General features: G+C 42.2%; 12 protein-coding genes, 1 non-coding gene and 4 pseudogenes across 36 annotated transcripts; 10 read left to right on the top strand and 7 right to left on the bottom strand.

The window, feature by feature from the left end:
- Positions 1-34,724: 34,724 nt before the first annotated feature.
- ENOX2 (ecto-NOX disulfide-thiol exchanger 2) lies at positions 34,725-331,277 on the top strand. Of its 4 annotated transcripts, XM_050777526.1 has the most exons (16): positions 34,725-34,993; positions 36,302-36,349; positions 134,120-134,210; positions 165,029-165,172; positions 249,286-249,420; positions 263,375-263,530; positions 273,188-273,394; positions 281,983-282,216; positions 284,456-284,668; positions 286,760-286,866; positions 296,161-296,275; positions 317,368-317,549; positions 320,019-320,126; positions 323,513-323,621; positions 327,037-327,122; positions 329,728-331,277. In XM_050777526.1, the coding sequence occupies exons 2-16, from the start codon at positions 36,347-36,349 to the stop codon at positions 329,857-329,859; spliced, it is 2,022 nt and encodes a 673-aa protein (XP_050633483.1). In that variant the 5' UTR covers positions 34,725-34,993; positions 36,302-36,346; the 3' UTR covers positions 329,860-331,277. The 4 variants fall into 4 exon arrangements, with proteins under 4 accessions (XP_050633483.1, XP_050633484.1, XP_050633486.1 ...); XM_050777527.1 differs by lacking the exon at positions 134,120-134,210; XM_050777529.1 differs by lacking the exons at positions 134,120-134,210; positions 165,029-165,172.
- LOC126946839 (SREBP regulating gene protein-like) lies at positions 306,579-307,184 on the bottom strand (annotated as a pseudogene).
- A 75,028-nt stretch (positions 331,278-406,305) lies between the features above and the next one.
- LOC126945962 (argininosuccinate synthase-like) lies at positions 406,306-407,807 on the top strand (annotated as a pseudogene). Its single transcript, XR_007722564.1, has one exon. The product of XR_007722564.1 is annotated as an argininosuccinate synthase-like (transcript).
- A 12,212-nt stretch (positions 407,808-420,019) lies between these two features.
- On the top strand, positions 420,020-829,132 carry AIFM1 (apoptosis inducing factor mitochondria associated 1). Of its 3 annotated transcripts, XM_050777463.1 has the most exons (17): positions 420,020-420,024; positions 792,232-792,389; positions 801,628-801,770; positions 808,002-808,101; positions 809,694-809,818; positions 809,950-810,080; positions 812,040-812,130; positions 817,565-817,649; positions 818,304-818,380; positions 819,785-819,893; positions 821,328-821,435; positions 821,782-821,870; positions 822,328-822,468; positions 825,030-825,172; positions 826,705-826,829; positions 828,339-828,535; positions 828,874-829,132. In XM_050777463.1, the coding sequence occupies exons 2-17, from the start codon at positions 792,284-792,286 to the stop codon at positions 828,943-828,945; spliced, it is 1,842 nt and encodes a 613-aa protein (XP_050633420.1). In that variant the 5' UTR covers positions 420,020-420,024; positions 792,232-792,283; the 3' UTR covers positions 828,946-829,132. The 3 variants fall into 3 exon arrangements, with proteins under 3 accessions (XP_050633420.1, XP_050633419.1, XP_050633421.1); XM_050777462.1 differs by lacking the exon at positions 420,020-420,024 and having other exon boundaries at positions 792,053-792,389; XM_050777464.1 differs by lacking the exons at positions 420,020-420,024; positions 801,628-801,770 and adding an exon at positions 802,949-803,079 and having other exon boundaries at positions 792,061-792,389.
- Positions 515,678-517,619, top strand: LOC126946786 (eukaryotic translation initiation factor 4B-like; annotated as a pseudogene). Its single transcript, XR_007722754.1, has one exon. The product of XR_007722754.1 is annotated as a eukaryotic translation initiation factor 4B-like (transcript).
- On the bottom strand, positions 538,245-549,426 carry RBMX2 (RNA binding motif protein X-linked 2). Its single transcript, XM_050777476.1, has 6 exons — positions 549,330-549,426; positions 549,003-549,118; positions 547,509-547,560; positions 542,264-542,393; positions 540,095-540,272; positions 538,245-539,228 (listed from the first exon to the last, which is right to left on the bottom strand). Exons 1-6 carry the CDS (start codon positions 549,332-549,334, stop codon positions 538,741-538,743), a joined length of 969 nt encoding a protein of 322 aa, XP_050633433.1. The 5' UTR covers positions 549,335-549,426; the 3' UTR covers positions 538,245-538,740.
- On the top strand, positions 566,010-567,190 carry GPR119 (G protein-coupled receptor 119). The gene has a single exon (XM_050777470.1). It carries the CDS (start codon positions 566,094-566,096, stop codon positions 567,099-567,101), a length of 1,008 nt encoding a protein of 335 aa, XP_050633427.1. The 5' UTR covers positions 566,010-566,093; the 3' UTR covers positions 567,102-567,190.
- On the bottom strand, positions 578,774-612,779 carry SLC25A14 (solute carrier family 25 member 14). 5 transcript variants are annotated; one of them, XM_050777475.1, is made up of 12 exons: positions 612,696-612,766; positions 612,319-612,565; positions 607,402-607,495; positions 605,988-606,135; positions 603,327-603,421; positions 601,655-601,740; positions 593,571-593,666; positions 593,164-593,256; positions 587,042-587,166; positions 586,124-586,259; positions 580,156-580,236; positions 578,774-579,222 (listed from the first exon to the last, which is right to left on the bottom strand). In XM_050777475.1, exons 2-12 carry the CDS (start codon positions 612,391-612,393, stop codon positions 579,181-579,183), a joined length of 1,071 nt encoding a protein of 356 aa, XP_050633432.1. In that variant the 5' UTR covers positions 612,394-612,565; positions 612,696-612,766; the 3' UTR covers positions 578,774-579,180. The 5 variants fall into 5 exon arrangements, with proteins under 5 accessions (XP_050633432.1, XP_050633428.1, XP_050633429.1 ...); XM_050777471.1 differs by lacking the exon at positions 593,164-593,256 and having other exon boundaries at positions 612,696-612,779; XM_050777472.1 differs by lacking the exons at positions 593,164-593,256; positions 612,319-612,565 and having other exon boundaries at positions 612,696-612,778.
- LOC126946949 (U6 spliceosomal RNA) lies at positions 644,749-644,855 on the top strand. The gene has a single exon (XR_007722813.1). It is a non-coding gene; the product is annotated as a U6 spliceosomal RNA (small nuclear RNA).
- On the top strand, positions 686,970-754,678 carry ZNF280C (zinc finger protein 280C). Of its 2 annotated transcripts, XM_050777455.1 has the most exons (19): positions 686,970-687,150; positions 695,725-695,771; positions 708,599-708,745; positions 711,865-711,930; positions 712,031-712,167; positions 716,180-716,291; positions 719,200-719,370; positions 719,516-719,622; positions 725,726-725,949; positions 727,294-727,451; positions 728,654-728,754; positions 729,522-729,668; positions 735,911-736,042; positions 740,935-741,245; positions 742,019-742,159; positions 747,630-747,692; positions 751,969-752,087; positions 752,231-752,267; positions 752,388-754,678. In XM_050777455.1, the coding sequence occupies exons 2-19, from the start codon at positions 695,741-695,743 to the stop codon at positions 752,401-752,403; spliced, it is 2,220 nt and encodes a 739-aa protein (XP_050633412.1). In that variant the 5' UTR covers positions 686,970-687,150; positions 695,725-695,740; the 3' UTR covers positions 752,404-754,678. The 2 variants fall into 2 exon arrangements, with proteins under 2 accessions (XP_050633412.1, XP_050633413.1); XM_050777456.1 differs by lacking the exon at positions 729,522-729,668 and having other exon boundaries at positions 686,980-687,150.
- RAB33A (RAB33A, member RAS oncogene family) lies at positions 773,102-1,000,524 on the bottom strand. Its single transcript, XM_050777478.1, has 3 exons — positions 1,000,521-1,000,524; positions 785,961-786,275; positions 773,102-773,686 (listed from the first exon to the last, which is right to left on the bottom strand). Exons 2-3 carry the CDS (start codon positions 786,216-786,218, stop codon positions 773,231-773,233), a joined length of 714 nt encoding a protein of 237 aa, XP_050633435.1. The 5' UTR covers positions 786,219-786,275; positions 1,000,521-1,000,524; the 3' UTR covers positions 773,102-773,230.
- On the top strand, positions 794,456-794,942 carry LOC126946805 (putative uncharacterized protein CCDC28A-AS1). Its single transcript, XM_050777482.1, has one exon. The coding sequence runs from the start codon at positions 794,538-794,540 to the stop codon at positions 794,841-794,843; it is 306 nt and encodes a 101-aa protein (XP_050633439.1). The 5' UTR covers positions 794,456-794,537; the 3' UTR covers positions 794,844-794,942.
- Positions 847,223-894,704, top strand: ELF4 (E74 like ETS transcription factor 4). Of its 4 annotated transcripts, none has more exons than XM_050777459.1 (9): positions 847,223-847,492; positions 877,753-878,036; positions 884,915-885,083; positions 885,522-885,614; positions 887,245-887,436; positions 888,240-888,323; positions 888,427-888,619; positions 889,980-890,357; positions 892,109-894,704. In XM_050777459.1, the coding sequence occupies exons 2-9, from the start codon at positions 877,962-877,964 to the stop codon at positions 892,911-892,913; spliced, it is 1,989 nt and encodes a 662-aa protein (XP_050633416.1). In that variant the 5' UTR covers positions 847,223-847,492; positions 877,753-877,961; the 3' UTR covers positions 892,914-894,704. The 4 variants fall into 4 exon arrangements, with proteins under 4 accessions (XP_050633416.1, XP_050633415.1, XP_050633418.1 ...); XM_050777458.1 differs by lacking the exon at positions 847,223-847,492 and adding an exon at positions 847,618-847,788; XM_050777460.1 differs by lacking the exon at positions 847,223-847,492 and adding an exon at positions 869,909-872,885.
- Positions 901,442-978,176, bottom strand: BCORL1 (BCL6 corepressor like 1). Of its 8 annotated transcripts, XM_050777440.1 has the most exons (15): positions 977,845-978,176; positions 977,395-977,505; positions 954,361-954,490; positions 947,047-947,137; positions 943,500-946,763; positions 938,241-938,406; positions 936,388-936,468; positions 933,992-934,381; positions 930,513-930,739; positions 924,739-924,960; positions 921,859-922,025; positions 920,111-920,256; positions 908,857-908,934; positions 907,635-907,791; positions 901,442-903,704 (listed from the first exon to the last, which is right to left on the bottom strand). In XM_050777440.1, the coding sequence occupies exons 3-15, from the start codon at positions 954,444-954,446 to the stop codon at positions 903,422-903,424; spliced, it is 5,358 nt and encodes a 1,785-aa protein (XP_050633397.1). In that variant the 5' UTR covers positions 954,447-954,490; positions 977,395-977,505; positions 977,845-978,176; the 3' UTR covers positions 901,442-903,421. The 8 variants fall into 8 exon arrangements, with proteins under 8 accessions (XP_050633397.1, XP_050633393.1, XP_050633390.1 ...); XM_050777436.1 differs by lacking the exons at positions 901,442-903,704; positions 907,635-907,791; positions 908,857-908,934; positions 920,111-920,256 and having other exon boundaries at positions 920,450-922,025; positions 930,519-930,739; XM_050777433.1 differs by lacking the exons at positions 901,442-903,704; positions 907,635-907,791; positions 908,857-908,934; positions 920,111-920,256 and having other exon boundaries at positions 920,450-922,025; positions 977,426-977,505.
- A 26,602-nt stretch (positions 1,000,525-1,027,126) lies between the features above and the next one.
- UTP14A (UTP14A small subunit processome component) lies at positions 1,027,127-1,051,658 on the bottom strand. Of its 2 annotated transcripts, XM_050777452.1 has the most exons (15): positions 1,051,520-1,051,658; positions 1,050,330-1,050,405; positions 1,048,573-1,048,643; positions 1,047,974-1,048,038; positions 1,045,864-1,046,006; positions 1,045,108-1,045,263; positions 1,037,937-1,038,056; positions 1,037,745-1,037,839; positions 1,036,638-1,036,761; positions 1,036,466-1,036,543; positions 1,035,631-1,036,027; positions 1,031,407-1,031,804; positions 1,030,490-1,030,683; positions 1,030,261-1,030,360; positions 1,027,127-1,027,543 (listed from the first exon to the last, which is right to left on the bottom strand). In XM_050777452.1, exons 1-15 carry the CDS (start codon positions 1,051,543-1,051,545, stop codon positions 1,027,271-1,027,273), a joined length of 2,316 nt encoding a protein of 771 aa, XP_050633409.1. In that variant the 5' UTR covers positions 1,051,546-1,051,658; the 3' UTR covers positions 1,027,127-1,027,270. The 2 variants fall into 2 exon arrangements, with proteins under 2 accessions (XP_050633409.1, XP_050633410.1); XM_050777453.1 differs by lacking the exons at positions 1,027,127-1,027,543; positions 1,030,261-1,030,360; positions 1,030,490-1,030,683 and adding an exon at positions 1,030,699-1,031,254.
- Positions 1,051,659-1,081,212: 29,554 nt separating this feature from the next.
- Positions 1,081,213-1,107,163, bottom strand: LOC126945897 (sal-like protein 4; annotated as a pseudogene).
- A 229-nt stretch (positions 1,107,164-1,107,392) lies between these two features.
- On the top strand, positions 1,107,393-1,146,135 carry ZDHHC9 (zinc finger DHHC-type palmitoyltransferase 9). The gene is made up of 11 exons (XM_050777469.1): positions 1,107,393-1,107,631; positions 1,108,001-1,108,068; positions 1,109,258-1,109,559; positions 1,122,292-1,122,452; positions 1,127,628-1,127,786; positions 1,136,406-1,136,543; positions 1,137,475-1,137,516; positions 1,138,382-1,138,491; positions 1,139,881-1,139,984; positions 1,140,388-1,140,484; positions 1,144,589-1,146,135. Exons 3-11 carry the CDS (start codon positions 1,109,393-1,109,395, stop codon positions 1,144,703-1,144,705), a joined length of 1,095 nt encoding a protein of 364 aa, XP_050633426.1. The 5' UTR covers positions 1,107,393-1,107,631; positions 1,108,001-1,108,068; positions 1,109,258-1,109,392; the 3' UTR covers positions 1,144,706-1,146,135.
- Positions 1,146,136-1,153,433: the final 7,298 nt, after the last annotated feature.

Below are 1,153,433 nucleotides of genomic sequence, written 5' to 3'. Positions count from 1 at the left end.
ATGCTTGCCTTATAAAACAAGTTGCTAAATGTACCCTGCTTTTCTTCCCTCAGAAGCAGTTTGTGTGAGATATTCTCCTTAAATATTTAGAAGAATTCACCAATCTTGTCATCTGGACTGGCTGTTTTATTTCCTGTGGCATGGTTTTTAATCATGGTTTTGTATTTCTTTAGTATAATAGATACAGGGCTCTTCACATTTTCAGTTGTTCTAGTGTTGGTTTTGGTAAAAATTTTAAATGAGTTTGTCTGCTTTATCCAAAGTTTAAAGTTTTTGGCATAAAGTTCTTCATAATAACTTACTATCATTTTAGTATCTGTAGGATATTAAATGAAATTCATGAAATTGGTACATTCTGGTTTTTCTCTTTTATTTGCTTGATCAGTCTTGCCACAGAATCTATCAATTCTTTATCTTCTTGAGTTAGACATGTAGATTGTTGACTTTTTTTTTGAGACAGAGTCTTGCTCTGTTGCCCAGGCTGGGGTGCAGTGGTGCAATCTTGGCTCACTGCAACCCAGCCTCCATCCCCTGGGTTCAAGCGCTTCTCCTGCCTCAGCCTCCTGAGGATTTTAAAATCTTTCTTCTTTAAATATATACTATATATTTTACATTTGTATATTTAACTATATATTTCTCTGTAAACACTGCTTTAATAACATGCATTTTAATATTAATTTTGTTTAGATATAGTTACAGTTGGTAAAATGAACAGATCTTAAGTGTGCAGGTTGATCAGAGTTTTAACAAATGAACACACCTGTGTAATTAAAACCAATATAAAGGCACAGAATATTGCTAGCAGTTTAGAAAGCTCCCCATGCCACTTTCAAGTTAACTATCCCCCTTTCACCTAGAGGCAGCCACTATTATGAGTGTTATTTAATCATGTAAATGTATCACACTTTACTTATGCATTCTCCTTTTGATGCACAAATTGTTACCAATGTTTTGCTATTCTGAACAAAGCTGCAATGAGCATGTTTATTTAAGACTTTTTCTAGATATATGGTCTTTCTTTCTTTTAATAATTATCTAGGAGTAGAATTGTTGGATTATAAGGTAGATATATGTGATGGTTAATTTTATGCGTCGATTTGGCTAGATCACAAACTGCCCAGATATTTGACTAAACATTATTTCTGGGCATGTATATGAAAGTATTTCCAGATTACATTAGCATTTGAATCAGTAGCTTGAGTAAAAAAGATCCACTCTCACCAGTGCGGGCTGGTATCATCCAGTCAATTAGGGCCCAAATAGAACATAAAGGTAAAAGAGTGAATTCCCTCTTCTCTCTCTTCTGGAACTAGGACATCCATTTCTCCTACCCTGGGACATTAGAGCTGCTAGTTTTCAGGCTTTGGGACTCTGGACTTTACACCAGCAGACCCCTTCTTCACTCCCACCCCCAACTATTCTCAGGCCTTCAGCCTCAGACTAAATTACATCACCTACTTTCCTAATTCTACAGTTTGCAGATGGCAGATTGTGGAGCTTTGTTAGCCTCCACAATCGCATAAGCCAATTCTCATAATATATCTATACACGTCCTATTGGTTCTGTTTCTCTGAAGAACCCTAACACATAGTATATGTTTGGAGTTACAAGAGTTTTGAAATGTGGTTATACCATTTTCCACTTCTACCAGCAGTGTACAAGAGATTCAGATGCTCTTCAACCTCTGCAACATCTGATATTGAAAATCATCCTAACTGTAACCATTTTGGTGTGTGTGTAGTAGTAGTACATAGCTATGGCTTTAACTCAATGACTAATGTTGTTGAGCATCTTTACTGGCCATTGGTAGATACTCTTCTGTGAAATGTCTAAGTATTAAGTCCATTTGTATTGGGTTGCTTATTTTTATCATTGAGTTGTAAGATTTCTTCACATGTTCTGTGTGTGAGTTGTTTGTCAGTTATATGTTTTGCAAATATATTTTTCAGTACAATGGCTTGTCTTCTCATTTTCTTAAGGTTGTTTTTTGATGAATAGATATTTTTGTTTTTTGTGAAATACAGATATTTTTTATTTCATCATTTTTTCCTTGTATCATTTCTCTTATGCATTTTAGTGTATAATACTCTTGTATTTACTTATTTCTAAGACAGACTTGATTTTTTGTAAAAATTATTTTTAATTGGCACATAATAATTGAGCATATTTATGGAGTACAGTGTGATATTTCAATACCTGTATACAATGTGTAATGATCAAATCAGGGTAATTAGCATATTTATAATTTCAAATGTTTATTTATCATTTCTTTATATTGGGAACATTCAAAATCCTCTCTGCTAACTCTTTGAAAACAGAATAAATTACTGCTAACTTAGTCACCTTACAGTTCTATAGAACACCAGAACATATTCCTCCTATCTAGCTTTAATTTTGTATCCATTAACCAATCTTTGGCTATCCCTTTCCCTCCACTCTTCCCAACCTCTAGTTATCACTATTCTACTCTACTTTTATGAGATCAACTTAAGTGCCTTATATATTTTTAAAAAACTTTGCCTAGCCTCCAGTTCATAAAGATAATCTCTTATGACTTCTAAGAGTTTTAAAGTTTTAGTTTTTATATTTATGATTCATTTTGAGTTCATTTTTGTATATGGTATAAGGTACGAAACAAGGTTCATTTCCTTCAATATTGATATTTAGTTGTTTTGATGCCTTGGTGTCATTGTCAAAAATCATTTGGTAATATGTGAGTTGGTCTATTTCCTGACTTTATTTCTGTTCCATGGATTTATTTTCATATGTGAATACCATATTATCTTGATTACCATAGCTTTATTTTAGATATTAAAATCAGTGTAAATACTCCTACTTTAATCTTTTTCTCAAGAATATTTTCGCCCATTCTAGCCAAGATGCATGGCCATAGAAATTTCAGAAATATCCTGACAATTTATATGAAAAAAATCCAGCTGGAATTTTTAACAGAATCCTGTTGAAAGCAAGAATTAATGTGTGATAACTTCAGCTCTTAAAATATTGAGTCTTCTAAGCCATGAACACTTTATATGAAAACATTCCCTAGTTTATTTAGGTCTTTAATGTTTTGAGTGTTCTGTGTAGAAAGCCTACATATTTTTTAATAAATATGAATATTGTATTTTGAGTTTTTGTAAATTTTTAAATTTCATATTCCAATTATTTGTTGCTTGCATATACAAATACAATTGGTTTTTATATATTGACCTTTTGTCTTATAAATTTTTAATTTTTTGAATATTTCTTAGGGTTTATATGTAAATAATCATGTTGGGTATGAAAAAAAGAAAACTAGTTCAACTTTTCTCCTTTTCAATATTTGTGCTCTTTATTTCTTTTACCATATTGCACTTACCAGGGCCTCTAGTACAATGTTGAATACAAATAGTGAAAGCAGACATTTTTGTCTTGTTTCTAACCTTGACGGAAAGCATTTAATATTTCATAATTAAATGTTATATTAGCTGTTGGTTTTTCTAGATACCCTTTTCAGGTTGATGAAGTTCCCTAATTTGCTGAATTTTTTCTTTTCATTCTGAATTGATATTGAATTTTGTAAGATTTTCCTGCCTTTGTTGTGATCATATGGTTTTTAAAAATCTTTGTTCTCTTAATATTATTAAGTTGATAGATTTTTGAACATTAAATAGAACTTTGATTCTTGAAATAAACACTAGTTGTTCATAATGTATTATTCCCTTATATTATATATATATAATATTATATTATATTATATTTATTTATTTATTTATTTTTCCGAGATGGAGTTTTGCTTTTGCTCCGTCACCCAAGCTGGAGTGCATTGGCGTGATCTCGCTCCCTGCAACTTCCGCCTCCAGGGTTCAAGCAATTCTCCTGCCCCAGTCTCCTGAGTAACTAGGATTACAGGCACCCGTCACCCCACCCAGCTAATTTTTGTACTTTTAGTAGAGACGGGGTTTCACCATGTTGGCCAGGCTGGTCTCGAATTCCTGACCTCGTGATCCACCGGCTTTGGCCTCCCAAAGTGCTAGGATTATAGGTGTGAGCAACTGCGCCCAGCCTGAATTGCCAATATTTTTAACAGATTTTTGCATATATGTTCATGAGGGATGTTAGTTTGTAATTTGCTTTTTTTGTAATGTTCTTTTCGGGTCAAAGCTGGGGGTACATAATTTGTGGAACCCAGTGCAAATGAAATGGAGGGCCCCTTGTTCATAAAGCTTTTTAAAAGTGTTAAAGGTACTAAAATATCAACATTTTTCCTTAAAATATTTTATTATATATAAAATGTAATATAGATAACAATGATACATGTATGTTTCTTACAGAAACTTCAACCCTGCTTTTAAAACTTCCTAATTGATTTAGTCAGGCCCACTCAGATTGTCCAGGATAATATCCCTTACTTAAAAATCAGTGGATCAGGGGCTTTAATTGCACATGCTATGATACATGATACCTGAATGATACATAAACATATAAATTGCGAAAATGGTGTCAAAATTTTATGTAATTTGTAATTATATAAATTTTATATAATACAATGAATAATATTTTATTAACGTGATATTTTGATTTTTCTGGCTCACTTTTGTGAAAATTATTTATTAGATCCTCAAAATTTTTAATTTTAGTAACTGCATTTTTTTTTTTTTTTTGAGACGGAATCTCACTCTGTCACCCAGGCTGGAGTGCAGTGGCATGACCATGGCTGACTGCAAGCTCCGCCTCCCAGGTTCACGCCATTCTCCTGCCTCAGCCTCCCGAGTAGTTGGGACTACAAGCGCCTGCCACCACACCTGGCTAATTTTTTGTATTTTTAGTAGAGATGCAGTTTCACCATAGCCAGGATGGTCTTGATCCCCTGACCTTGTGATCCACCCGCCTCAGCCTCCCAACATGCTGGGATTACAGGTGTGAGCCACTGCACCCAGCAAGTAACCTCATTTTTAATTGACATAATGAAAGCAACATGCATTTTTAGGTTGTGATAACAATGGAATAAATTTCCAATAAATTGTATTACAATTAGAGCTGATGATTCTTGAAGAACAATTTCTCCAAAAAAAAAAAAACAAAAACAAAAAACCCAAAAAACTCTTCATACAAATGCAGTTTTCTGTAAGTGTGATTTAATTTAATTATTTTATTTATTTATTTTTGAGACAGAGTCTTGCTGTTTTGCCCAGGCTGGAGGGCTCACCATATGTCCGCCTCCCAGGTTCAAGTGATTCTTCTGCCTCAGCCTCCCTAGTAGCTGGGATTATAGACATGCACCACCATGCCCAGCTAATTTTTGTATTTTTAGTAGAGATGGGGTTTTACCATGTTGGTCAGGCTGGTCTCGAACTCCTGGCCTCATGTGATTCACCTGCCTTGGCCTCCCAAAGTGATGAGATTACAGGCAAGAGCCACCGCACCCAACTATTAATTTTAAATGTATATTTATATGACGGTGTGTTAAGCAGAATTCTTAAAATGGCCCCTAAAATGTCATACCCTAATCTCTGGAACCTGTATAGATATATTAATATATGATGAGATACTTCTCATGATTGTTACACAGCATGGTTGACCTCAAAAAAAGGAAGATTATTCAGGTGAGCCTAGTCAAATCACATGCGCACTTTTAAATGCAGATTTTTCTCCAGCTAGTAGCAAAAGGGAAATCAAAGGGATTTAAAGCATATGGGGGAGTCACATGAGGGATCCTGATGCCAGCTGTGATAGTTTCTCTACTGTAAAGTTGATTTTTTTCCTCATTTGGGGAGAAGTCACTAAGTCTTACCCAAACTCAAGGAGTGGTGGTGGTGATAATAATTACATGTCATCTCCAGGAGGGGAGAATCTTTAGAAATTTCTGATAAATTTCTGATAAACATGGAATTATTTTGTAAGAAAATGTCTTATTTCCCTCATTTATTTATTTATTCAATCATTTATTTATACTACTAAGGATTCAAATATTTTTATTTTGTACTTTGGGTAATAATCCAGTAGTACATGATTTACTTTGTTGTTCAGATTTTTCCATCTTTGCTCATTGGGAGCTCTTTCACATTGCCTTCTGTGTCACTTTGACATGCCCTAACTTTTTTCAGAAAAACTATTTCCTTATTTTATGGTAGTACAAGATGCTCCAGACTCACCTTGTATTTCCTCTGAATCATTTTCTCTAAATAGTGAATTAAGCCCATTCACATTTATTAATATCACTGATATGTTTAATTTCAACTCTGTCATACTATTTTATTCTATTACTGTGTGTGTCAGTCAGGTTGAATCAGAGAAGTAGAACATGTAGAGTGTACGTTTGTTACATGAATTGGCTTATGCAATTGTAGGGCCTAGCTAAAAAAGCCTGAAATCCTTAGGGCAAGCAGTCACAACAGGAAGTTCACTGGCAGGCTCAAACTCCACAGGCACAGGCCAAAGCTGTTGTCCACAGGAAGAATTTTTTCTGTCTCTTCAGGAAACTTCAGCCCTGCTTTTAAGACTACCTAATTGATTCAGTCAGGCCCACTCAGATTATCCAGGATAATCTCCCTTACTTAAAATCAATGAATTAGGGGCTTTAATTGCATCAGCAAGAACATTCAACAGCAATACCTAGATTAGTGCTTGATCGAATAACTGGGGGCTATAGTCCAGCCAAACTGACATCTTATGGGAGCCATCACACTGTGCGTATTATGTTGTACTTACTGTCTGTCTATGTGGGTTCTTTTCCTGCCTTGGTAATTAGGCAGGTTTGTCATTTTGTTCTAGTGATTACCTTTATACTATTGGCTTTTATAATATTCTTACTTTCCTTTTCCTTACTTAACCTTCTACTACCTGGTTTGTCAGATTTAATCTGATAATTTGATATCCTTTTACATCCATGTATTCCCTGTGTAACAATAAAACAGAACTAATGTTTAGAAGTATACTTAAAAGAAAAAACTTTCCAGAAATAAAAGAAAACCTGAATTGTCATACTAGATACAGTCGGTCATGTAGATCCAGAATGGTTAACACCAGTAAAAATCTCAGTGCCAAATCTTAGACTTCAAATGTAAATAAATAATGCTCAGGGCCTCTTGGCAAAAAGTTGAAGTAACTTTAAAAGAATGAAAATAAGTTTAGCACCAAACTTCCCAACAATAACATAGAAAGCAAGACAACAATGGAGTAGCATGTTCAAGAAACTCAAGGAAATACAGTGTGAGCCAAGTTGTCTCTCAATTATTGATTACAATTTAGTCCGCATTTCTATGATGATTTTGATGTCAATTACTTTCTTGAATTCAGCCAACTCTTATTTTACATACATTTGTTTTTATGTCCACTTCTGCTATGAGCTTTGACTTTCTAATTTAAAGTATTTTTACTGGTTTGTGAAGACTCACAATTTCCTTTTGCTTCATGCTTGACTTGGGAAGAAATTTTTATCACCAAAATGTTTTGATTCTAATTTTCTGATTTTGTTCACACTACCTATGTATGAATATTGACAGCCACTTTCAGTTCATTTTTAAATAAAATATTTTCCTGCACTGCAAGAACAGTTGCATTGGGATGTAGAGGTGAATTAAGCTTTTTTTGTTTCAAGAGTGCCCTTTACTATGGTGTAACAAAGTTGGGGTTTCTGGCGGTGGTCATGGTGATGATGGTGGTGATTAATGGTCATGGTGTGTTTTCTGATTCTGATATTCTGTTTTTGTTGTTTCTGCAAGAATTTTAATTTCCCTTCTTGAATCCTTCTTTCCTTCATCAAGTCTCTAAGGGGTGCTGCCTTTCCAACGTTTCACTTTTCCCCAAAAGTGCTAGCTTCCTGAGACTTCCTCCTATGATCTCAGAAAATGTTTTGATTAAATTTTTATTTTGAGATTATTTTAGATCCATCTGCATTTGCAAGAAATGAACAGAAAGTTCATGTGTACCATTTGTCCAGTTTTTCTCAACAGTAACATCTTGAAACAGTATAGAGGCTGGGCGCGGTGGCTCACGCCTTTAATCCCAGCGCTTTGGGAGGCCGAGGTGGGCAGATCACTTCAGGTCAGGAGTTCGAGACCAGCCTGGCTAACATGGTGAAACCCCATCTCTACTAAAAATACAAAAAATTAGCCGGGCGTGGTGGCAAGTGCCTGTAATCCTAGTTACTCTGGAGGCTGAGGTGGGAGAATCGCTGGAACCCAGGAGGCGGAGGTTGCAGTGAGCTGAGATCGCGCCATTGCACTCCAGCCTGGGGGAAACAGAGTGAGACTCCATCTCAAAAAAAGAAAAGAAAAAAAAAAGTATAGAAAAATACCACAGTTAGAATACTGATATATATACAGTCAAGATACAAAACATTTCCATCACCACAATGATCATTTATGTGTTTCTTTTATATTCACCTCCATTTCCTTTCCATCTCCCTCTTTCATCCCTGCCAACCATTAATCTGTTTGCAGTCTTTATAATTTTGTCATGTCAAGAATGTTACATAGATGGAATTATACAGCATGTAACTTTTGGAGATTGGCTTTTTCCACTCAGCATAATTCTCTGGCAATTCAGGCAGGTTGCTGTGTATAGCAATAGTTTGTTTCTTTTTAATTGTATGCATGTTACAACAGTTTACAAATTCACTCATTGACGGGTATCTGGGTTGTTTCCAATTTTTGACTGTCATAAATATAGGTACTATGAATATTTGTGTATGTGTCTTTGTGTGGACATAAGCTTTTATTTCTTAGGAATAAAAGCTCAGGAGTATGACTGCTGGTTATATGGCAAGCATACGTTTTGTTTTGTTTTGAGGAAACTGTCAATCTGTTTCCTAGAGAGGCTATACATACCCACCAGCAAGGTAAGAAAGATTCCATTTTCCCACATTCTCGACTGCATTAGGTACTGTCATTTTTAAATTGTTGCTGTTCTGATATGTGTATAGTGGTATCTCATTGTAATTTTAATGTGCATTACACTAATGATGTTAAATATTTTTTCGTGCATAATATTAGCTGTAGGTGCTTTGTACATGCCTTTTATCAAGTTTAGGAAATTACCCTCTATTCCTATTTTTCTGAGAGTTTTTATAATGAATGAGTGTTAAAATTTGACAAATGCTTTTAATGCATTCATATGATAATTTTCTTCGTTAGCCTGTTAATATAGTGGATTACATTGATTAATTTTCAAATATTGAACTGGCCTCATAGCCCTGGAGTAAACTCCACTTGGTCATGGCATATAATTTGTAAAATACATTACTGAATTATATTTGCTAAAATATTTTTGAGGAGTTTTCTGTCTGTATTCGTGAGAAATTATTTGTATGTAGTTTTCTTTTTGGTACAGATATTTTCTGGTTTTGGTATCAGCGTAGTACTAGCTTCATAAAAAGAATATTCCCTAGTCTTGTATTTTCTTGAATTGATTGTATAGAATTGTTGTTCATTTTTCTTTAAAAGTTTGGTAGAATTTTCCAGTGAAGTCATGAAAGCTTGGAAATTTCTTTTTCTGGGAAATTTTTAAGTTATGATTTCATTTCCTTTATTGTTATAGGGTTATTCAATAATCTATTTCATATTTGGTGAGTTGTGGTTGTTTATGCTTTCTAATTAATGGGTCTATTTCATCTAAGTTTTCAAGTTTATGTGTGTAGAGTTGTTCATGTAATTCTCTATCATACTTCCGATGTCTGCGTAGTCTCAAGTGATATCCCTTGTTTCATTTCTAATATTGGTAATATGGGATTTTTTCCCCTTATTATTTTTAAGACAGGGTCTCACTCTGTTGCCCAGGCTGGAATGCCGTGGTGCGATCATGGCTTACTATAGCCTTGACCTCCTGGGCTCAGGTGATTCTCCCACCTTAGCTTCCTGAATAGCTGGGACTACAGCCATGCTCCACCATGTCTGACTAATGTTTTGTACTTTTTGTAGAGATGGGTTTTTGCCATGTTGCCCAGGCTGGTCTCGAACCCCTGGGCTCAAGTGATCCACCCACCCCAGCCTCCCAAAGTGCTAGGATTACAGGCGTGAGCCACCGAGCCCGGCCTGTTTTTTCTTATTTTGTTTTTGCCAGTATTGCTAAAGGTTTGTCACTATTACTGATCTTTTAAAAGAGCAAGCTCTTTGTTTCATCGATTTTTATTATTGCTTTTCTGTTTTCAATATCACTTGCTTCTGTCCTTGTCTTTATTATTTCCTTTATTCCACTTGTTTTAGGTACATTTTGCTCTCCTTTATTATTTGAGGTGACAATTTAGGTTATTGATTTGCAATATTTCCTCTTTTCTAATGCATGCATTTAGTGCTATATATTTCACTCTCAGACCTGTTTTAGCTGTTCTCCACACATTTTCATATGGTGTATTTTCATTTTAGATCAATTCAATGTATTTTTTGTATTTTGCATTTTTATAAAATGTTGTTTGCAACTTTCCCTTTGGCTCATGGATGATTTAAGTGTGTTGTTTACTTTCCTAGAGTTTAGAGAGTTTCCTGTTATTGCTACTAATTTCTATGTTTTTTTTTCATTATAGTTGTAAGACATGGTCTGTAATGATTTCAACTTTAAAATTTTGTTGAGGTTTTTCTTATGACACAGAATATTGTCTATCTTGGTGTACATTCTATGAACACTTGAAAAGAATGTGTATTCTGCTTTTGGATGGGATGCTCTATAAATACCAATTAGATCCAACTAACAGGCTATGGTGCTGCTGAGCTACTCTATATCCTTATGGATTTTCTGTCTAACTGTTCTACAGTTACTGAGAAAGGGATGTTGAAATCTCCAACTATAATTGTGGATTTGTCTGCTTCTCCTTTCAGTTCTACCAGTTTTTGCTTCATGTATTTTGCAGCTTTGTTGTTTCATGCAGGCACATTTAGGATTGCTTTGCCATCTTGGTGTATTAGCTATTTTATCATTATATGTCTCCCTTTGGTATTTGTTTTTGCTTTGAAGCGTACTTTATCTAATATGTGTAGGGTGTGAAAATATTGAGTTGTCCACCTGTTTCCAGCTGAGGTTGAGCAACATAATGCTCCACCCTTTTGTCTCATCTGTTGTAAAGAGATGATCAGAGGATGGAGATAGTAGGGGGCAGTGTCATGTAGTGCAAGAGTTCTGGGGCCATTTGGATGGATGGGGTTTGAATACCAACTCTGGTACCTGTGGGTGCAGCCTCAAGCAAGTCACTTAATACTTCTTTTTTAAAAATCAGGCCATTCTTAACATTGCTAACAAGTCGCTTAATACTTCTGAACCGTGTTTTCCCTTTAGTAAAATGAAGAAAATAGACTCTATCAGGATGAGTGGTTTTAGGATATAAGGTTATAATTTATGTCAGATATTTACAGATATGTACTAAGAGCAATACATATGTAGTTGTTCCTAGTACAATAAATTGGACTTTCAGAAAATTATTTTCTATTTGAAAGGAACTAAAAACATTGGGCCAACAAATATATGAAAAAATCCTCAACATCACTAATCATCATAGAAATGCAAATCGAAACCACAATGAGGTATCATCTCATACCAGTTAGGATGGCTATCATCAAAGAGACAAAAAATAACAAATGCTGGTGAGAATGTAGAGGAAAGGGAACTCTTATATACTGTTGGTGGGAGTGTAAACTAGTACAGCCACTTTGAAGAATATGATAGAGGTTCCTCAAAAAAGGGCAAATAGAATTACCATATGATCCAGCAATCTCACTACTGGGAATTTATCCAAAAGAAAATAAATCAGTATATTCAGAGATATCTGCACTCCTGTGTTTATTATAACACTATTCATAATAGCCAAGGTATGGAATCGACCTAGGTGTCTAACGACAGATGAATAGATAAAGAAAATGTGGTATATATATGCAATGGAATATTCGGCCATTAAAAAGAATTCTATCATTCACAGCAGCATGGATGGAACTGGAGGACATTATGTTAAGTGAAATAAGCCAGGAACACAAAGGTCAATACCACATGTTCTTACTCATATGGGGAAGCTAAAAAAAATTGATCTCATAGAAGTAAAAAGTAGAACAAAGGGTACTAGAAGCTGAGAGGGGTAGGGGAAATGGCAAGATGGGGAGAGACTGTTAAGGAATACGAAATTATAGCTAGATAGAAAGAGTAAGTTTTAGTGTTCTATACTGCTATAGCATGACTGCAGTTACCAACAGCATATTATATAGTGTCAAACTATTATATAGTTTCAAATAGCTAGAAGAAAGTTATTGAATGTTCCCAACACAAAGAAATGATAAATGTTGGAGATGATAGATATGCTAATTACCATGAATTGATCACGATATACTATATTTATCCCAACATGACTATGTACCACATAAATATGTACAATTACTATTTGTCAGTTACAAATAAAATTAAATGAAATGAAAAAAGAAAGTTAAATGGCAAACCACAGATTAGGAGCAAGTATATAAAAGACAAATATCTCATTAAGGAATTGTATACAAAATACATAAAGATCTCTTATAACAATAAAATAGGCAAAATATTTTAACAGACACATCACAAAAAGATAATTTGGATGGTAAATAAACATGAAAAAATGCTCAATGCTCACAAAAATTAAAAGATTGCTAGTTGGCTGGGCGTGGTGGCTCACGCCTGTAATCCTAGCACTTTGGGAGGCTGAGGCAGGTGGATTGCCTGAGCTCAGGAGTTCGAGACCAGCCTGGGTGACAACAGTGAAACCCCGTCTCTACTAAATAAAAAAAATTAGCCAGGCATGGAGGCGTACACCTGTAGTCCCAGTTACTCGGGAGGCTGAGGCAGGAGAATCGCTTGAACACGAGAGGTGGAGGTTGTAGCAAGCCAAGGTCATGCCACTGCACTCCAGCCTGGGCAACAGAGCGAGACTCCATCTCCAAAAAAAAAAAAAAAAAAAAAAGACTGCTAGTGACAAGGATATGAAAAAACAAGTAATCTCATCAATAAAGGGAATGTTAAGTAGTATAACTACTTTGGAAAAGAGTTTGAGAACGTTTTACAAAGTTAAACATACACTTATGATATAACTCAGCAATTAAACCCCAACATATTTATCCAAAAGAAATGGAAGCATATGTATGTATGTGCATATATATGTATATATATGGAAGCATACATATATATATACACATTGTTTATTCATTTACCTGTTGATAAACATTTTGGTTGTTTCTAGTTTTTTACTGATATGAATAAAGGTGCGATGATATTTACATGCAAGTATTTGTGTATATATATACACATATATATGCTTCCATTTATATATATTTTCCATATATATTTCCATTTTCCATATATGTTTCCATCTTCCATATATATTTTCCATATATTTTCCATTTTCTGTGTAAATATTTCATTTATATATGGAAGCATATATATATACATATATATATATAAATGGAAGCATATATATAGATACACAAATACTTGTATGTCAATGTCATAGGACCTTTATTCATAACAGTAAAAAACTAGAAACAACCCAAATGTTTATCAACAGGTGAATGAATAAACAATATTCTGTACATCCATGCAACGGAATGCTATTCAGCAATTAAAAGGAATGTACTACTGGAAAATGCAACAAAATGGATAAATCTCAAAAATACTCTGCTGAGTGAAAGAAGAAACAAAGGGGTGCATACTATATCATTTCATTTATATGCAATTCTAGAAAAAGAAAGGTATAATAAAAATAACAGGTCTATGATTGTCTGGAGTTAGGGTGAAAGAACTGACTGCACAGGGGCACAAGGAAATTTGGGGTGAGGTAGTGATGGAAATGTCCTATATTTTAATTGTGTTGGTTACATAGGTGAATAAATTTGTCAAAATTAATCAAACTGTACACTGTAACTTAGTGCATTTTATTTTATGTAACTTATAACGCAATAAACTTGAATTTTTAACAGTGAGCTAAATACTTGAAAGGCATTTCTCAAAAAAAAAAAAAAAAAAATATCCAAATGACCAATAGGACATGTGAAAAAGTGCTCAACATCAATGATTATTAGGTAAATTTAAGTTAAGCCCACCAATGAGTTACAACCACATGACCATAAGAATGACTTAAATTAAAAACACCGACAATAGTTAAGTGTCAACATGGAAGTGGTGCACCTGGAACTTTTATATATTGCTGGTGTGAGTAAAATTTTAACTATGTTGGAAAACCATTTGACGGAATACTTAAATAACCCATATGCCTGCCCTATGATGCAATAATAGATATATTTTGCTATATATCTAGATATATTTTCCAAGATAAATGAGTAAATGTATAGAAAAAATGATATGTACAGAATGTTCCCATTGATTTTACTCATAATAGTCTCAAACTGAAAACAACAAAAATTCCATTAACAGTAGATGGGATAAATGTTAAATTCATATAATGGAATACTACACAAAAATTAAAAATAGACTACGAGCACATGCAACAACATGGATGAATCTAACCGAAATATATTGAATGAAAGAAGCAGAACTAAAGAGTACATACTGTGTCATTCCATGAGTATTACACTAAAAATAGGCAAAACTAATTTATGATGATAGAAGTCAGAACAGTAGTCTTCTATGAGGATAACTGGGAAGGGGCAAAATGAGCCTGCTAGATGCTGAAAATATTCTATATCTTGGTTTGGCCGTGGTTACAAGGTGTTTACATGTATAAGCATTCATCAAGCTGCACACTTAAGACTTGTGCACTTTATTATATATAAGTTATATTCAACACATTTAGAAATACAAATGGAATAAGCAATTTAGTAAAAAGACAAAGATTTTCACATTAGATTTTAAAAACACAACTCTGTGCTCTTTAAAAGAGACACTTTGCCTAAAGCATGGAAGAAAGTCAAATATAAAAGAGTGGAAAAGATACACACCATGTAAGCAGTAACTAGAAGAAACTTGATATAGCTATATTATTATGACTCAAAGTATACTTAAGGAAAGAAGGATATTTCATAATGGCAAAGGAATTCAACAACAGAATTCAAAGATTTAAAAAGAATTAAATGGAAGATATAAAAATCATTAGTTTGTAGGGGCATAATACAACTTCAACAGGGAGATGTAAAAATCATAAATGTTTGTGCACACAATTTCACATTTTTAAATACATAACACATATGTTCATGTAACAAAGCAGAAATAGACAAATCTACAACTGTAGTATGATAAATTAACACATTTCTCAAAGTAAATCAGAAAATGCAGAAAGTCAATACTTATATAAAGATATTACTGGGTATATACCCAAAGGATTATAAATCATGCTGCTATAAAGACACATGCACACGTATGTTTATTGTGGCACTATTCACAATAGCAAAGACTTGGAATCAACCCAAATGTCCATCAGTGACAGACTGGATTTAGAAAATGTGGCACATATACACCATGGAATACTATGCAGCCATAAAAAAGGATGAGTTTGTGTCCTTCGTAGGGACATGGATGCAGCTGGAAACCATCATTCTTAGCAAACTATCACAAGAACAGAAAACCAAACACTGCATGTTCTCACTCATAGGTGGGAACTGAACAATGAGATCACTTGGACTCGGGAAGGGGAACATCACACACCGGGGCCTATCATGGGGAGGGGGGAGGGGGGGAGGGATTGCATTGGGAGTTATACCTGATGTAAATGACGAGTTGATGGGTGCTGACGAGTTGATGGGTGCAGCACAGCAACATGGCACAAGTATACATATGTAACAAACCTGTACGTTATGCACATGTACCCTAGAACTTAAAGTGTAATAATAATAAAAAAAAAGAAAATAGTATAAATTGTTTATGAAACATATATTTTGTTCAATGAAACTGTTATGTTTTTAAATTAATGTTTTTATATAAGGGAAAGTTTTTCAATTTAAATAGGAAGCCATCTGATTTTAAGGGTAATATGTACTTCCTGTATAAAATCTCACAGCAGTTAAACTCCAATTGTTAAATTGTTTATTTTTATGTATAACTTATGCTCATGATGGAAAATAACATAGGCAGTACAATAAATATATAATAAAAATGTGGATGTGCTGAACTGTGATCAAAAAAAAAAAAAGATATAAACAACACAACAGATGAAGTTGACCTAATTGACATACATAGAATACCATTTGCAAAAATAGCAGAAAACACACTATATTCGAGAGCTCACAGAACATTTCCCAAAAGAGACCATATGTTGAGTGATGAAGCAAGTTTCAACAAATCGTTAAGACTGAAATAATATAGGAGAGGCTCTGTAACCAAAATGGAAATTAACTAGAAACCAATATCAAATAAATATCCCCAAATCCTCAATTGTTTGAAAATGAAGCAATACCTTATAAATAATTGATAGGTCAAAAAATTACAGTGGAAAGCTGAAAATATTTTGAACTGAATAATGTATTTTGGCATAAACTATCAAAGTGTAAGATTCAGCTAAATCGGTTATCAGTAGGAAGATTATAGTTTGAAATGCATCAGCAAAAATGAAAAAAATTGAACATCAACGATCTAATCTTCCTGTTCAAAGAGCTAGTAAAACAAATTAATCTAAAGAAAGTGTAAGAAAGGAAATGATAACAAGGATAGAAAACATTGCAATAGAAAGCTTATGTACAAGCCAGACACTTTTTCCACTATTTTATATTTGACTTTCCTCTGTGCTTTAGGCAAAGTGTCTCTTTTAAAGAGCACAGAGTTGTGTTTTTAAAATCTAATTTGAAAATCTTTGTCTTTTTACTAAAGGCTCACACCGGTATTCACAGCACTTTGGGAGGCTGAGGTAGGCGGATCACTTGAGCCCAGGAGTTCAAGACAGCATGGGCAACATGGTGAAATCCCACCTCTACAAAAAATACATCTGTATATATGCTGATACATATTCAGAACATATATAATAAACTTCTACATATCAATAAGAATAGATTGACAAAGTTTTAAAATAATAGGCATACAAAATGGACATCCAAATGAGGCACCCATCATTATTCACTGGATAAATATAAGGCTACAAAGAGATACAGCTAACCTACCCTTCTCCCCCACCAATCAGAATGACTAAAATTTAAAGTACTGACCATACTGTTGCTGTGGATATGAAGTAACTTAAATTTTGATACACTGTTGGCAAGAGAATAAATTTGGTGCAGCTACTTTGGAATATACTTTAGTTATACAGACATATACCTGATAAAAATTTGTCAAGGTGTACATGAGATTGGTACATTTTACCATATATGTTACATCTCAATAAACAAGAAAGAATCAGAAATATGAGTGATATGGTTTGGCTGTGTTCCCACCCAAATCTCATCTTGAATTTCCATGTGTTGTGGGAGGGACCCAGTGGGAGGCAATTGAATCATGGGACCAAGCCTTTCCTGTGCTGTTCTCATGATAGTGAATAAGCCTCACAAGATCTGATGGTTTTAAAAAGAGGAGTTCTCCTGCACAAGCTCTGTCTCTTTGCCTGCTGCCATCCATGTAAGACATGACTTTCTCCTCCTTGCCTTCCTCCATGATTGTGAGGCTTCCCCAGCCACATGGAACTGTAAGTCCAATGAAACCTCTTTCTTTTGTAAAATGCCCAGCCTCAGGCATGTCTTTATCAGCAGCATGAAAAAGGACTAATGCCACATTCCCAAAAATGTGGAAGCAACTTTGGAACTGGTAACTTTGGAGGCTGGAACAGTGTGGAGGGCTCAGAAGAAGACATGAAAATGTGATAAAGTTTGGAACCTTCTAGAAGCTTGTTGAATGGCTTTGACAAAAATGCTGATAGTGATATGAACAATAAGGTCTAGGCTGAGGTGGTCTCAGATGGAGATGAGGAACTTGTTGGGAACTGAAGCAAAGGTGATTCTTGTTATATTTTAGCAAAGAGACTGGCAGCATTTTCCTAGAGATTTGTGGAACTTTGAACTTGACAGAGATGATTTCGGGTATCTGGTGAAATAAATTTCTAAGCAGCAAAGCATTCAGGATGTGACTTGGGTGCTGTTAAAAACGTTCAGTTTCATAAGGGAAGTAGAGCATAAAAGTTTGGAAAATTTGCAGCCTGACAATGAGATAGAAAAGAAAATCCCATTTTCTGAGGAGAAATTCAAGCCAGCTGCAGAAATTTGCGTAACTAATGAGGAGCCGAAGGTTAATCCCCAAGACAATGGGGAAAATGTCTCCAGGGCATGACAGAGGTCTTCATGGCAGCCCCTCTCATCACAGGCCTGAAGCCTAGGAAGAAAAAGTAACTTTGTGGGCCAGGCTCAGGGTCCTTGTACTGTGTGCAGCCTAGGGACTTGGTGCCCTGCATCCCAGCCGCTCCAGCTGTGGCTGAAAGGGGCCAACACAGAGCTCATGCCGTGGCTTTAGAGTGTGCAAGCTTCAAGCCTTGGCAGCTTCCACGGGTGTTGAGCCTGCCAGTGTAGAGAAGTCAAGAATGGAGGTTTGGGAACCTCCACCTAGATTTCAGAAGATCTATGGAAATGCTTGGATGTCCAGGCAGAAGTTTGCTGCAGGAGCAGAGCTCTCATGGAGAACCTCTGCTAGAGCAGTGCAGAAGGCAAATGTGGGGTTGGAGTCTGCACACAGAGTCCCTACTGGGGCACTCTCTAGTGGAGCCGTAAGAAGAGGGACACCATCCTCCAGACCCCGGAATGGTAGATCCACTGACAGCTTGCACCGTGAGCCTGAAAAAGCTGCAGACACTCAATGTCAGTCCATGAAAGCAGCCGGGAGGGAGGCTATACCGTGCAAAGCCACAGGGGCAGAGTTGCCCAAGAACATGGGAACCCACCTCTTGCATCAGTGTGACCTGGATGTGAAACATGGAGTCAAAGGAGATCATTTTGGAGCTTTAAGATTTGACTGCCCTCTTGGATTTTGGACTTGCATGGGGCCTGTAGCCCCTTTGTTTTGGCCAATTTCTCCCATTTGGAATGGCTGTATTTACCCAATGCCTGTACCCCTACTGTATCGAGGAAGTAACTAACCTGCTTTTGATTTTACAGGCTCATAGGCAGAAGGGACTTGCCTTGTCTCAGAGGAGACTTTGGGCTGTGGACTTTTGAGTTAATGCTGAAATGAGTTAAGACTTTGGGGGACTGTTGGGAAGGCATGATTGATTTTAAAATGTGAGGATGTGAGATTTGGAAGGGGCCAGTGGTGGAATTATATGGTTTGGCTGTGTCCCCACCCAAATCTCATCTTGAATTTCCACATGCTGTGGGAAGGACCCGCTGGGAGGTAATTGAATCATGGGAGCAAGTCTTTCCTGTGCTGTTCTCACGATAGTGAATAAGTCTCATGAGATCTGATGGTTTTAAAAAGAAAAGTTCCCCTGCACAAGCTCTCTCTCTCTTTGCCTGCTGCTATCCATATGAGACATGACTTGCTCCTTCTTGCTTTCCTCCATGATTGTGAGGCTTCCCCAGCCACGTGGAAATGTGAGTCCAATTAAACCTCCTTCTTTTGTAAATTGCCCAGTCTTGGGGATGTCTTTATCAGCAGTGTGAAAATGGACTAATATAATGAGAAAAGACATGAGATGATAGGAGGAATTTAAACACAAAATATATATTTGATCATATGAAAGAATTAGTATTAATTTTACAGGTGTGATAACAGTATTGTAGTCATGTTTTGTTAAAAGTCCATATCTTTTAGAGATGCAATCTGAAAATGTTGTGGATAAAATAAAATGATGTGTGGAATTTACTTATAATAATCCAGTTTTGTGGGAGGGGGTGAATGGGAGAACAGATGAAATAAGACTGACTATGTGCTAACTGTAATTGAAACTAGGTAATGGGTAAAACGGATTTCATTATACTATTACTTCCGTTTTTCATTTGATTGAACTTTTCCACAATAAAAAGGAAAAATAAATACTCTCTTCCCTTCATTCTAAAAGAGCACAGATTTTGCAGCCATCAGTTCCCCTACTGATGAGCTGTGTGACTATAGAGAGGTTGCCTAACCTCCTTGATCCTCAGTTATCCTCATTTTCAAATGGTGAGATTTAGAGACCCTGCCTCACAAAAGTTGGGAGGATTAGATAAAATTCCGTTGTCAAGCACTCAGCATAGGGCCTAGCTAGCATACAGCAGGTGTTCAATGCTTTCTGATTCCTTTTGCTTCTCCTTTTTTTTTTCTAACCAAGATATTTCCTAATTCCTCAATCAACATAGATGGAATTTATTTTTTGTCTTTTATTCCCTATGGGACAGTGTTTTCTAAAAAACACAGCAACATGCTCCCCACCTGAGGACTTTAGAATACCTGGAGAGAGGGGTGGGGAGAAACAAGTAATGCTGACATATCAGGACTCCTGGGGGCAAATGCCATTTTGTCCCACAAAGCCCTGGATAGAATAGGTGCCTAAAATGTGCTTACTGGCTGAGACAGTGGGTAGGTGGATTCTAGATTGCTTTTGTTTTGTTTCCCCATATTTGAAGGTGGATATGGTAAAGATGGTGGTGTATATGACACTTCTCCTTCCCTTTTCCCTTACTGGCATCAAAGCCTACTTGACTCACATTTGAAGTACTTAAGGTTCCTCCTTCATATCTCTAATTTCACATCATATCACTACTACTGGCAACAACTACAATTCATGGCATAATGATTAAAAGCTTGAACATTGTCTCTGCCACTAACGCTGAGCCTCACTTTCGCTTGTCTGAAAAATGGGGATGCTACAAAGGGTGGCTGGAAGAATTAAATTTTTTAAAAAATTCATGAAAAAGTTAATAACACAGTCTGCCATGTGGTAAGTAGTAAACACTGCCTTTTGATGCTGTTACAGTTGGCCTGCAGATCAGGGTCTTTACATATATTATATCTAATGGTCTACACTCCTTGACTCCATCAGCCTCACCAGGAAACCAATTTTCCTGTGGGTGCACTGGGTCCCCTCAGTGCCTGCCCACTACAGCACTAATCATCTGGTCCAGCTTCACTTCCTCTCTCTCCTCCCTTCCAAACTGAACTGCCCAATATCCTAGATCCCATCTCATTACCTCTCGTTGTCCACCAGGTGGCACCAGAGAATGCAAAAAGCCCACGAGCTCTGCACCAAACTTCCCAGAGGCGTTTGAATTCTGCGGGGGGCTTCCTGGACAACCAAACAAGACTTTCTTATGGGAGGAGAGTTTTTATTTTTTATTTAAGGCCTACCCCAAACCACCCTGCATGGGCCATCCTAGCCCATTAAGTAAGGTTACAGCCCTGCCTATACTTTCATCCACGTGTTTCCACCTTCCCTCATCCTTCCTTTCCAGCACTTGGGCCAGGAAGCTCTTCTTTAAGACAAAGTATCCCATTGACACACTTTCAAAAGGCTCTGTAAGTCCTCTTAATTTTTTTTGCTCAGGAGTAGTTGTTCCCCTTGCACTTCTAACCATCTCTCCCTATTTCCCCAAAGCCACTCCTTGGTGCTTCCTGGAAGATGTCCACCTGAGGACATGTCTATGAGACTGATAGGGGCAGGAAGGAAGATTTGTTGGCTATGGTTGGCTAGATTTCCAAGGTACCTTGACTCCAGAATTACATACTAGAACATTATTGAAATAAAATGTTATTCCCAGGCAAGGCAGATCAAGGTGAGGTTCAGGGTACAGGGAAAGAATGAAGACAAGAAAAAAAAAAAAAAAAAAAAAAAAAAAAACTCTGGCCAGGTGCAGTGGCTCACACCTGTAATCCCAGCACTTTGGGAGGCCAGGAGAGGTGGATCACCTGAGGTCAGGAGTTCGAGACCAGCCTGGCCAACATGTTGAAATCCCGTCTCTACTAAAAATACAAAAAATTAGGCGGGCGTGGTGCAGGTGCCTGTAATCCCAGCTACACGAAAGGGTGAGGCAGGAGAATCGCTTGAACCTTGGAGGCAGAGGTTACAGTGAGCTGAGATCGTACCACTGCAACAGAGTGAGACTCCATCTCAAACCAACCAACAAACAAAACCAAAACCTCTGAGAAAAAGTGGTGGCTGGAGAGTGCTTAATATGCTTCAGTTTCCACAACTTTAAAAGAAAACAATAATACTTGCTATCATAATAAGGTTATAATAAGGCAAAAAAGAGTTATTCCTTGTAAAGCGCTTAGAACAGCACCTAGCATGTAGTAAGTGCTATCTTTAATTTTATAGCTGTAGTACTACACTTATTGTATTAGCAGCCCTTAGCCACAGTGAAGTCCTCCAGACAGGGTGTTTTAGGAGGCTAACCCTGTCCTGGCTCTCAGTCACTTCAGTCTCCAGTTTCCTACTTAATCCTGAATTCATTCTGGCATGCTACAGGATCTGCGACATCCTCCTCCAAGATGTCCTTGTTGATTAATCCCCACTTTCAGCTAAAATCAGTGAGCAGCAAGGGGGCTACAAGAGTATCACCAAAAGCCAACATGTGGCATATCTGTTGTATATCTGGCTCAAGGTGGGTATCAAACTGAGCAATTTTTGGCACCAACAAGAGAGCTAAGGCCTTTGACCCAACCCCATTTCCCCTCTTCCTGGCAGTAGCTCTAGCCATTGCACCCTATGGCAGCTTTGCAAGCTGGCTGGAGTGATATCGCCTCACTCCACCACACTGTGTCATCATCATGCACTCCTTTTTGTGAGTTAATGCTTGTTTATTTCTAGGAGGGTGAGAAATGTAACATGTTCAAAGTTTTAAGTACAAACCACCATTTTACAGACAAAGCTTCAACACAGAGAGTGGATGGGAGTTGCTTAAAGTAACAATGCTGGCATGTTTGTTTCTTCCAAAGACTCTAGGCTCCTTGAGGTCAGGCACCACGATTTCTACTTGATTAGTATTTCTCTTTTTATAGCATCTTAATGGTGGAAGGCCAATGAGCAGCACTCCACCTCAAGTTTTCCTCGAATACAGGATTCGTTGTTCTTCCAGTCTTAAATGCCAGCTGGGGGCCAGATTGTGAATACAGTGGTGCATGACCAGTTGCCCTAAAGGCCTGAAGTGGGCTGAGCACTCCCAAGCCTACCATCTGCAAACCCTTCCACCATTTTGCTTCCTGCGTTCTTTAAATCCTTTTCAAGGAGTGAGGCTGTGGGTTACAACCAACATTCCTGGTCCTTGCAACCCCTCAGGAATTGGCCTCTTCGCACCACTTCACTATTCCCTAGCATGCACTCAGGGCATCCACACTGCATAATTCTGGGACGGGGGTAGGAATGGGAAGCACCATTATGGTTGCCAATTGGTTGCCAATATCCTTGTGGTCTATGTGAATAGTGTAGCTACTATTCACTGATCACTTATGATGGGTTAGGCACATCAAATGAGACACGCTTTAAATAAATGTATGTCATTTAGTCCTCACAGCAACCTCATGAGGCAGGTAGTATTATTATCAATTTTCAAAAATGAGTAAAGTGGTATCAACAGAGCCAAGTTGACTTGCCTAAACCTAAAATTAAACCACTTACTAGCAGCCTGGCTCCAGAGCCTACTCTAAAGCATGATCCTATTGTTCTTGAAATGTAGTCTGCACAGACCACCTGTATTAGAATCACCTCAGGTGCAAGTAACAGACTATGGTGTCCCACCCCACCTGAACTGAATCAGAATCTCTGAGCACAGGACCCAGGAATATTTGTGGTTTTACCCAGGTATCTGAAATTAGACTAAAGCTTGAGAACCAATGCACTATACTTAACACATACATGCTGGCTGACACAGAATCATGCATGTAAATGTATGCCCATGCATGCATATAAAAAACATACTCATCAACACATAATATTTTACATCAGAGTAGTCCTTAGAGATAAGTGGGGGAACGTTTCCATAGTATCTGCTTTTCCAGCCAAATCATCACATCAAGAAATTTGCATAATGAATTCCACATTCCAGCCTCCATAGAAAAAAATGGATATGAAAATACCTTAGCCTCGTTGGATCCTGGCAGGGGATGATGGGTGGTTGGCTTCCCAGACCTATAGCCCATGATACTTCTCCCCCTGTCTACAAGTCCATTAGGTTATGCCATAAGTCAATTTCAAAAGAAAGTGAAGATGCAAAGGAAGCACAAGATACATCAAAATCCTTGTCTGGCTAATTCTTAGCTGTATGAATTTGAATACATGACTTCATCTCTCTTGCTTCCGTTTTTTTCATTTGTAAAATCTGGATGGTAATTATAATAGTATCCGTTTCATAAGATTGTTACGATGATTAAATGAGCCAATATATTGAAAGAGCTTGGATTCTAAGCCCTAGAATAAGAACTTGGCAAGTTGTACTCAATGTTAGTATAGTAGTACAAGTAATAGTAGTAGTAGTAGTAGTAGTAGTAGTAGTAGTAGTGGTAGTGGTAGCAGTAGTAATAATCAGGTTTTGAGGTTAACATCCAGCCTCTGTCTGTTTTCAGCTGGATTACAAATGGATCTTTAGGTGGAGAACCTTGGAGAGTTTGTCAATATGCTATGGGAGTATATGTTTTTGGATCTGAACCTATGATGGAAGAAAAACATGAAGATATTTTTCTTAGCACTTCCTCCTCTGTCATACTAATTTAACTCATCATTATTTATGTTATGATATGAAGCTTTATTGCAAAAGCATTCAGTGTTCCCATTCCCTGGCCGTGGCAGATGTTGCCAGGTGTGGGATAAAGTGAGGAAGGTGACATTAGAATGAGACAGCAAGGAGAGAAAATACATATCCAAAATTCCTCATACAAAACCCTTAGGGGCCGATGTTTTCTGAAACTCATTATTTGAGAGATTTTAGAAAGGTAATATGGTATATATACATGGTCTATAATATGCTTGGTAGGTGTTACAAACATATTAATATTTCTATATCAAAATGAATATTCATATAAATAGGTTGAAGACTATAAATAGCCTTATGTTGATTCAGGTCAAGTTTTGCTACCTAATGAGTTTTGGTGGTAAACTTATGAAAACTTTTGGTTTTTGAGATTATTGGATTTACAGATAATGGGTCATGGCCCATGGTCTGGTAGCTTAAGACTGAAAGCAAAGAAAAATAGTTGAGACCCACTAATGAGACCCTGATGAAGGCTCCTTGGTTGTGAATTGGAGGCCCAGTCTTCACTTTTCTCCAGCCAGAGTTTATAGCCTTCTTCCAGCCTGAAGTCCCAAAAGTGCCTATCACTTTGAGTGGAAGGTTGTGGATCACGTAAAGCAAAGTTGTATCTACTATAGATGCAGAAAACATGATCTTGAGATTTCAGATTTGCATATACCAGGGTCAAGTTTTGACCATGAGTCGCATCAGGAAGTAAAGGACTGGAACAGAGCATTCTGATTTGCTCTTTCCATGTACTGAGATTATGCACAAGATTTTAACTAGAGAAAGGCTACACTATAACCAAAGAATGTGCATCAACCATAGCATCAGAAAATAGGTCTCTTTGAGTTTATCTATTTGGATTTTGTTGAGTTCTCAGATATGTAGATTCATATATTCCATCATGTTTGGGATACTTTTGGCCATTCAGATATTCTTTGTGCCCCTTTCTCTCTCTCTTATCCTGCTGGAGCTTCCATTTATGATGATGTTGGTCTGCTTAATAGTGTCCCACAGGCCCAGCAGGAGCTTATTTAGCCATACTGAAGGCAGGAACATAATCAATCCCTCTTGTCCAGAGCATATAAACTCCCTGGGGGAAGATGTAGATGCCAGATACAATGTAGATAAGCCAAGCCAAGAGCAGACAGTAGAAATCATGGAAAGTTGGCTGTACAGTCCCTTGGAAATACTGTTGGCAAGGCTGGTATTTGGGTGTAGAGAAAAGCATGGAGGCCTACCTCAGTGGTCATCAACATTTTTGCTGCCTCCATGCTCTTCATACACACAACACACTATCACGATCTTACATTTTACACTCAGTGACTCTCATAGAGAGGGTGCCTTAGAAGCTATATGTATCCTCACAGAGATGATGGTATGCCCCCTCTGTACACTCTCTTAGTTCCTCACAGGTTCAAATCACTGTAGTAAATGACATAGTGGAAACCTAACATACTCTTCCCACTAAATCCTTCCCTATGTCACTCTGCAGCAAAGCCCAAAATGTCCATCCAAAGCCATTCCTGGAGGCTGAGGTATTCGGAAGCAGCCTGAGAAACCAGCAAAAGCCTTCAGCTGAGAGTTGGACATACCTGGATTCTACTCTTCACTCTGCTACCTACTAGCTGTGTGATATTGAGAAAATAAATTCTCTCAACATGTTTTTTCAACTGCAAAAAGGGCATCATAATAATAATATGAACCTAACGAATCCAAGTTCTTTCAATGTATTGGCTCATTTAATCGTCATAACAACCTTAAGAAATGGGTACTATTGGCAGGGCGCAGTAGCTCACACCTGTAATCCTAGCACTTTGGGAGGCTAAGGCAGGCGGATTGCCTGAGCTCAGGAGTTTGAGACCAGCCTGGACAACATGGTAAAATCCCGTCTCTACTAAAATAAAAAAAAAAAAATTAGCCAGGCATGGTGGCATGCGCCTGTAGTCCTAGCTACTCGAGAGGCTGAGGCAGGAGAACTGCTAGAACCTGGGAGGCGGAGGTTGCAGTGAGCCAAGATTGCGCCACTGCATTCCAGCCTGGGCGACAGAGTGAGACTCCATCTCCAAAAAAAAGAAAAAAGAAATGGGTATTAATATTATTGTCATCCCAATTTTCCAGATGAAAAATTAGAGTTGCTGTAAGAATTAAGACAAAGTTGACAAAGTCAAGGGTCAAGGTAAGATGTAAATCTCACACATGTTATACAGGCCAAGTGGTGTATGCAAAAAGCATAGTAGATGGGGTCAGATAAAACCGGATTTCAAACCTGGCTCTGCATTTACTAGCTGTGTGGCTCTTTTGAATCTCTTAATTAGCTTAACTGCTTTTTAAAATCTGTATAATGAGGATAACAACACTTATCATATTGGACTGTCATGATGCCTCCATGGGAGAATGTAAGTAAAAACAAACATGCATTCCATAGATATTTATTGAACATATAGTGAGTGAGATATAATGGAGATCAGTGTAGCCTGGGGGAAGATGAGGAATAAGGTTTACAAAGGATGCTCAGGAAAACCAGTACTGGCAAAAAGAACATGATGGAAGAGCTTAACAAATGGGACTTTCCTGCTGGGTGTGGTGGTTCATGCCTGTAATCCCAACACTTTGGGAGGCCAAGATGGGTGGAACACCTGAGGTCAGGAGTTTGAGACCAGCCTGGCCAACATGGTGAAGTGCCGTCTCTGCTAAAAATACAAAACAATTAGCTGGGCATGGTGGCGGGTGCCTGTAATCCCAGCTACTTGGGAGGCTGAGGCAGGAGAATTGCTTGAACTCAGGAGGTAGAAGTTGCAGTGAGCCAAGCCTGCTCCATTGCACACCAGCCTGGGCAATAAGAACAAAACTCCGTCTCAAACAAAACAAAACAAAACAAAAAAAACAAACAAGACAAAACAAACAAAAAACCAAATGGGACTTTCCATTTTTTGCAAGGTTTTCCAGCTTGCATTAATTCCACAACTTATAAAAATATCTGTCTTTCAAGAAGCACATATCTACTTCCCTGTGTTACCAGCTCCCTATTCACTAGTTCTTTCCTTTCTCCTCAATCTCATGTGCTTGCCCTGTCTTTCTTAAGCAAAAATTCTGAGACACCAAGGACATTGCTGGTCCTGATTCAGTAACCAGTCTCTCTTTTTGGTTTCTTCCCTGCATCATTCCTACCATTTCACTTGTATGAACCCACTTTTTTTTAACCTTTTATGACAACTTTATTGAGGTATAATTACCATCACTAACACCACAGGCTGAGAAACAAGTCTCTTAAGCTTGGTCATAGAGCAAGCTGCCAACACTGAATGCAGGTCCTGTGTTTAACCCTGACCACCAGCCAAACACCTAACCCAAGACATAGCCTAAACTCCTAACTCTGGACTTGGAGACTTAACCCCAATTTCACACCAAGCCTTTAACCCTGGCCACAAATGAAGACCTTAATTCCATCCACAAACTGAGCCACTTTCTGGCCACACTCCAAGACATTAATCCTGATTAAATCAAGTCCCTAGGCCTAGTCACATACTGACTGTCTATGTCTGGCCCAAGAGTAAGTACTTAAGACTGGTCCCAACCTGAGTCTCTAACCCTGATCCCCTATTGAACTGTAACTATGGCTATTGTATAAGTCCTTAATTCATGATACAGGGATCAAAAATAACATCAGACATAGCCCCTAAGTCTGTCCCTAGGCTGAGTCTCTAAACTAGGCTACAGACTGCATGACCTAACTCTGGGATATACTTAACATCCTGAACTGACCACAAAATGAGTGCTCAGCATAGATACTAACTGAGCTCTAGCCCTGACCACAGACTGAGGCTCTAACTTGGTCACAGCCTGAGATCTGATCTTGGAAACCAATCCAGCTACAATTTCCACGGACTTAGCACTAACCAGAAAATGACCCCAACATTGGCAACAGAATGACTACTAAACTTGGCCTCATACAGAGATGAAAACATGTACAGAGAGCAGACTCTAAACTCAGCCCAACTCTGTGCCTTAATCATGGCCAAGAAGTGAAACCAAATCTTCCACAAAACTTGAGGATATTTTGACCACTGCATATGCCCTAATCCTGACTACAAACAGAACCCTGAACATGGCCACAAACTGAGTCTTAAACATGTTCAAAGCCCAAGTGCTAAACCTGGACAAAGACTGGGTTCATAAATCTGACCATGAAATAATCTATTGATCCTGGGATAGACTGAGCCCTATCACTGGCCACTGTCTAACTGGTTATAGACAGCATCTCTAACCCTAGCCATAGACTGAATTCCTAACCCTCATCACAGACTGAGCCCATAAACCTAACCTCTGACCTGAGTTTTCAACCTGAGAATAAATCTGATTTCTCCAAATGGCTAATGACTGATCCTGAATCTTTGAGATAGACTGAATCCTATCTCTGGCTAAATGTTCACCCCAGACTGGATCCCAATTTCAACCACAACTTTAACTTTAACCCTGGCTACAGACTAATTCCTAATACCAGAAATTAAGCTGCTCACCAGCACTGGGCAGAGACTGAACCCAAACCTTGAAGATGAATGAAGGACGAACTAGACAAAGACAAAACAAATACTTTTCATCTTTTTGGCCTAAAACCCAGCAACAGATTTAATTCTAACCCTGAGCACAGACTGAACTCATCATGGCTAAGATCTAAGCCTTCTTTCTGGTCACATTCTGAATACTGAGCTGGGATAAAGACTGTAAGCCCCGCCACAGTCTGAAACCTAAAGGCCAAGCCCTAAGCCTGGTTAGAGAAGTGATTCCTGACCCTACAAGACTAAATCAAAACCCTCCTCATACTATCAGATCTAACAACAGGCTGAGACTAAGTACTAACCTTTGTCACATATGAAGTCTTAAACCCATAAACACAGTTCACTCCATTAGTGGCCACAAACTGAGTCCTAGCACTAGCTGGAGGTCGAGCAATCAGTCTGGTCACAAACTTAGCCCTCAATTGGGAATAGATGTACCCATGGCACTGAGCACATTATGGTCACTAACAATTAGCAAAGACTGAACTCTACTACTGATACCCAAATGCCTGCTACACTAAGCCAGAGTCTAAATGCCAGACTGACAACAGGAAATGAACACTCTGAACTCAAACCCTGGCAACATCCTGATCCCAAAACCCTGATTACAGCCTGACCTCTAAAGCTTTCAAGCTGGATTTTATGTGTTGTTTGTTCTCACCTCAACTCTATCCACAGACTGACAAATAACATCAACAGCTAATCCAAAAAACCTGTTTACACTCTTAGCCATAAAACCTTCTTCATAGTAAGTCTTACCTTGGTCATTGGTAACTCCCAAACTCTGGTACAAGTTTAATCAGATAGCACTATCACCAATACTCAGTGAACACAAATGCTACATAAAGTCATAGTGGAACTACTCCGTCCAGACTCAACTCTGATAGTGGCCAAATTGAAATGGCTAACACAAGTCACTGACTGAGCCCTGCTCTGGCCACAGAATGAGGGCCAACACAGGCCACTGTGAGTTAGCTCCATAGAACATTCCTGATATGAGCTATGGACAAAGACAGAATCCTCACACTGGCTAAAGTCAGAAATCACACCTTGAACTTACTCTAGCCAAATATGCATCCCAAATCCTGTTCATATTCATCATTGAAATCTTGGCCACAAACTGTACCATAATTTTGTCCATATATGAAATGCTAACTCTCGTTTGAGACAAGGCTCTAGGGCACATGACAGATAATGTCCTAACATGGCAACAGACAATATTAGACATTGACTGTGCCTTACCATTGGCCACAGACTGAGACTTAATTATTGGACCCAGAATAAACTCTAACCATGAATACAAATTGAAACTTAACCTGATGAAAGATTGAACATAAATCCTGTTCATATTCTTACTTCATTTTTCCCTAGGCAACATCATCAGCATGAAGACTAATCCCAGGCAGAGTCATGGTCCTGGCCTTTATTGACTTTCAAGCCTAGAAATAAAAGTGATTCCAACACTGACCAAAAACTAAAGTCAAACATTGAGTTGAGCCCTAACCTTGGGTGTGGTCTAAGTCTGGTCCACAGACTGAGCCCTAACTCTATTTTAGAAGAGGCCTCTTTCTACACACAGACTAAATCCTAATTCTGGCCAAAATTTGAACCCAAATCTTACATCTTGACTTCATAAACCAGGCCATTCTAGACTTACAGCAGCCTCAGAGTGAGATTTAACACCCTGAGGCTGCTGTTAGTCCAGAGTGGTCAGAGATGCACTTTAATCTGTGACACAGACTGAACCATGGCTATAAATCTGGGGCCTAACATTGCTATCAGGCTGAACCCTGAACTTGGTTTGATGGTCTTCTGATCATGAATCCACATTGGCCTGTAAAAACAGCTACAGACTTACTAAACCTTAACCTGAGAAAAGATTGAAGCTAAATACATTCTACATTATACACATAAACCCTGGCCTTGACCTGGGCTCTATAATGGCTTTGGATACAGCTCTAACCTTGACCTCCTAATTGATCTCTGAATCCAGCCAGACTGTTTGACCCTGGGCCACTATTTCACAAATTCATCTTATTATATAACAACAGATCAAAGAGTATCACCTTTGTATATACACATAGAAATATATGTATACATTTGTGCTCATATATAATATACATTATATATAAAATTTCTATATGGCTTATTGGAGATATAGATATGTTTTATATATTATATATAAAATTTCCATATGGCTTATTGGAGAAATGTATATATGTGTGTGTATATATATCACCATACAGAAATAGCCATATACAGCTATGACATACACAGTAAGAAATATTACTTATCACAGCTATGTATTTTAATTATTTATCTTGTTTGTTGATGGTTTCTCCCTAATAGAATATAACCTCCAAAAGGAAGGGATGTTGTGTGTGTTTTCCACTTCTCTATTCCCAGCATCTAGAATAATGTCTGTCACATTACAGGTACTCAATAAAAACTTGTTAAATTGATGAAAGAGTAATTTCTTCTTACTCTTCTGTCCTGCTACTTGACCTCTCTGTAATATATGCCAGTAATTCTACTTTGTTTTCTCTTGGTTCATCTATTTGGCCATTCCCTCTCAGCTTCCTTGGAAGGCATCTCTTTTTCTACCTGCTACTTGAATATCATTATTTTCCAGGATTCCATAATCTTTGTCTTTTTAAAAACTATTATTCTAAATACTCTCTAAGTTGCTGAGTGCAGTGGCTCACGCCTGTAATCCCAGAACTTTGGGAGGCCAAGGCAGGTGGATCACTTGAGGTCAGGAGTTCTAGACCAGCCTGGGCAACACAGTGAAGCCCCATCACTACTAAAAATACAAAAAGAAAAAAAAAAATAGCTGGCCGTGGTGGCAGGTACCTGTAATCCCAGCTACTTGGGAGGCTGAGGCAGGAGAATCGCTTAAACCCCGGAGGCAGAGGTTGCAGTGAGCCGAGATCATGCCACTGCACTCCAGCCTGGGCGACAGGGTGAGAATCTGTCTCAAAAAAAAAATACTCTCTAAGTAAAGTGTAAACAATTTTTCACTTATTTAATTGCCATCTATATTATACTAATGTCTCCCAAATGTTTAATTCCAACCAAGACCTCTCTCCCAAGCTTCCGACCGGCATTTCTCAGCAGCCTATCAGGCATCTCCAACCAAAAGTTCCACAGACTCTTCAAATTTTAAATGTCCAAAACTGATTTCCTCCTATTCTTCACAAAACTTGTTATTCTTTCTAGGTTCAATATCTCAGTGAATGCTACTACCATACACTTAGTCTTCCAAGTCAAAACTTGGCAGTCATAATGGACTCCTCCCCTTCTCTCACTTTCCACATCCACCAACTCCATCTGATTATTCCATTTCCTGCTAGAACTACTTTGATGAACAGGAACCCATGTTTTAACTCACCATTAAAACCCAAAACCTGTCACAGTGTATGGAACATAGTAGATGCTCTGCAAATACTTTGAAATCAGTGATCAAATCAAAGTAAAGAGTCATGAAAAAAAGATAAAAAGAAAGGAGACAAAGTTGAGAAAAGAAATTCTGCATTTGATTCACATAATGTTTTTCTGGTGTCCATAATACTGAAAATGCCTTGTTTCTCTCCTTTTTATGGCTGAAATGAGGTGATTTTTCTTTTTCTCTTTTCTTTCTTTCTTTAACAAAAATTTTTTTTGAGACAAGGTCTTGCTCTGTCACCCACTACACTCGAGTGTAGTGGTATGATATTGGCTCACTGCAGTCCTAACTTCCCGAGCTCAAGGGATCCTCCTGCTTCAGCTTCCTGAGTAGCTGGGACTACAGGCATATGCCACCATGCCTGGCTAATTTTCTTGATTTTTTGTAGAGACAAGTCTCATTATGTTGCCCAAGCTGATCTCGAACTCCTGGGCTCAAGCAATCCTCCCAACTTGGTGTCCCAAAGTGCTAGGGTTACAGGCATGAGCCCCACGCCCAGCCTATTTTTCTTTTTTTAAAAAAGCAAATTATTTTCCTGAGGGAATTTAAAAGTATAAAAAGTATTAAAACATAATACAGCAATTCAATTACCATCTTCCAGGACGATTCCCCATAATATCCTAGCATATGTGTTCCCAGTATGTTCTATGTGTATATGCTTTAAAAAATAAACACTATATAAGCTCAAAAATTCCTCTGATGGTTCTCTCCCACTTTCAAGTTAAATTATGGACTAATTGATATGACCCCTTGTTGCTGCCTGATCTAGTCTCTGCAATATGGAACTTTTGTTATTGTTCTCTGCACTCTTTCATGCCTTTATGCCTTTGCACATGCTTTGTATAGAATATGGTTGACCTCCCTGCCCCAAATCTGACAAATATTTTACTGGTTCTTCAACCAGTTTTCCAGAAGTAGAATGAGTTCTTCCTCCTCTATGTTCCTATAGAACTCTATGTAGACCTCTTTACAGCATTTTTCACATTGTATACTCATCTATTCCTCCCCCCAGATTCTCCTCCACTATAACTCCCCTCACCTGGATTGTGAGCTACTCAAGGGCAGGGACTATTTTTCCAATTCTGTGGCAACAGTGCCTAGCGCAGAGCTTTGTACAAAGCAGTATGCTGAATAAATGTTTGAATTTATTAAATCATCTTCCTCCTTCACTTATCTTTTTAAAATATTGAGCAATTACCTTAGCAAAATGCAATTCCTCTGTCTTTCCCTTCATTTTACTTGTGAGTCCAAAAGTTGTCCTCATCAAGAAGTTGTAGTAATTCAACTGTAACAATCCATAAAGCTATAAGGATTCATCTCTAACAGAGACAAAAAGAGGTCAAAAGTTAGGAGTGAAATTAGCCCTAATAAACAACCATTTTCCTCAACCTTTAAGTCACTTGAAAGTGCTTGGCATTGCCCACCTATGTCCAGCTCTTGTTACATAGTTTTACTCAAAAGATAAAGTTTCTTAAAGACACATATAGTTACTCGTTTGTACTTAAGTTGTATTGTCTATCTGTTCTAAACTGTTATTTATAGCAGTTTATGTGGCCACTGTTTTTCATGGCAACAACATAGTTTCATTGTGGATTAAATAGGCTTCTTCTGGGCTGCTGTAGATCACATTTCTATGCCTATTTATGACACTGTTCCTAGGGGGAGCTATAATTCCCAATTAGAAAAACTATATACATTCTTCTGTACCTTTCAAGTGATTTTGATGCAGGTGGTTCACAAAGAACACACTTTAACAGTTTTAAAGGACTACAACTCTCAATTAAAATTCTAAGCTTATCAAAGAATAAACATCATCTTTTGAAAAACACTTAAAACTCAATAACAATTTCAAATGACGATTGAAAGTGCTTCCCGCAAAATGCTAAGAGCTTAACCGACATGAAAATAAATCTAGAGCCTTCCTCTGTCCCCACAAGCACAAAGCCATTACCCCAAGAGAGATTCTCTAAGACAGTGCATTCTAAACTACAATACCCAGAATGCCCTTCCCCGTCTGAACGCTGGGGACAATCGGAAGGGGAGGGGAAGCATTGTGTGTTTAGAGAAGTAAGTGTCCCGCGACTCCATCTCCCATAATTCTCGGTCTTCACTTGCGTCTCTCCGCCAATGTCTATACGGGATACTCTCAGGAAGAACAGCCTTCAGCGACCTCAAACTACATTTCCCATGAAGCCATGGGCTCGGGCCTCCGGCTTCCCCGGTGACCAGTAGCCAATGGGAGACGCCGCAGTGGGCACCTTGTGGGTGAGAGTCCAGCCTTGGGTCGGAGTGCCGGGTCTAGGCCTGGAGGCGCGAGGCGGGCATTTCGGACGAGAGTGGCGCGGCGTGGGGCGCAGCGAGGGCACTACGCGCCCAGGAGCTGCCGCGCCAACCTGATTTTCCGCAGCTGTTTAAGGACTAGCGCTTCGGTAGCCGGGGAGCTGGAGGTCAGAGAGGCAGAAAGCCCCAGTGGCCGTGGCTGGGGACTGTGGGACTGAGGGGGCCTAGGGAGGAGGGTGCTTCCGGGGCCGCGGTCCTCAGCGCCTAACTCCGCCCAGCTCCGCCTCTGCAGGGGAGGGGGTGTAGGGACTGGGAGTCCGGGGTGGGCTTTTCAGCTCTAGGCGCCAGTTCTCATGAGCCCGGGAGCGCGCTCTCTTTGCTCTTTTTTTTTTTTTTTCTTCCAACTCGCCCGCCCCTTTTCTTTTCCCACAACGCCGCCCGCCTGCCCCTGGCGCTGTGCCTCCTCAGAGGTCCGAAGTTGGGGTTCGAGTCCAGGGTTTTGCCTAGGCGGTGACTGGACTTTAATTCTTACCGGAGGAGTTGGGTGATCTCTTTCCTCTTTTCCCTCAATTTGTATTTCAGGTTTGGGCACATAACCCTCCCTGCGCTACACTCCCCATTTCCTCTGGGGCATGGGAATTCCTGGCCATGCCCAGGGCGTGACTTTTTTTCAAACTTTCTCTTTTTGCCTCCTTAATTGCTCGCCATCTCTTTACTGGCCCCTCAGCCACCTGCCACTTCCCCCACCAGGTCTTTGGAGTGGGAAGGGTTTCCCCTCAATTTCTAGAAGGGATGGGAAGCAAAAGAGGGAAGGAATCTCGCTTTTGAGAAATGTGTGTTTAAGGTTCAGTACAGGGTTCGGATGAGAGTAAAAGGCAAGTTAGACTGGTTATAAAAACCCAGCGCTTTAGGGGTTTCTAGCAAAGACGGACAGCACTAATGTTGACAAACATTTAGGGGGCACACCTTTATTCTACAGAATAAAGTAGACCCTGTGAAACAGACCGTATTAATCATTGTATTATTACAAACGCGTGCAAAAAATGCTAAGGGGGTCAGTGGAAGAGCATACTGATGGGGGTGGTGAGTTCATCTATGGAAGTTCAAGCCTAACCCGGGAAGTGCTGAAGCCCTCATCCTGCTTTCAGGCTTTGTGAAGGAGGTGAATTTTAATTTGGGCTCCAGCGGAGTACAGGGGATTTGAAGTTGTCAAAGAGGAGGGAGAAAATGCTTCCTGCTACTGAGATTGGACTTTGAGAAGGGTAAACAGAAGAGGGAGCACTGTGAGACAGGTGGGCTTGCCTGATTGGAATAAAAGAGATCAGCACAAATATACTGGGAAATAAATAGGGTGAAGAAGATTGGGGTCATAATAACATGACACTTTGAAACATACACATAGTTTGGATATTATTCTGTATCAAATAAAATTGAAGGCAAAAATTAAGATTGGATGATTTTTCTTTTCATCCTAGGGAACCTGATTTGAGATCAATTCTTGGAGAACACAAAGAAGTGTGATGGTATGTTCCAGGTGTGAGTTTAAATCCAAGAAGAAGCTTGTCTTGCAGATGTTTTGTTTGTAGCTATTCTTAGCTACAGTCTGTAGCTGTCAACTTTAAAGCCTAGAGACATCAATTTATTTTCTTAAGAAATGCATTTGCTGTCCCCGTGCATCACATTATCTGAATTGTAGTCATCTCATTGGGTGACAATAATGACTGCTATTTATTGAACACACATAATGTCCTAGTCATCATCATAAATACTTTGTTGCATTATCTTAAGAGAGTTATGAAGTAGATACTATTATTCCTGTTTTTTTTTTCTAGAAGAAAACAGTAAAATGCACAGAAGTTAAACAATCTACTTAAGTCACATAGATTATAAGTTGAGGTTTGAGTATACAGATTTCTGACTCCAAAGCCCATACTCTGTTCAACATGGTTTGCTGCTCCCAATGTTCATTCTTGTTTTTGACTTTCCAGTTGTGGTAAGGAGAGATAGGTATAGTTGATCATCCTGATCAAAACCCAAATGATTCACTTCAGATTTCTATGTCAGAATGTATTTGCTGTAAAGTAGCTGCCAAAACCAAATTAACTGTCATTGCAACTGTAGCTAATTGTGTCTGCCAAAACCATAGTTAGTATGGCTGTTTCTGAATTAGATGATTCTCTTTATGACACATATCATACCTCTAAGCTATTTGAACCTTGATAATACTTTGGATTTATCTTATTTTAGCATTTTAACAAGTTACCTGGGACACTAGATCTCTTTCATGACCTCTGCCCACGTGAAGTATTGGAGAAACAATTAAGTACAAGGTGTGAACTCTTCCTGGGATCTAGTTGGGGAGTTAGATGTCCACAGTTCTGAGATACTGTAGTGTGTTGTATAACAGAGACAGGTACAAAGTGCTATGGAGGGATAAAGGAAGGTGTGACTTACTGTAAGGGAGACTCAGGGAGAAGGCTTCCTTGCAGAGGTGACATGACAGATAAGTCTTAAAGGATAGTGAGTTTGCCCCAGGCAGGGAAGGAGTGGAGGGGAGGCATTCCAGGTAGAGGAGTCAGTCTGTGAAAGATGTGTGGCTGTGTAAGAGTAGGGCATGTTCATTCAATGTGGAAGAATTCAGCATGGCTGGAGTGCAGATTGTTGAGGAAAAGGGAAGTGTAATGGGTAGGAGAAGAGTCTGGAAAGAGGTTGGGGCTGAGTTGTGAAGAATCTTGATTGCAATCCTAAGTTGGAATGCGCCCCCATAGGTCAGTGGTTATTAAAACGTAGGGCATCTGCCAGTGGTAGTTACATTGTGCTCCCACAAACATTTTAATTTTACTAGTTACATATTCAAATATGTCTTAAAAAACATAAAACTGAACTAAGCCGTCACATCTAAGATTACTTTAGATTTTACTTCATAAAAATAGAAAGTGAACCAGTTTTCAGTTCATTTAAAGACAAATGTTAAGTAATAATAGAACACGTTGTGTGTGAATATGGTAAAAATCACTAAGTAATACTCAAATGACTGAAATTTGAGAAGTGCTGCTTGTAGGCCATAAGAAACCATTAACATGTTTCAGAAGAGCACCATGATCAGATTTTTACTTTAAGGACAATGACAGTGGGAAGGATACAGTGGAGGTGGACATGATGAGGCTGCTACTCAGTTCCACAGAGAGACAATAAAGACCCAAGAGTGTTAGGTGAGAGGAGGGAACAGATTCGAGAAACATTTAGGAGGTAAAATTATTAGGACTTGGTGGATGTTAATATTATTATGTCAGTGTTACCAGAATTGTTTTAAAAGTCTGCATGCCTCCCTTGCCTTTTGTCCTTTATATTCTGTGGGGAGCGATAATATTGCCAAAACATGCTATGTTTCTGTGTTCATTAAGATGACAGTGGAAGCTATAGTTACCACTCGAATGGATTTGGATTACACACAAACATCCTTCCCACCTTACTCGGTGTCTTTGAGAGCAGTAGCACAAATATTCAAGGCACTGATTAGGAATATGACTATGATCTGTGACCCTTAGACATGCAAGAAATTCCTCAGCCTTTAAGACTCAGCTCGTATGTCAATACCTCTGTGAAGCCTTCCCAACAGCCCTCGCCCAACATACATGAATGCACGCACAAAGCAATGTTAGGCCTCTGGCTTCCACAGGACCCTGCACTTACCTCTGTCCTAGCCTGTACCACACTGTAGGGTGTCGGTCTGTGGATGTTTCTGTCTTCCCCACTACTAGACTGTAAGCTCCTTGAGGGCAGGGACGAGGTTTCATTCATCTCCATACCCATAGCATCCAGAACAGCACTTGACACATGGTAGTCACCTAATAAATGATTATTGGGTGAAAAGAATTGGTAAACAGATTTGCATGAATATAACTGGGGACCTTGGTAGCACAAAGTGCCAAATGCTGTGAAAAGACTAGCTGTTTGCTACATTTGCTACTTTTGCTGAAGAAAGCAGTAAATTAAAGTGCCCATAATTTCACTAAAGACCTACTTTTCCCCTCTTTTCTTCACTGTCCCCTGGTTATCTTACCTTTTTCTTTCTTATCATTTACCTATCCAGACACCTATTCCTTAGCCCTGCCTATTACTTTGCTGCTCTTGACAGAGTTCACCTTCCTTCTGCCCTGATACTTTGCCAGGAAACATCCCTTCTACCCACCCAAGTCCAGTGCACTCCGTCCTTGACATCACTCTCAAGTTCATCTCCTACTCATAGACTCTGCTACTGGGACTATAAATTGATACAGCTTTTCTGGAGAGCAGTTCATCAATATGTATCAGAAACCTTAATGGAATACAGCTTTTAACCTACCACTTCAACTTCTAGGGCTCTGTGCTGAGGAAACAATCATGATGTTTTGAAAAATTTAATACTCAGTACATCTATCCCAGAGTTGTTTATACTAATAGCAAAAACAACAAAAAAAGAAAAAAAGAACATCTTAAATGTACAGTACTAGCGGTTTGAATGAAATCAATTGTGCATTTATAGAATGGATTACTAAGTAGTCTTGTAAGTTGATTTTACCAAACAATATTTAATGATCTGGAAAATTGTTTATGATATATTAAGAGAAAATCACATCATAAAACTTTCAGTACAGAGTGGCAGATCCCGGTTTAAAAACGTATACATAACACAGACACACACACACACACACACACACACACACACACACACATCTGTGTAGGCATACATAGGAAAAATCCTGTAATGGTAAACACACAAAAAATATTAATAGGGGTTTGCTACAAATAGTAAGTTTGCATATGACTTCTACTTTTAACCTTTTGCATATTTTTATTTTCTAATCTACAGTATATTTGTTAATTTTTAAAAAGTTATGTTGGCCAGGCACAGTGGCTTACACCTTTAATCCCAGCACTTTGGGAGGCCAGGGCGGGCGGATCACCTTAGGTCAAACATGGGGAAACCCCGTCTCTACTAAAAATACAAAAATGAGCCGGGCATGATGGCATGCGCCTGTAATCCCAGCTACTCGGGAGACTGAGGCAGGAGAATTGCTTCAACCCAAGAGGCGGAGGTTGTAGTGAGCCGAGATTGCACCACCACACTCCAGCCTGGGAGACAGAGTGAGACTCTGTCTCAAAAAAAAAAAGTTATTTAAAAATGTTTTCCCGGTGTCCACCATTGTCTTAGTTGGGGGCATACCTTCCACCCCCCAACACACATGCATCACTTCTAGCCTGGATTACTGCTGCCTCTAGCCTGCTTCTCTTCTAGTCCACTCTTTACCAATGCTGACAGAATGATTTTTGTAAGTCACAAATCTAAAGCTATCCAGCCTCTCTATAAAATAGTTCGAAGGCTGTCCTTTGTTTTCAGGATAATATCCAAACTTCTTAGACTGGCTGATAAAAACTTTGAAAATCAGCTCCCTGCTTGCTCCTCTAGTATCAGTTTTACCTTCTATGATTTACCTTTTTGGGGGGTCTTTTGCCAGTACCAGGCACATAATAGGTGTTTAATTAATGTTAGCCAATGTTGATGTGGACTGTGTGGATTAGCTATTGTATGCCAGGCAATCTACTGGTATTTAATTCTCAGCAAAAATATTAAATACATAAAATAGTTATTCCTATTTTACAGATGAGGAAAACTAAATACACCAAAGCGAGAAGAAAAGTTATAATAAAGAGCATTTTTTAAAGAGAAAATTTAAAACCTCCTGCCATAACTCTGTTCTCTTTACTTTCCAGCAATCCCTGCTGGTCCTTGTCAGGAAGAAAACAGGCTTTGTACACTCCCTTGGGCAACTTATATGTGACCACAGCATAACAAGAACAGCCGCAAACTGACATGATCTCACCCTGTCGTGGTTCACACTGTGCTCATGTACAGAAATCTTTCCTTTGTGTACCTAACACTTCATACAGGAGAGATGGAATAGCTCCAGTTGCTCTGTTTTTCTTTATTTTTTGAAATTCTATGTCATTTGGGATGGGGATGTCAGCAGAGAGGTACAGAAAACTGTGAAATAATTGAATGTACAAGAAACAATGTGTCTCATGGGAGCCAATGTCATTGGTTAATTTATTTTTTTAAATGTCATGTAGATGTATTTTCCAGCAATCTGTCCCCAGGGAAGACCTTGGTTGAATTCAATAGTTAATCCTACTTACAGAATGCAGCCCATGTGTGCACTATATTCTTGCATTGTTAAGTGATTTTAGACATATGTAGTGCATTACCATAATGACATACAATCGAGTGTATGTAGGATATCTGATTTTCTCTACAATAATGTATCAGTGGTCATTCAGAATCCTGAAGTGTAGTCTTCCCTTCGTTTTCCTTACAAATAATACCCGTTGTGCAAAAATGGATGATTTTTAAGGAACAGAAGTCCTAAGCATGAGTCATCTGAATAAAATATTTCTTTATAAGGAATTGTTACTTTTAAATACTCCAGGAAAAAAATCTATGGTTTTCCTGCTACATGATCAAATAAGTTGAACGTAGAAATTACGGGTAGGGTTTCACTTCATTCGATGAATTATTGTAGGCTTACTATGTGAAAGCACTTCGTTAGGCACTGCACTAGATACTCATAAATACCCCTTTTAATGCCTTCTGAACAAAAAGACAAAGAGGGAGAGAGAGAGCAAGCAAGCACACAAGAGTAAGAGCATTCAAGAGCAAATAAAAGAAAAATTTTCACAAGCGGGCCCATCTTATAAATGAAAATTCACCCAGCTGAAAATTGAGATATGTACCCGTGGGGATGTGTTCTTTTTTTTTTTTTTTTTTTTTCCTCGGTGAGATATCTAGGCAAAAATGAGCTACCAGATAGCTGATAAGCAAATGATCTACTTCTCTGTTTACAAACAGTGTAAGAGAAGGAACAGTGACTTTCTGTGCTTCCCAACCCTGCACAAGCCTGCTGGTGATGTGAGAGTTATGATTGTGTCAGCTTTTCCAGGGTTTCTGTCTCTGCTGCAGAGATTTGGCAGACACCTCAGACAAATTTTATGTCTCTTAAATCTTCCTCAAGCTAGGCTTGGCTCTTAGATTTATATGTACAAAAAAAAAGTGTTTACCAGTTTGACATTTTTGAAGATCAAAACAGACTTAGTTTAAAAAAAGAAATTAGCATACACCTCAGTTTAGTCAGAAAGACCTAATTGCTTTTTGCTATTTGTTTAAAACAGTCCAGATGTGTACTTTTCAGAAATGGCTACTGATCATATGTCTAAAGATTTATGTTCTATTCCTCAATATTGCTTCCTTTTTTTCTTTCCAACAAAGTGTAAAGTTTTGCTGAAGTCTTAATTTTCCTTTTATTTTATTTTATTTTATTTTATTTTTTTGCCTTTACTGAAACATAGTATAAAACACTGTAGGATGGAAACATAGTGAAATACATTGGCAATCTAGGAGGAGAAAAAAGATAGTTTTTATTAGCTCTGCTTCACTCCCCTTTTTGGTGCTCTGTTTTTCAGTGGTCTCTTACTCACAAAACGTTCCTTGGCATGATAATGATAGGTGAGTGGAAGAATCGAAGAGCTTTCAGTGACCACACTTTAACAAAGCTGGTCTAAATGCCGTGGTAGGCAGAGCACAAACGAATATGGCAGTCATTCAGGAGAATTGAGACACTGTGGAAAATGTTACTTCAGAGAACAACATTGCTTTAGTGGTGAACTGTGAAAGATAAGGATGGAGAAATCCCTAGTAAGGGCCCTTGTCATCTGCTCCAGCTGCTCTTCATTTTTAGCCAGCAACAACTGCTAGTGAGTGTTTCCTGGGATAGAAACTGCCGCACAATAAGCCCCCATAAGGTGTCCTCCTATCAGCTTTTCTTCAGTCAGGTCCTCAAACATACTTCACTAGGATTATTCTGGTCACATACCATTCTAATTTTCACCTTTCAAGAGATTCTGAGTTTGACTTCAAGGAGTACTTTATGTTCAGACTCATTCATTCAATAGACATTTGAGCATATATACAGGACCAGACCCTATGCTAAGCACCAGGACTATAATAATGAATTTGATGTGATGTAATCCCTGCCCTTAAGGAGCTCACAGTCTAATAGGGGAGATAGACACTCAAACCAGTGATTATATTCTGATGTGAAAGGTACCCAAAAGAGAGAGAAGGTGTTCTGGGAATATAGTGGAGGGAATTACAGCTGGGGGTGGACAGCTTAGAGATCAGAGTCTAACTGTGTTGAATCATAAAGGATGCGGGGCATTGCCTAGTCTCTATGTGGACAAAGAGGTGATGGGCAAGGATTCCAGGCAGAGGGACCACCAACACACGCAAGGCAGTCAAATGTGTAAAACTGGATAGTTCAGAAAAAGGTAAGATATTGTGTGTGAACCAATGAAAGTGGGAAAGGGGAACGGGATAAGAGTCTGGGAAGGTATCCTGTGGCTGGTTGGGTGAAGTAAGTCAGCTTGCTAAGAAGTATGGCCATTGTCCTATATGTAGGGATGAGTGAACACAGGGTTTTAAATGGGGGGAGTAACATGATTGCACTGGAGGATGGACTTCGTGGGGTGAAAAACTGAAGACAAACTCCACTTTCTTTTTTTAAAATTTTATTATTTTTATTTTGAAATACTTTCAATTTAGAGAAAAGTTAAAAGAATGGTATAAGGAATATTCTTTAAATAACCATTTGAGAATAAAATTTTAACATGATACTTCATCATTTCTGAATATTTTATTTGAATCTCCTAGAAAAAAAAGAATATTCCATATATAACTACAATACAATCATAGACATCAGGAAATTTTTTTTTAATTTTTCCTTTTTTTAAAATTTTACTTTAAGTTTTAGGATACATGTGCAGAACGTGCAGGTTTGTTACATACGTATACATGTGCCATGGTCAAAGATCTAGAACCAGAAATACCATTTGACCCAAGCAATCCCATTACTGGGTATATATCCAAAGGATTATAAAGTCCACTTTCTAATTTGGCAGTCTTTGAGAGGTTTTACCCTAATCACTTGCCACTATTCAGCAATGCCGTCTCTGTTAGGGTTTCTTTCCATATACAGAGATCACTTTGAACAATTGTTTCCTTCTGCACACAGGACATAACTTCCTGCACTCCTTCACATGTTACTTAGATGAATATTCATTCTTTCCAACTCAAATCAGTGATTCCAGCAGTAATTGAGGTTTGATTATCATGAAGGAAAGAAATCAGTTTTGAAGCACAGCAGCTTCATTTCAAAAACATTCTATGAGGCTTAGTTATTGCTTGCTGAGTCAGCAGGGCTGAGGCACGTGCTGGTCCGCTGCCCTTGGGATTTGGGGGAGGAAAAAGGAAAGAGGCTGAAGAGATGTCAGGGAGTGGCTGTTTGAAAAATAAGCAGCAACCAGCATGTTGGAAATCCCTAAACGTCACATCCAGATATGGGAAGTAGATACACGTACCAGATGTACATGAATATAAAACAAATGCATGTTGAAGGGTACCTGTGCCCAAACAAATTGTACCATCTAGCTGGTCAGTTTTAGATCATGTTCTTTCCCTGACTCAGATACTGTAAATGGCTTCCCATTATCCATAGGATGACGTCCAAACTCTTCAGCCTGACCTTTAGTACTGTCTGCAATCTGGCTCCAACCTACCTTTCTAATCTTTATACTTCTGTCTTACAGAACTCTGCTCCAGTCAGTTACCCTTTCAGACACTGCTTTGGCATTCCTTTGCTTACCCTGGGAGCCCTCTCAGGGAACGGACTATGTTTTTTTACTTCTTTGAATCCCCCAAAGTGCCTAGCACAGTGTCTTGCATATAGTAGGCCCCCAAGATATATCTGTGACTGTTATTTTTACCCGCCCTTCCACCATTGTTTCCAATATCTCTACTATTAACCTAATGCCCTCACTACTGAAGATGGCAACTGAGACACTAGGTAAAAGAGGTTGGTGCTCAACAAATTATCTTTTAACTTTTTAGTTTGAAGTACTTTTAAATATAGAAAAATTGCAAGCATCATACAAGAATTCTTATATACCATTTGCTCAGATTCACCAATTGTTATTATTTTGCCCTATTTGCTTTATACTTTTCTATATAATTATAATTATTTTGTTCTGAAACACTTGTGGTTGAATAAGCCATATCCCTTTCCCCCTCTCCTTTTTCTCAACCATTTATTGTGAAAATATTCAAATATAGAGAAAAGTTAAACGAATTATACAGTGAACACCCAGATATTCACCATTTAGATTCTATAATGAACATTTTGTTGTATTTGCTTTATCACCTATTCATCTATCCATTCCTTTATGCATTTCAGATTAAGTTGCAGACATTAGTACAGTTTGTAAAAATTTTTCAGTATGCATGTCATTAACTAGATGAACAAACCCTTTTGTGCTCTGAAATCAACCAAGTCATCCTGCATTATACCTGCATTTACTGTGTTGCCAAAACTCTAGTCTACCTGTGTATCTTAGATCTGTTTGGCCATGGATCACATGTCTTTTTCATTAACTCTTGGATGACTTTCTATTTCACCTAGTGTCGTGCCAGGTGCACATTCCATAGACACTACTTGATGCTGATGAGCAGAAACAGAGCTAGTGCCAGAGGAAGAATCCTGGTAAAACCAGAATAAACTGGGGAAGGACAGAAGGGAATCTGAGAAGAGGACTACAGATGAATGGGAAAGAAGCCAGGGCTTGAAGAATTGGGGGGAAGCAGGATGCCTTCACTTGCCTGGTACTTCCAGCAGTGCTATATGCTACTTATGAGCTTTTTCTTTAAAAGAATGGGTTCCAGGAAACTAGGGACAACTGCTGCTAAGCAGAGCACATGACAAGTTTCCTTGCTACTCTTTAGGAAACCCCAATTAACGTATTCATGTTGCTTCATGAATATGCTGATTTGCCATAAGATGCAGGTTAGTTTTGGAGAATGTGGGTGGACCACTGAAAACCTTCCAAACTATATCTGTGCTATAACCAAAGAGCACTTAAATTCAGTGAATCCCAGTTTCATTTTTCTTTATAACCTTTCCTTTCTTGTATTGCTTATGAATACAAGGATAGCTCTCATCTATCTTTACTGAGTTGTCATTTTGTGCCAAGTACTATGCGAGATGCTATCAGGTCATTGACACTTTCCAACAGCCCGACAAGGTAGGGACTACTTCCTCCCCATTTTTCAGATAAGAAAACTTGAGACACAGCATGGTTAAGTATCTTGTCCATAAGACAGAATTCAAGAAATTCAGGTCTGCCTGACTCCAGAGCCCAGTTGTCCTAACCATTATACCAAACTGTCAAATGAAATTAAAAAAAAAAGTCAACCTAGTATAAATGCAAGGAAATTTACTTTCACTGTTTTGAATCAGCATGTAATTTATTCACTAAGCAAACCCAATCGAATCAGTGAATTAAGAATTATTCCTTTAATTCTTATGATATTGTCATAGTAATGGATTCAAATTGCCTGAGTTCGAATCCCAGTACCAGTCAAGTACTGTAAGCAAGTCACTTAGCATCAGTAAGCCTTAGTTTCCTTGCCTATAAAGTGAGGATAAAAGTGTCTACTATAGGAGGATTACTTGAGCCCAGGAGTTCAAGTTTACAGTGAGCTATGATTGTGTCACTGCACTCCAGCCTGCATGACAGAGCAAGACCCTGTCTCAAAACAAAAAAACAAAACAACAACAACCACAAAAACCATATAGCGTTGTATTGTGAAGATTGATTAAGAAAATTATGTAAAATTTGCCATGTCTCACATGCAATAGAGGCTCAGCCTATACTAGATCACTGTCATTTCTTTCCTCTTCCTTTTATTGGATGACACAACTCATCTGTAGCTTTCACTTGAGGAAAACAAACTATTCCTGAAACATTTTTTTCAGGAGAGACATTCTGAAAAAGAGTATTAGGTTATTTCTGAGGCTGAACAGGGACAGTTACCAACTCTTAAGTGTATTTCTTTAAAAAAAAAACTTTTTAAATTTTTATTTATTTATTTATTTATTTATTTATTTATTTAAGAGGTGGGGTCTCACTATCTTGCCCAGGCTAGTCTTGAACTCCTGAGGTTAAGTGATCCTCCCACCTGGGCCTCGCAAAGTGCTAGGATTATTGGTGTGAGCCACCATGCCTGGCCAAGTATATTTCAAAATAAGCTAGAAACATGAATCCTTAAGAGAGTTGGGATGGTCCATCTCTCTGCCTCCTGCAGATTAAGGCTAAATTGTGACTTTATCTGTTTCATCACTAGACTAAATTCCACAATTGGCATAGACTATTAAACCTGGGATATTGGCGATCCCAGCCTGGTAATTTCATGGCAAGCAAGCTGAGGCTAAGAGAGTAGAAGTGACTTAACCAACATCAAACAGTGAAGAAAATTAGGAGACGTCAGTTCTTCTGACTCCTTATCCAGTGTTCATTCTGTGGTTCCCTTGTCGGCTTTCAGACAGGTGAAACCAAGCCTTGCTGTGTGTTCTTTGCAGGAGCTTGAACTGATTAGACTCTTAGGGTTTGGTGCAAGTTTGATCGATTCAGAAAACATGAAACTTTGTTCTGGTTCAAATCAGCTTGCTAGTTTTTGTTGCTTTCAAACTGTTACCATTTCTGTTTTATTTGGAGGTTAGCAAATTAGTGTTGTCTCTTCCCGTTTAAGTTCATGGTTTAGTTCAAGTTCTTGGTTCTTTGAAATCTTCCACTGGGACTTTTGTTTTTGACAAAAATACTCAGAATCTGGGGTGGCTAGTAACGGAAATTCGTTTGAAAAGATCAATCAGGCTTGGTGACGGCTGCCGAGGAGGAGCTTGGGTGGTTTAGGGAACCATTAGTGCTTACATTCTGGAACTTGAAATCGGGATAATGGAAACAGTGCAATGGTTTTTGGTGTGCTTGTTTGTTTTTATAAGGATGCTCTGATGCTTTCATTGCCCTTCTTGCTAATCTGGGTTGAAACTGCTGCCTCCCACCTCATTGCCTTTTGGGACACTCTGTCAGTCATGTTCCTCATTTTTTGACTGTGAGAAAGAAGCTAACAAAAAAAAAATTCATCTTTCCTGTTCCTTTCCCTTTACTTTGAATGGCCCTTCTGAGGAACTTGAGGGATATGAATTTCAAGCTTAAATTTGTGGAGTTTAGTTGCAATGCCCAAAGGCAGAACAGTCCGATTCTGAAATACAGCCTTTGTTCCTTTCTTACCAATGTGGTTTTTGAAGTCTCAGGCAAGCCTCCTTTGCTGAACCTGAAATTGGACTGACACCTTCCTTAGTGGCCAGCCATGCTGCCAGTGAGGCTGTGGTGGAGGGTAACAGGGATGAGGCCTCTGGAGAATTGTATCCCACCTGCCTGACTTTCCGAATGGCAGAGGAAAGTGAGATCTGGTGCTAGGGCTGTCAGTACCTTTTCAGGCTCTTGACTGTTTCTCTAAGCAGTTGGAAGGCTAGGATTGCAGCTTTGATGGTCAGGGGGCCACTCCCAATACCTCAAAAGACAAGCACTTTTTATTATAGTAGGTGAGATTTCGGATGATTTCAGCAAGTATGTTTCTGATTAGAAAGCTCTCACTTTAGATTCATTTTCTCTTTTCTCCACCCCTCCCCTCTTTTTCCCTCCTTCTCCTCTCTTGTCTTTTTCTCCTCCCCTTCCCCCTTTCAGCGGCTCACTTGCTCTTAGCTACCAATTACCTGTTATGTGATTATTAATATTATCATTTTTCCAATTGGTTTAACATAGATTTTGGATATGTATTATGCTGGCATCTTCAGTAGTAGCAATGACGTTTACAGGGGCAATTAGAAAAAGTTTTCTTTCTTCTTACAAGAAGTATGATGGGCACTTGTTTGAGGGCACAGATAGCACTGGATGGGCCAAGAGGAGCTGACATCTGATATCTCTGCTCTATCCCCCACCTTTCTTTTGGCCGCTTCAGATTTGGTTCATGTGGACAAACACACATTTGGGAACCACCATACAGATGGAAATCAGGACATGTGGGATTTGGCCGAACCAAAGATCCCCAAACATTGCCTGGATCATTTAGTGCCCCAGGTGTGGCCACCCCAGGACTTTATGTGCTAAAATTGTGTCCCAGCTGAAGCCAGCTGGTCACTGTATATATAGTATCAAGGCAGCTTGGAGCCTCATAAGGCATGACTTTGGATTTTTACCTTGTGGATTTAGATTTAATCACCTTGAATCCTACCCCAACACACTGGGCAATGATGAGGATATAACAGGCAAATAGAAAGCTTGAACAAAAAGAGATGCTCATTATCTAGTAGTTTGCATTCTAGATGGGACATAATACTAGACCATATGAAGAAAAATGAACTGACTTTCCAGAAAGGAAAAAGAGAATTTAGAGGGATCCAGTCTCTTTAATAAACTTTTGATGTATTATTTTAAAATTTCCTGAAAAAAGTTCCCTGCTGTGGAATTTTAAGAGCAAACAACGATTCCGTCTAATTTAAAAATTGTGAGAATTGAACAGTGTTTTATGAAATTATATTGGTTCTTTCTTTTTATTTGCCTTATGTGATAGAGGTACCTCACTTCAATCATTAGGGCAAGATTTGTTTAGGGCATGGTAGTAATAATCCCATACAATTGTATAGCCCTTTACAATTTACAAAAGGGTTTTCATACCTATTATCTCATTAGCTCTTCACAGCAATCCTGTGAAACAGTCAGGATAGGTACTATTCTCTTCAGTTAACAAATAAAGGGAACTTAGGCTCAAAGAAATTAAGTGACTTGTCCAGAGTCACATAGTTAGAAAGCTGTAGAACCGGAAGCTGAACCCAGGTTTCCTGATACCCGACCCCAGTGCTCCTTTGGTTGTATCATGTTTCCTCCCAGAGACACTGTCTCCTTTTTGTTCCTACCTGTGATTAATTTTAAAATTTGTCTAAAAATGAGCTTTAGTTTAGTGGATGAGCAAAACTGAAGCACTTACATGTAAAGTCCTTTCTTAAGTCACCTATGAAGTGGGTCCTGCACATAGCTCTTGGCATTTCACCTTCATTTTAACTGAACTATTTTTAGGTAGACGTAGATTTGTTTTTCAGTGTTAAATATATGGACAAAAGTTGTGTGATCCACTGATTGTAAGTGTGAAAGCTGCACTTGGGGAATGGGACTAGGGATGAAAAGTTGGCTTAAAATAATTAGCTTCTTGCCTTTGTGTTAAGATATGTCATGTTCAATAGAATTTAATTTCTTTATACTTCCTTTCCTTCCAGCCTTTTAAATACAATTCTTTAGGGAAAATTAGCAAATATTCATTCTGAATGTTGATTTCTCAGGAATAAGGGTAGCCAGAGGAAAGAAAAAGCGAAGGGGTGACTTTCTGTGCCCTATAAGAGTGGGCAAACATTATTTTGTTCGGAGCTGTGAGCTAAGATTTCTTCCAAGGCATGCAAATCGTAAAGTTCTGATTTGTCAACTGCATGCTGTTTCTTTAGGCACTGATGTATGAAATCCCGAACGAATTCTCCAATGAACATACTGCTAATTGCTTCTCCACCTGCTCTCCAACCTCCTCCACCCCACCCCCTCCACTCCCAATTCAGCCTATAAGTGTCCGTCATTGGAGATGGATGGTGACACATGCAGTAATAGCAATTCATAAAAGCCAGTTCCAGCCCTTGTCTTCAAGGCTCCTGGATTTTCCACTGCCTGCTTTTGTGTAAGTGAAGTGGATGGAAGTGCTACTGGCATCAGAGTCCTCCTCCCTATGCTCCGTTGCTAAAGCTCAGTTGCTCGGCTGGAGCTGAGCTAAACAGAAGCGTCGGATCTAAGCTGAATTATAGCTATTTTTCTTTTCCCTCAATGGGGTGGGTGGGTTAGGGATAGGGTGTAGTGGGGATTTGGGGTGCTTTGGCTTTTCTTCTTGTGGAGAGAAGAGGGTAAGGAGAGAATAACTCACGATAGGATACAACGTGAAACAGTTCCCTGAAGAGTGTCACAATGTTCCTGGTACAATATACAGGTATAGTATGTTTTGTTTTATCTGAATTTCCCCTTTGTTTCAAAGTGCATTTCTTTCTTTTATTTTTCCTTCAGTTCAACTGTACTGAAGGACAAATAGGGTTCTAATGAGCTAAACAAAATAGCTGCATAAAATATGCCTGCCCCTAGCTATAATGTTTGTAGCAGATTGCTGTATAAGATCTGCGTTTTCTGTTAAACTGGTAGTCCCGATCCCTTAATTGTGCACGCTTCTCTGCTGTATTCTTGTATTGAATTTCTCAAGTCTTATGTCTGCAACTGGTAGTATGTGATATAGCTTAGAGTGTTTGCACAGAGACGGTGCTTTGGAAGCAAAAAGCAATTTTTAAACACTTAGTGTGTTATGTTTCTCTTGAGTTTATTAACTCCTGTATTTGTTAATTGGTTGTATAGATTTGGGATATACTTAAGAGTAGGGAAACTTCAAATAGGAAGCATTCCAGGACACATCTGTTTGGTAAATTTAGTTATGTTTCATTACTGAACTCAAGTTGATGAACATTATATATTATTGTTGTTTGTTTATTCTCCTGATAGAAAAAAAAAGTGCTGGAAACAGCAAACCTACAAATATGAGCCCCAAACCATCTGTATTGTAAAATATCTTTGGATCAAAAGTGTTTCTTAAGTATTCTCTTAAGCTTTCAGAAACATAATGGTCCATAATGATGAAGAAGATTCTGATCAGGTATGGGCGAATGTTTTTTGAAAGGCTTCTTACACAGCAGTTAGACAGAAAGGTCCCTTGCAAATGAAAAACCCTGAGAAAGTTTCACTTTCTTGCTGCACAAAACAGAAGCTTAGTTCCTACAACCACGTTGTTTTGATAAGTTTGAATATCATTTGTTGTCAAGGACTTTCATCTCCATTGTTGCTTTATTATTCTTAAAATATTGTGCTCCTGCGCTTAACAGCTAAAAGATCATGTTCTATTTTGATGCGTGGTTTGACAGTTGATTTCGCTCCTCATTAATTGGACAGCATGCAGATGATGTGGAGAAGTGAGTGAGTGACAATATTTCAAGGTTACGTTGAAGAGCATACAGTGAACCTTAGTGCCTGGACCAACAGCTGCTGAATTGAATTGTCTGCAATTAAAGCAACAGCAGGTTTGTGTAGTCTCCCTGCAGCCCATTTATTTGAATTTATAGCTTCAGTTTCTTCTTTGAGTATTGGTTGGTTTGTTCTGCTAAGTGTTGGAAACTTGTGCTTGCTGGATGTTTTCTCTACACTCCAATGCATGCTTGACTCTAGAAGAGCCATCTCTGTACATTTTAATTTGAGAAGTTGTTGAGGTTTTTTTCTTATGGTTAAAATCAGAGACTGTCTTATTTTCTCCACTACAAAATTAAATAGATTTAAATGGAAAATATTGCTTTATTCAATAAATAGAGGTTTCTCATGGACCAGTGTTACTGGTTTAAGTTTCTGGCAATGAAAAATGCTGGACTTTGTTATGCTACTGAAATTACTATATCTGGGAAGAACTCTTTGCTAATAAAAATGTTTACATTTTAAAAATGACATTATCTCCTTGCCAGCTCTCAATTCCACAGTGACCTAATGAATAACTTCAAATCTAACTAGGTGGCTTTTATGACTGTATTTTATTTGTATGCTAATAGTGAATACATGTTTAATTCCTTAATGGTTTTACTCTATTAAAAATTACAATTGCAGTATAGTTGTTGGTTACTGAATCAGAGTGGATGTGGTATAAAACATTTAGACAGTGATTTACTATATACTTTCTTAGTTCATTCTCAGTAAGTGTGAGGTCAGTGATGATATGATCTCCATTTTATAGGTAAGAAAACTGAGACTCAGAATGAGTAACTGGCCTGAGGTCTCCATCTAAGTGCAGCCTAAACTTACAGGTTACATTATCTGATTAAAGAATCTGTGCTTTTTCCTCTCTGATATCAGGCTGCCTCTCGGTTGATGGGTGCCAGGTAAATGTGACTTATGCTACTAGAGAAGGAGGATAAATTTGGTCATTTACTAAAAAATGTATTCTTGGATAGGACGCTAGAGATGTTTTCAAAACTATTTTTAATCCAGCATTTATCTGAATATGTGTGTGACTTCAAGATTAATTTTACAGATGTATAAAAAACACTAGTGTTTTGATTAATGTGTACATCAATATGAATGAAAGTAGAGCTTTGTGAAATTTTAGGGAAGCAAAATGTTGTCTATTCCAAAAGGTTAGTATGGAGTATTTTCTTTTTTAAACAAGCTGGTTTGTTTTTATTGTTGTACTGGATGAACTTAAAAGATAAAATGTTGTCTATTCCAAAAGGTTAGTAGGGAGTATTTTCTCTTCTAAACAAGCTAGTTTGTTTTTATTCTTATACTGGATGAACTTACAAGATTGTTTCCATGCAAGTATGTATATTTTAAGATATACTGGCTATGAATGTGAAGTGCTGTATGTTTTTGAAATTTGAGTATTTTGTCCAGATCAGCAGAAAAAATATACAGCTAATTCAGGTTCACACTTTTCTTTCTTTCCGTCTCTGTCTCTGTGTCTCTCTGTCTCTCTGTCTCTCTCTCTCTCTCTCTCTCTTGTAGATAAGCATTCTTATCTTTTAAAATTTCCAAATGGTTTCTCAATTTTAAATTCATTAGTTTTAAGGGAAAAAATGCCTTTTGTCCCACTGAAGAAGGAATACTATTTAAAGCCGCATTATCAATTCAGCAAATGAACCCAAATACTTGAATAGCTCATATAAGCTCTCTGGTAAAACTTTCTTTAAAACCCCTTCAGTAAACATTCTTGAAAGGGCAATTTTTATATTTGAATTTATTAGAGACTGTCCCATGTACTAGATTAATGACTGGATGTTCATGCCATAGACAACTCTTCTTCAGCATTTGACAATGAACATTTGAGAATGTTGATAAGAAAATGGGCCAGAGATAGAGCAAGTATTGTTATAATCTGTTTATGAGACTTTAAGATGGTAATGAATATATTATCTCAGATACCATTTGATTGAAATTTACCCTTATCTAAGATGATATCTTTATATTTTAACATATCTTAAAGTAAATCTGTCCTTGTAATATTTCCTTCTGGCAAAAAAGAAAGGAGGATGATATAAAGCCCTTTTATCATTCTTTAAAATTAAATGAATTTGACACTTAAAAAATACAGGTGGGAACTTCGGGGAACAGATCAGGATTAGAGGAAGGAGAACTGGGCAAACTAGGCATTAAATTGGAAGTTCCATATTAAAGTTGGTTTCAGGTGGCAAATGTCCTGTGTAGTTGGAAGCTCTGGCTAACATCCCTCACTCTGTTTCTTTTTCTAGGAATAGGCACTCTGAATATAAATGAAAAAGAATTTATTAGGGCTTTTAAAGAAATGACATTTTCTTATGGGCAAAAGAAAAAGTCTTTCATCTACAAAATAGTTACTTTTTCCCTGTCTTGTTTGAGGCCAAGAAAAATTCAAGAGGAAGATTTGTAGGTTCTGGTTGTTCGGGGAGCTGAAGTTGAGTCGTCTGATGGATTTTCCTCTTTGGTACACCTATGAGCATGTTTTAGAGGAGTGAAGGGCAGGTCTCATGGACAGGAATATAAAGGTTAATATAAACCAGTCCATGGTGTGCTAGAGCCAGCTTGCACTAGCTTATTTAAGGGGATCACCAAGAATATTAACAAATTTGAAAATTTCTTCATATTTGCCTTTTTCCAAAAAGGACTTAATATGCTTATTATGAATAATACAATAATTAAGGCATGCTATTTATGTAGGATAGTGTACTGCAAATGCCCCTTGGGCTGCTAAACTATACTGATTGACATTATTGAGCATAGTACAGTTGAATGTGTGTCTCCCCAGCCATATATAAACATAATAGTAAGAATAGCTAACATTTGGCCAGGTGCAGTGGCTCATGCCTGTAATCCCAGCACTTTGGGAGGCTGAGGGGGCTGGATAACTTGAGGTCAGGAGTTCGAGTCCAGTGTGGCCAATGTGGCAAAACCCTGTCTCTACTAGAAATACAAAAATTAGCCGGGCACGGTGGTGGGTGCCTGTAATTCCAGGTACTCGGGAGCCTGAAGCAGGAGAAACGCTTGAACTCGGGAGGTGGAGGTTGCAGTGAGCCGAGACCATGCCATTGCACTCCATCCTGGGCAACAAGAGCGAAACTCCATCTCAAAAAAAAAAAAAAGCTAACATTTATTGAAAGCTTACTCTGTGCCAGGTCATGTTATAAATACCTTATATGTATGAACCCATCAACCCTCACAGCAATGCAATTAGGTAGGCAGTAGTGCTTCCATTTTAAGGTTAGAAAAACAGATACAGAGTTTAAGTATCCAGCCTACCACGTCACACAATTACTAAGTAGCAAGAATCAATATAGGATGGCAAGTTTGTCTTCAGAGCCAATGCTCTTAACCACTGTGGAATATGCTGTATGTCTTTAGGGACTCTTTATTAAAGAAGCTGTTTGCCCACCTGTGTGCTACCTGGAGCAGATAACCCATTGTTCATGACTTCAAAAGTCCTAGACAGTGTAGAGCTGTCTGCTGACCAGACTATTAAAAATTTTTACTTTCTTTCTGACCCCCATCGTTGGTAGTCTTTACTGACAGAGTCAAGGGGAACATTGTATCCCCAGGAATTTCTAAACATTGCTGCTACTCATGTTCTTTCTTCAGATTTTCAGCTTTGTTTTTAAGATCTCTTTCATAATCTGTTGCTTCTCTCTCCATTCTCAGCTTTTTGCAACAAGAAACATTGACAGCCAAAGTGTAATTTTTCTTCTATGCAGCCAAATGGCCAAACATCGCACATCTCTGTGTCTACTCTCTCCCGACTCCATTTTATGCCTAACTGTTAGAATGTTCTTCCTAAATGCAGATCTTATCCTATCACTCCTCTCCTTAAAAATCCTCTAAAGGATTTTGCCTTTTTTTTTTTTTTTTTCCAAATAGACATTCAGGGCCATCCATAGCCTTGTCCCAGGCACTCGGAATTCCCTTACACTCTTATCTTCCACTACACAACACTCTCTATATCTTATTTACCTGCCACTCTAGACCACTTCTGGGTCATAGGTACACCCCAAATTTTCAAGCTCCTGTGCCTTTCCATACTGTTCTCTACATTTCAATTGCCATCCTTCCTTATCTCCAGCAATCCTAGAGCTGCTCAGTATTTAAGATTCCACTCAAATTACACCTGCTACTGTATTTAATATTTATTTTTGGTCTGTCTTCCCCCAATAGACTGAGTTCTTGAAGTCATGACCATATTTTACTTGTCTCTTAGCACATAGCCTGGTTCTTGCACACAGTTAGCACTGGCATGCAGTATTCAGACCTTCAGCAGCTGCACCACCAGAGGTTTTTCTCCTCTTCTGCTAGCTAAAAGTTTGGAGCTGTTCCGAAGCCTGAGTTTCTGAAGCTGAATGGCTAGATTGCTTCTGCTTTGCGTAGGTATTCTGGAATATTCCATTCAAAAGTTTTTTTTTTTTTTTCTAGTGCAAGTACCTTCTTAATTTTTTATTTTCTATACTCATCGTTGCTCAGATCTACTATACTTTGAAAGCTGTCTTTTGCCTTTGTGGAACATTTTGCACTTTTGTATAGCAATAAGGGCTTGCCTACATATTTAATACCATTCAAGAAAATAAATTGGTATATGTAAAGTGATAATTGGAATTTTTGATGCATAATCACAGTGTTTCTCAAAATGTGGTTAAGGAATTACCTGTGACAGCGTTACCTAAGATATGTGTAAAATGTAGATTTCTGAATCCCCATCCCAGACCTACTGAATCACTCTGAGTGATCTGCATTTAGCAGACTCCCCAGATAATTCTTCTGTATGAATGACTTTTGAGAACCACTGTTCAAAGGCAAAAATGAAATGCTAAATTCTGATCCATATTCTCTATGGATATTCATATTAATTACATTGTGGAAAAACTATTCTTAAAATGGTTTGAATATTTTGTTCGAACACTGAAAGTCTTAGTTTCCTGGTATCTAACCCAGTGCTGCCTGATAGAACTGTGTAAGATGATGAAGTATTCTGTATCTTTACTATCTAACACAGTATCCACTAGCCACATGTGGCTATTGAGCATTGAAATGTGGCTATTTCAACTGAGGAACTGATTTTTTTTTGTTTTATTAAGTTTAATTAAATTGATATTTAAATAATCACATGTGGCTACTGGATGTAGTACCGTCAGTGCTGCTCAAGAAGGTTTGGCTATCCAGAAGTAGTAATTCTCTTACAGGTCTAGATGGCCACAGTGATAATTGTATCAACAGGAAATCAAACTGGAATGTTGTTTCCTTTTACATATAGGACAAGCATTTCGTTTTATGGATAATTTAAATTTTAAAAACAGCCTAAAGTGGGTTATCCTCAGAAGGGATTTGACAAATTATGATCTCAACTAAATTTAAATGCGAGCTACACTCTTCATTTCTCATCAGTACTGTTTTTCTCATATTGGCTTGCTGTTGAGGGGTGGCTGTTAAGTCTTGATTTCTGAGCTAGGAATAAGAAAATTGAGTTAATCAGAAGAAAGAGCTCCTACCTTCAACGTTTATGTCATAGACACTTTTATACATTTTAGCTCTCATAGTCCCTTTCACTCTTTTCTTTTGGATTGTTCAACCCCTTAGCCACTCATGACTCACAACTTTTCAGCTTCCATTTCTTCCTTGAATAAATCTTTTTTGAACCAGTAGTATATTCCTTTCAGGACTATTTTGTTATTTAAAATAGCATTAACACTTTGGAAGAATTTGATCAGAAATGGAATGTAGTCTGTACATAAAGAGATATACGTTTAGGTCCTTTTATGTTTTATTATTGTGTGGAGTTCATCAAGTATATTAGTTGTACTTGGTGGCTTTAAATAGAACCCAGTGTCAGAATCTAAAGTATTGGGGGAAAAAATACATGGATGGAGTAAAGTCCTTGACTATTGTTGTCTGTGGAAACTATATGGTAAGTAATTATGCCTGTTGGACCTGCCCTCTGTTGCCTAGATCCCAGTTCTTTGTATACTTTTCAATTGTTAAAATTTTTAGCACATCCTGAAATTCCCTTCTTTCTCTTTCCATTCTTCACTTTCTTTGGCTCTGTGGCTCTGTTTTCTGTTTTTAATGGACAGCAGGCATCCTCCCCTGCTTTTTTGTACCATTCAAACTCACTCCCAGAATTCATTGTTGTATCCAACCTCACTGAACTGCCTAGAGGAGTTCAAAACGGGTGTTTCAAAGTGCCTCTCAGGGCCACCCTGGAACACTCTGCAAATAGGTTCTTTTGTTTTGAGGACTAAAGAGACAGTATCGCAGCTACAGTTTTGAGAAATGTGTAAAAAGAAAACCCATTTGGATCTAAAGGAAAATTTTAACCTCTTGCCCCTCCCTTCCCCCAGACTACATCTATAATTTTCAGTGACATTTTTACTTTGTTTAGGAAACCAGATATTTCTGCTTTCAGTAAAAAAAGTTCACTCTGATCAGGATCCTTCCTAATTTAAACCAGAGTAGAGAAGAAGGGAAATATGTTTTAAAGGTATGCTATAGGACTATGCTAAGATATTTACATAAATTATTTTATTTAATCCTTGTTAGTACTCTCAATAAATGATAAAGAAGTTGTTCTTCTTAGCCAAAACTATATATACACCACTAACTTGTCTAAAGCTCTGTCTCCAGAAACACTGCTCTTAGAAAGTCTGCATTGCTGTTGCTTTTTACTTATACACATAATTATGAATGGTTACCTATTCTCTTACTCTATTTCTCTGTGGATATGGGTGTTGAAGAGATAAGATGGGAGGGAGGGAGGGAGGGAGAGAAAGGGAGAAGGGAAAAGAGAAGAGAGGTTATCAGTGCTAGGATGTTCCCTCATAAAAATCCCAGATCTGCATAAAATGGGAAAATGTAAAGGAAACACTTCCTGTGCTAGCTGTCTATCAAACAGGAATTGGGATGTGTTTTAAGAGAGCTTCTGACTAAGAGGTTGTAAAGAAAGCCTTCTTTAGTTTCTTTATGCACTCTACTTATTGCCACTCCCTTGCCCTGCAGTCTAAGAGACTGCTGACTCTTGCTGCCAAACATGGTTGACATTTTCCCAAACCTTGCCCATGGATTTGGAGGTGGAACAGGAACTGCAAAGGACCACAAGCCTTACACACTCTGCTGAGTCATGGAAATTTGCCCAGCTTATTCATTGGAAGTTGTACAATCTGCATTCACCTCAATTTGTGGTAAGGAATATGAGGAATGTAAAATAATTGTGACAATCCATATTTAATAAAAATGGCAATAAGCTGCAACTAAGTCAGACTATCCTGGAAAGGTTTTTTGGGTGGCATTTTACATTTTGTCTTGGTTATAAATATCAAACAAATAAATATAAAATATCATCAAAAGTAATTTTGATTCATGCTTTTATACATCTGCAAGTGACAGGGGATAGTAAACTATATTAAGAGTATGCAATGTGATACAGCATTTTAAAAGCCAGTATGGTTTTGAGTAACTGACATGGATATGGACAAATATCTTAGAGCATAGTAGTGAGAATCCCTTTTTAATTGGTAGTAAGACTATGCCCAAGTTTCCATTCTCTGGAACTGAGATGCTTGAAATGGAAAAGGGCAATTGAAATGCTTAAGGAATCTAGGGAGAGTGGTTTATGATGGTAGAACACAAAGTAAATATGATAAAGACCGCTTGAGTAGTTCGTGAATATTGGCACTCACGGCTCTTTTGAGTGGAGTGAGCAATAAAGAGCATAGTCTCAAGGAAAAAGGTATAAGCACAGGCAGAAATATGACCACTGGAGGGATAAGCCTGGAATTCCAGTAGTATCTCTCTCCATCTCAACTAGTATTCCCTGAGTGCCCTACCCATGGGCTTTGTGAGGCATTTAACAAGAAGGGAAAGAAATGGTCTGAGAAGAAATGGTTTGAAGGAATCAAAGTGAGAAGGACATAATTGTTTTGTCAAATATTAACAGCTAGTTAAAATAAAAGGAAACCCCACCCAGAAGCAAACTCTCCAGAACATTTATTTGGCTGGCCTCACATTAAGGCCAGATGAAGCACAAGCTGTAGAGAAGAACCTCACTCTAACATGGAATATGATCTAAGGCAATGCCCTTCTTGGACCATCTCCACGTGGATTTATTACTGGAAGTAACAGAAGGGCTATGTTAGAACATTAGAACACAGTTCCAAGGCATGAACACCGAGGTTGGGATTTATAGTAAGGCTCTGGTGTACTAGCTGGACAATGAGTACAATTTCATTGCAGATGTTTTCCATTGGAGATTTTTGACATGTCAGTGAGCCGGGATAAGTCAGCCAGCACTACTTAGCTAGCACCTACTATATTGTGTTGCCTGTACTTGACCAATCCAGTGAGGGAGGTATTTGAAGCTGTTTAGCCATTTCTGAGGGGGCCTCAGGGCACTATTGATAAGCTGCCCCTCCCAGGATAGTAAACTGCCCCTTGCTGTTGTGAAACAGGTAATGGATAAACAGCTTTTCTCATAGTATCTGTACTTCTCTCTTTTCAGTATCAAATCATTCCCAGTAAAGTGTAAAATAGAGTAGACGACTCCCCACGAGGTTTTAAATCTAGATCATAATGGACCACCTGCCAAATGCTTTCCCTTTATGATCCCAAGTTAAAGTTATTGACAGAGAGAAAAGCATTGCAAAATGGAGTGCCAGTTTCTTATGGCATTCGTGGACTTAAGCCAAAATATTTAAAACCCTCAGCCAAATGGTTCATTCAGGAGCTTTGGAAGCAACTTGTAAAAATCAACAGCCTGCCTATTCCATATCTGGGGAAAGGACAGAAGAGGGAGGAAGGAGATAAAAGAGTACAGAATGGTTTGTATTCATGAACTATTATCAGTGTTAAGTACAATGTAGGATGTTGGTCTTACTAACATTTATGAAATGCTACCCTTAAAGCTGCAGACTAAGGAAAGAGCAATCCAGTAGTTGTGCCCATTGCTAAATGATTGAGCCAGAAACAGCATATAAATACTAGAAATGGCTTAAACCACAGCATCAAGTTTTATTATTTCATAAGGAAGTCACTACTGGGACTTATGACTGTAGTAGGAATAGGTAAGTACTCATTTATTTCTAGCTAATGAGAAAATTACTAAGAAGGAGAAAAGGGAAGTTTACAGATAAAAGTTCAGAAGGATTTTGTAATATAAGCATTTTAAAAGAATTTTATGGTTGTAAGAAACCTTAAAGGTTACCAAGTCATTTTCCCTCACTCCCTTTCATACATAATCTATTACCTATATCTACTCCATCCTCAAGTGGTCAATCCAATTTATGCTTAGATACTTCCAATAATTTGACACTCTCTATTATATGGTAGGAAATCTGATTTTTGAATAGCTCCAGTTATTGAATGTTTGCATAAATAAGCCAAAATCTCTCTCTTTTCAGCCTCTATTCAGCTCCTACTCTTAGACCTAGTACCATCCACACAACCTACAAAATAAATTGAGGAGTTATGTAGTGTGGTGACCCTGATTCTACTTACCCCTTGCTGCTATGCTAAGCAACTGGTAGCCCTTCAAATGTTAGAAAACAATCATCATGTGCTCCCTGAGTGACTGTTGTTATTAACAGCTTCATTGATGTATGGCTTACATATCATACAATTTACTCATTTTAAGTATATAATTTAGTGATCTTTAGTATATTCACAGGGTCTTGCAACCCTCACCAAAAATCTAATTTTAGAACATTTTTGTTACCCCCAAAATAAGTAAACCCAGATCTCCTTAGCCATTAACTCCCAATTTCCTATACTCCCTTCCTCCAACTCCCAGCGCTGGGCAACTACTAATCTACTCTCTCTATATAGATTTGCCTATTCTGGACATTCTATATGAATGGAATCATGAAATATGTGGCCTTTTTCATCTGGCTTCTTTCACTTAGCATAATGATTTCAAGGTTAATCTGTGTTAATTTCACTAATCAGTATTTCACTCCATTTTATGTTTGGGTAATATTCCACTGTATGGACATAGCACATTTTGTTTATCTAGTCATCATTTGGGTTATTTCCATTTTTGACTATTGTCATTAATGCTGCTATGAGCATTAATGTGTAAGTTTTCATGTGGACATATGTGTTCATTACTCTTGGGTATATATATATACCTAGGCATATATACCTGGGTCATATGATAACTCTATGTTTAACTTTTTGAGGAGGTGGCAAAAACGTTTTCTAAAATGGCTACACAATATTACAGTCCTACCAGCATTAAATAAGGGTTCCAGTTTGTCCACAATCTTGTGAACACTTATTATTTTCTGCCTTTCTTTTTATTTTATACTAATAGGTGTGAAATGGTGTCTTATTGTGGTTTTGAAAATACTTTCTACCATTCTGTAGGCCTTCTTTTCACTTTTATGATGATACCATTTGTCTGAAAACATTTCTAATTTTGATAAAGCCCAGTTATCCATTTTTTTCTTTTGTGGCTTCTGTTTGGGTATCATATATAAGAAACCATTGCTTAATTCAAGGTCATGAAGATTAACTCTCATGTTTTCTTCTAAGAATTTTAAAGTTTAGCTCTTACGTATAGGCCTATGATCCAATTTTAGTTCATTGTTGTATATGACGTGAGGCAGGGATCCAACTGTATTATTTATATAGATATCCAAATGTCCCAGCATCATTTGTTTGCAAAACCACTTTTCTCTTTGCATGGTCTTGGCACGCTTGTCAAAAATTAATTGAAGGTAAATATAAGTGTTTATTTTTGAACACTCAATTTTATTCCTTTTATCTATATGCCTGCCCTTACATCGGTACCACACTGTTTTGTCTATATGCCTGCCCTTGTGTCAGTACCACACTCTTTTGATCTCAGAAAATGAGAGTCCTCCAACTTTGCTCTTCTTTAAGATTGTTTTGGTTATTCTGGGTTTCTTGTATTTGTATATGTATTTTGGAATCAGTGTGTCAATTTCTGCAAAAAAAAAAAAAGAAGGCCAGCTTAGATTTCAAAAGGAATTACTTTGAATTTATAGAGAGTGACTGATTTTTAAAAGGCATACACCTCACTTAGAATAAGATCCCATGAGAAGTGACTCTGTACATAGTTTTCCTATACCCTTTCTCACCAGTAACACCACTTCAGAACCAAACCTATACCGTTGAAAACTACTTTTTAAAAAGGAGCCAGAATCTCCATGGTATAAATATGTAATATAAGACAACCAAAATTAAGTGCCCTGTTTAGTGACTCACACACTTCTTGCATTTGATTGGGATTATTCCTGAGTGAAGAAGCCAAGAACAACAAGTTGAAGGAGAAAATTATCTAGGTCAGAGATGGTTTCTTTTTACTCAGACCCATCCTGGAGTGAGCATACTTGCGTATGTTTGTGTGTGTGTGTTGAGGGGGGCATGCATGTGTTGGTGTTAGTGTCTGTGTGGGTGGGGAGTGGCTGTGTGTATGTCTCTGCATGTTTCTGTTTTAATCCTTGCATGCAGATATGTGCATATGCATGTAGGTACACAAGTATGTGTGTATATGTGTTGTTTTTGTGTTTTTTTGTTTTTTCTTTTGGATCCTAGTAAGATACCTTTTGATAATGGAATAGAATATTACAAATAGGCTTTGTGGCATTTCATCCTTTTAGATGAACTTATTGAGATTTTGGAGTTACAGATGAATTTGGCCTTCCTACCTGAAAAGGATATTAACTTTTATTTCATTGCTTTCCTTCTTCTGTATCTCATTCCCTTGCTTGGCACTAGTTTCTGCATTTGCTTCTTCTTGGTTATCAAACTGTAGTTCCACATGATTTCCATAGTTGACCCATACCCCTCCACTGTTGTGATCATCTATGCTGCCAACCCTGCAATGATGGCTTATTAGCTTTTTCCCTTTCTTCACACTCTTTACTACCAAGGAGTCAATTGTTCTGCAGAACCTTTCTAATTCCCTCATGCTCTATCCCCCAGATGGTGTCAAAAGTGTCAGGTCACGTGTTTTCCAATTACAGATGGAACAAAGTATTTACCCACTGGTTTTCTAGAACATGACAAACACAGCCTAGCACACTTATTAGTTAGAGTATGGAGAATAGAAAGCTAGTCCTTAAGAATGAAGAGCATTCAATCAGGATTTGAAATCTTAGTCAAGTAGAAAGCTGGTACTGTATGTGCCTCTAGCTTTTAAAAAATTCTCCTCACCTTTCTTCTTTTTTTTTTTTTTTTGTTTATTATAATTTAAGTTCTGGGATACATGTGCAGAACGTGCAGGCTTGTTACATAGGTATATACGTGCCATGGTGGCTTGCTGTAGCCATCAATCTGTCATCTACATTAGGTATTTCTCCTAATGCTGTTCCTCCCCTAGCCCCCCACCCCCTGACAGGTCCCAGTGTGTGATGTTCCCCTTCCTGTGTCCATGTGTTCTTACTGTTCAATTCTCACTTATGAGTGAGAACATGTGGTGTTTGGTTTTCTGTTCTTGTATTAGTTTGCTGAGAAGGATGGTTTCCAGCTTCATCCATGTCCCTGCAAAAGACATGAACTCATCTTTTTTATGGCTGCATAGTATTCCATGGTGTATATCTGCCACATTTTCTTTATCCAGTCTATCATTGATGGGCATTTGTGTTGGTTCCAAGTCTTTGGTATTGTGAATGGTGCCACAATTAACATATGTGTGCATGTGTCTTTATAGTAGAATGATTTATAATCCTTTGGGTATATACACAGTAATGGGATTGCTGGGTCAAATGGTATTTCTAGTTCTAGATCCTTGAGGAATCACCACACTGTCTTCCACAATGATTGAACTAATTTACACTCCCACCAGCAGTGTAAAAGCGTTCCTGTTTCTCCACATCCTCTCCAGCATTTGTTCTTTCCCGACTTTTTAATGATTGCCATTCTAACTGGTGTGAGATGTTATCTCATTGTGGTTTTCATTTGGCTTTTTCTAATGACCAGTGATATTGAGCTTTCTTTCTTATGTTTGTTGGCCGCATAAATGTCTTCTTTTGAGAAGTGTCTGTTCGTAAACTTCACCCACTTTTTGATGGGGTTTTTTTTTCTTGTAAATTTGTTTAAGTTCCTTGTAGATTCTGGATATTAGCCCTTTGTCAGATGGATAGATTGCAAAAATTTTCCCCCATTCTGTAGGTTGCCTGTTCACTCTGATGATAGTTTTTTTTTTTGCTGCGCAAAAGCTCTTTAGTTTTATTAGATCCCATTTGTCAATTTTGGCTTTTGTTGCCATTGCTTTTGGTGTTTTAGTCATGAAGTATTTCCCCATGCCTGTGTCCTGAATGGTGTTGCCTAGGTTTTCTTCTAGGGTTTTTATGGTTTTAGGTCTTACCTTTAAGTCTTTAGTCTATCTTGAGTTAATTTTTGTATAAGGTGTAAGGAAGGGGTCCAGTTTCAGTTTTCTGCATATGGCTAGCCAGTTTTCCCAACACCGTTTATTAAATAGGGAATCCTTTCCCCATGGCTTGTTTTTGTCAGGTTTGTCAAAGATCAGATGGTTATAGATGTGTGGTGTTATTTTTGAGGCCTCTGTTCTGTTCCATTGGTGTATATATCTGTTTTGGTACCAGTGCCATGCTGTTTTGGTTAGTGTAGCCTTGTAGTATAGTTTGATGTCAGGTAGCATTATGCCTCCAGCTTTGTTCCTTTTGCTTAGGATTGTCTTTCTTGCTTCCTTCTTTTTCTTTCCTTTCTTCATTGCTTCCATTAGGTTGATGATCTGCCATGCAGGGGTAGATTAGGAATGAAGGTAAGTAATACTTTGTAAGTATTAAATATAGGCTGATGCTGAAATCGAGTAGAGAAGAGAGATGCCATTGTGCAGAAACATACAATATTAGAGATAGGGAGACATAGTTTGAAAAGGACTTCTCGAAGATTCTGATATGATCTTCAGTGGGTGCTATACCAGCCTAGCTGAAAATCACTGAGATAAATAAAAATGACTACTGTTTCATCCATGAGGATTTTTTAAGCAACCTTAAATGAGTTCCTATACCTTAATAAGTGCTTTTGCCTTACAAAATAAAACAGAACAAAACTAATGCTGAAGAAAATAGAAACTTACTTAGAACAACTTCTCAGATGGTTTCTAGTATTAGCAGTTTGCTGTGTCCATCAACTGTGAGGAGCCCAATGAGGTAAAGTAGTTTTTGCACATAAAGGGAAAGGCATGTGCTACCCCCAGTGATCCTGCATATTGTAAGCTCTAGCAGATTGGGTGGGGAAGGAACACCATTGTCTAAAATGGACAAGTAGAACAAGTTTCTAAGAGGTTTGCCCAGCTTTAAAAATACTGTTTCCACATAATTAAACTAAGTAGAGAGTCTGTATTGGTTCATGACCTCCTCTTTTAAGATACACATGGTGAGGTTAACCCTCAACCATATTTTAGCATCAATTACTTGAATCAGATACCCACATCGATTCCCAACTGAGGTTTCTGTTCCTCGGTGGCTTAGAAAAGAAGGTGTAAGGGAGATGTGTACATCTCCTTATCTCTTTCCTTACCTGTTTGATGGTATTATGGGGAGGGACTTTCAAAATGCTTTTGTGGGAAAGAACTCTAGTGTTGGGATAGGATAAAGGCACATAATACTAATTAATTTGATTGTTTGTCCTCGCCCTTCACCTTTCTAAATTGTATTCAACTCACCTGACTCAAATCCTATACATCACAGAAAGCCTCCTCTTCTTTTACTAGCCTACATTGATTTTCCCCTTCTTTGAACTGCAGCAGTATTTATTGTCTATACTACCCAATCTAATGTTTGATTGGACATTATATATTCTCCTGTTGTTTAGTGAGTTTGTATGTGCCAAACTTGTTCCCCCTTATACAAGACTAGTGATTTATATGTACTACAAATGACTGTTGGGAGGAAAGATTGCAAGTTCTTTAAGGCAAGGACTGTGAGTTTCATATTCCTTATTTTATTATTCTCCATGGCATATAGAACAATATATTTAGATTTAGGGAAAAATCACCTTTAGCTGCTGTTATAATTAAGATTGGTACTGGTACCAAAACAGAGATATAGACCAATGGAACAGAACAGAGTCCTCAGAAATAATACCACACATCTACAGCCATCTGATCTTTGACAAACCTGAGAGAAACAAGAAATGGGGAAAGGATTCCCTATTTAATAAATGGTGCTGGGAAAATTGGCTAGCCATAAGTAGAAAGCTGAAACTGGATCCTTTCCTTACTCCTTATACGAAAATTAATTCAAGATGGATTAGAGACTTAAATGTTAGACCTAATACCATAAAAATCCTAGAGGAAAACCTAGGTAGTACCATTCAGGACATAGGCATGGGCAAAGACTTCATGTCTAAAACACCAAAAGCAACGGCAACAAAAGCCAAAATTGACAAATGGGATCTCATTAAACTAAAGAGCTTCTGCACAGCAAAAGAAACTACCATCAGAGTGAACAGGCAACCTACAGAATGGGAGAAAATTTTTGCAATCTACTCATCTGACAAAGGGCTAATATCCAGAACCTACAAAGAACTCAAACAAATTTACAAGAAAAAAACAAACAACCCCATCAAAAAGTGGGCAAAGGATATGAACAGACATTTCTCAAAAGAAGACATTCATACAGCCAACAGACACATGAAAAAAATGCTCATCATCACTGGCCATCAGAGAAATGCAAATCAAAACCACAATGAGATACCATCTCACACCAGTTAGAATGGCGATCATTAAAAAGTCAGGAAACAACAGGTGCTGGAGAGGATGTGGAGAAATAGGAACACTTTTACACTGTTGGTGGGATTGTAAACTAGTTCAACCATTATGGAAAACAGTATGGCGATTCCTCAAGGATCTAGAACTGGATGTACCATATGACCCAGCCATCCCATTACTGGGTATATACCCAAAGGATTATAAATCATGCTGCTATAAAGACACATGCACACGTATGTTTATTGCAGCACTATTCACAATAGCAAAGACTTGGAACCAACCCAAATGTCCATCAGTGACAGACTGGATTTAGAAAATGTGGCACATATACACCATGGAATACTATGCAGCCATAAAAAAGGATGAGTTTGTGTCCTTCGTAGGGACATGGATGCAGCTGGAAACCATCATTCTTAGCAAACTATCACAAGAACAGAAAACCAAACACCGCATGTTCTCACTCATAGGTGGGAACTGAACAATGAGATCACTTGGACTCTGGAAGGGGAACATCACACACCAGGGCCTATCATGGGGAGGGGTGGGGGGAGGGATTGCACTGGGAGTTATACCTGATGTAAATGACGAGTTGATGGGTGCTGACGAGTTGATGGGTGCAGCACAGCAACATGGCACAAGTATACATATGTAACAAACCTGCACATTATGCACATGTACCCTAGAACTTAAAGTATAATAATAATTAAAAAAAAAAAGAAAAAAAAACAAAAAAGATTTCACTCAATATTGCTATCTAACTTAAAACATGCAAAATTTACAAGTAGATACTATGACGCGTATGTTATACGGAAATGACTTTAGTCACTTGGACTAAATTGGCAGCATTCTTTCCCTTCTTTGCACTAGCCTTAGCTCATGGTACTGGTGGTCATTCCTGATGGCCTTGATACTGGCTCTTTCTCATAATGACTAGTGGAAGCATATAGAAATGCTATTTGATGACTTCATGAAATAGAATAGAAACATTGAAGAAAATATAGCAACTCTCTCTCTCTCTCTCTCTCTCTCTCTCTCTCTCTCTCTCTCCCCCCCGTCCCCCTCCCTCCTTCCTTCCCTCCTTCTCTCTTGTTTCCTAGATATTCAAAGATCTATAACTGGTAAGCCAAATAGTTGTTTCTCTCTTAAAACACACAGAAAAAGGGCAAAATGGGCTTAAGAGGGCAAAATAAGAATGTCCTTCTAGAAAGATAGAGTGGCTTTTAAATCTCAGCAGTTGCTGGAACAGTAAAACAAGTAGCAGTTGGCAAGGTGTGTGTTAAAGGGATTTATATATTTAATCATTTCCCCTCTGCACTTCCTCACCTTTGTACTTCTTCCTTGTAACATCAGGTAGAATACCGTCCCGACAATTGCTTCTCTTCCCCCTGGTTGATGTTTAAAATTATGAACGCTGTGTAATGAAATGGTGATTTTTATTCTGTCCCGGTGGTAAAATGGGATTTGCTGATGTGTAAAATGAGACAAAGATAAATAACAAACAGATGTTCCCACAAAATGTTCATTAAATCCCTGCCTAGCAGAAGATGCCGGATTACATGTGTTCAAACTCTAAATGTGTTAGAGAATAAGGAGCTTTTATACCTTAATGCTCAATTTACGAAAGACGATACAGCTTTCTCTGTAAAAATCATAGTAATCAGTGACTTACAGTCACTTCTTCATTTCAGAGTGGCTTGTCATGACTGTTTTTAAACTTTTCTTATTGATTTTGACAGTTCCAATTATCCAAACAGGCATCACCTTATTGAGGGATTATGAAGTGGGTTTAAGCCTCATAGATTTTAAGACCCCAGATAGGGGTTATTCAACATGTGGAAGTTATGGCTTTTACTTGGATCATCTCTAAAGGACTATCTGCCAAAGGGATGTGATGGTGATTTGGGGTGAGTGGGGTTAGAAAGGGAAAGCAAGAACAGACTCACCATCACCTTCTTCCTCTGGCTCTTTCATAAAAAGTAGAATTTGTACTTCTTGATACAGTATATTGCTTACAGCAAGGCCTACATACTACTAATAAACCACTGTTATGCTGCGCTAAGTTTTAGGCAGGTGCCTATTTCTGGTAAGTTTTAACATGTACTTTATGCTCTAAATGTGGAAAGGAATACCTACCTTTCTTTACCTTGGGAAGGAGGTAGCCAGAGAAGGTAGCTGAAGAATGATATTTGATCTGAGTCTTGAAGGATGGTGGAAGTTTGTTAGAAAAGAGAACAAAAAGGATTTCAGTCAGAGGGAATAGCATTTGCAAAGATACAGAATCCTGAATCAGGAAAAACTGTCAGTGACCCCCCAATGACCCCCCAATGGCTTTGTGTCTGAGTCTCCTCATCTGTAAAAAGGACTTAGAAATGATACCTACCATATATGGTTGTGAAGATTAAATGAGTTGATATATGTAATTTAGAACAGTGCCTGACACATGAGAATTATTAAGAAGTCTGGCCTCCACTCGTGAGTTTGGTGGCTGGAGTTTGGTGTGTGGATAGGAAAGCGGAGAAAAGCCAAGGTGATGTAATAAGTTGGGAGGTGCAGATTATACACTTACACTGTGCTAAGGAATGTGGATTTTTAAATAGGTGATTAGGAACTATTTTGGAATTTTAAGCTGGTATTTCAAATATGTGACCAGATTTGCATTTTAGAAAGACTACTTCGTTTGCCTCCTGAAAGATAAATCTGGATGGGGTGGAAAGGGGAAAGGATTTGTGAAAAATGGAGGCAGAGAGATCAGTTATAAGGCTATTTGCAATAGTCCAAGCAAGATGATGGCGGATCTAAATTAGGAGAGTGGCACTAAAAATGAAAAAAAAAGGTACAAATTAAACAGGTATTTTAGTTACTAAATGTCACAGACTGGCAACTAATAAATGTGTTTTGTTTGGCCCACACGGTATTTGAATCTGAATGCTCTTAGATGGAACATACATTCTCCTATTTGACTTAGGCTCTGCAACACCCTATTGTATTATATCACATATTGATGTTGCCTGGGTTGACCATTTTATGAGTAGGAAGAGGAAGGAGTTCAGGCTGATCCCTAAATTTCTAGGTTCAGTGACTGGATGAATAGAGGTATCAATACCCTAGATGAGAAGGTCAGGAGTAAATTTGGGAGAAAAAATTAATTACATTGTGGGCATATTAATTTGGAGGTATCTAGGATATCAGTAAGAAATAAAGATCTGTGGGTCAGGAGATAAGTCTGCACTAGAGATATAGATTTGGGAGCATTATTAGTTTATAGGTGGTAGCTGAAACCATTTATGTGGATTATATCACTCGTATAGTATATTTACAATGCAAAGACAAACGGTCTGAGCCCAATAAGAAACCAGTGAAGTGACCAAAGATAATGGTAAAAGAGGAAAGAGTTTCAGGCATAGTGTAGACCAGTGATTCTAAGTGTGGTCATGAGCACCGGGGGCTCCCCAAGATTCTTCCAGGGAGTCTGAGAGGTCAAAACAATTTAATTCTAATATGTTATTTGTCTTTTTCACCATGTTGACATTTTCACTGATGGAGCAAAAGTAATTGTGGGTAAAACCCCTGGTACCTTGGCAGAAATTAAGAGAGTGGCACCAAATTATATTTGTTAGTAATTATATTCTTTATTTTGTTTAGATATGCCATATTTTGTTTATTCATTTATTGATTGATATATATTGGGAATTTTTCATCTTTTAGCTATTATGAATAATTCTACTATGAAATTTATGTGGGCATAAGTTTTTATTTCTCTTAAGAATATACCTAGGAGTGGAAATGCTGGATCATATGTAACTCTATGTTTAGTCATCTGAGGAAATGCCAGACTCTTCCAAGTAATTGTATTCTTTACTGCTGCACACTCACAGTTAAGAAAAAAAGCCATTCTTGGTGATGTCTTTTATAAGTCAGTAACTATTATTAGTTTATTACATTTTGATCTTTATGTACATTTTTAAATGTTCTGTGTACCAAATGGGAAGAACACATAAAGCACTTCTGATGCATACTGAAGGATAATGGTATTCATCCTTCAATAAGCCTTGCATCCTCCTATGCAAGTCTTAAGGTAAAGCATTTGCATGGTTGAGTTGCAAACTGAACTAGCAGCTTTTTACATAGGATTCCAATTTTACTTGAAGGAACACTGACAAACTATGGCTATTCTGTGTCACTGAGTATTTGGCAGTGATTTTCTCAAAAATAAAGTGAGCCTGTGACTTTAAGGAAAACAACTGGTATTTCTTGCCAGTGTTAAAATTTAGAATTAGAATTTTGGAACATGTATCTGCCACCATGAGCTTGAGAGTTTACCAATACTAATAGACTTCTATGATGAAGCCAGTCATGATGTTAACTAATTTTAGAATATTGTGTAATGAAATGTGTAACAATTTGGAAGATTTGCATAACTCAGTGAACCAATATTTGTCAAACGATCAATGAATAATGTTGTGAAATCATGCCTGGGGAAAAATCCATTTAAAGTACAAGACTGACCAGTGATTTTAATATAACAAAGCCCCAAAAGTTCATTAGTAAAGATTCAGATTTCCCCTTGCACTAAAGAAACTGCCACTGTTAAATTTTGGTATAGTATCAAAGAATAATATCTACAATTATCTTAAAAGACTATTCAAATGTTCTTCCATTTTCCAACTATATATTTACCTGAGCCTAGATTTTCTTCATATATTTTAACCAAAAACATATCACAAGGAATTGAATGCAGAAGTAAACATTAGAATCCACCTGTCTTCTAATATGCTGTCCTCCATAAAAATCATTTGCAAAATTATAAAACAGTGCCATTATTCTCATTGATTTTACTTTGTTTTAGAAAATAGTTATTTTTATAAACATGTTATTTCTGTTTACATGTATTTGATTTATTGTTGTTATATTTACATGAATAATTACTTTTACAAGTCATAGTTGTAATTTATAATATAGTAAATATTAAGAAATATAACCTACAAAAACCAAAGTCTCTTTGTGGTCCTCAATATTTTTCAAAGTTATAAAGGGGTTCCAATACCAAAGAGTTTCAGAACTGTTGTGGTAGACTACTAAAAAAATGGGGTTAACAAATGAAGAAACTTGTCTTACTGTTAAGTAGCCTAGAATTCTATTAAATATAAGAAAACTGAGACAATGAAAAAGCAAAATATGGAAAAATATGACTAAGAGCCAAATTGAGTGACATAGACAGTAGATAATAACCAAGTTTCTAAAAACATAGAATGTGGGACAAAAGTTGTAAGGATTTGTCAGAAAGAGAGACTTGACCATATATAGGATTTTGTAGAACAAAAAAGTGAACAGGATGCTTGCCAAGCTTTCCAAGCATGATGACCATCCTGAGCCAAGTCCTAGTGGCTAACATAAGCATCATGTGCTTTAGAAACAGTAAGGAAATCATCCCATCTGGAGTAAATAGTTTGCACTGGTGAATAGCAAGAGATTAGTTGGATAAATAAGTTAAAGCCAGATTATGGAGAGCCATAAATGTCAAGATGAGGGACTTAGATTTTATTGACAATGGGAAACTATTAAATATTCATGATTCAGGATGATAACATAATGAAAGTGATGGAAATTAACCTAGAAGTAGTATGAATGAGAGGTTGGAAATAGAAAGACTAGAAATCAATTAGGACAATGTTATCCATATATGAAGTGGTGAGGAACTAGTTGCAGGAATGGAATGCAAGTAAAGGATATGAGAGATATTTTAATGGTATAATGAATAGGACTTGATTATTAGGAAAAGAGGATTGATATTGAGACTAGATGACTGAGAGAATGGTGATGCCATTGATAGAAAATGAAAGAACATAGGGAAACCCATTTTAAGTAGTTGATGATAACTAGGTTATTAACTTGTTTGTTGAAAGTGTGAGATTGCATAATAGAAATATGTATGCATAGGGAGTCACTATACGGGGGGTTGAATGAGAAATTAAAATCAAGAGGCCACATATAGAAAGGTGATCATTGGGTTTTAGGAAATGAATGAGTTTTTTGAGGAATGAATTATATAAAGCAGGAGCCCAGGAGCCAAATCTTAGGATCTACGACTATTAGGGTATGATAGGAGGAGCCCCTGAAGAAGGCTGAAAAAACAATTGGAGACTATTAGAACAGAATCCTATCAGATTGCAGAAGGCAATGGAACACATAGTTTCAAGAAGGAGATATAAATCAGCCACGTCAAATTCCACAGAGAATAGAAGATTTAATGTATAACGTAAGCTCTGTGGAAGTTCTCTTAAATGATCTCTGTATATTTTACTCAATGATGTTTCCTAAGTGTCTAGAATTGTACTTGGCACATAGTAGGTAGTGAATCAATACATGAGTATAATTGGCTAATGATGCTGAAAGTGTTGTGCAAAACTTTTAAATATAAGCATTTTGAAGAAAAATAACTAATGAGTAACATCTTCAGATACAAACCTCTGTAAACATATTGATTCTCTCTATTTGCTTATCAGGCAGTATTATTGGAAGCAAGCACAGTGTTGTTAAAATGCACAGTGAAGATGGAGGTAGATCGTTTAGCCTTGCTGACTCACATATGAGGCAGCCAGAGGGAGGCAGATGATATGTCTGTTTGTATAATTCTACAGACCAAAACCCTGCTGGTAGCCTTACCTTCTAGTCTTTAGTTTGTGCTCTTCATCTGAATCAGATATATTCTTTTGCTGCTGGTGCATGGCGCAAGCAGTATCAGCCTCAAAATGAATAACTGCTTTAGAATTTAAATAGTTATAATCACAGTCATTAAGAAATATGATTTTTGTTTAAACTTATTTTGGTATTGGCTCATAAATTTTAGTTGCAAGTTTTTCAGAAGACCAGTGTATTCGTTAGGTTCAAAAGTCTGGGTCCAATTTTTGTTGTAGTTTTTCAAGGCAGAGTCTTGCTCTGTCACCCAGGCTGCAGTGCAGTGGCGTGATCTCAGCTCATTGCAACCTCTGCCTCCCGGATTCAAGCAATTCTCATGCCTCAGCCTCCCAAGTAGCTGGGATTATAGGCACACACCACCATGCCTGGATTTGTTTTGTATTTTAACAGAAATGGGGTTTCACCGTGTTGGCCAGGCTGGTCTCAAACTCCTGGCCTCAAGTGATCCACCCACTTTGGCCTCCCAAAGTGCTGGGATTACAAGTGTGAGCTACCATGCCCAGCCAAAAGATTATGTCCAATTTGATTGTTAAAGTAGATTTGTTTATTTCAGTTTTGACATGAGTAGCATAATGGATACAACAGGAAAATAGGTGATTTTACTGGAGGAAACAGTATGGATTCCCTCATAAACTACTGATATAGCAATGACTATGTTTTGAGCTTGGACTTTGTATTAGTTATCAACTGCCCTGTAACAAATTACCCTCAAACTTAGCACATTAAAGCAGCAAGCATTATCTTACAGTTTTTGTGTGTCAGGAATCTAGAAATGCTTTAGCTGAATGCCTCTGCCTTAAGATCTCTTGTGAGCTTGCAGTTAAGCTGCAACTGAGCCTGTGGTTGAATCCGAAGGCTTGACTGAATTGGGGAGAGGATCCACTTTCAAGCTCACTTGGGTGGTTCTTGGCAGACCTCAGACCCTGGCCACACGGGCTTTTCTATAGGGCCAACCCATGAAATGTCAGTGGCTACCCCAGAGAGGGTGATTCAGGAAAGACTGCCCAAGACAGAAGCCAGAGTCATTTTATAATGTAATCTCAAAAATGATAGCCCATATATATTTAATTATATATAGATACATAATCACATACATGATTATAATTATATATAAATATATATACACTCATACATATATGATTTTTAAAGACACATATTTACTAAAACACAGTCTAAGAAACCGAAAAGCCAAATGAGAAAAAGAGGTTCACATGAAGAGATAATTGATCTTCAAGTGACTCTTACAATTACAAAACCACCCAGAAGGACAGAAGAAAATGTTTGACATTAACAACTCCACTTAAATTTCAATACTGTTCTTCAATTTATGTAAGTTAATGTGAAATAAGATACTAACTACAGTTAAATGTAGCTCCTGTATATGGGTTTTAGTGCATGTTTGAAGACAGAAATAGAAAAAAGTAGACTAAACTGGTAAGAAATTGAATTTTAAAAACAGGTATTCTATATATACCTCATAGTTCATATTTCCTCTTACCTTTACTTCTATTACATTTTAGTTTAGTAACTGAAATTATAAGAATCCGCATTTTCATAAAATGGTAATTTAGTAGGAAGCGGAACAATGCTGTCTTGCAGCAGATCTTTAAATTCAATTTTTAACTAAATTAATTTCATGAGGTCTGGGTTGTTCTATCTAAATCCAAAAATTATAGGTATTCATTTAGATTCATAAACCATATCTCATTTACTCAAAATAAAAGGTATAACCCTATCTTGTCTACAGAGAGTAAAAAAGGATTAAGGCAAGAGAGAAAAGGCTTTATTCATCATAACAACACAAGATGCCTATTTGAAACTGAGGGAGGAGAAGATATGTATAATATTTAAAAGGAGTGTATTTGTGTATGTACATTTCAAAACGGATACACTTCTGAAATAGTCATTTCTCATTTGGAAAGACAGACATCTTTGTACTCAAAAAGGAAACTAATAAGTGAAAAAGGAAGAGTTTGGATTAACTGATGTGAGGTCCCGCCTAGCTTTAACATTCTGAGTCCATGTTTAGATTAGACATTGGAGGTATAAGTCTTATTTTTGTTACACACCCATCCACATACACTCACCCTTCTCACACACATACTCAGAGTCTTAAGTGATTTTATATAGCTGGAAGGTGATAAGTGATTATGTATGTGTATGTATGTATGTATACCTACATAGGCAATTAGTGATATGGAAGAAATAGGGCAGGTTTAGGAGAATTGAAAGCATTGGTGGGAAACAAGGTTGCAATTTTAAACGGGATGCTCATGCTCGGTGTAACCTCATTGAGAAGGGACATTTAAGCAATTATTTGGAGGAATTTGGAGGAGAGTGACTATCTGGGGGAAGAGCATTCAAGCAGAGAAAAGAACCAGCACAAAGACCTTCAGACAAGAGAGTGTCTGGATTGGTCAAGGAACTAACGTTCAAGGAGCTAGTGTGACTAGAGCAGAGTGAATGAACAAGGGGAGTACTAGGAGATTAATTCACAAGGGTATAACAGAGGGAGGGAGCAGATCTTGTAGGGTCCTAAGTAAATACCTTGTAATTACCATCGTAATTTACCTTGTAAATGCCTTGGCTTTTACTTTGAGTAAAATGAGGAGTCCTTGGAGGGTTTTGAGCAGAAGAGTGATATAATGTGGCTTTTAAAAGGATTATGCTGGCTACTGTCTTTTTTGTTGTTTAAACTACTTTATTAGTATAAACCACTTTACTGGTATGTGATTGACCTATGAAAAGCTGTATGTATTTAATGTGTACAACTTGGTAAGTTTGGAGATAAGTATATACCACAAAACCATCACCTCAATCTATGTCATTAACCTATCCATCACCTCCAAAACTCTCCTCCTACCCTCTTAGTTATTATTTGTGTGTATGACAAGAACACTTAACATAAGATCTACCCCATTAGCAATTTTAAAAATATACAATACAGTATTGTTAACTTATAGGCACTATACTGTACAATAGATGTAGGCCTTACTCATCTGGTGCAAGCAAAACTTTGTACCCTTTGACTAATACCTCCCCATTTCAGTCTCCTCCCAGGCCCTGAAAACCCTGGTATTCTACTTTCTGCTTCTATGAGTTTGATTACTTTATATTCATCATATAGTGCTGTCATGTAGTATTTTTCCTTCTGTGTCTGGCTTATTTCATTATTTCACTTAGCTTGACATTCTCCAGGTTCATCCATTTTGCTGCAAATGCCAGGATTCCCTTCTTTTTAAGGCTAAATAATGGTTCTAGAGCATGGTTGGGGTTTGTGTTTGTGTGTGTGTGTGTGTGTACACCACCTTTTCTTTACCCATTCATCTATAGATGGACATTTAGGTTGCTTGGCTATTATGAATTATGCTGCAGTGAACATGGCAGTGTAGATATCTCTTCAAGATAATGATTTCAGATCCTTTGGATTTATACCCAGAAGTGGGATTGCTGGATCTTATGGTAGCTATATTTTTAATTTTTTAAGGAGCCTCCATATTGTGTTTCAATATACATTTTCACTAACAGTGTACAAGAGTTGCATTTTTTCCACATCCTTGCCACCATTTATCTTTTGTTTTTATTGTTGTTGTTTTGATAAATGGTCACCCAAGCAAGTGTGAGGTGATACCTCATTGTGGTTTTGATTTGCATTTCTCTGATGATTAGTGATGTTGGGTACCTTTTCACATACCTCCTGGTCGTTTGTATAGATGTCTGTTTAGGTATTTTGCTCACTTATTTAATCAAGCTCTGTGTGTGTGTGTGTGTGTGTGTGTGTGTGTGTGTGTTTTGCTATTGCATTGTAGGAGTTCCTTATTTATTTGTGATAATAACCTTTTATCAAATATAGTGTTTGTAAATATTTTCTCCCATTCTGTAGGTTGCCTTTTCATTTTGTTGTTTTCTTCCCTGTGCAGAAGCTGTGGCTATCTTATAAAGAGATTACAGGTGTATGAGCAAGGTGGAAGCAGGGAGACCAGATAGGAAGCTGCTTCAGTAATCTAAGCAAGAGATGGTAGTAGATGGAAGCAGGGTGGAAACTGTTCAATGGAAAGAAGTGGTTAGATTCAGGATACGTTATGAGGGTACAATGAACAGGATATGCTAATAGATTGGATATGATGTGTGAAAGGGGGAAGTCAAGGATGAACCCAAGATTTTTTCTTCTGAGGAAGGAGGTGACATTTACTGAGATGGGAAGGACTGTAGGTGGAGTAAGCTTGGCATGTAAGAGTTCAGTTTTAGACATGATGGTTTGAGATGCTTACTAGACATCGAAGTAGAAATGTCAAGCAGTTAGGTGAGAATACAGACCTGGAGCACAGAGGAAAGGTCTGGACTAGAGCTATGCATTTGGGAACATTCAGCACATACATAGTATTGAAATCCAAAGAAATCCACAGGAGTGAAGACAGAGAAGAGATCTAAGAACTCAGCCCTGGATTAATCCAATGTTAAAAAGTTGGAGAGAAGCTGGGCACTGTGGCTCATGCCTGTAATCCCAGCACTTTCAGAGGCCAAGGTGGGTGGATCACCTGAGGTCAGGAGTTTGAGAGCAGCCTGGCCAACATGGTGCAACCCCATCTCTACTAAAAATACAAAAATTAGGCCAGGTGTGGTGGCTCGCACCTGTAATCCCAGCTACTCAGGTGGCTGATGCAGTAGAATCGCTTGATCCCAAGAGGTGGAGGTTGCAGTGAGCCGAGATAGTGCCACTGCACTCTAGCCTGGGTGACAGAACGAGACTCCATAAAAAAAAAAAAAAAGAAGAAGTTTTGGAGAAGACAAGAAACTGGCAAATAAAGCTGAGAAGGAATGGCCAGTGAGCAGAAGTAGGAGGAAAATCAAAAGACTGTGGTATCTTAAAATTAAGTAAATCGACCATTGACCACAATCTCTTCTGTCCTCTCTGTTGCCATTGCCTTATCCCTAGTTCAGCACCACATCATTACTTGTCTAAACCGCAATGGTGTCTTAATTGTCTTCTTGCCTCCCTTATTTCCTCTAATGCATCCCCCACCCTGTTGGACATTTCTGTTTCAAACACAAATTGGATCCTGTCACTCCCTTACTCAAAACACTTAATCTATTTATAGTTTATGCACACACTGCTGCTTTTGTCTTCCATGCCTTTGCCTTTGCTTGTGTAGTCTATTGTGCCTGAAGTATACCCTCTACATTTCTCATCACCAGGTGAACTCCTACTTATTCTGCAAGACTCAATTCAGGTACTATCTCGTTCAGGAAGTTGTCCCTGATTTTTCCTCTAGACTTATAAGTTTGCCTTATGCATATTTTTATTTTTGCTTTAAACATTTTAAAAAATAATTTTATGTTTATTTATCTGTTTATCCCATTTAGGCTATTTTTTGTTGTTGTTGTTGTTTGTTTGTTTTTGAGAAAGAGTCTTGCTCTGTCACCCATGCTGGAGTGCAATGGCACGATCTCAGCTCACTGCAACCTCTGCCTCCTGGGTTCAAGCAATTCTTCTGCATCAGTCTCTTAAGTAGCTGGGATTACGGGCACGCACCACCACACCTGGCTAATTTTTGTATTTTTAGTAGAGACTGGGTTTCACCATGTTGATCAGGCTGGTCTCAAACTGCTGACCTTGTGATCCGCCCACCTCAGCCTCCCAGCGTGCTGGGATTACAGGTGTGAGCCACCGCACCCAGCCAGGCTGTTATTTCTTAAAGGACAGTGATCGTATCTTGCCCATCTTTAAATGTTTGACAGCTAACATAGGGTTTGACACATAGTAGGCAGTAAATAAGTGTTTAATGAATGAATGAATAAATGAGGGGTCACTTTTTCTCCTTGCTCTGGATATGTCAGTTTCAGTTTAGAGGGTTATAAATTTTTCTCTACAGCTTGGAATTGTTTCCAATTCTTCAATTTAAAATTCTAATATAACCAGTTATGGGACAGAATAACTGATTTGCATCTCAGATGCAGGAGAAGCATGCAGAATAACAATATGCTATGGGTTTGATAGCACTCAAATATCATATCTCTCAGTGTAATCAATATACATCTGAGTTACTGTAATACAGCCAATACTCACAAGTTGAATTTGTTAGGTTACTGCATTTACCTCTCTAGGATACCAACACCATGCAAAATAAGTTCTTATGGGAAGGCTCATGTTTGCTTGTATCTTTGGGGAGAAAGAAGATAGTGTCATCCTGGACCTTTAAAAAAGTATTTAATATGCATTTATCAAATCTAAAAGAATAAAGCTTGACTTTTTTTCCTGGTGCGCTTTATTTCACAGGTAGAAATGTAAAAATACCCGTGATTGGCTGGGTGCAGTGGCTCACATCTGTAATCTCAGCACTTTGGGAGGCCGAGGCAGGCGGATCACCTGAGGTCAGGAGTTCAAAACCAGCCTGGCCAAAGCATGGTGAATCCCTATCTCTACTAAAAATACAAAAATTAGCTGGGTGTGCTGGCATGCATCTGTAATCTCAGCTACTTGGGAGGCTGAGGCAGGAGAATCGCTTGAACCTGGGGAGGCGGAGGTTGCAGTGAGCCGAAATCGTGCCATTGCACTCCAGCCTGGGAGACAGAGCAAGACTCTGTCTTAAAAAAAAAAAAAAAAAAAAGCCCATAATTAGGCATACCTGTCATCTAGCCAATCCAGCATTCTGTTTCTGAGAGGACTTTATTAGGAAATCATCATATGTCCCACTAATAGTCCCACCAATACCAACCTCAAATGGGTAGTAGTATTTCTGGGAGGAAAAACATTCTAATTTCTTTCAGTAGTCCCTATGGAGCTATTGTCAGTGATTTTATCTAACATATATTTAAATTTGTTCATTTGTAATTTAAAAATTCTATATTTGAGACAAAAGAGTTGTCTAATTATATTTTGCTGTTTAAAGGAATACTTCATCAAATTCAGCATTCTTTTTTACTTAATATTTTTGACATACATAAAACTATACAGAATGAATATATACAACTTGATGAGTTTTGAGATAAGTATATGCACCATGAAACCATCCTCTATCTTTGTCATAAATATGTCCGTTACCTCCTAAATTTTCTCCTGCTCTCTTATTTATTATTTATGTGTATGTGGGGATAAGAACACATAACATAAGATCTACCCTCTTAGGAATGTTTAAAGCATACAGTGAGTGTTGTTAACTATAGGCGCTATGCTGTACAGTAGATCTCTAGGACTTGTATAACCGAAACGGTATACCCTTTAACTAATACTTCTTCGTTCCACTTTCCTCACAGCCCCTGGAACCCTTGGCATTCCATTCTCTGCTTGTGTGAGTTTGACTACTTTAGAGATGACTTTAAACAAGTGCATACACCTTTGTAGTTAACACCATAATGAAGACATAAACTATTTTCATCTCACCAAGAAGTTTCTCTATATGACTCTTTCCAGTTAATCTCCAATCTGCATAGGCAACCACTCTTTTGACTTCTATCATCATAAATTAGTTGTCTGTTACTAAGTTTCAAATACATGGGATCATACACTCTATACTTTCTGGTGTCTGACTTTTCTCCCTTAGCATTTTTATTTTTTAGATTAACCCATGTTGTTGGATGTTACCAGTAGTATGTTCATTTTTATTTTTGAGTATTATGCCATTATATGAATTAACTACAGTTGGCTTATCCACTTACCAGTTAATACACATTTGTGTTTTTTCCAATTTTTGCCTGTATTATGAATAAGTCTGCTATGAACATATAAGCCCTTATTGCTATATATTCCACTCTAAGCCCTGCTTTGCCTCATCTCACAAATTTAGATATGGTCTGTTTTCATGTTAATTCAGTTGAGTACTTTTACATATCCTGTGGAGTTTCTTCTTTGACCCAAGGATTATTTGTATTTTTTAGATATCTCTCTGTTATTGATTTATTATTTAATTCTATTGTGCCGAAGAAGATGTTCTATATGATTTAAATAGTTTCAAATTTACTGTGATTTGTTTTATGCACTTGAATAGAGCATATCATGAAGAATGTTCCAGGGACTGTAACCTTAGTTCCTTTTGGAACTAAGACCTCTAGACCAGTAGAGCCTAAAGTCACAGTGACAGAAAGCACAAAATTTGCTTGTGAATCACTAGGAGTAATAGTGAATCAAGCCACTCCCATTTTTACCTCTAATACTTATTACAGAATCCATGAATCCTGGCTATTGGAGAAATAACACCATATGTTGGACATTATTTTAGATCATCCTGAAAGACATTACCTCTGGAAGACATTGTCACCTACCTGGTACCGTAGCTCAATCTTCAAAAAGCCATTCCACCATTGTAGCAAACCTGCTTCTTCAGCATGATGGGAAACATGGCAAAACTAGTGAGTTCCACAAGCAAGGGCTCATTACCATTCTTCATTTGCTATGAAATGACTTTCTTGATCAAAAATGGTGCTATGTGTAATACCGTCATGGTGGATAAGGCATTCTGTACTTTTTAAAATGATACTGACAAACTACTTTCTAGAGTAGCTGAGACATTTTACATTGCCACCAGTAATATAAATGATACAGTTTCTCAGCATTCTTGCCAGGATATGGTGTTGTCACTGTTTTTACTTTAGGTATTCTGATAGGTGAGAGTGATATCTACTTGTGATCTTAATTTGCATTTCCCTAAGGGCTAGTAATGTTGAGTATCTTTTCATCTGTTTATGTGCCATCTGTATATTTTCCTTGTGAAATCTCTCTTAATGTCCTTTGACCTTTCTTTCTAATTGGTTATATTTTTACTGTTCAGTTCTGAGAGCTTTTTATATAATCTAGGTATATGAGTTTTTTGGTCAGATACGTGCTTTACAAATATATTTTTGCCAATCTGTGGCTTGTCTTTTCATCTACTTATTAGTCTCTGACAAAGCAAAAGTTTAAAACTTTGATGAATAATATTGTATCTTTTTTTTTCTTTTATGGATTGGACTTTGGTGTCATGTCTAGAGCAAGCCCTAGATCCCAAAGATTTTTCTTTAATTATGCATATACATTTTAGAATAAGCTTATCTAGCATATACATTTTAGAATAAACTTTTCTATATATGAAAAAAAATCTTGCTGGGATTTTGATGGATATTACATTTAACCAATACATCATTTTGAGGGAGAACTGCCCTCTTTCCTATGTTCTGTCTTCCAATCCTTGAGTGCACTATGTGTCTCTGTTTATTGATGTCTTCTTTTATTTTTTCATCATTGTTGTAGTTTTCAACATATAAATTATGTACACATTTCGTTAGATTTATACCGAAGTATTTATACTGAAGATTTATACTTAAGTACCTAAGATTTATGCCTACGTATTTCTCTTTTTTGAACAATTGTAAATGGTATGTTATTTTTAATTTTGGTGTCCACATGTTCACTGCTAGTATATAGAAATATAATTGATTTTTGTGGTTGGTATTAATTATAGCCTCTCACCTTGCTGAATTCCAAATTAGTTCTAGGAGAATTTTTACATAGACCCTCATGTCATCTGCAAATAGAGTGAACTTTATTTCTTCCTTTCCAATTTGTATGCCTTTTGTTTCCTTTTCTTGTCTTAGTGCACTGGCTAGAATTCCCAGTACTGTATTGAATAAGAATGGTGACAGGATATGTCTTCGCCTTATTACCAATAATAGGAAAGAGTATTCAGTGTTTCACCAAGATGTTGTTAGCTATAGATTTTTTTGTAGATACTTTTAACCAAGTTGAGGAAGTTCCCCCTCTGTTCCTAAGTTTTCCAAGACATTTTATTGTGAATCACTGCTGAATTTTTAAAATGCCTTTCTGTATCAATTAATATGATAATGTGATTTTTCTTCTTTATTCTGTTAATGTGGTGAATTCCATTGATTGATTTTTGAATATTGATCCAGCCTTGCATCCCTATAATAAACCTCGATTTCACATGATGTATGATTATTCTTATGTATCTGCTATCATTCTGTTTTTTTCTTTTTTCTTTTTTTTTTTTTTTTTTTTTTTTTTTTTTTTTGTTTTTTTTTGAGACGGAGTCTCACTCTGCCGCCCAGGCTGTAGTGCAGTGGCTGGATCTCAGCTCACTGCAAGCTCCACCTCCTGGGTTTATGCCATTCTCCTGCCTCAGCCTCCCGAGTAGCTGGGACTATAGGCGCCTGCCATGTCGCCTGGCTAGTTTTTTGTATTTTTTTTTTTAGTAGAGACGGGGTTTCACCGTGTTAGCCAGGATGGTCCTGATCTCCTGACCTCGTGATCCACCCATCTCGGCCTCCCAAAGCGCTGGGATTACAGGCTTGAGCCACCGTGCCCGGCCTGTTTTTTTCTTATAGGTAAATGTGTTGTTTCTCTCTTGCTGCTTTCAATATTTTTTCATTGTCTTCAATTTTCAGTAGTTTAATTATGTGTGTTGGTACAGATTTGTGTGTATGTGTTCTATTTGGGGTTAGTTCAGCTTTTGGATTCTGTAGGTTTATGTCTTTGGCAAAATTTCAGAAATTTTTACCCATTATTTCTTTGAATACCCATTCTTCTTCTCTTGTTCTGAGAATTCAGTCATACAAATGTTAGATCTGTTGTTATTGTGCTACATGTCCTTGAGACTCTGTTTACTATTTTTCACTGTATTTTCTCTTTATTGTTCATATTAGGTAATTTCTATTGTTCTATCTTCAAGTCCACTGATTCTTTCCTCTGTCATCTATATTCTACTATTGAGCTCATCCAGTGATTTTTAAATTTTTGTTTATTGTATTTTTAGTGTTAATTTTTTCATTTGGTTTTTGTTTACATCTTTTATTACTTTACTGAAACTTTCTATTTTTAAATTTAACTATGTTCATAGTTGTTCATTTAAGCATTTTTGTAACAGCTGGCCTAAAATACTTGTCAGATAATTTCAACGTCTGTGTCATCTTGGTGTTTGTGTCCTCTGTTAAATTGATATTTCCCTGGTTTTTGATGTAAGTGATTTTTATTTAATTCTTGACATTTTGGGTATCATATAAGACTCTGGATCTTATTTATTTATTTATTTATTATTTTATAGTTTAATGTTTTATTTTTCCAGTTTTCTGCCAGTGGGTATACTTTTTTTCTTTTTTTAAATCTTTTTCTTTTTCTTTTTTTTATTTTTTAATTTATTATTATTATTATTATTATTATTATTATTATACTTTAAGTTCTAGGGTACATGTGCATAATGTGCAGGTTTGTTACATATGTATACTTGTGCCATGTTGGTGTGCTGCACCCATCAACTCGTCATCACCCATCAACTCGTCATTTCCATCAGGTATAACTCCCAATGCAATCCCTCCCCCCTCCCCCCCCTCCCCATGATAGGCCCCAGTGTGTGATGTTCCCCTTCCCGAGTCCAAGTGATCTCATTGTTGTTTTACTTGGTTTCTTCTGACATCATGCTGGCAGGGGAAGTGGTCATTACCTTATTACTGCCATGTGGAAGTAGAAATACAGACTCTCCTCTCAGCCTCCATTGAAACTCTAGGAAATGGGGGTGGAGGAACCTCATTACTGCTGGTTGGGAGTGGAAGTTGAAGCTCCCCTTTAGGCCTTTGCTGACATCACCCTGGTTGATAGAGAGGAGCACTTGATTCCTGCCTACCACATGGTCTCCACTGACGTTGCTGATTGGGTATTTAAAAAAACAGCTCTCTACTTGGCCTTCTTTGATACACCACCCCAGTAGGTTGGTTGAGACACCTCATTAGATCCTGGAGAAGGTGGAAATCCCGTTTCCTCACTCAGTGCTTGCTCATAAGAATGAGGTTAGGGGTGCAGTTTCTTGTGTTGTTTGGCTATTGTTTAAGAGTTTTCTGTCTTGCTATACTCCCCCTTCTTGGTCCTTTGACTAGAGAAAGCTGGCTTTCTTGAAGCTTTTCTTTTTTCCCTCTGCCCATTGGCATTTCCAGGTTGCTGATTTTACCAATACATGGTCTGGGATATATATAGTAAAAAAATACCCAGGGAATTCACCACTTTGTCATTCCCTGGGTCTCAAAGTCCCTAGTAAGTCTGCCTTTTTTCTCTATCTTTGAAAATGTTCTTATGTTTCTCTTATATATAATGTCCAAGTTTTTAGTTGTACTTAATGGGAGAAATAGAGAGATGTACAACTACACTGTCTTGTCTTGGAACTAGAGACTCAGACATACTTTTTATTGTTGTAATTTACCATTTTAAAGAGGTAGTTGTCCTATTATATTCTCCCATACATAATGTTCATAATGGTCATTGAAATGATATATTTCAATTATGTCTCTTCTCAGCCATTTTTCATCCCTTCAATCATTTAGTTGACATTAGTAGATGATCTTCAGCCTGATTATGACATCCTTAAATATCTTGATGGTATTTCTCAAATGTCTCAACTCCATAACTGTTTTTACTTCCAACTCAGGACACAGCAATTTTAGGGACCTCCTGGGTTTCCTTTGAATACAAAGAAAAATCAAGACAAGTCTTCATTTCATTTAAAGCCATACTCAAATTTCACCTCTTCAGAATGGCCTTTATGACCATTCTGGATATATTTGCCCTGCTTTGTTTTCTTTATATCACTTATTACTATGTGATATTTTATTTTTCATGTGACTAATGACTCTCTATTTTGTATCTATGGGTTTGTTCATTGTCTCTCTCCTCCAAAAGTGTCAGAGCTCTATAAGGGCATAGGCTGTGTTTTGTTCCCTTTTGTATTCCCATTGCCTAGAAAAGTCATTGGCATATAGTAGGCTCTAAGTAAATATTTTGGCCAATTGAATGAATAAATACGTCACAAGAGATTTGGGTGGAAGAGAGAAGAAAGAATAGAAAATTCTGGGTACTTAGTGTAAAGAATTTTAACCAACCCGTATGCTACTAGATAATGACATTAGATTAGATATATACACCAAATTTAGGCCAAAATGTGTGAAAGGAAGAAAATAACTTCTATTTTCTTTCTTTACTTGTTCTTTTTTTTTTTTTTCCTCATCTAAGCCACATTTCTTGTCGTATAAAAATAATTTAGGATAGGGGCAAGGTCTTTCTAAAAACAGCAGTTGCAGCCCTGTGATGAGAAGATGGTAAATTGAAAATTGGAAAAGTCTTGACTAGAAATTTCCACATTTTGCTTAGACGATAGAAGCAAGTGACAGTTTGGCTAGCTGCCCCAGGTGCATTAAAATTCATGTGGCCCCTGGACTAATTGGATCCATTCCAAATGTAGATCTTCCAAATGAAACTAAAGACATTGAATTGAATCGAGATTTTATAGGGGAATAGCTAAAATGAACAGAAGAAAGCAGTGATGTCATACTGTGTAGTCAGAACCCTGCCATATTATCCTCCTCAGTATAACTTTTGTTGTAGCTATCTGTGGAGCTACACATTGACTGGGCTGTCTACATTAGTTAAAGCAGAGAAAAGGATGCTACCTTTTCCCTAAGATGTCTTTGTATCTTGGAGGAAGGCCAGAATGGGATAAGATATTTCTCATTTCATCTATTAGTTTGATATCTCTCTAAGCAACTCAGGTATCAGGCACCATAGATTGAAAAAAGAAAAATGTTTTATAAAAATACATCCATTTATCCCAGCCTGAGCAATGTGGTGAAACCTCATCTCTACAAAAAATACAAAAATTAGCAGGGCATGGTGACACACGCCTATACTCCCAGCTACTTGGGAGGCTGAGGCAGGAGAATCACTTGAACCTAAAAAATATATATCCATTTATAAGGCATATTCAAAAAGGAATAGTATATAGTATACCATAATAAAAATTAGGGCTAGGCTAAAACAAAAATGGGATTTAAGTCCACCTTAATGTCCTTTTAAATGAAATAGCCTTCTGGGGAAATACAATTCTGGTTTGAGATTATTAGTCACGTACAGCACTTGTCCTGGATAACTGATATCACCTGAGCCATAAAATTACAGAGCCACCGGGCCCTTTCCAGAAAGATTTCCTTCAGAAATTATATTGTTTCTTGAACAGGCAAAGCTTTTACTCAAATGAACTGTCTCCAATAAGCTCTCCATCAAATTATCTGCCATTGGTGCAGTTCTTCTTAATTTCACTTAAGTGCCTGCTGGCTGACTTTGAGTGCAAAAAGACAAAACATATCTTATTGGATGGAATTTAAGTTTGGGGTGAAAAAGAAAAGCAGCTGCTGCCTTCTTGACCTCCCTGTTCTCTTCCCACTAGTAGTGGAGTAGGAGGCAGAGAAAATAGCCTTCATTTTTAACTTGATTTACCTACTTTGGAGACTTTCTTGCTTGCAGCATGTGAACGTAAACATATAAACCATGTTCGTTGAAAGAAAAATTTCCTGGCAAAGCAAAATTCAATCTGCTGATTTGCTCCCACAAAAATTTGTTTCATAAGGTTGGGTAGAATTTTGCCTTTATTTGTTCTGCTGATTCAAGGAGGATGCTAACTTAATGGGTATACCTTTTTGCTTTGTTTTTATTCTAATATCACCATTTGTTATTGTGGGTAGTAAATAATAAAATGAATAATGGAGAAATTTGGTGGCTTTTCTTATAACCCTGTACATATAAGAAAAACATTCTATAAAATATGGAAAGTACTTTATACCTATTTGCTCAATTGCAGTGAACATGAGTAATAATTACTTCATCCATCCATCCATAAATTCATTTATTTATTCAATATCTATTTGGTTTTTTAAAATTTTTTTTATTATTATACTTTAAGTTCTAGGGTACATGTGCTCAACGTGCAGGTTTGTTATATATGTATACATGTGCCATGTTGGTGTGCTGTACCCATTAACTCGTCATTTACATTAAGTATATCTCCTAATGCTATCCCTCTCCCCTGTTCCCTCCCCACAATAGGACCCAGTGTGTGATGTTCCCCTTCCTGTGTCCAAGTAATCTCATTGTCTAATTCCCACCTATGAGTGAGAACATGCGGTATTTGGTTTTCTGTTCTTGCGATAGTTTGCTGAGAATGATGGTTTCTAGCTGCATCCATGTCCCAACAAAGGACACGAACTCATCCTTTTTTATGGCTGCATAGTATTCCATGGTGTATATGTGCCACATTTTCTTAATTCAGTCTGTCACTGATGGACATTTGGGTTGATTCCAAGTCTTTGCTATTGTGAATAGTGCTGCAATAAACATACGTGTGCATGTGTCTTTATAGCAGCATGATTTATAATCCTTTGGGTATATCCCCAGTAATGGGATGGCTGGGTCAAATGGTATTTCTAGTTCTAGATCCTTGAGGAATCGCCACACTGTTTTCCACAATGGTTGAACTAGTTTACAGTCCCACCAACAGTGTAAAAGTGTTCCTATTTCTCCACATCCTCTCCAGCACGTGTTGTTTCCTGACTTTTTAATGATTGCCATTCTAACTGGTGTGAGATGGTATCTCATTGTGGTTTTGATTTGCATTTCTCTGATGGCGAGTGATGATGAGCATTTTTTCATGTGTCTGTTGGCTGTATGAATGTCTTCTTTTGAGAAATGTCTGTTCATATCCTTTGCCCACTTTTTGATGGGGTTGTTTGCTTTTGTCTTGTAAATTTGTTTGAGTTCTTTGTAAGTTCTGGATATTAGCCCTTTGTCAGATGAGTAGATTGCGAAAATTTTCTCCCATTCTGTAGGTTGCCTGTTCACTCTGATGGTAGTTTCTTTTGCTGTGCAGAAGCTCTTTAGTTTAATGAGATCCCATTTGTCAATTTTGGCTTTTGTTGCCGTTGCTTTTGGTGTTTTAGACATGAAGTCCTTGCCCATGCCTATGTCCTGAATGGTATTCCCTAGGTTTTCTTCTAGGGTTTTGATGGTTTTAGGTCTAACATTTAAGTCTCTAATCCATCTTGAATTAATTTTCGTATAAGGAGTAAGGAAAGGATCCAGTTTCAGCTTTCTGCTTATGGCTAGCCAATTTTCCCAGCACCATTTATTAAATAGGGAATCCTTTCTCCATTTCTTGTTTCTCTCAGGTTTGTCAAAGATCAGATGGCTGCAGATGTGTGGTATTATTTCTGAGGACTCTGTTCTGTTCCATTGGTCTATGTCTGTTTTGGTACCAGTACCGTGCTATTTTGGTTACTGTAGCCTTGTAGTATAGTTTGAAGTCAGGTAGCGTGATGCCTCCACCTTTGTTCTTTTGACTTAGGATTGTCTTGGCAATGCGGGGTCTTTTTTGGTTCCATATGAACTTTAAAGCAGTTTTTTTCCAATTCTGTGAAGAAACTCATTGGTAGCTTAATGGGGATGGCATTGAATCTATAAATTACCTTGGGCAGTATGGCCATTTTCACAATATTGATTCTTCCTATCCATGAGCATGGTATGTTCTTCGATTTGTTTGTGTCCTCTTTTGTTTCACTGAGCAGTGGTTTGTAGTTCTCCTTGAAGAGGTCCTTTACATCCCTTGTAAGTTGGATTCCAAGGTATTTTATTCTCTTTGAAGCTATTGTGAATGGGAGTTCATTCATGATTTGGCTCTCTGTTTGTCTGTTACTGGTGTATAAGAATGCTTGTGATTTTTGCACATTGATTTTGTATCCTGAGACTTTGCTGAATTTGCTTATCAGCTTAAGGAGATTTTGGGCTGAGATGATGGGGTTTTCTAAATATACAATCATGTCATCTGCAAACAGGGATAATTTGACTTCTTCTCTTCCTAACTGAATACCCCTGATTTCTTTCTCTTGCCTGATTGCCCTAGCCAGAACTTCCAACACTATGTTGAATAGGAGTGGTGAGAGAGGGCATCCCTGACTTGTGCCAGTTTTCAGAGGGAATGCTTCCAGTTTTTGCCCATTCAGTATGATATTGGCTGTGGGTTTGTCATAAATAGCTCTTATTATTTTGAGATACATTCCATCAATACCGAATTTATTGAGAGTTTTTAGCATGAAGAGCTGTTGAATTTTGTCAAAGGCCTTTTCTGCATCTATTGAGATAATCATGTGGTTTTTGTCTTAGGTTCTGTTTATATGCTGGATTACATTTATTGATTTGCGTATGTTGAACCAGCCTTGCATCCCAGGGATGAAGCCCACTTGATCATGGTGGATAAGCTTTTTGATGTGTTGCTGGATTCGGTTTGCCAATATTTTATTGAGGATTTTTGCATCAATGTTCATCAGGGATATTGGTCTAAAATTCTCTTTTTTTGTTGTGTGTCTGTCAGGCTTTGGTATCAGGATGATGTTGGCCTCATAAAATGAGTTAGGGAGGATTCCTTCTTTTTCTATTGATTGGAATAGTTTCAGAATGAATGGTACCAGCTCCTCATTGTACCTCTGGTAGAATTCGGCTGTGAATCCGTCTGGTCCTGGACTTTTTTTGGTTGGTAGGCTATTAATTATTGCCTCAATTTCAGAGCCTGTTATTGGTCTATTCAGGGATTCAACTTCTTCCTGGTTTAGTCTTGGGAGAGTGTAAGTGTCCAGGAAATTATCCATTTCTTCGAGGTTTTCTAGTTTATTTGTGTAGAGGTGTTTATAGTATTCTCTGATGGCAGTTTGTATTTCTGTGGGGTCGGTGGTGATATCCCCTTTATCATTTTTTATTGCATCTATTTGATTCCTCTCTCTTTTCTAGTTTATTAGTCTTGCTAGCGGTCTATCAATTTTGTTGATCTTTTCAAAAAACCAGATCCTGGATTCACTGATTTTTTTGGAGGGTTTTTTGTGTCTCTGTCTCCTTCAGTTCTGCTCTGATCTTAGTTATTTCTTGCCTTCTGCTAGCTTTTGAATGTGTTTGCTCTTGCTTCTCTAGTTCTTTTAATTGTGATGTTAGGGTGTCAATTTTAGATGTTTCCTGCTTTCTCTTGTGGGCATTTAGTGCTATAAATTTCCCTCTACACACTGCTTTAAATGTGTCCCAGAGATTCTGGTATGTTGTATGTTTGTTCTCATTGGTTTCAAAGAACATCTTTATTTCTGCCTTCATTTCGTTATGTACCCAGTAGTCATTCAGGAGCAGGTTGTTCAGTTTCCATGTAGTTGAATGGTTTTGATTGAGTTTCTTAGTCCTGAGTTCTAGTTTGATTGCACTGTGGTCTGAGAGATAGTTTGTTATAATTTCTGTTCTTTTACTTTTGCTGAGGAGTGCTTTACTTCCAACTATGTGGTCAATTTTGGAATAAGTGCGATGCGGTGCTGAGAAGAATGTATATTCTGTTGATTTGGGGTGGAGAGTTCCGTAGATGTCTATTAAGTCTGCTTGGTGCAGAGTTGAGTTCAATTCCTGGATATCCTTGTTAAATTTCTGTCTCGTTGATCTGTCTAATGTTGACAGTGGGGTGTTGAAGTCTCCCATTATTATTGTATGGGAGTCTAAGTCTCTTTGTAAGTCTCTAAGGACTTGCTTTATGAATCTGGGTGCTCCTGTATTGTATGTATATATATTTAGGATAGTTAGCTCTTCCTGATGAATTGATCCCTTTACCATTATGTAATGGCCTTCTTTGTCTCTTTTGATCTTTGATGGTTTAAAGTCTGTTTTATCAGAGACTAGGATTGCAACTCCTGCTTTTTTTTGTTTTCCATTTGCTTGGTAGATCTTCCTCCATCCCTTTATTTTGAGCCTATGTGTGTCTCTGCATGTGAGATGGGTCTCCTGAGTACAACAAACTGATGGGTCTTGACTCTTTATCCAATTTGCCAGTCTGTGTCTTTTAATTGGACCATTTAGTCCATTTACATTTAAGGTTAATATTATGTTTGAACTTGATCCTGTCATTATGATATTAGCTCGTTATTTTGCTCGCTAGTTGATGCAGTTTCTTCCTAGCATCGATGGACTTTACATTTTGGCATGTTTTTGCAATGGCTGGTACCAGTTGTTCCTTTCCATGTTTAGTGCTTCCTTCAGGATCTCATGTAGGGCAGGCCTGGTGGTGACAAAATCTCTAAGCATTTGCTTGTCTGTAAAGGATTTTATTTCTCCTTCACTTATGAAACCTAGTTTGGCTGTATATGAAATTCTCGGTTGAAAATTCTTTTCTTTAAGAATGTTGAGTATTGGCCCCTACTCTCTTCTGGCTTGTAGAGTTTCTGCCGAGAGATCTGCTGTTAGTCTGATGGGCTTCCCTTTGTGTGTAACCTGACCTTTCTCTCTGGCTGCCCTTACCATTTTCTCCTTCATTTCAACTTTGGTGAATCTGGCAATTATGTGTCTTGGAGTTGCTCTTCTCGAGAAGTGTCTTTGTGGCATTCTCTGAATTTGAATGTTGGCCTGCCTTACTAGGTTGGGGAAGTTCTCCTGGATGATATCCTGAAGAGTGTTTTCCAGCTTGGTTCCATTTTCCCCGTCACTTTCAGGCACGCCAATCAGATGTAGATTTGGTCTTTTCACATAATCCCATATTTCTTGGAGGCTTTGTTCATTTCTTTTTACTCTTTTTTCTCTACATTTCTCTTCTTGCTTCATTTCATTCATTTGATCTTCAATCAGTGATAATCTTTCTTCCAGTTGATTGAGTCGGTTACTGAAACTTGTGCATTTGTCACATAGTTCTCGTGTCAGGTTTTCATCTCTATCAGTTCTTTTAAGGTCTTCTCTGCATTGATTATTCTAGTTATCCATTCATCCATTCTTTTTTCAAGGTTTTTAGTTTCTTTTCGCTGGTTACGTAGTTCTTCCTTTAGCTCTGAGAAGTTTGATCAACTGAAGCCTTCTTCTCTCAACTTGTCAAAGTCATTCTCCATCCAGCTTTGTTCCGTTGCTAGCGATGAGCTGCGTTCCTTTGGACGGGGAGATGTGCTCTGATTTTTTGAATTTCTAGCTTTTCTGCACTACTTTTTCCCCATCTTTGTGGTTTTAGCTGCCTTTGGTCTTTGATGATGGTGACATACTGATGGGGTTTTGGTGTGTGTGTCCTTTCTGTTTGTTAGTTTTCCTTCTAACAGTCAGGACCCTCAGCTGCAGGTCTGTTGGCGTTTGCTTGAAGGCCACTCCAGACCCTGTTTGCCTGGGTATCAGAAGCGCAGGCTGCAGAAGGTAGAATATTGGTGAGCAGCAAGTGTTGCTGTCTGATTCTTGCTCTGGAAGCTTCGTCTTAGGGTGTACCCAGCTGTGTGAGGTATGATGTGTCGGTCTGCACCTAGTGGAGGATGTTTCCCAGTTAGGCTACTCAGGGGTCAGGGACCCACTTGAGCAGGCAGTCTGTCCATTCTCAGATCTCAACCTCTGTGCTGGGAGAACCACTGCTCTCTTCAAGCTGTCACACAGGGACTTTTACATCTGCAGAGGTTTCTGCTGCTTTTGGTTTAGCTATGCCCTGTCCCCAGAGGTGGAGTCTACAGAGCCAGGCAGGCCTCCTTGAGCTGAGGTGGACTCCACCCAATTTGAGCTTCCCGGTGTCTTTGTTTATCTACTTAAGCCTCAGCAATGACAGACACCCCTCCCCCATCCTGGCTGCTGCCTTGCAGTTAGATCTCTGACTGCTGTGCTAGCAATGAGGGAGGCTCCGTGGGCATGGGACCCTCCAGGCCAGGTGTGGGATATAATCTCGTGGTGTGTCGTTTGCTAAGACCCTTGGTAAAGCACAGTATTAGGGTGGGAGTTACCCGATTTTCCAGTTGTTGTGTGTCTCAATTTCCCTTGGCTAGGAAAAGGAATTGCCTTCCCCCTTGTGCTTCCCAGGTGAGGCGATGCCTCGCCCTGCTTCAGCTCTCGCTGATTGGGCTGTACCCACGGACCAGCATCATCTGTCTAACACACCCCAGTGAGATGAACCTGGTACCTCAGTTGAAAATGCAAAAATCACCCATCTTCTGTGTCGCTCACGCTGGGAGCTGGAGGCTGGAGCTGTTCCTATTGGGCCATCTTGGGCGCCACCTCATTATTTATTCGAATGCTTGTTGCCCCAGGCACTGATGATACACCCATAAAAAAGATACAGAAGTGGACTTTCTATTCCAATAGGCCCTTGATGGTGTCCTGCTCCTTAAAGCCCTCCTTCCCCTGAAGTGCATTCCCATTTTATTTATTTTGTTTTCCCCAACAAGGTAGTGAGCTCTTCTGTGGTAGAAATCCTATCTTGTGCTTTCTGTGATTCTAGACATTCAACACGTTGGACTGAATTGAAGAAAGATTTTTGAAGATGTAGGTGTGGAAAATTTCACAGTCATAGGATATTAGATCTAGAAGGAATGTTAAAGATGATTTAGCCCATAGATTTCCAAACTGTGTTCACAGGATCCATGAAGGCATCTGTATGACTGGTTCAGGGAGAAGGAGAGGCCCAGCAGAAAGTTTATGAGCCTACTATGACCTTCCCTGTGCTTCAAGCATAAGATTTCTACTTTCAGGTCTTTTATGCATAGTATAGTCCTGTAAGATGTCTTTTGAATAAACGATTGGCTGCTAAAAAAAAAAAAAAAAAAAAGGAATCTGCTGACAGGTCCAACATCTCTATCATAAGATAAACCTAAAAAGGTTGAGTGACTTGTTCAAGGTCATACATACAGTTAATAATGCTCTTAGAACTAAAACCTAAATCTTCTAACTTCCAACCTGGGGTTCTTTCCATGATATTCTGCTGTTTCCTGGTTCACAGCTGTTGTAGGACCAGCCCAATGCTTGACACATAGGGAACATAACTGAAAGAAAGAATGTTAAAATCCACTTTGACAACACTTCTTCTCTTCTTGGATATAATTCAGTATCTCAGCACTTAGCAAAGTGACTGTCACACAGTAGGTGCTTAATGGTGATGGCTGTACAGTGGTGGTTATTCTTGATTATCTTTCCAGATTAAAGCACTCTAATCCTTTTATTCTATTCTCATGGTCTCACCTCCACCCCACCATCGCTTCAAACATCTTTCTTGTCTTTAGTCTCTGACTACAGTCCTTGGGATGGACTGGGTGTGAAAACTGGAACATATATTGGCAGTTCTAACTTACAGCTTAACTAACTTAACTGGCTAGCTTAAGCTGCCACTTAAATCTCTTTACCTTATATCTTTAATTATGTAACAACAGTTGTTTATTGTTAAGATTAAGAAAATAAATAACTGTGAAATATAAGTTGTACTTAAAATGGTTTTGAAAGTTCAGTTGGGTTTTTTGTTTCAAAAAACTGATGGCTTTAAAAGTATAATTAAGTCATTAGTTGATTTTTCCTTCTCACTGCATCTCATCAGATTCGAGTTTCATTTTAACTAGTGCTTTCCGCTTCTTGCTATGGTTTCTTTGGGCTTAGTTGGTTTCCTTTTCCTTTTCCTCACCTGTTGCCTACTCACTGTTTTGCAGTTGGACATCATCTCCAGCCCAGATTACCTAATATTACTGACAAGGATTTTCATCTTTCCTCAAGGAGAGATCATTTAGGATTGCAGGGTTTTTTTTGTTTTTTGTTTTTTTTTTTTTTGTCAGAGTCTCATTCTGTCGCCCAGGCTGGAGTACAGTGGCACAGTCTTGGCTCACTGGGATTGCAGTTTTTTACATCTTGCAGACAGATCTTCTAGGACCAATTTGGCCAGAATGTTCTCTCTGGTGCAAATAAAAGAGTGCTTTAGGAAGGGTCTGCTGCCATCAGCCACTACTGCTACTGCTGTTGCCAGTGCAATGGGAGGGAGAATATTGGCTTTGTGGCCAGATAGAATTAGATTTTGTTTGTTTTTCCGGTTTATTTTTACTTTGGGTTGATTTTAGTTGTGTCTTATTAGCACCCTATTAATAGAGAAAAGTATTACAAAAAGAGTTTAGAACTCAAAGGTAGAAATCCAGTCTCCAGTTGGTAAAAATATAGGAACTCCACTTTAAAAGTTTATACTAGATTTACAATATTTAATTTAAGGTTACTTGCACAGTTTTCTTTTGCTCTCTACTTTTTTTCCTTCAGAGATGACTTTTTCTTGAGTAGTGCATTTATTGTGGTGTAGATTTTGGCATTATGTATTGAGAGTCTGTAATTCAGTCTTTTCAGGTGTTCATCTTTATTTAATGACATTGATAAATAGAACTATGGCTCTTTATATGCATAAGATCTTCTAACTATATGTAATCACAATTATTGTACAGTTTTTTTAAAACCTAGAGGTTTGTGCAGTCAGCTGAGATCGTGCCACAGCACTCCAGCCTGGGTGACAGAGTGAGACTTCGTCTCAAAAAACAAAAAATAAACAAACAAACAAAAAAACCCTAGAGGTTTGGAGAAACCAGGACCAGTTTCATCATTTTCCAGGTAGTAGATGACCAGGCTATTTTTAGAGAGCTTTGAAACTGGGGTTATTAGATAATTTGTGGTCATGAGACTGTAACTAAAACTTGTCTGAAGTTATCAGACTGAAAGCTGATCTTCTAGCCTAGAATAATACTGGAACTAGGATTTAAATACTTAGAGTGACTTTTATCTTTAACACAATAGAATCATTGAACATTATATAATGTACAGCGATAGTTTGTATGTATCATAGTCAGTCAACAAACATTTATTGACTACAATCATTCACTGTAGGAGTGCAGATATTAGTTTCACAACAGCTGGTTTAAATTTGTTCTGTTACTGAGTGAAAGTTTTATACTGTTGACGTACATAGATTCTTCTTTACAATGCGTGTCTGGGTTAGGCAGAAGAATAGACAACTGTCTGGGTTTTAGTCCTGATTTTTCTATGGATCCTTTGTCATCTGGCTTTTTTTTCTTAGAGGTCAGCTAATAGATACCACTCTGCTAATATAGCAGCTTAATTGTTTTTTATAATTGGATTCAAGGCAACATCAATCACAAGTGAAATTAATAACTAGGTGCTCTATGCAGTAGAATAATGTATTTTTACAAATTTGGGACATTTTTCTAAAAATATAATGTACAGATAGATGCCACTAGTAGCACAACTAGAAATTATGCTTATATATTAACATGAATAGACAACCACAGACAGTCTCAGGAGTTCCTTAAAACAATCCTATTTATATTTATTTATTCATAGGTCTTAAGTATATCTGACCAATACTTAAATATAGTGTAAAAAAAAAAAAAACTTCATCCTCCATTAAACTAGACCTCAGTGCTTACCTCACACTGAGCTTACCCCAGAGATTCATCTTTAACAGAAACATGAAAACACATTTCATTACAAATATAAATAATACAATTCCACCTTTTCAGGAGATTTCTGGGGACTTCCTACTTCTCACTTATTACAGCCTTCTGAATTTGGCCTTAGGCCTTTAAAATGTTTCAAGAATGTTTCCCCATTCACTTTTGTGAGACAAACTCTACTTCCTCAATAGGGACTGCTTGGGCATAGTTTCAGCTTTCTGGTTATGAAGTATGGATTTTTTCTCTACCTATTTCCCACAGTACAGGCATTCTAAGTTTTAAGGAGACAGTATGCTAAAATTCAGATTTATAAAAGAAAAATCAAAAGCAAGTCCACATGAAGCTTGGTGGCAGATGGATACCTCACTTTGTACCAAAAATGTGTTTCTAATAAACTAAACATATAAATTCCATATTTGTAGAAACAAATCTTACTTACATGTACAATGTTAGCTTAGCATTGTAAAAGATTGCCAGCTGGGCGCAGTGGCTCATGCCTGTAATCCCAGCACTTTGGGAGGCTGATGCAGGCGTATCACCTGAGGTCAGGAGTTCGAGACCAACCTGACCAACATGGAAAAACCCTGTCTCTACTAAAAATACAAAATTAGCCGGGTGTGGTGGCACATGCCTGTAATCCCAGCTACTCAGGAGGCTGAGGCAGGAGAACTGCTTGAACCCGGGAGGCGGAGGTTGCGGTGAGCTGAGATCGTGCCATTGCACTCCAGCCTGGGCAACAAGAACAAAACTCCATCTCAAAAACAAACAAACAAAAAAATGCCATATGGAATGCTTATGTAATACACATAAGCACTCTTACTTCTCTGGTTTGTGGATTGGATAAGGGAGCAGTGGATTTTCTTAAAGTAGGGCACAACTATACTCTGTATTCCCATATAAAGTTTTTAATTTCAAAGACTGATCCCTTTGTTAGACCCTGATTTCTCAACCTGATCTTCTGTAGTCTTTTGTGGTTTCTTCCTACTTCATTAGTCTAGTGACTCAGGTGAGCTTTCCTGACCCCTGATCTCTGCCTGGCTATCATATATTATACTATATCAAAATATAATGATATATTTGTATATTTATAAGTGAGATATAGCAGGAATTTATATAGGAGCCCTACAAATATATGTGTTTTTCTATCAAAGTTTTATGATATTCAAGACCAGCAAGCACAATGCACATTGTAAAAGTTTTCTTTTTTTCTATACATTACTCCTTATTTTAAATATTCTTGTTTTGTTTCTTAACCTTTTACGTGATATACTAACTCTATCCATTACCGAAGCATAACCACTTCTGAAGTGAAATGACATCTATCTAACCATGTTAAAAATACTATTGGTTGGCCAGGCGTGGTAGCTCACACCTGTAATCCCAGCACTTTGGGAGGCCAAGGCAGGCGGATCCCCTAAGGTCAGGAGTTCAAGACCAGCCTGACCAACATGGAGAAACCCCATCTCTACTAAAAATACAAAATTAGCCAGGCGTGGTGGTGCATGCCTGTAACCCCAGCTATGCCTGTAACCCCAGCTACTCAGGAGACTGAGGCAGGAGAATTGCTTGAGCCCAGGAGGCGGAGGTTGCGGTGAGCCGAGATCGCGCCATTGTACTCCAGCCTGGGCAACAGGAGCAAAACTCTGTCTCTAAATAAATAAATAAATAAATAAAAGAACTATTGGTTTTGTTTACAATAGAAAGAAGACACTCTTCTTTGCACTGAAAGAGGTTAACCCGTCTTCAATGTTGGCAAGGATGATGGTTCTTTTGATTTGTTTTTAAAAGGGTATGTACTAGTAATCTCATTTTAGCCTTTCATTTTCTTTCTTACTACCCCATCCTTTGGCTTCGTTTGCCTCTTTATGGGAAAGAATGCATCTGAGACTTTCTTTGCTTCTACTCTTACCATGATATGTAGACTAGTTTATGGAAAAATACATTGGCTGCCTGCTGTGCATTTAAATTCCCCACTTCCCTGCTGCATTTGTGTGCAGCAACTGAAAGACAAATAAATGCATGCAGGGCCATTTTTGTCAGCGAAAGTTTTTGGACACATGCATTACGAAGCACACGTATTATTAAATATGAGTTTAATATCTGGAAGCAAAAGTGATAGTACATCAACTTTGTCCACAGAGGAGAAAAGGAGTCACTGTTTATGAGAACTAAATGGAAGTATATCCTTCCTTATCAATCAAAGAAATTAAGAGATGAGGATTGGTCTTTTATGCCATCTGGTTCTTCCCTTGGGGACCAGCAGACAATTGGTCCTTGCATTATTATGTTCTTAGTGCTGGTTATTATTGTTACATGTTTCCATAGCTTTGCAGTAACTTCAAATGCTTCTGGAACCACAGTTCCTCCACCTCCCTTGACCAGGAAGTTCAGGCTGTATTTCCTTTCAAATAAGATGTCTCCCTTCTTTTTCAATGTTTAGTAAGCCTTATTCCAGCAAACTATGTCAAGTTACCGGGATTCAGCTTTTTCAGGATAATTTATGTCTACTTGGTTATCCTTAACTTTTATCTTACTTTTGTTTTTCTGTTCTGACTGATCTTAAACAATTTTAGGAATTTTGTTATCATGTAACAATTTAACATCATGAACATTTTGAAACTGGACCTCTAAGACCAACTATTTTCTTTACAAAGGATAGAAATGGGAAGGGAAGGATGATTGCCTCAATATCTCTTTCTTCCCTCCCTTCCTCCTTCTCTTTCTCTTTCCCTCTCTCTCTCATGCACATGACACATGCACAAAATATAGTGGCCTTTACCCAACCAGTCTCCAAATGCCTCAACCAGATCATCACAGTGCCATCTGGATGACAGGCAAGCGAGAAGTAGGGAAGTGGGTGGAGGGACTAAGTGAGGTTTGGGAGCTGAGAAATAGATATGTTAAGGAAGCAGCAAATTACAGAATTGCCAAGCCGTAAGGGATTATAGAGAACTTTTTCTTAGTTATACAGTGAGGAAAGTGAGGCTCATAGAGTTAATGTCTAAGGCAGCTGACCTCTCTGGAGTCCACTGTTGTGTTTCCTGTGCCAGGCTGAAGGCGAAGATTGTGGAGATTAACAGTACTGGGTCAAAATTCTGAAAATTCTTTCTTCCCATTAATTCATTCAGTTTATCAACATATATTTATTGACCAACTATGATGTACCAGGCACTGTGCTAAGTGCCAAGGACACCAAATGGTCCCTGACCTCAAGGAACTTACAGTTTATTCATCAAACTCTAGTGGGAAATAGAGAAGCAGAGAAATAGAGAATCACATATAGAAGGATATGTGATTACACGTGTAGGATGCTATCAGAGCATATATGAGGTACCCCCTAACTCTCTTTTAGGTAGCTAGAGAGAGCTTTCTGGCAGAAGTTGCCCAGGCCAAGGTGGTACAAGTATTCCAGGCTGATGTGATGTTAAAGTATATATAAATCCCTGAAGCTAGAACTTAAAAATAGTTTTGTATGACTAGAGATTATAAACTAGTCAAGGATTGGGCCAGGGTGGGGGTGAGGTTAAAGGGGTTGTTGAGCAATAGAGTGTGGACGAGACTATAGAGATATGCAGGAACCAAGTCATAAAGGACCTTATATACCATGCCAGGAAGTTTGAAGTTCTGCAGTCTGTGAACAATAAAGAAGTCACCGAAAAGTTTTTAGGTCAGGGAGTGACATGATCATATTTGTCTTTTGGAAGGATTACTCTGTCTGCAACTAGAGAGTTGGTTGGAGGCAGGAAGACATGTGAGGAGGTTTTTACAATAATCTTCCTGGACTGAGATGATTATGTTTGTTATTGAGAGAAGGTTCACATGTGAGATAGGAGGTAGAGTCCATAGGGCTTGGTTACTGGATATGGAGAATGGGAGAGAGGGAAGAATATGGATAACTCCCAGGTTTCTGGCTTGGGAAGCTAGGTGGGGTGTGAGCCATTTACTGACTTGGAGAACATGAGAGGAAGATCAGGATTGTTGAGTAAACGTATTTATGGGGTGCCCACACTGAGAAAAATCTCAATTGCAAATATAGATTTGAAAGTTATCAGCATAATGAGAGATACAATTTGAAGTTGCAGGACTACCTAGAGCTAATCTGAGGATTAGTTGCCCTTAGACTTTATTTTGCCTAAAACTCCTTTAGAAATGTGAAAACTATAGACCTTCTCTCCATAAAATTTACATATACTATTCTGCATACAATTTTAGGAAGGTCCACAGACCTCTTGAAGTGTATCTATGGACCCTCATGATGTACACATGATGTACAGATTAAGAGTCCCTGATTTTAGAGAAAGAATAAACAAGGCATAAAGATGGAATGCTAGAAAACACTGACATTTAAGAAATGGGTAAAGGAGAAGTTCATGAAAAAAAAAAAAAAACCGAGAAAGATAAACCCAAGAGTTAGGGGGTATCACAGAAGGCAAGGGAAGAGAGAGTTTCAAGAAAGTAGGAATAATCAGCAGAGTTTAGTGCTGCAGAGAGAACGAATAAGATAAGGGCTGAAAAGTGATCCTTGGCTTTAGCAACAAAGAGTGTTAGTGACCTATGAAAGGGTTGTGGTAAAATACTGTGGACAGAATTCAGAATGCAATGATTAAGGAGTGGATGAGAGGAGAGGAAGTGGAACAGCAAATGCAGGCCACATTCTTCCAAGGGTGTAGAGCAGCTGAGGGAGGTGTCTTTGGTTCATTCAAGGATGGATAGGGCATTAAGAGTTTCTTTTGGTATTTTCTTTGAATTAATCATCTCATTTTCTGATTTCTTATCATAAAAAGAATAAATAAACCAAAGGAATCAGCTACATAAGAAATGAAGTCTTGCATATTTTCAGTGTTTCTGTCTGATATTAATAAATGATGAATTGTGGTTTTAAGTCCCTATAGTTCTATACCTTTTCCTCGGCTTTGCTTAAAGTATCTGTCTACCCAGAATCCACATTGCCTCAGGCAGTACTAAATTAGCACTATAGGTGTATTCAGGCCAGCCTGGCTGGGGTGAGCACAACATTACGGCTGGCTTTAGACCCTTGGTTGAGGAGCCAGCTTTGTAATACCCAGCTTAGTAATTATGGGGGCTTTATGTTTGCATGTGTGAACCTTAGTTAAGCTTTGTCATAGATTTTTCAAAACAGCTGGGGCTTTTGGTCTATGAAGACATTAATTTGCATCTCCAGGGGCTATGCATAAATCAAATTGGAAAAGAGGGGAGGAGGAGCGAATTTCTTTTTTTGTGTGAATCCCAGCTCCCTGTTAACTGTTTAATTGAGGAGAAGGAAAGAGTCCTGTGACAATTACTGAATTAGTGATGCACTATTATCTTCTGCTTGATGTATTCTTGCTTGATGTATTTATGTTAAAAAAGACAGTAAACGCTGCCTCCCTTGGAAGGCCCTGCTTTGTTGCCCTTCAACAGAAACGTAGACTCAGATTTCACAGTTCCTGTTGTTTCAAAGAGAGGCTTAATGTTGGTTGGTGATGGTTGTTAATTTAAACTTTAGCCCTCTTTTCCTAACCATCTGCTGTGTAGTGGCTCTCAGTCACAGCTGAGGGACAGCAGCAAGGATCCCACCTGGGGAAAGCAGAGTAATAACATAGACCTTTGGAAATTCTGCTGTTTATTCCTCTCTAGCTCTGTAAAGGATTATTGGGAAATCTGTCATCATGGAAGCAATTGCCATGTTGGAGTGAATTAAGGGTGGGAAGTGAGCCTGGTCCTAAATTCTTCTGACCTTTGGAAATATCAGTATAAATGATGCTGTGGTAATCCAAGGTTACCCCCTCCTCCACTATTTTGTATTATCTTTTAGCCACTGCTGAATCTAACTGAAGAATGCCAGAATGTAGAAAAATGGGGCTTCTTTGTGGTTTTCTTATTTTCATATTTGCTACCTTTTTAGTCCATTAGAAAAATAGATGATAGCAAACAGAATATACTGTGCAAAATAATACAGTAACTCCCACCCTGCAAATGTGTGTGTGTGTGTGTTTGTGTGTTTTACTAAATATTCTTAACATTCAAGAGCATACTCATAGAGAAAAAAGGACCGTGTTCTCCTCTAAAACAATCCTGTGATGCCACTGTCAGAATCCAGAACATGGCCCATGACTCAGTATGACGTTTCTCCAATTAGAAGCCAAAAAGAAACAGATTCTATCACTGTCTTATAAAACAGTTTTTATTAATAAGAATAACCAATGTTGATTCTTAAGATTTCAGTTGGGCTGTGTATCTGTAGGTCTCATTGCGCAAAGTAAGAGGTTGTTTGTTTGTTTTTTGAGATGAGGTCTTGCTCTGTCACCCAGGCTAGAGTACAGTCATGTGATTATGGCTCACCACAGTCTTGACTTCCTGGGCTCAAGCAATCCTTCTACCTCAGCTTTCCGAGTAGCGGAGACTACAGGCATGCACTGCCATGCCTGACTAATTTTTGTATTTTTTTTAGAGAGAAGTTTTCACCATGTTGCCCAGGCTGGTCTTGAACCCCTAGACTCAAGCAATCCACATGCCTTGCCCTCTCAAAGTGCTGGGATTACAGGCATGAGCCACCATGTGCGGCCAAGGGTTTTAATAGACTGTTTTCTTTCTTTCTGTCTTTCTTTCTGTCTTTCTTTCTTTCTTTCTTTCTTTCTTTCTTTCTTTCTTTCTTTCTTTCTTTCGAGAGGAAATCTTTTATTATAAGTGTGCATTGAGTTGGTTGTTGCTTTTAGTTGCTCCTACTCTAGCTTTTAATGATTAATATTGGTTTCTTCATGTTGATTTAATTGGTTGTGAGTTGTTTAACCATAGAATGTATAAAATGCATTTTAATTTTGACAGTATTTTTGGCCCGTAATTGTCTAATAATTCGAACGTAAGGCATAATGGTGTTATAGCTCAAATGTAAATAATCTGTATATTTTTCTTAAAAATTGTATCTGTACTTCATCTAAAATTCGCTTGCACTGATACTTCATTGGTGATATGCTCTCTATAAATCTATGCTACTTGAAACATACATTAAATAGTTATAAGATAATAAGATGACCAGGATATTTTTAATTTATAGGACATTTAAAATACATATCACCTTATTTAATGCTTACTGTGATTTTGAGAGAAAAAAATTCCTCCATTTTATAGAAATGGAGAGACAGAGGTAGGATGAAATATAGACTGTTTTCTTAGAGGATTGTAAAAAAAGAGTAGAGCCTATCCAAGATGTGAGCCCATACATTGAAATTCTCTCATAAACCAATAGTTTCACATGCACTAGAGGCAAAAAGGCATTACCTGACAGTAGTTTTGATGACTACATTAAGATTTAAATTAATAACAAAAATTTTAAACATACTTATTGTATGATTAGTGATCCAAAGTCATGGGTAATATATGTTCTCAGACTTTCTTAAAACATATTACTAGGTCTTGAGCTGTGAGGAGTATAGTGTCTACTAAAGTTCAGGTTCCATTTCTTATAGTTAATGCATTATAAATGGTCTTGCTCAATGCAGCCCTCTGTTGTAACTCAATTGTAAATGTTGAACTTTCCCCTTCAGCTTGGATATATAATGATAGTCTTTGTGAAGCATAATTTAATTAACTGTTTTAAAATTATTTAAGCAAGAGGTTAGGAAGAGAAATATTCAACTATTTTAGTTCTCTATTAAAATTATAAAAGTTGTTTAAAACTCCCATTTTGCCCGGGCTATTCCTCAGCAATAACCTGATTTAAAAAGCAATTAAGTATGGTGTGGGAAAATATAATACCTTAACCATAAGGCTACAGAATAGAACTATACATTATTGGACCCAGAAGAGATATTAAAATTTAAGTAGTGCAACACCCTCATTTTATGAATGAGGAAACCATGATCCAAATAGGTTAAATGACTGATCCAGGTTCATACACTAGGTTAGTGGCATAGATAGGGCTTGATCTCAAGTTCCTTGACTCAATTAGTGATCTTCTCAGTGTTCTTTACTGCCTCCAGAAAATCAGAAAGGTGAAAACTGAACTCCAGTCTTACACTTTCAAAGCATGAACTCTACCTCTCTACAGGACTTGAAATGCTTAATCAGTACTAACCAACAAGATTAAATTTATTATCTTTTAAATTCAGTAAGTTGCCTTGGAAAGCAGCCACATAAAATGGATTGCAAGAGACAGTTTGGCAGCAATGCCCCTTAGTGTATGTGGCAGTAATTAGATTCACTGCATTGTGTATGTATCTCAACCTGCTAAGAAAGCAGAGTCCTAGGAAAGAGCTACAGGAGCAGGCCAGTGCAACTGCTCTGATTTAGTAAGTAACTTGAATTTCTGATGGAATTGATCGCTTATTAGCCTATGGGCCAGGAAAAAAGGAAATCAATGAACAAAAATAATCATAGTGATAAGAGACTATGCGTGACCCCTATCTTGACCACGTGTGCCTTGAGTTGAGCTTTATCTTCCCGAGATTAAGGAACAGTCTACTCTGCATGGCATACTTGGACCATACCTGAAATCATGCTTTCCATCATGCTGGGAACTACTTCTTAAGAAAGACACTTGACAGACTAGAATGAAACAAAGATGGCCAGGGGCTGGAAAACCCTATCATGTAAAGAAAGGTTAGATATTGGGCTTTTAGCGTCTAGAAAAGAAAAAGCTTAGAAATGGAGAAGCAGAAGGGATCTGACATATTTCTAAGTACCTCTTTTGTGCCAGGCACTTTGCATATATTATCTCTTCTTATTCTCACAGCCATCCTGTACAGTAGGAGTTATCTTCTTTTTTTTGGTTGTTGTTGTTTTGTTTTTTGAGACAGAGTTTCGCTCTTGTCCCCCAGGACAGAATGCAATGGCGCGATCTCAGCCCACTACAACCTCTGCTTCCCAAGATCAAGCGGTTCTCCTGCCTCAGCTTCCCGAGTAGCTGGGATTACAGGCATACACCACTACACCCGGCTAATGTTTGTATTTTTAGTAGAGATGGGGTTTCACCGTGTTGGCCAGGCTGGTCTCATAACTCCTTACCTCAAGTGATCCGCCCACTTCGGCCTCCCAAAGTGCTGGGATTACAGGCATGAGCCATCGTGCCGGGATAGTAGGTGTTATCTGCTTTCAAAGTGTCTGATTTGAAGGTATCAGATAACTTGCCCGATATAGAGTTAATATGAAGCAGAGAGATGCATACCTTTGAAGCTCATGCTTTGGATAGGAGTCTTCAAATATTTGAAGAGCTGATATGAAGAAGAGGATTGAGGATTGATATGTGTCACTCCAGAGGGTATCCTTAGTAGTGATAGTAGCAGTTGTAACAGTAATATTAGCAGTAAGATCAAGAGCTGATATTTACTAAGCACTTATTTTGTACCAGGGACTGTGCTAAGTACTTGATTTGTATTAACTTGCAATCCTATGAGGTCAGTACTATTGTTATCTCCATTTTACATATAAAGAAACTGAAGCACAGAGATTAAGTGATCTACCCAAGATCATATAAGTGAGGGAACCTGGATATGAACCCAGGTAGCCATAGGAAGGCAGATTTTAGCCTAGCATATAGGGGGAAACCTTTCTATTCAAACTGTCTGGCAGTGGAATGGGTGTTCTTATGAAACAAGGACTTTTCCAGTCCTGAACATGTTTAAGTATGTCTAGATGCCACTGTTAGGCATGCTGTGAATGAGATTCTTTTACTGGGATCAAGGTCAAAAGTAAGATAACCTCAAAGGACCATTTCAACTCTAAAATTATATGAATCTGATTTGACATATCTACTGGTTAGTGAGCAGCTATGACCTTTCTAGTCCATTTGTGGACTTAGTTGAGTACTCAGAGCTTATAGTAGAAAGGCTTCACTTTTGTTACTGTAGATGAGCTGTTGGCACAGGAGAAGTATAAGTTAATGCACTGGGCCACCAAATGGAGAAAAGCCATTCCAAGGGTCTATTGCAAGAACCAATTTAGAAACCACTGGACAAGGTCAAAAGAAATCCATTAATGAAAATTGATTAGTCTTTAGGGTTCTGGTTTCTAATTGTAATAATTTATAATCCAAATGAATTTAGTACCCACTTTCAAATTCCAACACTTTCAGTTTTATCTTAATAATTCCTTGTATCAACCTGCCATATGCTTCTTCCCTTTCCAACCCTGTGATAATGTCAGTTATCTATTCATTCAGACACCTTTGTATTTCTAATATTGGCCAATTAAAAAAAGCCATCTGTAGGTTCATATAAAATGCTCACCTAGAGGATAAAAGGTTTCATTGAATTTAAAAACACAAAGTACTATGCCACGAGGAAAATAACCCACAGATATAGCTAAATAGCTTACTCTCTCCCTCTCCGTCAGCCTTTCTTTGCCTTTCTTTGGCTACCTTTATAAAATAAAATATTTCATGAGAAAAATTAGCTCTCTAGGAATTCCATCACTGTCAGTAGTAAAAGTGAGAAGACACTATCATTAACCTCTTTTGCCCAATGCCTCTTGAGAGCTTTGGAAAGGCAGCTAGGAACGTAGCTTATCGCTACTTGTTGGGTCAGATAACAGTGGTTAGTCACCTGGGAAGTCAGCGGAGCAGAGAGAAGCTAGCTAAGAACTGCTCTGGAGAAATACAAACATAAAAGCTTAAGACTCTTCAATCAGTTGCTCCTCAGACTGCTGAAAACCCCCTGTAGAAGGCCAATTGAGTCTTTGAATGTGCTCATTTTTTTCTGGAGACTCACTGATCAATTTGGTATTGTGCATTGTACAAAGGATCAAAAATCAGAGTCTGCCTACATTGATTGTGATTCCATGTGTCTTGCTAAGGTTACATGACATTTTTCCCATATGCTCACTCCCTAGAGAAGGGAATTCTCTAACAGTGGCCTAGTTATGTTTCATAGCTAGCCTTTCTCTCAATTCAACTTTACTTAAAGCACCAGTGATATTTCAGAAACAATGTCTGAAGCTTATATTATTAGAAGCATTTTTATTGACCTAACTGAGCCCTTTGATTTAGTCAACCATATACAGTTTCTTCAGAAATCCCGTGATTCTGGGCTTAGCAGCGACCCTGTAAAACGGTTTTCTCTCCATTTAGTTCTTGCCAACTTAGCCTCGACCTGGAGGTCCAAAATACTTGCAGACTGTCATTTTTAGTGAAGATTAACTGAAGCCTTTTGTTGGCTGATGGTGAAGGAGAGTTCAAAGACTATGCTGGCAGTTCCATTTGCTATCACAGAAAGGTTCTCCTTCTGAAATCATCTCCCTCTTTCTAGCAGATCTGCTATGTCAAGGGTGTGCTTTTTAGCAGAATTTATTCCTTGAGTTGCTCTCAGTGTAAGTTGTCCGCAAAGGCAAAACATTCATGGTAATTTATGTGACATAACTTATTTCAGTAGAGTAATAGAATGGTAGAGCTAAAGGGGATGTTATGGAAGCTTCTGCTTGATATCCTTGTTTTATAGATGGGGAAACTGAGGCCCAGAGGTGTTAAATTACTCACCTGAAGCCATACAAACTAGTTAGTATCAGAGCCTAGAGTACAAACCCAGGCCTCCAGACTCCTAATCAAGTGTTTTTTTCTAATATGTTATGCTGCTTTCTGCCTAGCTAATTCGTGTAGAATTTACCTATCATAAATATACATACATATTACATGTAAATAAATGTATTACATGTAAATAAATATTAGATAGACAGATACACATGTTATTTATTCTATTGGTGGCAACATAGTCTAGCAGTTAAGAGCAGACATAGATCTGAATTCTACCCCTTACTATTGGTGTGAATTTATACATCTAACTTAATCTCGAGCCTTAGTTGCCTCATCTGTAAAACTGAGACAATAAGAGTACTCACTCACCTGTTAAAATTATGAGAATGAAATAAGAAAATGCATGTAAAGTACTTTGTAAACTGCCTTGAATGGTAGCTATTTTTGCTATTTAACTTTTTTCTACATAGCCCCTCCTGCCTCCCCTCCCCAGGATGAGAATTCCCTTGGAAATCTTAATTTTATTAAGCTAGCATGCAAATGTGTTGTAATGCAACAACATTCTTCTAGCTAGACTGAGTCTAGTGTATCCGTTTTTTTTCTAAGTTAATTGCAGCCTGATTTGGCTCTGTTCAGTATCATATCTATTTCCACAAACAGGAAATTGTCTTTTCTATATTTTGATTGGCAGGGATGGTTTTATAAACTATATTGAATTATGTTAGTGTTTCTCTATGGTGGAGGAGACACTTTCATTATAAGCCTCTGTTCCTAGGTGCTTATCTCTTTCATAAAATTACCCTTTGGACTGATGTATTTTCAACTTGTTTTCTATTTCAGATGGGGTGGAAAAATTGGAGGGTGTGAAAAATGGAGAAATTTCTTATAACATTTTATTTGACTACCAAGTAATCACATTTAAAGATTTTCCTGTTTGCCCCTGCAGTTTCAAAATGTTAAAATCCCATAAGAACCCAGAAACACACAGCATAATTATTTTAAAGAACAGCTTGCAGAAATTCCACAGGAAGCAACGATGTATATATGAGATCAGAGTCTTATGAAGACACGGTACCTGGTCCCAGAAGGTTTCTTTTTCAAATCATCTTTGACAATCGAGATTTAAAAAAAAAAAAGACAAATAGATTTCTTTAAATTGGATCCTGCTTTGTTATATTCCCAGCTATCTTCCTTTCTCAACATGGTTGAAAAATGTTTATCTGGGAAAAAAAAAAGAGGAACAAAATAAACAGGAAGTAAAGGTTAAAGAGCAGTTAAGAAAAACAAGAATTTGTAAATGCCCAAGCCGAGTGCCCTGGGGATTTAGGTCAAATTGCTGTCAACAGGATCTGAAAGAGATGGAGTACCATTGTAAGGAGAGTGCCATTAGGGCTAATCCCAACTAAAGGGGATATGCCTGAGTACCTGAGAGGAGGATAAAGTCAGTTGAAAGAGAATATAAAGGTTGTGTCTAGGAGTAGTATAGAAACTTCAAAAGCAACAAGAAGACATGGGCTGAAAGGTTGGGCTCTATAGTGGAAGCTAGATAATGGAGGAACAAGAAGGGATTGTTTAACCACTTAAACTAGTATTAAGTAATGTGGTTATTACAAAATTGCCTGTAAATTATCTGAGAAACCCCCATTTAAAATGTAAGCTCCATGAGATGAGGGCTTATTGTCTGTTTGTTTACTGTTATTAATATATCTCCAGCACCAAGAGCAATTTCTGGCCCATAGTAGGTGCTCAGTGAACATTTGTTGAATGAGTGAATGATAGAAATTTACTTTGAGGTTTCCTCCTATAAAATAAAGTTAATTTATTTCCCTGAACTGCCTCTAATTGCTGCTTTGGAGTGATGGGAGTAAAAGGTAAAGAAGGACCTTAAACCCAAGATGTAAATCAAAGTAACAGTGGAAACCTGGGCTCAGGGCAAGAATGGTTTGAGGGCTGCCTTTAAAAAGTGTTCCATTCATCTTAGTTGGCAGCAAAATTGGCTTCATTTTCAGACATCCTTTCCCTGAATCCTTAGATATACTATGCTGGCATTAGAAGGGAAGCTAAAGTCAGGCATCCGCAAAGACAAGACTCCCTATTTGACATTTCACCTGCTACTGACAGCCTATGGCAGTTGCTGCTCCATTGCTTGATTCAAAAAAAAAAAAAAACAGCCTCACACATCAGAAATTCTTCCCTCCTTGTTACTCTCTTAAGCTGATTTGAACCTGTGTAAGCTCTGTGTGGGCTCATCATGCCAGCTCCTAGCAAGCACTCAATAAATATTTATTGAACGAAACAACCCTGTCTGGTCTCACAGTTTGAAAGACTACCTGTTTTGTTGGGCCCCTTTCTGTAGTCCCCCAAAGAAGATAGAGATATAGCAGGAAGAGCAATTATGGGGAAATTGAAGAAAAGGAATGGAAAGTAATTGCAATTTCATGTGTGCCCAAATTCCAGTGCACTTTGGAAAATCCCCTACATATCTCAGATGAGCTGCAACTCCAAATCAACATGTAAAGCAGTTATTTTAAATGTGCAATGCTAAGACTCAAGAAAGTTTAGTACCTGCTTTCCTTCTAGGGTGAAAAGAAAATTCAGTGGGGTGTGTGTGTGTGTGTGTGTGTGTGTGTGTGTGTCATTATACATGAATACTTATACTTGAGATGACATTATTAAAACATATGTGTCTTTCTTATGTTTCTCTGGCCCACCAGTTAGGGAGTTATATTTAGGTATGTAATTCAAGACTTCCTCACACCTAATCCCAAAGCATTTGAGCATAACCAACATTTTGCTAAAAGGGGGTGGTGTGTGAAGGCAGATACGCTTTCTACAGGATGAAAGTTGGAATTTGAGTCCCTAAAGGTTTATAGGCAGGCCTGGGAGACTCCTGCTTTCAAAGCCAGGAAGTAAAATATCATGGACAGTATTTTTAATACTGGGCTAGATGTGTAGGATGTGAAACTAATACAGGAAATGTAGAACATGAACATTTGGCAACCTTGTGCTTCCTGTCTAAAATAACTATTATGGAACATCAGTGGGAGGTGGTAGGCTATAGTAAATTTTAACATTTTTTGTATTAGACTGCCATACTACTGAATTTTTGTATGTTATAGATTTTTTTTCTGTTTTATTTTTGCTTTTTGTTCTTAGAAAAGTCAGTTCCCAAGTGGGGTGTGTGTGTGCATGTGTGCACGTGTGTGTGCATGTGTGTGTGTGTGTGTGTAAGGGAATATCTATATTTAGCATTTACTTTTAGGTGTATTTGTTTCCAGAGTTACTTTAACAACTAACATGGTATTGTTTGGGCAAGTCATTTATTTTGAGCACTGTAAGATTTCTGATGGGAGTGCTGTAAACTCCAGCTCTAAATTGATGTTGAAGAATCGATAAACTACTTAGCAGAGGAATAAATGGCTTGAGGAAAAAAATAACCAAGTAAAATACGTCTCTCTTTCTGTCCAAGCATGTACAGTGAGAGGGAGCGTATTTGACAAAGAAAGCCTTAAACGGCTGTCACCCTCAGGGTCCTGTCTCTCATCTGGTTTAATTTTGTATATATTTTTTAAAAAATTCAGACAGAGATCACCACAAAAGGAGATCAGAACCTGCTGATTAAAGGTTGGCAAAAGGTTTGGGATCATGAAAGTAACCAGATTATTTTCCTAAAGAAGTAAGAATTATTTTCCCCTGTTTAGAATATCCTTATTAAATAGCATTGTCCCAAATATTATTCAGGGCAATCCAGGAATTAACTTTTTAGTTCAGCAAAAATTTATTGAGCACCTTCTTGGTACCAGATATTCTGCTAGATATTGTAAAAACAACAGTGAAAAAATATATACAAAGGTCTCTGCCCTCATTGAGCTTTACAACAGACAAACGTGGAAATACATAAATATATGCATAAAATATTTATCAATTATAGGAAGTGCTAAGATAGCTATGGACGAGGAAAAATATTAGAGGACCTACTTCGATATCATGGAAAAAAGGTTTCTATGAGAAAGTGAATTTTAGGCTGAGACCTGATAATTGAGGAGGTACTTGTCATGCAAAGAGCCTGAGGAACAGCAAGTCTCTGAGGCCTCTGTGGGAACAGAGGGAAGGCCAGCATAGTTGAATGAGAGGGAACGTAGCATGAGACGAAGTTGGGAGAGGTAAACATCATACTGGGGTTATAGGTCCAAACAAGTTTGGATTTTTATTCTAAGAGCAGTGAGAATCCATAGAAAGATTTTTAAGCACAGGAGTGATAATGAATTGTTTTACACTTTTCTAAAGACTACTTTGACTGCAACCGTGGTTTGAATGTCTCCTCCAAAACTCATGTTGAAATTTAATTGCCAATGTTAAGAGTATTGGGAGATGGGACCTGTAAGGAATGGTTAGGTCATTGCCAATGTTAACAGTGTTGGGAAATGGGACCTGTAAGAGATGATTAGGTTATGAGAGCTCTGTCCTCATGAATGAGTTAGTGCCACAGGACTGGATTAGTTATTGCAGGAGTGGGTTCCTGATAAAAAGATAGAAGTTTGGCCCTCATTTCCTCTGTTTTGCGTGCTTGCTTGCCCTTCTGCCCTTCAGCCGTGTTATGATGTAGCATGAAGGCCCTTGCCAGATGTAGCCCCTTAACATTGGTCTTCCCAGCCTTCAGAGCCATAGGCCAAATAAACTTCTTTTCTTTATAAATTACCCAGTTTGTGTTATTCTGGTATAGCAACAGAAAATATACTAGAGATAGCTGCTCAGCAGCGAATGAGTTAAAGATGGGCAAGAGTGGAAGCATGACACAGCCAGTTAGGAGGCTATTTACTTACTGCAGGAGCCTAGATAAGAGAACATGGTGACTTGGATGATGTTAGCAATGGTGATGAAAAATGTATTCAAGATGTATTTTAGAATTATAATCAAAAGATAAGATTTAACTGATGGTTGGAATATATGGAATGTTGAAAGAGTAGGAGCCAAGGCCAGCTTCCAGTAGAAAGACGGAAATGATGTTGCGGAAGAAAAAGGAACATCTGCAGTCTAAGCAGCAAGAAAGGATGGGATTTAGCGACACTTGTTCCATTTTAACAACACAGAATATAGATAGAGACGTAGACAGGTTTGCAGATTTGGTGGTAGGAAGATGAAAGAGCTACTTCTTCTGATACCTTTTTCTTCTCCATGAAGTATGAGACAAGATCATTAGTTAATGGCAGGAAGTGGAGTGGAGTGGGGGAAAATATAGAAGGATTGAAGATAGCAATGAAGATATAGTCACTTTAAAGAGTGGGAAAGCAAGTTTACTACAGAAATAGCATTGTTAGGCAGAGATGAGTGCTTAGTTGAGGCTTGTGATCATGAATCCTTTAAATGAAAGAGAAGCCCATTTGCTCAGCTATGTGCATTTTTCGCCAGTCAAATTTATACCTCAGGTGTGGGTCCAGAAAGGCAGTTTAATTGAATTCAACTCACATTTTGTTACATGAGTGCATCAGGGAGAGTATAATATGATATAATGGAATGGGCACATGACTAGGGGTCAGAAGGCCTAGATTGTGATGCAAGCTCAGCTGATTACAAGCCATGTGACCTCAGGCAAGTTGCTTAATACTGCTCTGCCTCTCTTCTCATTAGGAACATAAGAAGGTTGGACTAAATAATCTTTAAGGTTCTTCTTAGCTCTACAACTTGTGATTATTTACTTTTTCCTCTTGTGACAATTCTTGATTTCAACCAATTTCTCATTAGTAAAATGTTTTCATTAAATATGTAGACTCTGAAGCCAGACTGCTTAAATTTGAATTCTAACTCCACCAGTTCCAAGCTGTGCAATCTTGATTAAGTCATTTCACCTTTTAATGCCAGAGTTGCTTCATCATTGCCATGGGAATCATAATAGCATATACCTTAAGAGGGTTATTGTAAAGATTGAATGATTCAATGTGTGTAAAGCTCCTAGAAAACAGTGCCTGAAATGTACTGTACCCTCAAAAAATGTTAGCCATTATTATTACCCAAAGTTCTGTATCATTTCGTGGGCCAGAAAATGTCTGAAAGCTTGGAATTCCTTATGCTTACAGGCATGCATACCTCTAACACCCTATTTAGAGCACCTCAGTTTGCTTCAGGGTGATAGTGTGGTATAGAAAATGTATTTTGGAACCAGAGGAACCTTGGTTTGAATCCTGAGTGCCATTTACTTAGCTGTGAGACCTAGGGTAAATAAATTAACCAGTTGATATTCAAATTCCCCTTCTATAAAATGAGGATAGCAGTAATATTTATCTGATAGTTTGTGGGGAAAATTAAATGAGATAGTGCATGTAAAATACCTGACTGTATAGGGCTTGGCATGTAATGGACATTTAATAACAGCAGTTATTGCTGTTATAGTATCCTGCCCTAATATATGACTTCTTATGCCAGCTATTGAGGAATAGGTGAGTTTTGTTCTTACTGCTTCTTATTCTCATGGAGCACAGAAGAGCAACAGGTAGCCCATCAAGGAGAAAGATCTGAAAGTAGAAGCAGGATCAGCCAGTAAATTGAAGATGGGGTGAGGCTAGAAGGGCTAAATAAAGGAGTGCACATTTGTTATATGTTGTAATAAACACTATAAACACATAGATTACTTTTAACAGTGAAATCTTCCTTTTGAGTTTAATGCCATATCAGTGATAGTGGGTTAATAGAACCAGAGACAATCATATGACTGATCTGCTCTGTTCTCAGTCTAGGAAGGTCACCATTGCCTTTCACTTCTGCACAAAGACACCATTGACAGCTTAATTCTCCTGATCCCAGGACATTGGCCATTCCTGAGAAATCCTTGAGCTCCTTGATGAAAAGGCATCATATGAGGCTGAAAAACGTAATTTCATTTATAGCTGACCCTCAGAACTGCTTTGGGAGCAGCGCCTATTTTGCTTCCTGGGTTTGAAAAACATCCTACTGAGTTGTATTGATTATTATTATTATTATTATTTTTTTTTTACAGAAAGGAAACATGGGGACAAGCCCCTCATTTAAATGCTTTTGTGTAACAATCAAAATGGATCATATAGGGCTAAAAAAGAGCTCAATGAGTATAGATGTTTTAATCCCAATGTTACTTTCCATATGGTATTAATTACAAAGATAAATTGGACCAAAAGTTTTTGTTTTCTTATCAATGTCATTTAAGAAAAATATTAGATTTGATTATCCTAGCTAAAATCTTGGTCTTTCTTGTTAAGTGTATTTCATCTTATTAGCCTGTTAATTTCTTCTGTTAAGCTGAGTGACTAATATTAGTGCAAAATTTTATCAACTGAAAACAGAAAGTAAACTTGTGTCATAGCCCTAATTTCCCCTTGTATGTGCTAGTTAAGTAAGTAATTTGAACCCAGAAGCTAAATTACCTTTACTAGAGATCACAAAGCAGATTAGTTAGTATGAATTATGGGCTTTCTTTCTGCCTCAGATATTTGCTCATATCTATTTTTCTCGCTCTAAAAAGATTGTGATAATAATTGTGATCTTACCAGGTTACACCGTTCTAGTGGCTGGAGCATCAACTCGGATATTGGGATACCATTTGCAGTTGAGCAAGTTCACTTCACTTCTCAATCCATTTCCTCTTGAGAAAAATGACAGTGATAATATCTGTCCTTATCTCTTTTGCTTGGAGGTTGTAAGAATAAATGAAACATGGATGGAAACAGTTTGAGCATAAATACATAAATCCAAGAAATTACGACTCTTCAGGAATTATTTATGTATACCAGTATTTGTGTGTTTAGAAAGCCCTTCCCTTACCCATAAAGACATGCACATTTCACCATCATCATCAAACTGAAAGAGACATGCACACATAAATCCTCATGTTTTCAAACATGTTTTTTTTTCTTCAATGGCTTTTAAAAAATGGTTACTTTGAACTGTGTAGAATTGGATGGACATTCATATATTCATATCTGGCTATCTATGTATCCATTTATTTATTCATTAATGTAGTCAGCAGATACTTATCAAATTCTATATGCCAGATCCTATAATATGCTGGGGGAAAAATATAATAATCAAGACAGGAATGACTATTGGCTCATGAGCTTATGGCCAAATAAGGAAGACAATAGACTGTTTAAAAAGTTTCAGTACTGTAATGGGGGATTGTCAGAGCATAGTAGAGTACCTAGCAGAACCTGAGATGTAGAGGGTAGAAAAGGTAGAAATGCTTCCCACAGAAGTGATGTTCAGGCTGAAGCTTTTAGAGAATGAGTAATTGCAACCTAGCAAAGAGTAGTGGGGAAGAGCATTCCAGTCAGAGGGGGCAGAATCACTGCAAAGTTGTGCAGTAATTTAGTGTGTATATCTATCTACACTTAGATATCAACCCTTAGATATTACAGGTAGCTGTGCCTCTGCCTAAACTTGGAGGAACTGCATGGCTTTTCAGACCTTGTGGATTGTTGGCTCTGTCCCTGAATACACTGTATGGATGAAACCCTGGCCTGGCATGAACTGCTTTTGCTCATTGATTACTTTTCTAACTCATAAAAGTCAAGTTCTCAATCTTGAATGTTTTTTAGAACCTTCTTATGGTTCTGAGTGTTGTTTATTTTGGTTATCCCGACTGCAGATAATTGTGTATTTGCACTTAACATGAATTTAGATGCTTTTAAAAAGTTTCTGCATTTTGTCTGGGTTAATTACTCTATTTAGTAGAGTTGTGTCCATCAACACACAGGCTGTTTTATCTATCCAAGCCCCAACAAGTGAGTATAATTTCCTGATATTAACATAGACTCATAAACCACTGGTCTATGTGATTTGAATAATGACCCTTTATTTTTAAACCATTTTAAGACCATACAAATCACTTTCTAAAATTAGTTGAAGTCATTTCCTTCCCAAACTTTCTAGGATTTTCTTCCTTCACTGAGCTCTAGCTACTAACAAACTTTCAGTTGTGTATGTTTGAACTATCTCTTGTTCACTTTTAACAATTTTCCTACACCGTTTACAAAGCAACAAACCACTGCCTTGTTTTTTCTTCAACCTAAAAGCACTTTACCCCCCAAATTAATGTCTGGACCCAAGCCAAGCACAGCACTCTTCACAAGGTAAGTAGAGAATGTTGTGTATAATTAACAGAGGGCCATGGTAACTCATTTCACTGGCTTGAATATGGATCTAATGTCTGCAGATGCTAGCACTTCTGAGGCACAGAAAATGGTTTTAAATGTGATCCTGGTATGAACTTGACAATACATATGGTGAACAACTATAATGTGTAATTACATATGCTTATCTCTTTGTGGGACTTTTATTTATTTATTTACAAAAAGGGCACCAAAGCCCAACTCTGTCTCTCTGTTTGGACTGTGTAAGTTGATGGCTGACAAAACAGGGTTCAGAGTTGACATAATGTCTACCACACGGTTAACTTTAGTTTTTGAATGTGACCATCAATAGTTGTAAAGAAAACACACTTCTCTATTCTTTCATAAAACATCATATTATGAAAATTTTTAAATATAGAGAAAACGTGCTATCCAGGAGTCTTTTTATCTGCAGGGAATATGATCCAAGACTCCGGTGGAAGCCTAAAACCATGGATGGTGCTGAACCTTATATAATGCTATATTTTTTCCTATACCTACCTATGATAAAGCTTAATATATAAATTAGGTACAGTAAGAGATTAACAACAATAACCAATAATAAAATAGAATAACTATAACACTATACTGTAATAAGTTATATTAATATGGTCCTTCTCTTCCTCCCTCTCTCTCTTTTTCTCTCTCATAGTATCTTATGCACTGTACTCAGCCTCCTCCTTCTTCTTCTTCTTGTAATCTATTGATATGATAACTGAGAGGTCTACTAAGCGACTGATGGGTGGGTAGTGTATACAGCATGGCTACTCTGAATGAGGGCATAAATCATCCATGCCTTGGATGAAATGGAGTGGAATGAGTGAGATTCCATTGTGCTACTCAGAATGGTGCACAATTTAAAACTTAGGAATTGTTTATTTCTGGAATTTTCCGTTTAACATTTCCAGACTGTGCTTGACCACAGATAACTGAAACTGTGGAAAGCAAAAGTGCAGTTAAGGGAGAACTACTGTACAGTTATACCCACCATACAGATTTACCAAACATTTTTTCTGTATTTGTTTCCAACCAATTAAGAATACAGATATGGTTGACCAGTTGAAGTTTACTTTGTCCCCTTCCCTAATGAAATTTCCCTCCCTTCATACCCAGAGGAAGTACCCCCACTGAAGTTGGTGTGGCCCTTTACCAGCCATGTGTTTGTACACATGTATGAATTTAGGAACAGCATTTGGCATAGTTTAAATGTTTGTAAAATTTGTATAATACTGTATGTATCATAAAGTAACTTTCTTTTTTTTTCATTCAATGTATTTTTGAGATTTATCTATATTGCTATACATATCCATTCATTTTAACAGCTGTAGAATATTTCATTTTATGAATGATGATTTCTTAATGTATTTGTCAATTTCTTTGTTGATGGAATTCTTAGATTGCTTCTCATTTTTTACTATTACAAAAAGCATTCCAATACACATAATTTTTTCATGTCATCTTGTGCATGTGTGTGAGATGTTTTTCACCTTAAAGTCGTTTTGCTGGGTTGTGGAAGGTATTCATCTTCAACTTTACTAGATATTGCCAAATTGTTCTCCAAAGTTGTTGTACCACTTTATACTTCCACAGATAGTTCATGGGGGTTCCACATCTCCAGCCCTCAGTATTGTCAGTCTTAAAAATTTCATCAGTTTCATAGGTATGAAATAATGTCTCACTGTGTTTTAATGCGCATTTTCCCATTTATTAGTGAGGTTTATTAGCTTTCCATGTGTTTATTGGCCATGTGGGTTTCCTCTTCTGATAATTGCCTATTCATATCATTGCTCATTATTCTATTTGGTTGTTAGTCTTTTTGTTACTGATTTGAAGGAGATTATTCTGGATACTATTCCCTCATGCTTTGTAAATATCCTTTCCCAGCCTGCAGCTTGTCTTTTAACTTTACTTACTGCCTTTGCTGAACAAGACCTTTTAATTTTACTGGAATAAAATATATCAAGGTCCTATTCTTTAAATATAAAACTGTGTAAAAGAGAGTATCATTCTCACACAACCTGGAATACTCCTCATTATATTAAAATGAAGCAACTTGAAGTAAGACACCAGATTATATTGATATGACTTCATATAAAATAAGCTTTGGACGTTACCTGCAAATGTATGAGAGTTGCTATCACTAAAAATGTAACTTCAATAGACCCTTGAAGAAAAATTAACTAAAGTTATGGAAGATGAAAAAGATCTAGACATCTGCTGTACAACAATGTGCATATAGTTAGCAATACTCTATTGTACATTTAAAATTTTGTTAAAAGGGTAGATGTCATGTTATTTGTGATTTTTTTCCCACAATAGAAAGGAAGCTAGGTAAATAATTCGGTACATTTCTTTCAACCTAGAAAAAAGCCATTTCCTAAGAAATCTGTCAGTTACTTTATCAACAGCTATTTGCCTTGGACAAATAATTTCACCTCTCTTCTCATTTTTCCCAAATATAAAGCAAAGAAATTGTTTTATGGTCTCTAAGGCCCATTCCAGCTCTAAAAGTTTTATGACATGAGAAATAATGTGTTAAATGTATTCTAATGATTTCAAATGTTCATTAAGAATTTTTACAATTCCAGATCATGCAGATTTTTTAAGGAATTCTACTAATGTCTCTTGGAGGGCTTTTCGTATACATCTGTAGTCTCTTTCAAACCTTGAGTGTCATTGATAGTGCCCCAAATAATTCCCATAGATGCTCTTGGAAGACCTAAGCCAAGAGAAGAAAAAATAATGAAGAAGGAAGATAAGTTGTAAAAGATCAGAGAGGGAAGATGGAGTGAGGATAGTGAGGTATATTTGGAGAGGAAGCTTCAAGACCATTCTGTAACACCAAAGTTGGTGACCTGTGTTCCAAAAAGTCAGAAAAATATATTATTTTAATAAAGAACAGAAGGTCTAATATGTGGATGTGGGCTGGTCAAATATGTGAATCTTGGTCAAATGCATACATCAGCAGCATCTGACTTATAAATCATTGCCCTTTGCATTTAAAGATGACCTGTATCATGACTATTGGTCTCTATTGGCAAATGGCTGTATTTTGTATGCTGCCTCCATGTGAAAGCTCTGATTTCGCAGTGAAAGCCACTACTAGAAGATTTTTTAAGATTTTTTTTTTCATGTAAGACTGTGCTGCTGGTATTCTCGGCTCGAATCCTTGTCAGAAACAGCCATCCTATCCCCTAAGGTCTGCTGCCACTCACCAACACTGTCTCAGGTGTGTTTGAGGTGAGCAACCTTTAAAAATCATTTCTCTACTTTTCATTGTCCCATTTATTTTCCTGATTATCTTTCATTTTGCAGATATTCTGCCCCTCTATATATCTGCCAGTAGCCTGGTTTTGTTAGAGGATTTTAGTGTGGGTGTTCTTCTGTTGACTTCTAGGTGAGGCTGATTAAACTACGCAAGAAGACAGATAGCATCCAAGTCTGATAGTAAAATAAAAGGATAGGCATGGTCACTCTGCCCATCAGCACCCTTTTACATTACAGATGCTCCTTGACTTACAATGGGGTTACATCCCAATAAACCCATTATAAGTTGAAAATATTATAAGTTAAAAATGCATTTAATATACCTAACCTAGCAAACATCACAGCTTAGTCTAGCATAGTACTTTAAATGTGCTCAGAACGCTTACATTAGCCTATAGTTGGGCAAAATCACCTAACACAAAACCTTTTTTATAATAAAGTATTGAATATCTTATGCAATTTATTGAACACTGTACTGAAAGTGAAAAACAGAATGGCTCTCTGCTGCTGACATGTCAAGAAAGTATTGTACCACATATTGCTAGCCTCAGAAAAGATCAAAATTCAAAATTTGAAGTAATATTTCTATTGAATGATGTTGCTTTCGCACCATTGTGAAGTTGAAAAATCATAAGTCAAACCATCATAAGTCAAGGACCATCTGGATATTCAAGCCCTACAGGAACACTAACTTTTCCTTGAATTTACTTTTGCACTCTGTGCACTTTGTGCCTTTGCTCCAGCAATCCCTTTTGCCTAAATGCTCTCCTCTCTTTTCACTTCCCGTCCTCTGTGTTCTACTTATTCTCTCTCTCTCTCTCTCTCTTTTTTTTTTGAGATGGAGTCTCACTCTGTTGCCCAGGCTGGAGTGCAGTGGTGCGATCTCGGCTCACTGCAACCTCTGCCTCCTGAGCTCAAGCAATTTCTCCTGCCTCAGCTGCCTGAGTAGCTGGGACTACAGACAGTTGCCGCTACGCCTGTCTAATTTTGTTTATTTTTTGTAAAGACGGGGTTTCGCCATTTTGCCCAGGCTGCTCTCAAACCCCTGGACTTAAGTGATCCACCTGCCTCGGCCTCCCAAAGTGCTGGGATTACCTGCATGAGCCACTGCGCCTGGCGTGCCCTACTTATTCTTTAAGAATGAGCTCAAACATAACTTACTAAAGAGGTCACCCCTCCCCAGAGAATTAGTCATTTCTTTTCTTTTTTAAAAAATAAAAAATTATTTTTAATTAACAGATAAAAGTTGTATATATTTAATGACATGATGTTTTGAAATATGCATAAATTGTGGAATAACTAAATTGAGCTAATTAACATGTGTTACATCACATACTTAACATATTTTGTGGTGAGAACACTTAAAATATACTCTCAGTGATTTTCAAGAATACAATACATTGTTATTAACTGTAGTCACCATGTTGTACAATAGATCTCTTGAATTTAGTCCTCCTTTCTAATTGAAATTTTGAACCCTTTTACCATAATATCCTCAACTCCTCATCCCCCAACCACTTCCTGGTAACCACCATTCTACTCTGCTTCTGTGAGTTTAATTTTTTTAGATTCCACATATAAGTGAGATTATGTGGTATTTGTCTTTCTGTGCCTGGCTTATTTCACTTAACATAATGTTCTTCACTTTCATCCATATTGTTGGCAAAAGACAAGATTTCTTTCCTTTTAAATGCCGAATATAATTCTTTTGTATATATTTTCCTAATTTTCTTTATTCATCTGTTGATGGAAACTTAGGTTGATTCCACAAATGGCTATTATGAATAGTGCTTCAGTGAACGTGGAAGTGCAGATACCTCTTTGGACATACTGAATTTATTTCCTTTGGATGTACACCTAAAAGTGGGATTACTAGGTCATATGGTAGTTCTATTTTTAATTTTATGAGGAACCTCCATACTCTTTTTTTCCATAATGGCTATACTAATTTATATTCCCACCAACAATGTGCAAGCACTCCCTTTTCTCCAAATTCTCACTAACACATGTTATCTTCCATCTTTTTGATAATATCCATTCTGTCAGGTGTGGAGTGATAACTCATTGTGTTTTTATTTGCATTTCCCTGATAATTAGTAACATTGAGCATCTTTTCACATACCTGTTGGCTATCAGTATGTCTTCTTTTGAGAAATGTCTATTCAGGTCCTTTGTCCATTTTAAAAATCGGGTTCTTTTCCTGCTATTGAATTGAGTTCCTTACATATTTTGGATAGTAATTCCTTATCAGATAAATGGTTTGCAAAGGTTTTCTCCCATTCTGTAGGTTGTCTCTTCAGTCTGTTGTTTCCTTTGCTATGCAGAAGCTTTTTAGATTGATGTATAATCCTATTTGTCTATTTTTGTTTTTGTTGCCTGTGCTTTTGGGGTCCTATCCTTAAAATCATTGCCCAGACCAATGTCATGGTGCCTTTTTTCTTTGTTTTCTTTTCTTTTTAAATTATACTTTAAGTTCTGGGATACATGTGCAGAACATGCAGGTTTGTTACATGGGTATACACGTGCCATGGTGGTTTGCTGCACCCATCAACCTGTCATCTGCATCTCCTCCTCTACCCTTCCACCACCTGACAGGTGTGTGATGTTCCCCTCCCTGTGTCCATGTGTTCTCATTGTTCAACTCCCACTTATGAGTGAGAACATGCAGTGTTTGGTTTTTCTGTTCCTGTGTTAGTTTGCTGAGAAGGATGCTTTCCAGCTTCATCCATGTCCCTGCAAAAGACATGAACTCATCCTTTTTTATGGCTGCATAGTATTCCATGATATTTATGTGCCACATTTTCTTTATCTAGTCTATCATTGATGGGCATTTGGATTGGTTCCAAGTCTTTGCTATTGTGAATAGTGCTGCAATAAACATATGTGTGCATGTGTTTTATATTAGAGTGATTTATAATCCTTTGGGTATATATCCAGTAATGAGATTGCCGGGTCAAATGGTATTTCTATTCCTAGATCCTTGAGGAATTGCCACACTGTCTTCCACAATAGTTGAACTAATTTACATTCCCATCAGCAGTGTAAAAGTGTTCCTATTTCTCCACATCCTCTCCAGCGTCTTTTGTTTCCTGACTTTTTAATGATCGCCATTTTAACTGGCATGAGATGATATCTCATTGTGGTTTTGATTTGCATTTCTCTAATGACTGGTGATGATGAGCTTTTTTTCATATGTTTGCTGGCTGCATAAATGTCTTCTTTTGAGAAGTGTCTGTTCATATCCTTTGCCCATTTTTTGATGGAGTTGTTTTCATTCTTATAAATTTGTTTAAGTTCCTTATAGATTCTGCATATTAGACCTTTGTCAGATGGATTGATTGCAAAAATGTTGTCTCATTCTGTAGGTTGCCTGTTCACCCTGATGATAGCTTCTTTTGCTGTGCAAAAGCTCTTATAGTTTAATTAGATCCCATTTGTCAATTTTGGCTTTTGTTGCCATTGTTTTTGGTGTTTTAGTCATGAATGGTATTGCCTACGTTTTCTTCTAGGGTTTTTATGGTTTTAGTTCTTACATTTAAGTCTTTAATCCATCTTGAGTTGATTTTTGTATTAGGTGTAAGGAAGCGGTCCAGGTTCAGTTTTCTGCATGTGGCTAGCCGGTTTTTCCAATACCATTTATTAAATAGGGAATCCTTTCCCCATTGCTTGTTTTTGTCAGGTTTGTCAATGATCAGATGGTTGTAGATATGTGGTGTTATTTCTGAGGTCTCTGTTCTGTTCCATTGGTCTGTATATCTGTTTTTGTACCAGTACCATGCTGTTTTGGTTACCGTAGCCTTGTTGTGTAGTTTGACGTCAGGTAGCGTGATGCCTCCAGCTTTGTTCTTTTTGCTTAGGATTGTCTTGGCTATGTGGGCTCTTTTTTTTGTTCCATATGAAATTTTAAGTAGTTTTTTCTAATTCCATGAAGAAAGTCAATGGTAGCTTGATGGGAATAATATTAAATCTATAAATTACTTTGGGCATTATGGCCATTTTCATGATATTGATTCCTCCTATACATGAGCATGGGATGTTTTTCCATTTGTTTGTGTCCTCTCTTATTTGCTTGAGCAGTGTGGTTTGTAGTTCTTGAAGAGTTCCTTCACATCCCTTGTAAGTTGTATTCCTAGGTATTTTATTCTCTTTGTAGCAGTTGTGAATGGGAGTTCACTCATGATTTGGCTGTCTATTATTGTGTATAGGAATTCTTGTGATTTTTGCACGTTAATTTTGTATCCTGAGACCTTGCGGAAATTGCTTATCAGCTGAAGGAGATTTTGGGCTGAGATGATGGGGTTTTCTAAATATACAGTCATGTCATCTGCAAACAGAGACAATTTGATTTCCTCTTTTCCTATTTGAATACCCTTTATTCCTTTCTCTTGCCTGATTGCCCTGGCCAGAACTTCCAATACTATGTTGAATAGGAGTGGTGAGAGAGGGCATCCTTGTCTTGTGCCGGTTTTCAAAGGGAATGCTTCCAGCTTCTGCCCATTCAGTATGATATTGGCTGTGGGTTTGTCATAAATAGCTCTTACTATAGTTTTTAGCATGAAGGGGTGTTGAATTTTATGGAAGACCTTTTCTGCATCTATTGAGATAATCATGTGGTTTTTGTCATTGGTTCCGTTTATGTGATGGATTATGTTTATTGATTTGCGTGTATTGAACCAGCCTTGCATGCCAAGGATGAAGCTGACTTGATCGTGGTGGGTAAGCTTTTTGATGTGCTGCTGGATTCAGTTGGCCAGTATTTTATTGAGGATTTTCATATCGATGTTCATCAGTGATATTGGCCTGAAATTTTCTTTTATTTGTTGTGTCTTTGCCAGGTTTTGGTATAAGGATGATGCTGGCCTCATAAAATTAGTTAGGGAGGAGTCCCTTTCTTTCTATTGTTTGGAATAGTTTCAGAAGGAATGGTACCAACTCCTCTTTGTACCTCTGGTAGAATTTGGCTGTGAATCTGTCTAGTCCTGGGCTTTTTTTTGGTTGGTAGGCTATTAATTACTGCCTCAATTTCAGAACTTGTTATTGGTCTATTCAGGGACTTGACTTCTTCCTGGTTTAGTGTTGGGAGGGTTTATGTGTCCAGGAATTTATCCATTTCTTCTAGAGTTTCCACTTTATTTGTGTAGAGGTGTTTATACTATTCTCTGATGGTAGTTTGTATTTCTGTGGGATCAGGGGTGATCTCGCCTGTATCATTTTTATTGTGTCTATATGATTCTTTTTTCTTCTTTATTAGCCTGGATAGTGGTCTATTTTGTTAATCTTTTCAAAAAATCAGCTCCTGGATTCATTGTTTTTTGTTTTTTGAAGTGTTTTTTCATGTCTTATCTCCTTCAGTTCTGCTCTGATCTTAGTTATTTCTTGTCTTCTGCTAGCTTTTGAATTTGTTTGCTCTTGCTTCTTTAGTTCTTTTAATTGTGATGTTAGGGTTTCGATTTTACATCTTTCCCACTTTCTCCTGTGGGCATTTAGTGCTGTAAATTTCTCTATAAACACTGCTTTAGCTATGTCCCAGAGATTCTGGTATGTTGTATCTTTGTTCTCATTGGTTTCAGAGAACTTATTTATTTCTGCCTTAATTTCGTTACTTACCCAGTAGTCATTCAGGAGCAGGTTGTTCAGTTTCCATGTAAATGTGTGGTTTTCAGTGAGTTTCTTAATCCTGAGTTCTAATTTGATTGCAGTGTTGTCTGAGAGACTGTTATGATTTCCGTTCTTTTGCATTTGCTGAGGAGTGTTTTACTTCCAATCATGTGGTCAATTTTAGAGTAAGTATGATGTGGTATTGAGAAGAATGTATATTCTGCTGATTTGAGCTGGAGAGTTCTGTAGATGTCTAATAGGTCCGTTTGGTCCAGAGCTGAGTTCAAGTCCTGTCTATCCTTGTTGATTTTCTGTCTCGTTGATCTTTCTAATATTGACAGTGGGTTGTTAGAATCTCCCACTATTATTGTGTGGGAGTCTAAGTCTCTTTGTAGGTATCTAAGAACTTGCTTTATGAATCTGGGTGCTCCTGTATTGGGTGCATATATATTTAGGATAGTTAGCTCTTCTTGTTGCATTGATCCCTTTACCATCATGTAATGGTCTTCTTTGTCTTTTTTGGTCTTTGTTGGTTTAAAGTCTGTTTTATCAGAGACTAGGATTGCAACCCCTGCTTTTTTTGTTTGTTTGTTTGCTTTTGTTTTTGTTTTTTTGCTTTCCATTTGCTTGGTAAATATTCATCCATCCCTTTATTTTGAGCCTCTGTGTGTCTTGGGTCTCCTGATTACAGCACACCAATGGGTCTTGACTCTATCCAATTTGCCAGTCTGTGTCTTTTAATTGGGACATTTAGCCCATTTATATTTAAGATTAATAGTGTTATGTGTGAATTTGATCCTGTTATGATTATGCTGGCTGGTTATTTTGCCTGTTAGTTGATGCAGTGTCTTCATAGTGTTGATGGTCTTTACAATTTGGTATGTTTTTACAGTGGCTGGTACCGGATTTTCCTTTCCATATTTAGTGCTTCCTTCAGGGACTCTTGTAAGGCAGCCCTGGTGGTGACCAAACCTCTCAGTATTTGCTTGTCTGTAAAGGATTTTATTTCTCCTTCACTTATGAAGCTTAGTTTGAGTGGATATGAAATTCTGAGATGAAAATTATTTTGTTTAAAAATGTTGAATATTGGCCCCCCACTCTCTTCTGGCTTATAGGGTTTCTGCAGAGATCTGCTCTTAGTCTGATGGGCTTCTCTTTTTGGGTAACCTGACCTTTCTCTCTGGCTACCCTTAACATTTTTTCCTTCATTTCAACCTTGGTGAATTTGATGATTATATGTCTTAGTGTTGCTCTTCTCAAGGAATATCTTTGTGGTGTTCTCTGTATTTCCTGAATTTAAGTGTTAGCCTGTCTTGCTAGGTTGGAGAAGTTCTCCTGGATAATATCCTGAAAAGTGTTTTGCAACTTGGTTCCATTCTCCCCGTCACTTTCAGGTACACCAATCAAACATAGGTTTGGTCTTTTTCACATAGTCCCATATTTTTTGGAAGCTTTGTTCATTGCTTTTCATTCTTTCTTCTGTAATCTTGTCTTCGTGCTTTATTTCATTAAGTTGATCTTCGATCTCTGATGTCCTTTCTTCCTTTTGATTGATTTGGCTATGGATACTTGTGTATGCTTCACGAAGTTCTTGTGCTGTGTTTTTCAGCTCCCTCAGGTCATTTATGTTCTTCTCTAAACTGGTTATTCTAGTTAGCAATTCCTCTAACCTTTTTTCAAGGTTCTTAGCTTCCTTGCATTGGGTTAGAACATGCTCCTTTAGCTCGGTGGAGTTTGTTATTACCCACCTTGTGAAGCCTACTTCTGTCAGTTCATCAAATTCATTCTCTATCCAGCTTTGTTCTCTTGCTGGCGAGGAGTTGTGATCCTTTGAAGGAGAAGAGGCGTTCTGGTTTTTGGAATTTTCAGACTTTTTGCGCTGGTTTTTCCTCATCTTTGTGGATTTGTCTACCTTTGATCTTTGATGTTGGTGACTATCAGATGGGGTTTCTGTGTGGTGGTCCTTTTTGTTGATGTTGATGCTATTCCTTTCTTGGGCTGTGCCCACTGTCTAACCAGTCCCAATGAGATGAACCAGATACCTCATTGGAAATGAAGAAATCACCCGCCTTCTGCGTTGATCTCGCTGGGAGCTGCAGACTGGAGCTGTTCCTATTCAGCCATCTTTCCAGCCACCCCCTTTCTTCATTTTCTTATAGTGGTGTTACAGCTTTAGCTCTTACATTTAAGTCCCTAATCCATATTGCGCTGATTTTTGTATGTGTGTAAAATAAAGTTTAATGTCATTCTTCTGAATGTGCATATACAGTTTTCCTAGCACCATTTATTGAAGAGGCTGTCCTTTTTCCTTGCGTGTTCTTGGCACCTTTGTTGAAAATCAATTTACTTTAAAGGAATGGATTTATTTCTAAGCTCTCTATTTTGTTCCATCAGTGTATGTGTCTGTTGTTATACCAGTGTAGGTTGAGTGTCCCTTACCTAAAATGCTTGGGACCAGAAGTGTTTCAGATTTTGGAATTTTTCAGATTTTGGAATATTTGCATTATACCTGCTGGTTAAGCATTCATAATTCAAAAATCTAAAGTCTGAAATGCTCCAATGCGCATTTTCTTTTAGCATTATGTCACTGCTCAAAAAATTTTGGATTTTGGAGTGTTTTAGATTTCAGATTTTCAGATTAGGGATACTCAACGTATGCTCTTTTAGTTACTATAGCTTTGTAGTATATTTTGAAGTCAGGTAGTATGCTTCCCCTAACTTTGTTCTTTTTGCTCAGGATGCTTTATTTGGGGTCTTTTGTGATTCCACACAAATTTCAGGATTGATTTTTCATTTTTGTGAAAAGTGTCAGTGAAATTTTGATAGGGATTGCGTTTACTCTGTAGATTGCCTTGGTAATATGAACATTTTAAGAATGTTAATTATTTTAATCCACAAACATGGAATATCTTTCCATTTATTTGTTTCTTCATGTCTTCCATTTACATTCATGGTAATTATTGGTAAGTAAGAATTAACTACTGCCATTTTGTTCATTGTCTTCTGGTTGTTTTGAAGATCTGTTGTTCCTTTCTTCCTCTCTTGCCATCTTCTTTTGTGATGAAGTGATTTCCTTTAGTGATATGCTTTGAATCTCATTTCTGAAAGACAGCTTTGCTGTGTAAAGTTTATTCTTAGTTGCTAGGTTTCTTTTTTCTTTAACTCTTTAAATATATTGTGCTGCTCTCTCCTGGCCTGTAATGTTTCTGCTGAGAAATCCACTGCTAGACTTATTGAATTTCCCTTATATGTGATTTGTCTCTTTTCTCTTGTTGCTTTCAGAATACCCTCTTTGTCTTGGCTTTTTGACAGTTTGATTATATGTCTGAGTATAGTCTTTTTTGGATTGAATCTGATTTGAGACTTTTGATCTTCTTTTACCTGGCTATTTATATCTTTTCCCAGATTTGGAAAGTTTTCTGCTATTTTTCTTTAAAAATAAGCTTTATACCCCTTTGTCATCTCTCTCTTCTACTTTAATTCTTATACCTCTAATTTTTGCTCTATTGATGCTACCCCATAAATCATGTGAGCTCGCATCCTTTGTTTTCATTCTTTTTTTTCTCTTACTGTATATTTTCAAATAACCTGCCTTCAAGTTCACACATTCTTTCTCCTGCCTGATCAAGCCTGCTGTTGACACTCTGTATTGTATTTTTCATTTAATTCATTGTGTTTTTCAGCTCCAGAATTTCTGTTTGTTTGATTTTTAAAATAATTTCAATCTCTGTTAAATGTTTTAGTTTCTCATTTTGATCATTTATTTTTTTTTTATTTCAATGAATTGTTTCTCTGTATGTTTTGTAAGTGTGCTAAGCCTTCTTAAAACAATTTGACTTATTTGTCAGGCATATTATAAGTCTTCATATCTTTAGAGTTGGTTACTGGAGCTTTATTTTGTTCTTTTGGTGGGATTGTATTTCCCTGATCGTTACTGACATTTGTGGATTGGTATCTGCACATTTTAAAAAGTATAGGCTTATTCTAGCTTTGTAAACTGGCTTCGTCTCCCAAAGCCCTTCACTAGTCAGTCCATTTAGAGATTCTGGGAAGACCATTTGGTGTGGTCCACAGGCAGGCTTGCTTTTGGAGTCTTTGAGCAGGCTGGCCTGGTGCCTGGATCAGCAGATGGATGGACCTAGTGCCTGGCTGGTTGGGGTTGAGCCTGGAGTCTGGATTTACTGTGGCGTACCTGTTGATTGAGTCTACTTGAAAAAACCTGGAGCCTAAGTCCTTTAGGGTGGAACTGGAAACTGTATCCTTGGAGGCTGGCCTAAAGCCTGAGTCCTAGGGGCTGGCTTGGTGCTGGACTGGGCCTTGCACCTGAGTCTGCAGGGGTAGCCAGGTGCTGGGATGGGCCTGGCATCTGGGTCCACTGGGATGAGCCTGAAGCCTGAGTCTTTGAGGGCTGGTCTGGCACTGCAGTGAGCCTAGTACCTGAGACCACTCATGTGGGCAGATAGCCTGAATCCACAGGGACTGGCCTAGAGCCTGAGTCTGCAGGGGTGGTTCTAGAGCCTTGGTCCATTGGGGGCTGTCCTAGAACCGGGGTCTACTGGGGTGGGCATGTACCCTGGGTTTTCTGAAGCAGGCTGATCCCTAAGGCCGCTGAAACCTTGGGTAACAGAGACTAGCCTTGAACCTGAGGCTAGTCTGGTGCTGGGGCAGTCGTAGAGCTTAGGTGTGCATGGGCCAGCCTGGTTCCTGGTAGCTCCTGGAGATGGTTTGCAATGTGGGACTATGGGACTGGCCTGGAGCCTGGGTCTGTCAGGGCTGGCCCAGTGCTTGGGTCTACTGGGATAGGCCTGAACCCTTCGTCTGTTGGGACAGGTCTGGACCATGGGTTTGCTGAAGAAGCAGTGGGCCACAGGGACAGGCCTGGATGGTGGGCCCACAGGGACTTGGCCTGGCACTGGGCAGGCCTGAAGCCTATGTTCATGGGGTCCAGCCTGGTGCCTGAGGCCGGGGTGCTGATCTGACATTGGGACAGGCATGAAACCTAAGACTACATGGGCCTACTCAGCTGTGGGTTAGTCTGAAGCCTGGAGTAGGCCTGGAGTCTGAGGCTTCAGGGGCTGGCCTGGCACTGGGCAGTCCTAGAGGCTATATCCAGGAGTGTTGGCCTGATGAATAGGACTGTGGGGGCTGACCTAGTGCTATGGTGGGCCTGAAGCCTAGGGCCATCGTGGCCAGCCTGGTGCTGGGGGAAGTCTGAAGTCTGGAGCAACTGAGCCTGGCTTAGCCCTGGGGTGGACCTGGAGACTGAGTCTGCATGTCGTGGTTGGATATTGAGTCTGTGGGAGCTATCCTGATGCCGTGGTGGGCTTAGAGGTTCAGTCTGTGAGTACCAGCCTAACGTCTGGGTCCATGGGAGCCTGCCCAGCAGTGGAATTTACTGAGACAGCCTGGTGTTGGGGTCCAAGGTAAAATCTGGTGCGCACTTCCCTCCTCTTCTACGAAGCAGAGGGTATCTTTCCATACCGTGCTGCCTGGGGTTGGGAGTGGGATTGACGTGGATAGTATAAAACTGTCTTACACTCTTCAGTGTATCATTTCTTATTTCTGTGCTCCGCCAAAGTGCTGTAGTCTCTCACCTGGTTTCCTTCACTCTTGTGTAGGTATTTTTGCGTGTAGGTAGTTGTTCAAATTGATGTTTCTGTGGGGAGAGGAGTGCGAGAAGCTCTATTCCACCATTTTGCTCAGGTCTTTCCACTTTCAATCATCTCGCTCCATTTTTTGGTGCTTTTTAAGTATGTATCACATTGTGTTATTGCTCCTTGTCTGCATCTGTTCTGCAGATACACACACACACACACACAAAACACACATTTTGTAACCTTCTTGGGGGTGAAGACTTAACTTAAACTTGTAATAAAAATGTACCCCTTTCCTAATTGTAACCATTACTAAATTGTTCTACTCACAATTTAATACATAAAGAATGAGAAGAGGGAGACACATCTAAGGAGGGACTTAATTGTGGACAATAAAACAAACTTTGCTTTTTTCCCAGTCCAAGTGGTATAAAGCTTACTTTGGGGAGAATAAAAAAAACATCGATCTTGGACATATGCTTTGGCCTTGTTTAGAGAACCATGAAAGAGTGAATTTTCATTGTCACCCCAGTAGAATCCAGTACTATAGTAGTGACACCAATTTTGGCAAATGTGGAACTAGCATCATTACTTTAGGTAGCATACTGTAAACTTTCTTCATGACAGTGTTATAGATGCTATCTGAAGTGGATATGCCAGCATCAACACTTGTTAAAATTGTGGTGACTGGTTCATTGTATTTTCAACAGCTGCACGTAAATCAACTCCTCCTCTGTAATGGAATAGCTAGTGCAGCTACCAACAAAGATGAAACAAATTGTAATTTTCTGATATCTTCAGGTAACTAAAGCAGTATGTCTCTGTTAATAAACTTAATAAAACTCTCATGAACATTGTCATTTCCTGCATTTATCACCTTTATCACTATTTCTTGTTGGTCAATAGGAACATAACAGAAACTCACTTCCAGGCTAGAGGATCTTGAAGAAAATATTGACCAGACTTTGTAATTAAAAATAACTAAAAACTTATTGGCCTTTATATCACATACAAGGGCAATTAGTAGCCTACCATAAATATGCATTCTATGGTGTACTAAGAGAGATATAAAATTAGTAGTTTAGTCTCTAGTTCTGTGAAGTGAGAAACAATATACAAAATGGACATCTATACATTTCATAGCTCAATAAGGTGATAGAGACTGAAAGTGCTTGGAGAATATAAATTAAAGAGAGGTCCTTACGATATAGGGTTATTCCAAAAAGGATTTTTTAGTCTTGCTAGGCTATTTGCTACCCTACCCAAATCACATTTGCCAGAGTTTGGGATCTACCCCTTCCTGCTACAATCAGTAACAATCTCTGCTAGCTTTACAGATATTACAGATTTTGAAATTTCTTTCCAACGCTGCATATGCCCTCCTTTGTACCTAATTGGTGGTCCTTTTGTATACATTTTTAATTCCAGTTTTATGGCTAAATATCGGAATTTGCTTTCTGAATAATTCAATTACCAAAAATACCTTTTGACCTATTCACATATACAATTCACCTATCCATATTTTATGCCAATTACTTTTATATCCCAAGATTAGAAGGGGCTATGTAAAGAAGTCTTAGTTTTTGTTGTCTTAGCTCTTTAAGAAAACAGGTGAGGAAGGTAAGAGACACCAAATGTTTCCTAGAAAATGAGGTCACAGCTTTTGCTAACATACCTAATGTACTTCCTGTATTTGGACAAAGCGCTTAATCACCAACATACTATATAATTTACCTATTTATTTGGTTTATTTTCTGTGTCTGCTACCAGAATGTGAGCTCCACAAAGGCCTGAATTTTCGTCTGTTTTGTTCACTGTTGTATTTCAAGAACCTAGCATGTAGTAATTACTCAATAAATGTTAATTGAATAAAAGGAAAGTCATCCAAGGTATATTTGATCAATTTAAGCTCAGGTATCTAGGGCGACTACAAGTAAGGAAGAATGAGTAAAAGGCAACTCATTTTTACTGAGTATTTTTGCTCTGTATCAGATTATCTGTTGACTATGCTTTGCTTGAATTGCTCCATATAAGTACCACAAAGCTCTGTGAAGTAGATAATATCCCCATTTACGGACAAAGAAATCAATGTTCGACGAATTAATTATCTTCCAAAGATGCACAGTCAGCAAATGGCAGGGCAGGACTGTCATGCTAGACAGTTTGACTCCAGAGCCCTTCTTACGCTACTATTCTGGTTGTTTGAAAAGGCCAGAGAAGCATTTAACCATAACATAACCTATTGCCACTTAAGCTGTACTGTAAGGGAATCCTATATTTTCAAGTAGGGCTATATAGTACTCACCTTGGTTAAGGAAGGACTTTAGACTAAAATGAATAATTTTAGATGGCACCTATAGAGAGGATATGAGTCCCCAACTGCTTCCATGAGGAGTCCTGCCAGTAAGGAGACTGGAGTCTAGTGCTGGATCTGCTATTAATTAGCTGTGACTTCTAGTAAAATGGCAGCAGTGGTGGGGAGGAAGAGACAGCAGTTAGACTAGGCCCCTGCCAACTCTGAAACTTCTTTTTCTCTGTCTGTGAATGAATGAAAGGCATAACAAGAGGCATTGTTGATTTTCATGTTGGGAACTCAAATACCTTTCCAAATTTTAATCTGCTTTTCCACTCAACCTTACTGAAAGGTCCCTCCCCAACAAAATAATAATGATATGTAGTTCATCAATTTAAAGCAACCCTACAAATTTTTTACCAACTTTTTTCCAAACTTTATAACAGCTGGACATTGAATATCCTATTCTTTCAGCTCATGGGCCTTATGTCACCAAAATAGATGGCTGAATTTATTTTCACAATGGCATTTTGCTTCCTTATTGGAAAGTAAACGACCTTATCAGCTACTGTGGAATGCAGCTATAGGGCTGTTTGCAAATGAGTAAAATTAGGTCAAGTGTAGTTAGGAGAAGTAGCATGCGATATTCCTTCACTCAATTCAACAAATACTAATTGAGTACCCATATGTGTTAGGCACTGTACTATGTGCTAGAACACTAAAATTGGAGACCTGAGACCAGTTTAACACTTAATAAACTCTGTCAGGCCAGTTAACCTTTTTAAACCTCAGTTTTCTCATTTTTAAAAAAAGTAATAATAATACCTATTTTAACCCCCAGAGTTATAAAAATTCAACATGAAATGATATGAAATACCTTTGTAAAAATGAAATGATATGAAACATCTTTGTAACTGTAGAGTGCTATTTGGTGTTGATAGTTTTCATCTTGGACTCCATGTGAGGGAATCTAATTAATGAGGTTATTTTAGTCCTTGAGCCCCATTAGGCTGTTTCAGAATAAATATCATGAATGTGAAATCTGATTGAATGATTAGCACAAAGCCCTTAGTGAGTCAGTGGTAATTCTAGAAGGAGAACTTAAGCTCTAATAATGATAAAAGTTACATTTTAGTACATCTTGCTGATTTGGAAAAAAATTTTTTTTTAAATTCTTATGATGCATTGTTAATATTTTAGCATTCTATTGTCCACTCATCCTTCTTTTGTGTCAGAATTTATGTAAATATTTATGCAGTTATGCAGTCCTTATTCATTTGCTTTTAACTACTTCTGCTAGTACATAGTATTAAATTTATTTGAATTTGTTAAGTAGAAGATGCTTTTTCAGTAAGTCAGAGGCAGAAATACTCAGTCACACATGGCAGTATTAACAGTAATAATGTTCTGTAACAGTAAAAGGTTTGAATGTAGTTTAAAAAAGTGCTCTAGGCTGCCGGTGTGGCAGGTTGCAATTTTTTCCTTTTCCCCTAGCAAAGGTTAAGTATCAGCCAAATTTCGTACACTAGAGCAAGCGTTTTTCTGGTTCTGTCATCTGTGATTCATAGCATCCTTTGTTTAAATGATAATGCACTCTGAGACCATACCTTGCTCAGTCTGGTAGAAGCAATCTCCTACAAACAGATGCAAGTATTTCTATGTGAACTCTACTAGTTGAGCATATCACTGCAGTTGATGTACAGCAAATCATGGATTATTTGTTTCTGATAAAATTACTTGTTTCCTATAGTAAAGCCTTGGGAATAAATACTTCCAATCTGGGTTTCCTCTCATCCTTTTCAACTGCGAGCAGGAACAATCATTGCCATCACAGAGTTGAACTTTGCTTTTGACATTGACATTGTTTCCTAAATGAAGGAGACGGTAACTCCATTCACTATGTCTGCCTCAGTTCCATGCCTCTAATGAAGTGAGAATAAGTGATAGAAAGAGATCAAGTTGATACCAGGGCGAGGTAGCCAGAGGACCATTGTAAAATGTGTCACCAGGCATGTGTTGAGTGTCTATGGATATGACATATGGTGGTGTGTAAATGTGCATGTGTACCTATGATTGTGCCAGGGGTGAGGATGAGTGTTGAGCAGACAATATGCCATTAGCTTAGGAAAAAGAAACTGTACTTACACATGGCTTGAAAGCAATTTTTAAAACAAAAAGGAACACAGGTAGAGCATAGAATGGGCAGCCAGTGTGGCATGGTCACAGGGAATACTTTGTTGCTGATACTATCTTAGACGTTTTCCCTAGGAAGTTATTTCTCTAATTTAGGAATCCTGGACTGTTATTCCCTGCCATTCCACCACATTCAGCTTAAATGTTCCTCCAGACTTGGTAACCGTTTTTCCTTTATTTTTGGCATTATTTGTTGAAAGAACATTTCTGAAAATATGGAAAAGCAGTTTTGAAGTCCAAAAGCTGCCTTGAAACCATCTCTGAGTTGGTGTTTTAGTCTGTTCGGGCTTCTGTAACAAAATACTGAGTAATTTATAAACAGAAATTTATTGCATACAGTTTAGAAGTTGAGAAGTCCAAGATGAAAGTGCCAGCACATCTGGTATCTGGTGAGGGCTGCTTCATATATGGTACCTTGTATGTGTCCTCACATGGTAGAAGGGACAAACTCCCTCAGGGCCCTTTTATAAGGACACTAATCCCCTTCATGGGGGATGTCAGCCTAATCACCCCTCAAACACCCCATGTCTTAATAACATCACCCTTGGGGGTTAGGTTTCAACCTATGAATTTTGGGTAACAGGGAACACAAACATTCAGACCATAGTTAAGCAGAATGGGCACAGTTTTACCGGGAAGTGTGAGATCTCTGCGAATTGAGATATTAATGGCTTATGCACCAAGGAAGATACCAGGATTCAGAAAATTTAGTTGAGAAATGAATCTGGATCTGGATAAGATAGCTATAACAGGAAGCTTGTTAAAAATTGACATGAATTCTAAAGGTGAGATCACCTTTTTAGTGGTAGGGGACAAAGAGTATTTTTGTGCAGTGGCCCCACTACATTAAGTAATGGGAAGGAAGAGAAGGAAGAAAGCTTTAAAGAAAAACCAGAGAGAAGCCTTTTTGGTGAATGCGATGGAGCAGCTGAAGTCTGGTATCTGCATTGAGAAGGAAGAAGAGATACTAGTGCGTTTGTCAACTACCTCTTATAATGTTCAGGACTCCTACAAAGGTTAATAACATCTTTGGGTGCCCAAGACAAGGGAAATAATGGAGTGTCAAGAAAGGCTACTAACAGTGTTCCAAGTGCCAAAGTTTAGACATCACTTCTTGCCCTCATTTCCTATAAACAAGGACTTAGAGACAAACTGCAATTCTGTGGCAGTTCTGTGTTTAAGACACTAAATATAAGTATAGAATGATGGGTCTAAGCAAGAAGGTTAGAGGTTTGAGGTTTAAGTCAAGTCTTGATTATTCAGGAGCTCATTATCTGGTTTGTAGGTTACCCATACCCTTGGTATTCTTTATTCTCCATTCTGCTGCCTCACTTTTGGTAATTTTACTGCTCATTAATTCTTTTACCAGAGGGTGTACAGGGAAGGAATAGGAGAATGATGCTTCTATCAGCCAATTTTGCTACCTATTAGTGCTCTGGTGGAGATTCTGATAGGGAAGGAAGCAGAAACTATGGGCCAAAATGAGAGGTTTGGGGTCCATATGAATTTCACTTTTCTTCATGATCTCTATCCTCTGTGAAAAGGTGAATTCATTGTATAGCTTTTGGAAAAAATACAATTCATTTCTTTTTATTTTCAGATCCTTTTATCACAACATTATGCTAGAAAATACACTATACCAAGCAAACTTCTGGCCGTCCCTAGGGAGGGGTATGCTAAAGTATTTGATGTGGCAGTTTCAGTAATATGCTGTGGAATTTTTTCGGTAGTAGTCAGCATTTTTCTTTTTCTTTTGAATTACCTATAACAACTTTTTAATTCATTAACCCTCTTATATATGTTTGACTTCTCCCAAAGTTATTCCAGCTCCTATCTGTAATCCCTTTTGCTAGGATGACTGGGCTGTGTTCCATTTAATTCATTTTTTTTGCTCCAACACTAATTATTTGGGATTGGTAATTAAGCCACATATGTCACTTTCTGGCTTATTTACAAAGTACAGATCTAATACATGTTTTTGAAATGTAAAAGGTTTTAAATATGGGTGAATTGACTTGAATCACTAAGGGCTTTCTTTTGTAGTGGTCCAGGAAGCAATGGAAGTGACATGTATTTTAACAAAACATATGTGTGTAATATAGCCTGTCGTTTACTTACAATGAGGAAGAAAGAAGCCAGAGGCTTAGAAAAATCAGTTAATAAAATCCCAGGTAATCTTGAAGATGAGGCCTAGAAAGATGAAGAAATGCAATTGTGTTTAATAAACTATTTTCAAAACAAAGTATTTAATTCTGTTTTGTAGAATTAAATATTAAATGATAATAAAAATCAGAAGACCCTCTAGGATTTTATAAATTATTCACTTTTAAAAATATTACATGATCCAACAAATATTTTGTACCAAATATGCATAAAGCCCATTTTCTTATATTTTAGAAGGAGTCTAGAAACCACAGAAATGTTCCATAAGTAATACCCATTCATGCCTTCATTCTTTGTGAATAAAAAATGTATCATGGCATAACTGGCTCCATCCTTGCAGAACTACAAGGAATTCTAGTACAGACAAAATATTTTTACCATTGCTTTTGTTTATTTAAATACTAACTTTTTGAGCTTAATCAATGTGCAGTTTGGAAGGATTACAGTAAGGCCCAGTTTGCTTGAAAGAAGTCTCCAGAATTGCCTGCTTAGTATGATGGTTTCCTCACTTCTTGTTTTTAATAAATCATTTCTAAATAATTAACTAGGCAATAGTACAAACTGAAACAATGGACTTCATGGCTCTTAGTAATTCTTAAAAATGCAACTCTCCTGTTGACTAGGACCCCTAATAAAGAAACCTGATCCCTGGAGTGTGAGTTGGGAGACCAGACTCTGCCACTGGCTTGCTGAGGAACTTTAAACAAGTCACTTTAGCATCTCTGAGCTTTAGAATTCCGTATTTTAACTTTATAATAATGCCTTCTCTGGTCACCTCACAAGGTAGCTGTGAGGTGGATGTGAAGGAGAGTTGAAAAGATAATAGCAGTCTCCGAATACAAATTATTGTTCTTAAAATAATAAAGTCAAGCATTTGTTTAGTCATAGCACTAAATGAATGTTTCTTCTTTTGCAGCTGCTTCATGTTTATCTGCATCTTTTCTGTAAACCCCAACTTCTCACTGTATCAAGTAAGACAATACATTTGGTGATACAGTTCACCTCTATGCCGAAGGGCAGAGGCAACCATTAAAAAAAATAATAATGTAGCTTCCTAGAGGATATCTGGGAAACAGCAACAGATAAATTGCCATTTTGAGCCAAATCATTTTGTTGACCACAAGGCAGAACAGCAGCAAGCTCAGATGGGAGAACTGTAGTCATTATCCAAAGGTCAGACTTGATAAGCAGACTCTGCTATTTCTTCCTCTAGCTCCCATATGTCTGGAGGGGCATGTGGGCGGCAGGGGGAGCCAGAAATCTCACTGTCAAAAAAGTATTTAAGTGATTTTCTGCAAATAGAACTGATTATATCCCGTGTAGAATAACAGTATCCCTGTCTTCAAGGAGTTCATAGTCTAGGGAAGTAAAGCAGCAGCAGGAGCTTCGGGTAGAGTCTACCTTTGACTTGTTGCTTGCCTCAAAGTAGGCATTCTGTAAATGTCATTTGGATGATTGGATGAATGAATGAATGAATGGGTGGACAGATGTGTAATGAATGAACAATGAAATCTGAAAGGTAATTCTTGCAGTTTCTGTTTGGAAAATCAGAGGTGATAACTTAAAAACATTTGACAATGTATCTACTTCCATTAGAAATTTACCTGAAATTCAGATCATCGGTGAGGAATAAGTTTGTTATTTTTATTAATTTGTGTAGAAAATAAAACTGAAAATTAAGAATTTCATCTCTTTTATGTAAGGTCATGCTCCAAACGAATTATGATATTAGGAAGTTATGTTATATTGAATAATTTATCATAATATATTTTAAATTAATTTTATTTGTTCCTTATCAAGACATCTTAAAGGTAACATTTACACTTTTTCTTTAATCAGTGGTGAGCCATGGATCAGTAAAAACATTTATCCCAACACAACCCTGCAGGCAACATGGTACAGGAGGAAAGATTTATAGCCCAAAAATCCAGATTCCAGCTCCTCCACATATTCACATTATAACCTTTTGGAAATACAGAAACTTCTCTGAGCTACAGTTTCCTTATTTCCTAACCAACAACATTAATACCTTTCCCCACCATAGGGATATTGTGGAAGCACTTGCTAAGCCATGTTATTCTAGGATGATGTCAGATATTGTTAAGGCAGTAGTTAGAAATAATGTGCTAGCACACCAAGACTTTGGTTTCTGGCATTCTGGTGTAGAGGGTGGTGTGCAGTCCCTGACCATTGGCCACCACCATAAGAATATTCAACTTAGAAGGGCGGAGCAAGATGGCCGCATAGGAACAGCTCCAGTCTCCAACTCCCAGCGCAAGCGACACAGAAGACCGGTGATTTCTGCATTTTCAACTGAGGTACTGGGTTCATCTCACTGGGGAGTGCCGGACGATCAGTGCTGGTCAGCTGCTGCAGCCCGACCAGCGAGAGCTGAAGCAGGGCGAGGTATTGCCTCACCTGGGAAGCGCAAGGGGGAAGGGAATCCCTTTTCCTAGCCAGGGGAACTGAGACACACAACACGTGGAAAATCGAGTAACTCCCACCCCAATACGGCGCTTTAAGCAAACAGGCACACCAGGAGATCATATCCCACACCTGGCCGGGAGGGTCCCACACCCACGGAGCCTCCCTCATTGCTAGCACAGCAGTCTGTGATCTACCGGCAAGGCAGCAGTGAGGCTGGGGGAGGGGCGCCCGCCATTGCTGAGGCTTAAGTAGGTAAACAAAGCTGCTGGGAAGCTCGAACTGGGTGGAGCTCACAGCAGCTCAAGGAAACCTGCCTGTCTCTGTAGACTCCACCTCTGGGGACAGGGCAATAACAAACACAGCCGAAACCTCTGCAGAAGGAAACGACTCTGTCTGACAGCTTTGAAGAGAGCAGTGGATCTCCCAACACGGAGGTTGAGATCTGAGAAGGGACAGACTCCCTGCTCAAGTGGGTCCCTGACCCCTGAGTAGCCTAACTGGGAGACATCCCCCACTAGGGGCAGTCTGACACCCCACACCTCACAGGGTGGAGTACACCCCTGAGAGGAAGCTTCCAAAGCAAGAATCAGACAGGTACACTCGCTGTTCAGAAATATTCTATCTTCTGCAGCCTCTGCTGCTGATACCCAGGCAAACAGGGTCTGGAGTGGACCTCAAGCAATCTCCAACAGACCTACAGCTGAGGGTCCTGACTGTTAGAAGGAAAACTATCAAACAGGAAGGACACCTACACCAAAACCCCATCAGTACATCACCATCATCAAAGACCAGAGGCAGATAAAACCACAAAGATGGGGAAAAAGCAGGGCAGAAAAGCTGGAAATTCAAAAACTAAGAGCGCATCTCCCCCGGCAAAGGAGCGCAGCTCATTGCCAGCAACGGATCAAAGCTGGACGGAGAATGACTTTGACGAGATGAGAGAAGAAGGCTTCAGTCCATCAAATTTCTCAGAGCTAAAGGAGGAATTACGTACCCAGCGCAAAGAAACTAAAAATCTTGAAAAAAAAGTGGAAGAATTGATGGCTAGAGTAATTAATGCAGAGAAGGTCATAAACGAAATGAAAGAGATGAAAACCATGACACGAGAAATACGTGACAAATGCACAAACTTCAGTAACCGACTCGATCAACTGGAAGAAAGAGTATCTGCGATTGAGGATCAAATGAATGAAATGAAGCGAGAAGAGAAACCAAAAGAAAAAAGAAGAAAAAGAAATGAACAAAGCCTGCAAGAAGTATGGGATTATGTAAAAAGACCAAATCTACGTCTGATTGGGGTGCCTGAAAGTGAGGGGGAAAATGGAACCAAGTTGGAAAACACTCTTCAGGATATCATCCAGGAGAACTTCCCCAACCTAGTAGGGCAGGCCAACATTCAAATCCAGGAAATACAGAGAACGCCACAAAGATACTCCTCGAGAAGAGCAACTCCAAGACACATAATTGCCAGATTCACCAAAGTTGAAATGAAGGAAAAAATCTTAAGGGCAGCCAGAGAGAAAGGTCGGGTTACCCACAAAGGGAAGCCTATCAGACTAACAGCAGATCTCTCGGCAGAAACTCTCCAAGCCAGAAGAGAGTGGGGGCCAATATTCAACATTCTTAAAGAAAAGAATTTTAAACCGAGAATTTCATATACAGCCAAACTAAGTTTCATAAGTGAAGGAGAAATAAAATCCTTTACAGATAAGCAAATGCTTAGAGATTTTGTCACCACTAGGCCTGCCTTACAAGAGACCCTGAAGGAAGCACTAAACATGGAAAGGAACAACCAGTACCAGCCATTGCAAAAACATGCCAAAATGTAAAGACCATCGAGGCTAGGAAGAAACTGCATCAACTAACGAGCAAAATAACCAGTTAATATCATAATGGCAGGATCAAGTTCACACATAACAATCTTAGCCTTAAATGTAAATGGACTAAATGCTCCAATTAAAAGACACAGACTGGCAAACTGGATAAAGAGTCAAGACCCATCAGTCTGCTGTATTCAGGAGACCCATCTCACACACAGAGACATACATAGGCTCAAAATAAAGGGATGGAGGAAGATTTACCAAGCAAATGGAGACCAAAAAAAAGCGGGGGGGGGGGTTGCAATACTAGTCTCTGATAAAACAGACTTTAAGCCATCAAAGATCAAAAGAGACAAAGAAGGCCATTACATAATGGTAAAGGGATCAATTCAACAGGAAGAGCTAACTATCCTAAATATATATGCACCCAATACAGGAGCACCCAGATTCATCAAGCAAGTCCTTAGAGACTTACAAAGAGACTTAGACTCCCATACAATAATAATGGGAGACTTCAACACTCCACTGTCAACATTAGACAGATCAATGAGACAGAAAGTTAACAAGGATATCCAGGAATTGAACTCATCTCTGCAGCAAGCAGACCTAATAGACATCTATAGAACTCTCCACCCCAAATCAACAGAATATACATTCTTCTCAGCACCACATCGTACTTACTCCAAAATCGACCACGTAATTGGAAGTAAAGCACTCCTCAGCAAATGTACAACAACAGAAATTATAACAAACTGTCTCTCAGACCACAGTGCAATCAAACTAGAACTCAGGACTAAGAAACTCAATCAAAACCGCTCAACTACATGGAAACTGAACAACCTGCTCCTGAATGACTACTGGGTACATAACGAAATGAAGGCAGAAATAAAGATGTTCTTTGAAACCAATGAGAACAAACATACAACATACCAGAATCTCTGGGACACATTTAAAGCAGTGTGTAGAGGGAAATTTATAGCACTAAATGCCCACAAGAGAAAGCAGGAAAGATCTAAAATTGACACTCTAACATCACAATTAAAAGAACTAGAGAAGCAAGAGCAAACACATTCGAAAGCTAGGAGAAGGCTAGAAATAACTAAGATCAGAGCAGAACTGAAGGAGATAGAGACACAAAAAACTCTCCAAAAAATCAATGAATCCAGGAGTTGGTTTTTTGAAAAGATCAACAAAATTGATAGACCACTAGCAAGACTAATAAAGAAGAAAAGAGAGAAGAATCAAATCGACGCAATAAAAAATGATAAAGGGGATATCACCACCGACCCCACAGAAATACAAAGTACCATCAGAGAATACTATAAACACCTCTACGCAAATAAACTGGAAAATCTAGAAGAAATGGATAATTTCCTGGACACTTACACTCTTCCAAGACTAAACCAGGAAGAAGTTGAATCCCTGAATAGACCAATAGCAGGCTCTGAAATTGAGGCAATAATAAATAGCCTACCAACCAAAAAAAGTCCAGGACCAGATGGATTCACAGCTGAATTCTACCAGAGGTACAAGGAGGAGTTGGTACCATTCCTTCTGAAACTATTCCAATCAATAGCAAAAGAGGGAATCCTCCCTAACTCATTTTATGAGGCCAACATCATCCTGATACCAAAGCCTGGCAGAGACACAACAAAAAAAGAGAATTTTAGACCAATATCCCTGATGAACATCGATGCAAAAATCCTCAATAAAATACTGGCAAACCGGATTCAGCAACACATCAAAAAGCTTATCCACCATGATCAAGTGGGCTTCATCCCTGGGATGCAAGGCTGGTTCAACATTCGCAAATCAATAAACATAATCCAGCATATAAACAGAAGCAAAGACAAGAACCACATGATTATCTCAATAGATGCAGAAAAGGCTTTTGACAAAATTCAACAGCCCTTCATGCTAAAAACGCTCAATAAATTCGGTATTGATGGAACGTACCTCAAAATAATAAGAGCTATTTATGACAAACCCACAGCCAATATCATACTGAATGGGCAAAAACTGGAAAAATTCCCTTTGAAAACTGGCACAAGACAGGGATGCCCTCTCTCACCACTCCTATTCAACATAGTGTTGGAAGTTCTGGCTAGGGCAATTAGGCAAGAGAAAGAAATCAAGGGTATTCAGTTAGGAAAAGAAGAAGTCAAACTGTCCCTGTTTGCAGATGACATGATTGTATATTTAGAAAACCCCATTGTCTCAGCCCAAAATCTCCTTAAGCTGATAAGCAACTTCAGCAAAGTCTCAGGATACAAAATTAATGTGCAAAAATCACAAGCATTCTTATACACCAGTAACAGACAAACAGAGAGCCAAATCAGGAATGAACTTCCATTCACAATTGCTTCAAAGAGAATAAAATACCTAGGAATCCAACTTACAAGGGATGTAAAGGACCTCTTCAAGGAGAACTACAAACCACTGCTCAGTGAGATAAAAGAGGACACAAACAAATGGAAGAACATACCATGCTCATGGATAGGAAGAATCAATATCGTGAAAATGGCCATACTGCCCAAGGTAATTTATAGATTCAATGCCATCCCCATCAAGCTACCAATGAGTTTCTTCACAGAATTGGAAAAAAAACTGCTTTAAAGTTCATATGGAACCAAAAAAGAGCCCGCATCTCCAAGACAATCCTAAGTCAAAAGAACAAAGCTGGAGGCATCACGCTACCTGACTTCAAACTATACTACAAGGCTACAGTAACCAAAACAGCATGGTACTGGTACCAAAACAGAGATATAGACCAATGGAACAGAACAGAGTCCTCAGAAATAATACCACACATCTACAGCCATCTGATCTTTGACAAACCTGAGAGAAACAAGAAATGGGGAAAGGATTCCCTATTTAATAAATGGTGCTGGGAAAATTGGCTAGCCATAAGTAGAAAGCTGAAACTGGATCCTTTCTTTACTCCTTATACGAAAATTAATTCAAGATGGATTAGAGACTTAAATGTTAGACCTAATACCATAAAAATCCTAGAGGAAAACCTAGGTAGTACCATTCAGGACATAGGCATGGGCAAAGACTTCATGTCTAAAACACCAAAAGCAACGGCAGCAAAAGCCAAAATTGACAAATGGGATCTCATTAAACTAAAGAGCTTCTGCACAGCAAAAGAAACTACCATCAGAGTGAACAGGCAACCTACAGAATGGGAGAAAATTTTTGCAATCTACTCATCTGACAAAGGGCTAATATCCAGAACCTACAAAGAACTCAAACAAATTTACAAGAAAAAAAAACAAACAACCCCATCAAAAAGTGGGCAAAGGATATGAACAGACATTTCTCAAAAGAAGACATTCATACAGCCAACAGACACATGAAAAAATGCTCATCATCACTGGCCATCAGAGAAATGCAAATCAAAACCACAATGAGATACCATCTCACACCAGTTAGAATGGCGATCATTAAAAAGTCAGGAAACAACAGGTGCTGGAGAGGATGTGGAGAAATAGGAACACTTTTACACTGTTGGTGGGATTGTAAACTAGTTCAACCATTATGGAAAACAGTATGGCGATTCCTCAAGGATCTAGAACTAGATGTACCATATGACCCAGCCATCCCATTACTGGGTATATACCCAAAGGATTATAAATCATGCTGCTATAAAGACACATGCACACGTATGTTTATTGCAGCACTATTCACAATAGCAAAGACTTGGAATCAACCCAAATGTCCATCAGTGACAGATTGGATTAAGAAAATGTGGCACATATACACCATGGAATACTATGCAGCCATAAAAAAGGATGAGTTTGCGTCCTTTGTAGGGACATGGATGCAGCTGGAATCCATCATTCTTAGCAAACTATCACAAGAACAGAAAACCAAACACCGCATGTTCTCACTCATAGCTGGGAACTGAACAATAAGATCACTTGGACTCAGGAAGGGGAACATCACACACAGGGGCCTATCATGGGGAGGGGGGATGGGGGAGGGATTGCATTGGGAGTTATACCTGATGTAAATGATGAGTTGATGGGTGCAGCACACCAACATGGCACAAGTATACATATGTAACAAACCTGCACGTTATGCACATGTACCCTACAACTTAAAGTATAATAATAATAAATAAATTTAAAAAAAAAAAAGAATATTCAACTTAAAGATAGTTATGTGAAAGATTCCTCAAAGTTGCCATTAAACAAAATGTATTGAACATAGTGGTTGGATAGATTGTAAAGAACCATTTTAGACGCCATTTTGATTGTACTATTCATTTGAAGACATCTCCAGACTTCACTTACATTTGCCAATCCAAATGGTATGTACTATACATTGCTCTGGTTTACAAGAACCGGAATGGAGTTGTTTCACTGATAGGCCCTCATAGCATTTGACAAGCACCAAAGTTATTAGAAGCTTTTCTTTACTGTAATTGTCACTCTTACTAAATTGCAAAATGACCATTTCAATTTGGAGGATTATTATACTACTAAACACAAATCAATTCACTATCCTCTAAAATGTAACTATGTTTAAGAACAATAGGCAAGCCACAGCTATTCCCTGTGTGCTGGATGAGGTTGTAAATGTGTCACCAAATGTACAAATCAGGTTGTCAGTGAAGCACAATTCTATCTCCAAGAGGGAAGACAATTATTAAGACGGAGCTTTAAAAAAAAGACATTTTGTAGATATATTAAAATAGAAAACATAAGCTGATTAGGCAAAGTTCCAAAGATTCATTAGTTTATTAAAGTAGATTGAAATGAATGTTGAAGAGATTTAAATAAATTAACCTTTAATGAGTACCCAGGGGCCAAGGAAAAAGAATGACAGAGGATTAGGAGTATTTTGTCTGATTGTTGCATAATGCACGCTGATTAGTTTTTTTTTTTTTTTGGAATACTCATTGCTGTATAACAATACTAATAAATAAAGAAGCTTAAATTTAAAAACCTCTAGATTGTAATTGTTGCTTGCTCTTATGTGTACACAAATACCATGCTTGGCTTTAATAACAATTCCTATAACATTGGCAGAGAGAGACAGGAATTTTTGTCATTACATCACTGTGTTTTGAAGTGTCTCACATGTGAACGTAGCTTTGGTCAATTAGGGTAATTTATTCCTACCATACTGGGCATACTTTTAGCATTTCAGCATTAGACTCTTATTCTGAGTTGCATAATGCTTGTTCTGTAAATAATGTTAATTGATGGCAAGTTACTTAGAAGATATATTGGTATTTCAATATCATTAAAAAAAAAACTGTTCTGTGCTTCCTTACATGTTCTGGTTTATAATTAGCAAACTTCTTAAGGAGGCTTTGTTTTTGTAGCAGTGTCGGAAGTACTTTAATTTTTTGGGGGCGTGCCTTAACTGTACTACTATTAAATCATTTACTGCCTGCTAAATAAGTTTTGTGTAGGTGGTACTAGGAAATCATCCTTCCAAGGTTCTCTCTGCTCTCCCTCTTCTCCTTTTCTGCCCCTATTAATTACTGATTTTATTTCATGCTTTTATGGATGTCTTCCATCTAAGCTTTTCTTTCTTTATCTTAAAGTCAGAGCTGGGAGATCACATGGTTCAACTCATTTTTCAGTTGAGGAAATTGACAAAGAATTACTCACCCAAGGTTACCCTATTATTTGATGGAAGAGCGGAGACCAGAGCCTGTGTTTTTATGGCCTGTTCTTCCACTACATTTGTATTAGTCAGGGTTCTCTAAAGGGAAAGAACTAATAGGGTAAATGTATATATAAAGGGGAGTTTATTAAGGAGTATGGACTCACATGGTCACAAGGTGAAGTCCCACAATGGGCCGTCTGCAAGCTAAGGAGCAGGGAAGCCGCTCTGAGTCCCAAAACCTGAAAAGTTAGGGAAGTCGACAGTGCAGCCTTCAGTCTGTGGCCAAAGGCCTGAGAGCCCCTGGCCAACCACTGATATGAATCCAAGAGTTTAAAAGCTGAAGAACTTGGAATCTGACATTCAAGGACAGGAAGCATCCAGCACGGGAGAAAGATGAAAAGCAGAAGACTCAGCCAGTCTGCTCCTTCCATGTTCTTTCGCCTGCTTTATTCTAGGTCCACTGGCAGCTAATTAGATGGTACCCACCCAGATCGAGGGTGGGTCTGCCTCTCCCAGTCCACTAACTCAAATGTTAATCTCCTTTGGCAACGCCCTCATAGACACACCCAGGAACAATACTTGGTATCCTTCAATCTATTCAAGTTGACACTCAACCATCACAATATTTAACTGTGCCTTTGCATTTTTTATATTTTACCAGATCCTTTCTGAAGTTCAGTGGAATCACTGAGGTGACAGGTGACATCAGCAAACCACATTCAGTGTGATTTTTATCCAGTGGTGTTACAGTTGCAGTGCTTTCTGATATTCTTCATGACATTGTACACATACTGGTATAAATGAATGATTACTTGAGGACAGGGGTGAGTGGCCTGGAGTCCCAAGGGTTATAAGATTCAAAGCCAGTCCCCAAGGGCAACTTGGAATTTTTCTCCTGGAGATTAATAAGAAAACAGACACAATATTTCTGAAGTATTTTATCTGGTTCTTCTAGAAGTAAGGAAAGGAACTTAATCCTGGAATTATACTCTAAGTTTGTTTCCAATATTTCAGTTCTTTGTTTTTCCAGTAACCCTTCTAATACTCCTTTCCAAAAGAGAATCTCATTTTTCATAAAAGTATCATAAACTGGACAGGTTGAAGTCTAACATATTTATACCACACAACCAATACATTTCCCTACAGATTGCAGGTACAGAGTAAATTAACTTACCTTATAAGTGTTACCTGCTTTTAACTTTAAAAAATAAAAATAAACTTTGGGCAGTGAATACTCATTTTCTGGCCTTAAATTAGAAAACTATTTAGAACTGTGTTTCTCAATTCTGGCTGCACATTAGAATCACCTGGTGGCTTTTTAAATTTTTTTTTTTTTTTTTTTTTAACTTTTTGTAGAGATGGACATCTTGCTATGTTGCCCAGGCCAGTCTGGAACTCCTGGACTCAAGGGATCATCTTGCTGTGGCTTCCCAAAGTGCTGTTACCACAGGTGTGAGCCACCATGCCTGGCCACCTGGTGGCTTTTAAAAACTAGATGCTTAGCTTCCACCCTGACAAATTTAATGAGAATTTCTGGTGGTGGAGTCCAGGCATTTTTTTAATGTTTCTTTTGCTTTTTGTTTTTTTGTTTTTTGTTTGTTTTCAATGCTCCAGGTGAATTTAATATGTAGCCAGGGATAAGACACACTGCCTTAAAGTCTTGATCTCCTCCAGGGACACTCCTGACAAATATATTATGTTGGACACTGGGTTGAGGCAAGCAAGTAGGCTGATTAAAAAACAACAACAACACACACACAGAGAACATGGGAGCCCTTTTCTGCCTCTCTTTGCTTTGTAGAAAACCAGATTTGGGTCACATGTGTGCCAAAGAAAACAGTTGCCTTTTAAAAGCCCAAAGAAAGGACATTTAAGTACAATTGTTTTTCTGCACTGCTGCTATGTGGTCATCATTGCATCTGCTCAGGAGGCCAAGCTGCTCGGTCAGGTTTTCAAGAGCCTTAGTTCACCTGCTCTTCCATTTTCTCCTTCCCCCATCATCTCAGGCAAGTGGCCAATTTCCAGGAAATTCTGAGCCTGTAAATTTGTCAAGCCTGTAAATTTACTAATCCAAATCTGTCTCCAAAGGACGAGTTTCCCCAAGCCTAACATCGGGGCGAGGCAGGAGAGTCTAAAAAATAATAATGGAACAAACACAATGGAAGATGGAGACAGATTCGATTAGGAAGGGAGTGAAAGTGGAAATGATCTTCCAAATAAGACTAATACCTTGGCATTGAGACCCATTCCAAGATCCTAGTGACATCAATTGGATTGAGAGAATGTTTTGGTCTTTTCTGATCTCAACTTCTTAAAGGCATTTTTTGGAAAGTTACTATGCTTTTACAGTCTGATTTTGCCTGGTACAATAGTTTCCTCTATTTTTTAATCAGAGAAATTGGCTTGTACTTTTGCTGCCTCTGGAGTGCCTAGAACTCTTAGGTGTTAAGAATCTGTGCAGTGTTTAAGTCCTGCCTCCCACAATGTAATGTAACATGATTTTAACTCTTATACAGTGCTATTTTGTTGCAGAGACACTCTTAAGTTGAAAATGTTCATGGAATTGAATTCGGCTGTGGTGTTCTCTTCAACTCAATCCATCACTTTGCAATCTCCTAGGAGCCCTGATTTGCCCTGTCAATTGTTTGTCACAGAGCATCTTCCTGAAATGAATTTACTTTAAAGTTAAAGATGATTAGAGTGCTTCTTCTCCAGGAGACAATTACATTGCTATATTATTTGGCAGGGAGAAAAACAACATAGCATTAATTTTTGAAACCTTTCTTTGAGTATTGTTAAAAGGAGAATTGTTAGCTTAATCCAACAGACTATAATAACAAAAAGAATACTGTTATTAAAATGTTAATATTTTCTAATAAAAATTTAAGGAGTTGTTTGGGAGGAGGGAAGGGAGAAGGATGAAAGGAGAAAGCAAAGGAATCTATTAAGTATTCCTGACCTTCAAAAACACTTTTGTCTTTTGTCAGTGAATGCTATAGACAAAATAAACCAAGTCTGAGACCTATTTTGAAAATGCTGTTCCCCATCTTTATCCCAATACTGTGTTATTCTGCCTCTTAGACAATTATACTCTTTTTCTGAATGAATTGATATCTTTTGACAAGTTTTGTTAAGAATGCCTAGTAAAGGTCAAGTGTAAGCCATTTACTGCTGTTTCCTGGCAGCCTTTATGCCATGGTAAATAGAGATTGGAAGCAGTTTTATTTTTGAGCATGGATTTATGGATATGCTTCCATTGGATTGTGTTTTTTCTCATACTGAAACCCACAAATGTTGCAGGATTTTCGGGACTCTGGCTTAAGAATTTTTTCGTGGAGTCATCTCGGACTCTTCTCTTCTCCTCAACTCCAAGATCCAATTATACATGAAATCCAGATGATTATATTTCCTGAATATCTCTGAAATCCATTCATTTCTTTTCATCCCACTGCCACTGTCTGAGTTCATGTGCCTGTCATCTCTTCATTGTATCATTATGGTTTTCTTCTAACTGGTCTCTCTGCCTCCGGTGTCTTCTCACCTCCAGTGCATCCTTCATCATGCCATATGAGTGATCTTTCTAAGGCACAAATCAGATGGTGACAGCCCCCTACCCAGAACACACACACACACATGCACACACACACAAATATTAGAATGAACTCTAAGATCCTACAATAAGTGGTCTGATAAGGCTCTGTGTACTCCTGTGAAGAAAGCTTTTGGGAGTTAGGTAAAACTTCACAGAAGAGGTGACATTTGAGCAGAGTTTTTGAAGGATGAATAAAAGTTCTCCAGGTGGAAAAAGGAAAAGTTATATATCAATCTGAGGAGATGGTATGTACAGAAGCACACAGACACGACAGGGCTTAGCATGTTTGAGAAATTTTGAGAATTTTGGCATGAATGAAGCAAAGGGTACTTAGGGGAATTGGCAAGAGCTGAAGCTGGTACAATAATTTGGGTCAGATTTTCTTTGTATGTATCTGCCTTTCTTTCTGCTTGTTGTCTTCTTGAGGAAAAAAGACTATCTTATTAAGTCCTAAAATTCTCAAGCCTTACATACTGTCAAGGCACCCAGAACTGTTTGAATGAATTGGACAAATAAAGAGAGAGACTATCAGTAATATTAATTTATTGGTTTGTTTATTCCTATATGTATTGAATGCCTCAATTGAAATCCAGACTGGAGCAAAATTAAGATTCTACTTATTTTTTTATACAATAGCAATGGTAGGAGTTGTTTCAGACACAGATTAGTTATTTTTTGCAGGCTTTCTCCTTTACAGTCATGTCTTCTCAAGGAGCAGATTGTAGTTTTCCTAGTAGTAGGTTTGACTTCAGCTTAGGCAGGGACTTCTCTAAAGGAGTTAATCACTTGTCAACACCTTGTATTGATACTCCTAGGAGGAACTGTTATAGGAAAAATATGGATCTTTAAAGATGCATTAACATATTACAAGAACCTCTGTTTGCTCCTGTGTGTTTAATTTCATAGCCAACAGCAAGGGTTATTTCTCATACATTCTTGAAAAAATAGCCCAAATGGGGCTAAAAGATTAGGAATGCAGAAAGCGTAATTCCAGAACATTAGTGACACAGCATAGCAAAATTAACAGGGTGGGAGCAAGGAGGGAGGATAAAAATTTTGAATATGTAAATTAAGATTGACCACATTTATGTAGTTCTATCTTTAGGGAATGCTAAATCACAAACTCATCATTGGTTAATTAGAAGGTAATTAAAATTGTAGCATAGTGATTGGATAAATAGTTAATGAAGGCTGAATAAACAAAGAAAGGAAATCTGGTGAAATTAGTGTGTACATTTTGGGAAAAGCAAAGATACAAATGTTATTCATGCAGTGCATCAGTCTTAAAGGATACCAATATCCTTCTAGCATTAATTGATAAAATTAACTCTCCAAAGACCAAAAGACCAGCTCTCACTCTCTCCTTCAAAACATCTTACACTAAAATACAGATTTATTTGACAGCAACTTCAATTTTCATTCACTCACAGCATGTGAAATTATTTTGCTGAACCTTGTTTACAACTTATTTACAGGCATCTTAATAATCTATTAGCAGAAATTCGTGTTCTCTGTATGTAGTAACTGTTCCTACTGAAAGAGCTGGCGCAGCCTAGGCTCCTGACCAGATCTGGCTGACAAGCTAGTTTTCAAAACCAGTGGAGTGGTTTCTGCAGGGAGAACTGTGCTTGCTTTTGATAATTGCCTCAGCTTTATGAAATCAATCAGCCTGAAGGGAAGACCTCATTACAGATCTGACAAGATAGACTCCAATTTCAATACTAGAACAACTCTCTGTCCTCAGGCTCTGAAATCTGCAATTATTTATTTTATTTAGACAGAGACAACCATAATAGAGTACCTCTGGGCACATTCTCAGGGAAGTACTCAACAGATAACCTAATGGTCAGTGTGTTAGGAACCTGCCCTTTTCCTGTCACTCAGGTGGAAAATTGGTCAACAGGAATTACAGCATAGCCTAGAGCCAGCTCAAAGCAGGCACTGATGAATCACTATCTTTCCAATCCCCTACCCCCAAAGATGCGGAGAGAAAGGGTAGCTGCTGTAACTGTTCCCAGGGCTAAACTACAGCAAAATAAGGCTTTCTCTTCTCAGTTCCTCTGAAGACTGCCAGACAGACTTTATTCTAAGGAAAATGATAGATCACCCATCTACCATCTGTCACTTTGAACTGTTCTATCAAATCAACATTTTTTTGAACTTTGTTTTCAATGAGGAATGTGATTTTGCTGTTTCCCAAGCCTTAAATTGGACAGGGGAAAAAAGTCCTGAAGTGTTCTTCTTCTTGAAGTTGGATATATGTATTTTGCTTTTCTGCTCACGGAACACAAACACCTTAACAGATATAGTTCAAACTTTTCTCGAATAATTCACCCTTTACCAGGCCTGGGAGATGTCAACCCCACAGGAAAAACACAGAGAACATTCCGAGTATAGGAAAATATGGATTTAGAGAGAAATGATACTTCTCTAGTCCAGCTGTAGTGTCACTGCTAGAGTGTTCTGATAGTACCAGATGGAACAGAGCATTCCTGAAAGATTTGGGAGGAAACATTTCCATTGTTAGGGGAAAATGTGGTTCTTTCATGTTGGAAAGTTCAAGGTAGTGATGAATATGGTCTCCTAACAGAGTCCAAGCAAAGAACAATCACTGACTACTCCCAGCATTATTTATTCATGATTTACTTTAATGGCTTTGTGTTATTAAGAAAAAGTAGGTTAGAAGAGGAATGCAAAGCTAACATCTTCCAAGCTGTAAATAGACTGTAGCCTGGAGGCCAAAGGATCCACACTACTCAAATGTTCTTATTCCATTTTTGAGGCAAATTTATATAAACCCCCCATTGGGTTAGAAGGGTGTTAACATTTGTTTAGTGTCCAACATGTGCTAGACCTTAAACAAACAATCCCTTATTTAATTTTCCTCACTTTGCTGTAAGGGGGGCATTATCATCCCCATTTTACAATGCAGAAACAGTCTGAGAGAGATCAAGTGACCTGTTTTATACACCTTGTAAGTGGCACACTTAGTAAGTGGCACACCTAGTAAGTTGCAGATGTGGCTTTGAATGCAGATCTAACTCTAGAGCAGCACTGTCCAGCAGAAGTTTCTGGGATGATTGAAATGTTCTATAGCTATGCTGTCCAATACAGCAGCCACTACCTACATGTAACTATTGAGCACTTGAAATGTGACTAGTGCAACTGAGCAACTGAACTTTTCATTTTTTTCTTTCTTTTTTTTTTCTTTCTTTTTTTTTTCTTTTTTTCCTGAGATGGAGCCTTGCTCTGTCAGCCCAGGCTGGAATGCAGTGGTGCAATCTCAGCTCACTGCAACCTCCGCCACCCGGGTTCAAGTGATTCTCCTGCCTCAGCCTCCTAAGTAGCTGGGATTACAGGCGCCCGCCACCACGCCCGGCTATTTTTTGTATTTTTAGTACAGACAGGGTTTCACCATGTTGGTCAGGGTAGTCTTGAATTCCCGACCTCATGATCCACCCACCTTGGCCTCCCAAAGTGTTGGAATTACAGGCATGAGCCACCACACCCGGCCTGAACTTTTCATTTTATTCCATTTTAATTAATTTAAAGAGCTACATATGGCTAGCGGCTACTGTATTGGATAGTTCATCTCAAGAGATTGCCTTTTCTTTTTTTAAAATGTTTAAGTTTAGCAGTACATGTGTAGGTTTGTTACAGGGGTAAACATGTCATGGGAGTTTGTTGTACAGATTATTTCATTACTCAAGTATTAAGCATAGTACCCTTTAGTTGTTTGTCTTGATTCTCTCCCTCCTTCTATCCTCCACCCTCAAGTAAGCCCCATTATCTGTTGTTCCCCTCTATGTATCCATGCGTTCTCATCATTTAGCTTCCACTTATAACTGAGAACATACAATATTTGGTTTTCTGTTCCTGTGTGAGTTTGCTAAGGATAATGGCCTCTAGCTCCATCCATGTTCCTGCAAAGGACATGATCTCATTATTTTTTATGACTGCATAGTATTCCATGGTGTATGTGTACCACATATCAAAGACATGGAATCAACTTAAATGCCCATCAGTGGTAGACTGGGTAGAGATTGCCTTTTCTTAACTGTAGTTTGTAAAATGGGACATGTAACCTGATGTACATTGAACAATTAACAGAAGATCCATTTATGGGATCTCTTTTAAGGGTCTTAGTCAGTGGAAGGTCTGTTTTGCCCCTCAGAAAGAGAATGAAATTATGCAGATACAAGATTGGGAGTGGAGCGTGTGATTGTCTACCACTACTCCCCAGGCTTCAGGAATCCTAACATGAAGAAGATACCAGGAATGCTGAAGGAACCCATAAACCTTACTTCCTTCTTCCTTTCATGACAGCTCCAGCAGCAGGTCAGCTGGTGCCTGGGATGGGAAACACAACTACAGATACACCTTGACTTATTATGTAGTTACATCCCAATAAACCCATTGAAAATTGAAAATATCATAAGTCAAAAATTTGTGACTGACTGGGAGCTGCAGCTGACTGCTACTGCTCAGCATGGTAAGAGAAGTATGGTTTCTACTGAATGTCTATCACTTTCACATCATAAAGTTGAAAAATCATAAGTTGAACCATCGTAAGTCAGAGACCATCCATGCTATATCCCAAATTGTAGCTGAGTTCAGTTCAATACTCATTTCTGGAGTGCTTACCATATAGTACAAGGCACTGTGCCACATCTTGGTGGAGGAGAGACTAAAAAATGACTGAGGCATAAAGTCTGTCCTCAAGGAGTTTACCACTAAGTGGGAGTGGGGTAAGGCAGGAGGAAAGGTAGGCTAAGACAGAATACCCAAAGAACTGTAACACAAGGCATGTTCTAAAAGGCTCAGGAAAAGTATAGGCTAACATTCAAGGAGAGTCAGAATAGTATTTTATAATTGAAAAAGCCTGAGGCCAGGCACTGCGGCTCATGCCTGTAATCCCAGCACTTAGGGAGACAGAGGCAGAAGGATAGCTTGAGCCCAGGAATTACCTGCCTAGGCAACATAGTGAGACCCTATTCACCACAAAAAGCAAAAACAAAAAGCCTGAATTCCTTGTGTGACCTTGGGAAATTTACTTCAACTCTGTAAGTTTCCCATTCCTTGTTGTAAAATAAGAATAATAATTAGAAAATAAAATAAAGGGATAATGTTTGTAAACAAACACATTCTAAACAACCAATGAATAGTAGTTCCCCTGATGGGTAGTTCCCCTCTCTGTTGCTGTGTATGTATTGGTTTGGGTAGAGGTAAATAAGGAAAGATACCATGAAGGAAATAGCATCTGAGATAAACCCTAAAGGAAGGACGATATTTTAAACATTGAAAATTAAGAAGCAGGTGGAGGAGCAGTGTGAGCCAAAGGTGTGGAGGTAGGAAAGTACTGGATGGATTCAGTGAATGCTGTAGTCCCATTTTGCTTGAGTGCCAGCCCTTTTGACTCAAAGTGTGATTCCCACACCAGCAGGATTAGCATCATCTGGGAACTTATAAAAGCAGACCACAACTCAGATTTACTAAATTAGAATCTGCACTTTTACAAGCTCCTCAGGGAACACATGTCCACATTAAAAAGTTTGAGAAGTATTGGGGTAGAGTATAAGCTGGGGCATAGTGGGAGACAAGGCCTGAAATGGATGCGGCCTTGTTATGAGAGACTTTAGTGCCGTGATCAAGTAGTTTGGGGAGTCATTAAAAGTTGCTGAAGGATCACTGCCAATGAAAATTGGTCTATGACCTGTATCCCACCTTGAAAATGGCGACTTAAAGGTAAATTAGGCTTTGAAAGTTTGTGTACCACCATTCAAGCAAGCCCCTTAGTGCTTCCAAAAAGGACTTTTCCCTTTTCTTTCTCACTTCTTCCTCATTACCTTTACTTACCCATTAATTGTAACTCATACAATTACCCTTGCTTCAGCTAAACCGGTTAGAATATTGAATTCATGAAATTGACAAAGTAGGTTTCATTTGTTTGACATCAGTTAAGACCTGGCACTGTTCAGTTGTTTTGGCTGCTAAGCCCTGTGGCTGAAGAGTAATATTGCAGTCCAGCTCCTTTGGACATTGTAAATATTTCCTCAGAAGTAGCAGGTGGAATGGCTGGGTAGTGAGAGCTACAAATGTGGAGTCAGAGGTTTTGAGGCCTAGACTGAGGAAGCAGGAAGGGTGAATGAAAGTGAGGAGGAGCCTCCAGAGATGGATAAATCCTACAAAGCACCTGGCAGAACATTAAGGGCCTGGCCATTATCTTAATCCCTTATTTCTCCAAAAGTTTTGAATTGAAAACTAATTTGGAGACCCTCATCTCCCAACATGGAGTCCCATATCCGATTTGAAATTGAAGTCATTTGGAAAATAAGAATTAGGTTATAGAAATTTGTTTTATAGACAAATTAGCTAGACTGTTCTTATTGCCGAGTACTGATATTTATTTATTCAACATCAATTTCTGTGTTGAGATTGTTGCCTTAATTTGAATTTATCAGATTTCTCAAGATTTTAGCCATTTTCTTTTAAAGCAAACTAATCCAGGGTGGAATTGTGTTTCTTTTTGCTAGGGTTATACAGTCTCTGAGCCACAGCTGCCGATAAAAAGTAGCATACACTCACAGGGTCACATTTTGGTATTACAACCTGGGGCAATCATTAAAAGTGTTACATTGCATCATGAAGGCTGGTCCTAATTTGACCTGATAGTGGACAGCTATGTAAAGTGAATTGTGACAGTAACTGTTACAGCAGCTGGGCACAAAGAGATTATTGATCTTCTCACACAAGAATCATGAAAATTCTTTAGTGCTTTCCTCAAAGCCCACGAATCATTTGCATCTGTATGGCAGACATAACATTGCGTGTGAACTCCTTGACCTGCAGATTGGAGTATTCACTGAGAATCACACTTCATTCTGAGATGTTTAACCCCCTAGTTCCATTAGATGAGAAGTGTCATTCTCTAAGGAACCCCACCCCCACCCTTTCCCAATATACATACTTTCTAAAGCAGCCTTATATGTGTTATGGAGTCAGATAATCAGCATTTCAACATGACATGAAATAACAGCTGGTCAGCTGTCTACACCAGTCACCTTGGTTTTAGATGAGATTATGTTACCACATGGATTTGTTTATTGTGAACATAAGATACAGAAATGGTAGAAATCTGTAACACCCGTGTTTATTACCTGTTTGTCTTTATTTTAACAATTTGTGCTTCCCTTTGGACAAACCGTAAATTTTGTGGGCTGGAGGAATGAGGAGATGTGAGGAAAACAAATGAACGAAGTAAGAGGTTTTATTAAATTTATCCTCAGAAATAAAAGGGCAAGGACTGTGAGGAATGCATAAGACTTTGAACAATTTCTGACTTTGTTAGTTATCTGTTACTCTCTCATTTGTTTTTCTTACAGTGATTATCAGTAGAAACCTTTAAAAGTTAGACATCTTATGTCTTCATTTTAGGTAAGATAAGCAAGAAGCTGTTTTAGGGAAATAAAAGGAACTCCCAAAATAGAGTAGGTCGTAGTTTTTAAAAGCAAGCTGAATGCCTAGAAGCCCAGCAAGGAATGGGTCCCAGGCTAAGAAGTGCCCCTGGATTTAGGCCTGTCAGGAATTCTATTGATAAAATTCCTGTCTTGCATAGAAGAATGAACTAGATAACCTCAAAACTTTCTTCCAAATCTGATATTTTTCAGTTTCATCATATCTAGAAAAAATGGTAGAAATTGCTTCCATAAGAGATTTAAAGATAAATTCTGTAGTTTGGGTGAGGATTACAATATGGTAATTGCCAATATTTTTACATTTATGTCGTAATTGAAATTTCAGCAATAAGAATTCTTGGAATTAAAGTGGTGGTTTTCTTTTTTAATATTTAATCATTTTAATGGGGCTAGTTTACTTAAAATGGCATGTGACCTGGGTCATGTATACATGACACAAAAAAGACCCTTTAAGTACCTGTTGGTTTATTTGGTGCTGTCTTATGGAAGGAATGAAGCAAAACAGTAAAAGTAGCTAGGAAGCACTGGTGTTGTAGGATTTTGCTGTCTCTATCATCCTTGCTCTTGAACTACAGATCTTTGGAGACTGTGTTGGGTATTGGATTATATAAAATATGGGTTTGTGTTCAGCGAGTCAGCTTACTGAGTGAGATGTCCCCCCTCCATATGAGATCTTTCTCTATAAAAAAATGAGGCCTGAAATGTTGTACTGAATTGTCATGATTTTCACATATCTGGATCATATATGAGGTGGATACACAGGAAGTACTTGAAATCTCAGTCTTATTTGGTGCCAGAAATCTGTACATTAGTGTGATTAATAAAATGCCTATATCCCTAAGGTTACCATATGGGTCTAAAGAAAGGGCAAGCATAATTATAATAAGATGTCTATGACTGAACACCTTTAACTCATTAGATTTTTTTCCCCTGGATTCCTTCAACTTTTAGAAAAAGGTACAAACAGGAATGAAAAGGTTCAATGAAGAAAGCAGGGTATATCCTTGGATCAGGGCAGATTCAGAACAATCTCCTCACATTGCACATCAGTAACTAGAAATTAAAAATGGAAATTCAATATTATAATAGTAGTAGTTACTACTTATTGAACATCTACTGTGTGCCAGATGTTATGTTGAATGTTCTACATATATAATCTCATTTAATATTTTTAGCAGTTTTGTGAGTTAGGTACTCTTATTAACATCCTTTTGCAAATTGTGGCTCCGAAGATCTGGAAAATCCTCAGTCATCTACTTAATAAGTCAGGGAAATGGACTAATATATTATTCTGTACATTTATCAAATGCAAAACAAAAATAAGAAGTTTTTCTCATTAACCATCATTAATCGGAACCTCCTAATTCCTGAACATTCCTTTTCATCAGCATTTTACCATTCTGCAGTATAGTACTGAAATGACGGAGATGCATTTAGAATCTAATTATTTTAAGTAATGTTTATATAATCAGCATCAGAACTTTTAAGTTGTAGCATTAATTCTTGATTATCAGCTGTCAGGTCTTTGATTACATGGGTTAAAAGAATGAGTCATCTACCCCCATCCAATTAAGGATTAATTCATTTGGGTGCTCAAGGTATGGTGCTAGGCACCAAGAATACAATTATGGGAGGGAGGGAGAGAGGGAAGTTTCCTTTTTAGAAGAGCTTTCAAGTTTATAGGGGAAAAGTTTGTTTTAATTCACTTCGAATAATGTAATTCTCATAAATATGTATTTGTTTATCTTTGCCACAGCCTTGGTTGTGTTATCACTCTCCGTTAGACATTATGAAACCAAGACTAAGAGAGACTACATGACTTGCCAAAAGCTATCACTTAGTAAAGGATAACCAGGATTTGAATCTCTGTCTGTCAGGATCTTTCTACTATGCCATTCTATCTTCCATGGAACTTGTTTTGATCAGTATATTGCAGAAATTCCAAGAAAAGTTTTGGACTAGTATATTAATCATATTTGACTCTGAGACTAATTAGGTACAAGAAGAATCTTCATTTGTAAATGGAATAAATATCCAGTCTTCTTTTTAAATAGTCTTGGTCATGATCTCAATTTTTTTTTAGTACATAGCAACTGATGTTTGTTTCTTTAGTTCTAGTCATTGTAGGGATTTAATAGAACATGTATATGATGCAGTGAACAGTTCACTGAAGATCCAGAAGCAAGTTTTATTCTTTCACTTAGTTACTCACATGATGTAAGGAAGAATGTTTGACAAGTCCCAGAAGACATTTAATGGAGGTGATCCAAGTGGAGTCTGATTGCTGAAAAACAGTACTTGTTATGTGGGCTGAAAACATTAACAAGAGGATACTCTGTATTATAAATAATAATGTATGTCATTTCTTTTTTTTTTTTTTTTTTTGAGATGGAGTTTCGCTCTTGTTGCCCAGGCTGGAGCACAATGGCGCGATCTCAGCTCACCGCAACCTCCGCCTACTGGGTGCAAGCGATTCTCCTGCCTCAGCCTCCCAAGTAGCTGGGATTACAGGCATGCGCCACCACGCCCAGCTCATTTTGTATTTTTAATAGAGATGGGGTTTCTCCATGTTGGTCAGGCTGGTCTCGAACTCCCGACCTCAGGTGATCTGCCTGCCTCGGCCTCCCAAAGTGCTGGGATTACAGACGTGAGCCACCATGCCAGCTCATTAGAATCTTAGCATTCATTTTATTGAAACTTGATTGACCTTTAGCTGACTGGATTTCAAGGTTTTTTTTTTTTTTTTTTTTTTTTTTTTACAATTTACAACATTACCTCAAGAATTGTACAGCTATGGGCCATAGAAAATTTGGGAGTTAAAGCATGAGCTATGGGCTGGGCATGGTGGTTCACGCTTGTAATCCCAGCACTTTGGGAGGCCGAGGTGGGTGGATCACCTGAGGTAAGGAGTTTGAGACCAGCCTGGCCAACATGGCAAAACCTCGTCTGTACTAAAAATACAAAAATTAGCCATGCATGGTGGCACATGCCTGTAATCCCAGCTACTAGGGGGGCTGAGGCAGGATGATCGCTTGAACCCGGTAGGCAGAGGTTGCAGTGAGCCAAGATCGGCACACCACTACACTCCAGCAAGAGACCATCTCCAAAAAAAAAAAAAAAAAGAGTTCGCTCTTTCAGGCCAACTTGATTTCCCCCTCTTTGATAGGATTAGAGAACCAGTGGAGAAAAGGCTTACAGGAGATGTCTTAACTTTGGGCTTTAAAAAAGCTTTTGATTTCACATTTCATGAAGTTTAATTGAAACACTTGAAATTCCAGGTGCTGCTGCCAGAGGAGTAAGAACTGTCTCTGCTTGCCCCTGATTGAACCGTGTAAGACTTGGAGAGTAGAAAATACCTTTCGCCATTTTATATGGTGCAGCAGTGACGAGTAAAGTGACCATGCTTCTAATATTATTTGAAGAGAACGAGATTAACGTTACTGAAATCTAGGTCATAACTCCCCATTGCTCCAGCTACTAAATAACCCCCTTGCAATTTCTATATATCTGTTTCCTTTTCTCATTTGCCATGGAGTTATGGTTTTCTGATTTTAGAGACCCCTGTATTACTGTCAGAAGTGACTTTGACACAGGATAGTCTGATGATTATATCTGCATCAGTTCAACATACCTTGTAATGAAAGAATGGTAAAATGTCAGGAGATAATCCAAGGAATGCAAAGCCAAGCTTTTTACAAGGAACAGTGGGTCCAACCATAGTCACATTTAATGAGGGTCCTATCTCCTTAAGGGAGGAAGTAGAAGACAGTTGCTAGCTTATGGCTAAAAATGTTAAGTTGCCACAGAAACAGGAGGGATCTTACAAATGACAGAGCCACAGTCTTATATTTTAATTCCGTACTTACCAAAAAGATCTGTAAAAATTACAGAAGGTCTTTAAGGAATTCACCTGTTTCTCCTACGCTCTTAAGATTTAAAAGGTTTTCCACTAGTGGCTCATATAATAAAAATCTGGAGACGATCCCAGTCCTTAATGGAGTCTGGACTTTGGCTTTCTTTTTCTTCTTTAGGATTGAACCAGCTGCCCTTTGACCCTGCCAACAACAACGAGCCCCTGCAGTTTGGTAGTGCCAGTGGCCCTCTGGTCACAGAAGGCCTCATTGAGAATGGAGGGGAATCAAGCAAGAAAAGAAAGAGAACAAATACTCCTTCAGGTAAGCTAGGTGATAATGCACTGTCTTAAGCCAGTGCCAGAGTCAACATTTTCCCAGAGCCTAGTATGTGGCAGGTCACATACTATGCTAGGGTTTGTAGGAACTAAAGAAATGAGAAAGAGTCCCCTGTCCTCATGGAATTCATTATGGGATTGAAGGAGGGAAAAGCACATACACGAATAACTCTGATAATTAGATAGAGTATCATCAGTGCTGTGGCAAATGTGTAAAGGGCGAAAAACCGATGAGAGCATAAATGAGGAAGAGTTTAATTCTGCCTTAGGGATTATAGAATACTTCATCGCGGAAGTGCCATTTTTAGCTCATCCTTGAAGAATGGGTAGGCTTGAGACAAGAGATGAGTAAGGAGCATCGATTTAGGTAGAAAGAATTGCGTGAGTGAATGGTTTCACTGTGCATTCGTCTTTGTATGTACATGTGGCAGGCCATCCTCACTTTTGCTTCTAATACAGATAACTGCATATATTTGCATCTGCCCACCTCTACCCCTGTTCCCCTCAATACCCACTATGCCTACATATGTTTTATGCCGTTATAATTCTCTTAGAACAGTTGGCAAACAGATTCTTCTAAACCCTCTATAACAGCCCAACTGAGCTTTTAGCCTCCCTTGCAATTTCTCCTACCCCAATCCCTCATGTCCCATTGGCCTATTCTCATCTTAATGTTTCTTTTCTTTTTTTTTCCAAAAGGAGTGAGGAAACAATAGGGGAGCCAGATCTTAACTGACCATTTAATATTTTATAATTTTATCTCTTTGCATGGTTATTCATTTGGAAGTAGAATCTGTAGTATACAGAAACATCTGAGATTTGGGGATGGGCATAACAGACATGTTCATCATTTTCTTTGTTTTGTTTTTTATTATTACTTTTTACTTTCAGCTTATGAAATGGAGCATGTTTACAAATGTATCATTTCTGACTCTTAGATCATAGATCGCTGCTTATAAATAATTTGTTAAATATGAGTTTGGAAAATAAAAATACAGTAAAACATTAGTTATATGTAGCCCTCAAGAAATAAGTGATTCTTAGAGAGCTCTATTTTCTGGAGCATGGAATGGCATGGTGTATAGCCAAGGAACTGGCCTGAGTTCTAATCCTGGTTTTATCTCTTTCTGTGGCCTGGAGTTATTTGCTTAACCTCTCTGAGTTTCACTTTCTTCAACTGTAAAGTAAAAGTGATACTAAAGCCTATGTCTTAGGATTTGTTATGACAGTTAGTCGAAATGATGTAGGTAAAGTGCTTAGCATGGTGTCTGCAAACAGTAATCACTTAATAAATGTTGCTATTTTATTAGCATTATTATATGATATTATAAATTTCATGTTTTAAATCATCAATGTGTTTCACATTTTTAGGCTCAGCATTATGAGTATAAACCACATGTGTGTATGTGTATAAACTCATTTGTCTTTTAAAGACATGTATTCAATATAATTTAAACTTTGCTTGATCATTTAGGGGCATAATTCCAGTCATTAGTTATTGTACTGCACTCTAATACTTTTAAATTTTTAAGGATTTACTAAAGAATATAGGTTTTTTACCTCTACACTAAATTGTTCTACGCCACGGTGGTCTTTTAGTTATTATAGCCACGTTTTACACATGTCCTGTCTCCTTTCTGCAGCCTACAGTCACTTTTTATTCCTCTCAGTGTCCCTTCATGTAGCAGCCCTTTTTCTCCTTCTACTGAATTAAGAACAACAACAACAACAAAACCCAGCCAGCTCTCCAAGCTGATGTGCCAGATTAGTATAAGTAAAAGTTAAATCAGCTCTAAGTGGAACCTGCCACGGATAGAGTGCACAGGATTTAGAACATCAACTTTAAGACGTGTCTTTTGGCTCTGAGACCTTTATGATCACCTACTAGTTTTTCCATTGTATTCATGTTAAGTGATGTGCGAGTTTAGGGTAATACCTCCTGAACTGCAGTTAACTCATGAGGGTGGGGAAAGGGAGTATGTATTAATCTGAATTGTGAATTAACTTTAAAGAATTGCAGTTTTATTTCTAATGAGCATATTCAGTGAGAGCAAAGTAACTTTCAGATATAGGATTTTAACAGTAGATTATGCTAATCTATAATTAGCAGAACAATTTGCATTCAAATAATGAATATGCTGAAGTTCTTAAAAAACGGTATGTTCTTTAAAATAGGTGAAATAAGCCCCTGGCAGGCTAAATTAGCTCCCTTGAAATCTTGTTCACACTATTTGCTTAGAGAACCTTTTCTTTGTTAGTAGGACAAAGGTAACTCCAACCCAGGTTAAATTACCACAAATTCCAAATTAACCTAGTCCAAATTAATGAGATTTTAGTATACAAGGAGTCTTTTATAATTGTTCAGCAGCAATCTTGTGATATTGTAAATAGGCAGATAGCTTTATAATATTATTTTCTTCCTCTGCAGTACTAGACAAAAGGAAGAGGGAAGATATTTCATGAGTAGCAACTTCCCTCTTCCTTTGTCATCATTCCCTGCACTGTAGCAAAGAGGAAAGCTAGGGTTGGAAGTTCCCACAGGAGCTACCAACCATTTCATTTCCAAGCTACATGTCCAGTCATTGCATCACTTGGCCCTGTAGCTCCACTGAGTCAAAGCCATCTCTCTCCTTCTCCATCCCTGCAGATGAGGGAGGGATATTCGCTTGCAGATCCAGTTCCACACTACACATACTTTTTTCCTTCCTTTCCCATCCCTCCTACCTTTCCCATTTTCTATAAACTGCCTCTTTCCTTTTGTACTAAAACTGATTTCTTAAAGGTCACCTGTGACCTTCAGATTCTCAAAGTCAGTGGACTTTTGGCAGGTCACAGCCACCTTGAACTCTTTGTTTCATTTGATGCTATTAACAGTGCCCTCTTCTTTGTATTTTCTCTACTTTTGCTTTTCTTGGTAATATACTTTGCAGATTCTTCTTCCTTTACTGTCACCTTCAAGCCTTCTTTCTCATTTTCTTCATCCCTTGACTGTGAGTATACTATTACCTACATTTCTAGATGAAGAAATAAAGGATAAACTTACCCAAAGTTGAATGTCTAGCAAGTGGTTTACCAGGCCTCTAACTCCAAAGTCTATTTCTAACTACTATGCTGAAGTTACTGTGTCTAAAGTTATTAGGAATCTAGAACCACTACTAAAATGTATGTTAAACATTGGTGCAGACTAGGGAAAGCTGTGTTTGTGTGAAAATAATTAGGTAAGAATAAGAGGAGCAGGCCTTGGATATGATAATCTTGAGGATCCCTTCACACTCAGATCTCATGGTTCCTCTTTCCAGCTTTCTATTTTGTGCTACTCCCCAAAACAAGTCTTCTATTTCAGCCACATTGATCCACTACCTTTCTCTGAAGACTCTGTGCTTACCTACCTCACCACCATGCTCATACCATTCATTTCCCTTTCCCAGCATGCTCCCCTTCTTCTTTCACTTGTCAAAGTCTTATCCAACTGTCAGTGCCTACCTAGTACAAGTCCTACCCTCTGTAAGAAGCTTTCTGGATCATCTTAATTAGAAATGTTCTCTTGTACCTCTGAAATATATTGGTCATTAAACTCATATCAATCACTTGACACTGATTGTGGACCACCTTGAACTATTGTGTATGAGTTTGTGTGTGTGTGTCTATATATATAGATATGTATGTGTGTGTACATGTATGTGTGTGTGTGTGTGTGTGTATGTATGTATGTGTATATATATATATATAATGTTTTAGCTTTTCAACTCAGTTATAACTCCTCTGTTGGAAGGGCCCCAACTCTCTTAGCAGAGACATGGTGTCTTACACAAAATAGATGCTCAGGAAATATTTGTTGCTTGATCACATATTTGATTGAATAATTGCTTTCTCTATGCCTTTATATTCCCTATTATTTTCTTGTCATTTTCAAGGTAGAGCTTTGCACGAAACTGTGCCTTTGTATCTGAATTTGACCAACTGACAGCTTCACTTGTCCCTAAAGGCTACTCAGACATTTGTGAGATTACACACTTAGAGCAGGCACAAATCAAATCTGGGTGCTTGTGGGAAAAAAAAAAAAAAAAAAACCTGACCCTAATGGAAACCTTGCCTTATTACAGCTGAGATTTCTTAAGTGCCCAAGGGAAACTGATAGGTAGAGTTTAAGTGTCCTGCCTCAACTATGAAGTAGACCAGTAATCAGGATTAGACATTACTGCCATATTTGACCACATAATCTTTCTTTGTGGATCTGGTTGCTTTGTAGCTTTTATAAAAGATGAGCTCAGAATTCTTCAGAGTGTGTTTCTTCTTAAATTTTACCTTTTCCCCATGGAAATGTTTCCTTGGTGATGCTATAGTTGTACAAATTGTCTAAGATGGCAGCAAATCCATTTATTCAGATGGTACTCTATAACAAAAGAGTAGAAGATTGTTAAACCCATGTAAAATCACAATGCCAAGTTCTTTTCCCAAAGTTGCCAACTGCCTCCTGGTTTGAGAGCCATCTGGATTTGTAGAAGCAGAAATACCAACTCTTTCATGAAATACTTCCACTAAAGTAGAAAAAACCATGAGTCAACAAGGCCAACTGGATGATGACTAAAATCAAATGCATTGTTTTAAGCAACATCATGGTACAATAATATTCAAAGAAGGTGTCAGCTCTCTGAAAGAGTGGGAAACTACCCAGGAATAATTACGATACCAAAGTGAGCATCCAGGTTTGGGCAGAGTCCTATTTCCATTGTCTTTTCTCTATAAGCCTGTGTTGAAAGATAGATTAATGCTTAAATATGCCATTCCCAGTACTAAGTAGTACTGCCGAAGTTCATGTGAATAATGAATGACAGTATGAAAAGAGGGATCTTCAGTCAGTTTTCATTTGCAATAATGATTTAATCACAAAATTCAAGATCTCCAGAAAGACGCTTCAAAATCAATAATAATTTGTATTTGTATGGTGATTATTTCTTTCTCTTAATGTATTCTCATAGTCATTGCATTTTACACATGAGGTGCTAATCACTAGAGAGGAGAAATAACTTTGTCTAAGGTAGACTAGCATCACCAGGAGTGTTATAATTAGATAAGGACCTCCGGAGAGTATCCAGTCTTGATCATAGACCTCCCAACTCCATTCTCAGCTTTCCTTTAGAAATTCTGGAAATCAAAATGATACTTGACAATATAAAGACAGTGAACAATTACAGCGCTACAAGGCTAGATTAATAGGAGAAAGTGGGCCTGTAGAGCAGCAAGAAGAAATTTGGTCAGCCATAAAGAAGAACTATTATCAGAATGGGTTATCAGAAAACTTGTTCAGGCTCATTGGAAGAGAAATATAAAAAGGAGATGAACACTCATCTGCTTGAGAGTACTTTTGATTCCTTTCTTACCTGATAGGAGGGCTACGAACCAGGAAACTTTTCTGTGACACTTACAGCCTTTTGATTTACCTCAGACTCACAGGGCTGAGACTTTTTATTTCATGTGTACTTTGAAGTCCACAAATAAAAGCATTGATTGTTTTTAAAGAAAGAAAATGCCACCATTTTATATCTTGGTGTGTGATATTTCTAGCATGTCAGCTGAATTATTATATTGCCAAAGGCAAGAAGAGCCTATTGTTCCCTCAGATATAATTAAAATAAGAAAAAGGGTAGACTAATGGCCCTACTCAGTTTCTTTAGTCCTTTGGACATTTTTATCTGATCACAGTTTCAAGAAATAAAGCCATTATCTTGAAAACTGGAGGATCAAAAAAGTAAGCCTACTTGCTTTCTCAGGTCTGATAGAAGAAATCCAGTGTGAAGTTTTCATTTTCAAGGACTGTCCAGGGGAGGGCAGACAGGGTGGCACAAAAGAGGCAGGATAGACAAATGGAAATACATCTCTCTTAAGTTGCCCTAACCATTGAAATAGCTCTGGAATGATTTTGTGACTTTATTGTACTTAAGTCATTAGGAATTCTCTCAGCAGACATGAAGTGTAAGTGGCCTGATATGTTGGTAATATAGAGGCTAGTGGTAGATGTTTAAGTCTAGTATTTTAGAGTTGGAGACAACCTCAACTAACTCCATCATTTTTTTTTTTTTTTTTTTTTTTTGAGAGAGGGTCTCACTCAGTCACCCAGGCTGGAGTGTAGTGGCCCTATCACAGCTCACCTCCCAAGACTCAGGTGATTCTCTTGCCTCAGTCCCCCAAGTAGCTGGGACTACAAATGTGTGCCACCACACCTGGATAATTTTGGTATTTTTAATAGAGACAGGGTTTCTCCATGTTGCCCAGGCTGGTCTTGAACTCCTGGGCTCAAAGGATCCACCTGCCCCAGCCTCCCAAAGTGCTGGGATTATAGGCATGAGCCACCATGCCTAGCCAAACTCCATCATTTTTATAAATGAAGAAACTGAGACCCAGAGATGGGATTTGTGTAACGTCACATGGCTAATTCATGGCAGAATGAGAACTACTTATTACCAGACCCATATAATCATTTGAAATTGGCTAGGACTGTGGCATGTAATTGATTCATTTTTACTGTGAAAGTGTATTTGTAACCTGGAAATGCTAACTTCCCTCATGCTAATAGTATTACGTGATTTGTCACAAGCTCACCTGATGGTATGGGAGGCCCCATATCTGTTTTGGCTGTTGCACAGGTGAAGGCACTTTGTTCTCAAGACAGAAAAGAGTTTGAGACTGGGAAGTACCTATGAAGGTATTGCTTTTTTAGAGCAGATCTCGGGCAACTCAGCAAATTACAGAAGAATCTTTTTGTGACACCTGATTACTTGTTAAGGGACAGTTTGTGTCCGCCATCCCAGCCTACCCTTAGTAAGGCCACTCCATTCAAGCAGGAAAGCATTTTATACTTATGTTTTGTTTGTGGTTGTGTTAGGCCATCCTTTCTTCATTGCTATAAAGAAATACCTGAGACTGGGTAATTTATAAAGAAAAGAGGTTTAATTGTCTCACGGTTCGGCAGACTTTATAGGAAGCATGGTGTTGGCGTCTACTCAGCTTCTGGGGAGGCCTTAGGAAGCTTTTACTCATGGCAGAACTCGAAGGGGAAGCAGGCATGTCACATGGTGAAAGCAGGAGCAAGAGAAAGAATGGAGGGAGAGATGCCACACTTTACAACAACCAGATCTCAAAAGAACTCACTATCACAAGGACAGCATGAAGCCATGAGGGATCTTCCCCCGTGACCCAAACACCTCTCACCAGGCCCCACCTCCAACATTGGGGATTATAATTCAACATGAGATTTGGGCAGGAACAAATACCTAAACTATATCAGTGATTTAAACTTTGTTGTATAACTTCGTCTAGAGAATCTCTTTTAATTTCTTGATTATTGGGCAAAGATTTGTCTGGAAAAAAAAATCAGTTTTAGGTGAGTAAAACTGAATTTCAGAGTAAGAGGATTCTTGCATTTTGAGAGGTTGTTTTCATCTCTTCCTAGCTTAGTAAAGTGCAGAAAGCAAATGTCATTTTTGTCCTTGGGACCTGTACGGTCTTCCCTAGCCTTGATAAAGGAAAGGAGCACTCTCAGACATGTAGTGAAAACTATACTGAAGTCTGTGCTTTTTAGTACTGAATTTGACAGTTATTATTAGACTTTTGGCCTTAGGTAAACCATAGAAGCCATTTCTAAGCCTCAGTTTCCAAATTTGTTTAATGGAGAAAGCGACTTAAAAGCAGTCAGATAATACTTTTATGGTTACTGCTCTGCTTGTTATGGTGTAAGAGCATGAAATAACCACACTGGTTTTCTTTTTCCAGTTCTGAATCAAACTGAGAAAAAACACACACAAAAAAAACACCTCAGGAGGAACAAAATATGGCATCGACTTTATTATAGATAAAACTATGTTGAAGAACATGGCTTATAGGCCTAATGAGACTTCCTACAACTTCTAGCTTCAAATGTATTCCTTGATACTCACCTGTGGAGATGACTGAGCCTTCAGAGCAGACCATTTACCGTCCCAGCGCCCTTGAGAATGATGGCTTGTGTCACACTTCAGTGGAAGCTAGAAATGAAGAGCAAAATGGGCCTGTAGGTCTACCTCTAGAAGATGGTGCCTGTGCCCTGACTAAGCTCTACTCACTCTATAAAAGAAAGAGAGTCATTCCAGTTGGAGGGCATTTAGACCTGAGAGCTAGAATGCACAGGATAGGCCATGAATAAGTACTTATTTTTATTTTTATTATAATATTAGTTTTTTGTTTGTTTGTTTGTTTGTTTTGAGACAAGGTCTCCCTCTGTCACCCAGGCTGGAGCAGTGGTGCTGTCTCGGGTCACTGCAGCCTCAAACTTCAGATCTCAAGCAATCTTCCCGCCCCAGCCCTCCAAAGTAGCTGGGACTACAGGCCATGCCTCTATTCTGGCTAGTTTTTGTGTTTTTTTGTAGAGACGGGGTTTCACCAGGTTGCCCAGTCTGGTCTGGAACTCCTAGGCTCAAGCCATCCACGTTCCTTGTCCTCCCAAAGTGCTGGGATTACAGGCGTGATAATCAGATAAGTCGATCTTGCTCCTGTGCCAAAGAACAAGCAGGGGTGAAAGCCCAGAGAAGTTTTTATGATATTCTCTGTCCCCCTTCACAAACACAATGGAAATTTCTTCTTCCCCACAGAATGGCGACAAGTGGGGACAAGAACCAAACCCCTACAGCCCCCAATGTCGCTGTTTAAGATTAGCATGACTTTGATTTTTCAAAGTCTTTTCCTTAGGATTTTTTTATACCATGGGAAACTGGCAATGACAGTCCATTGTGTGGTATAGGTAAATAGGGTTGTTGTAGTACACGTGTGTTACATTTATATTTTTACTTCTTCATGTACAAAATTGAGACAAATTCCAAGTGGAATCAAACTCATATCCTCTATTGTAGCCTTGAAGTGGTACCTTACAATGAAGAGATTTCATTTTTATAAATTTGAAACACAGAATACTTCTGCTGCCATTTCAGCACTGTCAGTTACATGTGGTTGCAAACTCTACAAGCTTTCCCTTCTCTTCCACAACACCAAAGTATAACAATTAAAATACTGTTTTACTATTACTACTAATAGCTAATACCTATGGAACACCTACTGTGTGCCTGACACTACGTATTTCAAATATATTATTTGATTTTCACAGCAACCCTATGAGGTAAGTACAGTTATTATCCTCACTTTACAGATAAGGAAACAAACAGAGACTAATTTGTCCAAATAGTAATGTGTCCCAATAGTAAGTAGAGGAGATGAGATTCAAACCCAGGCAATATAGGTCCAAAATCAGTGTCTGGAATCAATTAAATCAAAATGAAAATGGGGCCAGGTGTCTATGTTATTTAAGAGCACCCCAGATGATTCCAATATGCAACCATGCTTGAGAAGCAGTGCAGCTAATTATACTGTATCAAAGGAACTATTATACATGTACCTAGGCCACTGTCATTCAGAATGCTGGACATTTGTAGTATTCTGTGACACAGTGTGTCCAGAGTCCTCTATTAGGAACTGAAATGACAGACGTGACAGTAACAGAGTAGACCAAAAGGTAGTAAAGTAGTTGTGTAAATGTTGACTTCTCTAGGTATCTCAGCACAGAAAGAAGAGACCACCTAATTTGCAATTTTCTCTTTCTCTGCTTTCTCTACTCTATTTCCTGTTGTCCATTGATTATCTACTGAAATAAAAATCCATAATGTTGAAATTCCCTATTTTTGTGTGCTAAGGGGACAGTCTTGATTTTTTTCTAATCTTCCATATCCTCCATAATGTGAGCTATTCAATTTAAGTCTTGTAGATTGTAGCATTTCACATTGAGCAATTGCTTGTGTAATATAATTAATTTTAAAATATTTTGCTTATTCTACATTTGAATTTTAAGCAAAAGTATCTTTAGTGTTCAAGCTGTTTTGTAGAATATGGTGAGAGGTGATGAAAGTGGTACACAAAACCATTAGAGCGATACTCAACTGCAGAAACAGAGTGTACTAATTTTGGAGAGGGGGCAGGTTTCAGCAGGTGGCATTCCCTATCTCCAGCCACATTCTTCTGCATATTTGATTCAATAGCAACTATAACAGCAGCAGTAGCTTTTATTAAATATTGATTGTATGCCAACTGCTATGACCAAGTGCTTTACATGTATAAACTCAAGCAAACTTCCCAAGAAATCTATAAGATAGACACCATTCCCCCCTTGTTTACAGATTTTTTAAAAACCTGAGGCTTGGAAAACATAGGAAATTTTTCCAGGCGACAACTAATAAATAGTATAACTAGATTTGAAAGAGGGAGGCAGAGTAACAGTTGTTAAGAGCACGTGTTCAGAATCCTGGCTCTGACTTTAGGCAAGTTATTGCAGCTCTTGGAGCCTGGTTTCCTTACCTACAAAATAGAGATGATAATACCAAGTGTACAGGGTTGTTTTAGGATTCAGTGAGAAAACGAATAAATAGTGCTTAGTGCCTGATTTTCTTTTATTCAGTGAATATTTATTTAGTCTTAATAAGTGTGAGGCATAGTGGTAGGCATTAAGTTATCAGAATAAACTGTGAATAAGACAGATTCCAATTCTGGCCTTGAGATGCTAACAGTCTAGTAAAGAAGACAGTCATTAAGCAAATAACTACACAAACAATTATTTGCAATTATGCTGAATGCTATGAAAGAGTGACAGGTCATAGTGAACACTCAGTAAATAAGAGCAAATATTTACTGAGTGTCTTTTATGTATTAGGCACTATGCCAGGTAGAAGATTGAGTGCAAGTGCACAATTGGGATGAAGAGTGGAGGCATTTTCATGAAATTTTATGTGAAATTAGAGTGCTTTCTTCTGGTCAGTCAAGGAAGCTTTGGGGGAGGAGGTAAAACGTAAAAGATGCTTGGTGTAGTTTATTGGAAAGATAAGAGATCAAGTTGAAAACATCCCATCTTTGCCCAAGATTAGTTCCTGGAGACTGTGTAAATCTTGTAATGTGAGAGGCATTCCCAGCATGAGTGGCCTTTGTATCTGGCAAGAGGCTTGTGTGACAAACCACAGAGACGAACACTAAGTGCTGAATTTGCTTCAGAACTTGACATAAAGTCTGAGCAGGCAACAAGTCATAACTACATACTGTTTTCAGATGCTGATTCACATATCACCTCATACAAATACAGTGGTTCTGCTGGCAAGCTATTTTCTAATCTGGCCTTATTTATTCCCCTCCATAATTACCCTGATCTAGGACGAACAGCCTGAGAAACATTGACTAATGCATCCTAAATTACGTCAGCAAGGCAACCACAAGCTTTCAGCTTCTCTTGATTTTGTGTCAGGTCTCTGTTAAGCAGTTCTTACCACATTAGGTGTGTGCAGAGAGGACTACAGATCTTCCAGGCTGGAGCTTGCCATTAATTAAGACTGTCGTCCTTTGCTACAAAGCACCACACTCTCAGTGGCATAACCTACAAAGAGGGAGATGCCTTTCACTTTTTGCCCTCCTGTCAAATAGCCAGTCAGTCGATTAGAAAGCTTTGTCTTGCAGCTCAGACTGCCCAGAAGTATTTTCTGCCTTGATTGGAGCAAGTGAAGAAGTGGTAGTTAAGGAAATTTACTCTGCCTTCCTTCTGGGCCCCTAACTGATGTTTACTGTGACTTAGGACTTGGCACACCAGTAAGTGAAAGTCTTTTCATCATAACTCTGTGAAGAAGGTCCTATTAGTACCCTCATCTTACATATGAGGTAAGTAAGATTCAGAGGCTCACTGGATTGCACAAGATTAGACAGCCAGTAAGCTCTTCAAATGCAGGTTTTTAAATGACAGTGAGACCTGTGTACTTTGCATTGTGCCCCACTGCTTTCTAAGGTTTCTGAAGAAGGAAGTGATTTGATCTGAGCTAGACTTTCAGAAGATACTCTAACCAAAGGGTTATCATGGATTATAAAAAGGCAGAACTAGAACTGGGGAGACCAGGTTGGAGACTTTTGAAATAGCCCAGGGAAGTGATATATGGGCCTGAGTCAGTGTTATGGAAATAGGGATGGAGAAGAGGGGATAGATCCAAAAAACTTACTGGTAGTTTATCATTCGGAACTCATAGGGCTTGAAGAGTTGTGGAGTCAGGAAACAAAAACAAACTATATTAAAATCATCTGGCCCACTTACCTATGTAGAATATAATTATGCCCACTTTTACAGGTGAGTCATCTCAACTGTGATTCAGCCTAAATGACTTGTTCAAGGTCCCAAGCTAGTTTAGGCCAAAAGGAGCTGGAACTCAGAACTCCTTCCTAGTATAATCCTCTTTCCACTAAACCATGGGATCTCCCAAATCTGTGTTTTGTTTGTTATTTTAAGATGTTATTATTGAAGTACGTAAAAGTACACAAATTATATATGTACACCAATGAACTTTCACAAACAGCATACTCGTGTAACAGTCACCTGAAAGATGGCACAGAGATTTCTGGCACCTCAGAAGACTCCTGTGCCCTTTTCCAGTCTCTTCCCCACAAAGATAATCTCTACACTTACTTTCTCTGCCTCTTTTTAATAACTGCCTGCTGGGCCATATGAGATTGGGAAATTTACTATTGAGATCCTCCTGTTGATGGATACTTAAGCTATTCCTGTCTTTTGGCTGCCACCACAAACAGTGCTGCAATGAACAGCCATGATCGTGCTGCTTTGTACACGTGAACAAGTATTACTCTAAAATAGACTCCAAGAAGTAAGTTTGCTAGGTTGAAGGGTTAAGGGACTTCTGCATTTTGATGACTAATACTACCACGGTGGCTTCTGCAAAGGCTTCACCAAGTCAGAATCTCAACCCTGGTATTTGAGTGATTTCCTGTCTTCTTGCCAGTGCATATCATTGATCCTATGAATTTTTGCCAATTTGACAGGTCAGGAATGATAGCTCCTTACTGCTTTATTTGCATTTTTGTGATGAATAGTAAATTTGAGCATAGTTTTCAAATGTTTACTAGTCCTTTGTGTTTCTTTTATCAATCATTTGTGATATCCTTTGCCCATTTTTCTTTTTTTTAAATTATGGACTTGTAAGTGTTCTTTTTATGTCGTGGAAATTAATGCTTTCTCTGTTAAATGTGTTATAAATGTTTTCTCATGTATTTTAACACTGTTTATGCTGTGTACTTTCACATTGTCTGTTTTATAAAGTTACTTCCCTTTTGTAGATTCTCTAGTCATTCCTTTAAGCATGGAAATTCACACTTTCTGGAGTTTTCAGAGCAGCCCCAGTGTCACATGTTCTATCCCATTGCCCCTAAAAGTACAAGTGCATATGTCAAATTACGTTTTCCTAATTCTGTAATTAGAAAATTTAGTCATCCCACCTACAGTAGTTGGCAGTAAAGCTCTTGGTCTGTTTTCTAGACAGGCTCCAGGTGCTCTTTGAGGGAAAAATAGGGTAGCAGAACACACCTGTCTTAGAGCTGTGGAATCTGGTATGTGCTAAAGGGAGTGTGAATATGGTAACTCTGGTCATTCTAACATCGTATCCCCAGCTGTCTTTTGCTGTGACATTCAGACAGCTTAGGCACGTTGGAATGTGTGGTTACCACTTGAAAGTGTTTGATTACACAGAATGAGCTCTGGAAGAGTTCTGTCTCATGTCTATAAAGGGAAATGGAACGTCGTCTTCTTTTGGCACATGGAAAACATCTTAAATTTCTATCCATATTATTTAGGACTATAAAAATTAGTCATCTCTAAGAAATAAAAGATTTGCTAATCACATTTTAAAAAATGCTCTCAGGACAATATTTAGCCTATTTATGCAACCCATTTGGAAGCATTCTCAACAGTAGACAATTGCAAACATAATGTGCTAATATGTTTACTCGGCAAACATGTATTGGATGCCTACTGTGTGTCAGCTGATGTTGGATGGAAGGGTAGATGAATATGCTAATTTCTAGCAGACACTGAGACTTGAGTAAGACCTAGCTCCAGTCTTCAGAATGCATACATTTGGTAACTAGAAATTATTTCCTTCCACTGATGAAAAACGCTTTCCTAGGAATTCTAAAGGGACCACATTTGTTAGTTTTTAGTTAGAATTACTGAGTTTACATGAAAGTAATAAAACTGAATTTACTCTCATTTAATCAGTACCACTGCCTGTTTCCTGCATTTTCCCCTCAGGAGCCCCATTATTATACTCTGATTTCAGGAAAAGCCAATGTGGGCATTCAAGTAAGCAAAAAAGATACCTTGTCCCTTTCCAAAATTTTCCTTGTCCAAATGTTAGTGACATCTTTAGGTTATGTAAATGGAATTGATCTTGGTTTGGATTGATGGGTATTTAGATGGTAAAAATAAGAAAACACTGTGAGATGGGGGCTTAAGCCTGCTTAAGCCTTAATTGTCCTAAGAAGGAATGACACATTTTTCCTGAGAAATGTTCTGGGGTGATAATTGGCTTCCTGTTGCAGGCTGAACATGACTTGAGAAGAAAATACTTCCCCTAGATTATGAAACAGGCAACATTGGTATTGTATGTCTAAAATTAATTCAGTAAACATTTGCTCCAATAATTAGGCTCCATAGAGCATCATGTGGAGGGTGTATTTTCCTTTGTGTGCAATTTAAAACTTTCTTAAGAGTAAGTCAGCTTAAAAAAAAAGACTGCGAATCTTAGACTGATCATCTTCTTCCCCTTTCTACCCTACCCTGTCACTCCCATCCAAACTATATTTGAGAACATTCTAAAGAATCAGGCCTTGAAGGATAGCTCTATAATTTAGAATTCTATCACTCTGTTCTCTGCCCTCGAGTGCACACATACTCACATAATTTCTCACAATTGTTCTTTGAAAGGATCAGGCTGCTTTTGCATCCACGAGAGCCCCCGAGTTATTTTTGCAAGTTGGTGGGCAGCCCAGTAATTTTATCCCCTTCCCTGCCTGTGGAGCAGGTGCTCAAGTCTTTCAGTTTTCTGTGGCCACTCATGGTTAGTTTTCCTCCAGGACAAGAATCTGTAGCCCTGTGTACCTCCAGGAAGGCCAAGCAATCCTCATATACAAGTCTACTGTTAGACTGAAAGCTTAGTTGGGAATCAGAAAAGAATCAGAACATGTGGCAAGGTTCTGGACAGCAGGCTGGGGTGGTTGGGAAGAGGGGGCACTTAGAGATCATTTTGTTCAGTGATTCTCAACCAACATGCCTAAGGGGTGCATTCACATTTGTATTTATCTGACACTATAGCAGTGATCCTTGTGAGAGGGTGATAGCTGCTAGAAGCAGGTATTCCTTTTGGAGCAGCTAATAAAAAACATTTACAGGGAGAAGGGCATATGTATAGTTTTAGAAAACTGCCTCCCAGGCAGCTTTAATTGAATTAAGTTTCCAAACATACAGCAGTTCAGTAGCAGAACTATGCCTTGATTCTGTATCTTCAGACTCCCTATCCTCTCTTCTTTTCCATTACATTCTGCTATGGGAAAAAGAAAAGAGAAAGGAAGTAACACAACATGGTAGAAAAAAAGAGAAAAGAAAGTAACTGCCTGTTATGACCTGCCTGCCTCCTCCACTGTCACTTAGTCCTTTAAAAGTGTCAAATAGCCTGAACCCTTACTTCAAATCCCAGCTACCCTGTCTCCCTTGAGCCCAGTTACAGCAACATTGGACTCCTTGCTAAAACATGCCCTGTGCTTTCAATCCATTCCCTCTACCTGAAATATCCTCCTCCTCTTAACCAGGCAAAATCCAGTATGCTCCCCCAAATGAAAATGTTTTACCACTGTGTGGGTTACTTTATGCAAAGATATCTGTAAGTAGTAACTTTTGGCTAAATAAGTATGCAGTGCACTTCCACAATTTTCATCTTATTTGAAGGAAAAACATTGTCAAGGCCAGGCTCCAAACATGGTGACTTCTACCATTAAGGCTACCCAGATCTCCCAGTCTGAATTAAATTCTCCTGTGTTCAAATTAGCATTTTTCTCTTGTAGCACTTACTATTTCTTGTTGTGTATTATAGGAATTTATATGCACATGTAGATTCTGCTAGCTTGTAAGTTCATGAAGTCAAGGATCATGTCTTACTCATCTTTGCATCTCTTCTATCAGTACTCATCACAGTGCTACATGCATAGTAGGTACCCAGTACATGTATTGAGTGAATGAGTACATTTTTCCTACTTTCATAGGATTTTTTTTAACTCAACATATTTTCTGTGATATTGTCCATATTCCAATGACAGAAGCATTATCATGTTTATTCATTTATACATTCATTCATTCCGCAAATACTTATCATATGCCTACTCCGTGCTGGGTACTGTTTTAGTTGATAGGTATACAGTAGTAAATAAAACAATATATGTTCCTGCCCTCATGTAGCATTTAGTGAATGGGACAGATAATATACAGATATATAAGTTCTGGTACTTAATTACCTCAAAAAGAAATAATAATAAAGCAGGTTAAGGGTACACAAAATGAACAAGGGCTACAATTTTGTCTTTCCTTTACGACACTATCCTTGACCCTACCTCACCCCACCCAGTAACTAATACAGAGCAAAACATATAGTTTACTGCCTGTGATATTTACTGACTTTTGCAACATTCTTATGAAATAGTAGAGTAAGAGCCAGTATTGATCGTGGCTTGAAAGCTTGGGCTCTAGAAACTTTGGCTTAGAGCTGACATCCATAGATTAGTTTGTGATCTTACCAGTAATTAGTGTCTCTAAGCTTTCATTTTCTAAATCTGTGAAATGGAGAAAATAGCAGCTACCTCATAAGGTGATTTTGCAGATTACATGAAATAATGTCAAATTACTTATTGTGAAGACTACATGAAATAATGAATGTAAAATTCTTCAGAATATAATAACCCAGAAATAGACCCATGTACATATGGAGGTCTGATATATGACAGAGGTAGTGTGTCAGATCAGTGGGAAATGTGGAGACTATTTGACAAATGGAGCTGGAAAAATGGTTATCCAATGAAGAAAGATGAAAATAAAACCTACCTCCCACCATATATAGAAGATCAATTACAAGAATATACATTTCAAAAACTGAATTCCAAAACTTTTGATAGAAAATATCATAGACTATCTTCCTAACCTTGAAATAGTGAAAGATATGTTAAGGCACAAAAAGAATCGACTATAAAATAAAAGACTGATACATCTAACTGTATTAAAATTTAAAACTTTTTTCATCAAAATACACCTTAGAGAATGAGAAAAGACAAGTTACAAACTGAGAGAAAATAAAATACAACTGGCAAAGAAATAATATCAAGAATACATAAAGAAGTTGGAAAAATTATTAAGAAAACATAAGCAATCCCATAGAAAAAATGGACAAAGGACATGAACAGACATTTCAGAAAATTGTACACACATTTGGCCAGTTAACTTGTTGAGAGATAAAACATCATTATGAATCAGGAAAATGCAAATCAAATCACAGTAAGATATCTTTTATACCCAGTTGGTTGACAAAAAATAAAAAGTGACAATACCAAGCAGTCTTTCTAAATTGGGGTTCCTGGAAAGAACAAAGTACTAATGCCTTAAGACATCTGTTGCATATAAAGAATTGATTTCTCTCTTATGTAACTAGATTGATACTAGATATATACCATCTGTTAGAGAATTGAGAATATAGATAGTCACTCAAATAATTTTCTATGTTCTGTGGTTCAGATGAGGAACCCATGCTAAGAAAGGAAAGTGTTAGACATATAAAATTCTTCAAAATGTAATAAAAAACCCAGAAATGTAGAAGCACATGATTTCTTACGTGTTATTTGTAGGAATATATACAAATTGCTGCAAGCAATTTTGGCATTATCTCTAAAAGTTGAACATGCATATACCCTGTGACCCCAAAATTGTACTCTTAGGTAAATACTCAAGAGAATCTTTTATTCATTCATAGATAACAGGAGACACATGCAAGCATATTTAAAGCAGCACAGTTCACAATACAAAAATCTAGAAACAATCTAAATTCTCATCAGCATTAATAATAGATTAATAAAATGTGATATATTCATGCAGTGGCATATTATACAGCATTCAGAACAAATGAACTACAGCCACACACAAAATATGGATTAATCTTAGCAATATAAAATTAGATGAAAAAGGAAGGCCTAAAAGATTACATAGAGCATGTTATTTTTTATGAAGTTAAAAATTAAATTAAAACATATAATTTTGAGATTGCATATAGGTATAATAAAACTATATAAAAAGAAAAGCAAGTGGATAATGAACACAGGATTTAGGAGATGGTTACCTTGGCTAGGAGGAGGGAGGGAGGTAGGATGGGGATAAAGAACTCTTATATTTAGTTGTAGATTATTATCAAGATCTTAGCTTTTATTTTGGGTTGTAGGTTTACAGGTGCTTATTACATTACTTAAAATAACTGGCTAAATAACTAGAGGACCACTACTGAGAGTGTGTCATGAACCGAGTGTCATGATTGGTCCAATTAATGTACCTGAGACCCTATAATAAATACATAAATCATAAAGTATGTAGCCCAATGCTTTTAATATAAAATAAAGCTGGGTAAATGACAGTTGTCATTGCTAGCATTACTTATTCCTCCTACTCCTCATTTTTCTTTCTGTCAAGCAATCATTGTCTTCCTGTTGTGTCTGAGAATTAATAATTTTGATAAATATTAATTTGCATGAGATCACCCCAAATGACTAAGCAAACTAGTTTAAAATTTAATACTGAAATTTCAACCTTTTATAAATCCATTAAACATCTTTCATTAAATTGTACTTTTTTGTTAATTATGAAATTACTCTATAGATGTACTTTTAGGATGTTACCAACAACAAAAGCTTTAAGCTCTGCATATTATGACTTTGGTACTCAAAATCATAATAGTATGTTAATCTAATAGTGGCAGATGGAACTGAATTAGGGCAATGTGCTAGAAGACTAAGGTGCATGATGAATCAGTGGTTAGAGAAAAAATTGTGCTCCTAGCCTGGATCTGTAAGTCTGTTAGCTGTGATTGATTGATGGATCGATTGATAGGACCTTACCTAGTACCTTTTCTTCATTCTTTGCTACAGACACTCTTCTTTTCTCACCATCAAAAAACAAACAAACAAACAAAAAAACTGTACTATACCTTTTTAGGAAACAATTTTTTAGTGTCTCAATGGAGAAAAAATGACTTGGAGCTGGTTATAGTATTTCAGTGTTCTTTTGTGGTTGGAGATTCAATGCGTAATGGGAAAAAAATGTAAAAGACTAGCAGAAGATGAAATCATATGAAGAAATTAGACTATATATGTCCCTTTAACCATGGGCATCTTAAAATTTAAGACAAATCAGGAAACTTCCACTTCCAGAAGAATGGATTAGATATGCTTTTTCCTATTCCTCCCACTAAGTACAACTAAAACCCATGGATATCATATATTTTAAAAATCCTAAGAAGGCTGAAAGCTGCAGAGAAGGCAGATAGTCTAGGGACATCAGAACTTGAGGAATGACATAGTCATTCTCAAATTTTTTGGATTTTGTTTTTGCCTCATATCTCATACTTGGAGATTTTGTTTTTGCCTCTTATATCTCGTACTTGGAGTTGAAAAAAACTGGTAACTCAGAAACACCAGTGGGTACAGACAAAATAAAAGCCCCAACAAAAGCCTATGCTCTTTAGCCAAAGGACTAGGAAGCCTAAATATGCAAAACTTGTAAACAATAACTAAGCTCTCTACTCTAGCCAGACACCAGACACACACACAAATTGTGGCCCTACTCCTACCCACTCCCAACCAAGTAGGGAATGTAGATTTCTACCCTCGTGAAGCTCTAACGAGGTACATCAACACTTCTGCCAGGGGCCTCCACCAAGATGATATCGGAGGAGGCAAAGTACCAAGCTGGAACTTTTTTTTTTTTTTAATTTTATTTTTATAGAGATGAGGTCTCACTATGTTGCCCAGGTTGGTCTCAAACTCCTGAGCTCAAGTGATCCTCCTGCCTTGGCCTCCCAAAGTGCTAGGATTACAGCTGTGAGCCGCCATGCCCAGGCTGAAGCTGGAACTTTCATCCCCACTGGCCATAATGATCCAACCCACTCCTATCCCACTGTAAGAGGAAAGGTCATCTGGGGAGCCTGGACTTCTGTTTTTACCTGACAGTTAACAGTTATGGAGTCACTCCTACCACTACTCCACTAAAGTGGTATCAGAGGAGACCTTCAGGAGATTCATGACTGTATTTATCATGCAGAAGTAAAAATCCACTCCTGCAAAGTGTCATTGGAGACTTCTGGGGAGCTGGAACTCCCACCCCTGCCCATCAGTAACAAGGAGACTACCTCCCTCAGAGATCACTGGAAGGTGAGTAGGGAACCCGGACTTCTACATCCATTTGGCAATAATGAGGCAATAACACCCCCTCTCCCCTGCCTGAAACAATGCCAACAAAGAAGAAGATTTAGATAAGACCCAGATACTCATAATAACCGAAATGTCCATGTCTCCACTGAAAATATCTCATCATGCCAAGAACCCAGAAGATTTCAAACAGAATGAAAAATAACTATCAATAGATGCCAACACAAAGATGACAGAGATGTTAGAATTTTCTGACAAAAATTCCTAAGCAACCATGATAAAAAAATCATTCAATGACCTATTACAAACAAATGAAAAAATAGAAAGCTTCAGCCAAGAAATGGAAAGTCTCAGCAAAGATATAGAAGACATAAAGAAGAACCCAATGGAAAATTTAGACCTGAAAAATATAGTAATAACCAAAATGTAAAGCTCCATGAATAGGAGCAACAGCAAAATGGAGAGGACAAAGCAAAGAGGTAGTAAACTGGAAGATAGGACAATAGAAATTACCCAAGCTGAACAATAAAGAGAAAGTATACTAAACTATAATGGATTAAGCCTAAAGGACCTGTGGTACTATAACGAAAGATCTAACATTTATGTCATCAGAGTCCAGGAAGGGGAGAAGGAAGAGAATGGGGCTAAAAAAGTACATCAAAAAAGAATGTTTGTAAACCTCCCCAATTTGGCACAAGGTATAAACTTACAGATTTAATAAGGTAAGTAAGTCTCTAAATAGCATAAACCCAAAGAAATTAACACCAAGAGACTTCATAATGAAACTTCTGGAAACTAAAGACAAAGGATATAGACAGAAGACAGACAAAAACAACATCTTACCTACAGAGGGAAAACAATTAAAATGACAGCAAATTTCTCATCACAAATCATGGAGGTAAGAAAGAAGTGGCACAATCCAATACCCACTGAAAATATTCTTCAGAAATGGAGGGGAAATCAATACTTTCTCGGATAGAGCAAAACTAAGAATTTTTTTGCCAGCAGACCTACTGTAAAGAGTAGCTAAAGAAGTTCTCTAAGCAAAAAAGAAATGATAAAGGAATAAACCTCGGAACATCAGAAAGGAAGAAAGAACACATTAAGCAAAACTATGGGAAAACAATCAAAAGAAAGCAAGAGTGGCTACTTTAATATAAGATAAAGTAGACTACATTGCAAAGAAAATTCTTAGGGATAAAGAGGAAGATTATATAATGATAAAAGTATCAGTTCACCAAGAACACATAGCAATCCTAAATGCATATGGACCAAAGTACTGCAAAATGGGTGAAACAAAAACCAATATAACTGAAAGGAGGAATAGACAAATTCGTAACTATAGTTAAGTACTTCAACATCCCCCTCTCAATAATTGATATAACAACTAGATGGAAAATTCACAAGGGTATCAGGACTCAGCAAAATAATCAAAGAATAGGATCTAACAACAGCAAAATGCACATTCTTTTTAAACACAGAACGCATACCAAGATAGACCATATCCTGGGTCATTAAACAAACCTCAAAAAAATTATAAAAAATTTCAATCATACAGAGCATGCCCTCCAACCACAATGGAATAAAATGAGAATTCAGTAGCAGAAAAGTAATAGGAAAATCTCCAAACACTTGAAAACTAAACAACACAGTGCTGGATAAACCATGGGTCAAAGCAAAAGTCTCAAGCAATTTTTTTTTGAGACAGCATCTTGCTTTCTCACCCAGGGTGGAGTGCAGTGGCGTGAGCACAACTCATTGCAGCCTCGACCTCCTGAGCTCAGGGAATCCTCCCACTTCAGCCTCCCCAGTAGCTGGGACTATGGGCATGCACCACCATACCCAGCTAATTTTTAAATTTTTTTTTGTAGTGACAGGGTCTTGCTATGTTACCTACCCAGGCTGGTCTCAAAGTCCTGGCCTCAAGTGATCCTCCCACCTTGGCCTCCCAAAGTGCTGGGATTACAGGAGTGAGCCCAACCAAGTAAAAAATTTAAAAAACACATTGAACTGAATGAAAATGAAAATACAACATATCAAAATCTATGAGAAGCAGCTAAAGCAGTGCTGAGGAGGAAGTTTGTAGTTGCAAATATATACATTAGAAAAGAAGGAAAGTCTCAAATCAATTAATCTAAGTTCCCACCTTAAAAGTGTGGAGAAATAAGAACAAAATAAACTAAAATCAAGAAGGAGGAAGAAATACTAAAGAAGAGAAATCAATGAAATTGAAAACAGAAAAACAATGAAACAAGTAACTGAATCTTTGAAAAATATCAATAAAATTGACAATCCTTTAGCAAGACTGACAGAGAAAAAAGAAGACATACAGTACCAACATGAGAAATAAAACACAGGCTAGCAGTACAAACTATCAATAATGATATAGCTTGTATATTTGTCCCCACTCAAATGTTGTGTTGAAATGTAATCCCCAGTGTTGGAAGTGGGGCCTGTTGGGAGGTGATTGGGTCATGGGGGCAGAACCCTCATGAATGACTTAGTGCTGTCCTCATGATAGTGAGTTCTTAGGAGATCTGACCATTTTAAAGTGTGTGGCACCTCCCCCGCCCCAGCCTCTTGCTTGCACCTGCTTTCACCATGTGACATGCCTGTCCCCCACTTTGCCTTTGTCCATGAGTAAAAGCTCACTAAGGCCTCCCCAGAGGCAAAGCAGATGCCAGCACCATGCTTTCTGTAAAGTTTGCAGTATGATGAGTCAATTAAACTTCTTTCCTTTATGAATTACCAGTCTGAGCTATTTCTTTATAGCAATACAAGAACGACTTAACACAGATACTAAGGGACTACTATGAACAATTCTACCTACATAAATTTGACAACATATATGAAATGGACCACTTCCTTGAGAAATATAAACTACCACAATTCATCCAAGTTTAAATAGATAATTTGAATAGCCATATAACTATTAAGGAAGTTGAATTCATCATTTAAAATCTCCCAAAATCAAATCTCTGGGGCTAGATCGTTTCACTGGAGAATATTACCAAACTTATAAAGAAGAATTACCAGAAATTCTATAAAATCTCTTCCAGGAAATAGAAGAGGAGAGAACAATTTCCAATTGATTCTATGAAATGAATATTACGCAAATACTAAAAATGAGATAAAAACAGCCCAAAGTGAAAAGTGCAGACCAGTATTCCTCATGAATACAGACGTAAAAATCTTTAACAAACTATTAGTAAGCCAAATTCAGGAATATATTGAAAGAATTACACAGCATGGCGAAGTAGGGTTTATTCCAGGGCTACAAGGGTAGCTGAATATTTGAAAATCAATCAATGTAATCTACCATATTAACAGGCTAAAGATGAAAAATCATGTAATCATGTCAAACAATACAGAAAAAGAATTTGAAAAACTTAGACATCATTCATGATTAAAAAAAAAAACAACTCTCAGAAGTAGGAATGGAGGATGACTTCCTCAATTTTTTTTCTTTTTCTTTTCTTTCTTTCTTTCTTCTTTTTTTTTTTTTTTTTTTTTTTTTTTTTTTGAGATGGAGTCTTGCTCTGTCACCCAGGCTGGAGTGCAGAGACGAGGTTTCACCATATTGGCCAGGATGGTCTCGAACTCCTCACCTCATGAGCCATCATGCCCAGCCACTTCCTCAATTTGATAGAGAATTCACAAAGCACCTACAGCTAATATTGTATGTACCTGTGAAAAACTGAGTTGCTTTTCTCCTAAGATCAGAAAGAAGGCAAGGATATACATACTTTTTCAATATAATGTGTTAGTTTTAGCCAATGAAATAAGGTGGTAAGAATAAATAAAAGGCTTATAGATCAGAAAAATGAGGGAAGAAGAAATAAAAGTCTTACAGATCAGAAAAGTGAAAATGTCCTTATTTGCAGATGACATCACCTGCATAGAAAATCCCAAGAAATCTACAAAAGGAATAAAGAAACAAAAAAGCTCCTAGAACTAATAAGTGAGTCCATTAAGGTTGTAGGATACATGATAAACATACAAAAATCAATTGTCTTAGCCTATATTAGAAATGAACACATGGACACTGAAATTAAAAAGACAATACCATTTGAAGTAATCCAAAGAAAATGAAATAATTAAATATAAATTTACTGAAACGTGTACAGGAGCTGTATACTGCAAATCACAAAACACTAATGAAAGAAATCAAATGAAACCTAAATGAATGGAGTAACACATTATGTTCATGTAGAAATCACAATATAGTAAATATGTCGCTACTCATGAAATCGATCTTTAGATTCAATGCAATCGCTATCAAAATTTTAGCAAAGTATTTCTGAAGATATAGGCAAGATTATCCTAACATTTATATAGAAAGTCACAAGCCCTGTAATAGCTAAATCAATCTCAAAAAAATAAAAATAAAGTAGGAAGAATCAGTCTACACAATATTCAATTTTGCTATGTAAGCTACAGTAATCAAGACTGTGTGGTGTTTGTGAACAGATACATAGATCAGTGGAACAGAATAGAGAACATAGAAATCTACCCACATAAATGCACCCAACTGATTTTTTTATTTTTTTATTTATTTTTATTTTTTTTTATTTATTTTTTTGACACAGAGTCTCGCTCTGTCACCCAGGCTGGAGTGCAGTGGCGCTATCTGGGCTTACTGCTGGTTCCAGCGTTTCTCCTGCCCCAGCCTTCTGGGTAGCTGGGATTACAGGCATGTGCCACTACACCTGGCTAATTTTTGTATTTTTAGTAGACTCGGGGTTTCACCATATTGGCCAGGCTGGTCTCAAACTCCTGACCTCAGCTGATCCACCCACCTCGGCCTCCCAAAATTAATTTTTCAAATGTGCAAAAACAATTCAGTAGAGGGCGTCTGACCTTTTAAGTGATACTGGAGAAATTGGGCATCCATGGGTAAAATTAATGAACCTCAGTCTAAACCTTACTCCTATAAAAAGGTACTCAAAATGGGTCATGGACTTACATTTAAAATATAAAATTATAAAACTTTTAGAAAAAAAATAGAAGAAAATTTTCAGCACCTAAGGTTAGACAAATAATTCTTAGGCTTGACACCAAAAACACAGTCCATAAAAGAAAAAAATTGATAAATTAGACTTTATCAAAATTACATTTTTATTCTGGGAAAGACCTTGTTAGGAGGATAACAGACGAACTACAGAATGGGAGAAAACATTTGTAAACCACATATCCAACAAAGAATTAGTATCTAGGATATATAAAGAACTCTCAAATTCAACAGTAAAAAATAATTCAATTAGAAAATTGAAAAAAGACATGAACAGACATTTCATGTAAAGTATATACAGGTGGCAAATAAGTGTTTTAAAAGATGGTCAATATCATGAACCATTAAGGAAATGAAAATTAAAGTCACAATGGGATATCACCTTTCAGAATGGCTAAAATAAAAACTAATGACAGCACCAAATTCTGGCCAGGATTCAGAGAAACTAGATCACTCAATACATTGCTGGTGGAAATGTAAAATGGTATAGCCACGGGGAGAAAGTTTGGCTGTTTCTTAAAATGCCTAAGAACTCTTTCTCATTGATCCCAAATAAATGAAGACTTCATACATAAATGTTTATAGCTTTTTATTTATAATAGCCAAAAAGTACAAACAACCCAGATGTCCTTCAGTGGGTGAATAGTTATATTGTGGTATATTTTTTACCTTGAAATACTAATTAAGTATAATGAAGATCAAAGTGTCAACACATGCAACAACATGGATGAATTTCCAGAGAATTATGCTGAGTGAAAAGCCAAGCCTGAAAGGTTACATGCTGTATGATTCCATTTATATAACGTTCTTGAAATGACAAAATTATAAAATGGAGAACAGACTGGTGGTTGTCAGGGGTTAAGAAGATAGTATGTGGGAGAGAGAAGCAGGTATGACTATAAAAGTTGGGCAACATGAGGGGTCCTAGTGGTGATGGAAATGTTCTGTGTCTTAACCACACCAATATCAATATCTTGGTTGTAATATTGAACTATAATTTTGCAAGATGCTACCATTGGGAGAAAATGAGTAAAGAATGCATAGTATTGGCTGAGCAGGTGGCTCATGCCTTGCCTATAATCCCAGCACTTTGGGAGGCCGAGACAAGAGGACTGCTGTACTTCTCATAACAACTGTATAAGGTCATTTATTGTCATAAGCCTCATTTTATAGACAAGGAAACCAGGAGTTTGAGACCAACTTGGGCAACATAGCAAGACCTCATGTCTACAGAAAGTAAAAAAAATAAAATAAAAATTAGCCAGGGATAGTGGTATGTGCCTGTGGCCCCAGCTACACGGGAGGCTGAGGTAAGAAGACTGCTTAAGCCTGGGAGGTCGAGGCTGCAGTGAGCTGTGATTGTACCACTGCAATCCAGCTTGGGCAACCGAGTGAGACACTTTCTCACACACACACACACACACACACACACAAAATGCGTAGTATCTCTCTGTATTATTTTTTTATATCTGCAGATGAATCTATAATTATTTCTAATTAAAAGTATAATTAAAAAGAAAAAATTAAGACAAATGAGTGACCCACCTAAGGGACAGGACACTTTAAGTACAGCTAAATCCCCATTCTGAAAAGCAGTGGTAAAAGAATTGAAACATAAGAACTGGGAAGGGCCATTTTTGAATTGATGACCTCTTCACCATCATACCTCTTTCCTCCCTGGTCATCTTAAAGCACAAAGACTTTAACCACAAAAGGTTATTTTCTGCTGCCTGTCATGCCTTTTTGCAGAGAATGTGAAGGTGCAGGAACTAATCAGGATCTTTCTTTGAGCTACATTGTGTAAATTCTATGAATCTGCCCCTCAAGGTCAATATTCCTTAGCTACATGACCTTATTCTTTCATCAGTACAGCTTGGACAAAATGCATTGTACATGTCTCTGGGAGTGGGAGACATGAATTTGTAAGGGAACAAGCATGTGTATGAATGAGCACAGGTATGCTAATGCTGGCAGGATTAGGGGAGCAGAGACAAGGTAGGTTTTAGTGATAAATATATGTTGCCACATTCCCACAGAGAATTTGACATCCTCAACCTAAGGAAAATACTGAAGATGAAGAAAATAGAAGAGTGAGTAATTAAGATTTGAGAATTCTTATAGGATGTATGGAAATTTTATGCTTTAGTCACAGGAAATATTCTAAACAATTATATAGCACTGTGCCTCCAAAGGTGAAGATTCATTTCCCACAGTACAGGGTACATTATACCAAGACATTTGGAAGTGACAGCCTTTGCCTGAATGAATATGCTTTGTGCTTCCACAGTCTTCATCTTTTTCCAAGGCAACTGTTGCCAGTTGCCTAGTTTAGCTAATAAGTTAGAGATTTATGCTACAAGCTGTTGTCCAAGACCCAAAGTCAATTTGCCAATTAGTATTCTCCCTCTTTCCCAATAGGTTCCCACCTGCAGCTTATCCATCCAAAAAATGGGCAGAGTATGGCAAGAGATTATATTTATTGAACACAGTTTAGGGCATGAGATCCATTCAGTGTGGAGAAAGTGTTAATGAATCAAGTTACAAACCCACAAGTACCAGAAACATATTCTTAGTTCTCCCTCAGAAACTGCACTGGAGAAGCAGCTTCAGTGGAGGATCCCTCAGGTCAGAAGATAAATTAGCCACAATGAATATCAAAAGTCAAGTACACTATCCACAGGCAGTATTCAGAGGCTAGTTACAGCAACCATAGACAGCATCCCAGGGAAGATAACAACATCCATGGGCAGCATTTCCAAGAAAGAAGCAACATCCATTCTGAGGCAAGATACAGCATGCAAAGACTACTTCCAGGAAAGCTATGACATCCTAGACAGTCTTCACAAGAAAGATGCAATAGCTATGAATAGCCTTCCCAGGAAAAGTACAACATCCACAGGCAGCAATTTGAAGCAAAGTAGAATATCCTCTTTTAAAAATATGGCACTCTAGCTCTCAGGGGTGAAGTCCACATCTGTGGAAATGTTACCTACGCCAACTGTCTGATATGGGCATCATTGGAGAAAGAATTAGAATGGAAGTCATTCCTGAATTTATGCTTTTTGTTGTGGGATCCCATAAGAGCTAAATAAGTGAGTGAGAAAGCAGAGGTTTGCAGATGTCAGGTTAGCTTTAGAAATGTTTGAAAAACAGATTTTCCTTGTGGTTTTTTTGTTCCTTTGTAACTTATAGGTCTGACAACTTTTGAGGATAAAAATTACATCATGGAGCCTGATAAAAAAAAATGTGACCCCATGATGTGAAAATCAAAACAATTGAACTCATGCTCATGAAGATAGTGAGTAGAAGGATGGTTACCAGAGGCTGTGAAGGGTAGTGGTGGTAGGGTGGAGGGGAGGATTAATGGGTACAAAAAATAGTTAGAAAGAATGAATAAGACCTAGTATTTGATAGCACAACAGGGTGATTATAGTCAAAATAATTTAATTGTACATTTAAAAATTACTAAAAGAGTGTGGTTTGGTTGTTTGTAACACAGATGATAAGTGCTTGAGGGGATGGATACCCCATTTTTCATGATGTGATTATTATGCATTACATCCCTATATCCAAATATCTCATGTACCCTATGAATATATATACCTACTATGTACCCATGAAAATTAAAAATTAAAAAAAAAAATGTGACCCCATGTGCTTAGTACTCAGAAACACATGGAATCCTAGAACCATAGAACCATTAAAAATTTTAGAGGTACATCTTCATTTTTTAGATAAGGAAACTGCCCAGAGAGCCGACTTGACCAAAGTCACAGAGCTCTCCTGATTCCAGTGCTATTTAGATGTTTATATGATAATAACAATGATAAGAATTGCAACAACAACAATAGAAAAAAAATAGCTAATATTTTTTTGAGATCCTACTGTACCAGGCACTGTTCTAAGAGCTATACATAGATTATCCCATTTACTTCTAATAACCGTATATTTATTGTCATAAGCCTCATTTTATAGACAAGGAAACTGAGACACAGAGAGGTTTAATGACATTGTTCCATAATGCCTTCAATGATTTCCTTATTATTAGGGCTTACATCATAAGATTACCAAACTAGATTGTTAGACTAAAATCAAGTGATTGTGCTGATGTAATTTAGTCTGCAGAATTCTGGATCGCTGTGTGTTTCAGTGATTATGTAATTTTCAAAAACAATCTGCTCAGACTCTGTATTTTATGTGATGCAGTCTGTCCCTTAACTCCTAGTTTCTCAAACTTTGAGTTCTGGAAGCTTACTTAAAATATAAGCCCAATGAAAGATTTACAAGACATGCTCTGAGCATGTAGTTTTTTTAAATGTTAGATTCAAGGGTACATGTGCAGGTTTGTTACATAGGTATTCTGCATGATGCAGAGGTTTGGGCTTCTAATGATCCTGTTACCCAAGTAGTGAACATGGTACCTAATTGGTAGTTCTTCAACCCTTGCTTCCCTTCCTCTCTCCCCTCCCCCTTTTGTAATCCCCAGTGTTGATTGTTCTCATCTTTGTGTCCATGTGTACCCAATGTTTAGCTCTCACTTATAAGTGAGAAAATGCAGTATTTGTTTTTCTGTTTCTGCATTAATTGTCTTAGGATAATGGCCTCCAGCTGAATCCATGTTGCTGCAAAAGATATGATTTTGTTCTTTTTTATGGCTGCATAGTATTCCACGGTGTATATGTACCACATTTTGTTTATCCAGTCCACCATTGATAGGTACCTGGGTTGATTCTTTGTCTTTGCTGAGCACATAGATTTTGTTGTGTTTTTCACTAGTGGACAACTAAGTGACAGTGTTTGAAAGATACCACAGTTAGTGTATCCCTGTGTTTTTCAGGTACTAGGTAGACATGTTAGACTTATTTTTCATAAGTCAGTACAATCCATGCATTTTTCGCAAGCTAAAGACTGTAAGTCCATTCTCTGAGATGCATGTGTTCAACTGGCACAGGTTGGAAAGAAATTTTATACTTCAGCTTCCTTTTTGTCTTTTTCAATATTTTTCCTTTTATTTTTAGTTGACACATAATAATTGTACATATTTATAGGATGCAGATTGATATTTTGAGCCACGTATGCAATGTGTGATGATCTAAGCAGAGTAATTAGCATACTTATCACCTCAAACATTTATTATTTGTGTTAATAATATTCAAAAATATTCTTTTCTAGCTTTTTGAAAATATGTAATAAAGTATGTTTAACCATATTCACCCTACAGTGCTGAAGAACACCAGAATTCATTCCTCCTATCTAGCTGTAATTTCATATTCGTTAGCCAACGTCTCCCCATGCTCCCCACCCCCTGCCATATGATCCAGCAGTCCTACTACTGGGTACTTATCCAAGGGAAAAGAAATCAGTATATCAAAGAGTTGCCTGCACCACCATGTTTATTGCAACACTATTCAGAATAGCTAAGATATAGAATCAACCTAACCATATATCAATAGATGAATGGATAAAGAAAATGTGGCATATATACACAATGGAATACTATTCAGCCATAAAAAAAAAGAATGGAATCATGTCTTTGGCAGCAAAATGGATGAGCCTGGAAATAAAAGTCAGGCATGGAAAGATAAATACCACATGCTTTCAAAGAAGAGGCAGAGACAGACAGACAAATGGCCAGAGGGAGATAGGCAGACAGGCGGATATAAAGATAGGAATAGACAGAGATGGATAGAGGCAGGGATAGACAGACAGGGAAGGATAGACCAAGAAGGAGAGACAGAGCCAGTCAGATGGAAAAACAGAAAGGCAGAGGCAAACATGGATAGATAAAGGTATAGAGATCAACTGGTTAATATAGAGAGATGGAAGCATACAAAGAGAGATGGACAAAGAGAAGCAGACAGGTGGAAAGGCAAGCAGACTGGCAAACAGAGAAAGATGGAGAAAAGGAGGAACAGAGACAGCAGTGAGGAACAAGGAGAGAGATATGGGGACAGACTGAAACAGAAAAGATAGAATGGGGAGGTCACAAAGAGAGAGAAAAAACAGGGTAGAGAGAGAAAGACCCAGAAGCAGAGAAAGCTAAAGAACTAAAGAGAGACAGAAGGAGAGAGAAACTGAGTGAGAAAGAAAGTCAAGAAGAAAAGAGAGTGAAACTGGCAGAAAGAGAAAAGAAGCAAATCACACTCATATGGACAGACAAAGCCTGAGAGACAGAGAAGTGGGGTGTTGGGGGTATTGCAGAGAGATGAAGAGTTAGAACGTGATACAGGAAGACAGAGACAAAGTCAAAGCAGAGAGATCACATAGAAGGAACAAGGGACAGAGAAAGAAGTGAGGGAGATACACACAGAGCCAGAGACAGATCATCATAGAAAGAAGCAGACACTGCAAGCGACAGCAAGACAGAAAAGACAGTGAGATAGCAAGAGAGAGATTCAATGAAAGTCACTCAGACAGAGAGAGTTGGCCAGCTGGAGCTATATGGGAAAGGCAAAGGAAAGAGAGAGATGAGGAGATAGACAAATGGAAAGAAAGCCTGAGAGACTAAGAGACAGACAGTCAGAAAAACAGAAAGACGAGAGAAATAGGCAAGGAGAGAGAGAAACAGAAAGAGGCAAAAAGAAACTGTTGCAGAGATATAGGTAGACACAGAAAAAGTGTCAGGAGAGTCAGATAGAACCTGAAAGAGACATTGAGACTGTGTTTGAGAGACACACTGAGACAGACACTTAGAGAGACAGAAAGGGAAGGCTATGAGGCATCGGAGAAAAGGCAAATACAGAGAGAGATGCAGATGGAGAGAGAGAGACCAAGAGAGACGGGGGAGAGAGATAGGGTGATGAACAAAGCAACTGATAGACAAACCAATAAAGGGAGAATCAGAAAGACACAGAGAGCAAGACAGAAAGTAGAGAGATAGAGAGCCAACTAAATGGACAGAGAGACAGACTGAGAGATGAATGAAGGGAGGGAGAAATAGTGAGAAAAAGAGGGAGTCAGGTACAGGGAAACAGAGGAAACAGATGGAGAGGAAGGGAAGGAAGGAAAGAGACAGAGAGACTAAAAAAGAAAAGTTAAGGAGGGAGATGAAGAAAGAAGGAACAGGTAGAGCCTTATAGAGACATGTCAAGGACAGATTGATAAAAAGACACCAACAGAGAAGTAGTCAGAAAGAGACAGTGTAATAGATTCAATCTATCAGAAAGAGACCCAGAGAAAATGAGAGAAAACAGTCTGGGAGAAAATATTTGCAAACCATATATCTGGTAAGGGTCTAGTATCCAGGACATATAAAGGACTCTTACAACTCAACAACAAAAAGACAAACAACTCAATCAAAACATAGGCTAAGGACTCAAATAGACATTTCTCCAAAGAAGATATATGCAAATGGCCAATAAGCACATGAAAAGATGTTCAACATTACTAGTCATTAGGGAAATGCAAATCGAAACCACAATTAAATACCACTTTGTATCCACTAAGATGGCTAGAATCTAAAAGACAGAAAATGTCAACTGTTTTCAAGAATGTGGAGAAATCAGCACCCTTCTAAATTTCTGGTAGAAGTATAAAATGGTTCAGCCACTTAGAAAACACTTTGGTGGTTCCTCAAAAAGTAAAACATGGAATTACCATATGAACCAGCAATTTCACTGCTGGGTATATCCAAAAGGATAGAAAACAGGTACTCAGACAAATATAAGTGCATGCATATATAGCTGCATATGTTCATAGCAGCTTTATTCATGATAGCCAAAAAGGTGGAAACAGACCTAATGTCCATCAGTGGACTAATGAATAAACAAATTGTGATATATCCATACAGTAGAATATTATTCAACCATAAAAGGTAATGAAATAATTATACATGCTACAAGGGAGATGAACCTAGAAAACATTATTCTGAGAGAAAGAAGCCAGACATATAATGTCTCATGTTGTATGATTCCTTTTCTCTGAAACGTCTATAATAGGCAAATCCATGAAGACAGAAAGTAGATTGGTGGTTGCCAGTGGCTAGGTAAGGGAGGAAGGGAGAACAACTGTTTAATGAGGACAAGCTTTTCTTTTGGAGTGATGAGAATATTTGGGGACAGGGACTAGATAAAAGTAGTGCTTGCATGCACAGTGTGAATGTACTTAATTCCACTGAATTGTTCACTTTAAAATGGTGACAATGTGACAGAAAGAGAGAGGGAGGAAAACAGCCTGAGAGACAGTGAGCCAGCCAGCCAAACTACTAAAGGAAAAAATAAACACAGACAGATACCCAGAAAGGCAGGCAGGCAGAGAGAAGGACACTGTTATTATAGAATGAGAGAGATATTGATAAAAACAGAGGCACGAATAGAGTCAAAAGACAGGGAGATAGAGACAGAACAAGTAGATACAGAGAGAGGGACTAATGTGGCAAGATGCACAGAGCAGGGAACAGGCAGAGAAAAACAGACTGATACAGAGGGAAAGAGAGAAATGAAAACCAACAGAGAAGAATGGGAAGACAGAATGACAAGAGAAAAATGTAGGCTGTAAAACAGAAAGACAGACTTGGGAAGAGAGAGCAACAGACAAACCAAGACAAAGAGACTGACCGAGATGGGAGACTGAAAGAGTTGGACAGACACCATGTGTTATAGACCAAAAGACAAGAAACAGAGAAACTGAAAGAATCACAGCAAAACTGACAGGTCAAGAGAGTGGAAGAGAGTGAGAGAAAAAAATTATAGAGAAAGATAGTCAGCTAGACAGAGAGATAGAAGTAAAAACTGAGATAAATACATGCAGACACCCAGAGAAACAAGTGGACAGAGACAGGCTGGTGGAGAGACAGACAGGTAACACAGAGACAGAGAAACAAAAAGAAGACACATACAGAGACTGACAGAAAGACAAAAGAGACAAAGTATTGACAGAGATACTGAGACAAAGAAATGAACAAAGAGACACAGAGAGGCAGAGATACTGACATAGACAAGAAGGCAGACATAGAGCACCAGACAGACCAACCAAAAGACAGACTGAAAACTAGACAGGGACACTTAAGCAGGGATATTTAAACAATGAGAGAAAAGTAAATAGATGGTCAGAAGCCATTGGTCAGAGACAGATAGAGAGACAGAGTGAGATGCAGACAGGCAGAGGGAGGAATGGAAGAAGGGAGCAACAAAGAGAAGAAAGAAAGAATGCACAACAGACACCAACTGAGCAACAGACAAAGAACACAGAGAGACAGAACCTGAGAGAGAGAAGCATACAGTGACAAGAAGCAGAAAGACAGAGGGAGTGTCAAAACAGACAAGGAGAGACAGGCAGAGAGGAATTGATGGACAGACTGAGAGACGGACAGAGAAACAGAAAGAAAAAATAGAAAAATAGATATGCTATGACATAGACAAAAATGCAAGCAGAGAGACAAATTGCAAAATAGATGGAGAGTTGCCCTCTCATCCCTTACCCTCAAAGGCCCCACCATCACTACTACAAATGCTCTTCCTTTTGAGCCTTGGATGAGTGACAACAGGGAGAAATTTTGGCATTGTCCCTAGATCATAGTAGAGACTTGAGGAAAGGTGGTGTCTGGCAAAAATTATTCAAATCATGCTCGCAAGGGTACTGAGTCTGAACATCATTGCTTTTTGGAAATATCCCATGGCCCATGTGCTATTAGGTAGGAGAACACTTGTCCCCTGTCAGTACTATGGAGTTTGGGTTGTTGTTATTTTGGTTTTTAAGCAAACACATGAAACCTTTCAGAAGTCCATTGTTTGCAGATTTCCCATCATGCTTCCTTTCTCCCTGGAGGAAAATGCTTTGTTTCTTTGATGAAGCAAACTTATCGCTTTTCTCTTTTACAGTTTTCTACGGAGTGTCTTGTTTTCATAGTTTAGAATTCATATAGCTCTCAGGCAAGTTTCCCTAAGATGTTTCTACTTAATATTCAGCTGCAATGCCAACAAGTTTAACATTATTTTCATTTTTTAAAATAAAAAATCTAGAGGAAACGTCTCTTCTTCCTGTAGGCATTTCACTTTAAATGTCTTCAAGGGACTTTGGGCCTTTTCTTAATTATGATTGGCATCTAATGTTTGCTGCCCCAACTGTATGAACATATGCAGATAAATAAGAAGATAGACTCCATAGGTAGCCTTTTTGTTGTGTCAGACTCTAAGGTGATCTTAGCCCAGCTCCTGCCCTGAAGAATAAAGCTATGCAAACTGAATTAAATGCTGAGGACCAGGCTCAGCCTCCCTCCTAGAACCATGGGAACTAGAGAGTGAGAATAGGTCTGCACTGTTTGTGCTTTGCTAAGACAGCAGCAGTGGCCTGGTTTCTTAGAAAATTCCCCAGCCTGCTTCATGGAGGTCACTCCACCATCATAGAGAGGTGAATAGGAAGTTCAGTACACCAGGGCATCGAGCACCTAACATTCTCAGGAGAAAAAGTCACTCAGCCCCTAGGGTTTAAGATTCAAGTTGGAATGTGTCTACTGGAACTATATCCACAATCACCTAAAAAAGTAGCTTTTTTCCTCACTCTTTATGAAATTACTGTATTTTTAGAATTATGGTGGTTCTAGGATTGTCCCATCCAAATGTCCCCCAATGGAATCAATTTAGCTTAAGGCTCTTTCAATACCAAGGGCTTCAACTTATTTTCAGAATTTAATTCTCTTGTTCAACTTTGTAATAGTCTAGTAAGTGAAGAAACTAAGAAGGGGAGTCAATATAATTTAGTAAAGAGTAGACTACTAAGTAGGGAGCTTAATAATATAAAAGATAGGCAGTGATAGAAAGAGGTTAAGAACGCAGGCTTAAGCATCAAACTGACCTAAGTTCTGTGTAACCTGTATTACTTTAGGAAGTGTTTCACTTCTCTTTGCTTCCTGTGTAGTGGGAAAGGTAGTAAGACTCCTATAGTAGTTGTGAAGAAATAAATGAGACAATGTAAGTAAGGAGTAATATACTTCCCACAGTATCTAGCACATAATAGGTGCTTAATATGTTAGCTCTTATTAACTCAAAACAAAGTGACATGATAGAGTTATGGCTTCTCGATTCCTGGTTCAGTTCTCTTTGAAAACCAGTTTGTACTGAATGTGTTGCAGTGTACTTAATATGTACTTTGACTTTGCCACACCAACCTTCTGTTCTCTTTGTTGTTTTTATTCTGAATTTTCACAACTTTGGGGAAAACAAGAGCCTAATGAGTATTTTCCTCTAACTGTATAACTCTATATTTGCTTCGAATCTTTGCTATTATCTGCAGGCCTGCTTTAATGGTGGCTACAGCCTCAGCTAAAATCTGAATTGCCCACAAGCCTCCACATGTTGAATAAATATATCTGTCCAAAGACAACAGACACTCCAAAATCAATCAGAGCCACTTCCCCAAATTGGGGACTTGGTAGATCTGAGTAATGTTCCAAGTCTGGTACACATTGCTGCAAATCTTTATTAATGGAAGACACATAGGGTGGGGAACTGTTTGTCCTCTGGTTGAGCCTAATTGCTGTGTGGAAAATGCTTGCTCAGCAGAGAAGCTCTTTGAAAACCCCTGCTTCAGGGTCATGAGGCCCACAGCTCAGAGCTGCTTTGTGTCTTAAAACAGGTCATCTGTATACAGTACTGGGAGTCACCCAAGGGGTAAAACTCCAAAGTAAATTCGGAGAGATAGTGATCAATATTCTGCTGAAACCAGGAAGTACTTGGGCTTCTTTTATCTGTATGGATTATTACAAAATTGAACAAGAGAATTAAATTCTGAAAACAAGTGGAAACCCTTGGTATTGAAAGGGTCTTATGCTGAGTAACTGATTCCATTTTTTTATTATTCAGCCTTTTCATTTAAAAGGGCGTTTCCCATATACATAGGTTTGGGGGAATTCAGACTTTCTGCTAAGTGCTAATTGCTATCTTAAGTGAAATGAAAAAACTAAAAACTTAGTAGACTTGTGTTCTGTCTTTTAGGAGAGAGTACAATCTAAGATCTCATGTGACATATAAGGGCTTCTTTTAGAGTACTTGTTTAAACCATGATTCACAAATATTTTTCATAGCTTGACTCCCCTGCCTCCCTGACCAAGGGAAATGCCTCAAATCTCACTTCCACCCAAACCTAAAAGCAGCTTACACCATCAAACAACTTAGGAAAACTCCATGACACCAGTCTCCTTCATATCCCAGTTAATATTTAAGAGTAGGAGATAAGCACGGATAATTCTCCTTTTATATTTTCACTGTCAGCAACCCATGTTATACTCTAATAGCCTCTTAACTGGCCTCCAAACGCTTACTCATCTCTGACTTGCACACAGCTGCCCTGTTATGATGGAGAGAGAAGAATGTCCTCATGGGAGCCCTGGTTCTGGCTGTGCCAGACAGACACACAGACACAGCCACCCAGCTTGGTTTGGGGCTTGGGATAATAGACAAAAATATAATCATCATCCCATCCTCCCTTGATTAGACCCTCGTGTCACTCTCACATTTTTCATCAGCTAGTTGGAAATGGGATTGCTTTGTGGTTAGAGACTAGCTTGATTGTTTGTTCTGCTTTCCCTTGTGGTAGGCAGTTTTGGCAGTGGGAAATTCTTATTGGAGGAAAATGGGGATCCCAGGTACATATCAGGTTGGAAATCATGGCAGTGATATTTAAAAAGCAGTACTAATTAAGGCAGGAAGAAATCTGACTTCTGATAGACACCAAGAACTAACTTGCAGCTGTTATCTTACTATCCTCAATAGCTAAAACAAGGAGGGCATCTTTACTAAAGTATAAGAGAAAGCCAAAAGCAAGGTCCCAAAATAAGGAAAGATGAAGCTATGAGTTTGTGAGGACTCTTGTGTTAGCAGTGAAGCAGGTACACATTAGTCCACTAGGGAAATGAGGCTATGTCAGACAGCGGACGTGACTCAAGTTCATGATTCTGTAATTGTTCCTGGAGTGTCCTGTCTGGATGGGGAAAATGGTGAGTACAGTGTCTTCTGGCAAGTCCATTGCTGCTCATTAACAGGAAGCTTAAAAGAAATGTGTATGCTGGGAAATGCACTCGCCTTTCTCACCAGTTGCTTGAATTGTCACAGTAGCAATTTTTCTTTACAGCATAGATGGCTTCTTGGAAATGAGAACGTATGCTCTGTTTGATTCAGAGGTTATAGTTCATCACAGGCTATAGAGAACAAATGATAGATTCCGACCAAGGGCCTAAAGTTGGAGCTAGCCAACCAAATATTTTCTGGCAGTATTTAGTACTTCACTGCCATCTTTTGTCTCTCCTTATTTAAATTCTTAAGAACCAGTTGAATGCAGGACTTTCTCTAAACTTTAATGGTTAATACTAGTAGGGAAGGGATGGTGAACATGAAGCTCCATCAAAAAGACAGCTGTCTATACAGCAGTAGTTCTTAGACTGGTCAGGAAGTTCACTGGATTGCTTTACAACCTTCATTAAGGGCACCCTTCCATTGGGAGCTCCCCCATGGAAAAAAGTTGGTCTTCTTTCTCTGGGTCTTCATAAATAGCCATTGCAGGGTTCTGCATGTAGTGAATAAGCAGTAGGTGGTATCACGTGGACTGTTTGGTTTCTCAGCTCTCAGCAATTTAGAATCTAGATTGTGGAAAGAAGAGGAGCACTTCTTACTGTGCCTTTTTATTCTCCAGTAACTCTTCAAACACATTCTTCTGATCCTAAAGTCAAGCCTGTAGAACAAACCAGGATCCTCCAAATGTGTCCCTATCTGTGCTAAAGAGACCAAGCTTTCTGTTACAATGTAAATTTTTTTTCAAGACAAGCATCATATGAATCCAGATATTGTATTGAACATTGTAGTTATTAATAATAACCATTATCATTTGTGCTATACTTTAGCATATTTTCAAAGTACTTTCTGTTAACAGAGGAAAGAAAAGAGGAGGGTACTGATTTAGCACAATAGACAGTATGAAGCAGAAATACCTGTGTTTGAATCTTGGCACTGCTGTTTCACTTTGCCATCTTAGTTGCTTCTCTTTAAGACTCTGTTTCCTCAGCTGTAAAATGGAAATAATATCTTCATACCAAACTTATAAGGTCATTGCAAAGATTAAATGTGGTAATACTCTTCAGTCTTCTAGCACAGCCATCCCCAACCTTTTTGGCACCAGGGGCCAGTTTCATGGAAGACAATTTTTCCACAGACTGAGTAGGAGGGTATGGTCTCGGGATGAAACTGTTCCACCTCAGATCATCAGGCATTATTTAGATTCTCATAAGGAGCACACACCCTAGATCCTTCACATGCACAGTTCACAATAGGATTCGTGCTCCTATGAAAATCTAATCCTGTTGCTGCTGTGTGAGCTCAGGCTGTAGCTCACTCACCTGGAGCCTCCTGCATGCGGCTGTAAGTCTGCAGCCTAGGGGTTGCCGCTCACCTCCTGATACCATAAAAACCTACCAAAAACACAACAAAAAAACACAACCAACAAACAAACAAAAATCCTGCTACGCCCATCGGCCCAGTTCCTAACAGGCCACAGACCGGTACCAGTCTGCAGCCTAGGGGTTGGGGACCCCTGTTCTAGCACAGTGATGGACAGAAAGTTGAAGTTAGAGCTCTGTAAATTATTATGTTTGTACTCCACAGGGAACCAGAGAATCATCCTGTAATCCAGTCATTCAAATGAAATCTTTTTGAAATTTACGTTTTCTACATTTTTCTCATTGGATATTTTTAACAAAGTGATGCGTATTTCAATTCCTGCCCATCATAAATGCAGCATATACTATTTTCTCATGTTGTTGCATTGGCGTAATTAATAAATTGAAAATTGTTAGGATTTCAAATTATTCAAAGCTTCCGCATATCCAACTGATATCCTTATCTTTCTTCTTAAACCCTGGCATATATATGATTTTTTTAAAAAATGTGTCTCTGTGTGTGTGTGAGTGTATACACAGAGACATATAGCAGCAATCTTATGAAGAGTTCTAAATGCTATCTTTGGACCATCAGCTTGTAATATTTAATGCTATAAAGTTGAAAACAGATAGAGTATTTACTGAGTCTTTATTAGACAGGGAACTCATAGAGCCATCTAATTCAACTCTCCCACCACCACCACCTCAATACACAATTACATATGACACATTCCTGACAGCTATTAATCTAGCTGGTATTTAAATATTCCATGTGACATTAAGATCCCTGCTTTGCAATGTAGCAATTCCCCTGTCAACGGCCCTTATAGAGTTCTTATGGGGATTCCATGAAATGATATGTCAACAATGGACCATAGTGCTAGGCACTTAGGGAACACTCATTAAATATAACCTATTATCCTTATCACTCGGTGTTGGGTCACTCTTATTGTTAGGAATTTCTTTCTTATGTTGAACCATAAGCTGCCTCCTGGGTCCTGGTCTTGTAATATAAAACACATCAGACCAAGTCTAATCTTTTTATCCACATGATAGTCCTTCAAATACAGTTCCCATGTTCTCAAGTTTTCTACTCTCTAAGCTAAATATTCTGTTTACTTCAAAATTTCCCTCACAGGGGCCGAGCATGGTGGCTCACACCTGTATTTCCAGCACTTTGGGAGGCCAAGGCAGGCAGATAAGTTGAAATCAGGAGTTCAAGACCAGCCTGGCCAACATGGTGAAACCCCATCTCTACTAAAAATACCAAAAAAAAAAAAAACAAAATAGCTGGGTGTGGTGGCAGATGCCTGTAATCCCAGTTACTTGGGAGGCTGAGGCACGAGAATTACTTGAACCCAGGATGCGGAGGTTGCAATGAGCCAAGATTACATCACTGCATCCCAGCCTGGGTGACAGAGTAAGACTCTGTCTCAAAAAAAAAAAAAAAAAAAAAAAAATTCCCTGATAGGAAATAGTTTCCAAACACTTCATCCCAGTTACTTCAAGCCTCTAGTGATGTTAAATGTTGTTATTTGCCCATTATAACAGAACGGTGGCCAGAGCAGAAGACAATGTGGCTATTACTTCTCAGGCTCTGGAATCCACTTAGTGCTTCTAATAATACAGCCTGAGTTATATCTACTTTTCTGAAAGGCATTTCATGTTGTTGGTTCATGTTAAAGTTGCAGACTAAATCTCCTAGGTCTTTCTAATATGAGCTATAGTGAAGTCATATTTCCTCCATTCTATTCTTCTATGATCACCCACCTTTTTTTCTTACATTATGTTCCACTTTTGTAGTTTTGGGCCCATCATTCCAGCCACTTTCCATCATAAAAATAAAGGTGGATATAATAACAGTGCCAGGGAGTAGCAATATTCACTGTCTTCTAGCTCAAAATATTCTCAGCTGTTTATTAGTACAAGTGCTGGTTTTCACCATCACCCTAGCACCACTCTAATCCTTCAGGAAAGCTACAGTCAGCTCTCTTGAATCCATATGGTTTGATTCTTTCTTGTTTCCCAGAGTTCCCAGCCTCTGCTCAGTTCTGTCTTGTTTTCAGGAGAAAGCATATTCTGGTCTAGTTTGTCAAGACAGTGTACAGCAGTGGCTAGCAGTGTAGTGTATTAGAAAGAGTGTGGGCTTTGACAGCAGACAGGCTTGGGTTTAAGTCCTGGCAGTGCCACTTACTAGCTGTGTAGCTTTGGATAAGCTATTTAAAACCTCTCTAAACCCTAGTTTATTTGGCTTTAAGATTTCAACGGGACAGTTTATATACAGTAGTGCCTTAAAGACACTCAATAAAGGGTGGTAACGTCTTTTTGAAACCCAATTATGTCACCAAGTAAGTTAAGTATACTCTCCAACTTTGTCTTATCTACAGTTATAGCAAACAAGTTTATTATGCCTTTATCCAGAAATCATAGATTAAAATATTGAGCATGACTTGGTCAAGTAGAGAGCCCTATAGCAACTATTAGATACCTCCCTTCAAATTGTTGTCAATCCATTCATCACCACTCTTTGTACAATTCTTCAACCAGTTAGGAATCCAGCTAGGTTAATATCTGATCTACATTTCTCCATCTTGTTTATAAGGCAGTTTTGAAAGATTCACTGTAAATATGTCATTCTATTAGCCCTTTGAAAAAAAAAAAAAAGGAAATTATCTGTACCTAACCAGACATGTTCTTACACTGGCTTTCTGGTCAGCACTTACTTTTCTAAGTGCTTGTACATCATCTGTTTAATAAGCCATTCTTTAAACAGTGACAGCCAGAAAGCTCAGCAAGCTGTCGTTTTTAGAATCTGAGTTTCCCCTTCCTCTGAAAAAGAAAGGGGAATTAAACATAAGAAAAATGGTACATGTGGCCATAGAGAGTGGCTTCCCAAGCTTCATTTATTTCAAAAGCAAGACTGCAGTCCACCCTGGACAAAGGAAAATTATATTTGAATGCTATTTGAAAACACTTGATTTGGCATAGGTTTCTGTGGTGGGTTAGAGCTACCCAGAGTTAACAGGGCAGTTTTCTTTATCAGAAACAGAGCTAGGTTGACTCTCTTGAGTCCCTCACATTTAAAGATTGCATTGTTCTCCGTCTCTCCCCCTTTAATTAGTGTATCCATCTGTTTTTCTGGTACTAAGGGGAGGCTCTTTGGTTGGTAATTACAGCGATGTCCCTGGGCTCCTATTTTGAAAGCATGCGCCACATTCATGACCTTCCAGGCTCAGGTAACAGTTGCTCTTTCCTGGGATTATGTTGTTTATTGTTATTGGCATCTGATATTTCCTTCTACTTCACTCAAGCCAGAGTTTTCCTTCCCTGAAGTTTCTTAGACTACTCCTCCGTGTATCTGACCCTTTGCTTATTAGAAAGTGATTATACCTAGAACAAAATGCTAATCCAAACTTCCCATCCATCAGAAAGTATATGAGGGCAGGGTAATGTGCCCAGCATACCATACCTTTAAGAAATGCTCCAGGCTGGGCGCGGTGGCTCAAGCCTGTAATCCCAGCACTTTGGGAGGCCGAGACGGGCGGATCACAAGGTCAGGAGATCGAGACCATCCTGGCTAACATGGTGAAACCCCGTCTCTACTAAAAAATACAAAAAAACTAGCCGGGCAAGGTGGCGGGCGCCTGTAGTCCCAGCTACTCAGGAGGCTGAGGCAGGAGAATGGCGTAAACCCAGGAGGCGGAGCTTGCAGTGAGCTGAGATCCGGCCACTGCACTCCAGCCTGGGCGACAGAGCGAGACTCCGTCTCAAAAAAAATAAATAAATAAAAATAAAAAATAAAAAATAAATGCTCCTTAGAGGGAGAAAATGAAAGGAGCTCAGAGGGTCAAGTGGATGGAGATAAGGATGAGCAGTTTTCAGCCTTGGGCCACTTTTGCCCGCAGTTTGCTACTGCCCTTGAGCTGATTCCCGTGGTTCCTTCTACTTAGTCAGAAGGCATATATATTCCCCACAGGGCAATCTCCTCAGACTAACCATGACTTACTTGTTCAACATCATCTCCTATTCCATCCCACAGCTATGGTCATCATGGTTTTCTGAATCAGAATTTGAATAAAAAATTAAAGCAAGTGGTTGGATCAATTTTTTTGTTGTTGTTTATCCATATAAACAAACTTAACAAATGCATAAAAATGAAGTTTCATTCATTGGATCACCTTTATTACAGTTCCTATTTAATGAGTGCTTTCCATGGTGCCAGCACTTTACTTAGTACTTGGTGGGATTTTATCATAGGCTCTTCATTGCAGGTCCATTTTACAGAAGAGGAAACTAAGCCCCAGGAGGTTAATTAACCCAAGGTAATACAGCAAGTAAGTGGTAATCCCGAGACTCAAACCCAGGTCTATCTGACTCCAAAGGCCAAGCTCTTAACCATTGTTATGTCTACCTTCAATGGCATTTTATTTGTAAGTGAACAGAATGTTATGAAAGGCAGACAGCCCTTTGAGCACTTAGGATGAATCATGGCTCTACTTGACATTCTCCCACTGCTCTCTTACTCAAATCAGTATCCTCACAGATATGCAACCTCATGTAGGCCTGCCCCTTTGGTTTAGCTCATGTTGTTCTCTTCCCAGACACTTTACTCACTCTTTAGTCTAGAATCATCCTCTTTCTCCCCTCTGCCAGTTAAATTCTATTCATCCTTTAAAGCTTAATTCAATTCAATTTCTTCATGAATGCTTCCCTCACTGACTTCTCTCTTTCCCACGCCACTATAGCACTTATTGTTGTGACTACCATATTTAACCCTTCATTATATACTATTTAGGGCTTATGAATCTTTTTTTTTTTTTTTTTTTTTTTGAGACAGAGTCTCACTCAGGCACCCAGGCTAGAGTGCAATGGCACAATATCTTGGCTCACAGCAACCTCTGCCTCCCGGGTTCAAGTGATTCTTGTGCCTCAGCCTCCCGAGTAGCTGGGATTACAGGCGTGAGCCACCATGCCCAGCCACTTATGAATCTTTGTGAGGTCAAGAACCATGTTTTATATTTTAAATATGGTCTCATAACACTTGCACAGGGTCAGTTATATAGATTTTCAGTAAATATTTGCTTTGACTCTAGATATATAATGATCGATTGAATTCATTGTGTTATATGTATTTTCTCAGAGCCCTCCTAGCCACTGATCCCATTACAACAAATTAAACCTATGTCAGAAGTCTTCAAATAAGCATAAAATTACTTTGTAGTATCTAGATCCTGTACTAAGATCTATTCTTTAACCTATATTCCTAACAACATCTCACAAGTATAACAGGACAATTGGAGAAATATATTGGTGAGTTAGCTGGACAAGTCAGAGTCACGGTGTGAGTTCCACTCTCAACACTGCCACCTACTATGACCTGGGACAAACATTAACTTCCCTGAGCCCTAGTTTTCTTATCAGGTAAATGGCGATATTAATACCTATTCTCCTCACATCAGTGGGTTAAGAAAATGTAAATGAGAAAATACATTTATCAGCATGTGTTGTAAAATGTAAAGCACTATGCAAAAATGGGCTATTATAATTACTATTATACCTTCTAACCATTTTTAACTGTCTAGAAAAGAGAACCACTGTTATCAATTACAGATGCTCCTCAACTTAAAGACGGGGTTACTGCCCGATAAACACATCGTAAATTGAAAAATACCATAAGTCAAAATAGATTTAATACATGTAACCCACTGAATGTCACAGTTTAGCCTAGCCTACCTTAAACGTGCTCAGAACTCTTATATTAGTCCACAGTTAAGCAAAATTATCTGGCAACACAGTACCCTATACAATATTGGTTGTTTACCCTCATGATCGTGTGGCTCACTGGGAGCTGCAGCTCACTGCCACTGCCCACCATCACAAGAGACTAATGTACCCAATATCACTAGCCCGGGAAAAGAATAATATTCAAAATTCAAAGTATGGTTTCCACTGAGCGTATCACTTTCAAAATATTGTAAAGTCAAAAAAATTTTAATCGAACCATCATAAGTCAGGGACCATCTGTATTTCAGAGTAATTCCATCACTTCCCTGTAGCAGGGACTCCAGCTTAGTCTTCAAAGCAAGTGTTAGACTTGGCACATTGTTTCTGTTAGTTGGCCAGGATTCCTTCAGTAATAGAAGCATATGTTCCTGATCTAAAAATTGACCAATGTGGACACAAAGAGGAAACCTCTTTGTTTTCACTACGTAATAGGGCAGCTCTCTTTGGCTGCACAGTTGGGGCCTTTTGTAATAGTACTTGCTTGCTGTGCTGCCCATGGGGTGAGTTAATGAACCACTAGAGAGCTGCTCTGAATTAAAAAGGTCATACCTGACATGAGCCATTTCAGCAGTAACATCCTGTTCTTTTCCCCTCTTCAAGGGGGAGATTTTATTTTAGACCATCTGTGATTTGCCAAAAACTTAAATTGTGTGGAGGGCAGAATGATCCTTGTGAATAAATGTCAGGAGAGAAAACACACCAGGAATTACAGAATCATCAAATGTTACAAGTGAAAGATCCCTTAGAGATGATCAGGTCCAACCCTCTCATATCACAGGTGAGGAAACTAGCATCCAGAGAGAGGAAGTGACTTAGTCAAGATCACACAGAAAATCTAGTGATGGAGCTGACACTAGAAGCCAAGTTTCCCCAAGTCTCCATACTTCTTGTCCACTGTGCTTTCCTCTACATCAGTTCATTTAAGTTATACATTTGAGATTTTTTAGTGATTTCAGTGTTGTTTCTCTAAAATGGAAATGCTGCCTAATCCACTAGCCAGGAACAGCTGGAATGACCCAGCCCTATTAATTCAGAATATGGCACTTACAGTTTTAGCACAGTCAGTTTCCATACCTTAAAATGTCTGCCACCTCCACAGAGGAGTCAAGCAACCATTTCACACCTACACACTACACAATATTTCTAAGTTGTTTAAATCTTCAGGAACAGGCACCAGCTTTGTGAACAGCTGGATGGCATGGTGGGATATAGCATTAGAGTAGAAACTGAAAGAGTGAATTTACATTTCAAGGTAACTGATGGGGGCTTTGAACAAATCACTTAATCTGCCTCTATCAAATAGAAGCCCCAGTACTAGCAGCACATCTGTGCTCCTTCTCTGGTCCTCTCTTTTGCCCTTAGATCACACAGCATCTAGCACCTTGACTCCATCCTCCAGCCCCTTGTGAACCTTTGAAACATTATCCTTTGAACTTTCTTGGTTCTCTTGATGATCTTGTCCCACTTCCCTTTCTTTTGTCCACCTTAGCCTGCCTTACCCACTCCCTACTCCTCTGAATGGCCTGTTGTAGACTGTTCTTCAAGTGTCCTGGGCTGCCTGCAAGTCCTGAGATTCTATCAGTAAATTTTGGGTGCTGTATGTCAGAAATTCCCAGGTTAGAAATTTGGGACATCTGGCTCTGCTGTAGCCCCAGATCTTGAGTAGTTGGTTCTGGTTCCGTGGATCCTGGACCTAATACATTCTCTTCTTAGATGACTATCTTTGAGTGGCCAGAACATTCAATGTGATTTAATAATGTTTTAGATGGCTGGATTGGGGTGATCTGGACACTATGTAATTTGGAAGCATTTCAGAAGTAAGTATGTGTGTCTGTGTGTGTGTGCGTGCGCATGTGCAATAATTAACTCTTCTTTGAAGAGAAAAGAAAGGGTGGAAAATATTCGTTATAGATTATATATGTCAAGTAAACTGCTTTAAGAAATTGCACCATTGATTGTAACTTAAGGCAAAGGCAAAAGAATGAACTAAATTCACATAGTTAACCTTGTTCCACTGCTATACTGGGTAACAGGGGTGCTCTCTGTGACTAGAAGTGCCACACCATCTTTAGCTAAGTCATCCTTATTTTTCCCCATGTATATTTTGCCTCATCTATGTATGTCTTTTTCAAACTCCTAAATTAGGCTGTTGTTGGACATTTTAAGACTCTTTAAAAGCTTTTCTGTAGATGCACTATAATAATTCGCTTGTTCAGAAAACTGGTTTATGGAGTATGTTAGTACAGATGGGCTACAGGAAGCACTGATTCTTTTGGAATTTCTGGTTCTGACTAAGTTCACTCAGTAATTTGGTTGTGAATTCTTCAACCCTTTTGAGTCACTTAGGGGCTTCTCTCACCACAGCTTTATCTGTGGCAGAGCTAGGGTTCACTTTGGTAGATAAGGTGGCCCTATGTAAAGCATGGCCCCAATATAGAGAGTGAAAATTATCATCTCAGGTAGCAAAAATGGGAAGCTCCAATGATGTCTCCAAGCCATTTTGGTCTTGACTCTGGAGAGCAGCAACTAATATTACCTGCACTGACCCAAGAGAACAGAGAAAATCAGCTTAATTCTGAGACTTCAGCCTCCTTTATTTAGCCCTCTAGAACATGGGTCAGTAAACACCACCTATAGGCAAAATTCAACCCATTACCTGTTTTTGTAAATAAAATTTTATTAGAACACAGCTACACCAATTGTCATATTGTCTGTGGCTGCTTGAGCACTGCAAAGGGCAAGGCAGAGTAGTTACAAGTGACTACATGGGCTGCAAAGCCTAAAATACTTAGTATCTAGCCCTTCAATGCCCTTCAGAGTTTGCCAACCTCTGCTCTAAATTAAAAACAGATGTTTGAATGGAAATATAAAGGTCATTTGGATTACAATTTCAAGTAAAAGTAATTTGTAAGTTGTATAGCCACAATTCCATTGTGTGTGTGTGTGTGTGTGTGTGTGTGTATGTGTATATATATATATTTTTTTTTTGAGGCGGAGTCTCACTCTGTCACCCAGGCTGGAGTGTAGTGGCACAATCTCAGCTCACTGCAACCTCCCCCTCCCCAAGCGACTCTCCCGCCTCAGCCTCCCAAATAGCTGGGATTACAGGCACCCATCACCATGCCTGGCTAATTTTTATATTTTTAGTAGAGATGGTGTTTCACTGTGTTGGCCAGGCTGGTCTCAAACTCCTTACCTCAAGTGATCTGCCCACCTCAGCCTCCCAAAGGGCTGGGATTACAGGCATGAGACACCGCACCCTTCTATCCCATAGTATTTTTTAAGCAAAATAATTTTACTGTGCATACTGCTTAAAAATTTAGACAGAAGAAAAATGTGAAGAAAGATGTGAAAAATCATTCACAATCACAACACCCAGAGAGAACCTCTATTAACATTTCATTGCATACATTCTCTGACTTTTTTGCCAGTGTATCTTTTTTTTAATAAAAACAATTGAATCATATTGTACATACTATTCTGTAGCCTGATTTTTTTCACCTATTAATGTATCTTGGCATCTTTCAATGTCAGTAAAGATAGATTACATCATCATTCCTACTGGCTACAAAGATTTCCATTACATAAATATGTCATCTAATGTATTTAACCAATCCTCTGTTATTGAACAGTTGGGTTATTCCTAATTTATTTTCTTCTTATAGCAATGCCATAATAAACATTTATTGTATGTACAACTTTTCATACTTATATTTTTTAATATGCTTCTCCAATTTTTTAGAAATCAGTTACTTTTATTATGTCAGAAAAAATAGTCCTCCTCTCTTCTATGGTGAACAGGTATTTTCATAAATGGCAAGAGGTTTCAATTTTATTAATATAGACACAGAGCCAGAGGGACCAGGAGGTCACCTTCCCTCATGGGTAGGTTGAATTAGTGTACCCAGCCAAGATCATTAAGTAACAGCTTTGCCACCTAAAGCATGTGCATCTCAATAGGTTTTTGTGAAAGCTTCTAGTCACATTAAATATTAATGACTGAAGACAAAGCACTGCTTTAGGAGAACATAATGGCCCAAAGGACACTGGAAGGCTCTATTTAAAAAATAGACAAAAATACCCCACAGCACTTCTAACAGGATCAAATTTCTGATGGAGATAATAGAGCTGGCAGCCAGAATAGAAGGTGGAAACAGCAGGAAGGTGCTATGCCCTGTGGAAGTGGGCTGAACACAAAATGTACTTGGAAACCCAAGATTCTCCTGTCTGCCTCTGGAGCATTAGGGAAGATGGAAAATGAGCACAGAGGTGGTGATATCCCTGCACTGCTCCTGTGAGACAGCCAGTTCCCAAAGCTGCAGCAGGCATTCATATAAGTAGGATTGTCAGTTCACCTTTGAATGTCTCAATTCAGACACATTGGATGTTCACCTAACCCCAAGGAACTCTATTGATTGCCAGTGGTCAGCCTGGGCATTTTTCAGTGGTCTTGGTAAACAGGGAGCCAGTGTTTGAGAAGGCCTGAAAGAAAGTGTTAATCAAATGTTTAATGACAACACAGAAGAGAAGAGAGGAGCAAGAAAGATTATTGTATCTATTTGAAAATACTCTGCCAGTGGTATGAATGCATTCTCCTTATAGATCCATCATCCAGATGGAAAAGGAGGCTGGTCTTTAATATTCTGTGCAATCATTTGTGTGTGTACAGTTAGCCTTTAAAAATGAGATGTCAACACTCAGTTGTTCTTTACCCAACACTTTTCTTCCAAGTTGCCTGTAGTACTGCATGGCATCATGATAGGTAAATTGATGCCCAATTACCCAGACACATGGAGGCAGAGAAATTTCTGCTTTCTCCCTTGTCAAGCTTATGATTCTGTTTTTTCCCGTCAACAACTCGCAGCCCTCTCTTTTGCTTTTCCATTCTGTCTCCATACAGAGAGCTGTCATATGGCTTGCCCTCCCTTGTCTCCTTCAGAGGCCAAGCAAAAGAATACTCCTATTACCCCTGAGATCCACTCTGCTTAAATTACTTCCGAGGAGGCTTCTGCAGCAGCAGCTTAGATCTCAGCAATAGAGCTGCTTGGAGGACTTTCAGGAACTTTAGTAGTTCTGACTCTAACCCAGAGCCTCCTAACCTTCATTAATTGTGACATACCTCTCAGTTTCCAAATTTGTAAGAGCAATAACTAATACCCTGGTGAGAGGAGCAAGTGCTAGCTCTGCAGGAAAACTCTGCCTTGCTTTCCTGCACCAGAGAGATCTCTGCAGTACAGTGATTTCGTCTGCCAAGCTAGAAATCCTGCTATAATCTGGGACACCTATCTGAACTGTATTGCAAATGGCAGAGACTATTTCCAGTCTGCTCCTTCTGTCTATCCACATCTTTTTGCTTTTCCTTTTTTAAAAATTAAATTTTTGAAATTTTGAGATAATCGAAGATTCACATGCAGTTGTAAGAAATAATTCGGAGAGGTCCCATATATCCTTTACCCAGTAACATTTTGCAAAACTGTAGTATAATATCACATCCAGGATATTGACATGGATATAGTGAAGATGCGTTGCTGCAAGGATTTCTCATATTGCCCACCTCCCTCCCGCCTTCCACCAACTACTAATATGTACTCCATTTCTATAATTTTGACATTTTGAGAATGTTATATAAATGGAATCATACAATATGTAACCTTTCTGAATTGGCTTTTTTCACTCAGCATAATTCCTTTGACATTCATTTGAGTAATTGTGTGTATCCATAGTTGATCGTATAGTATTCCATTGTAGGGCTTGCCACAGTTTAACCATTCATCTGTTGAGAACATCGGGATTCTCCCTGTTTTTTGCTATTACAAATAAAGTTATACACATTTATGTACAAGTTTTTGTGTAAACTTAAGTCTTCATTTCTCTGAGATAAATGTTCAGGAGTGTAATTGTGGGGTCATTTGGTATTTACATATTTCTTTAAGAAACAGCCAAACTTTTCCAGAATCCTAACCAGCATTTAGTGTTGTTACTTAAAAAAAAAAAAAAAAAAAAAAAAAAAAAAAAAAAAAAGCTATTCTAACAGGTATATATTGATCTCTCAATATGCTTTTGATTTGCATTTCCCTAATGATTAGTGATGTTGAGCATTTTTTTCACATAGCTATTGGCCATTTGTGTGTCTTCTTTGGAGAAATGTCTGTTCAGGTCCTTAACTTATCCTATTCCATAGGTTGACTTTTCAGTCGGTTGGGTTTTTCCTTTGCTGTACAGAAACTTTTTAGTTTGATGTAGTCCCACTTGTATATATTTGTTTTGTTACCCGTACTTTGGTGTCATATACATGAAATCATTGCTTAGTCGAATGTCAAGAAGCTTTCCCCCTATGTTTTCGTCTAGGAGTTTTACATTTCAGGTCCTACATTTAAGTCTAATTCATTTTTAGTTTGTGTATGATATAAAATAAGTGTCCAATTGTACTCTTTTGCGTGTGGATATCCAGTTCCTCCAGCACTGTTTGTTAAAGAGACTATACTTTCCCCATTGCGTATTTTTGGTGCTCTTGTTGAAGATTGATTAACTGTACGTGTGTGTGTGTGTGTGTGTGTGTGTGTGTGTGTGTGTGTGTGTGTGAGAGAGAGAAAGAGAGAGAGAGAATGGATTTATTTCTGGGATCTCCATTCTGTTCCATTGGTCTATATATCTGTCTTTAAGCCAGTACCATACTGTTTTGATTACTTCAGCTTTGTAATAGTTTTTAAATCAGGAAATGTGATGCCTCCAGCTTTCTTCTTTCTCAATATTGATTTGGCTATTTGTGATCTTCTGGATTTCCCTATGAATTGCAGAGTTGTTTTTCCTGTATTTATTTTCCTGTGTTTATTTCTGTAAAAATAAAATGTCATTGGGGTTTTGATAGGGATTGCATTGAATCTGTAGATCTCTTTGGGTAGTATGAACATCTTAATAATATTAAGTCTTCAATCCATGAACATGGAATGTCTTTTCATTTGTTTGTGTCTTCTTTAATTACTTTTGTCAATGTTTTATAGTTTTCATTATGCAAGTCTTTTACCTCCTTAGTTAGGTTTATTACTATTTTATTCTCCTTTGTGCTATTGTTAATAGGAATTGTTTTCATAATTTCTCTTTCAGATAGTTCAGTGTTAGTGTATAGAAATGCAACTGATTTTTCTATATTAATTTTGTTTCCTGCAATTTTACTATATTTGTTTATTAGTTCTAACCATTTTCTTAATGGAGTCTTTGGGATTTTTCTATATATAGAATCATGTCCTGTGCAAACAGGGATAATTTACCTTTTGCTTTCCTATTCAGATGCTTATTTCCTTTTCTTGCCTAATTGCTCTGGCTAGGATTTCCAGTACTATGTTGAATAGAAGTGGTGAAAGTGGGCCTCTTTAACTTCTTCCTGATCTTAGGAGGAAAAGCTTTCAGTTTTTGACTATTGAGTATGATATAGTTGTGGGCTTGTCACATATGATCTTTATTATGCTGAGGTCCTTTCCTTCTATTTCTATTTTGTTGAGAGTTTTTATCATAGAAGGGTGTTGAATTTTATTAGATACTTTTTCTGCACCTGTTGAGACAATCATGTGATTTTTATTCTTATTCTCTTAACGTCATATTAATTATTTTTTGTATGTTGAACCATCCTTGTATCCTAGGGATAAATCCCATCTGATCATGATGTGTGATCTTTTTAATAGAATTCTGTTGAATTTGGTTTACTAGTATTTGTTAAATTTGTTGAAATTTTTTGCCTCTGTGTTCATCAGGGATACTGTGTTTCATTTTGAGTATGACTTAGATCAAGTTTCTCCTCCTCCTTTTCCCAAATGTGGATGTCCAATTGCTCCAGTAATATTTTGTTAAAAACTGTTGAATTGGTTTTTACCTTTGTCAAAAATCAGTTGAGAATATTTGCGTGGCTCACATATTTTTACCCCTGGCAACACCTCGTCTATCCACATCTCCAAAACTAGCAAAAGAGAATAAGGCAACAGAATATGTTATGGCTTTATGCCTTTTAGTAAATAAAACTATAGAAATGATAATAGCTAACACAGAGTTTTTGCTATGTACTGTAAACTTTATGCACCTTATTTTACTTATTCCTTAAAACATTCTATAATGCACATACTATTATTACCATTTTGCACATGAGAAAACTAATTCAGAGAGATTAAGTACCTTGCTCATAGATAGGGGGAATCTGATAATCAAACCCAGGTCTTGATCCTAAGGCCTGTAAACCAAAAATAAAATTCTAATGCCCCCTCCAACCATCTAATTGTATCCCTCCTCAGCCAGAGCACCCTAAAATTTAACCCGAAAGACAGGTTCAGGCCATGACAGTAGTGGGGGTTGGACATGCCTCATTATACCCCTCCAGCATTAACATCAACACAGACCTTAAGTCTGATAAGAAACAGTTACAGTCTATTCTCTCTAACCTAGGTCTCTCTAACCTAGGTCTCCACAACTCCTTATCATAACCCAGACATTCCTTTCTATTGATAACTTTTCAACCAATTGCCAATCAGAATATATTTAAATCTACCTGTGACCTGGAAGGCCCCCATCACCCCCATCCCACCCCCTGTGCCCCCACCACTTCAAGTTATCCTGCACTTCCAGATCAAACCAATGTCAATCTTGCATGTATTGATTGATGTATTATGTCTCCCTAAAATGTATAAAAGCAAGCTGTTCCCTGACCACCTTCAGCACATGCCATCAGAACCTCCTGAAGCTGTGTCACAGGTGCGTCCTTAACCTTGGCAAAGAAACTTTCTAAATTGATTGAGACTTGTCTCAGATGCTTTTTGGTTTACAGGCCCGTCTTAAACACTAGGCTTCTCCTGTAAATACCAGTTCTTTATGTGCCACCAGCCACCCTGGGTAAAAACTAGTGCTCTAATCTACAATCATTATAATGGCAGCGACAGAGGACTGGTTTCTGTTTTGAACATGAAGGCAGGTCTGCATTGGTTCACAGCAACTCCTGGTTAATATCAATGGTCTTCTTATTCTTTAGGAAGTTCTAACTGGAGCAACAAATTTCTACATGTCACTTACACCTATCCCCACCAGCTACTGCAGTATAAAACATCAGACTGCTCTGAAACAATGCTCCTTTTTCCATTCTATTCTTGGTTATATGATCCCTCTGTGTATATACATGTGCGTATATGTGGAGGACAGAGTGACAAAGGGAAGGCTAGTGAAGGCTTCTAAGAACTTGGGCCAGAGCCAAACTTTGGAGGAGCAAACACAGGAAGGGAAGCGGAGACTATGGTTGGACTGATTTTCTGAAACTTTAATTGACTGGTTTTCTAGCAGGAGAATTGTACCCTGTGGCTCAAACTTTTCTCTTTCACCCGTGTTGATTGGGACCTTCACCCACACATGAGCATACAATACCTTGGATAATCTGGAGGACCACCTGGAAGCCTCTCAAAGACCATAGGTATTCCAAGCCACTTTGGCTAAACATTCTTTATCGAAACTGCTATGGCTTCCAATGCCGTTGTTATTGCTGTGAGCGTTCTAGCACATGGGAAGCGTATGTTAGAAACTTTCTAGTGATTGAGCAGGCTATCTGATTAGCTATGACGCTTTTAGTATTTCTGAATTTGTTGTGGGCCAATGCTTCATAAATACCACAAAGATGAATTTGTATTATGACAGGAAGCATTTTAGTTGGTGATCAGACCTTGAGATTTACATTTCCTTATTATCTCCTATTTAACTACTTACCTTCCATTTCGTAGTCATTGAGCTTTGGAGAGACAGTATTATACTTTGAGTTGGTTGGAGGGGGAAGCAAAAATAATAATAACAGCAGAAAGGGAGTAGTTAATTAACAGCAAGTGTTTTGGAAAATATTTTACTCAAATTCAAAAGGAACTCAGCTGCATAAATCCATGAGTAATATAAAAATTATGATGGTATTCTGTTACTTGTGAAAATCACTTCTCCTTGTGAAACCTGGAAAATATCCTGATGTGCAAACTCTAAACACCTAACTTCTACCCTGAGGATTCATAAGTTTTTTCCAGAATTCGTGAGTTTTACGATGTCTGAAAATTTCTATACATATGTCCATGGAAAAGCAAAATTTTAAGTGAAGAAAACATTTGATCTCTTGCAGAGGAGGGGATATAACCTTGAGCTTTGAGTAAGGGTTATATGGGTAGTCATAGAGGTATTGAGTACAATATTGGTCATTATATTAAAGATGATAGTCATTTGAAGGCTATCATCACAAGTAGTCACCTCCCCCTTGGAATACCTGAGCTATAGAACTTTAAGCACCATTTAAACTCTGAATGATCATGAGTCTTTTGAGTCTCACAATCCACGCAGTCCACAGACTTTAGTTTCCTTTCCTATCCAACAGGTTCTTTCCTCCTCATTGAAAAAAATTTGAGCAAGTGAGAGGCCACACGTGTTCTAACTCATTTTTGTATATTAGAAAGCAAGACAGAGAAGTCATCTTTTGCCTCCTGAAAAAGAAAATGCTCTTTTCTCTTTGGACCTTGTCTCTAGGAAAAGTCCATCCTCCCTACCTACATTCCCCTCCTAGAAGCATCCCTTTGCCCTAGTCATCACCTTACAGAATGTTGAGATGCAGGAAGAGGAATTAACCCTATAGGTCTGGAAAACATCAGGAGAGAGAAATCACACAGTAATTTGAACAGAAAAAATTTAATATAAATAAGTATTAACTCTAACAGGAGATTGGCCAGTAAGAAGTAAAAACAACTACAAAGAATATAGGACTAACAAATATAAGGAGCAGCCCCTATACCTACAGCTGAACTAGGGCACCCAGGAAAGAACCTTTCCCCAGGGCTGAGATCCATATCTTGTAGGACAAGGGCACAGTCATAGCTCATTAAATAGCAGAGAAATTGCTGTGGTACTACATCAGCAGAACTTGCTGGAATTCTGCCCTGTGGAACTTCTGAGAAATCCACCCTCTATAGTGTCAGGGAAAGCTGGTCACAGAGAGGTATCTCACAATAGGCACTCTACCACGAAACATCCTGAGGGAGGGGTACTGGGAGAAGCTGCTGGGCACTGCTGATTATACTCCCAGAGCTGCATGCTTGAAAAATTGCACATGCTGCAGGAACCTCGTCCCTGGGGAGCTGTGTGTGCTGTGGAAACTGGGCCCTGGGGAAGCTGAGAGCCTGAACCACAGGAGCCTGCCAAGTAAGCACACCTAGCACACCAGCACACAGGACCCACAAAGAAAAGCCCCTTCCTCCTGAAATGTCTCCCTAATGCCCTCTACTGACAAAGCTTAACATTGTGCCAGCTGGCAAAGGAAAAATATTTAAAGGGCCCAGAACCATTTTCACAGAGCAGGCAGCAAGGGTGAATTTGGAGCTAAGAGGTAATAGATTGATAACTAGCACACCTACATAGCTCAGGTAATAGTCCTCAGGTAATAGTAACTCTCTAATAGTGTTATTGCCTAGCCCTAGCTCATATTCTGAGTGATCTCTCTTCCTCTTATAATTTGGAGATGGGGGGATAGAAATCAGTTGCCTCTTGCCTCATTGTCTTTTATGACATCCTGTTCAACACCAGCCCCAAGAGAAAACAGAAGATGTGATTCCAGCTCAACAGTGCAACCTTACCTGCTCTGACTGCCAAGTCTAAGTTACCTTCAACTCTTTGTCCTCCATCTACCTTCACTGTACCATTTGAGATGGGGACAAACATTTGATGACTGTCTAAAATATGTCAGATTGCAGGAGAGGTCACAGAATTCTGTGGTTAAGAACATGGGCTTTGGGGTCAGGCTTGGATTAGAATTCTTGCTCTACCACTTACTGCCTGTATGATCTTGGACAAGTCGCTTAATCACGTTGAACCTTCATCTCTTCAACTGTAATTGGAGATAATCATACCCACAACTCAAGGATGGTATGAGGATTTGGCATAAGTAATATACCAAACACAAAGCCTGATATCTACGGCCAAAAGAAAGAAATCTGACTTCAAATCTTGACCCCATCTTTTACTATTTCTGAAGCCTCTGAGCAAGTTACTTACACTTCTGTGGCTCGGTTTGCTCCCCCATAAAATAAGAATATTAGCAATACCTGCCTCATAAGGTTGTTGTGAGGATTAAATGTGTATAAAGTGCTTATTTTAGTAGTTAACACACAGGAGGTGTTCAAAAAGTAGAAGCTATATAAAGAGGTATGCCCATTAGGCATTGTGCTATATATTTTACATCTTTTCATTTATTTACTATCTGATTCCTGTTGTCTTCCCTTCACCCAGCCTTACCTCCCTACTCCAGTGCTTCTGCCTACAAAAGGAATACAAGCAATATTTTTGACCATCTGACTGGCTGCTACTCCAGTGAGCAAACCTAGACCACTAGCCAGGCCCTCTTCAGCCCAGAGGCCCTCTTGAGACAGAGTCAGAGAGCTTAGTTACTCATTCTCGCTTATGACAAAAGATCTCCATCCCTTGGAGAAGAACTAATTTCCTTAGTAGTTACACAATTGCTTTTTTGAAGTTGGTCACATACCAAGGGGAGAAAGCCAACTCACAGACCTCTAAATCATCGTAAAATCGAACTCTCATTCTACTTCCAGTCATTAGCAAGAGACTGGGAGGCAAAGGGAAGTGAGACTAAATCTTGTTGAAAAGAGCATGTTTTTCTAATGTCAGCACGATATGCCCCCGGCAGAGTGCAGGCCAAGTAACACATCCAAATTCCTCCTTTATCGGAAAAACTTCAGGTACTTCACAAGCAGCCATTTGTACTCGTATATATATTTGGCTCATCTATTGCATAAGTGAAACCCCCAGGTAAGACATTTTAACCTTTGTATTTGAAACTGATGCAACTTAGCAGGAGGCAGGAGTGTGCGTGAAAATTGAAGAAGCCTGTAACTGTCTGGTCAGTCTCTTCCACTGGGCATGCATATCAGAGTGATGCTGTGTATCCCCAGCCATTACTTTCACTGTGGATTCCATTGTCATCAATCCTACCCATGGAGCCTCTGCTTTACAAGGAAATCTCATAAGGGAAAGGGTTTTGCTTTGTTGGAGAGGTCTTTATATTGCGATTGAAGAGAGGTAAAGGAGTTGTTCCTGGGATGTTTCCTTGGAACTCGCAAATAAAGACTTCTGGTGGGTTCTGCCTCTGAGCTACTAAGCAGCATGCCATCTGAAACTGTTTGTTCTTGTGTATTCCAACTTCTTTTGTTTGTCTAACTTCCAACCTGAGAGATATTCCGGACAGTAAGGTATCTACAATGTTCCTGATCTTTTCTTTTAAGCATATATTTTTGTGAATTCCTACTTTGTCAAATGATGTTATCACTAAGCAAGAATCTAGGATTTGACTTCCCAGCACTAGGGTATGATGAACATTTCATACTCAATGTTGTTGCTTAGATGTTCCATCTAGACAGAAATCATTATTCCAGTTCACCCCTTTACCCAGCCTGTGCCTAAGGAGCTTTGCAAGTGGCATCTACTCACAATAAGCTACTGTTGCTGTAGCCATCACCTCTAGAGATGCAGGAATTACTCACCTTGCCAGTTTCCCATAGTCCTATCCAGCTTCCTGAGAAATTTCACTAGCATTCCTGCAAACTAAACTTAACACTAGAGGCAAAGACAGCCTTACCTGAACCAAGGTCTTGGAACTCAGTCAGTCTCCCAGCAGATAAGCACTTGCTATTCATTGTAACACAGCCGCATTGAATAGACATGTGCAAGTGTGGAAAGAGAATAAGACACCTACATGCAGCCCATGCATGTTGAGGTGGGGTAGGTCTGTCACCCAGGGACCTGGATATGGGATTAGAATAAAAAATGATTGTTAAAGTGCACAAAAATATGGCAATTTTATTTCTGTTGTTTCTAATGGCTTGAAGGGAGAGCTCCGTGTTATCCTGCCTCTGCCATTTTAAAAAACTCTTTCCTTTCTTCACTCAAGCAGAAGACAGCAAGGAGAGCTGCTCATTCTACTTCTGAGCTATCCATGCTCGATTCAATTATTGCAAGGACTGGAAAAGCTATAGATAGTGGGACCTGTTTTTCGGCTCAAAAATGACTGGGAAGCAATTTTAAATAATAGTTTCTTTAAAGAAAAAAAACACATTTAACAGATTAAAAAGTGATTAGAAGTTCATATCCCTGGGAAGACAGAATAAGAGGAGTATGTTAATATTTCTATAGGAAAGGTTTTTGCATTTGGGTTAATATAAGAGAGAACTTGGATCACAAAGATTTCCTTGAACCCTGAGGCAGATTTGTTAAGGAGACTGCAGCTATGGGCAGGAGGATCTGCTTACTTTTGCTGCCTGTTCTGGTGAAAAGTAGGTCTCTTCAGGCTGATACTCAGCCAATATGCACTGGATAGTCATACCAGTTCAAAGATATTGAAAAACTTCTGTACCAGTTGGTAAATAAGCACTGCCAGCAACCCCCTGTGTGATCACCTGTCACCCAGGCCACCCTGATCCCTCTAGTATCACCTAGACTTTCCCACAGTCTAGTAGTAATGGATTGACCCCTGGCTAAGACATCTTAACCCAGGTAACACACCTTAACCTTTGTGTTTGAAACTGATGCAACTTAGCAGGAGGCAGAAGTAGGCATGAAAATGGAGAAGCCTGTAACTGTCTAGTCAGTCTCTTCCAATAGCTTGGAGGCAGAACCCACCACAAGTCTTTATTTGCAAGTTCCAAGGAAATACCCCAGAAACAACTCCTTTACCTCTCTTCAACTGCAATATAAAGAGCTCTCTAACAAAGCAAAGTCCTTTCCCTTGTGAGATTTCCTTGCAAAGCAGAGGCTCCATAGGTAGGACTGGTGCCTGTGGAATCCACAGTGAAAATAATGGCTGAGGATTCACAGCATCGCTCTGACATACATGCCCAGCATGGCACAGCAAGAGGGTCTCCCAGGCCCTGTTCCGGTGCTAAGGTCTTGTGTACAGTTCTGTTTGGTTGCCCATGCCATGCTGGTGTTTGAATACTTTGAACATCATTCCTGATTCCCCGATATTGTCTCCATGACTTAAGGCCATTTTTGTAGGCAGAATCAACTAGCTCACCAGAGGACCCCTAGTAGATTTTATTGCTCTCATATAGGCTAAGTTCAATTGGCAAAAGAAATTAATATGGAAAACATTAGTAGCAAGATTAACTTGAGGACAATTTTTATAAAAGTTAAGGAAAGCATTTCCACTTTGAAAAATACCAATAAATAGTGTGAACTGCAATTATTGTCAGGTGTTACAATACTGTCAGCAGATCAAAGAACATAAAAACTGATAGAGTTATGCTGGCTATTTGTACATTCACTATGCCATATCTTGCAGGGGGGCAGGTAGTTCAACAGTATATTAAGCACCATCCCTGCCATCAAAGTTTTTATTGATACATTTCAGGAGGGAAAAAAGCAAGGGTGCCCAGTTAGCTGTTAATACATGGTAAAATGCTAATAGGCATTTAGAGAATCACATTAGTGCCAGGTATCTCTTAGAGAGGTAGAGTCAGAATACTTTCTATGGTACAAGAGAACCCCCGGACTGGAAAATGTTCAGTTCCTGGGAAACAAAATGGGGAGGGGTCCCTTAGACAAAACCAGATTATCCTTGTGATGTTAAATTAGTACTGATTCTGCAATGAAGAGTAATATTTAATGCTATAAACCCTGACTATTAAAGAAAACCTTACTGAAATCAGAATGATACAGAACAGACCATTGCTGGATTCCTTCTGCTCCTATGATGGAAATAAATTGGATAATTTCGATTCCTTTATCATCCTGTATGAATTATATTTCCTAATAGAATGCAAATATCATTGGTAAAGAGAGAAACGCAGAGATGAATCATTATAATGAATGTTCAAATAAAGAGCATCAGATTCAGAAAGCTACATTACTATATCGCCTAAATAAAACCAACCAGGATTTCCCACTGCAAACAGTCTTAGGCTTTTGTGTATAACATGTTTGTTAAAGTGCAGTGACTGGAACACTGATTCCCCCTGGGTAGTGCTGTAGTTGGTAGTACTGTCGCAGAGGCCTTCTGGAAACCCAACAAAGTTCTTCCATTGAGGTTCTCTTAGCCACTTCGAGTAAAATGCATCCCTCCTGATTCATTGGTATCCATTAGCTTTCTTTGCTTCTGAATAACAATGTCCTGCCCCAGACTTGCTACCACCAGCTGGAATGGAAAGGGTAATGCAGAAGGATGGCATGTCTTGTACCATACCCAACTCACTCACCCTCCATCCTCACCTTGGGATCTCTGGCACTTGTCAAGTAACTTCCCTGTATGGGAAGCTTATAGGGATTGAAGTTGCACCTGTGGGTGTAGGGAAGGGTCTCTCTAGTTGTCAGACAGGAGATTCAGCTTACTCTTTTGCCTCATTCACTGAATCAGTTCTCACTGAGTGCCTACTGCATACCAAATGTAACCCCTTATCTTTATTCCTAGAAGTCTATCTGCCTTTTCCTTTCCCCACGTGGTGTGGCCAATTCACTGGTAATTTCAGATATGCATCAACCTCAATTCTCTCCTCTGATGAGCTTAGGTGGAATTTAATAATCCCTGCTAAATTGTCTTGCGACTCTGTCATATGAATAAAGACTATGGACTCTAGGTTAGATTGTAAGCATCAAATTAATTTTACTGCAAAGGTCAGGCTGCTCTCCTGGCATTCTGTTGTGCTTGAAGGTTAGTAACTACATGCTTAACCAAAACCTTCCTTTCTGAGCTGTATTCAAGACAGATTTTAAGATATAGCCAGATTGAAAAACAGATATTTAGAGATAAAAGGTTGTGTACTCTGACCTCCAGGAAACAGCAAGCAGCTGCAGAGATTCCATGTGTATACGCAATACATCATCATTTCTAGGAGATGATGGGCATTACGCTTAGCACCTCTTGCTCCCAAAGCAAATGTCTGCTCATCTTTTCTACCAAGTTGCTCATGTCAGAGTAAAGAAATATTTCTTCCCAAATGACTTCTAAGCTTGAAATGCTGCCCCTGGGGAAGCAAGGCCTATCACCGAAGTTTGGCTGTAAAAAGACATATTCATATTCAGATAATGGTAGACGACATCTCCATCCTGGTTCCCTTTAACCTTCATCTGTCTTCCTAATTTACCACAGCCTGTCTCATTCCAGCTGACCCCCTTTGACCAACCCTGTTGTGAGTTCATGCACTCCTGATGTATGTGTCTAATATACTTATCAGTTCAAGTTCTACAAGTAACAGTCATGTAATAATGTGCCATTTATACTCCTGGAAAAATCCAAAGATGGACTCTGACACTATAAAGTCGCATCTAGGCTGTTGTTAGGGTTAAAATTCCTTGAATCTATAGGGGCTGGGGTCACAAACAGACTTCTTATAGCATGATAGTTCCTTTAGGCATAATTGTTGTCTTTTTCAAATGTCCTAAAAAGAGATAGCAATTGCCAACTTTCTGTTCCAGAGAATAGGTCCTATAGAAAGAAATGCAATCAGCTTGCAACTCTAAATTTTATTATTCACAATGAGAAATTTACAGGTAAATCACCAGAAGCTCTGTAGGCTGTTGCTCATTACAAAGATCAGTTTCACCTGTGACAGTAACACTGCTGACCCACTGTGTCCAGGACAGCATGTGTGTGCAGTGGTAGAGTTCTCTAAAGCCATCCACACCCTCTGTCCGAGTCTCCTATAGCCAGTAGTGTTTGCAAGTCAAGGCAAAGTGAGGTCTGTAACCTGTGGCTGTGGAGCAGAGGAGAATGGGAAGTGAAGTTTTCTCAAGAAGGCATCATCTGAGACACTGTGAACCCTAGCAAAGATGCTAAAATGATCCAGAATGCTTTTTGAAGGAAAGTTCAAACCCTCCCTGCAGATTTCTATGAGTGGAATAACACTCCATCTGGACAGACACACAAGTCAAACGCCTTAATTTCTGAAACGGAGTGACAGCCACTTTGTATGTCTTAATAGCTAAAATGTGTGACTTGCTCTTTTCAGCCCACAACACAGATTATCTGCCTTCTGTGTGCTCATGAGAGCACTCAATCTTAAATCAGTTGCCCTCTAGTTCTTAGGTGTATATAGGGACATGCCAACCAGGAGTACTTGCCTGAGAAGCACTGTACCCAGGGAAGCAGGCCCTGTCAGTGGAATTTGGTTCAAAAATGACACGATCATATTCAGATAATGGCAGACACCTCCATCCTGGTTCCCTTTAATGACATCTGTCCTTCTGATTTACCTCAGTTTCCTCCTGTTCATCTTCCTTGCCCACCCCTGTTGTGAGTACATTTACTGCTGATGGAAATGTCTAATATGCTTGGCAGTGTAAGTCCTACTGGTAACATTCATGCAGGAATATGCCAACATCCCATCTTTTCCTCTAACCAGTATGACAAACCAGACTTGTCACTCTATACTTGGGACTTCTGTAGAGTCTTGTTTGGTCTTTATTTTGTGTGTGAATTTGTCTACACCCAACTCCAAGTAGATAAGCTCTCTGAGGAAAGAGCTTCAGTCTACTCAGAGTCTTCTGTTTCTCCTGTGTCCCTCTCAGCCATTAACAAATAGCACAACAGGGCTCAGTAAGTACCTGTTAGTTCATTTGTAACTAGAAAATGTTACCCCCAGTGGATTATACTGGTTTCTGAACTGAGATGTACTCTTTTTTTCCTCTCAGAAGTAAGCTTTTACTCTAAGCTTGTATTGGACTCTGCCAGAAGTAAACATGTCTTTTGTGGGTCTGTGCTGCAAGCTACAATCAGATTTTCCAAATGCAGTGGCTTAAGGATTATATGCTTTTCACTATAGCCGAGAGGGTGCGTAAAAATCCTGACCCATTGCATTCCATAGATGCTGCCATCATGGAAAGAGCAGGCTGAAGGCCTTCGCTTCCTTACCTTTGCTGCCTTTATAACCCAAATTCTTTGATGGGCCAGGAGGGCAGCCTCTGCTGATTTTCACTTAACCTCTCTATGCCTCCCTATTTTCCTCAGAAAAGTCCATCAATATCGACCTGCTTTCCAGGGATATTTGAGGACGTAATGCTGATAAGAAAACACTCTCTATGAGAGAATATTGATGACAGTTGTTTTGTAGCCACAAAGGGAGAGGGCACCCAGCAGTAATTGGGGGCCATGTTTAGCCACCCAGCCACCCATTATCGTTAGTACTCAGATTGATTCTAATGCATCATAATAATGCAGCTTGTAATCCACATGTAGAGGGGTAATTTATTGTCAGGTGGTGATTGTTAGTAATAACAAGCCGTTTGAACATATTCAGAACATAGTTGTACACATCTCTTTTGTTTCTCTTCCTTCCTTTGTTTGCAAGTCTACTTTTTACCCTTTTGCCTATCCTATTTTCTCCTTTTACACTTCATTTTATAATATTGTTTTTATACTTTTTAAAGATAGAAGCTTAGTGTCCCCATGAGCAGATAAAACACAGGACCCTAATTTGGAAAAGGAGTTTTAGGTTGCCAAGTCCTATTTGAGAATGGTGGTGGATTTTATCACTCAGCTTTATTAATGGACCTCATTCCCACTGTATTGCGTTTCTTTCCCTAATGTGTTTGTATAAAAGCTCTTGCCTCTTCCATTAACCCCTTTGGCTGGTGTTAAACTCATTCCCGGGCATGGGTTGCCATAGCTGCAGCCGCCCCTCAGCTGGAGCCCCCATGCTAGCCCCTTCAGAGGCCATGTGGGGCTTGCCTGCTTGTTCTAGGCGTCAGCTGTTAGGCGGAGGGCAAGAGTCTTACAACCTGAAAGGTCAAACAGCCTTTCCTATGTGTTTAAGCCCTGTCTGGTTTTTTGTTTTTGTTTTTTTTCTTAGCAGCAGATGGGCATGTGGCTGTCCAGCCTCAAGCTGGGAAACGTGTGGGAACATTACCAGCATTCTTCCTCCCTCACCCCCTCCTGGGCACCTAAGCAGGTAGCCTAACTTGATGTTCAAAAAGATGATCAATATTTCCCCTCTGTTGTTTGAATCTCTTCCTTCAACACCTGAGGCAGCTGTGGGGAATTGTGCACAACTTGCGTCTGTTCACCGAAATAATTGCCAGCAGCTTTATGGAGCGTCTCTTGTGTGTGTTTTTGCGCATTTACAGATTTGATTATATCGTTTGCAGAATGGAAACGTGGCTTTCCACTGCTTACTCTCATTCTCATAGATCTTCAAGGAGAGACCCTTTAAAAAACAGAATGGAAATGACATGCAAATGGTTATGTTAATAGCACACAGGCAAAAGTCAGGACCTTCAGAAGGTTCCTCAGGCGCAAACTGATCAGGTGCTGAGCACATCTTGCATACATTTCAGTTTGAGTTACCAACCTGCACTGTCCTGTGAGAAATGATTAGGAAGAGAAAATGTTACATGCCTATAATGTGTGACTACTTTCTGCCCTGGGCTCCCGCACTGACGTAGACGAGAGCAAACACAACTCCCTCACACGCAGGTTGGGCAGGTACAGTGGGATTTGAGGAAGATGTTTGAAGTCAGGGGGTTGGGGGGGCGGGGAAGCTTCCACGTGGACCAGTAATAAAGCATCGGAAAAGAAGTTTTAATTTTATCTGTGATATGCTGGCTTTACCAGGCAGCTGGCGAGGATAAATCTGTGGATTAGCTCCAAACTTAGAAAATTCATAACCATTTAGTTGTTTACCTCGACTTTAATAGAATCGATGTCATCAACAGCAGCAGAGCAGCAACATTGTTTACTTACCTTTATATAATATTTTATAGCTTTCAAAATACTTTTCCAATTAATATCCCTTGTTTATCTCATCAACCCTGTAAGATCAGTATTATTGTTTTCTACAATTTTGTGATGAAGGAACCCAGGATCAGAGATATTAAGTGACTCGCCTAAGTTACATAGCCAGCAAATAGCACGGTCTTCTGGCTCCAGACCCCTGAGGTACCCATGCTAGGCAATACTCACAGCTCTGTCACCCTGCTCTGTAGCCTGCTGCCACCTCCATATTGCCTGATCACCTCTGAACTTCTGGATAAACGAATTAGGGCCCAGGCAGGCATTCATTTAAAGAACCAAAGGAAAGTAGCCATGTTAAAAAATAATTACTGCCTTTACATATGAATTCACTGCTAACTGATATCTTTGGCACTCATGTTTGTTCCTAGATCACTAATTACTCATCTGGCTGGGTGGAGGAGGGGTGGTGAGAGAGACACAGAAAGGAAGGTAGGTAGAGAAAAAGAGAGAGAAGGAAGAAGAGAGAGAGGGGAGGGAGAGGGAGGCAGGGTGGGACAGGAGTATGAAGGAGAACAGCACAGAAAGCTCTCAGCAACTAAAGAATCCTTTAGAAATTAAGATAAAACATTTTTGAAGAGACAGTATCAACTTATGTAGTAGAACTATAAAGATAAGCAAGGAATTATTAACACAAAATTCAAAACGGTAGTTATCTTTGAGGGGAGATGGAAGCGATTAGGGAGGGGTACATGGTGGACTTTAAAGGTAATAGTGATATTCTTTTTCTTAAACTGCATGTTGGGCATACAAATTTCATTGCATTGTTTATACTTTACACTTGTATCTTACAAATTTTCCTGTGTACCTACTCAATATGTAATTTAAAAAATTAGAAAAAGACACTGTGAGTCAGTGGAAAAGAATAGGATTTGGTGTACAGAAATTAGCTTTACATTTTCAAGGAAGATAGCCACTCTTGAAAACTAGGTTCACTTTGGTAGAAACCTTAGCCAGTTGGCTCTGACAGTGTCTCCCAGTGACATACGAGTTAGTTTCTCAGGAAGCGGTGATTTGCAAGGAGGCATGCTTTCCCAGAATTTTCCTGGGGTCTTTGAGTATTTCAGCTGCCTTGCCCATCACCTCACCTCCTTTCTGACAGTGAACTTCTAGCTTCTTTAACAGACAAGAACAGTGGCATGGTCACTTGGGAATTTGAAGTTAAGTGCTTGAACTGTAACCATGGATTTATGGTCTGTTATCCAAAGACTTATTATCTTTATGGCTTTCCTTGGTGTTGGACCTGACGGAGAATGCAATGAACTGGTGGGCTTGTGTACTTATTTTTATCACCCGTTGGTTTCTCTCTGGCCAATCTAGTCACACTGTAAGCACAGGCTGTCAGGAATTACAGCTTTTCTTCCATGTGGAAATAAGTGGATAAGCAAATACTCCCAGCCTGATTTTCTTTCCAATTCATTATTTACAGGGAATTCACCCTTTGTAATCATTTTCAAATCAAATTTGCTCTACCAATCCCTGTAAGGTTTACTCTGGAGATCATCACTAGCCCAGACGCCTTTTATTTTTTAACAGCTTATGTCTCCTCCATGTTAATGCCAATAAACACACACATACACACACACGCATGCACACACACACACACACACACATGCACAAATAGATTAAAGGTGATTTCACTAGTGGCCTGGAGATTCACTCAGGAAGAAAATTTAAGCTACAGCAGAAATGGATAAAAGAAAGTTAATAACTCACATGTGTTTGCTATTTGGACTACTGTTGCTATATTAAAATATTCAGAAGAGCTATTGAATTAAACATGGCAAAATACATCACATACAGGATAGATTTCAGGAAAAGCACTATTATTAATACTGTCCCAGAATCACAAACTGCCAACCAAATTTACTTGCATATGTATTGTTCCTGGAGTATGCTGATACAGCGGGTGTCCTGTGCCCAGCTGTCGTGGAGGTCACAGCAGTGGCCATAATCTCCGTTTGTCTTGTTAGAAAGCTGTCTGTGAAGAGCGGGTTCTTCTCCTGCCTACCCCCTTGCTTCCCAATCTTGTCATGGATAATTGAGCTACAACATTAGGTAATTCTGGCTTTCCTCCACCACAGATGGGGGGATCAGGAGAGAGAGCACAGATACAAATGTCATCCATGGTTTTAGAGGGAAAAAGCAAATAGGTTTTGGCAGCAGGTCTGATGGGTTGGGGGTATATACAGTGGAGGAGGGTAACACTGGAAAATCTTTTTAGGATTTTATTAGCAGTACCACTTTTAGAAAATGCATCAATCAGATGAGAAGAATACAAGTTAGTCCCACTGTTTTTTTCTGGCAGTGTTCTTGGTAAAGCACTTGTTAAAGATAAACCATCTTGTCCTTTTTTTGTTGTAAATACATTCTCTCCTATTAAGTTGGTGCAAAAATAATTGCTGTTTTTGCCATGACTTTTAATCACAAAACCGCAGTTACTTTTGCACCAATCTAATATTATTAATGGCTGGTTCCTGTACTGGTGTTTTCATGTTCTTTCCACCTGAAGAAATTGTAACACTCCCCTCTTTCCTTACCCCAATGGCCCCTGTTTTCCATAAGATATCAGAGGTAATGCCCACCATTGTTAGTATATTGATAATAATTACTAGTATTCTACAAGCATTTACTAAGTTAGGCACCACGATAGATCTGTTTTGTATATTTTCTCCTTTAATCTTCACTATAGCCCTATAAGATGGGTTCTATTATTATCCCATTTCTCATATGTATAAAATGAAGCACGGAGACATGAAATCACTTGCCTAGCATCACACAGGTAATAAATGGTGGACCAGGACTAGAACTCAGATCTAATCCAAAGATTATGATCTTAACCACTGTTATAACCCCATTTTTTTTCTCTTCATTCAGCATCGTTCACCATTAAGGCTTGAGAGTTTATCATGCCTGATCTAGCCAAATGCATTCTAGTGGTTGATGGGAATGTGTTATGGTTTTCAAAAAAAGAAAAAATCAGTCATTTGAAACATGAAGGGTAGTGAAGATAATGCGACAGTATGTGTAATAGTCTATTGTCTTTTGATTATTTGTCAAATTGGAGTAGAGTTTGAAAACTCCAGTTGGGCTGCTTTGCAGAGGTAAAGAAGCAAGAAAGGGGCCAGAACTGCTGGCCCAAGGCAAAGCCGTTAGTCACTGCCTCCTGCGGCTGTATGTGTATATATAGCATTGCCCTTAATATCTGAGGATGGCCCTGCTGAGGCAGCTAGTACTTCAGCCAAAGGTCCCATTATCAGCAGGATTTACCACCTGACTTATTTATAGTCATCATGGCCAGGGTCCCACCCCGCCTCCCCACCGACTTAGACCATGGCCTTGTAGTTAATGACTTGCACAGCAAGTCAACAATATAGCCTAACACCCATCCTCTCAGAGTCAACCTACTGGGAATACAAAATGACTCCAGTTGTTCCACATTCTACTTTTAGAAGAGAGAAAATGATAAGGAAATTGATATGGCAAATATTCTCCACTCACTCCCATTTCCCCAAACAAGAACAACTTCCATTCTAGGTTTTAGACTTAGTACAAATACAGCCTTATTCTGTACCTTTTAAGATATTTGTAGTGCCATGATAATTGGCTTAGTTTTCAAAACTCAATTTAAAGTCACTTCCTCCAGCTTCACATCACTTCCACAGTGCTCCCCTCCCTCCTCCACCACCTCCTCTCCTTAGCGCCATCTTAACAGGGGAACTGTCTCCCCCTTCTTCATATTTCTGTTTAGCCATTTTTAAACTGTACAGTAGTTTTTGTTTTCATATCTGCCACTCCCACTAGTCTATGAGCCCCTCAAAGGACAGGAAAACATGTAGTTTTCACCTGGGTACCACCACATAGTATATGGCTTTCACAAGTTTGTTAAATTAATATTCAGAATGTATCTCGTAGCCTTGCAATAACTTCACTCAAAGATTCAGGTACAACTAGCACATATTGATTACCTGTGTTGTTTTCACCACAACCCTGTGAAAGGGTAGCATCATTCTTATTTATAGATAAGAAAACTGAAGCTCTGTGTTTCTCAAATTTGTAGTGGGTATAAGAGTTACCTAGGGTACTTGTTCAACAGGCAGAGTCCCCAGTGCCACCCAGGTGAAAACTTCAGCAGTGAACCCTGGAAATTGGCCTATTTAGCAAGCACCCAAGGTGATTCTGATGCACATGGTTGGAATGTAATTTGACAAACACAGGTGTAAGTGATTGCTACATAGTGAGTAAATGGTAGGGCCAGAGTTCAAACTAGCCTTCCAAACTCCAGATCTTGTTCATGCTATATTTATCCTTGTCATACTCTATTTTCTATGGCAAGGAAGTAGACTGAAACACGTTGGAAAGATTTTCAGCAACAAGGGCTACAGCAAAACAGCTTGTGGGTTAGCCCCAGGACTGTTGTGGGTATTTTTTTCCTCCAAGAGATCTTTGCCAGACATCCAAGAGCATAGCAGCAGTGATGCCAAGTCACCTTTTACTCAACTTACCTTGGGAAAGCACACACCACAGAGCTTTGGGAACTTAACAAAGTTTATGCTTCTATTTTTTTCTTTCTCCACCCCCTCCCCCACCAGCAGCCATGCCATTAACTTAAAGAGCATGCTCAGTACCTGAAATGCAGTTAGTTGATTAGTTTAAATATTAAGATTTCTAGTTGAAAACCAGTAACTACAACATCTGGGGTCCTGACAGTAATATTTATGTGTTTGTTTTAAAACCAGGAAAAGAGTTGTATGACCTAACAGGCAATTAGTGCAGATGTTAAAGGAACTGAGATAGGTAGCATTTTTTTTTTTGAGGCCCATCTATGCTTTTTGGTGTTCTTTACCTAAATATTAGGTAAGAAAATATGAAATAAATGTGATGATGTAATCCTAGATTAGAGGACCATAGTCAGCCATTCACTCTAGACCAAGTAACATTAGTTCACAGGTACCTGAGAAGTCCATGAAGCCAGGGGGTTAGCAATTACAGACTGTAGTCCAGAAAAGCCCCAAAAGAGCCTCTCTAGGGGAGTCAGCCACTGCTCTTAGTAGCTGAGGAAGCCCTCTAAGTTTCCCACAGTGGAGCCTGATGGTATTCCAGAACCCCTGGGTCCAACCTATTCTCCTGGCTCAATTTGCGTAATAACCTTGAACTGGAAAGTACTATCCCTGAGATTCTTCAGCCCATGCCAGCCCACCCTGAAATTACCAAAGAAGCCCTTGGCTGCAGCTCAAAGATCCCGCACAGGGCATTTGAATGATTTCCTCCTTGCCAGAAAAAGGGAAGAGAAAGATAAAGGAAGTAGGGTTAAAGTCATGATCAGGTACTTGCTCTGTGTCAGATATTGGGCTCAGCATTCTTAGTGATGGTATATAGCTCAGTGGTTAAACATGTTGTCTCTGGAGCCATATTTCCTGAATTTGAATTCCAGTTCCAACATTAACTATATCTGTGGCCTTGAGCAACTTGTTAACTTCTTTGTGTTTCATACTCCTTGTCTATAAAACGGGTATAATGATAAATATCACTTGTCTCATAGAGTTGTTGTAAGGATTATATTGTGTAAAACTGTCAGTGGTGGAAGTATCCAAGTTACCTGTGGCAAATCCATACAGGTCTGCAGCAACCTCAGTTCTTGCCTCCTCAGAAGAAAGAATTCGACTGAGGGGCATAAGGCAGAAGAAGAGACCAAGGCAAGTTTTAGTAGTAGTAAAAATTTATTAAAAAGCTTTAGAGCAGGAACGAAAAGAGAGTAAAGTACACTTGGAAGAGGGCTAAGTGGATATCTTGGAGGTCAAGTGCCCTGTTTGACTTTGGACCTAGGGTTTTATATGCTGGCATACTTCCAGCATCTTGCATCCCATTTCCCTTGATTCTTCCCTTAGGGTAAGCTGCCTGCATGTGCGGTGGCCTGCTAGCACTTGGGAGGTGAGCATGCTCAGTGTGTTTACTAGAGTTGTACACATGCTTACCTGAAGTGTTCTTCCCTGTTCCAGTGGAATGCCCCTGGAAGGTCATATATCAGTTAAACTGTGCCATTTTGTCTCTTAATGTGTATGCTTGAGCCCACTTGCCCAGTATCGGAGATCTTATTGAGATGCTGCCAATCACCAGTTTCAGGTGTTTTTATTTATTGGGAAACTACCTTTCCCTGGTGCTGGCTATGATCAATTATTATTTTAGAGAGGCAGTGTGACAACTACCTGATAGTCGCCTGACATTCCTGGTGGGGTTGGGGGAGCCCTCTCCTGCTCCACTCATGCCTGGCTAGCTACCTACTGTAATAATACATGCAAAGCTTTAAAACAATGTTTAGCACATAATAAGCATTTAATCAATATTAGGAATCAACGTCATTATCATTATCTTTTATATGAAAGATAGGTATCATTATCCCTAGCTACAAGTGAATAAACAGGTTAAAAAGTTTGTGGAACTTGCCTAAAATCATTCAGCTAGTCAGGAGTACAGCCAAGATTGGATTTTAGATCCATCTGGCTCCCAGTCCTATATTCCTTCTACTATACCTTGTTGCCTTCATAAATGTAGGGTATGTGCTGTGAGTTCCTTGAAGAGGCACATACCAAACTCTGTGGCCTTCTTCTTCCTCACTGTACCACACCCTCACTGCAACTGCCATCTGGAGGGCTGGCCTGGCTCCATGGCTTTAAATTGATCTAATTTAAATATTGAACATCTTGATAACTGCTCCAATACAGAGGTAGCTGTCTTCAGGACCCTCTAGCTTATAGACTAAAACAATAAATCTTCCAGGATGAGGTTTAGTTTGTGAAAGCACCCTCTACCCTGGGATTCTCATCTGTATACCTTGAGGATCAAGCTACTCTCTTCCAACTCCCGCCCTGCCATACTCACAACTCATGTGAAAATGACTCCCTACTATATAAATATAGGCCAGCAAAAAGACCCTTCCCTTGCCTCTCTTTGTCTTCTCTTCCCTTATCTCCCTGTCCTTTCTCAAGGAAAAAAAAATATTATGACATCTTGATTCCCTTGAGTGGCTCTTTGATCCATCCTGCTTGTCTAATAGCATCATCTCTCTCAAGCCATCTGGGAGCCTTGTATTACAAAAGCCTGCAAAAGCCCCTGTCAGTTCTCTTGCCTGCATCACGGTGATGCAAGCTGTGGCGTCACTTGACGTCTGCAATAGGAGGGACTGTGGCCCGTGCCTCGGGCTTCAGTGCATTGTTCACAAACAATGATAGATTGTTAATTTTCAAAGAATATGAAGAGAAAGTCAAAATAACACCTGCACTGCCATAATATATTGCTTCATAAGCAGTAAATACCACGCAAAAGATAAAGCCTTGAGCCCCAGGCTTAATGCAGACCCCAAATGTGATTTATTCTGCTGTTTCCTTTCCCTTAGAGAACAGAAAACAATGTTATTCCTTGGTAGGACACCCAACCCTGCCCCGGGTCATAATCTTTCACAACAAATACTTCTTGAGTGCCTACTGTATGTGAGGTCCTATGTGATATGCCAGAAATGAGGTTTTCTTCCACATTTTGTGCAAGCATTTTCTAAACTTCCTTTCTCTTTCCTTTGTCACGGTGTGCCTACTGCTATTTCCAGGACTATTCTCAAACAGCAACCTATCAGCATTCCATGGTACCTGGACTCCCCACGACAAAGATCATTTCTTTGATGCGAAGCATAGAAGTAACTGTGCTAAAAGCGTTAATAGGTTCTTGAGATGGAGTCAGGGAGGAGGGTTTGATCAGATTAGTCTTAGTTGCACAATAGCATAAGAGAGTAGGGTAGGGCATAAACTACAGAAGTTGGAGTTGCCTATACATGTGATAGATGGAAAAGGATTGTGGAAGAAACCAGGAGTATAAGGTGTTCTCCAGTAAGAACACATAAAAATTGCTACAGTAGAACAGGATTTCTCAACCTCAGCACTATTGACATTTTAGGCCAGATAATTGGTTCTTGTAGGGGGTTGCCCCATACGTTATAGGATGTTTAGCAGCGCCCCTGGCCTCTACTAGATGTCAGTAGCAACTACCTGCTGCCAGGTATGACAATCAAAAATGTCTCCAGATACTGCCAAATGTCCCCTGTGGGGCAAACTTAGCACTGCAATAGAGGACATTGAGAGCACCCATCTGTATAATGATGAGCTCTAGAGCCCTCATCTCAAATATTACATAATTTGATGAATCCCCTAGTTTAGTAGGGCATAGTGGTCAAGAGCATGAATTGTGGAGCCAGACTACCTGAGTTTGAATCTCAGCTCTACTGCAAGCTAGCTATATAACTATGGATAACTTGCTTAACTTCTCCGTTCCTGTTACCTCATCAGTAAAATGGGGATAATGAAAGGACCTACTTCACAGGATTGTTGTGAGTTTTAAATTAATATACATAAAGTGCCTAGAACAGTGTGAGGTGCATAGTAAGCATTATATAACTGTTAACTCTTATTAGTCTTATTATAATTGCTATCATTAAAACTATTAAGAAAACCAAATGCCATATGTACTCACTCATAAGTGGGAGTTGAACAATGAGAACACATGGACACAGGGAGGGGGACATCACACACCAGGGCCTGTCAGGGGGTCGGGGGCTAGGAGAGGGATAACATTAGGAGAAATACCTAATGTAGATGACAGGTTGATGGGTGCAGCAAACCACCATGGCACGTGTATACCTATGTAACAAACCTGCATGTTTTGTACATGTATCCCAGAACTTAAAGTATTAAAAATAAAACTATTATTCATCATTTATCTGAGTCCTAGTGCATTCTGAAGGCCTGATGTCCCATGTCCCACCCACCTTTAGACCACTATTTATTTATTTCTCTCTCTCTCTCTTTCTCTCTCTCTCTTTCTTTCTTTCCTTCTTTCTTCCTTCCTTCCTCCCTCCCTTCCTCCCTCCCTCCCTTCCTCCCTTCCTCCCTCCCTCCCTTCCTCCCTTCCTTCCTTCCTTCCTTCCTTCCTTCCTTTCTTTCTTTCTTTCCTTTTTTCGAGACAGTCTCACTCTGTCACCCAGGCTGGAGTGCAGTGGTGTGATCTCGGCTCACTGCAACTTCCATCTCCTGGATTCAAGTGATTCTCGTGCCTCAGCCTCCTGAGTAGCTGGGACTATCGGCATGTGCCACCACGCCCAACTAATTTTTATATTTTTAGTAGACATGGGGTTTTACCATGTTGACCCAGCTGGTCTTGAACTCCTGACCTCAAATGATCCACCTACCTCCCAAAGTGCTGGGATTTACAGGCATGAGCTACCGCGCCCAGCTGAGACTACTATCTTCTTCCTGTAGAAATGGCTAGAGAGCCAAGTTGACAGTTCAGGACTACACAATGCAAAGAGATTTTAGATGGCTGTGGGTCTATGAAATAGGCTATGGAGGAAAGCCACACTTTGTACAGTAGCTGAGGTCTTGTAGAGTTTTCTTATTTAAAAACACAGTTATTGGCACCTACTTTGAGCTAGTCACAGTAAAGAATACAAAAAGTAAATGAGGTTTATGTCCCATGGCCTCAAGGAATTAACAAATATGACTGCTACATGGACTTTTATTTTAGTAATTTAATTACCTTAAATTCTCTAAGAAATTTGAGTTCCTTCTCATAAGTGAAGAATTTCTCAGTGATGCTATCTTCCCATCCCCAGATTTATCTTCCTTGAAGTTTATATGTCTGTAATTGTGAATTTTTTATATTATCAGCATGTAAGGATTATAATACTTCAAATTGTCACCATTTTATCTTCCTTTCTTTTTCCATTTGAAATTTTTGTTTAACACTCAGACCTCAAAAGAAACCCTCCAAAAGAGATTTTATCGTAGTACAATGATAGAGTAGTATCCTGTTCTGAATAGTTTGACATCTGCTTCTGGAAAGAATATCTGTGGAGGACTCTTTTGTATACTCTTATATTTCCTCATGTATTTGTTTAAAATAGCTTGTTGAACATCTTTTCTATGTCAGACACTGTGTCTAGGCACTAGGAATAACAGGGAGGAATAAGCTTTCTGGGGAGAGACAGACATGGAAAAATACCCAAAAAATATAATGTAGTAAGGGCTATGATAGCAATGTCTTCAGTGAGCTAGGAGAACACAAAATAAATGTACTCTTTGGAAGAGAGTTTAGTGTGATGAATTACATTGTGAGGATTGGCATCAGAGCTGACTGGGCTTATATTCCTGCTGTACCACTTATTAGCTGTGCAATGTTGAGCTGATCACTTAAACTTTCTGTGCCTCAGTTTCATTATTCATTATTCATTATTATTGCATGAACAATTATTCATTATTCATACAATGTATTCTAGTAATTCATGTATATGCTTGGTTCTCTCAGTAGACTTTGAGCCCTTCAAGGTCTGTGACCACTTCCTCATCATTTACCATGTTAACTATTCGCCTCACACCTAATTAACTCATGCCTGTAAATCCCAGCACTTGGGGAGGCAGGTGGATCATTTGAGGTCAGGAGTTCAAGCCCAGCTGGGTCAACATGGTAAAACCCCATGTCTACTAAAAATATAAAAATTAGCCGGGCGTAGTGGCACATGCCTATAGTCCCAGCTACTCAGGAGGCTGAGGCACGAGAATCACTTAAACCCAGGAGACGGAAGTTGCAGTGAGCCAGGATCACACCACTGCAGTAACTATTACCATGTTATTATGGCCATTTACTGAGTGCTAAATATGAGCCAGAAGACATGCTAAATTTTTTACCCACATTATCTAATCTTCAACAAACCTATAAGGTGGATGCTTTCATTTTCCTAATTTAATAGCTTGCCATTTTTTTCATCAAACACAGTTATTTCCTCGTAACACTTATTACAATGCATAATTATTTTATAATTATTTGTATTTTAATATCTGTCTATTGCATTAGAGTATAAGTTCTACAAGAGCAAGGATGAGGTCTCTTTTTATTATTATTATTATTATTATTATACTTTAAGTTCTAGGGTACATGTGCATAACGTGCAGGTTTGTTACATATGTATACTTGTGCCATGTTGCTGTGCTGCACCCATCAACTCGTCAGCACCCATCAACTCGTCATTTACATCAGGTATAACTCCCAATGCAATCCCTCCCCCCTCCCCCCTCCCCCTCCCCCCTCCCCATGATAGGCCCCAGTGTGTGATGTTCCCCTTCCCGAGTCCAAGTGATCTCATTGTTCAGTTCCCACCTATGAGTGAGAACATGCGGTGTTTGGTTTTCTGTTCTTGTGATAGTTTGCTAAGAATGATGGTTTCCAGCTGCATCCATGTCCCTACAAAAGGGATGAGGTCTCTTTGACTCACTCTAATATCCTCAACATCTACGATACTGCCTGACACATAGAAAATGTTCAGTGACTGTATGGTAAATATGAAAGGAAGACCAGAAGGCAGGCAGGCAAGAGGAGAAGAAAGAAAGTGAATGAGCACATTACGGTTGCTAAGTAGTAGAGTTAGACTCTAGTCCAGAGCCATCTGACTCCCAGACCAATGCTCTTGATGATTAGACAGGATTGCTTCCTGTGGTTAACAGGCTTTCAGTAGATGTTTGTTGACAAAACTGTCTCCTCAACTTTGCACAATAATGTGTAACAAAATAACAGTAAGCATAAAAACCAATGGATATACACTTGGACATAATAAAGAGAATTGTAGGAGAGTAAATAATCAGTGAAGGAGAGTTTTTGTCTTAATGAAAGAATATAGTTGAAGAGATGGCACCAACATACTGTTGTCCTTGTTTCAGAGGAAATTGTGTGTGTATGTGTGTGTGTGTGTGTGTGTAGTCTTCAAAATCAAATAACTTTGACAGTGATTGACAAGTTAATCAGCAATGTATCAACAAGACAAAAATAAACAAATGGCAGAGATTTGATAGTTATAAAATGATACCAAGTTGAAGTAGGTGATCACTTCCAAATCTTGTATTCTTTTGGTGCCAATGGAGCTTATTCCAAAGTGCCATATCTTCAACCAAATTACCTAGAAGGCACTTACTTACAACCCACTCTACAATCTCTGACCTCTTGAGAACTTGTCACACAGCAGAATAGGAGAACCAGCATGGCAGGACATGTTCTTCAGACTTGGGGTAGATATTTTGAAGACCACTTGACAGCCAGTAGCACTCACCTTCTGAATATTCTTGGCTGCTACCAGGGATTGTAGGATTCAGGGGAAAATTACTAGATGTCCATTTCTAGTCTGAAAAGTGGATCCAGAACTTAACTTTTCCACCACTAAGTGATAATTCTAAACAGATGCTTAGCACAACATGTTTTGTTACTGTGGACCTTGAATCCAGATTGCTGCCAGAGGTGATCATCTGGGATTTCCCTTTTAAAACAAAATTTTGCAAGCTTTTCTGTATGATTATGCCAATATGGGGAAAAGTTCATAGCTAATGAGATCAAACTGAGTTACTGGTTGGGCATAGATCCCTGGTTGTAACTAAGCAAATTTCTACAAGTATTCAGCTGTCCTAGAGAAAGAATTGGTGTAGCAATAATGCCATCTATTTAAGACAATTTGTCATTCTGAAAAGGTATGCAAATAATCAATGAGTGTCATTGTATAGATTACTTATTGTGCCCAAAATCAATGTAAATTAATTTTCTTTATTAATTTAAATATTTCTTGAATACCTACTTTATACTAGACACTAAACTAAGAAATAAGGAAAGAAAATGCCTCAAACCCAGTCCCTGACCTAAAAGAGGCAGGCAGGCCAGCAGAAGGGAGACAGGTACACAATATCAATAATCCAAAGCAGTCATTTAAATGGTAAATGCTTGGTGCTTCTTGCTTCTTGGAATATTCTTTTTATTATTATTATTATTATTATTATTATACTTTAAGTTTAGGGTACATGTGCACAACGTGCAGGTTTGTTACATATATATACATGTGCCATGTTGGTGTGCTGCACCCATTAACTCATCATTTACATTAGGTATATCTCCTAATGCTATCCCTTCCCTCTACCCCCTCCCCACAATAGGACCCAGTGTGTGATGCTCCCCTTCCTGTGTCCAAGTGATCTCATTGTTCAATTCCCACCTATGAGTAAGAACATGCGGTATTTGGTTTTCTGTTCTTGCGATAGTTTGCTGAGAATGATGGTTTCCAGCTGCATCCATGTCCCTACAAAGGACACAAACTCATCCTTTTTTATGGCTGCATAGTATTCCATGGTGTATATGTGCCACATTTTCTTAATCCAATCTGTCACTGATGGACATTTGGGTTGATTCCAAGTCTTTGCTATTGTGAATAGTGCTGCAATAAACATACATGTGCATGTGTCTTTATAGCAGCATGATTTATAATCCTTTGGGTATATCCCCAGTAATGGGATGGCTGGATCAAATGGTATTTCTAGTTCTAGATCCTTGAGGAATCGCCACACTGTTTTCCACAATGGTTGAACTACTTTACAGTCCCACCAACAGTGTAAAAGTGTTCCTATTTCCCCACATCCTCTCCAGCACCTGTTGTTTCCTGATTTTTTAATGATTGCCATTCTAACTGGTGTGAGATGGTATCTCATTGTGGTTTTGATTTGCATTTCTCTGATGGCGAGTGATGATGAGCATTTTTTCATGTGTCTGTTGGCTGTATGAATGTCTTCTTTTGAGAAGTGTCTGTTCATATCCTTTGCCCACTTTTTGATGGGGTTGTTTTTTTCTTGTAAATTTGATTGAGTTCTTTATAGGTTTTGGATACTAGCCCTTTGTCAGATGAATAGATTGCAAAAATTTTCTCCCATTCTGTAGGTTGCCTATTCACTCTGATGGTAGTTTCTTTTGCTGTGCAGAAGCTCTTTAGTTTAATTAGATCCCATTTGTCAATTTTGGCTTTTGTTGCCATTGCTTTTGGTGTTTTAGACATGAAGTCCTTGCCCATGCCTATGTCCTGAATGGTATTCCCTAGGTTTTCTTCTAGGGTTTTATATGGTTTTAGGTCTAACATTTAAGTCTCTAATCCATCTTGAATTAATTTTCGTATAAGGAGTAAGGAAAGGATCCAGTTTCAGCTTTCTACTTATGGCTAGCCAATTTTCCCAGCACCATTTGTTAAATAGGGAATCCTTTCCCCATTTCTTGTTTTTGTCAGGTTTGTCAAAGATCAGATGGCTGTAGATGTGTGGTATTATTTCTGAGCGCTCCGTTCTGTTCCATTGGTCTATATCTCTGTTTTGGTACCAGTTACTGGAATGCTCTTTTTACCCCAGTTTTCCATTCACTACCTGGAAGAAAATCCTGTCCCTCCTTAAAGACTCATTTCAAATGATTCTTTCCCAGTGAAGGCTTCCATGACATTCCTCCTTCACCCCACAACCAGAAACACATATACCCAAACCCATTCCAGCAGCTTTAATTACTCCTCTGTGTTCCCAGAGCACTCCACTCTTGGTTTAATTACAGTACTTATTATAATAATTTATATTGGATTGTTTATATGTCTGTCCCTCTCACTATATTTTGAATTCTTCCAGAGCAGTAAATGAGTTTTGTTCATCTCTGTATTCCTAGTTACTAGCAAAACAGCAGGGCATATAGTAAGACTCAAAAAAGTTTACTTTGCAGGGAATGAGTGAGAGAATGAGCAAACGTGAAAATCAAATTCTAGATAAAATGCTATGAGAACACATCAGAAGAAGTAATTAATTCCAATGAGGTGATTTTGTTATAGGACTTTTTCCTTAGTTCAGCTAAGAGCCAGGTCCTTGTCACACAGCCGTGAGAGATTAGGCTTGCAGACACTTTGAAGGGTGAGAAAAATGGAATTTATTGGGGGAAAAGGGGTAAAAAAGGGAAACAGGGACCCTCTGCAAGGCCAAATCCCTGCTGGTGTGCTTCCCACCTGGTAGATTGAATCCCAGGTTCCACCCAGGAAGAGGAGGGGCCAGGCTCCTTCCCACTGCAAACACATGAACTTCCAAGGCTCCACCCCAGGGTGCAGGTCAGTGGGAGGCTCTGCCAGGGAGTCCTTCCCACCTGGCCATTTCAGTTTCACAAACAAGGTAGCATTTGAGATGGCCCTTCAAAAATGAGTGGGATTTTTTTTTTAATTTATTTATTATTATTATACTTTAAGTTGTAGGGTACATGTGCATAACGTGCAGGTTTGTTACATATGTATACTTGTGCCATGTTGGTGTGCTGCACCCATCAACTCATCATTTACATCAGGTATAACTCCCAATGCAATCCCTCCCCCCTCCCCCCTCCCCATGATAGGCCCCTGTGTGTGATGTTCCCCTTCCTGAGTCCAAGTGATCTTATTGTTCAGTTCCCACCTATGAGTGAGAACATGCGGTGTTTGGTTTTCTGTTCTTGTGATAGTTTGCTAAGAATGATGGTTTCCAGCTGCATCCATGTCCCTACAAAGGACGCAAACTCATCCTTTTTGATGGCTGCATATTGGGATTTTGACAGGTGGAGATGGGTGTTAGGGGAGGGAAGGGCAATAAGAAGGACATTTAAAGCAAAATTTCCTAAGTATTTAAGAACCACATTCATTGAGGCAAAACAATGCTGTTAATTACACATGTTCCTTATCTGTTCCTGTAAACAAGCATAGCAGGAACTCTACTTGCTAACATTTTAACAAGCATTGTGAATTACTATACGTTTTGAAAATAACAATACTGTATTTTCCCTCAAAATTGTAATTGAGATCATTGTCTTCCCCCAAACACTTATCCCGCCCCTAATTAGTCCAGAGTTTGGCTAGGTTGATACATTATAAATTCTCATTCTTTGACCTCAAAATCCTTTACTGAGAAGTGTTCCTGTTTGTTTGTTTGTTTGTTTGTTCGTTCGTTTTAATATTTGTCAGGACTGCAGAACCAATGAGTAGCCAAACTGTTGCAAGGAATTATTTTTGGCATTGGGTCCCAGTCCTTCTAAACTTACCAGTTTCTTCTGGGAGTGATTCTCCAGCAACCAGAGAAAATCAGGGTGTAGACTCAATAATCTCTAAAGATATCTTTCAGCTATAACATTTTCTAAAATATCCCCTAACTGGGGGCTTGGAAGTCCAAGTAGACTAATTATCACTATGTAAACTCTCAACCCAAAGGATATTCAGCATCCCATGTTTGTTTTCTTGATAATATTTGCAAGGAGGCTATTTCTAGCCTTTGGATATGCCTTTGTGAGAGAACACTGAAAGCTGGCTATGACGACTAAAGTTCCTACACATGGAGAAATCACTAGCTCTGAAATGTGACTTCTGACTGTAATTAATGAACACTTAGTGCCATCAATCACTGTATATGTGTGAAGAGGGGATTAAGGGGGAGGAGGCAAAGGCAGCACAGAAAAATGACAAAAACTAATATTTCAGAAATAATGTTTTTAAACATTTACATTTGCTTGTTCTGACCAATCAGTGACCAAAAGAGCACATGTATAAGTAACCCTGGCAAGGGTCAGCCCTGATGTTGCCTTGGACTTTAGCAAGCTACTGATAGAACAGAGTTGCCTTCATGGGTTGTAATTGGCAGAAGTGTGTACTGGGAGGTAGGAAAAAAGCCATAGAAATATTTTTTCTACAGCTATCAGTAGTCAGAGGAAAATTTCCCAAAACAAAAGTCCGTTTGTGCTCAGATGACTCATGACTATATCTTTCCCAACACTGTGTACATGTACGTGCTTATAAAACCCATTTCAATGTCTTTGCTTATATCATTCCTGCTCCTGGGATGTCTGGCCCCTTTACTTTACCTATCTAATAACTACTCATCACTCATGACATGCTCTATATAAATCTGGTCCGTTCTGTTCAGTCCTATTTTCTCCATGAAATATTTCCTGCTTAGGCCACAGTAGCTCTGCATACCGTAAACTACAGGAACATTTCTGATCTATACCATTTGAGTCTTTCATTGTTTCCTAGTTGTTTAACTGAAGACAGTAAAGCATAGTGGCTAAAAATTATACATTCTGTATGACCTTGGACAATATATTTGACCTTTCAAAACTTCTCTTAAATGTCTCTAAAACTTCTATTAAGTGGAGATATAAATTGTCCCTACCTCATAGGGCTATTCTGAAAGTTAAATGAGAATGATGCATGCCAAGTGATTTACCTGGTATACAGTAAGTGTTCAACAGAGGTAGTAGTGGGTGGAGGTAGTGATAATGGTAATAATTATCACCATCATCATCAGTATCTTCAATTTTATTGTACAACCTTTGAGGGCAGGGACTGTGTCTCTAGTCTGCTTTTTCTCATTGTTCCCCTAACCCCCAAAATTGTCATTCAGCTAATTTGATGTCTGCTGATTATGTGTCCAGCTCTATTCAATAGTACTGCCTCAAAGATATGAAATTACATCAGGAGTATAATTCTCATCTTTTATTGCCAACTACAGAAGCCCTAGGATGTTTTTCCTTGCTTTACATGCATAAGTAGTTTGGATAGAAGCTGCTGAAGTAATCATATGCTAGTGGACTATGAGAAGAATAGGAAACTCCTTAATCATTCCAAGCTCCTCTGTTGAGTATGCTTGAAAAAAAGAGAGAGAGAGAGAGAGAGAGAGAGAGAGAAGGAAGAAAGGGAGAGAAGGAAGCAAACACTTATACTAAAATGCCATCTGGTAAATTGCTTTCAAATTCCATGACTTCCTGCCAGTTCAAGCTGTATTGTTTTAACCCTTGTAAGAAAGCTGGCATTGAGGCCTGATTCACCACTTGTCCATTTCTCCAGCCATTTCCCTAAAGAGTTTGCCAGAATTTATGTTTATAAGTAAACTAGATGCTAGAGCCTTAACACAACAAATTATTTTGCTTGTCATTTCTTTTCAGCCGATAACAGTAGAACTCTGAATGTGGATTCCACTGCAATGACACTACCTATGTCTGATCCAACTGCATGGGCCACAGCAATGAATAATCTTGGAATGGCACCGCTGGGAATTGCCGGACAACCAATTTTACCTGGTATGTTATTTTTAATCACCTCGCAAGTGCTTATTTTTATTGACCATGTGGTAATAAATATAGCAGTATGACACAACTTATTTTGAAGTTGACATTTACCAGATTCTGCCTAGAGTGTGCATTTTTGTAATATGAGCTTTATAGTCTGGGTAGCCGGTAGTTACTAGTATACTCTGTTTTGCACTTTGGACATGCTGGGGGTATATCCAATGCAGGCTAGGGTCATTGAAGCTTTAAACAGCTCTTTGAAATACAAGGCAAGAGGATTTTGGCGAGGAATTACAAAGCTTGTGTAATTTTATAGATTTCATAGAGGAGGCAAATAAACATGGAGACAGAAAGAGAACTGACGTAGATATCTCCAAAATCTTAGATTCCTAGAGGAGAGAAAGGAGATGGTGGAGGACAGCCCAAAGACTGTTTTTAACATTGAATAACTGTGTGTAAATACACACACACATACATATATACATAAACAAAGTAACCTGTAATAGAACTGACATGGTGGACTAACTCCGCCTCCACTAAAGATAAAATGAGAAGCAGAACATCACAGCACCTGAAGGGTTTTGTTTAGACACAAAGAAGCTTCCTGGACAGTGAGAGCTAATTAATCATTACAATGAATTTTTGAAGACATTTGGGAATTGCCATCTCAGGGAGCCTGAGGCAGCTTTTTAAACAGCCTAAACATTAATCTCCCCAGATTCAATTAATTGTGACTCTACTTAAAAGCACAACAGGACCAGGCCAATCTAGAACCTTGCTACTCAAAGTGTGCCCTGCATAACCTGGGAACCACTTAGAATCCCAGAATCTCAGGCCCCAGCACAGACCTACTGAATCAGAAGCTGCATTTTCGCAAGATCCCCAGGTGCTTCACAGGCACATTAAAGTTGATAAACAGATTTAGAGTAATGCCATTTTGCCTTGCCATTTATTTATATAGTTAGCTACACCCCGCAAAATATTATTTCACAATTCCAGTGCAGATTATAAATCCTTATAAGTTATAACGAGGGTGGGCTATGCTAGACAGCAATACTAATAATGAATTAAGAAATGTTGTTACATCAAAAGCCAAGAAACAAGCATAAAAGCAACCAAACATGAAGAAAAAAAGGTATGTGAATAAGAAATGGGTGGAGAAAAAAAAAGGAGTCTAAATTCTATATGTGGCAGGTGCAAAGAACTCTGCCAAACTATAATTCATACCATAGGTTGTAGTTCACCAGACTGTATTCTTCTCCATTAGACCAACAACAATTGAAATGAACCACCAAACATCCTTTGAGAGCTACAGTGATTGGACCATGGATTTCCTTAGGTTTTGAATGACTAGTGGGGCCAATCTGGGATCAGTGAATGTTACTGTAGGAGCCAATATTGCAGAATGGTTAAGATGTCAGGTGCTGGAGTCAGTCTGCTTGGCTTCCAAGCCTGTTTCTTTCACTATTTGATCTCGAGCAGTTGTGTATCTTCTGAGACTCAGTGTCCTCATCTACAAAGTCAGACTAATAGTGCCTAACTCCTAGGATGACAATTAAATCATGTTTAGCACAATGGTACATAGAAGGTGCTCAAAAATGGCAGCTATTAAAATACTTCAAAAATCATTATTAATGTATTTCTCATAGACATTTCTAAGGAAGTAACAAGTTTTGTATTTAGTACCTCTTTATTATTTGATTATAATAGAATTTAAACTGAAATATATATTGTTTTATAGCTCCATGTAGAGTGTCCCTGAGTCACAACACTTATAGTCTAAGATGACTAGACAATCTAATTTGACTTAAATATTTCCAGTTTATGACAGTCTGGACCATATGTGTAAAAGTCCCAGGAAAAATATTGAGGCCACATCTGCGCTCTGGTCCAGGGGACTAAATGTTAACTGATATCATATGATTTGTAAATTATCATATATAAGCATAAATCTATGCTCACAAAGTAATATTCAATACTTAGCCACCCATCTATAACATGGAAAAAGAAAGGCCTAGCATTGAGAACAAAAATTCCACCAAGCAATCATTACAGACCCAAAGCTTGAGCTGGGGTCAATAATAAGGCTAGAAAATTGTGGTAAGTTTTCTTAACAGTGTGGTAGAGGGCTTGAATCCTCATAACAGTATCTTGCTTAGTGCTTAACAACACAGGCCTTGAAGTTAGAGGATTACCTGGGTTTGAGTCCTTGCTCTGCCACTTACTATGTTACCTTAAGCAAGTTACTTGACCTGTCTGTTCCTCAGTTTTCTCATCTGTAAAATGGAGATAATGATAGTGTCCTAGCTCATAGGATTGCTGTGGACATTAAATAATATACTTAGCACACTGCTTACCATATAATAAGCACCCAATAAAGATAAACTGTCATCATTATTACTACTCTTAGCAGTACTATATGCTCTGATGTAGAGGAAGTACTAACATACATTCTTCAAATCGCTGCTAAGCTCCCACTTAAATTGAAAGTATTTGGATGCTATGCAGCCACTGTCAACACTAATATGCTAATAAGCGTTCTGTACATCCAGCTTCAACCAGACATTTGAAACCTCAAGAGTATTTTTAATTTCTACCTTTGGCCCCCTTCTCCACATCTTGTTTTCTTAACGACTGTAAAGAAATGGTTTCTCTTTGACCTGTAATTCAGTGATTCTGCCTGCCACCATGCTCCAGTGAAACTTACTTGACTGTTTGGAAACCTGGTCATAGAAATGCTGGTATTAGTTCAGTAGTTCCCTTCTTGTCTTAAAGTGCATGGGGCAATAACATCAGGCTGAGATATACTTTGTAAAGCTATGTATAAAATCACTTAAGTTATGTGTGAACTGGTTTTTCTTGTATCTGTATTATTTTAGGAAGGCAGTTTACCACTGAGATTTGAACATGGGTTCTAGATCCAGAATGCCTATGTTCAAGTCTCTGTCATTAACCAGTTGTGTGACTGTTGACAAGTTACTTCACTTCTCTATGCCTCAGTTTCTTCATCTGTAAAATGCAGATAATAATGACACCTATGTTATAGGGTTGTTATGAGGATTCATGTGTTAATACATGTAAAGCCTTAGAATGATGCCTGGCTCACAGTAATTCCTCAATTAACTCAGCTATTATTATTATTATTGTTTCAAGTTCACATGTGCGATGTGGCTCACAAAAAGTTGAATTATGACTCATCTTTACCTTTAACAACAGTGAAGGACAGTAAAGGCAAGGGTGAAATTTTTCCCTGGTGAAATACTGGACAGCAACAGGTGAAGAGAATAGTATATGTCTAACAGTACTGATGCCTGTTCCTTATAAATCTGTTGGGGATTTTCACAGAAATGGAAGGGTGGCACGACACTCCAATGCTGCCTACCTTTCTTCTTGCCAGGGTCTGGAGAACAGAGTGCCTGCCATCTTTACAATGGGTTAAAACATCTCCCTGATCAGCTCCCCACGCCTCAAGATTTCTTAAAATGGAAAAGGCAGCAAATAAGCCTCATGGAGCTGTTGCCTGAAGTCACCCATCAAAGGCTCAGTAATTCAGCTACTTTTATGTTCCTCAGGAGGTTTCCTACTGAGCCAGCAGACTTTTCTTTGTCCTGTCTCATCTAGCCTGTCTGTGACAGTAGAGAAGTCTTTTGACATTGATGAAAAACAAGTGATAATGTAAGCTTCCTTCACTGCCCCTAGAGACCTCTAATCTATACTGTCATGGATACTGAGTCTGTTAGACACACACTTGTCATGAAGGCAATGTCTGGCATAGTTATTATATTCATTGAGTAGGGAGTAGAAACAGGCTATCTCTGAGGTTTGGTGTGGAGTTCCCTTTCAACTAACATGGTGTTTTGTACTGCTGTGGTTCAATAAAGTTAATCCATAATGATGGCAGATCAGGCGGTCCCCTCTGGCTAGCAGCTGTCTTTCCTGCAAGAGTATTTGCTTTGAGAAGCTGGTCAAATAAGACTAATGTTAGTGGAGCTCAATAGAGTCAGGCCCTCTGGTTAAAGAACGTTCTGCCCCAGTCATTCCAGATGAATCCAAGGATGGACCCATTAAGGGCTACTTGTTGAATACTGCCTGCTGCTGCTTTTATTTTCCCCTCAATTAAAATATCCTTAGCAGCCAAGTGTGGAGCCTGTGAAGTCCAAAAAGAGAAGAGTTCCTCATTATGATGTCCCCACTGTATTGATTGTGTCTGCTCCATAATGAAAGATATTGGATAATATGGACTCATGGACCTTATTCTCAGAGCAAAGCCCTTCTCATTCTTAAGGAGGCAGTTATCACTGGACCCAACAGGCCAACTCTGATGGGAACAGAAAGAAAGAAGGAGTTTGTATGATAATGACAGACCACTGTTCTGCAAGCTCCTCAGGAAGGCCTGGCCTTCGGTTTGTATTATTTTTAATATCTGCCACAAATAGAGTATGCTTTTAGTGGCAAAAAGTTATGATCCTGAGAAAGGAGAGCACTGTTCATCATCATAGTATATATGTTACCAAGAGCCAATAATATGTAAACATTATATATACCAGATAAAATTAATGTCTCTTCAAAACAAACCTGAATTCAAGCTACTGATGGTACTCTCAAGATTCACCATGGAGCGTATCTACACCTGGAGATATTCATTTAAATCTCCTCCATGCCATCAAGCTCCCGTAGTAACACAACAGCTGGCAGTTAGCTGTTGTGCCAGATCATCCTTTCAAAAACAAAAAGACAGAGGCATCATCATTTGGTTTGGACATAACTGAGACCCTGCTTTTATGAATATGAATTAGTTCTATATTGTATAGCTGAAAAGGTTAAAAATGTTTTAGTTATTTATCTTGATATTACAGAAGTACTTTACTTCAACAAAAATGTATGAGTTTTTATGATCTATGTATTGTCATATTTTTCTCTGGGAACAAGCACATCATGATTTTGACTTGAGTACTGGCAACAACAAGATTAACTGGGCCACAGAAGGACAAACAGGAGATGGTCAACGTAATAGAGACTGTGTATTGAGGTCCCCGCAAAGAACGAGGTCCTATCTCCCAGAGAAGACACCACAAAATACAGATAGTGAGGCGCTCTACATCACAGTCTGTGTAGGTGAATGCTGTGGAGCTGTTTTCTCGTGGAAATATTTTAAACTATTTAAACCCTTTGGAAGAGTATGTGAAGCTCAAGGGCCAGAGGATCTTTGAGATAAGAATTTCATGACCTTAACTAGCTGGAATAAGTAAATGCACAGTGATAGGAACAATCATTAAAAAAGAAAAGACTCCCCATGGAAACTATTAGGAGAAGGAGCTGAGTCAAACTATTTGCTTATTCATTCATTCATACAAGAAATATTCACTGAAGCCTGCCAGTATAAAGGTACTGTGAGAAGCACCAGGGAGAAAGCAATGAACAAAAAAGACAAAGTTTCCTATCCTCATAGTGACTCCAATACTTTTAGAACTTCCACACTGTCTCCCTAATCCAACATGTTCTCAAATATGAGCTGGCTCTTCACTGACAACAGCTCAAAGGCCTTCCTTTCATTTTATTCATTTGTTCTTTTCTTTATCCATCCATTCATTGAAGCTCTATTGAGCTAGATATAGGGGATCCCAACATGGGCATGGCGCAATCCTTGCCTTCAAGCTCAAGTTGCAGTGACAGAGGCAACAAAGTAAATATCACTACACTATAATGTTGCAAGTGTCATAACAGAAACTTCTAAATAAGTATATTTTAGCCCAGGTATGGTGAGAGGAAATGCTAGGTAGATGGCGGTGGTCAGAAAAGGTTCACAAAAGAGGTAACATTTGAGCTAGGTGTCCAGGGATATATAGGAGTATGTCAGGAGGATAAAAGAACCAAGAACAGTGTAGGCAGAGGAAACACTGCATCAATTATTGGAAGGTATGCAAGGGTATACAGTATGGAGACAGTGGTTAACTATTGAGTTACATCACCTCATTCAGCAAAGACTTTGAGGCAGCTTATAAGAAAGATTACAGTATATAAAAAAATACAATAATTTATAAAACATAAAATAAAATAAATCAGCATCTGGGAAAATATAAATGAGAATACAAGACAAAGACCAGGTAGGAAGTTAATTAAAATTCAGGTGTGTAGGTCATAGAATCCCACCTGATTTCTGAAGTTGAGCTGCCCCTGTGACAAAGCAGCCAAAACAAAAAAGGGAAACCTGATCAGTTATATAATTTGCATTTTTCCATGAAGAAAAAATACACCAGTCCTCAGGGGAGGTGAAGCTTTTCATGGCCCTTAATAATGTGTGTATGTGTGTGTGTGACATTCTAGTTCTGAAAGAAGTTTTTCACAGGAAGTTTCATATATAGGGGAGCACGCTAAGTGAAATGGTTGAGTGATCTGAAAAGCCCAAACACTGGTGTGTAGGCCACGACCCTTCTATGGCAAAATGTAAAAACTAAAAATGTAGTAAATTTGTCATGAAGCTAAATTTGCTCAATTGAAAGGACTGCCCTTTATTCTGAGGTGATAGACTTCCTGTATTTTTGGTTTTAAAATGTTCTTTCTTTTATGAACTGTATGAATAGGATATTGGTTAGTTTCTTTGTTACTTTTTCCCCACTTCTTTTCTTGCCAAATTAAGAGGCTGGTGACCTTAAATATGCATATAATTTTATTCATTTCCAAAATCCAGAAATCTGGGAACCACAGATGTAGTGGGAAATGTCCTCACTAATGCCCCTCCAAAGGTGAATACCTTTGGAGGGCATGACTCTGGACCTGTCAAATGTTCTAAAAAGGCAAGAACACAGTGTAAATGAATAAAAAGGAATTGAGGGAAGATGGGCTACAAAGGGAGATTTTGCAAAACCTTGCACTAAAGGAATAAAGCTCCACTGGTGGAAATTTGAGATATGTTTGGGAGGACCTTTGTGAACTGAAATTGTGCCACATAACCCACCAATCCCAGGTTGCCAGATTGTTTGCTGTTGTACATGAGCCAGGCCCTGTCTCACCTTTCCAGCTGAGCTGAAACAAGTGTTTAGATGATCTTTTGGGGAAACCGGACAGATGTCGGTAGAATTTGAGAGTCATTGTGTAAAACTTTGGGAACTTGTGCCTCCAAGAGGGCTGGTGAGAAGTCCAGAATCATCTCACAGCTCAGCCAGGTTGTGCTTGGAAATCTGTGTTCTCTCTTCAGATTAGAAGAGAGATACAAGGTTCAGTAGGTAGATACTAATCTGACAAAGACTGCCTAAAAAGTCTCTTAAAGGATCTATGTAGAAAAGAGACAGGACTATAATGGGTTAAAATTTCCCAGTACACAGGCATAATTCTTAATTTTCCAATGAATTTTGTAGGAACTCTAAAGAAATAACAATAATGTCTCAGAAATATGTAGCTCAGTTGAAATCATAACTTTCTATAAAATAGCTTAATTATGCATATATAATTAGATCCTATTTGAAATAGTTATTTTGGAATAATCTGTGGTTGCATTTCAGTGGTTTTACTGTGAGTAAAAACTACCTCCTGGGGCTCAGGGGTCTCTGGAACACCTAAAAGATTGGAAATGCTTTTATCGGGCCAGGGGCACTTGGACGGGGAGAAGTCGTTAAGTGCAGGCAAAGCCTTTCTGAGAGTGTAAAGGGGCTTTCAGTAAGAACCAGGGTCCAGTTCTGAAAATGTAAGCAAGATAGTCAATGTGTGTCACTTCCTACCTTTGCCTACTTCCAGTTGATACATGGCCACAATTTCAACTTCTTTTGTGGCACAAAATTGCAACAGTGAATTTTAAAAAGAGGCCCCGAAACACTGTGACAATGCATGTGTCAAATATCTCAATAGGAAATTCTGGGTTTAGAGATACGCAACCCCAGGATAGCCTCCTGGATAGGAAGGTTTGAAGGCCACATACAAAGTTGAGTAGGTAGGTACTAATCTGACAAAGAGCATCTGTCTTTCTCTATGAAACTGTGGACTTTATGGGAAGCAGTGTAGACTAATGGTTAGGAGCATGTTTAGTGAGTGCCACTTACTGTGTATCCTTACTGTGTTATCTCTGTCAGTTTCAATTTCCTCACCTGTAAAATAGGGAATATTATTTCCCATCCCTTAGGATTGTTGTGAAGATTAAGTCAGATACAGTGTATAAAACCTGGAAATTAATAACTAGCCAATTAATGGGTAGCTAGTATTCCTCTCCCCTGCCACAAAGTTTAAAAGGTGGCATTTTACAGCAGGAAGATCACCTGAGGTCAGGAGTTCAAGACCAACCTGGCCAACATGGTGAAACCCCATCTCTACTAAAAATACAAAAATTAGCTGGGCATAGTGGCGTGTGCTTGTAATCCCAGCTACTAGGGAGGCTGAGGCAGGAGAATCGCTTGAACCTGGGAGGCAGAGGTTACAGTGAGCTGAGATCATGCCATTGCACTCCAGCTTGGATGATAAGAGCGAGACTCCATCTCAAAAAAAAAAAAAAAAAGAAAAAGAAAGAGAAGCCAACATGAACGGGCCTGCCAAAAACTATTAGGGTTGAACCGTAAAATAGGCATGTGTGGTGTCTTTGTCAGACATCAGATGTAGAACACCTCTGAGGTTTCTACAGTTTTGTAGATAACTGTTATCTTAGTACACCTAGTAGAGCGTCAGTCATCTGACATTGTTCCAACTGAACAATGGTCCTTCCATATAGCAACAGTGTAGTGGCAACAGTTGCCCGAGACAGTGGCTCTGTGCCCTGCAGGATCCTAAAGCGCCTTTTCAAAAATCTGAGAAAAATCATGGTCAGTCTAGTTTGACTGTTTAGTGTACTTTCTATTTTCATTCCTTGAAAATTGTTAACTCTATTAACCAATAACACTCCACTGCAGCCAGGCTGGATATTCTCCTTATCTATTGCTATATAACAAACTACCTTAGAAGTTAGTGACTTAAAACACAATCATTTTATTATATTTTAAGATTTTTCTGGATGAGGAATGTGGGTAGGACTGAAATGGGCAATTTTTCTGTTCTATATGATATCAACTGGGATACCTCAGTTGTGGCAGGCTGATTTCAAGACTTCACTCATATGCATGGCACCTTGGTAAGGACAGATACAAGACTGGGCTCAGCTGGATCCGTCTTCTGCCATTTGCTCTAAGTCCCTCTCCACATGGTCTCTCTAGCAGGGTAGTCAGCCTTACATGAGGATGAAAAGCTCCCGTTATCACTCATTTCTAGAGACAAAAAGTAGAAATTGCATCTCTCTTAATGCCTGGGCCTCAAAAAGGACACAATATCCCTTATGCCATATTCTGTTGGTTAAAGCAGTTCTAAAGCCCATCCAGATTCAAAGGGATAAGGGCATAGACCCTTACCTTGATGGAAGGAGAATCAAAGAATTTGTATCCAACTTTAATCCACCACATTGGGGCAAAAAGAATTGTATGTAAACATTTTGTTGCCCAAATGCCTTATTTTTTCAACAATTTGCTTCACTTTATATCTGCAATTGTATTAATTTATTGAAACCATTGTCATACTACATTGAGAGGCAGTGTAGTGGTTAAGGGCATTAGAATTAGACCAAGTTGGATTTGAATTCTAGGTCTGCCTCTTACTGGCTGTGTAAACTTGAGCACGTAACTAAACCCCCCTTGACCCTCAATTTCTTTATCCATAAAATGAAGGATAACAATATGTAAGCTCACAGCTCTATTAGAATGTGATTATATAAAATGCTTAGCACTGAACCTAAAACATTTTAAGCACTTAATAAACAATTATGGTGATTCATTGATGGTACAGCATTGTAACTATTTGCGTGGTTGTTTCCAAACTAGAGCATAAGGCCAAGGATTTTGTCTTATTCATTTCTGAAACCCCGACACCTGACATAGGACCTGTCATCAAAATATTGAATGAATAGATAGAGGAATAACTGGGTAGCTGCACAGAAATGACATTTGCCTCCATTGTAATTCCTTGGCTCAGATGTGTACAGAGAATGGGCAGTAATCACTCTGCCAAGGTTGAGTAAGTGCAAGTTGCTAGGTAGCAGGAAGGCTTAAAGCTACATAGAAACATTACTTGAAATCACATGGTAGAGTTGCAAGTCTGAGGAGCAAGCTGGCCCCAGCTAACAGACAGCATTTGCAGAATTTCCAGTGGGTTGGGACTTTGGGAAGTACACGAATCAGAAGAGGGAATACAGGCCGGGCCTGGTGGCTCATGCCTGTAATCCCCACACTTTGGGAGGCCGAGGCAGGTGGACCACTTGGGGTCAGAAGTTTGAGACCAGCCTGACCAACATGGTGAAACCCCATCTCTACTAAAAATTTAAAAAAAAAAAAAAAAAAATTAGCCAGGCATGGTAGCGCATGCCTGTAATCCCAGCTACTAGGGAGGCTGAGGCAGGAGAATTGCTTGAACCCAGGAGGCAGAGGTTGCAGTGAGCTGAGATCGCACCACTGCACTCCAGCCTGGATGACAGCACGGGACTCCGTCTCCAAAAAAAAAGAGAGAGAATACAAATCAACATGTCATGACTCTTTCGGCAATGGCCATGCCAAGAGTCAAGAAGGCAGTAGGGAAATGGTGTTAGAAGAGACGGTAAAAGCAAAACAGAACAGGATATTTATTGCAAAAAGGACTTTGGAGGAGTATCTTGGCCTTTTCCATAACTCTTTTATATGATTTCAAATCTTTGAAAGTTTGAATTCCTAACATAAGTGGCAATGGTACGTACTTGTTGGTAGTACTCTACAAGCCAGGCCAGGGTCCTGGAAAAGGGAGAGAATTTCTCTGGTGTTCTATTCCCAGTGTGTTTTAAATTGCTGGACTTCTTTGATTTTTCAGGTTCTGCAATATATGTATAAAGCCCATGACTTCAAATGGTTTTCTTGGTCGACATTGGAAATCCACATTCACTTTGGTGCTTAATGATTAAAGATAAGCAAAAGAAATAATCAACGTGATAGAAGCCTTTGAAATGTCATGTACAACCTGCTCCCTAGCAAGCCCTTATGGGCAGTGTAACCTATGGAACTCCTGGCATATTGAACAAAAGGAAGAGGGGTAGTTTATCTACTCTGGCTTTAGCCATATGCAATGAATACATTTGCTTTTAAATGAATTTATAAAATATTAATGTAATTATATGAAACAGCAGAGTGGTAAGTACATCAGTCAGGAGTTATATTTATCCTGTATATTTGTTTTTTGTTTGTCTCCATTTATTAGTAGGCAGTACATAGAGACAGACATTTCCTTCTCAGCCGAAGTGGCAGAACTTGTTTAATGAACTGATGTTTCTGTAATCTGTGGTAAGGTAGAGTTGTGAGTGACAGAGCTATATGAATAACAATAAGAAGGCAGGCAGAACAATAAAAGGAAGACAAACATTTCAGTAGAATAGGAAAAATAGATGGGATTGTTTTGTTGGCACACAATCTAATCTGATCTTTTCCTAACGAAAAATAACAGTTTGTAAATGGGTAAGATAATATTAACAATTTCTCCAAAATCTTCTGCATGAGGAATCGAATTTTCCAAAGACATAAATGGCATTCTTAACCACAGTGCTCTTATTTTGGTTCTCTAAGATCCAACAGGAAACCTAGACACCACCCCCAACACTTGCATAGAGCCTGACATATAGGAAGCCTATCACAGATGTTTGTGAATGTGTGAATGAATGCCTGAATCAGTGGATTTATCAGTGTGGGTTTTCACATTTTAAATGAAAAGAAGGAAACTTACCTATCAGGACTATCTGTCTTGCCAGAGGTCTTCATATCTGTTCTGTGCTTTCATCCTTTGAGCTAAATGTCATTATTTGCCCCCCACTTTTACCAAAAAGGAAATGGAGGCACACAGATATTAAGAAACTTTCTTCAAGATCACATAACCACAATATGGACTACAGTATAGATATGAGAGCCGTGGGTGGGAGGGAGGGAAGGAGGGTACGTGCGTGTGTGTGTGTGTGTGTGTGTATGTGTGTGTGTGTCTACATGCGAGTTGAGTGAGATGACATTTGAGGGCTAAAAGTAAATATTTTCATAAAAATAAAACTTCCTTTTGGGAGAATTTTTTTCTTCCCAAACATTTTCAGGGTCTTGACATCACATTTAAAAGGCATGTGAGAGACTGGGTAATGCCCTAGCTTGTTTGGGCTGCCTTTGTAACAGGGGATGCCCATGTGCCACCTGCCTGCCCATCTGCCCAGCTCTAGATCTCACTCTTATTGTGCCTGTCAGACCTGAGGTTCTGCTTCTTTGGGAATCCTGGGTTCTTCCTGCTGTTTAGGTTGACCTCCTCCAGCATCTTAGAGAGAAAGAGCCACCCAGGTGACTTCAGGGCCACTTTAAGGACATGTGTACAGGCATTACCCTTCTGGCCTGTGTGGTGAACATGAAGTCTTTGGGAGTAGGGCCTGCTACTGCTGCTGCAACTGCCCCTGAATTACCAGAACCCCTCAAGCTGCAGTACTTTTTTTGTTTGCAGTCCACTGTGTGTGGTTCTATAGCAAAGACAGAAGTGGGAGGCAGAGAAACAAAGTAGAGTGTACTCCCTTCTCTCAGAGAAATTCCATTTTGATCTAGAGACAAGATTTAAACAATGAAATCAATACTGTCCTTAGACCCAGGCAAGTGGGGCTCCTCCTCAGGGGCCCCTGTGCTTTGGAATGCCTACCTGGATAATTTCTAAGTCCCCTTCCAGAGCCAAGCACTGGCCAAGCAGGTAGTATCTTCAGGGCAGCTGCCCTGGGTCCAGAGCAGCTCCTTCTTGTATTCTGGTTGTAAGAAGTACCTTTCTTGAAATTTTCTAAGTTCCCCTGCAGTGTCTGGGGCAGACTGTGACTGGCATTATCATCTGAGAAGCCCTAATCTTAAACTGGACACATGTATACCTGAGTTCCCATTTCTCCCCTTTGGGATACTCTCCAATCCTCTGACCTGTATGTGCAGTGAACTAGATGCCCCAAGAAGCTTCAGGACTCATGGAATCCTCCCCAGAGTCTTGGTTCCAGGAGAGTGGCCTGGCAAGGAAACCACTCCAGCTGGCTGGTGTGGTATTTCTTTCATGGTATCGCGTGAGATTGTGCCACGAAAATGCTGCCAGTACTGATTAGCAGTGAAACAAATTGTGTACGTAGATAGGCCCCACAAAAAAATACTTGTTTGGGTGCCCCCACACATGCTAGAGGCATCCCTGAATTAAACAAAGAATGATGCAAAATAAAAAAGTCAATGGTAACAAGTATAGAACCAATAGCTTTTAGAGGCAAAGTCAAGAATGAACCAGAATTATCTGGAAAAGCCTCTTCAAGGAAGGTGACACTTAAGCCAGGCCTTGAAGCATGGGGAGAATTTGCAGAGGCTCAAATAATTCCAGGCAGAAAGAACAACATGAACAAAGGCACAGAGAGTAGTTATTTATCAAACCTATGCTCAGCACATTAGATTCATCCTCACAGCTTCCTGTAACGTAGGTGATATTAACCCTATTTTGCAGACGAGGAACTGGAAGTTCATCCTGCTAAGCAAATGGTAGACCTAAAACCCAGGTCTGCTTGATCCCCAAAACTCTGTGCTCTTAATATCATGCTGTACTGTACAAAGAAAACGTGTACAAGGGACAGTAAAAAGCCTTCTCGGAATGGAGCAGAGAGTGTGTGTTGGAAACTAGTAGAGGCAAAATCAATAGACAAGGCATGGCCATGCTATGAAAGACCTTGGATGCCACAATGAGATGCAGAGACTTAAATAAGCCCTGGTCAAACAAAATGGCCCCATCCCCAAAGGAAAATGCACAACTATAAAATAATATTTAAGACCTAGGAATACTAAGTACCATGCTTGTTAAATATTTTACCTCTGTCTTAGAAAGGCCTTTGATTTGAAGCTTACAAAGTAACATTCTTTCTCCACTTAACTTTGCCTGGTGTCATTTATTGTTCTCTCTTCTCCTTTTTTAGACTTCGATCCTGCTCTTGGAATGATGACTGGAATTCCACCAATAACTCCAATGATGCCTGGTTTGGGAATAGTACCTCCACCAATTCCTCCAGATATGCCAGTAGTAAAAGAGATCATACACTGTAAAAGCTGCACGCTCTTCCCTCCAAATCCAAGTAATAAGCTGCTTTTTTTTCCACACAAGACACAATGTTTTAGTGTACAAGAAAACTTTCTTCTTTTTCAAAAGAATACCCAAGGGCTTCGTAGATGTTTGTACGAAAGCTTCACCTAGAGAACCAAAGACAGGAAAATTTTCTCTTGCTAGGCAGGGTTGAATTTTATGTACACAACAGTAGACTTCTGTGTGCAGGTTGCAGTACAAATGATACATGTTTCTAATGCAGTCTGGTAAGGAATTCACGTGTGTTAGTAAAGAAGGAAGCATGCAGATTGCTCAACACCATCATTTGTAGTCTTTCCTTTTCATAACTGCCCCATGTACTGATGATGGCAGAGACAGAGTGTGGTCTGAGGCACGTGAGAATATACATTTGGTGCTGAGAATCTTCCACTGCTAGCAGCTATTCATACATCACTTGAACCACTGCTATTCAACCGATGGGCTGTAATATACAGTGAGGCATGGTTCAACATATTGGAAGGGCAGAGAGGAATATTGAGACTAAGTCACACTACTTGTAGCCACCAGTCAAAGCAGTTCATGTGGAAGTAGAGATCCATTTTTGTCAGTAATGAACAGGCTTCTCCTTAGATTCACTTTAAAACATGTGTAAAGATATGATGACCATATTTTACTTAAAATGTCCCACTAATAATAATTGACTAAAACTTTTTTTCCAAATGCATTTGTAGTTTTATATACATTCAGTAATTAGAAGCTGATTCTGCATGTGCCCCAAGCCTCCTTAATGATTTTTCCATAGTTCTAGTCATATTGAATGGCATACCAAGGGAACCACCACTACAGTACAAAGATTAGAGCTGTTTGTTAAGGGATACATTCAGTGGTTTAGGACATAGATCAAATGACCTTGCCTTATCAGGATAAATATGAATCTTTGACATGTGACTTCAGACAAATATTTCATCGCCTACCTTAAATAGGAATCAGTTAATCACGGCCCAAGCCCTGGCAGGGACCCAGATTTTACGTAGTATGGTCTGCTCATAACTGAGAGGATTTTAGAATCAATCAGGGTTGGCTGGATAGATCATCTTGGCCCCTTTTGCTAGAAAACGAAAAAAAACAGATCTTTATGCTTTCTTCTGGTTTTTGAACATGGTTGTCAACAGGAGACATCCTTCCAGACCAATAAGAAATCTAGGAGGCCAGCATCTCAGAGGACTGTATTGAGAGAAGAGCTAGTATGTCACAAGGAGAATTAGGGAATGGAGAATAAGATGGCCCTTGCAGGCCTTACTTGCCAGCTCAAATGGCCATTCCTGGATTTGTGTTTAGTGCCTAAGTGAATGAGCAGCACCATTTTATCTGTCTCTTACTCTTAGTTCCACTGTCCCTACAAGTGGGCAATGGCCTTTTTTACCTTTCAGCATGTTGCTTTCAGATTAGAGAAAGTTGTGCATTCCTGATAGTACCTTTTCTACATAAAAAGCCATGAATTTAGGCACTGCCAGTGTTAAAACCTCCTGCTTATGAAAGGGTAGAATCCTGCTGATTTAATCATTCATTTATCGCATAATCAGCCTGCAGCAGGCTTTCATGGTCTCAAGCACATCTAAGCTAACAGGGTGGCTCACACCCTATAATGTCCAGGTTGGGTGCAGTAGTTGACTTTACAGGATGTTCAGTTTCTAAATTTCTAAAGAATAGCACAGATGCCTTGTTTATGACACATAGACCATTTTGTTGAGCAGTCTTCAAATGAATCTAGAAATATATAGCTTAAAAAGGCTCTAACTTTTGATAGCCTCTAGTAAAAGAAACGGACTGACATCTCTCAAATACATTGTTATCTTTCCCCACCTGCAGCCATGCCTCTTCAGTTCTGAGTTGGAAGGGCCACAGAGTAAGAGGGCACCATATCTCCCCCATGGCTCTGTCTTTTAGTTCTTCATCCTTGTATTAAGAATGCTTACAGGGCAACCAGCACCAGTAAATTGGTGGCTTCTGGGAAGAAACTTGGCCTTGGAATTGAATTCAAACATAAAACTCTTGACACAGCTTAAAGTAAACTGGTGTTCTGTTTGCTCTTTAGAACTTGAGTTTTGTTCAAAGGGGGCTTGGATTACTTGGGTGGAGAAAACACTAATAGAAGTGCTTCTTCTCTTAGTTCTCTGCTGAAAGCATGGCAAAAGTGACACTGTTGTTAGTGGCCCCAAGACATTGCTTTGTGAAGGTGAGATGGGAAGAGCAGGGTAGGAAAGGAAGAACAGGGATTTGGTGTGACTGAACCCTTTATCGTCTCAGCCCACCAACCCTGCCTGATCAGGCCTTGATTATTGTATTAGTCCATTCTCACATTACTATAAAGAAACACCTGAGACTGAGTCATTTTTAAAGAAAAGAGGTTGAATTGGCTCATGGTTCTGCAGGCTGTACAGGAAGCATAGTGGCTTCTGCTTCTGGGGAGGCCTCAGGAAGCTTCCAATCATGGCAGAAGGCAAGGATGGAGCGAGGTGTCTCATGTGGCAGGAGCAGGAACAAGAGAATGGGGATGAGGTGCTACAGACTTCTAAACAACCATATCTCACGGGAACTCACTCACTATCACAAGAGTAGCACCAAAAGGATGGTGCTAAACTATTCATGAGAAATCCACCCCCTGATCCAATCACCTCCCACCAGGCCCCACCTCTAACATAGGGTATTACAAGTCTACATGAGATTTGGGCAGGAACACAGGGCCAAACCATATCAATTATAAACCCCACTCCTTACTCCTGCCTGTCTCTGGTATATTCTCTTACACTCAGTGGCCTCTGAAATTCCTCTCAGCAATGAGGTCCTGTGATTTAGGGACTCATACAGTCTCTTTATTCACCATCCAGTCTGCTTCTAATTCTTGTTGCTTTATTAGAAAGTATCTTTGCCATCCATTCCCTCCCCCGTGTCCCACCTGACATTTCATCCAAGTGCTTGTCACATATACAGAACCATAAAATTGTTCTGTGGCTCCCATTGCCTGCAGATTCATAGTCCAACTCCTGACCTCAAAAACCTTTTACTTGTCTGCTTCATATGACTGTCTTCAATCCATCACTTCTACTTGCCACATACCTGCCCTTTAGTCAGGTTCAACTGCTTCCTGACCTCATACTCCTCACACTCTCTTCCAGCCCAACTTCAAGCATACCCCTTTCTGGTGCACTTCCACATGGAAGGTATTGGAACTAAAACTGTAGTGCATCACTCTAAGGCATTTTCACTTAAATAGTGAATGCCAAATCTAATGGATTTCTTTCCTTCACACAGTGCATTTAATCTGTGAGAAAATTATGTCAGTCTACCTAACAATATATGTCTGTAATCATTCCATATTCACAATAACCACTGCTATGATTTAGTTTGTGTCTGCCATGATTCAATTTATAAATTATTGTAATAGGCTCCTAATTAGTCTTCCTTCTTCACCCTTGCCCCCTACAGTCTATTCTGAACAGAACAGACAGAGTGATCCTTTTAAAACCTAAGTCTGATCATGTAATTCCTCTACTCAGAACCCTTGAATGGCTCCCCATTTCACTCACAATAGAGACCAAAGTTTTAATTGCCTAGGCCAGATGTGATCTGTTCCTCCCCTCCATTGTCTCTTTGATTTCATCTCCTACTCTCCTCCCCATCGCTTACTCTGTTCCGGTCACACTGACCTTCATGCTGTTCCATGAACACACCAGGCACTCTCCCATCATAGGGCCTTTGCGCTAGCTCTTCCACCTGCCTAGAATGCTTTCCCTATAAATATCTGCATGGCTAACTCTCTCACTTCTTTCAAGTCTTTGCTCAAATGTCACTTTCTCAGTGACCCTGATAACCTATTTAAAAGTTATCTCTCTGCCACCGTCCCAATCCTATTTACCTTCTCTATTTTTTATATAACATGTATCTTTTTTTTTTTTTGAGACAGGGTCTCACTCTGTTGCCCAGGCCAGAGTGCAGTGGTATGATCTTGGCTCACTGCAGCCTCCACCGCCTGGGCTCAAGTGATCCTCCTGCCTCAGTCTCTCAAGTAGCTGAGACTGCAGGCGTGCCCCATCATGCCCAACTAATTTTTGTATTTTTTTTCAAAGACAGGATTTCACCATGTTGTCCAGACTGGACTTATTACCTTTTAACCAACTATACAATTTGTAGAATATAAACCCCACGAAGGCAGAATTTTTGTCTCCTTTGTCTCCTGATATATTACCAGCATTTAGAAAAGTGTCTTACATATAGTAGGTGTTCAATAAATATTTGTTGAATGGTGGAGGGAGGGAGAGTTGGATGGATGATGACAGAAGGAGGGGTCAGAGGTCTAGAAAGCAAAGCAAGAGAGTATGGGGTAATTACTACTACATACTAATGACTTCCAAATCTATACTTTTAGTCTGTATCTCTTCTGAGCTTCAGATACATATAGCCAACTGCCTACTAGACTTTTTTGGGTGTGTCTACATCAAATGTACAAAAAAATGGTATTATAGTATAGAGGACAGACTACCAGTTTATAAATCAAGAGAACTGTATTCTATTCCCAGGTCTGTCACTAACTAGCTGTGGGATCTGGGGATAGTCATATAACCTCCTTGGGTCTCAACCTTCTTGTCTGTAAAGCAAAAATATTGGGTTAGATTAGCCTAGATACCTCCAATGCTTTATCCAGCTCTAAAATTATGATTCTCTACATTAAAAATGTAGCTACCACAATAATTATTTATACAGGCAAAAACCCTTTAAAATGCATTAGGAAAAGCAAGGGCTGGTTAGCAGGTAGCATGTAGAGCTTTGTACCTTCTCTGGAGCAGGCACTGTAGAGTAATGGGTAGGTTTTCAAGCTCAGAAGTGACACAGGCCAGCCTGGTTTCATATCCCAGCTCTCCACCACTAAATAGCCATAAGATCTCTGATAAAGATCTTAACTTCTCTGTTATAGACTAGGCAAAATCAGACCTGGTATAAAAAGTCAATGGATCAAACTAGACTGGAGCAGACCAAGTACCAGTCTCCTAAAGATAAATGGTGAGTGAGTAACCCATTGTTGCAGAAGCAACATCCTCTGATTTCCAGGAAATTGAGATATAACAAGAAAAAAAAAGTGTCCTAGAACACACTTTTTTTTTTTTTCCACAGATTGTCTATCAGAGATTTACTGAATTCCCAATTAGCAGTTCTTAGTGGTGAAAAAAGAGGGTAATACCATCTCTCCAGAAAAGTTGATTTTGCCAAGATTTTTCACTGTGGCGATTAGACCTTCTATGGAGAGGTTACATTTTGAGTCTACGGGGAAATAACAGTGAACAGGGAATAAGTAATGGAATATCATCTGCTGTCCGTGTCCAGGTACATGGGAAAATACCCAGGAGCCAGAAAAAGAGCAATGTTTTCATTTTACGATATCAAAATGGGAAGACTCTCAGGGCTGAATGCTATAAAAAGAGTTAGAGAAAGTGGGTAAATTGAGCATTAATTAAAATTCCCCAGCCTTCTAATTTTTCCAATCAGTTGGGATTACATTAACATACATTTAACCCCTGCTGATTGTCCAGGGGACCTTCAATCTTGAGCTGTCTAATAAAATCGACTTAAAGACTTTGCAGTATATAAATCCTGGCAAACCAGCTGAGTGATCTGTGATGCTCCTTTGAAAAGCAAGATTCAAGTGGCTTATTGGTTCTCTATGCTGCTTCCTGCCTCACTTCTCAAAGATCAGCAATGACTCTGATTGCCCCAACATAGCTCCCCAGAGTGGATGCTTGGGTATAATTAGAATTGCTAAAAGCTCCTCCTTTTCCATTACCAGAGATTAGAGTTCTTTTTATTCCCGGTTATCTTGAATCTTTATACATGGAACTTTTCTTTGTCTCCATCCTGAGTGGTGATTGGGGTGCTATAGAACTTAGCATATTACCTGATTAATAGGTGGGCTTTGAATTTGCTCTCCTATGGGTTATCATTGCTGGTGCCCTGATTACTGTATTTCAGTTGGATTAGAAAATCAGGCCCAGACGACAAAGTGCTTTGAGCTGTTAATTAAGGAATGGGTACTATCCATTAAGGAAGATAGTATAGCCCATTACCCTGCTTGGTGGCATACCCCTAAATCTCAGCAAATGCTATTAAAGAGGCTTTCTACATTTACCCAAGGAAAATAAATAAATCCTCAGCATTCTTGACATTACTCTTAGTGCCTTTTATGCCCTTTTACTTAGAAGACAGTCGCCACAGAAGAATCACAGCACCTAAATAAGGGTGATGACTTCATCACAGAATTTTTTTTAATTAATTTTTATTTATTTTTTATTTATTTTGAGATGGAGTCTTGCTCTGTCGCCCAGGCTGGAGTGCAGTGGCAGGATCTCAGCTCACTGCAAGCTCCGCCTCCCAGGTTCAGGCCATTCTCCTGCCTCAGCCTCCCGAGTATCTGGGATTACAGGCGCGTGCCACCATGCCCAGCTGATTTTTTGTATTTTTAGTAGAGACAGGGTTTCACCGTGTTAGCCAGGATGGTCTCGATCTCCTGACCTCATGATCCACCTGCCTCGGCCTCCCAAAGAATTTTTAAATCCCGCAAATGTAGCCAGGGGATGGAGCCTTTGCCTTTTCATTGTTACATGTAACTGCTGCAGTAACCAGATGCTTTTTAGAGTCTCTCAGTGGACCTAAAGGTACATTAAAGGAAACTCAAACAGTATAAAAGTGATTACTAGCTTCACAAAAGGATTCTTCGCCACCTAATTCTCCTAAATAGTAAACTTAAGAAGCCTTTTTATTCTGAAACAGGATTGTGTTCTAAAGTCTCTAATTTTAAAACATGGCTCTAACTATATGGATACTCTTGAAAATTCTTTACCTTATATAGTCGGTGGGGGGGTTGTGTTCCGTGGTCAAAGCCATATGTGTCTTCATAGCTGTAGATTTCTCTATACATATGAGTGGTTCCTTCACAAACCCAGCCTTGTCTAAAGATCTGGGTGACGCAAGGATCTGGAAGTTTAGAAGTTCAGGTCTTAGCTACCATTCTACTCCAGACTTCTGGTAGGACTTTAGAAAGTCCCAGATTGGGAATTAAGAAAACTGGGTTCTATGATAGTAAATAATAATAACGCTACAATGATTGCTATTTATTGGGAACCTGCCAAGTGCTAGGCATTGAACCACATGCAATATAGACAGTATATTATCAATTATCCTACAATAACCCTTGTAAAGTAGGAGTAGCATCCCTGTTTTAAAGATGAAGAAAGAGGTTTTCAGGGGTTACATAATTTTCCCAAGGTCATACAGTCAGTCATGAAGTTAAGATTTAAATTTAGGTTTACCTGCTCCAAGTTCATGTTCCTTCTGTCTAATGTGGTGACCTGGAATGAGACATTTAACCTCACTCAGCTTTTTCCTCTGTAATATCAGAGATTTAGACTAAGTCAATCATTTTCAACCCTAACTACACATTACAACTGCCTGAGAAGCTTAAAAAGCAACAACAACAACAACAACAAAAATGAATGCACAGGCTACACCCCAGACCAATTAAATCAGACCCACTGGAGTGGGGCCCAGGCATTATTTAACTTCCAAATTGATTCGAATGTGCCACCAGAGTTAAGAATCACTGGAAATGTGATGGCTAGTTCTTAAAAACTCAAAAGCATAAGTCTCAAACAATTCTAGACCTCATCTTCTCCATTTTGGCCCAAACTACAACCTCTTCAGTGCCTGTGACTAAGATATTTCAGATTCCTGCTCACTAGGTTATTTTCCCTTTCCCTCTAATCCTCTCATATAGAACAAAAAACCAATACAGTGAGGTCTTGAAATTACAGACTTGTAAAAATTAACAGAAAGTTTGTAAGTTCCCCGAATTCCTTTACCCCTTTTTTTGACCAAATACAGGAAAAGAGAGTATTATGAGTAACTGATTATTCTTAGCCACACCAACAAGACAGAGAGTAGTAGCAAAGTGAGGAAGCTAGAGATCCTGATACCCAAGGAAGCTCCCAAATCAGCTGCTTGCCAACTTGAATAAGAGTCAGGTTGGGGGCCTTGGCCTAATCTATGAACAAGACATTTATTTTCGCATGTGAGCTATAATCACTGGTTGTTGAGCTCTCCAAATCTTGAGTTAGGAGAATTGTTGTTAAGAGCTGAGTGGAAAAGAATGGATTACACAAAATAAATCCTTGCAGATACAAAACCAATGCTAGAAAACCCATGACCATCATGCTTTGTTTTGTTGGGCTACAAACTGTAGGAGTTTGCTTGGAAAATGCTTTGATACATGTAAATAGCAACAAGGAGCTGGCAGATAGAAGAGGCTTTATGTATAAGATGAGTGCATTTTTTTTGAAGCAGAGGGAGAATCATCTCATTAAGTAGGTTTTTAATGATTCTCTATGGCCAAATTTATCTCACTTTAGTTAATGATTTCCCAGACGAGCTTGTTTTCTCTGCTGTCTTTCATATTTCCCTGTAAATGCTGCAAGGCTGACTCTGGACCTCACCTGTCCAGAAAGGAATTTGAGGAAAGGCTCACTGATTTAAAAAAACAACATAAAAGGGATGGTTTGTACTCTGATTTTGTGAAATCAAATCATTCTGACAGCTGTAGGCATTGTTGTTAAGTAGGTACCCCATCATTGTCAAATTAATCCTGAATCTGTTCCTTCAAAAAGCATTAATAGAGAGAATATAGTAACTACAATCTGAATTAAACAAATCCTCTCTCAGGAACCCTGGTTCTGAGGACTCTTGAAAATTACAGTTTAAACTGAGTGGGATTTTCTCCCACTAATTTCTTGGTTTTTTTTGTTTGTTTGTTTGTTTGTTTTATTATTATACGTTAAGTTCTAGGGTACATGTGCATAACATGCAGGTTTGTTACGTATGTATACTTGTGCCATGTTGGTGTGCTGCACCAATCAACTCGTCAGCACCCATCAACTCGTCATTTACATCAGGTATAACTCCCAATGCAATCCCTCCCCCCTCCCCCCTCAAAGGATTATAAATCATGCTGCTATAAAGACACATGCACACGTATGTTTATTGTGGCACTATTCACAATAGCAAAGACTTGGAATCAACCCAAATGTCCATCAGTGACAGACTGGATTAAGAAAATGTGGCACATATACACCATGGAATACTATGCAGCCATAAAAAAGGATGAGTTTGTGTCCTTTGTAGGGATATGGATGCAGCTGGAAACCATCATTCTTAGCAAACTATCACAAGAACAGAAAACCAAACACCGCATGTTCTCATTCATAGGTGGGAACTGAACAATGAGATCACTTGGACTCGGGAAGGGGAACTTCTCCCACTAATTTCTTAATAAAAATAACTAAAAATTTGGCATAGCTGGATTGTCACAACAAAAGTAATGAACAAAACTAAAGGACTCTGGATGGGACGGACAGATAGGCCTGGGTCTTTATGCTCCAGATATCATGGTCACCAAACTAATGGATAAAATGATTTTCAGGTTCACGCAGTCAGTTTTCTGTGGAGCAGAGATGAATACCTCAGAGGCCACGTCCTTCTGACACTCTTAGACAAAACTTTGACAGAGATAGCAGGGAAATGTTAGATTTTGAAGAGGTCTGTCCCAAGCAAACATTTTAATTTCAAATGTTTTTGCCCTTACACTTAGATCTCCCACCTCCTGCAACCCGAGAAAGACCACCAGGATGCAAAACAGTATTTGTGGGTGGCCTGCCTGAAAATGGGACAGAGCAAATCATCGTGGAAGTTTTCGAGCAGTGTGGAGAGATCATTGCCATTCGCAAGAGCAAGAAGAACTTCTGCCACATTCGCTTTGCTGAGGAGTACATGGTGGACAAAGCCCTGTATCTGTCTGGTAGGTGTTTAGATGTGGGGATTGTGCCCACCAGGCACCATGCAGATATTAAAGATAGGACTATTTGTGTCTATAGCAGCTAAGTTTGGGCTTAGTATTACCTGCTCTTGCCTTCAGAGATGGAAACTGAATGTTCCCATTCAACTTCTTCCTTTAAAGCTCTTCAGTAGCTCCCAGTTGTCTATGGGATAAATCCAGACTCCTCACATGTGACATCTAAAGGCCTTGACTGTGGGCTCTCTCTCTTAGAGTTATCCCCAAATCCCTCCTTCCCTTACACACCATGTCCCAACCACACTAAGTGAACTCGAATTCCCAGAATGTGCCATGGTGTTTTATGCCTTTTCCTCTGACTGGAATCACCTTGCCCACCACACACACCCCCTAAAGCTCCAGCTCAAGCACACCCTCCCTGGAAAGCTATCTCTGACCTGTCTCCCCACTCTGCCCAGCACTGCTTTAGGCACTCCTTCCTCAGGGCTTTCACAGCACCTGGTGCTTCCTCCCAACATGACACCTACTGTACCATGCTAGAACTGTCTCTTTCCATATCCGTCTCCCCCACCAGAGTATGAAATCCTTAAGGACAGGGACTGTGTCTTATTTAACATTGAATCCCCAGCATCTAGCACGTAACCTGGCAAAAGAGTAGATGCTCATAAATAGTTATGGAAGTCAGTCAGTTGTCAAATATTTATTGACTGCTAGGCAGAATGCTAGGTTGCTGGGGATACAGCAAAGACTGAGGCAGATAGACTTCCTGCCATCAACAATATTGCATTCTGGAAATGGCAAAATATAATATATATATGAAAACAAATAAATAAGTTACTTTCAGTACTGATAAGTGCTCTGAGGAAGATAAAAAATGTTAAGGTACCCAGAGTTGTTAGGGAAGGAAGTCTTCTCTGACATTTGAACTGAGACTTGAATAATGTGAAGAGAGATTGCCATGTGAACATCTTGGGGAAGAGCATTCCAAAGTAAGGAACACCAAGCCAAAGTCCCTGAGATGAAAATGGACTTGGTATGTTCAAGCAGAGAATAGAAGGTTAGTATGACTGGAGCACAGAAAATGAGAGATCTGAGAGATGAAATCTGAAAGGTAGGCAACTATGACAATGTGTTTTATTCTAGAAGCCACTAGAGGATTTTAAGGAATTCAGTGACATGATCTGATTTACATTTTAGAAATGTTACTTCTGAGCAGAAGATGGGCTGAGAGGTATGAGCAGAGGTGGTGACTGGGAACTAAGTTAACCAACTGTAATATTAGTCTAACCCAGAAGTGATGGTGGCTTGTACAGTACGGTGGTTGGAGTGGAGATAGTAAGAACTACTTTGCATAAAATCTCCTGTTTATAGTAAAAATTCATATTTAGGGTGTGTCTTGGTCCATTTTCTGTTGCTTATAACAGAATACCTGAAACTGGGTAATTTTTTTTTTTTTTTTTAAGATGGAGTCTTGCTCTTGTCACCCAGGCTGGAATGCAATGGCATGATCTCAGCTCACTGCAACCTCTGCCTCCTGGGTTCAAGCAATTCTCCTGCCTCAGCCTCCCGAGTAGGTGGGATTATAGGCACATGCCTGGCTAATTTTTGTATTTTTAGTAGAGATGGGATTTCACCTTGTTGGCCAGGCTGGTCTCGAACTCCTGACCTCGGGTGATCCACCTACCTCTGCTTCCCAAAGTGCTAGGATTACAGGTGTGAGCCATCATGCCTGGCGAAGCTGGGTAATTTATAAAGAAAAGGAATTTATTTTTTACAGTTATGGAGGCTGGAAGTCCAAGGTCTAGGTGGCACACCTGGTAAGGGGCTTCTTGCTCTCTACAGAGAGTTAGTGCAGGTCTTTCTTCCTCTTCTTATAAAGCCACCAATCCTACTCTCATGACAACCCATTAATCCATTAATCCATGAATGGATGAATCCATTCATGTGGACAGATCCTTCATGACCCAATCACCTCTTAAAGGCCCCAGCTCTTAATACTGCCACATTGAACTACTTCCTTGCCTAACAGTAATGGTTTGGAAGAATTCAGTCTAAGTGCTAGACATTTCATGATGACAGCATCTTCATTCATATAACAGGTGCTTATTGAACATCTTTCTTCTGTAAACTCTTGTGCTAGATTCTGTGCAGAGTAGAAAATGAGTAAAACTTAGTTCTTCCCCTTAATGAATTTAGGGTTAGTATGTAGTCATACACTTACTTATTAAAGAAAAATGTACTTAGTGCTAGGCATTACTCAATACACTGATATGACACACACACTGCTAATAAGAGATTAAAAGTTATAAGTGCCATGAAGGAGGAAGTGAGGGAGGAAGGTAGGAGAGAGAGAACGAGAATATTTCTAACTTCTAACTGGGGCCATCAAGAAAGGTAGCTTTTGGACTAAGTCTTTGACAAAGGGAAAACATTTGCTTGTGGACAATGGGGCATAAAAACAGCATGAGCAAAAGTACAAAGGTGGTAAGCTTTGGCAAACATTCAGGAAACAGCGAGTAGTGGTTTGTTTACTAAGTAGACATGAGAGGAGGAGGCAAAATATCAGTTATTAGCACACTCCGAAAGGCTTAACAGTTGGGTCTTTACTCCTCAGGTAATAGGGAATTGAAGAAATTTTTGAACAAGGAAGATAATTGTTTCCGCAAGATTAATTTGACAGCTCTATATAAAACTGTATTAGAAGAGAGATGAAAAAAGAGGAGAGGAGGTCAGTTAGAAGCTTGTTGTAATAGGCCAGGGAAAAGGTAACAAAGGTTTGAAAAAGTAGGCTAGTAACATGGGGAAGGAAAGGAGGCAGTGTAGATGGAGAATACTCTTATTACAGTTGGTAAGTGCTATAGAATCTAACTACCAAAAATTCGGCAGCACTTAACAATGATAACAGAGCATTCCACGAGACTATTTTAATAAGAACATAAAGGTCTCAAAAAACCCTGCATAGTTGTACTTAGAAGACGATACACTGTTCAGGAAGCATCCATCTAAACATCACCAAAATCAGCTCTCTGTTAACAGCCACCTCCTAGAAACATTCTTAGGGCTGCCAAAAGAAAGGGGATTTCAATCAGTGATATGAAAACAACTAAATTTTGCCCTTTAAATTTGAATCTGTCCCTTGAAAGTGCACAAGTGCTAGCAATCTCCTGAATGGGGTGGCTGTTATCTCATTATGTAAAAGAAAGCAGTTAAAACAAACAAACAAAAAAATCCCTTACAAAAGGGGGCTAGAAAATGTGGAGGTCATCATTTTTTTTCTGATGGAATTGGAACACCTTTGGGAGCTGGCACTGTGCACAGTGCACCCACCCCATAGCATTCTAGCATGTTTAATGAGGTTTATGTAGAGCTTTCATCTCATCCTCTCATTTGATCCTCTCCACAGTTCTGGGAGAGTAGGCAAGGTAATGATTAGTAGCCCCATTTTTCTGATGGCTCAGATGATCAAATAAGATGAATGGATGTGCAAGTGTATTATAAACTGTAAAGAGCCCTGGAAAGACTTGCTTATGAAATGTATTCATTCTTCCTTTTTCTAAAAAGAATGTGTGACAGTTTTAGCATTACTGGGTAATATTATTCTTTGTAACAGCTTTAATTAGCTATAATAATTTAATTTTAATGAGGTATAATAATTGACATACAATGATCTTAACATATTTCAAAAATACAATTATATAATATTCTATATATGTATTCAGGTGTGAAACCATCACCAACAATGGAAATAATGAATATGTCTGTTATCCCCAAGAGCTTCCTTTACACACCTTTCGTAATCCTGTCCTTCTACCCTTCCCTACTCCCATCTCAGGCAACCATTTATCTGTTCTCTATCAGATTAGTGTGGATTTTCTAGAACTTTATATGAATGGAATCACACATTATGTATGCTCTTCCTTCCTTTCTATAGATCCAGATTTCCACTTGGTGTCATTTTCCCTATGCTTGAATTTCCTTTAACATTTTTTGTAGAGCAGGTCTGTTCCTGATGAATTATTTCAACATTGATTTGAAAAAGTATTTCACCTTTCTTTTTGAAAGATGTTTGTCCTCTGTCAAATGTTGTTCCACTATTTTCTTGCTTGCATTGTATCCAACAAGAAATGTGATGTTATCTTTATCTGTGTTTCTCTGTACATAATGTGTCTTTTGTCCATGGATGCTTTTAAGATATTTATTTTATTGCTGGTTTTGAGCAATTCAATTATGATATGCTTTGATGTAATTTTCTTCTTGTTTCTTGTGCTTGGGGTTCATTGGATCTGTCAGTTTGGATCAAATGTGGAAAATTTTCTCCCCTCATTTAATTTTTTTCTGCTCTCTCCCCTCTCTTTTGGTGCTCCAATTAGGCATATATTAGGCCCCTTGAAGTTGTCTTGCAGCTCACTGGTATTCTGTTCTTTTTTTTTTTTTTTTCAGTCTTTTTTCTTTCTGTATTTTATTACAGATAGTTTCTGTTGCTATGTCTTCAAGTTCATTCATTTTTTTCATTATAGATTCAGGGGGTACATGTACAAGTTTGTTACATGAGTATATTGTGTAATAGTGAGCTTTGGATTTCTAATATACCCATCACCCAAATAGTGATTATTGTATCCAATAGTTAATTTCAACCCTCATCCCCCTCCCACACTCCTCACTTTTGGAGTCCCCAGTGTCTATTATCTATCTTTATGTGTATCCATTGTTTAGCTCCCACTTATAAGTGAGAACATATGGTATTTGATTTTCTGTTTCTGAGTTATTTCACTTAGGATAATGGCCTGCATTTACATTTTAAAGTATTACTAAATCCAAAAGCCCAGTCTTCATATAATCCAGTGAGACAGGAGAAAATAAATGCTTCTCTTTTGCTGCTTTCAGAATTTTTTCCTTCACTTTGGATAGTCTGATGCCTATATGCCCTGGTGATGTTCTTCTTGCAAAATACCTTCCAGGTGTTCTCTGAGCTTCTTGTACCTGGATGTCTACATCCCTTGCAAGACCACGGAAATTTTCCTGGATTATTCCCTCAAATATGTTTTTCAAAGTTTTTACTTTTACTCTTCTCACTCAGGAATGCCTGTTACTCATAGGTGTGATTGCTTTACAGAATCCCATATTTCTCAAAGGCTTTATTCATTGTTTTAAATTCCTTTTTTATTATTTTTGCCTGACTGGGTCAATTCAAAAGAGCAGTGTTCAAGCTCTGAAATTCTTTCTTCTGCTTGGTATAGCCTGTTATTAAAGCTTTCTACTGTATTTTCTAATTCCTTCAGTGAATTTTTAATTTCCAGAAGTTCTGGGTTTTTTTTTTTTTTTTTTTTTTTTTAAGATCTCTATCTTTTCTTTCATATCCTGCATTGTTTTTCTGATTGCTTTGTGTTAGTTTTCAACTTTCTCTTGGATCTCATTGAGCTTCCTTACAATCCATATTTTGAATTCTTGATCTGTCATTTCAGAATTTTCATTTTGGTTAGGATCCATTGCTAGACAGCTAGTGTGATCTTTCTGGGGTGTTGCAACACCCTGAGTTCTTACACTGGTTCCTTCTCACATGGTTACGCTGTCACTTCTTATTTTTGAATCTAATTTCATTTGGATGGGACTTTTTTCCCCCCTTGAAGGTGTGACTGTAGCGTATGTTGGGTAGGGTCCTTTGGCTTTGCTTCTTTAGCCCTGTGCACTTCTGTCAGCAGGTGTCCTATTGTGCTGTGCAGTTCAACCTCCTGGTGAGTAGGTGGCGCCTACAGGTAAGAGCCACCTGTGGCAGAAGCAGATCAGTATGTGCTGGTTTTTTTCTTACTGTGAGGTGCTCTCTGTTCTTTCAGGTGATGGGCTGGTCCGTGAAATTCCAGGTTCCCTATTCAGCCCAGGGAGAGTGGATAGAGGACAAAGCTGGGTGGAGCTGGACAACCAAGCTCACCCACGAATAACCCAATGATGAACACAGGCAGCACCCCTGACAGGAGTGGCTAGGGAAACTCTTGGAGAAATGTGCTGCGGTCTTTTCAGGGGATGAGGGGGCCACATCAACTCCACTTCCTAGACAGACAGGATCACAATGTTTCTCTGTCACAACCGTCTCCTGGGGCTCCTGACTCAGTTTATACACTGTCCATCTATCTCCAGGCTACCATGTAGCTGAAAGGAGTGACTTTGGGGAGGAAGCTCTTCCCTCAGCCCAGTACAGCCAGCTTTGTGGCTCACCTATTCTCTGACACAGCTTTGTGTAGACAGGGGGGCGGGCTCTGCCTTTCAGCATCTGAGAGTGGGTGGCAACTGTGGGGGTGCCGGCTGATTGGGTCCAACCTCAGGCCTTGGGGCAAGTGATCAGGTGCCAGCAGTGATGGACTGAACTAAGCAGTCCCCCAATTCCCAGGCCCCTAAGTGGCCCACTGGATAGTGTGTGGGGGTCCTGGAGGGACTCCACCAGGACCAGGCCAGCAGGCTTATTCTCAGGCTCCCAGGGTTCAGGTGGTGGCTGCGATAAGGAGGGCAGGCTGGTCCCCAGTCACCAGTAGAACTCTCAGGTGGGGGCAGGCAGAAGGCTCAGGTGCTGGGAGCCCCCAGGTTCATTAATTTTTTTCTTATGCAGCATCTAATTTGCCATCAGTCCTGTCCGGTGATGTTTTTTTCAGCTTAGACATTGTAGCTTAAGCCTGTAGATGTTTGATTGTGGGTCTTTTTGTATCTTTCATGTTTCTCCTTAATATGGCCAGTCTTTTCTCTAGCTTCTTGAGCATGTGAAATCAAATTTTCATCGTTGTTTTTATATCCTTATCTACTAATTAAATTATCTGCATCACTTCTGGGTCTGTTTGGATTGGCTGATTTTTTAAAATCTTTATTATGGGTCATATTTCCTGAATCTTTGCATATCAAGTAATTTTTTATTAAAGTTTACCTTATTTGGTGACAGATATTTTTATTTCTATAAATAGTCTTGAGTTTTGTTCTAATTGCAGTTAAGTAACTTGAGAAAATTTTGGTTCTTTTAGGTCTTGCTTCTTAAGTTTTGTTCAGCAAGACCAGAGCAGTTTAGGGCTAATTTTTCTCCACTATTAAGGCAGAACCCTTCCGATCACCCAGTACCAGAAGTGTGAGTTTTTCTGCTCTGGTTGGTAGGAAAAGGAGCTATTCCCAACCCTATGGGAGCTTTTCAGGGATTGTTACCTCTAATGCTCAGGTAGTTTCCCACACATATAGACATTAGTACTCAGCTAAATAATAGTGGAGGACCCTCTGCATATCTCTGAAGCTCTTTCTCTGTGCAGCTTTCTTCTTTCTGGTGCTCTGCCTTATGAACTCTATTTCCATATTCTCCCTAGACTCCCAGTTCAGTCTCCTCAACTTGGGAACACCATCATGCCCTGCCTGAGTTCCCTTCCCTGTGCTGAGGCCCAGAAACTCTCCAGGAAATAAACCAGGGCAGTCATAGGGATCACTTCGTTTGGTTCTTGTCTCTCTGTGATCCCTGTCTTCATTGTCTTATGTATAGTATCTTTAAAAAGCATTATTTCATATATTTTATTCATATTTTTAGTTGTTTAAGGTAGGAGGGCAAATCTATCCCCTGTTACTCTATCTTAGCCAGAAGCAAAAGTCTGTGTTGGGTATTATTCTTGAGAGGCAGGTTAGAATGGAGGAAAGCACAGAGTCTAACGTCCTAGATTCAAGAGCCAGCTCTACAGTTTGCTAATTGTCTGACCCAGAGCAAGCCACTTAACCTCCCTAACCTCTTTTGATGCTCAGTTTTCTGTTTGGTATAATGTTTACCCTGCAAGCTTGTGCTGAGAATGAAATGAGATAAATTCCTATGGAAGTATCTAGCTGAGCTCTTGAAACTTAAAAAGTACTTAGTTTTTTCCCCACTTTTTGTTAAGAGACATGACTTGGGTAAGTATAGCTGGCACAAAAAGAGGAGGTAGGGAGTTGAATACTGGTTTTCTGAATCCCAGTCCTATACTACTATATTATAATCACACTACATCTCTTTTTTAAGGATCCCAAATTATATGTCACGTGGGTCACACACCACTCCCCATCATTTTTTTTTTTTTGTCAGAAAAAAAAAAATGGTTCACAGTTGACAAATGCTTCTAGGAAACAATTTTAGGGATTAAAATGCCAAGTTAATGCATTTCAGTTTTACCAAAATCTTTGTGATAGTATAATGGACACTCTTGAATTTATTTAAAGACAAGTTCATTTGAGGCCACCTTTTCCATTCTTCCCAGCCCTTAGTACCATATAAGGATCATGCTTGATATTATTACCCACGGAGTCAACCTCAGCCAGAGGTAAGGTATTAGATGGAGGAATGGAACTCTTAAGAACAAGACTAACCCAACCCATAGAATGTGACCTGTTATCAGAGATAATTTAAGTCTTTTGATGATTTACTTGCTAAGCATCGGAGAGAATTTGGAGTTGTGTGGTCACTTGGAACTGCTGCAGTGACATCTGAAACACTGAACTTGGAAAAGTATTTATAGTCTTTCATGTCTCTCTCTCTCTCTCTCTCCCTCCCCCCACCCCGCCACCCCCCACTCTCCCTCTCTCCTCTCCCTTTCACCCTCCTGTGAACTTAGGTTACCGCATTCGCCTGGGCTCTAGTACTGACAAGAAGGACACAGGCAGACTCCACGTTGATTTCGCACAGGCTCGAGATGACCTGTATGAGTGGGAGTGTAAACAGCGTATGCTAGCCAGAGAGGAGCGCCATCGTAGAAGAATGGAAGAAGAAAGATTGCGTCCACCATCTCCACCCCCAGTGGTCCACTATTCAGATCACGAATGCAGCATTGTTGCTGAAAAATTAAAAGGTATCAAAGGCACTCAAGCTTCATGATTAAAAGAACTCTTTCCTTTAGAGAAGTGTAATAAATATAATTGTGTTGTTGACAGTTGCCCTTTGAGTTTCCTACTACTGGATTCTAAGCATTTCTTGTGTTGAAGCCTTGCAGATAGAGGGGTGTACCTAGTAACTCAAGAACCAGGAAATGTATCCCTACTACCTGTGTCTCTGCTCCTTCATTGTCTCAAGGAATGGCATTTTTCTCTTCAGACATCAGGCGGCTAGAAATAAACAAGTTTTCCTCACTTTTCCACTTCAGAGAATTTTAGGCATGATCTATGTGACTTGGAACCTGTAAGAGCCCTCTTTTATAGTGGATACAAGTTAGGTTTTAATTCCAAGTCAAATGAGTGAATCTGGATGATAGGATTTGATGTGTTCCTGAAAAACTCTGGTAAAATTCTCATTTTAAAGACGAGAAAATTAAGGTCCAGAAAGTAGTCATGCTGTACATTCTTCTTAGATTACTCAAAGACTTAGCCACCACCAACTAAAAAGTAAAGACTTTTAAATCACTTTAAAACACCAATTTATTTAAAACAGTGACTCTGGAGACATGTAGACATTGCTTAATCAGACTGCTTTCCCATTAGTTTTGATTCTTGTTCCCCTTGTTTGACTCTCAGCCATTTTGTTAATTTAACATTAATTGCTCTGCCTGGTCTCCTGTCTTAGTAGCTCAAATCCAGTCTTTCTCATTTTCTGAGTATAGATGATTTTATTGGATGAATGCTGGTGTCCCATTGATCTTATTGGTAACACCAATCCAGCTCTAATGGTATGAATTTTCCCTTCTTCTTGTGCTCTCAGCTCAGCAAGATACTGCTAATCCTACTTTCCAAATAGGTTTCCTTCACCAGACATGTTTGTACCTCATAGCCTAAGGGATTCACACATGTAAGAAATTGGTTTTGACTTTCTTTAAGGGAAAAGCAGAAAATCTAGAGTCCAGAATAGAGGCACAGAAATAATGGTACATTTTGAAAAACTGGAAAGGCTGAAAGCATTGGTAAGATGCCAGGTCCAAGACTTGCCTATTTGCACAACACCAAACAAATCAGTTTAAGTTTAAAAAAAAATGAATTTAATGGGTGTGTGACCCTCAAGAGAAGCAAAAACTGAGCATCAACATAAAGTCTATATCTAAGTAATAAAGTGAAAAGCTGCTATAAGGGGAGGCTGATTGCTTGTTATATGTCTGCACTGAAAAAGGGGCAAGAGGCAGGAAGTTCAAATTGCAGTGAAAGAAATTTCCATTTGACATAAGGGTTTCTAGCCAGAGAAGGATGTGAAGCCCTTGAATAGATCCAAATGGGCTCTCCCTCTCTGGAGCCTTTAAGAACAGAATGCGTAAGTGGCTATCTTGGGGAGCTGAACCAGAAGCTTTGGAAGAGCTGTGCTCTTAACTATCTTAACTAATCACAGAATAACTCCTAACTAGCTGCAGAAATCTACATGGAGGGTTCTTCAGGCAAGAGAAAAAAGGATATGGAGAAATATAGAAATAAAATAAATTGCATCAAAATAAATTGTGACTGGGACTGAGTGGAAGGCCTGGGGCTGTGGATTGAACACAGGAGTGATACTATAAAAGGTTGAAGATGTACATGTTTGTGTCTAAAGAATGACCCACTTAACTCTTCCCTGAGGCTCCTCCCAACACTGTAATTCCATGGATCCAAGGTAAAGTTACTGTCAAATTCGAGTTAAACTCAGGATTCAACTTTGCTTTTCCTCATTAAAACACAGGACTATAGAATTCTGAAGTTCCCTCACTAATTCATGTTTTTTTTTCTCTCTCTCCCCTCTGCCCCCTGCCCCCTTCTCTCTCTCTCTCTCTCTCTCTCTCTCTCTCTCTCTCACACACAGACACACACACACACACACACACAGTCAGAGAGGGTAAGAGATTTGCAATACATGAAAGCTATATATCAGTGCAGAAAACTTTTTTCAAGGAAACATTTCTCTTTCTGAAAATTCATCATAGACCACAACCAATCTGACTGCATTGATCCTTCCATTCTTCCTGTTTGTCTGCCTGCCTACTGCCTGTGTGTGCACGTGTGTGTATGTGTGGCTCCTCATCCTCATCAATTCATTTACCCACCACTGCCAAAAACCATGATGCCCTCTTTGCCAGCATGTTGGGAAAATAGATCAAAATGTGGTTACCTTTGTTGGTTATAAAAATACATTTTTTTCAGATGATTCCAAATTCTCAGAAGCTGTACAGACCTTGCTCACTTGGATAGAGCGAGGAGAGGTCAACCGTCGTAGCGCCAACAACTTCTACTCCATGATCCAGTCAGCCAACAGCCATGTCCGCCGCCTGGTGAATGAGAAAGCTGCCCATGAGAAAGATATGGAAGAAGCAAAGGAGAAGTTCAAGCAGGCCCTTTCTGGAATTCTCATTCAATGTGAGTGGAACTTAGAGTTCTGCTGGAATGAGGATAAGTCACTTCACTTAGTTACTTGCTCTCTATGGGAGCCCAGGTCTCCAGAGCCATCCTGTGTTAAGGCTCAAGGCTCCCTTTTTCACTGCCTTGTGCTCTCCTTGTATTGCCAAATGCCCATGCTCCAGTTTCACAGGAGACATGTGGGCACCTGCTAGCTTCATTTTCTCTGGTATATCTACTTCAACTCCTTAGAAACAGTGATCCTGAAGCCACATCCTGTACTTCTACAGCCCTGGGCCTCAGTAGAGGACTGGGTATTTTATTGCTAAAGTTACAATGTAGCATCAACATTTTAAAGCTGCTTTTCTTCAGATTTGCATAATTATCATCATGTAATATGCCTTCTAGAAACTCCATTTCAAAGATCAATGTAATTATATTTCCCAATGTGATTGGATAAAACTCAAATTTTCTACTTCTACATTTTTGATTTAGTTTACTTTCTTCTGCTACCTTTGCTGGATGTCATAGACACTGGGACAAGGTGAGAAACTACCAAAATGGCCATTTTCAAAAAGAAGTTCTGCTCCAAACCTATCTAAGGTCTCTGAAATGAGCCAGATCAGATAAATTATCAAGTAATTTTTTGTTTACCGCATTATAAAATTATACACTCTTATTTTTTCAGTAAGAAAGAGTATTCACCTTAAGAGTAAGGGTACAGTTTTATGATTTTGCTTTTAAACAATTATAGTCCACTCTTTCCAAACTTGACTTCCCTGTACTTGACTCATACATAATTGTGATTAAGGGGGAATTGTTCCATTTGCCGCTTGTATTTTGAAAGTATATATGAGCATAAAATCCAGGAGGCAAAAGCACATGTCTTCAGGACTTGAAAATAAATTTTTAAAAAGAGAGAGCAGCACACATCATGTGAATATAAATCCTTAAGTCATTAGAAGACAGGGTGCAAACAGGGGTGTAAAGAGAAAAAAATAATACCTCTGGATTTTCTTGCTGTGAACACCCAACCAGAAAGGGGCTCTTGTCCTGCTTTTCTTTTCCCAAAAGAGTCATGTCTAAGCTTCCCCTCTCTTGAAGTGTGATTAGGATAAAGTCGAAGAACATCTGCACACATTTTCCCGTTTGACATTTTAAGAGACCTTGAAAGGCCGGGCGCAGTGGCTCACGCCTGTAATCCCAGCACTTTGGGAGGCCGAGGCGGGCGGATCACGAGGTCAGGAGATCGAGACCATCCTGGCGAACCCGGTGAAACCCCGTCTCTACTAAAAACTACAAAAAAACTAGCCGGGCGAGGTGGCGGCGCCTGTAGTCCCAGCTACTTGGGAGGCTGAGGCAGGAGAATGGCGTGGACCCGGGAGGCGGAGCTTGCAGTGAACTGAGATCCGGCCACTGCACTCCAGCCCGGGCGACAGAGCGAGACTCCGTCTCAAAAAAAAAAAAAAAAAAGAGACCTTGAAAAATACTCTCCAGGACCACACTTACACAGTATCCTTCCCTAAAATTTGTATTTCTCCAGTCAACGAGTCTATCTCGGTAGACTTAAAAAAGATCCACTCCATCTTAGGTTTTGATTTGATGCTTCTAGTTAAACATACCTCAGAATAGTAAAAGCATGAATTCTGTTGAAGCAAAGCATCCAAGTGTGTGTCAGAGCGCTATGAAAGGAGCCAGGGGTAGAATGTTTCTGGTACGGTTTGCCATTTTCTTCCATGCCGTGTGGAGTCACTAGTACTAAACTAAAGACAAGTACTAAATTAAAGTGCATTTGCTGTGACTCTTCCTCTCCTGCCTCCATGAATTCACACTGCCTGTATTAAAATTCTAGTTGTTACCATTTTACCCCAAGCCTCTGGTGTTCCCTTTTGCCTTTCTGTATGTTGATGTCTTTTCCTTTGCGTCCCCTTTAAAATCAAAGTACCCCAACACACGTAGCCTTTTCCAAGCACAACCACAGCTTAGTATAGTGTCATAACGAGAAGATACAACAAGCCTGATGCTTCTCTTTTATTTCATTTATTTTCTCCTCTCTTTTTCCATCCCTGGATGATACCCTGGCCTGATCCAACTGCTGATTTGATGCTGCAGTTGAGCAGATAGTGGCTGTGTACCATTCTGCCTCCAAGCAGAAGGCATGGGACCACTTCACAAAAGCCCAACGGAAGAACATCAGCGTGTGGTGCAAACAAGCTGAGGTTGGTAACTTTTTATTCTGGTAGCCCCTCAGGGGGACAGTTTCTTTCTTTAACAAGTTATTGATTTGGAGTTTAGCCAGAATTAAATAGTGCCAAGCTCCCATGGTCACAACAAGGCCCTAATGAAACACTAAGACATGTTCTATAGCCTGTCACTGTGTCCAGACCACCTGCTGTCAAAAGGGTAATAAATGTGCATGTGCTGTGGTGAATGCATTCTGCTGGTTGGAAACCTTAGCAGTGAAAATGTAGCTGGGATAATTATAAGTTTTCTTCTCTAAGCGAGCTAGTCTTGGGTACAACAGTAATTACTGACCTGCGCTTCTAGTGTTAGTAATATTAGGGCTGTCTTACATTTTTTAGAGTGTCTTGACAGTGAAGGACGGAAGCTGCCTGGTGTTACATTGGATCTTTGAAATTTCTGAGCTTCTTTTATCAAACTCATTTAGTCATCTTTATAGGTGGAAGCTTTAAAGGTAACAGGACTCTGATCTTAGGTTAAGGTTGGCACACACCTCTCTGCTTATACTCAAGTGACATTTTTAGCATAACAATAGAATAAATGTGATGTGATTAGGTTGCTATTCTTTTTTTTTTTTTTTTTTTTTTTTTTTTTTTTTTGAGATGGAGTCTTGCTCTGTCGCCCAGGCTGGAGTGCAGTGGCCGGATCTCAGCTCACTGCAAGCTCCGCCTCCCGGGTTTATGCCATTCTCCTGCCTCAGCCTCCCGAGTAGCTGGGACTACAGGTGCCCGCCACCTCGCCCGGCTAGTTTTTTGTATTTTTTAGTAGAGACAGAGTTTCACTGTGTTAGCCAGGATGGTCTCGATCTCCTGACCTCGTGATCCGCCCGTCTCGGCCTCCCAAAGTGCTGGGATTACAGGCTTGAGCCACTGCGCCCAGCCTAAGTTGCTATTCTGAATCAAAGATTAAAAACTGAGATGGGAGATTTCACTGATCTGCCATTGCAAATCCTGTTACATATGCCTCAAGTCCCTATTCCTATGGGCAACTTCCTTACCAAGCCCTAATATTTTCAATTTATATATGCAGCAGCTTTTTCAACTACATTTCTGGTCCTCTTTGCCAGCCTGGTAGAAGTCCCATTATATCTATCAATGTAAATTGTCATATTCCTTAACTTTTAAATAGCATTTACAAGATATTTACATTTATAAAGTGCTTTCACATTGGTTATCTCACCTGTGTGAGCCTCACAATAGACAAGGTGGAGTGAAAAATGTATTGAACTAAGAGCCAGACATGAATTCAAATCTCAGCTCTGACATGTTAGCGCTGTGTGACTGAGCAAGTTATTCAGCCTTTCTCAGTCTCTGTTTCTTCACCTGTAAATTCGAGACAATAATGAAACCAGTCTTATACGATTAGATGAGTTAGGAAATGTGTAAACAGTTTGAAAAATAGAAATAGTATTACTTCAGTTTTTATTAACAACTTCATAAGGGATAGTGAGTAGGTATAGAATTCATGTTTTACCTGCAGGAAAACTGAAACATAAAAATGTTAAGTAATTTACACAAAATTACAAAGCTAGCAAATGGACTAGAAATTATTCTCCTCACTGTGAGCTCTGGTGCAAAATGCTTTGTGGTCTTGAGCTCGTCATTTAACCTTTGTGGCTCTTTTGTTTCTTAACCTATAAAATAAAGATAGTAATTTCTCTCTGTCCTTCACTAGAATATATGAGATATGTTTGTGTGAGAACAATTTGAAAACCATGAAAAGCATTTAGGAAAAAATAAGCCAAATCCTGTTTATAAACTGATAGTATCTGAGCCATCAATTCTGGCACAGCAAAGGGATCTGGGAGTCACTAGAAAGAAATCCCTGAAGACATCCATCCACTGGGTGGGTGGAGTCATAAAAAGCCAATAGCATTTTTACTTGTTTTTTAAAGAATTAGGGGAATAAAGAAAACAATTATCTTACTGTAGCACAAAGTGGTTTTAGAATCCTAGGGCTGCCTTCTGTTGTTCACCTTCAACAAACAAAATTCAACTTTGTGATTCAAATGTTTACTGATCACTTTCTGCATCTCAAGCACTATGACAGGCAACATAGAATGAAATGATCTTTGCCCTCAGGGAGGTAGAAGGGTAATGAAAGTGATCAAGAGGAGAAGGGGAGTTTCACACGCTAAATTTAAAATATCCAGTCTTCAGAAGAATAAAAGTTGAGAGAAAAATGCTCAATAAGTCTTATGATTGTAGAAAAGCAGAATAGGCATTAAGTTTCTACCTTCCCTTTGATACACATACACTTCTAACTTCTCTTTGGGTTAGAAGAAGTTGGCTGAATGGCCCCACCCTTTAAAGAAAGCCTTGACAGTACAACGTTGCCTTTTTGCAGGAGGAAGGAAGCCTCTGGTTGGAATGCTGATTTGCCTAGGTCACAACAACACCTTTTTTTTTTTTTTTTTTTTTTTTTTGGAGACGGAGTCTCGCCCTGTCACCCAGGCTGGAGTGCAGTGGCGCGATCTCAGCTCACTGCAACTTCTGCCTCTCGGGTTCAAGCAATTCTTCTGCCTCAGCCTCCCGAGTAGCTGAGACTACAGACACACGCCACCACGCCCGGCTAATCTTTTGTATTTTAGTAGAGATGGGGTTTCACCATGTTGCCAAGGCTGTTCTCGAACTCCTGAGCTCAGGCAATCTGCCCACCTCGGCCTCCCAAAGTGCTAGGATTACAGGCGTGAGCCACCTTGCCCAGCCGTCACAACACTTTTGTAAACTATGTGGCCATAAAATATTACCCATCAATCATATTCATCAAGGGTCTGTGTAGTTATTAGATTGATACAAAAGTAATTGCAGTTTCTGCCATTAATATTTCAAGCCTACTTATTTAGTGGATATATACTTGAGTTTAATTAGACTCACAGTAGAGATAGCTGTACCAGTGAGCTGGACACTCCTTAGGACCTATAGAGAACTGAGATATTTGCACCCTATTACCCAATATTGTAACAGAACTTCCTTGGCAGAGTGGCGATGATAAAGTACATGACCAGCATGACTTTCCAGGAGCTACATGTTTCATGTTGTGCCTTGTAGACTGTAGAAACCCCAAAACCTCCTTCCTGCTTGTTTGATTGAATTAAATTAAGGTCCACCTTGAATATCTCAAATTTTGTTCAATACTACAACAGCTGAAAGTGGGACATAGCTCATAACCTTTCTCTGGTATTGCATTCCCTAAGCCTAAAAGATCTCTTTCACTTTATATTGGTGCCTCTTTAAGTCAGAGTTTGTTTTTGTTTTTATTTTTGTCCTTGTTTTTTTTTTTTTTTTTTAACCTCTGCAAACTTTTACTTGATAGCAGGCAACTGTGAGGACTGAAAGCAGGTATCCTGTGGGAAATAAACCGTCTTCTTAAATTGTGGCTGCCTCTTAACACCCCTTGAAAATCAGAACATCTCAAAAACTTAATCAACTAGGCTGGCTTATTTTTGACCTAGGCATCCAAGCTACATAGAACTCATAAGCCAAGGGTTTCATCAAAGTGAAAGTTTCTGACGTTCAAGCTTTTTACCGGTTGCGTCTGAGAACAAGTCAGCCAATGACCTCCTCATGTCACAAAGTACCTGTTCCTTGTCTCATTGTCATCCTTCTACCAGCAGCCAACACGGTCTTACTCTGCTGAGAGAAAGGATGTAGCGTATGAAGGAAAAGTTTCCACCTTTGGGGAGCTTAGACACTGACTTTGGTAGTGTATGTCAAGCAGACTAGTTTGCTAATGAGTCTTTTTCATTGCTTTATGTTCCTGATTTATTTGTGTGTGAAGTCCCTGCTAATACAACTGAAAAGGGTATTAGGAGAAGGCTGAATGAAGTCCCTCCGCTTACTAAAATTCGGTGTCTATAGTGACTTTACTGGCAGTTCTATGTGTTGTGGGAACTCTTTTTCTACAGAATCACTTAAAACCTATGTGTTTCCCTCTAGCTGGCCTAGATTAGAAGCTAAAGCTTTGATAATGTGTAAAAACTGGAGCCATAACAGTAAGCCCTAGGAGATGCCCTCTTACATCCTTCCTTAGATGCAGTTTTACACCACTGGGCTAGAGGAAAAGGGACTTGATGATTACTAGTATTCTTGTAGAATGAAATACTGTGATTGCTAAAATAACTTTCTTTATAGAATTACAGGCCTACCATTCCAAACTCTGAAGAACTGTTTGCAGATAGATATTCAAATAATCCACATACCCTTGGTTTAGGACCCATCTGCACTAACACCAGCTATTGGCCTTCAGCCTTCAAAAAACATACTAACACAATTTGGATCAACCTAATTTGTATTTCTACTATGTATCGTGCAATAGACATTAATTAAGAACCTGAGTTTGTACTTTGCTTCATTATATTAAATGATATCTCAGAATCAAATTTCTACATAAGCGTAGAAGCTATCTCCCTGTCCTCTGCTTCTTTCCATTCCCTTGTCTGATCCCTTCTTCACCAATCTTCCTCTTAATGTTGAAAGTCTTAGGCTGGGCATGGTGGCTCATGCCTGTAATCCCAGTACTTTGGGAGGCTGACACAGGCAGATTGCTTGAGCTCAGGAGTTCGAGACCAGCTTGGGCAACATGGTAAAACCCCATCTCTACAAAAAATACAAAACTTAGCTGGGTGTGGTGGCCCATGCCTGTGTTCCCAGCTACTTGAGAGGCTGAGGTGGGAGGATCACTTGAACTCAGGAGGTCGAGGCTGTAGTGAACACCACTGCACTCCAGCCTGGGCAACAGAGCAAGACCCTGTTAAAAAAATAAAAGAAACTCTGGCTAAGTAGAATTTTGTTATACATTTAATAAGAAACTGATTTTTCTAGTAATCATGTTCCTATCATAAAACATAAATAAGATTAATTTAAATCCACATAAATTTTTGTGAAACTATAGTTAATTAATATGTAATGATTTATGATTTGCTTACTTTATGATAAATCAAAAATGTCAGCTGGTACAGAAGTGGTTCTTTTCATGCATTTTCCTGTCTCAGATTTCAGTTTTATTCCACATGAAAGTACATTGTCCCCCATTATAGAGTAGTGTGTGAATTTCTAAGCTTCAGAAAAAGTTATTGTTAGATCACACTCAGTCATTATAATGTGTTTCCAGAAATCACTAACAGTTCACTGTTGAAATGAAAAATATCACAAATCTACTGTGGGCAGGAGAATGGTATAAAAACTTTAGGAGGGCTATCTTACCTTTTTTGTTGTAGTCTATCAGTGATGTGACCGAGTCAATTTCAGGTAGAGATTTACAAACGCAAATTGCTGAAAAATGTTTCTGCATGCTATTGCCATTCTTTTGGTTTCAGCACTGGATTCAAAATGCCGGGATGGGAAATGGGGCAAATCCAGGAGACAGCTATTTCCTTTGCTGTCTGCTCTTCAGTGGTCAGAGTTTTTCCCCTGCCTGCACCTATGTCCAAACTAGGTAGAATGCCTTCCTCATGTTCATGTCACTTTTTAGCCCTTCACTCTGAAGGTATTTGTTAGGATTTCCTTCCCAAAGTAGAGCTTTTCTGATCCAACCGGAGAATACAGAAGACAAGTAGCTCAGACGTCAAGTGCTTTAAGGGAAAGATTTTCGAAGAATTAAAACCTCACTCCTTATTTTTGGGAGTACTGTCGCTTACTAAATGTTCCCCATAAGCTTACTTTAGTATAGTACCCCATAACCTCTGCTGTTCTCTTTACCTTTTATCCCATTCGTGTGATATAGTATTAGGTATTTATAGAAGAATAATGATATAATACTGAGCTTCTTTGTAGCTAGAAAGGATTGTCTAGTGGGAAGGTGGTTCTGAGCTCAGCCAGTTTGCCTGCCTGACTGAACAACTTAGGAAAACATACCTCTTAGTTTTTCTTACCCTTATTTTATTATCAGTTAAAGCAACTGGTGATTTTTATTCCTGAAGTACTTTGAAACATTTAAGTAAAATTTGTTCATAGGTCTGTTATATTTCCAGAGATTTTTGAAGATGTGAAAGACTTCTAGATAAACTGTATCACATTATTTTTTAACTTTTTATGTTTCTAAGAAGAGATTACACTTGTTTGCCCAGCTGGAAGAAGAGAGATGTTTTGTGGATGCTGAAAACCTAGAGGACATGCCTTAGCTTTAGCTCTCAGATATTCCTGCCCTGGGACATTTCCCTAGAAGGAACACATTTTACTCTTCTGAGAAACACAGTAACTTTCTCAGGGTTATGTGACGTGTTTATGAATCAAGAGTTGGTCTCTGCTTATACTCTCCAACAGTCTACATTTTTGTTAGGTAACTAGAAAGTCATGACTTTTCCTAATGCAGTAAGTTGTACAATATTCGAATTTGCCAATGTCAAACTTCATTGTAATCACCTTTCCAGTAACAGCTCTTTGATGATAACTGAAAATCAGACTCCTGAGATAGAATGAATTCTCAGAAATGAGAAATTCCTTTATCGTTCTCTGTGTAATAAGTTTGAATAAGACATATCAAATCTCTCTCTTGACATAGCCCTTTAAAGTTCATTTTTCTCAAGCAAGTCATTTTATTCTATTTTAGGTAATGCCCCTGAAGCACATGGGGGAGTCTATGTTAGCATCTTCTTTTTCTATTCTTAACTATCAGTGATGATACTAAATAGCTCACTTTTTTAAAAAGAGTTTTTTATTTATTTTTAGTAAAAACTTAACTTGAGATAGAAATCATTATTTTTCCTGATAAAAGGAATAAAAAGGAGGATGTTGGTTGGGATAGTGACTAACTACACCATTAATTATTTTAAAATCCATTTGAAATATATATAATTCCCCTAAATGGAGGCAATTTTCACAGACAACTTTGGATATTTCCTGTGTACAGCCCAGTACAGGCTAATCCAAGCAAGGAATTCTCAGTTCAGTGCTGAGGAGCCTCTGACAGGCATTAGTTGGCCTCTAAATGATTGCAAGCTGCTTCAAAATGCACAGTTGTTGTGTTTACCTTTGTAAAGTGACTTTTCTCATGGGATCTTGATCATTTTCAGTGTTTTTCATGCCTTCCTGAAGGTCTGTGTTTATATCCGTTAGCACTTCCCTTCAGCCTAAAGAACTTTCTTCAGCATTTTCTATAGCATATTTCTATAGCGCAAATCTGTTGGTGATGAATTCTTGCATTTAATTTTGTCTGAAAGTATACCTCAGCTTTGTTCTTGAGAGAATTTGTCTCTGAATACAGAATTCTGAATAAATGGATATTTGTATTTCTTCATGAACTTTAAAGATATTATTTCACTGACTTCTGGCCTTAAATTGTTTCTGAAGGAAGTCAAAGTATTCAAATTGTTGTTCCCCTCTGTATAATGCATTGCTTTTCTCTGGCTGCTTTCCAGAGTTTATCTTTATCTTTAGCTTTCTGCTGTTTTAATATGATATACTTTTTTCACACATATCCTGCTTGGGGTTCACTGAGCTCTTTGAATATGTAGATTAATGTCTTTCATCAAATTTCAGAAATTGCCAACCCTTATTTCTTCAAATCTTTTAAAATTATTTTCTTTCTCCTCTTTTTCTGCAATTTTATTTACATGTATCTTAGATCTTTGTAATCTCACAAGGTCCCAAGGCTCTGTTTTTTAAAAATAGTTATCTTTCTCTGTTCTTCAGATTGGATATATTTGTTGTGCTCTCTCTTTAAGTTCTCTCATTATTCTGTCATCTCTATTCTACTTTTAGGCTCATCTGGTAATTTTTATTTCAGATACCATTTTCTAGCTGTAGAATCACCCAGATGTGGTAGTTACCAGACAAGATTATAAAGCAGCTATTACAACTATTCTCAGTGATGTAAAAGAAATATGCTCATGATGAATGTAAAGATAGGAAGTCTCAGCAGAGGAATATACATTTTTTTAAAGAATCCTTGGTTCTTTTTATTTCCAGGCAAAAGAATCCTTGGTTCTTTTTATTTTCAGACAAAAGAACTCTTGGCTCCTTTTAAATGTTTCTGTTCCTCTGCTGAGATTTTCTATCTTTTCATTCATTATAAACATATTTTCTTTACATCATGAGCACAGTTATATTAATAACTGCCTTAGTTTCTTGTCTGCTAAATTACCACATCTAGGTGATTTCAGTGTTGGTCTCTCTGTTAATTGTCCTTTCTTTCGGAAGTGGGCCATCTCTTCCTAGTTTTCTATGTCAAGTAATTTTGGGCTTTTTCCTAGATATGACAGATATTATGTTGTGAAGACTCTGGATTACACTATGTTCTTTCAAAGAATGTTGACTTTGTTTTTGTTTGTTTTAATGGTCAATTTACTTGGTTGGATTCAAGCTGGGAATTCTATCTCTTGGATGGCAGCTCAGTTGTCATTTCAGTTCTTTTAGCCTTAGCTGTGCTGTTGGGAATCTTCCTTATGCTGTCTTGGCTCAGGTATCATGCAGACATTTGAGCAGATCTTATATACAGAATTTAAAGTTCTTTCCCCCTGCCTCTATTGTCTCCTTTCTGGGATTCCCTTCTTGCTTTCCAGTGGCTATAACTGCCCTGAACTCTCCTTGAGTTATTTAGGCCATAAAGACTATGGGCTTTCTATTAGAAATTTAGCCATCTTATGAGGTGCTAACTCTGGTCTACCCTCAGACTAAATTGCCCTTTAAAACCTGAGAGACTCACCCTATGCTATTCCTTTCTTCCAAGTATCAGCTTCTCTTCAGAATGTGTCTGCTTTTGTTCACTCTCCAATGTCATCAAGTAGTTATAGGTTTTATTTTGTGTTTTGTCCAAAGATTATAGTTATTATCCATGGGAAGGTTGCTCTGGTAGAATATTACTCCTGAAAGCTCATCTTTGCTGTAACTTCTAAAACTACAAAAACTCAATTAAGAGTTATGTTGAGTAAAACTATAAAAGGACAGACAAGAGGATGGCAAGCAGCAAAATTAAAGGGTCCAACATGGGGAGGTGAAAATGGCAGAACCCTTAAGGGAAAGTCCACAAATCCATGTAAGAGGTAAAATGTCTTTCATGGCCAAAAGTACTTTCTAATATGATAGGAATATACGAATCATAGACTCCTGGAGCCCTGGGTCTGGAAAGAAAGCCTAATGCAAGACAGAGCGTAACCAAGTCTGCTTTGTCTGATACTGTTTTACTTTCAACATACCTCTTTACCTTAAGAGTATTTGGAGGATTTTTTTCCTAATATGTCAAAAAAAGTGCTGCTTTATCTTATGCTTAACTCTGTTCATTTCCTCAACATTTTCAAGGAATTCCTACCTAAAAAGTATACCTTTTAACCTTAGGAAATTCGCAACATTCATAATGATGAATTAATGGGAATCAGGCGAGAAGAAGAAATGGAAATGTCTGATGATGAAATAGAAGAAACGACAGAAACAAAAGAAACTGAGGAATCAGGTAAAGATAATTCTGTTTTCTTTATTTAATAAACATGTATTTGCAGACATGGTATTTTCAAACTTTTAATACCCAGTAAGGTACGGTCATCAACCCATCAGCCTGGATACCAGCTGGAAATAATTGGTGAGGCCATATATGTACACACTGGCTGAGTATCAGCCCTGTGGCTACAGGATTTTCTGTGGTTTTCACTTATACATACCTTGCATTGAAGTGCCTAATTAAAAGTGGACTTTCTTTTCCAAAAAGCAGTGGGTATTTAGGCAGCTCTAACCTAGTGTAGTCAGAACCTCACTGTGAGACAGAGGCCATGTTATAGGTCCTTAGTGGGACCCATAGGGCAAACTTTTTGAACAACTGATAATACCCTCCCCTTCAATTTCATAATAAACTATCTTGGATGGGAGAATTACCATTGCAGATAATAAAATAGCCAGAAGACTACTCTTTTTAGGCAAACCATTCCAGTCAATCTTAGGAGTCAGATTATAGGAAGTTACAATGGAAAAGCCACTGGACCTAAAGTTGAAACACCTGAGTTCTAGTCCAAACTCTGTCCTTCTTGACCTAGGAGGAACTTCTTCCTCACTGAGCCTCAGCTTCCACAGTTGTAAGGAGTACATTATAAAAACCATTTAACGGCCAGGCGCCGTGGCTCAGGCCTATAATCTCAGCACTTTGGGAGGCCGAGGCGGGTGGATCACCTGAGTTCAGGAGTTTGAGACCAGCCTGACGAAAACGGCGAAACCCCGTCTCTACTAAAAATACAAAAAATTAGCTGGGCGTGGTTGTGCATGCCTGTTATCCCAGCTGCTCGGAAGGCTGAGGCAGAAGAATCCCTTGAACCTGGGAGGTGGACATTGCAGTGAGCAGAGGTCGCACCATTGCACTGCAGCCTGGGCAACAAGAGCAAAACTCCGCCTCAAAACAAACAAACATAAAAACATCTAACAGGGATTTTCTGATGGTTAAATGAGTTCATCCACTTATTTAATAACTATTACATGCTAAGCACTATGCTAGAGATTGGAGATATAGTTGTATACTGTTCCTAAGGTATGTGTGTGTATGTGTGTGTGTGTGTGTGTGTAAACAAGAGAGAGATTGTAATTCAAATCTGAATTTCCTGGTTCCAGTGCTTGTATAGTGAAGTCAGCAGCTCTATAGCCACTTGAGTGGTCTTAGAATTTTCACTCCATGAACAGAAACTCTGAAGGAAAGAAAAACACCAAGTCAGACTTTGAAAAAGGTATTCATTAGCTATTACATCTGAATTTTTTCTATTTTTGCCATATGTTTGAACCCTAAACATACAAACTGCTATCTATATTGAATAAATTCTTTGTAATCAGTGGTTATCTAGCATTTTCAGGATAGTTAACTAATTACTGCAAATAAATACTGTAAACTTATAGCCAAAGTAAACAGATAGTTAACTAATTACTGCAAATAAATACTGTAAACTTATAGCCAAAGTAAACAAAGAGTCGAATAAGAATTGAACTATTCAAATTATTTAAGTGCTTAGCTAGGATGTTTTATAGCTGATTAGTCTTTCACTTGTATGATTGTTTACACCTCAGTATCTACAGTATTGTACACAGTGTTTATCCAGTGTTGCCATGAAATAAATGCTACCGTAAGTTTGAGCATCCACTTGATAAATTGCTGAGTTTGTGGAGTTATTGGGGGAGGAGAGGGGTATATGGAAGATTCAGATTGAACACACTTACTAGAGTTATATAATTGCATTTTGCTTCTGTATCTCTTTTGAGTTAAAAGCTGTATTGGCTACTGCACAGAATCTTATTCGTTTAGAGACTGGAAACTCCCTGACAGATCATCTTATAGCTATTTTCTTTCCTGTTCCACATGCCAGGATGCTGCTTTGTCAAATAAAGCTATCTACAATAGACTTAATGGAGCTTACCAAATAGCTTTTCTCCCAGAAGGTTTCAATTCATTTTAATTCAAGGACTTTTGTGCATTTTTCTTCCCCTCGATTGTATCTAATTCTGTTATCTCGCTTCTATAGTACTCAACTGCAGAAATCCCGCTCAATGTGAGCCAGTGTAAAGGTCCTCAGTTTTTATCTAAAGCGGCTACATGTTTTCGCTATCATTTGGTTCCAATTAAAAGCTTAAGCAACTAGATCTCAGAGTTGTTTTTTTCCTCTGTCCATGCCACCAAACTTGAATTGTAGGAGCCTATGGCATGTTTCTGGTTAGATTTTACTTCCCAAAGAAAGTAAAACCAGCCTAGAAGTCTCAGTTATCTTTCCTTGGACTGCCACAAAATTTCTGTTATTTGAGAGACTCTGTATTAGCCAGCTCATATTTGTGATGCAGTACTTTAAATACTCTTGCCATGGAAGAAAGGACTGATGTACACAAAGCAATCTATTGAAGAGGGAGAATCACATCAAAGCAAATCATGATAGTATAAAACTATTTCATTATCTTGTTAGCCATGATGGAAAGTACTGTACCCAGTAAACATAAGAAAAGCTGTTCCCTGTCAACACCCATCTTCTGCTCTCTTTACTTAGACTAGTGGTTCTCAGACTTGGTATACTGAAGAATCATTTGGGTTACCTTTACAAATTCAGATGTCTAAGCTGCAGAATCTGATCCAATAGGTCTGTAATAGGGTTGAGGAATCTGCATTTTATCAGCCATCCTAAATGATTTTGATGCTCGTGGTCTGGGAAGCACATTTGGAAAACATTGACTTAGACTAATTCTCCTTCATTGTTCTGGCCAAAGTTTTCTGTTCCCTTGATATTAATCTAATCTCATTCTTCCTCCCCCACCTTTTATTTTCCATTATTGCCACTTTAAGAGTTTGGCCAATTAATTAACAAGCACTATGTCCTATAAGCTGATGGAGATAGAGATATAAATATGTGTAAATCCACACAAAATTTTAGAAATACCACTTGCTGCTAACATGGAAAGTACTGATTAGAATGCAGCAAGGCAAGAGATATCAGGTGTGGGCCAGAGTTGTCACAGTCAGTGAAAAATTGATCAGGTCCTCGAAAGATGAACAGGTATAGATGATAGGAAGGAAGATAAGAAAGCATCTTGATGGTGGGGGGAAGGGAGGGAGTAAAAGGATCGGGGCTCAAAGAGGAAAATAAGCATGATGTATATAGGGGACAAAAGACTGAGTAGAGTAGATGGGTCCAAATTATGGAGGGCTATGTATGCCAACCTTAGACTTCGCATAGTAAGCAATATGCCACTGTAAGCACATCTTGTCCGTGGCACTAATATGATGAAAGCAACATGAATTATACATTTTAAGAGATAATCTTCAATTAAGAGAGTCTAACCAGATACTTTTACAGGAAGTGAGATGTAAAATGATGAGGGTGGGACCAGAGTGAAGGCAAGAGGAACTGAGACAAAAATGGTGGAAGAAAAGGAGGCAGTGGATTCAATGAGATTAAAGATGCTAGGAGTCATTTTCAAGGAATATACCTAAGTCTTTAGTGCCAGATTGGATATAGATGATTAAGAAAAGGAAAGAGCCAGGAATGAATCTGTGTTTTCTAGTCTGAGAGATTGGAGACCTGTTGGTTGTATTGGTTCACTAGAGATGTCATAACAAAGTACCACAAAGTGGGTTGCTTAAATGACAGAAATGTATTGTCTCACAGTTCTGGAAGCTAGAAATCTGAGATCAAGATTTCAGCAGGGTTAGCTCCTTGTGAGGGAGAATATGTTCCATTCCTGTCTCCTAGTTTCTGGTCATTTTCCAGCAATCTTTGGTGTTCCTTGTCTGGTAGATGCATCATCCCAATTTCTGCCTTCATGTTTACATGGTGTTCTCCCTGTGTGCATGCCTGTTTCTATGTCCAAATTTCCTCTGTCAATAAGGATATCAATCATATCAAGTTAGGACCCACCATAATGACCTCATTGTAATTTGACTACCTCGTAAAGAACCTGTTTCCCAATAAACCAGATTCTGAGAGCTTCAACATATCTTTTTTGAGAGGACACAATTCAAACCATAACAGTAGAACTGACAGAAATGGACTGATGGATGGGTCTGATTTCCAGAATATGATGAGATGAACTGGAGATAGTAGATCATTGAGAAATGGGCAGAAGGGATTTGTATTCAAATTAGAGTTGAAGAAACTAGAAGGAATAGTAGATGGTAGTGAAGAGGTATTGGCTGAAGCCCTGAGAAAATTATTAAAGGAGTATGAAAGGCAAGTGAAAGAAGAGCAAAAGGTTGAATATAGAATTGGGGGGGCTACCCACAATAAGGGAGAAGGAGAGAAAGAGGAGTTTGCAGAGGAGTTAGAAAAAAAGCAGTTCTGAGAGGGTGGAAGAAAACTAGAAACAAATTGGGTTGTGGAAACCAAGAAAAGCTTTTATAGAAGTAAGTAGTCATTGACATTAACAGATGTTACAAAGAAAATCGGAATTGAGAGAAACAGTGCTGGGCAAGAGCTATTTTAGTAGAGTGATAGAGGTAGGGCCAGAATATATGACATTAATAAAATAAAGTAAACAAAGACCGTAGGTCAAGAAGTTGGGTACTAAGCAAAAGGAAATATGGATATTACAAACGGCAACGAGAATCGATGAAGTTAAGGATTTTTGTTGTTGTTGTTGTTGTTGTTCAATAAAAAGGAAGGAGGCAATGGAGAGTATGAGATTGAAGATGCTAGAAAATAAAAGAGTACTTACGGAAGCGGAATATTTGAAAAAAAGAAAGGGAAAGGATCCATATTCAAGTGGCGTTTACTTTAGAGAGGAGAGAGCCCTCTTTCTCTGAGACAAGAGAGGGGAAGCTGAAAGTGTGTAGGTAGCCCAGTCTTCTCCATATACTAACAGATTGTTTATTAATCACAAAAATGATTTGTATATGAGACCACAAGGAGAAGGGAACTGATTTGGAATAAATGCTATGGGCAGTATGGAAGGAAGAAATCAGTGAGAGGTGAGAGATCCATCAGCAAGGGCCAACATGAGTGTGTATTGATCTAGTTGCCTAGCTCTACAACTTCCTATAAGAGTTCTCTGTGGCCCAGGATAAGAGAGAGTGGAGTCAAGTGACTGTGAGTTGGGGATTGGCATGGTAAGCCTGGCCAAAGGTTTTCAGGAAGCTGAAGCAATACAAGGCACTAAGGAGTTTGCACTGGGATCTATTCAGCCAGAAAGCAGCTAATGAACTAGCTTAGTGAAGTTGGCCACTCTGTGAGATTAAAGATCCCAGCAAGGAAAGAGAGCAGTCTTGGGGTGATGAGAGGCAGTGAGGAAAATGGCAGATGAGGATTCTATGTTTGAGGTGGGAATTTAGAGATCTAAGAGGGGTAACAATGAGGTTCCAGGTGCATCCATGCTGGCAGAAGCCTGATTAGAATGGAGACAATAACCTGTAGAGGCAAAGGAAAGCAAGGCATTGTGAGGTCAGGAAACTCACTTGAGATTTTTTTACCTGAGCTGACCTGCAACCACCCCAATAGGTCTTATTCATATCATTTCCTGCCCTTTCTTCCCACTCTTTGTTCTTTTCAGCTTTTTCCCTTTGCGAATCTCTGCAACTCAAACTTTCTTATGAGCCTTGAGTGGAATGTTACCCATTCTTCCTTCTATAATTTTGTAACATTTTTGGCATCTCCTGTAATTAAGCTTTAAAAGGGTGGCTGACTCCCTGAATTTACTTCTACTAATTTTTTTTCTTGTTTTCTTTATCCCATTGAAGAGACTCAGGCACTAATTTTTTAATGGCACAAAATCATTTTTGATCTTTTGTTGTACAGAAACATGTCTGGGATTTTGCTGTTAGTGGCTCCTCTAAAAAGAGGAGTTCACAGCTGCCTTCATACTTTCATATTGCCATGATGAACTGGCAGCCTTCAGATCTGAGGAACAATTGTCATAAAGAGAAACATTTTCCCCACATAGGAAATAGTCATAAAGGAGAAGCCAAGAACTAATGATGGCAGGATATGAATACATTCACTGTACTATGCTCTTTAGTATCGGGACTGATGGATTCACCTACTCAAACATATTATTAAAAGGTAATATTGAACTTTTCAATGTTCTGGCAATGTACAAAGAACTTCAACTTCAGAAATGGGCCCAATTAATATTAAGTCTGTGAAAGGAAAGACTTGGTGTCCTCATTAAAATGACAAAAAACCCTCATTTCAGAGAGTGGGAACTATATTTTGTAGGTAAGGTCCCCTCAGTAGCATTTCAGGCGATCGCATTTTCTTTTGCTTGGTGACAGGTCCACACTGAGAAGATTATTATCTGCTCCCACTTGGCTGCGGGTATCTATCACTGCTCATCAGCATGCCCTTTCCCCCAGGACAAAAGCAGTCTCTCCTCCTCATTTTCTCAGAGGGAAAATATTTTTACATTTAAACTGGAGAATACACTTCTAATCATTCTCCTAGATCTCTGCCCTTTTCTCTTCCATGTATCTCCATGTGACGTGTAGAACATGAGCATAATTACTGACCTGCAGTACAAGAAGAAATAAAAGGAGGAAAATGAAATATCACTATTTCATATTGAGCCGTGTGGACTGCCAGAGGACAAACATGCAAACCAAAGCAGAAATAAATAATTGTTAATCTGTAGGAGTCACTTGATTTACAGAGTAACCTGTGTACTATTCGGCCAAACTCCAGCTCAAGATACTGTCCTTGGTACTCACCCCACAAGCAAATCAAATATTTCTTCCTCTGTTTGGCAGATAGTTAGTATGCCTTTTTCTATAGAGTTTTGTATATAAAAATAATCTTCACTCTTAGCATCTTCTTTTGATGTTGTGGTTGTTAGTGCTTGTCTGATGAAAAGTATCCCAACCACTGGAAAAGATGGCAAGGATAGATATTATTTGGAGTGCTTGGAATCCAAAAGACACAAAATCTGCATAACAACAATAATTAAAATTAATAATAAAACCAATCATAAAATGAGTATGTCATGCCAAAGATCTTTTTGTAAGTTTTTAAAACTAAAGTGCAAGGTTTAAAACTGCTGTATCAGGACCATTGCATGGCCATCCACAGAAAACAAATGTGGATGCTAAGAACACCTCAACAACACTGGTAGTAGAAGATATTTCTAACCAGAACCCTTCCTATCACATTGCCACTTTCTGCTTTGGATAGATAATCTGACCACAGCAGCCTACATCAGTACATACTAGTTTTAGGAAAACCCCCATGTTCAAGGAATTGAATTAAACCCAGCACCTCTCTAAAGGCAGCTTCCTTTTAGGAGCAGGGAATGTTTTCACACTAATAGAGGGGGTTTTTATATATATATATATATATATTTGTCTTAGTCCATTTTATGTTGCTGTAAAGGAATACCTAAGACTGGGTAATTTATAAAGAAAAAAGGTTTATTTGACTCACAATTCTGAAGGCTGGAAAATTCAAGATTGAGTATTTACATCTGGTAAGAACCTCAGGCTGCTTCCACTCATGGCAGAAGGTAAAGGGGAGCCAGTGTAGGCAGAGATCATATGGTGAAAGAGGAAGCAAGAGGATAGGGGAGGTGTCAGGCTTTTTTATTTTATTTTATTTTTGAAATGGAGTCTCACACTGTCGCCAGGCTGGAGTGCTGTGGCGCGATCTTGGCTCACTGCAACCTCTGACTCCCTGGTTCGGGATTCTCCTGCCTCAGCCTCCCCAGTAGCTGGGATTACAGGCACACACCACCATGCCCAGCTAATTTTTGTATTTTTAGTAGAGATGGGGTTTCATGTTGGCCATAATGGTCTCAATCTCCTGACCTCGTGATCCACCCACCTCGGCCTCCCAAAGTGCTGGGATTACAAGCATGAACTGAGCCACCGAGCCCAGCCAGGCTCTTTTTAACAACTAATAGAGTGAGAATGCATCCCCCTCCCCAGGAAGGGCATTAATCTATTCATGAGGGATCCACCCTTATGACCTAAACACCTCCCACTAGGCTCAACACCACCACATTAGGGATCAAATTTCAATATGGGTTTTGCTGAGGAAAAATAAATCATAACCAAACCACAGCAATATTTCATCTTTGTAATGCACAAGTTCTTTCCATTCATTATTTAGAGGATGAATCTTCTCTTTGAAATTCCTTTAGATAAACCCTTCTTTCACCATTTATAGCTAATAATTTTTATGGTTTAATTTCTTTTTTTTTTTTTCTGGAGACAGAGTTTCACTCTTGTTGCCCAGGCTGGAGTGCAATGGTGTAATCTCAGCTCACCGCAACCTCTGCCTCCTGGGTTCAAGGGATTCTCCTGCCTCACCCTCCCGAGCAGCTGGGATTACAGGCATGTGCCACCACAGCCAGCTAATTTTGTATTTTTAGTAGAGACAGGTTTCTCTGTGTTGGTCAGGCTGGTCTCAAACTCCTGACCTCGGGCCTCCCAAAGTGCTGGGATTACAGGCATGAGCCACTGCACCCGGCCAGTTTAATTTCTGTCACTTTTCTTTTACTTTCTTCTACCCAAAGTTCTTCCCTATAAGTAATTAAGAAAATTCATATCTTTGTCAAATTGCCTTTTAACTTTCTTATACATTTAATATACAAATTGTAAATTTGATCCATTTTTTATTTTTATTTTTTCATGTCAGAGTTTGATTTAGTCCTGCTGCAAACACATGGAATCTGAAAAGTTTAATGCAAACGGAATAGATTTCTTGGGATCTAATATTTTTTAAATTGCCTGATAGCTTACCCTCTAAGAAAACTTATTTAAGAGAGGCAACTTATTTTGGGAAATGAGTATAAGAGGTAGTAGTAGGAAGTTAAGGAAAATCACCACTACATATTGCGGAAATGTATTGGAACGCAAATATGGCCCAAAGAAAAAGCTCCACTGAAAAAAAATGTTGAATTCTGACCGTAGAACTAGCACCCTGCTCCCAGGTCAATAATTTGAACAAAAAAAATAAAAAAGACCTTGCTCAATCCTGAGGTTAGTGAAGGAATATAGGAGAGTTGTGTGTTAATGTAACTCCTGAAATCAAAGAGCAGTACTATTCAAAGGGCATAATGTCTTGATCTCAGGATCAAATATTCTAGACCTTGAGTCGAAGAATCTGCATTACAGTAGAAAAATGGGGAGTGCTTTATGCATGTGGATTGAGGGCACACCAGCAACCTACATGTGCAGCATTCTCTAAGCCATAATGACCATTCTCATCTCCCACTCAGGGCAGGAATAAGACTCTTCTCTTGCAGCACTCTGATAAGTTGGGTTTCTTCTTCTTCTTTGCAAATAATAGGGAAACTAAACATTTATACCTATTGCACCCCCAAAGCTGAAAGCAATAAAGAATGAACACATACAGCAGGCTGTTAGATGCATCTCTGTTTAGGAATTGCCTCAACATTGGGTTTCTATTGACAGAACAGAGGAAGTTGCCTCTGACTTTCCTCAGGCTCCCATTGTACCCTGGCTTAGCAGTCCACAGTTAATTTTAAGTGGCAAAAGAAAATTCCTCCAGGATAAGAAGTTAGATTTCTACTAAAACAGTGTTCTCCATAGGGTATATGAGCACATTCAACTGTCACTAGAAAAGAACCTGAGGGCGGACACACGGTGCCTACTGCTAGAAATCTTGCAGTTAGATTAGAATGGAAGAGTGTCTGAGTTTTTAGGTAATTTTAGACGTCAGGATATGGCTGACAGGTTATGTTCAGGGCCTACGCTTGATACTCTCAAAATACAAACAAAAATAACTGCCTAGAGAGAACATCCACGTCCTAAAAGACAAAACATTTTATCTGGGTGAAGGGATGACTTAACTCATGAAACTTGAGAACACAGAACAAAAACAAAAATAGTTTCCTTGAACATATTCAACTAGAAGGGCAAGGCATTTTCCTACATAAAACATTATAATTTTCCCAGTACTCCAAAGGTTTTCCAATAAATAATTTTTCAGTGAAAAGGCCTGGATCAAACCTAGAAGTGACACCAGTCCCCGACAAACACAAGTCACAGGTCCCTGTGCAGGTCTCAGGGTCGAGTCATCCAAGAACACCAACACTGCCATGAGCCTGGCCTGTGGTTTCATCTTTCTCAAAGGGACCAGCTGGAGGGTCCAAGCTGCTTTACAGAAGAGTTCTATCTGGTAAGCCCAGGTGGTGAACGAAGCCAAAGATGACAACATAAGAAGTGGTCAAAGGCAAGGTTTCCTAGCGCTGCCTTTGTCTTCTTCCCACCGCCTGGCCTGAGTGCTGAAGCTGGGCCCCAGGAGGGGAGTTCTTCAGTGGGGCCTGCTCACCCAGGCTGGAGCAAGTCCACTGGCCTGTCATGCAGGGAAGAGCTCTGGCAGGCTTTCTCCATAGCAGTACTTTGCTATGGGGTCCCAGTCGGTGTTCTCATGCTGCAGGCTCTGGGATGAGGTCCTGCTTTTGACCAGGCACAACTCCAAGTGATCTTTGACTGCCATAGAGAGGTTCTGGAATGCCACAGCTGCCCGATTGAGGAAGTGCTCCAGGAGAAGTTGCTTGCTGGGCTGCAGGCAGCCAGAGACACAATACTCAGCAGCCATTTGACCAGCAGCCATCCCTGCAGTACTGCTTTGTGCTAGAGACGTTGACGTTACAGCAGCCATTCACCAGCAATCCTTCCTCTCACAAACGTAGCTGAGTTCATCTGTGATGAGGTGTTTCCCTTTAATGGGGTTGCGGCACTGATTGCTGGGAGGACTGCTATTGCCGAAGTTAAACTGCACTTTCCACGGGATGGGCTGATCATGGTCTTGAACCTGCAGGGGAATTTCCATCCCTCACTGCCCTCTCCTCCTGCTTGGAGGTGCTGCTGAGGAAGTAGACAAGCGCAGCCCAAAGACCAGGGCGAGAACCCACTTCTTCCGCAGAAGCCGGCGCCACACCATGGCCGCCAGGTTCACCATCCCAGCGCGGATGTGGGGTGCGGCGGCCAGGGCATGAAACGCAGCAGGCCTAGCCCTTGGGTGCCAGGCAGCCCCATCCCTCCAGGCGGGCGCGGGCGCCAGGGCCTGCGGCCCAGTCTGCTTTAATCCGTTTTAAAAATGTCTCTTTTTCTGGGTTTTGTGTTCTGTTAGTAATCAAAAAAGGTATAAACTACAAATGTTTCCATTAATTTGGCGTGTAAACAATAGAAACTAGTGGGATCATATTTTTTAAACCATAGTCATAAGCCTGAAACTTAATTTTCTAAATTGTATTTTCTGGGCTACATTGAAACTAGTGTTATTGACCTCTTTAATACCTATGGAAAACCCACCATAATTATTTGGTTCTCATTAAAAATAAGGTTGAGGAGATGGCTCAAAATAAAAGCCGCAAGGCTTTTTACCTAATTTATGTCTACCCTTACACAATTTTTTGCTTTCCACTTCATTCTACCTTTCATTCTAAAGGTACTCAATGAATGTTTGTTGAGTGAATGAAAATCTGATTAAATATTTTGAAATAGGCTTTATGATTTTTGAACTTGAAAATGTGCCCTAAACCATAAATAATTACATACAACCTAAGTTTCCTTCATTTTTTAAATTAATAAGTTTCTTTTTTAGAGCAGCTTATGTTCACAGCAAAATCAAATGGAAAGTGGAGAGTTTCCATATAATCTCTGTCCCTGTAGAAGCACAGTATCCCCCACTATCAACATCCTCCACCAAAATGGTACATTTTGTCACAATTGATTACAATTTGTTACTATTGATGAACCTACATTAACATATCATCATTACCTAAAGTTTATAGTTTACATTAGGGTTCATTCTTGGTCTTGTATATTCTTTGGGTTTTGACAAATTTAAAATGGTGTGTATCCACCATTGCTGTATCATACAGAATAGTTTCACTGCCCTAAAAATCCTCTGTGCTCCCCCTTGTCATCCCTTCCTCTTCACTAATCACTGGCAATGACTAATCTTTTTACTATCTCCAGTAAAAAGTTTTGCCTTTTCCAGAATATTATATAGTTGTAATCCTATAGTATGTAGCCTTTTCAGATTGGCTTTTTTCACTTAGTAATATACATTTAATTTTCTTTCATGTCTTTTCATGGCTTGATGGCTCATTTCTTTTTAGCACTGAATAATATTCCATTGTCTGGATGTACTGCAGTTTATCCATTCACTTACTGAAGAACATCTTCATTGCTTCCAACTTTTAGCAATTATGAATAAAGCTGCTGTAAACCTCCATGTGCAGATTTTTGTGTGGACACAAGTTTTTAGTTCATTTGGATAAATGCTAAGGAGCATGATTGCTGGATAGTATGATAAGAGTATGTTTAGTTTTGTAAGAAACTGACAAACTGTCTGCTTACTTTGCATTTGTTTAATTTGTTCTTCTTGTTTTAGTTTCCTAAGGTAAAAGCTTAGATTATTAATGTTAGAACTTTCTTTATGTCTAATAGATGGATTAAATGCTATAAATTTCCCGCATAAGTACTGCTTTCACTGCATTTCACAAATTTTAATAACTTGTATTTTCATTTTCATTTATTTTAAAATACTTGTAAATTTTTCTTGAGATTTCTTTTTTAATCTATGTGTTACTTAGAAGTATACTGTTCAAACTCCATGTATTTAGGGAATTTCCAGCTATCTTTCTGTTACTGATTTCTAATTTACTTCCATTGTGATCTGAGAACATACATTGTAAAATTTCTCTTCTTTTACTTTTTAAGGTGTGCTTTATGGCCCATAATGTGGTCTCTCTTGGTTAAACTTCCATGTGAGTTGAGAAGAATGTGTAATCTGCTTTTATTAGATGAAATAGTCTATACATGGTAATTATATACAGTGGTTTGATGGTGGTGTTCAGTTCAACTGTGTCATTACTGATTTCTGTTTGCTGGATCTGTCCATTTCTGATAGAAGGGAGCTAAACTCTCCAACTGTAATAGTAGATTCATGTATTTCTCCTTGCAGTTCTATCAGTTATTCGCTTGTGTATTCTAATGCCCTGTTGTTAGGCTCATAAACAGTATTGGTATGTCTTCTTGGTGTATTAACCCCTTCAATAGTATGCAATGACCCTCTTACTCCCTGATAAATTTCATTGCTCTGAAATCAACTCTGTCTGAAATTAATATAGCCACTTCCACTTTCTTTTAATTAGTGTTAAAATGGCATATCTTTCTCCATCTTTTTACTTTTAATCTATATGCACCCTATATTTAAAGTGGATTTCTTGTAGACAACCTATGGTTAGGTCTTATTTTTTAATCCACACTGACATCTGTCTTTTAATTGGTATACTTAGACAATAATTTTTAAAGTGATTATTGATATAGTTGCATAAATATCTACCATATTTGTTGCTATTTTCTTTTGGTTACCCTTGTTTTTTGTTTCTAGTTTTGTCTTCTGTACTTGTTCCGCCTTTGTATTTTTAATTGAACATATTATATTATTCGATTATTTTCTCCTTTATCATATCATTTATACTTCTTTTTTCACATTTTTTGGTGGTTGCCGTAGATTATATACATTTACAATTAATTCAAGCCCACTTTCAAATAATGCTATATCATTTCATGCGTACTACAAGTATCTTATAATAGCAAAATGCTCCTGATTCTCCCCTTCCACTTCTTGTATCATTGCTGTCATTTTTTTTTCACTTGTCCATAAGCATACATAAATACATACAGGAATACTTCACCTCACAGATATTACAGGTTCCGTTTCAGACCATTGCAATAAAGCTAATATTGCAATAAAGCAAGTCATATGAATTACTTGGTTTCCCAGTTCATATAAAAGTTGTCTACATTATACTCTAGTCTTTTAAGCATAATGCCTAAAAAAATGTACATACCTTAATTTTAAAAGACTGTATTGCTAAAAAAAAAAAAATATGCTAACTATCATCTGAGCCTTCAGCAAGTTGTAATCTTTTTGCTGGGGGAGAATTTTGCCTTTATGTGGATGGCTGCTGACTGATCAAGTTGGTGGTTGCTGAAGGTTGATGTGACTGTGGCAATTTCTTCAAATAAGGCAATAATGTATACTGCATCAATTGACTCTTCTTTTCATTAAAGATTTAGCTATAGTATGTAATGCTGTTTAATAGTATTTTACCCACAGTAGAACTTTTTTCAAAATCGAAGTCAATCCTCTCAAACCCCATAACTGCTTTATCAACTACATTTGCGAAATATTCTAAATCCTTTGTTGTCATTTCAACAATGTTCACAGCATCTTCATCAGGAATAGATTCCATCTCAAGAAACCATTTCTTTGCTCATCCATAGGAAGCAACTCCTTGTTCATTAAATTTTTATCCGGAGGCTCCAGCAATTCAATCCATATCTTTAGGCTCCACTTCTAATTCTAGATGTCTTGCTATTCCCACCACATCTGCCATTACTTCCTCCACTGAAGTCTTTAACTCCTGAAATTCATCCATGAGAGGTGAAGTCAACTCCCAGACTCCTGTTAATATTGATACTTTGACCTCCTCCCCTGAATCATGAACGTTCTTAATGGCATCATGAATCCTTTCCAGAAGGTTTCCAATCTACCCAGATCCATCAAAGGAATCACTATCTATGGCAACTATGGCCTTATGAAATGATTTTTTAAAATAATAAGACTTGAAAGTCAGAATGACTTCTTGATCCACAGGCTACAGAATGGATGTTGTGTTAATAGGTGTGAAGACAACATCTGTTTCCTTGTACTTCTCCATCAATACTCTTGGGTGACTATGTGCATTGTCGACAGCAGTAATATTTTGAAAAGAATATTCTTTTCTGAGTAGTAGGTATCAACAGTGGGCTTAAAATATTTGGTAAACCATGCTATAAACAGATATGCTGTCACCCAGACTTAGTTGGTCCATTTCTAAAGCACAGGAAGAGTAGATTTAGCATAATTCTTTTTTTTTTTTTTTTTTTTTTTTTGAGATGGAGTTTCGCTATTGTTGCCCAGGATGGAGTGCAGTGGCGCAATCTCGGCTCACTGCAACTTCCGCCTCCCGGGTTCAAACGATTATCCTGCCTCAGCCTCCTGAGTAGCTGGGATTACAGGCACCTGCTACAAAGCCCAGCTAATTTGTGTATTTTTAGTAGAGATGGGGTTTCACCATGTTGGCCAGGCTGGTCTCGAACTCCTGACCTCGTGATCCACCCACCTCAGCCTCCCAAAGTGCTGGGATTACAAGTGTGAGCCACTGTGCCTAGCCTCATTATAATTCTTAAGGCCCTAGGATTTTTGGAATAGTAAATGAGGATTGGTTTCAACTTAAATTCACGAGCTGCATTAGCCCCTCACAAGAGTCAGTCTACTTTTTGAAACTTTGAAGCCAGGCATTGACTTCTCTCCAGGTATGAAAATCCTAGATGGCATCTTATTTCAATAGAAGGCTGTTTTGTCTATATTGAAAATTTATTGATTAGTGTAGCCATTTTCATCAACTGTGTTAGCCAGATTTTCTGAATAACTTGTTGCAGTTTTTACATCTCCACTTACTACTTTACCTTGCACTTTTATATTATAGAGATGGCTTCTTTCCTTAAACCTCATGAACCAGCCTCCGCTAGCTTCCAGCTTTTTCTTTGCAGCTTCCTCAGCTCACCTCTCTCAGCCTTCATAGAATTTAAGAGAGTTAGGGCCTTACTCTGGATCAGGCTTCAGTTTAAGGGAATGTGTGGCTACTTTGTTCTTCTATGAAAGTCACTAAAACTTTCTCCATATCAACCATAAGGCTGTTTCACTTACTTATCATTCTTGTGTTCGCTGGAATAGCACTTTTAATTTCCTTCAAGAACTTGTCATTTGCATTCACAACTTGGTTAACTGTTTGGTGCAAAAGGCACTGCTTTCAGCCTCTCTTGGCTTTTGACATGCCTTCCTCACCACACTAAATCATTTATAGCTTTGATTTAAAGTGAGAGACGTGTGACACTTCCTTTTACTTGAACACTTAGAGACCACTAAAGGGGTATCAATTGACCTAATTTTAATATTGTTGTGTCTCAGGGAATAAGAAAGCCCAAGGAGAGGGAGAGAGATGGGGGATTGTCTGATCAGTGGAGCAGTCAGAACACACACATTTACCAAGTTTGCCGTCTTCTATGGGCACAATCCATGGCACCCGAAAGAATTACAGTGGTAACGTCAAAGATCACTGAACACAGATCACTATAAAAGGTACAATAATAATGAAAAAGTTTGAAATATTGTGATAATTACCAAAATGTGACCCAGAGAATTATCAAAATGTGAGCACATGCTGTCAGAAAAAAATGGCACCAATAGATTCGCTTGACACAGGGTTGCCACAAACCTTGAATTTGTAAAAAAAAAAAAAAAAAGCCTGTGAAGTTCAGTAAAGCTAAATGCAATAAAATGAGGCCTGCCTGTATACAAGTTCAGTATCCCCTATCCACAATGCCTAGGACCAGAAGTTTTTTGACGTTGGATTTATTTTTTTTTTTGATTTTGGAATATTTGCATTGTACTTACTGGTTCAGCATTCCTAATCTGAACATTCGAAATCCAAAACACTCCAGTGAGCATTTCTCGTGAGCATAACCTTTGAGCATCTTGTTGGTACACAAAAAGTTTCAGATTTGGGGGCATTTCAGATTTTGGATTTTGCATTATAGATTGTCAACCTGTATATACATATTTATGCATACATAAATGAATACATTGTTGCTATTGTTATTTTGAAAAGTTATATGCTATAATAGATCAGTTAAGAAGAAGAAAAATAAAACTTTTGGGGGGGTTGTTTTTTTGTTTTTTGTTGTTTTTTTGTTTTGTTTTGTTTTTTGAGACGGAGTTTTGCTCTTCTTGTCCAGGCTGGAGTGGAATGACGTGATCTCGGCTCACTAAATCTCCACCTCGCGGGTTCAAGTGATTCTCCTGCCTTAGCCTCCTGAGTAGCTGGGATTACAGGCGCTTGCCACCACACCTGGCTAATTTTTTGTATTTTTAGTAAAGACGGTGTTTCACCATGTTGGCCAGGCTGTCTTGAACTCCTGACCTCAGGTGATCTACCCACCTCAGCCTCCCAAAGTGCTGGGATTACAGGTATGAGCCACTGCGCCCAGCCAAAAGTTTTTATTTTACCTTCACTTTTTCATTCTTTGATACTCTTCCTTTCTTTATGTAGATCCAGATTTCACAGGGTACAGAATTCTAGGTTGTTGATTTTTTTTTCTCTTAACTCCATAAATATTTTATTCCACTTTTTATTTGTACAATTTCTGAAAAGAAGGCAGATGTAATGTTTATTTGTGCTCCTCTATAGGTAAAGTGTTTGTTTCCCTTGTGGTTTCTTTCAAGATTTTTTCTTTATTTTGATTTTCTTAAGTTTGAATATGATATGCATAGGCAGAAGGGGTTTTTGGCATTTAATCCTGTCTCGTGTTCTCTGAACTTCCTGGATCTATGGTTTGGTGTCTGACATTAATTTGGGAGAAATTCTCAGTCATTATTGCTTCAAATATTGCTTCTGTTTCTTTCTTTCTTCTCCTTCCAGCTATTCCCATTACACATGTTTCCACCTTTTGTAGTGGTCCTATAGTTCTTGGATATTCTGTTATGTACTTTTATCAGTCTTTTTTTATTTTCAACTTTTATTTAAAGTTCAGGGGTACATGTGCAGGATGTGCAGGTTTGTTACATAGCTAAATGTGTGCCATTGTGGTTTGCTGCACAGATCACCCCATCACCTAGGTAATAAGCCCAGTGTGCATTAGCTGTTTTTCCTGATGCTGTCCCTCCTCCCAGCCCCTACCCTCCAACAATCCCCAGTGTGTGTTGTTCCCTCCCATGTGTCTATGTGTTCTCATCATTCAGCTTCCACTTATAAGTGAGAACATGCAGTATTTGGTTTTCTGTTCCTGCGTTAGTTTGCTAAGGATAATGACTTCTAGCTCCATCCATGTTCCTGCAAAGGACATGCTCTCATTCCTTTAAATAGCTGCATAGTATTCTGTGGTGTATATGTACCACATTTTCTTTATCCAGTCTATCATTGATGGGCATTTGGGTTGATTCCATGTCTTTGCTATTGTGAACAGTGCTGCAGTGAACATACACATGCATGTGTCTTTATAATAGAATGATTTATATTACTTTGGGTGTATACCCAGTAATGGGATTGCTGGGTCAAATGGTATTTCTGGATCTAGGTCTTTGAGGATTCACCACACTGTCTTCCACAGTCTTTGAAGTAATTTACACTCCCACCAACAGTGTAAAAGCTTTCCTTTTTCTCCACAACCTTGCCAGCATCTGTTGTTGTTTTTCTTTTTGTTTTTGCTATGGTCTGAATGTATGTGTCCCCCAAAATTCATATTGAAACTTAATCAGCAATGTGCTATTAGTAGATGAGGCCTTTGAGAGGTGATTAGGTCATAAGGGCAGAGCCCTTATGAATGGGATTAATACACTTATAAAAGAGACCCCAAAGAGCCACTTGTCCCTTCCTAATGTGAGGACACAGGTGGAAGGCACCATCTATGAACTAGGAAATAGGCCCTCACCAGACACCAAAGCTACTGGCACCTTGATCTTGGACCTCCAAGCTTCCAGAATTGTGAGAAATAAATTCCTGTTGTTCATAAGCTACCCAGTTTGTGGTATTTGGTTATAGCAGTTAAAACGGACTAAGACAGGTTTTCAGTTTTGGAATTTTCTATTGCCGTATCCTCAAGCTCAGGGATTATTTCCTTAGTTATGTCCAGTCTAATAGTTACCCCATCAAAGGCATTCTTCATTTCTACTAGTGTTTTTGATCTCTAATATTTGATTTTATTCTTTCTTTGAATTTCTTCTTTCTGCTTTTATTATCCATCTGTTCTTGTATGTTGTCTAATTTTTTCTTTAAAGCCCATTGCATATTAATCCTAGTTTTTTAAAAAAAATTATCAGTCTGATAAGTTCAGCATCTCTTCCATATCTGAATCTGGTTCTGGTGTTTTCTGTATCTCTTAAAACTGTGTTTTCTATTGTTTAGTATGCCTTGTAATTTTTTTGTTAAAATCTGGGCATGATGTACTAGGTGAAAGAAACTCTCATAAGTAGCCCTTTAGTAATATGGTGGTAAGGTATGGAGGAAGGGAAAGCATTCTCTAGTTCTATGATTAGGTCTCAGTCTTTTGGTGAACCTGTGTCCCTGAACTGTGAACTTCACCAGTGCTTCTCAGTTTTATCCCACTCCCACCACCACCCCCCTGCACACACACACACACACACACACACACACCCCCTTTGGTGGGACAGGATGGCTGGAGGGGACTGGAGTTGAATATTTATCTTCCCCCAGGTCTGTTAGGCTCTGCTAAAATAGTTTTTCCTGAGAGCAGGCCTTGTGAAGACCAAAATGGTCTGCAATTTCAAAATTGTTCCTTTTCCGCTTCCCCTGTCAGAAACATGAGATTTTTCTCTGATATTTACTGTGAGGAACTGGTATATCTCCTGGAGGTAAAACTTACGAATGTGTGGGAGCTCTCCAATGATTGAGTCCTCCTGGAGTGTTTGTTTGTTTGTTTTGAGACCGAGTCTTGCTCTGTCACTCAGGCTGGAGTGCAGTGGCACGATCTCAGCTCAGTGCAACCTCTGCCTCCCAGGCTCAAGCAATTCTCCTGCCTCAGCCTCCTGAGTAGCTGGGATTACAGGCACGTGCCACCACACCAAGCTAATTTCACAGACTTGTCCACACAGCCTCCAGCAATTGCTTAATTACAGCTTAGGTTTTCCTACCCAAGGACTGGGTCCCCTGGAGGTTTCTGCTCATGGGTTTTTGGTCCAGTAAATTGTGATTCTCTATATTCACCTGTCTGTATCTCCAGTTTTGTTTTGGGGGCAGCTGTTTGCCCTATAACCTCACTTCACTAACAAATATAAAAAAGAGTTGTTGATTTTTCAGGTTGTTCAGCTTTTTACTTGTTATTACGACAGAGTGGCAGCTTCTAAATGTCCTTACACGCCAGACTGGAAACTGGAAATCTTGTGTCTTAGTTTTTACATTTATCTTTCCTCTGTGGGACGAGTCAATTCTATAGTCATGTGTGTGTGTGTGTGTGTTTCAAATTGTTGGTTAACAGTTATTTGAAAAGAAGTACATGAAAACGTGCATATTAAGAAATCTTGGGCCAGGTGCGGTGGCTCACACCTGTAATCCCAGCATTTTGGGAGGCTGAGGCAGGTGGATCACAAGGTCAGGAATTCGAGACCAACCTGGCCAATATGGCAAAACCCCATCTCTACTGAAAATACAAAAAGTAACCAGGCATGGTGCAGGCACCTGTAGTCCCAGCTACTCAGGAGGCTGAGGCAGGAGAATTGCTTGAACCCAGGAGGCAGAGGTTGCAGTGAGCCAAGATGGCACCACTGCACTTCAGCCTAGGCGACAGAGTGAGACTCTGTCAAAAAAGAAAAAAAAAAAAGAAAAAAAGAAAAGAAAAGGAAAAAAAAGGAAGGAAGGAAAGAAAGAAATCTTGAAATGCAATTGCATATTCACTAACACAACTCTATCTGTGCCTCATATTTCCTTTTCCGGGCTCCCATATTTGTGTGCTCCCATAACCGTGTCCCTCAGCATTTGCTTTCCAGCCTGCTAACCTCTGGCACTACTTTGATTCTTCATTACTCCCCCTTACATTTTCAGTAAAAATAAAATGAGTGTAACTGAAGTTAGAATCTGACTCTTTATACAAAGCTATGGAGCAGCAGGAAATTCTGAGGTTAAGTTTCTCAATGCTACATTCTTTAAAAACATCTGTCAGCAACATTATTGTGTAGGCAGTTGTCGGTTCAAGGGAATTGGTCCTGTATTTTATTATTACAGGGCTGTTACCATTTCCTACATTTCAAATAAAAGAAATTGATGTTACCTCAAAATATCTTAGTTATATCTGAGGTGGAGAATGAGGAATATGATGTGAACTTTTGTGTGTTGGAATCCTAGTTCATTTATAAAAGCGGGCCTGTGTGCTTTTGTGTCCATCTCTTGCTGACATGGCCAACTCAAACCTAAAGTTCTTCATCAAGAGGAAGAACCAACCTTTTTGTGGTATTCAGATGAACCACAAATGAATCTGGATATATGGTTTCATATTTTATATTGATTGTTTAGCCTTAGTATCACAGGCAGAAGCTCTGAAGGAAGAAAATGACAGCCTCCGTTGGCAGCTCGATGCCTACCGGAATGAAGTAGAACTGCTCAAGCAAGAACAAGGCAAAGCCCACAGAGAAGATGACCCAAACAAAGAACAGCAACTGAAACTCCTGCAACAAGCCCTGCAAGGAATGCAACAGGTAAAGGCATTTTGGTTTTCTGAGCTTCTGGGTAGAATAGCATCAGCTTCTCACCTGTAGAAGAGTCCCCTGCAAGCAAATCGAATATCAAACCTATTCTTCTTCTTGATGTAATATTATCTGGCATGGCTGAGGAAGGAATTATTGTTGTGGTTAATTAAATATTCCAGTTAATACAGAGATAGCAATGGATTGCCAATTTTCAAAGAATGAGCATTAAATGAAAAATATTTAACATTAGACTACACTGAACATAATCTAATCTTTTCCTTATGCTTCAGAAGGTACTTAGGGATCTAGACAGGGCCTCAGGGTCTTTACGAAGAACCTCAATTATTTAGATATGAAAAAATGCTGATGAACACATATCTAGTTGATAGAATACCAAGAAATATAGCCTTTTAAAAGGAATGGCAGGAATCTACCCTTGATTTGAGTAGAAATAGGTACATTATAGGTTTTTAAGTGTCAATGCTTTGAGCGCATAATACCAACTTGTTTTTATTTTGTTTTGTATTAACAGTCACTTATGTGAATGAGTTTACCTGTGCATAATTCAAAGTGTAAAAAGCAAAGTAAATAAATGCACCCAACTGTGATTGCATTCACAGAAGTGTAGCAGATGTTCAACATCTAGGAGTTTTATGTAACCATCACCACAGTGATTCTACAGTTTAAAAGTTATCAACAGCTGCCTTCACTATAGTAAAGGAGTAGTGCCTCTGAGTAAGGCCACTGTTGTCTTCTGTCATGCTAGACTACCAGCCATTGTCCTTATACCTTAAATTGTGCGATAGTTTTTAACTGTATGCCTTGAAATTATCTAGGGCAAAGCTAATTGCTGGTTGGAAATTACAAATCATGAACAATGGTCTATTCTGGCACTAGGAACCCTAAGTTATTCTTTCTGCCACCATTGTCTTCCTATACAACAAGTAATATGACATTAATATTTCACCTTTTCTGTTAACAAAATGTGTGAAGTAATGCTCACCTTCCTTTTACCATCACCATGGAGTTTAATTAGAACATGTAAATTATATCATAGATCTTTCTATGGAAAAAATGCACCTCCTCACCTACACTTCAAAGAATTTTGACAATGTACATTGTACCATGCTTTTTAGCCCTTCCAATGGTCTTTTGCAAGCCTCTGAAAAGCACGACTTTGGAAATATTTTTGTTGTTGCTGTTTTTCCCCTCTTTGATTTTCTTTTTTTTTTTTTTTTTTTGAGATGGAGTCTCGCTCTGTCGCCCAGGCTGGAGTGCAGTGGCCGGATCTCAGCTCACTGCAAGCTCCGCCTCCTGGGTTCACGCCATTCTCCTGCCTCAGCCTCCCAAGTAGCTGGGACTACAGGCGCCCGCCACCTCGCCCGGCTAATTTTTTGTATTTTTTAGTAGAGACGGGGTTTCACCGTGTTAGCCAGCATGGTCTCGATCTCCTGACCTCGTGATCCGCCCATCTCGGCCTCCCAAAGTGCTGGGATTACAGGCTTGAGCCACCGCGCCCAGCCCCCTCTTTGATTTTCAAACCATTTCACATAAGGATAGTTCTGCTACTTAAATGAAATTCAAAAATGATGAAATTTTATTTTGTTTCATCACTTCAAAGACCTCAGTGAGAATTAGGTCTCTACCTCTTAAAAATAATTTCACTCGTTTTGATTATTTTGTATTGAAAAAAAATGCCTTGTAAACGATGAAATAATTTCTCCCATCTTATCTCAAAAGATGTATAGTATAATAAGGTGTGTAAGGACATGAACTCTGGGGTTGACCCAACCTGCTTTTAAATCCCAGCTCTGCTACTGACTATCTGAATGGCATTAGGGAAGCCACTTAACCTCTCCTAGCCTTAGGGATCATAGTAACATAGGGTCATTGTGAGGCTTAATTGAGACCGTGCATATAAAACCCTTAGCACAATGCTTAGTACGTATTAGGCACTCAAATAAATATTATTTGTTGAAATTATTAGTAATGAAATTATTAGTAATTAGCTAAATATAGCTTCCTGCCTACTTATATGGAAACTAACATATGTAAAATTTGGATTCTTTACTACTTTCCTCATAGAAATTGAACTTGGCTTGGCAAATGGCTATTTGCAAGAATGCTTTACAACATTACATTTACTTCTATGCAGCAATCAAAACATTGCCCACACAGTATTAACTGCACCCTACTTTGACCCCCGCCCAGAATAGGGAAGAAGTTAAGTGACTGGATCAGTTAGTTTCTCAGGACCTTTCTCAAATATTAACAAGTTCAAAGGAATTTCTTAAGAGCCAGATAAAATAATGTAAAGTGAAAATATCTTGATTTGCCCAATCTCTTTATGGAAAAATGGTCGTGTGTGCTGGAGGAAAGTGAGGCAGGCCCACCTGATATATCTAAATTCAGCCAGGGATTTTAAATGAAGTGTGGCTCCATAATTCATAAATTGATTGTCTTTGGTCTTTCTTATAGCATCTACTCAAAGTCCAAGAGGAATATAAAAAGAAAGAAGCTGAACTTGAAAAACTCAAAGATGACAAGTTACAGGTGGAAAAAATGTTGGAAAATCTTAAGGAAAAGGTACATGCGCCCTAAGTGAACCTTTTTCCTTGCCCCTTTACCTACTTTTCAGTGACAATGAAAATGCCCTGGAAGTTATGCTCTAAAATCGATGGGGAATGTTTGGCTGATTGGAGATTAAAAGCCCCTCTCAGGGGTAATTCTTATACTAAGGGCTTTGCTTTTAGGTATGAGTCCTTGGCATTTCTAAGGGTTCTGGAGTGTACACCTTTCAATGAATAAGTAGTCGGTTCATCCCTAAAATTCCTCAGTCTTCTGTCTTGGAGACCACCAGAGTGCACACCTCTTCCCTGCTTCATCTTGTCAAGCAAATAGCAACATAGAAAACTCATGTGACACAAAGTACCTTTAATCAAGCATCTCATTAAAGGAAGAAACACAAGTGCAGCTAGCACATTGGCATTTCTTTGCAGCTAGTCAATTTAGTGTAATAATGAGCAACTGCAGATGAGAGGAATAGCCAATACCAAGAAGAGGGAAACCTTGGGGAAAAAAATGAGACACAGTATTCTAAAGCTAGAAGCCAAGATGGGACTTTATCAAGTGAGAGCTCTCAGCAATAAGAACCACCAATGAGGACCAGAGAGTCTAACATCTGGATGGAATCGTATATCACAACCATGAATCAGGTGCCCATTCTATTCCAGGTGTGTAAAGTCAACCTCTCCAATCTCCTTGATGCATCAATATTCAGCTGACGTTATCCTCTGAAAAGGGAAGCCCATTGACCAGAACTTTCTTGTTTTGATATCTCTAAAGGAAGAGAAGATTAGGAGCTTGGACCGAGAGTCAGAAATCAACAGTGATACAGTTCCTCAAGAACATATTCTCTTTATCTTCTGTTCTCAGCTCAGGAAGATGCAGTGCATACAGGCCCTGAGTGTGTTTACCAGCACAGTGCCTTCCCCTAGAGTGCCATTAAGAACTGGCAACCTTGGTGTAGTTGAAACAAATGATTGAAAGTGTTTTCTTCTAGAGGCCATTTGCAACGTGCTTTTAATTCTTCCACTTCATAAAACCAACTCACGTTCCAGTTTTGTGGGCACTATTAAAGAAACAAGCATAATCCCAGAGAAATTCATTTATCAAGCATTTAATTGAAAAGCGCCAAAGCTGCTCTACTTATCAGGACTTTCCTCATACCATCAGGGCTTCTAAAATGTCCCAGAGCTGCCACATTTTGCTTCCTGCATAAAATGGATTATGTAGCCAGAAGACTGTAGATAGACATGGGGTTATGCTCATGACATTATGCTTAGAATTGCTCTTCAGGATTGACATCACAATTTGACCTAAGGACATTTTTTTGTGTAAGTAGCTTTCTGGTTTGTAAAGTATTTCATTTAAAGAAGTAAGAGGTAAGAGGTCAAATGGCATAGAAGAAACTTACCATATTGTGCCTAAGGACAAGTGTTTCCCATTTGGAAACTGAATAGACCGTGAAGTGTTGGCTGATGAGGACGGGGAAAAGATCCAACTGATAATCCAAAAAAACAGTGAGTCAAAATATGTTTTTCCCCGTTATTTTAAGCAAAGGTTCTTTTAGAGAAATTCATGACAGTTCATTATAAACTGATCTTCTCTGGGAAGCTGATTTGTGACCAAATATTTCAACCTGACACAATTAGGTTAGGAAGCAAAGTACCATCACATTAGACTGCAAAAATAATTTCAGGTTGAAAGGAAAGCAGTAAGTTTTGGTGAGGAGGCATCTCTTTTTTTATTTGCTTTTGTTTGGGTTTCTTGACAGTAAGCTACAGTGTTTTGCAATATAACAATGTGACTTATGTCTGTCTTACTGCGGAAAGAACTAAGCTCTTTGAATCTGCTAGTAAAATTCAAGGTGATAAGCATCCCTTCAATGTACCTTCTAATTTTTTAAATGCCAGCTATAATAAAATTGAAGTCAGGTTTAAGTAAGGCTGCAGTTCTATTCAAGATGGCTAAAACTTCCCAGAATATTTTCACATCTTAAATCAACCCCAATCTGTTAAACTCTCACACTTAAGAAACGGCTTACCATATCATTTAATGTTTTAAGGGGGTCAGAAGCAGATGTGAAGCCCGTGGCTTAGAAATGAGCTAGTAGTTTAAATCAAACTTGGCATAATGGTTACTGCCTGGATTGAATTCTAAAGGCCAAAGATTGAGTAGGTCATCAAGAAAGGGTTCCCCTCTGACTACAGCTAGGAAGCCTGTAAATTCACAAAACAACATGTCTTGCGGCATAGACCATTCATTTCACTCAGAGACAGCATCCTGGAAGCTTTGAAGACATCTTTAAAGAAAACAGAAGGAATCCTGTCCCTGCTAAGGGTTTGTGGAAAGGAAGAAGTGAAAATGCATCTGAGTCAGCCATGATCTGCCCCCCCAAGGAGCATTTCAGCAGCATTTTCTTTTCAGCAGTAAAAGAAGCAGTGATTTCTTTTATTCCTTCTTCTGAAAGCTTTTCCTTCACATTTATAATAACAGAAAAGATATTCTCAGTACCCAAAGAGAGAAAGAAAGAGCCATGAAAGGTCTGGAGGTATTTTTCAGTTTGATTGCTGGTCATGGATTTCACCTGAGTTTCTCTTATGAAACCTTCCTGCTACACTCTGAAAGAGAAAAATTTTCCACAACAAAGAAGGCCATTGACTAATGCTATTTTTTGTCATGGGCATTTCTTGCTGTAAAGTCAGGAATATTCTAACTGATAATGTCCTTATCAGAGAGAGAGAGAGAGAGTAGTAAATGAAAAAATGAAAACTCTAATTTTTAGTTCAAAAACCAACAGTTGGTTAACTATGAGTGGAAAGAAAGCTCTAAGTTTTAGTCCAAAAACCAACAGTTTATTAACTATCAGTGGATTGGCAATGTAGCCAATGTAGATTCTCCGTTGAGATGGGACTTACCATTAACAGAGTGTGGACCTAAAACTGTAAAAAAAAAAAAAAAATGGTCCTTTTAACAGTGGGATGAAATCCTGGCTCCACTTCCTTGCAGTGTGATCTTAGTCAATTTACCTGAGCCTCACTTTCATCATCTGTAGAATGGAGATAACACTTATCTAACAGTGCCTAGCATCTTGTTAGTATACCATAAATGTTGGGTCTAGTTGCCCAGATTGCTTGTATAAAGTCAAGATGAAGGCAGAAAAAAAAAAAAAAAAAAAAACTGGTGAAGGTAAATGTTTAAATGTTTCTGTGTTTTGGAGCCCTAAAAATAAGCTTTGGAATATCTGTGATGCTTTTGTAATTTATGATGTTTTCCCTCCCATTCAGTAATCTAAATTGAACAGTATTGCTTTTATAGTCCTGAGTTAAGTTACCTGTTGTGTAGTTAATTGAAACCAACTCTATTGCCAAATAAAGTGAACTGACCTGGGAAGCATGTTGTGTCCACAGGAAAGCTGTGCTTCTAGGCTGTGTGCATCAAACCAGGATAGCGAATACCCTCTTGAGAAGACCATGAACAGCAGTCCTATCAAATCTGAACGTGAAGCACTGCTAGTGGGTAAGGAAGCTAATGCACACATGCCACGTACAATGCCTGGGTACAATGGAGGAGGGGAGGGCTTTACCTAAGATTAACAAGCACACATCAAGCATTTATGAAGCATGGCAGCGCAAGAACTCAGAGTTCTGAAGATGATAGGTTAAGAACAACTACAAATTTCCAAATTTAACAGCAGCTGCCAGCCCCCCTCACACTCCTTGTAGCCACTGCCATGTCAAGCAGTCAAGCATGTCAGTACAAGCACTAAGCTAAGAGGGGTCAGCTGGAGAAACACACTGTAGATTTTTTTTAAATATCTGTGCAAGGATAGATAAGCCCTCTCATGTCCACTCAGGGGGCTAGTGCAGACCCTACTTGGCAGAGAGCTTTTCCAGAGAGCCTCTGGAGCAAGTATAGGCAAGTTTTTCCAGGTTACTAACTAAGCTATTTTTACACTTCTGACACCAAATGACAAGGGATTGTTTGTTTGTTTGTTTGTTTGTTTGTTTGTTTTAACCTCCTGACACCAGATGCATGGTGTCTTTTCCAACACTACATCTCCAACTCTTCAATACCAAGTGGGTGTCCTACAGTTGAATTCCGTTCTCACACTCACTACCCAAAGTTAGAGTTTAACGTTAGACTCCATGGGTTTAAGGGCTCAGTCCCGGAAGACTGCCCTCTCTATAGATGCCAGTCTCAAATATAGGGTCTCCAAGTATCCTCTACTTCTGTCTGATTTGGCTACAAAGTCAGGGGTTTCCACAATACCCACCCCAGGTTTGATAATTTGCTAGAGTGGCTCACAGAACTCAGGAAAGTACCTTACTTACTCCTACCGATTTAGTATAAAGGATACAATGGAAGAGGTATATAGAGCAAGGTACTTCGAAGGGGTATGCGGAGTTTCTATACCTTTTTGGGTGTGTATCTTGTTGTGTTTGCCAACCAGAAACCCCTCTGAACCCCATCGTTTCAGAGTTCTTATGGAGGCTTCATTATATAGGCATGATTGATGAAATCACTGGCTATTGGTGATTAACTCAGTCTCCAGCCACTCTCTCCTCCCTGATGTTCCAACTCTCTGATCATGCCTAAGTCTTTCTGATGGCCAGCCCCAATTCTAAAGCTATAAGGGGCCCCCAGCTACCCGTCATCTTAACTCTTATCACTCCAGAAATTCCAAGGGTTTTAGGAGCTGTGTGCCCTGGGGACCAGGGACAAAGACCAGATATTTATTTTTTGATTATATCACAGTGGCAGATGACTCAGGAAGCTGCGGTGTGTTGGACGCTAGTGGGCTTTGATGAGGTTCATGCTAGCATTGCTCTCTGTAAAAAGTCATTCAGAAAAGCAAGATGGCACAAATGTTTAAAGAATCAGACAGACCTGGCTTCCCATCTTGACCCCACCATTTCTTCTCTGAGCTTCAGTTCCTCCATCTGCAAAATGGACATAATGATATTACCGACCCAAAAGGGCAGTTGTGAGTATTAAATACAGTAACTCACCTAAATCACTTAGCATAGTCCCTGGTCCATAGTAAGCCCTCAGTAAGTAGAAAACATTTTACACTTCACAGCGCTATTAACCAATGCTGGCTAACTTTATATTCCATTTGGAGAACAGTGGCAGATTGAGGCTGTAAAATATTTAAGAGGGGCTAATCATTTAAGAGTGACTGGTCTTGGGCCACAGCAGATAATCCCAGCTGCCATCTAGGAAGCTGAGCTATACAGTAGCCCCACTCTAGTCTCAAAAGCCCTCCACACTGACTGGCTTCTGCATATTTTTAAGATATGTCTGCCTCCTTTGGTAATGGGTATTATCCTCAGATTTAACACTTTGATATGTTAATAAAGATGCACAGGGGGACCTGCCATTGAATCTTCAAGAAAAGTGACAACTTATTACAACTTATTAACGTCTTCCAAGTTCTTAACAAATTGGCATGGCAACAGGGAGACCTGTCAGAGAAATGCTGGGGATAGAAGGAAGCCTCTGTGAATGGATAGTCCTAGAAAAAAAAGATTCTTAAAATAAGTGTTTCTTGTTTTGTTTTTTCAAGAAGGTAGTCTTGGGCTGGCACAGAGAAAGGAAAATCTATTTTTCAATCAGCTTTTTGGGTGTGAACCCACAAAATCGCTTGTTTTTAAACCTCTGGAGTTATTTCTTGGCATTTGACAGCCTTTCTTGGCCAGGACATCTAGAATTTCTTCAAACATGGAATGTCTTCTTCAGAATTTAAGTTTCTCAGCCAGAATCAGTGTTTAGAACTTCAATTTACCTAGCCATTTAAGAATAAAGTAATGTTCTAAGTAATAGCATCCCTTTTGAACAGATTTTGAGCCCTGCCATCAGTTCCTTCTGGAACCCCTCTCCAACTTACCCCCTTGATTGAACTTCAAACACCAATTTAAACCTGTGTTAGTCTTTTGTCAGCCTCTTAAAGGGACAGACAAGTTGTAGTTTAGAAACCAAATCAAATTTTGCTTTTATTTCCTGGCAATTTTCAACAAACTCAATTCTGGGTCTATTTGATGCACTTAAGATCTTATGAAAGGAGGTGAACTCAAAACAAATTGAAAGAAAGAAATATTATACTTTTGAGCAATTTATTTTCCACCTGTTGCCAGAGAAAGAAGTATTAGAACAATTAACCTAATGGCCAGAACAATCAAGGCAGCATGTGAAGCTGCCAGTCACCCCAGAGTCAGGCTAAGTGGAAATCAGGGGCATTCCTGGAGGCTGTAAACTGCTATAAGAATTCTGTTACACAAGGAGATTCGAGGCTCTAAGCTCAGAATGCTAGTGACCACTTGAGTTAGCCGTGAATGAAATGTTTGGCTTTTCTTTACAGAGCTATTCACAAAATAATACCCAAATACAATCAGCAGACTTTCTTGTGAGAGGCACAAGGTTAATCAGGAAAGTACATGATTTGTACGTTTACCACAACAGCAAGGCATTATTAACACCTAAGAGGCTAAAGTCTAAAGACTGTGAAGGAACTGCAAAAGCCCAGCACAGTGTAAATTCATTATAAAATCCTTGAATTCAGACAATGTTTAGCCATCACAAACAATGAAAGTGACTCCTCAAATGCCAGCTTTTCTACATGTGATACAGCACAGTAAGAGGCAGTATATGACTGTCCGGGTTCAAATGCCAGCTCTGCCACTTACCAGCTGTATGACCTTGGACAAGTTGCTTACACTTTTAGTGCGTCAGTGTCCTCAGCTGTGAAATGGGGATGACAATACCCACCTCATGGGATTATTATAAAGATTAAATGAGTAAGATACGTGTAAACTTAGAATAGTGTCCAGTATATTTATGTTGTACATATGAGTCAGCGCTTACTATTCACTGTCATGTGGAACCTCGAGGAATACAAGGCTCAAGTATAACCTCCATGCTCTTGTCTCTGTAGGGATTATCTCCACATTCCTTCATGTTCACCCATTTGGAGCAAGCATTGAATACATCTGTTCCTACTTGCACCGTCTTGATAATAAGGTATATGGGGGCCTAAAATGGGGATGCAACGGGATGTGTGGAGTTCTTTGTTAACAGGTAACCTGACTTTCCTCAAGCATAAATAGGTCATTAGTTACTGCTTTCAGGAAGTTTCCCTCACCTGCTCTCTCACTGTGATTCAGAGCAGAGCTTCCCTCTTGCAAGTAGGATGACCGTGTGTCCTGGTTTGCTGGGTACTGAAGAGTTTCCTGGGACTTGAGACTTTCGATGTTAAAACCAGGGCAGTCTCAGGCAAACTTGAATAAGTTGACCATCCTTTTTCAAACATACATCTTAGAAGATTTTTCCTCTTTTCTCTTAATTTACCTATAAGCTGCAAACCAATCCATATCAGCTTTCTTACCCATCAAACTTTTTTTTTTGAGACAGGGTCTCACTCTGTTGCCCAGGCTGGAGTGCATTTGTGAGATCACAGCTCACTGCAGCCTCAACCTCATGGGCTCAAGTAGTCCTTCCACCTCAGCCTCCTGAGTAGTTGGGACTACAGACGCATGCCACCATGCCTGGCTAATTTTTGTATTTTTTATAGAAACAGGGTTTCACCACGTTGCCCAGGATGGCCTCGAACTCCTGGACTCAAGCAAGCCACCTGCCTTGGCCTCCCAAGGTGCTGGGATTAAGGCATGAGCCACCGTACCCGGCCCCATCAAACTTTTGTCCTGGGTTTTTAGCTTTAGCCAATGTTCATTTTCAAAATGGGAAGTCTTACACCATCCACCTCTCCCACCATCACCCCTGCTATTGTCTATTACAAAACAAGGGAGGCAGGAGCAAAAAAAAAAAAAAAAAGATAGAGCAAAGAGCTGAGGGCCTCTGTAACACAGACTGAATATTTGCTCACAGATGATCTCATGGTCCATTTCCTTCTCTGGATGCTATCCTTTGGGGGAACTCCTAGGGCATCTGGAGCAGGGGTAAGTGCTAATTCCCTAGGAAATCAAGGATGCCTCTAAGAGGCTGGAGAGGACTCTTGACTCCTCAGAATGAATCAGCTCAGGATACTTTTTTTTTCAGAAGCAGCATTCAGGGAAATGTGCCCATAAATTGTACTGCCTATTTCATAGGATCTGGGACTTTCGCGAAGTGCCATTGAATATAGGTGCTGTCCAAAATGTTAAGTCATTTAAGCATATGTCCTCTTAACAAAGGCAGTGGCCCACTTGGGAGTCTTACTGTTCTAACCACATCCCAGCTGTGGTGATACATCCTCTTCAATGGCATTTGCTTTCATTCTAGCTAGCACTCCCCCCTCATTTCCCTCTGGGAAGTGATGCTATTCTGCAATTAAATGGCCCATTTGGCAGTGAAGGGGAGGATGCAATGTGAATACTAGGACCAAGCAGTCCATTGCAATGGTATGAAATTGAACTATGTGTCAGTAAAAACCATCTGCTGCTTTTTTAATTTACAAAAATAATACATGCACATTATCTTTAAAATGTAAGCCGTATAGAAATCTAGTAAAGGGAAAGTGCAGGTTACCACCCACAATCCCACTGCTCGAGGATAACCACTGTTAACAGTTTGGCACAGATTTCAGACCCTTTCCTGCAAGTGTGCTGCACCTATATTAAATGTATATGTCTATACACATTATCTATGTTTTCTGAAATGGGGATTCTACTCTATATGATACCCTGGCATGTGCTTCGTTCACTTGACTGGATACGGCACTGGGACGAAGGCATAACTGCACTCCTAGCCTAGGCCTAGCTCCCCCTTAGCGACTTCCTGCCAGAGTAGTGCCAGGGCCTCCCAAAGAGAGCCTGAGGTGATACCAACAGAACTGGGGCTCCCTCCAGCTTCAGGGACATTCATTGTGGCGCCAACTCTGGGTTTCTTTCAGGATCCCCTGGTGCTCTTTACCCAAGCCCTGGTGCCAAGGCTCATAGTGAGGAGAGTAACTTACTAACTCTACTAATGTGAAGATGACCACCTAAAACAAGTCCTAAAGGAGTCCACAGATTTGTTTTTGTTTTCGTATTGAGGGGTGCGTGTGTGTGTGTGTGTGTGTGTGTGTGTGTGTGTGTGTGTGAGAGAGAGAGAGAGAGAAAGAGAGAGAGAGACAGAGAGAGAAGTGGGGAGAGAAAGACAATGCAGAGAAGTATGAACACAGAGCTTTCCCCATTCCTGTTACTTCTCCATTATGAACTAACGCATTTGTGAGGGATTCTGCTCTGGTGGCAGCCATTTCTACCTTCCTCCCCTCCGAAAAGGCTCAGCAGCTTCAGTGGACCTGCACACAGCATCACCAGCACTGAGCAGCCATCATTCAGCTTCTTACAAACCCAGGCCTTTCCACATGACTGACCCCAGCTCTTTCCAATAGCAACTCAGCGGACCCTGTCTGATGGTCACAGCAGAGGAACGCTGCTGGCTGGAAGCCACTCTGCCAACACACACAAATGCGCAAGGAGCGGAAGGAGGTTCAATGCCCCCCACCCCCGCCCCGCCCCGCCCCGCCCCGCCCCGCCCCGCCCAACACACACACAGACACATCAGCATTCTAAAGTAGGAAACACTGGGAAAGAACATTAGGAAAATAGAACTGATTTTGAATGGAGATGTTCTGTCTGTCCCACAGATCTGCACCAGTGATGTGGAGTGTCTCATGGGTAGACTCCAGCATACCTTCAAGCAGGAAATGACTGGAGTTGGAGCCAGCCTGGAAAAGAGATGGAAATTCTGTGGCTTCGAGGGCTTGAAGCTGACCTAAATCTCTTTGCCTAACAACTTGGGATCCTGAAGATAAATATGTGTTGGACAAGCATAGAAAGTGATTTGTATTTTTAATGGTTTTCAAGTGGAAGTTCCTTTGAATTTGTCAGTTCATTCCTGGAAAATCTTTTGAGTTAAAATAAGGATCCTAGGACAGCACCTCGAACTACAGGCCCTAAAGAGAAATTGCCTCAAACCGCAAGTGCTGTAACTTCCTCCCCTTTCTGTCAATTGGTTGTCTTTAAATATTGCAAAAGTCCTGAGGCTAAACAGTATTTGGAGTGTTTTCAGTGTCTGTACTACTGTTGTAGACTTTGGTATTTTTTTAAACACTGTTAACTGAAATGTTTTGATGATTTGTATGTGATTTGTGTTTCTAAACTTCTCTTTACATTAATGTTGCTACTGGTGAAAGGAATGAGAGCAGCACTAAGTCCTCTGTGTAACTGCCATTGTCTTTCCAATCCCCAGTAGACTAGTAAATAAATAACACATCAGTGTCTTCTAGAAGGTGCCTGACCAGGTTCACCTTTTAAATGACAAAGCATGGTTTGTGGCTTTTTGCAAAATTACTATGAACCAAAAGTTGACAAATGTTCCAAAGTTATTTTCTCTAACATATCACATTAAAGATCTGTTTCAGAATTGTAAAAAGTACATCTAGATGTGTTTGCAGAAAGCAAGTATCCAGTATGACTGGCATGTGTTCGTGCTATTCAGAATCACTTGTAAATAGTCTGCTTTTAAAGGAGGGCATGTTCCGTTTTCTGTGAATTAAAACACGCTCATGTGTGGACACACACGCACAAACACACGCACGTGCGCACACAGTGACAGAAGGGATTTGTGTTAATTTTCTTTCCCCTCTGGCCTTCTTACGGTCTCTTGGTCCCTTTGCTTCTGTTGTCAGTGTGTTGAATTGCAAACCGTGTACTGCTGTAAATACTATGTTTACTTCATGCTGAATGTTTGCAAAGACTTGATGTAAGTATTAATAGTAATGAATCAATGAATAAATAATGAGCCAGGGTTTGTGAGGCTTTCTGCAAATAAGTCAGCTCCACCTGGAGTGCGGATTGCCAGAGACACCTCCAGTTCTGTAGTGCCCATCGGCAAATCGCAATGGCAGCATGTGAGTGGACCATTCAGAAACTGCTGCTTGGTGGAAAGGAAACGGAGAGGATGAAGGTTTGGGGCAAATATCCTGAGGCAGAGATGGTCTTTATTGTGTGTGGTGGTGGTTGTGGTTCTTATAATAATGCAAGCATACCCCCGCTTGAGTCTCAATTGAAGATAAAAGAATGTACTGAGTAAGCAAAGCCAATGGAGAGTATTTCACGAAAATACTTTGTAAATGAAATGCCAGTAGTGTTCAAAGTTGTATTTTTAAAAGATAAATATTCCTTTTTATACCTCCGTTTTGTGTCCTGTTTTTAATGACTTTCTCTCTAAGTAATCCATTAGTAGTTATCTCAGTTCCTTCCTTTGGGTTACTAGGATGTTGGAAAAAGATGCCAAGCCTGCCTTGACAACTGGAAATAGGGTTCCACCGCAGCCCGTTCATGCTGCGAACTGGCTTTCCCCTCAAGCACCCTGCTGTGGCACCAGCAGGAAGCTAGGGTTCATTTTACACTGGCTCCCTCACTGATGCATCTCTCATCAACACTACGGAAGGCTTTGTTTCATCCGTCTCAGGGGCTCTTGGAATACCTAATTTTAATAATATCTATGAAATCAGGGAAACTTTCCACTTACAGTTATTTCTTGTTTAAATAAATTAATTTTTAGGGGAGAGCAGTAGGAAAAAGAGCTAATGCATGCCAGGCTTAGTACCTAGGTGATGGGTTGAGGTGCAGCAAACCACCATGGCACACGTTCACCTATGTAACAAACCTGCACATCCTGCACATGTACCCCGGCACTTAAAAAATAAAAGAAAAAAATCAAACTCCTTACCATGATATTAATACATTAAAAAAATTGTTTAAAGCAACAGCTGCCACACCTAAACACCTTACTCTCCTTCACTTAATCAACTTACATCGCAGATTGTCTGTTTCTGTTACTCCTGCCAGTTTAGATAGACTCCTCCCAGTTTGCTTGAATATACTAGTTGTTATGGTTAATTGTATGTGGCAACTTGGCTAGGTTGTAGTGCCGAGTTGCTTGGTCAAACACCAGTCTAGATATTGCTGTGAAGGTATATTTTAGATGTGATTAACATTTAAGCCAGTAGACTTTTGAGTAAAACAGGTTACCCATTATCATATGGGTGGACCTCATCTGATCAGCTGAAGGCCTTAAGAGAAAAGACTGAAGTTGCCTGAGGAGGGAATTCTGCTTCGAGACTGCCTTTGGACTCAAAACTGCGACATCCAACTCCTGCCAGAACTTCCAGCCTGCTGGCCTGCCCTACAAATCTCTTAACTTGCCAGCACCTATAATCGCAAGAGCCAATTCCTTAAAATAAATAGATATCTCTCATATATATCTATATATAAATAAGCATAGATATATAGAGATATATAGATATGAATGTGCATTACATTACACAATCAAATTGTGGCACATACCATCTCTCACAAACCTTTTCATCCATCATAGAAATCTATTAATGAAGCCGCTTTTTCCTACAAAGTCCCAGTGCTATTTATGGTTCTGTTGCTCCTCCAGAATTTTGAAATAATGCTGTTTTGTTATGTTTATGAGATACAGTAGTTAGCGTTTCTTCAATATAATAATGAATAGAAGCTTTATTTTATTTTATAAATGATTTTTTCATCTCCTTCCCTAGTCCTGTGACATCTCTAAATCTGACTTTTTTTATTACCAAGTTGCTTGTTAAATGTCTTCAATGCAAATGAAAGTTATTTTTCATAGAAAATTAAAGACACATCTGTATTCAAGTTACATAGAGGTTTTTTTTTTTAATTTTGGCCCAAAAATGTATGCTTTTCATATAAGGCAGAAGAAACTGTATTATTTGAAAAGATAGCATAAATGCACAAGAACTTTTAACTTGCCCAGTAGAACTATGTGAGCCCTTAGGATTCTCAGCTGTCTTAGATGGTACATCAGGTAGATATGGCTTCATTTTCTACCACAGTTGCTACCATCTGCTGAGCACCTATTAGGTAGTCGCGATGCCCAAAGTCTCTATCTGTGTGTCTTCAGGCAAGTTACATGGACACAACGAGAGCTTCAATTTTCTTATAGACAAAATTAAGAAGAAATAGTACCTACCTCACAGAATGGTAGGAAAGAGTCAATGAGGTAGCATCTGCAAATTGCTCAACCAGTGCTTGGCCCATAGTGAGTTCTCAATAAGAGGTATGATTGTGATTCAACCAAAGTTCATGACCTTACCCACATTTAAAAAAATGTTTTTGTGGGCCAGGAGTGGTGGTTCATACCTGTGATCCCAGCGCTTTGGGAGGCCAAGGCAGGCAGATCACTTGAGGTCAGGAGTTCGAGATCAGCCTGGCCAACATGGTGAGACCCCCACCCCCCCACCCCATCTCTACTAAAAATACAAAAATTAGCCAGGCGTGGTGGCGGGCACCTATAATCCCAGCTATGTGGGAGGCTGAGGCAGGAGAATCGCTTGAGGCAGAGATTGCAGTGAGCCAAGATCGCTCCACTACACTCCAATCTGGGCAACAGAGTGAGTGAGAGCCTGTCTCCAGAAAAAAAAAAAAAAAAAAATGTTTTTGTGTTCATACATAGAACTGTACGGCCACATCATGTTGCTGGACTTCAAGACGAAATTCAGCTGTTTATACATACTCCAAACATTTACTCTGTCCCAAACACTGTCAGGCACAGTGGGACACAAAAGGAGTACGGCTGGCCCCTGCCTTCAAAAACCTAGAAGGGTAGCTGCAACACACTGAACTTAAGTTTTTCACCCTTTAGCCAAAGCCGTAAAAGTTAATTGTGAAAATATTCACTGCTGACCACCCATGAATTATGTCGATAAGGTGGTAATGACCTCTTGCTCTTGACACTTGAACTATTACTATCTATGCCCCCGCCCTACCTCCAGAGAATAAGGTGCATGAGAATATGGTTCTCATTTGTCTTGTTTACTGCCATATCCCCAGAACCTGGTACACTGTAGGTGTTTAGTAAAGATTTGTTACATTAGTATTTGTGTAGCATTTTAAACTACATTCAGGCTGGGCGCAGTGGCTCACGCCTGTAATCCCAGCACTTTGGGAGGCCGAGGTGGGCACATCTCCTGAGGACAAGAGTTGGAGACCAGCCTGGCCAACATGGTGAAACCCTGTCTCTACTTAAAAAATACAAAATTTAGCCGGGCGTGGTGGTGCACACCTGTAATCCCGGCTACACGGGAGGCTGAGGCAGGAGAATCGCTTGAACTCGAGAGGCAGAGTTTGCAGTAAGCCAAGATCATGCCACTGCACTCCAGCCTGCATGACAGAGTGAGACTCTGTCTCAAAAAAAAACATAAAAAATAAAAATAAATAAACTACATTCATATGCACTAATAATAATAAAAGCTAACATTATTTAGTGATTCCTACTTAACAGGATATATACATGGGTGTATATACATATATACACGCACACGTATATGTATACACGCACACGTATATTTATACACACACATGTATATATATTTTATGTTTACTACAATGTGAAAAGTAAATTTATTAGCCTCCATTTCAGCTGAGACTTGGAGATGTACAGTAGCTTGCTTAATTTTTTTTTTTTTTTTCCAGACGGAGTCTCACTCTGTCACCCAGGCTGGAGTGCAGTGGTGTGATCTAGGCTCACTGCAAGCTCCGCCTCCTGGATTCATGCCATTCTACTGCCTCAGCCTCCCGAGTAGCTGAGACTACAGGTGCCCACCACCACGCCCTGCTAATTTTTTTTTTTTTTTTTTTTTTGCATTTTTAGTAGAGACAGGGTTTGACCGTGTTAGCCAGGATGGTCTCGATCTCCTGACCTCGTGATCCACCCACCTCGGCCTCCCAAAGTGCTGGGATTACAGGCATGAGCCACCACGCCCGGCTACTTGCTTAAGTTTTTAAGAGGCAGAAATGAAATTTGAATCTTGGTCTCTCCAATCACAAGCTTAAAACTTTCCACTGCACCAATATTTTATTTAATCTTCATATCAACTTAATTGGTAATATTATTATAAACCCCATATTGTTCATTCATGTGCCATTATAGAGTGCCTGATATGTTCAAGTCTTAGTCCTGGAAATTCAAAGGTGAACACAACATGTCCCCTTCCCTCAAGAGCTTATATTCTGGTAGGGGAGCCTGCTAAATGACACAGTCATGGTGCCCCAGGTCACTTTATAACACTGTCACTTCTCTGAGCCTTTTTTAAATCTGTAAAGTGAAAATCATATATTTCCCTCAAAGTTTCATTTATGAGGTGTTGATCAATGTAAAGTGCCCAGTACTATGCCTGGCAAAGTAAGTGCTCAATAAATAGCTATAATCATTATCCAGCCAATAGTCATATCAACAATGCTTTAATGACACCAGAGCTACCTTTATAGTAATGGGGATCCCATAAGGCCACACAATAACTTAAAAGAAGGAGACCTGCTGGCTCAGAGAAATTCAGGAGATTTTACTGAACAATGCTCCATTAGAGTTAGGTAGTGCTTGGCCTAAGCCAAACACAGTGAGGAAATTTCCTTCTACTGTCTTCTGATACGGTCTCAGTATCCTTCCAATTCTACCCACTCCCATCATGAGATAGACCACATCCCATTAACAAGAAGGCCAAGGAGGTCTTATCTCCTCTACCATTTCCCAAGATTCATAGCATCATCCCAGTTTTTTAGTTTGACAGTAAGCTTTGAAGTTCTAAGCTTGCTTACATTTTCTATCTGGGAGGATGACCTCAAAGGCATACTAAAGTAATTAATTATTGGGGCAACAGAAGGAAAGAAAAGAATTGATTATACACACAGGTATGTACATTCAAGGCTATAGAGCCCTATGGAGATGACATCAGATCTTGGATGGAAATGGTATACAGGACACATTAATGAGTGTTCTGCCCAACTGCATTCACTCTAAGTCTGTTTGAATATGAGACTACCCTAAAATGAATAATCCTCTGTGGCATCAGACCTCTGAAACTTTAACTTGTTACTATTCCTCAATAAATACCTTATATGGTGCTTTAAGCTGTTTTCAAAGTAACTCCGTGCACAAGCATTATGTCATTTGATCTTCACAACACACTGTGAACTAGCAGGGGCAGATGACTTCCTCACCATCATTGCAGCTAAGGAAAACAAGTCTCAAAAGATGAAGAACTATACCCTAGGTCGCACAGCTAAGTGGATGATGGAGCTGGGATGAGAATGTAAGATTCCTGAGTTCTCCCTATCTCTACCCCACTTCAGCTCCAGCCTCTGCCTATTATAGCTGAGGGAATATAAAGTAGGGGTTCTGAACATTTTTTGGTGCCATGAACCCCTTTGTAAGTCTGGTGAAGCACATGAAGTCCTTATCAGAATAACGTTTTTTAAATGAATGAAATAAAATACAAAGGAAACCAACTACAGATGCTCCTTGACTTACTACGTGGTTACATGCCAATAAAACTATCATAAGTTGAAAATGTCGTAAGTCAAAAATGCATTTAATACACCTAACCTGCCAAACATCATAGCTTAGCCTATGATGTTTATCTAACACAAAGCCTATTTTATAATAAAGTGTCAAATATCTCATGTAATGTGTTGAATACCATACTGAAAAGTGAAAAATGGAATCTCTTTCTGTACTGAAACAGAAAAACAGTACCAAACAGAAACCTGTATGAGTACTCAAAATACAATTTTTACTGAACATACATTGCATTCACACCATTATACAGTTGAAAAATGTAAGTCAAACCATTGTAAGTTGGGGACCATCTGGATATTGTAATAGTACACTTCTCAAAATATTTTTAAAACATGTTTGTGATATAGTAATGTATATGCTCCTTTAACACCTGAAATAGCAATATGAAACAGCAACAAGTCTAATAACCACTTCAGTTTTGAAATAGTGATGAGCATAAACAACCCAAGAAATCCGCAATATCATGTGATATGATAATATCTATGATACTGATGAAAAAGACGCAGTTACCGCTAACATCTCTGTATTTTGTAGCCTACATTTATAAGGAAAGAAAATGCCAAATTTCAGTTAGAGGTTAGTAAAAATATGAATTTAACTTTTCCATCCAAATTCACACACTCACTAAATTCTACCTGAAGTCACTATGTAAAGAAGCACCAATAGCAGGAAGACTGATGAAAGGTAAAGTGAGAGTTCCCAAATCGGGACCAGGAGTAGCTTCATTAAATGCGTTAATATCTATAAATTACTTAGAATAATGTCCACCACACGGTAAGCTCTAAAGAATCACTTATTAAATAAAATATATTTTAAACAATAAGATTTATAAATGATTGAGATACTAATTCTTTGCACATTTTGAAATTCTAAGTCAATGCATAAATGACAGAAGATGCCTTCAAGTTTGCATTTCCATGTGAAGGAGTGACAGATGAGCTTCAATGTGAGCAAGTATAAAGTACTGCATTTAGGAAAAAATGAGCCACTACTCACAAGATGTTAGGCTCCAAACCATCAGTTCTAGCACAGGAAAGGGAACTGGGCGTTGTTGACGTCCCTGAAGACATCTGCCCAATGAGCGGTTGGTATCATAAAAAGGCAAGAAATTCCAAGCAGAGTTAAAAAAAAAAAAAAAAAAAGAAAGAAAGAAAGAAAACATAAGGCATTATCTTATCCCCTTTTAAGAAAATAAGTTTTGTGCCCACACCAGTAAAACAGTCTGTTTCATGTGGCTGGGCCTCAAGACATGAAATTCAATATTTCGATTCATATGTGGTTCAAGTGCTTAATCTGTCTTAAGACATTCTGCCAGATAATAGGGGATGTATAGATAAATCTGAGACACTATTCTTGAGGAGTGTGAAGAGGAACTCAAAGAATCAAGGGTGTGGATGAGTTTTAATACACTAATGAAACATATTCTACCCATTTGAACCAGTTCAGGAGAGAAAAACCTAGAATGCTGAATTCAATGTTTTTCACTTAATACAGCCTTCTCTCTCTCTTCCTCTCTCTCTCTCTCTTTCACACACACACACACACACACAGCAGTGCATGCAGCACTTGGTAAAACCAGTATTACAATCATGCCTTGTTTATAGTATTTAATATAAGTGCGCTTACCAGATAATTGAAACTTGCCCCTTCCAGTACTAACCTTTTAAAAATCATTTTAAATTAAAAACAATATTTTAAACATTTCTGAGATACTTTACATCCTTTCCCATGATGTTAAAAGGTTCCGGACTTGTCCTGACCTCTCCTCTGCATTATGGATCCATGCTGCCACTGAGAACTTTAGTTATTAGATTGCACAGTCACAGAGGTATTAAGCCTGAAGTTGAGGGTTCCATCTTCATCCTTCAAGCCAAGAAGCCATTAAGCAATTTTCCCTTTCTCCCTGGAAGTATATCTGTTTTCATATCCAATCTCTCCTCTTTCTTCTTCTTGTTTGCTTCTTGTCTATTATGGTTAGGAACCATATCATCAAGCTTCTGAAGAACTTGGAGTTAAGTAAGAGACAATTAATTGAGGAAAGAACAAAAAGTTAAATCAGACACTATCATTGATTGATGACTCAAAGTTTTACTGCCAATTCTATAACCTTCATATCTGCTCCACTTCATACCACACCTAAAGACAAATCTCCTTACCCTGGCATTCAGGGCCTTTTATGATTTTGCTCCATACTTCATTTTAACTGTATTTTCCACGTGTACTACTCTTCAAATACACTACTTCAGCCAGACTGAACTCCCTGTGCCTCCCCATACATCCACAAGTCTGAAACCTACCCTTCATTCAAGGTCTAACTCAAATGCTACCTTCTCCATTAAGCCCTCCTGGAATCCCCTCACTCCTTCTCCATCTCTGAATGACCTCTCCCTTTCTTCGAGCTCTCAGAACCCTTTATCTGTACCTTCATCATATGACTTAACCACTGTCTACTTCATAGTATGCTCATGTACATGTCATCCTCTCTGCAAGGACCATATCTGATTCATTCATTCATGCATTTACTTAGCAAATATTTATGGAGCACCCACTACATGCTAGACAACTATTCTAGACATTGATGATACAACAGTAAGCAATCAGACAGAACTTCTTGTCCTTGAACTTATGCTCTAGGGATGGAGTAGGGGAGTGTGTTTTCATTGGCTTGGGCAGTCGTAACAAAATATCATAGACTAGGTAGTTCAAACAACAGAAATTTATTTCTCAGTTCTGGAGGCTGAACATTCCAAGATCAAATTGCTGACTGATTTGGTTTCCTGGTGAGGGCTCTCTTCCTGGTTTGCAGATGGCCACTTTTTCACTGTCTTTACATGGGAGAGAAAGAGAAAGAGAGAAGCTGGGGGAGAGAAAGAGAAAGCTCTCTAATATCTCTTCTTATAAGAGCACTAATCCCATCATGAGGGCCCATCCTTATGACCTCATCTCCCCCTATTTACCTTTCGAAGGCCCCATCTCCAAATACCATCACTTTGGGGTTACGGCTTCAACATATAAATGGCAGGGGACACAATTCAATCCATAGCACAAGTAGACTAACAATAAACAAAGTAAATAAATTATATAATATATGAGAAGGTACTAAGTGCTAAGGAAAAAGATAAAAAAGGGAAATAGGATAGAGAATATTGGTGGGCCATGTTGAATTTTAAATAGGGTGATATTTGAACACCTGAGAAAACATCATTTGAGTAAAGATTTTTTAAAGGTAAGCATTTTCAAAGGATCGCTCTGGGTGCTGAGTGGAAAGTAAACTGTAAACGGTAAGGGAGGAAATAGGGAGACCCGTTGGAGGTCACTGCAATAATCTAGATAAGAAATAAAGGTGACTTTGGACCACGGTTGTAGCATTGGAAGTTATAAGAAATGGTATGATTCTAGATGTATTTTGAACATGTGAATTAATTGAATACAGGCTGTAAGAGAAAGAGCGGAATGAAGAATGAAGCTTCTTGGCGCAAACTAGTGGAACTTATTAAGATGGGGAAGACTACAGAAGGAGCAGAGTTGAGAAGAAAGATCAGATTTGGAGATGTTAAGTTTGAGATGCTGAGTCTCTTTCAGGTGGAAATGCCAAGTAGACAACTGGATAAAGGAATCCGAAGGTTAGAAAAGAGGTCAAAGTTGCAAATATACAGTTGGAAATCATCAGCTTCAGATGGTATTTAAAGTCATGAAGCTAAATGAGATTACCAAGGAGATGACCAAGGTCCAAGGACTGAGGCCAGGGAATGCCAAGATTAAAAGGCCAGGGATATGAGAAAAACCAACACGTGACACTGAAAAGGACCACAAGAGTGTAACATCCTAGAAGTCAAGTAAGGAAGTGAGCAAGGATGGAGTGAAGGAGTCAAATGCTGCTGAAAGGGCAATTAATGTAAGAACTGAGAAATGACCTCTGGATTTAGCAATGTGGAGGTCACTTGTAAACTTGCAGTTTCAGTAGAGTGGTGGAGGGCACACGCCTAACAAGTAGGTTTAGGAAAGTATAAAAGCAGAAGAATTGGAAACTGAATATGCATAACCCTTTTAAAGAATTTGGTTGTACAGAGGAGCATAGAAATGGGGTTGAAACTGAAGGGGGAAATGGAGTCGAGAGCAGTTTTTAATATGGAAAAATGACAATACCATTGCATGTTGTTAAGAATAATCAAGAAAATAGGGAGAATGACTGACATATTTCAAAAAGGGAGACAGTGAGCTAGGGAGAAGAAATGAAGAAAACAAGAAAGGAAGAGCAAGTGAAAAGGAGAAGAAAGGAGGCAACAAAGGAGAAAGAGCCAGAGAGAATTAAACTTCTAAAGTTGGGCACATGAAAAGTAATTTCATCTATTAGGACCCTTTCTCTTGCCTAGGGGTAGTGGTAGGTTTCTTGAACTGGCTTAGGCAAGGGTGATTTAGATAATTGCTACAAAGATTGGAGGTATAATGTGAAGAGAATGAAATCTAACTCCATGGGTAAAAGTCCTGACTCTGTGACCTTGAGCAAGTTACTCGGCCTCCCTCTGCCTCAGTTTTTTCATCTGTAAAATGGAAATGATAGCACTATCTTCCTCACAGGATTATTATGAGACTTAAATAAGTTATTTAAAGTACTTGAAGCATGATGTAAATGTGAAGTATCATCATTACTACTTTAGGGAATCAAAAGCCAGGAATCTCCCTGGGCCTCAGAAACAACTACACTGGTGCCACAGAATGAGCCAGGCCTCTGCATGTCTCTTGTCACTATTGCTATCTGAATTATGACTTCATTCTTTCTTCTTGCTGCCACCACCAACAACTCCAGAGCTTCACATTTTAACAAAGCCAACTACACACACACAGAGAACTGAAGTATACTCTGACCTCAAATACAGAAACTCTGAGGAAGGAACTCATTGACCAACTTGATTCAAGTGTCCAGACCAGGTAGCCATGGGGCTAGTGTCATGTAACAAAATGGGCACTCCTGGGAAAACTATGTAAGTAGACTGGGATACAGAGCAGTGCCCAAGAGAAACCAAAGGGGCTGGGCAGGGGTAGGGGAGGAGAGGCAGAAAGTTGAGAAGGAAAGTGCCAGTCAACTAGAACAATAATTGCCACACCCTCCTCTCTCCATATCCCTCCTCATGCCACCAACAAAGAAAGGCAAGCATGGGGAAGGTATAAGAATTCTCCATGGAGATTATGCTAATAAGCAAAGGCTTCTCTCTCATCCAGACCCTTGATAAAAATTGTAGCCCAGGCATTAGAAACAATAACCCTTCTAATTATAGGGGGTCTCCAGGAAGCCTGCATGCTGGTGTACTTGTTTTTTTTTTCTGGTTCCAGCCCTTGGTAAGTCACAATCTGGATATAAGACACCCACCCCTTCCTCTGCCCAGAATATTTCAACAAGACTGCACACCTGAGGGCTGGTAGTGATCTCTAGACTAGTTGAGTCTGAAGGCTGATGAGCATTCTTTCCTCCTTTCCCAATCTCCCATTCTGTGCAGTATCTGATGCTTGCTTAAGCCCCCAAATTCTAAAACCACAGTCTGGCTGCTATGGTCTGAATTATTGTGTCCCCTTAAAAATGTATATGTTGAAACTCTAACCCCCAAGGTGATGGTATTAGAAGATGAGGCCTTTGGGAGATTAAATCATGAGATCAAAGCCCTCACGATTGGAATTAGTGCCTTATAAAAAAGAACACAAACAGCTAGTTAGCCTTATTTACCATGTGAGGACACAGCTAGAAGATGCTATCTAGGAGGAATGGCCCAAGAGAGCTGACTTGCCCCCTCCTGATGTGAGGACAACAGATAGAAGACGTCATCTATGAACCAGAAATTGAGCCACACCAGACACCAAATCTGCCAGCACCTTGATTTTGGACTTCCCAGCCTCCAGATCAGTGAGAAATAAATTTCTGTTGTTTATAAGATGCCCAGTCAGTGGTATTTCATTATAGCAGCCTGAACAGACTAAGACACCTGCCAAAATGCTGGATAATTAGAATGCCAAGATGCAGCATGGAGAAAAAGCAACTAGAAGAGTCAAACAGAAGGCTATTAAAGTTTGCCAGGCATAAGATGATCAGGGCTTGGACCACAGTAATGAAAATAGGACTAAGGAGGAAGAGAGAGATTTGAGAGACATTCTACAAAAAAAAAAAAAAAAAAGGAAATGGAAAAGGGGTCCCAGAAGTATAACGTAGTTATATTTATCCAGTACAACTTAGTGTCCAACAAGAAAAGGGTAAGAGAACATTTCAAAGATAAAAATGTGATTACCAATAGACAGTGCAGCAGAGCTGAAAGAAAGAAGAAATATTAGATAATATAAATTTAAACTGTTTGCCACTGTTTGCTGTGTCATCATTCTCAGGTAAACAGGAGTGAAAATATATAATTTTTGTTAAAAACTACCAAGAATTGCAGGCCTGGCCTCCCACACTTGGTAATTTCTTCCATAACTTCTTCCATTGGTTATGAAAGAGTATTGATGAGGGTGGGGAGTATGGGGGACTACACAGACATTATAAGAATAAACAAAGTGTATTAGAGTTCTCCGGAGAAGCAGAACCAATAGGAGATGATACACATGTTTTAAAAATAAGGAATTGGTTCACATGATTATGGAGGTTGAGAAGTCTCATGATCTGCAATTGATAAGATGGAGACCTAGTAAAGCCCATGGTATAGTTCCAGTCCAAGTCTGAAGGCCTGAGAACCAAGAGAACCAATGGCGTAAGTTCTAGTCTGAGGGCAAAAGAAGAACAATATCCCATCTCAAGCAGTCAGGCAGACACAGAGAGCTAATATAATGCATTCTCCTCCACGTTTTTGTTCCATTCAGACCCTCAATGGATTGAATGATGCTCGTTCACACTGGGGAGGGCCATCTGCTTTACTCAGTCTACTAATTTAATTTAAATGCTAATCTCATCCAGAAACACCCTCACAGACACACTCAGAAATAATGTTTGACCAAATGTCTAGGCACCACGTGACCCAGTCAAGTTGATACATAAAATTAACTGTCATAGTAATTCATCTCTCCAAACCTGCTTAGTATAAAACCACCCAATCAGGTTCATACTGAGTGCTTATACTTCAAGCTCCTCCATTATTACAAGTTTTACATATTTTTTATATTTATTATAAGTTGACTACCAAAAACATGAGTTTTGTAATTCCATTATTCTATCTAAGCAGATACTAGAAAATGTATGGTCTTTAGGTGGGGTGGACCACCTAATGACCTTTCCTCTTCATATTGTCTCATTGATGCCTGGGTCTCAAACAATGGTCACCCAGTCTTGGATAATGCCTTCATTCATTTACTCATTCAACAAATTGAGCACCTACTATGTGCCTGCCTTGGCTCTGGCCACTGGGAATACAGCAGTGAACAAAACATACAAAAATAACTTTTCTACTACTTGTCATATGGACTAAGCATTCTAGTGGAGGAAGACAATTAAACACACACACGTTTATATGTATATGTATATATGTGTATGTGTGTGTGTGTATATAATATATGTATACACACACACACACACATATATATATACTTTGAAGGAGTACATGAGGACATCAGGTATTTTTGCCAAACTAAACACACATCGCATCCCTTAAGGTATCCTACTGTTTACTGTTTAACTCCCTTTCTCCTCCCAAATTTCTGGGCATAAAGCTCCAGGTTCTTATTTGATCCATATCTAGACTCCCTTTCACCAGATTCTGTACTTAAGCCTAGCCTTGGAAAACTAGCTCATTCTGAAATACTTAGGGTGCTTCTTAATGAGCTGGATTTTCAGCTGTTAAACCTGATGGAACTCATAGATATGTTAAAAAAAAAAAGAAAAAAATCAACTGTGACAGCCCTGACAGGAGATGGAAGGCTATTAGCAGCTGTTATTAGCAGTGAATGAGTGCCCGCGATATATGCTGAGCTCCCTGAGCAGTAAAACACAGGTGGTTAGCCAAGAAACAATCACAAAGACAGACTAGGACAAAGATAAAAGGAGGGGGCTTTATTTTCTTTCAGTCATTGCATTTCTACTTTTCTTACCACTAAGACACGTTAGCTACATAAACACCTCTGGATAAAGAACCCAGAGAGAAACAGCAGAAAGATCTTCAAACGTTATTTGCTTCTCTAGATATATACAGATAAGAATATTAACTCTAATAGTCATCCTGTGATGGTTCTATCATTATGGTTGCAGATTGTAGGAAATTCTAATTTTGAAATCCCACCTCTGAGGCTTATTGTTGAGAGAAAAGAAAGAAGAAGAAAAATAAATGGCTAATGCCAGTGTTACAAATTCCATTTTTCGTTTTAAAAAATCCATCAAAATGGCATATTTGATTGCAATGGCAAAATGTCAAAGCTGGAGGGGCCCTTCAAGGCTATCCTGTTTAAGCCCCTCCTTTTACAGATCAGGAAACTGAGGCAGAGAAGGAAAATGACCTGCCCATAGTCACAGAGTGAGACAATGGCAGAGCTGGAACATTTTCAGTCTCTCACTTCCAGCTTAGTGCTCTTTCCTTAAGCTACACTTGAGCATGTACTAATGGAAAACAAATTAAAGCAGAAGAATGCAAAATGGTAAGAAAACCTGAAATTGCTCATAAAGAATTGTTATTTTCTCAACTAGTTTTCTGCAGCACCAGAAATTCTAGCTGAAGTAATCCACAGAGCAAAACAAAGTGGATGGCAGTCAACTACTAATCACTACTTTCATTTGAAAGCATTGTATTTACAGCCTTTTTTTTCTTCACAGGTGAGACTTCATACATGTAAAAACTGAATTTAATGCCATTGGAAGTTTGTTATAGATTACTGAAAATCATGAGTGATTCATGGTCCCCAGGCACAGCTGTTACACTATCGAACAGCTAAAATTCCTCGCCAGCCAGGATGAAACCCAAGGGTCAGTCCTTCTGAGACATGGACAGAACAGATCAAATCACTGATGATATCAGACTGGAAATTTTTTTAAAAAGGATAAGGAGAGACAAAGCCAAGGAGACTGATTGTGTGTATATGTATGTGCATGGGGCCACGTGTGAGGAATTAATACCACTCTCTCCCCACCTCTATAGGGAGGTACTGGGGGCCACCTGCAGAATCTTGTCCTTCATGGCTCAACTGCAAGGTGAGAGTGCAGGGAGAGCCTCTTTCATTGGCAATGGGGACGGAAAACGGAAAGTAAGAGTGCATTTTCTTGCATACTTTTCTCCTTGAGTACTTCCTATGTGCAATTTTAAAATAATCATTTCTAAAAATATTTTCCCAATTAAGTTTCCCCCTTCACTTGGTTAAAGCTAGGAAACAGCAGTGCCTGCAGCTCCTTTGGGGAGAGTGGTCCCGGTCTTTGCCGGGGCGATGAAGGGTTAAATCAGAGGTCAGTTGCTTGGATTTTCCTGATGTCTAAGAAAGAGAATACTCCTCTCCAGCCATCTGCTTTCTGCTTCCTCATTCACTTCTGGCCTGGAATTCGAGAATATTGGCCTCCTATCCACCTCCAAACCTGTGGAGATAATTAAGAAGTTGGGGGTGGAGTTGCCATAGTGTTCCTCCCATAGAAATCTTTCCTCCTTACAGGAGCACAAAGCCACCAAAGCCAACCATAGAGATGAAAAGGGAACTCTAAAAGTAAAAAGTGTCTTTTCTTTTTACTTCAAATTGACATTCACTCTAATCAGCGAGTGAAAAAAAAACACTAAAATAATGCAGAAAAGCATTTATGTGCTCAGCATTGCAGGGGAGAGAATATGAGATAGAGTCCTTACACTCACATAGCCACTATCCCAGTTGGGGAGACAAGATGTACACATTCAATAACAGTGAATAATGTAAGAAAAGACAGAGGCTGACTGGATTATGCGGCAGGAATTCACAATTTAAAAATGGTGATGAGGCTAGAGAGCTCACAGAAGGCTTTGTAGAGGAGAATGGCATGAACGAAAAGCACAGGGGCAGGAATGAATACAGGCTGTCTATGGAAAAGTGAGGATGTCAGCCTACTGGGAAGATAGAAGCAGTGGGGTCTTGAGAGCCAGGCAGAATAGTCTGAACCTGATGAGGTTAGAGAACAAGACATTGTGGAGGTCTGAGCTTAGGAACAATTTAGGGAAAACAGCACTGAAAAAAAAAGTAGTCTGGCAGGATTGATCTAGGAGAGAAAAGGCCAGGAAGGTGGTTATGGTGCACCCAGCAGGAGATGATAAAGGCTTACACGTTACAGAATTAGAAAAGGAACTAGAGTCAGCAGGGTAAAATGTGCCAGAGCTAAAGGAAGGGAGAAAGATGTGTTTGGGATTTAATTTTGGATTTAAACTAATTTTGTCACTGGTTGCTGTGAACTATGATGATGACGTACATCACTGCACTTGGGTAAACAAGAATGAGAAAATCAATCTCTGTGGGGGTGTGTGTGTGTCTCTCTCTCTCACTCTCCGTGTGTGTGTGTGTGTGTGTGTGTGTGTGTGTAGTTGCAGAGCCTTCCACACTTAGGTAATTTCCCCTATGCCTGCTCCTGTTGCTCTGAGTAGAAATGTTAGATGAAAAACTGGGAGGTGGTCATAGGAATTAATATACGCAGATATTTTTGGCATAAATTAATAACATTTATTTGACATAATAGGAAGCCCAAAATAGAGCAGATTCCAGGCACAGTCCAGCTAAATGCTGAAACAATTGACTATCCATGTCACATAAAATGAACCTCCACCCTTACCTCACTCCATACACAAAAATTAATTCAAAATTATATTCACAATCCAAATACCTGACACAGGACTTCTATCCAGAACACATAAAGAACTCTTGCAACTCAATAATCAGAGGGAAACTACTTAATATTTTTAAATGGATAATAATTTAAACAAACATTTCATAAAATAACACATAGGAATGAACAATAGACATGTGAAAAGTTTCTCACTATTATGAGTCACTAGCAAAATGCAAATTATACCACAATGAGATACCACTACTCACTCACTCGAATGGCTAACATTTTTTTTTTTTGGGGGGGGGGAATCATGTTTTAATTTTATACCATACATAAATTAGTTAATTAAGTACAGATTATAGGCCTCATCATGAAATCGAAAGCCATGAAATTCTACAAGTAAATAGGAGAAAATCTTCACCACCTTTGGGTAGGCTAAGATTTCTTAGACAGGAAACAAACAATATAAAGCAGTACATTTTTTAAACATTTCAATATTAGTCCGAAGTATGTCCATCGGGAGATGAGATGTATTTTTCATACCTATAACACGTTACATGTTCAAATGAACACTGCTCATAAAATTAGTTACCCCTTGCTGGTAGAGAAGTGGGGGGTCTACAGCACAAGGGTAAGGCACTCGAATGGCTAACATTAAAAAGAGTGATAATACCATGTGTTGGTGAGCATGCAGATCAACTGGAACTCTCAAACACTGCTGCTGAAATGTAAAATGGTATAAGCACTTTGGAAAACAGTTTGGTAGCATCTGGCAAAGTTAAACATACACTTACCATATGTCTCAGAAATGCCACTCCTGGCTATTTACTCAAAAGAAATGGAAACTTATGCCCACAAAAAGACTTGTACATGAATGTTCATAGTAGCTTTATTTATAATGGCCAAAACCGGAAACAACCTGTATGTCCAACAGGAGGTAAATTTAAAAATAGAGTTGTATTCATATGATGAAATACTATTCAGCAATACAAAGGGACATACTACTGATATACTTATTAACATATATGAATTCCAAAAGCTTAATGCTGAACAAAAGAAGCCAGACAAAAGGCTAACCTAGACAAAAAAACTAACGTTACTAAAATAATATTTTAGTAAAGTTGATTTTTAAATCTTTACCATTGGCCAGGTGCGGTGACTCACGCCTGTAATCCCAGCACTTTGGGAGGCTGAGGTGGGTGGATCACCTGAGGTCAGGAGTTTGAGACCAGCCTGGCCAACAGGATGAAACTTCATCTCTACTACAAATACAAAAATTAGCCTGGCATGGTGGTGTGCACCTGTAATCCCAGCTACTTGGGAGGCTGAGACAGGAGAATCCCTTGAACCTGGGAGGCAGAGGTTGCAGTGAGCTGAGATCACGCCACTGCACTCCAGCCTGGGTGACAGAGTAAGACTCCATCTCAAAAATAAAATAAAATATTTACTGTTGATTATGACCAAAAAAATTGAGGTAGTACGGTAAGAACTCACTTAACATCTTCAATGGTTTCCCACAAGTTAATTGATATAAACAAGGGTTATGGCATATTTATGGTCAAAAAATCACCAAACTTCTAAATAAAGACCCCAAACACATCTAATAGTAAACATGGAAATAAATGTGAGCTATACATACATTTAAGAAATATTAATAAGTCAGATAATTATTTACCTGTTTATTCCAGTTCAGGGTTGTGGTGACTGGAGCCTCTCCCAGCAGCTCAGGACGCCATGCGGGAACCAGCCCTGGACAGGACGCCAACCCATCGCAGGGCATACACACACACAGCCACACTCATTCACACTGGGATCATACAGACACGCCAATGAATCTAACGTGCACAGCTTTGAGCTGTGAGAGGAGACAGGAGGACATGGAGAAAACCCACGCAGGCTCTGGGAGAACATGCAAACTCCACACACCCAGTGGCTCCAGCCAGAATTAGATTTTTTTTCATCAGTGTTATAAAGAAGGGATGTTATTCGATGACCCGCTGCATATTGTAGTGATTAATGAGTGCAAATCTATGCCTTTCCTCTCTTTTCTTTTTTTATTAAAAAATGTAAAATATGACTAATCTAAGCATACAAATTACAGAAAATAATATATCAGACACCTTTGTGCCTACCACTAAGATAAAACAGATGTAAACACTTTGTCTTATGGAGCTCTATAAAAAGAAAGAACAAAAGAGGCGAAACATTACTACTACAGCCAAAGCCCCACTTTTATCCTTTCTCCCTCCTTCTCTCCTCCCCAGAGAGAACCATTTTCCTGAATTGGATGTTTATTAATCAGCTGTTTGGTTTTATACATTTACCATAAAAATGTATGGCCATAAATAATGCATACATCATTCTGTATATTTTTGAATGTATATAAATGGAATCTACTGCATGTGTCTTATAAATTGCTATCATTTAACAATATTTTTAGATTATATATATTGATACAGATGGATCTAGCTCATTTATTTTAACTACTGTATGAATAAGCCACAGTCTATTTATCCATTCCCCAACTAAGGCATAGCACATTGTTACAACTTTTTTACTTTTATATAAAGTGCTGCATAAACATCCTCATTCACATTTTTTATTCACAAGAGTTTATCTAAGGTAGACATATAGATGTGGAATTGCTAGGTTAAGGAATGTTATGGTTATTTATGCTGCATAACAAACCACTCTAAAACAGTGGCTCAAAACAGTAATTTATTTTTGCTCATGAGTCTGCAATTTGGGTGGGGATGGCTCATTTCTGCTCTACACAGCATCATCAGTGGAGCAAGATGCCTCCACTAGAACTGGAGTATCCACTTCCAGAATGAATTATTCTCATTACTGGCAAATTGGTGTTGGGTGTCAGCTAGGAGCTCTGCTAGGGCTGCCAGCTGGGGATCTCAAGTTCTCTCTGTGTGTGGTTCTCCATGTGGTTACTTGGACTTCCTCACAGCATGGCAGGTGTATTCAAAAAGTCCCAGGCAGAAGATCAAGGTTTTTTATGATCTTGTGACTAAAATTCTACAATATCACGTATACTGTATTCTGTTAGTCAAGCAGTGACTAAAGCCAGTCCAGATTCAATGGGAGGAGCGACAAGGAATTTGCAGCCATTTTAAGTCTACCACATTCTCCTCTGTAGTCATAAATTATTTACATCTCTCATACACGCAAAATACATTCACCTTCCCCCAAGGCCCCCAGAAGTCTCAGCCTATTTTAACACCAGGATTTCATCAGCTAAATCAGGTCTAGGTGGAGCTGAGGCTCCTCAGCTGAAGCCCGTTGAGTATAGAGCCTCTAGATCTGAGGACCTATGAAATAAAGAAACAAATTATATTCCCCCACATACCCAACATACAATGGTGAGTTAGAAACTTCATAATCACAGTAGACACTTCCATTCACAAAGGAGGGGAACAAGGAAGCACATAGCATTCCATAGCAATTTTGAAATCCATCACTAGTTCTTTCATCAGGGCCCTGTCCTGCTCTCTGGGAATGATTCTCCTTAGCTCTTGGCTCTACCCTCTGAGTTCTTGGTTGTATCCACTGAATCATTCTTCCTTATATATAAGAAATGGCCCATGGACAGGCAGGACTTTGGAATGGTGGTATGAGGAGTTCAACAAAGTGTTTCTGCAGTAAAACAACAATTTAAATGCTGAAAATTATTTTAACAAACCATGTAGAATTTCTGGAAATTGCCCTAAGAACATACAGCAAATGAAGAAACATTTATCTAAGAAAATCTACTAAATCTTAACCAGTACAGTGAGAGTTTGTGGTATTTGAGATACTACCTGCTCCCACGCTCCGCCCAACAAGATCTGTGCAATGAAATCTCAACTCTGGGCACATGTAGATGTGAAGACAGGTGTTCCCCTTCCCCACAACTAGTCCAGGGCTACAGTTTTAACCTGAGAGGAGCAGGCTGCTGGTGTCTCTCATCTTCCCCAGCCCTATGTTGCAAACGTTCTATCCCTGGTAAGCAAGTCTGAGAGGACAGGCACTTCCCTTTCCCCACTCAGCTCCCACTAGTAATGCAAGGGCTCTCCCTGAGGGGTGATAGGCCTAGAGGAGTGGTGCCCAATTGGCTCCACCCCAGCTCATTCAGAGGATAGAGGTTCTAATATGGGACAGGCAAGCTGAGAAAACCAGGGGCTACCAACATCCCCAGTGCCCACTGGTAAAGCAGGAGTGCCACTCCAGAAGAAGCAATCCACTGCCCCTGACCTCAGCTCCAATGCAGTGATGCAGAAGTACTGCCCAGGAGGAGAGGCAGGCCATAAGGATGGAGAGCTCCACAGCTCTGCTTGAAATGATGGACTTTACTTAAAAGAGAACATGGGAAGATCATGCCTAAGGCCTTGCCAAAAACAATGGATTTTGAATGTTCACAGCAAAGAAAAGATAAACATTTGTGGTGACAGATATGAAAATTACCCTGATTTGATCATTATGAAACTGGCTTTGCAAAATTATAACTGAGGAAATTATGACAGTGAAGGAAATCAGACCTAACCGACTGCATCTTGCTTCTAGCCTTTAAGCTGTCCTTGTTCATTCCTGGGCATAGGCTAAACTAACTTTGGGAAGGAATTCAGTTCATGGTTTGACTCTGAAACAAAGTTGGTAACCGCCCTTTCCTGAAAAGACCCCCTTCTTGCGTGGGTGGTGGACCAGTCTGCCTTTACAGGACTAACAAATTAGCTACAAGATTAAAAATTACAGTTTAGGGCTCATGCAGCCTCTGGCTCCAAGAGTCTGAACCTCCCCAAATTGCTCCTGAGGATAACATCACTATAGTAAAACCTAAGATCGGTGCTTGAGATATTTTGCAGACCGTGCACTGGATGGAACAGCTAACACCATCCAGACCCGTAATCTGGCTCAACCAGGTCTGCCATCCCACCCAGGAACAGAAAACAGCAAGAAAAACTTACTTCACCCTCTATGATTCCATCTCCAACCTGACCAATGAGCACTCCCCACTTCCCAAGCCTCTACCCACCAAATTATGTTTAAAAACTCTGATCCCCAAATGCTCAGGGAGACTAATTTAAGTAATAATAAAACTTCCATCTCCTGCACAGCCAGCTCTGCATGAATTACTCTCCCTCCATTGCAATTCCCCTGTCTTGATAAATTGACTCTGTCTAGGCAGCTGGCAAAGTGAACCCATTGGGTGGTTACAGTTATACATTATGTACAGGTATCAAAATATCACTCTGTATCTTATAAATATGTACAATTATTATGTGTCAACTAAAAAGGAAAAAAAGAAACCAGAAATTGTGCCAAAGGGAAAAAATAAAAGGAGATTTTGGTGGCAAGCAATTAAGAAAGGCTGGCAGAAGCAGTTTGGGAGGCTGAGGCGGGCAAATCACCTGAGGTCACGTTTTTGAGACCAGCCTGGCCAACATAGTGAAACCTCTACTAAAAATACAAAAATTAGCTGGGTGCGGTGGCACGCACTTGTAGTCCCAGCTACCCAGGAGGCTGAGACAGGAGAATTGCTTGAACCCAGGAGGCGGAGGTTGCAGTGAGCTGAGATCACACCACTGCACTCAAGCCTGGGTGACAGAGCGAGACTCTGTCTCAAAAAAAAAAAAAAAAAGCTGGTAGCTTCATGAGACTAATACAGCTGACCCTTGAACCATTGCAGGGATTATAGGCACCAACTCCTGCACAGTCAAAAATACACCCACAACTTTTGACTCTCCAAAACCTTAACTACTAGTAGCCTATTGTTGACTGGAAGCCTTCCTGAAAACAAAAATAGTCTGTTGACACATAAACCAGTATTTACGTATCTTTTGTGCATTCATTACATACCTAACTTTGTCTTAATTTTGTCAATATTTCCAGGCTATGCAGTTCATCTACAAGTTTTCCAAATTGTCACCAATCTCCAAAAACTTTCCAATATACTTGTTGAAAAAATTATGTGTGTAAGTAGACCTGTGCAATTCAAACTTGTGTTGTTCGGGGGTCAAATGTAGCAATGAGCAAGAAGGCAGACCAGTCACAAGATTGACAGAGAGAATCCAGGAAACAAACAGCTAAGAAGAGCACTCCTGGGATTGCACTCCCCACAGCCCCAGATCTCTTTGATGAGAAATTGCCATTGTACCTTACTTCTTTAAACATGATTTACTTTGGTTCTTTGAACATATTTATATTAGCTGCTTTGAAGTCTTTGTGTTTTTCCCATTACATCACATCTAAAGACACATATCAGTTTGTTCCATTGTCGGCGATGATAATTTGACCACTTGGTTAAGGCAGTCCTCCAGACCTCTGCATTGTAACAGTATCTTTTCCTCTTTGTAAATAATGCTAAATTTGGCCTCAGATTGACCATTGAGAGCCCATTTGAGTCAGTTCTTATGTTCTTTTGCTATATTCCCCTAGTCTTTGTGCACGTAATCTCTTCTTAACACAATAAAATATTCCAGAGTTTAAAATATTGTGTTAATATTTATTCCCTTGCCCCAGACCTGTACTTGGCCATTTCTCCAAGGAGCTACAAGGGTGTATCCTTTTGAGGGCTCTAGTTTTATGTGGGGGCCTCAGTTCTTTTTTTTAATTTATTATTTTTTCCCATAAATTATTGGGGTACAGGTGGTATTTGGTTACATGAGTAAGTTCTTTAGTGGTGATTTGTGAGATTTCGATGCACCCATTTTGATGGGCATTTGGGTTGGTTCCATGATTTTGCAGTTGTGAATTGTTCTGCTATAAACATGTATTTGCAAGTATCTTTTTTGAATAATGACTTCTTTTCCTCTGGGTAGATATCCAGTAGTAGGACTGCTGGATCAAATGGTAGTTCTACTTTTAGTTCTTTAAGGAATCTCCATACTGTTTTCTATAATGGCTGTACTAGTTTACATTCCCACCAGCAATGTAGAAGTGTTCTCTGTTCACCGCATCCATGCCAGCATCTATATCATCTCATGTAAGTCAATGGATTAATCTCCTGTACTTACATAAACTTCTATAAAACCGAGGCCCTTGGATTACTGAAACTAACATTCTTCCATGCCAGACAAGCCTCACATTTAACCCATGTGCTTTCCACTCAGCTCTCAGTCTTTGGGGCGGGAGGGGGGGGCTCTGACTTTTGGGAATTTCTCTTTCTTAATTGTATACTCAACTATGCATTTTAAAATGAAATATTCTATCTAGCAATGGGTGTTTTGCAATCAGAAAATTTTTAAGCTGCCTCATCTATCAAATCACCTTTGTTTCTGTTTGCAGCCTTTGGGAGTATCTGGAATCTGAGAAGAAAATCCACACAGAATTCTGTTGGGTTCCTTCTCTCTTGGACAATTTCATGTATGATGTTTATCTCCAGGCTGAATGAAAGACTGCAAGGGTCCCTTCTCAATTCCAGGCCTTTCTCCGTGTTCCTTTCTTTGCTGTAGGCTGCAAAACCTCAGCTTTCACTCATCTCCTCTCCATAGTTGCTATCTCCTCTGCTCTCCCATAATTGCCATTATGGAAGGGGCCATAACCTCCTTATCTTCCCTACTTTTGGGGGCTGTACATAACTACCTACATTTAAATGTTTTATGAGTTCATTTTAAGGGCTTTACAAGCTGATCATGTGACAAAACACACAGAGGCTAGCAGAACATGAGGCTGGTAGAACATCTTTTAGTTATGGTCCATGTTCTGTTGACCTTTTATATAGAGGGCCCCTGACCCAAGTTTTCTCAAACTCTGAAGACCAGTGTACAGTGGACCCCAGAGAGTCAGCATGATTCTTCAAGAAAGAATCAGTTTCTCTTGGCTCAGCTCTGCCTCCATCCCTACTCAGTGAATGATGATTCTGCTATGGGGAACACTGGCATTTTAAAAGAGTTCATTGATTATGCATCAACATCTGTATGGCAAATGCACCCTTCAGCAGCAGCAAGTAGGACACATTGGAATTCTGATTTAATAACAAAAAAGAAATATGTTTTTCACAGATCCATGTATGTGCCAAAATACTAGAGCTGTCAGAACATCTGCAACACCTCATATTAGGACTTTTATTTTCTTTAGGGAAGAAGAAGGTGTATATGTTTAGAGAGGGACTGCTAACTGGAAATTTCATCCCCGTATATCAGGTAAGTACTAAAAACATGTATTTCTATAAACCAATCGCCCAGGATTTGATTAAGTCTCCCTTGGGCAGTTTCATGCCAGGATGCCACAGATAAGACCAAATCAAAGAATTTAGACAAGTATTCCACAACCCACTTTATGTAAATTAGCCTTTTTATTTTGACTCTTGAAACCAAACTTCTTTGGTGAATCCTCATATATTTCTTTCCGGAAAAGAAAAAAGCAAACCATACTTAAATTGAAATATTTCAGTCTATGAATTTACTGTTCATCTGCCCTGAAGCCAGGAGTGATGGGCTATGTGGCCAAAATCTCATAATAATAATTTTAAAAAAGGTCCTCCTCCACGAATCCAGGGATTCTTATCCTGAGGTCCATGAACCCCTATGGGATCCATAGCAGACTTTATGAAGACTTTGAACTCTCCAAAACTGTGTACTAAATTGTGTAGGAAGTGGGGGGTTAGGGCTTATGTGCATTCTTTTGGGAAAGAGGCCCTGGCCTTCATCAGATTCTCCAAAATATTTGAAACCCTTTGCAAAATGGCTGGCTTGGTAGATCAAGAAAAATGACTAAGTTTCTGCCCTTTTCTACAAAGGCCTTGGGTTTGGTCCCATGTGATTCAGGAGGCTTTCCAAGTGGCTAAAATTCATGAATAAACAGTGTTCATAAACAGGCTCAGACCTGCGAAATGCTATCTAAAATTGCATGCATGGGTCATGGGTCCAGGACTCATCAAAAGTTATTTTGATGTCCTAGACAACATGCTGAATGTGGGCCCTGACGAGCTTGGGGCAGATGAATCTTACAGTTTGACCTCTTCCTCTCCAGGCTCTTTGAACTCAGCAGCGGCCTTATACATGCTCTACAACTCAATATCTTGACGTCCACCTTGCTGTTGTGCTCCTAACTTGGGGTGTCAAACTTCAAAGGGAAAAATAATTTTAAATAACAGCAGTTCATATTTATTAAGCATTTCCTCTAACACCATGCTCAGTGTTTTACTTATTTCTCTTTTATTTATTTATTTATTTTTTTTCTAGATGGAGTTTCACTCTTGTTTCCCAGGCTAGAGTACAATGGCATGATCTCAGCTCACTGCAACCTCCGCCTCCCAGGTTCAAGTGATTCTCCTGCCTCAGCTTCCCCAGTAGCTGGGATTACAAGCGCCCGCCACCACACCGAGCTAATTTTTTGTATTTTTAGTAGAGACGGGGTTTCGCCATGTTGTTCAGGCTGTTCTCGAACACGTGACCTCAGGTGATCTACCCACCTTGGCCTTCCAAAGTGTTAGGATTACAGGCGTGAGCCAGTGCGCCCGGCCCATGCTTAGTGTTTTATATGTCATTTAATCCTCATGACAACTGTGTTATTATTAGCTCCATTTTACTTATGAGGAAACTGAGGCTAAATACTGAGGTTGTGACTAGCCCAAGGTCACAGAGCTGGTAAAGGTGAAGGTGTCAAAGTTCACGATATTTACCATGAGACTACACTGCTCCCCACCTCTCCCCAGATTTCTCCCTCCGTTCAGAATGTCTTCTCCTACTCTTATTCGGTACAGTCCATATACTCTCTCCAGGTATTGGTAATCCCAGAAAAAATAATAAAAGCATTTACAAAGTGCTATGTGCCAAGCACTGTATCAAATGTTTTTCGTACAGTATCTTATTTAATCTTAACCAAAAAATCCAGTACCCTCTTGCATAGGGTGTAATGAAGCAATATGGTTAGCAGTTAATGGCATCATTTTAGGAATCAAACTACCATTTTACAGATGAGGAAAGCAGCGCCCAGAAAGGTTAAATAATTGCCCAAGGCCAAACAGCTAGTAAGTGGCAAAGCTGGGATATGAACTTAAAATTTTCTGACTCAAGAGGCTGTGCTTTTAAACACAGAAAAAATCTTTTAAAAACACTAAATGTGATGTCAAGATAATCAGTCATCAAAGTTTATACTATTTTGGTGAGGTGGAGAGCAGGGTAAACACCGAGCTTCATTTTCTTTTTTCTGTGACATGTTGCCTTTCCTGTGTCCCTCTCTAGGTGATGGAGCCTCACATGCAGCAATTTGTGCTAACATCAGCATAATGAGACAGAGCCTAGGCACTGTGCATACATAAACCAAACAATACACAAAACTTCCAATCAACTAAACCAGTCATGCCGGATTTATGAAGAGAAAAGAAAAGGACAGATGATGTGACCAAAATACACTCTCATTGAAATGTACTTTTTGTCCCCCCGCACCCCCTGCTTTATTGCCTTGTAGAACAAGAATTACGGCGTAAAGCACATGGCTTATATCGCAAGCAGGTCACATGTGGCGCTAGTGACCTGCAGCTCTTATCTACCCCTAGCAGATTCACTTGCAGCTTTCTTCTGTCTCTGCACACTTCTCTGAATATAAACATGCTTGCTAAGTGGTCTGCACCTTGCTTCCATTCTTGCCTTGGGTAGGGAACACACAGAATTCTAGGACCAGACATGAGGATCTTTTACTTTAATGAGACAATAGTCTTGGTTTTAATGAAAAGGAGGAGGGCTACTGTATCTCTGCTGCAGATGGTATTAGGGGCGGGAAGAAGTAGTCAGAATATTAAATCACCTTTCTTTGTATGCATGGTCAGATTTGCTATTCAAAATTCAGCAAGCTTTGAAAACACGCCACTGCGCACTGCCTCCAGGTTTGGCAGCTCTTCCTTTTCTGTTGGGATGAGTGCCTGACCTCAGGGAATAGTTCCTTTAGATGTCAGCTACACACCTTGCCCAGACAAAGCTTCCAACAGCTTGACTTATTCCAAAGAACCCCCACAGCAACTGAGAGGCTATTAGCATGGTTAGATGTCGGGTAGGCCAAGCTGCATCCACAGAAAGGGAGAGAAAGAGATGAGAGGGATGTTGTTGATAGAAGCTTCACAAGTGGGGAAAAAAGTCGCTGAGAATTGTAGAGGAAGATCTTTTCAACAAAGTGGCATGAAAGGTCTACATGGAGTTTAGCCTCTGGAGAATTCTTCAACTCCAGATTTTAGTGTCTCAGAGAAAATGTAGTCCTTAGGAAAGGCTGGAACTTTTCTATTATGACACTTGACAATAACATTATGCAACAGTCAACTTGTGAATGTCAGCATTACCACCATACGTTTTCATTCATTTGCACAATCCATAAACAAATATTCCAAAAAAGTATCATATTTATTGAACATTGGATATTTTCCAAGCACTTTTGCAGGACTTTATCAGATAAAGGCAAATTTTATTATCTGCATTTTACAAGCTAATTAATCAAAAGTACTTATTGTGAGCCCACTATATGCGTAGGAGACACACATCATACTAGCATACAGTACATAATGAAGCAATGGCTTTAGTGGTTAAAAGAGCAAGTTTAGGGCCAGGCGCAGTGGCTCACACCTGTAATCCCAGCACTTTGGGAGGCCGAGACGGGTGGATCAGGAGGTCAGGAGATCAAGACCATCCCGAGTAACACGGTGAAACCCCGTCTCTACTAAAAATACAAAAAGATTAACTGGGCGTGGTGGTGGACGCCTGTAGTCGCAGCTACTCGGGAGGCTGAGGCAGGAGAATGGTGTGAACCCAGGAGGTGGAGCTTGCAGTGAGCAGGACTTATCTGCCTTTGAGTCCCCTCTATGCCACTTACTATGTGACCTTGAGCAGATGTCTCAACCTGTGCCTGACTCAATTGCCTAATCTGTAGAATGGAGATTATAACAACCTCACAGAATTGCTATGATTATCAAAAGAGAAGATAATATATGTAAGCTGTTTGGCACTGTATCTAGAATATATCAAGGGTTTAATAAGTGGTAACTCTGGGTAGTGGTGATATTTTTATCACCAGCTACAGTAAGGAAAACAATAGATATGAGACAGTCCCTGCTCTCAAAGAGTTCCCTGTCTAGATGGGAAAATAAGTTGTCCACATATGAAAAAAAATGCTATCAACACCAGGCAGTAACTATTAAGTGCCACATGAGTGATGAAGAAAATGTTACTCAGTCCAAAAATAATAATAATAATAAAAATAAACAAAAAAACAAAAATAAATAAATAAAAACAAATAAAACAATTTTTTAAAAATGTGCAAAGGATTTGAATAGACATTTCTACAAAGAAGAAATGAATAATGGCCCATAAGCCAATGAAAAGATACTCAACAACATTAGTCATTAGGGAAATGCAAATCAAAACTAGGAGACACCATTTACACTCAGCAGGATGGCTAGATGATAACAAGTGTTAGCAAGAATGTGGAGACACTGGAACCCCCATACGCTGTTGGTGAGAATATGAAATGGTGCAACCACTGTGGAAAAGAGTCTGGCAATTCCTCACAAAGCGAAACATACAGTTACCATATGACTCAGCAATTCCACCCCTTGATATATACCCAACAGAACTGAAGTATTATTCATGCAAACAACTTGTACATAAATGCTTATATCATCATTATTCATAATAACAAAAAAATGAAAACAACCCAGATGTCCATAAACTGATGAACAGATAAACAAAATGTGGCATATCCATATAACAGAATATTATTTGGCAATAAAAAGAAGTGAAGTATTGATACATGGACAACATGAACAGATCTTGTGAAAGAAGCCAGGCGCAGAAGGCCACATATTGCATTATTCCATTCATATGGAATGTCCACAATAGGCAAACCCACAATGACAACTTTGTGGATGTCTATTGCTAGGGATGGAGTGGGGTTTGGGAGTGATGGCTAAGAGATGTGAGGTTTTTAATGAGTGGAGGAAGGAGTGAAAATGGTCAAAAATCAATCACTGTGATGGACGCACATCTCTGTGAATATACTAAACGACACTGAATTGGATAGTTTAAATAGGTGAATTGTGTGGTGTGTGAATTATATCATAAGAACTCTGCTTTTTAAAAATAATGTGTTTGGCTGGGAGCGGTGGCTGACGCCTGTAATCCTAGCACTTTGGGAGGCAGGCGGATCATGAGGTCAGGAGATTGAGACCATCCTAGTTAACACGGTGAAACCCCGTTTGTACTAAAAATACAAAAAATTAGCCAAGCATAGTGGCGGGCGCCTGTAGTCCCAGCTACTTGGGAGGCTGAGGCAGGAGAATGGCGTGAACCCAGGAAGTGGAGCTTGCAGTGAGGCGAGATCACACCACTGCACTCCGGCCTGGGTGACAGTGCCAGACTTCATCTCAAAAAAAGAAAAAAAAAATGTGCTGTACAGGAACAGAAAACCAAACACCACATGTTCTCACTCATAAGTGGGAGCTGAACAATGAGAACACATAGACACAGGGAGGGAAACATCATACACGGGGGCCTGTCAGGGGTTGGGGGGCAAGAGGAGGGAGAACATTAGGACAAATACCTAATGCATGTGGGACTTAAAACCTAGATGACGGGTTGACAGTTGCAGCAAACCACCATGGCACATGTATGCCTATGTAACAAATCTGCACGTTCTAAACATGTATCTCAGAACTTAAAGTAAAATTAATAATAATAATAATAATAATGTGCTATAAAAATTTGGAGGACAGTGACATAACTGTATATTAGGCGGCAGTTATTGAAATGAACTGAGGATAAGCTGTATTTTGAAAGCTAGAGAAGTGAAGTTTGGGCATATGTGTCAGTTAGTTATTGCCTCTTAACAAACCATCCTATAATTTGTGGCTTAAAACAACAAACACTTATTTTTCACATGTCTGAGTGTCACCCAGAGATCAGCTGACCTCATCTGGGTTTGGCTCCAAATGGTAGCTATGGAAACAGGCCTTTTCCACATTTCTCTCATCCTCCTTGGACCCACAGTCTACCCAGAGCAGGTTCTTTTCATTCAATGGCAGAAGCACTAGCCTGATCACATAAGTCATTGCTTACGTTATATCTATGAATGTCCTATTGGCCAAAGCAAGTCAAATGGTGAAGTCTGAAGTCAAAGGGTAGAAAAAAACTGCAGAGTCTGGCCAGGTGTGGTGGCTCATGCCTATAATCCTAGCACTTTGGGAGGCTGAGGCAAGCAGATCACTTGAGGCCAGGAGTTTGAGACCAGCCTGGCCACTATGGTGAAACCTCATCTCTACTTAAAAAACGCAAAAAATTAGCTGGGTGAGGTGGTGCATGCCTTCATTTCTTGCTTCTTGGGAGCAAGCAACTCAGGAGGCTGAGGCACGAGAATCGCTTGAACCCAGGAGGTGGAGGTTGTAGTGAGCCAAGATTGCACCACTGCACTCCAGCTTGGGCGACAGAGTGAGACTCTGTCTCCAAAAACAAAACAAAACAAAACAAAATCTACAGAGTCTCATGGCAAAGGGAAAGACACAGGGATGAGTGGAGTATTAGAATCAATAATCCAAACTAACACAGTATTCCAGATAGAGAGAGCATTCATTCATCAAACAAACACTGTCTACTGCGTAGCAGGTGATTCTGAGAACCAGGATAAATACAACAGGAAACAAATCATGTTCCTTGCTTTCGTGCAGATCACAGTAGTCAGTGATCCCAAAACAGCAGGTTTAAGATGGACCTGTAAACAAGGAGCAAGAAACCAAAGTACCCAAAGGATCCAAACTTGTGAGGCAAATAAGTTGAAATGAGAGGCAGGGCTAAGACAACTTGGGGAGTGCAAGTGCAGTCTAAAGGAGGCAACTGCTACTTAGCTCTAGAGGACTGTTACCAGGAGGAAATATGAGCTTAGTCCTTATGTCCTTCACATAATAAACTCCACTGTGCAAGCCAAACAAAACTCCTGAGGGCAGGACGTGGCCTGAAAGCCACAAGTTTGTTGACCTCTGATGTGAAAACAAAAACAAAACGAACAATTGGGGGAAAATATGCTAACTGCTGTAATGGAGGTCCATAAAACAAGCAATGGATGCAAAAGGGAAGGTGTGCCTATGACTGCTTGGGGGACTCTAGGAAGTCAATAAAGGGAAGGTGACATCTGAGTGGACTCTCTGAGGGCAGAAGGCAGGAAATTCAGGCAGAAGTTATGTGTACACAAAGGTATGGAGGATTGAGAGAGCGTGGTGTGTTCAAGAAACTTCCAGTAAATTCACATGGCTAGAGGGTAAGGTTCTAGAGAAGCAAGAAATGAAGCTAATGAATTAGACCGGCTCCAGATTGTGGAAGTTCTTTCAGGTCATGCTAAATTGTTCAGACTTTATCCTAAATGGTTGTGAGCAGGGAACGGATACGATCAGGTTATCTGTCTACTATAGGTGTGATGGATTTGAGGGATGCAAATGGAAGTAGGGAGGCCAGGGCAGAGGCTATTTCAGGGGAGAAAGAACAAGAACTGAACTAAAGCAGTGACAGTAGGAAGGGAAAGGTCAGATGAATATGAGATGTGACAAGCAGGCAGAATCTACTGAATTTGGTTACACATTTAAATGTGGGTAGTGATTTGCATTTCTCTAATGGCCAGTGATGATGAGCATTTTTTCATGTGTCTGTTGGCTGTATGAATGTCTTCTTTTGAGAAATGTCTGTTCATATCCTTTGCCCACTTTTTGATGGGGTTGTTTGTTTTTTTCTTGTAAATTTGTTTGAGTTCTTTGTAGGTTCTGGATATTAGCCCTTTGTCTGATGAGTAGATTGCAAAAATTTTCTCCCATTCTGTAGTGGCACATATACACCATGGAATACTATGCAGCCATCAAAAAGGATGAGTTTGTGTCCTTTGTAGGGACATGGATGCAGCTGGAAACCATCATTCTTAGCAAACTATCACAAGAACAGAAAACCAAACACCGCATGTTCTCACTCATAGGTGGGAACTGAACAATGAGATCACTCGGACTCAGGAAGGGGAACATCACACACCGGGGCCTATCATGGGGAGGGGGGAGGGGGGAAGGGGGGGGGGGGGAGGGGGGAGGGATTGCATTGGGAGTTATACCTGATGTAAATGACGAGTTGATGGGTGCAGCACAGCAAGAAGGCACAAGTATACATATGTAACACACCTGCACGTTATGCACATGTACCCTTCAACTTAAAGTATAATAATAATAAATAAATTTAAAAAAAAAAAAAAAAAAAAAAAAAAAAAAAAAAAAAAAAAAAAAAAATAAATGTGGGTAGTGAATGAGAGAGAAAACGATGGAATGAGACTTTGATTTCTGGGTTGAGCAACTTGAAGATATAATAAAATGTCATCCATGGATACAGGAAAAACAGAAGGAGAATGTTGGGGTGGTAGCTTGAAATTGTGACTATGTTTTTGGACATGTTACGTTTGGGGAGAGATGTCTACTAGTTAGTTGAATATGCAGGTCTAGAGCTCAGCAGAAAGCCTGGGGCTACAGATGTGGATTTGGGCATCTTCAGCTACAGGGTGGTAATCGAAGTCAACGGTTTGAATGAACTTAAAGTTGAGAGTATAAAAAATAAGAGAAATCCTAGGGAAGAACAGTGTTTAAGGAGTGGGCTGAAAATGACCTTGCAAAGGGTACTGAGGAATAATCAGAGAGATAGGAAGAGAAACAAGAAAGAATGCCACCATAGAAATGAAATGTAAAGATAATTTCAAAAAAAGAATGGTAGTCACTAATTGCCAAAAGAGATTGAGTCAGGTGGGAATGCAGAGAGTCCACTGAGTTTGACAAAAAGGTGCTCATTGGAACCCTTGACCTGAACTCAGAAAAGTGATGAGGAGGGGGTTGGGGAGAGCAGAAGGCTAGTGATGATGAATTAAAGAGAAAGTGGGAGGTGAGAAGGTGAATATGGTAAACGTAGGTCTTTCTCTGGAGAAGCTGGCATGAAAGGTAAAGAGAGATATGCAGGGTTAAGTTTTATTTCATTTTGGTTTTGGTTGTTTGTTTAAGATGGGATATCTCTGAACTTGTTAAACAAGCGTCCAATGGAGGGGAGGTGATTTAATGCATAGCAGTTAGAAATGATAGTATATTGGGTAAGTTCCCTAAAATGCTGGTGGGGAGGGTAAAGCAATGGCTCTGATGGGATCCAAAGCAAAGTCAGAGGGACTCATCTCTGACAATAGGAGGGAAGCAAGTTCAATATGTGTAGATGTCAATAGATTACTAGGTTTAGTAACAAGGAATTGAGGAAGTTCTTGTTTGGTGGCTTCTATTTATCATGTGTGGTAAGAATCAAGGTTATCTTCTGAAATTAAGGAGGAAAGTGGTGAAGGACTCAAGAAGACCGGAATGTTTGAAAATAGCCCCTGAAGAGAAGGGGAAAGATGCTGACAAAGGATGAAGAGTAGGACAACTGGGCAGCCACTTAGCATGAAGTATCAAGGGTCCCACTAAGGTTAGAAACTATGAATTTTCACTGACCCCAATCTCAACAATTGTGTGATTTTTTTTCAGCAGTGCTCAGCAGCCCAGGAAGAGGAACCAAAGAGTTGGAAGTCTGAATTGGTTTGGAGTTGGATTTCACATGGTAAGCAGGCAGGTGGAAGAATAAAAGCAAGATTCAAGGACTGATGTGATGAACCATGAGGTGTGTACTGTAGAGGAAAACAAAGTAAATCGGGAGAAAAACTAAGTGGTTTCAATTAGATCAGGAAACGGATATTGTATGGACATAAAAGTGAGAGGCTTTAGAGAGTAAAAAACTGGATAGAGGGATCTCAGAGGATTAGATATCAGGGATGGAATATGACAAATTCTGAAGTGTGGTCTTGCGGGGAATGACTGAGGTGGAGTGGAGGTGGAGTTAAAGATGAGTAGAGAAGGGAAAGACCAGGAAGTTGGATGGATCGTCCAAAATGATGGCACTCGGATGGATATGAAGATCACGATCTGGGTGATAAATTCTTCACCAAATAAAAGTGAGGTTACAAAGTGATAGCAGTAAGAAAGAACAGAAGGTAGTGTATTTAAATGGAATGTGCCTTAAAGAGGAAAGGTCATTTCGAAATGGCACTTGAAATCAGGTATAATTCTGACCTTACTCTCATCCTATAGTTCAGGGTCATAGAAGAATGGGCAGCAAGTACTCAGAGGATCACAGCAAGTCCTTAACTTGGGAAAGAGCCAGGATCCAGTCAAAGGGCCCCAGAAGGCACCATGGAAATAGTTGTTAGAGAAGAAAGTAGGTGAGTGAATTCAGGGTTGAGTTGGTGTGAAGGGAGCACATGGTGGTCTAAGAATGACCAGAGATGAGACTTAAGATAGAATGACCAGAGAGGTTAGCATTTGGGGAGATTCCAAAGAAGAGAAAAGATGAGAAATCTAATGGAGTTGGCTGGTATCAAAGCCCTGAACTAACTACAGAGGAACATTTCCATACCAATGCAGACTCATGCACTGGGTGCCACAAAAGCCATGTGTCATTTGTCCTATATGCTTTAATCAGCATTCTGTGACTGAATTTCTTTGGCTCAGGGTTTCAAAAGACCATGGGTTCAAGAGTCAGATTCTTGAGGTTCTAATCCCAGCTCTACTCTTTCCAACCATGTGACCTCAGAAAAATTACTTAACCTCTCTAAGCCTCCTTGATAAAGGAGAGATAATAATAGTACTGGCCTCACAGAGTTGTCAAAAAGCTTAAAGAGATGCTATGTGTGAAATGCCTGGTACATGACAGGCATTCAATAAATGTTAGCTATATTTGCCAATGTTGGTAAAAAGTAATTTTGACCTCTCCACTGAGTTCTCTAGGCTTACGTAGGCAAAAGCCTATGTTGCATTGCTTTTTGGATGTCTCACAGTCTTCCCCACCTAATCTCTTCTTCTTGCACTGTTCCTTACTTCACTGAATAACTTCCACCCATTTTACTATCCAGATCAGAAATCTAGATATTATCCTTGATTCCTCCCCATGGATTAACTTTTCTTATCAAATCCATCATTATCATCAAATCCTGCCATTTTTGTCTACTAAATATAATTCAGTCCAGTCACTTCTCTCCATTTCCACTGTCACGACCTTACTCCAAGAGCCTGGAAACTATCCCAGATTGTTCTCTTTTCCTAACACCCTACATCAATCATCACTAGTTCCTTTCATTCTACCACCTAATTACATCTTTTTTCTATTATTTTTTAAACTTTTAATAAGGATATATATCATATATGTAGAAAATTATATAAAACATATGCATAATTTAAAGAATGATTACAAAGTGAACATCCATTAACCCAGATAAGCACTACCAGTCCTATAAAAGTGGCTTCATGTTACGTTACCCCCTCATCACATTATTTCTCTCCCCCTAGAAGTAATCACTACCCTAAATTTTATAGAATAAATCCCTTGCTTTTCCTTATAACTTTACTATCTATGTAGATACCCTTAAACAATATAGTTTAGTTAGACCTAAAGTTCCAGAAATGGAATCATATATCCTTTGGTTACTTACTTATTTTACACAATGTATTTTTGAGATTCATCTATGTTGGTATGTGTAAATTTAGTGTTCACTTCCACTGCTATATTGGATTTTATTGTACAAAGATATCATAATTGATTTATTCATTCTACTCCTGATGGACAATTGCATTTTTCCAGTTTGGGACTATGACAATGTAGCTATGAACATATATAAAAGATATTCTAGGAGACACACCTAGTAGTTGAACTGCTGGGTCATAAGAATCTTCCATCTTCTATCAAATAGTGATGATCTATTTCTTATGGATCTGTACCAATTTACATTCTCATTGGCAATGCATGAGATTTGCCATTGCACTTCACTTCTGAACTTAGGAGAAAGCATTGTTTTCACCACTAACTGTGGATATTTTTGGTAAACACTCTTTATTAGGTTAAGAAAGTTTCCTTCTATTCCTGGTTTGTTGCATCATGAATGGGCATTGGCTTTCATCAAATTCTTTTTCTGCCTATCTTGAGATGATTGTGGGGTTTTTGTCCTTTATTCTATTAATATAGTATATTACATTAATTGATTTTCAGATGTTAAACCAATCTAGCATCATTAGAATAAATCTCATTTGTGTCATGGTGCACAAGGCTTTTTATATGTTGCTGAATTTGGTTTGCTAATTGTATTAGTTTTCTAGTGCTGCATAACAAATTACCACAAAGTCAGCAGCTTAAAACAACACCCATTTATTAGCTCACAGTTCTGTAAGTCAGAAGTCAAGCATGTCATGACTGGGATCTCTGCTAAGGGTATCACAAGGCTGAAATCAGAGTGCCAGCCAGACTGAGTCTCACCTGTAGGCTCTGGGAAAATATCTGCTTCCAAGTTTTTATTGGAAGAATTGAGTGCCCTGTCATTGTAGGACCGAGATACTAATTTCCTTGCTGGCTAACTTTTGGGGGTTGCTCTCAGCTCCTAGAGACTGCTGGTATTCCCTGCTCTGTGCTTTTTTAAGCAGCAACAGCATGTCAAATCCTTGTCATGCTTCAAATCTCTGACTTCCCAGAAATGAGACTAGCCAGAGGAATCTCTCTGCTTTTGAAGGGCTCATGTTATTTAGCCAGGCCAACCTGGATAATTTCCTTTTCAGTCAACTGATTTAGAACCTTAATTACATCTGCAAAATCCCTTCACAACAATGCCTAGATTAGTGTTCTATTAAATAACCGATAAAATATGTGTGTACACCAAGGGCCAGGAATCTTGGGGGATCATGTTAGAGTTCTGCCTACCACACTAATACTTTGTTAAGGATATTGCATCTGTTTTCATGAGGGATATTGGTTTGTAGTTTTCTTTCATTGAGATACCTTTTTCAGACATTGGTATCAGGTGATACTGGCCTCATAGAATAAGGTGGGAAGTGACCCCTTTTCCTTTATTTCTGAAAGTGTTTGTGAATAAGTGGCATTATTTCCTCTTTAAATATTAGATAAAACTCACCAGTGAAGCCATTTAGACATGAATTTTTCTTTTTGAAATTTTTAAATTACTATTAGGTTGGTGCAAAAGTAATTGTGGTTTTGCCACTTAAAGTAATGGCAAAAACTGCAATTTCTTTTGCACCAATCTAACATTTCATTTTCTTACTTGTTATAGGCTTGTTTTGTTTTGAGATGGAGTCTCATTCTTGCCCAAGCTAGAGTGCAGTGGTGTGATCTTGGCTCACTGCAACCTCCACCTCCCGGTTTCAAGCGATTCTCCCGCCTCAGTCTCCAGAGTAGCTGGGATTACAGGCGCCCACCACCACACCCGGCTAATTTTTGTATTGTTAGTAGAGATGGGGTTTCACCATGTTGGCCAGGCTGGTCTGGAACTCCTGACCTCAAGTGATCCTCCCATCTTGGCCTCCCAAAGTGCTGGGATTACAGGCATGAGCCACTGCTCCCAGCCTACTTCTTATAGGTCTATTCACTTTTTTTGTTTCTTCCTGAATCTGTTTCATTAATTTCTCTTTCTAGAAATTTGTCCAGTTCATCTAAGTTGTCTAATTTGTTGACATCATGTTGTTTGTAATATTCCCTGTACTGGATTGAATACTGTCCCCCAAATATCTGTGTCTACCCATAATCTCAGAATGTGGTCTTATTTTGAAATAGCATGTTTGCAGATATAATTAGTTAATATGAGGTCATTCTAAATCCAGTGACTGTTGTCCTTACAAGAAGGCCACGTGACAACACAGAGGAGACACACACAGTGGAGAAGGCCACGTGAAGACAGAGGTTGTAGTTATGCTGCCATAAGCCAAGGCTTGCCAGCAACCCCCAGGAACTGGAAAAGGCAAGGAAAGATTCTCTCCTAGAGTTTTTGGAAAGAGTGTGACTCTGCCAACACTTTGATTTTTGACTTCCTAGCCTCCGGATCTGTGAGAGAATACATTTCTGTTGTTTGAAGTCACCCAGTTTTTAATAATATGTTATAGTAGTCTTAGGAAACTAACACACCCTCTTATAGTACTTTCAATTTCTGTAGGGTCAATAGTGGTGTTCTCTTTCATTCCTGACTTTTCCTGACTTTGGTAAGTTCTGTCTTTCCTCTTTTATTTTGTTTGTTTAGCTAAAGATTTGTCAATTTTGTTGGTCTTTTCAAAGTTAACTTTTGGTTTTGTTGATTTTTCTCTACTATTTTTCTGTTTTCCCTTTCATTGATTTCCACTCTAAGCATTATTTCCTTCTGCTTACCTTGGATTTAGTTTGCTGCTCTTTTTCTAGATTCTCATTGTAGAAATTCAGATTACTGATTTGACTCTCTTTTATAACATTTTCTAGTATAGTCATTTAAAGTCATAATTTTCCTACAAAGCACTGCTTTAGCTGCATCCCATAAGTTTTGGTATATTATGTCCTGATTTCCATTCCACTGAAAATATTTTCCAATTTTTATTGTGATTTCTCCTTTTACCAATGGGTGTCTTGGAAGTGTGCTGTTCAATTTTCAAATATTTGAAGATTTCCAAGATTTCTTTCTGTTGTTGATTTCTTATTTAATTATGTTGTAATCACAGAAGATACTTTGTATGATTTCAGCAATGTACTGAGACTTGTTTTATGGCCTAATGTGTTTTATCGTGGATAATGTTCCACATGTACTTGAAAAGAATATTTATTCTGTAATTGTTGGGTGTAATATTCTATAAATATTAGTTGGTTGATATGCCATTGTTCAAGTCTTCTATGTCATTGTTAATTTTCTATGTAACTGTTTTATCAATTACTGAGAGTATTAAAATCTTCAACTACTATTATCAAATTGTCTATTTCTCCTGGGTTTCTGTTTTTAGGTACATATACATTTATAATTGTTAAATCATCCTTACATATTGACTCTTTTATCCTTATGAAATGTGTATCTTTTTCCTCAAATATTATTTCTTCTCTTAAACTCTAGATTGTCTGATTTTAATATAGCCACTCTGGCTCTCTTATAGTTACTGTTTGTGTGGTATATCTTTTCCCATTAGTTTCCTTTTGACCTGTTGTGTCTTTGAAACTAAAGTGTGTCTCTTGTAAGCAGCTGGATTTTGTTTATTTTTTTAATCCAATCTGATAATCTCTACTTTTGTTTAGGCTATTTAGACTGTTCACATGGTATATATGTACCACATTTTCTTTATCCAATCCACCATTGATGGGCACCTGGGTTGATTCCATATCTTTGCTATTGAGAATAGGGGGCAAACGTATTTATAGCTGAGCCTGCTCACTTGCACAGCAGAGATCGCAGGAGGCCCCAAACTAGTCACCCACTATTGGCCAACTCTGAGGCTGTGTACATGCTTATAGGCAAAAGCGCCTGGCATAAAGTAAAACCAGAGGCAGATCTGAAAACAGTCTGACTTTGAATGCCATCTTCTATCAAGGCACAAATCCACAGATGATACCAGCAGTGAGGTATTTGAGCACCTCTGACCACCAAGCTATACAAATATAGAGGCAACCACTAGGAAGCCAGGCTTAAAAATAAAAACAAGAGTATTGAAATATAACTGAACAGGGGCATCAGTGGCTACATACTTGCACCATGCAAGGGTAAAAGATTTAGCCTAAGCAAATTACCAAACAAAGAAATAAATAAATAAGCAAAACAACAACAGAAACCTTTAGGAGAAAACTATCAGAATACAGAGTGGCTACAAAATTGATTGAAAATGGCCAGTTGTCAGGAAGAAAATATTACAAGACATGAAAATAAATAGTTTCATTTATTCTTTCTTGCTTTGTGTTATTTCTTTCTTTGTAATATATATTACATCTCTGTATATTTGAAGCCCAGCAGTGCAATATTATAATTGTTACTTCATACAATTTTATGTTGCTTAAAAAAAGAGGAGAAATGAGAAAATAGAATCTTTCATATTACCCTACATATTTATCATTTGTGTCATACTTTATTTCTCCCTATGGAGTCAAATTGTGAACTACTGTCACTTCCTTTCAACCTGAAGAACTTCCTTAATTCCTTAATGATTGCATATAAGCCAGGTCTGCTAACAACAAATTATCTTAGTCTTTGTTTATCTGGAAATGTCGTTATTTCACCTTCATTTTCAAAGGATACTTTTATAAGAAATAAAATTCTTCTTGGACATCTTTTTCCCTTCAACACTTTGAACATATCATCCCCTTGACTCCTGGCCTCTATTACTTCTGATGAGAAAGTTGATAACTGTATTTATGCTCCCCTGTACATAATGAGATTTTTTTTCCTCTTGTTGGCTTCACAGTTTTTTCTTCGTTTTTGAACAGTTTGACTGTGATGTGACTAGGTATGGATTTCCTTGTATTTATCCTACTTGGGGTTTGTTGAGGTTCTTAGATCTATAGACTGATGTTTTCCATCAACTCTCTGGGAATTTTTTGGACATTATTTCTTCAGGTTTTTGTTTTGTTTTGTTTCTTTTTGCCTCTTTCCCTTTCTTCTCTTTTCCTGCCCCTGTCTCTCTCTACACCCATCATATGTATATTGTTTATAGGCTTAATGTTGTACCATAGGTCTCTGAGGCTCTGTTTATTTTTTTTCTTCTGCCTTTATTTCTCTCTTTTTTGTATTGCATAATTTCTATTGAAATTACTTTTCTTCAGCGGAGCATGGTGGCTCATGCTTATAATCCCAGCACTTTGGGAGGCCGAGGCAGGTGGATCACCTAAGATCGGTAGTTTGAGACCAGTCTGACTAACATAGAGAAATCCTGTCTCTACTAAAAATACAAAATTAGCCGGGCATGGTGGTGCATGCCTGTAATCCCAGCTACTCGGGAGGCTGAGGCAGGAGAATTGCTTGAACCTGGGAGGCAGAGGTTGCAGTGAGCCGAGATCGCACCATTGCATTTCAGCCTGGGGGACAACAGTGAAACTCCGTCTCAAAAAAAAAAAAAAATTATTTATCTTCAAGTCCACTGATTGTTTCTTCTGCCGTCCAGAATCTGCTCTTGAGCCCCTGTAGTAAACTTTTCACTTCCGTTATTATATATTTCAGCTTCAGAATTACCTTTAAAAAATCATTTCTAACTCCATAATGAGACTCTTTTTGTTGATTCATTGATGTCATACTTGCATTTAATTATTTCAACATGTCTTCTTTTAGTTCATTATACATATTTATAACAGATGCTTTGAATTCTTTGTCTGCTAAATCCAACCATTAGGGACTCTCAGATATAGTTTCCACTGATGTATATTTTCCTGGGTATGGGTCACATTTTCCTATTTATTTTCATATCTCGTAATGTTTTCTTCTTGACAATTGGCCATTTTTGATCAATGTTGTAGTCACTCTGTATTCTGATAGTTTTCTCCTAAAGGTTTCTGTTGTTGTTTTGTTTATTTATTTGTTTGGTAATTTACTTAAGCTAAATATTTTACCCTTGCATGGTGCAAGTATGTAGCCACTGATGCCTCTGCTCAGTTATGTTTCAACACTCTTGTTTTTATTTTTAAGCCTGGCTTCCTAGTGGTTGTCTCTATATTTGCATAGCTTGGTGATCAGAGGTGCTCAAACACCTCATGCTGGTATCATCTGTGGATCTGTGCCTTGATAGAAGATGGCATTCAAAGTCAGACTGTTTACAGATCTCCCTCTGGTTTTACTTTATGCCAGGTGCTTTTGCCAATAAGCATGTACACAGCCTCAGAGTTGGCCAATAGTGGGTGACTAGTCTGGGGCCTCCTGAGATCTCTGCTGTGCAAGTGAGCAGGCTCAGCTATAAATACATTTGCCCCCTATTCTCAATAGCAAAGATATGGAATCAACCCAGGTGCCCATCAATGGTGGATTGGATAAAGAGAATGTGGTATATATACACCATGGATTACTACACAGCAACAAAAAGAAAAAAATCATATCCTTTGCAGCAACATGGATGCAGCTGGAGGCCATTATCCTAAGCGAATTAACATAGAAACAGAAAACCAAATACCACATGTTCTCACTTATAAGTGGGAGCTAAACATTGGCCAAACACACACAGACACAAAGATGGGAACAGCAAATACTGGGGATTCCAAAAGTGGGGAGATAGGGAATGAGGTAAGGGTTGGAAAACTACCTATTAGGTACTATGTTCACTACTTGGGCGATTGGATCATTAGATGCAATATACTCATGTAACAAACCCGCACACATGCCCCTGAATCTAAAATTACAATTAAAATTTAAAAAAAAGAAATACGTTTGCCCCAACTACAACCAGGACCTCAGACTAATAGAACAAACCCACTGGCCTTCTCCCACTGGCCAGCATCCTAGAAATCAGTTCCATTGACAGTGATGCTAAGCATGGGCACTGCCCTTTTCTCAAAATAGAATGAGTCCTGCCCCTTGACTTTGGCAGAAAAGCTGCCAACTCAAGATCTGACAGAAACTCCTCCACACCAATGGAACTGATATGAGATAGGAGCATCCCTAGGCCAGAATGCCACAGATTTTTCAATGCTCTTACCCAAAGTCAAGCAGTTTTTCAAGCATAAATGCTTCTCAGATTCATGTATACCTTAGGTTAATTTCTAAAGTGCCAAAATGGTCACTTGTATTATTTAGCCTAGCTTTATATTTACTTTTTAGGGAGTGGATTTGCCTATCTCCTTAATCAGCCACAGCCTGAACTTCCACTCCTGAAAGACTTCAATTTTTGTCTATCAAATGGGTGTGTAATCGTTTCTCATTATGGTTTTCATTTGCATTTTCCAATCAAGTTGACTACCTTTTCAAGTTTACTGGTTGTTTGAATTTCCCTTTTTATCAACTGCCTGTTTAAGTCTTTTGCTAATTTTTCTATTAAGTTGTCTGTCTTTTTCTTGTTGATTTTCAGGAGTTCTTTGTATATTCTGGATGAGTCATTCATTGGCTCATAGGTGCTGCAAACTTTTCTCTCCCCTTGTGGCCGGTCTTTTCACTCTATTGTGATGTATCTTGATAAACAGAACTACTTAATTTTAATGCAATTGAACACATCAATATTTTCCTTTGGTTCTGCTACTTTTTCCTTGTTTTATAAACTCTTCTTTATCCTGAGGCTACAAAGGTAGCCTCCCATGTTCTAAAAGTTTTGCTTTCTCACATTTTGGTCTCTTATCTTCCTAAAGTTGATTTTTATATATGGTGTGTTCCAGGGGTCAATTTTCGTTTTTGTCCTATACCCAGTTTTTACTGCATTATTAATCAAAAGTGTATACTTCTCATGCCATTTCAGTTTTATTTGAAGTGTCAAAACATGTACAGTATGTATCTCTCTGTGCTGTATTCTATTACATTGGATTATTTGTCTCTCCTTATGAAAATACTACCCTGTCTTAATTACTACCGCTTTACGGTAAGTCTTAATTATATTAAAATTATAGATTGACTTAAGGGACAATTATCATCTTCCATCTATTGAGATTACATCAGATTTTTCTCCTTGAATTTGTCAAGGTGGCAGAACTACATTCATTTATTTTTGTGTGTGTGTTAAAGCAACTTTGCATTCTTAATATGAACCCAATTTGGTAATTATATTTGTTAACATTGCTAGTTTCCATTTGCTAATATTTTGTTCAGGATTTTTGCATCAATGTTCATGAATGAAACTGGCCTATAAGTTTTTCATAGTTTCCTTTTCAGATTTTGTTATCAAGGTTCACTTCATAAAATTAGCTAGAAATGTCCCCTTTTCTTAATCTCTCGATAAATTTGTATAAGTTTTTAATTATTTCATTTTTTTTTTCTGAGACAGAGTCTTGCTCTGTTATCCGGGCTAAAGTGTGGTGGCACAATCTCGGTTCACTGCCACCTCCGCCTCCTGGGTTCAAGCTATTCTCGTGCCTCGACCACCAGAGTAGCTGGGATTACAGGTGTGCACCACCATACCTGGCTATCACTCTTGAATATTTGGTAGAACGCACTGGTGAAGCCATCTGGACTTGGAGTTTTTCTTTGCAGGAAGATTTTTAATAGCAGATTCAATATATTTAATGCTTATAAGAAAATTCAGGGGGTTTTATTCCTTCTTGAGTCAGTTTTGGTAAGATGTCTTCTTACGGCACCACTCCAGCTCTCCCGAAACCATCTTCTACATATGAACTGAAGGAATTGTTGTTTCAAAAAGCAAAGCAGATTATACTATTTCTCTGTTTGAAAGCTTTCAATGGCTTTTCATTTCATTAATAAACAAAACCAAGAACTACTTACTTTGGTCTCTAATGCCTTGCATGAACTGGTCTTGCCTAACTCTTCAGCCTCACTTTTTTTCACTCTGGTCCTTGCTCACTCTGCTCTATAGGTACACTGTCTTTCTGTTTGGTCCGTAACACAAAACCAAGCTGTTTTTCCCTCAGGGCTTTGCATTTGCTGTTTGCTCTCTCACATGCTCCTCTCCCAATTGTAACAATGCTGGCTCTTTCTCATTCTTTATAGCTCTGTTTAAATGTCACCTCTTTTGAAAGACCTTTCCAGATCATCCCCTCTAAAGTAGATTCCTCTGTTATTTTTTCCTTCATGGCACTTAATCATAACTTGCAGTCCTAATTGTTCTGTTTTGTTTATTTCATTTAGCCTTCATTTCTTTCTCTAAACTGTAACATGCTTGAGACCTGGGATGTTGACCACCTTATTTATTGTTATGGTCCTAGTATCTAGCACAGTACCTGGAATGTGGTAGGCACTCAATGTTTTTTTCATGAATAATGAATAAGCTTAATCAGGGCTAAGACATGGGTGGAGGGGATGGCTTGCTTAGGGATAAGTCAGGATATAACAAATCAATGCTAAAGCATTAGTAGAGTAAAAGCAAGGAAAGTTCAAGTGGATTTGAAATTCAAGAACAGTAGACAAACCAGAACTGAATACGGATTTTGAATGCCAGACTAAGAAACTTTGATCTTATTCTAATGGTAACTGAGAGCCTTTGAAAGTGTCACAGGAAGAGATTAAACAATGTGCCTAGGCTCTAACAGCTAATTAATGTCTAAGCCAAAGCTGAAATTCAGATCCTTGACTCTGATTCCTCTGTAATCAGTTGCTTCTCTAAGTAACAGCACTTGGAATAAAAATATAAAAGCACAGTGGTAAGAAATTGGGCTCCTGGCTCAGACTGCCTATATTCACATCTCAACTCTGCCACCTCTTAACTGTGGGACCTTGGACCCCACTCTCTACACCTGTGAAATGGGCATAATGAGTACTAAAGTCATCAGACTGGTTTAAGAATTAAATGAGATGTAGTACAGTGTCTGGCCCATGGTAAGTGCTCAATAAATGCTGGTTGCTATTAACCACATGTCCTATTTCTTTTTACTTGGCAGTAATTTCTAACTCTTCTACAATGACCATGTCATGCAAAAAGACTAAGCGATGGAATTTACATTAAAAAGTGATTTGAAAAATAGTATCCTTTCAACCTAGAAGGATCATCTCATCTCAGTTTTTGGCTCCTCACCCAAATCATCCTTTGAAAATAGTCACGTGAAATCCCATCAAGAAAATCTCCTTACATTCTCTCCTGAACTCCTTCTGTTACAATATTAGAGGGAAGAATACTCAAGTTGTGTTTGGAGCCCCTGTTTTCTTAAGATTATAATCCATGGAGATTCAAGATGCAGGAGAGAAAACTTAAAGGGGGAGTCTTCATTCTGACAATAAGATTTGTGAATTTCCACTTGCTTTCTTGTCAAAAGGGATAGGAAAGATGCAAAGAGAGAGTTCTCTGGCTGAAGAATTAACTTGCAATCAGCTTGGAACTCCAGGAACTGTTCATGTGAACAAGCTCAATTTCACACTCTGTTCTTCTCATCTTCAAGATCCAAGAAAGTAAATTCAAGAGGAAACAGTTATTTTAGGCTAGTGCCACATCAATTTACTTTGTGTTTCTCAAGTGTAGATGCAGAGGGAAGAAGGCAACTTAGCTCAATCTGAAACTGTATGAACAGGAGAATTTTGGCTTGCTGGGCTGCAGCATTCCTAGTGGCCAACAGGTGTATAAAACACATCTGCCCATTTCTTTCAGCTCCCTTTCTGTGGGCTTACTGGTTTCCAGAGTTGAGTGGCCTAGATATTTTCTAAATGACAACTTCTTAACCTGGCACCCATTGATGGGTTTCAGGGGGTCTATGAATGAGTTAAATCTATAAGTGCAAAGAATTGAAACCTTATTGCGCTGAATTTTTAAAGCCATTATTATGAGGGAGGATAATATCATGAATGAGAGAGCTGCATAAATGCTTTAAATGGAGAGGCTCTGAAAACGCCTGTTGCCTTAAATATAATAGATCCCTTCCACTGTTTTGCCAGGGTGCACAAAATTCTTTTCATTAGCATAGCCCTATAGAACCTGCTTGGATTAAGCTTCAAGAGCTTCCGAGGGCTTCCATTTCCTTTAGTGACAGGCTAGGTTATTCGGACGAACCCTCCTGACAAAAATAACAAAAAATGCTCCATAAAATACAGAAACATTCCCTTAAAATATTTACATGATTAAAAGAGATGGGAGAATCGCTTGAACCCAGGAGGCAGAGGTTGCTGTGAGCCGAGATCGCGCCACTGCACTCCAGCCTGGGTGACAGAGGGAGATTCTGCCTCAAAAAATAAAAAATGAAAAAATTAAATAAAATAAAAAAAGATAATGTGGGAGCTGCCAGGTCAAATTTCCCAGAGAAGTAAGCTGAATATCAGTACACCAAAGCCACTTGCTATGAAGTGAATGTGTGTATCCCTCACCCCAAAATTCATATGTTGAAATCCTAACTCAAAATGTGATGGCATTAGGAGGTGGGGCATTTGGGAGGCAATTAGATCATGAGGGTGGAACCCTCATGAATGGGAGCGGTGCCCTATAAAAGGGGTCCTAGAGAGCTCTCTCTGCTCTCTGCCATATGAGGATACAATAAGTCAGTAGTATTCAACTTGGCAGAGGGCGCTCACCAGAACCGATTGTGCTGGCACCCTGATCACAGACTCCCAAGCTCCAAGACTGTGAGAAAGAAGTTTCTGTTGTTTAATCTACCCAGTCTATGGTACTTTGTTATAGCAGCCCAAATGGACTGAGGCACCACTTTTACTCTGTGAATATTTGCTGGTACTGAATACTTTAAGCATCAGTTCTACAGCCTCAGGGGGCAAGGTGCAGAGAAGTCAAGGCCCAGGTCCCACTCAAGGTAAGGAGTCCTACAGCAAACCCAGTCCACATGAAGTCGAGCCTCTAAAGGGCTCTAAGTTAGGGTATGGATGAACCACAACTAAAATAGGCCTTCTCTATTAATCAGAGTTTGGTCAGGAAAACAGGAGCCGCTCTATGTATTCCAAGTGTAAAAGGTTTTAATACAAGGAAACAGAGACCTATGTATCTGTTGTAAGAGCTTGGTGAGCAAAGGTCATGGAAGTTGCTGCCAGAGTTCTCAGCCTGCAGTATCAAGGCCAGTGATTCTTATGTGCTTACTGAGAAACAAACTACTTTGAATCTCAAGAACCTCTAGGTATCTACCATCAACATTAACATATTTCTGACTATTTTCTCTTATAATGAAAATATCGTTTCCTAAAAACATTAATTTAGTTATTTGCTGTATCCTATGATATGCATAAAATTATTTCAAAATAAAATACTATTAACAATAAACCTAATGAGGAAAGTTAAGATGTCTTTCTGGTTCCTTGTCCTTAGAATTTATCTCACTAAATATTTACAGTCAGAGTGCTGTGTCCAAAAGTTACTTGAAACATTAGTTAATCTGCATATATAATTAGGTTATTTGACCGCGTGGTAAAACTCTGGTGGAGCCATCTAGACCAGGAGTTTCTTTATAGGATTTAAAAAAAATTTTTTTAAACAAGAAAGTTCAAAGAATTATACAATGCAAACCCACATACCCTCTACTTAGATCAACAATTGTTAACATTTTGCCATATTTGCCTTATATAGATAAATAATAGATGTATATATTTTATTTTTGCTGAACCTTTTAAAAGTAAATTGCAGGAATCGTGAGTTTACCTCTAAATACTTTAGCATGCATTTACTACAAATCAAGATATTCTCATGTAAATTACCATTCTGCCTGAAATTTCAAGAACATTTTGTCCATACTTAAGTAGAGTATAAGAAAGGAACCCTGAATAATTCTGTAAAATACAAAAGGGAAGAAAACAAGTATCTTTTGTGAAGTTTAAGGAGATACACTAGTCATAACTAGAGGGACTGAACTGATATTGAATTTGGACATTTGGGATTGGTCGTTCCAAGCATTCACCTTGTATTAGTCCGTTCTCGCACTGCTATAAAGAAATACCTGAGACTGGGTTATTTATGATAAAAAAGAGTTTTAATTTGCTCACAGTTCCACAGGCTGTAGAGGTAGCATGACTGGGGAGTTCTCAGGAAACTTTCAATCATGGCAGAAGGCTAAAGGGAAGCAGGTACATCTTATGTGGCCGGAACGGGAGGAAGAGAGCAAAGTGGGAGGTGCTACACACTTTTAAACAACAAGATCTCATGAGAACTCAGTCACTATCATGAGAACACCAAGGGGGAAACCCACGTGCATGATCCAATCACCTCCCACCTGGCCCCTCTTCCAACACTGGAGCTTAAAATTCGACATGCGATTTGAGTAGGGACACAAATCCAAACCATATCACACCTAGATGTGGTATTTGAGAACTGGATTCCTGGAATCTGAATCTGACACTAGAGCGTGGTGCTTTAGGTAGCTTCCCAAACCTTTCCTCACCTCACCCCGCCACACACTCAAAAAAACATGGGAAAGTTAAGCATGAAAGAATGTTTGGAAGGACCTAAGGACGAAGTCCCACCTGTAAGAGCGGGTTGTACTGATGTCCTTACTCCTAGTGATGTGCAAAAGTCTCTTTCAGCTCTACAATTCAGTATTTTCATGATACTCTGATTTGGGATTCATATCTACCTCCACATAACATGTAATGTGTATTAAGCTTAAACAATGCAAAAATAGGACAAAACATGAAAGCAGTGCAGAGACCATTAAGGAAGTAGAGAGACTCGTACTTAGAAACCACAGGAGTCAAGGTAACATTTTCAGAACAGTAAGAAACGTTGAGGTATTTGAAAACCATCGTTGATTTTCAGATAAACAAACACAGATGCCTCTCTCTCTCTGTCTTTTTTTTTTCTTCTGCAGAAGAGGGTTTTGAACCGCTGGCCCCAGGACCACACTGCCTATGCTACAATCTTCGCTAGCACAATGGACGGCCTGTGTTCTGCTTTCAACTCCTATGAATCTAGAAACTGGAATTTGGAGTCAACGGTTGAAGTGGCAGCTTCCTGATTCCTCACTATTCTGACTATGGCAGAGGCAGGTGTGTGTTACTTTTATGACATGTGTATCAACTACCCATTGTTACAACAATCCTGTGTGACAAATCACCCCGAAACTCAGTGGCAAAAGATCAGTAACCACTCATTTGTTATCATGAGCTTCCAGGTCAGCTGAGCAGTTCTTCTGATCTTGGTTGGGCCTGGCTGGATAGTTCTGGTCTCAGGTGAGCTCACTTCACATACCCGGCAGTTGGCTGTCAGCTGAAGCAACTGGGGTCACTGGGCCACATGTTTCTCACTATTCAAAAGTCTAGTCCATGCATGTTCTTATGGTGAAGGCAGAGGAGCAAGGGGGAAAGTAGACAGGTGCAAGTAAGCAAGTGCTTTTCCAGGCCTCTGCCGGCATCAAGTTTTCTGTTGTCTCTGGCCAAAACAAGTCACAAGGGCAAGCCAGAGTCTATACTATATAACCTAGATGTTGGTTGTCTCCAGGTGTGACTTCTGTTTATTTTGCCCCACGCCAACCTTGAAGTAACAATCAGCACTTCGCTGCATCTCTAAATAGCAAATCCTCTTCACAAAGCACAGGTAAGCAAGGCAGATTTGGCTGGCAATTCTGTAGAGAAATGAGGGTTTATATAGAAAATCAAACAGCAACCGCATTGATACAAAATCTCCATTAGACATCTTTGTCTTGAGTTTCTCTGTCACCCTCTCTCCCTTTCCTTTTCTGCTTTCCTTTTCCCATCCATGAACTAATTTATCTTCCCCTCCCTCTTTTATGCAGAGCATTTGATTCTATTTAGGCAGCTCCAAACTTGCATCAATCACACTCAACCCATCAATAATGGACTCACTAGTAACTGGAATTCACAATTCTTAGAAGGTAGTGAGACTGTACATAGCAATATTTTCCTGTCACAATAGTAAGTGTATTTTTCTATTCCTGTCCAAAAGAAAAAAAAAGTCATGTGGTTCCCTTGCTCAAAACCCATCATTTGTTCTCCCTCTTTTACAGACTAAACTACAAACTCCTCAGTGTGGTATAGCAGGCCCTCCATGATCTACCCCTCCCTGCTCCTTTATCTTCATGTCTTCCAGCGGCCCCTTCTTATAGTAGGCTGCAGACACACAGAAGCACTCGCACCTATCCAAATTGGCCAGGCTACTTCAACCCTCCACACCTTTGCTTCTGTTGGTCCCTCTACCCCAATCTATCTGTCCCCTCCACCCCAATCTATCTGACTAGTCAACGCCTAGTCACCTCTTCTTTATAGAGCCTTTTGTCAATCTCTGTGGTAGAACTAACCTCTTCCCTCACCTATGGCCCCACCATACATTAAGACACTTTAGATCACTTACATATTTCCTGCTACAACACTGTGAGCTCTTGAAAGGGAGAGAACACAGCTTTTCATCTCTGTATCCCCAGTGCCAGGCATATAGCAAATGACTAAGTTAATCAATTTTGAGGTTGGGTTGTAAAAGGAATTTCATAACTGTTTTGTACATCATTTAAATTATTATATAATCCCACAGTGACTACTTTGAAGGCAAGAACATTAATTTGAGAGATTATAAATTCTGGCAAGTTGTTAAAAACTAGTCACATTAACTTTATGCTCACTTTTCATACTGCATCCTCAAAGACATTATCAAGTATTAAATTAGGGGACACTTTGCTTTCACTTTTGGGGGCATATAAATCAAGATAGGCCAGGTTATGTTGCAATACCAAACAATTTCAAGATCTCAGTGGGTTAAAAGAGAAGGAGCTTGTCTCTTTCCCACACAGTCCACTGCAGGTCTGGGTGACTGTCAAGGGCAACTGTCCTCCTCCACTTGGTGGTTCTGCATTGCACCTCCATTATCAGTAAGTTCTTCCCATTTGTTAAGTCAGAGGAAAAGAGCACTGGAGAGTTGAGAACCAATAATGTTTCCACCTAGAAGCATTTTTCATACTTTATTTGCCAAGGCAAGTCACGTGGCCACATCTAACTTTAAGAGAGGAGAAAAGTTTAGTCCTACTCTGAGCCCAGGAGGAAAGGGATCATCAGTATTGGTGAGACTGGGCACAGAGGCTCACACCTGTAATCCTAGCACTTTAGGAGGTCAAGGCGGGAGGACTGTTTGAGCCCAGGAGTTTGAGACCAGCCTGGGCAACATAGAAAGACCCTGTCTCTAAAAAACTTTTTAAAAAATTCGCTGAGAGTGGTGGCACATGTCTATAGTCCCAGCTACTCAGCAGGCTGAGGTGGGAGGATTCGTTTGAGCCCAGGAGATTGAAACAGCAGTAAGCCGTGTTTGTACCACTGCACTTTGGCCTGGGTGACAGAGCAAGACTCTGTCAAAAAAAAAAAAAAAAAAAAAAAAGGGGGGGTGAGTGGCACTAACACATCTTCCACTATAGACTGAATTGTGCTCCCAACCAAAATTCATATGTTGAAGCCCTAACCTTTAATGTGATGGTACTAGGAGGTGCAGCCTTTGGGAGGTAATTAGGTTTAAATGAGGTCAGAAGGATGATGCCACCATGATGGGATTTGAATTGTTATATAAAAAGGAAGAAAGACCAGAGCACTGTGGGACCCAGTCCAGGCAATCTAGGCTGCCTGTTGAACTATGAGCCCAGTTCATATGTGTTACCTCAATTTCACGCCTCCCAATAGCTCTGCATTTTTATTTATTGTCCCTTTATCAAGCACCCACTAGATGCCATGCCCTGTGCTGGGTGTATTCCTGTCCACTATCTTAGTGGCTTCTCATAACTACCCTAAGATATAGCTCCTCTCGTTACCCCCATTTGCCAGGTATGGAGAATGAGGCTGACAGAGATTAAGTGGCTTGAACAAGGTCATAGTAAGTAGTAGAACCAAGAACCAAGTCTGTAATTCACTGAAACCTGCATTGTGTCCATTGCACCACACACATCCTTCTGCCCAAAGCCAGGCTCTCTGACTCTGCTCTCAGCCCTGCCTCCTCTCAGCTCCCCAGGTGCTCACTCCATTAATTATTCACCACTCCTACTCACTGCCTTCCTGGAGCCCTCAGTCTCTTCTGTACTACCCCCTTCCTGTCAATCATTCAGAATTACTTAGTATCCCACATCTCAAGTTTGTTCTCTTCAACCAACCAGAGATCAGCCCTGTCCTCTCTGTCCAGTCTCTACGAACCCTTTGCATCCACCTGTGCTCTGTTCTCTCAGCTTTAGTCCTCTACTGTCTGTCCTCAGCCCTCACTACTCTGCCAGTTGCAACTACTCTAAAATGTCCCAGGTACCAAATCCAACATCTAGGCACTTCCATGTGACCCTGTCTACAGTAGTGACTCAGTGGCAACGAACACTCTTGGTGCTGTCCCTTCCCCCTGGAAGCTTCTTCCCTGTCACATCCTCCAGGGCATTGCACTCCTCTGATAATTCTTTCTGTCTCCACTGGCCCCTTTGCCTCATTCTCTCTCCTTACGTAGGCATTCTCCCAAGTTCTGTTCTCAGTTAGTCCCCTCCCCTCCCCTCCCCTCGCGTCCCTTCCTTTTCCTTTCCTTCCCTTCCCTTCCCTTCCTTTCTGCTATAGACAGAACTGTGTCCTCCACCACCACCTCTCAAATTCATATGTTGAAGCCCTAACTCCCAGTGTGATGGTACTAGGAGGTGAGACCTTTGGGAGGTAATTAGATTTCAATAAGATCATGAGGATGGGGCCCTCATGATGGAATTAACATCCTTATAAGAAGAGGAAGAGAGACCAGAGTTCGCTTTCTCTCTTTCAAGTGAGGACACAGCAAGAAGGTGGCTGTCTGCAAGCCAGATAGAGCACCTTCACTAGGGAGCAAAATTGACTAGCACCTTGATCTTGGACTTCCCAGCCTCCAGAACTGTGAAAAACAAATTCATGTTGTTTAAGCCCCCCAGTCTATGGTATTTTGTTATGGCAGCCTGAGTTGACCAAGACAACTTCTGTCTCATTTTCCTTTTCCTCTCCTCTCCTCTTTCTTACCCTACCCCTCATTATCTTCCTCAGTGACCACCTCTACTTCTGGAGCTTCAACTATCACCATTGTGTAAACATTCATATAACGTATTTGCAGTACAACCTTAGACAAGTTAATTTACCTGAGACATAGTTTCATTTATAAAATGAGAGCAAATGCATTTTATAATGAGCTATTGAATGCAGAACAATTTGTACAGTTTGTGGCATGCAGTACGTGCTCAATATATGTGGAGGTTTTTTGGATACCTGAGTAGATAGAGTCAGTGGAGAAGAAGCAGTCGAAGGTAAAATAGAAAGACAGTTTTGAGGATTTGGCACAGGGTCTCAGACTCTGGCACCAGTTAAACTGCAGTTGAATTCCAGTTCCACCACTTACTAAATTTGCAACCATGGGCAACTTTCTTAGTTTCTTTGAGCGTCAGTTTTCTTATCTGTAAAATCAAGATACTTAAGTAAAGATTTCTCAGACATGCATTTAACTACCCCTCCGCCCAATAATCTGGCCTCACTGAACATTTTCAGTTTCCTGTCCCACTATTTCCCTGTATATGCCGTATGTTCCAGCCAAACCAGACTACTCAAGGTTCTGTATGAAGAACTGAATAATTATAATCAAATTGAATTCTTACAAGGTGACATGGTGTAGTAGAATCAAACAAACCTGGGTTTGAATCCCAGCTCTGCTGCTTACTAGCTATGAAACCATGTGCAGATTATTTACCCTCCACAGGCCTCATTTGCTTACACACGGAAAGAAAACAATAATAATAATAATAATAATAATAATAATAAAACCCATCTCAGCACCTGAAACTGTAGTAGCAGGACCTACAAAGCCTTTGATGATCTGGCCCCGCCTAATTCTCCAGCTTCATCATTCACCTTCGTATGTTCATATCTAAGTTTCAACCTGCAGAACTCTTTGTAGTTTTCCCAAAGGCCAGGCTCTTCCTCATCTCTGGTTATTCATTATACAAATTACTCCTTCTGCCAGAAATGTCTTCCCCTCCCCCACTGTTTTTTTACCTAACTCCTGATTATGCTTTAGATCCCAACCTAAATGTTACTTCCTCCAGGATGCCTTCTCTGTCTCACCCCAGCCAATGTTAAGTAGCTCTTCTCCGTAATCACATATAATAACACTCAAGCTCCCACATTACAGCTTCTATACATGTTCCTGTGTCCTCAATTAGGTTGTGAGATCTACGAGGGCAGGGGCCACAGCTGCTCTAATACCACTCCCACAGTGAAGGCACCTCTGGACACTAATCTAGGGTAGCACTCTCTGTCACTCTATGTATTACTGTATTTCAGTTTCTTAATAATCCTAATCATTGTCTGGAATTATTATATTTGCTTATTTTTTTGTTTGTTCTTTGTCTTTCTCACCAGTGTATAAACTCTATGAGAAAAAGGACATATCTGTCTTGTTCCCCAAATTTTCAGCTTCTAGAAGATAACCCAAAACACAGTAGGATTTGTGTGCAGCTGGGCTTAGGAAATGTAGAAAGCAGAGGGAATACTGTTCCAGTTTAAGAAAAGTCACATGCAGAGGTGTTTCATACAATTTATTCAGAGCATAAAAGGATAGGGACAGAGAGGACAGAAAAACTGTGGACAGCTTGGAATGCTAGACCAAGGCATTTTTACTTAGCCTGGTGGGCAGAGGCAGCCATGGAGAGCTTTTGCACTGTGGAGTGGCATAAGGTGTAAAGCATGTATAGCTGTACAAATATATTGGAAGCATAGGCACCAATAAAATGAGCAGAGAGTATTCACCATTTTCCCCTTTGGAAAGCAAAAGACTAACCACTGTATTAGTCATGGTTCCCAAAGAGAACCAACAGGATGTGTATACAAATATACACATAGAGAAAGAAAGGGAGAGAGGGGTGGGGGGCAGGGAGAGAGAGAGAGCGGGATGAGGAGGTAGAGAGAGAGAGGGAGAGAGAGAGAGAGAGAGAGAGAGAGAGAGAGAGATTGCAAGGAATTTGGCTCACATGTGATTATGGAGGATTGGTAAGTTCAAAATCTTCAAGGCAGGCCAGCAGGCTTGAGATCCAAGGAAGAGTTGATGTTGCATCTCAAGTCCAAAGGCAGTCTGGAGATAGAATTCTTTGTTGCTCAGGGAAGATCATCTTTGTTCCTTTAAGGCCTTCAACTAATTGGATGAGGTGCACCCACATTATGGAGGACAATCTGCTTTACTCAAAGTCGACTGATTTAAATCTTAGTGTCACCCAAAAACACCTTCACAGAGCTGGGCATGGTGGCTTACACCTATAATCCCAGCACTTTGGGAGGCTGAGGCGGGCGGATCACCTGAGGTCTGGTGTTCGAGACCAGCCTGACCAATATGGTGAAACCCAGTCTCTACTAAAAATACAAAAAATTAGCCGGGCGTGGTAGCAGGCACCTGTAATCCCAGCTACTTGGGAGACTGAGGTGGGAGAATCACTTGAACCCGGGAGGCAGAGGTTGCAGTGAGCCGAGATTGCACCACTGCACTCCAGCCTGGGTACCACAGAGCGAGATTCCATCTCGAAAAAACAAACAAACAAACAAACAAACAACACCTTCACAGAAATATTCAGAATGATATTTAACCAAATATCTGAGCACCATGACTCAGCCAAGCTGATATGTAAAATTGACCATCACACCCACATACAGTCAATGTACTGAGCACTCATTACAGTGATGAACAAACCTGGTCTTGTTAAGAAAACTATGTAGCCTGCCAGAAATCTAACATTTTCCTAGAAAATTGTAATTTATATTCAAAAAGTAGAAATACCATCCATGACTTTCCTAAACAAGCCCGTTTGCTGTTTCTTTGCCAGATATATTAATTAACCTTGCAAGGAGAGTCTCAACCAACCCTTGCCGTTTCAGAAGCAATTTACTTTCTATGTGTCTGGGTCTTTTTGAGTTTTCATTATTAATTGTTTGAGTATATGTGGTGGGACTGGGGATAGTGGCAGGGTAGGGGCAGAGAGAGCAATGTGCTTGGAGAAGGATACACATGAGGCTACGGCTGTATTTGTAATACATCTTGCAATATACCTTGAAACTTCATAGTAAGTGCATTTATGTTTGCTATATCCTTCTTTTTTAACTTTGAAATATTTGGAATTTTTCATAGGTTTAAAATCTGAGGCTCAGTGAATTTAGGTCATATTTCTAAAGTCACGCATTCAAACCTACATCTGCGTGTTGCCAAAGCTCATGCTGTATTCATTCAGCACCTCAGTACCCATTAGCAATGCCCATTTGTAAAGTTCCACCAATATTCACCGTTGATTGCTTCAGTCATAGCCAGATAACTAACCCTGTTTCTTATCCTTGATCTCAATGCAGTCTTCATAGCATGCTGTTAGCTATCTAACTTTCAGCAGCATTCCAAACAAGCTCTGGGAAAACACCGTCAAGAGGATTAAAAACAATGATCCCTGTTTATGAAACTTCCCAAGCATCTATCATGAAATCTGCTCTGAGTACTACTAGTGTAGATTAGTACTGCATGTGTATTGACAATTCTTAGTAACCGTACCAGTGCCAGGGTGGAGAAGAGGGTCATTGTTAGTATGATTTCTTGGCTTTGACCCTTGGCAACAAAAAAAAAAAAAAAAAAAAAAATCAGCCCTGGATTCTATCACTGTCCTGTGAGATTATAGTGACAGCTGTATCAGCAAGGTAATAATATTAACATAAACGACCTTATGTTAGCCAGGCCCAGATGCATAAGCTTGAAAGAAATACGAGGGAACAAAGGCATACCTGGAGAGCACCACACAAGTAGGGGACTTATAACAGTCCTCGAAAACTGTAACTATGCCTAGAAGAACATCACTGGCCAGCAAATCTACCCTATGCAGCCATAAACCAAAGTGTATTCCTCAAAAATTTTCCAAGTCTCAGAATAAGCACAAGCAACAAAACGACAATAAAATGATCTTACAGTTTCAGTAGAAGGTATAATGGTTAATTTTATGTGTCAACTTGACTGGGCTAAGGGATACCCAGATGGCTGATAAAACATTATTTCTGGGTGTGTCTGTGAGGATGTTTTTGGAAGAGATGATGAGCATTTGATCTTCATAAAGAGCACCCTCACCAATGCAAGAGGGCATCATCCAATTTGCTGAGGGCCCAAATAGAACCAAAAAAGTAAAGGAAGGGTGAATTCATTCTTCATGTCCTTGAGCTGGGACATTCATCTTCTCCTGCCCTCAGCCATCAGCACCCCTGGTTCTCAGGCTTTCAGATTTGGACTGAATTACACCACCAGCTTTAATGGGCCTCCATCTTGCAGACAGCAAACTGTAAGACTTATCGGCCTCCATGATATATATATATATAGGAATATATATATAGGAATATATATATAGCAATATATAGGAATATATATAGCAATATATATAGAAATATATATAGGAATATATATAGCAATATATATAGGAATATCTATATAGGAATATGTATAGGAATATCTATATATAGGACTATATATAGGAATATGAGAGAGAGAGAGAAATCTATCATGAAATCTATCAAGCATCTATCATGAAATCTGGTCTGACACATGCACACGTATGTTTATTGCAGCACTATCACAATAGCAAAGACTTGGAATCAACCCAAACGTCCATCAGTGACAGACTGGATTAAGAAAATGTGGCACATATACACCATGAAATACTATGCAGCCATAAAAAAGGATAAATTCATGTCCTTTGCAGGGACATGGATGCAGCTGGAAACCATCATTCTCAGCAAACTATGGCAAGAACAGAAAACCAAACACCACATGTTCTCACTCATAGATGGGAATTGAACAATGACATCACTTGGACACAGGAAGGGGAACATCACACTCTGGGGCCTATTGTGGGACGAGGGGGGGATAGCATTAGGAGATATACCTAATATAAATGATGAGTTAATGGGTGCAGCAGCACACCAACATGGCACATGTATACATATGTAACAAACCTGCACGTTGTGCACATGTACCCTAGAACTTAAAGTATAATAATAATAATAATAATAATAATAATAAAATAAATCTGGTTTGAGTATTACCAGTGTAGATTAACGCTGCACATGTATTGACAGTTCTTAGTAACTGTACCAGTGCCTGGATGGAGAAGAAGGTAGTTGTTAGTATGAATTTCTTGGCTTTGATGCTTGGCAAAAAAAATCATATGTATATATAAGACTCAGTGAACTTAGATCATATTTCATATGGCCTAATATGAATATTATATGTATATATTCCTGTTGGTTCTATTTCTCTGGAGAACCCTGACCAATACAGACGGCATAGACAACAATCACCGCTGATACCACGGACATTTGACTTGGCTCCCAAGTACAAACATAATATATAATATAATCTAAGGCAAACAATTCTTGTGTGCTGGATACTTGTTCTCTTGACAAATTTCTCTCTCTGGCCTTAATATGTACCTGTTGGGGATAACAAAAGTATCCATGGTGGTAAATTAGTTTCCTAGGGTTACTGTAACAAAGTACCACAAACCAGGTGGCTTAAAACAAAAGAAATGTATTGTCTCACAGTTCTGGAAGCTGGAAGTCCAAAATCAAAGTGTCTGCGGGGCCATGCTCTCCAGTGGTTCTTGGGGGAAGGTTTGAGGGGGAACTTTTCTTGTCTCTTCTAGCTTCTGGTATTTGCTGGCAATCCTTGGCATTACTTTGCATTCCTTGGCTTATAGATACATCACTCCAGTCACATGACTGTCTTCTCCCTGTGTGTCTTTGCATCATCTTCCTTCTGTGTCTGTCTCTAGATCCAAATTTCCCCTTTTTATAAGTCATCAGTCATACTGGATGAAGCCTCACTATAATGATCTCATTTTAACCTGATTACCTCTGTATTGACCCTATTTCCAAATAAGGTCACATTTGAGGTACTGGGGGTTAGGATTTCAACATACCATTTTTGAGAGACACAGTTCAAACTGTAACACTGACAGAGTCAGAAACAATAAAAATAAATAAAATGGGAGCTTTTGCAATAGATAAAAGGAACAGAATTGTTTGTAATTTACAACTCAATAAATAAAAGAATCTACATAAACAGTGTGCTGCGGAGGGATAGGCACTTGAGTAAATGTCAGAGACTTGGCTTCAAGCCCTAGCTATGTCATGAATCCGCTACCTGGTCCTGAACAAATTAGTTGACATCTTGAGTCTCAAGTCCCTAAACTGTAAAATGAGTGGCTTGAACTTATGGTCTCTAAATGTCCTCTAAACTCTGATATTCCATGATTTTTTCAATTAGAGAAAATTAAGCCAAAAATCAAATTCAATAAAGTACATGGTGGATGGCATAGGGAAATACCACTTTGCTTAGCATCTTCTCCAGCCTTGAATGCCACCAGGAGGGTAATACAAGGTAAATAGAGGCAAGGATAAGAAAAGAAAGAAGTGTAGGGTAGACAATGATTTCCAAAAGTAACTTTTGTGTCAGCCATCACCAAGCTCTAGAGTGGTACACACAGTGTTGTCATTGCACTGATAAGGTCAGGTGCACTGGAGACATGGAGACATTTGACAATGTGACTGCATTAATGCATAATGGCCTGATTATGAGGAGTCCTTAAATACTGGGTTTTGACTCCACTGGTGTTTGTTCTTCTTCCCATTCTGGATCCCATTTAAAAAAAACAAAAAAGCAAATGGTAAGGGAGCAGTTAATTGTTGTGCAACTACCTAGGGTCTGTTCTAAGCTATTTACAGACATTATCTCATTAAGACACAAAAACAAAACAAAACAAACAACCTATATAGTAGGAATGCATTAAAACAATAACCAGCATTTATCAAGTGCTCACTCTGAGCCTACAACTTTCATATATATAATCTATTCCTCCAAACAACGTACTGCAAAGTACAAAAATACCATATGCACAGTGATTCCCATCTCACAGACAAAAAGCCTTAGGCTCAGAGAGTTGAGATAATTTGCCCAGGTTCACACAGCCAGTAAATGGCAACTAGTACTACCCGACTTCTGAGCCTGGGTTCTTTACACTCTACCGTGCTAACAAGTTTCCATTTAGAGATGTTAAGGGAAGGAGAGCGAGAGAAGGAAAGTAAAAGGGAGAGAGGGAGAGAAGGAAGGAGAGATCTATAGACCTGATTCTGTTAATAGAGAAAAGGGACCATTGGAAGGATGAAAGGAAGAAAAAGAGATGCTACATACTGATGGAGGAAAATAAAAATTAGTCTTCTACAGAAATGATTCACAGATCATTTTTCTTTCCATTTCATTCCACGTGATCATGAAGTTTAGAGGGATTGTTGGAGGAAGGAGTGAGCCCAAGGACTAGCCATGAGAGACAGCCAATTAACAACAGATGCACCAAATGAGATTGCGTGTGTGTGTGTGTGTGTGTGTGTGATGAGAAAAATTAAGGCAAAATTATCAGCAGATGCTGAAGTAATGCTCTCCCTTTGGGGGAAGGGAAGTGGGGACAGGACATGCAGCCATAAGGCAAAAGCAAAAACATCCCAAGGAGATTGCTCTTGTGAGGACTTATTATCCCATGGAAATGCCCTTTGATCAGGATCCATAATCACCATATTGCATCCAATTACAAGTTGAAGATGAAACATGATTGCTGCTGTCATGTTTTTATCTAATCAGAAGTTGGGAAACAATTATGGTAATGATGCAGGGTGCTAAGGGGGCTTATGTCAGGAGGAGAGGGAAAACCTTGCTTAAGGACTCCTTGCTATTCTGCAGGAGATGAGTCGAGGTGTACTGGTGCTCTAAAGCCACGCCAGCTAAAGGATATGAGGGGATCTCAGACCATAGAATGATTTGGGCAGCATGGGATGGCCAGAGGTGCATTAGGGTAGGGCGAGACTGGCTCTCACTAACCCATGGTTTTTCGAGTCTGACTCTTGGACCCTTGGTGCCTCAATCATCCATGGTGCTCGTGATTCCTGGACCCCATTCCAATCCTCCTGAGCTTGAATCTCTTGAGGATAGAGGCCCCAGAGACTGCATTTTTCAGGATATCCAGGTGCCAATTTTTCTGATGTGTCCATCAAAAAAGTAATGGATCAAAGAGAAGTGAGACACTGCATACCTTAGCTAATACCCAGTAGAGACCCCTGGGTACCAGCACTTGCTATATTGAAAAATACATATTTTTACCAATAGTAATAGTGATGTTGTAAGTTAGGAGTGACTAAACACAGAAGTTCTTTACAGTCTTAAGTTTTGAGGACTTCAGCAAGGGTAGATTATTTTACACTTCTCATTCTAACTTAGTTTAAAATCTCAATTATGAAACCCTCAGGTGCAAAGAAAATAGATGTGTGGGATATATATGTCTTTACTTACTCCTCTGTCCTCACATTTATTCTTTTCAAAGCACCCTTAATCGGGGCAAATGAAATGAATCACCCCTCAAAAACACACACACCCAATTCATTACATATTTGCTTTACTATTTTTTATTTAAAAATTTTGTAGCAATGAGGTATCGCTATATTGCCTACACTGGTATCACTATGGTGCCCAGGTTGGTCTTGAACTCCTGGCCTCAAGGGATCCTCTGCCTCAGGCTCTCAAGTAGATGGGACTGCAGGTGCAAGCCACCACACCGGGCACATATTTGCCTTCAGCGGCTGTTTTTGTTATCATTAGACAACTATAATCATTTAGTGCTTTCTGTGTGCTAGGCATTGTGCTAACCACTCCCAAAGGCATTACTTCATTGAACATGCACAACAGTCCTCAGGGGTAAGTACTTTTTTCATTTTTTTTATTATTTTTTTTGAGACGAAGTCTTGCTTTTGTTGCCTAGCCTGGAGTGCAATGGCATGATCTCGGCTCACTGCAACCTCCACCTCCTGGGTTCAAGAGATTCTCCTGCCTCGGCCTCTCAAAAGCTGGGATTAGAGGCATCCATCGCCACACCCGGCTAGTTTTTGTATTTTTAGTAGAGATGGGGTTTCACCATGTTAGCCAGGCTCATCTCAAACTCCCGACCTCAGGTGATCTACCCGCCTCAGCCTCCCAAAGTGCTGATCACAGGCGTAAGCCACCATGCCCGGCCAGTATCATTATTATCTCCGGCTTACGTAAGAGGCACTGAGGTTCAGAGAAGTTAAGTTAGTTAGCCAAGGTCACAATGCTGGTCAGTGGGGAAGCCAGGATAACAGTAAGTTCCTGTGTGCCTTGTCCTACATGAAAGAAGGAAAGCAGTAGTACAAATGACAAACAATAGAAAATCCACAAGCCTGTTAGATCTGGCTTTGGAATGCACTGGGTGATTTTTGGCCACAGAACAGCTTCCCTAATTAAGTTTGTTTAGGCCGGCATGAAAATTAGTCTGTTGGCGCTGAACCCTTGTCATCTGAGGACAGTGAATAATCCAAACTTGACGGTATTTCAAGGAGTAAAAAGTGATATGAGATGAGAGTAGAGCAGGGAGCCTGGGCAGTCCATAGGGCAGTTTGGTGTACACATCTTGAAGCACTTGCTTTCACACTGAAATCTCCTACTTCTTCTAGCCAATTTATGGCTTTCATCTCCGCGCTCCTCATAGATTTCCTCTTTATAATAATATCCATGTCATCTAATGACAAGAAGTGATAACTAATGTAAGGTTGCTTCTGACCCCTAATATTCCCACACTGAAACTCTATTAGATTCCACATTGACAGCCCCTTCTGACTCCAATCTACCAGCTTCTCACTGAGCCAAAGAGTATAAGGTCCCTCAAGAGCAAAGCAATTTATTTAAATAACACAGTAAGTAGATGGAAAAGTGTGCTGCATTCAGAAAGTCAACATTCTCCTGCTGAAAGTAAAAGGTCCAGTGTGGCTGCTCCTGCTGCAATGGTAGAACTGGCACACATCCCTCTATCCCCTTCTATTGGGTCATTTCCCAGTTCATTTAAGTGGAACCAGTTAAATTAGTTTCTGAAAGTTGTATTTACAACAGGGCTGGAACTTTTCTATGGGGGAAAACCCAGGCTCTAGCTTACTGCACTCAACACCCAGGGACCTCCCTTTGGAACTGCCAGGAAGGACAGACTCTGAGAAGCTGACATGCCTGTGTCCAGATGGATGCACCAGAGCAGAAAACTTGAGCTTCCCACTGTTTAAAGAGCTGCCCGAAACTCCCTTCTATTTCAAAAGATTAAAGAGGTCTTGCCTACTGTCTAATGAGTAAGATCTTCTGGGACACGCCTTTACAGGAAATGAAACAATCTGCTATTTCTAAGGTCATGTTTACATCTTCCCCTTGCAGTGGTTGGGAACTCCTTGACTGTAAGACTGTTACGTGTGAACACGGAAATGCAAAGTCTACTCAAGCAGATCTTGAACTGCCATCGATTCCTTTCAAGTGATAGCGGTTTAATTGGTTGTGTAATGAGGCTGCCTAGGTGCCGAGTGTAACCTGCTCTTAAGGGAGAACCATTTATACTGCCTTTGAAGCCCACCAGAAATGGTGTCAGCTCGCTGCAAGAAGGGCTGAGCCAACTGCAGCTGTCAGATTGTCTCTGACTGAAGCTGAAGAGAATCGATGAGACCTTGAATCTTGTGGAGGAAGCCTGGATGACAGGCAAGCTTTGAGAAGGGTATTCTGAGCATTGAGCATTCTGCCAAAACAGCAAGGCTCTATATGTAGACCCAAACAAGATTTTGCTACTCTTTCCTTTTCTTGTGGCTCATCCTCTTCCTCAATACATTTCCTTTTGTCTCTCTTCCTTCGGTCCTAGCTCTGAAAAAAAAAAATCCTCCTTTCTAAGAAAAACCCTTCCATTAATTCCCATCTCAGCCTCCTCCTCTGTCATCTCTTTATATGAATTGGCCACTCCCTCCCTCATTTCTAGTGCCTCCCTCTGCAGGCCCCTTCCTCTCTGGCTTCAATGATGCTCTAGACTCCACAAGCTTTCCCTTCAGGCCTCTGGGCTCTCAAGTTGCTGAAGCTTGCTTTCCTTTCCTCCACTACCACACTCATTCCTTTAAATCTTTGAAATCTGGCTTCTAACTCCACCCTTCTACCAAATGGATTCTTTCGGGTGGTCTTCAGTGCATCCTGATCACCAACTAGTGTGGCTTTTTCCTTCATGTTCCCTCTCCTGACCTCTCCTCAACTACTGTTTGTTTATTTGTTTGTTTAAAAAAGCATTGGCCACCTGTTCTGCCACCGGAGCCATCTTAGGAAATAAACTTATCATTCTTACCATCAAAAATCTTCAGTGGCTCCCGAATGTCTGCTAAATTAAGGACAAACTCCTTAGCCTGGCTTTCCAGGTCATGATCCTCCATCTGGGCCTCACTGCCACCACCTCCCCAATCCCTCCCTGATATACACTTTTTAATCTGGCCTAAAATACTTTCTGTTCCCAGTATACATTCTGACAATTCTTTTCTTCTGCTGTATTGCTCATATCATTCCCTCCACTTACAAGGCCCTTTCTCATATTTTATCAGTCTAAACCCGATTTAATGAATATTTCTTGGGCACCTATTTCATACCAGAGACAGATCAGATATTACTTCCTTGGTGAAGCTTTCCCTGGTCCTGTAGACACTGGATCCCTACAGAATTTTTGGTTTTGGGGAGAGGGTATAATCTCCTTGTGGAACTTCAAACTCTACAAAAACTTTGAATATTGTTTTTGCCCTTTATTAACTCATATGCTCTGGACGGATAGATGCCATGTCTTTGTATTCCTGTAGTATTTAGCACAATGCTTTCTTCATCATGAACATTCAATAATTTTCTGTCAAATAAATTCAGACTGTGCAATTTACAATGATTTCTACTCATGATTCTAGTCATTTTCCTGAGACATTAAACCTACTGAGTCCTTGCTTTCCCCAAGTTCAGCCAGATAAATGTGCCCCTTTTGACTCCTCTGTTGGGTAAGAATGGTAAGACTCCAGGAACAGCATATGCCACCAGTACTAAACGAGGTATGCGAGAGCAACACCTAAAAGAGCATGCTATTTCAAAAAAAGAAGCAACACCGAAGCTGCAGAGAGTATCAGATGTGAGAACCAGCAATGCCATATGCCAAAAAACTGAAGCCAAGGTTGTGAGTGTGGTATCATGTAGGGGATGAGAGAAGCATACAGGTCTCCTGAGAATTTGATGTCCAGAATTTCCTGTACAATCGGAGCTCAGCACTAACAATTCTCACAAAGACATCGAGTCTCCAGAAAATGCTTAGACTTGAGGTCCTTGTGTTTGGGGCAGCAGTAATCTACCTAAAAATAAAAAGCTTCAAGAAGTGGATGCTTAGAGAGAGATGAAAAGGCTGAAACATGAGAAACACCTTTGTTTCATGGAAATGACACTAATTTAGTGAAAAGGGGAAGCTGGCTTTGGAGGAAAAAAAAAATAGCTCCATCAAACCATAGGTAACAAACAGCTCTTTTTCGCTGGAGTTGAAAGCAAGTGAAATGAGCAGCCAGGGTATCTCACAGGCTAAGGAACATATTAGGGTTTGTTTTTGTTATTATTTTAAGGTGAGAGCTGACCTTGTGCTTCTCATTTCTGGAATAAGAACACTGTTTCCAGAGGCATCACAGAGCAGTAGAAAGATCACAGGCTTTGGGGCAGAAACATCTCTGGTCAAATTCTAGCCTTGTGCCTATTAACTATACCTTGGAAAAGCTATTGATTCCCTGTAGCCTCGGTTTTCTCAACTGTTAAATGAGGACAAACATACCTTCTTTGCAGGGTGATTGGAATGATAATGACAGTAACAACAGCATTCATTTATTAGGTAGGAGGCATGCTAAGCTTACTTCGCGCATATTATTATCTCACATAGGTTGCCACAAAACCATCTGAGCTAGGTTCCATTAATATTAGCACTCCCATTTTACAGGTGAGGAAACTGGAACTCTGAATAGTTAAGCAATTTATCCAAAGTCGTACAGCTTATGAATGGCACAGCTAGCACTGAAATCCAAATCTGGATGTGCTCTTAATTCACTACTATAGCCAATCTTGCTAGAGACCATCTCCTAAAGTAGCTTCACCTGATCCCTGGGGCTGGTGGTGGGAACAGTTATCAGCCTATTCCTTACTCCTTCTGTTGCTTCCAAACCACTGTTTCTCTGCCATATCCCAGGAATATTTACTACACTGTTACCAGCTACTTTGCTCTATCTAGTGAGTCTTGGTTGATTAGACCCTTAACTTTGTTTTTCCAAGGCCACTGGCTGTGGCTTATTTCAGTAACTTCATCGTAGTAGTAGTAATAACAGTATTAATAGCACACTTACTGACAGCTTGCTATCTGCCAGGCACTGCACTAAGCACTTCATATACATGAGATAACTCAGTTTTCACACAACCCTGTGGGGTGGCTACCATTATTAAATAAGATCATGTAGATTAAGGTCCTGGCACAGAGTAAGCTCAATAATTTCTAGCTTTTTTTATAAATAGTATTTTTCAATAGATCTGTGAAATACAAAGCCCACAAAAGGGATAAGTACGGGTAATCTTTTATCTCTTGAGAGCAACTGTCCCAAAGTGGACAAAAACCAACTTGAAAAATGTTAACAAGGTTTACGTTTTATGGGCAAGATATATAAAAATCCTGCTCAACTGCTTTTAAAATAAAAGACAAAACTCTGTTCAGTAAACAAAAGTGTACAAAGAATACTTTACTTTCATTTATGTCTAAATAATGGAGAAACGAACTAAGGGAAAGAAAAGACTCAGAGAAAGAGGGACCTTTCAAAGAAGATAACACAAATAGTGCATATTGAGAGATCTTGGATTGGATGGGAGGCAGAGCAAAGAGGAAGAGCAGCCACTCTCGATGTTTTCGGAGTTCTGTATCTGGACAACTGAGAGATGCTTACACAAACCACAGGTCCTTCTCTTTGCTGGAATTTCAAGTTCAGAGCCTCTCGAAAGTCCATCCTTGTCACTCATACCCCAGGAAAAAGAGGGAGAGAGAATAAAATCAAGCCAGAGGAAGGAGGAGAGAAACACAGAAGAAAGAGAAAAGAAATAAAAAGCACAACCAGCATGATCCGCCTCACCATACATCAGACACCACTGTTGGCAGAAGCCTTCGCTCCTTCTCCACTTCCAGCTTTGCCATCTTCATGCCACCTCCCAGTTAGCACTCAGAAAGTTTGGCACACCCAAGATCAGCAACCCCACACTTTCTCTGACTTCCACCCAAACGTAACCACACTCAGCCCAAGGGTGATGCAGTCTCCATCACTTCTGTCATTGCTATCATCCACCCAAATTCTCCCCAGGAAAATTAGGACTCTGTGCAAAGCATCTCTCCCTCTCAAAGGCCATCTTGTAGCATGGGGCCTACCTTTTAACACCCAGAGATCTCTGTTGAGTTCACATCACATTCATGTTGGACTCAACAAAATTGTCTGTATATGTATATGGCTCAATGTAGAGGGAGAAGGGTATGTACTTCAGAAAACTGCTTCAAGTTGTACCAAGTTAAGTCCAGGGCCACATCCAAATAATAGGTTGAAGGTTTCTTATCTTTGCACTGTGGTATAAAAATAGGTTCTCCCTCTTGATCTTGATTCTTCTCTTTGGCAGTGGAAATAGAATTCTTTTTTTTTTTCCTGAGCAATCTCTATTTTCAATGCAAGTCTTTAGCACACTAATCTATTTACACTTTTGAGAAAGCCTAAGACTGTGATGCATTCTCAGACTTCCAGGGACCCTCAGCATTAGAATCCAAGTGTTCTTGCAATTCACTGACGAAGAATGGAGACAGGTGAATATTTGTAATCTGTATTACACAATGAACATTAGTGGTCAGAAGGTCAAGGTCATGCACTGCTACATGGAAAGCCATTGTCTTAATGCATTGTACAATATTCATAATAAAAGGTGAACATTCTTTTTGCAATGAAATTTCTCTTTCAGTCAGAAGGAGCATCTGCTAGGTGAGTAATTTTCTAGAAGGAATGGAATTTTACACCTGTCACAGAGACCATTCCTTGTTAGGTCTTTTAAATTAGAAAAGGTTAATTATTTCATGTCTGGTTATAATGACTTCATTGAAGCTTCATGTGCGATCTGATTAGGAGGTTATTACGACAAATATCTGATTGTTGGTGTGATAGAGATCACCACTGTGTCTTCCGCAGCTGTGCTGGTATGCCTAAACTGAAAGAAGAGCACATGTGGTGTTTGGTAATGAAGAGTAGCTAGTTGACATTAAGGAGTTCAGGGAGTTGGCATTAATCAAACACACATTACTGGGTCTTGTTCTTTGTATCCAAGAAATCAAAAAGAAAAAAAAGAAAGTCTTGGAGTTTTCCAGTTTTAGGCATGATAAAAGCCAGTTTCATTTAGACCATATCAGATCATTTTTTCCAGATTTTTTTTCTCCATCACATTTGCAACACACTAATGTAACAACTGAGGTTAAAAGACTTCAGGACTCCAAGTGTTGCTTCCATTTCCTAAATGACAGAAATGTCAGGACACTGCTCTAGATGATGTGGTTCCCATGGTCCATCAACTTGCAACAGCGTTGGTGCATTCCTCATTTTCCTAGTCCCTTGCCAGCTGCTCAGTTGGCCACTACATTCAACTTTGGCCTTCTGTCTGCGACATACACAAATGGGCCTCCCTTCAAGGACTTCATTAATAGCCTTCAGCATCTGCTCACATTCCAAGCATTGGGTACTAAATCCAGAGAGGGACCGGCATATGGCTGCATTGTTCTACTTGTCGAAATGAAAAACACAGGAATGTGCCCTCAACTCCTGGACTTTAAATTTCCGACTACTGCTGGCTTAAAACAAAAAATGTAAAGAGCCCTTTTTGCTTGTGTGTGTGTATGTGGGTGCATGTGTTTCTATGTACATACATAGAAAAAGATTTGAAAATATTCACATCAAATATGCACCAATATGTTAATAGTCACCCATGGGGACTGAGACTGGGGGTGAGTATATGAGAAATTTTCACTTTTTATACAATGTAAGTCTGTCTGCATTGTTCGAATTTGGCAACAATTACGCAATTCTGTTATTATTAAAAAATAAAATCTATGTAAGCATAGAGAAAAGTTGGTGAGGACACACATCAGAGGGTTTAGAAGTGCTACCTCTGGAAGGTACAATTAGAGAGAAGGACTTTTGCATCCTTACAGATCATATATATTTTTACATTTTAAATGTTGTGTTATGGGCATTTGTGTTACATGTAACACTATGGCATTTTTAAATTAAACTTTCAAATTAATGTTTGAAACTATAGTTACAGAAAAGTATTCTAGACTTCATGGATTTTGTTAGTATCTACCACTAGCAAGTATTCATTTGGTACTCCCACGTGCTAGTGATATGACTTTAAGTCTACCAATTTTTCTTTTCTTTTCCCATCACCATCGAAGGACTCGGAGTTACAAACAAGTGCATAGTTGTATGGGCCTGGGCCTGAATGGAGAAAGTTAGGAAGTAAAGTGCAAACTTTCTGTGCATTCTGTAGAATGCAAGCTTCATGAGGTGACAGATCATGTCTGTTTTGTTCATCACCACACCTCTAGTGCCTAATATGTTTGCCTGGCATATAGTAGATGTCCAATAAAGGTTTGTTGAATGACTAGATGAATAAGTGAAAAAAAACCAAAGGCAAAGTGAGATCTCTGAATGCAGAAATCTATGTGTTGAAAGAGCAGGGACCATGCTATGTAAAAGGTAAGAGAAGAAGAGAGGAGCACGGCTTAGAGACCCACTGAACTGGAAAGTAAAGAGAACTGGGCCTGGCTGGAAGCAGTGGCTTACGCCTGTAATCCCAGCACTTTGGGAGGCTGAGGCGGGCAGATCACAAAGTCAGGAGTTTGAGACCAGCCTGGCCAACATGGTGAAACCCCGTCTCTACTAAAACTACAAAAATTAGTCAGGCATGGTGCCAGACACCTGTAATCCCAGCTACTTGGGAGGCTGAGGCAGGATAATTGCTTGAACCTGGGAGGCAGAGGTTGCAGTGAGCCAAAGATTGCGCCATTGCACTCCAGCCTGGGCGACAAAGCAAGACTCTGACTCAATAAATAAATTAATTAATTAATTAAAATATTTTTTTTTTAAAAAGAGAGAGACCTGGGCCTAACCGACAGGATGAGTGTCTTCGGACAGGTCCTTTCCTTTCTCTGGAACTCAATGTCCTCATTTGTAAAGTGAGAGGATTAGAATAAATCTATAGTATTCAAACTGTTTACAACAATAACTCATATTATTTAAAGGAAACACAAGACCATGTAAAGTAGTTACAAATGTAAAAATCAATAGAGAAGTCTGAGATGAAGTTCACCAAGTGTTAATGAGGGTTATTTGGGGAGGATTTTTTTTTGAGTTTCATTATATTTTTCTCCATTACTTGAATATTTCATAATCATCATGTATCAGTTTTACAAAAACAAACATTGTACTATGTTAAAGTAATGAACAGACTATGAAAATAAAAGAAACAAGAGAAGTATTACAGTGACCCAGTAGGATTAAAAGGGAGACCCTGAGAGTTATAATCTCTCCTGGTAAGATCAAGCCTCCTCTGGATTTGATGCCTCTCTTAAGAACATCAAAGGGCCAGGCAGGGTGGCTCATGCCTGTAATCCCAGCTCTTAGAGAGGCAGAGGTGGGAAGATAGCTTGAGTCCAGGAGCTTGAGACCTGCCTGGGCAATATAGCAAGATCCCATTCTCCACAAAAAGTAAAAAAAAAAAAAAGAAAAAACCCACAAACAAACAAACAAACAAAACAAGAGCCCAGTGTTCTACCTGCTCCTAGTAAGAGTGAGACCACCTCTCCACCTCCCACCATCATTCTCATTATCAACCACACCGCATTACAGGACACACCAATCCCAAGGAGAGGCTACATTTAAAACTAACCATCTGTTCCCCAGTCAAGAGATCATCAAGATTCATCATGCTCTAAATGCCTATTTACTTCAGTCATCACAAAAGTTCAAACCATCTAGATCATCCATGATCACTCACATGGAAATGAATTCCTGCACCTCCTCATCTTGCTCAATCGACCACCCCTTCCCAACCCTTCCAAACCCTTTGACCTTTCTCTCTGCAAAATCCCCTTCATCCTCAACGTCTCTAAAATTGTCCTTGAACTTCTGGCTTTATCAAAAACTCAACTCCCCTCTGAAGACATTGCTTCCTGTAGAGCGCTCTCAAGTGGGGACTATTTTTTTTTCTCATACCTTATGTACCACTGGGCCCAGAGCTGGAATAGTGTCCTCTTTGCTCCCCCTTACCACTTCCTGTGTGTAGACTCTCCCCAAACTGCCTGCCTCAGCTTCTTTCAATCACTTTGCTGTAAAACTAAGTTTCAGAGTATGTTACCTGCTACACCTCCCTGTTGTTATCATCTCCCCTCTTCCTGTTCACTCTCCCTTATTTGTTGATGATTTGAGCTCTTGGTTCACTGTCTTCACAACTGCCCCTGTCATCATTCTTGGCGATTTCGATATCTATGTGGATACATACATACATGCATGTGTATGTGCAGACCTACATTCATTGTCCACATTGCGAATAATCTACATAGCACTCTGGCCTCTTAGCTGCTTGACCTCCTCCGCTCCAAAGATCTTGTTCTCTCTTTCCATCCTTGGTCACCCACATCCAGGCTTATATCCTAGATCTTGTCATAAATTACTGCAGGACCTTCAATATCTCAATTTTCTTTTTTAAAATTTTCTTTTTAGTCAATGTTCGGCTGAAAAAATAATCTTAATTTTAATTACCCCACTCTTTTCTCTCTCTTCCTAATTCCCTCTAATATCTCCACTCTAACACCCCTTCCACTGCTAATCATCTTTTTACCCTCTATCACCCCCTCATATCTTCACTTACATGTTTATTCCAATTAGATTCTATGGTCCATTATTATCATCGCTCCCTGGCATCCATCCTCAGCTCCCCAATTCCCTCTCCCATCATCACACCTACCTAGAAAAACTGGAACAAAGGTTAAGTCCAACTTTTCATCTTGTCTACATCTGCATCCCAGTAACTGATCCTGGCTGGAGTAAGCTTCGTTTTAAGCTTTATGCTTAAAATCACAAGTGGACTCTCATTCTCCCTACAAATCACTTCCAAATTTTTGTCTCTAGCTCTGAACTCCTTCTTGAATTCCAGGCTCATATAACTAACTTCCTACCAAACATCATCTCTTGAATGACTAAGAGGCATCTCAAATTTAATTTGTCTAAAACCAAACCACGATTTTCCCCTAAATCTGCTGTCTTTCTGCATTTACCATCTCACTTGTTGCTAACTTCATCCTTTCAGTTCCTCAAGCTGAAACACCTTGGAGTCATCTTTGCTTCTCTTTCTCTTGGGCCAACTCCCCTTTCATCAGTAAAGCCTTTTGGGTCTACCTTCCACATATATTCATAACCAGATCACTTCTCACTACCACTATTGCTGCCATCCTGGTCCAAGCTCCCCTTATCTCTTGCCCAGGTTACTGAAATAGCTTCCTGTTATGGGTTTACAGTCTTCCCCCCACCGCAAAAAAAAAAAAAAAAAAAAAAAAAACTGTCGTAATGCTAACCTCTAGTACCTTAGAATGTAATCTTATTTGGAAATGGTGTCATTGCAGAGTAATTAGATAAGTTAAGATGAGGCCATACTGGAGTAGGGTGGGCCCTTAATCCAATATGACTGGTGTCCTTATAAGAAGAGGAGGGAGACACAGAAGGGAGATGGTCATGTGAAGGCAGAGACACACATGGAAAAAGTCATGCAATGACAGAGCAGAGATTGGAGCACTGCAGCCGAAAGCCAAGGAATGGCAAGGATCAATGGCCACTGACAGAAGCTGGGAAGAGGCAAAGGGGATTTCCACGCAGAGTCGCAGAGAAACCATGGCCCTGATGACACCTCGGTTTCAGATTTCTAGCTTCCAGATTTTTGAGACAATCAACTTCTGTTATTTGAAGCCACCTAGTTTGTGGTACTTTGTTACGGTTTCCTAAGGGAAACTAATACACCTCCCAACTTGTTTCCTTGTTTCTTCCCTTGACCACCCACTGTCTAGTTTCAACACAGCAGCTGGAATGATCTTCTTAAACCTCTAAGTCAGCTCATGTCTCTCATCTGTTCAAAATCCTGCAATGGCTCCACATGTCATTCCAAGTAAAAGCCTTACAAAGGCCTGTAAGTCCCTATAAAAGCTGGTCCTCTTTTCCTAATCCAGTCCGTTCTTCTATTACTCTCCCCCTTACTCACTGTACTTCAGTGACATTGGCCTACTTTTCTGCTCCTCCAGACATGCTTCCATCTGGTCTTTGCACTGTGTTCTCTGTTGTGACAAGTGCAAAGTCCCTGAGGCTGGCCTAGCTTTAAGGGTGAGCCAGGTTACTTGATTATGCAACTTTACATACAAAGAAGCCCACAGGCCTGAATTGAGGGATTGGGGAAAGCACAGTGTTATGAACTATGTATATGGGAAGGCCAGAGTGTTTAATGGCTAAGCAAATAAGACTTGGAGTCCAATAGGTCTAAATTAAGTGATCAAATCACTTATGATTTCTGGGCCTCAGTTCCCTCATCTATAAAATGGGAAAATAACATTGTGAACCACACTATTAAATCGGATGGAGTATGCGAGGTGCTTGCTAACTTATAGTTAGCACTCAATAAGTATCAGCTATTATTATTATTAATCAATAAAATTTAAAAGAAGTTTAAAACTGAGTACCAAAACACCAAAAGTATTTTGAGGCCTACTAAAAAAATAAGCTAGCCTGGCATTTGAATGGACACATTTTCCTGTAGTACAAGTTTGGGCTCAAGAACTTCTTAGGGAAATTCAGATGAAACATTTGTGGAACACTAGGATTTCACCAAACACAGACAGAACATGACATTTTTCTTTCAGATGTCTTTCACCTATAACACTCTCTGTGCCCCAATAATGTAGTCATAACAGAGCAGTGGCACAATCTTGGATCTGGCAATGGGCTTGCTTCATGGCCAAAGTTCCCCAACAAGTACTGCCACCACCAAACACCTTCTCACACAAACCCAGCTCCTGACACTCCCTCCCTACACCCCAATATGAGGACTGATTTTGCTTTCGAACAAGGAAAATATCCATTAACTTTTTTTTTTTTTTTTTTTTTTTTTTTTTTAGAAAACCATCAAACTTGGCCAGGCACAGTGGCTCATGCCTATAATCCCGGCAATTTGGGAGGCCGAGGTGGGCGGATCACTGAGGCCAGGAGTTCAAGACCAGCCTGGCCAACATGGCGAAACCCTGTCTCTACTAAAAATACAAAAATTAGCAGGGCGTGGTGGCAGGTGCCTGTAATGCCAGCTACTCAGGAGGCTGAGGCAGGAGAATCGTTTGAACCCGGGAGGAGGAGGCTGCAGTGAGCCGAGACCATGCCACTATACTCTAGCCTGGGTGACAGAAGGAGACTCCGTCAAAAAAAAAAAAAAAAAAAAAAAGGAAGAAAACCATCAAACTTAGAAAGAAGCAGATTATTTCTAATTTAAAAAATAAAAACAGGTCTCATAACTCCAAAGAAAGGGTGATATATCTAGGACAGGACCAGTGGCAGGGAAATTGTGACAATTCTGCCTTGTAGAAGTGTGAGAAAATTATAGGAAGATTCTACGGAACATCAAGAGGATTCATGCTACTACCTAGGGCAAAAATTTAAAATTAGGTATACATTAAAAAATATTTTAACAGTCATGACATAGACAATAGAGTCTACATCTTCTGATTTTAAAAGTAAAGCATGCCCTGCTCTGCCGCCTACCACCGCTGCCTGAGCCGGAGTGGTTCAGTGCACCGTGAAGACAGATTCTAGACGCCAGGAACTCACGCCTCCAATCCCAGACACTATGTCCAGCAAAGGCTCCGTGGTTCTGGCCTACAGTGGCGGCCTGGACACCTCGTGCATCCTTGTGTGGCTGAAGGAACAAGGCTATGACGTCATTGCCTATCTGACCAACATTGGCCAGAAGGAAGACTTCGAGGAAGCCAGGAAGAAGGCACTGAAGCTTGGGGCCAAAAAGGTGTCCAGCGCACTGTATGAGGACCCCTACCTCCTGGGCACCTCTCTCGCCAGGCCTTGCATCGCCTGCAAACAAGTGGAAATCGCCCAGCGGGAGGGGGCCAAGTATGTTTCCCATGGCGCCACGGGAAAGGGGAATGATCAGGTCCGGTTTGAGCTCACCTGCTACTCGCTGGCCCCCCCAGATAAAGGTCATTGCTCCCTGGAGGATGCCCGAATTCTACAACTGGTTCAAGGGCCGCAATGACCTGATGGAATACGCAAAGCAACACGGGATTCCCATCCCGGTTACCCCCAAGAGCCCATGGAGCATGGACGAGAACCTCATGCACATCAGCTACGAGGCTGGAATCCTGGAGAACCCCAAGAACCAAGCGCCTCCAGGTCTCTACACGAAGACCCAGGACCCGGCCAAAGCCCCCAACACCCCTGACATTCTCGAGATCGAGTTCAAAAAAGGGGTCCCCATGAAGGTGACCAACGTCAAGGATGGCACCACCCACCAGACCTCCTTGGAGCTCTTCATGTACCTGAACGAAGTCGCGGGCAAGCACGGTGTGGGCCGTATTGACATCGTGGAGAACCGCTTCATTGGAATGAAGTCCCGAGGTATCTACGAGACCCCAGCAGGCACCATCCTTTACCACGCTCATTTAGACGAGGCCTTCACCATGGACCGAGAAGTGCGCAAAATCAAACAAGGCCTGGGCTTGAAATTTGCTGAGCTGGTGTATACCGGTTTCTGGCACAGCCCTGAGTGTGAATTTGTCCGCCACTGCATTGCCAAGTCCCAGGAGCGAGTGGAAGGGAAAGTGCAGGTGTCCGTCCTCAAGGGCCAGGTGTACATCCTCGGCCGGGAGTCCCCACTGTCTCTCTACAACGAGGAGCTGGTGAGCATGAACGTGCAGGGTGATTAGGAGCCGATTGATGCCACCGGGTTCATCAACATCAATTCCCTCAGGCTGAAGGAATATCATCGTCTCCAGAGCAAGGTCACTGCCAAATAGACCCCTGTACAATGAGGAGCTGGGGCCTCCTCAATTTGCAGATCCCCCAAGTACAGGCACTAATTGTTGTGATAATTTGTAATTGTGACTTGTTCTCCCTGGCTGGCAGCGTAGTGGGGCTGCCAGGCCCCAGCTTTGTTCCCTGGTCCCCCCGAAGCCTGCAGACGTTGTGTTGTCACCGCAGGGAAGGGTGGGGGGCAGCTGCGGTGGGGAGCTATAAAATGACAATTAAAAGATTAAAAAAAAAAAAGTAAAGTAAGCAGATGTAAGACAAATTAGAAAAAAAAAAAAAAAGACCTGGATAAAATGCTGATATTTTAAAAGACGGATAAAAGCTTTCTTGAAGTTTTTTTTTTTTTTTTTTGAGACAAGGTCTCGCTCTGTCACCTAGGCTGGAGTACAGTGGCATGATCACAGTTCACTGCAGCCTCTCAGCTGGGACCACAGGCATGTACCACCATGCCTGGCTCATTTATTTTTTATAGAGACGGGGTCTTGCTATCTTGCCTTGGCTGATCTCAAACTCCTGGGCTCAAGCGATCCTCCTGCCTCAGCCTCCCAAAGTGCTGGGATTGATTACAGGCATGAGCCACTGCACCCAGCTGAATTTATTTTAAGGTTTCAAAACATGTTACAGTAGTCGCAGAACTTTGGATGGTCTTTGATAGGAGTGCGCCCTCTTGTGACTTCAGCAATGCTTTACACGTGAACAGGCACCTTCAGTGAGAAGACTAATGTGAGCATTTTTAACGTTTCCTCTAAAGGTGAAAAAAGGAAAATGATCTATCTAATTTTAGCTTTAAGAAAATTACCTCCCTTCAAAATCTTATACCATCAAGTTCTGTTTACCTTGATAATTACCTTTTTTCGACATAAAGAAAATATATCCAGTGTTAATAGTGTCTTTGGGCAATAAACTCATGAGTGATTTATTTTTTTTTAATAATAAGCATGCATAACCTTTAATTTTGAAGTATTTTTATTTTGTAATGTTGCAATCAGATGGAAACTAGAAATGATGGCATAATAAGCACCTGTGGACATAAAATCCAGGCCTCTGGAATTATACCATTTTGCCATATTTGCTTCAGTGTTTTTAATAATTTTTTATTTAAAAATTTACAGAAAAGTTACAGGTACAATTCAAAGAGTTTTTTTCTAGCTGCCAATTTGATGCCCCATAGTCCTGAAATACTTCAGTATTTAATGGGCGCTAGGACATTTTCTTACATAACCACAATTCATCCATCAGAGTTTTCAGATTTCACTTAAGTTCCACCAATTTTTTCAACAATGTCCTATGATGGCTCTAATAACCCATACCAGGCTGTCCACACACATAGTCACCCTCCTCCCCTTAGGTGGACTCCAGCACCCCAAACTAGGTTGTCCTTCCTGCGTGGATGCCTTCCTTACCCCACTAAGGCTCTGGCAAGCCATACGGGCTCCCCACTTCCCATCCCCATGTAGACCACAGCCTTGCTCACCCTGTTCAGGCTCAAAAACCCAGCGCACTTTTCACAGATGCTCTCCTCATCCTGCTTGGACTCAGACCCCCCCACCCAGGCTTTCCCCTACATAGATGCCTTGCTCACATTGCCCAGGATCTAACACACCTGCACCATGCCACCCACAGGTGTGGATGCCCTCCCCCAACCCCGCTCCACCTCTGATTTCTCATCCTGGGCTGCCCATGTGCAAGGAGACCCTCCTCACTTTGTTTAGGCTTTGCGCTGGGTTTTATTGTCTTCTAAAAACATATGTTGAAATCCTAACCCCAAGTACTTCAGAAGGTTGCAGATATCACAGTTTCAAATGGTGTCCTTATAAGAAGATGGACACATGAAACCAGAAACACACAGGGCCATGTAAAAACAATTCCACACAATGACTAAGGCAGAGATTGAAGTTACGCAGTTGAAAGCCAAAGAATACCAAGGATTGCTGACAAACCCCCAGAAGCTAGAAAGGGGCAAGGAAGGACTCCCTCATAGGTTTCAAAAGAAGCATAGCCCTATTTGCCATGGGTGAGCCGTGACTATTTGGGGCCAGTGGTGCGCAGGTAAGAAGAATTTACCAAGACAGTTGTAGGTAAAGAAAAGCAGATTTATTAAAGGACGAAAACACATCGCAAGGCAGCAATGAATGGGCAGGTTAGCAAGAGAGGAGCTGACAGCCAGGGGATGAAGGCTTGCTGGGGATTTTATAGTATGCTGCTTGTGCTGTGTGCTGAAGAGGGCTTTGTGCAGGTCTGAAAACCCCACAGTTGCAGTGAGCTAATCTGCACTTTTCTATTAGCTGAGGGTCTGGTGATAGCTGGACACAGGAAGATTGTGAGTTATTTGCTCAGGAGGACCGTGTCTCTTGGAGTATGAAGAAAGGCAGATGTATAGCTTATCTGCTTTTTCTTTTTGCTTTCTCTTGGTCCTGCCATCCTGACTCTTTTTCCCTAAACAGGACTCCACATTCCCCCTGTGACAAAGCAATAATGACAAATCTTTGGTATGTGGGTGAAGGTCGCATCTTCCAACTGTTTCCTGCTGACCGGGGGCACAGAGTTGGCCCTACCTAGGATTGTTAGTTGGTCAGGAGGTTATGTGAACCTAAGTCCCTGAGTTGGGAGTTAAATTGGGCAGGGTGGTTGTGGGACGATGGCAGAACAGCATTTGCAGCCTAAAATTTTGTCCCACTGTGTCCAAAGGAGAGTTGTGGAGTTCTCTTAGTCACTGACATCCTTGCTGCAGTAACATTTTGGTTTGAAATTCTTATATTCTAGAAGACAAAATATGAGATATATAACATTAACGATACATGCTGTAAATAAACAAACTAATATGAGCATTATTATAGGCAGGGAAAGTGGGGTGACCCATGGCCCAACCCGACCGTAGAATCTCTGAAACAGTTGTCTAAAAGAGGAATCTTGAGGAACTCCTTTTTGAAGGCCCTCTAATATCTTGATGTTTTCTTTTATCTTTTCTAAACTTTATTCTACTTTACCTGAGGTATTGATGTAAAAGCAATGAGTTTCATTTAACAGCGTGCAAGTGCCTCCTGCCTCAGTGGTAAGCACATCCAAAGCACCCTGATCCTGCAAGAGAACCCCTGCCGATGAATCCAGGGCCTGTTGTTGGCCCTCAATGGCTGTTACTGTAGCTTCTCAAGATTGTCGGGCTAAGATGGTGAGATTATGAATGCTGCACTTAAGCATGGGTATATCTGCAAACCCAAAGATTGCACAGGCTACAGAATGTCCTAGACCATTCCTGCTTACCACGGATTCTCAGTGGTGAGGATGCCAGATGATGGGAGGTTAAGACACGCTTCTGTTTCTTTTTTCTGATGGCTTTTGTAGGGCCTGATTTAGGAAGGATCCTAAATTTGGAACTTGGCTAGAGGTTATGAAGTCTGAGGAGTTATATATATATATATGTATGTGTGTGTGTATATATATATACACACACAAATATATTTATATATTATATAATTTATATATAATTATATTATATATAAATATATTTGTATATATTTGTATAAATTACATATATATTTATATGCAATCCAGGTATAGCTGCAACTATAGTGCATGTGACTTTCCACTTAATAAGCAAGGGTTGAAACAGGTTGGATCCACATAAAAAGAAGAACCCAGTTTCTGTTAATTAAACTCTTGAGGAGGGACCTTGTAAACAGGCACAGGTGTGGTTACTTTGGATTCCAGTATAATTTGCACAAATACAGGGATCCCATGGTCCCCAGGGATCAAATGTGGATGGACAATGACCCAAAACGTAGTCATTCAAGCATAAGGGGGGAAATGTTTGACTTTCTGTGTTATGTGGATGTGGGGCCTGACAGATAAGATTTGTAAACATAAATGGGATAAGGGAAAATCGAGGAAAAGATGTAGATATGTTGGTGAGGTTAAGAAGTTGTCCAGTTTTGACCTCTATTCCTGTATATTCCATCCCGTTAGCTGAACTCTTTATAGGCATAAAAGAACCACTATAAATGTTGCTGACATTAACTTTGTCTTTTCCCCACCATAGAGAGAACCTGTGGAGGTACACAGTGAACTTGTCACAGGCATCGTATGGCTCCCATTCCTGGTGCGTTTGACTATAGTTGAGGGTGGAATTTCAATGGGTTTGTGTTAAAGGCCCTAGGAAAGGGCCATCTACTTGGAGTTTCTAATGCAGAGGCGAGTCTTTCAGTCCATTCTCTGGTGCCTTCCCAATCCTCTCAGTGGCAGTGGATGATTGTCATGAGGGATTGGTTGACCTAGGTCCCCCTCCTAAACCTGTGTTTTTGATGTGCCTGTAAATAATGTGGTCAAATTCAGGTCATTGGGCTTGTGTGTTAACAGTTTCTTCTATAGATGGTGGGACTGCTAGGAATGTAATGCCATTCTCGAATGCCTGCCTGCATGGGCATATCCAGTAGTCAGTACTGTGTGTTATGTTGGCAACTTCATATGGTACTGGCTAGAGTGGGTGCCTGGGTGAAGCCATTGAGACAATAGCCATGTCAGAATAAAAACAGAGCCATATTTAAGGAAAATAACAATATGTGGGAAACTCAGACAGGAAAGAAGAAGGGCTATAAAGAGCATGAGAAAACAAACTGTTAAAAAAAAATATCTACTACTTTAGGATATTGATGTTATGGTGTGTGGGTAAATAACATTACCAGGACAAATATAAAGAAATTTCATCTGTACTACATGAAGTAGTCTTGGATATCCCCCTGCAAATAGCAATCATACGCTACCTTCCTTATAAAAGTATTAATATCAAGAGGGTGAAGTTGCTCAAGAGACGCAGTTGGATCATTACTGAGAGCTTGCAGTAGAATAGAATAAAAAGAGTCAGTTTTAAGAATAAGGTGTAAAAGAGGTACTGGATTTATTTCTATCAACTTTAAGGGAGGTTAAAAATTCTAGGTTGTTTGGTTTAATAAAACCTGTTTTACCCTTTTTCTTTTAACTTTAAATGAGTTTCCAGTGTTTACATTCCAGTTAGACCATAAATAATGAGTCTTATCTTAGCACCAGCAGCTTAGTAACAGCAGATTTAAAGCAGGCAGGAAAGAAGAGAGGAAGAGAGAGAGCTTTAGAAGACTTGACTTAACTCTTAGTACAGGTTAACCATTTGAGCTCTGATTTTTTCTTGTAATTTGCCCACCAATTTAAAATGTGCACAAAAATGGGCCATAATATGTAATCAGCTGGGGTTTTTAAGAGAATAACAAAATCATGGATTAGGATGTTAGAAACTGTCTTTTCCTTTTGAGGCTGGACCCTTGGATTGAACAGAAAAAGAGAAAAACAAAAGGAATGGGAAGAGAAAGGTTAATCTTTACGGAAGGGCTTGTGAGCCTTCCAGCCACTGCACAGTGTGAGGCCAGCACCCCTACCACCCTTGTTTATTTCCCATCAGGGACAGCCTTAGCACCCCAGATTTACACAGTGTGCGACAAAATCCTCCCACATTCTGCAAGTCACCAGTTAAGGTGAGCTATTTTCAGCTGGAGCAGAGAGCCCCTTCAGCTTAAAGCCATCAGGGGTTGGGATACCGTCCTGGGGGGCAAGGGAGGCTTTGGTTCTCAGGGCAGTCCTGTTTCTACTGGCCGAGTTTGTGGCAGAGGGGACAAGCCCTGCAGGGGTTTCCCCATTTATCCCATTGGGGCACGTTGCCTTTTAGTGGCCTGGCCTTCTGCACTGATGGCAGTTATCTGGAGGAGTGTCCTTAGGACAACTTGGAGGGGGCTGGGGCTTGTAAAGCAGCCAACAGTTTAGCCTGCCTTTTTGTCCCTGCATTTTTCTCTCTCCTCAGACCTGTCCTTCTGCTGTTCTTGGTTGTAAAATACTGAGGAGGCTAATTTGAGGGTTTCTTGCATAGGGGCCATGCTGTATTACACGAAAAAATTAGATGTTTCTTTTTGAGAGTTTGAGGGTGAAATTGATCCCAATGTTTTAGAATGCAGCCTAGAGGTGAGTCTGAAGGAACTGACAGAGTTTGTCCCATAGTGGGACTAGAAAATGAGCCATTTGGGGCTAATTGAACCACACTTTCTCTTGGGGCATCCCACCAAAATATAAAAGGTTCCACTCATGTCTGCTGAGGGACTCAGGTGCACTTTCTAAAGGGGCATCCCAGCTATTACAAAAGACCTCTCAGCCAGTCACTCAGGGGTCTTACACTGGATGGCCAGTCCAGGTACTCACTTACGCTGGGCGAGCAGTCCAGGTACGAGGAAAAATGGTAAAGGAAGAACTCCATTTGGTGCTGGCCCAGGAGAGGAGCAGGTAAGGGAGACTTGCCTTTCTGAGGCTGAGATCACCTGGTTGAGCAACGTTCAGAACAGGATGGCTGGCTGACTCCACAGGAGAATTCAGAGTAAGAAAGATGGTCTGAGTCACCCAAAACATGTGTGAATTCACTCTGAACGAGCTTCTGCTGTCAGCTAAATCACACATAGGAATTAGGGACTTTAGACTAGAAAAGATAAGAGAGGCAGTCTTCCTTCCAGGCAAGGCAGCCAGCCCTGTTCACTCTCTGGCCTTCAGGCAACACTGGAGAGTGGCCCCAGCCAGTTACCATCAATTGCCAGAGGGATACTAGAAGCAGGCTGCTGGGAGACTGAACAGAGAAAACTAACTCAGGTCCCTCACTCACCCAAATGAGCATGGCGCTCAGATGCTTCCCACACAGACACCTTTCAGTCCCGCTGGAGTGTAGCCCCAGCCAGAGACCTACAGTTGTCTCCACGCTTAGATGCTGTCCACCAAGGGTCCCGAGTTGGGAAAGAAAAATTGAGAGGGGAGAGGGTTCCCTGTAAGGAGACAGAAAGTTCCTGCACAGAGATTGGAGTTCCTGTACAGGCCACCAAAATGTTGCAGGTGAGCAGCGACTATCTGGGGCTGGTGGCGCGCAGATAAGAATTAACCAAGACAGTTGTAAGTAAAGAAAAGATGACTTACTAAAGTACAAAAGCATAATGCAAGACTGCAATGGGCAAGTTAGCAAGAGAAGAGCTGACTGCCAGTAGACAAAGGCTTGCTGGGGATTTTATAGTATGGTGCTTGTGCTGTGTCCTGACGAGGGTTTTATGCAGTACTGATAATGCCAAGGTTATCAGTACTGGGAACTAACTTGCATTTTCCTATTACCCAGGGGTCTGGTGATAGCTGGACACAGGAAGATTGTGAGTTATTTGTGCAGGAGGGCTGTGTGTCCTGGACTATGAAGAAAGGCGGACATAGGCTGGGTGCAGTGGCTCATGCCTGTAATCCCAGTACTTTGGGAGGCTGAGGCAAGTGGATAACCTGAGGTGAGGAGTTCGAGACCAGCCTGACCAATATGGTGAAACCCAGTCTCTACTAAAATACAAAAATTAGCTGGGAGTGGTGGCATGTGCCTGTAGTCCCAGCTACTCGGGAGGCTGAGACAGGAGAATTGCTTGAACCCGGAAGGCAGAGGTTGCTGTGAGCCGAGATCATGCCAGCCTGGACAAGAGAACAAGACTCCATCTCAAAAAAAAAAAAGAAGAAGAAAAAGAAGAAAAAAAAGAAGAAAAAAAGAGGCAGACATAGCTTTTCCTTTTGTTTTTCTCTCGGTCCCACCATCCCAACTATTTTTCCCTAGTTAGGACTCCACACTATCAACACGTTGATTTTAGATTTCTACCCTCCAGAACTGTGAGACAATAAATTTCTATTGTTTTAAGCACCCAGTGTGTGGTAGTTTGTTTTGGCAGCCCTAGAAAACTAATAGAGATTTTGGTATTGGGAAGTGGGATCCTTGCTGTAACAAATACCTAAAATTATGAAACTAGCTTTGTAATTGGGTAGTGGGCAGAGGCTGGAAACATTTTGAGTCTCATTACAGAAGCAGCCTAGATTGCCTTAAAGAGAATATTGCTTGAAATGTGAATGTTAAAGGTACTTTTGGTGAGGTTCCTGGTGGAAATGAGGAACAAGTTATTGGGCACTGGAAGAAAGGTGATCTTTATTACAAAATGTCAAAGGATTTGGCTGAATTACCTTCTACTGTTGGGAAGGAAGTAGAACTTGTAAGAGATGAGCTTGGATATTTAAAGAAGGAAATTTCCAAGGAAAGTGTACAACATGCAGCCTGTTTCTGCCTTGATGCTTAGAGTAAGATGAGAAAGGAAATAGATAAATTAAGGAGCAAATTGTTAAGCATAAAGGAACTGGAACTTGAAGATTTATAACATTCTCAACCTAACCATATTGCAAAAAAAGTAAATAAGCTGTGTTCTGACTGGGCATGGTGGTTCACACCTGTAATCCTAGTACTTTGGGAGGCCAAAGTGGGCAGATCACTTGAGTCCAGGAGTTTAAGACCAGCCTGGGTAACATGGCAAAACTCCATCTCTACAAGAAAATATAAAAACTAGCCAGGTATGCTGGTGTGTGCCTGTAGTCCCAGCTACTCGGGAGGCTGAGGTAGGAGGATTATCTAAGCCCAGGGAGGTCAAGGCTGCAGCGAGCCATGATAATGCCACCACACTCCAGCCTGGGTGACAGAGCAAGACACCATCTCTAAATAAAGAAAGAAAGAAACAAACTGTGTTCTGGAGAGAAGACTAAACATATGGCAGAACAACCATTGATAAAGATATTATGACTTACAGTATCCATAAGTGTGATTTACGGATCCAATCAACCATCTAGCAGAAGCCAGGAATTGAGATGCAGTTATGCAGTAAAGATCTATAAAGCACCCTCTTTTCTGTTGGCTTGGACCTCCATGAATTGCAGGGGAGGCCAACAAAATTTCTTAGAATTTTATACCTCAGAAACACAACCAGCCTGTACTAAAAGAAACTGAAAAGGACAAAAAGAAGGAAGAATGACTGGAAAAGCTATACATGCAGATAACTGAGCCATTTGGACCTGCTAGATTCCAGAGAACAGGGCCACTGCCCAGGCCTGAGAGGGTGGGACCTCTCCCCAGGGCCAAAGGGACGGGTCTACCACCAGGGATCCAGAGAGCAGGACCACTGCCCAGTCCTGAGGGTGTCAGGACAATGGCAGGGTTCCAGTGGGTAGAAACACTGCCAAGATTCCAGAGGTGGTGCTGCTGCCCAGGGCTGAGAAGTGGGGGTGTTGCCAACCAAGGCTGAAAGAGAGATTCACCTGTAGGGTTCCAGAGAGTAGGTTTGCTGCCCAGGGCTGAGACAGTGGGTGGGACTGCCATCCAAGGGTAAGGGAGTGGGGTCACCTCCAGGGTTGCCAAGGGTGGGGGCACTAACCAGGCTGAGAGTGCAGGGCTGCCATCCAAGGCTGAGGGGGCAAGGTCATCACCAGGATTCTAGAGCACAGGGCCACTGCCAATGGCTGAGAGGGTGATGCTGCCACCCACAGCTGCTGCAGTGAGATCGCCACCAGGGCTCCAGATGGTGGGCCCACTGCCCAGGGCTGAGAGGGCAGTGCTGCCATCCAAGGTTGAGGGGGTGAGGTCATCACTAGAGTTCTAGAGCATAGGGCCACTGCCCAAGGCTGCAAGGGCAAAGCTGCCACCCAAGGCTGAGGTGAGGTCACCAGCAGGGTACCTAAGCATGGGTCCACTGTCCAAGGCTGCAAGCAGAACTGCCACCCAAGGCTGAGGGGCGGTCACCAGTAGCATTCCAGAGCACAGGTCCACTGCCTAAGGCTGAAAGGGCGGAGCTTCCATCCAAGGCTGAGGTGAGGTCACCAGCAGGGTTCCACATGGTGGGCCCACTGCCCAGGGCTGAGGGGGTGGTGCTGCCACCCAAGGCTGAGGGGATGGGGTCATCAAAAGTGTTCCAGATAGTGGGAACATTGGCCAGGGCTGAGGGGGCTGTGTTGCCACCCAAGGCTGAGGGGGTGGGGTCATCACCATGGTTCCAGATGGCGGGACCACTGCCCAGTGCTGAGAGGGTGGGGCTGCCACCCATGGCTGTGGGACCGATATCGTCATCAGGGTTCCAGACGGTGGGCCCACTGCCCAGGGCTGAGGGATTGGTGCTGCCATCCAAAGCTGAGGGAGTGGAGTCACCACCAGGATTCTAGAGTCCATGGCCCCTGCTGAAAGCTGAGAGGATTGAGAGGATGGGGCTGCCATCCAAGCTGAGGGGTGAGGTCACCACCAGAGTACCAGAGTACCAGAGGATCAGCCACCTCTACGATTCCAATAGGCGGGGCCGCTGCCCAGGGCTGAGACGGTGGTGCTGCCATCCAGGGCTGAGGTGGTCAGGCCACCACCAGGCCTGAGAGGGCGGGTTTCCATCCAAGGCTTAGGGGGCAGAGCCACCTCCAAGTCTCCAGGGGGCAGAGCCACTTCCTATGCCTGAGGGGGCAGAACCACCTCCAGAGTTCTTGGGGGCGGGGCTATTGCCCTGGGCTGAAGGGGCGGGGCTGCCATCCAAGGCTGAGGGAGTAAGGTCACCCCCAGGATTCCAGTTGGTCAGGCTGCTGATTCAAATAAGTTATATCATTCCACAGTTATATCAGCTCTTGCTAGGTTTCCCTCAAGATTATGGTTTGAAATACACGTTGTTAATATACATAGCTCCAAGTCTTTAAACTTAAACTGCTATATGGGCGTGAGCACAGCATAAACTTTGTTTGTCCAATCTCCTGTTGATAGGCATTTAGTAAGTCCAACACTATAATTGTGACTGTCTATTTCTTTTGTTATCTCTATTGTTTTTTTTGCTTCATGTATTTTGAGGCTCTATTATTTGGTGCCTGTCCATTTAGAATCATTGATTTCCTGGTGGATTGATCTTTGTTCATTATGTAATGTTTCTCTTTGTCTCTAGCAATTAAAGTCTACTTTATCTGACATAATTATGGCCACTCCTACTTTTGAAAATTAAAATGTGCTTTGAGTATCTTTTCCCATCCTTTTATTTTCAGCCTACTTATATGTATCATTGAATTTGCAGTGTATAGTATTTGTAGATAGCATGCAGTTGGATCATGTATTTTTGAATTGGTTCTGCCAATCTGTGTTTTCATTACTGGGTTTCGACCATTTACGCTTATAGAAGTAATTACTGGTATGTTAGAGCTTAAGTCTGCCGTTTTGTTTGTTTTCTGTTTATTTCCCCTGTTTCTCATTGCTCTATTTCCCTTTTCTTGCCTTCCTGTGGGCTACTTGGACATTGTTAGAAGTTTATCTTGATTTATTTATAATGTTTTGAATATATCACTTTGTATAGTTTTCTTAGTAGTTGCTCTAGGGATTACAATATATATATAGTTTACCACAACCTACAGGTATTAATATTTTACCACTTTGAATAAAGTGTAGAAGCCTTATTTCCATTTACACCCCTTTGCACTTCCCACTTTCAAAATATAATTGTCTTAAAAGAAGGGAACAATAGATACTGAGGCCTACTTGAGGGTGGAGAATGAGAGGAAGGTTAGGGTCAAAAAACTACCTATCATGTACTATGCTCTCTACCTGGGTGACAAAATCACTTGTACACCAAACCCCATCAATCCACAATTTGCACATGTAACAAACCTACACATATACCCCCAAACCTAAAATAAAATTTGAAAAAGAAAAATAAAATATAATTGTCTTAAATATTTCCTTTGCAGGTATCAACCACCACATCAGATGCTCTTATACTTTTTGCTTCAATCATCAAATATGATTTAAGAAATTCAAGAAAAATAGAAGAGTCTATTATATTTATCCCTATTTTTATCCATTCTTATGGGGGGTTTTTTTCCCTTCTGAAGTTCTAAGCCTACTTCTGTTATCATTTCCTTTCTGTGTAGATAACTTCTTTTAGGCATTCTTTAAGACTGGTTTGCTAGCAACACATTTTTAGTTTTCCTTCATCTGAGAATGTCTCTATTTCTTCTTCATTGCTGAAAGATATTTTCATTAGGTATAGAATTCACAGTTGACAATTTGTTTCTTAAAAGAAAATGCTAAAGCACTTAAAAAATGCTGCACCTCTTCCTTCTGGCCTCCATGATTTCAAATTCACATTCAAATTGGTGTTCTTCTGTAAATAATGTTTCTTTTATCTCTGACTGCTTCCAAGAATTTTTTTCTTTGTCATTAGTTTTTCAGAAGTTAAATTATGATGTGTCTTATATGTATAGATAGATGGATAGATAGACAGATAGATAGATAGATAACGTGGAGACAGAGCATGAACTAGGTACAGTCTCAGTCCTTTCATGTATTTTCAGTCTAGTGAGCTTCTTGGCAGCAGAGACTATGTTTTACTCACTGTTTTATCAGTGTACTCACTGTCAGGAACCAGCAGTGTCTGGCATAGAGTGGGCACTCAATAAACGTTGGCTGATTGAATGAGAAGGTAGAAAAAATAAATAGAAGAAAGAGGAAGAGGAGGGCGTGAGAGATAATGAGCCCAAGACAGAAAAGAGAAAAACAGGGAGAAAGGTATTGAGCCCTTGAAGAAACCAAGTGTTCTACATGGGACTGGGGGGTGGTATGCCAAGAGGAAGGAGGGTCACAGTGTCTATAAAGGAGATAGATGTAAAAGTCAGTCCTATGGCCCTAATAAAAACTACACAATTACTCATCGACGTTTGTTGAACAGAAATCAGTACAATCACAGCTACCATGGACAAAGCCTGATATATTTTGGTTTAGTTTAAATGAGGGGTATTGGTTTCAAAGAGATATTAAATTTCGACTCTAAGGCGCTGAAGCCTCGTGCGCATGTGCGTCTGGGGAGGCTTAGCGGTCACCACTCCCCCCGTCACCCGCTGCCCACCCACCTCCGAGGGTGACGCCCCTTGAGGACGTCAGCTCTCCAGCCTAGAAGGCAGCATTGTGAGGGGCGTGGCCTAGAGAACGCTGTATCCTGGCTACCCAATCTTCGCAGCCCAGACCTTATCAGGACCTAGAGCGTGAAGGGTGTGAATGAGGAGAAACAAGGACCGCCTGCTACCCCAGCGTCCGGCCCCCTGGGGAATGAAGGCTGGCCCTGGAGCTGTACCTCCGCAACTACTATAAGGCTGCCGAAGCCGCCGCCACTAAGGCGGCCGCCAGCAGCCTGAATGCAGGCAAGAAGCAGTGCCGCACCGTGAGTGGAGGCCGGTTCCTCTTCCTACTCCTGGCCCCAAAGGAGGGTCTCCGGAAGGCAGACAGACCGAGTAGGGAGATCACGAGTGGGAGGGAACGAGGCGGATTCTTGACAGCTCAGCTTTCAGCCCCTTGGCTCTGGGTAGCCGGTGGCTTTGGCGGCCACTGGCCACCACTAGCAGGGGTCTAGAGGTAGAACTGGTAACCCAGAAAAACGAGGAGGTTTTCCAAGTTGTCAGCCGACCTGGAGGGTTCCTTCAACCCTGAATGCATGGCTCTTTGGTTTATTTGGAGGTATTAGCCTATTTAATAGGAAGTAATAATAGGTTTGGTCTAAACTAAGTTAATAATTTCTATTAGGTTGGTGCACAAGTAATTGCGGTTTTGCCATTACTTTCAATTACTTTTGCACCAATTTACAGAAGAAAATACAAACTTCCAATTGCCTCCGACAGAGCTCGCAGGAAAACCCCATTCCAGAGGTCAGAGCATATCTTTTGGATCTGCGTCTTGGGGTCAAGCTGCCTGTTATCCCAGGAAGCGATAATGTATTTATTCTATACTACAGTTCTAAGTAAGAAGGTAAACTAAGTTTTAATAGTGCTTAAGTGATTTTCTTTACCCTTTTCAGTTTGCTGTTAAACAGGAAACATTTTGCTATGATTTTGCTTTGTGTTAACTTCAGTTTTACACACCAAGTTAAATGAGTTGAAGTGTTTACATTCTTAAACCTCACTTTAATGACAGAAAGCCCCATGATACGCCTCAGCCACCCCATCCAACCTTATCTCCAACCCAAGAGTCTTAACTGACAGGTTGGGGTCTTTTCTGCTTGCCCACACATACCATGCTGATTCCTACTTCTATGCCTTTGTCCATCCAGCTCCCAAAACGACATGCACTCTCCTCCTCTCCTTCAAAACAGTCAATCCCAACCTCTGTGTTCAGGAATTGGAGTGAGGTTGAGGCTACAGGAAGACTGAACATAGGGTTCACGGACAGGGATTCCACAGGACACTTCCAGCCTAAAGACAGGCCTGGGAGAGGAGAGGGAGAGAAAGCAGTTAGGTTTACCCAAATCAACCCATTGTCCGTATTCTCTCACTTCCCATTCTGCTTGCATGTTTTATTTTCAGTGAACAGCCTAATCATTTAAATAAATTGATGTTTAAAAGTGTGGCTTCATTTATTTTTAAATTTGTAATACTTTTGAATCTACTTGTTTGTGACTTTTTTAACCTTCTTAGGATTTTAACCTGACTGATCCTTACTGCCAAATGTAGGAAACCTGGTATATAAAAGTCTACATGATGCACATTTGAAAACATGCTATCAGTGAAAAGATATCCTGAGGCCATTAAAGAAGGGTGGCTACATCACTAGCAATAATAAAGTGCATTGAAGCATACCTCCTGTTAACCAGCCAAGACCTAGGTGCTTCCCTTTACCTCACTGGGAGCCTGTGTCAACTTTCAGTTGAGCAATAGAGGACACCCAATAAAAGACTCAATGAATAACTCAGTACTGGGGCCAAGGAAAATCAGGTAGCTGTTTTGTCTAAATAAAACTCGTTCCTACTTGACCTTTATTTTCATTTTAGTAGCAACAGATATTACCAATGATTTGAGCATGTAAAGATACACACACACATACACCACACACACACACACGCACATTTATTTATATTTATTTATTTATTTATTTATTTTCACCCAGTTGTATTGTAGCACTTTTCCTCTGGCTCTAAAAGTAATAGTATCACCGTCTACCTGTCAAAGAATATTTCTCATACACTTTGAGAAAACGGGAGACAAAATGAGAAAGTAGCAAAATACAGATTGATAGAATAAATTCTTTGGGGAGTTAAGCATCATTATTATATATGTGTTTTAATAACAGTTTGATTGGGAATAGTAAATTCCTGATTATGATATGAACCATACTAATAAAACCATATTTGGATAACAATTTCTTGGTGAGACAGCAATTGTATAAAGACGCTGACTTCAAAATTGTCACCAAAATGTGTTGTTATTAGACCTTATCCCGAATTTTTGCTAAAATGAATATTCTTTTCATCCTCTCCTCTGTAAAGTGTTGTCATTGTTACAGTGTTATATTTATATTGTTGGTTTTGTTTTTGTAGGTTATATGTTCCTTGAAGGAGTTGAGTAAGAACAGGCAGTATCTGACTAGTTTAAAATTAGACTTTGAAAGAAATTATATAAGAGAACAAGTAAGTTAAATACTTAAATTTGTTTATTTGGGGCCTGTAAGAAAAGTTTTATGTAAGGTTTGGTCCTTTGCAGAATATGTTCTTATAATATTTTGACCTAGAAGTATTTATTAAGGTAACAAATCAAAAGGCTAAGACCTCTATAAGAGATCTGTAAAAGATAAAATGAGACATTTGTCTTTCATTTCTAGAGAAAAAAATTCACCTGTCTGGAATGGAGCCACACTAGACTTAAATGTAGGCTAACAGAATTAGCCATTTGCAAAGTATAGGGTGTTTACTAAGCCTGAAACATAAGACAGATCAAAGGGCAGGTTTATTTCTGGCAAATATAAAGGCTTTACTTCTTTTTATGTTTCAGAAAATGATTGAAAAGGTAAATAAATTATGTAAAACAAAGAGAACCTGTGACAGTTAGGCTACTGCCCAATTTCAAGAATGGCTATTACAGGAAGGTTCACAAACAGGTCAGGACCAATAATTGTTCATAAAACATAGGTGTAATCAAAGCTAATGCCCAATTCTTGCACACATTGTGGATCCCAAAAAGTTGTATCAATACTAGAAATAATTAAAAATAGGACTAACAAAAGTTCTAGACTCTGTTTAACCTCCCTAACCTCCCTATAGTTTTTTTGTTTGTTTGTTTGTTTGCTTTACAGAGTCTCACTCTGTCACCCAGGCTGGAGTGCAGTGGTACGATCTCAGCTCACTGCAACCTCCGCCTCCCAGGTTCATGCAATTCTCCTGCCTCAGCCTCCTGAGTAGCTGGGATTACAGGCACCTGCCACCACACCCAGCTAATTTTTGTATTTTTAGTAGAGACAGGGTTTCTCCATGTTAGCCAGGCTGATCCTGAACTCCTGACCTCAACTGACCCTGAACTCCTGACCTCAACTGACCCGCCCACCTCGGCCTCCCAAAGTGCTGGGATTACAGGCGTGGGCCACCACGCCTGGCTCCCTATAGTTTTAACATGCAGAGAAGGGAAGACAGATCAAGAAGTACAAAGATTGGGAACCTTGGTATCAAGAATAGGGAGGAGAGTTTCTACCTGAGAAGTTGGAACCACTAGAAGCCCAAGAGGTAAGCAAAACTGATGTTTGAAGAAGAAATCCAAAATACAAATCCCTGATGTTGTGAAACCCAAGTCCACAGTAGCAGAGGGAGAGAGAAGGTGCCTTTAGCATATGTTTCAAACTTAAGTTTAAGGAAATTACTGCAAGGTCAAAACAGGAGAGTTGCTATAACTTTATTTGATGCTAATGTAAAGAGGTGTTATTCCCCAACCAACTATGTATGTTCATTCAGCTACTACCCACACATATTCAATGATACCACTCAGATGCCAAGCCCATGCCTCGGGAAATGAAGGGATGAGTTATAATTATTTCTCTTTCTCCTTTATTGGGGAAAGGGCCAGTTCTTCATCTCCTGGTTCTTATATTCCACAGATTCATCACAGTATGCCAGAATACAAACTGATCCACCAGAATCCCAGGCTAATAGTCTATAGACCTCATATATAGGACCTCCACTTTTTTTTTTTTTTTTTGAGATGGAGTCTCGCTCTGTCGCCCAGGCTGGAGTGCAGTGGCCGGATCTTAGCTCACTGCAAGCTCCGCCTCCTGGGTTCACGCCATTCTCCTGCCACAGCCTCCCGAGTAGCTGGGACTACAGGCACCCGCCACCTCACCCGGCTAGTTTTTTTTTTTTTTGTAATTTTTTAGTAGAGACGGGGTTTCACCGTGTTAGCCAGGATGGTCTCGATCTCCTGACCTCGTGATCCGCCCGTCTCGGCCTCCCAAAGTGCTGGGATTACAGGCTTGAGCCACCGTGCCCGGCCGACCTCCACCTATTTTTTAAAGGAAATTCAAACCTGCTGGGTTTTTCTGAAGTCAGTCCTTCAGTTAATTCCAATCACCTTTAGAAACTCATGTTCCCCAAACTACTGAGTTATGAATAATTTCTGTGTAAAATGTTTTTAATCACTCTGTATCATATTTGCCATTGTCCTAGCCATAATAATAGACAATTCTACAACAGAGACTGGTAAAAATGAGTGCAGCATGATGAGTTAGTGGGTCAGGCTTGAATAACTTTAAATTTTCTGTAGCTCAAGAAATAAAACAATGAAGCAGGTAATTTGGGAACATCAAAGCAGGTAACGCCATTGTAAGGGTAACATCCAGTTTACCTTCACGTATATGTGCACTTATTTTTCTTTTCCTTTTTTCGGGACAGCGTTTCACTCCAATCACCCAGGTTGGAGTGCAGTGGGATGCTCTCAGCTCACTGCAACCTCGGCTTCCCAAGCTCAGGTGATCCTCCCACCACACCTTCCCAAGTAGCTGGGACTACAGGCATGTGCCACCGTACCTGGCTAATTTTTGTTATTTTTAGCAGACAGGTTTCACCATGTTACCCAGGCTGGTTTCAAACTCCTGGGCTCAAGTGATCCCCTCACCTCAGCCTCCAAAAATGCTAGGATTATAGGCATGAGACACAGTGCCCGGCCAATATTGGCACGTTTATGTAGATATTGATATATGATTATAGGAAATTGGACACAGCAGGAAAGCAGAGTGTACTCAAGATGAAAGAAAAAGAAAGATGGTATCAGGACCACATAAGAAGAAAACTTAATCTCTGTAGACTAATTGAAGGGTGAGTAACACCAGATTTTAAATAATAAGGGAAAAACTGCCTGTTTTATTTGTAAACATTTTTAACAGTCTTATCATATTACCTGAAGTTATTTCAGGTCTAAAAAACAAAAAATAAACTCCTGTTAATATTTTATAACTGTGATAATATGCAAGCTTTTTTTTTTTTGAGACGGAATTTTGCTCTTGTTGCCCAGGCTGGAGTGCAGTGGCACAATCTTGGCTCACCGCAACCTCCGCCTCTCAGGTTCAAGCGATTCTCCTGCCTCAGCCTCCTGAGTAGCTGGGATTACAGGCATGTGCCACCTCGCCCGGCTAATTTTGTATTTTTAGTAGAGACAGGGTTTCTCCACGTTGGTCAGGCTGGTCTCAAACTCATGACCTCAGGTGATCCACCCACCTCAGCCTCCCAAAGTGCTGGGATTACAGGTATGAGCCACCGTGCCTGGCCCAAGCTTTTACTTAAAATAGTGAGACTGATACCACAAATTATGTATCCATTACAGTACAGTTATATCTCATCCACTCTTTAAAGTTTTAAAATTTAGCTCTAGTGAAAAATAATCACACCTGTATTCTCACTGTCCCGAATTCACACAAGGCTATTATCTGTCTGGTTTCCCTGTCAAAATACATGTAAGAACATGATATTACACACCATATACCCCGAGTCCAGAAGACAAAACTCTCTTGCCAGCATCCTTTCCAATCCACTTTGGAGCCAGGTTTAGGTTTGAATTAAGTGTCTAATAACAAAATAAGTTTTCCTACTGCCATTTCATTGCATCTACCAATACGTTCCCAATAAAGCGCAGTAAAATAAGCCCATTTAAAGCCAATGCAAGATTTTCATTATGATTGACCTGATTTCTATTAGGCCATTGATTTGCTCAAATTTCCTTATTGATGGTAGATACTAAAAATAATTATTATGAATGAGAATCCATGCTGATTACTGTAACATTGTGTTCCTTAGGAATGGAATGCAAAAAAGCCCTGTTACTTCTGACAAAAATTAAGACATAAATAGAGAAGCAAGAGTTAAAGAATGACATCAGAAAATCTGAGGACAAACTGGCTGGAAGGTAGTAGAGTGGGCTTTTACCAATGACTTGGGCCATTTGAGGAAAGGCTTTGGCCATTTTTGATATTTTAAAATGTGAATTGTCAGAAATGCCTAAACTCATGAAGAAGACTATTGATAGAGAGACCCAGTCTGGCCTGAACCTATAATTCAAGGGCTGGCTTGAAATGAGACCTGTCTCCAGAAAGTGGCCAGTAAGTGAAATTGGATTTAGTTATTAAAATATATTCTTCTTCATGCTGGACCACAAAAGGATACTTACCCCTGACTATCTTTCTAGCTTTGTACTCGTTGTGACTTTAGAAATATTGAGATGGGAATTGAGGGTTCACTTCAAATATACCATCACAAAATATGATACATCATATTTTGCTTTGCCAGTGGCAAGTTGATACTAAACTTTTAAAATATATTAAATATATATTTATGTATTATTTATTTTATTGTATTTTTTTTCTAGAAAAGGGCTCTCACTCTGTCACCCAAACTGGAGTACAGTGGCACAATCATAGTTCACTGTAGCCTCAACCTCCTGGGCTCAAGTGATCCTTCTACCTCAGCTTCCCAAGTAGCTGGGACTACAAGTGCACACCACCATACCTAGCTATTCTTTTGTTGTTGTTTTTGGTAGAGATGGTTTCTCGTTATGTTGCCCAGGCTAGTCTTGAACTCCTGGGCTTGAGTGATCCTCCCGCCTAGGCCTCCCAAAGTCGTGGGATAACAGGCATGAGCCACCATATTCGGCCTATTTTTAAAAATATTTTAGAAACAAGCACTTCTGGAGAAAAACAATTACCTATTTTTACAAAAAAAAGTTTAAAAAATTACCTATAAGATGAAGGACCAGAGGAAAGTACATTTGAAAACAAACGACAAGATGAAACAGAAAGTGAGAGAGACAATTAAAAAGCAGCTACATAGAAGATGCATCCTTATATACTAAATATTGTTGTCTTTATTCAAACCCCCTCTCTTATACAGTGAGGTCACAAGGCCCTTGCAAAGGCAAGTCCTAAGAGTTCATGTTCCCAGTGCCAGGTACTATGTAAGGCATTTCTCAGTTACATTTCCAGTTGTAGAGTGTACACGCACACGCGTGTGTATGCAGAGTGATGGAGAGAGAGACCCTCTGTACGTGGGTTTTTCTGGCAAGGATGTTTTTCTGGCAAGGATTGGAAAGGATGCTGGCAAGAGGGTTTTTGTCTTTACTTCTCTCTCTCTCAATATTAACATATTAATATCTGTTATAAAACCCCCCTCTGCTTATACAGTGAGGCCACAAGGCCCTTGCAAAGGTAAGTCCTAAGAGTTCATGTTCCCAGTGCCAGGTACTATGTAAGGCATTTCTCAGTTACATCTCCAGTTGTAGAGTGTACACGCACATGCACACACACAGACGTGTGTGTATGTAGAGAGATAGAGAAACCCTCTGTATGCACAATATTTAATATTTTAATATCTCTAGAGAGAGAGAGAAAGCTAGTGAGACAAAGGGAAAAAGGTTGTAAAGGGATATAAAGGAAAAGACATTTAAAAATACACAAAGCAAGAAATAGAGAAAAAGTAAGAACAAAAAGGTTGAAAAGGAGGAAGTGGTAAAGAGGACAGTGCAGAAACAAAGAATGAAATGGAGAGAGGGAAAGAAAGAGAATAGAGAGAAAAAGAAAATGGAACAGAAGCAGCCAGTAGGAAAACACAAGCACACACTCTGGATGAAGGAATGGAGGGAGGACAAAGAGAAAGAAACAAATAAGAGACTGAAAGAGGGTGGGGGAAGAGGAAGAAAGTGAAAGAAAGGGAGCAAGAAAAAGACATACAGAAAAAAAGGCACAGGAACAAGAAAGGGGGATTGAGGTAGAGAGGAATAGAGGAAGAGCAGGAGATAGAAAAGACGGAAGTTTTAAAAAGATAAGTCAGTAGGAAAAAAATAAAATGAAAACGATAGAATGTGAAAGTGAGAGAGAAAAGTTTGAAGAAGAGCCAGTTAGAAAATGAAGTACAATTGGCAGGGGGTGACAGAGAGATTACAAATGAAAAGTCATTTTTAAAAATTAGAAGTCAGTAAAAGAAAACAAAGATAGGCAGATAGAATACACTTTTTTGGTTGTTTTAGATGGAGTCTTACTCTGTTGCCCAGGCTGGAGTGCAGTGATGCAATCTCGGCTCACTGCAACTTCCACTTCCCGGATTCAAGCGATTCTCCTGCCTCAGCCTCCCAAGTAGCTGGGACTACAGGCGCATGCAACCACGCCCAGCTAAAATTTTTGTGTTTTTAGTAGAGAAGGGGTTTCACCGTGTTGGCCAGGCTGGTCTCAAACTCCTGAGCTCAGGTGATCTGCCCACCTCAGCCTCCCAAAGTGCTGGGATTACAGGCGTGGGCCACTGCGTCTGGCCAGAATACACTTTCAAAAGGAGAAAGCAGTAAGAAGAGGCAGTATGATGAAGATTGACTGAATAAAAGAAAAGGATATAGGAGGAAGGAGAAAATTGGAGAAAAAGAAAATAAGAAGGAAGCAGTAAGAAAGGCAATACAAGAAAATATATAGAACTAAAACAAAAAACGAATAAGAAAAAGTGAACTAAAAAGAGGGGAAATAGAAAAGGAGAGAAAGCAAAAAGAAAATGGAAGATTAGAGGGATAAATCAGTAAGAATAGTGCACTAAGGAAAGCGAGATATATAAAAAGGAGACAGTAATGTTAAATGATAGATGGATAGATAGAAAATAAGAAAAGACTTTTAAAAGGAAGAGCCAATTTAAAAAAAGGCAATACAAGAAAATATAGAAAGAAACCATGGAATAAGGAAAGAAGGTTGGGAAGAGAGAGAGACAGAGATAAAGAGACAAAGAGAGAGTCGGCAAGTAAGATGACATTAAAAAAGAAAATCCAGTAAAAAAGACAGGACAGAAAAAAAAAGGAAGGAGAGAGAAAGAGATGGAGAAGGAAAGAAAACAGTTTTAAAAGAAGCCTACAAAAAGAATAAAAAACAGGAAGACCTATGAGAGGAAGTGAGGAAGGAAGTGAGGCAGGCAGGCAAGCAAAGTAAAGAGAAAGTGAGGCCTGGCGCGGTGGCTCACGCCTGTAATCAGCACTTTGGGAGGCTGAGGAGGGCAGCTTGCCTGAGCTCAGGAGTTCGCGACCAGCCTGGGCAAAACGACTCTGTCTCAAAAAAAAAAAAAAAAAAAAGAGGGAGAGATGTTGAAAAAGGGAGGGATGGAAGGAAAGAGAGAAAAATAAAGAAGAGGGAATTGAAAAAGAGCAGCCCATAAGAAATCTCAATACAATTGTGAGGCAAGGGTGTGCAGGGTGAAAAAGGAGGCTTCAGTAAATTAATAAAATGTTTAAGAAGTGGAGTTCATTGAAAGTGAGTAAAAAAGGGGATGTAGGAAGGGAGGGAAGGAAAGAGAGAGGCAGTGGGGAGGGAGGGAGGAAGGGGGCAGGGAGGGAAAGAGGAAGTGACAAAGGAAACAGGAGAGAGAGAAGGCAAGAAGGAAAGAAGGGATAAAGCAAAGACAATTGAAAGGAACAGTGAAAGAAAGGGATAGAGTAAAACTTATAGGCAAGGGGATAAACAAGTAAAAGAAGAAAAAAAGGGAAAGATGGAAGAAGGAAGGAAGGGAAATTGTAAAAGGTTGAGTCACAGAAAAAATAAAAGAAGAAATGTGATTGTGTGAGAAGTTTGAAAGGAGGAGCCAGAAAGAAACTCAAGTACAATTGGGGGTGGGGGCAGACTTAAAACGAGAATTCCATTTTGTTTGTTTGTTTGTTTGTTTGTTTGTTTTAAGGCTGTAAAATAAATGTGATAGATGATTGGTAGACAGATACATAGATCTGACTTTAAAAAGAATAAACCAGAAATAAAAGACAATACAACAAGATAGCAGGAAAGACAGAAAGAGAAGGAAAGAAAAAAAAGTTAAAGAAGAGGAACCCATAAAACGTGAGTAAAAACGGGGAGGGAGGGAAGGGAAGAGGGAGAGAGAGAGGGAAAGGGAAGGGAGAGAGTAAGAGAGCCTAGAGAGAGAGGAGGATGAAGAAAGGAAGGCAAAGAAAATAGAAAGTGAGAGCCAGTAAAAGACACGACAAAAGAAATAAAATGAGAAAGAAAAGATGGGGTAGAGAGAGAAAACAGAAAGAACTTTAAAAGGGATGGGGCAGTAGGAAAAGAGTAAAATAAAGGAGACAAAAGGAAGAGGAGATTAAAAAGGAGGAGACAGTAAAAACATCCAGTACAACATTGTGGGTTGTGGGGGGGCGGGGGAGGTGCATTTTGAAAAGTCACTAACAGAGAAAAATCGAAATAGAGACGATTGATACCTAGTTCATCAGGTAGGTAGCTAGGTGGATAGTAAGTATCTAGATAAGACTCTAAAGAAGAAAAGCCAGTCAAAAACAGCCAAAAATGTAAAAATAAAAAAGCTTAAAGAGGAACAAAGTAAGCTAAATAAAGCTTATTTTGATAAAGTAATGGGGATGATTAAAAACTGTAAAAGTCAGTATAAAATACAATAAAATATAGACAGACGGAGAAGTAGGATAAACTTTTAAAAAGAGATGCAAAAAATTACAGTATTAAAAAAACAGAAAAAAAAACAGGAGAAAAGTTTAGAAAGTGGGGCTAATAAGAAAATCAAAAGCAGTTGTGTTAGTCGTGTGATGGGGTAAAATCAAAACACAAAAATCAGTTGTATAAGTCCAGTAAAATGTAGATTATTTGATAACTAGATAAGCAGATAGATATACGTAGGGCTGTTGCTACGAGTCAGTAAAAAAGGCAATACAAAAATGAAAGAGTTACAAAGAGAGATAAAAGGAAAGAAAATAGTTTAAAAACAGGAGCCAGTAAGATGAGAGCAAAAGAAGAAAGAGAGGTGAAGAGGGCAGAATGGAGGGAAAATGAGAGGAAGTAATGAGGGAAAAAAATGAGGGAAAAAGTAATGACAGACAGGAGAGAAAGAGGGAGGGTGGTAGGGAGGAAACATGCATGAACGCAGGCACAGAAAAGACAAAAAATGCCTAAAAAGGAGTGGGAGAAACTCGGCAAGAGACATATCAGAAAGGGAAAGAGGAAAAGAGGGAGGGAAAGGGGCTGCAAAGGTAAAAAGTATAAAAGGGGCCAGGTGCAGTGGCTCTCCCCTACAATCCCCGCACTTAGGGAGGCTGAGGAGGGAGGATCACTTGAGCCCAGGAGTTCCAACCAGCCTGGGCAATGTAGTGAGACCCCACCTCTACGAAAAGTAAAAAAAATAAAAATAAAAAAAATAACCGGGCATGGTGGGACATGTCTGTAATCCCAGCTACTTGAGAGGCAGAGGTGAGAGGATCACTTAAGCCCAGGAGGTCGAGGCTGCAGTGAGCTGTGATTGTGCCACTGTACTCCAGCCTGGGCAACAGAGAAAGACCCTGTCAAAAAAAAAAAAAAAAAAAGGTGTAAAAGGAACGAGCAACTAGGAAAATATAACATAAGAAAATAGGAGAATCTGAGAGTGAAACACAGAGGAAAATGTTTCAAAAGGAGCCAGTCAGAAAATGAAGAACTGTGGACAACAGGAAGACAGAGACATGCAAAAAGTAAAATTCAGTAAAAGTAAATACTTAAATATTTCAGTAAAATGAAGATGTTAGGCTGAAATGAACACAACTGACTTTTAAAAGGCAAAGCCAGTAATACATTATAAAAATGAGAGTTAAAAGAGAAAGAAGAAAGTAAAAGTTTAATAAGAGGAACCAGTAAAAAGATCGTAGAAGAAGAATGAAAGGCAGGTGGGCAGGAAGGAAGAAAGGTGGGAAGGAGGGAGGAGTGAAGGAGGGTAAAAGGAAGGATGGAGGAAAGAGGGAAAGGGGAAGAAAGAAAAGGAAGAAATGAGGAAAGAAGGGAGAAGGGAGGAGATGAAGGATGAAAAGTAGGCAGGCAAAGAAAAGAGTGAAAAGGGGGAGCAAGAAAGACATACAGAACCAGAAGGAAGAGAGGGAGGGAGGAAGGGGGAAGGAAAAGAGAGTGGGAGAAAAATGTTAAGGAAAGAAGAGTCAGTACAAAAGGAAAGTAAAGGAAAATAAATTAAATGTGAGACTGAGAGAAAGGTGTTTGAAAACGAACAGCCAGTAAGGAACTCAAGTACAATTGTCTGTGAAAGCAAGAGAGATTTAGAGTGGGAGAAGAATGCCATAAAAGATAGAATGATAGATGATTTATAGATAGATAGATAGATAGATAGATAGATAGATAGATAGATAGATAGATAGGACTGTTTTAAAAAGGACTGGACAAGAAAGAAAGAGATGAAAAAATTAAAAACATTAGCCAGGAAAAAAGAATGAAAGAAGGAGGCAGGGAGGGATTGTCAAAGAAATCCAGAGTGGCCAGGCGCGGTGACTCATGCCTGTAATCCCAGCATTTTGGGAGGCCGAGGCGGGCGGATCACCTGAGGTCGGGAGTTCGAGACCAGCCTGGCCAATATGGAGAAACCCCATCTCTACTAAAAATACAAAATTAGCCAGGTGTGGTGGCACATGCCTGTAATCCCAGCTACTTGGGAGGCTGAGGCAGGGGAATCGCTTGAACCTGGGAGTCGGAGGTTGCGGTGAGCAGAGATCGTGCCATTGCACTCCAGCCCATGCAACAAGAGTGAAACTCCTTCTCAAAATAAAAAAAAAATAAAATAAATAAAGAAAAAAAAACAGTACTGTACAGCAGTTAAAGTGGTAAAAACAGATTTTATTCAAGATTATTTCAATAGGGAAAGGAGACCTAGGATGGAACTGAGCTCAATTCCAAATACAGCATGAGCTAACAGGGATTATAGCCAAGGAGCAGAGTGGAGGTCAGTGGATGGAAAATCATTAAAAGGAAACATTGTGGGGGTTCTGGTTAAACCAACCTCACAGGATTTTTGTCTAACCAGAGTGATCAGACATCACTTGGGGGATAGTGGAGAATGAGGAACCTGATCAGATATCCAGAGTAATCAGATGTCAGGAGCTGGGAGTTCTGGCTAAACTGACTTAGCAGGATTCTTGCTAAAACTGGATTAAAAAAAAAAAAATGCATAGATGGGTCTAGGAGAAAGTTCAGAAGCCTGAGGAAAGTTTGGTCAAGCAAAGAATCTTTGTCTGTAGGAAGAGAAGAAAGGAAAGGAGAGGGAAAGGGAGAGAGAGGGAAAGAGGGAAGGAAGGAAGGAAAGAAGGAAGGAAGGAAGGAAGGAAGGAAGGAAGGCAGGCAGGCAGGCAGGCAAGCAGGTAGATAACTTTTAAAAGGATGAGTCAATAAGATAAGGTAAAATAATTTATGAGTGAGAGAGGAGTTTGAATGGACAAAGCCAGTAAGAAACTGAAGTACAATTGTGGGTGTGAGGGGACTTAAAAAGTAGAAATCATTAAATAAGACATTAAAGAAAAATAGAAGAGATAAGAGACAGATCAGACTTTAAACAAGCAAGGAAGAACAGGACGCATGCATACATGCAGACAAAGAAAACAGAAATCTTGTGAAAGGGAGTGAGAAGGAAACGAAGGAGGAAGAAAGAGGACAAAGAGTTTAAATGCTATGGGTATGTAGGGGGGAAAAAAGTAACATAAAAGAGGGTAAGAAAATGAGAATTATAAAGATAAGGAGATTGAAAAGGAGGTGCCAGTGAGAAAATCAAGTACAATATGGGGGAAAGGGGAAGAGGGATGGAAAAGTCTGTCAAGAGCATTAAAGATAGAGATCTAGATGATTGCTATGTAGGCAGACAGACTTTAAAAAGAAGAGGCAGTAGTAAACAGGAAAATTGAGAAGAAAAAAAATATTTTAAACAGAAGTCATAAAAATAGAAAAAGAAGGCAGGAGGCAGGGATGGAAGGAAGAAGGGAAGGTAGGGTGAACAATGGATATATGGTCAGAAAAAGAGACCTGAAGGAAGAAAAGAAGGAAGCAGCCTGTAAGTAGGCAAAGACAAGAGTGAAAGAAAGGGACAGTTAAACAGACATAGAAGAAGGGAATAGAGGAAGGAAAGAGTTGGAAAGGAAGAGGTTTAAAAGAGACTAGTATGGTTGGGAAACAGGAGGATAAAGATTTTTAAAAGTCAATAAAATACAGTAAAATGAAGACAGATGGTTGATAGGTATGTAAGTAGTGAGATTAAGTAAGTTGGTAGATATGTAGGTAAATAGAACTTTAAAAGGACAATCCAGAAAAAAAAAAAAAAAAAAAAAACAGTATAAGAGTGGGGTGGGAGCAAGGAGGAAGGCAGAGAGAGAGAGATTTAAAAGGAGGCAATAAAAAAGATTAAGAAGAGAGGAGGAGAGAATGAAAGAAGGAAAGAGAGAAAGAAGGAAAGGGGGAAAGAAAGAAGGAAAGAAGTGAAAAAGGAAGGAAGGAATCAGGGAGAGAGAAAAAGAAGATGAGGAGGTTGGGTAGGCATACAGGCAGAGAGAGAGATAGATGGAGAATGAAAGAAAGGGACAAAGGAAAAGATGTACAGAAAAAAATGAAAAAAGTGACATTTAAAATGAACAAGTCAGTAAGAAATAAAAAAAGATGAATATGAGAGTGAGGGTGAGAGGGGAGGATGAAAAGATGAATCAGTAAGAAAATCAAGTACACTTTGGTTGAGGGGGTTTAAAAAGTAGATGTTGTTTTTTAAAATACAGTAAAATAAAAATATATAAATAATGATGGATGGCCAGATAGATAGGTAACTGGGTGGGTGGGTTGGTAGATGATAGACGATTGACAGGTGATTGATATGAGAGAGAAAGAGAGACTTTAAAAGTAGAAGCCAGTTAAAAAAAAAAAAAAAGTACCCAAAAAAAAGTTACAGAAAAGAAAGAGAATGCAAGAAATAAGTTTTAAAAAGGAAGCAGTGAAGAAGACTATAAGGAAAAGGGAGATAAGAAAGAAGGAAGAAGGGATACAGAGAAACATTTAAAAGGATGAATCCATAGGAGGAAGAGTAAAATAACGTGAAAGTAAGAGACAGAAGTTCGAAAAGGTGGAACTAGTAAGAAAATTAAATACCCTTGTGGAAGATAAGGAGAGAGACATCTAAAAAGTCAGTTTAAAATACTATAAAAGATGATACATAATGAGGATGATTGATAGATAGATAACTTGAAAACTAGAAGCCAGAAAAAAATGACAGTACGAAAAAAAGCTCCAAAAGAGAATTAAAAAAAAATTAAAAAGAAGAGCCATTGAAATATATATAAGGAATAAAGGAGGCAGGAAATAAAGAAAACGTTCAAAGAGACAAGTCTGTAGGAAAAAGAAGGAAAGAGAATGCGAGAGTGAGAAGACAGAAAAGCAGTTATAATTATGTGTAGTGTGGGAGAGATTTAAAAAGAAGTCAGTTAATAACATAAACAGAAAAAGCATTGAAAATTGAAAAAAATATACGTACTTACCTATCTACCTACACATGCAAACAAACATAGAAAGATAAATGACTGATAACTAGATGGACAGCTAGGTATGTAGGTACACACATAGGAAGATAGACAGGTATATATGATTGATGGAAGGATGGAAGGAAGAAAAGAAGAAAGGACATTAAAATTAAAGGGAGAATCCAGTACAGACTTCTGTAAATACTGTAGAAAAGACAGAGAAAATGATAAATGGAAAGAAAAATGTTTAACAAGAGAAGCCACTAAAAGAGTAAAAGAAGAATGAAAGATGGAATGAAGGAAGGGAGGGAGAAAGAAAGGAAGGAAGAGAAGAGAAAGGAAAGGAGAGAGCTAGGGAGGGAAGGGGAGAGGAAAGGAAGGAAGGAAATCAGGCATACAGGAAAGAAGGAAGGGGAAAGAAAGGGACTGAGAAACAAATAATAAAAGAAAAAAGGATAAAATAATGAACACAAGAAGTGACATTTAAAACGGACTAGTAAGTAGGAAATAGAATGAAATAAGAGTAAACAAATGTGAGAGTGAGTGGTGGAGGAGTTTGAAAAGAAAAGCAGGTAAGAATATAAAGTATGTTGTAGAAGGCAGGGAAAAAAATATTTTAAAAGTAAAATTCAGTTTAAAATAGACTAAATGATAGGATTTTTAACAAATAAACCATCTAAAAAGCAACACAAATGACATAGTTACAGAAGATGGAGAGAAGAAAAGAAAGAGTCTTAAAAGAGAAGCCAGTGAAAAAGAGAGTATAGGCTAAAGGAGGAAGGGAGGGAGGGGAGAGAAAGATGTGGGGTCAGACAGGGAGGCAGGAAGGGAAAAAGGAAAGAAGGAGGCAGGCATGCAAGCAGGCAAAGAAAAGAGAAAGAGACACGCACAGTGAAAGAAAAGGAGAGAGACCCCCAGAGAAAGGAAATAGAGGAAGGAAGGGAGTTAAGAAATTAGCAAGGAAGGAAGGGAACCAGTTTAAAGGTAGAGACTCAAACAGTTGGGGAAGGGGAAGAGACAGAGGGGAAACAGGAGAGAGGGAAAGAGGGAGAGGGGAAAGACAAAGGGAAAGACAGAGGGGAAGAGAGAGATAGAGATTTTTTTTTAATTAAGTACAAATTTTGGTAAAACTATGATTGATAGGTATGCGAATGGTAGGTAAGTAAGTAGTTATGTAGGTAGGTAAGAATTTAAAAGCAACTAAAACGATATTGTAAAGATATAAGAAGAGTGGAAAAAATGTTTAAAAAGAGGAGATAAACAGTATAAGAAAAGAAGGCAGGAAGAGTGGGAGGAAGGAGGAAGGAAAGAATTTTATAAAGGAAGAGTCAGGAGAAAAAAGAATTGCATAAACAGGGAGAAACAATGAAAGAGTAAGAGAGACAGGAGTTGAAAAAGGAGTATCTAGTAAGAAAATCAGCTACAATTGCTTGTGGTGGAGGAGAGTTTTAAGAAGAATTCAGTACAAAAAGATCAAATGTAGAAAGATGGATGACTGATAGCTGGATAGATAGCTAGATAAGTGGGAAAGTAGGTAGGTATGTTGATCTTTAAAAGCAGAGGCCAGTAAAATTTATGCAGCACAAAAAAAAGCTATAGAAGAGAGAAGGAATGAAAAAAGTTTCAAAAGGAACCAATAAAAAGAGTAAAAGAAGCAGAGAAGAAAGGAATAAGGATAGAGGAAAGAAAAGAAAAGTTTAAAAGGGATAAAGCTAGAAAAAGTAATAGGAAGCCGAGTGCGGTGGTTCACACATGTAATCCCAGCACTTTGGGAGGCTGAGGTGAGTGGATCACGAGGTCAGGAGTTCGAGACCAGCCTGCCAACATGGTGAAACCCTGTCTCTACTAAAAATATAAAAATTAGCCAGGCATTGTGGCAGGCGCCTGTAGTCCCAGCTACTCAGGAGGCTGAGGCAGGAGAACCGCTTGAACCCGAGAGGTGGAGGTTGCGGTGAGCCAAGATCACGCCAGTGCACTCCAGCCTGGGCAACAGAGCAAGACTCCATCTCAAAAAAAAAAAAAAGTAATAGGAGGACACAATGTGAGAATGAGAAAGAAGAGTTGGAAAGGGAGAAGTTTTATTAAGTATATTGTGGAGGGCAGGGTTGGGGGAGAGATGTAAAAAGAAGTCAGATTAAAATACATTAAAATCATATCAATCAGTGAATTGACACATACATACATAGATGCACAGATACATAGATAGAATTGACTTTAAAAAAGGAGAAATCAGTAGTAAAGACAGGACAAAAATATAGAAAGTGAGAGGGAAGGAAAGAACAAATTTTATTTAAATAGTGAATATAAACAAAGTAAAATAAATAGGGAGGCAAGGAAGGAGAAGGAAGTAAAGTTTAGGAAATATGAGTCAATAGAGAAAAGAGTTAAATAAAGGAGAGGGAATGTGAGAGTGAGGAGGAGCCAGTAAGAAAATCAAGTACAATTGTGTGATGGGGGACATATTTTAAAAGTAGGAGTCAGGAAAAAAAAAAAGGCAATAAAATTGACCCAGAAAGATAGATGATTGATAACTAAATGGCTAGCTAGCTGGGTTGGCAGGAAGGTGGATAGGTAGATAAATACATGATAGAAAGGTGGAGAGCACATAAAAATTAGAGGCCAGTGAAAAAGAATGCATGAAACAGAATGAGAGACAGAAAGAGGGAAAGGAAGAAAAATGCTTTAAAAGAGGAGCTCAGTAAAAGAGTAAAAGAAGAACGGAAGGAAAGAAAGATGGAGAGATGGAGAAAGAAAAGAATAAGGAGAGAATAAATAAGGAAAGTAAGGAAACAGTGAAGGGGCAGGAAGGAAAAAAGGAAAGTTGGCAGGTGTGCATACAGGCAGAAAAAGCAAAGGTATAGTTGGGAGACAGTAAAAGAAATGGAGTGAGAAAAGACAGGAAGGGAGGGAGGGAAGAGACAAAGGGAAGAAGTGGGCAGGAAGTTTGTGAAGGAAGAGTCTAGGAAAACAAGTAAAATAAAATGTGAGTATTAGAGACAAGATGTTGAAAAGGAGAAGCTAGTGAGAAAATTAAGTATAATTGTGGATAACAGAAAGACAAAGATCAAAGAAGAAGTCAGTAAATATGATAGATGATAGATAGATAGATAGATAGATAGATAGATAGATAGATAGATAGAGAACAAATGGGCATTAAAAGTAGAAGCCAGTGATAAAAAGGCAGGGCAAAAGGAAAGGAAAGAGTTACAGAAATGAGGGAAAAGAAAAGAAAAAGTTTTTAAAAGAAGAGCCAATTTTAAAAGTATAGAAGGGGCCAGGCACGGTGGCTCACACCTGTAATTCCAGCATTTTGGGAGGCCGAAGTGGGTTGATCACCTGAGGTCAGAAGTTTGAGACCGGTCTGGCCAACATGGCAAAGCCCCATCTCTACTAAATATACAAAAAAATTAACCGGGCCTTGGTGGTGTGCACCTTAAATCCCAGCTACTCAGGAGGCTGAGGCAAAAGAATCGCTTGAACCTGGGGGCAGAGGTTGCAGTGAGCCAAGACCACAACACTGAACTGCAGCCTTGGTGACAGCAGGAGACTCTGTCTCAAAATAAATTAAAAATAAGTATAAAAGGAAGGAAGGAAAAAAGGAAGAGAATAAAGGAAGGAAGGATCGAAGTTTAAAGGAATGAGTTGGCAGGAAAATGCAAAGTAAAAGGAATAAAAGAGATGGGAGCTTGAAAAGGAGGAGCTAGTAAGAAAACTATTTTGTGGAGGGCAGGGAGAAAAATAGATCTGAACAGAAAAAGTGAGTTAAAGATACAATAAAATAAAGATGACAGGTAAGGAGATAGCTATGTAGGCTAATAGATAAGTGGGTAGAATGAACTTTTAAAGGATCGGCCAGTAGGAAAGATAGTGATAAAAAGATAAAAGGAGAGACTAAAGGAAAGAAAAAAATTAAAAAGGAACACATATATATATATTCTTCATATAGATATATGTATGTATTCTTCATATAGATATAGATGAAGAAGAGAAAAAGAGGGAGGAAAGGAAGACAAAGAAAGGCAAGCATGTAACACACAAAAGTGAAGACAAATCCAGAGAGAAGAAGAGTGAAAGAGAAGACATAGAGAAAAGTAATGAAAGTAGAAAGATAAAAGGAAAATAAATGAAAAAGGAAAGAAGGAGGGAAGGAAGGAGACTAAAACAAGAATTTTAAAAGGAATAGGCTAGGAAAAATAAAATACAAAAAGAGAGAACACGAGTGGCAAACAAAGTTCTGACTTTAAAAGGAGCTAGTAATAACATTAACTACAATTGTGGAAGGGAGGGAGAGATCTAAAAAAAATAGAGTAAAATAAATATAGATAGAAATATGACTCCGTCTCACAAAAAAAAAAAAAAGAAAAAAAGAAAAAAAGAGATGAGTCAATGGAGAAAAGAGTTAAAGAAAGAGAATGTGAGAGTGAGAGGGAGGAGCTATTAAGAAAATCAAGTACAATTGTACTGATGGAGAGGAGATTTTAAAAGTTGTTTTGAAAAAGCAAAAATAAACATAAAGATGACAGATAACAGTATAGCTAGCTACCTCGGTAGGTGGGTAAATAGGTAGGCAGAAGAAATTGATTTTTAAAGGAGAAGGCAATAGTAAAGACAAGATAAAATGGAGAAAGAAAAAGAGAAGAAAAAAGAAAGAAAGAAGAAGAAAGAAAGAAAAGAAAGAAAGAAAGAAAGAAGAAAATTCAAAAAGAAGAGTAGTAAAAATAGAATACAAGAAGAATTGAAGGAAAGCAGGGAGGAAAGAATGCAGGAAGACTAGAGGGAGGGAGAATGGGGTGGATGGCTGGAAAAGAAGCAGGAGGTTGGAGGAAAGAAGAAAGAAATGAGAAAGGAAAGGATGAAGAGGATGGGAAGAAGGCAGGAAGGCACACATGCAGCAGGGTAGGAATAGAGACACAGGGAGAGACGCAGTGAAAGAAATGGAGCAAAACTAGATAAAGGGTATACAGGCAGGGCGGTGGGACAGAAGAAAGGAGGGAGAGAATGAAGGAAGGAAAAAAGTGTAAGCGAAAGGCAAGGGGAGAGATCGATGAAGAAGTTAGTCAAAAATACAATAAAATAAAAATAGTTGGATGACAGCTAGGTAGCTAGGTAAGTTGATAGGTAAAGAGGTATGTAGATAAAAGTTTTAAAAGGAGGGCCTAGTCGAGAATACAGTGTTAACAAGATGAAAAAGAATGAAGGAAAAAAGCTTGAAAGAGGAACCACTTTTTAAAAGGAGTATAAGAAAGAAAAGGAAGGAAAAGAGTAAAGGCAAGGAGGAAGGATGTATGGAAAGCAGGAAGTAGTGGGGAGGTAGGAAGGGGAGAAAGGCAGGCCAGCTTATAGGCTCACAAAGAAAAGACAAATAACGCCTGAGAGAGAGTAAAAAGAATAAGAAGACACAGGCTGGGTGCGGTGGCTCATGCCTGTAATCCCAGCACTTTGGGAGGCTAAGGCAGGACCATCACGAAGTCAGGTGATCAAGACCATCCTGGCCAACATGGTGAAACCCCGTGTCTACTAAAAATACAAAAAATTAGCCAGGTGTGGTGGTGCACGCCTGTAATCCCAGCTACTCTGGAGGCTGAGGCAGGAGAATAGCTTGAACCCAGGAGGCGGAGGTTGCAGTGAGCTGAGATCGTGCCACTACACTCCAGCCTGGGCAACAGAGTGAGGAGAAAGAAAAGAAAAGAAAAGAAAGAAAAGAAAAGAAAAGAGAAAGAAAGAAGAAGAAAATAGAGGCAGGTAGTAAACGTAAAATGGTAGAAGGGAGGAGGAAAAGAAAGAAGGAAAGGAAGTGAGGAAGGGGGGGGAGGTAAGGAGGGAGGGAAGGAAAGGAAGGTGGAAGAAATAATTTTTAAAGGGATGGGACCAGGAAAATAGTAAAACTAAAATGAAGACAGAAAATGTGAGAGAGACATAGAAGTTTAAAAGGAGTAAGAAAATTATGTACATCTTTGGAGGACAGAGACAAAAAGAGATATAAAAAGAAATCAGTTACAAATAGAGTAAAATAAATATTAATAGAAGGATGATAGGTGGAAAGAAGAGAGGTAAGTAGATAGATCCATGGATGGATGGATGAATGAATGGATGATGGATGATGGATGGATAGAAGTTTTAAAAGGATGAGTCAGTAGAACAGAGTTAAAGAAAGAATATGGGTGTGGGAGAAAGGAGTCAATAAGAAAATCAAGCACAATTACATTGGGGGAGTGGAGATTTCAAAAAATTGAGTCAGTAAAGAAAAAGTAAAATGAATATAGATAGCTAGCTAGGTGGGTACATAGGTAAGTAAATAAGTATATAGATAGATAATAGACCCACCAGGGAGGCCTACAGACAGACATGGTAGATGATAGATACATAGATTAGATAAATAGATAGATATTAGATAGATAGATAGATAGATAGATAGATAGATAGATAGATAGATAGATAGATAGACAGACAGATAAACAGATCACACTTTAAGGCATAAAATCAAGGAGACAAAAAAAATAAAAAATTTAAAAAAAATTTTTTTTTAAATCAAGGAGACATACAGACAGACATGATAGATGATAAATTTAAAAGATATGTAGATTAGATAGATAATAGATCAGACTTTAAGAAGCATAAGCCAAAACTGTATGAAATAGATACTAAGAGAGAAGAAAAGAGATACAGATAAAGTGAAAAATGTTTAAAAACAGAAGCCAATAAAAAATGAAAGAATGGAACAAAGGAAATAGGGAAAGGAAGGAGGGAGAACGGCATGAAAGAGGAAAAAGGAAGGGAAGAAGGAAGGAAGGATAAAATGGGCAGAAGAAAGAAAGAAATGGAGGCAAGAGTGGAGAAAGAACAAAGTGGAGTGAGAAAAGACAGAAAAAAAGGCAATAAAGAAGAAAAGGAGGGATGGTAAAAAAGAGGAGTTAGGAGGGCAGAGTCAGATGTCTGAATAGAAGACTACATCGTTCATCCCACCAGTAGGAAAAGCAAATTTTAACAACTAACTACACACAAAAAAAACCACTGTCACAACCACCAAAAATCAGGTTAGCAATCGCTGTACCTGGTTTTAACTTCATATTACTGAAAGAGGCACTAAAGAGGCTAGGAGAGACAGTCTTGGATCACTGATGCCACCCCTCCTCCATCCCCTGGGAGGACAATGGCCACGCTGGGCAGAAAGAGAATCTGTGTGCTTAGGGGAGGGACAGTGCAGCCACTGGAAGAATTTACATGGAATTCAGTGCTGCCCCGTCAGCAGGAGGAATGCCATGCTGGGCTCAGTCAGCACCTGTACATGGAGGGAGCATTTGGATCAGACCCAGCCAGAAGGAAATTACCCATCCCACTGGTCGGAACCTAAGTTTCTCCACAGGCCTGGCCACTGTGGGCCAAAGTGCTCTGGGTCCTAGGCAACTCCTAGTGCTAGGCTGGGCTCAGAGCCAGAGGACTATGGTAGCATGAGACTTAGGAAGACGCCAGTCAGGGCGGCTAAGGGAATGCTTCTGCCAGCCCTCCCACAGCCCTACGCTGCATTGTGCCAACCCTCCCACAGCCCTACGCTGCATAGCGCTAAGAAATGAAAGTGACTCCTTTCTGTTTAAGGAGAGGAGAGTGGAGAGTAAGAGGACATTGTCTTGAATCTTGGATACCAGCTCAGCCACACTAGAACAGAGCATTGGACATAGTCATGAGGCCTCCATTCCAGGCCCTAGCTCATGGACATTTCTAGACACACCCTGGGCCAAAAGGAAACCCACTGTGTCTGGAATTGGTTCTTTCTGGTGGGTTCTTGGTCTCGCTGACTTCAAGAATGAAGCCACAGACCCTCGCAGTGAGTGTTACATTTCTTAAAGATGGTGTATCCGGAGTTTCTTCCTTCAGATGTTCAGATGTGTCAGGAGTTTCTTCCTTCTGGTGGGTTCATGGTCTTGCTGACTTCAGGAGAGAAGCCGCAGACCTTCGCAGTGAGTGTTACAGCTCTTAAAGGTGGCACGCCCAGAGTTATTCGTTCCTTCCATCTGCAGTTGTTGGTTCCTCCCAGTGGGTTCATGGTCTCCCTGGCCTCAGGAGTGAAGCTGCAAACCTTCGCGGTGAGTGTTACAGCTCATAAAGGTAGTGCAGACCCAAACAGTGAGCAGCAGCAAAATTTATTGCAAAGAGCAAAAGAACAAAGCTTCCACAGCATGGAAGCAACCCGAGCAGGTTGCTGCTGCTGGCTTGGGTGGCCAGCTTTTATTCCCTTATTTGGCCCCGCCCACATCCTGCTGATAGGTCCATTTTACAGAGTGCTGATTGGTCCGTTTTTATAGCGTGCTGATTGGTGCATTTACAAACCTTTAGCTAGACACAGAGTGCTGATTGGTGCATTTTTACAGAGTGCTGATTGGTGTGTTTATAAACCTTTAGCTAGACAGAAAAGTTCTCCAGGTCCCCACCTGATTAGCTAGACATGGAGTGCTGATTGGTGCATTTATAATCCTTTAGCAAAACAGAAAAGTTCTCCAAGTCCCCACCTGACCCATAAGCCCAGCCGGCTTCACCTCTCACCACTGCCTTAAAGGGAAGAATCCAGGCCTGGCAGGATTCATCACCTGCTAACTAAAAAGCCCTTGGGATCTGAATAACCAACAGTAGATAGCCAGATAGTATACCATGAGCCTTGGACTCTGAGATGTGTTGGCTTCAGGTGTGACCTGGCACATTCCCAACCATGGTCGCTATGGTGACAGACTCCTTCTGTTTGAGAAAAGCAGAGGGAAAACGTAAAGGGGACTTTGGCTTGCACCTTAGGTACCAGCTCAGCCAAAGAGAGGTAGAGTGACTAGCAGTCTCTTGGGGTCCCTGAGTCCAGGCCTAGACTCTTGAACAGCATTTCTGAACCTACCCTGGGGCAGAGAAGAGTCCACCACCCTGAAGACTGAGTCCCAGGCTGGACAGCAGTCACCACAAGCTGACAGAGGAGCCCTTGGGTTTTAAGTGAACATCAGCAGTGGACTGGAAGAACCTCCCATGTGCCGGTGTCGATGGTGGCCACAGGGAGAGGCTCCTCTGTCTGTGGAAAGGGAAGGGAAGAACGGAAAACACTTTGTCTTGTGGTTTGAGTGACAGCTTAGCCACAGTAGTATAGAATATCAGATAATTTCTAAGGTTTTTGACTCTAATCCCTGCCTTTCAGACAGCATCTCTAGACCCACTCAGGGCCTAGGGTAACTCATCAACCTGAAAGGAGGGACACAAACCTGGCTGGCTTTGCCACATGCTGGTCATAGAGCCCTTGAGTGAACACAGGTTGGTAGCCAAGTAGTGATTACAGTGGGACCTGGGTAAGACCCAGTGCCACACTGGCTTCAGGTCTGACCTAGCACAGTCCCAGTGGTGGTGGCCACAGGGGCATTCGGGTCACCTCACCCCAAGTTTCAGGTGGCTCAGCAAAGACAGATTCTGCATGTTTGACAGAAAGGAAGGGAAGAGAATAAGAGTCTGCCTCTGCCTGATAATCCAGAGAATTCTTCTGGATCTTATCCAAGATCACCAAGGCCGTACCTCTATGAGTCTGCAAGAACCACAGCATTATTGGACTTGGAGCCCAAGTCCCTTTGAATACCTGGAAAGCTGTCTTAAGTAGGATGGACACAAACAAGCCCGAACTGCAAAGACTAGAATAAATGCCTAACTCTTCGATGCCCAGATACCGACAAACATCTAGAAGCATTAAGACCATCCAGGAAAGCATGTCCTCACCAAGTGAACTAAATAGCACCTAGGGATTGATTATAGAAAAAGAGAGATATGTGACCTTTCAGAAAATTCAAAATAGCTGTACTGAGGAAACTCAGAGATTTCAAGATAATACAGAGAAGGATTTCAGAATTCTATCAGATAAATTTAACAAAGAGATTGAAATAATTTAAAAATCAGGCAGAAATTCTAGAGGCGAAAAAGGCAGTTGACATGCTGAAGAATGCATCAGAGTGTTATAATAGCATGCCCCAGTCCACACAAAGAAACTTGAGGTGAAGGGCCAGGCAGGGTGGCTCACACCTACAATACCAGCACTTTGGGAGTCTGAGGCAGGAGGATCACTTGAAGCCAGCATTTCGAGACTACCCTGGCCAACATGGGAAGAGCCTGTTTCTACAAATAAAATAGATTAGCTGGCCACAATGACATGTGCCTATAGTTCCAGTTAGTTGGGAGGCTGAGGTGGGAGGATTGCTTGAGCCCAGGATTTCGAGGCTGCAGTGAGCTATGATTGTAACACTGCACTCCAGCCTGGGCAACAGAGCAAGACTTGATCTCTAAAATAAATAAATAAATAAATAAATAAATAAATAAATAAATAAAGTGATGAGTCTGTAAAACAGAGTAAAATAAGAAAAAAAAAGAGGATGTGAGAGTGACAGACAAAATGAGGGGTTTGAAAAGGAGGAGCAGGTAAGAAAATTAAGTACAATTATGGACAGCACAGAGGGAGATGTATAAGGAAGAAGTCAGTTAAAATATTACTGTGGGCCAGGCGCAGTGGCTCACGCCTGTAATCCTAGTACTTTGGGATGCCGATGCGGGCAGATCACCTGAGGTCAGGTGTTTGAGACCAACCTGGCCAACATGGCGAAACCCCGTCTCTACTAAAAATACAAAAATTAGCTGGGCGTGGTGGCATATGCCAGTAATCCCAACTACTCAGAGGCTGAGGCAGGAGAATTGCTTGAACCTGGGAGGTGAAGGTTGCAGTGAGCTGAGATCGTGCCACTGCACTCCAGCCTGTGCAACGGGAGTGAGACTCCATCTCAAAAAAAAAAAAAAAAAAAAAAAAAAAAAAATACTGTAAAAATAAGATGATGACAGCTTGATAAGGGAAGGAGGTATAGATAAAAAGAAAGAACAGAAAAAAATGATTTTCAAAAGGAAAACACAGTAAAATATGTATACAAAGGGGAGTTGGAAAAGGAAAGACAAGAAATAAAAAATATTTTTTAAAGGAGTCAATAAATAGAGTAAAGGAAAATGGATGGATAGGATAGGATAGGATCGGATCAAATAGGATAAGATCGGATCAGATAGGATGGGATGGGATGGGATGGGATGGGATGGGATGGGATGGGATAGGATAGGATAGGATAGGATAGGATAGGATAGGATAGGATAGGATAGGACAGGACAGGACAGGACAGGACAGGACAGGACAGGACAGGACAGGGCAGAAGAAAGGAATGGGGAAGAGGAAGGGAAGAAGGCAGAAGGAATGTAGTATGGCCGGTCAGGTGAGCATGCATTCAGACAGGCACAGAAGATAAATGGAAATAAAGAAAGGCAGTGAGAAAAAAGACTAGAGAAAGGGAATAAGGGAAAGAAAAGAAGAATGAAGGCAGGAAGGAGTAGAAATTAAGAAAGATATAAAGAAGATGTTTAAAATAGACGAATCAAAAGTACAATAAAGGGGAAAAATACAAGAATGAGAGACAGTAAGACGAAAGAGAGAGAAATAAAAGGGAAAAGGAAATGGAAAAGAAAGAAAGAAAGAAAGAAAGAAAGAAAGAAAGAAAGAAAGAAAGAAAGAAAGAAAGAAAGAAAGAAAGAAAGAAAGAAAGAAAGAAAGAAGAAGGAAGGAAGGAAGGAAGGAAGGAAAGAAAGAAAGAAAGAAAGAAAGAGAGAAAGAAAGAAAGAAGGAAAGAAAAAGAAGGAAAGAAAGAAAGAAAGAGAGAGAAAGAAAGAAAGAAAGGAAGGAAGGAAGGAAGGAAGGAAAAAGAAAGAAAGAAAGAAAGAAAGAAAGAAAGAAAGAAAGAAAGAAAGAAAGAAAGAAAGAAAGAAAGAAAGAAAATAAAGAAGTCATTACACAAGCAGGAAGCATAACCAAGTCCAAGCTTGTATCACCCACTAAACAACATCCAATAAGTCCAGAGACAAGGCATTGGGGCAAGGAAAGTGACTTTATTCAGAGAGCCAGCAAACCAAGAAGATGATGGACTAGTGTCCTAAAGAACTATCTTAAGTTAGTATGAACTTTGGGCTCCTTTTTACGTTAAAGGAAGCAGGAAGAGGAGGGAGTTGAGGTCAAGAGGTGACGGATGACCACAGACATCTGGGTGCCAGCAAGGGTCTGGGGAGCTTGTAAAACTTCCTTCTTCAGATGACATAGGTCAGGTCACAATGTTCCTATAAATCTTTAACATAACACTATTATCTGTGTGTACACTTCCTTATCTCCTTGGAGGTTAATTTCAGGAAAGGGAGTTTAATTATCATTTTTTAAAAAGATGAACTGTAAGCTAAATTCCTCCTACCATTAGCAGGTGTACATGCAGAGCTGAGCAGAAGCTTTTAACCTAAAGGAAATTACCACAGGGAGTCATATGCAAAAATGGAGTCAGTCATGCTAAGCCTCCCTCTATTGTTATAAAAGGAGCTAGAATAATAAAGTATACCAAAAATATATAAGAAAAAAAGAAAAGATATAAAGAAGTAGAAAAGGAAAGAGAGACAGATATGGACAGAACAAAAAAGAGAGAAGAGTTTTACAATGAGAAGCCTATAAGAAGACTTTACAAAGAAGAGAAGGAGAAAAAGGGAAAATGTTAAAGAAGGTGCCAACAATAAAAGATATTCAAGAGAGATATAGGGATAAATATGTAAAGAAAGTGGGGGGAACAATTAAGAATGAATATGAAAAGATACTGAGAGAAAAAGAAAAGAGATGAAGAGAGAAAAAATTAGATGTTTAACAAGGAAGAGTCACTAAGAAATGCCACTGCAAAAAAAAAATAATAATAATAATGAATGCAAGACAGAAAGAGAATAAAATAAGTTCTGAAATGAGCCAATACAAAAATTGGTGCAAAAAGATGGAAAGAGTGAAATAAAGTGAGAGAGAAAGGGAGAAAGGGGAAGAGAGGAACTTAGGAAGGAGGGAAGACATTTATAATGGATGAGTAAGTAAGGAAAACAGATTTTTTAAAAGAAAGGGAATATTAGAGTGACAGAGGGGAGCCAATAAGAAATTAATCAAGTACAATTTTGCAATGGCAAACAGATGATAAAAGGTGGAGTCAGAAAAAAAACCAGAAAAATAGACAGAAAAATAGAAGATTGATAGCTGAATAGATAGCTAGACAGTACGTAGGTTGGCAAGTAAGTAGATAGATATGTGAGTGAGAGAGAGCAAGAAGGCAGAAACTAGTTTTAAAAAGAAGGTATGAAAAAGGATTAGAAAGAAAGAGTGAGGGGAGAGAAAACAGTATGGATGGGGAAACAAAAGAAGGATGGAAGGAAGGAGGGAGGGAGGGAAGGAAGGAAGGAAGGAAGGAAGGAAGGAAGGAGGAAGGAAGGAAGGAAGGAAGGAAGGAAGGAAGGAAGGAAGGAAGGGAAGGAAGGAAGGAAGGAAGGCAGGCAAGTGAGCAGGAAGTAAGGATGAACGGGGCAGGAGAAAGGGAGAGAAGAATGGAGGAAGGAAAGAAGGCGGTTAAGCATGGAGGCAGAAAACAGAAAGAGAAAGTTCGGAAAAGAGAAAGTTAAAGAAATTGAGTGAGAAAAGACAGAAAAGTTATAGAGGCAGGCATGAAAGAAGGAGGAAAAAAGAAGGGAAGAACTGGAGGCAGCAAGCAAGAGATGTTAAAAGAAGAGGCTAGGCCAGGCACACTGACTCACACCTGTAATCTTAGCACTTTGCACCACCACACTCCAGCCTGGGCAACACAGTGAGATCCTGTCCAAAAAAAAAAAAAAAAAACCAGTAGCAGCTAGTTGAAAGTAGAGTGAAATAAAGAAAGATAGATACAAAGGATGGCAGACATAAGGCAGGAAAACAGGCAGGCAGATGGACTAGATAGATAGATAGATTTAGTATTAATGGTGGAAGCCAGCAAAACAACAACAAAAAAAATCATATGAAATCAATAAAAAGAGATGGTAGCCCCCCCCCCCAAAAAAAAGGAGAGGGAAGGAAATAAATAGGTTTTAAAAGAGGAGGCACTAGAAAAAGTGTAAATTGAGACTTGAAGGGAGTAAAGAAGGAAAGAAGAGAGGAAGAAAGGAGGATGGAATGAAAACAAAAAAGAAGAAATTTACAAATGGTGAGTCAATAAGGAAAAGAATTAAAGAGGAGAAACTAAATATAAGAGTGAAAGGGAGGCGCCAATAAGAAAATCAAGTACAACTGTGTTGAAGGGAGGAGATTTAAAAAGTAGAAGTCACCTTAAAAACAAACAAACAAACAAACAAACAAAAAACAGTAAAATAAAGATGGATAGATAGCTAGGTAAGTACTTTGATTAAGTAAGTAGATAAACAGAAAGACAGATAGACACAATCCTAGACAGTACTAGGATTACAGGCATGAGCCAGCGTGCCTGGTCTACCTTCTCCTTTTAACATCTCTTGCTTGCTACCTCCAGTTTTTCCCTTCTTTTTTCGTCCTTCTTTCATGCTTGCCTCTATAACTTTTCTGTCTTTTCTCACTGAATTTCTTTAACTCTCTCTGTTCCAGACTTTTGCTTTGACTTTAAAAGGCATATACCAATATAAAAGACTGTATGAGGCCCAGGGTGGCGGCTCACACCTGTAATCCCAGCACTTTGGGAGGCCGAGGCAGGCGGATCACTTGAGGTCAGAAGTTCGAGACCAGCCTGGCCAACATGGTGATACCCCGTCTCTACTAAAAATACAAAAATTAGCTGGGCGTGGTGGTGGGTACCTGTAATCCCAGCTACTCGGGAGGCTGAGGCAGGAGAATCACTTGAACCCAGGAGGCAGAGGTTGCAGTGAGCCAAGATTGCACCACTGCACCACTGCACCACTGCACTCCAGCCTGAGTGACAGAACAAGACTCCATCTTCAAAAAAAGAAAAAGAGACTGTATGGAACAGATACAAAGAGAGAGGATTAGAACAAAAGAGAGATGGAAAGAAAAATGTTTAAAAACAGGAATAGTAAGAAAAGAAATAGTGGAAGGAGGAAAGAGGGAGGAAGGGAGAAAGGGCGAAAGCAAAGAAGAAAGAAAGGAAGTAGGTAGGTTAGAAAGGAAGGATGAAGGGCAATAGGGAGGAAGGAAGAAAGAAAAACATGTGTTGGGCCCAGTGGCTCACACCTGTCATCCCAGCACTTAAAGCCAGGAGTTCGAGACCAGCCTGGCCAACGTGGCAAAACCCCGTATCTACTAAATATACAAAAATTAGCCGGGCATGGTGGTTCATGCCTATAATCCCAGCTACTTGAGAGACCGTGACAAGAAAATCACTTGAACCTGGGAGGCGGAGGGTTGCAGTGAGCCGAGATCATGCAACTGCACTCCAGCCTGGGCGACAGAGTGAGACTCCATATCAAAAAAGAAAAAGAAAAAAAAGAAGACATGCAGGCAGGGTAAGAGTAGACAAAGATAGAGAAAGCGTGAAACACAGTGAGAAAACATATAGGAAAAGGCAATTAAGAAAGGAAGAAAAGAAGGAGGGGGCAAGACAGAAAAGGAGGGGATGGAAAGAAAGAGAAGTTGTAAGTCATGAGTCTGTAGGAAATCGCCCTTAAAAAAAGAATGAGAGGCAGAGAGGGGCTTGAAAAGAAGGAGCTATAAGACGATCACATAGAATTGTGGATAGCAGGGAAAGACAAATCTTTAAGAAAGAAGTCAGTTAAAATATAACAGTAAAATAAGATAGATGGATGACAACTAGATAGGAAGGGGGAGGTATAAAGACAAAGGAAGATGAAAGGAAGTAAAGAAGGAAGGAAGAAGGAAAGAAAGGAAGGGAGGAAGGGAGGGAGGGAGGGGACAGAGGGAGATTTTCTAAAGGAGAACCCAGTAATAAAAAAAGTCAGTGCATAAAAGATAGAAAGTTAGAAAGGAAAAGAGGAAATGAAAAATGTTTTTGAAAGGAGCCAGTAAATAGAGAGTGAAAGAAAGAGGGAATATAGGAGAGGATAGGAAGAGAGGAAGGAATAAAGGCAGAAAGAAGGGAAGAAGGCAAAAGGAACAAAGGCAAGCAAGTGGGCAGGCAGAGGAGAAACAAAAAGAAATAAAGAAAGGGGGCAAGACAAAGACACAGAGAAAGGAAATAAGAAAGAAAGAAGGGAAAAATGAATGTAGAAAGAGGTAAAAATGAAGAAGCAAATACAGATGTTTTTGAAGAATTTTTTAAAATAAAGAATATGAAAATGAAAGAAAAGAAAGAAGGGAGGAAGGAGGGAGAAACAGAAAGAAAGGGAGAGCATTACACAAGTAGGAAGGAGCGATAAGAATAAACTGTACAAAAAAAGATAAAAGAGAAAGGGGCCGGGCGCAGTGGCTCACGCCTGTAATCCCAGCACTTTGGGAGACCGAGGCGGGCGGATCACGAGGTCAGAAGATCGAGACCATCCTGGCTAACACGGTGAAACCCCGTCTCTACTAAAAATACAAAAAAATAGCCGGGCAGGCGTGGTGGCGGGCACCTGTAGTCCCAGCTACTCGGGAGGCTGAGGCAGGAGAATGGCGTGAATCTGGAAGGCGGAGCTTGCAGTGAGCCAAGATTGCGCCACTGCACTCCAGCCTGGGCGACAGTGCGAGACTCTGTCTCAAAATAAATAAATAAATAAAAATAAAAAAAGGAAAGAAAGACAGAAATAAAGACAGAGCACAAGAAAAGTTTAAAAACAAGTAACCTGTAAGAAGACTTAACACAAAAAAGAAAGAGAAAAAGAAAAGTTTTAAAAGGAAAGGCCAATAATAAAATAAATTTAAGAGATGTAAAAAAGAAGAGCAATTAAGAAAAGACTACAAAAATGATAAAGAGAGAAAGGAGAGAAGAAAGATGTTTAACAAACAAGGGTCAATAAGAAATGCCACAACAGTAAATAATGAAAGCAAGAGAGAAAAAGAATGAAACAATTTATTAAAGAAGGAAACAAGAAAGAAAACATAATACAAAAAATATATAAGGAATAAAGTAGATCTAGGTAGAGAACCATATTGTCACAAAATAAGGAATTAGTAAATAAAAGATTAAAAAGATATAATAAGAATAAAATAGAGAGTAAAAGAGAGAAAGAGGGAGGGGGAGGGAGAGAGGAAGGAAGAAAAGAACAAACTTAGGAACAAGGAAAAAAGTTTATGAAGGGCGGAAGCAGGAGGATCGCTTGAGGGCTGGAGTTCAAGACCAATCTGAGCAACATAGCAAGACCCTGTCTCTAAAAAATATATATTAAAAAAAGCCCGGTGTTTTGGGAGGCTGAGGCAAGAGGATCACTTGAACCCAGAAGTTTGGGGCTGCAGTGAGCTATAATAGTGCCACTGTAGTCCAGCTTGGGTGACAGAGAAAGACCCTGATCCTAAAAAATAAATAGAAAAATAGGACATTTATAGAAGATGAGTTAGCAGCACACACAGTTAAAGCAAGAAAGAATATAAGAATGAGACAGAGGAGCCAATAAGAAAACCAAGTACAATTGTTTGGGAGAAACAGATTTTAAATTTGGAGACAGGAAAATAAAACACAAATGTAAAGAAAGAAAGTACATGATTGATAGCTATAATAGACAGGTAGATGGGCTGGCAGGTAGGTAGATGGATGAGACAGAGAGAGATGAAACATAAAAAGCAGAAGCAAGTAAAAAGAATGTATAAAAAGGATAGAATGAGAGTGAGAGAAAGGGGAAACTGTTTAAAAAGAGGAGCCAATAGAAAGAGCATAAAAGAACAGTGGGAGGAGGGAAGGAATGATATAGAGAAGAAAGAAAGTATAAAGGGAGGGAAGGAAGAAAAAGGTGAGAAGGAGGAGGGAGAAATGAGTGAAGATAGGAGGGAAAAATGTCAGGGAGTATGGGTGGAGAAACAAAAGGAGGACAGAAGGAAGGAGGGATGAAGAGAGGGAGGGAAGGAAGGAAGGAAGGAAGGAAGGAAGGAAGGAAGGAAGGAAGTTTGTTTATAAATGATGAGTCAGCAGGGAAAAGAGTTAAAGGAATAAAGAAAATATGGGAGTGAAAGGGAGAAGCCAATAAGGAAATATATACAATTGTGTGGTAAGGAACCAATTTTAAAGGTGGAGACAGGAAAGTAAACATAAAGACAGAAAGATAATAGTTAAATAGATAGATACGTAGGTAGGATGATAGATAAGTAAATACATGGATGAATAGATAGACAGATGATAGATAGATAGATAGATAGATAGATAGATAGATAGATAGATAGATAGAACTTAAAAAGCAGCAGCCAGTAAAAAAAGAATGTATGAAAAAGATAGAGTTAGAAAGAAAGTGGGGAGGGAGAAAGTAAAAAAGTTTTAAAAGAGGAACCAGTCGAGAATAAAAGCGAACAGAGAGGAAGGAATGAGAGAGAGAAGACAGATGGAAGAAGGGAGGAAAAAGAAGGAAGGGTGAAGGGAAAATGAATGAAGGAAGACAGGAGAGTGGGAGTTTGGATGCAGAAATGGAAAGAAGGAAGGAATATCATGTAGGCATGCAGGCAGAGAAAGAAATACAGAGATAGAATTAGTGAAAGAAATAGAACAAGAAAAGACAGAAAGGTTAAAAGTATAGGAAGGAAGAAAGGAGGAAAGAAGAAAGGGAGGAATTGGATGACAGAAGAGAGATCTAAAAAGAAGTCAGTTGAAAGCACAAAATAAAGACAGATTAATGGGTGACAGGTAGACAGGAAGGAGAGCAGGCATAAGGCAGGAATATAGACAGATTGGGGGAATAGATAAATAGATAGATAAACAGATAGATCAGATCTTAAAAGGCAAAAGCCAGTAAAAGACCATATTAAACTGATAAAATGAGAGAGTAGCCCAAAAGAGAGAGGGAAGAAAAGAAACACGTTTAAAAAGAGGAGGTACAGGCCAGATGCAGTGGCTCATGCCTGTAATCCCACTTTGGGAGGCCAAGGCAGGAGGATCACTTGAGCCTAGGAGTTCAAGACCAACCTGGGCAGCATAGTGAGACCCGGTCTTTACAAAAAATAAAAAAAAAGTTATCTGGGCAAAGTGGCACATGTCTGTAGTCCCAGCTACTCGAGAGGCTGAGGTGGAGGATCGCTTGAGCCGAGGAGGTCAAGGCTGCAGTGAGCTGTGATCACACCACTGCCCTCCAGCCTGGGTGACAGAGAAAGACCCTGTCTCAAAATAAATATATAAAAGAGGAGGTAGTAGTAAAAGTGTAAAAGTGGAACAAAAGGAAGGAAGGAAGGAAGGAGGATGGAAAGTAAGAAAGAAAGAAGAGTATAAATGATGAGTCAATAGGGAAAAGAGTTAAGAGAAGGAATATGAAAGTAAGAGGGAGAAGCCAATAAGAAATCAAGTACAATTGTGTTGAAGGGGAGTAGATGTAAAAGGTAGAAGTCACTTTTTAAAAAATAGTAAAATAAAGATTGATAGCTAGCTAGGTGGATACATAGGTAAGCAGATAGGTAGACAGACAGACAGAACTTTAAAGGTGTAAGTCAATATAAAAGACTGTATAAAAAGATACAAAGATTCATGATTGTAATCCCAGCACTCTAGGAGGCTGAGATCGGTGGATCATCTGAGGTCAGAAGTTCGAGACCAACCTAACCAACATGGTGAAACCCCATTTCTACTAAAAATACAAAAATTAGCTGGTCATGGTGACACACGCCTGTAATCCCAGCTACTCAGGAGGCTGAGGCAGGAGAATCACTTGAACCCAGGAAGCAGAAGATGCAGTGTGCTGAGATAAAGATGGCGCCACTGCACTCCAGCCTGGGCAACAAGAGCAAAACTCCGTTTCAAAAAAAAAAAAAAAAAAAGATACAAAGAGAGAAGATTAGAACAAGATAAAGATACAGATGAAAAGAAAAATGTTGAAAAACAGGAACCAGTCTAGCCGGGCGAGGTGGCAGGCGCCTGTAGTCCCAGCTACTCGGGAGGCTGAGGCAGGAGAACAGCATAAACCCGGGAGGCGGAGCTTGCAGTGAGCTGAGATCCGGCCACTGCACTCCAGCCTGGGTGACAGAGCGAGACTCCGTCTCAAAAAAATAAATAAATAAATAAGTGAGAGTCTTACAACTCTTTCCCTCCCTTCCTATCTAGCTGTCATCTATCTGTCTATCTTATTTTATTGTCACATTTTAACTGACTTCTTCCTCAAGCGATTCTCCTGCTTCCGCCCTTCATAAACTCAATCGCTTCCTTATAGATTGGTCTTTCCCTACTGTCCACAGTTGTATTTTTCTTACTAGCTTCTCTTTTTCAAATCTCTCTGCGTCTCACATTTTCTCTTTTTAAAAATTTTACATAGTCTTTCCTACAGATTCATCAATGTAAACTTCTTTTTCTTTCCACGCCTTCCCTTTTTATCGTGCCCCTTCCTTCTTTCTTTTCTTCCTTCTTTTATTACATTTTTCTGTCTTTTCTCATTCTATTTAAGTCACTCTCCCTTTCTCTGCTCTTACTCTGCCTACATTCCTTCACTTCAGCTTTCCTCCCTCTTTCCCTCCCTCCCCTGCTTTCTTCCTTTCATTTGTTTACTGGTTCCTGTTTTTATTTTTATTTTTAAAATTAAATAAGGAAGGATATGTGTAAGAGAATGTTTTAAAAAGAGGTGCTGGTTGGCCGGTCGCAATGGCTCATGCCTGTAATCCCAGCACATTTGGATGCTGGGCCAGGTAGATCACTTGAGGTCAGGAGTTCGAGACCAGACTGGGCCACATGGTGAAACCCCATCTTTACAAAAGAAATATATAAAAATTAGCCAGGTGCAGTGATGTGCCTGTAGTACCAGCTACTCAGGAGGCTGATACAGGAGAATTGCTTGAGCCCTGGAGGCAGAGGCTGCAGTGAGCCAAGATTGCACCACTGCACTCACTCAGCCTGTGTGACAGAGCGAGACTCTGTCTCAAAAAAAAAAAAAAAGAGGTGCTGAAGGTGCTGATAAGAATAGACAATATGATAGGGAAGAAGGAATGAAAATTTTATAAAGGAGGAGTCAATAAGGCAAGCTTATAGTTCAGTTCAGTGAAATAATGAGGCTATCATGTTCCACCTCTTTCATGATCATGTAAGCAGCCATACAGCTCTTAACCTTCAACTGTTAACTTCCACTTCTAGTAGGAAGAAAGCATCAGGTAGGCATCTTATACCGGAACAGCCTCAAATCCTTTTTGAAAAAGAAAATATAAGTGAATTTAAGTTCACTATATTGTAGAGGTGACAGAAGAGTGAGGATATCGATTTCACATATGCAATTGACTCATATCCACTATAACAAGGCTGTCATCTTCTACCATGCAGACACAAGGGACACACATCTTAAAACTCTCATGAAAACCCAATTAGCACACATGCAGTTAGGAATCCTTTTGTCCACCTAAATGGTTAAAAACAGGAGCTGTAATCACCTTTTTCCCAGATGTGGTCTATGTATATGGTTATATGGTTATATGGTTGCCTCTGCCAAGCTGTGAGGAACAACCAAGAATTGTCCTTGCCACTAGCTTGGAGGATCTCCAGCACAGTCATTACGCTGGTCTGCCTCCCACACAGAGGCAGGCCATGTTCCCATGGAACAGAAAGTAGTTGTTCCCTTCTCCCAGAAGGCAATTCTGGCTAGTTAGAGCCAAACTAGCTTTAATTAGACAAGAGAGTATAAAGGTAATTGTCTTTCCTTCCCATCACATGCCTCTACCCCAGGGTCTCTCAACCTTGGCACTATTAACATTTGGGGCCACAGAATCCATTGTGGAGGGCCATCCTGTGCATGGTAGAATGTTTAGTAGCATCCCTGGCCTCTACCCATGTCAGAAACATAACACCCACCATTTGTGACAATCAAAAATATCTCCAGACATTTTCAAATGTCCCCTGGAGAACAAAATTACCTCCCATCGAGAACCACTGCCTGTCATCTCCCATTTCCTCCCTCACAGCCCCATATGTGGATTGGCATATGGCTCTCCTCTTATTGGGCATGGAAGGATAAATAGAATCTATCTGGGATACTTTTGTCATACTTACTATTAAAAATAAATGTTTCATTATGTTTCTTTAAGCAACTCCTTCGAAGAGAGAGAAAATGAGTGACACTCCCATTGATCAGAAACCACACCAAGGACAAAAATGTAATTGAAATGTTATTATTAGAAACGAGTAATTTGTGGAAAGACTGGATTTGGTAATGACCTGCTTATCATGCAGATAAATCCTCTATTATCGTCTATCAAATGATGGATTTTGAGTAATACTAACCAACAGTCCTACAGCTTCTATTGCCATCTGCATTAGACGCCCTAATTATTCAATTGGTGTCACTGCCTCCACACTTCCATGAGCAGGGCAGCCCATATTTTGCAGCTGACAACTCTCCAAGCACAATCAGAGCCCTGATGTTTCCACAGCCCCTGCTTCTGATCTCTCCACTACTTCCCCATTCCCAAAAAGATCCTGAGGCATTTTTTTCAGCCTGTGCCTCACTAGCTGCTGCTACCGCTGCTGCCACCCCTTGTTCAGCAGTTCCACCTCCTAAGGAAGTTTTTTACCTGCATCTCATTTATTCCACCTGGAGAACTATCCTTGCAGATTGCTGAATGGAGCCACAGCACTAGGGACCTAGTGAGGACCAAGACATGGGTCTTGCTCAAAACCCTGCCCTTCCTTTGGCTTGGGACCTTTTGGGCCCAAAAGTAATTTATGTCAGTCACCTCACTGGCAGCAGAAATATTTTATTCTGCCACATATTTTTCTGCAGCAGTGGAGTGTGGCCCCAGTATTGTCCACTCTTGTTCCCCTGTTCCTTTTAGAAAACCCCACCTGAGTAGTAGCTGTCATTTAGCATTTCAATCCGCTTCTTTAGTAGGCTTCCTGAACACATGTAGGGCTGACACTATTTGTTGAATTGAAGTGTCTTCCTTTGTTTTGCTTTCTAGCTCAGTCATTGATTTTCCTAACACACTCCTTTAGATTCTGCCTTTGCGGGGCCCCCAAAATGGCTCAGACTTTCAGGGAGCTTCCCCATTTTACTGCTTCTTTTCCAAAGACGGCGTCCATGTGTCTGAGGTAAGAAGTTTGACTTACATTCTTACTCCTCTAAGCGTCAGCCACATGAGCATCATCTAGGTGCTTATTAGAAATGCAGATTATCAGGCGTCACCCCAGCCCTACGGAACCAGAATCTGCATTTTAACAAGATCCCAGTGTGGGTATGCATGTTCAACTTTGGGAAGCACTGGCTTCCATGACCACATAAAGGCAGAACAAAGTCAGCGTGCTTAGATGAAATGTCCTCTGCCTCCTCTGGTCTCCAGACAGATGTTTCTATCTGCACTCAGATAGTGCTTGGCCTATTGGCATTCAAAATTGAAGTCTGCCACTAGTGTACTGACTCATGCTCTGGTCTCTCTGAGCTTAGTAGAGCTCTCTGGCTTTCTTGTCTATCCCCCACCCCAATTCTGGTTGGCTCCTCTATAACACTCAGGGTAGAGTCCCCTCAATTCCACCACAGTGACTCCCCCTGGCCAGGTCCCCAGCTAGACTTTCAGCCCTTTCTGGACCATGACTATACCACATGGGAACCAAGAGTGGCTTAAGAAACCAAAACCTTGGCCGGGCGCGGTGGCTCAAGCCTGTAATCCCAGCACTTTGGGAGGCCGAGACGGGTGGATCACGAGGTCAGGAGATCGAGACCATCCCGGCTAACACAGTGAAACCCCGTCTCTACTAAAAAATACAAAAAAACTAGCCGGGCGAGGTGGTGGGCGCCTGTAGTCCCAGCTACTCGGGAGGCTGAGGCAGGAGAATGGCCTGAACCCGGGAGGCGGAGCTTGCAGTGAGCTGAGATCCGGCCACTGCACTCCAGCAAGGGGGGACAGAGTGAGACTCCGTCTCAAAAAAAAAAAAAAAAAAAAAAAAGAAACCAAAACCTTGAGAGAAGCTTGCTGGGCCTGACTGCACTATACTGCCAAGTTGCTGGGCCATGGCCCAGGTGAGGAAAAGGAGGAAGCAAGGATTGGGGGAACCTAAGATCTGTCTTCCTGGAGTCTTTTTTTTTTTTTTTTTTTTTTTTTTTGAGACGGAGTCTCACGCTGTTGCCCAGGCTGCAGTGCAGTGGCGCGATCTCGGCTCACTGCAAGCTCCGCCTCCCGGGTTCCCGCCATTCTCCTGCCTCAGCCTCCTGAGTAGCTGGGACTACAGGCGCCCGCCACCGCGCCCGGCTAATTTTTTGTATTTTTAGTAGAGACGGGGTTTCACTGTGGTCTCGATCTCCTGACCTTGTGATCCGCCCGCCTCGGCCTCCCAAAGTGCTGGGATTACAGGCTTGAGCCACCGCGCCCGGCCAGTCCTGGAGTCTTAAATGGAGAGTGGAGCTGTAGTTCCCCTTGTTTGCTCTCCATGTTAACTTCAATTATCTAAAGCAACCAAGGCCCAGAATAAGGCAAATGTGAAGCCACATCTGATTTCTTTCCTCTCCAGCCTCTCTCTGCCACCACCCTTCCATCTTCCTACTATCTCTGAGCTTCTAAACGAGTGATCTTTCTTTGGCACCTTTCTCCTAGGTCATATACCCCTTCTTCCTGACCCCAGATAACCTTTAATGGTGGCAAGGCTATCTCTAGGAGCTAAGCATTCCAGGTTGTTGTTACACAAAACAGGGTAAAAATTTAGGGAAATTCTTGAGACAATTGCATGGCTTACAAGAGAGCTGTCTTGTTGTGTCATCCTATTTTGGGATGAGAGGTGCTGAATATTACCTTGGTGCTTATCATGGAGTTCCTCCTGTTACAAATTCTTGAGTAGTCTTCTCTACTCTACCTCCACTACCAAACCAGTAGATGCCTATGGAAGACTAGGATAAAGAGTACTGAAGGAGTCAAGAATTAGAAATGATATACAATTTTTGAAATAATAGCCCTGTTGCACAATGGTTATTTCACATCTGTCAAGCCCCAAAAGTAAGCACAGGAAAATATGGGCCTCCTGGCCTACATTTAGAAAGCATTCTCGTTGTAAAAAGATGTAGAATATAAAATATATATAATATTTTTACAGCAATGTCATAAAGTGGGCAAAAGGCAGGACAATCTCATAAAAATGGGCAAACAGGCATTTCACTGAAGAAAACATACAGATGGCAAATAAACACATGAAAAGCTGTTCAACATTATTAGTCATCAGGAAACTACAGATTAAACCACTGTGAGATACCGCTACACACTCAGTAAAATGGCTAGGATATACTTGTTCATACCAAGCATTTGCAAAGACGAAGAGCACCTAGAACTCTCTTATACAGCTGATGGAGATGTAAATATGATACAACCACTGTGGAAAATAGTTTGGCAAATTAAGTTACACTTGCATCTCTCAAGTGTAATTAAGTTATACTTGAGAGTCATTACACTCCTAGGTATGTGCCCAATAGAAGTGAAATTATACATCCACATAAAGAATCAAACACCAATGTTCATAGCAGCATTACTCATAATAGTCTACTGGGATAGTTCAGATAAAAATGATAAGGGACCAAACAGGCAGCAGCATGAGGGTGAAAGGGAAGATATAGATTCAAGATATTTTGGAGTTAGACTGTGTCTGGAGTTGGTGACTCAATAGATGTGTGGAGTCAGTGAGAGGGAGATTGATGATGATTGTATTAGTCTGTTCTAACACTGCTAATAAAGGCATACCTGAGACTGGGTAATTTATAAAGGAAAGAGGTTTAATGGACTCACAGTTCCACGTGGCTGCAGAGGTCTGACAATCATGGCAGAAGGCAAAGGAGATATAAAGGCGCATCTTACATGGCGGCAGGCAAGAGAGCTTGTGCAGTGAAACTCCCATTTATAAAACCATCAGATCTCATGAGACTTATTCACTACCACAAGAACAGTATGGGGAAAACTGCCCCAATGATTCAATTCTCTCCACCTTGACACATAGGGATTATTACAATTCAAGGTGAGATTTGAGTGGGGACACAGCCAAACCATATCAATGATGAGGATTATTATTATTACTGCATTATTCAGTTTTTGTATATAGGTTTTTAACAAAGTAGGGTGTCTTTTCTCTGTGCTTCCATGGTGCTTAGGCTTACCTCTGTCTCAGAACTCATTCTACTGTATCATATTTTTCTGACTGTTCTACTGGATGATAAGCTTCTTGAGGTCAGGAATTAAATGTATTTTTTCAGGTCTAAGCAGTGTGCTCAATAAGCATTAGATTGAATTGGAATGGCCTTAATGAAATAAACGGGGCAACTCTAAACTTTTAGAATGGAGCACTGGGTGAATCACCACGCCTTTAACTAAGATACGAACTACAGGAAGGGAAGCGAATTTGGAAAGATGTGAGTACATGGGTACATAATGAGCTAGTTAAGTTTAGGTGTCTGTGAGAGATGTCCAGCAAGTGGTTGATAATATGTATTAGCATTGAGACCAGTGCTTAGGAGAGAGGTAGGGGATGAGGGGAAGATATTACATTAATTTGATGCCTGTAGAATAGGCAAAAGTCTCTTTTAGAAGCTTAATTATCAGATACCCCATGCAGGGTGAAAAAATAATAATAGAAGCTTCATTACTAATGAATGCTTTTATCTGGAATACTAAACCATATAGAAAGATAAAGAAATGACTAAACTGTCACGTCCTTCAAATGAAGGAGGTAAGAAATAAAACAATATTCATAGTTTTTCTGTAGTTTTTCAATTAAATAATTAGTTTTGTCATACAGCCGGTTATTTTCCTGATTATAAAATCTGTGCTTAGTTTTTAGTAAAGGAAGATTTAAAAAATATTCATGATTATGAATGTTATTATCTTACATATTGGGGTGAGTTTTTAGCTGAATAGGCCCTTTGGGATTTGCAAAGTGTGGAGAAGTTAGAGCTCCTGCAATGGCTGCCCTTACTGATAGGCAGAGTAAGTTCATAACATAGTATGATTTGGGAGTCCCAGTGCAGAAAATTCTCCCCAACAAGGTCCCTACCTTCTACTGCCATCCTTCTCCTCAGACATGAAAATACATCCTGCTTCCCATCTCAGTAAGGCTGGACTAGAGGTTAGCTAAGTCTCTGCTAGTCCCTACAGAAGATTCCCAGGCATATTCTACACACACCCACAGCCACCAAGCACACTAGGACATCACCACCTGGGTGGTCAGTGAGCACTTTAAATCTAATATGCACAAAGCAAAATTCATCATCTTCCAATCACCCCAAAACCTGTTCTCACTTCCTCCTTTTTTATCTAGGCACAAAACTTTGCTCATCTTTCACTTTTTCCCATTGCTCATATTTTACATCTTAAAATTTCCACATTCTGTGTAATTTACCTTTCCTTTCCATTCATGTTATCCCTGCCCTTAATGATTACAATAATTTGCCTCCAATCTCTTCTTATTCCTTTCTTTCAGTAAAATGTTTCCTTTTCCTTCTCATTTTCTTTTTTCTTTTTTAATTTTTGTGGGCACATACTTGGTGTATATATTTATGGGGTACATTAGATGTTGTGATACAAGCATGCAATGTGAAATAAGCACATCATGGACAATGGGGTATCCATCCTCTCAGGCATTTATCCTTGAGTTGCAAACAATCCAATTACACTCTAAGTTATTTTAAAATGTACAATTAAGTTATTATTAACTATAATCACCCTTTTGTGCTGTCAAATACTAGGCCTATTTTTTCATTCTATTTTTTGTACCCGTTAAACATCCCCACTTCCCCTCTAGCCACCCCCACTACCTTTCCCAGCCTCTAATAAATGGTCACCCATCCTTCTACTCTCTATGTCCATGAGTTAAATCGTTTTTATTTTTATATCCCACAAATAGGTGAGAACATGTAATGTTTGTTTTTCTGTACCTGGCTTATTTCACTTAACATAATGACCCCCAGTCCCATCCATGTTATTGCAAATGGCTGAATCTCATTCTTTTTATGACTGAATAGTACTCCATTATGTGTTCTTTTTCTTCCTTTTAACCTATTCTATGTTTTGCTGTGAACGTAACCTTTCCAAAATACAGCTTTGGGCATATAATCCCTCTACTAAAAAGTCCTCAGTGGTAGCTCTTGGCTACTGAATAAAGTGCAAAATATTTCATTCTCGTTGGGAGGGAGATAAAGCTAGCAAAGGAAGTTAGAGCCAGAAGTTAGGGAGTTCGGACTTGTCCCTGAGGTAAGTGGCAAGCCATTAGAAGTTTGTAGGCAGGGGAAATTTAAAAACCTCATCAAGTCATCTTATCCTTGGAGCTACTGCCTTAACCAGAATAAATACATCCTTGACTATAGTAATTCTAGACATTATGGCAGCCCAGGAAGGAGAACTATATCATTTTCTCATATTTAATAGTACCTCTTCTTTTACTCAGGAATAAAAAGTGCCTCACTTCATACTTCAGTTGTTTCTGCTAAAACAACAAATGTCCCCAGACAATCTTTACCAGATACTCTGAGACAAGAGGCAAGTAACATTTCTTTTGTACCAGATGTAGATAGAACAAATGAAGTATGAAATTATGATCAAGATTGGTATAAAACAACTTCATTCATTAAATGACAATTTAGAACAGCCTTATTCCCTGAAATTAACCATCCTAAAGTAAGGTTTTACCAAAATTGAAATGCAAACCCCAGTAATAGCCCTGTGCTACTTTAGTCTACTGACACTGGTGGCTATCAAGTTATGTTAGTGTTAACCAAGCTGTAAGTGTAGGGAATACCAGTAACAATTTGTCAGTTAGAAAAAGAAAGACGGTGGGCCTGAGATTTGTTAGACAGATCCCAAATTTGAATGTTATATTTGCCTTGATTCTTAATAGTAATTTCCTGAAGCAACTTGAGTGTTACCACTTAATAGCCCTTAGGTTATAGGCTAACTGGTGAGCTACATGAACTTCAAGATGCATACTAGTGCCCTGAAGATGAAGCATCAAATTGGGTTTTTGTGAATCACTTGTCTTCTAGTGCTGATGGGTTGTGCAGAGACAACCATATTGTCTCATTCTGTCCCCTTTGTTACCAGTCGTTAGTCATCTGCTGCTGGAAAGTTAGCAGCAGATATTCATGGTGTAGCCCCTAGTCATGGCATAGATTCTCTCTGCGGGATACCAACTGATTATTATTGGAATCAAATCCACATTGTTGGCTCTGTTAGCACTGTATTAACTGATTTTGCTGTTCTAAAAAGTTAATATGGTTTGAGAGAGATGTCATCAAGCAGGTAATTTACTGAAGTCTTCCCAAAAGAATTCTGTATAACTAAAGTAGAAAATGTCATTGGCATATCCTCTGTTAATTGCATAGTAAGTGACAGACTTGCTTATGTGTAATGGCTAAAACGTAGCACGTCTGCCGTAATATGCTTCTCTGTATAAACAAATATTTATGAAACACCTGCTATATGCAAAGCATTGTGCTACTAAGTCAACATGCATAATCAGTATGTTCAGTGTCTAAAGGAAAAAATTTAACTACTTTGAGTTAGGTTAGTAGTTGCACATCAGGAGTTAATTTTTTTCACTGGCCTCAACACAGACCCAGGAAAAAGTGTCCCCTTATTTTAACATGGATGGCAAACCTAATATTACTTATTTTTACCAAAAAGTATCAATAAACACATTTAGACCACCAGTTTTTAAAGGAGACTTTGAAATATGCTGGACAAAATAAGTACATCAAATGGTCACAAATATCTCATTATTTTAAGAAATAGCATAAACACCTTTATTACAATAGAATACAATACTATTTTCCAACTTGTTTCACCCATCCTATCAGTGTTAGGAAATGTACTTCTGGTGGCTTGTGTCCAGCTCTCAAATGTGGAAAAAATAAAGTCAACTTTGTTGCATTTATCTCCCTGTACAATTACCAAAGCAAGTAGAGTTCTTGGCCAAGTCAAAGAGTCACATTCTAACCTGCTGTTTGCCTTCCAGTTCTCTAAAACGGTCTCTCCTATACTTAGCTTTGTTTAAAAACCACACATATTCTTTTTAGCTGTTCAGTTGACTACCTTCCATGCTTATCAGGGTGATTCCTCAGTTACTTAATTTTAGAATACCAATGAATTCTATAAACCTTTGAGTTCTACAAATTCAGTTCTACAAATAGTAGATGTCATATAAAATACAGATATTTATTAAAAATGGGCTTTTGAAATAAGTTCTTAAATCTCTTTCTGAAATTTTTATATTTTAAATGTGAAAAATACCCAATGTTCACATTATTTAAAATCTCCTTGGGGAACTTTTGTTTTATTTTTTTTATTTTTCTTATGGTATATATAGGTGACACATGCTGATTTCAGTGCAAAAAGGCCCAAGAAACCAAGCTTCAGCTATGAACCAGGTAAATATTAGCAACAATTATTAAGTACATCTCGCAACCCCTTAATTCATTCACTCAACTAACGTTTGTTGAGCATCTGCTACATGCCAGGCACTGTGCCAAGTATTTAACATACAAAGCAGAAAATCCATTTCAGGTCCCTACCCTGGAATTTTACAGTTTAGTGGGGAACAGTCATGTCAATAATTACAACCCAATATGATAAGTGCATACTGGAGATATGTACAAAATCTAGTGGAAGCACAAGGAAGCTTTTACAGAAGAAACCACAATTGAGCTGAGACACGAAGGATAAAAAAGAATTTTCTAAGCAAACAAATGGAAGGTGGTAGAGAGAACCTTCCAGGAAAAGGGAATACATTTACCAAGATACAGACATTAAAGCATGATGTGTTTGTGGAAATACAAATTGTTTTAGAACCATTTTACCTGAAAGTTCAAGTCACAGAATTGCAGAAGATGAAGCTTGACTGGTAGAGAAGAACTGGATCATTAAGATTCTGGTAGGCCATGACAAGCATTTACCTTTTATCCTGTTAATCAAGGGCAAGTATTGAAAACTATTAGCAGGCCGGGTGTGATGGCTCACGCTTGTAATCCCAGGACTTTGGGAGGCTGAAGCAGGTGGATCAGGAATTCGAGACCAGCCTGGCCAACATGGTAAAACCCCGTTTCTACTAAAAATACAAAATTTAGCAGGGCATGGTGGTAGGCCCCTGTAATCCCAGCTACTCAGGAGGCTGAGGCACGAGAATCACTTGAACCTGGGAGGTGGAGGTTGCAGTGAGCCAAGATCACGCTGCTGCACTCCAGCCTGGGTGATAGATCGAGACTCAGTCTCAAAAAAAAAAAAAAAAAAAAAAAAAAAAAAAAAAAAGCATGGGAAAAATATAGTCAGAATTTGCCCTTTCAGAAGAGGTAAAATAGAATTAGAATTAAAGAAATTGGAGGAAAGAAACAATAATAATAATAACAGCAATTATTGAACACTAACTATGTACCAGATACCATGCTAAACCCTTTATATTCTCTCACTTAACTCTCCCAATAATTTAGTGAAATCACTATTATTTTTATCTATCATTCTATATATAAGCAAACTAAGTCTCAGGGTGGTAAATTATCTTGCCCAAAGTCACACAGCATGTGGCAAAGCCAGAGTTTTAACCCATGTCGGTCTTACTCAACCAAACCTAACCATAATACCATGCTTCTTGCTACAATTAAAGAAGCTATTACAATAGTCAAAGCGAGAAATGAGTCCTGAACAAAGGCATTGGCAATGAGGATAGAGAACTGGGCCCAGATCTGACTTAAACTAAGGAGGTCAAATGGCTGAGGTTTGGTGTCCAATTGAATATAAGCGACAAAGGAGTTGAAGACAACACCCAGATTCCTAGACTGGGCAACTATGTGGATAGTGAAGAGTGGTGTCATTCAGTAGATAGGCAATACAACAAGGGGAACACTTTTGGAAGAAAAAGGTTTAGTTCAGCTTTGAATATTGGTATGAGTATAAGGTGCTTGTGGGCATCCAATAGGACATCTAAGTGGATAGTCAAACAGGCAGTTGGAGAAACTGGTCTGGGACTCATGAGAGAAGCAATGAAAAGAACACTTTATATCAACACCCATGGAAACAGCTTTTGTTGTTTCCCATAGATCTTGATATAAGGTGTAATTTTTCAGGTAGATTATACTTTCCCCTTTTAATTTCTTTTTTGATCTAAGAGTTGTCCATAGTATGTTTGTTTATTTCCAAGAAATTATTCTTTTGCATCACATTATTTTTATTAGTTTCAGAGAATGTAGCCTGGAAATCTCTAGCATACCGAAGTTGTTAATGTTTTCTTTGTGGCTAAATACATGATTGATATTTGAAAGTGTTTCACAGACACACAAAAAATATATATTCTCTATTTAAAGTATATAAAACTCCAAATGAATATTAAGTTATATTTATGGATTATACTATTCAGTTAACCTATGTCTTTACTGATCTGTCTACTAGACTATCTTTTTTTACGTCTACTAGATGTGTCCAGCCATCAATGAGGTGCATTGACATTCTCCACCATAATTGTATTTTTATTGTATTATATTCCCATTGTATTTCTAATAGGTATTACACATTTAGGTTCTTCAGGATATTTAATTCTCCAATTGCTAAGAACCATACAGGTATTTATTGTTTTTAGAAGCTCCATTAGATATCTATTACTAAGTAACAAATTACCCTAAAACTTGGCAGTTTAAAACAAACAAACAAACAAAAAAAACCAAATGACCTCATGGCTTCTGTGGTCTGGAATACAGGAGCAGCTTGGCTAGATGGTTCTGACCTGGGGTGTCTCAGGAGGTTACAGTCAAGATATCATCCTGGCTTCCTGCAGTCACCTGAAGGCTTGACTCACAGGGCTATTAGCAGAAGGTCTCAATTCCTTGCTGGCTGTTCGCAAGAGGTTTCAGTTCCTCACCATATGGGCCACTCTATAGGGCTTCTGGAGTAGCCCCATGATTATGGCAGCTGGCTTCTCCCAGAGCAAGTGTTCCGAGAGAGGGGTTGAAGTCACAGTAGATCTTATGACCTTACCTCTGAAGTTACACACAACATTTTCCACCATATGCTATTCATTAGAAGCAAGTCATTAGGTCCAGCCCACACTCAAGAGGAAGAGAATTAACCTCCACCCTTGCAGAGAGAAGTATCAAAGAATTTGTGGACATACTCTAAAACCACCACAACAGTATTATCTTCACACTTAATTTCTCAGGCTTGAGTGCTATTAATTCCAGCTCCTTCCTTTTCAAAACCAAACACACTTAAAAACATACACAAAGAAACTCAAAAAGTTATATAGAATTTAAGTAAAACTTTTAAAACAGATCATTGGAATTTATTGGTTACTCACAATACACTTAATATTTATTGGGAGAAAAATAAATACCAATTCACCTTGACTTTGAACTGGCTCTAATTTGTAACACTACTTTCTATTTTTCAGAGCATTCTGATTGTGGTATTCAATGCTTTTCCTGTTTTAGCTAGACCTCCTAAGGCTCCCCAACCAACTCTTCTGGGATGCCTTGCTCAAAAGGCCAATACTCTCTTTTAACAGTAACTTTGAACCCCTGTTAAACCCAAAGTTAACTGAGGTTGAAAGTGAAGGAAGAGAAACAGGCAAAGAGGGAGACTGACTAATGTCACAGATTTTTCTCTTATTAGAAAAGAACTTAATTTCATCATACATACTTTTTCTTGACAGTAATTTGGATGGCAGTTTTGATGTCTGAAAAGTCAAGAGAGATTGATTTTATAATTTAGGGCTAATAATTTTTGGAACGTTTTCCCAGATTCTAATATTACACTCTTGATCCAACTTAGCCACATTTATTTTGTAGTGAGCTGGGAAGAGCATGGGATTGTAAGAAGAGTGGAGTAGATAGGCGAGTCCTTTCTGCTTGCCCTGCTTGATCAGAGGTTTCTGATCATTCAATGTCTACCTATCTCCTCAAAACTCCCTAGTCTCCTCTCTCTGACTCACAGTAGGGAAGAATCTATGGATGATTATTCAATAATGATGAATTAAAATTGTGATTTTCTGATCATATTAAATACCAAATTAGATATAGCCCTTTTCTAGATATCACAATATTCTATTCTATGTTCTAATCCGAATTAGACACTGACTTATTGGATGAATCATGAGAAGAAACAATTCTCTGAGCTGCAGATAGATCTTCAGACAGAAAAAGAAAATTATTATTTGTTGGTATTCTTCAAAACCTACTTGTAAAATGGATATTAAGATATCATACTAGGTCCTTATTCCTTGCTGTCACTGCTTTGTTTCAAACCTTCCAGGGACTCCCAGTGAGGCACAAAATACACCTTAAAATTTGGGGCCACTGCCTACCTCGCCTGCCTAATCTCTAGACCATTCTACATGTATTCTGTGCTCCAGAGATACTGAACAACATTCAATTCCCTAAACATATCATGTTATTTACACCTCAGGGTCTTTGCCCTTACTATTTCATTTGTCTAGAACTTGAGTGTCCCTCTTTAAAACTTGTTATCCTTTAGGATTCATTCAGTTCGTGTCACCTCTTCCAGAGAACCTTCCTCACAATCTGTGCAGACACCCTCTGTCACTGTTTATGAAGCATTATATATACCCCTTTATTATAGGACTTCCTACGTTATATTGGAATGACCATACAGTGCCTGGCACATAGTAAACACTCAATAGCATTGATTTGTTGAATGAATTATTTTATATATATATATGCTCAATATTTTTTCATTAGTCTGCATGTTATTAATCTCTTCCTACTCTAACACTTTCTAACATGTTTGTACGCCATCTAGTACCATAAGTGGATTTTTTTTTTTTTGAGATGGCATTTCACTCTGTCACCCAGGCTGGAGTGCAGTGGCACGATCTTGGCTCACTGCAACCTCTGCCTTCCGGGTTCAAGCGATTCTCTTGCCTCAGCCTCCCGAGTAGCTGGGACTGTAGGCGCAAGCCACCACACCTGGCTAATTTTTTGCATTTTTATTAGAGACGGGGTTTCATCATGTTGGCCAGGCTGGTCTCAAATGCCTGGCCTCAAGAGATCCAGCTGCCTCGGCCTCCCAAAGTTTTGGGATTACAGGCATGAGCCACCATGTCCCGCCTCATAAGTAGATTTTAATGAATATTTCTGGATAATGATTCTAAAGCAGGTCTCCATATAGAACATGTCCATAGAAATCTGTTCATCAAAATCCCTGTCAGGAAAAAGTATTCATTGAAAACATAATATATTAAGGTTTTTTTTTCAAATATGTTATAAGAGAAAAAAAAATCTGTGAATCAGAAAGCCAGCCATCATCTGTTGACATTAGTCAGTCTCCCTCTTTGCCTGTTTCTCTTCTATGACTTTCAATCTCAGTTAATCTCGGGTTTTACAGGGGTCCAAAGTTATTGTTAAAAGAGAGTATTGGCCCTTTGGGCAAGAGAGCTCGGTGGGGTAGGTTGGGGAGACTCAGGAGGTCCAGACAAAACAGGAAAAGCATTGAATATCACAAACCTACTCCATAATGGGAAGCCATTAAGGGAAATCCCTTTGCAGACCACAGCAGACCTGGCTCAGGGCTGAGATTCCTGCCCCTTAGGCGGTTGAGCCAGGGTGCCTTGGATGTGTCTCTTTATTTTCCTGGTAGTAATAAGACTATTAAGTTGGCCATGCCACCCAAAGAAATGACCTGGTCACCTGTAAGCTACAACGTGGACCAAGCAAGGATAAGAAGGTGAATTTGATGAACCACAATTCTGGGGCTGGATGGATCAAACATGAACAAAGAGAGGTTCAGGGGAGTGGCATACTCACACATTCACACGTATGTCTGTTCAATTCATAGACTGTGCAACAAGCACACAATTGGCACCAAAAAGATATTTCTTGGTCTAGTGGTATAGTGAAAGTAAGCTGAAAAATCCTATTCTATCTCTCACATTTCACTTCATTAAAAACTTTAAGAATGCCTCTATTTTATATACTAAGATCAGGAATGCTACCCTAAGCATAAGAATGTAGGTCTACTGTGCATAATCTGTGGTCATAAGGAAATAACACATATTGAAATTCTCAGCTCATATGTATTGGAATGGATTGGATTTAGGCCAATTCAGACGAAGAAGGTAAGTATCTTCCCTGTTAATGTTTACATGTTATTCTTAGAGATGTTTCACTTAGGACATGTTTATGTAAAAAAAGTGTTTTCAACCATATGCTGTCATCCCAAAGTATGTTTTTCAAACTTATTGCCACTTTCTCATCTGTAGTTAAAAAAAAAAAAAAAGGCTGTGAAAGAACTAGATAGTAGCAATGGTAGCACGACATTGTCAACGTACATAATGCTGCTGAAGTATGCTTTAAAATGGTAAAATGGTAAATTTTATGTCATGCAACAAAGAATGCATTAAGACATTTGGGAATTAGAGTGAAATAAAATAATTCTTCCCTGGGTTGGCCCTTAACCCTCTAATGGGTCAAAAGAGAGTATGTTACATACAGCAAGGTGATAAATTTTCTTTGAATGTTGGCCTAGACCTGAACAATCTCGGAGCTAACTTTGGAGATAATTGTGGGGGAGGCAACAACCACATTATAGGGATCCTGTCATTCTCCTAGTGCCCAAATGCTAGGCATCCAGTCTTTGCTGCCAATGACGTGTATCTACAGCCTTGAGAAGTACAGTTCCTGTGGAAGGTAAAGACTCTTGTTCTGGCTGTTTTGAGAGTAACAACTTAAAAATGTACTATTTTATGATAGGCAAAGGGATTTTTATGTTACCAGAATACATCTGCAATGAGTAAAAGGACATAGCCAATACAGAGTGTGTGGACAAGAGTGAGTTTATTTTATTTTGTTTTATTTTCAAAGATTGATGACAATTTTTTTTCTTTTTTATATTTCCTTTTTTATTATTATACTTTAAGTTCTGGGATACATGTGCAGAACGTGCAGGTTTGTTACATAGGTATACACGTGCCATGGTGGTTTGCTGCACCCATCAACCCATCACCTGCATTAGTTGTTTCTCCTAATGTTATCCCTTCCTTAGCCCCCCCAACCCCCAGCAGGCCTCAGTGTGTGATGTCCCCCTCCCTGTGTCCATGTGTTCTCATTGTTCAGCTCCCACTTACGAGTGAGAACATGCGGTGTTTGGTTTTCTGTTCCTGCGTTAGTTTGCTGAGAATGATGGTGTCCAGCTTCATCCATGTCCCTGCAAAGGACATGAACTCATTCTTTTTTATAGCTGCATAGTATTCCATGGTGCATACGTGCCACATTTTCTTTATCCAGTCTATCATTGATGGGCATTTGGGTTGGTTCCAAGTCTTTGCTATTGTGAACAGTGGTGCAATAAACATACGTGTGCATGTGTCTTTATAGTAGAACGATTTATAATCCTTTGGGTATATACCCAGTAATGAGATTGCTGGGTCAAATGGTATTTCTGGTTCTAGATCCTTGAGGAATCACCACACTGTCTTCCACAATGGTTGAACTAATTTATACTCCTACCAACAGTGGAAAAGATGTTCCTATTTCTCCACATCCTCTCCAGCATCTGTTGTTTCCTGACTTTTTTTTTTTTTAATTATACTTTAAGTTCTAGGGCACATGTGCACAACGTGCAGGTTTGTTACATATGTATATATGTGCCTTGTTGGTGTGCTGCACCCATTAACTCATCATTTACATTAGGTATATCTCCTAATGCTATCCCTCCCCCTACCCCCTCCCAACAACAGGACCTGGTGTGTGATGCTCCCCTTCCTGTGTCCAAGTGATCTCATTGTTCAATTCCCACCTATGAGTGAGAACATGCAGTATTTGGTTTTCTGTTCTTGTGATAGTTTGCTGAGAATGATGGTTTCCAGCTGCATCTATGTCCCTACAAAGGACACGAACTCATCCTTTTTATAGCTACATAGTATTCCATGGTGTATATGTGCCACATTTTCTTAATCCAATCTGTCACTGATGGACATTTGGGTTGATTCCAAGTCTTTTCTACTGTGAATAGTGCCGCAATAAACATACGTGTGCATGTGTCTTTATAGCAGCATGACTTATAATCCTTTGGGTATATCCCCAGTAATGGGATGGCTGGGTCAAATGGTATTTCTAGTTCTAGATCCTTGAGGAATCGCCACACTGTTTTTCACAATGGGTGAACTAGTTGACAGTCCCACCAACAGTGTAAAAGTGTTCCTATTTCTCCACATCCTCTCCAGCACCTGTTGTTTCCTGATTTTTTAATGATTGCCATTCTAACTGGTGTGAGATGGTATCTCATTGTGGTTTTGATTTGCATTTCTCTGATGGCAAGTGATGATGAGCATTTTTTCATGTGTCTGTTGGCTGTATGAATGTCTTCTTTTGAGAAGTGTCTGTTCATATCCTTTGCCCACTTTTTGATGGGGTTGTTTGTTTTTTTCTTGTAAATTTGATTGAGTTCTTTATAGGCTCTGGATATTAACCCTTTGTCAGATGAGTAGATTCCAAAACTTTTCTCCCATTCTGTAGGTTGCCTGTTCACTCTGATGGTAGTTTCTCTTGCTGTGCAGAAGTTCTTTAGTTTAATTAGATCCCATTTGTCAATTTTGGCTTTTGTTGCCGTTGCTTTTGATATTTTAGACATGAGGTCCTTGCCCATGTCTATGCCGTGAATGGTATTACCTAAGTTTTCTTCTAGGGTTTTTATGGTTTTAGGTCTAACATTTAAGTCTCTAATCCATCTTGAATTAATTTTTGTATAAGGTGTAAGGAAGGGATCCAGTTTCAGCTTTCTACTTATGGCTAGCCAGTTTCTCCAGCACCATCTATTAAATAGGGAATCCTTTCCCCATTTCTTGTTTTTGTCAGGTTTGTCAAAGATCAGATGGCTGTAGATGTGTGGTATGATTTCTGAGGGTTCCGTTCTGTTCCATTGGTTTATATCTCTGTTTTGGTACCAGTACCATGCTGTTTTGGTTACTGTAGCCTTGTAGTATAGTTTGAAGTCAGGTAGCGTGATGCCTCCAGCTTTGTTCTTTTGGCTTAGGATTGTCTTGGCAATGCGGGGTCTTTTGGTTCCATATGAACTTTAAAGAAGTTTTTTCCAATTCTGTGAAGAAAGTCATTGGTAGCTTGATGGGGATGGCATTGAATCTATAAATTACCTTGGGCAGTGTGGCCATTTTCACGATATTGATTCTTCCTATCCATGAGCATGGTATGTTCTTGCATTTGTTTGTGTCCTCTTTTATTTCACTGAGCAGTGGTTTGTAGTTCTCCTTGAAGAGGTCCTTCACATCCCTTGTAAGTTGGATTCCTAGCTATTTTATTCTCTTTGAAGCTATTGTGAATGGGAGTTCATTCATGATTTGGCTCTCTGTTTGTCTGTTACTGGTGTATAAGAATGCTTGTGATTTTTGTATCCTGAGACTTTGCTGAAGTTGCTTATCAGCTTAAGGAGATTTTGGGCTGAGATGATGGGGTTTCCTAAATATACAATCATGTCATCTGCAAACAGGGACAATTTGACTTCTTCTCTTCCTAACTGAATACCCTTTATTTCTTTCTCTTGCCTGATTGCCCTAACCAGAACTTCCAACACTATGTTGAATAGGAGTGGTGAGAGAGGGCATCCCTGTCTTGTGCCAGTTTTCAAAGGGAATGCTTCCAGATTTTGCTCATTCAGTATGATATTGGCTGTGGGTTTGTCATAAATAGCCCTTATTATTTTGAGATACATTCCATCAATACCGAATTTATTGAGAGTTTTTAGCATGAAGGCCTGTTGAATTTTGTCGAAGGCCTTTTCTGCATCTATTGAGATAATCAAGTGGTTTTTGTCTTAGGTTCTGTTTATATGCTGGATTACATTTATTGATTTGCATATGTTGAACCAGCCTTGCATCCCAGGGATGAAGCCCACTTGATCATGGTGGATAAGCTTTTAGATGTGTTGCTGGATTCGGTTTGCCAGTATTTTATTGAGGATTTTTGCATCGATGTTCATCAGGGATATTGGTCTAAAATTCTCTTTTTTTGTTGTATCTCTGTCAGGCTTTGGTATCAGGATGATGTTGGCCTCATAAAATGAGTTAGGGAGGATTCGCTCTTCTTCTGTTGATTGGAATAGTTTCAGAAGGAATGGTACCAGCTCCTCCTTGTACCTCTGGTAGAATTCGGCTGTGAATCCGTCTGGTCCTGGACTTTTTTTGGTTGGTAAGCTATTAATTATTTCCTCAATTTCAGAGCCCGCTATTGGTCTATTCAGGGATTCAACTTCTTCCTGGTTTAGTCTTGGGAGAGTGTAAGTGTCCAGGAAATTATCCATTTCTACTAGGTTTTCTAGTTTATTTGCGTAGAGGTGTTTATAGTATTCTCTGATGGTAGTTTGTATTTCTGTGGGGTCGGTGGTGATATCCCCTTTATCATTTTTTATTGCATCTATTTGATTCTTCTCTCTTTTCTTCTTTATTAGTCTTGCTAGCAGTCTATCAATTTTGTTGATCTTTTCAAAAAACCAGCTCCTGGATTCTCTGATTTTTTTGGAGGGTTTTTTTGTGTCTCTATCTCCCTCAGTTCTGCTCTGATCTTAGTTATTTCTTGCCTTCTGCTAGCTTTTGAATGTGTTTGCTCTTGCTTCTCTAGTTCTTTTAATTGTGATGTTAGGGTGTCAATTTTAGATCTTTCCTGCTTTCTCTTGTGGACATTTAGTGCTATAAATTTCCCTCTACACACTGCTTTAAATGTGTCCCAGAGATTCTGGTATGTTGTATGTTTGTTCTCATTGGTTTCAAAGAACATCTTTATTTCTGCCTTCATTTCGTTATGTACCCAGTAGTCATTCAGGAGCAGGTTGTTCACTTTCCATGTAGTTGAGTGGTTTTGATTGAGTTTCTTAGTCCTGAGTTCTAGTTTAATTGCACTGTGGTCTGAGAGACAGTTTGTTATAATTTCTGTTCTTTTACATTTGCTGAGGAGTGCTTTACTTCCAACTATGTGGTCAATTTTGGAATAAGTGCGATGTGGTGCTGAGAAGAATGTATATTCTGTTGATTTGGGGTGGAGAGTTCTGTAGATGTCTATTGGGTCCACTTGGTGCAGAATTGAGTTCAATTCCTGGATATCCTTGTTAACTTTCTGTCTTGTTGATCTGTCTAATGTTGACAGTGGGGTGTTGAAGTCTCCCATTATTATTGTATGGGAGTCTAAGTCTCTTTGTAAGTCTCTAAGGACTTGCTTTATGAATCTGGGTGCTCCTGAATTGGATGCATATATATTTAGGATAGTTAGCTCTTCCTGATGAATTGATCCCTTTACCATTATGTAATGGCCTTCTTTGTCTCTTTTGATCTTTGATGGTTTAAAGTCTGTTTTATCAGAGACTGGGATTGCAACTCCTGCTTTTTTTTTGTTTTCCGTTAGCTTGGTCGATCTTCCTCCATCCCTTTATTTTGAGCCTATGTGTGTCTCTGCATGTGAGATGGGTCTCCTGAATACAGCAAACTGATGGGTCTTGACTCTTTATCCAATTTGCCAGTCTGTGTCTTTTAATTGGACCATTTAGTCTATTTACATTTAAGGGTAATATTGTTATATGTGAACTTGATCCTGTCATTATGATATTAGCTGGTTATTTTGCTCGCTAGTTGATGCAGTTTCTTCCTAGCATCGATGGACTTTACATTTTGACATGTTTTTGCAATGACTGGTACCTGTTGTTCCTTCCCATGTTTAGTGCTTCCTTCAGGATCTCTTGTAGGACAGGCCTGGTGGTGACAAAATCTCTAAGCATTTGCTTGTCTGTAAAGGATTTTATTTCTCCTTCACTTATGAAACTTAGTTTGGCTGGATATGAAATTCTGGGTTGAAAATTCTTTTCTTTCAGAATGTTGAATATTAGCCCCCACTCTCTTCTGGCTTGTAGAGTTTCTGTCAAGAGATGTGCTGTTAGTCTGATGGGCTTCCCTTTGTGTGTAACCTGACCTTTCTCTCTGGCTGCCCTTAACATTTTTTCCTTCATTTCAACTTTGGTGAATCTGACAATTATGTTGTCAGATTCTTCTCGAGGAGTATCTTTGTGGCTCTTCTTGAGGAGTATCATTGTGGCGTTCTCTGTATTTCCTGATTTTGGATGTTGGCCTGCCTTACTAGGTTGGGGAAGTTCTCCTGGATGTTATCCTGCAGAGTGTTTTCCAACTTGATTCCATTTTCCCTGTCACTTTCAGGCACACCAATCAGACATAGATTTGGTCTTTTCACATAATCCCATACTTCTTGGAGGCTTTGTTCATTTCTTTTTACTCTTTTTTCTCCACACTTCTCTTCTCGCTTCATTTCATTCATTTGATCTTCAATCACTGATACTCTTTCTGCCAGTTGATCGAGTAGGTTACTGAAGCTTATGCATTTGTCACGTATTTCTCGTGTTATGGTTTTCATCTCTATTAGTTCTTTTAAGGTCTTCCCTGCACTGATAATTCTAGTTATCCATTCATCCATTCTTTTTTCAAGGTTTTTAGTTTCTCTGAGCTGGTGACATAGTTCCTCTTTTAGCTCGAGAAGTTTGATCGACTGAAGCCTTCTTCTCTCAACTTGTCAAAGTCATTCTCTGTCCAACTTTGTTCCATTGCTGGCAATGAGCTGCGTTCCTTTGGAGGGGGAGATGTGCTCTGATTTTTTGAATTTCCATCTTCTCTGCACTGCTGTTTCCCCATCTTTGTGGTTTTATCTGCCTTTGGTCTTTGATGATGGTGATGTACTGATGGGGTTTTGGTGTGGGTGTCCTTTATCTTTGTTAGTTTTCCTTCTAACAGTCGGGACCCTCAGCTGTAGGTCTGTTGGAGTTTGCTTGAGGTCCACTCCAGACCCTGTTTGCTGGTATATAAGCAGTGGAGGCTGCAGAAGATAGAATACTGCTGCACAGCGAGTGTTGCTGTCTGATTCTTGCTCTGGAAGCTTTGTCTCAGGGGTGTCCCCCGCTGTGTGAGGTGTGAGGTGTCAGTCTGCACCTAGTGGGGGATGTCTCCCAGTTAGGCTACTCAGGGGTCAGGGCCCCACTTGAGCAGGCAGTCTGTCCGTTCTCAGATCTCAACCTCCATGCTGGGAGATCCACTGCTCTCTTCAAAGCTATCAGACAGGGGCATTTACCTCTGCCGAGGTTTCTGCTGCTTTTTGTTTAGCTATGCCCTGTCCCCAGAGGAGGAGTCTACAGAGGCAGGCCAGCCTCCTTGAGCTGCAGTGGGCTCCACCCAATTCAAGCTTCCTGGTGCCTTTGTTTACCCACTTAAGCCTCACCAATAGTGGGCGCCCCTCCCCCAGCCTCGCTGCTGCCTTGCAGTTATATCTCAGACTGCTGTGCTACCAATGAGGGAGGCTCTGTGGGCATGGGACCCTCCAGGCCAGGTGTGGGATATAATCTCCTGGTGTGCCGTTGCTAAGACCCTTGGTAAAGCGCAGTATTAGGGTGGGAGTTACCCGATTTTCCAGGTGTTGTGTGTCTCAGTTTCCCTTGGCTAGGAAAAGGGATTCCCTTCCCCCTTGTGCTTCCCAGGTGAGGCAATGCCTTGCCCTGCTTCAGCTCTTGCTGGTTGGGCTGCACCAGCTGACCAGCACCGATTGTCCAGCACTCCCCAGTGAGATGAACCCGGTACCTCAGTTGAAAATGCAGAAATCACCCGTCTTCTGTGTCACTCACGCTGGGAGCTGGAGTCTGGAGCTGTTCCTATTCAGCCATATTGGGCACCAGTCCTCTTCGTTTCCTGAGTTTTTAATGGGAACCTGCTTATCAGCAACATATGAAAGATCCAACAGGTATGTTCCTTCAAAGAGCCAGCAAAAGAAAATCTAGCACTGAACCTGATACAGCCAATTTGATTGCCAAAGAAGAAATTGAGTGTCAATTTGCATTTCTCTAACAGGATCAATTATACCCAACATCAGCATCATACAGTATACCAATACTGGTTCATTATACAGAGGAAGCAATCGACACTATACTAGGTTATATTTAAATCAGAGGTAATAATCAAAGCCTTATTGCAACTAAAGAAACAGTGGTCATCTTTCAGCTGCTTGTCAGCAGTCAATATCTTGACTCACTTACATCAGAAACCAATGAAAACAATGTGCAAAAGAGTAGATGCTCCAGAATGAGCAGTCCTTTTAGCACTGAAGAAGAGAACAGACTCTCTGGCACTAGAGTAGTTCATGGTCCCCTGAATATGAACAACGTATCTAGGGGATCATCAACTTGTTAATGTTCCTGGCATTTTATTCCAAAGACAATAATGAAGAATAAACAAAGTTGTGGAAAATCTACTGATTTCACCTATCAAGGATGAAAAAGCAAAATTACGAGAACAGGTTCCTGATCACTGGTCAACAAGGGGAAATACTGGTCTTAAATACAAAAGAAACACCAACTCAACTACAAAGCCTGCTTGTCAAGGCAAAGTAGCATTTTGTGATTGCGGGTTAAAGACTGACCTCCCAATTTTTAATAATTAAAAACCTTTTCATGGACAAGTCCTGTTTGAACAAAGACATTTGGATTTTTAGCCATGATGCAAAACATCAAATACAAAAAGTCTCCAAAAACATAATTACAACTATTTTAGCAGAAGTGCTCAAAGACATATCTTCTGTGTCCCATGGTCATTTAGTCAATAAAAATGGTCAAGAAGCTTTACTTCTTACCTTAGGAAAACCACAATGTCTGTCACATTAAGAATGTGTGAACCACATGTTCTCTGCATCAGAAATCCATGCAGTAGCTCAGGAATAGCAGATGCTGTATTAAAAACATTACACATGGCTTCTAGTCACATCATTAATGCCACCAAACATTTCATTTTCTCCATTAGTACACCAAACTTCTCTAGATAATGCTGGTGTGCCAAATAAAGAGCTATTAGAAATATGATTAAAGAGTAAAAAGAAGATGAAATTTTTAGCTGTACTTAGTATAGACCCTGCAAAACATCCCTGGTTAGTCTGAAGAAAGTGAGCCTTTAGTTCATATTAATGATAAAATTACTCACAGAATTTTTGAAAATGTAATTCCATTTTTATTTTTTAACTTTCATATTAAGTTCAGGGGTACATGTGCAGGCTTGTTACCTAGGTAAACTTGTGTCATGGGGGTTTGTTGTACAGATTATTTCATCACCTAGGTATTAAGCCTAGTATTCATTAGTTATTTTTCCTGATCCTCTCCCTCCTCCCTCTGCCCTCAAGCAGGCCCCAGTGTCTGTTCCCCTCTATGTGCCCATGTGTTCTCATCATTTAGCTCCCACTTATAAGTGAGAATATGTGGTATTTGGTTTTCTGTTCCTGTGTTAGCTTGTTAAGGATAATGGCCTCCAGCTCCAACCATGTCCTTGCAAAGGACATGATCTCATTCCTTTTTATGGCTGCATATTATTCCATGGTGTATATGTACTACATTTTCTTTATCCAGTCTATCATTGATGGGCATTTAGGTTGATTCCATGTCTTTGCTCTTGTGAATAGTGCTGCAGTGAACATATGTGCACGTATGTTTTTATAATAAAATGATGTATAATCCTTTGGGTGTATACCTAGTAATGGGATTGCTGGCTCGAGTGGTATTTCTGTCTTTAGGTCTTTGAGGAATCGCCACACTATCATCCATAACGGTTGAACTAGTTGACACTCCCACCAACAGTGTATAAGCATTCGTTTTTCTCCACAACCTCACCAGCATCTGTTATTTTTTGACTTCATACTAGCCATTCTGACTGATGTGAGATAGTATCTCCTCGTGGTTTTGATTTGCATTTCTCTAATGATCAGTGATATTGACCTTTCTTCATATGATTGTGGGCTGCATGTATGTCTTCTTTTGAAAAGTGTTCATATCCTTTGTCCACTTTTTTATAAGGTTGTTTGGGGGTTTTATTTTGCAACAAAAGCAAAAATGGGCAAATGGAATCTAATTAAGCTAAAGAGCTTCTTGCACAGCAAAAGAAACTATCAACCGAGTAAACAGACAACCCGTAGAATGGGATAAATCTTTTGCAAACTATGCATCTGGCAAAGGTCTAATATCCAGAGTCTACAAGGGTCTTAAACAAATTTACAAGAAAAAAAAAACTCATAAAATTTTTAAGATGCCAAAGTCATTTATTTGTTCAAAATCGCAAAAATGCTTCAAACCAGAAAGCCATGCTGCTAGTTTGAAGCCTGCACCTGGCAAGAAATCTTTGTTTCAATCTCAACTTAGTGTATACACAACTAAAGTGGGAAAAATTGTTCTGGATGCTATCAAGAAGGAACTGAAATACAATGAGAAGAATCTAAATCTTAGGGAGAAAGGTCCTCCCAAGAAGTATATAGATACAGTAGTTTTTGCTAAAACCAGAAAGGAATTGGGCTGTTGCCACAAAGCTAAACAATGACATTATTGCAAGTTCATTAGTAAATTGTATTTGTGAGGTGTTAAGTGGAAAGACAGGTAAAAACAATGTTCCAGTCCCTTCACAGAAGCTGAGGTCTATATTTTCATATGGAATTGTTGACATTGATCAACAAACATTTTCTCCTTTTCAGTGCCTTCCTAGGCAAAAGGAAGTTCACAAATGTGCCAAATTACAAGTATTAGACAGAACTGGAGATGCTTTATATGACATGTAATCGGAGCTCATAGAAGATTATTCACATTCTCCCCATCTGATAGTGAACCAAACAGACAGTGGATCGATGAGAATTTAAGAACAACCACTGCATTGCAGCCTGATATTCAGCTTATTTCTCATACAATTCTAGAATATATCATTACATGATTGTGTAGTGCTGAGGCAGATAGCAATTTCACAAGTTCAGAATTTAAAGCTATCTCAGAGTATATTGACCCTGACAGCTTGCCATTTGCTTCACTTTTTGAGGAAATGAGCTGATGCTCTGACATAATCTCCAGCATGGTGTCTAGGGGGATCCAACAAGACAGTCAAAAGACGACTACCAATAAGGGGAAAACTACTGCCCCTGAAACAGGGAAAGAGGGAGCACAAAATAAAAGTATCCAAATAAATGAAAAGTTGTGTTCATATATCATTGAAATGGTTTTTGCTAAATTGTAAGGGTTCACCATAGAAATTTTATAACTGTGGGTACTATAATCAATGGAAATAAAAAGAGCAACGAGACAGATGGGGAAAGTGAAAGTTCCAACATTTGAGCTAACACACATCAAGAACTATTGCAGTCCACTTTACACATGCATACAAAGAAGGTATCAAGTGCAATTTTGAAGGCTATTCAAACTGAATTAAATGTGAGCTTGCCAGATTTGGAAATGTGTACACAACCCACTACAAGAGAAACAAATGCTTAAGAAGCTAGTCAATTTAATTTGGGATGGAATGCCTCCACATACGTTTAATGAAACTGAAGCAGAAAACAGAGACATTGAAAATTACAGATATAGGCCAACCTATAGAAATTTTTCTTCCTGGAGGAACTGGACCAGAGTCATATCTAGAAGATTCTGCAGATACAGAGGAAGAAAGTGCTAGAGAGAAAAGACCTCCAAAAGAAGAAACTAAATCAGAGTCTCTTGAGCAAGAGGAATTGAAAAGAACGTTGAAAAAAAATTAAAGTAGAACTCAAAGAGCCAAAAAAAAGTCCCCATTTGTGTCCATTATAAGAAATATTTTGATTGGAATTTTTAAGAATGATTTAATTGATCAGTTAAATGTACTTCCTTTCCTCCAGTCCCATTTATATGACATTCCGCATGCTGGAAGTGAGCCAGATGCTCAAACATCTGTTCAATCCCTGGAATAAAACAATGGATTCTTTAGTGCTCGAAGCAGATATAATCATTGTTGCAAATAATGTTGTTGGAACCATATTTCAAAAACTGTATTCTACTGCTGTGACAGACATAATGCAAATGAAAATAAGTTTAACACTATCACCACTGCAGCAAATATCTCTTTTCCTGAATATACCAGTGGAGGAAAAGCCTCTGTTTATTCCACCCTACTGGACAGAAATCCATATATGCTTCAGGACAGATTCAATATTGATAAACTAACCAAAGGAAATGTAGTTGAAGATATTATTCAGTCAATATTAGCACATTTCGAAATGTTTACTGCTTCCAAAGTAAAATCTCTCCTTTTTCCTCATATCAATTTCACAGTTCCAATGACTTCACCTTTACAACAGGATGCAACTGCTTTAAGTCAATCATGGTTATCAACCAAAGATTCGTATTCTGGTGATCAATGTTTCTGTTGTTCAGTGGATCATAATAAGTCAGGAAAGACCACCTCAATGTGTCAACTGACTGTCGCTAAATTAAATATATATGTGACACAAGTGGCTAGACAGATTTTACAATGAATCAAACTTAAGTTAGATAAAGAAATAGCCGGGCGCTGTGGCTCACGCCTGTAATCCCAGCACTTTGGGAGGCTGAGGCGAGCGGATCACGAGGTCAGGAGATCAAGACCATCCTGGCTAACATGGTGAAACCCCGTCTCTACTGAAAAAAATACAAAAAATTAACCGGGCATGGTGGCGGGCGCCTGTAGTCCCAGCTACTCGGGAGGCTGAGGCAGGAGAATGGCGTAAACCCGGGAGGCAGAGCTTGCAGTGAGCGGAGATCGCGCCACTGCACTCCAGCCTGGGCGACAGAGCAAGACTCTTTCTCAAAAAAAAAAAAAGAAAGAAAGAAAAGAAAAGAAAAGAAAAAGAAATAAAAAGTTCCTTCTTAACCCATAATGTTGTGGTATCAGAAATTATTACAAATCAGATTTACAGTGTTAGACATCATATTTGCTAAAGGCAAGTATGAAAAAGGCATCTGACAGAGAAACTGATCTAGGTTGGCTAAAAGATGTTGTGGAAACGCTTTTCTAAGTGATTATTGAAAAAAAATCAGGCCAGGAACAGTGGCTTATGCCTATAATCCCCACAATTTGGGAGGCTGAGGCAGGAGGATTGCTTGAGGTCAGGAGTTCAAGACTGGCCTGAGCAACATAACAAGACCCCATTTCTACAAAAAGGTTTTTTAAATTAGACAGGCATGGTGATGTAAGCCTGTAGTCCTAGCTACTAAGGAAGTTGAAGCAGGAGTTCAACTTGAGCCCAGGAGTTCAAGGCTGCAGGTAGCCATGATCACCCCACTGCACTCCAGCCTGGGTGACAGAGCAAGACCCTGTCTTAAGAAAGGAAAAAACAAAACCTCAGTTCCAAATACTAGATACCACTGTGGGTATCTTAAGTGACATTTGTGAGAAAACACTGGACAAGAATAATTTCTCACTTGCTACATTTTGTCTTAAATATAACATGGGTGAGAGACAACTAGGAGCGAATTCTGGAATGATTCCTGAGTATGCAAATGTGTCTATTTCAACACTTGTAGTTCCTAAGTCATGCATTGCTATGATTTCCAATGATATGGTAAACATCATTCCTCAAAATCTTAGTTCTGCTGTCATGCTTGGCATAAATGCAAAGGATTCTATTTCTGCAAGATCATCCCTGACATTGTCTGATGCATTTCCCAAAGCAGAGTGTCAACAATCTACTGTTATGAACTCAACAGATGATAAGAAAAGGGAAAGCTTTCTATTTCTGAGAAAAGGAACAGATGTACAGCTGAAATCAGCTTACTCTGATGATAATCAGACAACTATGCTTAAGAAACAAGACACCAGACAATCTGCTCCTGACCCACGTGCAGAAAGTGCTAACTAACTTTATTACTAAAGCTATTTTGAATAGGTTAAAATCTTTTGCCACAGAAAGAATAGATTTACTACTTACTCTTGATTCTAAGACTAGGGAAAAATTATTTGTTAACCCAGAAATTGTAAACAAATTGTAAGCAAGATGACAGCGTACACATTTAATCCGTAATTACAGAGAAAAACATGGGCCCACAACTCATATATTACAAGCTAGTCTTAAGGAATATGCTGACGTCATTACCAGGACTGTTTTGATGCTTATTAAAATGACGTAGCATCTAGAAATCCAAAAGGTGTATTTATATCAAACAACATTTCACTCCAAGAAAACACCATTGCAAGTGAAACTGGCAACAATATCTTAAAGAGTCTGAATTATAAAATATCTTTAAAGGAAAGTACTTTTTACTCAAAACAGAACCCTAGTCTCTTCACACAGCTGGTTGTACAAAATGAAATATTACTGGGTCAAAGGAAGAAGACAATACTGAACTGTCTTATCAAAATACCCATATCAAAACCAAATCATATCAGAAGAGGAAAACCTGAGAAGGGTTTTAGAGGAAATATTTAGAAATGGATAATCTAGACAGGAAAAAAAAACCCACCTGTTTTCTTAAGTGCAGTTAAGGAAATTTTAAAGAAGGTGTATCGAAGGGTAATGGAACACATAGACTATTGGCTTCCTTTTAATGAACCCTCCCACTTTACATCTGATTCTAAAATTAAAACATCTGATTCTAACATTAAAACAACAGCACACACACACACACACACACACACACACACACACCTCTTGCAGTTGTATATAAGCAGTGTCACAAGTGACACAATCGAAAGTAATTTTAGAAAAAGGTACTCAATAGTTGTGACATCCTTATACGAAAATAATGAGACCAGGAGAGAATTAGAAGCATCTGGCAGTGATGAATTACCAATGAATCTATCACACTTTAGGGGATTTAAATAAGCAGGAAAAAAAGTCTTCCTCCTGAACATATGATGCTGCCAATTTATTCTTTCACAGGCATTAGAAGTATCACTTCATTGGAAACCATATTATTGCAATTTTCTCCATTACAAGTGGGGTAATTGGTTCAAAATGTTCTCAAAAAGATCACAAATTTTGCTTTGCTGAATCTAGAAGTGAGTTTATTCCCTAAAGGTCAGTCTGATGAAATGTGATCTCTGAGGCCATGCATTCTAAAGCTGGTCCTAAGGGTACCCCTAGACCAGGTTTTAGATTTAAAAAATTGAAACAAAACCAAAAGCTATTTATTTGCTCTAATTTTGGCGGGAAAAAACATAGCTAGGGCCTAGTAGTGTTAAGGCCAAAAGCAAAACCCAGTTAGGTCCTGAAGAGAAGACTCCAAAAGGCAGCTGGTCCTAGACTGCCATTGGGCTGCAATACCTGCTGTCAACAGAGGATGCCAAAAACCCCTTAGTGAAAACAAAACTTCCCTCCATGAAACTAAAAATGTATGCCAATGATGGAGTACGTAATATTCTGGAAACAACTGTGAATGAATTTCAAATGGTGACACAAAGTAGAATAGTAAATGTAAAAGCTTTACCTTCTGATCAACTTGTGACAGCAAAGTGAAGTTGATATAGTTTTGCAAGGATTAAATGTAAGCAAGAACAATTTGACTCACCCAATAAATGGCTCACACCCAGATAACCTCAAACTTTCACAGAAGAATTTAAGTACAATCTCTCTTGCAAATCCGGAAGCACGTTTTTCTTTAGAGGATGTCTCTTTGCAGCTGGAGAAAATTTTTCCTAAAGAAGATATTTTTTTTTTTTGAGACGGAGTCTCGCTGTGTCGCCCAGGCTGTAGTGCAGTGGCGCCATCTCGGCTCACTGCAAGCTCCGCCTCCCGGGTTCATGCCATTCTCCCGCCTCAGCCTCCGAGTAGCTGGGACTACAGGCGCCCGCCACCACGCCCGGCTAGTTTTTTGTATTTTTTAGTAGAGACGGGGTTTCACCATGTTAGCCAGGATGGTCTCGATCTCCTGACCTCGTGATCCACCCGCCTCGGCCTCCCAAAGTGCTGCGATTACAGGCTTGAGCCACCGCGCCCGGCCAAGAAGATATTTTTCAACAAATGTTTGATAATGGTAAACAGAATCAAGTGACAAGGACAATGAAAAATGTAAGCTATTGATGATAGCTGAGACTGTTTTGAATGAAATTTTATTAAAAGCAAAAAATTAGAGCAGTCTTTCACTTTTAACTTTGTTACCTCTTGAGGCTTGTAAAAACAGATACCATAATTTTATTTTATTTTATCTTATTTTATTTTATTTTTAAAAATTTGTTTTAGAGATAGGGTCTCACTATGTTGTCTAGGCTGGTCTGAAACTCCTGGGCTTAAGTGATCTTTCCACGTTGGCCTCCCAAAGGGCTAGGATTACAGGCATGAGCCACCCTGCTCGACCCACCATAATTTTTTTTTGTTTTTGTTTTTGTTTTTGAAGCGGAGTTTCGCTCTTGTTGCCCAGGCTGGAGTGCAATGGCATGATCACGGCTCACCACAACCTCTGTCTCCAGGGTTCAAGCGATTCTCCTGCCTCAGCCTCCCAAGCAGCTGGGATTACAGGCATGCACCACCAAGCCCGGCTAATTTTGTATTTTTAGTAGAGATGGGGTTTCTCCATGTTGGACAGGCTGGTCTCGAAGTCCCAATCTCAGGTGATCCACCCACCTCCGCCTCCCAAGTGCTGGGATTACAGGCGTGAGCCACCACGCCCGGCCCCAACCCACCATAATTTTAAAAGAGCTTCTACTAGAGCTGAGGATTTCCAAACACAGATTGGCATAGTTGGCCAAGAAATTGTTGAAATGTTGTTTGAAAAATTAGAGTTATGCTTCTTGACTTTGCTGTTCATAATAGATACTGAAGAAACTCAAGCAAAAGGCAAGCTCTGGTAAGAACAAACAACATCACCAATGTATCAATCCATAAAACAACATTAAAAGACAAAATTTGTTTGCTCTCCAGCCACTGACTCGCTGAAAAGATCATCCAGGGAGTTATAAACACCTTAGAGTCATTTGCAGACATACCGTTTAAGCATGTTTCTACATATGCTTTCTCTGAAATTGTGAAAATGCCTATTGAAAACTTTTTTGCTGTCCAACAAAAATCATCAATGAAAAAATATTCCCTAAATTACAACCACTGCATAAGTTTCCTGATGAATCTAAATCAAATACTGTAATTTCCCAGGAAAACATACAGGATATCCTTCAATAGTTTCATTCATTCCATTCAGAATTGCTTACTAATACTGCCATTACATGATTGGTATAATTAAGAACAAGATAGACAAAGTGAAATGCCAAGTGTAACCACCTTCAATTAGCGCATTTGAAAAAAACACTATAACAAATCAGATCATCAGAACATTTATAGAGCAGTGTACTCGTTTCTATGAGTCATTGATCAAAAGCTATCCAACGGAAAATCTGCCTCAAGGAAATGAAAGCGCTTACACTGTTAATTGGGCTGAATTCACAAACAGAATGGAAATGCTCACTTCAAAGTTAAAAGGAGTTATCAGCAGGGATGATCCTCTACAAATCACTGGCTTGGTTTTTATTCAGAGGAAGATATGAAAAGAAAAGACAGGGCTTCCTCAAATCTACCTTCATATGTCAGATATTCTGCAAGAGATACAACTAAAACCACCAGTGCAATGGAAAGGCTTGAATTAGAGCTTAAATCATCATATTGTAGAAGTGATGTCTAAGACATCAGGAATTTTGATCAAGCTATAAGAAGAAACAGCCATCTCCCTAAAGTCAGTCTTTTGCAGAAACTATCTCAAAAATCCGGTGTCTCTGCACAATCAGCACTAGAGCACGCCATGTCCTTCAGGGGAATGGAAGGAGGTGAAAAATCAAAGAGTACTTCACTCAAACCAAATACAGACAACCATTCCTCCACTCAAAATATGTTTAGCTGCAGAAAATATCATCAACACTATGTTGTTGAGTTATGGTCTTCCAGGTTCACCCACACACACTAATGAAAGTATGGAGACAAGGAAGCCTTTTTTGGTATCAAAGGAAAAGGTTTTGTCTGTGATGTCTGAAGAACAAAAGGATGGGAAAAAGCATGCTTAAAATATTTGGAAAAATAATCAGCTATAAAGCCAGAAGAAAAGAAAACCCAACCTTGAAGCAAGTGGAGATTTAACTTTATTGAAAAAGTGGAAAAACAAGTCCCCAAAGTTAAAAAAAAAAAAAAATGCAACTTTTGAAGAGGTTCAAGTCATTGCTTTTATGGAACAGAAACTGGGACCAAATGAAATCCATCTAGTAGCAAGATATGTTGCTACATCTATGGTCACAAATTTTAAGAACTTTGAAACCAGAGGTAAGTGAAAGATGATTTATAAAAAGTTGGTATAACTTTAGAAGAAAAATCAATGATAATTTTAGGAATTTTGTTTTTACCCTCACCTCAAGAAGCTGTATTTTCTGCTTCTCTGAAAACAGCCTTGGATTTGAAGTGGCGGTTTATCGATAATAGTTTTGTGTTTTTCAACTGGTCAGTATCCTAAAGAATAAAATGTGTTGCATTTACATAATTTTTATTTGGAGAGATGTTGTTCAGTTTTCCTTTTCCACAGATAAGATTAAATGGGTATATATATATTTGAGACAGAGTCTCACTCTGTCACCCAGGCTGGAGTGCAGTGGCACCATCTTGGCTCACTGCAACCTCCGCCTCCCAGATTCAAGCAATTCTCCTGCCTCAGCCTCCCAAGTAGCTGGGATTACAGGCACCTGCCACCATGCCTAGCTAATTTTTGTATTTTTAGTAGAGATGGGGTTTCACCATATTGGTCAGGCTGGTCTCAAACTCCTGACCTCAGGTGATCCACCTGTCTCGGCCTTCCAAAGTGCTAGGATTACAGGCATGAGCCAACACGCCCTAAATAGGCATAGTTTAAAGCAGAAGATTTAGGTTGGGCATGAGGTGTGAATATGAAATGATGAGATCAGTTTCCTTGTGTGGTACATACAACTGCTGTAAAGGCAATTTCCAAAAAGAAATTACAAGAGGATTTTTTAGGTTCTTTACAAAAGACTTCTTACATCATAGTCAGACCTCATGTATAGGTAATTGATGGCAAAGTAATGATTCAAGTTTTTTGAAGTATATAGTTAAGTTGTTAGCATTATTATTGACAGTTTGTAAGAACAGTGGAATTAAATTTCTTGTTCTGCTCATGTTCTGGCATCTGACAAATTCTTTTTAGCTATAATACTTTTGTTACCTAGTAATAAATGGGCTTGCTGCCCAATATACATAGAGATCAATACCTTGGCCCTAGCTTTTAAGAAAAAATAAATCAGCTTTATTCTGAGTTGACTGGCAAGGAGGTAGTAAGAAATCCATAAATCTGTCTCCCCAAGCTGGGGGCTGAGGGTGGGGATGGAGGCATTATAAGCATAGGGTAATGAGGTGTGATATGATCAGATCTTGCAATATGTTGGAGCTTGGAGGCGTGATCTGACTGGATCCTGCCATGGGGTGATGCCATAGCTCAATGTGATTGGATCCTGGATCCTGCCATGTGGTGTTCACTTCTAATTCTGTCCCCACTCTTCTGTCCAAGTACTTCAGTTCCCCCTGTGGTTACACAGGTGATTCATCTGGGCACGCTCAGGTTATGTGACCTTCAACCTGGGGGACCCATGATAACTGAAAAACAACTCACATCTTTATACATAAAAGTTGAACCAGATTGGTTTGATGTGGTTATACTTTAAGTCCATGCTTACAAAGACTCTATTTGCACTCCCTTTCTGTGAATGCTTACATACATGTATTGGAGTGAACCATAAGAAATAGCCATTTTTGTATGTCAAAAACTGTTGAACATTAGCAATTTCATTCAGTTCAATTTAATATATACTAAATTGTATAATTAGCTGAATAGCTGAAAATTTTTTCAAGAATTATATGAGACCTTTAGAGATCACTAGAATCCTACTAGGGCATTGCAACAGTAAAACTAGAAATTATTTCTCTGCCCTAGGATTTCCAGCTTCTTAAAGCAACATAGCTATTCAAGGAAGAAACCAGCACTTAGAGATTTGAGTTCTGCTGGGCTACCTTCTTAACTTCCTTGCTGAAGTGGGATTCCATAGATAGGAAATAGAGACATGAAGAGAACCCAGTTCCTTTCTCAACTAGGTTTTCCTATTTCTTGAGTGAGGTGCACCCAAGATGAAATTCACATACAAAATGTTGTCAGTATTTTGAATGGTCAATATTTTTCCTGAATGCATGTTAAAAAAAAAAATAGCAATGTTTTCTGTTTTAAGGTCCTCATAATGAAAAAGTATCTATTGTTTCCATACTGTTAAGGAAAAAAATATGAATCAAAACAGCCTCCACAAAGCATAAACATCAATTCTTCCTTTATCTGATTCTGTGAACATATCACTGAATTGTTTATTTCCTGTATAATTTCCAGAATGTCTGATTGCACCGAAGACAGTGGGTCAAAACAAAAAACACTGGAAAGTCAAGATGCAGCTTTTAACAAGGTTATTTTAGTTCATTCCAACGTGTTGGAGAGTCAGTCAATTTCTATCAGAGAACTTGCTTTAAGCATTTCTGAAATCAGTATTTGAATCCTGTTTAATAGTGACATTTTAAAAGCAGACATTACCCAATAAATGGTTTCTGTAAAAACAAAATATATTTACTGCCCAAGAGTGGCTGTGACTGTGACTTTGATGATCTCCTTCGGGAACTCCTAATAGGAGTCATCCATGTTCTGTCCAAAGAAATAGGAATAAATCATCAGACTTACGGCAATGGAAGAAACAGATCACTTCCTTTGCCTAGAAGCCCTAATTTGGCCAACTGCAACAAAAGCAAAACTATAAAAAGACAAGCAGACTCCAGAGACTGGAAATCAGCTCCTATTGCCCAAATTGATAAACTCATGCAGAAAAATAAACTAAATTCTCTGGCATGTAATTTAGGCACTCTGGTTGGTAGCCTAAAAAACTGTGAATCTAAAGTAGTCAATAAAAATTTAAATATTGTTTTAAATTTGGTTTTGCCAGATGAATGCCCAAATTGGGATATGGATTCTGGTAAAATAGCAATGAAAATGTTCCGGTCTCCAAGTAATCAGCAAAGTCATTGCATACCTAGAAATAATCTAGGGCTCTCCCCCAAATCAGTTTTTCATCTGAAATTCGTGTGCAAGAAGCTTATTAGAATGCTTTTATGAGAATGCACAACCAACGACTCTCTTACAAATAACCCTCTTTCTGATGAAATGTCAGCAGAATGTCAACTGTTCAACGTACTTCAAAATATAGAGGAAGAAGGATTTGGTTATTGCAGGAAAACAATGAATCAATTTTGGAGGCGGGGCCTGGTGGGAGGTGTTTAGATCATGGGGGAGGATCACTCATGAATAGCTTAGTGTTGTCCTCAGGTTAGCGAGAGAGTTCTCACAAGATCTGTTAAAAGTGTATGGCATCTCCCCCTCTCTCTTGTTCATGCTCTCCCCATGTAAGATGCCTGTTCCCCCTTTGCCTTCCATCAAGATTGTAAGCATTCTGAAGCCCTCCCCAGAAGCAGATGCTGACACCATTCTTGTACTGTCTGCTGAAACATAAGCCAACCAAAACTCTTTTCTTTGTAAATTAATCAGCCTCAGGTATTTCTTTACAGCAATGCAAAAATGACCTAATACAAGAACTTTTGGAAAATCTGGAGGAAATCAATCAAGAATACATGATTAGTTTTATTTCCCATAGTTTCGTAAAATCCTTAATGGAAAAACAGTCACACCATGTCCAGCAACCTCTAAGATGTCCATCCTTTGCATTCTTTGCATATAGGAAAAGGAGACTTTCTAATTTCCCAAAAGCAAAAAGTCCAGAATTAAAAGAATCAAGATAGGGAAAAGGCTCTATAAGTTTCATGAGTTATGACAGCAAGCCTTTGAAGGCGGCATTGGATACTCTCAGAGCTATCTGTTCCAAAATAGAAGCCCCATTTGGTAAGCAACTTCCAAGAAAACCCTCTTGTCTACCTCCTCTTTGGAGACCAGGAAAAAAGCAATAAATGTAGCAGCCATTCATAGCATGCAACATCTAGGAGGCATGAACACAGGAGTTTACTCTGCCACATTTTTGGAGGAAATAATTGTAGGCATTTTTCTTAATCTCTATGCTTCATTTTGGGGAAAAATATAAGTATCACTGAGGCCCAGTTCAATGAGGTGAGTATATTAGGTGTTTACTCCATGGTAAGAGAGTTTAATAATGCTTAAGTCACTGTTTTATAGGGTGTTGAAGAAATGATATGTTTCCAACTAGTCTACAGCCTGGCCAACATGGTGAAACCCCATCTCTACTAAAAATACAAAAATTGGCTGAGCATGGTGGTGTGTGCCTGTAGTCCCATCTACTCAGGAGGCTGAGGCAGGAGAATCGCTTGAACCTGGGAGGTGGAGGTTGCAGTGAGCTGAGATCGTGCCACTCACTGCACTCTAACCAGGGTGACAGAGTAAGCCTTGGTCTCAAAACAAACAAACAAACAAACAAACAAAACACTGCTCGTAAGATTGTTGACTCAGTTTATAACGATGCTTTATGGGAATATAAATTGCAAGTGACTTGTGGTAATCATGTGGCACACACTATCATCCCAGTAGCAGAGCAGATAACTAATGGCATATTGATAGAGATTTTAGACTAGCAACTCCCATTGTGTTTTGTAGAAAGGTTCATGCCTAATTCATATTACTCTCCCAAAGCTGAAAATATACTGCAGAAATTTCAGAATAACCTGAAATAACTTAATTACCAAGTTCAACATTCAACATGCTACATTACCATGTTATCACACTCATTTTAGAAGATGTCATCAGGAGGCTATTATCTCCACTCATTTCTCTATCCAGCAAGACTTCATGCTTGGGAAGGAACTATTTAATGACTTCAGATTTTAATGAGAAATCCACCTGTATAATAAATAAATTTATGTTAGCCATTTTCAAAGCATAAGGTTTGGCTTACTAAATATGATCGTCAGTATCTATGTATAGAAAAAAACTTCCAAAATATAGTGGAATCTGTTTATGATAATATTTTGCAGATGTTTGGCTCTCTTGTGTCAATACAGAAAAGTTACAGTAGGCCAAAGCCAAATTATGGTTGACCGGACAGCCAGTCTTACTAGTCAAGATTATTGAAAATCATTCAATCCTTTTTGTGTGGAGAGGGCTTACCTTGTCCAAAGGCTCCATTGGATGAAATATCCAATTTGGTTAAAGAGGCTCTCAGTGAAGTCACAGAGTCACGCAGACCCCAGAAGACCCCATCACCACTGGCTATAGGTTTTCACCCTCACACATTTGTAGGAAAAATTGTTGTAAGGCTTTTATCAAAGGTCTTCAACCTGAGCTATAACACTGAGCATGAACTGGATAAAATGATCCAAAAATAGTAAATTCAATAAATAACAATTTCAACAAAGCTAAAATTTGCATCTTTTGTGATTACCAGGAGCAATCCTCTCCCACTGTAGATACAGACACTGTGGATGAACCTATCAATTCAGCTTATAAGAATGTTCTGAAACAGCATGGGCTGGCCCTTGAGGTTGATAATAAAGAACTCAAAGACAGCGATATTTTTGCATAAGATGTTACCAAAAATACAGTGACATTTTTGCAGAAGATATTACCAAAAAGACAGTAATATTTTTGCAGAAGATATTACCAATTTAATTGTGGCAGCTATTTGTGTTTATCTTTTTCGTCAACTGTTTTCTGGGGATTTGTCAGCTTCCTATGCTACTTTAGCAACAGAATATTATTCAGAACATCTTTAGTGCCATTAGTAAATCTACGAAGTCAAGGCAGCATTTATCTCTGTATAACACCTTTCTGCCATACACATTTTTAGAAGACATAATCAAAGCACTGTTATCCAGAATATTTTCTTCTGCATGTAGCTTGCTTCCATGCAGTGATATTCCAGATCAGGAATAAATTTCAATGAAATCTCCAAAACTAATTAGTGATACTAAGATGAAAATTTTCCAACATGGAATTAGAGTTTCAAAAGATGGAGAAGAAACCAACTCTGTTTATTCAGAGGATGATGCTCAGCATCTCATTGATTCAGTATTTAGAAATATTTTGTAAAACTCTGGGTCTCAGGAAGCAGCTGAACATGATATCACAAGCAGTAACAATGTTTCTATTGATAGAATGGCAGATTTTATCATTAGAAATATCTGTCAACATCTTTATCCATTTGTATATGGAAATTTATTACTTCCTTCATAATATACATATTTTGATGAGGCAAGAAGGCAACAGTTTTTCTACCGGTGTTTACTTCTCAGACTTCTTGGAAGACATGATCTCTGGAGTTTTAAGCAAAATGTTCCATAGAGTGTTAGGCATTGTGCAAACAAAATAAGTAAGAGATTCAGAAAAAGAACTTTTGGAGACAGCTGAAGTAATAATATATTTGATAACAGAAGAATTTTCAAAAGTCCAGGTTAGCATCCTAGAAAATACTAAGGAACAATTGTGTTTGCCCCCAGTAGATATGTAACTGTCAAAATTTCTGATGTGGTAAATAACAAAGTTTTACAAGGATATGAACAGGAACAACTAACTGCCTGATAAAGATTTTCTCAGTGACACAAAGACATTGGCTGAGAGGGTAACTAAAATTATCCTGGCTGAAGTTTCTGATTTCCAAACTCATCCAGATGTCATACCAAAACTGCCTTTTAAATCATATTCAAGGCTGGGTGCCGTGGCTCACGCCTGCAATCCTAGCACTTTGGGAGGCCAAGGTGGGTGGATGGCTTGAGGCCAGGAGTTCGAGACCAGCCTTGGCAACATGGCGAAAGACCTGTCTCTACTAAAAATACAAAAATTAACCGGACGTGGTGGTGCATATCTGTGGTCCCAGCTAGTCTGGGAGGCTGAGGTGGGAGGATTGCTTGAGTCCAGAAGGCAGAGGCTGTGGTGAGTTGAGAAGGCACCACTGCACTCCAGCCAGGGTGACAGGAGACTCTGTCTTAAAAAAAAAAAAAAAAAAAAAAATCATATTCAAAACTCAATGCTGATGATTTGGCAAAGAGAGTTCACTATGATATTAGTAAATAAATATTCTGAAGATAGATGTGTACAACATATACCACTGTATTATCATGTACACATTCAGAAAAAATAGTCACTCAAGTTTTATCTCAGATAAGTTTATTGGACTTCAGTACAGAAGACCCAGGACTTTCATGATGAGACTTCAGTAAGTCATGAGACTGACTGATGAAATCATGTCAATAATTTCTAAACACACAATATGCTTTATTAAATATGGAAATGAAAAACAAAATGTGATTTCAGAAAATGATGCTCAGGCTATGGTTGATGCCATTTATAGTGATATTTCTCATTCAAATCTATACCAGTCTCTTACAAAAGATAAAAACACATAAGTAATATACCTGTTACAAAAATAGCAAGTTATATAATAAAAGAAATATTTAACCATCATATTCAGTCATTTTTATCTGGAGATAAAACTTTTTCTTTATACTGTTGATCAAACTCATAATCAAAGAGCAAGAGATCCTAAACAAAGAGACTTGTCCTTCATTGTGAATTCAGCTGTCTTTTCGGAGGAAGTAATTTCTGGGCTTTTATGCAAAATCTTTTATGTATTCTCACATAATATCTGGTGGCCAGAATCCACATAAAGCAAAAGCCAACATTACTGATATTGTAACAACATTAGTAAAATCAACTGTGCTGAAGTTCACCACATCACGAATTTTATGTACAGACAAGTAGGATGAAACTCTGTATTGTTCAGAAGAATATAAAGAAACAGCCCAAAAAATGTCATCAACCTAATTTATGAAAAATATTCAATGATAATGTCTCTGATTCATATATATAGGGCTATACAAAATGATGTCATTGGTTTTGGATGAAAAACGTATTGCTTGCTATAAGAATAAATTTATGATTATCAGGTAGAGTCGTTAGTTTCAGGAAAATTATTAATGTCTTCTTACTGCACTCTCCAAGATAAGACTATCATCAGAAACGTACTCAACATCATCAATGATGATAACCATCTCTTGCCTTCATGCATCTCTGTTTTGCTTCATTCTCTTTTAGAAGACATGATTTACGTGCTTCCAGCATGTATATTCCCTTTATCTGAGAGAAACTGGACTAAAAGAGGGAGAGGTGCCGCCAAAGTATGAGTTTGTTGATGCAGTTTCAGAACTGACTGGTGAAATTAGAAATTTCTGAACGTGAGATTAGACTTGTCCTTGCAGAGGAGCACACAGAAAGCATGTAATTAGGGGCAATTGAGAACTTCTTTGATTTCATATATAACAACATTATGAAAAAAAAATAAATTCCAAGCTGAAGCATAGAACAATACATGCAAAAAGAAGGCTCATTCCTTGGGAGAATAGCTGGTTTTATTATGAAGGAAATTATAGATCACCATGTGCAGACATTTTTATGTGATAAAGAAGCATCTTCCAGCGACTCACATGAAAATGACCATGTCACTGAATTCTTGAATCCTGCTAGTGAAAAAGCACTGTCCCTACCACAGTCTTCTGTGTATTCTGCTACATTTCTGGAAGACGTTATAATTGACCTTGTTCGCAAGTTTTATACTCTCCAAAGTATTTCTGAAAATGCTAAGGACAAAGAAATATTGGGATAAAACCTCGTGGGCATGCTATAAATTTTACAAATGACCCGATTGGGAGAATTTAGGAAAAGTGAAATTAAAATTCTAATAAATGCTGAAGAAATGTTTTTTTTCCACCAATGGATAAAGAGACAGTTGATAAAGTGTCTGATTCTGTGTATGATGAAGTCGTAGAAATATATGGATCTAACAATATTGGGAAAAAAGACAGAAGTAACATTGTTATAGAGTTTATTGCTACTTTAGCCAAAAAGGTGATCTCTGCTTTCAAAATTCAACTGTTTTATTCAGGAGACTGGTCTTCCACCTTCTTTTCATTTGTAGATGTGGATAACATTATCCAAAGAATTCAACGCCTGCCATATAAAACCTTTAAAAAGATAAATAGAAGTTTAAAGGGGAACTCTATTAGTTCATTCTCACATTGTTATAAAGAAGTATGTGAAACTGGGTGATTTATGAAGAAAAGAGGTTTAATTGGCCCATGGTTCTGCAGGCTGTGAAGGAAGCATTGTGCCAGCATATGCTTCTGGGGAGGCCTCAGGGAGCTTTTATTCATTCCTTCAGGCGGAAGGCAAAGCAGGAGCAGGCATCTTATATGGCAGGAGCAGGAGCAAAGGGGCTAGGAGGAGGGAGGTGCTTCACACTTTTAAACAACCAGATCTCACGAGAACTCTATCACGAGAACAGCACCAAAGGGTTGGTGCTAAACCAATCATGAGAACTCTGCCCCTATGATCCAAAGAATTCAAAGATGATCCAATTCCAAAGATGGGGCCCACCGGGTCCCATCTCCAACACTGGGGATTACAATTCGACATGAAATTTGGGCAGGGACACATATCCAAACCATATCAGGAATCCAATTTGTTCAGCCATCTACATCAGGCCTGAAAAAAAAAAAAGGACACTTTGGAAATAGGTAGATAAGTATTTAATTAAAAGGAAGGTTTCAAAAAGAAGGAGACATCAATGAAAAAAGGCACCATTCATGAGCCAATATGTACCACTATAACTAGCATTATGAGCAGCAAAGTAACTACCCTAGCATTAGGTTAGCTGGAGGTGTGGTCGATAAAAAGAAAGAGGAGTAAAAGAAAGGGGGAAGTTCAATTAGAGAAGATAGTAGAAAGGTATCAAAAGTTATTTCAACAACTTTTCCAGATTTGATTATAGCACATACAAAGGATGAAATCAAGAAGAAAGACAATTCAGCTAGAAAAAGAGCTAGATAAGAAGGTATACCAACATTTTTCACCAGGTACCAATAACACAAAACACAAGAACATTGGACTGGAACTAGATATTAAAATAGATGATAAGAAGGAAGAGTGATAAAAAAAAAAAAAGAGAAAGTTCATTAGAAAAAGGGAACGTACCTCTTAAATTACCATCTCTGAAAATCAAGGTGAAAAATAGATCCAAGAGAAGAGAGATTCTCCAGCTTAAAGAGTTACGGATAAGCGAAGCCGGGCGCGGTGGCTCACGCCTGTAATCCCAGCACTTTGGGAGGCCGAGGCGGGCGGATCACAAGGTCAGGAGATCGGTGAAACCCCGTCTCTACTAAAAATACAAAAAATGAGCCGGGCGCAGTGGCGGGCGCCTGTAGTCCCAGCTACTCGGGAGGCTGGGGCAGGAGAATGGCGTGAACCCAGGAGGCGGAGCTTGCAGTGAGCCAGGATCGCGCCACTGCACTCCAGCTTGGGCGACAGAGCAAGACTCCGTCTCAAAAAAAAAAAAAAAAAAAAAAAAAGAGTTAGGGATAAGCAAATCTTGCATTCTGAACATGTCCAAAATGTCACTGACAGCGTTTACAGAGATATTAGAAATATCTTCTTTTTAAGGACAAATAGGTGATTCAGAATCCCAAAGACCCTAGAAGATGATGCAGCAGATGTAACTCAGGTGGATGGTAAGGATTCTGCACAGCCTGCTTCAACAAATTCAGCTAACCAAAATGTTCGTGCAACTGAGGAAGAGAATGATAAAAGTAAAGATAAAGAAATTAAAAGTAAACCTAGTAAACCAGACAGTTCTCAAAACCCACCAGAAAATAACCCTGGGATATTGTCAGCCAAATTTTTAGAAGAAGTTATCTCTGAAATAGTTAACAAATTGATTTTTCTTCCTCACCGGACACAGATGATGCATGTTGAAATGTAACCAGTGATGTAAATCAAGATGAGCTCTATGAGGCAGCTATGAAACCGATTGATTCCGTGTTAAAGGAGTTTTCAGATGCGCAAATTAAAGTGTTAAACCCAGATCAGGGAAATCCTCCCTTCCTATCTGCAGATAAAGTTACATCAGTTCATAAAGTACCTCTCAGGCAGAAAGAACCATCTGTGGATAAAGCACCACCCAAGATAAAAAATGATAATTCTAGATAAAACACCATCCATGCATAGAATGCCACCTGCAACTAAAACACCTCCTTCAGATGAGGTACTTTTAATGGCTAACACACAACCAATTGATAAAATACTGGTCAATATGATTATTTGTTCGTCTGTATGCAATATTTTGCAGGAATACAGAAGGCAGGACTCCATTTGTAAGGACATAACAGTAACAGTGAAAATTTAGCACAAGGCTAGTTAATGCAGTAATATGAGAAGTTTCTCAGCATCAGCTAACCTTGTTACTTTGTGGTGAGGTTCCAGCTTCAGTATGTTTGCCTCTAGAATCTAGAGAGTTCATTTAAAAGGTCGAAAAGGTGTCCCAAACAGCCTGCAAAGAATGTCAGGCATCATGGCCATGTACCACAATGCTGTCTTGTGAATTTTTAGAGTATAATTTCTTATCTTCTATCAAAAATCTCCTCGACAGTAGCCAACACTACAACAGAAATATCTGAGGATAATTTGTATACAGAACTGGATTACCTTCAAATGAAGTAAGTTCAATTATGAGAGCAGTCTCCAAAGATGAATATATGATTGATTATACAGGATGTACAATCCTTACATCCTAATGATGATGAAATTATTCAATTAGTGGTTCAGACTATTTAAAATAATCTCCTGCCACAATTTGGATTTCATGAAAGCATAAAAAATTGTGTCACCAGTGGCTGCAGAATACTTTCAGAAATCAGTTTAGTTGTACAGAAAGTGGCTGGCAATCAGCTGCTGACCTATTTTTCTGGAGAGCTAACTTCATATAAGTGTACAGAAGTTGACAGGGTTGTTGAAAATATGCTTAAACATGTTGTCTAACCCACAGGAGTCCCCATAGTCGGCCATCACATGCTTACAAACTGCCTTTTAACATAATAGAAGACATTGCCGTACATTTTTTTACCAAAGCTTTTATCTATGTTTCCAAAGTGGATAAAAAACAAAAAACAAGTCTCTGAATGCTGAAATGCAAAAACTAACCTCAAAAATCATACATTAACTTCAAAAATATGTGTCTAAAAGTCAGATTAGTCATACCACAGGCTAAAGAGTCACCCACCCTGTCTTTAGCAGACACTTGAACTATTGAAAAAGTAGTTATTCTGCTTATAACAGTGTTTTAAAACGCCCTGGGTCATATTTCAGTATAGAAAGATTTAATGGGTAAGAACAATGTCCTTGCTGGGCGCGATGGCCCACACCTGTAATCCCAGCACTTTGGGAGGCCAAGGCCGGTGAATCGCTTGAGGCCAGGAGTTCAAAACCAGCCTAGCCAATATGGCGAAACCTCATCACTTCTACAAATACAAAAATTAGCTGTGCATGGTGGCGCACGCCTGTAGTCCCAGCTACCCAGGAGACTGAGGCAAGAGAATCACTTGAACCCAAGTGGTGGAGGTTGCAGTGAGCCAAGATAGTGCCACTGCACTCCTGCCTGGGTGACAGAGCAAGTCTCTGGTCTCAAAAAAAAAAAAGAAAAATTCTCGATTTTTAATGGTAAAGGAAACTTCCCATTTTACCCTCAAGTGGAGGAAGAAGCATCAAATTCAGAATTAGTTCTGGAAACTGTCAAAATTCTCGAAAACATGGTTAAGATTATCGATGTCCTTAAGTCAAAGAAAAAGTCTTCACCCAGAAAAGATGCTGTGTTTAATGCCATGATTTTAGAAAGAATGTTGACCTTGTTCCTGGTTAGACTACTTAAGTTGCCAAGGGCCTCAAGCAAAGATGCTAAAACTTATCAAAGCCTGAGTTAAATAAAATCGCATCTCAATTAAGAAAATCCATGACATCTGAAATTTCCAGAGAAAACATTAGTGTTATAGCTGCTAATCCTGAAGAATGCTTTTTTAAGTCCAGAAAGTACAGAAATTATTTCTCAGGTTATTGATTCTGCTTATAATCATGTACTACAATAATTTGGAACACAGAAACAACTTTATTATAATATTAAACGTACAAACAGCTTCTTCCCTTATAAGGTGGCTTCTTTGATTATTAGTAAAGTTTTAAATTGTCCAGTAGAAACAATTCACTCAAAAGATTCATGTGCTGATCTCTTTAGTGATCTGGACATTGGTCGAATTGTTGAAAAGGTATGTGAGGGCCGGGCGCAGTGGCTCATGCCTGTAATCCCAGCATTTTGGGAGGCCGAGGCGGGCGGATCACGAGGTCAAGAGATCCAGACCTTCCTGGCTAACACTGTGAAACCCCGACTCTACTAAAAATACAAAAAATTAGCCGGGCATGGTGGCGAGCGCCCGTGGTCCCAGTTACTCGGGAGGCTGAGACAGAAGAATGGCATGAACCCGGGAGGTGGAGCTTGCAGTGAGCCGAGATCGGGCCACTGCACTCCAGCCTGGGAGACAGAGTGAGACTCCATCTCAAAAAGAAAAAAAAAAAAAAAAAGAAAGAAAAGAAAAAAGAAAAGGTGTGTGAGCATGCTGTTAAAATACAGCCTGACGGCCGGGCGCCGTGGCTCACGCCTGTAATCCCAGCACTTTGGGAGGCCGAGGCGGGCGGATCACAAGGTCAGGAGATCGAGACCATCCTGGCTAACACGGTGAAACCCCGTCTCTACTAAAAATACAAAAAAAAAAAAAAAATTAGCCAGGCGCGGTGGTGGGTGCCTGTAGTCCCAGGTACTCGGGAGGCTGAGGCAGGAGAATGGCGTGAACCCGGGAGGCGGAGCTTGCAGTGAGCCGAGATCGCACCACTGCACTCCAGCCTGGGCGACAGAGTGAGACTCCGTCTCAATAAATAAATAAATAAATAAATAAAAATAATAATAATACAGCCTGAGCTACAGAAAAAAAAAGTTAGATTAAGATTTAACTGAAGAGAAACATCTAATTAAAATGATGCTTCACTGTAGGAAACAACCAATCAATATCGATCCAGATATTGTTGCAGAACACCTAGGAGTTATTTCTATAAAAACGCAGCCTACTGAGAAAATGCAGATGGAGTGTTTAGCTAGAACTAGACACAGCATAGAAGCACTGAGAAGAGCATCAATAAGTGGGAGGAGTCACTTAGACTCCTCTGCTGCAGAAAGGAGGAAGAAGGACAAACTTATTGGATAAGAGAGGATGACTGAATGTGCAACTGTTAGAAGTAAGTGCATAAGGCAGTGTTGAAAAGAAGCGAGTGGCTAGTGAGACCTTGTTGTCCTTCTGTGACTTTCTTCCTCAGGTAGGTCTACTGAATGCATTTGTCAAATATGGTCAATTTGCTCCTGCTCAGCTCAGTAGAATTGGATGCTCTTGATTCATCCAGTACAATCCTCTGCTTTCCTGGCACTTACCCCATCAGCCCTGTGGCTCAGTGTAAAGGTGTCAAGCTAGTTTTTAGTGAACTGTCATTTCTTGAAGAAAGGGAACAGGGATATACCCTCGACAGCAAACCAGAGTGACTGGAATTATAGTCCTCATTTATCAACTCAGAAGAAATGCAGTCTTTTACAATTCCCATAGTTCTTTTTTTATGGATATGCATTATTATTGTACTATACAGGTGCACAAGGGCCAGTTAGAGCATCAGCTCAACCAACTCTACTGGTCATTTATATCCTCAAACTTAAGGCTCCACAGTAGTACTGTTTTTACTTAGCAACATTTATCAACAAACATTAGACTGCAAGCTATTTAGATATCATTCTTCTTATTTCACTTTTACTGTGTAGGAGTTTGTCTGGAGATGGAGCTATAGTGATCCAACCCACGTTCTCATTTAATACCAAAGCCCCTTGGTATAAATGAGCCTCTTGCACTGATGGTGAGCTTTCACACTAGGGATATAGCTTGTGGCTTAAAAACTGCCTAGGAGCATGTTTTCCTTAGCATTATTTTCCAACCAATTGAATTAAGTCTCAGAGCCAGTAAATACATTGATGGGTACTTATTTTTAGTCCCAAATACTGAGATTGTAATGGGCTGGGACATTAATGTAATCTCCTTGGTCTTTAGTTTCTTGGACCAGATGACGGTCCTTTCCAGCTCAAAAATATCCTTTTCTCTCTGGGTTTTCAAAATTAGATTAGCATTTACGTGGTAGACTTCATTTATATATGAGTACTTCCTTGGGCACATGACCTGTGTAACTAAACTGTAAAACATTACCCCCAAGTCAATGATGAATCATTTGCAGACATATCTGTCACAGTTCTTATTCTTGGTTGCCTGCTCTCTTCACTTTCATCCTTTATCAGCACTTTAACCATCTCTTTATAGCCCAGAGAAAATTGGAAGATAATATTTAATCCAAAACAACTATCCCTCCTACTCTAAATGGGAGCAAAAGCTGTCTTAGGAAAGTTAGACATAGGCAGCCCAGCCAAGACAGACATTGTGCAATGATCGGGATAGCAAGACCATCCATCCCCAGCATAGGGCTGGGAATTGTAGAAAGAACAATAAGTGAGTTTAGGAAACTCAGACAACTCCTAGATTACTCCTCAGTCAGGAAATCCACTCGCAGGGCTTCATTTGCTATTTTAAGATATCAAAACATTGCAACACAGAAAATACATTATTTATTTATTTATTTATTTGATGAAGTCTCACTCTGTCGCTAGGCTGGAGTGCAGTGGCATGATCTCAGCTCACTGCAGCCTCCACCTCTCAGGTTCAAGCGATTCTCCTGCCTTAGCCTCCTAAGTAGCTGGGACTACAGGCACGTGCCACCATGCCCAGCTAATTTTTGTATTTTTGGTAGAGACGGGGTTTCACCATGTTGGCCAGGATGGTCTCGATATCTTGACCTCGTAATCCGCCCACCTTGGCCTCCCAAAGTGCTGGGATTACAGGCATGAGCCACCGCGTCCAGCCTAAATACATGAATATTAAAGGCCCATACAGTGAAAAATTCCAAAATCATATAGAACAATTTTTTATTTTTCGAACCATTGTTCCCCTCCACCAGACTCATAATCAAAATTGATTGTTTACATTTCTTACAGAAGTTCCTCTTTTATTTTCTTTTTCACAAAAGGCATTCCTTTAGGGCAACAATTATCTAAAAATCTGGTTCACAGTGTTATAAAGAGATGTTGAGATCTAGGATTGGTAACTCAAATTAATGTAAAGGCTCTGTGGCATCATCAAAGGCTACAGAAATGGGAAAAGTCACTTATTTAATTATAACTCTCTTCTCCTTGAACTGTTTTAACATTGCAAAATGGAAAGTGACATTTGACTAGGGAGGTGAGGAGGAATGAGGATTTATTCTTTGAAGCTTTTTTTTTTTTTTTTTTGGAAAATATATTCAAAGAATTAGGGGCAGAGGCAAACATCCAAAGGCCTTCACAATTTTGACTATTATACATCATTTAAAAAATCCAAGTTAGCCAATACCTTGTCTTTTTTCATGAAAATATATATATATATTTATATTGCTCTGTGATTAGTTCCCTATTAAGAAGTTTAGAAAAATATGTTATCAAGGTCCAGAGACAAAGCAAGACGGTGGAATAGAAGGCTCCACCAATCATCCCCCAACAAGGACACCAATTTTAAACTATCTACACAAGAAAAACACCTTCATAAGAACTAAAGATCAGATGAGCACTCACAGTACCTGGTTTTAACTTCATATCACTGAAAGAAGCACTGCAGAAGTAGGAAAAATAGTCTTGAATTGCCGTGTCTCCCCACTTCCACAGTGGTAGTGTGGTGCTGAGAGCATCTCTGGTTGCTGGCAGAAAGACAGCACAGCAATTCTGAAGCATTGAACTCAGTGCTGTCCTGTTAGAGCAGAAAGGAAAACCAGACCAACTTCAGCTGATTCCTGCCCAGGGAGGGAGCATTTAAACCAGCCCTAGGCAGAGGCGTATCACCAATCACAGCAGTTGAAACTTGAGTTCCAGCAAACCTTGTTATCATGGGCTGAAATGCCCTTCGGGCCTTAAAAAACTTGAAAGATAGGCCAGGCCACAAGGACTGCAACTTTTGTGCGATTCCTAGTGCTGAACTGGGCCCAGAGACAGTAGACAGGAGTCCCAGTGCTGAACTGGGCCCAGAGACAGTAGACAGGGGGACATGTGACCTACCTACTGAGACACTTGCTGGGGCAGTTAAGGGAGTGCTGCCACCACCTCACCTCTAACCCCAGGCTGCATGCACAGCTCACAGCTCTACAAGAGACCTTTTCCTACCACTTGAGGAGAGAAGGAAGAGTGGGGATGACTTTGTTTTGCCTCTTGGATACCAGCCAGCCTTAGGGCACTGGTCAGAGTTGCCAGGCCCTTTTTCCAGGCTCTAGCTCCTGGATGACAACATTTCTAGACTTATCCTGGGCCAGAAGGGAACCTGCTACCTTGAAGGGAAGGACCCAGTCCTAGAAAGATTTGTCACCTGCTAACTGAAGGGCCCTTGGGCCCTGAATAACCAGCAGCAATACCCAGAAACTATGTTAAGGGTCTTGGGTGACCCTCTGAGATTTGCTGGCTTCAGGTGAGACTGTGCATATATATTTTCAGCTATGGTGGCTATGGTGGCTATGGAGAGCTAAGGCTCTCCTTCTGCTTGAGAAAAGCACAGGTAAAAGTAAAGGGAACTTTGTCTTGCACCTTAGGTACTGGCACAGCCATAGGGGGTGATGCACCAAGCAGGCTCTTGGGGTGCCCAATTCCAAAACTTGGTTCTTAGATGGCATTTCTAGACATGCCATGGGCCAGAGGGGAGCCTATTTCCCTGAAGGGTGAGTTCCAGGCCAGGCAGCATTCATGATAGGCTGACTCAAGGGCCCTCGGACCTTAAGGGAACATTGGCAGTCTGGCAGTACTCCCCAGGGACCTATGGTGGCAGTGGCCATGGGGTGAGGTTCCTCTGCCTTTGGAAAGGGGAGGGAAGAGTGGGAAGGACTGTGCCTTGTGGTTTGAGTGCCAGCTCAGTCACAGTACAGTAGAACGCCAGGTAGACTTCTAAAGTTTTTGACTCTATGTGAGAAACAAACTCACCCGTCCAAACCCAAAGAATGGACTCAGAGACCCAGAGAACAGCAAAAATAAGACTTTCAATGATGGTCTTCCAATATCGGGTGTCTTAAAGCATTCAAAAAAATTAAAATAACATCAACCATCTTCTCTGACCACAGTGTAATAAAACTAGAAATTAATAACATGAGGAATTTTAGAAACTATGCAAACACATGGAAATTAAACAATATGCTCCTGAATGACCAGTGGGTCAATGAAAAAATCAAGAAAGAAATTTAAAAAATTATTGAAACAAATGATAATGGAAACATAACATACCAAAACCTATGGGATACAATGAAAGTAGTAGTAAGAGAGCAGTTTATAGCTATAAAAGCCTACATCAAAAAAGAGAGAAAACTTCAAATAAATAATCTAATGTTAAGAACTAGAAAAGCAAGAACCCAAACTGAACCGAAAATTAGTAGAAGAAAAGAAATACTAAAGATCAGAGCAGGAATAAGTTAATTTGAAATGAAGAAAACAATACAAAAGATCAATAAAAAAGAAAGGTCAGTTTTTTGAAAAGATAAACAAAATTGGCAAACCTTTAGCCAGACTAGCTAAGAAAAAAACAGGGATTAAAAATAAATAAAATCAGAGATGAAAGAGGAGACATTACAATTGATACTGCAGAAACCCAAAGGATCATTAGTGGATAGTAAGAGTAACTGTAGGCCAATAAATTGGAAAACCTAGAAGAAATGGATAAATTCCTAAACATATATAACATTCCAAGATTGAGCCAAGGGGAAATCTAAAACCCAAACAGATCAATAACAAGTAATAAGATTGAAGCCATAATAAAAAGTATTCCAGTAAAGAAAAGCCCAGGACCCGATGGTTTTACTAATGAATTCTACCAAACATTTCAAGAACTAATACCAGTCCTCCTCAAACTATTCCAAAAAATAGAGGAGGAAGAACTACTTCCAAACTCACTCTATGAGGACCATACTTCCCTGATACCAAAATCAGAGAAAGATACTCAAAAAAGAAAACCATAGGCCAATATCTCTGATGATTATTAATACAAAAATCCTCAACAAAATACTAGCAAAACAAATTCAACAATACGTTAAAAAGATCATTCATCATGACCAAGTGGGATTTATCCCAGGGATGTAAGGATGGTTCAATATATGTAAATCAATCAGTGTGATATATCACATCAACAGAATGAAGGACAGAAATTATTAGATCACTTCAATTGATGCTGAAAAAGCATTTGATAAAATTCAACATCCCTTCATGATAAAAACCCTAAAAAATTGGGTATAGAAGGAACATATCTCAAGTTATAAAAGCCATATATGACAGACTCACAGTTAGTATCACAGTAAACGAGGAAAAATTGGAAGCCTTTCCTCTAAGATCTGGAACACAACAAGAATGCCCACTTTCTCCACTGTTACTTGACGTAGTACTGGAAGTGCTAGCCAGAGTAATTGGACAAGAGAAAGAAATAAAGTGCATCCAAATTGGAATAAAAGAAGTCAAATTATCCTTGTTTGCAGATAATATGATCTTATATTTGGAAAAATCTAAAGATTCCACACAAAAAAAAACCTATTAGAACACATAAACAAATTCAGTAAGTCTCAGGACACAAAATCAACATACAAAAATCAGTAGCATTTCCATATGCCAACAATAAACAATCTGAAAAAGAAATCAAGAAATTAATCCCATCTACAATAGCCACAAATAAAATTAAATACCTAGGAAAAATTAAATACCTTCTTAACCAAAGAAGTGAAAGACCTCTATAATGAAAACTATAAAACACTGATTAAAGAAATTGAAATGGACAGCAAGAAATTGGAAGATATTCCATGTTCATGAATTGGAAGAATTAATATTGTTAAAATGTCCATACTACCCAAAGCAATGTACAGATTTGATGCAATCTCTATTAAAATACCAATGATATTCTTCACAGAAATAGATAAAACAATCCTAAAGTGTATATAGAATAACAAGAGGCCCAGAATAGCCAAGGCTATCCTAAGCAAAAAGAATAAAACTGGAAGAATCATATTACCTGACTTCAAATTATATTACAGAGCTATAGTAACCAAAACAGTATGGCACTGGCATAAAAACACACACATAGACCAATGGAACAGAATACAGAACCCAGAAACAAATACACAAACCTACAGTGAACTCATTTTCAACAAAGGTGCCAAGAACATACACTGGGGAAAAGATAGTCTCTTCAATAAATGGTGCTGGGAAAATTGGATATCCATATGCAGAAGAATGAAACTAGACCCCTATCTCTCACCATATACAAAAATAAAATCAAAATGGATTAAATACTTAAATCTAAGGCCTCAGATCATAAAACTACTACAAGAAAACTTTGGGGGAAAATCTCTAGGACATCAGTCTGAGCAGAAATGTACTGAGTAATACCCCACAAGCACAGGCAACCAAAAGAAAACTGGACAAATGGGATCACATCAAGTTAAAAAGCTTCTGCACAGCAAAGGATACAATCAAAAAGTGATGAGACAACTCATAGAATGGGAGAAAATATTTGCAAAACACCCATATGACAAGGGATTAATAACCAGAATATGCAAAGACCTCAAACAATTCTATAGGAAAAAAACCTAATCATCTGATCAAAAAAATGGGCAAAAGATCTGAACAGATCTTTCTCAAAAGAAAACATACACAAATAGCAAACAGGCATATGAGAAGGTCCTCCACATCACTAATCATCAGAGAAGTGCAAATCAAAACTACAAGATATCATCTCACTCCAGTTAAAATGACTTATATCCAAAAGACAGGCATCCAAGGATGTGGAGAAAAGGGAACCCTCATACACTGTTGGTGGGAATGTAAGTTAGTACAATCACTATGGAGAACAGTTTGGTGGTTCCTCAAAACACTAAAAATGGAGCTACCATATGACCCAGTAACCTCACTATATGCAAAAGAAAGGAAATCAGTATATCAAAGAGATGATATCTGCACTCTCTTGTCAATTGTGGCATTATTCACAAGAGCCAAGATTTGGAAGCACCCTAAATGTCCATCAACAGATGAATGGATAAAGAATATGTGGTTCACCCATTAGAAAATGGGCAAAGGACATGAACAGGCACTTCTCAAAAGAAGACATAAAAGCAGCCAACAAGCATATGAAAAAATGCTCAGCATCACTTATCATTAGAGAAATGTAAATGAAAACCACAATGAGATACCATCCCACACCAGTCAGAATGGCTATTATTGAAAAGTCAAAAAATAACAGATGCTGGCAAGGTTGTAGAGAAAAAGGAACACTTATACACTGCCGGTGGGAATGTAGATTAGTTCAGCCAGTGTGAAAAGCAGTTTGACAATTTCTGAAAGAACTTAAAATAGAACTACCATTTGACCCAGCAATCACATGATTGGGTATATACCCAAAGGAATATAAATTGTTCTACCATAAAGACACATGCAGACATATGTCCATCGCAGCACTATTCAAAATAACAAAGACATGGAATCAGCCTAAATGCCCATCAATGGTAGACTGGATGAAAAAAAAAAGTGTGGTACGTATACACTGTGGAATACTATGCATCCATAAGGAAGAATAAAATTGTGTCCTTTGCAGCAACAAAGATGTAGTTGGAGGCTATTATCCTAAGCGAATTAATGCGAGAAAAGAAAACCGAATACCACATGTTCTCACTTATAAGTGGGAGCAAAACACTGAGTACACACAGACACAAAGAAGAGAACAATAGACACCAGGGCCTACTCGAGGGTGGAGGGTGAGAGGAGGATGAGGATCAAAAAACTAACCACTGGGTACTGTGCTTATTACCTGAGTCATGAAAGAATCTGTACACCAAACCCATGACACACACAATTTACCTATGTAACAAACCTGCACATGTACCCACCTGAATCTAAAGTAAAAGTTAGAATGTAAAAAAAAGAAAAGAAAATTAATTTTTTTTTTTTGAGACAGAGTCTTGCTCTGTCACCCAGGCTGTAGTGCAGTGGTGTGATCTCAGCTCACTGCAACCTCTGCCTCCTGCGTTCAAGTGATTCTCCTGCCTCAGCCTCCCAAGCAGCCAGGACCACAGGCATGTGCCACCACACTTGACTAATTTTTGTATTTTTAGTAGAGACCGGGTTTCATCACGTTGGCCAGGCTGGTCTTGAACTCCTGACCTCAAGTGATCTGCCTACCTCGGCCTCCCAAAGTGCTGGGATTACAGGCATGAGCCACCACACCCAGCCAAGAAAGTTAAATTTAAAATTTTTCACTTAAGACAAAAAGAGAAAGGCAATGTGGTTCATATACACAATTGTCTACTATTCAGCCATAAAAAGGAATGAGATCTTGTCATTTGCAACAACATGTATTGAACTGGATTTCATTATGTTAAGTGAAGTAAACCAGCCACAGAAAAACAAACTTCACATGTTTTCACTCATTTGTGGACGCTAAAAATTAATGGAATTTAACTTATGGAGATATAGAGTAGAACAATGGTTACCAGAAACCACAAATGTTAGTGTGGAAGGGTGAGGAAGGGGTATGGCTAATGAATACAAAAATAAAGCTAGATAGAATGAATAAGATCTAGGATTTAATAGTATAACAGAGTGACTACAGTCAACAATAATTTAGTGTACATTTTAAAATAACTAAAAGGTGACTGGGCATGGTGGCTCATGCCTGTAATCCCAGCACTTTGGGAGGCCTAGGTGAGTGGATCACTTGAGGTCAGGAATTCAAGACCAGCCTGGCCAACATGATGAAACCCTGTCTCTACTAAAAACATAAAAATTAGCCAGGCATGGTAGCATGCGCCTGTAATCCCAGCTACTCGGGAGGTTGAGGCAGAAGAATCATTTGAACCCTGGAGGCAGAGGTTGCAGTGAGCCGAGATCGCGCCGTTGCACTCCAGCCTAGGTGACAGAGCTGGACTCTGTCTCAAAAATTAATTAATTAATTAAATAACTAAAAGAGTATAAATGGATAATTTGTAACACAAAGAAAGGATAAATGCTTGAGGGCAAGGGATACCCCATTTACCCTGATGTGATTATTACGCATTGTATAACTGTATCAAAGATATCAATCTCATGTACCCCATAAATACATACACCTGCTATTAACTCACGAAAATTAAAATTAACAAAATAGCCATTCTGACTGATGTGAGATGGTATCTCATTGTGATTTTGATTTGCATTTCTCTAACAGGATCGATTATACCCAACCTCAGCATCATACAATATACCAATATAGCAACCCAGCATATGTGCCCCCTGAACCTAAAATAAAAGTTCAAATTTTAAAAAAATTTTAAAAATAAAAAATAAGACTAAACAAAAGTCAATGTAGCAATGATTTTCACTTGATTTGAGAACTCAGACACATCATTCCAGGTTTGCTTCTATATGCATAATGACTTTGGCAGATTTTTCTTTGGCTTAAGCAGTATCCCTTCATGTGTAAAATGCATTGAAAAATGAAATATCTTTTACCTTTCATATTTAGTGGTGGTGATGCTCATTCCCCAGATCCAAGTGCCAAAGTAACAGAAGACTGGATTGACTTATTTTTCTTCATTTAAATTAGATAGTGTTTAAAGGGAGACTTTGTTCATTACATTGATGAATCTTCCTGTTGTCAAACCTGAAGTTAATACTGGGTTTTCCAGTAGATTGACCTACTTTGGGGGAGTACTGCATCAGTTAACTAACTAACAGGAACCAATTAGTTTGCTTTGTCTGAGTCACTGCTGAGATTTTATTAATGATTTGAGTGTACAGTATCTGATGTGATATGAGTTTACAATTACTGTGCTTCTCTGAGAACTATCTAGAAAATAAGGGTTTATCACATTGGTCATTTATATGGGGACCAGAGCCAATGCTACTAGGATTTAATCATCTTTTTAAGAGTGTATATTTGCCTTATATAACTAGCTTTGCCCTACTAAAATATATAAAAAAGCTTTTAAAGCTAAAGATTAAACCTAAATTTATTTGCTTACTTTAAAATCCAGCTAAGATAGATCCTACTTTATTTTTTGTCTCTGTTAGAACTGGCTCATTAAAATATTTACGACTTGAGGTTTTGGTCCTCTACCTGTTGAAACCTCAGGATCAATGTTGCTGTAACACTGGACTAGAAGTAGGAATGTCATGTTGACTGGAAAGGCAGACTTGAAACACAAACCACAGGGCTAGAGGTGACCTGGACTATTTCAAGCCTACAGCCCACTCAAGGAGCTAAGAAAACTATCCTCTCCACCCAGAAGTATAAACAACATTCATTAAAAGATGAACCATAGAATAGTGGTAAGTATACCAGAATTCCTGAACACATCATAGTCAGAAGGTCATATATCACTGATGTATTTCCTGCATTGTGGAATTGCAGGCTATGACAGTCAGAAAGAAAGGGGTGAGGGATAAAAGACCACACATTGGGTACAGTGTATACTGCTCGGGTGATGGCTGCAACAAAATATCAGAAATCACCACTCAAGAACTTATCCATGTAACCAAACACCACCTATTTCCCAAAAACCTATTGAAATAAAAAATATCATCTAATAAAACCCCTTTATTTTGGAGATGAAGAAACTGAAGTTCAGGGTGAGGAGGTGACTTGTCCAAGGTCATACAGTGAGTCAGAGTATAAGTCAACCTGAATCCAATGTCTCCAAATTTATTGCTTAAACTAGGTCATGCCTAGTTCCTATATCCTTTGGTAATATTGCGCCTGCACAATTCATTCAACAAATATTCCCTCAGCACTTTCTTTGTGCTGAACACTGTTCTAAGTGCTAGGGATACAGCGGTGAATAAGACAGATAAAGTTCTTGCCTTCCACGAGTTTTACATTCTAATATGTGGTAGAGGGGTGGGGGCAGGAGGCCATAAACATATAACTCTAGATAGGAATAAGTACTTCCCTTCTCACCTAGGGTAAAAGCCAGAGCCCTTACAATGGCTTATAAGTCCCTAGATGGTCTGGACACCACTCCCCCTCTATGATCTCTGTGCCCACCTCCTCTTAATCACTACACTCCAGCCACACTGACCTTAAACATGTCAGGCATTCTCCTTTTAGAGTCGTGGCACTTGCTAGGCTGCCTGCAGCATCCTCCCAGAGATCTGCATAGCTCACACCTCACCTCTTTCAGATCTTTGCTCAAATATTATCTAAGTGAAGCCTTCCCTGATTACCCTCTTTAAAATTGCAACCTCACTGCCACCCCAGCGCTCCTTATCTTCCATCCCTGCCTCAATTTTCTCCCTAGCTCTTATACCATCTGATAGACTGTAGATCTTTATTATTTGTTTATTGGCTATCTCCTTTCCCTAGAATGTTACCTCCATGAGGGCAGGGATTTTTGTCTGTTCACTGTATGCTCACATGCCTAGAAAATAGGCACATGGGCCAGGTGCGGTGGCTCATGAGCACTTTGAGGGGCCGAGGTGGGTGGATTGCCCGAGCTCAGAAGTTCGAGACCAGCCTGGGCAACACAAGTGAAACCCCGTCTCTACTAAAAAAAATTTTTTTTAATTAGCCAGGTGTGGCGGCATGCGCCTGTAGTCCCAGCTACTCGGGAGGCTGAGGCAGGAGAATTGCTATAACCCAGGAGACGGAGGTTGCAGTGAGCCGAGATCTCAGTACTGCACTCCAGCCTGGGTGACAGAGTGAAACTCAAAGAAAACTCAAAGAAAGAAGGGAAGGGAAGGGAAGGGGAGGAGGGAAGGGGAGGGGAGGGGAGGAGGGAAGGGAGGTGAGGGGAGGAGGGAAGGGAGGTGAGGGGAGGAGGGAAGGGGAGGGGAGGGGAGGAGGGGGGAGGGAAGGGGAGGGGAGGGGAGGAGGGAAGGGGAGGGGAGGGAAGGGGAGGGGAGGGGAGGGAAGGGGAGGGGAGGGGAGGGAAGGGAAGGGGAGGGAAGGGAAGGGAAGGGAGAAAGAGATTGAGAGAGAGAGAGAGAGAGACAGAGAGAGAGAGAGAGAGAAGCTCTCCCAACATGGCAGCCTCAGCAAAAAAGAAGAATAAGAAGGCGAAGACTATCTCCCTAACAGACTTTCTGGCTGAGGATGGGGGTACTGGTGGGGGAAGCACCTATGTTTCCAAACCAGTCAGCTGGGCTGATGAAACGGATGACCTGGAAGGAGAATTTCAACAACTTGGCACAGTAATGATGACAATGTGCATATGGCGCCTCCAATTAGACCGTTCCATCCTTCCCACTGCTCCACGGGCTGCTCGGGAACCCAATATCGACCGGAGCCGTCTTCCCAAATCGCCACCCTACCCTACACTGCTTTTCTAGGGAACCTACCCTATGATGTTAGAGAAGAGTCAATTAAGGAATTCTTTAGAGGATTAAATATCAGTGCAGTGCATTTATCACGTGAACCCAGCAATCCAGAGAGGCTGAAAGGTTTTGGTTATGCTGAATTTGAGGAACTGGATTCCCTGCTCAGTGCCCTGAGTCTCAATGAAGAGTCTCTAGGTAACAGAAGAATTCAAGTGGACGTTGCTGATCAAGTACAGGATAAAGACTGGGATGATCGTTCTTTCGGCCGTAATAGAAATCGGGATTCTGACAAAACTGATACAGACTGGAGGGCTCGTCCTGCTACAGACAGCTTTAATGACTACCCACCTAGAAGAGGTGATGATAGCTTTGGAGACAAGTATCGAGATCGTTATGATTCAGACCGGTATCATGATGGATATCGGGATGGGTATTGGGATGGCCCATGCCGGGATATGGCTCCATATGGTGGCTGGGATCGCTATGATGACTGAGGCAGCAGAGGCAGCAGAGACTATTCCTGGATAGGCAGTGGCAGAAGAGCATTTGGCAGTGGGTATCGCAGGGATGATGACTATAGAAGAGGTGGGGACCGCTATGAAGACCGATATGACAGACGGGATGATCGGTCGTGGAGCTCCAGAGATGATTACTCTCGGGATGATTATAGGCGTGATGATAGCGGTCCCCCCGCCAAAGACCCAAACTGAATCTAAAGCCTCAGAGTACTCCTAAGGAAGATGATTCCTCTGCTAGTACCTCCCAGTCCAGTCGAGCTGCTTCTATCTTTGGACGGGCAAAGCCTGTTGACACAGCTGCTAGAGAAAGAGAAGTAGAAGAACGGCTACAGAAGGAACAAGAGAAGTTGCAGCGTCAACTGGATGAGCCAAAACTAGAACGATGGCCTCGGGAGGGACACCCAAGCTGGCGAAGTGAAGAAACTCAGGAACGGGAACAGTCGAGGACAGGAAGTGAGTCATCGCAGACTGGGACCTCCACCACATCTGGCAGAAATGCACGGAGAGAGAGTGAGAAGTCTCTAGAAAATGAAACACTCAATAAGGAGGAAGATTGTCACTCTCCAACTTCTAAACCTCCCAAACCTGATCAGCCCCTAAAGGTAATGCCAGTCCCTCCACCAAAGGAGAATGCTTGGGTGAAGCGAAGTTCTAACCCTCCTGCTCCATCTCAGAGCTCAGACACAGAGCAGCAATCCCCTACAAGTGGTGGGGGAAAAGTAGCTCCAGCTCAACCATCTGAGGAAGGACCAGCAAGGAAAGATGAAAATAAAGTAGATGGGATGAATGTCCCAAAAGGCCAAACTGGGAACTCTAACCGTGGTCCAGGAGATGGAGGGAACAAAGACCACTGGAAGGAGTCAGATAGGAAAGATGGCAAAAAGGATCAAGACTGCAGATCTGCACCTGAGCCAAAGAAACCTGAGGAAAAATTCAGCTTCCAAGTTCAGTTCTGCAAGCAAGTATGCTGCTCTCGCTGTTGATGGTGAAGATGAAAACGAGGGAGAAGATTATGCCAAATAGACCTCTACATCCTGTGCTTTCTCCTAGTTTCTCTCCACCCTGGAACATTCGAGAGCAAATCAAAACCTCTATCCAGACAAGACAAAATAAAACTCACCATCTCCTGAAGGCCTTTCTTACCTTTTTTAAAAAACAAAAAATGAAATTCTTTTGCATGCTGCTGCAGCCTTTAAAGTACTGAAGTAACTGGGGAATCACCAATACAGCCAGAGAGAAAAGGACTACAGTTTTTTAGAGGAAATGTTGTGCTGCATTATGTCACCACGCAGTTGCCAGTGTGATTAGTGCCTAGGGGCCTCCATTTAGTAGAAATGGTAATGACAGTGATATAGAGTCTGGAACCTGGTTGGGCAGTAGGGGAGGGAGGTAGAAGGAAAAGTGTGAGACTTCTACCTTTTAGTTTTTATCCTATTGTGGCAAATATGAATTCTCAAACATTATCTGAATAAATCTTCCACTCTTGGAAAGGTAGATTTAGCCTCAAGTTGTTTTAGTCTCCAGGAGGTTGCCAGCCCCTCATCTTATTTAATTCTGAGTTTTGGGGGCCAGCCTAGGGGGAATTCTTTTTTTTTTTTTAACCCCCCGTGGGGTAGTTGGGAGTGAGACTATATAGGCCATAAAGAATAGGACTGCATTGGACCAAAACAAATGGGAAAATCGTGGTTTGAAAAGAAGCTTTTGGGAAGTGATGAGTCATTTTGCATCAGGTAATAGGGGAAAATTGTGTGACCTCCAGCAAACACATGAATGGTTATTTCCTGGAGTTGGAAGCACTTGCGGGTCGTGGTAATTCCCAGTGTTTTCTGTGTCCTAGTTTTACCCTTTCTAAACACTGTCCTTTTTGAAAGTTTGAATACATCCACATTCTGTTGAAACCTTGAAACTAAAAATTTAGACTCTTGTCGTCATCTTAAGTTCTTTGTGCTACTCTTAACCTCCCAAAAAGCAGTCTCTAAGTCACATAGATGATATTTTGGGCATTTTCTCTATCAGCCATGGAGAGCTGTGAAAGGGAGAATCGCTGCTTTTCTCAAGCAAATCGGTTTCTTGATGTCTTTTGGTTCTCACTCTTTGCCTGCTCCTGATGCTTTGACCCCTTTTATAGATCAGAGTGCTCTAGAATAATGGATGGTCTTGGATGGTGGATAAATAGGGACAGAGACAGTTAAATTGGGAGCCTTTCTTACAACCTTGATGAGCTTTCCCCCCAAGTTTCCTTCTCCACTGAAATGCCACATCAATGCTTGTTGGATTCATGAGGTGGCCAGACCACTGTGTTGTTTTTTATCATTATTTTTTTTAAAGCTTCCCTTGAGAGAATAAATGGTAATGTAGAGAACTATTTAACAAGGTCCTGGTTTCTCTTGCAACACAGTAGCTAAACTTGCCTGCTTTTATGTGCATTTTTGTAGGGATCAGCTCGGTAGACAGTATTAGCAGAGAAATGACACCTTGACCTTGGTGTGCAAACCTGTCTCCCAACAGTCCTAGATTAGCCCCTGTTCAGCCATGCAGGGGTGTTGGTTTATGCGTGCTGCAGCAGTGGGCATAATGAATATAATTTACCCAGTTGACAAAGGTGTGTACCAAGTGAATTTAAATAATTGATGTGGATTGGCCAGTAGCTAAGAAGTGGGCTTTTAAAGAATGTTGAAGATTGAAAGGGTTTTTTTAGATAGAAAGAAAGAAAGAAAGAAAGAAAGAATCCAATGATTGTGGATAATGAAAAGCTAGGGTTTGCCCTCTTCATATCTACTCTCCTTCCAAATAGTTATATCCAAAACTGTTTTTCCCTCTCCCCTACCTTGTCCCACCTATTAAAACAGAAACAGGGATTAATGTCCAGCTCCTGAATACACGAAAAATTTGTACAAAAATATCTTCTATGAAAATGATTTGTAATCTGTAGACTTATTACCTGGGAGATGTCTTGATGTAAAATCCCATCCTTTGGGTTGTGGGTTTTTTGTTTTCTCCAAATAAATCTGATCTTTAAAGTTCAAAAAAAAAAGAAAGAAAAAGAAAGAAGAAAGAAGAAGAAAGAAAGAAGGAAAGAAAGGAAAGGAAGAAAGGAAGAAAGGAAAGGAAAGGAAGGAAGGAAGGAAGGAAGGAAGGAAGGAAGGAAGGAAGGAAGGAAGGAAGAAAGAAAGAAAGAAAGAAAGAAAGAAAGAAAGAAAGAAAGAAAGAAAGAAAGAAAGAAAGAAAGAAAGAAAGAAAGAAAGAAAGAAAGAAAGAAAGAAAGAAAGAAAGAAGAAAGAGAAAAGAAAAGAAAAAGAAGCACATAGTAGGTGCTGGGTAAATATTTGTGGGATCAATAAATGAATATGAAAAAAAGAAGAGTAAACATGATAGAGAGGGACTAGCTGATTCATTTGTTTGGTCCAAAAAGTCCAGAGACATCTGACCCTAATAATAAGAAGGAGGGAGCCACAGGAAGCAGAGGGGACCAAGCACAGGATGCAACAAGTGCAAAGACCCTAGGATGAAAAGAAAGGTCATGCCCACAGGACAGTGAACAGCACCTGGCAAGAGAGATGGTCAGGGCCAGATCACACAGGGCCTGTTGTAGGCCATGGAAAGGAGTGTGGAGCACTTTCCTGGTCACAGTAGAAAGCCTGCAGAAGATTTTAAGCAAGGAAGTGACATAATCTATCACTTATTAATATTTTTTAAAAATCGCTCTTGGGTGGGTGCAGTGGCTCACGCCTGTAATCCCAGCACTTTGGGAGGCCGAGGTGGGCAGATCCTGAGGTAGGGAGCTCGAGACCAGCCTGACCAATATTGAGAAACCCCGTCTCTACTAAAAATACAAAAAAACAAAAATTAGCCAAGCGTGGTGATGCATGTCTGTAATCCCAGCTACTCGAGAGGCTGAGGCCAGAGAATCGCTTGAACCCAGGAGGCGGAGGTTGCAGTGGGCCGAGATTGTGCTATTGCACTCCAGCCTGGGCAACAAGAGCAAAACTCTGTCTCAGAAAAAAAAAAAAAAAAAAAAAAAAAATCACTCTTGCTCCAAGTGGGAGAATAAACTGAGTAGGGATAGGATTAAAGCAGGGATACCAGTTAGGAGACTATTACAACAAGCCAACCAGAGAGATGACAGTGGCTTGGACTAGCAGGTAGCAGTGGAGGCAGTACAAATTCAGAATATGTTTTGAAAGTGGAGTCAGCAGAATCTGATGATGGACTGAATGTTGGAGGTGAGGAAGAAAGAATAATCAAGATGATTCCTACAATTTTGACTTGAGTAACTGAGTGGCTGTCTGGTGGTGCCATTTGGTGAAACAGGAAAGACTCTGAGAGGAGCAAAGGTGGAGAAGAGAGTTGCAGACAAGAACTCTGTTTGGGCTTTGTTGAAATTGAGAGGCCCATCAGATATTTAAGTGGAGAGATCACCCAAGTCATTGGCTATTTAAGTCTACATTCAGTGGGGAGGTCAGGGCTGCTGATACAAATTCTTAGTTTCACAGAATAAACCATAAAATTTTAACTTGAATCAGTTTATCTAGGGCTCTTAAATACCTGGAATTCTTCTGTGCCCTCTTCCGCAAAACAACTTCCTAGGTATATCCCAATGGGTTGGTATGCATTTAGTCTACACACATTAAAAACTGATATTTGGAATGACGGCCCTGATAAATTCACATGGCCTCAATCATCAGAAAAAAGTCAGTTCAAATATGTGCAGTGTACAAGACTTCCTAAGGTAAGAAAGTACAGTCAGACACTTTAGGCCGGGTGTGGTGGCTCATGCCTGTAATCCCAGCACTTTGGGAGGCCAAGGTGGGCGGATCACAAGGTCAAGAGATCGAGACCATCCCGGACAATATGATGAAACCCCGTCTCTACTAAAAATACAAAAATTAGCCAGGCATGGTGGTGCATGCCTGTAATCCCAGCTACTCGGGAGGCTGAGGCAGAAGAAATCGCTTGAACCCGGGAGGTGGAGGTTGCAGTGAGCCGAGATTGCGCCACTGCACTCCGGTCTGGCAACAGAGCAAGACCCCGTTTTAAAAAAGGAAGAAGAAGAAGAGAAAAGAAAGTACATTCAGACACTTTAGAAAAGCCAGCAACAAATAATAAAATTTAGAGGATATTCTGGTTAACCAATTTCATCAAACAATTCAACTAATGAGATCTTCATATTCCAGGTAACTGAGGTTTTCTGGTTTTTTTTCCTAGAACTCTTGACCCAAAGAGTAATCTAGAAGGAGTCCTCTCTTCCTTGCCCTTTATAAATTTACAAAACGTATATCAAATACATACACATGATTTCATCTGGTCCTCTTGAGAAAATGGTCACATATCCATTTTACAGCTGAAGAAACAGTGTCCAAGAAGTTAATAACTCTCAAGTGTTCACCCAGCTCTTAGTAGTGAAGTGAAATGAAGTCCAGGGCTATTTTTACTACTAGCTGTGGATCTTTTTGAAATGTCTCTCACTATCATTTCTATCTCCTCAGTCTGAATTTCAGTCACTGGCATATTGACATTTTTTGGGACTCAGGGTGGTGCCTCAGCGCTCTCCACATTTCACAGGAAGTCACTATTCCCCATGACTGGCACCTTCCCCTCTGTCATTCCTTTACCTGGAAGACTCGTTCTTTAAAAAAAAAAAAAAAAAAAAAAAAAAAAAAAAAAAAAAAAAACTGTCTACAACCAGAGCATTGCATGGGTTGTTAGAAACCATCCACAGCCTAATCTCCCATTTTACAAATGAGCAAAGAGGCCCACAGCATATGAAATGAATGGTTGTGCAAGAATGGGCAACTGGTTGCAAAGTCTGCCTCTCTTGGCACTCTGGCTGGTGCTCCTTCCACCATGTCACACTTGTAGTGTGATGGGTCCCCCCACCAGGTTACTTAAGGGTCTATATCTGCTGCTTGAAACCTGAAGGCTGGCAGTGAGCCAAGGCCATGGTGCCCAACTGAGGAGCAGGTGCCTGAGACCCCAACATCCTGTGGAGTATCTGAGAACCTACCAAGGAAAACAGTCTCGTTGCACATACACAGTAGGCAAAGAGCCAGAAAATTAGCTTCAAAGCGCTTAGAGACGGGTGATAGGGTGTATCTCTGGAGTTGTCCTGCTGCTGCCCAGGAGCGCCCTGTAGGTAAGTCCTAATAAACTCATCTGCTTGTCAGGCTGGACTTGTCTGAGTCATTCTTTGGTCTCTCAGCTCCTTCCCAGTTTGGGGATCCATTACAGCCCCAAGTTTTTCTCATAACAACACACCATCTTTCCCAGGGTCTGAGGAAAGAGCCAAGATGTGTGTCCAGCATTCTAGGGATCTCACCTCTTTCAGCTTTTACTGTTCGCTTAATTTCTGATTCTTTAATAATAAAAGTTTTGAGATCATTTTTGTGCCAATAATATAGACATGTCTCAGAAGTAACTGCTTTCCAATATTGTGCTTGATCACAGAAAGTCTTACAGCTCTAGATCCAGAGAATGCAAGCTCCATGAAGATAAGTCTTTTTCGCTGGCCCCTCATTGCAATGCAGTGGGGTCCTGAAAGAAATGGCCTGGTTGCCAAGCTAAAATAAAGGAAATCGCTTGTGTGGTGTGCTGTGTAGGGCCTCAAGAATCTCTCCCTTGTTCACACCTTCCTGGGGCCAAATCTCTTCCACTGGGGCTGGCTCCTGGGGCCCGAAAACCTCTTCATCAAAGTCTTCACCTTTGAGTTGAGTCATTGTCTTTGTCCAAGTGCAGAGTAAGCCACGGTTGCCTCTTAACATCTTAACACAGTCCCCTCCCTGACCAATTAGCTCTGTTCCTGGAGCCTCTGGCAAAAAATCCGAAGAAAGTGTGTCGCATGGCACTCCCAGGCAGACCAGGTGAGGCCTGATGGGGGCAGAGAGGGAACAGATGCTTCAGAGAGGAAGGGGCACTGCTGGGGGAAATGAGTGCTGATTCCAACTACTTCCCAATGTCCCTGGGGACTGACCCTTTCTATGCAGCTCTCCAAAAGAGTGGCCAGTCCTAGGTGTGATCCCTAGAAACCCCCTTCCCTAAGCCCTCTTGGGAAGTTTCCCATGAGAGCTGATGCTGAGAGGTGAAGCCGGCTGGGCTTCTGGGTCGGGTGGGGACTTGGAGAACTTTTCTGTCTAGCTAAAGGATTGTAAATGCACCAATCAGTGCTCTGTGTCTAGCTAAAGGTTTGTAAACGTGCCAATCAGCACTCTGTGTCTAGCTAATCACGTAGGGGACTTGGAGAACTTTTCTCTCTAGCTAAAGGATTGTAAATGCACCAATCAGTGCTCTGTGTCTAGCTGAAGATTTGTAAACGCACCAATCAGCACTCTGTCAAAACGGACCAATCAGCATTCTGTAAAACGGACCAATCACCACTCTGTAAAACGGACCAATCAGCTCTCTGTAAAATGGACCAATCAGGGTGTGGGTGGGGCCAAATAAGGGACTAAAAGCAGGCCACCCGAGCCAGTCGCGGTAACGTGTTTGCGTCTGTTTTAAGGGTGTGGCAGCTGTGTTCCTTTGCTTTTTGCAACAAATATTGCTGTTGTGCAGTCTTTGGGTCTAGGCTGCTTTTAAGAGCTGTTAGATTTATCACAGGGGCTGCAGCTTCTGTTCTGAAGTCAGCGAGACCACGAATCTACCAGAAGGAAAAAACTCTGGACGCGTCTCAACATCAGAAAGAACAAACTCCGGACACACCATCTTTAAGAACTGTAATACTCATTGTGAGGGTCCGTGGCTTCGTTCTTGAAGTCTGCAAGACTGAGAACCCACCAGTTGCGGACACAATGCTACAGATTCTCTTTTGTTTTGTGTCACCTTTGCTTTGTTTTTGTTTCACATTAAACCCATTGCCAGTATGTGTACATAGGTGCATTCTCACGCATGCATGTGCGTGTGCACACACAGCCTGTCAGTTTTCCAGTCATTTCTCATTTCTCAGTATTAAAATTGATTTGAAAACCTTCAAACTTCACTTACAGACCACAATTTCCAAGTAAGACTGCAAAGAGGAGAGGTGGAGTCTCCAGTCTGGAGGCCACTGAGAGGCTCTTCCATTTGCCAAGCTGATTCCCTGGTGTGCCTGGACTCTCTGGTGATTTCACTTGCTGTTCTTTTTTTTTTTTTTCATTGTAAAGCTACAGTTAGAAGTATGTTTCATTAAGATGCTCAGCAGCCTTTATGGAGTAGCATAGATGTTTCTGCTGGCATTTCACTCCGGGAAAATAGTATATTCTCTCTATTTGAATACATATGTTCTTCAGTGTCAGACACAGAAAAAGAGGCCATGGTGTTTCCATTAATGCCAAAGCACTGACCATAGTCTACCAAGCCCTACCTGAGCTGCCCACCCACTCCTCTCCCACCATTACCTCTCTGTTCAGTCACTCTACCGCAGCCACACTGGCCTCCTTACTGCTTCCCTAATGTGCCAACATGTTCCCACCTCAGGTCCTTTGCAGTTGCTCTTCTTCTGCCGCGAACTCTGTGCCCTCAGATGGCTGTGCAGCTTGCTCCCTCCTCTACTTTGGGCCTTGCTCAAAAGCCACCTTCTCAGTGAGGCCTTCCGTGACCACCCCATGTTAAAATAGGCAGACACCCACACACCCACCCACACACCCGTTATCCCACTGAACTTTTCTTCATAGCACCTAATTCACCCTTCAGTCAGTATTCGTTCATTCAACAGTTGTTTATCAGGAGCCTGCTATGTGCCAGGCACTGGAGATTCAACAGTTATCAAAGCAGACAAAAATTCCTGCCCTCATCCCTTGGTAGATGATATATATTTCCTTGAATATATATGCACTTCATGAAAGCAAGGGCTTTGTCTGTTTTGTTCGTAACTACATCCCCAACACCTAGCATAGTGACTGACGTTTAGTAGATGCTCAACAAACTTCTGTCAAATGGACTAATGCTTTATCCATCAGTCGAATTTAGTCTCTACGTTAGGAGTTCCCGAATACCCCTCCCTGTGAATCTGCTGTATAGTCATGTTTGGAAACCACTTCACAGAGCAGAGCTGCTTTTTTTTTTTTTTATTGTTTATTTATTTATATATATTTTTTGGAGACCGGAGTCTTGCTGTGTTGCCCAGGCTGGAGTGCAGTGACACGATCTTGGCTCACTGAAAGCTCCGCCTCCCGGGTTCACACCATTCTCCTGCCTCAGCCTCCTGAGTAGCTGGGACTACAGGCCCCTTTAACCACGCCTGGCTAATTTTTCGTATTGTTAGTAGAGACGGGGGTTTCACCATGTTAGCCAGGATGGTCTCAATCTCCTGACCTTGTGATCCACCCGCCTCGGCCTCCCAAAGTGCTGGGATTACACAGAGCAGAGCTTTTTAACCCCAGCTGCACATAGAAACCATCTGGCAAACTTTAAAAACAACTGATGCCTGCCCCCTCTCCCCCACCCTCGCCAGAGAGTCGGATTCAATTGGTCTGAGTTGCAGCCTAGGCGATGGGATTTTAAAAGCTCTCCAGGTGATTTGTATATACAGCCAATGTTGCGAACCCCTGATTTAACCTACTCATGTCAGGGATTTGGTAGCATCTGCTCCTCCAGCGTCTCAACCTAACTGCACATTAGAGGCACCTGGGGAATTTTAAAAATACACCAATACTTGTCCCACACTCAGGGATTCCTGTTCAACTGGAGTGAAGCCCAAGCATGCATATTTTTTAAATTTCTCCCGGTGGTTCTACTGTGCAGCCGGGGTTAAGAACAAGTGCTTTACATTGTCCCTGTCACAGTTTATCCCTTTAAGTACCCTGCTTTGCAACGTCTTAATTCATAAGCTGCCTCAAATCCTCTTGGAAGAACTAGAGTCAAACTCTTGAGATAATATTCTGCTCTCCACACAATCAATACAAAACACGCTTCTCTCACCTTGTGTGTATTTAGGCCTTACTTCATTGATTTTCCACTTCCTTTTGAACTGCCACCACCATGGAGTGGCTGCCCTGTAACCCTGCCACCCACCCCAGCCTATTTTGTCTCCTTCTGGGACCATGCTGCCTCTGTGTTCCAAGAGGTAATAAATTGATAAAGGTACAGAGGAAAGCCAGGAGCTAAGCCTGCCTCAACATCAACTTTGTGCTTCTGCGACCTCACCCGCCACTTTCTTGCTCCAGACCGCACAATTGCTGAGAATTCTTGAAAAGGAGATCGAGGCGGTAAAACAGACAGCCGTTTCCTCCTTCTCACCGCCAGACCCCTGCTAACATTTTCTTCTCTTGGAAAAGGACCCATCATGTTTTATTTTCCAAGTCCTAGGAGGGAGAGGCAGACATGGCTGACATTTTTTGTGACCTGGGACAACTGAGCCTTTGCTATGATCCTACAAGGGCAGCCAAGGTCCACATCCAAGTCTGGAGCCAATCCTGGGTGGTCATAATTGACCAGAATTATGAGAAGTCAAGCCCAGGAAGAGCAGAGGACAGAGATTACTGGGTACAATGCCACAGTGGTTTCATCCTTTGAGGGTTTCTAGGTATTACTGTTGTTCACTATCCATCAAAGGGCAGGAGCATACGGTAAGTATTTCACTTTTGCCCGGGCAGTTCATCACCCTCTTTCAATGCAAAAGCATTCTCGCCAATGCATAGTCTTCAAATAACGACATTTCAGGTACAAAGTATATATCATTTTGTAATCCAGCGCTCAGTGATATCATTTTGAATATAAATGCTTGTCTACTCACCCCCCTGGAATGAGGGGCTCCTGCCTTGCACACCCCCATCTGCCACCAGCATGGGGTTGAAATATATGACTTATTGTGCATATAGATTGCAATTTGCAGGTTACTATGCAGCTTTCTGACTTGCACCTCACAGCAGAGGGATAGCAGGTACTGGAAGTAACATTTATTAAGTAGCGGCTATGTACTAGACATTCTGCTGAGAGTGTGTTTTTCTCACATCTGCCCTGCAGAGCGTCATCTCTATTTTATTAATGAGAAACCACAGTCACGAAAGGGAAATAGCCTACCATACTGTGCTTCCTCCACGAGTCTTATGTCCTATTTTATAGAAGAGAAAATGGAGGGAAATGACCTGCTTGAGGTTGCACAGCCAAAAAACAGCTGCGCTGGGGCTCAAACCTCACAGGGCTTGTGACTTTCATCCCGTACAATTTCTTTCCGCCAGCCCGGGGCTACATCCAGTTGCCACTGTGTCCCAGAATTGGGCAGTGACCAAGGACAGTCTGCAGAGTACAGTGGCAAGTAAAAAATATCCCGTGTAGGTTTCCAACCACATGCCCAACCAAGTAGTAAAAGCACATTCTTCTGTACCTTTAGTTGAACAGGAACACCTCCTCCCAACCGCTACATTCTGTCCAATACAGGAACTCACTGCACAGCAGTAGTCAATTCAAATAACTTATTTTTGCTCTGACAAGGCAAAAGCAAACCGTAGAGGATTCAACAGCTTGACACAGATACCCTGATGCTGCTTCCTTTTGGAGGGAGAAATGCCCAAATGGCCAAACTTGTGCTAAGATGCTCAAAATAGTAAGAAGGTCCACAAAGGAGAACTTACTAAAAATTACAATGATGCCTATTTAAGAAAACTCACAATAAAAAGAGGACTTTTGGACCAGCACATATCCATTACAGCTTATGATGTATTTTTTTTACAAATACAGTTTTATTGGGAATCTAAATCAGTTCACAGTGTGAAGTGTCATTCCCTAGCACTTAGCATGCACCATGGCCCATTTACTTTGGCCATAAACACCCCAGGAACATGTCTCCCTTCACAGTGACCAAATGAACCTCACTAGTCTGCCCACAAGCTGATCAAAGCAGCATCAGGGTATCCGTGTTAAGCTGTTGAATCCTCCAGGGTTTGCTTTTGGAAAGAGAAGTGGTCTCACCAAGCTGGCTTCATTTGAACTCTCCTACTTCCCACACACTATGAACACCACATCTACTGCCCAGTTTCTCTTTTCAGCAGTTTTGCTTTGAAAAAAGTATGAATTGGTAGCCAAAGGTTCACTGTACTCCTCAGAATGAGCTTCCTGTGTGCTATGATCCTAGGATACCATCCATCTGCCAATCTTGAGCAACATGCAGAATCTAATAGTGACTGTGATTACAACTTGGAGGCAGAGTCTCAAAGTGTCTTCCGGGACTGTTTGCATCAGGATCACTCAGGGTGCTTATTAATGATGCAGAATCATGGCCCCTCCGCAGACCTGCCTAGTCAGCACCTCCACGAAATGGAGTCCAGGCATCCACATTTTTAGCATCACCAAATTTCAAAACCAAAGCTTCATTTTTCTCCTCCTATGAGACCTCCAGGATATGGCCTTGCAGCACACACCTCAATACTATAACTAAAAATCTTTGTCTTGCTTTTTCAGACTACCATCTCTCCCTTCAAGTCCTTGTCTTTATCCCTGCAAATGTTAGCTTTTTCCTTATTAATTTCTAGGTCACTCTTATTAGTTTTTAAAACTGCCAGCATATTCTAGTACTGCACTATTAATTTGAAAGCTAAAGTTTTCCCCCTTTGTTTAGGGGTAAATTTGCTCTCTGCTACCTTAGTTTAAGCCCTAGATTCTTGAGGTTCCCAAGGTTATATTGCTGGGGAAGATAAAAACTAGGTAACCACAAGAGTTATAAGAGAATTTAATCTTTTACTGGAAATAAGAAAGTCTGTGTTTTATGCCTGTTTCTTTTCATGTGCTATCACATCCTGTCATGATGCATCAGCAACGTAGATAAATGTTCATTTCTGCCCTTACAGGTACAATAATCATTTTGTTACCATGAACTAGGATATGCTTTAAAGGCCCTATGCACAAAATAAGTGGTGCAGAAAAAATGAGTCCAAATGGAGACTCTTATTGTCCACACGAGCCCTTTATAGCTTGCATAACAAACAGATCTGTTGGGGCCAGTCAACTGAAAGTTTACCCAAAGTGGGTGAGAACTGATGGCGTTTTAAAATGCTCTGCTGCTTTCACCTGGACATTCTGAAATGAACCTGGCACTTGAATTGAAATTTAGCTTTTCATGTGAAATTAGCTTGTTAAGTTTTTTTTCACACAGTTATCTGCTAGGACAAGGGAGGCAGGCTCTGCAAAGCTGGCTCAAGAAGCATCAGGATTCAGGGAGTGCAGAGCTGGTCCTAGTGCCAACTTAGCTACTTTTTACCCATATAACCCTTAGATGAGGTGTTCGACCTCACTGACCTCTCCTGCTTCCTCCCCAGAGAGGTAAAAAGGAACAAATAAAGATTCTTTGTGAAAGTGCTTTAAAAACTGTAAGTTATTTGGCTGGGCACGGTGGCTCACGCCTGTAATCCCAGCACTTTGGGAGATCAAGCTGGGTAGATCACTTTAGGTCAGGCGTTCAAGACTAGCCTGGCCAACATGGGGAAACCCTGTCTCTACTAAAAAAAAATACAAAAATTAGCTGGCATGGTGGCACAGGCCTGTAGTCCTGTCTACTCAGGAGGTTGAGGCAGGAGAATTGCTTGAACCCAGGAGGCGGAGGTTGCAGTGAGCTACCGTGCCACTGCACTCCAGCCTGGGCGACAGAGAGAGACTTTGTCTCGTAAATAAATGAATAAATAAATATTTAAAAACTATAAGTTATTCTAGAAATGCTTCTTTCTGAGTCCTAAACTATCAATCCCCTAACATGACAGCCTCAATTAGAAAGTCAAAGAAATGTCCATACCCCTTTTGGTGCATTTATAGATGCTAAGCCCAGTACTTTCAAACAGAGCTCTGAAATTACGAAAGAAGGTATCATTTTTCTTTGCTCTGTCAAAGGTGTTTTCAAGATTTAATACCAATTTTCCCAAATCTTCCTCAATCCTATCCCCATTCCTGCCACCTCACCACGACAGAAGCTGAAGTGCTACACCTGACATCAATAAGCGTGCTGACCTTCCTCTAAAAATATATGGTTTTTGAAGCATGACATGGTGTCCTACATGCTGATTCTTCTAAATACTGAAAACAAGAGCGAAGCATGGAAGACAGCTAGAGAAAAAGAGAGTTTGATAAATGCTTTTGCTATGCATTCTGGCATGAGAAGAGGAACCCAGGCAGTGTGGGATTTAAGCTCTTCTCTTGAGGTCCCTGTAGCCTTCTTAGGAAGATAAGACTAACTGGCAAGCAAAATTGTGACACCAATAAGACAGTGTGTCAAGTATTTTGGGTGCTCTAGGGCTGCAGTCCCCAACCTTTTTGGCACCAGGGACTGGTTTCATGGAAGACAATTTTTCCACAAATGGGGTTGGGGTAGGGTGGGGATGGTTTCTAGGATGAAACTGTTCCACTTCAGATCATCAGGCATTAGATTCTCATAAGGAGCATGCAACCTAGATCCCTCATGTGCACAGTTCACAATAGGGTTTGAGCCCCCTATGAGAATCTAATGCCGCAGCTGATCTCACAGGAGGCAGAGCTCAGGTGGTAATGCTTGCTTGCCCCGCTGCTCATGTCCTGCTGCGTGGCCCGGTTCCTAACAGGCCACAGACCAGTGGAGTTGGGGACACCTGCTCTAGGGGGTTCCAAGAATGGAGTCATTGCTGTGAGCTGGAGTGATCAGGAGATGTTTCCTGGGAGAACTAGAATTGAGCCAACCCTCAAAGGACAAGTAGGGTTTAGAGGGGCATAGAAGGATCCAGAGAGGTTTTCACAATGGATCACATAGCTACATACAATCCCATCATGTGTAAATGGTCCAATTCAGTGCTGTTTGATGGAATGTTCTATGATAATGGGATTGGACTATATATGCATAGTTGAGTACAGTCGTCACAAGCAACGTGTGGCTATTGAGTCACTAGTGTGATTAAGGAACTGGATTTTTCATTTTAATTTATTTCAATTTAAATAGCCATATGTGCCTAGGGACTCCCTTATTGGACAGTGCAGGTCTAGTTAGTACATGGCCTCGTGGGTACAAGCCAATTCAGGTGAGCTTTAGGGGTTCCCTAATAGTTCATTTCCAAGATATATCCCTGAACATCTAGGGCAGTGCAAAGATATGACTTTTCTCAGAGGGGCTTTCCAGCCTCCAGGAATCCTCTTGACCCCTTCGAGACACCTGAACCACTGATATGGCTAGTGGAGAGCTCATGCTTTTCGGTCATACCTGTTGCCCTGCACTTGGCAAAATCTAATTGATGGAGAAAGGATAGGCCTCAATTAGAACACCAAAGTCAAGTAATCACAAAGAGTAAATCAAAACCTGCACCAGCTGGTGGACGTGGTGGCTCATGCCTGTAATCCCAGCACTTTAGGAGGCCGAGGCCGGTGGATCACCTGAGGTCAGGAGTTCAAGACCAGACTGACCAACATGGTCAAATCCCATCTCCACTAAAAATACAAAATTAGCCGGGTGTGGTGGCTCATGCCTGTAATCCCAGCTACTTGGGAGGCTGAGCCGGGAGAATCACTTGAACCCAGGAGGTGGAGGTTGCAGTGAGCAGAGATCGCGCCACTGCACTCCAGCCTAGGCAACAAGAGCAAAACTTCGTCTCAAAATAAAAAATTTAAAAAAAAACAAAGAAAAAGAAAAAATGAAAAAATAGAATATAGTAAAAATGCACAGACAGCTTCACCTGCCATGAAAGAAAATGTAAATTAGGATAAACTGAAGGTATCACAATATACCTTTCTGAGAAGCAAAAAGTAATAAAATGATCAAATCCAGGAATGTACGGAAAGAATTACACTTGAACTCTACAGTGATGGTGGTTCTAAAAATTTGATCTTTCTGAAAAGTAATCTGACAGCAAGTAAGACAAGGTGAGGTTCTATCTGTACTTTTGGACCTGGTAACTCTACTTTAGAGAATATAGTCCAAGGAAACCTTAAAGGAAAGGGAAAATTTTTAAGGGGGTCAATATTAAAATGTTCATAGCAGTGCTATTAATTGTAAAGAAAAAGTAAAACAATCCAAGTGGGAGACAGGTGTGGTGTATCAGCAGAAAAGAATACTACGTAGCAACTGAAAATCACAAAGATAGTGATAATATGAACACATAGAAATGCATGTATAAGTGAAAACAGCACACAAAGTAAGATGTGCACTCTGATAACAATTACACAGTATAGTTTATCATTTAACAATCATATGGTATACTAATGAAAACCTAATAAACTTAGGTATTTAAGTTAATAATCATGAAAGTTTTTTGCTGTTGGGATTAGCTGCTTGTAAATAAATGCCTTCCCCTCAAAGAAACATTATAATAATCACCAATATCATTTCTTAAACAAATCCTAATCCCAACCTAAGGTGAATGGAATGACATCAAATGCCTCAGGTTCACATGAGGCATGTAAGGCATGAGAAAAAACCCAGAGGAAAAGAAGTCATTATACGAAAAAGATACTTGCACACGTATATTTATAGCAGCACAATTTGCAATTGCAAAAATATGGAACCAGCCCAAATGCCCATCAACCAACGAGTGGATAAACTGTGAGATACATATATATGTGTGTGTGTGTGTGTGTGTGTGTGTGTGTGTATGATGGAATACTACTCAGCCATAAAAATGAACGAATTAATGGCATTTGCAGCAGCCTGGATGGAACTGGAGACTATTATTCTAAGTGAAGTAACTCAGGAATGGAAAACCAAACATCCTAAGTTCTCACTTGTAAGTGGGAGCTAAGCTATGAGGATGCAAAGGCATAAGAATGATACAATGGACTTGGGGGACTCAGGAGAAAGGGTGGGAGGGGGGATGTGGGATAAAAGACTACAAATTGGGTTCAGTGTGTACTGCTCAGGTGATGGATGCACCAAAATCTCACAAATCACCACTAAAGAACTTACTCATGTAACCAAATACCACCTGTTTCCCCAAAATCTATGGAAATAAATTTTTTTTAAAAAAAGAAAACATTCATTCAGGCTTCTTTGAACAGCTTCTTTAAAGAGGCTAGGTCATCTTCAGTCATCCCCAAAGTAATCTTAAATTCTAAGCCAACAAGAAGGAACCAAATTTTTGACTGATGTTCACTTTGGAGAGCAAATTGTTTTGAGATTAAATATACAATTACAATGGCTATACATCTGTATGACAAGCATATAGTTTAGAGTAACACAATTCACATGTGTCCTATGGTTTTGCCACTTTATAGCACCTGGCACATAGCTTCAGTATTTTGAATGATCCATCTAGGGACCAATGTATCTTTGATGAGCTACCATTGATCATCCTTTAGTTATAGAATATCAAATGCTTATCACAAATGTAATTGTTCATTATTTCCTGTTGAAAAATATGACCTGCTCTTATCATCTATTTTGTGATGCTGTTTCCAGTAACGCTTGCAAAAATCAGGGGCCACTTATTAAGGAAGAAGCCTAGGTTAAATCATTCATAGTGCAAATAGTCACTCCTCAAATCATATCTTCTAAGTTTACATTTTCAGATAAAGGACACCAGGAAACGTTTGACTTTATTCTTTGGTCATAACAGCACCGTGGGGAGCACTTTCCACTTCACTAGAATACCCATTTAGATGATGACCACGTTACTTCTTTCAAAGAGCTTCAAAACATGTTTACAGAATGAATGGCCTGTACCAGATAAGGATTATTTCCAACTTAGGATTCATGAGTCCATAAACTACCAAGACAGGTACTTACTAGGTACATGCCTCAATACGTTAGAGGAAGCAAAAAACAAAAACAAAAACAAACAAAAAAAGACAGACTGACAGATTCAAGTGTTAATTAGGCCACATCAAAAAAAATATTGATATGCTAAGAACTAAAGGGCATTCTTCATGAGCACTTCACTCAATGTGGCTGTTTAGGTTTGAGGTCACTAGCAATTTGTCCACTAATGAATTCCAACTGTGCTCTATGAAGTCAACTCATGAAAGGAACAAGTCAACATTCACTGTTCCCAAAGTTTAACTAAAGTCAATGACTAGTGAGTTGTTTCAGGCTGGGCCTAGTGCAAGATGTATCTGTGCCCCTCAGACCTCTGACTGCAGGGAGCGTAGCTGACCACTGAGCTCTGAAATTCAACACTACTGCAACTGAAATCCAACGTGGCTGAAACCCGCCATCCATCACTGCATTTTCACCAAAACCAAACTTTCTACAGGCATCTCTCGGTGTGGCAGAGACACTAAGGCAGACCATTTCTACGAAGCAAAGGACTCCCCTAACACGTGACTTTGGGTCAGGGATACCGTCAAGGAAGAGCTCCCACCTCATAGAGAATGACCAGGAGAAAACCTGCCATTTCTTCATCATAGGTGTAGAACATAGACAGTGAAATTTAATGGGCTCAAACAAAACAGTTTATTACAACACAGCAAGCAACATGAGCATCAGTGTGTTTTTTCCAGTTCGCCTGCCCCCAAGTGCCACAGGACAATGCAACAGGTTCAGATGGATGCTACGCATACAGGCAGTTGAATTGCAACCGAGGAACCTAGGATCAAGGGGTTCAGGACTTTTTGGGTTATAAGCAAAGTAGCCAATGTCCCTCCCCTGGGAAGTGAGCAGTTAAATAGTAGTCACACTGTGGTCACCTTGCCCTACTTGGTTGCCTGTGTGACTGTTTTGCTGAAAGTTTTACTTTCATCATTTTGGGTTTGAGGATTCACGAGCAAAAGAAACTGCAATATTACACTCAAATGCAGTTAAAAGTTTAATGACCAACATAACAAAAGAGTATAATAGTTAACTTAGCAAAAGCTAAAGTAGGAGAAAAGGGAAAAGGAAAAGGAAAAGATGTTTTGTTTTTGGTTTTTTGGTTTTTTTTCAACAAACTGGGGAGAATACCTACACCCAGATCAAGCAGTGCTGGGAAGTCCTGGATACAGCCATCTGGAGTCCCAGTTGGAACAGGTCCCTGGAAGTGTGTCCACTCCATGAGTGAGGCTTCAGAGAGCAATTGGAGAGTCCTGGCTTATATTACCAGAGTGAACCACAAGGTCTGAAGGACAGCCACGGGGGCTTTACCTTCAGGAAGTTCTAGAGATGGATAATGGAACATGGTGTCCCTAGGAGCAATAGTCAACAAGGGTGTTGCTCACTATCTACAAGCTGAAGAGGAGTGGAGGAGCAGGAGGCTACGGGAGCTTCCCCCAGTAAAAAGTCCTACTTCCTTGCTTAGCTGCCATACTTCAGCCGGTTTTCAGGTCTGGAAAGAGGTGGCTGGATCCCTGGGAAGGACAATGGTGAGTATGCAATGATTCACCCAGTACTTCCCCAAAGGGACCTACAGCCACTTACTTGGGGATATGTACACTGGGGAAAGAATACTCAAACATTCGGCGGAACACTGGACCCAAGATCTAAGTTGACTGATACCTAGAGACAGGAAGCATCATCACGGCCCTGGTTAGACTGGGGGCTTATGGAGGCCAAGTGATAACTGAAGTGCTGGCCAAAACAGGATTCACAGCGGGCCTGCTGCTGACCCAGTCAGTGATCATTTCCTAGCCCTAAGTGTGTAATTGGAATTGACCTGGCAGTGGGAGTAATGCCCCCATGGCTCCTTGGTCTGTTGGAGTGAGAGCTGTCATAGTGAAGAAGGCCATGTGGAAACCTCTGAAGCTCCTCCCCCGAAACCCCTCCACAGACAGGATAGTAAACTGTGATGGTTAGTGTTGTGTGTCAGCTCGGCTTAGGCTACAGTACCCAGTTGCTTGATCAAACACTACTCGGTGTTGCTGTGAAGGTACAGTAATCCCCCCCAGTCTGTGGTTTCAATTACCTGTGGTTAACCGTTGTTGGAAAATATTACATACGTGAGATATTTTGAGAGACACTCCATTCGCATAACTTTTATTACAGTATATCGTTATAACTGTTTTACTGTTATTGTTGTTAATCTTATTGTACCTAATTTATAATTTAAACTTTATCATAAGTATGTATGTATAGAAAAAACATAGTATATTTAGGGTTCAGCATTAGCCAGTTTCAGGCATCCACTGGGGGTCTTGGAACGTATCCCGTTGGTAAGGGGGGAGTAGTGGATTGTGTAGATGTGGTTAACATCTATGATCAGTTAAGTAATGATTACCCTCGATAATGTGGGTGGGCCTCAACCAATCAGTTGAAAGCCTTAAGAGGAAAACAGATTTCCCTGAAGAAATCCCACCGGTGTCAGCTCTTGTTTCATGAATTGTAGGCTTGCCTAACCAGCTCCCATAATTGTGTGATCCAATTCCTTGCCACATATAAAAACAAGCCGATGAAATGACTTAACCCAGTTCATGGGCCTTTGTCACTGGCTACCACAGCACTGGCATAATGGGTGCATGAGCACAGCAGCCACGATGGCTGAGATGGAGGCCAAGAGGCAATAGCATGAACAGCTTACAACGACTGATGTAGCAGGGCTCCTGACAGGTGACTCTGGCTCAACTCACTTTGGTCTAGCTGAAATCGTCTTAGAACTGCACAAGACTTTTCCTACCTACCCTTCCTTCCTATTTCTTCTCCAGAGGTTAGATCTATATCACAGTCTGACAGCTTTCCCAGACTCCTCGACCCTCCCCCATGACATCCCCCACAAACTCTCCCAAACTCTCCTGCATGTCTAACCAAGGGTCCAAATTAACACACAGGGAAGTCCAACTTAGTGCACTCACTATTAAAGCTCTGGTCTTTCACTTTGCAGGGTCAGAAATCTGACCTTTAATAATTTACCAGGGAGTATTTATTAAAGGTCCTGTGACCTAGTACCTACCAAACTTGTTAAGAGACTGATAGATAAAGCAGAAAGCTAAAAGTCAAAATAAGAAGGAAGTGCCAGGCAGACCAGAAAGACAGACAATGAAGCTGACAAAGGGTTCCCATACCAGCAACAGTGGCTACTTGAAAAAAGGACAAAGGCTAAAAGGTAGCCTGGTATGTCTGGAACACAAAAAGGAAGCTGACTAGTCAAAAATTAGAAACAACCCACATGTCCACCCACTGAGGAGTGCATAAACAAAATGTGCTCTATCAATACAATGGGATATGATACAGCCATAAAAAGGAATGAAGTACTGATACATGTTACAACGTGGAGGACCTCAAAAACACTACATTAGACCGGGTGCAGTGGCACACGCCTGTAATCCCAGAACTTTGGGAGGCCAAGGCAGGTGATCACTTGAGGTCAGGAACTCAAGACCAGCCTGGCCAACATGGTGAAACCCCATCTCTACTAAAATACAAAAATAAAACCCCATCTCTACTAAAATACAAAAATAAGCAAGGTGTGGTGGTGCACGCCTGTAATCCCAGTTACTTGGGAGGTTGAGGCAGGAGAATGGCTTGAACCCAGGAGGCAAAGGTTGCAGCGAGCCGAGATTGCACCAATGCACTCCAGTCTGGGCGAGAGTGAGAGTCCATCTCGAATTTAAAAAAATAAAAAATAAAAAATAAAAAAATAAAAAACCACTACACTAAATGAAAGAAGCCAGACACAAAAGGCCATTATTGTATAATTCCATTTTTATGAAAGATCCAGAATAGGCAAACTCATAAACAGGAAGTCGATTGGTGGTTGCTAGTGACAGGGAGGAGGGAGGAAATGCGGAGTTCTTGTTTAATGGGTACAGGGTTTCATTTTGGGATGATAAAAAATGTTTTGGAACTAGTCAGAGGCAATGGTTACACAACACTGTGGATGTTCAGTACCAAATACCACTGAATTGTTCCCTTTAAAATCGTTAACTTTATGTTATGTGAATTTCACCTCAATACAAATAATCAATACATTGCAAGGAAAAAATGTGGAAAGAGGCATATCAAACAAAAAAGTTTTAATGAAAAAGACAAGATGTTAAAAATTTCTGTAAACAGGAGGGTTTGGGCATGGAGCTGGCTGATTTTAAAAATTCTATCCCATTCGTTCACATCAAACTGTCCAAACCTAGTAACTGGAAATGTCCCAAGATGCTGGGCTGTAAACATCTAACACGAAGACTAGAATTCTAGAATTATCTGGTATTTTCCCTTTCCTAAAAATTCCATCTTCAACTGAGGTCTATGGGTTCAAGAGCCATATTTATGAACCAAAATTCAGGATACATACTCTGGTCCAGGGACAATGGATGGTGCAAAGAATATCCAGGATATCTAGCTGTTGAAACTGCAGCCCTCCCAATGACTCTAATACTCAAGGGATTAAAAGAATCCAGCCCCAGAAGTTTTAGATACAAAAATAGTAACAACCCAACTGAATTTGACTGCATTTAAAAAACATAATTATTTCCAAATCTACTGAGCAGCTAAACAGTCCTCAGTGACGCCTACGGTCACTGGGATTCGAAGATTCCCGCTCCCGGGAGCGCCGGGCCCTTTTATGCCTATGGGATTTATCTCGGCTCCTACTTCTACTTCTATGACTACGCCCTTCGGAACGCCCATTGTACCAGCTAGAATGTGTGTCTGAGCTCCGCCCTCTGTCCCTAATCCTGGTCTTTTCTTCTCTTGCCTCCCTCCTGCTTGAGGACTTGTGCTCGTGCTTGGGTTTCTCCTTCTTCAGGTCCCTCTCTAGGTCCTCTGCTCCACCAGAGTAGGCAGTCCTGGATTTGGGGAGCTTCTGCCCCTCCCTGGGCTCTGCCTTCTGAGCTCTCTCTGAGTTCTTGCTGCTGTGCTTCTTAGGGCCAGGGTCATCCTTTTCCTTTATTGTCTTGCATCTGGGTGATGAAGAGGATGGTTGCTCTGCCTGTACCTCTCGATCGGCTTTCTCTTTTTCTTTCTTTTTTTTCTTTTTTTCCTTTTTGTCTGGAGGATAAAGGAAAGCAGCAGCAAATAAGAAAAGGTAAAAAAAAATAAAGAACTCCCTTAAAAAAAACAAAAGCACCTTTCTTTGCTGAATACGTTACATCAAACACAGGCACTATAGTTCAAAAACATTCACGGCCGGGCGCGGTGGTTCACACCTGTAATCCCAGCACTTTGGGAGGCCGAGACGGGTGGATCACGAGGTCAGGAGATCGAGACCATCCTGGCTAACACGGTGAAACCCCATCTCTACTAAAAAAAAATACAAAAAAATTAGCCAGGTGTGGTGGCGGGTGCCTCTAGTCCCAGCTGCTCAGGAGGCTGAGGCAGGAGAATGGCGTGATCCCGGGAGGTGGAGCTTGCAGTGAGCCGAGATCGCGCCACTACACTCCAGTCTGGGCGACAGAGCAAGACTCTGTCCCAAAAAAAAAAAAAAAAAAATTCACATGCTAGGAGGTGAGGAATGTGCATAAAGAGAACAACCTTGGCAGCAGCATGAAGGGGCCACTGTCTAGGCCTCCAAGGAGAGTGCCTCGAGAAGCCAACTTGGATGTCTGTCACCCTTGATATGTCAAGTTGCTGTACAAGGTAATTCCCATCCTGAGTTACCTCTTCAAAGACCTTATCTCCAAATGCAGTGGCATTCTGAGGCACTGGGGGTTAGGATTTCACCATATTAACTTGGGGAGAGAGACAATTCTGCCCATAGCACCAGCCTTCCACTGATACTCCCCACTTTCCCAGTTAAACTACGCTTCCCCATACCTCCCCTTTCACACTTGAGTTGATTCTCAACTATCAATGAATGCAAGGAAGAGCAGACATTAAGGCCATCCAGAATCTTCTCTTAGGTCTTAATGCTTTACCTTTTTTATGCTTTTTTGTTGGTTTTTCATCTTCAGAGCTCTCAGACAAACTTGGTGAGGGGGTACGAGCCCCACAGCCCTTCTCCTGGAGCTGTCTGGTCACATCATCCATTTCTTCCGAGTCCTTAGGAGCCCGATAGTTAGACACATGATCCACTCGGATAGTTCTTCCTTTGATCTAAGCAAGACAGGCAACGCTTCAGTGAAGACGGCCCTCATACCAAACTGCCAACTATTTGAACACAAGCTACAGAGAACCATGATTTGAACTACATCCTTTACCTTCTTGCTAAATTCTGTCACTAAAGCAGACCTGCCCAACTGGTGTGTCATAGCATGTACACCTAAATATTAATTTATACTAATATTTAGTTAATATAATTTTATTATTATAAAATATATAGTGCAGCCTCTCAGTGCAGCCAGGTGAGGCCTGGGGCAATTGTACCAGCAGCCTCATCACTTTACTCCAGGGCACCATGCAAATATCTTCAGGTTCTGTATGTGCCATAAAATGAAAAAGACTAGGAAATACTACCTCAGAGCACAAGCATCAGGGAAGACTGAGATTTAGATGCATAATGAATTACCCTTGATCTGTAACCTAAGTTTACAGTGAAACATACCCTAGGAAGGTCTGGCAACTAGAAGGAATTCTTGAAATCTGGCTTAATGCTACAACTGCTTTCTCGACCCAGTAATTAGGAGGCAAAGTCAGACCAACAGTTTGGAGGGAGAAAGGAATCGAGAAAAAGGCACTTGCTTTTTTCTTCAGCCCTCACACGTTGCTCTAGCCCCACCATACTGGAACAATAGGCTCACACTGATTCTTGCACTACGAATCACAACTCTCCAGGTGAACAACAACAAAAAATTAACCCCTCTGGTCGGACGCAGTGGCTCACACCTGTAATCCCAGCACTCTGGGAGGTCGAGACGGGTGGATCACTTGAGGTCAGGAGTACGAGACCAGCCTGGCCAATATGGCAAAAATTTGCCGGGTGTGGTGGTGCACACCTATAATCCCAGCTACTCAGGAGGCTGAGACAGGAGAATCACTGGAACCCAGGTGACAGAGGTTGCAGTGATCCAAGGCCACGCCACTGCACTCCAACCAGGACAACAGAGTGAGACCCTGTCCCCCTCCCACCGCCCCACAAAAAATTAACACCTCACTTAAAATAAAAACATTCTATTTTTAGGCAGATACAGACTTACTCTCTAGGCAAAGCCATTCAAAATTTAAAGTTTGGCTTTTATTGTTCCAATACAAGAGCAGATTTTTATTTTTACCTTGAAGCCTGAGCGGCTTCTGTTATGTATCCTCTTCTCCATTTTGAAACACTTTGGAAAACCTTCCTTTTACAATGACGCCCTCTGACTGCTGGCTTCCTTAAACATCAAGCCTAGAACCTTGTTCCACTCTGTTCTATAATCTCCAGCTATCCCATACTCGTGAATCAGTGACAAACTCTCCAACTCAAGCCTCCCCACACCAACTCTGTGACACTGTTCATTTCAACTGCAGCTTTTTTCCTAAATGAGTGCAGCAACCACATGGAGCATCAATACGCCTGACTTGCCCTATCTCCTTCTAAGAACTCAGTGCCTCACTTACGACAGTGGAAATAAGAGGGATCTGGGGGGAGAAAATTTCAGGATGAAATTACTTTTGTAGAATCTGTCATCGGATTTTAACTAGAGAATTTCTAGAGCCCAATATGCTAGGTCACTGGAGATACATGACAGGCATACATGGGTATGTCCTAGATTATGAGGCCATGTTGAAGCCCAAAACTCCCAACACAGGACAATATGGAAGAGCAATGTTTGCTAGTCTCTTCATCCTCCAGTGCACCAGAAATGATAGTAGACAGTAAAAAAAGAAAGGTGAAAAACAGAGGCCTGGATGAGAGGCAGGCCTGGTGCCTATGCTCCTGGGGAGATGGTTTGTTTACAGATGGGGAAAAGAAGCAAGTACTGCAGGGCCACGAGCCAACAGAATTATTTCCTGGAATCTCTTCTTGACCAGCGTCTCCACATCTCTGCAGCCCCCGCAACAAACCAAGCTGACAAGTGCTGCCCTTGTGTCTGTGGGAATCAGGTAGAAAAAGAAACACCTATACATGGGAAAAAAGTCCAACCAATCTGCTTAATAAGCACACTCACCTTGATCCCATTAAAATTGTCGACGGCCAGAATTGTGCTCCTCTGGTCTTCATAGCAGAGGAAACAGAACCCTTTGGATTTCCCAGTTTTCTTGTCCCGCACGAGATTAATGTTAACAATCTCGCCATATCTATTTATTTTATAAAAGAGTAAGACATTATTGACTTAAAAGGCAAAAACATGCAGATAAGGTAATAAAACAAAATTCAAATAACATAGTGTGTACAAGAGATACATCTAGAACAGGATGACACAGAAAGGTTGCAAGAAAAAGTCAGACAAGTACAGGAACACCCAATTAAAAGTGGGTGGCAATATCCAGAGCAAAAACTAATTCAAGGCCAAAATAAAAATATCACATGAGACTAAGATTATTTTACACTGAAAAAGGCCTAAATACACAATAAAGGTATACATCAGGAAAACTCTGAGTCAATTAAGAAATCAAACATTTTAATTAAAAAAAGCTATTAGAAATGCAAAGAGAAACTAAGAAAGTTATGGGAGAATTTAACACATCACTTTGAAGTTTATCACGCATAAAGTGGACAGAAATAAAATAAAATCAGATGAATTAATACACATAATTATACTAACAAATATTAATGTAGGACTATTAGATACATAGATATCTTTGAATACTACAAGATGACATTTTCAAGAATCCATGAAGCATGTATTAAAATTGACTATGGATTAGGTCTCAATGTAAACCTCAATAATTATACCAAAAAAAAAAAAACAGAACAGACCATGTTTCCAATTATAATGTTATAAAGCTGGAAATGATATTGTAAATAAAAAACACATTATCTAACTAGAACTTGAAAGCTACTCTCCTAACAACTGCATGAAAGAGAAAATGAAGCAAAAAAAAAAAAATCAATGGTAGACTATTTAGAAAATAGCAAAAATGAGAAAAATATATACCAAAACTTATGAAATGTGGCTAACGTCATACTCAGGAAAATTTGTAACATTAAAAGACTTTTATTGTGAAAACAAAGGATGAACATAAAGGAAGAAAGCAAACCTAATGAAAGCAGATGGGAGTTAATATAGATAAAAGCAGAAATTAGGCTAGGCATGGTGGCTCATGCCTGTAATCTTAGCATTTTGGGAGGCCAAGGTGGGAGGACTGTTTGAGGCCAGCAGTTCGAGACCAGCTGGGGCAACTGAACAATACCCTGTCTCTCAAACGAACAAACAAAAAGGCAGAATTAAATAGAAAAAAAAAAAAAAACGCCAGGCATGGTGGCTCACACCTGTAATACCAGCACTTTGGGAGGCAGGGGGATTGTTTGAGGCCAGTAGTTCGAGACCAGCCTGCACAACAGAACAAGACCTTGTCTCTTAAAAAAGCAAACAAACAAAAAGGAAGAATTAAATAGAAAAAAAAAACCAGGCACGGTGGCTCATGTGCATAATACCAGCACTTTGGGAGGCCGAGGCCATAGGATCACTTGATGCCAGGAGTTTGAGACCAGCCTGGACAATACAGCAAGACCCCTGTCTCTACAAAAAAAAAAAATTGTTTTAAATTAGCCAGGCATAGTGTACACCTGTAGTCCCAGCCATTCAGGAGGGTACATGGGGAGGATCACTTGAGCCCAGGAGTTAGAGGCTGCAGTGAGCTAGGATCATGCCACTGCACTCCAACCTGAGCAAGAGAGTGAGACCCTGTCTCAAAAAAAGAAAAAACGTTAGGAAAAAAAAGACTACCTTACTCCTTACAAAAAGATAAATTCCAGATAAGTTAGAGGTTTATAAATTTAAAAATAAAGTCATAAAAATAAAATAGGAATTGATAGATGTTACATGATCACATACACACACTTCAGCCCAAAATCTAGCATCCTACTTAATGAGAAATACTAGAGCCAATTCAACTAAGTTTAGGAACTATTTAATACTAAATTGGAGGTATAGGCCAATGCAGTTAGATAAAACAGATACAATAAATGAAAAGAGGAAGTAACACTACCTTTTTGTAGATTACATATGACAGTTGCCCAAGAGCTCAAGGCTACAGTGAGCTATAGTCTTAACACTGCACTCCAGTGTGGGTGTCAGAGCAGGGCCCTGTCTCAGAACAATCAATTAAATTAAAATGCTAACAGCTGGGGGATCTGGGTGAAGGAGATACAGATATTCTTTATATCATTTTATAATGTTCCTGTATTAAGCCTGAAATTATTTCAAAACAAGAATTAAAACAAAAAAGAATACAGGCACTGGCTTGAAGGAACTCATGTTGACCCTCAAATAGGGAAAATTTGAGCATCAAGAAAGAATAATGATAAGTATAACATATCAAATTAAGAAAAAGTAAGTCCATAGTACAGGCTGAGCATCCCTAATCTGCAAATCCAAAATTCAAAATGCTCCAAAGTCTGAAACATTTTGAGCACCAACATGATGTCACAAATGGAAAATTCCATATCTGACACCTTTAATTTCTGATGGTTCAATGTACACGAACTTTCACACACAAAATTATTGAAAACATTGTATAAAATTACCCTCAGTCTATGTGTGCAAGTTGTATATGAAACATAAATGAATTCTGTGTTTAGATCTGGGTCCCAGCCCCAAGATAGCTCATTACATTTATGCAAATTGGAAACACTTCTGGTCCTTTGGTCCCAAGCGTTTTGTTTTTCTTTTCTTTTTTTTTTTTTTCTTTTGGAGACAGAATCTCACTCTGTCGCCCAGGCTGGAGTGCAGTGGTGCTATCTTGGCTCACTGCAACCTCCACCTTCCCAATTCAAGTGATTCTCCTGCCTTGGCCTCCAGAGTAGCTGGGACTACAGGCACCCACCACCACACCTGGCTAATGTTTTGTATGTTAGTAGAGATGGGGTTTCACCACGTGGCCCAGGCTGGTCTCACTCCTGAGCTCAGGAAATCCACCTGCCTCGGCCTCCCAATGTGCTAGGATTACAGGCATGAGCCACCGCGCCCAGCCCCAAGCATTTTGGATAAGGGATATTCAACCTGTAATACAATACACAACAAAGTGCTAGAGCAAAGAGTTAATATCCTTCATACATGAAGGGCTCATGTAAAATCAACAAGAAAATAAGGAAAATACTTGTAGAAAAAAGTTGGCAAGGGTATGAATAGACAATTTACAAAGAAAAAGAATAATGGGCTGCAAATCTAGAAACAGATGTTCAACCTCACTGATGATGAAATAAAGGCAAAGCAAAGTAATAATGAGAAGCCCTTTGGCAAATATTTTTTAAAATCGCCACTGTTAATCAGGATTCAGAAAAATGGGCATTCTAGTGAGTGTGGAAATTGGTACAACCTTTTGGAGAGCAATTTGGCAATGTTTATAAAACTTCTTTAAAATGCTAACATATTGATCCATATTCCTCTTTCACTAAAGAGACCATGAGGGATGCATACAAAAATGTATATACTATAATGCACACTGCAGTATAATTCATAATAGCAAACCACTGGAAATAACATCCAGCATTTTTTCTAAAATGATAAAGAGATATGCCAAAACATTAAGGTTTTCCTTAAGAGTGTGTTCTATTTTCTTCTTTATACTTTATTTTGCCAAATGTTCTATAATGACTATATATTACCTTCAAAATAAGAAACAAAGTAGATTTCTTTTTTTTTCTTTTCTTTTTTTTTTTTTTTTTTTTGAGATGGGGGAATCTTGCTTTGTCCCCCAGGCTGGAGTGCAATGGTGCAATCCTGGCTCACTGGAACCTCCACCTCCTGGATTCAAGCAATTCTCCTGCCTTAACTTCCCAAGTAGCTGGGATTACAGGCGCGCACCACCATGCCTGGCTAATTTTTGTATTTTTAGTAGAGATGGGGTTTCCCCATGTTGGCCATGCTGGTCTCAAACTCCTGACCTCAGGTGATCCGCCCACCTCAGCCTCCCAAAGTGCTAGGATTACAGGCGTGAGCCACCATGCCCAGCCAACAAAGCAGTTTTTTGAAAGGCACTGTTATCAGCGGCAATCTTCATGGAGAGCAACGTGTGTAACCAGAATAGAGAATAGAGAATTAGAATAAACAAACAAGCACACGTGCTAGCTGATCATCACTCAATGCAAGTAGAACTAAACAGCTCCAAGAGGGAAGGCTGAGTAGAAGTACCACAAAGGGGTAGAAATTATAGGCTGCACCTGCTGTGAACCTTGCAACATCCACAAGTTGAAGGAAGCAATCTTTGTCCCTGCCAGGGCCCTCCACTCGTGTGGGTTGCCCAGGTTCTCTATCACAGCCTTCTTCTCACGGGTATTGCCCAATTCCTTTCCCATGGCTTGCTGCCCCAGAAGTGGCCCAACCACTCAGCCAGGGCCCTCTGTCCATGGATGGCCCTACCATCCTGCCATAGCAATCCCTCTGCCAGTGTATGCTACCTGTGTTTGCTTGGCCAGCCCCTTTTGCCACGGTCTGCTACCTGTACATGCTGTCCAACTTCTCTGAAACAGTACTATGCTCTGAAGGCCTACAAAACCCAAATGTAGTGGTCCTTTGCACCTGTGCCAAGATCCTCTGGCCCTGTGGACTAACTGTGCTGTTTACCTCTGGGGTTGCAGGCCAGCTGCCCAGCCCCTCTCCTACTAGCTGCTACTACCAGTATGAGCCACCAACACCCTCTCCCACCAAATGCTGCTGCCAACACCTCAGCAGAATGAAGAATATACAGATCTCCTATTCATTCTTGTTCCTCGTCAGGCTGTGATTCTCAGCCTCCAGGTAGAGATTGGCTTTGCTCACTAACCTTACATTCATTGAGAATCAAAGAAAGCAAACTACAACCTTCTTTCTGTTTTTCATCCCAATTCCTCTGTGGTTTGCCCCAGTCGTATGATGCCACACAGGCAAGGACCAGAAGGGCCCTGTGACCATGGGTTACCCCTAGTTTGCAAGAGCCCAAGGAGGCGTACCAATATGGAACCTTCCTGAGGGTTCCAGTCTGTTCCAGTCTAGGCCCAGGCTGAACAAACCTCAGTGAAAAACAGCAGAAATAGACTAGAATCCCCAAGATGGCCTCCCAAATTAACAAACCTCTTGGATCTCCCACAGGAGAACATTCTAGAACCATGTCCTGGGACTGATCTAGACTAGAGCAGAAGCTCCAGCCCTCCCCATGCAGGGACGCCATTCAGCCTAGAGTGAAAATAAGTGGTTTTTGTGATGCCACAAAATGCATTACAGAAAAAAGTACTCTGTCGACTCAGGAGGCAGGAAATGAAAGGGGACTTACTGTGAGAACACACAGATGATGTCCCCTTCAGTCAGTTCATAAGGAAGCCCTCCTAGAAAAGAAAACCACATTTCAGTTCCACCAACATTTACCAAGTGTTTACTACGTACCATGCACTAGGCCAGGCACTAGGGGTGCAAACAGTAAGCAACAGGCCCTGCCCTTAAAGAAATCAAGTCTGGGCTGGGCACCATGGCTCACGCCTGTAATCCCAGCACTTTGGGAGGCCAAGGCGGGTGGATCACCTGAGGTCAGGAGTTCGAGACCAGCCTGGTCAACATGGCGAAACCCCGTCTCTACTAAAACTACAAAAAAAATTAGCCGGGCGAGGTGGCGGGCACCTGTAATCCCAGCTACTCAGGAGGCTTAAGCAGGAGACTCGCTTGAACCCAGGAGGCAGAGGTTGTAGTGAGCCGAGATCACGTCACTGCACTCCAGCCTGGACAACAAGAGTGAAACTCCAACTCAAAAAAAAAAAAAAAAAGAAAGAAAGAAATCAAGTCTGATGCAATGACAGAAGTACATGTAAGGTGCCAGTAGAACAGGAAAAGGAGTGACTAATTTTGAGTGGAAGTCAGTGTCACCACTAACAAAAGTAAACTGATCACTCAGTCCTCCTGGCACCCAAAATCCTATGGGCAAAGCAGATAGTTTCCATCACAAACCTCTGCTTCCACAAACATGTTGAATTCATCTGCTCATTACCCACAAATTTACAGCTATGATACAAAATTAGTCTACATATGTCATGATTAACCCCACCTACACATAGGCAAAGGTTATAAAGACACTGTTAAGCATTTCCTAGGGAATAATTTCCCTTCCAAATGTTTCTTTCCTCATCTGTAAGATGGGGATATTAGCAGGTAACTCGCAAGACTGTTATAAGAGTTAAATAAAACGATGCATATAAAGTGCTTAGCACAACGTTTTTACAATAACCTCTTTGAAGCATCAAACTTGTACAATTACTGGTTGTGATATAAAGTGAATACAGTAATGGTAGTGTGGCCATGGTCAGAAAGCAGGAGCTAGAGGAGCAAAGTGAATTCTGCAAGGGAAGGGGAATGGGGGAGGGCGGTGGTAGCAATATGGGGCTGTGGCTAAGACCATGAGTTCTAGAAAGCTATAGTTCTGCCTGTTGCGGTTATTAGCTATGTGACCTTAAGGAAGTCCCTTAACTTCTCTGCACCCCAATTTCCTCAGCTGTATAACGGGTCAGGGGGTGAGAGAGAAATAACAACAGTCCCTGAACCTTAGCACAGCAAATGGCAAACAGTAACTCTCATGAGCACTGATTTGGCAGGGAAGGAAAACTAAAAATGGGGCAGAAAAAAAAAAAAAAAGATGGAACACGGATTCCCGGGCAGACAGCAGATGGATATAAAGGAGGGCAATGAATGTAAGCAGGAGTGAAGGGTGAAAATGCTGAAATAGTCGGACACCGAGCAGGAGAATCTTGGGAGCACTGCGGAAGAAAGATGTGCACCTCACCCAGGAAGATCCAGGCGCTGTCCTTGTACTCGGAGTGCCAGGACACTTTATCGGCCACCCCAAGCTGGACCTCTCGTTCATTCAGCTCGTTGATCAGCTTCACCTTAGTTAAAGGACTTCACGGTGGCGGGGGGGAGGGGAGGCAGAAAAGCAGACAAGTAAATGCTAACCGGCCGAAGCTGAAGAAGAGCAAAACAAGGGGACGAGCTGTTCTAGTCCCCGCGCCTCTCCCGCCCCTCGACCCCGCAGACGCTCTACCACCCCAGCCCCGGTAGACCACCCTCAGCGGCCCGCTGCTCGTTTCTCAAAAGGAAGCTGACACCTTACTTCATCTCCGCGGGCTCGCGCTCAGCATTCAGGAATCAGCGCCCGGGAAAGGCAGCGCCGCGCATGCGCGGCCCCGGCGCCGGTGGCTCGTCGAGTCGGTGACCTCGCGCCGGAAGAGCTGGGGCGTACCGGGGCGTGGCGCCTGCGCACTAGAAGCCTTCCGCGTTCTTTGCGGTTACCTCTTGTAGAAACGGTTTTTCTCTAATTTTTCGCTTTTTCTCCTCTGTGAAATGGGGTAAAGGCACGAGCCTGGGCTGTTGCAGGACCCCCAGCTCTTGAACGATATCGGAAACTGGTTAGATTAGCTATAAATATTTGCTGAATGAACGGAATAAGCAGCCTGATGTGGCGACTTTAGTCTCAGCCCTCGCTCCCAGTCCAGAGTCCCACTTGGACCTTCGCTCCTAGTCAGTTGCTCACGCACAGACCCATCAAAGCATCCCTGTCATGGCAGAAAAGTGAAGAAGATAGGTGAAAAGGTAAATCTTCTGTTGTTCTTATCCCAATACATAGGCAACAGACCAGTGTGCCTCTATAGGCTGAATTGAATACCTACAGATTTGCATGAGAGCCGCTGCACTTACTCTTTTCCATAGGCTCTCTCCTAGTTGAGCAGGAGACAGAAATTAATATTGTTAAATTAATAGCTAGCAAGTGAGCAGATGATGTACTGTATGATACTAGAGTATGTGCTAAGCAATTTACATGTATTGTCTCTCCACCCTCACAACAACCCAATGAAGCAGATAAAATTACAATTCCTGGCCGGGCGCAGCAGCTCATGCCTGTAATCCCAGCACTTTGGGAAGCTGAGGTAGGAGGATTGCTCGAACTCAGGAGTTTGAGACCAGCCTGGGCAACATAGCAGAACCTGTCTCTAAAATAAAGGAAAAAAGGGGGGGCCAGGTGTGGTGGCTCACACCTGTCATCCCAACACTTTGGGAGGCTAAGGCAGGTGGATCACCTGAGGTCAGGAGTTCAAGACCTACCCAGCCAACATGGTGAAACTCTGTCTCCTCTAAAAATACAAAAATTAGCTAGGCATGGTGGCACACGCCTGTAATCCCAGCTACTCGGGAGGCTGAGGCAGGAGAATCACTTGAACCTGGGAGGCAAAGGTTGCAGTGAGCTGAGATCGCACCACTGCACTCCAGCCTGGGCAGCAGAGCAAGACTCCTTGTTTTAAAAAAAAAAGAGAAAGTAAAAGAAATTTCCACCCTCGTTTTGTAGAGGAAGAAATGAGGCTCAAATGAATAAATTAACTAGAAAGGTACTAGAGTACCTGCACCCAGTAGGTCAGGTTGATTCAATCAGTCCTTACTGAACATCTAGATTTGTCCTGTGCAGCTAAGGTCTGTAGACAGGAGTATCAGGGTGGGTCCTCTGCCCTCGAGGAGCTAATATTATAATTAAGGGGACAAGATATATTTGCCTGATAGATTTCAACCAGAAATATCTAGAAACCAGTGGAAGAGATGATTAACATATAATATGTGATTTAACCCATATTGACAGTTTGAATCCATTTTGCACATGTCCACATCAGTACCTGCTCTTGGACCATGATGTTCTAAAAGTAAAAGTCCAGAGCTGTGTGGCCTATCTCAGAGCACCAGATATTAGGTCCTTCATAAAAACATTTTGATGACGATACCAACTGTACCCTCAAGTGGCCCACCATGTAACCAATGTCCTGCCAAAAAGGAGAACAGAGCCTGCCCACCAATGACAGTTTCTCCTCATTCATTCTATGTCTGTTCCCCCTTCCCCATTCCAACCTAGCTATTCATTAACTTTGTAAAATTATCTTGGCAATGAAAGCTAAACAGTGACAGATTGCATATGGGGTTTATCTGCTCCTAGGAATCTCAGGTTGCTTAGTTGTGGGTTGAAGTAGCCACTGCAGAGTGATAAACTAGCATGCAGCATTATCTTGCTGACTCTTTCAAATGGCTGTGAAATGAGAGAGTTAAGACTATACCTGGGGATAAGTCATCAGTGTTCCAAGAGAAGCTGGAGCAAAAGAGTAGAATAAGACCAATTTAGATTGAGAACATGAGAAGGCTATTATTACTATGCAGCTGGTAGGTTCAGCAGAGCTATTCTGAAGGTGAGAGAGCTGAATATTGCTTCAGTTTTCCTGGAACTGAGAGGTTTCTGAGACTTCTGACCTTTGGAGCTAAAATTGGCAACCCCAGAACAAACCAGGATGGTTGATCACCCTAGGAGATCCTGAAGTAAATAACGAAGCAAGGAAGTCAGACTTTCCATAGATGTACTTGCAATTGACAGGAATTGGTAGGTAAGGTGATGCCTAGAGATATCCATAAGTATGAGTTGAAAAGAGGTGGGGATGCAGAGGACCCTCTGAACTTAACATCTGAAAGTAGAACCAGGGTTTGGCATCCAAGGTGGCTGTAAGTGATCTCCACCAGTAACATCCATTTAGCAAATATTCTATGCAGTATTTAGTTCTAGCTTCGGAGGGTAATGCTAAGGTAGTCAATGGCAGTCCCTGCATTCAAGGAAAGGCTGAACTATCTATCTAGCCAGAGTCATCTCCCAACTTCCCACCACCACACCACACCCCCAAACAGTTTTTCCCCTAGACTACCCTATTTTGGACAATGTTATCACCATTTTCCTGGTTGCCCAGGCTCAAAAACATGGGTTTCATATTTCAGTCTTCCCTATTCTTCACCTCAACATATGCATCCACTCACCAAGTCCTAACAATTGTACTATTGCAGTATCTATAAAATGTGTCACTTCCAGTCACAGTCCTGAGTCATTAGCACATGCCTCCTGGCTCTTTCAGTACTCTTCTAGCTGCTCCAGCCCCTATTCTCCATTCTCTTCTGTCACTGTTCTCCACTTAAAGGCTCAACTTAAGCCAGGCTCCACTACTATCCATTCCCTCAGAGGCCCCTTTCATCATCCCACCTTGGCACCTCTTCTGAGAGAGCCTTAGACCCCTGGGCCACCCTCCTCTCTCTTACTGAAATCTGCCCAAGCCCCAAACCCCCAACAAGTCATCCATCATGCAGAAAACCTTTCCTGATCTTATGACCCCACAGTGATGGCTCTTACTTCTTACTCTGTAATACTACAAAACTCCTTTATGTTCTTCTCCCAGAAAGACTATGAAATCCTGGAAGGTGAAGGCTCTGCATGTATAAGCTCCTCAGAACCTCAAGCCTCAAACATTTTCCTACATACATAGAATGCAACCAATATACTTATTGGTTAATGAAATTGAAAAATCACACAACTATGATTACCTAAAGGAAAACAGATGAGGGTAGGGGTAGAGAAGACTTTATTTTATTTTCCCTTTGTTCCTTTCTGTATGGTTAGAATTTTCTTTTTTTATTTTTATTTTTATTTATTTATTTATTTTTTGAGGCAGAGTCTCACTCTGTTGCCCAGACTGTAGTGCAGTAGTGCAATCTTGGCTCACTGCAACCTCTGCCTCCAAGGTTCAAGCGATTCTCCTGCCTCAGCCTCCCAAGTAGCTGGGATTACAGGCATGTGCCACCACAGGAAGACAGGGAGGATGCCATGTAAGTGTCTGGGAAAAGAATATTGTTCTGAGACAGTGTATTTCAGAAACAGCAAGGAGGCCAGTGTGACTGGAGAGGAGCAGGCAAGGAGGAGAATGATACATTTTTGTTTATTTGAGAAAATCTTACTTAGTACCTACCATGTACCTGACACTGTTCTAGGTACTTTACATGTATAAATTCATTTACTTCTTGCAACAACCCTATGAGACAGATATTATTATCCTAATTTGGTAGATGAGAAAACAGAGGCACAGAGAGGTTAGGTTGCTTGCCCTAGGTCACACAGCTGGTAAATGGTAGAACCAGGATTTGAATCCAGGTCATACGGCTCCAAAGTCTGCACTCTTAACCTCTATACACAGGATAAGTTGAGGTAAGGAGAACAGATCAAACATGGTCATGTTGGGTACTGGCTTCGGAATTTACTCAATATGAGATAGGGAGTCACCAAAGAACTTTGATCTGATGTACATTTTAGTAGGTTCACCTTAGCTGCTGTGTAGATAACAGACCAGGGAGTGGGCAGGGGATGCCTACAGTAGAAGCAGGAAGACCAATTTGGAAGCTCTACAATAAATCAGACGACGGATGATGGTGATTTGTCTCCAGGTGACAGCAAAGAAGATGGTGTTCCATGCCGGTATTGTTCCAAACTGAAAAAATATTGTATTTTTAAATAAAAATAAATAAGAACACACATGACACCAACATAAAGGCACATCCTGTGTTTGTCAGTGCTCAGATACTGGCCTTGATGCTGGGGATACTATAGTGAACAAGACCACAAGACCCAGTCCCTGCCCTTGAGCAGCTCACAGTGTTACAAGATAGTTACAGATATAAATAAGCACTTTGTATTCCAGGTGATGAATGTCATATTGAATGTATGAGTGAAATGCCTTTAGAACCAGCTGAGTGATAATTAATTCTGATGTTGGGGGTCAGAGGAAGCTGGGGGTGGAAAGTAGATTGTCAGGGAAAGTCACATAGAGTCATGTGACTGTTGAGCTGGGCCTTGAAGGCAGTCACATGTAGATGGAAGATGCAGGATGGGTACCACACAGAAACAGCATTTCAAGCAGTGGAAACACCAGAGGCAAGAGCATCAAAGTGTGGAAAGCATATGATGTGACAAGGTGATGGGATGGGGCAGAGTGGTAATGGCTGAAGGTAAGGATGGAAGAGTTCTGGCCATTTTGTGAAGGGCCTTGTAGAAGAAGCCAAGAAGTTCTGATTCTAGCTAGTAGACAATGAGAAGTGATCGTATAGCTTAATCATTCAGTCATTCAACCAGTCAACCAGCTGACCACTTTTGTTGAGGACTTGCTATAGGCAGATACTGCTTTAGGTTCTGAGAATATAAAGGTGAACATGTTCAGCCTATAAGAAAAACATATATGTGGGGACAAAAACATAATCTGAGCATGTTTCTTTGAGCCTGGGAGTGACATGGTCAATTTTCTCTTTGATCACTTTGGAACCAGTGTGGGGGATGGATTGAAGACATGCAAGCCTTGATACTGGGAGATCAGTTGGGATACCTGTTGGCTGTGATGAGCAGGAGCAAACAAAGCCAACAGGTTTCATAGCCACAACATGCTGATTCAAGTAGATGTGGGTAGTGAGAAAACATCTAAGGATGACGCTTAGGTTTCCAGCTTGAGACACTAGTTGGGTGTGACACACTTTGCTAAGGTAAAACAGGCAAGAAGACTGGTTTGGAAGAAAACTAATGAATTCAATTGGTAAATCGTTAAAAATACCTGAGGAGTCAACAAAGGAGACTGAGAAGGAGGATGACAGAGAAAGATGAAAAAGCAGGAGAACGTGTATTCCAAAAGAAAAGGGGCACTGAACAATGAGATCACCTGGACTCGGGAAGGGGAACATCACACACCGGGGCCTATCATGGGGAGGGGGGAGGGGGGAGGGATTGCATTGGGAGTTATACCTGATGTAAATGACGAGTTGATGGGTGCTGACGAGTTGATGGGTGCAGCACACCAACATGGCACAAGTATACATATGTAACAAACCTGCACGTTATGCACATGTACCCTAGAACTTAAAGTATAATAATAATAAATAAAAAATAAATAAATAAATAAAAAAGAAAAGGGGAGGGACCCGGTTGTTCACATCTGTAATCCCAACACTTTGAGAGGCCAAGGTGGGAGGATTGCTTGAGGCTAGGAATTCGGGACCAACCTGGGCAACATAGTGAGGCCCCCATTTCTACAAAAAATAAAAAATCCAGGCATGGTGGTGTGAGCCTATGCTTATTCCCAGCAATCTGATGCTTATGTAGACTCTTGAGGGATTGGAAAAAGAATCCCAAACTCTTCAGGAGGAGGAGGCCAAGTTGCCTCCAGGGGTGAGTATACCTTCTAAAAGACACACAAGAGATGTCCTTTTCCCGCCTGCCTGTCATTGTTCACCTTTCCTCCATGCCTAAGCCAATGCAGCAATTTTCCATACCTCAAGCAGCACAACTTTCAGAAGCTGCCAAGATTCTCGATGTGCTGATTAAAAAGCAGAATCTAGTTCCAGGGAAGAAAGGGAGAAAGTAGAGGGAAAAAGTGCTGGGGGAGCATATGACTCTAGTTCTAGTAGAACCCACCTGTAATCACAAATCACATTTACTCTAAATTCGTAATGTGAATTTCCCTTTGGCATGCAGGCCTAAAGGGCATGCTAGCTGGACTGAATCAAATGGGACGATCAGACCCAGTGGGAGGAGAAGTAGCACTGGGCAGATCTAACTGGAGCTGAATGTAAAAGTATTTTTCAGGGATAACAGGAACTTACCTAGAGCAGGAGTTCCCAGATGGTCATCACAATTTCACCTAGGCAGGTCAGTCGCCCCGAGCTAATGACTAGAGCCCACTCCCTGTTCTCCAAAAGATTCCTTGCATGGGCAGCTTTTACCCTCCTCTTATTCATTTTCACTGTTTTGAGCCACAGTTTTCCTGGGGTGCTCTGTTGCCTGAGGTGAAGAAGGCAGTTACCGGGAGTGCTAGATGAAACACTGATCCAGGGTATAGGAGATGGTATACAGATTAGGGAAAGGAATGAGTGGGCCACAGCTCAAAGAAGCCAGATCACAGACACATGACACTGTAAAGACCAGAGCACATGAGTGCTCTGGGACAAGCTGATGGACAATACTAAGCTTCTAGAGAAGAAGCGCAGGATGGGTCTGTCTTGGCTCAGTTCACAATGATGTTGCATGAAGACTGTCAGCTTTCTACCCTGGAGTGGCAGGAGGTGGCATCCTTCTTGAGGGTGGATGCAGGTTTTCAAGGCTATAGGATGATGCTACACAGCTTGCATTCCATCTCTGGTCAGCAACTTACATTCTGGAGAGAACAGGTGGGACACATAGAGCTTGGCAGACCTGGGTTCAAATCCCAGTTCTTCCACTTGCTAGCTGTAGAAAATTGGGCAATTTAATTACCTTCAATTAACTTTTTTGTGGTAGCCTTCCCAAGTTATGAAATGGTGATAATATCACCTCTTAGAGATCTTGCAAGGATTGTGATAAGAGGTATTACTAATATTAATAATAATATTATATTCTTTTCACATTCTAAATACTCCCAGCCATTGTTACAACCCTCCTGACCCCTTCTGCAACCCACAAATCTTACCCCCTAGTGAACTAAACCAGTTCTTCCTTAGGAAAAAGGTGGAAATCGCTTTCTGAGAGTTGGAGGGCTGCTATATAAAACTCAGCTTAGCATGACCCCCTGACTAGTGTCTTGAAGAATGGACTTCAAGAAAGATTTTCAATGAAAAAAGCTAGAAACATTAATTGAATATATATTTTCTCCCCTCACCCCACCCCATTCCACAAGCCATAGACATTGGCCAAAAAGGTATGTGTTTTTTTTTTACTCAACTCCTCTTCTGCAGGGGAAGGAAGGATTTCAGCCTACTAGTTGTAACTATATGAGTCCTTTTTTTAATGGGGCAAGAAGGTTCTGAGTCCTGAGTGACAAATGAAAATGTCTTCAGGGACCATACTATGTCCCTGAAGAGCTCCTCTGGCTTGCATGAATCACACCTAAAATACAACAAAGTCGGAGCAATCCAGAAGTGTGAAGTGTCCTATTTATCCAGCTCGACAGGAGCAGAGCCTTTCCAAGGATTGCTTTCTCCCTGCAGAGTGCCCTCTGCTGGGCTTCCTGGCCACTGGCATTTTGGCATCTCAGGCCAACAATGATGCTCTTTCCTGGCTATGTAGGAACCAAATTGCAACCAAATGCCTCTTGGGCAGTAGCCACATTCAAGCAGCAATATAACCAGGACCCAGTTTTTGAATTGTCTCCACATACTAACCCTTGAAACCAATGTATTACTTTCCTGTTGCCGCTGTAACAAATTACCATAAACTTGGTGGCTTAAAACAACACAAATCTATTATCTTCTAGTTCTCGAGGTCAGAAGTCTGAAATCAGCTTCACCGGGCTAAAGTCAGAGTGTCGGCAGGGCTGATTCCTTCTGGAGGCTCTAGGAGAGGATTCCTTGCCTCGCCTTTTCTGACTTCCAGAGGCCTCTTGAATCCTTGACATGTGATCCCTTCCTTGCATCACTCCAACCACTGGCCTCTGTCATCACATCTCCAAAACTGCCTACTCTGATCTCCTGACTCCCTGTTGTAAGGACCCTTACAACACTGGGCTCACAGGGAAAATCCAGGATATTCTCTCCATCTCAAGATCCTTAGCTTAATCATATCTGCAAACTAGATTTTGCCAAGTAAGGTCATATATTCATAGGTTCCAGGGATTCACATGTGGACATCTATGCGGGGGGCATTATTCAGCCTACCACACACAGGGCTTCTGCAACATGGAATAGCAAAAAGACCATTGCACCAGGAGTAAGGAGAACTGGATTCCAAATCCCAGCTCTGCCGTCCCTTTCTAGTTTGGTAACCTTGGGCAGGTCCCTTTATCTCTCCAAGCCTCAACTTTTTTTTTTTTTTTTTTTTTTTTTTTTTTTGAGAGGGAGTCTCACTCTGTCGCCCAGCCTGGAGTGCAGTGGCTCGATCTCGACTCACTGCAAGCTCTGCCTCCCTGGTTCACGCCATTCTCCTGCCTCAGTCACCCGAGTGGTTGGGACTACAGGCGCCTGCCACCACACCCGGCTAATATTTTTTGTATTTTTAGTAGAGACAGGGTTTCACCATGTTCGCCAGGATTGTCTCCATCTCCTGACCTTGTGATCTGCCTGCCTCGGCCTCCCAAAGTGCTGGGATTACAGGCGTGAGCCACCGCACCCGGTCCCAAGCCTCAGCTTCTTTACTTATGAAATGGAGATGAGATAATAACTCATAGTTCACAACATGTTATTGAATGTATGAAAAGCTCTTTCCTAGCATAGTAACTAACATAGAGTAGGCACTCCATAAACGTGCTGTATAGGCAATGTTTGTGTGGGGAGACAGAATGAGTAGTTAGAAGGCTACAGTAATAGTGCAGATGAAAGATAATAAAGTACTGAATGAAAAAGGCAATAGCAAGAATGGAAAGCAGGAGTGATAAGATAAATAGAGAGGTGCACATGAGTCCAGATTTATACATTTCCTTGGGCTTAGGATAAAACAGGCCTCATTTTCCATGATCATTGGACTTTATCAACAAAGAAAGGCTTCTACTACTTCTCAGCCTAACGACCTTAAAAAAACCCCAAAGTATAAAAGTGTCAACTTGAAGGCCAGCAGTGGTAGAATGTGCAAAGGCACAGAGACACAAACTGGTAACAAAAGGGGACAAGATGTAATCTCTATGGTTGACATGAGACGGGATGAACTCTTGGTGGCTGTCCACAGGTCTCACACAAGCTGCTGGCCTGTATGTCGATTTCCAACATCTTCCACTTACAAGTGGTGTAGCCCTGGGCAAATAAGTCACCCTCTCTGTGTGCCTTGATTTCCTCACCTGTAAAATCAAGGTATGAATAGTACCTACCTTACAGAATTGTCATGAAGGTTAAATGAAAATCCATGTTGTATATTTAGCACAGTACCTGGCACTTAAAGGCCCCATAAATGTTAGCTGGTATCATCCATTGCTGCAAGAAGAATCAGATGCCCCAGAAGGATAGGGTTATTTCCTCAAAGCACCTCCCACTCCAAGAAGAGCCTCAAATACTGATTCTCCCACCCTGTCATGTCCTACATTTCTTTCAATCCACACACACCTCTCTCTCTACAGTTGTACCCCAGGCCAGTAAAAGCAATATGAATAAAAGGAAACACAAATCCTCTCTATCTCTCTCTCGCTCTTTCTCTTTCATGTATGTATGTGTTATTTTAATATATGTAATGTGTGTACTATATAGTGTACATATGTATCTGTGTATTTTGTATATAACATATACATTACATATATAAAATAGTGTATATATGTATGTGTATATATAAATATATACAGTTCTGTGGCACATAATGATGTTTCAGTCAACAATGGACCACATATATGATGGTGGTCCCATAAGATTATAATACTGTATTCTTACTGTACCTTTCCTGTGTTTAGATATGTTTAGATACACAAATACTTACTATTTTATAATAATTACAGTATCCAGTACAGTAATAAGCTATAGGTTTGTAGCCTAGGAGCAATAGGCCATACCATATAGCCTAGATGTACAGTAGGCTATACCATCTAGGTTTGTGTAAGTACACTGTGATGTTCACACAATGACGAATTGCCTAATGATGCATTTCTTAGAACATATCTCTATCATTAAGAGATGTGTGACTATATATATTTGCATGGGTGTGCACTCACACACATATGCACTTTTGTGTTGTTTGGAAAATCCCTTTGCAAAATGGTGTCTGGGCTGGAACAGGGAGAGGTAGTTAAGGGGCATGTTTGTTTCTTTTGAAATTACATAGATACATTCTCACTGTGAAAATATATGACAAGTTATCCAGGTGCAGTGGCTCATGCCTGTAATCCCAGCACTTTGGGAGGCCGAGGCAGGCAGATCATCTGAGGTCAGGAGTTCGAGACCAGCTTGGCCAACATGGTGAAACCCTGTCTCTACTAAAAATATGAAAATTGGCCAGGCATGGTGGCGGGTGCCTGTAATCCCAGCTATTTGGGAGGCTGAGGCAGGAGAATTGCTTGAATCCGGGAAGCGGAGGCTGCAGTGAGCCAAGATTGTGCCACTGCACTGCAGCCTAAGTGACAGAATGAGACCCTGTCTCAAAATAATAATAATATAAAATATATATTTATATATATATTATATGACAAGTAAAAAGTATTCAAAGCAAATCGTGACTCTTCAGCCCCCAACAATCCCATTCCCCTCCTCAAAGTTATTCACTGTTTGTTAACAGTCTTTTTTCTATGCATTCTGTGCATTTACATCCACATATATTTGAGTTCGGGGGTTTTTTCATAAGTGAGCCAAGACTCTAGAAACTGATTTGTGATTTGTCAATCAACAACATATCTTGGAAGTCTCTTTATATCCATACATATAAACCTGTCCCATTATTTTCACACTGCTGCATAATATTTTATAGTAATATATGTACCAGTCTAGTCACTCAGGAAGAGGTATTTATTAAATGTCACTACACCTTTGTCCTTAGGCAAGATGCAGCTAAATCATCACAAGCAGATGGCTGGTCTAGGCACCATGAGAAATCAGGCCTGGCTTATCCTAACTACCTTCCTAGAGCTCCTCTCCTAGGAGCCTGGTTCCAATGGCAGACTCTGTTGAAGAGGGATTTGGGAGGGAAGAGATCCATGCAGCAGAGAATACCAGTGTGATAGGTAGAAAAATGTCCCCCAACAAGGATGTCCATGTCTTAATCTTGGGAACCTGTGAATATGTGACTTCACATGGCAAAAGGTACTTGCAGATGTGATTAGGTTAAGGATCCTGAAATGGAGGAGTTATCCTGGATTGTCCAGGTGGACCCAATGTCATCACAAGGGTCCTTTAAAAAGGGAAACAGGGGGCTGAGTGCAGTGGCTCATGCCTGTAATCCCAGCACTTTGGGAGGCCATGGCGGGTGGATCACGAGGTCAGGAGTTCGAGACCAGCCTGACCAACATGGTGAAACCCCGTCTCTACTAAAAATACAAAAAAAAGTAGCTGAGCGTGGTGGCACACGCCTCTAATCCCAGCTACTCAGGAGGCTGAGGCAGGAGAATCGCTTGAACCCGGGACGTGGAGGTTGCAGTGAACCAAGATGGCACCACTGCACTACAGTCTGGGCAACAGAGCGAGACTTTGTCTCAAAAAAAAGGTGGGGGCGGGGGGGAAAGAGAAAGGTCAGAGAAGAAGACGTGGCCATGGAGTGATGTATCCAGGAGCCTAGGAGTGCAAGCAGCCTCTGGAAACTGAAAAAGATAAGGAAATGGACTCTTCCCTAGAGCCTCCCGAAGGAACACAGCTCAGCTGACACCTTGACTTTAGCCCTGTAAGACCCACTTTGGACTTCTGACCTTGAGAATTGTAAGATACTACATTCGTGTTAAGTCAGTTTGTGGTAGTTCATTACAGCAGCAAAGGAAAACTAATACAGCTAGACACCTGAGAGTAGGAGAGAGGCAAAGATAACTTAAATGTGCATGCAGATCACCTGGAGATCTTGTTAAACTGCAGACTGCTTCACTAGGTCTTGAATAAAGCCTGAGATTCTGCATTTCTTCTTTTCTGTCTTTCCTTTTTTTTTTTTTTTTTTTTTTTTTTTTTTTTTTTTTTTTGAGACATAGTATCACTCTATTACCCAGGCTGGAGTGCAGTGGTGCGATCTCGGCTCACGGCAACCTCTGCCTCCCAGGTTGAAGCAATCTCCTGCCTCAGCCTGCCGAGTAGCTGGGATTACAGATGCCCACCACCATGCCCAGCTCATTTTCATATTTTTAGTAGAGACAGGGTTTCGCCATGTTGGCCAGGCTGGTCTTGAACTCCTGACCTCAGGTGATCTGACCACCTCAGCCTCCCAAAGTGCTGGGATTACAGGCATGAGCCAGCGGGCCCGGCCGAGCCTCCGCATTTCTAAAAAGCTCTCGGGTCAGCCGGGCGCGGTGGCTCAAGCCTGTAATCCCAGCACTTTGGGAGGCCGAGACGGGTAGATCACGAGGTCAGGAGATCGAGACCATCCTGGCTAACATGGTGAAACCCCGTCTCTACTAAAAAATACAAAAAAAAAAAAAAAAAACTAGCCGGGTGAGGTGGCGTGCACCTGTAGTCCCAGCTACTCGGGAGGCTGAGGCAGGAGAATGGTGTGAACCAGGGAGGCGGAGCTTGCAGTGAGCTGAGATCCAGCCACTGCACTCCAGCCTGGGAGACAGAGCAAGACTCCGTCTCAAAAAAAAAAAAAAACAAAAAAAACCTCTCGGGTCATACCAATGCTTCTGATACACACTTCGATTAACAGTGTGTTAATTTGATTAGCAGAGACTAGAAGACACTCAATACCCATGTAACATTTTACACTTTGTGAAGCCTTTTCATATCTATCACACCTCATTTTTTAAAATTTACTTTTATTATACTTTAAGTTCTGGAATACATATGCAGAACGTGCACGTTTGTTACATAGGTATACATGTGCCATGGTGGTTTGCTGCACCCATCAATCCATCATCTACGTTAGGCATTTCTCCTAATGCTATCCCTTCCCTTGCCCCCCACCCGCCCAATAGGCCCCTGGTGTGTGATGTTCCCCTCCCTGTGCCCATATGTTCTCATCATTGTTCAGCTCCCACTTATGAGTGAGAACATGTGGTGTTTGGTTTTCTGTTCCTGTGTTAGTTTGCTGAGAATGATGATTTCCAGCTTCATCCATGTCCCTGCAAAGGACATGAACTCATTCTTTTTTATGGCTGCACAGTATTCCATGGTGTATATGTGCCACATTTTCTTTATCCAGTCTAACATTGATGGGCATTTGGGTTGGTTCCAAGTCTTTGCTATTGTGAATAGTGCTGCAATAAACATGTGTGCACGTGTCTCTAGAGTAGAATGATTTATAATCCTTTGGGTATATACCCAGTAATGGAATTGCTGGGTCAAATGGTATTTCTAGTTCTAGATCCTTGAGGAATCGCCACACTGTCTTCCACAATGGCTGAACTAATTTACACTCCCACCAACAGTGTAAAAACATTCCTATTTCTCCGCATCCTCTCCAGCATCTGTTGTTTCCTGACTTTTTAATGATCGCCATTCTAACTGGCATGAGATGGTATCTCATTGTGGTTTTTATTTGCATTTCTCTAATGACCAGTGATGATGAGCCTTTTTTCATATGTTTGTTGGCTGCATAAATGTCTTCTTTTGAAAAGTGTCTTTTCATATCCTTTGCCCACTTTTTGATGGGGTTGTTTTATTCTTGTAAATTTGTTGAAGTTCCTTGTAGATTCTGGATATTAGCCCTTTGTCAGATGAATAGATTGTAAAAATTTTCTCCCATTCTGTAGGTTGCCTGTTCACTCTGATGATAGTTTCTTTTACTGTGCAGAAGCTCTTTAGTTTAATTAGATCCCATTTGTCAATTTTGGCTTTTGTTGCCATTGCTTTTTGTGTTTTAGTCATGAAGTCTTTGCCCATATCATACCTCATTTTATCATCCTCACAACCTTGTGATATAACTATGACTGTCTCCATGTTACACATGAGGAAACCAAGGACAGTGGTTCTCAACCCTGGCTGAATATTAGAATCACCCAAGGAACTTTTAAAACTCCCAGTGCACAGGTACCACCCCAGAATAGTTATGTTAGAATCTCTTGGTGTGTGGCCCAAACAGCAGTATTTTTTGGAATCACCAGGTGATTCCAATGCACAGCTAAGGGTAAGAATCATTACAGTACAGCAGTGCTTCTCAAAGTGTGGTCCCTAAGCAAGTAACAGCAGCATCTGGGAACTTGTTAGAAATGCAGATCTGGCCAGGCGCGGTGGCTCACGCCTGTAATCCCAGCACTTTGGGAGGCCGACACAGGTGGATCACCTGAGGCCAGGAGTTCGAGACCAGCTGGCCAACACAGTGAAACACCATCTCTACTGAAAATACAAAATTAGCTGGGCGTGGTGGCTGCACACCTGTAATCCCAGCTACTTGGGAAGCTGAGGCAGGAGAATTGCTTGAACCTGGGGGGTGGAGGTTGCAATAAGTCGAGATCACACCATTGCACTCCAGCCTGGGTGACAAGAGCGAAACTCCTTCTAAATAATATTAATAATAATAAAAGGAAGAAAGAAGGAAAGAAAGAAAGGAAGGAAGGAGGGAGGGAGGGAGGGAAAAAAAGAAAGAGAGAAAGAGAGAAAGAGAGAGAGAGAGAAAGAAAGAAAGAAAGAAAGAAAGAGAAAGAAAGAAAGGAAAGAAAGAAAGAAAGAAAGGAAAGAAAGAAAGAAAGAAAGAAAGAAAAGAAAGAAAGAAAGAAAGAAAGAAAGAAAGAAAGAAAGAAAGAAAGAAAGAAAGAAAGAAAGAAATGCAGATTCTCAGACTCACCAATGACCTGAAACTCTGGGAGTAGGGCCCAAGAACCTGGGTTTTAAGACACCTTCCAAGTGATTCTGATACACTCTCAAGTTTGAACATGGGCTTGAAAAGGGCTAACTTGACTCTGTGGAGTCAAGAGCTGGGGAAACCCAAGCACACCTTAGGTCCAGGTATAAAATTAGGCTAGGTTCTAAGCAGCTGGAATCAATCTCCCAATGGGCGTACACAAGAATAAGAACTGTTTTCAGGCTGGCAACTAGAATACTGAGTCCCCACAACACAGTCTTTCTGATCCTTTTTTAGGAGAGACATCTGCCAAAGGCCCTCTCAGACTGTCAAAACATCCTGAAATATATTTGCGTCCAACTCTGCACCTTGCTCTCTACTCCCTCACTTCAAACACTAACCTTCCCCATTTGTGCTCTCACCTGAACTGAGTAAATAAGCTTCTAACCACTCTTCTCCCCACCCCTCTCTTCTTGGTATCCAAGATGAGAGTGGCAGGCGAAAGGTTAGTTCTAATGTACCCAAGCAAATAGATACACATCCTAAAACAGGAGTGACTTATGCAGCTGCCCCTCTGGAGTGCATCTTACCTGCTTCAGCAACACAGTCGCCCTTTGGTCTAACCTTCCCCCCTCAACCACCCCCACGTTCCTATTCCTGGAAAGTGGAAAATTCCATAGCCAAACATCAAACAGACACTTCCCAGAATGCAGCTCATCTCCTCTTCTCCTCCTCCCACAGAGATACCTTGGGTCTATAGGATTAAGAAAGGCAAGCCCAGCAGCCACTATTCACTGACCAGAGACCTGGCCCAACATGCTGCAGAAATAATTATCAATGAGTATACTTGAGAGACAGCAGCGCAAGGTGGCGAATGGGCTCTAAACTGAATGACAGCTGTTAACAGTTTTTGGCCCTGTTTTTCCTGTCCTGAATCCTCAAATGGGTTCCAAGGGATGAGAAACGGGGGAACAGCACGCCCTGCTTGAGAGAATTGGAATTTGAGGAGCTAGGAAGCAAAAGGAAAGAAACAGCTTAAATGTGTGGTAGCACTCTTGAAAGTATGCTGGGGCCCCTCAAAAAGCTCACCTGCCCTCACTTCCCACTTCAACTGATTGTGAGCATCTTGCTTGATTAAAAGCAATTCATAATAGTAACTGAGAATTAATTATTAAGAAAAAGTTTAATTAAGCTGAGATTAGTTATTTAAGCTGGTACTCGAGGTTTTGGAAGGAAAGTAGAAATTTAATGTCAAGATATAGAGGAAGAAAAAAGTATGATTGGAGTCAATTATATCTTTTGACAGACAGGAGACCTGATGAATGTCCCTGTCCCTCCAGAGTCCCTGAAGCACCATTGAAGGGAGAGGGCCTGGCGAGACAGCATGTACAGGTACTTGGGAGTTGTCTAGTAACTTGGTGGTTGGAGGGGGAGGGACTAGTTCAGGGCCCAGGGGGAGGTCTGTACTGAGGTTGCTGCCTTTAGAGAGCTGGAGAGGCAGGAGGCTGAGGACTGAAAAGAGAGGGTGAGTAATTCTTCATGACCTGTAGGATCCCAAAGATGGCGAGCTGCCAGCCTGGACTGCCAGTGAAGGCTGGAATCGTGTTGTAGCTCTGAACCCACAGCTCTTCTTCTCCTGGCCCATGAGAATTTCGGCTGGAAAGACAGCATGCCCTGGTAAGTGAAGTCCTGCCACTTCGAGACATGGAGTCATCTTTCTCATTTGGAGTGATCCTTGCTGTCCTGGCCTCCCTCATCATTGCTACTAACACACTAGTGGCTGTGGCTGTGCTGCTGTTGATCCACAAGAGTGATGGTGTCAATCTCTGCTTCACCTTGAATCTGGCTGTGGCTGACACCTTGATTGGTGTGGCCATCTCAGGCCTACTCACAGAACAGCTCTCCAGCCCTTCTCGGCCCACACAGAAGACCCTGTGCAGCTTGCGGATGGCATTTGTCACTTCCTCTGCGGCTGCCTCTGTCCTCACAGTCATGCTGATCACCTTTGACAGGTACCTTGCCATCAAGCAGCCCCTCCGCTACTTGAAGATCATGAGTGGGTTCGTGGCCGGGGCCTGCATTGCCGGGCTGTGGTTGGTGTCTTACCTCATTGGCTTCCTCCCACTTGGAATCCCCATGTTCCAGCAGACCGCCTACAAAGGGTCCTGCAGCTTCTTTGCTGTATTTCACCCTTACTTCGTGCTGACCCTCTCCTGCGTTGGCTTCTTCCCAGCCATGCTCCTCTTTGTCTTCTTCTACTGCGACATGCTCAAGATTGCCTCCATGCACAGTCAGCAGATCCGAAAGATGGAACATGCAGGAGCCATGGCTGGAGGTTATCGACCCCCACGGACTCCCAGCGACTTCAAAGCTGTCCGCACTGTGTCTGTTCTCATTGGGAGCTTCACTCTATCCTGGACCCCCTTCCTTATCACTGGCATTGTGCAGGTGGCCTGCCAGGAGTGTCACCTCTACCTAGTGCTGGAACGGTACCTGTGGCTGCTTGGTGTGGGCAACTCCCTGCTCAACCCACTCATCTATGCCTATCGGCAGAAGGAGGTGCGACTGCAGCTCTATCACATGGCCCTGGGAGTGAAGAAGGCGCTCACCTCATTCCTCCTCTTTCTCTCGGCCAGGAATGGTGGCCCAGAGAGGCCCAGGGAAAGTTCCTGTCACATCGTCACTATCTCCAACTCAGAGTTTGATGGCTAAGACGGTAAGGGCAGAGAATTTTCAAAGTGCCTTTCTCCTCCCCACTCTGGAGCCCCAACTAGATCAACAGGAGTTACGGGGATGAGAGCACTTGCTTCAGGCAACTGACCCCTGTCACAGCATCCCCCACCCCCAGACTGAGAGGTAACTGAGGCAGGGTCCTGACTTTCTTCTATAATTGGTTTCCCCATTTTCAAATCGCCACTCCTCCCTGTCCTTCTTTTGAAATGAGCCTGTCTCTGATGTATAGGTACACTTACTCAAAGCAAGAAATGTACTGCTAAAAAGATGCTTATAGATCAAATTCTATTTTTTAGTATACCAGAGCAGCACTGTCCAACAGAAATATAATGTGAGCCACATGCATAATTTTAAATGTTCTAGTAACCGTGTTATAAAGGTAAAAAGAAACAGGCAAAACTAATACTTTATTTATCCCAATGTAACCAATATATTGTTTTTAACATGTCATCAATATAAAAATTATGCTGTTTTTTTTTCATACTAAGTCCTTGAGATATGGTGTGTATTTTGCCCTTACAAAAAAATCTCAATTTAAACTAGCCATATTTCAAATGCTCAGTAGCCACATGTGGCTCGTGGCTCCCATACTGAACAGCACTAGAGAAATGAGTTTCTGTTATTTTTAACTGTTTACTATAGTGATTTACTACAGTAATTGCTTTGGCAAGGTTAGGAGTCCCTCCTCCTCCTGCCCTTACTGATATTAATCAGATATTTTATATGGTGAATGTGCCTAAAAGGTAGAAACCTCAATTCATCTAAAGCTTGTGTTTTCCCACACCTCATGATGTTCAAAATAGGCTATTTGCCAAAGAAACACTATCTTGTGATTACTTCTGCTGTTAACGGTCCCAATCCATCACCTTTTAACCCTCTGCTGCCCCTTCCCTTAAGATGGCCTCATATGTCACTTGTAGCTACTTGCTGATGACAATGCTGGATCACAAATTCTGAGGCACTGGGAGGGAAAGGGAGAGAAAAAAGGTGGGTACCAAGACAGGCACAGCCAAGCTCTCCAGACTGGAGCCACTTTGCTCCTCGGGGCTCCTTCCACTTACTCCCCAATTTACATTTTCCTAAGAAACTGTTGCACGGGAGACCAGCTGAGGAGCAGGTGCCTCATCCTCCTTTCTGTGGGGTACAGAAAATGACAAGGTTGGCAGAGGGAAATTATGCTCAGTTTCCCTCTGGGCAACCTGGCAGCAAAAATTCAAGAACAGAATGGCGAAGACACTCAGAAACCGCTCTCTGCTTTCCTGAGCTTCCCTGTAACCCTCTCCAAAACCTCCTGGTCTCCACAGTGGATTGCTAGAGAGTTTGGCTCTCAAGACCTTAAACTGTAATACTGCCCCAGAAAGCTGCCAAGTTGACAGCAAAAGAAGGCAAGAAGAAACCAAACCAGTATGAATTAACTTGTCTAGGATTTGATACCGAAACAACCTTAGGTTGGTTAATCCCTCAATATCCCTAAATTAATGACTTGAGGATGCATTTGAATCCAACGTGTAATGGCTAACTCCAAGAGGCCCTTGAAAATTTTCATTCTAATCACAAATTATAATGTTTAGACCTGGATGGAATCCAGCCACCCTCCTTTCAAAGGATGTCACCACACCACTATGCTTTGCACTCGGATTTTCTTAATCCCCCATTCGTCTTAGATTAACTCTCAGCTTTCTTTCCTCAGTCATTCAGAGGATAATGATCATCCCTTTCAGTTTCCCTACTCTTGAAAATTTCCTTCTCCCTACCTTCACCCTGTATCTTCTTCAGCCCAAATGGTCTGTTTCTCATTGATCTATTCTACTACATACACATCAACCCACCTTTGGTAAATTTTTTGCAGTCGCTTTGCTTACCAGTCTGGCCCAGAGGAGAAACATACTTTCTTTCACCATAGCAAGCATCGTGTTCCTACAACTGAAGAACTTTTTGGCTCTCAAGTGGATGATGGAACCCAATATGCTTTGAAATGCTGAGCATCCAGCAAGTACCAGGCCAGCAATAAGGCACATTCTTGGATTGTATTATGAGTTACTGGGAACTAGGTAAAATATGAATAACTGGATTTTGGACAAAATTGAAAGCAGGCTCAAACCAATGTCCTCCTTACTGGTGGTTCAAAGCTTAAATCCTGGCCTTGCTACAAAGGACTGATCTTGTCAAGGTAATATAAGCAAAATGGAATGAAAATTAAAGTTAATTCTGAAGCCAAGGTCCTTTTAGGAAAAAAAAAAAAAAAGCCAGACGCAGTGGCTCACGCCTGTAATCCCAGAACTTTGGGAGGCCAAGGCGGGCGGATCATGAGGTCAGGAGATCAAGACCATCCTGGCTAACATGGTGAAACCCTGTCTCTACTAAAAATACAAAAAAAAAAAAAATATATATTAACCGGGCGTGGTGGCAGGCACCTGTAGTCCCAGCTACTCGGGAGGCTGAGGCAGAAGAATGGCGTGAACCCGGGAGGCAGAGCTTGCAGTGAGCCGAGATCGTGCCACTGTGGTCCAGCCTGGGTGACAGAGCGAGACTCTGTCTCAAAAAAAAAAAAAAAGTAAATTAGTCTGATTTAATCATTCCACATTTTAAACATATATATATCAACATCACATTGTACCCCATGTAATATATACAATTATTTATCAATTAAAAGTAAAAAATATATATATTTTTAAATACAGAAAAGCAGGAGGGGAGGGGAGAGGAGGTGATTAGTGTGTTGTTAGGTTCAATCTAAGAAACTCTGCTACCCCTGGGAGTCAGTATGTGCAGTGGAAAAATCACAGGTCTTGAAATCCAACAGACCAGTGTTCAAATGATAATTCAGTCATTTAAATTCTCAAACTAGATCCCTCATTCATCAAACTGGGGTAATAATGCCTACTTTACATGGTTATATTGAAGATTAACTCAGATAATATATATGTAAATATCTAGTAAACTACAGCACACTGTTAGTGCTCAAAAATGTCAGTTCTCTTCCTCTTCCTTAAACACCCTGAACTAAACAGTCAGTTGACCCATTTAAGGGAGTCCCTCATATTCAGATATTATGACATATAGGACAAGGACAATTGGACTCAGAACTATGAATTCCTCAACCCCTGAATAAGATTTTTAAAAATGAGTAATGAGAGGTGATTCAGGTTTAAAAAGACAAACAATAAATCTAATACCTTAGCAGTATCAAGACAGAGCAGATACAAACAAGGCATTGGCACTAGTATGGTAATTGGATTTAAGAGTAATCATAATTTAAAACACTGTGTTTCACCAGGCACGGTGGCTCACGCCTGTAATCCCAGCATGTTGGGAGGCTGAGGCAGGTGGATCATGAGGTCAGGAGCTCAAGACCAGCCTGACCAATATGGTGAAGCAGCCCATCTCTACTAAAAATACAAGAATTAGCCAGGCGCAATGGCAGGCGCCTGTAATCCCAGTTACTCAAGAGGCTAAGGCAGGAGAATCACTTGAACCTGGGCGGCCGAGGTTGCAGTGAGCCGAGATCACGCCACTGCACTCCAGCCTGGGTGACAGAGTGAGACTCCGTCTCAAAACACTGTGTTTAATAAGTCACCAAGAGCAGACATACAGGATGCTACGCAAAAGTCTAATGGCTTTCTTTGATGCAGGCTCCTTCACAGACAAGGGAATGTACTGAAAACATTTAGATTTCATTCACACATCTACTGTTATCTCCTGATGGGCTTACCAAGAAGCCAGATTTAGTTCAGCAAGGTGATCAAAACATCCCAGATATTAATACCTTGTAGGATGCAATGTAGGCCAATCAGTCCCATTTATTATTTCCATGAACAGCTTACTGTGAATTTGTGGTGTTTTTGTTTTAAGAGACAGGGTCTCACTCATCACCCAGGCTGGAGTGCAGTGTTGTGATCATGGCTCCCTATAGCTTCAACTTCCCAGACTCAAGCGATCCTCCCACCTCAGCTTCCTGAGTAACTGGGAACACAGGCACATGCCAGCATGCCCAGCTAATTTATTTATATTTTGTAGAGACAGGGTCTTCCTATGTTGTTCATGATCGTCTTGAGTGATCCTCCCACCTCAGCCTCTGAATGTGCTGTGATTACAGGAGGAAGCCACTGCACCAGGCTGAATTTGTAATAAAAATTGTAACATGACTAAGTTTTATATTAATTCCTTAGGTAGGAAATGTTATACATATCAACACCTCAATTTCAGAGGACTATTCTCGAAGAACATAAGGACACTATAGCCCTCTGTACAGAGGTGTTTCAAGTGGTTTCAGAAGTGTTAGAGGCAGGTTGCCCTGACCACCATATCCCTGCTTGTCCATATGTCCAGTGTGAGCCAGAGATAACCTTGGGATATCTCCTCCCTAGAAGGAGAAGTGTTAACTAGTTCAAATGGGAATTGAACTCATGACCTTGATTTCATTCTCACCATGCTCAGTCACTGGCCAAACTGAATAGAGACCAGTGAAAACAGCAGGCACAAGATACTTAAGGACACACATAGAATCAGCAGAAACAAGAATAGCAATGGACCCAATGACAGACCACAATTCCTCGGCTACTGTCAGTCACTCAATTTTGTGGCTCCTTCAGTACTTTCCACGTCATCCTTCAAACTGCTGACTGGTCTGGAATTTTCTCCTTTTAATTAACAAATCTTCACTTGTTATTTCTGCAATCTTATAAATCAATGGTGGTGCCTACAAATGCCAATTGTCATTCATTCATTCATCTGTCTGTCCATCCACTTACCTATCTCACAAACATTTATTGAGAGCTATGTGCTAAAATTGCCCCAGCTTTGCTGGGATATCTTCTAGAGGTATAGATTGATATATAAATGATGTTTACTATTTCTTTTACAATTATAAAAACTTTTGTTCATTAAAAAAATTTTGCAAACATAGGAAATCACAAAAGTACCCATAATTATACTATCCAGAGATGACCACTGTTATTCTCCTTCATCTGTTTTTTTTCACTTAACATTATATTGTGTATATTTTCCTATGTCATCAAGTCTTTTTCAAAAACACAACTTGTAATGGTTGCATGCTTTTTCAACAAATGATACAATACTTTAACTATTTCCCTATAGTGTGCTAAAACTTAGGTTATTTCTAATTTCTGTTATAATACCATGATAAATATCTTTGTGTATAAATCATTGGCATGTCTCTGTCCCATTCCTTAGAATAAATTCACCAAGCAGTATTACTAGATCAAGGAGCATTAAATATTTATAAGTAATTTTTTTTGAGATGGAGTCTCACTCTGTTGCCCAGGCTGGAGTGCAGTGGCACGATCTTGGCTCACTGCAACCTCCACCTCTCAGGTTCAAGTGATTCTCCTGCCTCAGCCTCCTGTGTAGCTCTGACTACAGGTGCACACCACCACTCCCAGCTAATTTTTTGTATTTTTTTAGTAGAGACAACATTTCACCATATTGGCCAGGCTGGTCTTGAACTCCTAACCTCGTGATCTGCCCACTTCAGCCCCCCAAAGTGCTGGGATTACACGCATGAGCCACTGCACCGGGCCAAGAATTTTGATTCACATTTCTGCTGGCATTTCTTGAAGTGTAACATTTCCCTGAGATATCTGCTAAGAGAAGTCATTAGTGAGCCATAAATGAACAGACCACACTGATAGGAATATCCCAAAGAGATAAAAGCACATGGCTTCCTGAAAGAATAAACCATACTAAGGAATTTAACCAGTTGCTTTTATTATTATTATTATTATTATTATTATTATTTTTACAAAAGAAAACTTTTTGATATGGCCTACTGCTAGGGTTCATCTGCCTTCTGCAAATTCAGAAATCTGAACTAACAGAACACAGTAGTTTAAGAATGCCTCTCACAGAGTACAACTTCATCATCAATACAGCACAGTGTGATATCCAGATATCGACTTCAGTGCTTTGGTTCTTAAAATTTTCGGACGTAGTTGCTCCATAAAATGCTAAGTAGACATGAGAATAAGAAAACATTTTCACACAGAGCTAGGAAACCATTCTTGAATTTGCTGAATGAAGCCTTGAAGCCATAGTCTTGCAGTTTGCTGAAAGGGCAAGATATGCTTCACCTAATGGATCAACCATGGCAGGGTAAAGTGCATGAGAGCTTAACATGCTACTACTCAGCCATATGTTCCCTGGATTTACAAGCTGTTGGGACCATAATCAGCCACTGGGCTCAAAGAGCCCTCTCATGAGGAGTCCTAGAAACGACTGATGCAGCTGCTAAGAGTCTAAGAGTCTGTTTTAATGCACAAAGCAGTTCCTGTTTGTTTCAAAGCGCCTTGTATACAATGGGGCAGACGGGATTCACTTGCTATCAAGCACTGGGGAAACTAAAACCCCGTAGGGCCAAGAGCCTGAGGGGCTCTCTTCATCTGCTTAGGTTTGTTTTTATTTGGTATATGTTGCCCAACAATCCCATGATTGAATCACAGTTCTCATTTACCATGATACATCCGTATCAGTTCCAGTTCTATCTCAATTGTGTTGACATTAAGCCACTAAAAAGCTGATAAACTTGCTGAGATAACACAGTCACAGGCCCAGTAAAATGCCATGCTGTCTAACAAAACTGTTCAATGTGCTTTTACTCACCAATCCCTCCTTAGTATTTTTGCAGATGTGTCCATTGAGCCATTCAACAAATATGAAAGCATTTCCTATAGAAAAGCAAATGGGTATTATATCATCTCAGAAGTAGTTAAAAAAAAAAAAAGGTGAGAAAACTAAACCAAGAAATCATAGCTGAATGGCTCTGAGATCATTTCAAATGTGAAAAACAGACTCATAATCCAAACATTTCTTATCCAAAATTCCAACCACCACTTTAATATTACCAGGTCCCTTAGTAATCTTATACAATGGAAGTGTTAAATGGTTTTTCTTATTTACAAAATAAATGGGAGACAAGGATGCATGAAGTGTTTATAGTAAGTAAAGCACAGCCCAAAATACAACTGAATTCTGATGCTGAGACACTGAATAGAGAGAAGAAATATCCGTTAACAGTGAAACCTCAGAAATAAGAATTATTGGCCAGGTGAAGTGGCTCACACCTGTAATCCTAGCACTTTTGGAGGGCGAGGTGGGTGGATCACCTGAGGTCAGGAGTTCAAGACCAGCCTGGCCAACATAGCGAAACCCCGTCTCTACTAAAAATACAAAAATTAGCCGAGTGTGGTGGCGCATGCCTGTAATCTCAGCTACTTGAGAGGCTGAGTGAGACAGGAGAATCATTTGAACCCAGGAGGCGGAGGGTGCAGTGAGCCAAGGTTGCACCACTGCACTCCAGCCTGGGCAACAGAGGGAGACTCCATCTCAAAAAAAAAAAAAAATATATATATATATATATATACACACACACACACACACACACACATATATATATATAGAGAGAGAGAGAGAAATGGCCATTTTGAGAAGACATGAAGATATTTATTTTTGATACCCAGTAATTTTATTACTTTAATTTACATGAAACATCCTGACTGGATTAGGCTAATAAAAATATTACCCCTTAAATGACATGCTGTGGTGAATAGAGATTTAATTTATAATCAGGTTCATAGTAATCATTCCTCCTATAAATTTGTTTATAAGCATAAGAAAATTTTTCTTTCCATTGGAGGAGAAAGGGTGGAAAGCCTAGCCCCATGTCCAAATTACTAAATTTCAAACTAGTGGCATCTGTATCAATAATTCCACATTCTTCAACAAATGGTCTTACATAAAAACAGTAAGAAGTTCATGTTGTTCTGGTGTGCCATCTCTGACTGCAAGACCCTCTTTTTGAACCCTGTTGTGCTGCCCCTAGTGAACTGTCCTCAGACTGGAGGAAGAAGGGGGTGGAGCAGTGAAGGAGGTCATGGAGAAGAAAGGCCAACAAAGGGAAGAGGGAGAAGTGGGAGAAAGTGGAGAAAGGGGAAGTGATGTATTTGCAGTCACAGGTCTCCAGGAAAATAATCTTAATCCAGTATTACTGTTAAGTGATAAAGAGTGACCAACCACAAAAACTATTGACCTGGCTGGGCGCGGTGGCTCAAGCCTGTAATCCCAGCACTTTGGGAGGCCGAGACGGGCGGATCACGAGGTCAGGAGATCGAGACCATCCTGGCTAACACGGTGAAACCCCGTCTCTATTAAGAAATACAAAAAAAACTAGCCGGGCGAGGTGGCGGGCGCCTGTAGTCCCAGCTACTTGGGAGGCTGAGGCCGGAGAATGGCGTGAACCCGGGAGGCGGAGCTTGCAGTGAGCTGAGATCCGGCCACTGCACTCCAGCCTGGGTGACAGAGCGAGACTCCGTCTCAAAAAAAAAAAACAAAACAAAAAAAAACTATTGACCTTCTTTCTCCCAGGGTGCTATAAAGATAGGGGAATTAATGAAATCAATATTCTTTACTGCTCACCTGCCATAAACTTTAAGTGACACTGGACAAAGTTAAGTCAGTACACTTCAAGCATAGTGATTGTAAGTATGGGATCATGAGCCAGACTGCCTGGGCTAGAATCCTGACTCTGTCATGTTTTAGAGGCAAAAGTATTTCACCTTTCTGTGCCTCAGTTTCTCATCTGAAAAAGCAGAATTGTACCTACTCTCATAGGGCTGGTTGTAAGGATGTAGACAGAGTATAAACACAATATACTTAAACAGTACCTGGCACATAATAAAACCCATACTCTGTATTACCTATTATTAATAGTTAATAATTATTAATTAAACTATTAATTAGCTACTATTATCTGAGTTGTTTCATTCTCCAGCCTCTCAGAAAAAGGGGGAAAAAGTTGAAAGTTTTTGCATCTTACAACCTACAAATTTTGGTTATCATTTTATCCCTTCAAATATGACTTGCTAGGGGAAAGGATGTGGGTTGTGGAAGAGAGCAAGCAGAATTAGGGATTACTTCAAGGCCTGAGCCACTAAAAGGGTTTTTAGGGGCAAATCCAGAATTTTGTTTTGTGAAGTGTCATTTAAGACTTTATTTTTTAGAGACAGGGTCTTGTTATGTTGTCCAGGTTGGCCTTGAGCTCCCGGGCTCAAGTGATCCTCCCACCTCTGCCTCCTGGGTTAGCTGGGACTACAGATGTGTGCCACTGAACCCAACTTGTGCCTATTAGACTTTATGAGTGATGTAAAATAAGCAGTGGGACATAGAAGTATGGAGTTCAAGGGAGAAGTATGGGCTGAGGATGTATATTTGGAAGTCACCAGCAGATATATAGTACTAAAACCATGGAAAACACTGCCCTACTTGCTCATACCTTTAGTAATCCTTAGCTTACAGCCATTTTCCTAATAATTCAAAAAAATTTTTTTTTTAATTTTTTGAGACGGGGTCTTGCTCTGTCGTCCAGGCTGGAGTGCAGTGGCATGATTTTGGCTCACTGCAACCTCCGCCTCCCGGGTTCAAGCGATTCTCCTGCCTCAGCCTCCCTAGTAGCTGGGATTACAGGCCACCACGCCCAGTTAATCAAATTTTAATTTAATTCAATTTAAATTCCACAGTATTTGTTGAACCTTTCCTATGTTTTAGGCATTTAATCAGATCCTTTGGATACAGACCAATTCATTTACTCATTTAACAAATGTGTACTAAGTGCACATAACTGTATAAAGCACTGAGAACCCAGTAGTGAAAAAAACTGACATAATCCCTATTTTCATGGAACCCCAAATGATGGGAGATACAGAAATTAGTGAAATAATCACACACATATAATACAGATATAAATTCTGATATGTGGTATATGAAATTATAATGAGGAAAGTTATTTACATTGGGGGAGAGGAAATCACTGGAAGGTTTTTCTGAAGGAATAATATTTAGGTTGAGGTGAATTAAAGCCATTCTGCAATGGATATAAATCCTTCAAGAAACTATTTTCAGGCCAGGCACAGTGACTCACACCTGTAATCCCAGGACTTTGGAGGCAGAGGCGGACGGATCACCTGAGGTCAGGCGTTCGAGACCAGCCTGGTCAGCATAGTGAAACCCGGTCTCTACTGAAAATACAAAAAGATTAGCCAGGTATGTGGCAGGCGCCTGTAATCCCAGCTACTCAGGAGGCTGAAGCAGGAGAATCACTTGAACCCGGGAGGTGGAGGTTGCAGTGAGCCAAGATCACGCCACTGCACTCCATCCTGGGCAACAGAAAAAAAAAAACTATTTTCAGCCTGCACTATTGTGAAAAATGGGTTCCCTTTTGCTAATTTGGGTATGAGTAGGGTATCTGATGGATATAGTAAATGTTTTTAAAAATTAATAATATAAACAATGAGATACCACTGCCCACCTATCAGAAGGGCCAAAATCCAAACTGATGACAGCACCAAAAGCTGGAGAAGATGTGGAGCAACAATAGCTCTCATTCATTGCTGCTGGGAATGCAAAATGGTACAGCCACTTCACAAGACAGTTTGGCAGTTTCTTACAAAACTAAACATACTCTTATCGTACCATCTAGCAATTGTGCTCCTTGGTATTATATTTACCTAAATGAGTTGAAAATGTCTATACAAAAACCTACACACAAATATTTATAGCAGTTTGATTCATAATTGTCAAAACTTGGAAGCAACTAAGATGTCCTTCAGTGGGTGAATGAATAAACTGGTACATCCAGACAGCGGAATATTATTCAGTACTAAAAAGAAATGACCTATCAAGCCATGAAAAGACATGGAGGAACCTTATATGCATATAAGTAAGTTTTAAAAGCCAGTCTGAAAAGTATGATTCCAACTATACGACATTCTGGAAAATGCAAAAACATGGAGACAGTAAAAAGCCTCAGTGGTTGCCAGAGGTTAGGGGAGAGGAAGGAATGAATAAGAGGAACATAGAGGATTTTTAGGGCAGTGAAACCATTCTATATGATTCTATAATGATAGATACATATTATACATTTGTCAAAATGTATAATGCCTTATCCTCATGGTAACATCGACTCTTGCTGTCTCAGCTCAAGTGTCATTTCTGCTATGAAGCCTTTGGCAAATCCTCTAGGTAAGGCTGTTCCTCCTCTGTGCTCCCACACAGCATTTTGTTTATCTCTTACATAGTATTTAGGTCCTACTGTAATTATTTACTTACAAATCTGTTCTTCCTCTATAATATGAGCTTGAAAACAGACACTATGTCTTAGTCATTTTATAGTCCCAGAATCTAGACATAATAGATACATAATAAATGTTGAACAACTTAATGAATGGATAAAGATGAAGAACTATTAATTCCACAAATATCTGAGTGCCTACAATGAACCGGCCTCTGTTCCAGTACAAAAAAAGTAGCCAGAACTTTACACCTGTAAGATGATTAGAACCCTGGGAGCAGGCTTCTATTTTAAGCCTTTTTTTTAGCTTTTTACCTGTAGAAACTTCCAAATGAGCCACTTGCTTGTTTATTCATGTTTAAGAAAGAACCACCTGCCCAACGTTTAGCAGTGGCATTATGCCCATGAATGGCAGTGGGAAAACACAATGCACTCATTCTCATCTCATAAAAGTGCACTTTAAGAGTCCAGTCTCAATTTCATAGACATCTTCTTTTTATTACTCTCTGGAGAATGTAATTTCAAGAGTTGGCAAAGGAGAAAATAGTAAATGAAGACAAAGACAAAGTGATTCTGCCAATAAATACTTTAATGAGAACCGAGGTCTGTAACACATATAGCAATAACCACCCTGGCCTATGCCTTCTGCTCTAGCCCAAGTCTGGGGCTAACCAATTACATTTAACCACATTTGGAAAGCAGGCCGTTTTCAATGTCACCCATCAGTATCCATCTTCATAGAAGATACCAATCTGGGGCCAGAGTCTCAATGTTAACACTTTCTCTTGGGGAAAAGTTAACATGGTAACACAAACATAGAAATAACTTTGAATCACCCCACTGTTCTTCCATCAGGAGGCTCTTAGGAGACCAACGGCTTGGTAAACACTTACGACATTGTCAAAATACATCAGAACATGGGAAAAGGGCAAAGGAGTAGAAAGGCTGGCAGGGCTGGGCTCACATATAATTCAGTTCTTAGATTTGAAGCCTCTTTAGCTGCTCGTATGTAATAAAAAACTGGAGTAAGTCAAGGAAGATCACCAGGTTGATACTGAAAGCCAAAGCTAGTTCTAAAATTAGCATTGCATTCTCTTAAATTAGTCTATGCTATTCTAAGCTTCATTTGCTTTAAAATCTTTTTTAAAACACCACCTGTCAAATCAAGCATGTGTTGCGTGCCTACCATGTGCCCATTTAGATCACTAGCATCGAACAACATAAACAGAGTAAAACTCTTAATATATCTGTAGTCTTCAGGGGGAAACAGGACAAACACACACACACACACACACACACACACACACACACAGTAACCAAGAACATCAATGATAACATATAAGATCAGAGTGATTCCAAGAGGGAACGAGATACCCCCTCTCTGTCTACAGACCCCACAAGGGCAGGGAATTACTTTCCAACGCTGTGGTGCTTGCCATTATACACACAACACCACACACAGTATCCAATACATGGCTCTGCACTTAGGAGGCACTCTAAACACAACTGAAGGAGACAGATTCACCCATGAAGAAAGAAGCCTACTTGGCTGTGGATTCCGTCACCCCATGAATGTCTTCTGTCCTGTTTTTATTTCCCAGCTATTTTGGTCCTACAGTTAGGGGTAGGAAATCTGAACCACCTCAGCATGGACTTTCCTGTAGGCTTCTTCCATCAGGGTTTCTAAAAACTTCATAGCCCCTTCCAGATTAGCTGTGTTTGTTGTCATTTTGTTTTAAAGAGTAAAGTTTGACATATCTTTTCCATCCCCTTTAGTTTGTATTAGCCTCCAATTGAAAGCTGTTTCTCTACTTAATTCCATTCTCAAGGGTCACCAATGGGATGCTTGAGTTTCTCACTAGCCTAAAAGGCTTTAATAATCAAATTTTCCTTCCCATAGGCTAGAATTATCTGGGAGCTTGAAGCACTTGCTTTCATCCTCTCAAAGGATACAATGATGTTCCAGGGTCCAAGCCGAAGCCAGTTTGGCCAAAATCCTTTATAGAGTGCAAAAAAGCCCTCATGTTTCCACATCTGCAGGAAAGATATAACCAAAAACAGAGTGAATTCACCTTTCTCTACATTTGACATCACCTTCCACTCCCACCTCAGAGCAACTTATGGCTCCATGAATAGTCTTTTCTCTGAAGGTCCATTTTAAATTCATCTGTAGTCTAAATCCATCCACCCACTTAATCAATAAATATTTACCTACCATACATATGCAAAGCACCATTCTTGATGTTGGGAATATACTAATAAACAAGACAGAAGAAGTGTCTATGGTAGCCAGCCTCCAAGATGGCCCCCAATGAACCCTACCTCCAGTTATTTGTACCCTTGTGTAGCCTCCACCTCATAGTATTTGGTCTGTGTCACCAACAGAATACAGTAGTAGTGAACATATGTCACTTCTATTGCTAGGTTATAAAATATATATTATATATAATAAAGCATCTGTCTTATTCTCTCTTGGATTCATTCACTCTAGAGGAAACCATCTGCTATATGATGAAGAGAGGACTACATGGTGAGGAACTGAGGGCTCCAGCCAACAGCTGCACAAGTGATCATTGAAGCAGCTATCCCAGCCTGTCAAGCCTTTAGATGGCAGCAACCCTAGTTGACATATGAACTACAACCTCAGGAGACGGCCTAAGCTAGAATCAGCTAAGCTGCGTTGCAATCCCTGGCCCATAGAAATTGCAAAATAACAAATGTTTAAGGCAGTGAGTTTTGGAGTAATGTGTTACACAGCAATAGGTAACCTACACAGCAGTCTCTACCCTCATGGAGTGTATATTCTAGTGGGGCTGACAAATACACAAATTGATATATATTATATCCAAAAATAAGTGCTACAAAGAAAACTAAAGCAGGGTAAGAAAATAGAAAGTTGGGCAAGTTATTATTCTTCTCTGAGTCTGTTTCATCATTATAAATTCTATATAATGCCATGGCCTACCTCATGTGAATGCTTTGAGGATTACATGAAGAAAAATGTGAAGTGTTTTGAGTTTTGGTTTCCTACTTTATACAACAGGGATCTTATATACATGGTTATGAGAATTAAATGATAAATTACGCATAAACATTATAAACTGGTGGCATGTGCTGAATTTAGCCAGCAGAAATGGTTCATATATAATGGACAAATATCTATTAAGTAACTACAGTGTGTTAGGCATTGTGTTAGACATTGAAAAATGTTATTTTGCCTTTCCAATAGTGAAGTGAAACCCACCACAATTCTAAAAAAAGGAAATATTTGTATAAGACAATAATACGAGAAGCCAGAGTTGTAAATATCCTTTATCCCATCCTGTTCATTAAGTATACTAGAGATAATTATCCTTACTAACCACTTTTGGGAACAAACAGTAAAATAATAAGCACAATATTTATGAAGATATAGTGGTAATATGTTTCCCCCAGTGGATCTTCAGCAAATAGTAAAGGTCTGAGACCAAAACTGATGTTAGAAAATTGTGAAAATCACCCCAAATAAAGCCTAGATGTGAATAACCTAGAACCTAGACTGTTAAATGACAAGAGACCTCTGAGAGACCATCCAATCTCATAATCTCTTACCTGGACTACCACAATAGACTTTTAATTGGTCTAAAATCTCTACCTAGAAGCTAGAACAATCTTTTAAAATTATAAATCAGAGCATATCACTTCCTGCTTAAAGCTCTCAAATGGCTTCCTGGTGGATTTCATTCTAATTACAAATTCTCTGCAAAGACCTGTAGGATCCTACATGATTTAGCTGCTGCCTTTCTCTCCAGTTTCATTTCCTACTAGTTTCTCCCTTTATTCACCACACATTCAGCCACACTAGCTTTCTTTCTAACCCTTGAACATGTCCAGCTTATTTCCAACTCAGACCTTTAGTAACCTGTTCCCTCTTTATGAAATGCTTTTCTCCCAGCTCTCATGGCCAATTCATCGTCATTCAGATCTCAGCTCAAATGTCACCTCCTCAGAGGTTTTTCTTGACCATCCTTGCTGAAGTCGTTCCCCACTACTGAGTCACTACTGCAATATGCTGTTGTTTTCTGCATAGCATCTATTTCTATCTAAAATTATACTGTGCATTGTGTGTTTATTGTGTCTCCCTCAACTAGAATGTAATCTCCAAGAGATCAGAAACTAGCTTTGTTTGTTCACCATTGTGTCACCACCACCTAACACAGTGTCTGGCACAAGAAATTTTCCCGTAAGTATTTGTTGAAGAGGTGAACACAAAAACAGTAAGGGTCTCTAACACTCTTATGAGCCATCTGGATCTTTTTTTTTTTTTTTTTAATTAAGAAACATGGTCTTGCTCTGTCGCCTAGACTGGAGTGCAGTGGCAAGCCTACGTAGCTCACTGCAGCCTCAAACTCTGACTCAAGCAATCCTCCCGAGTAGCTAAGACTACAGGATGCAAGCCACAGCACCCAGCTTGAATCTTTATAAATTTCCAAAAACAGTGACCAATTTCTTCACAACATGAGAACTGGGAGGCACCTTTTGGCATAAGGCAGTTGTGTGAAAACAAAGAACTTCTATAGACAAGCATAGACAAAATAATAAAGTATGATGCTATTACACATAATGGCAAAATAGAACAAAGTCATTTTAAAAAATGACTGCTATTAAAAATTTTTAGTAGCACATAAGTAAATGACTGAGCAAATGTAAGTACTTAAAGGTTACTACCAACATAAAAACATGTTTCTGCAGATTCAAAACAGCATAGTGGTTGTAAGTAGAAACTTTGGAATGAGACAGATTGTGGATTAAGTCTCAGATCTGCCTCTTATTAGCTATGTAATCTTGTGTAAGTTATTATTTAGCTACTCTGAACCTAAGTTTCCTCCTTTATAAAATAGGAAAGATAATATTTACTCCACAGTGTTGCTGTGAGAGTTAAAGGATATACTCCATGTACAGTGCCTGGGATAGAATAAGCATTCAATAAATATTAGCTATTACTATATTATTGTATAGTAAATCTTTTAGCCAATCTTCTTGAAACAGTGCTCTTACACCTGTCTATCTATTATTACTTCCTGTGTTTATCTCCTTCTATTAGAATCCAAGTGTCATAAAGACAGGGACATTATGGTTTATTTACCAATACATCCTCAACAACCTAGAACAGTGCTTAGCACATAAGACAAACATTTCTTTCATTTTTTGGTGGCGGCGGGGGTGCTCTTCAAGCGTCAGCTTGATTTTTTTATTTTTTATTACTTGAATGAATAATCAAACACACTCCTCAATGCACAGCAACTGGCTTTTGCAAACACCAATTCACCAAACCTTCTAAAAAATATTAAATCCAACAGACGCTTTGCAGTCCTTATCATATTAGATCTCTATTGTATGTGACATTAAGTAACCACTCATTCCTCCTTGAAACTCCTCCTTTGGCTCCCATGACACTACTCTCTAAGTTTCCTCATCTTTGGTGTCTTTCCTAGGTTCCTCATCTGCCAAGATCTTAAAAATTGGTATTCCGGGCAGGGCACGGTGGCTTACACCTGTAATCCCAACACTTTGGGAGGCCAAGGCAGGCGGATCATGAGGTTAGGAGCTCGAGACCAGCCTGACCAACATGGTGCAACCCTGTCTCTACTAAAAATACAAAAATAAGCCAGGTGTGGTGGAGGGTGCCTGTAATCCCAGCTCCTCAGGAGGCTGAGGCAGGAGAATTGCTTGAACCCAGGAGGCAGAGGTTGCAGTGAGACGAGATCGCACCACTGCACTCCAGTCTGGGCATAAATAAATAAATAAATAAATAAATAAATATTGGTATTCCGCAGTGTTCTTTCCTTGGCCCAGTGCTCTTCCCTCTACACCAGTGATTGTCAAATGCAGAAATACCAACGGGGGCTTTTGCCAAACTATGCTTTCCAGGGTCTGAGAATTGCTGCGTCAGTCAATCATTATTACAGGAAAGAACTTTATAGTACTCCCGTATGCTGGGAAGGCAAAAAGGTTGTGAACTCTTCTACCTACTCTCCTTGGTCAACTCTCTCCACAGTTATATACCACCTGTGTGCTAATGACTCCATGGGCTTTTATCTATATCCACGAACCCTGTCTTGAGTCAGGGCTAGAATATCCAAATGTATCCACTGGATTTTCCTCATGCATATCAAACTGAGTATCCAAAACTATGATGTCTCCCCCAAGACCTGCTCCTCTTGTGATGCCTCTGTCAATGAATGTCACCACCTGGTCACCAACTCCAAAAACCCAGAATTTATCTTTGACACCTCCTTTCTCCCACACCTCTCCACATCTAGTCAACCAAATCCTGTTGACTCTATCAACTAATTCTTTCTTGACTCTGTCCCACCTTCTATATCTCCATTATCATGCTCAAGTTCAGGCCTTCATCCCCTCTTTCTCAGATTACAAGAGCCTTCTATTCAGCTTCCCTATCTGTAGGTCAGTGGTTCTCAAAGTGTGGTCTCCAGACTAGCAGCATCAGTATTGCATGGGAATTTGTTAAAAATGCAAATTTCCAGGTCCCCCTCCATACTTACTAAATCAGAATCTGGAGATGGGTCCAAGTGAACGGCAGTTTAACAAGCCCTCCAGGTGATTCTGATGCATGTTAAACTTTTAAGAATCACTGCTCCAGGCTTATCCCCTTAGTAGTCTTCAACCTTGGGTGAACATTGCAGTCACCTGATATAGTTTAAAATATTGACACCTGGACCTTACTCCGCAGGTTTTGAGTTAATTGGTCTAAGGTAGAGGAGGGAGCTGAGAAAGTTCCCCCAAGTGATTCCAATGTGTACCCAAGATGAGGAACCACTGTGGTAGATCTAGTCTCCACAAAGCCAAAGTGATCTATTTAATGCAAAGCTAATCTGATTAAAAACTTTCAACAGCTCCCTGACAAGTTAAAAAAAAATTTCAAGCACCTCAATATAGCATTCAGTATCCTTTATAATCTAACCCTTGGCCACCAATATGAGGAAAGCACCATAATGGAGAGGTAAATGTCAGTTTGAGGTCAAATGATCCGAGTTTAAATTCCAGTTCTACTTAGTGGCTGTGAAACCTTAGGCAGCTTACTTAATTTTTCAGTGCTTCAGTGTCTACCTCGTGGGGTAATGGTGAGGATTCAATGAACGAATACACGTAAGTCTCATAAGGACAGTTCCTGACACACAAAAAAGCACTAAGTGGATGTGAGTTATTGTTATTCAAGATGCCACCATCTACAGGGAGCCTATCTCAATGCTTCCAAATTGAGAACTCTGAGTTTATCACTTATTAGGCTATACTGATTATCTGTTTGTATACCTATAGTACTTTTGTAATATCTGTAATTTCTCTCTAACTACTAAAATGGTCTCTAATATGTAATATTGTTAAACAAAACTGATAATAGGAGAGAAACCATATGGCAACATCATATTTTAGCCTCAATTTGTTTTCAGTAGCAATAATATCACCAGTAATTACGTAATACTTTTAGAATATTCAGTTCCCACAAACACAACAGCAGGAACTTTCAAAGCCAGAGTGAACAACAGCATAACCCTGAACTGAAATAAAGTACAGGCTTTTTTCCTTAAGTACTGAGTTATCTATTGCAGGGTCTCTGTGTTGTATGAAGTAGGCAAATGGGGGATATACTGTCTTTTCTATCACTAATTCTACATGATACTATTAATAAAAGTATCCTGTATTTTAAAGCATTCAAATGGGAATCATTATATTAAATACCACTGCAAATTAGCAGATTGCTAAGGAGACAGCTTTTCTACCTGGGAATAACTGAGAAGCTACTAAAAAATATGATTCTTTCATCTTCAAAATGGTATGTAGCAACTAATAATAAGAACTGAAGGAAGGTCTAAGACATCAAAGAAAACCAAATTGTAACCCAAATCCACAATGTACTTACCTTTAAAATACCATCAACGGTGCCCTTATAGAGATCCACATGTCCCACGATTGCCCTCTGGTTCATCATGCGAGTTCGCACCACATCAACCGGGTTGGAGGCCAGAGCCCCAGCCAAACCACATGTAAAGCTGGAACTGAAAGGAAAAGTTTAAGTAGATTGACCCCACTTCCACTCCCTGCCCACTTAAACAGAAATTAGGCTAAATGTAAACTGTACAATATAAGTCAGACCCATCAGATAAAACCTGGCACTTGGCCTTTCATTACAATCTAAAGAGACAGGAAATTTTTCTAAAGAGACATCATTCAAAGGCTTCAGTTTTCAATCTGAAACTCAGCCTCTTTTTAAAAGGAGAGTTTCTAAACCTAATAAGATTCCTAAGTAGAAAGCATCATGCACCACCTATTAGTTACATAAATTTTTCAAACCACAGCATCATATGCCAAATGTATCTGAGTAACAAAATTATCATAAGGGTTGCAAGACAAAGAAAACGTAAAGTGAGATTAGCAACAGTCTTTAGCCAAAAAACTGTGCTTTAGTTTCACAGACCTTATTTACCCCTTTTTTTCTGATTCCCATTGAGAAAAGTTTGCTTTCTCAAACAAAATTAACCAAAGCAAATAATAGATGTGCTTATTAGATATAGAGGCTGTGTATGGACAAATGTAAATCAGACAGACCTCTGATAGGCTGCTGTATTAGAAAATATTCCCAAGTACCCAAGCCCCCACAGCACCTGGGATTTCTGTGAAGTATAAAGTGTTCACAAGGCTTGAAGTTCTGATAATAGAAGAGACAAGGGTATTTAGGCCATACGTACCAGTTATCAAATTCCACCTGAGGATTTCAGTAAAAGAGACTTTTTGTACTCAAAATGCTGGAAATAAAATGAGCACATCCCATCCTACTTACACAAAGTGAGTTAAAATTGTATCACCCATCATTCCTGACAATATTAAGTGCTTCTTAGTAATATCATAGACTGGTAGCTCTACTCCCACAACGATGGCAGCACGCTGAGCAGTTGGAACCACACCCTACAAAACACAAGTGACATTAGGCACCAAGGAAATATAAAGGGAATGATGTCTTAGAGTGAACAAAATAGGTCAGGAGTTGAAAAGTAACAGAAAAATACAAGTCTGAAGTACACAGGTCACTCTTTCAAATCAATGACTAATAAGGGAACATTTACAAATTTCCAATTCACTTGCTATACTAAAAATAAAATAATTGATATGACACCCAAAGCACAAAAGACAAAAGAAAGAAAAAGATCAACTGGACTTCATCACAATTAAAAACTTTTGTGACTCAAAAGACACCACCAAGAAAGTGAAGAGCCAACACACACAAGGAAAAAAACATTTGCCACTCATATATCTGATAAGGGACTGGTGTCAAGAATATATAAAGAACTCTTACAACAAAAAAGGCAAACGATCCAATTTTAAAACGGCCAAAAGACCTGAAGATATTTCCTTCAAAAAAGATACACAAATGGCCAATAAGCAGATGAAAAGATGCTAAACATCATTAGTCCCTAGGGAAATGCAAATCAAAACCACAAGGACATTCCACTTCATACCTACTAGGAGGACTATAATGATTTTTCTTTTAAGTAAAAGAAGGCTAGGTGCAGTGGCTTATGCCTGTAATCCCAGCACTTTGGGAGACTGAGGCAGGAGGATCACTTGAGCAGGAATTCTAGACAAACCTGGGCAATACAGTAAGACTCTTATCTCTTAAAAAGATTTTAAAATTAGCCAGGCATGGTGGCATGTGCCTGTAGTCACAGCTACTTGAGATGCTGAGGTGGGAGGATCACCTGAGCCTGGGAGGCTGAGGCTGCAGTGAGCCATGATCACACCACTGCATTCCAGCTTGGGCAACACAGCAAGATCCTGCCTCGAAAAAAAAAAATTAATTAATAAATAAATAAGTAAAAGAGCAAGCGTTGGTGAGGAAGTGAAGAAATAGGAACCCTTACATGCTATGGGGCAGCCACTGTAGAAAACAATTTGGCATTTCCTCAAAAAGTTAAACACAGATTACCATATGAGCAAGCGATTTTACACCTAGGTATATACCCAAGAGAACTGAAAATATATGTTCATACAAAAATGTGTACAGAAATGTTCATAGCAGTATTTATAATAGCTAAAATGTGCGAAGAACCCAAATCCTCATTAATTGATGAAGGGACAAATACAATATGGCATATCCACACAATGGAATTAATATTCAGCCATAAAAAAGAATAAAGTACTGATACATGCTGCAACATGGATAAACCTTAAAATCAGTATGCTAAGTGGAAGAAGCCAGTCACAAAAGTCTACATATTGCCTGATTCCATTTACATGAAATACCTAGAACAGGCAAATCTATAGAGACAGAAAGTAGAGTAGTGGTTCTCTGCAGCTAGGAGGGCTGGGAGAAATGAGAAGTGATGGGTAAAGGGTAAGGGTTTCTTTTTGGTAATGAAAATTTTTTTTTTTCTTCTTCTTCTTTTTTTTTGAGACGGAGTCTTGCTCAGTCGCCCAGGCTGGAGTGCAGTGGCACGATCTCGGCTCACTGCAAGCTCCGCCTCCCGGGTTCACGCCATTCTCCTGCCTCAGCCTCCCAAGTAGCTGGGACTACAGGCGCCCGCCACTACACCCGGCTATTTTTTTTTTTTTTTTTTTTTTGTATTTTTAGTAGAGACGGGGTTTCACCTTGTTAGCCAGGATGGTCTTGATCTCCTGACCTCGTGATCCGCCCATCTCGGCCTCCCAGTGAAAATGTTCTAAACTTAGACAATGGTAATGGCTGCACAAATCTGTGAATACACTAAAAACAATTAAATCGCATACTTTTATGTGAATTATCCCAATAAAGAATTTGGGAATTATCATTATAATATGTGAATTTTCCCAATAAAGCTGTTATAAATAAAATCATGAAGCAAAAATCAGTGGGGGGAAGACAGCTTTCAAGTTTAACTCACAGAATTTTCAGATGTGCAGAAAGGACAAACACTAGGGTGACAGCAAAGGTATGAAGAAGCAAGAGAAAAAGTCAAGGGAAAGTGGTCCTTTGCTAACAACTCCTGCTGTGGTAACATTACCAGGGTTTCACTCGCTAGCATGATGTTCCTATCACAGCTCCCATTACAACACAGGGTTGCTAGTACATTAAAAGACACATTTATTAACGACACAAGAAAATGCTTATGATAGCACGTTAAATAAAGCAAGGCATAAAATTATATATAGTATTATTCTATCTTCAGGGGAAAAGGTATACACGCACATGCCAAATTCTTAGAAAGGATTAGAACGAAATACATCAAAATATTTTTTTCCTCTGGTATTAGGATAAGAGATGTTAATTTTCATTTTTATGCCTATCTATTTCTTTTCACATTTTCACAATGAATGTTTTACTTTTATAATTGTGTTTAGGTGTCATTTAAAGTTGAAAATAACATACCATGTGGACATCTGCTTTCTGGGATAATTACTATATTAAAAAGTTTTCAGTTATCTCTAAGTTCCCAAACTCAATTTATAAAGTGGGGCTGCTCTGCCTATGGAGTAGCCATTCTTTATTCCTTTACTTAATAAACTTGCTTTCACTTTAAAAACTAATAATAATAATCCCAGCTACTCAGGAGACTGAGGCAGGAGAATCGCTTAAACCCAGGAGGTGGAGGTTGCAGTGAGCTGAGATCGTGCCACTGCACTCCAGCCTGGTGACATAGCGAGACTCCGTCTCAATAAATAAATAAATAAATAAATAAATAAATAAAATGAAGTGGAAGTGACACAGCTGTGCCAAGATGCTTGATTGTGCTGATATGGCTGGCTAGCCGAAGGGTGCCTTCCTTGCTGGCTCTTTGACCTGCTTCTCATAAAGAGGGCACCCTTCACAGAAGACTGCTTTGGTGAACAAAGGCCCCAAACTGGAGCCCACAGTCCAAAATCAGGCTATAGACATGTTTTGAGTGGCCCACAGTGTTTCCAAAAGACTGAATTGGCTGTTAATATGTAAAAATCAGGATATTTCACACAGAAATGCAGATTTCCAGCATCTCTTGAAAGGCCAGAAAATTTGACCACACTGGGCTCACCGTCAACGCATGGCAGCAATGGGCTGGAGCTAAGGAGTAGCTGTCCTCTCTCAATGGGGACTGTGCTTTCCAGGACCACAGTCCCCACCACGCTACTCTCTCTCCAAATCTGTGGTAAGTGCTAGTTATACCTTGTTATTGTACTCGTGCTATTTTTTCTTACAATGAAGTTAGGAAGAAAGTGAAATGTTTTCATTATTCATGTTACAATCAGAGCGAGAAGATAAAACAAACAAAGATGAGCATGTTTGAAGAAAAATGCAAACATATTTTCTTGTTGAAATGAAAACTAAGTCCTGTATTTTTAACATGCAAATAAAACATGTCTGTCTCAGAAGAATACATTCAACAATGTACTTTGCTTCTTTATGTTAGGTGCCTAGATCATGTAAGTAGCCTGGATCATAAAAACAGTTATGTTCAGCTTCTCGAAATATAAACATAGATTTACCACATAATCCAGCAATTCCACTTTTGGCTATATAACCAAAAGAATTGAAAGCAGGGTCTAAAAAAGATATTTGCACACCCATTTACCCAGCAGCATTATTCACAATAGGCAAAAGGCAGAAGCCATTCAAATGTCCATCAATGGTTGAATGGATAAACAAAATGTGGTATATACATACAATGGAATATTATTCAGCCTTAAAAAGGAAGAAATTCTGACACATGCTACTGCATGGATGAACCTTGAGAATATTATGCTAAATAAAATCAGCCAGTCACAAAAAGATAAATATTATATGATTCCACTTACATGAAGTACCTATAATAATCAAATTGATAGAGACAGAAAATAGAATGGGGTTGGCAGGGGCTAGGGGAAGGAGAAATGGGGAACTGCTTCATGGGTATAGAGTTTCAGTTTTACAAGACCTAAAGAGTTCTGGAGATCAGTTGTACAACAATGTGAATGTACTTAACACTACTGAACCATCGAAAATGGTTAAGATGGCAAATTTTATGTTATGCCTACTTTTTACTACAATAAAATATAAAGTAGCTATGCTCCTGTGAAAAAATCTCCAATTCTATTTATTCCTCTGTTTTTGTTCCTTATCATCAGTTTATGAGAAAGTTCTAGTTAGTTCTATTTTCTGGCTTTAAATTAGATATATCAAGAAAGTGTACCCTGCTATTACCAAAAAGCAAACCTCAAGGACCATTAATGGATGCAAAGACCATTAGTTAGATGAAAGGTGATTAGATATTAGGATATATGCACGTTACTAGAATATTATCACCTCACAGATTACTTGCTAATTGCAAAGGAGGGAAAAAAAAAAAAAAAACTTATGTTTTACAATGGCGAGATCTGGTGGACGTTATCTTACCAAATAATCAAACTTGGTACCACTAATCATGGGACAAACTAATATTATGTGCCTCTTGCTGTGATGCGGTATGAAATACACAGCATCACCTATGAAGCACCCTTATCAAAAACGTTTAACATGAATCTAATCAAGCCAATATACCCTACTTACAGTTTATAGGAAATACAAAAGACAGAGAAACAACTTAAACACAATCAGGAAACATTTTATAAGAAAACTAGCCTGGCCAGGCATGGTGGCTCACATCTGTAAGGCCAAGGCCAGAGGATCACTTGAAGCCAGGAGATCAAGACCAGCCCAGGCAACAAAGCGAGACTCTGTCAAATAAAAAAAAAAAAAGAAGGAAGGAAGAAAATAAATTTTGAATTAGCCTGGTCTCATTAACAGGAAATTCTAATATGGGCTAGATATTAGGTATTAGGGACTTGTTAATTTTCTTAGATATGATAATGGTATTATTATGTAGAAGAATATCCTTATTCTTAGGAGATGCATAATTAAGTATTTAATTGAGTGCCATGATGTCTGCAACCTACTTTCATTTAGCTTAGCTTAAAAGAGAGAGTGTTTGTGTGTATACACATAAACAGATAAAGCAAATACGACCAAACTTTAACAGTCATCGAATCCAGCTCACAGGTATGTATTTCATAGTTGTATTCTTTCTTTTTTTTTTTTTTTTTTTTTTTGAGACGGAGTCTCGCTCTGTCGCCCAGGCTGGAGTGCAGTGGCCGGATCTCAGCTCACTGCAAGCTCCGCCTCCCGGGTTCACGCCATTCTCCTGCCTCAGCCTCCCGAGTAGCTGGGACCACAGGCGCCTGCCACCTCGCCTGGCTAGTTTTTTGTATTTTTTTTAGTAGAGATGGGGTTTCACTGTGTTAGCCAGGATGGTCTCGATCTCCTGACCTCGCGATCCACCCGCCTCGGCCTCCCAAAGTGCTGGGATTACAGGCTTGAGCCACCGCGCCCAGCAGTTCTATTCTTTCAATTTTTCCTTATGCTTGAAATTTTTGTTATGAAAAATTATAAAGGAAGAAAAATAGCAAAGCTCTCATTTTTATTTAAAAGTCTATTAAAGATTTCCCATTCCACTCTCTCTGTATATTCTACTAATAATCTTATTAATATTACAACACTTAGGGATTAAAAAGTTAGAGCAACAGTGATGCAAAGCAAAGTATAGATAGAAGACTGAAAGATAATATGACAAAAAGTTTAACAGAAATTATCTCTAGGCAGTGGGACTACTGGATTTTTTTCTTTTTACTTTTCTACATTTTCTCAATATTTTACAGTACATGTTATACTTTTTAGGTTAAAAAATTGTTTAAGGTAACAGCTCTTTTTTTTTTTTTTTTTTTTTTTTTGAGACAGAGTCTCGCCCTGTCACCCAGGCTGGAGTGCAGTGGCATGATCTTGGCTCACTACAACCTCCACCTCCAGGGCTCAAGCAATTCTCCTGCCTCAGCCTCCTGAGTAGCTGGGACTACAGCCGTACACTGCCATGTCTGGCTAATTTTTGTATTTTTAGTTGAGATGGGCTTTCACCATGTTGGCCAGGCTGGTCTCGAACTCCTGACCTCAAGTGATCCACCCGCTTTGGCCTCCCAAAGTGCTGGGATTACAGGCATGAGCCACAGCACACGGCCAGTAACAGCTTTTGAACACAAACACTACAAAGACATACGTCATCGTGTTAGTACAAAACTGGCAAAAAAAATACACTGAACAACTACATTCACTGTGAATATGATCAAAATGACCATCTCAAATAATGTAATAGCTTTCCCCACCTATATAATCCCTAAACATTATGCAGAAATAAAAGGCCAATGATAAGTTTTGGGCCTTTCAAAGGAGATGAGGAGTTTCTTACCTTAGTTTCTGGATTATAATTCACGATTTTATGTCTTTATATTAAAAAAGTATTCTTTGCAAATTATAGGAACTGAGGAGTGTAGAATAATAGCAGGAAAAGAGTACTTACCCTCCACAGACCCCTGGTGCCTTCTTGTTGGTATATATCGATAAAGCTTCCAATCATGCTCCCTTGGAACAAGCTTCCTTGAGCCTGCATTCGAATCTAAAATGAAAAGAGGTGAACATTTTATTTTGTCAGAGAGAACCAAAATGCTAAATTCATTTTAAATTCCTTTAAATTCATTTTAAATTTATCTAAAATGTAAAAAGCAGTATTCGGGAATCCCAGAAAAATATCTGCTATTATGATAAAGTTAATTAGTTAAACTGTATAGAAAAAGAATTTGTGTCAAAGTGTATTTTATAAAGATGATTTTCATCAGCCTCACATTCCTCACACTAAGTCTATTATTTCTGGAGCTAGAAGAAAATCTGGGGAAAAGAAAGAACAAGTGCTCAGCAGGACTAAAAAATGACTCATTTAGTGAAAAATTAGAAACAACTTAATATCCAAAAACAACAACTACACAGATTGGTTACAGAAATTATACATTCATTTAATAGAATACTATGGAGCCATAAAATTTTGTTGTACAATGGTATTTGCTGACACTGAAAGATATCAAAAATTGCTAACCAGAAAAAAAAATATTGCAAAGTACTATATCATTTTTATTAAAAACATGTAAACTTAAAAATATCCATAAGCACAGCAAAGAGATGAGGTGAACATATAAAACTAAATACTTACAGTGGTTTATGTCTGAGTGGTGAGGCTACAAGTAAGCATTTTTCTCTTTTGTGTTTTTTCTGCCTTCCACATTTTTCTACATTAAACATGCATTGCTTATGTAATTATAAAAAGGAAAAATGTGTTTTAAAATATAATTTTATGTTTATGAGACCTTAAGTTGAGTTCTATTTATAAAAAGCATGATATTATATTCTGCCAAGTGGCCTTTCAGAGCTGCAAGAAAGGAAAGATAGCATTAAATGGCCGTGTAAAAGGTTTGGTACAATTCCCCACAGACTCTGCACACATACAATCCTAGTAGTCAGTCACTAAATACTAGTGGCCCAAATGTAGGCCTGATTTTTATGCTACCATTCTAGGTTTCAACAAATGTATTTAGTAAGTCATGTAATGGCAACATGCTTTTATGCAGAAAGTTAACTGTTACTACTAAGAGTTTTAAAATATAATTATAAAAACCTAAACCCATTAAATCAAGATACAAACTGTCACAAAGACAAATCAAAACTACTAATACACTGTGGTAAGTAGAACACTTCTTTAAGGAGGTGATTCCTGAGCAACACAGGGACTAGCATGAGGCAAGTGAAGTGCTTTTCTTAGGCATGAAATGTAAGGGAGTGCAAGAAAACCTCAGTAATCAAGATAAATGACATCTCAATATGATATTTTTTAACCAAAATTAATCTTTTCTTAGGCATGAAATGTTAGGGAGTGCAAGAAAAACTCAGTAATCAAGATAAATGATGTCTCAATATGATATTTTTAACCAAAATTAATCCACAAAAAGCCATGATGAATCAAATATCAAATTTAACTAAAGCTAGGAATCAACAGGGCCAGGATTAGAGTGAGGTGAATGAGATGAGTTATATGAAATCTTGGTATCTGGTTCATCATGAATTTTTTGCATTAATTTTGATTACTTAAAAATAACTGCATACAAATGTTGTTTATATTGATTACTGAGTTTTGTGGCACCTTCTTACATTCTGCATCAAAGGGGACTGCCTTACTTGTTTTGCCCTAGTCCTGTCCCTGTTTATGAGCCTTGTCTTGAAGGACAAATTCACCAGGAAAATGAGAAAGACATTTCAGGAAGAAAGTGCTACATGCACAAAGGCAAAGAAGCAGTACATAGTAGATCAGATATGGATTTAGATAGATCTTTCTAGCTTCACCTGGGGATGGGTTGAGGAAGTGGAGTACACACTAGAGTGAAGGGACAAGTTAGGAGGCTACTGAGATGAGGCCCTACAAGAGGAATGGTGCGGAAAGGACAGAGTTGAGAAAGATAGATGAGGCAAAATCTGTAGAAACTTGGTATCTAATCCAATACTAGAAGGAAGCAAAGATAGAGAAGAATCAAAGATGATCTAGGTTTCTAGTTTAGATGACCCAGCAGGTCTGGGTAGTGTGGTAGATATGAGTTGTCTCCCAAAATCTACTCTCCTTTCTTGCAGCTAGATGTAGCCATAGAACTAAGTCTTTCAGAATGGAACATGAACAGAAATAATGGTTGAAACTTCCCAGTGTCTTGCTTAGAAGGAAATCACCTGTATTTCAGAATAGCCAAACGCCCTACTAAATGAGAAAAAGTTGTCCTTGGCCGCCTATAATCCCAACACTTTGGGAGGCCAAGGTGGGCAGATCACCTGAGGTCAGTAGTTTGAGACCAGCCTGGCCAACATAGCGAAACCCCGTCTCTACTAAAAATACAAAAATTAGCCAGGCGTGGTGGTGTGCACCTGTGTAATCCCAGTTACTCGAGAGGCTGAGGCAGAATTGCTTGAACCCAGGAAATGGAGGTTGCAGTGAGCTGAGATCACGCCATTGCACTCCAGCCTGGGCGACAGAGCAAGACTCCGTCTCAAAAAAAAAGAAAAAAAAAAGAAAGGTTGTCCTTGCAGAAGAATTCTAGCTAAGAAACATGGATGGAATGATGGAATCAGAAAATCACCACTTTGCGACCTTAAATGAAACAATTGATTCAGGTAATAGTCACCAATGGATGAAACCATTAGATGAAGGATTGACAGGAAACTACAAAGGAGAAATCGGACTGTCACGCCTGAACCCACTGATCAATCTTAACATACCTATATTGGGACAACTAAACACTGTGTGCCTCCTCACATGACTCAGTATGACCTTTACAGAAACCTTCCTTTTACAGAGATAGAAGATTTAGAGGACTAAATTACAAAAGACAAATCCAAAACTTGGGAATTCTAAAGGAGAGCTGATCCCATTTATTTGACAAGTTAATGGCAAAAAGCAAATAAATAAATAAATAAATAAAAGGTATATGGACAGGAGTAGGGTACTCTAGAATAAAAGGGACTTAAGAAACATAACAATTAAATATAATGCATAGGCTTTGGAACCCAAGTTAAACAAATCAACTGTAAAATATAAGATAGTCTAGAAATGTGAACACAGATTATTAGATGTTATTAATGAATAAATGTTAATTTTGTTCAATGTAACAATAGCATCGCGGTTATATAGAAAAATATTCCTTTTATGAGATGCACATCGAAGTATAGGGGGGAAAAATGACAACGTCTGGAATGTGCCTTAAAATAATTCAGAAACAGGGAATAAAAAAGCACGTCTAGCAAAATCTCAAGCTATCTCGGTGATGTGTACAAAGATGTTCAATGTACTATGTTATTTTCTACTCACTCATATGTTTGGAATTGCTTATCAAAAACTACATATTTAAAGATTTAAACTGTTAAAGATAAAAATGGAGGCGACAATTGAGATAAAGCCCAAGACCAGACACCCATCATCAGGGAACCGAAACTTAAGTCTTCCTATTTCTTCAGAACTGCTATCTCTAATCATAACAACAAAACATAAGCTTTATATCTTTGTCAGAATGCTTCAGTGAAATGAAACCAATAACTATAGACAATCACCTTACACAGCTGTTTGCCTTTAAAAGAAGGATAATTTATAACAGTCGATCACAAAAAAGGTCAAAATGTTTCTGCCCTTCTGCTTTATAAACTGTACTGTAAGATAAGTTTGTTATCACTCGGTTTGAAGTATCCTGGATCAAGATCTGTACTTTCTCTTATTGCATACAATAAACTTTAAAACTTTTCCTGATTTTATTTTTGACAAATCAAAAGGAAACTGCTTTCCCTTTACTCTCTCCCATGGGCTGGAATGAAGGTTTGATGGTGCTCCAACTTCAACTATACAGATTAAAATAATACCACAGGACAGGGGTCAACAAACATTTTCTATAAGGGTCCAGACAGTAAATATATTAGACTTTGCAGGGCTTATAACTTCTGTTGTGACTACTCAGCTCTGCCACTGAAGCACAAAAGCTTTAAGACAATAAATAAACAAATGGAGTGGCTGCGTTCCAATAAAACTTTATTTACAACAGGGAGTGGGTCAGATTTGGCCCACAGACAGTAGTTTGCCAATCCCTGCCCTAGGAGATGGCAGTGCAACAAAAATGAAGAAAACTGGATCCTGGATGAATACATGAAGTAGTGCTGCCTTACCAGCATTAACTGCAGTCCTCTAGATGGTTACATGAGAGAGAAATAAACTTGTATATGGAGACGTTTTATTTTTGAGTTTCTTTGTGACAGTAGCTTAGCCTATAACCTAACTGGTACAGTGAGAGCTAAAGTATTAAGAATGAAAAAGGCAGTCGGGCACAGTGGCTCACGCCTGTAATCCCAGCACTTTGGGAGGCCGAGGCAGGCAGATTACGAGGTCAGGAGATCGAGACCATCCTGGCTAACATGGTGAAACCCTGTCTCTACTAAAAATACAAAAAATTAGCCGGGCGTGGTGGCAGGCACCTGTACTCCCAGCTACTTGGGAGGCTGGGGCAGGAGAATGGCATGAACCCAGGAGGCACGGCTTGCAGTGAGCCCAGACTGTGCCACCGCACTCCAGCCTGGGCAACAGAGTGAGACTCTATCTCAATAATAATAATAATAATAATAAGAAGAAGAAGAAGAAGAAGAAGAAGAAGAAGAAGATTTTTAAAAAGAATGAAAAAGGCCACCAGGGAAAGACTGAAGAGGAGAAAAGAGCTAAAGATGGAACCTTGGGTGGAAGAAGAAAAAGATTTAAAGTATATGCATAAAAAGGAAGCCCACAAATGAAACTAAGGAATAGGAAAACTAGAAGAATCTAAATAGTGTAGTAACAAAACCAAAAAAGAACTTCAAGTAGAAGTAATTAGTCAAAATAGGTTAAGTAAGATGAGAACTAAAATGTCCACTGGATTGGATAATGAGGACATTACTGATGACCCTGCGGAGAGTGATTTCAATCAAGTAGCAGGAGTGATTACAGCAGGTTATGGAGGAAATGTGAAATGTAAAGATTACTCTTGTAAAATCTGAATGAGAAGGTAAGGAAAGAGATAGCATGGTGTTTTGAAGTCAGAGGGTCAAGAAAATATTTTAGGATAGAGCGATTTGACCATAGTTATCATTTGAGAGCAGATAACCAGTAAAGAGGAGGACACTGAAGAGAAAGAGGACAAATGATAGAGAAAGGTCCCTGATGAAACAGAAGTGAATAAAAGTAGAGTAACCAGGTTTTTTTTTAAACTTAAGCATGTATCAAAATCACTTGAAGGGCTTGTCAAACCAGACTGCTGGGCCCCATCCTACCCTTTCTGATACAGTAGGTGTGGGATGGGGCCTGATAATTTGCATTTCTAACAAGTTCCCAGGTAATACTGGTCTGGTCTGGAAAACCACTACAGTAAGATGGAAGTTTACACATGTAGGGTAGAAAGGACACGAAATTGAGAGGTATAAGGCCAGGCCATAGGAGGTCGGGTTGTCTGCTGAGAGTAAGAGGAACAAGGAACTCTTCAATTAAATTATCTTCATAAATACTTGTTCTAAGTCAACAAAAATAAGCATGGGGAAAGGACTCCCTATTCAATAAATGGTGCTGGGATAGCTGACCAGCTATATGCAGAAGAATAAAACTGGGCCCCTACCTTTCACCATATACAAAAATTAACTCAAGACAGATTAAAGATTTAAATGTAAGACCTCAAATTATAAGAATCCTAAAAGAAAACCTAGGACACACCATTCTGGGCATTGGCCTTGGGAAAGAATGTATGACTAAGTCCTCAAAAGCAATTGCAACAAAACAAAAAATTGACAAGTGGGACCTGATTTAACTAAAAAGCTTCTTCACAACAAAAAAAAAAAAACTATCAACAGAGTAAACAGACAACCTACAGAATGGGAGAAAATATTCACAAACTATGCATCTGATGAAAATCTGGTATCCAGCATCTATAAGGAATTTAATTCAACAAGCAAAAACCACATAACACCATTAAAAAGTGGGCAAAAGAGATGAATGGACACTTCTCAAAAGAAGACATACAAGCAGCCAACAAACATGAAAAGATGCACAGTATCACTCATCATCAGAGAAATGTAAATCAAAACCACAACAAGATACCATCTCACACCAGTCAGCATGGTTGTTATTAAAAAGCAAAAACAACAGACGCTGGCGAGGCTGCAGAGAAAAGGGAATGCTTAGACACCGTTGGTGGGAATGTAAATTAGTTCAGCCACTTTGGAAAGCAATTTGGAGACTTCTTAAGGAACTTAAAACAGAGTTACCATTCAACCCAGCAATCCCATTACTGGGTATATATCCAAAAGAAAATAAATAATTCTACCAAAAAGACACACACACTCCTATGTTCATCACAGCGCTATTCACAATAGCAAAGACATGGAATCAACCTAGGTGCCCACCAACGTTGGACTGGATAAAGAAAATGCGGTACATATACACCATGGAATACTATGCAGTCATAAAAGAGAACAAAATCATGTCCTTTGCAGCAACATGGATTGAGCTAGAGGCTATTATCCTAAATGAATTAGTGTAGGAACAGAAAATCAAATACAGCATGTTCTCATTTGTAAGTGGGAGCTAAATATTGCATACTCATGGACAAAGATGGCAACAATAGACATCAGGGAATAATAAGAGCAGGGAGAGAAGGAGGGGAAAAGCGTTGAAAAACTGTTGGGCACTGTGCTCACTATCTGGGTGATGGGATCATTCATATCCCAAACCTCAGCATCATATAATACACCCATGTAATAAACCTGCACATGTACTCCCTGAATCTAAACACTGAAAAAAAAAAAAACCTTGTTATGTAAATCTAAAATGATATAAAAATTCTGTAAATTACTATCATTTTAGTCCAGAAAGACTGTCTCATATTTTTAATCCATCAACCACCAGTGGTTTATTTCATATGTGTTGTTTTTCAAGTCATTCTCTCAGTTCTCAAACCCCTCTCTGAACTGCAATAAACAGATCTCACCTTTGCTAACCTAGCCACTTGTGGTTTCACTAGTGGTCAAATTTTAAAAAGCATGTGTCCTCTTACTTTTTTCTCACAATCCCCTTAAAATAATTTTAAAATAATTTTTTAAAACTTTGGGTTCCCCTCACTTATTTTAATTCTATATTTAGTGCTTTTAACTAATCATAAGTTTAAACACGTTAACAAGTAGAAAATATTTACCATTTTTATGAAATAAGATGAAATTTTATATTAAAAGAAATGTTTCAGTCTGTGACTTGATAAAACCTTAAAGAAATCCAATTATACTCTTAATAAGTCAGCACCACCAACCTATACTGTTCTAGTTCTGAATTCAGAATATTCCAATACAGTCCAAAATATACCATTTTAAAGCCAAATCTAACCCTTAATAGAAATATTAATAAAACAGGAAAAGACAGAAGCATGACAGACTTAAGGTACCCAAATTAGTTATTAAAGTAAGCTTCTCCAAAAACTATATTTCAATTTACCCCTCTGTTTGGCATCCTAGATTATACCACAGGTCAACATACCATACCAAGATTTAGAATAGGCAGGGACATGCCTTTCTTTTGTAAAACTGAGTAAGGGCTATTATGTACAGATTCATTCTTGGACCAATTTTAAGATGGAGTACAAATGGATGTGAGAGATCTGGAAATTGATTCCTATAAAACTGCATAGCCCTTGGAAAGAACCTACAGGGCCCTGCATACCCCAGTGTGAGGACCAGTGGATTAATGCATATCGTAATAAACTGACTGCCATTTATTGAGCATCTACTACACCAAGTACAATGATAGGCAGTATATATATATATATATATATATATAATCGCTAATCCTTTACAACTCTATGTTATAAACACTGTATTATCTTTGTTTTTCAAATGATGAAATTGAGGCTTAATGCAGTTAACTGATTTGCCCAAGGTTCTACAGCTGGCAAGTGACACAGCGAGAACCTGAACCCAAATCTGACTCAAAGTTTATGCTCCTTTCAAATCACACTGTGTCTCTCTTACCTTTAGAACATCGGTGGGATTGGCTATAGTGGAAGATATCACTCCTGACACTACCCCACAGATCATATTAATTAAAAGAGTTTCATCTGTGAAAAGGAAAAGAAAAAGAAAGGTCTGCTTGTATTAGGTACCAGTTTGAGAACACAGTACTGACCTACTGGAGAAAGGGAAACTTGGTTAGAGAGATGACTTTAGAAATGAACCAAAATGCTTAGGAAAATAAAGAAACTCAAATATTTCTACATCTCAATTCAGTGCTAAAATATGTTAAAACTTGTAAAATATAAATCATTTCTAAAAACATCATTATTTCGGCCGGGCGCAGTGGCTCACACCTGTAATCCCAGCACTTTGGGAGGCCAAGGTGGGTGGATCACAAGGTCAGGAGTTCGAGACCATCCTGGCTAACACGGTGAAACCCCGTCTCTACTAAAAAATACAAAAAGTTAGCCAGGTGTGGTGGCGGGCGCCTGTCGTCCCAGCTACTTGGGAGGCTGAGGCAGGAGAATGGCGTGAATCCGGGAGGCGGAGCTTGCAGTGAGCCAAGATGGTGCCACTGAACTCTAGGCTGAGCAACAGAGCAAGACTCTGTCTCAAAAAAAAAATCATTATTTCTAAAGGACACTGGCTGGAACACGTCCTTTTCTTCTTCATAACTATCAATATCCCACACACGAATTCAGAAGGTGGTATTTCCCCTTTGATCTTTTCAAACATCTAACATGCTTTTTAAGTATTTTTCTGGGTAATCGTCAACTCTAAAGATTCGGGAACTGAATGTTAAAAGAGAAAGTCTTCTGTCTAATACAAAAAACTTATCTGAATATTAATTTTGATAGGCCTGAGATCTCTCCTAGCCTGTTAATTTACAAAAGATTTCTGTAGTCAAATATGAAAAAACAATCATTTAGAACTAAATCTCCTCAGCAAGAAAAAAGAACAAAGAAACCAAAGAGCACATTGTTCTATAGTGAAATTCAATCTTTACCGCTCCTTCACACCATGAAGACCCCACAAATAGAAACTAAACAAACCCAAGTGAAGAATCTATGAAAGAAAAGTATTTCAGAAAGAGGTGGAAGAGAACCCTTCACGATCCCCCAAAAAAGGCTTCAGAAAAAGTTGATTTTAGGACAATAAAGTGATTCAAAGGACATTACTAACCGAAAGGCTTTCCAGCTGTCCCCAAACATCCAACAGCCCCAGGCCTGTGGTAAAATAACCATTTAGTGTAGTATCATGATGGAAAATGCTACAGCAGCAAACAGACATATGATAATGCTGAATATTCGTAAGGTAGTCATAAGTACATCAGAATTTAGAAAGTAGCCTAATAAAAGCTTATCAAAATTGCCAGCTAGAAAATGCCTTACAGTTGAAGTCCTCTTATTGATGAAGATAGCATTAATTTTCTGGACAAGATTGTTCCATGTTTCTTTTGGGATGATCACGTGCCTTGTTTGTTGCTAGGAAAAGGGACAAAATTTGAAGAAAAGGTCTCTCTAACTCGTATATCACCTCTGCAAAGATTTATTCCAAGTTAGAACAAGCTCACTTTGTCTTTGCAGTGACTCTCCTGTATTCTCAGGCACCTCATGACCAACACTTCTCACTAAGCATGATTTCAACAATCCCTTTGAGTATCACCTCAAAAGAGGGTGAGTATACTGACCTTCTAAACGTTCTACAAATAAGCGCTTCAAGCTTTGGTAAATCCCAATTTTAATGGTGCCATATGATGCTTGTCTTAGCAATGCAGGAGCAATTCTGCAAAAAAAAAAAAAAAGTAAAAAAGTTATTCTCAACATGTATTTGCAGATTATACATATCTACACAGCCTACTTATTTGCACTACCCATCTCATTCCACCCAACAACAGCAGAATATGATTTTTCTTCAAGCACTCATGAAACACTCACCAAGAAACTCAACATTCTCGATCATAAAACCAACCTCAACACATTTTAAAGAACTGAAATCATATACAATATGTTATCTGAAGATAATGGAATCAAACCAGAAATCAATAAGAAAAATCCTCAAACATTTAGAAATTAAACAACATACTTCTAAACAATCTATTGGTCAGACCAAGTGTCTGTCAAAGGAAACTTTTTAAATTCACAGGTCTAAATGACAACAAAATTCAACCTACTAAAATTTATGAGATGCAGCCAAAGCAGTGCTGAGGGAAATTTATAGCATGAAAAGCTTAAATTAAAAAAAAAAAAAGGGAGGGGGGAGTCTGAAATCAATAATCTATACTCCTACCTCAAGAAACTAGAAAAAGAAGAGCAAAATAAACCCAAAGCAAGCAAAAGGAAGAAAATAATAAAAAGCACAAGTCAATGAAATTGAAAATAGGAAAATAGAGAAAAATCAATGAAACAAAAAGTTGGCTCTTTAAAAAAAACCAACAAAATTGATAAACCTCTAGCAAGACTCACAAAGATAAAAAGAAGATGCAAATAAAAAATGAAACGGGGACTAGCACTACAATCCCTGTAGCCATTAAAAGGACAATAAGAGTATGGTATAAACAACTTTATACTCATAAATTCAACACCTTAGAAGAAATGGACAAATTCCTTGAAAACCACAAGCTACCAAAACTCAACTAGATAAAACAGATAATCTGAATAACACTCATACCCACTTCAATGGACTCAATGTTTGTACCATCCCCAAATCAAGATCTTAAAATCCTAACCCCCAATATGATGGTAATAGGAGGTGATTAGGTCATGAGGGTAAAGCCCTCATGAATAGGATTTGTGCCCTTATAAAAGGGATCCCAGAGAACTCCCTCACTCTCTTTCTGCCATGTGAGGATACAATGAGAAGTCTTGGCAGTCTGCAACCCAGAAAAGAGACCTCAGCAGAACCTGACCATACTGGCGCCCTGATCTCAGATTTCCTGCCTCCAGAGCTGTGAGAAATAAATTCTGGTTGTTTACAAGTCACCCAGTCTATGGTATTTTGTTATAGCACCCCAAACTATGATAACCTTAAAGAATTTGCATTCTGAATTTAGATGCTCCCCAAAAAGAAATATTCAGCCCCAGATAATTTCACTGGGGAATTCTACAAAACATTTAAAATTAACACCAAGTTACACAGTTCCTTCCAGAAAACAGAAGAGGGAATGCTTCCCAACTTATTTTGCCTAGTATTACCCTGATACCAAAACCAGACAAAAACAGTACAAAAAAGGAAAACCACAGACTAATGTCTCTCATGAACTTAGATGCAAAACTCCGTAAGAAAATATTGGTAAATTGAATCCAGCAATGTATAAAAAGAATTATACATCATTACTCACCTGATAAAGATTTTTTTTAAAAAATCAACCTCTACTTCCTAACAGTTGCAGATACGTCTTTAATCATATCAACAAGGAGGCACTAGAGCCAAACTTCCACCCTATTTAAGTTCTCCTTTAAACTGGAGACATTCTCATTCATACCTCCTTTGGGATTCTTCCAAATTGCAGAACTATACTGTAGGAGGTATAAATAGAAAGACAGCAGCAGCTCAAATGGTTAGGATTTTTAAATGATGACTAAATATGCATATTTTGACTTTATTCCTTGCTATCAGAAAAGAAAATATCTTGTGATTATACATGCTGATGAAAGAACAAGGTGAAACAGATGATCCACAAATCAGGATGGTGGATCATCTTCAGGATGCTTCAGGATATACTACTTGATTTTTCCCCCAAGAAAATTACCTTTTAAATTAAGTCTAACATAGTTTAACGATGTAACATAGTTTAACGATAACACTGATATCTATTCTCTGAGTAATAAACCGGTAGCCTAGACGCAGGAGTGGCCTAGGAAACTGGCAACAGATGAACGACAAACTAGACAGTAAACCACAAATGGCTAATCAAAAGGTGATGATAAAGATGGGTCTCCCTCTCTCTCATTATGCACTTTCTGTTTAAACTGCAAGGATAATATTTTTTTCAAAAAGGATAATTTTAAAGGAAGTCAGAATTTGCCAACTCAGGAGGGATATCACAAAAAGATATATAATTAATTGGTGCTGTTTTTAACAGTGGCTATTATGACTCTCGGGAAATCCGCAGAAAGTCTATGCTGCAACGACATACCCATTTTAAAATGTTATTATCACTTATAGCCAAATGAACACAAAATCCAAAGCTCAAGACTTATAAGGAGGAGAAATATAAACTGGCATATCAATACTGAATTACAAGTTGAAATAGTGACTATGAAACAGACACAAACTATCAGACAGCTGAAAACTATGGCTTCTTTAAAAAGCATTTCTGTTAATGATATAAGGAAAGAATCAGTCTTACCCTGAATAGAGAGCCAATACACCTTCCTCTTTACAGATGCGAAACAGTGCGTGGAACATCCCTCTATATTTTATCTCTTTGAAACGGGCATCAATGCTTTGGCCTTGAACCTGAAGTCGTGTTTTGGTAAGGTCCACAGGGAAAGTCCCTATAAAGGAACACTCATTTATAAGTATGTCCAAAGAATCACAGTTAAGTTGTTGCTAAATATAAGCCAAGGACAATATTTGAATCCTAAGACAAAGTCCTTTTTAATAACACATAGAAGAGCTCTAGTAGAATACCACTGTCAGAGGACATGAGTTGCATGTGGTAAGTGAAATGCATTATACTATACAAAGGCAGCACCAACTGACCCACAATATACTTCAAACTGTAATATGATAAAATGCTTTAAGATTGCCCTATTATAAATGCAAAATAATTAAATGTTGTTTTTTATTTCATCTGTAACGTTCAATCTGGCATTTATCAGTCTCCCTCCTGCCCCTTCCCACCCCAAGTGTCCCCACCGCTGTGTCTCATAAAATCTCCCCAAATTTTCACAAAGATAGGAAAGCATGGGATTGCTGCTCCAGATGCTCTTATATAGTGCTACAAAGTTTTGTGGGGTTTTTCTTTTATCTGTTTACAAGAAACAAATAGTCCCCTAATATTATGAAAGATAATGGCAAAGCCCTATTTGGTTCTCCTCATCCTGGTCCCTTAGGTAATTCAGGACTAATACCAGCAGAGTGTTTGGGGGGAAATTTTCTTTAACCAAACCTCTTACATCAACAAACAGAAGTGGTCATCACATTGACAAAATATATTTCAGGGTGTAAAACTAACAAGATGATTAGGTAGCTCTGGTCACTGATGACCCGAATATCACAACACCACAGGATATGCCAAGAACGTCAGTAGTCATTCATGAATAGTTTAGAAAAGAGAATATCTGGAAGATGAAAAAACAACAATCTAAAAATATTTCAAAATTAAAATCATGTAGAAGAGACTCTTGTTTGATCTTGTGAGTATATTTTCTTCTAAAATAGGACAGAGGTTTGAAAAAAAGGACTTTCAGTACAAATAAACTTATAAACAATTTAGCATAAAAGACTATTAATACAGAAATATAGCAAAAACCCTTAAGACATATCAACTCCCTCTATATATTCATGTATTTTACTTAAGCCTAGCAAATTAACAAATCACTAAACTACCAAAAAAGCTTTCCTTAGTTTGACTTTTCTTAACTCATCTGCCATAATATTAGTAGTACTTTCCCCGAAATATTACTTCATGGCTTTGAGACAATTTTCAAAATAACGTGAGCTTCTTATTTTTTATCTGGCTTTCACCAAAAATAACCATCACCATAAGCTACCATCTATACCATATAATGCAGATTTGTCCTTTCTCGCATTCTTACCAAACTCAGCCACGATAGAGGCAAGGCCGCCATATACAAAGGGTTTCCAATTCAGACCAGACATCTCATGACTTACAGTGGTACTTTTCTGGTGCTAAAAATAAACACAAATCAGAACAAGGCACAAGAGTGAGGAGCATTTGTTAGCATCCGATCATATAATTTAGATAAACAAAATTGGCAAATAAAACAGAGGTAGAGGAAAAACCCCACCAAGTGGAATGACACAAAATAGGGGATCCTGTTTTATGTGCTGGATGATCATGAGTTTGTTCTTTACTGACATTTTGTAGGGGTAGGCGTGTGATTCACTCAGAGATCAACCTGTGCCCTTCATTCTCTTCAGTTTCTTTAATGTTATATTTGTCCCCTCCCAGAGAAGAGGCTTCAGTCCATCCAGCACACCCAACTTTGACATTCAACTAGATAATTACAAATGAAGGAACCCGGAATTCAAATTATGTAGGCTGAGGCATCTCATAAAAGCAGTTTATGGTATTCAGTTAGCTTGATTCAGGTACAAAGCACAGGCTTACACTACTACCCTCTCATATTCTTAGCCCTCCTATCTCTCCACTATAGGGTTTCTAGCTATATATAACTTTGTCCCCCCAACCAGGCCCAGGCTGAGCTAAGAACCTTTACACCTTCCTTCTAGCCCCCAAAGGAAAGATAGCAATATGATGTCTCTCTTCCCTCTGACATTTAACGTACATCCATCTAGTGGATCTCGTTTGCCTTCCTCTTGGCCTTTTAAAACACACACATACAAATACTGTTCTTCTTTTATGTTCTAGTTATTTAACGATGTATTCTGCTCCCAGCCTCCCTTTTCTCCTTCCCTATCCCACCCCCGTTAGACCTGTCATCGTCAGTCTTTTCAGCTTTACTCTCTTTTTATGCCACTTTCAGCTTGTTCTCTCTTGGATTTTATTTTTTTCCACAGCTCTGGCCTCTAGGTTTTGCAAATTTTAGCATGTATTAGAATCATCCAGAAGGCCTATTAAAACATAGATTGTTGGGCCTCTCCCCCAGAGTTTCTGATTGGTGGTGTGGCCCTGAGAATTTGCAAGATCCCAAATAACGCTGATGCTTCCACACTTAAGAACTGCTCTAGGCATTGCCTACTAAATCCTGGTTCACCGGAAAGTAGTATCTGTTCTTAGCATGGACTCTCAGATTTCTTTCAAATATTCCTTTTTCAGAGCTTCATAGTATGTATACTTCTGAATTTCAAAAGCAACTTCCAAGTGGTTTATGGTCAGGAATGCAGACTCCTGAAGTCAGACTGTTAAAATTTAAATGCTAACTCCAGATTCATTTCCTGACTCCACCACTTACTAGTTCTGTGACCTTGGGCAAGTTATTTAATCTCTCTATGTCTCCACTTTCTGAACTGTAAAATGGAACTAACAATAAAAACTATATCATAGGGTTGTTGTGAAAATTAAATATCAAAAACACCTTGAAAAGTGCCTGGCACGCAGTTCGATAATTGTCAGTTAACTATCATTATTACATTTTTAAAAATTTAAGTACCCAAATTTACATCTTAACAGATATTACTTGCTACCCACCCCTCCCTCCCATTGCCCAATCTGGGGTTAGCAGCTATGAGTCACAGTATCCCTTTAAACATTTTGCTTTGCTTCCACATAAGGAATTCTCTGTAACTAAGCAAAATACAATTTTCCAGAGAAGATAGCAAACATGCTGATTAAATGTTCTAGTTACAGGCCACAAAAATCATTATGGAGTCTTCCTTTCAAGCATAGTACATATAGAGTCTGGGATAGATAACCCTTTTGGGGGAAAGTTGTTGAAAAGAATTCTAATGAGCAAAGCAGGAATAGCCACTTCAAATATCAATTGCAGCTGGAAATAAGAGTCTTGAAGACTAAATACTACCTTATCACCATTTCTAGCTATGCCCGCATTTTCCGATTAGAATTGATAGTAAAATATGACACATATAGTGAGAGTAGAGATGGAAAAGCAAGACCATGGCATATCCCCTCTTTGAGTTTGTGAGGAAAAAATTAACTCTCCAGTCACAAATTTAGAGATTGCCCCAAATAGTCTTAAAGGTTTCAGACAGCTACTTTTACATAAAGTTGTCTCTCCAAAGCTTTCTCTTTACAACTTTTTTCAATTCTTTGTATTACAGAGAAAGCCTCTATCGGAACTTTACAACCTGCTACCAGCCCCTTAATAAAGAAAATGTGCTCAGCGTTCAGAGAGCGATGATGAATCAGTGAAAGGCAGGGAGCAGGGAGGACATGGCAGGAAGATGAAAGACCAGTTGCTGAATCTTTCGACAGCCCAGTGGTTCCCTAATGAAGTTCCCACAATTCTAAGGTGAAATGAAAAAAATAAGGGCATTTAGTGCTTTTTTTTTTTTCAGCTAAATGTATTTAATTTAGGGACTGTCTATTATTAACAGATCACATTCTTCTTATGCCTGGAGCATAGGCTAACTAGCCTGTATTTGTGTACGCTCCCCACACTTTCATTTACATTTTACTGGCCCATGAAATCCAAAAATCTGGGGACCACAGGCAAAACCCACCATTGCCACAATCACTACTTCCCTACCCCCATCTGATAGTAAAATCTCTTTCACTCCAATGTTAGGAAAAAATCTTATGAAGAAATCCTGGATCATCTTTGATTAGATCTGTTTTTAGACACTCCCTCCTCATATTGAGCCAAAAGTCTGTCTTCCTCTAATTCGTACCCAGTCTTTGGACAAATGCATTCTTTTTTCCCTAGGCAAGCCCTTCAAATATTTAAAGACAGCTATGATGTTCTCTTACATCTTATGTTTCTCAAGCTAAATATCCATGATCTTTCTCTTCATTCGACACATTATACTTCAATTACTAGAGCTTAAACTTGCACTCACTTTTTTGGGAGCCACATCACACTATCAAATCATTAAACTGTCAGCTGAAACCTCCAAGTCTTTTACATAAAGTTGTCTATATGCATGCATGTTGTGTCACACCTATTCTACAGGTGTGCAATATTTTTTGAACCTTCTTTCATCCCTTCTATATCTTAATCTCAGGCATAAAAATAATGACTAGGATGAGGGTCAACTTCAAGATGTCCAATGTTATTTCCTCTCTTAACTAAGTAAGATCCCCGAGGGAAGATACTATATCTCACAGTACTTTTTTTAACCCCCATTATAGCTTGCATAGAATTGAGTACACATCCATTCAATACTTAGTTGGTTTTGCAGTGTGACGTCCTTTACCTATGTATGCAGCCTGTATATAAAACATTGCAGGGGAAACCAGGAAGGTAACTTGCTGGACCTGACCAATGCTACACACCCTGTGTATGACACTATCTTGATCCCCAGATATTCTCTGCCTATGAACCCTGTTCCCTTGCTTTTGTTGCAAGGAATTACTTACGTAAAATACCCCCAAGCCCTCTAAAAATTATTTTAACTTGTAGGGGCTAACCCCAGATATGGGTAAAAGTAGTCATATCTAAGGTAAAATAAAAATATAGTACCCTAAATATTTTTACTGTATAAAGAAACCAATGAAAATTGTCTTCAAAATGCCAACATTTATTCTGAAGATCTGACTTCGGAGAATTTGATAGACTAATGAGTGAAAGTAAGAATGTCCTACAATACAAGTTACATTGCCCTATACTACTCCCAAGATCTGGTCGGGAAACTCTGGGTGCCTTTCCTGCTTTCTCCTTTAAGAAAGACTAGAAATTAGAGATTCTCAGATCCAGAAGGTAACAATGGAGAGCCAAGCAGATATTTATCGAAGGCGTGCTAAATGCCCAAACCTGCAATGCACTTTGGGTATAATCATGTTTGAAAAACACAGATATTCGTTCTAGAACCAAAACAATATTTACCATTCAACCTATCTTTCCTGAATAACCAATGAGATGGGACAGGGGAAAAAGTACAAAATACAGTACTTGCCTTTCAAGAGCTTATAATCTGGTGAAAGAAATCAAAGTAGTTCGCTAGAGAAAAATTAAGTGCTAAACTGTGTAGTACAAACTTTAAGAGCAAGAGGAGCATAGAAAAGACTACAACCAGCATGGGCTTGACTAATTTGAAAATTGCGGAGGTGAGAGAACCTAAACTGAACCTTGAGAGATGGTAGGTACAACCTGGTTAGGTGCAGGTAAGGGAGAGAGGCAGGGAAGAGACAGAATGAACAGAAACACAAATGTGAGAACAAGCACAGCATGTAGAAGCAGGCATCAGTATGGTTTGTGCTAAGAAGAAAGGAACCTAACTGGAACAGAGAATTCCCTTGTTGACTGAAACAGTATCAGACAAGAAGTGTGATAAGGAGCATGTTATGTTGAAAGGCTTGAAACCAAGGGGTGGGGGTGGGGGGCGTAAGAGGGGGCTGCATGTTTTGCTTGTGTGTGTGCGTTTAACAGAGAAGTGACTTGAGGAAATCCACATTTTAGCCTATTAGGGCTGCAGCAAACACAGTGGATTACATTACAAACGGGAGAGGCAGGGAGACTAGCTTAGGATGGTGCAAAGTACAGCAGACAAAGATGCTTGTTGGCACTGAGGTTAGAGATAGACTTCCCCAATGAAGACACAAAGAACTCGATGATGTAGGGAATGAAGACGAGGGAAGAGTTCATGATAACATTAAGCATCTCTAGCCTGGGTGGGGGGGGAAACAACAACAACAAGGAATCACTGACAGGAAACTATAAATGTCCCTGCTGTTATCTTGTCTGAGAAACTAATTCATGTTGATAACAGCTGTCATGCCAATCAAGTAACTGAACTGCATTTTAATAGATGCCTTCAATGCCTTGACCTCAGGAGTGACAGGGGGTAGAAACCGAAGGGGAGCATCTTTCAACAGCATCCCTCACACTAATACAATGGAGGTGTTTGCTTACTCCGCTTACAATCACGGCCGCCGTTGCAAACTTCACCCTTAGAAAAATTAGGATTATTCCGGGAAAGATACCCATTCACCCTCTGGGTAGCAGGATCTTGCCAGTTCCTCAGCTGTCAGAGCGAGCTCGTGGAGAGAAGGGAGGCGCCTGAAGGAGGCAGCCTCCCAGGGGGGTCGAGGAAGCAGGGTTCAATCGAAGAAGTAAAACCACCGATGCCAGAAGAGTGAAAGACAGGGAAGGGACTCAGCTGAGGGGAGAGAGAGACCAGAGGACCGTTAAGCCCTTCCCAGGCCGGGAACCAGGCCAGCCCGGCCCCACGCGGCCTGGCGCGGCCCAGCCCCGCTCCCCAGCCTGGAAGTCCAGGAGCTCCCCCTCACCTGCTCGGGCTCATCGGACGACTGGGAAGCTGAGGCTCCCACAGTCGGAAACGCCACTGCAGCGCCAACCCGGAAGCATTGAAATCAACGGAAGTAACCAAGGCGTTGCTTCGGCAACGGCGGCGCAACCATTTCAACTCCGCCCCTTCCCAACCTGAAAACAAAGGCGCGAAATAAAAGGCGGAAGCGGCAGGGGTCTAAAGGCGAGGGTCAGAACCATTGTGGGCGCAGAGGCCTAGAGGGGCAACTGGACTTGCGGGAGGTGGAGGCAGGGCACCTAAGGCGTGAGAATTTGGCAGCTTCCCCAGTTAACGTGCTCGCCGGAGAGGAAAGAGGTGTCGCCTCGTCACCGCCAAACCCACCCACCTAGCGCGTGGAAGGACTAGAAAAGGAAGGGGCCTCTCCCCGGTATCAGGGCTTGCGGAGTTGGGCAAGGGGAGTGGTGGGCGTGGTGCCCTGCGAGCGCAGTAGGAAAAAGGCGGCAACGTGGAGCTGCTGGGGCAAAGGCTTCAAAACAAAAGTAGGAAAATGAGACATATGGATGAGCCAAATTTAGTGAGGTGCCTGGGCTCAATAAGAAAATAAAGGTCAAGGCCAGGCGCGGTGGCTCACGCCTGTAATCCCAACACTTTGAGGGTCCGGGCGCATCACTTGATGCCAGGAGTTTGAGACTAGCCTCACCAACATGATGAAATCCCGTCTCTACTAAAAATGCAAAAAAATTAGCTGGGTGTGGTGGCACGCACCTGTGGTCCCAGCTACTCGGGAGGCTGAGGCAGGAGAATCACTTGAACCCCGGAGGTGGAGGTTGCAGTGAGCTGAGATCATGCCACTGCACTCTAGCCTGGGTGACAGAGCAAGACTCCATCAAAGAAAGGAGAGAAAGAGAGAGAGAGAAAGGAAGGGGGAGAGAGAGAGAGAAAGGGAGGGAGAGGAAGGAGGGAGGGAGAGGAAGGGAGGGAGAATGAACGCGAAAGCACCTACTGGACGTCAGACATTAACGAGTGAAAAGTTACGGTCAGGCCCCTTACTTGAAGCTCTTGCTTTAATCAGAAACTTCACTTAAGAAAGAGCAAGTTGGATACCAAAAAGGGGACCATAAAAAGCTAAACGGATAAGGCAGAAAAACACCAACAGGGGAAATCCCAGTTAATCCAAACCTCATAATCTGCCAGCAGATGACAAGAGTCCAACCCCCAGCTTCCGACTCTGGCCCCTATGGCTGCTGGAAGGGGACACCGCAAAGCCCCCTGGGTGATTCAGTTAGCCAACGGGCTATGACGTCCGATTTTTGAGCCCCTTAACAACGTTCCCTAATCACGTGAGAGTACGCAATAGTAGGGTTTATTGCTTCTGTGCTATAAGGAAAAGTCAGTGCAAGGCATTTGGCCCTATATGGTTATTTGTTGAATGAATAAATATTTGGAACTGTGTCCTTCCAAAAGGATATTTCTCATTTTAGTTCACCTTGTTTTATTTTGCTGCGTTTTTTTGTTTGTTTGTTTCTTTTTGGACAGAGTGGCACTCTGTGGTCCAGGCTGGAGTGCAGTGGTGCGATCTCGGCTCACTGCAACCTCCGCCTCCCAGGTTCAAGCGATTCTCCTGCCTCAGCCTCCTGAGTAGCTGAGATGACAGGTGCCTGCTACCACACCCAGCTAAATTTTGTATTTTTAGTAGAGATGGGGTTTCGCCATGTTGGCCATGCTGATCGCAAACTCCTGGCCTCAGGTGATCCACCCGCCTTGGTCCCTCAAAGTGCTGGGATTACAGGCGTGAGCCACCGAGCCCGGCCTATGTTTTTGTTTGTTTTGTTTTCCATTTAAAAATTTCTTCAGGCAGCACACATGATCATAATATTAGCTGACATTGTGGAGTACCTACCATGTACCAAGGGTGGTGCCAAGAGCTTTTTGTGTTCCTAACTACCAGATAAGACAGGTACTATTATTTTCCCCCTTTGACGGTTGAGAACACTGAGGCCATAAAAGGTTAGGAGAGTAATTTAGTAAATGACAGAGCTGGAATTGCTCTTAAGCACTATGCTATATTGCTCTCATCTATACTATAGTTGGGAAGCCGAGGCAGGAACATCGCTTGAGCCCAGGAGGTCGAGACCAGCCTGGGCAATATAAGGAAACACCCGCCTCTACCAAAAATTTAAAAATTAGCCATGACTGTAATCCCAGTTACTCCGGAGGATGAAGAGAATCACTTGAGACCGAGAGGTCGAGGCTGCAGTGAGCCGTGATCGCGCCACTGCGCTCCAGCCTCAAATTTTTTTTGGTGGGGTGCGGTAGCTCACGCCTGTAATTCCAGCACTTTGGGAGGCTGAGACGGGTGGATCACCTGAGGTCATGAGTTTGAGACCAGCCTGGCCAACATGGTAAAACCCCGTCTCTACTAAATATACAAAAATTAGCCAGGCGTGGTGGCACATGCCCGTGATCCCAGCTACTCGGGAAGCTGAGGCAGGAGAATCACTTGAACCTGGGAGGCAGAGGTTGCAGTGAGCAAGACAGCCGTTGCACTCCAGCCTAGGCAACAAGTGCGAAACTCCGTCTCAAAAAAAAAAAAGTATATATATATATAATTTTTTATTTTTTAATAAAAAAATTTAAAAACATACACATACCACACTTTGGTTAACATGTTAGCAATTTAACTGCTTACTTATGGTTTTTCCAACATTCTCCAAAACTATAACATAAAAAATATAATCCTTATTATCAAAGTTGGTCATATTCCTTATAAATTGCCTCCTATTTGTAGTCTCTACCATAAAGACCAGTATTTGACTATACTGTCTCTTATGTTATGCTTGAATTCTGATCTCTCCAAGAGATAAGCTATTCAAGAGTATAGAATCATGTAATCTAATGGTTGGAGGGAAACTTAGAGGTCCCTTCTATAGTAGTCATTATAGACAACTGTCCAGTCTCTGCTGGAATACTTCTAGGGTAAGCATACAACATAAGTCAGCCGATTACATTATTGGATAACTCTTAGAAAGTTCCCACATGTATTAACCACAGTGCACTTTCCATTTTCTACTCTCCCCAGAGAAACAGCTGGTCTTAAAGAATGAAAAGAGCACTGTAGTTGAAGCTAGAAAACCAGTTTTTATTAATTGAGGCAAAGTTCACATGATGTTAAATTAGCCATTTAAAGTGAACAATTTAGTGGTGTTTAATACATTGACACTATTGTGCAACCATTTTCATCACCTAACATTTTCAAACCCCACATCCATTAAGCACTTGCTCGCCATTCCTCCCTCCCCAGATCCCCTGGCAACCACCAATCTGCTTTCTTTCTCTATGAACTTACCTATTCAGAAAATTTCATATTAATGGAATCATACAATATGTGACCTTTTGCATCTGGCTTTTTCACTTAACATAAGTTTTTGAGGTTCATTCAAGTTGTAGTGTCAGTACTTCATTCCTTTTTATAGCTAAGTAATATTCCACTCTATGTATACACTACAATTTTGTATCCATTCACTCACTGGTAAATATTTGAGATGTTTTCAAGTTTTGGATATTGTGAATAATGCTGCTATAAATATGTGTGTAAAAGTATTTGAGTATCAGTGTTCAATTCTGTGGGGTATATGCCTAGGAGTGAAATTGCCAGAAGATCTTCTTGAGGTCAGACTCTGTCATTTTCTATCTCTGGTGACTCTGGGTAAATTACTTAATTTTTCTGAGCCTCAGTTTCCTTATCCAAAGATTAAATATTCTAATACTCCTAGCACAGAGTCAGGCACTTAGTACATGCTTAACAAGAGTTAATTGCCTTTCTTTCTTTGTTCTCTCCTTAATAGTCCTCTGATGTATCAGCAACCCCAGCAGTGTTTTCTTCCACAAGCTTAACATCCCCTCAATCAGTTTTCATAAGGCATGCTTTCCAGACCTCCCACCATATTAATTATCCTACTCCTGGAAGATGTCAGGAGAGAAAAACTTTTCCTCTAACCTCTTAGGGTCAGTGCCTGCAGGCTGTAAATTAAACTAAAAACAGATGAACAGGAGAAAAGGCACGCACTTTTTATGAATATTTATGTGCACAGTTCACAGAAAAGAAGTGAAACTCAAAGTGGATAGACTCAGAGGCTTATATACCTTTTTAACAAAGCAAAGAGGGTTTTGGCTTCCAGAGATGATAAATTTTGGAGAAGTAACTAGGAAATATATGAGAGAAGAATAGAAGATAAGGCCTAATGGAAGATAAGGGCTATTTTAGTAAGGTCTGTTTATGCCAGTTCATTTTGGCTTCATCTTCCCATCTCCAATGACAAGTAAGAGTTGCTCTTTTCTCCCTAGTATAGGAGGACACCTTCCTCAAAGGGAAATTTATGTCCTGCTTTTAGACTGATAAGGAGAGGACAGAGAACTCTTCCTGCCCCTGTAGATGCACAATTATGTTTAGCTCAAAATAATCCTTATGCCAAAGTGACATATATTGGGGTGGCATATTCTGATCCCCTTCAAAGACAAATAAAGGTAAATTCATAAATAGTTAGCATCGCCTATTTGGTGGGGAAGGAGAGCATCTGTTAGATGTTAGGGATTGGAAACTACACCTAAGATGTGTTTTTTGAATTTAAAATTGGGAAAATTTTTGTTTTCATTAGAAGTCACCATTAAGGGCCGGGTGCGGTGGCTCATGCCTGTAATCCCAGCACTTTGGGAGGCCGAGGCAGGTAGATCATGAGGTCAGGAGTTCGAGACCATCCTGGCTAACACGGTGAAACTCCATCTCTACTAAAAATACAAAAAAATTAGCCGGGCGTGGTGGCACGCGCCTGTAGTCCCAGCTACTCAGGAGGCTGCGTCAGGAAGGAGAATCGCTTGAACCCAGGAGACAGAGGTTGCATTGAGCTGAGATTGTGCCACTGCACTCCAGCCTGGGCGACAAGAGTGAGACTCCGTTCCCCGTCCCCCAAAAAAGAAGTCACCATTAAGAAGAGTGAAAAGGCAAGCCCCACAATGGTAGATTTTTAATCCATGTATCCTACAAAATTAAAATCACAATACACACCCACCAGCGTGACCAAAGTTAAAAGGACTGAGGGTTGGCAAGGATGTAAAGTATTTCAAATTCTCACATACTGCTAGTAGGAGTGTGTGTTAATTTTCTATTGCTGCATTAAAAATTTGCCACAAATTCAGCAGCTTAGAACAACACACATGTACTGTCTCACAGTTTCTGTAGATCAAGAGTCCAGGCATGACTTCACTGGGTCCTGTGCTCTGGGATCTCACAAGGCTACAATCAAGGCGTTGGCCAGACTCATATATTTAAGACTTGACTGAGTGAAAATCCACTTCCACACGCACCCAGATTGTTGCAGAATTTATTTCCTTGTACCTGTAGCACTGAGGGCTTCAGTTTCTTTCTGGCTATTGACCAGAGGCCACTCTCAGCTGCTGAGGCTGCCCCCATTTTCCTGAAACGTGACTCTTTCCACAGACAGTTCACAATATGGCCACTGCTTCTTCCAGGCCAGTAGGAGAATGAGAGCCTAAGATGTGATTTTATCAGTGCAGTGTACAGTGGGACTATTACTTTCTTTGGTGAAGACTATACATAGTTTTCAAAATTACAATAGCTTTATTATTTTTTCTGATTATAAAAAATGCATAGTTATTATAAAACACTAAAATATACACAAAAGTGGAAGGAAGGTAGCAATCACCTGAAATCCAAACATCCACTGCTACTCTTGATAGTCAAGAGCCTCCTCCTAGTCCTCACCATGCATACACACATGCTTATCCTATAATTCTTGAGATAGATGTGTTCATGTCATGTGCTTCTGGAGAGTGGCCTTATGTCCTTGTGTACTGGAGTCAGTGGCCTGGCTATTCCTAACTTATGGTCCTCCTACATCAGGAAGCAGATTTTCTGCTTTTGTTTTCATAACAAGTAATACTCCCTCGCCTGGCCCCAATTTTAAAGTGATGCATCTTCATGGAGGGGAAAGGAAAACACAAAAGAAAATTTTCAAACACACACAAAAAAGATAAAAACACAAAAGAGGTTGGGCGCAGTAGCTCACACCTGTAATCCTAGCACTTTGGGAGGCTGAGGCGGGCCTGAGGTCAGGAGTTTGAGACCAGCCTGACCAACATGGTGAAACCCCGTCTCTACTTTAAAATACAAAAAACAGTCAGGCGTGGTGGTGCACGTCTGTGATCCCAACGACTCAGGAGGCTAAGGCAGGAAAATTGCTTGAACCCCGGAGGCGGCAGTTGCAGTGAGCCAAGATCAAGCCACTGCACTCCAGTCTGGGCAACAGAGTGAGACTCCATCTCAAAAAAACTAGCAATACACACACACACACACACACACACACACACACAAAAGTAAAATGTAAGCGTCATCCCCACTACCCAGATACCAGCATTAACATTTTTCCATCTTTCATATATTCATATAAATGCTGCATAAACCTAGTCTTACCTGTGCCTTCTTGCAGACCTCACTCACTCCTCCTTGCTGTCCTGGAGAGCCACCTTCCCTCTCCATTTATCTTTCCTATCAGCTTCACATTCTTCCTAGGTTACCACAAAAAGAAAATCTTCTAACCCTGTGTCACCCTCTAGATTCTGCTTGATCTCCTTCCATTAATAGCCCTTTAAACTTTTTTTTTTTTTTTTTTTTTGAGATGGGGTCTATCTGTGTCACCCAGGCTGGAAAGCAATGGCACTATCATAGCTCACTGCAGCATCAACCTCCTGGGTCCAAGTAATTCTCTACCTCAGCCTCCTGAGTGGCTGAGACCATAGCCATGCACTACCACACTTGACTGGGTTTTTATTTTTTATTTTGTAGAAAGGGTTCCTCCCTATGTTGCCCAGGCTGGTCTCAAACTTCTGGGCTCAAGGGGTCCCAATATTAATATTCTTTGGCTCACGCCTATAACCCCAAAACTTTGGGAGGCCAAGATGGGCAGATCACTTGAAGTTAGTAGTTTGAGACCAGCCTGGCCAACATTGTGAAAACCCATCTCTACTAAAATTTTTTAAAAATTAGCTGGGTGTGGTAGTGGGCACCTGTAATCCCAGCTACTTGGAAGGCTGAGGCAGGAGAATCGCTTGAACCCGGGAGGCAAAGTTTGCAGTGAGCCAAGATCATGCCACTGAGCTGCAGCCCAGGTGACAGAGCAAGACTCCCCCTCAAAAATAAAATATATACATCTATATATGAAATATCTATATTCTGTATATTGTATTTAGCTCAATACATCTAAAAATATCATTTCAGCATGCAATCAATATAAAAATTACTAATTAAATATTTTAGTTTATTTCCATACTAAGTTTTTGTGTATTTTACACTCACAGCACATCTCAATTTGGACTAGCCACATTTCAAATGCTCAATAACCACATGTGGTGACTGGCTCCCGCAGTAGGCTGCAGAGATCTATCTCATTGCTCCATCTGATGAATTATCACGTAGCTTCTCCAGCATCCCCCTAAGGAATTAGCCTCCTGCTACTCAAGTGTGCTCCACTGGCAACATCAATATAACCTGGAGCTTGCTAAAAATGTAGACTCTCAGGCCTCAGCCAGAATCTATTTAAATAAGAATCTGCATTTTAACACTATGTCCAGATGATTTGTTTGCATATGAAACTTTAAGAAGTCTGTTCTGCCCCTGTTAAACGCTTCCAGTAGCAGGGAGCTCACTATTCCACCCCCAAAGAAGCTCATTCTATAGTTAAATGGTTCTAAATTATTAGAAAAACATTTATCTTTCCTTTACTGAGTATTCCCTATGATCCTGGCACTGTGCTAAGCACCTCATGCAAATTATCTCATTCAAGCCCGGCAGTCTATGAGATAGAGGCTAATTTTGGCTCCTTTTGTTATCATTATGGTTTTTTTTTTAATTTTTCATTTTTTTGAGACAGAGTCTCACTCTATTGCCCAGGCTGGAGCCCAGTGGCGTGATCTCAGCTCACTGTAACTTCTGCCTCCCAGGTTCAAGTGATTCTCCTGCCTCAGCCTCCTGAGTAGCTGGGATTACAAGCGTGTGCCATCACGCCCGGCTAATTTTTGTATTTTCAGTAGAGACAGGATTTCACAATGTTGGCCAGGCTGGCCTCAAACTCCTGACCTCAGGTGATCCGTCTTCCTCAGCCTCCTAAAGTGCTGGGATTACAGGCATGAGCCACCGCGCCTGGCCCGTTGTTGTTTTACTGTAGAAAAATGTACATTACAGCCAGGAGCAGTGGCTCATATCTGTAATCCCAGCACTTTGAGAGGCCAAGGTGGGTGGATCACTTGAGGTCAGGAGTTCAAGACCAGCCTGACCAACATGGTGAAACCCCGTCTTTACTAAAAATACAAAATTAGCCAGGCATGGTGGCGCACGTCTGTAGTTCCAGCTACTCGGAAGGCTGAGGCAGGAGAATCACTTGAACCTGGGAGGCGGAGGTTGCCGTGAGCCAAGATCATGCCACTGTACTTCAGTCTGGACAACAGAGTGAGACTCCGACTCAAAAAAAAAAAAGGACATTACATTAAACTTACCATTTTAACCATTTTTAAGCAGACAATTTTATGGCATTAAGTACATTCCCAATATTGTGTAACCATCACCACTGTCTATTTCCAGAAATGTTTCATCTTCCCAAACAGAAGCCTATTAATCACTTCCCCTCTCCCCTCTCCCAGCCCCTGGTCACTACTATTCTACTTTCTCCATGAATTTGCCTATTCTTGGTACCTGATATAAGGGAAATCATACAACATTTGTCCTTTTGTGTCTGGCCTATTTCGATTAACATAATGTTTTCAAGGTTCATCTACATTAGGCCCTGTATCAGAATTTCCTTATTAAGGCTGATTCATATTCCATTGTATGTACAGAGCACGTTTTGTTTATCCATTCTTCTATAGATGAATATTAGGGTAGTTTCCACATTTTGGCTATTATACATGTTATGAACACTGGTGTACAAGAATCTGTTTGAGTCCTTGCTTTCACTTTTTGGGGTATATACCTAGGAGAGGAATTGCTGGATCATATGGTAATTCTATGTTCAACTTTTTAAAGAACTGCCAAACTGTTTTCCACAGTGACAGCATTGTTTCATCACAGCCCTTAAAAATACAGCAGTTATTGTGGCTACTTTTATGATCAGAAAAATGTTTAAACATGCTGTTTTATGAAAACTGAAATATAGACAACTTTTTTCCTTTATTGGAAATATTTATTTAACAATAACAACAAAAAAAACAGAATACAAAGAGTGGTCCTAACAAACTAGTGGTCTTTAATTTTTAGTGGCAATCCATATTTCTAGTGATGCTTTTAGAAAACAATGTAACAAACATTTAAAAGTCATGCTAATATTACTAATATTTACACCTTTCATCGCAGTTGGGTAAGTATCCAATTGGATACATATCCTAGTAAATTTTTAGCTACCAAACAAAAATTGAACTGATATTCATAACATAATGGTTTATTTTCCTATTTTTCCTGGCTATCACGTGCCTTATATTTTTATAATGAAAAAGGGTACCAATTGTTTAAATGTCTTTAAAAACTACCCGTCTACCTATATAGCAAGTTTTAACATGATTCTTCGAGTCATCCCTTACCCAAGAAATTCATCTGATTCTCTACCCTGTAATGTATACTTCATATAAACTTCTATAATCCTTTATTCATCACCTTCTATAATGTTATCAGTAACCTCACTGGCCTCACTTTGGTGTTTTCTTCTTTAAATCTGCTACTCTAAAACAAAGGTCAGCCATTTTTTTTCTTTTAAATGGCAAGATATTAAATATTTTAGGCTGTACCTGTCACTTGATCTGCGCAACTACTCAAAGTTGCCACTGTAGCACCAATGCAACCACAGATCACATGTAATAAGTGAACATGGTTGTGTTCCAATAAAATTTCGGGCCAGATATGTTACCAACCCCTGCTCTAAAGAAATCCTAAACTAGTATTGTTTAGGCAGAACTAGCAGTTGAGACTAGAATAAAATAGGATATAATTAAATATCAGAAAATTAAATGGTCCTACTTGCAGACCATAATGTATGATTTAAATATTATACTTCAAAATTTACAAGAATGTGTGAACTGAACTGATAAGCTAAAAAATTCCTAGGTTAAAAAAAAATCAAATGTGCACACCTATTCAATGAAAAATTGTCTTACTCTGCGGAAGAGCTTGGGACAACGATCAGATTCCACCACCTGCTTGCAACCAAGCCCATGCAATTACTAGAAAATGTTGGATACTGGCCAGGCGCAGTGGCTCACACCTGTAATCCCAGCACTTTGGGAGTCCAAGGCGGGCAGATCACCTGAGGTCGGGAGTTCAATACCAGCCTGGACAACATGACAAAATCCTATATCTACTAAAAGTACAAAAATTAGCTAGGCAGTGGCATGCACCTGTAATCCCAGCTACTCGAGAGGCTGAGGCAGGAGAATGGCTTGAACACTGGAAGCAGAGGCTGTGGTGAGTTGAGATCAAGCCACTGTACTCCAGCCTGGGTGACTGAGACAGACCCTTTAGAAAAAAAAAAAAAACTGAAAATGTTGGGTATAAATGATTCAACAAAGGAGAATTTCTCAGAAATTTTCTGTTTGTCTCCTTGGATTTAAACTCAAAATGGTGGCATAAATAGACCTAATTAATTCAAGTTGAGGGGTAATACTGCAAAAAGACATAAAGAAAAGCTAGAAGAGAATTTATCAGTAAACCCCCTTCCTCTCTGCTCTTATTTTATAAAAAGTAAATAGTAAACCCTCAGAAATGAGAGCATTCTAATCTTAAAGTCGAAAAAAAGAAAAATCCCAAAGGAAAAAAAAAAGGTAATAAATCAAAATCAACCTCGCATAGCCTTTTCCTAAAAAATGAAAGCAACAAACATAGAAAGACAGGCTAAATAAATCTATATTACATTGAAAAATTACAGATTATATCTTTATTAACATTTTCCTTGGCATCAGATTCCTTGCTGTTCCAATACGGTTTTATCTCAGTTAAGAATGCCTGTCTCAGTTCAGCCTGGAAATTCACCACAGGCGCTTGCTGCTGCTGAGAAGGCCTCGGGTATAACTGACATTTTTGGTTCTCAGTGAGGTGGTCCTTTTGCGTTTAACTTGGACTTCCACCTCTTGCGCATGCTGGTCTGTAGTCCGTCTCAGGTGTTAGTGATCCCTCGCTCGCTCCAGCGCGTCACTGACAGCTCCTCGGGCATCAGAGACCTCTAGTGGCCAGCCGCTCTGCTCTGCCAACAAAGATTTAAACACACACAACACACACACACACACACACACACACACACACACACACACTCCCATTGCCCAGTGAAATACACGTTAATGCAATCTTTCTGGGATTTCTTTTTATGACAATTGTTTCTTCAAATAAACGTTTTGTTCGTTCCCATGGAATTCTAAACATGCTTTTAAAGGAATAATATTTTAGAAATGTACTTACCTTGAAATATACAATTTTCCAAATAATATGCAGCCATCAGAAATTATGTTTATGGGAACCATGTAATAATAATTAATAAACCCTACCATCTATAGACTGCCTACTATATTCCAGAAACTTTACGTACACCAACTCTAATCCTTACAACAACACTGTGTAGCCTTTAGCCTCTGACAGACCAGGTTTCGCTAGCTGTGTGGTCTTGCATAAGTACCCAACCACCCTGTCTTCAAGTTTCCTCACCTGTGAAAACAAGGATCTACCAGACTTATCTCTGGACTTACTGAACATTCAAATGAGCTAATTCATATAAGGCACCTGGAACAGAGCCTGACACATCGTAAGCACTCGATATATGTCTATTATCACCAACAAGGGGCGTGCCTTAAAATTTAAACATGACAGAATAAAATCAAACCATGACAGTACCAGAAGAAGATGTAGGTGAACAGTATTATAACTCTGGGGTGAGAAAGACCTTTCTAAGCACACTACAAAAGGTAGAGACAATAAAAGCAAAGGATTAATAAAACTGACCACTCAATGAAAATAACTTCTGAACAGCAGAAAACACTACCAAGTTAGAAGAAAAGCAATAAATTGGAGGAAAAAAAGGCAGGGCACGGTGGCTCACGTCTGTAATCCTAGCACTTTGGGAGGCTGAGGCAGGCAGATCACCTGAGGTCAGGAGTTTGAGACCAGTCTGGCCAACATGGCAAAACCCTGTCTCTACTAAAAATACAAAATTTAGCTGGGCGTGATGGTGCACACCTGTAATCCCAGCTACTCGGGCAGAAGGGAAGGAGAATCACTTGATCCCAGGAAGCGGAGGTTCCAGTGAGCTGAGATCACATCACTACTCCAGCCTGGGTGACAGAGCAAGATTCTGTCTCCCAAAAAAAAAAAAAAAAATGATGACATATTTGATGGATGAAAGGTTATTGTCTTTAATATACAGTGAGCTTTACAAGTTAAAAGAAACCTGTAAATATTTTTAAAAAGAAACTTGTAAAGCTCACAGTACATTAAAGGGGAGGAGAAGGTAGTTGAGATGAGGTCAGGGAGGTACCAGGGGTGGGGAGATCAAATGGGGCTCTGTGTATCATGCCAAGGACTTTGGATTCTATTCTAAGTGTACAAACACTCAAAAGTATTTTCCTTTAAAAAAAGGCAAAGAACATAAACAGCAGAGCAGGACCGTTTGATGTGGCCATTTTATCCACAGAGACATTTTGATAAGCCCTGCTGACACTGCTATCCCTAACCTCCAGTCCAGTAGACTTTTCACTTTTTACTTTACTCCTTTCTGCATCATTTAAATTTTCTTCTATAAATGTGTGACTTGTCATCAGGGAAAAGGAAAGAAAGAAAAAACTTATTAGACAAGGGTAGCCTCTAAGAGGAAACCAAAACATCTTTATAAAATAAATTTTATGATATTAAATATAACATTTGAAACTTAAGTCCTGAGAGAAAAGTTAAGAATTTAGTTTAGTATTTCCTCTACAGCCTAGAGCTGAAAATAAAATATCTTACTGAGTTCCAAATACCCTCCTTCTTCCCCTCCACCTACTGTCTATCTATATCCAATTCATTCATTCATTAGGCTCTTATTGAGCCCCAGTTTTGTGCCAGGCATGGTGCTAGGCCTCAGGACCTCCCAGAGAAGCAGAAACAGTCCCTGCCCCCATGGTGCAGACAGTCTCATTGGGAGTTGGAGGAGGAGCAGGTAAAAAATAATTACATATTCAGGTTAATGATATATTGTCAGGTGTGAGGAAAGGGCGCAGAGAATGGCAGGGGCAGCTGTTTTAGCTACAGTGGCCAGGAGGCCTCCAATGGAGTGATCTTTGAGGAGAGGCATGCAGGAGATGAGGGGACATTGATGAGGATTTCTAAGAACACTCCAGGCAAAGACCTGAAGCAGGCAGGGGCCTGGTGTGTGTGAGAAACCTCAAGTTCAGTAGCACGGCTGGAGCAGAGCCATGAAGGGGGAGGGCAGTGGGAGATGAAGGCAGGGAGGTACCGAGGGTGGTGAGATCAGGTGGGGCTCTGTGTATCATGCTAAGGACTTTGGATTCTGTTCCAAGAGCTGGAAAGGTTGATGTGATCGGGGGAAAGCAAGCCCACACAAAGCAGAGGTGTCTAGTCTTTATATTTTTAAATGAAAAAAAGAGTAACTTCCATTAAAACAAGTGACTCCTGGTTTTGTGTAATTGCAGACCAAATGGTGCCTAATCCCTAACCATCCCGTACTCCCACATCTAACCTGTACCTCAAAGTGGCAGTGGTTAGCAATAGAGAAATCTTCTGTTTGGCTGTTGTGAAGAAGGCATTAACACAGCATGTTTGGTGGCTTACTCCTTGCATATCTCCAAGTCACTCCTTGGGAATGTAGCCTTCAGCATGTTCTTTAGGTCACTGATGGATTGACTATTTTGCTCTGTACACCTGGAGTAATACACCATGCCATAGCACCTTGTTAGAGTTGCTTTGCCCAAACGTCAAGATTGACGTATGTGAACCTGGTTTCGTTGCTGGGGTCCTGACCACGATCAATGGCACAATCTTGGCTCACTGCAACCTCTGCATCCTGGGCTCAAGTGATTCTCCTGCCTCAGCCTCCTGAGCAGCTGGGATTACAGGCGCACGCCAACATGCCTGGCTAATTTTTGTATTTTTAGCACAGACAGGGTTTCACTATGTTGACCAGACTGGTCTCAAACCCCTGACCTCAAGTGATCTGCCAGCCTCGGCCTCCGAAAGTGCTGGGATTACAGGCATGAGCCAGCACACCCTGCCTCCTGAGCTTCGATTGCCATGGCCAGTTGCTAGCAGGATGTGCATATACGACTAAGTCTTCCATCAGAGCCTCAGACCTTGAGACTTGAAACAGTCTTCACTGGGCACAGATATTCCACACATGTCCCTGAAGTTCACTGCTATAAGAAATTGAAAGGGGAGCTATAAAGTATTGTAAACTAAAAGAAAAATGAAAACGCAACATAATTAAAGCTGTGGGATGCAGCTCAAGCAGTACTCAGAAGGGTATTCAAATCACTAAATCCCTATACTAGGAAAGCTGAAAGCCCTCAAATCAGTGACCTCAACTTTGATCTTAAGAAACAAACAAAAAACAAAAAAACAAAAAACAATAACAAATTTAACTCAAAGTAAGCAGAAGAAAGGAAATAATAATGGTAAGGGGAAAACATCAGTAAAATAGGAAATAGGAAAAAACAGAGATAAATCAATTACATCAAAAGTTGGTTATTTGAAAAGACCAATAAAATGTACAAATCTGTATCCAGACGGATCAGGAGAAAGAAAGAAGATGCAAATTACCAATATCAGAAATAAGAGAGGAGATATCACCATGGATCCTCCAGACATAAAAAGGATAATAAGGGAATATTATAAACAATAAACAAAAAAGAAAAAATAGATAAGTTAAACTTTATCAATTTTTTAAAATGGACCTCAAAGGACACCACCAAGAAAGTGAAAAAACAACTCACAGAATGGGAGGGAATATTTGCAAATTATATATCTGATAATGGTTTAGTATCTTGAATACATAAAGAACTCTTAAAGGACCCACCTCTCAATACTGCCAAGTTGGGGATTAAATTTTAACATAAGTTTTGGGGGAGGACAAATATTCAAATCATAGAAACAACTTTATGCCAATAAATTTGACGAGGTTGGTGAAATTGACAAATGTACACATTTCTTAAAATACAAAAAGTGCCAAAGTTCATTCAAGAAGAAATCAATAACAATAGTCAAATATTAATTTGTAGTTTAAAAACCTTCTCACAAAGAAAACTTTGGTCCCAGACTTCACTGGCAAATTTTCCCAAACATTTAATGAAGACACAATTACAATTCTATATGAAATCTTCCAGAAAATAGAATAAAATAGAATATTTCCCAAATCATTCTACGAGGTCAGAATACCCTGACACCAAAATCAGATAAAGACATTACAAGAAAGAAAACTAAAGACTAATACTGTTCAAAAAGACTCAAAAATTCTTAAAATTTTAGCAAATTGAATCTAACACTATATAAAAAGGACAATTTATCATAACTACATGGGGTTTATCTGAGGAATGTAAAGTAGATTTAACAATCAAAAATAAATCACTATAATTCACTATATGAATAAAAGAATAAATAAAAAACATATAAACATTTTTATAAACACAGAGAAAACATTTCACAAAAATGCATCATTCATTCCTGATTAAATCACTAAGCAAACTAAGAATAGAATACCCTAAAGAAGGGTAACTACAAAAGACCTGTAGCTAGTATCACACTTACTGATGAGAGACTGAATGCTTTTCTCCTAATATCAGTAATAAGGCAAGGCTGTCCATTCATCCTGCTTCTATTCAGTATGATACTGAATAGAAGAAATTCTAGTCAATGAAATAAGGCAAGAAAAAAAAGGCATTCAGATTGGAAAGGGAAAACAATGAACTCTCATTATTCATGGATAACATGTTGTCCAAATAGAAAATCTTCTAGAATGTTGTACAAATAATCTACAACTAATAAGTGGGCTTAGTAAGGTCACAGAATATAAAGTCAATACACAAGAATCAATTGTACTTTTATATATTAGCTGTGAATAACTGGACATTTTAAATTTTAAAAATATTTAAAACAGCATCAGACATATAGAATATTTAGGGATAAATGTGATGCTAAATGTACAAGATCTGCACATTGAAAACTATAAAAAATTACTAAGAGAAATTAAAGAAAACTTAAATAGGAAGACATACTATACTCACGGTTTGGAAGACTCAATAGTATGAAAATGTCAATTCTCCTCAAACTGATCAATAGATTCAACACAATACCAACCAAAATCCCAGGAAGCTTCCTTATAAAACTGATAAGTGGATTCTAAAATTCTTAGTTGATATGCAAAGGATCTGAAATACACAAAAAATTTTGAAAAAGAATGACAAAGTTAAAAGAATTACACTACTTGATTCAAGATTTATTATAAAGGTAATCAAGACAGAGTATCATTGACAGAAGGAGAAATACATAGATCAATGGAGTAGAATAAATGGTCCAGAAATTGACTCACAAATATGGTAAACTTATTTTTAACTGAGATGACAAGGCAATTCAATGAGAGAAATAATATTTTCAACAAATAATGTTGTCGAAATTCAATAACCTTGTCAGGCACATTGACATACACCTGTAGTCCCAGCTACTTGGGAGGCTGAGGTGGGAGGATTGCTCAGGAATTTGAGGCAAGCCTGGGCAACAGAGAGAGACCCTTATCTCTAAAAAATAAATACACACAAAAAATTTTGAATAATCTCATGCAAAAAACCACAAAAGTTAGACCTGTATTTTATGCCGTATAAAAAATAAAATCTCAATGAATCATAGACCTAAAGGTTAAGAGTTTAAAAACTATTTCTTGAGACTGTTATGTAGCAAACTAAATTCCTAACTGATATAGAAGAATTCCATGTTGTAAAAAATATATGAAGAAGTATATTCCTTTTGTAAATGTTTATAATTTGCAATAACCTATTAAAACTCAGAAATCCAACAAATAAATTTAATTTTGTTTAACCCGGTAATACACAAGTATATTTGGCCATGAAGCTCTTTATTTGCATATTAGTAATAGTCTGTGAAACACAATTTGAAAACCATGATCTTGTTCAAGACTTTTGCTCTAAATATGAGAACTCTAATGCCTAGAAAGAGTAATTCACTTGAGAGAAATAGGAGATGTCACCAACCATAAATCCTCTGCTTTTTGCATTACACAACAGATTATCGTTTTCAGTGGCATGGAATATGCGTTGAAGGTTTCATAAGTAAGTGTTGCTTCTACTTCTGTGCTTCTACTACCTCCTGGGCCATCCCTATTATAGCGCTAATCATCCTACAGTACAATAATCTGTCTTTTTCATGAGACTGAGCACTCCTTCTGCCCAGGGAATGATAATGGATCATTTTTCTTTTGCCCAATTAGTGCCAGTGACTAGAATATAGTGGAATTTCAGTAAATGTTTCACGAATAAAATATAAAGGTGGGGAGGATTTCCATGCAAACAGCTGATATGGTTTGGCTGTGTCTCCACCCAAATTTCATCTTGAATTGTAGTTCCCGTAATCCCCATGTGTCATGGGAGGGACCTGGTGGGAGGTAATTGAATCATGGGGGCAGTTACCCCCATGCTGCTGTTCTCATGATAGTGAGTGAGTTCTCACAAGATCTTACGGTTTTATAAGGGGCTTTCCCCGCTTTTGCTCAGCACTTCTCTTTGCTGCCGCCATGTAAAGAACGTGTTTCCTTCCCCTTCTATCATGATTGTAAGTTTCCTGAGGCTTCCCCAGCCATGCTGAACTGTGAGTAAATTAAACCTCTTTCCTTTATAATTTACCCAGTCTCAGGTATGTCTTTATTAGCAGCCTGAGACCGTTATTAGCAGCATGAGAGCGGACTGATACAACAGCCCAAGAACAAGAGTACAGACATCCAACAGTCAGAGTACAAGACTCCAAGTTAGGAAGAGAGGAAACATTATCTAAGGGAGGAAGTCATGGTTGGTGGGAAATTAAAAATAATATATGCACGACAAGGAAACAGGAAAGTAAGCACAATGAGATGCAGCATTAAAATCAGTACAGAAAGATTTTTGGTTCAAGACAACTGGTATATAATTGCATAATCACTAAATAATTGCCTGCACTACACACCAAGAATATGCTGTGTTTCGTGCAAAAAAAATCAGCACATTATTACATACTAACCACTTTAAAATCATTATTGCAATTAGACAGCACTGGATATATACAGGTTTAAGTATCAGTTCAATATGTTGAAAGAAATAATTTCAAGCTTGCTATTCTCAAAATAAAAATGTTAGAATATATGACAACAAAAGTACATTACAAAAGAAGCTAACTTTTTAAAATTTATTTTTTTTTCTATAGTAGGTTCAAGTTCAAGAAGAAGCTAACCATTATATATCACACTAAAATCTTGACTTATTTAGGTCTCATAACTACCCTGTCAGGTAGATTTCTCCTAAACCTCCCACCTTTTAAACAGATTTCAGGAAATTAAGCATCCTCTCTCTAACAATCTGCATTCAGTCACAAGAATCTAGGTTGCCCCAATTTTCCCCTAATAATTTCCAAATCTCAAGATTTTTTAATGCAGTGAACTTTTCCAATGACTCCAATTTTACAAATAGAGTTTAATTTTCCTGATGTACAGAACCTCTTGTTGAACACTTAAAAATGATAACATGGAAGCTGAGGCAATAACAGGAACTGCATGAGCTCAGGAGTTCAAGGCTACAATGAGCCACGATTGTGACACTGCACTCCAGCTTGGGCAACAGAGCAAGACCTCTCTTTAAAAAATGACAACAGGTTCATCATCTTGTTCAGGAAAGACACACTCTAGAAATTCAAAACAGGTGCCTCTCCAAGGGGAAACCTAAGACTTGTAAGAGTTCCCAGCATGGTTTTGACTTGAAATTGATTTGTAATTTTTCACAGAACTGTAACCAAGTCCAGACTCATTTTGTTCACCACACGACAGCTCAATATGCCAAGAGACAAGAAGTTAGAGCAAGAACAGTGACTTTATTTTGAAGACCCAGTAAACAGAGAAGATGGCAGACCAATGTTCTTATTCTTGTTCTCTTTCTTTCTTTCTTTCTTTTTTTTTGAGACAGAGTCTCACTCTGTCGCCCAGGTTGGAGTGCAGTGGCATGACCTCAGCTCACTGCAACCTCCGCCTCCCGGGTTCAAGCGATTCTCCTGCCTCAGCTTCCCAAGTAGCTGGGATTACAGGGGTGCACCATCACGCCCGACTAAGTTTTGTATTTTTAGTAGAGATGGGGTTTCACCATGTTGGCCAGGCTGCTCTTGAACTCCTGACCTCAAGTGATCCACCAGACCCAGCCTCCCACAGTGCTAGGTTTATAGGTGTGAGCCACCGCACCCGGCCTGGACTACTATTCTTAATAACTTAAGAACCATCTTAACTCAGTAAAAATTTCAGCTCCTTTTATGTTAAGGGCAGGGGAAAGAGCAAGGGGTTGGAATCAAGAAGTGAGCAATGGCTGCAGATATCTGGGCACCAGTGAGGGTCCAAGGAGGTTGGGATCTGTTTTCCTTGGCCAGGTCACAATACTCCTATAAATCTTTAACAAAACATAGTTTGTTGTTTATATACTTCCCCTTTAATGCCAGAGTTAGTTTCAAAAACTATATGATTGCCATTTTTGCATTTTATCTCAGTGCTCTAAAATTATCCTAACTACATGCAGGAATGGGTAAAGGCCCCTTAAACAAAAATGGAGTTAGTTATGTTAGTTCTTCTGCTATTTTACTGTTACATAACCAGAAGTAAAAAGAAAACAAACATGTATACAGTACGTAATAAATTATACAGATATTATGCTAAACACTTTTTAAAGTGTCCTCCATTTAATTCTCACATCTTCCTTATGAGATAAAATGGACCTTGCTTCTGGAATGTTTACTAAACATTGTGAGTTTTTACAATTTCAACAAAGGTGCCAAGAACATACATTGGAGAAAGAACAATCTTTTCAATAAGTGATACTGGGGAAAACTGGATATTCATCTGCAAAACAATGAAACTAGACCCCTATCTCTCACCACATACAAAAATAACTCAAAAATAACTCAAAATTGAAGACTTAACTGTTAGACCTGAAACTGAAACTGCTTTAAGAGAACATTGGGAAAATGCTTCAGCACACTGGTCTGAGCAAAGATTTGGGGTAAGACCACAAAAGCACAAGCAATAAAAACAAAAATAAACAAATGGAATTATATCAAGCTAAACAATTTCTGCACAGCAAAGGAAACAATCAACAGAGTGAAGAGACAACCTACAGAATGGAAGAAAATATTTGCAAACTATCCATCTGAAAAGGGATTAATAACAACAATACATAAATAACTCAACTCAATAGCAATAAATAAATAAATAAACACCCAAATAATCCCATTTATAAATGATTTGAATAGGTATTTTCAAAAGAAGACATACAAATGGCCAACAGGTATATAAAAACATGCTCAACATCATTAATCAGCAGAAAAATGCAAATCAAAGCCACAATGAGGTCATCTCACCCAGGTTAAAATGGCTGTTATCAGAAAAATAAGAAATAACAGATGGTGGTGAGGGCACAGAGGAGGAGGAACTCTCATACACTGTCAGTAGGAGTGTAAATTAGCACAACCATTATGGAAAACAGAATGGAGGTTCCTCAAAAACTAAAAATAGAACAACCATACGATCCAGCAATTCCGCTAGTGGGTATATATCCAAAAGAAAGAAAATCAGTATATTGAAAAGATATCTGCACTCCCATGTTGATTGCAGCATTATTCTCAATAGCCAAGATGTGTAACCAACCTAAGTGCCCATCAACGGATGAATAGATAATGAAAATGTGGTATATATTATATACACAATTGAATGTCATTCAGTCATAAAAAAAAAAAAAGAATGAAATTCTGTCATTTGAAGCAACATGAATGAATCTGGACCTTCACTCTAAGACTTGTAAGAGTTCCCAGCATGGTTTTGAATCAAAATTGATTTGTAACTTTTCACAGAACTGTAACCAAGTCCAAATCCATTTTGTTCACTGCACGACAGCTCATATGCCAAGAGACAAGAAGTTAGAGCAAGAACAGTGACGACCCAGTAAACAGAGAAGATGGCAGACTAGTGTGAAATAAGCCAGGCACAGAAAGACAAATATTGCATGTTCTCATGCATATGTGGGAGTTAAATAAATTAATCTCATGGTGGTAGAAGGTAGAATAGTGATTATCAGAGTCTGAGAATGGGAGAGGGGAAGGGGGATGAAGAGAGGTTGGTTAATGGATACAAAAATGCAGTTAGAAGGCACAAGTCCAAATGTTTGATAGCACAGTAGAGTGACTACAGTTATCAATAATGTATTGTATATTTCAAAATGTTTAAAAAAGATTTGAAATAAATGTTCTCAACATAAGGAAATGATAAATATTTGAGGTGATGGATACCCCAACTACCCTGATTGACATATTGCATGCATGTGTCAAAATATCACATGCATCCCATAAATATGTACAATTATTATGTATCAGTTTAAAAATTCTGGCAACTACTCTAGGAAATAAAAGAAAAAATGGTGAGTTTTTAAAAGGTAGAAAAACAAAGTACATAAATAGGATAAATGTTTAACAATGGAGTAGATTAGTTATAAATAAACAGAAAGTGTATTAGTCCATTTTCATGCTGCTGATAAAGACATAACCCAAGACTGGGAAGAAAAAGAGGTTTAATGGACTTACAGTTCCACATGGTTGAGGAGGCCTCATAATCATGGTGGAAAGGAGGAGCAAAGTCACGTCTTACACGGATGGCAGTAGGCAAAAAGAGAGCTTGTGCAGGGAAATTCCCCCTTATATAAACATCAGATCTCATAAGACTTATTCACTTTCACAAGAAGAGCATGGGAAAGACATGCTCCCATGATTCAATTACCTCTCACCAGGTCCCTCCTACAACTCGTGGGAGTTCAAGATGAGATTTGGGTGGGGACACAGCCAAACCATTATCATTCCGCCCCTGGCTCCTCCAAATCTCAAATGTCCTCACATTTCAAAACCAATCATGCCTTCCTAACAGTTTCCCAAAGTCTTAAGTCATTTCAGTATTAACTCAAAAGTCCACAGTCCAAAGTCTCACCTGAGAAAAGGCAAGTCCCTTCTACCTATGAGCCTTAAAAATAAAAAGCAAGTTAGTTACTTCCTAGATACAATGGGGGTATAGGCATTGGGTAGATATAGCTATTCCAAATGGGAGAAGTTGGCCAAAACAAAGGGGTTACAGGGCCCATGCAGGTCCAAAATTCAGTAGGGCAGTCAAATCTTAAAGCTCCAAAATGATCTCCTTTGATTCCATGTCTCACATCCAGGTCACGCTGATGCAAGAGGTGGGTTCCCATGGTCTTGGGCAGTTCTGCCCCTGTAGCTTTGCAGGGTACAGACTCCCTCCCAGCTGCTTTCATGGGCTGGCATTGAGTGTCTGCAGCTTTTCCAGGCACACGGTGCAAGCTGTCAGTGGATCTACCATTCTGGGGTCTGGAGGACGGTGGCCCTCTTCTCACAGCTCCACTAGGCAGTGCCACAGTAGCAACTCTGTATGGGACTTCCAACCCCATATTTCCCTTCTGCACTGCCCTAGCAGAGGTTCTCCATGAGGATCCTACCCCTGCAGCAAACTTCTGCCTGGGCATCCAGGTGTTTCCATACATCCTCTGAAATCTAGGCAGAGGTTCCCAAACCCCAATTCTTGACTTCTGTGCACTTGCAGGCTCAACACCATTTGGAAGCTGCCAAAGCTTGCAGCTTGCACCCTCTGAAGCCTCTCAAGTGCAATAGAGAAGACGAGACAATTAAATTTCAGTTCTGTTCAATTCGGGGATGAAAGTAAGGATTTCTCCAATGATAGCCAGTCAGTTTTGGGGTCACTGGATGTGGTAAATATCTATAAGACTCAGGCAGAAGAGACACTGCTAAGAAAGAAGGCAAGGCACATCCAAAGTAATAAATCGAAGGAAGTAGCCACCATCTGAGGGCAATAGCATGTCAAGAAGAGCTATTGGAACTTAGAGTTGGATTCCATGGAAAATATGGAAATATTTCTTTACCAAAAGAGTTGTCCAGCAGGGGAAAGCAATTGTATCTTGAGGGTGGGGGTTTCCATGATGTTGCCAATGGCTAAGCCAAGACCCTGAGGTAGCCAGCCCAGTATTCACCTCTCTTTTCTTGTTGGCTGCATCCATGTCCTTTACTGTCACATCCCTGCTCTAGCTCGTCCCTGAAACTATAATTCTAAAATAAGCAAATTAGCATAATTCATATTTAAATCAATCAGCATAGTCCCATTCCCTGCCATTGGTTGATTTTGTCAGGGCTTTGGGAATAGTTTTCCTTTCATATTCGGGAGGAATTTCAAAGGCAACCCCCTCTTCATGCACTCAAAGAAACAAGGAGACTTGGAGCTGTGGGCAGCCATATCTCAGCCACAAGGAGAACCAAGTTGAAATAAAGCAGACATCAAGAAAACATAGGCAGAAAGAAATCTAACTTTGGTGCCATTTTTGAGTCTCTGAATTAAATAGGTTCTAAACCCAGGTCTACTTTTATTGATTAGGCCAGAGGAATTTGACTTTTCTCTTACTTGTGATTTAGTATTTCTAACTGATACAAGCCCATTGGTCATTTTTGGTAACAAAGACCCAAGTAGGAAATGAACAGAAGGATTCGATAACTTTTTTTTTTTTTCTGAGATGGAGTTTCAGAAAACTGGAGTTCGCCCAGGCTGGAGTGGAGTGGTGCTATCTCAGCTAACTGCAACCTCTGGCCCCCCGGGTTCAAGTGATTCTCCTGCCTCAGCCTCCTGAGTAGCTGGGACTGCAGGTACATGCCACCATGCTCGGCTAAATTCATTTTATTTTATTTTATTTTATTTTATTTTATTTTTGTATTTTTAGTAGTAACGGGGTTTCGCCATGTTGGCCAGGCTGGTCTCAAACGCCAGATCTCAGGTGGTCTGCCCGCCTCGGCCTCCCAAAGTGCTAGGATTACAGGCATGAGCCACTGTGCCTGGCCAGGATTAGATCACGTTTAAGGCCTCATCCCAGTGGTAAGATTCCACAGCTCAGTGGCAGAGCTATAGGGAAATCCTGAGAAAACGAGGAGAAATGTAATCTAACCTGATTCATGCCTATTTTTAAGAATAATGGAAAGCCAGCTTCTTACCCTTCCCATACATACTGACTCAGAGGAAGAAGTAGCCATCTGCCCAAATCCTCAGTCATGACAGCTCCTGTAGTGGGACTGACTGGTGAAAAAAAATTATTTTTTTTGAGGCAGGGATTCACTGTGTTCCCCAAGCTAGAGTGCAGTGGCACAATCACAGCTCACTGCAGCCTCGACCTCATGGACTAAAGAGGTCCTCCCTCCTCAGCTTCCTGAGTAGCTGGGACTGAAATGCATGCCACCATGCTCAGCTAAATTTTTATACTTTTTGTGGAGACAGGGTTTCACTACGTTTCCAAGGCTGGTCTTGAATTCCTGGCCTCAAGCGATTCTCTTCCCTCAGCCTCCCAAAGTGCTGGGATTACATGCATGAGCTACTGTGCCTAGCTGTGAAATTTTTCATGTCTATCATTGCCCAGAATATTTTATACTTCCTTTTTTCTTATTAGACTGTGAATTCCTTGAAGATTGGGGCTGCCAGGCATCTTTCTACATTATTCAGCTAATAAGTTAGACACTCAAAAAATGGGAGCTGGAATGAAATTTATCATCATTTGACATTATAACAAGGCTTTTTTTTTCATGCTCTAATGGGGCCTTTGCACGTGCTCCTCCTCCTCCTCCTCCTCCTCCTCTTCCTCCTCCTCCTCCTCCTCCTCTTCTTTCTTCTTCTTCTTCTTCTTCTTCTTCTTCTTCTTCTTCTTCTTCTTCTTCTTTTACTTTTTTAACAGAGTTTTGCTCTCGTCACCCAGGCTAGAGTGCAATGGTGTGATCTCAGCTCACTGCAACCTCCACCTCCCGGGTTCAAGCGATTCTCCTGCCTCAGCCTCCCAAGTAGCTGGGATTACATGCGCCTGCCACCACACCCAGCAAATTTTTGTATTTTTAGTAGAGAGAGGGTTTCACCATGTTAGCCAGCCTGGTCTCGAACTCCTGACCTCAGGTGATCCACCCGCCTTAGCCTCCCAAAGTTCTGAAATAACAGGCATAAGCCACCACACCCGGCCACATATGCCCTTTTCAATGAGAAAATATTATTCCCACCAGTGTATTTCCTATAATATCTCTGTCCACTTGGGACTAGAAGGAACAATATGATGGAAAAATTAGTTTAATAACAATCAAACCCTTCAGGTAATCACATACCAATCACAGCTGAACTCTCATTATTCTCCTCTAACAGCTGGCAAGAATTTCCCACTTCTGGGGGTTCCTGGCAGAAAATTTGTTTACATTTACTCTTTTAACATTGGTAGATACAAAGATTTCCCTAAACCTTGCTGGTATTCTTGTTTATTTTTATTAAGGTGAAATTCACCTAACATGCAATTCACCATTTACAAGGGTTCAATTCAGCGGCATCTACTACTTTCACAGCACTGTGCAACCACCACCTCAAATCCTTTCATCATCAAAGAATAACACTATGTACCCAGTAAGGAATAAGAAAATGAGGAGACAGCTCACAGAATGGGAGAAAATATTTGAAAATGATATATTTCATGTGGTTCTAGTATTCAGAATATAGAAATAACATCCCCAACTCAACAACAAAAAGATAAACAGCCTAGTTTAAAAATGGACAAAAGACTTGAACAGATACTACTGCAAAAAGGATATCAAATGTCCTATAAACACATGAAAAGATGCTAAACATCATTCTAATGCAAATCAAAGCCACATGAAATACCACTTCACACCTACTATTATGGCTATTCAAAAAAAAGGAGAAAATAACATGTGTTGGGGAGAACGTAAAGAAATTGGAACCCTTGTGCCTTACTGGTGGGGGAGTAAAATAGTGTAGCTGCTGTGGAAAACAGCTTGGCAGTTTCTCAAGTCAAATGTATAATTACCACATGATCTACCAATTTCATTTCTGGATATTTACCCAAAAGTATTGATAGCAGGGACTCAAACAGGTATTTTTATACCCATAGTTATAACAGTGGTTATTCGCAATAACCAAAAGGTGGAAGCAACCTAAGTACCCATTGATAGATTAATGGATCAACAAAATGTGGCACAATGAAATATTACTTGGCTTTAAAAAGGAATGGAATAGGCCAGGTGCGGTGGCTCACGCCTGTAATCCCAGCACTTTGGGAGGCCGAGGTGGGCGGATCACCTGAGGTCAGGAATTCGAGACCAGCCTGGCCAACATCGTGAAACCCCGTCTCCACTAAAAGTAAACAAATCAGCCAGGCACGGTAGCAGGCGCCTGTAATCCCAGCTACTCGGGAAGTTGAGGCAGGAGAATCGCTTAAACCCAGGAGAAGGAGGTTGCAGTGAGCCAAGATCGTGCCATTGCACTCCAGCCTGGGCAACAAGAGTGAAACTCCATAAAAAAAAAAAAATTAAATACTGATACATACTATAGCATAGATGAACCTTGAAAACATTATGCTAAGTGAAATAAGCCAGACACAAAAAGGCAAACATTGTATGATTCCATTTATATGAGGTATCCATTATAAACAAATTTATATATAGGGAAAGTATAATAGAGGTTACTAGGTGCCAGACGACAAGGGTAATGGGGTGCTCAATAGTTACACTTTCTGTTTGGGGAGATGAAAAAGTTACGAAATCAATAGTGGTGATGGTTATACTACAATGGGAATGCATTTAATGTCACTCAGTTGTAACTCTTAAAATTGTTATGATGTAAAATTTGCAATTTTTATATTACACATATTTTGCCACAAGTTGTTTTTTAAAAATAATGTAATATACAAAAACCATTGCACTGTGCTCTTTAAATGGATTATTTGTATTGTTTGTGAATTATAGTTCAATAAGGCTGTTTAAAAATCCATTACCAGCCCAAAAAAGTAGCATCAAAAAGGATAAAAATATTAGAGAACCTATTTAACCAAGAAAATGAAAGCTATACTTGAACAAAATTTTAGAAGACCTAAATAAGTGGGAAACCAATCTAGTTTCATGAACTAGAAAGCTAATATTTTTGAGATGGCGATTCTCCCCAAATTGATCTGCAATTTGAATGCATGACCTACCAAAACACCACCTGCCTTTTTTGCAGAAATAGATAAGTCTGTCCTAAAATTTACATGTAATTCCAAAAATCGTCAAATAGCCAAAACAATTGGAAAAGAACAATGGGGAAGAACCCACACTACTGAATTAAACAACTTACTACAAAGCTGCAGAAATCAAAACAGTGTAGGTCTGTCATAAAAAAGAAATATACAGCAATGGGATAGAACAAGAGCCTAGAGATAAACCTATAAATCTATGGTCAATTGATTTTCAGCAAAGGTACTATTCTGATTCAATGGGAAACAACAGTGTTTTCAACAAATAGTTCTGTTGCAACTGGATATTCATGTGAAAAATAATGTATTTGGTCTCTATCCCATACCATAGACAAAAAAAAAAAAAAAATCATTCAAAATGGATCAAAGACCTAAATATAGCCTAAAGCTATGAAACTGTAAAAGAAAACACACACTAAATCTTTATGACCTTGAAATAGGCAATGGTTTCTTAATTATGATACCGAAAGTACAGGTATGAAAATAAAAAGTAGATGAATTGGGCTTCATTCAAATTAACAATGTTTGTACCTCGAAGGACACTATCAAGAAAGTTGACCAGACAGTCCACAGAAAGGGAGAAAATATTTGCAAATAATATAACTCATAAGAAGGTGGTATCCAGAATATATAAAGGATTCTCTCATAAAGCCCACTTTAAAAATAGACAAAGAATTTGAACAGACATTCTCCCAAAGATACACAAAATAAATACTCAAATGAAAAGATAGCCAACTCATTAGTCATTATAGAAATGCTCATCAAAATCATGAGATATTACTTCACATCCACTGGATAGCTACAATTTTTTTTAAGTTAAACAAAACAAGTATTAGGAAAAATGCAGACAAATTGAAACCATCATACATTGTGGATGGGAATCTAAAATGGATCAGTCCCTGGGGAAAATAGTTCTGCAGTTCCTCACAAAGCTAAACATGGAGTTACCATATGACCAAACAATCCACTTCTAGGTGTCTACCCAAAAGAGTTGAAAACATGCTTACACAATACTTGTCCACAAATTTTCATGAATGTTCAGCATTATTAATAACAGACAAAAGTAGAAAAACCCAAATGTCCATCAACTGATGAATTCTAAACAAAATGAGATATATCCATACAATGGAATACTATATAGCCTAAAAAAGGAATGAAGAATTGACATATGTTATCACATAGACAAACACTGAAAACATTATGCTAAGTAAAGAAATCACACACGGCCGGGCGCGGTGGCTCACGCCCGAAATCCCAGCACTGTGGGAGGCTGAGACAGGCAGATCATTTGAGGTCGAGAGTTTGAGACCAGCCTGACAAACATGGAGAAACCCCGTCTCTACTAAAAATACAAAATTAGCCGGGCATGGTGGCCAGGCGTGGTGGCGCATGCCTGTAATCCCAGCTACTCGGGAGGCTGAGGCAGGAGAATCGCTTGAACCCAGGAGGCAGAGGTTGTGGTGAGCCGAGACCGCGCCATTGCACTCTAGCCTGGGCAACAAGAGTGAAACTCCGTCTCAAAAAAAAAAAAAAAAAAAAAAAAGTCACAAAGACAACTTATAGAATTCTATGAGTCCATTTATATGCAGAAAACGCAAATTTAACAGAGAGCAAGTAGACTAGTGGGTGTTCATGATTAAAGGTTATGTAGGATAGAAAAATGATGACTAAACACTACAGAATTTCTGACTGAGGCAATGAAAATATGTCATAATCAACTGTGGTGATGGTGCACATATCTGTGAATATACTAAAAACCATTGAATTGCACGGTTTAAACGGGTGAATTTTCAAACAAAGCTATTTGAAAAACAGTTGTATTCCTATATACTAGCATAAACAACCAAAAGTAAAACTAAGAAAAGAATTGTATTTCAAACATAATCAAAGCTAATAAAACACTTAGGAATAAATTTCACCAAGGAATTGTGAAACTTATACACCAAAAACTACAAAATGTTGAAATAAATTTAAAAAGATATAAATAAATGGAGCACCATCCCAGTTTCATGGTCTAGAGAATGTAATATTATTAAGATGGCAAACTCCCCAAATTCATTTACAGATAGAATACAAGGCCTATCAAATCTGCCTTTTCTCCCCAACATAGATGAACTCATCCTAAAATTCATATGAAACTGAAGAGTTCCCTAAAGAGCAAAAACAGTGTTGAGAAAGAACAGTGTAAAAGAACACAGTCTTCTTAATTTCAAAATTCATTACAGGCTGGGTGTGGTAGCTCACGCCTGTAATCCCAGCGCTTTGGGAGGCCAAGGTGGGCGGATCATTTGAGGCCAGGAGTTCAAGACCAGCCTGGTCAACATGGCAAAACCACATCACTACTTAAAAAAAAAAAAGAAAGAAAGAAAGACAAAAAACAAACAACAAATAAAAATTAGCCAGACGTGGTGGTGCACGCCTGTGATCACAGCTACTCGGGAAGCTGAGGCATGAGAATTGCTTGAACCCGGGAGGCGGAGATTGCAGTGAGCTGAGACTGTGCCATGGCACTCCAGCCTGGGCGACAGAGCAAGACTTCATCTCAAAAAAAAAAAAAAAAAAAATAGACTGGGCGCGGTGGCTCACGCCTGTAATCCCAGCACTTTGGGAGGCCAAGGCGGGTGGATCACGAGGACAGGAGTTCAAGACCAACCTGGCCAAGATGGTGAAACCCCGTCTCTTCTAAAAATACAAAAAATTAGCCAGGTACGGTGGCAGGTGCCTGTAATCCCAGCTACTCGGGAGGCTGAGGAAGGAGAATCGCTTGAACTTGGAGGGTGGAGGGTGCAGTGAGCCGAGATTGCGCCACTGCACTCCAGCCTGGGCGACAGAGTGAGACTCCATCTCAAAAAAAAAAAAAAAAAAAAAAAAAAAAAAAAGCTTATTACAAAGCATAGGATAGGAACACAGAGAAATGGAATACAATGAGAATCCAGATATAAACCCACACATCGATGGTCAAATGATTTCTTTTTTTTTTTTTTTTTTTTTTTTTTTTTTTGAGATGCAGTCTTACTCTCTTGCCCAGGCTAGAGTGCAATGGTACAATCTCAGCTCACTGCAACCTCCACCTCCCTGGTTCACGCGATTCTCCTGCCTCAGCCTCCTGGATAGCTGGGATTACAGGCATGTGCCACCACGCCCAGTTAATTTCTGTATTTTCAGTAGAGATGGGTTTCACTAAGTTGCCCAGGCTGGTCTTGAACTCCTGACCTCAAGTGATCTGCCTGCTTCAGCCTCCCAAAGTGCTGGGATTACAGGTGTGAGCCACTGCACCCGGCCTATGGTCAACTGATTTTTGATGAGGGTGTCATAACCACTCAATGAGGGAAAAAAATCTTTTCAACAAATGGCTCTGGGAGAAATGGATATTCAAAAGCAAAAGGAGAATTTTGTCCCTTACCTCATACCATAATCAAAAATTAACATAAAGAGGATTCAATATCTAACAATAAGACTTAAAACTCTAGAAATCTTAAAAGGAAATATAGATGTAAATCGTTGTGACCTTGGATAAGGCAATGGTTTCTTTTTTTCTCCTTTGAGACAGAGTCTTGCTCTGTTGCCCAGGCTGGAGTACAGTGGCACAATTTCAGCTCACTGGAACCTCTGCCTCCCACCTCAGCCTCCCAAGTAGCTGGGATTACAGGCATCTGCCATCGTGCCCGGCTAATTTTTGTATTTTTAGTAGAGACGGGGTTTCACCATGTTGACCAGGCTGGTTTTGAACTCCTGGCCTCAAGTGATCCACCTGCCACCTTGGCGTCCCAAAGTGCTGGGATTACAGGCATGTGCTACCTTGCCTGGCCCCAAAATTTAACCGGGTGTGATGGCAAGTGCCTGTAGTCTCAGATACTCAAGAAGCTTAGGTGGAAGGATGGCTTGAGCCCAGGAGGTGGAGGTTGCATTGAGCCAAGATTACTCCACTGCACTCCAGCCTGGACAGCAGAGCCAGACCCTGTCTCAAAAAATAATAATAATAATTTAAAAATGGATAAAATACTTTGGAATAAATTTAACCACGAAAGTGCAAGACTAGTACTTTGAAAACTAACAAATACTGTCTAAAGCAATTAAAGGAGACCTATATAAATGGAAAACCATACCAGTTTCATGAACAACAATACTTAACATTGTTAGGATAGCAATAGTCCTCATTGATCTACAGTTGAAATGGAAGGCGTGTAAAAATACTAGATGCTGTTTTTGGCAGAATGAACAAATTGATCCTAAAATTCATATGGAATTGCAATGGACCCTGAATGTCCAAAAAAAAATAAAAGTCTGGGAAAAGAACAAAGTAGAAGAACTCAGTTTCTGATTTCAAAACTTACAACACAACACCTCTACGAAACTACAGTAATCACAACCTTATGGTCCTGCCATAAGCATAGAAATATACAGTGTTAGAACAGAACAAGGGTCCAGAAATCAGCCCATACATCGATGGAAATCTGATTTTTATGAGGATGCCACAATCATTCAATAGGGAAAAAGTCTTTTCAACCAGTAGTTCTGGAACAACTGAATATCCACATGTGAAGAATGCATTTGGCCCCTACCTCATACTATACAGAAAAATTAACTCAAAATGGATCAAAGACCTAAATGTAGGATCTAAAACCAGAAAATTCTTTAAAGGAGTGCTCACTTCGGCAGCACATATATTAAAATTGGAACAATACAGAGAAGATTAGCATGGCCCTTAAGCAAGGATGACACAATAATTTGTGATGCATTCCGTATTTTGGGGATTTTTGGTGCAGGGACAGGGAATAAGAGCTTGCTCTGTTTTTACTACTGTTATTATTTTTTAAATAATAAAAGTTTTACAAAGAAAATTCTTAAAAAGGAGCATAAATGCAAATAATTATGATTGTGGATTAGGCAACAATTTCTCAAGTGTAATACCCAATGCTGAAGAAACAAAAGAAAAAACATGAATTGGACTTAATTAAAAGTAAAAATATTTGTGCCTCAAAAAATATTATCAACAAAGTGAAAACACAGCCCATATAGTGGGAGAAAATGTTTGCAAATTGTAAGTCTCATAAGACTCTACTATGAGAATATATAAAGAAATCTCTCAACTCAAACACAAAAAGAAAAACAGCCCTGTATAAAATGGGTGGAGGGACCAGGCGCAGTGTCTCATGCCTGTAATCCCAGCACTTTGGGAGGACAAAGTGGGCTGATCACCTGAGTTCAGGAGTTCGAGACCAGCCTGACCAACATGGAGAAACCCTGTCTCTACTAAAAATACAAAATGAGCTGGATGTGGTGACGCACACCTGTAATCCCAGCTTCTTGAGAGGCTGAGGCAGAAGAATTGCTTGAACCCTGGAGGCAGAGGTTGCAGTGAGCCAAGATCACGCCATTGCACTCTGGCCTGGGCAACAAGAGTGAAACTCCGTCTCAGAAAAAAGGGTGAAGGACCCAATTAGACACTATTCCAAAGAAGATATACAAATGGTAAATAGATACATGAAAATATAATCAACATCATTAGTCAACAGAGAAATGTGAATAGAAACTGCAGTGAAATACCACTTCACACCCACTAGGATAGCTATAATTTAAAAAGAAATAAAACAACAAGTGTTAGCCAAGATGTGGAAAGTTTTGAGCCATCCTACAATCCTGTGAGAAATATAAAATGGTACAAGTGATGTGGAAAACACGTGGCAGTTCCTCACAAAGTTAAACATAGATTTACCATGTGACCCAGAAAATCCACTCTTAAGAACATACCCAAGAGAATTAAAAACATATGTTTACACAATAACTTATATACTGATATTCATAGAAGCATTATTTATTTATTTATTTATTTGAGACAGAGTTTTGCTCTGTTGCCTAGGCTGAAGTGCAGGGTATTATGCAATCACAGCTCTCCGCAGCCTCAAACTCCTGGGCTCAAGTGATCCCCCCACCTCGGCCTCCAGAGTAGCTGGGACTACAGACAAATGTCATTATAGCTGGCTAACTTTTTCTCTTTCTTTCTTTCTTTCTTTTTTTTCTGTTGTAGAGACAAGGTCTCACTATGTTGCCCAGGCTGGTCTCAAACTCCTAGACTCAAATGATCCTCCCACCTCGGCCTCTCAAAGTGCTGGGATTAGAGGCGTGAGCTACCAGCATTGTTCTCAATACAGAAAAAGTGGCAACAACCCAAATGTTCATCAATTGATGAATGAATGAACAAAATGAGACATACACATGTCATGGAATATTATACAGCTATAGAAAGCAATGAAGGTGAAGGACTGCTAATGCTACCAACAAGGGTAAACCGTGAAAACAATATGTTAAGTGAAGGAAGCCAGGTACAAAAACCTATGCATTGTATGATGTCATTTATAAGGAATGTCTGGAATAAACAAATCTATAGAGACAAGAAATAGATTTGTGATTCATTAGAGCTGTGGAATGGAAGAAGAGGGCAATGATACCTAAAATATATGGGGTTTCTTTTGAAGCAATGGAATGGTGCCATAAAAAAACTGTGGTTATGGTAGTATATTTGGAACTAAACAAAAGTAATTAAATTTTACAGCCTAAATGTGTCAAATGTGTGTATTTGATTTATATGCCAATAAAGCTGTCTTTAAGCCAGTAGTATTTCTATATACTGGCATTGAATAACCTGAAACAAAAATTAAGAAAATAATTTCATTTAACTAAAAATGGAATAGGGCCTGGGCATGGTGGCTCATGCCTATAATCCCAGCACTTCAGGAGGCTGAGGCAGGCAGATCACCTGAGGTCAGGAGTTCGAGATCATCCTGGTCAACATGGTGAAACCCTGTCTCTACCAAATATACAAAATTGGGCAGGTGTGGTGGCGGGTGCCTGTAATTCCAGCTACTCAGGAGGCTGAGGCAGGGAGAACTGCTTGAACTTGGGAGGTGGAGGTTGCAGTGAGCTGAGATTGCATCACTGCACTCCAGCCTAGGCGACAGAGCAACACTCCATCTAAAAAAAAAAAAAAAAGTGCCTAAATGGATACCATTAAGCAAGGAAGTACAAAGCTTGTACATGGAGAGGTGCAAATATTTTTTTAAAGTAAAGAAGATGCACATAAGGAGAAACGCATTGTGGTTTCTTCTTGGGACTAGAAGAATTAATATTAAGATGGCAATATTCCAAAATCTGTCTACATATTGAATGCAAGATCTATAAAAATATCACCAGCCTTTTTGCAGAAATAGGTGACCTGATCCTAAAATTTACATGGAATTGTAAAGATCACTGAACAGCCAAAAATCTTGAAAAAGAGAAACAATGTAGGAGGATACACTTTCTAATTTTAAAGTGTACCTGAAAGCTGCAATAATCAAAACACTGTGGTCCTGACATAAGGATAAAAAAATAAACAGATTGGTGGGATACAATGATTGTCCAAGAATAAACCCATACATATGTAGTCAAATACTTTTTGATGGATAAGGTTTCCATGTAAATTTAATCTGGGCCGGGCACAGGAGCTCACGCCTGTAATCCCAGCACTTTGTGGGGCTGAGGCAGGTGGATCACCCGGGGTCAGGAGTTCGAGACCAGCCTGAACAACATGGTGAAATCCCATCTCTACTAAGTACAAAAAATTAGCCGGGTGTGATGGCGCATGCCTATAATCCCAGTTACTCAGGAGGCTGAGGCAGGAGAATCACTTGAACTTGGGAGGTGGAGGTTGCAGTGAGCCAAAATTGCACCATTGTACTCTAGCCTGGGCAAAGAGTGAAACTCCATCTCAAAAAAAGATAAAAGAAAATTTAATCTGGAAAATATAGTCTCCTCAACAAACGGTGCTAAGACAACTGGATAAATACATGCAAAAGAATGACATGGTCCCCTACCTCAGAATGCATACAGAAATTAACTCAAAATAGATCAAAGAGTTAAATGTAAGGCCTGAAAACATGGAAATCTTCGAAGGAAACATGGTGTAAATCTTCATGATCTTGGATTAGGCGACAGTTTCTTCAATATAACAAAATCACAAGGAACAAAAGAAAAACTAGATGATTAGCATTCTTCAAAAAAAAAAAACTCTAGGCCTCAAGGGCAATATCAAGAAAGGGAAATACCAAAAGTGGGAAAGGGAAAGGAGAAGGAGGAGAGGCAGCCTCCCTGGCCAGAATTGGCTGGGAGCCAGGAGTGACTTCCCAGTGCAGGGAAGGGGTGAGTAAGAGTCTACCAGTGACCCACATCCCCAACATGGAACCATGCAATCCTGGCCACAGAACTCCTTGTCCCTCCCAACCTCTGAAACTAACATAGGAAGCTGCTGGGAGACTGTGGGTCAGAATTGTTCCAGGGAGGGAGATCATACTGGGTCCCATACCCTCGCTGAGACCTAAGCAGCTACAGTCAGGCACCGTTTTGAAAACTAGCCTCTGGCAACTGCATGTGGTTATGATAGTATATCTGCAAGTAGGCAAAAACAATTAAATTTTACAGTTTAAATGTGTCAAATGTGTGTGTATTTGATTTAGATGCCAATACAACTGGGGGTTTTGGGGTTTTTTTTCTTTTTTTATTATACTTTAAGTTCTAGGGTACATATGCACAATGTGCAGGTTTGTTACATATGTATACATGTACCATGTTGGTTTGCTGCACCCATTAACTCGTCATTTACATTAGGTATTTCTCCTAATGCTATCCCTCCCCCTGCCTTTGACAAACCTGACAAAAACAAAAAATGGGGAAAGGATTCCCTATTTAATAAATGGTGCTGGGAAAACTGGCTAGCCATATGTAGGAAGCTGAAACTGGATCCCTTCCTTACACCTTATACAAAAATTAACTCAAGATGGATTAAACACTTAAATGTTAGACCTAAGACCGTAAAAAAAGAAAAAAACAAACAAACAAAACAAATAAACAAACAAAAACCCTGGAAGAAAACCTAGGCAATACATTTTTTTTTTTTTTTTTTTTTTTTGAGGCAGAGTTTCGTTCTTGTTGCCCAGGCTGGAATGCAATGGTGCGACCTCAGCTCACTGCAACCTCCACTTCCCAGGTTCAAGTGATTCTCCTGCCTCAGCCTCCTGAGGAGCTGGGATTACAGGCGCCCGCCACCACGCCTGGCTATTTTCTTGTATTTTTAGTAGAGACCATGTTGGCCAGGCTGGTCTTGAACTCCTGACCTCAGGTGATCCACCCACCTCAGCCCCACAAAGTTTCTGGGATTATAGGCATGAGCCAACGCACCCAGCTCAAAGCTGTTTTTTCTTTTTTAAGCCACTAATATTTCTAGATACTGGCATTGAACAACCTGAAACAAAAATTAAGAAAATAATAAGTCTTGGAAGTGCTGGGACTGAGGTATTATGGAAACTTGGGCTATCACTGCTGAGATGTGGGAGTGAGCTGGAAGTTCTGCTGCAACCAGGGTTAGGAGGTGACTAATACCTGGGCAGCAGCGGCTGGTGCTGGAATCTAGGACAGGGACATAGGCAGGACATGAATTGCTGCTGGGACTTGGTCACAAGCTGACAGTGGTCTCCTACAGCCAGGGGTAGGGGAATGGGGGAGTTGAGCCCCACAGGGACTTGGGTGTGAAGGAAATACACATTCTCTATTCCTCAGCCCAGGCTATGACCACTAAGGGAGGCCCCACCCTCTCCAGTAGCAGAGCCTCTGCATAGCTGCTACCACCCCTCACTCAAGCACTACAGATGGGGCCTGAGGAACTTCCTGCCCCTGCCCTCCATAGCTGATGCCTACTGTCACCACTGGGGGACCTCAGCACAACATTCTTAGCCCAGGTTTTCCCTCAATCCCCACGAGACAGAGGACATAGCCTGAGGTCCCAGGAATTGCCAAACTCAATCCAACACCTTGGACACCTGAGCACTCCTCCTGGGTGCCTGACGTTGGGTTTAAACTCCCAGCTGCTACCACCTCAGCTGGCACCTACCTGCAGGCCTGGAGACTGTCCTACCAAGCCAATTGCAGCCACCACCAATATCAATGCACACACTTTGTGACCCAGAGAACCATTTCACCATTGCTATTCTTATTGCTCAAGCCACACCAGCTGCCCAGAAACCTGAGAACTCTCCAACCTGCCCAGTCCACTGCTTCCAGTACTGGAATCTGATCAAGCCGCCCTAAGGCGAAAGAATAGACCTGCCGGTAACTCCCAACAAAGGCTCCAGTGCACTCTGCCCTGCAGCACAAAGATAGGTTCACTCAGCCCGCTACCGCCACTACTGTGCCCTGAAGCCTGGCCCGCCTGCCATCTCAGTCCCCAGCGCAACTTCACCACAGCCTCCACTAATAATCACACCCTCACCCACCGAGGAAATCACAGGTACTACTAACACTGTTTACAGCCAAAGAAATCATACAGAGACTACACTACTGCATGCACCCAGAATCAAAGCTGAAGTACCCTACTGAAACAACATCATACATATATCTTCAGGAAAAAGTCCTCCCCCATGAAAGTAAATTTGAAAATAGCAAGAAGTGAGAATAGTTTGGAGGGTCCTCAGAAAAACTAAAAATAGAGCTATGATACAATCCCGCAATCCTACTGCTGGGTACATACCAAAAGAAAGTAAATCAGTATATTAAAGAGATATCTGCACTCCCATGTTTATTGCAGCACTGTTCACAATAGCTAAGATTTGGAAGCAACCTAAGTGTCCATCAACAGATGAATAGATAAAGAAAGTGTAGTAAATATACACAATGGAGTATTATTCAGCCAGAAAGAGGATTGAGATCCAGTCATTTGCAACAACATGGATGGAACTGAAGGTCATTATTTTAAGTGAAATAAGCCAGGCACAGAAAGACAAACATCACACGTTCTCACTTATTTGTGGGCTCTAAAAATCAAAACCATTGAACTCATGGAGATAGAGAAGGATGGTTACCAGAGGCTGGGAAGGGTAGTGGGAGTGGGTGGGAGGTAAGAATAGTTAATGGGTACAAAAAAATAGTTAGAAAGAATGAGTAAGACCTAGTATTTGATAGCACAACAAAGGAACTATAGTCAATAATAATTTAATTGTACATTTTAAAGTAAGTAGTAGAGTATAATTGGATTATTTGTAACACAAAGGATAAATGCTAGAGGTGATGGATACCCAATTTTCCATGATATTATCACTATGTGTTGCATGCCTGTACCAAAATATCTCATGTACCCCATAAATATATACACCTACTATGTATCCACAAAATTAAAAATAAATTTTAAAAATATATATTTAAAAAGCATTAAAAATAAATTAGTTTCTAAAAAGGTACACTGCTTACAAATCATTTTAACCAAGGGAGTACAAGACTTGTACACTGAAAGCTACAAAATGCTGTTGAAAGAAATTAAAGAAGGCCTAATTAACTGAAAAGACATCTATTTTTATGGACTAGAAGGCTTACTATTGTTAAAATGCCAATATTTCCCAAATTTATTTACAGTTTGAATTCAAGGTTTATCAAAATATGATCTGGCTTTTATGCAGAAATAGACGACCTGATCTTAAAATGTATATGTAATCGAAAAGCATCCTGAAGAATAAAAACCGTCTTGACAAAGAATAACAAAGTAGAACTTATTGTTTTCAATTCCAAAATATTATCAACCTGCAGTAATCGAAACACTGTGGTCATGCCATAGGATTAAAAAGAAAAACAAAGCAATGACATACAGTGAGAGTCCAGGAAAAAGCCCATGCATTTATGGTACATTGATTTTAAATTTTGTTACCATGACAATTCAATAGAGAAAATATAACCTTTTCAAAAAATGTTTCTGGGAAAACTGGATACCCATGTGCAAAATAATGTATTTGGCCTCTGCCTCATACTGTGTTCAAAAATTAATTCAAAATGCATCAAAGATCTGAAATGCAAGACCTCAACACTCTAAAAATCTTAGAAAGTAACGTAGGTGTGAATCCTCATGAACTTGTATTAGGCAATGATTTCTTTAATATAATATTGAAATCACAAACGACAAAAGAAAAAATAGATAAATTGGATTTCATCAAATTGTAAAAGTTTTGTGCCTCTAGGAAACTATCAAGAAGGTAACAAGACAACTTAGGGGATGGAGAAAATATATGCAAGACACATATCTCATAAAGTTGTAGTATCCAGAATATATAAAAACACTTGTAACTTAAAAAGATGGGCAACTTCAGAAAAAAAAAAAAAAGGCAAAGGACTTGAATAGACATTTTTTCTTTTTTTCAAGTTCAGATTCCTTTATTTATTTACTTATTATTTTTTATTTTACTTTAAGTTCTGGGATACATGTGCAGAACGTGCAGGTTTGTTACATAGGTGTATATGTGCCATGGTGGTTTGCTGCACCTATCAACCTGTCATCTAGGTTTAAAGCCCCATATGCATTAGGTATTTGTCCTAATGCTCTTCCCTCCCCTTTCCTCCCACCCCGACAGGCCCCGGTGTGTGATGTTCCCCTCCCTGTGTCCACGTGTTCTCATTGTTCAAAAAAGATAAACCAATGATCAGTAAGCACATGAAGGGGAGCTCAACATCATTAGTCATTAGGGATATACACATCAAAACCATAATGAGATACCATTTCACATCCACTACGGTAGTTATTATTAAAAATTTTTAACAACGCAAGTATTTGCAAGGATGTGAAGTATTGAAGCCCTGATACAAGGGTGGTGAAAACATTCTGTAGTACAGCTGATGTGGAAAACAATTTTTTACAGTTTTTTACAAAGTTTAGCATAGAGTTACCATGTGACTCATCAGTTCACCTCCTAGGTATAGACCCAAGAGAAGTTAAAACATATTTTCAGACAATAATGTGTCCACAAGTGTTCATAGCAGCATTATTCTTTTTTTAATTTTTATTTTAAGTTCATGGGTACATGTGCAGGATGTGCAGGTTTGTTGCATAGGTAAACATGTGTCATGGGAGTTTGTTGTACAGATTATTTCATCACCCAGATATTAAGCCTAGTATCCATTAATTATTTTTCTTGATCCTCTCCCTCCTCTCACCTTCTATCCTCCAAAAGGCCCTGGTGTGTGGTGTTCCCCTTTATATGTCCATGTGTTCTCATCATTTAGCTCCCACTTATAAATGAGAACATGTGGTATTTGGTTTTCTGTTCCTGCATTAGCTTGCTAAGGATAATAGCCTCCAGTTCCATATATGTCCCTGCAAAGGACATGATCTCATTCTTTTTTATGGCTGCATAGTATTCCATGGTGAATATGTATCACATTTTTTTATCCAGTTTATCATTGGCGGGCATTTGAGTTGATTCCATGTCTTTGCTAAGCAGTATTATTCTTAATACACAAAAAGTAAAAACAACCTAAATGATCATCTGATAAATGGATGAACAAAATTAGGTATAGCCATAAAATGGAATATTATACAGCCATAAAAAGTAGTGAAGTATGGCTACATGCTACCACATGAAAAAAAAAAAAAAAAAAAAAAAAACTTGAAAACATTATGCTTGGTGAAAAAAGCCAGACACAAAACTTACATATTTTTTAATTCCACTTATATGAAATGTACAGAATAAGCACACCTAGGGAGACAGCAAGTTGATTATATTTTGGGATAATGGAGAGACACTGAATCACACATAAAGTGCACAGCTTCTATTTGAGGTGATGAAAATGTGCTATAATCGGCTGTGGTGATGTTTCCATGTATCTGTGATATACAAAAAACATAGAATTATAGACTTTGTGTGGGTTAATTCTATGGTACGTGAATTATATCTTAATAAAATGCATACATATCTAAAAATGGTTGCTCTTTTATATATTGCCATTGAATAACCCAAAGGCAAAGTTAAGGAAACAATTGCATTGAAACTTGTCTCATAAAGGATAAGATACTTAGGAATAAATATAACCAAGGAAATACAAGATGAATACGCTGAAAACTACAAAATATTACAGAGAAGCATTAAAGAAGATTTAAGTACAAAGATACCTGGTTCCATGAATTAGAAGACTTAATATTGTTAAGATGGCAATACTCACAAGATTTATCAAAATGCCAATGCCCCCTCTTTTTTGCAGAAATGGGCAAATTGATTCTAAAATTGATATGGAATTGCAATGGAATAGCCAAATATCCAAAACAGCCTTGTAAAAGAGCAACAATGTAGCAACACTCACACTCCCAATTTCAAAACTTGCCAAAAATCTGCAGTAGTCAACACTGTGGTTACGCCAAAATAATACATATTAAAATATTAGCTGAGAAATACGAGAGTCTAGAAATAAAGCCCATACGATAAGAAAAAAATAGTGTCTTCAACGAATGGTTCTGGGACAACTGGATATAAACATGCAAAAGAGTGAATCTGGGGCTGGGCGCAGTGGCTCACACCTGTAATTCCAGCACTTTGGGAGACCAAGGCAGGTGGATCGCTTGAGGTCAGGAGTTCAATACCAACCTGGCCAAAGTGGTGAAACCCTGTCTCTACTAAAATTAAAAAAAAAAAAAAAAAAAAACCAGGCTTGGTGATGCATGCTTGTAATCCCAGCTACTCAGGAGGCTAAGGCAGGAGGATCACTTGAACCCGGGAGGCAGAGGTTGCAGGGAGCCGAGATCATGCCACTGCACTCCAGCCTGGGTGACAGGGTGAGTGAGACTCCGTCTCAAAAAAAAAAAAAAAAAAGAGTGAATTTGGCCCTTGCCTCATACCATACAAAAAAATTAACTCAAAATGGATAAAATACCAAATTGTAAGAGCTAAAACTATAGAACTCTTACAAGAAAACATAGGTGTAAATCATTGTGACCTCAGATTAGGCAATGCATGCTTAATTATGATACCAAAAGGACATTTAGAAAAGAAAAGTAGATGCATTGGATTTCAACAAAATTAAAGATTTTTGTGCCTCAAAAGATACTATCAAGTAAGTGATGAGACAAACCACAGATTGGGAGAAAATATTTGTAAATCACAAATTTCATAAGGAATTAGTGTCCAGAATATATAAAGAACTCTCCGAACCCAAGAGTAAAAAGATAAACAGCCCTGTTTAAAATTGGGTAAAGGAGTTGAAGGATTTCCCCATAAAAGTTATATAAAAGGCCAATAAGCATGTGAATAGAGGCTCAACATCATTAATCATTAGGGAAATGCACAACCCAACAACCACAGTGGGCTACCACTTCATCCCTACCAGGATTGTGATAATTTTTTTTGAGTAAAAAGTGTTGGCTAGGATGTGGAGTAACTGGAACCTTCACACATTGATAATGGGAATTTAATATGGTACAGTCACTGTTGGAAACACTGTAATAACCCAGTCATTCCACTCTAAGATATATACCCTAGAGAATGGAAACATATTCACACAGTAACTTGTACGCAAGTGTTTGTAGTAGCAGCCCCAAAGTGGAAACAACCCAAATGTTCATAAACCAAAGAATGGATAAGCAAAAGGAGGTACGCTAATACAATGAGATATTTTTCAGCCATCAAAGGGATGAAGTACTGCGACATGCTACCACATAGATGAACCTTGAAAATATGATGCTGTGTAAGATAAGCCAATGACAAGAGACTGCATATTGTACCATTCCATTTATATAAAAGGTGCAGAATAGGCAAATCTATAGAAATATCAAGAATGGAGGTTGCTTATAGCTGGGGAAGAAAAGGAGTTTAGTAATTTACTACTTAATGGTATAGGTGTCCTTTTCAGGGTGGTTAAAATGTTCTGGCATTAGATTGATGACAGTTGCACAATATTTTGAATATACTAAAAACGACTGAACTGTATACTTTAAAATGATTACTTTTATGGTATGTGAATTTTACATCCCAATTAAAAATGTTTTCCATAATGAAAAATATAGAAACCAATAAAAACTTATGTTTATTTCTAATCCCACCAAACAAATAGCCAGTAAGGACTTTTTGGTATATATTCTTTTCCTTCTAATCTGTGTGTGTGTGTGTGTGTGTGTGTGTGTGTGTGTACATATATAGCACATATTTGAAAACTGAAAGTGAGATCTTATTTTAAGTACAAGTTTACAATCTAATTATATTCTATGAAAAAATTTATACCCTTATCATGTGGATACAGCAGTATAATTAACTTCCATGTACCTACCATTTAGATCAACAAATATTCAACTCACAGCCAATTTTGCCTTCTCCTTACTTCTTGATTAATTTGAAGCAAATCCCAGATATCAATTCATATTGATGGTATCCGCTGCAGCAGGGAGGCGTGGCTGGGGCTGCCCACTCCGTGGAGCAGGCAGGAGCCCCACCCTCTTGGGTGGGGCTGCAGCTGCCCAAACTGCAGCTGTAGATGTGAACCTCCCTGTGCTCCTGGTGGGTGCCAGGAGCAGGCAAGATCTCTGCCCTCTCAAATACAGCTGCAGCCGCCTGACCTGTGGTTGCAGACCCGGGTCTCTCGCTCCACTCCACAGACAGTAGCTGGAGACAAGCGGAAGCCCCGCCCCTTCTGAATTAGCTGGACTGGAGCTCCCCGGATGCAACCGCAGCCACGCTCCCAGGTGCAGGACCCTGGCGGCTCTGCAACCTGCAGCCTCGGGGGTCTGGAAGGCCCTAGCCCACTGTGTCCCCGCAGGCTCATGCGTGTTTTCTGCTGCTGCCTGGCTTCTCTCTGCTCCCAGTACTCCCTCTGATCTTGGAGCAAGGTTGGTGCTGAGCTCCTGTGCTGTCCCACCCTGGCCGGGTGTGCACAGGTTCGGTGCAGTGTTGACACGCAGGCCCCCTGCCGTCTGGGACCCTCAAGACTTTAGGCACCAATGAGCACAGGAGGGAGGCCAAGATGGGGCTGGGGACAGCTCAGCAATGGCCTGCAGGTGCCCCTCGTCTCTAGTGGTCTGGGCGCCATAGGCAGCGGCAGGAAGCAGACAGGCTCCTGGGCAGGAAGGGATAAGTCGCCCGGGCAAGGCCCCACCTTCAGGCCAGGGAGAACCTGAAGGCTGGAGGCCAGGCTGCCAGACCTGCTGACCAGAGTGGAGTCTTGTGGTGCCTCTTCCAGGCTGCCCATGCCAGCCCATGGACCAATCAGTATGAACTTCCTCCCCTCTGAGTTCCATAAAAGCCCCAGGCTCAGCCAGAGCAGGGCAGAGGACAAAGAGATGATGGGATGACCAGTGGCAGAGAGGAGCTACCCTCTCTGCTGAGAGCTTCAGAGATCTGCAGAGACTTCTGAACGACCTGCCAGCAGAGAGGAGCCAGCCTCTCCAGGGCCTCTTCTCTGTTGAGAGCTGAACAGTCCACAGGATGACCGCCTACAGAGAGGAGCTACCCACTGTGGGTCTCCTCTGAGTTGTTCTAACATTAAATAAAGCTACTCTTCATCTCATTCACCCTTCACTTGTCTGCATGCATCATTCTTCCTGGACACAGGTCAAGAATTCAGGCAAAGGTGCCACCAGTCACAGAGGTTTCTGGGAAGAAAATTAATACCCTAAAGATCTGGTAACAATTTTATCCATAAATATTTCACTTACATATCTAAAAGATAAGGACACCTCTAAAAATATATAACAATAATACCATTAATATACCTATACTTCTCATAATTTTTAATAACATCAACAGTCAGTGTTCAGATTCCCCCCAACTATATCATGAATGGTTTTGTTACAGTTGATGTGTTCAAACTGAGATCCAAATAAGTACCACACACTATGTTCGTTTGATATGTCTTAAGCATCTTTGAATCTAGAATGCCTCCCTTCTTCTCTTTCAATTTATGTGTTGAGGCAATACTAGAATATCTGTCCTATAGAGTTTTCCATAGTCTAGGTTTAAAAAAATTATCATTTAATGTGTTATTTATCCTCTGTATTTTCTGTAAATTATTATATACATTTAAAGGCTTGATCCGAGTTTAGTTTGATTTTTTGCAAGAATACTTCATATGTGGTGTTGTATATATGCCATCAGGGCAATAATGTCTGCTTGTCTGTTGTGAAGTTAATCACCATTGCGGATTCTTTCCATCCACACTGTTTCATTGGGGGTAATAATTTCTATCATTTCTTCTTCACGTATTAGTTGGAATACTTCTGTGAAGAGAAATGTCCTTTTATTAACTATGATTAATCTGAGGTACATCATGCATATGAAAGGTAGAATAAGTACTTGTTTCATTCTATTTTATTTTATGGTCTTCAAAATAGTAAGTTGATTCCCTAGCATTGTTTTGGAATATCAATCTGAACAAATGCATTGAAATAGATTTGATATGTTCCAATTCATTATAGTTATTATACTAATTGATGCTCATGTTGTCCTCTCTTTGAATCTTCAAGTTGGCCCTTGAGTCCTTTTTGACATGATTCAGTGGTCTTTGGTACTTAATTTCTGGTATGACAAGATGTTCCAGGACTATCTTGTAATATCTTACTTCAATTCTATTTAATGTTTAACAAAAGCCTGGTCCATTGGCTCATTTATGGCCTGGCACATAAAATAAACTAGGGTATATCATTTGCCTATTAGAGACATATGCCTCTAGAATGGGGCTTGCAAACAATGAATTAAAAGGTGTTAACAGACATGAATAAAACCTCTTTGTGGTGAGGGAGGATATGTATATATTTAATCCCTGATACTCATTAGCCCCTAAGGATATTCTGCTTCTTGAAGTGATAATCCCTCTGACAATTCCTGGACATTTCATCATCAGTCAAGAGGATAAGACTTTATGGGAGTATGATTACTGAAAGATTTTTGTTGGTAGGCTTCATTGAAGGTGGCTTACTTCTTGTTCACCTGTGCAAGAAGTTGTTACCAAAAAATGACTCCCTTACTCTTAAGAATTATAAACAGAAAGTCAGTCTCTCCCAACCACCCAAAACTACCTATTTGGTTGCTTTGGTTAGCAATATTTGTGTTAGCTAAAATATTAGGGTGAATTGAGCCACCTTATGAATAAAGGCAATTGGTAGATATTTTGGAGTACTGAAAGTTTTCTTTAATTTTTGCATGTGATACTTCTAATTCTAATTGATACATCATGCAATCTGCCTCTTTCCTATATAGAATATGTGAAAGCTATTTTTCTAAGAGTCCTGGACATGGACAACAACTCTTTTCTTTAGGAAAAACTGAAGCATTCTCCAGAGGGAAGCCAGCACATGTTTTTTCATATTTTATTTCCACATACTCTCTCTAATTATTTTAAGATTCAGTTTATCCCTATTTTGAAGGAACCAAAGTAAAGTCTATGGGATAAAAGTACTTTTGGTCAAAATTCATTAAGAAAAAGTAATTGCAACTAATAGGTATATTTTTAGAAAACAGAAACGACCTTAACCTGTGGAAGAGTTCGTAGAGGAAGTGACTCATCCTTCAAATTATAGGGACCTCAGGCATGGAATGCTTACGCAGAACTCGGTGTGCTTGAAACTGTGTAATGTGTACATTCTCTGCTGACATGCTGTTTATAATCTCCTATGCCAAAATAGAAAACTGGTGTGCATGCATTCCTGTAGGTTATTTTGTCCATTTCTGTTTCTTTTTGTTCGTTTTGTTAATCTTGGGGGGAGGGGTATGTGGATAAGTAGGGCTGCCAGATAAAATACAGAACATACTTATATCAAAAAAAATGATTCACTGTTTATTTGGAAAATCAAATTTAACTGGGAGTCTTGTATTTTTATTTGGTAACTCTAGCAACCCTATGGATGAGTAGAGAGTAGTGGTGACTGATCTTTGAAAATTAAAAAGGACTACATATTGTATAAAGTAGAGCAGCACTTCTAAACTTTTATGTACATGCAAATTATCTGAGGTACATGTTGAAAAGCATATTCTGAAAATATGCTGAGCGGGACCAGAGTTTCTGCATTTCTGACAAGCTTCCTGTTGATGCCAAACCTGCTGGTCTGTGGACTACTACAGTCTGAGCAAGGTTGCAGTGGAAAGGGGTGTGTGTGTGTGTGTGCGCGTGTATATATATTTACGGTCCAACATCTGAACTCACTTTCTGCATCAAGGGAATTAACCAATATATGAGTCTTGAGGAAAAGTTCAGCCTGGTACCCACTATGGAAGCTGATAGAAGGTATCAAATACTCACTTTACCAGCCTCCCACACAGCCTGGATTTAGTTGTGTGGCCTACACTCTACCAATCAAAAAACCTGCACAGGAATTTGAGTTAGAAGCTAGTCACATAACAGCTAGGATAGCAGTGAGTTCTCTCTCTTGCAACAGCTACAGTCGTGAGCAAATTGATCTCCCAGAGCAATAGTGGTGGTAGTGGAAGGGGCAGAGTCCAGGACACTCAGTAGCGTGAGTTTAAAGCAGTCTTCTCACTGGACTGAGTCTACAGCATGGTTTCAGGCATCGTTCCTGGCTACAGAGCCTTCACAAGATTCTGTGAGCTGTCCAATTTCTTTCCCACCTCAATCACTCAGAATTGGTATTTGTTGCTTGAAACTAAGAACGCTGATCAAGCCAAAGTGTCTGCCAGAGGCTAACTGGCTTGTACAGCTGGCAGTATGTGTGTGGGATCACCACTCGGGGTAATCTCTGCGTCACTGGGTGAGGACCATTCTGAAAGAGGAGTAACCTTCACTTGTAGGAAGGATACCTATTTCCTGGTATATGCCTCTATGTCTCTTATTATTGCCTCAACTGATGACTAATCTTGGCACAATAGGACTAGATACATATACTAACCCTAAAATAACTAGTCCTCTGTTTCCTTGGCAGTTAGAGGGGGCTAAGACAACTACATTGTTTTACTGTTGCATTTATTCATGTTATATCCTTATTATGTGTTTTTCCAGCTTCATTGACGTACAAACTACACATCATAAAATTCACCCATTTCAAGTGTACAGTTCAATCACTCTTAATAAATTTACCAAAATGTGCAATCATCACCATAATCAAGTTTTAGAACATTTTCTTCTCTTTAATAAAATCCTTCAGGCTCCATTTACAGTCAATGCCCATATCCACCTCCAACCCCAGGTAATCAGTAATCTACTTTCTGTGTCTATAGATTTTCTTTTTCTGGCCATTTCAAGTAAATAAGATCATAAAATTATAATTATTTGTTACACAAGTTTTTGCTGTTAGATGGTGAGTTCCCAAAAGACCTGTGTCTAAGAGCAGAAATCAATGAAATTTAAAACAGGAAAAACAATAAAGAAAATCAATAAAACAAAGAGCTAGATCTTTGAAAGGATCAATAAAATTGACAAACCTCTGGCAAGTGTGACACAGAAAAAAAGGTACAAATTACCAATATCAAAAATGAAACAGGGAATATCACTGCAGATGCTGAAGACATCAAAAGGTTTGTAAGATAACAATACAAACAATTCTACACAAATATATTTTAGAATTTCGATGAAGTTGACCAATTGGTTGAAAATCACAAACTAGGCCGGGCGCAGTGGCTCACGCCTGTAATCCCAGCACTTTGGGAGGCCAAGGTGGGCAGATCACAAGGTCAGGAGATCAAGACCATCCTGGCTAACACGGTGAAACTCCATTTTTACTAGAAGTACAAAAAATTAGCCAGACGTGGTGGCACACGCCTATAGTCCCAGCTACTCAGGAGGCTGAGGCAGGAGAATTGCTTGAACCTAGGAGGCAGAGGTTGCAGTGAGCTGAGATCGCACCACTGCACTCCAGCCTGGGCGACAGAGCAAGACTCTGTTTGGGAAAAAAAAAAAAAAAATAGAAAGAAAGAAAAAGAAAATCATAAACTAACAAAATGCACCAAAGACAAAATAGATCATCTGAATACTCCTATAACTATTAAAGAATGTGAATTCATAATTTAAAACCTCAAAAGACATCTGCAAGCTCAGATGGTTTTATTTGTTTCTACCAAACACCTAAACAGAAATAATGCCAATTCTCACAATTTCCTCTAGAACACCGAATAGGAGATAAACTTCCCAACTTATTTTATGAGATCATTATTACCCTGATGCCAAAACCAGACAGACAGTACAAAAAAAAAAAAAAGAAAGAAAGAAAACTACAGATTCTAGACTAGGATCTAACAGGAAGTTAGATGCAAAATTCTCAACAAAATACTAACAAACTAAATCTAACAATGTATGAAAGGAATTATATAGTATGACTAAGTGGGATTTATGTCTCATATGAAAGGCTGGGTCAGCATTTAAAGATCATTCAACATTTCCAACGATATCAACAGACTAAAAAAGAAAAATGCTATGATTATATAAATTTACACTGAAAAAGCATTTGGCAAAATTTAACCCTCCATTCATGATAAAAGCGCTCAGTAAACTAGGAATAGAGGGGAACCTCCCCAACTTGATAAAGCATATATACAAAAACCTACAACTAACATTGTTCTTCACAATAAAAGAGTATCATACATAATGGTAGAAGACCATTTTCCTAGGGGAGTGAAATACACCTGTCTGGCCCCAAGAGAGGAGCTAGGGTCCAGTCCACCCGCCTCTCTCTGCCCCCAGGCTCTAGGTGGCACCCACAGCCCCAGAGAAGGGACAGTGGTCCAGCACAGCATGAAGTCCAGGGCATCAGCACCTTTGTCTGCAAGGATGAGTGGCAGGGCATTAGCCTAGGGCTAGTTCACAATCGCCTCACCCAAATAGCCTCAACTCCCACACATGTTCCCTTTTCATACTGCATTCTCTCTTCCCCCGCATTCTCCTTTGGACCTTCTCCAGGTTTGGATCTTGTCTTCTGAACACCTTGCTCTTGCTTTCTAAAGTGAAAATAACTGAGGAAAAATGCCAATGTTGGTTAGAATTAGCAATTAGCTAATTCTTTAGCTAGTTAGCATTTTTTGCAAATAGCAATTAGCATTTTTGTCAAAGTTTTTACTAAATCTTAGCATTTTTGTCAAAGTTTACACTAAATCTTCCACCATCTTCAGACTTTCTTAAAAGACTGGGAGTAGAGTGATACCCTAGAGGTGCCTCGATAAGGAGGAAGAAAATGAGTATCCATCTTGATTTTTTTAGAGACTGGTGGAGAACTCTTTCCATATTCTTGAGTGTTCTTATTAAGAGGGTATCAAGCTGGTGGGTTTCTCACTTGATTTTCAGCTGTGGTACATTCAGAGAACTTATATATTTTTCTTTTTATATCTGGAAGGGGAATAAAACCAGCACCACTCTCCTGCACAAGTTTTCAGACTTATGAGGCCACAATTAATATGCACATCAGAAGGAGGGAAATACTGTATTGTACCTTATTTTCTCACTTGAATTAAATCCTCCTGAGACCATGGCTGACCCTTAGGCCCATGGTATTCCTGAATATAATTGGCATGCATAATTAGCAGCCTAGTAAGAGAGAAAGAAGAAAGTGCTGTCAAAACCACTACACATGGACATCAAAACAATGGCTTGAGAGATTTAATGGGCCATCCCAGCTCTGCCACAGACACCCTCTGGTACTTATGCAAAGTCAGATTATCTCTTTGTCTTTCTTTCTTCCTAGTAAATTAAATAAAACTATTCTCACCACTCCCTACTCACAAGTATGTTGTAAAAAGAAATGTAAACAACTGAGGTAAAAATACTAAAGGTTTTGTTTCGGGAGTTAAACGGACAGAAGATAAAATGCACTTTCTGAATGGAAGATTCAGTAAAAGGAAGCCATTTGACCTTCATTCCAGAAACCAATCATTTCAACTAAACTCAGTACATGTCTGTTGAGTACTAACTCTGTATATGCTGTGTTCTGTGCTGTATGCTACGTGGCTTTTATGGGACTTATAGTCTACTGGAGTCACACACACTCCAACATACTCTGACATTCTCCCATGCCTTATTTCAGGAAGTCAGGGACCCTGAACGGAGGGACTGGCTGAAGCCGCAGCAGAAGAACATAAATTGTGAAGATTTCATGGACATTTATTAGTTCCCAAAATTAATACTTCTATAATTTCTTATGCCTGTCTTTACTGCAATCTCTGAGCATAAATTGTGAAGATTTCATGGACATTTATCACTTCCTCAATTAATACTCTTATACTTTCCTATGCCTGTCTTTACTTTAATCTCTTAATCCCATCATATTCGTAAGCTGAGGATGTATGTTGCCTCAGGATCCTGTGATAATTGCGTTAACTGTACAGATTGTATGTAAAACATGTGTGTTTGAACAATACAAAATCAGGGAACCCTGAAAAAGAACAGAATAACAGCAATTTTCAGGGAATAAGGAAAGATAACCATAAGATCTGACTGCCTGCAGCGTCAGGCAGAATAGAGCCATATTTTTCTTCTTGCAGGGAGAGTATAAACAGACATGTGAGTGGGAGAAATATTGCTGAATTATTTTCCCAGCAAGGAATATTAATAATTGATAACCCTGGGGAAGAAATGCATTCCCAGGGGGAGGTCTATGAACGACCACTCTAGGAGTGTCTGTCTTATGCGGTTGAGATAAAAGATGAAATACATGCTGGTCTCCTGCAGTGCCCTTAGGCTTACCAGGATTGGGAAGTTCCAGCCTGGAGAATTTTAGTGAGACCAGTTGTCTGCTCTCGAACACTGTTTCCTGTTAAGATGTTTATTAAGACAATGCGTGCCCAGCAGGACATGGACCCTCATCAGTAATTCTAATTTCACCCTTGCCTTGTGATCTCGCTCTGACCTTTTGCCTTGTGATCTTTTATTGCCCTTTGAAGCATGTGATCTCCGTGACCCACTCCCTATTCGTACACCCCTCCCCTTTTGAAATCCCTAATAAAAACTTACTGGTTTTGTAACTCGGGGTTGCCATCACAGTCCTACCAATATGTGATGGCACCACTGGAGGCCCAGCTGTAAAATTTATCTCTTTGTACTCATTCTCTTTATTCTCAGACTGGCCGACACTCAGGGAAAATAGAAAAGAACCTACGTTGAAATATTGGGGGCTGGTTCCCCTGATATCTGGTGCCCAATGAAATCAGGGCCTGATAATGCCTGAAGCAGTTTCCAATGCTGAGCCTGAGCCATTTTTATTATTTCTCTATTCATGCTCAAAGGCAGCAGAGTATTGCTAGATACAGGCACAAAATAGCACTGTAGTTGGGGTTTCCCACTTGATCCTAAGCTATGGCTTAGAGTTTAAACATGTCTGAGAGGCAATATCCCAGAAGTCTGTTACTTCAGTGATTGAAGAGCCTCCTGGGAGAGAATGTCTTCAGGGAAGAAGGAGCTAAATACAATGAGCTTGAACCAAAAACAAAGATTAGGTCGTCAGAAGAGAGATTCTCTAAGTCCAGTCCTGTGTCTCCTGGCCCTCGTCTGAGTCTGGTGGGAGATGGGATAGGGATGGGGTCAGGGAAGAAAGAGGGAGATGGGGCTATAGCTGAAAACTGATGAAAACTGAAATATCTGTTTCAAATATCTTTTCAAATCCCACACTCCATATTTATAACACATGCTCTTCCTTTCTACCTTACTAGAAAAGATCAAGGCATCAACACAATTGCAAGAAGCACCAGAAGACCTAACCAGATATGACTTATTTTAAAAATAAGTATTTATTTTAAAAATAATTATTTATTATCTTATAAAATGAGTTTGGGGAAAGATGGTTCCAAGGTAGGTCAATCGAGTAAACCAAAGATGTCATCAAGGACTCAAGTGAATTTTCTTTCTGCTCTGCCACCTACAGTGTGTGAGTAATATTCCTCTTACCTCCTGTCATTGCTGTAACATGGCTTCAGCATTGCTTGGTGTCAGATACAAATGGGAGCACCTAGCAAAGGAAAGGGATACTACCTTCTACACCTATGATTCATTCTCTCTCTCTCTCTCTCTCTCTCTCTCTCATATCTATGTCTCTGTTTCTATCTCTATCAACAAAGGAAGGAAAGTCCTTTCCAGAGACCTCTAGCAGAATTTTCCTTGGGTCCCATTAGGCAAAATTGTGTCACACGTCTATCCTAAACTAATTCCTTGTAAGGAGAAGGAAACTAATCAAATCCACACCTCATCACTTTCCCAGAGCAGGTGGGAGGGTAGGCTCAAAACAACACCAAATTTTGCCAGAAAGAAATAAGGAAAAATGGCTGTGGCTTAGAACCTAACAAATGTTTTCACCCTCTCTCTCCTCCTGTTAAACCATAATTGTACATACTCCCCCAGCTGCAAAATGTTTCTGTACCTACCCTTCTTCATCACCTTTAAATTGGTCTATCTTCACCCAGATTCTTTAGTATCTCAAGAGGAGTGGTAGTCCCCCTTCCATTTCAAGATCTAGTGCTCTATCTCTCTACCTCATAGATCCTTGACCCTGTTCTTGTCCTAGAACCTCACACTGGTCCCTGAACCATACCTGCATCCTGTTCTACTTGTCACTCCATTAGTGATAATCAGAGGAGATCTAACGTTCTTTCCTTTTTTCCAGGAGAATCCAGATTTAAAGATACAAGAACATTTTCAAATCCTATTAGGTGAGGCAGGAGTAGGGGTGGGAAAGCAAGGACCAGAAGCACACTTTATTGTTTACTTCCAGGATTCTGTACACGAGGATTCTCTGTCCCACTCTGGGATGTAAAAGTACCATGTGGTATCGTCAGCCACTTGTCTGTTGTCTGCTTCTGTCCCCTCTCCCCTACTCCCTGATGGTCCCAATCCCCTGGAGATTGGATTCCACTCTAATTTTCTGTGTCCCATCCTGGAGGAACTCTAAAAATGACTTGGCTTGAATCTGAAACTTGTTCCATTTCTTTTGTATACTCCCATTCATTTATTTATTCATTCAACAAATATTAAACTCTATTCCAATCACTATGTCTTTGGTAGATGTTGGTAAATGAGCCATGGTTCCCTGACTTCATGGAACTTGCATTCTGTTGGGGTAACTTTGTCTCTCCCACAATATGTAGCTTGAAATTTATGGCTCTCTCACAAGGATCAGAATGGAAACAAACTTAACAACAATGCTGGCGAGGCACAGTGGCTCACACCTGTAATCCCGGCACTTTGGGAGGCCAAGGTGGGTGGATCACCTGAGGTCAGGAATTCAAGATGAGACTGGCCAACATGGTGAAACCCCAACTCTACTACAAATACAAAAAATAGCTGGGCATGGTGGCAGACACTTGTAATCCCAGCTACTCGGGAGGCTAAAGCAGGAGAATCATTTGAACCCAGGAGGCAGAGATTGCAGTGAGCCAAAATGGCACCACTGCACTCCAGCCTGGGCAACAGAGTGAGACTCCATATCAAAATAAACAAACAAACAAAAAAAAAACCCAGTGCTGAGTTATTAACTCTATACAGCGTCCCTCATGTCGTAATCCTTCACGAACAACTACTATTATAAGTTTAAATTATTTTAACCTCTACACAACTAATAACATATCACCTTTTTCACTGAGGCCATTGTTTTAGACAACTACAGTTTCTACAAAGATAAGCAGATCACAGAGCAATGTACTCGTAGTACAGTATGCTTTATTAATAGCAGGGCTTGTCATCTGAGCAGGTTATGGATGGATGATTGCAACAAAAATTGAGCCTATATCTGATCTGAGTTTATGTATTATCAGAGTTGTTAGCCTTTCTTTTCTCACAGTAATCTGTCAGATTCTTCAGCAGAATGGTTTATACATACATTGTTAGGAGATAAAATATTTACTGTTACCTACCCCTCCTCCTTTGGCTATACTTGCTTGAGGATATATAGTAAAATAGAATTATAATTTCTTTTTTACATTTCAAAATTCACCCGTTTAATATTCCCATTTTTGCTCTTAGAAAAAAAAAATTTTTTAAAGGAAGGACTCTCAAAAAAAAGTGCTACACTATATGGAAATACAAAACTGCTTTTGTGGCCAGGCACAGTGGCTCACGCCTGTAATCCCAGCTCTTTGGGAGGCTGAGGCAGGCAGATCACCTGAGGTCAGGAGTTCGAAACCAGCCTGGCCAACATGGTAAAACCCCATCTCTACTAAAATACAAAAATTAGCTGGGTGTGGCAGCACACACCTGTAGTCCCAGCTATTTGGGAAGCTGAGGCAGGAGAATCGTTTGAACCCAGGAGGCGGAGGTTGCAATGAGCTAAGATCATGCCATTGCACTCCAGCCTGGGCGACAGAGCATGACTCCATCTCAAAAAAACAAAACAAAAAACTGCTTTTGTATGTTCTACCAATTGAGGTTCTTCAGATGGTATCATGGACCTTTGGTGTCTAATTTATCCTGAAAGAAGCCAATTCATAATGCAGTCCTGAAATATGAGTCCAAGAAGGTAGATGTAGCAGAAGTGAAATCAGAGCATTTAAATGAAATATGACTCAGTCCAGGCTGAGGCAGGAGGCCACTTGTAGCTTACTTTTATCATATTACTTATATGTTTGTAAACCCGTTTTCACCACTGGAATGTAAGCAATTTGAAGACAGAGACTGTGTCTCATTTATCTCAGTATTCCCAACACGTGACACGGCGCTCAATAAACATTTGCTGCATGGATGATTATGTACATGAATAAATGAATAAGTATTTAAACTCATTTCCCACAACACTTGTGTTACCAGTAGAGGGTCTTGACTGCAAGTTGTCCAGGTTCTTATCGTTTTGAACAAAGAATTGGACAAAACACACAGCAAAGGAAGGAAAGAATGAAGCAACTGCAGAATGAAAGCAGAGATTTATTGAAAATGAAAGTACACTCCACAGTGTGGGTGCAGGCCTGAGCAGTGGCTCAAAGGCCCCAGATATAGAATCTTCTCAGGTCCAAATCCCCCTAGAGGTTTCCCATTGGCCACTTGGTGCTCACCTCTTAAATGAAGTGGTGGCCCACAATCAGAGGCTGAAGTGAAGTTAACAAAGGTCACACCCCTGTGCAAATGTCTGATTGGTTAGAGAAAGTGCTTTCAATTTTCCATCTGCTGAGCAGAAAAAATAGGGGTTTGCAAAGGGAGTAGCCTCTGGTCCTTTTGTTACTTAGGCATGGAAAGTTAGAGTTTTCCTTTCAAATTATTACTAGGAAGTCAATGGGAAACGACCTTAGGTTCCCTGCCTCCAGAACCTATTCTGCCTCATCTCCCCCTGAAAGATGTGATCCCCATAAATCTTTATAGGATGCAAAGGGCCTGACAGTCTTTCTTCTGTAACTGCTTCTTGCTGACTTGGAGCATAGTTCCTACCTGTTGGAGATCACAGAACTTTTGCCGTACTCTGTCTAGCGGAGACTGGGTGGCTTCTTGATGGCTGGGGGTGGTTTCTTCACCTGGAACTAGCTGGAAACCTTGTTGCATGAGCATCTGAAGCTTGATGGTCTCTATGTGAGGGGAAATGAATTCAGTTAAAAGATTTAATGGGAACTTTGGGGGTGGATACCTATGCTGTCAGGAATGTTTGTTACAGAATTGTATTGAAAACATTCTGCTTAATTACTACGAAGGTAGTGATTCCATCCATTTGGAAGAAGGCAATTAAACTGCAATAATTAAAAATAAATGGCTACTATTATCCAGCCTACAGTAACTGTGAAACAAAGACACCAAGGAAGGTTGGTAGGCATTTCGGCTGTCTTCTAAACAGGTACTTCAGATCTTCCACAGTTTCACAGGTGTAGTGGCTAATGGGAACTTCAGGTTCCTGGTCCAGAGCTTCTGGTTTTACTGGTTTGATCCTTGAAAGATATATCTAACTATCTAATCCAAGTACTTTGACCACAGAAGGCATGGCCAGTGTTACTGAAAATGGTTCCTTCCATTTGGGTTATAAGTGTTGAGCAGGTGATCCTTCCTTCCATGTTTTAATAAGTACCTTATCTCCTGGCCTGATTTGGGGTTACTGATTAGTTCCCAGTGTGGAAAGTCCTTGAATTACAGGCTTTTGTAAAGCCTGATGAAGTTGTCCTAGGTTGACTAGGTATTTTACTAAACTAGCTGTTTCTGGATCAGTAATTAAATTATTAGTTAAGAATGGCCTTCCGTATAACATTTTGTATGGGCTTACATTAATTTTTGCTCTAGGAGTATTATGGAGCCTTAAGAGGGCTGTGGACAGCAAGCCAACCCAAGTTTCTGATGCTTCCTGACATAGCTTAGCTAACACTCATTTTAGAGTTTGGTTAGCCCTTTCTACTTTCCCAGAGGATTGAGGCCTCCATGCTGAATGTAAATAGTATTTGATTCCAAGAGTCTTAGCAACTCCTTGAGTTATTTGGGAGATAAAGGATGAGCCATTATCACTTTGGAGGCTCTGAGGTAACCCAAACCAGGGGATTATTTCTTCTAAGAGAAACTTTATAGCCTCATTAGCCTTCTCTGTTCTGGTAGGAGAAGCTTCGACCCAACCAGTAAAGGTATCCATTAGCACTAACAAAAACTTGCATCCTCTTCAAGCTGGCATATGGGTGAAGTCTAATTGCCAGTCTTCCCCTGGATAAGTTCCTCTCCTCTGGATTGGTTCTATTGGAGGAGGCATTTTGTTTCCTGGGTTGTTAAGTGCACACAGTGAGCAGGCTTGGCAGACCTGCTTAGCCACTGAAGCCAGCCAAGTTAGACCCAGTAAAGAGCTTATTTACTATGGCCAGAGTTGCATCTCTCCCTACATGGAAAGAGACATGCAGGGCTTTTATAACTTTCCACTGGGCTGTCTGAGGGAGATATATTTTTGACGCCAATACCACCGGGATCCTTGTTTTTGTCCCCTTTGTTCCTTTATTAACTGTTCTTCCTGTAGTGTGTACTCCGGTTATATTGGGGAATCACAGAAAGGAAGTAGTGCTAGGATCTGTTGGGATTGCACCCTGAGGGCTGTGACTTTGGCTTCTCTATCATCCTTTCTGTTCCCTTGTGTTATAGGTGTTAAGTCCCTTTGATGTCCCCTATAATGGATTATAGCTATGGCCTTTGACAGGTGTATTGCTTCCAGTAGCTGAAGAATTTCAGGCCCATGCTTTATGGGGGAGTGTTTGCTAGTTAGTAATTCCCTTTCTTTCCAGATTGTAGCATAAACTACCACAGGGAATGCATATTTAAATTCTGTATAGATGTTAAGCTTTTTCCATTGTCCCAACATTAATGCTCGAGTAAGAGTAATGATTTCGGCATTTTGTGCTGATGTGCCAGGGGGCAATGGCTGGGCTTCAGTAATTGTGTTATGATTCACTACCGCATATCCAACTCAGCACTCCCCATTTGACACAAAACTACTGACATCTATGAATTGGTCATCCTCAGAATCTGGGAGACGCTGATCTTTTAAAGCAGGTCAGCTAACATATGTGCAATGACCTGCTCATAGGAATGATCAGTTATTGGGCCTGTGGGCAGCAATGAAGCTAGATTCAGAGTGTTAAAGGTTTTAAGGGTTACAACTGGATCATCTAGGAGCATAGCTTGGTATTTGGTTATCCTTTCCCCTGTCATCCAGATGTGTCCCTTTATCTCTAAAACTAACTTTACCTGATGATGGACTAGAACTTGCAGTGGTTGGCCCAGGGGAATTTTAGTGGCTTCCTCCACTAACATAGCAGTAGCTGTTATTGCCTGCAGGCAACTTGGCCACCCCAAGGCCACTCTGTCCAACTTCTTTGAAAAGTAGGTGGTTGGTCTGGGTTCTAATCCAAATTTCCAGGCTAGCACTCCCACAGTTATTCCCCTCTTCTCTGCTACATACAAAAAGAAGGGCTTAGTTAGGTCTGGGATTCCAAGAGCAGGAGCCTGGGTGAGAGTCTGTTTTAACTTGGCAAAGGCTCCTCTCATTTCCAGGGTCCATTCCATTAGCTGATTTTCAGGCCCACTTATTGCCTCATACAGGGGCTTTGCTCTGAGTCCTAAATTTGGTACCCATGTTCTGCAAAACCTGGCAATTCTCCAAAAATAACAAAGCTGTTGCCTGGTGTGGGGGGTCCTCAAACCACATATGGCTTGCACTGATTCTGGAAATATTCGTCAGGCTTCAAGTGTTAAGACATACCCTAAATATTGGACCCATTAAAGGGTAATCTGTGCCTTCTTTTTGGACACTTTATATCTCCTGTCTGCCAGGAAAATCAAAGTTTTTATAGTATTTTGGTCAGAAACTCCTGAGTTGGGCTACACACAAGAAGGTCATTCACATACTAAAGTATACTCCCATTCTCTAATTGCAGATCCCTCAGACCCCTCTCTAAAGCCCAGGCATAGAAATGGGGGCTATTCCGAAAGCCCTGAGGGAGTACTATCCAAGTGTATTGTTGCTTTTCCCTGGTATTAGGATTTTCTCATTAGAAGGCCAAAAGGTATTGGGACTTTGGGGCCAGGGGAATGGAGAAGAAATCATCTTTTACGTCTAGGACTGAGAACCATTTTGCATCCCCTGGCACCTAAGCCAGGAGGGTATACAGAAATAACAGCTTCATTAATTATTCTGAGATCCTGTACTAACCAGTATTCCCCTGAAGGTTTTAGAACGGGGAGAATTACAGGGTTTTTTTTATTTATTTTTAGACGTAGTTTCGCCCTTGTTGCCCAGGCTGGAGTGCAATGGCATGGTCTCGGCTCACCACAACCTCCACCTCCCAGGTTCAAGCAATTTTCCTGCCTCAGCCTCCCGAGTAGCTAGGATTAGAGGCATGCACCACCACGCCCAGCTAATTGTGTATTTTTAGTAGAGTCGGGGTTTCTCCATGTTGGTTAGACTGGTCTCAAACTCCTGACCTCAGGTGATCTGCCCACCTCGGCCTCCCAAAATGCTGGGATTACAGGCATGAGCCACCATGCCTGAAGAATTATAGGGTCTTAAGAGCCCATGGGTAAGTAATACCTTAACTATTGGTGTTAGGCTTTTTCTTATTTCCTGCTTAATTGGGTATTGTTTACAACTGGGAAAATAGCTGGGGTTTTTCAGCTGTATTTTGACTGGCACTGCCATTTTAACCTTCCTCGGTTTTCCAGTATACCATGCCAGTGGGTTAACTTGTTTATTAATGTAATCTGGGACACACTGTAATTTTGACTATTAGCAATTTCACTGGGTGAAGCTTAAATTGTTGTAGTGCCCTTGTTTTAACCACAATATCTCTTCCCAACAGGGGGATTGGGCAGCTTGGTACTACTAGGAATTCCTGCTGGAAGATTTGTCTCTCAAATTGAAAAATCAAAGGAGGAATAAAAAACCTTGTCTGTGGCTTCCCTTTCATTCCCATAACACTCATGGACTGAGAGGAAAGTTTTCCTGCATAAGCAGTAAGAACAGAATAATTTGCCCCTGTATCGAAAAGAAACTGAATTTGGGTGCCTGTGATGTCCAGAGTTACCTAAGGCTCCTCAGTAGTAATTAAAATGTTCCTGGACGGGGGCAGTGAGGAAGAATCCAGGCCCCTTCGGTCTTCATCTAATTCCTCCTTTCGCACTGCTAGAGTTTTGCCTGACTGAGCCCCTTGGTGGGAGAAGGGACAGTCAATTCTCCAGTGCCAGGGGCCCCAACTGGTGCCTTCACATTGACAGCAGGGGCCTGGCTGGGGCTTAGAACATTCCTTTGCCCAAAGCCCATTTTTCTTGCATTTGAAGCAAGAGCCTTTGCTGGCATTATCCTTATGGCCCTTTGGATATGCCTTCGACACTCTTTGACCATTCAGGGCATTGCCAATGATGGCTGCCACAATTTTGGCTTGTAATTTTTCTTTATTCTGTTCCCTTTCTTCCTTCCTCCAGGTCACAATTGTTATACACCATAAAGGTGGTATCAGGAAGCCGATTTTTATTAGTTTGTGGCCCCATTTGTAGCTTTCAGAGCTTACATCTAATGTCTGGGGCAGATTGGCTAACGAAATGCTGTGCCATTAATGTTTTGCCTTTGGGAAAGGAAGGGTCCAGATTGGTATTTTTCAAAGGCTTCCTCCAGCCTGCCATAAAACATGGCTGGGTTTTCCTCCCTGCCTTGCATAATCTCCCTTACTTTATCATAATTTACTGTCTTAGTTATTCCCTTTCTCATTCCTCAAAGGAAAGCCTCAAGAAATTTAGCCCAGCTGTTCATTCCCACAAGGGTGTTATATTCCCAGTTAGGATCAGCAGTGGAAACTGTGTCTGGGCCTGAGCGATTACCCTGAGAGTTTTGGGCAAATAATTTGTCTGCTTCCTGGTGGGTGGTCTCAAAGACTCGTTCCTTTTCTGAAGGAATGCAACAGGTTGCTAGAATGAATTGAACATCTCTCCATGAGAAATCAAAGGCTAAGGTCAAAGTTTGGAACCCATCTGCAAATTTCCTAGGATTCTCAGAATAGCTTCCTAGCTTTTCCTTATATTATTGTATATCAGTTATAGAGAAGGGGGCCTGTACTAGGACTGACCCCTTGGCTCCTGCTAATTCCCTAAAAGGTAGCAAGGTTAAGAGTTAAATGTGGTGGTCTCCTCTGAGTGTGAGGGGGACTTAGTAGGGTCTCCAGTGTTTGCTCCTGGGTTTTAGCCTCAGGAGCACTTGGCAAGGGGCTATATGGGGTGGTCGTTGTTCACCCTGAGAAACAGGTGGCCCTTGTAAAAGGGGGTCACCTATAATATCTAGTTCTGCCTTAGAACTTTGTGGAGGTGAGTTCTGGGAGTCTCACAGATGGTTAGGTTTGGTATAGGGTCATGAAAGCCTTTACATATAGGATTTCTGACCATTTGCCCTGCCTCTTGCAAAATAGGTCTAATTGCAGGATAATGTCATAATTAAGCTACCATTGACTGCCCATTGTTCCAGGCTGGGCAGCTCATAATAGGGCTAGACAGTATTGTAGAAAAAAATTATGCATTTTCTCTTTAGATTGTCAGAGTCAAATTGATTCCAATGGTGGATGATGTAACTAAGCAGGGAATCAGGTGGAATCGGTAGAGAGTGGCCCACAGTGGAATCAGGTGGAATAGATTGAGAGTTGCCCCTAGTGGTCTGGTGGAAGGCTCACTAGGTGACCCAAATTTTATCCAGGTGTCCCTGTGGAAAAATCCTGGGCCCAGGCTGGGTTCCTTGAGGGCATCACTCCTTAAGGGCCCTAACTTAGTCTGTCAGATATCTAACCTTAGATGTATGGTGGCACCACTTTGGAATGGTTCCCTCCACCACTGAGGACCACTATGAACTTTCCTTAAGGTTTTTCTATCCCACTGAAAGCAACCCTTTAACTCTCAATTGAGGCAATAGTAAATTTCCTTTCATGAATTCCCCTCCCCACCCCCCACAGACCACCTAGCACATACCCAGACCTTCTGACTAGTATAACGCCCCCTTTTTTTTTTTGGCATAGCTAGGTGGGTTTTCTGTCCTTAGCCAGTCAAGTGGGGGAAGCGAAGAATTTAGCATAAGAAAAGAAGGTTTAAGTCGCCTGAACATGTGTGAGTTCACCCTGGATGAACTGCCACTGCCAACTGCTTCACACATAGGGATCAGGGACTATCACTGAAAAGGATAGAAAAGAGTCCCCCTTCTGGGAAGGGCAGCCATCCCTGCTCTCTCCTTGGCCTTCAGACAACAGAGAGTGGCCCTAGCCAGTTCCCCTCAATTACCAAGGAGCTACTAGGAAACGGCCACTGAAAGACTGCAAAATGAAAAAGGAAAACTCAGAAAAAGGAAAAAAGGAATAGGACTTAGAAAAAGGAAAACAAGGAAAAGGACTCAGGTCCCTTACCCAAACCGGGCGGTGGTGGTCAGGCGCTTCCACACGGAAGCCTTTCAGTTTCACCAGAGAGTGGACCTGGCCAGAAAGTTGCAGTTGTCTGCATGCTTAGGTGCTGCCCACTGAGGGTCCTGAGTTAGAAAGGAAAAGAGAGAGACAGAAAGATTTCCCTGCATGTAAAAGGGGAAAGGAGAAAAATAAATCCCAAACTTTGGACATGCTTTCTCCTGGCTGGCTTGCCAAAATATGTTACTGGTAGAGGGTCTTGACTGCAAGTTGTCCAGGGTTCTTGGAGTTTTGAACAAAGAATTAGACAAAATGTACAGCAAAGGAAGGAAAGAATGAAGCAACCACAAAATGAAAGCAGAGATTTATTGAAAATGAAAGTACACTCCACAGTGTGGGTGCAGGCCAGAGAAGTGGCTCAAGGGCCCCAGATACAGAATCTTCTCAGGTCCAAATACCCCCTAGAGGTTTCCCATTGGCCACTTGGTGCTCACCTCGTAAATGAGTGGTGGCCCACAATCAGAGGCTGAAGTGAAATTACAAAGGTCACACTCTTGTGCAAACATCTGATTGGTTGCAGAAAGTGTCACGCACATCCATTTGAAGAGACCACCAACAGGCTTTGTGTGAGCAATAAAGCTTTTTAATCACCTGGTGCAGGCAGGCTGCGTCCGAAAAGAAAGTCAGCAAAGAGAGTTAGGGGTGGGGCAGTTTTATAGGATTTGGGTAGGTAGTGGAAAATTACAGTCAAAGGGGGTTGTTCTCTGGCAGGCAGGGGCAAGGGTCACAAGGTGCTCAGCCGGGGAACTTCTGAGCCAGGAGAAGGAATTTCACAAGGTAATGTCATCAGTTAAGGCAGAAACCAGCCATTTTCACTTCTTTTGTGGTTCTTCAGTTACTTCAGGCCATCTGGATGTATACGTGCAGGCTTGGGCTCAGAGGCCTGACATTCCTGTCTTCTTATATTAATAAGAAAAATAAAATGAAATAGTGGTAAATTGTTGGGGCAGTGAAAATTTTGGGGGGTGGTATGGAGAGATAATGGGTGATGTTTCTTAGGGTTTCTTCGAGCGAGATTAGGGGTGGCATGGGAAGCTAGGGTGGGAGAGATTATGCCGAAGGAAGATTTTGTGGTAAGGGATGATATTGTGGGGTTGTTAGAAGAAATATTTGTCATATAGAATGATTGGTGATGGCCTGGATACAGTTTTGTATGAATTAAGAAAGTAAACAGAAGACACAAGGTCTGAATAAGGGAAGGAGAAAAACAGGTATTAAAGCACTAAGAATTGGGAAGACCCAGGACATCCAATTAGAGAGTGCCCACGGGGGTTCAGCATAATTACTTGCTTGGTTGGCAAGTTGGACAGCCGATTTCCAGTGGGGTCCTGCACAGATGGGACACGGCTTAGGAGGAATCCCAGGCTGCGGGCATTCCTTGGCTCAGTGGCCAGATTTCTGGCACTTGAAGCAAGATCCTGATGGAGGAGGTCCTGGAGGAACACCTGGCCACTGTGGCTTAGGCGTTTTGAAGTTCTTATGTGCTAGAGATGTGGCTGGGTTTTGTCTCACAGCAGAGGCAAGTAATTGTAACTCTTTTCTATCATTGTACACCTTGAAGGCGACATTAATTAAGTCTTGTTTGTGGGGTTTGAGGGCCGGAATCTAATTTTTGGAGCTTTTTCTAATGTCGGGAGCAGATTGGGTAATAAAATGCATATTGAGAATAAGACAGCCTTCTGACCTTTCAGGGTCTAGGGCTGTAAAGCGTCTCAGGGTTGCTGCCAAATGAGCCATGAACTGGGCTGGGTTTTTATATTTGATGAAAAAGAGCCTAAATGCTAACTGATTTGGGAGAGGTCAGATGAAGAAATAGGAGCATTAACTTTGACTATGCCTTTAGCTCCAGCCACCTCTTTAAGAGGAAATTGTTGGGCAGGTGGTGGAGGGCTAGTTGCCAAACGAAACTGTAAGCCAGACCGGGTGTGAGGAGGGGAGGTGATAGAGGATTATAAGGTGGAGGAGCAGAGGCTGAGGAAGAATTGGGACCTGGCTCGGCCCAGCGAGGAGCAGCCTGGGAAGGAGAGAAGAGGTCAGATGGGTCGGTAGAAAAGGAAGATTGAAAAGATTCAGTGATGCTTGGGGTTGGGACTGAGGGGACAGGCAGGAGGGAAAGAAGAAAGATTTGGGACACATTGCATTGGGGACAGAGACGAGGGAGGGGCCGATGTGTAAAAGAATGCCTGGATGTCAGGCACCTTAGACCATTTGCCCATTTTATGACAAGAATTATCTAGATCTTGTAGGATGGAGAAATCGAAAGTGCGATTTTCTGGCTATTTGGAACCATTGTCAAGTTTGTATTGGGGTCAACGGGCATTGCAGAAGAAAATAAGGTGTTTAAGTTTTAGGTCAGGTGTGAGTTGAAGAGGTTTTAAGTTCTTGAGAACATAGGCTAAGGGAGAAGAAGGAGGAATGGAGGGTGGAAAGTTGCCTATAGTGAAGGAGACAAGCCCAGAGAAAAGAGAGGGTAGAGACACGGAGAGAAGAGGTGGGGGGTACTTGCCCCCTTGGAAAATGGTACTTGCCCCTAAGGTGAAGGATCAAGGCAGGTGTCCCTGTGGTGATCAGACACCTCTGAAACGTGGGTGAATAATCCCACAGTGATTAAACACCAAGGGAAGACTGTCTTCCCGAGTCTGTGACTGGTGCCAGAGTTTTGGGTTCACGGATAAAATGCGTCTCCTCTGTCTCTTCCAGAAAAGGAAAGGAACTGAAATTACGAGAAGGGAGAGATTGAAGGGTGGTGCCAAGATTGAAAGGAGAAAGAGATTGAGGGATAGTGAGAGAGGTTGGAGAAGAGAGTAAAAAGAGGCCACTTACCCGATTTAAAATTGGTGAGATGTTCCTTGGGCTGGTTGGTCTGAGGACCCGAGGTCATAGGTGGATCTTTGTCATGGAGCAAAGAGCAGGAGGACAAGGGATTGATCTCCCAAGGGAGGTCCCCTGATCCAAGTCATGGCACCAAATGTCATGCACATCTGTGTAGAGACCACCAACAGGCTTTGTGTGAGCAATAAAGCTTTTTAATCACCTGGGTGCAGGCGGGCTGAGTCCGAAAAGAGACTCAGCAAAGGGAGTTAGGGGTAGGGCAGTTTTATAGGATTTGGGTAAGTAGTGGAAAATCACAGTCAAAGGGGGTTGTTCTCTGGCGGGCAGTGGCGGGGGTCACAAGGTGGGGGAGCTTCTGAGCCAGGAGAAGGAATTTCACAAGGTAATATCATCAGTTAAGGCAAGAACCGGCCATTTTCACTTCTTTTGTGATTCTTCAGTTACTTCAGGCCATCTGGATGTATACATGCAGGCTTGGGCTCAGAGGCCTGACAGAAAGCAACCAATCAGAGGTGCTTTCAGTGTTCCATCTGCAGTGCAGAAAGGTGATGGTTTGCAAAGAGAGTATCCTCTGGTCCTCTTGTTACTTAGGCGTGGAAAGTTAGGGTTTTCCTTTCAATTTAGTTCTAGGAAGTCAGCAGGAAATGGCCTTAGGTTCCCTGCCTCCAGACCCTATTCTCCTGCCTTGCTCATACACAACATTTCCTCTAATCAGACTTGTCCCATTATTGTCTCAGAGAAGCATTCTTTTCAATTCTGTCTCCTTACATTTTCCCTGTCACTGTTCTTATCTGAAATGCCTCTTCTTTGTCTTATTAAATTGTATTCAACCTTTGAGATCCTGCTTAGTCTAAACTCAAGCTTAAGAGCAAGCCTTCCATGTCTACTTCCATCTGCTGTAATTTTCCATTTCTCTGAATTTTTTTCTGTACTGGACAGTTTGAACCACACAGAGTTAATAGTTGATTATACATGTTCTTGCATTGCTCACTCACCATTTCTGGGGTGTTGGGCCTAACTTGCCAATAGATGTTAATGCCATAAGAGAAGCGTCTATGTTGCATACTTACTTGTGCCTTTCCTCTGACATATAGCATAATGCAAAGTACTGATTACATACATTTAAACCTTTCACTTTGAAAGGCTAAGTCAATCTACGTATACAGTTACCAGAGGAATGTGAAAACTCTTTTCCTAGAAATTATATAAGTGGCCTGATCATCCTTGGGACTAGCTCAAGAGTTCTCTACCACTAAGTGGCTTAATCAGAAATGTGAGAGGCATGGAAAGGCATTAATTGAAATCTTAGAGACCCAGGTGATTAAGCATATCCCTTCCACCAAATCTTTGATAGGAATAACTTTTTCTTCCTGGGAGATACATTCTACTGGCTACTTACTCTATTTCACTTATATTTGGTTCTACATGAAGACAGCAGGGTGTGATATTCCCTCTGTTATTTAAAACATACCCCAAAACCTCCAATCTTGGTGTCTCATGCTATTTATATGCTTATTCATTTATTCAGTATATTTATTTATTGATCACCTAAAGAGACAGGATAGTATAAATATATATATATATATTTTTTTGATCACCTAAAGAGACATATATTTATTGATCACCTAAAGAGACAGGATAGTATAATGGCTAAGATGCCAGATGCTAGAACCAGAATGCCTGGGTTCAAATCCTAGTTTTACCACTTTCCAGTTTTGTGACAACTTATTTGATATCTCTGTGCCATCTGTAAAGTGGGATGGTAATAAGAGTTCTTTACTGATAGAGTTGTTGTATGAAATAATTCATATTTATAAAGTACTGGGAACAGTGCTTTGCACACAGTAAGTGCTGTACAATTTTTATCCACAATTTTTGTCATTTGTATATATCTGGTATCTCTACTCCTGCCTATTTTCTTTCCTTCCATTCACTAAAGTGAATACCTTCCATTCACTAAAGTGTTCTGAAGGGGCATTTTCTCTAGAAGGTCCCACTCATAATAAACATATGTTCCTGGGAACATTTATTATGTTATTAGACAGACTACTTGACATACTCATTTTTGATGGGATGAGAAACAGAACAGGAAACATTTTAATTCAGTATTATAAGTACAAATGGGAAGAGCATTGGACTGGGATTAAGGAAACCTAGGTTCTAGTATTGCCCTGCCTTTTTTCTCTTGTCCCATGTGTGATGTTGAATAACTATTTTAACCTTTCTAGGTTTCCATGAACACATCTTCAAAGTTGGTGACTTGGCCTAGAACAACAGCTTTCAAATGTTTGTCATTTATTTCATATCGATGGAAACTTTTATTTAAAAAAAATATTAGGAAGAAGCTCAAAATGTAAACATGGAGTTGCTGCTTTGGTTTAAAAGAATAGGAGGAGCTTTCTGAGGCACCTTTACTTAAGCATTAGGCCATAGAGACTGAAGCCATAGAATTCAACCAGCGGTTTGTGCTGGTAATCCAGCTCTCAGTAGTAGTGTTTGTTGATTTCCTGTGGTGTTAATACTTTCACCATGGCAAGTTTCAACCTACCAGCATGACATAACTGAACAAGTCAAGAAGAGATATCTATAGTCAGCTCTTCTAACGTGAGTAGGGGGCAACTCCAGCATTTTTAGACATTTAGATTCCGGCCAAGGAGAGTTTAGGGGACCTGGAGTTTACGTGGATAGGCAGAATGTGGGGAAGTGATATATGCTCTTGGATGCCAGATGGGAAGGGATATTTATTTATTTATTTATTTGAGATGGAGTCTCGCTCTGTCACCCAGGCTGGAATGCAGTGGTGCCATCTCAGCTCACTGCAACCTCTGCCTCCCAGTTTGAGCGATTCTCCTGCCTTAGCCTCCCAAGTAGCTGGGATTACAGGCACCCACCACCATGCCCAGCTAATTTTTGTATTTTTAATAGAGATGGGGTTTCACCATGTTGGCCAGGCTGGTCTCAAAATTCCTGACCTCAGGGTCCTCTCACCTCGGCCTCCCAAAGTGCTGGGATTACAGGCATGAGCCACCACGCCTGGCCAAGATATTTAAAAGAAAGATAACAAGAGTTAGTTTTAACATTTTGCCAATGTTACTTTTGAGGGCATATGACTAGGGGTTCAGCACTTTGTGTATTTGCTTCCAACCTGTCTCCATATTCAGAAGGAGAATGAGCTGACCAAAAGCCACTGAGGATCCATACTCATATTGAGAAAAAAGAAAACAAAACAACAATCTTACAGATGTTTTTTATAATAATAAGTAGAGTAAACTGAAAACACAAATAATCTGTCAGCCCACTTCATGATGTTGCCTGGGAAGCCCAATAAATATTCCTATGTGACCTGCTTCAAACTTCTCTGTGCTTGGTAACATTATTGCTGCTAGATGTACACAAAACACCTGCCTTGGGCATCAGGCTCGGCCCAAATTCAGGCCAGGAAAGAAACTGGAAATGAAACTAGAGGAAGGGGTTCAACTTTTTCAGGTCATGGATAATTCTCCCTTCCTCTCCATCCTTTCTTATCTCTTCTCCTTCCTTCTATCCCTTCTGATCCTCATCCCCTGTCCTCTCCTCTGTCCTCTCCCTCCATCCCTCTCTTCCTTTACCTCCTCCAACCCCTCACCCATGCCATCTTGCTCTAGAAAGAGGCTGTTTATTGGGCTTCTGTGTACCATCCTAAAGCACAATGATATCAAAATAAAAATGAGAATGCCTCAGACTCAGGCAGATGGCAGATCTGAGGCTTAGTTTCCCTGACCTGTTCCCAGTTCCTGTGTAACATGGATGTTGAATAGAGAACAAGTGGGCCCACCACAGCAGATTGAAGGGTGAAACCCGGGACCAATGGACTAACTATAGGAAGTGGCAGAAATTCTGAGATTAGAAGCCATCAGAAACCATGGCACTACTTTACACCCACTAGGATGGCTATAACCAAAACAAACAAACAAAAAAAATGGAAAATAGCAAGTGTTGGTCAGGTTGTGGAGAAATTGGAATCCTAATAAATCCTAGTGGGAATGAAAAATGGTTCAGCCACAGTGGAAAAGTTTAACAGTCCATCAAAAAGTTAATTATAGTCATATGACCCAGCATTTACACTCCTAGTTATATAACAAAGAGAATCAAAAATATATTTTCACCCAAATATTTGCACAGGAATATTCATAATAGCCCAAAAGTGGAAACAACACAAATGTTTATCAACTGACAAATGAATAAACAAAATATGCTATAGTCATGCAATGGAATATTATTCAGTCATAAAAAGGAAATAAGCACATGCTACAACTTGAGTGAACCTTGAAAACATTATGCTAAGGGAAAGAAGCCAGTCACAAAAGACAGCATATTATATAATTCCATTTATATGAAATGTAAAAAAGAGGGAAATCTGCACAGACAAAAAGTAGACTAGTAGTTGTATAGGGCAGGAGGGTAGCTGAAAGGAGGGGTGAGATGAGTAAGGATATGGTGACAAATGTGCACAGAATTTCTTTTTAGGGCGATGACAATGTTCTAAAATTGACTGTGGTGATGGTTGTATATACCTGTGAATATACTAAAAACCACTGAATTGCATACTTTAAGTGCATAAATTGTATCTTATATGAACTTTATCTTCATAAAGCTTTTTTAAAAACCTTGTACACCAGCTGGGCGTGGTGGCTCACGCCTGTAATCCCTGCACTTTGGGAGGCCGAGGCAGGTGGATCGCCTGAGGTCAGGAGTTCGAGACCAGCCTGGCCAACATGTTGAAACCCTGTCTCTACTAAAAATACAAAAAATTAGCCGGGCATGGTGGCGGGTGCCTGTAATCCCAGCTACTCAGGAGGCTGAGGCAGGAGAATCGCTTGAACCCAGGAGGCAGAGGTTGCAGTGAGCCAAGATCATGCCACTGCACTCCAGCCTGGGCAACAAGACTGAAATTCCGTCTCAAAAAAAAAAAAAATCTTGTACACCAATTGATATGGTTAGACTTTGTGTCCCCACACAAATCTCATCTTGAATTGTAATCCCCAGGGTTTGAGGAAGAGACCTGGTGGGAGGTGATTAGATCATAGGGGCAGTTTCTCCCATGCTGTTCTCATGATAATGAGTGAGTTCTCACAAGATCTGATGGTTTTATAAGTGTTTGACATTTCCTCCTACACACACTCTTTCTCTCTCCTAGCACCTTGTAAAGAGGGTGCCTGCTTCTTCTTTCTCCATGGTATAAGTTACATGAGGCTTTCCCAGCCATGCAGAACTGTGAGTCAACTAAACCTCCTTTGTTTATAAATCATCCAATCTCAGGTAATATCTTAATAGCAGTGTGAGAACAGACTAATACACCGATATTCATGGCTACATTATTTATAACAACCCAAAAGCAGAAACCACCCAAACGTCCATCAACTGAAGAATGGATAAACAGAAAGTGATGTTTGTACAATGAAATACCATGCAATAATAGAAAGAAATGAAGTGGCCTGGGCACAGTGGCTCACGCCTGTAATCCCAACATTTAGGAAGGCCGAGGCAGGTGGATCACTTGAGGTCAGGAGTTCAAGACCAGCCTGGCCAACATGGTGAAGCCCCATCTCTACTACAAATACAAAAATTAGCTAGGCATGGTTGCAGGACCCTGTAATCTCAGCGACTCAGGAGGCTGAGGCAGGAGAATTGCTTGAACCTGGGAGGCAGAGGTTGCAGTGAGTGGAAATCGCCCCACTGCACTCCAGCCTGAGAGCCAGAGCTAGAGTCAATCTGGAAAGGAAGAAAGGAAGAAAGGGAGGAAGGAAGGAAGGAAGGAAGGAAGGAAGGAAGGAAGGAAGGAAGGAAAAAAGAAAGAGGAAGAAAGAAAGAAAAGAACGAATTGATATGTGCTACAACATGGATGAACCTACTTCAGAAACATAATAGTGAATGAAAGAAGCTAGACACGAAAAAACTACATATTGTATGTTTGCATTTATATGTGATATCCAGAACAGGCAAATCCAGAGATACAAAAAGTTAATTAATGATTGGTGGGAGGATACAAATAGGAAGAAATTGGGAGTGGCTACTAATAGGTTTGCAGGTTTTTTGGTGGGAGGTAATGAAAATACTCTGGAATTAGATAGTGGTGATGGTTGCACAATACTGTAAGTATATATAAGAAATCACTCTATTGTACACTTCAAAATGGCAGATTTTTTTCATGTAAATCTGTCTCAATTTTTAAAATTGTCAGAAAAACCGGTACAGGAGTAAGCCCTCATTTACTGGAAATGCTGAAAAATAAAAAAGAACATACAGCCAGCTAGTCAAGAGAACCAATATAGAGTGGTTTTCTAGAAGCCTGGGTAAGAGTTTTAAGAATAGTTAAAAATCACCCAAACAACATCCCATGTGTTAATTCCATTCTCACCAGACATCCTTTTAATTATTGTTATTATTTAGCTTCTCAAATTTTCATCTTGATAGAAAATTTGCTGACCAGAATCTGCAGAGTCAACTGACCAGAGCCTGCTGGCCTTCTTGGCAGTATTTTTCATGAAAAAAAATAAGTTAGATTTAAATTTGGGTGTATAAGTGTTTTCTGGTCATCCTGCTGAGGCATTTTGACCATTCCTCCTCCTAATTTTAGGTCGGATGTGGACACTCATGACACTAGATATACCAAGAGAATTTGAGAGAAATTTTATTACTCTGGGGACTAGTGGGGGTAAGTGAGGAGGGGTGGGTGCTGCAAACAGGTCTGGGCTGGTTTGAGAGAGGCAGAGGAAGTTGGATGGGCCTTTATAGCATATTGGAAGTGGGACTGGTGAAAATGCCTCACAGGCTGCAGATTTGCAAGTTTTAAATTTCTCAGCTGCGCCAATTTTTGCTGCCAGTTTTAAATTTCCCGCCAATACCAAAGAAGGAGGCAGGCTGGAGAATTACAGGTTTTAAATTTCCTGCTAGAGCCAGAGGCAGAGTCATGCGGGCTGTAGACTTCCTAATGTTAAATCTGCTGGCATCAAAGGAAAAGGTGGCCGGACTTACTTATCACCCTGACTGGAAGCAGGGACCAACTATGCATGCCCCAAGATTTTGGGACTTTTCACTTTTCGTTTATTTTGATTATTCTCTGTCTTCTCCTGTAAAGCTTACTTTCAGGGTCAGAAGCAAATAGCTGTATCAATAAGAAAGAAGAAACTAGCTCAAATAAAAAAAAAAAAACGATAGGATTCAGTGACTGGATTTATGTGTGTGTTATGTGAGTCACATGATATTTTCAGTCTGGGCAACTCTTAAGAGATGAATCGGGCCAGGCATTACGCCTGTAATCCCAGCACTTTGGGAGGCCAAAGCAAGGGGATCACCTGACTAGCCTGGGGAGTTTCAGACTAGCCTGACCAACATGGAGAAACCCCGTCTCTACTGAAAATACAAAATTAGCAGGGTGTGGTGGCGCACGCCTGTAATCCCAGCTACTCAGGAGGCTGAGGCAGGAGAATCGTTTGAACCCGGGAGGCAGAGGTTGTGGTGAGCCGAGATCGCGCCATTGGACTCCGGCCCGGGCAACAAGAGCGAAACTCCGTCTCAAAAAAAAAAAGAGAGAGAGAGAGATGAACCAGTACTGCTATAAACCTTGAGGAGAAAGTTGGGAGAAGAAACTTTTACAGTTCAAAGCAGTGTCTAGAAAATGTTTCTGTAAACAGTATTTTGGCAAGTGCTTTTCCTGTAAACGTATTTACAAGTTCCAGTGATTCTCCCGCCTCAGCCTCCCAAGTAGCTGGGATTACAGGCATGCACCACCACGCCCAGCTAATTTTGCATTTTTAGTAGAGATGGGGTTTCACTATGTTGGTCAGGCTGACTGGGCCTGACTGGGGTTCAGAGAAGGAGGAGGAAAAAGAAGAGGAGGAAAGGGAGGTGGTCTCGAACTCTTCACCCCAGGTGATCCACCCACCTCAGCCTCCCAAAGTTCTGGGATTACAGGCGTGAGCCACCGCACCCAGCCGTAAATGTATTTTTCCCTAGCATTTTTGTAACTGCTATAGGCATCCATACGGCAATTAGAAGTAACAGACAAGCAAAACCATATGTTTAAAACAAAACGTGGTGAAAATAACTTATATTTTCAGACGTGTTTCAAGTACAGTATTTCTAAAAAACAATATATATATATATATATATTTTGTTTTTTAACTCGTGTCTTTAGCCCTCACACACAAGGAAGACCCGGAATTCATGTTTCTCTGTAGTCAGGTACAACGTGTTTTTTGGGATGACAACTCCAGGTTAAATAGAGGGTTTGCTTAGAAGAGCTGCATCCACGCTGGTCAATTGCACTTGCTCGGCTGCCGTCGACGGTAAGTAAAGTAGCTGCACATGTAAGTACCAGCCGTCCGTGGTCGGTTAGAAAAGGCCCCGGATGTTCAGGGGGTGGAGTCGGCGTCTACCCATGAAGCAGCGCGCGCAGTTATATACTCCTGCCCCCGGCTGAGGCGCCGGTTCCGCGCTGGAAGTCTCTGCGGGAGTCGCTGTTGCTGAGGCTGTCGCCCGAGGTTTTCGCGCTCCTCCCTTTCCTCCTCCTCTTTCTCCTCCTCCTTATCCGAACCCCAGTCAGGCCGATCTGCTCTGCTCTCGGTAAGCGGCCCCCGCCCCCGCCTGTGCCGCGCGGAAGCAGGCTGCAGCTCTCCCGCGCGGCCGAGGCAGCCTTCCCCAGAGGGCGGTTCTGAGGGCGGCGGGCTGAGGGTCTCTATGCCGGTGCGGATCGACGGGGGTGCGGGGGAGGGGACAGGCTTGGCGGCGTGGTAGCTGGTGGGCCACCATCTTGCGCCGGGCCCTGAAGGGGGAGGGTTTTCTGGAGGTAGAGCCTGGCGGCCCGCGGCGGGCAGTGGTTTCGCGGGCCGCGGCAGCTGCGGCAGCCTTCTCACCTCCTGAGTCCTACCGGTCTGTTTCCAACCCGGTTTGGGCTTTTCTTTCTGGAGGCAACTCCCTTTCGTCTTTTGTACGTTTGATACTGATGTTTGACGGAGACCCGCCCACCCTCAAGTCTCTTCAATCAAACGAAGAGAGACTTGAAGGGATTCCGAACTTTCAGGCGTCAGAGATCCTGTGAGCCCTTCTTTCTGCCCGGGTTCCCCCCACACAGGACCGGTCATTCCATGCCCACAACCTTGTTCTGGCCAAAGGGACTTCCCTTCTCTGTCACAGAAATCGTGCCCCATTCCGTTATTGTCTAAGGATAAGAGCCCTGAGGAGAAACGTGGAGTTAAATACACTATATTCTAACTAGGAGGTTTGCAGGTTTCCCTTAAAGAGATGGAAAAAATTATGCTGAGGTATACTCCTGCTGTAGAGATGGAAGGAGTTCCTCTCAACCTCTGTCAGGTTTTAATGCTTTTTAAGGAGAAATTCGAGAGGAAAATGTCAAGTGAACCAGCTTCTGCAAGCATGGGAGACCTTCATCCAAGGGATTCTCTTTGTTTGGAAAGATTTGTTAGTTTTGTGGAGTTTTTTAAATCTGCGACCTTACATTTTTTTTTTTTACTATTGTTTTCAGGTTTGCACTATGAGTTGTAATGTCTTTTACTGCCCCTAACATAAAATTGAAACCTAGAAGTAGAGTTTTAAACTGCAAAAGTCTCCTCTTAGTATACTTTGTGAGGTATCCTGGTTTGGGGGTTACCGTGCAAACTTATCTCCTTAAGCAGAAACTTTACTGAGCCTACAAAGGCACTGCTTTGCTTGTACAATTAGGGCTGTGTACCTTTGATGTTTCTACAGCAGCGCAAATTCCATTATAATCGTATCTTGCATTTGTATATTTCATTGGTAGCACCCCTTTTGAGATGGGCTGTAGGGTATTGATAGAACTGTTTGAAGATGAGGAAACAGCCTCGAGGACAGAACTTTACCGAGGTCATGTCCCTAGGAAGTGATGGAACCAATTCTTAAACCTAGGCTTTCTGACCTTCATCTAATGTTCAATTTGCTATATTACGTCTCACTTTTTGTGAGAGTGAGGCGGTCACGGAGAATAAGCAAGGAGGCTCACTTAAAAATTTGAAGAAGTATTATTCAATTCCCTTTTCCTTTATATTTTTAAGGCTTCATTTTTTCTCAACTTTTTAATACTTTAATATTATTTCTAAGCATGTTGAAGAGTTGAAGAATATCCTATTGAAAAAGTTCTTAGGTTGAATAACTCCAAGTCTCAGCTACTTGGTTTTCAGTGAGTTTGTCTTAGGTAATGATTCAAAAAGATTTGATTTCCTCAGTAATTTTTTTTTTTTTTTTTTTGGAGACGGAGTCTCGCACTGTCCCCCGGGCTGGAGTGCAGTGGCGCGATCTCAGCTCACTGCAACCTCTGCCTTCCGGGTTCAACCGATTCTCCTACCTCAGCCTCCGGAGTAGCTGGAGTTACAGGCGCCTGCCACCACGCCCGGCTAATTTTTGTAATTTTAGTAGAGATGGGGTTTCACTATGTTGACCAGGCTGGTCTGGAACGCCTGACCTCGTGATCCACCCACCTCGGCCTCCCAAAGTGCTGGGATTACAGGAGTGAGCCACCGAGCCCAGCCTTCCTCAGTAATTTGAATCAAATATGTTTGTCTAGATTTTTCTTCCCAGTGCTCTGCACAATCAGAGAAACATCACTAGGAATGAACTGTAGAAATGACCCCTAAAGGGCCGGGCGCGGTGGCTCAAGCCTGTAATCCCAGCACTTTGGGAGGCCGAGACGGGTGGATCACGAGGTCAGGAGATCGAGACCATCCTGGCTAACACCGTGAAACCCCGTCTCTACTAAAAATACAAAAAACTAGCCGGGCGAGGTGGCGGGCGCCTGTAGTCCCAGCTACTCCGGAGGCTGAGGCAGGAGAATGGCATAAACCCGGGAGGCGGAGCTTGCAGTGAGCTGAGATCCGGCCACTGTACTCCAGCCCGGGCTACAGAGCAAGACTCCGTCTCAAAAAAAAAAAAAAAAAAAAAAAGAAATGACCCCTAAAGTATAGTGTTCGTCTAGACTTTATTCTTTCGCTGCAAAGTAGTTTTCTTTTAAGGAGTGTATTTTTTTTCATTTTTTTGTTTCCTTTTTAATTTTTTATTGGCAAATGATAATTGCGTGTATTTATGGGGTACAATGTGATGTTTTGATATGTATACATTATTGAAAGAGGCTAACATAGCCATCATCTTACCAACTTACCATTTTGTTATGAGAATGTTAAAAATCTATTTTAGCAATTTTGAAATATACCATACATTATTAGTATTAGCTCTGGTCACTTTGTAGTGCAACAGATAGCTAAAACTTATTCCTCCAGTCTAATTGAACTTTGTACTCTTGGATCAACATCTTTTCCCCATCTGTCCCACCCCCGAACTCCCAAGCCTCTGGTAACCATCTTTCTACTCAATGTTTCTATGAGATAAAGTTGTTTAGATTCCACATGTAAGTGAGATCATACAGTATTTTTCCCCAGAGACTGATAAGAGAATCCAGCTGCTTTTTATTAAGATAAATATTAAAGACATTTGCAAAAATGTAAATCCATGTTACTCTTCTCATTAGATTTCTTTTTTAAAAGTTATTCTCATTAAAAGTATTTTTATTAACTTGTAATGGGCTTATAAATATTTTAAATAAAAACATTTGAAATCTGTCTCAGTTTTAATTTCTAATATGGGAAATATCAACACATACTGTCCATATAAACATAAAGCTCATTGGGGTTCTCATTAAGTTTTAAGTGAAAAGAAATCCTGGGACAAAAGGTTTTGAGAACTACTGATGTGATGCAATTTATGATATGATTTTAATTGAGCTCTTTATGTGAACTAGATTTGTTTTAAGTGCTTGTACTCATCAACTTACGGTATGACTTCAGGTAAAGAAGGAGAAGTTGAGAAAAATAGTGCAAAGTACTGTTAATAATATTTCCTGTGCTTTATTTAATGTTCACACTAGCGCTGCAAGGAAGATATTACTGTTTTCGTTTTACAGATAGAAAAACTAAGGCTTACAGAGGTTGATTATACTACTTATAGATTTGGCAGCCAGGAAGTGGTAGACCAGAAATTCCCACTCAGGTTTTCAGCTCCTGTGTCCAGTGTTCCCATCAGTGCACTTACTTGACATTTTCCCTGGTGGATAAGTTTTACTCCTATAAAAAGCAAATTAATTAATAATACATACTTCTTGAGGTTACTTTAGGAATTAGTGACTATAGAATATCTTATGAAACTTACATAAAGTATTTACTATACATAGTGGCTTCCAAAGGCCAGTAATTGTACATTCGTCTTTTCCCCATGTTATATCTTTTACATAGGAATTATAATAAAAGACTATGCCTATAAAGTCTTTACCCTGAATATAATACAAAACTTATTTGTAGAAGTATATTTTATTATAGTGCCCTATCCCAAAGCTGACATAAAATGTTTTAAAATATAGGCAAACTTTGCAAAGTATTATGCTAGTGAGTTTTAAATCTTAGTGTAAACCAGCTATTTTCTACAAATAGATGAAGTATAAAAATTAACAGAGACAAAAGTTGAAAACAAATAAATTAGGATAAAAATAATAAAGTTATTAAATGTCTTCTCAAAATATACCTGGACTTATGTGTTCAGCCTTTCAGAAAAAAAGATAATTTGCATAGTATAAAAACTTGGACAAAGAAAAGGTGAAGAGCCTCTATTTTCTTTCTGAATTGTATGTAATTTGTTCCCAAAACCTACTTTGAAAGTTTCCATCGTTTAAATGCCAGCGAAATTGTCTAAGGAACCAAGATATAATCCAGTTTTCTTGGATTTCAGTACTATACCAATTCTTGTTATAAAAAAAAAAATTTCACAGACACCCCTGAACTTAAAATGTTTGAAACATTCTCAGAGTTCTTACATAACCATAAAACAAAGCAGTCAAGTGAAACTACAAAATCATTGCCATTTGAATCAGTTTTCATATATTGAATATGTATTTTGCTGAGTCACTGCCTACTTCTATTGAGTTTTTCATACCTACTTATATTTACTATATATATACATTCCCTACTTATTATATATAAATAATAGCAAGGTTTTTTATTTGAACCCTTTCAGTACCTTCATTTCTGTAGCTAACCGTATTGTCATTGCCCTTCATTTAGTGCAAATGCGTCATTTAGTTATATAAGGTGGTCACCCAGGGAATCCCCAGAGCAGGCTTGTTAATTTTTTTAGATAGCAAAACAAAAAGAGAATTATATTGTTATAGAGCTCTCTTGCACAACCTGGAATATATCTATTTTCCTGAGAGGTCTGTTGACCCTGGTTTGAAAAAGAGGTAATCCATTGATGAGTTTATTAATAGTTTTAAACACAGTTGCCGGAAACTTAGCTCAAAGTAGATTAAACCAAAAATGAATAATTATTTTCTCTCTTAACTGAAAAGCTGTTGTGGATAATTTGCTGCAGGCATGGCTAGCTTCAGGTGTTTAAATGGTATCATCAGGACTTGAATGTTTACCTACTCTCCCTTTCTCTACTCAGAATCTTACAGCTTTGCTATCTTTGTTAGGTTCTTTCTTTGGTACTTTTTCTCCACATCACTCCCAAGCTTATATCCTACCAGCTGATTATTTTCTTTCTTTTTATCTTTTTTTTTTTTTTTAAGATGGTGTCTCACTCTTGTCTCCCAGATTGGAGTGCAGTGGTATGATCTCGGCTCACTGCAACCTCCACCTCCCGGGTTCAAGCGATTCTCCTGCCTCAGCCTCCTGAGTAACTGAGATTACAGGCACATGCCACCATGCCCGGCTAATTTTTATAGTTTTAGTAGAGACAGGGTTTCACCATGTTGGTCAGGCTGGTCTCGAACTCCTGACCTTGCGATCTGCCCTTCTCTGCCTCCTAAAGTGCTGGGATTACAGGCGTGAGCCACTGCGCCTGGCCTTACTATTTTCTTAATAGCATTATTAAGATACAATTCATACAGCATACAATTTACTTATTTGAAGTGTGCGATTCAATGGTTTTAGTATATTTACAGTTGTGCAGCTAGCACCATAGTTAATTTTAGAACATTTTCATCACCCCAGTAAGAAACCTTGTACCCATTAACAGTCACTCCCCATTTCCCACCAACCCTCCCAACCATATGCAGCCACTACTCTACTTCCTGTCTATGGATTTGCCATTTCTAGACATTTCACACGAATGAAATCATAGAATATATGGTCTTTTTGACTGTCTTCCTTCACTTAGTATAATGTTCTCAAGGCCCATTCATATTGTAACATTTATCAGTGCTTCATTTCTTTTTATTACCAAATAGTATTCAGTTGTATGGATATATCACATTTTGTTTATCCATTCCTGAGTTGATGGGTATTTGAATTGTTTCCACTTTTTGGCTCTTGTGAATAATGCCACTGTGAACATTTGTGTTCGAATTTTTGTGTGGATATATGTTTTCAATTGTCTCCAGGAGTGTAATTGTTGGGTCATATGATAACTCGGTTTAACTTTGTGAGGAACTGCCAAAATGTTTTCCACAGTGGCTGCACCATTTCACATTCCCATCAGCAGTGTATGAGGGTTCCAATTTCTCTACATCCTTGCCAACACTTGTGATTATCTGTCTTTTAATTCTAGCCATCCTAGTGGGTGTAAAGTGACATCCATTAACTATTCAAATATTTTTTATTGTGGCAAAATACATATACTATTTACCATTTTAACTATGTTAATCTATTATCTTTAACTTTTTGTTGAATAAACTCTTTGTAAAACACAGTTGAGTTTTAGATACATAAAAGCTGAAACCAAAAAATAACTAAATAGGAATTATTTATACAGGCAGTCTTCAAAAAAATGAATAGGTTGTGTTCAGTAGGTGTTTCCCGAGTCAGTTATTCAGAATTCATTTTTTTCCCCCAGAAGAACAGTGCATTAAACGTGGGTATAGTGTCTCCACCTGAATCAGTAGCTGAAATATGGAGTGTTCTTTCCTCTTGTGCCTATTTTGATGCCAACTCTGAGTTGCAGAACCTAGAGACCCTCCGGAGTTGCTATTATAGGAGCTCTAAGATGCCCACTACATATCTTTGCTGGATATTCCATTTCTCTGACAGCTTACTTAATCCCCCATACAATTCCTTCCCTTGCCACCAAAATTCTGATGTGGTGACTTTAGGGGTTTTTGTGATAGTTTTAGAAGGCTGCAGTCCTTCCCCAAAGGAATCCATGCAATTGTATGTATTTGTTTATTTTAAAAACTGGAACTAAGTATGTTAGTATTCTATTGACGTGTTGTCCCATAGAAATTCCATAGCTGCGTCATCCACTGCAGTAGCCGCTAACCACTTGTGGCTTTTGAGCACTTGAAATATGACTAGAGTGACTGAGGAGCTGGATTTTTATTTTTTAATTAAGTTGAAGTAGCCACATGTGGCTAGTGGCTACTTTATTGGATAGCACAGCTTTGGACTGAAGTTATGGCTCTAATGGCATTCAGAGATTTCTGACTTTTTAGAGCGTTTATGAGCATACCAATTAAGACTCTTTGGTGGCTGCATTGGGCCTCAAAAGCTATTTCTATAGCCATAGGCAGTAAATATGACTTGTTTATATAGTCTACTTGTACGTTTAGTAATCATTTTAGTATGGTTATGCTAATAAATATTTTATATGATCATTTAATTAAAGTGTTAAGCCAGGCACAGTGATGTTCACCTGTAGTCCTAGTTACTTGGGAGGATCACTTGAGCCCAAGAGTTCAAGGCTGTGGTATGCGATGATCAGTCGTGCTTGTGAATGGCCGCGTCACTCCAGCCTGGGCAACATAGCGAGACCTTGTCTCTAAAAAATAAAAATAAAAAAAAAAATGTGTTATATGAGTCTCATAGGCTGTGCAATTGTGACTTTAAAAAATTCAGTGCTCTTGGTAGCAATAGATCCTTAATGTTGAGGAAGAATTCTCATGTATTTACGTGACGTATGTATTACCTTAATTCTAATTTAGGAACAAACACTAACTATCCAAGTAGTTGAGTTTGAAGAGATTTGAATAGTCAGAACTCAGAACTAGAGACATGTACCTAATTACAGAATTCATTAGAAACTCTTGTATTAGAAATCCAAACGTTTATACAAGTAACTTCTTCTGGAGTTAAAGTAATGTTTTCCCCTTTGGTCTAATTCAGTCCAAATAATTTGGAATTAGGGAAAGTTTGCTTTTGCCAGTTGGAAGATAAAGACAAATGTGGAGACTGAATTAGCTTTGTATATCCTACTTTAGATTTCTGATGTTTGATTTTTACCTTTTTTGTTTTATAACTGAAATAGTATTTTAAAAGTGTTTATTCTGTATGTAGAATATATGGTATGTACAGTGCACGAGAACTCAGGATACAAATTCCCATTTTAGAAAGCAATTCAATTTTTTTTGATAATGTTTAATGTAACAGCTTTTTGAAAATCCCGAAGAATCGTAGACAGATTGTAAACTTCTGAAGGCAAGGACTATGACTTATTCATCTTTGTATTTTCCCTAGAACCTAGCACAGTACCCTGAGCACAAAAGGCAATGAGCAGTTACTTTATAATGAATTGTTCTGTTATGCAATTTATCTAATTTTCTGTTACTTTTCGGTTCAGAGTTGATTCAAAAAACTAAAAATATCTAAATGTATGTGTTTTCTTATAGTAATAATATTTCTGAAATGTGACTAGGAATCAGTTAAAGATTAATGTCACTTACCATTTCAGAATTCAGATTTACTAAAACATATATTACAGGATAATTACTCATTTTTGCAAAAAGATGCCTTTTGAAGTTTATTTGTAATCTGATAACTCCGATTTCTTCAAGTAGTAAATTACAGAATTCTATACGTTAAATGTATTCATTTGGGAATGAACCAGTTACAGAAAATGAATTACCTGTGTGTATCAAACATATCAAACTCAAAAGGTAGGCTTTTGTAGGAGAAAGAGACTAAATTAGTGTGCATTTAATTTAACAAAATCCACACTAGTAGTAGACATCTTTATTTTAGAGGGTGGAAAACTGAGACCTAGCTTACTATCTTGTCTGGAGTCATATGGTGAGCGTGCTAGAGATCAAAATTAGACCCAAAGATTTTGGATCTCAGGTTTCACGTTTTAGTACTTGGTATTACTTAAAGTGACTCATAACATTGATTGATGTCATGTGTTGGTACTTAGGTGACCTTGCAACTTCATGGATGACAACAAACCTTTTCAACCAAAAAGTAAGTATTTCCGCTGTAGTTGATACTAATAGGCATGGTTTTTGTACTGTAAACCTTTCAAAAGAAAAGATTAGAGACAGAAATGGGCACATTTTCTTAAAAACAAATATTATTTATTTATTTATATATTTTTTGAGACAGAGTTTCGCTCTGTCGGCCAGGCTGGAGTGCAGTGGCGCGATCTCGGCTCACTGCAAGCTCCACCTCCTGGGTTCACGCCGTTCTTCCACCTCAGCCTCCTGAGTAGCTGGGACTACAGATGCCCACCATAACACCTGGCTAATTTTTGTATTTTTAGTATAGACAGGGTTTCACTGTGTTAGCCAGGATGGTCTCAATCTCCTGACCTCGTGATCCGCCTGCCTCGGCCTCCCAAAGTGCTGGGATTACAGGCATGAGCCACTGCACCTGGCCTATTTGTTTATTTTTAAGACAGATTCTCACTCTTTCACCCAGGCTGGAGTGCAGTGGCATGATCTCAGCTCACAGCAATCTCCACTGCACAGGTTCAATCTATTCTCATGCCTCAGCCTCCCAAACAGCTTGGATTACAGGCACCCGCCACCACACCTGGCTAATTTTTGTATTTTTAGTAGAGATGGGGTTTCACCATGTTGGCCAGGGTGGTCTCGAACTAACTGATACACCCACATCGTTCTCCCAAAGTACTGGGATAACAGGCGTGAGCCACTGTGCCTGGCCAAAACAAATATTTGTTAAAGTAATACATATTCCTAGTTTGAAAAAAAATACAGTAAACATGTTGGTAATAGATATGAAATGTTTCCTTCTCATCCCCAGAGATAACTACTGTTGTAGGTTGAGTATACATAATCACAAACTTTTTTCTATGCATAGACAAAAAATAATTTCTAAATAAGATCATACTATATATGCTATTATGTGCCTTTTAAAAATTTTTGCTCAGTAGTATATCTTGAAATTAACAATGGCAGAACTCAGTAAAAAAGCATAGGGAAGACCTATTATTTGTTCCCATAATATCATCACAGTGGTATCAACATGAGTGTAAATTATTTTTTTAATTATCAGTATATATGAGTCTCCCTTATTTCTTTAAATCTGGCATTGCCTGGGTTTACCTAGTTTCTTACCCCATAGATAATCATGTGTTAAGTACCTACTACGTATCCAATACACTACTGTGTGTAGGAGGAAAGACAAAGAAAGAAAATATGTTCTTCACTCTCCAGGAGCTTACTTTGGAGTTGAACATATATAATTAAGACACACTAAGAAATAGTAGGCAGTTTGAGATCATATATATTAAATCTTGAATTTCTTAGCACGGACAGTGCAGTAAGAGGTTAAAGAAAAGTCTAATGGTTTGCTGAGGAAGTTATAATTGAACTAAGAGTTGGGAAGGGGCAAGGAATAAATTTGAAGTTAGATACTTATTAATACGGCATTTTCCTGAATCTCTGTTACCACTTCTATTAGGTAGATATTGTGCTCATGTTAGAGGTGAGAAAATAGGTTCGAGTAATTTCTCCAGAGTCACATAATTAGTAATGGTGCAATGAGGATTTGAACTATTCAATTTGATGTCAAGTCCATGCTCTTTCCACTATACTCGAATGATGTGGACAGTATAAGGTAAGGAGAAAGGATATTCCAGGTGGAAGAAGCAGTACGAATGAGGACTTCAGGGGACACAATGAGTGTGGTATTTTCAAGTATTCAGAATATACAAATACTGAAATATGAATTAATACTTTTAATTGTCTGACTTAGAACATTCTATATGTTTTTTTGAGGTGGTATTTGGAAAAAAAGGGTCAGTTCATAATATTGGTTACTTTTGGGAGAATGTGAAGATTTTTTGTTTTGGGGGTTTCTTTGTTTGGTAGGCAGACTACTGAACATGAAACAGTGTTATGCCAAGCCATGGTATCTGGCATATCTGTATAGAAGAGGAAATCAAAATGTTTTAAAAGAATGGAACCAATTTGTTAAGAGGTTTTGTTTGTGTCCTGTCCTCAAATCATTGTTTTCAAGTTTTACATGTTAAGGCCATGCTAAAGGATGGTCTTAATTTTTGAGTCAAAAGTAGAAATGGCATTATTTTAGTATAGTAAAATTACTGTTAGGAATGACTGCACTTGAAAAACAAAGATATCATTGTTTAAACCAGAACCCTGAAGTTGTTTTATATTGTTTCTATTTATTCTTATAGTTGTCCCCCACAATCCACATGTCTCTCCATCACTTATATACATTCCCATTTTTATTATTTATTTATTTTTTATTTTTTGGAGGCAGAGTCTAGCATTGTGGCCCAGACTGGAGAGCAGTGGTGCCATCTCTGCTCACTGCAACCTCTGCCACTCAGGATCAAGTGATTCTCCTGCCTCAGCCTCCCAAGTAGCTGGGATTGCAGGTGTGCCCCACCGCTCCCGGCTAATTTTTGTAATTTTAGTAGAGACGAGGTTTCGTCATGTTAGCAAGGCTGGTCTCAAACTCCTGGCCTCATCTCAGTCTACCAAAGTGCTGGGATTAAAGGTGTGAGCCACTGTGCCCAGACTCTATTGCTGTTATGTTAGTTTACATCTCCTTCACTGCTTTTTAACCTAAACAATACACGGATCTTTTTTTAAAGTCAAACGAACTTGAAAAGACTTTTAAGTTACATAAGCACAGTCTCTTGAAGGGAGGGAGTGAAGGGGAGAGAGAGAGGTAGAGATAGCTGTGTATATGTGAGCGCATGCACATACCTATATCCTCCCTGTTTTTCAAGCTAAAAAATTGAAAAGCATGTACTTTCAGTTGTATAGCTGTTTTTCTAATAATTACTTCTACGTTTCTGAATTTTTAAAAACTCACGTACATATAGTTGTCTCTTGAATCATCATGTTTTGCCATTACCTAGTGATTTTCTATCAAGGAAGATGAGGATTTTAGTTTTCTTAAAACTTTTTCTTCCTTTTAAGCATCTCTCAATATAGTTATATCTCAATTTTTGAGTAAATCGTATTCGATGATTTTATGATGACCATAATACTGTTCACAGGTGAGCGTGGTACTGTATTAATGTATTATGATGGATACATTTCCTTTTCTGTTTTTATATATTGCTCAATTAAAATTTTCATTTTATAAGTTAGCAAAGTTTATTAAAACCTGTAGCCACTCACACCCTTCCAGAGCCTCTTTTCTTCTTTTATTTTCTGAGACAGTCTCACGCTGTCGCCCAGGCTGGAGTGCAGTGGCGTGATCTCAGCTTACTGCACTCCCGGGTTCCAGCAATTCTCCTGCCTCAGCCTCCCTTCTAGCTGGGATTAAAGGTGTGTGCCACCATGCACTGCAAATTTTTGTATTTTTGTTTTCAGTAGAGACAGGATTTTGCCATGTGGACCACACTGGTCTCACACTCCTGACCTCAAGTGATCTGCCTGCCTCAGCCTCCCAAAATGCTGGGATTAAGGTCGTGAGCTGCCACGCCCTGCCACTTCCTCGTCCCCTTTTTTCTTGAGATGAAGTCTCCCAGTCACCCAGACTGGAGTGCAGTGGTGTGATCTTGGCTCACTGCACCTCCCACTCCCAGGTTCCAGCGATTCTCATGCCTCTGCCTCCCGTGTAGCTGGGAATACAGGCATGCGCCACCACCGCACCCGACCCCATGGCCTCTTAATTCACTTTTCCTACACTGTGAGACTTGTCAGGTAATCTAACAATTTAATGTTTAATATTTTAATAATATTTGGGGGGATTGGCAGGTTCCTGGGAGTGAGTGGTATTCTCCTGCACTACTCTGGCTTGTTGCTCTGTAGGCCTACTGCACAGCTATTGTCCTGGGACTTTCTTTTGTTTTTGTATTGTGCTGAATGTCAGATTTTCTGCATCCTGTGTCATTCTCCTTAAGTCTTGTTTTGGTGGATTCTTACTGAGAAAGGGTGAATGAGAGGGAAATGTTGTATAATATTGCTGGTCTTTATTCTTTTTTTTTTTTCTTTTCTTTTTTTTTTTTTTTTTTTTGGAGATACGCCCTTACTCTGTTGCCTAGATTGGAGTGCAATGTTACCTTCATGGCTCACTGCAGCCCCCACCTCCTGGGGCTCAGGTGATTTTCCCACCTCAACTTTCTGAGTAACTGGGGCTAGAGGTGCATGCCACCATGCCTGGCTAAGCTGTTCTTTATTGTTTGTTTGTGTGTTTGTTTGTTTGTTTGTTTGAGTCTCACTCCATCACCCAGGCTAGAGTGCAGTGGCAGGGCCCAGTCTCAGCTTACTGCAACCACCGGCTCCTGGGTTGAGGCGATTCTTGTGCCTCTGCCTCCCAAGCAGCTAGAATTACAGGTGCGCACCACTGTGCCTAGTTAATTTTTGTATTTTTGGTAGGTACGGGGTCTCACCATGTTATCCAGGCTGGTCTCGAACTCCTGGCCTCGAGTGATCTACCTGCCTCGGCCTCTCAAAGTGCTGGGATTACAGGCCTGGGCTGCCGCACCCAGCCACTTGGCAATTTCCAGTATTCTGAAATTTCATATGTCTTTCTAGTGTAGTTTTTATTCTTGATCAACATGCTGACTGCTAGTGGGCCGTTTTGATTCTGTAGATTTATATCCATGAGAACTGGGAATTTTTCTTGTATTTTCCTTTGATTACTTCTCCTCTCCTTTTTCTCTTACTTTTGTTTTTCCTGGAACTTTTGTTAGGTGCATTTTATACCTTTGAAATTGATTTTTCTACCAATCTTGTTTTCTGTGTTTAATATATGTGTTTTTTGTCTTTTGGCTTCACATTTATTCAACTTTGACATTTGACTTTTTTTTTTTTTTTCTTTACTGAATTTTGGCTGTCTTTATATAATATCGTTGTCTTATCTCTCTAAAGATGCTAATTATATCCTGTTGTCTCTTGCTCTCTGTATTATCTCTGTCTACTTTTTTTAACTTTTAAGTTCAGGGATACATGTGCAGGTTTGTTATGGGTGCACTCATGTCTTGGGGGTTTATTGTATAGGTTATTTCATCACTCAGGTATTAAGCCTAGTACGCATGAGTTATTTTTCCTAATCTTCTCCGTCCTTCCACCCTCAAGTAGGCCCCCAGCATCTGTTGTTCCCCTCTATATGTCCGTGTGTTCTCATCATTTAGCACCCACTTATAAGTGAGAACAAGTGGTATTAGGTTTTCTGTTCCTGCATTAGTTTGCTAAGGATAATGGCCTCCAGCTCCATCCATGTTCCTGCAAAGGACATGACCTTGTTCTTTTTTATGGCTACAAAGTACTCCATGGTGTATATGTACCGCATTTTCTTCATCCAGTCTACCATTGATGGGCACTTGGGTCGATTCCATGTCTTTGCTCCTGTGAATAGTGCTGCAGTGAACGTATGTATACATGTGTCTTTTTGATAGAGCAGTTTACATTCCTTTGGGTATATACCTAGTAATAGAATTGCTGGGTCTGATAGTAGTTATGTTTTTAGCTCTTTGAGGAATCACCACACTGTCCTCCACAGTGGTTGAACTAATTTACACTCCCACCAACACTGTATAAATGTTCCTTTTTCTGTGCACCCTCCCCAGTGTCTGTTATTTTTTTGACTTTTGAATAATAGCCATTCTGACAGGTGAGAGATTATATCTCAGTGTGGTTTTGATTTGCATTTCTTTAATGATCAGTGATGTTTTGCTTTTTTTTATATGCTTGTTGGCTACATGTATGTCTTCTTCTGATAAGCGTCTGTTCATATCCACTGCCAACTTTTTAATGGGGTTGTTTGCTTTTTTTCTTATAAATTTGTTTAAGTTCCTTATATATGCTGGATATTAGCCCTTTGTCAGATGCATAGTTTGCAAAATTTTTCTCCCATTTATAGATTGTTTACTCTGTCTATAGTTTCTTTTGCTGTGCAGAAGCTCTTTCGTTTAATTAGAGCCCATTTGTCAATTTTGGCTTTTGTCGTAATTACCTTTGATGTCTTTGTCATGAAGTCTTTGCCCATTCCTACGTCCAGAATGGTATTGCCTGGGTTGTCTTCCAGGGTTTTTATAGTTTTGGGTTTTACATTGAAGTCTTTGATCCATCTTGAGTTGATTTTTGTGTATGGTGTAAAGAAGGGGTCCAGTTTCAGTCTCTTGCATATGGCTAGCCTGTTATCCTGGCACCATTTATTGAATAGGGAGTCCTTTCCCCGTTGTGTGTTTTTGTCAGTTTTGTCAAACGTCAGATGGTTGTAGGTGTGTGGCCTTATTTCTGGGCTCTCTATTCTGTTGCATTGGTTTATATATGTGTTTCTGTACCAGGACCATGCTGTTTTGGTTATTGTAGCCCTGTACCGTTTGAAGGCAGGTAGCATGATGCCTTCATCTTTGTTCTTTGTGCTTAGGTTTGCCTTGGCTGTCCAGGCCTTTTTTTTGGTTCCTTATGAATTTTAAAATAACTTTTTCTTGTTCTGTGAAGAATGTCATCGGTAGTTTGATAGGCATATCATTGAATCTATAAATTGCTTTGGGCAGTATGCCATTTTAACAATATTGATTCTTCCTATTCATGAGCATAGAATGTTTTTTCATGTGTTTGTGTCATCTCTGATTTCTTTCGGCAGTGTTTTGTAATTCTCATTGAAGAGATTCTTTAACCTCCCTGGTTGGCTCTATTCCTAGGTATTTTATTCTTTTTGTGGCTATTGTGAATGGGATTGTGTTCCTGATTTGGCACTTGGCTTGACTGTCGTTGGTGTATAGGAATGCCGGTGATTTTTGTACATTGATTTTGTATCCTGAGACTTTGCTGAAGTTGTTTATCAGTTTAAGGCACTTTTGGGCTGAGACTACGGGGTTTTCTAGGTAGTGGCTCATGCTGTCTGCAAACAGGGGTAGTTTGACTTCCTGTCTTCCTATTTGGATGCCGTCTATTTCTTTCTCTTGCCTGATTGCGGGACTTCCAATATTGTGTTGAATAGGAATGGTGAGAGAGAGCATCCTTGTCTTGTGCTGGTTTTCCAGGGGAATGCTTCCAGCTTGTGCCCATTCCATATGATGTTGCCTGTGGGGTTGTCATAGATGGCCGTTATTATTTTGAGATGTTCCTTCAATACCTAGTTTATTGAGATTTTTTTTCTTTTTGTTTTTGAGGCAGAGTCTCACTCTGTCGCCAGGCTGGAGTGCAGTGGCACAATCTTGGCTCACTGCAACCTCTGCCTCCCGGGTTCAAGCCATTCTCCTGCCTCAGCCTCCCAAGTAGCTGGGACTGCAGGCACGCGCCACCACGCCCAGTTAATTTTTGTATTTTTAGTAGAGACGGGGTTTCACCATATTGGCCAGGATGGTCTCGATCTTTTGACCTCGTGATCCGCCCGCCTCGGCCTCCCAAATTGCGGGATTACAGGCCTGAGCCACCACACCTGGCTGTTTATTGAGAATTGTTAACACAAAGAAGTGTTGAATTTTATTGATAGCCTTTACTGTGTCTGTTGAGATAATCAGATAGTTTTTGTCGTTAGTTCTGTTTATGTGATGAATCACATTTATTGATTTGCATGTGTTGAACGAACCCTGCATCACAGGGATAAAGCCTACAGGATAGTGGTAGATAAGCTTTTTGATGCGCTGCTGTATTCGGTTTGCCAGTATTTTGTTGAGGATTTTTGCATCCATATTCATCAAAGATGTTGGCATGAAAGCTTTTTGGTTTTTTGATTATTGGTTTTTTCGTTTTTCGTTTTTCATTTTTTTCTGAGACAGCGTCTCACTCTGCTGCCCAGGCTGTAGTGCAGTGGCACGATCTCATCTCACTGCAACCTCCGCCTCCTGGGTTCAAGCGATTCCCCTGCCCCAGCCTCCTAAATAGTTGGGCTTACAGCTGTGCACCATCATACCTGGCTAGTTTTGTGTTTTTAGTAGAGACAGTGTTTCGCCATGTTGGCCAGGCTGGTCTTGAACTCCTGGCATCAAGTGATCCGCTCACCCCGGCCTCCCAGAGTGCTGGAATTAAGGTTGTGAGCCCCTGCGCCTGGCTCCTTCTGTCACGTGTGTGTGTGTGTGTGTTTTTCAGACGAAGTCTAATGCTACCTCCCAGGCTGGAGTGCAGTGTTTGCACCTCCCCTTCCTGGGTTCCAGAGATTCTCGTTCTCTTCCTGGGTTCCAGAGATTCTCATTCCTTCGCCTCCTGGGCAGCTGGGACTACAGACATGCACCACTACCATGCCCGGTCCTATGGCCTATTAATTCACTTGTCCTACACTGTGAAACTTGTCAGGTTATCTAACAATTTAATGCTTAATATTTTGGAAGATTGGCAAGTCTCCTGGAAGTGATATTCTCCTGCACTGCTCTGGCTGTTCGCGCTGTAGGCCTACTGCACAGCTGTTGTCCTGGGACTTTCTTTTGTTTTTGTGTTGTGCCAAATGTCAGATTTTCTGCATCCTGCATTGTCCTCCTTCTTAAGTCTTGTTTGGTGGATTCTTCCTGAGAAAGAAAGGGTGAATGAGAGGGAAATGTTGTATAATATTGCTGGTCTTTATTCTTCCTTTTATTTTTTTCTGACAGGTTCTTAATCTTGCCTAGACTGGAGTGCAGTGGTGCCATCATGGCTCACTGCATCCCCAACCTCCTGGGGCTCAGGTGATTCTCCCACCTCAGCGTTCTGAGTAGCTGGGACAGAAGTACTTGCCATCATGCCTGGCTAAGCTGTTGTTGTTGTTTTTTTTGTTTTTGTTTTTGTTGTTTTTTTTTTTTTTTTGAGACTCAGTCTTACTCTGTTGCATAGGCTGGAGTACAGTGGTGTGATTTCATCTCACTGCAACCTCTGCCTCTTGGGTTCAAGTGATTCTTCTGCCTCTGACTCCCAAGTAGCTGGGATTACAGGCGTTCACCATCACCCTGGCTAATTTTGTATTTTAGTAGAGATGGGGTTTCACCATGTTACCCAGGCTGGTCTCGAACTCTTGACCTCAAGTTAACCACCCACCTCGACCTTCCAGAGTGTTGGGATTACAGGTGTGAGCCACCGCGTGCAGCCAAGTTTTATTTTTTTGTTGTTTCTCTTCCAGGTTTTGTTATCAGGACAATGCTGGCCTCGTCTCATAGAATGAGTTAGGAAGGACTTTCAGTAGAAATAGTACCAGCTCTTCTTTGTACATCTTGTAGAATTCAAGTGTGAATTCATCTGGTCCTCACCTTTTTTTTATTGGTAGGCTCTTTTTACTGGTTCAATTTCAGAGCTTGTTATTATTCTGTTCAGGGATTCAGTTTATTTCTGGTTCAGTCTGGGGAAAGTGAATGTGTCCAGAAATTTGTTCGTTTTTTCTGGATTTTCTAGTTGGTGTCCATAGAGGTGTTCATAATATTGTCTGATGTTTATTTGTATTTTTCTGGGTTCAGTTGTAACATCTCCTTTGTTGTTTCTTATTGTGTTTATTTGGATCTTCTCTCTTCTGTATTAGTCTAGCTAGTGGCCTATTTTATTAATTTTTTCAAAAAAACAGCTACCGGATTCATTGATCTTTTGAATGGTTTTTCTTTTCTCAGTCTCCTTCAGTTCAGCTCTGATTTTGGACATTTCTTGTCTTCTCTGTCAGCTTTGGGATTGGTTTGCTCTTCTTGGTTCTCTAGTTCTTTTTGTTGTCATGGTAGGATGTTAAATTGAGATGTCTTTTTGATGTGGGTGTTTAGTGGTCTCTTTATATAATCCCATACTTCTCAGAAGTCTTGTTTGTTCTTTTTCATTCTTTTTTCCCTATATTTTTTTGGCTATCTTAGAAAGCCAGTCTTCAAGCTCTGAGATTCTTTCCTCTGCTTGTTCTGTTCTACTATTAATACTTGTGATTGCAGTTTGAAATTCTTGTATGTTTTTTAGCTCTATCAGGTCAGTTGTGTTCTTTTCTATACTGGCTATTTTGTCTGTCAGCTCCTGTATTGTTTTATTATGATTCTTAGCTTTCTTGGATTAGATTTCAGTGTACTCCTGCATCTCAATGACCTTTATACCTGTTCATATTCTGAATTCTTTTTTCTGTCCTTTCAGCCATCTCAGCCCCCTTCAGAACCCTTGGTGGAGAGCTAGTGTGGTTATTTGGAGGAAAGAAGGCACTCTGGCTTTTTGAGTTGTCAGAGTTCTTTTGCTGGTTCTTTCTCTTCTTTGTGGGCTTATGTTCCTTCAGTCTTTGAAGTTGCTGTCTTTTGGGTTTTTTTTTTTTTTTTTTTCCTTCTATCTGATGACCTTAAGAGTTTGATTGTGGTATAAGATAGATTCAGTCAACTGGCTTCATTTCTAGATTTTAGGGGGCCAAGGCTCAGCTTACAACTCCCGGAGTGCATGCTCTAATTTTGCAGGACTGATATTGGGCCTCCGCTTTTTTCTCTGGCTTCTCAAGTTTAGGAACCCACTGTGCTAGGGGGACTGAGGTGCTCATGTACCTCTTGTCCCAGCATGCCAATGGGTGGTGCCAGCCAAACTGTTTTGTAGGGCAGTGACAGCAGGGTCCGTTCCTGTTCACACATGCCAGTGGCAGCAGCAGCACAGCAGAGTGCACATTCATCAGCTGCTGCAGGATGCTAGCAGCTTCTGCATGGACTTTCGCAGAAGCGGCAGAGGCAGCATGGCTCAGGGGTGCAGGGGCCCCAGCCGGCAACTTTGCATATGGTCATGCTGGTGGTGACATCAGCGTGGGGATGGGTCACTGGCCAGTGCAGGACTGTATGCGCTCTTTGTACATGTTGATACAGGCAGAGATGGCTGCTCAGGGTCGGGGAGGGTCCACTGTTCTCTGTGCCTAGTTACATTCTAGTGGCAGTGGTGGCTCAGGGTCAGGGTGCTGGTGGGTACAGGGCTTGCGGGCTCTGTGCTCACCAAGGCTCCGACTACAATGGCATTATGGCAGAGGAGGGTGGGCGGAGTGCACTCCCACTGGCAGCAGGCAGGGCAAAGTGCACATATACATGTGTGCTTACAGGGCAGGGAAGGCACGATCTACCTGCGCACATACACACTGACTGGCAAAGTGATGTGGAGGGAGGCCGTGGACCCCGGGTAAGCAGGAGTGGGGAGAATGAGCAGGTGGGCCAGTGCATGGCCACAGGAGCAACCCTGCTGGAGCTCTCTGCTGGTCAAACCTGGACGGCCAGCTCAGGAGCTATGATGAGGGCCATCAGGGCACCCTAGGCTGTACTGCAAAAGGGAATGGGCAGGCTGGGGCCCCAGGACAGGACAGCAGACCAAAGAGTGCTCAGGTCAGACCGGTCCTGTCTGATGGGCAAGGCCACCCTGCAGAGTTCAGGTCTGACAGTTCCTCTAGTGCTACAGTCTCTTATAGAAACAAGCAGAGCCTAGGGGGATGAGCATCCCAGGCTGTGCTCCAATACAGATGCTCCTGCAGCAAACCCTCTGGGCTTCACACTGGCTCACGTGCTGCCTCTATCGCTTCTCTAAGCAGCTCTCCCTGCCAACCAAAGTGTCTGTGATGATCGAGGGATTTTCTGCTGCCGGGATCCCAAGAGGTCCTTGGCAAGAGTGAGTTGCTCCTTGCCAGTTCAACTCACCCATTCCCCTGGAGTCATTAGGGGCCAGGAACCAGTCCCTGTGCACAGTAGCCCCATGTGGGCTTCCCAGTTTCCTCCGGCTTCATTCCAGCTTCTGTGTCTTCCCTCAGCCCACTCAGTGCCTCCCCTTTGAAGATCTGTTAGGAGTACACCAGTCGTCCCAGTTTCTTGGTGGCAGCTGTTCCACCTAGGTGTATCTAGTCCGCCATCCTGCGTAGCTCTCAGTTTTCTTTAAAATCCTTTAATCTGTTTTATTGCTTTGGTGTTTCACATTGAAGGTTTTCCTCAATTTTCTGGTACTCATTGGTTGTCCACCCATATTTAAGAGTGAGGCACTAAAATGCTTCCCAGGAGATCTGAGTTTGGTCAGAACTTGTAGGCTGGTGATATTCACAGTATGTTTTTTACTCAGTTTCTTCAAATGAGAAATGTCTAATCTGTCCTGGAATGGAATTAAGTTTCACTTAATTTCCGTATTTTCAGTCTAGGACATTATCCCTGCTTTGCTCTGTGCCTGATATACCTGAATCTGGTTCCATTCTTCTAGTATATCTCTTACCTATTTTCTCTTAGTTTATCTCCCTTGTTTATACAAGTGGAGTTTTTTTTTTTTTCAGATAATAGCTAACAAATCCTTGTTGTAGATATAATCATTCTAGTCATATAACTAAAACTCACTTTGGATTTGATCCTAAAATGTATTGGCCACTGTAAATGACTACTATCCTTCATTATCTATCTGTCTAGCCAAGTTTAACTAGCTTAGATCTTAGAGATTTAGTTCTGAGTTTATTTCTTTTGCTACCATGTACTGATTACAAGGCAGAGATGGCCACTCAGGGTTGGGAAGGGTCCACTGTAGACCATGTCTGTAGTCCCAGCTACTCAGGAGGCTGAGGCACGAGAATCAAGTCAGAAGGCTGGGCGTGGTGGCTCACGCCTTTAATCCCAGCACTTTGGGAGGCCGAAGCAGGCGGATCACTTGAGGTCAGGAGTTTGAGACCAGCCTGGTCAACATGGTGAAACCCCGTCCCTACTAAAAATATAAAACTTAACTGGGCGTAGCAGTGGGCACGTGTAATCCCAGCTACTTGGGAGGCTGAGGAAGGAGAATCGTTTGAACCCGGGAGGCAGAGGTTGCAGTGAGCTGAGATCACGCCTGGGCAATAAGAGCAAAACTCCGTCTCAAAAACAAACAAATATCAAGTCACTAATTGCTATTAGGATTATTAAAGTGCATCTTAAATATCATACTGTGTATTGCACAAAAAATATTTTTCTCTTTGAAAACAAAGTTTGCTTCTCTCCTTTTGAAAATTAGACATTTCAAAAATGGCAGAACTCTTTATGGAATGTGAAGAAGAAGAGCTAGAGCCATGGCAGAAGAAAGTAGAAGAAACTCAGGACGAGGATGACGATGAACTGATCTTTGTTGGAGAGATATCAAGTTCAAAACCAGCCATATCAAGTAAGCATTTACTTTCAGTGAAGTAACGTTTCATAAGATGGTTGTTTCTAATGGAAGATATATGGGATATCTTATCTGTCCTTGATACTGTTGTTCTTCTGTAAGGAGTTAGAGGTAAGAGGGAGAGTAAAGGTCTGTAAGAACTTGTGAGAATCAAAGCAAGAATGTAGTTGAGGACTGGAGTAAGGAGGTGAGAGGTTAAAATATCAGATGTGAGCAAAAGGAAATAACTAAGTTAATTGAGGGTTAAGATGACCTGAACAACATTGTAAGCCTTCTGAGATTGAAAATCATAATTTTTAATGGAGCCAAGTAGCCTGTTTGTTAATTTTTTTTTCTCCCTTAAACTCAGATGTACAGAAAATGAAGTGTTTGGAATACTTTTCTTAAAATATCATAATATGCTAAATAAGTTTGTGTGTCTTATGGGGGTTCTAATGTCTAAGCAACTGCCTCATCAAAGTATCATCTTGATATATGACTATAAAATGCATAGGTGCTGCATCATTATAGAATCTCTGGTCTGTCTACCAGCATGTGCTGTAGCCTCTGGCTACACCCATCTTCTGCGACTACTGTTTATATTCATGAAGGAGGGAGGGCCTGGTTTTCCAGCACTATGCTTGGACAATGCAGGCAGTCAGCACACGTAAATCTTCATGGCTTTCTGGCAAAACATGTCCAGTACCTTTGTGGATTGTTAGATTTCTGTTAGAGTAAGTAGACTTGGCATTATTATAATGTTAAAGTGAAGATATTGGTGATGCTTGTTAGAGTATCTTCTCCCTGTAATCCTAGCAGTTCGGGAGGCCGAAGTGGGTGCATCACTTGAGGCCAGGAGTTTGAGACCAGCCTGGCCAACATGGTGAAAGCCCCTCTGTACTATAAAGATACAAAAATTAGCCAGGCGTGGTGGCGCGTGCCTATGTTCCCAGCTATGCAGTAGGCTGAGGCATGAGAGTCGCCTGAACCTGGAGGCAGAGGTTGCAGTGAGCCAAGATCATGTCACTGCACTCCAGCCTAGGCAAGAGAGTAAGACTATGTCTCAAAAAAAAAAAAAAAAAAAAAAAAAAAAAAAAAAAAAAGTCCTCAGAAGTGTGTAAAGTGCAAGGGACAACATAACTGAATTTCAGGAGAGAAAGAGGAAACAGATCTTTTTTCATTTTATTTACTTTTTTTAGGCCTGGAGAAGTCAAGGAATGTAGCCAGCATACCAGTCTTCTTTCTTACCATGGCAATGAGTAATAGTGTGGTTAAGAGATGAGTTTTAAATTTTCTGAAAGCCTAGTTCTTTCTTCTCTTGGCTCTAAACTTGGGATAGCATTTCTACTCAGTTTTATCAGAGGCAGAATAATTTAGCTATTGAATTCTCAATGTCATTTCCTGTGGCAAATTGGGAGGTTCTAAGTGGAGAGCCACTTAAATTATTAAATGAGCTAGACATATTTGACATATTTATTGTTGATAGTAGAATAGAATATTCTCTTATTTCAAGTCACTGTTTTAATTTTTATGCTGAAATATTACCATATTTCAAAATTATCACTCAAATCATCTTATTGAAGCATGACAATTAAGATTCAAGTTGGATTTATATTGATTGTAGATGACTTAGTAGTACTCAACCAAAACAATGTGTATTAGTTTTCAGAGATTCTACCAAAAAGGGTATTGGACCCAATATTGATAACTCAGAATTTAAGTGATTTTATTGATGTTTTATTTGTGAGCTATAAAATATTTTAGCATACGGAATATCATCTAAATGTTCCTATGGAACTACAATGAAGGCAGGAGAAGGAGAGGAAAAAACTTGTGATTGGTAGACTATAACCACCAAAAAGTAAAAATAGCTCTTAGTGGATTAATACTTACCCTGAATTTCTGAATGAAAACATTATCAAGTTGTTTGAGGAGATTTTTCTTCTAGAAGACTTCTGTAATGTTTACTCATAAAATACTAAATTTCTATGATCAGAAAGCAACCCTACTTCTGTGTGACCCTTCACTTTTATCCTGACCTCAAGTGATGCACCCACTTTGGCCTCCCGAACTGCTAGGATTACAGGGAGAAGATACTCTAATAAGCATCACCAATATCTTCACTTTAACATTATAATAATGCCAAGCCTAATTACTCTAACAGAAGTCTAACAATCCACAAAGGTACTAGACATTGATAGAATTGTTTCATGGGATCTGGTTCTTTTCTTTTTTTTTTTTTTTTTTTTGTTTTATTTTTTTTGAGACGGAGTCTTGCTCTGTCGCCCAGGCTGGAGTGCAGTGCGCTATCTCAGCTCATTGCAAGCTCTGCCTCCCAGGTTCACACCATTCTCCTGCCTCAACCTCCCGAGTAGCTGGGACTACAGGTGCCCGCCACCACGCCCGGCTAAATTTTTTGTATTTTTAGTAGAGACAGGGTTTCACCGTGTTAGCCAGGATGGTCTCAATCTCCTGACCTCGTGATCTGCCTGTCTCAGCCTCCCAAAGTACTGGGATTGCAGATGTGAGCCACAGCGCCCAGCCGGGATCTGGTTCTTTTCTGCTAGGAGAGAAAAAAGAAAAATTGTTGAAGTTTTATGGGATTTGTTAATGCTTTGTACCTTTTCCTGATAAGCAATTTTAAGCAAATCACTATTCTTCCAAATTTCAATTTGACCCCTCAGTAACCTAGAAGTTATGGAGTTCATATGGGCACAAGGGTGTGCAATCTTAAACTGATCCAGAGGGTTTTGTGAGGCTCAAATTGATTTCTAGTGTGGTAATAGATTTGAAACCCCTTACACTAATCAGATACTCTGGAACTACAGGTTTAATTTAGTCTGTAGTCTCTGATAATTTCCTATTCAGAACTCAAGAGTAATGGTACAGAAAGTTAATCCAGTCAGCCCTCCCATCATGAAACTTCCAGATTTTTAGAGGTGTGAATGTGGCACAGGGTTAGGGAAGGGTTTGATTTCAAGTCACGGGAATCTGAATCTGTACACAATCCTGTCACCATTAAAGGAAAGAAATATGCTTCAATTATTGGTTATGTAAAGATATATTTTTGGAGGAATTTTTCTATTAGTATAAATTTCTTTCACATAACAAATTTTAAAATAAATATAATTTTATAGATATTTTGAACAGAGGCCACTCCAGCTCATCTTCAAAAGGAATAAAGAGTGAGCCACACAGTCCAGGTACAGTATTACTGTAGTATTTCCATTTTAAAGTGAAATATTTTTATATAATTGGTTGTATAGAAATATATTCAATATGTTGTGTAATTTTAAAATACAGGTATTCCTGAAATATTCAGGACTGCAAGTCAACGCTACAGAGACCCACCATCAAATCCAGTGGCTGCCTTGCCTAGATTTCATCCTGTATCTAAACCTTCACAAAGCTCTGTTACTGTTGAGAATGTGTCTAAACCTGTAAGTGTTTATAAAATTACACAATTGGCCAGGCGCGGTGGCTCACGCCTGTAATGCCAGCACTCTGGGAGGCCGAGGTGGGAGGATCACGAGGTCAGGAGATCAACACCATCCTGGCTAACACAGTGAAACCCCGTCTCTACTAAAAAATACAAAAAATTAGCTGGGCGTGGTGGTGGGCACCTGTAGTCCCAGCTACTCGGGAGGCTGAGGCAGGAGAATGGCGTGAACCCGGGAGGCGGAGCTTGCAGTGAGCCAAGATCACACCATTACACTCCAGCACTCCAGCCTGGGCGACAGAGTGAGACTCCATCTCAAAAAAAAAAAAAAAAAAAATTACACAGTTAATTCAGGAACACATTGGCTGTTACAATACTGTGTTAAAAATGTGATCTATCAGCCGGGCACAGTGGCTCATACCTGTAATCTTTGACACTTTGGGAGGCCAAGGCAGGCAGATCGCTTGAGCCCAGGAGTTCGAGACCAGCCTGGCCAACATGGCAAGACCACATCTCTACAAAAATACAAAAAATTAGCTGGGCATAGTGGTGCCCCACTTGTAGTCCCAGCTACTCAGGAGGCTGAGATGGGAGGATCGCTTGAGCCCTGGAGGTCAAGGCTGCAGTGAGCCAAGATCATACCACTGCATTCCAGCCTGGGTGACAGGGTGAGATCCTGATTCAAGAAAAAAAAGCCAACACAAACCCCCAAAATTGCGAACTATCATAGCTAGTTACCTTTTCAGTAGAAAAATTATCCCCATCTTTATGATATAACTCAACCAAAACCCAAAATAATAACTGCAGGAATTATCCAACATGTTAATAAATCAGCTAATATGCTTAAATAGAGTATTGAAAACTATACTATCTAAACATGAGTGAAAAAGTATGATCAGGTTCAGCATAGTGGCTTATGCCTGTAATCCTAATACTTTTGGGAGGCTGAGGGAGGTGGATTGCTTGAGCTCAGTAGTTTGAGACCAGCCTGAGCAGCATGGTGAAACCCAGGCGTGTTGGCGCATGCCTGTACTCCCAGCTATTTGGGAGTCTGAGGCAGGAGAACCGCTTAAACCTGGGAGGCGGAGGTTGCAGTGAGCTGAGATCGCACCACTGCACTCCAGCCGAGGCAACAGAGTGAGACTCCATCTCATGAAAACAAAAAACAACAAAATAAAAAATTAAAACGTTTAATCAGTAATGAAATGTTGGCATATTTGCAACATGAATAATGCATAATGGCAACATTTTAAAGTTAATAAACTGAAACAGGTGGTCTTAAATTGGAAAAAGTGTTCTGAAGTCATTATTGCTGCTTATTCTGAAAAGATACTTTCATAGTTTAGCTTTAAAAACTTTTAGTAAAAGTAATAGATAATAATACTTAACATTTACTGGCCTGTTAATATGTACAAGTCTTTGTGCTAATCTTACTTAATTCTTATGGCATCTTTATGAGGTAGGCACAATTTTTATTTTTTTATTTAATTTTTTTTGAGACAGTGTCTTGCTCTGTCTCCCAGGTGGGAGTGCAGTCGCACGATCTCAGCTCTCTGCAACCTCTGCCTCCCAGGTTCAAGAGATTCTCCTACCTTAGCCTCCTGAGTTGCTGGGATTATAGGCACCCACCACCACACCCAGTTAATTTTTGTATTTTTAGTAGAGACAGGGTTTCGCCATGGTGGCCAGGCTAGTCTCGAACTCCTGACCTCAAGTGATCTGCCCCCCTTGACCTCCCAAAGTGTGGAGTTACAGGCGTGAGCCACCGCGCCAAGCTGAGGTAGGCACTATTATTATTCCCATTTTATAGTTGAGGAAACTCAGGCTCAGAGAGGATAAATGATTCACTCAAGGACACACAGCTGGTAAGTGATGGATCTGGTATTTCAATCCAGGATAACCCAGAATTTTAAAAATATTCATATACACACATCCATTTATACATTTAAGCATATACTTTATTTATTTAGGGACAGGGTCTTGCTCTGTCACCCAGTCTGAAATGCAGTAGCATGATCATAGCTCACTGCAGCCTCCAACTCCTGGGCTCAAGCGATCCTTCCACTTCAGCCTCCTAAGTAGCTGGGACTACAGGCATGTACCACGATGCGCAACTAATTTGGCTTTTAATTATTTTTTAGAGATGGCAGGTGGGGGGGGGTCTCACTATGTTGCCCAGGCTGGTTTTGAACTCCTGGCCTCAAGCTGTCCTCTGCCTCAGCCTCCCAAAGTGTTAGGATTACAGGCGTGAGCCACTGCTCAGCCCTGTTAAGTATGTACTTTTTAAATGGAAGCACTGCCTTAGAGCATTGGTGTACCCTTACAATTCCCTAAGTCTCTTTCAGGGGTCTGTGAGGTTAAAACTGTTGTCACAGACATTTGTGCTCTTCACTGTGTTGACATTGTAAAACTCTTCAAGTGATTGTAATGTGCAGCCAGAATTGAGAATGACAAATATTCTCGAATGAATTGAGAATCCTACATAAGGAAATTTTGTTTAAAAATTTTAAATCTGTTTCATTATCTGTGTCTCAACTCTTTCAGGCAGGGAAGGAGAGTATTATCTCTTTTAAAGCGAGTGTGATATAGCTTAAGGACACAGACTTTGTAATCAGGCAGACCTTAGTTCTGATTCCAGCTCCTTCATCTGTAACAGGCTGGGTTGTACTGGGAACCTTAACTACAAGATATTTTAGTTTACCTTTTTATAAAATGTGAGATAATATTACGTCTTTATTAGTACTGTTATGATGGCTATTAATATAATACATGTACTGTGAAAGAGGCAAGTACATTTTAAATACATAATTTTTAGTGGCTCTTATTTCAGTTGGAAAGGTAAATAACTTGAAGTTCAGAAGTGGCTTGCCCAGGGTAACATAGTTAAATAAATGGACAGGTCTTCTGAATCTCAGCCTATTGCCTAGTCTGCCTTACAGTTACATTTGTTACCTTTCTGAAATATTTTATGAGACATAAGAAATTCCCAATTGGAGAATTATTTAACAGGTTATTTGTTGAATAATGTGTCTGCTTTCTGAAATTGTGGTACTTAATTTATCAGAGATGTCACCTCGGAAAAGGTTGAAAGTGCTACCTTTATTCAGAGGAACTTCTGTTAACTATTTTTGGAAATTGCAAATGGATATTTTCCACTTTTAAACTTTTAAATAAAAAATATTTAGAGAAAATAATATTTTGTGGTAAGATTGCAGTTAGTCACAATTAAGTCATAGTCTAAAACCTAATCATCTCTCAAATTGTAAGCACAAAATAAGCAAAATCTTTATATCTTCATTATAAAAGTAATGTGTAAGGAGGGGTAGGTTAGAAAAGAAACAGGGAAGAGTACATACTGTATTTTGATTTTTGTTTTCTGTAGATGGTTAGGGTGACATTAGAGTATATCAGTCAGGGGACCATATTAATATATATTTGATATTTATTCCTCATTGTTCTCTGAACATTGTACTGGGAGCATTGTTCTTTGTCATTGGATATTTCCAAAAAATATGTTATGTGATAGTATCATTTAATTTATTTAGTCATTTCTTTATTGTTAGGCATATAGGTTTTCAATTTTTGCTATTATAAATCATTCTTCATTAAACATTTTCATTTCTTTAGCATAGATTCTTAGAAATGGAGTAGTTGGAATAATTGGACCAGAGAATATGAACTTTTTTTTAAAGACCTTGTTATAGACACTGCCTAAATTTCCCCGCAGAAAAGTTGTTCCAAAATATAACCTCTACTTTGCCAGTAATATTATTTTTACATTTTAACGTTTTATTTCAAACTGATTTTAGATTTACAGAAAAATCACAAAAATAATACAAAGTTTCCATGTACCTCTCACTTAGTAGATGCTAATTTTGCCAGAGACTAATAATTACCTTTGTGTTTTATACCATATTAGTAATTGGATTATTAAGATTCTTTATAGTATTGACGTACAGCTAAATTTACCTCTATAAAAGTTCATGAAACAAAATAATCATAACTTTTTACAGGATTTTACAAAGAATTCACAAGTTGGATCAGATAATTCTTCAGTTTTACTGTTTGACTCGACCCAGGAATCACTACCACCATCCCAAGACATACCAGCAATTTTTAGAGAAGGTTTGGTTTACCACTCTTTCATAAAAATTATAAATAGAGACTTGTTGAATATACATATGGAATTGAATTTGTTTTGAAGCCCATACCTTCATGTTAAGATTTTCATATATTATAACATGGAATAGAGCTAATCATTCCTGAATGCCTTTCTTGGGTGATATATAAAATTGTGTTTAGTAATACAATATTTTATTTATTTCTATTAAGTTGGCTAGCACATATTCTTTGCACTCTTTTTCACTTGGAACCAGCCATGGACTGAACAATCTTAATATAATTTCTGTGAGTCAAGGAAGTCCCCTGATGCCTTAAATACTCTGTGAAAACAAGTAGTAATTATTTGGAAGACACTTAGTATGAGAAAAGGTGCATGGTTATAGTTGATTTCTCAATATGCTAATGTTTTTCTATTCAAATAAATGATGTAGATGTGATAGTTAAACATGATTATAGATTAGTATTGTAAAATGAAAGAACTAAAGAAACAGTGATTTCCACATGGTAAGTACTCAGTAAATATACTTTGAAGTAATAATGGAAATTTTCCAGTTGAAGTGTTAGAGTTCTTTGATGTCCACCATAACAAAGTTCTTCATTAACCTAAAATAAATTAGTATGCCAATAAAGGAATTTTGTCTCATTGAAAAATTCTCTATAATCAAAGCAATTATTGTTCTCTATAATAGCTAGTTTAATATGTTTCACTAAATGGAAAGAGGAACACAATTTTTTTGAATATGTAATTATTTACTCATAAATTAGTATATAACCTTTACCAAACCAAAACAAAAAAATTGTAGTCATATGAATGCCAAAAATATTTTCCCATTTTGATATTACTTGGTTTGATACTCACCTATCTAGGTGTCACTTACCTAGTTAGTAAAATAGCCAAGAACCAAAATAAACAGGGAGATAAAATAGTTGTTTTAACTCGGGTTTTGCAAAGCACATGATCTTTATTCATAGAAAAAATCTGAATTATTGAAGCTCCCAAAGGGTAAAGACAGTGACTCCTACTGTCTCTCTAAGATTAATACAGCAGAGAGTGGAACTTTGTCCTGAATGGTAAATAGGGTTATAGTTAATTGGGAAGATAAAGATTTAAGCCTTTATTCTAAAGATTTCTGTGGCCTTTATCAAGTCATCTAACCTCTGTATACCTCAGTTTTCTCACATTATTAAAATACTTTCGTTTTTCTCACATAAAGCATTTATTCTCCAGACCTGAAATGAGCCATTTGGGTATTAAATTTTAATTCTTGGCAATCTCGGGGCTTTTTAAAGGCCCCCAAAAAATAAGTGGAAAGTGAAAAATGCATTATCAGTTATAAAGGATTTGACAATAAAGTTGTTAGAATAATAATCATGAATGATAATATGTGCTATATGTTCAGAAACATGATTAATGGACTCCTAAGATGATCATGGAAAGTTCTTAGAGAAAGTTGGATTTGAACTTGATTTTGAAGAATGAGGATAGGATTTTTATTAACACAGATAAGAAGAGTTGAGGTAGGGAACACCGCAAGCCAAACACAACAGAAATAAATAAGCTAAAGAGTCAGAATTTAAAACTATTGAACTCAGGTTGATTTTATTTAACTTAGATTTATCATACTTAAAATAAGCATATTTAACAGTCTGTTTTTATTATCCAGCTGGTTGTATAATCAGTTGCCTAGTCCAAAGTACTAGCACTCGTTGGTTGTTCAGGTAACCTAAGCATCTCAGAAAAATGTTAGTGGTTACACAAAAATTAGTCTTAGGTGCCTTCAGTATAGCTGGCAGTAATTATGTGCTTTGAGGATGGAAAAAATCATTTCTGTTTAAGGAAAAAATCATTTTTATCTCAAAGAATGAAACATAGATTTAACAGAGGAACCCACTAATGTAATACTTATTTTCCTTGCATGTATCTACTCTAGTGCTTCTCCTATTAATGTAGTTGTGAGCTTTTAAAACATGACGTGCAGTTTTAGAAACCTTATCACAAAGTACAATTGTATATTATTTTCAAAAATCACTTGTGTTGGGTCTGGTTATAGCCTAAATAGCCCCACTTGTCTTGGGAATGCCCTGAATTATATAATCCTTTGGTCTTTAAGGTGATGGCTCTCAAACTCAGAACTATCTTTAGCAATGAAATTCTTACTCAAAATTTATGCAGAAATTAATAAAACGTAAAAGGGTTTCTTTATCTGACATACCCATTATATTTTCTAAGATAGACCCATTGGATTAAGGGGAACATACTTTGAAAGTCATCATATTAACTCTAAACCTTTTCATATGAATGAGTGAGGTATTATCATTCAAGATTAGTTGTTTCTACTTTGTATATAGGGAGTAAACAAGATAATTTAAACCACCTGTTAGGTTGTTAGGTGGAAAAAGAACCAATTTGAATTTTCCATTACACATCTTAAGTTTTTTAAAAAACATTTGAAAGTGTTTAAGCGTTTAGAATAAATTTTTTAAATATTTTACAAACTCAAATGCATTTAAGCATCTAAATATAAGTTGATGTGTAGAATTTCAGCTCAGAGTATTCTCTGTGCTGTAACTTTTATTTATTTAGCTTGGAATTTTTTGTTATAACTTTTTTCATGATACTTGTTTGCTTTATTTGAAAGCATTTTTAGAAGTTTTGTGTATAAAGTTTATTTTGTGAAGTAAAGATATGTAGTTCATAGTAGTAGCTGTGCAATTTCTACTTGCTTATATAAATTTTAATCATTATTGTCATTTGTATGATATGCTTATTAAATTATATTACCTTTAATTTTGTTCCAAACTGTTTTTGCTCAATTTTAAATGTAAAGCCATTTTGGTAGCAGTTTTACATAAGCAATATTCCATACTGAAATATTTACAAATATCTTTCTCACTATTTAAATCTTTGTAGGTATGAAAAATACTTCATATGTATTAAAACATCCTTCTACTTCTAAAGTAAACAGTGTTACTCCAAAAAAACCAAAGACCAGTGAAAATGTTCCTCAAATAAATCCCTCCACTTCATTGCCTTTAATTGGTTCTCCTCCAGTGACATCCTCCCAAGTTATGCTATCAAAAGGTAAACATGAAATCTGGCATGTAAAAAAAAATATTATTTATACATGCATTTTAGAAATGGTGATGAATTTTAAAACCATTATTAGTGGTCATTTAAGGTTTTAAAAAGATGAATCTGAGTCTTAAAAGTCCTTAATTTATTATAGGTACAAATACCTCATCTCCATATGATGCTGGAGCACATTACCTAAGAGCTTGTCCTAAGTGCAATGTTCAGTTCAATCTTTTGGATCCTTTGAAATACCACATGAAGGTAAAACTTTTTTCAAAATTCAGTTGTTAAAAATGTTTATAGATCCTTGAAAATATTAAAAATTAATATATAGTAAATGCTGGTTTATCCAGATATTTAGATAAGAAACCTTCTCATTGGCATTTCCATATAACTTAAGTTAAAATTGATATTCACAATGATTATATAAGATTTTAAAGTCCTTTCCAATGATGAAATTTTTTAAATTAAGTTATGGATAGAACTGGAGGCCATTATGTTAAGTGAAATAAGCCAAGCATAGAAAGACAAATGGATGTTGTCACTCATATGTGAGAGCTAAAAAAGTTGATCTTCCAGAGGTATAAAGAGTAGAACAATAGTTGCCAGAGGCTGGGAAGGGTATGTGTGGAGGAGTAGGGGAAGAGGAAGAGAGGTTGGTTATTATGCACAAAGATACAGTTACATAGGAGGAATAAGTTCTAATGTTTGGTGCAAAGTAGAGTGAAAAATTGCTAGGAGAGAGTACTTAAGATGCTGCCAACGCAGAGACATGGTAAATACTCGAGGCGATGGATACCTCAGACATCCTGATTTGATCATTACGTATTCTGTGCACTTAACAAAATATCACATGTACCCCATGATAATTTACAAACATTATATATCAATTTAAATTTTTAAATTAAGTTCATATGCACTACAGTGTATGCATATTGTATTTTATTTTTGTTTGTTTGTTTGTTTGTTTATTTATTTGAGACAGAGTCTTGCTCTGTCGCCCAGGCTGGAGTGCAGTGGCACAATCTTGGCTTCCTGCAACCTTTGCCTCTCCGGTTCAAGCGATTCTCCTGCCTCAGCCTCCCGAGTAGCTGGGATTACACGTGGCGCCACCGTGCCTGGCTAATTTTTGTATTTTTAGTAGAGATGGGGTTTTGCTATGTTAGCCAGACTGGTCTCGAACTCCTGGCATCAATTGGATCCACTGGCCTCAGCCTTCCAAAGTGCTGGGATTACAGGTGTGAGCCACCGCACCTGGCCTGCATTTTAATTTTAAATAAAAATAATGTACAAATTGGAATATTTTATTGACTAAATTATGCCATTCTTCAAACTTCCTGTAAAGCAAGTGTTTTATTAGGTGCTTAATCTTTTGTGTAAAGTAAAAACTCCTTTTGTTTAGCTTATTTTTTGCCCATGGTGACATATGCATGTCACATTACCCTAAGAAAAGCTTGTTTTTGCCCATGGTGACATATGCATGTCACATTACCCTGTGAAAACCTTAGTCTTACATTTTAATTTTCTTTTTTTTTTTTTTGAGACGGAGTCTCGCTGTGTCACCCAGGCTGGAGTGCAGTGGCGCGATCTCTGCTCACTGCAAGCTCCGCCTCCCGGGTTTACGCCATTCTCCTGCCTCAGCCTCCGAGTAGCTGGGGACTACAGGCGCCCGCCACCACGCCCGGCTAGTTTTTTGTATTTTTAGTAGAGACGAGGTTTCACCATGTTAGCCAGGATGGTCTCGATCTCCTGACTTCGTGATCCACCCGCCTCGGCCTCCCAAAGTACTGGGATTACAGGCTTGAGCCACCGCGCCCGGCCACATTTTAATTTTCAACACTCAAATAAATTTCTAATGATGGAGCATTTCATATGAAATGATAGTTTTGGCCGGGCGCAGTGGCGCAAGCCTGTAATCCCAGCACTTTGGGAGGCCGAGACAGGCGGATCATGAGGTCAGGAGATCGAGACCATCCTGGTTAATACGGTGAAACCCCGTCTCTACTAAAAAAAAGTACAAAAAACTAGCCGGGCGAGGTGGCAGGCGCCTGTAGTCCCAGCTACTTGGGAGGCTGAGGCAGGAGAATGGCGTGAACCCGGGAGGCAGAGCTTGCAGTCAGCTGAGATCTGGCCACTGCACTCCAGCCTGGGCGACAGAGCAAGACTCCGTCTCAAAAAAAAAAAAAAAAAAAAAGAAATGATAGTTTTAACTCAATCCATAATGTGGTTTATATAGTTATAAATGAATTCTAGCTTTCTATTAATATAGGAAGCTCTTGAAATTAGGTTTTAGGTAATTTTCACAGTACTAATGGAGTATGGGATTAAGGTAACACTCCACTTAAAATATTTTAGTAGATATTACAGTATTCTGTTATGTGTTTATAAAGATGGTCTGTATTCTCTTTGCATGCCCGATGTAAATGACAGGAAGGGGCAAAGGAGGCAAGAAAAAAAGTCAGTGTTGATTATATGTGGGAAAGAAGTAATGAGAAGAGTGCAAAACAAAGAAGAAGCAACTTAGAAAAAGGAATTGTTCACTATTTCAAAGATTGGCAAATTTTTATTAAAATTTGGCATTTTACAAAAAAAAGAATTCTAAAATTCCAAATACAAACGTCTTTACTCTGACGCAAGACTGTATTGAGTCTTTTGCTGTTTCCACCTCCCTGAGTGTGTTTGGAAAAGGGGAATCCAAGTCTCACATTACCACTATTTTCCCATGGTGTCTTCCAGTTCTGTTTCATGGTGTTGTTCTTTAGGACATAGATGTATCCATCTTTTATGATTCATTGTGAGTGCACCCTTTAGCATTTTTATAGTGTCCTTTTTGTCTGTTTAATGCTTTTTGTTTGATATCAGGCTCACAACCCTTGTTTTCTTATTGTTTCCACCTGCCTGTTTTATTCTTTGCTTATCCTTTTACTTTCAACCCTCCCAAATCACTTTGTTTTTCTTCTTTCTTGCTTTCACCAGAGTTGTTTTTTCTTTTGTGATCCTATATGAAAACTTTTCTTTTAGAAGTGGAGCTAAACCCATGTATATTCATTGGTAGGAGAAATTTAACTGGTCTGATAGGTTTAATTGGTCTTAGTTTTGTCACAATGTTTTGTTATGCTTCTTTGTCCTTTTTTTTTTTTTTTTTTTTTTTTTTTTTTTTTAGTCTTTCACTTTGTGATTTTAGGGAAGTTTTTTCTTTTGTTTTCCACTCTACCTTGTTTTAGTATGTAGTCTTGTCTTTATTTAACACTTTATTTAGTATTTAGTTAGTATGTAGTCTTGTATTTTTGTAACACTTTATTGAGGTATGATTGACCTATAAAAATCTGTATTTAATGTATACAACTCGATGAGTTTGGAGCTAAGTATACATCCATGAAAACATTACAATTTGTGTCATAAACATAACCATCACCTTCAAAAGTTTCCTCCTACCCTCTATTACCTTTTTGTGATATGAACACAATAGAAAATCTACACTTTTAGCAGATTTTTTTTTTTTTTTTTTTTTTTTTTTTTTTTTTTGAGACGGAGTTTTGCTCTTGTTGCCCAGGTTAGAGTGCAATGGCGCAATCTCAGCTCACCGCAACCTCCACCTCCTCCTGGGTTCAAGCAATTCTCCCTTCTCAGCTTCCTGAGTAACTGGGATTACAGGCATGTACCACCACACCCAGCTAATTTTGTATTTTTAGTAGAGATGGGCTTTCTCCATGTTGGTCGGGCTGGTCTCGAACTCCCAATCTCAGGTGATCTGCCTGCCTTGGCCTCCCAAAGTGCTGGGATTACAGGCGTGAGCCACTGCACCCAGCCAGATTTTTTAAGTATGTAATACAGTATTGTTAACTATATGCACTATTCTATATAGTAGATCTCTAGGACTTACTCATCTTGAATAACTGAACCTGTGTACCGTTTGACTAATACCTTCCCATTTTCCCCTCCCTCTAGCCCCTGGCAATCACAATTCCACTCTCTGCATCTATGAGTTTGACTATTTTAGATTCCTCATGTAACAGAAATCATGTAATATTTGTCTGTCTGTGACTGGCTTATTTTCCTTAGCATGTTTTCCAGATCCATACATGTTGGTGCAAATAAGATTTCCTTCTGTTTTTACGGGTGAATAATATTCCATTTCTGTGTGTGTGTATATATACCACATCTTCTTTATCCATTTGTATATTAATAGACGTTTAGATAGCTTTCATGTCTTGGCTATTATGAATAACCCTGCAATGAACATGGGAGTACAGATGTCTCATTGGGATTCCGATTTCAGTTCCTTTGGGCGTATACACAGAAGTAGGATTACTGGATCATATGGTAGTTCTATTTTTAACTTTTTGAGAAACCTCCCATGTCTTCCATAGTGACTGCACCAATAAAATTCCCATCAACAGTGTAAAATGGTTCCCGTTTTTCCACATTCTTACCAACACTTATCTTTTATCTTTTTGATATAGCTGTTCTAATAGGTGTGAGGGGATAGCTCATTGTAGTTTTGGTTTGCATTTCCCTAATGATTAGTGATGTTGAGCACTTTTGCACATACATGCGTGTTGGCTACTCATGTGTCGTCTTTTGTCTATTCAATTCCTGTGTCCATTTTTAAAAATTGAGTTGTAGGAGTTTCTCGTATATTTTGGATTTTAACGCTTTCTCAGATACAGTTTCTCCTATTTTTTTCTCCAGTTATTCTTAGAGAATTCTTCTAGAGAAATTCTACAACTGTAAAATATACCCAATAAATAAATTAGTTTTATCTCATTGGATAAAAAAGGCTTTTGTATGAAAGTATTCCACATTAGGATCAGTTTATATGATGTCTTGATTTTATTCATGAGGTAGATTTCCCCTTCAGATATTTAGGCATTCTAGATAGAATATGTTGAGATATTCAAAATGTAACTGATGCTTCTTTCTTTGTGTTCCACACATTTTCTAGCATGTTAAGTCTGGAGAATAGCAGGTTAGCTGTGCTCAAAGTCTGGTTCCAACCAGGCTTCACTTAAATATTACTGTGTTATTTTATAATCAAGTTTATACATAATGGCATATAAAACTACCTTTTAAGCTTTTTTTTTTTGAGACAGACTCTCGCTCTGTCACCCAGACTAGAGTGCAGTGGCACGACCTCAGCTCACTGCAACCTCTGCCTTCCGGGTTCAAGCAATTCTTCTGCCTCAGCCTCCTGAGTAGCTGGGACTACAGGCACACGCCACCATGCCCGGCTAATTTTTTGTGTTTTTAATAGAGACGGAGTTTCACCATGGCCAGGCTGGTCTCGAACTCCTGACCTCGTGATCTGCCTGTCTCAGCCTCCCAAAGTGCTGGGATTATAGGCATGAGCCACCATGCCCGACCTGAGCTATTTTTTTTTTTAATTATTGTAGATTCGGGGATACATGCGCAAGTTTGTTAACAAGGGTATACTGCATGATGCTGAGGTTTGGACTTCTGATCCTGTCACCCAAATAGTGAACATAGTGTGTAATAGGAAGTTTCTCTTCCCCTGCCCTCTTCCCTCCCTCCCAATTTTTGGAGACCTCAGTGTAGTTTCCATCTTTATGTCTATGTGTACCCAGTGTTTAGCTCCCACTTGTAAGTGAGAACGTAAGATATTTAGTTTTCTGTTTCTGTGTTAATTCATTTAGGATAATGGCCTCCAGCTGCATCCATGTTGCTGCAAAGGACATTATTTCATTCTTTTTTATGGCTGTCTGGTATTCCATAGTGTATGTGTACCACATTTTCTTTATCCAATCCCCTGTTGATGGGCACCTAGGTTGATTCCCTGTCTTTGCTATTGTGAATAGTGCTGCAATGAACATACAAGTGTAGGTGTCTTTTTGGTAGAACGATTTATTTTCCAGTGGGTATATACCCAGTAATGAGATTTCTGGGTCAAATGGTAGTTTGATTTTTAGTTATTTGAGAAATCTCCAAACTGTTTCCACAGGGGCTGAACTAATTTACATTCCTACCAACAGTGTATAAGCACGTAAGCTGTATCTTGACACAGATGTGAAATGGGTGGTTTTGGGCCAAGAAAAAAATTATTATTAAATATTTACATCTAAAAAGAAAAATTGTAAAGAAAAAATATTAGATATATAAACATCCCTGATCTTAAGGTTTTCAATTTGTTTTTGAAGTTATTCCTTTATTAAGATAGTAGGTGTTTATTGTTTGAATTTTTTTAGAATATATAAAAATGGAAGCCACAATTTTGGTGAATATCTTTCTAGATACATTGCCAAGCATAGTTTTATATCATCTGGCCTTAGATGTAAACTCAATCGTTTTTTGATATCTAATCTTTAAAAGAGCTATAGACAAGGCTCATATTTTTTTCCTCTTTCAGCATTGTTGTCCAGACATGATAACTAAATTTTTGGGAGTAATTGTTAAATCAGAACATCCATGTGCTGAAGACAAAAATAAGACTGATTCAGAGACGGGAAAGTTGATCATGTTAGTCAATGAGTTTTATTATGGAAGGCATGAAGGAGTCACTGAGAAAGAGCCAAAGACTTACACAACCTTTAAATGCTTCAGTTGCTCAAAAGTTCTTAAAAATAATATTAGGTATGTAAATATTTATTTTTATTTCTGTTTGAAAGTTGGAATATGACAGATAAGAATATAGTATCTTTGCTGTGCCATCCTCAGTAAGTAATTATAATACTTTCTACTAAGAACAGAGGCAGATTATCATGTTGGAAAATTTTTGTTCCTTCTTGTATTTTAAGAGTTTGACTCCAGGATCCACCTAATTGTATTGTTTTCAGATAGTTTAAGAAAAGATAAAATGTATTTTAATTTAGGGGGAAATTATTTCTTTTCCCTGCATTTATTATTGAACTAGGAGGTTTCATGAGAAACTTATATTTTCTAGCTGTCTTTGAATCTTACTTTTCTTCATGTCACCAGAAGAACCACTATGCAGCATGACCTCCTTCATACTAACCTTATTTAAAGCTCAAATTTTTCAATTTTAAAATAAATTTCAGACATTTACCAAAACTAAAGAGAAGTGTTTTGGAGGTGTAACAAAAGATAAAAACCCAAACCTTCACAATAATTGCTATCTAGGTTGATGACATTATCACTTTGTTTCAAGATTATTTTCTTCAGTGATTCATAATTGTAAATAGTTGACCCAGTCTTAAAATTGTTTACATTGAATATGCTTACTTTGAAATTCAGCAAAAAAGTTTTAGTAAGCCCTTTGAAAACGGTATGTCCATTTATATTGTACTCTCTGCTATTGAACATCATAGTTCCTTCTCTTCAGAAGCCTTTTAGAGAAGCTAAAATAGCAGACGGTAAAACTGAAAAACAGACGGTGCTACAAAGGGCACAGCCTGCTAAGAAAAATGAATAGTTTGTGCTAACAGTAAGCCAGTATAATTAGATAAAACAAAAGGTTCTTGTAATTATAGGCATTAAAATTGCTATTGCATGCATTTAGAAACCAAGACACAAATAAAAATATACCAGCAGTTTGTCTTTTGAAGCGCTGAAACCTTCAAAGCTTTCAAAGATTTATCTGTTCCCTGTAGCTGCTTTTGGTGGTAGGGTTTCCGTCCTTTCAGTATTTTATTTTAAAATGTAAATAGTATTTTATGTATGGAAAAGAAGCCTGCTATTTTTCTTTGCAAAAAAAAAGTTTAAAATAATGATAAAGTGTTACAGCAAATTAGTGATGTTTCATACGACTACATTAATGGATTATTTTAAAAACAAAGATAAAAAAACCTTACTGTGCCACTTAATGAAAATTATTTAAAGTACACACTTTTCTAGAGGGCTTTCAGGCCTCGGAGATGTTATTTTGAGTAATAGAATTACATTTTTAAAATTTAGGTTCAGAGACTTTTCTTTGGTTATAAGTCTGAATTTTTGCTCTTATTGGCAAATTGTTTATAGGTTTATGAACCACATGAAACATCACTTGGAACTTGAGAAGCAGAACAACGAAAGCTGGGAAAACCACACCACCTGCCAGCACTGTTACCGGCAGTATCCCACACCCTTCCAACTGCAGTGCCACATTGAGAGTACACACACTCCCCATGAGTTTTCTAGTAAGTGGAAGTTTCTTTGGAATCCTGAATATTACTGACTTTGATCATCCGAACTGTGAGGAACCCTTAAAAATTCTGACAGAAAAATAAAAATAAGAAGTAGACTTTGTAATTTGAGGGCAAAATTGAAAAGAAAAATCATAACTTTTATAAACTTAGATTAAATGTGTTACTAAAGCCAGGTGTGATGGTGCATGCCTGTACTCCCAGCTACTAAGGAGGCTGAGGCAGGAGGATCACTTGAGCCCTTGAGTTCAGTACTCTAGATTGCTGTGATCAATTGCACCTCTGAATAGCCACTGCACTCCAGCCTGAGCAACATAGTAAGACCCTGCCTCTACAAAAAAAAAAAAAAGTAGAAGAAAAAAAAATTGTTAAAATTGAAGTCCCTCGGTCGGGCGCAATGGCTCATGCCTGTAATCCCAGCACTCTGGGAGGCCAAGGTGGGTGGATCACCTGAGGTCAGGCGTTAGAGACCAGCCTGACCAACATGGAGAAACCCCATCTGTACCAAAAATACAAAATTAGCCTGGCGAGGTGGCGCGTGCCTGTAATCCCAGCTACTCGGGAGACTGAGGCAGGAGAATCACTTGAACCCAGGAGGCGGAGGTTGCAGTGAGGCAAAATGGCACCATTACACTCCAGCCTGGGCAACAAGAGTGAGACTCCATCTCAAAAAAAAAAAAAAAAAAAAATTGAAATCTTTCTTATAAACAATTCATTAGTGGAAACTTCCTTGGCATAACATGCATTGTGTGTAGGGGACTAAATTAGAACACCCAGATTCCATGGTTTTCAAATTTGAAATCAATTGTCTTGATTTACACTTTAGACAAAAAATAACTGCAAAGTTAGTTAAGATTTAGAGTCTGAGAAGTGAACAGATTTGGTTCAGATTCCAACTTTGCCTTTTACTACAACTGTGAGATCTCAAGCAAGTTACTTAATTTTTCTGTGCTTCTGGTTCCTCATCTGAAAAATAGGAATAAAAAATAACAGTACCTTCCTCGGTGATGTTACAAGAATTAAATAAGCTAATATATCCTTGGAACAGCATTACAGAGTTAACAGCTATAAAATTGTTAGAACCACATCACTATTACTTCTACTATTATTATTACTTGTTGTTGTTATGGATGTACAAAATGAATCTTTTTTATACACATCCTTAAATGGTATAATGTGTTTTTTTCCACTTTCAGCTATTTGCAAAATCTGTGAATTATCATTTGAAACAGAGCATATTCTTTTACAACATATGAAGGACACCCATAAACCTGGTGAAATGCCATATGTTTGCCAGGTACACATTTTATTGTGTAGTTAAGTGTTTGTTTAATTTTCATGTGCCATGAAATAGTATTGTTCTTTTGATTTTTTTTAAAGCCATTTAAGTAAAATTAGTTACTATGCTAAAACTGAAGACCCTCTTCATTAGTGGAAACCCCCTTGGGATTAACTCATGCATTATAAATAAGGGGGTGGAGTAGCTTTTGCCTGTGGGTTGTACTTTGCTGACCTCTGCACTAGATGAGGAAATGCCCTTCTAGAGAAAGACAAATATGTGGGTTATCATATAGGGAAGATTGTAGATATGCTAGAGAAATAGGAAAATCTCTTAGTTATAGAAAACCGATTTAAATGCTTTGGGATCAGTGTTCCAGAATTTGAAGTGGCTTCCAGTAACAAGGAAGTGAGATAAAGATAAATTGACACTGGCATAGCATGGATGCTATTTAAAATCTGAAGAAGAGAGTACTCTGTTTTATATAGCAGGAAACTTTTTAGAACAAGATTTGGCAGAGCTTGAAAATTCGCATCAAGATAGGGGTGGTAGATTTGAAAAGAAGAGAGTCTTACTGTGTTTTGAAATATATGCCTAAACTTTGGAAGATATCTTTCAAATGTTATCTTTATTACTTGCAGTAATATGATTCTTAGTTGTATAGGCGGCAGAGCTGTACTAGTAGTACATGTTCTTCCAAACAGATGACCCGTTATTGCTACTTTGATGTAATTGCAAGAAGTTATAAAATTTCAAGTTAAACTAAGCCTTCTTTATATTTCTAGGTTTGCCAGTTTAGATCATCAACATTTTCTGATGTAGAAGCTCATTTTAGAGCAGCCCATGAAAACACTAAGAACTTGCTATGTCCATTTTGCCTCAAAGTTAGTAAAATGGCAACCCCCTACATGAATCATTACATGAAGCATCAGGTGAGATTAAGCAGTTCTTATTTGTTCATGTTGTCTTAGTGAAAAGATACAGATCTATATGTATAGATCTATAGCTACATCTATATCTATCTATAACTTAGAACATTGGTTAGATTTGTTCTGAACAGAAAGCAAAGTTGTTCCGAATGACACAATTAATTTATAATTTATGCTGAATAACTTGTGAAACTTTCACTTATTTTCCTTGCTTGCTTTCTGATGACGCTGAGACTCAAATAGTCAAAGTTCTGAAAGATAGCTAGAAATAGGAACCCCAAAGTGGAGGAAAAAAACAGAAAATTCATGAAATTCTTAAGTTAGATATTTCAGGACCTAAGGGTGGTGGGACTGGGAATGATTTTGGAGGTGCTTATCAAGAGCAGGAAAAAATAAGTTTGAATGGAGGAACGTAAGATTAAGGACTCATAGCCTTGTGTTTTCCTCTTTGTCTTGAAATCTTATTTCTACTTTCTAGCCCACTTTTTATTATGAGACATGTGGTTGTCATCAGTGACCCAGAATTAACTTTTGTAGCAGCCATTAACAAAGGAAACAGCAAGAACACTTATGACCAGATATGTGAACTACACCAGAGAACTATATTTGGGTTGTAACTTACTTCCTTTGTGACTTTTGCCAGTTCTGCTATATAATTTCTGGGATACCAGTATTGATGCTTGCATCTTTCCCTTGAATTCTGATTTTATGCTTACTGATTCTTTTCCCCAATTAGAGCATCCTGTGGGCTGAAAACTTTGATGAAACAGTGGGCCTATTCTTGAGTGTTTGAAACAGCAATAGTGCCTTTGCCAAAAATCAGAAGTCGATGGATTTACTAAATCTGGTCATGTAATCGAGTTTTACCTCCTCACTGATCAGCTCATTACATTTTCTTAGTATTAATTGCATTGTCTCGGCAAGTTCATTCAGCACTGGCGCTAACGTGGCCCTTGATTGTAGTCGTTGGATGATCATGAAATCAACTTGTAGTTAATTGGAAAAAAAGTCATAAAAATAGAATTTCTAAATACATTCAGATTACCTGTGTTATGACTTAGATGGTATCAGTGTCTTTTTTTTTTTTTATCCCGGTAGGCCATCTCACCCTTAAAAACCTTTGGCAAAATCTTTCTAGGGTTTCCCCCAACAGTGTTCACTCAAATCTTAGTAAGTGTTTCCCTCTTAACTTGTTCCTAGTGAAAGAAATTTAGTGAATGGCTGGATTTACAAAATTCATAGGGGTGTTTTTTCTTTATTTTTAAAAACAAGACTTTTCAGAGCTTTCAATATGCTAATATTGTAAATCTCTAAGCAAGGGACATAGTATGTAATGGTCCTCAAACATTTTTAACCTTTGAGCCCTTTATTTGCACAGTACCTATTAACATTTCTTGAGGTATAGAGTTTGGGAAACACTATTCTTGGTGGTCTGTATTTCGTTTTTTGGCCTTCAATTTTGAAAAGAAGAATGGAACATAAAGCAGTATCTCTGACTGTCTAATTATAGGTCTTCTAACATACTTCTTTCGCCTATGCTTTACTAAGCTCTAGAGTGATATACATGTAGATTCGAAAAGAGTGATAACATGCTTAGAAAGGTAAGAAAGACACAGTGAACCCACTTTGTGAGCTGTGTCTCATAAGTGGTTTATCTGATCTGTAGTCATTCTTCATACCCTAAATTGTATGCCTTAACTTACTGTATGTATTGGAAAGAGTTACCCAACAGGTCTGAGTTGCTCAAATATTGCACAATTTCAGAAGTGCCTGCTTGTATAAGTGCCCCTTGGCTAAATCTTAGAAATTGAGCTCCTAAAATGTTCTTAATTGATGAGTGTTTTACATGCCTGGAACCTTGAGCCATGTTGTAACAGTTTGTCAAGAAAATTTACACCAAAAAAATACGGTTATGGTGACCACTTGCTTTTCTTGCAGTGGAGGGAGTCGTCTGAAAATTTGGTGGCTTACCCCCATGAAAAACCTAAGCTCTTAGACTCAAGAGAGCTTTCCCATCAAGCAACACTTTATAGGTGTTGCTGCAGTTCAGTGCTGAGGGATTATATGCGTATTGCTGCAGTTCATTGCTGAGGGATTAAGTGTGTCCTGTGTGACTCCACTGGAATGGAACTCTTAGAAGTTGGCACCTGGTAATCCTCTAGAAGCTATCCAGTGCATCATTTTCCTTTATTAATCCTGCTCTGTACCCTTACACTGTACTAAAACATAGCTGTGAGTATAACAGTGTCTTAAGTCCTATCGATCCTTCTGCTGAATCATCACATCTGGGAGTAGTCTTAGGGACCACTGAGGTGCCACAGGTGCTATCTTAGTCTGTTTGAGCTGCTATAACATGCTATTATACCACTGACTGGGAAGCTTAAACAACAAGAACTTATTTTTCTCTGTTCTAGAGGCTGTAAAGTCCAAGATCAGGGCACCAGCTGTTCAGTGTCTGGTGACGACCTGCTTCCTTGTTCATAGATGGCCATATTCTCACTGTCTCTTCCCATGGGGGAAGGGGTGGAGAGAGCTCTCTGGGGTCCCTTTTATAAGGATGCTAATCCCATTATGACAGCTCCACCATCATAATCTAAATACTTTCCAAAGGCTCCACCTCCCAATACCATTACATTGGAAATTAGGATTTTACCATATGAATTGGGGGGCGGGGAGGGGGGGCACAAGCATTCAGTCCATTTCAGGTGCTCAATTTTTTTTGTTAAGTTTGGAGTACCTAAAGAGTAGGCAGTCAGCAGTGAAGAGGTAAGATTCTATTGATGAGGATCATCAGGCTTCTCTGAAGGTATTTGCAGTTTGCATAATTATTCACAAAAGACTCAAAAACCTGAGCTGACCAGTATTATAAGCTTGTAATTGAGATGGCATTATTAGTGCAATTTTATATAATAAGAATTATTGAATTTATTTTATTCTTTTTGAAGACTTGGATTGCAACTTTTTCCTAAAAATAATATATTATTATGTCTTGAGTGATTTTGGAGTTAGCAATGCAGTTTATACATTTTTTAACAAAGGCTGAAAGACTCCAAATGTGTTACATATCCTCATTAGCTCTTTAATAATAACAATAAGCAGTTAACATGTACTAATCACTTACCATTTGACAGCCACTGGTGCTTTTACATGCATTATCTTGTTTAATCTTCACAGCCACCCTATGAGGCAGGTATATGATTGTTTCCATTTTATAGTTGAGGAAACAAAGCTTTATAGAAAGTAATTTGCCCAGTGTCACATTCCCTAATAAGTGGTGGAGCCAAAAATTGATTTCTAGCCCAAGCTTCCACTGCAAACTCATATTCCACATTGACATTAGGTCTAAAGGCAGAAATTACAGATAGTTACCCTTGAAAATCCCTCCAATTGGCCGGGCGCAGTGGCTCATGCCTATAATCCCAGCATTTTGAGAGGCCGAGGCAGGTGGATCACCTGAGGCCAGGAGTTTGAGACTAGCCTGGCCAACATGGTGAAACCCTGTCTCTACCAAAAATTAGCTGGGTGTGGTGGTGCATGCCTGTAATCCCAGCTACTTGGGAGGCTGAAGGGGGGAGAATCGCTTGAACCCCGGAGGCAGAGGTTGCATTGAGCCAAGATGATGCCACTGCACTCCAGCCTGGGAGACAGAACGAGACTCCGTCTCAAAAAAAAAACTCTCGTATCACCCAAAACCATATAGTATGCATGTAAAGAAGTTCAACACTTAACTTTTTCTCTACCCTTGGAACAAGTTACTGTTTCTTTTGTTAAACATTTTATTTTAAAAATGTATTAGTTGGGCATGGTGACTCACACCTGTAATCCCAGCACTTTGGGAGGCCGAGGGGAGTGGATCATTTGAGGTCAGGAGTTCGAGACCAGCCTGGCCCCATCTCTACTAAAAATACAAAATTAGCGGGGTGTGGTGGCAGGCGCCTGTAATCCCAGCTACTTGGGAGGCTGAGGCAGGAGAACTACTTGAACCCAGGAGGCGGAGGTTGCAGTGAGTCAAGGTCACGCCATTTCTCTCCAGCCTGGGCAACAAAAGCAAAACTGTATCTCAAAAAACAAAAAAAAAAGTATAATCATCCGCGATCATTCGCACAATGCAAGCATACATACATAAGAGAGATATGCAGGACTTGAGTCCAACTAAGGGAATAGTAGATTAATGTCTCCCATCTTGGGGCTCTGGACAAATAAATACTCATTGAATGAAATGGCAGACACTTTGAACTAGTTAAATTGTGACTGCTGCTCATTTGTACTCTGTCAGTCTCTTGCCTCACTTTATTTCTTTATTTAACAAATATTTGAGTGCCTAATAAATGTCAAGGACTGTTTTAGGTACTGGGGATACAGAAGTAAGCAAAGCAAGGTTTGTGCTTGCTAAAATTTGCATCATGGTAGAGAAGGATTTGTGTGTGTATGTGATGTCTGAATGTATATGTGTGCCAGCTGATGGTAAGTACCATGGGAAGAAAATATAGATAGAGGGAATGCCAGGGCTCAGATGAAGGAGTGGTTTCTGTTTTTTAAATGGTGTGGTTAAAGAGGGCTTCTCCAAAGGGAATAAGAGAGTAAATCATGTGGCTTACTCATCTGGGAGAGAATGTTCCAGGTAGAGGGAACAGTAGTAGGTAGACAGTGAGGTGAACATATACCTAGGATATTCAAGGAAGAGCAAGAGGCCATTGTGGCTGGAGCACGGTAAACAAGTGAGAGGAAACGTCGTAGTAGATGAGGTTGTAGCAATAGAATGTAAACCAGATCATTTAAGGACTTGTAAGCCAGAGTCAGGATTCTGGAGTGTTATGGAAAGCCATTGGAGGGTTTAACCATGTGAAAGATCTGTAACATTTTAAGATCACTCTGACAGCTATGGGAAGAATAGACTGTAGAAGGAGAAAGGATAGAAATAGGGAGAAGATAGGAGGCTATTGCAAGAGTCCTCGTAAGTGGCTCAGAGAAGTATGGTAACAGTGATTGGAGGTGATGAGAAATTGAAAAATTATAAATTTTTTTAAGGTATCACTGACAGGTTTTATTAATTTGTTGAATGTGGGATGTAAGAGAAAGAGAAGAGTTGAGAGTGACCAAGTATTTTTGTCCTGAGCAGCTGCAAGAATTTAGTTCCCATATACTGAGATATTGGGAAGAGTAGGGAAGGTACAGATTTTGTGCCCTTCCCCACTCAGGATGAATGAGAGGGAATCTAGAGTTCAACTTTTTTGTCCATGTTGATTTGAAATACCTATTAGACATCAAGAGATGTCAAGTAGGCAGTGGGTGGATGCTATTTAAAGCCATGAAACTGGATGAGGTGATGAGGTATAGGTAGAGAAAAAATCTGTGGGAACTATACTCTAGAGAAACATTCTATCCATCATCTTAATTTACTGTCTGTTACTTAGCTGAGTTTTTCTTCTTTCCCCTTCTCTCTTGAGCACCTACAGGTAAATCTGTTTGTGTTTACTGTACCTATGGTATGATCCAGTACACCACACTTCTAAAATAGTCTGAAGGTCAAACTAAAATAGTAATGCAAACACCTTATCTTTATATATTGCCTTGAACTTTGTAAAGAGCTTTTATTTAGCAAATGCCTTTTGTGCACCAGTAACTCTACTAGGTACTTTCATACATGTTACCTCATTTGGTTTTCCTAAAAGATTGTTTGTGTTTTATATGCAAATAATGATGAGCTGGTGGAGATACATCTTTAAAGAAAGCATTCTTTTGTATTTGTATGTTGTTCTAAATTTACAATAATATAAAATATATTTTAATTAATGAGAACAGATACATAAAGATTGCAATTGATAATGTATAGTAGAAAGAACACTAACCAGCTATGGGCAAGTGACAAATTTCTCTTGGGTCCTATTTCCCATTGGTAAAATAATAATGGGACTAGGGTTTGAGGAGGAATTTAGTCAAGGGTTTCTCAAACAATAGATTGGAATCCATTCTTATTTATGCCACTACAATCAGTATAGAACTTTTCCAATTAAAATCTAATTATATACTTTTTATGTTTGATCCTTATATGGTAACTAATGCTTTTGAAACTCAAATACTAACACAAGGAGAACTTTTAAATAATAGATCATTTTGAATTGTCTGTGGTGGGAGATGATAAAATTCTGGTTGTAAATTTATTTAGATTTTAGAATTAAGAGCAATTTCAGGTCCTAGGATTTGTGGTGGTGGAAGTTATTATATCTAATCTTTTCTGTAAACAGAAAAAAGGGGTTCATCGTTGCCCAAAATGCAGACTACAATTTTTGACCAGCAAGGAGAAAGCTGAACATAAGGCACAGCATCGTACATTTATAAAGCCTAAAGAACTAGAAGGATTGCCTCCTGGAACAAAAGTGAGTTTGTGAGGGGTTTTTTGGTGGTTTTTTGCACATTCTATTAATTTTTTTTTTATTTTTTATTATTATGGATAGAAGGAATAAGATCTAGTGTTAGGAAGCTCACTGGGCAACAGTAATCAACAATAATTTATTGTATATTTCAAAATAACTAGAAGAGTGGAATTGGAATGTTCCTAATATAAATAAATGATAAATGCTTGAGGTGATGGATACCCCAGTTACCCTGATATGATCATTACGTATTGTATGCTTGTATCAAAATATCACATGCACCCCAAAAGTGAGTTTTAAATATGCTGTATTTTTAATATTTTGTATGATAATAGAAACAAACTACTGCCTGGTTTTATCTATTGAATATAGTATTAAAATTGACATCTGATTGTTATTAAGACTTTAATTTTAGGTTTTATCCTTCTTATGCTTGTAAAGAAAAACTTCTAACCATTGTTTTATTAGTTGATTGACGTGGTTTGTTGGAGGGGTATTTCTAGTGCAACTAGATTGTAGACTAAGTCGACAGGTTGTTTCAATGTTCTGTAGGCTGTTTTTGAGCTCTTCCAGTTGTCAATGTGTATGTCTTTCAGTTGCTAGACTATAAGATACTTAAGATCAGGAATTATATTTATCTTTGTGTCCCCAGCATCTGTCGTAGTGCCTTGAATGCCATAGGTTTGTTGAAGTTGGTATTACTAATCTCTCAGAGAAGCAAGTGTTGCTCCTGAATAGCATAGCATTGCTGTTTTTCATGAGCAAGCACACATCAGACTACAAATTTCTTTCTCCTTGTTTGCCTTATATACATAAGTTTTCTTTTTTTTTTTTTTTTTTTTTTTTTGAGACAGTCACTCTATGCCTCAGGCTGGAGTGCAGTGGCGCGATCTCAGCTCACTGCAGCCTCTGCCTTCTGGGTTCAAGTGATTCTCGTGCCTCAGCCTCCCAGGTAGTTGGGATTACAGGCGTGCAGCGTGATGTCCAGCTAATTGTTTGTATTTTTAATAGAGACCGGGTTTCACCAACATGGCCAGGCTGGTCTCAAACTCCTGGCCTCAAGTGATCTGCCCACCTCGGTCTCCCAAAGTGCGGGGTTACAGGCATGAGCCACCACACCTGGCCCTCTGACTTCTTTACGTAAAGTTAGCTCTTGAATATTTTCTCCAGTGAAGAGCTATATAATCCAAGGTGAGATAATCCCCACATATTTGTATTTCATTTGGAGTACATACTTTTGAATGCGAGTATGTCTGCCATTTAAATTAACAAAAATAATATAAAACAATTATCTGAATATCTAGTGTAAGATATACCATCTGGCATCTTCTGTGCAATCCATTTGTTCCATGTTGATATTAGACATGCAGAATGTTAATGTAGGCAGAACAGTCCTCTCTCACATCTTCCCTTATTAATAAGATACCAGTAGTAATGGTAATATTGGTAATAATGATACTATATGTCTTATAACACTTTAGAATTAAGTGTTCAGTGTGCCTTTCCATACATTTTATTATTTAACCTTTGTGGTGATCCAGTGAGATAGACAAGGCAAGTATTATCCCCGTATTAGAGATGAAGAGGTTCAGAGAGGCTAAATTCCTTACTCAAGGTCATGTAGCTAGGACGAGGTAGTACTAAGATTCTTAAACTTGGATTTTTTGACTTCTCCAGTGCTTTCAAAAAATTTATTTTCAGTTTGCAAGCTAACAAGTTCTGCTTCAGTGCTTTTCTATGATACTTCATATATTTCATAGGACTTCACAGAAGCTGTTCTTCAAGTACATGGGGGGAATGTAGTCAAATGATTAAAGAGAATGTTAGTGGGTGACTGTTTTCTATTATTAACCAGTAGATACAAACATTTTCTTTTCCCAAATAGTAAATGATAAATTTTATATGTTACCATTAAGGAAATTCTGAGCATTATTATAACTACCATGCTGTATGATGAATTGATGTAAGCTCCACCATAGCCTTGGAAGCAGAAATCGTGCCCCCTGATCCACCAGGAAGAGGTCACATTTACTGAAAATCTGTTTTATAGTTACCAGAGGGTAATTCAGGCCTCTGTATTACATTTTGACCTCTCTATTTGTGAAAGCCTTTTAGTTAGGGTTTTTTTTTTTTTTTTTTTTTTTTGAGACGGGGTCTCTCTGTCACCCAGGTTGGAGTGTAGTGGTGCCATCTCAGCTCACTGCAACCTCTGCCTCCTAGGTGCAAGCTGGGACCACAGGCCACAGGTGGATGTCACCATGCCCAACTAATTTTGTTGCATTTTTGTAGAGATGAATTGCCCAGGCTGGTCTCAAACTCCTGAGCTCAGGCAGTCCACCCACCTTGGCCTCCCAAAGTGCTGGGATTGCAGGTGTGACCCACCACACCCGGCCCCTTTTAATTCTGTCAAAGCGTAAAATAGCTATGGAATGTGCTCTTTCGATATTCATCTAATTTGTACTAACTCCTAATTATTCGTTAATATCTGTTAACATACAATTGTTATCAATATAAAACTAATATTACAACAGTAAGTAAATATCAAGATAAATTTAGAATAAGTGGAAGGCTTCCACCATTTAGAATAAGTGGAAGGCTTATCTGATTGCAGTTTTATACTTGCCACTTTCAAAATAATGATTTTAACTTTTTGTATTGTAGTGATTTTTTGGTAACAGTGTTATTGAGATATAATTCATATATCACACAATTTACCCATTTACAGTGTACACAGTTCAGTGGTTTTTAGCATATTCAGATTTGGGCAAACATCACTACAATAAATTTTTAAGCATTTTTATCACCCTCAAAAGAAACCCCATACCCTTTAGCGTTCACTATTTCCCCTCCACTAGCCCTGTGCAAACTTTAGTCAGCTTTTAGTCTCTATGGATTTTCCCATTCTGGACGTTTGGTGTTGAATCATACAATATGTCATCTTTAGGGACTGGTTTATTTCGCTTAGCATAGTGTTTTGCAGCTTCATTGATACTGTACCATGTTCCAGTACTTCATTCTTTTTTGTGGCTGAGTAATACTGCACTGCATAGAAATTCTACCTTTTATTTATGCTTTCATCTATTGGTGGGCATATCCATTTGTCTTTCTGATCACCCATCTTTGCATTCTTTCAATATGCAGTAGGTAATACTGCACTGCATAGATATTCTACCTTTTATTTATCTTTTCATCTATTGGTGGGCATAATTCTCTTTTCTATATACATCCACTGCAGTTTTTGCAAGTACAATACTAACTGTAACAAAGCCTTTGTAAATCATATGATGAGGTAAGAAACATGTAAACTGCCAATCAAAATTGCCATTTGGGTCATTTGTTTTTTGAAAACACAGTTATCCTATTGGAATTTTTACATCCACTGCAAGTAAAGCTAATACAAGTAAGCCAAGGGGACGTATAGCTAAGTCCAAAGCAAAATCCTCTTACAAGCAAAAACGAGAGTGCAACAGAAAAAGTTTCCTCTTTTCGGCTGTAATGCTGCTGTAAAAATTCATGTACAAGTTTTTGTGTGAACATATGTTTTCATTTCTCTTGGGTATATACCTCTGAATACAATGGTGGAGTCAAATGGTAACTCTTACCTTTAATATTTTGAGAAACTGCCAAACTGTTTCTCTTTTTTTGTTGTTTTGTTTTTTGTTTTGTTTTGTTTTGTTTTGTTTGAGATGGGGTCTCGCTCTGTTGCCCAGGCTGGAGTGCAGTGGTGCGATCTTGGCACACTGCAACATCCGCCTCCTGGGTTCAAGTGATTTTCCTGCCTCAGCCTCCTGAGTAGCTGGGATTACAGGTACCTGCCACCGTGCCTGGCTAATTTTTTGTATTTTTAAAAGAAATGGAGTTGGCCAGGCTGGTCTCAAACTCCTGACCTCAAGTGATCCGCCCACCTTGGCCTCCCAAAGTTCAGGGATTACAGGCCTAAGCCACCACACCTGGTCTGCCAAACTGTTTTTCGTTATAACTACACTGTTGTGCATTCCCACCAGCAGTGTATGAGGGTTCTCATTTTTCTATGTCTTAGCCAATACTTGTTATTTTGTTATTGTCTGTTTATTACAGCCATTCTGGTTGGTGTGAAGGAACATCTCATTTGGGAATTGATTTGCATTTCCCTGATGACTAATGATGTGCACCATCTATCTCTTCGTGTGGTTGTTGGCTGTTTGTATATCTTCTTTGAAGAAATGCCTATTCATCTATTTTCTCTTTGATTGCTTGTGCTTTTGATGTCATTATATAAGAAACCATTGCCGGCCGGGCGCGGTGGCTCAAGCCTGTAATCCCAGCACTTTGGGAGGCCGGGACGGGCGGATCACGAGGTCAGGAGATTGAGACCATCCTGGCTAACACAATGAAACCCCGTCTCCACTAAAAATACAAAAAAATTAGCCGGGTGTGGTGGTGGCGCCTGTAGTCCCAGCTACTTGGGAGGCTGAGGCAGGAGAATGGCGGGAACCCGGGAGGCGGAGCTTGCAGTGAGCCGAGATCGCGCCACTGCACTCCAGCCTGGGCGACAGAGCGAGACTCCGCCTCAAAAAAAAAAAAAAAAGAAACCATTGCCTAACTCATGCTCACAAGGATTTACTACTGTATTTTCTTCTAAGAGTTTTGTAGTTTTACCTTTTAAAATTTGGTCTTTAATACATTTTGAGATAATTTTTGTATATAATATGAGGTAGGGATTCAAATTCTTTCTTTTGCACATGGATATCAGTTTTTCTAGCAGCATTCATCAAGACTATTTTTTGCCCCATTGGAAATGTTTTGGGACCCTTGTCAAAAACCAATTTACTGTAAATGTGAGGGCTTACAATGATATTTTTAATACTAATGTGATGGTTACTTTCTAAAAATACATATTGGCTTTGTTTTTATAGGTTACTATTCGAGCTTCACTTGGACCTCTCCAATCAAAATTACCAACTGCACCTTCCGGTTGTACTCCAGGCACTTCTTTTCTTCAGGTCACACCTCCGACATCTCAAAATACAACTGCTAAAAATCCTAGAAAATCTAATGCCGGTAGATCTAAGACAAGAAAGCCTCATGCACCTACATCCACTGCAAGTAAAGCTCATACAAGTAAGCCAAGAGGACGTATAGCTAAGTCCAAAGCAAAACCCTCTTACAAGCAAAAGCGACCGCGCAACAGAAAAAATAAAATGAGCCTTGCTTTGAAGAACTTAAGGTAATATCTTTTATTTCTGATATACAATACAAATTTAATCTTAAGTATGAAATTTACCATATCACAGAACCCTCTTACACATTTACATGATAATCATTTATCTGGCATAAAGACCAAGCAAATGAGAAAAAGTTACTTTTTACAACTACTGAGCAGAACTTGAGTCATTGTGTTTATTCTCAAATTTTCATCTTTTACACTAATCTTTTATTTTATGCTTTTATCTTATGATAGATTAATTGGTTTATTTGATCCCTTTTATTCCAGGGAAATGTTAACTGGTGTTAAATTTTTTGCACTTATTCTAGCTTGTTTCAAAGCAAATTTTCAAATTACGAGTCTACTTAAAGATCAATTTAGGGCCGGGCGCAGTGGCTCAAGCCTGTAATCCTAGCACTTTGGGAGGCCGAGACGGGCGGATCACAAGGTCAGGAGATTGAGACCATCCTGGCTAACACAGTGAAACCCCGTCTCTACTAAAAAATACAAAAAACTAGCCGGGCGAGGTGGCGGGCACCTGTAGTCCCAGCTACTCGGGAGGCTGAGGCAGGAGAATGGCATAAACCTGGGAGGCGGAGCTTGCAGTGAGCTGAGATCTGGCCACTGCACTCCAGCCTGGGAGACAGAGCAAGACTCTGTCTCAAAAAAAAAAAAAAAAAAAAAAAAAATCAATTGAAACATTTTGGGTTCAGTTAGTAAAATGTTAATAAGATTTTCCCCTATTATTTTTGTTTTATAATCTATTTTTATCATTTTTTTTCCATCTCCATAAGGTGTCGTCGGGGAATTCACAAGTGCATTGAATGTCATTCCAAAATAAAAGATTTTGCAAGCCACTTTTCTATATACATCCACTGCAGTTTTTGCAAGTACAATACTAACTGTAACAAAGCCTTTGTAAATCATATGATGAGGTAAGAAACATGTAAACTGCCAATCAAAATTGCCATTTGGGTCATTTGTTTTTTGAAAACACAGTTATCCTATTGGAAGCAAGTTTGTCTCATCAAGGAACTAAAAGGGTCTAGCAATAGGAACTTCTAAGATGTTCCTTGTACTATTTTCCAGCATAGTAACTCATAAAATTACTGCGACAAAAACTCTTAAGAACAATTAGACTAATGAAACTAAAATGAGTTTGTTAGGGAAATTTGTTTTTCTATGGGACTTTTTTTTTCTTTTATGTCTTTCAGAAAGTGGTTTTTTCAATATATTTATCAAATAAATATGATCAGCTCTTGCAGTCCACATCTGTGGATTCAACCAACTGTAAATCAAAAGCGTTTTAAAAAATTACGTCTCTACTGAACATGAACAAACCTTTTTCCCGTCGTCATTCTCTAAACAATACAGTATAAAACTATGTAATAGCAGTTACATTGTATTAGGTATCATAGGTTTACAAATAATCTAGAGATGATTTAAAGTGTACAGCAGGATATGTATAGTTTATATACAAGTACTATGCCATTTTATATCAGAGACTTGAGTCTCTGCAGATTTGGATGCCTACAGAGGAGGTCCTAGAAGCAATCCACCATGGATACAGGGACCCCTGTATATGTAATCTCTTGAGTCTTATCCTCCTCAAAGCGATCACTTTGAGAGACTCCAGGCTTTTTAATGATGCTAAGAACATTATCCTGTCTCTGTCTCCCACATCTGTCTGTCCATTTGTCTTTCTGATCATCCATCTTTGCATTCATTCAATGAAACATAAGCGACTGTAGGAATATTCCAGTCATGATGCTACCATTGGAATTCCTTTTCATGCATTGATTCAACTTAATTTGAGCACTATGATGTACTCTACACAAGGGAAAAACTTCAGAGCCCCCCTTACTTTCATTTGAACCTCATTCGTAGGGGCTTGCCTTATTCTTTCAGAATGGATTTTATTTTAAATTACCAAAAAGTGTCCACATATAAATATAAGTTGATTATTCCAATTAAGATAGTTCCATTTATTTTCAGTTAGAAATAAGATATAACTAGCCAGGCACAATGGCTCATGCCTATAATCCCAGCACTTTCAGAGGCCAAGGAGAGGGGATTGCTTGAGCCTAGGAGTTCAAGACCAGCCTGGGCAACATAGCAAGACCTCATCTCTATTTTTAAAAAAGAAAAAAAAAAAAGAAATAGGTATAACCAATGAAAGTGGTTTTCTTGCAGATTATCAAAAGACCTCTATATTATTTTCTGCTCATAATCAGCTACCACTCTGAAGGATTCACCCACATTTTGATGGCTTCAGCACCTGGCTTGCAGGGGTTTTTTTCCCTTTGGTGATCAACCTGACCTTATGATACCTTTACTTCTTTAGTGCTAGCACTTTACATCCCTTTCTGCTTTGTTGTATCCCCTTTCTTAACACCATCCCATTTTACCTCATTGTAGACAATACTTACTTTGAATTCTCATTACCCCATGACTTTCAGGGTCTTGACTCCTTTTTTCTAGTCCAGTAGTATCAATTCAATTTTGTAGCCAACCACACCCTTAAGGTCTTCTGTTTTGGATGCTGCTTTGTTTCTGTCCTAAATTCCTTTGTATCTTCAGTCATGCTTAGTCTTGCTATCTTTGCATCTTTTATCCTTTTTGATGTATCCCTATCTCGGTTCTAGACTACCATACCATGCTCAATTCAGTCAGCTCTGAATTCGTGATCTTTAATTTGGTTCTACCTTTTTAAAAATACCACTTTGTGTTTTGTTTGTTTCCTTGTTTGTGTTTTTGAGACGGAGTCTTTCTCTGTCACCCAGGCTGGAGTGCAACGGCATGATCTCTGCTCACTGCAAGCTCCGCCTCCCGGGTTCACGCCATTCTGCTGCCTCAGCCTCCCCAGCAGCTGGGACTACAGGTGCCCACCACCATGCCCAGCTAATTTTTTTTTTTTTGGTATCTTTAGTAGAGACGGGGTTTCACCCTGTTAGCCAGGATGGTCTCAATCTCCTGACCTCGTGATCCGCCAGCCTCGGCCTTCCAAAGTGCTGGGATTACAGGCGTGAGCCACCACGCCCAGCCAAAAATACCGCTTTGTTTTTATCTACAACATCTGTCAGATTTTATTCTAGTCCCTCAGTGGTTAACTTTGCCTAATAATTACTCAGAGGTCATACTTTTTGTTTTTCTCAAGATTAACTTTTTTGTGTCTCAAGGTTTTTTTTCCTTCAGCCATTAATCTCAAAAAACAGACATGTCCCACTATTTTTAAGTTAACCCTGTTCGTCATCTCTTTCATTTCCTCCACATCCTTATTTCATTACTTTGGACCTTCAGTTCATCTCTTTCTCTCTACCACATTCATTGTGTCTGCAGATATTTTCAGGCATATTTTTAGGATGAGGAAAATCTGCCTTTACTTTGCATGTTTTCTTGTCCTCGTTTTACCATCAACATTTGTAAAGAGTATTCTTTACTAGCCTGTTTGTCATTTTTTGACCCTTTGTGATTTGAGTGTCGCCCACCACCCCCACCTACATGCAGCTAAAGCTGCTCCTCTAAAGGTTATCAGTCATATCCTAACCACTGGATATACTCATTATTTTTCATTCTTACTCCTCTATGACTTCTTCAGAGTATTTGACATTTTTGATCACTTACTTTTGGAACTCTTCTCAACTTCTGTTAAACTGTTACCACCGTTTTTCTTCTTTCCTTTTGGCTACTCCTGCTCTATATAATTATCTTTTCTCCCTTCAACTGTTCTTGTCCCCTTATAATCCCTTTCTTGGTACCTTAACCATTCTTAAAGTTTTCTCTTTTACCTTTCAACTGTAAATCCTCTGATTTCAATGCTGAGTTTCCCTGAGACCCCACTCTGTTTCTAACTAGGATTCAAACCACTTTTACTTCAGTACCCTTTAAGCTCAGTCTTGACTGTTTCAGGGCATCATTTGCATAAACATGGAGCACCAGCTAGAAATAATTTACTATCCCAAGTTTTTGAAACCCATTGAGTTCTGTTGATCTGCCACCATACATTCTAGCTTCCTGAGAGTCCACCTTCTGCAATATTCCAGTCTGCCTCTTCCACTACTATAGTGGTTCTGCACCTATACCCCAGTTTCTCTAAAGCAGACCCTAGCCAACCCTTCCCCTAGTACACTGCTATGAGTAATGTTGTTCTCTTATTCTGTGCCAAACACTTGGCTGCCCTAATGAGGCTTTAATTCTGCCCCTAATTTATAGAGGATTAAATTGGAAAACATTTTTGGCATTACTTAAACCCATGTGTCATTCCATCCTCCTCTCTCCCATTTTCCGTAGGCTCACCAACTGTCTTGCAGAACCTTCAGCCCCATTCTATCCCCAAACATTCCCAACTGACCTAAAGTTACCTTCATAACCTTTTCCTAATTTCTGGTGAGCCCCTGCACTGTCATCACACACATTGAGCTCTTACTCATCATTAACCTCGTCTAGAACTGAAAGCTTCCACTTCTACTCTTCTAAGGGCCTCATAGGTCCCTTTGCTTTTCCCCTACTTCAGGGGCACATTGTTTCCCTCATTACTTCAGGTACCTCCCTCTGAATGGTGCACCCTCACTCCTACTCGGTGTGGACTTTTGTCATAGGTTTGAGTTCTGTATGTTCAGAGGCTTCATTTTCTCAGAGGTTGAGTACCTTTATTCCCAGGCTATGCCAACTCCATTGCGAGAAGACAGGCCCCCAAAATTGATCTATCTTCCCCAATGTATAGATTCTTCATATTCAGTATCTAAAGTAGTTTTTTCTTGTTCTTGATTATTCTCTGGAATGCTCCTCTCCTTCCCTCTCATTTCACCCTCTGCGAAGTATCTGATCAGCACAGCCAGTCATAGGAATCATTCCTTTCTTTGAGTTCTGTAACATTCGCTCTTCTGCCTCACATGTGTCTCTATTATCTATTTGAGAGAGAAGCTCGCTCTTTGTATTCACCATAGTGCCTATTCTGAGGATATTTTCTTGAAATTAACAGCTAGCCAGAATCTTTATTTTCCCATGCACATGTAGTATGCTGGTGATGGTTACCTTGTGTCTGAGGGTAACTGTTGACCTGCTGTGTGGGGTCTGTCAGTGCAAGACAGGGCTAGTGCTTCTCAAACTAGCTTGCATAAGAATCAGCTGGAAAACTTGGGAAAACAGATTTCTGGGCCCCACTGCCAGAGATTGGTTCACTATGTTTGCAGTAAGGCCTTAAACTTTGTGTTTCTAACAAGCTTCTAGGTATGCTGATGATGCTGGTCCATGGACCACACTTTGAGTAATATTGTGCTAGGCTAATCCTGGCTAATCTTGCCTGGTTTTCTAACACAGGAAAGCTTTCCTTATCAATTTAAAGGGAGGCATAAAAGCTATTACCATTGGCTCTGAAGTTTGATTAGTGGTTTTCTGATCTGTGTATAGGAGAAGCATTGTTTTAATTCTTGAGCTCTGCTTCCCTTAATTTGCTCTCTTTGAAAGTTCTCCTGGTAATTGCAAAGGATTCTTTAAATGTTTCATGTTTATTGAATTAAGCAATGGCATTTATCTCAAGTAGTGTTTACTTCCAGGATCATTCAGATTATCCCCCTCCCCAAACATACTAAGATTAAAATGTAATGAATAATTATTATTCTCCAGCCTGGGTGACAGAGCAAGACTCTGAAACAAAAAATAATTATTTTAACAATTTCTATCATAGCAAAATACATTATCAAATATCTTTTAAATTGTTCTTACTCTTAATAGTTAAAAAATTTTTAATTTGACACTGCATTTTTAACTCAAGCATTTTTTTTTTTTTTTTTTACTAATGGTGAGATACTGATCATCTAAGAAAATTCTCAGGGAAATATGTAATTAGAAAATATACAGGTAAAGTGGAATGTAAGTTAAAATTCTTGAATTAAACAGAGATGACTATCTTCGTCCATTCAGGCTGCTATAACAAAATACCATAGACTGGGTAGCTTATAAACAACAGAAATTTATTTCTCACAGTTCTGGAGGCTGGAAAGTCCACGATCAAGGTGCCGGCAGATTCGGTGTCTGGGTGAGGGCCCATTCCTCATAGTCAGCACCTTCTCACTGCGTCCTCACATGGTGGAAGGGGCACACTGGCTCTCTAGGATCTCTTTTATAAGTGCACTAATCTCATAAGGGCTATGCCCTTATGACCTAATCACCTCCCAAAGGCCCCACCTCTTATTACCATCACTTTGGGGGTTAAGATTTTAACATGAATTTTGGGGTGACACAGAAATTCAGATTATAGCAATAACCAACAGCATTTTATTATTTAGATTGTGATCTTTTATTCAAAACTAAGAAATTAGGCATTGGCTTGAAATGTGGTCATAAAATTAATATGGCGTTGTATAATAAAATTAATAAAATCTTGTTTGTCTCGTGTTTCTCAAGCTCTCATAGCAACCATCCAGGTAAACGGTTTTGTATTTTCAAGAAGCATTCAGGAACTCTCAGGTAATCATTGATCTTTTTTTTGTTTTTCTTTCCATTGAAATATTGCAGTAACTTTTTAAAAATGATGTTGGAGTGCCTACTTTGGAAATGATAGAGTTCTGTTTATTATATCCTTAGACCAAAGTTGGAGAGATAGCCTATCATTTCTGACTAAACTCTCTGTAGTGTCAAGCATTAAGATGAAACCTTCTTACATATGCATTTGTAAAATAACAAAAATAAGGTTCTCCAACCATATCTGAATAGAAGGAAGTTTTTGAAAATACCGTAATACTTGAAATCAATATATAGCCTTCATAATTCTTAATGTTTTTAGAATTAAAGTATATAACTTGTTTACTGTACAGAAAAAAGTACTGATAAATATTTCTAAAGGCATTGATAATTACCATTGGTTACACCACACACACTTAGCTCAGAATCCACTAAAACATCTATTTTTTTACATTATTTTGATATCTTTTTGACTCCATCTTCCTTTGTTAATTATTTTGCTCATGTTGACAGATGTTTGCCAGGCACATAGTACCTGGCACATAGTAGGCACTTGGTAAATATTTGTTGAATAAGTTAATGTATATGTTGAAAATGAATTATGTGGATAATGTTGGACCAAGAGCTCATAGAGGAAATTTTTATTGTATTTTTAAAACATACTCGTGTTAGGCCGGGTACGGTGGCTCACACCTGTAAACCTAGCACTTTGGGAGGCCGAGGCGGGTGGATCACCTGAGGTCAGGAGTTCAAGACCAGCCTGGCCAACATGGCGAAACCCTGTCTCTACTAAAAATACCAAAATTAGCCGGGCATGGTGGCTATAATCCCAGCTACTTGGGAGACTGAGGCAGGAGAATCACTTGAACCTGGAGGGCAGAGGTTGCAGTGAGCCGAGATCGCGCCACTTCGCTCCAGCCTGTGCAAAAGAGCAAACAAAACTCCCATCTAAAAAAAAAAAATTTATGCTATTTTTAAAACATTGAATTCGAGGAATTAGAAAAGAGTAAAATATATTAGGTGTTACCTTTACTGAAAAATGCTTTGTAAGAATGAAAAGAGAGGCCGGGCGCAGTGGCTCAAGCCTGTAATCCCAGCACTTTGGGAGGCCGAGACGGGTGGATCACAAGGTCAGGAGATCGAGACCATCCTGGTTAACACAGTGAAACCCTGTCTCTACTAAAAAAAAATACAAAAAACTAGCCGGGCGAGGTGGCAGGCGCCTGTAGTCCCAGCTACTCGGGAGGCTGAGCCAGGAGAATGGCGTAAACCCGGGAGGCGGAGCTTGCAGTGAGCTGAGATCTGGCCACTGCACTCCAGCCTGGGTGACAGAGCTAGACTCCGTCTCAAAAAAAAAAAAAAAAAAGAATGAAAAGAGATTTCTAAAAATGAGATTTCACTTTGATTTTTACCACGTGATGGTCAAGCTCAATTGTATGCTTAGTTTTTAAATGAACTGTATGATTTGAAAGATCTGAGGTGCTTTTTTTTTTCAACTCGAGTGGATCTCACATCTAAATAGAAAATTGGTCAAATTCTGTGTATGGGCCAGGTGCAGTGGCTCCCACCTGTAATCCCAGCACTTTGGGAGGCCAAGGCGGGTGGATCACTTGAGCCCAGGAGTTCAGGATCAGCCTGGCCAACATGGCGAAACTCCATCTCTACTAAAAATACAAAAATTCGCCTGGCATGGTGGTGCATGCCTGTCATCCCAGCTACTCGGGAGGCTGAGGCACGAGAATTGCTTGAACCTGGAAGGCAGAGGTTGCAGTGAGCCAAGATTGCACCACTATACCCCAGCATGGGTGACAGAGTGAGACTCAGTCTCAGAAAATTTTTTTAAAAATCTGTGTATGGACATAGCATTTTATATTTCTATAAACAATTTTTTCATAATTACTATTTTGTTAAAATGAAATATTCATTCTTTAGCTATTTATTGTGCACCTATCATGTATAACACAATGTAGCAAGTCCTATACAGATGACCATGATGAAGAAGGCGGCTTGTACCAACCGTCAAGGAATGTACAATTTATTAAAGGGATAAAAGGTGTGAACATAAATAACTACAGTAATACAAAGAGGTTCCTAGTAAGTGCAATAAGAGATACTGATTTCAAAGGGGAGAGAGGTTTCTACTTAAAAGAAGAGGCACAGGGGCATTCTAGTTGGAAGAAATAACATTAATAAAAGTTCAGAAAGGAAAAAACAAACTACACATTCTTCTGAATCACAATGGAGTAATTTTGGAGTAACTAGGAGTAAAATTTGGATGAAGCACGAAGTTCATATAGCATAATATTATACTAAGATCAAAGTTGGCCGGGCGCAGTGACTCAAGCCTGTAATCCCAGCACTTTGGGAGGCTGAGGTGGGTGGATCACCTGAGGTCAGGAGTTCAAGACCAACCTAGCCAACATGGCAAAACCCTATCTCTACTAAAAATAGAAAAAAATTAGCCAGGCGTGGTGGTGTGCACCTGTAATCGCAGCTACTCGGAGGCTGAGGCAAGAGAATCGCTTGAACCCAGGAGGTGGAAGTTGCAGTGAGCCGAGATCGCGCCCCTGCACTCCAGCCTGGGCGACAGAGTGGGGCTCCATTCCAAAAATAAAAAAAGATCAGTCTGGGGAGATAGTTTTGAACTTAGATCCAGATTGTTGAATCCTTGAAAACAAGGCCTAGGGAGTTTGGGCTTAATTTTCATTTGGAAGACATTGGGGGGGAAGCCATTGATGTTTTGAATAGAATCAAGGGTGCTGAAGGAAGATCACTTTGGAGGAGTATACAAGATGAGTTGTAGCTGCATGAGACACATAGACTGGTTAAGGCTATTGTAGTGGTTAAGACTTACTTAATAAAGCCCTGGGCTAAGGTGGTGGGGTGGTATCACATCATGTTTAAGAGCATGGGCTTCAGAATCAGAGGTCTCCATTTCCAACCTGATCCTGGCCTCAGTAGATTACTGAAACTAATTCTGTCCTCTGTAAAAGGGTAATAATTATAGCACCTATCTCTTCGGGTTGCCATGAGATTTAGATCAGACAATATGTCTAAAACCCTCAGACTGGCATAGAGTAAGTACTCAATAAATTGTTAATATCATAAAATGTTTGAAATATTGAATGTTTTATGTAAGAAGAGAGTCAGAGATAACTAGAAATTTGAGTCCCAGTATTAGGGAAATGGCATCATAAGAGAGACTTTTCCGCCTAAATTTCATGGAGAAAGCACATGATTCCAGTTTTATGAAGATAGTTTTTGATGTGCAGGAGTTCTGGCTAGGTGTAAATCCACAACAGGTTGTTAAAACTAGAGAAGTCAATGCAAGGTATGCCACTGGTTTCCTATACAGGTGAAATATTTAAGTTTAAAGTATCTGATGAACTTCAAAAGTATATGTATGCTTTGTTAATAAACTGATGATGATAATTACATGATTTTAAAACCTTCACATTTCTTTTCTAATTTTATCCTCATTTGACTAAGATATTAGATTGCAGAATCCACAGACTGTACCTTTTTTGGTTACTGTTGTATCCACAATACCTAGTAGTACAGTGTGGGTGAAGAAGGTTCTCAGCAAATGTATATTTATATATTTCAGTGAATGAATATTACATCCTTGCTTTGCAAGTAATAACTTGCACACATTACTTAAGTTGTTAAGGGAGACTGGGCTTTCAGTCAGTCTCTTGATGCCTAGCTTTCAGCTAGGCACAAGTTGAGAGGTGACAATTTATAAAGCACTAAATGTTAGCATAATTTGAATATGGCCATGCCATTTTCTTTTCCTTTTTTTTTTTTTTTTTTTTTTTTGAGACGGAGTCTGTCACCCAGGCTGGAGTGCAGTGGCACAATCTTGGCTCACTGTAACCTCTGCCTCTTGGGTTCAAGCAATTCTCCTGTCTCAGCCTCCAGAGTAGCTGGGGCTACAGGCGCACGCCATGATGCCTAGCTAATTTTTGTATTTTTAGTAGAGACGAGGTTTCACCATACTGGTCAGGCTGGTCTCGAACTCCTGACCTCAGGTGATCCATGCACCTCGGCCTCCCAAAGCGCTGGGATTATAGGCATGAGCCACCGTGCCCGGCCAGCAATGCCATTTTCTGGAGAACCATTTTAGATATATCAAGTTTATATAACAAAGTTGGAAAATGACGGTTGTGGAGACTAAAATGCAAATCAAGTTAGTACATGGAAAAATAATTATTGAGCTCATAATATAATTATGGATTTTCATAAATGATAATATTTTTTACTGTCTTCTTTTTTTTCATAGGGGCATTACTCTAGTGTGCCTTAAATGTGATTTCCTAGCTGATTCTTCTGGCTTAGATCGCATGGCTAAACACTTAAGTCAACGTAAAACTCATACTTGCCAAGTTATAATAGAGAATGGTATGTATATATAATTGTGTTTCTTTGATTTTCTGATACTTATTTCAGTATTTTTGATCAGACACCATATGGACCCATGTATTACATTGATAGTCTCACTCTTCATATACACTATTGTAAATGTAAAACTTTTTTGATTTCAGTTTCCGAAAGTACCTCAACTTCTGAACCCATTTCTGGGTAAGTTTAATTTTCCTTCGGTGCGGTTTGCTTTGATGGACTTTAGCACTGTTGTATTTTTTAATGTATCATTAATATAAATGAAAAATATTAAAGTTGTTTTTGTTTTTGTTTTTAAAGCTGCTCATTGAAATAGATTCCTGCTCCATGGAGTTCGTGCAACCTGGTGCAAGACAAGTTGGAAGTTCCTAAGTTCAAAGTTCTGAAGTGTTTTCTCACACAAAAGGCAGTTAAACAGCCAAGTTCATGACACTAGCTCTCATTCAGCTCTTTTCAGCTTTCAAATGCCACTAGATTCTCACTCCACCTTATCTTTGTGTCAGGTTAACATACCTTAACACATTTTTTTCTCCAATTGGCTCTCTCCAAAAATACCTTTTGTTTTTCTCTGCTATACTTGACTTGCCTTCATAATACTACATTCCAGATAATATGACTGTTCATCTTTTTCTGTCTGTTTTGTCTGCTTTCTTAATTTCTTATAAGTCTTACATGTTTAGGTCAGATAGCCATTTTTTCTTCATTCCTTGTTCATTACTGTTCTGTTTTTCATATTTTTCAAATGAAGAAGCAACGCATAAGTTTCAAAAAATATCCAGGGTACTCCTGGACAGTGTCCCCTTTTGATGGACACGACTGATGCCTGTTCTTTCTTTCCAAGAAATGTGAATTATTTGACTGTGAGACCTCCTCTAGTTTGTGGCCTTAAGAGATCAGATCTTGGGGAGAGTCCCTTCCTACCTGACTGACCTCCCATAAGGTTGATGCTGATTTGGCCAGAGATGACCTCAAGGCCCACCAAATAGAGCACAACTTCCCACTGGGGGCTTTGGCTTTTGACTTAAGCTTATGGGTCGATTCTAACCAAGAAAAGTCCATGAGATCACTGCTTCAACATCCAGGTTGACGTTTAACCATTTTGGCTGCTGCTCTTTAATCTTACTCTAGCAGGCATGCAGTCCAAGGAATATAAAAATTCTTGTTGTGTGGGAACCAAGGTTACTTTCCTGTTCTTGGAAAAAGAAAATTTCTACAATTACAGTTCCCAAAGTCACAGTTCATGTTATTTAAAGTTTTATCCAGTATTCTAGGAATTTTCAGCAATACTAATATTCACATTTTTAAACATTTTTTACATTTTGTTTTATTTTGGTAGCTTGGTTTTATATTGTTTTTAGATCAGTGCTTCAACATCCAGGTTGACGTTTAACCATTTTGGCTGCTGCTCTTTAATCTTCCTCTAGCAGACATGCAGTCCAAGGAATATCAAAATTCTGGTTGTATTGGGAACCAAGGTTACTTTCTTGTTCTTGGAAAAACAAAATGTCTACAGTTACGGTTCACAAAGTCAGTTATTCATGTTTTCATTTAAAGTTTTATCCAGTGTTATAGGAATTTTCAGCAATACTGATATTCTTTTTTTTTTTTTTTTTTTTTTTTTTTTTTTTTTGTAGACAGAGTCTTGCTCTGTGTCCCAGGCTGGAGTGTGCAGTGGCGCGATTTTGGCTCACTGCAAGCTCTGCCTCCTGGGTTCACGCCATTCTGCCTCAGCCTCCCAAGTACCTGGGATGACAGGCACCCGCCACCACGCCCGGCTAATTTTTAATTTTTTGTATTTTTAGTAGAGATGGGGTTTCACCGTGTTCACCAGGATGGTCCCGATCTCCTGACCTTGTGATCTGCCCGCCTCGGCCTCCCAAAGTGCTGGGATTATAGGCATGAGCCACCGCACCCGGCCAATATTCACATTTTTAAACATTTTTTTTTATTTTACTTTGGTAGCTTGGTTTTATATTGTTCTTAATCAAATTTATTTTACTCTATTTTGTTTTTCTGTCACTTCTTTGTCCCAGATTCATGAAATTTGCTGATGTCCATTTTATGTCTACTTTTGAATTATTTGTGTTTGTTTTGTTTTTATTTCAAACTCCCAAGACATTTCTTAGAATTGTCTACAGATTTCGTGTAGCTACTTATTGGTAGCTTCTTAATTTCATACTTGTCCAGACCATTAGACATTATTACATGCTCTATCTTGGGCCTATCATTAACATTAGCTTAGGGATTCTGATTTCAAAGACATAAAGAATTGGCAAAGCTCTTCTTACAGACCTTAAAACAAGTTTTAAAGGTACATTTCTGTTCATCTAATACATAATATCTTCTTAGCCATTAATGTAATTCCTCTGGATAAAGATAATATATTCAAAAAATATTGGGACCAAAAAATGCACTTGTTTCTTGCTCATATATATATAGATGTATATTTTTTTTAATTTGTTGTTTGTTTATTTTGGTTACATTGAATATAGATTTGCTGAACAGTTTTGATGTTATTTTTTTAATAAAATTTGTATTGTTAAAGTGCCTTGGAAATTTCTAATAAATAACTTCATATAAAAGCTGTCATACAACTATAGGAGCATTGCTTTGCTCCTAGTTCCGTGGAGCCTGATTGCTTGACCCGCAGACGGAAAGCTTTATCTACCGAACACATCTTGCACTTTTTCCTCCAGCACAGTTAAAAGCAAACTATTTATACTTTACTAATGTCTTGAGCAGCTAGCAAAAGCCCCCTTTGTGATCTTAATAATCGTGAAGGTGGGTAGGCTCTGAAGTCGTTTGACTCAATGTGGGTGTTTTTTAACTCCAAAATTAGAACTGGACTGGATACAGTGGCTCATGCCAGTAGTCCCCAATACTTTGAGAGGCTGAGGTGGGAGCCAGGAGTTTAAGACCAGCCAGGGCAACATACCAACACTCTTGTCTCTACCACAAAAAAAATATATTAGCTGGGTGTGGTGGCATATACCTATAGTCCTAGCTACTCAGGAGGCTGAGGCAGGAGGATCGCTTGAGCCCAGGGGTTCAAGGCTGCAGTGAACTATGATCATGCCACTGCATTCCAGCCTAAGCCAGAGAGCAAGACCCTGTCTTTAAAAAAAAAAAAAAAAAATCAAAACTGCTTTGATGATATACTTTGAAACATTGAAAGCCAGTGTCAGTGGCCACTGCCATGTAGTATACTTGTAATTCATAGGAGTTGAATCGATTAATTTTAATTTTCCGAACAGATTTCTGCTGTAAGTGATTTTCCCAAATCTCCAAAAGGGGCTTATGTCATAGTCGTGGACTTGGTGATACTCTGTTCTTTCTTTCCATACCTGTCTCTAGAATGTTTTGTCAAACACCATTTTCCTACCCATTATTTTTTATTGTGGTAAAATACATGTAGTATAAAATTTGCCATTTAAAACCATTTTCCATTCAGCATTAATGACACCTAACTTTAAGTTTTAAACTTTTTCCCAGAAATGGCAACTTATTTGCATTTTTAGCGTTGGTCCTCTTTTAATTTACAGATATTTTCTGTCTCTGACAGTTCAAAAATACAAAAAACCACATTCTTGCTATAGCAGTATTTTAGGTAGAGGTACAGCTTTGTTCTTCCATAGGATTTTATTATACTATGTATCAGGTTATTTTTCTTAAAATTTAATGCTCTGGAAGTTATGTGTCCCATAGCATCACTTTTTTTTTTTTTTACTTTGTTTAAAGAAAACGATTTATGCAGTCAGTGCTAAGCTTACTTGTTATAAGCAGTTGAGTTTTAATAGGTGTTAATGAGTTTTAGCTTGACAATCTGATCCCTCTTTACCTTGAGGCTGTTAGAGTTATTTCACCTGATTCAGAAATAGCCATCTCATGCATGTGTCCTTTTTTGTTTTCAACTGAATAAAAGGTATGATTGGATCAGTTTCAGTCCATCACTATTATTATTAAAAAAAGAAAAAAAAACTAAATGACAAAGACTTAGATTCTTGCCCTTCTTTTTGTCACATTTTGGCAAAACAGCTCTTTCAGTTTTTTTTTTTTTTTTTTTTTGGAGACAGAGTCTCGCTCTGTGGCCCAGGCTGGAGTTCAATGGCATGATCTCAGCTCACTGCAAGCTCTGCCTCCCGGGTAGCTGGGACTACAGGCACTTGCCACCACGCCCAGCTAATTTTTTGTTTTTAGTAGAGACGGGATTTCACCATGTTAGCCAGGGTGGTCTCGATCTCCTGACCTTGTGATCCGCCCGCCTCAGCCTCCCAAAGTGCTGGGATTACAGGCATGAGCCACTGTGCCAGCCCCTCGGTCTCATTTATTCAGTAAATATTTATTACCTACTATGTGCCTGGCACTGTTCTAGTTGTTGGAAATACAAACTGAAATCTCTGGCTTCTTGGGACTTAGATTTCAGTTGTGGGAGACAGACAATAGAAAATAAAAACTTATAGTATGTTAATGGTGATGAAGACTATGGAGAAAAATAGGGAAGGGAGATAGCAATGTATAGGTTGGTGGTTGGGAGGTTGCCATTTTAAATTTGATGGTTTAAAGGCCAAGTTGGGCCTTCTTGAGAAGATGGCATTTGAGTAAATGGCCAAGAAGGCCAAGTTGGGCCTTCTTGAGAAGATGGCATTTGAGTAAAGACCTGAAGGAGGTAAGGAAGTGAGCCACCTGGGTATCTGTCAGAGGAGCTTTCTAGAGAGGGGAAACAAGTGCAAAAGCCCTGAAGCAGAAATTGGAACCCTCATGTATTGCTGGTGGCAATGTAAAATGGTCCAGCCACTATGAAGAACAGTTTGACAGTTCCTCAAAAAGGTGAAGTGTAGAATTACCATGTGACCCAGCAATTTCACTCCTATATACTCAGTCGAAAGCAGAGACTCAGATACTTGGACATGCATGTTCATAGCAGCACTATTCACAATAGCCGAAAGAGAAATTGCCTAAATGTCACCCACAGATAAAGGGATAAAATACGGTGTGTTGCCAGGCACGGTGGCTCATGCCTGTAATCCCAGCACTTTGGGAGGCCGAGGGAGGTGGATCACCTGAGGTCAGGAGTTTGAGACCAGCCTGGGCAACATGGCAAAACCCCGTCACTACTAAAAATACAAAAATTAGCTGGGTGTGGTGGTGGGCGCCTGAAGTGCTGGGAAGGCTGGGAAGTACTGAAGTACTGGGAAGGCTGAGACACAAGAATCACTTGAACCCAGGAGGCAGAGGTTGCAGTGAGCTGAGAGCACACCACTGCACTCTAGCCTGGGTGACAAAGCAAGACTGTCTCAAAAAAAAAAAGTATGGTGTGTCCATACAATGGAATATTTTTCAGCCACAAAAAAAACGAAGTACTGATACTTGCTACAATGTGTATGGACCTCTTAAACAAGTGAAAGAAATCAGTCACAAAAGGTCATATGTTGTATGGTTCCATTTATATGAAATATTCACACAGGCACGGAAAACCAAATACCACATGTTCTCAGAGCTAAAAATGAGAACTCATGAACACGAAGGGAACAAGAACAGACACTGTCGAGGGTGTTCATGAACCACTTCTAAGGTGGAATATGTAACTGGAGGCTAGCAATAATCATTTTCATGCCAGGCGCCGCAGCTCATGCCTGTAATTCCAGCATTTTGGGAGGCCACGGCGGGTGGATCATGAGACCAGGAGTTTGAGACCAGCCTGGCCAACATGGCAAAAACCTGTCTCTACTAAAAAAAACAAAAATTAGTTGGGTGTGGTGGTGCACGCTTGTAATCCCAGCTACTCAGGAGGCTGAGGCAGGAGAATCACTTGAACCTGGAAGGTGGAGGTTGCAGTGAGCCAAGGTCGCACCACTGCATCCAGCCTGGGTGACAGAGTGAGACTCCATCAAAAAAAAAAAAAAACACTTGTCACAAAGCTAAAGTAATCAAAACAGTGTGGTCCTTTCATAGGATAGAAACAGAGAAGTGGAATAGAATGAGAGTCCAGAAGTAAACCCACACACTGCACTCAAGGATGACAGAGCAAGACTGTCAAAAAGTCATTTTCATATTTTTAGAAATTATATCAGGAAAAATAGTATGGTCATTGTGTTTGTGAAACCTAAGGAATACGTAACTGCGACAGTCACTTTACACGATTTCAAACTTGAGAACTTTCAGACTTAATCGTATCTAGCTTCTCTCTATAACTCATGCTTGGCTTATTAATCTACCTACTTTTCTTGGAACTATTAGTATTTTCAGCCTATTATTATCCATTAACAAGTTTCTTACTCTGTAAAGTCTTCCTGCTTAAACAGCTTCAAGAGAGTTTCTTAATATTAGGATTACAAGGTCCGAGATTCAATACCTGACTCTGCAGTAAACCCTCTCTGCACCCTTAAAGGTGCAGTGCAGTGGAGTGGTTAGAGCCCAGGCTCTGCAGCAGACTGCCTAGGTTGGAGTTCCTGCCCTACCAATGATTAGATTTGTGTGACTTTAGGCTCTGTGTCTCGTTTTCCTCATTTGTAAATTGCATGTAATAGCAGCTACTCAGAGTTGAGGGAATTGAGTGAATACAGTATATGTATATCCCACTTAGAACAGTGATTGGCACACAGGAATGCAATCCAACATTGTTACGATTATTGCTACCTTGTGACTACCTTTCCTGATTTTATTTATCTTAATTTTATTCAGATAGAAGTAGCTCCAATCTTCACCCAGTTTTTCATTCCAACCTCCTCACACCACCTTCACAGTGACTGTTAACTCTTTTCCTAACCCAGTGGCTTTCTTGAGGGTCACAGTTGAAGCACATAGTACTAAAGATAGGCATACCATTATATTTCTTGGTTTCTCAAGCTCACCAGACTAATATTTTTAAGGAATGTCGGTGCTCCTGGGTTCACTTGAGTCGTGATTGTCATTTATAAATATTAGATTAGTGCCAAAGTAATCACTGTTTTTGCCATTACGTTCAATGGCGCAAAAACCGCAATTACTTTTGCACCAATCTAATAGTATTAAGATATTTCCCCTAAATTATACTACCTATACTTGGCCACACCATGGTTCACCTCATGCTGATACTCATACACTTCTCTGATTTTGAAACCCTTCTGCAATCTGATTCTTGTCAGTTTGGTATTTGACCACCTGAAAAAGCTTAATATCAACAGACTTGGAGAGGCCGCTGTGCATGTCTCCTACTGTTTCCAATCCTCCACACTGAAAAATATCTATCCATACCACTATGATATACGGTGGCTGGGGGGCTGCCAAAGAGAGTGCAGCCTCAAAATAACACAGTCCTAGGTTTCAATCCTGGTTTTGTATCTAAACAGCTGTGTAGCCTTGAGTAAATTACCTGAACTTGTTCAGTCTCAGCTTCCTCATCAGTGAGAGGCATGTAATGATGATATTCTTGCAAAGTTGTTGTAAGGAATATATATACACAAACGCTCCTCAACTTACAGTGGGGTTACATTATGACATACCCATCCTAAATTGAAAATATCATCAGTTGAAAATGCATTTAACACACCTAACTTACCTGACATCGTAGCTTAGCCTAGCCTACCTCAAATGTGCTCAGAACACTTACATTAGCCTACAGTTGGGCAAACTCAACTGGCAACACAGTATGCTGTGTTTTTGGTGGTTTACCCTTTGTGATCTCGTGGCTGCCTGAAAGCTATGGCTCTCTGCCACTGCCCAGCATCACGAGATGATATCCTACTGCATATTGCTAGCCCAGAAAAAAAGTCGAAGGCATGTGTATCCCTTTCACAGCATCATAGAGTCAAAAAATCGTAAGTTGGCTGGATGTGGTGGCTCATGCCTGTAATCCCAGCACTTTGGGAGGCAGAGGCAGGCAAATCACCTGAGCCCAGGAGTTCAAGACCAGCCTATCAGGGGAACCAGCCCAGGATATTTCAACGTAGGTTCTTTTCTATTTTCCCTAAGTGTCGGCCGATCTGAGAAATAAAGGGAAAGAGTACAAAAGAGAGAAATTTTAAAGCTGGGTATCCGGGGGAGGCATCACATGTTGACAGGATCCATCCATGAAATCTTCACAATTTATGTTCTTCTATCACAGCTTCAGCAGGTCCCTCAGTTTCGGGGTCCCTGACTTCCCACAACACCAGCCTGACCAACATGGCGAAACCCCGTCTGTACTAAAACTACAAAAATTAGCCAGGTGTGGTGGCGCACACCTGTAGTCCCAGCTACTCTGGAGGCTGAGGTGGGAGGATCACCTGAGCCCAGGAGGCAGAGGTTGCAGTGAGCCAAGATAGTGTGCCCCTGCACTCCAGCCTGGGCAAGGGAGCAAGACTCTGTCTCAACAACAACAACAACAACAAAAATCATAAGTCAAACCATTGTAACTTGAGGACCATCTGTATATTATATATGTATAACGTTTGGCTCTGGCATGACAGAGTAGACAATGAATAAACAATGCTGATGTTACTGCTACTCCTGCTGTTGCTTCAGCTGTTGGTGCTGTTATTTCTGTTGCTGCTGTTACTGTCACTACTACTGCTTCTGCTGAGACCCTGGAAACGACACATCAGTGGAATCTTCTCTGACAGTTTTAGTGGCAATCCATCAACATTGTGGTTATTCGTAACTTTGGCTTATAATTCCCAGGTCTTGAAGTACATTCCTTCAAACTGTCGGACGGATGACATCTTATCACAGTGCTTCAATTACATGTGGCGTAATTCTCTCATGTCAGAAATGAGTGTAGCTCTGGCTTTTTCTGTCTAAGGACTATGAAACGACACTGCCTTGTTGAAAACTAGTACAGAATCCTGTCTGCTCTGGAGGGAAGCATTCCTTTTGTGCTAAAGAACCCCTTCTTTAAAAGAAACTTCTTTACTCATTATTACCAGGAATTCATTTCCAGAAAGAAATGAATCTTGAATCAATGAAATCTTGGCTACTTACTCAATACAATTAATTATATGAAAACATGTAATTTTTTTCTTTTTTTTGAGACAGAGTCTCGCTCCGTCACCCAGGCTGGAGTGCAATGGCACAATCTCAGCTCACTGCAACCTCTGCCTCCCAGGTTCAAGCGATTCTCCTGCTCAGCCTCCTGAGTAACTGGCATTACAGGCGCCCGCCACCATGCCCAGCTAATTTTTGTATTTTTAGTAGAGACAGGGTTTCACCATGTTGATCAGGCTGGTCTCGAACTCCTGACCTCAGGTGATCCACCCACCTCGGCTTCCCAAAGTGCTGGGATTACAGGCGTGAGCCACTGTTCCCGGCCGAAAACATGTAATTTTAAATAGCGGTAGTAAAGTGTTCTTTCCTTTTGTAGGACTTTCAAAATGATTGAGAAATACCTTGCTTTCTCAGAGAGTAGGGATATTTTCACTCAGTCTTGAAATTGTCCTTTTCTGTTTTCCCCTTATCTCCATTTTTCCCCTCGTCTATCTTCTCCAGTATGTCCACCTAAATAGATTATCATAACATAGAATCAAAGGAAAGTGTTAAGTCGTACAAGTTTCTTTTTTCTTGATAAAATAACCCTAATAAATAAAAGAATGGGATATTTCTATCTAGCAAACCTTCAGCGCCTCAGAACATAAGATTCCTTGACAAATTAGTAGATACCCCAAGCTTGGAAAACTCAACTACTTAACCAGTTGTCTTATTGATTGAGTCAAATCCTTAAAGGCCACAATTTGAAGTAATTTCAAAAAGTTGATTTAATTCTCTTAGTAACTTCCAAGTGACTTTGTGGTCAAGTTACTTCAGTTTTGAATAATTTAAAAGGGGGACATATTCAGCACAGCTTCATTTTTAAAACTGAATGATTGGGAACTACATGAATGATCTTCCTTTTTCATTCTTTCCAAGTGTCCTTTATGTCAGGGGAATTGGATAAGGAATAATACACAAATGTTTATGCACAAAATACATTTTATATTTTGTCTAAATTCAAGGAAATCCCATAAAGGTGATTTTCGATTCCATTATGCAAATGTGGAAACTGAGGAACATCATTTTGAAAATAAATGGTTATCAGGAAGTGCTGGCTTGTTCATACTATAGTGCACCATTTTTCCTGCTCTGGTTTTAATCTCTCTTCCCTTTCTTTAATGAAAGGTCTGTACTATTCAAAGCTGACTTCTGATCTGTTGACAAGTAAACAGTCCTTATCTGGAGACCTAAAACTTCATTCTCTTCATAGCTGTCTTAACATGCAATGGCCATAGAAACCAGTGCACAATCACACTATTTTTGTTGTTCAGAGGAATGGAGAACTGAAAAGGACCTTAGAGGTCATTTCTTCCCATCCTTCAAATGGTGCAGGAAGCTCCTCTAAAATACCTCTTTTTAAAAAGTTAACGGTTGTTCAAGCTGGCCCACCCGTTCCTAGACTTTCCATCCCCCTGCAGTGCCCTCCCCTCCTGGGAGGATGATTTGTTCCTCAGGAGCCTGCTCAGCCCTTACCCCCAGGTTCTGGGCCTAAGCCTGACCTAAGAATGAATTCAGCTAAGAATGAAGGGAATGAAGTTGTCGATCTCCAGATAAGGATTGTTTACTTGTCGACAGATCAAAAGTCAGCTTTGAATAGTACAGACCTTCCATTAAAGAAAATGCTCTGATTTGATTAAAACCAGGGCAAGCAAAATGGAGCTCTATAATGTGAGCAAGTCAGTACTTCCTGATAACCATTTATTTTCTGAATGACAAGTGACCTCAGTTTCCACCTCTGCAAAATGGAATTGAAAATCATTTTTACAGGATTTTCTTGAATTTTGATAAAATAATATCTGGCATCTAACATCAACTCCCATCTAATCTACTAGTTAATCCTAAATGAAGCAGAGATGGGACCATTAACCTCAGGCCCAGGAGCACATCCTCTTCTCAGAGTTGAGAGAAATAGAGAAAGATAAGGGAAATTAACATTGTGGTGCAGACCATGCAGTTCTAGTCTGCTCCAACACTTGGCAGTCATGTGGCCTTCGGCAGGAAGCTTTGATCATTCTGTACCTCAGAGATAATTGTGATATGAAGATTAAGCATGATGGTCCACATTAAGCATATAACATTGTACTTAGTAGTACACAGCACTAGATAAGTGTTAGCTGCTATTAATAATTGTCATTATTTCGACTGGAAGCATCGAGACTGAAAACTAGGTGTGGTCCAATACCATCCTTCTCATTTGGTGATCTCCCTAAATAAACAGGAAGAACAATACCTGGGGTACCTCTCCTTTTTCTGAAGCTCCAGGGTTTCTACCTGAAATTGGTGAGTAGGGGTCAGGTCAGCCAGTTTTGTTTTGTTTTGTTTTGTTTTGTTTGATTTGTTGTTTTGAAACGGAGTCTCACTCTGTCACCCAGGCTGGAGTGCGATGGCACTATCTTGGCTCATTGCAACTTCTGCCTCCCGGGTTCAAGCAATTCTCCTGCCTCAGCCTCCCAAGTAGCTGGGATTACAGGCATGGGCCACGAGGCCTGGCTAATTTTTTGTATTTTTAGTAGAGACAGGGTTTTGCCATGTTGGCCAGGCTGGTCTCAAACTCCCGCTCTCAGGTGATCCACCCGCCTTGGCCTCCCAAAGTGCTGGATTACAGGCGTGAGCCACCGTGCCTGGCCCAGGTTTTTTATTTATGCTTGTACCTGAAACTTTCTCCAGCACTTTAAGATTAAATTCAGAGGGTCACAGTACCTACTTTATCGATGGGGAAGGGATTAAGTATCACCTATAGATTCAAATCAGGTTACGAGGTCCATTTCTCATTCTAGTTCAACTACATCATGGCTTAGGGGCGTCTCTCTATGCCCTCTGGTGGTTTTGTTTGTTTGCTTGTTTGTTTTTCTGAGACGGAGTCTTGCTCTGTTGCCCAGGCTGGAGTGCAGTGGCACGATCTCAGCTCACTGCAACTCCTGCCTCCTGGGTTCAAGCAATTCTCCTGCCTCAGCCTCCTGAGTAGCTGGGATTACAGGTGTGCACCACCACGCCCAGCTAATTTTTGTATTTTTAGTAGAGACGGGGTTTCACCATGTTGGCCAGGCTGGTCTCGAACTCCTGACCTTGTGATATGCTCACCTCGGCCTCCCAAAGTGCTGAGATTACAGGCTTGAGCCATCGCGCCTAGCCAGTGGTCTCTCTTAAAGACTACCAGGATTGGCCAGGCGCGGTGGCTCACGCCTGTAATCCCAGGACTTTGGGAGACCGAGGCGGGCGGATCACAAGGTCAGGAGATCAAGACCATTCTGGCTAACACAGTGAAACTCCGTCTCTACTAAAAATACAAAAAATTAGCTAGGCGTGGTGGCGGGCGCCTGTAGTCCCAGCTACTCTGGGAGGCTGAGGCAGGAGAACGGCGTGAACCCCGGAGGTGGAGCTTGCAGTGAGCCAAGATTGCTCCACTGCACTCCAGCATGGGCGACAGAGCTAGACTCCGTAAAAAAAAAAAAAAAAAAAAAAAAAAAAAAAAAAAAAAAAAAAAAAAAAAAGACTACCAGGGCTGCTTACCTATTTAGCTTCAAAATCTGTCTCCCTGGGCAGGTGAGGTGTTTCTCAATGTCTCCTCTCTGTCCCTCCCTGCTGCCAGGCTAGTAGGTTTCACAGACTCCCCTTAGGAGAGTTAAGCCCTAGTGATTTGGCAGAGGTAGCTTCAGGGCACTCCCAGCCCATTCCCTTTTATGAGTAACCCCTCTAGTTCCAGGTGTCTAAATGCACAGATTGGGACCAGGATTAGCTCCTTCTGTTTGAGCGTCCATCCCAGGAAATGGTCAGTACTGGTCAGAAAAATACTAGAAACTTTCCTGCCTCCTGCCTTCACTAATCTTACCAGCAGGAGGCGCGCGGCAGACATGCAATCTATTTTTTCTCAATCTCATCTTGAGCCTTATGTCCAGATTGGTTGGTACTCAGATTATTCTCGGGATTAGTCTTCGGTTGTCTCTTATAGTTAAGAGGTTCTTGCTTCCTGGTTTCAAGGGAACAACCCAGGGACATTGGGTATAACTGGAACTGTTTCACTTACCCTGAGTTTAAGGCCTGAAAAGATCCACTTTACCAGGTTGAGTTCCCCCGTTACCCAGATCGCCCTGGGGTTCATAAAGCTGGCTTTGAAGCTCTGACTCAGGAAAAGTCATTTTTGAGTTTAGGGCTCACTAGGAAACCTAAGGGAAACGACCCTGCCCCCACCCCACCCCCGCCCCAGACCTGGAGGCACATCAGAATCAGCTGTGGACATTCTAACAATACAAATTAATTCCTGGGCCTGCCCCCAAGATCTACCTGACCAGAGTGTTGGGGACTGCAGCCCCAGGAGTCTGTACTTTAGCAAGTCCTTCACTGATTTCATGCTGTCAGCTGTGAACTGGCATTTGGGAACCACGAATCTAGGGGAATCTCTGGGAACCCATCTCAGTACTTCTGCCCCAGCACCGCCTCTTAGGGGCACAGAAGTCAAGATGACTTGGAGTCAGAACAAGGTTTTTTTTGTTTTTTTGTTTTTGAGATGGAGTCTTGCTCTGTTGCCCAGGCTGAAGTGCAGTGGTGTGATCTTGGCTCACTGCAACCTCTGTCTCCCTGGTTCAAGTAATTCTCTTGCCTCAGCCTCCCGAGTAGCTGGGACTACAGGCATGCACCACTATTCCCAGCTAATTTTGTATTTTTAGTAGAGACAGGATTTCACCACGTTGGCCAGGCTGGTCTCGAACTCCTGACCTCAGGTGATCCACCCATCTCGGCCTCTGCCCGTCCCAGAACAAGGTTTTAACTCATGTGGCTGTGCCACTTGAATCATGCTGGGATTTTCAAGGGACTTGGAAGTGGTTCAGGAGACTAGGGAGACCCTTTCAGAGGCAGCAAGGCCCCTTCCAGTGAGGCAATGAGGGATGGTGTATAAAGGAGGGGCCTCTTTAAGGTAAGGCGGCAATTATGTCCGCTCAGGTGTTACAAGTGGATAAATACTGGCCTCTCTCTGCCTCTGCTGGTGACAGTTGCAGAATCAGCTGAGCCTTGCTTTCCAGGGAGCTCTCAGCACATCTGCGCTCTCTCCTCTGCCCCCAGCACACACTGAGGGTGGGCTCAGTCAGCTTCCCTCAAGGGGTGGGGGCTGCTCCAGCTGTTCTGGGCTGGGCATCAATCCCTGGCACTGCTCTGGGTGGTGGTGCTCAGAGCAGCATCTGGTCCTGGGCTCTCTGATGGAAGGACCCTGGCAAGACAGTCCCCAGGCTGGATCCAGGGGCGTGAGCAAATGAGCAGGTTTTGGGGGAAAGGATAGTTTGGAGGGCCCAGTGGCAAGATGCTATAGCCCCAAAGATAGGGCAGCAGAGTTAGCTGGCTGTGTGGTCCCCAGCTTCTGTCCAAGGCAAGGACATCCTGAAGACTCCAGAGCTGACAGAAGTGTCAACCCACTAGACTTCCTGGAGGTATCCAGTCTGCGGCATCTGATTCAGGGAGGAATGTCCTAGACAGGCCTCCTGGGTAGTGAATGGCCTGCTGGCCAAGCCCCCATGGGTCAGGGAAACTGGCTGGGGTAAACCTGGCATCCCTACAAGAGTCCCAGAGCTGGGAACTGGCTAGAAAGACAGTGTAATATCATAGAAAGAGCCAAGATTGACGTGAGACAGATCCCCATTCATTACTTACTACATTGGACAAGTCACTAAGTCTCAGTGCATCCATGTTCTTTGTTTGTACAATGGAAATCAGCCAGGCATGGTGTCTCACTCTTGTAATCCCAACACTTTGGGAGGCCAAGGCAGGAGGATCACTTGAGCCCAGGGGTACAAGACCAGTTTGGGCAACATGGCAAGACCCCATCTCTATACAAAAACCGTTTTCTCTCTCTTTTTTTTTTTTTTTTTTTTTTTGAGACAGAGTCTTGCTCTGTCACCCGGGCTAGAGTGCAGTGGTGCCATCTTGGCTCACTGTAACCTCCACCTCCTGGGTTCAAGTGATTCTCCCACCTCAGCTTCCCGAGTAGCTGGGACTACAGGCGCGTGCCACCACGCCCAGCTAATTTTTTTTTTTTTTTTTTTTTTTTTTTTTTTTTTTTGAGACGGAGTCTCACGCTGTTGCCCAGGCTGGAGTGCAGTGGCGCGATCTCGGCTCACTGCAAGCTCCGCCTCCCGGGTTCCCGCCATTCTCCTGCCTCAGCCTCCTGAGTAGCTGGGACTACAGGCGCCCGCCACCGCGCCTGGCTAATTATTTTTTTTTGTATTTTTAGTAGAGACGGGGTTTCACTGTGGTCTCGATCTCCTGACCTTGTGATCCGCCCGCCTCGGCCTCCCAAAGTGCTGGGATTACAGGCTTGAGCCACCGCACCCGGCCTAATTTTTTTATTTTTAATAGAGATGAGGTTTTCCCATGTTGGCCAGGCTGGTCTCGAACTCCTGACCTCAGGTCATCTGCCTGCCTTGGCCTCCCAAAGTGCTGGGATTACAGACGTGAGCCACCACGCCCAGCCAAAACTTTTCCTTAATTAGCCAAGTGTGGTGGCACACACCTATGGTCCTAGCTACTCAGGAGGCTGAGACAAGAGGATCGCTTGAGCCTAGGAGTTTGAGGTTGCAGTGGGCCATCATCACACCACTGCACTCAAACTTGGGCAACACAGCGAGATCCTGTCACTAAAAATAAATAATAAAAAATAAAAATGGAGGCCAGGTGTGGTGGCTCACACCTATAATCCCAGCACTTTGGGAGGCCAAGGTGGGCAGACCTCAAGGTCAGGAGTTTGAGACCAACCTGACCAACATGGTGAAACCCCGTCTCTACTAAAAATAAATAAATAAATACAAAAATGAGCTGGGCGTGGTGGTGCACACCTGTAATCCCAGGTACTCGGGAGGCTGAGGCAAGAGAAGTGCTTGAACCCGGGAGGCGGAGGTTGCGGTGAGCTGAGATCACACCACTGCGTTCTAGCCTGGGCGACAGAGTGAGACTCTGTCTCAAAACATACATACATACATACGTACATACATAAACAAACAAACAAATAAATAAATGGAAATAATTATCCTGCTCCATAGAGTTGAAGGAGCATTAAATGAGCTAGTGAATGAATGTAGAGTGTTTTAGCATGGTGCCTGGTACATTATAGGCATTCACATGCTAGTAATTATTTCTCCAGGTTCTGTCTCTGTAGCACAGGAAAAGTCCCAAAGGTACGAATGTAGATAGTGAAGGGGAGCCGTAGAAGAAAGATAGGGACCAACATGATTAGTTCCAGAGACACAGTAAGGCCAAATGATGCTGGAGGCACTCTCCTTCCTTTGAATCCCTCCACTCCTCACCAACCTCACAGAAAAAAGAGTCATGATTCTCTGACCTCCTGGGTCCCCTTCTACTGGGTATGCTGTGGGTCAAGGCCATTCCCATATCCTCTCCCTCAATCTGAGGGAGGCCTGAGCACCTTCATACAACCGTACTGTTGCCATCATTCATCTTCTGGGGCTGCAAAAGAGATCTCACTAGCTATTTGAGACCAGCCTGAACAACATAGTGAAAGTCCATCTCTACAAAAAATAAAAATAAATTATCTGGGCATGGTGGTACATGTCTGTAGACCCAGCTACTCGGGAGGTGGAAGGGGGAGTTGCCTGGGTTGAGACATCGAGGCTGCAGTGAGCCAAGATTGTGCCACTGCACTCCAGCCTGGGTGACAGAGTGAGACCCCGTCTCAAAAACATAAAATAGGAGGCCGGGCATGGTGGCTCACGCCTGTAATCCCAGCACTTTGGGAGGCTGAGGCCGGTGGATCACTTGGGGTCAGGAGTTTGAGACCAGCCTGGCCAACATGGTGAAACCTCATCTCTACTAAAACTACAAAAATTAGCTGGGTTTGGTGGCGCACCTGTAACCCCAGCTACTCAGGAGGCTGAGGCAGGAGAATCACTTGAACCCGGGACGCGGAGGTTACAGTGAGCTGAGATTGTGCCACTGCACTCCAGCCTGGGCGACAGAGTGAGACTCCATCTCTAATAATAAAATAGGAAAAGAAAAGAAAACTCCCAGTCATGGCCCATAGGGCCCCCGTAGACCTGGCCTTACCTATTTCTGTACCTCATTTCTTGCCACTCTCCTTTGCTTGCTCTATTCCAGCCATCTCCATACTGGCCCCCTTTCTGTCCCTCAAACACACCAACGTTACACCACCTGCCTCTGGATCTTGACATTTGCTGTTTCTGCTGCTTGGGGTTCTCTTCTCCCTTTTTCTTTTCTTCTTCTTCTTTTTCTTTTTCTTTTTTTTTTGTTTTGTTTTGTTTTGTTTTTTTTTTTTTTTTGTTTGTTTTTTTGAGACAGAATCTCACTCTCTCACACAGGCTGGAGTGCACTGGTGCGATCTTGGCTCACTGGAGCCTTCACACCCCCAGCTCAAGGGTTCCTCCCACCTCAGCCTTCCGAGTAGCTGGAACTACAGGTACGCAACATTGCACTGGGCTAATTTTAATGTTTTTTTCTAGAGACAGGGTCTCACCATATTGCCCAACCTGGTCTTGAACTTCTGGGCTCCAGCAATCCTCCCACCTTGGCCCCCCAAAACTCCGAGATTACAGGCATGAGTCACTGCACGTGTCCCTGGTTGCTTTTCTTCATTCATTTCTCAACTTAAGTGGCATCTCTTCAAAGATGTCTTTTGTGCCACTCCAGCAATATGTTGCCCTCCCCCATATCTGTCACCTTCAATTCATTTACCCTGTTTTGAGAGTCCTTATCACTCTCTCAAATGAGCTTGTTTAGGGGCCTCATTTCTTATTTAGTGTCTGTCTCCTTTAGGAGAGCGGGACTTTGTTCATGTATGTAACGCCAGGATTCAGAATAGTGGCACATAGTGGGTTCTCAATGAATGTTTCTTGAAAGCCTAGAAGGTGGCCAGGCACAGTGGCTCACGACTGTAATCCCAGTACTTTGGGAGGCCGAGGTGGGCAGATCACCTGAGGTCAGGAGTTCGAAACCAGCCTGGCCAACATGGTGAAACCCCATCTCTAGAAAAATACAAAAATTAGCTGGGCATGGTGGTGGGCACCTGTCATCCCAGCTACTCGGGAGACTGAGGCAGGAGAATTGCTTGAACCCGGGAGGTGGAGGTTGCAATGAGCCAAGATTGTGCCATTGCACTCCAGCCTGGGTGACGAGAGTGAAACTCTGTCTCGAAAAAAAAAAAAAAAAAGAAAGAAAGAAAGAGAAAAGAAAAGAAAGAAAAAAGAAAAGAAAGCCTAGAAGCCTAGAAGGTGTCAGAGGCGATCCTGGTTAGAGGACTCATAACACTAGGAACGTTGTCATCCTTGGCCCCTGTAACTGAAGAAAGAGGTCTGACCAAGAGGGGTCTGGACCCAAACTGAAATGTACCCATTAGGACAGACAAATGCACCTGTAGTAACTGAGCAGTGGCCTAGCCCTGCAAGACAGGTGATGGCAACCAAAAGTCAACACAACAGCAGGTTGTGTCCTGAGCAAGGAGTCAGCGTCTGGAGTGTTGCATCTGGGAGAAGCATAGCAACCAGGCTTCCGGCACATAGCTCATCCACAGACAATGGGAGCCCAGCCCTTTGGGGGAGATTCTGGGGCTGGGAGTTGGATGGGGACAACTAGTAAGAAAAGCAGCTCTAACTGGAGTGGTAGGCAGATTCCAAAGACTGAGATCCAGGCAAAGTCAAGTGATGAGAACCAGACTGGTGACTGGACTGAGTCTGAGGCCACTGGGGGCGGGACTGAGTCTGAGGCCAGGTGGGGATGGGATGCGGTAGAGAGGGCTGCAAGGATGACCCAGGCGGGACCAGACAAGCTCTTTATTTGAGTGGGAAGCCCATCTGGTGTGTGTTACCCTTCGCTGTCTAGGAGCAGAGCTCCATACGCCTGACAGAGGAAAGTGTTCAGGAGCTGTCTTCCCGAGACCCCCTCAGAGCGGGATTCCAGCAAGAGAGACTCCTGAAGGAGCACACCATCTTTCATGCAAAGAAATCCACCTGGAGCTATTGTAGACAAGTCTTTACTAGCCACTTTTAGTTACTTTCACAATTGGACAAGGAGCTTTCGTATCAATAATAGGACCAGATGTATAAGAAATAACTATAGGACTCGCCTGCTGGAAAACTACCAAGAGCTCTCATTGGCTCAGAGAGCAAGTCCGGGGTGGGTGCTGTGGCTCACGCCTGTAATCCCAGCACTTTGGAAGGCTAAGGCAGGCGAATCACCTGAGGTCAGGAGTTGGGACCAGCCTGGCCAACAAGGCGAAACCCTGTCTCTACTAAAAAATACAAACGTTAGCTGGGTGTGGTGGTGGGTGCCTGTAATCCCAGCTACTCAGGAGGCTGAGGCAGGGAGAATTGCTTGAACCCGGGAGGTGGAGGTTGCAGTGAGCTGAGATCGCGCCACTGCACTCCAGTCTGGGCGACAGAGCGAGACTCCATCTCAAAAAAAATAAAAAATAAAAAATAATAAATCTCCAAACTGTTCTGCCTGATGCGCAAGCCCTCCCCAATCTCAGCTCCCACTAGCACTGTTCAGCTCTCCTTGGGCCAGATCCCCAGTTGTCCTCTCTTCCAACTTCCAAGGTTATTCCTGCCCCCCTGATTTTGCCCACTCCCCTCCCCTCTTCTTTACCAATCTAAACCTTACACGTTAGTTAACATACAAAACAAATCTAAGTATTTTCCTGTGAGCCCTCCCTGATATTGAATACATAATGCTCTCACTTCCCATGGTGCAACCTCACACTTGGTCATGTTGTCTGGTTTTTGTTTGCATGTAGTTTCAGTGTGTACATAGTTCCTGCAACTAGATCATAGGGTCTCTGAACATAGGGAACGTGTCCTCTTGTAACATTTCTTCCCTAGCACCTAGCAAAGGTCTGGGGACATGATAGATATTTGTTGCTTGAGCCCTGCCTATCCAAGAAAGGGTAGGGGTGGGGGTCATAGTGGGAACAGCCTTAGGGTTCAAGACTGATTGATGAAAAATAGGAAGCTGGCCGGGCGCGGTGGCTCAAGCCTGTAATCCCAGCACTTTGGGAGGCCGAGACGGGCGGATCACGAGGTCAGGAGATCGAGACCATCCTGGCTGACACGGTGAAACCCCGTCTCTACTAAAAAATACAAAAAAACTAGCCGGGCGAGGTGGCGGGCGCCTGTAGTCCCAGCTACTCGGGAGGCTGAGGCAGGAGAATGGCGTGAACCCGGGAGGCGGAGCTTGCAGTGAGCCAAGATCACGCCACTGCACTCCAGCCTGGGCGGCAGAGCGAGACTCTGTCTCAAAAAAAAAAAAAAAAAAAAAAGAAAAGAAAAATAGGAAGCAGAATCTAACTATTCTGGAAGTAATCGGGCCCATTGGACAAACTGTCCTTTTTTTTTTTTTTTTTTCTTTTTTTTTGACACAGTTTCACACTGTCACCCAGGCTGGAGCTCAGTGGCACATTCTGGGCTCACTGCAACCTCCACCTCTCGGGTTCAAGTGATTCTCCTGCCTCAGCCCTTAAGTAGCTGGGATTACAGGCATGTGCCACCATGCCTGGCTAATTTTTGTATTATTAGTAGATACTGGTTTTCGCCATGTTGGCCAGGCTGGTCTCGAACTCCTGACCTCAAGTGATCTGCCCGCCTCAGCTTCCCAAAGTCTTGGTATTACAGGCGTGAGTCACTGCGTCCGGCCATACTTTTTATTTTTAAACTGGAAAATATGGAGAGAGTAGTCTATCCGGGCATTCAAGGCACATATCTAGGAAACCTAGGAAATACCAGTGAGTCCACATCTCGTTTCAAGACTTCTCTATATCACTCTGCCTGTACTTGCTCTCTAGAAAAACATATCTGGCCTGTGCCCCAACCCCACCAGGTGTTTCTGCCCACTGATAACACTGAGTGAGAGAATGAATTCGTCCTGAAGAATTGACTCAAGCGATGAGAATTTCAGAGAGCCTAGAAAGCTGGCAGGGAGTGTGCCACTGGCATGGGGAATATTACTCTAGTAAGACAAACTGCCTGTTCCACTCATCACAATCAGGAATGGCTTGGAGGAAAGCAAGACAAAAAGCCATGTGATAATCTATACAAATTTTATTTTGATATCAATTTGTATGGAAACAAGCAGGTGTCAGCATTATGCAGGCACAGAAAAAAGGGAAAGAAAAACTCCAGTGATAATTTATCTTGTATTTACACCGTTTGGTTTCAACAAGGACAGGAAGTTTTACTGTTAGCTTCCTGTGGGAACTCCAGTTTCTGCACCTTCCCCTGCTGCCTCTCAGCATCACGATATAGCAGGGATTTCTGGGCCTTCAATCGGCAAGCCAGGCACATGAAAATCGACTCCACGTTCTGGCTCTCTTTGGGGTCCTTGGCCGATGTCTCAAACAAGAGCATGTTGTGGGCATCAGCAAATTTCAGGGCTAAGTTGGAGGGCACCTGGATCTGTTCCCTCAAGTCACACTTGTTCCCCACAAGCACTTTGGGGACTAGTGGGGGCACAGCATGCCCATTGCATTCTTGGATCCACATTTTGAGGTTGGTGAAAGATGTCATCTTGGTGACGTCATAGACGAAGACCACGGCATGTACGTTGCGGTAGTAATGCTCGACCATGCTTTTGCGGAAACGTTCCTGACCTGCTGTGTCCCACACCTGAACCTGGAACATACAAAAACGCAGAGATGGAGTCAGAAAACGGAACAAGAACAGAGAGGAGAAAACATGGTTTTGTAGCACTATAAAAATGAAGTGACACGACGGGTACAGTGGCTCATGCCTGTAGTCCCAGCACTTTGGGAGGCCGAGGCGGGCGGATCACCTGAGGTCGGGAATTCGAGACCAGCCTGACCAACATGGAGAAAGTTCGACTCTACTAAAAATACAAAATTAGCCAGGCGTGGTGGTGCATGCCTGTAATCCCAGCCACGGGGGAGGCTGAGGCAGGAGAATCACTTGAACCAGGGAATTGAAGGTTGCAGTAAGCCGAGATCGTGCCATTGCACTCCAGCCTGGGCAAAAAGAGCGAAACTCCATCTCAAAAAAAAAAAAATAGAAAAATAAAAAAAAAATTGAGTGACAAGCCATGACACAGGAAGTGGTTCTTTGACAGATGAGCAGAATGGACTTATCAAAGCATAAAGAGAAGTTTCAGGATTTGTCAAGTTTTTCTTAAGATTGTTAACTGAAAATTTTGAGTCGAAAAAAATCTTGATTTTTAGTTGAAAAACTGGATGTAAATTGGTCAACTTTTCTGGAGAGCAATTTGGCAATATTATCAAGAACCTCAAAAATGTTCATAACTCTTAGGACCTGAAATCTCACTTCCAGAAATCTATACAAAAGAAATAGGGATGTGGTCAAAATTTTGTACTAATATTTTACAGTGTTATTTAGAATTTTTTTAAAATAGGAAAAACCTAAATGCTCACCAGAAAAGGAATAGCTAAAGTTCATGTCTATACAGTGGGGCCGGGCACAGTAGCTCATGCCTGTAATCCCAGCACTTTGGAGGCCGAGGCGGGTGGATCACCTGAGGTCAGGAGTTTGAGACCAGCCTGGCCAACATGGTGAAATCTCATCTCTACTAAAAATACCAAAAAAAAAAAAAAAAAAAAAAAAAAAAATAGCCAGGCCTGGTGGTGTATACCCGTAGTCCCAGCTACTCGGGAGGCTGAGACATGAGAATCGCTTGAACCCAGGAGGTGGTGGTTGCAGTGAGCTGAGATTGTGCCACTGCACTCCAGCCTGGGCGACACAGTGAGACTCCGTCTCAAAAAGAATAAATAAAAATGAAAATATATCTGTACAGTGGGATATTATGCAGCCATTAAAAATAATGTTTTCAAAGACTAAATTGTAAGAGAAATGCTCACAAAATACAAGTAAGTGAAAATGCAGAATACAGAATTTTTCTTTTTTCTTTTCTTTTTTTTTTTTTTTTTTTGAGACAGAATTTCATTCCTGTTGCTAGGGCTAGAGTGAAATGGCACGATCTCAGCTCACTGCAACCACTGCCATATGGGTTCAAGCAGTTCTCCCACCTCAGACTCCTGAGTAGCTGGGATTACAGGCATGCACCACCACGCCCGGCTAATTTTGTATTTTTAGTAGAGATGGGGTTTGTCTATGTTGGTCAGGCTGGTCTTGAACTCCCGACCTCAGGTGATCTGCCTGCCTCGGCTTCCCAAAAGCACTGAGATTACAGGCATGAGACACCATGCCCAGCCTCAAAATTTTTCATATGCTATGGTCTCAATTTTTTTAAAAAAATGTTAAACATAAATATATGCAAAGCACAGACTGGAAGTGTACACATCAGAACATTAATGGTTATTTATCAGCAATGAGACTATAGTGATATTTATTTTCTTCTTTTTAAATATTTTTCCTTATTTTCTTCTGCAAGTATGCATTACTTCAGGGTTTATTTGGTTTTTTGTTTTTGTTTTTGAGATGGAGTTTCACTCTTGTCGCCCAGGCTGGAGTGCAATGGCTTGATCTCAGCTCACTGCAACCTCCACCTCCCGAGTTCAAGCAATTCTCCCGCCTCAGCCTCTCGAGTAGCTGAGATTACAGGTGCCTGCCACCACGCCCAGCTAATTTTTGTATTTTTAGTAGAGACGGGGTTTCACCATGTTGGCCGGGCTGGTCTCGAACTCCTGAACTCAGGCGATCCACCCACCTTGGCCTCCCAAAGTGTTGGGATTACAGGCGTGAGCCACTGCACTTGGCATTGCATTACTTTTTATTTAAAACATATATATATATGTATATATTTTGTAGAGACAGGATCTTGTTATGTTGCCAAGGCTAGTCTCGAACTCTTGGCCTCAAGCAATCCTCCTGCCTTGGCCCCAAAATGTGCTGGGATTACACGCATGAGCCACTAGCCTGCATTACTTTTTAAAGAAAACAAAGTTAAGGCCGGGCGCGGTGGCTCAAGCCTGTAATCCCAGCACTTTGGGAGGCCGAGACGGGTGGATCACAAGGTCAGGAGATCGAGACCATCCTGGCTAACCCAGTGAAACCCCGTCTCTACTAAAAAATACAAAAAACTAGCCGGGCGAGGTGGCGGGCGCCTGTAGTCCCAGCTACTCGGGAGGCTGAGGCAGGAGAATGGCGTGAACCCGGGAGGCGGAGCTTGCAGTGAGCTGAGATCCGGCCACTGCACTCCAGCCTGGGTGACAGAGCGAGACCCCGTCTCAAAAAAAAAAAAAAAAAAAAGAAAAGAAAAGAAAACAAAGTTAGTGTTAAAATCTCACCTTCAAACCCTATTTATTTATTTATTTATTATTTTGAGATGGGAGTCTTGTTCTGTCGCCCAGGCTGGAGTGCAGTGGTGCGATCTCAGCTCACTGCAACCTCCGCATCCCAGGTTCAAGAGATTCTACTACCTCAGCCTCCTGAGGAGCTGAGACTACAGTCTTGTGCCACCATGCCCGGCTAATTTTTATAGTTTTAGTAGAGAAGGGGTTTCACCATGTTGGCCAGGCTGGTCTTGAACTCCTGACCTCAAATGATCGAGCCTCCCAAAGTGCTGGGATTACAGGACTGAGCCACCATGCCCAGCCTCCAATTTATTTTTAAGTTCACTTTTTGGTTATGTAAAAGGTAACTTAAGTCACTGGATTTTTCTTCTGTATCTCAGCTTTTGGGATAAAGGCCAAATTGTGAAGAAAAAAACTGCTATCTGTAACATATGCAAAGACACAACTCCCAGGAGATATACATTCAGCCCAATATATTTCCTTTTATATATCCAACGTCTTGGACAAGGGAGATTCATGCTCAGAATGATGGTCCCAAGGCCCTATACAATTCTCAGTTATCAAAGAAAATTTGATTATGGCCACTAATTGACTGCTATGGCTCTTAAAACGAAGTATAGCCTTTATTTGGAGTTAGCAGTCAGTAAGTATAATCTAGTAAATATAATTGAATCTGTCGGCTGAGTGAAGATTTTACAGGGCCCTAGAGTCATCATTCCAAATATCAGTTTTCATTGTCCAGGCTCCCCGTCATCTCCCTCTATTGACACGGTTTCCAAGTTCCTCTGGCAAGACCTTCAGATTGAACCCTTCTTCTATTCCGATTTCTGTGTCCCTCGGCCCTCGGCCAGACTCTTCTCTCCTCACTCCTGGACTAGAGCAAAGTATTTTGGATTGTGGATGTTTCCATTGCAGGGTCTCTTGAACACGGCTTGCTTGCTTGCTTGCTTTTTTTTTTTTTTTTTTTTTTTTTTTGAGATGGACTGTGGCTCTGTTACCCAGGCTGGAGTGCAATGGCGCAATCTCAACTCACTGCAACCTCCACCTCCCAGGTTCAAGCAATTCTCCTGCCTCAGCCTCCCAAGTAGCTGGGATTACAGGCGTGTGCCACTGCGCCTGGCTAATTTTTGTATTTTTAGTAGAGACAGGTTTTGCCATGTTGGCCAGACTGGTCTCGAACTCCTGACCTCAGGTAACGAAAAAGTGAACTTAAAAATAAATTGGAGGCCGGGCGCAGTGGCTCACGCCTGTAATCCCAGCACTTTGGGAGGCTGAGGCAGGCGGATCACGAGGTCAGGAGATTGAGACCATCCTGGCTAACACAGTGAAACCCTGTCTCTACAAAAAAAAAAAAAAAAAAAAAAAAATTAGCCGGGCATGGTGGCAGGTGCCTGTAGTCCCAGCTACTCCGGAGGCTGAGGCAGGAGAATAGCGTGAGCCCAGGAGGCGGAGCTTGTAGTGAGCCAAGATTGCACCACAGCACTCCAGCCTGGGCGACAGAGCTAGACTCTGTCTCAAAATAAAAAATAAAAAATAAATAAAAATAAATAAATTGGAGGCTGGGCATGGTGGCTCACTCCTGTAATCCCAGCACTTTGGGAGGCCCAATCACTCCTGATCCACCTGCCTCAGCCCCTGAAAGTGCTGGGATTACAGGCGTGAGCCCCAGTGCCCGACCTCTGAATACTACTTTCTGACCAGTTTTCCTCAATCCCTGCTTGTATCAGCATTCCATTCACCTCTTCAGGAAACTACTGTAGCCCTCTACTGCATGTGGCATCACATGGATTCCAAATGTGGAATTCTGTCTGCCATAATTTCACCCTTCCCAACCTGGTTTCAAGCTACTCAGCTACACCGGGTTGATTCCCTCCTCTGTACTTTGGGTCATGCTAGTCCACTCCTCCCCTATAGAATCGGCTGCCCCCTCATTGCCCTATCAAAATCTCACTCATTCTTCAAGGTTAAGCTCATGCTTCTGGCTTCTTCCTCAAACCTTCGCCAACTTCCCTTCAATTTTCTTTTCTTAGGAATCTCTGTTGCACTTTGAGTCTGCATCACACCATTTCGAATAGATTTATGTTTTCTAATTGTCTCGTCAGTGCTCTTGGCATCTCTCCAGCAAGACTGTAAGCAGTCTTTTTCTGCATCAGACCACACTCGTCACTGAGGTTGTCACCATCACCATTATCAGCAGCAGCCACGTTATCAAAAGGCAGTGATGGCCTGAACCACTGAAACTACAAGCAGTCTGGCATCCTAGATATCTGCCAAGGCGATTTCAGAGGGAACGTCTGACTGTGATCACACAGAAAAAACATAAGTCCTCAAAGACTGATTTGCTTCTGCAAGCAAGAGACAGAAAATATTTTCATTTCTTCCACCTCTCCGTGGTGTTCTGAACAGGAAGAAAGGGAGAACAGACCACAGGAGGAATGGAGGTCAGTAGGAAGACAGCAGGCATAGCCCAGGAATATCATTACCACTTGGCTCCTGATCCCCACTCCCCACCTCACCCCCCCAGCAGTCTTCACTCTTGCCTTTTGCCTCTGAAGAAGGCTGAATCCCTACCAGCCCTCAGGCATGTGGCAGATGCTTTAACACCATGAGCTCAGGACTCTAAAAATACCTGCCACTAGCAGGAACATGGGTGGGAGTGTGTGAGGTGATTGAGGCTGAGTAAGGTTGGCCATTTGGCTTTTCTTTGGCTTCATAATTGCGTATGCCGCCCAAGTTGCCGGAACTGCCAGGAGGGCCCTCTCTGCTGGAGACCTCCTCTGTCTTTCCAACGCTATTGGGAGCCTTGAAGCTTTTATTTGGAGGCTCCAAATTTAAACTGCAGGCACTGCTCCCTTCCAGCTCTTTGTAAACCCCACCCTGAGTTCTTTGCAGACGTGTCTGTCGTGAGAGGGGAGCCAGGAAGCAGGCTGCTCGCAGCAGAAAATAGAAGAACCAGTGGTGTGGCCTCAGAAGCATCAGAAAGGAAGATCACAGCAGGCAGGTTCCCTAAACACATGAAATGATCTCATTAAAAAAAAAAGTCGCCGGGCGCGATGGCTCACGCCTGTAATCCCAGCATTTTGGGACGCCGAGGCGGGTGGATCACAAGGTCAAGAGATCGAGATCATCCTGGCTAACACGGTGAAACCCTGTCTCTACTAAAAAATACAAAAAATTAGCTGGGCGTGGTGGTGGGCACCTAGTCCCAGCTACTCGGGAGGCTGAGGCAGGAGAATGGCGTGAACCCGGGAGGCGGAGCTTGTGGTGAGCTGAGATCGCACCACTGCACTCCAGCCTGGGCTACAGAGTGAGACTCTGTCTCAAAGCAAACAAACAAACAAAACATCAGACAGGGTCTCACTCAGTCACCCAGGTTGGAGTGCAGTGGCATGATCTCAGCTCATTGCAGCCTCAACTTCCCCAGACTCAGGTGATCCTCCCACCTCGGCCTCCCGAGTAGCTGAGACTACAGGCATGCACCACCACACCTGGCTAATTTTTGTATTTTTTGTAGAGATAGGGTTTCCCCATGTTGCCCAGGCTGGTCTCAAACTCCTGGGCTCAAGTGATCTGCCTGCCTGGGCCTCCCAAAGTGCTGAGACTCTACGTGTGAGCCACCACGCCCGGTCTCTCTCTCTCTCTCTTTTTCCAGACAAGATCTCATCATGTCACCCAGGCTGGAGTGCAGCAGTGCAATCATGGCTCACTGCAGCCTCGACCTCCTAGGCGCAAGCAATCCTCCCTCCTCAGCTTTCCGAGTAGCTGGGACTACAGGCATGCACCAGCACACCCAACTAATTTTCATATTTTTTTTATTTCATAGAGATGGAGTCCTCCTTATGTTGCCCAGGCTGGTCTGGATCTCCCGGGCTCAAGCAACTATCCTGCCTCGGCCTCCCAAAGTGCTGGGATTACAAGTGTGAGCCACCTTGACTAGCAGTGATCTCATTTTGTTTGAGAGTTAGGTGTTCCTGTTCTCAGCATCTTCATAAACCCCTGGCCCACGCCAAGCAGTGAACGCATCTCCTTCCTCTTTTGCAGCTGCCTCTCCCCTCACCCTTTCCTCCTTTCCTGTGGGCACCACATCCATACAGTGTATGGGGGTGAAGACTGCCTCTTAGCCACATACATGTACCCCAGATCCTTGTTTCTCTCAGATGGCCAATGGAGTATAGTGAAGTCAAATCAATTTGGGTGCAGATCTCGGCCCAAGTCATGTTAGTACATGACTTGTTAGGTGTCCTTAGGTAAGTTAGGTGTCCTTAGGTAGGTCACTTTCTCTGTCTTCAGTGTCCTCATCTGGAAAGTGATGATAACAATAATAAGGTAGGGATGCTATGAGGATTAGTAGTCCTTGTAAGTACATGACCCAGTGCGTAATATACACTCTCCCTTCTTTCATGACCTGAAATCTCCACCATTCAGTCTAGATGGGCAACAGTTTGAGCAGGCACTGTTGGAAAGGCAGCAAGCATCCCAGCTCTTCTGCTCAGAAGCTGAGTAAATGCCAGACAAGTATTTTAATCTCCCTGAACTGAGCCTTGTTTTTCTCACCTCTACAATGGGACCTTGATCCTCCTATGGTTGCTGGGATGATCCAGTGAAATAACACATGAGAAAGGACTTTTGGAAAATGTCAAGCACTCTGCAAATATTAGTTGTTGCTCTGGTCTCAGAAAGGCCATCAAGCCCTCTTCTGTCGGTATGGTTCCTTGAATCCATTGGTTTCTCATCCTGGAAATCATAGAAAGCTTGGCTTCTCGAAGGTGAGACAGAGCTAAAGGCCATCCAGTGGGGAGGGGGGAGGAGAGAGGAATGCTGGCAACATGCCATGGGTGGCCCGGGGACAGGCCCGAACTGATGAGGTGCTAGAGGAGGATGGAGGGGCACAGCGTGGGGAACTGCCAAAGAGAAATCTAACCTTTTGAACTATTTTCTGGGTGAGCTTCAGCAAGCCCCCCACCCCCTGCATGTGCTCTTAGCTGACAGGGGGATTTCTTTTCCCTTGGAAACATAACTGGCATCTTTCTATAGATGAGGCATGAATGTCCTTTTGTTGGAGGCTGATGGGGGAGGGTAGAAGTGCAAAAAAAGGAGACAAATACATCTGTAACCTTTGGAGCATGCCCCAGTGGATGATGGGAAAAGTTTAAAAGAAACCTGTTTTCAACTAGCTGGACTGTCCCATCTGCATCTAAGATCTACACACAAAGCTGACACAGAGAATGGCAAAGGAGGACAGAGACAAAGAGAAACTCACACACAGAAAAAACCAGCAAGGGAGACAGAGAAACTCACACTGATGGATAATTAACCATTAAGCTAACTGGCAGAAGATAGAAGCTCAGAAGCACTAAGGAAGACATGATGTCATTCTGATTTCAGGCAGCTTCCAAGGAACACTTAGCTCAGCCTCCATCCACTTGATAATGTAACATAGGAAGGTATTTTTTTCCCCCAGTGATCAGTAGAGGAACAGAAATTCACAGTCCTGAGCTATACCTGCCCTTAGCCACAGCTGACCTGCAGTTTATTTGGTCCCCAGGGCTGGGGCACAGGGAGTGCCCAGCCTGTGGGAGGAACCAAACTATTATAGACAGAAGTGCAGCTTCCATGCAAATTTACAAAGAATGATTCAAAAATTAGTTTCTTAGCCTCCCCTCTACTACATACCCTCCCTCCCTACACACACACACCCCTATTCAGCATTTTCTAATGCATTTAGGAGACAGACTCAATAAATTTAGCTACATCTGTAGGTGACAGACACATCACAGTCATTAAGGGAAGTTCCACTCTTCCTTTGGGGGTTGGGGGATACCTCCACCCTTCCTAGGCTAATGTCAGGAAAGATTGTCAGCTATCTCTTATGATGTCCCTCTGAATTCTTGTCATAGGCAACCTTGTGGGTTGGATGGACCATGGAGCTAGGCTGGAGAGAGGATTTTGTGCTCTTCTAAGCCAGGCAGCATGATGTGTGGAAAGACCAGAAGGGGAATTAGGAGACCTGAGTTCTAGGTCTGGCCCTGTGTGATCTTGGGCAAGTCACTTTCCCTCTCTGAGTCTCAGTTTCCTATCTGCAAGAGGAGGACACTGGATTACAGAATCTGTAACGTCTCTTTTATCTCTGAACATTCTCTGCATTTCACACCTGAGTTGAGACAATCAAAGTGCAAAAAGTAAACCCAGGGCTCCCACCTGTAATCCCAGCACTTTGGGAGGCTGAGGCAGGTGGATCACCTGAGGTCAGGAGTTCGAGACCAGCCTGGCCAACATGGTGAAACCCCATCTCCACTAAAAATATAAAAATTAGTTGGACATGGTGGCAGGTGCCTGTAATCCCAGCTACTCGGGAGGCTGAAGCAGGAGAATCACTTGAACCCGGGAGGCCGAGGTTGCGGTGAGCTGAGATCGTGCCATTGTACTCCAGCTTGGGCAACAAGAGTAAAACTCCCTCTCAAAAAAAAAAAAAAAAAAAAAAAAAAAAAAAAAAGTAAACCCAGTTGAGTTCCGTGTGTCCTGAATACAAATTGAAGGAGGCATCTGAAAGGCTCCTGAGGCCTTGGGCTATAACCCTAAGTCCCTGGCCTACAAGAAAGAGCAAGACTGGCTGACTGACATTCTACCTCCCTCTGTCAAACTCCCCCAATCTAAGGGACTGAATATTCCCCTGTAGAGTGGAATGCAGTGGTAAAGGGTATGGTCTCTGAATCTGGGTTGAAATCATGGCCCTGTAACAGGAAAGGCAGGATAGTGAGGTGGCGAAGTGCTTGGGCTCAAGAGTCAAAGACTGAAGCTCAGATCCATAGGCCATTGGGTTATTTCATCTCTCTTAGCCTCAGTCTCCTTATCTATAAAATGGGAATGATAACAATAGTGCTGATTTGATAAAGCTGCTGTGAGGAGCAAATAAGATAATGCATGTAAAGTGCCTAGCCTGGGCTCTTTGCTTATTCAATACATAGTTATTATTATTATTATTATTATTGCCTACTCATTGGAGGCTTTTCTTGGTGTTCATACAATTGAGTTCACCAGGACTCAGTTGTAAATGCTTTGATGGGGTGAGGGTGGGGAACATAATGATTGGAGACAGCAAATGGGGCTTCAATACCCTAGGGATGGCCTTGAAAATTAATTACAGCGTGACTCTAACTACACCAAATCAGTTGTCCCTAGCAGGGGTTCATGTATGTGCTACCCCGGGACACAGGCAGGCAGCCCAAAAGAGGCCACACCGTTGCTCTTAGACTGAGAAGAACTGGCTGAGACCTCTCTACCACTCTCCTGCAAGGGCTGGTATGTTACAGCCCAAAAGCCTTCTATTGCTGGCCATGGTCTAGGCCAGACCTCGGACTGTCACACCGGACTTTTCTCTCTCTCCCAAAGGGCAAAGCCCTTGGCAGTCATCTCCAAGCATGGCTTTGGCATGTATTCCTTGAACAACTTCAGGCTAGCCAGAGTGTGAGGCCAAATCTTCTCCTATCTAGATCACGTGCTAGCTGCCAGGCCCTGCCATCTTCCCACAGACATGCTGGTCTCTCGCCTGCCAGCTCTGGTCCTGAGACTGCAGCAGCTTTACAAGAAGCAGGGTCACCATCTCCCCACTCTCACACGCTGCTCTGAGCTCCTTCAGAATCTGCCCTCAGAGGACTCCTCCATGAGCAGTGTCACAAGGCTTTGTCCTCTTGAAAATATCATCTTCCCAAAAAAAGCCTGTATTAAGCACTTATCTGCACGTGGTGTTGTGCTGAGTTCTGTTTCTAGTGAGTCACACTGTCACAGGCTCTGCCCTCTGGGAAAAAGTCTGGAATCTTTGCCAGAGACTGTAAAGTCCAGTTTGGCTAAGTACTGGGGTGTTAGAAGAGAAGGAATGGTTTAAAAATTCCTCCGAGACCACTGGGTGGTGACTCTTCCACTCGTGTTCATCTCCCATCCCTCACTTTCTAGCTTCCTCCTCCCTCCTTCTTTAGATTCCCAAACACTTCATTTTTTTCCATTTAAATTTCAGATGGGCTTATTTCCCACCTTTTAAATCCAGGGAACTCTTTGGCTTACTGTAACACTTGATTTTAAGCAAATGAGAGCATTAGGTTTTTGAGGGTTTAAGAGCCCATCCGTAAAGATATTTCTACTTTGGATTACAAAGGCATGTTTTAGAAATTCTAGAATCGTATAGCCTTACATTAAAGAAGCCAGGCACACTAGGGGAAGTCTTAACCAAGCAAATGTCAACAGCCCCAGGAAAGGACAAAGACAAGATGCTGCCTTTGACTTTAAAAGGAAATGTAGCAATTCCCCTTCAAAATGCAAGGGGCAAAAAAGATCACAATTTCAAAATAATGTTCTATCTTCCTGACCCTGGGGCTCTCCCTTATCAGTACTGAGCTGTCCATCTTCCTGACATCTAGTGCGTTGGCCCAGTTTCTGAAGCCATTTTTAGAACATGTTCATTTTAATAATCAAGGAGTCAGAGTCTTGCACAGTTTCAAGTGTTTCATCAGTTACTCAGCCCTTCTCTCCACGTCACTCAGAGGAGGGGCCTTGTGGTCACTTTGGCCGTTTGACCAGCAAGAAGGAGGCTTACTGTTACCCCTGACTCTGTCTAGGGTCCAACCATACGCTCAAGGAAAGGCCAGCTGTGAGCCTAGAAGAGTTGTCTTCAGTGATTCCATTGCCTTTATAGAGGCCCCCCTCTGCTCCCCTGACACAGGAAGTTGCCCTTGTTATGTCCTCCCTCCCTCCATGCCCTGCACATTGACATATTCGTGTCATATCAGGTTTCTACCTTTTCTGAATTAAAGGTGAGCACAAATGGTCAGACAAGAATATTTGCACTTAGCCTATTACATAAACTCATGGAGGGGGAGGATTGAGCATTTCCCTGGCCCTCGGTTAAGTCACTGCATTTTTACAAAGACCTTCTGAAGACAATACCAACAGAATGAATAAGGAGCAGTTCATGTATTAGATACCCCAGACAAGTAAAGAAAATACCATTCCAGGGGGCCTGTTACAATAAAAAACAAGTTTTGTTGATTACAAAGGGCTGGCTGGTGACCCTGCCTCAATTTCTTTAAAAGGGCTCATGGCTTTCTGCCAGAACCACCTCACTCCACCCCCATCTCAACTCAGCCCTAATCTTAACTATAAACTGCAATTTAAAATAAAGCAGCTTTTTCATTCTCCATGGATTTCCATCCTTTCCTTCCCTCTAATGACTTGAGGCTTAGCTGAAGTGGGGTTTTGCAGCCTATCGGCACCCAAGCGGTAGAAGAGACATCAGGATGTGTAAAGTGCTTTGGGATCCATCCCACAGACTAGGACCCAGAGATGCCTCCTGCCTCCCTCTGCCCACAGGTGCCGCTGCTCGGGCTAGGGGTCAAGGATGGGATCCAACATGCTTTTCCTGGCAGGACCTGTCAGGCAGGAGCAAAGGGTAAGAATGCAACCATTCTCGACCGCCCTAAAAAACTGAGTGATATGGGGACGGGACCCCGCTGAGAGAGGTGAAAAGGGGTGAGGAGGGGCCGAGGGTCCTCGGCTCAGCAAGAGGCGAAACCGCCACGCGCTGGGACGCTGGACGATGACAACCGCTACAGCTATGCCTCGGGCGAGGTAACCTCCCAGGTCCCTCCCTTCCTGGACCTGACCCCCGGGATCACCTTGATCTTCTCGCCCTCGATTTCCACGGTCTTCTCCCTGAAGTCCACGCCGATGGTGGCTTCAGTCTTGTCTGGGAAGGTACCCCCGCAGAAGCGGAAGGTTAGGCAGGTCTTGCCCACGTTGGAGTCCCCAATCACGATGATTTTGAAGATGCGAATCTGCACGTACTGGTCCAGCGACGAGTCAAGCTCCAGGGACGCCAGGCCAGCGGCCGAGGCGGGCTCCAGGCTCCCATGGCCCAGGATGGGCTGCGCCATCTCCCCCGGACCGAACCGGGGCCCCAACCCCCCTCGAGGGCTCCACACAAAGAGAACGTCCACGTTCGTGCGCTCGAGGCGAGCGAGCTCTGTGCGCGTGTGTGTGCGCGCGTGTGTGTGTGTCCGCCCGTGTGTGCGTGCGCCGGCACCGTGTGCGCGCGCGCGTGAAGAGGGTGCCTCTCATTCCGGGCCCCCCTCCTCCTCCTCCAGCGCACCCTCCTTGCAGCTCGGAGGCACCAACACAAAAGCCAGGGAGAGGAGGAGAGAGGGAGGAGAGTGGACGAGCAGCGAGCCTTCTGCCTGTGTGCGCCCTCGGACCGGATGCTCTGGCGAAGGACCCTACGGCGCTGCTCCAGCCGCCGCCGCGCCTCGGCCCACACTCTCCCCTGCCTGCACCCCCGAGACCGACCGGAGGGAAGAAGCCTCAGGAGGAAAGGGAGGGGGTGGGGACAGCAGCACACGCCACCCCGGGATAGACTTCTTTCTCCTTGCCCCCATTTATGTTATAAGTTTCGGGCTCCCCACCCCCACTGGCTCGGAGCGCACGGGATCAGCGGGCAGGGAGCACAGCTGGGGAGGACAAAGAGCTGCACCCTAAGGCATCACTGGATCACTTCGGCCTCCCTGGAGCAACGCAACTCTGCAGGGATGGGGTGGGGGCTAAGGCACCTCTTTCACTTCGGGAGCAGCCGGCAGCTGAGCCGCGCCTTCCCGGTCCCCGCTACCCCGTCCCCTCTACCCCCACCCTCTACCCGACCCGCGCCTTGGGATAAAGGGATGTTCTGTCTTATTGAGTGAGCAGGTGCACTCACGGGCCCCAGGCAGCCTGAGAGGGCGCTGCCAAGACACGCAGTGGGTTGTCCCGGGCCTGCACAGTTGAGAGGAGGGAGCCAGCGGGCGCGCGTGTGCGTGTGTAGGGGGTGTTACTGTTTCTGTCACAGACTTGCCAGATGTAGGGGGGAGCGTACCAGGCGCCAACATCCCCTCATCACACCACGAGCACCCATCCTCTGAATGTTCAGGAGAGCGGCTCCTATTGGCTGCCGCAGTCGGTTGTGTTTGGCTGGCCAATGGGGAAGGCTCGCCGCGGGAGAGGGCCACACAGAGGCTAGGAGAAGGGGGGAAGCTAGTGGTGGCAGTTCCAGCAAAAGGGGACTTTGTTTATGGGGCTAGCCATTACTGGCCCAGGTGGAGGATCTTGGGACATGGCATAAGCTCCACAGTGCCTTCCACTCCCAAGCCCTCCATATAACCGTAAGTCCTTCCAGAAGGGTGGAGTTTCAGAGGGAGTTGGGAATCCCTAGGAGGGTTCACTCCCCCTGCAGCTGAATGTAGAACAAAGTGGTTGAGTCTAATTTGCCAGAAGCCTAGATTATGCTTGGAAGATGATAAATGAACACAATCTCCTTACAATATTAGGGGGCTGCTTCCCAAAGCTTACTAATCATCACACACATCTTGGTCAAGACCAGTATTCCCTTCTCGCTAAAGTCATCCGCAGATTCAGAATTTGTTTGAAATCGACTTTATTGGGTACAATTTACATATGATAAAGTGCACCCATTTATTTTTAAGACTTCATCTCTCCCCCTACATATTTCATAAGCTAAGGTAACACTGACACATGTCACTAGCACTGACTTGTGAGTTATTGCTAATGCGATCAAGGTCAGGGATTCAAGCATCACAGTTGAGCTGCCATCTTATTTGGGAGGCTGAGCTGCAGGAAGAGACAAATATGACCAAATCCATTTCTGCTGAGAGAAAAACAGTTTAGTGCATAAGTGATATATCTGAGAGCAAACTGGAATGTAACTACTCAAGGACGTCCAAGTTACTCAGAATGGCGTCTTCCAGTTAATAAGTTTATAAGCTGAGCTAGCAGATATATTTACAGCTATATCATATATGCAGGTCGCCCATTCCTAAAACCCTAGATTATACTACTCAGCATTAAAACTACCCAGATAAGGATTTAATCTTAGTTGGCTAATCCAAAATCATCCTTATGAATACCAGTTTTCATTGTATTATGTATCAATCATCATTGTACAGTATTTTTGGTTTTGGTTTGCTGGATCGTTCCCCTCTGTATTGGAAGCTAATGCTCCTGATGATCTTTATCTACAGCATAGCTTTAAGGCGGAGAGGGGTAACTATTAATTAGGCACATCCTGTACACAAAGTAGAAAGGGGCTTTGCCCTTTGCCAACCCACAGCTAGAATTAATGCCAACTTCCTGAGAGATATAAAAAAATAAACATATGTACATAATAAGATTATTTCAATGTATGCTTCTAGCAAAAACTTGTCACTGAGTCTACTTTTGTAAGGAAGAAACTTTGATTTCTGAAAATATGATATCTCAAAATGGGCTTCTTGCCCTAATAAAAGGTGTCTGTTACTTCTGTGGGGTGAGACTTTGGGGGACTTCCACTTATATTGTTTGGAATTAATTCAATGAGTATATATTGCTTTTGCAAAAAAAAAAGATAAAAATATAATTTTTAATTAAAAGGACAGGAAAACTACCGTATTGTACCTATTGTAAAAAAATTAAACGTACTATACAATGCCCTTTGTGTTAATTGTGCATTATTAAATTACTGACTTTCAAATACATGCAGTTGTTTTCATAGGTACCTGATTATCATGATTTTGACAGTGTTTTCCAGTCCCTTTCGCAATCAGATATAATTAACTTTGTATTTAATCAATCCATGATCACTGGTTTTTAGAAATATCAATAAAAATCAATGTCTGCAAGGCTGTTAAAATGTTAAGTAAATATAAATAATTTTTACGTTACTCTGGAATTGATATTTTCAATATTTATCTCCTGGCCTAAAGTGATCCACCCTCCTCCGCCTCCCAAAGTGCTGGGATTACAGGCATGAGCCACAGTGCCTGACCATATTTTCAATATTTATCCAAAGGAGCTCTAGATAAAATGTCACCCATTGCCTGCACTTCTGAACACTGATCTACTCTGCTTAATGGGTAAGGGAACCCTGGATCATTTTCACCCAATAAAGACTACTTCCTAGGCCTGGCACAGTGGCTCACACGTGTAATCCCAACACTTTGAGAGGCTGAGGTGGCAAGATTGCTTGAGCCCCGGAGTTCAAGACCAGCCTGGGCAACATAATGAGACTGTCTCCTAAAGAAAACCAAAAAACAAAACTGCTTCCTTGGTTAAACTTCATAAAAGAATGTCTTTGTAGGCCGGGCGAGGTGGCTCATGCCTGTAATCCCAGCACTTTGGGAGGCTGAGGCAGGTGATCACCTGAGGTCAGGAGTTCAAGACCAGCCTGGACAACATGGTGGAACCCTGTGTCTACTAAAAAGACAAAAATTAGCCGGGCGTGGTGGCATGCGCCTGTAATCCCAGCTACTCGGGAGGCTGAGGCAGGAGAATTGCTTGAACCTGGGGGGCAGAAGTTGCAGTGAGCCGAGATCTGCCACTGCACTCCAGCCTGGGTGACAAAGGGAGACTGTCTCAAGAAGAAAAAAAAAATTATCTCTTTTTCTTTTTTGAAATAGGGCCTTTCTCTGTCATCCAGGCTGGAGTGAACGGGAGCAATCACTGCTCACTGCAGTCTCAGTCTCCTGGGCTCAAGTGATCCTCCCATCTCAGCTCCCTGAGTAGCTAGAACCACAGGCACATACTACCACGTCTAGCAAATTTAAAAAAAAAAAAAAATGTTAGAGATGAGGTCTCATTATGTTGTGCAGGCTGGTCTGGAACTCCTGGTCTCAAACAATCTTCCCACTCATCCTCCCAAAGTACTGGGATTACAGGCATGAGCCACTGCACCCGGCCCTGTAATTTCATTCTTTATCCCCATCCCACCAAAATAAATAAATAAAATAAAATAAGTAACTTCATTACCTGCAAAGTTAGGGCTAAACTCTTTTCCCAGTTCAAATCTGGCCCCACCATACTTGCCTGTGCTTATCACTGCTTCTTTTTCTTTTTTTTTTCTTTTTGGAGACAGTCTTGCTCCATCACCCAGGCTGGAGTGCAGTGGCACAATCTCGGCTCACTGCAGCCTCCACCTCTCAGGTTCAAGCGATTCTCCTGCCTCAGTCTTCCTAGTAGCTGGGATTACAGGTGCACGCCATGGCGCCAGGCTAATTTTTGGATTTTTTGTAGAGACGGGGTTTCACCACGTTGGCCAGGCTGTTCTTAAACTCCTGACCTAAAGTGATCCACCTGCCTAGGCCTCCCAAAGTGCTGGGATTACAGGCATGAGCCACGGAGCCTGACCACATCAATACTTCTTAGTATGATGGCCCCTGAAAATGTGCTGGGGTTTGTTTTTTCTTAAACACTTCCAAGCCTTTTCATTTAACAAACAGCATGGTGCTTCCTCTATGACACTTTACAAATATTAGCTCATTTAGTCTTCCGAACACCCTCATGAGATTGGTAGATGAGGAAAATGAGGCACAATTAAGTGACTTGCCCAGGTGGCAGAGCCATGATTCAATCTGGGTTGGTCTGGATCCAAGGTCAACATGTTTAACAATGAAAAATGTTATCTTTGGTCCCAAAGTATTCATCATCTGAAATATCATTCCTTTTCCTCCACCATTTGAATTTTACTACTCATCCTTCAAGATACAGCTCAAATAACTTCTTGTATGAAGTTCTTCCATAGCGATTCCATCCCATAGTCTTCTCTCTTGCTCTGTCCGGCACGACACCGGATATTAATTTCAATGACCGGTGTATGTCATCTCCCCAACTAGACAGTGGCCACTTCCTATACAGATGCTACGTCCAAATAAACCCATTGTAAATTGAAAATATCTTAAGTCAAAACTGCATTTAATACCCTGACAAACCCATCATAAAGTCGAAAAAACGTAAGTTGAACCATGGTTAAATCCAGATGCTCCTCGACTTACATGGGGTTAGGTCTCATTAAACCCATCATAAAGTCGAAAAATTGTTAAGTTGAACCATTGTGAGGGGTAAGTCGGGGACCATCCGTACTTTTCATACCCACTAGAGCCCCTTTTATAGTACAATCCAAGAGGCAAATGCTCAACAAATACTTGTTAAATGAATATGTAAGTTGAATATTTGAAACAGGCACATTTCATGCTCTGCATGCAGCCAAAACATTATTTCCAATTTAGCTTATATCTGGCAGAGTCAAAACACCTATTTATACTCAGCCCCTCACCTTACTCCCATAACTGAAAGTTCTGCTTGGAAGACTTCTCTTCCCATAAAGTCTGAGAAGCACAAACGCTTTTTGCTAACATCCTGCTCTCAAGCATCCTGAAACCACAGCAGGAGACCGTGTGTATCTGTAGCACCTGGTACAGCATCTAGGACACACAACTGCACTAAAAAATAAAGGTGACAGGCGGGAAGGAGAGCGCCGAATTACTCGTCCGCGAAACGGGTTGGGTGGGAAGGAGCCGGCAACTGGTAAAAGGTGGCAGTACACGCCGGATCTGGGAAGCCAGGTTCCGCGCCTCGGACTCATGGAAAAATTGGATCTGGATCATAGCAAAAGAATCAGGAAGGCTTCAGTATCAAGTAACTAGTGGCCTAAAACCAAAAAACAAAGTGCGGTGCTGGGGCTACGCTGCTGTGAGATGCTGTTATCAGTTCCTGTCACCAACACAGCGACAGCACCAGGCACAACCGCCAATCAAAGCGGCCCCACGAGTCCCTCCTTGGACAGCTTCCTTAACTCGTTCAGTCCAACACCGTGCCACCAACTCGCGAATACTGGCTACCTAGAGCCAAGGTCTTTGCGAGCGTGCAGTCAGGTAGTGCATGCGCAAATCCTCTCGCCGTGCGGACCAATCGCAATGTGGCAGCGAGTGCTACGCCTGCGCAGTAGGCCTCCGGTCGCCGTTTCCCTTCCCCGGCTCTAGCAGGCCGGCTTCTCTGTCCAATGCCCACCCGGAGCTGGGAGGAGGAGTCTGCGTAGTGTGCGTGTGAAGAGACAGGGGGAGCTGGCCGGGGCTCGCGGTGTTTGACCCGTCGGTCGTGCGTGAGAGGAAAGGGAAGGAGGAGGACCCGAATAGCGGTCGCCGAAATGTTCCGGTGTGGAGGCCTGGCGGCGGGTGCTTTGAAGCAGAAGCTGGTGCCCTTGGTGCGGACCGTGTGCGTCCGAAGCCCGAGGCAGAGGAACCGGCTCCCAGGTGATTGACCCATTCCAGGCAGCCTCCAAGTCCAAGGGCCTGGCGCCTTAGGCTCTCTGTGCGTTGCAGCCCTCTACCCTCGCGTCCCCCGAGAAACTTAACACATAGTCGCGTGAATTCCAAATTGGCAGACTCCGAACCCTGAGTCTTGCAAGCGGAGGAATTGGTTCAGCCATGCCGACCTGACCTTCAAGAGATTTGAACCCAGTAGTCGGCCTGAGGCCTTTTCCGGGGAGCGTTTGCTGTTCAGGGATCCCAGAACAACTGGCCGTCGCCGCCTCCCCACCATCCCCATTCCCCACCCCCCTTTTTAGAGCAATGAGGTCAAGTAGACTTTATCATTTACCGAATGAGACTTTCAACAGGACGTTTAAGACCTAAGCCTAAGTTTATTGTGTAAATGAGGGTATTATCTGCTCAGCCTCGCAAACCATAGATGAGATCCATGGATTTGAATGCCCAGTGAAATAGAAACGGTGCAAGGCAAGTAAGGAGTCGGTCGGTTGTGCACCAGACACATAGAGAATTGGCCCAGAATTAATTGGAGATGCCTGAGCCGTGTAGTTCTTGGTGGTTTTTAAGGCTTCAAAGAAACAGTTTGCAGAACGCATTGTATTTGTCCTCCGTTAAGTTGTTCCATCAAATTTTAGAGCTGGAAGGGTTTTGTGGTAAAGTTCAACCCACTCATTTTATAGATAATAAACTGAGGCACAGAGAGGTGAAACTACTTGCCAAAGGTCACATCGTTAATAGGTAGAGCTAAGGATAGTTTGCTAGTCTCCAGGTCCTTAATCCCTTTGCTGTAACTCCATACTGCTTCCTAAAGTTGACCCCAAAAAGTTAAGAATGAATTCGGGTCTCTTCCCAGTAATTAGCCCATTGTACATCAGATATCCGTGAATTTATCTGAGCATGGCTTGAGCCTGCTTATTTTCGTACTGCATTACTTCATGGGGACAATGAATGATCCACCTGTAGGAGCTGCTTTAAAAAAAAATCAGTAATCTTTCAGTGTCCATCCCCAGGGCATTTGCAATGTCGGAAGTTATCCTTGAGGCTTTTACAATACAGAAACACCTGGGTGCTTTAAAAATAAAAAGTGGAAAATGTTTTCCTTGGGTTGTTAGAGTCTTTGCAAATGTGCATTTGAACAGTTTTTCCAGTTGCTATGCACAATGAAAATGTTTCCTGATAGGTGTATTTGAGTTATGTCCTGGGACATATTGCTCTTGGAACTTAAAACCTCTGCTTAGCTTTTAAACTAATGCCTTATCAATGGATGTCATCTTTGTGGGTTTTGTGCATTGAAATGATGGTGCTCTGTGCTTGTTGCACAGAAATTGAAATAACCTGAATTTTTATTTATTTTTATTTTTATTTTTTTTTGAGACGGAGTCTCGCTCTGTTGCTCAGGCTGGAGTGCAGTGGATGCGATCTCGGCTCACTGCAAGCTCTGCCTTCTGGGTTCACGCCATTCTCCTGCCTCAGCCTCCCAAGTAGCTGGAACTACAGGCACCCGACACCATGCCTGGCTAATTTATTTTTTGTATTTTTAGTAGAGATGGGGTTTCACAGTGTTAGCCAGGATGGTCTCGATGTACTGACCTCGTGATCTGCCCGCTTTGGCCTCCCAAAGTGCTGGGATTACAGGCGTGAGCCACCGCGTCCGGCAATAACCTGAATTTTTTCATCCACACTGGCCTTTCAGACTTTGAGTAGTTGTTTTGCTTAAGTCTCACGACTTTTACCAGCATTCTAAAGTCTGACCAAAAGTTCTCATCAATTAAATATGCATTTGCAAAGTTAAGTTGATGTATTAGACATTGGAAAGTGGTTGGTGATGTTAGAACTACTGAAAAATACAGACTCCAGTGGTTTTTTCCACTGCATGTCTTTGTTTGAAGGCAGTCTACTGTAGAATATATTCAGACTTCCTGACATATCCATCCACCTCTTTGCATACACTTATTCTTTGTCCTTTGGCCATGCACCAAAGTATGACATCACCTGCCTTTAAAAATGGGTGAGGGTAGTGTTACAATTTCAAAAAGAAGTTCTGATACTCTCATTATAGGAATTAACTCTGTTTTGTGGCTTGATTACTAATTGCCTTTAATCTGATTTCTTTTTCATGTAGTAGCATCTACCATGTGTTTTTGCACAGGTGAGAAAGAGCGAGGTTCGTTTATACACCATTTCTCCCTCCACCTTACCTTTAAACTTCCTTTTTTTTTTTTTTTGAGACAGAGTCTCGCTGTGTTGCCCAGGCTGGAGTGCAGTGGAGTGATCTTGGCTCACTGCAGCCTCTGCCTGCCGGGTTCAAGCAATTCTCCTGCCTCAGCCTCCCGAGTAGCTGGGACTAGAGGTGTGCACCACCACGCCCGGCTAATTTTTTGTATTTTTAGTAGAGACGGGGGTTTCACCATGCTGGCCAGGCTGGTCTCAAACTCCTGACCTCATGATCCGCCTGCCTCGGCCTCCCAAACCTTTAAACTTTAAACCTGCCTTGCAACTATCTCATTGACATCTGTCACCATTGTCAGGTTCATTTCCATTAGATGTTGCATTCTGCCTTAAAACCATGATAGCTACTGTTTATTTACTTTATTTATTTGGATGCTCTGCCTCCTCCCAGAAATGATTGAAGGTAACTCATAGTCAACACTCTATGTCTGCATTCAGACACAGAGGAGCAGATAGGTTAGATAATAGATATTTTCTGTTCTGTAATATTTTGTTTGGTCACCAAACACTGCCGCCCATGTTATCAAACTGATCACCGACTCCCTGACTGTAGGTTCAAATGTCTGAACATTTTTCTCTATTCGGAATCCTTCTCACCTCTTCAAAAAGGAAACTGAGCTCCTTGTGGGCAAGGATCCTGGCTTCCTGGACACTGCCAAATGTGACTTCTTTTTGAAGCCTAAAGGATTAGTCTTTCCCCGTTCTTTCTGCTGAGACAAGGCTTTGCAGAAGAAATTCTTTGGCAACTCAGCCTTTTCTGTAACCAGTTAATAAGTTAGATTTTCTAGAAATTTCTAACTTTTTGAGGGAGTTACTGCATGTCTTAGCTTTCTTCTAGATCATGTTTCCAAAAGTTGCCTGGTCATGTGAATCGCGTCGAGGACCAATTCCTAACCTTCTCCAGGAGAGAATTCTGGGAATCTGTATTTTAACGAGCCCCTTGACATTCATATGATCAGGCAAGTTTGGTAAATACTGTTTTGGATGAGTAATGACTCTTCCCCTTCTGTTTCACTGACGTAAGGATTAAAAAACCAAACTGAGCAATCTAGAGTATCTTGTAATTTGTATCAAGCTCATGTTCTCATATTCAGAATAGTAGCAGCCATTCTCCTAAACTAAACACTACCTGAGGACATGGATTATGTCCTATTTATTTTTGTGTCGTTAGCATCTTGTACCATCTCTGGTACATGGTAAATTCTCATGACTGAACCCTAGTACAGCATTGTGAAGGACTTAACTTTGCAGAAGAGAGATTTTATTTTCTGTTATCTAAATAATTTTTCCTTGTGTGTCTGTCATCAGAATGGTTCACGCTGTACTATAGTTATTGCTACTCTGTTTCTTCTAAAATTCCAGCAAGGATTGGTACTAAAAAACAAAAAAAGGCTGATACCCAGGCGCGGTGGCTCACACCTGTAATCCCAGCACTTTGGGAGGCCGAGGTGGGCAGATCACCTGAGGCTGGGAGTTCGAGACCAGCCTGACCAACATGGAGAAACCCCATCTCTACTAAAAATCCAAAATTAGCCAAGCGTGGTAGCACATGCCTGTAATCCCAGCTACTCAGGAGACTGAGGCAGGAGAATTGCTTGAACCCGGGAAGTGGAGGTTATGGTGAACTGAGATAGCGCCACTGCACTCCAACCTGGATGACAGAGCGAGAATCTGTCTCAGAAAAAAAAAAAAGGCTGATAAACTTAAATAGTTGTTAGATTCCTTGTAAAGAATCATTTATCTACAATGGACAAACTAGGCTTGTCCTGTGTTTTTTTTTTTTGTTTGTTTTTTCCTTCAAACAGAGTCTTGCTCTCTTGTCCAGGCTGGAGTGCAGTGACGCGATCTCAGCTCACCACAACCTCCGCCTCCCGGGTTCAAGTGATTCTCCTGCCTCGGCCTCCCGAGTAGCTGGGATTACAGGCGCCTGCCACCACGCCCAGCTAATTTTTGTAGTTTTAGTAGAGACGGGGTTTCACTGTTTTGGCCATGCTGGTCTCAAACTCCTGACCTCATGATCCGTCCACCTCGGCCTCCCAAAGTGCTGGGATTATAAACGTGAGCCACCGCACCTGGCCATCCTGCGTTTTCTCCATGCTGGAAAAATCAGTTTGACACTCAGGAAACAAGTCTCAAGAACATATAGACCTCTTAACCATTGAGGATCCCTGGGTGCCTCAATTGTGAAGATGTGTTTTTGGAAAAGGCCTTTTGGGAGTATGGAAAAAACGGGAGATTGCAAAACCTACAGAAATGAACTTGCTAGTTTAGCTACTATTCTAAAGCTAGTCTGTGATATTTGAGGTTACTCATTTATGATTAAGCAACCTGAAATAAATGGAATCTGGCTAAAGCTTTTTTTAAAAAAAAACCAAAACTCTAAGTTTATTATTTTATTGTATTTATTTATTTTTGAGTAGAGATGGGGTTTCACCATGTTGGCCAGGCTGGTCTCGAACTCCTGGCCTCAAGTGATCCACCTGCCTCGGCCTCCCAAGGTGCTGGGATTACAGGTGTGAGCCATTGCGCATGCCCTGGCTAAAATTTCTTTGCAAAGAATTATTTAAAATGTTCAGTTAGCCGGGCATGATGGTGCATACCTGTAGTCCCACCTACTCTGGAGGCTAAGGTGGAAGGATCACCTGAGCCCAGGAGTTTGAGTCTAGTCTGGGCAACATACCGATACCCTTTCATTTAAAAAAAAAAAAAATTAATAGTAATAAGAATGTTCAGTCAATATCAGTAGAATTAGGAAGAATTTCTATTTTCTTCCTTCATTCATTAATTCAACAAATATTTATTGAGCAAACACCTACTATGCGTCAGGCGCTGTTGCGCAGGTCAAACTGGCTTCTTAAGAATGAAACCCTAAGTGTGAGGAAGAAATTGTACTGTATGTATGGTTTGACTGCAGAAAACCTAAAATAAGTAAACTGGTGCTATAATGAAAAGGAGTAAGTTGGCTTTTCTATGTTAGTAAGACAAGTGAAAAGGCATGTTTCAGTATTTCCTAACATTTTGAAGCTGTGGGGAGAAAGGTTTGTGAGGAATTTCATAGGGAAAAGAAAATGGGGGGAGGGGGAATGTAAACAGACAATACTTAGTATGTTTTACAAAATTAAAGTCACTTTGTAGGTATGCAGAAAGTTTTAAAAGTTGGTTTATTAATGATAGTAGTGTATTACATTTCTTTTCAAGCAGTAGTTTAAATATTAACCAGTTTACTTTTTTTTTTAAGTCAATTTACTTTTCCAGCCTGGGCAATATGGTGAAACCCCGTATCTACAAAAAATAGAAAAATTAGCTGGGCGTTGGTGGCTCATGCCTGTAGTCCCAGCTACATGGGAGGCTGAGGCTGGGGAATCTCTTGAGCCCAGGAAGCAGAGGTTGCAGCGAGCCGAGATCGTGCTACTGCACTCCAGCTTGGGGACAGAGTGAGACCCTGCCAAAAAAAAAAAAAAGTCAATTTACTTTTGAATGCTTTTTTCTTTTTTTTTTTGTTTTTGGCAAATTGAGACAAAAGCTGCTGAACTTTCTCAAATCTACACACTTAGTATTATCAGTGTGTGAAAAGCAAGCAGAAAGAGAATAAACACAAGTATGATCTTAAAACAAATTTGTTATAATGTCTGTATTTAGGGTCTGTCTTCTGGAGGAGTAAACAGAATTAAAAAAAAAAAACAAAAACAAAAAACGTTTATTTTTAGTAAATGAACCAGGGTTAGGGGTGGAGGACAAACTAAATTCATTGAACTAAATCACGTGGAACTTTTCTTTTTTTTTTTTTTTTTTTTTGAGACGGAGTCTTGCTCTGTGCCCCAGGCTGGAGTGCAGTGGCGCGATCTCGGCTCACTGCAAGCTCCGCCCCCCGGGGTTCACGCCATTCTCCTGCCTCAGCCTCCCGAGTAGCTGGGACTACAGGCGCCTGCCACCTCGCCCGGCTAATTTTCTTGTATTTTTAGTAGAGACGGGGTTTCACCGTGTTAGCCAGGATGGTCTCGATCTCCTGACCTCGTGATCCGCCCGTCTCGGCCTCCCAAAGTGCTAGGATTACAGGCTTGAGCCACCGCGCCGGGCCAGGAACTTTTCTTAACCAGTTTCCTTTTCTAAGCTCTGAGAGTTACCACTTTCTACTTCTGATGGTTCATTATTTTTGTAAGCTTCTGAAAATCAAAAGCTTGCCCAGATTGAGATAAGCTTCTGCCCCACTCATGTTTTTATTTTCATGATTTGTCATTATTTCCAAATCTCAACCATTTTATTTCATGTGGTGATGAAGAGTTCTAAAAGCAGGTAAGAACAGTAAAGAAAATTACATTTCCTTTTATACGAGTATAGATCTAAAGTCTCTTATCTGTAATTCAGAAATTGAAATTGAAATTTTAGAATGACCAAAATTTAAGACTATCAAGTTTTCATTTCTCATTTGCCAGTAAAACCTGACCTGAACTGGAGAGAGGCTACTTTATAATCTTTTTAAAATATCACTTAGCATGATTGGTCATATTAATATGTTTGACTATGAGTTGCTGCCCTTTACCTTGCTAGCTGTCACTATGTGGTATATGCCCCATATGCTTAAGACCAGATAATTCAAAGTTCCAAAATACACATGGTCCCCAGGATTTCAGATGAGAGACCACAGATCCACACTGGGCTTGTTTTACCCGTCTGTGGCCTAACATTATGAAAGCAAGGGGGAAATTCCTTCTCTAATCTCTGCAAGTATACATGGGATGCTACTACCAGTGTCCATTCTGTTTGTCTGTTAAAGCCTAGACAGGACAGGAACATATGTGTCAGCCTCTAGGCTAAGCTTGTCCAACCTGCAGCCCAACACAAATTTGTAAACTTTTTTAAAACATTATGAGATTTTTTTGCGATTTTTTTTTTTTTTTTTTTTTTAGCTCATCAGCTATGGTTAGTGTTAGTATATTTTTTATGTGGCCCAGGACAGTTCTTCCTCCAATGTGACCCGGGGAAGCCAAAAGATAGGATGTACCTGCTCTAGATGGATGTTTCTCAATGTGTGGTCCCCATCCTAACAGCAACAGCAGCAACAGCAGCATCCCCTGGGAACTTGTTAGAAATGCACATTATTGAGCCCCATCCCAGATCTATTGAATCAGAACCTCTGGACCTGGGGCCTGGCCGGCTTTGTTTTATAAACCCTTCAGGGCATTTGGATACACTCTCAAGTTTGAGAACCACTGCTCTAGATTGGGGTCTGCCAACTACAGCCACAGGCCAAAGCCAGTCAGTCACCTGCTTTTGTGTGCCCCAGGAGCCATGAGCGGGTTTTGCTTTTTTTTATTTTTTTTCCTTTTTTCTTTTTCTTTCTTTGAGACAGAGTTTCGCTCTTGTTGCCCAGGCTGGAGTACAATGGCGCAATCTCGGCTCACCGCAACCTCTGCCTCCTGGGTTCAAGCGATTCTCTTGCCTCAGCCTCCCGAGTCGCTGGGATTACAGGCATGCACCACTAGTGGCCTGGCTAATTTTTTGTGTTTTTAGTATAAGCAGGGTTTCTCCATGTTAGTCAGGCTGGTCTCTAACTCCCGACCTCAGGTTATTCGCCTGCCTCGGCCTTCCAAAGTGCTGGGATTACAGGTGTGAGCCACCGCGCCTGACCTTTTTTCTTTTTTCTTTTCTTTTTTTTTTTTGAGACAAAGTCTCACTCTGTCGCCAGGCTGGAGTGCAGTGGCATGATCTCGGCTCACTGCAAGCTCCGCCTCCCGGGTTCACGCCATTCTTCTGCCTCAGCCTCCCGAGTAGCTGGGACTACACCTGCCCAGCTAATTTTTAAAGGGGTTTCACCATGTTGGCCAGGTTGGTCTTGATCTCTTGACCTTGTGATCTGCCCGCCTAGGCCTCCCAAAGTGCTGCGATTACAGGCGTGAGCCCCTGGCCTACATTTTCTAAATGGCTGAAAAAAATTAAAGACAATTTCGTGACACATGAAAATTATATAAAATATAAACTTCAGTGTCCATAAAGTTTTATTGGAACATGGCCACATTCATTCATTTATGTATTGTCTTTGGCTGCTTTTATGCAGTATCAGCGGAATTGAGTAGTTGCAGCAGACACCAAATGGCCCAGAAAGCTGAAAATATTTACCATCTGGTTCTTTGCAGAAAAAAATTGCTGCTCTAGGTTGATAGTCAACAAACACGAGGAATAATCACAGAGAAGGTACACTGAGACCTTCCTTTATCTGAAAATGTCAGCATCTCCCTAGAAAAAGAAATCTACAGAACTCACATATTTCTATGTACGGGTGTTGTTATGATCATCACATCATTACATAGCTCTGCATAGTTTTACATCAAAATAACCTTTGTATTATTTTGGAGGAGTAAGAGCCAAGGAGTTGCTGGACACTTTAAATTTTGTCATTATAAAAAATATTTCATAGTCCAAAATTTTTTAGTTCTTTGGGGGAGAGAAACTCATTTAAAATTTTATTTTTCTGATTTTCTTCTGAGCTTTAACATTTCTGTATTCCAGGACATATTACCTTTCATGCAAGATTGAACTGTGTCCTGGTTAGAGTGTGTTGCGTTTTATTTTGTGCAAGATTGGAGCCATTTAGATTACTCCTTAAATGGTTATTATAATGTCCCAGGTAGCCCATGGTTAACTTTGTATATCTACCTATTCAGTCATCTTTCTGTGTTTACTTCATTTATGGGAAAGACATGAAGGGAGAGGTATCTGATGAACTATTCATGTTTTTCATGATCTTTTCTGGAAGCTGAAGATTTCCTCACTGGGCAGCATTAAATTTTACTCTTAAAAACTTCAGCAACTTAAGAGTGTTCATTCAGCTGTCTGTAGTATTTATGTATGCAGTTTTTATGATGTTTTTCTTGATCATTTAACGGTGAATATCTGTGGGCAGTAAGTCTTGTACAGTGCACTGACGTTTAATCATAAATATGTATTAACTATTTTATTTTTGTATGTGTGTGTCTTAATAAATTATGTTTCTTAGGCAACTTGTTCCAGCGATGGCATGTTCCTCTAGAACTCCAGATGACAAGACAAATGGCTAGCTCTGGTGCATCAGGGGGCAAAATCGATAATTCTGTGTTAGTCCTTATTGTGGGCTTATCAACAGTAGGAGCTGGTGTCTATGTAAGTAGAAAAGCAGCGTGTGTAAAGAAGCTGCCAAACAGCTCCCATTAATAGACTCGATAGTACTCTGCTTTAAAACTTTTGCAACTAATTCCCCTTTCTCCTTTTGGAAAAAATTTCAAAAAGCTTTCTTTTAAGTGCCTGCTGCCTAATATCTTATGGGAGCCAATTCGGGAATGACTGAAATTTAATCTCATGTTGATTGATTTCTGCTCTTTTCACTTGTCTTTTTCCTCTTTACTTGAAAGCCACTGTGTTTTCCTAGATTCAAGTAACCCACAAAATTGTACCTGTTTTCTTGGATGTCACACACTAACCTGTGAATAAAGTCAAAATCCATTGCAGCTCCTTAGCACAATATTTGATTTTGACCTATTTGTCAGACATTTTATTTTTCCTCAGCTTGAGGTTCACATTAAAAAACAACAGCCTTCAATAAAAAATATTAAGTATTCCTAAAAGGAAAGCTATCCCTGAATCTCACCCAAAGACTAAATTACAGAAGCAGGGCTAGTATCACTGATTTTAGAATGGAGTTTGTTTGAGGTGAGAAATATGGTGTTTAATTGCTACGTAGTATTAGCACCATTATATCTCCTTAAATGAACTCCGATCAGCTTAGCAGGTCACAGAGGAATTATTCTGTGGGTGTTTTTTCCCTAACTTGGCAGGGTTTACTGTGACTAAGCTGATCAGTCTAAAGTTGGATCCTGTAAGGTTGAGTGAACCAACTTAGATAACACCTAGTAACACCTTGATTGAAGCAAGCTGTTTGTTTTACTTATTAAGCCATTACAAGTTTAGGGTTTTTTTTCTACATTGGTAAGACAGTGAATTTATCTTTGTTCCTTGGTTGCTAGGTTAAAGAAAGGGACGTGAAAATTATTTGAAGCTACCTATATCCTCATGCTCTGATGTGACTCCCAAATGGACAAGAAAAGTAGATAGTTCTTGCCTGTTGTGAGTCAAATCAGAGTAAGAAATAGGTGAGAGCTGTCTGATAATGTGATTTGATGAAATATACATTCTGCAATCCTGGAGCAGCATTTTTTTCTTTTTTCTTTTTTTAGCACAGGGTAACCAAAACTGCTTCCCTGCCTTTGTATTGAATGTTTCTTCATTAATTCTTAGTGCTCTATTTCCTTTTGTTTCTCTCTTGGCCTTATCTTTACCTACAGTTGTGCAGTCTCATCACCTAGGATCCCCTTCTAGATCACTAGCATCTACAGGTGCTTCTGGGAAAGATGGCAGCAACCTAGTGTACTTCTTAATTGTAGGAGCAACAGTCACTGGGGCAGGAGTTTATTATGTAAGATGCTTACACTAAAATATATTTTGGGGTAGGGTGGGTGAGACCATGGCACTAATGAAAACTTGATACATTAGAATATAATAAAACATTCACAGCATGTGCTTTCTCTAGGTGTTTATTAAAGGGACATTGTCAGTCACTAGCGAGTCCTCAAATCTCATTCTTCAAACTGTTGAAGTCCTACCAGATATAGCTAAAGCCACAAGTCTAATGATGATCACAAATCCTCATCATTACCTCTTTCTTTGAAACTTTTGCCAATTTTATAATGATTTTGTATGATACCAAATTATATTGTGCTTTAGTGCTGCATATCTAACAAGACAGTCTCAGACTAAATGTTAAATAAGCAAATAAAGGTAATGTGAACACCGTCCATTTTTGAATCATTTTAGGTAAAATGTAATTTTTGTGTTTTGTGGGAAACAATCAGCCAGACTTTGACTGTGAAAAGGCATTTTATTGAATGCTTCTGAGGAGATCCAAAAAGCCATAGAAATTGCAATATTCTCCCTATCTACCTTTCCACCTGCAGCCTCTATTTCAAAGTAAATTCATTTGGCAGTGTCCCTTTGTAATCTCTAATTTGGTCAAAAGTGGCTGAAGCAGTACAAGCTAACACATTCATGTAGATTGCTTTCTTTAATGCCTCTCATTCGTAATTCAGATACTACCCTCTGAGCCTTACTTTTTCCATTTCATATCTCTCAACTTTTCCCATCAGTTCCACCCCATTCATTCAAAAATAGATTAAAGCCTTTGTGTTCAGTATGTTGGTAACAATTTAAACCTGATAAATTCCTGGTCTGTGTTGCTGTACCAGAGTTGGATGGCTTCCACAGAGTTGACCACGCAAATTCTCTTGATGCCAAGCTACAAGACAGGGCTGGTCACTGTTCTTTTCTCCTGCCTTAGAAATATCTAAGAAGCACAAGTTCCTCTCAAGTCATTCAGTTAAATGCCTCATTGTACTCTGTGTTTATCCAACACTGGTAATAATGAAGCTACTGTATTATAAAGTGGTTCCAGGTTAAATGATAAGCTTTTGTCTACCTACAACTGTTATTGAACTGTTACGTACAGTTTTGTTTTAAATCATTGAAAACTTGATCTGAGGTGGCTTAGTTTTTTTGTCTGAAATTGGTATTAGTCTCAAGAGAACGATGAATTTAAAATCGATGTTCAGATTTGATTGGATATTGCTGTAAGTTGTTGGGAACGTTTGTATTAGTTTATTGGGCTGCCATAACAAAACACCACAGACTGAGTGGCTTAAACAACAGAGATTTATTTTCTCATAGCTCTGAAGGCTGGAAAGGCCAAGATCAAGGTCAGACAGGGTTCAGTTTCTGTTGAGGGCTCTCTTCTTAGCTTTCAGACAGCCACCCTCTTGCTGTGTCCTCACATGGTTTTGGGGGGTGGGGGGCAGACAGGGAGAAAGAGTGAGCAAGGGAACTCTGGTGTCTTCCCTTTCCTATATGAGCTCCAGCCCTGTCTGATTAGGGCCCCACCCTTAAGACTTCATTCAACCATTATCACCTCCCCAAAACCCCATTGCCAAATACCATCACATAAGGGGTTAAGGCTTCAATATAGGAATAGGAAACATTCAGTCCATAACAGTGAGCAGTATTTCTTCGTAACTTTTTTCTCTCATTTGAAGAAATGTTCCTAACTTAAGTATAAATATTACTTTGGCAATTCCTTTATTGGGAGCTCTTTACCTCCCTCCCACTTTACCCTCCAAAAAGAAGGGAGTAAACTGCCGACTTTCAAAAATTTTTACCATGATCTGCAGTGAGAAATACATTTCTCTTACAACCCATTTTATGACCACAAATACATAAAACAGAAACAGAGCTTCAAAAACGACTCTTACTAGGTGTCATGTAATTACTCTAGCTTCTGTTCTCTTCCATTTGTGTCTGCGTCTAATGCTGGTTGCAACCTACTAAATTGACTTCACAACCCACTAACGGCATGCAACCACGGTTTGAAAAACACTGATTTCAACAGTGCTTCCGCTGCTTGGATTGTAAATATGAACTTCTGATTCGGATTGATGTGAGAGTTTTTCCTCTTTTTGCTGGTAACTTTCACTAGGACCTGAGGCAGATCCTCAAATCTCAGTCCTCTATTTTTTGTTGGTGGGCAGAGCCAAAGTAGCCTTTAGAATATTTAATAAGATTTAGTATTTGGGCCCTTTGCCATTGTTAAACTATGGGATTGCGTTGCCTCATTCAGAAAATGACCTGTTGCCTTTCAAATCCCATTAAGTTGGATAAATGCCACCATATTCATCTGTTTAGAAAAGTTGTCTTCACTAATAGTTTTCATAAATTTATAGTTTTTCTTAACCTGACATGTATTCATGTCATTAATTGGAAATCTGTGCAAACTAGGAGTACAGAAACCCTTGGGGGAAAGGTAAAGAAATAAATACATTTATATATATATCAGACATACCAACCTCATTCTTGCTCTTTCCCGACTAAACCTAGATATTTCTTGGTCTGCTCTTCCCTTCATGTGTAAGCCATTAGCAAGTGTGAGCTGGGCTTAGGCTATTTTGGGATATTCCTCTCAATGAACATGGCCCCTGTTTATTTCTCTTTTCATTCATGTTGACCAGAGTAAGCCATCTTTTTAGGTAAAACCTCATCTCTCGTCTCGTCTCGTCTCGTCTCGTCTCTTCTCTTCTCTTCTCTTCTCTTCTCTTCTCTTCTCTTCTCTTCTCTCTTCTCTCTTTTCTTGAGAAGTTTTCCCCTCTAGGTTTTTTTTGTTGTGTATTTGTTTTTGAGACAGAGTCTCGCTCTGTCACCCAGGCTGGAGTGCAGTGGTGCGATCTCGGCTCACTGCAGCCACCATCTCCCGGGTTCAGGTGATTCTCTTGTCTCAGCCTCCCTAGTAGCTGGGATCATAGGCGCACCCCACCACACCTAGCTACTTTTTTTATTTTTAATAGAGACGGGTTTGCTGTGTTGGCCAGGCTAGTCTCGAACTCCGGGCCTCAAGTGATCCCCCCAACTTGGCCTCCCAAAGTGCTGGAATTACAGGTGTCAGCCACCGTGCCCAGCCAAAGTCCCTTTCTTAAATGTTTTTAAGGTATGAGTAAATACTGGACTTGTGTATTAGTATCTGATGCCAAGATAAAAACTCTTCCTGAAATTAATGTTAATTGAATTCGTTTATTTGATAAATTTAGTAGTAAATTCAAGGAGTAGCTATTGTCTTTTCACATACAGTACTTCTTTCTACTTCATTTGTCACAATGTTAAATGCTTCCAGGTTAAACCCAGCTCTCAGGGTCCAGGTTCCTCAATTGCAGCACATTGCCTGATGGGCTGTTCTGGAAGGAAGTCATAGAAGTATTCTTAGAATATGTTTTATGGGGTCGGGTGCGGTGGCTCACATCTGTAATCTCAGCACTTTGGGAGGCCGAGGTGGGCAGATCACAAGGTCAAGGGTTTGAGACCAGCCTGGCCAACATAGTGAAACCCCCACCTCTACTAAAAATACAAAAATTATCTGGGCATGGTAGCGTGTGCCTGTAGTCCCAGCTACTCTGGAGGCTGAGGCAGGAGAATCACTTGAACCTGGGAGGCGGAGGTTGAGATCACGCCACTGCACTCCAGCCTGGGCAACAGAGTGAGACTACGTCTCAAAAAAAAAAAGAATATGTTTTATGATAGTTCCTCTGATTGTCTTTACTTTCTCCTACAATTAATTAATCTGAGATTTCATTTGACATATGTTCACTTAAATTCCTGTTTTGTTTACCCTGTGGGGTACAAAAGAGTGAAAGCGTTGTAGGTTTTTTTTTTTTTTTTTGAGACAGAGTCTCACTCTGTCGTCTACACTGGAGTGCAGTGATGTGATCTCAGCTCACTGCAACCTCTACCTCCTGGGTTCAAGCAATTCTCATGCCTCAACCTCCCAAGTAGCCGGGACTACAGGCGTGCATCACCTCACCCAGCTAATTTTTGTATTTTTAGTAGAGACGGGGTTTCACCATGTTGGCCAGGCTGGTCTCAAACTCCTCACCTCAGGTGATCTGCCCACCTCAGCCTCCCAAAGTGCTGGGATTACAGTTGTGAGTCACCATGCCCAGCCAAAAGCATTATAATGTCAAGTCATTCTTGCCTACCTTTTCTTTAAAAGGTCTCCAATAAACTCTGGTGCTGTATGTTAAAAAAAAAAACAACACAACTAGTCATAATGGTAAAATTACCCTTTTCCAATTTGAAAGGCTAGAGAAGATAGAATATTTGGAATATAACAGGTGTTTAAGCAAGGTGTTTGACCCCCTAGTAAATAATCTGTGTGTAGTTTTTCTGAATGAGATCCCTTCTACCTCGTGAGTTTAGGAAAAGGACAGACCATTGAGGGAATGATGGGTAACTCTCTAAAAATAGAATACAGGCGGCCATGTTTCTGACCACTATGTGAGTACGCAGCAAAAGCCAGAATGTTGACCAGGAAAACTTGTGTCCCAGCTTCCTACCCGGGACCCCTATAGATTGATTTCACAGCTAGTGTCCAGCATAGTCCAAACCCCCGTTCTGTGCTTCATATAAAGATTAGCCCTTTCTAGTGCTTTATTCTTCTAGTATAAAATGTTTTTTTCTTTTTTCTTAAACTGTACATTCAGAATAAAATATGGGGAGAATTCTTTACAGAGAGCCTAAAAATCTGAAACTGGAATATTTTCATCTGCTTACACATATTTTTTCCATACCAAGCATGTGCACACCCAGTATTTTTTATTTCTTAAGAAAACAACTTTGTCTTAGTGGTTTTGACATAGAGGAACTAACATCAGATAGACAAAAGCTTCTCATTTAATTGAAAGATAATATTACTTACAGTATGAGCTAGCTGTATGGTGAAATAAACTTTCTCCATGTTTGGATCTGCAGGCCTACAAGATTATAAAAGAGGACGAAAAAAGATACAATGAAAGAATTTCAGGGTTAGGGCTGACACCAGAACAGAAACAGAAAAAGGCCGCATTATCTGGTGAGTATTCCCTTAATTCTTGCTATGATTTGAGACTCACAAAGGGAAAGTTATAAACAGTTGGGGTGCTGTGATTCATGGATGTCTTGTAGAAGCAATGGTGGTATGAGATTGCAAGCATCTAGAAAGTATGGTATTACCCTAGAACTGGGAGTGATTTAAAGCATTTGGCTGAAATTTGGGTTTGAGAATAAAGCTAGTGATGATTATGATTGGTTGTTTTTCTGTATATTAATATTAGTCTCTTGGCTGGGCACGGTGGCTCACACCTGTCATCCCAGCACTTTGTGAGGCCGAGACGTGCAGGTCAACTGAGGTCAAGAGCTCGAGACCAGCCTGGCCAACATGGTGAAACCCCATCTATACTAAAAATACAAAAATTAGCCAGGTGTGGTGGCAGGCACCTGTAATCCTAGCTACTCGGGAGGCTGAGGCATGAGAATCACTTGAACCCAAGCAGCACAGGTTGCAGTGAGCCAAGATCACACTGCTGCACTCCAGCTTGGGCGACAGAGCAAGACTCTGTCTTTAAAAAAAAAAAAAAAAAAAAAAAAAAGAAATCTCTTAAAAGGCAAGCTTAGCAAGGAAAACTATTGGAAAAGAGATGAAAACCATTTTTTTTTTTTGAGACGGAGTTTCACTCTTTTTGCCCAGGCAGGAGTGCAGTGGCCTGATCTTGTCTCACTGCAACCTCCGCCTCCTGGATTGAAGCGATTCTCCTGCCTCAGCCTCTGGAGTAGCTAGGATTACAGGCACACGCCACCATGCCTGGCTAATTTTGTATGTTTAGTAGAGACAGGGTTTCACCATGTTGGCCAGGCTGGTCTTGAAACCCTGACCTCAGGTGATCCGCCTGCTTCAGCCTCCCAAAGTGCTGGGATTACAGGTGTGAGCCACCACACTCGGCCAAAAGCCATTTTTTAAATGAGGAAATTCTTCTGGTTTTGTTCCCCTGTTTTGTTCCCTTTTTGAGTCTTTGCAGTTTCGAGTTGCTAAAGGTATATTTGCTTTCCTAAAGCACATACCCTAGCCATCACTTCCATTTCACATGATTCGCTTCAATTTTCAGAGAGGAATGTTTTAATCCTTTAATAAGCCCCACAACTCTGGGTGGGCAGTTTGTTCTGCTTTTTTCAAAAGCACCTCCTTATTCTTGAACATTGTATAATAATCCCCAATTGACCCCCTGGATTTTCTCCCTTTGTTACTAATGGAAGGTGAAACTGAGCTTGATATTTTCCTGGTGATCTCTAGGAAATTGATGGGAAGGGCAGAAGCCTACTGATGTATACTTTCTAAATGTTTTAGAAGTAACTAAATATTTAAGCCATGTCCTAGTACCAGTTCAGAACTGATGAATGAATGACATTGGTGAAATCATTCTCCTATTTGTCACTTATGAAATGAAAGGGATACTTGCTTTTCCTCTCCCATCAGGATGCTGTGAAGATTGTTAAGGTTAATGTAGGTCCTATGTTTTGCTAGCTTTATGTGGAGGATTGAGACAAGTGCAAGGTGATTTTTTTTTAACAGTGGCAAAGAATCATCTGAGACTTCAAGAAGATTCATCCAGTGTGTTCTGTTGCTTTCAGCTTCAGAAGGAGAGAAAGTTCCTCAAGACAGTGTGCCAAGTCATGTTCCTTTTCTGCTAATCGGTGGAGGCACGGCTGCTTTTGCTGCAGCCAGATCCATCCGGGCTCGGGATCCTGGGGCCAGGGTAAGGTACATGTTTTTTTTTGGCTTGGTGCAGAGGGTACAGTCTGCAAGTATTTAGCTAATGTGAACGTTTTGACATTTGCCTCTTAAATTACTTGGCTCTGATAAGCATCATGATTTTTATGTCTGAAGGTGCTGATTGTATCTGAAGATCCTGAGCTGCCATACATGCGACCTCCTCTTTCAAAAGAACTGTGGTTTTCAGATGACCCAAATGTCACAAAGACACTGCGATTCAAACAGTGGAATGGAAAAGAGAGAAGGTGTGTTTGCTTATGTAAAATGAGCCTGACTAACAACTTCAGCTAAGCACAGAGAGTAGGTTAGGATTTTGCCACTGACTGTGTGCAGTGAATAGGAGGGATGACTTGGCTGTCCACTAGAGTCTACTACGGTCCACACTTGGTACAGCTTAGAGATAACAGTCTACAAAGGGCAAGAGTCCTGGATTCTGTTACCAGATCTACCAACAGTTGATGGTGTAATATTGGCCTCTGAAATACTAATGTTCCTATTTCTGGAACCTTTATGTTAAGTTTCTTTAGGTGAAGATCAACTTGGCCTGTATTGTCACTTCTTTTTTTTTTTTTTTTTTTTTTTTTTTTTTTTTTTTTTTTTTTTTTTTTTTTTTTGAGACAGAGTCTTGCTGCTCTGTCACCAGGCTGGAGTGCAGTACAGTGGCACAATCTCAGCTCACTGCAACCTCCGCCTCCCAGGTTCAAGCAATTCCCCTGCCTCAGCCTCTCAAGTAGCTGGGATTACAGGCACGCACCACCACGCCCAGCTAATTTCTTTGTATTTTAGTAGAGACGGGGTTTCACCATGTTGACCAAGATGGTCTCGATCTCCTGACCTTGTAATCTGCCCCGCCTCGGCCTCCCAAATTGCTGGGATTACAGGCGTGAGCCATTGCGCCCAGCCATCACTTCTTTATACTTGCCTAGACATGTCCTACAAGAGCAGAAGAAAAGAAACTATTTAACAGCACTCTCTTTGACAGCCTAGCAGGCATTTAGAATTTCAGGAGTAGAGTAGGAAGACTGTAAGGAAGAGCCTCTGTTAGAATTTTTGCATGACAGACTTGGAGATACAGGTCCAGAAGCTTTTTCCTATTGAAGGACAACATAGATCTCTTAATTTTAGTACCATGTTCTTTGGGTTCCAGTTTTTTTCTCATTGGTGACCGCTTTGATACCGGACCAAATTTTACAAACTTACCCTTCTCCCTCACCCCCACTATCATGTTCCATTTTCAAACAGGATGTATACTTTCAATTAAGTTAGTGGCTAACTTTATATGTATATTTATGCATATATACATACATACATACATACATACATACATACATATTTTTAGAGACAGGGTCTGGCTCTGTCACCCATGCTGGAGTACAGTGGCCAAATCGTAGCTCACTGCAGTCTCAAACTCCTGGGCTCAGGTGATCCTCCCACCTCAGCCTCCTGAGTAACTAGGACTATAGGTGTGTACCACCATGTGCTTTTTATTAATTTAAAAATTTTTTTTCTAGAGATGAGATCTTGCTATGTTGCCCAATCTGTTCTCAAACTCCTGGCCTCAAGTGATCCTTCCACCTTGGGCTCCCAAAGCACTGGGGTTACAGACCTGAGCCACTGCACCCAGCCAATATTAATTAATTAATATTAATATATCATAGTTGATAACTGTTTGAGGCAGAGTCATCTCAGGAGCTAGAATTAGTTGTTCCATTGAAGAGCACCATTCTGGACAACCCATTTGGGTGGATATGTGAATACCAGCTCCGTGAGTGCTCCACTTGTTCTTACTTTGAAATGAAACTAAATCTAGAGCAAGATCCTCAGCCTCAGCACTATAGACATTTGGAGCAGGATAACACTTTGCTGGGAGTGGGGAGCTGTCCAGTGCATCGTAGGATGGTTAGCAGCATCCCTGGCCATTACCCACTGGATATGAGTAGCATCCTTACCCAAGTTGTTACAACCTAGATTGTCTCTGGACACTGGCAAACATCCCCTGGGGGCAAAATTGCCCCAGGTTGAGAACTCCTGATCTGGATGCCTGTATGTAAGCAAGTCATGACCACGATTTAATAGACTTGGAGACTTACTTTGGAAAACGTCCCTTACAGTTTCTGATAATGGAAACAGTTTTATTAAAGCTATGGGGGAAGCTGATAACAGTTCCACATGCTTATAATATTCTCCCTCTCTGCTCCATACAGCATATATTTCCAGCCACCTTCTTTCTATGTCTCTGCTCAGGACCTGCCTCACATTGAGAATGGTGGTGTGGCCGTCCTCACTGGGAAGAAGGTGAGCTAGTAGACCGCTTCCTTTGTCAGGCTGTATGTATGTGCCCACCAGCCAGTATGGTGATGTGTGTTTCCATTACCATTTATGTCTGTCCTGCCATTGTAGCTCATCAAAGAAGGATCGAGCTGCTTTAGGTTTAATAATGCTGAGTGTGTCTTTCTGGGGAAAGCACTAGTATCAAAGCCTAGGGTAGCATGCTGACTCAACTTGACCCTAAAAGCTGTTATCTCTCCTATTTGCTCTTCTACCCTTCCTCATCCTTCCTATTTTCCCACGCTAACTTCTCTCTGGGATTATTGATGAGAAAAGATTGACAAATATGTATTATTCATTATAGTAAAATAATTTGGGCATAACTCAGCATAGAAGATATTGTTAGACTTTAAAAGGTGAGTGTCTGAGTAATAAGGTCAGTTATTAGAGGGTATTTCTGGAGTCCCAGGATGGTTTTGTTATATTTTATTGTTGTTAATGGCAGGTACTAGAGTGTGTGTGTAAACTAATGGCAGTGTTCCAATGGGGAGGTGTTTTCTGAAGGAGCAAAAGCCCAGAGTAGATGAGATACACAGCATAAATGGAGGGATTGTCATTTGTTAGGAACATACCCACTTCTCCTATAAGGGGACATTAGACAGAGAAGATGGATATAGGTTTGTTGATAAGCTGGTAATGAGACATTGTGTCCCCTATGTGTAAACAACACTCAGGCCCTGCCCTCTAGGGGCTAACTGTATTAGGCAGAAACATAAATACATAATCATAACACATAGGTGTGTAGTAAGAGAGATCTGTGCACTATGTTGTGGGAAATACTGGGAAGCATGCCCAATTGAGTGATGACATCAGGAAAGGCTTTCTGGAGGAGAAGGTCTTACAGAATGGGCAGTCTTATGGAATGAAGAGGCATTCACCAGACTAGAGAAGAGTGAAGAGCATTCAAGTAAAAAAGAACAGCATTTAAGCAGAAGCACAGGGGTACAAAAAAGCATGTTTGGTGCCAGGAAATAGAAGCAGCTCGGTACTGACAGAGCTGACAGAGCAGTTAGGTACAAATTAGGAAGTGGCAAGAGATGAAGCAGGGGGCCTGATTGTGGAGGGCTTTGCATGAAAGAGCTTTTTCTGCACTGGAGAGCTGGGGAGCTGTTGCATTTTAGGCAATTGAATTTTAAATAATCACTATTGGCTGTGAGGAGGATGGATTTCAGTGAGACAAGACTAGAGGGAGACCATTTCAGAGATTATTGCAATAATCTAGGCAACCGGTGATGAGAGCCCAAATTAGAATAGTAGTGGTGTGATGATGATGATGATGAAGAAGAAAGTAAGAGGTAAAATTTGTATAGTACCTATTCTAATCTTGTAAGCACAGTTATTAAATGCTTTATGTGTACCATCTCATTTTATCCTCCCAATAATCTTATGAGGTGAATATTATTTCCCTCTTACAGAGAAATAAGTTGAAATTTTTAAAAATAAATAAATTTTAAATAATTTGCCTAAACTCACATAGCTAGTAAGCGGTAGAGAGAGAATTTGAACCCAGGTCTGTCTGAAGCCACAGAATTGGAACCCAGATATTCTGATTCCAGAGCCTAAACTATTAATAGCATCAGTGTACAGTGTATTAATTTTTTTTTTTTTTTGAGACAGATTCTCACTCTGTTGCCCAGGCTGGAGTACAGTGGCGTGATCTTGGCTCACTGCAACCTCTGCCTTCCAGGTTCAAGTGATTCTCCTGCCTTAGCCTCCTAAGTAGCTGCATGCGCCACCATACCTGGCTAATTTTTTTTTGTCTTTTTAGTAGAGACGGGGTTTCACCATGTAGGCCAGGTTGGTCTCGAACTCCTGACCTTAGGTGATCCACCCACCTTGGCTTCTCAAAGTGCTGAGATTACAGGCATGAGCCATCATGTCCAGCCAGTATTACTTCTTGATAGAAAGGTGAAGAGAAGTAGGGCGCACACTTGAGGCATGCTTAGGAGGCGTGCTTGATGAGGCTTGGTGGTTGGTTAAAGGTAGGAGATGGAGGAGGCAAAGATGATTTTCTTTTTTTTTTTTTTTTTTTTTTTTTGGAGACGGAGCCTCGCTCTGTCGCCCAGGCTGGAGTGCAGTGGCCAGATCTCAGCTCACTGCAAGCTCCGCCTCCCAGGTCTACGCCATTCTCCTGCCTCAGCCTCCCGAGTAGCTGGGACTACAGGCGCCCGCCACCTCGCCCGGCTAGTTTTTTGTATTTTTTAGTAGAGACGGGGTTTCACTGTGTTAGCCAGGATGGTCTCGATCTCCTGACCTCGTGATCCGCCCGTCTCGGCCTCCCAAAGTGCTGGGATTACAGGCTTGAGCCACTGCGCCCGGCCGCAAAGATGATTTTCTAATTTCTAGCCTGCATGTCTGAGTGGATGGCAGGGTACCCCCAGCTGAAAAAGACATTACAAGAGGAAGAGCTAGTTTAAGGGAGAAGATAGAATTCAGTTTTGGACCATTAAGTATGAAGTGGAATATCTGTGTGAAGGTGTCTTCTGGGCAGTTGGACATATGACTGCTACGCTCAGGGGACCTGGGCTCAGACAGAGAGTCGAGAATCATCTGCATATGTGTAGGAGTTGAAACCATGAGAGTAGGTGAAGCCTCCCAGGGAGAACTGATCTGGTGAGAAGAGGAGTAAGGCAAGGATAGAGCCCTGGGGAACCCCGATTTTTAGGAGGCAGGGTTAAGAAGAACCCAAAACCTGAGGACAGGAGCCAAGGATATAGGGAGTTTCAAGAAGGAGGATGTGATCCACAGTATTACTGTGGCAGAGGAATCTGGGAAGAAAAGAACTGTAAAATGCACTGTGAGATTTGGCAGTTCAGATACCTTTGGGAGGCTGAAGCAGGTGAATCGCTTGAGGTCAGGAGTTAGAGACCAGCCTGGCCAACATGGTGAAAACACGTCTCTACTAAAAATACAAAAATTAGCCGGGTGTGGTAGTGCACACCTGTAATCCCAGCTACTCAGGAGGCTGAAGCACAAGAATTGCTTGAATCCAGGAGGTGGAGGTTGCAGTGAGCCAAGATTGCATCAGTGCACTCCAGCCTGGGTGACAGAACAAGACTCCATCTCAAAAAAATAATAAAATAGGCCGGGCGCGGTGGCTCAAGCCTGTAATCCCAGCACTTTGGGAGGCCGAGACGGGCGGATCACGAGGTCAGGAGATCGAGACCATCCTGGCTAACACGGTGAAACCCCGTCTCTACTAAAAAATACAAAAAACTAGCCGGGCGAAGTGGCGGGCGCCTGTAGTCCCAGCTACTTGGGAGGCTGAGGCAGGAGAATGGCGTGAACCCGGGAGGCGGAGCTTGCAGTGAGCTGAGATCCGGCCACTGCACTCCAGCCTGGGCGACAGAGCATGACTCCGTCTCAAAAAAAAAAAAAAAAAAAATAATAATAATAAAATAAACTAAAATAAAACAGATACCATTGGGAAGTTAGAAAAGAGGGTAAAGTACTCTTTCAAAAGATTTAAATGAGAAGAGAGAGATGGCAATTGGATAAAAGCGTGAAGAGGACGTAGAATCAAAGGCGGGACCTGTTGGATGGGACAAGAATGTTAATAGGCTGGGCAGGGGTGGTGGGGAGCCCTCATGCCTCATGGGAAGCTGTGGAAGATCACATCTAATGGCTTCATTTGTTTTCACAATACAATAGAACATAAGATGGTTATCTGAGAGCGAGCAACGTGAGGGTTGAGTAGCGGGATTGGATTGAAGAGGGAGCTTACCAGGGACAAATCAAAGGAGGCTAAAGAAGCTGCATCAGATCTCAGTTCATGTCGTTGCCTCTAGAAAGCTTTACCCAACCCACCCTGACTAGATGGCATATGTCATATGTTCCCAGTACTACCTGCACTGTTCTTACCACTCATATCACATGTATCACTCTTGATTACTGTTAGTGCTTGTTAAATTGTCTTAGCCACTAAACTCTGAAAGCAGTGAGGATCACTGTCTAAACTTGATACATAGTAGGTGCTTAATTGAATGGTCTCATAGCTAGTAAAGAGTGGAGCAAAGACTGGGTGCCTATTCTCTCTGACTCCAAAGCTCAAACTCTTAACCATAAGAAGGAGTAGGGTGCAAGGGAATTAAAGGTACTGGCAAAAGAACAGTTTGGATGTTCTACCATCAGCCCAAATTAGTTAGAATGGAGCAGCTAGTCAAATAAACAGAGAAAATTGAAAGCAAGTATAGGAGACAGACTGAGCGAAAGCTGAAGGGATGGAAAATTGTGACCAACAAGTAGGATAATTGAGGTAGAAGGAGCGGTTTAGGAGATAACAAGATGAGGAACAGTATGAGCCAGTTTCCAAGGTCTTCAGTGAATCAGGAGGAGTAGCGAGGAGGTGGCTCAAAAAAGTGATTCATAGGAATATAGGACTCCTCTGATGTCCCTCAGAAGAGAATGAAAGTACAAGAATCTGGAAGCAGCAGACCAGTAACCTCAAGAAGCTTGCAAAATGCCAACACCTCCTCCTGGCCTTGCGATGTGGAGTGTGGGGGAACTAACAGCCTCTACATGTAAGCTCTCCTTAAGAGAGAGCCAAGTTTCAGTGAAGGCTACAAGTTGGAGAAAGCATTCTGTAAAAATGTTGTAGATGTAGGAGGGTTATTAACAAAGTAATAATAAATAATTCCAAACAGCCAAATAAGAAAGGCTATTCCGATTCTCCTTTTTCACACATGGGGCAGGGCTTCAGGACTGTCATGACTTGCTCTAATGTTACCTGCTTTCTGTCTTTTCCAACATATGACTGCCTGAAAAAACTGGGTACCAGAAACTGTGGTTCCCATGATTACTTGGATATGGTTTCTTAAGGATCGCTTTAGGTCAAGAACTAATTCTTCTTATTGGGCTGACAACTTTTGTGTTTGTTTGTTTGTTTTTTGTTTTGTTTTGTTTTGAGACAGAATCTTCCTCTGTTGCCCAGGCTAGAGTGCAGTGGCATGATCTCGGCTCACTGCAACCTTTGCCTCCCAGGTTCAAGTGATTCTCCTACCTCAGTCTCCCCAGTAGCTGGGACCACAGGCATATGCCACCACACCTGGCTAATTTTTGTATTTTTAGTAGAGACGGGGTTTTGCCATATTGGCCAGGCTGGTCTCGAACTCATGGCCTCAGTGATCCGCCCGCCTCAGCCTCCCAGAGTGTTGGGATTACAGGCATGAGTCACTGTGCCCGTCCTGGACTGACAACTTCTTATTGGCCTGGAGTTTGGGGGTGGTGATGGAAATATTCTGAAATCAGATAGTGGTGATGGTGGCACAACCTTGTGAATATATTGAAATCCACAGAATTCCACACTTTAAAATGGTGAATTTGATGTGAATTATATATCAATAAATTTTTTTCAAAGCTAATTCATCTCTACCTCTTTTGTGTATGTGTGTGACTGTACCAGGTAGTACAGCTGGATGTGAGAGGCAACATGGTGAAACTTAATGATGGCTCTCAAATAACCTATGAAAAGTGCTTGATTGCAACAGGTGAGCATTTCTGGAGATGGCTTTCTTTCCTGATACAACTCATTCAAGTTTTAGAGTCCAGCTTTCTCTGTAGAAGGTATTACTACTTAAGAAAATGGAAACCCAGACTCTCTGAAGTGGGTGACTTCTCTTGGTACAAAAGCTGGCTGTGTCCAGGCATCCTGGATCACCAGCCCTTCTGGATGATCCTCTCCCAGTAAAGGCATGAAGAAGTTGCCCTTTTTTCTCTCCCTGCTTAGCCTTCACCCTGTGCCCTGTGCCCTAAAAGTGATGTTGTTTGTGGCTTCATTGCCAGTTGCAATCAGAAACCAAGAGAGGAGACAGAAGCAATTCATCAAACCCATGTAGCTATGCTAGCTGGCAAATCCTCATGAGAAACTCGAAGAGAACATGGAAGCCAAAAGTAAGGCCTTTTGGCCACCTAGGGGGAGGGTGTACCCCTTGAAGACAGACTCTCAAATCTGCTTCTCAAAGACAACTGACAAAAAGCCTGCTGGGAGGCGAGCTGAAGGCAAACAAAGCCTTCATATCCTATCCTGTTGTTGCCGCCATGGTGCTAAGTGAAGAGGGCTCCACCTTTGTGTGGTGGAGGGAGTATTGTTTGGGCTAGCTCCTGCTTGTTGGGCTAAAGGGTTTTCCTTCTCTTATTTCCAGGAGGTACTCCAAGAAGTCTGTCTGCCATTGATAGGGCTGGAGCAGAGGTGAAGAGTAGAACAACGCTTTTCAGAAAGGTAATTGTCTGCTTTAGTGTTTTCTTTGTGTTGTTTTTGAAGAGGTAGTATAATCTTGCAGTCCCCAAGCACCCACCCGGGACTTGGGAGATCCAAGTTCTATTTGTGGCTCTTCTCCAGACTTGTTATCTGGCCTTGAGCAAGTCACTTCCTCTCTCTGCACCTCAGATACCTCACTCAAGGGTTTTAAGCTCCTACGGAAAAAATGGAGTGTTTGTATTGCTTGCAATAGATCCTTCTGATTGCTCTTCCATAGTTGTTTTTTCCTGATGTGTTTGATTCATTGGAACCCCTTATAGCCTGTTGGCATTTTCATTGCAACTGCTGTGTAGAGACTTCAGAGAAAAAAAGTACCTAAAGAAAAAGCAAGGGGGTGTTCTGCTGCTTAACACTGTGCGTATAAAAACTGCTGTCATTTTTTCAGGGATAAGATTTGTCCTGTCTTTTTTTTTTTTTTTTTTTTTTTTTTTTTTTTGAGACAGGGTCTCGCTCTGTTGCCCAGGCTGCAGTGCAGTGGCGCAATCTCGGCTCACTGCAAGCTCTGCCTCCCGAGTTCACGCCATTCTCCTGCCTCAGCCTCCCAAGTAGCTGGGACTACAAGCATCCACCACCATGCCCGGCTAATTTTTTGTATTTTTAGTAGAGACGGGGTTTCACCATGTTAGCCAGGATGGTCTCAATCTCCTGACCTTGTGATCCACCTGCCTTGGCCTCCCAAAGTGCTGGGATTACAGGCGTGAGCCACCGCGCCCGGCCCTGTCTTTTTTTTTTTTTCCAAGACTGAGTCTCACTCTATCGCCCAGGCTGGAGTGCGGTGGCACGATCTTGGTTCACTGCAACGTCCACCTCCCAGGTTCAAGCGATTCTTGTGACTCAGTCTCCCAAGTAGCTGGAATTACAGGCATGTGCCACCACGACCAGCTAAGTTTTTTTGTATTTTTAGTAGGGATGAGATTTCACCCTGTTGGCCAGACTGGGTACCGTCTTTTAAGTTCTTCCTAGAACAAGGTTTGTCAGCCTCTGCAGTATTGGCATTTTGAGCTGGATAATTGTAGTGGGGGCTGTCTTATGCCATTGTAGTATGTTAGCAGCATCCTGGCCTCTTGTACACTAAATGCTGGGAGCACCTACTTGCTCTCACAACCAAAAATGTCTTCAGATATTGCCAGATGTCCTCCTGGGGAAGATAGGGACAAAATTGCCACCAATTAAGAACCACTGTTTATAGAAGGAATTTTACCATGAAGAAAGAAATTTGCATTAATAATATAGAAGTTTTAATTGAGTCACTTTATACAAGGAGAAAATTTACTGTTGCCAAAGATTTAGAAGAAACTACTTCCTAGTATTATTATCCTATGCCCCTTTTGGAAATTAATGGACTAAACTGATGTGGTCCTGCAGATTGGAGACTTTAGAAGCTTGGAGAAGATTTCACGGGAAGTCAAATCAATTACGATTATCGGTGGGGGCTTCCTTGGTAGCGAACTGGCCTGTGCTCTTGGCAGAAAGGGTGAGTATTGAGGAGTGACCTTGATATTCTTTCTCTAGTCTTATACAGCTTTTCTGTGAATCCCAGAGATGTGTTTGGCAGGATCCGTAGAGTTTAATTAAGGTTTATACAGTGAAAAGCTAAGCACTGAGATTAGTTCTGGTGAGGGATCCCTTGGTGACCAAAAAGCTGTCACCTGAGCAACTTAACAGCAATGCTTTTTAAATTTTATTTTATTTTATTTTATTTTATTTTATTTATTTATTTATTTATTTTGAGACGGAGTTTCGCTCTTGTTGCCCAGGCTGGAGTGCAATGGTGCGACCTCTGCTCACTGCAACCTCCGCCTCCGAGGTTCAAGCGATTCTCCTGCCTCAGCCTCCAGAGTAGCTGGGATTACAGGCATGCACCACCACAGCTGGCTAATTTTGTATTTTTAGTAGAGACGGGGTTTCTCCATGTTGGTCAGGCTGGTCTTGAACTCCCAACCTCAGGTGATCCACCCACCTCGGCCTCCCAAAGTGCTGGAATTACAGGTGTGAGCCACTGCACCCTGCCAACAGCAATGCTTTCTTTCCTTTCCTCTACCTCTATGCCAGGACTCCTTAGAAATAAAATATTAAGGAAAGTAACTTATGAAGATGATAAGAGCAATGCAGACTACAGAATTATAGGTGTCTTTCAACTGCTGCCTCGTGTAAAAAGCCAAAACCTTCTTTGGGCACATGATGGTTCCCAGCTTGACGGATCTGTGAGCTCCAGTTGGAATGTTTCATGGCAACTAGTTATCTTATTTTTTTTTTTTTTTTTTTTTGAGACGGAGTCTCGCTCTGTCACCCAGGCTGGAGTGCAGTGGCCGGATCTCAGCTCACTGCAAGCTCCGCCTCCCGGGTTCACGCCATTCTCCTGCCTCAGCCTCCCGAGTAGCTGGGACTACAGGCGCCCACAACCGCGCCCGGCTAATTTTTTGTATTTTTAGTAGAGACGGGGTTTCACCGTGGTCTCGATCTCCTGACCTTGTGATCCGCCCGCCTCGGCCTCCCAAAGTGCTGGGATTACAGGCGTGAGCCACCGCGCCCGGCCTGCAACTAGTTATCTTAATGTTCTTTTTCAGATATATGAAATCAGGGCATCTTTTCAGGAGGATACTTCCTATTCAGAGGTTGCAAAGCACTTGTGTAAGCCTTAGGTGACTGCATGGGTGGAAGTACACAGAGTTCACCATCTGAAGCTTAATCTGGGGCCAGAAGTTCTGATACCTGTTGTATTTGCGTTACAAATGAACTTGAGCACCGAGGCCCTCATGCCCAGTGTCCTGTAAGTGGGCGCTCTGGCCTGGATTGCAGCTCTGCCCTGTCTTTAGTGAGGGCTGCCTGCTGCTCCTTTACTTCTCTTACTGTCTTCCTAGGATTGACTTTTGCTTCCTGCTATAACTACTCTGTTTCTTCTTCCCAGCTCGAGCCTTGGGCACAGAAGTGATTCAGCTCTTCCCCGAGAAAGGAAATATGGGAAAGATCCTCCCTGAATACCTCAGCAACTGGACCATGGAAAAAGTCAGACGAGGTAGAGAGACTGTTTCTATATGCTGCCACTCTATTTCCTTTGAGTGTGACCTAAGGCAAACTTTGCTTCTATGGGAACCCCCTTGACATAAGCCCTATCACCTGGCCTGTAAAATGTTTCCACCATTCTCCAGTCAGCTAAGTTCATCTAGGTGTTCTGAATCAGATGCCCCAAATTCCTGGAAGTGCTGGAAATGAGCCATGGGTGTAGGTTCTTGCGGCTCTCCAAAACTGCCTGTGTACTGATTATTGGTTTTACCATGAAGGAGACCACTGGTCAGCTTCCCTATTTCCCATGAAAGTGACAGCCTCGTAGGCTCACTCTCAGGTCTTGTTTGCCTTTACAGAGGGAGTTAAGGTGATGCCCAATGCTATTGTTCAATCGGTTGGAGTCAGCAGTGGCAAGTTACTTATCAAGCTGAAAGACGGCAGGAAGGTAAGGAAGGAAAAGACAGTCTGCCAGGAGGCCTTCCAGTTCTCCACTCCCCTTGCCTCATTCTTACTCCTTCATTTGACACCAGTAGATTATTTTTCCTGGCAGTTGCCATTAACCTGATATAATTTTCCGAATTAACTACCCCTCCATTAAAACAGAATGGTGAGAGCCAGAGTAGACACCTGTGAACCACTTTCCCTTAGCCCCTTTCTATCTGTCTCACAGAGTTTTGAGTCCTGGCTAGGGTGGCAGATTTCTGTTCGAATGACATGGGGGATGTGCATGGGATGGGGTGGTGGAGGCTTATGAAATAGAACTTAAAATCCATTTACCAGAGGTAAGTTAACCCATGATTTTTTGAAGTCCCAATTCTTAATGGCATGATGGGCCATTGTTACGCCTGTAGGCATAAATGGGAACTGTGGTAATTGACTGAATTATTTCTTTTTTGCCTCAGGTAGAAACTGACCACATAGTGGCAGCTGTGGGCCTGGAGCCCAATGTTGAGTTGGCCAAGACTGGTGGCCTGGAAATAGACTCAGATTTTGGTGGCTTCCGGGTAAATGCAGAGCTACAAGCACGCTCTAACATCTGGGTGGTAAGTGTGCTACAGCATGACCAGGCACAGTTCATTCTCCCTAGCCTGTGAACAGGTCTGCCCGGTGGTATGCTAAAGCTCATCAGCCTAACCAGATAGGGTCAGAATGTTTAGAGGCTGAGGGTACAGAATAGAAATGTGTGAACTGCTTGATTCAGAAGACCAGGTATGGCCTCATGTGCAAGCTAGTGGCAGATAAAATGAGCAGTGTGCATGCCTGCAGGAGTAGAGCTCTTCCGGTTCTACTTATTGGCATCAGCCACTGGCATAACCCCTGGTGGGCATGCACATAGCTTTCAGATGGATCTGCTGTTCCCTTTGCTCAAACGTGAATCCAGAGGATGGAGGATGAAGCAATTTATAACCTGTTCCCTAGAAAGGAAAATTACGCTGTTTTCATTTTCCTTGAGTACTATTTTTAGCTGTTTTTTACAATCTATTATGACACAAACAAGACTATAGTATGTAGGAACCATGAGGTAATTTCCCCATTGCTAGTTACAAGTGTATTGTGTTTGTTTATGGACTCTGCAACTAAGGACATAGGCACCTTGGAGGAATTTTTTTCCCCCTCCAAACCTTGCTTTAAAAAAAAAAAGATGAAATGTACTGGATTTTTTAAACTTGTTATAAAAGTAATACGTGGGCCAGGCGAAGTGGCTCACGCCTGTAATTCCAGCACTTTGGGAGGCTGAGGCAGGTGGATCACTTGAGATCAGGAGTTCGAGACCAGCCTGGCTAACATGGCAAAACCCCGTGTCTACTAAAAATATACAAAAATTAGCCGGGTGTAGTGGCACAGGCCTGTAATCTCAGCTACTTGGGGGGCTGAGTGAGGCAGGAGAATCACTTGAATTCAGGAGGCAGAGGCTGCAGTGAGCAGAGATCACGCCACTGCCCTCCAGCCTGGGCAACAACAGAGCAAGACTCAGTCTCAAAAAAAAAAAAAAGTAATATGTGGTCAATGTAGAAGACAGACAAGAAGGCGAGAGGAAAGTCACCTGCAGCAACCATTAATATTTTGGTGAATTTCCTTCCCTTTGTTTCCTTGCATGTAGGTTTTATTGTTGGTTTGTTTTATTCATGGCAAGCATACTATATATAATATTCTGCTCTTTTCCACTTAACACCATAAATGTAAGCATTTTCTATGTTGCTTCAGACTTTGTAAACAGTTTAATGACTATATGTTCCATTAAGTGAATTCACAGTTTACTTTACCGTTGCTTACTCGTTGGATTTTTAGGTTGCTTTGGGGGAGTCTAAATAGCCACAAAGATGAACAAAGGGTTAGAGAGCTCAAATACCACATCCTTCGTGAAGCTGGCCCAGTTCACCCCAGGCTGGAGGTTCTTGCCCTCTGCTTGAAATACTTGTCTTCTTTAATCTGTACCTTTCATATTAGCACATTACTGTTTACATTGCTCTGTAGTTATGAGCAAGGCTATATCTTTCTGTACTAGGTTGTATGCTCCTCATAGTCAAGGTCCATGTCAGTTTTGTCTCAGCAACCCGGACAACATAATACTTTTGTATATAATAAGTACTCCATAAATATTTGTTGAATGAATGAATACTGAATGACAAAAAGAAATCTAAGAAAACATTTCTAGGTGAGAGGCAGTCACATCCAAAAACTGGTTTCTACATATAGAAAAGAATATTCTGCAAATCATGTCTGTTAAGGAAAGAACAGGAAGTAGGCATAAGTAAACCGAACTATAGAAGATTTAGGTTAGCTTTATGGAAGCAGAATAGATTTTTTTTTGGGGGGGACGTAGTCTCACTCTGTTTCCCAGTCTGGAGTACAGTGGCACGATCTCGGCTCACTGCAACCTCCGCCTCCCGGGTTCAAGCCTTTATCCTGTCTCAGCCTCCCAAGTAGCTGGGATTACAGGTGCTCGCCACCACACCCGCCTAATTTTTTGTATTTTTAGTAGAGATGGGGTTTCACCATATTGACCTGGCTTGTCTCAAACTCCTGACCTTGTGATCCGCCCACCTTGGCCTCCCAAAGTGCTGGGATTACGGGCATGAGCCACTGCACCTGGCCTGGAATCGATATTTTAAAATGAGATCTCAGGCCAGGCATGGTGGCTCACACCTGTAATCCCAACACTTTGGAAGGCTGAGGCAGGGACATTGCTTGAGCCCAGGAGTTCGAGACCAGCCTGGGCAACATGGCAACACCCCAGCTCTTAAAAAAAAAAAAAAAAATTTAGCCAGGCATGGTGGTACATTCCTGTAGTCCCAGCTACTTGGGAGGCTGAGGTGGGAGGATCATCTGAGCCTGGAGGTCCAGGCTGTGGTGAGCCATGATTGCACCACTGCACTCCAGCCCAGGCAATAGAGTGAGACCCTGTCTCAAAAAAAAAAAAAAAAAAAATTGAATGGGTTATCAGCTGTTTTTGTTAGTTTAAGTACAACTCTGGCCTGTAGATGGAAAACATGAATTAGTTACCATTACAAGTGTTCTTTGAGCCCCCAAAGTTTATATTTTGTCTTTAACTTGCTTTTTTTGTTTTTAATCATGTGTTCATGTTATGTATTTGTTTCCACAGGCAGGAGATGCTGCATGCTTCTATGATATAAAGTTGGGAAGGAGGCGGGTAGAGCACCATGATCATGCTGTTGTGAGTGGAAGATTGGCTGGAGAAAATATGACTGGAGCTGCTAAGCCGTACTGGCATCAGTCAATGTTCTGGTAATAGTTGTGTGCCTTGGGGACCCAATTGATTACAGTTCAGTATCTCTAGGACCATAACACAGAGTTATGGTTTGGTTTTATTATGAGCCAGTTAGCTTTCATACAGAAGGGAAAAAAGTCCATCTCATGTCCACACATTCTACCCTCAGGTAACCATCTGGCAAAAGTGTCCTGATTGGTTTTTCACCAAACTGCTCCTTTTGTAAAACATTAAAAGAGAAAAAAAAGTTATTTTAAGTGTTCCGTCTGATGTTTGTTAGACTAGGTAAATGAATGGAGATGGCACCAGCACTTCTGGCAAAATATCTCAGAGGCCGAGGTGGGCAGATCACAAAGCCAGGAGTTCGAGACCAGCCTGACCAACATGGTGAAACCCTGTCTCTACTAAAAATACAAAAATTAGCCTGGCATAGTGACGCGCGCCTGTAATCCCAGCTACTCGGTAGGCTGAGGCAGGAGAATTGCTTGGACCCGGGAGGTGGAGGTTGCAGTGAGCCGAGATCACACCACTGCACTCCGGCCTGGGCAATAGAGCGAGACTCCGTCTCAAAAAAAAAAAAAAAAAAAAAAAAAAGAATGTCAGAAAGCATTCCAGTCCTAAAAGATGAAGGCTGGTCTGGTGTGGTTGCTCATGCCTCTAATCCCAGCACTTTGGCAGACCGAGGCCGGGGGATTGCTTGAGCCCAGAAGTTCGAGACCAACCTGGGCAACATACCAAGAGCTCGTCTGAATTTTTTAAATAAAAACGTTTTAAAAGCTAAAGAAAAGAAAAGTGGAGGCTAAGGGGAAATACCGTAGGTTAATGAAACCATAAAACATCTCAAATTCTGAATTCTGTAAATGTGGAACACTCTTTGAAGCTTCAAAAAGGGAATTTCAAGACGAAAGTAGTGAATAGCAAAAGTGGGGACCTCATCACTTTTCAAATGTGGCATGGGATAAAAGCATGAATAAATTGAAGAACACTTCAATCACTGCATGGATATGTGATCGTGTATAATGGCTTTTTAAGGAAAAGTCAAAGCTAGTTAGGGTTAATCTTACTTTCTCATGGTCATCCCTAGATGCTCTAGCAACAGCAGATCAGTTTGGCGTCTGGTGATACGCATACTGAGTTCTTTGGTTAGCATAAGAGTGCGGTGTTGGTCGGGCACGGTGGCTCATGTCTGTAATCCCTGCACTCTGGGAGGCCAAGGCGGGCAGATTACTTGAGGTCAGGAGTTCAAGACAAGCCTGGCCAGCATGGTAAAATCCCGTCTCTACTAAAAATACAAAAATTAGCCAGGTGTAGTAGTGGATGCCTGTAATCCCAGCTACTCAGGAGGCTGAGGCTGGAGAATCTCTTGAACCCAGGAGGCAGATGTTGCAATGAGCTGAGTTCTCACCATTGCACTCCAGCCTGGGCGACAAGCGAAACTCCGGCTCAGGAAAAAAAAAAAAGAAAAAAAAAGTGCATTGTCGTGGTGAATATGTGCTACCGTGTCATTCCTTACAGTCCCTTGACAGAACACCCTCTTCTCTCTTGTTAGGAGTGATTTGGGCCCCGACGTTGGCTATGAAGCTATTGGTCTTGTGGACAGTAGTTTGCCCACAGTTGGTGTTTTTGCAAAAGCAACTGCACAAGACAATCCCAGATCTGCCACAGAGCAGTCAGGTAAGGAAGCCCCAGCACTCCTCTTAGAAAGTGTTGAGAAGCAGTGGTCCAGATTCTCCTGAACAAGGGGTTTCTGTATTGGCCAGCGGGGGCTGTCAGTGAAAGCCTCTCTTCATGTTGTGCTTTAAAAGAAACCAAACCTCAAGTCCTCACTCTTTAGTGGTCTGAGATTTGGCAAAATCAGGTATCCTGGGCAAAGCATAGATTCAAATATTGCGGGTATCTGTCCTAGACAGTGGACAGTGGCTAACTCAACGACACTGTTGTTTCGTTTGTCTCTGGGAAGACCTATCTAAGGAAGAAAACAAGAAAACCTGAACTTTTTAGGTTGCGTTTTTTTCTTTCTTTCAGTTGTCATTTTTATTATTTTGCTTCAGGCGAATCTCAAGAACACGGCCTGAGAGCCTTAGCTTAAGACTGGCTGTCCTCCATGGGTCCTGGGCAGGGAGGAACTGGGCTGAGTAGTTCTTTAGCTGCCTCTCATTCCATTTGGCAGATCTTAGTGCCAGGTTTTCTTTAGATGGGAGGCACCTCTCTTGGAATGAACTTCTCTCCCACACATGTCTCTTTCATTAACTCCGAGACCTTATTCCTTAACCTTAGCTCAAGTTATTTAACCTCTGTGTCCTTTTGCCAGAGGTGTCTCAAGGGCAGGGTGCTCTTTAAGAAGGAGAAAGTAAGACATTATATGGATATGTAGTTCCTTTTCCTGTGTAATTCTAATGTATTCCATATTCCTTAATTGATCTCTCCTAGTAACCTAGTAAGTGGATTCATGTCACTGCTCTGTTCACTGGACAGTGTTATTGGAGGCTAGTGGTTCTCAGAAGGCAAGGTGCCCCCTTCCCATGCCACCCTTCCCTTCCCCTCTTATCTTTCTCTAGGAAGAAATGCCTTCACTATGGTTTTTCCATATGGAAGTGCCTTCTGCTTTGGCTAAAGTATCTGTCTAATAGCACTGTCCAATAGAACTTTCTGCTGCGATGGAAATGTTCCATCTCTGCTCTGTCCAGTACATTAGCCACTAGCCACATGTGGCTTCTGAGCTCATGAAACATGGTGAGTGCAGATAAGGAACTGAATTTTACATCTTACTCAGTTTGAAATGATGTTCATTTACATGGCTGTGGCTAGTGGCTACTGTATTTGGACCATGCCGCTCTAGAATATTTCTTAGAGGACAAGGACCAGCCTTCTGCAGTTTGAAGAAATCCAGATATCAGGAAATATTCATAGCATGAATTTAAAATGAGATAATAAGGGAGGGAAGTTTTGGGTCAGACTGACCCTGTGCCCAGGAGCTGGCAAGGAAGACCTTTCCTTGGCTTTGTCACTGGAGAGGGGCTGGTGAAGGCCAGGGTTTACTGAGGGGGCATAGAGAAACAAATCCTCTAGAAGTAGCTTGAAGCAGGCCTTGAAAGACTGTTGGCTTCTAGAATTTCCCAGGCTCATAATAACTGAAGTTTTGATTTTGCTTCTATGTTTATTTGTTTTGGGGGCTGGCCACAGGAACTGGTATCCGATCAGAGAGTGAGACAGAGTCCGAGGCTTCAGAAATTGCTATTCCTCCCAGCACCCCGGCAGTTCCACAGGCCCCCGTCCAGGGGGAGGACTACGGCAAAGGTGTCATCTTCTACCTCAGGGACAAAGTGGTCGTGGGGATTGTGCTATGGAACATCTTTAACCGAATGCCAATAGCAAGGAAGGTAGGTGCCCGTCATAACTCTTAGAGGAAGATGGGAAGTACGGCTCAGAAACACTCCTGTAACTTCATCAGGTGCCCTGAGATGCATTGTCCCCCAGGTCAAATTGTGCCTAAGCAGAACAAAGGTATAGCCTTGGCTCAGGAACATTATTTTTCACTTGGGACTTGGCTGGGTGATCTGGGAGTTGGCAGGCTGCTTGTTTGGGTTTAGCAGAGAGCTGTTCCCACACCTCCCTCCCAGTGTGATATGGGGACTGCCCCAGGTGGCCCCATTGTGTGGGCATGGCCTGAACGCACATGGAGTGAGTTAGGGACCTATTGTTACTCTCTCTCCCTCAGATCATTAAGGACGGTGAGCAGCATGAAGATCTCAATGAAGTAGCCAAACTATTCAACATTCATGAAGATTGAAGCCCCGCAGTGGAATTGGCAAACCCTCTGCCACCCCTGAGGGGTCGGATGGGTAAAGGAGCATTTTTTTATTCTGCAGACTTTCTCTGTGTATAAGTGTGAATGATCAAGTCCTTTGTGAATATTTTCAACTATGTAGGCAAATTCTTAATGTTCACATAGTGAAATAAATTCTGATTCTTCTAAATTAAATTTTGTTCTCTTGTCAAGGGGGCAGGTGGGTGAAGGAGGAAAACCTATTAGAAAGCAAGCAAATTGCAGCACCCACCAAGGGCAGGATTTTTGTCAGCCACGTATTCGTGCCCTACTCCACCCGTGAAACTCCTTTCATTTCCAAACTTCCCTCATCCCTCCAGACCTCTTTGCACACACCTGCTGTGGCCTCGGCCCACAACACTCGACTCCCCTCCTCTCCTCTCAGGAAGTTCACTATCTCTGAAGACTTTCCCAGCCTTCCAAGCCTCATCCTTGTGTATGTGTCTCCCTGCTAGCCCATGACTTCCTGGAAGCAGGAGCCCTGACGTTAAGGCCTTGCTCACAGTTTTATCTCCAGAGCTTGGCACAGGGTCTGCTTCATACTAAGTGCTTCATAGATCATCGTCGAATTAGTGAACAAATAAATGTATGGAATAGACTCCGTTTAACCTGGAACAACTCCCGTCCCAGAACTGGATTGGGTCCTGCAGGGGACAGAAAGGGCACTTACTACAAATCTGAGTTCAGAGACCTGGTGCTTCACAGTTAAACCTGGAGACGGACTCGTGGAAGGACCATCATCTCTTGACTCTTCTGCCTGTTGTCCTCATGCCAGACCTCTCTTAAGCTCCTTTTTTCTAAAATACGCTTATGGGCATACCTCACTTTACAGATTATTTCCTGGGAATACAATTCAGAGTTTCACAAGTCAACTCATTGTTTGGCATTTTAGATTGCTTAACTTTTAAAAATCAAATATTATTATTATTATTATTATTATTATTATTTTGAGATGGAGTTTTGCTCTTGGTGCCCAGGCTGGAGTGCAATGGTGCAACCTAGGCTCACCACCTCTACCTCCTGGGTTCAAGTGATTCTCCTGCCTCAGCCTCCCGAGTAGCTGGGATTACAGTCATGCACCACCACGCCTGGCTAATTTTGTATTTTTAGTAGAGATGGGTTTTCTCCATGTTGGTCAGGCTGATCTCAAGCTACCTACCTCAGGTGATCCGCCCGCCTCAGCCTCCCAAAGTGCTGGGATTATAGGTGTGAGCCACCGTGCCCGGCCTAAAAACGTCAAATCTTATTTAAGAGGAATTTGTTACTACTTTCAAGAGTCCTGTTGTGAAACTCCATGTATATAAAAAGAAAATTACCACTAGTCTGGATTTTTTTTTTAATATTGGGTTTGATTAAGGGCAGTTTCAGCTTCAACCAAATCCCTTCTGAACTCTGGGAGAACAGGCCAAATCTCCACCATAAGAATTAGCAGTATAGGTATACCATGCAATACTATATGTGCAATACTATATGGATACAGGTTTAGTCGAATGTGATCATATCCAAATGATATATCCAAATCCATATGTAGAAAACTCATCTAGAGTCGGGTGCAGTGGCTCACGCCTGTAGTCCCAGCACTTTGGGAGGCCAAGACAGGTGGATCACCTGAGGTCAGGAGTTCGAGACCATCCTGGCCAACATGGTAAAACCCCATCTCTACTAAAAATACAAAAATTTGCCAGGCATGGTGGCGTGCACCTATAGTCCCAGCTACTCAGGAGGCTGAGACAGGAGAATTGCTTGAACCTGGGAAGCGGAGGTTGCAGTGGGCGGAGATTGCACCACTGCACTCCAACCTGGGCAACACAGCGAGACTCCATCTCAAAAAAAAAAAAAAAAAAAACTCATCTAGTATCCTGTGATATAGAAATTATTATACAGCAGTAATTGCTGCTTACCGAGATGGGGGTAAGACTAAGATCCTAGTGTTCCACAAATCATTAAGAAAAGATCAAATTGTGATTTGTCTTGCTTTAGTGTTGTATACAGTTTTGTCAAATTCTTTGACAGTAGTTATCCTTATATGGTATGTCATTGTAATTCAGTGGATTGAAATTAAATGATCTGTTCATCTAATCAGTGTTCATTGGGTGCCTACTCTGAGCTAGGTAGATGTCAGAATAGGAAGATGGATAAAACATGGCCACTGCTTTTAAGGACGACCTGATGTCGGTGAGGAATGCAGACACATGGATGCAGAACTCCAATACAATGAGCTACGTCCATAGAAGGACACAAAAAGTACTGTGGCCATGCCAGGAATGGAGAGATCAGCCACAGCAGCCATCCTGAGTCAACCACTGCTGTTAGGCCACTTCCTAAACCACCACTTGGTCCATGTCCCCTCCCTGTTTAAAAATATACAGTGACTCCCTGTCACCAACCACATCAGGTTCAAAGTCTCCTGTAGTACTAAGCCCACTCTGCCTGTGTCACCTTCCCCGTGACTTTTAATGCAGACATGCACACACACACACCTGGTTTATTGCCACCTTTAAACTTGTGTTCATGCTCTTCACATCTGGAACGCCATCCCTCCTCCCTTTACCTATCCAAATCCTGCTCATCTTTCAAGGCCTACATCAAGTCCTCCCTTGGTGGCATGGTACCAGTTGGACTAGTGCCCATGCATGATTTCTCTCTGAACTCCAGTTGCACTTAGCACCTTTGAGTGTAATTGTTCTTTAAGTCATTCTAAAGGAATTGGCAGCTGTCTCAGAGCAGAGCCCATGTTTTCTTCTCAGGATGGGGACCATATGCTGCACCCTGGTGAGGTGCTGAGCAAGTCCTTGGTCAGTTGGCTGGATGATGCTAGATAACAGAGCTGACTAAAAATGCACCTCTGTCTTGTAGCCTCTGATATCTGTAATTCAGGTTGTTTATGGGAGGATGTTCAGATCATAACCACTTCACTCACTGTCACAACTTGCCACTTACCCCAGGATGCATTTAATCTGCCCAAGCCCCTGAGGATCCTGGGCTGCAACTTCTTTCTTTTCTTTTCTTTTTTCTTGAGATGGAGTCTCGCTCTGTTGCCCAGGCTGGAGTGCAGTGGGTGATCTCGGCTCACTGCAACCTCCACCTCCCAGGTTCAAGCGATTCTCCTGCCTCAGCCTCCCCGGTAGCTGGGATTACAGGCACACACCACCACGCCCGGCTAATTTTTGTATTTTTAATAGAGGTGGGGTTTCGCCACGGCAAGGCTGGTCTGATTTCTGACTCCACAGACAAGCAGTGCCAGTCAGGGTTTGGCCCTCAATACCTGGTCTGTGATCAGCTAGACCACACCACAGTGCGGTGCAGGGCTAGTCCCACCCTGGGAAGAAGAGGCAGGCTTTGCCCAAAGAGCAGGCATCTGGAGCCCACCCATTTGACTTCAACCTCGCTTTCCTTGGCCATTTCACAAACGGTATCAGATGGTCCTTGGCACCACTTAGTGATGGTCCTAACCTCTGCCTGGCTACCTGTAAGCCACAGCAGGGAGTGTCCTAATGTTTTTAAAGGTGGAGAGGTGGAACTGAGGGAAGGAAGGAAGTTTGATTGGAAAGGGGTTAGATTAAGCCTCTTAGTGAAGGATGAGGTCAACATTTGTGATTTTTGTTGTTGTTGTTGTAATCAACAGGGCCTGTTTTGGAGACAAGAGGCTTTAAACAGAAAGGGCTGGGGGTGGGACTCCACAGTGACCTACTGCAGGCTGCTTCCTTGAAGGAAAATCAGCAGCTTCTCAAGAGACCCATTTATACAAAGGAACTCTCCCCTCCCTTCCCCCACTGCCCCTTCCCTTTCCCGCTCCTCTCCAGTTTGGCCGCTGCCACATCCCTTCTGTACGTCCTTCCCTGACTCCACCTAAAGCCAGGCACCCTTGCTGCCCTAGAGATTGTTGGGACTCGCTCCCAGTGCCTTGCTTTCTGGGCAGAGGGGAAGTTCTGCTGGGCCCAGAGGTGAAGTAAGACTGCCTCTGGTCTCTTTCCCATCTTATCAGGGAATTCCTGGCGGGCACAGACACGCGCACACAAAACCACACACAGATACACTCAGCCCAAGCCAGTGATGACGTTCCCCTGCCTGGCTGGTTCTACATATGGGTGTGACTAGGTCAAAGAGGACAGGGAGGGTCTAAATATTTAGATACTGGACTGCCAAGCCCTCGATGGGAACCAGAGATCCTCTCAAAATGAACATTTGCAGAAAGAAAAGCAGCCCCTGGCGTCTCTGGAAGCTCGCCCAGTACTGTCGGCCAGGACTTGTTGCTACCAACTGGCCTGGCACTCACGGCTAGATCTGGGTGTTCTGCTGAACATACATTCATAGGACATCAGCATTATACAAGGCTACTCTGTGACCGTGGTGGATTGAGACAAAAACAAGACCGCTGCATAATCATGTGAACAGATGAAAACGTGAACATTGCCTGAACCTTGAAAATGACCAAACACCCCCCACCCCCATCCTGGTTTTTCTGAGTAGCTGCTGCTTCCTTACCAATTGCAGCTTCAGCCTCGCTCTTGTCTGCCCTCCTCTTAGATAAGATTGAGTTGATAAGATACTCAGTCCAATCACAGAATCACCAGCATCCAGTCCAGAACAAAGCCTGACTTCCTTAAACCTTCCTCCAAATCCCCTGACCCGACCTGAATCCTCTAAGTCTTTTCTAGCGCCCTCTTCCTGAGGCATGTCATGATTCCCCCATGGGGTGCCTTCTTTCTTGCCCCAATGAGCAATAAACCCAACTTGTATGACCTCCGTGTTCCTGGTCTTTGACCAGAGGGGGTTGACAATTTGGACACAAATAGCCAAAATATCCTCTGGAGGACCACTATCAGGCAGAGACCCCAGTGAAATTCGCCTAGCCTAGGATGTCTTGGCATTTGCAGTACAACACAAAGATGCTTCTCAGGGAGCACCTAGCACAGGTATTGAATTTATAAATAATATACAAATAAATGTATTCATTTCTTTAACATTTTCTGAGCAATTAATGCATGCCATAGTACTGTACTAGGCTCTGGAGATAGGAAGATGAGTAATATATTGTCCCTGTCTTCCTTCAATGGCTTTATAACTGAGTGGTGGCCACAGACAAGTCAACAGGGATTATCAGTGTCACCTAACTGCTGGGAGTATGATATGTGAGTTCCGATTGGAACTTCATTGCTTCACCAGTTGCTTTACTGTTCTATCTATTCTAGGCATTTTTAAAAATAGAGATGAGGTCTCACTTTGTTGCCCAGGCTGTTCCCAAACTCCTGGGTTCAAGCGATCCTCCCACCTCAGCCTCCCATAGTGCTGGGATTACTGGCATGAGCCACTGTGACTGGCCTATTCTAGGCTTTTTCTTCACCGACCAAATCGTAGTTCCCCCGTTTTATGGTTGTGTCTTCTCTGTCATCACTTTGGAAAGAATATGGAGAGTGCCCTGCTTCTTAGAGGATGGAGCTGACATTCCTTTCACCCAGAGATTACACGTCTCCCTCTTCACTCTTCCTCAGATCTTTCATTCTCCCACGTCCTCTCGGAATCTCTGCAGTCTTCCCCTCTTGTTTTCCTTTTTTTTTTTTTTTTTTTTTTTTTTTTGAGACAGAGTCTCGCTCTGTCGCCCAGGCTGGAGTGCAGTGGCCGGATCTCAGCTTACTGCAAGCTCCGCCTCCCGGGTTTACGCCATTCTCCTGCCTCAGTCTCCCGAGTAGCTGGGACTACAGGCACCCGCCACCTCGCCCGGCTAGTTTTTTGTATTTTTTAGTAGAGACGGGGTTTCACCGTGTTAGCCAGGATGGTCTCAATCTCCTGACCTCGTGATCCACCTGTCTCGGCCTCCCAAAGTGCTGGGATTACAGGCTTGAGCCACCGCGCCCGGCCCCCCTTTTTTTTTTTTTTTTTTTTGAGATAGAGTCTTGCTTTGTCACCCAGGCTGGAGTGTAGTTGTGTGATCTCGGCTCACTGCAACCTTCTCCTCCCGGGTTCAAGCGATTCTCCTGCCTCAGCCTCCCAAATAGCTGGGATTACAGGTGCCTGCCACCATGCTAATTTTTTTTGTATTTTTAATAGAGATGGGATTTCACCATGTTGGTCAGGCTGGTCTTGAACTCCTGACCTCAGGTGATCCACCCACCTCGGCCTCCCAAAGTGCTGGGATTACAGGTGTGAGCCACCGTGCCTGGCCACCCCTTGTTTCCCTTTTCCCTGTGTTTCCTCTTCGGGTTCCAGGGGCTGCTCCCTGCCCGTGTGTTTTCTCCCAAAGCAGAGGAGCACAGTGAAAAGAATACTCTTCCGGATTTCAGCTGCAGTGCTGCCGCTCACTGCCTGGATGGCCTTGGGCAACTAGTTTCTGAGCTCTCTGCTTCCTCATCTGTAAAATGAGAGAACAGACTAGATCATCTCTCACCTTCAGCCCTGACCTCCTGTGTATGCAACAGTCTTTCGGTGTTTGCATGGGACTTTCTTCATCTCTCCATCTCTCAGTTGCTGTTTACCTCTAAGGTCTAGAGAGACTGCCATCTCCCAGTGCCTCTGCTGTCCCTTTGGCTCTACTAGATGTACAAGTTTTGCTGGTTTCTGTTTTGTTTTTAGTTTATGGCTTTTGTTTATAGTTTATTTTTCTTTGACCTACCCAGTTACATTTGGACCTGGGACCCCCTAGAAATTGTACATTGTACATTATCTTATTTCCTCTCCATGGAGAGTTTGACAGCCTCAAAACTGGGCTCCATGAAACGGGTTATCCTTCAGCCCCTAAGCTAAAGTTTGGCTTCAAACCCAGAATTTCCCCCAAGGAAGGCTTGACAGTGGGACTACTGTCAGCCATGATCCTAGCACACGCATTCCTATGGGCTCCCAATTCCCAACAAACATGCCCTACAGAACTGCTCTGTGGACAGCCATCATAACCCAGGCTTTCAACCTAATACTAAGGTGGGAGCTCAGAAAAGCTCCCTCGTGCCATATAAGCCCAAGCCCTGAGACCAGCCCTTCTACCTCCCACCCCCCTTGCTCCTAGTCCATGGCCATTTCCATATTGACCATGGCCTTGGCAGAGCCGTACCCTGAAGTGCAGTGACAAGCAAGCCAGGAAGCTTGCAAACTTCAACACCCAGCTTTGGCTTACCGTACAGACAAAAGGAAATTGCACACAGGGAAACAATGCCAATCCAGTACCAGATTTGCTGGGTGGGAAAGGGTGCTTAAGGACTATGCCTCTCTAGAAGGAAAGGGGAGCTTTAGGTGTTTCAGAGGCCAGCAGGGCTCCTCCAGCTTGAAGCCTTCCCTGCCTGGGCCTGAGGCCCTTAGGCAGCTTGTGGAAACTAATATTCTAAGCAACCAGGGTGTGACTCTGGTTTCCCACCCCAGTGGAGAGGTGATGAGACAATCCAATCCTCTCATCCCTTCCACTGCCCTCAAACTAGTAGCACAAGGGGGTGGTATGAAAACCCAGACTTCTGGGCCTCCAAGTCACCCCCACCCTATCCTGAACTGGTCCACTATCAAGTTCCAGGAGAAAGGGCCAGTGACCTCTCAGATGATCAGCTTGACTTGCTGCTGGGGTCCAGAACAGCTCAAGGCTCAGAACACTCCACACTTGTCCCTTCAGTGGCAGAAGCTGTTCCACATCCCGCCTGAAGCAAGCCTGTGTTCTCACTTGTTCATTAAAACAGGTGTTTCCAAAGACAAGCCATCAGCTTCCAGGTGAACCCCCCAGGCAGTCCCAAGGTTCTGAAGAGGGAAGGGGATCCCCAGACCCCTTCCCTTGGGCAGGCACTCCCTGAATGCAGTGGCTAATTACAAAGGGATACCTTTGTGAGAGCTTTGCCCAATCTTGCAAACATGCAATTCCCTCCTGGCCCTGTGCACCCCCAGAACAGCACAAGTGGCCAGGTTGGAACAGGGGAGCAGAGGTCTCCATGGGGACTCCCACCCACCACTGCCCTCCCAGCTGCCCCACCGAATCCTTCCCGGGGAGCCCAGAGCCGCCCCAGTTCGCCTGTCAGGACGGGAGGAGGAAGGGAGGTGGGAACAGAAAGAAAGGAATCCAGCACTTTGGGAGTCCGAGGCGGGCGGATCACCTGAGGTCAGGAGTTCGCGACCAGCCTGGCCAACATGGTGAAACCCTACTAAAAATGCAAAAATTAGATGGGCGTGGTGGTGGTCGCCTGTAATTCCAGCTACTCCAGAGGCTGAGGCAGGAGAATCGCTTGAACCCGGGGGTGGGGTGCAGAGGTTGCTGTGAGCCGAAATCGCGCCACTTCACTCCAGCCTGGGCGAAAGACCCAGACTCCAGCAAAAAAGAGAAAAAAAAGAAAAAGAAAAAAAGGATTGAGGGGAAGTTTCAAAGGGTGTGCCGGGGAGCGGGGAAGAGTCTCATTCTCATGAGTCAGCGGATCGGGCTCAGTGTGACTTCACTGCTTCCCCAGAAGAGGCGCCCGGGGCAGGAGGCCGCTCAGAACGCAGCAGCAGGAGTGGAAGCTCGGGGCGCTGGCTGCCTGCGCCGGGGAGGGCGCGGGACAAGGCTCGGGGCTGGGCTGGTCAGGCCGCTTGGGGCTGAGGCGCCGAAGGGAGGCCTCGTGCCAGCGAGGAAAGCTGGGGGCAGAGGAGCCGATATCTCCTCCTCCTGCTGCTCCTCCTTGGACGCCAGTTCCCGCCGCTGCCGCCGCGTTCCGCGTGCAGGTGGCGCTGCAGAGGCGCCCGGCACTGCTGGGCGGGTGGGGGCGCTCAGCCCCACCAGGATCGGGGCTTGGAAGGCGCGCGAGCCCAGAAAGGGGGTGGAGAGGAAAAGGCCACCAGCCCCCGCTGCTTCTCGGGCGGTCCCCGAACTCGAGAGAAGGACGCGCTCCCACCCCAGTGGCGGGAGAGTACGGAGATCAGCCCCGCGGCCGAGCACCCCAGGTCGGAGGCTGGTTCCTGCGCGCTTCTGCAAAGTCTCTCGAGCCACCTCCCAGGTCCCGCAGAGCCCCGGGCGGCTCCTAACTTCAGCAAAGGGATTGCGGTTTCGGGCGGTCTTTGCTCTCTGGGGATGGCGCTCTTGACCCTCGGGCAGTAGAATGGAAACTGTGAGTCGTGTCTGAGGCGTTGGGGGTGGGTTTCCCTGAACAGCCACTCTCTAGCCTGGCTCCCATGAGACTTAGAACGCATCTCCAGCATAGGGATGCAGACTGTGGCCAAGGCTGGGGCACAGCCTGACACTCTGCTCGGCCAAAATGAGAGGTAGAGACTCTGCTCAAGTCCGGATCTAGAGGGACAGTTAGGTGTTCCGTGCTTGTCAACCCGGTCTTCTGCAGCTATATAAGGAAAAAAGAAAAAAAAACAAAAACAAAAAACTAAGAGGCTCATCTGGGGCTCAAGCTTGCAACCTCTGTCTTCATAGATAGAACTTCCTGTCCTAACTTCTTGCAGGCCCTGAACTCTAGAAGCCATGATGCTGCCTTGGACATCCTTGTGGTGCTTGGTGGTTATGAGGTGGCTGTTTAGTTAACATATTGAGAATATTAAGGCACAAAAATAACCTTGTGGCCAGAACCTGTGGGGAAAAGTTGTTGGGGGCTCCAACCCCGCCCTTTCCAGAAGCTGAAGTGGCCACTTCTGTGATACAACTTGACATAAAATCTATGGGCAGAGTGTGTCCCTCTTTTCTGTGCCAAGAAATAAAAGCTGCACCCTGTGCTAGCATTCTGGGTGCCTCTCCTCCCCTCTCAGTCCATCCAGTTCTCCTGCTTTCAGGGTGTCCAAAACCATCTGAGAAAGTTATCTAAAGACTTTCCATAAAGAAAGGGAAGGGGCGGGGGGAATCCAAAGGATCCTAAACGTTCCCAGGTCTCACTGTGTGCCAGGAGAAATACCGTCTGTCTCCTGCCCAGACCTCAGAGCCCGGGCCTTTTTCCTACAGGGCGGTGCCCAGCTATTCCTGGAAGCCCCCTCCTTTCTACCAGCCCCCTCCCCAAGGTGTCTCCTCCCAGAGCATGACCGAGGAAAAAGATCAGATCAGCAAAGCTTAACGCCCCCCTGCCCCCTCTTTCTGTCCCCAACCTGACCTGCAGTCTCAGCCTGTGCCCTCTCCTGATGCCACGGCACCGGCTTCTTCTCCTAGAGCAGGACCTGAGCCGTGAGCTCTTCCCCAAGCCCCCCTAGGTGACCAGGAGAGGATCTGATATACTAATTTGTGTTAATGTGATAATGGGAGCTAATGGGGTCACGTGCTAACCACGGGTCCAAGTTCTAACTCAGCATCACAAACTCAACCCCAAGTTAAGGCTGCAGGGATGGGAATTTTGGGCTGACTAATCTCCACAGCTGGCTGGAGGGGGTGGGGGAGTGGGAGGAACCGAAGCCCCTGGACGATCCCAGGGTCTGGTGCCTTTGAGCTGCTGTCTCGGTTTCAGTTTCATCCTTGGCTGACACGTTCCTCTGAAGAGTGGAATTGCTTTGGTTTCCCTCCAGTCCCTCTCTCGTCCCTGGCCGCCTCCCTTTTGGATTGCTAGCTCCACTCGGTCAGCCCTTCTCTTTGTGAGGGGAGAGATGGGAAGATAATTTGGCAGTGACGATGAAAAAATGTACACGTAGACACCCTGAGACACACAGGCTCACATACCATACTGCTTCGCAGACAGACATATGCACACGCCCTCCACGAACACACACGCATGCACAAGGGGACCTGACATCCAAGACTTGAGCCCACACATACACGCATATGCACACACACGCACACCCCGAACACAGTTACACCCTCACTCACTTCTGTGAGACCCACACAGACATGCACATAGCCAGGCAAGGCCCAGAGAGCCATGTTGCACACAGACCCGCATGCACACTCACACACCCTCACACACACAAACCAGCAGCAGCCGCCAAGTTGGATGGCTTCCTCAAAAGAGGGCTGGAAAGCTTGTTTGCTGCCAGCAAAGGGGCCTAGACATTCCGTGAAGTGACTCATACTGCACCTTTATACACATTGTTATATTTTTCTGCATTCAACAACAACCACCCTCAACCCTGATGTGGGGGCAGGGTGAGGAAACCGGAGAGTGGCTGCATTTCCACTGGGCCTCTGCTATGCCTCTGTCTAGCAAATGTTTCAGGCCTGTCCTCACTTCCCAGTGGATTGTGGCAATCCCAAAGAGCAGAATTGTCTACCTCCTGGTACAAACCTCAGCCCGGGCCTGCCCCTTGGGAGAATGCAGAGTGGATGAAATTGGGGTCTAATGAGTTCCCCTCATAGACGTCTACTCCCCCATCCTACCTCATCCCTAGTCCTGGATACCTGGGGCCAGGCCCCATGGTCCCACTGTGGTGTCCCAGTCTGAGCCTCTCCTGATCTCTCCTCTCCAAGTGCCCTCCCCAACTCTCCAGAATCTGGCCTTACTGCCACCTCCTTGCACACTTCTGGGCAGTGGCATTCACTTTATATAATACATAGAGCCCTGTGCAGTGTGACTGGAGGCCCCTCCCTTCCCCTGGGTCTCTTCTCCATCTGAGGAAGAGATGCCAGCTTGATGGCTACTTGTGTCCCCATCCCCCAGCATACTCAAGGGCCTGCAGAAATTCACTTTGTGCTCGCTCTGGCAAAACCTCCCTGTGTTGACAATCTTGGTTCGCCTGCACGGAGCTGTGGGGAGATCAGCCAAGGCCAGGGCCTCCCCAGCTTCACTCTGAGGACACATCAGAGGTCAAAGAGACGACGCAGGACAGGCGTTGGGCCAGCAGATATTCATGGCTGAGGGGTTAACTCTGGCACCACTGGACAGTGGCCCCAAACCCCTGGATGTTGTACTGCCTCTGATAGGAGCCCAGGGCAGGTGGGCTCTTTGCCCTGGTCCCAGGGACTTTTGCAAGCTGAGCTTTGGCTCCAAGGTAGAGGTTGGGGATCAGTAGAGTTAGAGACTTCAGGGCGCTTGCCCTCATCTCATTTGCTGACTCTGCCCAAAGCCACTTCATCCTCACTTTTTTTTTTTTTTTTTTTTCAAATGAACCACACGTTTGAGTCTTTCCATCTCCCCCACCCTCCAAATTTCCCACCATCCCAGAGGGCCCTCCTGAAGAACACGGAATCTGTTTCCCAAACAACAGGCCCACTCCCCAGCTGTCGGGGGTTGGGGGGTAATGCCTCCCAGCAGCCACCACGCTCAGGGTTGACGTGGCGAGCACCTACTCACGGCCAGCAGCGCCTCCTGTGTCGGCATCATCTCCTCCAGGCAGCCAGCCCTCCTGAGCTGCTGTCCAGCTTGACGACAGGTGAAAGCCAGTGATCTTCTGAAGTTTTGTAGGGGCTTTGATGGTGCTGGGAGGAGAAATATATAACTGTTTGTTTTTTCTTTTTTCTTTTTCTTTCTTTTTTTTTTTTTTTGAGACGGAGTCTCGCTGTGTCGCCCAGGCTGGAGTGCAGTGGCATGATCTCAGCTCACTGCAAGCTCCGCCTCCCGGGTTCACGCCATTCTCCTGCCTCAGCCTCCCGAGTAGCTGGGACTACAGGCGCCCGCCACCATGCCTGGCTAATTTTTTGTATTTTTTAGTAGAGATGGGGTTTCACCGTGTTAGCCAGGATGGTCTCGATCTCCTGACCTCGTGATCCGCCCACCTTGGCCTCCCAAAGTGCTGGGATTACAGGCATGAGCCACCGTGCCTGGCCAATGTATAACTGTTTTAATAACTGTAAACTCAGCAGGGTGAGCTGCAAGGACCGAGTGGCTTTCCAAGAGCCCCAGTCAGGAATGCCTCCCAGCCTCTGAGGGTGGTGCAGATGAAAGTTGTGATCTGGGAAGTGGCTACCAACTCCATCCTCTCATCTGCATGCCTGTGCTTTAACCTGAGTCCACCTCCACCCCCAATATAGGCCAAGGCAACAGACCGTCATCGGTGAAGAAAAGTTGTGGTATAACCAGCCCATGTTGCACACAGATCCACATGCCAAGGAGTTAAGTGAGGGGAGGGAGGGAGAAATCAGCCACCTTGTCTCCAAAGAACCTGGGGTGGCCAGGCGCGGTGGCTCATGCCTGTAATCCCAGTACTTTGGGAGGCCGAGGCGGGTGGGTCACGAGGTCAGGAGTTCAATACCAGCCTGGCCAATACAGTAAAACCCTGTCTCTACTAAAAATACAAAAATTAGCCGAGCATGGTGGCACACACCTGTAGTCCCAGCTACTCGAGAGGCTGAGGCAGAAGAATAGCTTGAACCTGGGAGGCGGAGGTTGCAGTGAGCCAAGATCCTGCCACTGCACTCCAGCCTGGATGACACAGCAAGATTCCATCTCAAAATGATAATAATACAAAAAATTAGCCAGACATGGTGGCAGGCGTCTGTAATCCCAGCTACTCGGGAGGCTGAGGTAGGAGGGCTGAGGCAGGAGAATCACTTGAGCCTGGGAGGCAGAAGTTGCAGTAAGCTGAGATTGCACCATTGCATTCCAGCCTGGGCAACAAGAGCAAAACTCTGTCTAAAAAAAAAAAAAAAAAAAAAAAAAGACCTGGGGTGATTTGCAGGAAAACATGGGCTATCAGGCACTGCTTGAAGAAAGGAATTCTGTTTTGCAGCTATTCAACAAGCTTTTTAGAACAAACACTGCTTATGCTGACCAGACACAACCTTGACTTGGAGATCTCTGCATGCCACTTGGATACCCATGGCCTTGTCACGTAAACCCAACAGAGGCAAACCTGGGGTTATTGAATGCAACAGAAGAATGAGTACTGGCTTTATAGGAAGGATTATAGGGGGCTTCTCAGATTTATAGGTGGGAGGCTTCCTTTTACACCATAACCTGTCTCCCAGCTTTTGAATACACTCCTCGTTCCAAAATTCTGATCGATAGGCAACTTTCCTTTTCCTTCCTTTCCTCCCTTTCCTTTCCTTCTCTTTCTTTCTTTCTTCTTTCTCTCTTTCTCTCTTTCACAGTTTCTCTCTGTCACCCAGGCTGGAGTGCAGTGGCATGATCTCGGCTCACTACAACTTCTGCCTCCCGGGTTCAAGTGATTCTCCTGCCTCAGCCTCCAGAGTAGCTGGGATTACAGGCACCCACCACCATGCCCAGCTAATTTTTGTATTTTTAGTAGAGGTGAGGTTTCACCATGTTGGTCAGTCTGGTCTTGAACTCCTGACCTCAGGTGATCCACCCGCCTCGGCTTCCCAAAGTGCTGGGATTACAGGCGTGAGCCACTGTGCCTGGCCAATAGGCAACTTTTCTAGTATGTGTCTATGGTGGTATGTTCGGGCTCTGGCCACAGAAACTGTGGCGTTGTGGTATTTTGCTCTGGCCACAAGTTTGAATAGAATTTGTTGAGGACAAGGAGTTAAGTGAGCAGAGGGAGGGAGAAATCAGCCACCTCGTCTCCAAAGAACCTGGGGTGATGTGCAGGAAAACATGGCCTATCAGGCACTGTTTGAAAAAATAGATAAAGGCCAGGCATGGCGGCTCATACTTGTAATCCCAACACTTTGGGAGGCCGAGGTGAGAGAATCACTTGAGCCCAGGAGTTCAAGACCAGCCTGGAAAACATGGAAAAACCCTGTCTCTACAAAAAATACAAAAATTAGCCAGGCATAGTGGCGTGCATCTGTAGTCCCAGTTACCCCAGAGGCCAAAGAGAGGGAGGATCGCTTGAGCCCAGGAGTTGGAGGCTGCAGCGAGCTATGATCGTACCACTGCACTCCAGCCTGGGCAATACAGCAAGACCTTGCCTCTGGAAAAAAAGAAGAAGGAGACAAAGAGGGTCACTGAAGGCTGTTAAAGTGGAAGGACAAGTTGAGTGTGCAAGTAGGGAGGTGGAACGACATGGGCTGTGGGCAACACAGAGGCCCCTCTGCTCTTTGCAGGACTGAAGTTTTGAGACCACCCAGTCAGGGTTGGAGACTGGGGGAAGCAGGGCTGGAAGGAGAAAGGCTCAGAGTGCTCCGCTCATGGTGCAGGCTGGGCATCCATGGGCAACTCGAGAAGGGGAATTCCTGCCAAGTCAGGGAATGAGCCATTGGTAGAAACAGCGTGGCTGTCGTCAGGAGAGTGGTGATCTCAGCCTGGCTGGCCCCATCTGGCTGGGGCTCACCCAGCAGGTAAGTGGAAGAGCGGCGAGCCGTGTGGGAAAGGAGAAGGGCAGCCAGGAAGGTCATTCAGGTGGCCCACGGCTCCCCAAAGCGAGGTCAGCCTTTTTCATCAAGGTGGGTGGGGCTTGTTTTGGCTGCAATGCGCAGATCATGGGGCTGTGGTTAGTTCTGAGAGGCTGGGGAAGGTGGGAACTTATGGGATTCCCACAAGCCGTGGGCTGCAGGGCGCTGGCAGGCGTTAGGGCCAGTCACCATGAGCTGGTTGGCAGTGCCGACCTGTCTTCCTGCCCTTCCCAAAAGGAAAACCTCTCCTTGCGTGCTGCCTTGAGGCTTCAGCCTTGGTTCAAACTACATTCACTCACCGGAGGGATCCACCATTAGTCCTGAGCAACTTCAGCCCTGGCCCTGTCATACTTTCTCCTGAGAGCTGGGTTGAGAAAGGGAAATGAAGATGAACATGACGACTAAGAGAGCTAACATTTATTGAAGACTTACTAGGCACCAGACACCGCCATAGACATTTTAATCTCATTCAGTCCTTGCCACAGCCTTGGGAGGTAGGTTCGTATCGTCTCCAATTTAAAAATAAGAAAAGCGAGGCTGGGGGCAGGGAAGTGAGGATGGTTAATGGGTACAAAAATATAGTTAGAATGAGTAAGATCTAGTACTTGATAGCACTACAGGGTGCCTGCAGTCAACAATAATTTATTGTACATTTAAAAATAACTAAGGCCAGGCGCAGTGGCTCACGCCTGTAATCCCAGCACCTTGGGAAGCCAAGGCGGACGCATCACCCGAGGTCGGGAGTTCGAGACCAGCCTGACCATCATGGAGAAACCCCGTCTCTACTAAAAATACAAAAATTAGCCGGGTGTGGTGGCGCATGCCTGTAGTCCCAGCTACTCGGGAGGCTGAGGCAGGAGAATCACTTGAACCTGGGAGGCAGAGGCTGCAGTGAGCTGAGATTGCACCATTGCACTCCAGCCTGGGCAAAAAAAAAAAAAAAAAAAAAAAAAAATCAACTAAACTAAAAGAGTATAACTGGATTGTATATAACACAAAGAAAGGAGAAATGCTTGAGGTGATGGATACCCCATTTACCCTGATGTGATTATTACACATTGCATGCTTGTATCAAAACATCTCATGTAACCCATAAATACATAAACCTACAATGTACCCATAAAAATAAAAAACAAAAATAAAAAAATAATTTATTTTATTTATTTATTGTTTTGAAATGGAGTCTTGCTGTGTCATCCAGGCTGGAGTGCAGTGGTGCAATCTTAGCTCACTGCGACCTCTGCCTCCCATGTTCAAGTGACTCTCCTGCCTCAGCCTCCTGAGTAGCTGAGACTACAGGCACGCACCAACACACAGGTGAATTTTTGTATTTTTAGTAAAGATGGGGTTTCACCATGTTGGCCAGGCTGGTCTTGAACTCCTGACCTCAAGTGATCCACTCACCTCGGCATCCCAAAGTGCTGGGATTACAGGCATGAGTCACCGCGCCCAGCCTAGTTTTGCTTTGTTTTGTTTTTAAAGAAGAAAAGTGAGGCTCAGAGAGTTTAAGTGACTTGCCCAAAGTCACACAGCTGGTAAATAGTGAGCTGAAATAGGAACCCAGGTCTGTCTGAGGTTACAGACCACTGAACTCTTAGCAAAATGGGAAAGTGTGTGTGTGCGCGCGCGTGTGCAGACGTGTGTGTCCATTCGTGAGTTTCAAAGTCAAGGTAAAGAGGGCTTAGGGACATCTGGAACCTACCCCAAATTTGAGAGGGCACCCTAGTGGATGAGAGGCCAGCAGAGAACCGTGTGTCTCCAGGATCTGGAATCCCCTGGGAAAAGCATGCCCGCTTGTAAAAGACAAAGTGCTTGTTTTGGGGACTTGATTCCGAGTACCCAGGAGGTCTCATGGGCCGGCGCCCCAGTCCAGCCACAGGATCTTTCCCTGGGAACTTGTAATCTGCAGCCGCCTTTGTGGCCATCATCCACCACCATTCCTGTCCCCCAGTCCTGCGCCTGGGATTATCCTTTCCCAAGGCAGGAGAAGCAGGCCGATGCTGGAGGCTGAGCAGGTCCTTCAACCTGAAGTCCTTTAGAAGGCCCACATCCCCTGGGGCCCCTTTAGTCTTGCTGCTTTCTGCCAAGGCTTAGGTCTGGCTGCCCCCCACCCCCAATAAGGCCACGTGGAACTATACAGAGTAACAATTCCCAGCGGACTCTCTCCAGAGCCTCCTATCCGCAGATCCATGTAGGGGGCGATATTGATGTCGAGGCAGGTCAGAGAGGGCAAAGGGGAGATAGAAGGGGAGCGTGCGTGAGTGGCTTTCAAGTGGGCGCGTGGAGTAGAGCAGCCTGGCTTTGGACAGGGGAAGAAAGGTACGGATGGGCTTTCTTCCAGCACCCGAGCTCTGGCTGTCTTTGCACTTGCTGGGCCAGCCCCTCTGCCCCTAGCCCTTCCCCTGACTCATATCTTTCCTGCGTCCCCCACCCCAACTCCCCGCAGGAGTCCTAGACTCGACTTCCCTACGAAGTCGCCGAAACTCTCCAATCACCCCAGGTGTTCCGCCCCGGATTCTGCGGAGTCGGGCATATCGTTGCAAAATTGTATCCTCTGGGCATCTCGCGGCCTCACCCGCCGCACGGCCCGCCCTCCCGCTGGGGCCCGCACACCCCAGGAGCTCAATAATGTGGAGCGCAGGGCTTGGCCCAAAGGCGTCAAGCAAGTCTCCACTTGCACGGGCCGAGGGGGCTGGACGAAACCTTCCCGAGTCCGCGGGGAAGGGATTTCTTTGCGGGGCGTTGTGTGAGGGCTTCGAACCGGGAAGGGTGCCGAACGAGCAGAGAGCCCCGGGGCCCGCTGGCAAGAAGCAGAGTAGGGGGTGCCCGCCCGGGCCGCGGGGCACGACGCGGGCTCTGCGGGCGCCCTGCCTCGTGGTCCCCCGGGCGCGAGCGAGCCGCGAGGGGAAGGAGAGGCCGCGCGGGCCCCTGGCACGGCTCCCCCTGCCGTGCTGGCGACCGCGGCGGGCGGGCCGGGGCGGAGGGGCGCTGTTTCCACCGAGATGCCTCGTCCCTCCCTCGTTCCCTCCCCCACCCCGCCCGCCCGCGGTCCCTCCCGTCGGTCCCTCCCTCCGGCTCTTCCCTCCCTCCCGCCCTGCCTCCTTCGCGCCCGCCCCAGCCGCCGCCTGCGGGGACGTGTGTGTCTCTAGTGCAATTTCCCCTTTCGCTCGCTCGTTTCGGTGCAGGTCTGCGCCGGCTCGCGCCCCCTCCCCGGGTGCCCCCGCCGCCCCCTGTCTTGGCCCGGCCCTCCCCGGCGTCCGCCCCGCTACCCGCGCGCTCCACCCCGCCCCCCGCCCGGTTTTATCAGGGGCGCCGCCGTCTCACCTGGTATTTGCATCTCTCCCTCCAACTTGCCATTGGCGGCGCGACGTGTGGGAGAGCCCTGCGCCTCGCCCGCCCGGACCAGCCTGCCCCGGCGCCGAGGTGAGTCACGGGCGCGGGGTGGCGGGGGCAGGCGGGCGGGGAGGAAGGGCGGGCGGGGAGGGAGGGCGGGGGACGGCGGCCCCGGCGGCCGCGGGGACGGACCGGGCGCCGCGCTCAACTTCCACTTCTCCTTTCGCCGGCGCCGAGCTCCCGGCGCCACTCGCCTGGCCTCCGAGGGGAGAGGACGGGCTGGCGGGGCTGGGGACCCGCGTCTCGGCCCCCGGAGCGGGGAGGGGACCACGGAGACAGACCCTGGCCCGGCGACCAAGCTGGGCCCGTGAGCCACTCGGCCTCAGGTACGTCGATGGCGCCGGTTCTTCGAGCCTTCGGGGACCTGGAAAAGTTTGCCTGAGGGCGGAATCGAGAGCGCTGGGGCCCCGGCGTGGGGCTGGGGGCCCGGGGAAGGGCTGGAGAGTCGCGGCGTGTCGCGAGCCGCCCTGGCGTCGCCCCGCCGCGCGTGTGCTGGAGAACCCGGGCTCTCGATCCCGGGATGGAAATGGAATGGATTCCCCGAGTCGGGGAGTCGGGGTAGGGGCCCCTGTTTTCCTTCACCCCCAGCAGCTCGGGTTCCGTGACGGGGCCGATCGTGACAGCGGGGCCCCCAGAAGCTGGGCGCCCGAGGGCAGAGGAGGTGGGGCGGACTGTGGCGGAGCTGCTAGATTGATCCGACTGCCCCCGGGGCTTCTGGGGCCAGGGCTTTAGGGTCACACGCTTACACGCGCACGCAGACCTATGACTTGGAGAACTGGATCGCCAAAATAGAGACCTCTTGGCAGGGGCCGGAGTTTCCGTGTGAGCCAGCCGCCAGCCTTCCCGCTCCCGCGTTCCCGCTCTCCCCGGCTCTCCCGCCTCCCCGTTCCCTCCCGGGCCGCCGCCTAGGGGACTCAGCAGCCGCACCGTGCGGGGTCCCCTCACGCCAGCGCCTTGCTTTGGAGGCTTGAGGGACTGCTGAGGCGGTGACCGCTTTATGAATTCCTGGCTCGTCCACCGCACCCTAACCCTAACGCCTTTTTCTCACCACCGTATGCCTGGACATCACCTTCCTGACCAGAGTCACCTCCTGAACCCTTGGCACCTCGGCTCAGTGAGGTCCTCCTGGGCCGCCCCCGCCCCCCACCATACCCCAGCCGAGGGATTTGATGGCCATTTGATTCCTGCCCCTCATCCCTCGGCCTGTGATAGAGAGGCCTGTCTGGTCCTGCAGCCTCTCCGGGTTAATGTTTGACAGTTCATTGTGGCTAATTATTTTAATTAGCTCTTAAAGTGGGAAGGAACAGTTAACCTTGGACTTCTCGATTTTGGCCTGGTGGGGCCTCAAATGGGAGGAGTGCTGGGGAGGTGGGGAGGTAGGAGCGGAAGTGAGGTCACCACCCCAGGGCCTGAACCACCACTGCTCAACCCCAACAGCTGGTGGGCACGCCCATTGGGGACTCACCCCCTGCGAGCTGACCCCTGGCCCGAGTGCCAGGTTGGAGGTGGGTGAAGGGAACAGTTCTAGCTCTTCCCTTTGTGGAGACTTTGGCACTGAAAATGCCCGGGGAACACGTATGCCCGGCAAGAATGCCAGTCCTTCCTTGCAGTTAGTTACACTGGATTTTCCTGGTTATAAAGTGCTTTCTTGACCATTAATTCAGACTCAGTGCATCCAGTACAGGAGCAGCTTAGGGGGAGCTCTCTGGAGTTCAGTGAAGATTATCAGGGAGGACTTCCTATCCCAGCCAGCCGGTGTGAGGAAGAGGCTACCTTGCATGTGGTTGTTTCTGGGGCTGGATTCAGAGCCTGGGATCTCTTGTTGGGGGCTGGTGGGGGGGGGGGGACCATGAAGCAGGCTCCATACTACCACCCTCACCCAGCCTCTTGCTGTGAGCCGAAGGAGTGGCTTGTTTGCAACTATGTCTGGCATTCCTCCCTCTGCTGCACTGTTTGCTCGGTGGTTGCTCAGGAACTGGCGCCCACCCCTGGACAACCTAGGGGCCCAAAATCCACTCTCCCTCACCTAGTGCTAAGTGGTGACACAGCGGCTTCTGTCTTCTCTGGCGTATACTGGGATCTAAAAAGGAGGGTGCTGTGGTCTGTCTCTAGGGGCCTGATGGATAGCATGTCCAAAATGCCCCTCATCCTGCAAAAATCAGGCCCTGTGTCACAGAGACCCAGCTAGACACAGGCTGAGGAATTTGCTTTCCTGGGAAACCTCTGCTCTTCTGCTCTTAAGCTTGGCCTTCATCCTTTCAATATCCCCTACCCCCGCAATTTTCTCATCTTACATCCAGTTTTTGTTTATGTTTAGTATTTTCTTTTTTTTTTTTTTTTTTTAATTCAGGGTCTCACTTTGTCACCCAGGCTGGAGTGCAGTGGCATAGTCACAGCTCACTGTAATCTTGAACTCCTTAACTCCAGTTCTTTTTGTTTTTTTTTTGAGATGGAGTTTCTCGCTCTTGTTGCCCAGGCTGGAGTGCAATGACATGATCTCGGCCCACCGCAACCTCCACCTCCCAGGTTCAAGCGATTCTCCTGCCTCAGCCTCCCAAGTAGCTGGGATTACAGGCATGTGCCACCATGCCCGGCTAATTTTGTATTTTTAGTAGAGACGGGGTTTCTCCATGTTGGTCAGGCTGGTCTCAAACTCCTGACCTCAGGTGATCCACCTGCCTCCGCCTCCCAAAGTGCTGGATTACAGGCGTGAGCCACCGAGCCCCGCTACCTCCAGTTCTTTTTTTTTTTTTTTTTTTGAGACGGAGTCTCGCTGTGTCTCCCAGGCTGGAGTGCAGTGGCGTGATCTCGGCTCACTGCAAGCTCCGCCTCCCAGGTTCACGCCATTCTCCCGCCTCAGCCTCCCAAGTAGCTGAGACTACAGGCGCCCGCCACCACGCCCGGCTAGTTTTTTGTATTTTTAGTAGAGACGGGGTTTCACCATGTTAGCCAGGATAGTCTCGATCTCCTGACCTCGTGATCCACCCGCCTCGGCCTCCCAAAGTGCTGGGATTACAGGCTTGAGCCACCGCGCCCGGCCTACCTCCAGTTCTTAAAGCCTGACTGTCTAGGTTGAAATCCCAGCGTTGTTATTTACTAGCTATGTTATCCCAGTCAATTGTATGCCCCAGTTTCCTTATCTGTCACATGAGACCTACCTTATAACACTTTGGTGAGGATCAAATACATGAATGAATACATATAAGATGCTTATTAGAGGCCGGGCGCGGTGGCTCAAGCCTGTAATCCCAGCACTTTGGGAGGCCGAGGCGGGTGGATCACGAGGTCAGGAGATTGAGACCATCCTGGCTAACACGGTGAAACCCTGTCTCTACTAAAATACAAAAAAAAATTAGCCGGGCGAGGTGGCGGGCGCCTGTAGTCCCAGCTACTCGGGAGGCTGAGGCAGGAGAATGGCGTGAACCCGGGAGGCGGGGCTTGCAGTGAGCTGAGATCCGGCCACTGCAGTCCAGCCTGGGCAACAGAGCCAGACTCTGTCTCAAAAAAAAAAAAAAAAAAAAAAAAGATGCTTATTAGAATAGCACATGGCACACAGTAAGTGCTAGCTGCCCTTACGATATTGCCTAATGCAGCGCCTAAAACTCAGATTCAATTCGGCAAACACTCGCTCAGAGCCAGTCCTAGTACCAGGCCCCAACGAAGTGGCAGTGAGGAAAACATGGATGTGAGGAAGACACCACCTGCCTTCCGGGATTGCGTGTACCTTTTCGTGTGGGCTGGAGTCGGAGCAGGGGTATGGGAGGGGGCCAGGGAGAGAGGATACATCGTCTATATAAATAATTGTAATCGGAAGCCGGGATCAAATCCCTGAGCCAGTGTGGGGGATCAAGCACCCTAGACTTGGGGGCTTCTCTTTGCCTGAAGACCTTGGCCAGATTCTGGTCTCGATGCACCCCCCACCCTCCCCACACACAGAGTCTTGCCTAGGATTTGGGTGAATTCAAGGGAAAGGGACACTGGCTTCTCTTCTTTTCTTTTCTTTTCTTTTTTTTTTTTTGAGATGGAGTCTCGCTCTGTCGCCCAGACTGGAGTGCAGTGGCACGATCTCGGCTCACTGTAACCTCTGCCTCCCAGGCCCAAGCAATTCTCCCTGCCTTAGCCTTCTGAGTAGCTAGGATTACAGGTGCCCACAACCTTCCCCAGCTAATTTTTGTATATTTTAGTAGAGATGGGGTTTCACCATGTTGACCAGGCTGGTCTTGAACTCCCGACCTCAGGTGATCCGCCCGCTTTGGCCTCCCAAAGTGCTGGGATTACAGGTGTGAACCATCGTGCCTGGCTAGGACACTGGTTTCTGCATGAGCTACAGATGGCAATCTTGCAGGATGTCATTTGTTGGGTTCCAGGGCAGGATGGCATTTCTTAGGGACACCACCATACATCCCTATAGCCCCCTACAGTGGAAGGGCTCATGTTTGCCACGCCCCCTGTCTCCCCAGGATCCCCCACTGAGCTGGGAAAGGCCCTGGGCAGCCTTCTGTCCTCAGGGTAGGGCCTGACCCCAACCCGGGCTTGGCATCTCTCCTGGATTTCTAAGCTGCAAAGAGGTTTCTGGCTTCTCTTCCAATTTATTCTCTTTGTGGTTCTCAGACTGAAAACTACTTCTGCAGGGGAGAAAGGAAACTCCTGCAAGGTACCCACAATCCCATAGGTGCTTTCCTAGGGTCAGGGGCTTTTCTCATCAACACCAACCTGCCTGCAAATCTCTGGCTGCTGAGCCTCGTGTGTCCTGTAATAGCAGCCTCACTGCTAATGCCCTGTAGCTCGGGCCCCAGTGCTGGTTGCCAAGAAACTGCTGGTCGGGGTGCTTATGAGGGTTCTGACCTCATAGGGGCTGCTGAGTTTCAATTCAACAGACATTTATTAACACCTACTGTGTGCCCAACCGATGCTAGGTGCCGTGGGGGAGATGAGAGGAGGAGGCGCTGGGGAAGAGATGACTAAGACAGTGAAACAATCAGAGGCGAGGACAAGCAGCCGGGCCAGTGGCTGGTCAGGTGCTAATTGTGCTTGTTGGAGCAGAGGCCAGCGCAGCCGGGACTGGAGGTCAGCAGCAGCTGGAGGAGGGAGGGAAGGCTTTGTGAGGGATGCGGGCCTAGGCTAGACCTTGAAGGGGGGTGGGGGGAAGCAAGGGGGAGATTTGGCTCAGCAGAAAAGGAAGAAAAGACGCCTTTCTCTCTATTCCCTGGCCACGAACTGACCTTCGAAGCCTGGATGATTGTTTGGCAAGTGCGTGTCACATAAAAGACCAGGTCAGCGAGTGTGGGTGGCTCGGTGCAAACCCCTGTCTCCACTCCGGGAGATACAAACTGGCTGGCCAGCCTGCCACCCAAGCTGAGGGGATTTCATTTGAAACCCCTCCCTCACCAGACACACACACACACACACACACACACACACACACACACACACAGGCTCCTGGGGAGGGGGAGAGACGGCAGGGGAGACGTAGAGCACTTAAATGACAGGAAAACTGACATGCCACACGTGCTCATGGCAGTCGCAGGCTGGCTGGATCCCACCTTTCCCTAGGGTTTTGGGATTTCTCTGGAAGCCCAGAGCTTCAGGTGGAGGAGAGAGATTTTCATAATTGTTCCCCACTCCACCATCTGGGAAATGAAGAATGTAGAGTTTCGTGTGTTTCTGCCCAGACCGCTAAGGACTAGCCATATATTGCTTCCACTGATTCTGTGTCTCCTAAGGCTGGACATGGAGGAAGCTTGACCATTGTTGGGTTTAATTGGATAAAAAACTCCCAGACATCCCCCTGCCACATGCACACACTCATCATTTTCCCTCTCTCACTGCCCTGCCCCCTCCCCAGCACATTTCAGCACCAAAGGGACATACCAGAGGGCCCTGACTTCTTGGTTGGGAAATCATGCCCTAAGGTGAGTTTCTCAGCAAAGAGACCCCAGCCTGCTTCCAGGGTAAGGAGGAGGGTCAGAGAGCAGGGAAGGGTGTTTTATGCAGGAAGGTCTGCAAGGGAAAGTGCCAGAACATTTCTCAGAGAGGCTAACAAGAAGCAAGCTAAGTAGTTTGTCTAGGCTGAGCAAGCTTTCCCTTGAGTTGCCACCTTCTTTTTTTTATTTTTTTATTTTGAGACAGAATCTCACTCTGTCGCCCAGGCTGGAGTGCAGTGGCGTGATCTCGGCTTACTGCAACCTCCACCTCCCAGGTTCAAGCAGTTCTCCTGCCTCAGCCTCCCAAGTAGCTGGGATTACAGGCGCCCACCACCATGCCCAGCTAATTTTTTTTTTTTTTTTTTTTTTTGGTATTTTTTGTTTTTGTTTTTGTTTTTTTTGAGACGGAGTCTCGCTCTGTAGCCCAGGCTGGAGTGCGGTGGCGCAATCTCCACTCACTGCAAGCTCCACCTCCCGGGTTCACGCCATTCTCCTGCCTCAGCCTCCCGTGTAGCTGGGACTACAGGCGCCCGCCACCGCGCCCGGCTAATTTTTGTAATTTTAGTAGAGACGGGGTTTCACCGTGTTAGGTCAGGATGGTCTCGATCTCCTGACCTCGTGATCCACCCATCTCGGCCTCCCAAAGTGCTGGGATTACAGGCGTGAGCCACCGCGCCCGGCCTCTTTTTTTGGTATTTTTTAGTAGAGACGGGATTTCACCATGTTGGCCAGCCTGGTCTCGAGCACCTGACCTCAGGTGATTCACTGTCTTGGCCTCCCAAAGTGCTGGGATTACAGGCATGAGCCACCGCGCCCAACCAAGTTGCCACCTTCTTGATGGGTTATTTTATTGGCCCAGTGTGGGCACTTCCTGCCTCTCAGAACACCTGACTCTCCTGAAGCTTCCTTTCCTCTTCCAGTGTGACCCAATATCCTTCCCAATACACGTTATTGTCTAGAGGAGGAAGAGCACAGGCTCTCTACATTTATATGCCAAACTTACTGGCTGTGTGACTGTTTGCGATTGAGCTAGTTACTTAACCACTCTGGGAGTCAGCACCCACCTCACAGGGTTGGAGTGAAGCTTAAATGAGACGATGCATATAAAGCACTCAGCAGAGTGCCTGGCATGTAGTACCCACCCAGTAAGTGTTCACTGCTGTTATTATTATTCCTGTAACAGTTATTATTATTGTCACCATTTCCCCTTCACACACCCTTGAGTTTGCCAGCCTCTAGGGACCAACCACTTCTTTGGCAATGCTGGCAGGGCATGCCACACCCATTTCTGAAACTAAGAGGGAGATTTTCCAGGTTTTTCTGCTTTTTGTTAACTCGGCCATTGCACAGGATGGGAGGAGGATGTAATAGAAGGGGTGTGTGTGTGTGTTTGTGTGCGTGTTTGTAATATACTGAAAGGCAGGCAGTGCTGTAGTGAGCAAAACCCAAATCGTTAATATTTGTATTAACATGGCCTTCTTTAGTCCTTCACCATTTTCATTTTGAGCATCATTCATTGCAGAAATGAGTAAGTTAGTTTCTTTGAGAGAAGGCCTAATGTTGTACTCCTGGGAACTGTTTAGCAATCATCAGATTGTTGTTATTACCCTACTGAGTGTAAAATTCTGGGAGCCAACTGGCTGACTACCACTCACTCTCACCCTTCACTAGAATAGATGATGGGTCCATTCTGGGCCAATGCCCAGAGGCCTTGAGTTGAGGCTGGGGCACTGCCTTTGCCCAGAAGAGCTCCCAGGGGACTAGGGGCCATTCCCCTTCCAGAGGCCTCCCAGAGAGTAACTTGGAGGTTCCATTTGCTATTGACTGGATTGTGTTTGCTTGAGGAGCCTGTGACCACCCGCAGGAACAGGCAGCCTAGGATAAACTGGACCACCCCTGAGTAAAGCACTCCACTCCAGTCCCTTGGTCCCCACCCCTCAGTTAGAACTGCTAGACTTTGGGGGATGGGATGGTGGCAATTATTCTTAACCTCCCGAAATTCCTGATGACCCGATAACAAGGAGGTACTTAGACATAGAATGAGGAGCTAATCTTTTTCCTATAATGCCCCCTGAGGATAACAGAGGCTATTTCAGCTCCGCTAATTCTGTAAGAATCTATGCACAGAAAACACCTGTCTCATTAGGTGACCACTTCTAATTAGCCATTCTAATAGGTGTGCAGTGGTATCTCATTGTGATTTTAATTTGTATTTCTCTGATGACTGATGATGTTGAACATCTTTTCATATAGTTGCTGTCCTTATGTCTTCTTTGTTGAGGTGTCTGTTCAAATCTTTTGCCCATTTTTAAACTGAATTGTTTGTTGTCTTGTAGTTGAGTTGTGAGAGTTCTTTATATTTTTTGGATACAAGACTTGCATCAGATACATGCTTTGCAAATACTTTCTCATAGTCTGTGGCTTCTTTTAATCCCCTTCTCAGTGTCTTTTGACTTCAGCAAACATTTTTAATTTTGATGAAAGTGCAACTTTTCAATTTTTCTTTTTATGGATCATAGTTTTGGTGCTGTAGCTAAGAACTCTTCCCCTAGCCTTAGTTCACAAATATTTGGTCTCATATTTTCTCTTATAGGTTTTATAATATTAGTCTTTACATTTTAGTCTATGATCTGCTGAGTTAATTTTTCTGTTTTCTCCCTCCCTCCTTCCTTCCCTCCCTCCCTCCCTCCCCTTCCTTCCTTCCTTCCTTCCTTCCTTTCTTTCTTTCTTTCTTTTTCTTTCTTTCTTTCTTTCTCTCTCTCTCTCTTTCTTTCTTTCTTTCTTTCCTTCTCTTTCTTTCTTTCTCTCTCTCTCTCTTTTGCTTTCTTCTTTCTTTCTTTATCTTGGTCTTGCTCTGTTGCCCAGGCTGGAGTGCAGTGATGTGATTATGGTTCATTACAGCCTTGACTTCCTGGGCTCAAGTGATCCTACCACCTTAGCCTTCCAAGTAGCTGGGACCACAGGAGTGTGCCACTATGCCGGGCTAATTAAAAATTTTTTTTTGTAGATGTAGGTTCTCACTATGTAGCCCAGGCTGATCTTGAACTCCTGGCCTCAAGCTATCCTCCCAACTCGGTCTCCCAAAGTGCTAGGATTACAGGTGTGAGCCACTGCACCCAGCCTTTTTTTTCTTTATGCATATGAATATCTAATTATTCTAGCACTATTTGTTGAAAAAGCTATCATCAGTCTACTACCATTGTCTATATGTTGGCCCATTTCTGCACTCTGTATTCAATTCCATTGATTGGTCTACTTGTTTCTCTTTACATTAATGCCAACTGTTTTGATTACTGTAGCTTTATAATCATTCTTGAAATCAGGTAGTATTAGCCTTTCAACTTTGCTCTTTTTTGAAGTTGTTTTTGGCTAGTTTAAGTCTTTTGCGATTTCACATGATTTTTAGGGTTGACTTGTCCATGACATTTTCTTTTAATATTTGCATTTATCCCACTTGCGGTAATTTTTGTTGTAACAAATATGTTTGGTGTTTTATTTTATTTTATTTTATTTTGAGATTGAGTCCCACTCTGTCGCCCATGCTGGAGTGCCAGTGGTGCGATCTCAGTTCACGGCAACCCCTGTCTCCTGAGTTCAAGCAATTCTCCTGCCTCAGCCTCCCAAGTAGCTGGGATTGCAGGCATGTACCACCACACCCAGATACATTTTTTAAAAAAATATATTTTTAGTAGAGACGGGGTTTCACCATGTTGGCCAAGCTGGTCTCAAACTCCTGACCTCAAATGATCCACCCGCCTTGGCCTCCCAAAGTGCTGGGATTACCGACATGAGTCACTCTGCCCAGTCTGGCATTGTTTTTGTTTGTTTGTTTGTTTTTTGACATGGAGTTTCACTCTTGTTGCCCAGGCTGGAGTGCAATGGCGCAATCTTGGCTCACTGCAACCTCCGCCTCCCAGGTTCAAGCAATTTTCCTGCCTCAGCCTCCCGAGTACCTGGGATTACAGGCATGTGCCACCACACCCGGCTAATTCTGTACTTTTAGTAGAGACGGGATTTCTCCATGTTGGTCAGGCTGGTCTGGAACTCCCCACCTCAGGTGATCCACCCGCCTCGGCCTCCCAAAGTGCTAGGATTACAGGTGTGAGCTACCGAGCCCGGCTTGTTTTTTATATCTTATTTTATAATCATGTTTGTCTCTTATGTTACCATTATTTTAGATGATGCTTATCTTTTAATTGATATTCTTTTTTTTTTTTTTTTTGAGACGGAGTCTCGCTCTGTCTCCCGGGCTGGAGTTGCAGTGGCCGGATCTCAGCTCACTGCAAGCTCCGCCTCCCGGGTTCACACCATTCTCCTGCCTCGGCCTCCCGAGTAGCTGGGACTACAGGCGCCGCCACCTCACCCGGCTAGTTTTTTGTATTTTTTAGTAGAGACGGGGTTTCACCATGTTCACCAGGTTGGTCTCGATCTCCTGACCTCGTGATCCACCCGTCTCGGCCTCCCAAAGTGCTGGGATTACAGGCTTGAGCCACCGCGCCCGGCCTTAATTGATATTCTTAGCCTAAAAAGTTTCTTAACTTTATTATGCATTTGTAAAATAGGACTACTTATTTGTTATTTGCTCTTCATTTATTACCAATTTTTGGTGAATAAATCCATGACTATCTGCCTCATACATCATTTTATAGATGCCAATCATATTCTTGTTCAGCCTCGTCTGTCCAGAAAACAAAAGGCTTCTTTAAATAAAATGTTTTCCTCATGTTCTCTTGAATCACTTTACTTCTCAGACCTGATCCAGAATGAAGTGTTTCCTGAGGGTTCAGTGATCAACCAATAACCCCAGGGTGGAAACACTGTGGTTTTGCACAAAGAGAGAATGCTTTGGTGATGACCTGATCATCAACTGCCTTCTCAGTGCCACTTGGAATAAATGACTCTAGCTAATAAATCTTGCCCCTAACAGAGGCCTGGAGCAAGAGAGGAAAAGTAACATTAGAGCCTTGGAGTCATTTGCCCAACTCTACAGCTACCTTACCCCTAGTCTGTAGCCCAAAGATCTATCAGGACCTGTGGTCTCATTTCTAGGGATCTCACTCTTGTTGAGAATTTACGTGGACTTCATTAATGAATGCCCACACCTGTATTAGTCAGAAGATGAAATGGGCTTTGATCCCATGGATTTTACTACCTGTTGGGGAAACAAGAGATACCCATGAAATAATTAAAGGGCAATTCAAGACCCTGTGGGATTAATAAATCTTGTGGTAGAATTTAAGGGTCATGGGGGTTCAGAGAAGGGGGTTCCATGGGTGCAGACCATAATTTTGAGGGTATAACCAGCTCTGTAGGTTGGGGGACGTGATTGGGACCTTGCTGGATAGGCACTATTCGATTAGCCAAAAAGGAGCAAGCAAAGGCATGGCAGGCCTGAGAAACTCCGTGAATGAGCCTGGAATGTTCCCTCAGGGGACCATGAGGAGACCACTGGGCTTCAAGCCCAGGCTTAAGTTGGGAAATCATGGGAAACAAGCCGGAGTAGGTAGGGTGGGGTCAGACTGTGAAGGACCTTTGGAAACTAACTGAGCAGATGAGTTTGGACCATAAGGCTCTGCCGAGTCCGGCTGGTGTGGTCACAGCCATCGATGTCAATGTGTGTCCTGGAGTAGGAGTTGGCGCAAGCTCAGAAGCTGAGGGAGGAGCTAGGCAGAGGCTGGGCCAAGACTGGAACTTGATCTTCCTCACTCCCAGTCAAGTGGGCTTTCTGCCGCACCAGGCCTAGTTTTTAGCTTTCCAAAGGATTTTCACATTCACTCCATATAGCTTCCTAACAGAACCCACAGGTATGGGGTATAGATGGTGAAGACCAGCTCACTCCATGGCTACTGGGATGACGGGAGGTAGAACCACTGAGAAACACCCTATTGCTCACCTGCTGGTTGGCCCCACCAGGTGACCACTTGCTCTGGAGCCCCTTCTCAGGCTCAAACATGTTAGTTCCAGATGGTCTCCTTAAATGAAAATGTTTTAAGAGCCAGGCGGTGGCTCATGACTGTAATCCTAGCACTCTGGGAGGCCAAGGCTGGTGGATCACTTGAGGCCAGGAGTTAGAGACCAGCCTGGCCAACATGGCAAAACCCCGTCTCTAGTAAAAACACAAAATTAGCAGGGCGTGGTGATGCGCGCCTGTAATCCCAGATACTTGGGAGACTGAGACATAAGAATCGCCTGAACCTGGGAGGTGGAGGTTGCAGTGAGCCCAGATAGTACTGCTGCACTCCAGCCTGGGCAACAGAGTGAGACTCTGTCTATATATATATATATGTGAGAGATGACACTTAACACAATATCAGCTATTAACACATTAACACTAAATGGTTTATGATTTTTCTCTGAGTGGTAGGCAAACTTGTTCTAGGGAAGATGAGATGGTGGCCTGAAAGCTTTTTGTTTTTTTAGTTTGTTTGTTTGTTGAGACGGAGTATCGCTTTTGTCACCCAGGCTAGAGTGCAGTGGCGTGATCTCGGCTCACTGCAACCTCTACCTCCTGGGTTCAAGCAATTCTCCCACCTTAGCCTCCCGAGTAGCTGGGATTACAGGCTCCTGTCACCACACCCAGATAATTTTTGTATTTTTAGTAGAGACAGCATTTCGCAATGTTAGCCAGGCTGGTCTCGAACTCCTTACTTCAGGCGATCCACCCGCTTTGGCCTCCCAAAATGTTGGGATTACAGGCGTGAGCCCCTGCACCCGGCTGGCCTGAAAGTTTCGATAGAGGGAAGAAATGTGGAGCCCCAATGGCCACTATGGTCAGTAAGCCTGCGTGGAGCTCTGGATAGCATGAAATCTCTAGGAAGGGAGGCCCGAGGCTGCGAGAGCCCTGTGACGTGGCATGCCTGTGGTTACATAGCCCATTAATGGCAAAATTGACTTAGCAGAGTTTTTCCAAACTTTCCTACCCAAGTGCTCCCAAACTACTGAAAACTGTATTCTAGAGACCTAGAAGGACATAGTCTCTTAAAATTTCTTGGAAGTATGACTTTTGATCTTAAATGTGAATGTTGCAATCTACTGCCTCGAGTACATTTTAAGTGATTTATCAGTGAACAAAATGGAGGCCCCTGGAAAATGAGCCCGATCCAGACTGTGGCTTTGACGCCTAGTCTGGGGCTTGGTCAGCTTTGGCATGCAGGCCCTGTCTCTGTAGGACCTGCCTACAGGTGGGTCAGAGGTTGAACTTTCAGAAATTTAGCCTCAAGTGCTGTAAGGGAAATCTGTCACCCTCAGCATCTTCATTTGCTTGTGGTCTCCATCCCTGTCTCCCTTTGTGATTCAAACACATTCGATGGAAAAATCTAGGCCCTTCTGTCCTGGGAGATAATGTTTTTGGCTCGCTCAGTGGTTAGCTCTGGCCTCATCCTAGCCTTTGGGTGGGTGCATAGATCCCAGGATGGGTTGGACACAGACAGCTTGGGACCCATGAGGCTCAGAAGCCTGGGTGTGGATTGGCCAAGATTGTGCCCAAGGACTTGCCAGCCTCATCTCCTCCATCACAGCCAGCCTGCAGCCCCTCATTCAGCCTTACCTTTAGCTTAGAGTGTTTACAGCGCTCTCCAGTGAGAAACAAATATATCTGCCTGGACTCGCAGTGCCTTCCAGCCTAGAGCTACCCTCCATCATCTCTGGGTGGCTAAGGACAGAAGAGCTGTGGAGACACTTCAGGTCAAAGTTAGCTTCCTTAGCAGCACCAGCGTCTCATTCCTGTCTCCATAGCCTGCAGATAGAGAAGGTACAATTTAAAAAGAACGCATGCCCTCTCCAGCTTGAGCAAGCTGCATAAAGCACTATGAATATTCAGGTTTAGCTCTGGCAGGCAGGGCCCCAGGCACTGCGGGCCTGTGCCAGGCAGCAATCCTTCGTCCACACCCCCTGCCTGCCTGTGGCTCAGGGGGGCTCCGGGCTGCGGGAGCCCGTAGTGACGAAAGAGCAGGTAGGGCCCTGGGCAGGCTGTCTGGGCCAGGCAGGGCGGGGGCAGCCGGCTGGGTGAGGCCCAGATCCCCCAGGCTGATAAGGCAGCCTGTAAACACCCTGCAAGGGGAGGGGGCAGAGGGCAGGCGACCAGATGGCAGGAGAGGGGGGAAACCGGAGCCCAGGCCTAGCTGCAGGAAGTGGGGCTCGATGTGGAAACATCCTGTCCAGCGGGGGCTAGGCTGGTGGCCATCAAGGATCACTCCCTCCACCACGAAGGCAAGCTCAGTGCAAGGTGGGGCTGCTGGCCTGGGCGCCAGGCCAAGAACCTGGTTCCTGACATCTCCAAAGGACACGATCAATGGGTCTCTATTATGGGTTGTTCTACCACCTAGCACTGCTGAGGCGAAATCAGAACTGAGCTGCCCCTCATGGAGACAGTCAGCAGGATTGTCTGAGAGAATTTGACTCTCAGGGGGAAATCTTCATCATCACTATCAGTGAGGAGCATCGATTCGAACACTTAATTGTGTCAAAGGCCTCCTGCAGCAACCAAAGGAGAGCCACGAATCTGACACTCCGTTCTATTCTGCCTTATAGTGCTCACTTTTTTTTTCTTTTCTTTTCTTTTTTTTTTTGAGATGGAGTCTCGCACTGTCACCCAAGCTGGAGTGCAGTGGCATGATCTCGGCTTACTGCAACCTTCGCCTCCCGGGTTCAAGAGATTCTCCTGCCTCAGCCTCCCGAGTAGCTGGGATTACAGGCATGCGCCACCATGCCCAGCTAATTTTGCATTTTTAGTAAAGACAGGGTTTCTCCATGTTGGTCAGGCTGGTCTTGAACTCCCGACCTCAGGTGATCTGCCCGCCTCAGCCTCCCAAAGTGCTGGGATTAGAGGTGTGAGCCACCGCACCTGGCTTTTTTTTTTTTTTTTTTTTTTTTTTTTTTTTTTTAGAGACGTGTTTCATCATGTTGTCCAGGCTTGTCTCAAACCCCTGGCGTCAAGCCGTCCTCCCACCTCAGCCTCCCAAAGTGCTAGGATTACAGGCGCAAGCCACCATACCTGGCCCCTTGCAGTACTGAACCTCAGAGGTTCAGAACTGGCCGAGCTTAGCAACACATTACCAAACTCGCCCACTTCACTTTACAGATGGGGAAACTGGGATCCAGAGAGGGGCAGGGACTTGGCCACATTAATGGCAGACCTGAAATTAAAGTCCTTGATTGGAAGTGTTTTCCACTGCTTACCCCGAGGAAAGCAGCTTGCATAAGGTTGGACCTGCCATGCATACTCCGTGACCCTGTACTTACCCTTGCTAGGATTATAGGGAGGCCGGGAGGAGGAAACAGCCTTGGAGCCATCAACCAGAAGACCTTAGCTTATGCATGGCCTTCAGTGGGCCGCTGCCCCTCTCTGGGCCTCAGTTTAAAAAAAAAAAAAAGACAACTGCTTTATTAGATATAGTTCAAATACCATAAAATTCACCCTCTTAAAGCGTACACTTCAGTACTTTTTAATCTATTCACAGAGTTGTACATCCATCACTAGAATCCATTTTAGAACATTTTCGTCACCCCCAGGCAGGGCGTGGTGGCTGATGCCTGTCATCTCATTTCTTTGGGAGGCTAAGGCAGGCAGATCACTTGAGGCTAGGAGTTTGAGACCAGCCTGGCCAACATGGTGAAACCCCATCTCTAATAAAAATACAAAAATGAGCCCAGTGTGGTGGCACACACCCGTAGTCTCAGCTACTCAGGGGGCTGAGAATAACTTGAACCCAGGAGGCAGAGGTTACTGTGAGCTGAGATCGCGCTACTGCACTCCAGTCTGGGTGACAGAGTGAGACTCTGTCTCAAACAAAACAAAACAAAACCCAAAACATTTTCATCACCCTCAAAAGAAATCCCATACCCATTAGTATTCACTCCCCATTTTCTCCCAACCCTTGGGCCTCAATTTTGAAGATATTTCCTACAAACATGTTTTGAGGGGGTGGAGCACCCAGCAATATTGTTTAGGCAGATGGGCTACCAAGCTTACTAGGAACTTCAATACAAGGAGACTCTACCACAGAGAATAGGGTGGGCCCGTGATTAGTCCCCTGGCCCTGGGCCTGGCACCTATGAGGTGTTCAAGGCTGACTTTCCATAAATATTTGAATAAACATGTGAACCAACACCCTAAGATAAGAGCCCAGACTTACATTATGTGTAAGCCAAAAGCAAGTGTATATTTATGGGGCAGGGACCATGCTGTGGCTACTTCAGGTTTGGAGCCAGGAACTCTCTGGAAACAGCAGAGCTTATAGGAAGAGTCGGCCTCCACATCATCAGAGCTGGAAGGCTCCCCCTCCACAATACTCCGTCTCCGCAACTGACCACAAGAGCTCACATGGTCACCATTTTGGTGCAGACTGGGCCCAGGAAGTTAGAATTGACTTACTAGATGGAGCTTGGGTTGACATTGAGTCCTTGAGGGGCATGGGACACAAGCCTGGGAAGCCTCTGTTGAAGCGGCCTCACAGGGGCTCTGAAGCTTGGAAGTGGAGAGCTGTGAGCCAGACTTGAGCTAGGGATCTTAGCAGATGGTTGCTAGCATGGACAGAGGGAAAAGCAGGGACTTCAAGATCAAGGTCACACCGGCCCCAGTTTGAGTTCTGCCTCCATTCTCTGGCAGTGGTGGCCTTGATCATGTTACCTAATCTCTGAGCTTCACTTCTACTGTTTTTCAAATGAAACTGTTAAAACAGAATTATTACCAAAACAGATTTCACTGAAAACAAAGTTCATTTCATGTAGTAGTTGGAAATAAAGCTAGGTTCAAACCCCGGCTGTGCCACTGGCTGGCTCCTTTGCAGGGACGGTGTAGTGTAAGACTAAAAGGAGATACTTTATATCCAGGGCCTGGTGCTACAGCAATCCCACAGCCCGCACCCCAGAACTACACATCCCTGCCACCTTCCCTGCACACCACCCTGTCACCTTGTCAGTTTTACTGTTTGACCCTCCTTTTCCCAAAGCAGGGGGAGCAACTTGAAGTGGTATCAGAGAGCGCAAAAGAAAATCTTGCCCACATTTACGCGAGCACCCACGCCCCTCCGCCCCTCCCCCAGCAGGCCATGCCCGAGGCCACAGTGGCCACACCCACCACCCTGGGCCCACCAGCGGCTCAGGTCACTGCCAACCCCACAAGTACTCACCCTGAGCTGGCACCAACCTCAAGCGCTTCCACCCCCTCCACCCAAACGCATGCCACCAGCTTTAAGCCAGGCTTGCAACCAAACCCTGGCCCTGGGTTTGTGCTGCAGATGTAGGGAGGGGCTGGCAGAAGCCCAGGTGCACAACCAGATGTTGTCTCTAAGGTTTCCTTGGTGTTCTCCCTACCAGCTGTGAAGCCGTATTCACTCCAGCTTGCAGGAGTGGACAAGCAGGCACTCCCCTCAGGGGCGGCGGGGTCCTATCTTGAAGGAACTGGTTCCTCTTTGTCCTGGGGGGACGTAGAGTGAGAGGGGACAGGGAAAATGGGACCCTGCTCTCTCTCTCTTTTTTTTTTTTTTTGAGATAGTCTCGCTCTGTCGCCCAGGCTGGAGTGCAGTGGCGTGATCTTGGCTCATTGCAACCTCTGCCTCTGGGTTTCAAGCGATTCTCCTGCCTTAGCCTCCCGAGTAGCTGGGATTACAGACGCCCGCCACCATGCCTGGCTAATTTTTGTTTTTTGTTTTGTTTTGTTTTTTGTTTTTTTGAGACAGAGTCTAGCTCTGTCACCCAGGCTAGAGTGCAGTGGCGTGATCTCAGCTCACTGCAACCTCTGCCTCCTGGGTTCAAGTGATTCTTCTGCCTCAGCCTCCTGAGTAGCTGGGACTACAGGTTTGCACCACCACGCCTGGCTAATTTTTGTATTTTTAGTAGAGATGGAGTTTCACCATATTGACCAGGCTGGTCTCGAACTCCTGACCTCGTGATCCACCCACCTTGGCCTCCCAAAGTCTGGGATTACAGGTGTGAGCCACCACACCCGATCAATTTTTGTATTTTTAGTAGAGATGGGGGTGTCTCCATGTTGGCCAGGCTGGTCTTGAACTCCTGACCTCAAGTGATTCACCCACCTCGTCCTCCCAAAGTGTTGGGATTACAGGTGTGAGCCACCGTGCCTGGCCCCTGGTCTCATGCCAGGAGGCCTGGCTGGACAGGGTTCTTGGCCAAAGATATAAGAATATGGCCTCCAAGCTGAGAGAGTTATCAAGATCACCTTCTCAGCCATTTTTTTGTTTTTTTTTTTGCAGGCCCATCCAGAACCATCATTTATAGGAATCCCTTTAGCTTCTTGCACAGCTGCTTGAACCTCAGGGAACAATATGACCACGGGGAAGCCAAGGTGATTGTGTCCATTCACCACGAGGACCCCGAACCAGGCAGCAAGGCTTCTAGAGTCAGCATCACGTAGTTCTGGCCTGTCCCCAGGAGGACTGCCAACTGGGCAGAGAGGTCCAAAGCCTCAGGCTGCTTATAGCTGTTCTGACCCATGGCCTTGGGAGGGTCTCACTGAGTGGGTCACCTGCCTGCACAATAACCTCACAGGCACACAGCCCTACGGCTAGGAGCCCCACCTTCCTTGCAACAGCACCTGGGAGGTACTTATGAGTGTAAGTCACCACACCAAGTCATCAGCCACCATGGAATGTGAGAGTTTCCTGCTCCATCACCCAGAAAATGCCTCTACCCTTGACCCACATGTGATATAATACAGTTGACCCTTGAACAACATGGGTTTAAACCGCACAGATCCACTTTATATGTGGATTTTTTTTTTTTTTTTTTTTGAGACGGAGTTTTGCTCTGTCACCCAGGCTGGAGTGCAATGGCGCAATCTCGGCTCACTGCAACCTCCGCCTCCCGGGTTCAAGCAATTCTCCTGCCTCAGCCTCCCAAGTAACTGGGATTATAGGCACGCACTACCATGTTGACCAGGCTGGTCTCGAACTCCTGACCTCAGGTGATCCGCCTGCCTTGGCCTCCCAAAGTGCTGGAATTACAGGCGTGAACCACCATACCTGGCCTATATGTGGATTTTTTTTTTTAAAATAATATTCCCAAGATTCGAAACCTGAGTACAGGGAGGGCCACCTTTTTGGATTTGTGGGCTCCATAGGCCAACTGCGGGACTTGGGTGTGCGTGGATTTTGGTATTCACAGGTGGTCCTGGAACCAATCCCCAAGTATGCCAGGGGACAATTGTACTTTGCCCTCCATTGTTGCCTGTGTCCATTGGTGCTAGGGACAAGGTCCCTGCAAAATTATGAAGTGACATTGATTTCAATGTCATCTGCCCCAATGAACTAACCTCTCATCCTCTTGCTTCATTAAACCTGTCTCTCCATTCGAAGCCACCCTGGGCTAGTCCCTCCTGGACATTGACCTCAGCATTTATATTCCAGTTTTTTATCCAATCCTCTAAGATCAGGCTCACTCCATCCCTCAAGGTGACAGCTAGGTAAAGTGATAAAGTCATTTCTACTCATCTGGTAGCAGGAGAGGGTTTGTGGAGAGGGTTTGTGGTAGCAGGAGAGTCCCAATCTCCCTCCCAGGTACTGCATCCGCCTGTACCTGCTCCTAGCCCAAAGTAGTCTGGTAGACCTGCCACTGGGGCGTCCCCTTGTGTAGACAGCTGTCTCCTCGGCCTTCCTGTGAGGGATCCTCCCCACTCACCACGCAGGGCCCTCCCCGCTCTGCACTCCCTGACCTGTGTGAGGCAGGGGCGGGGCTGGGAGGGCTAGCAGGCCCCGAAGGGGAAACTGCTGAAACCTCTGGGACAGGAAGTGGCAGAGAAGGGCTGTTTCCGCTGGCAGAGCAGGGGTGCGGTGAGAGCTGGCCCTATCTCCTACTCCACTGCCTGTCTGCTGTGGGCCCTGGGAGACTGGGGAGAGGTGAGAGTCCTTTCCCTGCCTCCCTCCCAGAAAAGCAGAGGCTTTTAGCCCACCTGACTGGAGGGAGGGGAGGGCTCTTTCAGAGGAGGCCATCTTCATTTTGCAAGGAGAGGAATTCTGAGAGGAGGGCAGAAAGGTCAGCAGAGGGGAAGGGTGGGGCAGGGCAGGTGAGTGTGGAGTAAGGGAGGCCCACTGGGGGGGGGGGGGGGGGGCAGCGGAAAACCACAGCTGGGCAGAGGACCCTTCTGTAAGCTTTTGTTCTGAGGATCAGGACGGTGCCTGCTAAGAACTGTGGGAGATGGCAATGCAGTTGATCACTGCCTGTCTAAGTCCTAGGGCTAGACAGGCCCTTAGATCACCTCCCTCATTGTGCAGATGAGGTAACCGAGGCACACAAAGCAGAAGTGACCTGCTAGAGGTCACATCATGGGCAGAAGTCACGTCTCCTAACCCCAGCCCAGGACCTTCTTTCTGATGAGAATCTGCTGAGTTGTATTTGGCATCCCACACCTCCCTGCAGGCACCTCCATCCCCAAGTGCTCTGTGACATTCTTCTCAGAAATGAACATGATTGGGTAAGTGTGGTGGCTCACGCCTGTAATCCCAGCACTTTGGGAGGCGGGGGTGTGAGGATGGCTTGAGGCCAGGACTTGGAGACCAACCTGGGCAATACAGCAAGAACCCATCTCTGAAAAAGAAATAAATACAAATTTGAAAAAATATATATTTTTTGAGACAGAGTTTCACTCTTGTTGCCCAGGCTGGAGTGCAGTGGCACGATGTCGGCTCACTGCAACCTCTGCCTCCCAGGTTCAAGCGATTCTCCTGCCTCAGCCTCCCGAGTAGCTGGGATTACAGGTGCCCACCACCACGCCCAGCTAATTTTTTTGTATTTTTAGTAGAGATGGGGTTTCATCATGTTGGCCAGGCTAGTCTCAAACTCCTGACCTCAAGTGATCCACCTGCCTCGGCCTCCCTAAGTACAGGGATTATAGGAGTGAGCCACTGTGCCCGGCCTAAAATAAATTTTAAAAAACAAATGAACTTGGTGAATTTATTCACACTGAAGCCTTTAGTCCAGCACTCAGCAAACCTTTCCTACAAAGAATTGCTTGAGCCCAGGAATTTGAGACCACCCTGGGCAACATGGCAAAACCCTGTCTCAACAAAAAATACAAAAAGTTAGCCGGGCACGGTGGTATGCTCATGTAGTTTCAGCTACCTGGGAGGCTGAGGTAGGAGGATTACTTGAGCCTGGGAGGCAGAGGTTACAGTGAGCCATGATTGTGCCACTGCACTCCAACCTGGGTGACAGAGCAAAACCCAGTCACAAAAAATACATATATGAAAAAACACTATATGTCATGAAATATTTTTCTTTTGATTTTTCCCAATCATTAAAAAATGTAAAAACCATTCTTAGCTCATGGGCCATCTAAAAATGGACCGCAGGGCTGGGTTTGGCACATGAGCCATAGTTTATAACCCCCTGCTTTGGTCCAAGAAGTCAAGCTAAGGTATCATGAGGAAGAGGAGAGAATGTGCCAGGTGGGGAGGAAGCAAGGAAGGCTTTGAAAAGAAGGTGACATTTGCCTCAGATCTTGAAGGACTTGTGGACATTGGGCTTGCAGAAGTTGAGAAGGGGCCTGTCAGGCCTGGGGGGCAGTATGATCACAGGCACGGAGGTGGAGGTAGGGAAGGCACTGTGGAGGTTCAACATGCTCTGCATGTGTGTGGCTGCTGCTGCTGCTGCTTCTTCTTCCTTTTTTTTTTTTTTTTTTTTTTTTTTGAGACAGAGTTTTGCTCTGTCGCCCAGGCTGGAGTACAGTGGCGCGATTTTGGCTCACTGCAACCTCCATCTCACGAGTTCAAGCGATTCTCCTGTTTCAGCCTCCTGAATAGCTGGGACTACAGGAGCGCACCACCATGCCTGGCCCTAATTTTTGTGTTTTTAGTAGAGACAGGGTTTCACCATGTTGACCAGGCTGGTCTTGAACTCCTGACCTCAGGTGATCTGCCTGCCTCGGCCTCCCAAAGTGCTGGGATTACAGGCATGAGTCACTGCGCCCAGACAATTTTTTTTTTTTTTTGTATTTTTTAGTAGAGACAGAGTTTCACCATGTTCGCCAGGATGATCTTGAACTCCTGACCTCAAGTGACCTGCCCACCTCGGCCTCCCAGAGTGCCGGGATAATAGGCATGAGCCACCACGCCCAGCCGTGGCTTCGTTGTTATTGGCCAGCCCTGAATCTTTGGCTGCTGTGTGTTCTTGCCAGAGGAAAGGGTGGCTTTTCTGAGGATGCCAGGAGACAATGAGCAGGGAAGGAGGCGAGGAATGAGAATCACTTGGGAGTCACAATGCAACTAGCTGTGTCACCTTGAGCAAGTCACTTCCTCTCCTGTGGTATCTGAAGTTGGATAATAAGAGGGATGGAAGCAATGATCTTTCAGGTCTCTTATAACTTGTAACTTCGATGTCCTGGGACTCCTCTGACTCAAGGAGAGGAATTTTTTTTTTTTTTTTTTTTTTTTTTTTTTTTTTTTTTTTTGGGACGAGGTCTCACTCTTGTTGCCCAGGCTGAAGTACAGTGGCGCGATCTCTCACCACGGCACCCACCTCCCAGGCTCAAGCAATCCTCCCACCTCAGCCTCCTGAGTAGCTGGGACTACAGGCATGTGCCACCACGCCTGGCTAATTTTTTTTTTTTTTTTTTTTTTTTTTTTAGTAGAGACAGGGTTTTGCCATGTTGCCCAGGCTGGTCTCGAACTCCTGAGCTCAAGCAATCCACCCGCCTCGGCCTCCCAAAGTGCTGGGATTACAGGTGTGTGCCACCGTGCCCGGCCTTCTGTCTTAAGGAGAGGTTTTAGCAGTGCGGGTGAGAGAGAAGGAGGAACCCCAGGAGCTCTCGATGACTTCTGGAGCCGAGGCTGCCCTCCCTGTCTGGCCAGGCCCTGGTAGGCTGTCTTCCCACCTCATCCTTTCGGGCACCCCTCCCTTCTGTGAAAGGGATGCTGGAGTACTGCTCTTGTGCCTGAAGTACTGTCCTTTGCTTTTGCTGGCCTGGGGATTGGCCGGTGGCAGAAGGGCGCATTTGGGAGGAGCAGCCGGTGCCAAGCAGGCAGCAACCACACCATGGCCCCTGCTGCCCAGGAAAGTTCCAGATCTGAGCAAGGAGGCTTCGCGTTAGTTTCTAGGACACGCACTGGCCTGGCAGGGACCTTGACAAAGAACACTGTCCCTTCAATAAAAGTTATCTGACTTAATATCCTGTTGGTACCAAGTCATAGATTATCCCAGCTTCTAAAAAAACCACTAATGAATTTAATTAGTCTCTAGTCAGTGTTTGTTTTCTTGAGATGGAGTCTCGCTCTGTCACCCAGGCTGGGGTGCAGTGGCACAATCTCAGCTTACTGCAGCCTCCCCCTCCCAGGTTCAAGCGATTCTTTTGCCTCAGTCTCCCGAGTAGCTGGGATTACAGGTGCCCACCACCACGCCCCAGCTACTTTTTGTATTTATAGTAGAGATGGGGTTTTGCCATGTTGGCCAGGCTGGTCTCAAACTCTTGACCTCAGGTGATCCACCCTCCTTGGCCTCCCAAAGTGCTGGGGTTACAGGCATGAGCCACCGCATCTGGCAATATCTTTTAACATTCTTACAGCGAGAACACGCTGCACATCTTGGGGTCTCTACAGCTACTGTATCTCCCCATAGTCTATCAAGTTCTTTCCTTTGGGGTGGCTCTGGGATTCACCTCCTGACTTCCAGCTACCCTACCTGGTCTCCTTCCATCTCCTCCACTCGCAGACTCATTCTTGTTTTATTTATTTATTTATTTTTGAGATGGAGTGTTCACTCTGTTGCCCAGGCTGGAGTGCAGTGGCGCAATCTCAGCTCACTGCAACCTCTGCCTCCTGAATTCAAGTGATTCTCCTGCCTCAGGCCCACTCTTATATCCAGATCAAACTGCCCTTCCTAAAGGGCTGCTTGTTATACCCCTCCCTTGCTCAAGAATCTACAGTAACTCACAGTCAGTTTCCATATTAAGTTCATATTCCACAGTTCCATGGATCCACTTATCCAGCTTCCCAAGCAATGTTCCTCTCTCCCTCTAGTCAAACTGGTTTCCTCTCTCTACCATACATTTTATAGTTGTTGCTTTTGTCCCCTCAGCCTTCATTTCATCCCGCCACCTCCATTTCCCTTTCTTCCTCTCTGTCTAGGTAAAGATATGCTTTACCACAGCCCCAAAGTAACAAATCAGACCAGGGAATTGGAAAACACGCTGGCCAGGCATGGTGGCTCACGCCTGTAATCCCAGCACTTCGGGAGGGCGAGGTGGGTGGATCACTTGAGGTCAGGATTTCGAGACTAGCCTGGCCAACATGGTGAAACCCCATCTCTATTAAAAATTTAAAAATTAGCTGGTCGTGGTTGTACGCACCTATAATCCCAGCTACTCAGGAGGCTGAGGCACACCCTGGAGGCAGAGGTTGCAGTGAGCCGAGATCGCGCCACTGCACTCCAGCCCTGGTGACAGAGTGAGTGAGACTTCGTCTCAACAAAGAAAAAAAGAAAAACACGTTTGGGGCATAGCAGAGAGCTTTTGCCTACATTAGCTCATTAGCCTTTTGCAACAACCCTTTGAGCTAAGTAGGAGATCCCTGTTTTACAAAAGACGAAAGTGACCTGCCTCAACCCCAAGGCAGAGCTGGGACTTCTAGCTGGAAAGCTGAGGATCTTAGGGTCTGCAGGGGCTTCTGGGGGCTCTCCTAGGCTGGAGCTGGCAGACTATTATACTGGGGTTTAGTGGCTGCCACACACTTGGGTTTCTCCCTTTTCCTGCAGTGGGTTCTCCCGTCATTGGCTTAGTGCCACTGCCCTGTGCCTCGTCCCTGAAGCACTAGAGATGGTGATGTGGTGGCCGCAGGCACTTCCAGGGGGTGCTCTTTTGGCCTTCTCAGGGCAGCTGGGGAAATAGGTTGTCTTTGTCACTAACCCTCCCCCTCCTCTTCCTCCCCTATGGGGCTTCTGTAGTGTAGTGCTCTTTCTTGCCACATAACCACAACCCAAAGAGCTGGGGCGGGGTGAGGACAGGAGACCCATAGCGCTGCACCAGCCGCAGCAGCCTGCTCCTCCCTCCCTGCCGGGCCCCCAGCCCAGGCGAGGAGTCAGCCCCTTCCCACCCAACAGCTGGAACCCTCCAGCCCCACCCTGTGTATTCTGGAGCCAGTGGGGTCCACCGTCTGGAGCTTAATGGGGCCCACAGCCCCTGTTGCTCTCTGGGAGGTCACCTGAAACTCATCATCTGGATGAACGCTTTTTAATTTTCAAAGTGCTTTTCCACTGCCATCTTTATTCACCTGAGACTCCCTGGTGAGCGCCTGCTAAGCCTGGATTACTCACAACCCTCACCCGCTCGAAGGATGACAGAAACCACAGCCCAGAAAGATGGCCGACTTTTCCATGGTCACACATCTTGCTAGGATGCAGCCGGAACGCTTCCCTCCTCCTCCTCCCGGACCCTAGGCAGTCTACACTGTGGGTGGGCTGTGGGTCCCCTGGAGAAAGAGGAGAAAGCATCTCTTTGCCTGGGACCTGCCATGTAATCACTCCTCCTCTGGGACAGACCAAGGCCTGGAAAGAAGGTAGGGGAAGAGGAGAGCTGAGAAGGGTGTGAGAGCGGGGCCTGTAACTGGGGAAGAGTCCTGGGCCCACCTCGCCGTCAGAGTTGGGACAAGCCCTATGCTGGAATCAGGTGGTGACAGAGGAGCAAGGAAGGAAACTGGGTTTCTTGTAAATAAGCGCAGAGGAACCCCAACCAACAGAGCTTGCAAAACCTTTCTTTTTTCCCTCCCTCTTCCTGGTTTCATCTCAAATGGAGTGGGTGGTAGAAAGAAAGGAATAGGAGAAAGAGCTGACAAAATAGCGGTGACTAGGACCCCTTCACTGGGCACTTGCTTAAGGAGGAGGGTTAGCTTGCTCATTGGAGTCCAGTCGTAACTGGACTGAGGTTGTGGGTTCGAGTCCTGTGGATGGGTGAATTCTGCTTTGCTCAGGACTACAGACTGGATATAGTCCTGACTCTGGCCTTCTGTCTCTTAAATTCACGCCACTGGTCACATGGTGCAGCAGGCAGTTCCCTGCTTGAGGACTATTCGCCGGAGGACGGGCTGTTTTTCAGTCGAGGGTACAGCTGTTCCTGGGGTAGTTTCCATTTTGCTTGTGGTTGTGGGGGAGGGGTGTTGAGGGAGTGGGAAATGGCATGAAGGAAATTGTCACTTCCTTTCCAGAGAATTCCAGAAAGGTTTCATGGAGGATGAGGTATTTCAGGAGTTAGAGCTGGCTCCGAGGGGACAAGGAACCGGAGAAGGAGAATTGTGCTTTGTGGCCCAGCTGACCATCTGGCCTCCATGTTTCCTGGCATGTGTGAAAATGCCACGGGTGTTACCGGCAATTCTGTGAGAGCCATTGGCTCAGCTGAACGGGTGTAGATTTAAACTCACTCCACGGAGACTGTGGACGTGGCTTTCACATTAGGGCTATTTCCTGTAGGGGAGGCTCAGATGAGTGGTTGCTGGACACTGCCTGGTATGTTTCAGTGACAGCCCCAAGAAGGGTCTGTGCGTCTGAAGGGGGCTGAGTTGTGACACAGGAGCAGCCCAAACCACTTCTATTTTGCTTCGGTTTTGAAATGCAGTCAGAGCCACAGAGGTGTCTATTTGTGGGCCGGGAGGTCGGCGCCTTCGCCTGCACACTCCCTCCTGCGGTCCATACACTCAGAGAGCACCCAGGGGCACAGACTCTCGCACAGGCTTTGCTTTTGGCCCAAGTAAGACAGGCGCTGGGAGCCAGAGACCCTGTAGGGCCTCAAAGGGGGCGAAGGGAGTGGAGCTCTTGCCACCCTGCCAGTGGACTGTGACTGGAGCAAGCTGTGAGCTGTGCAAGGATGGGGCAAGGTAGGGGAATTCACCACCAGTTACTAAGGGTTCCCAGGCACCTCAATTCCCCGAGCCAAGTGTCCGTGTGTGCCCCCTGAATCCTCCACTCACTGGGGAGGCAGCATCCAGGACTCTAGGCTACGGAAGCTGCATCCCAGCCAAAGGGCCCACTGGAGGGGAGCCCCCGGTGGGGGCCTCCCTGGCCTGCAGGGCGCACCTCCTATGGTGGTGGCATCTTTGGTTTCAGGTTCCTGGGAGAACGAGGTTATTTTGAAGGACTGAAGGGGGGTTCACTCCTCTGCTGGGGAGAGTGAGTGAACATGCAAATGAGCTGCTCTCCACCTCTCACTTTCAAATCCTCAAACATCTCAAGGGGGAGGGGGAAACTTTCTGGACTGGAAGGTTAGGGCGGGATGGTTTCTCAGCCTCGGCCAAAAGAGTAGGACAGCTACTTCCTCCCCCTCCAGCCCTTCAAGACCTTAGCTTCAGGCTCGGGGCAGATGATCACGAGGATGAGCCTTGGGTGCCGGGTACAGCCTCACAATACCTCACAAACTCGAGCCCTCAAAGCCTGCATCCACCAAGTCCTGGATTTTGCTACTTCAACATGTGGACACAGAAAAGAATGCCCTGGGAATCATCTCTCTTTGATTTCAAACCTCTCTGCATTGGTGACCAAGGATCCCATTCAATGCAGTGCAGGGCCCTGGCTGCCTCCCTCCCCTACCAGCTCCCTAGCACATGGACTTTGGGGGATCTCACCCCCGTGACCCATGGGCCACATAGCTGGGACTGGCATTCTCTTCCTGAGAACCCCACCCCCATCTTCAGCACAGCCACTTCCAGCCAGCATTAGCTCGGGTTTGTCATTCTCACGAAGGCAGCTGAGGCTGGCCCAGAGGAGGAACTGACAACTGAGCTTGCGGCTTTGCCGGCCAGACCAGGGCAGCCCTTTGACACACAGAGGCTCTCGTGCACACGTCTCCATGCTTGGGACACATGCACACACCCTGCACACGCATATACCTACAGTGCGCTTGCACAGCCACAGCCAACACAAATAGCGCACCCGGGTAAATGACAATGCAAAAACATACAGAGGTCACCCCAGAAGGTATGCGCATTTTTCTCATTCTCACGTAAGGCAGAGTACGTGACACCTACCCGCATCCACTGTGTACAGATAAATGTTGCCCAGAGAACACACCTCACAGTTGCTGACTGACCCATACCACAAATCTATCCATCCATCCACCCATCCACCCGTTCATCCCTTCATTCATTCATGCATTCATTCCACAAACACAAATTGAGTGTTACATGCCACACATGATGCAAGGTGCTAAGGTTTCATCAATGTACAACTCAGTTGTTCCTGCCCTCAAGGAAGCCTCTGTCTTATGGGGGAGGTAAGGAAGGTGCATAAAAGTAGCCCAGGCAGACAGCACCAGCAATGAACTCGCAAACATGAAATCCTGATCTGGAAAGAAGAGATGAGCAAGCCCAAAGGGAAGGGCTATAGCGGGTGACCTTGGGGGAGGGGACACACACAGGAGTTTCATGTTTAGACAAAGTGGGATTAGGTGAAAGTGATCACCTTTAATTTGATTAGTATGAGAATGTTTCCTGGGGGCAGACAGAAGGCCTGTGGGAGGGCGGGAGCTGCTGTGGAATGCAAGCCTTGGGGCGCTTAGGTTAGTGGCGGGAGGTGGGGGGACAGACCTTCCAAGCATAAATGGCCTTGGGAGGCTTCACAGACCAGTGGAGAATGGGTTGCAGACAGGGTCTGGTGGGGGTAGGGTGGTGGTGGGAGGAGTGAACCCAGGGCAAGGGCTGCAGGTTCCCAGGCGCCTCCTCCCAGTACTCAGCCTCTCACTCGTCCAAAGGGTAATTCAGACCTGACAGGTTGAGTTGAGCGACTTCTCCCGACTTTTTGCTGGGGTGGGTGGAAAGGTGTGGGGGTGAGGGTGGGGGTGGGGTGAGGGCACGGCCAGCCCTGTGGGCTAACGGAAAGGAAGTAGGAGAGGCCTGGGTGTCTCCTGTGGGGGAGAGCGGTCATCAGGGAGGTCACCGTGGTCCCCCTCCCTTTCCTCCCCTTTGCCCCTCTCTGAAGTTCCTCATTTCTTTCCGGGCCAGGAGAAGGTTTGGCCACCCCGGCACTGCCAAGGGAGTGTCAAGGAGGTGGAGTGCAGTGTGTGGCTCCCGCTATGGTGCATGGCCCTAATTCTTCAGGCGCTCATGGTGAGGCCAGGCTGTTCGTGGACCCACCCACATGCACATCCACACACTCAGAACCGAGCTCAGGGGACGAAAGACGTGGCGCCTGGAAGTGGAGAAGCTCCAATGATGGGGTGGAGGAGTAGAGCTGGCTGGCGAGGAGGGAGGTGGGAGGGCTGGGGCTGTGGGAGGCAGGCCTGGGTGTGACCACCCACAACACGCACATGAGGCGCCTGGGCACTGACAGCCCTGAGGAGTGGCGACAGGGGAAACAAATGCAGGCCCGGGCGCCATGTGACACCGTGAGCGCTGAGGGCACGTGGGGCAAGAGGAGGTGTGTTTGGGCTGCGGCAGACACAGAAGATTTCCTGGAAAAGGGGCCCAAGCCAGCCCCAGAGGATGGGGAAGGTTCCGCCTGCCCCTCCTCCAGCCGGGGCTCTCCTCGCCAGTTCCCAGGGTGACAGTTCAGTCTTGAAACTGAAAGCAAAGCTGAACCAAGAACACAAACCCACACACAGCACAGAGGCCACGCTCTCTGGCGGGTGGCAGCGGTGGTGGTGAGGGTGGGGAGTGCCGACGAGAACAGGGTGCGTGGCCCGCCTGTCCCCCGGTCTCCAGGCTCTCTGGAAGTTTGGCTCCATCTGAGAGTCCCATCCCTGAGAGCAGAGGCAGGCCACTGCTGGTCCTCACACAGCACAACCCCCACAGTGAGGCAGGCATGGGTGTGACCACCCCCACTTCTTCCTCCGTAGACATGGCCCCTCAGAGCTAACTGACCCCCACTCCCAAGGTAAAATTAGGCTGACTTCACCTGGAGTCAGGCAGAGTCAGAAGAGCACTCTGTATACCCACAGACCCCCACTCAGCCCCTCACACGATTCTTCCCCCAAGCCAAGGGAGTTACAGGGATTCTCCATGCTGCCACCTTGTCCATGAGGCCAGGCCGGGCGCCCTGACTCCCCCTATGGCCATGCCCTGGGGATTAGTCTTCAGGGTGGAGAGAGTGCAAAGTTCCTCCATCTGTCAGTTTCTCCAGGGGAAGGCGGGGAGGCAGGGAGGGAGGCTGTGTGTCTTTGGGACTAGCGTGAGATGCCTATGCTGGTGACCCAGACAGGCACCAACACTCAGCCACTTCCCGCTGGAGGCCATTCAGTTGACTTCCTCTCTCTCCTTCTTTCTTTCCCTGACCTCTTTCTTCTCTGTCGCTTTTTTTCTCTCCTCATCCTCCCCTTTCCACCACTCCTCTATTGGCAGTCTGCCTTAGCATGGCAGGGTCCCTCTGGTTCATAGGCAGTTCCGGCAACGGAGCTCAAGGAAGGTGACTTACTCACTGTCCCCATCTCTCCCTTCTCTCTAGGTCGCTCCTGTGGTTGGTCCAGCCCAGAATGCAGCCTTGAGCCTGGCTTAGGCCACCACCTATTCCAGCTCTCTCCACCCCCTATTTTACCGCAGCTCGGGGGGTAGGCTCTAGGCTCCAAAGTACCTGGGTAGTGTCTCTTCATCAAGAAAGCCCTACAGTTCTGGAGGGCTCTGATAATCCCATTGTCAGCTCTCTGAAAAGACAGCATGGCTATTACCCTACAGCCCAGTGACCTGATCTTTGAGTTCGCAAGCAACGGGATGGATGATGATATCCACCAGGTATGGCCCCAGAGAACAGAGCACAGTCAGCCCATGTGGACAATCAGATAGACACAGACAGCCAGGCAGACAGCCAGGGAGCCAGCCGGCTGCACAGCTAACCAATCAGCAAATATCCATCAAGCACCTACTATGCTCAGGGCACTGGGCCTGCGTGCCAGCCAGTCACTCATGAGGCTGGTCCGGAGTCACCGGGCAGTCATTTAGGGAGCTGGCTGCCCACATGCCATCATCGAGCCAGCCAAACAGCTGCTAAGTACATCAGCTGGGCTGTTGGTTAGTCAGCAACATGAACCGAACGCATAAGGGGTACACTGACCATCGAATGCATTTTTCGGCCACTTCTCTTCTCCCAAAGTGTCACAGTGAGAAAGCTGTGGAGACAGCCACATAGCAAGAATGAGCGCTGCCAGCTGAACTGTGGATGAGTGTCCAGGCCCTGACATTTTCAGAGTCATCTTTTTGGCCCCAGCCTGAGGATCCGGGGCAAGCTGGAAATGAGGTCTTTTGGTGGGAGGAAGTTGGAAAATAGGACAGGATTCTGGCGCTCACTCAGGTCCTCACTGCTCCATACCTTCCCTGCACTGGCACGTTTTCTGTGCATTTAGATGTACCCATTGAATGGTGTCCTGGCAGACTCATCACTGCCCTCCATTCTCCTCCTTCCACAAAATGGAGAGAGAAGAGGCATCCAGGCACAGTAGAAGGAATGGAAGATTAGGAGTCAGGAGCCCTGGGTTCTGATCCCAGTTTGGCCACAATGTCACCTGAGCAAGTCCTTTCCTTTACCCTATTTTATTTATTTTATTTTATTTTATTATTATTATTTTTTTTTTGAGACGAAGTCTCTCTGTTGCCCAGGCTGGAGTCCAGTGGCATGTTGTCGGCTCACTGCAACCTCTGCCTCCCAGGTTCAAGCCATTCTCCTCAGCCTCCCGAGTAGCTGGGATTATAGGCACCTGCCACCACCCCCGGCTAATTTTTGTGTATTTTTAGTAGAGACGGGATTTCACCATGTTGGCCAGGCTGGTCTCCAACTCCTGGCCTCAAGTGATCTGCCCAGCTTGGCATCCAAAACTGCTAGGATTACAGGCGTGAGCCACCGCGCCTGGACCCCTACCCTATCTGACTGCTGTTTCCCCATCTTCACCAAGAGGCGATCCAGCTGGATTATCTCCAAAGGGCATTCCACTCTAACTCAGATGCTCTCTATTCTAAATCCTGTGAGGATGGAAAACTGTCCAATCTCTAGCGGCCTACCAAAGCCTGCCCCCTAGTGGCCTTTGAGCACATTGGACATTCTGTCTACCTCCTTACCTAAAGCAGCTCTATTTTATTGAACATACGTGGTGTGCCTAGCCTTGTGGAGGGCATCAGACAAGGAGAAAGGAAGAAAAATCTACCATACATGAGTTCTCAATGCTACTTATCATTTTTCATTTGTTTCTAGTCCACTCAGCAGTTGTTTCTTTTCTTCATAGAGGCTGTTTTTCACAGAAGCAGTTCTTACCTTCCAACCTATTCCTCCACCCTCAGTGGACAGCCTCTCCTCCAATCCACAGAGAAGTTCAAAGCCCAGGATGCCCTCAATTTCCCTCTCTTCTCTCTTTTTATCTGTAATATCTGTTCTTGTTTCCTTCCCACTGGCCCAGGAGAAAGAAATGTTACTTTTCCTTGCAAGGGTAACTCCCAACCTCTGTACTTAATCTGTTCTCTCCTGCATCCTTCAAGACCTCAAACCGGCCGGGCGCGGTGGCTCACGCCTGTAATCCCAGCACTTTGGGAGGCCGAGGCGGGCGGATCACAAGGTCAGGAGATCGAGACCACGGTGAAACCCCATCTCTACTAAAAATACAAAAAAAAAAATTAGCCGGGCGCGGTTGTGGGCGCCTGTAGTCCCAGCTACTCGGGAGGCTGAGGCAGGAGAATGGCGTGAACCCGGGAGGCGGAGCTTGCAGTGAGCCGAGATCGCGCCACTGCACTCCAGCCTGGGCGACAGAGCGAGACTCCGTCTCAAAAAAAAAAAAAAAAAAAAAAAAACCTCAAACCATCCATCACATCCTGTCTCTCGTATCTTTTACTTTTCATTTTTATTTTTTGAGATGGAGTTTCACTCTTGTCACCCAGGTTCCAGTACAGTAGCACGATCTCGGCTCACTGCCACTTCTGCCTCCTGGGTTCAAGCGATTCTTGTGCCTCCGCCTCTGGAGTAGCTGAGATTACAGGCACGCATCACCACGCCCAGCTAATTTTTGTATTTTCAGTAGATACGGGGTTTCACCATGTTGGGCAGACTGGTCTCGAACTCCTGACCGCAGGTGATCCGCTTGCCTCGGACTCCCAAAGTGCTGGGATCACAGACGTGAGCCACCGCGCCCGGCCTCCCGTATCTTTTAGATCTCTCAGATTTCTTTCCTCAACTTTGAACATCTTTCAGATGTCCCCAACCCGAAAAGAAAAACTTCTCTCCCTTCTGTCCCCACCTTCAAAATAGCACCTTTTTAGTTCCTTTCTTCCACCCAGGGTAGTCTCCACACTCTGTTTTTACTTTCTTACCTCCCTTTCACTCTTTTTTTTTTCTTTCTTTTTTTTTTTTTTTTTTTTTTTTTGACAGGGTCTCACTCTGTCGCCCAGGATGGAGTGCAGTGGCTCACTGCAGCCTCAACCTCCCCAGGCTCAGGTGATCCTCCCACCTCAGCCTCCCAAGTAGCTGGGACAACAGGCGCATGCCACTGCACCTGGCTAATTTTGTGTGTATGTGTGTGTGTATATATATCTCTCTACAGAGAGAGAGAGAGAGAGTTTTGCTCTCATTGCTCAGGCTGGAGTACAATGGCGCGATCTCGGCTCACTGCAATCTCCATCTCCTGGGTTTACGTGATTCTCCTGCCTCAGCCTCCCAAGTAGCTGGGATTACAGGCGCACACCACCATGCCTGGCTAATTTTGTATTTTTAGTAGAGACGGGGTTTCACCATGTTGGTCAGGCTGGTCTCAAACTCCTGACCTCAAGTGATCCATCTGCCTTGGCCTCCCAAAGTGCTGGGATTACAGGTGTGAGCCACCATGCCCGGCCTAATTTTTGTATTTTTTGTAGAGATGGGGTCTTGCCATGTTGCCCAGGTTGATCTCAAACACCTGAGCTCAAGCAATCCTTCTGCTTCAGGCCTCCCAAAGTGCTGGGATTACAACAGGTGTGAGCCGGCCAGGCGTGGTGGCTCACGCCTGTAATCCCAGCACTTCAGGAGGCCAAGGCAGGTGGATCACCTGAGTTCGGCAGTTTGAGACCAGCCTGACCAACATGGAGAACACCTGTCTCTACTAAAAATACAAAATTAGCCGGGCGTGATGGCGCATGTCTGTAATCCCAGCTACTCAGGAGGCTGAGGCAGGAGAATCGCTTGAACCCGGTAAGTGGAGGTTGCAGTGAGCTGAGATTGAGCCATTGCACTCCACCCTGGGCAACAAGAGGCAAAACTCTGTCTCAAAAAAAGAAAAAAAGAAAAAGAAAAAAAAAGGAAAAGACAAAGAAAAACAACAGGTGTGAGCTACCACACCCAGCCCCTTTCACGCCTCTTAGGAAACTACTTTTATTTTGAAATGTATGATAAATACAAAAAGGTGCATAAATCATATTTAGATATAGACATGTATTAAATGAATACCCAGGCCCTTACCACCCAAATTAAGAAATAAAACATTACCAGTCTCCTACAAGCCCCTGATACCTAACACTTAATGAGAGCTTAGTCTACGCCAGAACCTGCTCTGAGTGCTTTATGTGTATTGATCTGTTTAAACAATCCTAGGGGGTCAATCATGTGATCACTCTCATTTTATAAATGGGGAAACTGATACACAGAAAGGTTTGGGAACTTGCCCAAGGTCATAATGCTAGTGAGCAGCAGAGTTTGGTCTCAAGCCCAGGCACTCTGGCTCTAGATCAGCACAATCCAACAGAATTCTCTGGAATGAGGCCAGGCGCGGTGGCTCACGCCTGTAATCCCAGCACTTTGGGAGGCTGACGCAGGCGGATCACGAGGTCAGGAGTTTGAGACCATCCTGGGCAACATGGTGAAACCCCGTCTCTACTAAAAATACAAAAATTAGCCAGGCGTGGTGGCGGGTGCCTGTAATCCCAGCTACTCAGGAGGCTGAGACAGGAGAATCGCTTGAGCCCGGGAGGTGGAGGTTGCAGTGAGCTGAGATCGTGCCATTGTACTCCAGCCTGGGTGAGAAGACCAAAACTCCATCTCAAAAAAAAAAGAAAAGAAAAGAAAAGAAATTCTCTGGAATGCTGGAAATGTTCTGTTTGTGCTGTCCATTATGGGGCCACTAGTCACATGTGGCTATATAGCACTTGAAATGTGGCTAGTGCAATTGAAGAAATGAATTTTTAAGCTCTCCAAAGTTTTTATTTACCTCTAAATTTAAATAGCCGCCCGTGGCTAGTGGATATCATCATGCACAGTGCAGCTCTAGACGCTAGGACCTTAATCACTATACCCAACTGCTTACCTCGGTCTGTCCTCACTGAGATCCACTGCGACTTGGCCTGGGACCCCAGCACTGCCCTCACACTGATCTAGCCAGGGTGACTGCCCACAGCCAAATCTAAAGGTCTTTTATCCATTTTTATTTCTCTGGATCCCTCAGGAACACTACACAGAGAGGACCATTCTCATTCTTTTTGCATGAAAAAAAAAAAAAAAAAGAATTATCATCCACAAACAGTTCTTGAGACTAAACAACAACAACAACAAAAAGAATTATCAACATTCCCATGAAAGAAAATTTGGAAGATACAAAAAAAGTAGAAAGGGGGAAAAAAATCATTCAAAACTCCATAATGAAAATAAAACCATGGCCAGGTGTGGTGGCTTATGTCTGTAATCTCAGCATTTTGGGAGACCAAGGCGGATGGCTTACCTGAGGTCAGGAGTTTGAGACCAGTCTGGCCTACATGGTGAAACCCTGTCTCCACTAAAATACAAAAATTAGCCAGGTATGGTGGCAGGCGCCTGTAATCCCAGCTACTTGGGAAGCTGAGGCAACAGAATTGCTTGAACCTGGGAGGTGGAGGTTGCAGTGAGCCAAGGTCGTGCCTGGGTGACAGAGGCAGACTCTCGTCTCAAAAAAAAAAAAAAGAAAAAGAAAAGAAAAGAAAAGAAAACTATGATTAACATCCTGGTACATTTGCTTCTATATAGAGGTTTTTTTCTTTTTTTAAATAGAGATAGGGTCTTGCTATGTTGCCCAGGCTCGTGTATGAACTCCTAGGCTCAAGCAATGCACCCGCCTCAGCCTCCTAAAGTGCTGACATTGCAGGCATGAGCCACCACATGCAGCCTCTATATGGAGTTTTTTTTTTTAAAAAAACACATGCAGTCATACTGCTTTTTAATTTCGCTTTGCTTAATTTCAGAACACTTATGTTCTCTAGGGGTTGAATTCTCATCTCAATTTTCTTATCTACTCCAAGGGACTGAGCGACCACCAGCTCCCTTTTGAACTCTTAGACACTTATTTTTGACTCCCTGATAGGCATCTCTATTTCAGATGTCCCAAAGGTACCTCAAGCTCACCACATCCAGACATTGTAGCCCTTATCTTGGTCCACAGCCCGCTCTTCCTCCTCTTGGGCCCTCCCTTGGCATGAGCAGTATCTCCATGTCCCTGTTGAATAAAGCTGGAAATTGAACCCCTCTCCCCCATCCAGGCAGTGACTGAGTCCTGACATTTCTACTTCTATAATGCCTCTGTTCTGTCTTCATTCCCACTGTCATTGCCACAGATGGAGCCCGAAGATGTCTGAGCCCCTAACTCTGGCTGTGAACTAGGTCCCCAACCCTGACTCTAGGCTGAATCCCTCTGTCCCCCGACTATAGGTTGAGCCCCTTGCCCTTGCCATCAACTAGTCTATTCCCAATGGCCTTAGAATGAATCTAATCCTCGTAGACTGAGCCCTAACCTGGCCACGGATTAAACCACAACTACAACCAGTTAAAAATGCTTGCCTGGCCAGGCGCGGTGGCTCATGCCTGTAATCCCAGCACTTTGGGAGGCCGAGGCGGGCGGATCATGAGGTCAGGAGATGGAGACCATCCTGGCTAACACGGTGAAACCCCGTCTCTACTAAAAATACAAAAAATTAGCCGGGTGTGGTGGTGGGCGCCTGTAGTCCCAGCTGCTCGGGAGGCTGAGGCAGGAGAATGGTGTGAACCCAGAAGGCAGAGTTTGCAGTGAGCTGAGATTGCGCCATTGCACTCCAGCCTGGGCGACAGAGTGAGACTCCATCTGGAAAAAAAAAAAAAAAAAAAAAAAAAAAAAAGAGCTTGCCCTTGGCTGGGCGCAGTGGCTGTAATTACACGCCTGTAATCCCAGCACTTTGGGAGGCTGAGTTGGGTGGATCACCTGAGGTCAGGAATTCGAGACCAGCCTGGCCAACATGATGAAACCCTGTCTCTACAAAAACTACAAAAATTAGCCAGGCATAGTGGCACACGCCTGTAATCTCATCTACTTGGGAAGCTGAGGTAGGAGAATCGCTTGAACCCAAGGCGGAGGTTGCAGTGAGCTGAGATCATGCCACTGCACTCCAGCCTGGGCGACAGAGCGAGATTCTGTCTCAAAACAAAAACAAAAAGAAAAACAAAAACTTAAAGTGCTGGTGGTGCAGAGCTAACCCATCTCTGTTGATCAAGAACCCACTGAAAGCATCAGCTAATGAGGCTGGACCTAGAGTGATGTCATCCTATACAAAGGACAGTCCCTGATGAACCCAAGAATAAGGACTTGCACAGAGGGCCAGATTCTGGTAGGGTGGGTTTGCTGGAAGAGCTGGGTGGGTCTTGAACCACATCCCTATCTTCTCCATAGCTGGAAGACCCCTCTGTGTTCCCAGCTGTGATCGTGGAGCAGGTACCCTACCCTGATTTACTGCATCTGTACTCGGGACTGGAGTTGGACGACCACAATGGCATCATAACAGACGGGACCTTGTGCATGACGCAGGATCAGATCCTGGAAGGCAGTTTTTTGCTGACAGGTCTGTTCCCTTCCTGGGCAGAGAAGGTGTGGTAGAAAAAGGGGTTGTGTCTTTAGGGAACAGCAGCCCACAATGGCTTCTAGTAACCCCGTGCAGAATGGGCAAGGCCACCAGCCAAAAAGTTGTGCTGCTTCACAGAGGAGGGAACTATCTTAGTAGATTCATGGTCTGTGGAAATGGGGTGGGACGATGAGGAGTGAAGACCAGATGAGGGGGTGGAGAGTTAGGTCAGGAGGGGTGCTGGGCCCTTCCTGGCTGTCCCTCAGTACCTCTGGTCAGGGTCCCCTGCTTCTCCCTCACTTAGCACTCACTTCAGGGTCAGCCTGAAGGATGCTTACCACCATCCTTTCTTCGGGCTGGCCCTGATTATAGCTGTACCCCCTGCCTTGTGCCCTGAGGGAACTTTTCTTCTCTCCTCCCACCATGGAACCGGACCAGATGACAATGAGGCCACCTCGCACACCATGTCAACCGCAGAAGTCTTGCTGAATATGGAGTCTCCCAGCGATATCCTGGATGAGAAGCAAATCTGTAAGTTTGAACCCCAGTGCCTGAACTCAAGGCAACAAAATAATTCCATTTAAAAATATGAAATCCGTGTATTGGTTTCTCAGGCATGTGTGCACACAGGTATACATGCACCACACCCACCGATATACATATGACTTTTATCCTTTTGTATTTTGCTGATGGGTTTATTTCAATTAGCACGATGTCCTCAAAGTCCATCCATGTTGTAGCATGTGTCAGAATTTCTTTCCATTTTCAGGCCAGGCACAGTGGCTCACGCCTGTAATCCCAGCACTTTGGGAGGCTGAGGCGGGTAGATCACTTGAGGTCAGGAGTTCGAGACCAGCCTGACCAACACGGTGAAACCCCATCTCTACTAAAAATATAAAAACTTGCTGGGCATGGTGGTGCAAGCCTGTAATCCTAGCTACTCAGGAGGCTGAGGCAGGAGAATCACTTGAACCCAGGAGGCAGAGGTTACAGTGAGCTGAGATCGCGCCATTGCACTCCAGCCTGGGTGACAAGAGTGAAACTCCATCTCAAAAAAAAATTTTTTTTTTCCGTTTTCAGGCTGAATAATATTGGCCAGGGTGCCTTTCTCAGGCCCCTCTGCTCTTTTGCTTAGCTCCCAGGAAGACTGAGAGATGCAGCATGTGGCTCTTTTAGAAATAAGTGATCCGGGCCGGGTGCGGTGGCTTACACCTGTAATCCCAGCACTTTGGGAGGCTGAGGTGGGCAGAATATGAAGTCAGGAGTTCGAGACCGGCCTGGCCAACATGGCAAAACCCCATCTCTACTAAAAATACAAAAATTAGCCTGGCGTGGTGGCACATGTCTGTAATCCCAGCTACTTGGGAGACTGAGGCAGGAGAACCCGGGAGGCAGAGGTTGCAGTAAGCCAAGATGGTACCATTGCACTCCAGCCTGGACAACAAGAGCGAGACTCTGTCTAAATAAATAAATAAATAAATAAATAAATAAATAAAATAAGTGATCCCTGCCCATCCTACCAAGATCCTAACTCCCCAGAGGGCCCCCAAAGCAGGCTCTTCCCAATGCCCCTCAGGCAGATACACAGGAGGGTCCCCCCAAATTGCCTTCTCCCAAGGGGTGCTATGGCACAGTGAGGGAAAGCAAACCATAAAGCTGAAATATGAGATATTTCTAGTCCTGACTCTCCCCAGTATTCATCCAGGATCCAACAATCGGTGCCTATTTGTACTGGGCACAAACTTACTGTGTGATCTTGGGTACATGACTTCCCCTCTCTGGGCCTGTCTCAGTTTCCTCATCAGGAAAACACAGGAATGGGGCTACACGATCTCTAAGGCCCCTTTGAGTCGTAAAATGAGCCAAGGACTAAATTAAGGTGGCCCTTTACCTGGGGTGCCGCCTAGATCTTCCCCACCACCAGCAGTGGGCTATAAATGCGGCAGCGGTGATTGGGGCCAGCTCGTGCCCACAGCTCTGCAGATGTTTCCTCTCCTCGTGGTACAAGCCACATGAAGCATTTTCAGGTGTATCCTGTGTCTGGGGTTCGGGGGAAGAGCCCCCCTGCCCTCCCTTGGAACCTACCCATCTCTCCAGCTCTGGGAGACCCCGCTCCAGCCCTGCCCTGGGCCCCGCCCACCTCAGGCCTTTCTCCTTGCAGTCAATACCTCCGAAATGCTTCCAGACTCAGACCCTGCACCAGCCGTCACTCTGCCCAACTACCTGTTTCCTGCCTCTGAGCCCGATGCCCTGAACAGGGCAGGTGACACTAGTGACCAGGAGGGGCATTCTCTGGAGGAGAAGGCCTCCAGAGAGGAAAGTGCCAAGAAGACTGGGAAATCAAAGAAGAGAAGTAAGTGGGGAAGAGTGAGTGTATGTGTGTCTCCGAGGGGATGGGCGGGGCGTGGGGGGCGGTCAGGGCTTATGGATGTGTTATGAGGCCAGCTCTCCGGCGTGACACGGATGGACCAAAAGGCCTCCCTTCTGTAAAACCTGGCCTCATCCATTAGTCTGCCAGTAGCCTGACATTTCCCATGCTGCCCCTGTCTGCCCTGGATCTGCATAAACTCTTTCAGAAACATTAATGATCTTGATAGGTTGAATCCTAGGCTCGGCGTTTGGACACCAGGCTCGGACCCCTGGCCAGTCCCCGGACCTCTGGGGCCTCAGCCTATAAAAGACTAGTCATGCCGGGTGCTTATCTCCCTCTGCAGAGCTTATAAAGCCGAGCCATATATGAGAGAGGACTTTGGGCTTTCCCAAGCCCCGGTGTTATTGATTTACTCAGGCGATGGCTGCTTGATACTGCCTTGTCAGCATGGCAACCAAACCTCAGCACCGCACTGACCTGCACAACAGCGGTGCCTTTAGGCTGCCTTTCCATATCAGAAGTTAGGCTAGGCAGATTCTGTTCTCACAAAGGTGACTTATTTGCAAGCACTTGGTTTCTCCACATTGTAGCCATGTTGCAGTGCTACCCTGGGGGCCTGAAAATGAGGGTGCAGAGGCCTGAGGGCCGTGGCTGTGGAGAGCAATCTGGGGCCTCCAGCCCCAGTGACCTGCCTCCTCCTTGTTGGCCTTGTCACAGCCAACTCGGCCAGCTCCCGGGCCCTCTCTCAGAAGCTGCTCCTCATCCTACTCACCTTTCCCTCATAGTCCGGAAGACCAAGGGCAACCGAAGTACCTCACCTGTCACTGACCCCAGCATCCCCATTAGGAAGAAATCAAAGGATGGCAAAGGTACGGACAGCTGGGACTCAGGTGAGGTGGGGAGGGAGCCCCTTCCCTGCTGCCAGGGTGCCCCAGCTGCCCAGGCTGCCCCTCATGGCCTGCCCCTCTGCAGGCAGCACCATCTATCTGTGGGAGTTCCTCCTGGCGCTTCTGCAAGACAGAAACACCTGTCCCAAGTACATCAAGTGGACCCAGCGAGAGAAAGGCATCTTCAAACTGGTGGACTCCAAAGCTGTGTCCAAGCTGTGGGGGAAGCAGAAAAACAAGCCTGACATGAACTATGAGACAATGGGGCGGGCGCTAAGGTAGGAGCTGTTGGGACACAGAACCCCTGCCCTGGGGATCACCAGCCCTTCCTTAAGTCCAAGGAGTCCTCCTCGCTTTTGTGGAGACCTGATTGATCATAAGGAAACGAGTCTCGTAACTTTCCTCTTAGCTTGCTCCTATGTCCATTCCCCAGGCCCCCTCTGGGAGGAAGAGCCCCCCGTCCTCTTGTATCTCTGACCTGGCCTTTTTTTTTTTTTGTATTTTCTTTTTTCTTTTTTTCTTTTTCTTTTTCTTTTCTTTCTTTTTTCTTTTTTTTTTTCTGAGACGGAGTCTTGCTCTGTCACGCAGGCTTGAATGCAGTGGCACAATCTTGGCTCACTGCAACCTCCACTGCCTGGGTTCAAGCGATTCTCATGCCTCAGCCTCCTGAGTAGCTGGGATTACAGGCGGATGTCACCACGCTCAGCTAATTTTTTGTATTTTCTTTTTCTTTTCTTTTCTTTTTCTTTTTTTTTTTGAGACAGAGTCTCGCTCTGTCGCCCAGGCTGGAGTGCAGTGGCACAATCTTGGCTCAATGCCAGCTCTGCCTCCCAGGTTCACGCCATTCTCCTGCATCAGCCTTGCAGGTAGCTGGGACTACAGGCGCCCGCCACCACGCCTGGCTAATTCTTTTGTAATTTTAGTAGAATCGGGGTTTCACCGTGTTAGCCAGGATGGTCTCGATCTCTCGACCTCGTGATCTGCCCGCCTCGGCCTCCCAAAGTGCTGGGATTACAGGCGTGAGTCACCGCACTTGGCCTAATTTTTTGTATTTTTAATAGAGATGGGGTTTCGCCATGTTGGCCAGGCTGGTCTTGAACTTCTGGCCTCAAGTGATCTGCCCACCTTGGCCTCCCAAAGTGTTGGGATTAGGGGCCTGGCCTCCTTTTTGCTTTTTATAATGGAAGAGCAGTTCAGCATCCCCTCTTCCCCAAGAAGGGCTTTCTTTACATCTGCAAGCCAGAGCCCCAGGGAGGTGGGCTTGAGTTGTCCTAGAGGTGGTCTCTCAGGCTGGGGGATTGCTGTCCTCGCCATCCATCCCCTCACTCTCAGTTCCCTCCTTCAGTCATTCCCTGTCCTCTACCCCAAAGCAGGGGGTTGGAGGGGGTGGCATCTGAAAACCTTTCTGTGATCCTTTGAGTCCTTAGGGGGAAATCTCAGGAATGTCATAAAAGCCTTCCAAGTCCAGGTGTTGACATATCCTTTCCCTTGCCCTTGGGCCCTCAGCTGGCTCCCCAGCCAGCCTCACTCAGCCTCATGCTTGCCTAGGCCTGGGAGAGGAGCGCTGGGGAGATGGAGGTAGAAGGTCTCCCACCCAGCTCCCGGCTAACTCCCAACTCCCCGCCCCTCTTCCTCTAGATACTACTACCAAAGAGGTATCCTGGCCAAAGTGGAAGGGCAGAGGCTGGTGTACCAGTTTAAGGAGATGCCCAAGGACCTGGTGGTCATTGAAGATGAGGACGAGAGCAGCGAAGCCACAGCAGCCCCTCCTCAGGCCTCCACGGCCTCTGTGGCCTCCGCCAGTACCACCCGGCGAACCAGCTCCAGGGTCTCATCCAGATCTGCCCCCCAGGTCAAGGGCAGCTCTTCTTGGGAGAAGCCAAAAATTCAGCATGTCGGTCTCCAGCCATCTGCGAGTCTGGAATTGGGACTGTCGCTAGACGAGGAGATCCCCACTACCTCCACCATGCTTGTCTCTCCAGCAGAGGGCCAGGTCAAGCTCACCAAAGCTGTGAGGTAAAGGCACCCAGGTTGCATGAGTCTTCACATAGTACATCACTTTGGGGTTCAGTTTTCTTTTTTCTTTTTTTTTTTTTTTTGAGATGGAGTCTCGCTCTGTCACCCAGGCTGGAGTGCAGTGGCATGATGTCTGCTCACTGCAACCTCCGCCTCTCGGGTTCAAGTGATTCTCCTGCTTCAGCCTCCCGAGTAGCTGGGATTACAGGTACCCACCACCACACCCAGCGAATTTTTGTATTTTTAGTAAAGACGGGGTTTCACCATGTTGACCAGGCTGGTCTCAAACTCCTGACCTCAAGTGATCCGCCCGCCTTGGCCTCCTAAAGTGCTGGGATTACAGGTGTGAGCCACTGCACCCGGCAGGGCTCAGTTTTCAACTTCTTGCCAAGCTCTGCTCTGTCTCCAGGCTCATGGGATCCTCCCAGAGCCATGGAGAAGCCAGTAGGGCACTTGTTGGTCAAGAGAGGGAAAGTCACTTGCCTGAGGTCACATATCCGGGGGCTTACACAAGAGCGGCTCCCCAGGGAGCCACCAGGGCCTCCGTGTCCTGGCCCATCCTCCTAAGCCTCCTCTATTCTAGAAAAGAAGCAACAGAGAATGTTCTAGAGCCGCCTGCTGTGAACCCCTTGGGACCTCCAGGCGTACCCGGCAAGCTCTCACTACTTCTCATCCCCACTAAGGGGCCTCCGATTTTCCCTGAGAAGGTTGGACTTGTTGGGTTATGTGTATGGACCTCCCACTAAGCTGGCGCGGGTCAGTGAGACACCCTTTCGAGGAGGGCAGGCAGAAGAGTGGAATGGTGAGGAAGATGAGCTCTGGGGTCACAAGGCCTGCTGTGTAGTGCTTACTCACCTATGTACACTCGCTGTGTAAGCACTAGAGCAGGGACTCACATCGAGGCCTTGTGAGACCCCAGCATCCCCACTTGGAAGAAATCAAAGGATAACAAAGGTATGGCTGGTCTTGGAGCAAGTTATTAATACATAACCTCTCTGTGCCTCACTTTCCCCAATCTATAAAATCAGATTGTTCTTATTCCACTTGTGGGCTGTTTTCAGGATTGAGTGAAATGCCACATGTCAATCACTTAGAATGATCCCTGACCTATAAACCTATATACTAAGTACTTAATAAATGTGAACTACAGCTGGGCACGGTGGCTCACGCCTGTAATCCCAGCACTTTGGAAGGCCAAGGCAGGTGGATCACCTGAGGTCAGGAGTTCAAGACCAGCCTGGCCAACATGGTGAAACTCCGTCTCTACTAAAAATACAAAATTAGCTGGGTGTGGTGGTGCTTGCCTATAATCCCAGCTACTTGGGAGGCTGAGGCAGGAGAATCGCTTGAACCTGGGAGTCAGAAGTTGCAGTGAGCCAAGATTGCGCTACTGCACTCCAGCCTGAGTGACAGAGCAAGACTCCGTCTCAAAAAAATAAAAATAAATAAATACATGTAAATAAAAATTAGCTGGGCATGGTGGCACACACCTGTAGTCCCAGCTACTTGGGAGGCTGAGTCAGGAGGATTGCTTGAACCCAGGGCTTCAAGGCTGCAGTGAGCAATAATCGTGTCACTGCACTCCAGCCCGGGCAGCAGAGTGAGACCCTGTCTCTAGAAAAAGAAAAAAAAGCAACAAAACAGCAAAGAAATCGACAAACACCTTCAGCTCCATTCCTCTCTGCCCCCCTTCCTAACCAGCTGGGGGACACCTCCTGCCTTAACCAACTCTGTTCTCTGTTTCTTCTCAGTGCGACTTCGGTGCCCAGCAACATCCACCTAGGAGTGGCCCCCGTGGGGTCGGGCTCGGCCCTGACCCTGCAGACGATCCCGCTGACCACGGTGCTGACCAATGGGCCTCCTGCCAATACTACTGCTCCCACTCAGCTCGTTCTCCAGAGTGTTCCAGCGGCCTCTACTTTCAAGGACACCTTCACTTTGCAGGCCTCTTTTCCCCTGAACGCCAGTTTCCAAGACAGCCAGGTGGCAGCCCCAGGGGCTCCACTGATTCTCAGTGGCCTCCCCCAACTTCTGGCTGGGGCCAACCGTCCGACCAACCCAGCGCCACCCACGGTCACAGGGGCTGGACCAGCAGGGCCCAGCTCTCAGCCCCCTGGGACTGTCATTGCTGCCTTCATCAGGACTTCTGGCACCACAGCAGCCCCTGGGGTCAAGGAGGGGCCACTAAGGCCCTCCTCCTATGTTCAGGGTATGGTGACGGGGGCCCCCATGGAGGGGCTGCTGGTTCCGGAAGAGACCCTGAGGGAGCTCCTGAGAGATCAGGCTCATCTTCAGCCACTTCCAACCCAAGTGGTTTCCAGGGGTTCCCACAATCCGAGCCTTCTGGGCAACCAGACTTTGTCTCCTCCCAGCCGCCCCACTGTTGGGCTGACCCCGGTGGCTGAACTTGAGCTCTCCTCAGGCCCAGGGTCCCTGTTGATGGCTGAGCCTAGTGTGACCACATCTGGGAGCCTTCTGACAAGATCCCCCACCCCAGCCCCCTTTTCCCCATTCAACCCTACTTCCCTCATTAAGATGGAGCCCCATGACATATAAGCAAAGGAGTCAGGGCAAGTGTGACCCACCAGGCAAAATTGAGAAGCATTTTCATAGGGACCGACTTCAGTAGCACACCTGCCCCTGCATTTCAGTGGGATGTCAACACACTTGACCCCCAGTTCCCCAGCTCTGCCTGGTGTCACTGTGGCCAAACAGTGCCCAGCTTAAGCATCCCTGGCATCAGACTATGGCCTTCAAGAGCACTAGGGGATATGCTTTTGCCAGCATAATGGGCTGACTTGGTGATGGAGGGAAAAACCCTTGGGCCAGGCAGAACTTTGTGGCCAGGGTCTGTGCAGCAGTTTCGTGAGAAGAGCGCTTCTACTTGGCTCTATCTCACTGGCTGCATTCCCTACACAGGGAATTTACTACCCCGTATGTGACTATCCCTGTATGTACTTGTGTGTACTTGTTGGTCTGTATCTTAGTTTCTTTGGGGAGGACAGGGCTGTAGCTGTGAGGTCTTGTCTCCAAAGGTGTGTGTATGTCTCCGTGGATCAGCCACAGGGATAGGGATTTTGTTTTTAAGGGAAAGCATTCTCTAATTCCCTTTGTTCATGCCAAGATTCAGTTGCTCTGAGACTATGGGGTACAAGTTTGATCCCCTGAATCTGGAGATGTTGTAGAGCTGGAACGAGTGCAGAGTAGGAACGCTTTGATGCGCATGCACATTGGGGAAGATGCGCTCCTCAGGGACACGAAGGCCGAGTAGGATAAAACCACGATGGGAGGGAAGGGAAGTCAGCTCTGGGAGCAGCACTCACTGGCTGGACCAAGGTACTCTTCCTAGAGTTTGCCGTGTTAGCAACCACAGTCACCATGCGGTCAGGCTGGAATCGTGGGCCACCCCAGAGTGCTTTGCTGAAGGATTAGACAGGGGTGAAGTGCCCTCCAGCCTCAGAGCTAGCCACAAAGCCCCCAGTCAGAGCTGAATTCATTGAATATTTGTGCCTCGGGCTTGGGCTGTTTGTGTGATACCAGCCCCCCGCCAGACAATAGCCTTTGCTGACACCCCAGCCTACTTCCCCGATCCTGGGCTCCCTCTTGATAACTTTTTGACATTTTCCAGCTGTCAGGCGTCACTGGGGCTAGTCCAGCAGCGACCTATATGGGGCCCACCCCCATTCCTGCTCAAGCATGGGCACCTACCACATGGTTTCTGCTGCTCAGCCTGCCTGCAACTCACCTCAAAGGCGAACCAGCCTGCCTCCATGATGACTGCAGCAGACCTCCTCGGGTGGACCGATGCCCCTCATCTCCCACTTTCACACCTAACCCTGACTCCTTCACCAAGAAGACGGGAGTCGGCAGCCGGGAGTTCCCATGGCACCTCTCTCTCTTCGTGGCTCCCTGCTTCCCCCTTCCCTCTTTCCAAGGAAGGGTCAACCTATTCTCTCTCAAAGCCAACCCCTAGGCCAATGGCCTGGATCTCCTCCCCTCTCCCTTCTTTAAACGAGCTTGCTTCCCTCTTGCCAAGTTTGGGGCAAGGCTAAGAAATTTCAGCCACAGAAACAACTCTATTATCTGGTGACTTTGGGTAATGTGAATCAGTGCCTGAGGACCTTTGCTGTGTCCTTGGTACAAAACCATCCACTTGACCTAACTACCTCCCCTGGCCGCACTCTCGCTCTTCTCTTCTTCGCCAAGCCAATTATCACCCTCTCCCACTCTCTTCTTCTCCCTGCCCCCTGGAGGGCACTGCGTTTAGTTGTGCAAATGTATTTTCTATGCGTGTTTCCAGCAGTTGGCATTAAAGTGCCTTTTTCTAATAAAATCAGTTTATGATGAGTTTCCTGATGGTTGAAAGTGAGCATCTTGATAAAGGGTCACCATTAAAAAATTTTGCACAAAGGCGCTGCATGGGTTGGGGTAGCCCCGTCCCCACCTGAAATCTGGTTTCTGCCACCCCTACTCCAACTCCATGGAAACTCATTGCTGGAAGGTCATCAGTGACCTCGTGGTGAAATCAAATGTCTTCTTCACAGTCCTCGACCCTCGTAAGCACACACTAGCTGGGCTCTCCTGCGTCCCCCATCACCCTTTCTGGGGCTGGTTCTTCACCTACCACTTCCAATGTGGCTGTTCTTCAAGAATCTCATCCATTTGGGGCTCATTGTGGCTCCTCGGAGATGGGTCTTAAATCTAGAGCTCCAGTCCCACCCTTTCTCCTAAGCACCTGGCTCACATTTCCAGCGATCTGCTGGACATTTCCACATGGATACTTGTCAGCCCCTTAAAGATAGCCCATCTATTGAGTCAGAGTCTTGCTCTGTCGGCTGGAGTGCAGTAGCATGATCTCGGTTCACTGCAACCTCTGCCTCCCAAGCTCAAGCGATTCTCCTGCCTCAGCCTCCTGAGTAGCTGGGAGTACAGGCACACACCACCATGCCCGGCTAATTTTCGTATTTTTAGTACAGCCAGGATTTCACCATTTTGGCCAGGCTGGTCTCCAACTCCTGGCCTCAAGTGATCCACCCACCTTGGCCTCCCAAAGTGCTGGGATTACAGGCGTGAGCAACCACGGCTGGCCAACAATGGATTTTTAAAATTATTTCCACACTCACAAAAAACCTTTCCAAGATGATGGGTTGATGGGTGCAGCAAACCACCATGGCACATGTATATCTATGTAACAAACCGGCACATTCTGCACATGTATCCCAGAACTTAAAGTATAATAATAATAATAATAAATCAAGCAAACAAAAAGGCCATCATGACTTGCCTATTTCTGTTAATGGTGCCACCGTTTTCCTGACCTCTTAAGTTTGAAATTTCAGAGCCGTCTGATCGTTCCCTTCAATTCACCCCCATTCCCCTCTCCCATCTCCTGAAGTCCAGCGTGTGGTTTGCAATGTCCGTAAAACCTCGCCTTTATTCCACATGCCCATTTGCCCTTTGATAAAATGCCCTCAGTGACGACTCCTGGCCTATAGGTAGGGGTGATACTCAAAACACTTCATCTCTAATCCTTTCTATACTTAATCCTTTCATTGCTGAAGCCAGTCCAGGGGTCCTGGAGTAGGGATGGGGGAGCACTTGGGCTCAGGGCAGTAGCTCCGGAAGTATTTTAAGCTTAGCATCAGCCCTGTCTTCAGGACAAAGCTCCAAGTCCTTGGCCTGCCATCAAGACCCTTCACCTTTGGGTCCTAACTGACTTCCCCAGTCAACTCACCCTGCTCCTCCTGCCACCACTCATACCCCAAGGCACTGCTCCAGTCAAACTGATGGATTTGCTGGCCTGTGAACATGCCTCTGTTTACAATTTCCAAACTCTGTGCTTTTGCTCTTATTATCTACTATATATAGTCTAAGCATTTTAAACCTGGAAACCAAGATCCTCCATTTATCTTTTACCTGCTCTAGGCAATACAGACAAACTCAACTTATTTACACACTCTTGTGTTTTCTTAATGAATAATCTTCCCTTCTATGTATCTTTTCCTTTAGAAATACAATCCACTGGCTGTGCATAGTGGCTCATGCCTGTAATCCGAGCACTTTGTGAGGCTGAGGCGGGCAGATCACGAGGTCAAGAGATCGAGATCATCCTGGCCAACATGGTGAAACCCCGTCTCCACTAAAAATACAAAAAGTAGCTGGGCATGGTGGTTGGCACCTGTAGTCCCAGCTACTCGGGAGGCTGAGGCAGGAGAATCACTTGAACCCAGGAGGCGGAGGTTGCAATGAGCCGAGATCGCGCCACTGCACTCCAGCCTGGCGACAGAGTGAGACTCCATCTCCGGGGGGGGGGGGGAACACACACACACACACACACACACACACACACAAAGAAAAGAAAGAAAATCCATCCCCAGCCAGGCACGATGGCTCACGCCTGTAATCCCAGCACTTTGGGAAGCTGAGGTGGGTGGATTACCTGAGGTCAGGAGTTCGAGACGAGCATGGCCAATATTGCGAAACCCCATCTCTACTAAAAATACAAAAATTAGCCGGGCTTGGTGGCACGTGCCTATAATCCCAGCTACTAGGGAGGCTGAGGCAGAAAATCCCTTGAACCTGGAGGCAGAAGTTGCAGTGAGCTGAGATTGCACCTGGGTGATCAGAGCAAGACTATCTCAAAAAAAAAAAAAGGTACAATCCATCCTTCAAGATCTGATTGGTTCCGCTCAATCAGAATGTCCTTCCTATCCTCCTAGTACCAATTAAATTGTGTCCCTCCTTCAAGACTCGATTCATGGACTCTGCCTCCCCAGACCAGCCTGTCCTAAGTGAGCTATTTTAAACTTATTGTAATTGCCACTCTTTCAGCAACTGATCATGAACACCCTGTGACATCTCTTCCATTATAATCACAAACTGTTACTTAAATCTTCAATGACCTGTACCTGTTTAGTGTCCCCAATTAGTACATTACCTCCGTGAATAGCGGGAGGGACTGTATCAACCACGTACGGTGGCACAGTACAAAGCATCAAGGAACGGTTACTGATGGAGCCGGTGGGAGATGGGGACCAAACTTTGAGGTAGGTGGCCTCTGACCTCCCCTCTGCCCAGGCACTCGCCCCAGGTGCTCCACTGCTCTGGGCCTGCCCTCCCTGGCTCAGTGCCCTCATGGTATCCCCAACCCCACCCCCCACCTTAGCACTCAAACTTTGTTACTATTTTGAACATCCTCTACCTCTAAAGCAACTTCCCTGTCCAGTTTCTTTCTTACTCCAAGTGTGAAACTAGCTAAACTGATTAACCTGTGCTGATATAGTTATGGGAGAGGGCTAGAGTAGAACCTCAGGAGACAGGTTAATTTTAACCAGAGTCAAGTGGCAATAAGTCTCTGCCTTTTCGTGGTTTAATGGAGTCAGGAGTCAAGAGATGACCCTCATCTCCCAGCAGCTGATGTTACTCCCTCCTCTGGGTTCCCACAGCACTTCGTTTTATTTTTCTGAGATAGAGTCTCCCTCCCTTACCCAGGCTGGAGTGCAGTGGCGCAATCTTGGGTCACTGCAGCCACTGCCTCCGGAGTTCAAGCAGTTCTCCTGCCTCAGCCTCCCGAGTTCAAGCAGTTCTCCTGCCTCACCCTCCCAAGTAGCTGTGACTACAGCTGCGTGCCACCACGCCCAGCAAATTTTTGTAATTTTAGTAGAGACAGGGTTTCACCAGGTTGATCAGGCTGGTCTCGAACTCTTGACCTCAAGTGATCTGCCCACCTCAGCCTCCCAAGGTGCTGGGATTACAGCCCTGAGCCACCTCACAGCACTTTGTAAATACCTCTTATGGTAGCACTTAGCACACTGCAGTTCCTTAATGACCTGTTTATGTAGGGTTCCCCGCCAATAGACTGTGGAGCTCCTCAAGGACAGGGACTGTGTGTTAGTCGCTGATGTATCCCCCAGTGCCTAGCACAGTGCCTGACACACAGTAGGTTCTTAATAAATGCTTATTGAAAGAATGAACGGGTCCTGATTTTAATTCTGGGACCTCTGCCCTATGCTACGGCAGGCAAGAGGAGAGGGAGGGGGACAATCCACACTTGGGAGCTAAGGCGGCTTTCTGCCCGCTCCTATAACACTGCAGGGGGCTGCTTCCTTTGCCCCTGGAGTGTTACAGACACCCCCGGATCACAGGGTCCACGAGGAGCCCAGGGGCTGCTTGCCAGCTGTGCGTTGCTGCCACCAGGTGCCACATGCAACTCCTGAACTCCCGCCCTTTGCTGCTGCCCGCTTCCAGGGACTGCCTCGCCACTATTTCCTCACCCTTGGGTGGGGCTGTCGGGTGGAAGTGTCAGCTCCAGTGGGTGGGGCGGGACAAGAAGTTATTCTGAGGGTCACAGGCCTTTCTGATCCCATCCTGTACTCCAAAAGAGGCAGTTGCCTCCAGCTCTGAAGTCGCTGAACCTGGGGTGAGTGAGCTTCTTCCCCTCCTGGACGGAGGTCCCAGCCTCCGAGAACTTCGGTCCTGGCGCGCCGGACGTGGAGGCCGACGTCCAGCAGGTGGCGCTGTCGAGCCAGCGATGGCGGGCGAGTCGCCCGGCGGGGCCCGGGAAGGGAGGGGCACCCAGGGCGGGGCCTACCGTCCCTGGCGGAGGCGGCCGCGGCCGCGTCCGGCGTCTTCCAGTCCCTCGATCATGCCCCTGCGCCCACAACTGTCCCCGGACGGTTCCGGCCGCCACCAAAGCCCTCCGCTGTCCCGGAGCTTCGAACTTTCCCCTCGGCCCCCGCCCCCTTCACTTTCCAGGGGGAATTTAGCTGGCCCCCGAATGCGCTCCCCCATTGGCCAACTGCGCTCTGGCCCCGCCCCCGGCGCCCCCTCCCCCAGCCTCGCGGACCAGCAGGTGAGCACGCGGCGCCGCAGCCACCCGGCCTGCCCTTCGCTCCCCTCGCGCGCCGCTGCCTTCTACCATGAAGCGGCAGAGCGATCGAGGCGCCCTAGACAGCCGTTTGCTAGCGGAGGGACCTGACCGCCGGCCGCGCGAGCGCGGCTCCCAAGGACCGGCGCGGGGCCTAAAGACGTCGCTCCAGCGGCCGGACGCTGCGGCTCGGCCGGCTCCCCTCGCGGTGGCAGCCGGAGCGCTAGGGAAACAAGTGGAGCCCCGGCCCGTCCCTGCTGCGGGGTCCAGAAGGCCCGAGCACTTCGCGTCCCCCTGCCCAGCAGTTGAGCAGATGCCCCTGGGGCGGACCCCACCCTTCCCCAAACACACACACACTGGTCTTTGCATGGGTGGGACACAGTTACCCACCAAGGCCTCCCGGTTATTGGGTTAGAGTATGGAACAGGGCAGGAGTTTACTGCCCCATTCACCATCGCCGCCAACCCCACCTACCCCACGCCAAATAGGGATGCAGAGATGATCCCTCCTCCCACCAAGACTTGAACAGAGCCTCTCTTTCAAGCCCAAAGAGCTTTCTGATAAGACCCTCATTAACCATAGGCTCCTGAGCTCTGCATGAAGGAGGAACTAATGTTGGCTAAACAGATCTTTTTGGTCCTCAGTGTGATGCTTTGTCAGTAGGTGAGTACATTGGCCTCCATTTGGCTGATGGAGCAATGAAGGCTGGGAAAGATTAGGTTCTTGCCCAAGGTCAGCCTAGGTAGTTAGGAGTGGTGCTGGCTCTTTCCTCTACACCATACTAAAAGGACTGGGAGATATTTAATAAGAGGCCACCAAGCCATCCTCACCCCAATCCTGACCGGGGATGTAGATTTAATGCCACGGCCCATACTTCCTGACTTAATCTTTCCAACCTGGCAGAAGGGCAGTGGGACTCCAGGTAAGCTGTGGGCAAAGAACCCAAAAAGCAATAAAACAATCTGCTGTTTGGTTTTGCTTTTAACTCCCCTTGTCTCCAAGCCTTTGCTCAGATTGTCCCTTCAGTTCAAACACTCTTTCCCTGCCACCTCTAATTCCTAGATTTCTACCTTTTAAAGTATCAACCAGGCATCACCTCTTCTAGGATGTGTTCCCAGGGCCCTTGCCCATCCCTCTGAGCTCCCATAGCATCCTGAGCCTAGTTGAATTCTTATACTCACCACATGGCTTTCATAACCTATCAACATGTCAGATTTCTGGACTTAACTGCAAGTTCCAAGCACAGTATCGACCTGAATTCAGAACCACTGTGGGCTTGTTTAGGAATCTGACAAAAGTGGCTATTGCATAGGGCCTTGGGATCAGAAAGTGGGGAGAGGAGGACCAATGAGGAAGATTAATGCTATGGTTCAAAGAGGATGATGCTTGGGCCTGGGTCGAGTCGAGCTTCTGAGGCTTGAGCAAAGACAGCAGCTTAGAGTTCACTCCTGGGGATGGCTGGACTCCAGCCGGCCGGACGCACAGATCCCTTCGCCTCTACACTCTCTGACAGGGCTCTCCAGACTCGAAAGCCACAGTGAGAGGCCCTAAGAGAAAAGAGCTTCAAAAGGCCTCATCCCAGGCCTCTCGAACATCCTCTTCTTCTGTCACTGGTGCATTCTGGAACCAGCAATCACAAGAATCATAGCTTCTACCACTGTTTTTCCGAAGTGGGAGGAAAAACTGCAAAATCTAGGATGGGCATCTTGCCTTCATGGTAGCTTGGTGGCAGGAAAACAGAACCGTGGAAGGCCTGCACTGTGGGCGGGGAGCGCTGGCACAACAGTGAGGGCAGTGATGAGGCCATGCAGCCAGATGCCACCTCGGCAGGGTGGCCCAGGGCAGGCAGAGGACTTCCTTGAGGCTTATTCCCACAGCCACCAAAGAGAGGGCTACTTCCTCCAACCCTGTTACTCCTATGGAAACAAGGACTGCCCAGGCACCTGCTTCAACTCCAAACCAAAGCAACAGGAGCCAGATGCTCCATTTGCCCCACTGGCCCCGCCCCCAGGATTTGCCCCTTTCTTTTTCTTTCTAGATCGTGACCCAACGTTCACTAGTCACTCCACCTTGCCTTCATTCATCGTACCTCTCGGGACCCACAGCTGCAAAGCAGGATGGTGGGGACTCCCTATTTACTGAATCACAATGCCCACCTTCTGAAACCACCAAAAAGTCCCAAAGGGGAGGAGAGAAAAAGAGAGACGGGAGACAGAAGCCCTGACACAGGTTTTTCAGTATGCAAGTGTTTTTGACTCCACAGCCAGTTGCTTAAAATGAAACATAAAGGGCAGCCAGAATATACACCCAAATGCGAAAAAAGGAAAGGCAAACAGAACATGAAATAAACTACACAATACCAGGAACCCCAACAAAACCAACAAATTAAAGTCCAAAACCCCTCAACTTTATATATATATATATATATATGTATGTATATATATATGTATTTTTTTTCTTAAAAAGGGAAAACAACTGTTCAAAACCAACTGGGCAGTACGGTGGGGGTGGGGAGCAGTCCTATAGAAGGGGCTGAGAACTTCTCCCCCAGGAACAAAGAACAAACACAATACAAAGAAAATAACCACCAATGCTCCCGCATGGCTCAGGAGCCTCTAGAGAACAGATTGTCCCATCCTCAAACTGGCTTTTTTTTTCCTTTTTTTTTTAATCTTTTTTTTTTTTTCCATTTTCTTTTTTTGTTGTTGTTGTTTTAGCACCTGTACAATAAAACTGTACCATCTCCAACCAGAGCCGGCCACGGCGAGGCCCTCCTGCCTTTGGATGGTACATACTCTACAAGGATTGTTCGGAAAAATAGCAATTGGTAGAAAAATAAGAAGAGTGGGAGGGACAATGCCACAGAGGGGGTGGGGACAGGGAAGCAACCCAAGCTCCTCTCTCTCTCTCACTCGACAAACCCAGCGCTGGAGGCCCGGAGGCCAGGAGGAGGCCAGGAGGCCGGGGGAGGCCAGGCGGGGCCACCACTCAGCCCCAGGCCCCCAGGCAGGAGTGGAGCAAGGGCTGGAGACCACTTTCCTGCCCTTGCCTAGGAAACAGCTGACACCTGGATTTCACATCTGGCAGTCAGTCCCAGAGCCCTCTGCAGATTCCCAAGGAGAATGGGGGGCTGAGGGAGGAGGAAGGAGGAGAGGGAGGAAACGGGTGCTATGAGTCTGAAAAGGGGCAGGGATGGGGGTGATAAGGGCTGGGAGGTGAGAGGCTCAGTATCTTGAGACAGGGAGGCCAGAACGGGGTGGGGGAGTGGAGGCAGGAACAAACTCGTATTGTGCACTCTGAGGGGGGGCAGTGAAGAAGGCATGAGGAGGGGGCACCCTCACCCCTCAGATCCCTTCTCCACGCTCCTTTATTAGAGTAATTTATTAACCCCGCACCTCACAATCCTCCCCTCCCCGTCAACACTAATCTCAAGATAGCAGGGCTGCTGCAAAAGGCGGGAGGGGGCGGGTGGGGGAGCACCAAAGCCTCAGGATTTACCCCCAAGCCCCCAGCCCTGGGCCAGCAGCAGCCAGCTTCGTTAGTCACAAGTCCATGTCCCCCCACCCCATTCCTCCCCACCCCCTCCCCAGTGGGGGAAAAAACACCTGGGAATAGCTTTGTCAGAGCTCATCAACAAAGAAAAAGAAAAGGAGGTACAGAAAGTCCCTCAATACAACAAGTTGTCTCAAATCGTCACAGTGATACAGACTTATCAGAAACCAATGAAACAATACAAATTAAATACTAATAAAATAAATACTACAGAAGACAGAAGAACACAGGGGAATGGAGTTGGGGGGCGCTCAGAGATCTGGGATTTTCTCATTTCTCCTCGGGACAGGCCAAGGCCACCCAGGGCCCAGGTTTGATCTTGGTCATAAACAAGGAGGCCAGTCCAAGGGACCCCAGCGCCACCTCCCACCACCCCCGGGACCTCTTGTCCTCAGACGTGGAGTTCAACTTTCCACCCCCATCACCAACCACGATAACAATGACGACGACAGGGAGATGAGAACTAATTGTAACCAAAAAAACAAAAACAGTCCAGTCGCTAATGCTGGCATTGATAAGGCGGCTTCTTGTTGGTCCATATTATTGCCTCATTCTGCAGTCTGGTGCTCGGTGGGGGAAAGACAAGGAGGTGGGGGAAGGGCGAACTCGGAAGGAGAAAGAAGAAGAGGAGGGGCTGTTTTCCCGGTCAACTGTTGCAAGACTGGAATTCCACCTCAGACCCTAGGAGCCGAAGTAGGTCTGGCTCGTACCGCACCAGCTCCACAGTCTCAGAGGAGCCTGGGGGGGATCTGTCGTCCAAGCCTCCAGGCCTCTCAGCAGGGGTCAGCAGCTGACTGGAGGCCACCTGCCTGTAGAACTCAGCCTTGGGCATGGTGGTGATTTCAAAGTGCGGGAACCGGGCCTGAAAGATCCTCGAGGAAAGCTTCAGCCTCTTCAAGACATCAGAAAAGAGGAACCAGTTGCAGGGCCTGCAAAGGCAAGGATGGGAGTTATGGAAGGAGCTAGAGGAAGCGGTGGGGGCACTGACCCAGAACACTCTGCAAAGTCCACAAAGGCTGTGTGACCACCAGTGTTCCCCATTATAACTCACTGCCAGTCTGGCTCCCCTGTCCCCTGCTAAACCACAGGCTCCTTGGGTATAGCTGAGGCAAATGTCTTCTGTCCCCTGCAATGCCTGGCCCAGCTTTCAGCTAAATGGCAAGCACGCAGTCGGTGACCACCTCTTCCAAAATAACACAAGCAGGAGGGAAAGGGGCTTTCTAGAACCTAAAACTCTTAGCAGGCTTCTTGGGGACTTACCCTGTACCCCTGTGACCTGGCATTTGCCATCTATTGGGACCAGTCTTTCCCCCGACTCCCGCCCCTGCCAACCCTGGCTGGCTTCCCTCTCCTGTTCTCACTCTAGCTTCCCTGGCCTCCTTGTGCTCCAAGACCTTCCCCAGCAGAGGGGGAGCCGTGGAGAAAGGCCTAAACTGCGGGTAATCCAAAAGGCATTTCTCTTTGGCTCTGGAATGCATTAGACGAGTGTTTTCTCCGGCAGCACCATCGTTTCTGCAGGGCCAGAGCTCACATTACAGAGAGTCGGAGTCTGACTTTGCTGAGCACACCCGACTGGGTGGCAGCCTAGGGACAGCTGGGAGGGGTGCTGGAGAGGCTGATCCCGGGCCAAACGCTTACATTGACTAATGCGGGAAGAAGCGCTGCCTCCCCACATGAGTGGTCCCGGTTCACAGGGTTTTCCCTCCTCGCTATTCCACTATCCCAGTTCCAGCCTTTGCCACTTCTGGCCTGGGCTCCGTCTTGTCAGCCTCCCAACCAGTTTCCCTTTGCCAAGAGTCACTCTTCTGCACCCCCACCCACCCTCATTGGATCTTCTGTCACCATTATGGTTTTCTTCTTTTTTTTTCCCCAAGACACAGTCTCTAGGCTGGAGGGCAGTGGCGCGATCTCGGCTCACTGCAACCTCCGTCTCCCCGGTTCGAGCGATTCTCCTGCCTCAGCCTCCTGAGTAGCTGGGATTACAGGCGCACACCACCACGCCTGGCTAATTTTTGTATTTTCAGTACAGACGGGGTTTCACCATATTGGCCAGGTTGGTCTCAAACTCCTGACGTCCAGTGATCCACCCGCCTCAGCCTCCCAAAGTGCTGGGATTACAGGCATGAGCCACCATGCCCAGCCACTAGCATGATATAAGACCTTCTAACCTCTTCAGCCCAATGTCTACCCAATCTCTCTCTCTCTCTCTCTCTCTCTCTCTCTCTCTCTCTCTCTCTCACACACACACACACACACACACACACACACACACACACGCCACATTGTATCCCCCACCCCTCCAAGCACCAGCCACATGATAAAGGACTCCCCCTACTTTCTGAACTTGTATGTTTCAGTGCCTTGCTCTCCATCCTTCTCTCCTTCCCGGCCCAGCTCAGGTAGATACTGTATCACCTGTGAAACCTTCCCCTGGTGTAACTCATTGTTCCTCCATCTCCCATGGTCTCCTGGCATTTGATTCACATCCCTATTGTAATATTACTAACAAAGCCCATTTCTGAAAGGATTGCAAAAGAACCTTAAACTGTGGTTCACTCTGCAGCATAGCAATGGGGGCTCAGGTTGGACTGGAACTTTTTGTATTTGGCACCCTTCTGAAACTACTGGAAGTTTTTGTTTGTTTGTTTGTTTGTTTACAATAAATCTGCTTAGGATATTTTGTCTTTTATTAGAGTTAATTATATACTTGTCTGTCTACTGCACTAGACGGTGGATTCTTTGAAGGCCAGAGCTGAGTTCTGGTCCCCAGGGTTTGACCTGGTGCAGCTGTTTAAGACATGTTTATAGAATCAAATGTTCTGTTCCAGTGCCTTAAACATCTAACCAGACCCACAGTCCTCATCCCTAAAATGGAACATTTCTCCCAAATGACAGCAGGCTCTTATCTCACATGATTAGGAAATGGAGTGCTCTGGGTTAAGAAAAGGAGACTACAGATATCATATACACTTGGACCATCACTTCCAAAGAATGGGAAAAAAGCCCTGAGAACATTCACACTAGTGATGAGAATTCAGTCTTGCTTTCGTGATTCAAAAGGCCCTTCTGCACCCCATAGGGCCTCAGAGGCATCATTCTACGCTAGCAACCGCACCCCCAACTTCTTGAAGAACAGACATTTTCACAGTGTGCTGCAGCTTTGGGGAAAGGCAGCTCTAGAGCGAGCGTTAGAGGATGTCACGTCAGGAAAACCAGCTTTGCTGCTACCAGGCTCTGGGCTAACCACATGCCTGCCACCCGGCTCGCTGAGGGGCACGCAGCCCTCTGTGGCCCGTGTTCTGTCCGTACCTAATGCAGACTACCCTGGTCCTTTTACTGCCTGAAGCCCAAGATCCTGTTTCAGAGAGGGAGGTGCTGAATACATCGGAGGAATTAATTAACCCTGCAATACTATATCCCAGAGGCCCCGCCCTGCCCTCAGGGATCAGCTTATGTCCAGAAGAATAAGGACCAAAAGCCCCTGAAACTTGATCCCTACTAGTGCCATCATATATGCTATTTTTATTCTGATCAGGCCATGTGTGTGGGGCAGTTGGTGGGGGGGGCGGAGGGAGGGCAGGGAATGCAAAGAAACTGTGGTCTAATGATTAGAGCCCTAAACAGAGGCTCTCACTTAAAGACCTCCTCATCCATCGTCTACCCAGCTCCCTATCCTGTGTACATCATGGTGGTTCACTGGCTTATTTTATTATTTTATTTTACTTTGTTTTGAGACAGAGTCTCACTCTGTCGCCCAGGCTGGAGTGCAGTGGGCAATCTCAGCTCACTGCAAGCCCCGCCTCACAGGTTCAGGCAATTCTCCTGCCTCAGCTTCCCATGTAACTGGGATGACAGGTGCCCACCACCACATCCAGCTAATTTTTATGTTTAGTAGAAACGAGGTTTCACCATGTTGGCCAGGCTGGTCTCGAACTCCTGGCCTCAAGTGATCCAGCCGCCTTGGCCTCCCAAAGTGCTGGAATTACACCGGCCATGCCCGGCCACTGGTTCACAGGTTTTTAACATAGAGTTGACATTCAAAAAATAGATATCAAAGAAAAATTATCCTTACAATTGTTTGGAAAAGTATTTGAAATACATGAAGACACCAATCAGAGAGAAAAAAATCATGGAGGCTAAGAACAAAAGGGCAGTTGAGCCTGCATTCTTCTTCTCTCAACCAGCACTTCCACACACTGACATGTGGGGAAACCCAACAAGAACCATGGCCCTGCCGGCTGTCGAACTCCCTCCAGAACCATCAAATAAATATTAAATTGGGTTCAATCTAATGTTACGTGTCAGGCATATTCTATATTCTAGTCTCCTTAAATGAATGGGTGATCCCCAACATAATATGCATAGTCATCTAGGCTGACAATGTTGGCACCACCGCGCTACTAACATTATGGCACTGAGAAACTAGGCTGTAGATTACTGAAGGACCCCAGTGGCCCCACGGCTACGGCAACCATATGTCCTGGCTTTTCCAACAATCTCAATTTCAAATATTCTATCTGTTTACCCTCAGAAACTACAAAAATGTTCCAAAGATTCTAGCAGTTCATCGGCCCAAGTATCTCTCAGATTATCTTTTATACCCAGTAACAGTGCAAAAAAGCCTTCTGAGAGAGAATCTAGATTTAAGGTTCAGGAAATGCAGATAGTCAATGTCCATGGAGCCTGTAGCCTCTAGTTTGAACATGACTACTCTGGGCTAAAAGGGCAGGTTAGCCTTTGTCATGTGTAATGGCACTTGTTGGCCAGGTCTTCACTTCCTCCTGGAGAACTCCACTTTCCCAGTCCACTGTTGCCAGGATCCTGGCACTTAGTCGCCATTGGATCTCTCAGACACTTACCCACGGGACACTGACACTTGGAGGTTGTAGCAAGGGAGAAGAGGCTTGTCTGAGAGTTCGAACATGAAATCATCCTCCTCCATTGGATCGTCTCCTTCTTGATCAGAGCTCCCAGGAGGATTATGTAGGAGGTCACAGGCAAACCCGTCTTTTTCCTCTGTAAGAGGAGCATATAGGGGATTAGGACTCAGATACATGTACAAAACCGAAGAAAAGAAATGAGCCAAGCAGATAAAGGGGCATGGGGGGGTGGTAGTTGGGAGGTAAATGACAAGGCCACAGGCCCCTAGTCAGGGATGAGGTTTGCCGGTCCCATGGCTCACATCCTTCAGAGGGCACATGAAAGTTCTAGTCCTGAAAGAAATCATTGTGTGGCCAGAGATTTATTATATTCCTCCCCCCTCCAACCGGCAAAAGCAAGGTGACATCAAGGATGAGCTGCCCAGCTGTTGGGAGATGGAAGCCTGAAGATACTATCAGCAGACAAGGGCAAGGTAAAAACACCTGTCCTTCTCTAGCTGCAGCTTTCCCAAGCCATCTCACTGCCTGCAGGGCTCCCACAAAGCCCAGAGGGGGCTCGGCGGGTTCCTTTCCCCAGCCCACATTCTGGGTGTGGCTGGTTGCATTCCATCCTGACTTTCTCCCCTCCAGCTTCCCCCAAGGGTAGGAGTGGGTGTTTCCTTTCATCTTCAGCCCCTAGCCCAAAGGACGAATGCTAGATGACCACCATGGATAAAGACGTGCTAGTCTTCCAAGAGAGGAAAGCTGCGGCCAGAAGGCTAAGGGCTTCGGAAGACAGTAGCTATTTCGAAAACTGCGTGTGCATCATGGGGGCAGGGTAGGGAGGGAATGGTAGCTGTCAGGTGACGGGTGGGGTCCCTCTTGAGTGTCAGCAATACTGGAATAGGTGACAATGCTCATAGGGGCTTCTGGCAGGGTTAAGACAAAGCCAGGGAGAAGAAAGGGACCTCAGAAGAAAGATAATTTTTTAAATGCCCAGGGTGGGGAGTGGTAGAGGGCTAGTGAGGGATGGCTGTGTCCAAATCAGTGCTGCATTTCCTGGTTTCGGCAAATGACTTCTGAGTCTGCAGGGGAGGATGGGTTCGGGTTTGGGTTCGGTCTGAAAGGGTCTGTAAGCCACTAAAAGGTGAAGAAGGGATACCACCACAGGGCTACTCCTGTCCTTGAGAAGAGGGTGGGAAGAATCCCACTTAAAACTTACCCAACACAGAACTGCTGTAAAAATCCCAGGATACACCGGGATCACCCTCTGCCCGGCCCTGAAGATCCGAGAGGTGATCTGATGAAAGAAGAGCAGGCAGTGAGACAAGGAGGTTAGGCTGGGGAAGGAATGCCCAAGTGAAGTCCATGCATATGGGGCTAACGGAACGGGAAAAGGGAAGGAAGGACCACAAGAGAGGCCAGGAGTGATGAGAGAGACACACACTTCCTGTTCTCAGTCAGAGACTGCAAACAAGGGGACAGGAGACCAATCTAACCCACTGACTGCCTGGTGTTTGACCCAGTACTTTAAAAGAAAAGAAAAAAAAAAATCCCCATGTGCTTCCAACATTTTAATTTTTTTTTTTTTTTAGGAGTCAGGGTCTTGCTCTGGCACCCAGACTGGAGTGCAGTGGCATGATCATAGCTCATGGCACCTTGAACTCCTAGGCTCAAGTGATCCTCCCACCTCAGCCTCCCGAGTAACTGAGACTGCAGGTGTGCACCACCACACCTGGCTAATACTTTTTTTACATTTTTTGTAGAGGATGGGGTTTCCCCATGTTGCCCAGGTTGATCACAAACCCCTGAGCTCAAGCGATCCTCCCACCTCGGCCTCCCAAAGTGCTGGGATTACAGGCATAAGCCACCCCGCCTGGCCCCACTTCCAACATTTTTAAATTTTAAATTTAAATTTTCACTTAAAAATCCAGATTTCCCAATATTTCTGTGGAAAAAAAAAAAATCTGATCTGTCAACATTGTGTCCAAATTCCTGCATGTCAACAGCTGGCTGGAGGGAATAGCAACACATGCTGGCTCCAATTCGCCACTCCCCACCCAGCCTGCTTCTCCCTTTTAAGCCTGAAGGCATTCAGGTTTGGGACCTCCACTTTACATGGTGTAGAGCTTTAACCCTGCAAGCAGAATCTTAGACCTATCCCAGGATTTTAATTCCCTGCTGGTCACAATGTTCATTTATCGAATCACAATCTCTCCAATTTATAGTAATATAAATAAGCGTAAGTCCTTCTGGTTCATCTTTGAAGAACATGGGGAAATGGCCAGGTTTATCCTCATAAAATCCTTTTGCTTCCACTCCTAGGTATATATCCTGAAGAACTGAAATCAGGTGTTCAAACAAAAACTTACACATGAGGCAGGGCACAGTGGCACACGCCTGTAATCCCAACACCCTGGGAGGCTGAGGTGGGTGGATCATCTGAGGTCAGGAGGTTGAGACCAGCCATGGCCAACATGGCGAAACCCAGTCTCTGCTAAAAATATAAAAATTAGCCAGGCGTGGTGGCACACACCTGTAGTCCAAGCTACTCAGGAGGCTGAGGCACAAGAATCTCTTGAACCTGGGAGGCGGAGGGTGCAGTGAGCCAAGATCGTGCCATTGTACTCCAGCCTGGGCGACAGAGCAAGACTCTGTCTCAAAACAAACAAGCAAACACAAACCCTTATACAGGAATGTTCACAGCAACTCCACTCACAAAAACCAAAAGGTGGAAACAATCCAAATGACCATCAACTGATGAAATTTGTGATGGAAATATACAGTGGTTCAGCTGCTGTGGAAAAGTTTGGTCATTCCTCAAAAGGTAAAACACAGCCTTACCATATGACCTAGCAATTCCACTCCCAAAAGAACTAAAAACAGGTTATCAGACAAGTACCTGTCTGTGCGCACATTCATAGCAATTCTATTCATGGCAGCCAAAAGGTGGACACAACCCAAACATCCATCAATGGATGAATGGATAAACACACAAAAATGTGGTATATCCATACAGTAGAATATTATTTAGCCTTTAAGAGGAGATTCTGACACATGCTACCCACATGGATGCTATGTGACAGAAGCCAGACACCAAAGGTCCCATATTGTATGATTCCATTGAGATGAAATGTCCAGAAGAGGCAAACCCATAGAGACAGAAGAAAGCAGATTGGTGGTTGCCAGGGCCTGGGGGGCGGGGGGGGGGGGGAGAGGGAGGGGACGCTTAATGGGGACGGGATTTTCCTTTAAAATTATGGCAAAGTTTCAAAACTAGATACTGGTGGTAGTTGCACAACATTGTGAATGTACTTACTATCACTTAATTGCACACTTTAAAATGGTTAAAATAGTAAACTTTGGGTTCTATGTATTTGACCACAATAAAAGTTTTAACAATCTTTTGTTTACTTGCTCTACAGACAAGGCAAGACAAATGAGGAGGCTAAGGCCACCCCTTAGCCTCCTCATTTCCTAGCTAGGCACTATCTAGTGGAATTGTTTCACCTCTTAGTCCTACCTGGACAAAAAGCAGGTCCATTGGCTTTTGCGACAAATCCAACTGTATCATCTCTGGGTACATGGCTCAGCCAATATGCCACACCCTGTACAACTGGCAAGCTGACTAAGTTGTGTATGATTGCCACCAGCCCTCAGGTGATACCTGGGCAACCAGACAGGAGACAGTCCAAAGGGCACAGGTGAGGTGAGAGTGCCCCCTGAAAAGCAAATCCCAGGAGGAAGTTGGCAGCCAACTTAAAGAAGCAGAGCGAGTTTCCCCCAATGGGAAGCACTACCATGACCCAATATCCCTTTGGGATCATCCTATCAACAAGAACACCTATTAGCATTGTGAGCTACTGAAATGATTCATTTCTTTAGCAACCTTCTAGGTGATGCAGGATTTCCCCCAGTAGGAAAAGACAGCCAGAGAGAAGCTTTCAGAGTCATGGCTGAGCAACCAGAGTGGGACACCTCTAGTCATGCACATTAGATCTTCTGTGCACTCCCTGTAAAACAACTGCAGTCCCTCTGTCGGCTCAGGTGCTCCTCTGTGCCCCATGTCACTTGAGGGTTGGAAGTAGTTTCTTCCAGAAACATGTGTCAGTTAAGTGGGTGTCTCTTCTGTGCTAGCCCTGTGTAAGGTGTCATGGGAGATTATGGAGTGAGAGCATAAGTTCTAAAAAGACAGCGACCATGCCTGTCCTGTTTACCATTGTCTCTGCCATACCTAAGCCCAGTGCCTGGCACATAGTAAGAGCTTAATAAATATACGGAGAGGAAAGGAGGGAGGAATTCCTACAAGGCGAGACTAGAAAGTGCTTGCTTAACCAACATGCCAAAACATATGCATTCAAATGACTGATGTCCCCCTCCCCCCACAAGAGGTCACACAAGGATTCCATCAGAGCAGCCCTAGCTCACCACATTCCTGGGGCTCCTCTCTGGGAACTTCCTTCAAAGCCTCCGGCACATTCCTCTAATTCTCTTCACTGACTACCAATCTTTGTCATTTGCAGGTGAATTTGCCTTTTTGAGACAGCCAAAAGTTAACTGGCATGAGCAAAGATGCTAAACCTCAAACAGGCTCATGAGTGGCACACAGGAGGAGCTCCAAGATTTGGTCAGTGGTGCGGCTTCCATTCCCATTTCCTCACGGACGTTCACAAACAGTCCAGATGAAGAGGGACCTTCCTTTCCCTTGATTCCCCCCACCCCAGCCACGCTTCCAGCCCTTTTCTCTTATCCCTTCCTTGAAAAAGTACCCTAAGTCCAGTAATTCCACTCCTAGGTATATGCCCAAAAGAACTGAAAATGGATACTCAAACAAGTATTTGTACATGCATGCTCACAGCAGCACCATTCAAAGCAGCCAAAAGGGGAACACAGCCCAAATGTCCATCAATGGTGTATATATCCACATAAGAGAATATTAGTCAGCCATAAAAAGGAATGAAGAATTGAAACCTTCTAACACACGGCTAGACCTTGAAAACAGTATTCTACCTGAAAGAAGCCAGACACAAAGGCCCCATACTGTATGATTCCATTGATATGAAATGTCTAGAATAGGGAAATCCATAGAGACAGAAAGATTAGTGGTTGGGCGGGGCGCAGGGAGGAAGGGGGAATGGGGAGCAGCTGCTTAATGGGTGTCGGGTTTTATTTTGGGGTGATGAAAATGTTTGGGAGGCTGGGTGTGGTGACTCACGCCTGTAATCCCAGCACTTTGGGAGGCTGAAGCATGCAGATCACGAGGTCAGGAGATTGAGACCATCCTGGCTAACACGGTGAAACCCCATCTCTACTAAAAATACAAAAAATTAGCCGGGCGTGGTGGTGGGCACCTGTAGTCCCAGCTACTCGGGAGGCTGAGGCAGGAGAATGGCATGGCGTGAACCCGGGAGGTGGAAGCTGCAGTGAGCCAAGATCGCGCCACTGCACTCCAGCCTGGGCAACAGAGCGAGGCTCCATCTCAAAAAAAAAAAAAAAAATTAGCTGGGCGTGGTGGTGCATGTCTATAATCCCAGCTACTCAGGAGGCTGAGGCACGAGAATTGCTTAAATCTAGGAGGCGGAGGTGTCAGTGAGCCAAGATCGTGCCACTGCACCACTCCAGCCTGGGTGACAGAGTGAGACTCTGTCTCAAAAAGAAAGAAAAAAAAGAAAATGTTTTGGAACTAGATAGAGGTGGTTGCACAAGGTAGTGAATATACTAAATGTCACTGAATTGTTTGCTTTATTTTTTTGAGACAGGGTCTTGCTCTGTCACCTAGGCCGGAGTGCAGTGGCATGAATACGACTCACTGAACCTCGACCTCGTGGGCTCAAGCGATCCTCTTGCCTCAGCCTTCCAAGTAGTGGGGACCACAGGTATGTGCCAATATGCCCAGCTAATTTTTGTTGTTGTTGTTGTAAAGATGAGGAATCACTTTGTTGCCCATGATGGTCTCGAACTCCTGGGCTCAAGTGATCTACCTGCCTCGGCCTCCCAAAGTGCTGGGATTATAGGTGTGAGCCAGTGTGACCAGACTAATTATTTCCTTTTAAATTGTTGATTTCATGTTGCATGAATTTCATCTCGATAAATTCTTTTTTAAAAAAGCACCCGCAGGAGCTGGGTGCAATGGCTCACACTTGTAATCCTAGCGCTTTGGGAGGCCAGGGCAGGCAGATCCCGAGCCCAGGAGTTCAAAACCAGCCTGGGTAACATGGTGAAACCCGCCTCTACAAAAAATGCAAACATTATTTTGGTGTGGTAATGTGTGCCTGTAATCCCAGCTATTCGGGAGGCTGAGGCAGGAGGACTGCTTGAACGTGGGAGGTCGAGGCTTCAGTGAGCCCAGATTGTGCCACTGCACTCCAGCCTGGGTAACAAAATGAGACCCTGTCTATAAATAAATAAGTAAACAAATAAATTTTAAAAAATAAAAATCATCCTAAGGCCTCATGGTAAGAATAGAGCCTCTCACCTCAATTCAAGAGGCTTACCCCAGCACTTTGTCTATTTCTCAGGGTCTGATCATACCCCTCCCCATCTCCTCTAACTAACTCACCAGCTGAGGGACATGAAAGGCTAGAAAAACAAAAAACAAGTAGTCTTCAACATGGGGTCATATGGCAGAGAAAAACAAGAACCTGTGATTCAGTGACCTCAAGCGGTAAACTGCTAACCCTTTCATAGGTGGAAGGCAGAGTGTCCTGATACTTCCTCTGATGTCCCAAACCAAATCGAATCAACTCCGGGTAAGCCCTACATTCTTTCCGACAGATGAGGAAAAACAAGTCTATTTTCCTTCAGCCAGCTTGGATATTGCTCTTTTCTTCAAAGGGACAAAGGTAAATCAGTCACATACCTGCCTGTAATTTGGCCAGAGGGGGAGGCCTTCCAGAGGCCTCTCAGGGAGTTTGGATGGTGTGGCGCTCCAAGCCCAAGCATAAGATAGAAAGAGTTCACTGTCTGGCCTCCTGTACTCAGGACAGCACCTGAAATCTAATAGGTGCTCACTAAATGGATGGATGAACGAATGAATAAAGGAGTGCCACTCCATCCTTCATGATCTCAGGAGAAATGCGCCTCACTTTAAGCCAATCCAATATAAGAAAATCTACATTTACAACCCAGATGAATTATCTATCTTCTGCTTTACAAAAGGACTCACTTCAGGATACGGGAACATAGTGACATTTCTTTGTACTTAGAAAAGGATTTACTGCCGGGCGCAGTGGCTCATGCCTGTAATCCCAGCACTTTGGGAGGCCAAGGCGGGCGGATCACCTGAGGTCAGGAGTTCGAGACCAGCCTGACCAACACTGTGAAACCCCATCTCTACTGAAAAAACAAAGTTAGCCGTGCATGGTGGTGGGCGTCTGTAATCCCAGCTACTTGGGAGACTGAGGCAGGAGAATCGCTTGAACCCAGGAGGTGGAGGTTGCAGTGAGCCAAGATCACGCCATTGCACTCCAGCCTGGGCAACAAGATCGAGACTCCATCTCAAAAAAAAAAAAAAAAAAAAAAGAAAAGAAAAGAAAAGAAAAAAGAAAAAATGAAAGGATTTGATTCCCCCAACAACTTTTCCAGAACAGGGGCCTTTGCACACAGCCAGGGAAGTGCTATATGAGGCATAATCCTGACGCTAATGCTCACCTTTTCCTCCCACCAAAAATAGAGCCCTGTGCACCCTAAAGGGATTCTTCTTCATTTTCTGCCCAGTTGGACTCCACTAGGGGAGGATGAAGACAATTAATCGACAGAGGGTCTAGTCAAGCAAATGCTTGGGGACAAAAAGCCAAAAGCATTTTAAATACCTCGGCCAGACAGCAAAGTAAAAAAATTAAAATCAGGGCGGGCATGGTGGCTCACGCCTGTAATCCCAGCACTTTGGGAGGCTGAGGCGGGTATATCACGAGGGTCAAGAGATCAAGACCATCCTGGCCAACATGGTGAAACCCCATCTCTACTAAAAATACAACAAATTAGTTGGGCATGATGGTGGGCACCTGTAATCCCAGCTAGTTGGGAGGCTGAGGCAGGACAATCAGTTGAACCTAGGAGGCGGAGGTTGCAGTGAGCCAAGATTGTGCCATTGCACTCCAGCCTGGTGACAGAGCAAGACTCCATCTCAGAAATAAATAAATACATACATACATACATCAGAAGTCCATGTAAATATATCTAGGTGTAGGGGCTGAGGAGGTAGAACAGTGGAGGAAAAAGTTTCCCCAGCCTCCAGTCTCCATGCTCGGGTGCTCCCTGCAGCCACCCTACCAGCCTACCCAGTGGTTCCTGGAGATTTGGCAGGGAGGCACACAGGCATGAAAAATGAGAGCCAAACACTCAGTCCAAGGCATCCAAACAGCCCGAGGTTGGCTGCACAACATTAGGAATGTACTAAATGGGCCGGGAGCTGTAGCTCACGCCTATAATCCCAGCACCTTGGGAGGTCAAGGCGGATGGATCACTTGAGGTCAGGAGTTGGAGACCAGCCTGGCCAATACAGTGAAACCTACCTCTACTAAAAATATAAAATCAGCCAGGCATGGTGGCACACACCTATAGTCGTAGCTACTCAGGAGGCTGAGGCAGGAGAATCACTTGACCCTGGGAGACAGAGGTTGCAGTGATCTGAGATCATACCACTGCACTCCAGCCTGGGTAACAGTGAGATTTGTCTCAGAAAAAAAAAAAAAAAGTACTAAATCCCACTGAATTTTTCACTTTATTTTTTTTTTAATTAATTATTTTTTGAAACGGAGTCTCGCTCTGTCACCCAGGCTGGAGTGCAGTGGTGTGATCTCGGCTCATTGCAAACTCTACCTCTTGCGTTCAAGCAATTCTCCTGCCTCAGCCTCCCGAGTAGCTGGGATTACAGGCGTGCACCACCACGGTCCAGCTAACTTTTGTATTTTTAGTAGAGACGGGGTTTCACCATGTTGGTCAGGCTGGTCTCCAATTCCTGACCTCAAGTGATCCACCCGCCTTGGCCTCCCAAAGTGCTGGGATTACAGGCGTGAGCCACCACACCCGGCCTGAATTGTTTACTTTAAAATGATTATGCTAGGTAAATTTTACCTCAATTTTTAAAAAAGTCCCTGAGTGTTGTCCTCTCACACAACCTACAAACAGCCTTTGGGCCTAAGTGCCCCTGCTTCTTGAGAGCCTGCTGACTCCCACCAGTGCCTGCCTCCCTGGGGTGGTAGGCCAAGGTCCCAGGCTGCCTTTGCATGGAAAAGAGCTGGTGTACTTTATAGCAACCCATTGGCTCCTGATTCCCATTATTAAGCCAGTTCCATGCCCATAAATTGAGCAAAAGGTCTAAATGAAGACTGGGCGTGGTGGCTCACACTTGTAATCCCAGCACTTTGGGAGGCCAAGGCGGGAGGGAGGATGGCTTGAGCCCAGGAGTTCCAGACCAGCCTGGGCAACATAGCAACACCCCGTATCTCGACAAAAAGATAAAATACAAAATTAGTTGGGACCGGTGGCACACACCTGTGGTCCTAGCCACTTGGGAGGCTGAGGCAGGAGGATTGCTTGAGCCCAGGAGTTTGAAACTGCACTGAGCTATGATCGTACCACTGCACTCCAGCCTGGGTGATACAGCGAGACCCTGTCTCTAGTAATTTTTAACAAATCTAAATAAAGGTGCTCAGCCAGGACAAGTTAGGAAGTGCTGGAGTCTCTAGCCTTGGCAACACAGCAAGACTCTGTCTCAAATATATATAGACACATATACATACACACACACACACACACCCCACATATCTGAAATACTAGAGTTAAGGAAAGTCTCCTCTGGGGTTGGGCGCGGTGGCTCACGCCTATAATCCCAGCACTTTGGGAGGCCGAGGCGGGCAGATCACGAGGTCAGGAGATCGAGACCATCCTGGCTAACACGGTGAAACCCCGTCTCTATTAAAAATACAAAAAAATTAGCCGGGCGTGGTGGCGGGCGCCTGTAGTCCCAGGTACTTGGGAGGCTGAGGTAGGAGAATGGCGTGAACCCAGGAGGCGGAGGTTGCAGTGAGCTGAGATTGCGTCACTGCACTCCAGCCTGGGCGACACAGGGAGACTCCATCTCAAAAAAAAAAAAAAAAATCTTCTTTGAATTCTGCAACATAGACTGGCATTCAAGTTAGTTTCAGGAGGTGTCAAAAAGCTGGCTAGCAGAAGTTCAAGACCAGCCTGGCCAACACGGCAAAACCCTGTCTCTACTAAAAATTCAAAAATTAGCCAGTCATGGTGGCAAATGCCTGTAATCACAGCTACTCAGGAGGCTGAGGAACGAGAATCGCTTAACCCAGGAGGTGGAGGTTGCAGTTAGCCAAGATCACGCCACTGCATTCCAGCCTGGGAGACAGAGCAAGACTCCATCTCCAAAAACAAAACAAAACCAAAAGATAGCTAGTAGTTGGGATGAGGAGACAGAAAGATAAGAGAAACATGTTTATTTCTCTCTCTCTCTCTCTTCTTTTTTTTTTTTTTTTTGAGACACTGTCTCACTCTGTTGCCCAGGCTGGAGTGCAGTCACCATACCTGGCTAACTTTTTAATTTTTTTTTTTGCAGAGACAAGGTCTCCGTATGTTGCCCAGGCTGGTCTCAAACTCCTGGCCTCAAGCAATTCTCCCACCTCAGTCTCCCAAAGTGCTGGGACCACAGGCATAAGCCACTGCACCCAGCCTATTTCTCATTTTTTAACTACTTAAAATGGTCTCCACATTCCAACTCCTTTGGGGTTTTGGAGAAGGGATTGGGGAAGCAAAGAGTTCATCTGCTTACTAAGGTGGTCAGAGTGGTATTTAGATCTAGGAGCCCCGAGAGCCTCAGGACAGCAGTTTCTAGCCTAAGGAGGCCTCGGGACTAGACCAGTTTCTCAAAGACAGAGCTGTGTGTGGTGCCTTTGTCATATCAAGATGTCTGGATGCTTGCTGGTCTCAGATTTTCCTGGGAATCCAGTGGAGTGCAGATAGCACGTGTATGTGTCTAAGAGAGAGTGCGTGTGTGCACAGCATGTGGGAGGGAGCCACCAATGGTGGCTTGCCCCGAGCCCTGCACCCCTAGGGATGGTTCAGCTAAGGGGAGCAACAGTCACCACTGGCCCAGGACAAATGACTGAATGAACATTCCAAGGCTGCTCTGCCTCTCAAGGCCAGGGGCTTGGGAACCCAGAGCTGGAGGGAGGGAAAACAGAAAAGGCAGCCATCCTGTCCCCGGCCTGGGAGAGGCTAGTCAGGCTGTACAGGCCTGAGGCCTGTGCTCCAAGGTTTAGTCAGCTCAACTGAGACGTGGGTGGAGGCTGGCTGAGCAGGAGTCAAGATCTCCCACAACAGCCTCCCATTAGTCCCCCTCACCCCCTATCTAGTCCTCGCCTTCCATAAGAGCCTTTAGTTAGGTCCTCTTTGTTTCTTCCTCCATTATCAACTACTTAACCTTTGTCGGATAAACAAATGAGCCCCTGGTTGGGAGCCTGGAACCATATATCTGGGGGTGTAGTGGTTCGGGACTAACTAGGGCCAAAGCCTGGGTGAGAAGAGGGAGCAGCCTTGGGCCAATCCTTAGTCCTGTTGGCTCCTGGCCAGAGAGGGGTTCTAACCATAATACAAACACTGCAGCCTCCAAGGAGGTTCAGAGATAAACTCCCAGCTGCTCTGCAGCTCAGGCAGTCTGAAGAAGTCACTGTTAGAGCAAGGGCCAAACTGTGATGTCAATAAGAGGCGGGGTTCCTTTATTCAGAGGTCAAGTCTGAGGAGACTCCTACTGAGCATGCCCAAGCTAGTCTCCCCTCCTTCCTTCCTCCCCCTGCCCAACTCAGTAGAGCTATCTAACTGCAGACAAACAGCTGCTATCCACTAATGAGAAAATAAATGCATGTTGGCTTGTGGTCCTTGCCATGGGCCTCAACACCAGACACTTTCCAGAAGGGGCAGGTGAGGGAGGAAAAGAAAGGAACGGAAGAAAGGGGGACCCTGGGATGCAGAGGGAACACCACAGTTCCCACAGGCAAGGGCTGTAAAGAATGAAGCTTCGGGAAGCATCCCAGGGGTTCTACTTTGATTACAAGCAAGAAATTGCAAACACATAAGCAAAATGCTAAGTATCACTTCGTTGCAACTGACATCCCATTCAAAGCACAGGTCAACACATTCTGTCCCCCAGCTAGGTCTGCTAGTGGGGCTGCTGCCCTCACACAGAGGCCCACCCTAGATCCCTATCTACGAAATAGTTCCCTGTGGGCTCCCAGGGCCCTGAAGAGGATGCACACACTTGCAGTAAGGGGATAAGAGGAAGTGGCCTTTGGACTTTTTCAAGCAAACTGAGATTCTTGAGATCTTTGAAGGAAAGCAGGTGAAGAGTGCAGATGGCCCTCATGGGAGCTGTTCAAGGTGGAAGGAGATGAAGAGGATGTCCTCACAAGTTCAGGAATCAGAGGCTGGCCCCAAGGACAACAGTGTCAAGTCTGGACCACACTTACCACTGAGAAAGCGCTTCATGGTGTCGCTGCTGGCCAGCTTCATGGCTGTCTGACCCGAGTAGGTAGCCAGTGTGGGATCGGCCCCATAGGACAGTAGGAGCCAGATGGTCTCCAGGTTGTCGTTGACCACCGCGTCATGAACTGGCCTATGGAGGTGATACAGGATGAGGATAACAGGGCCCAAGTGGGAACTGGGGTGTCTAGACTTAAGGCTACCGCACCAGGGGAAAACACTGAGCTGACCCCAGGTAACCTTGGTGTAATATGGTTTAAGACTTAGGACAGGGGAACCACCTGTAGCCTTGCCACTCTCCACTACCATCTCCCCAACTCCTCCTCTGTCTGCACCCCCTTTTCCTCCCTGCCATTACTCTCTCTCTGACGTTCCCCCGACATCTTGGGACAGTTCCCATGGCACAGTGGAGCTCTATTGGTAGTTGTGGAGTTCACTAGAGAATGGGTCCTTGACCTACAATAGAGTTCAGGCAGCTGCAGGGAGCCGGGCGCGGTGGCTCACGCCTGTCATCCCAGCACTTCGGGAGGCCAAAGCGGGTGGATCACTTGAGGTCAAGAGTTTGAGACCAGCCTGGCCAAAATGGTGAAACCCCATTTCTATTAAAAATACAAAAATTAGCCAGGCGTCACAGCGGGCACCCATAGTCCCAGCTACTTGGAAGGCTGAGGCAGGAGAATCCCTTGAACCCGGGAGGCAGAGGTTGCAGTGAGCCAAGATTGTGCCACTGCATACCAGCCGGGGCAACAGAGCGAGACTCTATCTCAAAAAAAAAAAAAGGGGGTAGGGGGCAGCTGTAGAGGGATACGAACTGCAGGCCCTGGGTGACTCCCTGAGAGCAGAGATGAGCAGAATGGTTCCACACGCCAGGCAGAACCCAAGTGGAGCCCCCTCCTGCATCTGCAGCTCCTGTCTCTAAGTTGCCCAGGAAGTAGGCTCTCTGGTAGAACAGAGGAGAATGGGTACAATTTCTCCAAGACACAGCAGGTATATTTTTCTTACAGTGTCTAGAGATCAAATTTTAAAAATCAAATCTGGATATTACCCTCAGGTCAACCTCCCAGTTCCTATTCTGTCTGAGACAGGTCCCCCACCAGGATGAGTTGAGGGAAGGCCGAGTGGTCTTCCTGGTGACAGCTGCACATGATGCGATGATCCCTAGACAACCGCAGCCTCCCCTTAGTAACTGATGTGGTCTGACCATCTGGGAACTAACTCATTGGCTCCTGCCCTAAACTGGTTCCCTCTCGAGCCTATAGAAGTCTTTCCAAAACTCCTCCTGTCAAGGCCTCTCTGCAACTCACAGTCTGGTGTGCTGCGAAGGTTCAGGTTGAGGCAAGGTCTTTATTTTTTTACTTTTTATTTTTTATTTTTTTTGAGACGGAGTCTCACTCTGTCACCTAGGCTGGAGTGCAATGGTGTGGTCTCGGCTCACTGTAACCTCCGCCTCCTGGGTTCAAGCAATTCTCCTGCCTCAGCCTCCTGAGTAGCTGGGACTACAGGCGCGTGCCACCACACCCAACTAATTATTGTATTTTTAGTAAAGATGGGATTTCACTATGTTGGCCAGGCTGGTCTTGAACTGCAGACCTCATGATCCGCCCGCCTTGGCCTCCCAAAGTGCTGGGATTACAGGCGTGAGCCACCATGCCCTGCCAGCAGCAGGCAAGGTCTTTTGAGAGAGAGGCTGAGCTGGGAGTGAGGGCAGGACTCGGGGGAGATGTAGCCCTCTTGCCTCGTGCCGTCCTGTGCGCTGCAGTTCACGTTGGCCCCGTGCTCCAGCAGGATGTTCAAGATGTCGGTCCAACCCCGGGAACAAGCCTCATGCAGGGCTGTGTAGCCAGCATTGTCACGGTGATTCACGTCCTCACTGTCTTTCTGGAGGCAGTAGAGAACAACATCCTGTGGGGACAGGGACAACTCCATGAGCAAAGAGAGGGCTAATTCTTGAACTTATAGAACCCTGAGACTCAAAGCTCCCCAAATATCTGAGGAGTCTCAGAGCCTGCTCTTTATAGCAGGGACACACCTCAAAATCTTTCATTAACAACATCAGTCCTGAGCCACTACTGCCAGCGCCCCAGCTCTGGGCTGTTTCCTTGGCAGCAGAGAGACTTTTTTTTTTTTTTTTTTTCCCCCGAGACAGAGTCTCACTCTGTTGCCCAGGTTGGAGTGCAGTGGTGCGATCTCTGCTCACTGCAGACTCTGCCTCCTGGGTTCGAGTGATTCTCCTGCCTCAGCCTCCCAAGTAGCTGGGACTACAGGCGCACACCACCATGCCTGGCTGATTTTTGTATTTTTAATAGAGACGGGGTTTTACTATGTTGGCCAGGCTGGTCTTGAGCTCCTGACCTCAGGTGATCCGCCCACCTTGGCCTCCCAAAGTGCTAGGATTACAGGCGTGAGCCACCGTGCCTGGCCTGGAAAGACATTTTTTTATGGCCAAGGACACTCATCTGGGTGGTGGTATTTGAGGTGAGGTCCTCAGAGAGGCTGACCTGCCCACCCAGAGCTCAAGCACTCAGATCTTGACTCCCTGAGCCTGGCAAGCCAGCCCCAGACCAGGGAAATGAGATGTGGTGGACAGCACAGTTTCTGGTGGCAATTCAAGAATAAGGAAGACAATTGTTTTAAGGACTATCCCTGGATGCGGGTCTCGGCAGGACCAGTGTTCAAGCCAGGACAGTCAGTTCTAGCCCTCCCCTCAAATCAGGGTAATCCAACAGGCCAGGTGCAGTGGCTCATGCCTGTAATCCCAGCACTTTGGGAGGCCGAGGCGGGCAGATCACCTGAGGTCAGGAGTTTGAGACCAGCCTAGCTAACATGGCGAAACCCCCTCTCTACTAAAAATACAAAAATTAGCCTGGTGTGATGGCAGGTGCCTGTAATCCCAACTACTCAGGAGGCTGAGGCAGGAGAATCCCTTGAACCCAGGAGGTGGAGGTTGCAGTGAGCCGAGATCGCGCCATTGCACACCAGCCTAGGCGACAGAGCAAGACTCCATCTCAGGAAAAAAAAAAAAAAAGGATAATCCAATACTGCCATTCATCCACACTTTAATGACTGCCTTCCTTGGGTTGAGATGATGAAAGGACTACAGGTGGGACCCCAGGGACTTGCAGCACCCTAGCTAGCATGGGCTGAAGCTGGGTGAACGAGGTGAGGAGGGGAGAGGCCGGCAGCATTAATGGCTGCCTGGCTTTCCAAACAATGGCCCCACAGCTACACCACTGCCAGTCCTCTCTGGGGCACTGGGGAGATGGGCCACTCCACCTTTCTGCCTGACAGCTCACAGGCTAGCTGGCTAGAGTGACTGTGTGTGCAGCCTGTGTCGGGGGTGCTGCTGCCTGTATATAGAAACTGTCAAGCTCCTTTACCTGGGAGAAAGCATAAGGCTTCCCACCCTCCTCACCAGTGCAGATGTTTGCCTTTTCCCCAAGGCCTAAGAGGGCTCCTTCCACCCTCCCTGACAGGCTGCCTTAGTGCTCTGCTCCAGCCCTGTCCCATTGGCCCCTCCGATGGTTTCCTGTTTGCTGGTTTTGCCCAGGGTACAAGACAATTAAATTAACCTTGACGGCAGGGATTGGTCTTCATTTTTGTTTTAGGTCTCCCTTGGCAGCTATCCAGGCACCCACACTAGGTGCTTATGAAAGATGGGCTGCTTGCCAGTGAGACACTGTCACGTCAGCTCCCCAGGGCTGACCAGTCTGGCTGGGAGCGTGGCTGGTGTGAAACAAGTCAGGTATAGGGATGGAAAGCCTTAAAACCAAAGGTACACTCTGTAACTAACCCAGCAACTCCACTGCTAGGAGCAAACCCTGAGGAAATAATCCATATGGTAGGTAAAGATACACACTCAACAAAAAGTGGGGAACAATGGAAACGTCCAAGGTGTAACTGAATTATGGTGAATGAGTCAGTCTTCCACCTACCCCGGCACTTGGGAATCAAAAGACCTTGGTTTGAATTCAGACTCATATACGTAGTAGTTGAGTGATCTTGGACATATCATTGAACACTGCAAAGCCTTGATTTTCTCACCTATAAAATGGGGATAATAAATCTACTCCCTCGGCTTACTGTGAAGATTAAATAATATAAAGTAATCAGGCTCTTAACATGACAAAAGAAGTGCTCAATAAATGCCAGCTTCCTTTCTTGCCTTTTTTCTAATCTATAGGGAAGTAGTATAAGGTGGGGTTAGCTCAGCCTCGCCCCTCAAACATGATCCTGGCCCCTCTGAGAGGCAGAAATGAGGGGAAGCTGGAGGAGGAGATGAAGAGTGAGCAATAAATCACCCCTTGTTCCTTTCTGAGTTGGGAAACCACCATACAGAGAAATTCAAGACAACGTGGATATCCAAAAACTGCGTTCCTGGTCTAGGAATATACTGCATGATACCGTTTCAATTGCATTTATCCCAAATTGACATTCAAACAAGTTTGCATTCTCACACACTGAGATCCGAGTGATGAGGGGCAAGGCAGTCCCAGGGCAATCTGGGGTGTAGAGGGAGGCCAGCCTGGGTTCAAGCACCAGAAGAGCCCATGGAGAAAAGCTTCTTCATAGATGCTCAGACCAACGGCGCCCTGTGGTCGGTGGAGAATTCCCTTACCTTATAGCCAAGACGTGCCGCCCTCTGCAGGAGGGTCTCACCAGCATTTTTGTTCACTATGAGCCGACGTGCCTCTGGGGGGATCTGCCGGGCTGTAGGTGACTCCGAGGCCTCCTCTGAGCTGGCACTTCGGGACTTAGAGGGTGTACATGGTTCTGTGGGTTTCACTGGGGTGGGAGATTTGGGAGATCGTGTCTTCTGCTGGCTCCAGCGACCTTTGCCCTGGAAAGCAGAGATGCAGTCCTAGGTCAGGTCAGGCCAGGCAGCTTATCCATCCACCAGGGTCATCACTGCCTTCAGCGGCCAAGGCCATCTCACCTTATCTGTGTCCATGCTGTACTTTGCTTACACTACCCCAAATGGCCGAGACTACTGTCAGGTTTGAGGCCAGAGGCTGGGCCAGGCGCTAACCATGTGAAGTCTCTCCAGGATCAACACAGGTTCCCGTGAGTTTCTAGCCGGTGGGGAGATATGAAGAGGCTCAAATGCTCAACCCCATAAACCAAGGAATGCCACGGGAATTGTAAATCAGAGACTGAGGGGATATCCCAGCTTCTCTCAAGACTCTGCATGCCTTCTTTACCTGCCTCAATCACCATTTATTGAGGCTTTTACAAGTCCTGTCTGTAAATAGGCAGAAGCAAACTCTGAGAGTGAAGAGAAATGAGACAGCTATCTTTTTTTTGAGACCGAGTCTCACTTTGTCACTGAGGCTGGAGTGCAGTGGTGTGATCTCTGTTCACTGCAACCTCTGCCTCCCAGGTTCAAGGGATTCTCCTCCCTGAGCCTCCTGAGTAGCTGGGATTACAGGCATGTGCCACCACGCCCAGCTAATTTTTGCATTTTTAGTAGAGACGGGGTTTCGCCATATTGGCCAGGCTGGTCTCGAACTCCTGACTGCAAGTGATCCGCCTGCCTTGGCCTCCCAAAGTGCTGGGATTACAGGCATGAGCCACCATGCCAGGCCAGCTATCTTTGACTAGTCACAGCTGCTAAAGCTTCACACTTGTAGCAAAAAACCTTCCTTCCACATCCAGCCCTCACAGAATGTTCCCATCTTCCATCACACTGTGTCCCCATATCATACTCAGACCCCCCTGGGGTGGCAGAAAGATCTAACGCAGACCTGGGTTTGAACCTTGTCTCTGCCATCCCCTAGCTACAAGATCTGGGGCAAGGCCCTCCCTCTCCGAGCCCCATTTTCTTCCTTGCAGGGTCTCTGAGATAATGAACAGGGAACAGGGTAGGTGCTCACAAAACACTAGGAGAGGCTGGGAGTGGTGGCTCATGCCTGTAATCCCAGCAGTTTGGGAGGCTAAGGCAGGCAGATCAGTTGAGGGCAGGAGTTCAAGACCAGCCTGGTCAACACAGTGAAACTCAGTCTCTACTAAAAATACAAAAAATGAGCTGGGTGTGGTGGTGCACGCCTGTAGTCCCAGCTACTCGGGAGGCTGAAGCATGAGAATCGCTTCAGCCCGGGAGGGAGAGGTTGCAGTAAGCCAAGACTGCAGCACTGCACTCCAGCCTGGGTGACAGAGTAAGACTCTGTTTCAAAAAAAAAAAAGAAAGAAAGAAAGAAAAGAAAGAAAAGAAAAGAAAGAAAGAAAAAAATGCCAGGCATGGTGGCTCACACCTGTAATCCCAGCAATTTGGGAGGTTGAAGCGGTTGGATAACCTGATGTCAGGAGTTCGAGTCTAGCCTGGCCAACATGGTGAAACCCCATCTCTACTAAAAGTACAAAAAATTAGTCGGGAGTGGTGGCAGGTACCTGTAATCCCAGCTATTCCGGAGACTAAGGCAGGAGAATTACTTAAACCTGGGAGGCGGAGGTTGCAGTGAGCCCAGATAGAGCCATTGCATTCCAGCCTGGGCAACAAGAGCGAAACTCCACCTCAAAAAATAATAATTAATAAATAAATAAAAGAGATTCTCAACCTGGAGTTGATGCTATAATTGGATGAAGCTTTGGGGGGCACTGGGAGAGGTGGCATACTTTGCATGTGGGAGAGACAGGAATCACTGGGGAAGGCCAGAGGGTAGACTGTGGGAGTCAGCCTCTAAGATGGCCCCAATGATCCCCTGATCTTCATGCTCTTATGTACCCTCCTCCTACAGTAAGTAGGGCTGACCCGTGTAACCAACAGGAGACTGCAGAAATGACAGTAGGTGCCTTCTGAGGCTAGGGTCTAAAAGACACTGTGGTTTCTGCCTTGCTGTCTTTTGGATCACTCACTGTGGGGAAAGCCAGCTGCCGTGTCCTGGGGACCCTTGAGCAGCCCGTTGGAGAGATCCATGGGGCAGGGAGAGGAGGCCTCCTGCCAACAACCAGCATCAATATGCCAGCCATTCGAGCAAGCTACCCCAGCAGTAGATCCTCCAGTCATGCCCTCAGAGGAATACTGCCCTGGCTGACACCTGACTGCAACCTCACGAGAGACCCCAAGCCAGGTCCAGCTAAGCCCCTGAATTCCTGACCCCAAGAAACTGTGTGAGATAACATATGCTTATTGTTGTGTAAAGCTGCTAAGTTGTGTAGTCATTTGTTATACCCCAATAGATAACTAGTATTTCCGACTTATCCAAACCCCTCAGAACATCAAGGTCTCACTTCAATCCTCTGTCTTCTACCATATTCCACAACACTCTAGGCCCTCTTCCTCTGTGTAGCCAGAATACCAAGTCTGAACCACGTAATCTGATGCCTCACTTTCTTCTTTCCATCCAGTTTCATGCATAAGTCTCACCTCTCCTGCTAGATTTTAAGCTCCTTGGGGACAGGGTTCATATTGTCATCATTTTTCTGTTCCTTACAGCACTTAACTCAGGGCTGGACACATTATTATTATTATTTATTTATTTTTTGAGACAGAGTCTCGCTCTGTCACCCAGGCTGGAGTGTAATGGCACGATCTCGGCTCACTGCCTTCAAGCAATTCTCCTGCCTCAGCCTCCCAAGTAGCTGGGACTAAAGGCACCCACCACCACACCCGGTTAATTTTTGTACTTTTAGTAGAGACAAGGTTTCACCATGTTGCCCAAGCTGCTCTCAAACTCCCGATCTCAAGTGATCCACCTGCTTCAGCCTCCCAAAGTGCTGGGATTACAGGCGTGAGCCACCATACCTGGCCACATTATTACAACAAATATTTGTTGACCTGTTTCAAGCCAGCTGTATACAGAGCCCTGGATGGCCAGAACAGTTGCCTAAAAAGATATTGAGTCAGGGAAGGAGCAGTAGAGAAGAGAAGATGAGGGCTCAGGGCATTTGTTTCCTCTGGTTAATCCCAAGACAGCGAGAAGCCATGATCAGTCCCCATCCTGAAAGGGCAGAGAGGTACAAGCCTTAGCAGAAAGGCACTAGCTATGAGGGTACAATGCTGCTTTATCTCCAGGAGGATAGAGTGTACAATGGCAGGACTGGAGGATGCTGGGTAAAGTACCAGGGTTTCGCTAAGCCAAGCCAGGAACCAAAGGGTGACTCTCCTTTCTGGGGGCCAAAGCTGCCAGAAAGCAGCAGCGAGGCAAGTTGCCTGGGAGGGGGAGGAGCAAGAACAAGTGGGGGGACCCCTCCCCCCCTCCTTCCCCCTGGCTCTGAGCCCCTGTGGGAAGAAGCCCTTGGCCAATGCCCCGCTTTTAGTGTTGCAGGAGTGTTCCCCGCCCTCCCCCACCCTTGCTTCCTGCTACAAAGCCCCATGCCATGGGGGCAACCGGAGCAGGTGGTGGTGGCTGGGAGAGAAAGGAAGGTGGGAGGGAGAAAGGAAGGTCATGGGGAGGGGCAAAAACCTCTCCAGGAGAACACTGCAGCAGACACACTGCCAGGCAGAATAACCAGACAGAAGCATGTGAGTGTGCTGCTGAATCTTGGGCGCTGGTTACCTTTGTGTGGGCTGAGGCCATCCATCTGAGTGTCTGGGGAGGAACGGGGGAAGGGGAGGGGAAGCAGGAGCCTGTGACGCCCACCTTTTCCCAGTGCTGCTTGTGGTGGCGGCATTTTCTGTCCAACTGCCCCCCTCCCCCAGTGTCTCCCGGATACAGACAGAAGCCACCCAATTCAGAGCCTGAGAGACATATGGAACGAGCCAGGGATCCAGAGGCAGACAGGCCTATTTCACATCCCAACTGCATCACTCAGGAAACCCAGTAACCTCACACCAGTCCCTTAACCTCCTTGAGCCTCAGTTTCCTCACTACAAAATGAGTATAATAAAGGTGCCTACCTCCCAAGTGCCACTGTGGGAATTAAGAGCGATAATGTGAATGAACTGCTTGGCACAGACCAGAGTTCCCTGCTCTTTCCCTGGGCCCCTGTCCTCCCACTCTGGGGGGTCAAGGGAATGAACGTTGCTACCCTGCCATGCCATGCTTCTATTCCCTCATTCTTGCTTCCGTCCGAAGCACAATGATGCACAGCAACCCTCGGAGAGTACTTTATGGTTATCAAAGCCTGTCACAGACATTGCTTCCTTTGTTCCCCCAAGCACCCTTATGAGACAGAAAGGGCAAGAAGCAGCAGCTCCATTCTTCAAGATGAGGAAATAAGCTTGAGTCTTGTCTGAGCTGGAAAGAGGTTCTGGGAGGGGGAAGGGGAAAGGAGGGGAGACGAGCACCTGGGGCTCCCACCTCTTGCCAGTGCCATTCGGGGATCCCAGTAAGAATCATGACCACCAAAGCGCTAGGCGTGATGGCTCACGCCTGTAATTCCAGCACTTTGGGAGGCCAAGTCAGGTGGATCACTCGAGCTCAGGAGTTCGAGATCAGCCTGGCCAACATGGTGATTTTTTGCATTTTTGTGCTAAAAATACAAAAAATAGCTGGGCGTGGTGGCGGGCGCCTGTAATCCCAGCTACTCACAAGGCTGAGGCACGAGAATCGCTTGAACCCGGGAGGCGGAGGTTGCAGTGAGCCGAGATCGTGCCACTGCACTCCAACTTGGGCGACAGCGCATGACTCTCTCTCAAAAAAGAGTGAGAGAGAGAAAAAAAAAGAAGAATCATGACCACCAAAACAAGCTGAAGATGGGCTTTTGTTTTTGGCTGTCAATGACAAATACATATTATGAGTATACATTTGAACCTGGACCCTCACTTCTCTCAAATGTAAAGTTCACCCAGGTTGAGGACTGATTTTTTCTAAGGTTACAACATGCAACCTAACACCAATGGCATGAACATCAGACCCAAAAGAGATGTTGATTTGGGATGAGGGTTTTAGGAATGCTTGCCTGGCCGTTGATTGGTAACTGCCCACTCACTGCCTCCTATGCTTCCATGAGAAGCTAACGAACTGGGGAGCAGGGGAAGGGAGAAGTAGCTAGAATCTGGGCCCCAGTGGAATTCCTTCAGCCTCACCCTCAATCAACCTTTGTCTGGACCTTACAATCCTTCCTCCTACAAGTTGTTTTCTACCTTGATTGACTCAGAATGTCTCATGATTGGTTTCCAGTAAGTTAAACCCAGACAAAAGCTTCTTGATTGGATGTTAACAAGCTACTCAGGCTAACATCCTGCCATATTCTTTAATTCTTCCTTAACTCAAAGAAGATCTAAAGATTGTAGAGGAAAAGTCATCATGGGCCAGAACTTATAGTTAACTATAACTTTAGTTCCCATTCTTCAAATCCACCCCCAACCCTTCGAGAACTAGTTTGAGAATGCCTTACTAAATATGGGTTAATTTGATCCTCCCCATATCCCCCCATCCCTCCCTCCCTCCTGCCTCCTCTGCCCACCTCCCACACACACACCTTATACAACACCCCTTGATGGCTACGCACCTTTACCTCTTCTGAGACGGTTGCCATGTGCTTGGTCTTGCACTTTCGTTTTCCTGATGGCTTTTCTGAATTTTCAAGGCAGGCTGGCTCCTCCAGGTTATTTGGGAGGAAACCATTTGGTGAATCCGAGATCCCCTGGGCTTTGTTGGGCAAGAGAAGGTTCCTGTTCCTGAGGCGGTGCTCCAAACTTTGGGAGGAGGAAGTCTTCTGCTTACGGGCCTTTAAATCTGAAGGCAAGAAACAGGAAAAGAACGGACGTCAAAGAAATGGAACACAGAAAAGCAATGCCTTCCTCTAAGATGAATCAGAGGACTTTGGGGATTAGAACTGCAGTGCAAAGTTGTATAACTATCAGCTATCGATATCCAGTGCAGTCCTGACTATTCCGCTAAATGCCTCTTGAATGAACATACCATACCTCAACATCGAAGTCCCTCCTCTACAAGCAGGAGACAGCTCCCAGCCCTGCCAGCAGGGGGCGGCCCATCTGGCTAGCCCTAAGATGAGGGTAATTTTAACAGGATTTTACCCAGAGCAAATCAGAATTTCTTTTCACTTTTTTCCCCATTCCCTTTGTCTCTTTCTCCAGTCCCATATGAAAGCAAATCTGGCGGTCCTGCTGACATTAAGTATCAAGTACATGGGGAACAGGGAGGAAAAGGTAGAAGTCTGCCTTCATGGCCTCAGCTCTACTCACCTGACTGTCCCATTTGTCACTCTCCGAGGACACAAAAATCAAAGCTACAGGAACTCCCTGAAACTAGAAGGTACCATGAGCCTACTTAGCTGGCAGTCAAGGGCAGAAACCTGCTGCCCTTTCTGGGTGAAAATCAAGTCACTGGTGTCACTAGAACACACCAGCAACATCTCTAATTTAGCCACAGCTTGCTGAACAAAGCACATTCTAATTTCAAAAAGGCCCGCCGGGAACTCCATTATCAAGAGCTTCATCCCACAGGGTCCGTCCTAACCCTGTGTGTAGGGGCGACTGATTGTGTGTTTAGCCTCATCTCTCAAGATTAGTGCTGCTTGGCTTGGCCGTCAATTGTGTGATTGGCTGGGCTCAAGTCCTAATTGCTCTGAGCCTCAGTTGCCATATCTGTAAAATGGGGAGAATATAATCTACATCACAAGAGTGGTATGAGAATGAAATAAGGTAATACATGCAAAATCCCTTTCAAAAAGTGTTATAACAAGTAAGGCATCATTATTCTGTTATTTAAGCACAAGCTCTTGAGGTGGACCCATGCCCGTGTGTTTTCCTCCCCACGAAATGAACACCATGCCTAGCAATTAGTGAAATGAAGGGACTGAGATTGAAGAGTTCTCAACTCGCCTCCCCCAACCCTGACATGGGCTCTCACATGTGACATTGCCAAAGGCAGATCCAGATGTGGGAGCCATCATTCCAGCATGAGGAGTTGGCTGCAGCTTATGCACAGTTCCTGGAAGGCCAGCTGTCATGCCACCCCTTTCTCCCAACTAGCCTCAGCCCACTAGTGGGGCCCCATAGCCTGTCCAGGAATTGCATGCAGTACTACATGGTCTCTAATAGCACTTCCAATCAGAATGTTCTAAACTCGGGCTTTTGATGCAACACATTTGGGCTGAGACAAAAGAGGAAGGAACAGAACCATGCCTTGTGAGGACTCCAGGAAACATGAAGAAGTCGTATTACAGTGTTCAATGCTACAGGCAAAGAAACAGCCCACCTTGTTTATCCAGGGCAGGGCAGGCTCGGGTGTTTATTCAATTACAGAGAAGTGAAGGCTTTATAAGTAGCCTACAAAGGACCAGACAGCGGAGGTGGCAGGTGTGTGAGTGGAAGTGGCTCTGCCTACCTGCTCTGCGGGTCAAGAAGGGACATAACCAAAACCAGGATGAAAAGAAAGTCAGGAGGCTCAGACAGAAGTGTAACCTGCCTCATTTTGGCCTTTGCCAAATTCCTGCACGAAGATGCCATCATCAGATCTGGAGGAAAGTGACCAGACCACGTGCCAAATCCAGCTGCCTCAATGCAAAACCCTTAGACACATCCATGGAGGAAGAATGACCTACGTTCCAACAACTGAAGCTCCCCCCAAATCAAGTAGGATGCCTTGATTGGTGGTGTTCTCTGCATTACTGGAGGTGTGTTCATGAAAAGGCTGGCTGGCTACCTGTCAAGAATGCTGTGGAGATCTCTATCTCTGCATTGGGTGGCAAACTGGACCAGGCAACCTTGAAGGTCCTTCTGGTTCCAAGTGCCAATACGTTCCACAGGAAGCTTCCATGCTAGGAAACCAGGTGCCATTAGAGAAGATTAGGTGATACACAAAAGCTCCTCTTCATCCTAACACAAGTGGCTGAGGCCAACAGCTTGACAACTTATTCCTGATCAATCTATTATTGCTCTAGCAGAAGAAAGAGAAAATTGTTCCCACTCTGTCACATAGTTGATGAAAATTAGCTCAATTACTCTCTTGAACGTAGAGATGGGTATCATATATATCTCCACTTAAACAGAGCCGGAAATGAGGTTAAGCCGTCTTTGCATTATAGCAAACCTGGAATCTACTACCCACTCAATATGAGGTTATTCAGTTTTAGCTAAAAAGGAGACAGCGGATGTTTACTGGCAGCTCAGGATGAATACATTATAGGAGGCAATCAATTGCTGCTTCCAGGGTAGAGGTCAGAGAACGAGAGTGAGAGACAGAGGTGTTCTTATAAAACCCAGAGATGTGCTTTTTGCTTATTTAGAAATCCACTATAGGAATGGGCCTGAACAGTACTCAGTGGAACATACTGATACTAGCGTCTTGTGACAGTCTGTGCCTCCAGGATGGTATATCACAGCATTTGATGTGATCAGAGAAAGCCTGGTTTTCTCTTTGGGCTGCCTGCCTTCTTAACTCAGGTCCAACAAAAATGATGCCACTTTGGGTCACCTCAAAGCTTCACTCCGTCTCTGAATAATCACTGTGGCTTTAACGGATAAAGCAATGCTGTGCCCGTTTCTACTTGAAGTTCTTCTGTTGGTTTGAAGAACCCACTGTACTTCTTTTTAGCTTAGAGGCTGCAAGTATCCCAGGAAAGGCAGCCGATGCCCTCTGTCTTCTTGAACCCAAGATTCTAGGAGAGAGAACCCGTCCTCCCAAAAGACTCGACTCCCTCAAGCCAACCAGAGAACTCCCTGGTATCCAGTTGTCCCATGCCAAGGATGTCACCGTGGCCTTGCCCACAGGTTCAGACTTCTATAAGAAACTGGAGGGCTTGGGCCTTCATGTCCTCTGCTCACCTGCAGGCCAATCCGAACTCATTCAGTGTCAACCCAAAGCCAAAGGCTGGGAGCTGGAGTTGAGTGACCCCCTCTGGCAGCTGGAGATCATAGCACCGGGTTTCTCTGGGTCCCGAAGCCTTTGGCTGGCGTAGAGATGCCCGAGGGTTCCCAGAAGCCAAACAGGCTGCGGCGACAGCAGAGCCCTGGCCAGCCTTACCTGCTCTCCCTTTCCGCCGCTGCTCATCTTCTTGCTCCGTCAGGTACTCCCCAGTCTGATATTTTCGGCTCTTCTGCCGTCTTCGTTTCTTCCTCTTCAGCAGGCCCTCCTCCTCCTCTTCCTCCTCCTCCTCATTGGTGTCCCACATTTGCCGGGCAGCCTCTGTCCTCCAGGGCATTTCTCGGGCTCGCCACAGGTGCCTTCGACCCTGGCTCAGCAGAGACTTGTCCTGGGCATGGTGGCTGCGATACTGGGTGTCCCGTTGGGTCTTTCTCACCTTTCGACGCTTAGCTGGGGTGGGGGTTACCTCTTCTTCTTCTTCTGTGGGGAAGACTTCCTGGCTTCCCATGTCACTGTCTGCCATGCCAGCAAAGGAGCTACAGATGCTTCCTGTGGACGGGATGTACAGAGGATGGTCAGGTACTTCTTCAAAGGACAAAGCATGGTGTCGAAGTGAATGCCCTGGACTAGGAGTTTGAAGGTCTGGGTTCAAGTTCAGGCTCTGCCAGTAATAAGCTGTACCCTTCGGGAAAGTTCCTTCAGTGCAGTCTCCTCATCTATAAAATGGGGATACTGTTCTCCCCTTACTGACCTCACAGGGCTGTTTTGAGGCTCAAATAAGATCTTTCACGCATATGTGCTTTACAGAGTCCAATATACCAGACAACATCAAGTATTAAAAACATACACCCTTACTCATCCACGTTACAGTGTTACCTGAATTCACACCCAAAACGCTTGCTTAGCTCTTATAAGGTGCCAAGTATTTTGTGAAGGGCAGGAGAGGGCCACGGGTCCCTGGGAAATCAGGGGCTAGGAGAGGGCAATTGGGGTCTCAGACAGGGCAAGGGAGGACATACTCCTTTTGTGGCACCGCCAATCTTGGGGACAGAGCCACCCAGGCCAAGCAGAATCATCACAAGAGGAAAGTCTCAAGAAAAGCAAAGCAAGAAGGAGTCACTTTCCTGTGATCTGTGAGAGTCTGGTTGGGTCACGCCCAAATGCACCCAGGCACGCCCACTTCCCTTAAATTGACCCCACCTCCTCCTGACTTGCCAAGAGTTCAGGGGTGGAGCTTCCTCCCAGGCGCCTCCCTCCACCGGGTTGTAGCTGTTCCTCACTGCTGGGCAAGCGCTTCCCCCTCCTCCCCCACCACCCCAGGATGGATGATACCTTTCCTGCCTTCCTCAGCCACCTTGCCAAGAGGACATTTTCTCTGTCCACTCTTTCCTTCAACTCTGCTAACAACAAAAGTACATCCTAAATTGGCCTGGTTTCACACTACAGGAGATTTGACACCTTCCTCCTCGGAAGCAGCTGTGAGATACCACCATCTTTCTCCCAAGGCCCAGCTATTAACTCAACAGTCCCCAGACCCAAGCAAGGTCAGCAGAAGAAAGAAATGGTTCGAGGCAAATAGAGTAAGTAGCCCTTGACCAAAGCTTCAAGTTAGTCAGACTGCTAAAAGACAGCAAATAACAGCATACTTTCCGTTATATAGGCCAGGCAAAACAAAGTGCTCTGGTTAATCTAATATTCTGGTTAATACAGAATCATCATAGAGATCACAAAGGAATCACCAATTTCCAAAGAATCAAATACGGTACAATGTGTTTAACACTAAAATAGAACTGGCTGTAATGTAGTCGCTCTTTGATAATTCAGAGGACACTTCAGGATTTTGCAAGGCCTCCAGGCCATCATTATGAGCCCCAATTACCACCTCACTTGCCATGTGCTAAGGTGCTAGTTAATAGAATGTCAGATAACTGAGTTTACACTATACCTTGCTTCCCCATTCTATCCAATTTGCATGGAAATTGGGTGAATGGGGCAACCATCTCCAGCTCTGGATACCAGTGTGGAGGCTAGCAGAAGGTAGTGGTGGCTAGAAAGGGCTAGCTTCTTTTAGTCCCTGGAGGTTGACCAATACAAATTCAGGGAGCCAAATGTGATTCTGCCAGCCCTGACGATTCAATGACTTTTCCAATTTTGAGGATGCCTGTCACACAGGGCAATAAGACCAAGGTCAAAAGTTAAAAGTCTGTGCCTGAGATTGGCCCCAGTAATGACAAGATGCCAAAGCTTGGAGTTGAACAGGCTTTCCTGAGTGGCACAGGCCTTACCTCTTTCCACCATCAGCTCCCAACAAGAGATGCCAAATCCCTGCTCTGAAAAGTTGAACAAATAGTCCTCAAAGTGGGCAATATTTGAGGACTCTTTGTCCCCTGCCCCCACCCAGGGCTCTCTTATCTCTGCAAGGAGCTGGGCATTGTGGCACAGCGAATCAAATTCCCAACTTGACACCTGGGCCCATGGTAAAACTGCTCAACCAGATTTCGATCTCTCTTTTCATAGAGGATGCCTAGAGGGGCCATCACCTTAGTCTCACTCACCAGACTGACTGCGCGTGCGGGTGCTCAGAACCACAGGAATAAAGTCACGGAAACTGCTCTTTGCTTTCTTTTCCAAGGAACCTGGAGTGATGTGTGGTTTGGGGACAGAAGGCAGCAATGTTACAATTAAAGCCTAAAGACCAGAAAGCCCACCTATAAGGCTCAGGGCGGGGAGACTGAGAAAGAGTTTGTGTTTACCCTGTGGTTACTCTGGGTTACATTTATTTGGTCCCCTTACATGACCATCACATATGTGTCTCTCGTAGACAATGCATGGTTCCAGGTGGTTTTTAAAAACTGGGAGTTTGGTCACTTTTGCTGATATCAGAAAAGGCAGTGCACAGTATCAACTGGATGGTGTGCCAGAAAGTAGGAAAGTAGGAGGCCCCACTGCCCTTAGGACTCTGAGGTTGCTGCACCTCAACAAAGTTCTGCTGGGCATGGTGGCTCATGCCTGTAATCCCAGCACTTTGGGAGGCCGAGATGGGTGGATCACCTGAGGTCAGGAGATTGAGACCAGCATGACCAACATGGTGAAACCCTGCCTCTACTAAAAATACAAAAATTCGCCGGGCATGGTGGTGCTCACCTACATGTAGTCCCAGATACTCGGGAGGCTGAGGAAGGAGAATCCCTTGAACCCGGGATGCAGAGTTTGCAGTGAGCTGAGATTTCGACACTGCACTCCAGCCTGGGTGACAGAGTGAGACTCCATCTCAAACAAAACAAAACAAAACAAAACAAAACAAAACAAAACAAAAAAAAGTTCTACCTGAGCTGGAGCAGGTCACAGAGGAGGGCAACCTCAGTGAATCTTGGAGGATTGAGTGAGGCGGGAAGATGGGAACAAGGAGCCAGTGAACAGAGAAAAACGGCTAAGAACAGATCAGGCCGGACGCGGTTGCTGACGCCTGTAATCCCAACACTTTGGGAGGCTGAGGCAGGGAAATAGCTTGAGCCCAGGAGTTCAAGACCAGCCTGGGAAACATGGTGAAACCCCATCTCTTCAAAAACTACAAACATCAGCCAGATGTTTGTGAGTAGCTAGTACATGCCTGTGGTCCCAGCTACTCAGGAGGCTGAGGTCGGAGGATCACTTGAGCTCAGGAGGTTGAGGCTGCAGTGAGCCGAGATTGTGCCACTGAACTCCCTCTAGCCTGGGAAACAAAGCGAGACTCTGTCTCAAAACAAAAAATCAAAACAAAACCAAAAAAATAGACCAGAAGAGGCAGGTCATAGTCATGTCAGATGGGCAAGACCATGCACCTGGACTCCTATGCTCCGGAATGCTGGGGATTCTCTCCCTGATAAGGGTGCCCAGAAACTATTAGTGGCAAAACGGACAGGTTAGGGACACATACCAGCCCCTTCCTCCCAAACATTCTGTGTGTCCCTAAGTGACAATAAACATTTAAGATTTCTCTAAACTCTCCTAGCTAACTAGCTAACTATTGATTTTTATCTTTTCAGAATGGCAGTTTTCCAGTATACCCAAAGACAGCATAATGAACCCCCATTCTGTGGTTTTTGTCTAAATTCTCCTTAAACTTGTTTCTTTGAGCCTAGACCCATCACGGGGAAATGGGTCGGCTACTGTGTTGTGGGCCTGGTGTTTGTGTCTGAAAACCACTTCCTTCAGCCTTATTCTAGCGCCCAGGGGGAGCAGAAGGGGCCCCTGATCCTTGCTCGCTCACCTTAGACTTCAGAGGGGTCAATCATATCTTCTTTCCACACTGAAGAAGTCTCACTTTTCCAGAGTGAAGGAGTCAGCGCCTGAGCCCCTCTGCCCTCACCACCGTGCCCCGGGGATCCCTCTGCAGGCCAGCCCAGAGGGCCAGGGCCTCGGGGCCTACCTTCCTCGTGGCCGACGGCTCGTTTTCCTGGAGACTGGGACTCCGGCTTTGTCGGCTTCCGGTGCTTGTGCTTTCCCCTGACTCCATTGTGCTCTTTTCCTGAATCTGAAGCCCCCCTGGGGCTTTTCTTGGTGGATTCCTGGGGGTCACTGGGCAGCTTTCGGCACTGTGGAGAGGTAGAGGGTCAGGTCTGAGATCAGTTTCGCTTCTTAAGAAAGCTCTCCCAGGGTTGAGCTGGGTGTCCTGTTTCTGACCTGGAGGCATGAGCTGCCCAGAGTGGGGGACCAGGGGCAAGGGGCCGTGCGCTGCCTTCCACAGTGGACGACAGGGGTTCTTTTGGACTGAGTCCAGGGCCCCAGCTAATCCCCGTAGGCGTCCACACCCCATCACTTTAAAGAGGTCTAGAGTCTGCGTTCACAAGCCAGTGAATAAACACCCAAAGTCATTTTAAAAGGTGCAAAGTCAGGCCCCATACTCTCTGTACCCAAACACCAATGGAGAGACCGGCATTAAACAAAATGCCTCTTCTGCAAGTTGGGAGACTACATTGTTCAAATAACTTCACTATGAATGGTATTGCACCAACAACTGAAAATAATTCTCAGTACAGGCCAACTCAAGAAAAATTGTCTCTTTTCACGTGTAAATTAATACCAGAAAATAGATTCAACTAAGGCAAGAAGAAAAACATGACACCGGAGCAATTCAAATATCCTCATATTTATAAAACCCAGTGAAAAGGCCCAGGCATTATTCATAATGCCACTTTATACTCTGCAGCACTTTCAGCTTGTCCAAATGCTCTCATCTCTATTATTGGATTTTATCCTCCCCACAACCCTGGGAGGAGAAGCTAATATTATCCCCACTGAACAGATAAGAAAACGGAGGCTCTACGACAAAGGGTTGAATGACTTGTCCAGGGTAACACACAACCCCATGTGTCCACTGGCTCAGGGACTGCCACTTACCAGGCCAACCTGCAAGTTAGCACATTTGTGCTTGCAGTGAGAAAGACCCAGGACTGGGACTGGGACCTGGGGCTCCTGGCCCCCAGCCCAGGCCTCTGGGCATCAGCTCTCACTACCTATCTTCCCCGAATCACTTCCTTGGCTGCTTCAGCTCAGCTTCTCCCACGCCCACTGCCTGGCACATCTAAGAGGCACAATGGCTGTGCTCATACACTGCAAGGACACTCTCAGCCTAACAGTCACGTATTCTCATGAGCTTTGAGGTCTCTCTGTGCCACTAAACAAGAAATAGGGCAATGTAGGGATTTCCAGTATTCTAGTATGCAGGGAGTGCATAATAAGCAAAACGTTGGAACAATAAAAGCAGGTCCGAGGAGGAAAGGAAGGGTTAAACTTGCTTGAGTTGTTTTTTCCCTAAGCTGACCCATGCCTCGCCTGCTAGAAGGTTATCGTGGTGTACCTCCAGCTAAGGGGATGGCACATACCTTACTGATGGAACATCTTTGGGGGCTGGGGCCTCCTAATTCTCTAGGGACAGGGAATCACTGCTACCCATCAAATTCCAGGACTCCTCCTATCCCATGAACTCCTCCTGCTTCTTATTTTCAGCAGAGGCCTGAACTAAAAATTCAAGTTCAGTTTCCCCCTTGGCTCGCTGCCAGTTCCTACAAACCAAAGTGTTAGGAGGAGGAAAGCATTGGTTGCAAAGAGGAAGATGGGGAACTGCTGCTTAAAAACTGACCTTCAAGTATGGCTGGAGAAAAACTATTTTAAGTCAGGGGGAATAAAGTCAAATGCACATACATTTGAACATGTCCTGTTTATTTCTGAATATCATTCTTAGCTGGCTCTTTCAAATACAGGTCATTAACTTTTACTTCCTAAGACAAAAACAAGTAAAACAGAACATCTAGCAGGGTGCGGTGGCTCAAGCCTGTAATCCCAGCACCTCGGGAAGCTGAGGCGAGCAGATCACCTGAGGTCAGGAATAAAAATATTTCGCACACTCCAACTTATGCATGAAGTTGGGAGGATGGGGAGACTGTGTGAGACGAATGTTCTGGTTAACAGAGTTTTGAAATATTTTCCAAAGAATTTTCCAAGGAATGAGAAGACAATAAAATACATCCAACACCAAATGAAGCAGAACTTTCTCTCTGCTGGTGATGCAGAAGGCCCTTTAGGATCCCGAGAGGACTTGGGCAGGTGGTATTGGCAACAGGAGACTATTTTCATTCTTGGCCAAGCCCTGAAAGGGGCTGTTTCAAACAAACCCCTGATCTTAGTTTGCTGATCAACAGTTTCCTTCTCAGGAAGGTGGCATGTAAAAAAGAATGAAGTGATTTGCACTTCCAAAAAATAGACATTTACTAAATCCTTACAGGCAGTTGTGAAGAGCTGCTTCTAGGCCCCTGATCTTGTAATTTTATTCTCTGCCCTCTGCATTTGACAGTGGGCCCACTGAACTGTTCATCTAATATAGGATGGAGCAGTGCCCACCTGTCACTGAGTCATCTGTAAGACATAAGCTTCATGAGAGGCGGGACCACATGTATTTTGTTTGTAATGCTAACAATAACAGCAACCACTAACGCTAACTGAACACCTACTATGTACCAGGTACTACTCTACACACTTATGTATATCGCATTCTTTAATCGTTTTTAAAATGACAGCTTTACTGAGATATAATTTATTGAGACATACCATGCAATTCACTTAAGTGTAAAATTCAGTTGTTTTTAGTATAGTCATAGAGCTATGTAACCATCCCTACTTATCTAGCTCCAGAACTTTTTCATCACCCTGAATGGAAACCCAGTACCCATTAAACAGTCACTTCCCAAATCTTCCATCCTCCCCAGCCCTAGGCAACCACTAGTCTACTTTCTGTCTCCATGGATTTGCCTATTATGGACATTTTATATCATCATCTCATTTAATCTTCACAACAACTCTATGAGTAGGTACTATTATTGTCTTGTGTATAGATTAAGACACTGAAGGCCATAGAGATTAAGTAGCTTGACTAATAGCACATAGCTAGGAAGAGGTGGGGCCAAAATTCAAACCCAGGCTCTGTGTCTGGCTCCAGGGAGCATACTCCTCATCAATCTACGATACCACCCTCCTGAAGATGTATTCCCATTGCCTGGGAAGGACTGGCATACAGTAGCCATGCAACAAAAACTTGCAAAACATTCAGTGAAACAGTTCCATGGGCGGAGAGTAGAAGACAGTCAGGTGCAGTGGCTCACACCTGTAATCCCAGCACTTTGGGAGGCTGAAGCAGGAGGATCACTTCAGCCCAGGAGTTCGAGACTAGCTTGGCTAACATAGTGAGACCTTGTCTCTACAAAAAATAATTAGCCAGGTATAGTGGTACACACCTGTGGTCCCAGCTACTTGGGAGGCTGAAGTGGGAGACTGCTTAAGCCCAGAAGGTGAAGGCTGCGATGAGCTGTCATCGAGCCACTGCACTCCAGCCTGGGTGACAGAGCAAGACCCTGACTCAAAAAAAAAAAAAAAAAAAAAAAAAATGGCTGGGCGCGGTGGCTCAAGCCTGTAATCCCAGCACTTTGGGAGGCCGAGACAGGCGGATCACGAGGTCAGGAGATCGAGACCATCCTGGCTGACACGGTGAAACCCCGTCTCTACTAAAAAATACAAAAAACTAGCTGGGCGAGGTGGCAGGCACCTGTAGTCCCAGCTACTCGGGAGGCTGAGGCAGGAGAATGGCGTGAACCCGGGAGGCGGAGCTTGCAGTGAGCTGAGATCTGGCCACTGCACTCCAGCCTGGGCCACAGAGCGAGACTCTGTCTCAAAAAAAAAAAAAAAAAAAAGAAAAGAAAGAGAGTAGAAGATAATATGGTGGTATAGCTGGCTGAAGAAGAACATGGACTTTGGAACCAGAGACCAGAGTCTGAGTTCTACTTCTGCCATTTAGTAGCTGTGTAACTGGGTAGTGTATCCTCTCTGAGCCTCTGTTTCATTTATTTTCTCACCTGTAGATTGGTGTAGCATTCACCTCATAGGGTTACTGTAAGGATTAGATAACATATGTAGAAACACAACTCTAACGACATGAATTATTATTCTTATTACCACCGAGTGCAGATGGCAGTTACCTGCCAAATGTTATATGCTCTACTGCGTCATGACCCACGTTCCTACTTCATGTGTCTCTGACATACCAGGGTGGTTGTGAGGTTTGTGAGTTAAAAGCCACCCAAACACCTATCTCAGGGGTTCTTAACCTGGAGTCCCTGGGTGGGCTTTGGGCGATGGGGCAGAGGTCAGGTCCATGAACCCCCTGAAATTACTGGCAAAATTTTGAGGTCACGTTTCTGGGGACAAGTTCCATAGCTCTCATTAGCTTTTCGAAATGGTCTATGGTCCAGAAAAGACCATAAACTTTTGCCACAGACAAATTCACAGTGCTCTAGCCAGAAATTTGTCCCTTAGTGTACGTCAACATCCAACTTGAAAGCTTGCTAACAGAACTTCAAGCTGTTCTAGATTTTCAATAAACCCTATCCTCAAATGTTTCAAGATTCTCCTTGGATCACCAGTGGCCTCTGGTCCCTTCTAGGGGACCAGGGGATTCTCATCAAGTGTTCCTGGCCCACCTTTTTGCCTAGAACTCTGCCACCATCCACAGCCTGTTAAGACCAACACCCAGACACCCAACCTGCCTTGCCCATCCAATCCCCAATGGGCCAAAACCCAAATCTGCTGCTTTGAGCATTTGAGCGGGTAGGAAACTGATGGATTAGCACAGAAGCCAAATTGGCTCTGACCCCACAAGGCTCCCAGCAAATCCCAAGCAGGCCCCCCACCAGCGGTGCAAGGAACAACCCCGTCAGAGGCCCCTGCTCTCCCCATCCCTAAGTTCTCAAGGCCAGTGTTCTCTCAGTATAGGAAAAGGAAGAATGGTTATTCAAGGAAGAGCCTGTTATTCATTGATTTCCCTCACCAATACCTTCTTCCGCTTTCCGACCTCATCTGGGACAATGGTTTCCCTACCCCAGGGACGGAATCATTTCCCACATCCTACAAACTACAAGCCAGCCTCTCCCCAGGCTGAGACACCGTATATGGAAAATGTGACCTAGGGAGGGGACAGCAGGTTATTATTCCTTTTACAAAAGCCTTCCAATCCGTTCAGTTCACACAGCTGCCCAGCAGCACTGTGTCACAGGGTAGGGGTCGCAGGAGGTTGCCATCCACAGCACGAAGTAGACCAGCAGTGTCTCGGCCCCACCCTGGACCGTAGCTCGGCACTTACCTTGGGTCTGTGGGAACTCCGGACCATGGCCTTGGCTTGGGGCTGCAGCTGCTGCTCTTCGCCGTCCTTCTCTTTGCCGCACTTCATCTTCTTGGGCGGCAGAGATTCCGTCACATCATCTGGCTGCCACTTGTTCTTGCAAGCAAAGACCCCTACACTTTCCTGTTTCACTCGCGCCTGCCCGGTCTTACCCCGAACTTCAGCTTGGCCCCTTTGGGGAGCCGCTGGGAGGCCATCAGCCCGGAAGCAGGTGGCTAAATTGAAGACCACATCACCATCCACCTTCTCCATTTTCACTCGCCCCAGATCCACCTGGCTTCCAAGCTGTGGGCGCTCGGTGCTGGAGCCCCTCCTGCTGCTCGGAACCACGTCCAAGGTAAGTTCCTTGGGGTGGCTGTCGTGAGGTAGCAAAGGCAGCTCAGGCATCTTAGGCAGGTTCTGGGGGGTGGCCAGGACCAGCTCATGGGACATGTAGGTGGCCAGCACTTGGTTCTTAGGCTTCGTGTCTCCTGCCAGCTTCAGGCCACAAGCCCCCTGGGGGCCTTCCATCTTAGGAGTGCTGTCAGAGCAGAGGTGGCTCTCTGATTCCTCAGGCCCCTGATTCATTCGAATGTCCCCACTGCTAGGCTGAACAGACAGTGCCAGGGTCCCAGTCTGAGGGCTGAGGGTCAAGAGGACAGGATTGACTTGTTCTTCGTAAGGCTTGGCAGCAATCCGGCAAGTTTTGTTCTTTGTAACAGTGTCCTGCTCTGGAACAAAGGAGCCCCCAGGCCGTGGCTGCCCCTCGGGAAGTCCGTGCACGGCTTCGCTGGAGCTGAGAGATGGTACACCAGAAAACTCCGAAACAACGCTGGTGGGCCTGATGGGCGCCCCCTGACTGGGGGTCAGCTGCCCAGCACTGGAAATGCCAATGGAAAGCAGAGACGCCTGGTGGTATGGGGACCAGCCAACAGGCAGGACCTGGGTGCTGGTAGGTTTCCCATTGACTGAACACCGGGGATAAATATTTGCCGGCCCCGTGGGTTTCCACAAAGAGAGTTCCTTGGTTTGGCACCCTGGCAGCCCAGGGGCAATGCGGGCTGGGGTGTATCGTTTCACTGTGCTTGGCTGTCCCTCAGCACCAGCCTGGCTGCCCTTTTTGCCACATGTGGCACCAGCGCCCTTCGGCTCTCCTTGATCAATGATGGAGATGGGCTCCTGCTTGGGGAGATGGCGGGGGTCACGGTTGAGGCCCAGGTTGGGGTCTTTGTTCAGCAGCAGGGATGCAGGCACTGGGTTGGCCACTCCCACGTAGGTGCCAGGAATGGTGCTAATCAGCGCAGTTGAGTTCTTCACCCAGGTGCTCGGGTCCCCATTCCTCACGATCTCAGGAAATATGACAAAGGGTGAGGAAGTGGAGCCCAGGCAGGAGGTGACGTTGCTGCCGGCAGCCTGGGTCGTGCGCTGAGACCTAGACAGGACTGTGGAGAGGAGGGCCTTGCTGCTGGTGTGCACGGGGGTCAACACAGGCATGGGGGGTGTCTTGCGCTGGTTCGGCAATGGAAGCTTCTGGCGGTTGGACTTGGAGGACAGATCAAGGGGCATCTCGCTGCACTCAGGTGGAGAGGCCATCTCTCGTTCCAGCTGTGGCGGTGACTTAAGAGGAGAGAAGGTAACGGAAGTCCCTTCTGTTTGCTGCTCGGTGCCAGTGGGCATCTTGGAGGGGTGTGGTGGGGCTGAGCTCCCACTGGGGGCTGGCAGCAGAGGCTGTGGAGTTGGAAGCACCTTGGCAGAAGCAGTGACGAGGGACGTATCTGCCAAAGGCCCAGGGACTCCGTCGGGTGCAGGCTGGGTGGTGGTGCTACCGGATGGGGAAGTGCAAGGGAGCCTGTTCACCTCCAGAGACACCAGCTTGGAATCCGAAGTCAGAGGCCGGGCCACAGAAAATGCGTACGGGTAAGAACGGAGCTCTGGGGAGGCTAGCACGCCTGGGAGACACCTGTCCTGCAGGTAGGACGGCAGGACAGGGAGCGTAAGAGTGGAGGAGACCCCTAGAGTGGTTGGCAGTGTGGCCACACTGAGCGGCTGCCCACAGCTTGGAGGTGGGATATATACCAGCGGCTGGCTCGGGGTCAGCACTGTCCCTGGCTGAAAGGACAGGGGTACTTTTTGCATAGCTGGTGCCTGAGCTGCAGGAAAGCACACTCGACTCAAACTGAAGGAGGCCGGGATGGGTGCAGAAGTGGGAATGGCAGCTGGCGTGGCAGCAGGCATGGGTGTGGGGGCTGGAGTAAAGATGGGGGCTGGGGTGGGTGCAGGCACCGGCGTGGGAGCAAAGGCGGGGATGAGGGTGGGGGTAGAAGGTGGGCCGGAAGACGGGGTTGGAGTGGGCATGGGCACAGACGGAGGGGCAGGGGCCGCTGGAGGTGTGGATGCCGGCATGGGAGCCAGAACCGGAGTGGGGACGGGAGCGAGAACCAAGGTTGGAGCTGAAGGGGGCACAGGAGCCTGGATGAGAGCCAAGGGAGGAGCTGAAACTGGGACTGAAAGCGGGGCAGGAGCTGAAGCCGACAGGGGGACCGGGCCCGAAGGGGGAGCAGAAGCTGGCACAGGCACCAAGACCGAGGCTGAAACGGAAAGGGGGTTCGAGTCAGAGATGAGTGTGGGCACCGACGGTGGCGCCGGAGCCAGAGCCGGGACAGGTGCTAAGGGAGGGGAAGGAGCTGGAACTGAAGTGGCAACTTGGACTGGAACAAGCCCTGAATGGGGGACTGGGGCAGGGACGGAGAGGGGAACCTGGAATGCATCTGGAACAGAGGGGGGGACAGAGGCTGAACCGGGAGCAGGGGGACAGATAGGGGCTGGCAGAGGACTAAAGTTAGTGGTAACCAGAGGCAGGGTCCCCTCCACAGGGACTCCGGTTCCCAGAGTTGCCAAAATGAAAGTATTCTTCTCTCCAACACCTTGCCGAGAGTCCAAAGCCTTTACTCCAGCAGGCGAGCAGTCAACCTGTTTGCTCATTTGGGTGTTGAGTGGAGTCCAGGAGCAGTCGGCCCTGCTGCTGCTGGCCTCGGTGCTGTCAGATGAGGGAAGCTTGAGCCCGTCTCCCGGGCTGCTCAGGGGCACCAAGAGGCCCTCGGCCTCTGCCACGTTCCCAGCATAGTCCATTTTTGGCTGGGGATCGTCAGGCTTGTCTTCTGACTTGTGCCCAAGTTTTTCTGTAGCACTGCCATCTGGGTCTGCCCCCCGGGCATTGCTGCCACTTCCAACTGCCGTGAGCTCCACCTGCAACGACAGGATAGCATGCACATTTCAGCCAGCTCGCTGAAGATGATGCAAGTGTTCTGAGAGCCCTGAGAGGCAACTGCTGGTCTTCTCTGCAACTCGACCAACCAGGTCTCGGAAGACGCAGAGGGCAGCCAGCCAATTTGTGTCCCACCAACACCAACTCCTGGGAGAGACCCTGTCCCTTTCTGCCCACTTCTTGGGATGGCAGGCTGGGCACACCTTCTGGGCAGCTCAACTCCATCCTTTGGTGGACAGCACGTGGCTCCATAAAGCCTCTTACCTTGGAAAAACTGCTGCTGACACAAAAATCCTGAGATCCAAAGTGCTGGCAGTCGCCTGTCGTTGACTCCTCATCAGAAAGAGGTGCTCTTCTAGCATGGAAGATACAACCAGAGAAGGGACATGAGGCCCAGGATTAGAGCCACCACCACCTTCCCCAGAATGCCTCTTGCCTTCCTGGGTCCCCATAAAACCTTCCTGTCTCACTTCCTGTGAGGTGAGATTGTGAGGAGGATTACAAGGAACTGGGGGTTCTTGGTTACAAAGTGGAGGCTCCACACCTAGCATTGGAAGTCCCTGCCAGAGCCCAGTCTGACTAGACTCCCTTCTTTGGACTGTTTACCCTGTTTTCTAGGGCTCTTGCCAGGAGTGTGGACACCCTAGCACTTTTACCTTTTCCCTGGAGCTTACCTGCCAAAATGGCCACCCAGGATGTACAGGGCATTGCTCAAAGGGGAGAGACATGAGAACCACTGAATGCCTCAAAAGGTATGCAAAACCCATTTTTCTTTTAAATACAATCTTATTTTAAGTATCTAAGGGCAGCTGGCTAAAAGTGTCATATGGGTAATCTTCTTCTAAAACAAATAAACCCCTGTTGTGTTTTCAGGTCTACATCTGAATCATCACCTATTCACCTCCTGGCTTGCCTAGAGCAGAGACACGTTTATTAGCACTGCTAATGATACCACTTGGAGGCCACCAGGTCACTGGGTGCTGAGAGGCATTATTTTAAGAATACTACTTTTTTCCCTCCAGGAGACACTGCCCCCTTTTCTAGAGTTCTAGGCAACGCCCTCCCTTCTACCCTCCTTCTATCCTTGCCTACATCCTATCTCCGGCCAGTGCCCCCCCACCCCCCCATCAGTCTCCCAGCACCACTTTGTTCTCTCCCGTCCGAAAGGCCTCAGACCCCAAATTCAGGTTCATATGCCCCAGAGAAAAAGACTCAAGGCCAGACAGTTGGGTCCCAAAGGAGGAAAACTCAACTGCATCTCCCCCTGCTCAAAAAGTCTTCTCCAAATTTCAGGTAAGCATCATAGAAAATGGTACATCCTAACCAAAAAAAAAAAGGAGGGGGTGGTATTAGACTGGAAGGGTGAAGTTACCCACTGAAAGTCTGGTATTTTAAGTACAGCAAGAACTATTAGGCCAGGCACGGTGGCTCACACCTGTAATCCCAGCACTTTGGGAGGCCAACCAAGGTGGGTACATCACCTGAGGTCAGGAGTTCCATATCAGCCTGGCCAACATGGTAAAACCTCAACTCTACTAAAAAATACAAAAATTAGCTGGGTGTGGTGGCAGGCACCTGTAATCCCAGCTACTTGGGAGGCTGAGGCAGGAGAATCGCTTGAGTCTGGGAGGCAGAGGTTGCAGTGAGCCGAGATCCCACCACTGCACTTCAGCCTGGGCGACAGAGTGAGACCCTGTCTCAAAACAACAACAACAGAAGAAAACTATTGCCCCCTGCCCTTGGGAGCTGTGGGTGGGAGTGGCCAAGGAGGAGGTTGAGGTTAAAGAATAAAACCCCAACATAGATGCTGCAGTGCGTTTCCCGGGTGGGCAAGGCACAGGACTGCTCTGTGTGCCCCTGGGGAAATACACTGTGCCTGAAATCACCTCCCTTCTTTCTCTCCTTTTTTTCCCTGTTTTGGTTTGTTTTTTGTTTTTTGTTTTTTTTTTTTTTTTGAGATTGAATCTCGCTCTGTCACCCAGGCTGGAGTGCAGTGGTGCAATCTCGATCTCGGCTCACTGCAACCTCCGCCTCCTGGGATCAGGCAATTCTCCTGCCTCAGCCTCCTGCGTAGCCAGAATTATAGGCATGCGCCACCCCGCCTGGCTAATTTTTGCCTCCCTTCTTTAGAGCCTCACCCCAAGCTCCTGAAGACAGCCCTGAAGAAGCCAGCTCCCGCCTCCCCAGTCACCCTAGCCAAAGGGCAGTCAGGGTGCTGAAGCCAACCCCAACAAGAAGGGGGAGGGCGCTGCTAACTCCCTCCCTCCCACTGAAACAGGGACTCCAAAATTGTACCTGGGGCAAGAGAAGCAAAAAAGGCAAGGGGGATCACCACGGGCCTCTCCCCATCTTTTCAGGGATCCAGAAGGGGCTAACCGAGGGGGAAAGGCTTGTTCCCTTTAAAAGGCAGTTAGGCTGGCAGAAGTGGGAGGGCTCCACTGCTGGAAGTGACTGTTGGTGACAAACAGAAATGACCGTAAGGAGAGGCAAGGGCTTTAGATGCAGTCAGGGTGGTCTCGGGAAGGGGAGGGAGGTAGGGCCTGAGGGAAAGGGAAAACATACTTTCACATCAACTCCTAAGAGACCACAAAAGTGAGACCTATGCCCAGCCTTGGGCCAGTGGGAAGCGTGTTCCCACTAGAATTGCCAGGGATGATTTTGGGGGGAATACTCCAGGGAAAACAAGCAGCACCTTCCCCAAGCAACCCCACATGGGAAGGTGCTATTTATTTATATTCTTTCCCCTCCTGGTCATACAAAAGGCAGTGGGCTGCATCCTCACTCCCCCCTTGCAAGCTCCCACGCTGCCTGAAATCACACCTTGAAAGCAGAATCCCTGCTCTCGAAGGCAGCTGCCAGAGAACCACAGAACCAGGCCAAGCAACAGCAGTCCTGGCTACTCCAGCCATACCCACGCCTGAGTGCCAGCCCCAAAGGCGCTGCAAAATGTCATGCAGCCGTGTTTCAAATCCTCTGAGAAGAGGGGTGGGCAGAGCTAAGCAAACATTAACTTGCTCCATTGAGAGAAGAGCCTGGGACAGGAGTAACTTGCAGTGGAGGGGGCCCGGGAAGAGCTGGGTCAACCAGGCAAGGTTATGACATGCAGCTGGCGGGGGCAGGGGCGGCAGGAGGGTACAGAGATCATAGCAGGCTTCAGTCAGGACTGAAAATCAATCCTGCTGTTTCTTCCCACCACAGAGGAGGCAGAGCTGTTATGTTCAAGGTTTTGTGGAACTTAAACCAGAAACGGCCATGACCCCTCAGGGCTGTTTCCCTAATTATTAAGGGCTAGCACCACTGTCAAACCAGACCCTCTTCAGTTCCTGCTGGGCCCAGACTACCCATAAGAGAAATATACCACCCAGCACACACCAGGCTCCTTACCTTCCAGTCCTGGGAGATTTTCCCTGGTTCGAGTCCCACAGTACCCCAAGACTGCCCTCATTCTGACTCGGACCTTCCCCAAACACACTGAGCTTTTTTATTTTTATTTATTTATTTTTTTGAGATAGAGTTTCTGTCTTGTTGCCCAGGCTGGAGGAGCACAATGTGTGATCTCAGCTCACTGCAACCTCCGTCTCCTGGGTTCAAGCGATTCTCCTGCCTGAGCCTCCCAAGTAGCTGGGATTACAGGCATGTGCTACCACACCAAGTTGATTTTTGAATTTTTAGTAGAGACGGGGTTTCTCCATGTTGGTCAGGCTGGTCTTGAACTCCCGACCTCAGGTGATCCACCCGCCTCGGCCTCCCAAAGTGCCGGGATTACAGGCGTGAGCCACTGTGCGCCGCCACACTGTGCTCTTATTGTCCCAGGGAAATACCAGCTCTCACCTCAAACTCCTACTCATTCCTCAAGCCCGGGCTCAAATGCCACTGCCTCTGGGAAGCCTTCCCCTATTCTCCCACCGGGAGGTTTGTCAATTCTTGCATCTGGACTCCCACCGGACCCAGACATGCTACTCTAGGGCACTCACCACCAATGTACTAGGACTATTGGTTTGCTCTCATTATGTTGAATAAATGTTTGTTGAATGAAGGCATGAATTAATCCTAGAAGGGATGCAAGCAGGCAAGCAGACACATTTAGCTGTAGGTTTGCCTAGAGACAGCCACCTGGGGCCAGCCTATGCCTCCTGTTCTGCAATCCTCAATCGCAGCTACCAAAGCTGGCAGGCCTCTAAAACATCACTTTAAGAGTTGAACCCCAGGCACAGCTTTGTACCCCAAATTCCTAAATTCTACAAGTTGTAAAAGGCCAAGGAAAAGGATTTTTAAATAAGGTGAGATTACATTTTGGAAACCAGTGATAACATGGCCTAGACTGTATAGCAAGAAGGTGATAATAAAGGGTGGATGAGATGAAAAGTGACAACACTTAAAAAGTCATCTTAGGCCGGGCGTGGTGGCTCACATCTGTACTCCCAACACTTTGGGAGGCCGAGGCGGGCGGATCACCTGAGGTCGGGAGTTCGAGACCAGCAGGACCAACATGGAGAAAACCCGTCTCTACTAAAAATACAAAATTAGCCGGGTGTGGTGGCACATGCCTCTAATCCCAGCTACTCAGGAGGCTGAGGCAGGAGAATCGTTTGAACCCAGGAGGCACAGGTTGTGGTGAGCCAAAAGGGTCATCTTAAGCACCAGGCACAGGTTTAGAAGGAGGGAAAATCTGGCCAGGCATGGTGGCTCACATCTGTAATTCCAGCATTTTGGGAGGCCAAGGTGGACAGATTGAGATAAGGAGTCTGAGACCAGCCTGGGTGACATGGTGAAACGCTGTCTCTACTAAAAATACAAAAATTAGCCAGGCATGGTGGTGCACACCTGTAATCCTAGTTACTCAGGAGGCTGATGCACGAGAATCACTTGAACCCAGGTGGTGGAGGTTGCAGTGAGCCAAGATCGTGCCACTGCACTCCAGACTGAGCAACCGAGCAAGACTACATATCAAAAACAAAAAACAAGATGGAGGGAAAATCAGATTTTGAGTCTACTTCCTGCTCCCTTCTTGGCAGGGATTTACAGTAGATGGTGAACTAAGGTAACTTGTCTATTGGTCTTTTTTTATTACTATTTAATTTTATTGTTTTTGAGACAGAGTCCTGCTCTGTCACCCTGGCTGGAGTGCAGTGGTGCAATCTCGGCTCACTGCAACCTCCACCTCCCGGGTTCAAGTGATTCTCTTGCCTCAGTCTCCCCAGTAGCTGGGATTACAGGCATACACCACCATGCCTGGCTAATTTTTTTGTATTTTTAGTAGAGACGGGGCTTCGCCATGTTGGCCAGGCTGGTCTTGAACTCCTGACCTCAGGTGATCCACTCGCCTTGGCCTCCCAAAGTGCTGAGATTACAAGCATGAGCCACAGCGCCCAGTCCTGCTGGTCTTTTGAAGGCTCTAGTCCAGATTTCTGCATCAAAGTCTCAACTACTTATAACTAGGTCAACATGACCTGCCAATGAATACTTATGCAAATCATTATTATCATCCTGCCTTTCCCTAGATCATCTCCTAGTGATCATCTGAGGACATGCTTCATATGTAAAGGAAAACACTTTTCTTCCTGAGCACCTGAGAATTTCATCTCATTTTCCATGGTCTTTACTCTTGTATCCTAAAATTAAATTTCTTTTAAGCCCATCTCTAACTTGTTTCTCAGTACAGAGAACATTAAGCTATCAGGCACTAATGGCTTAAGAAAATAGAAAGGTCTATTCTGCTAACCTTGACCTCAGATAAGTATATACTTCTTCGGTTAGGAACAGAAGAAGAAAGTAGATAAACACAAAGACTTCCATTCCTTTTCCCCTCAAAATCACCAATACTCCCCCATATGCACACACACATATTTCTAAAGTTTACCCAAGAAACGTCAAATCTTGAATCCTAGGGAAAGCCATATTGTTCTGTGTCTTGGTGATTTATCTGATGTATATTTGAATTTAAACAGTCAGTGGGTTGAAACAACAGAAAAACACCAGCAAACATGAAAGAGCAGTGCCTTCTCTAAAAACGGGAGAGGCGGCCGAGTGCAGTGGCTCATGCCTGTAATCCCAGCACTTTAGGAGGCCGAGGTGAGTGGATCATGAGGTCTGGAGTTCGAGACCAGCCTGGCCAACATAGTAAAACTCCATCTCTACTAAAAATACAGAAATTGGCCAGGTGTGGTGGCATGTGCCTGTAGCCCCAGACTCTGTCTCAAAAAAAAAAAAAAAAAAAAAAAAAAAAAAAAAAAAGGCCGGGCGCGCTGGCTCATGCCTGTAATCTCAGCACTTTGGGAGGCCGAGGTGGGTAGATCATGAGGTCAGGAGATCGAGACCATCCTGGTTAACATGGTGAAACCCTGTCTCTACTAAAAATACAAAAAATTAACTGGGCGTGGTGGCGGGTGCCTGTAGTCCCAGCTATGTGGAAGGCTGAGGCGGGAGAATGGCATGAACCCAGGAGGTGGAGCTTGCAGTGAGCCTGAGATCACACCACTGCACTCCAGCCTGGGAGTGACAGAGCGAGACTCTGTCTCAAAAAAATTTAAAAAATGAGAGAGGCACTGCAGCCATCACACACAGCTCTTTGATCAAGGGTTATGAAAGCCAAATGTAAATTCTGAAGGCCATTTTGAGTGCTTTGGGTATGGGCATGATCAGGAAATAGCACATCTTGGTCAACCAAATATTCTGGGGAACAGATAACTGAAAACACACACATGTCAGGCAGGTGTCACCAACTCTCAAGACTATGCTAGGCGGTCTCAACATCCTTTGATACTTCGTAAGGATCTCACTTCAAATTGGAATTAGCCTCATGAGGTGGGAAAGCGCTGACCACCAGAATGCCTAATGCCAGTTCCCAGCAGAAATCTGAACAATAAAACCATCTTTCTTCCAGACCTAGATCAAGGACTGAAAATACCTTATATATATCCTTGAGCACCAAACTTTGAGGCAGCAAATAAAAACTGCAATCGCTGGCCGGGCATGGGCAGTGGCTCATGCCTGTAATCCCAGCATTTGGGGAGGCTGAGGCAGGCAGATCACTTGAGTTCAGGGGTTTGAGACCAGCCCAGGCCACATGGTGAAACCTCCGTCTCTACAAAAACTACAAAAAAAAAAAAAAAAAATTAGCCGGGCGTGGTGTTGCTCGCATGTGGTCCCAGCTACTGGTGGGGCTGAGGTGGGAGAATCACTTGAGCCCAGGAGGCAGAGGTTGCAGTGAGCCAAGACTGTGCTGCTGCCCTCCAGCCTGTGTGACAGAGTGAGGCCCTGTCTCAAAAGAAAAAAAAAAAAAAATTGCCATTGCCTGAGCTTCCCCTTACTCCCCAGTCTGACAGTTGTTAATGAGTAGACAAGTGCTAGCTGGCAAAAGGTCATTTTTTTGGCCTCCTCACCTTCGTCTGAAAAGAGATAGCATGGCAGATCAGGCCACTCACACAGCCCCATCCCCATCCCGCCACAGGAAAATTAGAAACAACTAAGAGTCTCCTCCCCACGGTCCCTCCCCAGGCCCTATTGTGTGCAGCTATCCCTCTGGTGATGAGGTACCACTCACTGGAGGCCAGCAGCGGCCACCTTCCGCCTCCTCACCTCTCCTCGTTGATGCCACACATGCGAATCCGGTCAGAACTGGTCCAGTTGTGCACGCCGCTGTAGAGCGGTGCTGTAGAGATCATGACAGCCACTCACCACCAGATAGGACCTGCTGTGGCCACTCCCCCTGGGGAAAAGAATTCCAGAAAATCAAAACTCGTAACAGGGACAGCTGCTTCAATCACCTTTTACACAGCAATGTTTCAATAAAGGTAATTACAGCATCAAAATATTAAAGCAGCCAGCCTGCTATGGAAAATTAAGGTCTAAACCGGGAAGAGGGAGCACTAGCTTTCTAGGAATCCATAGGTTTCAGGATGGAGATGAGGACATTGTTAATCACCTAGAGTGAGTTTTAAATTATCTTAAAAGACAGATATGCTTGAGTGTTCAAGGAAATTCAATCTATTTCAGACAAATGAGATGACAGTATATTTTTCTACACACATTTAGCCTAACCAACTACAATTACAGAGTCATACCCATATATGAGTGGTGCACTGAAACACTACTGGTGACCTTTTTCTCTTCTACTCTCTAATCCATAGGTACTGAAGTATTTGAGTGACGTAGCCAATTTACACTCTTCAGAGGAAGCACATGCTGTTTTTTATAAGTCCTTCAAAAATACTCCATTGACTTTGACTTGGACATAACACATGTATCTAACCTGGTTTCAAGCTCCCTCCAAATCAGGTGTGGTATTCCTTGCACACTGACCACCAACAAGCAAACAAACAGAAAACAATGTTCCATCAAGAACCACATGTTTCGGCAGGGCGCGGTGGCTCACGCCCGTAATCCCAACATTTTGGGAGGCCAAGGCGGGTGGATCACCTGAGGTCAGGAGTTCGAGGCCAGCCTGGACAACATGGTAAAATCCCGTTTCTAGTAAAAATTTAAAAAATTAGCCTGGCATGGCAGTGCGCACCTGTAATCCCAGCTATTCGGAAGGTTGAGGCACAAGCATTGCTTGAACCCAAGACGCGGAGGTTGCAGTGAGCTGAGATCGTGCCAGCACACTCCAGCCTGGGCCACAGAGCAAGACTTCATCTCAATAAAACAAAACAAAACAAAACAAAACACGTGTTTCTGTCCTTGTCCCTTCCTATCAGTCTGTTGTCTCCATGCTCCAACACTCTCTTCACCAGCCAATGTCCCTCTCTCGCTTTCACAAGCAGGGCACAGTCAATTTACCTTCTAGAAAAAATGAGCCACCAAGAAAAAGCTTTATCCAATGAGCTTGTCTTGAGACCCTTAAGCTCTCAAGTTAGCTTATTAACTAAAATCCTTATTCATTGAAGTTCAACTGAACAGAACCCTACAGTTATCAGAATTGTATGTTGTTCTCCACTTTCCAAAGAAGTAAATCACAGTAAGATATAGTTGTATGAGGGATTTGTTTCATGTATCCGTTTTTCAATTTTCAGAGATTGTCTACATTCAACACAGTATCACAATTTATTGCATTCCTACTATGAGCCAGCACCATCCTATGTACTGAGGATTCAACGATTAACAAAACAGAACAAAATCCCTGCCCATGTGGAGCTTACATCCCAGGGGGATGACATGGACAATAAACATGTTAAATACTTCTATGTCACAGCATGTTAAATAATTGTATGTCACGGCATGTTAGAAGATAGTACAACAGGTTAGGTGCAGTGGCTCATGCCCGTAATCCCAGCACTTTGGGAGGCCAAGGCAGGTGGATCACCTGAGGTCTGGAGTTCAAGATCAGCCTGACCAACATGGAGAAACCCTGTCTCTACTAAAAATACAAAATTAGCTAGGCGTGGTAGTGCATGCCTATAATCCTAGATACTCAGGAGGCTAAGGCAGGAGAATTGCTTGAACCCAGGAGGCAGAGGCTGCGGTGAGCCGATATTGCGCCACTGCACTCCAGCCTGAGCAACAAGAGTGAAACTGTCTCAAAAAAAAAAAAAAAAAAAAAAAAAAAAAAAAAAAAAGGAGGAGGAGGAGGAGATAGTACAACACAGACTAAGGGGCAAGGACACAGTCTAAGGTGGGGAGGGCCACTATCTGAAATAGGGTGAGCAGGGTAGGCCTTGCTGTAAAGGAGACATTTAAACCATCGGAATGAAGTGAAGGAGTAGCCACGCGGATATTTGGGAGAAAAGCATTCCAGGCTGAGGGAAGAGTGTACAAGAAAGTCCTAAGGCGGGAGGTTGCCCACAAAGATCAAGGGAGAGCCAGGAGGCCAGTGTGGAGGTGGTAGGAGAAGAGAGAGGGGCATCCACCCTACCTGGGCTTCATCCTCCTCCTCATCTCTGCAGAGCGGCATACCGTTGCCCTTGCCCCTTCTCTTTATTCTCTCCCTTCTCTTGTCTTTCCTGATCCACTGCCTGATGGCTTCTCCGGGGCCCTTCTCTTCCACTGCCCACCCCAAAGACTTGGGCATTCACTGGGGCCTGGCCTTTCCCTTGATCTCTGTCTCTCTTCACCTCTGCCACCCTCTCCCACTTCCTCCCCTTCCTATCTTTCAAGGCTCCTTCCCTCTTTCTCCTCATCCCCCTACCCAGCTCTCTCTCTTTACTCTTCCTCCTCCTCACCTTTCTCTCTCCCTATTATTCTCCCAGCTGTTCACCTTTTGCCTTTCTCCTCTCTCTCTCTCACACACACACAATCCCCTCTCCTCCAACTTTCTCCCCGTTCCCACCTCTCTCCTTCCCTTTCTTTTTCTTGCTTATCTCACCTTCCCCATTTCCCTCAGTCTCCCATTCATTCTCTCCTCCCTCTCCCCCTCCTTTCCCTTCTCCCTCTCCTGTGCCTCCCCCTCCCCTCTACTCTTTGGCCTTCAGTCTCCCTCTTCTGGTCCCTCCCTGGTCTCCCTCTGTGTCTTTTCCTCCTAGTCTGCCTTTTGCCGGCTCTCCCTGGCTTCCCCCACCCATCTCTCTCCCTCTATGCCAGTTGTCAGCCCTGCCCCGCCTTCTCTCTCAGCTCATGAGTTTCCACAGTTTCAGCTCGCCCCTTGATGCGCTGATGACTCCCAAATCTGTATCTCTAGCCTTGACCTCTCTCCTTAAGCCCAGACCAGAATTTCCAGCTGCCAGCAACTCGCTGTTAATTGGATGACCACCAAGCCCCTCCAACTCAACGTGTCTCAAACCATACTCATTATCTGTTCTCATAAACCTGCTCCCCACCCCCTATGTCCAGTAGCAGCGTGTTTCCTAGCTTACTTAACAGCACTACTGTCCCCTAGCCTGGAAATTTCCGCCCTGTCGTCTTCAACTCCTTTTCTCCCCTGCCGCCCATATTCAATCAGAAGTCATGCCTTAATAATGCCATCTCCAGCCTTGCCTTCTACCCTTCTTGCCACTACCCTGGTGCAGGCCCTCATCAGCTCTCACCCAGACTATTATAATCACCTCTTAACTGCTCCCTCTGCCTTCAATTTCTTGATTCTACAATAAATTCATCTTCTAAAGCTCCAGGTCGATCATGTCACCCCCTCCTTCCTCAAAAGCTTTCAACAGCTTTCCCCGGCCTCTAGGATCTAGCCAGCCATTCTCAGCACAGCCTTCAGGGCCCTCATGACCTGGCCTCAAACCTCCTCTCCAGCCTCCTCTTCCACCACATCTTGCCATTTCCCCACCACTCTCACCACCCCCAGCTCCCAACCCTTCCTAAACACACCATCCAGTTTCAGGACTCTTCTCCCTCCTCACCCTGAAATGGCCTCTCCTGCTTCCCCCTCTTCCTCTCCCTGTCTTCTCTCAAGACCCAGCTTAAATGTCATCACATCATCCCCCTAGCCCTGGCCCTAGAGTTCAGTTAACCCCTCCCTCTCTGGTTATCCTCAAGCATTTAATCCCTACCTCTTCCACAGCACTGGTTCTTATTCTCCTCTCTAGCTTGGTTAGTTGGGGACAAGGCATGTTTATCTCCCCCACCAGACAATCAGCTAGCTACCTAAGGTAAGAAATAGCATCCTTGGCCAGGCACAGTGGCTTATGCCTGTAATCCCAGCACTTTGGGAGGCCAAGGCGGGCACATCACCTGAGGTCAGGAGTTTGAGACCAGCAGAGCCAACATGGGGAAACCCCATCTCTACTAAAATACCAAATTAGCCGGGCATGGTGGCACATGCCTATAATCCCAGCTACTTGTGAGGCTGAGGCAGGAGAATCGCTTGAACCTGGGAGGTGGAGGTTGAGGTGAGCTGAGATTGCGCCATCGCCATTGCACTCCAGCCTAGGCAACAAGAGTGGAACTCCATCTCAAAAAAAAAAAAAAAAAAAAAAAAAAAGAAAGAAAAAGAAATAGCATCCTTTTTTGTCTTTGGTTCCTCCACAACACCTTACATATAGTAACTACTCAGTAAATGCATGTTATACGGAACTGAATTCTGGATAAGAACTGAAGTGACGGCCCTGAGAAATCACAAGAAGCAAAATCAACACCCACCCCCCCGACACACACACAAAGCATCCACCATGTTTGCTTACTACAGAAAAACCTTTGTACTCCAATGAAAAACCTATGCACTGTCTATAGTATAACCTTCTGGGCTATCTGATTTTAGCTCAGGTTATTGTCTTCAAGCTATTCTGCATCTCTGTAAATTGCAGGTAACTGATGTATATGCGAAGTCTGTCTTGTCCCATAGAGTTTGGATTGACTTTCCTCCCCACTGTAGAAAAACTACTTTTGCCTCCGTTTGCAATTTAGTTCCTTTACTCCACATAAATTTGTGCTTTTTGACTTTTTGTTTGAACCAGCTATAACATCTGTCTGGTTCTCTTGTTGATTAATGAGTAAAATAAAATCTTTAACACGTGTTCATTTTTATATCTGTACGAGAGTCATGATTTTTTACCTTTTTTCTGACAATTATCTTTTAACATTACAAAGACAGTTATGTGGGTTAGCATAATTTTAGAAACATTTTTAACAGGGACCCCGTTCCCTGAACATCCTGGTTAATCAAGTTTTGACTGTTTCTCAGAATATCTTGGAATATCCCCATTTTAACAAACAACACTGGCTGGGCACAGTGGCTCACACCTGTAATCCCAGAACTTTGGGAGGTTGAGGTGGGAGGACTGCTTGAGTCCTAGAGTTCAAGACCAGCCTGGGCAACATGGCAAAACCCCATCTCTACAAAAAATTAGCCGGGCATGGTGGCGGGTGCCTGTAGTCCCAGCTACTTGGGAGGCTGAGGTGGGAGGATCACCTGAGCATAGGAAGTCAAGCATGCAGTGAGCTGAGATTGTGCCACTGCATTCCAACCTGGGTGACAGCGAAACCCTGTCTAAAACAAAAATAAAAATAAAAACAAAACCAGCTCAGCCTATTGGCTGATACCCCAGGTACTCATTTCATCTTTTCTCTCTACTAAGCATTACAGGACTCGGCCAGGCATGGTGGCTCACATCTGTAATCCCAGCACTTTGGGAGGCCAAGATGGGTGGATCACCTGACGTCAGGAGTTCGAGACCAGCCTGGCCAACATGGTGAAACCCCATCTCTACTAAAAATACAAAAAATAGCTGGGCATGGTGGCAGGCACCTGTAATCGCAGCTACTCGGGAGGCTGAGGTAGGAAAATTGCTTGAACCCGGGAGGCAGAGATTGCAGTGAGCCAAGATTGTGCCACTGCGCTCCAGCCTAGGCGACAGAGTAAGACTCCGTCTGGGGGGGGAAGAAAAGAATTAGAGGACTCAAGCAATGGAAGGGGCTGTTCTTGCCATAAAATGCATTTCAGGCTGGGGTAGTGGCCTGTAACCCCACTGTGATCATGCCTGTAATCCCAGCACCTTGGGAGGCTGAGGCAGGTGGATCACTTGAGCTCAGGAGTTCAAGATCAGTCTGGGCAACACGGCAAAGCCCCATCTCTACTAAAAATACAAAAAAATAGCCGAGTGTGGCTGTGCACACCTGTGGTCCCTGCTACTTGGGAGGCTGAGGTGGGAGAACTGCTTGAACCCGGGAGGCAGAGGTCACAGTGAGCCGAGATTGGGCCACTGCACTCCAGCCTGGGCAACAGAGGGAGACCCTATCTCAAAAAAAAAAAAAAAGATGTGTTTCAACACAAAGTACAAGTTTCAGTTGCTACTAAATATCTATAGGCAGTAGGTATTAGTGACACTGGATTTTTCACTCTCAGGTTTCCTATTGTTCTATTCAGAGAGGATTAGGATTAGTAGTATGTAGGGTCTGAGACAGAAATCAGAGGGGGAACACAGGCATTTGGAAACAGAACATCATACAACATCACCTAGATAAAGAGCTTTTAGGCCAAAAAAAAAAAAAAAAACCACACACAAAATAAAACCAAGTTAAAATATCAAAATAATTACTATATAATACACGTGCTATGACCATGTAGAGAACAACGCTGATTCTGGATACCCCCATTTTCACAAGATCCTCAAGATGGAGCATCCACTTAAATCTTTGCCTCCCAATTTTTTATCATGATTTCGTCCCAGATAGCTTCCTATCTGAAGCCCACTGTTGCTAATTAACAGTAGCCTTTGCAGATGAGAGGAGAGAAGGGGAGGGATAAAACACGGGCAGGAGAACACTGACACTGAGCTACATGGTCTATACAAGAAGGCAAGATTGGTCTTCCCCAGCCAGAGGGAAAGTAAAGGGAACCTCTAAAGCAGCCCTAGAGAACAGGCTCCTGCCTGCGCGAATGCTCACAGAAGGGAGGAGTCAGGAGGGTCAGTGTCAACCAATGTTTCCCAGCCAGAATCACCAAGGAGCTTGTTCAAAATACAGATTCCTAGGTCTCAGTCCTGGAGATTCTGATTCAGTAGGCCTAGGGGCTTGTTTTATTATATTATAGCCAATCAAATTAGTATCCCAGGAGAGGTGAGCAAAAAGGAAAAGCCTTGTAAGCATGCCACAATTGGTAGGTGCCGCTGGTTTACACACTTGTATGCTGGCTTTTGCTTGAAGCACCGGTACTCATGTGTTCTCCCTTTCCACCTCCCCCCACCACCCCGCCCACTCTCCCTCTCTCTGATGGAAATCATCACATCAAAAGCAAAGTTCCAAAAAGGAACTTGGAAGAAACCTGGTAATCCCAAATGACCCAGGAAGCACAGGCACAAGGATATGAAATACCTCAAAGGATTTTCCCAGATGTCACAACCATGTAATTGTTAAAGAAATGAACAGCTGCATGGCCCAAGAATCAACGCTGGTCACTGCCTAGAAGGCAGAGGAACCACTGTGAGCTATCCTTACTTTGGGGGGAAAAACTCAAAAGATATATCCAACTCACGGTGAGGACAAAGGAGAGCACGTGCTCTGCCAACCCAAAGCCATACGTGTGGCTGGAAAAAAATATATTTATATATGTAAAACTTCAATTTAGGAGGCATACGCACAGAGAAGTAAAAGGCCTGCCCAAAATCCCAGGAAATGAATCCAACAAGTGGGCAGCCAAGAGCAGGTAGCCAGAGACAATCACCACACTACAGAACAGGGGAAACAAACAAAAAAAAAAGAACTAATGGGAGAGAAATAACTTTTTTTTTTTTTTTTTTTTTTTTTGTGAGACGGAGTCTCACTCTGTCACCCAGGCTGGAGTGCAATGGCACGATGTTGGCTCACTGCAACCTCCACCTCCTGGATTCAAGTGATTCTCCTGTCTCAGCCTCCTGAGTAGCTGGGATTACAGGCATGGGCCACCATGCCTGGCTAATTTTTGTATTTTTAGTAGAGACGGGGTTTCACCATGTTGGCCAGGCTCGTCTCGAACTCCTGACCTCGTGACCAACCCATCTCGGCCTCCCAAAGTACTGGGATTGCAGGCGTGAGCCACCGCGCCTGGCCACAATAACTTTAAGATGGTGAAAAATAGCAGCTAAGCTGAGGGCGAGCAGGTAGTGGAAGAGAAACTATAATGAAGCAGAGATCTTTAAAACAAATCCAAATAGAACACACTGGAAGACAAGGGCAGGTATGATAAGCATAAAAGAAAAGCCCATCACATGTAACAACCAAAAGGAAAAAAAATGAAATAGGGGAACCTGAAATATTTCACCATCATGGGCCAAACTGAAACACTGTGGGGAAGCACTGAAGACAGACATTTTAGAAAAGTTTAGAGAGAATGTGTTCTCAAAAGGGGAAGAATAACATCAAATTATAGCCTATGTCAGGGCTGGGGGAGTTAGTAATAGGGGATAGGCAGCACTAAAATCTCAAAGGAGATTTTACAGATGGGATAGGATTTTTTTGTTTTGTTTTGAAATGAAGATGCCAAAACATGCAGATTTCACAATAATTACAAGCGAAAGCATGGTTGTCATCATGCATATGAGGAAGAGAAGGACATTAAAGGAGGTAACAGAGAGAGCATCTATCTGACAAATGTTTTTGACTGAGGTAGGCACTATTTATGAGGTTTTTAACCTTAAACAGGACGAGGCCAGGCATGGGCTCATGTCTATAACCCCAGCACTTTGGTAGGCTGAGGCAGGAGGATTCCTTGAACCCAGGAGTTTGAGACCAGCCTGGGCAACATAATGAGACCTCATCTCTATAAAAAATAAAAAAAAAAAAAAAATAGCTGGGTATGATGGTGCACACCTGTGGTCCCAGCTACTCAGGAGGCTGCGGTGGAAGGGATCCCTTGAGCCCAGGATGTCGAGCCCGCAGTGAGCTAAGATCATGCCACTGCACTCCAGCCTGGGTGACAAAGAGAGATCCTGTCTCAAAAAAATAAATAAATAAAAGAAAATGATCAGACAGGGTGTTCATGCAGCTGACAAATACTTCAGGATCATGTAGTTCCCTTTGTGGCCAAAGACCCCTTAAGTGCAGAACACTCAGAGCTGGCAACGTGTGGAACACAACTCGGTCTTCTACACATAGCATGAAACCTACCCATTTATTCATGCTTGGACTCTACCATCAAGACAGTAAACTAGAAACCCAAGCTTAAGAAGTTCTCAATAAAACGAAATGTGGTCCTGCTCCCCCAGGTTCCTTTTGGTTCATAGTGCCTGGTGACCTGGAAGCAGTTATGACTTTAAAAAAATGAAAGAGCCGGAAAATATTCATCTTGAAGCCTGGCCCTGGATCTGTCCTCGAGAGGATAGGCGTGGCCAGTAGACAGTTTAAGGAGGAGGGCTGGGTCAGTGATGACTAATAAGTAAAGAAAACCAACTTTGGGACCTACTCCTCCAATAGAGACCCAGAGCTCTTGGTAAAGCTCCCATAAGACAGAGGCGAACTTTACAGCAGCAAAAGGAGAGGCCACCTCATCATTCCACTTGGGAAAAACAGCATCCAAGACACCCCTGAGGAGATCCAAAAGACCACTGACACTGAGATCTCAGGGCTAGAGGGAAAAGGCCATGACTTCTGCCCAGAAGTCTTTTAGAGTGAAGGCAAATCTGCTCATTGTTTTCCACAGGAAAATGTATACACACCCAGCAAGGACAACTTTACCCGGCTTTAGATGTGGAACTCCTACTACAGAGCTTGCCCTCCTGATTACTCTGCCTTCTTCCATGTGTATTCAACAGAATGTGTTAGAAGACTAACATTCCTGTTTTCCCTACTTGATTACATACCGCAACCTGTGCCCCCAATGAGGAAGTTACCCCAATTTAAACCGTTCTGGCCGGGTGCAGTGACTCATGCCTGTAATCCCAGCATTTTGAGAGGTGGAAGCAGGTGGATCACTAGAGGTCAGGAGTTCTAGACTAGCCTGGCCAACATGCCGAAACCCCATCTCTACTAAAAATACAAAATTAGCTGGGCGTGGTGGTGTATGCCTGTAATCCCAGCTACTCAGAAGGCTGAGGCAGGAGAATTGCTTGAACCTGGGAGGCAAAGGTTGCAGTGAGCCAAGATCAGGCCACTACACTCCAGCCTGGGTGACAGAGCTAGACTCCATGTCAAAAAATAAAAATAAAAATAAACTGTTCTTTAATGATCTAATACATATAAGGGTATTCTAAAATTCTCCTCAATCTTTCCCCCCAATATCTATATTCCCTCATCTTTCCCTACCATTAACCAAATATCATTCCCTGAAACTCAAGAGTCCCATAGACAGGCCAGACGTGGTGGCTCATACCTGTAATCCCAGGACTTTGGGAGGCTGGGGTGGGTGGATCACTTGAGACCAGGAGTTCGAGACCATCCTGGTCCACATGGTGAAACCCCATCTCTACTAAAAATACAAAAATTAATCAGGCTTGGTGGTGGGTACCTGTAATCCCAGCTACTCAGGAGACTGAGGCGGGAGAATCGCTTGAACCTGGGAGGCAGAGGTTGCAGTGAGCCAAGTTCATGCCACTGCAGTCTAGCCTGAGCAACAGAGTGAGACTCTGTCTCGAAAAAAAAAAAAAAAAAAAAAAAAAGAAAAGTCCCATAGACATGCCCCCAAACACTTTACTTTGCTTCCCTTCATGCCAACTTGGTCCCTCTACTACTGCACACACAAAATCAACTAGAAATAATCTGCCAGGCAATTTAAAGGAGGAAGAAGGGCCTTTGTGCTGTTCATCCCAAACTTTTGCCTGACTAAAAATCTATTCTAACACTTTCTACTTCCCCTGGATTTTTTTTTCCTATCCAAATATTTCCACGGGTATCTACCCCAAGGGATCAGTCTTATAAGGCATATTGTATCTTTTGCCCAGATACATTAATTCTGGTATTCAGTGGGAAGGCTAACTAGTTGCCGGCACACAGGTCTAGCACGGACACCTTCATAGACTCTTTGGGTACTTCCATGTCTAAAACCTTACCTATAAACATTTATGAGACTGGATACAAAGGAATGTTAACTGCCTGTTAAATGCATGAGTGTTTACTCATTCAAATGAATGTAGTTACCCCAAAGTAGTCACCTCAGGAGGCTGGACAGTCATCTCAGCTGAGCGGCCAGGGCTTGCAATCTCCCTGGAGTTCCTCTGTGAGCATTAGCATCCAGACCCATGCTACGCCATTTTCACGCTCCTCACTAGTGCTGGATCCCATCTTTTCAGGGTCAATCTGATGTTTAGGAACATCCAAAATCCATTCAGAACCATCTACTCAAACAGCAGCAATATTAAACAGAACCATCTAATCTAGTAATGCCTTGAAAAGTGATACACTCTAGGACCCATAGCCTACACTGCGGTGGGAAAACTTGGAGAACACTCCCAGTCCCCACTTCTCAGCCATCTCAGACTATCTCTCTATGTCCATTTACCGTGTCACCTGCAAAATGGGAATGAACTACTAGTCCCTACTAAAAATTCGGAATAACATGAAAGCACTTAAAAAAGGACCACAGGCTGGCCGGGCGTGGTGGCTCACGCCTGTAATCCTAGCACTTTGGGAGGCCAAGGCGGGTGGATCACCTGAGGTCAGGAGTTCAAGACCAGACTGGCCAATATGGTGAAACCCTGTCTCCACTAAAAATACAAAAAATTAGCTGGGCATGGTGGTGGGCATCTGTAATCCCAGCTACTCGGGAGGCTGAGGCAGCAGAATCACTTGAACCCAGGGGGTCAGAGCTGAGATTGTGCCATTGCACACCAACCTGAGCTACAAAAGCAAGACTCTGTCTCAAAAAAAAAATAAATAAATAAAATTAAAATTAAAAAATAAAAAAAGGACCATAGGTAATCTATTCCAAGAATGAAGTAGTCAAATGCAAAAGTTTTAATCTTTTGCTTACATTTTGTTTCTTTCTTTGAGACAGGTCTTGCTCTGTAACCCAGGCTGGAGTACAATGGCATGATCATAGCTCACTGCAACCTTGACCTCTCAGGCTCAAGCGATCCTCCCACCTCAGCCTCTCAAGCAGCTGGGACTACAGGTGTGCACCACCACACCTGGCTAATTTAAAAATTTTTTCAGTACAGTCAGGGTCTCCCTGTGTTGCCTAGGCTAGAATCAAACTCCTGGCCTCAAGCAGTCCTCCTGCCTTTGCCTCCCAAAGTGCTGAGATTATAGGCGTGAGCCAGTGTGCCTGGCCTCACTTACATTTTCATACCGCCAGATTCTTTTTGCTTTCTACCCATTGCTATACTTTTTTCCTATTATTCAAACAGTACTCACTTCCATTTCCTGCTGTAAGAAAATTACTTTACTCCATTTAACGAAAACACCTCATCATAGCTTTATAATAGGCCTAGGCTCTGGATACAAGATTTTATACAACTTCCAGATGTCACACAAAACTTAAGTGATCATTGTGAAATTAATCAGTCCTTTCAAAATGCAAAGCAACCTCAAAATGTCACCCTAAATAGCTAGGGTCATTTTTTGAGTACTTCTAATTTCTGCTAGACCAAAAACACAAATTGGCTTTCCTCAATCTTGGTCTTCAGCAGGACTATATAAATATTTAGTGCTTTTTTCACACTCTAAAGTTGAATCACTGTAATATGAGACATTCTGAATCCCTTTTGAGATGCTTCTGGGTCCTCCCTGCCATAGACTGTGACAGTGGCCCTCTGGTGTCTCCATTTCAGTATACCATATTCATGATATGCATTTTTTCACCTAAAGACAATTCCTGGCCGGGCGCACTGGCTCACGCCTGTAATCCCAACACTGAGAGGCCAAGGCAGACCGATCGCTTAAGCCCAGGAGTTCCAGACCAGCTTTGGCAACATGGTGAAACCCTGTCTCTACAAAAAATACAAAAATTAGCCAGTCTCATAACCTGGTTTCTCTCTCTCTCTCTCTCTCTCTCTCTCTCTCTCTATATATATATATATATATATATATAGTTTTTAAAAAGACAATTCTTCCTCACCCAACTTTTGCTTTTATAAAAGTCTCCTGGACTACACACACAGATATTTGGAGAGACCATTATCAGGTTATTCTTTCTATTTTCTCACAACAGAACAGACTCAGCTATGGGTTCAACCAACTTTATATATATTACTCATTCAAAGGTGTATCTATACAGCATTCATTAAACAGTATTAGCTCGAAGAGTTTTTGTTGTTGTTGTTGTTGTTGTTGTTATTTTGAGACTGGGTCTCAACTCTGTCGCCCGGGCTGAAGTGCAGTGGCATGATCACAGCTCACTGTAGCGGCGCTCCCGGGCTCAAGTGGCCCTCCCACCTCAGCTTCCCAAGTAGCTGGGACTATAGACACACGCCACCATGCCTGGCGCCACCAAGCCCAGGTAATTTTTGTATTATTTTGTAGAGACAGGGTCTTGCTACATTGCCCAGGCTGGTCTTGAACTCCTGGGTTCAAGTGATCTGCCAGCCTCGACCTCCCAAAGTGGTGGGATTACAGGCGTGAGCCACTGTGCCTGGTCCAAAACTTTTTTTAAAAAATCAACTGTGCCTGGTGGTATGGGCCTGTAGTCCTAGCTACTCGGGAGGATGAAGTGGGAAGATCACTTGAGCCTGGGAGGTCGAAGCTGCAGTGAGCCGAGTTTGCACCACTCTACTTCAGCCTGGGCAATAGAGCAAGACTCCATCTCAGAAACAAAAATAAAATAAAAAGAATATTTTCTGCTAGGCACAGTGGCTCATGCCTGTAATCCCAGCACTTTGGGAAGTTAAGACAGGAGGAATGCTGGAGCTCAGGAGTTTGAGAGCAGCCTGGGCAACACAGGGAGACCCTGTCTCTACTAAAAATAAAAATAAAAACAATTGTCCGGGCGTGGTGGCCTGTCCCAGCTACTCGAGAGGCTGAGGCAACAGAGCCAGACCCTGTCTCAAAAATAAATAAATAGGCTGGGCGTGGTGGCTCAGACTTTGGGAGGCCAAGGCGGACAGATCACTTGAGGTCAGGAGTTCGAGACCAGCCAGGCCAACATGGCAAAACCCCATCTCTACTAGAAAAAATACAAAAATCAGCCGGGTGTGGTGGTGGGTGCCTGTAATCCCAGCTACTCGGAAGGCTGAGGCAGGAGAATCGCTTGAAACCAGGAGGCAGAGGTTGCAGTGAGCCAAGATTGCACCATTGCACTCCAGCCTAGGCAACAAGAATGAAACTCACTCCCAAAAAATAAATAAAAAATATAAATACAAAAATTAGCCGGGCGTGGTGGCTCACACCTGTAGTCCCAGCTACACAGGAGGCTGAGGCAGAAGAACCACTTGAACCTGGGAGGTGGAGGTTGCAGTGAGCCGAGATCACACCACTGCACACTTTCAAATAAATAAATAAAATAAAATAAACACAGCAACCCTTTTCAGAAAGCAAAGGTTTTTAAAAATGTCACCCATGGCCTGAAATGTTCCCTAAAGTTTCAACTGGATATACACTCCTCAGTTCCTGTCCTGAACTACTGAGCAGTGTTACAGCATAGCTGTTAAAGAAGCCGCCACTTCCATCTCAAAGGTGGATGCAGTGATGAGTCAAGCTCTTTCTTCCTAGGACGTTGTAAATGCTAAATGTGTACTAATACAACAGGAATATGAAGAAAGAGGACAGAGAATCAAGATATAAGGGGACCACCAAGAAGCTGTTGATAGTTTTCACGCTGCCACCATGTTTACTATAATATAATAGGATACAATTGAACAAGAAAAATTAGGTAATAACATAATAGGTCCCATTTATTGAGCACCTACTATGGGCCTGGGATGATTCTGTGTAATCCTCACAGCCCTGTGAAATTAGTATTATCATCTCCATTGTATAGATGAGAAAACTGAGGCTCAACAAAGTTAAGTGGGCCGGGCACAGTGGCTCACGCCTGTAATCCCAGCACTTTGGGAGGCTGAGGCAGGAGGATCACCTAAGGTCAGGAGTTCGAGACCAGCCTGGCCAACATGGCAAAACCCCATCTCTACTAAAAATACAAAGATTAGCTGGGCGTGGTGCTGGGTGCTTGTAATCCCAGCTACTCGAGAGGCTGAGGCACGAGAATCACTTGAACCCGGGAGGCGGAGGTTGCAGTGAGCCAAGATAGCACCACTGCACTTCAGCCTGGGTGACAGAGCAAGACTCCATCTCCAAAAAAAAAAAAAAAAGAAAAAAAGAAAGAAAGTAAGTTAAGTGAAGACCTGGTACGGTGGCTTATGCCTGTAATCCCAACATATTCTGGGAGGTTGAGGTGGGCAGATCACTTCAGGTCAGGAGTTCGAGACCAGCCTGGCCAACATGGTGAAACCCCATCTCTACTAAAAATACAAAAACTAGCTGAGCATGGTGGTGGGCACGTTTAATCCCAGCTACTCAGGAGGCTGAGGTGGGAGAATAGCTTGAACCCAGGAGATGGAGGTTGCAGTGAGCCGAGATCGCACCACTGTACTCCAGCCTGGATGACAGAGCTAGACTGTCTCAAAAAAAAAAAAAAAAAAAAAAAAAAAAAAAAAAAAAAAAAAAAGGCTGGGTGCGGTGGCTCACACCTGTAATCCCAGCACTTTGGGAGGTTGAGGCGGGTGGATCACAAGCTCAGGAGATCAAGGCCATCCTGGCTAACACAGTGAAACACCGTCTCTACCAAAAAAAAAATAATAATAATACAAAAAATTAGCCGGGTGTGGGCCAGCGCCTGTAGTCCCAGCTACTTGCCAGGCTGAGGCAGGAGAATAGCTTGAACCTGGGAGGTGGAGCTTGCAGTGAGCCGACATCGTGCCACTGCACTCCAGCCTGGGCGACAGAGCGAGACTCTGCCAAAAATGAAAGAAAGAAAGAGAAGAGAGAGAGAGAGAGAGAGAGAAAGTTAGTTAACTGACTTGCCTCCTGCCACACAGCTGGGAAGTAGAAGAGCAAGCACTCTAACCTGAGGTTGTCTGTCTCCAAAGCCCACCCCCCACCCCGCCCCAGGCAATTCTGAGGAGCTCAAGTCTGAGAACCACTGTACTATACTAACTGGGGTGTGGTACAACCAAGTTAAACTGAGTAAAGCCTCATTATCAGAAGACAATCATCTCATGGATTCAGGTATAGAGCGCATCAACTCACCTCTGTGATCATAGTCATACATGGTGCACTTCTCTACAAAGCTTGGAAAAGCAAAAATCTGCTTGTTCTCCTTGTCCCTGGACATCAGCATTATAACAAAACTCAACAGTACCCTTAAATGGCACTAACACTATGATTTCTAGGCATACCTTAGTAATGAGGTAACCAAATTTTGTTTCTTAGCAGACCGACGGTAAAGAAGCTCAAAACACAAAGCTTTCCCTGCTCCTTGGTACTCTGGATTCCTCATGGACCTTTAGCTTAAGGTTTTCTTAAAATACAAATGAAGAGGTATCCTGCCTCACATACTGTGATGAGTAAATCTGAAAATTACCACATTTTACAAATAATACATCAGCTGTATTCAAATTCATCACAATTCATTGACCAGGGAAAATATGACCTTGACATGCAGCCTGCATGTTACCCCTTTTTAAAAAAAAAAAAAAAAAAAAAAAAAGATCCTTTTTATGTTTTATGGGGAAAGGGTGGCTTCTGCTTAGAATAAAAAAGAAGAAAATTAGAACAGCATATTTGAATTATGGGGATAGAAACACAGAGTTAAATTTTACTCTTGACCAGAATGAAACTTCAGTTCGCCAAAGAAAGTTCTCATCATAAAAGATTGCTTTTAAGTTATGAACAGTGGGAAAGGGAATGATTTAATTTAGAAAAAGAACCATTTCTACATTATTTTAAGGATAACCATTCAAAAATGGGCATTAATAAAGCCTAGCTCATATGTAAAATTCTATCAAATACTGTACTAGCATCCTAGTGGCCAAAAAGGAGATATTACCTCCCTCTTTGGCCATCCTGACACTAAACACTCTGGCAAGCATGGACTCACACCTAATTTAAACTCCAGCATTAAGAAACTTCCCTTCTCTTTGAAAACCCGAAGGCCTAGGGTCTTCCCTCCGGGTTATGTAATCATCAGTGGCTTCTCCCTTTTCCTATTCTACCCCAACTGTTGTGTCACTTTCTCCAGCGCCCTCTCCGTTCCACTCTGGTGTTCACTTTCCCACCCAAACTTGACCTCGAATTTCTTCACTCTGATTCTGATGCTGATGGGCCCTGAAGAACAGCTCTCTACTCTCTTTGGCTGTTCTATTTCATCCCAAGCTTAGCTCAGCCTAGAATCAATGAATTACTCTATATGGCCTCCAGTCCAAGCCCTGATTAGAGCCTCTCTTCCATGCCCCTAACCCCACCCTCCAATTCTGGCCCACAGGCTCTCATGCCACTCACTGTTTTTTATCCAGTTTCACCCTGGAATTTCCATCACTCATCTCCTCATACCTAGGATCCTTCCCACCTGCAGACTGGAAACACTGGTGGATTCCTACTTTTTCCTTCTTTCAAGTCCACTCTATTTAGGACAGTGAATCCCTCCCCCCATTCGGTATCCTTACTTTAGTCTAAATTTTCTAATTAATGTTTAGATGTGTAAGGCCTGGATCCCAGCTAACCTCTGCTTCCTGGGCCCTCCCAGGGCAGTGGCTGTCAAAGGCAAGCTTTCCCGCTCCCTAACACCAGCTCCAAAAGACATCTGAGTGAATATCTTCCTCCTTTGGCTCTTAATTCCTCTCTTTTTCTCTCACATTCTGCATTTTAACCTGTATATAATCTCTAAGTTCGCTATTTCCTTATGGATAAATATGCTTGTATTTCTCTCTAAAAGCCAGTTTCTCCCCAACCCTACTTTTACCCCATATCTTCCTTCTCTCTTGCCCCAACCTTAGTGATTCCAGCATGAAATTGTAAAGAGCTTTAAGAGTTCTTCAGAGTTTACTTTGGAAAACATTGTCCTGGCGATTTCAAGGTTTGACTTTTTCCTTAGTTGGCCCTTACGTGGGACCAGTGATGATCACCTTTCTTTTCCCTTCATTGCTCAACCAGCCCTCTTCCTGACTTCTTCTTGCCTTCCTTCTCTCTAGTGTCCAAGTCCTTTTTTCCCATAATTCTGTTTCTCTCAAACAAGCCCTTCTCTACAACCCATAATCCAACTAATAGTGTCCTGAGATCTTCCAATCCCCGTACTAAACATTTCTTTCTTTCTTTCTTTTTCTTTTTTTTTTTTTTTTTGAGATGGACTCTCGCTCTGTTGCCCAGGCTGGAGTGCAGTGGTGCGATCTTGGTGCACTGCAACCTCCACCTCCCGGGTTCAAGCAATTCTTGTGCCTCCACCTCCCAAGTAGCTGGGATTACAGGAACACCCCACCACACCTGGCTAATTTTTGTCATTTTAGTAGAAACGGGTTTCACCATGTTGGCCAGGCTGGTCTTGAACTCCTGACCTCAAGTGATCTGCCTGCCTCAGCCTCCCAAACTGCTGGGGTTACAGGCCTGAGCCACGGCACCCAGCCCATTTTTTTCTATTTCATGAACTGCATCACAAATGAAGCAGAGCCCTCTGGAGGACCCCTCTTTTCTTCCCAAGAATGTCTATGTCACTGAGAAAGGGATCCTCCCTCTTTATCTACACTTTCCTGACAAATCAAAATAGCCAGACCCACATGAGTGTTCTTGGTGCAGCCATCATGTCTTGTAGAACTCCCTCCACTCTGCCCAATGCAGACTCCAGCAGCAGAGCTTGCCGGGGCCTTAGCTTTTCTCTGCCTTATGCCAATGATTTGATTTGCTGTCCCTTCCTTATTGGCCTATTCTAAAAAAAAAAAAAAAAAACCAAAAAAAATTAAAACCAAAAACTAGTCCTCCTGAACTCAGACATCAGTGTCCCCTCTCCTTCCTCATCAATGACTTACAGCCAGGACAAAAATAAACCGGGCAGGCAGATCACCTGAGGTCAGGAGTTCAAGACTAGCCTGGCCAACATGGTGAAACCCTGTCTCTACTAAAAATACAAAAAATTAGCCAGGCATGGTAGCAGGCGCCTGTAGTCCCAGCTACTCTGGAGGGTAAGGCAGGAGAATCACTTGAACCCAGGAGGCGGAGGTTATAGTGAGCTGAGATTGTGGCACTGCACTCCAGCCTGGGCAACAGAGTGAGACTCCATCTCAAAAAAAAAAAGAAAAAAAAGAAAAGAAATCTACCTACCCTTCTTGCAAAGCTGGTATCAGGATCAGCCCTCTTAAGGTCAATTTTACTCAAGCTGTGTGCCCCAAGGCCTGTACCTTTCATCCCTCACATCTGCCCCAAGGGCAGTTGCCTAAGTTGCCCTGTCAAAAGATGTCCGCCTAACAACATCCTCATGACTTGGTCAAGATGGCCACATCCCTAAACTCTACTATCAACCTTCAGATTCTCTTAACTTGACTCACCAAGCCCCTTGCTCCTCCCAGCTCCCTCAGTCTTTGCTACTAACTTTTCGCCTCCATCAAAATTGTACAGGCTCCTCCCCAGCCTTTTGCTTCTATTTGGAGCCCCGGGATGATTCTTAAAATTAGGTTATCCCATTTAATCCCCAATGGAATCCCCCAAATTTCTCTCCTACATACTGTCATCTTTAGTACCACATGGTGACATCACCATCCAATTAAAGTACCCTAAACTCTGCACCAGACATCCTCCACTGTGCCATCTAACCATCTTCCCCATAATAAAGCTCCCTCAATTCCAACATTCAAGGACAGGACATATCAACAGAAAAGTAAATAACCTTAAAACTCCCTTCCAACCTTGAAATTTTATTATCAACCTAATCCACTCCCAACCCTAAATGCATCCACATTTATTTTCCCATGTAACTCAACGGCATGCTTTTGAGAAAGAGCCTTCTAAGTTGAAAGAACCACAGGGCTAACCACTGTAACGCTAACCTACAACTCATCTCCAGAAGTCTCACTGAAGATTTTTGCAATTGTACTCCACCTCTGTACCAAAGGGACGACCTCCAAACTGCCTTAACAGTAGTCAAGCTGTGGCACAAAGTTACCGGGCCCCCTTCCCACACTAACGTAAAGAGCCTCTAAACCCTGGGCTAGATGCTTGCTCGCCAAATGATGCCTGTGCTTACTGTCTACTCCAGGAGACATCAAGAATGAATATCACCCCATCGACAGTTTCGATCAGCCAACATTGAAAATTTCAAAACGATAAAACGAAAACATAGTGCTTCCACTCAGGGAGGGAGGAGGTGCGAGCGGAATAGAAGGGCACCCCCACGGGCCTGTGCTGTTGGCCTCCCGGGTTTGCAGTGTTTCCCTCCCACCTTTCCCCTCGACCACGTCTTTCCCTACAACAATCTCCCGCACCTCCATAACGCGAAATCCCCAGCCGAGGTGCGGCCGGCTCCTCCCAGCCTTGCCCCGGACGTCCCTCTGGCCCAGCCTTCCTCTCGGCGGGACCCCGGCGAGGAGGGCCCCCTCCACCGACCCGTTCACCTCCCTATCCCTTCCCCGGCCTCTTGGCGCCCCTGCAGGGCTCTGTCCCGAAGCCGAACCTCGAGAAGCCAAGCCCACGAGGCCCGTCGTGGGACCCACACCCCCCTTCCTTCTCCCAGCACCTCGTCCTCCATGCACCCGGCCCCCGGGGCTCCTCGTCGTCGTCGTCCCGGCTCGTACCGCCCCCCGTCGGGGGCTCCACCCCCCCGCCTGCCCCCGCCCCCAGGACGGCCCCCTCCCCACCGCGCGCCGCCTGCGCCCTCTGCTCCGGCACGGGACTCTCTTTGGCCTCCGTTCCCCGCCCAGAAGCGGCGGCGGCGGCGGCGGCAACGGCTGCGGCGGCCCCAGCAGGAGCAGCAGCGGCGGCGGCGGCAGCGGCGGCGGCAGCAGCGCCGCCCCGGCCCCGCCCCGCCGCCCGCCGGAGCCCCACGCCCCGCCCGCCCGCCCCGCCGCCGGACTGCTCCCCCCGAAGCCCACCACTAAGCCCTCCCACTCCCCGGCCGCGATCCGCTCGAATCCAGCTCCGCTGGGCCTGCTGTCCGTTCCTCACGCCCCTTAGGACCCGGGGTGGGGGAGCCCTGGGGTTCGCGGCCATCCCTCTCCCTCCTTCTCCAAGGGCCGGGGGATTGCCCCTGATCCCGAAACCCGGCCCCGTAACCGGAGCCTCCCTCCTTCCAGCCCTCGGCTTCGCTCGCCGACCCCTTGCCTCCAGGCCTGGCGCGAAGCGGGTGGAGGGCTTGCACGCCGGATCTCCCCTCTGGCTTGCCGGTGCTAGTGTGAATTGCCCCCGATCTCATCTTCCTTCAATTTAAGCCCCCTCCCTGCCGCGCCCGGCCCGGCGGCCCCCGCCCCTAGAGCGAGGGCAGCGGAGCCAGGGCGCTCCGAAGTCATCCCCCGCCTTTTTTCCAGGGACTCGGATAATTGCCCCTGCCCCCATCACAGCACTCCCACTCCCGAACCCAGGCCCCGCCGCCACCTAGGGGTACCCCTTACCCTACGGTTCCCGCACCCCAGCGCCGGGAAGAAAGCAGCCCTGAAGAGCACCCGTCGCACCTCCCCTCTGAGGTTGGAGGGTATTTTCTCCTGGTCTCTTCAAGACTTCATCACGGACACCCCCCCCCAAAAAAAAAAAAAAAAAAAAAAAAAAAAAAAAAAAAAAAAAAAAAAAAACCTTTTCTCGCCCTGCCCTGCTAGCCAGCCTCCCTTCGGATCGTCGGATCCCTGGATCGGGGGTTGGGGTCAGGTAGTTAACAAGACCATAGCCTCCACCTCCTTTTCTGAGGAGTGGGGTAATTCCTATGGTTTCCCCCCCAGGATCAACCGACCCCCGTTTCCATGGAGACCCCCGCCCAGCCGGGAAGAAGACTCTCGGATCGTGGCGAACGAGTCTCACCTGGCTAAGAGAGAAGGGGGTCGAGGAGGGGGTAGGGCAAGTCAGGGGATGGGGTACGAAGGTGGGAAGTAGAGGGGAGCTGTCCCGAAGGGAGGGGCGAAGACAGAGCCAGCTCCAGGGAGCGCTACGTCCGGGGACACGAAGAGGACGGCGCCCCCGGGGGGCAAGCCGAGCGGCCGCAGGGAGAAGAAGGAACAGGGTTGGAGAAAGGCTTAAGATAGAAAGAAGCGGGTGGGGGGATACGAAAAAGCCGGGGAGTCAAAAGGGGTGGAGGGGTTGGGGGAGAGAGAAAAAAGACGCACCTGTTCCCGGGTCGGCTCCGCGGGGAGGCTCAGGCCGCCACCCGGGCTCCCTCTTACTCCCTCTTAACCGCCACCCGCCTAATACTGCCCCGATCTGATGCCGCCCTCCGCCCCTTATCGCCACCGACCTCCTTCTCCTCTCTCTCGGCGGCGGCGGCGGTCGGACTCTAGGAACTGAGAGGAAGAAGGGAGGGCTCAGCAAAGCGGAGGAGAGACAGAGCCACACACTGGCAGCAGCCGCGGCGAGCGAAAGAGTGAGGGGGAGAGCGGTGTGTGTGTGTGTCTGTGTGCGAGCGAAGCCTGGTGGAGTGGGTGCCGGTCGCAGGGCTCGACGGGAAGTGGAGTCCGGCTGGGTCCGCGGGCGGCGCCAACCCCCGCGCCACCGGACTACAACTCCCAGAATGCCGCCTACGCGGGTGGGGGGGAATGGGGAGGAGGAGGCGAAGGGAGGGAGCGAGCAAGAGAGGGAGGGACGAAAGCAGGGAGCAAGCGGCGGCGAAGGGGGCAGAGCCAAGCAGCCCCGGTGACACTGGGAGGGGAGGAGAGGAGGAGGGGATCGCTGAGAGGACCGAGCGGATTCCGGAGAGGGAGGCAGCAGTGGCTGCAGCAAGCCGGGCAAAAAGCTAGACTCCCGGGAGAGGCGGAGGCGCTCAATCTGCGGGGCTGCAGGAGCCCCACGTCGCCCCCCCCGCCTCGACGCCCCTCGAAGGGGGAGGTTGAGGAAGGGAGAGGGTCAGTGGGCCGCGGCCGAGGGGTTCCCTCTCTTTCTTCCAACGCTCTCCACCTTATGCCCCGACCTGACTTTCTCAGGCCACTGGTGCCCATCCAGTGTGCAAATCTCGAGACCCCAGATCTCCTCTGCTGGGCAGCAGAGAACAGACGCATTCAGTCCCCTTCTCCCAGGGGCCTGAGGGAGGCTCCCCTTGCAGGCAGGGCGTGACTCCCCCTTCTTCCCGCCCCCCTCTACCGTCGTCGCCACCCCCCCCATCTCCCTCCCCGGAACCCCTCCCCTGAAGCCGGGGCTCGCCTCTCTGTCTCCCCGCCAAGACACGGAGTCCCTCTGGGGACAACTACCCAGCCCCCTCCTTTATACTGGGCCCCTACCCACCAGTATCCCCTTCTTAGCGTTGCCCCCTCACCGAAATAATGGTGGGGGTGACCCGAGTTGGACTGGTGGCTACTTTCCCTCCAAGGCTAGCCGTCCTTCCTCACGCCGACCCTGTGTAGAAATAGAGAAGCATATTAATACTCCCGTCCCCCCTCCCCCCCAGGTTTGGATACCCGTGGAAGTGGCTCACAAGAAAGAGGGGTTGGTAGTGGAAGTGAGCTGGGGTTGAATCCCAATCTTCAAACCTCATCCCTGCCATGGAAATCCAGGTATTCGCCTTTTGCTTAACAGCCATTAAATCGCTTGGGTGGGGGGTAAATTATCTAAACCCCAATGTCCACGCGACTCGAAGCGACGCTACCTTGTAGGAATAAGATACGAACTAGGTTGCCGCCGCGGGAAGGAAAGTATCCCCCACCCCCGTCGCCGTCCACCCCCAAAAACACATACCCCTAGGAGAGTCAGATGGCTGAAGAAGGGGAAAGGAGGTGGGAGTGCTGGAGAGTAAAAAGACTGTGGCGGGGAGGGTCCGCGGCCCCCACTATGAGAGCAGAATCCAGATGCTAAGAGGTGGGTGGGGGGTGCGGCATAATCGCAGACGGTGTCTTTCCTCGCTTTTCCCGGAATCGCCGCTCGATCACCGTCTAACACTCGGAGTTGCTTACCATTCAGTCCCCTAGCCCCATTTGTGCGCGTGAGGCGGCCGGAGCCCGGGAAGCCCGGGCACAAACTCCGCGGAAGCTGGCCTTCGCTGCCGCCGCGCTGCCGCGGGCCTCCCTCCCTCAGCTCGCGGCCCCGCCGATCTACCTTCGCCCCCGGCCGAGGCCAGACCCCGCTCCACAACTCCACGCCCCTACTCCACCCCCGGCTCTCCCTCCCCTCGCCCTCTCCCTGCGGGTCCGGCCCAGCCCCTAGCGCCGCCCCGCCCTACCGCTCGGTCCAGAGCCCAGCAAGTGCCCCGAACTCGCCCCCCGCCCCCACGCCCAGGCCAGTCCGGCCAGGCCTGGTTTCCCCCTCCCGCCGCGCCCCGCCCCCGAATCCACGTCCTACTTCGCCACCCAACTCGGCCCGGTCCGGGTTCGGCCTGCGCCCACGCCACCGGAGTCCCCGATTCGGTCCGGTGTACGGCCACCCACCCCGCCCTTGCCTGGGTGCTGGCCTGGCCCGCTGCCTGCGCCCGCCGAGCCGACCCAAGCGCGCGGTCCGGGTCCGGGTCCAGGTGCCGGCCTCGGTCCCGGCGGTGTTGCCGCGACTCGCCACGAGGGCTCGTTCCACGCAAGATCGGAACCCACGCGGGGTGGGGGCCGCGGGAAGCAAGTTTCTTTATCCTCCCCCCGCCCCCGCCGCAGGGCCGCACCGTTCGCCCACCACCCCCGCCTCACGGCGCCCCCTTTACCTGGGCAGAGCCCCCAGCCGCTGTCGCAACTTTGCTCTTCTCCACGCCGCCGGGGAAGCGGGCGAAGCGGGAGGAGGGAGGTGGCGGGGGGTGCTGGGATCAGGCCGCTGGGCTCCGGGAGGACACGTGGGGGAGGAGGGGAAGGAGGAGGAGGAAGGGGGGGCGGGCCTGCAGTTCTCGGGGCTCCCCCTGCCAGCCCGGGGAAGCCGGAACCTCGCCGGGCAGCCGCAGACCCCGCACTGGCCACGGGGGAAGAACGCAGCCACCTTCCTCGGCCAGCCCCCGGCTCCAGGAAGGGGGGGGGTCGAGCAACGCGCTGTTCGGGTCGGAGAGCGAGCGATTTCGCTCGTGCTCTGTGTGACTCTCTTCCCCCTGTTTTAGCCTCAGTGTATGTTGGGGGGGCGCAAAGGGTCTTGCATGCGGTGGGGAAGACGTCCCCGCCGGATGCCCCGCCCCTCCCCCGGCCCCCCACTTCCCCACCCTGGGCGACCTCAGTGCGTGGTTCTGGCGCTCAGGCTCCGAGGCCGCCCGCGGGCGCAGCCCCAGCCCCGGCGCCGAAGTGGGACAGGTGCTGGGGAAAGGAAAATGCCGGGGCTCGCCGCCTCGCCTCTCGTCTCCGGGGCGGCCCACCCGTGGTGGCAACCTCCCCGGCTGCAAACCCCCTGGGCCACCCTCAGTGGGCAACACCACCTGGGCGTGGAGGCATCTGGGGATGGAGGCGAGGTGGGGGGCGGGTGGCGAGAGACCCGAGGGAGGAAGAAGGAGGAAGGGGATGAAAGGTCTGTGTAAAGTGGGAAGCCTGCACGATTCGGAGCCAAAAGCCCAGCTCTAAGAGGACTCGCTTCTGCCGGCTTTCCTTGGGCTCCTCAGTCACCAATCCGAGCCCCCTTGACCCTTACCCTTTACCCTAACGACTCTCTGCCTGGCCAAAGGAATAAACCCTCGTGTGTGTTTACATCCCAGATCATCCCTGGGACTGAAGGGCTGAGAAGCTTGCGGTCCACTTTCGAACTCTGATGACTTTACATTGACTCCGAGGAGAGCAGCTAGCAGCTTGCGAAGAAGCTGAAGCTGCCGGCCGATTTGCTTTCAGTCTTAGGGTGTTTCTTAGCAGCTCCAGCCCTGAGCCCGTGATAGGGACTTCAAAGGCATCGCCTCAGCCTAGAGGGTATTAGGGGAGGTGCCCAGCAGTTCCTGGAGGATTCAGTGCTTTGTAAACGGAATTTGAAATGAATAGCAGGAATTCGAAAAAAGTCTTTATGTGCAGATATATTGATATTATTTGTTATATATTTATCCATGCTGAGGAAGTCAGAGGGTCATTTGGACTAGAAGGAAGCCCTGCCAGATTAATGTCTTCCTCCTCCTCCTCCCCACCCCACCTCGATCCTGCTAGGCCCAGAGGTTCCATCTCTTAGCTTGGATGTGTCTTCTCTCCTTTGGAAGTACTTTAGAGATGGCAGTTGAGCCTTGCCTGGTATGTCTCCCTCACCTGGTGTGAGGGATGTGGGTGAGCATTGGAGCAAGCTATCTAAGGCTGCAGTGGCTTTGCTGTTGCCTGAGGCCTGGTGTTCTAGGACCCCTCTTGCTTGTGCTCACCACCGTCAAAAGCTATTGCCAGCAACGTGGACATGGCGCTGGCCATTTTATTTTGCTTTGGGAACCTCTCCTCAAGACATTCTACTTGGCTACTCCTAACCTTTCATGCACCCCACCCCTACTCCTGCACACCGCATATACACACACATACACACACACCCCTTAAAAATATTTGGCCTAAGTTGCATCAAGGGGAACGTGAAGATTTGGAAATGATCTGTTTAAGCCAATCAATATGTGAACTCAAAATGCATTATTAGGGAGGAAATCGCCTCCGGGGGCCTAATGATGCAGACCCCACCAATTCTGCTTTGATTTAAGTTGAGTTTACTGTCATCGCTGATTTTAATTAACCCAGAAATTACTAAATCTCCATTTCTTGAAAGCCCTTAGGGCTTTAGGGCTACTTTGCTCCTTGGTTTGAGGCCGAAACAGATCCTGAACACCTCGATTCGCACTAGTCCGTGTCTCACCATTTGGCTGCCTCATTTATCTGGCGAAACGAAGGTTGGGGCAAGATGATTATTTCCTGGCTGAAGCTCTAGCTCCTCTGAGCCCTTTCCTGTTGGGGGCCAGGCTTCCTGCCCTACAGGAGATGATGGGAAACCAAGGAGCAGGGTGGGGAGAGCTGTGGGAAACCTTGTGAAGAATGTAGATATTAATGATTATTTTATTTGAGGCTAGAACCACAACATAACCATAATAATAATAATACCTACCTTTGTATAGCATTGGAGTGTTTACAAAACTCTTTCACTTGTGTTATTTCATTTGTTTCTCACTATAACTCTCCATGTTGTAATTGAGGAAACTGAGTCTATGAGCATCTGTGAGTGGCTTGCTCAAGATCACATGGCTGGTGAGTTCCTGAGCCAGGACTCAACCCCAGTAGTCCTAACTCTACATCCAGGGTTCTTTTCAGTATGGTATAGCGCCTCCATGTAATGCCAAAATAGTCTTTTTCAGGCAGATTGCTTTTCTTAATTGTTTCTCCCATCAGTAACATCTACTGACCAAGGCCTGGACTCTCAGAGAGGCAGCTTGGTGTAATGGAAAGAGGGGTGTTTGGGAAAGTGCTAAGAACCAGGTCCTAGTCCTTCCTTACCCATCGCTAGTAATGGGACCTCAAGCAATCCCTGACATTTGACTGAGTAGTGCCAGCCTGATACCACGGACTGTATTTTGGTCTTCTCTTTACCTCTTAAATATGGATATCAATGTACCTGCCCTACCTCCCTCACAGGAACATCCCGTGAGCAATGAGGTACGGATGGGAAAGAGTTTTGTATACCGTAAACTACTGGATTCATGCTGGAGTTTTTTTGTTTTTGGTTTTTGGGGATTTTTTTTTTTTTTTTTTTTTTTTTGAGACAGGGTCTCAATCTGTTGCCCAGGCTGGAGTGCAGTGGTGCAATCATGGCTCACAGCAACTTCAAACTCCTGGACTCAAGCGATCCTCCTGCCTCAGCCTCCCAAGTAGCTGGGGCTACAGCATGCACCACCACCACCACACCCAGCTAATTTTTTTTTTTTTCACTTTTAGTAGAGACAAGGTCTTGCTATGTTACCCAGCTGGTCTTGAACTGCTGGACTGAAGTGATCCTCCAGTCTCAGGGTCTCAAAGTGCTGGGGTTACAGGTGTGAGCCACTGCACCCGACCATGCAGGAGTTATCAGTGTCAGCATCACCAAACTCCTTAGGTGTAGCACAGAGGCCTAAGGGTGATACGGGCCTGGGCTCTGCCCTCCTGAAACTTACTAGATAAAGCAGGACATTTCGGGGGTCCCAGGGTAATTTAGGCCCCAAACCAACCTCTAACTAAATCCATAGGTAATTAGTTTAATCCTCTGCTTTGTTCTGTGATCAGAGCCCTTGTCTCGCTGGTAAAACAGCCCAGCCCTATGCCCCCACCCCGCCCCCCACCCCCCCAGAAAAATTCCAGTGGTTAGATCTTTAGAGTTATCAGAATGAAGCAAATTTGAAGCTTCTAGTTGTCCCTTTGTTCCCTGCACCTCAATCAATTGAAGGTGAAGTTAGTTTTGGAACTTAGGATCTCAGGACTGCCAAAGGGCTCATTCTAAGTTACCTGTCTTGAAAGGGAACGGGTTAGGGGGGCGGGGCGGGGAAACAGAAAGAGCTGTGCAAACTGCAGGAAAGAGTGACCATGTGTTACACTGTGAGCTCTCTAGTGTTTCACTTATGTTTCAGGGGACAAGTGGGGTAGGGGAGGAGTCCTTGCCCCTATTTGTTATTGGTAAATTTCAAAGGCATGAGCCTTTTTTGCAAGAAGGGTTGCTAAGGTAGATATATTCCAGCTGCCTACAGAGTACTGGATACTAAGTACTGGCTCCCAGAGAACAAATGGCCTGGTCTCTGCCCTCTGAGAGCCCCAGGTGTGGATGGGGAGACAGCATGTCCGGATAAACTGAACTCTGTAAACAATCAATAACCTTTTTGGATTTTATAGCCAAGGGAGTGAAAATGAGGAAAGGGGCTGAAATCACCCCGGAGGCCTCACCAGGTCAAGCTCTTCAGCTTGCTGACCACTCGCCTCTTCCCTGAGACTCCTAGGCTCTAAACAAAGTTCTTTCTTAAAAATTAATTTTTTTTAACATTAGAGATGGGGGGCAGAGGGTCTTGCAATGTTGCCCAGGCTGGTCTGGAACTCCTGGGCTCAAGTGATCCTCCAGCCTTGGCCTTCCAAAATGCTGGGATTATAGGTGTGTGAGCCACCATGCCCAGCCAACAAAGTTCTTAATCAAACATGCAGTGCTAGAAGTGGAAGGGACTCTAAGAAATCTGCCCTCCTGAAAAACTGGTTATGGTTGGCCACTGCCAACAAAATCAAGTCCATGAGCCTTCATCTAGCCTTTAGGGCCCTCCCTGATCTACTTCTAGCCTCCTTTCCTTCCATATCCCTCACAAGCCCTCTTTTCTGACCTGACTGGCCCCCTCGGCATTCCTTGGATAACGCATCCATTTTGTCAGCTCTGCTTCCTCAGCCTTTTTTTTTTTTTTTTTTTTAACACTTAAAAAAATTGTACAGATGAGGCTGGGTGTGGTGGCTCACACCTGTAATCCCAGCACTTTGGGAGGCCAAGGCGGGTGGATCACCTGAGGTCAGAAGTTCAAGACCAGCCTGGTCAACATGGTGAAATCCCGTCTCTACCAAATATGCAAAAATTAGCCAGGCGTGGTGGCAGATGCCTGTAATCCCAGCTACTCAGGAGGCTGAGGCAGGAGAATCGCTTGAACCTGGGAGGCAGAGGTTGCAGTGAGCCGAGATCGCACCATTGGGCTCCAGCTTGGGCAACAAGAGCGAAACTTCGTTCAAAAAAAAATTGTACAGATGAGTTCTTGAGTTCTCGTTTGTTGCCCAGGCTGGTCTTGAACTCCTAGCCTCAAGCGATCCTTCCCTCTTCGCCTCCCAAAGTGCTGGGATTACAGGTGTGAACCACCATAGTGGCCTCACACACTTTTTGTTGTTGGGTTTTTTGTTTTTTGTTTTTTGTTTTTGAGACGGAGTTTTGCTCTTGTCGCCCAGCCTGGAGTGCGATGGCGTGATCTTGGCTCACTGCAACCTCCCTCTCCCGGGTTCAAGCAATTCTCCTGCCTCAGCCTCCTGAGTAGCTGGGATTACAGGCACGTGCCTCCACACCCAGCTAATGTATTTTTAGTAGAGACAAGGTTTCACCATGTTGGCCAGGCTGGTCTTGAACTCCTGATTTCATGTGATCCACCCACCTTGACTTCTCAAAGTGCTGGGATTACAGGCATGAGCCATCGCACCTGGCCCCTCCCACAGCTTTTTACATGTCCTTCTCAGCTTATTGAAATCTCACTCAACTGTTACTCAAGACAGCTCTCTCAACCGGCTGCGGTGGCTCACGCCTGTAATCCCAGCACTTTGAGAAGTCAAGGTGGGTGGATCACTTGAGGTCAGGAGTTCAATACCAGCCTGGGCAACATGGCAAAACCCCGTCTCTACTTAAAATACAAAACTTAGCCGGGTGTAATGGCACGCGCCTGTAATCCCAGCTACTTGAGAGGCTGAGGCAGGAGAATCGCTTGAACCTGGGAGGCAGAGGTTGCAGTGAGCCGAGATCCTGCCACTGCACTCTAGCCTGGGTGACAGAGCGAGATTCTGTCTCAAACAACAAACAAACAAACCAACAAAAGACCATTCTCTCATGCCCCTTTCCCTGACACCCACACCCTCCCTATGGAAGTTGACTGCTCCTCTGGGGTACCCCCAACAGTTTTTAGCTTGTCCCTTTAGTTAGCACTTCTACACTCTGCCTGTCTATCTCTCCGACTAGATTTTAAGTTCCTTGGATAAAAGGACTCAGTACTTCTCATCTGTGTATCACAGCCTCCTTCATCTCCCCCCAAGACCTCCCACCTTGGCACAGAGTAGGACTTGTTTTAAGAAGCTGAGGCCCAGACTTGACTTCCCTTCTTGCCGAAGACTCATTTTAAAGTCTGTGTCTCTTTTGGTCTTTCTCTTCCCACTCAGTGGTTAAGCACACAATCTCCGAAGTTAGACAGACATGGTTTGAATACTGGCTCCACCACTTCCTAGCACTATTGCCTTGCATACTTTTCTCTGAGCCTCAATTTCCTCATTTGTGAAATGGGGGCTAATAAGTACCTCCTGAAAACATTATAAGGGCCGGGCGCAGTGGCTCATGCCTGTAATCCCAACACTTTGGGTAGCCAAGGCGGGTGGATCAGTTGAGGTCAGGAGTTCGAGATCAACCTGGGCAATATGGTGAAACCCCATCTCTGTATATAGAAAAGAAGAAGAAGAAGCAAACGTTATAAGGATCACATGAGTTCTTGTATGTTAAGCACTTAGAACAGTGCCTGGCACCCAGTAGATGCTCCATAGTAGTTTAAAAAATAATAAGGAATTTTTAGAGTTCAGAACTTGAGAGCACCTGCTTCATTTAAGCCTAGGAATAAAACTCACAACCTGAACATAAAGAAAAAGAGGTATTTTTCGGAAGGAGAATAGAATAAAATTTAGCAAGAACTTTCAGCAAAATTATTACCTCTTGCCCCAAAGAGACTAAAGAATATTGAAGAACAGCACCCATTTCAGTGGCCCACATTAGTGGGTACTCAACAAATTCCACTGAATTCGGGGTACTGCTTTTCTCTTGCCGTGGTGGTGATTCTGTACAGGCTTAGGGATGTTAGCAGGGACTGAGGTGCCTTGCAGAACCCACTTACATCATTCTTTTTTTTTTTTTTTTTTTTGAGACGGAGTCTCGCTCTGCCGCGCAGGCTGGAGTGCAGTGGCCAGATCTCAGCTCACTGCAAGCTCCGCCTCCCGGGTTCACGCCATTCTCCTGCCTCAGCCTCCCGAGTACCTGGGACTACAGGCGCCCGCCACTGCGCCCGGCTAGTTTTTTGTATTTTTTAGTAGAGACGGGGGTTTCACCGTGTTAGCCAGGATGGTCTCGATCTCCTGACCTCGTGATCCGCCCGTCTCGGCCTCCCAAAGTGCTGGGATTACAGGCTTGAGCCACCGCGCCCGGCCGCATCATTCTTGATCCATTTAATGTACCTACACCTGAGCTCCCCTCCACCTGGCCAAATCCTTTGAGCCCCACCTACATGAAGCTTTCAGGTAATGCCTTTGCCTCTGAGAAGTCCTCTCGTCCCTGAACTCTTGGCCCTGTAGGTAAGTACTGCACAGTTTAGCACTCTTCTGTGCCTGTTCCTTAGTTAGACAGCCCCATCTGAGAGCAGGCATCTTGTCACAGAAGTCAGCATTCCCCATAATGCCTGGCAGCATTTGTGCAGACCACACTCCATGAATACTTTGGGATTGACTGACAAGTAGGCATTCATGAGGAGCAGTAGGGGCATGGGTCCCCTGAAGTCCTGCCCACCATGCCTTCTATCAATCCTCTGTCCCCACACACACCACACTTCTCAAACCAACCACCTACAGACACCCCAGTGTAGCCATCTTGTCTCTTAGAATTTGTAAATATCTGGACAGCAAGGGCCACGTTTTCCTGTGTCCTCCACGCAGCACAGCATAGAGCTTCTAGCATTAACAGCAGAGAGTAAGCACATAGTGTCACGAGCTATAGATAACTCAGTAAAGATACCATTCTTAGTTCGGCTCTCTCTCTCTCTCTCTGTGTGTGTGTGTGTGTGTGTGTGTGTGTGTGTGTGTGTGATGTGTGTTTATATGTATTCTTGTGTGCCTGTTCTTGCTCATTAAACTGCAAGAGCTCCACGGGAATTGTCCACTTTGTGATGAAAGTTAGAAGATGATTTAAAAACAAGTTGAAACCTGGGATTTGGATTTTTTTTTCTTTACAATCTAGGGAATGAATGTTCTGCCTTTAGTACACATTCAGTTTATACTCTTACCAAATTTTCTCAAACTTTAATGTACATCAGAATCACCTGGGACAGCTCCCTAAAATTTAGATTCCAAGGCACCATCCCACTTAGGGTTTTATTGAATAGGTTGGGGTGGTGCCTCTTACTTTGCATTTCAAACAATCTCTACAGTAAATTATAGAACCAGTGGGTTCTGGGACTACATCTTGAAGGACATTAAGCACTTTTTTCCTTTTCATCTTTACCATAGATCCCCAAACGTTTCACTACCAAGGGTTTTTTATTATTTCTTTCCCTTCATGGACCCCATTTGACACACAGTTATATGTCACTTAGTATGTGCCAGACACCGATCGAAGGACTTTACAAATATTAGCTTATTTAATACTCATAACAACCCCATAATGTAGGTACTATATCTTTCCCCTTTTATAAATGAAGAAATTCAGGTACAGAGAGATTCAGTGATGACTTGCCCAAGCTTGTCCAACTAGTACATTTTTAGTCAGTTGAAGTCAAATTCATATGAAATTAACTGCCAGGCACAGTGGTTCACACCTGTACTCCCAGCACTTTGGGAGGCCGAGGCGGGCAGATCACAAGGTTAGCAGTTTGAGACCAGCCCGGCCAATATGGTGAAACCCTGTCCCTACTAAAAATACAAAAATTAGCTGGGTGTGGCAGTGGGTGCCTGTAGTCCCAGCTACTACTCGGGAGGCTGAGGTAGGAGAATCACTTGAACCCAGGAGGCGGAGATTGCAGTGAGCCAAGATCGTGCCACTGCACTCCAGCTTGGGTGAGAGATTGAGACTCCGTCTCAAACAAACAAACAAACAAAAACACTTTAAGATGTAAAATTCACTGGTATTTAGTACATTCCCAGTGCTGTACAACCACTACCTCTCTAGTTCCAAATTGTTTTCATCACCCTAAAATGAAACTCCCTACCTGTCAAGCAGTTGCTCCTTGTTTCCCCCTCCCCTCAACCTCTGGCAATTACCTATCTTTTTTCTGTTTCTGTGGATTTGCCTATTCTGGATATTTCATTTACATGGAATCATAGACCAGGCACAGTGGCTCAAGCCTGTAAAGCCAGCATTTTGGGAAGCCAAGACAGGAGGATCACTTCAGGCCAGGAGTCCAACACCAGCTTGGGCCATATAGCAAAACTCCACCTCTTTCCTTAAAGAACTAAAAGTAGAACTACCTTTTGAACCAGCAATCCCACTACTGAATATCTATCCAGAGGAAAATAAGTCATACTAGCCAGGCCCAGTGGCTCATGCCTGTAATCCCAGCACTCTCTGAGGCTGAGGCGGGTGGATCATGAGGTAAGGAGTTCAAGACCAGCCTGGCAACATAGTGAAACCCCCATCTCTATTAAAAATACAAAAGTTAGCTGAGCATGGTGACACATGCCTGTAATCTCAGATATTCAGGAGGCTGAGGCAGGAGAATCGCTTGAACCCGGGTGGCAGAGCTTGCAGTGAGCCGAGATCATGCCAGTACACTCCAGCCTGGGTGACAGAGACTCCATCTCAAAACAACAACGACAACAACAATAACAACAACAACAACCAGGGTGCAGTGGCTCACACCTGTAATCCCACCACTTTGGGAGGCCAAGGCGGGAGGATCACGAGGTCAGGAGATCGAGACTATCCTGGCTAACATGGTGAAACCCCGTCTCTACTAAAAATACAAAAAAAAAAAAAAAAAAAATTAACTGGGCGTAGTGGCAGGCACCTGTAGTCCCAGCTACTCAGGAGGCTGAGGCAGGAGAATGGCGTGAACCCGGGAAGTGGAGCTTGCAGTGAGCCGAGACTGTGCCACTGCACTCCAGCCTGGGAGACAGAGCAAGACTCCGTCTCAAAAAAAAAAAAAAAAAAAAGCCGGGCGCGGTGGCTCACGCCTGTAATCCCAGCACTTTGGAAGGCTGAGGCGGGCGGATCACGAGGTCAGGAGATCGAGACCATCCTGACGAACATGGTGAAACCCCGTCTCTACTAAAAATACAAAAAATTAGCCAGGCATGGCAGCGGGTGCCTGTAGTCCCAGCTACTCGGGAGGCTGAGGCAGGAGAAAGGCGTGAACCCGGGAGGCGGAGTTTGCAGTGAGCTGAGATCTGGCCACTGCACTCCAGCCTGGGCGACAGAGCGAGACTCTGCCTCAAAAAAAAAAAAAAAAAAAAGTAAAAAAAAAAGTCATACGTAAAAGATACTTGCACAGGCATGTTTATAGCAACACAATTCAAAATTGCAAAAATATAGAACCAGCCCAAATGCCCATCAATCAACGAGTGGATAAGGAAATTGTGAGATAGATAGATAGATAGATAGATAGATAGATAGACAGACAGACAGATAGATAGATATGCCGGGTATGGGGGGTGGCTCATGCCTGTAATCCCAGCACTTTGGGAGGCCAAGACAGGCAGATCACTTGAGGCCAGGAGTTCGAGACCAGCCATGGCCAACATGGCAAAACCCTGTCTCTACTAAAAATACAAAAATTAGCCGGACGTGGTGGCACATGCCTGTAATCCCAGCTACTCAGGAGGCTAGGTCATAAGAATCGCTTGATCCATGGAGGCAGAGCTTGCAGTGAGTCAAGATCGCACCACTGCACTCCAGCCTGGGTGACAGAGCAAGACAGTCTAAAAAAAAGAAAAAATTGTGAATGTGTGTATATATATATATACACACACACACAATGGAATACTACTCAGTCATAAAAAGGAACAAAATAATGGCATTTGCAGCAACCTGGATGGAACTGGAGACCATTATTCTAAGTGAAGTAACTCAGGGATGGAAACCCAAACATCATATGTTCTCACTCATAAGTGGGAGCTAAGCTATGAGGATGCAAAGGCATAAGAATGATACAAAGGACTTTTGGGTCTCAGGGGAAAGGGTGGGAGGGAGGTGAGGGATAAAAGCCTACACATTGGCCGGTGTAGTGGCTTATGCCTGTAATCCCAGCACCTTGGGAGGCCGAGGTGGGCAGATCACTTGAGATCAAGAGTTCGAGACCAGCCTGGGCAACATGGTGAAACCCTGTCTCTACTAAAAATACAAAAATTAGCTGGGTGTGATGGCGTGTGCCTGTAGTCCTAGCTACTAGGGAGGCTAAGGTAGGAGAATCACTTTTGAGACTCTGTCTCAAAAAAGAAAGAAAGAAAAGAAAATTCCAAAATCTGGTATGTCATTCTGCCTGAGTATTCTAACTAACTAGAATTTCACCACTGAACCTGGGCACGGTGGCTCAAGCCTGTAATCCCAGGACTTTGGGAGGCTGAGGCGGGTGGATTGCCTGAGTTCAGGAGTTTGAGACCAGTCTGGGCAACATGGCGAAACCCCATCTCTACTAAAAATACAAAAAATTAGCTGGGCATTGTGGCGGGCACCTGTAATCCCAGCTACTCGAGATGCTGAGGCACAAGAATTGCTTGAACCCAGGAGGCAGAGGTTGCAGTGAGCCGAGATGGCGCCACTGCACTCCAGCCCAGGCAACAGAGCAAAACTGTCTCAAAAAAAAACCAATAATAATAATTTCACCACTAAGGATGCACATGGCTATGTCTTGGGGGCCAAATATAAAGCCCCTTAACTGCCCCCCAAAAATGTGACAGCCTGTGCTGGACTTACCAGAGAGGCCTTCCAGACCTGAAGCTGAGGTGAGAATGCTGTCTCAACACAAGGCCGATCACATGATTTTGTCTCCTGAATTTTCAAGGGTGTGGACAAAAAGCAACTCAAACAGGCTTGCATCTCCTCTGGAGTTTTGTGATACCCACTGCCCACGGCTGAGAGCCCCATTTGATGTTCTAAGTGTTGCCCTCTCCAAAAGGGTCCCTTGTTGCTCCGAGACCGGATAACCAGGCTGGATTCAAAACCATTAGCCCCGCCTTTGCTTAGCAGAATAAAATGAACATCAAGGCAAGCCTTGAAGGGGGAAGATGCCACGAAACCTGTGCTGGAGAGGTGAGGGATGAATGAGGAGCAGTGAAGGCTTCTTCATCTCTGTAGTGCCAGGACCTAGCAGAAAGCCTGGCACCAATACGAAAGCGTTCAATGTGTGTTTGTTGACTGAATGTCTGACTGAAAGAGAGCCTTCTTCTTGGTCTGGAGGTCATCATGGAGGCATTGTAGAGCTGCTCTGTGGGGACAGAGAATGGAAGGAAGTTGGCACGGGTCTGGAGTGTCCTGCCAGGACCTACACAGACCATGTTTTTCTCTGCCTGAAAATTTCTCCCAGGCCTGCAAGTCTCAAAAGTAGATTCCTCCAAGCTCACGGTGTACTTTATTGGACTAAACTCAACTCAGGGAAACTTAACAGTGGCATAGTGTTGTGAGGAGAATCCAATGAGAGCACCTATATAAAAGCATATTGAGGCCTGGCGCGGTGGCTCACGCCTGTAATCCCAACACTTTGGGAGGCCAAGGTGGGCAGATCAAGAGGTCAGGAGTTCGAGACCAGCCTGGCCAATATGGTGAAACCCCGTCTCCACTGAAAAAAATTCAAAAATTAGCCGGGCGTGGTGGTGTGTGCCTGTAGTCCCAGCTACTCAGGAGACTGAGGCAGAAGAATCGCTTGAACCCAGAGGCAGAGGTTGCAGTGAGCTGAGATTGTGCCACTGCACTCCAGCCTGGGAGACAGAGCGAGTGTCCGTCTCAGAAAAAAAAAAAAAAAAAAAAAAAAAAAAGCATATTGAAAAAGATAGAGGGGCAGGGAATTCTTGATAACTCACCAATATCGACTTTGTGTGGTCTAAGTGACCCTTTGTATGTGCTATTTGGCCAGGTAGGTTTCTATGTACAGATCCTAACCCTGAACATGCACACGCACGACAGGCACTCCCACACATACACATTTTATAATGCAGTAGACTCCTGTGTGCCAAAACCCAAATAACTACAATCCTCAAAGAATCGGAATGCTTTTTTTGCAATACAATGCAATAATCCCTTACGTTTGTATGGGGCTTTGCGGGTCACAAAGTGCTTCCCCATCCATGACCCCATTTGTTTGCTGATTGATGTTCAGAACGGTTCCAAGGCTTTGCAGGATCCTGAAGGCCCTTGAAAAGACTCAAATAGCAATAACCTGTGGTGTGAATGGCCTTGGCTGTGTGCTGAGCCTCTGAACACCAAGCCTCTTGTTGTGACAGAGACATCCAGGGGTACAGCAACCTGCTGCCACAGACTTGCAGGGACTCAGCAGCACTTGGGAGACTGGGTTTGTAGGACATGATTCCTGCAGCTGAAAGGAGCTGAGACCCATCTGTACAAAATCAGTACTATACCAGCAACAGAGGAGGCCAAAGGGTTGGCGCACCCCTCCCTGATTTCATTCCATCAGCCATTCAATGGACAGACAGTGAACACTTGAGCTCCTTTCTCTGGCTCGTTCTGGGTATTGAGGGTACAGATGTAGCAAGACATGTTTCTCTCTTTCTCTCTCTCTCTCTCACACACAGACACACACACAAGGCTTCATCTGGAGCTCCAAACCCCCAGGGCTAACCTGCCTCTGCCATGCTCCTGTATTAAGAAGAATATTGGGGGCCAGGCATGGTAGCTCACGCCTGTAATCCCAGCACTTTGGGAGGCTGAGGCAGGCAGATCACGAGGTCAGGAGATTGAGACCATCCTGGCTAACACGGTGAAACCCTGTCTCTACTAAAAATACAAAAAATTAGCCAGCCGTGGTGGTGATTGCCTGTAGTCCCAGCTACTCAGGAGGCTGAGGCAGGAGAATGGCGTGAATCGGGAGGCGGAGCTTGCAGTGAGCCAAGATTGTGCCACTGCACTCCAGCCTGGGCGACAGAGCGAGACTCAAGCTCAAAAAAAAAAAAAAAAAGAAAAAGAAAAAATAGAAGAAGAAGAATATTGGAGGCCCGTGTGGTGGTCACGCCTGTAATCCCAGCATTTTGGGAGGCCGAGGCGGGTGGATCACGAGGTCAGGAGATCAAGACCATCCTGGCTAACATGGTGAAACCCTGTCTCTACTGAAAATACAAAAAATTAGCCGGGTGTAGTGGCAGGTACCTGTAGTCCCAGCTACTCGGGAGGCTGAGGCAGGAGAATGGCGTGAACACGGGAGGTGGAGTTTGCAGTGAGCCAAGATTGCACCACTGCACTCCAGCCTGGGCGACAGAGCGAGACTCCGTCTCAAAAAAAAAAAAAAAAAAAAAAAAAAGAATAATATTGGATAAACCAGATCCATGGGAGAAAAATGAAATTTTATAATGCATATTAAAAATAATAGTAATCCCTCACATCTGTACACAACTTAATAGTTTACAAAACACTTCCATCCCTATTCCTTTATTTGATCCTGGGTCCTGTCGTCGTCCTTCATATTCAAAGACAATCTTCTGATTGTGATCTCTATCTCCAGTGCGAGTGAAGCAAGGCTAAGGCAGGACCAGGAGGCCCTCCTGCACTCTATTAACAGACAAACATGGTGGGCTTTTTTCTCTTTCTCTTTCTCCCTCTCCTCCCCTCCCCTCCCCTCTCTTCCTCGCTTTCTCTTTTTCTCTCTTTCTGGAGTCTCTCTCATTCTGTTGCCCAGGTTGGAGTACAGTGGCACGATCTCAGCTCACTGCAACCTCGACTCCTGGGTTCAGCTGATTCTCCTGCCTCAGCCTCCAGAGTAGCTGGGATTACAGGCACACATCACCACACCGAGCTAATTTTTGTATTTTTATTAGAGACAGGTTTTTGCCGTGTTGGCCAGGTTGGTCTCGAACTCCTGGCCTCAACTAATCCACGCCTCCCCTCCACCTCCCAAAGTGCTGGGATTACAGGCGTGAACAACTGTGCCTGACCGGCTATTTTTTTTCACCCTTTTCTTTTTCTTCCTCCTTCTTTCTCTTGCTGTGCTGTCTGTGGAGCCTGAAGTTGCCTATGACTCAGCTTCCCAGTCTCCAGGGAGCCTGGCACCCTGGGGAAAAGGGCTGTTGGCCAGCTAGCCCCCCAAGCTGGGATGCCAAGTCTTTAACTCATGCAGAGTGAGGAAGGGAGATCCTCCTCTTTAGGCAGCCCTAAAGTGAGCCCCAGCCCACCTCAGCAAATTGGGCAGGCCTGCCATGGGAGAAAGGGAGCAATTTCAATAGAACAAGGAAAGGAGGGTTCCCTGAAGCTATTAGGAGGATGTGAAATGGGGCTCTGAAGCTGGGGAGGCAAGCCCTAAATTCATGCTTCACAAAGTGCAGACATAGGAACCTAGGCTTGCAGGAGAAGATGCTGGGGAAGGGAAAAGAGGAGTCCCCACTATGGTGGCTCACGCCTGTAATCCCAGCATTTTGAGAGGCCAAGGCGGGCAGACCACTTGAGGTCAGGAGTTCAAGACCAGCCTGGCCAACATGATGAAATCTTGTCTCTAATAAAAATACTAAAATTTGGGCCGGGCACAGTGGCTCACACCTCTAATCCCAGCACTTTGGGAGGCTGAGGTGGGCAGATCACTTGGGGTCAGGAGTTCCAGACCAGCCTGGCCAACATGATGAAACCCTGTCTCTACTAAAAATACAAAAATTAGCTGGGCGTGGTGGTACCTGTAGTCCCAGCTACTTGAGAGGCTGAGGCAGGAGAATCACTGGAACCCGGGAAGCAGAGGTTACAGCAAGCTGAGATGCTGCCATTGCACTCCAGCCTGGGTGACAAGAGCGAAACTCTGTCTCAAAAAAAACCAAAAAACCAAAAATTTGCAGTGAGCTGAGATGACCCCACGACACTCCAGCCTGGCAACAGAGTGAGACTCCATCTCAAAAAAAAAAAAAAAAAAGAGAAAAAAGAGTCCCCCACTGTATCTACTGGGTTTCTGGGCCTTTTAAGAAACCTACTTCACTCATCCATCCCCATTCCCTCACATACTCAAGTTTTTTTTGTTTGTTTTATGTTTGCTTGTTTTTTGAGATGGAGTTTCGCTCTTGTTGCCCAGGCTGGAGTGCAATGGCACCGTCTCGGCTCGCTGTTAACCTCTGCTTCCCGGGTTCAAGTGATTCTCCTGCCTCAACCTCTCAAGTAGCTGGGACTACAGGTACCACCACGCCCAGCTAATTTTTGTATTTTTAGTAGAGACACGGTTTCATCATGTTGGCCAGGCTGGTCTTGAACTCCTGACCTCAGGTGATAGACCTGGCTCGGCCCCCCAAAGTGCTGGGATTACAGGCGTGAGCCACCGCACCCCGACTAACGTATGTTCTTTCATTTGTCCAGTCTATTCGCTGAGCCCCCTTCTACCTCCATTCCTCTAATGTAGCCCCAATTTTTTGAGCTAGCGATGCTTTCAGTGAAAGCCCAACCCAGAGAGTTCTGAAGTCATCCCACCCAAACATTCTCAAATTCCCCCATCCATCCCTCTCTCTACATGGTTCTCAGCCCATAGCTGTGGCCATACCAGTCATGCCCTCCACCTGGCCCAGAGCCGCCCCAGATGGGAATGCCTAAGAAACGAGGGAGGAATAGGGGATATAAAAACCACGGTGCTGTGGTGGTTTGCAGTAGTAGAGGATCAAAGCCCATCTTCTCCTGGTGGGAGGGATCAGAGCTGTCTGTCTTGGCAGTTGCGAGCAGGGGGCCCAAGCAGCTGGGAAAGCTGCTGTCAGCTAGTGGCCAGGTTAAAAAGAGATGACGGTGTGAGTGACTGCCATGTCGGGGTGGGGAAAGAGACCCACGACCCCCTCCCTTCATCCCTGGACGTGACCAGCAATCCGTTGAGGCTTCCAACCTAGCCTAACGTCGGAAACTCCCTTCTCTCAGGAAAAGAGCTTCGTTCCAGCCCAGGAGCTTCCCTGGTTGAGCCCTCTTCTAGCCCTTGCCCTGACGTTTGGGGCCAGCCGAATTAGCATTGTCACTCTGGCAGTGGCAGCCAGTGTGGGGCGGGAGTGTGTAATTGCAACCACTTCCTGCCCCAGCTTGCCCTCGGGCTGGCCCCGCCCCTGAGGACAGTTGGGGCGGGGCCCAGGTATAGTGAGGGAGTCCAGTAGCGGATGGGGGGCGCTGGCTAGTGGGGCCGCCCTCCAGGGAAATCAGCTGAGACTCATAAAAGGGCGAGGGAGGGGGACGCCTTAGTTCCAGCCAACCATCACGAGAGGGCTGGGGCCTCGGGGCATTCTATTGGCACAACCCGTCCCTGCAAGGGAGGATCTAGACAACAGCCCCTCTCCGACTAGTATACTAGTATACGACTAGTTCCAATATTAGCTTTATTCATGAGCTCCGGACACGCTGAAGCCCCAGAGGAGAGGGGGAGGGAAGAGCTGGGGTCTACATGGAGGGATGCTCTCCTCTCTGCCTTGGCACTGCTCTCCGCCCCAGCAACTTGAGTCAGATAGAAGGGCCGGGAGCTGCGGAAGACTCTGGTGGTGCACACCACCATTAGCCTGCAAGTGTCTCCTGTCCTGGAGTTTCCCGGATTCCCTGGCAGGTTGTATGGTGGGTCTGTCTGGCTACCCTGGCCTGGGAATGCCCAACATGTACAAAGCCAGTCCTATATCAGGTGCTCTGGAGGTATAAAAGAAGCAGAAAAATGAGTTTGAGGCTGCACTGTGCTATGACTGCACCTGTGAATAGTCACTGCCCTCCAGCCTGGGCAGCATAGCAAGACCCTGTCTCTAAAATAAAAATAATTTTACTTTTTTTTTTTTTTTTTTTTTTTTGAGACAGAGTCTCTCTCTGTCGTCCAGGCTGGAGTGTGGTGGCACAATCTCGGCTAACTGCAACCTCCGCCTCCTCAAGCTATTCTCCTGACTCAGCCTCCTGAGTAGCTGGGACTACAGGCCTGCACCACCACGCCTGGCTAATTTTTGTATTTTTGTAGAGACAGAGTTTCACCATGTTGGCCAGGCTGATCTCGAACTCCTGAACTCAAGTGATCCGCCTGCCTCAGCCTCCCAAAGTGCTGGGATTACAGGTATGAGCCACTGTGCCTGGTCAGAAAATAATAATTTTTAAAAGAAAAAAAGCAGCAGAATGACAGCCCCCTCCTTTTGAAGAGCTGGATATCAACTGGACATTAGGGTGGCAGAGTGAACAGACTGTGCTTTGTAGTCAAAGATGGAGATTGTAGACCTGCCCTACCCCAGTGCATCAACTGTGTGACCTTGGGCAGCTTGCTTATCTTCTCTGAGCTTCAGCCTCCTGGTGTCTAAAGTGAAGCTACTAATACTTGCCTTATGAGGTGTGGTAAGGGTGAAGTAAGACATGCATGGGAGAGTGCTTTGAAAGCTGTGAAGCACTATACAAAGACAGGGATGATAGTATTAAATGGGGTGGAGGTGGGAGACAGGACCCTAATGGGAAATATGAGCAGGCACCTATGATTAGGGTTCATACTCTCCACTGGAGTGTTACAAGAGTGTGCTGTAGTGAGGCTATCTGAGGCAGGCGGGGGGTTAACTCTGCGCAGATTTCCAGTTGGAGGTGGGTCTGAGAGAGGAGATCCCCTAGGAAAAGGCGGTCAGGCGAGGTGGAGAAAAAGCCATAATTTCTCTCCTTTTGAGAAGGGCTTGCTACGGTCCTGGTTGCCTTAATCATGCCCGTGTGAAGAGAGGCCAGTGGTGGGTGACCGCGGCCCCACTACACAGTTTTGTTTAGGGGGAGGGGGTGGCCTGTCAGCCCTCAAAGTATAAGGCAGCAGCTGGAAGAGCGCCGCTTACTCACATACCACGCCTGCAGCGTGCACACGGCTCGCTGGAATGAGCCGGGAATGTCTCCTCTCCTCGCCCTCTGCAGACCGAGAGACGGAGAAGAACCGAGGGGAGCTGGGTGAGCCGAGCACATTCAATGACAGCTGCAAACCTATGGGCTTCTCGGTCCCCTTCACTCTCTGGCAAGGGCTGCCCAGCCCAGGTGACCCCTGCCTTCCCTTCTCTGATCAGCAACAGCCAGCCCTGCCTCCCCCTACGCTGGGATAGGGCCATCTTCACTTGCTTGGTAAGTTTTGGGGGAAGGGTGTACCCCTGTGTCGTGGTGGCACACGTGGTTGGGGATGCAACCATGTTTATGCATGTCAGCAGCCATGTGTGCAGGTTCAGGCAGGTGTCTGCATACAAACGTGTCACACATGTGCAAGCTCTAAGTGTCAAGAATTACAGGACTGACATTTCTGCTCCTGTCTGACTTTGGACCAGGGACCTTCTCATCTGTAAAATGAAAAGACTTGTACCAGAGCATCTCAGGGCCCTTTCAAGCTCAGATGTTCACTGTTTCTACTATGTAGGGCTGTGGCTGCTTAAAAAGTCAGGGCAGTGAAACAAAATCAGCCCAACCAGTTATGACGTTGCCTGTCGACACTTCAGATGTTTAGGTTTGGAGATTCAACTTTCAAAAGGCCATTTACTTGGCATCATGTAACATCTGTTCACTTTCCAAGGAGTGACACCCCGACTGTGGCATGATGGTATTTTGTGTATTTGCTTTGTTTGTGTGTTTACATGAACGTGAGAATATCTGTGGGCGCATGTTTAAGTTGCATCACAGGATATTAGTGCTGAACAAGATCCTGAAGTTCATCCCGTTGGATCCCCTTCCATTTCTAGTACGTTTATTCAATATCTCTTTTGTAAGCAAGGATCTGTGCAGGGAGCTCTGGAGATAAATAAGGCATAGTCTCTGCCCTCCAGGAGCTCCCCATCTATGGGGGAGAGAAACATGTCAACAAATAATTACAATACAATGTGATAATAGAGGTATAAATTCTAATCTATGGGAGCACAGGGGAAAGCCCAATTAATTCTGCCTGGGAATGTCTGTAATGGAAACTCGGCCGTGACAGTCTCACTTTACAATCATTCTACAGTCAATGAGTTTTCATCTTCAGTTTTCCACCTCCAAAATATTCTTCCTAGTTCTTCACTCCCCACCACCTCCTCTCAGCAAATCTAGGAAGATGCAATGAGTCGATGGCATCAAGGAGAACTTGGAAACCTCTAGTGAGCGGGAAGGGAGAAGTCCCTGGCTGGCAATGTGAAGCTATAGAATGAGTATGTCCACACAAACGACTAGTCTGCACAAGCCGAAAAGGATTGGCCAGATGGCATACTGATATCAAAATGGCCCACTGGGATCAACTGTGACCCACACTCCTTTCAGCTACAGGCCAGCGAGAGGTTCATGTGGGGACAGTTGAGGTTGCCTGGGTCAGTGGTTTAGCTAACGCTGAGGTAGGGTGGGGATTGAGAGGGAAGCCAAGGGAAGTGAGAGTCCAGTCCTTCCTGCCTGGCCAAAGGGGTGTGCGAATGGAGATCACTTTCAACAGGCATGCCCTTTGTGTTCTCTGCACTAGGAATGGGGCTCCCTTGCCCGGTGCCCCTGGTGAGCAGCAGCGCAGGTCTGTGAGATGGTGCTGAGGATAATGGGGCAGCCTAAGTCAAAGTGGAGGGCAGATTAGAGCAAAGCTAACTGGCCGTGGGAAGGAGGGCCAGTAAGTCCGCACTCTGCCTCAGGTTCTAACCACTGCCCCAGGTTCTAACCACTGCCCTATCCGCTCAGGAATTGACCGTGGGAGACAAATCTCCAGCCCCCCAACCTCCACCCCAGTCTAGCGTCCTTCCCCCTCTCGGCGGGCAGAAGACAACGCCCCCTCGGAGACTACCACCCCACCAGGGCGGGAGCACTCCCTCCTCCTCCCACCCCTCGATCCATAAAGCCAGGAGATGCTACCGCGAAGGGAACCCTGGGAGTGTGCCTTGAATGACCCCCAAACACATCTGGATTTTCGGAGTTCAGGCCAGCCCCCGAAACGGACCCCAGGGAAGTCCGCCAGAGAGAGGGAGCGGGGGAAGGGAGAGGCAGCACGGAGTTCAGGGCCTGCCTTTTAGGACTCCCGGCCCCACGACTAGGACCGTCCCAAACTTCCTGTTTCTTCCGGCCGCTCTGACCCCGGGGCTGCGGCTCCGAGATAGCTCAGGGCCTGGAAGTGCATGCTGGGTAAGCGCAGACGGACGGAGTAGGCGAGCTGCTCGCTGTCGCCGCGGCGCAGGGCCGGTGTGGGCGCGCGCGCTCGGCTTCCTTCCCCGGCGGTCACGCTTTGCATGTGGGATGGGCAGCGGGCAGGTGGCAAGGAGGCCCCCACGCCTAGGGCTCGGGGAGGAGCCGGGGCCTGGGCGGGGGCGGAGGGGGAGGGGGAGGGGGAGGAGGCGGCCCGAGGGGCGGGGGCGGGGGCCGGGAGTTGCTGTATTTTAAAGGGAAGCGGAGTTGCCTTCGTCGGAGGCCGAAGTTCGAGCCGGCCTCGCCGCGTCGAGTGCAGGAAATCCTGGAGGGGCAGCGCAGCCTGCTCGGCCCCCGACCCAGACCCGAGCTCTCGGGCCCCCCGCTGAAGCCCCAGGGGGTAGTTGAGGACGAGTAGAAGGAAGTCCTTTACTCAGACTAGAGAAAACTTAAGGAAACTGTTAACCCCCTCCCCAAAGGGGGTCCAGGTTTGGGATTTTTTTTTTTTTTTTTTTTAAAGTGCAGGCAAATGCTCGACTCCGGGGAGAAACTAAGGCGATCCCAATTGTTGAGGGGTGGAGGTCGGAAACGACAGCCCATTCCTCAGTACTTGGTCCTTAAGATCGGCTGCTTAAGGTTGCGGGGATGGGGTGGGAGGGGGGTGGGGAGGGAACCTATTGCTGCTACTTAGTCCCGCTTCAACGTTAGAGAGAGGAGGAGCTTTGGAAAGATGGTTAAATCCATGAAGGTGGTTAATTCCGAATAGAGGTTTAACCCCTACCTTTTCCCGCACCTTCCTTTGGGGCCACACCCCTTGCGCGAAACCCCATCTCGCTTCCACTCTTTCCATCTCTCATTATTCCGTACTCTCCAGCTCTGCCACATGTTTGCGTTGTATCTTAAGGGAACTGGTCTTATGCCCTCGCACGGGGGTTGATGTTGGACATAGGACGAGATGGGAGATAAGAGCACACAGCACACTCGGGCCCACTTCAGAGATTACTGCCCCCATTCTGAAGATGAAAGAAACCCGAGGCTGCCCAGAGAGCCCAATCTTTTGCTGAGCTCACACAGGGAATTAGGAATAGAGGTTTAAAACACAGCTTGAGGCCGGGCGCGGTGGCTCACGCCTGTAATCACAACACTTTGGCAGGCGGAGGCGAGAGGATTGCTTGAGGCCAGGAGGTCGAGACTGCCTTGGCCAACATAGCAAGACCCTATATAAAAAAAATTGTAACAAAACGCAGCTTGGGAATGGGAGCAGGGTTGATGCTTAAGACTCAATTAAGCAACCGTATCCCTCACCAAGTCTCTTCAGACACCCACCCCACTAGCTGAGTGCTACTTTAGCAAGCCTCGATTATTCTCTCTGATGGCACACTGCCGTAGGGCTATTTGACTGTGTTTTCGTCACCTGTGCTAGATTAGGAGTACCTCAATAATGGAGATAGGGTCTCAATATTTATCATCTCACCTCAGTGTCTACTAAAGTGCCTGGCACATAAAAGACAATAAATGTTTCTTTGTTGAATGATAGAAATTAGGAATCCAGACTTCCAGCCATTTTCTTTTCTCCTTCCTTCCTTCCTTCCTTCCCCTCCCTTCCTTCCTTTCTTCATTCTGTCCTTCCTTCCTTTCTCCTTTCTTTCCTTTTCTCTTTCTCTCTTCTTTCTTTCTTTCTTTCTTTCTTTCTCTTTCTTTCTTTCTTTTCTTTCTTTCTTTCTTTCTTTCTTTCTCTTTCTTTCTCTCTCTCTCTCTTCCTTTCTTTCTGTCTGTCTGTCTGTCTGACAGGGTCTCTTGCTCTATTGCTCATGCTACAGTGCACTGGAGCGATCATGGCTTAATGCAACCTTGACCTCCTGGGCTCAAGCGATTCCTCCACCTCAACCTCCTAAGTACCTGGGACCACAGGTGCACGCCACCATGTCCAGCTAATTCTCAAAAACATGTTTTTGTAGAGACAAGTTCTCTCTGTGTTGTCCAGGCTGGTCTCAAGCTCCTAGGCTCAAGTGATCCTCACGCCTCAGGTCTCCCCAAAATGCTGGGATTACAGGTGTGAGCCACCATGCCCGTTCATCCCTTTTTCAAGTCAAGTGCTGCCTTATCTACCCATCCACCTACACACCTGGCTTAGAAGCACCCCATTTGGGGCAAGGTCTTTCTATTACCACACATCCCTGGTGCTGGGCTTTGCACTTAAGAGGGGCTTTCAAAAATAGACACAAAGAGTGAGGGGCCACCTTTGGCTTGCCTGGCCAGGGGCAGGATCAAGCTGCCCAGTTACAAATCTGTTATGTATGTTCTGTGCCCTGGTGCCCTTCTTCCAAACCAAAATATAGCAGGCAGTGCAAACATGTATGCAAATGAGCCAGGAGCCCTGCTGCTTTCAAAAATAAATGATGGAGCCCGTATCAGTAGTTGCAGTGTGTCTTGGCAGGGTTTAGAAGGGGCCCTGCCCACCCCTTGCTAGTTCTCTTGGGAAGCGCAGCACAGTGAGAAGCAGTGTCTCCTACCCCCCTCATTTCCCCCTCCCCTCCAAAACTACAAACAGCCACAAACCACATGGCCCACAAGCAACTGAGATTTGTGGCCTTTGGAACCTCCCAGGGCAGGGGTCAGTCAGCAGGTCAAAGGGGGTGTAGGCATCACACAGTCCAGAGTCGTTACTCTAATGCCCTCTGGGAGAGTTTCGAATCAATGGGCCTATTTGTCCTCCCTCCAGGGAGGACTGGGGGTAGGGCAGCGGGGGTCCATTATCAAGCTCACCCCCACAACACTGCGTTCAAGAAGCTCACCCTTGGCCTGGCATCCTGCAAACCTTACTGCTACCCAGAAGACAGAAACCGGAAGTGGGATGATGTCTGTGGGGTTGGGCAGATAGGATGTCTCCTTTGCATTCTAGGTTAGGAATCTAGGAGTCTGGACTTTTATGTGGGAGTCTCTGTGGCATTTACAAAGCCAGCCGGGTGACTTTGGGCCCCTGTTGACCTCTCCACATTTTGGCAAATAGCCAATTTCCAGCAAGACCATGCCCTGACCCAATTGTCTCTGTTATTTCTGGGAGAGTTTTAGAATTACTCCTTGTGGGAAAGAGGTTGGATAGTATAGTGATTAGAGGCCTGGACTTGGGCGTTGGCCAGACATGGATTCCAAACCCAGCTCTGCCACTAACCAGCTGTGTGACCTCTTCAAGTTACCTTCTCTGAACCATAGTTGCCTTATCTGTTGAACGGGGATAATAATAGTACCTACCATATAAGACTGTTATTGGGATTAGTGTGCTATGTACTTGGCAGTTTGTGAGGGTTCAATAAATAGTAGTTGTGGTGGCCATTCTTACTAGGTTTGGTTGCAAGCAAGTGCTATTCTGCCTGGTGCTTGTCAAGCCTGAGGCCCTTCTCTGCTCAAGTTCCTCCCTGAGATACTGGAGATGGAATTCTTTCTGTCACCCCTCCCCTCCCAGCATTTGGGTCTTTTGTTCTGGGATTGGCCAGGGCTATGCCTAAGGTGCAGCAAGTGTGGCTCTGGCCACAGGCATATCCCCTGAGGGCACTTAGCCTTATTGACTAAAATGGTATTAAGTGGTCAGTGGGGGGCTGCGGGGGGCGGAGGAGGACTAAGGGAAACAGTACCTCCGAAGACTCTCAAATGCATGCACATGGTTTTTAGGGCCAGACTAGTGCCACGGCTCTAGACCCTAGCTAAGAGTGCATTTGCACTGAGGCTGCTTTGAGAATGTTTTGTCTGATTTACTGGATAGCCTTGATCTTCAATGGCCTTGGTATGGAATGGGAAGGAGCTCACTTTTCATTCCAACTTTTGGTGGCAGGAGTTGGTAGGATGGGAAGGGCCCCTCGCTAAGTGCTGGGCAACATGGCCCAGAAACAATCTGGTTCAGCCAGAAGTTCAGGAACACATAGGCCAGCTCTGCTTTTGTAGGGCACCTTCATCCCACTTTTGGATTCATCCTTACTGTTGAGTTTGAACTGCTAAAGGGAGAGAGACTGGGTCTCTCCTATCAGACCTGGAGCTCCCTGAGGTCGGAGATCTTGTCAACCCCACTGTACAGGGAACCTTCCGACGGCAGGGGCCGAGTCTCTTCCCTTAGGCTGGCCGTTCTCCAGCCTGGGAACCGAGAAAGCTGCCTCCGCCCCCGGAGCGTGTCCCCCACCCGTGACCGGTGTATTCCTTGGTATTCGAAGCACCCGGAGGCTCAGCACCCGCGGCGGAGCGATTGGCGCGAACAAGGCCCGGAAGGATGCTTCGGGGCCCGAACTCCCCAGACCTCTGGCTGGACAGGGGAGGGGGAAGCTGCCGGCTGCCCGAGGAGGGAGGGGCCACGTGGTGGTGGTGGGGAGCTGCAGAGGGGTGCTCCCGGGTCCGTCCAGGCCCTTTTGTCTGTCCCCCCGCGCCGAAGCCCCCTCCCTAGAGTGGGCTGGCTGCTGGGGAGAAGGGAGGCCCCGGCGTTGGTGGGGGGGGGGCGGTGCGGAGGGGAAGGGGAGAGGGAACGAGCACTGTGGGGGCTGGGAGAGGCTGGAGGGGTGGAGGGCCAGAGGCCGCGCCAGAGAGAAGCGGCTGGAACTGCCCGAGAAGGCCAGGAGGAAAAAGCGGAGGAAGGAAACCCATCCTGCCCCCAACACCCGAGTGTCTCCTGTTACCAACCGAAAGGTGCTGCCTCAGGAAGAGGTGATCGCAGCCGTTGAGAGCAGGCGGTCACGTGAGCCGAAGAGGCAGAGCAGAGAGAGAGAAGAGAGAGGAGAGCGAGTGAGCGAACGCGCAGAGAGCCAGCACGAGAGAAAGCCGACGGACAGACCGACAGACAAAGAGCCCAAGAGGGAGGCCAGCGTGGACCGCGAGAGAAGGGAGGAGCGCGAGGGAGGAGGGGAGGGCGGCCCCGGCTCTCCTCTTCCCTTTCCTTATTTTCCCCAGCCTCAACTCTCTGGCCTCACACTTGGGGGGCCCAGTGACCGAATGGGGGCCAGAGAGCCCGTCCTTCGGCAGAAGGAGCCCTTTATTCTCGCTATCTCACTCTGCCCAGGCAGCTAGTTTTGAGGCTTCCCCACTCCTGGAACTACCAATGGGGCTGTAATTGGGCCTGGTTAATACCCCTGTTTAGCTTGCAAAATACAAGCAATTCCCTGTTATCCACAGGCGGCTTCCCCAGGGCCTCTGGAATCTGGAATCTCCAGGACCCTACAGTACCCCACCCCAAGCCTTCTGGGAATTGGGGCCCTGGGTAGGCCCCATTCCATTCTGTCCATTTCACTGGGCAACAGCAAATGAGGCTGGGGGAGGAGTCCACTGTGCCAAGCACGGTACTAGGTCCAAGAGGCTGCTGAGATGGGCCAAACGGCTGAGCTGCCTTCTGGAAGCTTTTACTCTAGAGGGAGAGGAGGTCACGGACAGACAGAAAAGGCTGACAGTGGAAGGGTCTGTGCCCTGTGCTAGCAAAGTGCCAGAGGGAGTATGGAGAAAGGAGAAATGACAGGAACTAGAAGACTCCTTGGAGGAAGTAGGATTTGGGCAGGCCTTGAAGGCTGAGAGCTCTGGAACCCAAGGGCTGCAGGGGCAGGTGGAGGGATTATTCCCGGGGAGAAAGACTGGAACCAAGGCCGGCTCCTAACAGGAACCTGGACTGGTTCTTAATTATAAAGGTAAATCTGTTGTTTTAAAACAAACTGGGGGCCGGGTGCAGTGGCTCACGCCTGTAATCCCAACACTTTGGGAGGCCAAGGTGAGTGGATCACCTGAAGTCAGGAATTCAAGACCAGCCTGGCAAAACCCCATTTCTACTAAAAATACAAAAATTAGCCGGGCGTGGTGGCACATGCCTGCACTCCCAGTTAGTCAGGAGGTTGAGGCAGGAGAATTTCTTGAACCCAGGAGGCAGAGGCTGTAGGGAGCTGAGATCGCCCCAGCACTCCAGCCTGGGTGACAGAGCAAGACTCCGTCCAAACAAACAAACAAAAAATCACCAACAACAATAACAACAAAAATTGGGGCTGGGCACAGTCAGGAGTTTAAGACCAGCTAGTCCAACGGTGAAATTCCGTCTCTACTAAAAGTATAAAAATCAGCTGGGTGTGGTGGCAGGTGCCTGTAATCCCAGCTACTCAGGAGGCTGAGGCAGGAGAATTGCTTGAACCTGGGAGTTGGAGGTTGCAGTGAGCTGAGATCGCGCCACCGCACCCCAGCCTGGGCGACATAGAGAGATTCTGTCTAAAAAAAAAAAAAAAATACATTAATTAATTAAAATAAAACAAATTGGATTGTAAACATTACTATTTTTCTTTAATTGCAGGCCCTACTGCTGGCCCATCGTTAGTGCTGATTACTGGGAATTGGCTATGATTTTCCAAAGTGCTACAAGTCCCATGAAAACTTTCCTCAGCCTGCTTTTTCCATTGAGGAAACACGGGCCAGAAGGAAATGAAGTCAGTATCCTGTCCCCTGTCCCCCTGCCCCACAAGGATAGGAGGTAGCCACCCACTCAGTAAGTATGGTCCAGGGGCACTAAGAGGTTTGCCTTGGCATTGCCTTTCTCTCTTGTCGCACATGTGGGCTCACAATTGGAATCACTGGGGTTGGACAGCCCAGCCAGGGATTCCAAATCCAGATTCCAGGTCCCTATGAGCAGGTCAGGTGTTCCTTGGGCATCTTGGTTCTTTCCGACTGGCATCTTAATCATGTGACTCACGTTATCTGTTATTCCTTTTTTTTTTTTTTTGAGACAGGTTCTCTTTGTCACCCAGGCTGGAGTGCAGTGGCACAATCACGGCTCACGGTAGCCTCCACCTCCCAGGCTCAGGTGATCCTCCCACCTCAGCTTCCTAAGTAGCTAGGACTACAGGTGTCCACCACCACAACCGGCTAATTTTTGTATTTTTTTTTTTTGTAGAGATGGGGTTTTGTCATGTTGCCCAGGCTGGTCTCAAACTCCTGGGCTCAAGCGATCCACCTGCCTAGGCCTCCCAAAGTGCTAGGATTATAGGCATGAGCCACTGCACCTGGCCATGTTATTCTTTTTAGTTTGCAAATTTCAGTCAACTCCCTGTTTGCCACAGGGGGCTTCCCAAGGGCCCTGGGAACCCAGCATCTCCCTGAGCTTAGACCACTCTCCACTCTGGCTACCACTGGGCTGCACTAGGAGTTGGGGCCTGACAAACACAGGGGTATTTCAGTGGGGAGAAGGACATAGCTACAAGCCCAGTGGGTGGCAGCCCAGAATGTGGGGTCCCCAAGGCTAGGAATATCATTTGAGAAATTGCTGGCTGGGTGCCCAGGGCCATGGGGACCAAAGTCTCATAAGAAGGCTGTAGACCTAAGGGCACCCTTCTCAACGTTGTAGTGAAAGACTATTCTCTCACCAAACACCTTGTGTATACAAGCCAGTAGCATCATCACAATCAATGTTTTTGTGACTGTTACTCATTTATTCCTTCCTTCAGTCCTTTATTCTATAAACATCTATTCAACATCACTGTGTGCCCCTCTGTGCTCAGGACTGGGGACAGAGTGCCTCCCCACCAGGGACTCTGGGCTCTACTGAGAAAGAGATCACAAATTCTAAGGAGCAGGAGAGAATGCTTTCTTTTATTCTTAATATAAGGATTAATTAGATGAGGAAAGGGACTGTTGGGAAAAGGCAGAAAGCAGATGCTCATTATCAAAAGTTTAGAAGACAGAGAAAAGAAGAAAATAACAATTTCTTTTTATTTATTTATTTTATTGAGACAAGGTCTCACTCTGTTGCCCAGGCTGGAGTGCAGTGCAGTGGTGCGATCTCAGCTCACTGCAACCTCCGCCTCCTGGGCTCATTCGATCCTCCCACCTCAGCCTCCTGAGTAGCTGGGACCACACGTGGCCGCCACCACACCCGGCTGATTTTTGTATTTTCACTAGAGACGGGGTTTTGCTATGTTGCCCATGCTGGTCTCAAACTCCTAAGCTCAAGGGACCCACCAGCCTCGGCCTCCCAAAGTGTTGGGATTAGAGGTGTGAGGCACCGTGCCCAGCAATAATTTCTTTTTGAGACAGGGTCTTGCTCTATTTGCCCAGGCTGGAGTGCAGTGGCACTATCATGGCTCACTGCAGCCTCAACCTCCTGGGTTCAGGTGATCCTCCCACCTCAGCCTCCCGAGTAGTTGGGACCACAACAGGCACACGCCACCATGCCCGGATAATTTTTTTTGTATTTTTTGTAGAGACGGGGTTTCACCATGTTTCCCAGGCTGGTCTCAAACTCCTGAGCTCAAGCAATCTGCCCACCTCAGCCTCCCAAGGTACTGGGATTACAAAAACTAATTTTTTTTTGAGATGCAGTCTCACTCTGTCACCCAGGCTAGAGTGCCATGGCACGACCTTGGCTCACTACAACCTCTGCCTCCCAGGTTCAAGGGATTCTCCTGCTTCAGTCTCCTGAGTAGCTGGGACTACAGGTGCACGCCACCATGCCCAGCTAATTTTTGAATTTTTAGTAGGGACAGGGTTTCACCATGTTGGCCAGTCTGGTCTTGAACTCCCGACTTCAAGTGATCCACCCACCTCGGCCTCCCAAAGTGCTGGGATCAGAGGCATGAACCACTATGCCTGGCTCATAAAAATAATTTTTAATTGATAATTTTATTAAGGCTATTTCTGAGCTTTGTGTATTTTAGCATGTTAGTCTCTGGGAGTCTCACCTATAAACTGGGAGTGGGAGTAGTTGCCTCACGGGGTCATTATGCAAAGACGTGGTGATTATTTATTTATTTATTTATTTGAGAGACAGTTTCGCTCTTGTCGCCTAGGCTAGAGTGCAGTGGCGCCATCTCAGCTCACTGCAACCTCCGTTTCCTGGGTTCAAGCGATTCTCCTGCCTCAGCCTCCCGAGTAGCTAGGATTACAGGCACGTGCCACGACGCCTGGCTAATTTTTGTATTTTTAGTAGAGGCGGGGTTTCACCATGTTGACCAGGCTGGTCTCGAACTCCTGACCTCAGATGATCCGCCCGCCTCGGCCTCCCAAAGTGCTGGGATTGCAGGCATGAGCCCAGCCCATGATGATAATTTATGTAAGTAGAACGACAAACGCAGAACCTGGGGCTTAATAAATCCTTACTATTTTGCAGGTATACTGTAACATAACTATCATCCAGAGACAACTGCTGTTAACATTTTGGTGCATTTCCTTCCAGGATTTTAAAAAAATGCTTATTTTTTCCACGTAGGTTTGTGATGTAACTCAATACACAGTTTTATAGCTTGCCTTTTTAAAAACTTAAAATTTTAACAAGAATTTCCTCATGTTATTAAAAAAAGGTATTTGTAAACATCAGTTTAGTGGCCACATAATAGCCCATTGTGTAGATTCCTGTTGCTTTTTAAAAGTTCTCAAGCCTACTGTCTCCTTTGTCCTCTACCCTTTACCACCCAGCAGTATTCTTGACTCTGAGGTGGAACCACCTGTTCCCCCTCCCCCACATTCAGATCCAATTATTTCCTGAGACATTTATTGGGATCCTTACTTTCACTGAGGCATTTCCACAGATGTCTGCCTTTATGCTTAGTGGCAGCCAAGAGATCCTCAGACCTTGTGTGTGGTGTCTCCCTTTACGCTTAGTGGCAGCCAAGACATCCTCAGATCTTGTGGTACCATGTTGTAACTCAATCTGACTCTTGCCTCAGCAGACTCTCTCCTCTTTCCCCTGGCCATCTTTGCCCCTCCTCACTCCCTAGAATGCCCCCTGAGCCTAGGCTGGGGACTTCCTCAAGGATTCCTTGGAGGCCAGTCCTGTTTTTGCCCTTCCAACCAGAGATAGCACTGCTCTGCAAACTCAGTTTTGATGGCGCCAAAAAAGTAAATCACGGGGGAAATAAAAGTAGACCAAAGGGTGAGCACTGTAGCCATCAGCAGGCCTCAGGAGAGCCAGATCAAGCTCCCATGTCTGGAGGAATCTTCCTAGATGTTCTTCTCTCCTGGTGTTGGTGAGAATGATAATTACATAATAGGGAGCCAGTGAGGGGATGGGGTGCTTTAATTGAGTCCTTCCTTCCTTCCTTTCTTCTTCCTCCTCCTCCTCCTTCTTCTTCTTCTTCTTTTTTTTTTTTTTTTTAACGGACTTTCACTTTTGTCGCCCAGGCTGGAGTGCGGTGGCACGATCTCGGGTCACTGCAACCTCTGCCTCCTGGGTTCAAGTGATTCTCCTGCCTCAGCCTCCTGAGTAGCTGGGAGTAGTGCCCACCACCATGCCCAGCTAATTTTTGTATTTTTGGTAGAGACAGTGTTTCACTATGTTGGCCAGGCTGGTCTTGAACTCCTGACCTCAGGTGATCCACCTGCCTCGGCCTCCCAAAGTGCTGGGATTACAGGCGTGAGTCACCGCACCCAGCCCATTTCTTTTTTTTCGAAATCAACTCCTCTTGTTTTTTTGTTTGTTTGGCACAGTCTCGCTCTGCCACCCAGGCTGGAGTGCAGTGGCGTGATTTCTGCTCACTGCAGCCTCTGCCTCCCGGGTTCAAGTGATCCTCCCACCTCAGCCTCCCAAGTAACTGGGACTACAGGTGCATGCCACCATGCCCAGCTATTTTTTTTTTTTTTTTTTTTGTAGAGATGGGGGCCTTGCTCTGTTGCCCAGGCTGGTCCTGAACTCCTGGCCTCAAGCGATCCTCCCACCTTGGCCTCCCAAAGTGCTGGGATTACAAGCGTAAGCCACCAGGCCCGGCCACCCCTTTTATGCCTTTGAGGTTCTCTCAACTGGGGCTGGAACTGTCAAATAGATAGCTTGCTATGGGAAAGCCTGAAGCTCAGCAGACGTACTCCTGAATGCAGCCCTTCAGCTTCAAGACAAGCACTTTTTTTTTTTTTGAGATGGAGTCTCGCTCTGTGGCCATGTTGGAGTGCAGTGGCCTGATCTCGGCTCACTGCAACCTCTGCCTCCCGGGTTCAAGTGATTCTCCTGCCTCAGCCTCCTGAGTAGCTGGGACTACAGGGGTGCGCCAGCACACCTAGCTAATTTTTGTATTTTTAGTAGAGACTGGGTTTCACCATGTTGGCCAGATGGTCTCTATCTCTTGACCTCATGATTCACCCACCTCGGCCTCCCAAAGTGCTGGGATTACTGGTGTGAGCCACTGTGCTTGGCCAAGACAAGGACTCTATAGATATCCAGAGGGTTCACTACCAAGCAGGCAGCCAGGAGTTCTATAATATGAGACTTTCCTTGTGGAGAAGGGAATAAAAAACCTAGTGGGCTTCTAGGAGAGGCTTGGGATTCTAGTCAACAGGACAGTCCCAAGGACAAGAGCTCGTTTAATGGAAAAAATAGCCCAAGTTAGTGGAAAAATACTGCATTATTTAACCAATGGTTTGGGGATATCTGATTTGGAGAAAAAATGTTAACAGCGCCAGGTGCAGTGGCTCACACCTGTAATCCCAGCACTTTGGGAGGCCAAGGCAGGTGGATCATTTGAGGTCGGGAGTTCGAGACCAGCCTGACCAACATGGAGAAACCCGTCTCTACTAAAAATACAAAATTAGCCAGGCGTGGTGGTGCACACCTGTAGTCCCAGCTACTCGGGAGGCTGAGCCAGGAGGATGGCTTGAACCCGGGAAGGTGAGGTTGCAGTGAGCCAAGATTGTGCCACTGCACTCCAGCCTGGGTGACAGAGCAAGACTCTGTCTCAACAAAAAAAAAAAAAAAAAAAAAAAAGTTAACACTTCATGATCTTTGCCCAAGTAAATCCCAGAGGAGCCTAGTTAGGTTCTTGGTTGTAAACTACAGACCCTTACTCTACCATAAGCTGAGAAAGAGTTTGCTGGAAGGCTATGGGAATCTCACTGTGACTGGAAGGGTGAGAAACCAACCTCAGGAAAAGGGTAGGAACCAAGGAAGGCAGCGCCAGGATCATGCCACAGGCCTGGCTTGTTTAGGATGCCGTGATGCCACGGGCCCCTCCAGAGACTTGCCACTGCTCTTCTGTGGGTCTGGCTGCTGAGACATTCAGAAAAAAAATGCTGCTTTTCCCTGCAGTACAGTATTGCTCAAGTTCTAAAGTCTGGAGAGAGAGATAGCATCTGGCTGGCCGACCCTGAGTCACAGCCCCACTACCTAATTGCCAGTGGAGAGGGAGAGGGATATCTGCCTTCCATGTTTCTTGGAATTTGTTTGGAATCATCAGGGTGTTTGGATACTAAATAACCAAAACCAAAAATGCCAGTTAAACTCAAGGATGTTTGAGCACTAGCTTTGATAGGTCCCTGGCCAAGTGCTCTACAAACACTATTTCCTTTAATCATTAAAACAAACCTGTAAGTTGGAAACTATTATTATCCCCATCTTATAGACAAGGAAGTTGAAGATGCCTTTGGTCACACAGCTAGTGCGTCCGGGATGGAGCTGAGACCTGGCCCTAGCTCCATCTCACTCCAGAGTGAGATGCTTATCCACTATGCTCCAGAGTGATCAAGAATGGCCAAAAATAGGCCAGGCGTGGCAGCTCACACCTGTGATCCCAATGCTTTGGGAGGCCAAGGCAGGAGGATTGCTTGAGGCCCAGAGATCAAGACTAGCCTGGGCAACATATCAAGATCCTGTCTCTACAAAAAATATAAAAGAAAGAAATTACCTAGGCGTGGTAGTACCTACCTGTAGTCCCAGCTACTTGGGAGCCTGTAGTCCCAGCTACTTGGGAGATTGAGGTGGGAAGATCACTTGAGCCCTAGAGGTCAAGACTGCAATGAGCTATGATTGCATCACTGCACTCCAGCCTGAGTGACAGAGTGAGACCCAGTCTTACAACAAGAATGGCCAGAAATGAAACCATAAACAATTTAGATGAAAATAGGTGAATGTCCTGATCCTGGGAACAGGGAACGTCTTTCTAGGCATAAAGGTAAAATAAAAAACAATAAAGGATGTGATGAATAGATTTGGCTATGTAAAACTTCTTATTTTAAAAATAATAACTCCACAAGCAAAATCAGAAGGCCAACTGGCAAGGAGTATTTGCAATGTGTGACAGAGTTTTAGTATCATTGATATATAAAGAAGTCTTGGCCGGGCACAGTGGCTCATGCCTGTAATCCCGGCACTTTGGGAGGCTGAGGCAGGTGGATCACAAGGTCAGGAGATCAAGACCATCCTGGCTAACACAGTGAAACGCTATCTCTACTAAAAATACAAAAATTAGCCAGGCGTGGTGGTGGGCTCCTGTAGTCCTTGTTACTCGGGAGGTTGAGGCAGGAGAATGGCGTGAACCCGGGAGGCAGAGGCTGCACTGAGCTGAGATCACGCCACTGCACTCCAGCCTAGGTGACAGAGCGAGACTCTGTCTCAAAAGAAAAAAAAAGTCTTACAAATCCACAAGAAAAAGATAAACACCTCATTAGAAAACTGGGCAAAGGATATGAATTGGCAATTCTCAAAACAAGAAATATTAATAGCCAATAAACTAGGAAAAACATTCAGTATTAATAAAGAAGCACAAATTCAAATACTGAGATATCTACATATCATTTTTTTACCCTTCAAGTTGGAAAAAATACATATATACTTGTTTGTCTATTTATTTATTTATTTATTTTTGAGACAGTCTCACTGTGTCACCCAGGCTGGAGTGCAGTGGTACCATCTCGGCTCACTGCAACCTCTGCCTCCCCCGTTCAAGCAATTCTCCTGTTTCAGCCTCCCGAGTAGCTGGGACTACAGGTGTGCATCACCAAACCTGGCTAATTTTTTGTAGTTTGGCGGAGACAGGGTTTCGCCATGTTGGCGAGGCTGGTCTCAAACTCCTGACCTCAGATCTGCCTGTCTCGGCCTCCCAAAGTGTTGGGATTACAGGCGTGAGCCACAATGCCCAGCCAAGTATTATTATTATTATTATTATTATTATTATTTTGAGATGGAGTCTCGCTCTGTTGTCCAGGCTTGAGTGCAGTGGCTCGATCTTGGCTCACTGCAACCTCTGCCTCCCGGGTTCTCACCATTCTCCTACCTCAGCCTCCTGGGTAGCTGGGACTACAGGTGCTGGTCACCACGACTGGCTAATTTTTTGTATTTTTAGTAGAGACGGGGTTTCACCGCGTTAGCCAGGATGTTCTCGATCTCCTGACCTCGTGATCTGCCCGCCTCAGCCTCCCAAAGTGCTGGGATTACAGGCGTGAGCCACCGCGCCTGGCCGGCCAGCCAAGTATTATTAAAATAAATTTTAAAAGGCTGGACATGGTGTCTCATGCCAGTAATCCCAGCTACTCGGGAGGCTGAGACAGGAGAATTGCTTAAATCCGGGAGGCGGAGGTTGCAGTGAGCCGAGATGGCGCCATTGCACTCCAGCCTGGGCAACAGAGCGAGACTCCATCTCAAAAATAAATAAATAAATAAATAATAAAAATTAAAAATTAAAATCAGCTATATTGAGGGATAATATAGCTGCAATTAGCTGAGTTCACTTAAATCATACAATTCAAAGCGTTTTGACAGGTGTACCCACTCATGAAATCACTGGCACAATCAAGATACAAAACATATCCATCACCCCCAAGACTTTGCTCATGCCCCTTTATAATTCATCTCTTCCTCCACCTCTGTTCCCAGACAACCATTGATTTTCTTTCTGTCACTATAGTTTCATTTGCCTTTTCTAGAATTTTATATAATGGGTTTATACTTGTTAAAAATATGCACGCCCAAATTATCTGATATCCAGTATTTGCTTAAAAAACAAAAAATAATCCATTGGCAGGGGGACATGGGTGGGAATGTAGGTGAAACAAAATCAGGGCTGTTATACTATTTTACTTTTGTATGTGTTTGAGTTTTTCCATTATAAAATTTTAATATGCATCATCACCTCTTGATCTGGTTGTTCCTAAAATCAAATATGCACAAAGGATGCTAACGAGATATTATATTTGTAATAACAGGAAAAGGGTAAACAATCTAAATACCCAACAAAGGTTGGATAAATAAATTACAGCACATTCATTGAATGGAACACATGAGGCCCTTAAAAATCGTGTTTTCAAAGGATATTTAATGACATTGAAAAATGCAATGTACATTTTATGTGAAAAACGCAGGTTACAAAACAGTTACAGCATGATTTCATTTTTATCTAAAATATATAGTAAATATAAATAAAACACTGGAACGTTAATGGTGCTACACTCTATGTGGTAGGATTACAAGTGATTTTTTTTTGGGGGGGTCAGGGGAATGGAGTCTTGCTCTGTTGCCCAGGCTGGAGTGCAGTGGTGCCATCTTGGCTCACTGCAACCTCTACCTCCCTGGTTCAAGCAATTCTTGTGCCCCAGCCTCCTGAGTAGCTGGAACTACAGGCGTGCGCTGCCACGTCCGGCTAATTATTTTATTTTTTATTTTTTTGAGACGGAGTCTTGCTCTGTCGCTCAGGCTGGAGTGCCGTGGCATAATCCCAGCTCACTACAACCTCCACCTCCTGGGTTCAAGTGATTCTCATGCCTTAGCCTCCCAAGTAGCTGGGATTACAGGTGTGCGCCACCACGCCTGGCTAATTTTTGTATTTTTAGTAGAGACAGGGTTTCGCCATATTGGCCAGGCTGATCTCGAACTCCTGGCCTCAAGTGATCTGCCTGCCTCAGCCTCCCAAAGTGCTGGGATTACAGGTGTGAGCAACCGGCCCCAGCCCCGGCTAATTTTTTGTGTTTTGGTAAAGATGGGGTTTCACCATGTTGCCCAGGCTGGTTTCGAACTTCTGAGCTTAGGCAATCTGCCCACCTCGGCCTCCCAAAGTGCTAGGATTACAGATATAAGCCATTATGCCTGGCTACAAGTGATTTTTATTATCTTTATAGTTTCCAGTATTTTCAAAACTTCTACAATGAGCATGTGATACACACACACGCACACACACACACATATAGTAGAGACAAGGTCTCACTGTGTTACCTAGGCTGGTCTTGAACTCCTGAGCTCAAGCCATTCTCCTGCCTTGGCATCCCAAAGTGCTGGGATTACAAGTGTGAGTCACAGTAGCCAGCCTATAATATTTTTAATATAGAAGAATAGTCTTTAATTTATCTTTGGTACTTTGCATTTTTCCAGATTCTTTTCTTTTACATTGTCTTATTTTTAACCCTATGAGACCATAGAATAACATTTATTATATTCCCATAGACCCAAAGTAGTATATTTTCAGAACTAGATAGGACCTTAGAGATAAAGACTGATTCCCCCATTGTTTAGATGAGGAAACTGAGGATCAGAGAGCTGAAGTAACTTGCTTGATGCCAGAAAATTAGTGTCAGAGTCGGAACCAGAAGTCAAGCCCCGTAGGGCTGACTCCTTTTCACTGCTTCATAGAACAAAGGATCCCAGTTAAACCCAGTTCCTGACAGAGACCACTACTAGATATTCTTGAATAGGATGCCCCAAGAAGAGATAACTTCCTTGACTGTTTTATGTGTGTGTGTGTGTTTGTGATAGAGATAGGGTTTCACTATATTGTCCAGGTTGGTCTTGAACTTTTGGCCTCAAGCAATCTTCCCACCTTGGGCTCCCAAAATGTTGGGATTACAGGTATGAACTGCTGCCCCTAGCCAATTTCCCCGATTTATAATCCTAGTCCTGAATCTCATCTGAATCCAGGCCACAATGGACTCCTCAACTTTATACACAGACCAATCTCCCTAACCCTGGCCAGGGTCTGAATCCCGATCTGTGTTGCACAGTCAGCCGTTTCCCCACCCACTTACCCCCATCATGTAAATCTGTGTTGTTGAAAGGGATGTGGGGTGGAATATGAGTGAATCAATACAATCTCCTCCCTTCAAGGGTCAAGGGTGACACTTTCTTACAGGCGGGCGGGCAAGCACTTTTTAACCAGAAGGCAAGGGCAAGTCCAGAACTCCAGTGGAAGATGCTCAGGGGCAGCATTGGAAGTTGCGGAGAGTCTAGAAAACCTCTCTTGCCAGTTCGCGTGGATATTCAGAGCCCTCAGCCTGCTGATCAGAAAGGCCTGGCCCAGAGGACTTTTCCCGGTCCCGAGTTAGCTGAGGGATGGGAGCAGCCCAGCCAAAGGCAGTTCTTGAAAGGCTTTTGGGAAGCAGGGGCGGGGCCCAGGGGTGGAGACTGTTGAGAGAGCTGCTGGAGGAGCGCCAGAAAAGATCGAGGGAAAAGATGCGACCCATGATGCCTGGTTAAAGGAATTGGAGGGACAGAAAAGAACGGACCATTCCATCTTTACCTCCATTCCTGGAAACTCTGTCAGAACTCCTCAGTGCTGGGAACCCCAGCCGAGGTGACGGGGCTCCCCCAGGGATAAGGAGGTCTGTAAAACTGGAAAGGAATTTCCCTTCCTGTGAGAAAATGGAACCAGTTATATCATCCCTCAGTGCCTCAGTTCCCCCATCTGTGCAATGGAGCAGCAATAGCCTTCCTGCTCCTGCCACCTTGGGCTGTGGAGTGGGAGGAGAATGTGTGAGAATGCATAAGACAGAATCAGGTACAACATGCTTGAATTCTCTCTACTTTCAACCGCAGCTGGGGAGTACAGGTAGCACTAAGAGCTATAATTCAATTTTGGCTTTTCCTACCCACCCTCAGTTTAAACTTCCGGTGGTGGGGCGGCGGGGTGGAGGGGGTGGTGTGTGGCTCAACCCTTGCCTTTCTCAATCCTGCCTGGCCTGGTAGGGAACTCTTATCCCTATTGTCACTGCTCAGATATTAGGGTAACTCCTCAATGCCCAGCATTTTGCCAAATGGAAATAATAACTCCTTTGGTGGCATGAGGTGGCCCTGTCTGCGTCTTTATTCAACACTTCTCTGTTTCAAGTTCCTGACATTTGGAAGATGGGTTGTCTCTTTCTACCTGTAAGTGCATATGTGCTTGTGCATTTTGGGGCAGGGGTGTGTGGGGTGGCGGTGAAGAGAAGGAGGAGGGGAGGTGAAGTAGATAAAGGGGAGAAAAGTAGGAGGTGGTGCTGCAGGCATTAACAAGCCCAATCGATTTTGGTAGGTTTTTCTTTTTCTTTTTTTTTTTCTGATGGAGTCTCACTCTGTTGCCCAGGCTGGAGTGCAGTGGTGCCATCTCAGTTCACGGCAACCTCTGCCTCCTGGGTTCGGTTCAAGAGATTCTCATGCCTCAGCCTCCCGAGTAGCTGGGATTACAGGTGTGCACCACCACGGCTGGCTCATTATTGTATTTTTAGTAGAGACAGGGTTTCACCATGTTGGCCAAGCTGGTCTTGAACTCCTGACCTCAAGTGATCCACCTGCCTCGGCCTCCCAAAGTGCTGGGAATATAGGCGTGAGCCACTGCGCCCAGCCCTAATACATTTTGTTTCCCCTCCCATAAATGCTGAGACTAGAAAAACCTGAGAGTAACTTCAGGGTGTTTTAAGGCTTTTCAGACCCCAGTTAGCCCTCGGCCCACCTGGGCAAATGAAAGACAAGAATGGAAAAATAAAAAGGAGCGATCAAGATAAACATGTGAATCTCCTTTTTACCTCCTGGTCTTTGTAGAAAAGATGCCAGTGGCAGCAAAGACAGAAACCCAAGAGGCAACATGGAGGACGTAAGAGGACCATGGGAAGAAAAAGGCAGCTGACCACATGTCTTTCCTGAAAGCCTTTCCTTTATTTTTCTGTAGCTGAAACTGTGAGCTCAAGGGGCTTACAGTGTGGTCCAGGAAACAGCTTACAAGAAACAACTAGATAACAAGGAGAGAGAGAGCAGAGCATCAATATTCAGGTGAAAAAAAAATCAGACCACATCAAAAGGTTGGAAGGTGGGCAGGATCAGGGAAGGCTTCTGGAAGGGGGTGAGATTTGAATCTTGACTTGGAGAATGTAAGTATAGAGAGTGGTGAGGAGGGCATCCCAGGCTGGAGGAACATCGTGAATCCATGTTGGGAGGTGGAGGGTGGGGGCTGGTGGTGCAAAAGAACAAAGGCTGCAAAGAGCAATGTCTGTTGCGGGAGGCAGGAAGCAGACAGCGGGAGGCAGGGAGCAGACCGTCGTGGCTGAAGAGGAGTGCTGAAGAGGAGTGCGGGTTACAAGGTCATTTTGGAGATCTGAAGGGAATGTACTGCACTGGTGGCAGCAAGGAGAAAAACTTTGTTTCCCTTTTGAGAGTATGGCCTTCAGCAGAGGTGGGGGAGGTGTTTGCCCTCTTCCCTCAACTCCTGGGTTCGCCCCCAGCCCCCCACCCAGGAGACATCCCATGGACAAAAATCAGTGTGTGACCACGTAGGTCACTGCACAGGTGTGCATGTGTGTGTATGTGTGCATAGTACTCTGCAAAGCATGCACAAAGCATGTTGTGTACATTGTGAAATGGAAGCAGAGCAGGTGGCAGCCTGTTCGGCACCCTTTGAGGCAGGCTGCAGGGCACAGTGAGAAGGGCGCAGGGCTTGGATTTAAATCCCAGCTGTGCCATTGCCTATCTGGGTGACCTAGGGAGGTCCCTTTTCCTTCTCTGAACCTCATTTCCTCATCTGTAAAATTGGGATAATAACAGTACCTACTCCATAAAGTTGTGGTGAGGGTGAAATGAGATGGCCTGTAAAGCACCTGGCTCATAATAGGTACTCAGGCATGGACAACGTTTTATATTCGTTACCCACATCCCCATCCCATGCCACTCCCAGAAGCCTGTTCTGCAAACCTGAATTCCCACCATTTCCCACAGAGTCCTGGCTTCTTTGTTCAAAGTGCTGTTCAAGGCAGTGCTAGGCACTGTTTTGGTGGAAGTGGAATACAAACATGAAGTGGAAACAAATGTTGCAAAATCTTAGCTGTGGAATCTAGGTGATGGGAGTTCCTGTTACAATCCACTTATTTGTGCAGATTGGAAACAAACAAAAACTATAAAGAAACAGAAGCCCCCTTGGTCTCTAAGAAGCACTTCTTGGCTTGGAGAAGATTATGTCTATCCCATCTATCCCATGGGAGATAAGTCAGCAACTAATTTGTATGCCAGGCGGAATGTGCAAGGGGGCCCTCAAAGAGGGACATAGTGTGTGAACCCATAGGAAAGGGGAACATGGCTTCACCTGGGGCACTATTGGCAGCTTCTCCGAGGCAGGGACGGGTCAAGTGGTCCTTTGAGGAAGAGAGTTTGATTTGCAAGTAACAGGGTGGGTGTCCTGGTTGCAGTGGGCCAGGCTCAAAAAAGCAATTGCCAACAGCACAGACTCTGGAACAGAACTGTGATAGTGTGCTTTGAGAACTGCAGTTCAGCTGGGTGTGGCAGGAGGGAAAATACATTAACCCCTTAGCACTCCACAGACAGTTGTGGAGAGGGCTTAATTGATCAAGCTAACCTGCTATTTGCTAGTTAAGTGCTGAGCCAGGAGGGGGCCTACTTCAGGGCTCAACTGGGAGAGGAGGGTGAAGAATGGAGCCTGAGAACCCATCTGGTTGCTGGGGAGGGGTTGCTCCAGGTGTAGAACTGTACAGGAGGGTGCCTCTTGGGGTTGGTGTGGGGCTGTTCAGGGCCTCAAGTTCAGGGCAGAATAAGGAGACAAAACAGGACCTGATGGAGTAAAACTTTTCTCCTCCCCATGCCACCTCAGCCTGTCAAAGGGCCACAAGTCCCCTGATACTTGTTTTCTTTTCTTTTTTTTTTTTCTTTTGAGACGGAGTCTTGCTCTGTTGCCCAGGCTGGAGTTCAGTGGCATGATTTCGGCTCGCTGCAACCTCCGCCTCCCAAGTTCAAGCGAGTCTCCTGCCTTAGCCTCCCGAGTAGCTGGGATTATTGGTGTGCACCACCACGCCCAGCTAATTTTTGTATTTTTAGTAGAGACAGGGTTTCACCATGTTGGCCAGGCTGGTCTCAAACTCCTGACCTCAGGTGATCACCCGCCTCGGCCTCCCACAGTGCTGGGATTACAGGTGTGAGCCACTGCTCCTGGCCCTGATACCTGTTTTCATTCCTTTCCAGGGACCTTAAGGATTTTTTTTCAAGTTGAGGAGGCTCATATGCAATTACAAGACCTGGGAAGGGGTGGCATGTTAAGCCACTGTCAGCTCAACTCCTTACTTGCACAGAAGGAATTCTCTAAACTTACCAACCTTTCTGATAGAGGGAACCACTCTCCTGGAACAGGAAGGGAGGAAAGGAGAGGGCTAGGAGACTGTCTATGAAGGAGTGTAGGGCTGGTGATGAAGAGGGAGACTCCGTTTGGCTGAGAACAGGCCTTCTTGGCAGGTGACTGGGAGGACATGGGGCTTCAAGAAGGTAGGGCAAGGCAGCGAAGACCAAGGACTTTGTCTAGGTCACAGTTACTTCTGGGAGTCCTGTGTGCCTCTCCCTGCTTCCCTTCCTCCACAGTCTGGCCCCTCTCAATATTGTGATCACCACAACAGGAAGGAGGCAACCAAGAACAGCCTGCAATACTCTGCAAGAATGGGCCTGGCTGACTGGAAGGATGCTCATCATTGTACCTGGCTGGTCCCCACCTGGGAGGGCTAGCTTAACCCAGGCTTCTCAGCCAGGTGCCAGGAGAGCAGACCCCAGAGCCCAGCAACCCTCGGGCAGGACAGTCCATCCTTAAGGAGCTGGAGTGAATTCCAGGTTAAAGGGATGGCCTGAAGAAGTTGGAATTAACCCACCAAAAGCATCCCCTTTGCCAGTAGTATTTGGCAGGGGGTCTGGAGACCATGTTCACCATTTTATTGCTAGTATCTAGCAACCACAAGTCATTTTTTTCATCTATTTTTTGAGTGTCTTCTGTACACAAGGTATTTTATTATGATCAATAACAGCCAACAGACATCAAACATTTACGATGTGGCAGGCTCCTACATTGCACCAAGAACTTGTATTATCTCAGTTCATTCCTATAACAACCCTGTGGTGTCGGTACTATTAATGTCCCTATTTTACAGAATGTGAAACAGCGGCTCAAGGAAATGAAGTAACTCACTGAAGGCCATACAGTTAACAACTGATCGAGGCAGGACTCAAACTCAGGTCTCATTGGCTCCAATCCCACGTGCTTCTGCACGTAAGCAAGTCCACTCCACAGCCTCCAGCATGCTTTGCTGCCTTGCTCCTCACTACACCATGCCTTCTCCCAATTAGTAGATTAGTCATGTGTTGACACTTCTAGTCTCAGTCTAATGGCTTGTTTATTTAACTGATGGATGCTGCTCCCCATTTGAGGCCATTAGCATTTAAACAAAACAAAACAAAACTGTTGAGCCTGGCAAAGTGACACTGTGTTTACTGTTTTTCTCCCAGTGTTAATTGTGAGCATTTTCCAAATATGTATTTTGATGTGCTAACTGTCCCTAAAGAGGCCTGTAGAACAGTTTAGCAATCTTCTCATGCAGCTCCAGCCCCACTCCCCATAATCTCCTTGGTGAGGGGGAGATGTCTCGGCTAGGATGGGGAAGAGGGATGGTGACCGTCTCAGTCTGATTAGGGGGTAGGGGAACTGGGCTGGGCCGGCGACTCTGTCCTTGGAGGCTAAGTCCCAGAGTATCCTCGCTTCACGCTTGGGGAGGGAATTTGGTATTTCTTTCCAGGACAATAAGAACATCTGTGCCAAGGCAGAGGAGGAGGCCGGGCGCTCCGAGGCATCTCTGCCGGAGTCTCTTGACACTGTCCGATTGTTACTGTTTCAGTTTCTGCTTGGATCACTGACCATGTCCATTTAGAGCAGGCTGACTTGGGCGAAGACAGTGTAGGGCTGAGGAAGGACAGAGAGGACCCGTCTGGTTGGGGGTGGAGGTGTGAGGTGGGCAGGGAGCTGGACCAACTCTAAAGTGACCAGGTTACAAATGAGCTGCTGCAAAGTACAGGGTGAATCTTGCACCTGTAAATGGGAGGAAGGAGTGCTTCCACTGTCCCCCCACCCTGTCCCCGCCTACTCGCCCCCCAACCCCTGGGGTAATTGCTGTTGACCTCTGGTCCAGTTTGTTTGCAGCCTCCCTCTTCTGACAGATTGGGCTTCAGGTCGATCTTGGGGCAAATGGATGAAGAACTACAGGTTTGATCCTTATATGGGACAGTTTGCTTCACACTGAGAAAAACCTGGCTACTTTCTGCCTCCCAGCTCCAGTTGCAAACTGGAGTTAAAGTCGAGTTTCTGGCTCCCTGCAAACTATTCCCAGTACTAGAAAGTCACGTTACCCGGTGTGTTCGTGTGGTGACTGCAGCTATGTCTAGTTCCCAGCGAGTCGGCCTCCCATTGGGGATGAGCTAAGACGGCTCGTTAGTTTCTTCCTCGCTCAGACTTAGCCCTGGAACTGGCAGTTCTGGGGACCAAGAGGTAGGCATCTGCCTCCGGCATAATTAGTTACATCAGTCTCAAAAAGCATTGATGGCCCATCCCTTTGGGTATCATGCTGTGCCTGGCACGAGCTAGTAATCCCCACCCGGTCCTGGCCTTCCCGAGTTTACAACCTTAAGTCACACAATAATGACACAGATCCCAAAGGCGAGCAGTTAACAAATACATCCACTTGTCCGCCAATCACAAGGGATCCATTGAGTGAGCCACTGCGACAAACAGGGCCCCCTTCAAAGAGCTTCCAGTCTGGTGGGTAAGTAGGTAAGACTAAGTGAGGGCTTGGAGAAGAGGTTGGGGCGAGAAAACACGGTCAACTTGGGCATCATCGAACAGACTTTTTATTCCTTTCTTTTTTTTTTTTGAGACAGTCTCACTGTGTTGTCCAGGCTGGAGTGCAGTGGCGTGATTTTGGCTCACTGGAACTTCCGCCTCCTGGGTTCAAGCGATTCTCATGCCTCTGCCTCCGGAGTAGCTGGGACTACAGGCGCCCACCACCACGCCCGGCTAAATTTTTGTGTTTTTAGTAGAGATGGTGTTTCGCCATGTTGGTCAGGGTGGTCTCGAACTCCTGACCTCAGGTGATCCGCCCACCTCGGCCTCCCAGTATTGGGATTACAGGTGTGAGCCACCGTGCCCGATGCGACCAGACTTTTAAATAAAAGTGTCTACTGGCATGTGGGTGGGTGGCTGGGTGTTCTGTCTACTTGAGCCACGTCCCTCACTCTGGGTCCGGCGGGCTCTATACAAAGAGCTCTGCAATGCGTAGTGGGGAGAACCCCGGGCGGAGAGGCAGCGGTCCGTGGCGCTTGGCATGGGCTCGCCCTCTCTCCCTGGGTGGCCGGGACGTGTCACTAGACCTCGCCTCTCCGGGTCTGACGGTTGGCTTAGGGTCCCTCAAGGCTCGGGCATTTTCAGGACAGTCCCCCGCCCTCCTCCCGCAAGCCATGAGTCTCAGCTGCGCGTCGCGCGTTGGTGGCACAGGTTTGGGGCGGGAGCCGGGAGGAGGCTCCGGGTCAAGTCATCCCCGGAGGTAAGGTCGCGGCGACTCCCCGGGACGCGCCGGCCCTGCCTGGGCTGCGGGAGGAACCGCGGTCGGCCCGTCCCCCAAACATTTCCGACGGGCGCCTGCGCCCCGCGAGGCTTCCGAGGGCCGGGCTGGGCGGGGGAGACCCAGCACGGCCCGGGTTCGCGCTCCCGGGCTGCCTGCCCGCCCGTCAGCTAGGTGCCCGCGGCCACGGGGCGCCGAGGCTCCCCGAGGGCGGGCTGCGGGCTGCGCGCTGCGCTGGGCCGGGCCGCTGCAAGGCCTGGGCGAGCGAGCGAGCGGAGCGGGGCGGCGGGGGTGCGTGTGTGCGGAGACCGCGCGGGAACGCGAGCCGCCGGCCCGGGAAGGGTGGGTCGGGGAGCGGCGGCGGCCGCAGGAGGAGCGACCCGGGAACCGGAGGCCGGCCGGGCTGGCGGGCAGGAGCCGCGGGGGGGAGGGCGGAGCGCGGAGGGCGGAGACGGGGCCGCGGAAGGGAGGGGGCCGCGGGGCGCGGCCGCGGGGCGGGGCGCCGGGACCTGGGGAAGATAAGAGCGTGCTCGGGGGAGTGAGGGCGGGAGCGAGGGAGGGGCGGGGGACTTAGAGACCAAAGAGGAGACAAAAGGACGGGGTGGGTGGGAGGGGCATAGACGAGCGGGGTAGGGGAGGGGCGCCGGGGGACGCCTCGCGGGGAGGGGTGTGTGTGTACCGCGGGGGGGCATAGTGTGGGAGGGACTTAGAGAGGGACATGAAGGGACAACATAAGAAGGGAGCGCGGGGGTACGGAGAAAAGGGGGGCGGGAGTGCTCCACCACGCTCGCCACGAAGGCAAAGGGAGGCCGCGAAGGGGAGGCCGCTGGGACTGGCCACACACAGGGACGGGGGTCCTGGGGATGGACAGTCCGCGAGGGAAGGGGATCGGAGCTTCCGCGGTCTCGGGAGGGGAAGGGGGAGCCGACACGGGGAAAGGGGGTGGTGCGGGGACCCGAGGGTGGAGGCGGATGGGCGTGTGTGCAGCGCTGAGGGCAGGGATTTAACGCCGCTGTTCGGGATGACCCAAAGACCACGGTGGGGGCTGCACAGACGGGACGGGGCTACCGATGCAGGAGAACTGCCCAGGGGAAAGTGGGACCTACAAGGGTTAGAGAAGGGTGGCGGGGGCGGCCTCGGACTCGGCAGGAAGGCGCCACCACCGCCCTCTGCCCGTCCCCAGTGTGCCCCGCCCCGTCCGGGGGCCCTAAGGGCAGCGGCCTGGGCCGTGGGGGAGCCGAGCCAGGGCGGAACCATTCGGAACAGAGAGGGGGGCTTGGGGGGAAGGGAGGAGCCAGGGGTCAGAACCCTGTTGGGGGCGGGGGGGCGCCACACCCTGGGAAAAAGGCTTGGGCACATCCAGAATGGACCAATCAGCGAGCAAGGCCAGGGTGGCGTCAAGGGGCAGCTTCGGCCAATGGGAAGGGAGAACACTTCGGAGGTTCGGAGGAAGAAAAGAAAAAAAAGCCCCACGAAACAACAATCGAATCCGTTTGGGGGCTTGGAAGGCTGGGAATGGGCGTCGTTTATGGCACGTTCCGGCACCTGCCCTCTCCTTTGAAGGATGGGGTCGCTTGCATCACTCCTGGGTAGTGGGGAGCAAACGGAGCTGAAGAGGGTCCCGGGAAAGTAGACGGGGATTGGCCGTTTACCGGGGACACTTGATTGGGTGCTTCAATTTGGGGGGTGGGTGGGACAGAGGTAGCAGCTTTGTGCTCAAGAGTGCAAGAGAATGTTGTGGTCTCTTAAACGGAGGCAGGAGTGGGCAGGGGTCCCGCATCCCCTATCACTGGCTACTGACTTAAGTGTCAACCAGCGAGTGGATCGTGGATAATCTCAAGCCAATGGATAACTTAAGCATGCCTTTTGGGCACTGAACACTGCTCAACATACTCATTTCTCTTCCCTTTCCAGAGGATGAGCAATGGTAGGGGGCCACAGGGGACCGCTGGGCAATTCATAGAAATTTATCCTTTGGCTTTTCACTTCAGTTTGATGTGTAACACTAGATACATCGCTCTATTCTGAGAATTTTCTCCCGTGAAGATACTGGGACTAGCTACCATTGAGGTCTAAACATTTTGGAACTGATTTGGAGAGTGGTGTGCTCAGAAGAGAAGGCCGTATCTGTTGGGGGGATTGCAAAAGAAAATTTGGGAGTGGTACAACTTTTGGCCCAGGGATTCCAAATGTCTTGAAAACCCCTGAAACTTTATGTAAAATGCCATACAAATGTGTGTGTGTGCACATTTTTCTGGAGATAGTTCATAACGTTCAGCATATTTTTAGAGGGACCTGTGACACAAAAATGAACCCACTGTGGTCTAAGAATGCTGGGGATGGGACTGAATCTCCAAGGCAGGAGGCAAGGTGCAGTAGTGGTGTCATTTTGGAATTAGGTTTCCCAAATTCCTTGTTAGGAAATTGAGCTGCAGGGGCTCTTTCCATATATTTCTTGCCATCCAAAGGCAGGCCAAGTTCCTCAGAGCTGAGAAGCCCATGTGAACTGTCACATAGCAAAGCAATGCTTGAATAAACTACACTTTCAATCAATGGTGAGGAGTGGGCCCTGAGTTAGGAAGGAAAGGCAGTAGAGGTTTACTTCTGAAATCACATCTACCTTTATCTACAAAATAAGGGTAAAACCTCCTGGTCTTCTTATGAGAAAATAAGTAGAAGGTTATATGCGAGATATTGTAGACAGCAGCCTGTACAAGCCGGGAAGCTCACACACGTGAAAAAAATGGCTGTGGCTAGACTTGTGGGGACAGAACCCAGCTTTGGCACCGTCCTGGTCTTAGGATCAGTCTAGGGCAGAATCCAATTGCAGTTTGTACATCCTCTTTCTAGGTTCAGAGGTTAAAATATACAATATTTTATCATTATTAACCCTGTCTCTTCCAGTTGGCAGTTATCAATGGTGGATCATATCTGATGTGATATATTTGATTACAGACTACAGTGAATTTTCTCCACTTCGATTTAGGACCAACTACATAATCCTTGGTAAGAAAAGGAAGTCCCTGACAAGTGCAACTCGAGAAATGCAATGCTGGAGAATCCAAAGGTGTCTGACTTGAATGAAATGATTCCACTGGGGGACAATGCAACATATACTCCAGGTAAATAGATTAAAAAATGCCTTTATTTTTAAAATGTGGCTCAACTACATGCAATGTACTGAGCCAGTTTTGGAATCCACCCTGTACCAGAGTAAAACTGGACCAAAGGAAGTGAAGTCAGGGCTCCTGGCTGTCACTCCTCCAGCAACTCAATCTACAGAGCTTTTCTTCAGCTGTTTTTTGTGACGTGTGGTGATTCGTTTTGGATTCCTCTGTATGACAGACAGGTCCGACCTTGAGGAAGACCGGTAGCCCACATCCTCTGCTTTTATGGGGTTAATGATATGGCCTGGCTTGGTGACGACCTTGGGAGTAGTCAGCTTTTGGAAAGCCCTCTGGGTGTTCCATGTGGATCCTATGGGGGTCTGGATGGTCCTTTCAAATTGCCAATGGTGGGTAAATGGATATGGAAGCACTCGTACCTGGAAAGGAAGGAGAATGATTTGGTATGAGGCAGGCCTGGGGTGCAGTTATACACTGTACTGACAACTCTCATCAGGTACTATTTTGGTACAGGCCACGGTTCCACATGATGACTGCAACTGAAGAGACTGAGAGGTTAAGGCATCGCATCGCTCCCATCTGCTCTTAGGAGTCAAATCTGCTTGATGACATTTGGGAGTAGGGGGGCCTAAGTTGGCTCTGGATCCCCTGTTTATTCAACAATTCAGGGTCTAAAAAAACCAACCTGACACGACTTCTGTCTTTGTTTTTGTTTTCTTTTTTGAGACAGAGTCTCACTCTGTTGCCCAGGCTGGAGTGCAGTGGGGTGATCTCTGCTCACTGCAACCTCTGCCTACCAAGTAACTGGGATTACAAGTGACACTGTCCCTATCCAGCTACAGGAGCTCCAGGGCTGTTGTCCCAGAGTGAGCTTTCCTATGTAACACTGTGACTGCAAGAATCCAGACCATTTTGTATCCCTGTGGATTTTATAACTTTTCTACCCTCTTTATGCTCTCAGTCTCCTCCTTCCCTCTCTTAGGATTGATGTTTCAAGGAACCCGAATCCTGAACTCTACCAGGCCATTACACTTAGTTTCATCTTTTTTGTTTGTTTGTTTTTGTTTGGTTTTTTTTTTTTTTTTTTTTTTTTTTTTTTTTTTTTTTCAGATGGCTGGAGTGCAGTGGTGTGATCTCAGCTCACTGCAAGCTCTGCCTCCTGGGTTCACGCCATTCTCCTGCCTCAGCCTCCTGAGTAGCTGGGACTACAGGTGCCTGCCACCATGCCCGGCTAATATTTTTGAATTTTTTTTTTTAGTAGAGACAGGGTTTCACCGTGTTAGCCAGGATGGTCTCGATCTCCTGACCTCATGATCCGCCCACCTCGGCCTCCCAAAGTGCTGGGATTACAGGCGTGAGCCACCACACCCGGCCCACTTGGCTTCATCTTCTTTTGGCACCACAGAATGTAGAGCTGGAAGGCCCTAGATATTGGCAATGGTCATCTCTGGCCTGAAAATTTGGCTTAGAGGGAGGAAATGATGGACCTAAGTAAATGAGGAGCAGCATTGGAGAACAGAACCCAAAGCTCCTGTTTCCTTGCCTGGTATTCCTCCACCACATTTCTACCTTCAGACATTTAAATAATCTTTCAACACTTCCGCAATGGCCAAAGGAGGAAGACACGTAAGCAGAAAATGGGGATGTAAAAATCAGTAGTCTTTGGCAGGGCACGGTGGCTCACACCTGTAATCCCCGCACTTTGGGAGACCGAGGCAGGCAGATCACTTGAGGTCAGGAGTTCAAGACCAGCCTGTCTAACATGCTGAAACCCCGTCTCTACTAATACAAAAATAAGCTGGGCGTAGTGGCGCATGCCTGTAATCCCAGCTACTCAGGAGGTTGAGACAGGAGAATAGCTTGAACCTGGGAGGTGGAGGTTGCAGTGAGCTGGGATCATGCCACTGCATTCCAGCCTGGGTGACAGAGTGAGACTCCATCTGAAAACAAAACAAAAACAAAAAAAGCAAATCAGTAGTCTCTGGAAACATTCAGTGGAATACTCAAGAGAAGCTAAGCACTATCTGGTGGTCCTGGTAGTAGCGAAGGAAACAAATTCTCTTTAAGTTAAGGGAATGTCTTATTTGGGTTGACGGCTACATCTGTGCTTGTCAACCAGGGCAACAGAAAAAGAGAACACCTGGACAAAGAGAACACCTGGACAAAGTATTCAGTCTCAGAAGTCCCCCCTAGGCACCTTGAAGCACTTTATTCTACTGCATGTTGGAACCTGCAGTAACTTATTAAAAAGATGAAAATCAGGGGAGATTCCTAGAAAACTATTTGTCAGTTTGCCATGACTGCATTAAAAAAACAAATAGACCCCTGGAAGGGAAGGGTCGTCTTTATTGAGCTCTATACTCTACCCATCACCTGGAATCCTGGCCCACTGAAGCACCCTTTCCCCCCTTCCCTTATCGTGTAACTGCCTATTTTCTAGTTATATAGCCTTAATTGGGACTGCAGTAGTTACGTTTCAGTTTCTGCAGTGATTGGTTCACAAAATAAGATAAAAAAGAATGTTACTGAAATGTATATCTTCTTACCTCTGTTCTGTAGCCATTAGTTCCTTATTCCTTCAGAGGGAAAAATGTAACTCATTTCAATATACTGGCTGGGGACAGATGTCAGAATTGAAGGGAACATAAAGGTCATCTAGTCCAATCTCATTCTTGAGTCCCCTTTACATGTACTCATACTCCCAGAGCAGCCTTGAATTCTGTATCTCCTCTAACTTCTACTTTATGTGACTTCATACAGTAACCTTCGATATACTTGAACACCGTAATCACGCTCAAATTTTCTTCTCTTGTAAACATCCCCAGCTCGTTATCATGTGACACAACTTACAATCTTCTCATTCTCCTGAACAAGTACCGGTTTGTCTTCATTTTTCTTAAGCTACAGCTCAAACCTTATAGCCTCTGTTTGAGCATTACCTTGACTCTAAACTTTTTTCCTGGCTAGTAATTAAAACAGCATAGTCTATCTGAGATGATAAATGTAACAGCCATTCAGCAAAAACAATAGATTTGATTCTGTGGTCAAGATCACACGTCCCTCTTGACTACAGATCACTAGAATACTCCTCTCAAGCAAGAAAGTCAGGCAGCTAAAGAACTCTCTAAGTTCTCACCTGATGAGCCGCTGTGTGGATGTTGCGCTTCTCATTAATAATCACATTTGGCAAATTCTTATCTTTTCTTGGAGGACCCTCAGGGGCTTTAATGAGAAACCTGGAAAGCAAAACAACAGGACATCTGACTAGGAGCATTAAGGACTTAGTCAAAAGGGTAGGGAGGACACCGAAGGGCGATGGGGGAGAACCTAGTGCCCTTTTGACAGACTTTCTTCCGCATTCTTACCGGCGTCTTTTCTTGGCACTGGGCTTTAGGCCCACACCACCCCACTCGCCCCAGCCAGGTAGCGTCAGGTCCACGTCCTTTGGCTTACTAGCCTCCACGGCTTCCCTCTTCTCTTTCAAGAAATCTCTGATGACATCATCCCCAGCAAAAGCTTCCTTTATCATCTGCCTTTGGTTTCTCTCCTCTTCATCTTCCTGGGGAGAAACAAGCGAGAGCTACAGCTTGGCTTATGAGCTGTGGTTCATGGCGAGAACGGTTGAATTTTGGGTCGTGACATTTTAGCGCCCCCTAGAGGGAAGTGCTGAACAATGATGGTCTTGAGATACAAACTAGTGCGCAGCCAATCATGCTCCAGTTTTCTTCCCTCTAGGGTAAGTATCTCTAGCTCATTATCATATGACACAATTTTAAACTTTTGAGTAACGAAGCTGCAGGGTGGAGGAAGGAATGGCCCGTGTTAGCAGCAGGAGCTCTAAGTGGCCAGACTGTAGGCTTCGTCTAGCTTATATCCCTTAAAAGACAGGTGCCAGGATGCTTCACTGAGTTTCAGATTAACTGGGGAGTCTTAGACCATTTGAGATCCCACTGAATAAAACTTTGGCAACAGTTCAATGACTCACCTTCGAGTTGTCCTGCCTGGGATCTGGTCAGAACTCTGAGTTACTCCCTCTTTCCTCTGAGAGCAGTATTAGAGTCACCCCAGAGGAGTTTTGGTGGATCAGGGTTTCGGAAATAGGGGTCTTGACAGCACCCATAGATCTGCATCTATTAAAACATCACTGTTTTAGGACCAGCCTGGCCCTATACTATTCTGGACTTCTCAATTACTGAAATGTGCCCGCAGCGAAACAAAGCTTCATTACTCCTTGTGCAAGGACACTTTCTGAACAATGGCCCACCACCCTGGCTCTGCTCACCAGCTCCTCTATTGTGGGAACTGCCAAAGACTTCACGGAGGGAGACTGTGTGGTTAGGAGGTTCTGTAGGTCGATCATTTGCTCCTTCTTTTTCTTCTTAGGGGCATCAGGGCGATTATTTGGGGTCCTCTCTGACTGCTGCCCTTCTAACACAGGTCTGGAAAGCTCCTTATTTTGAAAACATTCTTCTTTTCCCAGCTCTTCTAGTTCTTCCAGCGTCTGTACTCTCTCTGGCCTCTGTAACAACAGGGGCTCCTCTTCTTCTGTGGCAGGTTCCTCTCTCTGGACCTGGGGAATAGTCCCCTCTGAACTTGCTTTTTGCTTCCTGGACTGATCATTTTCCTTCAATTTCTGAGATAGTACTCTCAATTCAGACAGCACTTCCTGGCTGCTGGAATCTGGGGGAAAAAGAATGAAAGCTGTCAGAAAAGGCCGGGTGCGGTGGCTCACGCCTGTAATCCCAGCACTTTGGGAGGCCGAGGCAGGCAGATCACAAGGTCAGGAGATCGAGACCACGGTGAAACCCTGTCTCTACTAAAAATACAAAAAATTAGCTGGGCATGGTGGCGGGCACCTGTAGTCCCTGCTACTCAGGAGGCTGAGGCAGGAGAATGGCATAAACCTGGGAGGCGGAGCTTGCAGTGAGCCGAGATCGCGCCACTGCACTCCAGCCTGGGCAACAGAGCGAGACTCTGTCTCAAAAAAAAAAAAAAAAAAGAAAGCTGTGTCAGGAAAAGGAGGTATGTACATTTGTTGAGCACCCACCAAGTGCTAGGTACCACATAAGACATTCTAACGAGGACAAACAGGGAAAAGAAGATTCTGTACATTGAATCTCCTAGAGAGTACACTAATCATAGCAGGCAACGGAGTTTGGTAATTAAAAGTAGCATGTGGCCAGGCGCGGTGGCTCATGCCTGTAATCCCAGCACTTTGGGAAGCCGAGGCGGGCAGATCATGAGGTCAGGAGATCGAGACCTGGCTAACACGGTGAAACCCTGTCTCTACTAAAAATACAAAAAATTATCCAGGCATGGTGGCATGTGCCTGTAGTCTAGCTACTTGGGAGGCTGAGGCAGGAGAATCACTTGAACCAGGTAGGCGGAGGTTGCAGTGAACTGAGATTGTGCCACTGCACTCCAGCCTGGGTGACAGAGCAAGACTCTGTCTCAAAAAAAAAAAAAAAAAAAAAAAAAAAACGGAGCATGTGCGATGTTGGATATGGTGGCTCACGCCTGTAATGCCAGCACTTTGGGAGGCCGAGTGGGGAGGACTGCTTGAGCCCAGGAGTTCGAGACCAGCCTAAGCAACATAGTGAGAACTCATCTCTACCACCTCCACTCCCCCAACAACAAAAAATTTCCAGGCATGGCAGTGTGCATCTGTAGTTCCAGCTACTTGGGAGGCTAAGCTGGGAGGATCGCTGGAGCCAGAAAGTCAAGGCTGCAGGGAGCTGTGACTGTGCCGCTGCATACTAGCCTGGGCAAACAGGGCAAGACCTGTCTCAAAAAAAAAAAAAAAAAGTAGCATGTTGGAAAGCAGACGTCCTGGGTCCTATTCCCAGCTTTGCCAATGATCCACTGTATGACTGGGACTGTGGCTTAAGTTCCTCGTGCAGTAAACCCCACTTGGGAAGATTGCCCCAAGTTCCAAATTTTAAAAAAGGAAGCCACTTTAACAGGTGGCTTCTGAATGCAACTTCATTGTAATTTATGCTTTACTGCTTATAAAAACCTTATCCAGGATTTTCATCTTTTTTTTTTTTTTTTTTTTTGAGACGGAGTCTCGCTCTGTCGCCCAGGCTGGAGTGCAGTGGTGCAATCTCGGCTCACTGCAAGCTCCGCCTCCTGCATTCACGTCATTCTCCTGCCTCAGCCTCCTGAGTAGCTGGGACCACAGGTGCCCGCCACCGTGCCTGGCTAATGTTTTGTAGTTTTAGTAGAGACGGGGTTTCACCGTGTTAGCCAGGATGGTCTCGATCTCCTGATCTCGTGATCCACCCATCTCGACCTCCCAAAGTGCTGGGATTACAGGTGTGAGCTACCGCACCCGGCCAGGATTTTCATCTTGACTCAAGAATTTCTACTCCGTATCTTAAAGCAGTATTTCATAATCTGCTGTTGCTGAGTCAAGGGATGAAGTAGCTGCTTTATCCAGTGGATGTAGCTCACACTTCCACTGGCAACATCTGAGCAAATAACACTAGTCTTAAGAGTCTGGAGGGGCTGGCTGGGCACAGTGGCTCACACCTGTAATCCCAGCACTTTGGGAGGCTGAGGTGGGTGAATCACTTGAAGCCAGGAGTTTGAGACCAGCCTGACCAACATGGTGAAACCCCGTCTCTACTAAAAATACAAAAATTAGCTGGGCGTGGTAGCGCATGCCTGTAATCCCAGCTACTTGCGGGCTGAGGCAGGAGGATTGCTTGAACCTGGGAGGTGGAGCTTGCAGTGAGCCAAGGTTGCACCACTGCACTTCAGCCTGGATGACAGACACCTGTCTCAAAAAAAAAAGAGTCTGGAGGGAAACCTGGCAGTGACATGGTTCTAAACTGGCTTTTTCATTGACTCAAGTTGCCACCATTCCCAAGTTGATCCTGCTCTCTAGCTTTGGCATGAAGCCATTGTAGCTCCTTAGATCTGGCCTTTGGACACATGGATGTTTATTTCTCAAGAATCAGGTTTCCTTGTTCATTTTCATTGGGGTCCGTGACTTTCCAGTATTTTAGGACACTCTTGGAAGGTTTGAGAAAATTTGATTTATTTACTGTCTAAAGAAATGCAAATCTGTCTTTCATCCTTTCATATCACAGTCAGCCGCTCTGCACATTTAGATAGATGGTCAGTTGTTGAGGGGGCTTAAGAGAAAGCCACTAGGGTCCTGTGGCCATATATGGGCACCCCAACAATCTCAGCCCACTGTGCTGCTTTCCAAAATTCTCTCAGAAGTGACTGCTTGCAATTATTAATCCCAGAAATATCCAGCCAAAACTATTAAGTAAAGGTCACCACAATACATTCTAAATTATAGCTCTTTTAAAATAAATTTTTGTATGTGGAAACCTGAAAAAAACAAAGGAAAAAAAAAAAAGGAGTCTGGGTGCGGTGGCTCACACTTGTAATCCTAACACTTTGGGAGGCTGAGGTGAGAGGATAGCTTGAGGCCAGGAATTCAAGACCAGCCTGGGCAACAGAGCAAGACCTCAGTCTCTACAAAAACGTAGCTCAGCATGGTGGCACATACATGTAGTCCCAGCTAGTTGGGAGGCTGAGCCAAGAGGATCGCTTGAGCCTGGGAGGTCTTAGGCTGCAGTAAGGTATGATTGTACTACTGTACTCCAGCCTGGATGACAGAGCAAAACCCTGTCTCTTAAACAAAAAAAAAGTAGAAAAAAAATAATTTTTTTTTGCCATGTAAAACCAGATTTTTGCCGTCATCTAATGCATTCCTATGTGGAACCAAACCAGACCTGGTAATTTGTCCAGATAGCCAAGTGATTTCTCAATGTAGGTAGTTTTCCTAGGCAGGCTTTTTAGTGTCCTGGTTTATTGCCAGAAATGGGAACTCTGACCAATCTCACAGGTGCTAACACTGTTAATAAGATCTCTTCAAGATAACAGGTAGAAAATATAAAGTACAAATAGAGCCTGAGCATGGAGTCACAATTCTAATTTGCCATGTAGCCCCGTGGAGTCATTCATTCCGTAAAGTCTCACCCCATGTAGACACACATAAACTAGAATTAAGAAATGCTAAAAATGCCACTCCTACTTAACCAACAAAACAAAAAAATCCGGCAATTAGAAGATGTTTCCTAATGTTTCAAAATTGACCTATCTGTGTCTATAGGTGTGAATGGACTTTCAGATTTGCCATTCTACCATATGTACTTCTCCCTGGTGTGTAGGTACCAGGAACACTAACTCACACCCTAACTTCAAGGATGGTTTAGTTATTATGGCTTTCCGAAGGCTGTAAGCCCCCCAAAACAGAAAATGTGCCTGAACCACGTTGCATGGCCATGCAGATGAGTGCTTATTAAATGCCTTCAAAGAAGAGTAGTTATGAATGTAATTTCTCTACAGGGATCCAGTGCATGCACTCTTGCAAGTCCCTAGAGCCTAATCACTATGCAGTTGTGTGTGTGGGTGGACACATTTTTTTTTCTCCCATAGTCTGTCCACAGCACTAGGAATTTCTCCCTTCCATTTGATCACAGCTCACCTTTTGTTTCTTGACTGCCTGCTGGCTCAGCATCCTGGCTGAGCTCAGACCTTTTTCTAAGGGATCGCCTTTCCTCAAATTCTCTCAACAAAATTTCTTCTTCTGCCACTGGTCTGTCTTCTCCCTCACTTTCAGAAACTTTGTGGGCCTCAGGCTCTGGCAGTTGCTCAGGGTCCTCCTGGGTTGCAGCCTCTTTGGTGTCACTGGTACAGCTCCTGAGCATCCAGGGATTCGGCCCGTCTGCATTCATCTGCACTTCATTCACTACATCAGGGACAAGGAGTTCTTCCACTTTTTCTTCTGTGCCTCCCTCCTCTTCCTCACTCTCAGAGGCTACCTGGAGTTTCTGTGTTAGTTCTTTGTTCTTGGCCAACTGTTCCTGCATAGCTTGGCGAGCCTGGAGGAAAGAGTCACAGCATGAGAGCCCTGTCATTAGTGACTGCAATAATACCTTTCCTGGTCCATTTCATAAAGCTGCCTCCTCTCGATTTGACTTGGTATTTCTTACTGGTACCTACTGTTTAAACTGCATATACAATGCTGGGTTAATAGCTGTGGTATAAAATGGAAGACAAATTCTTTGTCTTCAAGGAATCAACAGGTGAAATAAGATTTTAAAAAGCTCCTCTCCCGCTTTGGACTTGCCTTCAATGCTGTTTCCCTTTCATCTCTCCTTTTCCACCTTGTTTCTGGTCATTTTCCTTTCTGCCTTAGAGATTTTTCTGATGCCTTTTTAGATTCCTGGTTTTCCATCCATCCTCATGGCTCTTCCCCAACTCTGCTTCTGCTAGCATCCTCCAATTCCAGATCTTCTCTCACCCCAAGGGTCTCTTACCTCCAGGTCATATTTGGCCATAATTGCCTTTGACTTGGCCCATTTCCCACTGTTTTGGTGCTTAAGGCTCATTCTTTCCTAGAAAGAAAGAACAGAGTGAGATTTAGACCTTTAGTGGCTTCCAAGGAAAGCTGGTTCAAAGGGGTGGGGGTGGGGCAAGAGGTAGTCTCACCATCATTCTGGCCTTTTCAATTTTTTCCAGTTCTTCTAGTGCCGCAGCTGGGTTAACCTTCCGCAGCTGTTCAAACTCTTTTAGGGCTTTCTTGGCCTTCCCTTTCTTCACAACTTTGTGATACCTGTAGGGTAAGAGGGGTAGGAGGGAAGAGTTTAGCAATTTAGCTGAAGCATGGATGTCATAGGCACAAGTGCCCATACTACCCAATGGGTTCCCTAGGCAGGGGGCTGGAACGGGCATCATAGAGCTAGTTGGCTATAGGGAGTCAGTTTGGGACCTGAGAGGACTGGCAGGATTCTTGGTACCCACAGTCCTCAGGGTAGACCTCTGTGGCTCAAAGAGTCTCCTTTGCCTCTATAACTCAAGGGAGGAGTAGAATAAGTTTCATTTTTTTTTTTTTTTTTTTAAGACAGTGTCTCACTCTGTCACCCAGGCTGGAGTGCAGTGATGTGATCTTGGCTCACTGCAACCTCCACCTCCTGGGTTCAAGCGATCCTCCCGCCTCAGCCTCCCAAGTAGCTGGGACTATAGGTGCACATTACCACGCCTGGCTAATTTTTGTATTTTTAGTAGAGATGGGGTTTTGCCATGTTGGCCAGGCTGGTCTTGAATTCCTTACCTCAAGTGATCCACCCACCTCAGCCTCCCAAAGTGCTGGGATTACAGGCATAAGCCACTGTGCCCAGCCAGTTTTACCAGTTGCCCAGGTTGGTCTTGAACTCCTGAGCTCAAGTGATCCATCCATCTTGGCCTCCCAAAGTGCTTGGATTACAAGCATGAGCCACCACATGTGGCCAACAAGTTTCAAACAGGCAAAAAGGCAGGAAGGAAGCCCTATTGGCCTTAACAGCTCTGGAATTCAGAGCTCATTCTGCAGAACCACTCTGTGATGCCTTGGAAGGTAGAGAAAGTAACTGAATAGTCCTCTTTTTGGCAAAACTGTATGAGGTTGGTTTGTGGGGAACAAAAGGCTAGTCACGCCTGTTTGGGACCTCATCTACATGACTCTAGTTGCCGCATCAAAGGTTCTCTCCAAAGAATTTATGATGAGCCACATGACTTTCTTCTGTGGAACCAAAGGCCAGTTCACAGGGGCCTCCTTACTTTTTACTTTTGATTTTCTTCTCTCTTCGAGCCTTGGCCTCATAGTAGGACTGCAGAGCCCGAGCCCTCTGAAGCTCTGCTCGGCGCATCTTTGCCTACAACAAATGATATTTACAGTGACATCTGGGCCAGAAGACAAATGCTAGGAGAAGCGTGGCATACCTGGGTGTGAAGGGCCTATGACACACTTACCTCTTCCAGGCTCATAGCTTGGAGAGAGGCCTTTTCCACGGGGGTCAGTAAAGGGTCTGCCACTGGCTGCTTGTTCTTATGGAGGAGGTTGAAAATTTCCTGCTCCAGGGGAGTTCTTGCCTTAAAGAAGCAACAAAACATTCTGAGTCTTAAGCCATGCTCTTACAGCTTTCTCTCTTTACTATGATTATCTAACTTATGACACTATAATTGGAATCATAAGTGGATAGGATTGGCTGTTACAGCAAGAGAAGGGGGTTCCAGTCTTGTTGTCAGCAGTGTAAATAAAGCCTTATTTGATTCTTATATGACAACTTCAGCAGGGAGATGCTGAGGCTACTCTCTAATACTGCTGAGAAGGATCACTGTGTTCAGGTTACCAGTATGTTTTTTCTTTGAGACGGGTCTTGCTGTGTTGCCCAGGCTGGAGTGCAGTGGCGCAATCTCGGCTCATTGCAAGCTCTGCCTCCCGGGTTCACGCCATTCTCCTGCCCCAGCCTCCCGAGTAGCTGGGACTACAGGTGCCTGCCACCACGCCTGGCTAATTTTTTATATTTCTGGTAGAGACAGGGTTTCACCATGTTAGCCAGGGTGGTCTCGATCTCCTGACCTCATGATCCGCCCGCCTTGGCCTTCCAAAGTGCTGGGATAACAGGCATGAGCCGCTGCGCCCGGCCCAGGTTACCAATATATGCTAAACAGATTTCCATTCTCTTAAGAATCTAGGCACATTGCCCTTGAGTCCCTGTATTGTTATGTATTATTTGAAGCACATAACTATTACTTTATAGTTAGGAATCTCAAATGCATATCATAAGCCTTCTTTTAGAATACTTCTAGAGGGAAGGGGCGGTTATTTTTTTTTTTTTTTTGAGACAGAGTCTTCCTCTGTCACCCAGGCTGGGGTCCACTGGCACTCCAATCTCAGCTCACTGCAACCTCCACCTCTAGTGCAAGTGATCCTTCTGCCTCAGCCTCCTGAGCAGCTGGGACCACAAGTGAAAGCCACCATGTCTGCTAATGTTTTTTATTTTTTGTAGAGACAAGGTCCTACCATGTTGCCCAGGTTGGTCTTAAACTCCTGGCCTCAAGCAATCCTCCTGCCTTGGCCTCCCAAAGTGCTGGGATTACAGGCGTGAGCCCAGCATGCCCTGTGAGGTTAGATCTTAAGATAAGCATTATTTGCCATTGATGATATACCTAGGAAATAGATCTGCAAATATCTCAGAGGGGAAGCCCAACTTTTTTTGACCATAGCCCACTGCTATAAACCATGCATATAAGTGTTCTTGGTATCATTAATTACTGATGAAAGAAAATGAGAAAAAACATGACATTTTTTTGGCACAGTCTTCAAATGTAGTTTGTGGTGGGGTGTGTGTCTTAATTTCTTGAGCACAAAAGGATATTGCCTTTAAAAAAATATAGGATGGGCACGGTGGCTCAGGCCTGTAATCCCAGCACTTCGGGAGGCTGAGGCAGGAGGATTGCTTGAGCCCACAAGTTTGAGACCAGCCTGGGCAACACGGTGAAACCCCATCTCTATTTATTATGTTAAAAAAAAAAAAAAGAAAAAAGAAAAAGACCTTCATGTAATTAGCCTGTTTCCTGATGGTTCAAATTGAACTCTCCTCATTTTCTAACTTTGGCTCCAATTCCTCAGTTTCCAGTTAATTTTGCATGCTAGGCAGAGTATGTATGAAACGAATGTACTGTAAACCAGTTATTCCACATGCTATCTTGAGGATGGCTAAATAATCAGGCCGATCATGCCACGGTCCACATTCTGGCAAGGCACAAAGACAGCCCTAGGCAACAGAGCTAGTTTCAAACCTCACACACATATTATGTGTGGTTTTCTTCAATAGCCATATACATCATGGTCAGTATTAAACTTACAAATATTTGGATAAATGCATAAACGCACATCATCACATGTTACACGATGCTATTGATTTAACCATAAAACTGTTTTACTGAATAGTAAAGGTACGTGTTCTTCCATTTTTAGTATTTGCAGTAGTGATCAATCACAGGCTGCAAAGTGATTTATACTACAATGCTGTAATGTCCCTTCAATTCAAATCCGTTTACAAACATTTGTTGATTGTAGCTATATTCCAGGCACTTGTGTGGGGTGCTAGGAATACACAATTGATTAAGATAGTTCCTGTCCTCATGGAGCTCACAGCCTTTCAGAGCACAGACATATACAACACAAACAGCATAACATAATGGGTTAAATACATACTGCTACGTTATTCTATAGGGGTAATCACAGAGGAAATCACCATTAAATATTATTAGGAGGTAGGTTAGGCTTGGGGAAGGAAGTGACCTTTTGAATTAGGCTTTGAGGCCTAAGTACAGTTCTGTCAGGAGGAAAAAAAAAATCCAAACAGATGAGCATAAGCAAAAACACAGACACAGGGAAAGGAGTGGTATGTAATAGAATGTGTTGTCCAACATAGCTAAAATGCTAGGTAATTTTATTTTATTCTGTAAGTGAACAGCCTTTGAAGGATTTTAAGGAGAGCAACAATCAATTTCGTGTTTCAGCAAGAAAATCCTGCTGATTGTGTAGAGGATATATGTAAAGTTCCAAAGGAAAGGTTCGATGAGGGCCTCAATTAGGGCAGTGAAAATGAAAATGAAGAGAAAATAGGAGCCTAAGGGCTATTACAGAGACAGAATTTGCAGGCCTAGGCCCCTGTATAAGCTGGCGGAGAGGGAGATAGTGAAGGGGTCAAGTAGGAATCAAATGACTGAGGGTCCAACCTAAGTGACTGGGGTAGGAAGTTACGCTGTTAACTGAGTTGCAGAATGAAGGGGTATAGGTTTTGGAAGTCTGGGGAAAGGAAATGCGAAGCTTACTTTGGACTGGACTAAGTTTAAGGTGCACATGGGAGACCCAGGTGACTCCTGCTAGTCACATGGAATATAAGACTGGAGCTCCAAAGAAGGGGTTGAGAGTGATAGTCAAGAGTTATGGAATTTTCTTTTTTTTCTTTTTTGTTTGAGACGGGGTCTCGCTTTGTTGCCCAGGCTGGAGTGCAGTGCCGCGATCTTGGCTCACTGCAAACTCCGCCTCCTGGGTTCACGCCATTCTCCTGCCTCAGCCTCTCGAGCAGCTGGGACTACAGGCACCCGCCACCACGCCCGGCTAATTTTTTGTATTTTTAGTAGAGCCGGGGTTTCACCGTGTTAACCAGGATGGTCTCGATCCCCTGACCTCGTGATCTGCCCGCCTTGGCCTCCCAAAGTGGTGGGATTACAGGTGTGAGCCACCGCACCCAGCCAAGGTATGGAATTTTCACGCCTGTAATCCCAGCACTCTGGGAGACTGAGGCGGGCGGATCAAGAGGTCAGGAAATCGAGACCATCTTGGCTAACACGGTGAAACCCCATCTCTACTAAAAACTACAAAAAATTAGCTGGGCGTGGTGGCGAGACTCCATCTCAAAAAACAAACAAACAAACAAACAAAAGTATGGAATTTACAGAGCAAGCATAAAAAGGACTAAGGAAAGCCAGAGAGAGTAAATACCCAGAGTGTATCACAGAAGCTAGAGGGGAGAGATTTTTAGAATGAAATGTGCTAATGGTGTCAAATACGCTAAAGACTAAGAGGGCTTGGGATCTGGCAATTCGGAGGCCCCTCACTAATGCCTTTTGAGAGAAGTTATAGTGGGGCAGTAGGGGAAGAAGGTGAGGGAGAGGAGGCAGCAGTGGAGACAGACCAGCTCTTCCCCAAACACATTCCTTATCAGATAACAAGATTTGCTTCCCCTGTTAAAAGCTTAAAATTCAATTTATTGAAATTTTAATAAAATCAGTTTGTATACCCTAAGTTAAATTAAATCCAACAGGTGTCTTCACCATTGTTTCATAGCCTTTATTTTTATTTTTTGAGACAGAGTCTCACTCTGTTGCCCAGGCTGGAGTGCAGTGGCACAATCTTGGCTCACTGCAACCTCCACCTCCTGGGTTCAAGTGATTCTGGTGCCTCAGCCTCCGGAGTAGCTGGGATTACAGGTATAAGCCACCATGTCCAGCTAATTTTTGTATATTTTTTTAGTAGAGACAGGGTTTTGCCATGTTGGCCAGGCTGGTCTCAAGCTCCTAACCCAGGTGATTCACCCACCTCAGCCTTCCAAAGTGCTGGGATTATAGGCGTGAGCCACCACGTCCGACCGGCCTGTTTCACAGCCTTTAAAATGCTAAAGCATGTTGTGACTCTCCAATCTCCAGTAGGGGCATGCAGCATTTTCTAGCAATGCCTCCTCTCCTCTTGTGAGGGCATACTGAGAGACTAAGGTTTCAAGGAGAATACCTTGGTAAATAGTGGTGTACACAGAGAATAGTGAGGAGAGGGGTGAAAGAAGTTACCTTACAGCATTTCTAGCACTTTGCAGTTTACAATTGCCTTCTCATGCAATATTCCACTTAATTATTTGCAGCTAAACAAAATTTTAGGAAGCTGAACCAAAACTATAGTACAGACTTTCAATTTTCTTTTTTTTTTTTTTTGCAGGCTGGAGTGCAGTGGTGTGATCTCGGCTTATTGCAACTTCCGCCTCCTGGCTTCAAGAAATTCCCCTGCCTCAGCCTCCTCAGCAGCTGAGACTACAGGCATGTGCTAGCATGCCCGGCTCTTTTATGTATTTTTAGTAAAGACGAGGTTTCACTATGTTGGCCACGCTGGTCTTGAACTCCTGACCTCAGGTGATCCACCTGCTTCAGCCTCCCAAAGTGCTTGGATTACAGGCGTGAGCCACCGTGCCCAGCCTGAGACTTGATATTCAATCTCTAGAAACCCTAATACAGCATATACTAGTTGTTGGTACTTTGCACTGTAAGTTGTAAGGAGAGACCTAGGAGTTGCTAGCCACAAAGCACCCTCTGAACTAAGCACTTCCTTATTTCTCTGTGCCCTACTAGCATAATTTCTCAAAAGTCAGTCTTAGAATGAATGAATGGCATGGCATATTCAATGTATAACATCTGAGCCTCACTCTATCTTGAAGAGGTTGTGCTATTCTTAGTGTAACCTCCTCCACTACCATCTAGTTTTTATTTTTTATTTATTTATGTATATATTTTGAGATGGAGTCTTGTTCTGTTGCCCAGGCTGGAGTGCAGTGGCACGATCTCGGCTCACTGCAACCTCCGCCTCTGAAGTTCAAGTGATCCTCCTGCCTCAGCCCCCCCTAGTAGCTGGGATTACAGGCACACACCACCATGCCCAGCTAATTTTTGTATTTTTAGTAGAGATGGGGTTTCGCCATGTTGGCCGGGATGGTCTCAAACGCCTGACCTCAGGTGATCCACCCGCCTCAGCCTCCCAAAGTGCTGGGATTACAGGCGTGAGCCACCACGCCCGGACCCATCTCGTTTTTAATAACAAACTTGGCATTTTCCTGCTATCTCCAAGATTACACTGTCATTTGGAAAAAGCAAGGTGGAGGACAGTGTGTAGTAGCATGCTACCATTCTTTTTATTTAAAAAGGAGGTAAACGTGAATATAAAAATGAAACTCAACAACAACAACAGCAAACTTATGCAAGTGGTGAGTATGGGGGTAAAAATGATCAGATGGGGCAGAGGGTGGAGTCAAACTTTTCACTACATATCTTCTATGCTTTTTTATTTTTGAATCCTACAAATTGTATTACCTCTGATTTTTTTTTTCTAAAGTCTCCCTTCATCCTGCAGCCACACTTTAAACCTGATCTCTTTTTCATGTAGAAAAGGAAGCCTCCTAGAAAGAGAATGGTAGTGACTTCAGCAAAAACATCAGAAACAGCTTATCCCCATAATAAGCAACTACTCGCTCAATTTCTAGCTATTGTGGCAAGCAATGTTTACTTTGATTAGCTTTAATTAGCTCAACTTCCCAACACCTAAGAAACTACTATTCTTGGGTTTTTGGAAAGTAAAGAGGAGAAGCACAAAGAGGGCATCTATTTAAGATTAATCAGCCCATTATAGACTATAGACTCCATACCAATGGGGTATTGGAAAAGTAGGCTAGCTGTTCTAAAGCAGCTATTCAGACTAAAAACCGAGACTTTAGGGACCAACATAGGATTTCCAACTTCTAATTTTGCCAAGAGCATAACTACCATTTCATCCCCAATCCCATCATTTACTACTACCATCATTTCATAGAAGAAAAGACATTTCAACACCATTAAAATAGAAAGAATAACCTCATAATAAAAAAGAACTGGCAACATTACACCCACCAAACAAACATACTTACAATTATCCTTTTGTTTTAGACAAAAACTTTGTTAGGGGTTAGTGTTTGGGAAACCCAGCTCTAAACCCCTGCCCTGCAGCTCAGAGTCATAATAAGTTACCTGCTGAAGTTCTAGTCATTGCCAGCAACACATATTTTAATGTGGTATTCATTCCTGTACAAGCAAACTTTGGCTTCTGTTGTTCACATATCCTCACTAAGGCATCATTAATACTACCGAGTTCCTGATTTCCCTAGGATCAGAATGTGGCTTTAAATGCTTTTAAAAAACTGGAGTAAAAGAAAGAAAACATTATTATGTTCCCGCTATAAGGGCAATCACATGGTTTAACACAAAAACATGGAAATAGCCAAATACTGTATACTACAAGCAGATGAAAAGTGACACAGAGACTGGGCGCGTTGGCTCATCATTCCTGTAATCACAAAACTTTTGGGAGACTGAGGTGGGCGGGTCATTTGAGGTCAGGAGTTTGAGATCAGCCTGGCCAACATGGCGAAACCCTGTATCTACTAAAAATCCCCCAAAAAATTTAGCTGGGTGTGTTGGTGCGTGCCAGTAATCCTAGCTGCTTGGGAGGCTAAGGCAGGAGAATCGCTTGAACCTAGGAGGCGGAGGTTGCAGTGAGCTGAGATCGTGCCACCGCACTCCAGCCTGGGTGACGGAGCGAGACCCTGTCTCAAGGAAAAAAAAAAAAAGTGATCACAGAGCTATTGTGACTGACATGTCAGTCACATGACTGACAATGACTATGGGCAATCCCTTCTTTCTGAGCACTAAGCTAAAATGACTTATGCTGGGGTTTAGCTTAACATGTCCAATCAAATCAATTGCAGGCTCTGAAATCTCCAACTTATAAAATCTCACCTTTCAATGAAGTTCAGTTTCATTTTGTTGTACTCACCTTCCAGCCACTGAGCACATGTTCAATGGGAGCAATGGCTGGCTCCTCCTTCTCCAGCGGAAAAACCAGCTGCTCTGCCTGCCGGTTCTTCAGGACGACAGGGTCCCATTTGGAGAGGACTTTTGCGGTTTTATTGAATGCTACTTCTCTGTGGATCTGAAGCAGACAAAGTATGTAAAAGGAAAGAGCCACAAGATTAAAGCATCAAACCCAAAGGACTAACAAGAAATTAGGAAACAACGTTTCTTAGCCCACGAAAGAATCAGGATGCTAGAGGTTACTGCTTGCTTCTCAGGACTGCAATTTCTCCTAGATTATTATTATTTAGATGGAGTTTCACTTGTGTCGCCCAGGCCGGAGAGCAATGGTACGATCTCGGCTCACTGCAACCTCTACCTCCTGGTTCAAGCGATTCCCCTGCCTCAGCCTCCCAAGTAGCTGGGATTACAGGCGTGTGCCACCACACCAGGCTAATTTTGCATTTTTAGTAGAGACGGGGTTTCACCATGCTGGCCAGGCTGATCTCGAACTCTTGACCTCAGGTGATCCGCCTGCCTTGGCTTCCCAAAGTGCTGGGATTACAGACGTGAGCCACTGCACCTGGCACTCCTAGATTATTTTTAATCTTATCCATAGTGGGGAAATCACAGCTCCCCCTTCTCCCATTTTTCAGGTCTTTCCCTTCTTTCTATTACCCTATTTTCCCTTGTAAACACAATTTCTTTCCCTTAATAGACCACCTTCTCTATAGCTTACCCGTTCAATCTCTTCTTTGTTCAGAGGTAACTCCACTGTCTTCTTTGATTTGACTCTATTCAGTTGCTTTTTCACAGTGGCCAAAGAAGATGAAGTTTTAACAGGCTCAAGCAGATCTGCAAGGACCAGCTTTTCTCCTGATCCTGTAGAAAGGTCAAACTTTCTAGTCAGACCAAGAAGTGAGGCAAGATCTCAATATAATGTAGGCAGAAGCCTCAGTAGAAAATGCCAGTAGATGGCAAATGTGCAGAGAAGCAGGAATAATTCTCTTACTTCAATTGCCTATTTCTAGCCATGCCAACACTATCACTCTACATTTATCCCCAAACGTGTTAGGGGGTAGAAGATAGGGGAAAATGTTTATTCAAAACTCATTTTCTTTTCTCCTGGTGCTTCTACTCTTGCCCTATTGCAATTCATTCTTCACATAACAGCCAAAAATAAAAACAACCAAAGTGGTATTTCTTTTGTTTGTTTTCTTTTGAGACAGGGTTTCACTCTGTCACTTAGGCTGGAGAGCAGTGATGCCATCTCTGCCTCCCAGGCTCAGGCAATCCTCCCACTTCAGCCTCCCAAGTAGCTGGCACTATAGGCATGTGCCACCACGCATGGCTAATTTTTTGCATCTTTTTTTGTAGAGATAGGGTTGTGCCATGTTGCCCTGGCCAGCCTCAAACTGCTGGGCTGAAGCAGTCTGCCCACCTCGGCCTCCCAAAATGCTGGGGATTACAGGTGTAAACCACTGCACCCAGCCCAAAATGATCTTTTGAAAATATAAACCACAGCATGTCATGACGCTGCTGAAAATCCTCCAGTGACTCCCCATTATACTTTGAATCTCATCTACCTAAACGACACGGTCCTATGAGATCTAATCCCCATCTGCCTCTCTAACCTCATGTCACCCCCCCCACCCTCCACCATGCTCTTGTCACAGGGTCCTCTTTCCCATTCTTCAACATGCTGTGCATGTTTCTACCTTAGAGCCTTTGTGCTAGCTGTTCCCTGGCCTGAAATACTTTCCCTAATCTTTGCATGGTTCACTTGACTTGTCATTCAGATCTCAGCTTCAATTTTGCCTTTTCAGGGGCCTTTCATGACCAACCAATCTAAAGTAGCCACTTAGTCGCTTTATTGCATCATCCTCTCTTATTGTCTCCCTTTATTAGAAAGTAAGCCCCAGGAGCTCACATCTTATTCGCTACTGTGGCCTTGGTATCTACAACACTTCCTGATACTGCTACCTAGTAGAAACACAATAAATATCCGCTGAATGAGTATGCTTGGAATACATTGTTATTTGCCCTAGGAGGCTACACCAGTGATTACTACGAATGCAAAACCCATTCTAGCTGCCTAAGTTGTGAACAGGGTGAAAAAGATTTGGCATCTAGACTCAGTATTAGGATAAAATCCCACGGCTGCCACTTATTAGAGCATGTATTCTGAACAGGGGCAATTTTTACCACCCCCCCCCACCCCAGGGTGAAAATTGGTTCTTTCTGGAGGAGTATGAAAAGAATCTTAGATATTACAATGTTTTGTGTCCCTCCAAGGCTCAACTCTGTCCAACAAACTCTTATTCCTTAGGACTTGATTTCCTGGGGAAGGGGCATAGTGGGAGGGATACAATGAGGAAAAAATGTCTTAAAAGGCTCCTCTCAGGGGAGCAGTAAAAAAGCAAAGGTTGAAAAACACTGTACTAGGCAAAGGCCCTTGAACAAGTAACTTGACTTCTCTGAGCTCTGGCTGAAGAGAACATTTGCCTGTCTCCTAACTCAAAGCATTGTTAAGAGAACTGAAATTAAAATGAAATTGTACAAATATGAATTATGACTAAGTTACTAAGAGGCAGCTGTCTTCATTCATGTCCCTCTATCCTAGAAGTATCTCATCAAACTCGGTAGCATACCTTGACCACAGCCTTCTAGGCTTTGAGAGATGGAAGAAACTGAAGGGCATCTGACTACACTTCTTCACCCACTCTCCCAGGTATTTATGGCATGAGTCATTAACCACATCAAAAACAGTTCCTGGGAGGTGAGGTGAACACTAGGCCCTTGGAACCCCACAAGTTTCATGCATGGGTATCTTCTTTTGTTCAACTTACCTTCAGAACTGACATTGAACTCTGACACCTTCAGACTAGCCTCAGACCTCTCAGCCAATTTCCGCCTGAAATTAGGCAAAACGATATAATAGGAATGGATAAATTTTATGGGGGCTTAGGGGTGGGAGAGACAAACACTTCTCTCTTCATACAGGGCTTTGGTTTCTTGTATTTCTTCTAGGGTCAGGTTTTGTCATGATGCAGCAAGGAGATCTGTTCCTAACTTGGACTTGGTTATCTAACCCTCATCTCTTCTCTTTATTACAAGGTAAGCATAGTGGAAAACATATTGGACTTAGATTAAACACACCTGAACCTATAACATATTAGCCAGCTGACCTTGGGGGTAAGTCAATTTACTTCTCTAATGGGGTTAAGTAATGCCTACTCAATGCTTTAAAAGATTTTCATTGTGGAATAAGACTGCAAATGCTTACAGTAATAGCACTAAGACTAGTAATAGCTAACAATTACATAATGCTTACTATATGCTAGGCACTGGTATTAAGGTCTTTACATGAAGCACTCAATAAATATTAGCTGCAGAGAAATCTCATGGAATCAACTATATAACCTGCCGTAACTGACAGGAACGTTACCTATTCTTTCCATCAAGGGAACTGATTGCTTCCAGAAGCTTTTGATGCTCTCTCTCTCCATCATTGTCCCCCTAAGACACAGAAAAGGAAAAACCATCACGATGAGGGGGAGGGAAAAGACAACATGGAAATTGAGTCTCACATAAAATCTCTTGCTCTTTATTTATTTATGAGACAGAGTCTCGCTCTGTGGTCCAGGCTGGAGTGCAGTGACATGATCTCAGCTCATTGCAAGCTCCACCCCCGGGTTCATGCCAATCTCTTGCCTCAGCCTCCTGAGTAGCTGGGACTACAGGCGCCCGCCACTACACCTGGCTAATTTTTTGTATTTTTAGTAGAGATGGGGTTTCACTGTGTTAGCCAGGAGGTCTCGATCTCCTGACCTTGTGATTTGCCTGCCTTGGCCTCCCAAAGTGTTGAGATTACAGGCGTGAGCCACCACGCCCGGCCAAATCTCTTGTTCTTTTGGTCAGTAGAGAACTGGGGAATTGGAAGAGGTCTGGTGTGCAAGCATTCCAGCTCAAACTAAAAGGGAGCTGATGTCATGTGTCTGTCCTAACTTGCTTCTAGACAAAAAGGGCTTAAAATGGTGTTTCTGTATAAAATATATAGTATGATCTAACATGGAAACCCTGACATATAGTGTAAGTCATAGCCAGTTACAAAGTTGGCTTTTTTTTCTTTGAGACAGAGTCTCGCTCTGTTGCCCAGGAAGGAGTGCAGTGGTGTGATCTCAGCTCACTGCAACCTCCACCTCCTGGAAGTGATTCTCTTGCCCCAGCCACTGGAATAGCTAGGATTACAGGCGAGTGCCACCACACCCAACTAATTTTTGTATTTTCAGTAAAGACGGGGTTTCACCATGTTGGCCAGACTGGTCTTGAACTCCTGGCCTCCAGTCATCCACCCGCCTTGGCCTCCCAAAGTGCTGGGATTACAGGTGTGAGCCACCACACCCGGCCTCCAAGTTAAGTTGGCTTTTCCTACGAAGAACACGACAAGCAGAAAAAAATAGACAAAAAAAACCACCCTCCTTGTTATTAAAATAGATGTGTTGTGTGCCCCCAACCCAAGGGGAAAAAAAAGTGTTTTTTTGTAAGGGAAATAAAGAATTGGAATTCTTATAGCATCTGTTGGAGATCCAGCTTAAAATACATATGCATATTTCAGTCAGATAATTAAATAATGCTCTATAGAAATCCAAACTTGGGAAATCATATCATATGAGGACCATGTGTTTCAGTCTTTTTTTTTTTTTTTTTTTTTTGAGACGGAGTCTTGCTCTATTGCCCAGACTGGAGTGCAGTGGCGTGATCTTGGCTTACTGCAACCTCCACCTCCTGGGTTCAATAGTAGCTGGGATTATAGGCACACACCACCACACCCAGCTAATTTTTGTATTTTTAGTAGACACAGGGTTTTGCCGTGTTGGCCAGGCTGGTCTTGAACTCCTGACCTCAGGTTATCTCCCTGCCTTAGCCTCCCAAAGTGCTGGGATTACAGGCGTGAGCCACCAGCCGGGCCTGTTTTGGTTGGTTTTATAAATTATACTTATGCAACTTGCGGGTAGTGAGTGTAACTTAGTTTCCAAATCCTTATAGCACTTAATAGGATACAGTAACTTATATATGAAACACTAACCATTTGTAATTAATTTGAGAGACCTGAACAAATACATAGAATATTGTCACACCTTTCCATTCCAGGAATGTGCTCTCTACCCTAATTTTGAAGGCAGTTTAGCAATTGTCACCCACCTCATCTTCACTCCCACTCAAGAGGTAGTCTTTTGGCAAATCTACTAGTTCTTCCTGTTGGCTCAAAGCCAGAAGGCTGTTAAAAGAGGCAACAAAGAAATGTGAATGCAATATACCCATGTAACAAACCTGTATATGTATCCCTTAATTATAATAAAAGTTGAAATTTAATAGAGAAATATTGTTATTTGAAGCAATGTCTAATCTATTAAAACAATCTCGTAAACATTGTAACTTCAACACAGAATAGCCCTATCCCTCAGAAGATATATAAAGCAGCATGAACGCCTTTGAAAACTTGTCAAGACGTGAAATTTAGACTGATGTCAGGCATCACCTCCAGGAATGATGCCTGACTCAAAACTGCATGTAAAAGAGCTAACACTTTTCAGTGATTGGCACAACATTTCCTATGACCTATGGGAAGCTGTAAAAATGTCAGACCCTAGAATAATATGGCCAAAGACGCTGTTGCTAGCCCTGGAGGCAAGGCAGTTTCACGATTAATATTTCTAAGCATCCTCCACATGTTTGACTCTTTGATAGGCAGCCTGATCAAAAGTGTCATCTTGATCACTTGTTCCCAGGAATGGAGAAACAGGTCGAAAGCAGCTGAGTAAGCCATTTTCCCTGGGGCCTGCTTAGCAAAGTAGGTGCTTAACTAAGGAGACTGGTACCCACAAATTACAAAATTTACCGTTACTTAACAGCATATATTATTAGTATTTGCAAAGCCAACATTCCTAAACGGACTACATTTAGTTCCGGGGGCGGGGAGGGGAGGCACAAAACATCATAGGAGCCAAAACGTGGCGATGACTCCAGTCAGCAAAGCTTTCGAAGATTCGGGGAGTTTATAACGCCTGCACTGCCTGCGCAGAGGATTAAATCGGGCCGCGGCAGAGGCAGAAAAAGGGGTCACGTGACGAGGAATGTGAAACATAGTAAATGAGCTGGGGAGGCAGAAACAGCATCAGGACCAACAGGGATGCGGCTATACAGCTGAGGAGCGGAGTAAGTGAATGAAATTAAAAGGGCTTTAAAGGCTGGATCGCGGAAAACAGGAACAAGTGGCCAGCTCTTGAGGGGAACCACTGCCATCTGTTAAAAGGGGGCGCCCATTTCCCAAAAGCTGGGGAACCCGGCCCCCAACGAGACCCAGAATCCCCACTCCCCTCGTTGCCCTTCACCTCTCTGCAAGCCGGTTCGCAGTCATTTCAGCAGCCAGCTTCTCTCACATGGACCAAGAACGGAAGCCGAAGGAAAGCAATTTCCGTGCCGGCCGCAAAGCAATTTCTGTTTCCGTCAATCGCTCGCGACGTACACGTCAGTTCCGTTGCGTACAAGGCGTGTGAGAAGCAGGAGCCGTGTAGGGAGGGGCCTGCGTAAAACGGCGAGGCTGGAGATGAAACGGCTGTCAGCGGGTGGGGCTTTCTTTTCTCCACCCACCCCGTAATTCTCTGGTGCGCCGGTGTCTGTCCTCCTGGTCCCTGGTTTCCACGCGGCCCAGGGTGGGTTAGCTTAGGGCGAAGGTACTGCGCTGTCAGGGACTGAGCCCGCGCCTTCATTCGTCCCTACATAATCCAGAAGGAAAGACTCCAGCGCCCGTCCTTGTGCGACAGCGTCCTGCAAGCCGGCCACCAGCCAGCTCGGGGGTTTATTGAATGCCCATTAAGTGGCCAGATTGTGCCGGGCCCCGGAGATCCGATGGTGAACAAAACAAGTTTCCTTCCATTTAAGGAAAAATATCTTTCGATCCCTTGTAATTGCAGCTCTGTTCTTCATTTCCTGAGTCAAAATATTTTATCCAAGAATGGGCCGTCAGTAGCTACGCTTCCTCACCTCCTATCAACTTTTAAAAAAATTATTTTAAACAACTTTTTTTCTCCCATCAACTTTTAAGAATTTATTTATTTTTGAGACAGAGCCTTGCTGTGTCGCTCAGGCTGGAGTGCAATGGCGTGATCTCGGCTCACTGCAACCTCTGCCTCCCAGGTTCAAGCGATTCTCCTGCCTAAGCCTCCGGAGTAGCTAGGATTACTGGCGCCTGCCACCATGCTCGGCTAATATTTGCATTTTTAGTAGAGATGGCATTTTGCTATGTTGGCAAGGCTGGTCTGGAACTCCTGGCCTCAAGTGATTCGCCCGCCTCGGCCTCGCAAAGTGCTGGGATGACAGGCGTGAGCCACTGGGCCCTGCCTAATATATGTGTGTGTATATATATATATATATATATATGATGATTGTAGAAAAATAATAGACAAGAACATTCTTTTCATTCTTTTAATCCATTCCCATTTTTGCTTTTGCCCCATTATTCCACAGAAATTGCTCTGGACAAGATCAGCGACACCCAAAGTTGCTAAATAAAATGGATACCTCTCAGTCTTTGGGTTCCTAGAACTTTGTCTGGTATTTAATAACTGTCTGTTCCCTCCCTCCCTCCCTCCCTCCTTCCCTCCCTCCCTCCCTCCCTTCCTTCCTTCCTTCCTTCCTTTCCCAGAGTTTTGCTCTTGTTGCCAAGGCTGGAGTGCAGTGGCGCGATCTTGGCTCACTGAAACCTCCGCCTCCCGGGTTCAAGCGATTCTCCTGCCTCAGCCTCCCGAGTAGCTGGAATTACAGGCGTGCACCACCACACCTGGCTAATTTTTTTATTTTTTAGCAGAGACGGGGTTTCAGCATGTTGGTCAGGCTGGTCTCGAACTCCTGACCTCAGATGATCCTCCCACCTTGGCCTCCCAAAGTGCTGGGATTACAGGCGTGAGCCACCACGCCCAGCTAATTTGTTTTCTTATTCATGAAATGTTTTTGGCCATCTACTATGTGCCAAGCCTCTAGGCATTGGGAATACATTGGTGAACAAAGCAGATATGTCCCATAGTTTCCTAGAGCTTACTTTCTAGTGGGATTAAAGACAATTTTGTCATTGTTGAAACTCCATCCTGAGATTTCATGACACCACTCTCTCCTGGTATCTTAACCCTATGACCATCTTCCTCAGTCTTCTCTGCTGGATGTTTTTAATATACTTACTCCCTAAATGATGATGTTTCTTTTTGTTTGTTTGTTTTTTGAGACGGAGTCTTCGCTCTGTCGCCCAGGCTGGAGTGTAGTGGTCGGATCTCAGCTCACGGCAAGCTCCGCCTCCTGGGTTTACGCCATTCTCCCGCCTCAGCCTCCGGAGTAGCTGGGACTACAGGCCCCCGCCACCTCGCCACCTCGCCCGGCTAGTTTTTTTGTATTTTTTAAGTAGAGACGGGGTTTCACCGTGTTAGCCAGGATGGTCTCGATCTCCTGACCTTGTGATCCGCCCGTCTCGGCCTCCCAAAGTGCTGGGATTACAGGCTTGAGTCACCGCGCCCGACAAATGATGATGTTTCTGAGAATTCTGCTCTGAGCCCTCTTTGTTTATTACAGATACTCTTCCTAAGTGAAATTGCCTTTAACACCTGTATGAGAACAAAATTTACATCTCTAGCCCTAATCTCTTTCCTGAGCTCCAGACTAGTATATCTGATTGTCTCCTGGCTATTCCTTTTGCCCCAAAAGCACATCAAACATGAAATGACCAATAATTTCTATCTTTTCCACTAGAGTTCCTTTCCTGAATTTCCCATTTGTATGATTGGCTCATCAACTACCCAGTTACTAAAATCAGAAGTCTGAGAGTCATCTTAGATTCCCCTCCCACTTACGCTCCACAGCTGTTTGCCCACATTGGCGGTTTTACTTCCCTGAGTCTCTTTCAAATATCTCCTTACCCTTCTCCATCGTGTTTGCCATTGTATTAGTTCAGACCTTTGCAATTTCAAGCCTGTGGTATTGCAGTAATCTTATAGAAAAGGGAAGCTTTATAGCATTTTTATACTCATGAAATTAAATATGAAGAATGAACGAATAAATTCATTTCATGATGAGGAACCTGAGTTTTGAAGCTGGACTCTCTGGGTTTGAATCTTAGCTCTGTCACTTACTAGTTTTGTATATATTTTTTTAGGGGGGCAGGCAGGGGGGGACGGAGTCTCGCTCTGTCACCCAGGCTGGAGGGCAGTGGCGTGATCTTGGCTCACTGCAACCTTCACCTCCCGGGTTCAAGCAATTCTCCTGCCTCAGCCTCCTGAGTAGCTGGGAGTACGGGCATTCGCTGCCACACCCGGCTAATTTTTTGTATCTTAGTAGAGACAGGGCTTCACCATGTTGCCCAGGCTGGTCTCGAACTGCTGAGATCAGGCAATCCACTCGCCTTGGCCTCCCAAACTGCTAGGATTATAGGCGTGGGCCACTGTGCCCAGCCTAGTTTTATAATTTTTGAGTAAGTCTCTTAACTCTCTGTGCCTTTGTTTCCTCGTATTTATTTGTTTATTTAGAGATGGAGTCTTGCTTTGTTACCCACGCTGGAGTGCAATGGCCTGATCTTGGCTCACTGCAACCTCTGCCTCCCGGGTTCAAGCAGTTCTCCTGCCTCAGCCTCCTGAGGTGCTGGGATTACAGGCACACGCCACTACTCCCGGCTAATTTTTTTTTTTTTTTTTTTTTTTTTTTGTATTTTTAGTAGAGACAGGGTTTCGCCACATTGGCCAGGCTGATCTCGAACTCCTGGCCTTAATTGATCCACCTGCCTTGGCCTCCCAAAATGCTGGGATTACAGGCATGAGTCACCCTGCCCGGCCTGTTTTCTCATCTTTAAAATGGGGATAATAGGCCGGGCATGGTGGCTTATCCTGTAATCCCAACACTTTGGGAGGCCAAAGTGGGAGGATCATTTGAGCCCAGGAGTTCAAGACTAGCCTGAGCAACAGAGTGAGACTCCATCTCTATTTTTAAAAATAAATAAAAGAAAATATTTGGGAAACGGCAACAAAGAAAAACCCAAAACAATACTAAACATGCAATAAAACAATATACTGTATAATAATTATTTACATAGCATTCAAATTGTATTGGGTATTATAAGTAATCTAGAGATGATTTAAAGTATATAATGGCCAGGCTTGGTGGGTCACGCCTGTAATCCCAGCACTTTGGGAGGCCGAGGCAGGTGGATCACCTGAGGTCAGGAGTTCAAGACCAGCCTGGCCAACAGGGCGAAACCCCATCTCTACTAAAAATACAAAAATTAGCCAGGCGTGGTGGTGGGCACCTATAATACTAGCTACTCGGGAGGCTGAGGCAGAGAGAATTGCTTACAACCCAGGAGGTGGAGGTTGCAGTATGCTGAGATTGTGCCACTGAACTCCAGCCTGGGCGACAGAGAGAGACTCCATCTCAAAAAATAAAATAAAGTAAAGTAAAATAAAATAAAATAAAATAAAATAAAATAAAAAAGTGTGTAAGAGTATGTGCATAGGTTATAGGCAAATACTATGCCATTTTATGTCAGACTTGAGCATCTTTGGATGTTGATATCCATGAAGGTCCTGGAACTAGTCCTTCCCAGATACTGAGCGACAACGTATTGGTCACATATTAAATGCTCAATAAATGTCATAATATTAATAACAATAATGATTTTACTGACCTTTTAGTCTTTAGTCTCACTTCAGCCAATCATTTAAATTAGACCACAGCATGCCCCTACTTAAAAGATGCAAATAGACCCTTATCCGCAAGATTAAAAAAACTTTCTAGTCCCTGTCAGCCTCTCCATCCTCTTGAAACACTTGCCACTTCCCTCAGGGTACTCCAAATTATATTTTTATGGACAGATGATGTTTTCTTAATCTTATATAAAGTATGAATAAAAGCATTTTAGAAAACATTGACATTTTTATTGGTCTATACTTAATCTAAGTAAAGACAGTGTGTTTGCTATGCAAATGCAGCTTTGAGATAGATCCCCTAAGAATTCCCCCTTCATAGTTTTAATCAGATTGCTGCCCCTTTTTCCTCTCATGTAGAATTATGGAACAGCCAATGCAATATTTTAGCTGAGATCTAAAGGATAAGAAGGAGCCAGTTTTGCGAAGAACTAGGGAAGAGTGTTCAAAGCAAAGAAAATAATGTGGGCTGGCTGGGCGCGGTTGCTCATGCCTATAATCTCAGCACTTTGGGAGGCCGAGGAGGGTGGATCACTTGAGGTCAGGAGTTTAAAATCACCCTGGCCAACATGGCAAAACCCCGTATCTACTAAAAATACCAAAATTAGCAGGGCATGGTGGTGTGCCTGTAATCCCAGCTACTAGGGAGGCTGAGGCAGGAGAATTGCTTGAACCTGGGAGGCGGAGGTTGCAGTGAGCCGAGATTGTGCCACTGCTCTCCAGCCTGGGTGACAGAGTGAGAATCTGTCTCACAAAAAAAAAAAAAAAAAAAAAAAAAAAAAGGAAAGAAAAAGAAAATAAAAAATAATGTGGGTCCAACACAGTGGCTCATGCTTATAATACCAGCACTTTGGGAGGCTGAGGCGGGAGAACTACTTGAGTCTAGGAGTTCAAGACCAGTCTGGGCAACACAGGGAGACCCTTCTCACTACAAAAATATTAGCTGGGTGTGGTGGCGCACTTCTGTAGTCCCAGTTACTCAGAGGCTGAGGTAAGATCACTTGAGGCCAGGTGCGGTGGCTCACGCCTGCAATCCCAGCATTTTGGGAGGCCGAGGCAGGCAGATCACCTGAGGTCGGGAGTTTGAGACCAGCCTGGCCAACATGGCCAAACCCCATCTCTACTAACAATACAGAAATTAGCTGGGCATGGTGGCGGGCGCCTGTAATCCGAGCTACTTGGGAGGTTGAGGCAGGAGAATCACTTGAACCCCGGAGGCGGAGGTTGCAGTGAGCCGAGATTGCGCCACTGCACTCCAGCCTGGGTGACAGAGTGGGACTCTGTCTCAAAAAAAAAAAAAAGATCACTTGAGCCTCCTGGGAGGTTGAGGTTGCAGTAAACCATGATCATGCCACTGCAGACTCACCCCGGGACAGAGTAAGACCCTGTCTCAAACAAAACAAAACAAAACAAAACAAAACAAAAAGAATGTGTACACAGACCCTCAGGGTTGGGAAGAACTTGGTATACTTTAGCAACTGAAAGGCTAGTGCGGCTGGATCATGATGAATAAGAAGGTAAATGACAGAGAAGGATGGGGAGATGGCAGGGTTCAGAGCATGTAGGGCCTTGTAGGCCATGGTATAGTTTGAATTTTGTCTAAGTAAAATAGGCTACCAATAAAGTGTTATGTCGGTGGGGCGACAATCTCAGTTTTAAGAAAATCACTTTGGTTGTTGTGTGGAGAGTGGATTGGAGGGGGGCAACAGTAGAAGCAAAGAAACCAGTCAGGAAGCTATTGTGTAGCACAGCAGAAGATGTTGATAGTTTAGAATAAGGTGGTGTTATTGATGGGCCCACCAGAGGAATATGGGAGGTAAGAGAAAGAGAAAGATTATGCCTGAGTTACTGCCTTGAACAAGTGAGTGAGTGGTAGACTATTTACTGAGATGGAGAAGACTAGTTAGTGACGGAAGGAACAGATTTGGGGAGTGAGATCAAATGTTCACTGTTATACTTTTGAGGTTTTTGTTTGTTTGTGAGATGGAATCTCGCTCTGTTGCCCAGGCTGGAGAGCAGTGGCACAATCTCGGCTCATCGAAACCTCTGCCTCCCAGGTTCAAGCGATTCTCCTGCCTCATCCTCCCAAGTAGCTAGGACTACAGGCACCTACCACCACACCCGGCTAATTTTTTTTTTTATTTTACTTTTAGTAGAGATAGGGTTTCGCCATGTTGGCCTGGCTGGTCTCGAACTCCTGACCTCAGGTGATCCACCCGCCTCAGCCTCCCACAGTGCTGGGATTACAGACGTGAGTCACTGCCCCCGGCATACTTTTGAGGTTTTTTGTCAAGTTATAAAGTTGGGTATAGGAATTGTGAAAGATAATTAGTTAACAGCATTTGATCTTGATTATAGCTATCAGTGATTATCAGTAAATAAAAATGTATATCCCCCATCACAAGTATATTTATATTTCACCCAACTTATATTTCACAAAAAGGACCCAGGCTTAGCCAAAGCTTGCAACATGAAAACAGTTACGATTTTACCGTAAGTTTATAACTTTGTATGCTATGCAACATCTAACCTAGTCCTTGAACATAGTAGGGACTTAAGTGCTTTTAATAAATTAATAAGTTAATAAAGTCATAATAGTTCCATGCTATGGTTATCATAAGATACATAATAATAATTTGCTCACAATTATAGAATTTAGAGTGTTTAACATCCATTATGTTATTTTTTGGTTAAACTTTTAATTTTGAGATATTTGTAGATTCACATACAACTGTAAGTGGTTGGGTGCGGTGGTTCACGCCTGTAATCCCAGCACTTTGGGAGACTGAGGCGGACGAATCACTTGAGGTCAGGAGTTCAAAAGCAGCCTGGCCAACAAGGTGAAACCCTGTCTCTACTAAAAATACAAAAAATTAGCTGGGCCTGGCGGTGCACATCTGTATCCCAGCTATTTGGGATGCTGAGAAGGGAGAATTGCTTGAACCTAGGAGGTGGAGATTGCAGTGAGCTGAGATCCCACCACTGCACTCCAGCCTGGGCGACAGAGTAAAACTCTGTCTCAAAAAAAAAAAAAAAAAAAAAGGAGAAAACCCCCCCACCTCTAATACAATATTATAACCAGGGTATTGATATTGATATAGCCAAGGTACAGAAAAACTCCATCACCAGGAGCATCAGTCATGTTGCCCTTTTGTAGCACAACCACTTCTCTCCCACCCCTGCCTCCTCTTTCACTCCTGGCAATCACTCATCTGTTCCCCATTTCTATAAATTTTCATTTCAAGAATGTTATATAAATAGAATCATACAGGATGCCACTTCTCGGGATTGGGTTTTTTCACTGGAGATTTGTTCAGGTTATTGTCTGTATCAATAGTATACATATTTTTTATTTTTATTTTTGAATAGAGACAGGGTTTCACCATGTTGCCCAGGCTGGTCTCAAACTTCTGTACTCAAGCAATTCACCCACCTCAGCCTCCTAAAGTGCTAGGATTACAGGCATGAGCCACCACACCCAGCCAATCAATGGTTTATTCTTTTATTTTATTTCATTTTGAGACAGGGTCTTGCTCTGTTGCCCAGGCTGAAGTGCAAGTGGCAAGATCACAGCTCACTGTAGCCTTGACCTCCCAGGCTCAAGTGATCCTCCCACCTCAACCTCGCAAGTAGCTGGAACCACAGGCGAGTGCCACCACGCCTAGCTAATTTTTTTTAAAAAATTTGTAGACACAGGAGTCTCAGTTTGTTGCCCAGCCTGATCTCAAACTCCTGGGCTCAAGCGATCCTCCCGCTTTGGCCTCCCAAAGTGTTGGGATTTAGTCAACCACTGCATCCAGTCTTTTTTTTTTTTTTTTTTTTTTTTTTACTTTTTAAGTGTACAATTCTACGGCTTTTTGTATATTTAGAGTTGTGCAACCACGACCACAGTAAATTTTAAGAACATTTTTCATCATCCCAACAGGAACCCTTGTATCCCCTAGCCATCACCCCCCATCATTTCCCCTCCCAGTTCTAAGCAATTGTTTAATTTATTTTCTGTCTCTATAGATTTTATTCTGGAGACTTCATATGAATGGAATCATAAAATAGTGGTATTTTGTGACTGGCTTCTTTGTGTTAGCATAATTTTTCAAGGTTCATCCATGTTATAGTATATATCAGTACTTCATTTCTTTTTTTTTTTTTTTTTTTTTTTTTTTTTTTGAGACAGAGTCTCGCTCTGTCGTCCAGGCTGGAGTGCAGTGGCATGATCTCGGCTCACTGCAAGCTCTGCCTCCCAGGTTCATGCCATCCTCCTGCCTCAGCCTCCCGAGTAGCTGGGACTACAGGTGCCCGCCGCCACACCCGGCTAATTTTTTTGTATTTTTGGTACAGACGAGGTTTCACCGTGTTAGCCAGGATGATCTCGATCTCCTGACCTTGTGATCCACCCGCCTCGGCCTCCCAAAGTGCTGGGATCACAACCCGGCCAGTACTTCATTTCTTTTTTTTTTTTTTTTTTTTTGAGACGGAGTCTCGCTTTGCGCCCAGGCTGGAGTGCAGTGGCCGGATCTCAGCTCACTGCAAGCTCCGCCTCCCGGGTTTACGCCATTCTCCTGCCTCAGCCTCCCGAGTAGCTGGGACTACAGGCGCCCGCCACCTCGCCCGGCTAGTTTTTTTTTTTTGTATTTTTAGTAGAGATGGGGTTTCACCGTGTTAGCCAGGATGGTCTCGATCTCCTGACCTCATGATCCGCCCGTCTCGGCCTCCCAAAGTGCTGGGATTACAGGCTTGAGCCACCGCGCCCGGCCCCAGTACTTCATTTCTTATTGCGGAATAGTTTCTCAATATATGGATAGACTCAAATTTATTTATCCACTCATTGGTTCATGGACATTTGGGTTGTTTCTACTTTTTGGCTGGTTTTGTGTGGACATATGTTTTCATGTGATTTAATTCTTTTCTTTTTCTTTTTTTTTTTTTTTTTTTTTTTTTTGAGACGGAGTTTCTCTCTTGTTGCCCAGGTTGGAGTGCAACTGCGTGATCTTGGCTCACTGCAACCTCTGCCTCCTGGGTTCAAGCGATTCTCCTGCCTCAGCCTCACAAGTAGCTGGGATTACAGGCATGCATCACCATACCCGGCTAATTTTGTACTTTTAGTAGAAACGGGGTTTCACCATGTTGGTCAGGCTGGTCTTGAACTCCTGACCTCAAGTGATTCACCTGCCTCGGCCTCCCAAAGTGCTGGGATTACAGGCGTGGGCCACCACGCCCAGCCGGCTTTTGTTTCTCCTTACACCTCTATCTGTCACCCAAAACCTTAAGAAGATGTAAATCAAGGAGCATAGAGTCAGTGGAGTACTAGAGCTGGCTCATACCAGCTCCCAAAAGCTGATTGTCAGAATTTCAGGAACTTCATGAGCTGGTTGACTTCACATTGGTGATTTGAAATTGGCCACGGTGGGAATATTTACATAATGGAAACCAGCATGCTACAAGCCAGCATTACCTCCCGCTATCTCAGTCTGTTAAACATTTGTCAGTATATTACTGCTTAGAATAAATGATTCTGAAAGTTGAGCTGCAAAATGGTGTTTGTCTATGTAATTTGTACAAATTTGGATAAACAGATATATCCTATGCTCAATGAGAGCTATGCAAATTAATAATAGTTAACATGCAACAGTATTTAGAAATACAGGAAGAATCCAGTAAGCATAGTCAAGTTTTAAAAAAAATAAGAAGAGGGCTGGGTGTGGTGGCTCATGCCTGTAATCCCAGTGCTTTGGGAGGCCGAGGCGGGTAGATTGCTTGAGCCCAGGAGTTCGAGATTAGCTGAGGCAACATGGCAAATCCCTGTCTCTACAAAAAATACAAAATTTAGCCAGGCATGGTGGCATGTGCCTGTAGTCTCAGCTACTTGGGAGGCTGAGGTGGGAGGATCACTTGAACCCAGGAGGCAGAAGTTGCAGTGAGACAAGATTGTGCCACTGCACTCCAGCCTGGGCAACAGAATGAGACCTCGTCTAAAAATAAATAAAAAAATAAAAAAATTTAAAAGAGAAATATAGGAAGTCAATGTGTTAATAAAAACTTCTATTGCTTATTTATTTTTAATAATTAAAAAAAATTTTACTTCTTCTTGCTCTGTCACCCAGGCTGGAGTATGGTGGCACAATCATAGCTCACCACAGCCTCAAACTCCCAGGCTCAAGTGATCCTCCCACCTCAGCCTCCTGAGTGCCTGGGACCACAGGCGCATGCCACCACACTCGGCTAATTTTTAAATTTTTTGTAGAGACGGGGGTCTCCCTATGTTGCCCAGACTGGCTTCAAACTCATGGGCTCAAGCAATTCACCCTCCTTGGCCTCCCAAAGTGCTGAGATTACAGGCATGAGTCACCATGCCCAGCCTAAAATTTTTATTTTATATTGAGCCAGGGTTTTGCTATGTTGCCCAGGCTGGACTCAAACTCCCAGGATCCTCCTGTCTCATCCTCCAGAGTGGCTGGGATACCAGGTGCATGCTCAGCTTATCAAAAACTTCTGAGGGCCAGGTGTGGTGGCTCACGGCCGTGATCCTAGCACTTTGGGAGGCTGAGGTGAGAGGTTTGCTTGAGCTCAGGAGTTCAAGATCAGCCTGTGCAACGTAGTGAGACCCCTGTCTCTATTCTGAAAACAAACAAAACAAAACAAAAAAAACCCAACTTCTAAGGAGGGCTTTTGGGAATGAGCTAGTAACTGTGGACACCCAGTCCCTCTCTGTACTAGGTTTAGAGTTGCTGACTTCTACCTGATTAAATTAAGATGTCAGAGATAGGGCATTTGATTATAAGCATACATCACCAAAAGCATTAACCTGAGATAAGTTTTATATGTATATATAAAGATGGGGTCTCACGCTGTCATCCAGGCAAGAGTACAGTGGTGCATTCATGGCTCACTGCATCCTTGACCTCTCAGGCTCAGGTGATCCTCTCATTACAGTCTCCTGAATAGCTGGGACTACAGGCACATACCACCATGCGTGGCTGATTTTATTTTTATGTTTTGTAGAGATAGGTATCTAGCTGTGTTGCTCAGGCTGTTCCCAAACTCCAGGGCTCCAGTAATCCTCCTGCCTCGGCCTCCCAACTGAAAATGCTACTGCTCACAATAATTATCAACAATATGGTACCGTGTATAATAAGGAAATATTTGATTAACATTAATTCTTAGGCACAAAATATTTTGGCACACAGTCATTTCTTTTTTTTTTTTTTTTTTTTTGAGACGGAGTCTCACTCTGTTGCCCAGGCTGGAGTGCAGTGGCCGGATCTCAGCTCACTGCAAGCTTCGCCTCCCCGGTTCACGCCATTCTCCTGCCTCAGCCTCCCGAGTAGCTGGGACTACAGGCGTACGCCACATCACCCGGCTAGTTTTTTTGTATTTTTTTTTTTAGTAGAGACGGGGTTTCACCATGTTAGCCAGGATGGTCTCGATCTCCTGACCTCGTGATCCACCCATCTCGGCCTCCCAAAGTGCTGGGATTACAGGCTTGAGCCACCGCGCCCGGCCAACCAGTCATTTCTAATCTAAGAACTCATACACATTTTATTCAGGTTTGCTATTTCAGTTCCTAAACTTAAAGAGAAAAGTATCTTCATATTCCCAGATTATAAAAGCAGTAGTAGGGTGGGCAAGGTTGCTCATGCCTGTAATTCTAATGCTTTGGGAGGCTGAGAGTAGAGGATCCCTTGAGGCTGGAGTTCAAGACCAGCCTGGGCAACACAGCAAGACCCTGTCTCTACAAAAAATTTAAAAATTATCTGGTCATCGTGGTGTGCGCCTGTAGTCCTAGCTACTTGGGAGGCTGAGGCAGGAGGATTGCTTGAGCCCAGGCGTTTTAGGCTACAGTGAGCTACAATGACATTACTGCACTCCAGCTTGGGTGACAGAGCCAGACCTTGTCTCTGGAAAAAAAAAAAAGAAAGAAAGAAGAGAAATAAAAGCAACAGGAAATTTTAAAGTATCTTCCTCCACCCATTCTTTATACTGTAATGCTGTGTGTGCTACAACTACATATTTGGACCCCATGAGATAATGTTACAATTTTGGCTTTAAAACATTATAGCTGGGTGCAGTGGCTCATGCCTGTAATCTCAGCACTTTGGGAGACCAAGGCAGGAGGATTGCTTGAGCCCAGGAGTTTGAGACCAGCGTGGGCAACAGAGTGAGACACCATCTCTACAATAATAATAATAATAATAATAATAATAATAATAAACAATTAACCAAGCATGGTGGGTTTTGTCTGTGGTCCCAGCTACTACTTGGGAAGCTGAGGTGGGGGAATCATTTGAGCCTGGGAGGTTGAGGCTACAGTGAGCTGGTATTGCGCCGCTATACTCCAACCTGGGTGACAGAGCATGACCCCATCTCTGTAAACCAAAAATAAATTTAAGGTATTTTTAGTAAATTAAGCGGAAAATAGTGTTTTATATTAGATAAAATTATTATAAAAATAACCCAGTTATTATTATAAAAAATAACCCAGTTATTTTTCATTTCTGATGTTCTTAGGATTCCTTCCTGAAGATTTGACTTTCCTTAGCATCATTTATTTTCAACCCTAAGAAACTTCTTTAGGCACTCTGTTAGTGATGAATTCTTTTGGTTTTTCTTTATCTGAAAATGTCTTTTTTTTTTCACCTTCATTCTTTTTTAAAAAAGAGCTTGAGGCTGGGCGTGGTGGCTCATGCCTCTAATCCCAACACTTTGGGAGGCCGAGGTGGCAGATTGCTTGAAATCAGGAGTTTAAGATCAGCCTGAGCAACATGGAGAAACCCTATCTCTGCAAAAAATACAGAAATTAGCCAGGCATGGTGGTGTGTGCCTGTAATCTCAGCTACTAGGGAGGCCAAAGTGGGAGAATTGCTTGAGCCTGGGAGGCAAAGGTTGCAGCGAGCTGAGATCATGCCACTGCACTCCAGCCTAGGCAGCAGAGCAAGACTCTGTTTCAGAAAAAAACAAAACAAAACAAAAAAAACCACTCCAAAAAACAACAACAACAAAAACAAAAACTGGGGCACAGTGGCTCATGCCTGTGATCCCAGCACTTTGAGACATTGAGGCGAGTGGATCACCTGAGGTCAAGAGTTCGAGATCTGCCTGGCTAACATGGTGAAACCCCGTCTCTACTAAAAATACAAAAATTAGCCGGTCATGGTGACTCATGCCTGTAGTCCCAGCTACTCAGTAGGCTGAGGCATGAGAATCGCCTGAACCCAGGAGGCAGAGGTTGCGGTGAGCCGAGATCACACCACTGCACTCCAGCCTGGGCAACAGAGTGAGACTTGGTCACACACAAACAAACAAAAAACCACAGCTTGTGATATGATTTACATATCATATGATTTACTCAGTTTAAGTGTACAATTCAATGGTTTTTAGTATAATCACAGATAAGTGTGATCATCACCATAGTCAGTTTTATAGCATTTTTATCACCTCTAAATGAAACTTTGTATTTAAGCTATTCCTCCATTTCCCCATTCCTTTATTCCCACATTCAACACAATCATAAGCAACCACTTATCTACTTTGTCTCTATAGATTTCCCTCTTTTGGACATCTCATGTGAATGGAATTATATAATATGTGGTATTTTGTGACTGGCTTCTTTCACTTAGCATAAGGTGTTCAAGGTTTATCCACATGGTAGCATGTGTTGGTACTTCATTCCTTTTTATAGCCGAATAATATTCCATTGTTTGGATATACTACAATTGGTTTCTCCATTTATCCACTGATGGAATTTTTGGGCTGTTTCCACCTTTTGGATATTACGAATAATGCTGCTGTAAGCATTCAAGTACAAGCATCTAAGTCTCTGTTTTCAATTCTTTTGAGTATTGCTGGGTCATATGGCAATTCTATGTTTGATCATTTGAGAAACTGCCAGACTGTTTTCTAAAATGGCTGTACTATTTTATATTTTCACCAGCAGTGTGTGAGAGTAATGAGTACCTTCATTCTTGAAGGATATTATCTCTAGATATAGAATTCTGGGCCAGGTGTGGGCCTATAATCCCAGGACTTGGAGAGGCTGAGATGGGTGGATCACTTGAGGCTAGGAGTTCAAGACCAGCCTGGCCAACATGATGACACCATGTCTGTACTAAAAATACAAAAGTTAGCCGAGCGTGGTGGCAGGCACCTGTAATCCCTGCTATTCGGGAGGCTGAGGCACGAGAATCACTTGAACCTGGGAAGTGGAGGTTGCAGTGAGCCAAGATCATACCACCGCACTCCAGCCTGGGCAAGAGAATGAGATTTTGTCTCAAAAAAAAAAAAAAAAATTCTAGCCTGATTGTTGTCCTTTCTTTCTTTCAGCATTTTAAAGATGCTGTTCCACTGTCTTTTGAACTCTATAATTTCTTTTTAAAAAATTGTGGTAAAATGTACAAAACAAAATTTACCATTTTACCATTTTTGTTTTTTCCTTTTATTCTAATGCATCTTCTCAGAGTTAATTAATTAATTTTTTTGAGATAGAGTCTTGCTCTCACCCAGGCTAGAGTGCAGTGGCATGATCTCGGCTCACTGCAACCTCTGCCTTCCTGGTTCAAGTGATTCTCCTGCCTCAGCCTCCTGAGTAGCTGGGATTACAGGTGTGTGCCACCATGCCTGGCTAATTTTTGTATTTTTAGTAGAGACGGGGTTTCACTATGTTGGTCAGGCTGGTCTCGAACTCCTGACCTTGTGATCCACCCACCTTGGCCTCCCAAAGTGCTGGGATTACAGGAGTGAGCCACCGCACCCGGTCGAGAATTAATTATTTTTAAGTGCAAAGTTCTGTGGCATTAAGAACATTCAGGTCTGGGCATGGTGGCTCACACCTGTAATTCTAGCACTTTGGGAGACCAAGGTGGGAGGATCACTTGAGGTCAGTAGTTTGAGACCAACCTGGGCAGCATAGCGAGACACCATCTCTATTTAAAAGAAAAAAAAAAAAAAAAGGAACATTCATATTAGTGTGAAACCCTCCCCACCATTCATCTTCAATTTTTTTTTTTCATCATACCTAACTGAATGACCTCTATTGTTTCTTATGAGGACTTAACAGTTTTTCAAATTACCATTCCCTGGTATGTAGTATATCATTTTTCTCACGGTATTTTAAATATTTTCTGTTAATTGTTGGTATTCAGCAGTTTGACTATAATGCACCTAGGCATTGTTTTTATCCTTCTTGAGTTCAGTTACCTCTTTTTGTTTTGTTTTTGTTTTGAGACGAAGTCAGACACTGTTGCCTGGGCTGGAGTGCAATGGCACGATCTCGGCTCACTGCAACCTCCACCTCCCGGGTTCACGCGGTTCTCTTTCCTCAGCCTCCCAAGTAGCTGGGATTATAGGCATACACCACCACACCTGGTTACTTTTTTGTATTTTTAGTAGAGTCAAGGTTTCGCCATGCTGGCCAGGCTGGTCTTAAACTCCTGGCCTCGTGATCCGCCCACCTTGGCCTCCCAAAGTGCTGGGATTATAGGCGTGAGCCACCACATCCAGCTGAGTTCAATTACTTCTTAACCCTAAACATAAATGTCTTTCACCAAATTTGGGAAATCATTTGCCATTATTTCTTCAAATTATATTTGCTCCATCCTTCCCCATTGAATTGCCTTGGCATCTTTGTTGAATATAAATTCACCACAAATATGTGGGTCTATTTACGGTGTCTCTATTCACTTTCATTGATCTATTTGTCTATTATTACACAATAACTATGCCAGCTTTTTTTTTTTTTTTTTTTTTTAATTGAGATGAGGCAGGCCTTGCTATGTTGCCCAGGCTGGACTCGAACTCCTGGCCTCAAGCGATCCTCTCACCTCTGCCTCTCAAGTAGTTGGGATTATAGGTGTGTGCCACCATGCCTGGTGATATTTTTCTATTCCACATAAATTGTAGAAACCAGGTTGTCAATTTTTATAAAAACAACCTACTGGGATTTTGATTAAAATTAATTGAATCTATAGATAAATTTGAGGAGGATTGACATCTTTTTTTAAATTAGTATTAATAAGACAGAGTCTTGCTCTGTCACAGGCGGGAGTTCAGTGGCCCGATCTCGGCTCACTGCAACCTCTGCCTCCTGGGTTGAAGCGATTCTCGTGCCTCACCCTCCTAAGTGGCTGGGATTACAGGCGTGCACCACTGCACCTGGCTAATTTTTGTATTTTTAGTAGAGACGGGGCTTCACCATATTGGCCAGGCTAGTCTTGTACTCCTGGCCTCAAGTGATCTGCCCGCCTCAGCCTCCCAAAGTACTGGGATTATAGGCATGAGCCACTGCACCCAGCCTTAACTGACATCTTAATATTGAGTCTTCCGATCTATGAACATGGTATAGTTCTCTACTTACTTAAATCTTCTTTAATTTCTCTCTATATGTTTTGTATATTGCATTGTAGAAATTATACACATCTTTCTTTAATTTGTCCCTAAGAATTTCATATTTTTGATGCTATTATAAATGGTATTTTGTAAAATTTCATTTCCAAATATTTTTTTTTTTGGCTAGCATAAAGAAATACAATTAGTTTTTGTATATTGACTTTGTATCCTGTGATATCACTATATTCACTAGTTAGTTCTGGCATTTGGTTTTTGTAGGATCCTGAGGATTTTCCATGTATGGAAATCGATATCATCTATGAATAAAGACAGTTTTATTTCTGTTTTTTTGTTTGTTTGTTTTTGTTTTTTTTGAGACGGAGTCTCGCTATTTCGCACAGGCTGGAGTGCAATGGCCGGATCTCAGCTCACTGCAAGCTCCGCCTCCTGGGTTTACGCCATTCTCCTGCCTCAGCCTCCGGAGTAGCTGGGACTACAGGCGCCCGCCACCACGCCCGGCTAGTTTTTTGTATTTTTTTAGTAGAGATGGGGTTTCGCTGTGTTAACCAGGATGGTCTCGATCTCCTGACCTCGTGATCCGCCCATCTCGGCCTCCCAAAGTGCTGGGATTACAGGCTTGAGCCACCGCGCCCGGCCAACAGTTTTATTTCTTCCTTTCCGATCTGGATGGCTTTGATTTCTTTTTATTGCCTTATTGCACTGGTTAGGACGTCCAAGACAATGTTGAATTGAAATGGTAAAAGCAGACATCCTTTCCTTGTTCCCATTCTTTGGGGGGGAAGCCTCAATTGTTTACCACTGAATATCATGTTAGCTATAAGATTTTCATAGATTCTTTTTTATCAGATTGAGGAAATTCTTTTAAAATTCTAGTTTGTTAAAAAGTTCAAAAATATAATAAACTGGTGTGGATTTTTTCAAGTGCTTTTTCTGCATTTATTAAAATGAATATATACTTTTTAAAACTTTATTCTGTTAAAGTGGTCAATTACATTGATTGATTTCTTTAAATGTTAAACTAACTTTGCATTCTGGGATAAACCTTACTTGGTCATGATATCGTTTTTATATATTTCTGGATCTAATTTCCTAATATTATAATAATGTATTGACACATTATTATTAACCAAACTCAGTCAGATTTTCCTAGTTTTTACCTAATCTCCTTTTCTTTCTATTCCAGAATTCTATCCAGGATATCACGCTACATTTAGTCTCCTTAGGCTCGTTTTGGTTGTGATATTTTCTCAGATGTTCCTTGTTTTCAATAACATTGACAGTTTTGAAGAGTTCTGGTCAGGTATTTTGTAGGATGCCCCTTCATTGGGATTTGCCTGTTTTCTCATGCGTAGACTTGATTGTGGGTTGTGGGAGGAAGTGCCATTTCATCGCATCATATCAAAGGCACATACTGTAAAAAAAAAAAAAAAAAAAGAAAAAAAAGAAAAAAAAAAAGGCTCATATTGTCGACATGACATCTCACCGTTGATGGGGTCTGTATTAGTCTGTTTTCACACTGCTATAAAGAACTTCCCTGTGACTGGGTAATTTATAAAGGAAACAGGTTTAATTGACTCACAGTTCTGCATGACTGGGGAGGACTCAGGAAACTTAGAATCCCGGTGGAAGGTGAAGGTGAAGCAAGAACCTTCTTCACAAGGCAGCAGGAGAGAGAAGTGCATGTGAATGAGGAACTGTCAGACACTTAAACCATCAGATCTTGTGAAAACCCACCTACTATCAAGAGAACAGCATGAGGGAAACTGTCCCCATGATCCGATCACCTCCCTCTCTCAACACATGGGGGTTACAGGTCTCTCCCTTGACATGTGGGGATTACAATTTGAGATGAGATTTGGGTGGGGACACAGAGCCAAACCATAGCAGAGTCCTTCATCACCTGGCTGAGGCAGCATTCGTTAGGTTTTTCCCTGTAAAGTTATTCCTTTCCCCCTTGTTTTCCTTACTGTACTCTTCGAGTGTGTACAGCCTACACTCAAGGAGTGGAGAGTTATGGACTCCTTCCTCTAGGGCTGAATGCCTACATAAATTATTTGGAATCTTTCTGCGTGTGAAATTTATTTATTCTTCCATATCTATTAATTTATTTAGTAATTTATTTATACCAATATGCACTCATGGGCATTTATTTTATAATTTTTGCTGTAATCCAACAGTACTTAATTTCAATGCTGAAATTATAACAGCTTTGACCATTGAGCACTCTTTCTGTTGGTTCTTGTCTCTCTCTCTCCCTCTTTTCTTTCCCTGACAGAAATGCCATTCAGAATCCTGTGTCTCTTTGGAAGACCCTCATCAATGTGGTTTCGTTTTATTTTGTTTTAGCCTGCGGGACAGAGTGAGACCGTGTCTCAAAAAACAAAACAAAACAAAACAAAAACCACACAAAAAACCGCATTGCTTTTTACATTTCAATTTCTAGTTCACTGTTATTATATAGAAATGAAATTAATGTTTGTATATTGATCTCTTATCCTGTCATGTTTCTGAGGTCACTTATTAGTTCTAGTAGCTTTTTGTAGTTTCTGTCTAATTTTCTACATAAACAATCATGTCATCTGTAAAAAAAAAAAAAAAAAAAAAAAGAAAAGTTTTACTTTTTCCTTTCCAATCTTCATGGCATTCATTTTTTCCCCTTTATCTGATTGCATTGACTAGGACCTACCATACAATGTTTTAAATAGAGATGTCGGAGTGGACATCCCTGTCTTGCTCCCCATCTTAGGAGAAGCATTCAGTCTTTCACTATTAAGTATGATTTAGCCATAGATTTTTTATTTTGGTAAATGTCCTATATCAGGTTGAGGAAATTTTCTTTCTATTCCTAGTTTGCTGAGAGTTATTAGGAATACATTTGGATTGTCAAATGCTCTTTTTGTATCTGTGGAGCGATCACATGGTTTGTCTTCTTTAGTTTGTTAATATGAGAATTGAATTGATTGGGTTTCTAATGTTGAACCAAGTTTCCATTCCTGGGATAAACCCCACTTGGTCATGATATAAATCATCCTTTTTATGTATTGTTGAATTTGATTTGCTTAACTTTTGTTTAGAATTTGTTTTTGTTTGGAATTTTTTTAACAGTTTTGTTGAAATATAATTCACATATCATACACTTCATTCATTTAAGGTGTACAATGTTTTAAAATATAGTCACATGGTTGTGCAACCATCACCAAAATCAATTTTAGAACATTTTTTCCCCACTAAAAGCAGCTCTGTACCAATTAGCTGTCTTTCCTCATCTCCCCACCTCCAGCCATAAACAACCACTAATTTATTTTTCCTCTTTACAGATTTGCCTGTTATTATAGATATTTCATATGAATGGAATCATAGTAAGTGGTATATTTGTTTTTTCTTTTTTCTTTTTTTTTTTTTTTTGCGATGGAGTCTTGCTCTGTTACCCAGGCTGGAGTGCAGTGGCATGATCTCGGCTCACTGCAGCCTCTGCCTCCTGGGCTCAAGGAATTTGCCTCCCTCAGCCTCCCGAGTACCTGGGATTACAGGTGCATGCCACTATGCCCAGCTAATTTTTGTATTTTTAGTAGAGATGGGTTTTCACCATGTTGACCAGGCTGGTCTTGAACTTCTGGCCTCAAGTGATCCACCTGCCTAGGCCTCCCAAAGTGCTAGGATTACAGGTGTGGGTCACTGTGCCTAGCCTCAAAATTCTTTTTAATTTTCCATTTGATATCTTCCTTGACCCAAGGGTTGTTTAGCATACGTTATTTAATTTACAAATATTTCAAGATTTACCACAAGTCTTTCTGTTATTGACTTTTAATTTAATTCAGTTGTGGTTAGAGAAAATGCTTTTTATGACTGGAATCCTTTACAATCTATTGAGACTTGTTTTATGGCTCAAAGTATGGTGTATATTGGTAAATGGTCTGTGTGCTTTTGAAAAATATGTATATTCTGCTGTGGTTGGTTGGAGTGTTCTATAAATGTCAATTAGGTGAAGTTGGTCAATGTGTCGAGTTGGTATGACCCTCAGTCATATAGTCACAAGAAAGTAAAATCTGCCAACCATGAGCCTGAAATGAGCCTGGAAATTATTCTTTCCTAGTTGAATTTCCCCAGGAGAACAAAGCTATCAGCTAATACCTTGATTACAGCCTCTTTAGATTCTGAGCAGAGGACTTAGCTAAGCTGTTCCCAAAATTTTGATCCATGTAAACTGAGAGATAATAAATATATGTTGTTTTAAGTTGCTAAGCTTGTGACAATTTGTTATGCAGCAATAGAAAACGAACACAGATGCATAAACATTTAAGATTGTTAAGTCCTTTTGATGAATCGATCATGTTATCATTATAAAATAACCATTTTTATTTCTAGTAATATTCTTTCCTCTGAAGTCCACTTTGATATTAATATAGCTCCTAGAACTTTCTTTCGATTGGCGTTAACATGACATGTCTTTTTTTCATCCTTTTTACTTTTTACCCTATTAGTGGCTTCATGTTAAAATGTGTTTCTTTTTTTTTTTTTTTGACAGGGTTTCACTTTGTCACCAAGGATAAGTGCAGTGGCATGATCATAGCTCACTGTAACCTTGAACTCCAGGGATCAAGCCATCCTCCTGCCTCTGCCTCCTCCAAGTAGCTGGGACTATAGGCGCACCCCACCATACCCAGCTAATTTTTCTTTTTTTTTTTTTTGTAGATACAGGGTTTCGCCATGTTGGCCAGGCTGGTCTTGAACTCCTGAGCTCAAGCCGTCTGCTCACCTTGGCTTCCCAAATTACTGGGATTACAGATGTGAAACATTGCACCTGACTGTGTGTTTCCATTTTTTTTTTTTTTTTTTTTTTTTTTTTTGAGACAGAGTCTCGCTCTGTCACCCAGGCTGGAGTGCAGTGGCCAGATCTCAGCTCACTGCAAGCTCCGCCTCCCAGGTTTATGCCATTCTCCTGCCTCAGCCTCCCGAGTAGCTGGGACTACAGGTGCCTGCCACCTCGCCCGGTTAGTTTTTTGTATTTTTTAGTAGAGACGGGGTTTCACTGTGTTAGCCAGGATGGTCTCGATCTCCTGACCTCGTGATCCGCCCGTCTCGGCCTCCCAAAGTGCTGGGATTACAGGCTTGAGCCACCGCACCTCGCCTGTGTGTTTCTTATAGATAGTATATAGTTGGTTTTTACTTTTTTTATCCAATCTGATAATCTTTGATTTGATTGGAGTATTTAGGCCATTTTAATTTAATGTGATTATTTATATGATTAAGTTTATTTGTTTATTTATTTATTTATTTTGAGGCAGAGTCTTGCTCTATTGCTCAGGCTGGAGTGCTCAGGCTGGAGTGCAGTGTTGCAATCATAGCTCACTGCAGCCTCAAACTCCTGGGTCCCAGCGAGCCTCGCCTCAGCTTCCCAAGTAGCTTGGACTACAGGTGAATGCCACCATGCCCAGCTAATTTTTAAATTTTTTTGTAGGGATGGAGTCTGGCTATGTTGCCTAGGCTGGTCTTGAACTCCTGGGCTCAAACAATCCTCTGCTTCGGCCTGCCAAAGTTCTGGGATTATAGGTGTGAGCCACCTTGCCCAGCCTATGATTAAGTTTAAATCTATTATTTTTGTAATTGTTTTATATTTTCCCCACTTGTTCCTTTTATTTTCTCTTTTCCTGCCTTTTTTTTTTTTTTTTTGGATTGTGTATTTGTGTATTTTTTATTATTCTATTTTATCTCCTTTTTTTTTTTTTTTTTTTTTTTTTTTTTGAAACAGAGTCTTGCTCTGTTACCCAGGTGGAGTGCAGTGGCACTATCTCGGCTCACTGCAACCTGTTCCCCTCTGGGTTCAAGTGATTCTCGTGCCTCAGCCTCCTGAGTAGCTGGGACTACAGGCATGCGCTACCATGCCGGAGTAATTTTTGTATTTTTAGTAGACATGGGGTTTTGACATGTTGGCCAGGCTGGTCTCAAACTCCTGACCTCAAATGATCCTCCCACCTGGGCCTTGGAAAGTGCTGGGATTACAGGCATGAGCCACCGTGCCCGGCCTATCTCCATTTTTGATGGAGATAAAATAGATTTTGCGTGCCTGTGAGACTGAGGCAGGAGGATAGCTTGACCCCAGGAGTTTGAGGCTATAATACACTATGATTGTGCCTGTGAACTGTACTCCAGCCTGGGCAACACAGTGAGACCCTGTCTCTAAAAATTTTTTTTTTTTTTTTTTTTTTTTTGGTGGAGGTAAAATAGAATCAGAAAAAATACAAAAGGATTCCACTTACATGCAGTAATTAGAGTGGCCTAATTTATAGAGACAGAAAGTAGATTGGGGGTTGCCAGGAGCTGGGAGCAGAGGGAATGGAGAGTTACTGTTTGATGGGTACAGAGTTTCAGTTTGGAAAGATGAAAAACTCTGGAGATGGATGGTGGTGATGCTTGCACAACAATGTAAATGTTCTTAATGTCCCTGAACTATACACTTATAAATAGTTAAAATGTTAGATTTTATGTTGCATATATTTCACCACAATTTTTTAAAATCCTCAACAAAATCAGAATAGAAGGTAAATTTCTCAAACTGATAAAGGTCACGAGAAAAGTCTACAGCTCACATCGTAACATCATCATAACATTGCTGGTGAAAGTGAACACTTTCTTCCTAAGACTGGAAACAAGTCAAGGATGTCTACTCTTGCCACTTGTGTTAAACACTGTCCTGGAAATTTGAAGCCAGTGCAATCAGGAAAGAAAGAAATAAAAGCCGTTCAAGTTGGAAAGAAAGAAGTAAAACCAGCATTCTTTTCAGATGACGATCTTTAATGTAAAAAGTCAGATGGAATCTACAAAAAGGCATATAGGCTAATAAGTGAGTTTATCAAGCATATGAGATGAAAGTTAAATATAATAAATCATGTATATACTAGCAGTGAAAATGTGAAAATGAAATTAGGGAAACAGTTCTATTTACAGCAACATCAGAAGGAATAAAATACTTAGAAATAAATTTAGCAAAAAATGTAGACATACACAAAAACTATAAAACATTGTTCAGGGAAATAAGAGATCTACGTAAATGGAGAGAAATTCCATCTTCATGAATTGTAAGACCCAATATTGCCAAGATGACAGTTTTCACCAAATTGATCTATAAATTAAACGACATCCCAGCCTGGCATGGTGGTGCATGCCTGTAGTCTCAACTACTCCAGAGGCTGAGGTGGGGGGATCGCTTGAACCCAGGAGTTTGAGGCTGCAGTGAGCCATGATAATGCCACTGCACTCTAGCCTAGATGACAGAGTGAGACTCCATCTCTAAAACCGAAAATAAAAAAATAGAAATTAAGCAAAAATCACTATAAAGATTCTAGCAAGCATTCTTTTTTTTTTTTTTTTTTTTTTTTTTTTTTTGCAGAAATTGGCAAACTGCTCCTAAAATATGTACAGGATATGGACATACAAAGGACTCAGAATAACCAATTTTGAAAATGAGCCAATGGGAGAATTTTCATTTCCATCTTTCAAACTTACTGTATATATAAGTCATAGTAATCAAGACAGTGAGATACTGACATGAGGATAGAAATATAATGGAGAGTCCATAAATTAATCCTTAATTATGGTCAGTTGATGGCTGATGAAGGTGCCAAGATAATTCAATGTGCAAATGACAGTCTTTTCAACAAATGGTGCTAGGATAACTGTTCCCACCAGTGATAAGTAAGTGATAAGTATGTAAGGTGACAGATATGTTAGTTACCTTGATTTAATCATTTCACAATGTATACATCTATCAAAGCATCATGTTGTATACACCATGAATATGTACCATTTTTATTTGTCAATTATATTATAATCAATTTTAAATAAATTAAAATGTTAATCTGAGTTATATCTGAAGGAATTAATTTTCCAGATATAATTTAAGTCATGAGTCAGTTAACCTTAGTATATGGAGATTATAGGACTGACCTAGTCAGGTGAACCCTTTAAATGCAGAGAATTTTCTCTGGCTAATACCAGAAGAGGTCATCAGAGATTCAAAGCACAAAAAGGATTTGATGCTCTATTGTTTAGTTGATGGTAGTGGGGACCACTGTATCAAGGAAATGGAGAGTTCCGTTTTACAGCTTCATGGAACTGCATTTCTGTCAATAACTTGAATGAACTTGGAAGCAGATTCTGTTTTATGTTTGCAGGTAGATTCTTCCCTAGAACTTCCAGATAAGAGCCCAGCATGGCCAACATCTTGATTTTGGCTTTTTGAAACCTTAAGTAGAGAACCTGCCTGGTCTTATGACCTAGAGAACTGTGAGATAATAAATGGGTATTGTTTTAAGCTACTGAATTTGTGATAATTTGTTACACAACAATAGAAAACTAATACATTGGTATAGCCGGCTCACTCATGGTTATTGCATGGTATATTATTTTCCATCCTTTCAACCTATTTATAGTATATATTGAATCTAAAGTTTCTGCTCTAGACAGCATATAGTTAGATCCTGTTTTTAAATCCAGTCTGATAATCCCTTACTTTTTTTTTTGAGACAGGCTGGAGTGCAGTGGTATGAACATGGCTCACTGCAGCCTCGACCTCTCAAGCTCAAGCAATCCTCCTGCCTCAGCCACACAAGTAGCTGGAACTAAAAGCATGTGCCACCAAGCATGGTTAATTTTTTTTTTTTTTGTAGAGACAGGGTTTTGCTATGTTGCCCAGCCTGGTCTCGAACTCCTGAGCTCAAGCGATCTGCCTCAGTTTCCCAAAGTGCTGGGATTACAGGCATAAGCCACCATGCCACCACACCCAGTCTATCCCTTACTTTTGAGCGCAGTACTTATTTCATTTACATTTACTATAATACTGATTGTAATATAAATGGTATAATTATTATTTTGGAGAGAAAAACATGCAAAATTGTCTTCCCAACAGACAAGACAGCATCAGCAGGTACAACTACAGGGGATTCTCCATAGATCGTACATTCACAAAGCATCATTAGTTCAACAGTGGAAAAACCACTACTGTGTTCTCTGTAACATGTCCACTTAACAGCATAAAGAAGTATTATTATTGTGTTCACTTACAATTCCAGAAGGAAAGGCACAACTGGACAAAAAACATTTTGTATCCTAAAGTCAGGTGCAGTAACTAAGATACAAAACTTTGGGTAACAGTTTTGATGCACATTTCAATAAGGGCTTTCTACTTAGAGGGGAATGATTTCTCCACTCACAAGTTAGGTTTAATTGTTAGAGCAACACTTCATTGTTTGCTCAGTATTATTACATATACAAAAGGTGATTTAAAAAAAGGAATCACGAAAACATCTTACATGTCCAGCTGTTCCCACCAATACATCAACTCTTATGAAGCAGGAGAATAGGGTCTGGAGGCAGGGAACCCAAGGCCGGTTCATGCTGACTTCCTAGAACTAAATTGAAAGGGAAGCCCCAACTTTCCACACCTAAATAACAAAAGGACCGGAGACTATTCCCTTTGCAAACCTCCACCTTTTCTGCCCAGCAGATGGGAATTTGAAAGTACCTCTGATTGGTTGCAAAAACCAATCACAGGTTTACATAAGAGTGTAATTTTGTAACTTCAAAATTGGTTGCGGACAGCAACAAATCAGAGTGATTGCGGGCCACCACTTCATTTACATGAGGTGAACACCAAGTGGCCAATGGGAAACCTCTAGGGTGTATTTGGATCCAAGAAGATTCTGTATCTGGGCCCTTGAGCCGCTGCTCATGCCTGCTCCCACACTGTGGAGTATACTTTCATTTTTAATAAATCTGCTTTCGTTGCTTCATTCTTTCCTTGCTTTTTCTGTTTTGTCCAATACAACAAGAACCTGGACACCCTCCACTAATAACACTTAGGTTTAAGGCAGAGGCCAGGCATGGTGGCTTACACCTGTAAACCCAGCATTTTGGGAGGACAAGGCCAGTGGATCACCTGAGGTCAGGAGTTCGAAACCAGCCTGGCCAACATAGTGAAACCCCATCTCTACCAAAAATACAAAAAATTAGCCAGGCGTGGTGGCACATGCCTGTAGTCCCAGCTACTTGGGAGGCTGAGGCAGGAGAATCCCTTGAACCTGGGAGGCGGAGGTTGCAGTGAGCTGAGATCGCACCACTATACTCCAGCCTGGGTAACAGAGTGAGACTCTGTCTCAAAAACAAACAAACAAACAGGGCCTGGGAATACGTCAGTGGTCATAAAATAGGAAAAGAGAGACTATGGCTACAAAAAAAGTGAAGTATTTAAATTAAAGCTTTCATACCCAGGATTTGCCTGTTCCAACTTTGTAGCCTTCATGCAATACTCAGAGCAAAAAATCTGCATAATTACTTGGCATAAGTTGCACCAACTATATTTTTTCAAAATTAGTATGTGACCCTCTGAAAGGAAACACTCCTTCCCATGAATTTCTCCTCTGGAATGAAAATCCAGATCTTCAACAGAGTAGGCACTGGTGAACTAAATTAAGTCACCTGAGATTCCTTGCTCTGTGGCCCACCTCTTCTGGTGTTCAGGAAGGCAAAGGGAAGTGTGTGGAATACATTCAAACTCTTGTGGCTGCAACTGAACTGTATTTAAATATCAAACATTGACTCCCTAACAACTAAAATAAGTCCATTTGAGGACATCCTATTTAAAGTTCTAAAGTTAAAGGAGGCCAAACACAGTGGCTCATGCCTGTAATCCAGCACTTTGGGAGGCTGAGGTGGGCAGATCACTTGAGCCCAGGAGTTTGAGACCAGCCTGGCCAACATGGCGAAACTGAAACCCCGTCTCTACTAAAAATACAAAAATTAGCTGGGTGTGGTGGTGGGTACCTGTAATCCCAGCTACTTGGGAGGCTGAGGCAGGAGAATCCCTTGAACCCCAGAGGTGGAGGTCGCAGCAAACTGAGATTGCACCATTGCACTCCAGCCTCCTGGGTGACAGCGAGACTCCATCTAGAAAACAAAAAAGTTGGAGGAATTTGTAATTCTACAATCTTTTTTTTTTTTTTTTGCTTTATTTTTGAAAGTACTTTAAAAAAACAAAACAAAACAAAAGATGGGTACAGGGTTGGGAGACATACAAAACAGGTCCCTAAATAGATTATGACCTTGTCCATTTACTTGCAGACAGTTACCATGGAAGTATACAGTACTCCTCCCCACCCCATTAAGCTAAGTAGTTGTCTTTCCCACTGTGGTTCAATAAGTTCAAACTGTTCCACCCTGAAATAGGCGACAGTCTTGGGAAATAGTTACTGTAAGTTGTACAGAATTTCTTTGTATATAGTTTGTTGGAAGTAACAAAGCTACTTTCAAGACTTGCTTCTTTCCAAAATTAGAAAATAATTATAGTCTGTATTTGCTTTGGTATAGATATTTTCTTTTTTTGATTTTTAATTTTTTGTTTTTATGTTTTGCAAAGCAGCATAACAATTGTGATTGTAGAACTGCCTGACGTTGCCGTCTGTAAACATCATGTGCATTTCAGTAAGAATAAGGAAAACGGGAGGAGGAGATGTTTTTTTTTTTTTAAAAAAAAAAACAAAAAACAAGTAATCCCATTAAAAAGTGGGCAAAGGACATAAATAGGCATTTCTCAAAAGAAGACAAATAGCCAACTGACATATGAAAAAATGCTCAACATTGCTAATCATCAGAGATGTGTAAATTAAAACCACAATGAGAAACCATCTTACACTAGTCAGGATGGCTACTATTAAAAAGAGAAAAACTAATTGATATTAGTGAGGATGGGGAGAAAAGGGAATGAACTCTTATACACTGTTGGTGGGAATGTAAATTAGTGCAACCTCTATGGAAAACTATGGAGATTTCTCAAATAACTAAAAATTCAACTACTTTCCATCCAGCAATCCCACTATCGGGTATCTACCCAAAGAAAAATAAATCAATATATCAAAAAGACACCTGCAATAGTATGTTTATCACAGCACTATTCACAATAGCAAAGGTAAGGAATCAACCTAAGTTTCCATCAACGGAAGATTAGATAAAGAAACTGTGGTATGTCTACATAATGGAATACTATACAGTCATAAAAAGAATGCAATTATGTCTTTTGCAGCAACATGGATGGAACTGGAGGCCATTGACTTTGGTGAAACAAGCCAGGCACAGAAAGACAAATATCACATGTTCTGACTTTTAATGGGAGCTAAATAAAGTGTACACATGGAGGTAGTGTGTGGAATGTTAGATAACAGAGACTTGGAAGGGTAAGGCAAGGGGTGGATAATGAGTGATTGCTTAAGGGGTACAATGTAGGTTATTTGGGTGATCAATACCCTAAAAGCCCTGACTTCACCACTACACAGTCTATGCAAGTAACAAAATTACACTTGTACCCCATAAATTTATACAAATAAAAAATAATACAAGAATAAAAATCACAGTCTAGACTAGGGGTGTCCAAACTTTTGGCTTCCCTGGGCCACCTTGGAAGAAGAATTGTCTTGGGCCACACATAAAATACACGAACACTAACAATAGCCGATAAGCTGAAAAAAAAAAAATCACAAAAAATCTCAGAATTTTTTTTTTTTTTTTTGAGACGGAGTCTCGCTCTGTCGCCCAGCCTGGAGTGCAGTGGCCAGATCTCGGCTCACTGCAAGCTCCGCCTCCCGGGTTTACGCCATTCTCCTGCCTCAGCCTCCCGAGTAGCTGGGACTACAGACGCTCGCCACCTCGCCCGGCTATTTTTTTTGTATTTTTTTACTAGAGACGGGGTTTCACCGGGTTAGCCAGGATGGTCTCGATCTCCTGACCTCGTGATCCGCCCGTCTCGGCCTCCCAAAGTGCTGGGATTACAGGCTTGAGCCACCGCGCCCGGCCAAAAATCTCAGAATGTTTTAAGAAACTTAACGAATTTGTAATTTGTGTTGGGCCACATTCAAAGCCGCCCTGGGCTGCATGTGGCCTGCATGCTGAGGGTTGAACAAGCTTGGTCTAGACATTTCACTCTGTCTACATTTCTTCTTCCAGGCAAGTTCCCCTTTAGCTTAGCTGACCACAATCTTGTTTTCTTCCAGGAAGTGAGGGAACCAGTGTGTGGGAACAGTCTCAGTAGCACCTGGTTTTTCCACATTGGCATTGATACCTGACTGGGAGCCATCCATCTTGGACTCAGTAGTGTTATTCACAGCAGAGTTGGCCCCCACAGAAACTGAGAGTGTGGGAACACCACCACTCTGGGTCATAGAGATCTTGCTAGTCTTCATGACAAGATTACTGTTAAGCATGTTGGTGTATTGGTTCCACCACCTTCACTGAAGGGGCCAGGATTTCCTGGAAACATTTCTGAGATTCTTTCCATTCATACCTAATGGAGCCACAGTGTTCTCAATGGCTAGCTTCCTTCTCTGGCATGCTGAGTTATTGTTTGCTCCATGAGTCATACAGTGGACCTTCAAGTTGCCTTTGGCGGTAAAAGCTTGCCCATGTATGCTGCGCACAAAAGGCTATTCTCTAGTGTGAGTCCACTTGTGAATCTCAAGAGCACTAGTGGACGAGAAGTTCTTCTCACACTGTGTGCAGCTGGGTTGCTTGGCCTGGTCAGTGTGGCTGGGCCACTAACACCAGGGACATGATTGAGGATCCAACAAATGTGCCAGTGAAAGCGGAGAGTTCCCTGAGCCCCCTCACAGGTCGTGTGACAGGGGTGTGGCTTGTCTGTTTGGTCGACACTGCTGCTCAAACCTCTTACAGGAGGGGGAGTAAACAGACAGACAGGTGCAGGAGCCCAAGTGGGCGTGTGTTATAGTGCGCCCTTTTAGCCTTGCCATCTGCAGATGGCTTAAGTGTTAATCAGCTCAGTGGACCCTCTACCTTTCTGCAAAGGCAGAGGGCCAGTGTGACAGCTTTCTGTGTCCTGAGTTGTTGTCCAGAATCCTGGAAGAATCAGGTCACACATGGACTTGAAGGATGGATAATGCAGAGTTTTATTAGGTGGTGGTGGTGGCTCTCAGTGGGATAGATGAGGAGCTGGACAGGGGATGGAGTGGGAAGATGATCTTCCCCTGGAGTTTGGCCATCCAGTGGCTGATTCTCCAACCATTCCCAGCCAAACTCCTCCTGATGTTTCTTCTCTTCTCTCCTGTGCCGTGCCATTCTGCCATTTGTCTGCTCATCTCCTCATCTCCTGCTTCTGGAGCCTCGGGTTTGGGGTTTATATGGGTGCAGGATAGGGGGTGTGATGGGCCAAAAGGCAACATTTTTGACACGAAAACATGAACGCCTGTTCTTACTTAGGGCTGTGGGTATCCAGGCTTGAGGGTGGGACCTTTGCTGGGGAACTGCCCTCTTCTACCCAGTGTTTCCCTGTCTCCTAGCTGTATCACCAGGAACTTCAACTTTTCATTTTTATTTTTTAGATACAGGGTCTCTCCTTTTTGCACAGACTGGAGTGCAGTGGCACAATCATAGCTTACCACAACCTTGAACTCCTGGGCTCAAGTGATCCTCCTGCCCCAGTCTCATTAGTAGCTGAGATTACAAGCACTGGTCACCAAGCCTGTCAAAACTTGAACTTTGACATAGGTTGACTGGACTTAGAAAAACGTTGATGGGAGGTGGCCCATCTCAGTGTGGCTGTTCTTGGGGTGCTCAGCTTTGCCCCCAGCATCTGGAGACTTTGACATAATGCTTTCTGCTTGGCTACTGGCCAGGGAGCGTGCTTGGAAGGATGTGGTTTCCACAGCATCTGGAGTTTGGCTAATAGTTCTGGTGTCCCATCAGTGAGAATGAGTCATTAAACTGTTGCTCTCCACTAAATTGTTTTTTCAGCTCCTCTGCCACTGCAGGCCAGAAAGAACAGGACCCACTTTCCTGGTGACTGCTAGGGAAGCCTTCATGGCAAACCCTAAGGTAGGTGATATTAAGTGGATGCTAAGAAGAGGTATGAGGACCTTTGAGTAGCTACTGGGGCATCCTGGATGCTGACTTTGTCCACAGTGGTGTCTTCTTTCAACATCATCATGGCAGATGGCACTTGTATTACCATTCTCACTGACCATCATTGGCTCAGGACCCCTAAAATCACCGGGATTCTCTGGCGGGGGCATGCTGGGAATCTGAGTGCCCATGTTCATCCAAATATGTTGTTGCAACATGACCATGTTGGTAAATTTCTTTTGACTAATGGGGTTATGTACTTATGGATAAGTTGGTTCAGTGAACCCTGAGAAGTGTCTTTATGTTGCCTCTGGTAGAAAAAGGTTGGCCACAAATTTCACATTGGATGGGTCTCTCCCCAGTGTGGGTGTGGTAATGTATTTTTTTTCCAAGTGAGAGGAAATTTATTAAAGTAAAGGAATAAAAGAATGGCTATTTCATAGGCAGAGCAGCCTTGAAGGCTGCAGGTTGGCTATTTTTGTGGTTATTTCTTGACTACATGCTAAACAAGTGGCGGTTGATTCATGAGTTTTCCGGGAAAGGGTTGGGCAACTCCCAGAACTGAGGGTCCCTCCCCGTTTTAGACCATACATGGTAACTTCCTGACGTTGCCTTGGCATTTGTAAACTGTCATGGTGCTGGTGGGAGTGTCTTTTAGCATACTAATGTATTATAATTGGCATATAATGAGCAGTGAGGAGGACCAGAGGTTACTTTCCTCACCATCTTGGTTTGGGTGGGATTTGGCCTGCTGCTTTACCACATGTTGTTTTTATCAGCAAGGTCTTTGTGACCTGTATCTTGTGCTGACCTCTTATCTTATCCTGTGACTTAGGATGCTTAACCTCCTGGGAATGCGGCCCAGTAGGTCTCAGCCTCATTTTACGCAGCCCCTATTCAGGATGGAGGCACTCTGGTTTGAACACCTCTGACATATTTCTCCCCTGCCTTTTACAAAGGAATCCTTAATCTATTATTATTATTATTATTACTATTATTATTTGAGATGGAGTCTTGCTCTGTCACCCAGGCTAGAGTGCAGTGGCGCGATCTTGGCCCTCTGCAACCTTTGCCTCCTGGGTTCAAGCGATTTTCCTGCCTCAGCCTCCCAAGTAGCTGGGACTACAGGTGCATGCCACCATGCCTGGCTAATTTTTGTATTTTTAGTAGAGACGGGGTTTCGCCATGTTGGCCAGGCTGGTCTTGAACTCCTGACCTCAGGTGATTCGCCAGCCTCGGCCTCCCAAAGTGCTGGGATTACAGGTGTGAGCCTCCGTGCCTGGCCGGGAACCCTTAATCTTAAGGGTTATCGAGAGACGAAGATCCATCTTCTGTAACTTCTTCAGGCTGAATTGGGCAATGATATTCCTGCCTACCTATTAGGGTCTCTTGTATTCAGGGTAGAGAGGAGCTCAGTCAGAAAGTGTAAGTATGGTGACGTCCATCCATAACTCTTGAGTTCTGACAAAAGGTGATATCTGTAATAAGTATTCAATTTAAGAAAATGTTGAGTAAGCTTATCCTGCGTTCCTACACAAAGAGTACAACAATAATATGGATATGGTGTTGCTAGCTGAATCTAATAGGTGCCCAGAATTAGAATACTGACCCAGATTTTTACATTACCTATCCCTCTTGTTTCTTCTGAGCAGCAGCCAGAGATCACTGGTTGGTTCACAGGAATAAGCACGGTTAGTCTAAATTGTGGGAAAAACTTAAAAACAACGAATGAGACTATAATTTAATAACAGGTGTATCATCGTTCTTGAAACAATTTTTCTCTCTCCAGTCTCCCATTTTTACTAAAGACAAATCATGGTAAGACTAATTTGCTTTATTATACTTGGCCTGATTATTTGTATAAAGTGCAGCAATAATAATAATAATTGTTAGTTTTTTTTTTTTCCCGAGATGGAGTCTCACTGTGTCACCCAGGCTGGAGTGCAGTGGCATGATCTTGGCTCACTGCAACCTTCGCCTCCTGGGTTCAAGCGATTCTTGGGCCTCAGCCTTCCAAGTAGCTGGGATTACAGGCACACACTGCCACGCCCAGCTAATTTTTGTATTTTTTAGTAGAGACGGGGTCTCACCATATTGGCCTGGCTGGTCTTGAACTCGTGACCTCAAGCGATCCACCTGCCTTGGCTTCAAGAACAATTATTTTTAACTAAGCTTTTAAAACTGTCTTTGACAGAACTCTGTTCCATAAGGAATCTTAGATAAGCCTCTTTTTTTTTTATATGGAGTCTTGCTGTGTTGCCCAGGCTGGAGTGCAGTGGTGCAATCTCAGCTCACTGCAACCTCCGCCCCCGGGTTCAAGTGATTCTCCCGCCTCAGCCTCCCGAGTAGCTGGGACTACTGGCACGTGCCACCACACCCGGCTAATTTTTGTGTTTTTTTTTTAGTAGAGACGGGGTTTTACCATGTTAGCCAGGATGGTCTCAATCTCCTGACCTCGTGATCTGCCCGCCTTGGCCTCCCAAAGTGCTGGGATTACAGGCATGAACCACAGTTTCGGCCAGGTAAGACTTTTTTTAAAGCCGAACCCATCCATGGGTTTGTACCATCAAATACCTATGAGTTGGGTAAATTTCCTCTTCTCTTGAGGTCCCAAGATAACTTGGGGCTCCTGGGCCTGTTAGAAAGCAACATTCTTTACTTACCTATCAGAAGCCCTGTACAGGGACTGTGTAGACAAGGTATGGAGGCCAGTTTTCCCAAGGGAGGTAATGCATTGTGAAGGACCTTTGGCAGCCTAAGACTCGGTGGCAAATGAGACATTCACTGGGGTCAGAAGTGGCCTTGTTGCTGTTCTCTACCAGCTGCTGCAATTTCATGGTCTCTGACCCGGGCTTGGTGGTCCCACTCCCTTGAAAGCCGCCAACCCTTGGGGAATTATGGTTTGGCCCCACCCTAGGGAGTGTGGGTCCACTCTCACTTTCTGGAGAAGGCCCAGCAATGAGCCACCCATGTGGTCATTGGGGTTAGCGCCCGAAGAAAGATTTTGAGATAGTTCTATGGAGGGGGTCCTTGTTACAAGGACAAATTTGCTGTCTAAAGAGAGACTGGATTCATCTATGGGGACAGGTACAGAGAGTGCATGGGGTGACATTGCCTACCACCATTTTGTTCTGGAACTTGGCAAACAGCTGGGGATTTGCCTTCACCTGGGGATATTGATGAAAGTGTACCTTCAGGTTACCCTTGGTGGTGAAGCCGTGACCACACACAGAGAACATGAAGGGTCTCTCTCCAGTATGCATGTGGGAATGGATCTGCAAGGAGATACCAGTCTCCCAAACCTTGCTACAGTTCTTACAGTTGTGCTTGTAGAGGATGGCCTCGTCTTTGGGTTCGACATACATCTCAGATGTTTGGTGGCTTATCTTTCTCTTTCTTGGATGGGTATAATGCCACAGTAGAGAAAGGACTCTGGAAGAGCACAGAACCCAAGCCCGAGGTAGCAAAGCACTTGGGAGCTGAGACATAATGTTCAGGATCACACGTGTCCTATCCAGCTTCAGGGTGAAGGGTGTCAGCCATGGGGTCACAGAGCTGGCAGCAGAAGGGAAATTGGTGAGATAGCTTGGCTTGTTTAAGGTGTCCAGGGACAGACCTTGGCTTCCAGCTTTCTGGCTGAGCAAAGCCACAGCTGCAGAAACTTGCTTGGACATGTGGCTATCTAAGGTCTTCAGGGTATTAGCTTGAGTGGAGGATGTGGGAGGCCCATGAGTTCACTTGAATGCAGATCTGCTCAGTGAGCTGGATCTGCTGTCGTTGAAAAGATGCTGTTGGCACTGGGCAGAGGGGCCAGCAGCACATATGAGCTCAACTGATTTACCACTCCCTTGTCTCCTTGTAATGCCTGAAGAGTCACATTAATATTGGCCACTTTGCCTTTGGGTAAATAGCTTATGTTCTGGGGTGCGGATGGTAGGGCAGTCTCTGTCTTTAAGTGCAAGACAGACTCTGCACCCAGCTTCTCCTTTATGTCCCCTTAGCTGCCACCATTTTCCTTGGGACTGTCACTGCTTGAACTGGGTGACTGGTGGCTTGGTACAGCTGTACAAAAGTCCTCTGAAGGCACTGGCTCCATGCTGTCATTCATGGGGAGGACAGGTGGATTTTTAGTGCGATTTTTCTTATGTTCCAAGAATTCAGAGATGCTAACGAATTCTGCACAGCATTTCTTAGAGATGTGAGTTTCCTACCCATGAAGCTGCTTTACCATCACTTTGTCCTCATCCACTTCATCACCATTCCCTGGGTGGTTCATTGGAGCACCTGGCTTGTTAAGATGATGGCTTGGAAAAGGGTGAAAATAGAGATGTGGAGAAACGGATATAGGTTGGGTGGTAGGGGTAAGGAGAGTTAGAGAGAAATATAGAACACTAATATATCTTCATCTTGCAAAGTAAGTTGTTAAGGAGATACTATCTATGGTTGATTAAACAGAAAATATAAGTGGATGTATGTTATTTAAAGTGAAAAAGATTCCTATTAGAGGAAATAAAAATAATGCTACAACTTTATTGGAAGGAGTGGATGGAAGGTAGGAATGGTGGAATTGAGCTTAATCCTCATCTCTGGCTGGGCATGGGGGCTCACACCTGTAATCCCAGCAATTTGGGAGGCTGAGGTGGGCAGATCCCTCGAGCCCAGGAGTTTGAGATCAGTCTGGGCAACTGATGAAACCCCATCTCTACAACAAAAACAAAATATATACAAAAAATCAGTCAGATATGATGGTGCACAACTGTGGTCCCAGCTACTCAGGAGATTGAGGCAGGAAGATCACCTGAGCCTGGGGAGGTCAAGGTGGCAGTGAGCTATGCTGGTGCCACTGCACTCCAGCCTGGGCGACAGAGTGAGACTGTTTCAAAAACAATTCCTTGTCTCTCATAGCATTAATAGATAATGTCAAAAAAGAAATATAAGCCAGGTGCAGTGGCTTATGTCTGTAATTCTAGCACTTTGGGAGGCCAACGTGGGAGGATCGCTTGAGCCCAGGAGTTTGAGACCACCCTGGGCAACATAGGGAGATCCTGTCTCTATGAAAATTAAAAAAGTTAGTTGGGTATGGTGGCGGTGGAGTGCCCATGTGGTCCTAGCTACTAGGGAAACTGAGGTGGGAGGATGGCTTGAGTCCAGGAGGTTGAGGCTGCAGTGAACTGTGATCACTGGCATGGGTAACAGAAATATACAGGCAGGGACAAAATATATATATATCTATATTTTTTTTGAGATGGAGTCTCGCTCTGTCACCCGGGCTGGAATGTGATGGCGAGATCTCGGCTCACTGCGACCTCTGCCTCCCAGGTTCAAGTGATTCTCCTGCCTCAGCCTCCCGAGTAGCTGGGATTACAGGTGCATGCCGCCACACCAGCTAATTTTTTTGTATCTTTAGTAGAGACGGGGTTTCACTATGTTGGCCGGGCTGGTCTCAAACTCCTGACCTTGTGATCCACCTGCCTTGGCCTCCCAAAGTTCTGGGATTACAGGCGTGAGACACCACACCCAGCCAAGGCAGGGACAAATTTGAGGAATTTTTTAGAAGGTAAAATTTGCAGGACTTGGCTGGGCGCGATGGCTCACACCTGTAATCCCAGCAGTTTGGGAGGCCAAGGTGGGCGGGTCACCTGAGGTCAGGAGTTCAAGACCAGCCTGGCCAACATGGAGAAACCCCATCTCTACAAAAATACAAAAATTAGCCAGGGATGATGACGGGTGCCTGTACTTCCAGCTACTCAGGAGGCTGAGGCAGGAGAGTCTCTTGAACCCAGGAGATGGAGGTTGCAGTGAGCCAAGATTGCACCATTGCACTCCAGCCTGGGTTACAGAGTGAGACTCCGTAAAAAAAATAAAAAATAAAAAATAAAATAAAATAAAATTGTAGGACTTAGTGATTAACCTAATACAGTGAATAAGGGAGAGGGAGGAGGCAAAGGTGATTTGAAGAGTTCTATCTTGAGTGATTGGGCGGATGTGATATCACAACTGGAGTAAAGAATATGGGGTACTATCTAGTTCCAGAGGGGAGATGATGTGGTGGTTAATTTTATGTGTCAACTTGAGTGGAACAAAGGGTGCCCAGATATTTGGCTAAATATTATTCTGTGGGTGTCTGTGAGGGTGGTTGTAGATGAGATTAACACTTACATTGGTAGACTGAGTAAAACTGATTGCTTTCCTCAGTGTGGGTGAGTCTCTTCCAATCTGTTGGAGGCCTTTATGGAACAAAAGACAGGGTAGGGGAGAATTCATTTTCTCTGCCTGATTGTTTCTGAGCTGGGACACTGGTCTTCTCTTGCAGCTGAACTGGAACTTACACCTTGCTTCTCCTTGTTCTCAGGAGACTTGGACTGGAACTATACCACCAGCTCTCTTGGATCTCTGGCTTGCAGATGGCACATCATGGGACTTCTCAGTCTCCACCACTGCATGAGCCAATTCCTTATAATAAATCTCTGTCTCTCTCATTTTTTATATATATATATATCTTGGAGAACCCTCAATAACCTTGACTAATACACAAGATAAATTCAGTTTTAATTGTATGTGAGGCATTGTAGTGGAGATACATACTAGATACCCACACACAAGTGGGCAGAGGTCTGGGATCAAAATATCTATTTGGAAATCTTCAGCATATGGGTGATAGTTGAAATCATAAACGTGGTTGAACTCTTCTGGGACTCTCATATATTGTAATAGGATGAAACGTGGAAAGAATAGATACAGATACATGTAGGCTGGTTAATCTGATGGTTGGAATGTGGACTTCATATTCGAGGTACTTGGTGTGTGTGTGTGTGTGTGTGTGTGTGTGTATTTGCTTATAACGAAGTCAATTGTTCAGTAATGTGCATATAATAAATTCTGTAGTGTGTGTTGTTCAGTCACTCAACTAATTTTTAAAACTCTTCTGCTAAAGCTCTGAGTTGAAAGAACTCATGGTGGTGTTGTTATACATAAGTATCTTTACTTGATAGACCTCATTGATTACAGTCAGGATTCTGGTAGATAAATTGGGCAGATGAGATGAACTCCTAACGCTTCTCTGGTGCTGTCTGAATAAGGCCTGTGTTTGTCTGGCTGTGCCATACATTTTATTTTCTCTTTCATTCATTTGTAAGCCTCAGCAACAACCCCCTTCTCCAACACCTTGATGTAAATTGCCTTCATACTCTAATAGAACTTGAGAATGTTGATAAGCCCAAACTATGATATCCTGATGTTTCCATAGTAACTAATGCACACCAAGGGGGAAAAGATGGAGAATAAATGAGAATAGCATTTTAACAAAATAAGTGAGGGGCAAAGAGGCTTTAGACATGTTATTACCTCTTGTTTAGGAATATGGAAATATTCATCTCCTTAATAATGGGGTTATAAAAGTTGCTACAATGAGACTTGTCAGTAGCCATTTATATTTCATTTTTCTCTATAATCGTCGTCATCAAAAGCAGTTAAATACTTCTCTGCCCAACAATACTGTAGAGAGTGAGTTAAATGGACATAGTTACCATTTTCCTGTGAACCTGCAATCAGAATAGGACAGGGTAGGCCAGTGTCTGTATTCTAGTCTCCCAGGCAGAGTTTTGACCTAGTGGATATTAGGAGGAATGGCGATTCAAAGAAGACAAATCAATGTTGTGGCATTTGTTTGCTTTGATACAAGACTTTACTAGCATCTCAGCACTTCCTTGGTTAAAGGGTGCGAGAATAGGATGCTGCTGTTTCTTCTTTCCTATTTCGTAAGAAGGAGGCTTTCTGTAGGCCAGGAAGAGGGCACTCTCAAATAATCAAATTGGTTGGCACCTTGATCTGGGACTTCCAGTCTCCAGAACTCTGAGAAAATATATTTGCGTTGTTTAAGCCAGTGAGTCTGTGGTATTTGGTTATGGCAGCCTGAGCAGCCTATACAACAGTCAGTGTACATGCACAACCAATTAAGCTATTGTTAGATAGGAATAGATTTAGTAAGGGTGAAGAGATGACTTTTTATTTTATGTATTTATTTGAGACAGAGTCTCTCTGTCATCTAGGATGGAGTGCAGTGGTGTGATCATGGCTCACATCAGCCTTGACCTTCCAAGCTCAAGTGATCCTCCCACCTCAGTCTCCCAAGTAGCTAGGACCACAGGCATGTGCCACCATGTCTGGCTAATTTTTGTATTCTTTGTGGAGATGGGGTTTCACCATGTTGCCCAGGCTGGTCTTGAACTCCCTCTTGCCTCGACCTCCTAACGTGTTGGGATTATAGGTGTGAGCCACCATGCCCAGCCTGATATTTTTATTTTAGAATTAGAGAGATTAGGCCAGGCACGGCGTCTCACGCCTTTGGGAGGCCAAGGTGGGTGGATCTCTTGAGGTCAGGAGTTCGAGACGAGCCTGACCAACATGATGAAACCCTGTCTCTACTAAAAATACAGAAATTAGCCGGGTGTGGTGGTGCGTGCCTGTAATCCCAGCTACTAAGGAGGCTAAGGCAGGAGAATCGCTTGAACCTGGAAGGTGGAGGTTGCAGTGAGCTGAGATCACGCTATTGCATTCCAGCCTGGATGACAGAGCAAGACTCTGTCTCAAAAAAAAAAAAAAAAAAAAAAAAAAAAAAAAAATAGAGAGATTAAATTGCCACAGATAAGTGTAATAACTGATGGGATATCTATCTAACCCAGAACAGAAACACAGAGAGTAGAGGGACAGAAAGTATACGGAATAGCTCCAGGTAAGGTAGATAGCATGACTGGGATTCTGCTTAGCCTGATACCTTCCCCATTTAGAAGAGAAAGGTTAAAAAGCACATTCTTCTTCTTCATCTTCTTCTTCTTTTTTTTTTTCATACTCACATCACCTTTTGAAATTAGTCTTCAGTTTAGCTTTTGTGCAAATGAATTCAGAGATTAGAAGCAAGATGTGTTGGGAGATGCCAGTAGAGTGAGGCTCATCAGTGGGAATGAAAACTAATTTCCTGGACTTGCCTGGGGAAGGTATATTAGAATGGGAGCCATTTGTTCTCAATGTTCAACTCCCACTTATCAGTGAGAACATGCGGTGTTTGGTTTTCTGTTCCTGTGTTAGTTTGCTGAGGATGATGGTTTCCATCTTCATCCATATCTCTGCCAAGGACATGATCTCATTCCTTTTTATGGCTGCATAGTATTCCATGGTGTATACGTACCACATTTTCTTTATCCTGTCTATCATTGATGGGCATTTGGGTTGGTTCCACAAACCTGCATGTTCTGCACATGTGTCCCATTTTTTTTTTAGAAGAAATAAAGTAAAAAGAAAAGACAAAAAAAAAAAAAAAAAGAATGGGGACCATTTGTCTTGGATGGCCAGAGATTTGGTAGACATCCTCAAGTTTAGACAGGCCTTAGAAGTCAGATGAAAAAGGAGTGTATCTTCATGTTAGACTCTCAGTTTGGACAAGGGAAATTTCAGTGTGTGTGTATATGTGTGTGTGTGTGTGTGTGTGTGTGTGTTTAAAATTTGTGACATTTGGTCTTATAGTCACTGGGAAAAGGCAGAAATTTTGAGGAAAAGGAGTTCTCAATAAAGCATTCTTTTACCCCAAGGTATTTGGTCTCTGTCCTTATTATACCCAAATTAAAACAAGACAGGGAACTATGTATTCCTTGATAAAATGGTCTTCTTCACTTGTAATCTGTATTAGAGTACTTAAAACTCCTGATCAATCAATTATATATCGTACATTGAAATGTAATTAAAATTTTGTCACTGCAACTTTTTCAGACCTCCAATTATTCTTATTTATTTTTTGAGACAGAATCTCCCTCTGTTTCCTGGGTGGGAGTACAGTGGTGTGATTATAGCTGACAACAGCCTTGACCTCCTGGGCTCAAGCGATCCTCCCAGGCTCAAGCAATCCTCCCAGTTCAGCCTCCCAAGTAGCTGAGACTACAGGTGTGCACCACTTTGGCCAGCTAATTTTTTGACTTTTTTGTAGAGATGGGGATCTTGCCACGTTGCCCAGACTGACATTGAACTCCTTGGCTCAAGTGATCCACCTGCCTTGGCCTTCCAAAGTGCTGGAATTACAGGTGTGAACCACCACACCTGACCTAATTTCTTTTTAGTCTTTTCACAGTGTGGTATTCAGAGTCTAATAGATTGCTGAAATACATATTTAATACCTCAGTTTTAAATATAAGAAATATGATAATATTACATCCAATTGTAGCTGTGTAGAGGTTTGACTTAAGATCCAAATAGTATAGCTTGGCCGGGCACAGTGGCTCACGCCTGTAATCCCAGCACTTTGGGAGGCCGAGATGGGCGGATCACCTGGGTCAGGAGTTCAAGACCAGTCTGGCCAACATGGAGAAATTCCGTCTCTACTAAAAATATAAAAATGAGCCGGGTGTGTTGGGACATGCCTGTAATCCCAGCTACTTGGGAGGCTGAGGCAGGAGAATTGCTGGAATCCAGCAGGCGGAGGTTGCAGTGAGCTGAGATCGTGCCGCTGCACCCCAGCCTGGGCAACAAGAGCAAGACTCTGTCTCAAAAAATAAAAGTATAGCTTTGTACAATATACTGATATAAAATTAATATTTTCGTATAGCTAATATATGCACATGGAGCAAAGTTCCAAAGTTACCAAAGGGCATACACTGAATATTAGGTCTCTCTTTCTCCCTTATTTCCAAGTTCTCCAGTTCCTTCCCCTGAAGGTAACCACTATTACAAGTTTCTTATGTTTCCTTTTACAGATATTCCACAGTGCATTGATTCTGGAACAGGACATTTCCCCCTCCTTAGCAAGCTCTCAGTACCTGGCAGCAAAAAAGTGTTGCTCTTCAAGGTGAAAAACTAATGTTCCAAGTAGTAGCATGGAACAGTGACCACCCTTGTTCCTTCTCAAACTCCTCCTTAGAAATCATATTCCCAGACCAGATCAGCAGACATTTGTCTAAACCACTTCTAGCTGGGCATAACATGAACACAGACACCTTTATCATGAGTGTACAAGAACCCGAACACCTAACACATCCAGACGTTTAATATTTATTTATTGCATATGTGTATAAAAAGTAGGTGCTTTTGGTAGGTTGTTGAGCAAGGAGGGGGTTGCGGTTTTATGCAAGATGGAATCAGGGAGAAATTGTTGACTCTTTTCCAAGAAGTTGGAGAGAATTTCATCAAAGAGGTGCTGTGTAAATGACAGAAAGGAGATGTAGAGAAGGCATTACAGTATGAGTTGTGGTCTGGGAGAAATGTTGGAATTGGGGTTTGGGATAAAAGAAAGACGGTAGTGTTGAGTGTTGACTTGTGAAGAGCAAGGGGAGGCATTAGATTGGCAGGAAGAGGCAGTGAAGGGAGAGTGAGGTAATATGGGATTTGCATTTGTAGATAATGAAGGCTTGTACAGGACCTGTGGACAGAAGTCAGTAAAGAACTCTGTATTTACTATGCTTCCTATATTCCTAGCACTGCAGTCGGAACTATCACTTGGTCTAGAATTTTTCTCTAACCGAGGCGCTAAAGAATGGATTGTGGGTCTGGGTGCTGTGGCTCACGCCTGTAATCCCAGCACTTTGGGAGGTCGAGGTGGGTGGATCACTTGAGGCCAGGAGTTCAAGATCAGCCTGGCCAACATGGTGAAACTCCATCTCTACTAAAAATACAAAAATTAGCCAGGCATGGTGGTGCATGCCTGTAATTCCAGCTACTCGGGAGGCTGAGGCAGGAGAATCGCTTGAACACAGGAGGCGGAGGTTGCAGTGAGCCGAGATCGTGCCATTGCACTCCAGCCTGGGCGACAGAGTAAGACTCTGTCTCAAAAAAAAAAAAAAAAAAAAAAAAAAAGAGAGAGAGAGAAAAAAAAAAGAATGTATTGTGGGATAGTATAGTGGGTTTCCTATATCATGTTCTTCTCATAGGTTGACTCTGTTTACTAAACAGTCATACCACTCCCTAATTACTTGTTTTGCATCTATGATCCGCACATTTATGTAAAGCAGGGTTCCTTAGCCTCGCCCCTATTGGCATTCTGGTTTGAATAATTCTTTGTTGTGGCAAGCTGTCCTGTGCATTGTAAGATGCTTAACAGCATCCTTGATGCCAGTAACACTCTCCCAAAAATGTCTCTAGACATTGGCAAATATCCCTTGGGAAGGGAGCAAAATCACCCTCATGGAGAACCACTAGTATAAAGCCCCACAAACTTATGTTTTTTGTTCTGTAAATTCCCCCCACCTTTTTATTTATTTATTTATTTTTTCTTTTTGAGATGGAGTTTTGCTCTTGTTGCCCAGGCTGGAGTGCAATGGCACGATCTTGGCTCATTGTAACCTCTGCCTCCCAGGTTCAAGCGATTCTCCTGCCTCAGCCTCCTGAGTAGCTGGGATTACAGGCATGCGCCACCATGTCCAGCTATTTTTGTATTTTTAGTAGAGACGGGGTTTCTCCATGTTGGTCAGGCTGGTCTCAAACTCCCAACCTCAGGTGATCCGCCTGCCTCAGCCTCCCAAAAAACCCCTTTTAAAAAATTAACATCTAAGCTGGATGTGGTGGTGCCCATCTGTAGTCCCAGGTACTCCAGAGGCTGAGGTGGGAGGATCTCTTCAGCCCAGGAATTAAAGGCTATAGTGCACCATGATTGAGCCTGTGAATAGTCACTGCACTCCAGCCTGGGGAACACAGTAAGACCTTGTCTCAAAAAATCAACATTTAAAAATCTTTATCAAAATAATGCATTGGGCTGGGTAAGGTGGCTCCCACCTATAATCCCAGCACTTTGGGAGGCTGAGAAGGGTGGATTGCTTAAGCCCAGGAGTTCAAGACCAGCTTGGGCAACATAGCAAGACCCCCATCTCTACAAAAAAATTTTCAAAAATTAGCTGGGCATGGTGGTGTGCACCTATAGTCCTAGTTACTCAGGAGGCTGAGGTGGGACAATGATTTGAGCCTGGGAGGTTGAGGTTGCAGTGAGCCAAGATTGCACCACTGCACTCCAGCCTGGGTGACACAGCATGACCCATCTTGAAAATAATAATAATAATGATAATAATAATAATGCATTTATGTAAATAAAAATCACTCATAATAGAAAGCAACTATCTCCTGCCTTGCCCCTGCCTACCTGTAGTCCCATTCCCTAAGAACTGCCACTTAACTGTTTCTGGTTTGGGTTTTTCTAATGATTTCTGCCATATATATTCACCTGCTTATCCATTTACTTAAACAATATATTAGTTGAGCACTGTGCCTGTTTGCTCGGGCTGCCATCGCAAAATACCACTAGGTGACTTAAACAACAGAAATTAATTTTCTCACAGTTCTGGAGGCTGCAGGTTCAAGATCAAGGTGCTGGCAGGGCTGGTTTCCTGTGAAGGCCATCAGGGAAGGATCTGTTCCAGGCCTCTCTCCTTGGCTTTCAGATGGTTGCTGCCTTGCTGCCTCCAAACCTGGTTGTCCCTCTGTATATGTGTGTCCCTGGTGTCTCTTCCTCTTCTAAGGACACTAGTCATATTGGATGAGGGCCATACCCCAATGGCCTCAGTTTAATTTAATCACTTTAGTGAAGACCTTACCTCCAAACATAGTTTCATATTGAGGTACTGGGATTTCTGTATATGAATTTTGGGGGACACTATTCAACCCGAAGCAAGTACCTACTGTGTGCCAGTCAACGTTCTAAACACTGGGCATGGAATAGCCAACAAAACAGATGAAAATCTCTGCTCTTGGTTGGGCATGGTGGCTCACATCTGTAATCCCAGCACTTTAGGAGGCCGAGGCAGGTGGACCACTGGAGGTAGGGAGTTTGAGACCAGCCTGGCCAACATGGTGAAACCTCGTTTCTACTAAAAGTACAAAAAATAGCCTGGCATTGTGGTGGGTGCCTGTAATCCCAGCTACTTGGGAGGCTGAGGCAGGAGAATTGCTTGAACCCGGGAGGTGGAGGTTGCAGTGAGCCAAGATTGCAGCACTGCACTCCAGCCTGGGTGACAGAGTGAGACTCTGTCTGAAGAACAAAAACAAATAGAGTAGCCAGGGAAAACCTCTCTGAGAAGTGAACATTTGAGTAAGGACCTGAAGAAGGTGATAGAGAAAGCCATACAAATGTCTAGGGAAAGATAATTCTAGGCAGAAAGAACGGCTGGTGCCAAGGTCCTGAGGTGGGAACATGTCCAGTTTGCTCAAGGAACAGCAAGGAGGCTCCTGGGGCTGGTGAGGAATGAGCAAGGGGGAGTAGCAGGAGCTGCAGGGGTTGGGGGATGGTGAGGCAGATGATGGCATAAGGCCTAGTAAACCATTGTCATGGCTTTGGCCTTTGTTCTGAGTGAGATAGCAAGCCATTGGACAAGTCATGGGTGGAAGTAGGTTTCAAAAGAATCTCTCTAGCTGCTCTGTGAATAACAGACTAAAAGGCGGTTGGGGGGAAGCAGGGAGACCAGTAAGGGGAATGTTGCAATAATCCATTTTTTTCTGAATCCTTCCTTGGTTTACCAGCTCTAGACATCTTCTATTGACCTCCTGCTCTGATAGGTGGGGATTTAGCTCACTTCTGCTGCAGCGCTGCCTTTTTCTTCCTCCTAATGTATCACTAGTTTTAATTTCTCTGTTTGGGTTCCTTCCCCAGAGGCAATCATTCTAATGGTATCTTTTTGTTTGTATGCCTTTTTGGTTATCTTTGTGCCTTTTTTTTTTTTTTTTTTTGAGACAAGGTCTCACTCTGTTGCCCAGGCTGGAGTGCAGTGATGTGATCACAGCTCACTGCAGCCTCGACTTCCTGGGCTTAAGTGATCCTCCCACCTCAGCCTTCTGAGTAGCTGGGATGACAGACTTGCACCACCAGGCCCAGCTAATTTTTTAATTTTTTTGTAGAGACAAGTGTCGCCATGTTGCCCAAATTAGTCTTGAACTCCTGGGCTCCAGCAATCCACCACCTCAGGCTCCCAAAGCCCTGTGATTACAGGCATGAGCCACTGTGCCTGACCTCTTTGTGCCTTTATACAAGGTATGTAAACCTCTATTTCTTGTTCACCTATAGATAATATCTCTAATTGTACACTTTTTAAAAATTAGAGTATTAATGCCACTATACATCCTTCCACCTCCCCTAATTCTGTCTACTTTCCAACTTCTGTAAGCTATCGCTTGTACATTAAGTTTGTTAACATTTCCTTTATACTTTGTAATCATAGTTAAATTTCCTGTGATTTGTCTCTAGGTTAGATTCCAAAAGTTGAAAACCAATAAAGATAGTGTTTACATTATTATAAGTATATAAATATTTTTCAGTGTAAAGCCAAGGGATGTGCCTTGATTGCATTTTCTTCTTTATAGTTCCAATGTCACAATTTCCATCAATTACTCTTTATCATTCCATGTTCTAGCTGCCTTTATTATTAGAAAATGGCATTCTTGCTTGCCTTTTTTTTGTAGTTAAGCTAGATATATGCCTTCTTTACCATATCTCTGCTATCTTCCAGCTTCTTCCTTATTTTGTCTATTACTCAGAATAAAGTCTATTCTTCTTAAAGCCCACTTCCTGTGTTAATTCTTTTGTTGTTGTTGTTGTTTATGGAGACAGAATCTTGCTCTGTTGCCCAGGCTGGAGTGCAGTGGTGCGATCTGGGCCCATTGCAACCTCTGCCTCCTGGGTTCAAGTGATTATCCTGCCTCAGCCTCCTGAGTAGCTGGGATTACAGGCATGCACCACCATGCCTGGCTAATTTTTGTATTTTTAGTAGAGACAGGGTTTCACCATGTTGGCCAGGGTGGTCTCGAACTCCTGTCCCCACTTGATCTGCTCACCTCAGCCTCCCAAAGTACTGGGATTACAGGTGCAAGCCACTGTACCTGGCCTGAAAGTTATATTTTATTAATGTAAATGTTAGGCTTAATATATAGGGGACACTTGCTTGTCAGCACACAGTTAATTATTGAGAATATATATATATATATTTTTTTTTAACAAGAGTGTTCTTTATTTGTACAAAGCATTACAATCTTCTCAGCATTCTTCACTCACAAACTTTTCACTATATTTATTTAACAAGTTAACAGTGTCAAACTACATGTTACTACCTGTCAAACCCCAAGTGCTCAACTTAGAGACAAACGAAAAGTGCTTGGAGCACTGAATGGAAACAGAAAAAGGCTAAGAAAGGCCAACAGAGATATTTTAGAAGCAGTTAAAGAGGATGGTTTGGGGCCGGGCGCGGTGGCTCACGCCTGTAATCCCAGCACTTTGGGAGGCCGAGGCGGGCGGATCACAAGGTCAGGAGATGGAGACCATCCTGGCTAACACGGTGAAACTCCGTCTCTACTAAAAACACACACAAAAAAAAAAAAAAAAAAAAAATTAGCCAGGTGCGGAGGCGGGCGCCTGTGGTCCCAGCTACTCAGGAGGCTGAGGCACAGAATGGCGTGGGCCCGGGAGGCGGAGCTTACAGTGAGCCGAGGTCGCGCCACTGCACTCCAGCCTGGGCGACAGAGCGAGACTCCGTCTCAAAAAAAAAAAAAAAAAAAAAAAAGAGGATGGTTTGGGGAGAGTTAGATTCCTGAGCAACATCAGATTTCCCTTAAGGTTCAGAGGGGCTTCACAAAATAATTTTTAGAAGACGTGAGACAAAATTAGCTGGGCTTGGGGGCACGCATCTGTAGTCCCAGATACTCAGGAGGCTCAGGCAGGAGGATCACTGGACCCCAGGTGTTCAAGGATGCAGTGAGCTATGATCATGCCACTGCACTCCACCCTGGGCCAGAGTGAGACAGAGACCCCATCTCTTAAAAAAAAAAAAAAAAAATATATATATATATATATATATTTATATATATATGTATAGATGTGTGTGTGTGTATATATGTATAGATATGTATAGATATAGATAAACAAACAAAGCTGGGCATGGTGGCTCATGCCTGTAATCCCAGCACTTTGGTAGGCCGAGGCGGGAGGATCATGAGGTCAAGAGATCGAGACCATACTGGCCAACATGGTGAAACCTTGTCTCTATTAAAATACAAAAAATTAGCCAGACATGGTGGCGTGCACCTGTAGTCCCAGCTACTTGAGATGCTGAGGTAGGGGAATCACTTGAACCCAGGAGGTGGAGGTTGCAGTGAGCCAAGATCATGCCACTGCACTCCAGCCTGGCTACAGAGCAAGGCTCCATCTCAAAAACAAACAAACAAACAAACAAACAAACAACAACAACAAACACAATGAGATTAGACCTAAGGAATCAAGAGATCAGAGGAACTCACACTTTGGAGTACTAAGCAGGTAATCAAAGCTCCTAGACTGACAGAAGTGAGAAAAGGAAGGAGAGGAGAAAATGGGATGGGGAGCAGAGGAGAGGCAGAAAAGAGAAAGGAAGTAAGAGGTGCAGAGGGAGGAAGCTGTGTTTAGAGGAAATAAAATTTGGAACTCATCATGAATTGAAGAATGAAAAGCCATAGTCACAAGTCTGGGAGATGGACTTCAAGAAGAGGAAGCCTGGGGTTTTACACTCTCCAGGAGGTGATGACAAATCCTAAAGCTGTACAGTAGCAGAGAGTAAGGTACATGTGACATTATGCCATCTGCTTTTGTAAAAGTAAGACACTGGCACCCTTGCTTGATGAATACCATTCTAAACTGCTGATTTAAGAACACTTGTGACCAGATTACCCCCACCCCAGCAGGTCGAACACCTACAGGCAATATAGAAAGGTTTTGAGCCCAGTGGGTCTATGGAAAACAAAACCCAGTTAATGCTTCTGTCAAGTGAAGAGACGGAACAGATTTTGTTATTCTCCCATAGCATTTTAGTAGTATCCTAAAGCTTACTCGTTCTGACCAATCTTAGTAAGCTACTATTGTCAAAGACTGTGCAATCAAACATAGGCTGACCATAAGCAAAGCCCCAATTTTTCCTGAGCCTTGGCTGCCTCTGTGATCTGGAACACAGCAGGCAGCATGGAAGTTATTATTACTTATTTGGGGGAATAGGAAAGACTGCGGATCAAAACCCACCTAACCATACATATAAGTAACCAAAAGTGATCAAACTGACTAATTTAGCTGGTCAGAATCCCTCTTGCCAAAAAGTCATAACCTTCAGATTGGTGAAGCAAAACAGGATTCTGCTACTCAGGTGCTTTGAGTTTAGGAAGTGCTGGTTTTGATGTCAGTTTTTATTCTGATCTTTTCAGGCACTTCTGCCTGAGACTACTCTGCCCAGCATTAAAAAGTTTCACAGAAACATGTAGCACATCTCATCCCAAGTGGTATCTTCCAAGGTGCCACAGTCTCCCACCCTATTCGGTTGTCTACTTCTTCCTCTTCATTCTGTTCTTCTTCCAGCCTTTCTTCATGTTCATCATTGTTCTCATCCCTGCTCTTGTCTTGCTCCTCCGAGTCTTTTTTTTTTGTCTTTGTCCTTCTTCTTTTGCTCTGAGGCCTCCTTCTTGCCTTTCTGCTCCTGCCTATATGCTTCCAGAGCTTCTTTTTTTAAAAAAAAATTATTTATTTATTTATTTTTTTGAGACGGAGTCTCACTCTGTCGCCAGGCTGGAGTGCAGTGGTGCAATCTCGGCTCACTGCAACCTCTGCCTCCCGGGTTCAAGTGATTCCCCTGCCTCAGCCTCCTGAGTAGCTGGTGCTACAGGTGCGCACCACCACACCCGGCTGATTTTTGTATTTTTAGTAGAGACGGGGTTTCGCCATGTTGGCCAGGCTGGTCTCAAACTCCTGGCCCCAAGCAATCCACCTGCCTCAGCCTCCCAAAGTGCTGGGATTACAGGCGTGAGCCACCGTGCCCGGCCTCAAGAAAATATTTTAATGTAAAATTTCCATTGAAATATACCCACATATAGGAAGGCAGTGGTCTGCTCTTTTCTGTATGAATGTCATATACCATTATTTTTAAGAGTGGCATGGTACTGCACTATGTGGATTTCCAATAGTTAACGGCCTTTTTTGTTTGCTAATTTTTGCAATTACACATACACAATTATGCACATTCACAAACGATTGCAATGTGTGTAGTGAACATCTTTGAACATATATGTTTGAACATTTGTGCAAGTATTTCTAGATAGAAGTAGGATTATTGGGTCAGTGGTTGTGTAATGCAAAATGTTAAAAGATAAGGCCAAATAGCCCTGCTGAAAGATTTTTACCAATTTACTCCTGTACCAATAGTATTTGAGAAGCTACAACGCTTTGAGGCAAGATCTCCTTAAGAGGTTGGAGACTGTGCTATGCATAGTTGAGAATCTGACTTTGCACTGTTTTGTATTTACCTTTAATGACTTCATAGGCACAAGTCTTTTTGCCCCTAGAATATTTTAAGTTCCTTGGAGGCTGGGATCACGTCATATACTTCCTTGGTATTTCCCATATTGCCTAGTACAGGCTCAGAAAACTGTGGCTGCTTAATACATACTTCATGATTGACTGATAAACTGGTTCTATTTTTGGACTGCACAGTGATTGAGGTCAGCTCTTGGAATGAGAGAGCTGGGTGGAGTCAGAGACTAGGGTTGTGCCAGGTCAGTATCAGACGCTCTCACTTGCACATCAAGTTTAGACCGTAATCTGAGAATCTAAATGTATAAAGCACCTACTACAATCTCTGGCTCAGATGAGGTCCCCAATAAATGGTTTCTATTGCTCTTATGATTCTTTTTAATGAGAGGATTGTCTTAGGGCTGGTGTTGAGGGTTCAAGCATAGGACCTAAAGCCATCCCAGGCAGAGTCAGAAATCCACAGTCTAGAGATGAAGTCAAATTGGGAACCAGTGGGAGCAGCCATGCATCTGAGGCAGAAACAGAGACCTGGGTTTGGGCAGTTCAGGTGTATTGTGATAAACACTTTCCTGGCCATCCCAGGCTGTTTGTGTGTGTGTGTGTGTGTGTGTGTGTGTGTGTGTGTGTGGTGTGGGCGGTGGGGGGGGAGGGGGCTTTCTGCATGCTTGGCTTTCATACAAAAGTATCTTTTTTGTTTGTTTGTTTGTTTTTGAGATGGAGTCTTGCTCTGTCGCCCAGGCTGGAGTGCAGTGGCACAGTCTCAGCCCACTGCAACATTTGTCTCCCGTGTTGAAGCGATTCTTGTGCCTCAGCCTCCCAAGTAGCTGGGATTATAGGCACCTGCCACCAAGCCCAGCCAATTTTTGTGTTTTTATTACAGCCAGGGTCTTGCCATGTTGGTCAGGTTGGTCTTGAACTGCTGACCTCAGGTGATCCACCCACCTCAGCCTCCCAAAGTTCTGGGATTACGGGCATGAGCCACTGTGCCTGGCCATGCAAGGACGTCTTTAAGGTGCTGCTCAGTTCCCAAGAGAAGCCAACAATCTCAGCACAGGGCTGTGAACATAGGAGGTGCTCAGTGAAAGCAATCCCATTTACCTTTTGCCTGTTGAAACAGATAACGTGGCAGGAATGTCGATGATTTACTTGAGAAGATGAGGCTAAGGATCAGCCATTCTACTGGAACGAGATTACTATCCAGGCTTTCCCCAGTCCCGGGTGGAGTAGGGGACTGGGAAACCCAGTCAGATAAGGATTCAATTCAGTGATGAATTTAGAGGCTATGAAAACGTAGTGGCACATGGATGACAAGGACTCTATACAGTGAAGAATGGGTCTCATTTTTTCTACCTCTCTACCCCAGTCAGCAGGGTGGCTAAGGGAGGGAGGTGGGAGGGGGCAGTAATGGAGATGGCATTATAACATACAGCATTGACTGTGTCTCTCTTCCATGCCAGACAGTTAGCACACAATTCCCTTTATAACTCCATGAAATAGGTATTAGCTTTATTTTACAGATGAAGAAATAGTCTCAGAAAGGATAAATTACTTGCCACAGGTTATACAAGCTATTACGTAGCAGAGCCAGGATTTGAACTTAGCTCTGTCTGGCCATAAGGCTTATGTGCTTTCTGAGCTACCTACCATCCTGGCTCTTCTATGTCAGTGATAGCAGCCCAGGCCTCAGAGAAACAGATGTTGCTTAAGAATACTAGCTCATCATGCGTGGGTAGGGCATTCCATGGTTCATTCTTTTGCTCATCAATTCATTCTACACACACATATATTTATAGCCAGAAAGCAGAAAGAGATGTGCAAGTCAGAGAGGTGGGGTGGAAAGGGCCGTGTGTAGGGGGAGGAGGGCAAGGTGACATGACAAGTTTGAGGCTACAGAAAATAGAGAATAAAGGAGCTATCATGAATTCAAAAGCAGGATGGGGGCTGACGCTTTATGTCTGCTCCTGGGTGTAGTACTGAATGGGTCTCCGGATGGTTACAGAAGAGAGTCTTTGAAGCAACACTACCAGGAAAACTTCAACCCAGTAGTGGCACTCAGGATCAAACAGCACATTACACCTACACCTACACACACCTACACACACACACACGCACACACAAAGCATAAATATGGAGACAGGTATTTTTAAACAAATACTCCAGAACATATATGATAACACAAGGAGCTGTCTTATAAATTGGAAGGCTATACCTTGATTTTTTGTGTTGCTTCTAGTGCTCATCACATGACTATAACCCCTTTCCTTCCTTCCTTCCTTCCTTCCTTCCTTCCTTCCTTCCTTCCTTCCTTCCTTCCTTCCTTCCTTCCTTCCTTCCTTCCTTCCTTCTCTCTCTTTCTCTCTTTGACGGAATCTCGCTCTGTCGTCCAGGCTAGAGTGCAGTGGAGCGATCTAGGCTCATTGCGACCTCTGCCTCCCAGGTTCAAGTGATTCTCATGCCTCAGCCTCCTGAGTAGCTGGGATTATCAGTGCCTGCCACCATGCCCGGCTAGAGATGGGGTTTCACCATGTTGGCCAGGCTGGTCTCGAACTCCTCTCTTCAAGTGATCTGCCCACCTTGGCCTCCCATAGTGCTGGGATTACAGATGTGAGCCACTGCGCCGGGCCTATAACCTCTTTTCAAAAGAGCCAACACTGACTTGGATGTAAAAAGTGGGAAGTCTGTTGAAAAGAGAAGAGGAAAGAATAGGAAAAAGCAGTCTCATTTTATAGTCACAATTTAGTTGTGTGTGTATTAAGACTTTAAGGATTATATAAAATGATGTAATTACATAGAAGGAAGTACTATGGGATATTTGTCCACATAAATTTTCCTTATTTTTCTTTGAGTGGTGAGCATAAATAATAATAGATTGTAATAAAACAAACCTGACTCACATAGCCACTTAATCTCAGAGGGAATGTGACCCAGAGCAGGGAGGGGCAGAGCTCAGGAATGTGTTGCCATGACACATCGATTCCAGGACTCCTCAGGCTTCACCTGCACCTGAGCTATGGACAAAATATGTTTGAGTGCTACAGAGGCTTATTTTTCACTGCTCCATAGTCAGAAGGATGGCAGCTGGGGTGACCATACTATTCCTAAGGGCATCTGATATATACAGGCTTGGAAATCCAGAGAGCTGATGAGGTTTAGGGAAGTTCTTCTCCCTCCCATACCAAGTGTGTGCAATACCAGCACCCTCCAGAATTCAAAGCAGGAGAATTGGAGGCAATAATACTGATCGTACCCTTCATGAGGAATAAACTGATGATTGTAATCAGCATGAGTGCTAAGGAACAATGGAAGCTTTATAAAGACAAACTTTCCTTTGAAAATTAATTACCACACATCTCAGAATTACCTAGTGTTTTTTAAATCCTTTGAAAGTTTTGAAGGGTGCCATGAAAGTGTCAAATGTAATTATTATGTAGCTTTTTGTTTCATATCGTGTGTGACACAAATACTGTAAACGAAAAATAGTTCTTGACTATGTATGTGGTCCTTCAACTAACATACAACTGCCTTAAGAAGAGCTTTGACGGTCTCTTCTGTACTAATTCCAAATACCAAATTTCTAAAACTTTGAAATTTTTCTCATGCTTAGGAAAACCTAGGCTGGTAATGTTGGCATTCTCCTCCAATCTTCAACCTTTTCTCCTATTTCCTCTTACACTTGGAAAGGAGATGCCACCTTCAACCTTTTCTCATATTTCCTCTTATATTTGGAAGGCAAGAGCCATACTAATGAAAACAGACCTAGTGTCTTTTAAAGTCACCCTATAATACAATACTGTGGTTCTCAATTGTTTAATTGTTTCCCCACCTCAATCTCAAACCTTTTTTTCTTTTTTTTGAGACAGGGGTCTTGCTCTGTCGCCCAGGCTAGAGTGCAGTGGCATGATCTTGGCTCACTGCAACCTTCACCTCCTGGGTTCAAGCAATCCTTCTGCCTCAGCCTCCCTAGTAGCTGGGACTACAGGCAAGTCCCACTGCTCCCGGCTAACTTTTGTATTTCTAGTAGAGACGGGGTTTTGCCATGTTGGCCAGGCTGATCTTGAACTCCTGACCTCAGGTGATCCACCGGCCTCGGCCTCCCAAAGTGCTGGGATTACAGGCGTGAGCCACCGCGCCCAGCCCAATCTCAAACTTTTGATGCATGCAACTCACTCAGCTCAGTAGCAGTGGCTCATGGTGGCAGTAATGCAGAGCTGGGTGGCAGAAGGAAAGAATCAATCTGGTTGGTGGGTGGGAATTCTGCATTAGATTCTCCCCTTAGTTATCATAAACTCTCCAAACAGAATAAAAATTTACAAACTTTTTGGCAATCTTTACTTCATTACCTACCTGGAAGAATTTATGTCCTCTCAGTGGAGTTTCTTTAACTCCATTAATGTCAATTAGTTGTTTTAGGTCTGCAAAATGATAATATGTTCTTGGGACATTTATCCTTTACAACATGCTTTTTTATGCTTGTTTGTGTGTTTTGATTTGAAAGCCTTAGAGATGCAGGCTAGGGTGACTGGGACAGATATGGGGTCCCTGGCTACTGAATGAGACTTGGGAGGCAGAGGACTTGTTTTTATGCCAATAAAGAGTAAAATCTCAAGTTGTGGTTGATTTTAATGCAAGTAGGGCTGGAGAGGCCCACGACAGACCTAGTTTGGGGTGAGCACCCGGATCTGTGAGCTAGCGTTGCTTCAGCATCTCACTCTGTGTGTGTGTGTGTGTGTGTGTGTGTGTGTGTGTGTGTGTGTGCAGGCTGGTTCCACCCTTCACTCTCCCATCGGCACTACCCTTCACCTCCGTCTCTGCGTAACTATATTAATAGAAGGCAACACTTCACATACTGGCGCTCAGACCCCAAAGAGAGGCTGGCAGTGGCTGGGCAGGTGGGCATGCAGCAGGGAGATGGGTGGAGGAGTGGGCGGAGGCATCGTCGAGTGGCGTTCGACATATCCAATGGCAGTTCGGGATAGGGGCGGCCGGGGCGGAGGCGCCGAGGCCGATCGGCCAATAGAGGGCGAGCAACTACTGGAGCGACCTGGTGACGTGAGGAGCGTTCCATTTGGCCAGCGGTGGGCGGTTGCCACAGCTGGTTTAGGGCCCCGACCACTGGGGCCCCTTGTCAGGAGGAGACAGCCTCCCGGCCCAGGGAGGAGAAGTCGCTGCCACCTTTGGCGGCCGACGCGATCCCCTGGGACGGTCCGCTTCCTGCCGTCAGCTGCCGGCCGAGTTGGGTCTCCGTGGTTCAGGTAACGAGGGGTGGGGGCGGGGGTCTCCCGGGCTGGTCTGCAGGGTGGGCTGCCTCCCCTTCCGCTGCGCCGGGACGCGGGGACGTCGGCACCGCCCTTCTCAACTCGGCAGCCGCCGAGCCCCTGGCCCGGGGTGACTACACGTGGCGGGGCGTGTGTGAGTGTGTACGAGCGTGTGGCTGCGTGTGCGTGTGGATGTGGCGCGCGTCCCAACCTGCCTGGGGCGGTGGTCCGCGGCGTGGCAGAGGCAGGGCGGGCCTCGCGAGGCCGCGCGCGCGGCCCGGCCCCGATCTCCGGCCTCTGGCCTCCGGCCCCCCGCTGGGGAGCCGGTCGCTGCTTCCCGACGGATTTTGATCTTTGTTCTTCCAGGCCGGCTCCCCGTTCGTGGTCTTCCTTCTCCCGCTGGGCCGGTTTATCGGGAGGAGATTATCTTCCAGGTTAGTTTTACACAAAGGACGGGTTCTCTGCACCTCTGGGCCCCCTTCCCCTTCCCCGAGCCTTCTACCTTCTCGTTTCCCTGCTCCGCTCCTAGGCTGTTTTTGGACGTTTGCCCTCTCCAGCCCGGGAATGATCTCGAGTTGGCTGTTTCTCCCTCTGTCCGTCGGGCTGCAGGCTTCCGCCTCAGTCCTGCCAGCGTGGGGCATGTGGTGTCGGTAAATAGAGGCCACAGCACCACACCTGAGCGGAGGAGAAGGGTGGCAGAGGCTGAGAAAGCCTGGGCCTGGGAATTCAGGATGCTGAGTAGAGATGGTACTTAGGACATGTCCCAGAAAGCGCCCTTGTGACTTTTCTTAGCTGCTGCCATTCCCCACCCCCCAACCAGCCATCAGCAGTCACCAACCATTCCAGAATCTCTCCTGCTTAAGTCAGCCTTTCACCTACAGGTCTCTGATATGGTTTCATTATGATTCCCACAAATGTTAGGCTAGACCAGCCAGATTGTTTCATTTCCCGGACTCAGGAAGTTGCAGAGGGTTTGATGAGGGGAAATCTGTTTTGTGTAAATACAATGCACGTATGTGCACAGAGCGTCCAGAACCTCCCGGCCCTGCCAGAGGGTGACTTGTTCCCTGCTGTGATTCATATTCGAGTGGCTAATTGAAGAAAGAAGGTGAAGTGGAGGAAGGGAGGGAGGCTTTATAAGGACAGAAACTCTACTATTATTTTTAGAGTCCTTTTAATGATGTTGAAAGAACATTGTGGCATAGTGGAACATGCCCTTGACTTGAAGTTAGCAGTATCAGCATTGCTGCTGTGTGGCCCTGGATAAGTTATTTCCTCTCTCTGGTCCTCATTTTACTCATTTACAAAACAAAGTATTAATAATTGGCACGATCACCTATAAAATCCTCTCTAGTTCCAAGGTTCTGTGATGATCAGATCACCAGCATTAGATTGGAAGCATAGAGGCTTATTTAAGAGGAAATACTAGCCCTTTTCCTTATTTGAGAACCTTTAATCATATCTTCTTGTAGAGAACAAACACGAATTGGAAATAAACTTTTCCCCACTTCCCCGTCCCCACCCCTTCAGTCAGTTTTCAACTTTCTGTCTCTGGGAAAGGAGGGTTGAACTGTATTTTTTTTATTCTTGCCTCATTTTTTTTCTTTTTCTGCTTTTTCTTAGGGCTGGCAATTGGACTTTTGATGATGTTTGACCCAGCGGCAGGAATAGCAGGCAACGCGATTTCAAAGCTGGGCTCAGCCTCTGTGTCTTCTCTTGTGTAATCGCAAAACCCATTTTGGAGCAGGAATTCCAATCATGTCTGTGATGGTGGTGAGAAAGAAGGTGACACGGAAATGGGAGAAACTCCCAGGCAGGAACACCTTTTGCTGTGATGGCCGGGTCATGATGGCCCGGCAAAAGGGCATTTTCTACCTGACCCTTTTCCTCATCCTGGGGACATGTACACTCTTCTTCGCCTTTGAGTGAGTTTTGGTTGAGTAGAGTTGCCTGATTATGGTTATTTTGGGTCTAGGGGGAGAACCCGCTTTCTGGGGAGTTTGGGGCTGGTCCTTGGATGACTTTAACATCCTCTTGAGCAATGTCTGTAGATGATGCCAGCTGAATTCATTGCTTCATGGTCATCACAGAGTATGTGCTTCCCCAAAAGACCAATACCTTTGATACCAATTTTGTAGTACTGGTTTGGGGCTATCCTTGATAGACTTGGGAAATAAGGAAGTTTGTCTTAATTACTCACCTCTCCCTTTTAGTGGTCTCCTTAGAAGCTGAATGACAGATGGCCTCCCCTGCACACAAACCTAAGGGCACCCCTCATTGTTACATCACTCAGCAATCCTCACCTATTTTGTTATTCTGGGCCCTGTTTCCTTAAGGCTCAGCTCTCAGCTAGCTGTTACGGTGAAAAGCCAACTGAATTGGGAACCTACGGATTAGTTCCAGCCTCAGCTGGACCACATACTAGTTGTGTGCGTGGCACATACGTGCTTATTAGAAGTGAGTTGCTCTTTCTTTCCCTCAAAATCACTGAATGTAAACAACTCTATATTCTGTGTATGCCTGGTACCAGCCTTGGAGTGATTTTTTTCTGTGGTGTAATACCTTGTACTCGAGCCACTGTTTGAAGTCTGTGTAGGTCTCGTCTCTAGGGGAGGTGGCCGGTTGGATTCTAGGGCACTGTGGCGTGTCTCCTGGGTGTGCTGAGAATGCTCTACACTCTAGGGATGGGAGCAGTGCTAATTGTTTTGGGATTACTGTGAGGAGGCCTTTGAGAGCCAAGAGGTGTGTGTGTGGACTGTAAGCCACACCTGACGTGAGCCTGCTATGGTGTATGTACATGGGTGACCTGGAAATGGAGGCCTCATGCTGGGGTGTGGCCATGGGAGATAGGAGGGGGCACCTTGGCCAGCCTAGTGGGGAAGTAAAGTGAGCTCTGGTCCCTTGGGGCTCATTTTTTTGTCCTTCTGTGAGGGCTTCAGGCTTTCCCAATGCACCCAGAGTGATTTTCGGGCTGCTTTGCCAGACTTTTGGATGGTTGCAGCTGGCTTGAGTAACAGCAGGGGGAGGAGGGGGACCCAGTATATAACGGGGCTGGGAAAGTAAGGTCAGAGGAACTCTTTGTTAAAGGTCTTTTTGCTGCTGCTGCCGCTACTGCTGACTTTGTGAAGTGTTTAGCGAAGTCAGGCAGGTTGCTGAAGGCTTCTTACTTGCTTTCCAGTTTGAGTTTCCTGACTGAGGGTGTGTGCGTGCATGTGTGCATGCACGTGCTTGTGTGTGGTACCAGTGAGCATGTGTAGTCAGGCAGGCATAAGTTCCTAGTATTAAAAATCGTTTTTCCTTCTCCTCACCCTTCTCTCCAAGTTTTCCTTGCCTCATTCCTGCCCTGCTTCTTCTTGGAAGTGAATAGCTGACCTCTGTTCTTTATCATTCTTCCTCCCTTTTTCTCTTTTTGTCCCCACCCCCACCCCCATGGTTAAATTTTTATTATTGCAACCATTCCAAACAGAGATGAGCCTTGTTCCCAGGCTTTGAGTTAGTTGGTAGTTCTGGGCCCAGGAAACCTCTGGTTTGACTGGCCAGGGGTACTTGAAATTTGGAGCTATTGCCATTTGTCCCCTTTTGTATCTGGGAGCCAGCAGAAGAATCTTATTGGAATCTGTTCCACTGAGGCCCCTGCAGGCCTCTGAAGAAAACCGCTGGTGGGATGAAGCTTCTAATTAGCCACGTTGCTGTTTGACAGAGGCAGGTTGAGTTTTCCACCATGATGACTTCCCCCTCCCCCCAGGTTGTTTCTTGCATTTTGAAGGGTGAGGTTATTTGTAAAACTTCCTTGAGTACCAGCTGTGTGTGTGAAAGACTAAATATTTTTGAAGATAGGGCTGGAGGAGGGAGTAGTGGGAAGAAGAGGGGAGAAGGAAGTAAATGTGTTAGCAGAGGAGTAGAGTGGGGAGGTGGAAATGTGACCAAAGAGGAGAGGACCCTGGTGATGAATACTTTGTACTGAGAATGGCGGAATTTGTGTTTGTGAATGTGCGTGCTTGTGTATGTGTGTGTGTCTGTCATATATAAACACATAGACACTTTAGGTGGTGGCTGCGTTGTGCCTAGCCAGTGACAGGTGGTACAAGGTACACCAGCATGCCTCTGAGGAATGAAGTCTCCTTCTGGTGGGCCTTTTTCTTTGGCGTCTATAAATTCCTGTCCACCACATAGTGGGGGCACGGTTTGGGGAGCAGAATTGGGCTGCTTTGTTAGTATTAGAACTTAGCGCAGTGGCTCATGCCTGTAATCCCAGCACTTGGGGAGGCCGAGGCAGGCAGATCACTTGAGGTCAGGAGTTTGAGACCAGCCTGGCCAAATGGTGAAACCCCCATCTCTACTAAAAATACAAAAATTAGCCCCGTGTGGATGTTGTGCGCCTGTAGTCCCAGCTAGTCAGAAGGCTGAGGCAGGAGGATCCCTTGAACCTGGGAGGTGGAGGCTGCAGTGAGCGGAGATCTTAGCCTGGGTGACAGAGTGAGACTCTGTCTCAAAAAAAAAAAAAAGAAAAAAGAACTTAGTGAGACCTCAGGTAATCAGTTGATCTAGCCCCCTGCCTTCAGGCAGGTGAGGGTATCTGAATAGACAAATGGTAATCTATTTTCATCCTTACATTGTCTAGGAGTAGAGACTCCACATCCTCTGGCTGCTGCATTTTTGCCTTGTGGGAAGATGGTCCAACTCTTGAGGCACATCTGGAGCTGCATTTTAGTAGCAGGGTCCTGCTTGCAGCAGGTGCTTAGGAACAAGTGTGAGTTGATTTATAGCTGCCTGCAGCACAGCTCTGGGCCAGCCAGATGGCTTGAGGAGTCTGGTCAGGCATGTGGGTGCCCCTTAATGAAGAACGCACAGTGTTAGCAGTGCTGGCAGATGTCCTTTTATTTTTGGATTATGCCTTTACATATCTTCTAGAAGACTTTTCAAATGAGTGACCTGTAATTTTCAGTGGACAGATAGTAGATTGAATACCTAAAACAAAAAAAGGTTGTTCCACCCTGGGGCCAGTTAGCTCTGTATTGTTAGAGTGTTTCTTTTTTCTTTCTTTTTTTTTTTTTAACTTATTTTTTGAGACAGAGTCTCGCTCCATCACCCAGGCTGGAGTGCAGTGGCATGATCTCAGCTCATTGCAACCTCTGCCTCCCAGGTGCAAGCAGTTCTCCTGCCTCAGCCTCCCGGGTAGCTGGGATTACAGACACCTGCCAAATACAAATAATTTTTGTATTTTCAGTAGAGACAGGGTTTCACCATGTTGGCCAGGCTTGTCTTGAAATCCTGATCTCAAGTGATCCACCTGCCTCAGCCTCCCCAAGTGCTGGGATTACAGGCATGAGCCACTGTGCCTGGCCTGTTAGAAGTGTTTCTGAAGAAGCTGGGGAGTCTCTCTCAGGGCCGCTGTCACAGAGTAGAAATTTGGCCAAATATTCACTAAGCCTCTTGCAACTCCAAGAACCTGAAATTCTGTATAACTCTGTGTTTGTCTGGAAGACTCAAATACACATGAAAGGAGATTATAGATTACCAGTAGGTTACTATATTTAAATATAATTGTATTCATGGCAAACGTATTTAAACTTAAAAGCAGAGTGAAAATGGTATAATGCTTAAAGAAAAAAGATTTTCTAATTAATTCTTAGGGTGAGGTATTTAAGAAATGTGAGTGTGTATTGCCAATTTCAGCTTTGAGCATATGAACAATTTTCACTTCTTTCTGCTCAAGCTCTATCCAGCTTGTGCGATGAACACATAGCTACCAGCTTGGCCTGAAGTGTCAGGACACTGTAACAGAATGACACTGACAACCTAGGAGCCATCCAGCTACTGAAAGGCTATTGAGGTATTCAGGCAAATTCAACTTCCTGATAAAATGTGATCCCGGAGAAAGGAACAAGTGCACTGACTCCTGGAATTGGCTTCCAGCTTTCTCTTTTAGCTTTCTGAGCAGGCCACTAGTGGGGTCAAAGTCCTCAGACTTCCCTTGTGGCAAGAATGACTGTGTGACTCTTGACCCCTGAAGCAGAAGCAGTTTACTGCTATAATCAGTGCTTATGGTCTCACTCTGTCCTCTGTATATGAAGGAAATCTTATCAAGGCACTGTCAGACCAGGTTCTGTCAGATTGGTCCCCATTAGAGCTTTTGATGTATATATTGGCAGAAGAGTCATTGAATTGGATGAACTGAAAACAGCTTTGCAACACTGTTTAGTAATCAATAGTAATCAATACAAAAAATACTTGTCTAGCGTATCCAAATTCTACCCCTCCCTCAAATTCTTTCTTGAGTCTTCATGAAAACTTTCCAGTAATTTCTGCATTCATTGGGCTAATTGTACACACCACTCATTCAACAGATAATCACATGACATTTCTTATAGTTTGGAGCTCTATGGTGATTACACTTCTCACTGTTGTTGTCCCCTACAGCTAGTCTCTTTCAAGGACAGAGACTATGTTCAATGGCTGTGTAGCCTCCACAGTGCTCTCTACCATGCCTTACATAGAGTAGATGGCCAATAAGTGTTGCTGAATTAAAACATTCTGGATGTACTTAAAATTTAACAATCTTGACCCACAGAATCATAGGATGGTAGAGCTGGAAAGGACTTTTGAGACTATCTCCGTTCTTGTGTGGGTGAGGAAACCAGGCCCACAGAAGTGAGGTTCCTTCATCAAGATGAGTTGGCCAGCCAATGTCTCTATACTGTCTCAGGGCTTTTTCTTCTAATTTCGACCTTTCATTGTTATCCTTTGGCTATGGAATCCTGAAGACATTCAAACCCACATGCTTTAGTAAAGTGTACATAGTACCAAATACTAGACCAGCATATTCAGGATTCTTGCGAGCTAGTGTGTGTGTTACCCAATGGCATCTAGGCTCTTGGGGTCTCCCAAGCTTATGCTCCTAGAAAGTGAAGGCATCTTTGCAGAGAATTGATGGTGTTGCAGCATGGCATTTCTGGTAGCCTTGCAGGAACAGGGAAGCCTATCAGGAGCTTTGTGAGTTAATGAGGGATCATCACTGCTGTGGCCACTCCTGGTCCCTGCTGCCGAGATGAGGATGACTTGGAGAAGAATCGAGCAATTTGTGCTCCATACATTGTTACTTAGTGAGTTATCCTGATGAAAGGGGCAGCATGGGCCGGGTGCAGTGGCTCATGCCTGTAATCCCAGCACTTTGGGATGCTGAGGCAGGTGGATCACTTGAGGTCAGGAGTTCAAGACCAGCTGGGCCAACTCCTGGTGAAACCCTGTCTCTACTAAAAATACAAAAAATTAGCTGGGCGTGGTGGTGCACACCTGTATTCCCAGCTGCTTGGGAGGCTGAAGCAGGAGAATCACTTGAACCTGGGAGGTGGAGGTTGCAGTGAGCCAAGATTGCACTATTGCACTCCAGCTTGGGCAACAAAACAAGAGTAAAACTCCATCTAAAAAAAAAAAAAAAAAAAAAAAGAAAGGGGAGGCGTGTCTGGAAGACAGGTGAAATAGAAAAAGCAGACCTGATAATATGAACTTACTAGGTTTGAGGAGACACAAGACTATGTAGACCAAAGCCAAACTTTGACATGCCAGAATGTTAGTGCCCACAGTGACAAGGTCCAGGGGTCCAGGTTCCTGAAGAGCATCCTTATGTGAGATTGGGAAGAGGAAAAAGTGACTATATTGTGCTCACCAAGAGTACATTCTCTGGAGAATGACTCTATGGAGGTCAGTCTTGGCTTTATCTAGCTTTGGATTCTGTCTGTGACTTGGCTAACCAAATGAGTTTTAGAAAGGCATAGTTGCCTCTTTGATATCAATCTGTTACAGCACTTAGCTAAACTTAACTTCCTGATAAAGTATGTTCCTTGAGAAAGAGTTTTTCCCAAGAGTTCCTTGGGTTGTGTCTCCTGAACAGTTTGCTTTCTTTTTTCTTTTTTTCTTTTTCCTTTGAGACGGAGTTTCACTCTTGTTGCCCATGCTGGAGTGCAATGGCGTGATCTCAGTTCACTGAAACCTCCACCCCCTGGGTTCAAGCGATTCTCCTGCCTCAGTCTCCCGAGTAGCTGGGATTACAGGCATGCGCCACCATGCCCTGCTAATTTTGTACTTTTTAGTAGAGACAGGGTTTCTCCATGTTGGCCAGGCTGGTCTCGAACTCCCGACCTCAGGTGATCCACCCGCCTCGGCCTCCCAAAGTGCTGGGATTATAGGCATGAGCCACCGCACCTGGTGGCAGTTTGCTTTCTTTTAATAATTCATTTTTTTTTTTCTTTCTTTCTTTTTTTTTTTTTTTTTTGAGATAGGGTCTCCCTCTCTTGCCCAGGCTGGAGTGCAGTGGTTTGATCTTGGCTCACTGCATCCTCTGCGTCCTGGGCTCAAACAGTCCTCCCACCTCAGCCTCCCAAGTATCTGGGACTACAGGCATGAGCCACTATACCTGACTAATTTTTGTATTTTTTGTAGAGACAGGATCTCGCCATCTTGCCCAGGCTGGTCTTGAACTCCTGAGCTCAAGTGCTCCAACAGGCTTAGCCTCCCAAAGTGCTGAGATTAAAGATGTGAGCCACCACACCGGGCTCCTTTAATAATTCTTTATGGTTCTGTCATTCAGAATTTCTCTACATTTTCAGCCTCTATTACCTTTTGTGGTAATGAGTTTCACACTGTCAGTCCCCACTGAATGCCTCTCCCATCTTTTGAGGATGAGTCTTAATTAAATATAGTGATCCTCTGTTTTGGGAAAAGCAAGCCCAGAGAACAGGGATGTTTCCCAACATGTTGACATCAGTTCAGATGTTATTGAGGGAAAGAAGAGACTCCTAAATCTTTCTCCTCAGAGATGCTGGAGCTGGTATTGTGCTAAGAACAAAGGAGGTACCTTAGGCTATTTGCAGTAGCAAGAAGCTAGCTAATTCAGGGTAATTAATTAGTGGGATGTTTCTGGAATGGAGTGGGGAAGACAGGGGCCTTATGATGATGATTAGATAAGGCCGGTTAATGGAGAGCCTTGGAATACTGACCTGTGGAGTTTGGGACATAATGTAATAGGCAGCAATGAATGGTTCTAAGTTCTCGAGCAGGGGTATATTGTAATTGAAATTTGAACTTTGCTATTATAATTGAAATTTGAAAACCACTGAGCAGGTTTGCCTGGATAGAGATTTTGATGAGAGGATGGCTTCTCACTTCAGAATTGAAAATGTCCCTGTTTGTTTAATTTTCTTTATTGCTACTGGAGCAAAAGAGGGTTGTACATTTTTCTCTGACCTTCACATAGAAGTAAATCTGGAGGCTGATTGTAAATTATGTTTTTAGTGTTAAGGGAAACTTCCCCTCTCAGCAGACTCTGAGGGTCATCAGAAAAATCTTGGAACAGTCTTATGGGTGGTTCTACATGTTTATTGTGTTCTAGAGGTAGTGTCTTAGTTTGTTCTGGTTGCTGTAAGAAAATACCATCGACTGGGTGGCTTATAAACAACAGAAATTTGTGTCTCACAGTTCTGGAGGCTGGCAAGTACAAGATCAAGATGCCTACAGGTTTGGTGACTGATGAAGGCCTGCTTTCTGGTTCATAGATGGCTGTCTTCTCTCTGTGTGTTCACATGGCCAAAGGGGCAAGGGAGCTTGCCAGGATTTCTTTTATAAGGATGCTAATCCCATTCATGAGGGTGGAGCCTTAGGTGACCTAATCACCCCCCAAAGGCCCCACCTCCATAATCCATCACATTGGATGTTAAGATTTCAACATATGAATTTTGCAGGGATATAGACATTCAGTCAGTAGCAGGTAGGTAGTAAGAGGACAGATGGCCGTCTATATCAGGGAGGTATTATAGCAAAGGCTTATTTCTCTCATGTGTGACCAAAGAGTATCGTGGGGCTCTGATCCTTGGGCCTTCCTCCTTAAAGCCATATTTACCAGCTGCTACTGGAGCAGTTTCAAGCAGCCAGCAGCTCCCCCACAGAGCTCTTCCCTGACCACTTACAGCCCATAGAGGCTGAGTCACCGTTCTAACACTTGATTATCAGTCATCTTATTCTTTAGCTGTTTCATATGTCAGTTATGTTTTCCTCAACAAAATTAACTCCTATTTCCCTTGTTCTTCAGTTGTTAAACCAACAAATACTTGTTGGCTGACTGATTACATTGATAAAAGAACAAACAAACCAAAAAACATAGCAAGAAAGCTATTAGGGAGACTTAGAAGCAGTGTATTGTACAGAACACCAATCCAAGCTGCCAATCTGTAAGGCATAGCTCTCTGTCTAGATTCTTACCCATTCTACTCATGAATCTCTTCTGAGTGTTTTCATGTGAATTGAAGTCTGTGTCATTACCATCATCCCTCCAGTGAACTAGCATGCTAGGGATGGGGGATGGGACATGACACATGAGCCCAGCCTGGCACTGATGGTTACTGCTGGTCAGTACCACCGTGCCGCCTGAGGGGACATGTGGGATTCCAGTTGTCTAGTCCAGCTATGGTAGCCTGAGGACAGTCAAGAAGTCAGTAGAGGATGGCTTAAAATGATGATGTCTCTTCAGGTGGCAGAAATGAAGACTTAGTTGGGACATGGTTGCATTTATAAAATTCATAAGGGAGAAAAGGAACTCTAATCCCCAGGAAGGAGAAAGGCCTCTTGGTACTTTGAATACAGGAGAGTTCTGTTTTAAGAAGTATATGGATATTATTATTCCGAGGAGTGATATAGGGAGTTTCAAAAACACTTAGTTTATATTTGTGGATGACAGATCTGATCTAGTCTTTTTTTTTTTTTTTTGAGATGGAGTCTTGCACTGTCACCAGGCTGGAGTGCAGTGGTGCAGTCTCAGCTCACTGCAACCTCTGCCTCATGGGTTCAAGCGATTCTCCTGGCTCAGCTTCCCGAGTAAGCTGGGATTACAGACGCATGCCACCATGCCCGGCTTATTTATTTATTTATTTATTTAGTTAGTTAGTTAGTTAGTTAGTTTTGAGACGGAGTCTTGCACTGTCGCCCAGGCTGGAGTGCAGTGGCACAATCTCCACTCACTGCAAGCTCCACCTCCTGGGTTCACGCTGTTCTCCTGCCTCAGCCTCCCAAGTAGCTGGGACTACAGGTGCCCAACACCACGCCCGGCTAATTTTTTGTATTTTTAGTAGAGACGGGGTTTCACCATGTTAGCCAGGATGGTCTTGATCTCCTAACCTTGTGATCTGCCTACCTTGGACTCCCAAAGTGCTGGGATTATAGGTGTGAGCCAACGTGCCTGGCCTTATTTTTGTATTTTTAGTGGAGACGGGGTTTCGCCGTGTTGGCCAGGATGGTCTTGAACTCCTGACCTCAGATGATCCACCTACCTTGGCCTCCCAAAGTGCTGGGATTACAGGTGTGAGCCACCGTGCTTGACTGATCTAGTCTTTATCTAAGACAAGTTAGTGATGTTTGAGGATACTCCTGACTTTGGAGGTCTGTATTGGGAATTACCACCAAACTTTCACATAGCTTATTTTTGTCAGAGACAGACTTCCAGCTTATAGCAATTATGGGATTAGCCTAGGGTGATATTTTTGAAGTATTTTTAAATTGACAAAAGTTGAATATATATATATATATAAAGATATATATATACACACACACAAATATACATATATAAAGATATATATATACACACACACAAGGATATATATATATATATATCTGGTATACAATATGATGTTTCGATACATGTATACATTTGGAATAGTTAAATCAAGCTAATTAACATATGTATTACCTTACATACTTATTTTTTTAATGTTGGGAATGCTTAAAATCTACTCTCCTAGCAATTTTCTGGTATACAATATAGCGTTATTAACCATAGTCCTCATGCTGGGCAATAGATCTCAATTTATTCTTCCTTACTGAAATTTTATGTCCTTTGACAAACATCTTCCCAATCCTCCCTTCCCAAATACCCCCACCAGGGGTATTGGTGGGTTTTTTATCATAACTTTTGAAGACAAACACTATGGGTTGCAGTTCACAATAGTCGTAGTGGCTGGCGCTCGAAGTTTCCCCTTACTCAGAGTAGAAAGGCCTGCTGGTCCCACATCTGGCTTCGCAGCCACACCCACTCACTAGAGATGACTGGCTGCCAATAGCCTCATCTCTGGAGGAGAACAATACAATAGGCCTGTTGTGTACTTGTTGACATACAGAGTGGATTGTTTTAGCAGGTGCAGAAGATGCTCTGTGTGGAGATTACAGAGACCTTTATCCTTGATGGCGTAGCGTAGTTCAAGTCTAAGTTGTCCTTTGTCTGGCCTACAAGCAGGTGTTGGAACTGGACTTAGTTAAGCTTGGGTCCTTCTGTGCAGCGGGGCAGCATTAATTTAGAATTTTTTGCTGCTGTTCTACTCACTCTGTATGTTTTCCCTTTAATAAAAAAATTAAACTCTCTTTGGTGGCCAATCAGATAGATCTGATTTTTTAAGGCTTTTGATTGGAGATGATACATCCAGGGCAGTTTGAGTCCTGGAGGCATTACTTCTTTGTTTTCAAGAATGATCTTAGTGATGGGCAGTGGCCAGGAAGATTCCTATTTGCTGTTAGTGTGGTGATTTCACTTTGCTTGTTCATGAAATGAAGCCTCATTCTTCTCCTGCATCCTTTGGGTTCCTGATAAGTGGAGGTGATTTTCGCTTCTGAATTCCCTTTTTGGTTAATCTGTACCAGTGAAAAGGAGTAGTGGAAAATAAGGTAATCCACAAGCTAGTGATATGTAAGAACCTTAATTACCCTGAACTCAGCTGCCAGATCCTTCAATTCTCCAATTTTCCCCCCAACCCTTGGCTTTTAGGAGAAGGAAGTAAATCATTAAAGAGCAACCTAAGATGAAGGATTTTGTTAAAAATAAGCAAGCAAGCAAACAAAAAAGTCACTAAAATCATCCTCCAGGTTCAGTACATACGTTCACTTTCATCGAAAACTGCTTAGCCTAATATAAAACTTGGCTTGTGTCCCCCCATGCAGTTTTGTGTGTGGCAGGGAGCTAGGGGAGGACCTCATGGGGGTTGTTCCGAAGCTGCAGAGAATATATAACCGGGGTTAAACGTTTGCTTTGAATGGCCAGCAGCTTGCTTACTTCTCATGCTGATGAGGTAAGCGTTTTTCTTAGCTTACTTTCTCTGCTCTCCCTCTGCTCCTTGCTCCTCCACTTATAGTCTGCCTCCAAGTGAAAACTCTGTTTTCAAGGAGAAATGTGCCTCAGGAGGAGGAGGATAAAAATAGGTCAGCGATAACTCTCCTCACATATTCCTATTTATTTTGTTTGAAATTCAGTTCAGATCAACAAGTATTTATTGATAGCTTCTTTGTTCCCTTACTTATATTAGAGCTCTGGGAGATACGGAATCATGGTGATAATGTTAATAGCTAACATTTTACTTAGTGTTTAGTATTTACTGTGTGTCAAGTGCAGTTCTAAGCACTTTATACTAGTGCATTTGATCCACACAGTGACCTCATCAAGCACTGTTATTATCCTCATTTTATGGATAAGGAGACTGAAGTTAACTAAGTCACCCAGCTAGGAGCTGGTAGAGCCATAATTCAAACCCGAGCATTCCCAGTCCAATAAAACTAGGTCCTTGCTCTTAGGAAGTCCGGTTGAGGGAGATGCCATCAACATACTGAGAAATAGCTAGGAAATAATGCAAGGCTCTGGAAGTGAGGACCACAGGGAGTAGAGAAGAGAGAGATTATTGCAGCTTAGCATAAGCCTTTTGGAGGAAGTAAGAATTCTCTAAGTCCCAGATTCTTCATGTATCAGATGGGTATAGTAGAATCTATTTCATAGATTTAGTGTGAGAACTGGATGGGATAATGTAGATGAAGAGCTTAGTACAGTGCCTGGCTTATGGAGAGCCGTCAATAAATTATAGTTGCAATGATGACAATGATGATATTGATGTCTCTGGCACCTGAAAGATGAGTAGAGTTGGGATATTCAGAGAGAAGGAGAAATAGCTTGCCAGGTGCATTATGAGGAAAGGGGGGAGTGAACATGATGTTGGGGAGGGGTACTAAGGAGAAACGATTTTCTTATTTTCTTGCTGATGGTCATTAGTCACTTATTAGCTGAGCTAATTGAGGAGACCAGAGGAATGGATGTTGCAGAGTCAGTCAACAGCCCTGAAGGTTTTCATTGGTCTTGAAGCATGCGGAGATACTCTCTGACACTGTGAACCTGCTTTCTGGTTGGTTCTCATCTTTTCTCCCTCCTCATCAAGCTCAGCCTGAATGCCAGATCAGTGGATATGAAAAGCCCTGGACATTCCCAGAGTGAGATCAACCTGTGTTGCTTAGAAATCCAGGCTCAGTTGCTTCCCTATTCTTAGCAGGTGTGAACTTTCCTGAGGTAGAGGAAATGTAGCTCCCGGTGGGCTGATAGGATAGACTGGACTTGGGGGTAAGAAAGTGTCCTCAAGACTGTCTTCTGCATGTTACAGGTGGCAGCAGTCAATTATTTGTTGAGCTCTTACTATGGGTAGAGCCATATGTCAGGAGTTTTGGGTAAATCAAGAGAAAAAACATGGTCCCTGCCCTTGAGGTGCTGCTGATTCTGTTGTGGGGGCCAGATTGACATACTGGTAACAATTGGAGATCAATATAGGGTAGGTATCATTAAATGTTGAATTACCTGCTTTCTTCAGGTGCCGCTACCTGGCTGTTCAGCTGTCTCCGGCCATCCCTGTGTTTGCTGCCATGCTCTTCCTTTTCTCCATGGCTACACTGTTGAGGACCAGCTTCAGTGACCCTGGAGTGATTCCTCGGGCGCTACCAGATGAAGCAGCTTTCATAGAAATGGAGATAGGTGAGTCTCCCAACCAGCTGGCAAGCTGCTGTGTAGTGGGTGGCCCTAATCAGTAAAAGAATGGAATCATAATAGTAGTTGCAGATAATAATCACTTCTAGCCTTTTCTCTCTGAGATCCTGAATCTGAGATCATGACTACTCTGTGAATTTAGTAAGGCAGGTGTAGCAACAGTCTAAAGTAATAGACTTTGTCCTTCACTGCATTGGGTCACATTTGCGGAAGGATTTGTTACCAAGGTCCTGCTGTATTGTTCCCAAGAGGATGGTTTTATTACTTATCTGGGGGAGGTGGTCACCAACACATTTTTTCTGAAGCAATGAAAGCACAGATTTATTATCATTTTATTTATTTATTTATTTATTTATTTATTTATTTATTTAGAGACAGAGTCTGGCTTTGTTACCAGGCTGAAGTGCAGTGGCATGATCTTGGCTCACTGCAAGCTCTGACTCCAAGGTTCAAGTGATTCTCCTGCCTCAGTCTCCCGAGTAGCTGGGATTACAGGCACGTGCCGCCACACCCAGCTAATTTTTGTATTTTTAGTAGAGATGGGGTTTCACCACATTGACCAGGATGGTCTCGATCTCCTGACCTTGTGATCTGCCCGCCTTGGTCTCCCAAAGTGCTGGGATTACAGGTGTGAGCCACTACACCCGGTTAGCACAAATTTATTGAAACAAAAGTACACTCCACAGAGTGAGAGGGGGCTTGAGCAAGTGGCTCAAGAGGCGCTTTTGGTGTTTTGATGAAAGCTGTAAACCTTCTCCCCATAAAAATGCTCTTATATGCATGTACATGTACATAGTTTTGGATGTAATTTCAGGGATTCATAGATCTTCTGAAGCACATACATTTATCCCCCCCACCCCCAACCAAGAATTCCTGCTTTAGGCCGGGCGCTGTGGCTCACACCTATAATCCCAGCACTTGGGGAGGCTGAGGTGGGTGGATCACTTGAGGTCAGGAGTTCAAGACCAGCCTGGCCAACATGGTGAAACCCTGTCTCTACTAAAAATACAAAAATTAGCCGGGCACGGTGGTGTGTGCCTGTAATCCCAGCTACTCAGGAGGCTGAGGCATGAGAATCATTTGAATCTGGGAGGTGGAGGTTGCAGTGAGTCTAGATTGTGCCACTGCACTCCAGCCTGGGCAACAGAGCGAGACTCCATCTCAAAAAACAAACAAACAAAAAACCCTGCTTTAGGGGAACATGCAATGTGAAAGGGGGCAGCTGTGGCGCCAGGAACCACTGAGAATTCTAGGAGGGGTAAAAGAAGCAATTGCAGGGTCAATAGAGTGCAGACCGCAGCTCAGGATAAGGATCTTTGGTACAGAGATGAAGTGCTACATTATCTAGGAGCCAGGGTGGCTTCATGAATTGAAGCAGAACTATCCCAGGGCCAGAGGAGGAGATATCCTGGGATCTCACAGTGAGAAGAAGACTATGATGCAAGTACTAGGAGGGAGTGGGAGCCCACCAGTGCCTACCTAAATGGTTCTCAGGTTTGGTACCCAGGTAGCTTGAGTTGGCATCCAAGCTAGACAGAGTAAGAAAAAGGGACCCAGGACTTGTAAGACTAAGAAGCTGTGCCAGTAGAGCACCAATCTGTGTTCTTTGAGGGTGCTTTGAAGGCTTCCATGTATTTCTTTTTTCTTTTTCTCTCTCCTTCCTTCCTTCCTTCCTTCCTTCCTTCCTTCCTTCCTTCCTTCCTTCCTTCCTGCCTTCCTGCCTTCCTGCCTTCCTGCCTTCCTGCCTTCCTGCCTTCCTGCCTTCCTTCCTTCCTTCCTTTTTTTCCTTCCTTCTTTTTTTTTTCACAGTTTCACTCTGTCCACCACGCTGGAGTGCAGTGGCGTGATCTCAGCTCACTGCGACCTCCACCTCTCAGGTTCAAGTGATTCTCGTGCCTCAGTCTCCAGAGTAGCTGAGATTACGGGCGCCCACCACCACTCCCAGCTAATTTTTGTATTTTTAGTAGAGACAGTGTTTCACCATATTGGCCAAGCTAGTCTCGAACTCCCGACCTCAAGTTATCCTCTGGCCTTGGCCTCCCAAAGTTCTGGGATTATAGGTGTGAGCCACCGTGCCCGGCCCATGTATTTCTTTTGTTTATTTTAGCTGTGTTTTCCCTTAGGCTTCTTAACGGATTTCATTTTGAAAAATTCCAGCCTGTTTTAGTTGAACTAAGGAGAAATGGGTTTGTGCACATGTGAGCTATAACTATTTGGGGGTGGGGTGAGGGTGGGGATAATGGGAAGAGAGCAGAGGTGACGTGTGTTGGCACAGCTGGAGTTCTGGGGAGACCCGAGAGAACTAGGAGTAATTAGGAGCAAGATGGTGAGGAAGAGTTGTGAGTGCTGTTTTTTCTCCATCTGGGTTATTCTTTTCCAGTTCCCTTCCCATTCACATATGGAGAAACTGAGGGTCAAGGCAGTACCTTGACTTGTCTCTTGCCTCTCACAGCAGATTGTTAACAAAGTTATCTCTTTTCTGCCCGATCACTGGGCCTGGGGCTCAGACTCAAGCTGTCACATCGCGGCCTCTGCATTTAGCATGTTTCTCTCGGTAGAAGAGTACATTTTTCAGTTCATATGTGTGTTTATGTTAGGAAGTTTTTGTCATCTTGTATTTAGTCCTGTACTGGGTATGCTGTGGGTGGGGGATGGGGAGAGAGGAAGTCATGTGATGCCCTTGCCTGATACGGCCTCCCGGGGAAGGTGAACTATGAACCCTGTCTCCCAGGTGCCCTCATGGAAAGCATATGCATAGAATATTAAGGTGGCATGCTGGTACTTATCCTCTAATGAATAGCTGTCCTCATCCTTTTAAGACTTGTGACACACTGTTATTGTTTGATTTCACAGCATCTACCCCACTCCACAAAAAAAGGAAAAATGTTCCATATGGCAGATATTTTTAAAATCAAAGTGAATTGAAAAATATTCTGTTTTTAGAATTATACTGCATGGCGAGGGTGCAGTGAGACAGGCACTCTCATATGCTGTGGATGGGCAGGCATGCAAATTCATACGGTCTGTCTGGGAAGCAGTTTGGTAATAAGTAATATGTACTTTAAAGGGTCATACCCTTTGACCCAGTAGTTCTACTTCTCTGAGGGTTTAACTAAAGGAGATAAAGATTTTTACAAATTACTGTAGAAGGATTCTTAGTGCATCGTTTTTTCTTTTCTTTTAAATATGAGTAGCTATTTTAATGCCGGCAACTTCATGTATTACTGCTTAGACTTCAACATTCTTTTCTTTATTCTTTCTGTTTTAGAAATTAATTTTAACACATGAATATGTTCTTGGAAGGGAGGAGGGGACTAGGATTGAGGTGGTGATCGAAGGGGATTTAAGCTTTTATCTGTAATATTTAAAATTTTTACATGTAACGTCAGCTAAATAGTAAAAATCCCAACAATATGGAATATTTAAATAAATCACAGGACACATATATGATGGAATATTACCAGTAGTTATGTTTTAGAAAAAAATTAACAGTGAGAAAATGTTCACAGCATATAATATTAAGTAAATACTTCATGGTACAAAACTGCATTTATAATATTATCTCAATTTTTAAAAAAAATTATGAATGCTTACCTGTTAATAGAAGATTAGAAGGAAATACACCAAAAAATATAAATATCTCTGAGCTGAGAGACTGTCAGTGACATTTATGTTTTCTTATTTATACTTTCTGTTTTTTCCAAAAAAAAAAAATTTTGAGATGGAGTCTCGCTCGCTCTGTCACCCAGGCTGCCTCCCAGGTTCAGGCAATTCTCCTGCCTCAGCCTCCAGAGTAGCTGGGATTACAGACGTGTGCCACCATGCCTGGCTAATTTTTGTATTTTTAGTAGACACGGGGTTTTGCCATGTTGGCCAGGCTGGTGTCGAACTTCTGATCTCAGGTGATCCGCCTGCCTCAGCCTCCCAAAGTGCTGGGATTACAGGCGTGAGCCACCGCGCCTGGCCCTGTTCTGTTTTTTTCTAAATGTTTACAATAAGCAAGTGTTACTTTTATTTCAATAACTGTTTTTGTATTACGAGTCGTTTCTTTTCACATGCATATATTTTATGTTTGCAAGATAGTATTGTTTTCTGCATATTGCTTTTTAACATTTATTTTCATTTTGCCATATATTGTATTTTCCTGTTTTTACCATTCTTTCATCTATATCATTTTTAATGGCTGCATAATATTCCATTCTATACACATAACATAATTTACTTAACCAACCTCCTATTGTGACATTGAAGTTATTTTTAGTTTTTCACTATTAAAAGGAACTCTGTGACAGATATTCTTATACAAACATCTTTCGTATATCTCATTATAATTTTGATAAGTTTCTAGAAGTAGACTCGGTCAGTACATGAATACACATGTTTAAAACTTTGGTAGCTGGCTGGGCATGGTGGCTCACGCCTGTAATCCCAGCACTTTGGGAGGCTGAGGCAGGTGGATCACTTGAGGTCTGGAGTTTGAGACCAGCTTGACCAACGTGATACAACCCCATCTCTACTAAAAATACAAAAATCAGCCAGGCATGGTGGTGGGCCCCTGTGATCCCAGCTACTCAGGAGGCTGAGGCAGGAGAATCACTTGAACCCAAGAGGCGGAGGTTGCAGTGAGCCAAGACTGAGACCACACCACTGCACTCCAGCCTGGGCGACAGAGCGAGACTCCATCTTAAAAGAAAAAAAAAGTTTAGTAGCAGCTGCCATATTGCTCACTGATAAGATATGAGAATGACCTTTCCCCACCCTTGTTAACATGGGGTATTTTTGTTCTTTGTATTGCTTTTTAATATGATAGGTAGAAATGGTATCTTTGTGCTTTAATTTTTATTTCTCTGATTATTAGTGAAATTGGATGTTTTCATTTAATGTATTTTTAGCAATTTTTTTTTATGAATGTTTTTGTTTGTAATCAGAAAAAAAGTCTCGAAGAAACACTTTTTCATATGTATACCACAGAACTGCATACACTTAGTGGAGTTTTATGGGCATATTCTGTGATGTTGAGTGTCTAGTCTATAAATGATTGCCTAGAGGAGACAGTAGGCTTAGGGAACCTTTGAATGCCCCCATTGGGTTTGGAGAGGTGGTGAGACTTTTGGGCTGAAATAATGGCTAGCTGTGATATTAGCTGTCTTTATTGATTTACAGAAGCTACCAATGGTGCGGTGCCCCAGGGCCAGCGACCACCCCCTCGTATCAAGAATTTCCAGATAAACAACCAGATTGTGAAACTGAAATACTGTTATACATGCAAGATCTTCCGGCCTCCCCGGGCCTCCCATTGCAGCATCTGTGACAACTGTGTGGGTGAGTAAAACTACGGGGACATTGCCTAGGGAAAAGGCTGAGTTGAACAAGAAAGTCAGGGTGGTCACCAATTCTTGGGAGAAATCAGTGGGGGAGGGAAGATAGATTTAGATGGAAAATGAGCTAGATTTAGATAGGAAATTTAGATAGGCAACAAGCTCCTGAAAAACTGCAAATCAGCTGTACTTATGTAGATCGAATCACAATTTAAATATACTCTAGCCTAAACTTTACAAAAACCTCTTTAGTAAATGAGAAAAATAAATTTTACCTATTTTTGAAATTTAGATTTTCCTGTACTGGATTTTCACGTGGGACCCACCTTATATAGTGGGAGGAGACTCCTAGTCCACTGGAGGGCAGTATTGAGGAAGGAAGGCCTAAGACACAACCCAAGAAGAGGAAAGTTGCTAGTAGCATTTATTGAGTTTCTACTACATGTTGGGCACTGTGCTAGGTGATTTACCTTTCTCTCATTTAAGACTTGTAACAGCCCCATGAGATTGGTATTATCCCCATTTTACGGATGAGGAAATAGGTGAAGCACCAGTATGTAAGTTCATATAATTAGCATAAGATGAAGCTAGAGCAGGTCTGATTCCAGACTGCTTATTTCTTCTCTCTGCTGCTGCTGCAAGAGGGTCGGGTATAAGTGTGCATAATACAGTGGTCTGTGCTTCCATCCACATATATGTGGCTTCGTTGTAATCACTGCCTACTGTGTGCTAAACCCTGGCCAAGATGAGAAACGGGCCATAAAGATTCCTGTTGATAGACCTATATGTGAAATTGCTTATATCATCAGGCATACTTCTAACGTTCTTTTTAGAATTACTTTTTCTTGAGTTCCCATGATTGGATAATGTTTTTTCTGTATACCATGTGGCATTCTGAGGGCGTTGCTTTCCTCTTACTAGTCATTTCTTTAGGCAAAGGTTGGGAGATATATCTTGCTTTATGTGGTAAAAAGCTATATGGTGCTCTCTTTGGCAGCATGTATACTAAAAAACTACTATATGTAGATAAGATTTTTATAAATCAAAACCCATTTTATTATTATTATTTTTAAAATTTTACTTTAAGTTCCAGGATGCATGTGCAGAATGTGCAGGTTTGTTACATAGGTATACATGTGCCATGGTGGTTTGCTGCACCTATCAACCTGTCATCTAGGTTTTAAGCCCCAAATGCATTAGGTATTTGTCCTAATGTCCTCCCTCCTCACCCCACCCCACCGACAGGCCCCAGTATGTGTTGTTCCCCTCCCTATGGCCATGTGTTCTCATTGTTCAGCTCCCACTTATGAGTGAGAACATGCAGTGTTTGGTTTTCTGTTTCTGTGTTAGTTTGCTGAGAATGATGGCTTCCAGCTTCATCCATGTCCCTACAAAGGACATGATCTCATTCTTTTTTATGGCTGCATAGTATTCCATGGTGTATATGTGCCCCATTTTCTTTATCCAGTCTATCATTGATGGGCATTTGGGTTGGTTCCAAGTCTTTGCTATTGTAAATAGTGCTGCAGTAAACACATGTGTGCATGTGTCTTTATGGTAGAATGATTTATAATGCTTTGGGTATATACCCAGTGATGGGATTGCTGGGTCAAATGGTATTTCTGGTACTAGATCCTCAAGGAATCGCCACACTGTCTTCTACAATGGTTGAACTAATTTACACTCCTACCAACAGTGTAAAAGTGTTCCTATTTCTCCACAGCCTCGTCAGCATCTATTGTTGAAGCCCATTTTATTTTTTTTTATTTTTGAGATGGAGTGTCACTCTGTCGCCCAGGCTGGAGTGCAGTGGTGTGGTCTCCACTCACTGCAACCCCCACCTCCCGGGTTCAAGTGATTCTCCTGCCTCAGCCTCCTAAGTAGCTGGTATTACAAGCGTGCACCACCACGCCTGGCTAATTTTTGTATTTTTAGTAGAGATGGAAGTTCATCATGTTGGTCAGGCTGGTCTCAAACTCCTGACCTTGTGATCTTCCCACCTAGGCCTCCCAAAGTGCTGAGATTACAGGCATGAGCCACCGTGCCCGGCCCTCGAAATCCATTTTAAATGAAGCAGGAAACTTGATATTTAAGGAAGGTCTATACCCAGTAATGAGATTGCTGGGTCAAATGGTATTTCTGGTTCTAGATCTTTGAGGAGTTGCCACATCTTCCACAATGGTTGAACTAATTTACATTCCCAACAACAATAGGGTTCCTATTTCTCCGAAACCTCGCCAGCATCTGTTGTTTTTTGACTTTTTAATAATCGCCGTTCTGACTGGCATGAGATGGTATCTCAGTGTGGTTTTGATTCGCATTTCTCTAATGATCAGTGATGTTGAGCATTTTTTCATATATTTGTTGGCTGCATGAATGTCTTCTTTTGAGAACAATGAGAACACATGGACACAGGGAGGGGAACAACAAACACCGGGGCCTGCTGGGGGATGGGGAGGGGAGGGAGAGCATTAGGAAAAATAGCTAATGCATGCTGGACTTAGTACCTAGGTGATGGCTTGATATGTGCTGCAAACCACCATGGCACACATTTACCTATGTAACAAACCTGCACATCCTGCACATGTACCCCAGAACTTAAAATTAATAAAAAAAAGAAGAGCTGATGTGAGGTAGTATTTCCTTTCCTTATTAATATTCTTAACTATAAGGAACTCATACAAATCAATTTTTTTAAAAGCACTAATGTTCCGGGAGAAATATAGACAGTTCATAAAAATATAATTGGCTAGTTATCATGACTAATAGTCAAAGAAATGATTTCAGGATGCTTTTTTTTTGGAGATAGGCTATCATTCTTTTTTCCAGGCTGGAGGGCAGTAGCACAATCACACCTCACTGCAGACTCAACTTCCTGGGCTCAGGTGATCCTCCCACCTCAGCCTCCCAAGTTGCTGAGACTACAGGCATGCACTACCATGCCTGGCTATTTTTTTTTTTTTTTTTTGCATTTTTTGTAGAGATGGGTTTTCCCCATGTTGCACAGGCTGGTCTCAAACTCCTGAGCTCAAGCAGTCCACCCGCCGCAGTCTCCCAAAGTGTTGTTATTATAGGTGTGAGCCAATACTCCCAGCCCAATATACTGTTTTTAAATCTAGAAAATTAGCAAGGAAAACCTGATATTTGTTCTTCCACTAGTAAGTGTAAATTGGAACAAACTTTTTGGAAGGCAACCTAATAAGAGTAATCAAAAACCTTAAAAACATCTATACTTTTTGATGCCAGTGGTTCCCTTTCTAGGGAGTCTGTCCCATGAAATCAGAGATGTGGGAAGATATTTAGGGGTAGAAATGTTTAACTCAGGATTATTATGACAATTAAAAGTTGAAAAGAACCTAATTGTGTACCAACAGACGAGTAGCCAAATAAATTATAGAGCTGGACGTGGTGGCTCACTCCTGTAATCCCAGCACTTTCGGAGGCCGAGGTGGGCAAATCACTTGAGGCCAGAAGTTTGAGACCAGCCTGACCAACATGGTGAAACCTCGTCTCTACTAAAACATACAAAAATTAGCTGGACATGTTGACATGTGCCTGTAATCCCAGCTGAGATCCCGGCTGAGGCACGAGAATCAAAAACCCATGAGGTGGAGGCTACAGTGAACCGAGATCGTGGCACTGCACTCCAGCCTGGGTGACAGAGCTAGACTCTGTCCCTAAATAAGTAAATAAATAAATAAATAAATAAATAAATAAGTAAATGGACATTCATACATTAGACTAATGGAAAGAGTTCATACCAGAAAGCTAAATGACACAAAACAGGAGAGAGGCTACATTTACCGTGTGAAGTCAGTTACCTATTTAAAAAAATATATAATGAGGTATAAAGAAATATGCAAGGAAATACAGGAAATATGCCACAATTTTTATAATTTATTATCTATAGGTTGTGGGATTATGAGTGATTTTGTTTCTTTCATTTTTTCATATGCTGTCCTCCACTGCTGTGATTTCTTCATGTTTCTTTTTATTTTTTTTCAAGTTTTCTATAATGAGCATGTATTACTTGTATTATCAGAAAAGATGTGATTTAAAATACTGTAAAAAATATGTATCTGTATAACCATTCTTCTCTATACCTTTCTTCCCTTTCCTGAAAAGATGTAGCCTCCTCAGCAGGAGATAGACCATTTTTACAGCCTTATTTTTTGACCAGTACACAGCTCACTTTTCTTTCAAATTGATGTATTTTATTCTTTTTTTTTCTTTTCTTTTCTTTTTTTCTTTTTTCTTTTTTTTTTTTTTTGTGATGGAGTCTCGCTCTCTCTCCCAGTCTGGAGTGCAGTGGTGCAATCTCAGCTCACTGCAAGCTCTGTCTCCTGGGTTCACGCCATTCTCCTGCCGCAGCCTCCCAAGTAGCTGGGACTACAGGCGCCCACCACCACGCCTGGCTAATTTTTTGTATTTTTAGTAGAGATGGAGTTTCACTGTGTTACCCAGGATGGTCTCGATCTCCTGACCTTGTGATCTGCCCTCCTTGGCCTCCGAAAGTGCTGGGATTACAGGTGTGAGCCACCACACTGGCCCAAATTGGTGTATTTTATTCTTTTGTAACCTTTTATTCATCAAAATAACACATGTTCATTGTGGAAAATATGGGAAGTACAGAAAGTATAAATAAAACTTAATCCTAAATTCACTCTCCATTTTGCTATATTTCCTTCTAGTGTTTCTGCAAAATTGGACTGTAACATGATAGTTTTTAATCCTGCTTTTGTCATATAACATTCTATCCTATTTTTCTGCATCTTTAATAAATGTTTCTTTAATATATTATTTTAATGACTGCATAATCCATCATATGGTTCTATTCAAGTTTATTTAGGCAGTCTTCTGTCATTAGACATTATTCATTCTTCTACTTTATTCATTGTTATAACACTGCAATCGTAATTATTAAACATAAGGATATGGAACAATTGGAACCTTCATACATTTCTGGTGAGAATGTAAAATCATGCAGCTGCTGTGGAAAAGTTGGTGGTTCCTCAAAAAGTTAAACATAGAATTACCACATGACCCAGCAATTCCACTCCTGGGTGTATACCTATATTAGTCTGCTTGGGTTACCATAACAAAATACGTCAGACTGGCTGGCTCAAACAATGGGAATTATTCTCTCACAATTCTGGAGGCTGGAAGTCGAAGATAGAGGTGCGAGAAGGGATGGTTTCTGGTGAGGCCTCTCCCCCTGGCTTGCAGATGGCTGCCTTCTTGCTGTGTCCTCATGTGACCTTTTCTCTGTGCTCACACACTACTGGTGTCTCATCCTCTCCTTACAAGGACTCCAGTCCCATTGGGTTAGGGCCCCACCTGGATGACCACATTTAACTTTAGTTACCTCCTTGAAGGTTCTGCCTCCAAGTGCAGCCACATTGGGGGTTAGGGCTTCAACATATGGAACTGGGGAATGGGGGAACAGTTCATTCCATAACAATTGCCAAAAGAGTTGACAACAAGGACTCAAAACCTACTTGTATGCCAGTGTTCATAGCATCATTATTCACAGTAGCCAAAAGGTGGAACCAACCCAAGTGTCTATCAACAGATGAATGGCTAAACAAAATGTGGTATATACATACAATGAAATATTATCCGGTCATAAAAAGGAATACAGTACTGATACAATGTGGATGAACCTTGAAAACATGCTACGTGGAAAAAAAAACAGACAAAAGGACAAATACTGTATGGTTCCGCTTATATGAGATATCTAGAATAGGCACATTCATAGAGACAGAATGTTAGAGATTGCTAGGGGATAGGGGAAGGGGGAAATGGAGAGTTACTGCTTAATGGGTGCAGAGTTTCTGTTTGGAGTAATGAAAGGGTTTTGGAAATAGATAATAGTGATGGTTCCACAACACTATGAATGTAATTAATACCACTGAATTGTACACTTAAAATGGTTAAAATGGCAAATTGTATGTTATGTATATTTTACCATAATAGATTTTTTTTTTTTAAACAAGGTCTCACTCTGTCACCCAGGCTGGAGTGCAGTGGCGTGATTTCAGCTCACTGCAACCTCTGCCTCCCGAGCTCAAGCGATTCCCCCACCTCAGCCTCCTGATTAGCTGGGATTACAGGTGTGCACCACCACGACTTGCGAATTTTTGCATTTTTTGGTAGAGATGGGGTTTCACCATGTTGGCCAGGCTGGTTTCAAACTCTTGACCTCATGATTCCCCTGCCTGGGCCTCCCAAACAATACAAAATTTGAACTTCAGATGGGTGCGGTGGCTCACGCCTGTAATCCCAGCACTTTGGGAGGCTGAGGTGGGCAGATCACCTGAGGTCAGGAGTTTGAGATCAGCCTGGCTAACATGGCGAAACCCCGTCTCTACTAAAAATACAAAAATTAGCAGGGCGTGGTGGCGGGCACCTGTAATCCCAGCTACTCGGGAGGCTAATGAGGCTTGAACCTGGGAGGTGGAGGTTGCAGTGAGCCGAGATCACACCATTGCACTCCCAGCCTGGATGACAAGAGTGAAACTCTGTCTCAAAAATAAGTAAATAAAAATAAAAATTTGAACTTAAAATTTCTGTGTGCATTTATATTTACTTAAGAGAAATTACTGAAAATGGATTTATTCTGCCAAAGGGGTACAAGCTTTATGAAGGCTCTTGATAAGTACTGCCAAATTGCTTTCTGGAAAAGTTCTTTCATTTTATGCTCCCACAAGCAGTATGTTAGAGTGTCCATTTTACCTTATTCTCACTAGCACTGAATTTTATTATTTATGTTCTTATTTTGATAGGCATAAAATATGTTACTGTTTTACTAGTATTACACTGAATTATTGGTGAATAGGAAAAATGTTAAATATAGGTTTTATGGTATTTATTAGTTTTTGCCCTATTTCCTTTTTGTTTGTTTTTTGTTTTTGTTTTATGTACAGTTGACCCTTGAACAATACAGTTTTGAACTGCATGGGCCCACTTAATAATGAGGGTTTTTTTTTTTCAATAAATACAGTATCAGTGGGTTCCTCATCTGCAACCAAACGCGGATCCAAAATACAGTCGTCCCTAAGTATCCTTGGGGTATTGGTTTCAGGGATTGCCCTTGAATACCAAACCCCATGCATTCTCAAGTCCTGCAGTGGCCCTGTGGAACCCATGGATATGAAAAGTCAGCCCCCTGTATCCGTATCTGGGGGTTTCATATTTTGTGAATACTGTATTTTTGATCTGGTTTTAGTTGTGGATGCAGAACCTGTTGATACGGAGGACCAACTGTATTTATTGAAACAAATCCACGTACAAGTGGACGCACACAGTTCAAACCTGAGTTGTTCAAGGTTCAAATGTACAGTATTCACAAGATGCAAAACCTGTGTACACGAGGGGCAACTTTTCTTATCTGTGGGTTCTGCAGGGCTGCTGAGTGACTTGAGTATGGGTGGATTTTGGTATCTGCCTGTAATGCTTACCACAATCAAATGAACATATTCATCACCACACAGTTGCCATTGTGTGTGTATGTGCGTGTGTGGTGTGGACACTTAAGATTACTCTCTTAGCAAATTTCAAGTAACTTTTGACTATTATTTTCTTGACGAAGTATTTGTATTTTCCTATTGATTTCTAAGAACTTTTCACATAGTCAGGTACAACTTTACGTAGATTGCCATTGGTTTTTTTCTCTTTAATTTTCTTTATGGTAATTTTAAGACACACAAAATATTTTTAAATTTTTAATTTTTTGTTGGTATTTAGTAGGTATATATATTTATGGTGTACATGAGAAGTTTTGATACAGGCATGCAATGTGTAATAATCACATAATTGATCGCCAAGGAAATGCAAATCAAAACCACAAAATTTTTTTAAAGTTTATGGAGTCAAATCTATTTTTCCTTGTCATCTGTTTTCTTCCAGTACTTTTATGCTTAGAAAGTCCTTCTGCATATAGCGGACAAATAAACATTTATTCTTTGTAGTTATTTTATGGATTTGCTTTGTTTTTACATTTAGCTCTTTAATTCATCTGAATTTACTATGATAAGTAGTATGAAGACAAAAAAGAAATTGATCCGTATTTTGCACCAAATAGCCAATTGTCACATAATTGTTTATGGAATAATACTTCCTTTCACCTGATTTTGTGATGCTGAGTTTATTAGACAACAAAATCTTATCTGTTCTAAGATCTGTTTCTGGGCTCTTTCCATTCCATTGAACTATGCCATACCATTTTAAATATTGTAGTTTTACATTTTTCCTTGGCTATTTTCACCTATTTATTCTTCTTGAACTTAGCAGGCCCACCGATTAATATTTTATTTGGACAAGCAGTGTCTCTGCTTTTAATGAGCAAAGTGAGGCAGATCACTTAACCTCTCCATGCCTTTGTTTCTTCATCTGTAAAGTGGGGAAAAGAGTATCTCCTTTTGCTCAAGTTCCAGGGAAATTGTGAGGATCAAATGAGATGGTTATGAAAACATTTTGAAAAAGTAAAAAAATAAAACCCTGTATTTTTTACAACTGAAATAGACAATGATCCTGGAGGTCTTTGAATTAGATATTATGCGGATGGCGGGGTTGATTTTTGTTCTGGAGTCTTTTGGCATTGGACTCTCTCTTTCTTCCACAGAGCGCTTCGACCATCACTGCCCCTGGGTGGGTAATTGTGTTGGAAAGAGGAACTACCGCTACTTCTACCTCTTCATCCTTTCTCTCTCCCTCCTCACAATCTATGTCTTCGCCTTCAACATCGTCTATGTGGCCCTCAGTGAGTATGCAGGGCAGTGTCCGTTGTTGGAGTGGGGCGGGGTGGGGGAAGAGTTAAGGGCGGCTTAGAGGGTGGTTTGGTTTCCTGGTGGTACCATTGTGAAAGGTACCTTAGGACAGGTTAGAAATGAGCACTGTTATCTGCTCTTGAGCAGGGTTGCAAACCTTAGTGCACATCAATGAGTATTACTCAGTGTGTTGGCCTTTTCTCTGACCAACTGCTGGGGCCTGGGGCCATAATTACTGGTCTGTATCCAGAGTACTGGGGCATTTCTGAGGTAATCCCAAAGGTTGGGGATGTATTTTGTCTCGGAAAATCCTCTCTTCTTCTGCCTTGTAAAACTTGCCTTGTGCTAAGGGGTAGAAAAGGGTTTTGCCTGAGAAATGTCTTTTGGTAGCTCACAGTCTATTTTGGGAGATAGAAAGCACACCTACATGTGTGCATGTGCACAAACATACACACACCCACACACACACCAGTCTAAGGGCAGATGTGATGTGGAGTTAAGGGAGTGGTCTTAAGACAGCTTCCTGGAAAGAGAAGAGTTCTGAGCTGGATTTTGAGCAAGGGAAGGACACGTATTGGCAAGGAGAGAGGATTTTTCTTGGGTATTTCTGATTTCTTTTATCTGTTAATATCCCCCTCACATGTCCATAGTTGGGGGCTAGGGAAAAGGGAAGGGATCCTGCTGCTTAGCTTCTACCCACCTCTCTAGTCCAGGGCCTGGTCCTGCACTGAAAATGTGAACTCTTTAGTCATGAGACTACCAGCTAGGAGATGAAGCTCTTCACCCTTGCCCGAGTGAGAGCTTAGCTCTTGCCAGTGTGTAACATGGGAAAGGGAGGGAAGGAAGTGAGTAGGCACTAGGATAGTGTGTAGTTTTGACTGAAGTCACTAATTTTTCTCTCTACTCCTCCTCCCAATTTCACAGAATCTTTGAAAATTGGCTTCTTGGAGACGTTGAAAGAAACTCCTGGAACATATCCTCCCCTGGCAGTATGTCCCTCTAAAGCCTTCTTAAGCTACTTTCCAGCATGCTTTCTCCCCACATTTCTCCCACTATCTAGTTTTTCAGACATCAGAGAGTGCCAAGGTCTAAAATAATTAAAAAATATATATAGTCTTAGTGGTAACAACCAGAATGGAAGATGACCGGGACTAAAAGGGAGTTCTTTCCTTCACTCCCTGCTCAGAACGGTGGCTGCATTTCTGCAAAGGGGGTTCAGATGAGATTTCTATAAATCACATCCTCTTTCTTTTCCCTCACTAGTTCTTCATTTATGAATCTTTTTTTTTTTTTTTTGAGACAGAGTCTTGCACTGTTGCCCCAGCTCGCTTCCTGGGTTCAAGCAATTCTCCTGCCTCAGCCTCCCGAGTAGCTGGGACTACAGGTGCCTGCCACCACGCCCGGCTAATTTTTTGTATTTTTAGTAGAGACGGGGTTTCACCATGTTGGCCAGGCTGTTTTTGAACTCCTGACCTTGTGGTCCGCCCACTTCGGCCTCCCAAAGTGCCAGGATTACATGAATTTTGTTTTTTGACAGAATTTCCATTGGCAGTGATGGCCAACATTGTTTAGCTCTGGCCACTCCCACACATCCCCTTCCAAGAGTCAATGATGAATAAATAGGCAAACCCTTAAATATCCTAGATATGCTAGAAATTCTTTCATAAGGGATCTATCCAGTAAGTTCAGAATTCATCTGCTGTTATATATATGGAAACATGACTTTTTGTGATATACGTTCCAGGAGGTAAAGATGGTGTGACTGGTGCCCTGAATATGGGTGGAGGCATCAAGTCTCCTGATGTTGAGTTCTTCAATATTCCTTAACCACACCTCACTGTTCTAGAAGTCCTCATTTGCTTCTTTACACTCTGGTCCGTCGTGGGACTGACTGGATTTCACACTTTCCTCGTGGCTCTCAACCAGACAACCAATGAAGACGTGAGTCAACTTACTCTTCTCCTCACCACATATTCTTCTTCCCAAAGCCTATCCTCTTGCTACTTGCTAGAGAACTACTTGCTAGAGTCTCCAGGGCCTGGGAGGTTGAGGCAGGCAGAAACGTGGTGTGCGAGATCGTTAAGTCAGATGTGTGGAAGAGAAAGCAGAGGGCTTTGTTTGGAGTTGAATGCTTGTGGAGCATTAGGAAGAAGAGGTTGAAAAGTTGGGTGGGTATATAGCCTTTAACTGTTCACAGGTCCTTAAAGGCTAGCTGGTGCCTCTCTTTGGCATGGAGAGGGACAGTTGCACTGGATGAATCCTTGCTATATAAAAAGTTACCAATTAGGCTGGACGTGGTGGCTGATGCCTATAATCCAAGCACTTTGGGAGGCTGAGGCGGGCAGATCACCTGAGGTCAGGAGTTCAAGACCAGCCTGGCCAACATGGTAAAACCCTGTCTCTACTAAAAATACAAAAATTAGCTGGGTGTGGTAGTGCGCACCTATAGTCCCAGCTACTCGGGAGGCTGAGGCAGGAGAATCGCTTGAACCCTGGAGGTGGAGGTTGCAGTGAGCAAAGATCATGCCAATGCACTCCAGCCTGGATGACAGAATGAGACTCTGTCTCAAAAAAAAAAAAAAGGTACCAATTAATCTACATTCACTGTAGAAAATCAGAAAATACAGATGAGCAAAAAAGAAAAAGTAAGTTCCTCTTACTTTACTTCTTAGACATCACCTTTGTTAGTAGTATGATTTATATATTCTAGACTTGTCTAGACTTGTTTCCATGTTTATTTGTGTTTATATTATGTACTTTTAAATAAAAATAATATGGGAGTTATATCTGATGTAAATGACGAGTTGATGGGTGCTGACGAGTTGATGGGTGCAGCACAGCAACATGGCACAAGTATACATATGTAACAAACCTGCACGTTATGCACATGTACCCTAGAACTTAAAGTATAATAATAATAATAATAAAAATAAATAAATAAAAAAAATAATAATATATATCATTCAGTTATCTGCTTTTTTCACTCTATTGTGAGCTTTTTTCATGGCTGTGTATTTCTTTTTTATTATGATAAAATATACATAATATAAAGTGTGCCATATTAAATGTCTTTCAACCCTGGCGATCAATGGGGAGACAGATGTTGCAGCCAGATTGCCCTCACATCCTAAATGTACAGTTCAGTGGCATCACATTGTTGTGCAACCATTGCCACCATCCATTTCCAGAACTTTTTTATTATCCCATGCTGCACGTGTTTCTTCAACATTATTATTATTTTTTCTTTTTTGTGTTTTTTTAAAATTTTATTATTATTATTTGTTCTTTTTAATATTATTTTTAATGTCAGCCTTGGCTTTTATCTTGCAGATCAAAGGATCATGGACAGGGAAGAATCGCGTCCAGAATCCCTACAGCCATGGCAATATTGTGAAGAACTGCTGTGAAGTGCTGTGTGGCCCCTTGCCCCCCAGGTACTCAGGGCACTCAAAATTCCTGGGACTTTTGGGATGAGCAGCTCAACCTGGTCCTGTTACCTGGTCTGATGTGTTTTTCTGAATGTGGCCTCTTGGTGTCAAATAGGTCTTCCCAGGGCTTGCCACTTGGTACCTTGTCTATATGGACCATAGACCATGGGCTGGTTGTTTTGGAGGGATGATCTTTCATTCTTATTTCATTTGTTTGTTCCCTGGTTAATGTGACATTTCCTGGTTTGTGGAAGAAAAAGTGAATGGGAGATAAGAGGCGTGTGCTGTGTTCAGGCTAGATCGCCAAAGGACAGGTTTATATTTTCCAGTCTATGCAGCAAAATTCAGTAGGCTGGGTGGGTGGAGGGGTGAATGCCCAGTTCTTTGTTAACTCTCTTATCTCCTTCAGTGTGCTGGATCGAAGGGGTATTTTGCCACTGGAGGAAAGTGGAAGTCGACCTCCCAGTACTCAAGAGACCAGTAGTAGCCTCTTGCCACAAAACCCAGTAAGTGTTCCTGACTTAAGGCTGGGTCAATGATAGAGAGGGCGGAGGCCAATTTACAGCTTGGAAATATAATTAGGCAATATTGTATTCTAATCACCCCAGCTTCCCTGCCTCTACAGCTGCCCTGACATTGCCTTCAGATCTTTGTGCCCTTGATGTAGATTAAGATTTAGTCATTTCTTTGGTGTATATTGAGTGACTCTGTGCCAGCCACTGTACTAGCTGCCAGGGATATACCAATGAATGAGGCAAACGACGTCCCTGCTCTCAAGGAGCTCATTGTCTAGTGGGGGCAAGAAACAAGTAAACAGGCCATTGCTCAACATTGTGAAAAGTACCTTGATGAGGAAAGCATAAAATGCTATAGGGGCAAAGATAGAGGTCAGGGGATTGTGTTAGAGTTAGTGATGTGGTTACCTTGGTAGAAGGAGGCTTCCTAACTGGAATATGCAGATGTTGTGGAAACTCTCTCAGCTGTCCTATTTAAGATATATAAGTGTATCTTTAAAGTATGTAAAGTACTTTCCAAAAAAAAAATTACTTGAGCTTTTTTTTTTTTTTTTGAGATGGAGTTTCACTCTGTTGCCCAGGCTGGAGTGCAGTGGTGTGATCTCGGCTCGGCTCACTGCAACCTCCGCCTCCAGGTTCAAGCAGTTCTCTGCCTCAGCCTCTGAGTAGCTGGGATTACAGGTGCCCGCCACCATGCCCGGCTAATTTTTGTATTTTCAGTAGAGACGGGCTTTCACTATCCTGGCCAGGATGGTCTCCATCTCTTGACCTCGTGATGTTCCCGCCTCAGCCTCCCAAAGTGTTGAGATTACAGGCGTGAGCTACCATGCCCGGCTGAGCTTTCTTTTTTTTAATAAGAGCTTTATTGAGATATGATTCACATACCACAGATCCCCCCCCCTTTTTTTTTTTGAGACAGAGTCTCACTCTGTCGCCCAGGCTGGAGTGCAGTGGCGCGATTTCAGCTCACTGCAACCTCCGCCTCCCGGGTTCAAGCAATTCTGCCTCAGCCTCCTGAGTAGCTGGGATTACAGGCATGTGCCACCACGCCCAGCTAATTTTGTATTTTTTAGTAGAGACGGGGTTTCTCCATGTTGGTCAGGCTGGTCTCGAACTTCTGACTCAGGTGATCTGCCACCTCGGCCTCCCAAAGTACTGGGATTACAGGCATGAGCCACTGTGCCCAGCTAATCCCTATTTAAAATGTATGATTCGGTGATCTAGAATATTCACAGAGTTGTACAATCATTATAACAATCAATTTTAGAGCATTTTTGTTACCCTTCCACCCTAAGAAATCCTGTACCCATTGGTAGTTACTCTCCCTTTCCCCTCAACTTCCCCAGCCACACCCCTAGGCAACCACTAATCTACTTCCTTCTAGTATAGATTTCTCTCTTCTGGGTATTTCATGTAAATGAAATCATATAGTATGTGGTCTTTTGTGATTGGCTTCTTTTACTTAGCATGTTTTCGAGGTTTGTCCATGTTGTACTATGTAGCAGTACTTCGTTCCTTTGTATGGCCAGATGATATTCCATTATATGGATATACCACATTTCATTTATCCATTCATCAGTTGATGGACATTTGGATTGTTTCCACCTTTTGATTATTATGAGTGATGCTGCTATGAACATTTGTGTACCAATTTTTGCATGGACATATATTTTCATTTCTCTTGGCTATACACCTGGGAGTAAAATAGCTAGGTCATATGGTAGCTCTATGTTTAACCTTTAAGGTACTGCTGAACTGTTTTCCAAAGTGGCTGCACCATTTTATACCCCTACTAGCAGTGTCTGAGGGTGCCAGTTTCTCTACATCCTTGGCAACACTTACTATCTGACATTTTGATTCTAGCCATCTTAGTGAGTGTGAAGTAGTATCTCATTGTGGTTTTGATTTGCATTTCTCTGATGACTAATGATGTCGAATATCTTTTCATGTGCTTATTGGCCATTTTTATATGCTCATTGGAGAAGTGGCTGTTCAGAGCTTTTGTCTATTTTTTAATTTGATTGTTTGTCTTTTTTGTTGAATTGTAACAGTTCTTTATGTAATCTGTGTGCAAGTCCCTTACCAGATATACAACTTGCAAATATTTTCTCCTATTCTGTGGGTTATCTTTTCATTTTCTTGATAGTGTCCTTTGGAGCACAAAATTTTTAAATTTTGATGTAGTCCAGTTTGTCTATTTTTTTCTTTTGTTGTTTGTACTTTTTGGTGTCATATCTAAGAAACTGTTATGTAATCCAAAGTCATGAAGATTTATGCCCCTGTTTTCTTGTTAGAGTTATACAGTTTTAGCTCTCACTTTTAGGTTTTTGATCCATTTTGAGTTAATTTTTGCATATGGTGTGAGGTAGAGGGTCCACATTCTTTCTTTTGCTTGTAGCTATCCAATTGTCTCTGCACCATTTGTTGAAAAGACTGTTCTTTTCCCATAGACTTGTCTTGGCACCCTTGTTGAAAATCTAGAAATGTGAGAGTTCGTTTCTGGACTTTCAGTTCTATTGTATTGCTCAATATGTCTGTTCTTATGCTAGTACCACGCTGTCTTGGTTACTTTAGCATTGTAGTAAGTTTTGAAATCAGGAAATGTTAGTTCTCCAACTTTATACTTCTTTTTCATGATTGTTTTGGCTCTTCTGGGTGCCTTAAATTTCCATATGAATCTTAGAATCAACTTGTTATTTATGAAAAGAAGCCAGCTGGAATTTTGATGGGGATTTCATTGAATCTATAGATCAATTTGGGGAAATATTGCCATCCTAACAAGATTAAATATTCTGAGCCATTTGCATGGACTGTATTTTCATATATTTAGTTTTGATTTGATTTCTTTCAACAACATTTTGTAGTTTTCAGAGTATAAGTTTTATACTTTTGTTACATTTATTCATAAGTATTTGATTATTTTTCATGTTATTGTAAGTGAAATTGTTTTACTAATTTCATTTTTGGATTTTTCACTTGGAGTGTATAGAAATACAATTGATTTTTATATATGGATCTTATATCCTAAAACCTTGCCAGACTTGTTCACTAGTTATTTTTTGTTTGTTTGTTTTTGTTTTTATTTTATGAGATGGAGTTTCACTCTGTTGCCCAGGCTGGAGTGCGGTGGCGCCATCTTGGCACACTGCAACCTCCACCTCCTCGCTTCTAGTGATTCTCCTGCCTCAGCCTCCCAAGTAGCTGGGATTACAGGTGCCCACCACCACGCTGGCTAATTTTTGTATTTTTAGTAGAGACCGGGTTTCGCCATGTTGGCCAGGCTGGTCTCAAACTCCTGACCTCAAGTGATCTGCCCGCCTTGTCCTCCCAAAGTGCTGGGATTACAGGTGTGAGCCACCGTGCTCGGCCCTTGTTCATTAGTTCTAATAGATTTTTAGTAGTTTGAACTTTGTTTTAAAATAGAATCATACTTTTAAGTGAATGCTTTTTATAAGATACATAATTGTTCTCTACTTTGCCTTTCCTAAATTTTGAATTTCCTTTTAAACTACAGCAACCCATGTTTATATTATTGTTGTCAGTTTTAATATTATTTTTTAAATGAGTCTGGACTCAAATTGTAACAATCTAGGTTAGTTATTCTTGGTTCAAAGTGGGGAAATGTGGTATTTTAGAATCACTTGGGGACATTTTCAAACCACATATGACCAGCTGAAAATTTGGACACTTGGCCTTCTTTGGTTCAGAATCACTATTCGAGTGACCTGTGTTTGGGCAGAAACACGATTGAGGACCATTGGGTCAGGCCTTGTTAGATAAGTATGTTATGACACTTATTCTGAAGTGGGGAGGACCTGTGTAATTATTTGTGATCCCTATTATTATGACTATTAATAATAATAGAAAAATCTGTTCCCAACAGACAGTTAAGGATCGAACTCAAATAAACTTCAGTTGTGTTCTGCTGAGAAGATGATAGCCTGGTGTTGGTTCTGAGTTTGGTGTCAGTGGCTGCATATCTGTAGCATCAGTACGGTCAGGGGGCTGAGAGGAAGAGCTCAGTGTCTAAGGCTTATCTGCATTTGGATTTTGAGGGACAGCTTTGTGTTGAATCTGATATCTTTTCCTTCTCAGGCCCCCACAGAACACCTGAACTCAAATGAGATGCCGGAGGACAGCAGCACTCCTGAAGAGATGCCACCTCCAGAGCCCCCAGAGCCACCACAGGAAGCAGCTGAAGCTGAGAAGTAGCCTATCTATGGAAGAGACTTTTGTTTGTGTTTAATTAGGGCTATGAGAGATTTCAGGTGAGAAGATAAACCTGAGACAGAGAGCAAGTAAGCTGTCCCTTTTAACTGTTTTTCTTTGGTCTTTAGTCACCCAGTTGCACACTGGCATTTTACTGCTGCAAGCTTTTTTAAATTTCTGAACTCAAGGCAGTGGCAGAAGATGTCAGTCACCTCTGATAACTGGACAAATGGGTCTCCTGGGCCCTGGCACTGGTTCTCCATGGCCTCATCCACAGGGTCCCCTTGGACCCCCTCTCTTCCCTCCAGATCCCAGCCCTCCTGCTTGGGGTCACTGGTCTCATTCTGGGGCTAAAAGTTTTTGAGACTGGCTCAAATCCTCCCAAGCTGCTGCATGTCCCGAGTCCAGAGGCAGTCACAGAGACCTCTGGCCAGGGGATCCTAACTGGGTTCTTGGGGTCTTCAGGATTGAAGAGGAGGGAGAGTGGGGTCAGAGGATTCTCCTGGCCACCAAGTGCCAGCATTGCCCATGAATCCTTTTAGGAATGGGACAGGTACCTTCCACTTGTTGTATTTATTAGTGTAGCTTCTCCTTTGTCTCCCATCCACTCTGACACCTAAGCCCCACTCTTTTCCCATTAGATATATGTAAGCAGTTGTAGTAGAGATAGCAATTGACATTTCTCGTAGACTACCCAGAAACTTTTTTAATACCTGTGCCATTCTCAGTAAGAATTTATGAGATGCCAACGGCATAGCCCTTCACACTCTCTGTCTCATCTCTCCTCCTTTCTCATTAGCCCCTTTTAATTTGTTTTTCCTTTTGACTCCTGCTCCCATTAGGAGCAGGAATGGCAGTAATAAAAGTCTGCACTTTGGTCATTTGTTTTCCTCAGAGGAAGCCCGAGTGCTCACTTAAACACTACCCCCTCAGACTCCCTGTGTGAGGCCTGCAGAGGCCTTGAATGCACAAATGGGAAACCAAGGCACAGAGAGGCTCTCCTCTCCTCTCCTCTCCCCTGATGTACCCTCAAAAAAAAAATGCTAACCAGTTCTTCCATTAAGCCTCGGCTGAGTGAGGGAAAGCCCAGCACTGCTGCCCTCTTGGGTAACCCACTCTAAGGCCTCGGCCCACCTCTGGCTATGGTAACCACACTGGGGGCTTCCTCCAAGCCCCACTCTTCCAGCACTTCCACCGTCAGAGTCCCAGAGCCACTTCACCCTGGGGGTGGGCTGTGGCCCCCAGTCAGCTCTGCTCAGGACCTGCTCTATTTCAGGGAAGAAGATTTATGTATTATATGTGGCTATATTTCCTAGAGCACCTGTGTTTTCCTCTTTCTAAGCCAGGGTCCTGTCTGGATGACTTACGCGGGGGGGAGTGTAAACCAGAACTTTTCATCTATTCGAAGGCGATTAAACTGTGTCTAATGCAAACTTCCTGCCTCCTCCTTCCCCCTTCCATTTCAAGAATATGTTTGTGTGTAGGGTGGGGGTGGGGGTTGGAAGGGGTTGCTTGTTACTCCCCAAACTTCCATTAACCAGGGCACCCTTGGGTTGGAGAGCTAGTTCCCAAACTCTCCATTGATCTATACTACATTCTGGGCTGAAGTTTATCTTATTCTGGACTATGAAGAAAGGACTTTCAAGGAAGTATAGTGTGAACAGGATCGGGAAGGTAGAGGGATTATATTTACTTAAGAGAACAAGCTCTATATTCGGATATTGTTTTGAAGCAAATGGATGCCGTTAATTGCTAATGAGCCTTGGTTATTAATGCAGGCTCATCAGGGCCTCCCCTTGGAAATATTTGATCAGTGGTCTTTTACAAGTGATGGTATATGTTTATTTCTAGGTGGTGTATAATCAAGACTCCTTATCAATTCCCATCTCATACTTCCCAGTTAATTGGAATTAATGAAATTTGGCTGCTCCCAGACTTTTTTCCATGTCTTCCTGTTTTCCTTGTAGCAGGATTTAAGTTGAGCATTCGAGAGAGAGAGAGGGAGAGAGAGAGAGAGAGAGATTGGAAGAGAGATGGGGAGAGACTGACTCAGATCCCTTTCCTGTCTTCTTCTTCTGGTTCTCTCTGTTTTTTTTTTTTTTTTTTTTTTTCTTGAAGTTATAAAGCCAAACCTGGAGAGTTTGTAAGTTGTTAGGTTTTCCCAGGTAACCTGGCACTCATATGAACCCCATTTTAATAAGTACTCAGCCCATCTCCTCTCCCGGGCTCAGATGGATCTCTCTCCTCCCTCACCTTACCTCAAGTGTTCTCCTGAGGACCCTTAGGTCAGACAGAGAAGCTTTCTCTTTCTGATGGGGAGGGTCAAAATGGAAATCTCTTATCTCTAGTGTGAAATGATTTTTTTTTAAGTTTCTGCTTTTTCATACTCCCTGCCCTCTTTCTTTTCCTTAATAAATCTTCTGTGTTTAAGATGTTGGCCTGAAGATCTGTCCCATTCATACCATGCACCAGCCGGGACTGTCCCTATCTGATCAGAGGGGAGATTAAAGAATCAATCTTCCCAGGGGAAAAGGGCCTTAAATTGTTTGGTCTTTTCAATGGCTGACACTGTCTCCAACTCTCCCCTTCCTCCTTTTTCCTCCAGCTTCCTATGCACCCTACTTTCCCAGGCCAGGATGGTTGGCACTGATCCCAAACCTCTGGGGGCAGGTGGAAATTGGCCGTGTTGAGCCATTTCTTCATGTCCATTCAGCTCTGAGGCCTTCCTGGCCCTAGCTGAGATCATCATCTCCTCCTTTGCTTTTTTCCCCAGGAGTGAGGTTGGGTTAGAGGTGGATTCTGATTCCATAGCAGCTAAATTCCATTCTCCCTGTCCTGACCATCCTGCCTTTACCCGTAAAGCACCCGTTCCTACTGACCAAATCTCTTTACCTTGTTGGAGAAAAAAAGTATTTTGTTTTTAAATCTATTTTCTAACTTAAATACAATTTAATATGTAAATCTCTGCACTTTTGTGTGAGCCTACAAATGTGTATGTGTTGGGGGTTTTTCACTCTCTGGTATTTCTTAATAAAGAAATCTTTCTTTTGGGGGGAAGCCAATTAATGAAGGAGCCTTGAGTGGTTTTAGAAATACAGGGCTGTCTGTTTCTTTGTGCTTCTGCCTCATTTCTTTACTTGTGCCTAGTGTGAGTGATTGGCCTCCCTCCCCCACCTTTTGACCCCCTTCCTCTGAGAGGGCCCCCAACTTAGTGGGGCAGAGAGAAGGACCTGTCCTGTGTCTGGTACCCCTCTGGGACCACTTGGATTGGCTCTAGTAGTAACCTAGCAACCCAGCCCCCTTCCCTCTCCCCATGGCCTGGCCCTGTTAGTCCTTTTCTTCCAGCTCAGTTCATTTTATACTCCTGAGCTGGGACCAGGCCAGGGAAAATCACCAAGGGAGCACAGTAAATGGTTTTAAAAAAATGATAATTTGTTCTCGTGCCTTGGTGCTACTAAAGAAGAGTCATGTTCCCAGTAATTCAAAAAGCATTTGTGTCAGTTTGGAGAATACATTCTAGGAATCTCTTGCTGTTCTTGGTGGTAGGCTTTAGAAACAATGTCAAAGGCTACAACTCTGAATATCATTTGTTTTAAAGGATGCAAGCCCAGCTCACAAAAAAAGAGAATCATTATAAACTTTATGTTTGAGATTAATATGAAAGGGCAATGGGAACTGCAAATCTACATCAGTAAAACTTTCAATGTTCTATATGTTAATGTAGGTGGAAAAGACTGGTATAATTGGCTAGACCTAATTATTTTACAAATGAATGCAAAATGTTTTTACAGTTTTAATATATACACTGAATTTCCAGGAGTGCAACAACTGTGTACATTGGGGGAAGAGGATATTCTATTTTGTTCAAAACTTTACTAAGTAAGAGTTGCTCACAACTTTTGAAAATCATGTCACTGATGACAGTGCCATTCATGGGTATTTAAGTTGCCAATATAACATACCTGTATGAGTCTTCATTTATAGAGATTGCTTTCACACTGATATTACATATAGGTAGAAGCACCTCATACTCTATTATATGCTTTAGTATAGTCTTGCCTTAGGTATCTGTATATTGAAATACATATCCTATTACAAATTACTTTCTATTTCTTCTTTTTAGTCTAATTAGTATATTATGTTACTATTCTTGAAATTATATGCATAAGCAGGTCATATTAACTATGAAGTTCATTTCAGGGTGGCAAAAGATGCATGCAAAATATGACATATACCAAGGGAGTGCTAGGGCTGCTAGTTTTGAGAACCGCTGGACTACATTATCTCAAGGGTTCCTTTCTAACCCTTAATATTTGGAAAGCTTGGAGAGAAAATAAACATCCTCCTCCCCTCACACCCTTAATGTGCTTTTTAAAAATTTAAAGCTCGTTTTTGAAAATTGGAGAAGTACAGAATAGTAAGATTTGAAAAAATCACCCATAACCTAATCACCAAGATGTCATAATCACCAGTAATGTTTTAGTGGATTTCTTGGTAGTCTTTTTTTCTGTGCACATGCTTTTTTAAACATAACTGGAATTCAACTGTAAATGTAGTTTCGTAAACCTGCTTTTTTAACTTAGTATTTTCCATATCATTAGAAAATATTGAAAACACTTTTTTTTTTTTTTTTTTTTTTTTTTTGAGACAGGGTTTCACTCTGTCATCCATGCTGAAGTGCAGTGGTGCAAATTTCAGCTCACTGCAACATCCGCCTCCCAGGCTCACACAATCCTCCTGCCTCAGCCTCCCAGGTAGCTGGGACTACAGGCACGCGCCACCAAAGCTGGCTAATTTTTTTTGTAGAGACGGGGTTTCACCATTTTGCCAGGCTGGTTTCAAACTCCTGACTTCAAGCAATCCGCTTGCCTTGGTATCCCAAAGTGTTGGGATTACAGGCGTGAGCCACTACTCCCAGCTGAAAATACTTCTTTTTTTTGTTGTTGTTTGAAAATACTTCTTAATGACTTTATAACACGTACATGTCAGGCATTTAAGAGTTTCTAATTTTTCATTATTACAAATAATGCTGTGATGAACTTCCTTAAATATGGGTGTGTCTGTGATTATTTCTTTAGGACAGATTCCTAGAAGTGGGATTATTGAGTCAAAGGGAATGCTCTTTTAAAGGCTCTTGATAAATATGGCCAAATTGCTTTACTGAAAGACTGTCCCTGTTTGTTTTGCCAGCAGTGTATCAGAGAAGACTCTAATCAACCCATGTCATTTAAACCTTTCGAAGTTTTATTTTAGCTTTTTTGAGACAGAGTCTTCTTTGTCACCCAGGCTGGAGTGCAGCAGCACGATCTTGGCTCACTGCATTCTCCACCTCCGGGGTTCAAGTGATTCTCCTGCCTTAGCCTCCTGATTAGCTGGGACTACAGGTGTGCACCACCACACCTGGCTAATTTTTATATTTTTAGTGGAGATGGGGTTTTGCCATGTCAGCCAGGCTGGTCTCCAACTCCTGACCTCAAGTGATCTGCCCACCTCGGCCTCCCAAAGTGCTGGGATTACAGATGTGAGCCACCGTGCCTGGCCTGAACCTATGGTAATTTGATAGTTGTAAACTTATATCTCAGTGTTATTTAGTTTATATTTACTTGATTAATAGTGAAGTTAAACACTTTCTGCACCTCTCCTCTGCCTTATGTTTATTACCATTTGTATTTCTTCTGTAAATTGTCCTAATCTTTTGTCTATTTTTCCTCAGGCTTTAAGGGGTTTTCTGATTGATTGATTAATAAATTAGAACTTAGAGCTCACACTTCACCATGGGCCAGGAAATGAAGGGGCCTTTGATTTAGAAGTGGCTTTACAACTCTGGAACCCAGAGTAGAATTACCTCCCTGACATTTCAAGTCCTTAACTTTCTTCATGCTCCCTTGTTTGCCTTATCACTGCCTTTTCTGCCAGCCCTTGCCCTTCTTCAGTTGTTTAGCTGTTCCAACTTGTTAAAAGGGTTGGGGTTTTCTGCCCAAATAGGAGACATGATGATTATTTGTCATAAAACACGGATGCTGTTGAACAACATAGCTTAAAGGGACATATTGATCATGTAGTCTATGCTTCTCTCTCTCTCTCTCTTTTTCCCTCAAATTAAATACTGTAACTTACCCAGGGTCACATAGAGAGTTACTGTTAGAGCCAAGACCAGAACCCAGATGTACTGGCTCCCAGTCTAGAGAGCTTTCTGGCATAACTGATTGGTCCTCTGTCAAGCAGGTGTAGACAGATAAGAGAGTTGGAATAACTGCATATGACACTTGAATGAAATGAAGCTTTCATTTATTTAACATTCAATAAATACTTGTTGAAGATTGACTGCATGCTAGGGTTAACTTTAGGAGAAATTGTAGTACCAACCCTCGTAAGTTGAGAAACAGCAATGATTTTTAGGATTATTTGCCATTTGGGATATTACTGATAAGCTCTCCATTTTAGGCATACAGAGGACTGACTATATATAGTCGGGCTGATATGAGGCTGGTTGTTGGATTTTTGTTTTAAACTCAATGCTCTCAAGTCTCTCTCCAGACCCCCGCATTTAGGTTGAACTGATGGTGTGGTTTCTTTAGCACAGAAAGTCAGGAAATTGCCTTGCTAAGTTCCCACAGTCAAGTTGGCTGTCCCTTTGTGAGGGCCATTGCTCTGGGCTCTTTCTGACGCTATCCCTGGTAGGTCCCAGAGGCAATGGTATACAAATGCTATATTGGTCACTGTGAAGTTATAGGAAAAGGTGAAGCCTACATATCAAGTGCTATAGAATTCCATTTATTTAGGTCCTTCCTGGAGGAGGAGTCTTGGCTGAGTCTAGAGGGGAGGCAGTTCCTTCCCACTTGATTGTGTTGTTGGCTGAATAATCTGTAATATGGCCAATGTTGTGTGAGAAGCTATGGTAGCCTCTATTGTGAAGGAGAGGTGGGAGAGCCACTTCTTTTCCCCAGTGGGAAACCTCATACCTCATCCTGAATTTCCTGACTTGGGAGGGGGGAAGGGCCTTGTTGGGCCTTGTTGAGACGATGTGCTTATTTTTCCCGTAAGAAACCTCGTTTAGCCTTTGTTTTAATGCCCTAGGTCTCTCATGGCCCAACCGTGGGCGGGGAGCTCTGTGAGTAGGAAATGAGAAACTGACTCATGGGGGCTGGGGCCTCAGTGCCATGTATCAGATCACAGTGCCATAGGGTTTGGGGTTTAGGAGAGGGAATTTGCGGAGGCCTTTGGGGGGCTGATCAGAACCTGCTGGGGTAGTCTAAGGTGAGGTTGTGAGATACAGAGGAAGCAAGTGAGAGAGGACATTCTTCATTTGGGCTGTGCCGGTGCCTTCAGCTGCTTCTCCTGACAGGAAGGAGACGCAGAAGGTAGCTCTAACTCTGAACTGGTGAGGAGCTGGCTAGACTCAACTCTTTCTTCTGAAATCTGGTCTTTATTCTCTTCTTTCTAGCAGCCCCTAGAAGTCCAAGAGAGTTGCCTAAAGTAAGTCTAATGCCCAGGGCTGATCAACTTGCTGTGGACTGGGCAGAGCCAGGGCTGCCCCAGGCTCCTCAGGTGGGCTTTCTTTCATCACCAGCCTCTCTGGGCACCAGAGCTGGCACCCTCTACCCCTGAATCCCAACACCTCCTGGGGGCCTGGACATCAGTGGTCTCTGGGATATGACAGGTCTGAACATCAGTCAGTCCTCAGACAAGCATGTAGTGACACGGCCTTTGTGCCCAGTCTTGAGCTCAGTACCCTGGAGGTTACAAAAAAGTCAAATAGCCACCATTTAATGTCACTATGTGCCAGGAACTTTGTACGAGTTATCTGATTGATTTCTCTCATGTCCCCCAAGAGGTAGGTATTATTAGATCATTATTCCTGTTCCACAGAAAAGAAATGTATATGTACGTACTTTACTCAATGTCATATAACTAGTAAGTGATATAGCAAGAGTTTGAAAACACTTTATTTGAACTCCAAAGACTTTTGCTTTTGGTCACTTCACTATACTAACTGGAGGTCAAGGGTCAGATGGGCCTTGAAAGGAGTGAAATGGAGGTAGCAGGATGGAGCAAATCGAGGCAGCCAGACACACTATCACTCCTTGAGCATTTATTTTGTGCTGGACAGTGTGCAAAGGACTTTATCCTAGTACATTAAATCTTCATAACAGCCCCATGGCGCTAGCACTAGTATTCCTACATTATTGTTGTGGAAACGGAGGCTCAAGTAGGTTAAGTGGCTTGTCTAAGGTGACCCAGCTAGGAAGTGACACAGCCAAGACTTGAACTCAGGTAGGCCTGAGCTCCTAAGTGCTAGGCCTCAACTACCCTAGAGAAGCTTCTGCTTGCTCTCCTCAGGCCCTGAAGAGGCCACGGGCAGAAGAAGAGCTTGCCTCATCAACCTCTTAGACAAGCCTGTCCCCACCCTTCCAAGGGGAGTGAGCTAGAGGCTACAGCTCTCTGGGCCGCTGACATCCCAGGCTGGGGTGGGCGTGTAAGGTCTCCAGCTGTGAAGAGTCAGCTCTTTGCACCCTAGACCTTGGTTGCTGGGTTCAGGGCACCACTTGGCACCTTCTAGAAGTGCATGGGGCAGGACAAGAGATGTCAGCAGCCCTGTCTGGAGGAGGAGCTTTGGGCCTTGTGATCCTGCTCAGCACTGCCTTTCTTGCCCCTAGGGCCCTGGCCTGTTCTACATTCCCTTGATGCCCCACCTCACCTGTCCCTTCCAAACTCCTGTGATCCCTGGGGT

Source organism: Macaca thibetana, chromosome X (assembly GCF_024542745.1).
Source record: "Macaca thibetana thibetana isolate TM-01 chromosome X, ASM2454274v1, whole genome shotgun sequence".
NCBI classification, from domain to species: Eukaryota; Metazoa; Chordata; class Mammalia; order Primates; family Cercopithecidae; genus Macaca; species Macaca thibetana.
This window is presented reverse-complemented; position numbering and strand designations above follow the sequence as displayed.

Bases quoted from the DNA above. Each gene is read 5' to 3' on its own strand.
- ELF4 (XM_050777459.1), top strand. From the start codon at position 877,962: ATGGCTATTACCCTACAGCCCAGTGACCTGATCTTTGAGTTCGCAAGC. The intron at 878,037-884,914 runs GTATGGCCCCAG...TCTTCTCCATAG, and splicing joins TGGATGATGATATCCACCAG to CTGGAAGACCCCTCTGTGTT. The intron at 885,615-887,244 runs GTAAGTTTGAAC...TTCTCCTTGCAG, and splicing joins CCTGGATGAGAAGCAAATCT to TCAATACCTCCGAAATGCTT.
- AIFM1 (XM_050777463.1), top strand. From the start codon at position 792,284: ATGTTCCGGTGTGGAGGCCTGGCGGCGGGTGCTTTGAAGCAGAAGCTG. The intron at 792,390-801,627 runs GTGATTGACCCA...TATGTTTCTTAG, and splicing joins GCAGAGGAACCGGCTCCCAG to GCAACTTGTTCCAGCGATGG. The intron at 818,381-819,784 runs GTAATTGTCTGC...GTGGTCCTGCAG, and splicing joins GAACAACGCTTTTCAGAAAG to ATTGGAGACTTTAGAAGCTT.
- RAB33A (XM_050777478.1), bottom strand. From the start codon at position 786,218: ATGGCGCAGCCCATCCTGGGCCATGGGAGCCTGGAGCCCGCCTCGGCC. The intron at 773,687-785,960 runs GTGATCCCGGGG...TGTATGTTCCAG, and splicing joins TCGAGGGCGAGAAGATCAAG to GTTCAGGTGTGGGACACAGC.
- ENOX2 (XM_050777526.1), top strand. The intron at 134,211-165,028 runs GTAACTAAAGCA...TTTCTTCTTTAG, and splicing joins TAATTTTCTGATATCTTCAG to GATTGAACCAGCTGCCCTTT. The intron at 286,867-296,160 runs GTTGGTAACTTT...TTTTAACCTTAG, and splicing joins TGTGGTGCAAACAAGCTGAG to GAAATTCGCAACATTCATAA.
- SLC25A14 (XM_050777475.1), bottom strand. From the start codon at position 612,393: ATGGGTATCTTTCCCGGAATAATCCTAATTTTTCTAAGGGTGAAGTTT. The intron at 606,136-607,401 runs GTAAGAATGCGA...GTTCCTTTATAG, and splicing joins CTCTATCGTGGCTGAGTTTG to GGACTTTCCCTGTGGACCTT. The intron at 586,260-587,041 runs GTAAGTAGGATG...TTTTCCTTTCAG, and splicing joins ACAATTTTAACTCACTTTGT to TTCCAGCTTTACATGTGGTT.
- UTP14A (XM_050777452.1), bottom strand. From the start codon at position 1,051,545: ATGACTGCGAACCGGCTTGCAGAGAG. The intron at 1,036,544-1,036,637 runs GTGAGACTACCT...CTTTCTTTCTAG, and splicing joins TTGAAAAGGCCAGAATGATG to GAAAGAATGAGCCTTAAGCA. The intron at 1,030,361-1,030,489 runs GTAAGAATGCGG...TTTGCTTTCCAG, and splicing joins AGTGCCAAGAAAAGACGCCG to GTTTCTCATTAAAGCCCCTG.
- ZNF280C (XM_050777455.1), top strand. From the start codon at position 695,741: ATGGATGACAACAAACCTTTTCAACCAAAAA. The intron at 708,746-711,864 runs GTAAGCATTTAC...ATAATTTTATAG, and splicing joins TTCAAAACCAGCCATATCAA to ATATTTTGAACAGAGGCCAC. The intron at 711,931-712,030 runs GTACAGTATTAC...TTTAAAATACAG, and splicing joins GAGTGAGCCACACAGTCCAG to GTATTCCTGAAATATTCAGG.
- RBMX2 (XM_050777476.1), bottom strand. The intron at 542,394-547,508 runs GTAAGTCCCCTT...TAAAATAAATAG, and splicing joins ATCATCTGTGTGTTCTCACA to ATATGGCGAGATTGTTAACA. The intron at 539,229-540,094 runs GTAAAGCATTAA...TTTATCCTCCAG, and splicing joins AACAAAAAAGCATAAAAAAG to ACAAAAAGGAAAAAAAGAAA.
- BCORL1 (XM_050777440.1), bottom strand. From the start codon at position 954,446: ATGATCTCTACAGCACCGCTCTACAGCGGCGTGCACAACTGGACCAGT. The intron at 922,026-924,738 runs GTAAGGGAATTC...CTGTCCCCACAG, and splicing joins CGGCACGTCTTGGCTATAAG to GATGTTGTTCTCTACTGCCT. The intron at 903,705-907,634 runs GTAAGTGTCTGA...TTGCCTTTGCAG, and splicing joins CAAGTGTCAGTGTCCCGTGG to GCCCTGCAACTGGTTCCTCT.
- LOC126946805 (XM_050777482.1), top strand. From the start codon at position 794,538: ATGTGTTTTTGCACAGGTGAGAAAGAGCGAGGTTCGTTTATACACCAT.
- ZDHHC9 (XM_050777469.1), top strand. From the start codon at position 1,109,393: ATGTCTGTGATGGTGGTGAGAAAGAAGGTGACACGGAAATGGGAGAAA. The intron at 1,137,517-1,138,381 runs CTGGAACATATC...TTCCTTAACCAC, and splicing joins GGAGACGTTGAAAGAAACTC to ACCTCACTGTTCTAGAAGTC. The intron at 1,138,492-1,139,880 runs GTGAGTCAACTT...TTTATCTTGCAG, and splicing joins ACCAGACAACCAATGAAGAC to ATCAAAGGATCATGGACAGG.
- GPR119 (XM_050777470.1), top strand. From the start codon at position 566,094: ATGGAGTCATCTTTCTCATTTGGAGTGATCCTTGCTGTCCTGGCCTCC.